Genomic DNA, 912198 nt, shown 5'->3' with positions numbered 1-912198 from the left:
GGCTTGTGCATTCCATCTAGACAGTTACACAAAGTGAGAAGGGGTGTGACATTTGCATCCAGATGGCCTATCACCAGGCTGATGGGCCTTCCTGAGCTATATTGCGAGGGTAAAGCTGACACTTGCACCTGTGCCTGTCCCCATACCAAGAGCCCCATACCCCTCTGTAGTTAGTCTGGAGGCAGGGTAGGCAAGGCAGGGGCCTTGTGATCCTCAAAGGCCTCTTTAAAGTCTCCCCCACTTCAACAGCATTTTTGGGTATAAGTACTGGACCCCTGACACCATCGAATCAGAACTTTGCTAGAACCAAGGACATTCTGCCTGGAAGAAGAGCTGATGTGCTGTAAGAGGGACTGCCACTTTGCTGCCTGCATTGCTGTGCTGGCCTGCTGATTGCTGTACTGTATGAGGACTGCCACTTTCCGACCTGCTCCGCTGTGGCCTGCTGCTTCTTGCCTGGGAGTAAAAAGGACAGGAGCTCTTCTCTTTATCCTTGAACCCATGTTTCTCCAAGGGCTTATTCGCTTGCCTCCTGTTTTCTGAAGACTCAGAGTCAGTTATCTTGCAATTCTGCTGGTGCTGTTGGACTCTGCCATCTGTGAGCCCTACCCTTGATTGAGGTACCTTGTTCTGTCCTGGGCCGCAGAAGTGGGTTCTGCGCCTGTTTTCTGCAAACATTAAATCAGTGACCCCTTTTGGACTGATCGAAACCCATGTAGAACCCTCCAACACTGAAAAAGTGTTGATTCGCAGATGACGTGGGTCCCGAATTTGAGGTTTGACGATGACTCAGCGTCAATCCAAAGATGCCGCTACAAGGCTTGACTTCAATGCAGCACCGATCCTTCAACACCGACTGTGAAGCTCAACCCCGACACATTGACCCAGCTGCGTGAATAGGAACTGACACATCAAGTCTCCGAAGCTTGCTCCATACAAAGGTACTTTTTCAGCGAGTACTGCATTGGTCCTGTAGCCGGCCTGCCCTCCATCGCAATTGGCTTGAACTTTGGATTTACCACGGACTAGCGTCTCCTCAAGTAACCTTGTAGCGCTATTGACTTTTATTTATTTTTTTATTTGTTTTTATTGGTTATACTTTCTCACTTTTCAGTTTACAATTGCAACCATCAACTGGTGTAGGAGACAACATTACAAACTCAAATATGTTGCTATTTGTTGGACATACTCCCACGTTTTATGCAACCTTATAACATTGCCAGCACTTTTCAAACATTGTATACACTTAACTGTATCAATGTTGAGTTTTAATAAGGGGAAGTATGTGAAAGATTCACTGGTGGAGTGCACTGATGAGGATCAGCCTCTTGTGTGGTAGATTGCAGAAGGCAGCCCATTTGTAGTAACAGTAACTCGTCATTCCTGGCTAACCCTTTTGCATATCTGGAGGCGGAAGGAAAAGGTAAAGGGGCAAATTGAAATTAACAGGAATAACTTAGCCCAACTGTAACGGCACCCTGACTGTAGATGTAAATGTGTCATACACACCGGAAGCCATATATGTCCTTTGCCTTATGGATTGTGCAAGGTTCACACTTGGTTTTGGATGTAACCCAGCTCACATAAGTTGTGTGGGTAGTTTCTACTGGGTGTCCTTGTCCTTAGCGCTATTTACTTATAAGCACTGTTTTTGCATTTAATCTTTAAAAATTCATATCTCGACTTCTATTTATTGGAATTTTGTTGTTGTGGTCTTGGTTTACTCAGATAAATATTCCCTATTTTCCTAAACAGGCGTGGAGTCTTTTTGTGGTGTTTTCACTTTGCTACCATATTTAAGTGTTGAACAAATACTTTACACATTGCCTCTTAAGCTAAGCCTGACTGCTCTGTGCCAAGCTACAAAAGGGTGAGCACAGGTTAATTTAGGTTGTGTTATATGACTTACCCTAACGATGACTGTGGCTCCTGCTTGGACAGGGTATATAATCTGCCACCCAGGAACCTCAATTTCTAACATCAGCATTTTCTGTCATTTTTCATTGTAGTTTCTTTTTTAATCACTATACAACCTATTTTTGTCTGTCATATATTCAATTTAAAGAAAACATATCAGTCTATTCAGATATATCCTCCTTCTGCAGAAATATACTGCAACTCTGATGGTGATGTGGCCAGGGTAGTTTGACTGCACCTTTCAGCCTTCCAAAAACAATAAAAACAATACAATTGGGATGTAAAATAAAAACACTGATCAAATACTAAAGTGTGTTTTGTACTGTGTTTCCTAGCACTGTAGTTTGCCATTTGTAAGTGATCGAAAGTTTTATCATTACCCAAGTAAATGTTACTCAATTTTTCAACCTTATAAGGATGAAATGCTGAGTTGACCATGGCCAGATATGAACACATGTAATGCCAATTATATCCTGTTTCATAAGCCACTGCTTAACTGGATGGGCCATTTTACCAGATAACAATGCTCTCTCTTTCCTTTAGTCATTGAGCTGTGGGCACTGCATTGTTTCTGTATTACGATGATGGATGCCCAGTGCTCGGGCATCCGCTTTGGGGCCTAACATACTTTGTCAATGTAATTAAAATAGAAAAATAGATATATATGTTATCTTCCCAGGCACCTACCTCCATCAATCCTTTTTTCTGCCATGTCAAGCTGAGGCATCTTTAGAATGTGTCTTTTTTTCGGTCTGACAACTAAATCCCTCTCTTCTGAGGTCACCGGCTTGCATTTGCTGGTTTTTCACAGCCTAACTATCCATGTTGTCTGAATCAGGAACATGCACAACAACCAAAAAAGTCCTATTGGTAAACACTTGGGCCGCTACTGGTAATTACTTGGGCCACATTCCAGTCCACCGTATTTTGCCTTCTACAATACTTCAGTTATAGACAAATCAGAATTGATTTTTTACATCAGGCTGGGTCCTTCTAGTATTGTGAGAAAAATATGATGGTCTGGATGCATCCCCAAGTAGTTTCCAGTGTCCTTGGTTAATTCAAGCATTTCAAAGAGAAAGTTTTGATATTTTCAAGTGTGACACCCTTAGTACCATAGTTATGCACAGATATGCGTCTTGAGGCCCTCACGGGTGATTTACCGCTCTTTACAAATCCCTAATTGATTGGTTTTTCCTTTGCTCACTCAACCTTGGGGAAAAAGCTTCATCTTCCTCAGGAGGCCGAAACCAGTTTGACGTTGACTGGCTTCTGTTTCTGTCTATAGGGGATCTGACCTGGCAATTCAGGCTGGAGGGTTCCTATTGGAGCAGGACCAAGGCTGATTTGCATATGGCTGGTCTGAAATAGCAAGGTGGACAAAACATTGATAGAATGGGATGCTCCCCTAGTAATTACCAGTGGCTGATATTAATTCAAGCAATCCAGCCATCACTTTTGTTTTTCCTGAGCATTATGATATTGGGGCACTTTAAAGTCAATATCTTCTGCATAAGAGTACCGGAGGCAAGTTATAGCCATTGACTAGCATGTGGTGGTCTCTCAGGTGTACAGTACCATTGCAAGCAAAGTTCGGGTACCTGGGTCTCATTGCTGCATTCATTTGCATTTGAATAGCTAGGTTGTTCCCCTGGATACCACTGGACTGCAGACGCTCAGTTACACAGGCCTTACTTGTTAGCCGTCTAGACTACAGCAACGCGCTGTTTGTAGGGATGAACGAACACCTGTTCTCTCGTCTACAGGTACTGCAGAACTCGGCCGCCAAACTCATCTGTGATAAAGGCAGGTTAGACTCGGCATCGGAATGTCTGAAGACACTCCATTGGCTGCTGATGCGTCAGAGCGCCGCCTTCAAACTACTCTGCCATGCCCACAGGGCCTTACACAAGACAGGCCCTATCATTCTTCAAGGAAAGATTGAATTCTATGTCCCTACTAGGAACCTACGGTCAAGCCAATTAGCATTAGCAGGGACAAAACGTATCTACAGAGTCAGAACCGGCGGCCGTTCATTCTCTTACCTAGCGGCCAGGAGGTGGAACGAGCTTCCAGATGACCTTAGACATACCACAAATTTTCTCCTATTCCGAAAAAAATTGAAAACACACCTTTTTCCCATTTCTCAATAGGCCCCTCAGCTTCAGTTTCAGTAGTGCTCACCTGGTATTAGCGCCGTGATATCCCTTGGGATGAGTGATGCGCTCTACAAAAACCACAAATAAAATCAAATAAATAAAAAGGAAGGCACGGGAAAACACTGCAGCACTAACAATGATTCAATGGGTGCTTGATCCCAAGACCCAATAACTGATACATGGAAAGGGATGCCTGGGTAGTGGCCGACATTTAATGCACAGGTAAGCAATGACTGCCATGTATTCACTGCAGCTGTTCCTATTGAAGCAGACTGACTTTGATTTGCAAGTGAATGGCCCCTGAATAACCAAGGAAAGCATAGACTGGACTATATAATGTCGTCAGCCATCTAAAAATGATCTGCCAATTAACTGAACAACAGCTAATTACTAAGAAGGCTTTCTTTAGATTGTGGAGCAATAATGAATGATGTCATTGCACAGATCCGTGCCTTCCACTACCAGGAAGCACACAATGAAAACGTTGGACTGCAACGTGACAAGCAGGGCGGGCTTCACCCTTTCTCGTGCTTTTGTATTCCTTCATCTTTCTGGTTTCATTGCTGCGTCGCTTTTTTTTTATAGCTCATGACGTCATACCATTGTTCACTATGTGATGGAATGAGTATGAAGAAGAAAAGGGCTAAACCAACATTAGAGCGTGCTGGTCTTCGAGGCACCTGAAAACTTTGTGATCGCCTCAAATATTTGTCTAAAACCGGAAGACTGGTGAAGTCTATGGCATATGAGATGGTGGAAGACAAAGGGAACCCCATGAGAAAGCATGCTGCACCCACTTGGCAGAGCAGCCCATTTCACCACCAGAACTTTGAAGCCTGACAGGGAAGGATTCGAGATGAGAAAATTGAAAACTTTGTGGGTTTGGCAAGAGTAGGCCAAAGGTGTGCTGTGGGAGGTGCTCTTTCTGCAACACGCCGCCCAACCATCTACGGATGGTTTTCTAATTTAAATCATTTGCACCTGGTTCGAGGCACTTTATCACATAAACCACTAGAAGCACTAAGTTAACACATAGTTTCTGCCGCAGTTTTGGGATGACAAGTGCTTTTAATAAATTAAAGTGCAGGAGCACGCTATTTTATCCACTTAGGCAGTGGTTAATGGTTGTTTGTTATAGGAACTTTATGGATTGTGGCACTTTTTGCTGGAGTTGTGGCAGCATTTGTTGACCTATTTAAATGAAACAACAGGCCAATAACAATAACAAACAGTGCAACATAACAACCCAATTAAAACGTAACAGAACATGACACAGCACAACAAATCACAACCAAATAGTATGAACAGAATACACTACAGACACAATACAAAACATGACGTTGTGATAAAGCAGCACAAAACTGAAACAGACCACATCACTAGGAAAACAAAATGCCACATACCAAACATTCTTGCCACACATTAGCTGCCTCCAGAAATCGGCCACCTAAAAAATGTTTTGTGTTCCGCCCTGGAATTCAACAGAAGTAGTAGGAGTGGGTGTGGCATTCACAAAAAACTATTTTCAATGGGGAAGGCACCGCCAAATGTAGACCCACTGGTAAAACTGATAATCTGATTGTATTATGCTTATATGTGAATGGCATGACAAGGCGGTCCTTGACTTCTAGCACCCCTTGAATGAGGGGCGGAAGTGTACTGCTGATTTGGCCTTGCTTCAAAAGAAAAGTAAGGCCATTTTGAGTCCAAGAAGGAATTAAGATCCAAGTCCACTGTCCGCAATCTGTTGCACTTATTAGATACAAAGTACAAGGCAGTTTCTAATGGATACTTCTACATGAGTGTTCCTCACCTTCTGAATATTCCAGATTCCAATTTAGATCGAGAAACTCTTCAATAGCTATCCCACGCTGGAATTGGGTGCTCCACCTCAGTTCTGCAGCTAGCTGACACCTTGGGGCATTACTGGAACCATAAAGAGCCCCTGTAGCTGTGATGACATCAGTTCCCTTCTTCTGTAACATTGATGCATTCCTCAGCTTTCTACATTCTTTTTAGGAGTGTAGATGCTGTTTACGATGCCTACACAAAAATTATTCTAAGGTGCAGTTTTTTAATTGGACTTGTCATTGGTCCGGATTCAGTCCTTCTCAAGACTGTGGAGGCCTGATGTCCATCATGGACCCCTACAGCATCTGTCCATAGCGTCTGAAATTCAAACACAACATCAGGGCTTGTTTGTCATGCCAGAAGATGCATCCTAAAGTGCTTAAAGAACAGGAGGCCAAAAAGTGTATGGCCAGAGCATGAGAAGACTGACGAGGGCACCGTAATTCATGACTGAGGTCGAAGTATCCAGATTCACTGCCATCTTCAAAGAAACTAAGAAGAAACATAAGACGCAGGGAAGGCAAGAATCTTGTTGCCATTTGTCAAGGAGCAAGTCACCAAGACCATCGATCAAAAATTAGTAACTGAACATGCAGAGAATCTAGAGCCTGTGGCCTGATATGACCCAGTGCCAGCTCCAGAGACACTAAAGCCTCGGCACAGACCCTAAGGACCCAGGCCAGTAAGCTTCACCCAGAGTTGCCAACTCCTGGGACAGAGACATTTTTGTTTCTGAACATAATGATTAACATCTTCAGGCGACCCCTTGCCCCATCTTGAGTGCAGTCTGACATATTTTGAGGGCTACTGTCACCCTTCCACTTAATACCTCCACTACTTTTCTCTCATTACCTCAATTTTCATAATCAAATCCAACCTGGGCGCCGGCATAGCCCCTGCCATCGGATCGACGCGGAGGTTGACACTGCAACCATTGAGTATCCTGAGCTCTTCCCCTTTCGCACTGGACCCCAACATCTCCCCCTGGCTGCAATTGATACCTCCAGTTCTGCAAAAACAGCACCACCACCTCACCTAGCACCACTAGTGCCACAGCTGACAGTGAAGCCTCTTACACTGCTGCCACTGCATCTGACTCTGCTGGTGCTGCATCCATCTTGGCTGGAGTCTCTGCCTCTGATGAACCTACAAATTCATCTCTTGAGAAGAGAGGCGCAGAGACTGACAAAGTAAGGCCAATACTTTTACAGAGAAGAAGTTCCTCACGGTGACCTCAGTGCAAAGGATGATGGAGATGGTCAGTCCCCTTTGGATCCAGACTTTTCAGGCCTCAGAGATGCAAGTGGGCTAATACTTACCTAGAGTGTGATATGCTATCCTCGACTAGGCTTCCACCAACCGCGGTTACCACCAGTGGCGTAGCTAGAGCTTCTGGCGCCCGGGGCTATCCCCCAGATTGCCGCCCATGGCAGGTAGCGGCGGGGAGGGTGGGGGGGGGGGGATCTGGGTAACAATTATGGCGAGCAGCAGGGGTGGATTGGCAGGGTTTAGGTTACGACGCCACTCTCTACTCCACTGCATAAGAAAGGGTGTGAAACTGCGGCGTAAGCATACAGCAAGCCTCGAAGGTCAAGTCTCAGTTGATCATTGCCCACCAGCACTAAAATGGTAGCTAAACGAATAAGTAAATGTATCCCTTCCTCCTGATAAACCTATCTATACTGAACTGCTGTTACAAGACCACAGCAGTAAAATCACCCTCTAGACATCAAGCACAACACCAAAACAACTCCCACATAGGTCACACTCTTCACCCACACTCTACCAAACGACAGTATTTAGAAACATAAGCAAAGCTATAGCAATAGAACAGCTTCCTTATCTCTTCCATCCATGCATCTATCTATTCATTCTTTCACCCTTTCATTCACCTACTGGCATCCACTATTTCACCTTCAGATTCTGTCATCCCTTCATTCTTTCATCCATCATTCAATATTTCCCCATTCCATTCATTTATCTCTCTATCCATCCATCCAATTTGCCATCCATCTATTATGCCATCCATCTGCCACCCATCGATCCACTCACTCTGCCATCCATTCTCTTTGCCATCCATTCTCCACTCTGTTATCTTACCATCACCTAAGCCATTCATTGATCAACTGACATTCTTTCATCAATTCATTAACTCTTCCATTCATCCACTCGGCCATCCATCAGCCTACTTTGCCATCCATCCATCCTCCTATGCTCTCTTCCATACATCCTTCAATCCACTCTGTCATTGACCCTCTCTGCCATCCACTATGCCACCCATTCACCATCCATCCACCCTGCCACCCATCCATTCATCAACTCTTCTATCTATCCATTCAACCACCCATCCACTCTGCCATTAATTCATCCAATAATCCACCCACTCTGCTATTCAACAACCCATTCATCGACTCTGCCATGCATCAATCCCCTCTGCCATCCATCCGCTCACCAATCCCTCCATTCATTCACACTGCCATCCATCCTGGCATTCATTCATCAATCCATCCACTCTGTTATCCAATCATGCATTCAGTCACTTTGCCGTTAATGCATTCACGCTGCCACGCATCAATCCATTTACTTTGCCATCCATCCAATCTGCCATCCATCTATACATTCACGTTGCCACCCATCTATTCACCCTGCCATCCATTCATCATCCATTCCCCTATGACTTCCATTCACAGATCTTTCGTCCACTCATCCATCCCTTTACTCTATCCTCCTTTCAGCTTACCCGCCACCTATTCATTCACTCAACAATTCATCCATTTTCTCTGCCAGCCTTTCACTTGTCCATCCACCTATCCATTCACGCATTCACCCATCCACCCATCCCTTTACTTTATTATGTTTTCATGTGTCCATCCATCATCATTCACTTCTTCTTTCACCATCTCATTCATCCACATATCCATTCATCCTCCTACTCCATCATCCCTACCTCCTTTTTTTCACCCTTTTCTTCCAACATTCCTTCTTTCTTTCCCTGTTCTATTTACCAAGCTGTCAGGTTTCGGCGCCCCTTTTTTCTCTTCTATTCAGGCTGTATCCTGCATTAAGGATGAGCTTTTGACTTCCGAGTGGTAGATAGAAGTTGCCCATAAAGAACGCCCCTCCCCCAGCTCAACGCTGTAGCTGCTAAAGAGGGGGTTCACGACGCCCCTGGTAGCAAGCAGTTGTTATAACAAAAATTTTCTACTGCATTGAAAACCAACTGATTCGCCTCTCCAACAAATAAAGCAGTATGTGCTGACTATTGAAAAGAGAAGTAGCACTCACTTTTACCTTTGTCGTGATACATTCTGCCCTGAGTGCAGAGCGCCACAAAGTTGTTGTCCCAGAATATCATTGTAAATATATCTTTTGATAAATATATTGTATCCTATGTACTGTCTATAAAATATTGCAATATTTAGATTTAATAATAGAACATTTAGAACCAGTGGCACAATTGTGTGGGAAACAATATTTGGGACACCGTATTTATGCCAGACATTTTTTTGTATATGATATTATTGCATACAACCACCACAGTCTCTTCAGTTCTCTTACGATGCACAGGTTTAAAATACTAACCGGATCTGTTTTGAGATTACAATCCAACCCTAGGATGTACTTCTTACTTTATTTCATGATTTGATGTTCTATTACAAATTGTATATAGAGAACCAGTGCCATTGGTATGGCTTTGCAGCACTTTGCTGGTTAGGTAGGGCCTCTCTATGCCCCGACGAGTTTGACTATGGAAAGGAGGCATGGGTCTCAAGTGGATGGGTGGAGTTAAGCTGGTGGTGGATGGTACCTGGTGAGTACCACAATGTCTCACGGTGAGTACCACAAGGTGTCACGGACACTGGAAGGGCTTTGGTGGGATGTAGAGTGACGTAGGTGAAAGGATGAATGGGGGTGTATCTGGACCGTGCTCTGATTCTATTCCATTTGTAGGGTTTTATAAAGCGCATAGCTATCCAAGTAGGACCTCCCAGCGCTAAGTTAGCAACAGATAAGGCTCTTATGTACCATGTACTGGACCAAAGGCAGTTTGTTTTTACAGCGGATACATCTTGCGCAAGTTGCCTTCCCTGGAAATGGGGCTGTGGGAGTGCTTCCGGTTTCCACGTGAGACATGGTTGGTGTCCTTCTTGCTAGTGCACAAAATGTAATGAACTGAACTTTTGCATATTGCAGCGCTGGGAGTGAGCCTCACATACCAGAGCACACGAGGAGACGAGAGCAGAGAGACGGGCGGGGCGAACATAGGAGGATATTTGACTTTTTGGGAGCACTGCAGTCAATGTCGGGCATGGAAACGCTTAAGAGAAACCAAATGAACAAGCGCAGTCTTATCCTAACTAAAGCTTATCTAGGTTTCCTTATGTAGGTGGCTTGGAGCGGTGGTGGTCGGTCTCACACTAAGTGAGACTGGTTTTCTTAATGTAGCTGGAATGTCTGCAGAAAATCGCCCGGCACTCCAGGAGCGGGTAGTGGTGGCACGCGTGCGTGCGCATCACTGCTGTATTTTGATAGGATAGTGTGGGGGCTGGCCCAAAATGCCCAGGGCCTTCAATGGTAACACTTTTGCGTGCTACAATATTGACGGCCCTGGGACCAGGTGTGCTTGCACTTACATACACGTGACGTGTGCAGTGCTGCTCGACTATGTGCTAAAATAAATCCTGGGCTGGCCACCAGTACCACGCAGCTGCCGGCGGCCACCCCCAAAATAGTGCTGCCTGGGGCGGACCGGCCACCCTCCCACCCCCGCCCCCAGCTACGCCAGTGGTTACCACCTACCTTTTAGTTATTAGGAAAACAGAGGACATGTTGGACCTCCTCTTCCATCCACAGAAGTAAAGTTCAATATCATCACTGAGGTCCCTCATTCATCCTCCAAAATGTCTGAACCATTACTGCCTTTTAATGAGGACCCAAAGGAGCCTATACTAGCCACAAAGGAGAAGCCAGAGACTTCTACTTCAGTTTCTCATGCCCCTCCTTCCTCTTCTCACTTCCATCTCCTGAGAGCCTTGCAGGACAGGCTTCTTGGTCCATGAAGCCGACAGAGGGAGCTTTTCCTACTACACTATCTGACAAAGTCTAAGAAAATGGTGCAATTCGCAAAAAAGATGTTTTCTGCTGGAAGCATGGCCCTCAAATCAATGAATGTGTTCTGTCTCCTGGGCAGATACATTCATAAACTGCTGAATTTCGCACAGGCTGTAATTCGCAAACTGTCACATGATCTTCAGACCTACTTTGCTAAGCTGATAGGGGATGGTCAAGCAGCACTGAAGTCATCCAATCTGTCTTGGACACAGCTGATTCAGTTTCAAAGGCTACGGGAACATCTGTTTCCCTTTGCACCCATTAAGGGCTGCAGAATTATGGTTTGTCCCAGAAAGTCCAAACCACTCTAATGGATCTCCCATTTGACAGCTCTAGCCTCTTCTTTCCAAAAACTGATTCTGCATTGGAGAGATTCAAGAACAGCATTGCCTTGGCCAGGTCTCTTAGTCTCCAAATTCAAACCAGCGACTACTGCCAGTTTCAGTGGTTGTGAGGCTTTGAAGCAGTGGCTTTAAGCAGCGGATTCTCCTTTAGGGGCCATCAGCTGTACACCCATCAGCTGCAAAACAAACCATGCATATCCTATCTACAAAAACAGAAGATGCAAGCCTGTGCCCTCCTTCTCCTTCTATCTTCCTATTTCTTCTCATTTTCCCCAGCCACCACATGGAAGCAGACCCAGTTCCACCTTGCTTGAACACACCCTGCCCTTTGGAGGACAGGTACTCTTCATTCCATGATATTGGAGGACCATCACTTCAGAACATTGGGTCTTGCAAATGTTTGAAATGAGTATGCCCTACCCTTTCATTCAGCATCCCATCCAATCCCAGCTCATCAAGAAGCACTCTTGCCAGATCATATGTCCACCCTCCAACAGGAGGATAAGTCCTTGGTTCTCAATGGCCAAGTGGAGTTGATACCAGGTCAGGAAAGGGGTCATGGTTACCACTCTTGGTATTTCCTGGTCCCTAAACAGAATCGCGACCTCTGCCCGATTCTAAACCTCTAAATTCACAAAAGGAAAAGTTAAAAATGCTGTCCCTAGCTCACGTTCTTCTTGTGCTGGAAATGGATGACTGGATCGTGTCTGTCGACCTGCAGAATGACTATTTTACCATCCCTATCCTGCTGTAGCACAGGAAGAGTCTTTGCTTCACTGTCAACTCGGAGCACTACCAGTTTGCGGGCCGTCTGTTTGGCTTCCCTTCTGCTCCTCAGATCTTCACAGAGGTGATGGCGGTGGTTGCAGCCCATCTCAGATGAGCTAGAATACCACAGTTTCCTTACCTGGAATGACTGGCTCGTCAAAGTCAGCTCTCCAGACAGGGTGTCTGGCCGCTTGCCGGCCACAATTAAATTGTTGTTTGACCTGGGCTTTTTGATCAACAAGCCCGAATTGCCCTCTTAGCGCATTCTTTCAATTGGGGCAGTACTGGTCACCACATCAAGTTATGCCTTCCATCCTCCTCAGAGGGTTCAAGATAGTGAGGCTATGATTCTGAGGTTTCAGAAAGGATTGATCATTCTAGTCCCGTCAATCTTAGGCCTAGCTTCCGTGCATGCTGACACATGAGGGCCTTCAAGTGGTTTATCCCCACCAGCAGTTCGAATGTCATGGAAACCTCCAAAGCTGTATTTAATTCTTCAACAACACTGCACCAGATCTACGTTGGTGGAGTGTGGACAGCAACCTTACACATCGAAAAAAATTCCACCCTCTACCTCCGGTTACAACAGTCATCACAGATGCGTCCACTCTCCGGTGGGAAGCCCATCTTGAGGAATTTGAGATCTGAGGCCTCTGGTTTCCAGAAGATTAGATGTTGTACATCAATCTGTTGGAATTACAGCCAATATGCCTGGCTCTTAAAACCTTCTTCCCTTCCATTCCTTGTCAGTTGGTCCAGATTTTGATAGACAAAATGACTGCAAAGTAGTACATCAACAAACAAGGGGAGTGGGGCTGCATCTTCTCTGCAGAGAAATTTGTAGCTCTGGTCTGGGCTCAGGGCCAACAGATTTTCTTAATAGCAAATCACTTGGCCGGAGTGCTCAACGTGTGAACAGACAGTGTCAACCGGCATCATCTTGCCAACCATGAGTGGTGTCTTCATCCAGAGGTAGTCCACTATATTTTCCAGCAGAGCGAGACTCCTCAGACTCTTTGTCACTCCAGAGAAGGCTCACTGCCCAAAATACTTTGCCTTTCAGTATCTGATGCAGGGATTTTTGGGGGGACGTATTTCGCTTCAGATGTAACTTTCTACTTTACTACATGTTTCGTCCTTTACCCTTAAATTCTCGGTTTTTGAGGATTATTCATCTCAACTGGTCCAAGTAATCCTAATTGATACAAATTAGCTACAAAGGGTGAGCTAAGCAGAGCGCATTCATTTCTTCATGTGCCCTCCACTCAGTTTCCCTTACAGGGTAGACCTCCTCTAGTAGCGGAAGGGGCAGGTTCTACACACTAGTCTACAGAGTTTACACATGCATGCCTGGAGATTGAATGGGGCAACCTGACCTGAGTTTTTTCCCTGGCCCCTGAAGTGGTGGATGTTAAGTTATGTTCACAAAAGCAATCCGCCAAACAGGTCTATTCAGGCAGATGGAACAAATTCATCACATGGCGTTCTAATAACTCCACAGATCCTCTTCAGGCCAGCTTATCTGACATTCTGCGATTATTCTCTCTCAGTCACTCAACAGGGCTGCATGGTGGGCACAGTTCAACGATATTTGTTTGCTTTATCAGCCTTTCTATGTTTGCCTGACCAGACACTCCTCTTAAAGGCACCCAGTGTTCTGAAAAAAGATCTGTTCTGCCATGGCACACATGGAGCCATTATTTATGCTCATTCCACCAGAGTCATGTCTTCTGCTTCCAGCCTAGTGAGAGACATGCAAGTTGCAGACAATTGCAAACCATCAAACTGGGCATCCCTCTACACCTTTGCAAAGCATTATTGTTCAGATTCTGAAGTGTGGAAGGAAGGTCACTTCACTTGCTCAGTGCTCCAGGATTTGTTGGTATAACCGACCATTCACCCACCTCCTGGTTCGGGACTTCTTGGGGATTCTATTCTAAAGGTGAGGACTCTGCAAGTAGAAGTATTCGTCAAGAGAAAAAGTTACTTAACTATGGTAACACTTTTTACGGCAGATAGTATATCTATCTGCAGATTCCACACTGATCCCCTGCCTCCTGGTTGCATGGCTGGTTATACCACATATTTATTTGAGGTGGCTTGAATTTACAACAGAAAACTGAACCTATATTACAGATGTTGGTGTCATCTGACTGCCTCAGAGGCACATTAAATGAATGGATGGTAAATTATGTCATCACACCGACATTGGTAGCTTTATGGTTCCAAAAAGACCACAAAGCGATGTGCATGGTGCTGAGGTGGAGCCACTGACCCCTACCAGTGTGGGAGAGCTATTGAAGACTTTCCAGATATAGACTGGTGCCTGGGATATTTAAAAGGTGAGAAATTTGCAGTTCGGTATAGAATCTGAAGGACTTGGCCCTTTTTGGCTAAAGTCCCTAAACGGTTTGCCTTCACCCCTAGACCTTTTTCTTACATAGTGTTTCCAACTTAGATATTTTGCACACTTTGCCACTGCTAAACAGTGTCAAAGTGTAAGTGTTCCCTGTATAAACTAATGGTAATTGGTTGTCCATGATTGGTTTGTTTGCCTTACTAAGTGAAGTCCCTAGTATAGTGCACCATGTGTGCCAGGGCTGGTAATGCAACTGCTACTAGTGGGCCTACAGCACTATTTGTGCCACCCACACAAGTAGCCTTAAAAAAGGAACCCAGGCCTGCCATTGCAGGGCCTGCGCGCTGTTTGTTAAACTGCCATGTTGTTCTGTCATGTGCATTCACTTGCCAGACCTTACCCTTCCCTTTCTGTGTAAATCAGACACTCCTTTGGTAGGTCTAGGGTACCCCCTGGACAGGGTGCAGTGCATGTGAAAGGTAGGACATTTACTAAGGTGTATGTCATGTCCTGACAGTGAAATAATCTCCATTTAGTTTTTCACTGTTGAAACGCCATCTTGCCCATAGGATAGAATGTGGAGGCTGTGTAATATGTTTTCCAGCCTATCTTCCTAAAAGCTTCAGATGGAAAGGTGAAGTTTAGTATGCCTGAACTCACAATGTAGTAACACATGATTTACTGTAGGTGGTTTTTGCAGTGTGTGTTCAGAAGCCACTCTATTAGGAGTGGCTGAGTTTTGTGCTCTAACATTTCTGTGTGTCTCTGTCTGGCTGTGGATTGACTGTCTGGATTTGAAAGCAATAGGATCTGGGGAATGGCTTGACCCAGGGGAGGAGGTGAGATAGCAACAGGCTGACCTGCATCTGGAGTGTAGGGGGAGGAGAAGCCCTTAGAGGTGAAGAGGCCTGGGTTGCTGCTATAAAACAATTGGCTCATCTCCTGCTGAGTGATTGAGAATCCGGACCCCCACTAATCAAAGGAAGAAAGGTGTCAGTGGCAGGGAAGCACCCAGAACTGGTTTGAACAGGGGTCAGTGCCCCCTAGAGCACAAAGACTTTAAAGCCATTGAGGGGCATAACTATGAGAGCTGAAGCCCCTGTACTTTGGAGAATGTCTTGGTCAAGTGTGAACAAGACTGGAGCTACTTCGTGGTCAAGCTGACCTTTGCCAAGGAAGAAACAACTGAAAAGACAGAAGGATAGGAATGACCCTTGCTGTGTGATATGGCGCTGGCCTGCAGTTTGCTCTCTCAACCACTGAAAGGCTAAAGGGACTTTGCTGTGTGCTTTGTCCCCCTACTTGAAGGACTTTGCTGTCTGCTATGTCCTGAAGTAACTATCCCCAAGGGCCTGAGGTGAGCTGGCTCCCTGTTTGGAAACACAGGAACATAAAAGTTTCAAGGAGAGTCTCAGGGGTGCTGTGGGAGCGTGCCTGTTGCAGTCTGAGACCCACGTAAGAACTGCCTATTATTGTGGTCGCCTGGTGTCCAAGTGAGTCTCAGTGACGCTGTGTGCATGTGCTTTGTGCAGCACTAAGACCTTCAGGAGGATCGGCATATAATCCGGGGCACCTAGAATCCAAGCAAAGATCAGCGACGTAGTGTGTGTGTGCTTTGTGAAACCTGAACCCGTTGTGAGGATTGTCCAGTGATCGTGTGCACCAGAATCCAAGTTAGTCTGATTGACACTGTGAGCGTGTGCGTTGTGCACTGTGAGACCTTTGTGAGGGTTTACCTTGTTATCGTGGGCACCAGAATCCAAGTGAGTCTTCTCAAAGCTGTGAGTGTGTGCATTGTGCACTGTGAAACCTTTGTGAGTATTTGCCTTGTTATCGTGTGCACCGGAATCCATGTGAGTCTCATCACCACTGTGTGCGGGTGCATTGTGCACCGGCAGACTTTCGTGAGGATTTGCCATGTTTTTGTGTGCACTGGAGTAAAGTGACTTCCCAACCTATCTTCCTAAAAGCTTAAGATGGAAAGGTGAAGTTTAGTATGCCTGAACTCACAATGTAGTAACACATGTTTTTATGTAGGTGGTTTTTGCAGTGCGTGTTCAGAAGCCACTCTATTAGGAGTGGCTGAGTTTTGTGCTCTAACATTTCTGTGTGTCTCTGCCTGGCTGTGGATTGACTGTCTGGATTTGAAAGCGATAGTATCTGGGGAATGGCTTGACCCTGGGGAGAAGGTGAGATAGCAACAGGCTGACCTGCATCTGGAGTGTAGGGGGAGGAGAAGCCCTTAGAGGTGAAGAGGCCTGGGTTGCTGCTATAAAACAATTGGCTCATCTCCTGCTGAGTGATTGAGAATCCAGACCCCCACTAATCAAAGGAAGATAGGTGTCAGTGGCAGGGAAGCACCCAGAACTGGTTTGAACAGGGGTCAGTGCCCCCTAGAGCACAAAGACTTTAAAGCCATTGAGGGGTATAACTATGAGAGCTGAAGCCCCTGTACTTTGGAGAATGTCTTGGTCAAGTGTGAACAAGACTGGAGTTACTTCGTGGTCAAGCTGACCTTTGCCAAGGAAGAAACAACTGAAAAGACAAAAGGATTGGAATGACCCTTGCTGTGTGATATGGCGCTGGCCTGCAATTTGCTCTCTCAACCACTAAAAGGCTAAAGGGACTTTGCTGTGTGCTTTGTCCCCCTACTTGAAGGACTTTGCTGTCTGCTATGTCCTGAAGTAACTATCCCCAAGGGCCTGAGGTGAGCTGGCTCCCTGTTTGGAAACACAGGAACATAAAAGTTTCAAGGAGAGTCTCAGGGGTGCTGTGGGAGCGTGCCTGTTGCAGTCTGAGACCCACGTAAGAACTGCCTGTTATTGTGGTCGCCTGGGGTCCAAGTGAGTCTCAGTGACGCTGTGTGCATGTGCTTTGTGCAGCACTAAGACCTTCAGGAGGATCGGCATATAATCCGGGGCACCTAGAATCCAAGCAAAGATCAGCGACGTAGTGTGTGTGTGCTTTGTGAAACTTGAACCCGTTGTGAGGATTGTCCAGTGATCGTGTGCACCAGAATCCAAGTTAGTCTGATTGACGCTGTGAGCGTGTGCGTTATGCACTGTGAGACCTTTGTGAGGGTTTGCCTTGTTATCGTGGGCACCAGAATCCAAGTGAGTCTCCTCAAAGCTGTGAGTGTGTGCATTGTGCACTGTGAAACCTTTGTGAGTATTTGCCTTGTTATCGTGTGCACCGGAATCCATGTGAGTCTCATCACCACTGTGTGCGGGTGCATTGTGCACCGGGAGACTTTCGTGAGGATTTGCCATGTTTTTGTGTGCACTGGAGTAAAGTGACTTCCCAACCTATCTTCCTAAAAGCTTAAGATGGAAAGGTGAAGTTTAGTATGCCTGAACTCACAATATAGTAACACATGTTTTTATGTAGGTGGTTTTTGCAGTGCGTGTTCAGAAGCCACTCTATTAGGAGTGGCTGAGTTTTGTGCTCTAACATTTCTGTGTGTCTCTGCCTGGCTGTGGATTGACTGTCTGGATTTGAAAGCGATAGTATCTGGGGAATGGCTTGACCCTGGGGTGGAGGTGAGATAGCAACAGGCTGACCTGCATCTGGAGTGTAGGGGGAGGAGAAGCCCTTAGAGGTGAACAGGCCTGGGTTGCTGCTATAAAACAATTGGCTCATCTCCTGCTGAGTGATTGAGAATCCAGACGCCCACTAATCAAAGGAAGATAGGTGTCAGTGGCAGGGAAGCACCCAGAACTGGTTTGAACAGGGGTCAGTGCCCCCTAGAGCACAAAGACTTTAAAGCCATTGAGGGGTATAACTATATAAGAGCTGAAGCCCCTGTACTTTGAAGAACGTCTTGGTCAAGTGTGAACAAGAATGGAGCTACTTCGTGGTCAAGCTGACCTTTGCCAAGGAAGAAACAACTGAAAAGACGGAAGGATAGGAATGACCCTTGCTGTGTGATATGGGGCTGGCCTGCAGTTTTCTGTCTCAACCACTGAAAGGCTAAAGGGACTTTGCTGTTTGCTGTGTCCCACTGCTTGAAGGACTTTGCTGTCTGCTATGTCCTGAAGTAACTATCCCCAAGGGCCTGAGGTGAGCTGGCTCCCCGTTTGGAAACACAGGAACATAAAAGTTTCAAGGAGAGTCTCAGGGGCGCTGTGGGAGCGTGCCTGTTGCAATCTCAGACCCACGTAAGAACTGCCTATTATTGTGGTCGCCTGGTGTCCAAGTGAGTCTCAGTGACGCTGTGTGCATGTGCTTTGTGCAGCACTAAGACCTTCAGAAGGATCGGCATATAATCCGGGGCACCTAGAATCCAAGCAATGATCAGCGACGTAGTGTGTGTGTGCTTTGTGCAACCTGAACCCGTTGTGAGGATTGTCCAGTGATCGTGTGCACCAGAATCCAAGTTAGTCTGATCGACGCTGTGAGCGTGTGCGTTGTGCACTGTGAGACCTTCGTGAGGGTTTGCCTTGTTATCGTGGGCACCAGAATCCAAGTGAGTCTCCTCAAAGCTGTGAGTGTGTGAATTGTGCACTGTGAGATCTTCGTGAGTATTTGCCTTGTTATCGTGTGCACCAGAATCTATGTGAGTCTCATCGCCACTGTGTGCGGGTGCGTTGTGCACCATGAGACTTTCGTGAGGATTTGCCATGTTGTTGTGTGCACTGGAGTAAAGTGAGTTTCCAACCTATCTTCCTAAAGGCTTAAGATGGAAAGGTGAAGTTTAGTATGCCTGAACTCACAATGTAGTAACACATGTTTTTATGTAGGTGGTTTTTGCAGTGCGTGTTCAGAAGCCACTCTATTAGGAGTGGCTGAGTTTTGTGCTCTAATATTTCTGTGTGTCTCTGCCTGGCTGTGGATTGACTGTCTGGATTTGAAAGCGATAGTATCTGGGGAATGGCTTGACCCTGGGGAGGAGGTGAGATAGCAACAGGCTGACCTGCATCTGGAGTGTAGGGGAAGGAGAAGCCCTTAGAGGTGAAGAGGCCTGGGTTGCTGCTATAAAACAATTGGCTCATCTCCTGCTGAGTGATTGAGAATCCAGACCCCCACTAATCAAAGGAAGATAGGTGTCAGTGGCAGGGAAGCACCCAGAACTGGTTTGAACAGGGGTCAGTGCTCCCTAGAGCACAAAGACTTTAAAGCCATTGAGGGGTATAACTATGAGAGCTGAAGCCCCTGTACTTTGGAGAATGTCTTGGTCAAGTGTGAATAAGACTGGAGCTACTTCGTGGTCAAGCTGACCTTTGCCAAGGAAGAAACAACAGAAAAGACAGAAGGATAGGAATGACCCTTGCTGTGTGATATGGGGCTGGCCTGCAGTTTTCTGTCTCAACCACTGAAAGGCTAAATGGACTTTGCTGTGTGCTGTGTCCCCCTGCTTGAAGGACTTTGCTGTCTGCTATGTCCTGAAGTAACTATCCCCAAGGGCCTGAGGCGAGCTGGCTCCCTGTTTGGAAACACAGGAACATAAAAGTTTCAAGGAGAGTCTCAGGGGCGCTGTGGGAGCGTGCCTGTTGCAGTCTGAGACCCACGTAAGAACTGCCTGTTATTGTGGTCGCCTGGTGTCCAAGTGAGTCTCAGTGACGCTGTGCGCATGTGCTTTGTGCAGCACTAAAACCTTCAGGAGGATCTGCATATAATCGGGGGCACCTAGAATAAAAGCAAAGATCAGCGACGTAGTGTGTGTGTGCTTTGTGCAACCTGAACCCAGTTGTGAGGATTGTTCAGTGATCGTGTGCACCAGAATCCAAGTTAGTCTGATCGACGCTGTGAGCGTGTGCATTGTGCACTGTGAGACCTTAGTGAGGGTTTGCCTTGTTATCGTGTGCACCGGAATCCAAGTGAGTCTCCTCAAAGCTGTGAGTGTGTGCATTGTGCACTGTGATACCTTCATGAGTATTTGCCTTGTTATCGTGTGAGTCTCATCGCCACTGTGTGCGGGTGCCTTGTGCACCGGGAGACTTTCGTGAGGATTTGCCATGTTGTTGTGTGCACTGGAGTAAAGTGAGTCTCAGCGACGCTGTGCATGTGATCTTCATGTGGACTGACACCTGAGTGTGGAGTGCCCAGTGATTGTGCCCCCGGAGTGAAGGAAGACTCAGCGAAGCTGTGTGTTTGTGCTTTGTGGCAGCCTAAGATCTTCGTAAGTGGAGCGGCCCGGACCGGCAGTCCCTGGGGAGCTGTGTTGCAAGCCCGAGCTGCCGTTGCCATTTCACAAAGCTGCTTGGAGGTCCAGCTGCTGGACGAGGAGAGGAGAGTGGGTTTGCGCACCCCAGGTAACATGTGTCAACTCCTGGGGCCGGGCAGGGGCTCGGAGGGAGACGCTCTATGCCTCTCTCTCGTGTTGGCAGCACAAGCCTCTGCTTCGGCTCATATCGTGGCCTGTATTGCCAAAGGGAGTGGGGGTACTGGGGCCAGAGTGCGAAGCTGCACTTTGGAATTACATTGTGATGGTGGGGGCAACTGTGAGAGGCTGACTGAAGGTCAGAAGAGAAGGCGGAGAGACTGCCTAAGGCCCGATAATCGGGGCCTGTGTGTATTACGTAGTATTCCATTTCTGAGACCGGAGTATTTGACTGACGTATTACACATTGCAACATTTCTGTATAACAAACTACTTAATTGTCATATGACGCAATGCCTTGTTCCTGCATAACAAACAACCTGATGAGCGTATTGCACATTGCTTTATTCCTGCATAACGAATTACCTGATTAGTGTATACGCATTGCCACATTATTGCAGAATGACTTCTGTGGTGGTTGGATTACGCATTGCACTGTTTTATCTTGCAAAGTGCCTGATTTTTGTGTTACGTATTGCATTCTTTTCATTGCAGAGTGTCTGATTGTTACGGTACATTACAGTATTTTTATGTTGCAAAAGTACCTGATTCTAGCATTACGAACTGTATGGCACGTGATTAGGAGTACAGAAGAATGTTTAGAAGTGCTCATTGAAATCGCCAGAATTTACAAGGGCTGGCTTGCATAACAACCGGCAGGGAGAAATATTACACAATCTCATATGTTGGTTTTATATTGTGTGGTCTGATCGTATATCTTTTTACATAAAGTTTATACTTGTTTTATAAAAATCGTGGTGAACTTCCTTTCCCTGATGTTGGAATGCGGGTCCCTACCTGGCCTAAGGTACCTACCTCGGCCAACCAGGGATTCCGGATCTAACAGAATCCATCTGAAAGAGCATTACGAAGTACCTTTTACTTTAAAAAAAAACAGCATGGTCTCTGGTTTAAGCAGATCCCAAGATAATGAAAGTTTCAATAAGAGGCAAATTCTATATCTCATTGTAAAAATAGCATTGCGCTCTTTGTTTGTATTTCTGTATTTTGCTTAACCTATACATATTACCTTCCTTTGGTGAGCCATTAATGCCCATAATCTCCTCTTAAATCGTAGATGTGAATCCAACTAAAAAATTTATGGAACTCTATCTAGAGGGGTCCAATGTTAAATTAATGTTTGTGTATTCAGTAGAGTGAACTGAATAGATAGTAAAGCATGACAGGAACTGGAATCTTTGTTACTAATCAGAGGTACTTCAAGTATACTTTTCCAATCCCTAGTAGGCGAGATTCTAAGTGAGAGTGCTGTATTTTGGCAACAGGTTTCCAGGTTTTGATTTTCAGCCATGGTGGAACCAGCTAAATGATAACGAAGACTTTAAGAGCTCTGCATCCACACAATAGGACAAGGAAGAAATGGCCTGATTTAGAGTTTGACACATGGGTTACTATGTCATAAACGTGACGGATATCCCATCTGCCTTATTACACGTGCCGTGGAATACAATGCATTAATAAAAGCCGAACCGGATATCCATTACGTGTGGGGTGGAGTCACCCTCCCGCCAAACTCTAAACCAGACCCTAAATTCGCATGATCATTCTAAGTACTGAGTAAATGCATAGGGTGCACGGCAGCTAATCAAGGGGAGCATGGATTATACACCTCTGCAATGAGAGGCACACAAAGAGGCCGAGATCATATTCAAATGTGGGAGCCGAGAGGCTTTCTGGAGCTCTGCTTGTACCGGAAGTTTTTATACAGGCGAGGTGGAGAAGTGTGGCTCAGGGGATAGAGGCGGCAGACCCGGAAGCTGAGATCGGCCCTGGACCAGGGTTCATTTCCCCGGCTCGGAGGGTCTTGGGCTCAAAATTCCACGGACTTGACAATTCTCGCTCCGGTGCCTCCTTGACTCTCGGGTTCACACTCTGCGACTCTGGGCAATAGCTTGCTTAATCTCCACAATGGCCCCTCGCGGTGGGATGCCTGGCTTTCACCTTGTGGATACCCTGCCGGGGTCATCTCACAGGGGAATACCAGGACGGGTTCCCTAAGCAAGCGCTTAGATACCGGGTCGGTGATTTGCGCTATATAAATACACTTACATTTACATGATCAGGGCCATTGACATGTTCATTCACATCCGACGATTATAATTTCAAAAAGTTAAGATACTGGGAAGGATAAAAGTAACACTTGTTGCTTGCAGTGCTTTAACGAAAAACGAATAAAGTATAAGGCACTGTGTAAAGCCAAGTTATCACAAAGAAAAATATCAGGAACATTATTTGGGGCAATTGAATCACTTGAATGGAAATAGCCACACAGTTATATGACTGTGCAGGAATCACCTTCTCAGTGGGGGCTGTTTCTTCAAAACGTTTTAAAGAAAATAAGAAAATGAATTAAGAGTAAGTCTATCAACAACACTGTGCATGTGCCATGGCAAACAGCATAAGAGCACGAGTTGGACTTCCATCATCAGCGTCTTGAGAACAATGTCAAAAAGCTAATGGATATGACACCCTTGAAAACAATTGCTCGGAAAATTGGAAAAAAGTGCCAGTACTGCACCGTTTAAAATAGGTGTCAGTTTGGGGCGAGATAAACATCCTTAATCAACTGGGTGCGACTCCTCGATTTGACAAAGGTTATTCAAATAATGTTATACCGTATTAAACACTCAGTGCAGGTGTGAAACCATCTGTGTTTACTTTCGAAGAAAGCGAGGAGAAATGAGATGCATTAGCAGTCAGTGCCAACACTGATTAAAACTGAGGACTGTCAGCAACTCATTGGCTCCGTCTTTTTTGCTGTGCCTGACTCTCTCTCTGGTGTCTCGTAAAAAGAGCCTGTGTGCGCGTGCATATTTTGGAATGGGAGAGAGTCCATGTTTTTCCCAGCTGATTCTCATTACCATTGAGAAGCGTTGGCACCGTCTATAATGCCGATTTTCCTGACACGTACATGGGTATTGCTGTAAGGGCTTTGTAGGGACAAACCATGTGCTGTCCAAACAAGCATTTGCAATGCAATAGGTCTAGCATTTGCGAGAGTTTAAGCTATTTGCATTGTATAAATAACAATGCCTTTTATTTATCGGTTTTGATAATTAGCCTTGTCATGTACGATGTGAATAGCTCAAACTCTTGTAAATGCAAGACTTGTTTAATTTTGAAGAAGCGACCGCCATTGTAACAGACTGCTTGGAAAGTGAAAGGACACATGAATGTTGCAGGAAAGCAGGTCATGCCTGCAGTAGGAGAAACACATTAAAGAAAATAGTGCTTACAGACGAAATAAGATATACCGTGTAACAAACTGAAGTAAAACGGTCAGTCCTCATGGGAGGTTACAAATGAACATAAGGCGGTACTAAGCCTATTACCGAATCAGAAGTCAGCATTTACAAAGGACAGTTACACAAGCCAATGAAAAATATGGGCGTAGAGTGAGCAGAGCTTCAAGTCCATACTAGAATATAGCATGTCTCGCAGAGCAGCGTCTGAGCTGCCCAGCCTCAACCTAAAACGGGGGAAGGTTATAAGATGGGTGTCTGTAAGAAGAGACAATCTTATATTAGAGAGGCGAATTCTAGGAAGGTTTGGAAATACAGAGGGGTAACTGGTGTAGACTCTTTCCCTGCCTTATCACTTCAGCAGTCAGCAGTGCCTGCATCTCTTTGATTACCATCTTGGAGCATCTGCATGCCGGGTAAACAATCAGCTGAGCTGTGAGTGCACCATTGCAGTGCGGTGTAGTATTAGACAGACGGCTCTTGACTGGGTATGTATTGTTTGGTAAAAGCATTGGTTCCTTGTGTTACTATTACTCAGGGCCACTGAAACTATGCAGCAGGTGAGGGGAAAATTATGTGGGTGGGTTGAGTAAATTATGCTGCAAGTAAAGGCAAACTATGCAGCATTATGCAGCACATTTGGGGATAGTATTACTTTATTTTGTCTTTTTTATTCTTGTTAATACTGTCTGGCTATAGGATGCAACCATTAGTACCAGTTTAACACCCCAAAGACAGCAATAAGCTACAGAAAGGTGACATGTTAACCTTTGTAAATGGCCATCCACTGCACAACAACATTTGTTGCTGCATTTTTAGTAACTTACAACCTGTTTGAGCTAGAAAGAAACTTTTTTTTGTTAAAATCTGTAGATTATGCAGCAGATGAAGGATTATGTGGCAAATGTATAATTATGCAAAAATCGCAGTAGTCGCACAATTGTATAGCTCTAGTGGTCCTGCTATTACTCTATTTACCCTATTTACAGTACTCAATTCAAGCATCTCGAAAGGATGGAAGACTGAGTCAGTCTTGAATATCTTATGCATGGGATTCACCCTTGAGGGCGTAAAAGATTTGACATGAAGGTCCACCCCCTAATCTTCAGAGTCCTTCTTTTAAGACTGGAATGCATCACAAGTGCACATATACTACACAATATTCCTTCTTTACTTTTCCCATTCTAAATATGTGTCTCATATTAAACTGATGTTTTATACTTGTTTTTATGTAGTATGTCACATTAGTGGGTGGACACATATTTGCTTTCAGGGTCACCATAAAAATATCTGCTTTTGGATCATTAACTCACATGCTAATTCTTAGACACTTATTTAGACAAGGTCAGGATGGAAAAAATGTTAAAATAGGAGCAAGTACATTACTAAGCATTTAACAAAATGTTTCAAATCAGAGTGAAGTGGCATTATTGCATCTAGTTAATGTCACTTGTAGAAAAACACGGAGAAACAACTTTTCCACATGTTATTTCTAATTAAATGTAGAATCAACACGCTACTTTGTTGCGGTAACTCTATTGCCTAATCTTGGTTTTACTGTGAAGCACCCAACCTTTTCCCTTAGTAAACATAGGACTGTTAAACTTACAATAAAAGTTAAGTATCTTTTAAAAAGCAAAAATATCTAAGTAAGCACCTTCCTCACAATAAGTCTTGGAATTTATTGAATACTTTCAGTCACTCTTTCCTATTTCTTAGTTTTAAGAATTGCTCTTAGCTTCAAGCTCTATAAGTATTATGTTTGTATCTTTTAATTTCTCACCAACGAATATCCAACTTTCTCCCGTTTCAAGGAAATGGTATTTTGTATCATGTGCCTGGCACTAGGAATTACTTATACTAAAGCCAAGATGAAAATTAGGGAGCCATAACATCAAGGCGTAATAAAAACCTTCTTTTCTTTTCTGACTGCTGAAGTCCAAATAACCCTTTTTAGACTCTGCTCGCCCATTAGACAGTGCATGCTGTATGTTGGTGAAAAGACCTATTGTCAGTTACGGTGGGCTTAAAACCTGCCCATTGCTTACCATTGGTTGGCTTTACTGTCACTCATTTGCTACCTTTTTTTTATTCATTAGATTGTGTGGACTCTCCTTTGTCTTCTCTGATTGTCCCTGGTCCAACATCATGGACGCATTACTTGTATCCATGCACTGGTTGCTTTTCAAACACTACTTTTTTCTTTTGGGTTTAGCATTACATAAGACTGTATATGTTTACCTGCTGTCTCTCTTGTGTACTTTTCTCCCCTGGCCACATTCTGTTGCCCTCTGTTGCCCGTGTTCTTCACCCACGTCCCATTCATTTTGCACTCACCCTTCTATACTTTTCCCCCTGTGCATTACTTCCGTTACCCTACCTGCTCCCTTCATGCTGTTCAGCCGCGGTCCATGCAGGTAAGAGCGGTGGGGCAGAGAGGCCAGAGGGGAGGATTTTGACGGACGGAGATGAGGGAAAATTAAATAATAATTAATTATCCCTCATCATCGTCTGTCGAAATCCCTCCCCACCCGGCCCACCGGTCTTACCCACACGGGCCATGCTGATGCTGTTTTCCCTCACATGCCTGCCATGTTACTCCCCCATCTACACTTTAAAAAAACTTCTCCACTATTTGTCTTTTTCTTTACTAATACAAATCGTCAAATAAAATAAAGTGTGTTGCCTTATTTTGAGGCACGTGCATGTGTTGTGTATTGGCCTACCAAACGATTCAGCAATGCCTCATAGTGCCTTTCATATGGGTTCTTTAGCCATGCTGCACAGCATGGGGGATGCGTGGGTCATGGCTAGAAACTATTGTCAAAGCCAATAGGTCCCAAAGATGAGGCCTGTTGGCTTCACCAGTGCTTGTTTAAATCTCAGCCCATGTCCTCTTCTTTAATCTCTCCTTAAACTGCACGCTATCTGTTTCCTTCACCTGTCTCCCATGGCAGAATGAAACATAAATTGGTAATGCAGAAAGGCACGGGCCTCTCTTCCTCGTTTCATTCACATGGCTCGCTTTCCTTCTCAGCCCTTTCAAATATCTTCACAGTGGCGGCTTCGATCCTAGTCACGTGCAAGCACAGTGCTGCCAGGGCGCTTGACTGCTGTTTGAAAAAGAGGCAGGATAAAATCTTTGTGTACTCGTATCTCTGAGTCTAAATGATACCGACACGGTAAACGCCACATCAAATAGGAAGCATCAGAAAGTTCCTCCTGCGGTGCTTCGAAAGCACAGACGCTCTAAGAAATGCTGAAAAACAAGCTATGGCAGAGAGGAAGAGACACACGCGTTACCCACTGCCTATTCTTGTCATAGGGATCTATTGCATTGGATAAGATCAGTGCTTTAAATTGGGCGGTACTGTCCGGTGCCGAGTACCGGCACTTTTTTATTTTGAGAGGCAGGGTACCTGCACTTCTCAAGAGAGAGGTAATACTTTTGATTGGAAAATACCGGCACTTCTCATAAACAAGCACGTATTCTGATACAGAGTGCCTGCAATTTTATTTTTCCATTTCAAGCACTGGATAAGCTGGAGTTGGCAAGAAATAGTATTTCCTTTCCTCTGCATCTAAAACACTGCGAATCACATAATAAATGTGTGTAATACACGTAAGCCACTTTGCACATGCCTCGTTTACAGATTCTTTAAATTACTGAAATCATTACATAAAAAACCCTTTCAAGGAATACATTGTCTAACATCTGAATGCTGACTTTTAAGTATGGCTCAGACCAGGAAGTAATCATATCTACGCAACATGAAGCATGCGCAGGTAAGTGGCGTGTTGCCGCAGCTTTCGACCAATAACAGAATGTTTTTCAAAAGACGTCCTGCATTACAACTTTATTATTTCAGTCTGGAGTTTATAAGCTTTGCCTGATTCTGAAAAGCACTTATTCTATATCAGTTAGGCAATGGGTGCCCAAACCAGACTAGGCCCTTGATTTACTAACATCTAGCCCAGGCACGCAGCGTTGTGCTGAGTGAGTCTTACAAAATCTAGGCCCAGGTTTTTCACACAAATGAACTTAAATTTTATAATACTAGTGCAAGCAAGATAGATGGATCCCACAGCACAGGAACGGAGTGTACGAAAAAAACACCATATTGCTTTTGCTAGACCGCGCCTGTGCCGCAAGTGCCATTTTGAAAGAATGTAGGCGAGTGTAACACCTCATAGGAATAGGGAGACGTGATTCCATCTCACTTACCTACGTCTTACTCACATGTTTTGATCTACATTTCTTTTTATGTTTATACTCTCGCTCTCTTGTTTAGTGCATTGGTATTTTTAAGGTTCTATTTATTTTCACAGTTGCCCATTGGTACATGAGACAATGCAGGCATATTTATGTTCTGACACTAAACCATCAGTCTTTGGACCTGATGAGATCTGAGGAGGGCAAAATTCCAGCCACCCAGGTTGCTAAACCACACACCTCTCAGGGGATGGTAAAACCACCTCAGGTGTGAGACAAAAAAGGTGACACCATTCCTTTAACCCTCTTAGTCAATGGCTAAGACTTTCAGTGCCCTCTTGATGCCTCAGTCACACACTGCAGAGTAAGTGATTAGAAGCTGGGACACACGCCCAATGCGCCTGGCAAAATTCTCCCACATTCATGAACATCTTGATGGTAAGAACAGTATGCAAGTGATTTATGTTACTGACAGCTCCTCAGTGAACATCAGCCCCCATCAAATGTTAAAAATAATAGTTTGGGTTAATGTTAGAAATTGGGAAAGTGGTTGTCTGGGTTGTGAGCTCTGGTCAAGCACCAACCACAATTCTTGTCAGGGAAATGCATACGCAAACCACAAATTAACCTGAGATCAACAACCTGGTTGCTTGGCACAGAGCAGTTAGGCTCAACTTAGAGGCAATGTGCAAAGTATATGTGTAAAGCTTCAAACAGTTTAACAGTGAACACATCACATAAATATATCCCACATGAGGTTAGATAAATAGGGTATAGTTCAATAAATAAAACAAGAACAAAACAAAGAAAATCCAATCAGTAGATGCACCAACCATGGCTATCTGGTCGAGCTGGACTGGTCAAATTCAAAGTTTAGGTCGACTGTGATGGAGCATGGGTAGGATACAGTCCCAGATTAGTCACGTTGAAGGTTTACCTTCTCAAGCTTTGTGCCAAGAGTTCTGTTAACGTGGGAGAAAGTCATCAGGAGCAAGGAGAGCTTAGCTGGAGGTGGTCAGTATGACGCGAAGATTAGGCCGGGCATCATGGATAGGGGGCTGGAACTTTGCGTTTCCAGTCCATGCGGGCGATCAATGTTTGCGGTGCGCAGAGGCAGAGTTGCAGCGGCTCGTGCTGATTTTCCATGCGAGTGGCTTGGTTCCTTTGTGTACGGCCTATTCACGATTGCGAAGAGCTCAAATACTTGAATTAAGAGCCCACTCAGACACACCAAGGGTCCAGAACCCAAGGGGCGCCATTTGAGGATCTGGATCATGCTGAAGACCGATCCAGGAGCTGTTGGGGAGCCTTTTATGCACCTGAAGCTCAGATCAAGAGGCCATCAGCCTAGCTCTTTGAGCCTGGGGTCCTACGTTCAAGATGAGCTGCAAATCCAGCTCTTCCTACACAGTTAAGAGGGCAGAAGGCAGCAGATCAGCACAGCATGGCAGCAGATCCTTCAGAGTAAGCTGTCCAGCAGAGTGGCAGTCCTTTCAGCAGCTGTCCTTCCTGAAAGAGGACCCACAAGTCCAGAAGTGAACTAAAGGGCCTGAGACCCTTCTTTTATACACTAGTGCCTCGGTTCTGGGAGGTAGGAAAGCTTCTAGAAAGTGTCTTTTAAGACCATGGAATTCCCTGCCTCTCCTGCCCTGACTCCAAGCTGGCTGAACTGACAATGCAGGGTTGTTGAGCCCTTTTTGAGGCGAGAGGGCACAACATATTCAAGTGTTAGTGAGGCTGGGTCCAGCTCCTTCCTCCCATCCAGTTAGTGTTGGCTCATTCAGTCACACCTAAGCTCCCACTGTGTGTCTGCTGTCTAGGAGTAATACACAAAGCACAGCTGTTAACTACACCCAATCATGTGACCAGAGACAGGCTGGAGACATCAAATAGCTGAGGCAAGAAAATGGCAACTTTCTAAAAGTGGAATTTTCAAAATTGCTATTTAAAATTCAACTTCACCATAAATTAGGATTTTGAATTAGGATTCCACAGACATCAAATATTACCCAGTTATCTCTTCCCATTGGAAATTACATTTATAAAATGCAATAAGGCAACTCCAATGTTATTCTCTGGGAGAGATAGGCCTTGTAGTAAGGATACTTGAATGTAAGCGTTTTCACTACCAGGACATGTAAAACTTAATAGTGCATGTCCAAGTTTTAAAATACATTGCACCCTGCTCTCTCGGCTGTCCTGAGCCTAACCTAGGGGTAACTTTTATGTTTTGAAAAGGAAAGTTTGGGCCTGGCAAATGGATCATTTTGGCAGCTCGAAAAGGCACACACAGGCTCTGCTATGGCAGGCCTAAGGCATGTTTACAGGGTTATTTAAGTGGGTGGCACAATCAATGCTGCAGACCTACTAGTAGTAGTTAATGTACAGGCCCGGGTCCACGTAATGCTGCTTTACTAGGGACTTACAAGTAAATTACATATGCCAACTAGGTATAAGCCAATTTGACATGTTTTAAGAAGACAGCTCGAGCATTTTAGCACTGGTAATCAGTGGTATAGAGCACAGAATCCTAAGAACAACAAAACAAATTCAGCAATAATAGGACGAGTAAAGGCAAAATGCTTGGAGAGAACCCTGGCGAGAGGGCTAGGTCCAACAGTTAAAGAAACCCAACACATTGAAATTAAATAGAAAACATTGAAACAAATCGTAAGATGCCTTGAGCAGCTTTAAAAAGCATAAGATTACGTCTTTGTGAAATGCATTTGCCAATTAGCATGTCAAATTCACCAGATAAGTTAAAATTGTCTCCAGTGTAGACTGTTGCAAATGCAATAATGGGTGTAGGGTATGCATATAAGATGTTCCCATTATCTATTAATCGGCAGTGGCCGTCTATAAGAAATTGGAGTATTAGTTGAGGAGGCGAGAACCCACCTCAAATATTAATCTAAACCGTTGCCAGGGTGAGCGGGAACCTTACCAGGGTGAACAGCTACTCACTAAATAAACCTGGGCTTATGTAGCTTGGCACAAAACAGTCAGGCTTAAGTTAGTAAAGTATTTATGCAGTACTCAAACACCTATAAAGTCAAAAGACCACATAAGAAAAACACCAAACCAATCTGAAAAAAAGAGACTCATTTAATAATGGAAATGACACAAAACCAACATAAATGCTACCAGTAGTGTGTATACATATATACTTGTATTATTAATATTTTTATTTAAAATAGTGCAAAAAAGAACAATGAGCCTACTAGGGTTAGCTGGTCGCAATAGGACATACACTGGGGAGGCGAGGGTAACAGTTATGTGGATACCTTTACCTCCTTTCTCAATGGCAATAGTCTCCAACAACAGTGCCATAAACCCACAAACCACAAAGGTGCCATTCTGGACCTGATAATCTCCAATTTCCCCAACCTACAGACATATTCCCCCATTCCAGTCAACTGATCTGACCACATGCCGATTGTGTTCTCCCTATCCGACTCTTATACCAAAACATACATGCAGCCCAAGACAGAGATGGTCTGAACCAGAATATGGTTCAGAGACACGTCCAACCTTGGCACAGAAGCAACGGCCATCTTGCCCTTTCCTACCCTAATTTCTATTACACCTCATCTTTATATTAAAGAGGCCACCGACATGTACAACTCCTGCATGCAATCCCTTATAGACAAATGTACAACCCTGAAGTCCAAAGTATACAGACCAAAACCCTCTAGTCCCTGGTTCTCAAAATAACTTTATGAAGAGAGATCATCAGAAAATGTGAGAAAGAATGAAGACAAGCACCCTCACCGGAGTATGATTAATCTTCCCAAAGTGAGAAAACAATACCGGGACTGAATCCTCAAAGACAAATCCTCCCATATCAGAGCCCTCATGAATTCTGCAAAGAACGAACTGAAGATCCTTCTTGAGGTCATCACACACATTTTGAAAAAATACACTACTTCAGCTCCTAAGTAATCCATGACCCACTGCAAAGACTTTATGGATTTCTTTGATAAGAAAGTTAGAGCCATCCATATCTCGCCATCCACCAGCGACTCCCTAGATACAGTTGAGATTCTGGCATGCAAGGTGATGCAACCATGGTCATCTTACTCTCTGATTTCCAAACAGAACCTGCAATGAACAATCTCCAAAGAAAAATGCCTAAATCACCTTCTGAATGCAATTCTGGATTCTATTAGCAAATTTCTTGTCACACATCTACTCCCCAAAAGGACCATCATGGTCAACTCCTTGCTCAAACAGGGCCTTTTTGCTGAATGACATAAAGGGAGTCAAATATCTCCGCTCTTGAAAAAAACAACCTTTCAATCCAGAGAACATGAACAGCTACCTCCCTGTCTCCACACTCCCATATTTAGGCAAAGTCATAAAAAGTTACATTGTGTTCCAACTCGCTTCACACGTTCGTTTGAACAAACAACCACCTAGACACTTTCCAATCAGGTTTCCACCAGGGCTACTGTACAGAAACTGTGATCCTCCAAATAGTCGATGATTCCCTTAGAATCCTCGACTCCGGTAACTCCTGCCTACTAGTTCTCCTAGACTTAACACCTGCATTGAACACTGTCAACCATCTGGACCTCCTTCACACTCTAGAACAGTGCATGGGTTGTGAAGTACAGTCCTCAACTGGATCGCCTCATAACGAACTAATCATTCCCAAAGTGTGAAAACTGGTAAAACATTCTCAAGACCAGTCAGTGTACATCAAGGGGTTTCTCAAGGTTCAGTTCTCTCCCCAGCCATCTTTAAGCTCTACCTAGAAGCACTGTATGTAATTCTCAGAAACTCTAGGATTCTCTTCCACCTCTATGCCAACGAAAATATACATGAAAATCTAATCCTCAGAAGATGTTGTCCTGCTTTCAAAAATATTGCTAAAGATTTAGAACAGGATGCCCAACCTCCATTTAAAACTTAACCCAACTAAGAAAGAACTACTTTAGATTATGCCTCTGAAAGTAAAAACTTCAGTGCAATAATGGATGGCTAGCCTTCCCTCCCTGGATAGCTGCTACACCATTGTAAAGAGTGCCCGATCACTCGACATCACCCTTGATAATCATATCATTCTTCACAGCCACATCGCAGCCATGGCTAATAATGCACAACAACATTTTAAGCAGCTTTGGGGCGGCAGAAATTGATTCCGGAACAATACCTCAAAGCAGTGGTCCAATCTTCTCATTCTCTCTAGACAAGACTATGGAAGTGCCCTTCTTTCAGGCATTCCCAAGTTTTACCTAGGCCCACTGAGAGCTACACTACATGCTGCAGCTTGCTTTGTTTTAGGTCTCATTTGACCACATTTCCCCAGCTCTGCTACCCCTCCACTTGCTTCCCATTAAAGCGAGAGCCCAATTCAAAACTGGCAGCATTGCCCAGATGGCGCTGCACTCATCTTCACCCTCCTATCTAAACGGGAAACTGAAAATCTCCTGAGAAAATAGGAGTCTAGAAATGCCCAATCCCTGATCCTGGAACCTCCCACCTTCAGTTGAGAATGGTAGATGATACAGTCTTTCTCTGATAGTGCCAATAGAATCTGGAACTCTCTGCCTCTCTCCCACCGAGCTACCTGCCTAGTCACCTTCATAGAGGACCTCAAACTCCTCCAATTCAATAGACACTGTGGTCAATTACTCTTGCACAGAGATAAGTACTCTCTCTACCCACCACGTTTGAGACTACCTTTGTTTTTTGACCCCACCATCTAAATGGATGCTTAAACTGTGTACGTCCTATAACCAATTGTTGTAACTGTTGTGGTAGCACCTACACATATCTACGATGTAAACATCCAGTTTTATGTAGAGTATCTGTAACCTTCTATAACCCATATATTCGACTGCTGTTATAGAGAGCTCAGATGCTGTCGGGCCAAGTCCGAACTATATAAAATTATAAACATAAAAGAAATAGGTCAGCTTAAAGTCAAAAGTTAAGGTCGACAGCAATGGAGTGCGTGTTGATTACACTGACCAGGTTCATCCTGATGGAAAGTTTTACCTTTTGATTTAGACACTTTTATTGAGAATAGTAGCCTTTGATTAGTCATCAGCAGTGCAAGCTGCAAGCTTGACCTGAAACGGGGCTTGTCAATGGCAGGCTCTAAAAAGCGGTGTCCCAGTGTGGTTGACAGCAAATTAGGGGAAGTTCAGAGTGGGTAGAGTCTGAAGGCAGGGCCCGAGAAGGCCTCTATATCGATCAAATGCTGCAGAGTGTCAGTCTCAATGAAGCCCTCTACATTCAAACTTAGAAACTTTTCTGGAAGTCACATCTCCTTCAGCTGGGCACACCAGCAAGCTTATGCTGACAGATGGCTCAATGGCCATAAATATAACATTTGTTCCACATGCAATCATTTAGAAGAAATTAGCCATATTGAGAGGGAAATAAAATTCGATGAACTGTGCTGTCGCAACAAATGGTATGAAATTACTTCAATTCAATGGTTAGATAATTCAAAGCAATAAAGCGACAATTCCGATCAGTGGACAGATGCTTCGTGTGATGGCGTAGTGAAAGTGAAAACAAGTCTCCTCAGCAGCGGCTTCGACAGTCATTTCAGTCGCAATCAGTTCGCCACACAGAGATTTGGATATTGCTTCTCAGTACCACTTCATGCAGTTTGAGGGACAGGAGGAGCACAACCTAACAACAACAAAGGCGCCATTACCTAAGGGAACAGCTTGATTGTTAGGACTCACTACAGCAAAGGTCAGCAGCAGATTCTAAGGTAGATCCAGTTGGTACTGTTTGGCAGGACAGTTGCAGGTTAAGGGTCTCTGGAAGCTTGTTGTATCTGTATCACAAACAGGAGGTCAGCCAACTGACCACTCAAGTCACTTCTGGTGTCCTGGGTTCAGGGCCAGCAGGTCCAAGCTTTCTTCAGGTTATTCTGACAGGAGGGCAGTCTTTTGCATTTCTCACAGGTCCAGGAGTGTTCTGAAGGAGGTCTGGGGAATGTCACATATATTCCCTGTGCCAACCTCATGTTTAGAAAAACTCTTTGCCACTCACTATCAGTAGGGAAAAAGCTTCCAGGCATGACCCACCCATGTTTACATTACTTTATGTGTTTCTTTTTGTTTTGTAAACTATCTCACATTATCCCGGTTTTGATAAATCCAACATAGGAGAACCTTTTTACCCCTCGTGGTCAGATATCCCTGTGCCCACCTAGTGGTGTGGGTATGATAATTGGCAAACCCTCCCTTGTAGCTACTCCAAACACGTTCTGGGGTAGCACCCCCTCTCACTGGGTTTGGGGCCGAGTTATCTAAGAAGACCCCAAGGAGGCAGGACTAGGCTTGATCAACAGCTGCCAGTGCCCGAGTAGGCATACTTTGAAGCCTAGGAAGGGGCTGGGCACAGACCCCAGGCCATCCCGCTCAAGGAAGAAAACACATCCCCCAGCCAAGCCCTTTGTTCACTGTCTGGGAGCGATCCACACCTCGCCACAGGGATGCCCTCAGCAGTCATGTGATACTGGCATAAAGGCCCTTTTGGCATTAGGCTGAAAATAACGTCTTTCTAAAGTGTAATCTCCAAAATAGTAATTTAAATCCATTTTACCACTTAATTTGGATTTTAAATCACTATTAAAATGATATCCTTGAATCATATTTCAAGCTGCGCCCAAACTTAAATTAAACACTATAAGTTGCTATAGTTCACCCCAGTGTTTTCCTATGGAAGAGTCAGCCCTGCTACAGTGTAAAATGACTTTGGAAGTCTTCCACTGCCAGTACATGTAAAACATTTAATAAACATGCCCTACATTTTAAATACCATTCATCCTGCACTATTAGCATTTAAGTTACAGGCCGTGGGTGCATGTGCTACCATTTATCAGGGACTTATAAGTAAATTAAATGTGCCAAAATACAGGTATGCTATTCCTAACCTGTGTAGAGCAAAGAGCACAACGCTTTACCACTACCCCGCAGTAATAAAGTGTGCAGATTTGTATAGCCATCGAAAACAGGTTCATCAGAGGAAGGCAAAACTCAGGTGGAATCTTATACACAAATTATCATTTCCAACACTGTCACTCTGGGTATGTCTGGATTTCTGAATCACTCAGTACAAGAAGGTAAAGACTGAGTCGGTATTCTGACATACAGTAAATATGAAAGCAATATCACCACAGTCAAGCGGTTTTCCACATATTCAAGCTAGCCTGGTAGATTATATTATAAAAAACTGACAAGTAATAGATAAGAATAACAATTTTATAATACTGATTTGCACATTCAAAAGAGGTAATGTAACACTATGGTAATTTGACGTCCAGAGTTACCAATCGCTGAGGTGTCAGTAATTTTGTATGACAAATTACTGATGTAGATACACTGCAGTCTGCAAACTGAGGCCCTGTAGGCATCATGAACATCAAATACATTCGGTAAAAGCGATTGGAACTTGCACACTGACTTTTACCAAATGTATTTTTATTTTATGAACCAACCCATGTATTAATAGGTCTGTAATTATTGCGTGTACCTGAACAGCCAAAATGGTGGGTGTGCTTTAGCAAACTCCCGCCCGTCACCGGTGAGGTTTGAATTTACCGGGTGTTGGCGTGCCCGTTGGGTCAGCGTGGGCTCTGAAGGTCTCCCCAACCACGAATGAAGTCTCTAGATGGCTTCAAATTCAGCGTCTCGAGGAATAAAGGAGGCAGGAGTTGCAGCATTGGAGGGCAGCAGAGCTCCAAGATTGTGGGTCAAGACAAAGAGCGGGCATTCATGTGCTAGATATACAGCAACCGCGGGGCCTCTGTGTGCGAGCACTCACCCTCACAGAGGCTGAGTGGGGGAGTGTGGCTGAAAGACATGGCCCCAGAGAGCTTGTACAGAGCTCAGAATTGAAGTGAGGGGAAGCCACAGATCATGGGGACAAGATCACTCATCCCATGGGCTCCCGACTCGGGGAGCTGCTCTGGGTCTAGTCATCAGGTAAAACAATAACACAACAGCAGGACCCAGCAGGACCAAAAACTCTGTGTAACTCTGGGGTGGAGGTAAGTTTGGAGGGGCCCGCTGTTTCCCCCCTCCAACAGTTGTTATTTGTGCCCAGCCAGCCCAGAAGACAGGGCACTCTGAAGACTCGAGGGCCAGGCTGCAGGAACAGTGTTGAGGCCAATAGTGGCACTAGGAACTAGCAGCTTTATCTGGTCTGTGCCTGTGGAAGGACCCCAGGTGTGTGGTGAGGAGGCCTGTGGTAGCCCAGGAAGCAAGAGGCTACAAACTGTCTGTTTGGATTGAACTGCTTCTGCTGCCCAGGTGGCTTCTGCTGGAGTAAGCAGGTTGGACCCCCTGACACCTACACAGTTCCTAGGTGGGCGGCACTACTGAAGCAGGCAGGATGGACTGCGATATGGCCCCAAGAATATAGACCAGTATACAGTGCAGGCGGACTTGGTGACGGCTTCGGTTTGCGGTTTCCCTCTGTGGCAACTGAGATATGTGGTCCCAGAGGCGGTACCCAAAGGAAGGTGAAGTCTTTGCTGTTCCCGAAATTACTTGAACAGGGGCACGCACTACTTCAAGCTCTTGGAGACACTCAGAAAGAAAATTGTAGAAAGTTCAGTCCATTCCTTTCTCTGCCCTAGGCAGAAGCAGCTACTGCAGGCCCACACAGCAAAGTGGTAGTCTCTCCTCACAGCTTATCCAGCTCTTTTTCTTGGCAGGTTCCCTGACCCCAAAAGAGTTCTAAAGTTCTGCGGTCAGGGCCCCAATATTTAAACAACATTTCCCAATGAAGTTGTTACCCCCAAAGTTCCACTGGCAAACATACACCAGTTCCGCCTGGCCCAGGCCAGGTTCACTCCAGGAGGTGGACAGCTTTGTAAGAGGCAGCCACAGTCCATTCAGGTGCAAGCAACAACTCCTCCTACTACTCTAAATGCAGCCAGGTCTATTCAGCTTGGCTACGAGTCAACCAGGAAAGGCAGGACATACCTAAATCCTCCCTCTTGGGTCTGTCTAGTGTGAATGCACAAGGCAGCCCCTGTCAGTCTAAAGCACAGACAGATAATACACAAAACAGGCAAGCAGAGGCACGTGGATGGTTAGACAAGGAAATACCCACTTTCTAAAAGTAGTATTTCTAAACACACAATATAAAAATCATCAGCCACCTCCTCCAAGGCAAAAGCGCGGGCTAGAGGGAAGAAGGAGACACAGCACAGGAAATGCTCCAGACGGCCTCCAGGGAGGGGGGGGCTCAGATGGTGAGGCTTCCACAGAATTTGAAGGAGAATGAAAAGAGCAACATGTGGCCAAGATGCCCATGGATTAAGAGGGGCCTAGTCTGGTTCAGCTCATGAAGGTAGACTGTTGCTTGCAGCTGGACCCTAATGTAGGCTGAGACTTCACAATTGTTTTGGGACCACACACATCGCATTGCGCACCAGCACCACTATATCCTTTGAATAACAGTTTGCTAGACCTGGTCCCTCAGGGGAGGGGCTAAAGCTCCCATCTGGTCCATCTGAGTACACTGGTTCCGAGTGAATTCTGTGTTTATGTGAGGTTTGGGCAACAGATGCTTCTTTGGGCTGCGAGCTATAGGGGGGGGGAGGGGGGGTTGGGATTATGTTTTCCCATTTCGTTTTTTTGGGTTGTTTAATTTGTGTTGTTGCTCCATAATTATGGGTGCAGAGAATGGTCCTTATATATATGCTCACACATGTTTTCATGTTCTCATGTCCGCCCAGCCCTCATTGTTGTATCCCCACCTGGGTGTGGCTGCCACCATACGATGGGACACAGCTAGATATATACTGTGAACATTCCTGTGGGAACACTATCGGCCATGACACAGAATGCTAATGAGCTTTTAAACAGGATTAAAATGGCTACTATAATTTGCACATAGACATAGCCCGGTCATCCTGCTCCTCCAAGAGACCCACTAGCAGGGACATCATTGTCAGTTTCTGGCCCATAGGCGATATGACAGTGTGTACCATGTGGGTTACACCAGAGGATTGCTGGCCAGGCCATCCTGCACCATAAAACCCCTGCCATTGTTGTGTTACAGGTTACAACAGATGTCCAGGGTTGATATGTGATTCTTGAGGGCTCCTTGGAGGGCACCTGCTATAACCTATTTAGAGAATACATCCCATGGGCGACACTTCAATCCACACTGCTGGTCCCTTGTGACCTTTTAAGCTTCCTGCCTCTCGGGATGAGGATAGTGAGCGGTGATTTCAATGATGTCCTAGATGAGTGAGACTGGTACAGCCCCTGGGCGGCCCACGGAGGAAAAGAAGGGAATTGGAGGACTGGGTGTTTGGGCTGGGACTGAGTGATTCATGGTGCATCTTAAACCCTGACTGATGCGAATACACCCATCCATCTGTGGCACAAGGCTAGTTGTCCCACATTGTTTACCTGTTCCTCTTAGTCTCTGGCCTCCTACGGATCAAGAGGTTCCAAATCCTCCCCTGAGGAATCTCAGATCATGCCTCGGTGCATATATGTCGACTTACCGCCTAACTTCTTACTGACAAACATTTATCTGAGTACTTAACTGATTAATTAAAAGTATTCTTTGACCTCAACAAAGGAGTCAGCCAGGATGCTGTGAGGGGTGGGGTCAGACCACAATAAGGAGCGTGACCCACTCCTGTGACAAGGGAAAGAAAGCAAAAGATAGGGCCAGATTATGGATCTAGAGGCTTCCATATTGGCACAGGAGAGGGTTGACCCAAGTAACAATATGGATCTGTGCAGTGCTTGTTGACAGTTGATTGGGTGTCCTTACAATTGTTATCACTGGAGGAAGCGCGCAAATGGTGGGTAGCCTCCATGCAGAAAGTGTATTAATGGGGGAACAAATCGAGTAAACTTTCGCATTAGCTATCTATGAAAGATATGGAGTCTAGAGTGGTGCCTCGAATAATGGATGGGGCCTGGTGCCTAGTGGAGAAATAAAGGGAGGTTGGGGTAATCTTTGCTCAGTATTATGAAATATTGTAGGCAGAATGGGTATACCCAGTCTGCGAGTTCACTACCCTACTAGTTGCTGATCTCCCGCTATCTCGATTTACCACGGTGGGTAGAGCCACACTGGATCACATATTCACACATAAAGAGTCCGGCAAGGCTCTATTGGATCTTACTCTGGAAAAAAACACCGGGCCCGGGTGGGTCACCGATGGAATATTATGTGAGACTCTACCCAGAGATCCTTCCCCCCAATTTTGGACTTATTTGTGGAGGAGGTTAAGAAGGGGCACTTCCATCTAGACCTAGATCTGGCAACCCTGGTCATCCTATCTAAGCAGGGGTGTCCACTCAACCAATGTGCCTCATACTGGACCATTTCTCTAATCAACATGGATGTCAAACTTTATGCTAAACATCTAGCTAAGTGTCTCTTTTGGATGATACCCAAGCAGGCCTACCCAGAACAATGCAAGTTTATTACACGCTGCAGCATGGGGCACTGTATCCGGAGAGTATATTTGGCACTCAACTGTATGAAATCTCTGAGGTGGGGTCAGCATCTATTCTGCGGATAGACTTTGAAAAAGCATTTGATTCATTTCACTGGGTCTATCTGGATGAAACCCTTATGGCATGGGGCTTGGGCCCTCATTCTGGGCTTATGTAAAGGTCATCAATGCAATCCCAGGGGCACAGGTGTGCAAAAACTTGGTTTTACCTTTCAAGTTTCCCATCAAGCGAGTCACTATACAGGGCTGTCCCTTATCCCTCCTTCTGTTCGCTCTGGCCATTGAAAACCTGGTGGTTTGGGCCATCTGCGATGCACCGATCCGAGGTTTGACTGGGGCCTAGAGACGGAGGATTGGATAGCTTTATAAGCAGATGATTTCCTGTTATTTCTCTCCCTGCCTGCTGAGACAGGGCCCTGTTGACTTCATAGCATTAACACCTTTGGAGCAGCCTCTGGCCTGAGGGTTAACTGGGACAAGTTTCCCATATGGGGGAACTGCCAGGGTGAGATATGACATCCAGGAGTTCCCATCCACCTTCTCATATTTTTTTATATTTCAGGATTTTATTTCTCCTCGGAGACAGGTCTTACCTGGAGCTTCTACCTTTGCCCTCCAGTGTGGAAGGCCCAAGAGGATTTGACTTGGTGGGGAAAATTACCCCTAAATCTTACGGGAAGAATAGCTCTATTTAAAATTATGAAACTCCAGCAGCTACTGTATGCCCTTCAAAACGACTCCCTCAATATTCCGCAGTCCTGGTACAATTCACTGGCAGCCATGGATGAGGGTTTATATGGGTGCACAAACCACCAAGGGTTCTTGGCTATTGTGTCCATACCATATACGAAGGGGGACTCGCTATGGCAGAATTGCACCTCTATTACTGGGCTGCCCAAGTTCTGAGCATCAATGACTGAATGCTTGTGGGGCTGGGGAGACCCACCTATCAGGGAGAATTGATTACTTAATTTAAACAATGTTACAGACGTCCTTTATAGGACACCGTCACCAGCAACAATCCAGGAAATGAACCAGATGATATTTTTGGTGTAGTGGGACGCACTGCAGTGGATCTGTTGGAACCGGAAATTCTCACTTGAGACTCCCCTGTGGCAGAGCAGGTGGCTGTCCAAAATGGCAAATCGGGAGGGCTTCCTGGGATAGGACTGCATTGGGATCTTATGTGTGTGGGACCAGACCCATATCAGACCCTTTCAGGACCTCTGTGCGGACTTGCACATGCCTGCTCCCCAGTTCTGCGGAATGTTCCAAAATGCAGTCCACTGGAAGAAAGTTTACTTCTGGGACCTTTGGGGCGTGGTGGGGTTTCTCGGATTTATGACTTTGGTAACATACTCCCCGGACCTGATGAGTCCCCTGGACGAAATGGGGAAAATGGGTGTGGGATTTTGAGGAAGCTGACTGGCATGATGTGTGTATGGCTCCTGGAATGTTGCCAATCTCAACGAGACTCCAGCTCCTACAGTGCAAGTTTCTCCACAATGCTTACCTGACGTCCCTCCACTTGTGGTTAGCCCGAGCCAGTGCATCTTCCTCAATGCCAGGACCCCAGGGGTGATTTCTACCACATGTGTTATTGACAAGTACTAGGACTCTGTTGTGTCCACTTTAGCTCTTGTGGTGGGAACACGCATTGACGTACACCCCAGCATTGCATTACTGGGCAGTCTAGATGATCTGGAAGGTCCCCAGTGTGATAGAACATTGGTGAGGTTGGCACGCTGATAGTGAAGAGGGACATAGGCAGTGGAACTCCCCAGTGGCTACATCTATAGTGACCTGGATGAACGGCATGGGCTGGTGTGCCAAGATGAAAGAAACTATCTACACTCCATAGGGATGCCTTTTTAAGTATGAGAAAGGTTGGGCACAAATGGTGGATATATGACGGCATGGGCGGCTGAAGCCAGAAAAGAGTTGTGGCACAGCTCCTAACCAATGGTGTTCACAGCTGGGGGAAGGGGGAGGTATGGGTTGGACCATGTACATATTGTTTACCCCAGTAGACCAACTGGTTGTACTGTATGCAATAAAGAAAACAAAAGTGTTTGTATAGAAAAAAAATAGGTTGGTTCACAAAATACAGAATCTTAGTGGGTGGCAATTCAAAACTACCTCATGAATATTAATGAGGGATGTCCCAAATTGCGACCCACTATGATTGGCTACATCCACAGTCACGCCTGCTGGTGGTCGAAGATCACATTGGCTGTGATTGATTTTCAATGAAGTATTTTTTTTAATGCAACTTTTTTTCCCAAATGGAAAACAGGAAACATTTATAAAGAAAACTGAAATGTTTTCCAAACATTATTTTATCAGTAAGTAGTGGTTCTGTGCTCCACTGCCTACTCCTAAGTTAATTTTTTTTAAACATTCACAAAGTTGAAGGGGTCCCATGGTGACCCTTTCCTGTTAGCTAATGAGTTACCACCTCATTGAGATGGTGGTAAAATAAGGTTTTGAGACCAGATTTCAGTTGCAAACCATGAATACATACCATAAGAAATAGGATTTCTAAACACCGATTTAAAATTGTTTCCTAAATCAATTTAAAGATTCGGAAAAACCTCTTTCAAATTGTTAATTGGGCGTTGCACATTTAAAAAAAGTTGTGCTGTTGCAAATTGCGTGATTTACTGAATCAGAGGGTTTGCCAATGCTAAAACCATTAGTGCATGCGCCCTCAAGTTATTTAAAGGTCATGATCTCATCTCCTAAGAGAATGCACACTAAAATGTGAGCATTGTATAACATGTAGTTTTGTCCTCGTCACCAAACATAATATACAATTTACACTTTTAGAATAATTTGCTTAATGTTACCTATTTTATAAAGATGCACTCCATTTTGTCTATAACTTAATGCAGTGAGCGGTATCGCTTTGTTCAGGGAAGAATTGCTCTCCTTTATGACACACCCTGCAAAGGCCATCCAGTGAAGCCACAGTTGTGAATAGTGCACAGTCAGGGTTGGATTGGGATCTTCGGTGGTGGCACCGGTTCAGAGACATATCCGTATGTTCTGGGTGGGTCTCAATTAGTCAACGCCTAGCCTAGCTGTGGAAACAATTAGCTCAGCGTCGCTTACTTTTGTGATAGTGCCACACTGTCTGCAAGGGAATTCATTCAGATTTTTCACACGGCAATCTGGTTTGTCAGGAACCTTTGAGGGACCAAAACCTTTTCCAGTCCTCCCTTTGGTATCTGATCCAAGGAGCAGATCGTGATTAAGGAAACATGTACACTGACTGGCACTGCCTTGTGGTGTTGCTGCATTAGATGCATTAAGGAGAAGCAGGCCAGGCTTTCTGTGTTTTTTTTTTAAAATACGAAAAACAAGAGAGCTGGGCGCAAAAATACGCAAGGCCCAGCGCAAAGAATCCTGGATGTCTTCCCCTTGTATTTGCTGTTGCCGCAATCAAGTAAAAAGTAACTTAATTGGTTAGAAAAACATTGTATTGCTATTTCCTGATGCTTTCGTAGGTATAAATCTGCCTTGACCTAGCAGGCTGAGCTCAGGGTAAAATTTGACACAGTCAATACGACTACTGGGGATCCGCTTTCAGCTTGGCTAAGTTCCCCGAAACCAAAAGAAGGGGTTTTCTAGTTATTATGAGGTTCTTAGCTTGCCTTCAAATTTTCTCTGCCAAGATGAGACCTGGGTTGCATATATTGGACAACACTACCCCTAAGACCAACAAATCCAAAGGAAACTCCTTTCCGAAGCATTGGTATATTCCTGTTAAACAAGACACAGCCTGTGAGCTGGGTGAAGAACTCCACTGCGCGCGCGCGCAACACAGTTGAACATGGCCCACCAAAGGAAATAAATGTTTTGTATCTGATACCTAAAACAGGGTAAGGAAAGCGCATGCGACTCTAATAAGACCGCAATGGAATAATAACTTGCCCAAGTTAAGCATATGCATGAAAGAGAAGAAAGTGACCTGAAACAGAAATTTTAAATATAGTTTGACGAACATGAAAGTATATGAGAATGTATAATTCAATCAATAAACCCCTTCTGTCTTTACTTCTTGCTAAATTAATGTCTCCCTCAAGAGTTTGAACTCCCAAGCCCTCGATGAAATAATTGCTAACAAACTATGCTACAAAAAACAGAAACGATTGTCATGATGGAGTTTAATTAAAAAAGCTTTTCACGGCCCCCGTGGAGAGAGTGCTTGATGGGTGTGGATGTCTGTTGCTGTATTGCCAATTTAGTTTAGTTTGCACAGATGGCCTCGAAGCCTATCTCACTTCCGGCTAGGACGGGAAGCGCTTACCTGCGCTGACAGTGATGGCTTCAATGAACTGTTCTCTCCAGCTGTTCGTTCCAACCACGAGAGCCAGGTTGGTCTTCTTAATGAGCTTGTCCACAGTGCTCTGCATATGGGAAAATAGCAGGAATAAGAGAGACTCTGGAGCTTGGGAGATGCAAAAATGTACTATTATGTGACATTTTTCATTCTAGTGAAAAAAAAGTACATTTCGCGACTTTGGTCAGAAAGCTCATGTTCATGTCCCAAAGGCAACCACAACTAAAAATCCAGTTTACAATTTGTTTTCAGATGTGCATTGATGTGGTGACGAATTAGGAATTCTGCAACTCATCCTCCCGCACTCAAACTCTTACCTTTTAGTGACCCTTTTCTGTCATTTTAGCTAATGATCAATAATTACAGCTTGCATTATGTAACAAGGACCACTGGAATTATGTAGCTGTTGAGGACCAAAGTTTGTGACAGGGGTGAATATACAATGTGGCAAAAAGGTATATTATGTGGTATAATGCTGCACATTCTTAGACAATAGTATTTCGCTATGTTATCATTTTAACATATATTAATATTGTCTGAACAAGGGCTGCAGCTCTTTAGTGCCAGTATAACTATATATAGAGAATTCAGCAGCTGCTGGTGACTGTTCCCCTGTGCACATGGTCTATCAGTGTGCTGTATTACGTGTGGCATTTTATTTCAGTAACTTTTGATCTGTTTGCACTAGAAACATATTTGGACGACATATGCAAATTGTGCATCATGTTGTGGATTATGTGGCAGGCAGTCCATTAATAATTTATTGGAAAATGCTATGGGCTCAGTATTACATAAATCCATTTGACCTTCATGTAGTACGTTACTCGTAGAGTATTGCATCCACTCCTAAATACTGGCAACAGATGTTACTTTTACCCACTTCAATGGTTCTCAATTTACCAGCCTCGAAAGATGCTTGATTAAGTCGGTCATGCCAGATTTGAACTTGGTGAAATGGAAATCCAGGCCTGATACACAAATCCTTTTCAAAATTAGCTGTGTTGTGCTCCAGGCTTCGCTGTGTGTTACACCTGAATAGCCATGCCTGATTAACATAGCCTTTTCTTTGAGTTGGTTAAGTCTAATTCCAGACTCAGGGGTTTACTTTCTCTCAAATGTTCAGGAGAAAGAATTGCTTACTCAGGGTCTCTGTAGCTTTTCATGTCTTACTCCTGGTAGCTACTCACCAAAAATATTTTGAGAGACAAGGATCGATATTTAGGTGTAAGTCATGGGAGAAATCGTTTACATTGATGCGCTAAATTGCATTTCATTACAACGCGGTCGTTACAACAACCGCGTTGGTACAAAAACAAACCATTACATCGCAAGTCGTAACAAAACTTGCTGTAGGGGGCAGAAGATGTTGGATTTACAATCCAACACCTTCCCTGCTGTTGCACAAACTTGAGTAGGAATAGTAAATTATATTATACTGAAGTCCAGTGCGCCCCCCTACAGCAAGTCGTTGTAATGACTTGCAATGTATTGGTTTGCGTTGTAACAACGCAGTCATTGTAACAACTGTGTTGTAATGGAATGCGTGTTCGCGCATTTGATGTAAAGACATATATTCGTAAGCCACACCTAAGGCAGGACTAAGAAACTCCTTCTCATAGGAACAGCTTCGGCCATCAGACCTACTGGGTTTTCATAAAAGTGCTTCGTCTCCAATGGAAGTGATCCGTCTACTCCCATAACTGTTTACTATCTTCTTGTAGCAATTTAATGTCAATGTTCTTTTTACTTTTTAGACGAGGACATTAATCCATTGTTTGGAGGCATTGCCAGGGTGGTGCAAGCAGTAGACTCAATGATTAACAAAAAACGTTTGTTTACTCTTAGGAACTCTTTATGAATAGCCCAGTAAATAGAGCTAATTGTCCATAGTTCTATTTATGTAGGGCTTGAAATATTCAACTATTGGAGTTTCCCAGGTCCGAAGTTTACGTTTCAGCTGGTCAGACCTACAGAAATTTAAGGTGAGAAAAATATCCAGAAAGTTCTTGAACAAGCAAATTTGAGATGAGCAACAAAATGGGGCATTGTATGTCCCATTTTGCAGAACTAAGATCAGGGTGCGTGATCTTAAACTCACCAATTAAAATCCAGTCAGCAAGGTACTTATTGCATGTTCCATTGAGCCATTCAAAACGCGTTAAGTGGATGGAGTGCTTCGTTTTTTAGTTATCACACTGTAAACCTTAACTGTGAGGTGGCTACTTTGCCTGAGCTTCTGGCTCTGACTTAAGTCTTATTTGCTTCATTGAAAAAAGGCATGCGGCCTGTCTAGTGGCATAGAAATAAACTGATTTGTGTAGGAAGGAGACTTGAAACAGAAGATGTTGCTGTGACGTAGTCTTATCCTTTTCTGGCTTATTACAAAATTCGAGGCGTAGGTCTGAAGTACTTACTACAAGAGTTACCTACACCCGCTAATAGCAAAATCTATGGCAATAAAGTCTGATGTTTTTAGAGGGAAACAACCTTTACAACGCAAATTTTGCAACGCACTACCATTACAACGAAACTTTTACAACGCAACATCCATTACAACGCATGCATTTACAACCCAACCATTACAACACATGACACTACAACGTACACCACTACAACGCATGCCATTACAACGCAGTCATTACAATGCATAGCATTACAACACATAGCATTACAACACATAGTACCCTTACACTATCCAACACTTACCCTACTGTTGCACCCCCTGGAGTTAGAATAGTAATTTTTACCCCTACACTATCCAACACTTACCCTACTTTTGCACCCCCTGGAGTTAGAATAATAATTTTAACCCCTACACTATCCAACACTTACGCTACTGTTGCACCCCCTGGAGTTAGAATAGTAATTTTTACCCCTACACTATCTAATACTTACATTACATGCAATGTAATGTTATGCATTGTAATGGTATGCGTTGTAAATGTAGTATGCGTTGTAGTGGGATGCGTTGTAAAGGTAGCTTCAAAGAATTTGTTGTAATGGCATGCGTTGTAATGGATGTTGCTGTGTAAAAAATGCGTTGTAAAGGTAAGCGTTGTAAAAGTATGCGTTGTAACATCAAACATCCGTTTTTAGAGGTTTCCTGCACCACTAAGAAACTCACCTGCCTTTAAATAGCATTAGTTGTTATACATACCCGAGGATACATACTCTTACTTACCATTACGCACTGTAACAGCTTTATTCACAGGGTCAGGATTCTATGCACTTTTCCACAAAACTTATTTTAGCTTTTCTTCCGTAGTTATTTTTGAGACTTGTGAGAGTGTCTGAGCTTGTTAGGCAGTGAGCAATTCTACTTTACCTTTTTTTTTACACTGTACCAACTGAACATTCATACATTTGTCACCAAATTTCTTTTAATGTTAATTTTAAAACAAATATTAATTTCATTATAAGATCGGAGAGTACCAATATGCAGTAAGCTTTTATTGCTGCCCAAAATACACCCCTTTAAAGAATAGCGAAACATGATAAAACAGTAGAATGTTCATAAGAGTCTATAAATATCCAATGCATGAATGCATCCTCATCTTTTATTAGCTGCTTCTCAACAAGATTAGTACATGAATTTTCTGTTATCCTTTGCTGATTTTTACAAAGATACTTTATTGTATAACGATTATTGAATGTTTATTTAATATTATATGAGTTGAAATATCGGTTTCATTAGTGCCTTTTCTTTGTATCCTATCCAATTTATGGTCAGGCTAGCTAAGTGTTAATTTCTTATGATTTACTTGCTTATCGGCATGGACTTATTTAAGAAAGATTAATATTCATTATCGTAGAGTCGCCGACAAAGTCTGCAACACGAAATATGCCGTACAAATTATGGAGAACAACGGGGGCATGACCAATTTATTGAACTCATTGTTGCACCCTGTGTTTAGATCATAAACCGCTAAAGGGGATTGCCATAAAAAAAAGTTGAACAGAAAACCGGATTTTCTTCTGCGGGATTCCAGTCAATGCTTGCGTCACCTGGAAACAATCACTAAACTTGTGTAGCTGTACTGGCAGTATCGCCTCCTTTCAATCAATCAATCAATCAATGACATTTATAGAGCGCACTACATACCCGTAGGGTCTCAAGGCGCTGGGGGTGGAGGGGGGGGTGCCGCTACTGCTCGAACAGCCAGGTCTTCAGCTTCTTCCTGAAGGAGAGGTGGTCTTGGGTCAGGCGCAGGTCGGTCGGGAGGGAGTTCCAGGTCTTGGCGGCCAGGTAGGAGAAGGACCTTCCTCCTGTAGTCGCTCTTCGGATGCGGGGGACGGCGGCGAGGGCGTGGTTGGCTGATCGGAGGTGGCGTTTGGGAGCGTAGAAGTTGATTCGGCTGTTGAGGTAGCTCGGGCCTTGGTCGTGTAGGGCTTTGTGTGCGTGGGTGAGGAGGCGGAAGGTGATTCTTTTGTTGACGGGGAGCCAGTGAAGGTCTCTCAGATGTCCGGAAATGTGGCTGGTTCGTGGGATGTCGAGGATGAGTCTGGCTGATGCGTTCTGGATCCGCTGGAGTCTCTTCTGGAGCTTGGCGGTGGTACCGGCGTAGAGGGCGTTGCCGTAGTCCAGTCGGCTAGTGACGAGGGCCTGGGTGACGGTCTTCCTGGTCTCGGTGGGGATCCACCAGAAGATCTTCCGTAGCATGCGTAGGATGTTGAAGCACGCCGAGGAGACGTTGTTGACTTGCCTGGTCATGGAGAGGGAGGAGTCCAGGATGAAGCCCAGGTTGCGTGCATGGTCTGTCGGTTTGGGTGCGGTGCCCAGGGCGGGAGGCCACCAGGAGTCGTCCCAGGCGGAGGGTGAAGAGCCCAGGATGAGGACCTCCGTCTTGTCCGAGTTCAGTTTCAGGCGGCTGGTCGTCATCCACTCGGCTACCTCTTTCATCCCTTCGTGCAGGTTAGCTCTGGCGGCGGCGGGGTCGTTGGTCAGGGAGAGGATCAGCTGGGTATCGTCGGCGTAGGAGATTATGTTGAGGTTGTGTTGGCGTGCGATGGCCGCGAGGGGGCTCATGTAGACGTTGAAGAGGGTGGGGCTCAGTGAGGATCCTTGAGGGACGCCGCAGATGACTTCGGTGGCCTCTGACTTGTACGGTGGTAGGCGGACTCTCTGTGTTCTTCCGTCGAGGAAGGAGATGATCCATTCCAGCGCCTTGTCCAGGATTCCGACGTTGCTGAGGCGCTGTACTAGGGTGTGGTGGCAGACAGTGTCGAATGCCGCGGAGAGGTCTAGGAGGATGAGGGCCGCTGTTTCTCCGTTGTCCATCAGGGCTCGGATGTCATCGGTGGCGGCGATGAGGGCGGTCTCGGTGCTGTGATTGGCTCGGAAACCGGACTGTGAGGGGTCGAGGGATCCATTCGTCTCGAGGAAGGCGGCCATCTGCTTGTTGACGGTCTTCTCGATGACTTTGGCTGGAAACGGGAGGAGCGAGATGGGGCGGTAATTCTTGAGTTCGGTAGGGTCCGCTGTGGGTTTCTTGAGTAGAGCGCTGAGTTCGGCGTGCTTCCAGCTCTCAGGGAAGGTGGCGGTGTCGAAGGATGTGTTGATGATGTCTCGCAGGTGGGGTGCGATGACAGCGTCGGCCTTGTTGAAGACGTGGTGAGGGCAGGGGTCGGTCGGTGATCCGGAGTGGATGGAGTTCATCGTGCGGATGGTGTCTTCTGTGCTGATCGGGGTCCAGGCGTGGAGGGTGGTGGTGGGGGGTGGTTGTTCGGTCTTGGGTGCGTTGGTTGGTTGTTGAAGCTGTTGTGTATGTCCGCGATCTTGTTGTGGAAGTATGAAGCGAGGGAGTTGCAGAGGTCTTGCTAGTTTGTTGCCTGGCTGTGTTCCTCACTACAAGTGGATGCTGGTGAGGGAAAGAGATGGCCTCAGTAGCCATCCTTCCTTTATCCTTTTCGATGCATCAGACGGACCCCGGCCATCCGACGTCACAGTGGGCGTTTGCGGAGGATGATCGGGGGCTATCCGAACTGTGCACAAGTCATCTTTTTCAGCACCGCAGCGGAATGTCTGCCACGGCGAAGAGGCTAAGTTTACATTTATTCCATCAGAGCACTTAACCAAGGAAGCAGCTCTCTGCTCGAGAGCTGCAATGGATACTGCATCTAAAAGAGGACATCGGGGGCATCAGCAGTTCCTACGTTTTCTATCATCTTTGTTTATACAGGAGCTTTGCTTCCACCTTGATGTGAAAGGGGCAAATAAACTTAAGAAGTTGCCTATTTATTTGCTTGAAGAGGCGGTGGACACTAAGAGAAAGAGGGGGACCCCTGTAAAGGAGAATTATTTTTCCCTCTCAGATGGAGACTACCCCTCTACCTCTGAACCCCTGGGAGGGGCAAGGGTTCCCATCAGAGGAAACATATAGAGAAGGCGTTTGACCACGACTACAGCACTGGTAGCCTTTGCTCTACAATAGAGAATGGTGCTCTTAGCTGTACAAAAGAAAGAGGGAACCATAACTGGGCACCCAGAAAAGTTGTCTGCAGAAGTATGATGGGAAGGTGTGACCTTCATGGGACAAAATATTCATGGGGCAGTTCAAACTCCACGGTGGAGAACATAGCCACTGATGATATGGAAATGGACTAATTTAAATTTGATCCCCAGGACAGCTGTGATATTGTAAGGGGTCTGGATGAGATCTTGACAGAGCCTCTACATCCCATGAGGTTAAGGATCCCTTTGGGGGTGGGATTGTTAAACCGAACCACAACTAAGCAACCGGTCTGTGCGGCAAGGTGGCTGATGGGCCATGTGAAAAACTACCTTACTCATTGGGAAAGGAAGTCACTGGACAAGGAAGCCCACAATTTATTACAGACAGAGGGCCCTAGCCCCTCTACAGTGGATAAAGTGTGCAATATGCCCAATTTGGACCCAGAACGTATAACATTTCTCTTTAAATTCAGAAAGGACCCTAGAAAGGGTATTAATAACATTTGAAACAATGTCAGAATACAGTTCTTGATATATTGGGCCCCCTTACACACATCCTATTTATGGCAGAAGATGTCAGGGGACAAGAATGGTCCAATAAACATTGATCCTCTGAGGGGTTGGGCACAGTGTGCCATATATATGCTGGATAATGCTAATGCTAACCTGATTACAGCAAGACGGAAGGTGGTATTAATGAGGATAAATCTTAAATTGGCAGATCTGTTGTCTAGAGTGGCCATGGGGGATACCAAGGATGTCTTTTCTGTAGAAAATTTTGTGAAATCAGTAGGTAAATATATTTTCACCTTCACACCTTTCAGTAAGGCTCAAACTAGCATGCGCAGAGTCATTGGCTCATGGACTTTTATTGGATAGGCTGATAGGAGGGGACTGGCTGCCAGCCATGGAACTTTTAGGTCCCAGTTTTGCCCATAAGAACAAAGAGGCTTGGGTACCTATAGAAGAGGATACCTCCAACATTAAAACTTCTACCCCAGAGAGGGAGACAGTCAAGAAAACGTGTAGGAAGGTCTAGGACCTCAAATGCAGGATATCAAAGTGAGCAGTATTGCTTCTTCCCTCGGAAAGATAGGGGGAAGGTTAAGACTGTTTATTTACAATTGGGAAAAAATAACACTGGACACTTGGTTGTTAGAAACTGTTGGAGGCTTCAGAATAGATTTTTGGGAGTATCTAGTTCAAATTGATAAGACACAAAGAGTTGTTTTTGGATGCTGAGAAAATGTCTCTCATAGACTCTGAAGTGTCCCAGATGTTAAACAAAGGGGCATTAATTCAAGTTCCAGAGCAGGAATCATCAGGGGACTTGGTGAGCACGGTTCTTTTGGTAAAAAGAAAGACAAGGGTTGGACCCTGTGTAAACTTGAAGGATTTAACCCCTTCCCTGCTGGCCCGTTTCCTCCCCCGTGCGGTAAACAAACGAACAGGGGCGGGCCATGACGAACCCCAGCCGTCATCAGCACACGAGCACCGTAGTGCATGACGGCTGGGGTTCGTCACCAGCATGGAAGGGGTTAAACAAGTTTCTTAACTACAAACATTTCAAGAGGGAGGGTATCCCCCTTTTAAGGGACATTTTGCTGGCCAGGGATTGTCTGGTAAAATTGGATCTCAAATATGATTACTTCATGATACCCATGGATGGGGACAGCCAGAAGTATCTGCCTTTCGCGTGGAGGGGCATCATTTACTCTGCCTGCCTTCAGGCTGTCCTCAGCTCTGTGGTATTTTACCAAGGTGCTTTGTCCTGTGGAAAGCTACCTCGACTAATTATATAGAATGTCCTCATTATGTTCCATGACAAATTGGAGCTTCAGAAGGATCAGTCTTGGAAGATAGAGTTCCTGGAGAGATTGGGCTTCATAGTAAATACAGAGAAGTCTGTCATGATCTCCACACAGGAAGTAGAGTTTTTTTGGTTTCCAAGTAGATACAACTGTATCTCAATAGGTTCTTCCACACAAGAAAATGACAAAGATAAAGAAGGAGGTGAGATCACTTTTGTCCAGAGAATCAATACTTCTGTGAGATCTTGAAAGAGTTTTGGCTCTTTTGTCATCTTCCATTCAGGCCATTTGCCCTGGCCCTCTACACTACAGGGGCCTACAGAGACTGAAAGCTATGGGCTTAAAGAAAGGCTTATGGTATAGGGATTCTCTCCTCCTATCAGAAGATGCTTGAGATGATCTGGAATGGTGGCTGAGGAATCTCAAAACATAGTACGGCAAGGGCATCTTTGGAATGTTAAAAGTCAACTTCGGGAATATTCCAGATTTTGTTCTAGAATCAGATGCAAGCAACCGGGGCTGGGGAGCCTGGCTAGACAATTTAGAAACTGTTGGAAAATGGTCAAAGTAGGAAAAGTCACTCCACATAAATTGTTTAGAGATGTTGGCTGGTCTGAATGCCTTAATGAGTTTCAGGGATGTATTGATAAATTCAAACACAGTTATTCATTCAGGCAATTTCACAGACGATTCATGCATAAACCGATTGAGGTGTAAGTTTGAATGCTTTAGCAGAGTTGGCAAAACAAATTTGATTTTTTTGTTGGAAGCACAAAATTGTGATTAGAGCGGAATGTATTCCAGGTCTTCATAATGTAAGGGCAAACTGAAATTCCAGGTTTCTCTGGGATTTAGGCAATTGGATGTTGCAGCCAGAGGGTTTCACATTGATACAATTCTGGTAGATTCGTTTGGCAAGCTGACTAACCTTCCAAGTACCAATGTATTTCAGTTGGAGGCTGAATCTAAAGGCAGTGGTTGTGGACACTTTTCTTCTGCACCAGGGCAGGAACAGGGGATATACATTTCCCCCTTTTTCCATGATTGAGAGAGTGTAATGGAAAGTAAGGTTAGAGCGTTGCAGCATTATTCTAGTCACTTCCTTTTGGAGATCACAAATATGTATCTTGCAGTAGTTATTCCACACCCTGGTCCCAGTATCCTTGGGTCTACTCCAGGGTTCAGACAGAGAGGAACCCCCTTTGGTCTTAGAGGGGAAGATGAACTTTATTGTTTAGAGGATTTCAGGGGATCAAATAGACATTCCGGTCTTTCAGGAGAAGCTAAAAGTTTACTGGATGAATCATTGGCCCCAGGAACGAGAAAAAAAATACAGGGGTGTTTTGAAAAAATGATGTAGTTGGTGCATGGAAAGGGATCTGGATCCTGTGTACAGCACGTAGACAATTATCTAGTGAAGCTTTTTAATTCTGGTCTTATTGTAGGACTATCTATAATTATAGATCTGCATTTTCATCTGGTCATGCACTTGTTAATAATTTGGCAATTGGTAATAATCCCCTAATAAGAAGAGGGATGAAAGGTGCGAAGCTGAAAATACTCTCTAAAGCACGTTATAAGTCGCTCTGGGATGTCAACTTGATTTTCAAGGCTCTTTAGCTCCTGGCCAAACAATACCTACCTCTCTCTTACAAATATCGATGAAATTTGCAACCTTGCTATGCGTAATTTCCTTTAAGATTGTCTCATATATCAAAACGCTGGAGTTGTCTAACAGATTCTACTCATCAGAGGGTGTCCACTTTGATGTTCGGAAAAGAACAAATACTATGTCAGGTTCAGTATTCTACCTTTTCTTCCATGATTTTGAGAAACTGTGTGTGGTAAGCTGTTATAGAAGTACAAGAGCAAAGTCGCTTAGTTCAGAGCGCATGGTGATGAACTTCTTTTATCCTTTGCAAAAACTTATAAACCTGTATCTACAGCCACATAGGCCAGATAGGTGGGCGTGATTGTGAGCAAAGCTGGTGTAGACATCTCCATGTTTGGAGCCCATTCTTCAAGAGGGGCCATGGATGCTAAGGTATTTTGGGCAGGTGGTTCCCTGCCTGAAATACCTAAAAGAGCTGACTGATCAAATGCAAATACTAAGTTTTGAGACTATTTGAGCATGTTAGTAATGTAGGTGTAAGTGACCTTAAACGTGCATAATTGTAGCCTCCGGTCTTGTAATGAAATGGCAATTCTCCAGTTTGTTACGTTGAGCGAATCTGAATTTCATTATCCCACCCTCCTCACCCTTGAGGAGAAGGATTCAAAAGATGAATGTTCCAAAAGTGTGTATTTCAATATATTGTGTTGTAAATGTTTAAAGAAAATGTATTTCTTTAAAGCAGATTAGTCTTCTACAACCCTGAAGTTCACAGTTTGGATTACATTTACTGTGAGTTTTTCATCTCCATTGTTTTTTAGATTATGTTTCCTAGAATTTGACAGAAACCACTGAGGTGGTTCGTTTCTTGTTTCGAAGCAGCAAAAGGGGGAGGATGACTTCATTGACTGGATATTTATAGACCCTTATTAACATTCTAAAATTTTATTATGTGTTACTATACTTTAAAGGGCTGCAAGTTGGGGCAGCAATAAAAGCGTATTGCATAATGTTAGCATCTGTTGTCTTTAATGAAATCAACAATCTCTCAGTATACTAATTGGAGAATCGCCTTTCTTTCTATCCTAGATAGCGGTATGTTGTTTGTAGGGACATTTTGATGTCAGTGGCTAAAGACATAAAGTTAGTTCTGCAGGGCGAGTTGGGACCAGGAAACAGTGCCTTATCTCTTACCCTGCCCTTTGGCTCCATTGTTTCTCTAGACAGGGAAAGAAGCAGCATCCAGAGAGCTCAAAGGTAGCTGTGTTCCTTGCTGTGTCACTGCAGTGGCACCCACTACTTTTCCTGCTTTATCAAGAGCAGCTTCATTTAAGCAGGTGGGGAGCACCATCTGAAGTGCGGCTGAGGCTGGTATAAGCTTAAGTAGAATTCACTATTGTCTTTCTCCTTGATTTCCTTATCCAGTTGCTGCCACTCCTGTTTACATGCCAGTGAAGCAAGGGCAGTGTACCATTCTCACATAAAATGAAACCGAGACTGGTCAAACCGTATTACGAGTTGACCATTGTTCCCGACAATGAATACATTTAAAAGATGTGAATAGAGGTTTCCAGTTACTGAGGTACTTCAGTGCAAGGAGTTCACTCAAGGCATTATGTTGCTTTGTCCAGAGTCAGCAATCACTTGAAGCTTAGCCAGGATTACAGGTTGGTGGAAGCTTTAGGGCAGTCAAAGGCTGATGAAAACTGTTCAGGAAAGAGGCTGGTTGCACTGGGAATGATGATCGCCAAAAGAGAAATTGCTCAAAATTGGAGGTACCCAAATGCTATATGATCTCTGCCTGGACTAGGGGGTTGGATTTCTGTGCCGCTGCTGAGGAGTGGATTTCTCTTGGCAGGGATGGCCCACAAAATACAAGAATATTTGGTCCCCAGGGTGGGAGATAATGTAGAGTGGGTGAAGAGGATTCAGTGAATCAAGGAACCGAATAGAGGGCTGGGAAGTAGAAGGGGTTGCTGCCACAGCACATGATATCGTGATGAGCAGATATGTAAAAGTATGATCAACCAAACGTGAGCAACATCGTTTATATTTTTGTGACCATAGGCTGTTTCTCTTATTGAAATACCAATAAAAAGAGGGACAAAATAAGACAGTCAAAGGCTGCACTGTAGTAATCTAGAAAGGGGGAGTCATCCTACTCTAGGCAAAGGTAGCTTTAAAACATATTGTCTGGTAAGATGGGTGATGGTCGCGATTGCAAGATATGGCATAAGCCACGAGTTACAACACATACAGAGAGAGTAGGGTCCAAGGGAAATATTTAGAGACCCAATCACAGTTATAGCCCCTCAGCAAAACACTGTATACAATAATAATAACTGTGGGTCTAAGGAAACTCAAAACTCTGTGTTCAAAATATGTTGTGTCCACTACATGATACGCTTGGACCCATCACTCTGTGATATGGAATCCCAGCAGTTACACTATCTGGACCACCCTGTTTGTCATCATTTGGGCCAGTCTCAACAGGTGGTATGTCCACAACGTATAATCAATACACTCAGACATAGGTAACTGAAAAGCAGTGCACAAAAGATAAGTGAAAGTGAGTGGTTAAAATGGATAGTGGGTGCAAAAATGACTTTAATGGAAAGCTATCCACTTCCAAGATTAAAAAACGTGAAGTGCAAAATAACAGTAGTTTTAAACAAATATCTACTGCCTGTATAGAAAGGTCGACATGTTTCTGCAGTTGTAGATACTGTGTGTATCACCTGCTTCCTCAGGACCAAAGTTATATTTTGCTACTGCTTCAAAAAAGTGAGTGTGTGCTTAACAGAAATCAAACAAACATTAGGATATCACCTGATTAGGCCTTCTCAATGCTCCTGTTTATTAGAAGCTGATTGCCACAGGCAAAAAGAATCAAGTGTGGATGACACATATGGAAGAAAACAGAGAGAAAAAAGGGGACAACACTTTAGTGAAAGTTATCCATCATGAGTTTCAGTAACTAGCATTATTTGTGTACTTGCATATTACAAGTACAGTTCCCAACCATTCCTGATTTACAAGCGCCTCTCACTCACCTAGAGTTTGAGAGACCGGCGCCGCTCCTCGCCTGGCCACAGCTCAGGAAATAGGGGCACCGCTCTGATTTTAAATAAAGTGAACCACAAAAATAACAGTGAAAAAACCTCATAGTGACCGTCGAATCTCAAGCAATAAACCATTAGATTTATGCAATTGATATCAACATCTCTTATGGCACATTGCATCAGTTCTTATTTTTTTTAAAAAGCCAAAACGATGTTGTACCTCCAAATGGGAAGATATAAAAATCCATTGATAATAAGTTTTTGAGCGCCAGAGACTACAGGTATCCAGAGGTATTGAACCTGTAATGACGCTGCTAAAGTCGGCTAATTTTAGCACATTATTTTGGTTCCGTTTGCAGAAAGTGCTAAATCACAACAAATATGGTAATGTCAAACGGAAACATAGTAGACTGAACTGTAACGGAAATATTATCATTACAGATTTCAAAAACGCCAAATGCCGAGTAAGAGTCCGTGGGTACTGTGACTCAGTTGACGATGCCAAAGTCGATACAATTAGAAAAAAACATTCGGAAGATCATACACACTCCAGTTCGTGTAGCGCGATAGGCTCACCTACCTATCCGTCGATACCCCAGTCAGGCGTCTGCGCTGTACAGGGAGGCACCGGGAGATGTTTACACGCCGCTTTTCTAGATGCGGAAATGTTGTCTATCCCGTAACAGTGCCAGTGCGCATGTGCTGCTCCCGCCGTCGCGCGACTAGCTGCGTGTCTGTACAGCGTCAGGAAGGATCATGGGCAATGTAGTTTGAGCACTGAGTTGCGATGAAATCTGGTTTGACTCGATCTTGTCAAGGCTACAACGAAGTTTGCGCCATGGATAGTCAGTGAAAAGATTAAATGTGAAGAGATTAAATTTAAAAAGTATTGGCATCGAATTATCAAAACAATATAGAGTAAGCAATGTGGTATTTTTTGCATAACATTACGAACGAGCAAACACTTAACAGGATTGTTAACAGTTACCAGGACCTTATGGGAAAATGATTCGATAAGGAAATCACAATTGGTCTACATATGAGACCAGATGTTGGTCAGTCAGCCACGAGTTGCCTAGCCCTACAGAGGCGGAATCTAAGCTTTCAGAAGAAAGTCCAAGCTTCTGACCTATAACATTTGCCTGGTTTGCTAGAATAATAGTGGTGGAAATTCTTTCAAGTCAGACTTCTGTGAGGCACAACAGACCACAACCATCAAGAACGTTTGTTGTCGTTACTTGCAAAGGCCTATTCTGTGTTTTCTGCATCCAATCCCCATTTGTTTTGAAAAATGGAGCCTGCTTCCGGTACTGTAGACCGATTATCAAATAATACTGGATAAAAAACAGGAAGACAACCATGCATATACCCAACAGATGTAAAACAAATCTCGGAAAGTTGGCCGCATCTCAGTAGCTTGGCTGCACACAATCAGTTCAGCTCTTTAACACAGAAGTCATTGGATGGAACATCTTCTGAAGGCCCATTATGATGTGTGTCAAGTTTATATTCAATGGATTTTCCACCTTTGACAACAATTTCTTATGGCTATTGACTGGCAATGAAGCTCTAATGGGCACATATAGGTTTTGATTGCTATAGAACATCAAGTGACTTACCTGGCCTCGGCTTCACAATACCTGAAGAATCTCCTTTAGAAGCAACATATTAGTTAGAACTTTAACTCTGCATGTTATTTTCAGAATAAAAACACATAATCCTTTGGTCTTCACCTTAAACTCGTACGATTCTTCAATGATAATTTCTAGTCTTGTATGCTCTCCCAGAACGGGGCGTCCCATTTCTGCAATGCGACGCTCCTCTTCTTCTTTACTTGTCAGAGACCGTGTGTCTTCATTTTCTTCTGTAAAGGGAAAAACAAAGATTGTGAGTAAAAGCACACTTGGTAGGCAAAACACCAACTTAAGCCTAACCAAATTCTTTAAAGCTGTCTAATTCTTCAAATCTGTCAATACATGTATGTGTTAACCAACCATCCTATGACCAGTAAGGATGAAATAGATGCTTGACTGGCATGTCTTAAACCTCGAACAAAGCTGTACCCTAAGCAATGCTGAGAGTCAACTCAAAGCTTCCCACTCCCCCAACCCACACCCAGCTCTATACTTTGTAATTGGGTATAAAGATAAAAATTGAACAATTAAGTCTTAAAAAACAGACTGACCTCTTTTAAATAGGTACTGAAACAGAAAACAATTGTTACTAAAAAGTAGCACATCCCTTGATTTTTTTCTAAAGTGCAGCGTTCTAAATTTGCTACTGGACTCTAAAGAGTTGGACAAGATTGAATAAATGGAATTATAGGACTACTGCTCGAAATCATCTAAAATGAGGATTTGGGTAATTTAAGCCTATGGGGCTCTTCCGAGAAATCTACATTTTATATCTGTTTTGCCAGAGATAAGGGCAAAGCAATTGATGGGGAATATAAGGGCCTCATGTAAGGCCTTGCAGGTGGCACCTCCCAGCCCAGCAGGTCAGTGGAGGTCCTGGCATCCACCCCCTCAATAGTTTGAGATGACCACCTACCTGGCAGGGATCTCTGTGCTTTCTCTGCATCCTCCAGAACTGTGGATGTAGTGATAGCAGAGAAGAATGCCTCGCATCTTCCATGATTTCTGGTCGCTTTATGCATTATTTTTGTGTTTCTAAGCTCTCAAAGCGGGAGTTTGTTTCAGAAAAAAAAAACATTGGCCTGGTGGTGCAGCGAGTTTTATTGACCCTCTTCCACAGGATATTTTCTCCATGTGCATCAGGGCCAATTTTTGCTTTTGGTGTTTGGGTCATCCATGCCCTGCACTGAAATCCACAACACGGACATGGAGGGGTACCATGCCCTAAATTGGCTGGGCAGTCAAGTGAGGATGATCTGCTGGGATAGCACATCAGGATTCAGGTGCAGAAACCCAGTGGATCTCACCTCGCTCTATATTGGAAATGGGACCGGTGAGGCTAGCAGATGGGACAAACACTACGGAGCAGATTTACAAGCCACTTGCGCCTCATTTACGCCGCTGTTGCGTCACTTTTGTGACGCAGCGGCGTCACAAATTCTGCTCCATGGTGTGGGGGTACTTCCAACGTGACGCATCTGGGGGATGCATCACGTTGTAATGCCCTGCGCCACATGTAGGTGTTCCTGTGCGGTGGGGGGGGGGTTCCGGCGCAGGAACGCCTCCTAAAAGTGGCTGAGTGAAATCTAAAAGATTTCACTCAGTCACTTTTAGGCCCATGCTGCGTCAAAACCCTGCGCCTGCCTGAAGCAGATGTAAGGCTTGACGCAGCATTAACTAGATAGGGCGCCCAGAGCAAGGCTGGAGCTGCGTCGCGCTTGCAACGCAACTCCAGCAATGCGTCACCTTTACGGCACAGATGCGTCATGCATCTGTGCCGTTTTTGCCCCATGGTGCCCCACATTGTAAATGCGGCGCATCCATGATGGCGCATCCCTGCTGATTTGCAGGGATGCGCCAGTTATTGTAAATATGCCCCTATGTTTTTGCACATTCCCCACATCTGCCAACCTCTTTATGGCACCTAAGCCCAATGTGACAGACCCCTGAAATCGTCACCCTCATGCTCCGATGCGCACCCAAATATCTCTACAAAAAAAGTAACTGGATAAAGAAATTATGAACATGTTCACTCTCAACCGGTTCAACCCCACACTTGCTATATTTTGATTGAACAACGGTGACTGGGAGATTGTGTTGGGAAACACAGCTGCTGCTTGTGTCACAGGGGGGCGATATTGCAGCACTGCTGCGAAACCAGCCCCCAGTAACAAAAACGGCCCCCACCGCTCCAAAACCAGCCCCAACCCATCCAGCCCACTGGGAAAACGCCCGGTGCCCTGAAAGGCCAGTCCGGCCCTGAATACTGACACTCTTCATTCGCGTTTAACTGTAATGGCTGCGGCCAGAGGACGGCATTGAAGAGCAAATCCTTTTATGCAATATCTGTTGCTAGAAATGAGAGGTCGATGCATCATTTGAGCGAATTACACTCAGCGGTGTCTGCAGTTGATCAGCTCTGCCTGCATTAACAAAGGTTATTGAAGCCACATGGCATTACTAAGAAGCTCGGATGTGTCCTGGCCCTGCCAGCAAAGGATAAACACACAGCACATAAAATAAAGACTGCGTCAGTAGGCCAGCGAAACATTTGACATCTTCTCACACCATCTGTTAGAACATTTTGGATAACGAGGCAGTAGAGCGCGCATTTCACAATCTGCAGCGAGGGATAACAAAATAAATGTATGAGGTGAAAGAGGGAGACCTGCTAACATGATAGGGGAATTCCAAAGTGGTGCATGAAATCAAGCCATTTATGTGAAGGACAATTTTAATGAAATGCGTTGTTTAAAGCATTCTCAAGCATTCTAACTTCAATAGACATTTCACTTGATGGGGAGGTGAGAGTATGGTGATAAACCTATGGGAAGAGAAAAAGAGAAAAGGAGACAGAGAGGGGGAGAAAGACACAAGAGCAAGCAAGATAGAGACTGTGAAGAAGAGAAATAGAGAGGCAGAAGGGCCAACAGGGTGGCAGCCAGCATGGCTGGCAAACAAACAGGAAGGCAAGCAGCTTGGCGTATGAGTGGATGGATGGATGGATGGATGAATGAATGGGTGGTATTCTTTGAATTAGTGAGTGAGTTGCTGGAGAACTAGAGAGTCAATGGGTCTCATTTATGAGGTTTTACCGTAGGGCAGCCCTGCAGACCTTCCTGTTGCGCAGACCTAGGGCAGACCGCCATATCTATCAGCTATAATGCATTCCTGTCCTTCTCACTCTGCGCCGGTGTACAATGTGCTGCTGTGCGCCAACGCAGGAACCTTTGTACCATAGTGCAAGGGTGCCTGCATTGCGGGGATGAATATTTTTGTGCAGGAAGGGAAACCTACATTTTTAGTGCTGCTCAAGATTTAGGATTTCTCGTAAATCTGGGGTAGTGTCAAAAGGCCATGGATGTTGCTGGAAACGTCCCCAGCAACACCCATTGCACGGTGCACAGACATAATATCGAGTCCAAAATATCGATTGGACATAATATCAAGTAGTAAATATAGACTGGACAAAATATCGACAGGACAGAATATAGATAACCAAAATATCGTTTTTAAGGTAAGTGATGTAATATCGACTATTAAAACTATAGAAATTTAAAATATCGAAGTATATAATATAGATAGGTAAAAATATCGATTTTTTTAATAATATCTAATTTTTTATTGTTTGTTTTTATAATATGTGTGAAAAGTGTGTATTTATGTTATAATTAATTTTAATGAATGAATTTTGTTTTTATAATTATTGCGTAATTTAATTCTTTAGCGGGTTGTGGGTTTATAGGGGAATAGGGTGGGAAGTAATTTAATTATAATTAATTAAATATGTAAATTTATTTATTGATAGTAATTTTTATTAATTGTTAATTAATTTATATGTAATTAATTACATTTTAATTGGTAATTAAATTTAATTAATTGATTAATTGGTAATTATGTAAATTTTACTAATTTATTTTCTGTAGCGGGTTGTGGGTTTATAGGGGAATTGGGTGGGAAGTAATTAAATTATAATTAATTAAATATGTAAAATTATTTATTGGTATTTATTTAGAATTAATTATTAATTAAGTATTTATGGGTAATTATAAAACATTTATTTGCCAATTACTTTAATTTAATTGATTAATTGTTAATTATGTTAATTTTTATAATTTATTTTCTGTAGCGGGTTGTGGGTTTATAGGGGAATAGGGTGGGAAGTAATTTATTAATAATTAAATAATTAAATGTATTTAAAATTATTTAATTGGAAATAATTGTTAAATACTTTTTAATTATTAAATAATTAATTGTTAATTTTCAACTAATTTGTATTAATAGGTGATCAATTGAAATAATTATTGTTAATTAGTCATTTTAATATAATAATTATTATATTATATACACATTTTAATTATTTTTTATTAATTATTAATAGATATTCATTTTTAAATTTTTAAATAATATATGAAGTATTTACTTTCCCTAATGTTGTATTCTCTGGAGTGGGAATAGTAATTTTAACCCCTACGCTATACAACGTTTTCCCTACTGTTGCACCCACTGGAGTGGGAATAGTAATTTTAACCCCTACGCTATCCAACGTTTTCCCTACTGTTGCACGCACTGGAGTGGGAATAGTAATTTTAACCCCTACGCTATCCAGCGCTTTCCCTACTGTTGCACCCACTGGAGTGGGAATAGTAATTTTAACCCTTACGCTATCCAACGCTTTCCCTACTGTTGCACTCTTTGGAGTGGGAATAGTAATTTTAACCCCTATGCTATCCAACACTTTCCCTGCTGTTGCACTGTTTGGAGTGAGAATAGTAATTTTAACCCCTAGGCTATCCAACGCTTTCCCTACTGTTGCACCCACTGGAGTGGGAATAGTAATTTTTACCCCTACGCTATCCAACGCTTTCCCTACTGTTGCACTCTTTGGAGTGGGAATAGCAATTTTAACCCCTATGCTATCCAACGCTTTCCCTACTGTTGCACCCACTGGAGTGGGAATAGTAATTTTAACTCCTATGCTATCCATCGCTTTCCCTACTGTTGCACCCACTGGAGTGGGAATAGTAATTTTAACCCCTACACTATCCAATGCTTTCCCTACGCTTGCAATATTTGGAGTGGGAATAGTAATTTTTACACTTTTGTTATTGTACGTTAATAATATTGGCTATTATTTAATTATATTTTGTTACTATATATATATATATATATATATATATATATATATATATGTTTTAACAAATATGAATTATTATTTTTTTAACTTTCATTAATTATTTAATTATTATAAGTTAATTTAAGTATTTTTAAGTATATTTTAGTAAATTAATTTTTAATATTAATTTAATGTAAGATTGTTTTTAGTGAAGTCGATATTTTTAAAAACTATATTTTAGTAAACGATATTTTTACCTCGAAATTTTTGTACTTACCTGTTTGTAGATAGAAACTCTATATTTTGTCTGTCGATATTTTTTCAACGATATTCTTGATGGTCGATATTCTGTCCCTCGATATTATGTAAGTGATCCCCCATTGCACACCCCTTTAACACAGAAAACTGTGTTAAAGGGAACAATATTTATGAGACAGCATTAAGCCAAAAAAAGTAGCTTAGTGCTGCCTTGTAAATTTGGAGCAGGCTCCTGCACCATGGAACGTCACAAAAAAATGACTTACCAGTGGTGCAAGATTCCTCATAAATAAGGCCCAATCTGTTTGTAACTTTGAGCAAATCCATGGGCATTTGTGTGACAGAACAGACTGAGAGAGTAGGGAGAAAAAAAACATAGGAAGAGTACAAGAGAAAGAAGTGGAGCTAAAGAATACTTATAAGTGTATGTGTAAAGAGAGAGAGGAAGACTAAAGGGTAGAAACTGAATTGGAATGTGAGTCACGAATCAGTATGCATATGTGTGTTAGTAAAAGTCACTGAGTGTGCATATGCACTTACATGAGTTTGAATATGAATGTCAGTGAGAGCATGGGAGAAGCATGCAAAGAGAAAGAGGGATTTTGTTATGGTTTTTCCCAAATATATCACTATCAACAAACTGTTGGAGACATCATTAGCAAAACATCCCTCCCCCATTCCAGCATTCTGGAAGCATTCAGCTCTTCTACAAAATGACCATGGTGTTGAGCTTGGCAGCACCACCATTCCTGCATGAGGGGGCTGAGGGGGGTTTGGATGAATGCGGTAAGAGCGTGGGTGCCAGATGCCACTTGAAGACTACTCATTCTTTTGCTCAAGGATCCAAAAAAGGACTTGGAGCTGAACCAGACACAGGCATCCTGTTCAAGTATGGCTCGAGCTTCAGTATCTTGCCCATCCCTAGTTGTTTCTATTGGTGCAGGACCATGGCTCATTTACAAATCACTGGGTCTATTCTGAGGTGGTGCGGTGGACAAAAAACTGATGTTTTGGGATGCAGCCCAAGTAATTATCAGCGGCTGAGATTAATTCAAGCATTACATCATCACTTTTTTGTAAACTTCCGGGTGATGTCTTAAGTACAAAGGGTATGCCCAGTCATGGGCCCTGTGCTGAAAAGTTGCACCTGACTGAAAAGACCCAAGTAGGCCGAACCCAGCCTTGAGTTGCTTGCGTTCTGGTTCAAACAGGCCCTTGCTTTTCAGGTCAGGATGGGCTGTTCCTATTGGAGCAGAAACAAAGCTGATTTGCATATGCCTGGTGTAGTCTGAGGTGGCATAGTGAGCAAAAAAATGGCTTAGGGTGTGGCTCTGAGCAACTACCAACTGGCTGAGATTAATTCAAGCATTCAATCCAGCACTTATTTTTATATTATTGAGTGCAACCTCTAATTTTTTGCACTATGACCAGTTGAAGCTAGTGTGGGATAACTGTCCTTAATTGATGTTCATAACCCCACAGAACAGCTCAGTACCCTTTTTTTCCTCACCCACATTCACTCACATTGCTCTATCAATGAGGTCAAGTGAGGTGGTTTTTAAACAGAAGCAAATTATTTACCAAAAAAAACAAGAATGAAGCTATTAGCAGATCCTATGCTAGACCAGTGAGTGGTACTCAAAGTACTGCATGTGGGCTGCTGGCGGCCTGGAAGACCTCTCCTTGTGGCCCACAGACATCATCTGGGAAAGAGCAAAGTTCCATCATTTCTGTCATTTTTACTAACCAAGCAACTTTTTCCTGGTTCTGGGCTTTTTTACTATAGAGCCAGTTCAGGCAGAAGGCTCCAGATTTGTTAATCCAAAAATGCATTTATTATAGGTGTCTCCCACCAATAATTGCCTCGGTTTTAACATAAGCCAATGGGGAAAATGCATTCTCTCCTTTTTTTCGACCCATCCCAATTTCGAAATGGTGTTGTTTTTAACTGTTCCGATGATATCCCATCCTTCCTTGTCTCCCTGGGGATGGCCCAGCATCGATGTGGCCCTCAAGCACATCCCCGACTGTACTTTGTGGCCCCTGAGATAATATTAATGAGAACCCCTGGGCAAGACAGTGTGGCCAGCTATGTCGCCTACTGGGCCCGCACTTTATTATGGCGACATAAGGAACGAGCATTAGTGCTCCACCTACTGATGTTGAACGTGTATCACAAGTATTCCCTGAAAAATGGCCTTTGTGAAGCTTATAGTGAGTGTTCTGGGCGGGACAGTTCTTTTCTGCCTGGGGCGCAAAAATACTGTGCCTTTCATCCCACCTACTGATGTTTCTCTTCTTTGTGGACTTGCAGAGTTCCGCACCCCCTACAGACAGTGAAAGTGCTGTTAGCAAACGTTGCTCTGAATGTGATTACTACTTAATTAGGAAATGTAGCAAAGCTAGCTTTTTTGGCATGAAGGCTGTATTGTTTCAGTGACACCATGATGTTAGTTGCTAGGAGGAAAATCATGATGTGGATACGTATCCAGACTAGAAATTACAGTTATTTGAAGAAGCACTGTGACCCTTTAGGATGAAATATATTCCCTAGATCTTCTTCCGATATTTGTGCTTACAGCAAATAATTCAGAACCTGGCTGTTGCTGTGCCATAGCTGTGCTGTGAATAGCAAACAAAGGGGCAGATTTACAAGCCTTTTTGCGTCACTTTTCATATGTTAAAGTGACGTAAAAGTGGCACAAAGGGCTTGTAAATCTGCCCCGAAGTCCCTTATTTCTGGGGGTTTGGCGTAGGGCAGCTCAGTAAGTCAGCTTCCTGCGCAGCCCTATCCCAAAGTGAAAGAGCAGAAATGCACTGTATTTATGCAATATTGTGGATTCCAGTCCTTTTGCCCTGTGCTTGTGCCATTTGGGCAGCCTAGCACCAACGCAGGCACCCTTGTATCATGGTGCTAGAGTGCCTGTGTTGTCTGCAGAATTTGTTTTGTGCGGAAAGGGGCCCCTTCGTGCACAGAAACAATCCTGAGAGGTGTTTTCCTCTTTGTCTGTGTGATGCAGAATAAAAGGGGGAAAACAAGGAGAAATTAAGTTATTTCTCCTCATAATCCCTCACCTCAGGAGGCGTAAGGTTTTGGCGCTTCCACAGGTTTACATGCTCCGGTAAATCTAAGGAAGTGTCAAAATCCATGGGTGTTGCGTGGTAAAACCCACCGCAACAGTCATAGAACACTTACAGAGTGCAGAGTAAGGCAAAGCAGCGATTTGAGCTGCCTTGCCTTACTGCAGATCTATGAGGCCATTCAAAGCCACACATAGAGGCTGTGTGTGGCCTCATTGATATGATTGTGTGATTTGTGCTGCAAGAGCATCACAAAAAAAGTGATATTCGGGTGATGCATGCAGCTCGTAAATATGCCCCGCAGTTCTGCTGACCATTAAGCATTTGCAAAATGAACACCTTCACTGCGGTGGCTATTCCGTCGCAGTGCTAAGGGGGCGGGGCGGCCGCGCTGCGCGCGCATGCTGGTGACGGAACCGCTCCGTCACCAGCCGCTGTTGAGCTGTGCTCATGACGGAGCGGTTCTGTCATTGCCCCGCCCGCTCAATAGAACGCGCTGCGCAGGCGCAGCAGCAGGGCCATGACGGAACCGCTCCGTCATCACCACAGCGCCACCGCAGCTGATGACGGAGCGGTTCCGTCATCAGCATGGATAGGATTAAAATTACATCCTTGAAATTCACAAATTTTGTGTGACTTGAAAGATGTGTAATTTTACACAAAATTATCCCTCAGGAGACAGAATTGAGAACAATCTACCTCGCCAAAGCAAAAAATGTCTTACATGAGACATTTTCTACTCAGACTGGTCACCTTAATGTAGACTATTTTGTGAGATTTCACATAATTTTTCGGAAATTTCCTAAACGAATGTGCAATTTTGAACACTCCTTCCAATGCATGACCAGGAAGTGCTATGATGTAGAAAAGTAAGAACTACTTGTTAACCTAATGATTACAATTTGTGGTAGTTGAACTCCATTTTCTAGCTCGATACCTTAATATGGCCTAATTAAATATTTCAGCGTCTTAAAGAACCACATCCAGCTATTTGTCTGCGACCTGAAGTCTGGGATCCTTCTGAGGTTAGTGCAAACACATTCCACTACAATGAGCGTATGCGAGTGAATTCGTTTTGTAGCGCTCAGAGGCCTCGTCTTTGAAACCGTACATACAATTAAAACAAAGTTAACATAATATACGGTCTACAGTGCGCATTTATGACAGCACATGGTAAAGTTGTACAAGTCGTTTAATATGGGACCTCTTTCAGGCCTCTTTGTTTCCTACTCATGTAACATTTTTTACTGCCCATGTAAAGCTTCGGAAGTAGGCCTCTCAGAAGTATCTTCGACGTGGGCATCTCCCTAGTATTGACAGACGGTTTGCAGAGGCATCCGAATGAAGATTATAGATTGTTTTTCTTTAGTATATAGCAGTGGCCTTCTGTCATCTATATTTCGGTGCATGATGGCGCACAAAGCCTTTCAGTGCTATAAGATTTTCCGACACTGATGGGCACACCATGATCAGTAATGAGTTAGAGAGAAAACTGGAGCCCTCTATATATAAAGGTATGGGAAAAGGAATAGGAACGTTGCTTTCTATTTTCCTTGGTAGAAGGAGCAAGGCTTTAATAAAGTGAACTAGGGCCACCTAGTGGTAAGGCCAAATACTACATATGACCCTTACCTGGATTGTGAAAATCACCCACCAGTCACGAAAAAGAGATTTTGGTGCTTGTGTGATGGAAAGGGAATAGGGGCTACAACACGTACATTGCACAGTGCTGGGCAAATAGGGCGCTGATTTACCATCGCAAACTAGGAGTTCTACCTGCCAGCCTTTCCTTGGCTGGCTTTGCCTTATTTTCAAGCTCACTGCTCCCTTTTCTAGGGGAGCTTCGACTGGCTGCGTCATCCCTCTTTTCATGCACCGCACCTCTATTCCTAGCTCACCAAGTCAGCATTGGACTGCTCACCAACTGTCTTGCATTTCTCAATTTTTACCATCGGATTTCCTTTCACCTTTGACTTTTGTCATCTGTACCCACACACTCCCGGAGTTCTATATTAGATGAATATATCAGGGACATTTTAAGGGTTTTGGGGCCCTGGGCCAAGTGTAATTTGGGGGTCCCTGTTCTGAACCGCTTTGATTTTATGATCCAGTTTCAGCTCTTCCATGCCCTCTTTTGTCAAATTCTAAATGTGTGTATGTCTGATATTCAGGGAAAGTGATGTGTGTTTACAGTATTGCGACACAGCATCCGCTCATTAATATTACTGCAAATAATCTGTTACACCATCCCATTTCTCATATGTCAGGTCCTGTATTCAGAGCCGGTATGGGAACTGAAACCGGCCCTGGCAAACTGCTCGGCTGGCCTCCCTGGGGGTGAGGAGGGGGGTGCGGCCGAGCTGTTTGCTAAGGCTGATTTCGGTGGATTTTGTTACAAGGGACTGATATTGCCGGCCCCCAGTAACAAAAATGACCCCTCCGGGCCTAAAACCGGGCCCCACCCTGGCAGCCTACCAGGGAAACGCCTGTTGCCCGCTACAGTCAGTCCGGCCCTGCCTGCATTGACCTAAAAGAAACCTTTTATATGGATGTTGCATGAAATCGGAATAGACTCTCATACCTTAAAAATAAATGATAGAAAAATGACATTTATAACAATCTGTTAAAAAATTATTCAAGGTCATCAGCGCTCTATCAGGTGGGGGGGCTGAAAGGCTGGGGCCCTGGGCCTGAGCCCACTTTGCCCAGGCCTTAAAATGTCTGTCATATATACACCCAAGAGTTGCTTCCTCATGTATCCTTTACTCCACTTCTGGGCTACCACAGGAAAGCGCTCCCCTGGCCCACTTGAAGTTGCACGATCACTTAGGGACGGGGTGGGGGGGTCGGGGCTTCGAATAACAGGAGCCGTCTCTTCTAGGGAAGATCATTTTTCATGTTTTATGGGACAGCGCAGTACAAAGCAGAATAGTATGCTGTTCCTAAAGAAAAGGAGACAGGTAGATGTGCGTGTGGAGAACTCAACTACTCGCTAAGGGCAGGAGATAATGTCCTCCTTTTGGAAAGAGACCCTCATGTACCCAGTCAGCTAGATGTCAAGCTTCATCATTGGGTCTGCTCCTGATCGGGTCAGCACTGCAATACCCGATCGGCACCCATGATGGGGCCTTTTAGCGGAGTCCTCTTTTCCTGGCTGTTGGGTGCAGTGCGTGTGAGGGCCCTAGTGAGTGTAGATGAAAATGTGGGGTTAAAACTGGAGATAGAGGTCCACTCAGAACAATTTTAATGAATGTGGCAACTCTTCTGGCTAAAAACAAGAAATAAAAAACAAAGGGGATGATGGATGTGTTGAATAATGAAAGCACTCACCCCCAGTCAACTGATCTGGGTTTAATCCATCATCATGTTTTAGCTCACTCTGCCACCCCAGTTCAGACATGGCCATATGCAAATCAGTCTGACCTGTGCCTCATGGGAACAGTCCAGCCCGAACTGCCAAGCCCTGTCTTCCCTGGACCAGAAACAAGCATCTTGGGACCGCTTTCTGGCTAATCAGCTGTCATCAGCCAGGATAGCTTGAATCCAGCGTGAAAGTGAGCAAGGGATCCACGTTTGGCAAACTTAGGGCAAACAAAGCAAAACCAAAGGGGAAGATGGACGGAATGTTGAACAATGCAAGCACTCACCCCCAGTCACCTAATCTGGTTTTGATCCATCATCATTCTGTAGCTCACTCCGCCACCCCAGTTCAGAGATGGCCATATGTAAATCAGTCTGACCCTATGCCTCATAGGAACAGTCCAGCCCGAACTGCCAAGCCATGTCTTCCCTGGACCAGAAACAAGCATCCTGGGACTGGTTTCTTGCTAATCAGCTGTCATCAGCTGGTCCTAGAATACTTGTTTCTAGTCCAGGGAGGACCTGGTTGGGCAGTTCGGGCTGGACTGTTCCCATGGAGCACAGGGTCAAGGCTGATTTGCATATGGCTGGGTTCAAACTGGAATGGCATGGTGAGCAAAAAACTATGGATTGAGGCCCAGATATCTGTAATGGGGTAAATGTATGACAATATTCTGCATTCTGTCCATTAACTCTTGTTTTTGCATTTGCCACCCAAGTGGTACGGGTATGTCCAGACGTGAGTCCTGTGCTCTCTGTGTCACTGGAATCAAGCTATCCTGGCTGATGAGGACTGAAAGCCTGAAACCGAGCCTAGGATGCTTGTTTCCAGTCCAGGGAGACCAGGCTTGGCAGCTCAAGCTGGACTGTTACCATGGGGGACAGGTTCAAGACTGATTTGCATATGGCTGGGTTCAAACTGGAATGGCATGGTGAGCAAAAAAACAATGGATTTACGTCCAGATCTCTGTACTAGGGTGAATGTATGACATTGTTCTGCATTCTGTCCATCAACTGTTTTTTTTTGCATTTGTCACCCAGAGTGGGACGGGTATGATCAGACGTGAGTCCCGTGCTCTCCATGCCACTGGAATCAAGCTATCCTGGCTGATGAGGGCTGAAAGCCTGAATCTGGTTACTGGGATGTTTCTTTCCAGTCCAGGGAGGACCTAGTTTGGCAGTTTGGGCTGGACTGTTCCCATGGAGCACAGGGTCAAGACTGATTTGCATATGGCTGTGTTCAAACTGGAATGGCATGGTGAGCAAAAAAACTATGGATTTAGGCCCAGATCTCTGTACTGGAGTGCCTGTATGACATTGTTCTGCATTCTGTAAATAAACTGTTGTTTTTGCTGTTGTCACCCCGTGTGGGACGGTTATGCTCAGACGTGAGTCCCATGCTCTCCATGCCATTGGAATCAAGCTATCCTGGCTGATGAGGGCTGAAAGCCCGAAACCGGTCCTAGGGTGCTTGTTTCCAGTTCAGGGAGGACCTGACTTGGCAGTTCGGGCTGGACTGTTCCCATGAGGCACAGGGTCAAGGCTGATTTGCATATGGCCATTTCTGAACTTGGGTGGTATGGAGTGCAAAAAACGATGGATTTAGGCCCAGATCTCTGTACTGGGGTGAATGTATGACATTGTTCTGCATTCTGTCCATCAACTGTTGTTTTTGCACTAAAAATATGAAATAGCACCCCCCTGCTGTAAGGTTACAGGGTGTGCGCTGTGAGATGAGGTCAACATGTTTCTTGCCAGTACGGCTTATGGATAGCAATTCTTCAGGACCAATGTGAGATCTATCTACACTTTTTGGTGGTGGTTCAATGTAGTGAACAAAAGTGACCACCCATACAGCACCCTAAAAAGTGATACCTGTAGATATAGATCATCAACCCAATTGGGGTCATTAATTCATAGCAACGTGGTCTAGCTGGTGGTGGACACTGAATAGTGCAGTGTTGTGTCTGCTCCGTAATGCGGTAGTAGACCTACACCTCACTCTGCCGAAACCGGGAGGTAATGGGGCAGCACAGCCACACTGCTCCTCCCCGGGTGTGTTATCTGGTCATTCAGTGTTAAGTAGGATTCTGATTCTCTTTACCGGTCTTCACTTTTTTAAAGGCTTTTGTAGTTAAATTGAAGGCAGAGACATTCAGGGGCATATGTACAAGGAACTAACGGCCCCTTAGCGCCCCTATTCCGACGGTTTTGTGGCAATATTTTTATCGCCATATGTACAAACTGTCGCTAACCTCTGTTAGCAGCAGTTTTCCGGTGAAAACATCCATTCTAAAGATCGCCACTTCTGTTAGCGGTAATGACATGAAAGGGAGGCGTTCCTATGCAAAAATGGCCACTAACCCCACTTCGCGATGTTTACAAGGGGATTCCTGAGCTTTGGAGGACCAAAAAAACGGCCTCTAATTGTAGTTAGAGGCAGTTTTTTAAGACCAGAAAATAGGTGGTCCTAAAAATAGAGACACTTGGGGCCTCCTTCCAGCAGGCTTTGGTGCTGGACAGTGCTGCAAACAATGTTGCAGCGCTGCCCTGCAACAAAACTACAGGGCAGGAATGCGCACATCAATAAGATAGTGTGCATTCCTGGGCCTCAGTCATGAAAATTGTTGCAGAGCTGCGACAAGACAGCGTTACAACACTTTTCACTATGCCCTTCTTGCGACACCACGGATGCACAATATTCACGGGACAGCGCTCAATGACAAGTAATGACAGATACGTCTGGAATCCTGAAATATCTGTCTGTGCTAAAGTCACGCATTGCTGCAGTCATGTCACCAGCATGACGCAACTCCAGCAATGCATGGTGCCAGCCTATACCTGTGGCACTGCGTCACCCTGGGTACATCATACCTGATGCTGTACGATGTGGCACAGGGCTTCACAAGGTCATGCATATGCCTACAAGCATCACTTCGCAAATATGGCGCAACGCGGTTCTAGTTTTGCCTGGTCCATTTTTTAGGGGTGCCAGGTTGTCGGCGCAGTTGGAGATCCATGGGTGAAGGTTGCGCACTGTGGTGTCGTTGTCTGTAAGCATTGGCAGAGTGGTAGTGATGAAGGAGTTGCCGAGATGTTCTTTGGTGGCCTTGATCCAGCTGCGAGGGGGGTAATGATAGGGATGGTGTACGGTGGGCATGGTGAAGACGTGATGTATACAATGCTGGTCGGTCCAGGAGAGTCCGGTGGTGTGGTTGTAGTTGAAGTTGCCGCTGGTGGAGGAGACATGCTCGACCATGTTTCCTGCTATGTGGTTTGTTGCAGTGACTAGCTGCTTGAGTCTTATGTTCGGGAACTTCCCCAGGAGGGCTGGTGTTCTAATCTCTGGGGTTGTCCAGGTGGAACTTGAATTAACCGAGTAGGATGTCATCGGTGGATGGAAGAGCCGGATGTGCAATGATGTTTGCAATGGTATCGGAGAATGGGTGTCCATGGCCTGGGGGCCTGCAGATGGCGGTGCAACAGAGGATGAGGTTAGGGTTGATTCGGATTTGGAAGTTGAGGTGTCCCTTGGTCACCCTTGGGTCATTAGAGTGCGTGGTCAGTCGGAGTGTGCTTCTGTAGGTGATGGCAATGTCTCCTCCTGGACAGGTGAGGTTGTCCTTACGGGTGATGTAGTAGCCGTCAGTGATAGTGGTGGCGATGGCGATGGCGATGCCCGCTCCGGAGCACATGTTGATCCTTGCAGGCGATGTGGTGTCCAGGGTTGATGGCGAGGAGGGTGCTGGCTCCGTAGTAGTACAGTGTACGAGAGGAAGGGTCCTTGGAGCTTAGCGCGGTCCAGGGGCATATGGAAGTAGAAAGGCTTGCCTACGGCTTGCCTTTGGCATTGGAGATGTCCAATACAATACAGGCATTACATCATGATGCCTTTACAATGCACCTCCAACAACGCAGGTGCATCTACATCCCATTCCATTACAGCTTATTGTGAGGTCAGTAATGGGGTATTTTTAAGTTTTAGGGTGGGTATGGGTTTTGGGGGTAATATGTGAAATTTGGGCTGTGTTTTGGGGTCAATCATGAAAATGTAGGTGAGCATTTGGGTCCAAAATTATTTTTAGGGTTCAGGGTTCGCTTTGTGGTGCAAGGGATAGTTTTAGGGTTGCACTCACTGCTGTGGTAATAGTAATATTTACATCTTTGCTATCCAACACCTTCCCTACTGTTGCAATATGCCTAGTATTAGTATGCATTGTAATGGAATGCATACGTAATGTTATGCGTTATAACTTCATATATACCTTTGGCACACCAGTTGTACGCCCGCTGGGCACAGCCGCATAGCAGCCGCACAGCGGCCGCCATTGAGAAGTACTGCAGGGGGAGTGGATAGCTGGGAGGTGGGAAACACCAGAAAGGATGCTGGATGGGTTGTGGATGTGGGGGAGGGTGTGTGAGAGGGTGTTATAGATATTTAAATGAGAGAAACGTACCCTGATGTTCCAGTGCTTTCGTTGCTCCTGCTCTCCTGAGTCTGCTTCCAGGAACAGGAAGTAGGCAGCCAGGCTCCCTTCCCTAAGCCAATCACACCACTGCAATGAGGCGTTAGGATTTGTCATTGGCGCAAGGACAAGGCATTCTGCCAGGGGCTGGAGGTGTGAGCATGCCGTTCATGCAGGGTGTAATGCAGCCTGCATTGTGAACAAAACAATGCACATGACTGCTTTGGGCGGCCAGAGTGGGCCGACCAAACAGTCATTGCACACTTTAGAGGGCTTGCCACTCCGTCCCTGCCCTGCTCTGTGAGTAGAGCAGCCCTATCCACCCTCCCGCCTTCAAAGGTAACATAGCATGATTATATCCTGAAGTTATCAAGTGATTTTTCCTCTTCTTGCACTGCTTGAATGCAGTGGGCAGACGCCATTCCGCAGTAGAGGATGAGCCACCACTGGGGGGGTGTCATCCACAGGTGCTAGACATGTGCGACTCGACTCTCGGGCCGCCTCCGTTTCCTAAACTTTGACACCAGGGGGCAATCTGCTGCACTTTCTCCAAATCTGTGAATCAACCAGCAGGATCCTCAGCCAGGAGGGATTTCACAAGCCTGGGTACAGCAGTTTCCGACAAGTCCCCTGGTGAACCTCCCAATGCAGTTAATGCAAGACGGCCCCCTTAGGCGTGAAGTAGCAGTGTTCCTGCCACACAAGTTTGGTGCAGTTCAGGGGCCTCACACTCCACAGCATCCGGCCAGCGCAACATCATCCAGCCTGTGATGCAGAGAGGTGCCGCCCAGCATTGGTAATCCCCTCTGTGCACCCCAGTGTAGTGGTAGACGATAGTATGCAATGCGGACCTCCCTACGTTGCAGTGCAGGAGCGCCTCTACCATTCACAGCTCCAAGGGGCTCAAAGAGGTCTTCTCACACAGGCCAGCAAAATGCCGCCATGCGACCTGCTACACTTCACCACCAGTTACGGCGATTGCTGTGCCTCAATGCCTACCGCCACAGCTCATCGACTCCAAAGCTCCTCTTGATCCCACTCCAGGCTCCAGACGCAGGTCCAGCGAGACATGCAGGCTCCAGGCGCAGGTCCAGTGAGGCATCCAGGCTCCAGACGCAGGTCCAGCAAAGCATCCAGGCTCCAGACGCAGGTCCAGTGACGCATCAAGGCTTCAGACGCAGGTCCAGTGAGGCATCCAGGCTCCAGACGCAGGTCCAGTGAGGCATCCATGCTCCAGACACAGGTCCAGCAATGCATCCAGGATCCATATGAAGGTCCAGCGATGTATCCAGGTTCCAGACGCAGGTCCAGTGAGGCATCCAGGCTCCAGACACAAGTCTACCGACACATCCATGCTCCAGATGCAGGCTCTCATCCTGGTCATCCTGGATGTTGGGTGGCTTGAAGGGGTTGTTGATGTACACTGCACTTGGTCCTGGCTGCTCCATTCTGCATTTCATTGTTTCTTTTTGCCTATTTGTTATTGGAGGTGGACTGATAGGCTATTTTTTCCAATAGAGGCAAAAAAACTTGTGTTGGGCTGACTAACGTACGTTTTTTTGCCACTAATGGGCCTTTTGTTGGTTTTCGCCCGCTAACGCCGGAATTCCTATTGCCGCCAGACTAATGTTAGTGGCAGTTTTCACAGCTGTTCCCGGAAGCTATCGCCATGTGGTGACGTCTTGAACATACGTTGCTAACAAGGCGATAGTTTTCAGTGGTACACTGCGGTAAGAAAACTGCGGTCTAACTAGCGTTAGCTGTAGTTTTTGCCAGTCCTTTTACAAATAGTCCTCAATTTGTAAGATACTCCATTGGAAGAGGACAGTAATGTTCATAGTCAGCAGTGCTCCACTTCAATCTGGAGAGTTGATATTTGTTGAGGATGACCCATGCACTGTAAATTCCAGCCCAAGCAGCAATAGGCCCCTGTACCTCCATTTTCAAAGAGGTTGGAGTTTGTTCCATCTGAATGGGAATGCTGACGTGTAAAAGCTACTACCAGGTCCTCAACTTTCTGCCGAATCAGCAACAATAAGACAACAGCATCACCTTCCATTCCAAAATGGCGATCCATGTATTTGCATTAAAGAAATACGTTTGCCATGCTCATCAGAATACAATGCAATGGCTGCAGTGGTTGTGCTCTTTTGCCTTTGTCAGTCTGTGGTGACAAACCCTCCCTTTTCAACTTCATTCCAACTAAAATTACTAGAAAACACTTGCTTTTTTCAAGTCCTTCAGCTTCTATAACTTCCCCTTCCAAGCTAATTTTAAACTTTTCACATCTCACCTTCTTATCACCCACTAAGCCATATTTCCTACCTTCACTCCCATTCACTTCAATATGCAGTTTATTTTTCATGGAAAAGCTGCCTAGATCGGTATTTCTTTTCTTCCTTAGTCTGCGCTCCTCACCACGGATTTCCTCCATGCTTACCATGAAATTGTCTGTTTTTGAAGTTTCTAAACATGACATTCAGTAAAGGCCATCTGCTCACTTATTGTGCTCATGCGAACCTTTAAACCTTAAGGTGAGCGAACCTTTACCAGAATAACTTAAAGATTCACTGTTCATTCTTAGTTTCCTCACATACTCGCTTGTCTGCTTCCCATTTAAAAATATTTTTCTACCTTTATCTTTGAAAGCTGCTGACGTCAGTGAACTTAAAAAAAAATTTTTTACCCCTCCTTTCTTCTATACAATCTCATTTTAGGTCGAGCTTACCTGACATCTCAGGCTATCTGTTTGCAGAAGGACTATGTGAACTTATAGTGGGCTTAAAACCTGCCCATTGTTCACCACTATTGTCACTCCCATTAGCTTGCTTTTTTTGCGTTGCCTTGTTGGGCTTGCCTTCCTCTTCTCTGTTTGTCATTCCTCATAGCATGGCCTCTTTACTTATGTCCTTCCAATGCTTACTTTTCAGGTACTACACTTTATCTTTAGGTTAAACATTTCATGAGAGTGCAGGAGTTTTTGTAGCTGTCTCCCTCATATACTTCCCTTCTTCCCCCTCCGCCGTGCTCCATTTTGCTGTTTCTCACCTCATTGCTTCTCCCTCATGCCCTCCATATTGTGTCCGACCTCTTATGCTTTTCCCAGCTGCTTTCTTGCTTGTGTGCTTTTTCCTTGAGTGCTGTTTTTCACCTTCCCCTGCCTGAAGAGTTGCAGCCACTCTGAACCCCAATTTTCCTATTGCTGCACCCCTCCCTCCACCCACAGTCTTTTTAGGTCGAGCCTGGGCAGGGCAAGCATTGCTACAAGGCTTGCAGTAGTGGAATATGGCTTTGATGCCCCGCCCACTCTCTGCCCATATTTTTAATTGGCTTGTGTCATTGTACTTCGTTAACTCTGACTTCCGAGTTGTTAGTAGGCTTGTTAGTCCCTCCTTAGTGCCATCTTGGGTGCATGTTACCTCCCATAAGGACTGGACCTTTTACTGGTGTTGTTACATTGTCTGCTTTATCAGTTAGTGAGTACTATTTTCTTTAATGCTCTGCCCCTATTCCACCCACAACATGGCAGCATGCCTTGACTACTTTATTTATTTAAATGACTAAGCGGTGCACTTTTACTATAGCGACCGTGCCTATTCAATTAATTAATGTATTGCGTTTTCCGCTTTCAGTTTAGCGGCCACACCTATTTAATTATTTATTTTACAAGCAGGCGCTTTCAGATTAGTGGCCGCACTTATTTATGTTATTAATTAATAGTGTGGGCCACTTTCACTTCAGCGGCCGCGCTGCAGAATGTTTCAAAATTAATTATTTTGTTTTTGCTTAGTGTGAAAGCGCACCATATGTGTTTTCACTTTAATGTTGGCCACGCCCCTTTATTTAGATGCTGCTCACTGTAACTTGAATACGGCAAGCAGAGACTAAAGAAAGGGTGCAGCCAACATTAAAGTGCTCTCGTATTCGCGAGAGTTTGAGCTATTGGCATTCAAAATAATAATGCCTTTTATATATGTGTTGGGTTTAAAACATATAAATAAAAGGCATTGCCATTTACAATGCCAATTGTTTAAACACTCGCAAAAGCGAGACCTAATACATTGAACATGCTTGTTTTTAGGGTCAGGATGGCTAGGCAGCGAATTTCTGTCTGCCCATCCACCTTAAAAGCGTACTTGCACTACTTATATATTTTTTTATTTTGCAATCAATCTCTGATTTGCAAATAAAAATAATTTGCCTCCACATACATATGTAAACACGAATGGGTAAAAGAGAATGCACCGCCCCTATAAAATGATGCGTTTGTGCATAAATGGCACATTTATTTGAAGCTTTTGGGCATGTGCTATGCAGCATGCCAAGAACCTTGCTGCATAGCATCTTGACAAGGCTGTACACCATGGCTAAAAGAAACAAAAGAGGGGATTTATTGGCTTTGCCAATGCTTCTTCCATGTGGTGCCGCAGCAAAGTTGTAACTAGACCGTATGTGATCACCAAAAATGGAGCTTTAAGAAGCACTACTGCAAAAGGAACTCAGAATCGCCTCCACCACCCCATAAATCTTGATATTCCTCTCTACAAGTTCATGATTGGACAGAAGGTGTGTGCTTACTCAGAAAAAGTGCCTTTCTACTAACCTTTTTGCAGTGTGACAAAGCTTAGGCTCTACGCGGGAGGGCTGACTTGGTTATTGTGACAAGCCAATGATCTTCCCTGATCTTTTTATTATAACGTGCTACAATAAAGGCAGCAGACTTGACATATTGTGAAAAGCTTTTGTTAAGACAATAGTCCTTTAAGTGTGAATTCTTATTACACTGTGCTAACACTGGTAAACAGGAAATTCATTAAATTTCACAGCTGTAATAATTCTTGTTAACACTGTAAATTGTTTTGACAATTATAACTGCAAAAATGCAATTTGTGACTGTAAAAATGTTTGATGGTTGACTTGGGGAATTGCTCAATACAGTCTAAGTCTAATTTGGTTACAGTGACCACCAACAATAAAATATATAGGCCTGATTGGCTATTTGGAAAAAGTTATAACAGATGCCATAGATCTGTTGTGTTCATTATGAAAAGGTATTCCAAAGGCACTAAGCATGACTTATTTATTGTGAAAAGTCCATGTTACAGCCAATAAACCTTATTGGTAGATTATTATTGAACATTCTATAGTCTATCTATTCCAGTATGGCACCCACTCCTAAGTTTAACTTTGTACTCATTTTATTTTATTCAAGTAAATGCCCACCATGTTTAGGTGGGTGCATTTTTTAATTTCTTTTAGTTGGTCTTTTTATTTACCCTGCCTATTAGTGTTGAGTTTTATTATGTCTTAGGGGTAGAGCTAGCCGCCATGCATTGAGGAGGTCTGCTCCTGAGCTCTCCAGCCTTCCTGCACTGTTAGACCCTCTCTGCGAGATAATTCTGCATTAGTGGGGGCATGTGGACTTCATGATGGTCATGGGGAGGGGCCCCTGCAGCGATGGCAGCTTTGTAAGACCAGCACCCATGCCTTGGGGTAGTCCAATATGGTGGTTATTGGCCAACTCGATACTCTGTGCCTTCCGGCATCAGACAGAGAGAGGAGATGCAGTGGTCATGGACGTGAATGCGATGCTGTCTTTAACTCCTGGAGGGCCAGTATAACTTAGGGGAGTGCCACAGAAGGAGTAGGATGGAGTGTTGCCCGGAAGTGGGCTGCACTATCCAGGAAGAGGAAGCGGAGGAGGGTACTAGACGGCCCCTTAACCACCTCTGCAGAGACATTACAGTGACAATGTGGAGACTGTCTCTCCCCTCACCGGACACCCAGCTAGTTGTCCATTGAGGTACTTGCCTTGCACTTTGATCACCTACATGGCTTCGACATTGATCACATAGATAGCAGTCCTTTCCCTTTTGCAGAAGGGAAGAGAGAGGAAAGCTCCAGGCTTGGAGTGTTCTGGATTCATTGGGTTGCATTGCAGAAGGTGTGAATTAGATCACTGAACAGGCTCTGACCTGGTTGGGAGCTGAAGGACTTTATTGCAACTGAAATGAGTATCGTGCATACTTGCATCATCCCATGTGCGGCTGGTGGTGTGGCACACTGTGTAGTACAGTGGTCCTCTATGGCTGCCACCCAGCTCGGACTGCTTTGTTGAGGTGTTGGAGGGCTACGGCTCATGGTGTGCGGAGTGGACTTGACAAGGCATACTGGGGACCCCGTTTGGGGTTGGTCAGCTCTGAATGCCCCCTTGCAGTCTTATAGGAGGATGAGATGGATCCAGAAACATTACAAGGATCCTGCCAGGGGGTCCAACTGTTGATGGGGGCTGAATCACATTAGGCATGGATCTTGTGGCAGGTATCTCTGGGCAGGCTCCTGGGAATAAGCCTGATGCTATTCTGGTGGCCACAGGCTTGACCAGAGATCTGTTGGAAAGCAAGATCGATTCTTTTGTGGTAGACCTGGGGCTGCTGAGGGATGGCCAGAGGAGAATGGCAGGGCAAGCGACCAAGGTGGATGCCACTGTACAGAAGCTTATCCTCCAGCAGAGAGCCTTAAACAACAACTGCCAGATGTGACCCAAAGGATCCATACTTTGAAGAGAAGAGTGGATGATCAGGAAGGCTGGGTGTGGTGTGATAACATTAGAGTGATAGGCCTGACTGAAAAAATCAAGGAGGAGTATATAGGGGTGTTCCCGGAGGACTTATTACAAGAGTTAGTAACACCAGAGGGTTTATACAAGCTTTTGGACTCTGAAATGAGAACGCAGGGTACTGTCTCGATGCTACACAGTCAAAATATTGAGTCCTAATTGTCGACCTACACAAATATCGTGTTGCAAATATCGAAGGTACAGAATTTCGATATCAAGAATATCGTTGGACAGAATATCGACCCTAAGGTAAGTAATATCGAATTTATTTATATCGATAGAAGTAATATCGAAGTTAGTAATATAGATAGCATATATATCGATGTAACTAATTTCAATGTTACTAATATCGATGTTTGTATTATTTTTATGTTTTTAATTATGTATGTGTAATATGTTATTGTTAAGTATTTTAATTGTTTTAAATTATATGTGTATTATTTGTATATATTAATAATGGTATTTTTGAGTAAATGTAATGTTTTAGTACCAGAGCGGGTTGTAGGGTTTATAGGGAAATAGGGTGGGAAGTAATTTAAATATACAAAATTAATTATCAATTTTTAAGAATTATACATTAATTTTAATTAATGTATGTTTTTACTTCTGTAGCGGGTTGTTGGTTTATAGAGGAATTGGGTGGGAAGTAATTTAATTGTAATTAATTAATGATTTTATTATTTTTATGGATAAGTATTTTTTTAATTAATTATTAATTGGCAATTCATTATTTTACCTGATTAATTAATTATTAATTGGCAATTAATTAAATAAATTGATAAATTAATTATTAATTGGCAATTAATTTTTTTAATTGATAAATTAATTATTTAATTGATATTTAATGGTATTTTTAAGTACATTTTATGTTTTAGTACCGGAGCGGAATGTGTGTTTATAGGGGAATAGGGTGGGAAGTAATTTAAATATACTAAATTAATTAATAATTTATAGGAATTATAAATTATTTTTTATTATTTTTGTTTCTATTTCTGTAGTGGGTTGGGGGGTTATAGGGGAATTGGGTGGTAAGTAATTTAATTGTAATTAATTATTGATTTATAATTTTTTTGATATGGATAAATAATTTATTTTAAAATAATTGTTAATTGACAATTTTTTATGTTAATTGATAATTAATTTTTTTAATTGGTAATTAATGTTTTGAATTGTTAGCAAATTTTTTAAATTGGTAACTCATGTTTGTAATTGGGAAATAATTCTTTTAATTGGTAATTAATTTTTTAATAGGTAAATGCTGTGTTAATTGGAATTCATATTTTTAACTGTTAATTATTTCTTAATAATTGGAAAATATTTGTAATTCATTGATAATCAATGTTTTTTAACAAAATGTATTATTTGGTATATAGTTTAATAATTTTTAATTGTGAATTCATTTTAAATTATATTTTTATATAATGAAATGTATTTAATTCTTTAATATTTATTATTTGGTGAGTAATATATAATAATTAATATTTATTGGCATTTGTTGATAATTTATTGTTAATTAATTATTCAAATGTAATTGTTTTTAATATTTATTAATTGTTTGTAAATTATGTAGATTTATTAAAAAATGTAATTATACATTATTTTAAACATAAAAATTATTTATAAGAATATTAAATTTCAATTCAACGCTATCAAACGCTTTCCCTACTGTTGCACCCTTTGGAGTTGGAATAGTAATTTTTTTCCCCTACGCTATCCAACGCTTTCCCTACTGTTGCACCCTCTGGAGTTGGAATAGTAATTTTTACCCCTACGCTATCCAACGTTTTCTGTACTGTTACACCCTCTGGAGTTGGAATAGTAATTTTTATCCCTACGCTATCCAATGCTTTCCCTACTGTTGCACCCTTTGGAGTTGGAATAGTAATTTTTACCCTTACGCTATCAAACGCTTTCCCTACTGTTGCACTCACTGGAGTGGGAATAGTAATTTTTACCCACCTGCTATTCAAGGTTTTCTCTACTGTTGCACTCTCAAGAGTGGGAATAGTCATTTTTACCCCTACGCTATCCAATGCGTTCCCTACTGTTTTACCCTCTGGAGTTGGAATAGTAATTTTAACCCCTACGCTATCCAACACTTTCAATACTGCTACACCCTCTGGAGTTGGAATAGGTATTTTTATCCCTAAGCTATCCAATGCTTTCCCTACTGTTGCACCCTTTGGAGTTGGAATAGTAATTTTTACCCTTACGCTACCCAACGCTTTCCCTACTGTTGCACTCACTGGAGTGGGAATAGTAATTTTTACCCACCTGCTATTCAAGGTTTTCTCTACTGTTGCACTCTCAAGAGTGGGAATAGTAATTTTTACCCCTACGCTATCCAATGCGTTCCCTACTGTTTTACCCTCTGGAGTTGGAATAGTAATTTTAACCCCTATGCTATCCAACACTTTCAATACTGCTACACCCTCTGGAGTTGGAATAGTTATTTTTATCCCTACGCTATCCAATGCTTTCCCTACTGTTGCACCCTTTGGAGTTGGAATAGTAATTTTTACCCTTACGCTACCCAACGCTTCCTATACTGTTGCACCTTCTGGAGTTGGAATAGAAATTTTTACCCTTACACTATCCAACGCTTTCCCTACTGTTGCACTCACTGGAGTGAGAATAGTAATTTTTAACCACCCGCTATCCAACGTTTTCCCTACTGTTGCACTCTCTGGAGTGGGAATAGTAATTTTTCCCCTTACGCTATCCAACGCTTTCCCTAATGTTGCACCCTCTGGAGTTGGAATAGTAATTTTTACCCTTACGCTATCCAACGCTTTCCCTACTGTTGCACCCTCTGGAGTTGGAATAATAATTTTTACCCCTACGCTATCCAACGCTTTCCCTACTGTTACACCCTCTGGAGTTGGAATAGTAATGTTTATACCTACGCTATCCAACACTTTCCCTACTGTTGCACCCTTTGGAGTTGGAATTGTAATTTTTACCCTTACGCTATCCAACGCTTTCCCAACTGTTGCACCCTCTGGAGTTGGAATAGTAATTTTTAGCCTTATGCTATCCAACGCTTTCTTACTCTTGCACCCTCTGAAGTTGGAATAGTAATTTTTACCCTTACGCTATCCAACACTTTCCCTACTGTTGCACCTACTGGAGTGGGAATAGTAATTTTTACCCACCCGCTATGCAACGTTTTCCCTACTGTTGCACTCTCTGGAGTGGGAATAGTAATTGTTCCCCCTACGCTATCTAACAATTTCCCTACTGTTGCACCCCCTGGAGTTGGAATAGTAATTTTAACCTTACGCTATCCAACGCTTTCGCTACTGTTGCACCCTCTGGAGAGGGAATATAAATTTGTACCCACCCGCTATCCAACGCTTTCCCTACTGTTGCACCCTCTGGAGTTGGAATAGTAATTTTTACCCTTACGCTATCCAATGCTTTCCCTACTGTTGCATTCACTGGAGTGGGAATAGTCATTTTTACCCATCTGCTATTCAACGTTTTCTCTACTGTTGCACTCTCTGGAGTGGGAATAGTAGTTTTTACCCCTACGCTATCTAACGCGTTCCCTATTGTTTTACCCTCTGGAGTTGGAATAGTAATTTTAACCCCTGCGCTATCCAACGCTTTCATTACTGTTACACCCTTTGGAGTTGGAATAGTTATTTTTATCCCTACGCTATCCAATGCTTTCCCTACTTTTGCACCCTTTGGATTTGGAATAGTAATTTTTACCCTTACGCTATCCAACGCTTTCCCTACTATTACACTCACTGGAGTGAGAATAGTAATTTTTAACCAACCGCTATCCAATGTTTTCCCTACTGTTGCACGCTCTGGAGTGGGAATAGCAATTTTTCCCCCTACGCTATCCAACGCTTTCCCAACTGTTGCACCCTCTGGAGTTGTAATAGTAATTTTTACCCTTACGCTATCCAACGCTTTCCCTACTGTTGCACCCTCTGGAGTTGGAATAATAATTTTTACCCCTACGCTATCCAACACTTTCCCTACTGTTACACCTTCTGGAGTTGGAATAGTAATTTTGATCCCTACACTATGCAATGCTTTCCCTATTGTTGCACCCTTTGGAGTTGGAATAGTAATTTTTACCCTTACGCTATCCAACGCTTTACCAACTGTTGCACCCTCTGGAGTTGGAATAGTAATTTTTACCCTTACCCAATCCAACGCTTTCTTACTCTTGCACCCTCTGGAGTTGGAATAGTAATTTTTACCCTTACACTATCCAACACTTTCATTACTTTTGCACTTACTGGAGTGGGAATAGTAATTTTTACCCACCCGCTATGCAACGTTTTCCCTACTGTTGCACTCTCGGGAGTGGGAATAGTAATTTTTCCCCCTACGCTATCCAACAATGTCCCTACTGTTGCACCCTCTGGAGTTGGAATAGTAATTTTTACCTTACGCTATCCAACGCTTTCCCTACTGTTGCACTCACTGGAATGGGAATAGTAATTTTTACCCCTATTCTATTTAATGTTTTCCCTACTGTTTAATTTTCTAGAGTGGGAACAGTACTTTAACATTCTACGCTATCCAATGTTTTCATTATTGTATTTTTTTTGGGACTTTAAATAGTATTTTTTTTATTTATGTATTTAATATTTTTTGTATTATTTTAGATAATGTATTTAATTAACTTTTAAAATATTGAAAGTATATTTAATGTTTACATTTTTCTATTTATGTTATTATTTTATGTGTGTAGATGTATTTTTAATTTATGGTATTTGTTATTAACTTATAATTAAGTAAAATAATTAATAAATATTGTTATTAAGTAAGTATATATTATATATTGTATGTTTATTTTTAGTTGAAGTTTTATTATTAAATATGTATTATTTATTAATTTTAAACATTAATAAATATGTGTAAATATGTTTATTTTATTTATAAGTATCATTTACTTATTTTGTTTTCACAGAAAAAAACAATATTTTTAATTACGATATTTTTAACATCGATATTTTAGTTTCGATATTTTTGTACTTACCATGTTGTTGATAGGGTGTCGATATACTTGCCTTCGATATTCCAGCGTCGATGTTGCTGTGGGTCGATATTCTGTCCGTCGATAATCTGTCAGAGATCGTCTCGACCTCCTAAATCTGGTGCATGCACTCAACCAGTGGTACCTAGACTGATGTATTACTATGACAGGGACTTTATATTGAAGCAGGCTAAATCGGCTGGCTCAAATGTGGTGGAGAATGCTAATTTGTCTGTAGGAATGTGCCCCTTTTGTATCATCAACACCACCTTTTGCTCCAAATACTGGTGGTCATGACTCTAATAGTGCATTGAATCTGGTGCCCAGACCCCAGTGCCTATGCTCTCTGCTAAAACTGTTATGTTCGACTTGGTATTCCCAAATTTGCAAAAGCTTTAGCTTTGTTTAGGTCCCTAGTATATGGTACCAAATGTACCCAGGTAATTGGTGGTAAAGTGGTCCCCAGGGCTGCAGCAGAAGTTTGTGCCAACCTGGTCAACCCATGCAATCTACCGATAGCAGGCCTGTCATTGCAGACTGCAGGAGCAGTGCAAACTGTTCAAACTCAACTGTACCCTCACCATGTGATTTACATTCAACTACACTGCCTTTAATGTAGGTTAGGCACCTCTAAGGAAGGCCTCCTCAACCAAGGAGGCAGGGTGCATTATATTTAAGATGTGGACATGTAAGTGCAAACCTATATGTCCCTATCGTGGCGTCCCCTATTGGAAACCACTATAGGTTTTAGGAGTCCATAGGAAAAAATGAGCTGCTACCCGGCAACCCTCAAGATTGGCAGTTCTAATATGGTACCACTAAAATAAATCATGTTTGGGATCGGGCAATGTGCCTTCATGTGACACGATCCTCGTGCCTTGGGTGACGCGTCATGCATCCAAAGCCCACCTTAGAAGTTACCCCTTAGTTGCCCCCTGCTCTACAGTGTTTTGGCTGACCAGCTTGAGCTTTCCCATGCCTGTTGCTGCCAAGACAAGATTCCAACCTCCTGCTACACAGTGTGGTCACTCCTAGGAGTCTGAGGCAAAATCTGGGCAGGAACGAGGTCATGCATCCTCCTCCCCGAATGGCTAGTGAACTGGCACATCAGAGCAGTTAGCTTCAAAGGCTACATCACCTCTGATATGCATCATGGCTATCCCCTGAGGAGTAATCTCCCCTACACTTGTCCCAGCAAAGCTTGCACCAGGGAAAGGTGGGAAATTAGCTATGCAGGATGTGTACACCCCTAGGAAGGCTGGCCACACCTCTAGGGTTGGCAGTCTGGCCTGTGCACCTAAAATTGAATTCTTTCATCTCTAGGAGGGCAGAAATAGTGGGTTCTGGGCAGAAAAGGTGACCTACACCACCTGATGGGGCCCCCTTAAGGGTGGACCAGCTGCAGGGACTAATTGCCAATTGGCAACTAGCTCCCACAGCCCTAACTCAGCTAAATCTAGGATTTAAGGGACCCTCCCTCACACCAGAACCTAAGACTGAGCAACTTACTTCAAGAAAAGACCAACAGGAGGCCTGTGTCGCCAACAACAGGACTTTGTCCACTAGCACAAAGCAAAACATGGATACTTTGTACCTGAAGCAACAGACTTGGAACTGAGTTAACAACAATCATCCTTGCCTAAAACTCGACACTCCCAAAGAGAGGGACCCTTGTGGAAGTCAGAAGCACCTTCAGTCTTTGATACAGGGTGCATGGAGCCAAATAGGGAAAGACGCGGGCGTTGTCCTTTGACAAAAGTGTGACTATAAGGAGTGCCCTGCCACCAAGTTTAACCCAATGAAACTTTATTGACTAAATAAGCTAACTAAGACCAATGTAAAACGAAAAAGTCCCAAATAATGGTATGTGCTATATGCATGCTGGCCTTTCTTGTAGTCTTAAAAAATACAGATATTCACGGCGATAGAGGCCTATTATACGTACAAGGATTAACGCAAAAATAAGGTCCTGAAGAAAGCCAGCTGACTCACACTGGCAATTCTAATGGTTGAAACATGTCAACCTCAGATTATTGGGTCACTACTCCCCTATGTCATTGCACTGTTTGTAACCTTGTCAATGAACCAACCATTACAATAGTAGTAGAATCCGGAAGGCAATTTTAATTTCTTCTCATAATCCGTAAACCACATTGCCAAAGAAGTCCACTTACACACGTGTTGAGCCCATCCCCCACACTAGGTTAGCAGAACGAGGGTCTGATGATGAAGCAAAACTTAGGTGGTACCTGTGGGTGAGGATCCTAAAATATATCTCACAAGGGCACAGTGATTTTCACTGATTTACCCGGGTGAACAATCCTTCACCTGAGTTTGATAGTGGCAATGCAACATTCTGTCTTGTGCAATGTAATAGGATCCAACAACAATTCAGTGCACAATTGGTTGTTATGGTTACCGCAATTTAGTTGTAAATTTGTGTTTCTATATGCAAATACCAACCTTCTCACCTTCCTTTGGTCTCCCTTGTCCCTTTCCTTTGGGATTAATATCATATTGAACAACCCCTGGCTTGATATACCAGTTGAGTCATTGTTCTAATGCTATATTGCTTACCCTGTCTCAACTGGGATATAACGGGTTTACTCCTGTTTCATTTTTCCTTATTGGGTATTAAAGCCTACTTAAGGGTGACTTATTAATATTTAAAATAGGGGTTTATGACTGGCAAAAGGGGTTAATTTGTAGTTTATTGGCGGCAGGGCAGTAGTCATGTTTTTCACTGTCACTCTAGTGGTAAAACAACGTGTGGTGCAGTACTCTAGTGAGATTTAACTTTAAGGTCATGGATACACTTTGTTCCATATACTAGGGACTTGTAGGTACGTTAAATATACCATCTAGAAGTACATACAATGTCAGCATGTTTCAAGAGTCAGAGCACATGCACATTGGCCTGGTTAGCAGAGTTCCAGTGAACAGGGTCAAAAACCCAGCAGCACCAGTCCCAAAAAATAGACATATTAATGCAAGCAGAGACATTTTCCTACAATTGTGTTTCCTTTTGTCTCACCTTCCCACATTCTGAGGTTCCGTGACAATTGTAAGTGATGTTTTCGACTCGCACGAATATGGTCGAGTCTGGTATCTATGAACCGCAAATGACGAGTTTGGTAAGTGTGCGCAGTTTCGCTGTGCTAACTTAAACCGTTCGTTTGTTATGTGGGTTTTTCCATCTGTACCCACGGGTTCCATCTTAGATACGGCATCCATTTTGTCTCTTGCCCTCAAGTAGCCAGCGAACGGACGCTGTCCGCTTCGCGACCCTGGGACTCCCAAGATATTTGCGGAAGACACATGTTCTTTGTAAGTGTCTTTATGACGAGGGAGATGATACTGTAAGGCAGATGGCCCCGCTCGAGGCTCATCTTGCCGTGCCGGTTTATTGTCTCAGCCGTGCATCTCATTAGGCACGTCCCTTTTGATGCCTGTATCTCGTGTTTCCCGATACCTCCCCTTTTACACCCTTTCCGATCTTCCCACTGTCTCCGTCTTCCTCTGCACCTGTCTTTGTTCCTATTTCGATCTGTTTTACTGCCGATTGGAATGCGCTAATGTTGGGAAGATGGGTTTTTACAGTTGTGAACCGCCAAATGTTTCCGCACTTATGTTCCGGACCTTATGTGTATCGAAGTGACCAAAGCGACCCCTCTGGGGGATAATTATGGGAACCGGGTTGTAAACCTTTGTGTACCATGTTGTCCTATGGGTAAAATCTGTATAAAAGGAGCGATCCACAGAACCAATTTGAAGCAGTCTCCCCAAGTTGCACGTGTTGTACTTGTCGTGGCTTCTGTGTTCCCTGCAGTAAATAAACCTTGAATCTTTGACGCCGAAGGAAGTGTCCCGTGTCTCTGTCATTCGTACGCCGGAGCAGGTTACCCACGAAGGTTTCAGGTGTTGTGCCCTGGCACCGCTGGGTCTTAAAGAACCCAGTCCTTCAGTTGGCGCCCAACGTTGGGCTGCATCAGTGGTACCGGTCCAAGCCCGACGATCGTGAGGAACTTCGTGTGAAATCTCCGAGGGAAGGTGCACTCCGCTTCATCGATCCTGTTGTCGAAACAAGTGGCCCGAAGACTTTTCCCGCGAAGATTCCCGCCTCCTGACGGCTGCGACGGACTGCTGCCCTGACTGTAGACCTGTTTTGGCGCCTGGCGTAGACCTTGGTATAGCGAGACGATTGACGGGCCTTCCTGGAGACGCCATCGATCTTTGAGTTAAGTATTTGTGGGTCGCTCCCAGAGTTCTTGGTTGTTGACACTTTAAGCGAGTGTTTTTGTTGTTGACGCTGTGTGAGTGTTTTTGTCGGTGACACTTTGCTAAGCGTACTTTGTTGTGTTATTTGACGACTGCAGCCGCCAAAAACCGAGGGTTTTTGTTCTTTGCTGGGACTTGGTAAATCCCGTAACCCTTGAAGTTTGTGAAACTCGGCTAGTGTGCGAGATGCCTGGTCGTAGTTCTTTGTTCAGTTGTTTCAGACCTTGTGGTGTGGATTCCCGACTGGAGGACTCGTGTCCGATACCTCCGGTTGGAACTCCGACTTATGAACTGTACAGTAAACATGGGCTAGGCCCGATTACTTTTAATGAATACTGGATCAAATACACGAAGAAGGGCGGTGACCTTCGCTGGCCACCACATGGTAGCTTCGAGGCCCCGATCTTAGATAATCTAGAGGTTAAATTGTTTGAGAAAAAGTCAAGGCCGGCCATGTTTGATGCCTTTCGGTTGTGGCGTAAAGAAGCCCGACAGAAAGAAATCAGACAGACTAAACGAAATCAGAGAGATAATGTTGCTACCATTGTAAAGAAAGCAGAGCAGTTTCAGCATGATAAGGAGGTTAAGGAAAAGGAAGTGTTTGACAGATTACAGCGTATGACTATAGATAAATGCCATCCTGCTTTGCCTACGGAGTCGGAAAAGAAGGATGAGTCAGTTGAGGATCCTTTAATGTCCTATCTTATGAAATCGCCACCTCCGTACGTACAGGGTACCACAGCCCCTGTGATCCCCCTGTACCTGTTCCTGCACCTATTCTTCCTTTGCCTGTTCCTCAACCTGCACCCGTTCTTCCGACTGTTCCTGCTCCTTCGTCTGTTGCTATTCCTACTGCTCCTCCGCTTCCACATACTCCTGCTCACGCTACTGCTCCTGCTTTGTTAACCCCTGCTGTTGTTTCTGTCTCTACCCCTTCACTTGTTAGTCCTGTGTCCTATACTTCTCCCTCTACTCGTAGTCGTAATTCTTCTCTTGCGGCTAGTTTCTTTCATTCGCTCGAACCTGTTCTTGGGTCCGCTGATTCCGATGGTCCTCAGAGACGTAGTCAGCTTCCTGGTAATAGGGAACGTGCTTCGCTATATAATATGGCGATGGGTTGGATGACGCAACCCCCTTAGAAATCCACCACGTATTGTACTCGACACATTTTGTCAGTTCAAATATACCAACCCAGAGATTTGTGTTCGAGGAAATGTGTAAGGTCCTTCGCGATCAGATATCGGCCGACGCACCTGACGAGGTGCTGACCGCTTTGTCCGATCTACAACTTCAGTTCTCGGCTGGACTGATAGTGGATACCAATGTTCGACGTGCTGTTGAACGATTGTTATCTTTTCGTCCCACTCCTATACCTCAAGCCTTGTTTGTTGAGGATGTCGAAAGACAGCCAGATGAGTCTGGTCAGTTTCCTATGCGTGAAGTTCCACCCGTGTTGATGCCAGGTGATGCTGCTCACGTTCCACCTATCCTGCCGTATTTTCAGAGAGTATGGATACATCTCCCATGGAAAAGATCAGAAGTGTTGCAGGTGAAGCAATCTTTGCCTGACCCTCGCAAAAATCCTGCAGGGTATTACAAAGAGTTATCGCAGCTTGTAGATGCTACGATAATGAATCTTGCCGATATTGACATGCTGTTTGGCAATGTTGTACCGCAACCGGTATGGGCTAAGATTCGTCAGGAAAATCACGCAAACGAATTAGGTGGTGATTGGGCGGCCATTATAGCGGCGGATGGGTTGCAAGTTGGTGGTGCTAAGCCTGAACAGTTGATTGCTGCTCTCCCTCAAAGAATAATAACGTTAATGAAAACTCTTATGCCAGCTATGAGGGTAAATTGGGACAAATTGTCAGCTTGTAAGCAGAAAAAGGACGAGAGTGTCTCCGACTTCTTTACGAGGTTTGAGGAGGCATTCATCGATCATAGTGGTCAGGATATGAGCACTGAGGGTGGTCAAAGGTTGTTTGTGGATAAATTTGTTTCGAACTTATTGCCCGATTTGAGCAATAAATTAAAGAATTCAGAAAGTGCATGGGCCGTTTCCACTTCAGCTCAGATATTGGCTACGGCACAATATTATGAGAACAGAGAGAAAGAAGAGAACGACCGTGCCGATAAAAAGACGAAAGAGCTTAAAACTAAAGTGCTGCTACAGCAAGCGTATCCTCCACGTTCGAATCAGAATACTTCGCAACAAAATAGATCGCAGCCGCAATCGAATAGATCACAATCTCGTAATGACTCCTCTTCCCAAAGATCCTCGTTGGGGTACAATCAATGTGCCTATTGTAGACAGGAGGGTCATATCAAATTCAATTGTCCTGTTTTAAATGAACGTAATAGTGGTAACTCATCTAGAGGAGGTCGTGGTGGTTCGCAGCAGGCACCACGTGGTAGAGGTCGTGGTGCCCAGAACGATCGCTCAGATAACTCATTAAATTCCGATAATTGTTTTGATCAACGTGGATCGTCGCAAGGACGATCTGCGCAGTACAATGTAGACGATTATTACGTCGATCAGGGAACTGACGACAGTAATTACTAGGACAGCCATAGACAAGGAGAGGGAGTGGTATCAGTTCCGGTTGATCAGAGAGGGCCTTACGTCGCAGTTGCTACATCGGGCGTCGTTGAGCCTTTTCTGTTGGACACTGGTGCAGCGAAAAGTTCCATTAAGCATTCGAAACTCCCTGGCGCACCTTTGTCTGGCTTAACAAATGTTTCTGTTGGATTCTCTGGCGCCCCCGTTAGCAATCCAGTTTCGCGCCCTTTGCCCCTTAAAATTGGGCCTCGTGAGCTAGAAGCTCCGTTGATTTTGACCACGGGTTGTGGTGAAAATCTTTTGGGCCTGGATTTGCTTAAACGTTTGTATGCAACTTTGTATTGTTCTCCTGCGGGTGTAAAGCTTACGTTGGGAGAGAGGGTTGTCTCTCCCATGTACTTGTCTCTCGATAAGCTTCCACCGGAATTGAGTTCTCTTCCTGCGTCTTTGTGGGCAACAGGTCCAAATGATGTGGGCCTACTTGATATCTCACCTTATGTTGTTCAGTTGAAATCCAATGTGCGGTTGCCACGTATTCCCCAATATCGTATCTCCCTTGATGGTGAACGAGCACTGTTAGCGATCATCTATGATTTGATCGAGAAAGACGTTATTGAGGAAACACGGGGAAACGTGTGCAACAGCCCTGTACTGCCCATTCTAAAACGTACTGATCCTTCGAAACCACCTGTTTATCGTTTTGTTATCGATTTACGGGAGGTGAATAAAATTGTGATTCCTCAGTTCCCCGTTGTGCCTGACATCACGGCGCTACTGACTCTGATTCCAGCTTCTGCATCGTGGTTTTCGGTGATTGACTTGAAGAATGCGTTCTTCAGCATCCCGATTGCAGAGGAGAGCAGAGACCTTTTCGGTTTCTCTCTTGGTGGACGCAGCTTCCGGTTTAAACGCGCTCCTCAGGGCTACTGTGAAAGTCCATCGATTTACAGTCAAGCCTTGAAGGGTCAACTGGATGCGTTTAGGTTGCCGGCTGGTGCGGCCTTAATCCAATACGTTGATGACCTATTGGTAGCTGCAGATACTCAGGACATTTGCAAAATTGCTACGGTATCGCTGCTGCAACATCTCTGCGAGTTAAATCACAAGGTGTCACCTTCTAAACTCCAATATTGTTGTCAAGAAGTAACCTATCTAGGTCACTTATTGTCAAAGGAGGGAAGGCGGTTGACCCCAGAGAGAATTGCAGCAATTGCGCGAATGGCTGTGCCAAAAACCCAAAGAGATATGCGTGCCTTTCTAGGTATCACGTCGTACTGCAGGCAATGGATTCCAAATTTTTCATTGCTAGCGAAACCATTAGTGGCTCTTACGTGCAAGGATGTTTCGACTCCTTTACCATGGACGGAAGAATGTCAGAAAAGTTTTTCTGAATTACGTGATTCATTGTGTTCGGCTCCTGTGTTAGGTACTCCTGACTATAGTAAGCCGTTTACATTATATGTTCACGAGAGGGAAGGTTGTGCTTTGAGCGTCTTAACGCAACCTTTTGGTGATAAGCAACGTCCATGTGCATATTTTTCCTCGACCTTGGACCCGGTAGCTAGAGCATTGCCGAGTTGTTTGAGAGCAACAGCGGCAGCCGCGGTCTCTATCCGACAATCAGCAGGATTGGTCATGGATAATATGCTTACGGTGATGGTTCCGCATGCAGTCGATACTCTTTTGAATCGTACGAAAACTCAGCACTTGACGAGTGCGAGGTTGTCTGGTTACGAGTTGACGCTGTTGGCAAGCCACATTCAAATAAAACGTTGTAATGTCCTGAACCCGGCAACTTTGTTACCAATTAGCTCAGAGTCAGATGAAATAACAGAACACGATTGTTATTTGAGGACAGAGGAGGAAACAAAAGGTCGAGTGGACCTTAAAAACACTCCATTGGAAGACCCAGATGGTACACTGTATGTGGATGGTTCATGTTTTAAGTTGCCGAATGGTGATGTGACTACTGCTTATGCTGTTGTAACATTGAATACTGTTGTTGAGACTGCACGATTAAATCAGAATTCTGCCCAAGCTGCAGAGCTGATCGCTCTCACTAGAGCGTGTGTGTTAGCGAAAGGGAAACGTGTGAATGTGTTTACCGACAGCCAATATGCATTTGGCGTCGCCCATAGTTTTGGACGGTTGTGGAGAGAGAGAGGTTTTCTAACATCGCATGGTACGAAGATTCAGCATGGCCAGCTTGTGAATGATCTTTTGGATGCACTTACGTTGCCTAAGCAAGTGGCAATTGTCAAATGTAGTGCGCATCGTAAGGTGACGGATGATGTGGGTCGAGGTAATGCGTTTGCGGATGAGACTGCTAAGGAGACTGCCCGGAACCTTAGCACTCGAATGTATGTGACGAGTTCGGTTAGGTGGCCTACAGAATCGAGTATGTGTGAGGACACTATCGAAAGTGTAAAGGCAATTCAGAATGAGGCCACCGAGACTGAAAAGATGAAGTGGAAAGAAAGTACGGGAAAGTTGGATGCGAATGGTTGTTGGATTGATTTGTCGGAACAGAAAAGATGGATGTTACCGAATGCATATGTGCTGGCCGTTGTGACAATGGCGCATGGGTTAGCACATATTAGCGCGAAAGGTATTTGTAAATTGTTGTCCCCTGTGTGGAAGAATGATGGTATTACGAAATGTGCTGAACGCTTGGTTAAGAACTGTATGGTGTGTATGATGTACAATCCTGGCAAGGGAACCCCAACTCCTCCTGGCAGTTTTGCTCCCCCTTCATGTCCCTTTGAGGTGATTCAATTGGACTTCATCCATATGGAGCAATGCAATAACCTGAAATACGTTTTAGTTGTGGTTTGCGCATTCTCCCGATGGATCGAGGCCTATCCTCTCAAAGACAATACTGCTTTGTCTACTGCGAAAATCCTACTGAAGGAATACTTTCCTCGGTACGGAATGCCTAGAATTGTGTGGTCAGATAACGGAAGTGAGTTTGTGGGGAGTGTGATGAAGAGTGTATGCAAGGGCCTTGGAATTAATCAGAAATTCCATAGTGCCAATCATCCCCAGTCAGCTGGTTTGGTTGAAGGGTATAACGGCACCCTTAAACTAAAACTAGCAAAGATTCAGGCTACGACTGGTCTTTCGTGGCCTGACGCTTTACCCTTAGCATTACTGTCAACTAGGGCGACTGTACACTCCCGAGTAGGGCTTAGTCCCTACGAAATAGTGTTCGGTCGTCCTGCGAATGTTTGGGGGGTTCCTAGGCCAGGTATTTTCTGTGATCTTGAGTATCCAATGTTGATCGATTATCTTCATGACTTGACTGCTAAACTGAGGTTAATTCACCAACAGGTTCACGAAGCATTGCCGACGCAGACGGAGGGTCCAGGCCACCAGCTCCAGCCCGGAGATTGGGTGGTGACGCGCAACTTCTCGCGCAAGAACAACTTGGATCCCAGGTTCACTGGACCCTACCAGGTCCTCCTTGCCACGAGAACTGCAGTTCGTCTTGAGGGGCGGAAGAATTGGGTGCACGCCACCCATACAAAAAAGTCCCTATCCCGTTGCCAGCAGACTCGTGGGTGAGGAAAGGCATTGCATCAACTGAAACCGAAGGATTGCCGGCGTTTGTACCTTTCAGCGACGCACAACCTCAGTGCAGCAGAAAGACATTGTTGAACATTTGTCAGCAAAAGACTCAAGACCAAAACATTCAGCTGATCAACAGGACGTGGTCCCTTCAACGGATCCTTTGTTTGACGAACAGACACGTCCTGGGGAAACCCCGATACTTTTTGCGATCCAGCACTAAAGACTAATAAAAGATCATTTTCTGTCCCCTGATAATTGCATTATCCCATTTTCCACGATCAGTTTGAACATTCGTATCACTGTAATTATTTTGTACATATTCATTGAGCTTCGTTCCTTACACTTTTTGCTTCCACAGCTGAGAGACATTGTTTTTGCATATACACTTGTGAAGTAAAGGCCGTAGGGCCGCGCGCGTACTTCCTTCTGGTTAGTAGGTCTTGACGCTAGGTTAAAGACCGTCGGTTCCTGGGAACTCCTAGGGATTGACTGCTGCTACCCAGAACGAAGTGCGTCAAGAAACGTTGCGGACGGTCATAGGGAATGGCATTTTCGAAGTTGACGGATTTGGAAGGAGCTCAGGCTCATAGATTCAAGCTGCAGCAACTCAGTCGTACCAAATGTTTTATATTCCAAATATTCGTGTTGTTTTTGACTGTTTCTGCATTATTGGCGGGTGGGGTGTATTACACGATGTTTTGCTTCTTACCTACTCCGACCCCTGACCCTAAACTTACCTCCACTGCTTCTCCTCATTCTTTTCATATTTTACCTGAACACGAGCAGGCTAGACGTGCAGAATTCCGCAACAATTCCTTTATTCAGCTCCTCCATCAGCATCAGTTAGTGGTTAACACTACTAATTGTTGGGTGTGTGGGTTGATGCCACATACTACGGATAAGGGAATTCCATATCTGGTGTTACCGTATAGTTCCCAAGGGTCTGCTCGAGCATTTCAGACAATGTTTCGAAGCGCACTGGGTTTCCACCCCATTCGAGAACCACGTTCCCCCTACTCTGGTCCTACCTTGTATCAAAAACCTTTGTCTATAGCAATAGAGGATTTAGATAGCGATATCTACGATCCCTCGCTTATTCCCGAAGAAGAGGTACAAGCCTATAGGGTCCTAAGTAGAGGCGAATATAGTGTGTTCACTAGTGAAAAGCAGCTTAAAGCTCGCCTCCGATATGGGTCGTACCCCACATTGGTAATTTTTGTCTCATAGGTCGCGGCCGAAGATCGAAAGCCCGACTTGGAGAGAGTGCTTGCACTGAAAATTACATTCTGCCGATGGTCTCGTCCCCTGTGTTCCTGGCCGCCAAGGGTACATACTTTATCTGTCATGATCGTGCATATGCATGGTTGCCCTCTGACTTCATGGGCTCATGCTTCATCGCAAACTTGTTGCCTCCGACGTTCACTGTAGATGCAGATTATCACAAGACTAGAGTTGTTAGAGGCGTAATTAGCGAAGAGGATACTGCCGGTCAAGAGGCAGGAGACTTTTTCAAGGGTTTCCTCCCGTTTTGGGGACCTATGGTTAACAGTAGGAACCTGAGACAGTTGACTCGAGTGGTAGAATCGACAGCTAATATTACTGCCAGTGCCCTTGGTAATATCACCACTGAACTTCAGGCGGATAGACTTATGACGTTACAAAACCGTATGGTTTTAGACGTGATCTTAGCAGATCGAGGTGGGGTATGTAAGGTGATCCATTCGAGCTGCTGTATTTTCATTCCTGATAACGCTCCGACTGTCTATCAAGCCATCTCGAAGTTGCATAAGATCTCCGAATCCATACACGTGGATGTAGGGGATTGGACGCTGCTTGGGTGGTTTTGGGGCCTAATGTCGACTTGGGGTTGGAAGATTCTGATGATCATCGGAGTCGTTGTGGCGTTCCTGTTCACGTGTTGCCTTTGTGTGCAGTGCGGTCCTGCCTTATGTGGCCTCTGTGCTACAACGTGTATGAGACAGCCACCTGTTACCAAGGGGACTCGGTTGGACAGAGCTATGCTACAGCAACATCTCGATGGTCTGATGAATATCGAATATGATTCCGACTAGTGCTTGCCTACATGAGGGCAAAAGGAGCGTCTGAGGTTCCGTGACAATTGTAAGTGATGTTTTCGACTCGCACGAATATGGTCGAGTCTGGTATCTATGAACCGCAAATGACGAGTTTGGTAAGTGTGCGCAGTTTCGCTGTGCTAACTTAAACCGTTCGTTTGTTATGTGGGTTTTTCCATCTGTACCCACGGGTTCCATCTTAGATACGGCATCCATTTTGTCTCTTGCCCTCAAGTAGCCAGCGAACGGACGCTGTCCGCTTCGCGACCCTGGGACTCCCAAGATATTTGCGGAAGACACATGTTCTTTGTAAGTGTCTTTATGACGAGGGGGATGATACTGTAAGGCAGATGGCCCCGCTCGAGGCTCATCTTGCCGTGCCGGTTTATTGTCTCAGCCGTGCATCTCATTAGGCACGTCCCTTTTGATGCCTGTATCTCGTGTTTCCCGATACCTCCCCTTTTACACCCTTTCCGATCTTGCCACTGTCTCCGTCTTCCTCTGCACCTGTCTTTGTTCCTATTTCGATCTGTTTTACTGCCGATTGGAATGCGCTAATGTTGGGAAGATGGGTTTTTACAGTTGTGAACCGCCAAATGTTTCCGCACTTATGTTCCGGACCTTATGTGTATCGAAGTGACCAAAGCGACCCCTCTGGGGGATAATTATGGGAACCGGGTTGTAAACCTTTGTGTACCATGTTGTCCTATGGGTAAAATCTGTATAAAAGGAGCGATCCACAGAACCAATTTGAAGCAGTCTCCCCAAGTTGCACGTGTTGTACTTGTCGTGACTTCTGTGTTCCCTGCAGTAAATAAACCTTGAATCTTTGACGCCGAAGGAAGTGTCCCGTGTCTCTGTCATTCGTACGCCGGAGCAGGTTACCCACGAAGGTTTCAGGTGTTGTGCCCTGGCACCGCTGGGTCTTAAAGAACCCAGTCCTTCAATGTCAGCAACCAGACATGAAAACAAATCAATGCTTTTTGCTATTGGTATTTACTTCTCTCCTTCTACAAGCGTTTCATCAACCAGTTGTCAATTTCACCTCACCTCTTCCTCCTTCTTTTATCATTGGTTTCATATTTGACTTTTCATCCTCTTTCACAATCAAATTTACAATTGCTAATTCAACATTACATTAGGAAAATAAACAATGTCAATCTCATATTCCATCAAATTTCAGCAGCAACATAACATTCTGTTTTCAGTCTTTGAGTGTCCAACATAGATCCCCATGGGTGAGATCCATGGCAGGATTTCTAGGAATCCGATGGGTATGAATAATTCCAATTTCTCCTGATAAATGTATTATTCTTAAATATATCTCATGCAGATATTCTAAAATTCGCCATTGATCCAGACCCTGTGGATCAGTGTTTGCATCCCTAGCCTATTCCCCCTTACTTAGGGGCCGAATATGATGGAGGATTTTCCGCATCCTCCGGGCCGGCGAAAGCCACCGCCAGCCCGGAGGATGCGGAAAATCCTCTGCGGACCCACCAAAGACCCACCGCCACATTAGGATGGCTGGTGGGTCTTGGTTTCAGTCCACCGCTTTTCCGCCGCGGTTGGCTTACAACCGCGGTGGGAAAGCCCTAATATCGCCAGACATATTAGGATGGCTGCCAAAAAATGCTTTTCCGCGGCGGGTTCTCCGCCCTGGAAAATCATACAGATATTTCCCTTGGGGGCCCATAGCGGGCCCCCTGGGTGAAGGGGGGGGTGGGGGGTGCACATGGGGGGTACCTCTGGTACCCCCCTGCATTCGTATGCAGAAATCGGCAGGCACCGCGCAGTGCCTTCAGCTTTCTGCATACAAATGCAATGTATACATTTTTAACATTGCGGCGGGTGCAGCTTGAAGCCACACCCGCCGCAATGTAAAACATAGAGGATGTGACCCCCAGGATGGTGGTCACATCCTAATTGCACAGGAGGGAACGCTGCAGCCCATGCGGACGTTCCCTCCTACTCAGGGCTCGCGGACGGACGCAAGTCCGTCCGCGATCGTAATGTGCCCCTTAGTATTGTTTATTGTACTCTATCTCATTTTGTGGGCTAGCTATACTTCTTCAATGACTGTCTAGAATTTCTACCGCTTTCCTTTTCATTTATATTTCACATGTAAGCTGGGTATTTAACTATGAACATTACCAGAATCATTATCCTTTTACTGTCTTATATTTCAGGGTACTGGCCAACTGGTCTTGCGCAACTGCTTCCCCTGTTTTAGTCATCCAATTATGTAAACTCCCTTTTTCATGACCTCACAGACACCTCTCCTGTGCCCCATATTATTTGCCAATTGCAGTGTCACTTACACTTGCTATTGATCCCTGGAACAACAACACCCATGATGTCAATATTTACATATCCATGGCAACTTCAAACTTTACACACAACTGTCTTAATTGTTTCATGGTCTTGTATTCACCCACAATATCTTTATCATTAACATTCAGGAGATTGGAAATTGCTTTAGTCATCCATCTTACATGTCTTTCTTAAGAGGTGAGGACTGTTCTCTGATACAGCAGCAGCAGTGTTTTGGACAAATCTGGGAAATAGCTCTCCTGTGGTGCTTTTTATGTATTAATAGAATATTTCAGTTATCATACCTCCCGCCCATGACACCAAATTTTTTTAGTTCTCTATTTTTACCATATTGAGGTAAAGTCACTTCTTTGACAGATGTTACTGGTGGTGTTTGGAGGAATCAATTATGAACGCGCCTAATTTTCAGATGAAGAAACAAGACGCTGGTCATAAAGGGATTTGCCATTCTTTTTCCAAAATGAGTTCAGTGAGGTTTCTTTCCAGGATCGCATTTCCTAACAGTGCCATTTTCATTCAAACTTCAGAGGAGGTCTCATGCCCCCAATCCCCCCTGGGGAGCTTGCTGTTTCCAGGGTTGGACAGGCCTATACGAAAATCAGGCACTGCCCGATGAATTGATTTGACAGGTCAGTGTATGGGCTGGGTGGGGTTCTGGCTGTTTGTAGGCCTCTTATTACTGGGTTGTGTTTTTTTCTGTTGATGTCCATGATGCTGAAAAAAACATTACCTGCAGCAGGCTCAAATCCATGCAGTCTTCCATGCCTTGAAAAAGGAAACACTTATACAGGGTGCTTTTACAAATTCAAAACTGCTCCAGTTTGCAAACACGAACCACTTTTTTTAGCTATGTAAATATCTAACATGTGCCACTTTAATTTTGGTACCACAGCCTATTTTCTTTCTTAGTTCGACCGTGTCTGTTTTATGCAGAGGAGCTAAATTCCTGCATGCCCTACTTTTGTCCTCAGTCGCACATCTGAGGAGAGGTAACATTTCCAAACAGTACAATAATTCTGAAAACAAATGGTCTTTCACCTTGTCCAGTGCACTTCATAGGACAAAACCAGATGTAATTGGTTAGTAATGAGGCCCAGCTTCCCCTAGACAGGATAACAGTAACCCTGGTTAAATATATGAACCCAGTGGCAGGACATTAAACGAAAGCACTTGAACACTGTTAGCTCTTTGTTAATTAAATGGCGGCCCAAGGAGGCCATAATGAAAGAAGTACCTGCAATGTTGATTACAGCGGAGGGAATTGGATGGTCTCTAAAATGAACTTTCCTGTAGACAGGCTTGCCTAACAAAGGGATCAGCAAAAAATCAATGGCATGGATTTACACGGCTGTAGTGATGAATGCACACAGTGCTGTTAGTCGGTTTGGCAGCGCCCTGTAGTCACGGCACACACACTCCCGCACCACCTCACAGTGTTTCTTTTCAATGCTTACCCTACAAGAAGTTACTCTTTCTGGTGTCGGGAAAGCTAGGGAAAATCATTGATTGTGCTTCTGTATTGTGATGATTGGGGCAGATTGTCCTGTGACCAACAGGGTTCTGCTATTGATTGGTATTATTGGGGGCATTTGGTGGATCTGTGCAAAATGTTAACTCCAATCATGAAATTTACGTTATATGAAATCGGTGGAATTCGTGAAATTTCCCGTTACACGATATCACATAATTTTTTATTCGCTGTAAACTGGTTCTCACGGAGAATTTCTCAACCAGCAACATTTTCTGCTCAAATCAATCTCTTGCCGGTATTTCGTGTTAGTTTTTCATTTGACATATATATATGTGTAAAAAATGTACACTAGATACCAGCCTACCACGATTTATGCAATTTCCTTAACGTCCATGAAATACTGCAAAATGTATTGGTAATATTTATGATACTATGAACAGCCCTAGTATTTCTAATTTGGGGATCAATCCCAAAGGGCAGTGGAGTGCTGTTTAAAGAACAGGATACCAAGACCCTGTGAGGAGGATAAAGAGACATGAAGCTATGATTACAATGTGATCTGAGGATAAAAGGACATGCAAATGATGGAAAGATGAGAAAAACAGTGTCAAAGTGAGATGAAGTAAGGAGAATAGAAGTGGCAGGAAGATGGTATAAAAATCGTTTTTGACACCTTCCTAAATTGCATGAATGAAGGAATAATTCTGAGGTGATTTGTGAAGCACGTTCAGCAATTATCCTACTCATGTAGGTTTAGCTCTCTAATTTGTCATTTCTCTGAAAGGTGCATGTGCCAGAATTACTTAAAAATAGCTTAGAACTTTTAAGTTACCATTAACAAATTTTTCTTCCCATCATTTTAGAACACTTCCTTCAAGCATGAAGGACCCGATGTATGTTAGGCAGGTCGTGATGATTGGATGCAAATTGCCTTTTGCGGCCTAACTGACATTTTTTTTGCAATGCAACCTATGTACTAAAAGGTCGCATCACAAAATGCGTATTCACAAAGGGTGAACAAATTATCTGCCTGATGAATATTAATTAGGCAGTTTACCATGGTCGACCCACTGCAATTGGCTGTGAATGCAAGGATGGTGGCCGGCAAACATCATGTCTCCATCCACACATTGGCATTTACAAATGGCAAACTTTTTCTTCAAGCAGGCCTTGTCTGTAAAAAGGATGTGTGCTTCTGTGAAAAAAAAAGTCCCTTTGGGAATCAAAGAGGAATATAGGGGTGAGGATGCAGCGGCCCTCTGCACCACTGCTTGCTGCCCCGAAGAAACTTGGCATGACTCTTAAAGGGAAAGCTGTCCCACTCACACAGCTTCCACTTTGTGAATCAATTATCACTCCAACCTGGGAGTCTGTAACCTTTCAATGGGTATGACTGCTATTGGGGTCACAATCTATTGATACATTTCATTATGAATCTCAGGAAGAGACGTCCTCTTTATGCTACCTCCTAATTGGGATACAGAATGAGCCTCAGAACTCCCTTGGGTATTTGGAAAGACTTTACTGATTCACTTCTGGGTTCTATATTAACACTCTTTTTAAGGTTTGGTACGCCAGGCCTGAAATTTGCAGATTTTTGAAATGGTGGGCATTTAAAAAATATCCTATTAATATATCCCAGTACAAGCGCTATTCCATCTCTTTACTGCTAGTGAGTCCGGGTGTGACCCCTTCATCTCAAAGGTTGGGTGAAGGATCATTTGATAACAAAACCTCGTATTGGGAACTTTTAAGGCCTAGGGATGACTCTCTTTTTATGCCCCATGCCAGCACCTGCACCTTTTACTTTTTTACGACTGAATCAGAGCTCGTGCTTTTCATGTTAGAGAATAGGCTAATGCCACATTCCCTCCTGAGGTTAAACCTTTTGCGATAAGGCCTTGACTGATCTTTCATTCACGGAAAAGTCTAGTGGTGTGGCTCTTTAATTTTTCTAGCCTGATTCAATATCACGGAACACTTGGAAAATGTGAACTTTTCTTCTAAGAGTCTTGGGAGAGTGGAGTATATGATTGGCAGGTTGGGGCAGTGACAGGAATTCGATCAACAATAAGTGCAAAGAAAGAGATTAGAAGGTGGAGAATGGTGGGCAAAGAAAGACAACAGGTTATAGAAGAGATAGGGGCAGCAATAGTCTATTCGAAGTTGGGGTTGGACAGGGTGAGTGATGAAAAGTAGAAAGGATTGCAGGGAGAGTCTCAGGGAAGTGAATGCTTTGTGATCAAGAGCTGGCGAGCCAGTATATAACTGCAACACGGGACATGTAAGGTTTGAAGATTGGAAGATCAGATGAAGAGGTATGGTACTGAATATCAAGTCTCATTGTTTACCTATACTTTAAATACAACGCATAAGTAAAAATATCAGGATAGCAAAATATTGTGGGATATATTATTGAAGTTGAATATATATTTTTTTCTATTTGATAATAAAATCATTGTTACATATATATTATTTTAAAATATTGTGTTTTAAGTACAGTTTAAAATTGCAATGTTTATGTTTAGCACTCCTTTAGCTCTAAACATTTTTTTGGAGGTGTTTTTTTTTGTTTGTTTTTCATATTTTGTTGGTGTTAATTCTTTATTGTAGCAATATTTATCCGGGTTATGGATAGTTTGGGCATTTAGGTGTGAAGCGAATTAAACTTACGTTATGTAGCACATTATTTGTTGTTTTCTAAATATTACATTTTTTAATGTTTTATGTCAGATTTATTGTGTTTTGTATATTTTTTTGAGCCAAGGTTCATATTTCCTGGGGTAGTTTAAAAAGAACTTGAAGGTTTGTGGGGTTCATTAGGAGATTGTTTGGGTAGGGTATTGTACATTATGAAACATTTCATGTGTCTATATTTATTGTTTTAAAATGTTGCATTTTAAAGGATTTTTGGTTATTTTATTAAATGTAATGGTATGTTTAATTTTGTATGTATTGGGCTCCTATATTATTGGACATATTTTTTTTTAACATGGTCCTCTGCACAAGATGTTGGATTGTGCTTTTATGTTTTACTTTGCATTTTTGGTATTTAATTGTATGGTGTATGTATACTTTTTATATATGGTGTTATGGGATTGTTTTGAGGTACATTTTCGATTTAATTTTGGGTTCTTCTTAATAAATTAGATTTTCCAATGTGTACTTTTTATTACATGGTTTAAATTGGTTCTCAAGATTACAGAATTTTAGGTTTTGTGATTTTAAATAATATTTTGCGGTTATTCTTATTATATTTGAACCCAAAATGTTAGTTATTCTCATAATGTTTCAGGGTCTGGAGTTAAAGTAACTTATCTGACACAAGTCCATTTATAGACTCTCTTCTACTTTCGCATAATAGGATTTTGTCTAGTAAATATGACACTCCTCACTAATTTATATACTTTTCCAATGTTTGTGGGACTGGAATTTGAATAGAAAATCATTCCCTCCCCCAAATGTATGAGCTTTATCTAAGGTATGTGGGACTGGAGTTAGAATAGAAAATCACACCTCTCTTCTGATTTTTGTGCTTTACCCAGTGATGTAGGATTAGAATGCGAATAGTAAATCAGATCCCTCCACCTAAATATAATAACTTTTCCCAATGATTGTGGGATTGGAGTTGTATAGTAATTCTGGCTCAGGACACATTTATGCACTTTCCAATTTTTTGTGGGACAGGAGTTATATTAGTAAATTAAAACCCCATGTACTTTATATTCTTTCCACAATATTTGTGGGACTGACGTTAAAATAGTAAACATCACCAGCACTCATGTTTATGTGCTTTCAACAGTATTTGTGGCACCAGAGGTTCACTAGTAGATATCAGCCCCCCTAGAAATGTATACACTTTCCGCAGTGCATGTGGGGCTGGAGTTAGAACTGTAAACTTGACAATTTATGAACCTTCCTCAATATTTGTAACCATGTAAATATCTCCCCGCCCCCAATGTTTATGCGCTTTCAGCAGTGTTTGAAGGACTGAAGTTAGTATTGGAAATTTCAACACTCTCTGCTGTATGCATTTTTTCTTTTTATGTTGGACTGAAAGTCGAACAGATAACCTAATCCTCAACATTTATGTACTTTACAAAATGTATTTTGACTTGTAAATGCTCTCTCTCCCACCCCCATATATGCATTTTACACAAAGTATGTAGGACTAGAGTAAGAATAGTTCATCTACCCGCTCAACATATGCATGTATACACTTTGCTCATGCTTATGGGATTGGAGATGGTGAAGTAAATTCACATCCCTCCGCCACACATCACGTACTTTGTTGAATCTAATTTTTGTAAAACTGCAGTTATAATAGTATATATAGTCCCCCATCATATATGCTCTGTCCACAGAAGTTGAGAGGATAGCATTAGAATACTAAACAAAACAGCCCCATACTTCCATGTATGCAGTTTCCCCAATGTTTGTGGAACTGGACTCACAATAGTAAATCTGCCAAACTACCAAATGTATGCGCTTTCCCCTATATTTTTAATACTCTAGTTGGAATATTAAATGACATTCTCCACCCCCTAAAACTATATATGCTTTCCCCAGTGTTTGTCAGAATTGGGATCGAATCATATGTACTTTTCCCAATGTTTTGGTGATTCGATGTATAATATTGAATAGCCCCCTCCCCCAAAATGTATTCACTTTCTGGTTTTTGAGAGTGGGATCAGAATAGTAAATATGCCCTTATGAGTCTTCAGTGTCCCAATGTTTGTAGGATTGGAGTTTCAATAGTTAATGAATACCCTTTAATAGCAGTTAATTCTGGAAAATGTTTGGGGTGCTGATTTTACATTTTAAACTATTCTCTCATTCTTTAGAGTAGGGATAGGATATAAAATGTAATTACATTTGAAAAATGACAATAATAATAATTTCCAACATTTTAACGAGATACATTTTTTATATTTTGCATTTTCATTAGCAGTTTCAATTTTCTTTCCAAAACAATACTTTTTAACATTGCAATTGATTTAACTTCAAATAAGAAAATAGTTCCATGAAATTTGCTTAATATTTTAATGTAATAAACGTTTATAGTTAGCCAAAACGCAATATGCATACATTATTTTGTAATTACATATATAGGGGTATTGGAAAAAATGCATTAAAAAAGTACACTTTTTTGTATAATAAACATTATCTTAAAACAAAACACCTTTTTATAGATATTGTTTCTTTGTTTAGAAATGTAAAGAATATTTTGGCTATCATTGCGAAAAGTTAGGCAATATGATATATTTGATTAAAAACTAATATAATTTAAAGTTACATTGCATCGCATGGATTTTTAATTTGACTATAGTTTGTCAATTTTGTTGTGTCCATTTTTGTATTTAATATTGTAGTTAACTCTTGTATATTGTTAAATACTACATTTTTGTTGTCAAAATACTGTACATATAGTCAATATATTGTACGTACTATAGATTAACTGTTAATATTTCTATCACTTACATTATAGGAATTGTGAGTTTATATTTTTGTCAACAATATTTCTTGATTGATATTTTCGTGTCACTATAATTTTGTAGTTGAAATTTTGACATAGAAACAATGAAGAAGCTTGCGGGAAACAGAGAGAAAGGCAGGTTGCACAGGGCTGTCCCCAGTCCTTTCTTGGGAGGCAGGTGCTGCAGAATATTCATATATAATAAGTATAGGGCATATTAGTAGTTGTATTGAGATGGATAGGGTCAACTTTATTGCTTGAGAGAGCATGCACCCCGGCTCTGAGTATATGTGGTACGTTTCTAATAATGTTTGTTTTTTGGCCTCAGCACAAACGTCAATCAGGAATGTACTACAAAGCTCACACTGACATGGAATGCGACCTAAAGCTGGGTCTCTGGTCTGGAGCGGCATTCCATGTGCAGCCTCTTCATGAGTATGACAACTGTCAGCTCACCATGCTGTCAAGGATTGACAGTGGTGGTAGTGACTCATTGGGTAGACAGGACAGTTTTGTCTATTATGTACACACCGAGAGTTACTTAATTGCCTCTCCTGTTTTAAGTTGGCTGCCAGTTCCCCCAGAACCAGGTCCTTCAGTTTTATGTGGGACATGCATGTTGCTGGGAGGTTTAACATGAAGTAGGATGAGTCTGATGTGTTTATTCTGTGCTTGCACACTCCAACACAGATACGGATTTGGAATCTCCTGTATGTGAGTGGTACTTGAGATGGAGGTTTGAGAGCAACTATGAGACATAAATGTTAACTGTGGTGCTCCTCCTAAACATTTCTTAAGTCCTTTGAACTGGTCCTGACTCTATGGTGTGCAGGTTAAGTGGCAGAAGGTCCCTTTCAAGTCTAGGGGCAGCCCTTGCCCTTACCTGGTACAGTCTCACCAGAAGTGTCCTCCAGAACAGGCAGAGGAGTGGATGAGTGGTGAGACAGGAGAGTCAAGCCAGCCCCTACCTGATCTTCCCAATGACACTGAAGGACAGTGGCTGTGTCTTGGCATGTCTGTGAGGCACGCACACTAATCACGGATTGCCTGAAAAACTTTCCCAGAGCTTGACCTGTAGAATACACAAACCCTGTCTGCAAACATGGTGTAGGTAAGATGCAGACATGTGGCAGAAACCACTAGTCATGATGCCACAAATTCTCATTGATCAGTGACTTCATGCAGTGAGACTAAAAAGGACCTTTGAACTCCATAGTTGGGGTGGCTAACTGCCAAATCCCCTATCCATGTTTGGAAACTTGTCAATTCTGCATCCTGCTAGAAAGAGCTGCCTGGCAATCATTTTGAAAGAAGGAGTTCACTGACTACGATGAGGGGTACTGAAAGTATCCCTTCACAAAGAGATGGCATCCTAGAAAAGGAAAGCTTTGAGGAGCTGGATCAGAAGAATTGAGCATGTGCCTGTTGTAGCCCAGGGTAGGTAGCACTTCCAGTCCATGTGGTAAAGCCTTGTGATCCTGGACAATTTGCAGTGGGACCAGATAGAAGCAGCTCTTTCATTGAATCTGTGCTTGAATGAAGATAGCATAATCTTCTCACCTACCCTGAAAAGTATAACTAGAGAAGCCAGAGTCACAAAAGAAGTACTAGTGAAGGCTTCACTCAAAGGAATATTGTAGTTAAAAAAAAAGTTCCGGAAGCACCTGTGACAGTTTGGTACTTGTTGAAATCGCACCCACCTTTGGTGGATTTTTGTTGCAGAACTTAGATATGGATCACTGCTGTGGCTTGGGTTTTTTCAAGGAAAAGCACTGGCTAGATAATGATTAATTAACTCTTACTTTATGCTTTCATGAGTTCTGTTCTGCACCAAAACCACCTCCCTGAATAAGACTCGGAGTGCCCAACTTCACTACCCATAGGGTCACCTGCAAAAAGGGCATTTGTGGTGCCCAGTTTTGGGTCCAGTAGTAAGGGAAAGATCCACGACACCAGTTGTAAAGGGCTCTGGTTGTTACAGTTTAGGCCCCGTAACTCTTGATTGGCCTGGAACTCCCAACAGAATCCCACAGGTCGTATGTCACATTATCGACCCCGCAGACCAGCCTACTATTATATTGGGACCACAACATTGACTCCCACATTTTCAGAATGTAAGTATAGATTTTCTATCATTAACTCTACAAGACAATATTTTAAGACTCAAAGTAATTGTTCTTGATACATTTGGAGGTACATTTTTCAACTGCGATACTGTGGTAAAACATAACTTCATGTGAGTCAACATGACTCTCTAACCTGAGTCCTTGAATTTCTTTTAAGGCAGAGCGTATATATGTACATTCCTATGTTTTAAAACTTACGTTAGTGTAAATTATTCTCTAGAGCATGGAACAATGTCCCTTTAATTCTAGCGCCTGACACCTCTTCTCCATGTAGATGGAACATCTGATGGTGTCTATGCCTCGGTCTAGGTCCAGGCGCTTATTTACAGCTAAGGCTTGGCAAAGCAGGGCTGCATTTTGGAAATAAATAAGGGGCATATTATCAGGGAGGGCTTTAAAATTATCGCTCGTTTAGTGTCAGAAAACGGCCGCTACAGCGGCGATAATGGGCTTGATAATATGCCGTGGAGAATTCCAATAGAAGCCCATGTTCATACCAGAACATGGACTTCTATTGGAATTCTCAAGGGCATATTATCAAGCCCATTTTTGCCGCTTTAGCTGCAGTTTTCTGCCGCTAAACCGGCGATAATATTTAACACTGTTCTTGATAACATGCCCCTAAATGCTTTAATTCGTATAGCGCTGCCCTTGTTTCTCCTGGTTTACATTTTATTAAGGTCTGATCAGAAGGTTATCTGTGCCTTTTCCAGCATATTCTATATCATTGAGGACTGTGAAACAAGAGTGACGGAACATGGCAGAGCAGCTATCGGGATTTCCTAGATTAAAAGGGGCGGTTAAGTATTTGGTACAAAAAGAACATTTGAGCATGCTGCCCTGATCTTTTCCTTGCTTCTTTTTTGTCATCTTCTATCATTGAATTTTTCCCTGCAGCTGACGGAGGTTGATCCCTTTTTTTCTCCGTGGTTGAGAATGCAGCAAATGTTGTGCTCTGATGAAAGGCAGTATGCGTGTTTTAAGTACTACAGAGGCAGTACTTATTGCCAGTCTTGACTAGTTTTCTAGGAATCCTATGTGGCATTTACGTAGTTCAGACCTAGGTGTGAGCAGGACCGCCCTAAATGTAGTGGGCATCGGGCATTTCCCGGGGAGGCTGGAAGGGTGAGGGCCCTTTTCTGCAGTGGAGGTGATTTTGTTACTGGGGGATGGTTTTGCAGCAGTGAGGATAATGGCGGTCTCTGAAAGTTTCTGTGTTAATATACAAAAGATAAATGTGGGGCGCACGTACACATAAACTGAGAGGACGGGTATTGTTTGGCGACGATGAAGAATGGAGTTTTGAGATCCTTTGTGAAAGGCAAGAGAATCTGGTGAATCTGGCGAATCTGACTTGATGGTATGTTATTCCATATTCATGTAAGAAATATTAAATGGAAGATTCTGGATTTTAAATTTATTGCAGTTGTAAAGTTTGAGTCTGGCAATGCTTTTTTTTCTGGTGTTGCTGTGATTTTCAGAGTTGCCATTTTCTCTCCTAGCTATAGTATCGAGTTCGTTGTCAAAAGTGTTACATGTGGTTCAGCATTTCTAGAAAACTGCATCGACGTAGCAATATATATTTTCGAATGTCCCTTAATTATTTGTTGCGAAAAGTCGGTTAATGGAGTCAGAGATGATGCTGAGGAGATTGTTTTCACCTTCTAATTGTGGGAGGATAAGGGCATAGGCAATATCTATAAAATGCGATTTTTGTTAGTACAACTTTAATTTTTTGACAGAAAAAATGCTGACACCACACTGCCTGGGTTTTATTTGTGATGTGGTTCTCAAAGAACATGGTGCTTTGTCAGTGCTTAATTTGAGTCTGTAGTTGCAGGTGGGGGCCCCCAGCACTCAGGTTTTTCCTTATCAGACTCTGACCCTGAGCGACAGAGATTAAAACCCACAAGGGGGAAAGAAGCAGGAAGAAAAAGAAGGAAAACCATGCCAGGGGGAAAAACACAGGAACCTGCAAAATGGAGCAGGGTCTATCTAGTGGATGAAAGAGCCATGAGGTGGAATCAAGACTGTGCAGACTTGCTGTTCATCACACTGTCAATCAGTAAGTTCAGCTGAGGGCTTCTGAGCAAAACTTTAGCGTCTGAAACTTATTATTATTTTTCTTTGTGCAATTTATGCACTGGATACTGTCAAGGTAAAAATCTGTGTTTCTATACTATTTATGCTGATGGGTGGACTAACAGTGTGTTTAAGTGAATAACACATTAGCGATCAATAAATTCCCAGGGCTGACAACCAGAAAGAGACAATTGCATATAAGAGAATACGTCAAAGCAGTTGAAAAAACACTACACTCAACCATACACTTAAACACACATCAATCACCTGCAGGCAGACAACAGATTCACCACATCCACACCACTCACAAATGTAATGTGCCACACACAAATTTTCTTGCAGCCGCCATCAGAAGGTTTGTCTCTTGTGTTTACCAGCTTCAACCGAACAGTATCCTTTCAGCAGTACTCTCCTATCCACTAGCAACAAGACTCCCTCATGCGGAAGCATAGGTTCCTTTAAAAGGCGGCCATTTTAAATGGTCTGTACCACTTTTGGATCTGTAATGCCAAGCCTTTTTTAATGCTGTTCAAAGTATCTTGTTATTCCACACATTGTTCCTGTTATTGATTTAACATTTTATATGGAAACTGTTATATTTAGTTTACTTTCAGTGTGGCGAAATAATCTCCTTCAGCAGAACCTTTCAAACTGCTGGCCAACCTTCTGAGGGTATGAGCCATATGGAGCCCAGGGATGATGGGTAGTATTCATTTGGCAGCAGAGTTTGCACAATAAGCATAGAACATTACTGTAGATCTTTCCCCAAACGTCATCTTGGAAACCCACTAAACATTTCAGAAATAGTTTTCGCTGGATCTATCAAGGGCTTTCAAAAGGAGTGGGCCTTCTTTAATGACATGATGCTTCAAAAAGACTGGTAGCATGTTCTTTCCTTCTCAAATGCTGCAAGATAGCAAGATCCAATTGGTATTTTCTAAATTTTGTTTTAAGTAGTTAAATCACTGGTCCCTGCAGTAGCAAGAAGACTGCAGTTCCACAGTCTCTCTGTTACGTTATTTTATAGGTAATTTAAATGGTCCAATACTACCATTAGATACCTAGGGGCTTAATATAAGGAGAAGCAGGAATACACCAACAAATAAGTCCATTAAGAGCAACAGGCAGGAATCTTAACTGACCAGTCAGGTTTTCAGTTGACAACTAAACATTATGAGGGATATTTCTCTTGGCAAATGCACCGACAAGGTGTTCCAGAGTTTCAGGGCACTAACGGAAAAATACCCTCCACCTCTTTTTGTACTGCGAAATTTTGGAGCCATTAAACGGATGGTGCCCAAAGAGGCGATCTGTCTTGTACGAAGATAATCATTAATTCCTTAGTCTCTGCCCATGCACAGGACGCTCATAAAATGAACTCTATCCTTCGACAAACTACAAGGAGTCCCTACAAGGTTGTGACAATAAATGGGATCTAGTTGATTGTTGATCTATTTTGTAAAACACACCAAAAACGTGTATGCCTTTACACGTTTATCTGTCAGTTTGCAACTAATTTTCATCGAACTTTAGACAATTTCTGTTGTCTTTTGCATCTCTTGATTTTATGAAAAGGTCTCTGTAACTTCAATAATAATAAGGAATGCTAGAAAATGCATGGTTTTTAATTAAAGCATTGACCTTTGAAGTCCTGTTATTTTCTGCTTAACCTATTTGACAGTTGCTATTTCAGAGAGAAGTTTGTAATACTTTCATGCAGCCTAAAAAGTTTGGAAATTGTTACTATAAAGTGGGCTAGAAATTTCCAGGATCATAAAGCAAGATAACTTCTTTGATCACACAACATTTAATGATAAAATGTATTTAATTATTTATTAAATATTTTTCTGTAGCATGGGCTTCACAGCTCTTGCAACAGAGCGATGCACAGCTAACATAAATCAAAGTACATTAAGAGTATGTCCTATGAGGGAGAAAATACCAATACATTATATTGCTACATTTATTCTAAAAATATGAGTTTTTAGTTCTCTGACAAATAACCATTGATTTGGTATGTGTTTTTGCTTTTCTGGAAAGTGATTCAATTTTATTGGTCTTTTTCAGGAGAATCTCTGTTCCAACATCAGGATTACTTTTTTTCGACCCTGGCAGAGGGTAATCTAATCAATTCTCCAAAGTTCAGAGGGTCTTAGTGTGAGAGCAATAGCAGGTATGGCAATGTTGCATCCTTATTGAATTTCGCAACATACCATTATTGATGTTTAGTAGCAATAGTTCTTCTTAACAGTTCGTCTTAAAATGTGAACCTCTAACCATTTCATTTTTAACATAAAAATTACTTGTGACTCTGTGGCCAGATGATTCTTTACTTGTGCAAAAAGGAGAGTAAAAAGGAGAGTACTGCATTTATTTAGGACAGGATACTGCACTTTTGAGGCTGCTTTCGTAAAATCATACCACACGTGGTATTAAAAGTGTTCAACCTCAGTAAATAGCAGCAGTGCCCAATGTAGGAAAGCCAGGGCATGAACTTTGCCAGATTTTCAGGATATCTGAGTAAGATACTTTTATTTACTCTTGATTTAAAAGGACATCATTTTAATTGCTCGAGTCTATACTGAAAATCTGGACTCTGGTCAGGCTCACATGATCCACCTTGGGCACCAATGATCTATATTCTACTATTAGATAGTGGCGATATAAAGTAGTATAGAAGTGGAACTCAAGCCGAAGTCAAAGTGGGTGAATGTTAGTTTGCCTAGTTATGTACTCATAAACAGACCTCCTAGAATGGGAAATACATTCTTACCATTCAGTAGTTTTCCTTAATGAAATAAAAAAAAGCACAACATTAAATTAAGATATTTTGATTGGAAGAAACAGATCCAAACCTTTTAGCAAGACAATGCAATGAAAGGGCTTACCTGTGATTGTGAAGTCCCCTAAAGCAGGAGAAGCCCATAGAAAAGAGAGGAGAGAAATCAAAAAATTACAATTTATTTTGACAAATGTGATCAAATCTAGGATGATCTAGCTCTTATAAAGATACTAAATGAAAAAACTCACTATCAAACATTTAATTAAGGCCCCCGAGAGTTTCTATACACCCCATCAGACAAATTTAAAGAATGTCAAAGAATGTAATTACCAGAAAAGATTAGTGCAGCAAATTAACGTCTGTGGCATCGCACAATCTCTTAAGGAGGATGCACAAAATATGTATTCACCCCGATCACCCACAAGTCCTTAGCTCTGGTATTTAAGGCTCTGCGGTCTCATTATAAACTTACTCTGTCAGATAGCACTCAGCAAAACCACTATTAAAAGTAATCGTTATTCAGGATATGTTCACCCCGACCACAGCTCAACATCTGTGTCCCATAACAGCCACCCAATCCCAAACAATTAAAGGAATGCTCTTTCCTGCCCCTACCGGGCCCTAAAATACACAATATACATAGATATGACACATGGTAAAGTCATAGACAAACACAGGTGTAATGGAGAAGATAAACCAGATATGCAACTCTTACCAAGCTCATTCAACAACAGGGCTGTAAAGAAAACACACAGAAACAGACACAGAATAAGAAAAATAAATGAGAATCAAAATGAAAAGGAATGTCCACAGAAAGAAGACAGATGTTCGCCCTCCCCTCCCAACAATGCAGACATGGGATGGAGTGGAATGCCAGTCACACAGAGGAAGCGCTGCCACGATGTGCTCTGTGGGTTTGCAAGCTTTCAAGGCAGCAGGGGTTTTCACACTATATCTTATGCTAACCTTGTGAAGGAGCACAGTAACTGATCTAACTTGTGAGGACTTCCTTTTATACTATGTCAGATCCCAATTCTAACGAAAGCTATCCTATATTCACAAACGTGCACAGAGGAAAATTGGAGATACCTGAAGCCTCTTCAAGATTCACTTGAGCACATCTCTACAACGCACCTCCATATTTTCACGAGGGAAAGTCTTTCTAAATACCAACAATGGGCGCAATTCACAAAGGTAAACTTAGACCTGAAGTCTAATTGTAGACCTGAAGTCCAAGTTTACCTTTGTGTTTTGGGGGGCCTTTAGACTTCAGGTGTAAGTTTTCCTTTGTGAGTCAGGCCAAATATGTCTCCTGTAAAGCCAAGAGGCTTGCAAGCACATCCTTACTTGACTCAGAGGTTGTTTTTCTGCATTTGGGAAACATGGGGAGCCATCTACAGCGAAAATCTATCTCTCTTGTGAGGAGTGACAAGAAAACCTCTTCGTGGGCGTGATGATTATGTGATTTATCCCTGTAAGGTATATCTTTACTCACAAAAGCAGTCTGTTGTGGGGAGAAAGGTGATTTTCCACCTTTTACAATCAATTCCCCGGCCCTGTCTCAACCCTTCCTCTGGCTGTAACTTTGCAGCATCTACTAAAGTACATTTAAATGCTGGGATTGAATGTCATACATCTAACTGATCATTATCTAAAAATATATAAATATATATTTCAACAAATAATATTGTTTAGATATTTTTCCATTTCCCAGAGTCAACTGTAAAATGGTGTTCTACCCCAGTTGTATTGTAGTGTAGTATTTGTGTAGCTCCTACTTCCCTTATGTGGGGTATTAAGGTGCCTACTCGCATGGATATCATGCTACATTGTGTGTGGTTGGAAGAGTGATTACTTTGTTTTTTTAGCCTATGTTAGAAGTGTTTCCATTTCATGCATCATGAGCACCCTACATCATCACTTTAATATTGACTTGCACTTATATCGACTCCACAATAATGAATACCAAAATATCGTCATGGTAAGTAAACATGGATTTAAGAATAATGAAGCTGTGAACCCTTATGCTTACCTTGGTGCTATGCCGGTGACTGATATTGTGGAATTGGCATACATGCAGGCCAGTATTATTGATCACTATATTAGTAGAATGTTAGCACTAGTTAGGCAACATAAATAAATACTCATCTGTATATCATACATGTGGGGAGATGGGTATTTATTTATACACATATTTGTGGATTGTTAGATATAAATGTTGTCTCTATCTCAAAAGAGTGACAATTCACAAGTTAACCCTTCCAGAAATATTCATGCACACACAGACACAAGGAAAAAACATATCCTACACATGCATATGAGCACACATACACATACTTAGCTACTTTTATTTTGCAAATAACATTGGTTTCAAAACCAATATTTCACCGGGATCATTTAAGATTCAATACATTGATTAGTATTGTTTTTATTTTTTCCAACACTACCTTTCTGCTTCTTGAGGATGAGGGTGAAGCCAGAGTTCGTTATGTTTAAAAACCACATGCCATACTTGACGTATGTATGATTTGGTGGCACTCGCACTGTTGCCAGGGCTAAGAATGTGATAGACTTTATATTAAATGATATGAAATGTACACTGTATTGCAGTTTTAACCTAAAAAGTTTTTTTTTAAAATAGGGTCGTATTAACTTGTGTAATTCCGGAATGTTGTAACTCAGGTGGGAGCGAAGGGGAGTATGTGATGTGGAATATGCAACCTCTGTTCCATGTTTAACATTGATATATTGAGCCAGATGCTTATGACATATTCCTCTATAGCTCCAGACATCCCATCTCTGAAGCAGTTGCTTGTGAACAGGACAATGATAAAAGAGCCACGTTGGTGAAAATTCATGGCTGAAGCGGGAGTGGAATGAAGCCAGAAGCTGGTTGTGCATGTGTATGTAAGTATGTGTATGCTGTTACCTAGATTGTGCTTCCAGAAAGCCAGTGGTATAGCTAGGACTTTTGCCACCTGTGATGGTCCAGCCTTTGCCGCCCGGCGCTTTCAGTAAGAGCGGGGTTGCTAGCGATTGATTTTTGCGTTTGCCGCCTTTGCAACTGCAGGTAAGAGCAGGAGGCGAGTCCGCCACCCCTAAAACTTGTGCTGCTCGGGGCGTCTCCCCTCCTCTTGCTACGCCACTGCAAAAAGTGAAGTCAGGCAGCAGCCATAGGGTGACACCAAGTGCTAAATTACTGAGGAAGGCCTAAAAACTCCTTTTCTGCTTATGGAGAGAGCTCCAAAACAGAGAAATTCCCCTTTCCCTTGAGTAAAAAAATCCTAGCACAGCACGTTTCTTGACTGTAACTCATTGTAAGTGATATCCTGCTACTAAATAAATAATTATCATGCACTATTTTACTTTCGAAAACAACTATATGATGACCGAACAAAGGGTCAAAGTCTAGACTTTAGCTCAGAGGTTTCCATCTTAGAATGTGCAATATTGTCATGCAGGGCAGGCCACAGCTTGTTTCGTTGTAAATGTTGCACTAACTGTGCATCAGTAAACGTTTTAGGCCTAGCAAAAAGGTATGGAAAGGGCTGTCAAATACCCATACATACGATTTTTTTCAATAATGAAATATTCTCATGTCCGTATGTTCTCTTTCTGTACTTCTCTTCCTTTTTTCGACATTCAGATCTCTGCAGTTGGCTATTTTTGCTCTATCTCGCTTTATGGCATCCAATATTTTACAATTAAACAGATTTAATATCTTATTTACAGTTCTTTCAGTATAACATATATGCATCATTTATGTCTCAAACCTGTTTCTCAGGTATTATGCTGTAGTTTGTAACATAAAATGATGTATTGTTATACAAAATGTTATATAATAGTTTTATTATACTACATAATTATGTATTTATCACTATTTGTTCACCTGTCGTTTCAGCATTATTAGGTTGGTCTAATTATCGCAGCTCTTCTCTTTTAAATTCCAATGAAACCATGCAGTTAATAATATGATGGATTTTTTTTTTAGAAAGGGTTAGGAGAGCAGCAGTTTATGCTGGTATGAAACTTTACCTCCCTAAACAATTACTGCGAAGTCGAAAGCACTGTCTCTGACAGGACGAGGACCTTGTTTCGTAATTAACAATGCACATAAAACTCACCACCATGCTGTCAGAGATAGCTTTCTAGTAACGTTTTTGGTAGAGGGATGTCAATTGGTAAATTACTTCTTCAGTCTGCAGCGTTCTCCTTCCACAGTGGGATTCTGCTATCAATCAGCAACAATCTTTCCAGGAAAATCTCTTCCTCCCGTAAAAAATGATTTCTCCTGCTGAGCTCGTTGATGGAGCTCATAGGGACTCCCGGGATATGTTTTTCATTGAGGGCTCTGATTGAAACTATCTGCTTTCTGAATCTAACCTTTTTGGAAGCCATTGCCTGACGAATCAATTACATATACCCGGAGAAGAGAATTGGCATTAACATTACCTTATTATACTTAGCAGAACAAAATGAGTCATAAGTTACATATGTATGGAGAGTTAATAACTAAATAGGTTAAATTCGTGTGAGATGTAGTTACCTTTCGGAGATAAATGTTGGCAAATAATAAAGATAGCCAATCACGCTTTTCTATATTGAAGTTTTAAGTTGGTTTAATTGGCGAGAAGGTACCATTTTTCAAACAAGAACATTTTAATTGAAAACAGTAAGTTAAATATTGTAGGTCATGAAAGTGAGGGGTCTTGCAGCTGTTCTCTGCAATGTTCAGTTAGCAATAGAGCTCAGTGCAGACAGAATGTCCAGATTTGTTTACCTTTCATGATTGAATGCTGATGTGACACCGGGCAGTAAATACGCCAGGTAGGTATGTAATATTGGATGCAGTCCTCAATTCATCCCATTGAAATATGGGTTTTGAAATCAATTATGTGAATTAACAAAAGGTAAACATATAATATGCGTATGATGAGTGGCTATCAACAATAGGGATGATTTTTTCCGAATTGGTCCTGAGTAATATCGAATCCAATAACAAAGGTTGAGTTGTTTGCGAAGTCACTCAGAACCCCACACTGAACAAATGTCTAGCAGGCCATCTATAATTTGTGTTGTGTGTATCCGTCCTCTAACACTGAATCGATTCAAGATAGACACCCATAGACATGAAGGGCTTTTTTATGAGAGGCTTGCGCCGCCAGAGCGTCACTTTTTCTGACGCTCCGGCGGTGTAAGCCTCTCAATCATGTCTATGAAGCGACGCAAAGCCACTTGTGTACAAGGGTGCCTATCCTGGTGCTAGGCAGGAAATAGTGCACCAGCGTAGGGGGGAAGGACATAAATATAGTACATTCCTGCCCTCTCACTTTGGAGTAGGGCAGTGCAGCAAAAATACTTGCAGCTCTGCCCTACGCCAATTCCTTATGAGAGTGCTTAAGAGTATGGGTCACTGTTGACTGCAAAAAATGCACATTGTCTAAAAAAATTACTGCCCTCCATTGTCTAAAAAATGATTGCCCTCCTGCTCCTGTTCCTTCTCACCAATTGTTCCAGTTTAAGGGGTTGATTATGATGGCAGTTGGACTTAGTCTGACCGTTATAGTATCAGGATGGCACTGCCCGACAAGCAGTAGGTGGTCCCACGCCCTGAATTACAATTCTAGGCAGTCGCAAAGTCTATATTTTGTGTTGCGGTGTGTGTTGCATGCCACAGTCCAAAAACGCACATTGTGCATATGCCTGCACTATGTGGCAGGCACCATACAGTGCCTGCCACATGGTGCAGGGATATGGATGGGAGCACCATAGGTGCCTCCCAAAACCCAACCCTGAGGGCTAGAGGGAAAGGGGACCTCGCTACAGCCTCCAATGTCCCTTACTGACAGCCTTTTTCATGGCGGGTAACCCGCCATGAAACGACTGGCAGAGAGGGACATCATAATCCCAGAGGAGGTGCCTGGCAGGCACCTCCACCATTGTAGGGATCGGAGTGCCCTCCAAAGGTCCGACAGGCGCCTTGAGCCCTCTCCAACAGTCGCCCCTCCGCCCATCATCCTAATGTGGTGGGCAGAAAACATGCTTACGATGGTGGTGAAACCGCCTCTGACAGGCTGTCGGTGGCGGTCTCACCATCATCATAATCAGGCCCTAAATGTTTTTGTGTACTTTGCACCATCCAGTTTAGCTTGTGTGTGTGTGTTTATATTCATGAATGTATGTGTGTGTGTGCCTCCTGAAACAGGGAAAATATGTCAACAGTCCTTGTGAAATATGAAACATATTTCACCTGTCCCTGCTCTGTGTGGTGTGCATCATCATTATGCCATTCCTAAACCACCACTCAGCAGAGCTTTACCTTCTTCCTTTATTTAATCAACATTTTTTTAAAGATAAACAAAACCTGAATATTTTAATTTCTATTAGTGCCCATTGCTATCAGCACATTGCAGAAAACAGCTATTAAGCATACTTTTTTTATAAACAAAAGAGAGTCTCTTTGTTTCGAAAATTCTAGATTCTTATCTCCATACTTATTTTTCTTTTTTTTTTACTAAAGACAACTAAACAGTATAGATCGGTGTTATACTTACTGTTAAAGAAACAATGAACAATTGTCCATGTATAAAAAGAATCTATTTTTTGATTGCTGCCCCAAAATAAACATCTAATATAAAAATAAGTAACAGGTATTGTGCAATATTTTCCAATATTGCCACCTCTGGGTTATAGTGACATTTACAAACTGATTGCCTTTTGACATACTGCACATCCTATCCTTTGTCTATTTTGTTATATTAAATGTTCAGTTTGGTGTACTTATCTTGAAAGCTGTGTTTTTTTCAAACAGGGAAATGTTTATTAGAAACAGTAGGTCGTACACTATAATATATTGTTTGATTACCAGTAACACAAGATTAAGCTATTTAATTGTGTACCTACAAATATAAGGTTTTTGACTAAAAGTGACTTTTTGAAGATGCTGAGTTTAGCCCTGATTCTGACTGAAATTAATATGTTCAGGTTTTGCTGAACTTTTTCGATCAGTCTGCTAATCACCAATTGCACCAATTGGTACTAGTGAAAATCAAAGTGTTGATGCTGCATGTGCAACATTAAACAAACATTGTGCTCTGTTTGCAATTAGAATGTTTCGAATTTGCTTAGCTTTTTTTAAGAGACTGCTAAAAGGTAATAGGGAAGCTCCGTGGGATGGTTTGGGGCTGGCTTTATCTAAATAAACTATCATGCTTAGAGACCAAGTAACTGGAAGGAAGAAAATCATACTGAATATAGGGGCCTTCCATTGGATGAATTCTGTACTTCACACGAATGATGTCATGTCCAGGATATGACATCCTCATTTGACAAAGTATGAGTTCTGAAATGAGTGCCTTTTCTGCAATAAAAATGCCCACACATGTATTATACGTTTCTAACGACATTTTTTGTTGTCGAAGAGGAAAATGTTTTTTGATAACAACTAGTCAAATGTCTGATTATACTGTATGATTGCCTGCAGCATTAAAAAAATTAAATGTGTATGTTCAGAATGTGAAATTTTATTGCAGACATGTCTTGCTGTGCCAGAAGCATATTTTGTCTTTAGAAGTAGGAATTCTTTTAAGCTGCTCTTAGCAACATACATGTACGAACTGGCCCTGAATGTTCAAGTTTTGTGATGCTGGTATTACCTAAATATTGGCTTTTTTTGGGAATTAATACCTGGCGAGAATAAAATCGGTTTGGACGGGGCCTTCCACTGGATGAACTGCACAAATGACGGGAATTATGCCATATTCCAGAATTATGGAAATAAAGTCACAGATATGATATAATCCCATCAAAACACGGATTTTGAAATGGCTGACTGTCGTGTAATAAATTCAGGCACACAATTCAGAAACATTCATTTAACTGTTCAAATCCTGTCAAATATCAGGTCTTAGTCTGAGAATGGATCCATGGCCTTCAAACAGTGTTGCCAAATAATCTAAACTTTATTGCTTTGAGCAGTTAAGAAGTATGGTGACTTTTTTATAGAACGGCCGGTGCCTCTCTTCTAGCAAAGGACTATATGGTTAAAGCTTTAGGCTTAACTTAACATATTGGAATGTCATGAGCTTCATCGTAAGCAAACAATAGAACTCTTGACTATCGAGTAAAAGAATATTGTGGCACAATAATATTGAGTGGCAAAATATTGAAAGGTAAGTGCAGAGAGGGGAAGTATAAATTTACTATTCTTAACCCCACATCTATGTACCTTGATGATGTATATCTATGTACCTCGACGATATATGAATATAGCGTCAAAGTACATAGATGTCAATTTAGGTATAGAAAAACTATACAATGGTAAATAACAAGGACCCCCTGATTGTGGATCAATTTCCTGGGTCAGGGCAAGCAATATAATGACAAGTAACAACCCCAGGCAAACCAAAATTCCAAAGTGCTATGAAAACCAGCAAATTAAAAATGGCACTTTACTAAAAAACGATTTTTATAAAAAAAATCATCAGAGTATTTAATAATTTTTTTAATACAAATTACACAATGCATATATTTTCTAAAAAACCATATACATAATAATTAAAACAGACATGAACATAAAATTTTTAAATGATGGTAAGGGTGAAGTAGTGACGGTTTCTTCAACGAGTTTCGACACCAAGTGTCTTCGTCAGGAAAGTACCATCATATCATTAATCTGAAAAATTGAGCTTACGGCACTGCACCGTCAGGTTCTGATTTGTCTTAGTGATATTTGTAGTAATAGGGCGAGCGTGTCAATCACTATGAAAACGCGAAAAATATTAGTACGGAGATTCCGCTGTTAACGGGGCTGGTCGGACATTCAATTGTGCAGCACTCTGGCTGTTGTTTTAAAAGAAGGGCACAAATCTCTAATAGGCCAAATAGATCTTTGGAGCTTTTATATATTGCCGCAATAACAAGGAACTGCGCGGTGATGAATCGAACCGGCACTGACCAGAGAAGAGAAATCACCAGTAGGCCATCATTGCCCCTTGAAGATACGCTTTGAAATTGCCAACAGTGAGGCTGGCCGCGATTCATCACCGTGCAGTTCCTTGTTATTTTTAACGGTTTCATAGTGATTGACACGCTCGCCCTATTACCACAAATATCACTAAGACAAATCAGAACCTGACGGTGCAGTGCCGTAAGCTCAATTTTTCAGATTAATTATATGATGGTACTTTCCTGACGAAGACACTTGGTGTCGAAACGCGTTGAAGAAACCGTCACTACTTCTCCCTTACCATCATTTTTAAATTTTATGTTCATGTCTGTTTTAATTATTATGTATATGTTTTTTTTAGAAAATATATGCATTTTTTGTTTAATTTGTGTTAAGAAAATTATTAAATACTCTGATGATTTTTTATAAAAATCGTTTTTTAGTAAAGTGTCATTTTTAATTTGCTGGTTTTCATTGCACTTTGGAATTTTGGTTTGCCTGGGGTTGTTACTTGCCATTATAGAAAAACTATACATACTTATCTTTTGATATTTTCGCACTTGATACGTTGTGCATGATTTTAGTGTCTTGTTATATTCTGGATTTGATATTCAAGAGCCAAACACAAGCAACGGAATCTTAGCAGCTAATACACACAGGTATAAGCCGTGTTCAACCTCAGTTCCATTACCCAGGAGTGCACCTCTCTCTGGCATTCACCATAGTTTTAGATGCAGTTTCAGGAGCTGGGAGAGGCTGTGGTTGGACCATGGGGGATGGTGAATCCATTTAACTGCTCCCAAGGTCCCCACTGTAACTCTCATGTTGTGGAACGAATGTGGCTTTGCCAACAAATTTCCTTCATTCACACCAGAAGCTAGAGAATGGCTCAACGAGAAAACATCCTAGGACCAGTTTGGTGTTTGCACCTTTTGTAGCAGTCAATGAGGTTTACTTTTAGGACAGTTGGAGCACATACGGTTAGATTTTCATATAGCCCCTGCTGGTAGTCCATGCTGGACATAAATGACTCCCTCCATTGGTTTTGGGCCTTGGTTTCAGTTCAGATAATAATTATAGAGCAGGAATTTATTGCATGGATATAACAATACATTGACATTTGGAAATGTAATAAAGTTAAGTGACTGCGCCTGAGTGCATTTGTTTATTCAATGGTTAACTGATAGCAATATTTATTAAATGAAAACACTTCAGTAGGCAAATTATTGTGAAGTGACAATGGCCATGGGGTCAATGTACCAAGTTATGGCTTTACAGTTATAATTTAATTTCTCTAATGCTCATTTTAGGAGCTGGGTGTGAAGATATCACTTTTCACTAGTTGCCCTGCCCTTGCAATAACAGGACCCCCTGAGAAAGTGTGCCACTCTGAACTAAAGATTACACCATTTCAAAGTACTTTGTGGTGCTGGGTTGACTCTAAACTGGACTTTAGTAGGATTCCTAATCAGTACACGTTCATCCCAACAAATAAAAGAAGCTTCACAAGAGACACTGCAAAGATTTTGGAAGCCGAGAGAGAGGAGAGAGCCAGTGTGAGAGTAGGGCGACACAAACAGAGAAGAGGACTGGTTCTCGGTGGTCTATCTTGTTATACTCTCACACCTTTCAGTCCTCTGCGCATCCAGATTGGTTCCTCGAGCACAAGGAAGAAACTGGACTGCTTCTCGTATTCCTCACGATCAAGTATTCTAAGGGTAATGCACTTCCTGTGGGGACACAAGACAAAGGGAAACATATGGTTGAAGTCACACAATCATGCATTAGAGCAAACCAAGATGGACAGTTATTGTGATGTCATGGGGTGGGAGGGAATGAGGAAGCTGCAGCACATTGACATCATTTTAAGTATATAACAAAGCATTATGCATAACTGGGAATCGGCTTGCTAGCATGAGGAATTTCTTCTTGCGACTTCGGTAAATCGGCTAGGCTTGAATCATGGGAATCTAGAAAAACTCAATCTAAGAAACAATGACTATCCAAAAGAGCGAGTAAGAACAAGCCTTACGTAAAGTCAGCTCCTCTGATTTTTCCCAAAGCATCTGCCAAAGCAACACCCAGGCTTTAACACTCACAGGTCAATTAAATATAAAAACAACCCCTCTGAGTCTGATATCCTCTATCTTAAGAAAATGTGCAATTTTAGCTCTTCCTAATCATTCAGAATTTGGTAATCAGGTTTTATGTCTTCCACAACAGTTTGATCAATAAGGAAATTCTATGATATATGCACAGGACAAAAAGTAGGACGCAGCAGTCTTACTCTGATTGGCCGCCCCTGCTTGATCCGACTCCCAGTTATGAACAATTCTGCCTAGTTACATAGATAGATGAATGTGCGCATCAGACTCGATGGAAGAGGTAGAGCCAGGCATCCATGTGGGATGAAAGCCACCCAGAGGCGCTTGAGTCTCAAGCCTCTGCCCTCAGAGCAGGTTCCCCACCTTTCTTCTCACTCATCTCCACCAGGCGGGGCTCCCCAATCTCAAGGTAGAAGGTCTTGTTTTTCTCATACTCCTCATCATCAATCACTTTCACTAATATCGTTTTGCTGAAACAGAAGAATAGGGCAGATTGAAGAATCAAAGGAGACAGGAAAAAGAAAAGAAACAGGAGGAAAGAAAACAAAGTGGACAGAGAGACTCCTAGTCTGTCAGACCAAACCATTACACAAGACTGAAAGCAGGGGGAGGGGACCAAATACATTTCAAGCACTGAAACATGTCATTTCAGTGCAAGGGACCACATTCCAGAGTAACTGAGCACTTTTCAGAGAAACATAATACATTTCAGTGCACCAAGCACTTTTCAATGCAACATATCATTTTACAGTTTAACCTACCACTGTCGGTGTAACATCACATTTCAGAGTAAGGTTTCATATCTCAGAGAATCGTACCACATTTAAGAGTAACATCACATTTCGGAGTAAGGTACCACATTTCATAGTAATGTATCCCAGTTCCTTGCAATGAGTCACATTACAAAGTAACATACCACATTTCAAGGGAGTTATTGTAAACATTTATCACTGTAATCTGCTTTTCACTTTGGGGAAAAAACAATTTTCCAGACGTTCGTTTTTTAATCAGTTATCTTTCTCACCTATTCTGAAATTCTTTTTTAAAACAGTTAATTGATAAAAACAGAAAATATTAAGAGATGCTCACGTAGATAATGAAATAAATTCAGCATCAATCATCTAAGCTTCACCCTTATAATTTGAAATTAACTAAGAGGCTGGGGATATCTCAACCTGAATGCACAGGGTGAGGAGAGGGGGGGTGGACCACCCAAGCACAGCAGAGAATAGATGCGGGTACCACACAACCCAAAATTCCAGACTTAAGAGAAGACTCTTTCATTTAAAGGAACATTTCCGCTGCTGGAGAGCGTGAATACTTGTTACCTACAGCCTGAATAAATCATGCTGAACCAAGTCCAGTCGTTTAACTGGAAAGGCACTGCTGCCATAAAGTTCGAGGTAGACTAAACTTGGAAACTGAATCTCGTCCACGGTTTGAAACAAAGCACAAAGTGAGAGTAAAACCGTGCACTTCTATGGTAAAGTCTTCAAGTGTCTTCAGTCAATTTACATTTGCAGCATTTTATTGAAAGCCCAGGCATGCAGTGTTACACTATTAAACCAAACAAACATGAGAAACCTAAGACCTCCATAGTCAGTAGGTTCAACATGGAGACGAAATTCAGCATCGTGCATCAACAGCAGAGCAGATTCCAATGTATACCACTGCCACGTGTCCCACACGCCGAATGGCAGTGCTTAATTTGTGCTGGTGTTGCAGGTGTTTGGTTCCAACACTCATTTTTGGGCACATGAACAAATGTGTCCACCTCACACATCAGCTCAGATCAAAAGAGATCAAGTCAGAAAAGGGGAAAAAGACGGAAGAGAAAGAGGTATGAAGTGGGATCAACTTTAGGCAGCCCTGGTATTCAGCAGCCTTGGAATTTAACAGCACCAGCAACAGACTCCTAAAATAATCTCCGAAGCCTTGCATTTATTTATTCACAAATTAACCACTGCTAAATAAGTCAGTGAATTTAAACTGGGAAACCAGGCTCACAGATTTATTGTTCTCCTGCAAAGGACGGAGCACACTGTTTTATCAATTAAAGCATGTTGAAATAACAGAGAGGCAGTCAAAAATTAAAGAAGAAAACCTTTAAATTCTGAAAACAGCTGACATTATATCTGGACTTTGAATAAGTAGGGAGAAAGACATTGGTTATACAATAATCCCACATTGAGTGTGAATTGTGCAATGCTACCTGAGTCTACTGCATCCAAAGTGTGCAACATAAACACATACAGAAGAAAAACACAATTTTTACTTTGCACAGGGAGGCCCCCTCATCCAGGGAGTATGGCCGAAACTCTCCCACTTTCCAGGAGCAAGGATTGGTAGGGCGGAACAAGTTGGCATCTTGCGTTCTGTGACAGGTGCCAGCGACTGGTATTTAGTCCTGTAGTGCAGTTGGTAAGTGTGTAGTATGGACATGCTAACCAGTTTTGTTGCTCGATATCTGTGCTCGGGTTGTGATGGGGGTTGACGCTCATCTAGGAAGAGTTTTCAGGTGAGGCTGGAGAATCTGTGAGGAAATAGAGCAAACGCTATGGGCCAGATGTTTCAAAGGGTGTTACCCATTCTGTGTCTATGGGAAAATGTGTGCATACATATGGCCCTATATGTTGTGGGGGAAATGTCCTGTTTTCTTGTATTCGGGAAAAGTCTTTTAGAGTCAAAGATGCAGTTCATGAGGATCATTCATCGAATAACAAATGTCTCAGTGTGGCCCAACATAGACGTTAATAGTTTTACATGACAAAAAGGCTTCAGCCAACATGTGGCCCTCCGTTTATGACTCCTGCCCACAGGGCTTCCTCAAGGCTTACCAGAAGGCAATGCTTGGGTGCCACAAGTAGAGAAGATATTGTGGTCTGGCTTGGTGGGGACTCATATTCTTCTATCACACGGTTTTGGCCACCGAAAGCATTGAAGAAGCAAGGTGCTAAGATATGGTCTTAAAGTAAAGAAATGAAACCATACACATGTGCTAACCTACGCGTGTGAGCTCTTCCCAGACCCAAATTAGGGGCAGTACCAATCCCTATTACAAACCTCCTCACATCCTCCTTCCCATCTCGCACGATAATTACTTTTGTACATTAACTTTCTGGTTACTATTAATTACTTCCAGTTTACTTACCTTCAGGTTGAATCTAGCTAAGTATCCACGTAATCTCTTCAATTCTCTCATGTATGTTTCCGTTGTTAAATGGAAAGAATTTCACTTCCTTTGGGGCTAGGTTTGCAGTATCCAAAAACCTTAATAGATAAATAAATCCATTGTTTTGTTCTTAGCAAGAAACATTGACCAACCCACCTACCTACCTAACCTTACCTTACCTTGCCTTACCATACCATACCATACCATACCATACCATACCATACCATACCATACCATACCATACACCATACCATACCTTACCTTACCTTACCATACCCTACCTTACCATACCCTACCTTACCTTACCATACCATACCTTATCTTATCTTACCTTACCTAACCTTGCCTTGCCTTACCTTACCTTACCTTACTCGCTCCTTCACTATTTCCAACGCTGAATGGAAGGATCTGGAATTCCGACTGTTACTAATCATCAAGACTTGTTAACCCCCCCTCGTGACCACCTCACCTTCATTCCTTGCCTTTCATTAGGTGCCTTCCTCTCACAGCGCTCTGCGGCATGAGAGCTGCAGTACGTTGAGCTTCACAACAACTCAGGCAAATTTAAGCTAGTATAGCAGGGGACCCAATTACAATGCCACAAAAGATAGTTTGACAGGGTTGTGAATGTTTCTACAAACACACCATGTTCAACCTCACGGTAGTGACCGAGGTGGCATGCCAAGAAACGCTTCTACACTTCGGAATCCCGCCATATTGCCACTTCTCACAAATAAACCAAGATGTAAGAGAGGTGTAGGGGCTGGTTCCGAAATTCAACATACGGCAACATGGTGAAGCCAAATTAAAATTCTGCAGGCATGCTTGAGAAACCCTGAACGTTTTTGTCCCCATCATCAATTTCGCTAGAACAGTGCATAGGCAGTCTGACACGTTGCATCCGAGAGTCCGCCGAGAGATAAATATGCAATCACTGCAGGAATTATGAATACTGCAACCTCCTCCCACAGTAATTCTAGAGTTTCTCGACAATTTTCACACAGATTTCACCAGTTTTTTTGGTGGGGAAAATGTTGGGGGAAGAGGAGAGATAGTGTGAGGATGCAGTAACTCATAACGAGTGCCTCTGAGTTAATAAACCCTGCAGACTTTTTTAAACCATTTCTGCACCTGATGTTTCATCAAACTCTGCACAACCTTGCAAAAAAGTTAAGGCTACATCTGCAGAAAATATGATTTTTTTTTTAGTTGGTTGAGATTTTCACACAATAGATTTTTTTTAAAGCGTATATCTGCTAATGATTTGACAACGACAGAATTCTGCCTTTTCTACTCTGAATTTGAATACCGCAGGCGACAAACTGTGCAAATAATAATACATTTTTTGGAAGCACACCATTAATCAAAGATCGCTTAAGAGTAACACGCAGAGACTGGCAGCCAGTAAGATGGGCAGGTCAAGTGAAAAGGGAAACATCTAACAGTAGAAATGAATTTTAGGGCAGGCGCAGGTTTTTAAAATTTCGTCGCATTAGATTTGCATTAATTAAAACTAAAGCAAAGGTTAATAGGCTTTCTTCAGTTTTTAATTCAATGTATTTGACCATAGATATACGAAATTAAAAAACGCAGTGGGTGCTGTACTCTTAATGGGTTTCTTAATTGAACTTGTAGGTGGTCCCTTAATTAGACTACTACTGGGCTTACTTCCGGCATATTTGCCATATGCTCTTGTGTGGGCCAAAGAATCTGTTTTTAAAGCACAAATAAGTAAGCAGACACCCTCCACATGGTGACATAGCTGCCACTGGGCCACTAGTGACTGTCCCTACATAAGGAAGATGAACCTACCTCTTCACTATATGAAATCATTACACAGTTCTGCACTTGTCAAGGTTGCCATGGCACCAATGCTTTCTTGCATCAAAATTACTTCTTTTGAAACGTCCCTTGAACAGTAACTGGTCATCTGCCTCTCCCTAACTTTACAATCACAGTAAGAGCGGTAGAAATGTTGGGCCTTTTTTGTGGAACCCGCCAAGAGTCATCGACTGATCTAGTCACACCTACTAAACAGAAACTCCGAAAGAAAATTCTGTGAATGAAGGTCTTTCCATCTAAACTGGATCCCACCCTGCACTTCCTACTGAAACTTCTCTGCTGCTGGGTTCTGTAGTGCCTAAATATCCAACCATGTACCTTAGCAAATGTGTGGGTGGTTTCTCTGCATCAGAGTCCCTTTTATTTTGGGTTTCGTGCCTGCCTCCTTTTAGGGGGAAGTGTTTCCTTCTTCTTACTGAGGGGTGCAAAGCTGCTACCTAGTGATTCTCGGAATCTCAGAAATAGAAATATAGTGGATAAAATGATTGTGACACAAAGATCGCGGACATAATATAATGAAGGTAAGTTTCTATAGGGAAGCAAAGTTTTACTGTATAGAACTCCATATATATGTACCCTACCAATATATATATATATATATATATATATATATATATATATATATATATATATATATATATATATATATATATATATATATATATATATATATATATATATATATATATATATATATATATCTTCAAGATATGTAGATGTGGAGCTAAGAACCATAAATCTAAACTTACCTATTTGTATTTGCCTTCTCGATATTTTGGTTCGCGATCTTTTTGACATGATAATATGTCCACACAATATTTCTCTTTCGGATATTCTGTCCATGACCCAGAGTCTGGGCTTGACACAGATTTAGGGCACTTTGGGTGTCCAACCAAGTCTCACTGAACTGTGCTCCGCTTCCTTTTGTGTAGAGGAAGTTTCCCAATGCGGCTTGTGGGTGTTTTACCTGGATAGCAGTGACTTTTATGGTATTCATTAATAGTAGTGAATGAGCCAAGGAAGAGTGATGCAAAGTCAAAGTCTGTGGCAGGATAACTCACTGATACTACTATAATTTGGTGAGCAAGCGTTACAACGAACCTTTTACAACACAGTGCCTTTACAACGCGGTATTTACAACGCAAACCATTACAACACATTGCGCTGGGGGGGGGCGGTCTAGGATAGGGAATAAGTTTAATTTACTATCCAACACCTTCCCTAGTATCCACACCCCAAAGCGCTATGCGTTGTAATGGATTGCGATGTAGAAAACTGCGTTGTAAAGGCATGCGTGGTAAAAGCATGCGTTGTAACGCCATACATCCCTCTAATTTTCATTGTCATTATTGACTTCCAACCTGCCTTCGGCTGTTCGGGCTTCAGTGACAGGTTACCTACTTCTGAGGGATGCTAAAAAAATGCTGACTCCCTATATGATACTCAGTCTGACTGTCTGAGGGATGCACTCACAGTATTTTTTGCTCAGCTTCCTGTCACGGGATGGGTATCAACACAATAGTCATGACTATGAGCAGAAATCACTACTCGCCCCGAAGATCGCTAGTAAGCAAGTTGGGCATTTCTTTATCACTGGATATACTTATACATTGTTTACTGCTTTGATGAGGTATTAAGTACTAATTCAATGCAACATGCAACTGAGCAACAGAGACTTATTTACAAAGCTTTGCCAAGCAGATGGCCAATAAAGAAAAGCCTTGGCAAATGTAAAACTATTTGGCTTACACTGAGCGGAAAATGGTGAAATAACAGGATATCATAATTAATACAAAAAAATGTTATTGAAAGTTGGCATGCCTTATTTTTCTTCAAAATATAAATGCTGTTTAACTGTCTGTGAATTGTGTTTCATTATTTAGAGGTGTTGCTGCTGACAGTGCCTTTATGCTTTGATTAATTAACAACTCAGTCTTGTTGTGTTCCTTTCATGATGACTATCAGGTCACCATCCCTAGTAAAGTACCAGTTTATTAGACATAAACTGACTTAGAATTTGCCAAGCTTCTGTCACGGGACTCAAATGCATCTGCCACAAAATAGTTTTCTGAGTGTTATCTGCCCTGATCCCGAGGAATGAGAAAATGGAGTTCTCAGCAAAGCAGGCTTTACCTCTTAGAATATTTGTCAGCAGCTGCAGGTTTTTGTGCTGAAATTCTATGTCAAATGCGAAAGTATTGGCCGATGCCTGCAGGACACTTGTACATTGTGAATGCATTTCACAGTGTTGTTTTTGATGCGTTCCAGGCATTTTTAGGACAGCAGTGAAAGGACTCTTCAGGGAAACGTAAAAAAGTTTCGCTGAAGGGTATTTGGCACAGATCCAGCACACAGAACTCTATAAATAGACTCGCCTGTATTCATTCCCTTAAGAAGTCTACAACCTGAATTTTGACCTACACTGGTTTAATATTCTGTGGGAAATAACTGTAATTTAATATTCTATGACATAGGGCCCTTGCAACAGGTGCAAACTTGGAATGCAGACCAGCCCTGGAAATTAAGTAGGACTGGGCCCGGGGATGGTGGAGGTGTGTGGGGGGCTGGGTGGTATGGCTGAAACACTGCTGTGCTTTTATTACAGGTTCCCGATATTGAAGCACTGCTGCAAAACCGGCCCCCAGTAACAAAATCGGCCCCCACCCTTCCATCGCACCGGTAAAACACTCAGTCCCCACCCCAGCAAGTCCAGCCCTGGCTTGCAAAGAGTGCAGACCAATGCTTGCATCTAGTCCACCTTCTAAACACGGAAATCGATGGAAATATTGTAATGCTGCAATATTCACCCGTCCTTAATTTGTGAAAGTGCCTGCAGGTTGTGGGCAGCACCACTCATTTTGGGGGGCAGGCAATAATTTTCATCATAATTTTTATCTTAGAAAGTGAGGCAGAAAATGAAGACAGAACAATGAATATACAAATAGGGGAGCAGAGAGAAAGCAGGGATGAAAGAGAACCAGCAAAAGTGAACTTGAAGGGTAGGACGTGGCTGGTGATGGAAGGTGAAATCAAGGCTAGCGATTGGTGGTTCGCGGCAACACCAGCCTTCTACACCATCGGGCTCCAAAGAAAAGTTTTGGGCCCTGCACTTCTGATGATGATGATCAAAATGAAGATCATGATGATGATTATCAGTATTTTTATTAATATTTTGTAATTTAAACAGTGCCAATCATCATCTAGTGCCATTTTGCCACGCGTCTAAAGGGAAATATGGAACAAGTAGATACGACTGTCAGTGATAAAGATTTGCAATGTTTTTGACAGCATTCCCTGAATCTTCATCCTCTCTGCTCTGACTTTTTACATGAAACAGAGAACCGAAATATTAAAATCGTGGACTCACGTTGACATGTTGTTGTTCATGCTGGAGATGCTTAATGTTCATTTACACATGATGGCAATGGCCCATTTCCAAACACTCATGAAGAAATCTGCTCATTGGTTTTATGCCGCTAAGCACTACATACATGTGCATCAACCAGAAAGCAACTAAAGGATAACAGCATTGTGGCACTCTGGGCGATGGTGCAGTACTGGTATAACAAAACTGGAGGCCCCCCTTGCAAAGTTCGTAAGGGTGGCCCCCTCCGAACTCAATCAGGAGCTTTCCAGCCAGAGTATTGTGCTGAGGGGGACCCCTGGAGCTTTGGGCCCCCTGCACCGCGGAACAACCTTTATAACGCAACTTTTAGCACGCAGTGCTATTACAACGCAGACTTTAAAACGAAAACCATTACAACGCATTACACTGTGGGGCGCTCTAGGATAGGGAATAGTTTTAATTTACTATCCAACACCTTCCCTAGTGTCCACGGGGACTGGTGTTGGAATAGTAAATTAAACTATTCACTATCCAGCACCCCCCCGTGTAATGCGTTGTAATGGAATGCGTTTTAAAACTTGCGTTGTTACAGCATGCGTGGTAAAAGCATGCGTTGTAACAACGTACATCCCTGTGTTACACCACTGCGGTGCAGCAGGGTGTTTCTCCTGCAACATCGAGCACCAAGTGCCGCTATTATTCGCAAAGTTGGTTAGCACAGGTGAGCAATAAACTTTGTTGTTATTATGAGGCAACCTGAAGAGGGTTGTATGTATCAATACCGAAATTATCATCTTACATAAATGTTGTGGCCTAAATGTTGTTTATAAAAAATATCACTCCACTGGATGCAGATTTTCTATTATTAACTCAACTTGGTCAGCATATTTGCAAAAGATATTTAAGACACAATATTTTTCTCAGACTTTATTTAGGCTATGACATTCTGGCATCATACTCCATTAAATATATTGTGAGTACCCTGAAGTTTAGTTACTTGATGGCATTTCTTCTGTCTTTCTGTTGACCACCCCTTAATCTCCCTCTAAACACGACGTTTCTTACTCAGTTGACTCCCAGCATTTGGACGTCCCACCACCCTCCCCAACAAACGGCTCAACTCCACAAGTTGTTACCGTACTTGTCTTGCAGTGTTCGCTTATTCTACCCTTTCCCTCTTTCTACTCCCCCACTCCACCTCCACAAGGAAAGACACAATCAATGATGCGCTGAAAGGCCAAAAAATAAAGCTTGATAGAATGCCAATTTTACAAGCTTAATATATTAGAAAACTAAACGACAACAACGCCTACATGATACAACAAAGAAGCATGACAAATACTTGTAAATTCAATTTTCAAATTAAAAAATAATTTTTAAGGTCACAGCAACTCAGTTTTAATAAGGCTGACTGACGTTATCAATGCAAAAGAAGGCCTAATAGATTGTCATAGATAAAAAGAAAATGCGCCACCAGACTCACCAGTGTTTGTTTGGCAAAAAAAGAATATTTTATAATTCTCAATTGTATGATACTGAATTGCTGAGTAAGCCTGCTTTGATCAGGTAATCAATATATGCTTCTGCCTCATGGTGGGCTGAGGAGGAGGGATGGGTGTGTGATCAATAGGGAATTGTAAGTCTGATTGGGGAGAACGGCGCACACTTCACCCTACCAGAAAAAATAAGAGGATTAAGGCTTGACGACAACCAAACATCTTGCACTTTTTCAATTGATAATTATCTCCCGGACAAATCAGCTCTGGTGTTCAAACGTGCAGAAAAAACGCGTGCAAGAGCACCAACCTGCTCTGGTGTAGTGGGCGTGGTCCTCCTGACTCGTAATCAGCCCAGTTATCTACACAAAAGCATCATGCAATAGGCAGAGATATTACTGTGCTTTCTGAACTGCTTAATACAAGTCCCCAGTCTATGGTTTGCACTGCATGCCTTAATGAAGGAAAACCCCCCTTGCGGATGCCTACGATATCGTTCTCTGCCTTCCCATAAACAAAATTTGCATGAGCATCAACAGCCCTTCTTGGTGCTCAGGGAGTTAAGGCGCACCATTTTCAAATCATTAACTCAGTGTTCAATAATATCCCTGCCAATAAGCAAGATGTCCTCTGCTGACTTCTAACTGAGAGTCTCACAAAGGGTGCCTTGTTGATTTCTTTGCAGTAACGTTTCTCTTAATCAAATGCAGCACGCAAAGATCAATCATATGTTATCATCCTTAATACAATAAGCAGTCAAATAAGAATATGTTGTCAGTGTCTTACTGTCATCACTCGTTGTCACAAGATATTCCACTGTGTTTTCTAGGCAAAGAAGACACAGGAGCGATGGACAAGGGTCATGTCAGTGCCGACTCTTTTCAGTGTGTAATGATACCAACTCTCCTGATTGTGTCGCGAGACACTCAGGATCTACACCTGATGGTGAAAATTGGCCAGTACATCTAAAATGAGGCTTCTATGAGGGCTAGCCTATCAAAGCAGAAGCAAACACAAGGAGATGATGGACGGAGCGCTGATATTTTTCAGACACTCACCCCCAGTCACAGATCTGTCTTGAATCCATCATCGTTCTTTAGCTCACATCACCACCCCAGTTCAGACCAAGCCATATCCAAATCAGTCTTGACCCTGTTCCTCTTGGGAACAGTTCAGCCCGAACTGCCAAGCCATGTCTTCCCCGGACTGGAAAAAGCATCCTGGCACTGGCTTCGGAGTACCATCCCTCATCAGCTGGCCTATCTTGAATCCAGTGGCAAAGTAAAACTTTTCAGACTCTCATCCCCAGTCACAGATCTGGGTTGAATCCATCATCGTTCTCACAGCAGAAGGCCAGGTAGGCCGCAGGGCACATTTGGCAGAATGAGAGAAACGAGCTGAATACCCATGGTATTTGCAAGGGCATTAATCAAAGTACTCGAGAATAATGATTACTTGAAATGAAGGTCATTACTATGAAAATGAGGCACTGCAACATTGAAAAGGCAGCCATGGGATTTAAAAAACAAAGCATGTAGCAACTACATAACCAGACAGCAGGGGGCAAAGACCATGGTCTTTTCTTACCAAAAGAACATGTTGCTGTGGGTATTTGTTGACATCAACAGTACTGAGGCAATATTTCTCTCTTACTTAAAAACTTGCGTTGATTAGACCACCGGTGAAAATCAAGATAATCTAGGGATTGAGATACTTCTCACTTCTCCAAATTTTATGAAAACCAGGAAATCGATGAAGATAAACAATTGTAGTTATTGCATTCACAGTTTAATCACCAGCCATATTAACACTGTTGTGAGAAATGACCACCACTGTGATAAATGTGCTCATATGAATTTCAGAACACCTTCAACTCAAAACTCTAAGAAAAACGTTTTATCAGCCTCAGCTATCAGTCTCTCTAACCCCTATATACTTTGCCAATTTTGGGTAGCCAGGCAATTCTGCCACCTGAACATGTTGGATTTTGCTCATACACAGGTTGATAACACACCAGTTGGTGCCTGTCCTGAGCAGCAGTGGCTGCTCCCCAAAAAGAGATGGTGGGGCAGGGGGACACAGGTGGAAGGGGAATAAAAAAAATAGAATAATATAATTTACCTCCATACCGCTGACCACCGCCTCTCCTCCGTCCTCTCTGGAGCAGCCTGGAACCAGGAAGGGAAGCACACAGCCTCCCGGAATCCCCTGGCCAATCACAACACTGCCTTAGCAGCATTGTAATTCGACTGAGTGCTGTGGTTTAGTGCTCAAACACGGGCTGCCAGGCTGGGCATGTTCTCCACCCAGGCTGCACTACAGTTGAGAACATGCCCAGTGCACATGACGCTTTGGCCGGCCCTAGAGGGCCGACCAAAGCATCATGTGAACTTTTGGTGCTGCCAGCACTCCTCCTCCATGTGAGGCATGGTGAGCTCAGCCCCGCCCCCCCCCCCCTCGAAAAAACTGCAAACTGAACACAAAAAGCAAAATGGTAATAACAGAACAGTATTATTATTTTGATTTTTGTATTGAGCTTGCAGCTGAAGCAGTGGGGTGATGCTCCTGCGCCTTAGTCGAGGAGCCGCCACTGGTCCCGAGCATTCCGATGAGTAGAGTATGTGTGTGTGTCGAAACACATCAACATGTTTCACCAGCAATACTGGCACTAGAAGATCTTAATGTATTACTGTGCCACAAACTGATAAGCAGTTTTTTTTCATAGTTGTAGATTTTTACATATAATCCATCATCTCCTGCATCATCTGCAGATTAAAAACCAATGTCTCTGGCTCAAACGTTTTTAACTGTTACTAAAAAAGAGGCTACAGGTGTTGCCAAACAGTGGAAGGCTATTTGTAAAGGTTGGCTGATCACCATTCTGTTGCTTATTTCTATATTTGGGTGTTAAATCTTTACTAATGCCTAAATAGTGTTAACAAGTGTAACAATCATTTACAATGCAATAAGTCTCGCATTTGCAAGAGTTTAGGCTATTGGCATTGTAAATGTCAATGTCTTTTTTTATCAGTTTTGAAAAACAATACATAAATAAAAGGCATTGTCATTTACTATGCCAATAGCTCTAACTCTTGCAAAAGCGAGACCTATTTCATTGCAAATGCTTGTTTATATACGCAAACGGGGCATACGGCAGGGGGCCGTGGTGCAAATGCTTCTAGAATTCCATGCCGCTCCAAATGTAGTAATGGAATGAGACATACATTTGCATGAAATTTTAGCACCAAATGTAAGCAGGCTCAAACAATGGGCAAAAGAAAGATTGCATAATTTTCCTACTCCTGATACCTGTAAATTCCAGTTAATTACCAATATTACGAGTTTTCCCATTGGCTTTTGAAATACGGTACCCTGCAAGCTTTCTCCATTCGCGTAACACTGCACTTCTTTGCACACAATTTAGTGTATCTTGGCGTTTTCTACAGAAAGTTCAATTTAACCGTATATATAGAGCTACTCAGCAATATCTGTGTCGCCCTTTCTAAAGGCCATGCCTCTGTCATCATATATGTCACATTTAAAATCAACTTGTTCACTCATTCACAATTTACAAAATGTCACAAACATGAATGGTTTTTCAGCAAGAGGCGTGTGTGATGTCTGCATTTAAGCCAACCTCTACTGATAGACAAAGCATTTCTTCTCGTGGCTTTGATGTGAGAATTCACATGTTGGGCTATTTTATGAAAACATTTGCCGACGGTCTGCAAGGATGGGCGGGTTTTGTTCTTATTAGCTGATCGTTTAGGTTGTTACAATTTCATATAGGGTAATGTACGGTGAGAGCAGAAACACGGCCTCTACCTTATCACACGACCCAGTAGTCCCCAAAGCATGGGACAAGCTCCCCCTCTGAGCTCTCCCTTTCATCCAACCCGCGTCCATTCACAGATGGCCGGAGGAAAATAAACCCATTCTTAGCTGACGCTCTGGGGCCCTCCCTTGTCTAAAGCTCCCCGGTCCCCCATCTCGGCCCGAGGAGCACCGCGCTCAGTACGTGAAGCTGCCTGTGTTTGCCAACAAGCTACGAGTATTGTGGCATCTCTGTCTAATTAGTCGCTGGGCATGTTAACCTCTTCCATGCTCGTGATGGAACCGTTCCGTCACGAGCCACGGGTGGGCTGTGCTGGTGACGGAACTGTTCCGACACGGCCCTGCCGCCGCGCCTGGGCAGCGCGAATTCCGCGCCTGCGCTAACGTTCTAAAGAATGGGCGGGGCCGTGACGGAACCGTTCCGTCACAAGCACAGCTCACCCGCGAGCCGTGACGGAGCGGTTCCGTCACAAGCACGGAACTGCCGCGCGGCCGCCCCACCCCCTTGGGCTGCGGCGGAATAGCCGCCACAGCGAAGGGGTTAACATGCGAGCCGTAACAAAGGCGGGGCCAATGGCCATTGTTCGACTTCTGCCCCAAGGGCACGTGTGTGCTGTTAACTATTATTAGCTGGTTATGTGGTTTATAGTCCTCCTTAACTCGAAACGCCTCTGGTCGGGATGATTTTTGTTGGACTGAGCACGCTACCGTAACAAGCAAAGCATCCCCTCCAGACTTTATGAAATGGACGGAGTCAGAGGAATTGAAGTAATCTTGGTGTTTTTGACTAATTTATAAATTGCGCTCTGCTAGCTACTAGAGTGAGGGTCTGCCGAACCAGTGTTTAACTGCTGCCTGCTGCTGCCTCCTTAGCCCCAGCCTTCTCCTTTGTGATCCTCTGACCTCCGTTGTGGCACCGTACATGCCACCTTCAACAACGCCAGAGCTCACTAAAAATGCCCGCACACACACAGCTGGAATGGAGCTCATATCAAAGCGCACTGAAAAAGCTGATGGGATATGTAGTCCCTGTAGCTTGTGCTATTCATGCACATAGTGCAGTCTAAAGGAAAATGTCCCAGAATTCTGTGAAACAATATTTCATTTCCGTGATGGGTGAAAGACGAGTCCAGGGAGAGGTGGACATGGGGGGGGGGGATCAATATGAACCATATGGAATAAACACACAGAAATGCAGAAATAGGTGGGGGTGAGCATGTAGCGCAAGGGAGGAGGTGGGAGAAGTGGCAGGAGGGGTGAGGGATGTGAGAGCAGGAAACAAAGAAAAAATAGTCCCCCAAATGTGTGTAACTAAATAGTAGTTGATCCTTGCTGCTTTGGGGGGAAACCAAAGAGAAAAGGAGGGACAAGAGGAAGGATTGACCACTAGCAGGCAAGTATTTTTAAAAGACACTGAAACAGACAAATGAAAGCAGTGGGTGGACTTTAAGGCCTCATATAAGTATATATATCTATATGTATAAGTATATATTAAAGCATATACAAGAAGTTTCGAATGCTCAACCTAAAAATGACAAAATAATGAAGTAATACTATCACAAAATGCACCACATTATGCCACATAAATTTCCTTTTCTTGCTGCTTAATTTACCCACCCTACCGCATAATTCTGCCAACCCCTGCTGTATAATTCGACTGTCCCTGCTTATCATATATTTGTAAGTGATGAGCTATGTTGCGCCTTTTCCCTTTATATCCTTCAGATATGCTTGACAGAACAAATAGACTTCTGTGTTTAGTCTAATGTAAATAAAAATGCAGGCACTGATTTTGCTTCCTCAGTACAGTAAAAATCTGCGCAAAATGACATGGCAAAATATCAATCCGCGCATCTATGTGTAAAGTAGCAAAGACAAAAAGAACACACCACCACAAGCAGTTTTTTGTAATGTGGCCTAGAATGTACGGGTGAGGGGGCATCCCTTACTGAAATAGGCCACTCTCTGGGCAAGGTCATGCTGACAGAATTATTCAGTCTCACATGTAGGTCACCTTCAGAAACTTGACCAAGGTGACGTCACAGCAGTCAGGAGAGGTCACCTCTCCTACAGCGAATGCATCACTCTATGCTTCCTAAGTGCGACGTAAAACGCAGAGAAAAGGCACAAGGTAAAATAGAATGTACAAACCAATCCACTAGAATGACCCCGTAGCACACTGTGTTCTTACAAAAATGAGGCACGAGCTAAATCTATATGGCATCTCTTCCTTTTCAAGTGTAGATTTGGGTTTAAAATGATAAGACGGCAGCGCTTTCCTTTAGAAAGCAAAGCTAGCTGCCAGTTCTCATTTGTGCAGGCGGCCACACGCCGGGGAAGCCGAAAAACCAGAGTGTATTAAGATTCCGCGAAGGCTTCCGTCTGCAGGCGCGCGGACGTGCTGTAAATTGTGCTGCGGGGTATTGATTTAGGAGGATCTGTGCCGTGATTTGTTTTACACGTGTGCTAATCTGTCCTAAAATGGACGATTGCTCTCCGTACAAACCTCTTCCCAGTCGAGGCTAATTCCCTGCTTCTGGATTGGCAATGACTTCTTCGGCTGGCCTCATGCAGGGGACACTGGGGCCCTGCACGCTGAGCGGGATGTGTCTACCTATTACCACAGTGAAACTCTGGAAATTAGATGATAGGTAATATACTCAGGAAAATTGACCTATTGTGCATATGATATAAAGTATTCGAATCGGTTTGCATTTTTGTACAGCAGAGACGTACACACACGTATTCCGTATTCAGAGGTCCTTGTTACAATTCTCTCAACTTTGGTTAGTTTGGTCTTCTGAGGGGCTTTTTAGAAGGATGCTGGAGTTTGGTTGGTTAACGGGGCTTCGTAACTCAGGTGGGCAGAGTTTATCTATCTATCTATCTATCTATTGATATATATCTATGTATTTATATATACATAGAGAGAGAGGTATATATGAAGATATATATCTGTTTATATATCTATAATATATATATCCGCTGCAACTTCTTTTGGGCGTTTTTTGGTTACATATATATATATGAACATCATGAAAGGGGAAGCACGCAGTTTGGAAGGGGCATCTGACGAAGGCAAGCGCCGAAACCGGTTATGCAAGATTCCAAATAAAGCACACCTCTGCAAAATCCTGCTGTGTCTTTTGAACACAGCAGTATTAACCTTCGAAATGAAGAATTACCTCAGAACCAGTAATTTACCACAAGGTGTCCTCCAGGTTATTCCTCATTTCTCCCTATTATTTCAGTGCTCGCATTTAGTTCCTTCAAGCAGTTGAAATGGCTAGGTAACATGCACCAGCACTGCTAAAGTACCATGGCTCTCTTTATTTCTTGGGACTGATAACCCAAGTTACTGGCTTGTTGAAAATAAGAGACTGGTCATAATGATGATCTCAGAAGTATATCAAAGCCACTCTTACACTGTACAGTAGTTTGTGATGTTGCAAGTAGGAGCCAGCATATCAAGGTGCCTGAAACTTTTTTAGAAGTATCAAATGCCCATTTTTGGAATCTGCATTAAAATGGTTAAAGAAAGGTGTGTAGATGGCACACATTAGTAAAACGAGCATTTACAATGCAATCGGTCTCGCCTTTTTGACCATATATGTATTTAGCTATGCACCACATTAGCCTGGGTGCTGAAACATCTACTGTTCTTTAACATGGAGGGAAAGTAAGCACCAAACTGCATGACACGCCAAGTATGAGAACACGTGGAGAGAAATATGGCCTTTCAGCGGGAAATAGTATATTCCAAAGCTCTGTTATTAATATAAAACCAGGGCCTTCATTGGTCATATCACTCAAAATACAAGATTTAAAAAAAATATTATTGTCTACTGGTGCTTGTGGAAGACAATTTCTATGGACTGAAATCTACAGAATGCTAAAGTGATTCTGGTATTTTACTGACCTCTGCTGGTCGTTTTCTATCAAGAAAGTTTAATAGAGGAAGTTGCCAGAAAAAATAAAAAAAGAAAGTTCCTAAGCAGGAAGCAATTATGGTATTTTACTGACCTCTAATTGTCATTTTCTATCAAGACAGTTAACTAGAGGCAGTTGAACAAGCAGAAAGCAATTCTGGTATTTTACTGAACTCCACTTGTCGTTTTCTATAGAGACAGTTACATAGAGCCAGTTGAACAGAAAAAAAGTCACTAAGCAGGAGCAGACAAATCCAAGGGCTGATCTCCAGAGCCCACAAAGAACATACACATATAAGTATATACAAGGGGTCTCGAATGTTCGACCTAAAAAGATGAGTGGACTGTATGCTTTGTGCTGAGGGCACTTTCGGTTCTATCAGGAACCAAAGTAGATCCCCTTTACAGAATTATTCAGCGATGCATCCTGGGGTACGTCTCATCAACGTCGTAAAAGAGCACTGTGCAGCAATGAATGGAACAGATATGCTCAATGGAAATCTCATGCTTTTAATAGCTGCAGACCAAATTCAGAGGAACGTTAAGGCTTCTCTAGCTCCAAGAACAAGAAGCGTAATTCAGATTTTCTAGTCAATGCATTGTAAGATTAGGATTTATATTAGGTAAATTCATCGATCAGTCTTGGGAAACGAGGTGTAAACATGTTCCCTAAACTAACTTTACATCTAGGACAGAGTAAATGCAAAAAAACTGGAGTGAGCCTAAGAGGCAATATGGTCTCTCAAGAAGAATGGAATTTTCCACAGGAACAACTCTATCACCAGCTTTGATGCAGATAGCACCAGTAGCTACTTATGAAATCCCAACAGATCAGATGACATCTCCTGTAATGTGCAACAAGGTAAGCTGCCATGTTTAGATCCAGTTGACATTCTGGCAACTATATATTCAGCCTGTCAATGAGACGCAAGTTGTGGAATCCTTGTTCCCTGCTTGTCCAGTTCCTTTCTAAATATAAGAACTCCCATTCCATCTTTGGCCAAGTCTGCCCTGGTGGTACTATCCTATCAGGGTGTGGATAAGAGCCGATGATGAAGCATGTCACGATTAGTGAGTGAGGCATCCCTTCCAAAACCGTTGGATACCCCAGAGGTACGAGGAGGGACCTCCCCTACAATAGTTCAGTTGTCCTTGTGTCTGAGGCTTATTCCTCTGGAGAAGGCAACTAGTCATATTATCTCTCTATCTCTCTCACTCTCTACATTGTGGTGAAAGAAAAGAAATTAGAGACATAGGCCCCACAGTAAAAAAAATACTTTAAGAGTTTTTCCCTGTCCAGACAGGTAAAACTTGAGCACAGATGTCCTACTTTTTAATTGAAATGCACCATGCCCCATGAGCCCTTAGGGCCTATCTTAGGGGTGATTTATAAGTATTAAAAAGGAAAGTTTAGGATTGGCAAAGGTTTTTTTTGTCAGATTGTAAAGTCAGCTTTAAAGTGCACAGCTGGCTGCAGTGGCAGCCTGAGACATGTTTAAAAGGCAACTTTAGTAAGCACCATGTGTGCTCAAGGTCCAGTGGTAGCATTTAGCTATACAAGCCCTGAGTACATGTAGTACCACTTACTAGGGACTTATAAGTAAATTAGACATACCAATTAAGTGTGTGACAATTGTACCATGTTTTAGGGAGAGAACACAAGCAATGTAGCACTGGTAAGCGGTGGTAAGGGAAACAGTGTTTACAACGCTGTTTCTACACGCAATGCCATTACAACACGGTCGATAAAACAACTGCGTTGTTAGTATGCAATACCATTACATTGCAATTCATTACAACAGTGGTAGCAAGCAGGTACCAGGCAGGCCCAAGATCGTGATCAAAGTGTGACTACAGGTCGGGCCCCCATGGGGAACTCATGGGGCGTTTCTCGATAATTATCTGAGAATGCGCCACTAGAGGAAAAACTCCTCTGCCATATTGCACACCTCAACACTTGTGTCACATTTAGGTCTTTTATTAACACATTTTAGACCACTCACCTTGCACGACACATAGGTCCTGAAGAAAGCCATACCATTAAAGGGAGCAAGGCTGAAACATGTTGACCGACTATGATATTGAAGTTACCTTAGATCTCCCACAATATCCACCTCCCGTTTCTACGTACTGCCAAGGGCCCACATATTACAATAGTCATTTTTTGGTCAAATGGGAACCTTAGGACAGTTCTTTTAACATTCACTCAACCACGATCTCTGCACTCTCACGTCAAAATACCCGCTCCGCTGTATCCAGGTGTCGTAGCACACCTGAGGTGCACTCGGCACCTTGGGTGGGGCCCAATGATGAAGCATGTCACCACCTAGGTTGGTGAGTGAGGGCTTTTTTCAAAACATATTGTGTTTTCCTCTCATAGCATACAAACGCTAGGGGCACCCACTCCAGAGCTAGTTTCTTTTGATATTTAAACAAAAGTGTTTTAAAGCAATCACCCTCTCAGCTTCTGGATTGTGGCCCACCACCAGGGTGGTGTAGCGTAGCTCAGTTATATTTACCGTGGTAGGAACCAGTCACACTTTACAGATTCTCAGCAGATATGGCAGAGAAGTGGAAGGCGAAACATAAGAAGAACAAAAAAGATATACAGTCACAGGAGCAGGAGGGACCACAAAAGAGAGGACACCAGCATAGTATATATTGTGTTGACTTTCCAGCAATAGAACCAATGCTGGGCACGGGCAAGCTCATTTTCTTATTGCTGCACCGGCTTCCACATACACATTCAGAGAATGACTCCCAGTGCAACCAAAAATTGGAAGAGGTCCAATCAAATGAAAAAAAATCCAAAGCGTTTGAAAGCTATTCTAGCCAGACTGACTGCGTGGTGATTTAGCCTGGAAGGGGTGGGCAGATGTTTTTGCTGCTTCGTTTCCAGACCTCTTTTGCTATTTTTCCTGAAGTGAAAAACATATTGGACATTTTGGAGAACGTTAGGACAGAACCCTTTTTGTTTGAGACTAAATTCCAACCATGTCATTCTTATCAGCCTACATGTGATTTTTGCAATCAATCTATAAATCCCACATATTGTTGATCTAATAACAAGTGATCAAACATTTTTTTTAATATTCATCCCTCACGACTGCTGTTCCAGCTGCAATGTGTCATGTGGACTGGAGAGCTGAGAGGACTTGCCAGCTGGCTACCTCGATATTCCAGAAATCATACCACTCTCAATGAGTAATTTCAATTAAATAGCCCTTGCACAATTATTATGTCATTATATTTTAGCTAGATGTCCATTAATTAGGGGATGTGTACAATACTTGATTATGACTGTGGCACCTAGCATGGCTTTCTAATTAATAATAATACAATTCCCACTTACAAGGTGTTGGGGGACATCTGTGTCACTTCACAGGTGAACAAAGGTGTATTTTACACAAACGATTACATTTTGTAAGAAATGCACTGCACATGTTGAAATTCAATTCCATATTTATATTCACACTAACGCCCTTCCCATGTATATCCATCCACAGAAAGGCTCCTTTATAACTGTTGCCACAGATTAACTGGCAACGTAAGACGCCATGGAATAGCATTATAGACATGCAGGCAGCAGTTCAACTAGTAAAAGTCAAGAAAAACAAAAATAAAAGTAGGAACGAAATCAGAATTAACGTAACCAAGAATGCAAGCATATCATGAACATAGTCAGAAATCATTTGTGTGTTTTAGTATTGATAATCAATTAAGAGTTGTGCTTTCGATCTCGGCAACGAACCGCATGCCATGGGTGAGTCTATGTGGCTTGCCACGTATACAGTCATATACAGTGACTGCAGCAGCGAGGTTGATCCATCAACTGGATGGGACCTGGTCATTTGTCTCAGGTGTGTGGAGACCTTCGCTCATTGATGATAGAACCAGAGACGTTTTAAGGGAGCCCGCGGTTACCACGTTCCAAGGGGCCCCACTGGAAAGGTAAACGTTCTCTCTATCTAGATTACTTCTGTCTATTTCCATACCTCTTCCCCTCTCCTCTCTGCCTACCTCTACCTCTGAATCTCTCGGTCTTGGCCCAGTGGCATCCTATGGATTTTGGGGGCCCTGGGAAGACATATTTCAATGGCTTTTGAGTGAACCTCATTAAAAACGTTTGTTGGGCATTATATGGGCTTCAATTACAAGAAGTACTACAAACAGGATGGAGCAACAGATTTAATATAACTGCATGTGCATGATAAATAAAGCCATTGTCATAGGTTTAAAATAAATTAACTAATTTAAAACAAATGCAGGGGCCTAAAATGTATCCTTGGAGCCAATCTTTTGTGATGCCAAATGTCAGGGACTGTGGGGTATAGTCGATTGAGTGAATCAGTTACTCAACATTATTTATATAGCACCTGAAAAAAAGCAAGAACCCACCATGAAATAACTCAACTTGGCAGAGGCATTTCCAGAAGATGGGCTGAGAGTAGGATCTTGAATTACGTGCAACATTTTCCAAGGACGGGTTGTGGATAATGAAAACAAATAGGCCTTGATTCCAAGTTGAGGCATTATTTATTGCTCCTTATAAATAACCACACTAAGGGATACATTATTTATCAGTTGCGATAAATAACACCTATTTTGATTTTTTAGGTGATAACATGTGGATTTTTTTGTTTAACAGAGGTGGTGAACAAACAAAAAGTGGTGGGGAAGGGGAGCACGGGGGAGCGCCAGAGTAATAATGAAAAGAAAAGTCTTACCTGAAGCTGCTGGACGCCTTGCTCCTTGGTGTTCTCTGCCTCCACGTTCCAGCCGATACTGGGACAGCATCGGAGACTTCCTGTGCAATCACCGCACTGCTCTCATGCTATTTCCAGTAGCATGATAGCAGCGCGATGATTGGCCCGAGCAAGCTAGTTTAATGCTCACTCAGGCACAGGGAGTCTATTTTTCCAACCCGGCTGTGCAATACAGCTTGGATGGAGAAACCTAACAGTGCATGTCAGTTTGGATGGCCTAAGATGGCGGCTAGTATCAGTGACATATACACCTACACCTTGTAACCCTCTTGCCTTATGTAACACTTCATATAGACTGATTTACACACATATGATTTATTGTCTCTATTTAATGTGTGTGATGTAAAGTGCCCTGACACCCTACACAGGCATGAGTAGCGCTAAAAACAACAGAAATGCATTTGAGAGAAGGGCACTGTTTAAGGGTAGTAATGAGGGAATATCTGGGGAAGGAAGTCATTGAGGAGAGCCATAAAAGACTTTTGCACTAGAAGACATCAGCGTTGACGCCAGTGTGCTGTCAGGAGGGTGAGCATATCAGTTTTAATAAGTTGTGAGCTTTTGGTAGGCACAGCTTTGTTGGTATGCATGCCTGCAGCCTGGCAATTGTTTATATGGGGTAAGTAACTGTTGCGAGTAAGGGCTGGTTGGTGCTATAATAGCAAGTAAATTGTACATTAAATATCCCACATTCAAGGTGGATGGAAATTACAATGCAATAAAGCGCCTTGAGCAGGATGGTGAGTGATCTATAAATACTGGCCCTCACTTAGATATACAAGAGCAGCTAATTGGGAAGAACCCAATGAAATTGTGGAAAACTTTTAATCATTTCGTAGGACAACTGTCTGACAACTTCCTGTCCTGGTAAGTAAGGTATTTACAGACTGATGGGATATTACCGTATGTATAAATTTCACATTCACAATTTAAAACAGCACACAACTGTGTGCTGGTTCCTAAATTGGACAATGAATGTCAAATGGCAGAGCTATGCCCCATTTGGTTGCATCACCACTATGGAAGGTGCATGTCTCAGGGAAAGTTGTATGCCTGTATCTTCTTAGATTCTATGATTCCCAAAGGCTCAGTATTGGGCTGTAGGTGGTTCACGGCTCCTATGCTTTGACATAGCATCCATGTTGAAGGTCAGATCTTGACCCATCCCTGTCAATGTTAGCATCCCTTTAACTTCTCCTTCCCTGTTGGCATTGCACTTAAAAATGCAGTCACCTTTTAGGCTTGCCTCTAACCACTCAAGCAGAGTGCTGGATGCCCCTTAGTTAAGTAGCATGAGTGGACTCTTGTTTTTTCTAAAGTAAATGTCGGAGGCAGTAATTTCCTGGTCCCATTTTACAGGGAGGAAATGGAGAAAAAGAATGAAAGATTGCTGATACACCCAACCAGCAGTATGCTGTGTGTGAGATTTCCCTATTATTCTATGCATGTGAAATGCTCAAAACCAGATTTTTGACCAACTTCTTTACCTCTTTAGGCTACCAAAACCAGCGTTCAGTCCCTTTGTCTAGGTGGTGATGGGTCACCTTCTGGCCAATGTACTTAGGCCTAAAATGGTAGCTGAGAGATGATCTGCGGCATCCAACAGTACGCTATAGCCCCATTAGGCGTGTCCCAGTGGTTGATTCAATTATTATCACCTATTCAGAGTTCAACCCTACAGAATAAGGCATAATTTCTGAATTTTCACAGTTAAGGCACCGAAATCCACGAGTGGGCACTTTCCGGGCATTTTCTACGCATTAAATAACTGCAGGTTTGACCTACTGATAGTCCAGATTGTCTGGCTTCATTGCACCCAATAGTTAGCAGTAGCAGGACAGGCTGGCAAACTTCTAATTGCAAACCCTCCATAAATAGGTGCTTGCGCTGGCACGAACAAGTGTGTGAGAAGGGCAGCAGTTGACTGGACTTGTCGTAAAGATTGTTTTGATGGCAATTAGGCCCTTTATGCATCTGGAATTAAAATGATATGATAAACAGAAATGAGCAAATAAATAAATGGATCCCTTTTATCATAGGCAGCTTGCTGGAAAAATGAATGGTCTAGCATGAGTCTTCTAATCTGCTTCAATTCAGGAAGAGCCTGAAGACTTGGCTTTTTAATGTTTAATTGTTCTCTTTGCTGGGTTCTTTCTTTCTTTTCTGTATTAGTTTTTTCTTGTTATGTTACTACTCACGAAGCCGCCTGTGGAAAGCGCCGGGACACTCTTTTAGAGTAGCTGTGCGCTATATAAGTTTATTTTAACATAACATAACATAACATGAGTGAATTCAGCGTTTGCCAGTCTCCATTCCCACTTCAAGACACTGTACACCACCATGTTTGTCTACCCTTTAAAGTTCTTTTCAAGAATGTCAACACTTTCATATTGGATGAACGTATTCTATTTATTATATATTTTTGTTTAACGTTGCATACTGCTACATGATGCAAAGGGGATACAGCTAGGAGATCAGGGGTCCAGAAATTGAAAAATAGCAAGAATTACTATTGCACAACTCTACCTCAGAGCTCTTCTGAATCCACTAAATGAGTGCCTGATGCCTGAAGAAAGCCATGCATTAGGCAAGTCCTAAGAGAACAGTGGTGCCCTTCCAAAACCTTTGTGGAAATTTCCTATGTTCTGTCTGAGAGGACTGTGGGCAAGTACACAATGGCGATCTTAGAAGTCTGACCATTTGCTGTGAGAGGGATGCAGACCAGCAGGATCACAAAGATGACCAGATACTAGATACTAGAAAACTATTGTTTGCGGGGAATACAGGGAGAGTTTACAACCTAGCAGCTTGAAAATTCAGCTAATATCTATGCAGACCGTGGGAGCTTACAAAAATAGTAAATTTTGAAGTCGCATATGAGACACACAGTACACCTGGTCATTTCATTCCTTTTGTCTGCCGCAAAGTGAGAACTGCATAAAAGCCTCACCTCAAGAAATTAGCATATTGATTCAGACAATTGTCTCGCTCAGAAGCATGGGAACAATCTGGGTATATTCTAGTAAGTTAACAAATGCTGCAAAATGGATCTAATTAGGTTGTGGTCTATAAAATGGAGCACTGATACAACAGCGGAAATTACATTTTCAATGTCTGTTTCTGCACTCAAGTGAGACTTTGGCTCCAGTATAAACAAGCCTTTGCAATGCAATAAGTCTGGCATTTGCAGGAGTTTAAGCTATTGGCATTGTAAATGGCAATGCCTTTTATTTATCTGCTAATTAACACATTAATAAAAGGCATTGTTATTTACAGTGCCAACAGCTCATTCTCTCGTAAATGCGAGACCCATTCAAAGTAGCGGCCGCCATTGTCCGGGGCTGCTCGGAAAGTGAAAGCATGCACGGCGCGCTAAATGTTGCAGGAAAGCATGTTGTGCCAGTAGTAGGAGAAACTCATTAAAGTAGTGCTTTCAGACTAAATAAGACATACTGTGTAACAACTGAAGTAAAAGAGTCAGTCGTCTTTGGAGGTTGCAAATGAAGACAAGGTGGTACTAAGAAGGGACTAACAAGCCTATTAAAGAATCAGAAGTCAGCATTTAGATAGGACAATGACACAACCCAATGAAAAATATGGGCGGAGAGTGGGTGGGGCTTTTATTCCATACTCCAAATCAGCATGCCGCAGGGCAGCGCATGCGCTGTACAGGCTCATGGAAAAAGTGACAATAGTATATGCTTACCTGGTGCAAGCAGGATTACACAATTAGCAAAACTGATTCAAGACACTATTTCGACCTGTTCATCCTACAAATTAGTTTTAGTTTTCCACTGTGAACAAAAAACACCGACACCCTCTCAGTAACTGCTTAAAATACCAGTAGCTGTGCAATGATTCAATAGAACTCACTGTGTTTCATTCTTTTCTGAAGGTCAAACGAAAAGGCAACCCTGGTCATAAAAACTAGGAATTCAAATATTTTTTCCAAGTAAAGAATCTGCGAAATCTGTGGAGCACTGAAAATTGTTTTTATAATTTGTTTTTCTCCCGTTCACAACAGGAAAACAGGTGTGTGAATTGTCAGTTCCAAATTAATAGGCCAACTTTTCTAGTGCAAACCAGCAGAAAGAAAAGAAACAGACTGGTCCCTGGCCAACATGGCTGCACTACAGAATGTATTAATATCACCGTAAAGGACTTTGAGACCTGAATATAATGATAATTTTTCTCTCTCCAAACCACTGTTGTTCACATGCCTCTAGGTTCAATTCTTAATAAGTGATTGTAGAAGCTCAATTCCTTCTCCATCATACTGTTCTAAAACAAAAGGAGGATTCCGTGCTTACTAGTCGTGCTACACCTCATATAGACACTTGGGGTCTGTTTATAGTGTCGGATGGACTGACAATGCCAGCCTGTCAGTGGCGGTCTGTCTAACATGTGATGCCATGGTCCGTCTGCCGCATTATGAAGCACGGCAGTCAGAGGCAGCTGTCAGAGAGACTGACCAATGCATCCAATGGGCTCCAGGACCCAGTCGGACTGTTGTTCGGAAAGTAATACCCTATAATAGGAGCGGTGCTTGCTCAGGCACTGCCGTAGGGATTACAATGGCCTATTCTGACTGCCTTTTGATGGAGGTCCGACTGACACGAAAAGACAGCCAGAATAGGATTTTGGGGGTCGCTAGCATGGCCTCCGTCCCCTGTAGGCCTCTGCTTTAGGCCCAGGGGTGCAACAGTGGCGCCCCCCAAAAACTTCCATGCCCCGTGTGCCAGGCACCGCATGGTACCTAGCACACAGTGATTTGATGTTTGAAAACATCAGTTTTTCCATTGTGCCTTGTGTAGCAGCCCTTTCAGGCCACAGCGCAAGCCGCACTGAAAAACAATAGTGTATTGAAACTTGAGAGGGCACCCATGGGAATTACAAGAAGGGGCCCCCTCCGACCACACTACGAGCTCTGAGACCAGGGTACTGTGCTGAGAGTGCCCCCTGGAGTTTGGAGGCCCCCGCACCGCGGGGGCTGCGGGGGTCTTTGTTACGACATCTATGGAATAATGCATATTTCCAACCGCTTACACGGCGGCAGCATCATTATTTGGCAGGTGGCGCCTACAACTTCTTGTCGGTCGGTCCCAATTCCTTTACGGTGTCTGTTAGACGCTTAACCAACCAGCATCGTAATGAGGCCTTAAGATTAGAATCCCCATCTACATTAGGGAAATATTTTTGAAATTTTGGAGTTTACATTTTTATCAGAGATCTGTGAATATGGCCAATCGGATGAATAAACTTTTTATCATCAGTAAAGGAAATAGCAATGTATTTCATAGAAAGTGAGTTGAAGGTAAGACTCCAACAAACTAAACCAAGACCTGAAAGTTGAATTACTGTTGTGTTTCAGACACTAACCATTTTCCTCTTCTACCGCATTAAAAGAAATGAGCCAAACAAGTCCTATGTATTTTACTGAGCAATGAAATGTGACATTTTATGTGGTGAGTGATTCCGGCAAGGAGGTCAAACCATAAACATATAGAGGATTTGTGCTTATCTTAGTCATTTGGTCTTGGAGCTTCATCAGTGACAGCCATAATTCTGATAAAATCACAAAGCCTTCTCTGGTCTTCTCCAGAAACATAAAATTAGTCAGAAGGAAGTTAGATAGAGGCTATTTTATATACACCTGGGCAGTAATTGAGTTACACACCTAAGTAGGGCTCCTCTCTGAGCCCCACCCTCTTCAACATCTACATGGCCCCCTCGTAGCCATCACCAGAAGCCATGAACTCAACATCATCTCCTACCTTGACTACACCCAGCTGATCCTCTGCCTCATCAATGAACCCTCAACTGCCAGAAAAAGTTTCTACAGTGGAATGGGTGAAAGACAGCTGCTTCAAGCTCAACTCGGACATGACCGAAGTTCCCATCCTGGGATCTACTGCATCAGTTTGGGACGACACTTGGTGTCCAGCTGCTCCGGGTGCCCCCCCACCCCGACGGACCATGCATGCAATGTTGGCATCATACTGGACTCTTCACTCATGATGGACAGCTAAATCAACGCAGTGTACTCAGCCTGCTTCCACACCCTCCGCTTGCTCTGAAAGACTTTCAAATGGATTCCCATAGATTTCAGATGGAAGGTCACCCACGCACTCAACACCAGCAGACTCTGCTATGGCAATGCACTTTACACCAGCGTCACCCAGAAACAGCTCAATAAACTACAGTACATCCAAAACGCTGCTGCCAGACTGGTCTTCGATATCCCATGCCGCAGCCACATCACGTAATGCCTCCGACAACTCCACAGGCTCCCAGTCAATAGGAGAGTCACTTTCAAGCTCCGCACTCATGCCTACATAATCCTACACAACGAAGGACTACCATACCCGAACCACTGCCTCACATTCCACAAACGCACCAAACAGCTCTGATCCTCCCAACTCGCCCTCGCCTCCATCCCAAGGTCCCACAAGACCAGAAGCGGAGGAAGATCATTCTCCTACCTCGCCGCCAAGACATGGAACTCCCTACCCCTGCACTTAAGGCAATCAGCATCAGTGACCCATTTCAGGAAGGACCTCAAGTCCTGGCTCTTCGAATGATCCTTCACCCAGTCCGACCAACAGCCCCTCTCCCTAGTGCCTTGAGACCCTCACGGGTGAGTAGCCGCCCTTTACAAGCCCCTTATGAATTGATTGAGAATAATTGGCTTACCAACATTTTTTGAACTTTTCATATAGGTGAATGCATAACATAAAGTATAGATTTCAAGGGAAATTGCACTTATATTCATTTCAATCACCTTTAGTTCCTAACTTTTCATATTGAACTGAAGTCACAGTATCCATCCATCCATCCATCCAGCTATCTATCTAGCTATCTATCTATCTGCCTGTCTGTCTACTCTAAAAAGTAATCCTTTTTCTAATTGACAAAGAGGTATCAAAGCGGTTCATTCAAAGAAAACACATTTTAATTGTGAATTATTTCTCTTAATTCACTATGAGCAAATGTATTTGCTCAATGTTTATTTTATCTAAGCAACTAACCAAGTGAAATAAATGCTTAAGATAGTATTTCTTTCAGGGCTGGTAAAAACATTTTTTTACAATGACAGTGCTGCTCTAATGGCACTAATTAACACACCAGAAAAGCTCACCCTGCTGGCTCATCTTTGACAAAAGCATCTAATGAATAATCCTCTGTAGTGTGTGTGAAAGTAAACACTGTAAACACAGAACCCTGTCAGAAAAAGCTACACTTTCACATTACACTTTATTTTCTTCCTTTATATATGCCTTGTTAAACCCTCTCTAAAGTGACAATGTTAACAAAATGAGAGCACATGTTAGAGTGTTTTTTCATTTCATTACAATTCATTTTACACTTAAAAATGTGATTTGTGACAATACACATTGTCGGAATAAATAAATGTGAAATATTAGCACATTATCACCAACAAAAACACATTCCTCAAAACATTGAAAGACGTCTGCAATCTCAGAAAAAACAATGACTACTAAATGGATGAAACTCAAATGCTCGAAATCGTTTTAAAGAGTTCTAAAATCAACTTATGAATTATGTAATATAAAGAATACGTAAAAAGGAACAAGTACTATGGTCCTACAGTTCCATCTTGGGGGGAAAAAGTGACATTAACTTGACCCGCCCTAAGGTTGTTTTGCCACAGATTTGCAAATACACTATAAATTCATGTTGAAATAAAAAAACAAACCTTTTTCTGCTTAGGGAGTCCCTCCACCAGCCCACACATTAAGGGACAACGCCTGTTCCTCAGCCCTTGCTTGATGACTCACCCTGAAACGTTCCAGGAAGGCGTTGAGGTGGAGCAAGGCACCCACCGGAGCAAGGTTCTGGTTTGCTGTCAGCAACACGAAGAACCATTGCAGGACTCAGAGACTTAGTCCCCTGTCCAGCAATAAAAAAATCAATGTAATGGGACAGGGTAGGGATATCCTGCCCCCCTCTGCCCTATTAGGTGATACTAAAGTTACCCCCTGGGCAAAACTGTAAAAGAAAAGCTGCTGTTTTTGCTATAAACCTTGCGGGCTCGCAAATGATTGCCACCATTTTTTGCCACCATTTTTTATAAATTAATTGAGGAGGGGAGTGAGAATGGGATCTCCTACCCAAAGCCAATTGTGGGCCCTAGAGGCCTGATCCCGGGGCCCAGCACACTAATTTAGAGTAGTGGCCTGCAGTCCCCCTCTGCAAGCCTTATTAGGCCTAGGGGTTGAGTTCATAAAAAAGGTAAGAAGCCACGGGCCTCCCCTCCCTGAGCATTCAAAGCCCCCACAGGGGCCAAACTAATCTTTAAAGAGAGGTGCAGCCCCACTCCCTGAACTTGTTAAGGCCCCAGTGACCCCATCCCCTGGGGCCAGATCAATTACTGTGTTCTAGGGAGCCCATCCCTGGGATACAGGAGTTTCCCTTCCAGCAGGACCGTGGGCGGGAAAACATAAGTTTGCTCCTGTCTGGCAGGAGTGTTTTTAAATCTCCCTCCAGGAGGGAGAAAACATGCTTTCCCTGCCTGCAAGAGTGCAGCAGGAGGCATGTCTGCTCTCACCCGGCCCCCACCCCCATTTTGAGCCCCCGGGGACTCCATCACCCGGAACCTTAATTACAGAAAAGGAGCACGTGGCCCACCTCTACGAGCTGTAGTCTGGAAGCTGAGTGATTTGTAAATGGCACCTGAACACTAAAGTGGTGAGAGAGGAACATATTTCACGAGTGTTACCTGTTAATTATTTTTATATATCACATGTCAATTGTGGGGTACTTACTTTACTTTAAAAATTATTTATAACGCGCACTATCACCATCGGTTTCTTGGCGCTCATTGACGTGAAACGGTAATCCAGGGTTTAGTAATAGGCAGCTTGAAAGAGCAAGGTTTTTAAAGATCTGCGAAAGCAGTCGTACTTTGGGCAAAGCCGTAGGGAAGGAGGTAGGGAGTTCCAGGTGGAGGGGGCCAAAACAGAAAAACTCAGGCCTCCATGTTTTTTCCTTTTGAAACGGGGGACTTCGAGCAGGTTTAGTGATGCTGAACGAAGATCTCTAGAGGGAATGTGGAGGGACAAGGCTGAAGAAATGAACAAGGGGGCTGAGTCCGAGAGTGCCTTGAAGGTAGTGCATGCAAGTTTGATAATGCAGCGTTTAGAAACTGGAAGCCAGTGGAGAGTGCGGAGGAGAGGGGTAACGTGTTGATGTTTGGGCTGGCGGAAAATCAGGCGGGCAGCCTGATTTTGCACCAGCTGGAGTCGGTGGAGGTGACATGCAGGGATGCCTGCATAGAGAATGTTGGCATAGTCGAGCCGGGGAATTTCGGAGGGAAGCTAAAAGTGGTTGGAGATACAAATTACAAATTAAAAAGTAAAGGGGATAGTGCAGAACCCAGAGGGACACCACAGGTAAGGAAAGTGTAAGAGGCAGAGAAAGAGGAGAGGTGAACAGATTGTGAGCGCTGGTGAAGGAAAGATCTGAGCCAGTCAAGGGCCAGTCCCTGAATGCCGGCGTTGTGGACACGGTCGATCAAGATGATCAAGGTCCCCTAGGGGCCAACTAGCCCACCAGTTACCTCCAGTATGGGCCAGGGAGCTGCGTTGCAGAGAGGTGTTCAGAGGCCATGCCCCTTTATACAACACTCGGCAACGCAGGTCTGTGGCGCTTACTGGAGGAACCTGGTGGGCTAGTTGGAACCTAGGGGACTTCTGGATTGAAGAGGAATTAATTCCCCAAATTAAAACGCGCCACAGGGCGTGTTTGCACACACATCACCTCAAGCCGCGCCCCCCCTTCACCACTGTGCAAATGCACCCCGTGGCTCATTCTAAGTAGGGGGATTAAGCCCCCTTGAATTCTGGGGGTCCCTGGGGCCAAGTAGCCTACCAGGAACCTCCAGCATGCAGCACGGGGCTGCGTTGCAGAGAGGTGTAATGAGGCCACGCCCCTTTTTACACCTCTCTACAACGCAGCCCTCTGGCACATAGTGGAGGTTCCTGGTGGGCTAGTTGGCCCTCAGGGTACCCCAGTATTCAAGGGGACTTAATCCCCCAATTTAGAACGCACCACAGGGCGTGTTTGCAGAGTGGTGCAATCCGTCACCTCAAGCCCCGCCCCATACCTTCACCACTGTCCGCTGTGCACACAGGTTTTTTTTTTTTTTAAAGAAGCCCCGGGGGTGGCGGTTCCCGGGACAGTGTGGGAGGGATTGGGCTCCCCACACTACATTTTTATAAAGCCCCTGGGATTTGCCCCCCCCGAGGGCTAATTAACATTAAAACACGGGAGCCCGCGCTTCGTTTTTGGGGGGATCTGCAGGATACGCGTATCCTACGCGCATCCCACGATTTTTAAATATTTTTTTTGAAAAATGTAGGCCTTGGGGGTCCTAGTGGGACCCTACTAGGCAGGCCTAGGGAGTCAGGGTGTTTCTACCCTGCCCCCTTTTCTTGTTTTTCGCGTTTCTTTTTCTGTTTTCTTGTGCCTCGGTTCTACAGAGGAACAAGATGACTGCCAACATTTCTGGTTTGGAGTGTTGACAGCCATTTGACAGCCAATTAGCAAGCAGCTTGTGCTCGTAAGGGTACGCGTATAATCCTTGGATGGTACTTCGTCCATAGATATATCTATGATTTTACTTTTGATTTTCTCAGGAACTACTGCACGGATTTACAACATTTAACAAAAAGCGTCATCTGCGAACCAAATTCTACCTTTTTGCCAAATTTGGTGTAATTATGTTCAGCAGTTCGGGCTGTAGCCCGTCTTAAAGGTCCTTATGGAAAATTGCATGAGGAAAACACGTGTTGGGACCACACTTTTTTCTCAGCCCCTGCTTCACGAATCACCCCCAAACTTTCAGGGAAGGACCGGAGCGGAGCAGGCCATCTTCTTGGAGAACTTTGCGAAGATTTGTCGACCGGTGCCAAAGTTATTCTAAATAGAATGTTGCAGGTTTCCTATGGAAACTAGGTCCTAACTATAACTACCTAATGGCGACTGCCCAGTTACATTAAGCCCACGCGCGCATCATTGTAGGGTTTGGTGACTCGTAGCTCGGGGCCAGTAGTATGCTTAAGCCACGTGGGATCCGATCAACATCTATATATCATTGTAATGAGCGCGACTCCCACCATTTACTTTGCTCGGCGCATATTTTTTTCTCCAATTTTCTGAATTTATCTTTTAAGTTATCATTTGGGCTTGTGGTGATTAAATCTGTTTGTTTCGATATGGCTGTTACTTGTTTGCAGTCAAACGTTTCCAACGCTGCTGATTCGCGCTGGTGAACTATGTCAGCTGACATTTTTGCACAATGTCAATTACGTTAATTTGGGATAAGGGAAATAATTTGTCATATATTTCCATTATTTCCTTTCCCCAGACACCTTTCCACCCCTTAGTGCAGATAATCCGTATCTTGGTAATCTCTCGGTTCTTTCAAATCCTCCGATTTGGTCCGCCCGTTGTACCTTGGTTTCTCGGCGTTTCATGCAGCACAGGGGGTCACAACGCCAACAATTCCTTCCGGATTTCGTTAGATACTTCCAGGTTGCCCCGGAAGTTTTGTCTCTCCCACAACGTCATTCCTTTGTGGGAAGGGGGTCCGTTCAAATAGCTGAAAAGAGACCACGTCGGCTTTCCATATCCATTACACACCGTCTTCTCATTGGATACTTCCAAAGAACAGCAACGGACCACAGAGCAAGTGCTGATTTAATTTATTGTTCTTGTGCAAATCAGCATAACTCGTTTCAGCTCCTACGGGAGCCTTGATCACATGACATAGTCCTGCGTTTCTTGCCATCTTTTAAAGTGCGCTGTGCTAGTGCAATTAGATTCATGTGTGCAAATCACGCCATAGACATGAAGGAGATACTTGTGTAGTTTTCTTTACAGTCTCCAGTATATGCTCAATATTACATTTGTTTGACAAAGATTTGGCAGCATATTCATATTGTTGCAACATAATGGTGCATATCAAGAACAAACTTTGTAATTACATGATTCATATTGGAATGATATTTCCAAAACAACTATTATCATATATATATATATATATATAAATAATATACATACATACATGCATACGTACATACATATATATATATATATATATATATATATATATATATATATATATATATATATATATATATATTCTCTTGGATCATCCTATGTGTCTCTGCAGAGAACCCTCAGAATATGTAATCCCGATTAAAAGCGGAACCTGCTCCCATCCTCTCTCCATTCACACACAAGTATTTAGAATATAAGATTTATGTAAGACAAAAACAGATAGGTCATGGTAATGAAAAAAATGCACTAAAGTAGGTCAATTCCCAGCCTGAAAGCCTCCCACGAGCAAACTATACTGCTCTTGAATTCTCAGTTCAATAATTTTCTTTATCTGATTAACTTCCCTCCATGTAATGTGCTCTGCTGTTCTGTGATTGAGGCTATTTATGTTCACCAGCTATTTAAACCCTACTGCTCAAGTTTAAAGCAGTCAAGCATATTTTCCACCTTGTAAAACTGTGAATAAAAATGATTGTTTACCGTAAAAAACAGAAATGTCTGATTGCTAAAACACAGCAATACTGTTTAGGCTTTTAGCTTCCACTGCCCTGAATTAGAGTAGTGGAAAAACTTTTGTAGATGGTATCCTGTTGTGCACAAAACTACGACTCTACTGTAAGGCCCATTTGTGTTAGTACTGTTTGCCACAATTCTGTGCTTCTCTCAGTTTGTGCAGTACTGTGCCTGCAGGCTAAACTCTTGAAACTACAAAGCTTGGTTTAGGAGAAAGACTTTTTCCTAGTGCTTAATTTGAGCCAGTGGTCTCTGGTGCTCAGCACTGGCACTTAATTGTCATTACCAGTGCTTGTGACAGTCTGCCACCAGGTGGCGCTGTCTGGTAATTTAGAGATAACCACAACAACAATAGCTTATTAACACAATATACATAAAAAATTAATATGACCGGTTTCCCAAGCCATTCTTATAGCTTTGGGGTCCTGGAACTGTCTGAATTTTCACATTTGTAGGAGTTGGTATTTTGTTGTTACTATCCCTGACAGCATAGCAGGGGCAATGTGTCCTCATCCTTGGACCATCACCCTCCGCCTGGGACGACTCCTGGTGGCCCCCAGCCCTGGGTACCGCCCCCAAGCCAACAGACCACGCACAGAACCTGGGCTTCATCCTGGACTCCTCCCTCTCGATGACCAGACAAGTCAACGCCGTCTCCTCTTCATGCTTTCACACCCTCTGCATGCTCCGCAAGATCTTCCGCTGGATCCCGACCGAAACCAGGAAGACTGTCACACAGGCCCTCGTCACCAGCCGACTGGACTACGGAAACACCCTCTACGCCGGAACCACAGCCAAGCTACAGAAAAGACTCCAACGCATCCAGAACGCCTCCGCCCGACTCATCCTGGACATCCCCTGACGCAGCCACATCTCCGGCCACCTGAGGGACCTACACTGGCTCCCCGTCAACAAGAGGATCACGTTCAGGCTCCTCACCCACGCACACAAGTCTCTCCACGACCTGGGCCCTAAGTACCTCAACGACCGCCTGACCTTCCACACGCCCACCCACCAGCTACAGTCTGCTAGCCTCGCCCTCGCCGCCGTACCACGCATCCGAAGAGCCACTGCCGGAGGCAGATCCTTCTCCTACCTGGTGGCCAAGACATGGAACTCCCTCCCCATCCACCTTCGGCTGACCCAGGACCACCTCGCCTTCAGGAGACAACTCAAGACCTGGCTGTTCGAGTAGTAGCGGACCCCTTCCCCCAAGCGCCTTGAGACCCTTCCGGGTGATTAGCGCGCTATACAAGTGTTTTGATTGATTGATTGTGTAGAGCTAGCTTTTAGTGCCTCCTGAAGAGAGCTTTGGCACTTTTTCTTGACAAATTAATCGCTGCTTCTACCCCTTATTCCTCTTCTATCATCCTTTTTAGCTAATGCCCTAGAGCTGCTGTGGCCTTAGGGCCCCTGCTTCTGGTGGGACCAAAAGAGAAGAGTGAATCATCCAGATCAGTACTCCATGCATGTGGTAAATGGCTGCAAGTGTGGGCTGGTTGTTCCCCCCGGACATGCAGAACTGGACCCGGTACTCCACGTCTCAATTATATTCCTCAGTCTAGGGGAAACATCTTGTCACCCCATTATTTCACAGGAAGATACCGTCTGGCATTGCACAGAGATAACAGGAAACCTATAATGGATCCCAGAGTAACTCATTTGTATTTGATGCAAATATGTATATATTCAGAAACTGAGAAGCTGATGCTTGGGAACCAGTGTATCTATTTCCTAAAAAAAAACGGTATTTGGGGGCAAATATAGTCATATTCAAGAACATAATAATGTAATGTTTGTTCACAAAATGAACATATTTGCCTAAAATGCAATGGAATGATCATTATCATACAAAGACAAACTACCTACAAAGTGATATTCTGGGATGCAAGTGATGCATTTATACATTATTGCAAGCTCATAACTGATTCATAAGTCGTTATTTTAGAGTTGTGTTACTGATGTTATGGTATCCTTTCTTTGGTCACGTAGGGCCTTTTATTGCTGTTTTTGCAGCTATACACCAATCGTGTGGGAGCATTATATGGGACATATAGATACTTTCCATTAGTTAAGTATCACTATAATTACTGGATGTGGTATCTGCGTCTGTAATATCGGTCAAGCAGTAGGATACTTTTACTGTCTAAAACCTGATTTTGTGAGGTATAAGTAATATTTTTTTTATTTTCACATAAGTGTCCTTCATGGTATCTCGTTACATGGCAGCTAATCAACTAGGAAAGAGATGATATGATGTGGAAGTGAGAGCAAGTGAAAGACACGTGTGAAAGATGTGTTTTATACTGAAAAATAATGAAAGGAATTTGTAACAAATTGTTTGTAAATCGTTTGTGTTTTGCCCAAAGTATTTTGAACCTCTGTTATAAAATCAAAAGTGTAGCTCCATTTTTCAAAAACTACGAAGAGTAGTAGATAAGAAGCGCTGGAAGGTTCCCGCTGCCTTGCAAACCATGAATGCAGCATTGGAATATATCACGAAGGGCCTTTTGCCAGGGATTGTAAGCATTTTTCAGTAGAGATTCATGCTCTAAAATACACCACTTGGCTCTATTTATTTGGTTATTTCCCAGGGAATGCACAGCAGAATACCACTTAGGGGTTTGGGTTCACTTGTTCTCTCTTTCAATCAATTGAGTTTGCTAACAGTACATAGATACCACAAGTTCATCACTCCCGGCTGAATGGTATATGTTACATTGGGAATGGTAATGAACATTTCAGACTTTCCATTGATATGCATTTCATACAGATGCCCAGTTTTAGTAGAGTTAGTTAATTCTGTAACTTCAGACCAACTCGCTGAGCGTGGTGGTCATGAAAGAACTATGAGTCCAAGACTCGACCAGGGTCAGATGGCAGGGCTGGACTGGCCATAGCAGGCACAGGGCACTGCCCCGGTGGGCTGGAAGGGTGGAAGGTGGTTTTGTACTGGTGGGGGGCGTTTTTGTTGCTGGTGGTCGATTTGCAAAATCGCCCCCTTGTAACCACAAAAGCGCAGCAGAGTGTTTGAGCCCTGGCAATTACGTCCGGGGGCCGGTTGGAAGTAATTGCCAGGGCTGGTTTGCGAACCCTGTCCGGCCCTGTGGACTAGCCTATAGGGCAATCAGGCAGTGACTTAGGGGCAAGTCAGACGGGCCAGTGTGTGGGCCGGGTTTTTATCAGTTTGTGGGACTGCTTTATATCTAGGTGGGGCGGTTTTTACTGCTGATTGCCCTAATGTTACCACAATTGATTGCTTAAAACATAAATGCATGCAGTTTTACGTATCGTGAAAACAATACATACAGCTAAAACCTGGCCTGATTTGCAAATATGGACCACTTTTTTAGCTATCTGATTCAGTAATGGGGGCCACTTTTATTTTGGTGCCCTGATATATTTTTTGCCCAGTCAGGCCCTGGACTTGACAGACCAGAACTCTGGTACCCATCTCCACCTCTTGATAATAGCTCTTCTTTCAAAGTAGTTAGTACTTCAATTCTACTATTAATGATGTTCCGCTTCATCAGGATCACAATTCCCCAAGATGTAGCTGATCCCCAGTACCTTCACCTATGTCTCACATGCTGTACTACCATTTCTATGCCACAGGTTTCTCTTGGGCGACTGCTGATCCTTGCATATTTCTATTTATTCATGCCTACAGTGCATGATGCTCCCCTGTGTTCCGATGAGTACCGAGGCAGGTCAGTACTCTGATTCCATATATTGAATCGTTTGTTCTGCCACCTTTAACTGCTCTGTCAAACTTCTATCTTTGATTGATGAAAACTATCAGCCATTTACTTGGAATCTGAGTGTGGACTATGATCACATTCACAATTACTAAGTGGCAAACCAACCCTTATTTCTATATGTGTAAAAAGTTTCTTACAAGATATGGGGATGATATATGGACATGTGATATGTTTATGAAATGAAAAATCAAGTCACTGCGAGGTTACCCATCAGGAGGATCAATTATTTCTAAGGTCTAATATTTATAGGCATCTGTGGTGGGACAGCCTGCTTGCATTTTATCACAAACATCCAGATCCCCTCGAATGCTTGGTCAGTCTACGGTGAATTTCTTTCTAAATAGAGGAGACAGTCACAATATATCCAACATGTGGTAGTTCTCATAATTCTGGACTCAAGAAATGATCCTGTATCTCCACTCACTTGGAATCATTTCACTATTAGTCAGCTCAGAAGAACAATCTGCTTATAGTCCTCTGTCTTTGCTATTCTGCTGTTCACTCTCCGGCTCCAAGCTATACGCAATGGCTGTTCACTTGTTACACAATTGTTCCCATTTTTTAACATCTCTCTGAATGCTGATGCTCAGTCAAGTCAACAAAAGACCAGTGCTGCTATTCAGCAGGAGGCCACATGTTAAGGTCAGTGGCCCCCAGGCCGTAGAATGTCTGTATCCCTACCATACTTCAAGGGTTCTCTGCTCTATGCCTGCTCAGTTCCTCCTGAGCCCTAAGATTCTTCCAGCCAGGATAGGAGACCAGGCTCTTTCATTCCAGACTGGCAAAGTGTGGAATTCTCTACCATTCTTCATTCCACCACAGCACTGCTGTCTTCTCATAAGCTGCTGAAAAAGTAACTTTTTCCAACTTTTTTTAGGTTCGGCGTGCACAGCTCATCAGCACCACAACGTCATGCACCTGGGTAGTTGGATGCTTTCTAAACTAAACATAATCAGCCAACTTGAATTATGACTACAGGCTCCTACTCCTCAGTAAACTTTATATTTGTAAGATATGTGTGTTTTGGTCTCTGTTAAACACACCCACGCTCTTAAGACTTCCTGTAAGCTAGGTGATCAAAGTGGAATCTCATAGGAGTTAATATATTTGCAGTGCCACCTGTTCAAATAATATAAACACCTTTGAGAAATCCTTCCGTATATCATCAATGAAGCCAGCTGTAGTTATAGACCTCTTGAAAAATCCATTTAGCAAAGTGCAAATTCTGTCCAACAAATTACATTTACATTTAACTTCAATATGCAAAACATGTTACAACATTAGTAATAATTGCAATGCCTGATGTCAATCACATTAATTGGAGGCAGATCAAACTATTTTATTGGGGCTCATATCTTAAATCATTCTTGAATGTACTGCTTACTTGTTCTAATAAATGGTTTCAGAATTATTTTGACAATAATGAGTAATAAGTAGTATGTCATTCTCCCCAGTGATCAGTCTTCTCCCTACAGATGTTATATCTGCTGATGAATCACCAAATGTGCTGTTCTCAGCTAATACAAATATAAAAGCTGCACAGATAGATCATATCTGTTGCTCGCACCCATCAGGGGAAAGCAAATTTGTAACTATTCAATAGAAATATCTATGTAAAGATCAACAATTCTTTTGTATGTTTAACAAATGAGTTTCAGCTCTTTTGTAACTAAAAACTATGGGGCATATTATCAAGACAGGCGATAAAATTAGCGCCGCTTTAGCGGCAGAAAACTGCAGCTAAAACGGCGATAATGGGCTTGATAATATGCTCTATGGTATTCCAATTGAATCCCATGTTAGATGTCCTTCACATCTAACATGGCCTGCAGGTAAATCTTGGATGGGGCTAACCTTGTTCTGTATCTGACCGGCACTACATCATGTTTGGTCTTAACGTTTGAATTTGACCCAGTTTCATACAGCCAGATATCTGTGGTTGGTGGTTTGTCCTTTTGTCACTATTACTTAGTTAAATTTTTGACAATTCATATCTCTGGTTCTACTGATTCGATTATTGGCATTTTAGGGCAGTTTTAAATGTTCTCTATTTTTCTAAATTGGTTGAGGATTTTTCGTGTGTTGTGTTTTCAATGTATTGCTGTTTGAGCACTGCATAAATAATTTACACATTTTCTCTAAGTTAAGTCTGATTGCTTCTGATCCAAACTACCAGGGGGATAAGCACAGATATATTTAGTGATTTTTGTAGTTCTCCCTGACAAGGATTTTGATTACTATTTGAAGTGCGTTCTTACCCCTATCAACTAATACCCTGGCTCCCACTTGTAGCATGTACAAAGAAGGAGACTTAAGTTGCCTGACCTCCTATAGACTACAGGAACATAACAAGCTGCTAGAAGCCACTTTCAAGTGGACCTGCCCTGGACCCTGCTGGTGGCTTTTGCTGGCATGAGTCTTGAGCCCAAGCGCAGCTCCTGAGATCCTGGGACCCTGTGCTGTATCAATGTGTATGAATACTATGATCCTGTGAAACCTGGGACTTATAAGCTTTTTAGCTTCAAAGACCTCAGAAAGACTAGGACAAACCTACTAAGTCAATCCAACAAAGGTGCATTGCCACTGGGCCAAAGATTCAGGGTTCTCCTGCCCTGTGCTTCCCTCAGTGGCAAATTGTTTTCAGCTGGACATTGCAGAGAGGGTATCCAGCATCATGGAGTCCTGTTGAGTAATAGCATACAACCTTGCACCATTGCAGGAACCAGAGCTCCAAAAGAATGACTATGTCCAAACGTACAAATCTTCACTGGGCAAGGTACTAAAAGAGCCTGGCCAGTGAGGGATCACCTTGGGCATAAATGAAAAAAAATAATTTCTCCCGCTCTGAGCATAACAGCCAAAGGTCAACTGCATGGAGCCCTTCTTGGCCACTGTCTACTGCCTTGCCCTACTGAACATTTTTGACTTCCATTTCAGAGACTAAGTGTCAAAAGGTAAAACTTTCGCTGGGTCCAACCTTGTTCCTGTATTTGACCTGTGCTCCATCATGTTCAGTCTTCAGTTGTGCCTAAGTACCAGTCAAGAGCAACCATATGACCTTGTATGTCGCTTAATGATTTTTGGTGCTATGTTGGTTTAAAATTCATATTGCAGGATCCCCTGTTTGATTTGTATCATTTTGGTGCCATTTTGTTGAATAAATGATACTACATGATTATACATTTTGTACGGAATGAATCTTTAAAACAAATTTCGGTTTACAGACCATTTTAGAATTACACTTTAGAATGTGTTTAAACTGTTGCAAAAATGTTGTTGCCTAGTATATAACATAGGAAAAAAGTGCCTGCTTTATAACATGTAAGAATTTTTTTAGAATGCATTTTAATGTTACATGCTTAAATGTATATGAAAATAATGTTGAGAAAATGTTCTTTTGCATTAGGCTGTCATTCTTAAATGTGCCTCTTTTAGTTAGGCCCAAGCCTTTTTCTTTTAAATCTTGGCCATATCTAAGTAGGCATTTATTTAGGACATTTTACCTAGCACCACCATCTTGCTAAAGAATGTGCTGACTTCAAGATTATTCTTCCTTCGCAACATCATACCATATTATATCCTTACATATAACACTGAACCTTGTTGTGAATTCACAATGAATAGACTGTTAAAATAAACAATAATTTAGATACACTTGTATGCTTAACTAATCATCATTGATGTATTAGTTTAGAGCATCTGACTAGCCTTTGTATTCACAATAGAAATTTAACGCAGCTTTTAGCTTAGGTAAGAAAGTTGTCATGAGAACCTTGCTCCACGTTTCTAGTAGTAGCAACAGCATTTTACTATGTACCGGCATAAATGTTTACTGTGGGAATCGTGAGGAGCAGCAATGGATGTTGACAACACCATCAGATGAGTGGCTTCCATTGGATGAGAGACTTGGATACCTACTAAGTTGTATTACATTTTTGTGTGATTTTAATTCAATGAGTGTTCCTAGTGAGTTAGGAGAAGACCTCTGAGACTAACTTGGAGGAGACCCTTTATGACTCTGCTATGGTGGAGTCAATCTCTTGCATCCTTGCCCTTTGTTACAGACAGCTATTGCTAAAGGTGACTTTATTCTTACCTTTATTCTGATTTTCTCTGATCAATGCCAATGAATGATCATTCCTCTATCACTGATATTCTGATGGCTGGTACTGCAGCTGTGGGGAACTAGGCTGAGTTTCCAGAATGACTCTTTATGGGACGTTCTAGTCTTTAATTATGCTCTGAAATGTTGCTTTTTTTGGAAAAGGAACTTTTCATACGTTTCTCTGTAGGGTAGATTAGACTCTTAAACTAGATAGTGACAATTTCTTTTATGGAACTATTGATTTATGCTGTCACTAATCAACATTTTACTGAATATTTCTGTAAACTGGACTAATTTGAATAAAGATACCAAAACCATACTAATCATTCAAGATAAAAAAATGTTTCGAAAACGTATTCAAACTCTCATCATTGACTGAATAGTAAGGACACTGACAGTTGATGATATATGCATGAATTGTGTTTTGTTCCAGCTCCATTTGTACCACGGTGGCAAAGGTCCATCCGACCTGTCAAGTGCCATCTGGATTTCCAAAGGTCGAGAACTGTAATTCGAGGTGTTTAGTCCAAAATACCACTTTTCCAATCCTTTAAGCACTAAAAAGTGGAGTGAATTTGAGTTGTTTTTGACTTTTTAACAGTTTTGGTTCTCCAAAATATTTTACACTTTATGCAGACAGACTTTGTACGCAAGTTAAGCCTGTCTACCCTATGCCATAGCTACTCTGGGTTGAGCTCAGGTTTCAGTTACTGAACCCTTTATTGTACCTAGTAAGAATATTAACATTATTTATTGCAGTAAACTACCATCACCCCAACTAATAATCCATTTTCTTACTGTTACAATTCAGCATTTTCACTTGGAGGAAGTAGTCTGTATTTGCAGACATCAATGAACTTCCTTTGCCCGTCAAATGAACCTATTGTCAGTAAATGTAGCCCAATGTATGCATGTGCTCCTTGATTGCCACAAATAGGCCTAGAGGCTGACACAGACCAGATGACATTCCAAACATTACAAGAACATTGTTTTTATAACAAAGTCAGCTTACATCACCCTTAAACACATCACAGCAAAGTTTCCTGCACTGTGTAATGGATAATTTGAGAGAGAACTTTCCAGAGGCTTTGCCAGTATGCTAAGGTAAGAGTTTCCTCTGAGCACCACGTGGCCGGCACCTCACAACTAAAGTAAGCTGGTTTATGATTTCCTTCTCTTCAGGTTTTCACTGAGGAGGCGGAATTCGAGTTACATTTTATTTTTAAAATGTTAAAAATATTTGAACTTGAGAGACTCTGACTGCTTTTATCATTGCCCTGGAGTCTCAACGTTATGCTTTTTTGAATGCCCTGTGTTATCCCTCAATTAAATAAATTCAGCATCTCCTTTGCAGAGTTTGAAATGTTTACATCAGCCTCCCTCCCCCTCCCAATAAATTATATGTGGCAGAGTGGGATGGTATACATTTTCCAAATGGTCCTGTGGGGCCATGTCAAAAGGGACTTTTCTGGCCAGTGCAGAACTAGGCGCTGGGTTTATTCAACTGCAGTGCATAAAAATAATTATTTTAATCCCATATTTCTCAGAATTAGTGCTTTATTTTCAGATGCTGCGTTTCAGAAAAAATTAGCAAGGTTTGCCTCTTCCTGTTTCCAGGATGTGTTGTCTGAAAATATAGCACTAACTCAGAGAAATATCAGGCTAAAATAAATCACTACACGCCCTGCAGGTGCATAAAACATGCGCTTGTGTCTGCTATGCGCCACAAAAGCCCATCATGTTACGGCCTCAGTTCTTGCAGGACGTCGCACACTGGAAATGGAAAAGAAAAAAATGCAAAAATACACAGCCAGAGAGGTCCACAAGGCAAGAGTTTCGAAAATAAGTAGAATTCCCCTTTGGTTAGAAGAAGCGGGTGCTGAGCTAAAAGTAATCACAGATGTTGACATATGTTGGATGTGTACGTCGGGAATATTTTCCCTGTGATAAGCCCTTAGTGCCCCAGAAATGTCACATATGCGCGTGTTGATGTTTGCTTTTGAATACAACATAACATGGTAGGCAGGAAGATAACGCAGTGCGCACCTGGAAGCACTCAAAGCTAATGTAGCATGATCATTCGACCAGCATGGGCCGCAGACACAGGGTTGGCTGATGGCAATATCTAGGGCGGAAGGGAAAGTCGAAACAGCAAATGTCAGTGGTCAACCTCTCTGTGTTTTCTACTTTTTCGTCAACAAAAAATTGGCAAACAAAGGTAGTGCAGCCCAACCATATCCTTCAAGCAGAGGAGAAGAAGAATTGCCTGAAATATGAGAGTGTTGGGATGGCGGAGGTTCTGGCACGTAACGCCCATTGGGCTAAAGCGACCTCAGCGTCACTGTCATATGTCTTAGCCAGTGGGCCCGGTGACCCTCAACACTGTAGGGGCGTTGAGATCCAAACCCAGCGGGGGGCAAAAGAATAATTAAAAAAATTAAAACTGTACTTACCCATGCTCTCCTACATATTTCGCTCTACTCCTTGTTTTCTTCTATTTCTTGGATGCTCTCAGCACGACAACACCTCGTGGAGCCTCAGACAATCCCCTTCTGCACTTCATTTTATTTTATTACCGTGTTATTTTTCACTTTTGATGCACTAGCAGCAAGGGGGGGCTGACTCTCCTCCGCCCTAATGGGGAAGCCGCCGCTGGCCTTAGCGAGGGCTGCTGCAGCTTCCAGGACGCCCACGGTTCTTTTGGTTATGTGTGCTGGGCTGTGCTGGAGTTGGGGACTCAATGATAGCCTCATACCAGGTACTTTGCAGTTTACTCACAGGTTGAAATCCTAAAAAAATGTTGGAACTGTTTTATCGATAGGAAGTGCCTTCTTTTTTTGTTATGCGATCACCGCAGATGTCAGAGAACTGAACTTTGGTTAGTACAGTGGGGAATAGCCACATGTGTATTGATAGTGCTATGCGATCTCATCTTATGAAAGAAAGCACTATAACTAAGCAAGTAGTTAATTAAAATGTATACGGAAAGCTTCTGAAAAAGTATAAAGAGATTTACTAACACTTTACACTGGATTTGTGTCACAAAAGTAACTCAAGCCCTGCATGAGTGCTGTGGGATTTACTTTCCAACACAAACCATGATTTGTGTTGAAGTGTTTCTTAAATTAATGCAAAGTAGCACTATACCCTACTTTGCATCAACTGAGCAAACTATGGGTGGTACATATGCCTTTCCTTGCAATTAACTATGGGTTTTGTCACAAATCTCTATATTCTGTCATAGTTGGACAGGGATTTGAGCCAAAAAGCAAAATCCTATGACTCTTTGAGGCAGATGTAACAGTGGAGAACTTCAAAAAGTTGTCACATTCTTGCACCTTTGCATGTGTGCTGCAGTGTACAGCACACATAGTAAGGGGGAGAAGTATTAACCCCTCCCCTGCTGGTGACGGAACCACTCCGTCATCAGCCGCGGTCGCGCTGTGCTGATGACGGAGCGGTTCCGTCACGGCCTGCTCAGCACGCCTGCATGGCGCGGATTCCACGCCTGCGCTGAGCGTTCTATTGAGCGGGCGGGGCCGTGTTGGAACCGCTCCGTCATGAGCACAGAGCAACCGCGGCTGGTGACGCAGTGGTTCCGTCACCAGCATGCGCCCGCTGCTCGGCCGCCCTCCCCCCTTAGCACTGCGGCGGAATAGCTGCCGCAGTGAAGGGGTTAAAGAATAATTTTGGACAGGATGATTTCCCTTCCAGTACAAAACTCTCCCTGACATGAGCTAGAGTGCAAGGGTGCATGCATGACGCACAACAGCCTAAAGTGCACCAGTGCCGGGGTAGAAGGAAACAGCTCTATATCCTAGTGGATGTGGTGATGTTCCACTCTCTCTTTCATGCTATGCCCTGCAGCAAATCTGTCCTTTATTGTTTAAGCTAGAAGAAGCGCGTAAAAAATATATATTTTTAATAATACCCAATCACACAGTACCATAATTGTGATTTGGCAGCACCTTTGCAGATGAGCCCCCAGGCTAGAGCTTTACACCAGCAGAGGCTCCACCAGTGTAAACATGGCCCTTCTGCCAAATCTAAATAGTTCGAGGGAACAGCAAGTTTGGTGGGGAGGAAGTAACTCAGTGTTATGGTGGGAATCCAACCCGCCAAACTCAAATCGTGCCCTTATTTTCATCTCGGTCTTTGCTCCTGCTGCCTTGACCCTGCCAGCATGCAGAATATAGTGCTAAAGAAAGTACCAATGATGGTCGGATATACAGCAAAGCATTGTTCTTTGGAGAGTAGGAGAGACTGGAGGAAGGTTAGGCACATAAGGTTTAGGTCAAGGGAAGAGACGCACGCCTGCAACCCCTCCACCTTTGTATGCAAAATAAATAGAATTTTGCATTTAGTATAACACACATGTAGACCTCTAACTGCTATTTTACCTATTTTATTTCAAATTCTATTTCTCAGGCCCCCAATTCGTTATGGGCTTTGTTCCAGAAAGTCCAATCTGTTGTGTGTCAAAATACCTATTTCCCCTCACAAGTTGGGTGTGAGAATTTAGCTTCTTTTTGCCTATAAAAAGAAATCAAGGCCATTCATGATCATATTGCCCAGCTTCAAGATTCATCCTGTCTCATGCAGCACTAAAACAAGTGTCCACTCCTTTTTCAACTCCTACAGCAGCTCTTTCAATGATTATGGAAATGGAGAAGGTTTACTGTCTGCTTTCCTCCCTAAATGTTGGCTCCCTAGATAATGCATGTCCAACCAGAAATATCAAATGGTTACACCTGCTTTTATCTCCATCCTTACTACCTGTTTTCATCTGTTACTCTTCCTAGTGGATGGGTGAAAGAGTTCGTCAAACCCCTTTTAAAGAAGTAAAATTTGGGACCTTGGGTGGAAGCTAACCACATTCAAATCTTTTTGCCAGCAGTCACGAAAAACGGTGAGAGGTTCTAGCTCACTAGTTTTCTAAACATCTTGAGCAGCACCAATTACTAGATGCTAGCCAAAGGAGTTTAAAACCTAGTTTATTCACTGAGATTGCCCGTGTGGCCGTATTGAATGATGTCAGAAAATGATGACATTTCCACCTGCATCATCCTAATGTTACAGCTGTTGTTCTATTAGCTCCAAATCAGGATTTTGAAGAAAAACCTACTTGTTATTCTGTGCCACGTGAAAGCTTGTGATATTAGTGCTGCCATCATTTATTGATTGAATTATGGCAATGCTTGCTACACTGGCCTTAATGAGACAGGTATCTACAAGCTTCATGGTATTCAGATCATGGCAGCGTGACTTGTATCTGAGGTCCTTCTCCTTTGTTGCTTTCTCCATTTGGAAAAGGACTCCATCTTGGGCAGTGCAAAATAGAGGACCATTCTATATTTAGGAAGGGTCTTAAAATTCATCTATTTTATTGATTATCTTGATTACTTTTCTGATGTGGTTAGTTAATTGAGTGACAAGATACCAGAGGGCATCTGTTGCACTTTTTAAGTAACAGCTGAACTTATATTTTGCATATATAGGTTTCCACTATATTTGGTAAGTGCCATCAGGAACTAAACGCAGGGTTGGTGGCAATTTTAGGAGGAACTGAACAAATGAAGGACTGTGGATCTGTCCTTTGGCTTTGAAGCATTGTGACCTGAGGGATAGCCCAGGTGTCTGACACCTTACCTCTGGATAGACTGAGAGATAGCGGAATTATATGAAGCCTGAAATTACAACATATTTCAAGCAAAGTCATACCTCTCCCACCTAAATCAAAGGCATCTTTGATCAGTTCCTCCAAGTGCATTATAGGGCAGTTGTAGAATTTGCTTTAACGTGTATGGCTTGTATTTTATTCCTCTGATATGGTGTCTTGCAGAGGAAGTACACTAGCACTTCCTTCATTTAGGAATTGCGTCACTGTATCCTGCCTTTTCAAACTAGTGCAGTTTGACAGTAAAATGCGAGTGGAACCATATTCTACCATCAAACTAAGCCTTGGTTGTCAAAAGCAGCATTAGTCCAAGCAGATTGTCAATGCAAAAATATCTCACACTGAAAACACTACTTTGTGCGCTATGTATGGGTTGGCAAAACTGTTTGCGCATGCAAAAATGGGTCGTACATCTGGCCCCTAGTTTTAATCTCAGTGCTCATTTCTGTTGTTGTTTATTCACAAAGAGAAACATTTCTATCAACACTTTAAATCCGAAACAAATAAAGTAAACAGGCCGTGCATGTTTCTTAGTCAGTATTAAGACACGAGGTGCCTCTATTAAACATTTCACCAGAAGCCTTGAAGTATTTCTTCAGTATCTACAGAATGATGCTAAGTCGTCCTCTCCCATCACCTCCACCTCTCACGGAGAGCGTGATTCAAGATATGAGTAAAGTGCTTGAGTACCTTCAAAGCATCTACAGGGCAGGATTAATGAGGAGCTAGGCGAGCATATGGGAGGAGAGCGTCATCCCGCTAACGAGTGCACCCTTCCGCAGGCAAGGTGTTTAATTAAAAAGAAGAAGCACTTTGCGGGAGCATAACTTTATTACCTACTAGGCTGGCTGCACATGTTTACGAAAGATATGTCTCTGGCGCGATGAAAAATAATGGGCTGTGGGAAAAAAAATAAGCTCATGCTTTTTGGAAGACACCTGACAAACGATATCGGAGCCGGCGGCTAGCTCCACAAGCAGAGAACTGGCAGAGGGAAGATTGCAGAGGCGGATACTAGGGGCGCGTTTTATTTTATGCCCCCAAAACGTAGCTTTGTCTGTGAAACGGGTGCGTTTTAAGGGCATTCTGTGTTGCCTCTGCTAAGCTGACAGACAGTGTTGAACAAACAGAAAAACTGGTGAGGTAAAGTAGCTGCCTGTCACTAAATTAAAGGAGACAAATCGCCCTCTAATATCGCATCCGCTAAATCACCCACCACCAGTGCTTGAAATGGAAAAAAGGAAGTGCAGGTACTCTGTACCAGAGTATCTGCAAGGTTCTGAGAAGTGCCGGTACTCTACAATTAAAAGTATTACCTCGCTCTTGAGAATTGCCGGTACACTCCCTCTCAGATTAGAAAACAGTCGGCACTCAATGCCGGACAGTAACGGACCATTTAAAGCACTGCCTTCCACTATGTCACAAGGTAATTATAACATTACTGTTCTTTACTCCAACTACACTTTCTAAGAGAGGTAATAAGCACAAAAGAACTGAATATTAACCACTAAACCCTTATCTTAAAAGCGCTGGTAGGTCGAGATACTAGATGCAATAGTGTGATACAATATACGCATGCGCAATAGTGACCTTCCACCAAGCAATGCATCCGGCTTTACTGTGCCTTGGGCCATGCCGTGGGTGGATATGTAGACGTGCGGTGGCGTCAATGAAGGCCTTTATAGCCACTCCTCCTGCTTACTGGCCGTTCCCATTCGTCATTTGACTGCACCATTACTTCTATTCTAACTCTACCCACCCCCTCCCAACCCCCAATCGAAAGGTATCCATTCATTTGTTTTGTTGTGTGGCTATTTCACCGAGAAGCACCTTTTGTGCTCAACTGTTCTGGGCTGTGCAGTTACATCTTTTACCCAAAGTTCATGCAGATTGTGGTCAGCAGATCAACACAAAATGTGTTGTCTGGTTAGAAATGTAAACACATCATATTTGAAATTGGAAACCCATCATCATCATCGGGTTAGTGGATCAGCGAACTAATGCATCCACTCCAGCGAGGATATTTGACCTCATGGTTACGGGTTAGAATCCAAACCCTGTACGCCCAGCCTTTCACCTTTCTGAGGTAGATAACATGTGTACCATTGAGCTGGGTCACAATAACCAACTGTTATTTCAGTGCCAAGGGTTATAAAATGTGGGTGAAAGTGTGCTTTGTAAATACAAGTTATGTTAAGTTTACTCACTTTAAAGGGTAACAATAACGTTAAAAAAACACAGGGCTTTAAGTGGGCCGGATCCTGCCTGTGCCCAGTTCTGAAAAACAGAGCTCTAGGTAGTTATCTCTCAGAATCTTTTTGTTTTGTACTTATCTTCAGTGGAACTAGTGAAAAGTAAAGGCTAAAGGATTTACCCACGGAAGTCTGCCCTAATGTCGAGCGGCAGGACGATAACAGATCTTATAAAACCTACACTGAACCTATTCATCTCACCAGCTGCAACGAGAAGAGGATTGTGCTTAGTCTCTAAACAGTAGCTAAACAGTGACTTTGCTTGGAAGGGCAGTCCCACTTAAGTTACCCCCAAAGATGAAAATTAAACGGTAATACATTACCATTCTATTTTTCAACCTCCTTTTCTGAACCAAGCGTCAGGACAGGGGTGGGGCCATTGCTGAATGACAGCAGCAGGGAGGAGGCCAGACGTGCATTTTGAAACCTCTACTCAGCTGTCGTAAGACAGACAGCTGGCTTAGAGTAATTGCAGGCCTCCAGGGCACAGGGGAGCGCAAGTGAGGCCGCTCAGTCCAATCAGGGGGCTTCTCTCACAGCATGAGAGCAGCAACAGGATTGGTGCCCCCACTGCGGCATCCAGTTCAGAAGAGGTTCAGTTCAGAGGAGATCCACAGCAGAAGTTCAGGTAAATTTAAAAAATATATATTTGTGCGCGCATGCCTGTCACCGTAGATACTAGCCTCCACTGCTTGCACTGGAAGACAATTGACAGGCCTCACGGAGAAGCAAACAGGTCACTGGTAAATCCCCTGAAAATCCCTTTGTTTGGCAAATTCTTTACTCTTTTTAATTTTGCATTTCAGCCTGAAATGGTATTTTTTCTCTTTAGAAATGTCAGGCTCCATATCTCTGGTGGGACAGTTGTTGCATTTTATTAAAGTTTACGTAATGTAACAGTTATAAATTTATAATTTAATCTTTGGAATATTCACTCTAAAAATCAGGCATTTGTTGTTATCGTATTGTCGGCAAATGATAGTCACTTTTCTTCTGGGAGTTTCGATGCAGGATACTATCTTTTTCCTTGTCCACATTTTACCAGAGCACTCAATTTTCATGCATGAATAGCTCACCCAATCCAGCTATTGTTGGTTGTTTGCTGAGATTTGTGGTCCTTTTTGAACCATAATAAAATTAGGACTACAAGACCCAGAATTTAAAGACAATTCGTAGACAGGCTGAGCTACTCATGCATGGAATGAGGAACTCGAGACTGGGAAATGTTTTAAAAGGCCTATTTGATTTTCTGGTAAAATCAAATCCAAGGGTGGTATAGAAACTTTTGATTGTCTTACTCAGGCTGATTTCCACGATTGTCTCTTCAAAGCATAGTTCAATATATTAAGTTACAAAGCACACAATTCTAGTACATGTCTATTTAATCATGACTTTAGTTGTATAGGCCACACCTCCAATAAATGATTAATTATGATTTTAGGCCACGCCCCTTTAGAGATATCCCACTTTCTTCATTCCACTCAAAGCACTGACAAAACATAAGGTTAAAACTAACATTTATACAAATTAGGACTTCTCTCAAAAGCAACAGTAACTCGAGCTCCATTTTTAGTACGTGTCATAATTCGCTCGTGTAGTGCATCTTGACAAGCGCCAGGGAAATCACGTTTAAAACCAAGCAATTAGCTTCCATGCATATTTTACGCCTTCCCATCCAGCAACGCACAAGCCTCCGGGCCCAATCAATGCATGTGCACTATTCACTCCAGAGACCAGCCAGCAGTGACTAAATAATGATATGCGAAGGGCTGTAGAAAGGATATGACTTTAATTTTTAAAACGCAACATTTGTACTCAAACACGTTTTTGGAGCAGCATGACAGAGGGAGTACCACAGAGTTGTAATCAAATCATCTACACCATCTGCAAAGACATCAAGGTTGGCCTACTCACCTAGCATACTGACAAACTCCCCACCACCATTGCATGATGGCGGCCATTTTGAGCAGTGGGTTTTCAGACACTGCTGGGGCTTCTTAGACTGCTGAAGCTGGTGAAATGTAAAACAGCATCACAGAATCAATGTAAAATGTGTTTCCCAGCCCTTAATTCTCAAAAACAAGCCTTCTCTTGCCATCAGGACATTAAGCTAGTTTTTGCCCAAAAGGAATTTAGCTGAGGAAGCCAGAGAAACTATGTTAATTAGGTAGCAGTGACCTCCAAAAGCCTTTGGTCAAAAAAAGTCAAAAATAATGTATTCATGTTTGATTACCTAAATCACTACATGTGTACATCAAAAGAACCAAGTAAATACAAATGGAAAATATCTGTTTCCCGTATACCATACTAAAACAAACTGTGAATAAATGACATTGAATGAAACAACCTTTGAGGTTTTAGAAGGCTATAGCAGCATTGATTAACTCTATTGTTCGTGAGCCTTCTTTGTTCTTGCCAATGGCTGTCAGGGGGCTTAATGGGGCTAGGGGCAATCCGGATATTAACAGTTTTTAAAATGCCTTGTGATTTACCCATTGTCATACACACTTAAAATCATAACGTGTTAGCTTCCAGGGACTGCAGCTTCCTGTGCACCTTTCAAAAAAGCATTTATAAATAGCGTAAAATAAGGTTATACGATCTATGAGATTAAAAAAGATTATAGCAGAGTTGACGAAAGTCCTCCTAAATTCCTTGAGATACATACATGTGGACTCTGGCCCTACTAAATGTGAACCATCTTGCTATTGAGCTTGGCCATCTGGGTGCTTTATGACCCTAGGCCAGTCCATGTATTGCTGCCTTTAAAGTGCCTTATTGCTTGTCCATTGTCGGCTTTACTGATTTGCTTTCCGATTAGAAGAGCTAGGCTGGACGGAATATGGGTATTCGTGCTTCTGCGTCACTCAGCCTGCGGTTTGTGTTACAGCTACGTGTGGCCCTAGCCGACCAGAATCTGAGGCTAAGAGGCCTTGTAGCGGGGGACTCTTTAAAACGGTGCTTCACTGCATGGTCTGGGCTGTTCTCACCCTGTTGTTACATTTTGCAGTGCTGATCGAATAACGCCTATGAATTTCCCCAGCCTAGCCAGGGTCTGTGGTGTGTTGGTGGAGAAACACAGGTCAGACGTTTCTCCGCAATGTCTGAGGCCATTGGCCCAGCATAGAGGGGTTAGCAGGCGACGCCGATCGTTGGCCAGGTTAGGGTAGCAACACAGCAGGTGAAACTAGGACTCTTGATAGAAATTGCATAGTTAGAAGGATGTTAACTCGGTCCTCCGTGCCCAAACCGGGTTGAAGTCCACAATGAGTAGCGCAAGAAGCCTCCTAAAAATGATTTTGCTTCCTGTATAGGCTGACAGGGGTTGCTCAGAAAAGAACCGGGATTTTCCAAAGGTGTAGGAGGAATCCAGGGCTGTGAAAATGGTTATTTTGCGCAACCTTTCTTAGTCCCATCCAAATGAGGCTTTTATAACCTGCACAATCACTGCTTTTTTCATGCTGAGAATGGTATATACTGATTGTACAGGCTTGAGGTCTCAATTTTCAAGCAGCTTGTGGCAACTGTGAGTTGTATGCGCCCTGGAGAGCCCTCCTCTTCAAAACTTGTTTTGAGTTGGGCTTTGAAGGAGGATGCTGGGGCCCACAGCTTCCTTATAGAATAATTTGTTAGGTCCCCAAAGCAATTAAAATCATGTCTTCAAAGGTCCAGCTCCAGCCTCAGCCTTGCTCTCCTGGCCTGCCGAAGGAAGTGGAGGATTTGTTCTCAGCTGAGGTTTGCGAGATACGTGTCCAAAGCTCCGGGGAAGGCTGGGTGACCATAGTTTAAAGAGGGGATTCATTTTGCCGCCTAAGCCAAAGGGGCCTTTCTGCCAGTGTCCATTGTCACCTGACTGTGGATGTCTCTCCTGAAGTGTGATGTGTATTGCTCCAAGACAGTGGACAAAGAACTCGGATATGGATTTTCCTAACAGGAAGGATTACGAGGAGCTCTGCTCTCCGTGCACTTCAAAGGGTAGCCTGAGTGCTGTACCCAGCGCCCTTCTGACTTCAGATGAAACTTACTCTATCACTGGCAGATGCAACTCAGGGGAAAGGGAGGCACTGACCAGGACCAATTTTAAGTTAGTCAAAGGGGTGTCCCCCACCCACAGACTGGCATTGAGTATACAAGTGGCATCTCCGGAACCTGAAATCAGAATGCTCCTGGACCTGTGAAGATCAGAAGAAGGACTGCCCTGCTGTCTGAAGATCATGAAGATGCACTGAACTTGCCTGTCGCCAACAAAAGACCCCAGAGGTGACTCCAAGGGCCATTTGGGTGAACTACAGGGATACAACAAGTTCCAGAGGCATTTCCTGCTTCTCAGGTGACCAGACCCACCTGGACCAGAGCTAGTTCCCTTTGTTCGCCACTGTGGGAGTGAGCCCTGACCCGTACGTTTTGTCCTGAAGGTCCTGGACTCTTAGCTGGAGTCAGAGTGCACTCCTCCCTGCCTAACTGAAGGTTTAAATGGGTCCAATGCAGAGTAACACCAAGCGATGCCAAACCATGCATCTTCTCACCAAAGGCTTCACTGGATCTAACACTGAGCTCCACAAAGCCATGCAGCTCTTCAATTAAGTCATTACCTGATCCAAGACAGAGTGAGACAGATCCTCGCAAAGCTGCGCTGCACCATACTCACATAATAGTCAGACGGTAATACATCCAGTCTGATGATCTTGGTCCTGTATCCAGGCCACACTCCATTGTGGTCAGCCTGGATTTGTGAAGCTACAGTTCAGGCTACGTGCCTTTTGGTGTTATTTTGAACCTCAAAATTTAAAAATTCCTTACTGTGGTTCTACTGATTGGATTTTTGTCATTTGGTGTCATTTCATTAATTAAAATGTACACTTATTCTAAATAGGTTTGGGATTATTATTGTGTTATTTTCACTTTATAACTGTTTGAGTGGTGCACAAATACTTTACACGTTGACTCTGTTTTTGTGCCAAGCTACAAGAGGGTCAAGAACAGATTAATTTAGTTACGTTTGTGGTTCACTCTTACAAGGATTGTGATTATTATTTGTTGACACCTACATTATATTCCCTACACCAGATGAATGGCTATGTTTTTCTACTTTATGAATGTCCCCTCAAGAAACAGTAACGTTGTTTAACTATCATTCAGTTGGGAAGGAATTTCTCATATCGCTTATCCATCCAGCACCATTCTGCACATTTACGAGTATTTAAATATCTTATCGTATTAGTCGTTATTTCATTAAGCGTGGGTGTTCTCCTGTGGAGCCTTGCTCACAGGATGTCAACAGAACTGTCACAGGCATAAACCCCCAGACAGTTAGCTTGCTAGAGATCTTCTGTTGCACATGTATTGTTTCCTTTAAGATGCCAAAAGGCTTTGATTAGTTATGCAGAGAATAGAATAGTGGTTCTCCCCGACAGAACCACTATTCTCTGCATAACTATATAACCCAGGTTCTGATGGTTACTGGGATACCCCATTATAACAAAAGGCTTTGATTAGGCAAGATGACCCAAACAAGGCTGGACTTCGATAAAGTGAGCCCTTTGGTAAACTGCCAGTGTGTACTGTGCACAAGGTCTCCGATAAACTTAAAAGTATATTGTTTCTTAATACATACATTTAGTTACTTTTTCTGATTTCGTGTTTTTGTGCAATGTATGTTATTCCAGGATGGTGCTTAACAAATAGCACAACAGTAATTCTACAGCTATACTGGTCACAAGGCGAGACACAACTAAAACCCTTGGGCCCTGATTTAGTAACGTTTTGCAAATAAAGTGACACAATGGATAGAATTGAGTACATCAGTTTTTTGTGCCAAAAGTCTCCAAAGCATTTCATGGCGCACATGGATGCAAATTGAACATTATGGCGAAGAAGCTGTGCAACCACTCAATGAAGTCAACACAAACCCATATCTACTGAAGTCAAGCAAATGGGCACAAAGTAGCATTGACCAGAATACGAGTACCAAATATAAATGGGTGCAAGCAATGGACAAGCAATGGACAGGTGGCTTCAGAACTGCTGCTTAAGCCCTTGTACTGTTGCATCTGGATGGTGGTAATGCCCTAACACATTGCCTCCCATTCTCTACCTAGACCCCCCTTAGGGGCATCCAACACACCTTATCATGTCTCATCCAAGGCTGAAGAAATATGACTGCATAGCCCCATCCAGATGGGACTCCATTGGCTCCACGTGCCAGCCTGCACCATCTTCAAATATAGCTACATCATTTACAGTGCCGTCACAACCAACTTGCTTATCTTGCAGACAATCTCACCTTGTCCGGTGGTTCAAAGCACACCGCCAGCCAGTACACCAGAAGACAGAGAAGTGTAAAAAGGACAAGAACAAGACTGGTGGCCTTTTCCAAGTGTCGACCCTGGATCTGGAACAACATCCCTGTATCCCTCAGGACCACTAGTACTCCAGTCCAATTTAGGAATGCGTTGCAGATTCACCTCTGTATCACCATAATGGATCGTTTGTCCACAGTTCAGCTTCCTCAAACACTTACGGGCTTTATGCTAGACTCTGACTTTGTACAGTGCACGGCTGCCTTTTGTCTAGGCCTGCGCTATAGAACTACCATATACGTGGATGCAGTCATACGTTGGCAGGTTCCATTGAATTACTTTTCAATGTGTAATAGGTTTTACAATAACAAAATCCACAATGTTTACATGATTTACCATTGGGTCGTACTGTGCATAAAGATGGTTGTGCTCCACATACGCCCCTAGAAGCCATGCATAATCCCACTTGATTGCGGTTAAATTGTCGTATAATGATAAATCCCATGTAACATCAGCACTGATTAATTGTATTTGGGACTCTGATGATGTCATCAGCAAAAAGCACATAATTATGATGCTACACAATGTGTGTCCTATTTACTACACAGTGCAACTCATTTTCAAACAGCATTGTGTTGCAGAAGTCTCGGTAAATCTGAACCCTCAGTTTTCTGACATAACCAGGAATTGTTCCCCACCTTGTCTATGTAACACGCTCTGCTGCCATTGACCACTCCTACAACATGTCATTCCTGTATATGAGGACAGGCCATTGACCTTAGTGAATTGTGTATTAACCGGTTCAATCCCCACAGCGTGTGCTAAGCATGTCCCACACAAATGCACATGGGAACACAAGCACGCACACGCTCAGCATAGTGCCAACACCCGCGACTCACCATAGACTACTTGTATTTGTATTTGTATTTGTATTTGTATGGGACATTTCTAAAGCGCTAACTGTCGCTCCGAAAGGACCATCCTGGCGCTGACGAAATCTGAATTGCGAGCCTGCTTCTTGACAGTAGTTAAGCAGAAATATTTTCTAAATTCAGTTCTAATTCTGAAAATGTTTAGAGTGCGTTCAAATTTGCTGGTAATCCTGCTGTGGAAGCCCAGACACCCTGACACTGCTAAATCAGAAACCATTTAGCAGTGTTCACCATCGCAACATTGTCTTGAGCAGCAGATATTCCCCATTTCTTGCACTGTTTCTTCGAGGCAATCAGCTGTTGAGGAAATCACCAGATTTTATTGCTCCAGCTAGCTACGGGTGCTCTAATTGACAGGTTTTGTAGTATCGCTTTGCCTTTCTCCGGAGGTGCGCCTCCTCCGAGGACAACTTATCTTCAGCTGAGCTCGCGCTGAGGTATCTCGCTCGTTTGTGGTCGACAAACGACCGACTTAAATTACTGCGACCTGGAGGAGTTGGAAGTAAAAGCTCTCAACGAGAGCAAACACGGCCTAGAAAAACAAATTACCGCGACCTTTGGCTAAAAACCTGATTCCTTAAACAGCATAGGCAAAGTAAACATTTAGAGGTTTACATGTTTTTAGTGGCACTTGTTAAACTGAAGGTGAATCTCATGCCTTGATAACAAAGATTGATTTCCTTCAATTTCAAAGCAATGTACTAGATAACTTAATAATGAGGATAAGGATCATTTGCATTGCAGTCTGATCATCTCTGACACGCTAATACTTGGTATACAATACAATTTTGCGTGTAAAGGACATGTTTTGGAAAGAGAAACGAGTTACATCGAGCAAAGAGTAAAACAAACGCATAGGAGAAAGCTGACAATCTGTTACGTGGAAATAAGCAAACTTGTACACATATTTTCAGATGTTTTAGAAAATACTCGGATATTTTAATGTAGAAAAAGAAGAATCCTTTGGGTTCGTTCCAAATTGTGAGGATAGGATGTTTTTTTTCTTCTGAAGATCTAGTGGAGATGGTGTGTTTATACTAACTCTGCTACCCTTTTTAACATGAAGCAGCATTTTTGTTTTTTAAACAGACTTATCTTCGAAACAGGGGATCACAGTTGATTTTCGGGGGGCGTATTGTGAAACACTCCAATTATATGCAAACTGATTATTCACAAACCCGCAAACTGATTTATTAAAAAATCTGGTTAGTGGAAAGCAAACTAAACAAGCCTTGTCAAATCCAATCAGTCTTGCGTTGGCCACCAGCCTATTCGCTTTTGTAATGCTTGGTATGTTTTCCCATGTTTTTACAAAACTTTATTCAACCTAAAAAAGGCGTATAAACTCGATAATATGTTTTTGTGCAAAAAATTAAACATTGCCACAGTTTTTCTGGCACTCTGTGTGCATAATTGTGCCTTGCGAAAGGATAAAATGCAGTCACTCGCAGAGAAGTTATAAGATGGCTGAAGAGGCTCAAGCACTGCTCCAAGCTATATGCTGTAGTGGGTGGAAGAAAAATTAAGAGGATGTCTAAAAGCCCCTACATGTAAGAATAACATACATTTAATTTCAGTAAAATCAAAAGGTCCTGGCTGTCGCCAGACCTAAAAAGTATAGGGTTCCCATTTTCTAATGGTAAGCAGGGAGCCGCAGTGATAAATAAAGTGACAGAAATTGTACACAATCACAATGGTACCAGACGTACCTACTCGTAATTCTGCAAGAGTATTACATATGAAGGTACTTTTATTTCAATATACAAACTCACTAACTAAAAATGTAAATTGATACTTGTATAGCGCACGACTCACCCGCAAGGGTCTCAAGGCGCTTGTACAAATACCGCTGTGGAACCCATCCTGGCTTTCCCTGTGAGGTGTCCACTCCTGGGCACCCCCAAGGTGGAGGCCAGGCATCCTTAGCATTGTGGGGGCTGTTGTGGAGATTAAGCAAGCTATTGCCCAGAGTTGCAGAGTGGGACTCCATGATTGGAATAGGCACTGAGGCGAGAATTATCAGGTCCATGGAATTTTGAGCCCAAGACCCGCCGAAGCGGGGAATTGAACCCTGGTCCCAGACTAGACCTCTGCATCAGGGACTGCCGCTCTAATCACTGAGCCACACTTCTCCAAAGAGATTGAGTATTCTCATGGTTAAAAAGAAACACATTTGACTCATGTTGATAATTGGGGCCCTGGCAGTGATTTATTTGTGCGAGCAGCTACAGAAGATGGGCAATGGCACTCATTTTCAGATATCAAGACATATTTATCATCATCAGACATTTACCCAGTGCATGATAGAGAAAGGCAGAAAGTGGAGAAAGAAGATAAATATGTGGAAACAGTGGAAAAGGGAGAAGGAAGGGATAAAAAAGCCACAGGAGTGGAATACCAGCAAATAAAGGGTAGGGTGGTGGAAGAAAGGGGTATGAAGTGGAATAACAACCAGCTATCTGATATTTGCTAACCCCCAACATCATGCAACAGACAGTGGCCTGCTACAAACTAAGAAAAAAATGGACTGTGCACTTATTTATGTATTTATTTTCAAATTAGGGCCCACACACAATAGGAACAGTTCAAAAAGCCAGCTGATGCAAAAACTACATTTATTTATTCAACCTTTCATAAAAAAATAACACACTGATAAAAAGCATTAGCGAAGCCAATCGGCCTCCCGTTTGGGATTTATTGACTTTGCCAATGCTTATTAGTCCTGCTCTGCAGCATGACACAACATTTTTTTAAAAAGCCATTGACTCGGGCACTTTTAATTTTTTTGCTACCAATCTGAGTGTGATCAATAGCTAAAAATAAAATACATTGAAAATCTTTCTTTTTAAAAGCAGAGATGGGAAAGGCAACACAGGAAGATGGAAGCAAAAAAGGGAGCCGAAGCAAGACAGAGGGCTTGGGTCGGTGAAAGCAACATGGGGAAAGCAACAAAAAGGTGGTGGGGACAACATGGAGGGCATGGGTGAGAGGGGCGGGAGCATCGTAGAGTGTGCCCGTGGGCAAAAACACATGGAGGAAGCTGTTGAGGTGGCAGAAGCAATGTGGGAGATGGAAGCAACATGGGGGTGGATGTGACATGGCAGGAACACAGAGGGCCAGGTTGTCTGTAACAGCATAGGGGTGGGGGAACACTGAGGGGGCAGGGGATAGAAGGAACACATAGGACATGGCTGGATGGGGCAAATGGAACATGGAGGGTTCTGGTGGGGTGTAGCAACACACAGGGCATTTGTGGGAGAGTGGAAGCCACATGGGTGTTGTGGGAAGGAGAAAAAGCAAAAGGTGAGAGAGAGCAATGTGAACCTGTTCAGAAAAGCACAAAGGAAGATAGGAACACAGAGCACAGCCAAGGGGTTGAGAAGTACATGAGTGAGACTGCTGGAAAACACATGTACTTTCTTGAAATGCTTAAACAAAAAGACAAATGTAGTGCTTAGATTACGAGCAGTGGAAAGACACAAGTAAATCAGCCATGCTTCAGAGGAGGGACAAACACAAGAAGAGGTAGAAAAGATCATGCAAGCTGACAAATAATAAACAAACAAATGAAAGTGACAATACAGCCAACCAATGGCAAGCAATGGGAGGGTTGTAAGCCCACTGAAAAGCGAACAAAATGTCTTGCAACAGACAGAGCATCCACTCTCTAGTAGGCAGGACCTAAAAAAGATACTCAGTTCAAACCGAGAGATCTTCTAGGGTGCTTAGTAACATACCTCTTCTACTTGCTGATTTGTTTCTTCCTGAATTACTAACTCATGAGACTTTTGATTCCAAAGCAATGCAACTGCAAATCTAAATAGTGCAGGATGGGGTAATTTTCATGTCTAGTTTTACAACATCTTTAGGAGTTTTCCCCTTTGGAAAAGAGGAATTTCCACTTCGTTTTTTTTCCACACTGATTTCTGCACATAAATACTGTAATCTTGGTCCACTTTCTGCAGGCTTATTCTGCCAGTGTTTCTGTGGTGAAATGAAAATACCCCAAAAGTGTGGAAATAACAGAAATCTCTGAATAACAATTCAAATAAAGACTCCAGTTTGCACACAGTCAATAATTCTGAGAAACTGGGAATGGGGGGCAGTTCGTATTATCTAATTTAACATGCTGTTGTGTGTCACGTTCACAAACTTGACCCTACATTCTAGTCATTGAAATGCACCCAAAAATATATTATTATATTCAATGAAATGACTAACTTTTCAAATAAGTGATTTTTTGCCTCTGAATTTTATGCAGCAGTCTGTGATGTATGGAATTGTATTAATGTGTTTAATACACTAGTCATCCGTACTCCTACGAAAGTCACAAATAAAACATCACTTAAACAGTGACATTAACTAACGCAATAATAACATCATATTTATAGAAGGCTAGGGCGGTAATTACACCGGAGTAATTGGCGTAATTTTGCCTAACACAATCTATGCAAAATTACAAAGATCACTCCATTACACCACTTCTAATAATTTCAGGGAGAAATTTTAATGTGAGATGTACTGTTCAGGTAAGTTTTTTTTATGTGAGCAGCATTTTAGGTAAATTTTGAACTTGAGTGGACCGTTGGGTAACTTTTGAGGTCAAATCTACTAATGGGAGCGCAAGTGCAGTGTTCTGAAAATGATCAACAGGAACTCGGCTCAAAATTACAAGCAATTTAATGGTAATTTGCAGTATTTTTTGTATAATTATGGTACATATAATTACACAAGTTATGCCCACCCCAAGGAATGTATGTGTGCAATCTGACATCCTCTCCAAAATAGCACCAATGCAACAGTTTGCCTGTAAATTGATATTGTCCTCAAAACAATTAGTTCATTTTCAACTTAATATTGCTATATCATTGCAGACAATACTACAATTGATAGTGTATCTAAATGCTCTGGGTTGAGCTGCATCTTCCTAACCTTGGTGAGATTATCCTGCCTACTTGATAGGCAAATGAATAACCAATGCATCAAGTGCATTCTTTTTTAGCCGTACATTGACGCACAACCTGACGGCTCCCTCTATTGGCAGGAAATGATATTGCAATGTTAGTGTCAATATGATTCTACCTATCCATAGTTACCCCTCGTGGCGAATTAATATTTACATTAAGTTTCATAATTGGTGGGTGAAATGAGAGATTAATTTTATTGGGGATTAGGTTAAAAAATGTTTATCGCTTTGACTGCAATTCAATTACTGTACCAATAAAAGCATAAATCAAATAGACTCTAAGATTGAAGTTATCCATTAAATATATGTTCAAATATATTATGTTTAAATTCAGATAAAATCTCAAAAGTGACAATGGCCAGTCGCAGACATTTTCCTGCAGATTTTCTGTCTTCGTGACACATTTGTTGCAAAGCTCTCCAGCCTTTAGGCTGTAGATGAGAGCACCATCAGCATGGGTTTTATGTTTCACCCTAAAAGTGTTTTCGCTGAAATAACTTATGAACCCCTGGAGCGATCCATTCACAGATACGTAATGACGGATTGAATGAGTACCAGATTTCACGTAGATTCGTTATGAAGCTCAAAAGTAGCAAACAGACCAAAAACCAGGGGCGTAACTTGGTCAGTAAGTTTGAGGAGGTGTGAGCTTCAGATTTTCTCAACAATCACACTGCCATATAATGTTAAAATAGATTATAGAACAAGCAGGGTGCATGAGAGGGGCCTATCGGGCAGTTGAAAGGGAGAGGAATGTGGATTGGTCGGAGTACTAAGTGAAAGAAAACACAATATTTTGTAAAATAACCAACATTTTGAAGAACTTTCAAAACAGAAAGAGTGAGTGCATTGTGCATTTTTTGTTTGTGGGAATGTTAAAGGACCTTGTGACATCTAACAGGCAGTTCTCCATACCCGACTGAAAGCACATGTACCCAACTATTTATCAGAACATACATTTATTGGGGGGTGTAACACCCCAAACACCCCACCCCCACAAAGCTCCACCTCTGCAAACACCACAATAAAGACGATAGATGTAGGTTTAATACAGTAGGTTTGCCATTTCACCCTTTCGATTTAGTTAATACTTACTCTCTGCATGCATGGGCATGCGCACACAGGCGCTTGTGTGTGAATACATGTGTATGGTCTCTCTCTCTCTCTTACAGTCACAATAAGCAGAGAGTGCATCCTGCGAAAGAGACAATCGCATGAGTGTGAGGTGAAGTGGTGAGTGGTGGTGCCCCCTAGACACTCAGTACACACCAAGGGACAGACAAAGTGCCAAGTGAGCCCAAATAGTCAGCACGTTGTGTGGATCTCTGAAACAAAAACAGAGGACTGCATTTGAAGCCCCGATGATTCACTTCCACTGCATTTCCACTGGAACTCACATTGAAGCAGATTAACAACCAAAATGCCGTTTACCGCCTGCGGGAAGTTAGCCATCTGCTGTCAGTGCTGGACAGTGTCCACTAATCTTGGCTCCAGGGGTGAGCACCATGAAATAAGCAGAAGAATATGAGGTCTCCACCCACGAATGATGAGTTCGTCTGGTGTAGAAAACAAACACATTTTATGTTTATGTTCTGCATTTGAACCCCCCCTGCTGATCATTTCAAATGAAGAGTCTCACAAAACAGATGCAAAAAGCTTAGCGAAGATGGTTTAAAAAGGAAACAGTTTTGAATCAAAGTTTTTGTTGAGAAAGATGGGGAAAGGGAGATGCAGAGAAAAGCAAGTTCAGTAACATGGCATAAACATGGAGCTGAAAGCAAATGTGGCCCACTAACACATGCTATTTAGGGCAGTGGTGTAACAAAACATGAGGAGGCCCCCTTGCAATGTGCATGGAGGTGCCCCTACCCCTTTCTGGCCGACTACCTACCACTTTTGCTGAGGGAGCCCCCTGGAGCTTGGGAGCCTTCCGCATCATGGGGGCTGCAGGGGCTTTTGTTACGCCACTGATTTAGGGCAACTGTATTAATAAAGGCATATTCACCCATTTATTACTATACTGCAAAGGTAAAATTCCAGATTAATATCACAGTATAGAGAAACTGACATAAGAAAAAGATAGTATACTGCCTTATAGTCTACAATGAATTTTATTGGCGAATGGATGTGCCAAAGCCAATTGAAACTTAACTCCGACAAAAAGGAACTGGTTCTAACTGGAGGCTCTCTTAATCCTTGGAACTCCAACTTTTGGCCACCCTCTTGGGGCTCCGCTCCCTCCCCTGCTGACTCCGTGAAGAGCTTAGGGGTAATCATCAGCAAGGACCTTTCTCTAACACCTCAGATCAATGCAGTCACTTCTTCATGTTTTTTTCCATCTTCGGAGAATTCGAAAAATTTGCAGGTTTCTGACCACTGAGGCCCTTATATTAGTCATCATGGCATTGGTCACCTCTCGCCTGGACTATGCCAACGTTCTTTACGTTGGCATTCCTGCCTATCAGCTCCTCCAATTACAACTGGTGTAGAATCAAGCAGCAAGACTTGTTTTTCGTCAACCTAAACATCAACATGTCTCCCCCCTGATGAAAAAGCTCCATTGGCTCCCGGTGGCAAAACGCAGTATTTTCAAACTCGGCTGCACCATCTTTAAGTCATTAACCGGCCATGGCCCTGCCTTTGTAACATCTAGGAATCACAGCTATGTCCCCTCCCGCAACCTCCGCTCCCTGTAGCATAACCTTCTTTCTGTTCCCTCTTTCAAGCGGAAAAAACATGGTGGCTTTAGGTTTTCTTTTTTGGCACCTAAACTATGGAATTCCTTCCCATACGAACTCAGGTCCACCTCCTGTTACACATCTTTCAGGAAAATGTTAAAAACTTACTTGTTCCGTCAAACGTATGATGATTAAACTCCTGCACCTTGCTCCCCACTTTTGCTCATCCGTTTTATAGCACCATGAAACCAGTGGTGTCCGTGCGCTTTATAAATAATTTTTACATTACATTACATTACATGGTATAAAGTCTTTACATAGGGAAACAACTCAGTTGATAGTCACAAGGTCTCTTGAATGTTATTTTTACATAATGCAACATTTTGGGCCTTGCATTCTTGTTTTGGTTAAATACCTTTTTTTTAAAAAAACAAATAGTCATGAAAACAATACCATAACATAAACCATGTATTCTGATGCACTGATGGCTATATGCTACTTATTATCATTATTGATGAAAGGGAGGCAAATCATGACCCACTCGAAGCTTCTCCTCTAGCAAGTCATGGCCTCTTCCCACTTTCAACAATAGCAATAACTAGTATATTGTTCTCTGCACATTTACCAATATGATATAGAATAGAGGAGGAGCGATGGATAGATGGATGGATGGATGGATGGATGGATGGTGACACAGAGAGAGGTTGGGAGTTTTGCAGTAATTCCACACAAAAACAATTCAATTCAATTAAAACACACATTTTGCCTGTTTGCATTTCTCAAGGTGATAGCACCTGGTGAAATTAACTCTGGAAAAATAAGCCGGGAAAATGGGAAAACGTGCGGAAAAGCAATAGTCATGAATGACTACACTATCACATATTCTGACATTGCAAATTCAAGGGAGAATGTATTCATATGTGGCGTAAAGCAGCAAATCAACTTTGCTGCACTACATTGCGCAAATGGAAGAAAGCAGTGCAGTGCCATAGTTACTATGGGGTGCTGCTGCTGTTATCCCCTTCACTGGGGACACATAGCCTGCCTAAAGCCACTCACAACCTTTCAGCCAATGTGTAGAGGTGTGTGTGTGATGTATACAATATACTTTTGAACGGAAGCCTACTTTTCCACTACAAAATCCTATGCCTGGCAAATTCTAACTCATTCTACACATTAGGTGTGTGTGCTGTACATTGGAGCAAACATGCAATGTGTGCAGAAATTAAAAATATGTTTTTTTCCCTTGTTAACGCCTGCTTCAATCAGATATTTTTTTAAACGCAAAGCCTGGTTTTACTATTGGAGCAGATCAGGCATTGCAGCAAAAACTATGGGTCTATTTTTTTTTCAGTTATCTCCCATGTATATCCTCTGCACCATGTAAATATAATTTTCAATAATAAAATACTGAAATAAAAAAAACCAATTCAGAATGTTCACAATTTCTAATTCCCCATCTAATAGACTAAAGAAGTAAAAAAATACTTTTCAGGCTATGTCTCGCAAGAGAGAAAATTAATACGTTCACATCATTTTCAAGATATCTCCATCATAGAGTATCCTTAAAACTGAGTTATAGCGAATGTCGTTTAACTCTTCCCAGCCTGAACTAATTTTGGTAAAGTACTAATCAGCTCTCTGCAGTAATTATTGGTAAAATAATTGATTTGGACCGAAGTCTAATTACAATGAAGCTAGCCAAAGGAGCCAGTCATGTAATAAATTGCCACAATCTATTATTTTAGCATTAATTAATATCACCTGTCTCTTTATCTTTGGATCCGGACTGATTTGGCTTCCTCTAATTCTAAATCCTATGGGCCTTATTTATGAAGGCCTTGCGCCGCCGGTGCGTCACTTTTAACATGGGAATAAGTGGCGCACCGGTGGCGCAAGGCCTTCATAAATAAGGCCCTATGTATCTGCAGTTAAACAAATGCCCATCGTGAACAAAACAGCTTTGCGCCAATCTTCACTCCTAATGAAATACGCTTGAATAAATCTGGAGTTTATTTCTGATTATATGAAGTCTAACTGCATTACTAACACATTGTCATCACTCTGTTCATATCGCATGACAAGCATGCCGTCACTAGTCACAAAAATGTATGTGAATATATTCTCAAAAAGAGAACAGATGCTGACTACATTAACATTAATCTATTGCTTTGCTTTGCATTTCTTTCTGTGAAATGTATTTTAATGGTGATTGTGTTGCAAGCCTATTGAGGGAGGTTAATTTGTAAAAAGGAATAAGTGCTTGAACACGAGCAACAGGCGCTGCTGATGCCAAGGTTGCTGGATCCAAACCTATCATCACCCTAGACTTACTGTCTCTTTCTTCAGTCTACAGGTTCGTTTTCATCCCTACTGGCTCGCTTTGTCATTGTTTTCTTCCCCTTCCTTTTCTTCTTCTTCCTTCTTTCTCTCTCTTCTCCTTTTCTCACTCTCTTGCTGTGGATTAATGTCTGATGATGAAAAAAAAAGTCCCCGGCCTCATAAATGAGTGCAGATGTCCACCACCTGCAACTACTATCCCAAACTAAGCACTAGTTCTGGACACTGCTATCACACATGGAATTATTATACTTTTGCAAAGACACTTATCATTATGCTATTTCTTGTGAATTCAGCACCTTCATGGGGACTGTAAAACTCTCCTTGCCATGTAATATGCATGTGGCACGCCAATTGGACGAAAAACTTGGGCATCATTGTTCATGCCAATGGGACTCAATTTATGGGCCTGAGAAGGATGACAGGAAGATTCACCCCTTCCAGGGCTTGAAACTACTTACTGCTTTCTTCAGTTGCTTCTCAACTCTCTGAGCAACTATTGTCATCCTTTCAACATGTCTTGCCTATTGGGATATATAAAAAGGAATACTCAGGCCCACTGAGGTTTCAATAGCTTTGTTACCTTAAGATCAAGATACTCAACATAGAGAAAACAATATTCGACTCTGTGATCATAGGAGAAGAGGAATATATCTGTTGTCCTTGCTTAACCTATTCACCAACAAGAAACCTCTGCCTTGCAGTAATTCCATTGTACCAACGGCTGGATTCTATATCAAGGTGAATGTAGGAAACGTCCTTATGGTACCACCACTAGTGGCAAAAAGAGGGCGCCAGACTCCACAAAATGTCGTCAATTAAAACCTTGCTGCTAGGGGGAGCGGAAGAGCCGTAAAAGCAAAATATAATGTGTGCTTGATCAATCCTAGCACCATGCCTGACTCTGCCTCCCTTACAAGAAAGAGTTAGATTTTGAAAACATTGGATTATCCGTGGACATATTGAACTTGTCTTCCCCAGCACAGCATGGTTACCATGTTTCCCCTTATTAGGGTTAAACCGAAGTGCCACGTGTAATTTTATTACTCCCTTGTTTCAGGGAAGGACACATGTACGAAGACTGCCTCTCAGTGTAAGCTGCAGAGAGCGTCTTCTGAACTGCAAACAACGTGTTATGAGTGACATTTTCCAGGAGCAGCAGCAACAGATGGCGTGCAGGCCAGGTTAAGAATTAGCAAGTCATGAGGCAGGCCTCAGATCTGAGAGCGTTGTTCTTAGTAGCCGGTGCGAATGGGAGGTGATGCTTTCTGGAGTTGACATGCTGCCCATTGCATGTGCGAGAGGGGCTTTAAAAAAAGAAAACTTTTATTGTTATAAGCGTTAGCTTGTATAATAAGCCAGTGGACAGGCAGTTCAGGGCTGTGCGTTTATTGCTGGAAGTAAGCCTTCTACATTCTCACACCAAGCAGCATATTTCCACACCAAAGGCTTTGTGTTTTTTAATTCTGACAACCGATGTACAAACAGGAGAAAATCATGTTTTCATAGGAAGAGAAACGGAGACTCGGGCTTTCCTTCAAACGGGCATACAACACAACTGGAATAACAATTCAGGGGCTGGGGGTAAGGGAGGTGGGAAGTGACCTTAGTGGAATAGCATTAATAAACGGGCTGAGTCATTAGGACACCCAGAACAAAAATACAAGGACATCAAATTGTATTTCAGATACAACAAATTGAGATGACCGTGAGGGTGGTGGGTGTCTGGGATGCTAAAAGTGCTATGTTAGTATGTAGATGGTATGTCAGGGAAGGCGTCATATTCTAGGCACCAGGTGAGGATGAACCTGATTGACATGTTTAGTTTAAACTCACATCCATTGCAAAATATTCCTCAAAGCAGCTCCCACCCACTCTTATCAGCATGCCTTCGGAGCACCTATCCATTCCTCCCTCTTTTACAACTTAGCCCCCTAAATTCCAAGAAAAAAACTCATTGCTTTCTCTCTTTGGAGCCCGGCTTTTCTCCTCCTCAGCATCCTTAGGTAAAGTCACCCTGTTTCCTTCTCTTTCTTTTGTTCTGTTTACAACCTCTTGGCGTGTGGGTGTTTGTGTGTGTGTGTCTTCTTCAGGGCTGCAAGAATTAAACAATACATATACAATGTAGAACAATTATACAAACTCTTTGTTTGGCTTCATTTTTCATATGGGCTGGAATCTAATTGATTTGGTTTTCCATCTGTCACAGGTTTTTAATTGCTATTGTCACCCTACATAAGTGAAGCTATAGCCCGTGTATCGATAGCGCCACTGCAGTTATCTGCATCCCTTCTTTCGACATCACATCATACTACAACGAAGCCTTCTGATATATCCCGTCAACATGGACATATTTATTTCTTAGAGTACATTTGGAATTATTTCATCAAGAGAATCACCTTCCGTCTCCTCACCCACGCACACAAAGCCCTACACAACCAAGGCCCAGGATATCTCAACAGCCGCATCAACTTCTACGCTCCCAAACGCCAGCTTCGATCGACAGGCCACGCCCTCGCTGCCGTCCCCCGCATCCGAAGAGCCACCACAGGGGGACGGTCCTTCTCCTACCTCGCCGCCAAAACTTGGAACTCCCTCCCGACCCACCTCCGCCTGACCCAGGACCACCTCGCCTTCAGGAAGCAACTCAAGACCTGGCTGTTCGAGCAGTAGCGGACCCCCCCCCCTAGCGCCTTGAGACCCTCTGGGTGAGTTGTGCGCTATATAAATGCTTTGATTGACTGATCATAATATGACACATTAGGGTCGACAATTGCCTCGTGCATATATCTTGCTTTTAAGAAAACGGTCAAAAGGTTATAGTATGGTACAAATGACATACTAATATGCTTGAATCCTTTAATGATGGAGTGATACTTGCTAATTGTGTGAAACCACTTTACAAATATTAAGGGAAATGCTTGGTCATCCAGATAGGATTTAGGGATATTAATTGCTCTTCTTCCTGACATTGTTTTTTTAGAAACTTTATGATACAAGTTGATGTCTCATTAGCCTTATGACAATAAAAAACTATTTTTCAGGCTTAGTTTGAATGAAATTAAAAGCAATATGCATTGTGCACTGCGAAAATGTCTTTACAGGATATTGATAAGCTTTTTGTTATTATTCAGCACACCATTGTGTGTGTTTGCAACCTTGAACTATATGTAGGCTTTTTGTGTTCAAAGATGTTTGTATAATAGTTTTACATTTTATATGTATTGTTTAATACTTGTAACTCTGAAGATGTCTCTGTATAGGGACGAAAGATGTTGGCCACATCAAAATTCTAAGAAAAGAATAAAAAACTGTGATGGAGTCCGTATACTATGTCATTTAAACTGTGTGAACAATAATGCAAGTGTACATAATCTAGTCTTACATTGTCTATGAAGGTTGGTGGATGCTGAATAATTTTTCCGCTGATAAAAGGATTTCTAATCATTGAACTAAATAATACTATGTCCGTTTCAAAATTGGAGATTTCTGTTCCTACATCTTTACAAGCAGGTGGATTCCACTAGCTCGACATGCTGAAGTACATTGGGCAGTGAGGTCAATTCCTTTAGAGTCATTTTTAGCACCATACCAAATGATGGCCTTGTAATTAAAACAGTATAGCTATTCTACCACAGGCCTGCCTTCTTCTGCACTTCTTATTTCATTTTTATGCCCATGGAGACAGCCTTTGGGAAGAGACCGTCAACAATTCCCAAGCCTCTCCTGATATCATATTTATTTCTGACCCAGCACAAAATGTTTCCTCATTTCACCAGTTACCATACACTGGAAATTGGAAGATATATAGCATTTGGGCTCTGGGGAGAAGCGAGAGGGCCGCCTACCACCAGGAGCATTAAGCCCCTTCATAGACAGCCTTTTGATTTCTTGAGATAATAAGTTAAAAAGGAGACTGTTGTAAATGAAGCCAGAGGACAGATATATGACTTAATAAGTATTTATTAAGTACCACAGAGAATAACTGGTGTTCCCATCAGAAAGCAGGGAGCTAACTGACAAGGCAGAACACAGGAGAAGATGACATCAGGGAAAATGGAATGTAGGACTTAAAGAGGTACAGAGAAACATAAGTGCAGAGAATACAACATATCCTCTTCCCTTCATATAAAAAAACAAAGAAAAGTCTATATAAAACAAAAAAAATACTAAGCACATGCTCTTCGTTACAGGGAGAGACCTTACTTACAAACAAAATCGCGTAAGTAACCCGGAGGTCTTCTCACTCTCAGGGTTCTACTGGCACTAGTCTCATTGGTTCCACTGGCACTAGTCTCATTGGGAGACACATTACCTTCACGCTCAGCTTTTTTATACAGTGCTACGCGCCTCAAATTCCAACTCTCGCCGTTAAATAGAGTCACAAATCTTTTATGGACAGACCTGACCTTAAATGGTCCCCTGAACTTCGTCAATCCAACACCAACTCGACCAGGTTTGACTTTCACCCAATCATTCACTGCAAACTTACACGCTCCATCTGATTCACACACGGTGTCAGGCTTACCAGGACCAACAGGAACGTCAGCGTTCAGATACTCTTTCTCATCCATGCAGCAACAAGCTTAGTGCCCGCTGAACGTCCCCTCATGACAGAAAACGGAATCATACCGGTCACACTATTTTCAGTAGTTCTTTAGGCCCAAACCAGGTCATTAACCAAACTCCTCACATCCGTCCTAGAAGAAATCGCCATTTGAATGGCACCTTTAACCATCCGGTTTGCCCTCTCAACTATGCCATTCCCCTGGGGGTTGTAAAGTGAGGTCCTTGAGTGTGCAATACCGCACCTTCCCAAGAAATTAGCCATCTCCAGGGAGGTGAGTTGCGTCCCATTATCGGTAATGATCCTTGTGGGAAAGCCTCCCTCTCTAAAGATCTCACTCAGCACAGCAATAGTGCTGTTCGTAGTGATCTCCTTCATGAATTTGACTACTAACCACTTGGAAGAGACATAAACTACTACTAACCCAAACCTCATATCTTGACTCAACTGGTAGAACGGGCCAATAAAATCGAGACATATGGTGTGCCATGGACACCCTGGATCTACTATTGAGCCACAACCAGTATGGCTACCCACTTTAAGTCTCTTCTCGCTTTCCAAGCAATCTGTACATCTCTCCACCCACTGAGAGATTTCGGAGTCCATTCCGGGCCACCAAAAATTCTCTCTGACTCTCCTCTTAGTGAGGGACTGCCCTAGGTGACCCTCATGGGCTAACTTAAATAAAGTAAATCTCACTTCTTGTGGAGGAATGAATTTGTCATCCATTAAAATCATGAACCCATCTTTGTCCAAGACAGACAATTGTTCCAGGACCTTCAAATAAGGACGAAGTGCAGGAGATAAACAACTCTCTCTCCTTGGACCCTTCGCAATCAGGTCTTTGACCTCACCCAACACCACATCTTTAGCCATGGAGGTATTCCACAAACTCCTACTAATTGCCCCAGCACACATATCTACAACTTCATCCACAGCGGCCACAGAGCCCTCTGAGTTGAGAGATTCCACTCCTAACTTGTCCACCATCTCCCAAGGTAGTGGAAGTCTAGAGAGTCCATCCGCTTGGCAATTCCTCCAACTGGGAATATACTCAACAGTGTACAAATACTCTTGGATCCTAGCAGCGAGTCTAGCTAACCTGGCCGAACCCTTGCCAGCACCGCCAGGTGAAAGGATTTTAACTAAGGGTTTGTGATCTGTCAATAACGTGAATTTGAACCCCCACAAGTACATCCTATAATACTCGCAACCCCATGCTGCAGCTAGGGCTTCACGCTCGATTATAGAGTAATTCCTCTCGGCCGTAGTGAGTGTCCTTGAAGCAAACGCTATAGTCTTAAGACCAGATTCGTGTACTTGAGCCAAAACCGCACCAACACCCACAGCACTCGCGTCCACTGTCAAGACTGACTTGCGGTTGGTGTCGAACGGTGTCAAGATGCCTGCCTCACAAATCTCAACCTTGATTTTTTTAAAACACTCATCTTGTTCCACACCCCACACAAACTTGCATCCATTCCTCAACAACACCTTGATCTTTTCGGTTTTCTCTGCAAAATCTCTGACAAACTTAGCGTAGTACTCGATGAGGCCGAGGAAAGACCTCAACTGATCTTTGTCACACGGAGCTGGTGCATTCCTAATGGAGTCCAATAAGTCTCTCTTGGGTTTTACCCCGTCAACAGACAGGGTATATCCAAGATATTCAACCTCCTCCACCGCAAATTTACATTTCTCTTTCTTAAGAGTCAATCCTGCTTGTTCCATCCTCTCCAAAACAGTCTTCAAATTCACATTGTGTTCTTCAACAGTGGCTCCAAATATCAGAACGTCGTCCTGAAAATACACTACGTTGTTCACACCCTTCAGTACAGCCCCCATCATTCTTTGAAACACCCCGGCTGCAGAGGCAAGTCCGAAAGGCATTCGTGTAAATTGGTATATTCCCTCAGTTGTTATGAACGCGGTCAGTGCCTTTGAGTCTTGGTGTAGTTTTATTTGATGATAGGCGCTGCGAAGGTCCAACTTAGAAAAATACTTTCCCCCTTTTAGTGATAGGACCAACTCGTTGATGTTTGGTAAGGGGAAGTTGTATACTACAATGTTCTGGTTCAGGGTGCGAAGGTCCACACAAAAACGAAATTTTCCATCAGATTTGGCCGTAATAACTACGGGGGAAATCCAGGGTGACGTTTCGATCTGCTCTATCACCCCCTGGTCTAGCATCTCCTTCAGCATCTTCTTCACTTCTTCGCGTGCAATGAATGGAACCTTCCTCACCCTGTGTTGCATAGGTATGGCATCATCCCGCAGAACAATTTAGTGCACATAACCTCTCAACTCTCCAATATGCTCGTCAAACAGACCATTCATCCCTTCAACAATTGAATCCGTGGTTATGCTATCTACCACCATCACTTGTTGTGCTGCCCTGGGATTTATTATTATTCCGAGGTCATACTGTTGCCCCCATCGTAAAATTGCAGGACCAGATTTGGCTACATACACCTTTCCTTCAGCAGAGCGATCCTTGAATGATATTACACATACCATAAACCCAATCACATCTATACTTTCACCCTGATAACCACAGGCATTAATATCACTGGCAAACAGTTGCACATCCTTCCAATTTGCTAAATACATATCCTTGGGGATAATAGTCCACAAAGATCCAGGATCAACCATCAACTGGACCTCAATTTTATCAATAAGAAATAGAGCTTTTGGTCTAAATCTTCTACCAGGCTCACCTTCATTCACACCATCCCCACCTAAACACAATATTTTGTTGGCACCCTCAACACTGACAATGTCTCTTACTTCTTCCCTGTTTTCGACAACAGCTACTTTATCAGCGTTTGCACCTCTACACATCTTCGCAAAATGTCCTTTCCTCCCACACTTCCTACACATCTTATCAATTGCAAAACATCTCCTGAAGTCCGAACTATGAAAAGTACTCCCACACCTACTGCACATTCTTCCTTGAAATCTATTCTTGTCATTGCCTGAGAACCCATTGTTAAATCTCCTCTGACTACTTCCTCCCAGAACTTCACTTTTCTTGTTCACAGCAGCAACTTTGTCATGATCAACACAAGAAACTCCATTCCCTTGAACATTTTCCTTTGTGTTATCTTTTCTTTCCATCTCTCTCATGCATGCATTCGATTCCTCAACCACTTTTGCAATGTCGATGGCCATTTGCAGGGTAGGATTTTTTGCGGCCCACAGTTTTTCCTGCATCTTTTTATTCCGGCATTGTACTATCAGCTGGTCTCGTATCATTTCGTCCCTTATCTCTCCAAAATTACATTTAATTGACAGCTCGCGTAACCTAGCCACAAATTGGTCTGCTGATTCCTCATTCCTTTGGGGTTGAGTGTAAAATTTGTGCCTCGCCATGACGATGTTTACTTCCTTTGCGTATTGTTTTTTCATGCGAGCTTTAGCTTCTGTGTACACATTGGTTATTGCCCTACCATCTTGGTTTACTCCTACCGGAAGGTATTTGAAAGAATGTTGACCTTCTTTGCCTAATGCGCTTAACAAGAGGGCTTTTTTTCTAGTTGCACTGAAATCTTTCCCATCAAGTGCTTCAATATAGTTCTCGAAAATGTCTATCCATTCATCCCACTCGATGGGTGGATCTCCAGTAGTTTGAAGGAACATTGGAGGTACAATGACATTCAGATTTTCCATTTCAAAATCCTTTAAAATTAAATAGCAAGGGCACTACTCCCTTCAACACAGAGATGGTCAAACTCAATTGATGTGTCCACTCTTCCACATTAAACGCGCAACCCTAGAGAATATATGCTTTCCTCAATCTTTCTGTACAATATGTGCTTTCCTCAATCTTTCTGTACAGTCTATTATAGAGAATTGTATTAGTGGTAACCTGTCAATGTAATCCGCTTTGAGTCTTATAAACAAACAATTTCGATTTGTAAATAATTTTCTCACCCTTTAATTCTCCTTCTTTGTTGTTTGCAGACGCTCGTTTTTAGGTGAATAAGCCATCGGAAGCGTCCATTTCTAATTGGTGCGATGTTTGTTCCTTGCGTTGTTTAATTGTTCGGGAGCGGTGTTCGTTGCCTAGATACCGTTTCAAGCTTTAAGATGGCCGCTACGTACGCTACGTTGCGTCGCTGCGTCACTGCCGGTACGTCACTTCCGTCTATGACGCTTGTTTCTTTTCTGTGCCGAATGCTTCCTTCTTGACGCTGGCCGGCAGAAGCATCGATGGCTCCGTTCGAAAACAATGGCACTGGGTTCAAACGGTGAGTAAGCACGTGTCTCTCTCCGCTCGAGCAGGGTTTTTAAAAAATGCAGCCTTTAAATTGTCTCCGTTTGTACCGGTGATGCCGGTTTACTTGAGAAGAAAACAAAAATGTTTACTGTCATGCAGCAATGTCACAGATACAACACAAACCACTCCGTTTCCTCTGCACAAGCTGCGCTCTCCTCAATTTCCAAAACGTGCCAAAGTTTCATTTAAATCCTGGATTTTCGAAAGATACACACAATCAACTGCGTTCAAGCACAGAATTCAATTTCTTCTGCAGGGTCCGCCCCTTTTACAATCTCAACACGAACAAAGTCACAATTAGGTGCAAGGTATAAACAGGCGAATGTTCTCCCAAACTCACCAGTTGTTCTGGGAACCTTGCAGACTTCTACTGTAGTCTTTTAAGTGTGGGGTTTCTTCTCTTTAAAGTTGCAAAGACATTTCTGTCCCTAGTTCGCAGTACTTTTGATTTGAAATATGAGGTTCTTCTTTTCTTCAAAACTTGCGTGGTTCTTTGAAATGCGAGGGTTTTTCTTTTCCTCAAAATCTGCGTGGTTCTTTTCACCAGTGGAGTTCTCCTCCCTCTGTGGTTGTTCAGCTCCTTCTGCTCATCGTCGCCATGTGTTGTAAATGAAGCCAGAGGACAGATATATGACTTAATAAGTATTTATTAAGTACCACAGAGAATAACTGGTGTTCCCATCAGAAAGCAGGGAGCTAACTGACAAGGCAGAACACAGGAGAAGATGACATCAGGGAAAATGGAATGTAGGACTTAAAGAGGTACAGAGAAACATAAGTGCAGAGAATACAACAGAGACTGACCATAAGCAGCAATGTTTAAAATGCTTCACCTTCCCTGCACTGTTTAACAGGGATAATGAACATTTGTACCAAGGTCTAATAGGTTGGTCAACAATGTTTACATTAAAAAGAGGAGTGTTTCTGCAGAGAACAACAACAAAGTGTAATATAGTTCCTGATTGGCACTGAAGAGGACACATGAGTACCCCTGAGATGAGAAATGTGGTGTGGGAGAAGTTCCTTTGGAGATAGGCCTATCTGCATTGGCCTCTCTTTGTACAGAGAGTAGTTTATCAACACCCACCCACCCTTTAAGTGATTTTATGAGATATATATGTAAAACCTGCTTGTCTTGCTTAACCTGTCTGTCACAGTTTTTGTGTATCTGTCATGGATGCAAGCAATGACAGCATGTGCACAGAATACTTATGATGCCAAGCAGCGGTTGCATTGAACTGAGGTCAAAGTGCAGTCTAGGGTTGTGTTCAGGTTTTTTCAATAGCATGCGTAGGCCTACAAGCTTCCTTACTTGAGTTTTGCTATAGCTCTTATGAGATTTGCTTCACTCCTATGAAATTATGTTGTTCATTTGCATATATGTGTATCTGTAATTTTGTAATAGTGTTACGTCGAAAGATTATACCTAATTTGTGATTACCATATGCAATGATTTTTCTACAATAAAAAGAAATAAAAAAAACAATTCCCAGTTAATACTGAAAAGTAGCGCAAACCAAACAGGTAAAAAGACCAAATTGCATTACTAGGTTTTACTAAATACAAAGTCATTTTTAATAGAAAGTAGCACCTGTTATGAGTGGAGAAAAATACATCTGTTCATTGGCATTTGTGTAATGCTAGTAAAACATAGCTGTGCGTCCGGTAAGGGGCGGTATGCCGCTCCTATACAGAGCATTTCAAGTAAACAGTGTGGTTTTGGGCTGTCCACGCATTCCGGGGAGCACGCAAATGGAAGTGAATATGGAGGAATAAATGAGAAATACATGCAAAGGAAAGGTGTGCACCATGTCATTCATACAGTGCAAATGGAGCAAAAACAGCCCAGTAACTCCCCTACCACAAATTAGGAACGTGTCCGGGTGAAAACCACTGAATTTGTAGAGTTCCCTCAGAACTGTAATCCAGATAGGGCCTGTATCTGATGAACTACATCAGGTTCACCTGAGCAACAAAGTCCTTGGGGGAGGATTAAGCATAAAGACCCCCCACACTTCCCTCTTGAAGAATGTATTATTTATAACAATATTAATCAATTACTGATCATGTACTCAAACAGCACCACCAAACAGGAGTAAAACTGGCCAGAAAATGATCCCAGAATCCCACACACTCTCAGTGGGATCTGGGCACCTTTGAAATGCATGTGAAATAGTAAAGCAAAATAAGCAGCCAACAAGCCCAAATCTGAAACAGGATCAGGGATAAAGAAAACTCCTTGTGTTCTCCTCATTATAAAATGTGTGGTGATTACCTTCTCCCTTCAACAAGTTAAGCTTCAGCAGATGACAATATGGCCGACGGTTACTCACTGCACAGAATGTTTTGCTATCAGCCTCACTGGAAATAGGCAGTGACTCTGCCAATCCTACTTGAATGGGGTCAATATTTTTGGCAAATCTAGTAGTGAGCTTAGATCTTTTACAGACATCAAGATTTTACTGGATTCCCCAGACTTGGGACTAGTTTCTGTAGTGGCAGAAAAGTGACCAATGCATGTGAAAGGACCTTAAGCCTTCCAACTGCTAGCACAGAGGACTTCATCACAGCCAAGCATCTCAGGCTTATAGGTTTGGTTAATTCTGTCAACTGTTGTTGAGGCTCCTTGTCATATAGGGAATCAAAACAATTTCAATTAACAAACTCTTGCCTATGAGAGAGGGAAAAGTAAAGAGGAAAGACTGTGCACATATGATCCAGATTAACATGCATGTGATTTACGAGTCTGGGTACCCTCTCAGCAACATCCCACTGAAATATATTTGCTGATGTGGAAAAGCTTCGAGCAGGAGAAACCTGATTCAGCTTTATCACATTTATTAGGCAGGTTTTCGCAGCCTTCTGGGGCTCTTTGGATCCAAAACATTTCTAAATCCCCATTTATTTTCAAGATGATAGGATGAGTACACTTTGGCACAGCCAAGGGTCCCTGGACCCCAGGAATAGCACTTGGGAGTCAAGACTAACTGGAGCAGGAGCCACCGGCGTGGGCCAAGGCAGGTTTCAGTTGGACCTGGTCAGCTGAGCTTACCGGGAAAAGGATGTTTCTTGAATCTTGTTGTGTCCCTCTAGATCAACTGACCCTTCTAGATAACCTCTTTGTCCGTGGTACAAGTAGAAGCAGGTCCAGCAGTATAGGCCTCCTCACAGGCCTCAACAGCAGGTGCAGTCCTTGGTCTGTTTTCCACAGGTCAAGGAGTGTTTTGAAGAGGGAACCAAAGGATGCCACATTTATGCCTGGCATTAGCCTATGGATCGGGTGACTGCAGGCCCCTCCCTAGATAATAGGGAAGTACCGAGGGGTAACCCTACCCATTTTTGCAGAACCTCCAACGTGCCTTACTGTAAACAATCCACACATTAATCAATTCCATACGGCATCCAGAATTGATTTTTTCTTAACATCTCATTCATTGGGTTATATCAGTACGGCAATGGAGATAAATCCATTTTCTGACCACTCCCTTATCAAACTTGAAGTTGGAATTGAGGAATGCAGGATGCCGAGATCCAGGTGGCAGGTGGATCGTCTCCTCCTGCAGGATCCTCAATGGGTGACTGGCACAAAGGAGTGGATTGCCAAACTTTTTTAGGTAAATGAGGATACAGCAGATGTCTTTTCTGTTTGGGGTGGGTTAAAGACTGCCCTTCGCGGGCGAATGATTGCACATTTAGCCGCTCAAGCTAAACAGAGGAGGGATAAAATTCTGACATTTCTGCAGGCTGTAGAGAAGGCTACGAAAGCAAGGAATATACAGCCTGCAGGGGCAAGGGAGGCCAGGGTTCAGTTAGACAGGGTGAAATATGAATTGAAGGAGTTTTTTATAATAGAAGAGATTGCCTGCCCCAGAACATATCAGCAGCGAGTATATGAGGGGAGTCAAATGGTCGGCAAAATGCTGGCCGCAACTACTAAAACTAAGCAAGAAGTGGCCATGATTACCGAAATTACTGACCCCAAAGCAAGAATCTCTTTAACAGATAAAGAAGACATAGCTCAAGTATTTCTAGAGCATTACTCGCAGTTATATACTACTAGATATGAAGCAGGAGCAGACCAGATTAACAATTACTTTGAGGAGGTTGATTTCCTCGCTCTTACAGGGCCGATGGCGGAACAGCTCCAGATCGATATTTCTACAGAAGAAATTATAAGCGTGATAAAATCTATTGCAGGGACTAAAGCCTGTGGAGCCAACGGGCTCCCAATTGAATTTTAGAAAACTTTTTCAAAGGAGCTGACCCTTTTTTTGGCGAAACTGTTTAACAATATCAAACAGGGAGGTGGTGTCCCCACAACTTTTAATGAGTCTATACTGGTCAGTTTTGTTAAAAAGGGGAAAAGTGGAAAGGATGTTAATTCATATAGGCCGATTAGTCTTCTCAATGCTGATTTAAAAATATTAATGAAAGTCTGGGCACAACGTTTTGTTTCTATCGCTCAGGCATTAATCCATTGTGATCATACTGGGTTTATTGCAGGAAGGTCGATGTCTACTAATACCGGGTTTTTAATTCAGGCCCTTGATTATAATAAAACACCCACCTGTATTACTATGGTCGACGCTGAAAAAGCGTCTGCCTTGGTCAACTGGGATGCACTTTTTTTTGGTCTAGGAACAAACCCTTCTCTGTCCAATTCCAAGATAGTGATACCCTTCTTCCATTGTGAGAGCCTGCGTCCCCATCCCAGTGGTGTGGCCAGCAAAGCTAACAATCCCTCCCCTGTGGTCATTTTAAACAAGTTCTGGGGCAGCTCCTCTCCTACTGGGATTGATGCCTGCCTGACTGGGGGAACAAGGAAAGAACCTGTCTAGGTGTCAGCTAACATTTTCCTGTGGTAGGGTAGGCCTCTTTGAAGTTAATCAAGTTCCGAGGCACATCTCAGATTGTCATCCTGCCAGAGGAACAGAAACACCTCCACACACCAAAGCATTTGTCCTGTTCTGGGAGTGTTTACACATTTCATCAAGGGGGCTATTCAGTTGCCTGGTGACAGAGTTCATGAAAATTAGACTACAGAGGTTTAAGGCAGGGAGACGGTAACTTTCTTAAAGTCCTTTCCCAAAATATGTATTCCAAATCCAACTTCATCAGTAAATTGAACTAGTAATACATATGTCAAAAAGTCAGGAATTATATTTGTAATTTTCTTTTCTAGTCTGGGATAACATTATTACATTTAATATTGTATCACAATGCATTCCTATACAACTACCCAAAACTGCTACAGTGAGAATGGCTTTTGGGGCCTTTTCACTATTAGGACATGTTTAGCGTTAAACTTTCGCATGTCTTACTTTTAAAAATCATGTACCCTGACCTATGTGCAGTGAGTACTATTAGGAGTGACTTCCTAATATTTAAAAGGAAGGTTTATCTGAGGTTATTTTGACAGATCGAGCTTGCAGTTCTAAAATGGAACAGCCAGGCTACAATGTTTGGGCTGCAGCCGTATCTGCACAGTCACTATAGTGGGTGGCACCATGGAGGCTGCAGTCCACTAGTAACATTTATTTATAGACCCTGGGTACACTTTGTACCATATACTAGAGTTATAGAGGTAAGTTTATTATGCCTTTAGGAGTAAAGCCATTTTCATCATGTTTCTCGGGTCAGAGCACCTGCTCCGAAGCCGGGCCAGCAGGGTCCCAGTGCAGAGTTCAAAAACCAGCAGCATCTGTCCCAAAAATGTGGGGTGATCGTGCAAAAGGAGGTATTTTCCCAAAACAGTATATCAAAATCCAGTCTGTTTTTCAGTAAACATACAAACAATCTTTGCTGTCACTTATTTTATAGAATTTTCTACACACCTGTTCTTTGTAGATATCCTGTAGGCATCACTGGATTTTACTTTTTAGTTTATTGACGATCTTGTTCTATCATAAATAAAGCTGGAATTCTAAAATCTTAAATTCTCTATTTGTATTCGAAGGTGACTTAAAATGGGAAGTATTGTGTACAATTCCCTGCCTGAGAATAGCCTGTCTCGTTGCTGCTCTCAGCAGTTTCTTTTTCTGCTCCCAACTTTAGTTTTTGGTAAGCTGTGCCATAGAAAACGTTTCAGAACCCTTATGAAGCAGGTCCCGTCGAAAGTGATGGTGGTTCTTCTGAAATGTTCCAGAAGATTCTATGAGCAAGAGCCGTATTTCAGCCCTTTCAGTGCGTTTTGCTTATCATTACCCACACAGACTTCGCTCTCTTCTTATACAACCCGAAGAAACCAAGAGTGGAAAGACATGCGGCAGAACCCAAGGATTGCTGCTGACTTGCTTACTCGTCAACATGTCAGTCAATCCGTTCTCTGCAGTGACAGGTTGCTAAGTCTCAACATACATCATGGACAGAGTCTAATAAATATTTGAAATGTTTCAAGAGCAAGGGGAGACTTCGTTATTTTCGGCATACCAAATATTGGATCCATTGTTTATTTCCCAAGCTTGTCCTCAAATAATCCAAAATACATTCTTTCGAGTTATGTTCAAAATGAATTTGTTTCGAGGAGTCAATCTCATCAAAAGTTTTGGGGTTCCAATTTATCAGCACGTGACCTGGCATAGAAGATCATAGATTTTTTGATCACATGATTTTTTTGGGGACATATTTCAAATGTACAGTGGTTTCACTTAATACATGGAAATACAAATCAAATTACCGATGAGCCTTCTAAGTTTCATAATAATCTAATTTTATTGACAAGATTTCTGAATATTCATGCCAAATATAGTCAAGATAGATATAGAAAGACATATGTTTGGGAAAAGATAAACCATGTATCTACATCGAAGGCTGCACGAAAACATGGTTGTTTTGTTTAACTTGCAAAAAAAGTCAAGGATCTGGGTTCAAACCTGAGATTTATTCTGATAAGCTTACTTGGAAGGTACCTCAATGGAAAACAGATATGGAAACTGATTCATTCTAGGGGATGAGTGAAAAATGAAATCGTGAATCTTACTTTTTGTCTTCATGCCATATTATTTGTAAATTGTACTTTTTCCTACAAAGCAAATTTAGCTTTCCCAAAATGTTTTATCCCTACAGGTTAATGTCATATATGTATTATACGGAACTGTATTTGTTTTATTTTAAGGTAAAACCTCTTTTGAACGACTCCTTGGCAAATTGTGCCTTCGTCCAAAAACAAAGGTGAGTGACAGGGTTAACTATTAAGCACTACTAGCTACATCAGCATCTTTTGGCTGCAAAGAAGATGGACAAGCAAAGACGATTCGAATTGCCTGATGGTGGCTGACGTGCAAAGGATTGGAAGAAAGAGCGCTGGTATTGAATCCTTCTTTCACTTAAGTGGCTCTGACACAGCTGTAAACCCCAAACATTGCAGCGACTTAACCTGTTCATTGCGTGCGTCAGCCAACGGCCGTCGCGAGCACTACCTGCATAGTGCTGCGCACGTCTGGGCCAACGTTGGCCTGCCCGCGCACAGAAACGTCCGCACCGCGGCAGATGCTACGCCACGCTAAAGGGGTTAATGTCCAAGAGATAATCACTCACACTGGTTTCTATGAATAAGGAAAAAGTAGAGTTACACTGGAGAAGCACAGCTTAATATCGTTAAGATGGTATATTCTGAGGTAAAACAGATATTAGGCTGTAAAATCCTTAATATCACTAGCTTCAAATTCATTTTCATAAAGTAAAAGGAAAGATTGCGGATGTGCTGCTAATTGTATTTATAACACAACGTCTACGCATGTGAGGTAGGTAGCCCGCTATCAGCGGTGGATGCCAATCCTGGAAGGAAGAGGCATTTTTTTTTACTGGGAGACATTTCCACTGCCTAATTTGTTTCTCCGCAAGCCCAGCCCCCATGAGAAAATTTCAGATCTCACCAACAGCCTTTGAACAATTGTTAACTTTGTTTTTCTTCACATCAGATGGTCTAGCACAGACCTACATCTTTTAAAAGCGCGGCTGTGATGTGGGTAGAAAACACTCTTTGGAAGACTGACAGATGTTATTGACAGCCATGAATATATTATTTTGCAATTTCAATTAGCTAAATGATTTTCATTTTCTTTTGTGAAGACATTCCCCTGCAAAATGATTTGCAGCAGCTGACTTATGAAACAAATGGCATGCTAGTGATGAATAATTTGAAGTCTTTTCCAAGCATCACGGCAGTCCATCATTTTGCAAGAATGCACTCTAAAGGCATGATTGCCATTCATCCTGCGTTACTTACTTGGAAAGTAGGCTAAATAGAGGGAGGAGCATTATGATGGAAAGAGGGACCTTCGTAAGCAAGTTCCTCATTGCAAGCTCCCTGGTAATCGTGACTTGGCCATTAGAAGGAGTCAATGCTTGGATCCGGATTACAAGATCCACTTAACTTCACCTAGAGGCTTTATCTGCTGAAACGCAGAGCTCTTGGGTGAAGCATGAGAAAAAATAGGAATTAGAGAGGGAATTGGACTGGAATTACCAATTCACTGCATTATTCCTAAATTATCATGGAATCTCAATGTCTCACTTCTAATCCCCAGTACCTCTCACTTCCCTCTTGATCGCACATACCAACATCACTAACATCAGTAAATCCTGGGGGCAGAGTAACCAAATAATGGGAATGGAGCTTCATAATGAAGTCCTTAGTGGCCCCGTAACAAGAACATTAGTGGCCCAGAATATGGATGTTTGTGAAAGCATAATATTATCGGCAGTGACATTGAGACACACAACTACAATATCATGTTATTTTAATGTATCCATTTCTAAGATTAAGAGCCGGATTACTAGTTTGGCCATGTGGCAGGAGGCTGCCATGCCAGCGCTCTGCTGCCACATCGCCAAACCCACACGGGGACTGCCTGCTATATTCTGAGTGGCCTACAGGTCGGGCGGTCCTGTGGCAGCTGTCCCACAGTGCTGCCTTTCAAAGGCTAATACGAGAGCCTTAGAAAGGCATCGCCGTGGGACAGCCACAGCGTGTTCTAGTATGGCATGGGCTGCAAAGTCCATGCCGTGTTGGAACAGGGGGTGCATGCACACAGGGGGGGGGCTCAACATGTGACCCCCTGCATGCATCCCCAGGCCTTGAGAAAACATAGGGCCTTTTAGGGCCTCCTTAGTATCTTCACTGGGTTGTATGACGTTACAACGCATGCTTTTACCCTGCATGCTGTTACAACGCAGGTTTTTACAACAACTTGCTGTCAGGGATGCGCTGGAGTTTGGAATATAATAATTTACTATTCCAACGCCAATCTGTGAAACAGTTGGGAAGGTGTTAGAGATAAATCCAACACCTTATACCCCCAACAGCAAGCCATTTCAATGTAATGGCATGCGGGGTAAAAGCATGCATTGTAAAGCATGTGTTGTACTGGTTGTTTCACCTTCACTGCCACATCTTTCATTGGCGAGCTCACCACCATGAAAACTGTAGCAGGGAGGAAATACAGAATATGCTTGGCGGTGCTACAGTGGCCCTGCCAGCATATTGCTGGGCCAGAGCGCCGCACCACCACCATTGCAGATCCCCACAGTTGTGGCGGTCTTGTGGCAGTAGGACCACCTCACTCAGAAAGCGGCCGTCGGACCACCACTGCAGCGGTTTCCACCATGCCACCATGAGTACGGCTCTCCTATCAACTGCCATAAACATAATCAGACCCTAAATCTTTACTGATACTGCCACCAGCATGTGTCAGCAATCATGTTATTATGTGATTAATAAACAGTATTTCATGTAAAAAATGCATAGACTACAGGCCTGATTAAAGTTGGATGGCACTACAAATCCTCAAGTTTTCAAGGGAGTGGCACATAATTATTTGGATGATTCCACAACAGTGGATTATTCTCAAGTGGCATTACCTCTGCCAATGCTAATTCCACCATTGTAAAATCCTCAAGAAGAGGATTTGCAAATTCCTCCAGAAAAACAGGATTTCCCCTTACCGTCGAAGTCTAAATGAAGCCATAAGATAATAGGTCACTTGATCTCATTAAGCATATAGGCACATTTTATTATGTAGGTAAAACCTCATGAAATTTACAAAGTTTGTGATACACACATTTTGTGAAATTCCTTGCTATTTCGGGGTCGTGCTAGTTTGTTTAAGTTTTGCCCATTTGAGGCTGGTTAAAGCAGAAAATATTTCATGAGATGAATAAAACCAACCGTTGCCTAGAGTTTTTTCCTGCGCAAACCAGTTTCCTCTTAGGCTCGTTTGTGACTTTTGTGTGCAAGGTATGGCCTCATATTCAACTGTGTAATCTTCCTTGATTTATGTGAAAATTGAGAATATTTAGCAGCAGAAATTGCAGTTTCACCCACCCATTGATCACATGGCCTTGTGGCGTCCAGTGGCTAAAGCAAGAAAACAAACTAAAGATTTACCTAACATGCTTCTTACTGAATCCCTAGTGTTGGTATTTCTACAGAAAATCTCAGTTGAATGGTATCGCTTCAGGTCCTACATGGGATCTATGTATCAACTATCAACCGCGAGCTAACATCAAAAGAACAAAATAGTCAAGGTCACTAACTCTCAGTGCAATAACAAAGTGATCCCGGTTACCTTTTAACGCTCTTTCCAGTTTTTTAGCTTATTCTTTATATACCCTTACATTCCTATAGAACAATAATTGATTGATTTGCAAATTTGTTTAGGTAGTAATTTGCTCTTGATTCATAAAAAGGCCCAATCATTTCAAAATGTTTGCCTTGTTGTGCTCTTAGATAATGAATTAAATCCCATATCTAAAATATTTTACAATTACTTGATGATTGCATAGTGAAAAGAAATATTCTTCCTCAAATTAAATTCTGTTAGCAGTACCACTGACAATATTCTCTACTTTTACTACTTTTGTTACTCCTTAGAACTGTAAAGTTACGGTTGCTTTGCGGCTTCATCTGAGGCCAGCAATTATGTGCATGGCAATCTTGACTGAACAATTAACAATGGTGAATAACCCTTTAGGATTGAATCAAAAACAGACACTGCAAAATGACTTATAATACACTATGGGGCAGATGTATCAATCTTGCATTTTGCGAGTCCTAATAGCAAACTTTACTGATTTGCTATTAAAGACTCGCAAAATGCACTGTATGCAGAATTCTCATTTCAATTAGTGATTCCTATGTATTCTTTATTTGCGACTCGCAAATAAGGAATGGCTTCACATTCGTTTCTATGGGCCAAGAGGCCCATTTGAAGGAATGGGAATTGCATGTGCAATATGCGAGTACCCAATAGGTACTCGCAAATTGTGCAAGGGAGCAAGGGTTCCAAAAGGACACCCTGTTGCACCCCTGAAAATGCATGTGTGCACATGTGGCGCACATACATGCACTAAGGACACGTATGTGCGTCACATGGCACTTAAAAGAATGCAGAACAGTGCATTTTAACAGAAAATCGCAAATCACCACCAACTTTAAGTTGGTGGTAATTTGCAATACCTTAAAAAGATATCGCAATTTGCGAAGACTACAAGAATAGCATTTAGGGAATCGCAAATTGCGATTCCCTAACTGCATTCACAATTTAGGTAATCACAAATAATTGCAATTACCCATATTGCGAATTTTTATTGCTTGATACATGTCAAAATGCATTATGGAGATCGCAAATGCGCCGAATCGGTGACTCGGCCCGTTTGCAATCGCAAAATGAGTTGATACATCAGGCCCTTAGAGTAACATTATGTCCTCCGCTAATTTTGTGTCAAAGCATTACATTCTTGCAGAAGTAAGACTTGCTGGCATGTCTTGTTTTTAAATGGTTTAACCCCCAATTTGTTGACTATCACCCTATTATCATTGGTAGTCATTTTAAACTGACAGTGTCAGAAATGGCTAGATTTTAATGAGTGTACATTCTTATGTATGCATTATTGTTAGAAAACGTCTACCTCCAAATCAATATTTTAGCAGAATTAGGAAGAGATCCCTTGAGTGAATGAACCTATTAAATAATATTCCTATATAACTTATGTATGAAGATTATGCAAAAAACTAAGCTACTTTCTCTAATATGAAGTTTTTTGGCAACAGCAAGATTAGGAGTATACCAGCATACATTGACATCTGACTGATTTTTTAAACAAATATAAATTTGCTGATGAGTTGTTCATCTCCGGCCCGAAGGACCAGTCTATTTCTGCTATAAAGTGGGATAGTGGAAATCTTAAATATTGTTGAGGTTCTGAAAAATATTCACCTTCTAATCAGAAAAAAAATGTGAAGCCTACTCAGAGAATTCATTTTTTAGGTTTGGTTTCCAGACAATGCGCACTGTCTCTTTGCAAAATACCTAATAGGAATTTAAAGTGGGCCTACAGCCAGTATGACATCAACTGCTACCTATCAAGTACATTACAGAACAACCACACAGCAAACTCGGCCAGAATGTCACTCTCTTTCTAAAAAATGTAAATTGTTATGTTGATGTCCTCTCTGGTCTTGACCCTTTCTTCCTCCCTAAACCTACTCTCATGATTTATACCCCTCTACCTTTCCATTCTTCCCCTCTCCTCCTTCCCCTTTTCTGCTTCACTGTTTTCAACCTTATGAACTTTTTACCCCACCCTATTCCTACTCCCTTCTCTCATGTCTACCTGTCAGCCTGATGCCCTCTTCTGTCTCCAAGACTCATTTCTCCCATCAAAATTATTGATGTTTCTATGACAATCCATTATTAAGTAGTCTATTCGGTCCCTGCCAATGTTTCAAAGCAATGCTATACTATTGTCTTCCATGCATTTGTAAAGTGCCCTGATACCCCTGGTTAGTGTGGTGTGATTAAAAAGGAATATAAAATAAAAGAGAAATAAATAATTGTCAACCAACTTTTTTCAGTCCTCAGAAACTTATCCCAAATACTTGTGAATGCACAAAAAATGCCACTTTCGGCAGCCTTTTCAGTTTACTCGTATAATAATGTGACTCCCTTGCTCACAATTCAGATTATAAATTTCAAAGGTGAGGTGATTGCATTAATACTTCATGTACTTGCCCCTCACTGACCATGACATAATAGTCTTGTAAGTTTCTCTTCCCTCTCAATGAAGAAGGCTGAGAACCAGACAAATGTTAACCATTCAACATTACCAGCATCCGATGAGTGACAGACCCAGCGATTACCACGGTGGCCACGGACGGAGGAGGAAGCACAACGAGGCTGGGGTTTGACTGGACCCCCTTAATACCCTTCCATCTAGTGTTGGCCCATGAGGCACTGTTCCTCATCACAATAAGCATACTACATAAGTATCTTGTTTAGAAAGGGATGTGAATTAGAATATTAATTCTAAATCCATACACATAGATCTTTGTTTCACTTTTTGTAAATACACCCATTCTGGCAAGACTCTAGTGAGTGACAGGGGGATCTCTTACCCCGGTCCTGATGAAGGGGCATGGCGCCCCGAAACATGTCGACCCACACAGGAAAGTAAGCTCATAACTCCGCTTACTCTTTCCGACTTCACGTTTTTAACAATACCAGCCAGTGTTTATTAAATAGTTTTTTTTATCACTAGGCCAGGTATTTTTAACATCACCTTTATATCACTCCTGACCCCACTGACACTCACTCCATTTCACTCACATAGCACCCACATTAAAAAGGTGCTCCAGCGTAGTCGCTTGTCGCAGCACTGCCCCGTCCGGCAGCCGGGCGGGAAGACCCCGATGATGAAGCATGACACCAAGGGCCCTTTTGGTGTGTGAGGGGTATTTTAAACAAATGTGTGTACTCCAGAGACATCAGGGTACATACAAAAAAACCTCCTTGAGGTGGACCCTGTTGATTACAGTTACTTTTGCATGAGGAGGACGTGCCCACCTCGGTGCCACGCAGCACTACCTCTTCCTCCCCCCTTTTGATATCCCTACTAAGACCCAGACAGGCTCATTCAGTAAATCAAATTCTATGTCACAAATGCTGCATTCTTTAATCTGTGAGCTATATAATAATCTCAATAGAGGAGATGCCTACGTCAAAGATGCCTGTACAAAACAATGCAATCTTTGATGTTAAGAATAACAAACATGGGTCTAGGACTGCTGGACTGATAGAAAATGTTTCAGGATATCTACAAAGTTATTTACATACATTGAATCTAAATGGATCTACATTTCATATGGTTATCCTGAAAATCTGACATGGATTCAGTCCATGAAGGCCTAAGTTGAACACACTCCTTTATGTACACGTGGATACGTTTGTATCTTAAAGATGGAAACTGGATGGGTTCACACTTCTCATTAGCCAAAGAAGAAGGACCAGTACAAGCCTTGAGCCGTCAAAATGTCATGGAAGGACACTCTTGCAGCTCTTTGTTTCCTTCTCCTGTTCCCTTATTGACTAAGGTTACATCAAATGTATGACATGACTTTTATTTTAATAAGGCTTTATATATTTACCAATTAAAATGTGTTTTGGGGATGCAAGCAATATAAATGCTTGTTTTGAAATGTTAAACCATATGGGAGTCTTCTATAGAGAGCTCACTTATCAATTTAGCACCCTAATTGCTATGTTGGTGTTCTTCGTTTATTTAACCCTTTCGATGCTGATGACGAGCTCAGCTCGTCATCACCCACGGGTGTCGTGTGCTGATGACGAGCTGAGCTCGTCATGGTGCCACTAAAATGGCAATTTCCAGCACAGGGGGGGGGAAACGCCCAGCAGCCATGTGGTTAAATTCTCATCGGCAGAATCTGAAGGAGTGCACGAATAACTTTAACATACAATTTAAAAATGTTCCTCCCTCCACTTCTGAATTAAATTGCACCATTTGGATAACTCTCTGCTGCCCTTTTTTTTTAGGGGGGGGGGGGGTCTGCCAGCAACCAAAAAAAAAAATAAGATAAGTAACTAAATTGCAATGTTGTCTCCATGGCAGGTTCTTCCAGCTGATACATCTATTGAACATCATTAGAAAAAATATTGTTTTACAGAAATATTGTGTGCAAAATAAAAAAGAATGTCCCCATCGGGTGTATATTTTCGATTATTAATCCAATCCAATAAGATATTGTTGTAAATGATATTTAGTTCAGAATATGTCTATCAGAATTATATTTTGTTTACGGCAGGTGTCTTCAAATTGTGGGGCGCGACCTCCAGCGGGGTTGTGGAGTGATAGAAAGGGGGTAGCACATTCACGGTCACACTGAAGGATTTTGCAGAAAATAAAAAGTCAAGTGTCTCAAGGCTGCTGTGGTCGTGTTCCATGAAGCCCCCAGTGTATTCAGTGTTGCTGTATACTATTGTACTCTGAGCTTTGAATTAAGCTGTTTTGTTGTTGTGTTGTATGTTTTTAGTGTTTTGTTAGTTGAGAAAGTTTTTTTTTTCAGAAGACGTGTGAGGAATGACAGGAAACAATAGTTTGCAATTTTGATATTTGTGACCATCACACCGATAAGTCTTTTGTTTGTGCTGTAACATTTTTGTTGTTGTTGTAGGTTGAGCTGGTGTTCGTGGGAGTGGCGGAGAGGCCCCTCTACGTTTTCAGCCAACTGTTGCTAAAAGTGACAGTGCCAAATGAATTGTCATCTGGTACCTAAACAACATTTCCATAACCCGAATGGGACATTTCATTAAATTGGTAATGAAGTTTCACACAAACTTGCCGGGTGTGCTTAATTCTGCAGTTTTCCCAATTTTTTCAGCTCAACAGATATTTGGTTCCTTTTTGCTGAAGTGCAGTTTTCTTCATACCTGAAAGTGCGCCCCTACCAAATGCAGGTGGTATCTTCCTTTCTCCATCAATACAGGGGTCAAATATGTGAAAATAGCATAGGAGAAAGCGAGGCCCCAAGTCTCCAAGTCAAAGACCATATAAATTAGGCCGAAAGTCCAGTACAAGGCAGCAGGCAGTCAGTGGGCACATGGAAAACAGGCTCTTGAAACAAGTGTCAGGCAGTGTTGACCACCTGCAGTTCTGTTCCTGGGCAGTAAGTGCCACACTCATCCTGCTTCAACAGGTACTTTACTGCTTTTACTTGCTCCGGGAGTTTAAATGCAGAAAGTTTGCCTTCGTGTTTGTCTGCAGCCGATATAGTTTTTGTACAGCCAGGCGGTGCTTTGCCTTAACCTGTGAATGCTTGTCAGAACTCCGTGGGATCTCTTAAACATCCTTGTATGCTAATGTATATAGTTGCTTTTAGTGTGGTGTTGACACTTCCCAAATAGTTCTATTTGATTGCTACTACCCTTAACTTTGTCCTTTTCTTAGGATGGATTTGTTTACGTCATATTGACGCAACATGAAATTTACTGACAAAACTGTGCAAAGTTACTCGCAGAAATATAAACCCAGAGCTTTGTCTATGGCGTTTAATATTAGAGAAGCAGATATCCACACAATGGCTGATTTGTTCAATATTTGAGTCGGGAAGTTGGGATCAAAATCTCAGCTTCCTTGCTTGATCAGATTGTGAGATTTTGGGCAAATCACTTTACCAGGCTGCCATCACATTTGAGAGCACTTTGAAGTCATTCAGCTGGTGCTTTACCACTGTCATTCATTCTTTGCTAATTTCACAAAAAGATCATGCCATAAGTATCTTTCTTAATGCTATCAATATTTTTTTTCATCCTTGTCTAAAACATTAACCATGATTGGCCATGCTTAACATACATAGACAGCAGGATGCTCAATGAGTTGAACATTTGACATTGAAAAATGTTGAGGAACTCATTTAGAAGTTCTGTGCGTGACCGGAACGTCGCTTTTCTTGATGTACCAGTGGCGCACAGGGCTTAGCCATATCTATGAGGTAATGGTACAGCCACCCTGTATGGCTTTTCAAGGCCTTGTAGATATGGTGTGAGGCAACGCAGCACAAGTCCCTGCGTTGCCTCACCGTGCCTAAGGAAGGCATGCCAAGGGCGTTACGGTCGGTGTTCCCATGTTCCCAGATTTAAAACATGCTGTCAAAAGGCTACAGCTCCCCAGGGGTGGGATAACAGTTGTTTTGTGCAAGAAGGTGTCTCTTTCTGCACAAAAGCAACCTGATTTCAAAACAGGTACCCTTGCACCATGGTGCAAGGGTACCTGTTTTGGCGCTAGGCTGCCATTTGAGCACCCGTGCAGTAAAAGAGGGCAGGAATGCACCATATCTCATAGATACAATGTATTCCTGCCCTTTTCTTTTGACGTAGGGCACTGCAGCATGAAGGCTTGCGGCATTGACCTTTTTTGACAAACATTAGTTAATAAGGCCCTGGATGTAAAGGTTCTGAGTGAAAATTCCCGGAAAACTGGCTCTGCCTTTCATCCTTCTTGTTCAGTAAATTGGTCACCAACAAACTAGGCAATACTAACAACTATTATTGACGGTGCTTAGAAAGAGCAGAAGTGTGCCATGAGGCGCTATGTAAAAATGCATTACTATTTCTTACTGCTGGTAAGCACAAAATGTCCTATATTCTTTCCTCTTTTTTTGATTTTTAATCGCTTCTCTTTCCAGATATTGTTCTTGATCCCCAATAAACATAAGAGCAGCAGGCTGTAGTGGTGGGAGACACGCAGATGCATGTTTCAAGGTCACAGGTCTTGCTGGAAGCAGGTCCACGTAAATTCACCTGACCGAAGCAGAAGTTGTTGGGGGATGGGTCAAAAGTTGGAGGCAAGGGAACAGTACCTTCTGACTGAATAGGGAAGCAAAAAGATTAACGAAAGCGCCTTGCATGCATCAGTTGCCTGCAAAAGCCCCAAGCGCTGTGGCTTTGTATGGATACGGATTTCTAAGAAAGAAAACGGCTGACGTGAAAACAAACATAGAAATCTCAATTCAATCACGGTGATCACTTAACAAACTGACCAGACTGCTTTCAGCAAGCCTCCAGACAGGAAGATCCCCATCTGCCCGGAGGATTGCTTTAACCTTGCGGCCCTGCTGTTTTCCGCCTGACCAAGCAAAATTGCCATTAAGGCAAACATGCACTTAGCAGCACATTTCTACAAAATCTGTACCCGCAGCAACAAACACATTTCATGCTCTTTTTCAGCTCTCCTTAGCTTGGTGCTGGAAAGCCCCCTCTGGGCTGCAGAGACATTGCTACTAACATTTGTTCTTACCTGGCCTCGGTTTCTATTGTTTTGAGGAGGCCCAACATTTCACAAGATGAGACACACAGGGGTACCGGGCAGCTTTATTTTTTAATTTTTTATATGGAGCGTGTAGTCACCCAAAAAGGCTGTAAGGCGCAAGGAGAATTCAGAAACAAAAAGTGGACATGGTTAGAAGAAGAAGAGAATCAGGCTAGGGATTATGCAAACAAGTATGTTTTGAGCATGTTCCCAAACCCCCAGAAATTGGAAGTCTGCTGAATGTACGTCCATTGGCGGATATAGTGCATAGCTGCGGTCTTATGGTTTTTTCGATGCAGACGACACTCAGATCATTGTCTCCCTGTCATCTAAGGAAAATTGCAGTTCTGACGCTCTAAATATATTCCTTATGAAAGTGGCTGCTTGAATGAGCAACAACTCCCTCGAATTGAATGGGGATAAGACTTAAATTCTGCTGGTGGGCTATCAACCTCATCTCTAGGGACCACATCTTTGGCCTGATGTTCTCTGTACTTTTCCAACTCCTGTCTCTGTAGTCAAGAACCCAGGGTTCTGGCTTGATGAAAAGCGTTCAGTGGACGATCAAATCACTAAAGTAGCCTCCACTTTCGCATTTTGAGAGGGTTAAGAAAAATCCTCTCGTGTGTACCCGTCTTTGCCCTAAGATCAGTAAGACAGGCATTGCTTACTTTCAGGTTGGATTCAATGAACATTCTCTAAGGCGTCACTTATGCGACTTCAGGTAGCCCAGAATGCGACCACCAAACTATTATTCCACCTTCCTAAACATGCTTCCACCTCAACTCTGCTTCGAGATCTTCATTGGCTTCCGACTGAAAAGTAAATCCGTTTTAAAGCTCTGTGCTGTATACATAGGGTTATGTTGAATTCAGGCCCACTCTATTTGAGATCGCTGGTGGCACCTTACCTTCCCAATATTCATCTTCGATCATGCAATGCTAATCTTTCCAAAGTTCCCAGAGTGAGGAGAACCAGTCAAGGTGGGCGGACATTCTCCTACTTGGGCCCCAAGCTGTGGAACGCTTTGCCCATTTCTATGGGATTCTGACGTTCTTTTTCGTTTTTGCGAAAGCTCTTAAAGACTTGGCCCTACTGAACTGGTCTTTGTTGTAATGGCCCGGATGGTATATTGTAAGTGCTCTGTGCTGGGAAACCCCGACAGGGTAGCTATTCATTTTATAAAATCATATAATAATAATAATAATAATAATAATAATAATAATAATAATAATGATGATGTCCGAAGGGAGGGTGTTCCACAGTTTAGGTTCTAGGAGCCCATACATTTCTCCTGAGAACACAAGTAACTCTGAGGAAAGAGGCGGAATTAGAGTTTCGGGATCCGGACGGGCCACCTAGAGAAATGAAATCTGCAAGCAGCTTGGGACCCAAGTGATTGGAGCTTTTGTGCGCCGGGCAAGATGTCTTAAAATGGGTCCCCCATTGAACCAGGAGCTAGTTAAGGACACAGCATGCAGTGGAGATGCGGATGAATGCATGAATGTGGCTGGCCAGGCTCACCACCATGTTTTGGATGTTCTGCAGTTTGTTAATCAATTGTGAGGACATACCCATATAGGTGACTTTGCAGTAGCGTAGGTGGGGTTGAATGGGAATATTTACTTTGAGATTATTTGGTCAGCGGGAAGAAATGGTAGAAGTTTCCTTAGATTGTGTGACAGCCGCACGCACAAGGACCAGAGTTTTTGGATTTGTCAGTCAAAGGTGAGTTTGGTGAGAACCCAGATATCCCAAACTTCCTCACATTGTTTTTTGAGAGGAACTTTTTTCAGGTTTTCGGTCTCCATCTACTAAACGCTTATCATGAAACTTTTGTGCGCCTGAGCAAAGGTGCAGAATGGATTAATGCCACTGCTTTCAAGAAAATGTGCTTTCTACAATGCGTTGCTATTTTAATAACTCAGGGACTTGGCGCATCTGCTCTTTATATCTCAGATTGAAAATACAGAGTGGCATAATCCAGCCTGTTTTCCTGAGCTGGGATGTCTGCAGTGCATGGGCTGACTTGCAAAGTCACCTAGTAGTGTATGCGCTGTGGACAGCACGACTACTTCAGGGCTGAAAGAGGAGGAGCCTAGAACCTAAAAGTTGTGATAAATGCAGAGGAAAACAGGTGCTGAAAAGTTCAAGTCAGCCTCTGCTCGTGATGTGCTTTACCGACTCGTTATACTCACTGATGAGAGGGCGACCCAGCCTTACATCTGAGAGGAATTCAAAAAGATTGGGATTTTGCATCTGTTGCTTCACAGAGGGCATGAATCGATTCTGTTACAACACTGTCAAGCAGCACCAGCCAACATATGGCACCTTGAAGAGCACGCGCATTGCCCAGCCCAAAGGTATATTCTTCAGGTGCATTCTTTTTTTTTTTTTTAACAGACGCAGATGGCACTCCTTTCCCATAAACGATCTCTGGGCACAGTGCTATTGACGAATGAAAAGGATTCATGTCAACGCTACAGCAGCCTTGAGCCTAACAAGAGGGCAGACCCACACAAAGGTCTCAGAAGACTTCATCATTGGTGCCAAGGTGTATATCCGCTCACCTACGGTATGAATAAATGCATTACCAGGCCACTGCAGTAGAAGCGGGCTTCCAGGAAAAGCTATTCAATGTAGTCCGGAAAATATATGCTGAACATTTACAGTGTTGGCATGGCACACTTCTAAACCAAAGTCGCTCCATTTTTCACCACAATTCAAAACCGGCTATCCGTGCCAGGTCACCGTTAATACTACTTAAAACAGTTCCCTGAAATTGTTTGCGTGAAGATAATTAACTACTGACCCTCTTTCCCATCTCAGCCTGCCAGCTTCCAATTTTCCATTCTAAAAATGATGCTAGGATTGTTATACTTATATTAGAGGAGAGGATGTAGTCTAACGGCTAGGGCGGTCGACCTCAAATCTGGGAAACCGGGTTTGAGTCTCGGCAATGATGCTCAACATCCTGTGATTCTGGACAAATCAATCAATCTCCCAGTGCCTAACAAAAAAAATATATAATGTGTTCTCATGTAACGCAAGTGTTGCACATGTAGAGTGCTCTGATACCCGATTTCGGGTCAAGTATGCGCTATATAACACTTCGGGAAAAAATGTCAAGATATCTTTTAGCTAAGGGATGGTTTGTCCAACACATCTTCCTAACAACTGAGGTCCTTTTCTATCCCGTTTCAGAAACGTCTGCCATTTCCTCATATAGTGTTCATCAGACAAGAGATGATGGGCCATAGTTATATGTAGAAGTTGCGTAATTTTTGCACCTCGCAATATGGTGCATGCGCGACGCAAGCCCAAAACACGATTAATGAAGCCACGCAAGGCCACTTTGCGTGCCCCTTAGAAGCTTGATAAATCCAGAGTAATGCAAGTTAGTGCAAGTGGCATCATTACTCTGCCCCAGGGAGGTGTTCCGTGGCTATTGCATGGGTGTTGTGTTCTGCAGCACACATAGAAAAAAATGACTAATGGGATTGTTTTTATGCAGGAACAAAAACAAACCTGCATGTAACACAGGCACCTTGGTGCAAGGATGCATGCGTTAGCTCTAGGCATCCCATTGTGCGCTAGCACAGGGAATAAGTCTGGAATGCGACGTGTTGTAATAAAGACAGTGCGTTCCTGCCCTTTCCTTGTAACGCAGCACAGTGCTGCAAGGTGACTTCCTGCGCTACGTTAATTTGAAATAAATATGCCCCTATGGGCCCTATTTATCAAGGGGTTGTGCAGTTTTTGCATAACGCCGCGTGCTGCATGCATGATGTAACCCCAAAATGCAATTTGTCAAGCCGTGCAAGGCCACTGTGTGCTGCCCTGAGTGACTTGATGAATCAGGATTAACACAAAGCAGAGCAATTCTCTGTGTTGCGTTACTCTGCCCAGGGAGGCATTCCAAGGCTGTTGCGTGGGTGCTCCCTCACGACTCCATTAAATTTTGACGCATTCCCAGATTTACCATCACGGTTTGACTGGGAATGTTCCAAAATGCTACGCCTTCCCAAGGGAGGCGTAAGGGGAGAAACATACTTATTTCTCCTCGTTACTTCCTCTTTCTACGCGTGCTGCATTCCGCCGCACATATAGAAAGAGGGAAATGCCTCAAAAGATTGTTTTTGTGCAGGAAGGTGCACAAAAACAATCCTGCTCACAACGCAGGCCCCCTTGCCCATTAACCCCTCCCATGCTGGTGACAAACCCCAGCAGTCACACCCCGCGGTGGGCGTGTGCTGATGACGGCCGGGGTTCATCACGGCCCCCAGGGCCAGCGCTAGGCATGGGCAGCATGGGCGGCTGCCCAGGGCCCCGAGCTCAGCCCATCAACAGGGGGCCTCGCAAAAGTGTTTCCCCACCAGCCTCGCGCCTGTGGTGAGCACTGCGTGGCCCTGGGAAGGGCTGCCTCTCCTCTGGGCTTCGCAAGCATGTGTAAGAATAGGAGAAGAGGCCCCCCTCCCCTGTGCCTCGCAGCACTGGTTAATGGCTGTTAACCCCCAGGGAGGGGGCCCCTTTTCCCCAGGGCCATGCAGCCCACATGTAGTGCGAGGCCCGTCTGCATTTGCAGCTTTGACCTGTAATTGGGGACAGGGTCGGATTGCGAAGACAAGCAGCAGAGCATTGGCCGATGGGCCGGTGCTGAAGGGTGTGACATGTGGGCCGGTTGTTAAAGGGCCTCAACTTCATTCCTGCCCCCCAGGCCATCACACTTCTGGCTTTTGTGTGCGGTGCGAAGGTGTTAAGTGTGGCAATCAGCCTTAATTGTGGCCAGGTGTTGCTCTAAGTATTGTGTCATTCTCCCCTCAGCCCCCCAAGTGTCAGACCGCTCCCCTGCCAGGCAATGGTGGGTGGGGGCAGGTGGGAGTATGCCAGGCCGTCACTGAGGGAGCAGGTTTTTGGCTATGGGCAATTGACACCTTAGCCTCCATCTTAGCTGCCAAGGTTTCAAATTGCTATGTGTGAAATTTTCATAATTCAGTGTCATTATGAGTGACATTTCAACGACCATGAGTGACCCTTTTTAGTACGCAAAATCAAGCAACGATGAGGAGGAAAACATAAAATATCGTGGGACCCAGACCCAATTGAGGCCCGAAAACATCACGGACCTGCCTGGACATCTGTGTTGATGGGCAGGCCGGCAGAATCCTGTCTTCCAGCCTTTGGCGACTCGCACGGGGTTCCCTGGCTCCACCCTTGAAATGAATGATGCTGTTGTTTAGAGCATCAGTCTATCAAGGGCCTCTCTACCACGTGGGACACCGCCCTAACAAACAACACACTCCTCCTGTGCCTACTGTTGCCGGGTGGGCGGGCCACCAGAAAAACAAAATACAGATTGCCAGCCTATGTGGTAGGCCCCCCTCCCCGCTGGCAAACTCGGGGCCTCTGACATCACGTGAGTGACCTGGGCCAACTGGGAACGGGGACGGACCTATGTCAGAGAGGGCCCAACAACATGAACAGGTGTCATTTATATATACATTCGATCGGATCAATCCACCTATGTCACTCTACAGAGTAACAACTTTAAAGTAACACCGGCAGGAACGACTGCAGCTACCTGATGGGATTGTGCGCTGCACTGGCACCATCACTGTCTATTACAAACACACACAGGCTCACAGTGCCTGGTACTTACGGTCTTGGGCCACGGCCGTAGATGAGTCTGAGTCAGTACTGAGTCCGACTGTGGCGCATGCAGGCAGGGACTCTGGCCTGCTTAGTGTACATCTGAAGGGTGTCGCTTCGCTATTTCAAGGCATTACTACACACCTATTCTTGAATTACTTTAACAGCAGGCACTTGCTCACTTTGTGAAAGGAGAGGAGCGGCAATTCAGCATGGGGCGCCTCGTGGCCGCAGCAACTTCCGCCGCAAATGCCATCTGCTCGGGCATACTTCAGTGACTCCACTAGGGCGGAGGAGCGTCACCCCACTGCTTTCTCGCAGAGTGAGAAGCATAAATATAAAATGCAAAAACTACCATTTTATGTTTCTGCTACTCACACTGCGAGCAAGCAGAAGTGTTTGGTTGGGGGCAGGCAGGTCTGCTTTAGGGCAGGGGAGGAGTGCCTTGCCCCCTGCTAAGGGCCCTGGCTGTTTGGTCAGCCCTCCGGGACCGACCTAACCAGTCATGCGCACTCTGGCCTTTCTCCCTGTAGGCGCCAATGCACCCTACATGGAGAAAATGGCCTCCCCATAGGTCCCTGGCTGGTCGGCGTCCCAACCAATCACAATGCTGCCATTGGGAAGGGAGGCTGCCTGCTTCCTGTTCGAACGAAAGAGAGCAGGTCAGGAGCAGAGATGACACGAGACCTGGGAAGGTAAGTTTATTTAATTTTTTAAATAACCCCTGCGAGACCTCCCACTCGCGAGTCATGCTAGCCGCGACTGGATTTTACATGCAAATTAGAGGGGCCTCACATCTTCCCTTTCGCCCGGGGCCCCAGAATTTCTAGGACCGGCCCTGACGGCCCCACCCTGTTCTTTTGTTTACCGCACAGCGGTAAAATCGCGGCCGCAGCGGAGGGGTTAAATACTGTTCATTCCCGCCCTTTCCCTGTGACGAAGAGCAGCAAGGTGACGCTGCGCGGCACTACTTTTTGTTAATATGGCCCATTGAGCGGAAGGATCCCCTGGCATTCTTTGCTCCTCTAATGCACACAATATTCAAGGGCACGAACATGCTAAATCAGAAATACACACATTTTTGCCCATGAAAAAAGTGTGAGGTTGTAGCTGAATAGAGAGACGAGCAAGGTCGGAATTGCGTAGTTTAGCATTAGTCCACGCTTGAGTGACATCCAGTGCTGCTTAGCAGTGTAGAGGGGGTCTGGAGGGCTCTAATGGTATTCAAAAGAAATTGATTTATAAAGGAGGATTGCAATGCAGAGAGAGAAGGTCGTGACCCCGCATAGTAGAGTGGCGGCAGTAATTCAATTCCATTGAACGGAGAGCGGCTTTTGTCACTCGGTATTGTTTAACATATAACTGCATTTTAATAAAAGCCGATACATCAGGCTTTCCTGCACGGAGCATCCTCCGCCCATCTCCTTTATGGAGCAAGTACATGCATCGCGCTTTTATTCAGCATAATAGCAATCGAAGGCCTGTTGGCTTAACTACCTGAAGAAATTGGCCCGGTATAGTGCTGTGTCTGCATTCGGTTTGGAATATATACAGCAGGTGGTGTATGCTCCAGGGGTGATGTAGTGTTCACTTCCAGTAGGAAGCCTGGGTGATTTGCAAGATGCACTCATGAATGTTTTGCTTGTAAAGTGTATGGCCTACTATTCGATTGCCTGAATGTTTATGTTCTTTCAAATATGACTGATGGGCGAGTGTTATGTGCACGCAGCCATATTGCAAGCAAGCTTGTTTACAGCTAAAATGGACAATTCCAGCCATCTACAAAGGAGCTTCTGTGACAGAAGCTCTGATAATGTTGCCAATCGGTTTCATTTGTGATGGATTGGTGTAAAGATGGCTCTGATTGCCTGGGAGATAATGTCATATGTTGTGTGTTGGTGGTGTTATTTCCCTTCAAGGACACCCTTTCCAGGCCTAAACATGTCATTTGCAAATCTTGTTCAGATGTGAATAATGTGGCCAATGGAAGCAAACCAAGACTACAGCATCTAGTATGCATTAGACAAACACACAATAGCTCACGACGGGAAACTATATTTCATAATGCCTGGCATCTACATCTTGACAATTGGAGCTCAATGCCTTGAACCCATGGTCCAGGAACGAGACCTCAGTGCCTCAGGTACAGCCCACGTGTTTCTCCTTGCAGTTTCACTCCCACAATACCCTTCCTATTTTGAGGTTTTTCAATTACTGGACCCTCTACTTCTCTGACTTTCAGTCAATCACTAGCCTCCCTCCTCTGTGTCATGGAGTCTATAACTTACAAACTCAGCTTCATTGTTCCTCCTTCTTTCCATACCGCCCTATCTGAGTTCATTGTCTTTCTCGGTGCCACTCCCCACTCCCCATCTCTGTATCCCTCCATCAAATAGCTTCTCCTGCCTTGCCCCACTCACCACCTCACTATGCATTCCTGCCCACAATACGTCTATGTCAATTAATCTCAACATCTTTCTCCCCATATCAGGGAACTGAAACTTTCCTGTTAACAGTGTCACTAGACAGAGTCAGGTGTGCTTCAAATTAGTATGCACAATCAGTGCTTAATTTGAGCCGGTGGTTTCTAGTGCTCGGCATCAGCACTTAATTTTCAACACTGGCACTTATGACATTCTCTGCCACATGGTGTTACCAAAGTGGGGGAGTGATTGTGTTCAGGAATACAGAGGCTGGAATCAGATACATACAACAATACAAAAAAAGTTACCTCTGTCACCATAAATGAAACAATTGTTCATACCACAGTAGTTCTTTTTATTGACTCCGTGCTCAATTCACTTAAATGTTCTTTTGTTTTTTCAAATGTTTTTTTCCCATATGGTATATTCAAACATACACCTCTAAGTCTGTTTCAATATGTACAAATAACGTGTCGAAGGAACAGTATTTACATAACATACATACATTGAGATGATAACTGATACTTTGCACAAACGTGGAAACAACATAAAACATTTATGTGCATTTCAGTCTATTTACCACCTACAAATGTTTACACATGGGCTTCATGTCATACATGGTTCTATCTGGTATTGGGACCTATTGTGCATATGTCCCCAATGTTTTTGAAATTTCGAGGTCCTGAAGAGGTCAGAGCCCTATTCTAATAACTCTATAACTGACCTTATGCATTGAAACTCAGAACGTCTGATATTCAGTGAAATATTCTTCTTTTGTGATTTCTCTTGGCCTCAAGAAAGTAAAGCCAATGTGTTTCGACCATTAAGTTAGTATCAAACCGTTATGCTGAGGGAAGGTCTTCATCAGGGCAGGACAGGGTTCATGTAGGACACGTGTTTCCTAGATCAATTGTGTTTTTTCCCAATCTACCAGCAGAGACATCTGTGCAGATGTTAGGGAGAACTGGGGCTCAGCAGTTCAAGGGGCTTCTTGGAGGTGTGCTTCCATCAGTCTTTACATTTTCATAAGGCGGGCGTGGATGTCCGTCCTTTCTAGGAAAGCCAGTTCTTCTTGTGTGCGGGGTAGCTCGAGTTTTTTAGTGCCACTGTTGGTCTAATTTGCAAATTGGCAGAACAACAGTTGTTTATTAATTTAATATACATAGCAATGACTAATACCTTCCATCTAAGCCATTACTTACTTACTTACTTTTACTTACCTAAGCCATTGTTATAGCTTTGGGGGCCTGGAATAGTCTGAATGATCCCATTGGTAGCACTGAGATGGTTAGTAGGAGTCTTGGTACTGTCACTGGCAGTGCTGGAAAGGGCACTGGGTAGTGCAAGCTGCAGTGACCTTCTTACGAGGGATTTGGCACTTATTTTTTTCAACTTAAGCACTGTGCACAATCGCAGCAATGTAATTATTTTGACCCTGTAACCTGCAAAAAATGTACTACAGATCCTTGATTTGTAGATTAGGGCCCTTATTTGCAGTGGCCTCTTTTTTCGACTTTAAGCAGCAGCAGGTGTTTCCTCCCAAATAGGAATTATGAATCATGAGCTAATACTTCATTCAGTGTCACCAGATGTGATAACTAATACTACATGTGACACCAGGGACACCAGTGTCTCAGGGAAAAACAACAGCATTTGACATTTTTTGTGGAAATCAGTGTGCTAACATTGCTTTCCAAATGCTATACCCCATTCATGATCTTGAATTTGTAATGGCCCTTAAAATGTGCGCTAATGCCACATGGTTTCAGTAATACTGGGTGAGCTATTACCAAACCTATTTACCTGACCATTGGTAACGTGAGTCATAGTGTGGATCTTGTTCTATTATCCCGACCTTCCTCTTTCTTTCTTTCTTTTCTCTCTCTCTTTCTTTCTTTCTTTCTTTCTTTCTTTCTTTCTTTCTTTCTTTCTTTCTTTCTTTCTTTCTTTCTTTCTTTCTTTCTTTCTTTCTTTCTTTCTTTCTTTCTCGCAGCAATAAATGGAATAAGAGTAAAGAATCCCCCAGCGCATCAGGCCAAAGTGCGACTACAATCAGTCAGAAGAATTCAATAATGAGCCATTCATACCTGTAGCCCCAGTCGAAGGCATGAAAGGAGGTTTGAGTTCAGTTGGCCCACAATGCTGCAGGCCAAACTGCCCATACATCTGTCAAAATAATTTAGTAATGAACCAATCATAACTTTAGCCCAAGTCAGAGGCGTGAAAGAGGTTTGAGATGGTCCTAAGCTATCCCATCTGTCTGTTAGAGTTCCCTATGTTCTTTTGAATATTGTGCGGGGCATGTTTGCAGTGTTCTCTTGAGGGTGTTCAAGAGAGGGACTCTTAATTATAGCTGCAGTTGGTGCTGATTAACATTTGTTAGGGCAGAGTCCTAGAGCTCAGTACAGAGACGTGTGTCCATCAGCCACCAATGGGAATGCAGGAAGACAGCACGCTTCAAATCATTTCTCTTTCAGGTTAGGAGACAACATATTATGGAATTTCATCAAAAAGGCTGCTGATTTGCCCTTTCAAATAAACTTCTAAGGAGCTCCTTTGCAAATCCTCCAAGCTCACCCGTGAAGAAATTGTTGTCACCTATTATGGGACCACTGAGGGACCCATAACTTGGAAGGCTCCATCCATTGGCTCATGAGTGAGAAGGAAGATGAATGCAAAGTTCTTTGGTACACAAGACAATTTCTATAGAAATTCAATACAATGTTTAGTTTCAAACTACAAATATTTCCTTTTAATTTGCCCAAAAACTAAGCGGACCCACAGCAATGCATTTTAGTGGCCACAAGGGGAAAAGACATCCAGATCTACCAGAGAGAAGACTATGAAGCCGTGAGATAAACTATGTTTTAAATTGATGAATTCGAAGGGATGAAAGTTATGCAGGAAGCAGAGTACTACTCTTTTCATCCTAGATGCACAGCTCTCTTGACTCTGATCTCATTGGATATATTTACAAAATAATTGAAAAACACTTGCAGTGGTCCCAGGTGTACTCAAATGAGATGGATGAGCAGCCCAGATAGAAAGACTGCCCTCTTGCCATGGTAATGCAGAAAGGCAGTTTGTTCGTTTCAAAGCAAAACCACTTCACAACCATAAATCCCAAATCCTTTTCAATCCAAATAACAGACTAACACGACGGCCACTCAAATTAATTTAATATTTCCCTAGACTAATTCACCACTAATACTTTGTGTGTTCCGGAGTAGCGTGCTACTTGCCAAAAAAGCAATTAGACACCTCATCAGGGGTAGCAAGAGCTATATAATGCAAATCTTTTTCCCTCTTCTATCCCTCCACTATCCTTCTCAATCCAAATAACTGACTAACATATCCACCACTCAAATTACTTTCATATTTCACAATACGGATTCACCACTAATCCTTTAAGGATTCCGGAGTTGTGTGCTACTCGTTGAAAAAGCACTTGACGCCTTGTCAGGGATATTAAGCACTATATAAATGCAATTACAACACAACAGAATATGTTTCACGAAACTTAAATTTTATATCTGCCCTTCATGTAGTGCTAGAAATGGGGTTAAAAAGGTGGGGAAAGAAGGCCCTAATAGGGGGATGAGAAAAAGTACATCTAGGAAATCTGCACAAGAGACATGGCCTGCGCCACTAAGGGCATAGTCTAACTTGTCAAATAGAATCCCGTTCTTGAAAAATTAAAAAATAATGTTTTCCAGGACAAAAAAAAAATCAGCAGGCAACAAGTTATTCATTTAAAAGTATAGTACAATTGGCATGGGCTATTAGCAATTAAACATTTGACAAGATAAATTAAAATGTAAGAGCTGATACCTTATTCAACTGAAATTAATATAGGCCCTGTGTCATTTTGTCCCTTTGCTCCTAAGGAAACTTCCAGTTTAATTTAATTGCACCCCCTGCATGAGACATGCGGACAGATAGTCTTTTGCGTTCTTCAGCTGGCGAAAGACAAACATTATAGATATATATATATATATATATATATATATATATATATATATATATATATATATATATATATATATATATTGATTTGATGCCCTTAATGCAGTATCAAAAGTAGTGCTCTAAGTCGGCAAAGTGTTCTAGGGCTAAGACATAGGAGCCGTAAATATATTTACATCTTTTGAGAACCCCAACCCCCTCATGTTGAAGGAATGGGCTACCAATAATCTGGAGACGTCCAGGAACATGATTTACATATTAATTAAATATGCGGAAATTGACAGGAATGATATCTTGAAACAAATTGAGGTAATAAACAGTGAATTGGACACACACAAGGATAAAGAATACATCAAAAATTACAGAGAGGATATAGACACCATATTGGCCAAACACCAAGAAACTATTAGCCTGCGCAAACAATATAAGTTCGCCCGAGATAAACAGGATTACGAGACGGGCAGGATCTTTACTTTTGCTTGTAAATATGATACAATGAAAAGACAAGCGCTCATTCCTAAACTCACCATGCAAGCACCTAGTGAAGGGTCTGAAGTAGGTCTGTCAGAGGCGGAAATAAGTTCAAATGCTAGTAGTTTGGGTTCGGATGATGAGCAAGCAGGGGTGTCTACACGTGCACAGGTGCCACGCCAGCTCACTTTGCACCATCTGAGGAATTGGGTTTTTTAATCGAGGACAGGTTGAAAACACTGCGACCAAAAACCCAACAACAACGGAACAAAAACGAAAATACAAAAACCACAAATGCAACGAAAGGAGGAAACACCGGAGGGAGAGGCTTCGCAAAGAGAGGCAAAGGCAAGAAATGGTAGAAATTCAACATGTTATTTCTGATGGAATGATATCAGATACTGACAAAACACCTGAAGCAAACACCATCTCTGCTAATGACGAAATCGATACAACAGTAGTAAACCTCTCGGATGTTGTCCTCTCTAAAGCTTAAACACAGTTGCTGTTGCTAGATCTCTCTTTTTGCCCTAAAAATTCCTACAATTATGTGCAGACTAGAATTGATGTTTTTAAATTCATTGGGAAGGTAAAATTGAAAAAACATTTCAAATTAACTAATGCACAGGACCGTCCCGACCTTGTCCGGGAGCATTCAGGCTTCCCCTATCCCCGCCTGCCCCGACATTGGCAAGCGCCCCGTCCCCCGCCTGCCCCGACATTGCCTTTCCTCAGCCGATCTGTTTTCCCGCCTGGCCCGACACCCGCCTGGCCTGAGTCAATGGAGGTTGGACAGTACTACCTGCAAAATGTTCCACCCGTCACCTTGTTAGTCCCCGACCCCCGCCTGCCCCGACATTGCCTTTCCTCAGCCGATCTGTGTTGTTGTAACTCCCCGTCCCCCGCCTGGCCCGACACCTGCCTGCCCCGACATTGTCCCCGGAGCCTTACCTCAGCCGCCGCTCCTCAGTTCACCGCTCCTCGCTGCTCTGCTCCTCACCGCCTGTCCGCCGCCGCTCCTCCCCCGCGCCATGTCCGCCTCTCCGCTGCTCGCACCACCGCTGGCCTGTCCGCTGCTCCTCAGGTCACCGCTCCTCCCCCGCGCAATATCTGCCGCTCCTCGGACGCCACTCCTCCCAGTGCTCCTGACGTGAGCACGCACGTCGCGGTCGGCGCTACTTTGGAGGGACTACTTTTTTTTTAATATAAATTTTGTAAATAACGTTTATTTTTTACATTTATATAGCCTATGTCCTTCTGCTTGCCCTGACATTTTCAAACATGGATTGGTGGTGTACTTTTCGAGTTTACCTGGCTCAAAGGACACAGTTCTCTCTTTATAATAGTAGTATAGATATATATTACCTACTGGCGGTGGCCAGTAGGTAGTTATAGTTAGGATTATTTTCAATAGAAAATCTCAACATTCTATTGTGAATAACTTTGGCGCCGGTTGAGGAATCTGCCTGAAAATTTCCTCAAATTTGCCTCGCGGCGCTCCGGTCCTTCCCTGAAAGTTTGGGGGGGATTCGTCAAGCGGGGGCCAAGATAAAAGGGGGGTCCCAAAACGTGTTTTTCCCATGTTAATTTCCATAGGGCGGTCAACCTCACTTTTAGCCCGAACGGCTGAATGAATTTCCACCAAACTTGGCAAAATTGTAGGGACTGGTAGCCCGATGTGCCTTTGCTATGTCTCAAGATATGTGCTCCAGTGGATTTTGAGTAATTTAGGTTAAAAAAAAAGATATATATCTATAAGCGCGCCCCGGTAAGCGCACCGGGGCGCGAACCAGCGCGCTACGCGAGTTCGCGTGCGGAAAGCTGATTGGCTTTCGGGTGTCTGTAAACATTCCAAACAGTCCGGAGCGTCCGCCATCTTGTGTCTCGGTAGGATCGAGACACAAGAGGTGGCAAAAACAACGGGGGAAATGACCATAAGGGGGCAGAGTAGACCCCCCCTGATCCCCTAGGTTTGATGTGGGGGCTATAAAAGGGCCCCGCGGGACAAAAACATTTTTTTTAAATCGATTTGCGCGGGGGGAGCGCCCGGTACGCGCACCGGGGAGTGGACCGGGGAGGGTAGCATGGGGAAAACTCAGTTTATTCACTGCGTCACCTGTACGACCCTTTCTTGCGTCAATACGCCCCTTTTGCATACATTACACCTGACGTAGGTATAATGTGGCGCAGGGGTTTACAAAGTGACGCATCTACCTAGATGCGTCACTTTGTAAATATAACTCAATAAGGTGCATGTTTTAAGCTGCTGATGCGTCACAAAAAGTGACGTACCGGTGGCGTAAAAGTACAAAGTGACGCATCTACCTAGATGCGTCACTTTGTAAATATGACTCAATAAGGTGCATTTTTAACAGCACTGGTGCGTCACAAAAAGTGACGTACCGGTGGCGTAAAAGTGACGCATGGCCTCATAAATGAGGCCTTCAGTCTTCTACTCATGCGTCATATTAAATATGTGATGCATTATGTCGCAAATACTTACAGATACGTCAGTAGTTCAGACGTATCTGTAAGCGCAAAAGTGATGCATTGCTGGAGTGTGTCACAAAAATGATGCAACTCCAGCAATGCATCTTTTCTTACCCTTCCACACCCCTGTTCCTTTTCTAAATTTTATTTGAATATCTACATTCCCCATGTTCACTCTCCTTCTCCTTACTTTCCTTCCCAACACTCACCTTCTTTCAGTCCCCCTACTTCACTTCCTTTCTCCTCTCCTACCTTTCTGTTCTTTCTTACTAATTTTCCTTTCCTTTATCAATGCACTCCACTTCACTTACTCTTTTTCATTTTTTTAAGAATATAGCTCTTTGATGAGAATTGGAGGTAGTTCTGAAAAGAACTTTTTTTTCTTCTTTTTTCTTTTTTTAGAACAAAAACAAAAACAGGGAATGGAAACTGCTCAACAGGAGCAAAATAAATAAATAAATTAGGGCTGGGAATGGCAGCGATGGTTCTCCAATGCTCGAACCATGAGCAGAACACTTTGCTCCCCATAGCAAAGTAGCTGATCACAGTCTCTGCATTTCAGGACGCCTTTGTTAAATGCAGGCTGAATGTTCGGAACCAGCCCTTGTGATCTCCCCCTCACCGATGTTGTTGGTCCTCCGGTTGATGTAGAGGCCCCATCACTGGGAACCTCTTGTGCCAGAGCCCTGACACTTTCCCGGGCCAAATTCTGGGGGTGCCTCCTCTCCACATGGTGAATCATTGTGGAGTTCCCAAAAGAATATTTTTTAGTGGGGTCACCCCGTGACAGGACTGTGTGACAGATCCTGCACTCCACTTTTGGAGCATTTACCTTCTTCTGCTCATCAGGTATGGAAAAAAAATTCCAGATGAAATATTCTTTGACCTTCGGCTGAGGAGGCTCTTCATCAATGAAATCATTGGAGTCATCTTCACTGCTGGATGGTCTGGCAGCCATGATAATCCAAGATATCCAACAAAGAACCAAGAGCAAAAAGGCAGGTCTTTCAGTCACAAAAGTGAAAGAAGAAGTGAAGGAAATGGGTGGGGATTTCATTCTTTGTAAAAAAAAACTGTTAGCAACCAATGAAAAGTGTTATTTTAAGGTCACATGAATTGACGCGCTTACGCTGCGCGCACCGAAGCACTTCCGGGGGCGCTAACGCGGCGCGAACGTAGGCGCTTCCGGGGGCGCATACGCGGCGTGAACAAAGGCGCTTCTGGGGGCGCTTACGCGGCGCGCCTAAGTGACGTTTTGATAGTTTCACGGAAATGCAAAATCATTTTCATTTCCTTATTCAAAAATACTGCTTTTATATGTATGGTACTAAATGTCTTGCGTTATTATTTACTTTTCATTCATATTTTTTTTACGAACGCAAGTAGCGCTCTGGGTGCGCGTTCCGGAGAGCTTACCAGTGCGTGCACCCAAAGCGCCCCAGGAAAAAATTATTTTAAAAAAACAATTTAAAATATTATTTTAAAAAAAATTAAAAAAATAATTAATACTTACACAAAACAGCAAATTTATAAAAAAAATGTAGGTTATAAACTCGATATAAAAAGGAATTAGTTTTTAAAAAACCTTTGAAATTCACTGAAAAAAACATAGGTTTCACAGCAGTTATAGTTATAGTTAGGAATTATCATTTAAAAAACCTATTAAATTCACTGAAAAAACAATAGGTTTCACACCATTTATAGTTAGCTGGAAATTTTACTGACATAAAACCATTGAAATTCCACGTTATAGTTAGTTGGACTCACTATAACTTGCGCGCCTGCAATGCACTGCTGATGACGTCACATATTACATCACTCATGACATGGTCAGTGACATCACTCATGACATCTGTGAGTATAGTGAGTCCAAATAACTATAACGTGGAATTTCAATGGTTTTATGTCAGTAAAATTTCCAGCTAACTATAACTGGTGTGAAACCTATGGTTTTGTCAGTGAATATATATATATATATATATATATATATATATATACATATAGTTCCTACGTCTTGGCCCTAGTATGCTTTGCCCACTTAAAGCACTACTTTTGATACTGCATTAAGGGCATTGAATCAAATCCGACCCAAAACCATCCTTGCTGTGGGGGTTCTTCTATGTACATTATAAAACATGTGAAATGTTAGGTTACAAACACCATTTATTAGAAGGGAACAAGCATGCATTTATAATAATGACACAATGCTAGACATGCTTTAATCAGATAGCTCAGTGGGGTTCAGTGTTAACCTGTATACCTGCACAACACAGGTTAAAATCTGAGACATTCATCACTGCTTCTCATTCTTTTGAGATTGATGACATGAGTAGCATTGGGATGGATGATATTAACAATGCCTATTTAAGCATCTAGTAGTTTGTGGTGTACACTAAGAAAATTGTACATTTTAATAATATTGCAAGGTTTATCGGCAAAGTACTCCTATTAGAGATTGAGAAGGAAGCAGAGAAAGTCTCTTGTTCAGACTCTAGTATAGTGCGACCAGTGGCGGCTCCTCCGCTAAGGCGGAGGAGCATCACTGCTCTGTAGCAGTAAAAGAAAGGAAAAAATAGAATGATAACAAAGTAATGTTATCATTTTATTATGTCCTCCTGCTGCTGCAGCTTTGCATGAAGGGGCGGGGCAAGGCTGCAGAGCAGGGGAGTAGTGGTTTGCCTACTCCTAAGTGCGCAATGACTGTTTGGTTGGCCTCTTGGGCTGTCCAAAACAGTCAATCACACTTCCCTGTTCTCCATGCAGCTGCATTACAGCCTGCATGGAGAATATGCCCACCCCTCCAGCACCTGGCTGCATTGTGATTGGCTTAGGTTAGGGAGCTTGGCTACCTGCTTCCTGTTCCTGGAGTCGAAGGCAGGAGCAGAGGCGCGGCTCATGACGGCAAGGTCAGTGTTATGTTATTTTGCATTGTAAGCCCCATTCCCCCCAGGCGTGCCCGCCCCATCTCCCGTGAGCCACTAAGTGTGACATTTGTCTTAAAGTGGCAGATGTCCTGTCAGTCACGTTTAGAGCGCTCTTTTCCTAAATTTTGGGTTGTGCTGATTATGTAAAATACTGAAAGTATGCAACTACTCCATGCACCGTTTATGGCAAAAATGTTAATGTAGGGGCATGGGAGCAAAAGAAACGACTAGAACGTGAGTGTCAGTTTTGCGCTGTTTATTTAGAATGTAGTGCATCCTCATGTTCAATTTAAGTGACGATGCATTTCGCACTAATATATAATGTTACTTGATGTTTTTACAATTTTACTTACACAGTACTCAATGTCGCATCCCTGTACAAATAAGGCCCATACACTGCTTATTTCACTCTACCATAACTTACCATAAGATAATTAATTTAACTGAATGTCTAATTATCTCTTTCATTATATAACATTGTGCATCTAACTGTCTAGAAATGTTCTGCTGCTTATGTAAGGAAAATTAATATGCTCATTACATTCCCGGTGAAAATATATCTCCTCACTGGAAAGACTGCTCTTAAAATGTATATCTATTTTAAAGTATGTAAATATTATTTGTGATGTAAAATATTTACAAACCCAAGAGAGTACTGTTTTTTCTTTCCTGAAATTAATGAGTTAAACAACAGGAACTAATCAGACACAATTGATGTTAATCACGCTTAATGTAGGCGGACTGTGTGCATCAATTAAAATCGAACTTAGGACTTTAGTTTGAAAGCCGTGGCATAAAAGACTGACACTAACCTATTAGTCACACTAATGAGAGTAAAATGGACTGGGCTAATCAACATTTTGACTTGCCCATGAATATATATTTATGGCAAAGTGCATTTAAGTGGCGCCCTGCAGTGAATGGAGCACCAAGGGAGAGGAGTTCACCCTTGTGGAGCTTTGACACACACTAACAAGCTGCTAATAGCAGAATAACAAGAAGCCACAGTGCTACTGAAGGAGACCAATCACCAGCAAAGGAGTCGACCATAACAAAGCTAATCAGTGCCACAGGGAGGCTATCGGGTCTATGGAACGCCGAACCAATGCAAGCCAATGAAAACAACGGATTATGGCAGTGTATGATTTGTAAAACACAATGCAAGTAATGGTACTCAAAGAAGCAATATTTCAGCACTGCTGAATGCCAGAGTTACTGAACAGACAAAATGCCTAGCTATATTTCTTGCTCGTGCCTTTTTCTTCCACCACCCTATACTTCCTCTCTCTTTATAACAGTCTGGTCTCTTTTTAATTGTTTTATTCTAGCTTTTTCCTTTGTCTCTCCTAACTTTCTCTTCCTCCTTCTTTCTACCTTTTCTGTATTTCTCTCTCTTGCTCTGGATCAAAGTCTAATGATGATAAATACATCGCGGTCTGTAAAAAGGAGTGCTGCTGCCCATCAGTTGCAAGTACCGGAACAAATTAAGCCTGGCTTTTGGGAAACCATAGACGTGAGAGATGGTCACAGTGCTAAGATTAGGGGTGTTCAAACTTATATTTGCACAACCTTCAAAAAGTCGAATGGACATTTTGATAAAGTTGTAGTTTTTACGGATCCAGAGCCAAGAGTTTTTCTTTTACAACCATTTACAGCTAACCCAATCCCATGCCCTGCAAGAAAGTACCCAGAAATCATCTTTATGTACCCTCTTTATATATGTATGGTATTTATTTAGCATCAACCTAGCATAAACCAATGGGGAGCTGCACGTTCCCATGAGGCACAGGGTCAGACTGATTTGCATATAGCCATGTCTGAACTGGGGTGGCAGAGTGGGCTAAAGCACGTTGATGGATTAAAACCAGATCTTTTGACTGGGTGTGCTTTTGATTGATTCAGTTTCTCCGTCCATCACCACCCCCTTTTGTACCGCTTTTGGCCGCCATAAGTGTGGCAGGGTATGCTTAGACGTGAGTCCCTTGCTCACTTTGCCACTGGATTCAAGCAAGCAGGGCTGAAGACGGCTGGAATGCCAGAAACCGGTCCTCGGAAGCTTGTTTCCAGTCCAGGGAAGACATGGCTTGGCAGTTCGGGCTGGACTGTTCCCATGAGGCACAGGGTCAGACTGATTTGCATATAGCCATGTCTGAACTGGGGTGGCAGAGTGGGCTAAAGAACGGTGATGGATTAAACCCAGAACTTTTGACTGGGTGTGAGTGTTTGATTGATTCAGATGCTCCGTCCATCACCACCCCCTTTTGTACCGCATGTGGCAGGGCAGCAAAACAACTCTGGATATAGAACAGGTAAAAGGGTCACTCTTCAAATGAATTCCAATGCTGGAAATGTTGGAAGTTCTACTTATGGCGGAAGAAGTGAGTTCTTAGTTCCTGAAGTGGAGGAGGGGTGCAGATAGCTGAATCTTCATTTTAATAATGTTACAGATCCTTGGTGTATTACTGAAGAAGGCTTATCTCCTGAAGGTTGTTTCCTTCATCCACATTTTGGTTCCTAGTGTTGAGCTCAAACTCACAAAAGATTGTCCAGGACAGACCCAGATGTGGGTCCCTTTTTTTGCAGTGTCACTGGATTAAAAAACGTACTAACTGACGAGGTGCAGTAAGGCTGGTATGGGTATAGGGTTGCTTGTGTTTCCTTCTGAAGGGGCCCTCACCTGGAAGTTTGGGATGGACTGCCCTATGAGGACCAGGGTCAGTACTGATTTGAATAAGTTGGGCCTCTGTGTAGCATTGGCACAGTGGGTGAAAAGTGATGCATTGCAATGCTGTTTAGAGAAATTGCCAACAATTCACACTATTTACAAGCATTCCTTTCATCATCTTTTTGTGTGTTTGCTCTAGTTGGAGATGCCAATCCAAGCCTGAGATCTTACTCTGCTCAAAAAAGAGACAAGTTGGATGCAAGTACCTTCCAGTACACTAAGGTACATTTATTTGGCAGAGTAGGGTACAATTACTCATACTCCAATCCAACTTATTATATATGTTCAGATTGTTTTGTACCAGTCTCATAGTTTCGTATGGATCTCATATACTGATCTCGTTTGTCTACTTCTTATATTTGCTCAATATGTTTACTGAAGACACTGGTACACCCAATGATTTTAACCCCTGCGTTAATCTACCACAGGCATGTCCACTGTAAGCTGAGGCATGCTAGCCCCATAGTAGATTATCCACATATCAATGTTTAATCCATCAGTATAGTGGTTGGTGATCAGTGGTTATACTTAGAATCTGACATGGTTCTGGCCCTTCTGGACCTGGACCTAGGCACCACTGATCGAGAATATTCTTGTATATTTGTGACTCAATGCCAATGTAACGTGCTGTAGAAGAACACTCGACCAACAAACATAAATATCTGACATAAGCATGGAGTCTAGCTAGTGTGATCAAGTTTGCAAGAGGGGGGAAACAACCACAGTATCTAGTGCACTTTTGCCACATACATTTGTTTAGAGATATCTGCTTATTTCCTTTAAAAAGCTGAGTACTTGCATGTGTGTGAGATTGGTTTTGTTCAACAAAATCTATTGGTATGTTAGACCTGTCATCCTTAGGGTGGTCTTTCCTCAAATGCTTTGCCTGCTTAACTCTTTTTGCTGTATCTTCTTGTTGAACTTAGGACTCTGAGCACTTTACCACTATTAATCAGTGTTAAATTGCACATGCTTCTCCCCTAAACATGGTGACATTGGTGTAAACATGATTGGCATAGTTAGTTTTCTTATAAACACCTTGTAAAGTAATACACCATATACCCACGACCTGTACTCTAATTGCTACTAGCGGGCCTGCAGCACTGATTGTGCCACCCACACAAGTAGCCTTTCAAACGTGTCTTAGGCTTGCCTGTAGGTGCTGTTTACTGCCACTTCAATTTGGCATTTAAAACCACATTGCCAAGCCTTTAAATCCACTTTTACTACACATAATCACCCCTAATGTAGGCCCTAAGTAGCCTTAAGGACAAAGTGATGTGAATCTAAAAGGTAGGACATTTACTTTTAAGTTTTACATTTCCTGGTATTGACAGACAGCTTCATTAGTTTTTCACTTCTGTGAGGCCTACTCCTCTCATAGTGGGTCTGCATAGACTAGGATTGGGAATTCCTTAAAACATGTTAAAGCTGTAATTCCAGATTATAAAGGAGTAGCTGCATCATGTATCCTATCTTTGTAATGGTAACAACAAATCTTCTCTTTACTGGTATAGTTGGATTAAACATTACTGTTTTAAAAATGCCACTTTTAGAAAATGGACATTTCTATGTTATTACTACACTGTGTGCCTTGCAGTCTGTCTCCAATACACATCTGGGATGGGTGACAGCTACATTTTGTGCATTCCTCTAGACAGCCACAAACACAGGAACGGTGGATGTGACAGAAAAGTCATCTGCATTCATCTACATTCTGATAGTTCTTCCTGGGCAGGAAGAGAGAGGGGCAGCTGACACTTACACCTAACTAGGCAATGTCTTGTTCTCCATACAAAGTACTGGGGCTCTGACCCTACCAAGACAGTACACTACTGGACCTGTGAAGAACTCTACCAGGAATAAAGACCTCTGAGCCACAATGATTGTCACTCTGCTTGACTGACTGTTCCAAAGCTTTGCTGAGCTGCCCTGCTGCCTGCTGTTCTCTGCCCTGCTGAACACAAGGACTGGACTCATCTCACTTGAAAGAAAGGGTGACTCTAAAGCAGAGGTCTTCAAACCTTTTGATGCTGAGACCCCCTTGTAAAACCTTTTCAGGCGTAAGGACCCCCTTCCAACAAAAGTTTCTAGAAACTGGTACTCATTATCAACTTTTGACAACCATAAATGCGCCTGTTAGACCTCATCACATCCATCCATCCATCATTCATCCACCCACACTTTCACACATCCATCCATCCACCCTTTCATCCTTCCATCCTTCCATCCATACATCCATCCTTTACCCATCCACCCATCCATCCACCCATCTTTCACACATCCATCCATGATTCATCCATGCAATCTTTTATGCATCCATACATCCATCCACCCTTTCATCCTCCCATCCATACACCCATCCTTCATCCATCCATCCTTTCATCCATCCATCCATCCATCCACCCGTTCATCCATCCATCCACCCATCATTCATCCCCCACCTTTTCACACATCCATCCATGCATCATTCATCCATGCAACCTTTTATCCATCCATACATCCATCCTTCATCCATCCTTCCTTTCATCCTTCCATCCACCCATCCATCCACCCTTTCATCCTTCCATCCATACATATATCCTTCATCTATCCACCCTTTCATCCTTCCATCGATCCTTCATCCATCCACCCTTTCATCCATCCATACATACATCTACCCATCATTCATCCCCACACCTTTTCACACATCCATCCACCCATCATTCATCCATCCACCCTTTCATCCATCCATTCACCCATCATTCATCCACCCATCTTTTCACACATCCATCCATCATTCATCCATCCATCCAACCTTTACTCATTTTGATGAATAAAAACGTATTTAAATCTAAAAAAAAAGGAAATGTATAGGCACTAGATATCACAGGCTCTTTTCCATAGTTCCAAATATTAAATATACAAGGCAATCTTCAAACTCCTATACTGTGGCTCACGGAAAAAAATAGCCTTTAGAGGTCTTGAATAACCGCATCGCTGCGGCGCGAATTCCCCGCTCATGCTGACTCCGCCTTGCGCGGGCGGAGTCATGACGGAACGGTTCCGTCATCCGCACAGCTCACCCGACGTGCATGACGGAACCGTTCCGTCAACAGCATCGAAGGGGATAAAGGATCTGTCCAAGATAAAATAACAACAAGATAGATGTATAAACAAGTGATTAACAGCAAAATAGAAGTCTGGGAAAGAAAATAGCAAGAATTGGAGATTCACAAATCTAAAACCCATCTATTTCTTTACAGAACAACATATTCAGTCCTCAATCGATAGTAAAGAAGCAAGAAAAGCTGTAAACGAGGAATTCTCATTACAGGGATCCTCTCTTGAAAAAGATAAATAATTCCAATACCTACTGTACTCCTGGCTCTCAAAATGTGGGCGGAGCCAAAACCTCTGTAGAGATGCTCACATTTGTCTGGCGACAGCTGCGCTGTGAAGCCCGCTCATAAAAAGCAGCATATAACAAGCTTCCTATTATATGAGCAGTATGCAATTGTAACGAAAGCAGTGATCATCTTCCTCAAGACGTGAATACATTTAAAAGAAATGCAGGAAAAACAGAATGGTCCCGAATAAGCCATATGTCAGCCTACTTTTTTTCAAAACGTTTGCTGCCTAAAAGGACACCAGAAGGTGCTTCAGACGAACACATACTACCACTAACCGCAAATATTAGCTACCCTAAACACTGGGAGTTCGCATGCTACCATAGACCAAAGATGAACTAATATGAGTTTCCATGATTTCCAACTTCCTGAGAGGTGTGTTTTCCATTTTGGGAGCAGCAGAAATGGAGAAACAATCTTTAATTAATCTAAACTTCTATTTGTCAACCTTTCCTTTCCGGAACGAAACGAAACCCGATGCGACTAAATTGTGAATTATTTCATTAATATAATTTCAAAATGAGGACTAAAATTAAAATGTGTGCTTTTACTGCCTATCTAATGTAGGTAGCACATGTGAATTGTGATTTTGTTTCACAAAATAATCAATCACTAGTCACACCCTTTCTGCTCTTGATACTATCATGCAGAAAAGGAACTGCTATTCTGTGAAGCAATTGTGTTTAAAATCCTAATTCACCTTTCCTGCAGGCCGGAAGGGCAGCAGATTCCTTGTGATAGTTCCTGGCATGTAAGCCTGGTATGTGGTAGATGACAGGATTGTGCACACACACAGCCACACCGAGTACTTGACAGGTCTTTAAAAGACCTTTTACTTGTTAAAGAGGCTTTGATGTTTTTCACCCCTCGGTGTGAACTCGGCCTCCGCCGTGAGCACCCTCAATCAGCCCAATGCCAGGAACTGCATGCTCTAACAGAATCTGCGACCCCCTTCCAAGGACTCCACGACCCCCCTGGGGGTCGTGCCCCACAGATTGAAGACCTCTGCTCTAAAGGCTTGCTGGCTTGGCCTGTGTTTCAGAAGTCTCAGGGCCATCAAAGACTTAGTGCCGCACTGCTGTCCACTGGAATCTACCATCTGTGAGTCCACCCTTGCTTGCGGTGCCAATCCAGTCCTGTACCTCAGAAGTGGGATCTGCAGCTGTTTTGCTTCAAGATTGATCCAGTGATGACTTTGCACTGATCGAAACGGATACAGCACTCCAGCGCACTGCCAATCGGAAGACATGCCTGCACCAATTGATGATGATGCAGGATCCAACTGCGAGGTTCGAAGAGGACACAGTGCATTTATCGTAAGGGGCTCCTCGATGACATAGGACCAACCGCGAGGCTCAACGACGATGCACCGACCCAACTGCTTGGATTGGAACCCACATATCGAGTCTTCGACACCAACACTTGCTCCATCCGATGTACTTTTTCAGTACTTGCTCAGCGGAACCGGCGTGGGACTTGTGTCTGGCCTTCCCTCAATCGCAGTCGGCCTGAACTTTGGATTTGCTCCCGTCCAGCACAACCTCAAGTAACCCCTTAGCGTTATTGACCTCTAAGCACTAATATTTCATTAGTCTTGTAATTCATAACTCTGGTTCTACTTATTGGATGTTTGTCGTTTTGATCTTGTTTTATTTATAAAATGATTCTCAATTTTCGTGAACCTGCAAAGAGTCTTTTTGTGGTGTTTTCATTTTGTTACTGTGTGTGTGTGTGTGGGTTGCACAAATACTTTACACATTGCTTCTTTAGATAAGCCTGTCTTCTCTGTGCCAAGCTACCCGCGGATCTGCACAGGTTATTTTTTAGTGTGTATCTAGCTGACACTGAGTAGGATTACAGTCCCTACATGGATAGGGTTAATACCTCTGTCAACTAGAGACCCAATTTCGAACATGGTAGTTCTATTAAAAGTATTTTCGGTGCCCTTAAGCCAAATTACATTTTGTTGTACGGGTACTACATTCTCTTCTTAACAGGTCTATTAGCTGTAATCAGGCACTCTTTTGTGGCCATTTGTGGTGCCTTCTCAAAGTTGTTAAGCACAAGCTCTGAACAAGACCATAAAATATTTATGGTAGGGGAGATTACACAGTAGAATTACTTTCATATTAGAGCAGAGAAAGACAGATTTGTGACTAATGTGGTTTTGTTATATATTCTCGGATTTTTCGAAATGGTCTCTGAGCCCTCATTTCGGGGAAAAAAGAATTAAACGAACCCGCTGGGTCTGTTCTTCCATAACATGCCAGAAGAAGAAACCCCTATATTAATTTAAAGCAAGCAGCGATCAGTTATACAAATCCGACTCACTAAGCAGGGATGCTTTGACGAATGCAGGAAAGAGAAGTTTAAAGGGGGCACGTGTTGATTTTAACTCTTCTGGAAGGCTCCGCTATAAATAGCTCATGGATGAAGTGGAGCTGGGTATGGCAGGAGTGAGCGCCCCCTGGAACCGCATGTGGAAAAGGCTCTGACACATAATTCAACATCCTGGGCTGCGAGATGGAATTCCAGCTTGAGGGAAAACAAGCTCATTTCCTTAGACCGTGGACTAAACAGAAAGATTTCCACAGGGCTTGGAAATTGTTGTTTCTTCATGTGTATTTTATGGACTATCCTATGCATTAAAGGTGTAAGTAACTCTTCATGCTGAGGGCAGACTCAGCGTGGGTCTTTCAGTAGAGCTGGGTGCTTGGTGGCATCTACAGCTCCCACCAGAAGTAATCGCATGATGATGCAAAGACTGTGGGCCATTTCTAAGCATTTGTTATAGACAAACTTAAGGTTTGCATGGGAGATTTTCAACATGATCCATGAAGCCCTGTGATGTATGTAGGATGCATGTTACAAATAGGGAAGACCCGTCAAAACACAAAATACTACAGTGTGCCACATGATATCCGCATACATCCTATAGTCACCCAGTGATGAGCCGATAGGACATGACGACCACAGGTGAGCTGGAAAACAGTACACAGAGTACGTTTCCAGCTCGAGCGTGAAGGCTATGCCTCGTGCAACTCAATGATGGATTCGAAACCTACTGAGCAAATGGACTCAGAAGAATTTGGCTTGTGCTTTTGGGCAAGTACGGAGTGGCTGTTCAAGCACAACGCTCTGTCTTCTCTGAGCACTGATCCCTTCAATGGTGCTCAGGTTGAGACAGCCTGAAAGGCCCGCCCCCCCTCTACACAGTAGCCACTCTCACACAGTGAAAGAAAGTTTAAAGTTGTCAGGTCTGATAGGGTCGAGCAATGTTATATACTTCGCCACAAAGTTTCCAGAGTTCTCCGAAACGAAGGTTAAGGGGTTTGGCCTCGTAGGAATGATGACTTCCTTCTTCGGGATGTCTTGTGGGCAGAACACATTGCGGTATGGAATTGTGGGTGAGGTGGCTGAGCCTACAACCCCCTTGTGAGGACCAGGTAAAAGAGTCCGGGAAATAGAGATGGTGAGTGTGGGGTGGTGGGGCAGGAAAGAACAGGAAAGGCTGTGGTTTCAACAAATGGATCTTGCACAGAAGAAGATGGGAAAGAGCCTCGGGACTTTGACTGCATGATAGTGACCCAGAAATCATCCGGCATTTCCCAGAAATCATTGAGCATTTCCAGAATCATCTGGCATTCCGTAAAGCCCTAAAGACCTGGCTTTTCCCGGTATAACTTCGTCTTGTGTTCTGGGTGTTCTTTCAGTTACCTGTACCTTGGGTAGCGCTGGGACGCCCCGTTGCTGGGGCAGCGACGCACTGTATAAATCCTAATAAAATAAAATCAAAAGGGGATGGTTGATGGATGCGAGTTGGTGCCAGTCCATTTGTTGCATTTAGCATGCAGTGTTGTATACCAGGAGAAAGGATGCGGCTTAATGGCTAGAGCATTCAACCTCGAAGCTGGGGAACCAGGTTCGAGTCTCGGCAGTGACGCTTCGTGGCAAATCTCTTAATCTGCATGTGCCTAACAGAATGAATTTGTCTATGTGTAACGCACCTGGTGCTCATGTAAAAAGCTCTGATACCTTCGGGTCAAGTTCGCGCTACATAAAACTCACCGTCCCCACCCAAAAAATACCAAACTTTTGCTGCTCCAAGCACTGTGATAATAGATGTTACTATCTCCCATCGGAATGGCGCTCAGTTCTGCAACGTCCAGCGGATTAACGGCTGGAAGCATGGAGCCTGCATTAGTTGAATTTTAATGCAAGACCTTCAGATCACTGCAGAGGTCAATGATCAGCATTAACTCACTGAGACACTTTGATGGATTGTTCTAGACCCTCCCAAGACCCTTCTTGTCTCAAACATGCCATACCCCCATAATATAAAGCAGCACAGGAACCAACCAGAATGGCTTGTTTCAAACCTGCATGCAGCTGCTGTGATTGATTGCATGGACGTGGCATGGCCAGAGGTTGCAGGCTATGAACTTTGACTTCATTAACTCTGTGGTTGGCTGCATGCATACTGCAGACATGACCCTTGATGTCAGCAGGGTACTTGCATTACATTATTCCTTAGGTGGCAGAGCACTCCAATTTCCTTCATTCTGTCACAGCAGCGCAATTAGGACATGTATGTTCTGTATACAGGATAAAATGTGAACTTGTTTGCAGGTGTAAATGCAGTAGAAGTTCACCAGCATCGCCCATACATATCTGTGTGTACATTATACTGATGAATTAGTCAAAGTCCATATTAATACCATGGCAAGGAAATCCAATTATTGCCTCAATTCACACCATTAAATAGTAGTAGTTTCATCTTTATTTCGGTTCTTTGGACCATAAAAGCAGACGAAGACGTTGTGCACAAACAATTCATTGAATTGTAAAATATGGTTTTGGTTCGGTAAAATAATTAAAATCATAAACAATGTGTACCAATAAGAAATCGATTAACACAAATAAAAGGAAAGTGTCTACATACACAGTCCACCACTACTTTGTGCAAGTAAACAACAAAGATACGTGTTTTTCTAAAAAATATATATAGCAGTTATCACATTTCCATTTAAAAGGTACAGGACTCCATTTATCAAACCACGTCGACCCTGGGGCCATCGAGAGTCGCAGGTAAAAGAAGGAATCAATAATAAATGCAAGTACACATCCAATTAAAACAACATTCCCTGCTTTTTCCTATATACCCACACTGTATAGTGATATCGACTGACACAAATACAGCTGCCTGGCTAGTGTCCCATCGCAAAATACAATAAGTCACCTGATATGACCTCAAAACCCCAGAGTGTACACAGTGATTAATCCATCTCTGCCTGGGTCTGGAATATCAAGAATAGAAAAAAGAACATGTTTAACCCGTTAAGCGCGCACAAACATTCCGCCCCAGTGCGGACGTTCGATTGCGCTAACGGGATTCGGACGTCCAACGGTCGTGCGCAGCACTAGCGAGGTAGTGCATGCGTCGAACGTTGGACGTTCGAAGCACTCAACGGGTTAACTTCCTCAAAGGCATGCTAGTAAATATCACAGGCTGGGGAAATAGTTTGGTGGTACTTCCATCTGTGTGTAAAGTAGCTAACATGAAGTGTTCCCAGTCTGAATTTGATTTACAGTGTGCACACCATTGGTGGTTGAATCTGGTTAATGTATGCTTCCTTGGCAGGGAAGACTGTACAGGCCAAGAAACAAGAAAGCTTCAACCAACCCCCAGAACTTGCTTTTGGATAATGTTCGTTTCTTCTCTTATCCCAAAAAGTGACTATAAACCTACTCTTTGTATCTCCCCCCCATTGATCAAGGGTTGCACCAGCCCAGGTCAATTAGATGGAATTTGAAATTCTTTAGCCAGGGGAGAAGATGAGCATTTCTATGGCACATGTTGTCCTCCATAGCAAGACTGTAATGGTGGAGCTCAAGAATAGACCACAGTCTCACCCAGTAGAGAAGTGGTTTTAACACTGCTAGGTCGCCCGCCCTTTTTAATCCAGTCTCATAAAAGTGGAAGGGTGGATGTGCTACGCAGGAAGCTTAATAGGGATCTCAGGAAGTTGTTTTCCTTGGTGCTCATGCCTTCAGTGATGGAAAACCCCAGATTTAGGCACCATATTGAGCATCAGCCTGTGCCGTTGTACTATATACCTCTATAGCTGGGGATGCAGAATTAGGGGTGGTTGCTCGGTACCTTTTAGTGATGACAGAGGCAAAGAGAAAAAGAGTCACTGCCTTTTTTTCCATATGAGCTTTCCATGACCTTCTCTTATTGATGTTAATCACCGAGCAGTTGAATTTACCTACTACCTGGAGAGACTTCCCTTTCAGCCAAAAGTTCCCTCTATGGGATTTATGCAGGATAAATACCATGATCTTTGTTTTAGAGGTGTTCACCTCCAGCCAACGGATAAGACAAAACTCATGAAATGTATTCAAGAACCTTGATAGGCTGCAGGTTCTTCAGAATGCGACAGCAAGGCTGGTATTGATGCGGCCCAGAAGAGCGGCGTCTAAGCCTGCCCTTGAGCTCTTGTACTGGCTTCCTGTCAGGAAAAGAGTGATATTTAAGGCACTACTCACCTGTCACCGCATCCTTCATAATGCTGCTCCCTCATACTTGGGGAATCTGATCACTAGGCATATACCTGGAAGATCTCTCAGATCATGTGGGACAGGGCAACTAGTTATCCCAAACATAAAGAAGGCGAGAATGGGCGGCCGCTCATTCCGCCTCCTAGCAGCACAAAATTGGAACAAACTCCCTCTTGTTCTCAGGCTGGAAGGGTTGGAAACAAATTTTAGGAAACGACTAAAAACCTATATGTTTACGGCCTAGTCTTGCCCAGTGGGAACTGGTGCTCTGCAAGTCCTCTCACCTAGCGCAGAAACACGCCGAGATGGCGTAACCAGGCGCTTTAGAAATTTCATTATTATTATTATTCAAAGCCCAGATAGAGTGCAGGAGAGAACAAGAGTATAGTCTGCGAATAAGAATGCTGGGGTGATGCAACCGGCTAGTTTGGGGGAGTCATGTGTACACTTGCATAGGAAGAAAATCACATCATTGATTTGTAGTGGGAAAAGAGTGGGCATAAGTATACACCTCTGCTCTGGGATGGGATCAGTCATATCGCTACCTGGACCTCATCTAATCTGCTCTGTGGTGTTACTATGGAGTCTTCTGAGGATGAAAAAACACAGGAGGTACTTTCAGTCTGGGTAAGGGAATGGACCCAAGTGGTGTCCAAAAATGCATACAGACCACACAGTTGATCTTGAAAGAAGACAATATTATGTCATGTTAAAGAGAAAATGAAATGGAGAAGATACAGAGTCTTTGAGACTAGAAAACAGTACCCATCAGCCCACTCAAAAGCGGAGTATCGTCATCTGGGTAGTGGGAGAGAAGGTGTCCTATAGGCTCATCCTCAGCCGAAGTCTAAGGTTGCCTGATCATGGACCCTTTAGGTCGAAACATCCAACCCACAGAAGACAGGATGTGAGCAGACAGGGCAGAAAGAAAAAGTTGCAGTGCAGAAAATAAAGGAAAAGTGCTCCAAGTGTTTAAAAATGCCTAGTTTGATGACATAAGGTAACTTTATTGGGTTTGACCATCAAATTGGCATCATTAAAAGCAGTATGCTGATAGCATGGAAAAAATGTTTTGCTATCTGTCATGAGTGTTACTTGGTCGACATGTTTCAGCCTTTAACGGCTTTCTTCAGGACCATGATAAGCTACCGCAACACATACTTATCGTGAATAACGACCAATGTCCCATGGATTCAAAGGAAAAATGTGTATCTTCTCCTGTATATATAGTGTGGGAAACAAAAAACAAGACATCATGTTAAGATATATACATAATGTAATACACATATCATGATTATGCTGTCAGAGGCTATTTTCAACCAGCACTCACCCTAAATGCAGGGAGAGAAAACCTCACCTCGCCTGGCGACTGCTCAGGTAAGAAGGAGGCCACGCACTGTAAAAAAGTGCATGAAAAAGAAAGTTAATTTATCTTGAAAAACGTGTTCCAAAAAGCAAAACCACTGAGGCAGATAAATAGGACCGGATCCCTAAGAGAGACCAGTAAAATCCAACTCTAAAAGAGACTGAGAGAGCCTGGCAAAATCCCCATCTAAAACGAAGGGCCATTATAAACCAAAAAGGTTTCTTCAGAAAGACCGTAGCTTAAATCAGCATATTAGCGCTAAACAAATGCCAGGAAAAGCGCTCAGCTAGCTATGGCCCTGAGAACCTAAAAGAGCGAGTAAAGAGCTCCAAATACCCTACCTCTCCGTCGTTGCCTCGGGTCTGTTGACTGAGCCGAGGGGGAGGTAACGAACTCACGTAGTGTGAGTGTTTTTAGAGAAAAGCGGCGGACCTGGGAGAAGCCTCTCTCCAAAATCCCCGCTATTGGTTACATGGCGTGAGCCAATCATCTTCGATGTCAGCTAGTTAAACAGGAAGCGCGCGGATGACGCCTTCCAGATGGTTTGTATGCTATTTGGCTACCAATCAAAACGGGCACGCCGAGTGGCGGACTTGAAAGGAGCCGATACTAGGAAAGAAAGCATTGGTTGAATAGATCAGCCAATGGTCGTGTGTCAATGGGTAAACATCGCGTGTTACGTGGTGTGGAATGATACGAGTAAAAATGCAGGCGCGCATTTGTAACTGCATTGAACCCGGTATTTGTTATCAACTGCAGCGGAAGTTGTTAAAATCATATATATATACCGAGGAAAACGTCCGAAAATGCAGGGACGAGTGTCATGTTGAAGTTCATGGCAAACCTTGCCTAGCGTGGTGTTCCCACACGTAGGCTATCAATAGGCAAGAGACCACTGACAAATGCTCATGCATTAGTATTATTGCCCCTAGAGAGTAAAGTGTGTAAGTTATAATGATAAGGGGTCATGAATAACTCTCAGAGTCATTCAGATGTGTCCAAAGAGCGGGCATCATCCTGTGATCATGGGCGAAGTATCTACATCGGAATGTGTCCACAAAAGGTTTCACATCTTCATTGTCTACAGCAGTTTAAAGACAGTCAGGCGTAACCGTGATGGATAGTGGGGAGATGTCTAAACCCTAGTTTATCCAGCAGTAAATAAAGGAAAAATAAGGGAAAAATAACTAAGAGAGCAACCTCGAAGGGTGGAGGTAGTTCACATATGTAAGTGCAGTGGAAAAATGTACAGCTGCGTTTTAGATGTAATGTATACCCATATCTGTGGAGGGCATTAACCCCGTGGGTGGCAGAAATTTGTCTGTGGCCCATTATTGATATGTGTGCTCAATGTAGTGGTACACCACGCTAGGCAAGGTTTGCCATGAACTTCAACATGACACTCGTCCCTGCATTTTCGGACGTTTTCCTCGGTATATATATATGATTTTAACAACTTCCGCTGCAGTTGATAACAAATACCGGGTTCAATGCAGTTACAAATGCGCGCCTGCATTTTTACTCGTATCATTCCACACCACGTAACACGCGATGTTTACCCATTGACACACGACCATTGGCTGATCTATTCAACCAATGCTTTCTTTCCTAGTATCGGCTCCTTTCAAGTCCGCCATTCGGCGTGCCCGTTTTGATTGGTAGCCAAATAGCATACAAACCATCTGGAAGGCGTCATCCGCGCGCTTCCTGTTTAACTAGCTGACATCGAAGATGATTGGCTCACGCCATGTAACCAATAGCGGGGATTTTGGAGAGAGGCTTCTCCCAGGTCCGCCGCTTTTCTCTAAAAACACTCACACTACGTGAGTTCGTTACCTCCCCCTCGGCTCAGTCAACAGACCCGAGGCAACGACGGAGAGGTAGGGTATTTGGAGCTCTTTACTCGCTCTTTTAGGTTCTCAGGGCCATAGCTAGCTGAGCGCTTTTCCTGGCATTTGTTTAGCGCTAATATGCTGATTTAAGCTACGGTCTTTCTGAAGAAACCTTTTTGGTTTATAATGGCCCTTCGTTTTAGATGGGGATTTTGCCAGGCTCTCTCAGTCTCTTTTAGAGTTGGATTTTACTGGTCTCTCTTAGGGATCCGGTCCTATTTATCTGCCTCAGTGGTTTTGCTTTTTGGAACACGTTTTTCAAGATAAATTAACTTTCTTTTTCATGCACTTTTTTACAGTGCGTGGCCTCCTTCTTACCTGAGCAGTCGCCAGGCGAGGTGAGGTTTTCTCTCCCTGCATTTAGGGTGAGTGCTGGTTGAAAATAGCCTCTGACAGCATAATCATGATATGTGTATTACATTATGTATATATCTTAACATGATGTCTTGTTTTTTGTTTCCCACACTATATATACAGGAGAAGATACACCTTTTTCCTTTGAATCCATGGGACATTGGTCGTTATTCACGATAAGTATGTGTTGCGGTAGCTTATCATGGTCCTGAAGAAAGCCGTTAAAGGCTGAAACATGTCGACCAAGTAACACTCATGACAGATAGCAAAACATTTTTTCCATGCTATCAGCATACTGCTTTTAATGATGCCAATTTGATGGTCAAACCCAATAAAGTTACCTTATGTCATCAAACTAGGCATTTTTAAACACTTGGAGCACTTTTCCTTTATTTTCTGCACTGCAACTTTTTCTTTCTGCCCTGTCTGCTCACATCCTGTCTTCTGTGGGTTGGATGTTTCGACCTAAAGGGTCCATGATCAGGCAACCTTAGACTTCGGCTGAGGATGAGCCTATAGGACACCTTCTCTCCCACTACCCAGATGACGATACTCCGCTTTTGAGTGGGCTGATGGGTACTGTTTTCTAGTCTCAAAGACTCTGTATCTTCTCCATTTCATTTTCTCTTTAACATGACATAATATTGTCTTCTTTCAAGATCAACTGTGTGGTCTGTATGCATTTTTGGACACCACTTGGGTCCATTCCCTTACCCAGACTGAAAGTACCTCCTGTGTTTTTTCGCTATATAAGTTGGGGGACTAGGTACCTATTCTGTCTATAAACCATTTCCCCTCGGACCCTCCAAATACTCTGTATATTGTTGGTCTTCTGAGGATGTCCAGCAGAGATGGATCAATGGCATAGCAGCGAAGGAGGACCAAAGGTGCCGACTTGGACCCAGATGAAAGCCTGCCCTGAGGTCCACAAGGCCAAGTAAGGTGGTCCTTAGAGAGCCTGAGGTATTTAGATGTTATGAGGTTGAACCAAAAGAGTTGGTCAACTGTGCTAACCCTATAACAAAAACCCACATGAAATGGTATTAAGATTTCTGCCTCATCCATCCAGACTTGTAATCTAGCCAGGATCTGGTGGCAGAAATATTTAGCAAATTATCTATGAGACTAAATGGGCCGGTAGTTATTTGTTGGGGATCCTCTATCTCCCTTTTTATAGATTGGAATAATCACGCAGTTTCTCCTGGATTCCAGGACCTGTCCAGCTGCCAGTATATCATTTGAGCGTTCATTGATGTAAGGGCCTCACACTTGGGGTTCAGAGCGAAACGTGTCATCTGAAAGGCTATCTAGAACCAGAGCCTTCCCGGGGGCATGTCTGCAATTGCTCGAAGGGTTTTTTCGAGACAAAATTGTGGCAGGGAGGACTCATTAACTTATTCTTGTTCGTGGACTCAAAGTGCAAGGGCATCCAAGGCTGAGGTAGGGAGAGCATAAATGTATGAGAGATAATCAATCCGATGTTGTGGTTGGATTGATAATTTTAATGGGCTACTAAAATAAGGGCATCCATGAGTAAATATGTGCCAAAACATCTGCAAATCATGCTTTACTGGATTCCTCAACTAGAGCATGTCAATTCAAATTCACCTAGCTTTGTTTGGTTCTGGTTATCAGCCATTTATATTTATTCAGGCAACCTGGGTTCCCTCGTGGCTTCCCTTTTGTTGGCCCCAATTAGCATGCACTTTGCCTGGCTGTAGTTTTTAGTGTACCAAGATGGAGACTGCCCGGTTGGAGAGATATTTTTACCGTTTTGGGCCTCAGTACAGTAGGATTGTAGGACACTAAACAGGATGGGATAGTAGGCTAGTAATAGTGAACCTCTCCCTGGATGATCAGTGAGTGGTTGAAGGGTTTCATTGAAGACACTGTAGATATCAGTTAGGGTAGTCATATCAAGGGATAGTTTAGACCATTATATTGACTTCCTATTCTTATTCAAACTACCCTTAGTTTCTGACTTTTGCTACAAAAAACTAAAATTCCAGGGGAAAGAACCTCCCAATTTCAATCGCAGGGCACTATGGTCACTATATGTGCGTGGACATTTTTCAAAATCAAGGGCATAATCAATTCTTCTATGTCTAGAACTCCATGAAAATGTGTGAGCGCACTTGAAGTCTGACGGGAACCTCCCATTGCATGCTCGAATACCATGACTCAAGAGGGGGAATGCCTCGGCCCTCATCTTGCAGACTAAAAATGGATGATAAGCCATTCAACAGCTTAAAGTTGATGTTAACCGCATCGCGGTGGCGGTTATTTTTCCGCTGTGCGGCTTTTTTCTAAAAGCCGCGTTACATGACGAGCTCAGCTCGTCATCCACACACGACCACCGTGGCTGATGACGAGCTGAGCTCGTCATCAGCAGAGAAGGGGTTAAAATCACCCACAATCACCAACGGCCAGAAAATATCTCCCAAGGACAAAAGACATGCAAGTTGTTTTAGCATGGGGGATTCCTTAGTAAGTGTAGATGAACAATTATAGACATTGTATAAGTCAACCTTACTTCCTTTGTGGCCTCTCAGGGAGAGACACAATATATCACTACTATGGACTGCTAGTGTGTTTACAGGTATATCCATGAAGTTCTTAGCCCGTACAATGAGGGTTCTGGAAGGCCGACCAGCTATGAAGGGAGTGGCTTCAATGCTGTAGTTACAATACTCTGATCAAAAACAGTTTTCTAATGCCCATGTTTTCTGCATGAAAACTATATCATGGGCATCGATGAATGCCCCCAGCCTGGGTCCATAGTTTTCACCTTAAAGCCTGCGATGTTCCAGGAAAACAGTAGTGTTGAGGATTCTTCAACTAATAGTTTTACAATGGACGTGTCAGAGATGCCAGATGGCAATGGCCTAGCTGTGAGTTTGGGCTTGAAGGTGGGTACACAAGGGATACAAAGCAGGGGCAGTACCATCACGGGAGGAATCAAAGAAGGAAAATTGCCCCTCATGGAGAGGCGTGTGTGTTAACATAGGGAAATTCTCACTGCCTTTCGCCTCACCATTACCCCAATCCAATTCTTGAGGTGCTTATAATTGGACAGGGGCCACATAGGGGCTTTCATGCCCATAGCATGAGTCAATACTTTCGAGTTCAGAAAGCAGCTGAAAGCTATTTTTAACTAAGAGAGGGGTTTTACTTGAAGCCACTATCCTGCCTAGGACAAGAATTCCACCTGGGGGAACATTAGAATCAAAGGAATGGCTAGGGTTGTAGAAGGGCCACAATGGAGCAATATCTACACATGTCTCAGCACTCACCCAGCACAAGTTGGAACCACAATTAATTAGACGGTCTGCCAATTTTGGAGTTTTGTATTTCACTATAATGCAATCACCACTTTTTTTGCATGACTTTTCCAACTAGCCAATCCTCCTAAAAAATAATATGCCTCTGCATTCGTTGGCCCTAAAAGTATTACGGGACATCCAGTGGTATACTTTATTCTACAGCTGAGCAGTTTCTTCTTGGTCGGGGCATAGGTGCGGAACATTGGTCAAGATGGCCACATATAAAAATAGTCAGGAGGAAGACTGAGGAGGTCTTGGTTGGTAAAAGATGGCCTCCTCATTGTAAATTTAATTAATTTGGCTGTTGCATATCCACGACCCCTCTGGGAACCCACCGGAGGCTGGCCCCCTCTCAAATCACCAGAACCCCACTTATTATTGAATGATACGGGAGCTGTAACAGAGCTGGAGGAAATGCCAGACAGCTTTGCAAGGGATTGAGCAGACTGCAAGAAGCCAAGAGCCAATCCTGGGGCAGCAGGCAAGGTATTATAAGGAGCGTCAGCCTCTACAGGGAGCTTGTTTTGGCTGCTTTGCTCTTTCTGGCTGTTTAGAGGGCCCAAGAGCTGAGATAGTAACTTCTAGCTTGTCATGTCTATCCAAAATCGGGGAAAGACTAGCAGTCAATAAGGCTTACATTTTGTCCAAGAGGTGGTCCAGATTTACTTTAGAGACAAGCTTGTTACTTCCAAACTCCCAGTGAATGGCCACTTTCAGCAGAGGCAATGAAACAACTGCATCAGGAGGAGCGCTCAATGTTCCCAAATTCTTGGTGTTACCCCAGGTCCATTGCATACCCCTTTTTTTGGCCCATTTGCTTTGCTCCTTTAGGTTTCATTGTCAGTGGTCCATCCTTATAGCTGGCAAAGAGACAGTCATAAGTGTTGAGTTTACTTGGAAGACAATGGTATGCTGATTGGAGGTCGCAACTATATTAGTGGGGCTCAATGACACAGGTGGCACCTCCCTAGTGCACGGATCACTAGTTAATTCCTATGTTCTTGCTCACCAAGCACCCCCCCCCCCTCTTTTTCCAAGGATAGGCGTCCCTCTGCCACTACAATTTCCTTGTCAATAACCCCCACTGCATGTATGAAGAAGGAGTCAATAGTAGACGTACCCTGTACTGACTTAGAGAGCACCACTGTCTCTCTGGGAAGCCTGCGCTTAGGCATTTTTCACTCCACTTCACCCACTGTGGACTGCAGGTAAATTGTGAAATAGCACAACAGAAGCCTTCAATACAGCGCTGCAGTGCTGTACCAGCAGTAGCAGTCAAAGATACAATATCAGCAACCACTTACCTCCTCCCTCATTCTTGCTGTCTGCTCCCTTCACCCACACATGCACGCCAAGGCTGTAGAAGTGGAGGTGTCAGTGAAAATAACGGAACTGTAAGGTCACCTCCTTCACCGCCTCTGACCACTCAATTATCGACCACTTGGTTGCTTGGTTGAAGGTAAAACCTTAACTGGGAACTCCAATTCCTCCACTCTGTTCTGGTTACCCAATGACCAGTTGAAGTAGCTAGCTACAAGAGCTACCACAGTAACTACAGATCTGCACATAGCTACTGCAACCCCTCGTGCACCACATAGCTCTCACTGTGGGCTCATAAAGTTACTGAGGGTACTACACCTTCGGCTCTGTCAACACAGCACAGAACTTGCAGCTACTGCCAACCGTCAGTAGCCCACCAGCCTGCCATCCTGCCGTACACCCGTGCTCACCTGTCTCAACAAGCAGGTCAGGCACAGTGACAGCAGTCGGAAGGCAGTGACAGCAAAAGGCAGCAACAACACCGGCACCCCTTGAAGGAGGGCATACAGAGGCTCAGAAGCCCATTTTCACTGCTAAGGTGCAGAGTGGCTGATTCCAAAGCGTTGGGGCTCATGGTTTGATTCCTGTTGCCGGTGACAGCTCAACTCAGCACCATGTGACTCTGGGCAATATCTCACTTAATTTAGCTGATGATCCACAGTGCCTTTAAACCTTGAGCGATGAATTAGATTATTATTTAGTATTATTATTAATATGATGTTAAATTCGCACTCAAAAATACTTAAGTTTTGTAAATTGAAGCTGCGTGGAGTGAATCCTCACTCAGACAAGATGAAAATCGGCAAAATCAGTAAAGTGACTCACTAAAGATGGCCGCCGGTGTGCGTGTGACATCACGATGCTCCCACCATGCTTTGCAACATTCGAAAACTCCCACTATGCATTGCCACATTAAATGCTTACAGAACACCAGGCACGCTGAAGAAATTGAGTGTGACCGCTCTGAATGACAGAACAGAACGCAGGTAATATTTGAATATTTTCTTTTGAAATATTACGGTTGCACATTGCTCGACATGCAAACATAGTGGATCTGTACATGCAAAATAACCAAGTGAATCCCAATAATAAAGTTGAGTTGAGCCGCCGCAGGTACGATCAAAGCACAAAACGATTCAATTACAGCCGCGGATGCGATCAAAACAACACAAAGCCAAATGTCATTATGAGGAATGTATCATCAGTAACATCGAGCGAACAATAAAGCTCTGAATGTTTACTCCTTTAAGTTTGAATTCTCCCGCGGGTGCAATCAAGAGCACAGTCAAGATTAAAACAGCCGCTACTGCATTCACGCACGGAACAAGTAAAAATGAAGAGAGTTCCTTAAAGTTTCAGTTTAGACGAGTGCACTCTGTCTTCTTTCTTAACTCCCACTCGTCGCCAAACGTGAAGTAATCACTTACAGATGATGTTGAAGGTTGCAGGTAAGTTTATTGTAACACGAAGACAGCTTGACAACCACTCCGGTCGGGAAGAGATCTGACAACCGCCTTAAGTGGAACACAGTGACAAGAATGCAGAGAGCATTCAAGGATCACGTAACATGAAGAGCACTACAGTCAGGCCGTGGGCCAATAACGGGGGCTGCAGAAAGGATGCACTGACATGCGGGTCCTGGGGTTAAAAGCCCGAAGGAATCTAAGCTAGAAACTCCCCTGTTGAACTGTTGTGGGAGAGCAGGACGCTCGGCTGCAGGTTTTCCTGTGACTGCCTCACCTGAATGGCGTGTGGGCAGGCAGGAGTATGGCATCAGAGGAGGAGAAAATACCATTAAATAATTCCAGTAAATCTCTGACAGTACATGATTGAAGATGCAGTTTTGCTAAAACTTTTCAAGCAGAAAACAATTTTGCAGATGCATAGCAAGGATGACATGGGCCTCAATGCATTAATTTTTTAGAACAATGGTCCTTAAGTGAATTATACAAAGAACAGATAACATATAGACCTTGATGGGTACTATAGACTTTCAATGTCCAGCCGGACAAAGAATTTTAATAAGCAATACATTGAAGAAATCTAATACATAAGAAGCGACACATGTAATGAACGGGACACAATCCTGCATCCAACATGGGAAAAGAATTACAGAAAAAACATACAATGCAAACGACACAAAGGGTTTTTCAGGCAACAAAAAGAGCTGTGGTTGCTTGGTGTGGTCATAGAGTCAAGCAAGCTAACCATCAACAGTTACCACAACTTCTATGGAATTCAAACAGAAGTGGTACTGATTTTTGTCGACGACGTTTCGATCCCAAGCTCTTATAATACAGGGACCATCATCAGGACTATGTAAATAAAGTGCCTGGTGCATAACACAATGCCTCATGGGACCAGAATTGGTATCGGAGGCTGTAATTGGGTGATAACTGATGCTGATGCTCGCATAGTGGTTCTAAAACCTTTGGCGCGATGTTGTACTCGGTAGAGACATCGGGTTTCTACTCCATTAGTTAACAGTTGTGGTTCTAGGAGCGCGTGTGTGAGACGTCAACTTGTTCCATGTAGCTAAATCAGCCTTACGCGGGATCATGTGTGTTTCACTCGCACGATGGCAGGAACTCAAAATGTCAGTGAAATTACAGGAAATGACATGCTTATTTCTTGGAAGTTACCTCAATATATAAATTGTTAGAAAGCTGAAAGTGAAGGCGGACCTCATGTTTAAAAGTCACACAACATATTGAGAAAGGTAATGACTAGGAATGTCTCTAGCACCATATTCCCTCCTCAGGCCCATGTTCTATTAGAAATATCCTGATCCACCCCCTCCTCTGACAGAGAAAAAAACTGTGCTTAAGTTTATTTATGCTGGCCTAACATTCAACATGCCACCTAATTTGCGTAAAGTGAAATTGCACAAATTACGCAAAGGTAACGGAAAACAGTGATAGGGTTAACTAAATCATGCAGTTTGAAAAAAGACAAAGTATGTTGTAGAACATGGCACATTATGTGGCAGCATTAGATCATTATTATATCATTTAATATAGCCTTATAGCCCGCTGTAGCAGGCTATACCGGCTAGTAAAGGCCTGCTCCTGCGTTAAAGGCCAGAGCCAAAGGTGAGGGACTTTAACAATGGACCGGAACTTTAATAGCCAGTATAGCCCTGCTAGGAAGGGCTATAAGGCTATTAGAACATTCTGCCACTAGAGGGCAGAATGTTCTAACAAATAAAATAAAGGCCTCTTGGAGCTCTAGGGGATTAAAATCCCCTCGTGCTCCAAGAGGCCTTTGTAAAACATTGGAGCTCTGCAGGCCTTTACCAGCCGAGAAGCACGGAGCACTCCATTGTCTACAATGGAGCTTCCAACATTCCAATGTTCTAATACACATTAAAGTTTGCTGTGAACAATCTCCCTCTCAGTATCAGTTTAACGTCTGAATACTGCAATTTTCTCAGCAAAGAGTATGCTACTAAACGGTGCCCCAGGTTGACATTTTTTTTAGCAACTTTTGGTCCGGTTGAGTTAGATATCTTTTGGTTTGAAATTATACAAATCATGCAGCAGGTGGTCAATTGTGCAGCAAATTATGTAAATGCGGAAGTCGCACAGCAGAAGAATCACATAATTGCTGTCAGTCAGAAACAGTTGCTCGGCAGGTAAATAGAGGTAACTGCGGTTAATTTGTTGAACACAGACCCGAACTCGGATGACTTCAGTTCGTCTTTCATTCGCCCTCCAGCACAGTAAAAGTGACATATTTTACTGCGCCTGTAAAAAAGTTTGGCGGCTGCGAAGCACTAGATAAAAAGCCAGAGTCTTATTTTAAGTTGGTATAATGATCAAGAATGTTATGAAATAATTGCCTAACATGACACTGATTATAAAATGACCTTTCACAGCTGCAAGGCTAATCATAAGCCAATTATGAAGCACAGAATAATGTTGATGCTGACTTCCTCTTACATTCTCGCTGCGAGGCCGGAGAGTGAACCTTCGCGGTGCCCAGCCGGGCCCGGGTAACAGGCAGCTGCGCTAATCAGATCTTACAGGAAATCTTTAACAGCCGTACTCCTCCTAATAGAACCGCACTAAGGAGTAATGTGACTGTCAAGAGAGCTTTACCTGTTATCAGTTGCTGTGTTACGATTGCCAGGCTCCCTGCTCTGCAGGAAGGGAGTCCCGTGCACGCTGCTAATTAACTCCTGCTCTCCGGCCATCTCCAGAGTTCACTCAATGCACGGCTTGATAATGGAAAGTCAAGACACCACCATTCACCCCACCTCTACCTCGCTTTTTGATAATTCCATGTCTTATTGCATATACAAGAGCCATGTCAGAGGAAAAGCGTATTTTCTGGTCCGTACCTCCTCGGAGGACAGAGGCACTGGCAATTTCGGGTCGAATTTCTCCGCTTCCATGCAATATTTAATTGACGGTTGATAGTGTAACCTGAGAGCCATTGGTCCTAGTGCAGTCAGGGTAACTGCACCACCAAAGCGCTTAACTGGGTAGTAAAAGTCAGCCATATTTGTTGTGCCGTGGATCCCGCTTACCTTAAGGGCATCAGGTGCGGCCGGTGGAGGTAAGAGTGGTGGGCGAGGTGGGGAGTCGGCAGATGATGGAATCGAGAAAATAAAATTATAAAACAAATAAAACCACTGACCTTGCGCGCGCACGCCGCATCGCCGAGTCGCAAGGTTAGTGGTTTTATTTATTTTTAAATTTTATTTCCCCTATTCCGTTGTATGTTGACTCCCCTCCCCACCTCTCTTACCTGCACCGACAGAGCCTGACAAGAATTGGCGCCACTCAAAATAGCTATACCATAGGGCCTACTTCATTGCTGGATCCTGTTGAATCTATTTAGGTGATCTAACATACCTTTTACGCTTTTGAGATGGTTGAGAATTCAGAGAGCAGGAAATTCTTGAGCACCAAGAAGTTGCCTGTGATTGAAATGGTTCTACTTATAGGAGCAAATGAAAATAAATATTATGAACAATAACTGAAAATACGCAAGTCAATGTAAAACTCCCAATTTAGATGTCAAGATATCAACTTTGCTCCTAGAAGAACCATGAGGAAATTAAATATATTCTATAAAGTGCGGTATGCACGTGGTGGTACCATTCTGCACTGTATTGTAGCATTGGTTATGAGCTATTATTAATGCACAATGCTTATTTATTAATAAGATCAATATCCGCAATGTAAAACAAAATTGCAAGATAGCCCATCATGCACAGCATCACTGCTATAGAAGGAGTCTACACAGCCTCAAAGGGCTCTTCTTCTGGGCTTGAAGCAAGCAAATCTTCTGCAATGGGCGTGAAGACTGGTCCCACTGGTCCTGGACGAGGCCATGAACCTTATCCCTTATTGTGAGGAATGTGGAACCCCTTTTCAGGCACATGAATAAATCATCAGATCTTATCAGGTTGTGGGTCTGGGTAAGGCCCTGTGGTCATGGATGCTACTGTGGCAATGTTTTACTCACTTTGATCCATTAAGTCTAGAGGGGAGTCTCTTGCAGTACTAGGTTGTAAAAGCAGTCCAGGCTATCTTGCAAGAATTTATGGATTTCCTCACCCTTGCAAAAACCAGCAGTGACAGCCTTCTTAAAATAGCGGGTTTTTTTTGTTACAAAATTTGCAGATTTTTTGTAAATACTATGCTATATAAATTTCGCAGGTCGAGTCTGTGAAAATTCTGCAAGGATGCAGGGAGTGCACACAAGATACAGGTGGGGTGACTGGTTCAAGATGAAGAGACCTTGTAGACTCAGCAACATTTTCTTCTCGAACCAGTTACCAATATGTAGAAATTATGGTAAAAAAAGGAACTCAGAAAACTGCACTTGTGCACAATTGCACTAAGGTAACAGCATTTTAACCCGCCCCTTCTTCTTGATTGGTCAAAGACTGACCTGAGCAATACGCCAACTCACCTGTTATTGCGCGTGCCATGAAAATGTCCCAGGAGCCAGACAACTCCAAGCCGCTAGAGGTGACATTGGTATTTTCTAATTATGATGCACGGGTCACTGTGTGGCTTGTTAGTTTTCACTAGTCATTTTGACATCTAATCTGGGTTCTTTAAAAATCGTCCTCAGGAGAGCTTTGTGTCACAGAAAGGAATCCATTTCAATAATGACTTATTGATCTTTTCTTGAAGGATGGGTGCCACCGCCAAAGCTCCATTTAAAAGATCTGTTGTCTTCATCTTATATATAATTAACCCTTCCTACACACAAACACTCACTTTCCCAGATAAAAACCGAGTAGGGTCATTGAGAGTTGAAACAATTGATCGGGTGTCAGTAGACATCTGACAAACAACTTAAAAAAACATCAATGAGTAGCCCGCATTCCCCGATATCAATTCTGTGGGGTTTCCGTAACCGCACCGCTAAAAAAGTAGCAAGTATACACAGAAATTATATGAAGCTTTTTTTTAATGTACATAACATTTACTTTAAAAATTTAGTTCCATGAAACACCTGTTCTATGCCTCAAGGGCCTCATTTACAAAAAAATTATGCAGTGCATCACTGCAAGCCATTTTGCTGCGTTGACGCATCTGTGTGCTTTTCCCTATGTTGCTGCAAAATTGGTTGCATGCACCAGCGCGGCGAACCTTGTGTCATGTTGCAAGAGTGCTAGGATTGGGGAGATTATTGTTTTTGTTCCGGAAGAGACACCTTCTTGCACAAAAACAATCATTGAAGGCAGAGGAAAGGACAAGGAGGCATGAAATTATTTCTCCTAGTTACACCACTCCTATGACTCGCCTGGGGAGGCATAGGATTCTGATGCATTCCCAGCTTTCCAAAACTTTGCAACTCTGAGAATGTGTCAGGATCCATGGGTGTTGTGTGGGAACACCCACAGCAACAGCCATGGATCGCCCTATCATGCAGAGTAATGTGTGAATGGGACCTATATTTACAAGGCCATGAAAAGTCACACAGAGTGAGTTCAAGTGGCCTTGTAAATAAGGGCAGGCACAATGCGCCGTTGGTGCCTCAAAAAAAGTGATGCACCAGCGGCACAATGACCTTGTAAATTAGTCACCAAGTTTCTTCACAGTTGTAAAACCAAACATTCCAAACATAGTTGCATTTTAGATTTTTCTACTTAACCCCTTCGATGCGGGTGACAAAGCCAGCTCGTCATGGGTGTTACCTGCGCTGCGCGCATAACGAGCTGGCTTTGTCACGTAACGTGGGTTTTTTGAATTTTCAGCGCGCAGCGGGAAAACCCGCTAGCGTGCATGCGGTTAAAAAAATACCAGCATCTTGCCTCTCACACTAGGCAGGTGCTGTTTAGCTGTGTATATAACTTAGTTCTGCTACCCACAATTTGGACTATGTATAACACAGACCATCCAGGTAGATCCATGTCTCTTTTGCCTGCCACTTTCCCACTCCCTCGGTGCACCGATCACCCACACCTTCTCCTCCATCTCACTTCTAGGTTAGGCTCCCCAAGACAATATCAGACCACCTCACTGGTCACAACACCAAAACACTTGCAACATGGGCTTAGATTAAATACAACACACCAAGCATGCACTCCTCACAATGTAGCTTACTACCTGTCCGATAAAGCGCTTGGGTCCCCCATTACGGGGTATGAAACTCAACGCAACAGTTACAACACAATAGAATCGCTTCAGTGCAGCAACTAAAGACGTTCATAAATTCAGTGCCGAATGGGTGAGCTAACGCAGTAGCTTCATCCATGGATGCATATTACCAAATGATTACAAGAAAACAGATATAGTCCATCATTTAATTTCTTTAATGCCTTGACTGCGGCAGGAATTCCAGCCCTGTGCTGGACATTCCAATCGCAGGCGTGGTCGTGACGGAACCCAGCCATCATGCGCACAACCCACCCGTGGCTCATGATGGCTGGGTTCCATCATGAGCATCGAACGGGTTCATGAAATAGCTCTAACACTCTTACCAGACATGACTAGCCATGTTTACACATTTAGTATACATTAAATCCCTATCACTATTGTTGTTAACATTATTAGCATACTATAGGAGTAGTCGCAGTTTAGTAATAATAATAACAATAATAATAATAATAATAATAATAATAATAATAATAATACCAATAACAATAACAATAACAATATTAACAGCAATAACAACAGCAGCAATAATAATAATATCAACATCAATAATAATAATAATAATAACAGCAATATTAACAATAATAATACATACAATAATACTTTCAAGCAGTGGTTTATTATTACTATCATTAATATTATTGATACGATTAATTATTATTATCATTATTACCATTGTTGTCAATTTCCTATCAGAAGAAGAAGTAGTATTAGTAGTGTTGGTAGCACAAGCAGTGCTAGTCTTATTAACTAGAAAGTGCTGCCGTAGATATTAAGTGTCATTGAAGACCTTTAATGTGGAAGGAATAGTGGAAGTAGATTATATGGTATGGGTGACATGACGTCTCACGGAGCTCTGAACCATGAACTCAAGTGTAGGCTTGTCTTATCTTAACATTTGTCTCGGTAGGCTGGGATAATGTGAAATCATTTGTAGTGGAGGGGTTCATTGGCAGTCTCTGGTGCCCACTGCATGGCAGGAGTCTAAACTCATTTTAGGCATCCGACCACTCAGATGGGAGGACTTACAAGCCTAGTTATGTGGGGTCGGGGTGACACAGTAATTGAAATGCAGAATAAAATAAAACATTTTTCAGATTTAGATGAAATTTTTGCAAGCCTCCTTTCAATCTGAGGTGGGTTTAAGGACCCCTCTCAGTTTTTTTAACAAGCTTCGCTGGAAACGGGGTCTTGAATTTTATTACAACAAGTAGACATATATATAGGGCCTGATGCATAAAGATGTTGATGTGAGTAGCTGTGACTTACTATTGTAGAACTCCTGGCTTACCACTGAATTTCAAGAGTAATTCAAGAGTAAGTCAGGCACTTACTCATGGACTTCAGTAGTCTTACAACAGTGTCAGCTACCCACAAAAATCTTGCCCTTAAAGTCACAGAGAGTAAGACAGAACAAGTAGACAACAAAGTATGTCGAACCTGCCAAGTTGCCACTGAGCTGGAGCATCTCCACATCATTCTTAGTCTCCAGAATAATTCCCTTTCTCTAAAACATGTAGATATGTAGGGGAATTGGTCTAAAACATAGCACGTGCAATACCACTATAAGGCTTGCATTTAATTCACCAACAAAGAAGAGCATTTGCATCAGGGAACACCCAGAAAATAAAATAATCCGGAGAACACAACAATTACAGCAGGTTAAAGAAGGAGAAGCACAGACATCAGGAAGGGCACTCAAAACATCCATCACTTGATCTCTATCTCTCGTGATGTATAAGCTGGTTGAGGTATACTGCTGATGCCAGAGGCGATACGATCAGTGCTTGTTAGATTGACTTCTGTGAATTGCTGTGACTGAGGAGGGAGAAATGAAGCAGGTTAAATCACTTTCCTCCTTATCTGATGTGGGATGGCATCTTCTGAAATCCCAACAATGTAAATGGGTCGGAGTAGGGATTAATCCAGGTACGGCACATCATCCTCTTATTCCAAAGCAGGTCACCTCAACAGGAGTTCCTCCAGAGCAAGGGCCCCCAACATTTTCTTTAATAGGAGCTACTTACGTCCAATGAAAATCATCCCGATCTACTAATGCTATTAGTATTGCAGTATTTTGATAGAGACATGTCAGACAATATCACACTAGTGGCCCCCTTTGCAAGATTAGCACCGGTGATCACCTCAGTGCATCAAGCAAGGTTTTCAGCTCTAAGATAAAAAAGTATTTGTCAATTTTGAATATCTCTACCAGAGTAACACATACCAGTCATAGCTGCACCAACCAAGCGAGAAGGTAATACAATTAGCAGTAAGTCTTTCAAACACCAAATGATTCATCACTCAAATATCAGCTTTATGTCAATTTTGGAAATCCAACTATTTTTCTCCATCAGTTTAGGAGTTCTAAAAATACATAAATGTTTGTCTCAAATACACACTTTGCAATTTTGGCATACTTATATTAATCCAGCCAAGCAAAAGTTTCTAGTTTAGTAGGCTGAAATGCACACAGGAGAGCTACTTACAGGTACCTCGAGAGCTACCAGTAGCTCACAAGCTACTCGCTGGAGAAGCCTGTCCTGCTCTATAGTTGCATATTTTGTCACAGCCTTAGGGTAAACAACAACTTTAGACTCCTGCTGCTAGTAAGATGTCCCTCAGTGATGGCTGGCCAAGATTAACACATAAAACTGCTTTTCGAGAGGAAAGCAAGTGTTTATCTGGTTCTGGGGCACTGGCGGCATGCTTGACCAATTGAAAGGTGTGCAATGTTCAAAATCTACAACTCTGGCAACAAGAGTTATGAAATGAATCAGATACCGTCTGTTTTGTAGAGCAAATGCAAGCCATTATAAATTGTGTAGTCATTCAGGCAGTAGAAGCAGTATCACACAAAGCACTCATGACAAAAACTGGACCAGTAAAACACATAACCAAAACAAATATTTGCCCAATAACATATGGAAGTGCAATACAGCCTTCATTTTTTCGTGTCTCTGGCGTGCTCCACTGATACACTGAAAGCTTTGTTTGATTCTGCCATCAGAAAGAATTTTATATGGCCCAAGACGTTTGGCATTTTATTTTACCAACAAAACAGTCATAAAATGATGATCTTATGTGCAATGAGTAGCTTGCAAGACATGTGTTTGTGTGTGTAAGCAAATCGTTCCTTTTAACCTATTTCACATTCACGCTACACCATGGATTTGACTCACTTTGGTTTCAACATTCAATTTTGACCTTATTTTAAAGTAGGCAAATCTAGCTCTAACTTGAAGCATTTCAGCTGTCTGTGCATGGAGGCGTAGACTGGAGAATTTGTGGTAGAAGGTGAAAATGGGGACTGAATGCAGCCTTTAAATGCATTGTAACTGCTGCTTGTCTGCTAACATTGTTCCAGGTAAGAGAGTGGCCTGGTTTTTATTTTAGGATGAAACACAGCAGGGGAATTTGAGTCATGCAGGTACAGTTCAATATGTAGATTCATGTGTAAAGCAGTATGCTTCATCACAACACCCACCACATGGCAGACAGAACTGACACATATATTCATGGTGTGCCTGTTGGCAGCGCACATGCCACATTGAATGCACCAGGGCACAGGCACTGCACTGAGGTGACAGAATGCCCTTTCTAGGAACCTTCTAGGCTGCCTGGGTAATGCATAGGTGAAGTGTTTGAGATATTACAATACCCTACTGAAGTATAGTTAACTCTAAAGACATCTTCATTCATACAAGACATACACTCTCACTTTTTTTGTGAGCAAATGCTCACATGTACAAAAGTACAACACACAGACACACACACACACACAAACATACACAACACATACACACTGTTGGACATGGTCCTTCTGAAGGGGATTGCACTAAAATCTTTAGCTTTTACCCTCCTGGTTTTGCCAAACTCTTTTCCTGACTTTAGGACTCTGTGTACTTTCAAACAGTACTGCAGCGAGAAAGTGCACATGCCCTTCCTACACATCAGGATAGGGTGCTTACTTGATTGGTTTAGCTGACATACCAGTGAGTGCCTTGTAAAAAGGTACAACACATACCCAGGACGGGTACTGCACGGGCTAGTAGTGGTATAGAGCACTGATTGTTCCATCTTCCGGAATAGCCTGTCAAACGTATCATGCTCAGGTTGGCCTTCCTTACTCATTATCCACCCCTGAGAGGGCCTTTCACTACCACCAGAGTGGCTCTAGGTTAAGTCCTTTGGGGTGGAACTCGAATTAGGTGAGTGGCCAGGTAGGTACATCTGCGTATTCGCCGGCCATGTAGGGATGACCCCATGTGTGTTTTCCGTACTTAGGGGGTCAGCTATCCTCATGTGACAACTTCCAGGTGTGGCTGATTCTCTTGTTGTGGCCTTAGGTCATTTTCCCACTGTAAATGTAGTGTGAAAGTTCCTGTGTCTGTCCTACAAACGCTAGGAAGTGGTGTTTAACTGAGGTTTCTAAACATAGGTCAGGTCTGCCATTATAGGCCTGGATATGCACAGTTGCACCTATGGTGGTTGTAAACCGGTGTCAAGCCGGCCATTGCAGGCCGGTCTGCTCACTTGCACCTAAGGTCTTTCTAAACATATGACTAACCTGCCATTGGCAGTCTGTGTGTGTGCAATTGTGTTTCTACTCAGGTCGACCTTTCTAAATCCCTAGCAATGCTGAGAGGACCCCTCACTACCACTAGAACACGCTGAGAGTACACTGCAGGGGGAGAAGCATGAGGTAGGTAAAAGATCGGGCAGGTACACATGTGTATTCCCTGCCCAGGTAGTGAGGAATACACATATGTGCTTTCACTACCTATGAGGTTTGCACCTCCCATAGGCTAACATAGGAAAATAGTTTACATTTCTTCAGGCTGCACTAGTAGATTGCAGTGGAGCAGCCTCATCTTGTTCCTATCATTTGATTTGCAGTGATAAACCCTTTCTAGTGGTAAAGGTGGTTTTGTCATGACTTGTATGGAAATGCCACTTCTAGCACATGGCCCTTTCTATGCTCTAAAACTCTTTGTGTGCCTTTGTGCTTGGTTCCAGTTCACACTGGAGGTTGGGGAGCAGTTCTGGGCCTTCCCCAGCACCAGCTATAAAACACTGGGCAGGCAGGTGAAATGACAGACCTCTACCATTTTCAGACCTGGCTGGATAGATCGGAGGAAGAGGTTTTGACACTTAGCCTCTGGAGCCAGTCCATGCCCTCACTAAAGAATAATATCTGCATTCCACGGCCTCATGGCAGACAGGACTGAAATTTAGGGAAGACACCTTTGATTCAATGGGAGATCCTTTGAACCACCCTTAACTTCAAAGGCACACTACAGTATAACTACTGGTACCAAACTTCAGCAGGATAGAGACACACTTGTGGGTATGTGGGTCCGGAGAACCTGGAACTGCATGGTGCACCCTGCCAGAGGAATCTGGTGTGCACAAGGACCATTACTGTCATCGAAAGAGACCATGTGCCCTTCCTGAATAGTGGCTGGCCTGGCAATACTACCTGCTGCTGTGTGGCTGCTAGTAATAATTCCTACTGGGCTATATGCCCAGAAATACATGTTCTTCATGTTGTGTTGATTAATGTGTGTGTTGAATACAAACATTATTTACATACATTATGTGTAAAGTCTCTTTTGTGATGCTCAGTGAATTTATTGTGAGAGAGTGCGTACCAATTCTTTACACATTGCCTCTGAGAAAAGCCTGACTGCTTAGTACCAAGCTACCCAAGGGTGCGCCCATGTTATAGAGTCTGTGTAATCACCTCTCCCTGATAAGAGCAGTAGGTTCTGCGTGACTGGGGAATCGCCTCATCCAATAAGAAAGTGTTAGTTCCAACACACGCTCACACCCCACAAACATACACACACTAGATTCTTGATGGAGGTGTAAAATGTGAGACACAAAGGACTACTCTTAGTGAGGGCTCTACATCTCTGAGAAAGGTTGAGCTCACTAGAGCACAGTGGCAAGAAACCTGCAGATACAGGCACTTCACTATGTGCCACCCAGAAACCTGCAATTAGTAAATGCATCAAGCAGAATGTCTTCAAATAGCTGAAACCTGCGGGCAGGTGTGTGCCTTTGTAAATCAGTGAACTGTCCTAAACCTATCACGGTCATTGAAATTCATACAAACAGTGGTTCCACTTGGAATACACCACACCCACCTGGATGTTGAATGACCCCTATTTTTGTCTTCCACTGAAGTTTGTCAAGTTCCACAACACTCTAAAGTGACTGAAACGGAATAGGGGCAATATATAAAACTACTAAGACAACATACCATAATTTCTTACCACAAACATTTGTTCAGTAAAAAAAAAAAAATAGGCACCATTTTAATTTCTGGGAAATTTCAGAGAATAATCAAAGAGAAGATCAACTAGATCCAGAGGATTACCATCGTTACTGTCTGCTTGACAGCCCATGTGATTTAACAAGTTTGACCAATGACCATTAAAAATTGAAAGTGCTTTCAGACTGCTACGTTAATTCTGATCTCGCTCAAGCACTGTTATTAACATTTTTCACAACAGTTTAAAAAAAGGTCATTATAATATTGTTCAAAGGGCATCTAATGTAATGTTAGGGAATTTAAATAGTAGATCATTTCACTTATGTTTGGCGCAAATGCAATACCCAAGATAGTAAATAACAGCTTGTTTTTAGGTCTGGTATAACAATGCAATTGTCAAACAGACCTACTGCTTGCAATATAGGATGTGCTTTTGGGGCCACCCATTTCTTTCTTTGACTATCTTCGACCAGCCTATTCCAGCCATTGGCTAGAGATTATAGCAGTCATGTCTTAGCTCAGCTCTCATCTAATTCTATTGCGTGTTTGCGTTTATCCTTCGGCCTTCACTAGAGTCCTTGCATTGAACTGCCTCACAGGATTATTTTAAATCTATAGCCCTCTATGTATGCCCCTGAGGACCAGCTCCCATGTGTCTTCGTCTCTGCGTGTGTTAACATAGAATTATTGTCTTCGCAATGGCCTGTTTTATTCAGAGCCTTACCAAACTGCTGTTTTTTCAAGGTAAAAAATAACTTTTGAGTCAACGGATAGTGTTGACATCTGCAAAGACCCTAATGTCAATAGTTTGAAAGGAAGACCCTGTCTTTCAATTTTCCAAGGTTGGTAAATTGAACGTCATTAAATTTGGTAATATATTGACAGCGCTTACAGATGTCAAACTTGCGTATTAAGTGACTTCACAACAAAAATAAGCTATACAGTCATTAATAAATTAGGATAGCTTAGCTAGCCCACTGTTTGTTCCTGACAACATGAAGTGTTCTGGAAATCATTAGTTTGAAACCTGGCAAGGGAAACACGGTCTTATGGGATTGGTAAATTACGTCTCATGAATTGGGTAATAGTAGCACCTGCTATGAACCGCACAGTATGAATGACAGGTGTATGGTAGGTATCTCTGCGCAAAAAAGTTATTACAAAAAACAAGCTCTTACTTCCAAAGACCATAAGTTCAAGTGTTTCTACTGTTCCCTGTATTGAATTTGGAAGAATGAAAGGTTTTGAATGTCTGGTCAATGTCAAGGTAAGCCCCCGCCTGCTCATGTTTAGAATATTGCAAGAGACAGAAGAAGAATCTGCTTATCTGAAAGGAAGAAACATAATCTTCTATCTGATGTTAATAATGAGAAGTATTAATTTTTAGAAAGTTTATTGACCCTGCCCCTCCCAAGTTTGCGGATTGGTTAATCAAAGTAAAAAATGTTTGCTCAATGGTCTTACGACATTGAAGGGTATGAGAGTAGGGCTAATTTGTGGTTCCCAGTGATCGGGTGGTGTAGAGCCAGACATGAGCGAGTCCCATGATATATAGCACCGGTTGAGCTCTGCATATTTACATCAGAGTAATGGCCTACGATCCACCTTGGTAATGAGGAATAGTTGTCTGAATGGATAAAATTGGTGACTGGGTCAAATTGGCATGGTGATGAGGACCAAAATAAAACCTTGTTAACTGCAGAAGGCAGCAGCAAGTGTTTAACCCACTTAGCCTACTTGCCGATACATTTGTTGTGCATCAAGATCACGAAAAGGGTGATCTTCAGAGTAAAACAAAATACAATTTTAAAAAATGCACACATTCCAATGCGAGACTCATTGGCTTTGCCAATGCTTGTTTTTGTAGTCCACCACATTTCATATTATTTGGTGACCACCTTATAAAAGCAAAAATATAATGCGAAGAGGGCGCTGCGCGCAGAGGAAGCTGGGTGATAGGTGTAACAAGATGTTTCGCAGGCCAGCACAAACTGGAATGCTAAATATTTAGCAGAAAAATGCAAATGTTACCAACATTATGGAATCTGTCATATTACAAGCACGAGGCACAAAATGCATGATTTGATGGCCACTACTTTGGGTGAAAAGGAAGCTGTGCTCAACTGCAGAGGAGAATGGAATATCAAGCTTGTAAAATGAAACAAAATGACAACGTCTCTCTTCCACTGGGTACGGGTTGGTGTTGCCATGGAGACGCCGCAAACACTCCCAAACAAAAGGAGGCCGGTTGGTTGGCACGGCTCTTAATGTGGAAAAGCACTTGAATGTGTTTTAGCATGCTTCTTTTCAGCGAGTGTGAGGCGGAAGGCGCAGTGGAAAACACGTTTTAAAGCCATACATACTTCGTCTTCTGAGCTCTTTTTTAGCTAACAAAAAGCCCTCTCTTCCATTAGCTGAAACAAGAGACACTTTTAAACCTAGCAAACAACTGTTAGTGACTTGGCATTCATTTTACTTCATTACTAGAATTAGGGATTTTGTAGCAAAAAATGGAGCTCGCTAGTGCCTGGACATCTGATGTCACCACCCCCTCACTGGCAGTATTGTTGTAATCATGAAGGCAAACGTAAGAAACTGCACAGACACTTTTGCCACATGCATCAACGTCAATTGCATTCGCAAACGGTGCGAATCGCAATTTTCGGCCGTTTGCGAATGCAATTGACTAATTTGGTATGCATCATGCATTTCGCAATTTTAGGAATCGAAACCATGTTGCGATTTCTAAAATTGCGATTGCATTTAAGAAATCGCAATTTCAGATTTCTTAAATGCAATGCATGATTGTTTTTAAATTGCGAATTCGCACTTTGAAAAGGGTAAATTAGCATGAAGTTGAACTTCATGCTAATTTACCGAAAACTTTCGAAAATGCACAAATTGCATTTTTGAAACTTTTAATTTACACACACACATGCCCTTGGGGCATGTGTGTGTGTAAATTGCATTCAAAGTTAAATTTCAGGGGTGCAGGGAGGGGTTCTTTGGACCCCCCCTGCACCCTTGAAATTGCATTCACATTTTGCGAATCGCAATTTGAAATTCGCAAAATGTGAATGCCTTCCCATTGATTCTTATGGGCCAAAAGCGATTCGCAAATTGTGAATCGCAATTAAGGAAAAATACAGAATCTCAAAAAATATTGCGATTTTTTCATGCATAGCATTTTGCAATTTCTTAATTGCGATTCCTTAATTTTCGCAATTAAGAAATCGCAAAATGTTACAATGATGCATGTGGGTGTAAGTCCTGCATTATTTCAAGTTTCTAGGGCTCGCATTTCTGCAACCCAGAATTACTGTACCCCAAAGGTACTTCCGGTTTTACTACTTATAATGGAAGCCCGGAATCATAAATCTTCTAGATGCTTTTGGGACTATCCCACAGTACTTTTTGCAGACCATCTGCAATGTCTTGAAAGGGGTTGCCCGGCATTTTTAAATTAAATTGATCTGCGATGGCAGCTTATCGGTCCGGCATTATCTAAAGGCTTTAAGATGTTATTGTTCCGCAGAATGTCAAAATGGACTGGGGACTTTATCATGCAACTTAACATTTTGACACCAGCTCAAGCAGGAATCTGTCCACGGTTAGGAATTAGGGCCTGACTGTCCATAGTACTTCGCACAATATGTTTCTAAATTGCAGCATGTGGTAAAATAATTGGTATATTGTGCTTGATAAAAAATAACATTTAAAATATGTGTTTTAAAAAATTAACACGTTAGCTTGAACGTACACCTGGTAAACTTTAATATGTAGAAAGACCATCACAGACCACTGAATACAACGTTTTATCTTAATAGGGTAGGGGCTGCAGGCTTATTTGTCAACTGTATGAAATGACATTGTATACCAATATGCCCACAGTTAAGAATTTGATTTTATGGCACAGGGAATCATGTGATAACATCCACTATTTTGCACTGATGCAACTCAAACATGGTGAATCAACTCTAATTAGGGCGACCAACCTCCATTAGGGGCACTCCAATATTAGACGAAAACACCTGAAATCAAATGAGTTTAGGTGAAAAGTTCAGGGCGGTCCTTTAATGACCTGCAGGAAGATGGGGACTCTATCTCTAATTGGGAGGTGTTATTCAATATTCAATATTGGAGTGCCTCCATTAGGGGCACTCCAATGTTAGACGAAAACACCTGAAATCAAATGAGTTTAGGTGAAAAGTTCAGGGCGGTCCTTTAATGACCTGCAGGAAGATGGGGACTCTATCTCTAATTGGGAGGTGTTATTCAACATTTAAAGAGATTATTCATTCAGTCTATGACTTCTTTCCCGGTAGATCCTTCACACCAGTGATGCCAAAAGTGGGTGTTCCACTAGTGAAAATACTCAACTTGCGGGTCTGTATTGTACAACTTGCATCAGTGGCTGATCAATATTGCAATGATGCCTGGGAAATTTGGCACTGGCATTTCAGTGACCAACCAGTGTAAAATTAGATTTACAGTTGATATCAATGCTGTTCTTGTACTGACTGCAAATGTCATTTTGCACTTGCCCAGTAAAGTAAATACAGGTATAAAATGTTCCTGTGGCAGCAAAACCTGCTGAGATGCCATTTCAGTCCAGCTTCTGGAATGCACACTTTTGAAATTGGTCAGCACAGCAGCAGTGTGGAGAATCCATTGCTTAAATTGTACCAGGGCTTCCACATGGTGGGCAACAGCAATCAGTTTTAGGGACCAGGATCAGATTTTCATCTTCAGACTTTGAGCCAGAGCATGAGAGTGACAGGCAGAATACAGAGAAAAAAGAAGGCTGCAAAAGCTAAGAAAACAGTGGGATGGGGAGACATTGGGGACCGAAAAAGGAGCCACAAAAGAAAAACAAGGGGACCGGAAGTGAAGGATGGTGGAAGAAAGAGGCATAAGGTGGAGTCCATTGAATCGACATTTGCTCCTATCCATGTCTAAGGAGACTAGGTAGTGATGATATTCAACAACAACGATATTCTGCAGTGTTGAGAAAAGTCCCCCAGCCGCGTCCCTTGCAGGTAAGAGCGGTGGGACAGTGGGGCCCGGTAGGGGATTTCAACGGACGATGACGAGGGGAAATTATTTATTTATTTAATTTTCCTCGTCATCGCCACCACTCTTACCTGCATGGGCCGCAGGCGTGGGTCCCTAGGAAAACCTTTGGGAACCTACACAGTGGTGTATCATTGGTGCCACGAGCGGATCGACAGTAAGGAAAAGGGACTCTCTCTACGCATGGTTTGGTAGTAACATACCTCTATAATCGGGGGTGCGGTGGGTCTCTCGCCATCCTCGGCCCCGGTGTCACAGAATCTCCTGCACTGATGATCACCACGCCCATGCCCCTGCACATATACGTTTTACAAATTAAGCCCATACCATTCTGTAAAATACTCTGCTGAGCAACAGGTGTTTGCTTCTGTCATGAACATAGGTAGTGCCGCAACCAAAATGGAGCTGACTTTAGCCTCAGAAGCAATTATTCCATTCGGGGCTGCAAGTACCAGATCACATCAAACCGAGAAGACTTCTGCAGGGCCACCCTCCGGTGACAATCACTGCTTTGCTGAAAGTAATTAAGTCTATTAATGGCGCCTGTTTTTCCAGCCTGCACAGCAATCAACCTAGCACATCAGACACTTTCCAAACAAACAGAAAGAAGTCAACGGAATATTTGCCGACATTATCCACGAGAATCTCACAATTCCTTGCATATGTGCTCCTGTTTTAACATTTAGTGCCAACCATTTCTTCAGACTCTTTTTTTTTTATTCCCAGAGGCAAGGCAAAACCAGGACCGCAAGAGAAGCCCAATACAATAGTTATTAAAAATAACACGAATCAAATGGTAGAAAAATCCACCTCCTAATCCCCAGGACAAAGGAATCAGCAGCATGCTGGTTATTTTAGCTGCTGCAAACCTGCCTCAATCAAGGTCCAGAGACGAGGCTGAAAGGAGAAAGTGTGCTGGAAAGGAAAGAGCGGTGTGCCACAGACCAGGGACCAGCAGGCAGTCATTTAGTCGCATTCTTTCACAGGGCGAGGGAACAAATGCTTGTGGGCTTTGCCGGCTTTGTTTTCTGCCACACTGACTGTGACAATTGTTGCACCTCATTTCTTATGAAATGATTGACGTCTCTCGGGGGACGCGGCAGCGCGCAGAGCTCGTTAGTGGGAGGCGGCCTGGGTGGAAGTCATTAAAACTCTTGTGAGGCACAGCAGCTTTGCAGAAGTTGCCAAGGCGTGCAGAGTTTCCGAGGAGCTTTAAGGAGTGAGCGGTCTAGTTACATAACCGTCAAACCTAATGCTGTAATTTCCAAGCTGAAGTCGTCAATGAGGCCAATGTTGCGGCCAAGGACTCCTCTCTGATCTTTGCAAAGGCCTGCATGTACCCACATACTCTTCTGCTAATGGTCCAACCCAACTGCTCCTATTTAGTCTACCACATAAAAAGTGGAGTAAATGAATGGAACGGTTTCTTTGAGAGCACAAGAACAAACCCAGTATTCACCAATGACCACTAACCTTCAGTGGCGGCTGGTGCAGGTAAGTGTGGTGAGGCGTGGTGGGGTGGGGTGGGTTGGGAGTGAGAACAAATGATGGAATTGGCAAAATAAAATAAATAAATATGTAAAACCACTTACCTTGTGCTATCCGCATCTCCGAGTTGGTGATGCGGCAAACGCAAAGTAAGTGGTTTTATTTATTTCTTTTATTTTGCTTATTCTGTAGCCGGCACTTCCTCCACCTCCCGCCTTGCCACGCTTACCTGCAGTGGCCACGACTGCTAACGTTGGTTTCCGGAGCAGCATGCTGCTTGACGTAAATCACCTCAACGCCTCCTCAGGGGTAGTAAGTGTTATATAAACAATTAAAATACAATACAATACAAACCACTTGAGAGTGAAAGTGATGAGTATTGCGGCCTGGGAACATTCCAGATCCTCCGTCCCAAGTAATAAAGAGAAAGGTGAGGAGGGCTGGAGGAACCTTAACGAAGATAGTCCAGTAGACCTCAAAGGGATAGGGCTAGCTTTGGATCCCAAGAGACAAACGAAGGAACAAGGACCATCATCTGAACTAACCCTGACACAGACAGCCTACACAGATGGCATTTGTGTGACAGCTGAGGAAATGGGACGGTCTTGGTGTACATTTTGCGTTGTTTGAAACAGGCTGAAATTAGAGATGCTGCATAATTTTAGAGGAAGGACATTCAAGAGCAGGACTCCCAAGACGGGGAAGGGCCTACCCCGACTCCTGGGCTGCTTCAAGGAGGGAACTTTCAGCAGAAGGTAGCTGGGCCATAAAGTTTTGATCTGAACATATTGAGCCAGTTCCGCCAACAAGCAAAGTGGTTCAATTCGATAGAAGACTCAATGCCCAAAAAAAGAGAGCCATTAATAGAATTCCATATTTCATTGGCAACCAGTGAAGATATATACAGGCTTGGGCGACGAGGCCATATTCTGTAATCCTCTAACAGCCATCACTGCCATATTTTGGAGCCGCAGGAGTATATCAATACAGTACTCCAGGGGTTCAAAGTATATAATTACAGCAGTCAATGCGAACCAGCATGAAGTCCCTGAATACTTAGGGTTGTGTTCTTAGAGGGACAATGGATAGTACTCCCGGTGTACAGATCTTAGCAGCAGGAAATAGGTTGTTTTGAATTTTGGTTATCCACTACTCGCCATGTACTCTCTAACAATTGAGACTGGACAGTGCCCCAAACATGACCCTAAAGTAAGCTGAGAATTTAAAGAAAATTAAGGTGGATAGTAAACATGTGTGCATTGGTTTTGAATTCATTGGTGGACATAAAAAAAGTCAGAAAGTAAGGGACATTTTTTCAGAACATTTTTCAGTAAGACCAGTGTAAATGCAATAAACATTTACCTCCAGCCTCACTAGATAAGTTGAAATTGCAGCAGAGTTCTGACATCTGGTAACCAGTTTTCAACTGGTTGTGACATACTCAACAACAAATGTCAAAGGAAGGATGCGGTGACACTTGCATCTCTTGTGCCCTGTGGTTAGCACATAGACAAAATTGTGACATGCTTTTTTTCAAGAGTATTTCCCCTTCAGAGGCTTCATTGCAGGACACAAGTATTACACAGTATATATGTTCTTAAACATTTCAATGTAATGGGGCCTTTTCAATCAAAAATATATTAGCCTTTGTGCGAAAACAAGCATAATGAATCAGAATCCATTTGTAGATATTCTCACATACAGAGGGATAGTTTCTTCCAGGATTGAATTCTTCATCTATGTTTGCAAAACATCGACTCAAGGATTTTGAGTGATTTTATTTATTTCCTCAGGTGCTATATCCCCAGAGGTTACTATCTCCTGATGGCGGCTTCTCACCATGGGGAGGAGCAAATGTCTATGAATCAAAGGATGTACAACCTGACCCCATACTAAGACCTGACATGGAACTTCAAACTTGTGGCTGTGCGTAATCAGAAGAGAACAATCAATATTATTCACCATATGTAATAGAAGTGCATGAAATGTAAGCATAGCTCATTAAACTTTGCAAAAAGTACCACTTCACAAGGGTAGCAAAGTTGGGCAAATTTTTCAAAACGTGCAGCCTACTTGTGTAAATTATTGCGAGTCTTTTTTGCTCGATAATTCGGCTACTAAAAGTTGATTTTTCATGATTTTTTTTCTGCAAAAAAAAACTCCTACTGCTGGATTTTTTTCTCACAGTTCACCCTCACCTCATGAGGTATGTTAAGTTATTTGTAAAGCGCAGCCTATACCCGAAGGTGTCTTGGTGCTGAAGTTTGTAAACAGCGATAGGGGAAGGGCCAACCTACTGATTGAAAAGCCAAGTTTTTTTAAATTTCCTGAATTGGGACAGGGAAGGTATGAGAACACTCACATGACATTAGCAAAAAATATCCAAGAGAATATTCCTAGAACATTTCCTAAGAGAATGTTTACCAGCACTTCACGTCAGTTGAGACTTTTTGGAAGGGACATAGTCAGATCTTTGTGGCCACACATGAGAAGTAGGCCAGGCCATCATTTTTTAATCTACAAGTACAATTGGAGAAATTTCGTGGATCTGCATTACTTTTATAATATGGAGTTCCTGCCAAAATCCACCAATCGCAGCATGATGGAATATTTTTACGGTTCGAGTAACGCAATGACAACTGGAACAAGGCAAGACTTCATAATGGAAACTGGTGAGTGTGAGCAAGATTTGGCATCCACAAGCGTGATTTCTGGTTGTTAGGAGGACTTCCAGCGAGGTTTTCTAATTCAGTTGGCCACAAGCTGTCGTGATCAGGGAATACTTCCCTAGTAGATTTTCTACTCTAGCGGCAGCAAAACCAATTCGAAAAATGTGTGACTCTGTTCGTGCAGATTTTTCTGTGTGGAATGCGGTACTGGTGCTAAATCGCAATGCAAGAAGTACAACATGCATTTTCTGCCCATTGGTGGAGTTAATTAGAATCTCACAGATTTTTTTATGTACCTCCATGGAATTCCACTGAGTGAAATCCCATGTGTTTCAACCTGGTTCAATGATATGCTTATGTGTAATTCATGTGTACACAAATCTTACATTGTCTAGTTTTCGAGCAAGGGTGGTTATCACATAGCATCTTATTTCGAGTTGGGATGGAATTAAAAATAATTCTCCAATTTGTGAAGAAATGGCTAAATAAATATGGAGTAGAATCCACTGTCTGAATTGCCATAGGATATTATTGTTGAGGAAGTTTAGCTGGTGGTGACTACTACATATTCAGGGGAAGATTTATGAAGGACTTGCGCCGCCGGTGCGTCACTTTTTCCCATGTTAAAAATGGCGCACCGGCGGCGCAAGGCCTTCATAAATCTGCCCTTCAGAGTTTTCTGCTGAAATGATAGGATTTCTAATTTACTCTAGGCTCTGAATGAGACGATAGGTCATTTTCTTAAAGGGAAATGACTGTCTGAAGCCAAGGAAAGCACATCCATATTTTAGTGGTCAAGAATACCACCTTAACATGAATTGAGGATCACAGTGCAAGGAATTACCTCTTAAAACTCGCAATGGAAGTACACTCACACTGACATTAAAATCAAGTAATCCTAGACTCTTGGATCTGATTTGACTGTATGTAATATTTGTTGCATAAGGGTCTTCCCCTCGGAGAACCCATCATATTAGCACAATCTGTATAGATAGTCTTCTTGAACTCAAATCTTTAGGGCCACAGGTGAGAAACAATGTACAACTCTGATTAAGATTAATTCAGTAGGAGCGCAATTGCGACGCAGCAAGAATTAAATTGTTTTTCAATTAAAATTCACATCATATCAATACATCGAGAATCTGCCATTGGCATTAGCCCACAGTTACATATCTTGAACACCGGAAACAACATGTTAATTCTATGAAAATTATTCTGTTTTTACTTAAGGGTGCAAGAACAGAATGTAATCCAATATTGTTCCCACAAACCATTAGCTACTTGTGTAATATGGTATTGCATTTCCATTCTTAGAGTCCCAAGAGGCATAAAGCCAAGACTTAATAGCACATTGGCATAGTGATGATAACATTATGTAGATATATATTTCCCATGGGCCCAGCAGAGTTTGGATTCCTGTAGATAGAGCACAGTAGCAAGTGGGACACATATGCAGGAGAAGCAGAAATGGAAATGGAAGCCCCAAGGCCACCAGCTGTGTTTAACAAAGCAGAAATAGAGAGAGCATAAATAGCACAATCCTATAGACTACTTAAAGATGTAACCGGCGACACTGGTGTAACACCCATCGTCAATAGCATCAAAGCTTTCTAGATTGTTGACAAAAGATGATTGGTACTACCACTCTTCTGTAAATCCCTTCCCTATCCTGCTTGCTTTTGGATACAGTCTAGCCCCAAAATGCAAAACATTCGATTTATGACACATAATTCATGATTTTCTTCTGTGTTTGGTGTGTAGCTTTTGTGGCATAGATGGAAGAAGCTGTTTCTAAAAGCAATTTGTTGGGGGGGATGCCAGAGTGACCTCTGCGTCCTTGCGGCAGGGACTACGCATCCAGACAATGGCTGCCTCTAGAGAGCTTTGCTGCTCTCTACAACACTGACAGCAGAGCAGCGAGCCAGTCCTGTGGGGGTACAAAGGAAAAGGTGGCCGAGATAAGATGGAGAAGAGCAGGGGGCGGAACTAGGAGTGTTTCATGTCAGAGCAAAACGATTGGCCTAAGCGTTCCTTTGTGTCAATGATTCTCGCCTAGGCTTGATTTTCAGGAATAGAAGGGATGGCAAATGGCGGGAGTAGAAAGGGGCGGTTAGGGCCTGAGGAAGGAACAATACGTCTTCAGCACTGGCACAGTGACGGGCGAATAATGAGGGCTCCTTGAGTGAATCTCTGCAGCCCTTCCTTTAAAGTGTGTTCAAGTGAATCAGATTTAGTAGCACTCTCACAGAAAATGCTAATTAGAGGGAAAAAAAAGGCTCTCTTCCAACCACACGAAAATCTCATTTTAAGCGTAATTATGATGCTGTGGTGACTCGGATGTTTCATATTTGCTTTCCCCAGCACAGCACTTGACGACTGCATGGGGAGAAGACAGCAACAGCATTGCCTTTTCACACATGCCGCAGGGTGCAATCCAGAGCTCGCTGTGCCTTTGCTGCCTGGGAGCCTCTGTGGGCTGCTGCGGCATTTTCTTCGTGAAGGGAAGTCTTGGCGATCAGTATTCAAGGAGGACAGTCACAGTCAAGGCACACTCTCACATGCACCCTTTTCTTATGCTCCTTTCTCTTACTATTCTTAGCTTCTTTTTCACACCTCAGTGCGTCGGCCATTCTAACTAAGTTAAGCAGTTAGAGTAGAAAGAATATATTAGGAGTCGCTCATTAGTCAGTCCATCCCTCTCCCTGCTGCCTGCCTGCTTAAGATGCAGTTCAAATATTGGCCCTCGAACAGTACTGAAGGCTACAGAAGTGGGTAAGCTGGCCCTGCCGGCAAGGTGCCACTGGGCGACACCTACTATACACCGCCACCGACTGCTGGTGTACTGCCTTGTTGAAAAGAGCCACTCAGTAAAACAATGGAAGAAATCATTTATCAAAATGTGATGGGAAAACAGTATTTTTTGTCCTTTTCTTTAATCATGAGAATCAGATATGTACTCTCGGTAGAATTTGGAAAGCCTGATCAAATATCGTTTGGGAAACAGTGATATGCATGAAAGGGTAATTTCTGAGTACCAACGAGAAGAGGTTTCAGATTTTCCGTGGCGATATGTCATTTAGTAATTCTGATGCAACCTGCAGAGAAAGTGTATCAGCCAATGTGTCTCCTATTTCAGTTTAGCAAATATTCAACAATATCATGAATCTTAAATCTCCTTTAACCCCTTGCACGCTGATGACGGAATCCCTCCGTCATCAGCTGCGGGTGCGCTGTGCTGATTACGGAGCGGTTCTGTCATGGCCCGCTCGCCGCTCATGCGCGGCGCGAATTCCGCGCCTGCGCTGAACGTTCTATTGAGCGGGGCGGGCCATGACGGAACCGCTCCGTCATCAGCACAGCTCAACCAAGGCTGGTGACGGAGCGGTTCCGTCACCAGCATGCGGCCGCCCCGCCCCCTTAGCGCTGCGGCGGAATAGCCGCCGCAGCGAAGGGGTTAAACAGTGACAATACCAATCACGTCATTCCTATTACCTACCGCTCATGGATGCAAACTCCTGAATGCACTTGCCTTCAGTTATATCATCGTAGAATCATTCCAAAACTGTATTTTAACAAAAAGCAACAACAGTCGTGACCACGCTCCCCGAGGTACATGCCATTATTTTGATAATTGATACAGCTACGCTACAGTTTTGACTTCCTACTTCTGGGAGTAACCATGCAACCTTGCTTTACCAGTAATTTGATATACTTCTATGGTGCTAAGTCTTTTCAGAAAACTTAGGTGCTGTGCATGGTCCGAGTTGGTTTTTCCTAGTGTTGTGGAATGGAATGAAATTTGTAATGCGCACTAAACCTAAAGGTGCCAAAGCACTAGAGCAGGTAAGAAAACATCCGAGGACACCAAGAAACTAAAAAAAAGGCAGGTTTTAAGTTGCTAATGGAACACCAAGGAACGGGGAACATCCTTTTCAACGCAACTTTTACAATGCATGCCTTTACATCGCAAGCCTTACAACGCATGCCATTACAACGCATTGCGCTGGGGGGCGCTCTGGGATAGGGAATAGATTAAATTTACTATCCAACACCTTCCCTACTATCCACGGGGACTGGAGTTGGAATAGTAAATTAAACTATTCACTATCCAGCACCCCTAACACTATGCGTTGTAACAGCATGCATTGTAAAACCTGAGATGTAAAAGCATGCGATGTAAAAGCATGCGTTGTTATGTCATACATCCCCAAGAAAGAGTCCAGAGCAGTGATATGTACAGGCAGAGTGTTCCTAAATTTAGCTGCCACTACCAAAAGGAAGCAGCCACCCCACCTGGCGTTGTCGAATCTGGGGACAGCCACTTTCCTGAAGGAGGATGATCTGAACTCAGTTCTACAAGGGCCAGGCCCTTGATGATGAAAAGCCAGGTAGACCATGCAAAGAGCTTTATATATCACACGCTTTCAGACTGGCAGCCACTCACAGGAGTAAATGCCCACCCTTCCTGAAAGACGTTTTAACACATTCATGACCAGACGGGCTGCAGCATTCTGAATGACATGCAGACTGTTCAGTGAGAACTTGGTGATGTTCAGATATAAAGTACTGCAATTGTCTAAACGTGATGTAGTTAAAGTGATGAGCAATGACACTCGGAGTTCAGACGAGATAAGAACAACAATCATTTTCAAAGGTCTCATGATGAAGAAGCAGGAGCTAATGGTCCTGCTAACCTGAGCGTCAAAATTCAGAGCATTATTATAAATAGCCCCCACGTTTTTGCAGATTCAACTGGAGATGGTAAAGGACCACATGTAACTGGCCACCAAAGTTTGGTACACACCAAATGCTGTGAACTAAAAACCAGAATCTCAATTTTTCTCAGCTTTCAATTTTAAACAGTTGTCCTTCATCCAGATACTGATGCCATTCATTCATTGTTTAAACTTGTCTGCTCCCAGCAGCAAATTGCTTGATATGTGGACAATAATTTGAGTGTCTGAATAGGATAGCACCTGAAAACTGAATGAATGCACCAACTCAGTGAGTGGGGAGACCTATAGATAGAATAAGGTGGAGCGGAGGGAAGACCTCTGTGGTACCACACAGGGGAGCTTAAAAACCTCTGCTCTAAAATGTCTGATACTAACTGTTGGACCCTATCTGTCAAGAAGGAACTGAGGAGGTCCAGAGCAGTGGCCTTCACCCATACCTGATTCAATCTTTGGCCCAGGATGAGGGTGATATCATGTCTAATGTCTCTGACAGGTCCAACATTACCAAGACGGCGGCCCACCCCTGATCTACTTGGCAGTGAAATAAATCTGCAGCGGCGACCCATGCAGCCTTCATGCTGTGACCACTTCTGAACCTGTTCTCTGATGAATCTAAGAAGACCTGGGAGGATATAAACTCACTCAATCTATAGCAAGAGAAACCATTTAGCTTTGTAGTTGCAACCCTAGCCACTTACTTCTTCACATGATTCTGGTATCTGCCTTTGAAAAGAGCAAAGAGAAGAGATCCCGGTCTGGCTGATTTAATTGAATAAGTAGAAGTTGTCTCAAGTCTCAATTCTGGGATTTGTAGTCCCATTTCAGCCCATTACAAAAGCAGGGCCACGTGTCCCAAAAAACAAAGAAACAACATTTGAATTGGATACATCACTCATGCATACATTTGGGAAACTTGAGAGCTCTGAAGCAACAATGACCCTGAGAGTATAGTATCAGATTATTCTGATCTGAATATTGTCGACACAAATATTGTGTCCTAAATAGTGTTTACAAAAAAACACTTTATTGGGGTAACTAATAGAAAATCTACACCCAATGGAGCAATAGTTTTGTAAATATTTAGGCCATAACATTTTTTGGGACAATATTTTTGTCATTGATAATCTGACATACAACTACAATGAGCACTTGAGGGTTCCTTTGTCAGTTTGTCATAATTTGTAATCACAAAAGTTGTGCAGCTACTGAAACATGCTGGCTGATTAAAGGGCATGTGATAATGGTGCACAAAGTGAGGCAGCTTCATCAACAGGAATGGTGATCTTCATTTCCCTAGGTGGTCCTCTGGTACAGCTGTCCAGGTCTGCTAAAGCATGGGGGTTGTCTGAATTGTGGTGCCACCCAACAGTGAGTGCCCCAGCCAGAGAGTTGTCCATTACAAAGACAAGCAAATCTTCCAGTGAATTATCTAGCTGCTACGTATGTTATATTTGTCCAATTCTAAAATGCTATCAGTGCGTGAGACCAATTTCTCACGCATAATACACAGAGCTGTGTCTTGGAGCTACACTAGAGGAAAATAATACCAACACCAGTTCCAGGATTGTCACCATCCTTTCGAATGACCTGTTCTAGTGATGGGCCTTTAGCTTAATGTTGAGGGCCTATTTGACTAAGGTAAACAAGATCTTCTAGTGATCGGACATCTACATACCATTTCACAGTACAGTCGCTCAGCGGCGGGACCAATGTGTTCATCTGTGTCAGTCTTGCATCCTAGGGATGAATGCCCTATTGAGGTATGATAAAACATCTCACGCTTCCGCTACAAACCCATTTGTGTTTCCAGGTTTCCATGGGGGGATATTCTCAGCAAGAAGGTTACAAGCACCTTATACAACCAATACTAGTGGGAGAGAGAGAACTCTATTTATTTAGACCATAGTCTTTAAACTCCAAGATCTTATAAATACAAAAAACTATACAATACCAGTCAATGACAAGAAGAAGCACATTGTAGTTCCGTAGTTTGTGGGTGAGGTTCGGTGGTTCTGAACCTGTTAAATAAAGATCGTCGGAAATAGACGAGTTTGGTGCCAGCAGACCGCAAATCACGAGTGTAGTGTGTACGAGTGTTTTCGCATTAATCGATCAATGAGAACACTACGTATTCAGGGATTTTGTTTGAACCTTTGGGTTCCATTTTGTGTGTGGCAGCCATTTTGTGTGGTTGCCCTCACATAGGCCGATGACTGCGTCCGAACGAGTCTTTGGGACACGTACACCTTAGCTGACTTCTGAATAACCTGGCCGAACTGACTCCCTTGCCCGAGGCTGACCTCGTTGAGCAAGTTCCTTGTTAAGCAGCTGGTCAGATAAAGATCAAAGAGCAGGACATGCCAGCGTTTACAGTACACTGCACCCACCTTTCTATCTTGTTTCCAATCTGTTTCTGCTCCTTCCTTTACGACATAATCACTGATTTGGGTTGAGGGTTTTATGATGGGTTTGTCCGGCCTGATCGAACAGAAACTGGAATGTGCTTGGTCATTTCTGGTGGGCTGGACAACGGAAAGTGGGATTGTCGTCATACGCTACCTCTAAAATGTCATGTTCCTATTGGTCAGTTTGTATGAACCCAATGCTAATTTGGAATGTTGCCTGAGGCTTGATTTTTGGCATAAAAGACCATGCTCCGCTCATTGAATTTGTGCAGTCTCTAGCGAACCACCCGTGTTGTGCTTCATAGACCTCTGTTCCTGGTTGCAGCCAATAAACTTTGGGTCTTTGACGTCATCGAGAAGTATCCTGTGTCTCTGTTTGCCAAGGCAGGGGAACTCGAAGGCATCGGGCTTTTTCCCTGATGCCGCTGGGTTCTAAAACCCGGTCCTTCTACATTAACATTTAAAATCACACTGTTACTTGCCGGACAGCTTTACTTAACCCCTTCTGTGCTGCGCGAATTTTGCCCCGGTGCTGAACGTTCCATTGGGCCTATGGAACCATGGCGGAATGGTTCCGTCATAAGCACAGGCCACCTTACGCTCATGACGGAACCGTTCCGTCATGAGCATGGAAGGGGTTAATACATCTGTAATAAAACCGTATCTACCATCGCCCCTAGCAGCCTCTATTTTTCCAGTTTTATAGACTCAGTAAAAAAGTTTAAAACCTCATAAAAACATAATATAACAATGATAACATAGGTCCTAAGATTAAAAAGTACTTTACCCACAACATTTTTCCTTAGCAGCAATAAATTAAAACCATTTGGTCTATAGTTCTCTTTGGTCTTAAACCTTTATCTACTGAATGGGTGGGTTTGAAGATAGATGAATCACAGGCCTTTGCTTAAGTTTTTCCCTAGCAAGACAGTTTACACCTCTCATATAATTTCCTAGGGCAATTGCAATATCTAGATTTTTCATTTCTATCAGTAATACAATGGCTTGAGCTCGTGACCTTATTACGTATTTTACAAATAGTGGCCGTAAAATCAGTTTTCTCACCTCTAGGACCATAGGGCAATCTCACAGTATGTGCAGTATTTCACAATACTAGTGACATTTGCTTGACAATGAGCGATGAACCCTTGGATACTTGATTTACTACGTGTGCCCCACTGTCGGTGACTACCAAAGAACTTTCCACATCAAACTTCTCACAAGCTATGAGCCCAACTGTTGTGGAAGGACAGTTTACAGAAAAATCCCTTCACTATCAAGACAGACTTAGCAGCATCTGGCCCGAAAATTATGCAGGACTTGGTGAGGCCACTGATTATTGGTAAAAATTAAATAACTGCAGGGCCCATGGTCTTTCTCAGGAGCACTCAACTGGTAGAACGGAATGCTAGAATTGCAGAAGAGAAAGTATGCATGATTTTGATTCACAAAGTATGCATCATTTTGGTTCACAAAGTATGCATGCTTTTGATTAAGAAAGTATGCATTATTTTCATTTACAAAGTAAGCATGATTTTGATTCCTCCGTTTAGCTTTTCCATCCAACCCCTCTGAACTCCCTGCCTCCATATTTTACTCTTGCAGACTGTTTTTCACTCCCTACCTCTTTTTTCACTTGTTTTACTGTCTTTCTCTGCTTTTTGTGCTCCCTTTGCTGCTTTCTGTCTTGCTTGGTTCAAATTCTGATCATGAAAAGTGGGCCCCCCGACTGCAGCTGCCGGCATAGACTAAGCATTTGGGGTGCCCCCTGGTGACCAGTCCATCTCTTCACTCTTTCAAGATAATTCTTTTCCTGGAAGAAAATACAGATCAGACCTGTCATTTTGAGTGTCAGCTTACAAATCAATGCAAGTAACACTTATAAAGCACCCTGTTACTTTTATGGTGTCCTGGTGCTGGAAATAGGACTAATCCGCTGAATAGTTGCTGTGAACGGGGGCTTAGAGAAAAAGCTTCTTTCTCACCTGAAAAATGTACAGGAAGGAGACAGTACCAAACGGCAGCATTGCTATCACATTATCGTATGTCTTACTCTCTACTTGTCTTCCTTACGATTCTTTTTCAGATCAAAATCTCAAGACTTTTGATGGCCCATTCATGCAGATCTATATGTGAATTGTCTTACTGCAAATATAAACACACTGGCAGAGTTACCATTAGTTGAGGCATTGTTAAGCCCAGGTGCCGGATATTTTGTGCTATAGTAAGACAGTGTCACACTTGTTTCCATAGCCAATTTTCCCATAGAGTTACACAAGCTTGTTAGGGCTGCTTTCAGAAGCTCAAGCATTTGCATGTGAGTGTGCAATGTGTTATGATGTGAAGAACTGTCTATGGACTCTCCACGAGTCTCACATCATCACTGGAGATAACCTGCTCTCTTGGAGTAAGTATGCTTGCTTTGCCTGCTCCATGATGGTTCTTGAGAAAAAGAAGTCCCGGGCAGCGGCGGCTCCTCTGCTATGGCGGAGGAGCCACGCCTCCCCCGACAGCACCCTCAAAACCATGAAAAATAAAACGATAATAAAGCAGTTTAAAACCCTTTTTATCATTTTATTTTTCTAGGGCCAGGGGGTTACAGTGGTGGAGGGGGAGTGGTGGGCACTGTTATCAGTGCGCATGACAGTTTGGCCGCCAGTCCTAGCCGGCCAAACTGCCATGCGCACTGAAGCTCTCTCCCACCCAAGCTGCATTGCTGGGTTGGAGAGAGCAGGCACAGGTTCCCAGTCTGTCTGGGAGCCCACATTTATGGTGCTCAGGCAATCCTGAAGCTGCTTTCATGCATGAGAACAGCTTCAGGATTGGCTGCAGGGCAGTCTGGGAGCCGGTGCCTGTCTGCAGTGGAGAGTAGCAGAAGAGAGCGATGCTGGAGAGCAGCAGGAAAGTTTTTTTAGTTTTTTTTATTTATCTCCATCATCCCCCATCCACCCCACCAACCCCTACCGCCTGCCTCTTTTCCCTGACATGAGCCGCGCCTGGTCACGGGCCACATAATGGTGAGACAGGCTGACAAATAATGCTAAAATACAATAAAATAAACATTAAAGTAAACATTATACTAAGAACAACAGAACAACAATAACCAGAATCATCATCAGCATCATGATAATCTTCATTATTGCCTGTACTTGAGTTAATAGCGAGCTCTAAATTACCCCCTTCAATTATTGAACCAGACCGCAGACAAGGGAGCATAAGATGGGCAGGTAAATATTAGCTGTTATTTCTCCAAACGGAATGTCAATAACACTATTATCTCTCATCTGCATCTTGGGAAAAAAAATAGCAAGAGCCATGGTGCAGAAATAGAGGCAGCACTTCACTTGAACACTACTGAAGGGAAAGCTCCTGTCTTGTGGCACCCATCTTGCGGTTTACTCCCTTCGTTTAGATCCACAGGACCGGCTTTGTTTCTGATGGCAGAGCCTCAGCCGGCTCCACCCCCGGAAAAGACCATACAGTCATCCATCCTCCAAAGGGCTGATGGACTTCCAGCATTGGAAGGCCCACTTTAATTAGGGCAGTCCTTCCAATACTAATTTTTCCTGCAGGCACCCACCAACCAGGACAATGTATTCTTGACAAGACAAAAATTGAAATCTCCAAGTGTCACAGGGAGATAATCCATGTACCTCAAGGATATTTCTTTTTTGTTTTGCCCCCATCCCAAAATAAAACCTACAATGAAGGTTTGTTTAGGGACAAAAGAAATGCTGACTGAGGTATTATGAATTGTGGCTCTTTTGACGTTGGCCTTTTTACATAAAGAGGCGTGCTGTATATGGGGCGGGATGAGGGGACCCTTTCAGCACATAGGCCCCGAAGTGAGGCACACCTTTCAATTACATCCCAACATGTGCCATGTTATCCATTATGTTTCCTTTCATCGACTCAGTAGTAGATAACCATTCTGTTTTTTTTTTCTTTCCTTATTCCTTTTTAATCTTTGTGAAATTGCTTCATAAACACATAGATTTAAAATGTGCATTTTTCAGAAAATATATTTTCTAAAAATTATAGATAGCTAGCAATGCTTGGCATATAATTGAAGCATCAGGTCTACAAATTATAGTTTTGACGTACACCCTTGTATATTGATCAAACAATATTTCAGAAAAATAATAGGTTAATAATATTAATTTGCATATTAAGCAGTGTCAGTTGGTAACAAATCACATTGGGGCGCAAAAAAATATACACATAACAAATACACATAATACACATAACAAATACACAATAATATACACATTAACAGGAATATACACATAAAGAAATCACTTATTGGACACTGCCGCTCGATGTTCTGTAGATGTATTGTGGTTCTGCAGCATGAACTCGTAGCGCAATGCCCACAGCCAACTCTCTCATCGAATCAAGATGCTGCACTAAAGCATTTTGATTCGGATGGTTGGGCTGGTTCAACACTCCAAAAGGCACTGTAGGCCTGAGGCTGCTCTCCAGCCCTGCTGTCCAATACAGTGGAGTTGAAGAGATTTGACTTGCGCATGTCGGTTTGGCCGTAGCAAGATAGCCGACCAATCCAGCATGTGCAATGCAAACTTAAGTGGCCACTCCTCGCTGCTGCCAACAATTGGTAGCAGTAACACACTGGCCCCACCATGCCCCTGCACTCTGTTTGCTGGCAGGAAGTTTCAAAAATAATATGGTATGAAAATCATTTAATTACCATTTAATTTTTTTGGCTTTCTGCCAAGCAGTGTGGGCCAGCGACCCCGCTCCCTAGTAGGAACTGGCGCAAGCGACCCCGCTCCCAAGTAGGAACTGGCGCTCATGTTAAGGTGTTCCCATTCTATGAAAACAATTTATTTACCATACCATGATTATTTTTACCTGTCAAAGGTTACAATGACTTGCTGGGGATCTCTTACATTACACAATCTGCAGCAATTTCTGCTTTGCATTTTGGAAAAACATAAGTGGGGACCAGGAGACAGTTTTAGCTTTTTTTCCAGCCTCAGGTAACCAAACAGCATGGATATATATATAACTACAAACACAATGGGGCTATAGGTCAGCCCTGCTCATTCGTTGGTTCATTGTACTCTAATTCACAATTTGCTTTCACCCACTACAGCATAGAGCAATGCCTCAGCCCAATGTAGCCCTTGGTGCTCATGCACTAAGTGATGACATTTGCCTCATCACATGAGTGCATCCAGCTAAATAAAAGGCTGGGCTGGCGGGCCAATACTTTCCTTTGCCACTGTTTTTTTATTTCCATTCTTTATTTCCTGTATTTTTTAGTCATCCTTGTGTTTTTAAATTATGTTTTCTTATTGCAGTAATTTAAAGCCTATGATACCTATTTTTTGTGCCAACAATAATTAGATGTCCTGCGATGGGCATTTATACTAGAAGGTGCTTATATACCTGTTCTAAATACACCCTTAACTGAGAAGAAGGATAACTGTTCCAATAAAGTGACATATTATAGTTCTTTTTTTAATTGAAAATGTTTATTGCAAGCCTATGACCTACATTTGTAAGTAATGGTTTGTTTTTTGTTGTTTCTTTTTGTGGCATGTGCTCACGTTGAAAAAACGTTTTAAGCCATGAACCTCTTGGTAAAGGCCAGCCCCATTAACCTTGATAATTCGTGTTTACATTATCTGCTACACCTGCATAACTAACAGGGTTTTGTAGCAAAGCAACCGTAGCCCATATTTTGTGGCTAAGATAGTTAAAATGCTATATGCACCAAGGATCGAATCCCTTGATGAATCTCCATTTAACGTTTGAATGGATGTACTGTATCTGCCGGTTGAACAGGAAGTAGAATACCTAATCACCCAATTAGTTCACTGCAGCTCCTCTCCATTTGTCATCGTTTTGCTGTAAAATGACTTTTCTCCGGGGATAATGAATAAGACTATTCTAGCTCTTAACATACCCTTTGTGAACTCTTATATAGCTTAAATCCTGCTTAATGTCCCAGACAACTTTGCTTTGCTAATACTGGTTATGGCCCTGGATATTCTGTACTGTTTTGTAAAAGACTAGAGGTCTGAAATACAATATGGCGCTTGACTTTTTTTCCCTGTATGGTTATTGCCAATAGATTAATTAAAAACATAGGCAAGAGATATTTATTTACAGCAGCATTGTTTTTCGAAATTGCCTTTTCTAAACTCCATTGTATGTCGGGGAATGCCGTTCATATTTCAGATCTGGATTTAACAAAAGGCTGAACTAATACTTTCACAATTCTCTTGAGCTATCAACCACATTAAGGCAAAGGGTTAAAAATAAAACAAGCAAAATATAGTACAAACACGCTTTTTTGCCGTTCTCAGAATAATCAAAGGCACCTGAACATCTTGGAGAGGCTTTTGCCGAATATTTTTTTTTTTTTTTTTGGGTATTCTAAAGGAAATGGACCCTCACCACTGTCCTATTATAGAATGCTGTCTTAGCACAAAAGGTTGGGAGACACACTAATGAGTACAGTAAGTATAACACTAGTCTTTGATATTGCACCAAAAGAGCTTTATAAACCATGCTTTGATGTGGTCATCCGAATTTATTCAATTGATTTCCTCAAAAGCTAATAATTTCTTTAATAATGTTTGTTAATTATATTCTTGACATATGTTCATGTTTAAAAAAACATCCAAAAATTACCAACACGTTTCGTTGTTCCAAACGGAACTTCTTCAGGGCTAATAATAACTGAGAATGATCTTACTTAAAAACTCTGTTCTTGTGTTAGCCCCAACGAAATGCAAACATAGTTCTCACATACTCTCAAAGAATCTGGGTATAGTGTGATCGAGATGACACATGATGATTTCAGGAGCATGAGGGAGGCTACACCCACCAAGTTTTCATGTACGGATTAACAATAATTAACAATTGTCTACAGTGCTGAATATCTGCAAAAGCTACTTCGCCTGAGGGATGGATGTAGGGGTGAAGGACGCAGCTCTAGATCTATTGACCTCCTTCCTTGAAGGGCGGGAACAAAGAGTCAAGCTGGGGGAGTTCCTATCTCCATCCCGACCAGTGCTGTGTGGGGTCCCACGAGGGTCGGCCCTTAGTCCGACCCTATTCAACATCTACGTGACCCCACTAGCCAGACTTATAAGAACTTTCGGGATGGAGGTAGTTTCTTACGCAGATGACACCCAAATACTCGTCTCTCTTCCCCATTCAGATGTACAAACTGCCTCCAAGTTTAGATCTTGTATGGAGGCGGTTGGTCATTGGATGATCCAGAATTCACTCAAACTGAATGGGGAGAAGACTGAGGTGATGGTTTTTGGAGGGAGAGAGAACATCTGGTCAGCCAGCTGGTGGCCTGACTCGCTAGGAGAGTACCCTTCCCCCACAACATCTGCTAAGAATCTTGGGGTGATGATAGACCCTGCCCTGGATATGTGCAGGCAGGTGAGTAGAACCATCTCCACCTGCAGGGGCTTAATTCACACACTGCGAAGGATCAGGAAATACCTCTCTTTACAGTCCAGAAAGCAAATAGCTGTCGCACTCATTGACTCACGTCTGGACTACTGTAATGCGCTGTATGTGGGGCTAAATAGCAGCCTCCTACAGCGCTTGCAGGTAGTTCAGAATGCCACAGCCAGATTTGTTCTGGATGTTCCCAGACGCTCCTCGGCAACGTTGGCCAGGAAAACGCTTCAATGGCTTCCGGTAGAATACCGAGTACGGTTCAAAGTCCTATGCATGACCTATAGAGCCATTGCAAAAAACAGCGTTATGGGAGTTGGTTCCATCATCTCCCATTACATTCCCGGAAGGAATTTGCGCTCCTCCGGGAAATCGCTCTTGACAGTCCCCCGCATACGAAAAGCCAAGTGGGGTAGCAGGGCCTTCTCTACCCTAGCTCCCAAATGGTGGAATGATCTTCCTCTGGACCTTAGGTCTCTACACCTTCCCTACAGAAATTCCGAAGTGCCCTTAAAACTCGCCTCTTTCTGCAAGCCTATGTGTAGGGATGTATGTCGCAATTTTCTGATGGTATTGTTAGGCGCCTTGATACCTGCGGGTTATTGTTCTGCGCATTATAAATTGTTTTCAAATCAAATCAAATCTACTTCCAAAATTCACCCTAGGTCAAACCTTTGAACTGGCAGAAGCTAACTTGAAGCTTAGAAACCTAGGAGGAAAAGCAGCCCTAGAACAGCAAATTCAATTAGAGAATCCAATAAGGCCTGGGGCACTTGCAAGGAAATTATTTTCTGGAAAAGGGTACTAGGGACGGCCATGTATATTTGAGGTGACTCTGCATTACCTTCTTCTAAAACGATTCTTGTGAAAAGATCCCCTTTGTCTAGAAAATGCACCAACACACCTTCGGGAATTAATCTGGTGCGTCACACACAATTTCTATCTGATTAATAGGAGGAGCAAAGAGTAGCTAACATCTGGGGTGCATGTAACATCCTGGCATATACTTACATGCATGACATGAAATTTGAATTAACTTCTTCAAGTTATTTACTGCTTCAACAACGATCTTCAAAATTGATTACAGAGTTTCCAGAAGTTTTAAAACTCACAGAAAATTCAGAAGATTGCCCTCACCACAAAACACAGTTATGCAACCTGTGTTGCTCTTAGTACATCATTCAAGAAGTTAAATTCAGTAGCTTGCTTGGATCTCTTGTGGACGAATTTCCCCAGCTTCCCACTTTGGATGTAGCGGTGGATGAAATTTATTTTTGGGGGTATATTTCGGCTCCTGTCTTGCAGCCTTTTGAACATATCCAATGATGAAAGTGCATTCGTCCTGAATCAAATTACTCACTCTATGACGACCGACAGCAGATGCTTGCTTTTAGTGTGCAGTTGTGTCCCTTGAGCAGCAGGGCATAAGTTACTTTCTAACCTGTCCTCATTATTTTTTAAATTTTGCTGCTCCCATCACCCACCTCTGCGTCTACTGTTAGGATGCTTTTGTGGTTGGTCTTCTTAACAGGTTATAGCTTATGATGTTGAGTGTTCCTCTCTCTTGATCTAGGTTTATTGTCTTCTCTGTTGGCCTCTAGTGGCAGATTTCTGAGTCAAGGTTTCTGCCTCCTACATTTCTTCCTCAATCCACATTATAAATGCATTTATAGTCTTGTGGTGATTTAATTTAACAGGTTTCTCTCTTTTATGGCTCTACAAGCCTGCCCAGGGAACAACATTTCACTATGTCCAAGTGTTGTTCCTGTTATTGTTCCTAGGGATTCTGAGAGAATTGCCTGGGCATTGTCTTAGATCCTTGAGGGCTATTAGTAATTATTATTGGCAACTCGGCTGTTGCTTGGGTAACAGAAGCTTGTATCAAAGTTGGAAACACTGGAATCCTTGCCTTCTATCAGAGCTCCCCTCTCATCCTCCTCTTCTGCTACAAGTTTCCCCCACCTTTTGACTCCTTAGTCTTGAATGGGTTGGATGTGGGTCAGCTGCAGTGTTGGTGTTATAATTTGCTCGCCCCTCTGAGACTGCTTTGCCACTTGCAGTGAACATCAATCTTTGAACTGATGTAGGGTAGTCACATTCTCATGGACTCTTCTGGGAAGGTTTCTATGATGCTACATAATTTGGACCACTTGGGTCCTTTAATGCAGGGCCATTGTTCAAGATGTGTGCATAATGCTTTTATGTCTTGTGATATGACCCTTTAGTTCAGTGGGATTACATTTGATGGGTGTGGTTACAACAATCTTGATTTTTGGCAGATTGAACTTGTAGGATTATGGGGTCCTTTCAATGCCCCTGTATTTCCCATATCACTGGCTTCTATGGTCAATGCCATACCATAATAAAGGGGAAAGAGAAAGACTGCTTCTCGTACGACACACTTCCCTTTTCACAGCTATTTGTTATTATTTTTTCAACCTCTGCCCCATTTTCTTTGCCTCATTTCAACAAATTTGAAAGGGCTTTATATATACGATTTGGGCATAGTGTACCAGCAAATAAGGCCTTTAATTTCTCTGTCCCTTCCTGAAAATAAAAGGGATAACTCTAATTGTGGCACTGAGCAGAAAAAAATAGCAGGGTGGATGTGTCAGCCATTCACAACACACCCAACCACATCCCAAGATTGGGCTTCACACAAGACTGAACCAATTAGCACCCATAGGCAGCTGAAGAGTATTGAAACTGGTCAAGCCATCAATTACTGGAAAAGCTCACGTCTGCTACCAGACTCCTCTGGGAGACCTAGACTAGCGGAAACTCTTTCACGTAAGCCAGACCCTTTTGTTTCGGTTACATTTTAACCTCTAACTTTCAACACTTTCTCTAACTCTCAACTTGTCGTTTACTCTAGCCTTTTACCTCAATAGTTCCTTTTTCCTAGCCTTTAAATCTCAGCTAAACTGATTCATAACTTAAATCCTAATCCGAACTAAGGTCTTTTTGCAAACTTTACCCTATGTGTTAACCTTCACGTAATTATCACCTTTAACCTAAACCTAACCGAATCCTTCCTCTAATGTCTATCTACCAGTTCTCATCCTTTATTTTTTTGCTGTGAATTTTGCCTCTGGACCTGTTGGTCATCACAACATGTGTCTGCTGACCTTCTTTATCTCTCCCATTCCTTGTTGTGCTTTAGGTGGTGCCAACTTTTGCTGTGACAAATTACTTGGGATAGGTTGGGTGGAACTACAGCATGGGTGGCCATAATGAGGTGACAAAAATGGGATCAGTAATAGTATTGGTTGGCGTATTGAGACAAGGTTAGCTGCTAAAGGATTTTTTTTATAGGGAAATTCCAATAATTCTCACCTGAAAAGAAGTTTAGGTGCCACAAATATTAGTAGAACATGCAAGAAACAAAAAAAGTCCTCTGAAATAAAATCTTCCCACAGCACTGCCAGAAAGCGTATAGAGGCAGCAAGGAGGCATTCCGCCAGATAGCTGTCATGTATAACACGCTTGCCCTAAAATCTCAAGTACCCTTCTGCCTGCTTATTAACTGGATGCATCTGGCTATGTCATGTACAATACAAACCGAACATTGTCACTGATACCCAAGCAGCCTCGTTATGTCAGAGATGGCACTACTCATAATACAGCATCATCTCCTCAATTAGGTTCCACAGTCCTGCAGAATCAGGTTGTCAAACAAGCAACCTGCTCATCTTGCCTACTCGGCTCGCCAATAAAAATCAGAGCAAACTACATTGTACTCTGGTGTTCCGTGGCAAGGGTTATTGGGGAAATCTTTCCACCCTAAACCCAGATTTTTACACTCAATACCAGCCTTTGCTCAATTTTTAAGTCTGGTTTGACAGTGCAGCTGTCAGCAGGCGTATAATGTGACTAAACTAAAAAAAGAGCTTTCAGGAGTATATCATATGGGGTCCTTGGCTCCCCAACTTTGTTTAACAGCCTGGGGTATATGTTTTGATTGAGCAGACGTTGTGTGCTTCCACAGAAAAAGTGCTTCCCCTCCACGCAGTTGTGATTATTTTATTTATAGATCCAGCTGCCTGAGCCAGGAGCAGAATTGCTGCCTTGATGGAATGGAACCTGCACCCCCCACCCCTAGCGCCTTGAGACCCTTACGGGTGAGTAGTTGCGCTTTAACAAACTCCTGCCTGAGCTTGAACTTCCAGGAACACACACACACGACATGTGAATGCAGTTGAAGTGGCTTAGGTAACTAAATAATAAGTAGTGTTAGTTATTCTCTGGCAGCAGCACAGATGGGAGGATGACAATCATGAGGAATGTATTGCTGTCTCAGCACCCTACCCTTCTGCAATTGTTCGCAAATTGGTTTCTCTGTTATTTGCACTCTGCTTCCACCCATGACGGGGTTCTGCAAATGGGGCAATGATTTCAGTTCACTATAGTCATTGGCTCTTTTGTGGCATTTTCTGATCACGTATATATACTTCTGAAAATTAGTTCCCTTCAGTATCAGGGCTCGTAAGCCAGTCCTTTCATTTTCAAATTTCTCCTTTTATAGTTCCCCTTTCATTTTTGTTTTCTCTTTTTAGTTTAATGTTTCTTAAGAGGGCGCTACAGCTTTCCGGGGAGTGCTACCTTGTTGCTTGCTCTTCATGTGTTTCATTTGTAGCACGCCTCATCCCATGTAGCACTTTCTCAAAACAAAACCACTATGGGATACTATGTATCGTTGTTTTACCATTCCAAGATGGTTGAACACATTGGTTCAAACTGTGGCAATCATGCTGAAATTTTAAAACAATGATAAGCTATGTAAATACCTCTGTATGACGTACTGCCGAGGCATATGACGCATTTGTCTGCCGTGTTTAGTTAGCAGCATGTTTTCTTTTTTACAAATTTTATTCTTTTAATTTTTCCTGCATATTCTCTTTGTATATGTTTTATTTTGGCTGTGCCAGAGGGTGAATGTAAGAACGAGTTACTAAATAGATGAATGGTTACAGAAGTGCAAAGAAGAGTGGCAAAGTGCATGTATGAAGTGCCTAAACCTATCATTGATACAAAGGGTAGTTTCATTCATAGGTCAGGCCTTTTTGTTTGCATTGCCAAAGCCTAATCCAATTGCTATTTAATTCGCCTCTTTCATGCTTGTTTTTTTCACGAAAAATCGGAGCAGCAGAAACGTCCCCAGGACCCTGTTCCCTTGTCACCCCCTTGCACAAACAACAGCTGCGTGATTCTGCAGGCTAAAGCATTTCGGTTTGCACATTTATTTTACTTGCAAAGGCTGGCTTTTACATTTGCTTTTCATTTTCCTGGGAAGCACACCTACTGACGATCAATGGGGTCATGGCGATAGCAGTGGAAGAGGATTAACTGCTGTTCTGTTTCCCCAGACTCTTTTTCTGTTTTGACCTTCTGCAGGCAAGAATGGCTACTTTTTATTAATTGAAGGCATAAAAGCACTTCTAATATTCCCTTTTACTCTGCTGAAACCCAATTGCTGGAGTAGAGGGGCGGGGGATAAGAGGTGGGGCAATAAATCACCATCCCATCAAATGGCCCTCTGCAAAGGGAAAGGCATTAAATACACATGCACAATCCAATGGGCATACATTAGCAGAAAGCAGCAGCAATCTTTGAGCCAGATGACATGTTACATGTCCATTTCTTAGTATTAATTTATTGAGCAAAAAATACCCGGGTATGGTAAACACGACTTCTTCCACGGTCTTGCGTCAAGGCACAATGTGTCCAGGGTAATTTATTGAGTGCAGAAGGATCTCATTTCATGCTATTGATCCCCATTGGGTTGCATGCACCAGACTGTGATATAGAGTCACACGCTCCGCTGAATGAAAAAAGGGAGGTCACTCAGCGAAGAATAAAATGATCCCATTGAGTCATCGAGGGAATTTACAGCACTCTTTCTCCATGTGGAAATGCACTGGGCTGTATTGAGGGAGGTCTCTTGCAATCCTTTGACAATTGTGAGTGCTGGCGGCAGATAAGTTCAACAACCCAGGGCTCACCATTTAACAGGTAAGTATGGTGAGGGACCTTTAATAAACGTATTGTGCTCGAGATAATCTCATTATTTCTCTAAAAGATCTAGGAACTCAGAACTTCACCTTAGATCTCGTTGGGAATGATAATGGTTAATATAATTTCATGAAAGGATTTAGCTACTTGTAAAACAGTGCACCCTGGATGAAAAGCTCCTTGATGTTCACTATAAAGGCGCTCTTAGGGCATTCACATTCAGGAAAAAGAACGCCAAGCCCTACCCTCTGCAAGGGGAGGGCCTAGAGCATGATGTTCCCTGGCAAGCACTCAATGACTCAAAACCTGCTTTGAGATAATCCAGAACTGAATGTCAACCAACTATCTAAAGATTAATCCAACAAAGACAGATTTGCTTCTGCTTCCAAACAGCCCCAGTTAAACGTCTGAATCAACCCACTGTTCACAGTCATGCACCTAATCCACTTAACCCTGTACTAACTGCAAAAGCAAACTTGCTTGTCAAGACCAAGACACTCACCTGTGGTGGCTGGAACAACTACAGCCCTCTCTGCTCCTGCCATGACAATCTATGACCACCTCCAAAACTATCGAAGGAAGTAAAAAACATCATTCTCACAATGAAAACATTGTTACAGATCCCACATACAACTGTCTCCATTTCAGAAGATTGGTCAAAAGCGGGCTCTTTCCCACTTGACGACCATACTCACAATCAAAGAATATACAACAACGGTATAGTCGGACATGAGAATGTATATGGAAAAGAGCTGTTTTCATGCAAGTACACAACATTGTAATCTGACGTGTGCCTCTTGTGATAAGCAGATACATTTATATTAGGGAAAATAATATATTACACCACAGGATACATATGTATAGCAGAGTATGTAAATATTGTCGCTTCTATGGACAAATGGGTATTTATTTAGAGGGTTTCAATCAAGCAAACAAAACTCTACCAAACATTATGTGTATGTTTGTGTGTGTATATATATATATATTCACTGAAAAAAACATAGGTTTCACACCAGTTATAGTTAGGAATTAGCATTTAAAAAACCTATTAAATTCACTGAAAAAACCATAGGTTTCACACCAGTTATAGTTAGCTGGAAATTTTACTGACAGTGATGTCACTGACCATGTCATGAGTGATGTAATATGTGATGTCATCAGCAGTGCATTACACGCGCAAGTTATAGTGAGTCCAACAAACTATAATGTGGGAATTTCATTGGTTTTATGTCAGTAAAATTTCCACCTAACTATAACTGGTGTGAAACCTATGGTTTTTTCAGTGAATTTAATAGGTTTTTTAAATGCTAATTCCTAACTATAACTGGTGTGAAACCTATGGATTTTTCAGTGAATTTAATAGGTTTTTTAAATGCTAATTCCTAACTATAACTGGTGTGAAACCTATGGTTTTTTCAGTGAATATAGATAGATAGATAGATAGATAGATAGATAGATAGATAGATAGATAGATAGATAGATAGATAGATAGATAGATAGATAGATAGATAGATAGATAGATAGATAGATAGATAGACATATTTGCATTTTGCTATTAAAAAACAACTTTCCTTCCCATCCCTTCTGCCTCTGACTCATCCCAATCCTCTGACTACTTTGAATTTCAAAACATCCTCCTCAATCTTTCACCCTTCCTTTTAAATGATGCCATCCAACTAACTGACACCCACAATCATTACTTACAAAACAACTCATTACTTCCCTCTTTTCGAATCGACTCCTTTTGTTCTATCCCTTTAAAAACACAAGAGATTAAGAACACAATACTAAATCATCTAACGCACTAGAAAAAACTAAGCAAAAATTTATAATAACCTACTAATTACTAATTTGGGGTTCCGGAGTAGCATGCTACTCACTGAAAAAAGCACTTCAACGCTTCATCAGGAGTTGTAAGCACTATATAAAAACATTTGCAATTTACTACATGAATAAAGACCATGTTGCTCAACAAAATAAACGTCCAGTGATGGCTTTTATCGCTGGAAAATAGAAAATGTCAGATACAAATCTTTTTACATGATAAAGCCAATATACTGGACATAACAAAATCAAGTACTGTATATCAAAAAAATGTTACATGATACCGACAATACCACCTACAAATTCAAGTATTGCCAACATAAAATTGTTTAGGTAATGTGGCCAATACCTCTGACAAATTCAAATGTTGCCAATACAAACGATTTACATGATACGGCCAAAAACACAGAAAAATTCAAGCACTACTTTTACAAAACTGATGATGTGATACAGCTCTGTTGAAATGACCTAAATGCTTAACTGAAAACTGCTCTCATCTTCACTGCTGAAACAAATCACGCATTCACTGCAGAGACATACTCTGCTGACAAACAGCACCAAAATGCATTCGGATGATATGTAGTACAATCTGTTGAAACACATATTAAATCACACACTGTTGGAACTCATCTGAAATATAGCAGCATTTGCCACCTAAAATTGTTTGTGAGTTGAAAGACTTGAATCCTGGTATTTTCTAACAATTTCTCTTTCTTGTTTATAATTTAGAATATCTTAAGGCTGTTGGGAGGAGAGTAACAGTAAACCTAAGTAATGCTATGTGGGAACTTGTGATCCCAAAGGAAATGCATTAATGAAGAAATAAAGCAAGGCGAAAAATGGAGCAGCCAAAATCACACCGTATCACCATTTACCAAAGGGTAGGCCATCACCTTGCAGAGTGATTGAGTAACCAGAAGGTTGAGAATCCTGGCCTCTAAGGAAAAGTCTTCACCATAGTTGACGACTGAAGGCGAGTATTGATTTATCATCTATAGCAGCTCAAGAATATAGTTTCCCATAATTCTTCTTCAATCTTTGAGGTGTGCAAATGTGACAATTTACAATATGTTTATCAAAATAGAAATAAAAATAGTGCATCTGCTTTGGTTTTAGACGATTTGAGACCGCAAGGGCAAACAGTAACGACACACAGACTTAAATGGTGTGATTGCTCCTAAGAGCGTCTTGTTTTTTGGCATTGCCTCAGTGTGAATTGATATCCAATAAATCCAATTTCAAAGAGGTTTTCTGGTCCATTATTAAATAATATGTTAAGTCTAACCATCTTATTTACATAACATGAGCATGGGCTTACATGGACATGGAAATCCTAGGAGATTTTCTGGTAGCATTGAAATATGGGTTATATTACAGACTGCTGGCCATACGGCAACGTTCAGATTGTGTGATGCAATCAGGGAGTGGAGCTCAATTTGATGTCCTCCAGATTGAGATGCCTGGAATTTAGGAGTGAATTCAAATACACAACCCACCCTCTCTTTGATAGTCTATATTCAATGGCATTCAGTAATATCTGTTTGGCTGCAGATTCGTTGTCCATTAATGTTGTTGTGGACAGACCACCTTATTTCAACCTTTGTTATAGAGAAGATTACATTTCTGAAGTAATATATATATATATATATATTTTTTAAATGAGGAACTTTTTTAATGTTCTCATTCTTGTGCAAATGGAGCGTTTCAAGGATTTTCAACAATTCACTAAAAAGTGCATTTTGTCCGATTTCATGCCTCCAGACCAGGGCCGGACTGGGAACCAAAACCGGCCCTGGCAAAGTGCTCGCCCCCCCCACCCCTCCCCACATTGGGGGGGGGGGGGGTGGAGGTGCCACCAAGCGCTTTGCTAGGGCCGGTTTTCAGCCGATTTTGTTGCCCGGCCCTGTAACAAAATCAGCCCCCTGGGGCTCAAAACCGGTCCCACCCTTGCAGCGCACCGGGGGATTGTCCGGTGCCCGCTATGGCCAGTCCGGGCCTGCTCCAGACCCACACAAAAGAGCATTTTAATCATGCTTCTAACTACATTTGGCCCCTCTGCTGCCCCTTCTTGGTGAAACCATAATTACAGGCTGCCTTACCTCGCCTTATGGTCCTACTTGCTCGTTTTGAAACTAGTTGCCGAAATTGACAAATCTAATTTCGAATGAGGAGTCCGTCCGTTTAGTCATTTCTGAACTGAGGTGAACATATCTTCCTACGTTCATCTGAAAGCATTTGGGGGCTCTTGAATTTCTAAACTGAATCACCAGATTCACCAGATAGCAAACAAAAACACTCTAAAATAAACACATCAAGAACTCAAGTTTAATTTGAAATTAACATTAGCTTGGTATATATATTCTATTTACTAATCCATTTAGAACACTGCTCATCAGATTAGAGTTATTGACTTACTCATGAAAGATTCTCAAACATGGCCAAAATGATGAGGATATAAGAAAAGTATTTGCTTTTGGTATTTGTTAATGTAAAAATTAGGGGGGGCCCCAATCTAGCATAGTGTGGGTCGTGGCTTTGGTGGCTCAACTTGCTATGCTTTCAATACTGTTCATTTTGAAACACAATTCACAATTGTCCACCACTCCTACGGCGTTGAAGTCTGCCATCGGATTACAGAACAGTTTGAGCCTCTCCACCACGTCTAGGGTTGATGGCTTTCTTGGCTTGCTCTAGATCTTGGCACTGTTGATAGGAGCAGTGATTGAACTTATTAGCCATTCCATGAATATTGTAGAGGGTCCCTGTTGGGGATCGGTGCTTTGTGGGGGTACTTTGAACATGCTGCCCTCTGCCAGTAGTTGTATTTACCATTAGTGCTCTCACAACTGACGGTAGTATCAATGCACAACAACGGTAAAATGACTCCAACGACCTTGTATCTGCTAAAGCAGTAGAGAGAGAACTCTATAACCCTCCTCTGCTGTCTCCAAAGGATGTGGCCAGCGATTCGGTTTCCTTTGCAATCCACAGCAGCTCTCTCTGGCAACAAGTGAGTAACCTTGCAGACGTGCATTTAACGGCATGTTGCTATTAGAAATGCATTGCATGACTTTTAATGCACTTTTTCAAGCTATGTAAACATATAGCTAGCTTCAGCGAGCTTTTTTTAAGTTTGTGCATGCTTTGTGCCTTTTTTTGTCTGTATATAGTCATATTATTTTATATATACCTGTGGGAAATCGGACCTCTAAAATGTGATTACTGCATCTCATACCTAAATGACATTTTTGCGCATGGATGTTGATTCCTCAAAATGCCACATGAAACTGTGGCGTAACAAAACTCGAGGGGCCCCCCTGCAAAGTACATTGGGGGCCATGTTCCGGACCCAGTCCAGAGCTCTCGGATACATAAGTGACATCAGGGCCGGACTGGCCATAACGAACACCGGGCATTTCCCCTGTGTACCGTCAGAGTGAGGGCCAGTTTTAGGCCCTGCGGTGCGTTTTTGTTACCAGGGCTGGCAATATTGGCCCCTGTAACAAATTCGGCCAAGACCGGCCGTAGCAAACAGCTCGACCACACCCCCCTCAACATCCTCAGGGGGCCGGACGAGCAGTTTGCCAGGGCAGGTTTCAGTTCCCAGTCCGGCCCTGAGTGACATTGCACACTATCTGATGTCAGGACAAGGGAAACATCCTTTACAACCCAACTTTTACCACAAAGTGCTTTTACATCGCAACTTTTACAGCGCAAAACATTACAACGCATTGCACTGGGGGGCGCTCTAGGATAGGGAATAGATTTAATTTACTATCCAACACCTTCCCTACTATCCACGGGGACTGGAGTTGGAATAGTAAATTAAACTATTCACTATCCAGCACCCCTCAACTCTATGCGTTGTAAAGGCATGCGTTGTAAAACTTGCGATGTAAAAGCATGCGATGTAAAAGCATGTGTTGTGATGTCATACATCCCATCACAATGTAGACTCCTCTGCACCAACGTTTCAGCGGGGCCACAGAACTGTAAGGAGTGAAACCGTCGGAGTGTTCACTCCTTGTTCTATCACTTGCTTCACGCCCTTGAAGGCAGGGGTATCAAGGGCTGAACAAATGGTACCAAAGAGCATGCCAGGTGCAGCAGTTTCCTCCCTCGGCTAGCCCTAATTGATATCTGCGTGCTTCTGATGTGTTAACATAGTTCAATGACAAATGGTCAAGTAAAAAGGTGCCCACCCCCCCTTCTGTTACTGTGAACGAGTTTTAAATGGCTATTGCCCAATAGCAAGCAACAAAAACTTAAATGCACGTTCTCCTCATCCCGAACCAATAAATTATGAAAATCTATTTCTATGATAGCTAATAAATGTGATACAATCGGTGCATAAACAAAATGTGAGGCCTGGCTGCCTTTATGCAGATTCCCATTTCAGATTATTTAAAAACCAAGAAAATAAAAAAGTAAGATAAGCTTGTCATGCTTGGCAACAATAAACTGTTCCTGGACTGGTCAGTGTCACTTAATGAAGGAGTAATTGAGAATGCTCATGAAATGAAACACAGCTAATTAATGAACTGAAAAATGAATGAACTTGGTGAAAGAATGTAGATCAAAAAATATGATCGGTAAAAATTGTATATTTTTCTTTTTATCACACATACCAACGAATCTTTCAGTTTTTACAAATCTTGCAATAGTGTTAGTACTTTACTTTTCCTTGAAAACCACGTTTCAAAGAAAATATTAACATGATGGGGGCTGCAAAAGAAAGGACTGGTTAAACACAATTTTGATTCCTTTAAGCTCTTCAGCTCCTCATGGGAAAACCACATTATTTCTCAATTTAGCCTGAGGAGCTCGAAATAGATTTGGAGAACTGGCGTCTATGAGCTCAATTTTCAGCAGCCCTTGGGGAGCTAAGGATTCCTACAAGTGATGAGAAGCTCTCCTTATTTGTAGATATCAGAATTTGTTAAATATAACTGTGATATGTTCTTCTAAAACCCACTAGGAATTATCCAGAGATCAAAAACAAATACACACTCATACACTGACTGCAATGAATTGTGAGTTTTCTATTTCAATCCCACGTAAACTTTGATACGGAGGGAAGTTATTCAGAGGACCAATGTGAATGTTTCTGCACTTTGAGATTTTAAATAGTTTAATTCTAAAATATCCAAACACATTATGGATATTGCTCCTATGTTGTCCTTACAGCGATCATGTATATTTGGTTGAGTGAGTGCCTACCGCCGCAGCCCGTGCAGGTAAGAGCGGTGGGGGGGCGGGCAGGCGGTAGGGATTTCGGCAGACACCACAGAGGGAAAATTAATGAGTTATTCAATATTCCTTAATCATCGTCCGTCGAAATCCCACCCCTCACACCCGGCCCCAACGATCTTACCTGCACGGGCCGCGGCTGGGTGCAAACCAACATTATGAAGATCACTTGGTCCGCATACTGTGGTCTACACCTCGTAAAAGAGAGCGAGAAGGATAGAGAAACACAAACACACACCGATCCCCCCTTTAAGTCCTGCTTTTTGTTAGATTGAAGGAGGCCCAAGAAGAGTGGGAGTGGTCAATCTTTCAAATAATAAGTTCTAAATGCTTAAGGTGATTGTGCCTCCCAGCTAGAAGCAGAGTGTAGTCACAATACATTCTTTGAAATGATGCCATAGGATTCTGTATTGGCATTTGGAGAGAAACTTGCATTACTTTTTTTTGGCTGAGAGAGTGTGTACTTAACTTGACTTGGAAATTCACACATTCTCTGGTGTAGTTTACAACTTCGATAGGCATCCATCGGGTGACAGCTGCAGCTGGTTCAGAATGACGGAGACTGGTTAAATATGGGTGCCCGAGAGTTTCGTCTCATCTTGCCAGTTTTTATCCAACGTTATTGGCTGCAGGTAAGGGAAGTAGCTCTATTCAAGATGATGGTCATAACCCACTGCATTCTGCTCAGCGCCGCCGAGCAGCTGTTAATGAACAAATTCATGCTGTATAAATGTATAAATTGTGACAAAGCAATTGGTACACCCGTATGACCTAAATTTGGCTTACTTATTTTATCTCTCCTGTTGATGTATCTTTTTCCTTTCTTGGCCTTGAAGCCTAGACCTACATGCAGTTAACAAATGAAGGAGCCAAAATCACACATTATCGCTATATATCAAAAAGTGGGCCATCATCTTGCAGGGTAATTGAATACCCAGAAGGTTGAAAATCCTGGCCTCTAACGAAATGTCTTGGTCACAGTTGACGGCAGAATGTCTGTAGTAATTTATCATCTCTGGCGGCTCCAGGAAATAGTTTCCTTAACTCATCTACAACCTTCGTATTTGTGATATGTAAATTGGATCATTTACAACACTTTTATAGAAACAGAAATAAAAAGAGTGCATCCGAATGGTGTCAGGCGACTTGAGAATGCAACCGCAAACAGCAAGGATACAAAGACATGGGTGGCATGATTGCTCTTAAGAGCAGCTTCTTTCTTGGCAGTGCCCTTTTATTCAATAAATCCTGTCCCAAAGGAGTTTTCTGGTTAATTTTTAACCCCTTAAGCGCTGCCGTCGGCCAACGGTCGTCGCGTGCACTACCTTGGAAGTGCTGCGCACGTCCGTTGGCCGACGCGGCCCCACCCGTTATTCGAACGTTCAGCACTGGGCGCTGAACGTTCGACGCTCTAAACGGGTTAAAGATTATGTTAAGTCTAATAATCTTATCCAAAATAACATTGTCAATGGCTTTGAAAGACCGTCGCAATCCTAAGAGGTTTTCTGTAAGCATTGAGTTATGGTTTATTTTACGGACAGCTGATGTCTCCAGCAATATTCATATTGTGTGAGTGTGGCATGTAGCCAGGGAGCGTAGCTCAATTTGATACCCTCCATATTGTGATGTCTGGAGTGTAGGGGTAAAGTTAAATACACAACCCACTTGCTTTTTGATGGTCTAGGTTTCATGGAATTCAGTAACCCACCTCATTGGCTGCAGGTAAGGAAATTAGTCCTATTCAAGACTATAGTCACAGTCCATCGCGTTCTTTAAATCCCCGCCTGCAGTTGTTAATGAACAATCTCATGCTATATTAACCGCCTAGAACATTGAGATCAAGAAGCCTTTGCAGCTGGCTATTCAAGGAACATCAAAAAAACTCAAAGGAGAGAACTTTTTCTGTAAAACTGACAAGAGAATGGAACAAGCTTTCAGAGGAATCCCCTCCCCCAGTGTTCCTTCCATAAGACATTGAAGACCCACTTATATCAGCAGTGTGATTTTATCTCTCTTCTGCTCATTTATCTCCTATCTTTCCTGGCCCTTGAAGTCTAGGCATATGTGCGCTTAACAAATAATTAAACAATTATAAGTAGTGACTGCAGACTTTTTAATGGCAACTGCAGTATTTCAAACCATCGCACGCCAGCACAACCTCAACATCATCTCCTACGCCGACAACACCCAGCTGATCCTCTCCCTCACCAACGACCCCGCCACCGCCAGAGCCAACCTACACGAAGGGATGAAAGAGGTAGCCGAATGGATGAAGAACAGCCGCCTGAAACTGAACTCGGACAAGACGGAAGTCCTCATCCTGGGATCCTCACCCTCCGCCTGGGACGACTCCTGGTGGCCCCCCACCCTAGGCAGCGCACCCAAACCAACAGACCATGCACGCAACCTGGGCTTCATCCTGGACTCCTCCCTCTCCATGACCAGACAAGTCAACGCCGTCTCCTCGTCTTGCTTCAACATCCTACGCATGCTACGCAAGATCTTCCGGTGGATCCCCACCGAAACCAGGAAGACGGTCACCCAGGCCCTCGTCACCAGCCGACTGGACTACGGCAACTCCCTCTACGCCGGAACCACCGCCAAACTCCAGAAGAGACTCCAGCGGATCCAGAACACCTCAGCACGACTCATCCTGGACATCCCCGTCGCAACCACATCTCCGGACACCTGAGAGACCTGCACTGGCTCCCGGTCAACAGGAGAATCACCTTCCGTCTCCTCACCCACGCACACAAAGCCCTGTGCAACCAAGGCCCAGGATACCTCAACAGCCGCCTCAATTCCTACGCTCCCAAACGCCAGCTTCGATCGACCGGCCACGCCCTCGCCGCCGTCCCCCGCATCCGAAGAGCCACCACAGGGGGAAGGTCCTTCTCCTACCTCACCGCCAAGACCTGGAACTCTCTCCCGATCCACCACCGCCTGAACCAGGACCACCTCGCCTTCAGGAATCAGCTCAAGACCTGCCTGTTCGAGCAGTAGCGGACGCCCCCCCCGCCACTCCCCAAGCGCCTTGAGACCCTCTGGTGAGTAGCGCGCTATACAAATGCTTGATTGATTGATTGAAACTGTATTTGTGAGTGCGGCCACCACAGACGGCACCTAGGTAAGTCCATATGTTGCTGACGGATGAGCACATACGCATGAAGGGTTCTGTTTCAGGAATATCCAATGTAGGTCCAGGATGTTATGTTTTAAAAGCCTTTCTTTTTATAGCTGTAGGCCTTGGAGATACCAGGGCACACCAATGTCCGAGAAGTACAATGGAAGTGCAAGTAACACAAACACTCTATTGATCATTTCCTATTAGGTCTGAAATTTTAGAATGAGTCCCTTATTTGTGATGTATTGCAGGGTTAAACCCTTCCACCAATATTAATAATACATACATGGCCCTCCTGGCTGACTTCTTAGGCTCTTACAAGATTGCAGATCACACATATGCAGACAATACAAAAATGTCCTGCAAGCTTGAAGACGCGCGTGGCATCCTCTCACATTGTCCCACTGCTTTTCAAAGGCGCCAAGTTATTTGTATTGAAACAAGGGGGGTGTAGGCACAGTTTTGTGGTTTTGTGTTTAAAGAAAAGGGTCCAGCCTACCCCACACCCTGATGGACCTAACTCCTTTGGGTTACAAAGTTATTTGGCACAGCATTCAATAACGCTGACTGCACATTTTTATTTTATTTTATTATTCAAGAAATGAAGCGGACATATGCATTGTTCGTATACATCTATAAGGTCTCTGTTCACTATTTACGTCCATCGTACCAACGTTCTATTAAGACATCCAACTTTTCCGCCAACAGCTGAAAGCAGTGGCAGCAGCCATGGGAAACAAATACAAAATATTAATTTAACCACAAACAGACAGGCGGTTGGCGCTGTCTCTTCGGTCTCCACCCATAACCTCGACATTAACAGCATAGAACTCTGACAGTGTCTCCTGAGCCTTGCCCTCAATATGTCAAGGACAGCTGCTCGCGACGCACAGAGTCACACAGAGTGTGTGGCTGCCGATCTCCATGGAAACATGCTGTCAATAGTGTTGCAATTATTTTGAAGGCAATATTTAACTCTTCCGGTATTTATGATGTTGTAATAGCCGGGTTACCAGGCATCACAGAGCGCGCTCGAGAGGGTGAAGGCGGATGGGAGGGTGGAACAGAGGAGAAGGGCAGACAGGGGGGTAAATACACCTTACCGAATGGTGATCGTTTTAGTGCTAGGATTCGTGTCCGAAGAACCTACGGTGATAACACGGTGAATAAAATGGAGGATTTTAGATTCAGAATCAGTGAACTCCAACGGCCCTCAGAAGGCAAGTGTGTAATAGAGTGCTTAATTTGCACACAAATATATATATATATATATATATATATATATATATATATATATATATATATATATATATATATATATATATATATATATATATATATATATATATATATATATATATATATATATATATATATATATATATATATATATATATATATACACACATTAATGCACGGCCCAAAGTTGTTCTTAGAAGTCTGCCCCTGCTTCTGCCGTAAGCAGGAGTTTACGAATACCCAGGGTGAGCAGTCCTCCTGAGAGCAACTCATGCCTCTTTCTCCCACCACCTAAGGTTCCTGTCTCATTATCTAACACTTTATTGGTCTTTTTAGTCTCACTCTCTCCGATTGTCATTGTTTTCTTTTGTTTTTCTTTCTTTTTTTTCTCCCCTTTCTGTAGCTTCCTCACTTTCTCTGGTTCAAAATGTGACGATGTAAATAAAATAAGTCCTGGGCCCCAAAACTGAGTGCAGCTGCCCACCATCTGCGACCACCGGCAAAAAGTAAGCACTATATGAACGTATCAGACATTACTTACGCCTAAAGTCATATTTTGATGACTCCTGTGTGATTTTTTTCCATTTAAGAGAACATGATGTGGCACGAGGTTTTTGCTCATGAGAGACTGGTTAAAGTAGAAAGTATCTTGCTAAGAAACATTTCTTCTGGAATAAAACATTCTATTCTCAAGAAGTCTTCAACTGGTGCTTATGTTTACTTTTTCTGTGCTAGATACATCCTTACAGAGAAAAATTACTTGAAAAATCTGTAAAATGTAGTATGCCTAGTATAAGTAATCCGTCAAAAGTAATACACAACACACAACAAAATTAAACGTCACCCATCTTTCTACCCCTGTTAATGTTATTTTTTTTTCTTTTTAGCAGAAACTCTGATACAGTCTTAAAGGACAGCAAGAAATTGCAAGATGTCTGATACCCACAAATGAAAAGGCTACAAAGGAAAGAGATGCGAATTGACCTTTCCTGGAATGCCATAAATTAGTTTGGAAACTCAGAAAGAAATGATCTCAAGCTTTTACTTACTGATAGAAGGAACAAAGGTACATCAGCATGTTTAGGAAGATTAGTTGTCTACAGAGCAAAACACACTATTGATTTACCTGACATGTCAGGTAGAGGGTTTTGTATGCAAATATTATCTGGTAAACAGAATCTGTGGGGAAGGCACATTTTATAGACAACATTAACTACATTTATATGGAAAGCTTTACAAACTGACCAGAAAGAACTACTTCCCTTAGGTAATCGTACTCACTCATTAGGCAGTCAACCCATCATACATGCATTCACACATAGTGTATTCTTAAACACTGCAGCTAATTAAAATCTGATAACCAAACAATGTATTGCAATGATATATCAATTCCACATTTTCCACATGACAGTCACACATCTAAATAAACCTCGTACAATCTCAATAAATTCATTGATCAATGTGGGCACAGGAAGACAAATATGAATTAAGCTATCAAATATACATATTCATTTTTTATATCACTGGATGAATATGAATTTATTTTTATGTACGTTTTTTACATATAACATCAGCTCCTGGGGCCATAAGATTACCCTCTCCTTCATTCAACGTACTAAATTCCAGAAAAACCTTTCATCTGACTTCATTGTGAGTACTGTTGTCGCCCCTGTGCCACTGTTCTAGTACTCAAAAAGGTTTAAACCTTAATTATATAGACAACATTGACTACATTTATATGGCATGGTTTACAAACTGAACTGCCACTAGGCAGCAAAACGCACCTCAATGTCACGCACTTGTGTGACCTCACAGAGGCTGGAGGCTGAGTACGATAATCATGATTCAAACCACCTTTGATCATCATGTTCCACACTGTCCACTGCAGCTAGTTGTATGTCAGAATATCATGTTGCAAATATAGTCACAATATTGCTTACCAAAATACTGTGAAGTGAAGTATATATACAGTATATACATATATCAAGCTCAAAACTCCTGCCACTTCCAACCCTCAGTGCCGGCGAAGAAGGAGACTCGGATATATATATGGTAAGTATATATTAACCCACAAACGTTAACCCACTAGTTATGTATGGTTGCTTTTTCATACATATGAACGTTTTGAAATATAAAGAAAAACATGGCCTGCACATAGAGATGAAGTATTAGGAACCATGCACTCCCCAGCATGGTGGTTTCTGGTTAGGAGTGTGCTGGCCTTACTCCCAATCGGATATCTACCCGGGCCCGTATTATGCAAATGGGGCATTTTCATTGCTTGCACCAGCCATACCTTTGAAAAGGTGCACGCAGCACAAACAATAAAAATGCGCCACATTACGGTGAAAGCGCTGCTACCAAGGCAGGCGCCACACTTGTGCTGCCCCCAGGGAAGCGCATTCCTGTGAAAAACTGAGCGGCTGTTTTGAAGCAGCTCCGTGTTTTCAGAATGCAGGCAGCAACATGTCTGCACTTTTAAGGGGGAATATGAATCCCCATGCAGGCACGTGCAGTGAGTGACTGCACCCGCCCACAAGGGAATATCTGGAGGGTCCATGGGACCCCCTAAGTGGTGCACTGTCAGTCCTCCTCCAGACAGCTTCTTTGCCTCGACGCTTGGGTCGGTAATATGTTGTAAAAGCAAAGAGATTACCTCATTTGCATGGGGCCACATCAACATGCACATGAGGGAATGCCCTCTGAAGATAGCTCTGGCATTTTATGCGCACCAGCGCTATCGGTATTACAGAAGGGGACATATAAGCATTTGCTGCCCCTCCTGTAATACCCAAGTGCCCCGGGTGAGCACAACACAGGCGCAAACGCCTGTTGCTCCCCCAGGGCACTTCTAGAATCCGGTACTGTATGTATGTATGAAGGGCTGACACTTTCATAACTCGAGTGAAGGGAAGAGTGTTGGGATGCCACCACTATATCATGGCAAATGCAGACCAGCCTACAGTCATACGTTATCAACTCAATTCTCATGTCAACTCTGTGAGGAGCCAATATCACCAGGGGAAGGGAAAGGGGTCTGGAAACCCCTGCAATCGGGGGAATTTTCAGCTAGCCTTTGAGGCTCTAAGCAGCCGTTGTCAATTAAGAGGTGTGGAAACCCCACTCCCCCAGTCCTCTAGTACATCAGCAGCAGCAGTGGCACAGCTAGATTGTTGCTGGTCAGAGAGGGGGTAGCTGATGATTCCTGTGTTTGCCAACCCATGATGCATGCAGGTAAGAGCGGGAAGTGGCTGGCCTCTCCCAAAACTCATGCCACCCAGGGCTGACCACCCCCAACCCCCTTTTGCGACACCATGGATCAGCCGCAAGCAAGCAAGCTTTTCTTTATTTTATTTCTTGCAGGGGTGCAAAAGAGCCTGCCAGGCAGTTCTCAGACTGAAGCCCTGCCTCTCCAGCCCCCCCCTACTCACACAGTAAAAAAAAATGCTGAAGTTGGCAGGTGTGTAAGTAGCAAGGTAAAGCGGCGAAAATTGAGTTTCTTGGGGACAGAGAGGCCAACAGCAAAATGCTAATCTGAATGGTGAATCAAAACTTCTTGTACAGGTCTTGTAGTTAGATGCACAGCACCTCGTGGTCTCCATAAGGACCATCCATCCCCTCTCTTCCACTTCTACCTTGATATTCTGCTGCTGCATTTTATTGTTCTAACTAAGAAATGAAGCTGGTATACATTTCCGCAGGTTGTGGAAGCCCAAAGTTAAGAGAAGCCAAGTTCTTTTAATGACACGTGTGAAGGTTTGTCTTGAATGGACCTTCTTCAGAGGTTACAACCTGACTAGTGAGTATTTTTTTAAACCCACCCTGTTGGGAATTCCTACTCTTCACGCTACATATCAGGTACAAGCCTTTGATGTAAAGGTAGGTGCAGGTGCCTACCCCGGTAATGACCCATAGACCTGCACTGTACACTGCCCATTTGGTTTTGCCCCTAAGAAATAATTCCTACAAAACTAGAAATGAGAAACAGTGGAAGAGGCCAGGCCACTCTGCTAACCCTTTGAAGTGAAATGCCGCAGGGCAGTGAGTTCAGGCTTCCCTGCAGCAATCTGTCTGAAGAATGCAGGTCACAGCTTCACCTGCTGATGGACAAACGCGGCTCTTCATGCTTCTGTGGGCAATAATATAATTGCTATTTCCGTTGGGCAAAGGTAGTTGTGTTAAAAAATGTAGAAAAGAACAGAGATTCTCTGGAGGGAGCATGGGGCGCGTCTTGAATACATCTTTTTGTAACCTCCATCTCTGCTAAATTTCTGCTTCTGGGCGCTACATCACGCCTACCGTTCTGTGTGAGAGAAAGGCTTCCTTTCCCCTAGCCTTTCAATTTGTTCTAAAAGCTGAGAATATACTTTGATCAAATGAGAACTTTCATCTGGGTCTGGTGGCTCAGTGGACTGCAGGACCCTGTGTTCAACCCAGGGTCACAGGATCAAAGCCCTGTTAGTTCACTCAGCCTTTCATCCATCTGAGGTCAATAAAATGAGTACCATTGCCTTGAGCAACAATAAAAATCTGTTATTCAGCAATAAGATACCCTTCTGGATGTACGTGCGCTTTAAAAATACACATCTTATGTTATAAACATTTAAACGAGGCTGAACAAAACATACAGTGATCCAACTTCACTAGGAAGATATGATCATTTATTAGGGCCTTGTCCCTGGATAACCCAGCTCCTTGACCATGACTCCCCATTAAAGGCCATTTTACGGGCTTATATCGGCCATTGTGTGTCACTGCTGGCGTGTGTGTTTTGTCAGCGTCTTCCCTGCAGTGGCTTAGCAAGGATGCCATGGGCCAAGATGCAAGCACGGAAAAGAACCCCATTGCATTAGATAGTAAACAAAGACTGCCATAATTGGGGTTCAGTAGGTCCTTCATACTTCTGGCCCTGGTGGTACAACACCTGGGGCCGTATTATGAAAGTGCCCCGGGGGCGCAACATGCGTTTGCGCTCGCTATGCGTGCCATGGGGTACTTTGGTATAATGGAAGGGGACACAGACGCTTGTGCAGCCCCTCCTGTAATACCAATAGCGCTGGTGCACACACAAAAAGCACCAGTGCTATCTTCAGGGAGTGGTCCCTCATTTGTACAGGGATGTGCCCCATGCAAATGAGGGAATCCCTTTGCCTCAGCGTCTGCGCCATATTACAGATGCGGGTGAGAAGGCAAAGAAGCTATCAGGAGGCGGCGCATTGTCAGTGCGCCTCTTGGCGGCAGCCCTCTGGAGTGGGGAAAGGTGGTCCCATGGTCCCCCAGACATCCCCTTGCGGACCGGTGCAGTCACTCACTGCACACACCTGCAAGTGGATCGCTAATCCCCTTTAAAAGTGCAGGCGGGTTTTCGTCAGCACTGGGAAAGCCCAGAGCGGCTTTAAAACAGCCACTCCTTTTTTCACCTGAATATGCTACCCTGGGGTCAGCGCATTCCATGTAATTTTTGGGTCCGGCGCACCTGTTTTAAGGTGCGCTGGGCGCCAACAGGGAAAGTGACCCCTTAACATAATAGGTATCCTGCTGTATCATTGATGGTATGGCTTTTTCACTCTCTTTATAGACCATGGAAGTGGGGGAAATCAAGCTAACAGTTTTCATAGGCTTTCTACTGAAACCAGCCTTTTTCATTGGGGTTGTTAAACACCAACCAAAGCTCTGTGAATCTATTGTCAGTTGTTCTCGGAACTGCTTATTGGTTAATGACGGGATCTTCCGGTTTTTGCTGGTATTTCTTAACACAAGTTGCATTAGAAACCATTTGTGAATGGTCAACTGAAAATGGAACCAAGAGCTGACCCAGCCCCACTGGATCTGGCCGGAAGTGGCTTCCCACTAGGGGATTCACAGAGTCGCCAGCCCGGAAGTGATCTCTTACGATCACTGTCTGCAGTGCATGCATTCAATGAGCACGCAAGAGCTTATCCACACTCCCTTGCATTTATTACCGCCTGTAACTGCTTGCCAAGGCCTTTTCTTGATTAAAGTGCCCTATTATTCACATGATTATTGACTTGGGAAAGACTGGTACAGAGCCATGCGGCAGCTATAATTAAATCAAGGGGACTGCTGAGACAAAGGCTGCGCCATTAAGCAGATTAAAAGTCCACCCCCCCCACCTCCCCCCCCACCGGGCAGCCCATTACCCTTAAGAGAACCCGCACTGCAACACAGTGGGAGCAACTGGCTGCTTGTTGGCAGCCCCAAGGACAGAAATGAAATGCTCCTCTCCATGGTAATGAATCCTGCGGCACTGTAATGAAAGCTTGTTCGACTGAATCGATGCCCGAAGAACAAAGGAAAACAGAACTGCATTTGTTCCTGCTCACGGGAGTCAACAGATAGGTGGTTCTCGGATTGAAGAGATGGGACGTTATTTTTACTCTGTGAAAGATGAGTGCGACGAAGGCTAACACTAATAAAAAAAAACAGGTAATGAAGGTAGACAGACAGGTAGTCAGGCGGAGCCACAGATCCAGGGGCATTCTGACACACACACATAAACGTGCACGCACGCACGCACACACGGCTACACAGGCAGAGGCTGACTGACAAAAGGAAATCACAGACACAAAGAGAGGAAGAGATAGAAACGCAGAGACAGGTACAGATGTGGGTATTTATAGAGGCTGAAAGGTAAAAGGAAACGAGACAAACAGGTAGACAGCCAGAGGGACCCAGCCAGATGTGCATAGACAGAGAGGGACATCTAAAATAGATACAAGTTCGCCGACACAGAAGTGCAGACTGGCGAAAAGAGACATACTGACAGAAAAAGAGAGCAACAGATTGGTAGATAGAAAAACAAAAACAGATACTAAGATATTTAGCCAGCCTATCAGCCAGCTACCCGTTCAGCGGAATGGATGGATGGCTTGACAGACAGACAGTCAGACAGACAGACAGACAGACAGATAGATAGATAGATTTTACTTATTTAAACAACTTATAAAGCGCACAAATACCCATAGGTGTCTCTAGATAGATAGATAGATAGATAGATGAATGTTGCAAAAATCAGTTTCTGTCCCTATGCCCCACTTTCCTTTTTCGCCATAAAGCATCATGCTTAGAAACACACTAAAAATCCCTATCATGTAACATTTGAAAATTAGAACCATCCTTTCACAAAAAAAACATTTCATTGCTTTCCATAGTAAAATGTAATTATCTCAAAATGTGTATCTTAGCATGGAAAGGACAATCTAGGCAATTAAATATTGTTGCAGAACCACTTACAGGCAGCACTTCAAAAAAGTAAACTTTTTTTGGGGGGGGGGGGGGGTTTAGAGTCCGCAATGGTCACTCTGACCTCTACCCGATCCCAAGCAAACATTTTTTTTTAACATTTAGAAAGTGCAAAGTGTCCTTGAGGAACCGCTTCCCTTTTGAAAATGGGTTACCACCCCAACTTGGAGGTTGATACGTTTACAAAGGTTTACAACTGCAGTTTCGGTCCTAAACCACTAATACATATGGCTAGGAATCACTACGGCTAGAGGGTGGTCCACCTATAACATGCTCATTTTAATAGCAATTCCTTATCTATTTCTAAGCCAGTTTTCCAGTCAGATGGGGGGTACGTCAGGGTTGTGGGATGGCACCTATTTTGTTTTTGCTTTATATAAATGGATTGGAAGCAGCTTTAATGGACTCCGGGGCTGATGTTCCGATGGTTACTAAAAAACCCGTACCTGTGCTTCTATACCCATATGATGCTGTGCTGCTGGCAGGACTACCAATAGTTTAAAGGTACTGATTTCTTCAGTTGTGCTATTTATGAAGCAATTTGAGCTCAAAACCAAGTTAATTAAACCTTTCATTATGGTTTGTGGGCCTACATTTTTTTTAACTCAGCACATCAGCAATGGGGGGATAATAGTGAGAGAGTTACTCAGTTTCCGTACCTTGGTATAATGTACGACAGTGCGTGCACCTGGACCCCATGTGTCCATGATAGGAAGAATAGCTTCTTGCATGCGATTGGTACAGTATTTTCTCTTGCCTCCTCCATTGGCTATACACCCATACTTCCTTTATTTGAAATATAAAGGAAGAATGTCTGCACCTATTGACCTATAGTGCAGGGGTTTAGGGTTATCGAGATGTTAGTAGTGCCCAATAGGGGGTGCAACTGTCTCCTTGGGGTCCCCTAATCAAAATCGCACTTCGCTATTCACCAGGAAAAGGGTCTGGAGTAAATCCAGGACCAGGTTAATATTTATCCCTTTGTGTTGTGTTGCTCAATTTGGTACAAGAATGAAGCTAACCTTAATAGGGAGATTATTCTGGACTGCCTCTCATGTGACTATGGGAATTGAATAACCGCGCTTAAATACTTTCAGGAGGCAACCCTGTTCTTAGGTTGCCTGTTAATCTATGAGAAACCCTCAGATATTTGTAAAGTGGATAGAGGGTGGAGAAGGGAGTGTTTTCTCTGTAATGGAAGAGTGAAGGTAGAGGGACGAGAATTATTGAAGTCAGGGATTACTGTCTCACACAAACTGTGCTGGGGGTGGTCACCTACCTGAGTCTGGGACCAGCCACCTGGGAAGCAAACAATGTTTTCCCATTTTAGGCTAGGCTCAATCTGGTGGCTACTTTGTTTCCCACAAGGTCAATTTGCTGGCTTTGGGATAATGTGGCGAGCAAAATACCTATGGGTTACACCCAGATCTGTGACTGGGGTGAGCATTTGAAAAGTTTCAAAACTTTGTCCGTCATTTTATTTTGTGATGTTGCTATGTGCAACCTAAGTGGCTAAGGGTATGCCCAGATGCGGATCCCTTGCTCGTAGTGCCACTGGATTCAAGCAAGCCTGACTGAGGATGGGTGATACCCGGAAACCGGTCCCAAGATGGTTGTTTCCGGTCCAGTGAGCACTTGGCATGGCAGTTTGGGCTGGACTGTTTCCCTGGGGACTGATTTGCATTTGGATGTGTCCAAAATGGGGTGATGTGGTGAGGAAAATAAGGATGGATTAAACCCAGATCTGTGACTAGGGGGTGAGTGTTTGAAAAGTTTGAACACTCTGTCCATCATTTTATTTTGTGATGTTGTTATGTGCTCACTAAGCGGCTAAGGTTATACCCAGATGTGGGTCCCTTGCTTGCTGTGCCACTGGTTTCAAGCTAACCTGGCTGATGAGGGGTGATACCACTAAACTGGTGCCAGGATGCTTATTTGCAGTCCAGGGAGGACCTGGCCTGGCAGTTGGGGCTGGACTATTAAAATAAGGAGCATGGTCAAGACTGATTTGCATATGGCTGGTCCAAAATGGGGTGACGTGGTGAGGAAAATAATGATGTATATACCCAGATCTGTAACAAGGGGTGAGTATTTTAAAAGGTTTCAACACTTTTATTTTGGGATGTTGCTATGTGGACCCTAAGTGGCTATGGGTATGCCCAGACATGGGTCCCTTGCTCGCTGCACCACTGTGTTCGTGCTAGCCTAGCGGATGAGGATGGATACCTCGAAAATGGTCTCAGGATGGTTGTTTACAGTCCATAGAGGACCTGGCCTGGCAGTTCAGGATGGAATGTTTCCATGGGGAACAGGGTCAAGACTAATTTGCATATGGCTAGGTCCAATCTAGAGTGATGTGGTGAGCAGGGCTTTAAGTGGGATGAAAAAACTGGGGGGTCTCTCAAAGGGGCGTGGCTAATGTAATTAAGGGTGTGGCTTAAAACATGTAAGCTAAATATCTGTGTTTAGCATAGTGTGCCGCCCTACGTGTATTTTGTTGCTTCTGTCATGCATCCAGATTTATGATACAAGTAACATCATACTTACAACAAGTCAGGACAATTGGCTTTGTCAGTGGTTGTTAGTTGCATAAGATAAATAAGCAGCAACTATGCCTTGCATATAATATTGAAAACGCTTCCACTTAAAGCCCTGATGACAGCACAACAATGTTGCTGCTCCTGAATCTCGAAAAAACGATGGAAATCCAGAGAGAAAATGACCCTCTTTAAAGGATTTCCCTTCCCCTACGATGCTCACCGGGCATGACGTCATGCCGTAACTTCTCCACTAGTGAGAAGTGTGTGAGCAGCGCACATGAATGTGCCTGCTGTTTACTACAATCCGGAGAAAAAAAAGGCCGCCTGTGCCAGGGCACAAAACAGAGCCCAATGGAGACCCGTTTCTGGCGCCCTATAATAAACTGCCGGTGCTCAGCACCGGTGAGACCCGGTCCACTTAAAGCCCTGTTAGCAGGCAAAATTTCAATGGATTAAACTCAGATCCGTGACTGGGGGTGAGTGTTTGAAACATTTTAACGCTTCGCTCATCATATTATTTTGTGAATTTGCTGGCTCTGACATTTGGGCATGTCCAAGTGATGAGATGTTACCACAGACCCTGTTGCAATTTATCTTTTTATGTACATTTTACCTTGATCCAAAAATGTTTTATCTGTTACCTGTTTTAAGGAAGCACAGTTTTCACAAGTGTAGATTGGTGCTGTTATATTTGTAGCAATTCGGTTGTCTTGATGCCTGTAAAACAGTAAGCTCCTTCTGAAAAATGCACTTGTCTTGCGTAACCCACTGATATTTTATTGCTTGTTTTTTGGCCTTTTTAGTTATTCTTTTATCAAATATTTATAATGATTTTATGTTTGTTTATTTTATTTTTGTTTGTTTTTTTTTCTTACTATTTTGAACTCTTGTGTGTATTTTGTGCCTTTTATGATCCGTTTTCAAAGTGATCGCGTAAAGATATTGATTTGAATTAAACCAGTTTTAGGTGTTGGTAATAAGTAACCAACTCCTAAAATGGGATTAGTACTAAAAGCTAAAAGCAGTTATTTGGCTGCAAACTCCAAATTGTAAGTATTTACGACTGAAAAATATTTATTACTTCTCTTTTGTCCCTAAAATATTTGAAGATTAAAAAAAAACCTGTGGTAATGACTAATATTGCCCTACTACTAAGTGTTAATGAATCTCTGTAGGCTTATGTATTCGCCTGACTGCATTCACTCCGGGTGGCTGGAGGGCTGCCATGATAACATGCTAGCTCTAGCAGTCAATAGGCAATCAGGTGGAATCTGATCAACCAATGAAATCTCTTTTGAGCCTAGTAAAGCCAGTGCTAATCCTCATGATTTTGTGATCATTTTTGCAGAATATGCAGTGTAAGGGATGTTAACAAGATTGACCATCATAAGTTGTCATATCAGCGCCAATCTCTTAGCAGCCTATGAAGTTCCATTAGAGTGTGTAAAAAATGTTATCCATTATAAACTCTGGGATGTGCCCAGTTCTGTGGGTAATCTGTTGGCTAGCTCAGTGCTTAATTTGTGTGGGTGGTTACAAGTCCTTGACATTAGCACTTAATGGTAGGGACCAAAATGTATTTCTCATCATCACATGAGCATTAGACCAAGAAAAAAAGGCAGAAATGTCAGAAAGGAGGAGAAAGACAAGAAAACAGTGATAACGCAGAAAGGATTGAAAAAGATCCTTCAAGAGTGAAGTGAGATAAAGAGACAATAAGCGTAGGATGGTGGTAGAAAGAGACATGAGGTGGAATAATAAGCGTAGGATGGTGGTAGAAAGAGACATGAGGTGGAATAAAGATTAGACAAATTTGCTATTCCTCAGGGCTGGCAGTCAGCAGGATCAACGGTTTGCTCCTAAGAAGTTCTTTGGGTACCCATACTTAGTTCTACAAATTACGCACTGCCACCTTAAAGTATGACTTCAATTATTTCAGACTAGACTTTAGCTAAGTTCTCATGATACCTTGTAACTCAGGCAATTTTGAGCTTCAGCTGTATGAAAATGGCCTACTTTGTGCTACGGCTGTCATATGTCAAAAGTAACTTTTGACTTGTGAGGTTGCTAACCCATTTGTCATCCATTTGGTTAAGATCAGGTGAAACTCAGAGGAAGAACCTGACAAGGACTAAAATTTAGCATAAGGAGAGTAAGCAAGACTGTTCTCAGGTCAAGACGTTTTTTGGGCATAAAAGACAACATGATGTGGAATACCACGAGGATAGCCACCAAGTAGGTGAAATTGGCATGTTATCTCACTTTCTCCTCTTTTGTTACCTTTTGTCTTCTGAAGTCCATGCTACAGAGAGTCTAGTTGAAACCTTAGTTGCGGGAGAGGAAGAATAAAGCTAGTGCAATTAGGGAGACAGCCTTTATAACACTATCTTTATAATTAAATGTGTTTATCACGCATCCATTATGAGGCAATGCCTTTACCACGCATTGCCTTTACCATGCATATCTTTACCATGCATATGCCCTTTACCACACATGCCTTTACCCAGGAAAGGTAACAGTATTGGTGGTAAAGGTGTCAAGGGTGAAGGATGGGCAAGGGTTTAGGGTGGTAAGGGTGCAGGTTTAGGGGCGGGCAAAGAACTACAGTGGTAAGATTAAAATAATGGTAGGGGTTACTAAAAAAAATAATTTCTTTTGTATTTATTTTTATAACCATCCAAGAAAATGGAGGGTGTGGGGATCTCCCAATTAAAGGAACGGGTTTTATGTGAATATAGACATATATATACATATATTATATAAGAGTGGAATTCCATCAGTCCCAGAAAGGTAAGCCAATGGCTAAAGAGGCTGATCCTGTGCCTCTTGCTTCCTGTTGTGGTGAAAGGAACTAAAATGGGAATGACACACAACAGAGCAATGAATGAAGAGAGCTGGCTGAAAGCACCTATAAGCAAGTAATTGTACATTTTTTTAGCAATGGTTGTTGATTGGCTGATGCAAGCAGGGGAAAGTTTCAACAGTGTTTTCGTCACCATCGTGGTCTCTATTATCTCAGCATTCTTTGCTGATTGGAGACTGAGAAGTAAAATACAATCCCATCAGAAATGCATAGTCTGCTTCATCACTTGAACACTACTTTACTTAAACTGAATCTAGAGCGTTCTACCACACCATTGAAGTTTTAATATCAATCTTTGCTTATATAGACCCGGCAATATTGGCAAGTGACATTTAGTAGAAGTAGATGCGGAGATAAGAACAGTAAATGTTCACTTTTCTGTTTATAGGCTTATATGTTGGTAGTTAATATTTAGAAATGTTACATTTTTTAAAGTCGATATTGTTGCAGGAGCGGCCCCTGCAGTTAAGAGCGTTGGGGCCAGGTGGGGGGAGGTTTCAACAGAGGACCATGAGGGAAAATTAAATAAATAATTATTTTTCCCTCTTCGTTGTCTGTCGAACACCCCCGCTCTTACCTGCAAGGGTCGCTCCTGTATTGCTGTAGGTGTCCGTGACTAGACCCTGAACTACTCCCGCCTGTCACCTCATGACAGATGGCCATGCTCCTATCTTCTCTAGATGCATGTTGCTCATCCTCAATGGTTCTTTGGTAGAAGCAATGCTTGCATATAACATGGTTTGATGTTCCCAGAAGCTACTGTGCTGATTTTATAGAACTTTCTGTCCATTGTTTACCTTCTCTGTAGTACTGCAGAGCTTTTCTAAGGTTTCATTCAAATGTCAACTGCATAGGTCTCAACATTTGCTTCATTGCCTAGAAAAGGTCAACCTCAGTACTCACAGCGAAGGGTCACAATACACAATATCAGCTACTACTGTGTCCCCAAGGTAAAATGATGTGAATTAAAGAATGTTAAATCCATGCTTCCCTATAAACACTTATCTTGATCATTTAGTGGTAGAGGATACTGTGTAGTCCGTACTGTTGACTTCGATACTGTGCCATTCAAGTGATCACAACATGTGGCTGCTGGTATCGTTGCAACTGTGAGCATAGGTCTGCCAGCCCTGCCCTTTCCCGTTCACATGATGATCATATCTTCATATGATACATCTTTTATTGCTTTTAGGCATCAAATTCAAACAATGAATCATCTGGTATTGCAAACACACTCCTCAGGTGATGGAGGCAGGCAAGCTTGTCTATATGACATAAATGATTCAATTAAGTTTTGTAAGGCAAGGGAGCATATCCTTTAAATTAGAAGTAAGTGAATTACAATCTCAGACGCAACAAAGATGTGTGAGCCTTGTTTGTCACTATTGAATGTTTCATTGGATTGTGCAAAGGGCAACATGTGATTAGTGCTGTCAACAAAAGGGACTATGGGGAGGCCATTTGTTAGTCAGATGTAAGGCAAGCAAATATGTCCCGAGCACATCACCGCCAAATAGTGAATGCCTGATGGTTACGTGTAAAGCTCTCCCAACTGGACTCCAAAATATCTGATTCACTCAGATTACAAGTATACAGTGTGTCAGTAAGAGCATCCCTACCTGCTTCAGAAACCCACACCACCTCTATATTGGATTCCATTAAAGATGGGCTAGTATTCCCATATAAGCCAAAAACACCACCTTTTAGGTTTACAAGTGGCCCCATAATTCCAGGCAAAAACATACAAGTTAAAAGAAAGTAGAATGAGCACCCAGAGAAAACCTGGAAGAACATGTTCCTTAGAGGTGCAGTGTTACTGTATCCTACTGCTATCTGGGTGTTATTCGTCATCACTGGCCTGCAACTTGCAACGTATGCTTCTTTCCTTTTTGTTGATGCTATACTGTAAGAACAAAAGGCCTTTGTTAGAGACGAAAGGTCTCAAGGGTAAGACCTATTGGCTTTGTCAATGCTTGTTAGGGCTGTGAAATTAACACCACCAGTAGTGAAAAAGGTGTGATGGACCATCCATGAACACTAACCACCCTCAGAATTTAGTTAGTTTTCACTAGTCGTTCATGTTGAAATATGTTACTGAGGAGTACTAAAGTAACATAGAAAGGAAACTATCTAGGTAAATATGCATTACTTTGGAATACAATAGCCAGCCAGTAGCAGAAAAGATTCAAGGGAATTTCTAATAAGGTATTATTTATATTCATTTTTAGTGTAAAAAATTGGAAAATGATATCATATTGAGTCCCCCCTTGCCTAAGAGCTAGATATGTAAGTAAGAAGGTTGGAACGGAGAATGTATGCAAATAATTAATAGGGTTGCATTGGCATTTGTGCAATGCTGTTTTGCATGTTGCCAACAAGCCTTTTAAATCGCAAATAAACCAATTCAATCCTTTGCATCAGTTTGCAGGGCAAGCCCCCGGGCCAAACTTTAGTTAATAATTCCCTTTAGTTGGTCTTGCCATCTGTCGTAGGTAAAAGAAGTCCAGATGTAGCCAAGAAGTTAGTTCCAATAAGCTGGTTTATTAATCCATTTCCAGATGAAGTATAAGGTAGATAAGATGGTAAGTAAGATGGTAAATAGCCCCACCAGGAGCAGCCTCCCTGCTGCTCAACCTGCATCCCCCAAAAGACAATCAATCATAACCCAGGCTTCCAAGCATTCCAAGACATCACCACACATTCCAACACTCATCCTGGCTGAACAGTAGGTAAGAAATGCACAAGAGAAAGGAGCGGTGATAATCAAGTTACAACACCATCAGGTGATAAAAAAAACTTCGGTGTTGGTGCTGATTGGTAGGGCCAACAATCTCTTTATTTTAACAGAGTCTACTGCGCTTTTCAGCCACATTTATCTGTGCTCCATTATGCTGGACATCTTAGAATCTGAACCACCTTCTTTCAAATAAATAATGTACTGCATTTCAGGTTGAAAATGTTCGGGTGCATCAGGAGAGTTGTAATCCATCAGCACAAAATTTAATTTGCCAGGAGTAACAGAGTAACCGAGTCTTGACTGTAATCCCCAGTGTAATAGATGAGGGTAATAAACTCAGGTTAGTGCACTCTCAATCACATCAAAGCAGAGCTCCCAGGAATTGCGACTCTGTTGTCTCTTTTCTTCTTACAAAATCACCTGTTTCTGTTTTTTTATACACTTGCCTTGAATGGAATGAGGCGCACCGATCAAAACTTTACAGAATCCTAACATTGTAAAGAAGATTATCTGCACTTCTCATTGAACTAACTCTCATATTGCTGAAATGGTCTCTAGCTTACATTCAAACTAAATTTCAATGCAGCATGATATTAACACATTTGTCCAGCAGCTTGATAAAAAGCTTTTCTGCATGAATAATAATCTTTAAAGTTAATATTTGTAAACAAAATGAGTTTATAGCTAGTTAAAACTAAAAACCACATGTTGAATCTAAAAATGACCAAAATTAACTCTTTTTTTGTCAGTTACTGATATCTAAAATCCTGCCTATGATGTTAAAGGTATAGGTATCTCATTTAATGCACGTGGTTGTTTAATATGATTCAAGAACGAATCTTCAAAATTGCTCAGCATCAACTGAGGAAGTTGAAAATAAGAACTTGTGTGGTTTTACTTTTGCGTCATTCAGCGTCTGTGGCACCCACAGCACGAGGAACTGATCTGTTTATTGACTTCCTGTTCCTTCTGGTACTATACAATTATGAAGCCTTTAGATGGTTGTTAGAATTGGGGGTCTCTGGTTGGCACAGGTAGGTACGTGTGCCAAGCAGGGACCCTCTCCTCCAGTCAGGGCAAGGGAATTACCCTCTTAAAATAACCCCTGCTCACCCTCTAGGCGGCGTGGCGCGAGCAGTCAAGGCTAGTTCAGAGGCGATGTAAGTTAAGCATTTGTGACCACATACAGTATCCCAGTAACAACACTCTACAAATGGACACCACACAAGGTTTTGTATAAAAAATAAGTTATACTTTATAGAGTTACCACAAGACCAATAAATGACAAAAAGAATCCACAGTACTATCAAATTTCAAGAGGTCTGGTTAAAACGGTGTAAATCAAAGTTCTCTGCAAGTCGGTACCCTTGTCCGGCCACAGCATCCTGAAAGAACACAGAGTCTAACAAATCCATCGGACCGCAGCGGGCCGGGCCCACTCAAATGTCAACAGACTCAAACACAGTACCTTTTCCTTGGGGTGGCCGGCATGGATGTGCGAGCCGGTTCCGGTGATCGTCGCGGTGCAGGAAAAGAAAGCGTTGCAGGTCACGGTGCCCCTTCTGTCGCGGTGCAGGCTACGGTTCGTTGACGGCGTCAGTGAGCTCAGAGCTTGCATTGTTCAGGGCGGACATTGCTCGTTGCGGTACTTCCAGCTTTCCAGTGCAGCGTTCGAGCCGGAGTTCGGAAGCTGGCGTCGGCCAGTCCGGACAGCGGTGCAAGTCGGGCGGTGCGTCGCGAAGTGTGCGAGGCGGTGCCTAACTCCAGTGCGGTCACAGAACTTGAAGTCAGCAGCAATGACCACGTCGGCCAGACCAGTTCGATTCGGTGTAGCGAGGCGTTGCATGTTGTGGTGTCCTTCCAGTCGCGGTGCAGGCTATGACTCGTTGACAGCGTCGAGACGGAGTCTGTGAGCACAGAGCTTGCGTTGTTCGAGGCGGGCGTTGCTCAGTGCGGTGCCAACAGGACACCGGGCCGGTCTTGAGAGTCGGTCACAGCTCCCTGCCTCTGTAGCCACTGGAATAGTAGCAATTCACAAATGCCTGGTGAAGTCCACTGGTCCTGGGACTTCGGTCAGGGGGCAAGCTCTCTTCCAAGCCCTTGGAGATCTATTTAGCACAAGTTGAAAAGCAAAGGAAAAATCCACAAAGTCCTTTCTGCTCTCTAGGCAGCCAGGCAATCACTGCAGGCCAATCCCCCAAGCGGCACTTCAGCTTGGGAATAGTCTCTCCTCAGTTTCTTCAGGTTCCTTCTCCTCAGCAGAGGTTTCTTCTTGTCAGTTCCAGGAGTGATATAATTTCTTGGGATCAGGGTCCTAATATTTATACCCCAAAATCCTTTGTTCTCTGAGGGGAGAGGGGCCTGTGCACAGTCCAAACTAGTTCTGAAGCACTCTGTTTACCATTCCTTTCACAGCGCAGGGCAGGCACATCAGATGCCCCAGAGGAGGTGGAGCCAGCATTGTGGAAGGCAAGTACAGTCCTGGAGCACTTTGTTGACAGTCTTCCTTCGCTTCTTTCAGTGTGCAGAGCAGAGACATCAGATGCACCACAGGAGGTGGAGCCAGCACTGTTTCAGGTCCCAGGTGCAACTCCTCCCTCCCATCGAGATGCAGATCTCCCTATTCACCACCGGGCTGCCCCAGCCTGTCTCTTGGAATTCCCCAGTCCTGTCACACACAAACCCAGACAAGGAATACACAACCTAGTAGAGGAAGTTCAAATGGTTAAGCAAGCAAAAACCTACTTTCTAAAAGTAGTATTTGCAAACACAGAATATTAAAATAAACTTTACTAAAAGATGTATTGTATTATAATGAGTCCAGCCATACTAAACTCGAATTTCTACCATGTTCTCTGAGTCTGTTAGGATTATAGAATGTAACAATTCTAACAGCCCATTCTGGCCTATGGAGAACCAGTAGCTTTGCAATAGTGAAAAACTAAAATGGCTGTAATTCATTATTAGGACATGCCACACAGATCAGGGTGTGTCCTACCTTATACTTACAATGCACCCTGCCCTTGGGCCTACCATAGGGGTTACTAATATGAAGACAAGGGAAGGTTTAGGGACTGGCAAGGGGGTGCACTTTCCCAGTCAGTATGACAGTGCCAGACTGCACGCAGGTTCTAAAATGGAAAGACCGTAGACACATTTTACAAGGCTGCTTCTGTGGGTGGCACAACCAGTGCTGCAAGCCCACTAGCAGCATTTGGATCGCGCGCCCCGGGCACACTCAATGCACTGTACTAGGGTCTAACAGTAAACCAAACATCCAATCAGGGAACCACTAATCAATGCATCAATTTACAGTAGGGAGCATATGCACTTTAGCACTGATCAGCAGTGGTAAAGTGCCCAGAGTCATAAAATAGCCAACAACAGGTCAAAAAAAATATAGGAGGGAGGCAAAAAGTTCAGGGACGGCCATGCAAAAAGGGCCAAGTCCAACAGTGGTCATGTTGGTGAGTTTGTAGATTTATCTAGCGCGGCTGATCACCTGTGAGGGTATCCAAGCGTTGTCCATGGGCACAGGGAGATTAAGTGATTTGCCCAAAATCAGAGGATGTTGTGCTAGTGCCTACACTTAAACCCTAATCCCCAGCTCCTAAATCCGAAGCTCTGGCAGCTGCGTCACATCCTCTTTAATGTCCTCAAAAAAGAAGTAATAGCCTAACAAAGAGGCCATTGTTTAACCGTGGCACAGATAATTCATAGACACAAATCATGAACTCAAAACACAGTTTGTGAATAAACATTTGAAAGAAGGTGAGGGTTCCAATTGTTCACACATGGAATTATGAATTAGTAGCAGTGGAAGGTTGTGCAATGAAAGCACTGAGCACAGTATCAGATGCAGCAAAGCCTGATTGGCTTTATCAACACTGTCTGCACGGTGCAATTTACATTTTGTACCCAGGGTAGCAGAACATTCCAGCCTTACAGTAAAGAATGGCAGCAGTTATTTCTAATGCCATGGTATGATGTACTTCTGATGCTGAATGATAGACCCCGCTAAGCAAACCACATTTCACAATCCAGAGCCTGGGGTAGTGGGCAACCCTACAAATTTCTGAAATTACATACAAATCCACTGGTCCAGACTTTCACATCAACCGCCAGCTTGATGAACAGTCGTAGTGTAGTGGTCGACAAGTAATCGTTCCAAACTTGGTGGAGACAGTGAACCACATGAGTCTCCCTCTCTCTCTCTACATGATGCTTTCAATGAGGAAGTGGGCGTAGATTGATATTTGCATTTCATTCGCTATTTTGTTTTTGATTTCGTAGCTCCTAGCAATTAGAAGAGAAGTTAGTTGTGATGGGGAAGCAAAATGGAGTATGTACACACTAACAATCACATGCTGTATCATAGGTCACTAAAAGACTAGAGTTGCCTTGGAGAGCATCTTGTTTCAATGTGTGCGGATATTGTTATGACTTCAGAGATACGAGTTTAACTGCATTGTCAAAATATTTGCAGAGGGTGCTGATCAATGTTTCACTCATTTTGTTATCTGTATAAAATGGTTTTATAACACTGTTTATGTCGATGATATCAACATACAACAATATTGCATCAAGTACATCACTTCCCACTACATTGTCAAAGTAATTCAATAATTACTATTGAAACTTAGATGGCTATATCCCTGCTTAATATTAAAGGATTACAATATAACCACTGTTACTCATGGTCCATGCACTATCTCTCGCTTTTTCTAGTTCGGAACTCGATATAGCACAGCCCTAACTCTTGTCAGCAGCATGGTACTTCAAAGAGGACATCCCAAACAGTAGCAGGAGCATCTCCAACATCAAGTGCTACCCATAAGGGCGTGAAGCTTGGTTGAGGGCAACATGCTGAAATCATGAAGTGAATCTTGCCATATGTAGGTAGGCCATGCAATTGTGAAGCAATTTGACAATCCACTGTTCATTTGTTTCCATGGTGTTACGTTATATATAATTAAAAATTGATGCATATGTCAGATGATTGGCTACACACTACAGAGTTTTTTAAATGCCGAAGCCAAGATCGCAAGTCAGAGCTCCATGTTTCAAGGTTGAACCAGGCCACTGAACTACATATTTAATCATAGTAGAGTTCATCCCACCAATCCTCAAATTCAAAATCTGGAATCCCTGTCACTGCAATGATGCCCTTCGACACTAAGATGGTCTCCACTACCTCCTTCGTCTCTATCTATGACTTTATCCACTGAAAGACAGACTAGTAGCAATGTGAGCCTGGTCATTTCCAGAAGACGAAGATATTTTTCATCAACGTCGGTCAAACCCTAGAGGAATGGTCTTTTGTTAGCCTGGAATAAAATCCAATGTTCAATTTGCCGCATATAGGACAAATTGCAACAAAGTGCAGCTAATCGAGCTGCCACGCACACAGGTGCTTATCTCCAAATACATTTTTATTCACCATGCAATAAACCTTGTAAAGGAAATGACTGCGTGTCATTTTGCTTCAAACCCCAGGCAACTACCTTTGATTGCTGTAGCCAGCATTAAGATTTGTAATTATTATCTGGCGGGCTTCCCAGAACAAACAAAAAAAGTTGGTACTTGCCGTGCTGTGATTATGCTGCAAATCCAATCAGATAACCTATCACGCTTAGCCTCTTAAAGTCAACCATTTTTTGGGATGAAGTGCACAGATCAATAGCTTCTGTGTGCCAAGAGAACAACTATTACAAATGAAATCATAAGACACATCACGCAGCTGGAGGCTGAACTATTAAAATGTGTTTATTCTGCAACCTCCTATCCTTCGTTTAGTAAGGGGAAAGTCCAAAGTCATGAAACACTAGACCGCATCTTCAAAATGGACGCTTCAACATAAGTTCAGGCAGACAGAAATACCAGGTTTGGAATTTGCAATCTCAAAGTTATTCAAAAATGTGCAATGAGCTGGTTGAAACCTCAGGCACTCGACCACCCTGCACAAAGGATAGTCAGTGCTCACTTGGAAGGCTCGAGTGACCTTTAAAAACCCTGTTTCACCAAATGAAACATGGTGGAACTAATTCAGTCATTAACTCTGGACTTGTCGTTCGAATCATTGGCGTAATGTGTGTCAGTGGAGTAGCCGCACAGAAAGCAATCTGTATGCATGATGCAAGCTTGCTCATTTTATTTACACGGCCCAGGAAGACTTTTACCGCATTCACTATTGTGCAAACAGTTCCAAGAACATGTGAATTACGGTGAACAGACCAATAGAAAACGAAGCCTGATGGAATTCATTGTCTGTGTGTATTTACATATATTTACTCCCAATTGTTTGGAAAACATGAAGCAAATGAGACACCTTGAGCTGTTTATAGGCCAGACCTAAAGAGTAGTGAGAATGCTGAGTAGGGCTGGGAGATGAGAAATAGCAAGTTGAGCAGTGGAAATTATATAGGAGAGTAAAACAGAGAGTAGGTGATTAAGAATGGAACAGAGACTACATTATAGAGTTGAAGGAAAGATGAACAGAGCGAGGGAAAAGATGGCAGGGTCAAAAGTGGAACTCCATGATTCTTTCACATTTCTGATGGTATCATTACGGAAGAATATACCATCACAGCCCGTGTCTTTCTTAAAGTCTTGTGTTCTCAGATACAATTTAATAGCACCTGAAATTCTAATAATGTGATTTTTTACTTTAATGTTCAAGTGAGTTTCAAAGTTTACACGTAATTTAATATCGATAGCTAAAAATGAATCACACTCCATCGTGATGAACTTCTCCTATGCCACTTTCTGGAACCATTGTCAATGGTTTTCATCTTACTGAAGAAGAAGAAACTGTGGGCTTGGAATATTTATATATCAAGGCGCAGCCATATTCCCGAAAGGTTCAGGGCCACCTTACGTGTGTACTGGACAGCCTAAAATAGTAATCGAGGTAGGGCACAGTGGGTCAGGGGCTAATATCATACAACTCAATGATTTACTTAGTACAGAAAAAATTTGCGAAATGAAAAAGTGATTTATTCAGCATTCTTACAAATGTAATCTACTGTTGAGTACTGTCCAGTTCAAAATTAAAACGCGCTTGTTGCTTTCTGCTATCAATGATACAAAATACATTTATTATTGTCATTTGTTCGTCCTACTTCTGCTTGTAAACCAGCTGTCATACGAAATGTATTAGTAGGTCTCTACAAAAATCAATGCATTCAACAACAAGAAAAAGTGCATCTGTCAGTGTCTATGAATTTAGTATGTCATGCTCTTTAAAAAAAACCATTATGGTTGACTGTAAAACTCAGTTTCTCCAATCACAATTAATAAATGAGGGCATGCCTGGGAAAGTCAGTGTGCCTGGATGTGTGATTAAAAGACATATGGTTGCAACTGAAATTTCCAGAATCTGTCTTACTTTACCTCATGTTCATGTTCAATCAAAATATCCATACACTCACTGTATTTTGAAAGTTTTTTTAACTTTATTCTTTAGGATTTTGAATTGAAATGTTTTACCACAGTGAATGGTGTATCTTCATTGGATGATGAAAATTGGAATCACCACCTGTGGTAAGGTAATGTGGTAGAATGTGGGCTCTGTAATGGTTATACATTCTTATCTCTTACATCATTTTATTGTTACCTGGTTGTCTCCCTTGGTTAAGATTGTTGATGTTTGTATCACGTTCCATATTCTAAATGGTGTGTTGGACAGTTGTAATCCTGCTGCAGAGGTGTTTGGATGTTCCAATAAATGGACAGAACTTTTATCATAAATTTGTGGGTGCAGCTTATTTTGAACCATGGCACTACCTCGACATAGGATGGGCATTATAAGGAAAGGTGCCAAACCAAGTTGCTCCCTGTTAGAAATTGGGGTCTCTTGTTGGCAGAGGTAGGTACCTTTGTCCAAATAGGGGTTCTTGCTTTTAGTCAGGGTAAGAGGGATGCACTCCAAAAATAACCCCTGCTCATCCCCTTGGTAGCTTGGCATGAGCAGACAGGCTTATCTCAGAGGCAGTGTGTAAAGCATATGTGAACATATACAGTAACACAGTGAAAACACTACAAATGGACACCACACCAGTTTAGAAAAATAAGTAATCTTTATCTAAACAAGACCAAACAAAAATCCACAATACAGTATCAAAAATAAGACTTTCAAATGGTAGAAAGAGTTCAGTTCAATGCAAGTTGTCAATGCAACACTTTTCTCACAAAGTACCTTAGATGCGTCACGCAAAACAAACAAAAGGGTCATAGGTAAGGTGATGCATCAGTTCCTTGCTTCGGGGGAGGTGATGCGTCGGTTTCTTACTGCAGCGCAGGGGAGGTGATGCATTTGTTCCTTACCGGAGAGGAAGGGGTGAGTCTGTTTCTTACTGCGTTCTGATTACGATGCGACAAGATGGTGCCTCGATGCGTGGTGACAATCCGGTGTGATGCAACAAAATGGTGACTTGATGGGAACCAATGGTCCGATACGCTGCGTGATCTTTTGCAGCCACGCGGCAGGTGCTGCGCCGGTCTTCTCTGTGATGCGCCAGGACCCGGTGTGGTTGCGGCGCACTTCTTCCTGGTTGCTCAGTGATGCGTCGGAACCAAGTGCGGATGCGGCGCGCTTCTTCCCCATGGCTCGATGATGCATCGGGAATTGGTGTGGAAAATCGAAGGTTTGGGGACTGGCAAGTGTGTGTGCTTGCCAATTCGACATGGCAGTCCCAGACTGCACACAGACTCTGCAATGGCAGGCCTGAGTCACATTTTACAGGCTGCTTCTGTGGGTGGCACAATCAGTGCTGCAAGTCCACCAGCAGCATTTGACTTACAGGCCCTGGGCACACATGGTGCACTGTACTAGGGTTCTGACAAGTAAATAAAATAACCAATCATGGAATCCCTAATCCATCGCAATAATTTACACAGAGAGCATATGCACTTTAGCACTGATCAGCAGGGGTAGAGAGCCCAGAGTCATAAACCCAACCAAAACAGGTCAGAAACAATACGGGAGGAAGGCAAAAAGTTAGGGGATGACCCTGCATAAAGGGCCAAGTCCAACATTCCCATGCTCAATTTACAAGACAGGCATGCCTGCTTTACCAGCGGCAGCACGTTCTCGGTTTTCATTATGAGTGAGCACCTCAGAAGATGATTGCAGACCAATTACCCAATTTAGGGTTACAAATTCACCAACATTTCAATGATACATCCTCTTTGACAGACCTCTATGTAAACTATTGGAGTTCCATGTCTAGGAACTGCGCGGAAGTGTCTCTGTGCGGGTCTGTGGCTGACCTTTCTCACCACATAAGGCCGACTGCTAATGTGGGTCTGTGAAATACATATTAGTTCTGGAAATCTAAGATGGTGGTGGGGGGCACAGCAACAGGAAGTGGGCGGAGTGAAGAGGGTGCAAAGCAGTGATGTCTCCTCCGCTATGCCGACCGCCACTGGTGCAAGGGGAGAAGTCATGGGAAAGAGTTGGAAGGAGTCAGGGCTAGGAGGCAGGAGAGAAACATGAGTTTGGAGACGGGGTGTAACATGATGGGAAGAGAAGAGCTGACACAGAGGTTTCATTTGCAGCGGCTCCCGCCATAAAGTAGGGTGGGAGGTTAGTGGTGTTTCTTCCACCACACCATCATTTTGGTGGTGTATCCGTCAAACTCTAAATCAGCTCCCAAGTGTAGCCTTATCATGAAATGATGGAAAAAACACGATAATTTGTTGAACCAAATATATTAATCCTTGAGGATTAAAAGTATAATTTGCGCTTTTAATGGTTTCATTACTTCGTAGGGCAGCCGCTTGTCACCTCCACCATTTCATGTTCAAGTGAGGGGTCGTTTTATCCTTTCGTGTTTTTACTTTTTCTTTTATTTCAGTTAAGTTGTATTCAGAATTAGGCTTGGGAGATGAAAGCAAATTTGCTGCTCGTTCTGACACTTGAAAGCTCACAGCATGTGCTCATGGCAAACGAAGAAATAAACTAGCGATGTAAACAGAGTACTGAAATGTGTGTTTGTTGGAGTGTGATTGCCAGTGGTATGACCCTCGTAGGCTTTGAAGTAGATACTGGGTAATTTGTCATTAAATTCAGAAAACTAGCAGACTCGGTAACCTCGTCCATGTTACTTTGGAGAGAAACTGTCTGCAAAAGGACTGCGGGCCCATTAAAGCTCCTTGTTTTCCATTAAACTTACAGCGCCAACATTTCAGCAAAACCAAAAGGGCAGTTAATGTTACATCAAGTGTCCTCAGATCTTCATGACCCACACAAAGTGGCATCACACAACTTTTTCTCGGAGGTGAATATTGTACATTGCTCCTTGAAACATTGATGACATTACATGTTAATAGCAGCGAGTGATTAATCCGGAGCTGTAAAACGGTGACTAAGACAGAAAAATGTTGAAGCACTTACAACTGACCCAGACTAGGTCACACAATTATTTTCATTTTTAAACACGAGGAGATGGAGTGATCTGCCTAGAATCACAGGATGTATGCCCACATGCATCAACGTCAATTGCATTCGCAAACGGTGCGAATCGCAATTTTTGGCCATTTGCGAATGCAATTGACTAATTTGGAATGCATCATGAATTTCGCAATTTTAGGAATCGCAACCATGTTGCGATTTCTAAAATTGCGATTGCATTTAAGAAATCGCAATTTCAGATTCCTTAACTGCAATGCATGATTATTTTTAAATTCGGAATTCGCACTTTGGAAGGAGTAAATTAGCATGAAGTTGAACTTCATGCTAATTTACCGAAAACTTTCAAATATGCACAAATTGCAATTTTGAAACTTTTAATTTACACACACACATGCCCTTGGGGCATGTGTGTGTGTAAATTGCATTCAAAGTTAAATTTCAGGGGTGCAGGGAGGGGTTCTTTGGACCCCCCCTGCACCCTTGAAATTGCATTCACATTTTGCGAATCGCAATTTGAAATTCGCAAAATGTGAATGCCTTCCCATTCATTCCTATAGGCCTTTTGGCCCATAGGAATCAATCGGAAGGGTTTTCCTTAATTGCGTTTCGCAAATTGTGAATCGCAATTAAAGAAAAATACCGAATCGCAAAAAATATTGCGATTTTTTTAATGCATAGCATTTTGCGATTTCTTAATTGCGATTCCTTAATTTTCGCAATTAAGAAATCGCAAAATGTTACAATGATGCATGTGGGCCGTTGATCCTAAGCCCAGATTCAAAACCGGGGGCCTGAAGTACGACCGTTTTATGTGGTTGCAAATGAGAAATCGGTCGGTTTGCAACCGCAAAAAAGGGCGGTGGTATTTATAAACACAATTTTGCAAGTCGGGGACTTGCAAAATAGTGTGTGTGAGTCGCTATTAGGAAGGGGCATCCCTTCCAAATAGCGAGTCAGAATGGTATGTACCATTGTTTTGCAACTGGATTTACAGTCAGGGCCGGACTGGCTACTGGGCGTTTTGGCATGGTGCCTAACTGGGGGCTGATTTCGTTGATGGGGACCTGCGTGTGCTAAACGAAATTCGCTTTGCTTTGTTTATTTTGAAGCACACGCATGTTTCCATCAACAAAATTAGCCCCCAGCTCGGCAGCATGCCAAATCGCCCGGTAGCCAGTCCGGTGAAAATATTTTTTCATAGCAGGCATTGGTCCCAGGGACCACTGCTTGCTCTTAAAAACATTAAACAGAAGTGTTTAATTTTTCTCTTTTAATTGCATCCTGTTTTCCTTTAAGGAAAACGGGCTGCATTTAAAAATAAAAACCTGCTTTATTGAAAAAGCAGTCACAAACATGGTCATTTGCTGAACCCAGCAGGCCACCATCCTGCGAGTGCTGGCCATTCCCAATGGGTCGCAAATTGCGACTTGCCTCACGAATATTGATGAGGCAGAACATTAGTGACCCGATTAGGAATCGCAAACAGTGTCTGAGACACTGTTGTGCATTCCACTTTGTGAGTTGCAAATTGCGACTCGCAAGACGTCGCAATTTGCGACTCGCAAAATTGAATTGTCGTACATCTGACCCTGGCTCCCCATGTTTTATCATCAGCAGCTTTAGCCACAAGGTCACAAAGCCTCTTTCCTTTAATGTATGTGCTAACTAGTAAAACTGACAACATTTCAAGTCTGGCTGTGGAAGTGTGTTCAGTTGAAATTATACCGATTCGTATTATAAAAAGCAGCCTTTTAACCAATAACATTATTAAAAATAATAACCAATGCTGGCACTAAACACTGAGGAAAATGAACTTTTTTTTAGGTGAATGTCAGCTGTGTGAAGTGGCAGAGATTAGACACTCGAAGTTAAGGGAGCCAATCACAGAAGCTGGCTGACTCATTCTCTCATACTATATGTAGTGGTGGGTGGAGGAAAAATGTAAAAGTCAATTTAACAGACAAGTGACGATCTCTGACCAAAAGCCTCTCTATGTATGTGCATTATATATGGCTATTAGGGAAAAACAATAGTCTGGTGAGACAGCTAACGCTAGCTAGAGGACCAGATATAAAAGTAAGCTGGCAATAGGAGAGTGATAACCATGGTTTCAAAGAAATATATTTTAGAAGTTACAGCACAATTGATTCAGGATCTACAATGTCTTTCATTAGGTTACCATAAAAGTATGTGTTGTGTTGACCAACATATCTAATCTAACTAGTAAGAGAACTTAGGCCACTCATCTTGCTTGTTGGCTTCATCACAGATCTCAACTGGGCCTTTCAGAAAGTTTTTTGTGATGGACGAGTCAATGTTTGAAATACACGAAAGCTTTCAGGATCAGAAGTTTGATTGCTGCAGTGGCTTCCAGCACTTGATTAACTTGAAATGTTTCCATTACAAAGTCAATAGTCCTGACTTACTTATTGTGAAACAAAAGGATGGATTGTTATTGCACTGTTCTAAAGCACGAAGGCAGGAGTTTTCTCAGATGGAATCCCACAGATTACGGACATGTGCAAGGGTATGCTGGAGCTTACTCACTGGAAAAATCACGGGGATAGATTTTAACTTTGACAATACATATCAGGCCCTCTCTTGGGGGATTTTACGTTGTTTTGTACTTATTTGTGATTCTTTTATATGTTTCTCTATCAGAAAGCTCAGGCTTAATATAATAGGTCTGAGTTGGTTATGGCGACAAGGCAATGATAAGGATATAGGACTTATTGTTTAAATAGGAAAAGCTATTTCAGAATCGATAGGTCTGACTGATTTATTATGAAAAGGTGCAACGAAGGCAGTAGGCACATATGTTAAAGTCAATAGACTTATAAAGTTGGATTGCAGTGCACTTTTTAAAGCTTGCAGACGTATTTTGTTACATGAAATTTCACTGATTCGCTTTGTATGCAAGGCCTTTGAAATTAAATTAATTATTTGAAAAATGTAGAGGTAAAATAAATAGTTAAAAATACATATGTATGCATATATAAATATTTATACACATACAAGCACAGGGGACTTTAGGTCCATTACCCTCAGCTTCTCTCCATGACAGCATTCATCATGAGGCAATGGGCCAGCCTGCTTCAGCCATTAGCTCTCTCGCCCTGTGAGTGACAGCATCTGTCTGATCACATGTGCACGTCCACCTGAAAATGAGTATGCTTTAGTGTTGGAGCTGGTGAGCCAGTCTTTGAATTTTTCCGTTTCTCCCTTGATAGCTACCCTTTCATTTTTTTCCTTCTCCTCTTTTTAGTTTCAATGTAAAGCAAACGATAGCTCCTCAGACAGTACTAACAGACTGATTGCATGCCATTCATTTCATCTGCAGGGCTCTACATCCCACTTGATCACACCCTCTGAACCAGACAAGCGTCATGAAATGATATTGCCATAGTATACAATTTTTTAACCATGCCAAGAAGCCAACAGGTTGGCTTTAAAGATGGTGCCAGGCTTGAATTTTAAAACAATGATACATTTTGGACACTGCAATTGCACGATGGCTACCCTCTTCTGTGGGTTGTTTAATATGTTATTACAAACATATACCTGGTATGTGACAGCATGTTTTCTTCTTTCTACTTTTATCCTCTTAATTTAACTTGCATATGTTCTTGAGTTTTATTGAGGTTCTATAAGCAGGTAAATGTTAGAATGTGCCAATAGGTGGATGAATAGATGAATGAGTTCAAGAAAGAGTGACACAGTGTATGTGTGCTGTTTTATGTAGTGACTAAACCCGTCAATGACTAATAAGCCACTGCCATTTCTGGCGTTTCCAATGATTGTTAAAATTCTACATGATTGCGGATAATCCTCGTTTGAGCTGGGGTTATGTTCCAGAGCATATATATTTGCACAAAGACAGAGCTTCCAGTAATGGGTTTTTTTTTGAATGATGAGTGGATGATCAGGCGTGTGACCGTTTTGGGCTGGTGTGCCTACTTATGTGGTAGATTCTCAATTTAGATTGAAGGAAGATTGTCCCTGTTCAGTAACTTGCCCAGAGAGTACATGGAGGGTGTTTCAGTGACCTCTAAAGCACTAATGACTCAAGGATACAAAGCACTACCAAACAATTGGAAGCTTTAAATTCACCACAGGAGGGAAAGCTCTTCACACATTAATGTCTGAGTTGTGTAAGCAGAGGAGACATTTCAAATAACCCTCCTTCGCACAATTAGCGCCACACTGTTCTTTAATCTGCGGCAGTCACAAACAAATGACCTCTTCTAAGTGACACAGCCCAAAGTTTACAATGGGTAGCTGTAGGAGCAAAATACTTTCCATTAGGTCGATATCAGCATGGGTGGATTACACCAGGGTGCACTAGGCAAAGATGTCCGAATTCCTGAAGCTTCCCTTACTAATGTGTGGCTAATAAGGAGCAGGGCCTCACCCCAGAACAACATGGGGGAACTCTAGGAACAAGAGGTGCTCAGTTTGATTTACTACCGAATCGAAACTAGATGACGGAATGTACATCTAGAGTGTAGACATGGCTCGGAACTGTGATAAAGGGGTAGTTGGCTGCAGTACTTCTTTTTTTTTTAAAACAAGAGCAGGTGCCAATCATTTTTCTCAGAAGTCCACAGCCACCACTGAATAATGCCAAGGTTGTGGAATACCAAGGCTGTGTAGTCTTGATTCTTTCTCATGCCTCTTTCATCCACTGCCATCCACTTCATTGCTCCTCACACTCCTTGCCCCCTTATTTCACTCTTGCGGGTTCTTTTTTATCCCCGATTCTTCATTTGTCATTGTTTTTCTATCTTTCTCTGTACCCTCCTTTCCTTCTTTTGTGTTTTTGTTTCTCTGCCTCTGAGTGTCTGATGAGGAAAAGTGAATGCCAGTCCCGACAAATGAGGGCATGTGGACCCCGCCTGCAATTACCGGCACATATTAAGCACTGGTTGGCCAAAGGGTTGTGTTTCTGTCTTTTTCCTGTGAATAATCCACATATTATGAGCAGGGTTACACACTTCATGGTCCATCTTTCTCCTGAGCATCATAAGCAGAGCGAACACCATGTGGAATGTTATTATGGGTCAGAGGAATCACTTTCGAACATCCTACGGAAAGAATCACTGAAAGAAATAGGACACATGATGGTCTCTTTGGATCACAGTTTGATTCCTCCTGGATTAGCTTTTCACTTCAAATATTATGTAGGAATGCCTCAACTTGTGGTTGGATGACCAAAGTCATGTCTTTCAAGTTTTTATTTTTAAAGGGTTATATAGACAATTTCAGGAAAACACTGTGGCATCAGTTTTTACCTAACTTTTCAGCTGCAAAAAATTGACAATTTACCATAAGGCCAGTTTCTCATGGAAAAAATGCAGATTGTGAACAGATTGAATCAGATCTTCCAGTGGATGCCCTGTAACAATTCAGTAAGTATGAACAGGAGACCATATCTTAAAAGCTAACCACTTTTTTGAGGCAAATGCAGATATCTGTACCAAATCAAGGGTGAATAGTGCATAACTTCCACTTCTTTACTTTGGTTTGTCACAAATTAAGCGAATCACTTTGAATTGCCATCACTGTGGCATATCAATCACTGTTCACCACTAAAATCAATAGTGTCACCTGGACACCCAGTACAAGACTTTCTGAAAACAGGAGACAAATCTTTTAAATTTGAGACGCCCATTAAATATGTTATATAAGGATGGAAATTAAGAAACTGAAGGTTCCGTTGATCAGTAATCTCTCATTGCAGCCTATATCCCGACTCACTCCTCACACCGAATAGCGGAGTCAGAATTAAAAAAAACAAGAAAATGATGCTGGTAAATCTTGAAAAAGGTAGAATAAGCGGGGTAACCACGTTTGGGCACTTAAATGAAGGGAATAAATGTTTAAGTGAAAAGCAACCTTTAGAAGCAGGTAGAAGGAGGCTCACTCCAGATGTTAGAATTCAGAAGGTCACAGGTCATCTGCTGGAGAAATCCATGCGCCAGTGGATGAAGCCAGGGAGAAAAACTAAATAATCCTATTTATAACGCACCCCTTTGCCATGGCTGCAGCAGAAGCAATGAAGACAAACCCGAGGGCATCTAGTCAAGCGGCTAAAAATCAGATGGCAACATTTGGGCAAACCATGAAAAAAAATTAGGAATGTGGAGGCTTTCTTTTTGACATCTACCTCAGAACTGTTTCACTTTGCCTAACCCTGAACAGGCGGGTGGTATTACAGTAAATACAGCAGTACCATTGTAGTTCTCAATTTTAATTAAGGAACAGATGTGTAATAAATAATGGCATTTCAGCGATTGCGTTACTATTCAGTTTTTCTGCCTATGGAGTTTCTCCTCTTCCCCAACGCTGACGCTGCCCACTGGAAACAATCGCATTCCCGCCGCCTCATCACAGACGGCACGTTCTGCTTCCTAAACATCACCATCTGATAATACGTTTCAAATGCAGGTCACACACATCCTTTCAGAGCAGCGAAGGCCCGCGGCTCCCAGCTACCAGTGCAAAGAGACTTCTGGAGGTCTGTTAAGCAGCATGCTGCTGATGACATAATCACTCACAAACCCGAGGCGTCGAGGCTGGCAAGGAGCATCCGAGAACACAAAGCAGCGCGCCTCGGCTGCTGCAAGGAAGCCCTGAAATTGGGAGACACCGGGGACAACAAAGAAGGAATCAAGTGAAATAAAGACACGGGAACTCTATGGTGGTAGCAGAAAGAGTCATGAGATGAGATGGACTCAAGACCAGGCAGCCCTGGTATTCGGCATACTTGTCATTTGGCAACCCTGGCATTTGGCAGCAAAGGTGGCGAGCTCCTTAGAAATACTTAAGGGTGGAACTCTTTACTTATTTCTTTCTTTTACATATGCTTTGTTTTTAAGAACACGTGTGCCCTCAATTTGCAGCACTCATGGTTAAGCACTAATCACAATCAACATACAATGAGTGCTATTGGAAGTGTAAAGTTGATTGACACAAACAGGGCCGGTTCTAGGATTTTTAGGGCGCTGGGCAGAAAATGAATCTGCAAGGCCCCTCTAATTTGCATATGTAACATACTCAAGTATCCAGAAGTTGCTTTGTTCAGACTTCTCCTGGGCCACAGCTCTTCCTCAGCCTCCTACAAGCACCTCTTTTACAGCCCAGTTAAACCTGCGGAGCGCTAAAGTGCTGACAATGGGCGTCCCGCAGTGTCTCTGAATGCAGCCGGGCAGGAGGCAAAATTGCCGGACAAACCTGTAACATGTGTCTCCTTGCAACTGGGACACTAACTCTAAGAGGCCCAGGGAGGCCCGCTCCCCTCCCTCTTGTAGGCCCAATTGCAAAGAGATGCCTTTCTTTCAAAGGAATCGTCAGAAGTACAAGAGGGCCGGTGGGGTGTTAAACTGGTGCTGGCCCCAGGCTAGTGGGCCCTGGGCAGTTTCCCACACTGCCCATGCCTGGCGCCGGCCCTGGACAGAAAGGTAAACAGCCTAGTATAACATGCAGGTACCGACAATTTGTGTGTGTGTAACTTTTGCATGTTATAGGTACGTTATGTCTACCGAAAATGAGTTTGAGTTTGGAAAAGCAGAACTCACAGGCGTTTGGCAAAGAAACAGCCAATTCAATTATTTGCAAATGTTGTTACCACACATCAATCTGAATATTTTAGTTATTTTTTAGGTCTCGCCTGTCGATGCGCATGCGCATCGAGCTTGCGAGACTATGGGGGCTTAACCACTCTTTAACTAACTTGCAAGGAATCGTGGCGATTCCTTGCAGTGCCCGTGACTTTTAAGCTCAATGCGCATGCGCATTGAGCTTAAAAGCGCGTGCACAATAGCCCCCAGCCGCCTGCCTTGCCCACTCTCTCTCACAGCCTCCCCCAGCTCCGCCCCCTCACTTCTTGATTGCACGGCCGCTAGGCCGTGCCTCCCCTACTCTCCTCCCCCCTCCTCCTCCTACTCTCCTCCCCCTCCTCCTCCTACTCTCCTCCCCTGCCTGCCGTGTCGCACCTCTCCCCGCTCCGCCCCCTCCCCTGACCCAGGGAGAAAGACACTAGCGCGAGATGAGCGAACCCTAAGACACGCGCCTGCTACGGCCATCTTGTTATGATTGAAGCAACTGTATTTTAAGAGGTACTCGCTGGAGTTGTTGCACGCTCTTCCTAACCTCACCGTCTACAGAATGCACAGAATAGGGTCAACAAAACAAACTGCTAATTGCAAAAGGGGGGGTGGGTCTCGTAGATACATTGTTATAATGGTTCGACACGGTATTTTCAATCAACATCATAAAATTATCAAAAATAATAATAAGAGACAAATAAATCAAGATTAATTGGTTGTTTTGCCGCTTTATTTAAACACACGGCCGCTAGGCCGTGCCTCCCCTACTCTCCTCCCCCCTCCTCCTCCTACTCTCCTCCCCCTCCTCCTCCTACTCTCCTCCCCTGCCTGCCGTGTCGCACCTCTCCCCGCCCCGCCCCCTCCCCTGACCCAGGGAGAAAGACACTAGCACGAGATGAGCGAACCCTAAAACACGCGCCTGCTACGGCCATCTTGTTATGATTGAAGCAACTGTATTTTAAGAGGTACTCGCTGGAGTTGTTGCACGCTCTTCCTAACCTCACCGTATACAGAATGCACAGAATAGGGTCAACAAAACAAACTGCTAATTGCAAAAGGGGGGGTGGGTCTCGTGGATACATTGTTATAATGGTTCGACACGGTATTTTCAATCAACATCATAAAATTATCTAAAATAATAATGAGAGACAAATAAATCAAGATTAATTGGTTGTTTTGCCGCTTTATTTAAACACCTGCTCTCGGTTCTCCACAAAGAGCTTCTGCCGAGAACTTGCCTTTCTTCGTGGAATTGTAAACAACCGAAACGCGGTCGAGTTTGGCAAATCAGTGTAGGCAGTCCATTTTTTCAGCCTATCAAGTTTCAGCCCTGGGCGACACTTGGCTCACGTGCAATAAAGAGTGAAACGCTTGTGGGCGTGAGCCTGAAATCTCCAAAAGGGACACCAAAATAGGCTATGAGCATTGTTTTCTTTTAAATGCCGAAGGATTGTTATGGTGCTTGTACCATTGGTTTCAAATAAAGAGCGTAATGTCCCAGCTCTTCACTGACACACTGTGTGCTCTTGGATTAATTCGTCAAATCTCTGACACACCTCAACCAAACAGAAATAACTATTTAGTATTAGGATATTTCCCTTTAAAATATATTTACTACTTTGGAAATCCAAGCTATTAAAGCGATAACAGAAAACACTAGAGCTTGTAAGATGAGTCACTTCTAGTCTAATTATTGCTCTTCATATCTGCCAGAGGACCCTTGCACGAGCAATTCCATGCACATGCCTGCCTCCTATGCGGTACTGCCGGGAGCTAACTGTCCTGCAGATCAAGGGGACACACTGTGCCATCGTGCAAGGTATTAAAAACATAGCAAATAAGCCTTTATTTCCAAAGAAATTCCATTCGGGATGACATTAAAGGTTGCGTAAACATCCTATAAAAAAATGATAGTCCCACAGGTGCACTGCCTTTAAAGCCGAAATACTGCCATACACATAAACCAAACCTGAATTAACTTAATTCAAATTGTTATTTTTATTACACCATGTGATTCCAAGACACTTGAGAGCGCCACTATAAACTGATTATTTAATTGTTGATAAGAACTGCCGAAATATAATTCATTCGTAATTCTAAATTCAATACCCATTCCCCAATGCATTTCGGATGAAAATCCACCATCAGGGGGTTTGCTTTATTTTTTTAATCCAAATTGCAATAAACATGCTGAAAACTAAGAATAAGAAACGTATGCACGTAAAAATAAAATTGCGCGTTTGCCAACAGTTAACACGCTTTCAATGCCACCACAACCACCACCCCATCCACCACCACATCCACCATCACCTCCACATCCACCATGACATCCACCGCCACATCCACCACCACATTCACCACATCCACCACCATCACATCCACCACCGTCACATCCACCACCACCACATCCACCACCACTTCCACCACCACCGCATCCACCACCACCACTACATTCACCACCACAACCACCACCCCATCCACCACCACCACCGCATCCACCACCACCACCGCATCCACCACCACATCCACCACCACCGCATCCACCACCACATCCACCATCACCACCACATCCACCACCACCACCACATTCACCATCACCTCCACCACCCCCACCACATCCACCATGACATCCACCACCACCACATCCACCACCACCGCATCCACCACCACCACTACATCCACCACCACATCCAATACAACCACCACCCCATCCACCACCACCACTACATCCACCACCACATCCAATACAACCACCACCCCATCCACCACTACCACCACCACCACATCCACCACCACCTCCACATCCACCGCATCCACCACCACATCCACCACCACCACATCCACCATCACCTCCACATCCACCATGACATCCACCACCACCACCGCATCCACCACCACCGCATCCACCACCACCGCATCCACCACCACATCCACCACCACCATATCCCCCAGATCCACCACCACCACATCTATATGTGTGTGGCTCTGTGTGTGTTTAGGTGCAAATGCAATGTTCTTGGATTTTCATCACAATAAAATACACTGAACATAATCTTCACAAAAGTTAATTACAAACATTTAAGCTATTGCCATTATAAATTACAATAACTTTTATTTAAGTATTAATTATTTACAAAATTAAAAGCCATTGTTATTTGTAATATCAATACATCTAAGTCACGTAAATACAACACACATTGCATTACAAATGCTATAGGTGTCACATTTGCGAAAGTTAAAACTATTGACATTGTAACTGACAAAGCTATTAATTTAGCTACTTTCAAAACCAACACATAAATAAAAAAAGTGTCATTTACAATACCAATAGCTCAAACTTTCCTAATGCGAGACCTATTGCATTTCCAATGCTTGTTTAATGTAAGGCTTGTTGGATTTTGTTATGTCAGCCAATCTCAGAAATGTGATCACTAGCAACAAAGTTCCATGACTTTTAAGCATTGAATTTGCCTGGTAGATACTTGTGAACATATTACACAGTGAATTCTCATTAACAATGTTCTTAACTTGAAAACAAACCATGGCATTCCAGAGACAGCTAGATGTTAAACAGGGAGGTGTTAACGCAATGAGTAATATACTTTTATCCAGCTGTAGATAGTACACCATGTGAAGTAGGTGTAACTGTTCATTCATTTCACAACTCCTCCCTTGATTCCTGGTTCTACCACCTGATAACATTTCCTCCATGCTCCCTCTCAGTCACATTTTGAAGAGCTCTCTTGCATTTTCCCCAGATTCATCAAGGGAGCGACGTGCGTTGACGGCAGCAGCCTTACGCCGACCAGAACGGTGCTTGGTGTGCACTGAACTTACAAAGTAACTACGGAAATCAAACGTGACAAGATATTCTATGCTCACCCATGAGGAGCATTGTCCAAAACTCTAAGGAGCACACACAGGCCCAAGAAACGACGGCACAGATGTTGACCGTTATTTTCATGCTCTCTATTTTTGTCCTGACGAAGACCCCAACATGAGGCAAGAATAACCCTTAAGCGTACATGGGGGTCGAAACGTAGACTACGCCAACATAACACACCATAGGATCTAACAAAATGAACTTACCGTACCTATGTGTGATGTGATTCGGGAACATTTATACTACCTTGATTGTAAAGGCATATTTGATTTTAATGTGATGTTATAAATGTCACACCATCTTTGCCCGGTCCCTCACAACCTCTTCACTTCCCTTCCCTTTCTCACTGAGAGCACTTTTAATGTAATGATTTAATGTTGATGATTCATGAGAAATTCTATGTAGAAAAATTTACAGGAGTAAACGATTGCAAGAATAAATGCAATTTGACTTTGAATATTGCATACTTTATTTTTCATTCTGTTCAGTTACATTTAGCGAAATGTATATGTGGTGTTTATCTGTACGGAGTAATACAGAATGACTTGTAAACCAATATATCTAAACTCGGACCACCGCTTCTTTGTACTTACCTATTGACCCAGGTCCATGAGTTTTTAGGGCCAACCCCTTTATAACTCACACTCTTGCATTTTCCCAGCCTGGATTTACTGTTCCTGTATCCATGCAGTACGTTGCTATGAAAGACCACTCCTGAAGCTCAGCCTATGATCTTGTATGATGAAGGCTGCTGCATATCTGGACATGTAGTGTTCCATGAACTGTGAGTGCAGCTCGACCTGCTATTGACGAGGGTTGGAGAAACAGCAAACACTTCAATATAGTCATGAGATTTTAAATCTTTCCTAATCAGTTTTTTATTGTGTATTTTTATGTGTATTCTGTGTATGGCCTTTTTATGGTATTTTTAAAGAAATAAAAGCTCTTTGACTGACTGACTAGTCATTAATTTTCTATATTACTTGTTGATCTACAATTCAGGCAAGCGCAAAGAAGGTTTCCTCCAGAGTCTGTGGATGCATACCTTGGCAACCACTGCCTTGTTGTGAGCCTGTCCAGACAATCTGTTTATTGGACACATCACAGTCCATCGTGAAGAACTAGAGACGTCAAGGAATGAGCATGTGATTCCTTTATACTGTTAAGCGTGGCCCATACTGCCCAGCATGTGGTAAGTTCTGGAGAGATTCCACAGAATGTGGGATATATCACACCCATTTGATCCACATCTCCAAACTATGCCACACCATGTGTAGCCTGTTGGTTGACCAATATCAATTATGCAAAATCTTAATGTAGGTGAATCTAAATTCTGCTTCTCTAAGGAGCCTGTCATGAATTAGTAATAATGTTGACCAATTGTCGGGAGTGCAATCACAATGTGGAGCTGCCTGGCAGAAGCACCTTTTTCTTTCCCTAATCAGGGTGGAGAATAGCTGATCAATTGATTAAGCCACAGACCACCATTCTGCAGTTCACCATGTCTCAAGGTATCTGAATATTGGGGATCAGGGAAAGGACCATGGATATTCCCCCAATTTGCTCAGAAGAGAGTTCATTAACTAATTGAACTTCCATTGCTGTGACTGGGCTAGACAAAACTCTGAGCAGAGGTCTTGGAGGAACTTTGACGTATCATTGTTAAGGAGTTGGTCAGCACACATGATAGTTAACTCTCCCCATCCACCCAGGAGATTGAGGTTCCCCAGATTCTCAGGCTACAGTTATACCAGATAGAAGCTGAGGCTTGAATCCAAGCGCATTTTTTCAGGAGTTTATGGACATCTTCCAAGAAATCATCATGGTCCTAATTATTGGGTTGGAACACCTTATATTAAGAGTTGTGTACGAAGGATAACAAATATAAAATAGTTTTACAGGAAAAAAACTGAAATTCAACAAGTGAATTTTCCTAACAATATGCATGTTTAAATTGCGAACAGCAGACGTTATGAGTGCATGGAGTTTGTAGCATGGGAATAGGTCATCGTTGTAGATGAATAAAATGCACTTTTGTGTATTCATAACAATACTGATCATTGAAGGAAAAAGGATGCACTCCTATTTCATCCAAATGTATTTTCATTTCCTCTTAGAGAGTGCGTACGTTGCTGGAGTAAGTGCCTTGCCCAATTGACACTACTGGTTCAAACACGCATTTTGAAACGTGGGGCAGCAATTCGCCCCACTTCCAGCCGCACTGCGATTCGCTACATTTTTCACACCAGTTTATTAAGGTTTTCCACAAGTAATCCGTGTTATCCAATTTTCAAATTGCGAACGTTTACTTCCATGCATTTAATCCGATTCACACGCATACATACTTATGCCATTTCCCAAGCTTCTTATGTTACTATAGTGCCCAGCCGGGCCTCATACTGAAACACGAGTGGTGCATTGTTTGTTTCAGGCAGTGTTTATTAAAACCCAATGCATTTCAGGCCAAAGCCCTTCTTCAGGGGTAACTATAGGTAATGATAAAATGGTGTGAAAACTAGTGGCCAATGGGCATCTAGTCCTGCAGCTAATCCGCCCCAGTAGCATCCATATCCAGAGGAAGTATGTCACTAAAACTAGTCAGAACCTGCTTTTTCGTCTACATTCAAGATTGCCAAAAAACATCCTCAACTGTACACCTCAGCTGCAACACCCTAGAGATGTGGTCAGACTTGTGAAGGTGCATGCCTCCTGCATAGCTAATTTCCCACTTGCCCACAAAAAAACAGTGCCTTGGGCAGGGAAAGGCATGGTCCTCAAGAGGGGGGCAGGTTCCTTTGTCCAATGGCACCGGTGAAGCCTTTGAGGCTCACTGCTGTGATGGATCATTCACTAGCCGTCCTGTCTGGGAGGGGGTGTCACCTCCTACACACACCGGTATTTGTCTCTGGTCTCTGGGAGCAGAACACACTTCCCAGAATAAGGTCAGACTTCTGCCTTGGTAGCAAACCTTTGGAAAAGCCTGCTAAGGCATGGAAACACTCCGTTAACTCGGGTGAGCACGGTCTTAAGTGCCACCTACCTACATTCTGGTCATCCCTCAACACCATCATTGTGTCAGGGTTTAAAAAGCATGGTGTTTGATACTAAACATGAAGTAAATTGACTATTCCATAATGGAGTTGGACATCTGGGATATGTCCAGTGTCCAGCACATGTTATCCCAAGGAGGGTCGGTCACTTGTGGTTGAATTGCATTTAAAATTCTACCACAGGGCAATGTATGATTGCACATATATTTCCACACATATAAAATAATACACCATGCCTGGGCAATGGGAGGCCTTCCTTAGGGGATTACTGAAAAATATTAAATGCATCGAGGTGACCCTGTCACATATGGTGTGTGCAGGGTCGAACTTGGGCAGGAAAGCTGCTTGTGCAGGGCTGACATGGCAGACCTGCAGCCTTTGGTTTCAATCATTTTACTCAGGGTGGCACAATAGGAGCTGCTGCCCTGGTACCCCATTTATATCCTTGCCCTGTATACCACTAGTACCATATACTAGGGCCTTACAGGGGTGTAAAAGCATCTGCCAATTTACAAATTAAGGTACAAAACACTGGTGCTGGGGCCTTGTTAGCAGGACCACAGCATTTAGCAACAAAAAGTGGGGGAACATCTCAAAAAGTCCAGTTTAATACACTGTGTCTATGACTGCCTATGAAAGCACAGTGTGCATTCATGGCAGACAAGTGATATTTAGCACATGTCTTTCTTCTCTGATCGCAGAGTGCACTCAGGGTGTGTTAATGTGAACTGGGCTGTATCTTGTTCAGAAAGTTTGATGGGGTATGACCATCACATTTTCTATAACACTCGCATATCCAATTAAATTATATTACCACATCTCGAAGCAGAGGTCAGCCCGGGACCAGGGTTCAATTCCCGGCTCGGCGGGGTCTTGAGTCCTAAAATGTCCATGGACTCGACAATTCTCACTCTGGTGCCTACTCGACTCACGGGTTCACACTCTGCGACTCTGGGCAATAGCTTGCTTAATCTCCACAACGGCCCCTTGCGGAGAGATGCCTGGCTTTCACTTTGCGGATACCCTGCCGGGGTTATCTCACAGGGGAATACCAGGATGGGTTCCCTAAGCAAGGGCTTAGAGACTGGTTGGTGATTTGCGCTATATAAATTCCTGTACATTTACAAACACCTCCTTGAAGCTATGCCCTTAGTTTTTAATATAATCATACAATCAAGAATGGTCCCAAAGGGGAGGAGCCAAGATGGCGACCGGAGCGGACGTGTAGTCGCCCGGCTCCGCCGGCCCTTGAGCTCCGCAACGATATCCTGATAATCTTCCTGGTTGAATCCGGCGGCGGAATGCGTGTGAGGACGAGCTGAGCGCATCGTTCCTCTTTCGACCTTCTAGCGTGCTCGGGTGCTGGAGAAACTTGAAGTACGACTCCCGCCCCGGACCCTCGCCTACATGGCCGCTCGTCGGCGGCTTCTGGCGGCTCGGATATGGTCCGCTCAGCTGGACAGCGCAGATGACTCAGTGGCGGCGCCTTTCCATCTGCGGCAATCACCACCGCACTGAAGCTGACGTCCATTGCGGACTACGCCTGTACTGGAACGGCCGTTTTGAGAAGCCCGTGGATGGTGTTTTCTATGCTCCGTAGGGAAGGTGAGCGGCGCATGGTATCTGGCGACCTAGCTCAGCGCAAACAATTGACCCTCTCTCCGCTGCCCAGCCTGGTCCGAGACGTCTTGTGGGAGGTGTGCCTGATTTGTCTTTGATGCTGGTGGTCTCGAAGTCTCTACGAGATACTCGCCTCTGCTGCACCCTCCCCAGATCCGCTATTTTGTGACCGGCGCCATGACTCCCTTTGTTCTCCCGCGGCTAGAGAGGGCTTCCACACTCCTGCCCGCGGACAGCCGTGCCCTGCCGGTGCGGTACACTGACCTGCGAGCACCGGCGCTGGAACCTGCCTCAAGAGAACAGCAACCTGCACTATCCTACGGCACTATCCTGGCTGCCCTTCGTGATCTCCGTTCGGAGATGGTTGATGGCTTCCGAGCACTGGGTGATCAGCTGGACGCCATGATGTCTACCGTGACTCGCGAACGCAGCGTCTGCCCCCAGCTGAGTGTGTATATGCCTTTGCCTCTCCAAGATGCTACATTGTTTCCCTGTGCCATGTTCTGCAGCTACCCTTGCGGATGCCTCAGTCGGAGACGATGACTGGCAGCCCTTCAGTTCCGCGACTGCTGCGTTGTTTCCCCTTTCCTCCGGGCTTGCCCTCTTGTTGCCTGCACCGCCGAGTTTAATGGGTGACTCAGCTGAGCAACTCTTATCCTACGTGTCGACTTTTGACTGGGGGCCTTCACTCCTCTCCCCGTGTAATCTCTACTTTTCCGGTGCCCTTACGGACCTAATCATGGAGGACAGAGGACCTTGTACTGATGGCCGGTGGCCATTTTGGGATCCTGCTTCGTCTTCTTCTCTCAGGCAGCCATGTTATCCTGATGTGCACGGGGGGAGGGGCTCTCCTGATGTAGTCTGCGTGAGGTTCCATCCACGATCGGGCCAGGGCTAAGCTGCTCTCTCACTGCTGACTGATTTTGCTGGCTGAAGGGGATGGGGTTGGACCTGACTAACGTGTTTAATGGGCGCATATCGTACGATGTTTCTCCACAATTGCATTGCAGAATTACTTGATATTGTACTGATGCTTTAATGATGGCCGATGTTTAAGCTGTGGGTCTCGGGAGGGCCGGGATCTTCGGGTGTTGTAGTAACGAGTGGGCTCCTCCCCGCCTTCTTCTTTTTGGGAATGTAGACTGATTTACTCTCTCTCACTCCCTATATCATAGGTATTAATGTTCTTTTTCCTTTTTCATTTTCTTCCTTATTTTTCCTCATCTATATTTCGGGTTTTATGGGGCGACAGTCACTCTGTGGGGGGGGGGGGGGGGGGGGGGGCAGGCCGTAGCCTCCACAATGTTGCAGGGTGGGTGGGGTAACTTGATATACTCTTGGTTCTATGGGCCTTCTTTTTCTATTCTCTGTGCTTTCGACTCTGGTTCGTTTCCGGGACTGGGTTGGGGTTGGTAGGGTTGGAGCGACGATGTTTGGGGTGCATGAATGTTAGTAGATTGCTGCCACTGTTTTGCACCGCCACACTGTATTTGATGTTAACCTCCGTTGATGTTTTCAGAATATAACGTCGCCTACCCATAACGTGAAGACACTGTGCGGACTCGAATCCTCTTATTATTTTTCCTTCACTGCCTTCTTTTGATGAAAACGCTTAAAAAATTTAAAAATTAACCTTCACTCCTCCTCTCCCCTGGCGGCGCGACTCTTCCTAATGTAAAGTTCAATGCTTGCTAATCTCCATTGCAGCTGCTGGGGGGACCGTATTGATCGCACTTGTGCTGATGATGTTTCGTGGCCGGCCCGATGGTTGTAGGCCCGTATTTGTTCTTCTGTTCAGGCACAATAAAGGTTTTCAAAAATTAAAAAAAAAAAAAAAAGAATGGTCCCAAAAAACTAAATGTTCTGGTGATTTCGTGAGTTAGACTGTCAAATTAAACTTACTAAGGCTTCTCTGCAAGTAATCATTTTGTTTTTACTTATAATCACCTTGGCTGATGCGCTGAAGTGGCTCCTGGCGACAATACATAATTTCGAATTCAGCTAAAGCAATCATTCAGTACTACAAACTTCAAATTGCACTTCCAGCGAGCATCAAGATTTTCAACTAAAATGAAGTATTACGATTTGACAGCCCGAGCATTGGTTATTGTTGCTGAGTAAGACAAATCAATACAATGTTGACAGAGTCATTTATAAAATACACCTGGCAAAAATTTCCTTCAGAGAAAAGAAAGTATAGGACTATGTTATGCCCTGCCAGGGCAGATAGACCCAAACCTTGTTTATGATTGATAGAGAAAACGGTGTGACATTAACTGCATTAGTTAAATACCGACTCCAAAGGGTGACTGGTAACAAAATATCTCCTCATATGAGTTGATACTCCAAAAATGGGCCATGACTCGTGGAAATCATTGCTTACCACACCAGGTGCCCCACATTGAATGGGCATTTTCCCTAACTAAGTTTTGGGAGGTATGACATGCCTAAATGTAACTGTGAAAACTAAGGGGGTGAGCTATTCAATCTGAAACTTGATATTCTAATATTCATAGTAATAGCAATTATTGTGCATACCATTGTTTAACACATAGAACAAAAAAAACAAGATGATCTTTAATAGCTGCTCTTCTCATAGCAACTCTCTATAACAATTATCTGCAGACACCCTCATCAAATCTTGTTTATGTGCAGACAGCTGTGCCATGCTAGGATGGGCTTAAACACAGTGTTTTGTGTGACTGCTGCGCATGCACAAATGCAAAACCCCTGGATGAAACTGATTTCAGAGCAACCACAAAGAGTGGTCTTTTGTGGAAAAGAGAATAAATCAACTCAACGCAAACAGTGAGAAATGGACATATGGAGTAATGTGACAGCCAAAGATAAAACAGCAATGGGATATGCAAATGTATAATTCTCTGCATTATTCCGGAAAATTGCAATTAAGTAAAGTTGCAAAGTGGCTTTTTCAGGCTAGCTAAAGGGAGGTGCCAAGAATGGGACAATGTGGACACGGAAACCATCATGGGAGGGTCAAGTTTAATCAAAGATTCTCTGACTCTGTCAACTGTGCACACAAATGGTTCCGGGACATACAGTCCTCAACCTCTAGAAAACCCATCACTGGGAGTTGTGCACTCATAGGATGTCGACCTTCACACTGAGGTTCCTCATCTCGCTATGCTTCTCCAAAGGTCTCTTACCAGGCAAAGGTGCGTAAAAATTCAGTCAAAATGCCAGCAGAGTTTCCTGCCAAGATGCAGTCTACCAACTCACCATTGGTTGAAGAATGGTGCTGATGAATTTGTAAAATTGGAAACGGAACTTGGGCTGAAACTCAGTTCACAAAGTGACCTGCATATGCATGAGCTTGTGTATTTCAGTTCAGCATTCCCATTACGTGGTTCCAGGATGTAACTTGCGCCAACAGATTCAAGGAAACTGTGGCACATGGCTCAACATGCCACGAAACTGTAGACAAGAAAGCAAACTGGAAAGCTGGTATTTGGACTGCAAAAGCTGATGCCGGCATCGAAGTCACAGGACTTTTCCAAGCTAAATAGCGGTTCTCGCCATCTGCAAGACTGCTTCAGGCAGATGGTTTCCACCAGTTATGCTGGTGAGGGGTCTCGGCCTGATTGTTGAGGGAGTACGTATTTACCGTGTGAGAAACAACAATGATCTAGCAATTGCCCATTACACCTTCGGCTGTTAACATTAACATACAGGGAAAGGCAAAGATTCCTCATGAAAGTTCTTCTGATAGAAAAATAGGTCACTGCATCCAGCTGGCTTTTCTCTTTGCCAGTGGCACCGCAAATATCCTACCTTCTACTGCAAGTCCTGTGAGCCAATTAACCTGCATATTATAATGCTTATAAAATCTGCACTTACTTTCAGAAATTTGAAGCTGCCACAGTAAAAGGAATATTTCTAATTCATACCTCGACCTGGCTAGGTCTGTCCCATAATTTACTGTTACCCCAGGGATATTTAACATTGACTGCTTTATCCAACTTCGATGATCACAGTGACTAACAGGATCAACTTCTGGATAAATCCTGGGGTCATGTCGGAAAGACGCTTAGATCCGTTTGCCAGTCACGGGCCGTCGTTTAGGGTGGGAGGCCCCACTCCTCCACCTTTTTCTGACGTAGGGAGAGATTCTGTCAGGATGAGCAAAGGTCAGCCTGACTGACACTCTTCATGTGTAGGTCAGGCAGACAGGTGTTGTATATGGATTAAATTAGCAGTTGGCTGAACCGAAATTTGCAGGGCTGAAGATTTCACAGCTCAATGGGTGTGACCTCCTCAGCATAGCAAAGTCTTCTGTGAACCTACCCTTCATGATGGTGAGTGTCACTAATAGACTCTGACCTGGTAACTTCAGTTTTAAGTCCTGAAGTCCCCAGGGCAGAGTGTTGCTCAGTGATGCCTGTCACTGAGTGCAGTGGGGTCAGCTACTCTCACTGACCACATCCCACTCTGTGACGAGGTAAGGAAAGTCCTCCATGCCTTGGCCACTCGAGGTAAGGAAAGTCCTCCATGCCTTGGCCACTGAAAGGAGGAGGAATCCTCCTTCCATCCCTTCCTTACCAGAAACTTTTAATACTTAGTTCATGTGTGCGTGTGTATGCATGAATGTTTGTGTCTTTGATCGTGCATGCATTAGATTACATTTTAATAATTGCATAGTTACTTAAACACTTTACAATAAAATATAACATCATAAAAAACAAAATACCATTTCTGTGATAGGTGCAAGTATCTTCCTAAAACTGTGTTACTCCTTGATGAGACCCCATACATAAAACAAGCAACAAAACAAGTTAAAATTGAATGCCACAAATGATAAAATCAATACAATTCAACTGTACAAGTATATTCCACAAGCAATGGCCTGCCAGTCTTAAAACAGTCCATTAAGGTGCCAGATAGATCAGAACTAAAGCCCAAGGGGTGCAGCCAAGTGCTGTTAGAGCGTGCATACATGCTGTGAATGGGTGTGTGCATGTGTAGGTGCTGGGTGTGAGTATGTGTGTGAAAGACAATGTGTGTGCCTGCCCCAACCCAGATGCATAATATGGGCAGCCAGTGTCTTTTTTGATTGGTCCTCCACAATGGCAAATAAATAATCTGTGTGCCAATGAAGCAAAAACATTCTGTTGCAAGAGGTGTGAATGCTCACTGCATGGAGTTTGCATAGAACCATGTGCACTTCAGTCAGTGAGACTTCTTTGATTAACAGGCATACTGATCATAGATATAGAATAGGGTTGTGGTTCCTAGTCTCTGGTGTTGATTGTGGGCAGCACCCACAGCTGTACTGCACTCTTTCAAGGCAGGCTCTCAAGCAGGAGCCAAGAAAGAGCTGTACGAGCACATTGCATTTGCTTTCCTGGTGTCTCTGCTGCTCGTATTGTTTGGGGACGCAAAGATCTTTAGTATGCTGTTTTTTACTCCCAAGGAGTATTAATGTAGGCCCAATAGCAGTGAGATATTCATGTCTGCATTTGAAAGGCTATCTCTGCCCTTTGAACCAGTGGGTTGTTTGCAGGGCCGGATTTAGCTCTAGTGGCGCCCTGTGCGACAACATTTGTTGGCGCCCCCCACAGGCTCCCTCACTACCACCCTTTAACAGTACCCCCTAAAGTCTCCCTAACCACTCTCTCTCAGATGTATTTAATTAGTTATATAGCGCCACCTATGCCAGTGTAGGGTGTCAAAGCACTTTACATCACACAAACATTACACAGAGACAATCAATCATATGTCTGTAAATTAGTGTATAGCAAATGTTACATAAGCCAGAAGACTACATACTGGTAGACAGACTAGTTTAAGAGAACTTAGTCTGGAGAAGCACAGACTCAGAATTTAAAACATAACCCCATGGTTGGGGGTTACATTTAATAATAAGGATATTTTTTACCGAAATGAAGCCTTTTTTGAAACATTAGAATAATGAAAGGAGACGGAGGAAAACATCATAATGCTCCAATCTATACCTTACAGTTTGCATGGAGCTCTTTGATGACAGTTATTAGTTCACTGTTCCATGTTAGGACTTTAACATCTACACTGCTAATAAGAAAGGGATCTCTCTGACAAAAGCACTGACCTATTTAAACTATACGCACTTGGTGATCTGCATGGTACACATTCTTTGCAGCAGAAACATTTACCCTCTGTGCTACCATAAAATGAGTTAAAATTTCCACTTGACAAAACTCCTTCTCTCTCCAGGAAGAACATTAATCACTGTGTTATCTTGACATTTTTATTTTTGTATGAAAATTGAGGAGGCCAGCAATGCAGCAGCAGGTGCTTTTAACGCTTTAAAATACGTCCAAACGCGGCGCCCCCTGGAAGAGTCAGCACCCGGTGTGGTGGCACCGGTCGCACCGCTCTAGAGCCGGCCCTGGCTGTTTAACCCACAAGAAAAAAAGGCAGAAAGCCAGGCACTCAATTTCAATTTGCATTTCACATGTATGTCAATTGCACTATGACATATCAGCCATTTCTCACCTTTCAACCAATAGCATATTGCATTTTGGGGATTGCAATTTGCCGTAACACTTTTTTGATGTGTTCAAAGTCCCAGCACACATGTTGGGTATAACACCTAAACTGGCAGAAAATGCTAGAAGTTACATGGAGTCACTTGTCAGGTATGTTGTAAAATTTTACAAGGTCATCTAGTACATTTCAAAAACTGCTTGTTTCTCACACAAAAATCTAAAGTAAATTCTGTTCGGATATTTTGTGAGGGTTCATTCTTTCTTTCATGTCATGCATTAACACAACCATTGTAAATATTAATTGTTCTGTCTTTTGTGTTGTGGACATTTTTATGTCGAATTTCAAAACAAAGGTACAATGTGGAAAGTAGCAGTGCATCTTTTCCTGACGCAAAGAATAATTGCAGGACAGATGACAGTGACAGATAGAACATCCCATGGGTATCTCACTCATACAGGACAGGTACAATGCATGCAGCCAACCTTTTAACCAGGGAGTTGGGGGGGTTAAAGGACTGTTGTACACTCTCCATAAACATCCAGAAGCACAACACACCTGGAAGAAAGAGTCAATCCTTTCATAGAATTACCATATATTCATGCACTCATAGAGGGTGATGAAACCCATCTACCTAGCTTTGAATGTTCCATCAGTGGGTTTCAGAACTAGCACTGCAAACATCCAAGAGTACTACTGTTTACTGGTTGGACAGTCTCGTAGTTATGGCTTCCCTGGATTTGGTAAGGTATTCTCCCCCTTGTTACACTCTCAGTAGTTGTATTACTGGTGTCTTCCTGTCACAAGTTTAAAAATAGAGGGTAAAGTAATGGATCCTGCTTCTCTTTTCCACCAAAATGTTTTAGCACCCAAATAGTGCTCCTTTGGGCATCGGAACTTCCTCTGCACTACAGGCATCTCACATCAAATATTGCGGGAAAATCCCTGTTCATACAAATGGCATTGAAATGCATTCTATGTATTTTTTTTTCTTCCTAAGCAGTGAGAAAATCTTCTTTCAGCAGGTGAAACACCCCTTCTTCATAGAACAGACACATCTTGGGCAGAAACAGTGCATAGCTTCCCTCCTTCAGATGACCAATGTATGTAGGGCAGCAGCAATGTAAGCTCTCCGCCATCACACGACACATACAAATCAGGCAGCAACAGTGCAAGCAGGTCTTCCTCACAGAACAGGTACAGGATGGAATTAGCAGGGGCGGCTTTAGGCATGTGCAAGCTGAGCACCTGCACAGGGCTGCCTAACCCCAGGGGCCGCCACGCCACTATATATCCTTAATATAATAATCCTCTGAGGATGGATACATATTTGTGTGGCGGCCCCTGGCAGGGTTTTGGCGGCCTTCCTGAGCTCCGGGGGGCACCGCCCCACCTGGACCCCCTCTTCCGGGGCCCTCTACCTATGCTCCCTGCCCAGGGCCGCCATGTGTCTAGAGCCGCCCCTGGAATTAGAAAAGCAAGCTCCCCAGTCTCACAGAAGACATCATGTGTAATTTGTAGAGACAGATCTCTGGAGCAGGTACTTAAGTCACTGAGGGAAATGTATATCTGTATGAGGGAGCGAATTGGCACGTTTTTACACCATTCTCACTCAGGTAACATTCTATGTCAGCTTCCCCAAAGTCCTTTTTTTTCACATATTGAGGAATAGCCATTAAATCGTAGGTCATTGTAAGGTGGAGCAGCCTAGCCACGGCCTAAGTAACCATGGTCTACACAGGCAGACAGATGGCAACCTCTTCGCAAAGATTTTGAATGTTCGCACGTGCAAAGCGCTGTGAAAACCAAACTTCGGTGCAGCACCTGTTCAAAATGTTGAGGGCCGCCAGTGTTCCTAGTGATTGGAAGTAGTCCTCTTTCTTAGTGAGTCTCTTCCATCTCGAAGTTCCCATTGGCATTTTCTGCCAGAAGCCACAGTATGGTAGGAACAGAGACCTCCCATTGGCTTCACAGTTCATGCCATGTCTAAGCAAGTGTTCTCAACCACGTCTGAGTGATGTTCTTGCTGGCAGCTGTCATGCTAAACATCACTGGTGTTCCAAATGTCATGATAAGGTCTCACAGCTTGAGAGAAAACAATGGCTTATGGCAACAAGGTCATTGGGATGGGTTTTTCAGATATGGTTGAAAATGGCTTCCATTCTCAAGGGTCCCCTAATGTTTTTTTTCTATATACTCGGGACAGATGATTAATGCTGTGTTATTCACTGCACTTTTGCCTTAAAATACAGTCATATCTGGGCCTTCTATAGCACATTTAGCAATGTCTGGAAAGTGAGGCAATTCACAGCATGTGCATCATCAGAAGCTGCTGCAATGCAGTGTTTTGACTCATTGTAGCGGCCTCTGAAGCCCATCTTTTATTCTCAGCCATATAACCAGGCCCATTGACACATAACTCTTTTTTCTCTAGCAAATTTTTGGGGTCTTCTTAACAGTGCGTTCTATACATGCCTCGTGCCCTAAAAACACCTGTCACAGCAGGCAAACTGCAAGTGAGTACAGATAAACGCAAAAGAACACCTTTTCCTAAAGGATAAGTAAAAAGTAATAGTTTTGTGAAACAATGTTTACCTGCTGGGACTTTCCTTTTTTTTACAGTATTATATAGCGTGAAATCGATCCAAAGGTATTTGAGCGCTCTACATGATCACGAGTTACATTGCACAAGGTCACATTCGTGGTTTTTTTGGCATGTGGTGATTTATCCAGAATCACAAAATGTTGAGTGATGCCTAGACTCAAACATGATTCCCCAGTCTAAAGAAAGCAGGTCTGCCTGTAACGCCACATGTTCTACCCTCTAGTACCAATATCTCTTTGAGAACATTGGATATAGACTGCTGTTCTCTTGTGGCCATTTGTTGAACTGCTCTAAGGCAGCATGTTCTAGTGGCCTTACTGTGCTTATGAATGGATAGATCAACAAATGATTGACAATTAATAGAGTAAATAATGGCAAGAACCATGTGTTACACTGATTTTAAAGAGAACCTAAAACCCACTCCTGAAATCCATGCTTATGCTGGGTAGTTCCCACTTTTAATGTATAACGTGAAAAGGCGACATGTCCCCTTTTCATTCTTCAATGGCAGCCACTGCAGCATCACAGACTGAAACTGAAATCAGGTGAGGTTCTTCCATCCCATATTTAAACAAGCATCGGCACAGCAATTAGGTCTCGCCTTTGGGACCTTATAAGTATTTACCCATGCAGCACATTATCCTGGGTGCTACAACATCTACTGTTCTTTAACGTGTTAGCTTTGACACTAATATGCACATTATAGCACTGCCATGGGAAGTACTTATTAAACGTGTTATTTTTGTATAACTGGTAGTCTGAACTCACATATTAGAAAGTGCTTTCATAGGGAACAATGAAGGAAAAAAGAGTTTTAGTGAAATAAATCATTTGCCTGATAGCACAATTTAAGCGAGGAAGGCACAATGCGTCCAGGTTGTCTGGTTTCACTTTAGCACTCATCACCACTGCCCACACAAGTCACACATTCTGAACGTGTACAGGATGGACAATCTCACAGTAAATCAAGTTCTGATCCCCGGGTGTGGGTGGCACCCACTTAGCTACGAAGGGCTCGAGCTGAGGGCAAGGCCATGCGCCCTCATTCAGCATTTTTGCTGTACTTCTTGTAGGGCGGCCCACTCAGAGGTGAACAAATGTGCATTTTACTCAATGAAGAATATTTTGCTTTTTATTAAACTTATGATTTAACTTTTGATGGGGACTGCAGAGTAACAGAAGGGAGTTAACCCTTTCGATGCTGATGACGAGCTCAGCTCGTCATCACCCACGGGTGTCGTGTGCTGATGACGAGCTGAGCTCGTCATGGTGCCACTAAAATGGCATTTTCCAGCACAGGGGGGGGGGGAAATGGCCAGCAGCCTTAAAAGATGTTAATGTTAATTATTTTCATGGGTAACCCAACACTACAATCCATAACATAAAACTGCATTATACGTTGATAACCACTTCATGAATCCAAGCTTGAAGCGTACAGCAAGTTTCCTATTTGCACATATGTAAAAGTACTTACATATGGTGACATTTGTGATATAAACAACGCCAACTTCCACAGAATACATGATGGCCTCAATATTTTTATTCACCAGAAAATGAGTGCCTGCCTGGAGGGGGATGGGGCAAGTAGCGATTCAGGGGGAGTTGAGATGGCAAGTAGCGACCTCGGAGGGGTAGTGGGGGAGTGGGGTAGGGTAATCAGTATTGTGTGCGAGGCAGAATGGGGAGATTAAGTGACGAGTGCTGAATTACACTTACCTTTTTGGGGGACTGAAGCATGTCAGTTGATTGCATGAGTGACAGATGAATGCATGATTTTGCTTCTTAAAATACACTATGTAGCCAAACCTGATTTAGCATCAAAACCCAACCAGCGAATTCTCAGCCGCGAAAGTCCCTCCTCCTTTGTGTTTTCATTTGCTAGTCAGAAGCACAGAGCACTGCCTTTGGCTGAACAACCCACCAGTCTGTGCAAGTATACACATAACTTGTGTGACCCTATTAGGTAGGAGGCCCTACCTTAAGCAATAGTCAGGCACAAATGTTTTCGAAGTTAGCTTCTTTGCAACACTAACATTGCAGTGACTGCTGGCCCGGACCAAAACATGGCTGACTTGGAGGACAAGGACAGCCTAAGCCTGGACCAGCATGTGCAGTATAGTGTGGCTCAGTTATAAATGGTGGGGCGATGACAAGACCTGTATTTGACTTATTTCTTGAATGTGCTGTAGGTAATAAAATACAAAAGTGTTAAAAAAGACAGTGTTTCTGATGCGCTGGTCCAACGGGCTTCCATTTTTGAAGGTTGATCTGCTCAGTTTCTTTTGGGCCGAAAAAAGGCACGAAAGCATAAATGCTAACATTCCCAGCAATGGGGGGAGAGACGAGGCAAGCAGCAATGCGGGGGGAGTTGGGACAGGCAAGTAGTTATATATGCAAACAAAAGAAGGAGTATCCCCAACGTCAGGTTTTTGAAGGAAAAACTTACGGAGGGTGAGTTGTTTGGCAAAAAAAGGAAAAAAGTCAACCTTTTTGATAGGAAACCCCTCACTCACCACCTAGTGGTGACTTGCTTCATCATCGGGGTCCACCCTGGTGACCTAGCGTCACCAGGATGTGCTTCGACACCTGGGTTACAGTGGAGCAGGTTGTGACTGTCTGTGCAAAAAAAGTGTTAAAAATTGTCCTGGTTTAACTTAAAATCAATCTTTATTATAAAGTAATCAGAACAATGTTAAAAATTGCTGGCGAGATACTCCTTGGTGAGTTACGGCCAAGGTATCTCTATATGTGTCTGAGTGGCTTGGTCGACATGTTTCTACCATCAGGGCAGTAGCCCGGTATTCTTCAGGACCAAAAACAGGTGGATGGGAGGTGTGTGCCCCCTAAAAGGTACACCCTCTCCTGATCCCCTGTAAACCAACTGGAAAAATTACCAGTGGTAGATGTGCTCTTTTAAAATAAAGAGAGCCGTCTGGTTGCAAAAAAAGGAAAAGAGACCTGTAGGGAAAAGCAAAAGAGTACTGATTTCAGTAGAATTTCTATACTTTCCTGTAACGTCGTGAAGTGTCTCTGTGATATGATTAATCATGCCAAGGGATGTGCCCTCCGAGTGATCAAGTATTGTGTTCAATACGGGTGGTTGGCAGGGAAGTATTATCCGAGTGTGCACTCTTATCAATAGGTGCTCGTGTTTGTCATGCAGTACATAATTGTTGCCTGCATAGAGATATATACGGGCATGCACTTCATTTCAAATGCATACATACTTGATTTATCATTCGTCTCATTCAACCATTTATTGTCTATTGTGCCCAGTGAATTTCTATGGGCGTCTCTAGGTAGGTGTGGCAGGTTGTGGCGTGTCCTCGTATGTACAATAATACTAGGTAGTGCCAAGAATTATACTAGGTTGTGCCAAGAATTTATACATAATTACAAACAAGACACACAAACATATAACATGTAGGAGTACGCGTAGATTCCATGGTTCGAACAGGGGGCTTACTTGTTATAAGCCTCTAGATTACTTCAACGGGCAGGGGGTAGGTTCTTCTAACCGCCAAACCAAGTTCTGAAATGGCGCGAAAGATAATAGTGGAGTGAGTAAATCGAGCGAAGTGCCCGGTAGGGATCGAAATAGTTCTAGGTTTTGGGTTCCATCTCTGTTTGGAAAAACGAGGTGCATTTTACTTACAGTTTGCGGGAGAATTAAACGGCCATTCACCTACTCCTATCCTCCTCTGCTCGGCTAGTGGTGCCGTGCGGGAGTTCTTCCGTTAAATGAGATATTCTCTTCCGGGAAGGGCGTGGTGCCGTGCGCCGGAGGGGGAGGGGTTACAGGGCGGGACCTGATGACGCGGTAAACGCGTATGTTGGTAAACAAAGCGCGTCCCGGTTGCTAAGCATCGCAAGGGATGGTTTGGGGATTAGGGTCACTGGATACTGTTATTTGGTGGGCATTAGTATCTTGATGTGAATCCCAGGACCTGGTGACGCGGTAAACGCGTATGTTGGTAAACAAAAGCGCGTGCAGGAGAGAAGTGCTTAGAATGTGTAAAGCGCATGAAAAAGGGGTATGATTAGGACCCACTAATAGCGGGTGGAGCTAGATGTGGGAAACCACCTTAAATTATGCAGGTTTTTGATGTGGACGTCATTATATATTCATCCCAAGAGACAAGTGCGTGGGATCATACTGCACTTTGGAAAGAAGGAATGAAGTGGCCCCATTAATAGTGGGTGAAGCTAGATGTAGGAACACAACTACAGTTGTGCAAGTTCTCATCGTGTGATGCAGGAACAAAGTTCATGGGTCATTTGAGCACACTGGCCCATGGAATGTTATCATTGAGTCCAACTTTGTGCGTGGAAAGTCTATAAATCCACCTCTGTTCTTTCTCATAGAGGCGTGACTGTATGTTGGGACCCTGCTGTATTTGCTCAATAACAGTCCACCACATGTCGTTTGGGGTATGTCCCATTGCCAAAAAATGGTCCGTGAGTCTTGTGTTGTTTTTCTTGCACCTGATTGTGCTACGATGTTCAGATATCCGTTGTTTCACTTTGCGGGTGGTCATTCCAATGTATGGTATATCACAGGAACATTTGATCAAGTATACAACATTTTGGCTATTGCAGTTTGTGTGTGCCCTCTGTTCCCAAGTTTTGCCTTCCTCAAGGTTCAATGTTTTAGTGTTGGTGGTCAAATGGCAGACACTGCAATCCCCACATCTTGAATGTCCTGTGACACGTGGGAGCCCCCATATTTCCGTGATTGTGGGGTTAGTAATGGTCAAGGTGGGTTTAGGTCTAGTGTTCACCAGAGTGTCTTTTAGACTGCGTGCCTTTTTGTAAGAAAACAGAGGTTTTTCCCATTTGTAGTTTCCTGTATGGAGTATGGACCAGTGTTTTTTTATGCTTTTGCTCAGAGTGCACACTCGGATAATACTCGGATAATACTTCCCTGCCAACCACCCGTATTGAACACAATACTTGATCACTCGGAGGGCACATCCCTTGGCATGATTAATCATATCACAGAGACACTTCACGACGTTACAGGAAAGTATAGAAATTCTACTGAAATCAGTACTCTTTTGCTTTTCCCTACAGGTCTCTTTTCCTTTTTTTGCAACCAGACGGCTCTCTTTATTTTAAAAGAGCACATCTACCACTGGTAATTTTTCCAGTTGGTTTACAGGGGATCAGGAGAGGGTGTACCTTTTAGGGGGCACACACCTCCCATCCACCTGTTTTTGGTCCTGAAGAATACCGGGCTACTGCCCTGATGGTAGAAACATGTCGACCAAGCCACTCAGACACATATAGAGATACCTTGGCCGTAACTCACCAAGGAGTATCTCGCCAGCAATTTTTAACATTGTTCTGATTACTTTATAATAAAGATTGATTTTAAGTTAAACCAGGACAATTTTTAACACTTTTTTTGCACAGACAGTCACAACCTGCTCCACTGTAACCCAGGTGTCGAAGCACATCCTGGTGACGCTAGGTCACCAGGGTGGACCCCGATGATGAAGCAAGTCACCACTAGGTGGTGAGTGAGGGGTTTCCTATCAAAAAGGTTGACTTTTTTCCTTTTTTTGCCAAACAACTCACCCTCCGTAAGTTTTTCCTTCAAAAACCTGACGTTGGGGATACTCCTTCTTTTGTTTGCATAAATATTCCTATCAGGGGAATAGGAGGTATCTCTTGTCACTTCTTAGTGACAATATCCCTTGCTCTCTCTTTTGATTTCAAATGACAGGCAAGTAGTGACAGGGGAGTAGTGGGGATGGGCAAGGGGTGTTGTGGGAAGGGTTGCGGAGACAGGTGGAATGAAGCAACAATGAAGGCAAATTTCCACAAACATGAGCCTAAACCAAGAAGAAAATAGTGCTGAAAACGTCCAGATACAAAGCAAAGTGTAAGCTAACAAGTAATTGGCTGGTGCTTCTGGGATGAAAAAAAAACAAAAAGGAGAGACAAAGAGGAAGGATAAACCAGTAGCTAACAAGCATTTTTGAACGACAATAGAAAGGACGAATAATAAGGCAATGGGTGGGCTGACAGATCAAAGAGTGAATGCAGTATGCCTCAGAGAGACAAAGCACGCGCTGCCTAGGCTCAACCTAGGAAGGAAAAATTAATCTTGGTATTTTAGGCAACAACGAGAAGCATTAATTGCCACTTCATGATGAACTGCAAAGCCAAGAGCAGAACAGCAGGATGAAAAACGACCCTAAACCAGAAGGGGCCTGGTCGCAAATCCTTTAATATACTGCACCATCAGCCCAGTGTAATGTAGTGTCTACTATTCCACTGCACATCAAAAAAAGCCAGGGGACAATCCATCCAGCGAATTGCAGAGTGAGCACCTTACCAGACATGACATCCAATTACTTTCATGGGTGAAAGAGAAAAACATTATTGCAATTTCTCTAGCTGCATTTTAAGGGTATGTCTAATACCTATATTGTGCAGTCTGTGCAGTCTGTCTGTGGAAGACTGGATGCATTGGGTTTTGACGTTTTCATAATGACTTTCAGCTTCGTGGTTAGGTCATTTCTGCGAAACTCCAAGCCTGCGAAGAGACCAGGATTGGCCAACCCTCATAAAATTGTTTCATTCTGAAATCTGAGTCATGTGGGGAATTCAAGAAGTAGAAAGAGATTCATGCTAACACGCCATGGCTTAAAGTTCCCTTACTTTCTTATTCTATACATTTCCAACAAGAATATGTCTGTGTTTATCTCTGCAGCCAATTCTTTCACTGCTGGGTCACCATGAAATCGAATGGAGTGCGACTTTCCGCAGTCAGATATGCTGATAGTCTGTCCTCTTAGCCCAACCACGGGTGGAACACAGACGGCTTTTGGATCCCTTGTTCCCCCTTCAGAGATACAGAAATTGGGCCTTAAGCTTTTTAAAACTAAAGGGCTTTGTGCCTTATTTGGAGTTTAGGGGATGGGATTCTCCATCAAAACATGAAGGATATCCCGTCCACGGTCTTACAAGTGTAACAGAATATACTGCACTTAAAATACAGTAGATGGCCGCCTGCCACATCTGTTATAGTGTATACCTTCTGACAAACTTTAAATATGGTGCTCACTTACGCATACTCAATGGGAAAGTGTTTTAGGTCAACTAATATTATTGTATTGAACAGATAAAGTCAACACCTACCTATGTGTCACATTTGCGGACGCACTATCTTTCCATCCGAGATTGTTATTCTACATATCTCTGTCGTGTATTAAATGTATTGAAAAGTAGTTTTAAGTCATTAAATATTTCTTACTAATATTGCATGAAAAATATATGAAAATGCATTCACCAAACTTGAGCGTCATACTAGAAGAGAACATGGGAATATGCGCAGTGTACCTTGTTGTAACAGCTGCCGTGTGAAATCAATCGGAAAACCAGGACAGATAAGGCTAATGCTATTTGCTGTTATAATTCCAATTAGTCAATAAACACAACAACTTTACCTCTGAAAATATGCGGTCAGCTCCTTAGTAAGGCATTGGCATTGGTGCTTTCGACTTAAATTAAATCCTGGAAACCACCACATACCAGACATATGTCAACACCCATACTAACACAACTTGATATGGAAGACTAATTTGTAAGATGTATGTGTGTTGGTTTTTTCGCTACCACACCATTTAACATTTATCAGAGCTTAATTGGAAAAAAATGAATGCAGGGACAAAAGCTTTTCTCAGGAGCTTCTCACAAGTGCTGCCAAATGCTCGGGTTGGTTGCAGTGTCAAGGTTGCCTAGTTTTGATTCCACCTTATACCTCTATCTTCCACCACCTTACACTTCTAGTCTCTTATCGCATTTTCATGTGTTATTTTTCATCCCTGATTTCTACCAATTTCATTGTTGTCCTAATTCTCTCTTTCTTTTTATTATTCTCTTTCTGCCATCACCTTCATAGACCATGCACTGACATGAATCACTGGATCTGCAGTTCCAATTTATAGGTTTGCCTGTTAAGTTGACAGTGTATAACATTCAATGTTACTCCTTGTTCCCCAAGGCATGCACACAAAAGATGGTTTCAATGTACATCTGTAAACATTAAAATACAGATGTGGACCAACTAATTTATCATGGTCCCCGTATCCCCTTGCTTTTGGTCCCAAGGTTCTAGAAAAAAAGATCAAGGGTTCCAGGTAACTCCTTCCATATAGGCACTCTGTCAAGCACTATGATGTACCTGGCACCTCCAAGGTCAACTGTGCTGCTGGAGCTTCAGAGGGTCATGCTTGGGAGAGGCAGTATCTGTTTCAATACCTTTTGAGTGCGGCTGATACAAAAATCTAAACAGACTATAACGCACTGGAACTATTCTTTGCTACATTGACAAACGTAGGAGAAACCATTCCAGAAAAGTATGTTTGATCCATGTCCTTTGAATTAGTATCAACGAGTGTCCTAGTCATCAGTTGCCATAACCATGTCTATTTGAGATTATCTGGTTACCCACAGCCGTTGGATCAGTGGTCTAACAAAGGTCCTCGCAGCCCCCGCAGTACGGGAGCCCGAGCTCAAAGGGGCCCCCTCAGCACAGTACCCTGACCCGTAGGCTCCTGAGTGAGTCTGGAGAGTGGGCCCCTCCATGTACTTTACAGGGGAGCCTCAAGTTTCGATGCATCACTGCATTGAATGTGTACATGCTGTTGTCTTCTTCAAAGATGCTGAGGTTGTGATCAGTTGGTGCCTAATGGAGGTTGATGGTGACAGTAGCATGCTGTGGTATCTGCTAGGCCATATCTAAAAATCAAATGACTCCTTGAAGCATACGTATGGGAAGAGTAGATAGGATGAACCTGGTAGGTCTTATCACCTAGCAAACTATCAAAAATGAGCAGGAATGACATCTGATCGACCAACGAACCTTGAGGTTTTTAGGCACTTATGATACTCTAGTTGGGATCTATTTGAGATTATGTCCCGTTACCTTGAGAAGTGTTCGAGGCAATGGGGGAGATTTACTAAGATTTTGCGCCATGTTTGTGTCACAAATGTGTCGCAAATCGGAGCAAAATCTTTTTTCCCACAGAAAAGTCATGCAAAACAGCGCATAGCTCAGAGTCGCATTACTTTGCGCCATGGGGCTTACCAAGGGTGCTGCATGGGCGTTCCCATGCAACCATCTAAGGTTTCTCACACTAAACCCAAATTACTAAATAAAGTAGACTGGGTTTAGCATGGGAACACTGCTACATTTTAAAGTAGGCGCAAGGAAGGAGAAATGCTTTCATTTCTCCTTCCTCTTCAGACTTTGTATGTGGGCTGCACTTTGCAGCCCACATACAAAGTAGGAAAATGGTTAAAGTGAGTCTCAGCATAGTATTTTGTACTGGAAGGTTTCCTTCCAGTACAGAACTTCTGCTAGACACATGGAGAAACCCTTGCGCCATGCTGCATAGGGGTCTCCGTGGCGCACAACAGGTGACTTCAGCGCCGGTGCTAGAGAGAGTAGGAGATTGCTTTATTTTATTAAACAGGGCCCTCTCCACTTTTCTTTTTTACATGGTAGCGCAGCGCACGATTTGCAGCTGCTGCAGTGCGCTACGTGAAAAAATTGTAAATCTGGCCCTATGTATTTTAGTAGAGGTTCTTTAAAGTGTCAGGTGTAACCTTATAAAGCAATTTCAATACTTCCATTGTATTGTTAAATTTCGCTTAGAGAGCTTAATGGCTCTTTTCATGGGGGGAGGGGTCACTTGAGTGGGAGAGACCAAACTTCTCCGCTGCCTTCTGGCTCGGTTTGTGCTAAAGAAATAGCAGATACAAACTCTGCATGCATTTAGTTTTGTGTTTACAGGGCTGTGAATCAATGAGCTGACCATGATACCACTCATGTTCAATCTACGGGACTGTAGTTCAGTTCACACATATTGATCGGCTCTTCATATAGTTGCCATACTCAATACGTTTTACTGTGTGCTGACAGGCTGAAACATGGCGGAGTGTTTTGCCTTTTTGCGTTTACGTCTTTTGGTGTGTTTGATTCCGACATATCTGCCTCGCAAGGCTTCACCTGTGCTCGGGTGCCACACCAGGTTCCCGGAAAGACTGAAGCAAAGCACAGAAACCCGCTGCCTGTATTATCCTGGAAAGATGTCATAAATTAATCATGGAGGCTTATGCCTAACTCGCTCTCTCTCTTTTTTAACGGGTGGTCGGTTAGAAGGATGTCTCTACAAGGACAAAAGGCTTAACACGAAGAGGCACATATAATGGAAAACGGGGGCCTATAGGGGATAAATGCAAAATGGCAAACCTTTTATTCCAGAACACCGCAGCCAAGCACGGGCTCCTGCGATTTCCCAGCATGCTTTGCTTGACTAGGTACCAAACGATGGGACAATTACTGGGCAAGGTCAGAAGTTCATGGGATGACTGGCAGGTAACACATCATTTCCGTTCGGTAAAAAAATAAAGATGTGTTTGGCGAGGGCCTTGATTGTGGTGGTGGAGATCTTAATAAAATGGCGGGCATGACTTGGCTACTCTGTTTTACAAACATGGCGGCCCTTTTATTTCCTTGAACAGGCGCTTGAAAAGCCACTGATTATGATCGGTCTCTTGTCACCAAGGCCTGACCAACTCACAACACTACAGCTTGCTGGTCCTGTCCACAGGACCCACCTCCCAAAGCCCTCCTAAGCCGCCCTGAGTGGTAAGTGCCACTTTACAAAAAACCCATGAGAAATAAATCAATAAATAGGCAAGCCTCCGAAGTATAAACCATTTGTGGCTCTATTTAGAGTTAATGCCTGCACTGAGAAAGCTGTGCTATATTGTGAGCAGGAATCACTTTTTCAGCCTTATTTAAATAATAGATTTCATATTAGGATCTTAAAAAATGGAGGCCATCTGTTTTTCTCTCTTTGCTAATAACAATTCCGTGAATGCTTTGCTAGTAAGCAGTATCATTGAGGTTACCATGAGAGATGGGCCTGTGACAATGCTAATTTGAGCCGGAGGTTTCCGGTGCTCAGCACGGCACTCAATTGACAGAACCTGCACTTATGACAGCTGCCACAAGATGGCACTTTTTTTTGCAATCTAAAGATGAGCAGAAAAACAGTTGTTTGTTCATCAAAATACATTAAAAACAAATAATACCTGCCACCCCAGCCATTCTTAATATTTTGGTGGCTTCAAACAGTCTGAATTGTCACACTTGTAGCAGTGTGATGGTTAGTAGTTGTGTAAGTACAGTGGCAATGTATGGTGAAAACTATGGTGGCATCCTTACAATGACCCCAGCACTTATTTTGTTTTGCAAATTAAGCACTGTAGATAGCCTCACATTCAACCTGTGCCACATTCTCAGGTAGCAGCATCTGACTGGGAGTGTTCCTCAAGTGTATAAATATAAAAAAGCAGCAGAGCTGGTGCCACAAACACAAAAAACAGACAACTGAGAACCACGCACAAGAAAAAGAATGACAGGGCCATAGAAACGCACTCAAAGAAGCCAAACAACGCAGGATGACACTGACACAATGAATGGAGTTGGCATTATGTGGGATTTCAGGATTACAATGACAAGTACAGAGAGACAGATCAACAGCGATAACAATAAAGGTGAAGGCACACACGTGGGAGACGGCCCAATTCAAACAGGAATAAAAAGTGTTGGTCGAGAGAGAGTGACTTACATACGCCGAAGTTGGCACAAGCAAACATAGGCTTTAACATTGAAACATGGGGGCATATTACCAAGCAATAGCGATAATTATCGCTATTGCTTGGTTAGAGATAAAAATTTACCGCTGAGCTGCGGCGATTTTTACCGAAAATAAACCTTGGTATTACCAAGGTTTATCGCAAATGCGATAAAAATCGCCGCAATGCATGAATATCGCTGAAAAGTCAGCGATATTCATGCATTACCCAGCTAATGCTCTTAGCCATGTTATCCACCTCCCATTGGATAACATGGCTAAGAACTGCTCAGGGCAGGTGTTAGCTTTTGGAGATATTCGCGCTTAGCGCAAATATCTCCAAAAGTTGGTAATAGGAGATAGCGATGTTAGCGACTGTTTTCAGTCGCTAACATCTTGGCACGCCCACTTTGCATCTCATTAGTGATAAATATCACTGACATGCAAAGTGGGGCCCAAGATGGTCGCTATCTCCTACTAGCTGTCGCTAACTGGTGTTAGCGACAGCTAGGTAATAGGGAGATAATTTTATCTCCGCTTTCTTGGCTTTTAAAGCCAAAAAAGCGGAGATAAACCCCCTTGATAATATGCCCCATGGTTCGCTAAAAACAAGTAAAAGCTACCGAGAGTAGCATTCTTTCAATCAAATGAAGATCATAGAAATGGAAAGCTGGAAACAGGCCTGCTATGGCAGGCACATTTAGATACTTAAAGACAGACTGACAGTTGCAAAAAACAGCGAAGCAGGCTAACAGATGCATAGATAGAAAGGCTAATACAGAGAGACAATCAAACACAGATGCATTAATAGACCGAGATCGATATGAATTAAGATACCAAAATGTGCAGACTGACAGACATCTGCACAGACAATCTTAAACATATATTGCACAGACAGAAAATATTTAGGCAGTTAAAGCAACCAGAAGCAACAGAAAACAAGATGCGTACATACCGATGCACCCACAATGACAAAGGGAGACATGCAAATCAATAGAGAGAGTGTAGTATCACAGCAGAAAAAAGAAATACAGATGGAGAGATGGAAAAGCCATCGCAATGATTTTGCATCTATCAGAAAACATAATGAAGATTTGGATTTCTTATAGGATGGAATGACATCATTCATGAAACAGTACACTATTGTTTTGTAGAGTGATCTGCAGATTTTTAGGTGTTGCTTGCAATGGGAGCTTTCTATAACCTATTACTTACAACATAAATAGAGTGGGGTTTGGTCACCTGCCTTCAGCCAAAGGTTTGTTAGGTCTGGCTTAACAGCGCAGCTGTCTGTAACACCCATTGTTTACTTTGTGTTTCGGTCAGACACCGTCCAACATTTTAATTGTTTGGGTTACCTCTCCTCATCCACTGCTTTAAGATTGAGCCAATCACATATTGGATCAGCCATAAGAGTATCTCCATTTCCCTGCAGTGCTATTGGGTGACTGGTGCATCATTTTGCCTCCAAAGATGTGCTTCCATTCAATGCATGAGGGACTACTTTCGATCGAATACAGTAGACTCATTCATCACAGTTTCACTCAATCAGTTCCCTTCTGCTGTGTGCTTCATATTCAGAAGTGAACCATTTTTTTTCACTTCAAAAGAATGTTTTAATGCTTTTCATCAGGACTCGAGTGTGACCCTGACAAGAATATGGCTTCACTATTTGGTTGTCGCTTTGCTCATGGGAACAGCCTGTCACCGAGCTGGTGATCTGCATGTCATGTGAGATCAACAATAACATCCCTAATCTGGCCATCTGAGCTCCCACCATGTTGACATCCTTCACAACAAAGCCAGTGCCTGACCTTGCAGCTTGCAAAAGCAGCTTCTTTCAAGAGCCACACACATTCTTATTCTCATAGGTATAACAAGCATTGGCTAAAGTCAATAGGCCTGGCTTACATTTTCAATTGTAAAGCAAACCTATTGGCCTTATCAATGCTTATTTTCCTGTCAGGCCACAGTAGGTGAATCACAGTAAGAAGACATTAATGTTGGTTCTATGGTGATATTGCGTAAGCCAAGAGGATGGATTTAATGCCCCGGAGTCAGAAATTGTGACCTTGTTGATAGCTGGGTGTAAGCTGGGCTTTTGCGTTGCTTATTTAATAAAGACATCCCAGGTAAGATGCGTGGGTGGCAGAAGGCAGTCTAGCAGTCTATCTGGCAAGAGTGCTGGAAAGAAAGGTTCTCATAAGTCCACCATCTTGAATGTACCTGTTAGGCCTGGTGCAACCTGTTCCCTGATATATAAAAAAAATAAAGCAGGCAGGCATTGAGTGATTTCATTCACCCTAACGAGTAACTTTTTGATGGCATTCAGTTATTGCACTTTGTTGCTCAGTTAATGATCCAGGTTCAAATGAGTCAATCGCGAGCCTTGATGCCCTCTGTACCAGTAGGACTGTTGTAAAGACACCCGCTGCCAATAAATTGAGGCACTTCTGATGCATACATCAGACTAATGTTTCTTCAGCTCTTTGTCACAAGCAATTTGCTTCTACACTTTCTGCCATCAGGGCCCTGGAAAGCATGTCTAGTTTCATTATGTTCAAAAGGGCCTTCTGCTTGCCTAACCGATGTGCTTGCCTTCTAATGAATAAAGAAGCTTATTTAAGAATCTTCCAGAGAAAAAGAGCAGCGTCAGCGTCACGTCTGACCCTCCCGCGCTCTGCCAGCCACTGGCAGGCCAGCCCAAAAGCTACACTGACATCGGCCACGTGGGTTCCTTTTTTTGCTCAGGTCAAGATGGAGTCATCAGAGAACTATTTCAAATCAGATATGACATCAGCCAGGCTGGTGGAAAAGCATGGGATTTGCAATTTTCCATCCACTTTGCTGCACAGTCACCCCCGGCAACGCTCCCTGTTACATCTCGATTAGGGCTTCCGGCGTCGGCCTCCGAAACGGAAGTGGCTTCTCTCTGTGAGAGCTCCTCAGCACCAGAAAACACTTCACTCAGGTTACCTCGAAGGCAGACTCCCAGGCTAGGAAATACTTGAAAGGGACTAGCTCTGGTAACTTGACATTAACAATTAACAGCATCTTTTTACATTTCCTTGACACCACTTTTCAAAAGAAGCCAGCTGCGCATGACAGGATCTAATTTGACTGCCATTATCTACGGGCAATTGAAATGATGCGTCAATGCCTCTTGTGATTGTATGGTCGCCGTTGTTATTTCCACAATTTAAAACACAAAATGTAACTAAAATTGTGATATTTTTTCATTGTTTAGTCCTTCATTCTTACCTGCCACACCACTGGCTGAAAAAATCAACAGTTTACTAGGAAAGAAAAAAAAAGAGGTTTTCTCTTCCTAAAGTGGCGATGACAACATAAGATTATATGTTAAAGGATATTACATGAAATACTACTACTAGTACTAATAGTGGTGGTAGAACAACCACAAATAATAATGATAATACAACTACTACTGCTACTCCTACTATTACTACTAATAATAATACCCTGTAGTTCTGAAGCAAAAATGCATTATGCTCACAGATGTAAAGTGGAACATGCCCACTTGGGATGATTCTTTGTCAAACCCATTTGGGGCTAGACAAGGCCTCAGGGATGACCATCATTGTCACATTGGCCACACGTCTATCTGGGAGTATTCTGAATTTTTTTTTTGTTGTTGCAGTCGGGAGACAAGTTTTCCATTTGCATATTTCTAAAATAACTAGGGCCCCATTGCGATGCGGTTTGGACTGCAACCAATGGCTTGTCGGTTGCAGTCCGAACTGCATCTACTGCTGCGGTCCAACTGATGTATTACGAAGCGTGCGATCGGAGGCAGCAGTCAGAGGAACTGACCCACTCAATCCGACTGGCATATGGGGCCCGTCGGTTGGTCGGGGAGGCCTCATAATCCCTTAAGGGTTATGATGTTGGTTTTGGACAGCCTTTCCATGTCGGCCTTTCTCCCTGAGCCTCCGCATTTGTGCTTGAGGGCCTGAACATTCCTACATAGTGTAACAGACACTGTAGGTGCCTGCCACACGGTGCAAGGATGTTCACAAACTCCCATCTCAATGGAAGCATGTGCTGTGGCAGTTTCTGCCTACCGCACAAGCTCCCATTGAGAAATGGGAGTTTGTGAGCGCACCATGTGCGGTGGCATCCAAATATTCTGGTTGGAGCCACTGACTTGAGGTCAGTCGATTCCCAATACGCAGGGATGTCAGTCGGAGGCAACTCTGACCGACATTGTAATAAGGGCTCTAGTCTGATTGATCAGATATGAATTACTTTAAACATCTAAGGACTCAAATAATAATCAAAGCCTCTCAACATACAGTCTTTGAAAGCAAGTGGTTGTAAGCCTTGGAAGATTTTCCAGTGACAAAGTTTGAAATATCTAATCCACGGTATAGTATATACTAACAGTCATTTAAATTAAGGAAATCATGCAAAGTAGTTCTTGTTTGCCACATTTAGTGAGTTGGTTACATTTTTGCTCTGAATAAACTACAATAACCCCAGACACATCAAAACTTGCAGAGATATCTGGCTTGGTTATAAGCAGTTCATAGGCTGAATTACCCCTTTAAAAGGTAACAACTCGGGCAAAGGCAGAATGTTCCTTTTTGGATACCTGGATCACAGACATACTAGCAGACGATATGTGGGAGCATCTATGAATATGGCCTTATGAGTACATTTATGATCTTTTTATTTACTGCAATATCTCCTCAAGTATTGTGTATACTCTTCCATATCTCTGTCCTCCAATCCTTTAGGATATTTTTGGAACTCATACTTGTATGACCCCCACCCCCATTAGTGCTGGTGCTTCAGCCCTTCATCATTATTGCAAAAATGGTAGGATCTTTCAGTTGCAATACAGTTTAAGTCTGCTCTCCCTTTTTATCATAATTCCATCTCATCAGGGACTTGGGACTCCATTTTAGATCAAATCTAACCAGTCAAACGTATTTCCCCCATTCATTACGACTGTGTCCCAGTGCAAGTAATCTGAAAAGTGATGGGTAAATTCCCATCAAGTAATCAAGTGAGTAATGCAAAATAGATCTGTTTAAGCTAAGGGTAAATCGGAATTCGACATTTTGCATGCCAATGATGCATGTTTTAACTACTGTCCTAGCTCCTTCTCTTCTGAAAAGATATTTCCATTGATGCTCCAGTTATCCTTCTTCAAGCAGCAATTTAATTTAGTACTGCCTACTTCAAACGGCTTATAATTTCTTTTGTTAAACTACAGCTGCACCCCACCTTTTGCTTCAATAGTCATATAATTTACTTTAATAATGTTGCGGAATCTAGGTCAATAAGTAGGGAAAGCAATCCCTGCAATGTAATGTCTTAAAATATTTCCTTATAGTCCTGCTTTTAAATTAAGTTAGTTGTTCAGTAACTTGTCCACATCACTATAATGTTTGTCTACATGAGGAATATTATGGGGTATTATGGACTCATAATTGGTTATGGAACAGTGAAATCAAGCTGGTCAGCATTGACTAATTCATCGGTTATGACTCATTTGTAATGCTTTAAAAAATGCTCAATGAAGGGGCTTAGATGCCTCAATTGCTTGCCTTAATGTAAAGCTGGCTTAGTTCAACCTCTATTGAAAGATATCGTAGACAAGCCTGGATACAAATGTTATCATGTTAACTAAATTATGCAAAATGTTTAAATTTAGCGCTACATGAATTTTGTGAATATTTTCCATTTTGCGGTCATGTAATTTACTATTATGTATGCCTGCATAAGACTCGTTCAAATATAAATTGTCTTGTAGGAACAGTAAAACCCAGGTCCATAAATATTTTCTGCTCAAACCTATGTCTTACCAATACCTTGGGGGAACATCCTTTACGACGCAACTATTACCCTGCACTACCATTACAACGCCGGGATTACAACGAAAGTCGTTACAATGACTTTCGCTGGAGGGCGCTGTTGCATAGGGAATAGTTGAATTTTCTATCCAACACCTTCCCTACTATCCACGGGAACTGGAGTTGGAATAGAAAATTAAACTATTCCACTATCCAGCGCCCCCAACGCAAGTCGTTGTAACAACTTGCGTTATAATCCCCCCTTTGTAATGGCATGCGGGGTAAAAGCATGTGTTGTACTGACATACAACCATACCTTGCATGAGGTGGGCTCTAGGGTTCAAATTATATGTGTGATATTAGTCAAGTGAATTTCACACAATATACATATTTTAATTTATTTTCATGAACATAATTCATAGCTCACAAATAGGGTGGAATGTAATCAATGACTATTTATTGGCCCATCTCCTAAGATGTGCTCAAAGCAATCCAAATCACTGTTTTAAATTATGAATAAAGCTATTTCTTGGATTTGACATTTGAGCTGACTCCCTCAGATAATCACACAGGCGTGATTGCCAGAGGGTACAGCAAACAGTAGCGGCCACTACTAAGCATGGGTGGTGAGGCAGAGGGAAAGCAGAGGGGTGAATGAAAAAAATTAAAATAAACAAAAATAAACTCACTTATCTGTATGCCGCCGGGTGCCGCTACATCTGCTCCATCTACTCGCTGCAACAGGAAGCTCCCAGCCTCCCAGTAGCCCCTGTCCAATCACAAACCTGCCTTAAGCAGTGTTGTGATTGGTCTGATCACGGTGGTTCATCACTCAAGCAGGGGCTTGGAGGCTTTGCATGTTCGTCACCAGGCTGTGTAATGCAGCCTGGTGGGTAAGATGCAAAGTGCGCATGATGGTTTTACCAGCGCTCTTGCGCTGGAGAAACCATTGTACCCACTTTAGAGTGTTCTTTACACTTGTCCCCTTCCTCCTGCACTGGCCAGCCAGGCCCACCCACCCCACCCCGCACACGAGCAGGAAGGAAAATGAAAATGATAATAACGTTAGTTGCTACAGTTTTTGCTTTCCTTGTTACACTGCTCACAGAGCAGTGGGGAGACGCTCCTCTGCCTTATCGGAGGAGCCACCACTGACAGCAAAGCTTACACTGACACAGATTTCAATAAGTCTGATCCACAATTACACAACAAAATTCGATTTCCATAACTCTCAGCAAAGCACATTTCTATGCATCAACTACAATATAGATGAAATGTCAGAAAGCCTCTGTAAAATTGCTCTGCTAACATAGCTTCTGGAAACAATTTTTTTGCTCTACCATTTTAATACCAAAGCTAGAGAACTAATTCAACTGTGTGGCCTCTGTAATCAAATCTTCAAAATTATATGAACATTTCATAACCAGTTTCCTTTGGCAATGAAGATTTCATCTGTTATCCTCCATGCCTCTGTTGTGGCTGACATTGAAACTTCTTCTCAAATCTCCCAGGGCTTGAGCAAAACCCGCCAATGCTGACTTTTTTATTTATTGGTTTAAACGTCAGCGGGATGGAAGTTTAAGGTTTCTGGGCAAAATAGTCATGTAGGGCAGAATCCGGAAGGCCATATTACCACCACTGGAAAGACATCCGAACTTCTATCAGAGCTGGATCTTAGCATTTCAATAGGATGAACAAACACACCAGTTTCCATGAATAGCTTCAAAAAGCAGAAAACTGTTTTTATTGCCTCAGCAATAATATTCTTACAGGTGAGAGGGCACTTGCCTGAAATATATGTCTGAAAATCGGAATGACACCACTCCAATACCCCATTTCTCAATACCATATTTTTAAGTACATGTTATGTAAACCTTTAGCTGAAACCCCCATGTGTAATGCACATGCATCTACTGGTTGGGTCGGTGGGGGCAGATGGAAAAGAACTGAAGCTTTCTCAGCCAGTAAAAACGTGTCTTAAAAAATAAATAGAAATTTCTCAATATCCTAAAATGTATTATGAGATAAACAAAAAACACTCTTTTGTCTAAGGTGGTTCCCTTTGTAGCCACATGAAATGTTTGCAATGTTTGCCTTAGTTTTTACACAGATAATGTCAACTGGATAGGTTATCAAAACCCACATGCTCCCAATATATAAAATATAAACATAAGAGCCTACTGTACAGAAGTAAAACTGAAAACATGGTTATTTACTTAATAGTAGTGTATACATTGCTTTTCCCCACTGTTTCATATATCTTAGCTAGGTAGGTTTCATTCGGAAATGTCCCACAGTTAGAGCCAGTAAGCTCCCTGAGATTGTTTTTTTTTCTTCTAAAAATAATTAAAATAAAAACATTAAAAACGTTCTGTAATAATTTGGAGAAAGTATTTTTTTGTTAGTTAGGAGACCAGACTAAATTACATTATTTGGCAGTGGGTGGGTTTAGCACAGTGCTTAATTCGAGCTGGTGGTTGCAGGTGGGGTCCACTGGCACTTATTTTATTCAAGGCAGGGGTTATTTTGCATCACAAGACTTTGGACCAGAAAAACAGTGACAATGGCAGGGAAGAGGGTAGAAAGAGGGTAAGAAACATGGGAAAACAGTGAGAATGGGAGAATGGAAGGATGACAAATAACCTGCAAGAGTGAGATAAAGTGTAGGGGATGTAAGATAGTAGGTACATTAACCCGTTCTGTGCTTCCGTCGGCCAACGGCCCGCCCACTCTTTAGAACGCCCTCACCGCGGGGGAATTGCCGCAGTGGTTAAGGCGTTAAAGAGGCCTGGCGTGTTATCATGACTAGAGTGCCATAGTATTTGGTAACACAGACATTCCTCAGTGCCACAGGAAGGCTTCTAAGAAAAACATTTGGACCCGGCACTTAGTCTTGTACAAATTGAGCAGAGGTTTAGCATGAACAAGTTTGAATAAAATCAATATGGGATTTATAAAGATATTACACTCATCAGAAGATTGCTCTAGGCCTTTCTGTCAGCTATCACCAGTTGTGCTGTGCATCTCATAGTAATGAACGTCTATAGGTGCATACAGTTGGAATATGGATGGAATCTATATTCTACATATGTATCCTTGTGGTATATCATGGCACAGTAAGATCAATGGTCATCCACTCTATGTAACACTTAAGAAGAAAGCTGCACGAGGCATAAAACAGGTGCTCTGTTCAATCTGCTTTAAGAGCCTTTCTCCAGAAGGTTGGTTTTCCGAGACTATTTTAGGTAACTGAAAACAGTATATAATTGTTCCCTAATTTTGTTGAATGGGCAATATTCTCAGTACACAACGCATTTATGTACGTGGTCTGCCCAGTTTTTAATTTGTAAAAAGATAACAAGTGCCAGGGCTCTCGTCAGGAGGCCAACGCAGCTTGCATCACACATTTCCCCTGCAACGCTGACAGTAACAACACAACTACTAACCATCACACTCCTGCAAGTGTGACAGTTCGGACTATTCCAGGCCCCCAAAGCTATAAGAATGGCTTGGGAAGCAGGTAATAGTCCTTTTTAATCTATACTGAATTAATAATTGACAGTTGTTGTGGTCATTTCAGACAGCGCCACCTTGTGGCAAACTATCACATACAACCATGTTGACAATTGAGTGGCGGTGAGGCGCACCGGAAACCACCGCTCAAATTAAGCACTGTGTCTGCCAACTTTTGCCAATCTTACCCTTTATAAAACAAAAGATATACTTAATTCATGGGCACTATGTTAGGGTGTCTCTTTTAACAATAGCTTGTTTTGCGTAAATTCTGCCATTTCTAAATGCTGTGAAAATAGCGGGTTATCAATACCCAATTTAATGGAACTCAATTGTCAGCCTTCGGAATGATGCAGTTACCACGAGAGACAGTTTACTCACTGAGCCTTTTTGTCGACCATTGCCAAGAAATAGAGAGTTTTCATGAATCAAGATGGCAGCATAGGGGCCGCTTACTGTGCTATGCAGGCTTTGCAAGATAAAATTGACTCTCAGCGAAAAAAAACGGTGGGGTCCCGGCCGTTTCTAGTTAGCTACGCAAATCACTTAGACATACTTTGAGCAAATGAGTTCATAGTTCTCATTTGAGCCATGAAAGAAAACAATATGGTTTTATCATCGATAAAAGAATGGGGCTGACATAGTGATTTAGACGCGGTACCAGGCAATATGCAAATGGAGGAATTTGAAATGAATAAGTTAGGAATTCCATAATTTAAAGGCTTGATGTCGTCTTAGTAATTGAAATTTGGATGAATCGCAGAAGTTTGGTGGCAGCATATAGCCTCTCCCATCAGTGTGGTAATTGTTTTTCGCGCCAAGCAATTTATATCTTTCTGTTCTCCCCTTTGATTGCACTCTACTTTCTCTGGGTTACTTGTAATGGGCCGCATATTGCTTTCCACAGACCCGGTTTTACAGGAGCAGCTTTCACTTTAAAACACGAAGGATCGTTTGGTGCACTGCAGGGACCAATTGGGAACTATAGTTTATATACTTTTTTATAATTTTTGTATGTGTCCAGCCTATAATTTTACTATATATTAACCCCTCGAGTGCATTACATTTTCGTTCATGGAGACCAACCAATAATGATGGATTTGACTGCATCCGCTGTTTGCAAATGCCTGTGCAAACACAGCCACCATGTTTGCAAAGGTTTTGACATGCCATGCCACTTATAACCACAGTGGCTTCCTATCCTCTAGGGCTTAATGTGTAAAAAAAAGTTCCACTGTCCCCTGCTGGTGTTGCTACAGTGGCCCGTATTGCAGAAAGGGTACACGGCCTTGGTCTGGGTGCGCTGGGCAGCGACTGGATCAGTGCATCTTGTCCCAATGCATGTGCTTTTCTTTCCCACTGTAGTTGCTAAAAACCATGCTTGCACTGAGAACACTGAATTAATGAAAAACGGAATTTATGTTGGAAGGCCCATTTCACTGCGGGAAGTGGCCCCAGCCTCCCTTTCACTTGGAGGCAGAGAAACCCTTAAGAGGCATGTGTGACTACACCCGCCTACAGTAGGATGTCCGTGTGGTCTAACTTGAGACCCCTGTTTCTCTTTCCAAGAGATGCAATAGGGCACGCACTGATGTTCGTCACCCCATAGGGGTGCACAATCCGTGCACCTCCCAACAGCTTTCTTGCCACATTATCCACATCTGCTAAAGGACAGTCGCAAATCGAAGGGTAACCGCATTCCCATGATGCCATGACCTCATGAACATGAGAGTAGCCCTTTCTTATTTCACCAGTTCAAAAATGTATTCTATATACTTTCGTTTAGCCAGCCCTATTCATCCATTGGTCAGTTCTGTCATTCACATAATTCTTCTGCACACTAGAGCACACAGAATGAGTCAGAGCACTGCAGTCACTGGTTGACTTCTAACTGAGTGAAGGCATTGTGCTGTTTCACAACGAGCATAATCGCTAACATAGTAGGTCCCTTCAGTGCCAGGAACGTCTATGAAAATGTGTAATTTTCGAGACTAAAAAACATTTTTTAGTTTAGTCAACATCTAAATGTTTATGAAGGTGGAGGTACCGCAGATCTCCCAGCAATAAGGTTTTGCAAAGATAATGCCACAAACAAATCCAGATTCGATAAAGCCAAGATAATTGGAAGCTAATTCAGACCTTTTGCATTTGCCAATGCTTGTTTTTTCTTCTTCCAACACGTCAATGCATGGCTAGCACAAAATATTGTGATGCAGAAAAAAACGGCAATGCAATTTAAAATGTAGCAAATGTCTCCTTAAACTGAACACCTCAAATTTGATTTTAAATTGTGTGACTTTATCACACATATAAAACAAGCATTGACAAAGCCAATAAACGTGCTGTTGGCTGGCAAAATTAGTTCTGATTCTGTTTGCGAACTTTTTTTTGTAGAATTGTGTATGGGACCTACTTTGTTCATGTAAGTTTGCATAGTGCGAAAGCAGAATGCTGTCACTCAAAGAGAGGTAACACAATGGCTGAAGTGGGCTGATTGTGTACACCATGTTGTATGGTGTGGTGGGGGAAAAACAATGTAAATAACACATTAACAGACCAATGGATGAAGAGAGATAGCTGAGCAAGGCACAGGGGTGCCGAAACGTCATGAAATCGACAGGCGAATAAAGATCTGAATGCCGAAAAACTTGGTCCGTGCTTGGTGTATCTGTGCAGGCTGTGATCGCTACGCGCGGTGTATACTTTGGTTTTGGATATATATATATATATATATATATATATATATATATATAAATATATATATATATACACATATACACACACACACAAACACACACACTCAGGACTAAGATGCAACAGATTTCCATTCTTGTTAAAGTAACAAGAACTGTTTTTGGTTGGCTCACTTCTTACATTCATTAGCCCATTTCGCAGTACAATGTGTACACATCTATTTTAGACAAGTCCACTCAAATCAATGTAGTACATTTTGTTCAAACTGATAAACATCCAAGCCTTTCCTGGCCTATGGAACAGCACAACAGGAAGGCCCGTGCTGTGCCCTCTTCACAATGGCTGCCAGCAGTTTTGAAACTACATTTGGAGAGGGCAATTACATTGGTGTTAGGGTCTCAGACCACTCCTCCTTTGAAGTATTCGGTAATAGTGACTGAGTCACCCAACTGAAACAGCAGCACAACATGTTATTAGGCAGCTCACCTCCAGGACTGAGGTATTGTTGCCAAGAAATCATTCCATCTGTTAGCTTGGGATTGTTCCAAAACACCATGCCATACGTAGGCTTAGAAAGTTTCCATGGGGTTGTCCCTTCTCTGTTTTAACAGATCATAAACCCTTAAAAGAAGTCTTGACGAAGAAGGGGATTGATCTTGTATCCCATCGTATTAGAAAGTGGGTTGTGGCTCTGCAAGAGTTTGATTTTGAAGTAAATTACCTTCCTGGTGTGAGCAATAAACTTGCCGATTGTTTACTCTATCTGTGGAACACTTGGGCAAAGGAAGGTCATGTTTTATAGGTTTGCCATATCCAACAGGTGCTGAGGATGGAAATGTAAAAAAGAGGAGCAAAAATCATTTTATTGATACATGAACTACCTGTTACTTCGATTATTAATGAAAATGTAGTACTTCATAATAGCATAATAAATTGGTGCAGAAGGTCTGATCAGTTCCCTAGCACATTCCTCCTACAGGCCACTTTTCATTCTGCATGTTGTCTTCGCCTTTCCTACTAAATATGTCTTTGGATTACAATGCTCCTGCTAATATAACATTTGATACATTCTGTTATGCATATTTGGAAGGTGCACATACTGTCGTTGTTACTGCTTCGCAGGGCTATTCGAACTAGGTAGTTTCTCGGCAGCTTTTGAGAATTTAATCGTATACCGGAATCTTGTTGGTGAGACCTACTACAAGATTAAGTTCCAGAGCATTGGGGTCTTTACAGGTAAGAAGAGTCTATGCCATTTTTGAGGCACTGCTGTCTAAGGCAGCCATGGATGATTAGATGATGTGTCCAATGTCCCAGGAGCGGCCAGCAAAGGTAAGAGCATTGGGGTGGGGGCATGGTAGGGGCGGGGGGGGGGGGAATCAACAGACAATGGGATAGTTAAAATATTTTTAAAAAAGAACGAAAACCACTTACCTTGCGCTCGCCAAATTGCTTCGGCAATGCGACGAGCGCAAGGTAAGTGGTTTAATTAATTTTGTATTGTATTCGACATAGCCCGTCTGTCGACTCCCCCCAGCCCGCCCTACCGCTCTTACGTGTGCCAGCCACACCGGCAAAGTCTACAATGTTTATTTTTGTGGCCAACCTGGAAGCAACTTCATTTATTTGCTATTGCAGTATAAAATTGCATGTCACTGTTTAGCTGCTTCACAGTGTTTGTGGAGAATGGAAACTACTGCTTGTACACTTGCAATAGAAGTGATGGGCCATTAGGAAAGATAACAACAAATCATTTTATTTAGAAGCTCCTTTCACTGTTGAGAGGTGGTAAAATCTTGATAGTGGGAATTTTAGTGGGTAACCTTTGGATCCCGCTAAGAAGCGGGAGACCCACTGCAATTAGACATACGATTGCCTCAATGCTGGTGAACGATTCAAGTTGTCAGTAGGCCAAACGCTCTGTGGAGTATGTCACTTTTCTTTACTGAGAGTAGGCATTCCACAAGAGATATATCTTCAAATTCTAATGTATGTTTAATGCAATTCTTGTGCCTTAATTATGCTTAGCTGGAAGGGCATTCCAGGGGTTGAAGACTCCGACATGTAGAGCTTGGACATCGAATCTTCAGAATCTGGCTGGGATGCTCTTCAGCAAGTTCTGAGAGGTTGGCCTTAATCTTCTGCCTGGGAGTTATGGCTGGAAACTGTTTGAAAGGTAAGCAGGAGAGAAGTCAGTGGATTGTCATGTGCACAATGCACCTGGTTTGGATTTAAGCGATCTCTTTAATGACGAGCGCTTCCTAGGGAAGTGTGATGTGGTTATGGCCTTTGAGACCGAGTATGAGCCAGAAGAATAATTCTGAGCTCCTGAGGATTGGAAATGACCAAGCTGTACCAACGTGGAGTTCTGGCCTAATTCCGCCAAATGGTTAAAGTGCCCTTAGCTACAAATAATATGCTCTTTTTCATTGTAGCTTGATTGGAAATATTTACTGGGGGGCTTGATATTTTCAAGGCATGGTCATTTGTTTTTTAGCCACAGGCCATGGCGGTCACTTTAAGAAATCTGTCAGTATTAAGGCAACCAGGACCTGATTTAGAGTTTGGAGGACGGGTTACTCAGTCAAAACGTGATGGATACGCCATCCACCTTATTACAAGTGCAATTTAATCTATGGTACTTGCAATATGGTGGATGGGATTTTTGTTACATTATGACTAAGTAATCCATCCCCTAAACCTAAAATCAGGACTTTGGTCCAATTTTTTTCTTTGGCTACATAATAAATCATACCAGAGATGTTTCTTTCAGTTTAAATAGAAGATGCAGTCACAGGACCAGGTGAGGTGCTAGAGTAAGCTACCCTAAAAGCATTCAACAGGAGTAAGGAACTCTACGATAAGATGTACTCTCCATTATTGTAGTATTGTGCAAACTCATAGTTGCACATTGCTTTTTAGAGCACATGGTGACCTTTTTCAACAAGTGTACTGTAATGCCTGGTGGATTCAGGGGATCCTTCCTACTGCACATTAGTATGCTGTGGATTATGGCACTAAGAGGGCGATTTAATAATTTATTGTGCAGCACATCAACCAAAGTTGCCGTAACGGCCTGGGAGGAGAGAGCAGGACAGTGCCATATCTAGCCATGTCTACTAAGCTCCTTGGCTGCTCCTCTCTTTCCCAGCGCAGGTGCTCTTTTAGGCAGCCTAACACCATCCACACAATGTTTCATGTTTGTAAAAAGTTGAGCGCTTGATCTCTAGCATAGGTAATTCCCACATGAGCGTTGTACAGCGCTGCACAAATGGAATGTTTGAAAAGTTAGGAGAAATAAAAACATTTCTCCATGTTAGCACCTGCATGGAGAAGGCATTACTTGTTATGCAAAACCCAGCCTACCACTGTTAGTAAATAGGGGTTTGTATTGACAACCATAGACAGTAGTGTGGGAACACTCATCTACTACCTGCGAGAAGACTCCCTAAGGGCAAAGTACTATTTGTGTTCATTTTATGGCTACTTTCTAATGAAAAACATACTTTATCAACACTGCTGTGCCAGTTTGCATCACTTTTTGTGACAAGTCTCGATAAATCTGCCCTTTGGTGTTCTGTTTGACTGTACACTATGACGTACGCCACACAACGGTGCTCTCACCTGCCACTTGCTGAAGACCCATAGCAAGGGCTGTCTCTCTTGTGTCTGCTTACACCATGCCCTATCTTTAGGTGGAGATCATAATCATAAAGGGGTTCGTTCATTGCCTGCACCCTCACATATGGAACTCTCAAATGATCCTTAGAAATTTCCCTCAGCCCTCTTTTCAGGATGACCTTCTGAGTGGCTAAAATTCTACAACGATACTTAATTGTGTTGCTGTTAGGAGGCCAAGAGTCAGGCTAATAGACATAGGGGCTTATTACGAGTCTGGGGATCCACAGACAGCCATACTCATGGGGGCGCGGTGGCACGGGTTTGGCAGGAGGCCCATAGTCTGTTTGACAAGGCGCACCACTTCATGTAATAGAGGAAGCACCTCTTGGAGGCATAGGCACCAGTGTACTCCATAGTTCACAAGGCCCTTTGTAACCTTTCATGTAATACAGAAACATGCCAGAACTTTATAAGATGACACAACTCATTCTTTGAAAGTCGTGTGAATTTTCCATAAGGCACATGAGTCCCTACATACTAGAGCATTTTTCCATTTACGGGAGAATGGGAAAACGCTTTTCATACGTCGGCTAAGGGTGCCAAAATTTCACAGGAGAGTTACATTTCTTATCGATTTAAAAGTCAGATCCATTTTCAACTATTTCTCTCATAAAAGAGAATTTCAAGTCAGCAAGTGAAACTGGAAATCTGAAACTTCAGGTATTGCCAACTTGTCATAATAAAGTTGCTACCATTTTGTCCGAATAGAGGGGCCTATTAGGATGGTGGGCGTACCTGAGTCCGTCCACCACCCCAGAGGAGGAGGGACCGTCCGCAGGGGCAGCGGCGGTCCCTCCGTGCTAATTAGGATGTGACTGCATCCTGTATTTTTAACATTGCGATGGGTGCTGCTTGAAGCAGCACACGCCGCAATGTTAAAAAATGCATGTTTGCCTTTGCATGCACGAAGCTGCAGGCACCGCGTGGTGCCTGCCGCTTCATGCATGCAAAGGCAGGGGGGTACCATAGGTACCCCCCATGTGCACCCCCACCCCCCTTCACCCCTGGGGGCCCGCAACGGGCCCACGAAGAAAACACTGTATGCCTTTCCAGGCAAAGGAGCGCCGCAATCCTAATATGGCTGGCGGTGAGAGCTTTTCTGCCGCGGTCGGAAGTCGACCGCAGCAGAAAAGCGGCGGACTGAAAAAAGATGTCCCAGCCATCCTAATCTGGAGGGGGTCTTTTCTCAGTCCGCAGCGAATAATCCGCATCCTCCGGGCTGGCGGTGGCTTCCGCCAGCCTGGAGGATGCGGATTATCCGCTATCATAATCGACCCCAGAGTTCGGTTGCATTGTGGCTACAAACTAGCTGCATATAAATAATTTTTTCCAGTTAGTTTTATGGAAAAAGAGTGAGCTACTGCATAGCTTATTAACCGTTCCAGTGGGATCTGTCACATTATAAGGAATCCATTTGTTCACACTGTGCTCCGACCATATCAACCAGAGAATTAAAATGTTTATTTCAACAAGGAATGCAATGTATTCTTATGCAAGTTGAACCTACACAATGAGTACATGTTTCAGTGAAAAGAATATTCTGGGCTATAACCTTCAACCCAAATAACATCATTTTAGATTTTCTGAGTATTTTTCCCCCCGTTCACTGTGATTGACAAAATGTCGGAGCAGTCGTGTTTTTTCCCAACTGCTTCCCAAACTCAGGGGCATATTTACAAGCCCCTATTGCCACGTCAACATCACTTATCACTACATTTTGGTGGTTATAAGGGCTTCACCCTATTTACAAGGCAGTGTTTAGTCACTTAATGTGATTTAACCTTTTAAATTAGGCACCCCCTTATGCTATACTTGGTGTGAAAGGGGAGAGCAAAGGGTGTTGTGGTGGGTGTTCCACTGCAGCACCCATTGATTTTGACGCTGGCCCTTATTTACAAGGGTAGCATGAATATTGGGCAGCGCCAAAATTTGGACCAGGGAAAACTGGGTCTTAACATGGAGCAATGGGGAGAAATGTTTAATTTCTCCTCCTTTTTGCCGTTTCCGTGAGGGCTGTGTTGGCAGTACACATGGAAACAGCAAAACACCATTGAATGTTAAATGGAGGAAGGTGACCCTTCTTAAGTGCTTAAGACTAAAAGGTATAAATGGCTCATTAGCATGACGCATCTAGGTACACCATACAGACATGAACCGGATTTTCTACACCAATATGTCAGGCAAAGGGTATGAATAATTCTTGGAAGCCGAAATCAGGGCTTTAAGTGGGATGAAGAAACCGGGGGGTCTCTAAAATGGGGGTGACTGATCTAATTGAGGGTGTGGCTTAAAAACACATGAGCAAAATATCTGTGCTTAGCATAGTGTGCCGCCCGACTGATATTATGCTGCTTTTATCATTGCATCCAGATATATAATACAACACGTAACATTACACCTACAACAAGCCAGGACTATCAGCTTTGTCAATGGTCATTAGTAGCATAGGATAAATAAGCAACAACTATGGCTTCTTTGTATATAATATTGAAAATGCTTCTGTTCTGAAATGATGAGACAGTGAAAATACTATTAGGAGTCTCTTTTAAGTTACATCAAAGGCAGTGAAGGGTGGTACTGCTGCCGATTTGGGATTTTGTTTCCACCCTGATGGTGAGCGCAAAAATGGAGAGACCGATAGGGACCGGTGTCAGCACCTGCTTGGTAGAACTGCTAGTGCTGAGCACCGGCAGGACACGGCCCACTTAAAGCCCTTGCCGAAATCATTAGTTTTCATAGGAGGTGGTGATATATTCCTGACCCTACGCTTCTCAGAGCTCACATATTATCGAAGGGCTTATTGTAAAGTGGCATAACTGCCAGGACTGCAGACTTTGGAATGGGAAACCGGTTTCGAGTCTCGACCTCGCTTAGTATCCTGTGATTCTGGGCAAATCACTTAATCTCCCTGTGCCTACAAAAATGAATGTGTCCTTGGGTAATGTAACTGGTGCTCATTTTAAGCGCTCCAATACCTTCCGGTCGAGTTCATGCTATATAAAACTGCAAAAAACAAAAAAACTGTTTGCATAACTGCTCGTGGTTGACTGACTTCGTGCTATTTGGTTCCTTCCTGGGTTTTACTGTCAGAATATTGATTGTGGCTCTCAGTGGCCTGCGTTAAAAGTAGCTTCCTCCACTCTACAGAATACACTTTGCAACAATATGGCCTGCTCATCTCAGCATGCCCTCTGCAGGCTGAAGATGCCCTCTACCAGCTTATAGGCCACGTGCTCAACTCGCCCTCACTGTGTGACCTCAGAAGAGTCATCCAGCATGCGATCACTGCTTCAATGCAGGTTTCCATTCAAGACTGCGATGTCTAACTCTGGCCCACTGGATTTATGTGACAGGGAAAGAATAAATTATGCAGGAAGATTGACTAAATTATGCAGGAATAAAAGTCAAAGTATCCACCGAAATGTGGCACATTTTGTGACAGTATTACTTGTAATTTTTACATATGTTAATACTTTCAGGGCAGATGTTTCACCTCATTATACCAGTTTAACACTCAAAAATGGCAATAGGCGAGTGAAAGGTGATGAGTCAACATTTGCAAAAAACTTTCCATTAAATGCAACATGTGATGTCATCAGTGATGTCATTTGAGATGTCATCAGTGATGTCATCAGTGATGTCACTGACCATGTCATGAATGATGTAATATGTGACATCATCAGCAGTGGATTGCGAATGCGCAAAATATATAGTTAGTTCACCTAACTATATAGGAGCAATTTCAGTGGTTTTTTATATGTTAATTCCTAACTATATGGGGCCTGAAACCTATGGTTTTTTCAGTGGATTTTCAAGGTTTTTTAAATGCTAATTCCTAACTATATAAGGCCTAAAACCTATGTTTTTTTCAGTGAATTTCAATGGTTTTTTATATGTTAATTCCTAACTATATAAGGCCTAAAACCTATGGTTTTTCAGTGAATTTCAAAGGTTTTTTAAATGCCAATTCCTACCTGAATAAGGCCTGAAACCTATGTTTTTTTCAGTGAATTTGCAAGGTTTTGAAAATGCAAATTCTATTAGCGGATAATGTTTAAATATGTTAATATCCTTGTGGGACCACCTGAGCAGCCCTAGGGATCCGATTTTTGGACCAGAGCAAGATGCTCTCTGATTGGGCCGTGTTTCTTGCCTTCTGCCCCCCTGATTGTGCCATATTTCTTGGCTTCTGCCCCCCTGATTATGCCGTATTTCCTGCCTCATGCACCCTGATTGTGCCATATTTCTTGCCTTCTGCACCCTAATTGTGCTGTATTTTTTGCCTTCTGCTCCCTGATTGTGCCGTATTTGTTGCCTTCTGCCCACTAATTGTGCCGTTTTTTCTTGCCTTCTGCCCACTGAATGTGCCATTTGTTGGGCCTTCTGTCCCCTGATTGTGCCGTTTTTTTAGCCCCTGCCCCCCTGATTGTATTATCTTTGCCAGTGTTGGTTCGCTGCCGGTATTGCCTTTGTCCGTGTTTTTTTTTGCTGCCGTTATTGTCTTTGCCTTTTTTTTTCTGCCGTTATTGTCTTTGCCAGTGTTTGTTTGCTGCCGTTATTGTCTTTGCCAGTGCTTGTTCTCTGCTGGTATTATCTTTGCCAGAGCTGTGTGGGCTGTGGGAGCTGTGTGGGCTGTGAGAGCTGTGTGGGCTGTGAGATCTGTTTGGGCTGTGAGAGCTGTGTGGGCTATGAGAGCTGTTTGGGCTATGAGAGCTGTTTGGGCTGTGAGAGTGTGGGCTGTGTGGGCTGTGAAGGCTGTGAGAGCTGTGTGGGCTGTGAGAGCTGTGTGGGCTGTGAGGGCTGTGTGGGCTATGAGGCCTGTGAGAGCTGTGTGGGCTGTGAGACCTGTGGGGCTGTGAGAACTGTGTTGGCTGTGAGAGCTGTGTGTGCTGTGAGGGCTGTGAGGGCTGTGTGGGCTGTGTGGGCTGTGAGGGCTGTGTGGGCTGTGAGAGCTGTGTGGGCTGTGAGAGCTGTGTGGGCTGTGAGAGCTGTGTGGGCTGTGAGCTCTGCTTCTTTTGTACCTCGGTCTACCTAGGCCGCCTGTGAGAGCTGTGTGGGCTGTGGGAGCTGTGTGTGATGTGAGAGCTGTGTGGGCTGTGAGGACTGTGAAGTCTCTGTGGGATGTGAGAGCTGTGAGAGCTGTTTGGGCTGTGAGAGTGTGAGCCATGTGGGCTGTAAGAGCTGTGTGGGCTGTGAGAGCTGTGTGGGCTGTGAGAACTGTATGGGCTGTGTTGGCTGTGAGAGCTGTGTGGGCTGTGAGGGCTGTGTGGGCTGTGTGGGCAGTGAGGGCTGTGTGGGCTGTGAGAGCTGTGTTGGCTGTGAGAGCTGTGTTGACTGTGAGAGCTGTGTGGGCTGTGAGAGCTGTGTGGGCTGTGAGAGCTGTGTGGGCTGTGAGAGCTGTGTGGACTGTGAGCTCTGCTTCTTTTGTGCCTCGGTCTACCTAGCACAAGATGGATGCCAACACTTCCTGGTTTGTAGTGTTGACAGCCAATGAGCATGCAACTTTCTCTGGAAGGCATGCTGATTGGCTGCTACTGTCTATCAACACTCCAAAACAGAAACAGTTGGCAGCCATTTTGTGCCTCAGTAGACTAAGGCACAGGAAAGCAGGAAAACAAATGTGTAGAACTCAAAAAGGGGGCAGGGTAGAAGCACCCTGACCCTCTAGGCCTGCTCAGGGGGTCCCACAGGGACCCCCAAGGCCCCTAAAAATTATTATTATTATTTTTTTAAATCGCAGGGTGCTCACACGGTGCACGCACGGTGCTCGCACCGTGCGCGCTTATAGATATATAATTGATTTCAACTTGAATTTTCTCAGCAACTACTGGAGGGATTTACACCATTTAAGCAAAAGCGTGATCTGCGAATCAGACTCTACCATTTTGCCAAATTTCTTGTAATTCCGTTCAGCCGTTTGGGCTGTTGCCGTGTCTAAAGGTCCTATGGAAAATTGCATGGGGAAAACACGTTTTGGGACCCCCCTCTTTTCTCGGCCCCCGCTTCACGAATCCCCCAGAAAATTTCAGGGAAGGAGCGGAGCGTAACGCGCCATCTTCTTTGAAAAATTCACATAGATTGATCAACCGGCGCCAAAGTTATTCCCAATAGAATGCTGCGGATTTCCTATGGAAACTAGGTCCTAACTATATATACCTACTGGCGATCGCCAGTAGGTTATTTAGGTTATATATATATATATATATATATATATATATATATATATATATATATATATACATATATATATATATATATATATATATATATATATATATATATATATATATATATATATATATATATATATATATATATATATATAACAATCCTTATATATATATAACAATCCAACAATCCTTCTAACTTTCGCCCTATTTCTTTGCTGTCCTGTTTCTCCAAGATTTTGGAGAAACATGTCAATTCCTTACTTAGCTCTTTTGTTGAATCCTCCAATTTTCTCCATGGATCTCAGTCCGGTTTCAGGGCTGGTTTCTCCACGGAAACTACTCTCCTTGGCGTGTCAGAAACCATCAGGCGCCAAGTGGATAATGGTGAGACGGTGGCACTCATCTTGCTTGATTTGAGTGCCGCCTTTGACACCGTCTCCCATTCCATCTTATTATCCACCTTGGAGGCAGTTGGTGTTGGTGGTACCGCCCTGGCCTGGATTGCTAACTTTTTGTCTGATCGCACGTTTCAGGTCTTTTCTTCTACCTCTGTATCATCTACCTTTCCTTCCTCTCACGGTGTTCCCCAGGGCTCTATCCTCAGTCCCCTTTTCTTTAACCTGTACGTAAGGCCTCTTGCGTTCTTGGCCGAACAGGCTGGTCTCACAATTTATTCCTACGCTGATGACACTCAAGTCATCTATTCACTTTCTACTAACAAAAACCTTCCTTCCTCCTCTCTCCAAATTGGATTAAAGCATATATCGGACTGGATGTTGAAGCACAAACTGAAGCTCAACGGGGATAAAACAGAGCTGCTCCTGTTTGGACCCGACACCTCTCTCTGGGGCCCTCACCACTGGCCTCCGGAGATGGGTCCCCTACCCATTCCATCAGTGTCTGCTCGCAACCTCGGTGTGATCTTCGACAACCAACTTACTTTCAAACATCATGTTGTGAAAGTTGCGGCCACCTGTACTACCATCATCAGGTGGCTGAGAAAGATCACTTGGATGCTGCCTACAGACACCTTGAGAACCGTTGTCCAGGCCCTTGTCATCTCACGCCTGGACTATGGGAACATCCTGCTCTTGGGTGCTGCCAAAGAGGTCACCAGAAAATACCAAGTGGTTCAAAATATGGCAGTTCGTCTGATTTTTCATCTTCCCGCAAGATCCTCGGTCACTCATCACAGGCGTAACCTGCACTGGTTGCGCATTGAAAGCAGAGTGCATTTTAAAGCACTCTGCTACATGCATAAAATCATGACTGATAGAGCCCCGCGCTATCTTGCTGCTCTAGTCCAGCGATATGTCCCCCCCCGTACACTCAGGTCCTCGTCGCAAAACAAATTTAAAATTCCACGCATCAACAGAGCCAAAATGGGGGGCCGCTCGTTTGCCCTGCTGGCTCCATCCTTATGGAATTCTCTTCCTCAACCCTTACGCACGGAATCGTGCTTTCTGAAATTCCGTAAAGGAATAAAAACATGGCTTTTTAACAACTAATGTCCCTCCCTCTTTTCACCGTTCAGTTTGCTCTAGCGCCGGGAAACCTCCGGGTAGCTGTGCGCTTAATAAATGTAATAATAATAATATATATATATATATATATATATATTTATATATATCCGAAAAGACATTATGTGACACCACATTTCAAAAATGTTCATATTAGCAGGGCAGGGTCAAAAAGTTGTTTTTTGTCTGGTGGTTTCATTAAACATCATAACCAAAAGAAATCACGCCCCCCTCCTGTGCCTGCTTTAGTGATGATGCTTTATATGGCCTTGTAGAACCTAATGGGATTTGGAAATAACCTACCACTGGATTGTTTCCTGTGATGTCAGTTTAATTACTACGATCTAACAAATATGGCTTCTATGGCCTATTTGAACCAATACATCTTGCATCATTTAAAAGCTGTATTAAGTGAGCAAAATCACACCCTAGAATGAAACATCTTTCAAAAAGATCCAAAACAACAAAAGTTTTCAATTCGAATACAATTTTGCATTACCTATCCACATGAAATATGTTTTCTTTACACTTCTGTACATGGCAAAAGTAATGCTTATAAAATCTGGCATTTCACAACAGTAGCACTTTGCCTATGAGTACTCCTGGTGGGTATTACACAAAGTGCCCTGGTGGGGGTGTGCAACAGATTTATGCAATCAATTTCTGTGCACCTGTCGCACTTTAGTGTTACAGAAGTGACTGTAAATTATGACCCCATGCAAATGAGGAAACACTTTGCCTTTGTCCCGCTGCCACAACACAGACATAAGTGCAGAGACAAAGACGCTCTCTGATGCTGGGTGGAATGTGCCTCACAAAGAGGTGGAGCACAGTCTGTGTTCTCCTGAAGGGTGAAAATTGAAAGAGGAGAACGTAGCTCCAACGAACTCCAGCACATATTACACTGCAGGCGAGGGCAGTCACTGACTGTACACGTCTCATGGGGGATCTCTGCCCCATTCAAAAGCCTGCTATGTTGTCACCCGTACTGTGAAAGGTTGCTTCAAACAACATGGCTGCCTTTCACCAATGGGCAGGTGAGAGTTGGTGTTTGCACTGGGGGCAGCGCATTGAGTGTATTAGGAAACAGCGCCCAGTCTCTGCCCGGTGAACCAATGTAAAGGTGCAGCACTGCAAAAACAGGGACCTGTGCCCTTTATATAAAATAAAGGCCCTAGAATTTACTTCACAATTCCTAAAATGTTGAAAATGTACCTGAAACATGGGAATTTCAGTTTCGATTTTGTCTCTGACTTACAACTTCAGGCTCAACCAACAGTTACCTTCTCCACATGTTTGTTTGATGAAAACAGCTATGTAGAGAAATGCCCTAGCTTGTGATAGACAGTTGAACTGTCATTCATACAGTTACCAGTTAGACTATGGTAATTTACTCTACCTGGACATGGCAAAGTTTCAGCTGCTATGGCTTCAAGTTCTTCCAAATACAGGTGCAAGGTTGAGGTTCGTAAATGCTGCCACATCACTTTTACTAAAAATTGAGCAGCACACCATTACATGACATTCTAGAGCACTGCATTGTGCAACCAATTGTTCTTAGTTTTTAGGTCTTGCCTGAGCCAGTGCATGCGTTGCACTGGCAAGACTTTTAGTAAGGGGCTTCAAAAACCAGACCACATGCTTTTTGTGTGGCCTAAAGCGTGCGATTACGCGCAGGATACGCGCACAGTCGCCATCTGGTTTCCTCTCGCACAGGCGCCATCTGACTTTCCTCTCTTGTTTAATTAGGGTAGCTGCACTTTTCTCCCATGCAGTCTCTCCTCCCCTCTTGCAGGCTACAGATTTTATTTTCAAGGCAGAGTAACTTCACACCTTTGCTTTGAAGTAATACTTTGTAAATGGGAGAGTACTGCTGTTTCTCGGTTGCTGTTAGGTACTCTGGGATGGGAGATCTGCACTTCTTGTTTTCATTGCAAGCACTTCCTTAGACGGGAGGCATGCTCCTGTGACAGGGAGTCCTGTTTCCAAGCTAGGTGCCGTGAACGCTTTCTATGTTAGGCATTCGTTGATACCCGTGGTTTGCACGGTTGCACAGCCGGAGAGCCATTAAAGTGGTTATGGTGGAACAGTCACTACGAGTTCGATGTACAGTAGCTCCGTCCCAGGTTCTCAGTGTTTGGCCCCTCCCTATCCCCTTGGGCCAGATCTCCCTACCCCTGATCTTGTGCCACTCAGAGGCCACAGGTGGACCTGATGCGCCATGGTAACGATGCGAGACCCAGTTGTGCTCCACAGTGCGGGCCCTTGAGGCCACAGTGCAGCCTTTCCCATTCCCAGGGCATTGGACTGTGTAGACTGTGCCCTTCGAGGATATTTTTCTCGCCTTGCTTGTTTTGATATATTTGTCACCTAACTTCAACAAGGTTGTGGTAATATTTTTGTTTTGTAGTTATTCGAAGTTAAAGGTTTTTTGTTGGTGCAATGAAAAACCCTAAACACCCTTGGCAACGGAGTAACTGGCTATTCCGATCATTATACGTTGCTGTCATTGACACTGACTACAGTTTTATTGCATTTATTTTGTCGGTCAGTGGAATTCTACAAGGTACATAACAATAAAATCAGAGCGCTCGCTATTTTAAGTGGCAATGCTGTTTTGATACTGTACGTTGATGGGTTTGAGTGTATTGTTGTTTATGGGGAACATACCGGCACGCACATGGCTGCTGGAGTGAGCTGGGAGCGATCAGGACTGTTTTCAGGAAGGTACACCGGCAACCAGCATTGTTGAGTCGGAAAGGAGACCTCCCCAAAAACCTAGCACCCTGAAGCAAGGCTTTACCGCTCAGGAAGCGCCCCCATGGACTCCTTGACTGATTGTATGATCATAGACTGTCCACACCAACTCTCTAGCCGCGGGGTCCTTTCTCCCACTTCAAAGGCTGAATTGCGGGACAACGGTTTCCTAAGGATTCAAAGGAATCAAGCGAAAATGTAATTTGCCATTTTTTTAAAATGAAGCATTCTGCACCGCATTTCATTTTCAACATTTCAGCTTCTGTGGACTTGTTGGTAGCATAAGATCTCTGTGCCTCCGAGGCATGCACATCCATTGTCATATCATATGTATATTTTTAGGATATGTGCCCCTGTTTTTAAGTGGTGAATAGATGCCTAGTGCTCAAAAGCGAGCTCTGATTATAAATCATCACAATTAAAGTCCTCTTCATTACGGCTTTTCTCCTCACTCCCCTTTCTTCTGCCTTATGCTGCTCTTCTCCTCATTCGCCTTTCTTCTGCCTCATTCTGCTCTTCCGCTCACTCGCCTTTTTGTGCCTCATGCTGCTCTTCTCACTCTCCTTCCTTGCGCCTTATGCTGCTCTTCTCCTCACTCTCCTTTCTTGTGCCTCACTCTCTTTCCTTGTGCCTCACGCTGCTTTTCTCTTTACTTTCCTTCCTTGTGTATCAGCACAGCACCACCTCGTCATTAGTGGACCACCTCAGCAATAGTGCAGCCCCACCTTGGCAACAGTACAGCAACACCTCGGCACCAACGCAGCACCCCCTTTGGCAGCATCACCTCAGCATTGCACTGCACCAACTCGGGATCACACAGCACCACCTGAGCATCAGTGCAGCACCACTACCTCCGCACCACCTGAGCGTCAGTGCAGCACCACTACCTCAGCATCACCTCCGCACCAGCATACCCCCACCTCAGCACCACCTCAGTCTGCCCTCTGAATCTAGTATCTGTTCATTCTGCCCTAGTGTCTGTCCGCTGCTTGTGTTGTAATTCAGGTACTATTTCCCAACATTCACTCTCTTGTTGTCTTCTTCGATATATATATAGTGACAGAATTACTTATAACACTTTTTCATTATAACTTTTCAACATGCTGCATAGCAGCCACAATGCTTTACAACATAGCTTAAAAACATTGGCAAAGTCAATCGCTCTGGCCAAACACATATAAGGTCCACAAGGAAAAACCTATTGGCTATGCCAATGCTTGCTCTGCTTCCAGTTTTCCATCATCTTAACCAACTTGTGGGCTTACCAAAAGCACACGTGGGCTTGCAGCCTACACTTTGCTTACCGTTGGTGTGCTTTGCTGTCGTTATTAATTGCTTGCTTTTCATTGGGCAACTTTCCTGGTTTCAGCATGTTCATCTTGTGCTTGTGCCTCCCACGGAGAACAGACTCTTTAGCATCTCTTTGTCTGGCTGGCTACTATGTGCCCACTGCTTGCTTGTAGGGAAAAACTTTTTTCTTTTGATGTGTGTTTTCTAGCTGTTGCTCTTGTGTGCTTTTCACCCCCATCCCTCCTCGTTGTTCTTTCTTACCCATATGCTTCCCCCCCTCACCTGCACTTATGTTGGTCTCTTTCACGCATTTGCTTTAACCCCCAGTTCTCCACATTGCTCCTTCACCTGCGTTCTCTCCCTCATGTTGCTTCTCACTCCACCCGCTATGTTGCTTTACCCCTGTGCCTGCCCTATTTCATCACCCCTTCCCCAACCTGCTCCTCCAACCCGCTCTTCCATTTTTATTTATTTATTTTCTTAAAAGTGCTTTAACGCTACATATTAAGCGAGCGCTTTCGTTTTAAATGTGCTGATCCATCTCAGATCAAAAAGTTTTAAAAAACTGTGTTCTTTTTTGTAGGTGTGTGCATGCATGTTGAAGACATGCGGCTGCCCACAAAATGTCACGGCAGCCACTTCATCCAGTATTTTTATTTTGTTTATTTTTTATAGCCATGCAAAGCCAGTAGGTCTTTTACTTGAGAGATATTGACTTTGGCAATCCATATTGTGTTTAGCCCCATAATCAAAAACTCGAAAAATACCAGAGCTATTTCAGCTCAGAAAACAATTTATAAACTCTTTTGACTAAGTGTTTCTACCTGTTACAGTTGACAACTGCACTCTCTTTCTCCTAGCTCCAAGAAGCCTTTTTTGGGTACCTGTGTGCCCTTTAAAAAAGATTTAAAATTGCAAAGTTGCTAACTTTTTTCTTGGCCTCTTGTGAGTCAGGCCTAAGTCTCAAAGGTTGTTTGTTCACAAATATTTTCCTAAGAAAAAAAACTATCCTCACCTTTAGTCCAACTTCAGACTTCAGTGCTTAATAAACGCCTCAAGGTGCGTTATCGTTTAACTATCATATTCCTATTTCGATTTTATATTGCTTGATGGTTATCAGACTAAGGTTTGCCAGGGGCAGCGAGCCAGTTCGATCTCCTGATAGTGTGCATGAAGCAGAAAAACTGCTGCAAGCTGGAAACCGTGCCAGTTGGCGACGACTGCAAGGTGATACCTTGACGCAGTTGATCTTGATAAACATGATGAAATAGGGAGAAAGACAGCTTTGCTCATATGGTTTCTTGCGGGGAAACTCCACAATTTCGTCGTACTTAAAGAACTGGGCAGTCACAATAATTGTGGGCTTAGATTGAGGGATCCATGGCCATATTGATTGAAACAGAACAGAGTAGGAGCAAGGCCGTCTACAGACCATTCACATGTATCACGCAACATACAAAATGTAAAATATGACAAGATTCCTCAAAAGTCAGAAGGGGTTCCGTGTTTTGTTTTCATTTCATCACAGTATTTAACAATGCTCCTATGTGTGAATTATGAGTGTGATCCAGGAAAAAAGTAATTATTTTATTGCCACTAGAGATGTGCAAAATGTGTGTAATTTGCTTTCGTGCAATTTGAAAGTTCAGAAATATTATGTGAAATTACACATAATTATGTCAAATACAAAACTGACATTTTGATGCATTTTGTGCTAAAATAGTTGCACAGAAAACACAAGTGCTTGCGTGCTAGTTATTTGCATTGTTCCCATGTGCTGACACTGAAGGGCCTATTTATGAGGCTGTTTCCATCGCTCTTGCACCACTCAACGGGGTGCAAGAGTGATGCAAACCTAAAGACAGATTTTTTAAGTCAGGCAAAGCCAACTTTGCGTGGCTCTGAGTGGCTCCAAAAATCTGGCGTAACGCAATGCAGTGCAAATATCTACGTTGCATTACTCTGACCTAGGAAGGCATTCCATGGGCGTTGCATGGGTGTTACAACACAACTCCCATGGATTTTGATGCATCCCCAGATTTGCAAGAACTTTTAAACCTGGGGGTGCGCCAAATTCTTACACCTTTCAAGGGGAGGCGTAATAACAAGGAAAATCTCTATTTCTCCACGTTTCTTCCCCTTTCAATTTGTGCTGCATTCTGCAGCTCACTTAGAAAGAGGAATATGTCACCCAGGATTGGTTTTGTTCAGAAAGATGTTCCTTCTTGCACAAAAACAGTCCTTCATGCACCACAAACACCCCTGCACTATTATGTGCCTGAGAAACAGAAAGGACAGGAATGCGCCGCATTCCAAAAATGCAGCGCATCCCTGCCATTTCCCTGTCATGTAGGGCAGCTCAACAAGGTGACTTGCTCTGCTGCACTCTGTGACTTGGCCAAAAATATGGTCCCTATTTTTTTTTACCAACAGCACATAATTATGTAATGCAGCATAATAGCATAATTTATGAAATTGTGTTTGAAAAAGGATAACAAAAAATTACGGAAATTGCGCAACCATTCTCCACATAACAGACCTTTCATCCAGGCCTAGTTGCCAGACGCGAGACGAAAGAAGCTGGTTGACTAAATATTATCAATAATGCAATTAAATGTGGAGTGCATTTAAGCCTACAGATTCATATGTTGCATACGTATTTTTTAGTACTCCCTCAGAGTTGTATCACCTCTAGGTGCTGCAAAGGTGCTGTAGTCTCAAAAAATAAGGTACATTGAGTTGCTGAAAAGTTTATGGTGATGGTGTAGATATTGTGCTACAAAAATGTCCTAGCTAGAATATCTAAGGCGACGAATATTGTGAAAGTAAGAATTTACGTAAGTATAGATTTATTAGACTAAACTCTAATATATGCACCTTCATGATATATATATATTGAAAAGAACAGCTGAAATGCGGTACCCAACAAGGGGTTAACAAACGGAAGCACCGACACACTCCTGGCCGTGTGTGCGAGCTGTAATCACCTTTCCTGCGGCGCCTTCTCCCTGACGAAGCTCACAGTGGTGAGCGAAATGCATTGGAGCCAAACAGAACCATGCCGCTTTTAAAAAGAAAAATAAATGCAATTTTAAAACTGGACTAAGGTCGCGATTCATTTTCCCTCTCGTGTGGAGGGGCTGCTGGAATATATATATATATACATATACATATATATATATATATATATATATATATATATATATATATATATATATATACACTTTTTCTTTTTCATGGTACATAGAGGTTGAGCTAAGAGTAGTAAATCTATACTTACAATATTTTGGCAAACGATATTCCAGCTTTATTATTCGATTATGATTTTTTGGTGCTTGATATTCTGACATGCAACTTGGCAATGAGAGATGTGATATCCTACCTAGGATGATTGTTAGCGCTTTATAAATAAATTAAATACAAAATACAAATACAAATAGATGTGAGTCACCAGGGTGCCATTGATTATATTATGGGTGTCTTCTCTGTGACATCACGTGAGAGGTATTAAGTTTTGATGCGACCACCTATCTCTGTCTAGCTGTCTTCCTATCTGCCCTCCTCTCATTCCACCAAAGCTCCCCTACCTTTGCTGCCCTCTACTCTAAAGAAGGACGCTAAAGTCGAAATCTTGGAGGGAAAAGTGGGTTGACCCTGGAGGAGAGACCAAAATTAGCTCAATGGGGGCATTTAGTGCTTCATCATTCAATGGACGTGGTATCCTACCATATAGCCGTTTGCTTTATTTTTCGAATCGCCTAGCTACTTTGTTGACTAAAAACGTACAAAACAAACACTGGTTTGCTTAGAACGGCTTCAGAATACCAAATTTGTTAATTTTCGATACTGTGATCTTTCAGAGAACATTCAAACTACTTGGCAAGCATCAAAATTGCGCTTTCAAGAGACCTGCTCTGCAACACAGTATGCAGGCAGAATGTTGGCACATTTTCTCGTATTCTTATAACTTGTGTTGTGACTTTCCTTCCTTCTTATGCGATAAACACATTAGTCTGGTTTGCAATAACAACAATTTCCCAAACTGTTGGCGAATGTGTGAGTCGTTGTTTGAACTCCTGAGTGAATTTTAATGAATACTAATAGGGAGTTAAATCCCATTAACACCAGCAAACTGCTGTGTATTGATGATGCCTTTGGCATTCTTCTAGACATATTAGAGTGGGGGGTGTCAAGCCCAGACCCAGGAGGATCAGATCCATGCCAGACTTCCACGACTTTCATAAAGAGAAATTTACACACTATGAAACAAATTGTCCCTTATTCACATAGTCAGTAGTCGTCTGGAAAATCTTGCATGGATCCAGACCTCTTGTGTATACTTTGGAAACTAATGTTTTAGCACAACCCCTCCACCACAAAGAGTTAGTGGTTATCCCTAAAGGCATAGTGATATGGGGTGAACAGTGCAAGTTTTCTACAGGTTTATGGTTGACTTGAAGAATGACTCTACTTGCCTTTGTTGAACAGATGATTGGAAGAGTGACGCTGGCGATTGCTGCTCACATTATTCTGAGGAATCACAACAGATTTGTAAGAAACTGGATTACTTGTTGAAGAGCGTGAGAACCCACTTCAAGTAATAATCACAATACTTGTAAATATGAACAAACACAAAAGTCCATAATTAAACCAGGGTAGCTCGAAACAAAAGCAGCGAGGCTTAACTTAGAGGCAATGTGTAAAGTATTTATGCAACACTCAAACCGTAAGAAATTAAAAACACAACAAAAAAATAATTCCAAACCAATTTAGAAAATAATGTAAATATTCATAAAAAAATAACTCCAAAAATCCAACCAGTACAACCGCAGTTATGGGTTTTTAAGTTAAAAATAGCTCCAAAAGGCGCAAAGCACCAATTGTGGGCATCTGGTCATGCTGGAATGGGACAAAAGTCACAAGTTCGGGCCAACCACAATTGAGTGCAAGCAATTAAAGGACCAAGTTCGTCCCACTGAGTTCTGACTTTGGTGAAAAATCTACACAGTGACATTTTGCTGAAATCTGCGTTGCTGAACTTCGGATCCAGTGAAGCTGTCAGCTGCATGACTAAGCTTTGGTAAGAAGTGGTGCAGCTCTGCGGGGCTTCACGTCAGATCCTGTGATACCTGCAGTTAGGCGGAGAGAAGTCCACTCTGACTCCAGTCAAGGGTTCGGGACCTTGATGACAGCACTTGGGGATCAGAATTAACTCCCATAAAAGCTGACAGAAGGGACAGAGGGGACCAGGTCAACACCAATTGGATCTGATCAGCTGGAAAGCAGATAAGGCCTCTCGTAGCTTGTTTGTGCCCCTGTAGCTCCAATAGAAGATCAGCCAACTGAACATTGTTGTCCCTTCTGGGGTTATTTATGGGTTCGGGGCAAGCAGGTCCAGTCCTCCTTCTTCAGACAGTAGGACAGTCCTTCTTCTGAACCTTCTCAGGTCCAGGAGTGTTCTGATAAGAGGCACTGGGGACAGCCATTTTTATCCCCAGTGCCAGCCTGGGAGTGGGAGGCACCTCCATTGTCTAAACTTAAACTGGTTCTTGTCAGTTCTTCCATTTACCCTGAGTTAAGCTCCAGCCTAGCTAGTGAAACAATGGGAATGCAGATACAGGTGTGAGCTGCATCTGCCAGTAACTTGGTAGGCTTCTTCTGAAGTCAGGTAGGGCTGGGTGCAGCCCCAGGCTACTCTTTGGGGTGAAATCAGGGAAGGGGTACAACTCCTCCCCAGCTATCCTGTGAGGACGACACTCACTTTTCCCAGGCTCTTTTGTCCACTGTCTGAGAGGCATAGACAGAAGAGCCTTTAACAATCAGGTGACCCTGGACATTGGCACATTTGGCTTCGGCAGGAAAACGCCACCTTTCAAATTTAGCATTTTCAAAATAGTGTTCCAAAAATCAATTTAGCACTTGTTTAATGTAATTCCATTTTTAATGTAAACCAGTGTAAGAAGTCAACAGTGAAAAAGATTGTTCCTACTTTTCAAATACTATACACTCTGCCTTAGGGGCATTTAGGGCCTACCTTAGGGGTGACTAATAAGTATGTTTTCAAAGTTGTTTATATAAATGAAACCAATAGTTTTAGGTATATCGTGTTGCACTGATGTTTCACTTGAAATGTGGGTTAATCTGTTACTGTACAAGTGAAGTGTCAGAGAACAGCAAAGTGCTTGTGTCCACACTGAATTTGTGTGCTGATCCTCATAATATTGAACAACTGAAAAAGAGCCATATATTGTACACTAGAGATCTACATGCATAAAACAGGAGCAATTCCCCTCCTATTCCTGTTTTCAGGGCCCAAAAATCTCACTGACCAATAGCCTAATGGTTCAATATTAAAGAAAGTGTAAAGACTTAAAAAGAGACTCCTTCTGTTTAACTATCTTTGAAAGATAGATGGAAAGAGCACATGGGGATTTCCTAAAATCGGCCTGTTGCTTCATGCTTTTTTCCCCTCTCACGTGAGTGTGGAGCCCTATTTTCCCACCCCAGACTACAGCAAGACCGGCCCTTCTGAACGAGTATCCAAAGAGGAAACTGAATCCCTTGGCAAGACACTAAAAATATTAAGGTCTAGACATACACTGTGGTATGTGCTTTTTCCAAGGCACAACATGCAAGCTAAAAAATGCTACCTATGCTCTTTTGTGCAGGTCGAAGTAGCATTCCATTCGTGTAGTTTCAATCTAGTGGTAGCTGGATCACTAATATCAGCCTGTCAGTTCCTAAACTTTGCGGATTCACTGAATGTTTAATGTATGATTTTGAAAAGAGCTGGTGCAAAGAATGTCATAGCTATAGGCAACAAGGCACATTCCCATATTGGCACAACCACTCACCAACCCCCTCCGTGGCCCGTGCAGGTAAGAGCGGTGAGGTGGTGTGGCCGGGTGGGGGGATTCCGACAGATGACGACGGAAAATTCATTATATATTTAATTATCTATCCCTCGTCGTCGTTTGTCTAAATACCCCCCACCTGGACCCACCGCTCTTGCCTGCACGGGCGGCGGCTGTCCACTCTCCCAGTTGCAGATTTATATTTGAAGCCTTGACTGGCACCTCATTGTGGTGATGCTCTACGGAAGCTTCTTAGCATTGCCTTAGAGTAGTACCAGCACTAACTGTAAACCTCAGCTTAAAAATTCAAGGCTACAGGCCCTTTAAAAAAGGAATCTGCAACGCAACAATCAGGATGTCTATATTCTATTGCGTTGTTTTAGGGCTGTCCAAAGGGGTCAGAAATATGCAAGATTTTTAAGAAATCCATATTAGGTAAATTACCAACAATTATTTGATTTACATAATTGTGGTTTTCAAGAAAGTCTGGCATGGATCAAGCCCTCTAGAACCTACAAGCCTCACCTCTTGTTCCAAATGCTCTTCTATGTGCATATCTATTAGGTGTGGCCAGATGATAGTTAGTTTCAAAGAAAATCACACATGTTATATTATATTGATTTGTATAGCACTAATCACCCAAGAGGGCATCCAGGCGCTTGACTATACATACATGGTAATTGTCATTCACATTTTACTTCCACACACCTCAGGAAACAGCATGGTGAAATGGGTCAGCCCATTTTACCCACTGAATCCCTTCACTTTGAGTGACTATGTTAAATCTGTGCACATCCTTCACATCCACCTAAACATCGTTCCTTTGTCTTAATTGAGAAAGCTGGTTTAAATTGTTCCTTTTCACCCCATTTACTTGTTTGCCCATATAGTTGGTGATTTATTTTCTGTTTCTTTTTATCGTTATAAAAGGGTTTGCATAAGATTGTAACTGCCTGTGATTTCAATGCGTGTTTATGTGGTGATTCAACCGTGTCCCTACTACAAATATTAGTACTTCTAATAATAAAGCATGACACATCAGAAATGCAGGTTAGTTAGAAAAATGTCACTCCTTAAATGACCGCCCCGTGAAACTTTTTTACATTTAACATGTTTAATACAAGCATATAATAGCCACATATAGGTAAGTGCATGTTTCCTTTTTTCTTTTTATTTGCGTGGCATATGCTTGCAATAAAAAAGTTTTAAAAATTAACAATTGCACAGCTTACTAAGGCCAGATCTATCAGCAATTCCAACGCTTGTTTAGTTGGGAAACACTATTTTCTGGTTGACACCTCCTTGTTGAAGAATATAAAGCAAAACAATATATATAGCACAAAAATGCTTATTGAGTCAATAAAGTTTCTGTTTGTTCAACTTGTCTTTGATATGAAAAGTAATACATTCTTTTGCAGAGATCTTTTTATTTTTTAATTAATTTCCCTCTTCAAAATCTGATTTTGCAATCTGGTGCACAGAAGAAGGGACAAAATGAGATTATGCAAATTGTTGCAAATAGACAATTTAGCATATTTGTATCACGCTGAATCTTGGGTTGCTTCTACAAACATAGGGTATGTTTTGGAGATGGGTGTTCATAGAAAATCTCTGATTTATGGAAAGTGCAAAATCCTCCTTTGAAGGATTCTCCACCCTGGAAAATCTACCTTGAAGTAATCTACGGCATGTAGTAAGGTAAAAATAAACCATCCGATGGATTCTGCACGTACAGTAAAAAGTATAGTATAGTACAAATTGGTGGATTTCCAATTACCACCCAACACTAAATCAGGCTATCAACCCCTTCGCTGCGGCCGCAATTTTACCGCTGTTCGATAAACAAAAGAACAGGGCGGGCCGTGACGAACCCCAGCCGTCATCAGCACACGCCCACCGCGGGGTGTGACGGCTGGGGTTCGTCACCAGCATGGGAGGGGTTAAACTTGCTGGAACCAAACAGGCTCCGAATCGTCCAGGGTTCTGTGATTAACTGCAAAAATTATGTAGGCTTGTTATTTTAATTTTCACAAATTTGTCTCAGAATGGCACTCAAAGGCTACATCCACTCGCCTGGTGTTTGAGAAAGGACTCTCCTTTGACGTAGAATTTGATTTTAGGAGAGAGTATAAAATATGCGCATGATTTTTCTGTTCCAGATTTTTTGTAAACGTTGTTCTTTCAAAACAAGACATGAAATGCAAACCATGCATTATTTTCGAATGATCAATAATGTTAAACTACAAACGATCAGTGTTTTTATGTAATGCGTCCAAATATTACAAAGCTTTTCACTGCATAAGGAAGTTGTTAATGTCAGTGTCCTTTTGTGTAGAGGCGAATTGTATCTGATTGTTCAGCTCAGAGCCGTAATGAACTTAGATTGCCGCTAACACGCACCCAGATGTCAAATAACCGTAAAAACTGCTACACCCCCCCCCCCCCCCCCCCCAGACTAATTCCTGGTAGCAGCTGAGGAAGCAGCTGACCTTTCTAAGCATCATCCTTCTAAATTAAAATGTTTTCTTTAACCTGCCTTCACTGTTCTTGGCTGGTGCGGAGCACCATCCTGTGATCTTCCAGGGCAGTCGAGTGATAAATTGTCTAAATTTAAAGCCAAGGCAGGAAGCAATGGCTTTTTCAGTCCTAGACCGGCGCTGCCAAAACCTGTCTGCAGCCGGAGAGTGGCGGGCGCTCGCTTGCTGCGGACTGCCAGCTCGGGTTATTGGATTCTAGGAGGAAATACATAGAGCGCATCCCTAAGAGGCGGGATAGCAAAACACGGTCAAAGGTACCAAGATGGTGAGCAAATGATGTACCTTAGAGTGGTTTTGATTCTGTTACTCTGTATTTTCAGTGTTTCTAAATCTTACCTTGCCTTTTTTCTGAAACCGCAAGTCACCCAAATCTACACATTTGTTTCTAAGATTTTTTCCTACAGTTGCAATGATTTTAGATTTCTAAGAGTCGTTTCTAAGATGGCCCATACTTTTTCAGGATAGGCCCGTACCTTCACATTCAATTAATTCATTTACATTGTCCATGAGTATCTTGGAAATCTGTCACTGATATAGGCCTTCTTGACCTACTTTTTAAAATTGACCTTACAGGAGTAGCTATGCGCTTTATAAAACGTGTATTCATTTATTCATTCACCATTCATCATGGGGGGCTGCTTGATTGGCGTGATGGCAAACCCATGCAAAACACGGCATTGCTGCTTGAACCGGCTCATGTCAGTAACAAACACATGCTCTGGCTAACCTACCAACTAAAAGAAGTAACATGTTGGCCAAACAGCACTACGTTCTATACTCCTGCACGGTGTAAGCAAATGGCTCAAATGGAGAGGATCTTGCAGTCTCACATGCCCTGTGGCACTTTACAAACTCTGCACCACTGCCCTCACAATAAAGAGTGGACTGCAAAGTGGAATACTCCGCGCTGCACAAACTGCTCATCAGGCCACCTCTTTAAGCCATGCTGAAAGAGTCCACTTGGCTCTCTTTGAGCTCAGGCCTCTCCACAGAAATGAGAACTTGCTGCACAACTTTCCTTAATGTTATGCAAATCCCATTCCTTCATACTTTATTTCCAAGGTTTGTTTGAAATTAATTAGTGCTCATCATTCCTACAGCTGAATTTGGCTGGTGTGTGGCGGTAGATTTATTCAAAATGTCACAACACAGTGACGAGACAAATGAAGACGAGAAGAAAAACAAAATTGGAGGAGAACAGAAAAGAGAAAATGGGCAAAGGAGAAAGAAGGGGGGAGTGCATCGAGGCAGAAGATAAGTAAAGAAGATGAGAGGAAATGACAGGAGAGGCCAGCGCAGAGGAACAGGAAGCTGGCGTAATTTTGCTGTGCACATCAGTAGTACAGAAGGTGTTAGATCTACGTAAATATGGTGTATCAATATCTATGCTGTTTAAGAAAAAGGAATAGACAATAGTAATGAAAGAACAAGTGGTTTACTACTGAGCAAAACTTGGAGCTTCATGTTTGGAATCAGCATTACCTGGAGAATAGGTTCTGCAGGTCTACTAAAGCATCTGCAAGGATAACTGCACATATGAGTATGAATAATGAAAATCATGTTCTCTCTGACACTAGCCGTTGAAGTTCATATGTAGCTTAGTCGAGAACCAGGATGTCCACTCTAGATCCAAGATGGTTGGATTCATCTATGATTTCCAGGATGACCTAGGGCTCTGTAACTGCATTTATTTGACTAACAAGGTACTTTATGTCAATATTCCGAAAATCTGGCCCTGATGCATTCTTACTTGGCCCATATTGGTACCCAACAGTCTAGAACATATATTTATCATAATTCATCAGACTTTTAGAGCTATGTGTCATGCAATGTAGAGTATGTAGTTGCCTTTTGCCATCAGAGATGGATGCATGAATGTAATAGAATATTTGATGAGTGCTGCCAACACAAATAAATTGGGAGATGCATCCACCCTCAAATTTTCTGAAAATCAAGAGCGGTGTGTAGCAAGCCCGGTGGTGCCCAGTTAAATCTTTCACTGTACTGAGGATAAACATTTTTTTCCCACTTAATAAAAAAAACTCCTTTAAAATAGAATATTCTTCTAAATAGAGATTAAGAATCCACAGTTAGTGGTGACGCTAATGTCATCTCGGATGCAGGCATTAAGGTTCTTTACATATGCGAAATAACATTGGTCCACCAATTAGTGTTATATTCATTTATTACCTCTGGGTTGACAGTGCAGTATCCGTAAGACCTATGGTTACCAGCTCTTTAACCGCTTCCATGCTCATGACGAACTCAGCTCGTCATGAGGCAGAGTGGAGCTGTGCCTATGACGGGCTAAGCTCGTCATGAACAATGGTAAATCATGGAATGCAGCACAGGAGGGGAAAAGTCAAAGCAGCCAAGGTGTTAAAATATATATAGAGAGATTGAGATTTGGCTCCACACAGTGGAGTGAGATTGGGCTTTGACTCCACACAGTGGAGTGTTTCGCACCTCATGCTATTGGCTGTTGTCATATTTTTTCCTATAGACAAGAGGTTGACTTCACCCAAAAAAATAGAAAAAAAAATAATCTCTTTCACATCTTGCTATTGGCTGTTTGGTGCATCCTTCTGTCTCCAAAGGAGTGCATCCACCGGAGTGCATGAGGGAACAGTAAACTCAATCAGTGCATTGTCACCTTCAATTATTTATCCCCACATACATTGTATGAGAAAGCAATCCTATTTTACTACGTTTTATTCCAAGCATTGGTAAAACCAAAAAGACTACCTTTAATGCAATGCATGCAAACAGATTTTGTGAATGGCTGTGGCTATATGATTTCTCACATTAAGCCAGAAGTATTGATTTTGCCAATGCTTGTTTTGTAGTGTGGGTCTATTTCTTATGGTGTGTCTGGTGATTCTGCTTCAAACGGGGATGGCCTTCTGATGCACCATTCACCATGTTGACACCACTTTTTCTGGCTCTTGCAGCACACACACACACGTATTTACATATTCTATGCCCACGCCTGGCACTGAAGCCACCTACCTCTCTGGCTCACAGATTCTTAACATGACATGCAAGTATTATTTCTTTGCAAACAATTAGCTGTACAATACTCTTATCTATAGCCTAACCTACACTTCCACACCACAAAAAAACCCTGCTCAAATGGAGAGTCGTCAGCTTCCCACCTACTGCTGGTGTTGGCCCTGAAGGGCAACATGGGCAGGCAACATCTCCACCTGCATGGAATTTAGTCACCTGTGTATTCTATACATTTTCTATGTTGTACGTATGTATATATTGGAATCCATATAGTACAAACCGAGCTCAGAAACAGCAAAGTGCTGTTCAACATGGATTGGGGCTGGGAGACAGTACAAGATCATGTACATGAAGTGAGTTTTATAGTTATTTACTTTTTGTTACATCTTTAGATTTTTCGAACCAGGGATATTGACCAGAATCAAATGATTTTCTGTCAAGTACTATGGTTGGGATCCAAACCCAAGTCGCCATCGTAGTTCCTAATTTGCATCACCTCCCCTATGATTCTAACTTTGTTGTGCTTTACATTTACCTATACAGTAAAGTGTGCTGCTACATCTCATATGAAATAATAGCAATACCGTCATGTTCTCATTAATAGATGAAAAACTCAACTGACTCGTAAAAAGAAGATGACAATATGGTCCATGGTCATCCACTAGGTCTGTACCTGTATATGATTAATGTATATCACGGAGTCAGAGCAGGTGGAATATGAAGTGTGCCCACATTTTTCTGCAACAGCTACAAACAGAAAAAATTTGAGCATTGGCATTGTGTTTCATGTTTGAAAGATGACTCTTTGTGTTTGCCAATCATATATGGCCATATGTAGGTAAATGGCATCGTAAATACTGAATTTTACCGATTCGGTATTTACAATTCGGTAAATGCCATGTAAGTAATAATTCTTTAAATATTACTGAATCGGTAATATTCGGTAATTACCGAATGGGTATTTACCGATTCGGTAATTGCCATTGATTCCTATGGGCCTTGTGGCCCATAGGCATCAATGGAAATTACCGAATCGGTAAATACCCATTCGGGAATTTTACTGATTTGTCAAGGGGGACAGGGTGTCACTTTGACACCCTGTTGCACCCCTGAATCTGGCTTGTGTGCAATGTGACACACATACATGCCCTTAGGGCATGTATGTGTGCCGCATGGCACAGGTGTTCATGCACAGATGTGCATGTACACAGAAATTCGTTATTTACCATGCCATTGTATTTCATGGTAAATAACGAATTTCTAAGGGCCTGTGGCACTGTTTCCAGTGCCACCTACATCCCAAATTTCCGATTCTGTACATTTACCGATTCGGTAATTTACCGATTCGGTAAAATTACCGATTTGGTAAATATACAGAATCGGTAATTTTCAGGCCCCCTACATCTGGAATTACAAATACCGGTCGGTAACGTCCGAAATCGGCCGTTACCGGCCGGTATTTTGCCACCTACATATGGCCCATAGTTAGGTCTCTTGTGCCTAGATTACATTCTATAGTGTTTTTTGAGTTAATGAAGCTAAAACAGTGGGTGCCATTCAGAGAAAATTTCATTTCCCACACTGTTTGCTTATGGGATGATAAGAAATGTATTTAAAAAAAAAAAAGTTTAGGGGAGCAGTGATCATGTAGACCTTTTCGGTTGCTCACATTGCAACACGTCATATCTTTAAAATAGTTTTGGTGTTCTATGCTACGAATGTCCTGTGAAATTTCTACCGATGTTCGTTATGACAAGAGGAAAGCAAAAAAAAAACAAAAAACAACATAGATTTATCCAAATGGAAAGATTTTCTTCTCTCGTCAAAAACGACCTACGCGGCCGTCTTTTTCTCATTGCTTCCACAGTGATTATCGCCCACCACAACTATTTTCCAGCCACACTTCCCAAAGGTCTGGATTCGTGATAATTACACCTTGTTTCTCTGTAGCATTTGGCCTCTGTTTAGCCTGTATAAAGAAATGGAAAAAAGACACTGGAGACCTTTTCTGGCAGTGAGAACATTTGTCACTTGAATATGTCATGAAATAATCCCTGGGCGTGAGACCAAGATAAGTAAGTGGACAGGCCATTTTCCTTGCTCATGAGGGACGCCCCAGACATACAAAATGTGGAACGCGTAAGCGCCTTTACCAGAAAGGAAATGGAAACACCTCTATATGGTGTTTGCTTTTAGTGTTTAGTATTACAGACTCACAGTTTTCTGGACTCTGTGATTTTTTAGAGTGAAAATGGCATGCTGCCTGTTATTTATGATTTCAAGTACTTCCAATGGACACTGGAATGCGTGCATATTTGAAATTTTTTGTTTTTTCTGCTGCATCTGCTTTTTTAGGTCAAGACTATCAGACAGTACAAGCTGTGTGGTTGCAAAAGACTTAAAGCAATGATGCTGCTGATAATCAGCTAGATCCCTTAATAGCTATGTAAACCGATTATGAGATAGCTTGAGTAACACTAAATGTACACTAATCACACGGTAAAGAGTAATGAAAAATAATATGCGAAAAAACGTAGTAACTGCGTCGTAAAAACATGCAGCTAGATTGTAGGATAGATTAAATAATATACATTAAAAAAATAAAAGGTTCATATTTTATTAATCATCTTTAGTAGTTATTTCAACATGTAATAAAAAGTTAAAGTGATGTACTCACATGTTATAAGATTCCCAACCATCCTTCCTGAAATAATTTTGTGTGTGAAGAATGAATGAAATCTTTAATGATTTAGATAATTTTATGTGTGATATCAAAGGGTTTCATTCTGAATTTCATCATTGTATATGTGAAAATGTGCTCCGAAAGTAACAAGAGCAAAAGTAGTGCTGCATAGTCATATTTAGTGTTATTTGTTCGGAACCCCTAAGGTTATGATCTTTATCTATGTACTAATGTACATCATTTAAAATTATATTAATATTTTATGATTTGTAATAATTTTACATGTTAGTACTTTGAAAATGCGATAATATGCCATACTTATATGTGATTGTTGCAGTCCAACAAATAAAAATAATCTTAGTGCTTATAAGCTAAAAGATTTTTAGAACATTGATTTTTCTTCTTTGAAATGTATATTTCCATTACTTTATATTCTGCACATTTTAAATTAACTTTTTTCTAGGCCTGCTTTATTCCCTATTCTGTACTGCTTCACAGTCCTGAGAAAGATTTATAATGTGAAGCTAAATTGTATCTTACTGGAAGAGTTCTCACTTGCTCACAAGGACTATTTGCAACAAAGTCAATACTTTGAGAACATTTGCTAAGCAAAACTGTCCTCTTGAATTTGTTTATGTGCCTATTGCTAAAGGATCATTGTTAGGAAGTTTACATAAACCAGATGTACTGACAAGGTATGTGCCTTGTACTACCTCTTTCTATAGTATGTGTCTTCTTTATGTCTAACAAAAATCATCATACATGAACTGACCAATGGAGTGAGTAGTCTAACAATGAGGTTCACCACCTTGACACCAATCTATCTTTTGAAGCCCAAGCCAGCAAGCTGTCATCTACACTCTGGTATATTTTAAAAATGATAAAAAAGATACTGCCTTATCTACCACAGGATTCGCGTAAGACAGTAGGGACAGCCTTAGCTTTGTCAAGACTGGATTACAGGAATGGTTTATATGCCGGAGCTAGGACAAAAATCATAGCTAAATTACAACGCCTGCAAAACGCAGCAGCCAGATTGGTTTGAGGCATCCCTAAGTTTGAGCCAATCAGTCACAAACTAAAAACCCTGCATTGGTTGCCAATTAAATCACTCTGCCTGGCCTACAAGGCACTTCAGGGAACAAAATCACAATTTTTGAGATCTCATTTAAAAATATATGAATCAACAAGACTTCTCAGATCCGGCCAATTAAAGCTAATTAGTGTCCCCAGATTTAGACGAGCTAACTGGGGTGGAAGAAGTTTCCTTGTACATGCAGCATGAACCTGGAATCAGCTGCTTCTCGCCATAAAAACTTGCCCATTTCTGGAATCCTTCAGAAAGGAAGTGAAAACCTGGCTATTCTCTGCATAACTCTAGACACCGTTCTCAAGAGATGAGGATCCGTCATAGCGCCAAGACGCCCACGGGCATTCGCGCGCTCTACAAGTTGACAAATCAAATCAGAACACGAGTTTATACTATACATTGATTTGAGAAAGTCTTTGGAGAATATTGGATTGTGTTGGTGTTGAACTGGCTGACCGGTTCCCTCTGATTTTCCCGATCCTAACCAGGGCTGATTTCAGAGACTGCCTTTGGGAACTTTTACAGATTCTATGTGCTTTCCTTTCAGACTGACGCACAAGCAGTGTGAACAATTCATGGACTTTTCTCAATGGGACACTGCCCATGAGCTGTTATAGTTCATGTCATTGCTGAGCTTTCCAAAGTTTTGTGTCACCTTATGGCAACCCTAAAGTAATTACATTGACTTGCATGTTTTAGATACTAAATGTTTATTAATGATGTACTACCCTTAGCACCTTAGCTGCTTTGTAACGTCCAGCTCCAGTGCTGAACGTTCCATTGCGCAGGTGCAGTTGGAGCGTCCAACGGCCGACGGCAGCAATCCCGAGGTAGTGGTGCCATCAGCCGTTGGTATAGGCGCAGCGCTTAAGAGGCTAGAATATCTTTGATACATTTTACGTTTAACTGTACAGAGTCTAAGGTTTTTCACTATTGTCGCCTTACGTTGATTGTGCATTCCAATTTATTGATTAATGACAGGGAAAGATCAGTGTAGAGAGATCTCTAATCATCTGGTACTAATATTATTGTTTTGCATTGCTTTAATAGAACTATTGGTTTGCATGATTTTAGTCCTGCAAAATTTCTTTAGAAGATTCTAGAAGTGATAATTATTTATAAAGTCTCATATTGAGAGTCATATTCATGAATCTGATTATTCATTTGCGAATCAGTTATCTAATTCCTGAGTCACATTGGATATCCGAATGCTAAAACTCTTATATCCAACCCCTCAGTGGTACAATAAATACACGATAAATCGAAGGATCAAGTGAGTGTCAGAAGAAATAAAACATTTGATGGGAGTAGGAAAAACAAATGGGACCAAAATTCCACTGCAACAGTCACCATACCTAGATCTTACAGAGGGCTTAAAGCCTGCCCACTGCTTACCATTTGTTGGCTTCATTGTCACTTCCATTTTCTTGCTTCTAATTCTATGGCTTGCTAATTCTCTGCATGTTTCATCACCTGGACAGTAGCTTCTTTGACTTTTGTCCTTCCATCATTTATTTATAGGACTTTCTTTTGTTGTTTTTGATTAAGAACTTCCCAAGCGTGAATGTATCTTCCAACTGTCTCCTTCATGTGATTCTCTCCCATGTTCCTATTCGCATTACACTCTCTTTCTCATCTACCTGCTTTTGTCCCTCCACGCTGCTCCCTCTCATTTCTTTTTTGTGTAAATACTCCATGAGTACATGTGTTTTCTAGATGTATCCCTTGTTTGCTTCATTTTCCCTTCAACTCTCACTCTAGGTTGATCGTTTTCATGTATGTGCTTCTCCCCCCCCCCATGCTCTATTTTGCTATCTCTAGCCAGTTTGTTTCTGTGGTGTTCTCTCTCTCGCTTGTGCTTCTTCCCCTCAGTCCATGTGATGCTTCCTCCTTCCTTCTCCAAATCATCCCTTCGTTTACCCCCACGCCCTCAAAATCTAGTGGGGCATTATTTAAATTGCTGATTTTGTGCTAAAAAATAGCTTTTTATTTTGTACTAGCAGCCCGTCCTGACCTTGTCCGGGAGCAATCAGGCTTCAGGGCCCCCGCCCGCCGCAGCCCCCGCCCGTCCCGACATTGTCCGTGGGTCCCCCGGAGTAGCAGCCCGTCCCGACCTTGTCTTCAGGGACCCCGCACGCCCTGACATTGTCCGTGGGTCCCCCGGAGCCTTACCTCACCTCCCCGCGCTCCTGAGTTCACCGGTCCGCCACTCCTTGCCGCTCCTCCCCGCCTGTCCGCCGCTCCTCTCCGCTCCTCCCAGCCTGTCCGCCGCTCCTCACCACTCCTCCCCGCCTGTCCGCGCTCCTCTCCGCTCCTGTCCGCCGCTCCTCACCACTCCTCCCAGCCTGTCCGCCGCTCCTCACCGCTCCTCTCCGCCTGTCCGGCGCTCCTCCCCACGCTCATGTCCGCCGCTCCTCCTCACGCTCATGTCCGCCGCTCCTCCTCGTGCTCCTGGACGCCGCTCCTCCCCGCGAGAGGAGAAGCAGGATATGCTTCAACCTTTGTATAAATATTAAGTCGGGATGACAGGGGCTTGATGTTTGGTGAACTATGTGCACAGGCAAATCAGAGCTCTGGCCCAGAAAATGTGTCTGTCGGGGGCTGGGGCCTCTCAAGCCTCTCAAGCAAATATTGTAAACTTGCGGCTCAAAGGTATCAAGGTGTCTGGTGGGAACGATTTAACTTGGCTGTCAGTTGGTGCTTCGAACCATAATGCACTGTTTAATGATTCACAGTTGAACCTGGGTGTGTCTTGTTCGAGAGTCAGTAAACCAGGTACAGAGGAGCCAAGCGCCCTAAATGGGCAAAAGGTCCTCATGAAGCCATTGTTTCATATCAGGTCAATAACTAACTGTTTGAACCGGCCTCCCCTCCCTCCCCTCTCCTCCCCTCCTCTGCCCTCCCCTGCCCTTCGATCTCCACTCCTCTCCTCTCCTCTCCTCTCCTCTCCTCTCCTCTCCTCTCCTCTCCTCTCCTCTCCTCTCCTCTCCTCTCCTCTCCTCTCCTCTCCTCTTCTCCCTCTCCTCTCCCTCTCCTCTCCTCTCCTCTCCTCTCCCTCTCCACTCCTCTCCTCTCCACTCCTCTCCACTCCTCTCCACTCCTCTCCACTCCTCTCCTCTCCTCTCCTCTCCTCTCCTCTCCTCTCCTCTCCTCTCCTCTCCTCTCCTCTCCTCTCCTCTCCTCTCCTCTCCTCTCCTCTCCTCTCCTCTCCTCTCCTCTCCTCTCCTCTCCTCCTCTCCCTCTCCTCTCCTCTCCTCTCCTCTCCCTCTCCACTCCTCTCCACTCCTCTCCACTCCTCTCCACTCCTCTCCACTCCTCTCCACTCCTCTCCTCTCCTCTCCTCTCCTCTCCTCTCCTCTCCACTCCTCTCCACTCCTCTCCACTCCTCTCCACTCCTCTACTCTCCACTCCTCTACTCTCCACTCCTCTCCTCTCCTCTCCTCTCCACTCCTCTCCTCTCCACTCCTCTCCACTCCTCTCCTCTCCTCTCCTCTCCTCTCCTGGCTTTAGCTCTTAGTCTCCTCAGCGCCCTTTAGTGTTGAGGGTCACCACCTGCCACTGGTGAGGAACATTTAATGGCCCCACTAGAAAAAAGTTTCTACTGACCTCTTATTCCCCTCCAACCCACTTTCAACCCTCTACGTACCCACAGACCCGCACACACATTTGCCACCTGCTTAAAACAGATGATAAATGCATGAGGCAAATCCACATAGAATGGCAACAGGGCCGGCTCCACTGCTAAGGCGGAGCAGCGTCACCCCACAGTAAAAATAAATTGATAATAACAGCATGGTATTATCATTTTATTTTCCAGCCCTCCTCTGTAGGGGTATGGGGGGCTGGTCTGCCCACAGAGAAGGGGGAAGAGTGGTGAGCACTCTATAAGTGTGCATGATGGTTTGGCAGGCCGTCTTGGGTCGGCCAAACCGTCATGCAAACTTGGCATGTTCTCCACTGGGCTGTGTTGCACAGCCTGGGTGGACATAGATGTCACGTCGTCTCGCCTGACCTTTGGGACAGGACAGGCGAGCAGGAAGAAGGAAGGGGAAGTGAGGCAACCGGAAGCAAGGTTAGTCTGTAAGTCAGTCTGAGGCTGACAGGCAATAAAGATAGACGTTTAAACAGAGCCTCCGCCTCGGTGTGTTTCTTTTGCAAAAGGGTGATCCTGACACTGGCGACGAGGGTGGGATGCCCTTAACACCCACCAACCCTAACATCACCCAGCCGAACAGAGCGGCCGACCACCGAGCCCAGCAGCCTGCTTTGCCGGCGGCGCGAAGAGCGCGAAATTCAAACCGACGCCGGCGCTGCCAACATCGCCTTAACGCCAGAGGTGCAGATCCATACACTCACCGAGTGGCCTGAGCAGTTCCTGTCTGCCGAAGCAAGAGCCGCCTGCCAGCAACGAGGGGAGTGGGAGCGCATATGCCAGAGCGCTGCCCCACGTGGTCCCGACTCGAGCGTGGTCCCGACTCGACCAGCCTGGGGATCCTGACGCGAGCAGCCTGTGGAGTCCAAAGCGCCAGTGCGACGCGAGGAAGAAGCTGCCTGCATCCGCAGTTGAAGACGGAGGGTGAGTCACACCCAGCAGCCTCCCAGTGACGCCGGACTCGAAGGAAGGCAAGACCCTCAGCACCAAGTAAGAAGCGAGACGTCCTGCGCGGCGGCCATTTTGAAGTCAGGCGCCAGCGCTTTACACAGCCCACGACTCAATGATGGCGGCCATCTTGGGGTCAGGCACCATACATTAAAACAACATATCTCAGTCGAAAAAGAGCGCGAAAGTCAAAAAACACGCATAAACAAGGGCCTGGACACCTTCAAAAGCTTACAATCGACGTGTAATAAATCACACGTGCAAATTACAATACAAAGTGTGCACAGAGCCACAGAAGACCCTGGAAACTTTCTTAGGATATTGCAATCACTGCACAGCCAGGCAAAATTCACTCATTTCTCGAAGGGGACAGTACAGATGTCCGACCCACCTCCTGATAGCTCATCTGGTAACACGAGCCCAACTCTGCAAGCAACCACAGCCACAGCGGCCCCGCAATCAAACCCAGGAGGATCGTCCACTCCGGGCAACGCACCCACCATGGCCAACAACCCCATTGGAGCTTCATTCATGCGCCAACCGCTGCCTCTACCTCTAACACCAGGCAACAGTATGGGCCCTACGTGGAAACGGTGGAGTGAGGACTTCGAGGATTACATGATAGGGTCCCGGGTGGAGGACCCCAAACAAAAAATAGTGGCACTAAGAAACCTCATTGGTCCAGACATTGCACAGATCATCAAAGAACTACCCAATATAGCGACCGCCACCTATGATGAAGTAAAACTTGCTCTTGACAGACGATTCCTTCACAAACGCAATGTGGACTATGAACGACACACCTTCCATCTAGCCACTCAAGACAAAGACGAGTGCATGAGTGACTTCATCATGCGCATCAGGAGGTTAGCACAATATTGCGACTTCGACAACTTCAAAACTGAAGATGAACTGAGACTCCGCATCATCGGTGGGTGCCATTCCGAAACTCTCCATCGACGACTGCTCAAGAAACCATATTCGCTGGAGGAAATCGAGGAGCTGACCCGGATAAACGATCAAGCAGAAGATTATGCCAAGCGAATGGGCACACATAAATCCGACCAGAAAGATCACCACGCACTACGCGTTCAGACGCACAGAACATCCAAATCATCCAGACCGACGTCGAGCTCCCACAAATCTCATTCTTCCCGAAAGGTGCCGTCAAAGGAAGCTCGCGTCACTCCAAATCTGCCAAGTCTGCGCCCACCTGCTACAGATGCGGTCAGGACTACCCACACTCAGGACAGTGCCCAGCAATTGGCCAGCGGTGTCACCGCTGCGGGAGAGACAATCATTTTGAAGTGGCATGCCAAGCCAAGCAGTCACCCCACACGTCATCGAATAGAGGCCGTGACTCTCGCCATCGTGACACCCGCCACCATGCAAGAGCTATCAAAGGGAGGGACAGCCGATCTTCCAGCTCATCAAACTCCAGTGTCCAGTCCGCCTACTCTGGCCAGTCAAGAAGTCGCTCCGAGAGCATTCATCGTACCAGACATCACGCATCCGACTCCTATCGATCACGCAGAGACACATCCAGCGGGTCTTCCTCATCGCACACCCCAACATCTCAAGACAGCGATGAGTACATTTGCATGGTATCTGACCCGGACCGTCTAAAGCGATACCCGAAGCTGGACATCCTAATAGGCGAACATCCGGCAAAATTCGTCCTGGATTCAGGAGCGTCACTAAATTACATCTGCGCTCTGGAATACTATAACATGAAACAGAGGCCCAAACTATCACCTGCCGCTGTCCGCATTTTCACCTGGATGTCACGCAAGCCCCTACCATGCCTGGGCCGATTCCATACCACCCTCACCTTCAAAGACCGGACAGTTGATGCATATATCCATGTGGTGGAGGGTCCAGATGTAGCAGACTGCCTCCTCAGCCTACCAACGGCAGAAAGACTCAAACTAGTAGAGCTCCTCTACATGACAGAAGATGCTCCAGATATCATAGCAAAATTCCCAAACCTCTTCAAGGGCCTCGGGAAACTAAATCACTTCAAAGTAAAACTCCATATCAACGAGAAGGTGACGCCTATCGCTCAACATCACAGAAAGGTACCGTTCCACCTACGACAAGCCGTGGATGATGAGTTACAGGATCTACTCCAGACTGACATTATCGAACGCACGTCAGGACCCACGCCATGGGTGTCCCCGGTCGTGGTAGTCCCCAAGAAAGGACAAGATAACAAAGTCCGCCTGTGTGTCGACATGCGTGCACCCAACACCGCCATCGAGCGGGAGCATCATCCTGGGCCGCACATCAGTGATATGATTACGAAACTGAATGGCGCCACTGTCTTCTCAAAACTTGACCTTAATAAAGGCTACCACCAACTGGAACTCCATGACAAACCGAGATACATCACCACGTTCACTACGCACCAAGGCCTGTTCCGCTATAAACGTCTGAATTTCGGCATTTCCTCAGCCGCCGAGATCTTCCAAGAGGCAATCAGACGAGTCATTCAGGGCATCTCCAATGCCTTTAATTATAGTGACGACCTACTGGTATTCGGCAAAGACCAAACTGAACACGACACAGCGCTGGACAGAGTCTGCCACGCACTGCTGACCGCAAACCTGACCCTCAACGCCAGCAAATGTGAATTCCACAGAGACACTCTGAAATTCTACGGACATATCTTTTCCAAAGAGGGGATGCGACCTGATCCCGAGAAGGCAGTGGCACTTGCAGACACCCCGAAGCCTCGAGACGTAAGCGACCTTCGCTCCTTCCTAGGCATGGCGAGCTACTGTGCGCGATATATTCGCGACTACGCCACGATCAGCTATCCTCTACGCGAACTTACTCGCCAGGGCCAACCTTTCGACTGGACTGACCCGTGCCAACAAGCCTTCACCACCATCAAACAAGCTGTGGGGTCCACCACAAACCTGGCATACTTTGACACCAAGAAAAAGACAGAGATCACAGTTGATGCCAGCCCAGTGGGCCTGGGCGCCATCTTAGCCCAATACCGTGATGATTCAGACCAGCGCCACATCATTGCGTATGCAAGTCGCAGCCTCACGGACACTGAAAAAGCCTACTCCCAACCGGAGAAAGAAAGCCTCGCTGTGGTGTGGGCTTGTGAACATTTACACTTGTTCGTATACGGCAAGCACTTCACGATCATCACGGACCACCAGGCCCTCATCACCATCTTCGGCAATCCCAACGCCAAGATGCCACCGTGCATCGAACGGTGGGGCCTACGCTTGCAAGACTACATCTTCACAATCATACACAAACCTGGCAAAGCTGAAAACCCAGCCGATTTCATGTCACGCCACCCCAAAGCTGGAGCCCGGAACGCCCTGTCTGTAGCTGATGAATACCTTCATTTTGTCATTGACGCGGCCTGTCCACCCACAGTCCCTATTGCCGCAATTCAAGAAGCATCCACAACTGACCCACTCATCCAAGCTGTCATGGCTCGCATCCGCACGAACTCCTGGAGGGATGTGAAACACTCGCCACAAGACTCTGACCTCATGCGTCAGCACCTGGCCGCATTCCAACGAGTGCGTGACGAACTTTCTATCAGTGACAACGGCCTTCTTTTGCGGGGGGAAGGATTGTGATTCCACTCAACCTGCGTCAAGGGGTCGTCAATCTGGCACACGAGGGACACCGAGGCATCAACGCGACCAGGAAAGCCTTAAGAGAACGCGTGTGGTTCCCCACAATTGACCACATGGTAGAAACAACCCTGAAAGACTGTATGACTTGCCAGGTGGTCAGTCGGGAAGAGCCCCCGGCACCACTACAAATGTCAGACCTCCCGGAAGGGGTATGGCAGCAAGTAGCAGTTGACTTTTTCGGACCACTGCAATCAGGACAATACATTATTGTCATCATGGATGAGTACTCCCGATTCCCCTTTGCATAGCTAATACCATCAACTCGAGCAACAACAGTAATCCCAGTGTTGGATGAAACCTTTGCTGCATGGGGCATTCCACTCCGAGTAAAAACAGACAACGGACCGCCATTTAATGGACATGAGTTTGCAAACTTCGCAACACATCTTAACTTCAAACATAAGAAAATCACCCCATTATGGCCACAAGCCAATGGCATGGTGGAACGATTTATGGGGACACTCAAAAGGGCGATTCAACAGACCAAACTAACTCATAGAGATGTTCAACAGACACTAAATGAAGTGCTAAGAGCATATCGGAATACACCACACAGCACCACCAACCAATGCCCAGCTACCGTGATGCTAGGAAGGACACCTCGAACTCGACTTCCCATGGTGGATCCCGCACCCCAACAGCGGCATGTCACCGTCGACCACAACACACTAGTCGAGATAGATCACAGGAACAAACACCGAATGAAGACCTACGCTGACCAACGAAGACATGCCAAAGACACTAACATCCAAGAAAGAGACTGGGTGATTGTCCGGAGTGATCGGCGTGCCAAGGCAGACAGCCGATATCTCGACATTCCCTTCCAAGTCGTCAAAAGGAAAGGGACTATGATTACAGCCAAATCAGATCACAAACAGATAACGAGAAACATCTCGCACTTCAAGAAATGTAACCGGAATCCCCGACGAGGGACCTCGTCGAGTCAAACCTCAAGTGAATCTCACAACCACAGTGACAGCAGTGACCAGAGTCTCCGCAGCCCGGCCAGGACCGTGGAAGTCACAAGACGTCAGAGTTCACCGCCAAAGCAAGAGAGACGTCCCCAGCGTCTCATCAGGAAACCTCGACGATTAGTAGAGGAGATGTAGTAGAAGCAAGACTTTGTGAAACAGGGGAGATGTCACGTCGTCTCGCCTGACCTTTGGGACAGGACAGGCGAGCAGGAAGAAGGAAGGGGAAGTGAGGCAACCGGAAGCAAGGTTAGTCTGTAAGTCAGTCTGAGGCTGACAGGCAATAAAGATAGACGTTTAAACAGAGCCTCCGCCTCGGTGTGTTTCTTTTGCAAAAGGGTGATCCTGACAATACCCAGGATCCCAGTTCCCTTCTGAGTGCCGAACCACAGTGCTCAGACCAATCACGATACAGCACGATGATTGGCTAGGGGAGTTTGGAAGCCTGGGTGCTTAATGTCATGCTTCCTGCTGCCTGCGTCGACGGAGGAGAAGCGGCGGCCGATAGGTAAGTATAATTTTTTTTCCCTTTTCTTTGTCTCTTTTTTTAAACCCGCCTCCCCGCCCAACCACCCAAAAAAATCAGTCTGATGTAGTAATTGGTCCTTCCATGTTGTTTTACTCATAATTGCATGGTACGGGTGTGAAACTACCACATGGTAATGGTAAAATTGCAAGTGACCTTACCATTACTTCTGTTCCATGCAACTTATAATAAGGGCCATAGTGGGCAAGTCAGGAATATTAGAGTGTGCAGCTCTTTTCTCCGTACCAAAGCTGTCAGTCCTGTAAAACATGAAACGCTAACCTGTTCTGCATCTAGAGAAACTTCAAGTTGCCTATTGCCTTAAACTAGGTATAAATATACAATCCACAACATTTGATCGAATAATGCAAAGCAGAGGTGTCCTTCGGAGTCAGTTTGTGAGCTGTTGGCTAATATACCAACAGTAAATAGCTGATTCGCCACCGCAGTGCTTGCTATCACTGAATCATCACACTGATGCCGGCCATTTGCAACTGCCTGGGAATTTAATTACTCTTGAAGCCCAGCATCTGCCGTCATTACCCTCTGGATGTAATTTCTAATAGGAGGCACGAACAGGGAAAGTTCTGCTAATCACCCAAGGCTGACAATCTAAGCAGGTTATGTCTAATTTTCGTTCTGGGGTTTTTGAAAATCGGCCGATAATCCATCCACTAATGCTCTGCTGCTTATGGCCACATGCCTAACACCACAGCAGCCCCACAATTACCCCGAGAACAAACAAAATGCACTAAAAACGCAGGAAAAAGATCCAGTTAGGATTCTTCAGCAGCTTGCTCAATTCAGTTCAATAGTCATTATTCGGTCACAACAATGACCACAGCGTTCAAAATACATGTATACAATACACATTTTATAATTCAGAGATTATTGAGAAAACTTCACAAATTGATAAAAACAAATTTAAAACATCATTATTTGTATATTTAAAAAGTAAAAAAAAAATGTATAAATTCACTTTATGAGCACCCGTGGTGATTGGCATTCATTTAGAGTTATTAACAATCTCATCCGGTCTCAAAATAAATACTTTAAAAAAGCATACCACCTCCTCAATTGTATTGCCAAAACGATATAATCAAGGACAGAGAAAGAAATTATAGGAGAATTTAGAATTTTTCCAAACATCTTGGTGCAAAGCAAAGTCCTTGTGATGTGAGAAGTCTTTCAGACATGAATATTCATGATATTATAGATCTACACATTTGAAGTACAGATCGCTATTGCACTGTCTGAAGTCAATAATCTACTCTCCTGCCAGCATGCGGTTACAGTGCATGATTTTAAATAAGCATCAGCAAAGCCAATACTTCTGGTACAGGCTACCAGCTTTTTGACTTGATCATTGCTAGATTTGTTTTCTCGTGATTTTTCAAAACTCTTTTGTTGAAGAAGCTGGTGGTCACTCATCAGTTCTAAAAATGCCTAAACAAACATATTTTTGTGGTTCAAAAAGTACACATCACCAGGGCTTTAAGTGGGCCGGGTCAGAGCACCAGCAGTTATTTTCATGGGGCCTCGGAACGGGTCTATATCGGGTTCTATTTTCGGCCTCGCAAAGGTAGTCCATTTTCTTTTTTTTTCTTGGACTGCAGTGAGAGCATGCATATCGATGTGTGCTTGCGCATTTGCTCACTACTGAGTAGTGGAGGTCAAGGCATGATGTCATGCCAGGAGAGCCCCGTTGTAGGAGGAATGAAAATCCTTTAAAGAGAGCCATTCTCTCTCAGGATTTCCCTTCTCTTTTTGCAGCGCAGGAGCAACGTTGTTGTGGTGCCAGCCTTGACATCGTGGGATGATTAGGAGAGAGACGACCACATGCAGCCTGCTCCAGCACGACCCTGCTCTGACCTTTCACACTGAGCATCAAGGCTGCAGTGTATCCAGCAACAAGTGAAGTGCAGAGAGAAGAACTAGTCTGCATGATCCTGCCCCAGCCCTAACACAATGCTAGTTATCTTGATTTAGACCACACCCCTACTTCATTAGGCCACACCCCTTTAAGAGGTTTGCCCTCCCCTTTTAGAGCAACCCCCAAGTTTTTTTCCCCACTCAAAGCCCTGCACATCACAATAGGAGTCCCTGGCACTTATGGGAACTGATTTGCACATGAAAGTGCTTCTTGTAAAAGTGCAGAATGCTGTCACTCCCAATGAAGTCAGCAAGTGACCAAAGTGGACTGACCCATTGTTCCATGTGTATGCTATAGTGGGCAAAATAAAAGTGTGAATTACACAATAACAAACCATTTGAGGAAGAGGGCTAGATGACAGCTAATGTAAATAAGTATATAAGACGTACTTTTAGTAAAGTCAAAAAGTCTTAGCAAACACCGGATTTAACGAAACATAAAGATATATATTAGCAGTCTGGTGAGTAAATATACTAGCCGGCTGGAACTTGGATTCCAATTTGCAGACCCCCCCATCACACACTATATGATTGCAATTAAAACACAATACATCATCACAACATATATATGAGAACACTGTTGCACTAATCCTTTCAACTACGACTCTTATACAGTGTAAAAAGCTACATTATTTATTCAACTTTATTTATCTGAAGTATGTTTATAGCAAAAATACAAATTCAAAAAGAACAATTGATTGACAGAAAGCAGTACAATGTCATACAGTCACCCCAGTACAGAGATCTAGGCCTAAATCCATCGTTTTTTTGGTCACCATGCCATTCCACCTGGGACCCAGCCATATGCAAATCAGTCTTGAACCTGCGCCCATTGGGAACAGTCCGACCCGAACTGCAAGGCCAGGTCGTCTCTGGACTGGAACCAAGCACTCCGTCCATCATTTGTTTGCTGTATAACTAAAACACAGCCACAGGAGTGGCAGCCCCAAGCCAGGGATGCTTGTATGAAGAATATTCTGAATGTATAGCCTGAAAATCAAAATGTTAGATCTTTTCTAGAATGCTGGGAATGAATTGAAGAAGAAGTAAACACTGCTTTTTACTAAACCACCACTAGATGGAGTCACATATTAGAGTTGTCTCCAAATGTTTCCCTTAGCATTGTTTCTATTTTGAAAGCGGTGCTCTTGCTGTGGGAAAACCAGAGTGAAGACCTCCCAATATGTTAGTGATTTGGCCCCGCAAAAACTTCTGCCAGTGCTCCTTATAGTGAATCTATGGTTAGTAGTGTAGCAAGGATGCCATGGGCCCTGGCGCAATCAAGGAAAAATGCCCCCTTAATTGTGGTGCGGGAATAAATAAAGCAATAATCTTGGTTCAAGCAATGGCAGCAAGTAGACCACTCTACGTTTGATGTTGTTAGGAAATTCCTGCAATTGTATTCCAATCACTTTGAAGCAGACCATGAACATGCAGTGACCACAGAGCTTTCTCAGTGAAACTGGCAGGTGCGTAGTCACCTTAGCTAAGGGCAAAGTTTCCCTTTTTTTCCAGACACATTGCTTAATTTTTGCCAGCAGTAGCACGGGCGGGGGTTGACACTCATTTCTGGAGACTAGAATTTATTTTTATCATCAGACTGTGACCCAGAACAAGAGAAAGAAAGGCATAGAATGGATAATGAAGGAGGAAGATAAACATATAAATACAGAAGAAAAAGGAGAAAAAAGAGAGAAAAAAACTATACGAGTGAGACAAAGAGACAGGAAGCGTACACTGTGGTAAAAAAGTGGCATGATGTAGAATCAAGACTAATCAGCCTGGCATTCGGCATCTCGGGCAACGGCCTCCTAAGAAAAAAACCTTGGATTTATTTTTTACAGATAAAGTGCTGCATACATCTCTAGATCGTGGAAGTTATGTTTCTGATGCATACCTTACAGCTATCAAAGTCAGGGTCATTTAAATGCGTGACACATCTTTGGCAGTGAGAGGGGTCTCTCACCCCCACAGACTCTCCAAACCCCAGGGGACTTCATCCCTCACCACATCACGTGCCAGTAGTGTGCATGCAGAGTCTGCCCAAGAGGGGGTGGGAACCTCTACTGACACACTGTAAGTGCCTTAAACAATTCCGCAGCACAGGACACATCTTTGGCAGTGAAAGGGGTCTCTGGCCACCACTGACTCTCCAAGCCTCAGTGGGCATCATCTTCCATTCATTCACACACAAGGAGGCACGCATGCAAAGTATGCCCAGGAGAGGCGGGCCAACCCCTGGCGTGCTGAAAAGTAACTTAGGCAATCACGCAGTGCATGGCGTGCCTGGGCAAAGCCTGGGCCAAATATGGGTCTGCCTGACCCCATCCGGGCCTGACAAGGCTGGGCTGGGCCACTTTACTAACATTTCCCTATTGGGGTAAGCAACTTTTCACCTCTTATTCTGACCCATACAGCCATGAATTTGTTTACTTACTAATCAAAGGGAGAGTTGGACGCCAACCCCCAGGTTATCGGTGTAAGGAAGGAGGGACCAGTTACCAAGCAATTTTTTGTCTCATGAGGTGTGCTATTTTGTGCTTGAAAGGATGTCGTAAATGAAATTCGAATCCAGAACGGGGGTTCGACGGCCAAAAGAAAGGCTAGCACCCTTGATGGATACACTGAGAAGGTAGTGGGGAAATAAATAAAGAAATTATGAAGGTATAAAGAATGCTTTCCCTTACTCCTATGGCCTCAAGTGATGCCATTGACCTTACACCTCATTTATATACTGTCCCCCTCACCCAACCAGAAGAGGCAGACGCAGTGGCCATTAACTTCAGGACCCAAACTGAAGAATTGGCACAATTCTCTGTGGCTTTGTCCCTTTCAAATGACCCCTCCCAACCAAGGTTCCCCCCACTATTACCTCCACTGTTACCATTGCTACCACTGCTGATTTAACCTGGCCAAAAAAGCATTTCAGACCAGAAAAATGTGACTTGAGTGGACGGAGATTCTGCTAAAACCTCTATAAGGGAGTATGGAATCTTATAATCTACCTCCAATATGGAGCCGTATCTGTTATGGTTAGATGTTACCTGGGACAGAGTCCTCTTAACCAGATTTAGACTTGGAATTGTAAGGTGGCAGCTGAGTTTCCCCCTGGGCCAATTTGACTCCAGTAGTGTGTTAATTTGTCCTGTGATGTGCTCTCACCCCAGTGTCTGCTCGATTTCACCTGCAAATATGACTTGATATTCTCTAAAAGGTTTTTAGTCCCTTTAATTAGAATATGTGGCATTAGAAGATGTGTTGAGGCCCTGCACTATTTGTAAAGGCCAAATTCGCATATACTCTGTAGTAGCATTTGTTCATTTCTAAAGTGTGCCATCATCAAAATAAAACAAATTATTTGATAATAATAGACAAATGCTGTAAGTCAGATTTGCCCATGCAAAGGTTGAGGGACATCAACCCACATGGCAATGTTCCTTCACTTTGTTCTGTGGGGCTACAAATTACTCCTAATGTTTGTGCTTTGCTTGTTTTTATTACGGTATTATTTACTTGTTTTTCAATTTGTATGCTGATGAAGCTCTGACTAAATGATTTTTATGATGTCTTAATGCTTGCATGTGCTTTTATGGCTGTGTTTTACTGTCGAAATAAAGTATTATCTGACTGAACTGCTTAGCCAGCAATCTGTGATTCTCCCTGCTGAGCATGTCACTCACAAATCAGCTGAATGGGGGGCAGCTTCGTGGGCAGCAAAAAAAGGGTTGTAACAGTAAATATATTTGGAGATGTCTCTGTTGCAGTGCGGGAGATAACCCGGATTCAAGCTAGGACCATTATCCCAATGTCTTTACATAGGTGAAGGCGATAACAACACTGGACGATTACACTTAGTGTGGTGGAATTTTGGGGTCTCCGTACCACATTTTGCAGGGGTGCCTGCCCTGTGGTTTTACCTAATTCAACTGTACATTCCGAGGCTGGTTTTAGAATGGACTTAAAAACTTGGCTCTTTACCCATTAGATCAGAGCCATGGACTTCCCCTCACTACTTTCATCTCTCGTATTGCACGCTTAGCGCCGTGACACTTCTTATGAGGTAACCGTACGCCCTTTACAAAATTCTGTATTATTATTATTACATATGGGAGAAGTGTATGTGTGCACGCATTGCATGCAAAGCTCCGTTGATCTAGCCGATATCTCGATGCAGTTTGAGACTGCTCCCAATGCATGAGTGATTGGAAGCTCATGCTGTCAATCATGTTAGTGGCACAGGGCATCAGTCCATCTGTATGAAACAAGGTGGACCTTGAGCATCTTCTTGTGACGGGAAGCCATAAAGTGTGGGAAAGCTTATGGCGCTATAACTCTTCTGCTATGGTAATTCAGAATTGAATTCCTTTTCAGCAAAATGAGAGAATTTAAGTTAGTATTGCCTACTTCTCGAAGTTATTCTGCCAGTCATTAATGGGATATTTTCCAAATGATTTTTCATAGCCTCCATGAGGATATAGGTTTTGTTAACCTCAGGGACCGTAGTATGAACACATTTTGTGGCTATGTGTGGGAACAGAACGGAGCTGTCCACACGTTTGTTTTGACTGTACTGTTTACAGTGCATGTACTAACTTGGTCACACAAACTTAAAGCAGGAGCTGCAGGCAACAGAGCTCAGAAACACAGAGCTGCTGCGGCTTCTCCGTGTACCTGAGTATTTCTGAGCTGTGCTGTCTACAGCGTGTGTTCTAACTTACAGGGTAAGCAAATGAGTACACGCCCTGTAAAAAGCGGTCATTTCATGAGAAATGGGAAGATACCTCCAATATAACTCTTTACCCGACTCTAGTGCTAGAACAGCCATATTCTTGTTCCCAAGGATATTCTTGATCAGTGTCGAACAGGCCTATAGGGCAATCAGGCAGTTCCCAATGTGCTAGTCTGACAGGACAATGTGCTCTTGCCTTTTTTGTGGTTGTTTGTGGGTCTATTTTATGTCCAGTTCTGCCGGTTTTTATTGCTAATTTACCTGATTTTAACAAAAGCATACCAGCACCAAACACAAATGCATGCAGTCTCCCTTACCTGGCAAAATACCCTTACAGCATATCTTTACAAGATTGAAAATGCCCTAATTTGCAAATGTGGGACATTTTTTTAAGCTATCTCGATCACTAATGGGGGCCGTTTTTATTTTAGTGCCCTGACCTATTTTTGATTCCATTCCGATCCTGTTCTTCATCTGGAATCAGCTTCCACGTTGCTCTCAGAGAATCACTCTGACTTTGTACTGGTGCATTTGCCAACACAGAGGCATATGCAACAGTACCAACAGCTTCAGTGTATTTTGCAGTGCAAAGCAACAACCTCAATGCAGCTTTACTTTAAGGGTAATCAGAAGGCCATGGCCAAATGTCACTATTGTGTGATTTCTGTCATTTTGCATTACAATTTTTACATAAAACCATTGGTACAGCTAGACCTTTGGCCGCCTATGACAGTCCCTGTGTTTGCCGCCACATGTAAGAGCAGGGTATTACTGGTGATTCCTGTGTTTGCCACCTGCGTTGGCCACAGGTAATAGCGGCCGCCACAAAACTCGTGCCGCACAAGAGGGACCACCCTCCTTGCTATACCACGGCATACAATTACAGAGCTTAAGCCGTTATGCCATGTGCGTTATTTAGATTTATTTTGGGTAAGAATCATATTGTGGGAGCACAGGAACAACAGAACCAAACTAAACACAAACAACGAGGTGTAGGTTTATGCATGCTCTATAAGAATGATAGTATGTCTGTGTATGTGTGTAATTACAGTGATAGCAATATATATAATATATATCTCTTACTAATAAGAATGAAATTGTTCCAAAGGAATACTTTCATGAATCTTGGATTAATGAATGATTGAGGTAAAACCAAATGGCTTCAAATGTGTCCCTGTAGATTATATTCATCTGGTTGATATGTTATTAATCTACTAAACTTTATTTATCGCATAATTTATGACCTGCTGGTAACACAAGGATTTCAGCTCCAAAAGCATTCACCCACTGGATTATTTTTCATAAAATACAAATCTGTGACCTGCACATTAAATGCTGCACTTTGTAGTAGGCACATTTGCCCTCTGTGCTATCTTGTGATCAGTGAAAACAGGGGCCAGTGATTGCATAAATATGTCTGTAGAAAGTGCGTAATATTCAGTACCTAACCACTATTATACTCTGAAACCTTCCGGGCGCACAAGGATCTTCACAGCAGGTGCCTTCCCCCTTTCTAACAGCGCCCCCTGACCTCCATTTCGTGGTTTCCCAGAGTAAACTTTTTCCATTTCCAGCAGGGCCCACTCTGGGGCATATTTGTGTCATGGCATGTGTAATGTCCTGCTGGGCATGTTCTAGTGCCTCAGCAGGTACTAGTTTAATCAGCCACTGCTTTGAGGACTGCCCTCACACACACACCCCACATCCATCCACCGCAGGGGTCATGAGTATGTAGGCCCAGCCACCGCCCGTGGAGGGAGTTTCGGTGGGGCGGAGAGGCGGGGTGGGGGAGTGGTAGGGTGGGGGGTGCTAAAACCCGGAGTATGGATAATTGAAGGTAAGTAAACAATTTAATTATTAAAACGAATTTTGTAGCGCGCCCTGCAATGCAAAATGTGATGCAGGGTGCACTACGAAATTCGTTTTATTGATTACATTGTTTACTTACCTTCAATTATCCATACTCCGTTTTTTAGCACCCCCCACCCTGCCCCTCCCCCGCCCCGCCTCTCCTCTCCGCCCCACCAAAACTCCCTCCACGGGCCGAGGCTGTGTTGGCCTAGAGCCCACGATTTTACAGACGTGCTTTAAACTTCTTAAAATTTAAGTTCTTCACAGGGATAAGGTTAAATCAAGCCAAAAAAAAGAAAGCCAACCGAATTCGGAAAAAAGCAATATGCAGAGTACAGAAACTTTTTTCCAAATTCGTTTGGCTTTCTGTTTTTTAATTGCATTGTCACTGAGGTTTCAGTGGCATAACAAAACATGAGCCCCCTCCCCCCTGCAGTGTACATGCCGCCCTCCCTTGCACTTCCGGACCCAGTTCAAAGCTCTCTGGCCAGGAGCCAGCCAGTGCCAGAAGGGTCCCCCAGCACCCTCCCCGCACCGTGGGGTTCTGTGGGCTGTTGTTATCCCACGTGAGGTTGTGTGGCTGCTTCTGAATTATTGTGGAAAGCCTTCTGTTCTCTAACAGGCCAAAACATGCATGTAACGTTGGCACATGGCTACTTGGTCAATGTAAGAGGAAACCAGTGATGAATGCCCTACCTTGCACTTTGCTTTCAGAACTCCTGGGCTACATCTCGTTTCTCTTTCACCAGCCCAGATGTTATGTCTCCCTGAAAACATTGCATTTTGCCTTTACCATCTCATTCCCTTTAGTGTTTCCTTTTAATTTCCCTTTCTTTAGCCATTTCCTTGCTTTCACTTTTTTTTTTACAAACTAATATCTTTCTATTCCTCCTTCTTTTATTATTATTACAAGACACAATCAGCAGACAGCTGAACTTTAGTTAAAATAACACTGCGCTGCTGGGTAAAATATGGGAACAAAAATAGGGGAAAACATGAATCACAACATAGAGATAAAGGATATTTGAAGATTGTTGATACCTTAAAATCTAAATATTTTATCTTTGCACTTTCAGGCTTCTGACCCTTTACACACTTGACCACAACTCCTGCTAATGTGGTGATGGTCATCGGTGACGTATGTGCTACAGCCCAAGGTGTGGGCACTAAAAAATAACTGGGTTTCGATTATTGGTTTATAGATTTGTCTTTTAATTTGTCTTAATACCCGTCTTCATAATGAGAAAAGGGCCTGTACTAAATTATCTCTAGCACGAAATGAGGTATCCAAAGAAACAGAGCATGAGGCAGGAAAGAAAAGAGTGTGAAGGACAGAGAAGGGTTAAGGGAAAGAGTAGTGGAGAGAGTGAGAGAGCGAGAGAGAGAAAGGGAGAGAGAGAGAGACGACAGAAAGAGGGATAATAGAGTTTGAGGGAGGTGGACAAGAAGAAAGTGCGATAGGTGCTGACAAACAAGTAGGCAGGTGGAAAAATAAACCTTTATAAATAAATGGTGATTAATGGGGACAGACTGATAGACACATATTTTGATGAAAGAATAGATAGATAGATAGATAGATAGATAGATAGATAGATAGATAGATAGATAGATAGATAGATAGATAGATAGAAAGATAGATAGATAGATAGATAGATAGATAGATAGATAGATAGATAGATAGATAGATAGATAGATAGATAGATGTTCATCATTCAAATGTAAAATATTTTGCTATGCTTATAGAACGTGCACAAGTGCAACTCGCCCCAAATTCGGTCAGGGCAATGCTCAAGAACAGAGATTGGAACCAGTTTTTGTGGTTTTCACAGCATAACCTTTTCTTTATTCAAATCAACATTTAAAATTTCTTGTAAGCGAAGTCTCAGCGGTATTCATCTAAAAAGCATTTATTTCATTCATATATAAGCACGATGGAAGATAATTGCACAATTCAAATTTCATATTTCACATTCCAAGAACATGCAGAACACATTGTCTTGAGATCTGCTGTGCGCAGAGTGTCAGCAGGCCCCACCTTGCAACAGCCCCCCTCCCCCCCCCGAGTTTCCACCCAGGGGTCCATGCACCATTCCTAAAGGAATTTATAGAAAACATCAATGAGACAACTTCACCTGATCTCTATCTCCACCAACCCCTGAGGAGAATCACAGTCTTGAAACCAGTGCACAGCATAGGGCATTGGCCCTCCGGGGTACCTGAACACAGGCGTAATCCCCAAAGGTAGAAATCCGGCATCGCGGGGTAGCAGGAGAGTCCAGGACCACCAGCAGATCTGTTCCCCCTCCCGCTTGCCCAGTGCCTACACAAATCATACACGGTGGAACCTGCTCCCTCCCTATATCAAACTTAGCCCATCACTACTAACATTCCGAAAGCACCTTAAAACCTGGCTTTTTAATCAGTAAACTTTAATAGGAACCCCCTGCAATCTGTGAACTCCAGCGCCGAGACACCAGAAGGTATTTGTGCGCTATAGAAATTTTATAAATAAAAAATAAATAAATACCCTGACAAGGTGTCAGTCCAGTCCCAGAATCAGAATTCTTGTGTATCCCCCTTTAATATCTGTCAGGGTCATCGCCAGCACAGGGCTGGGTGGGTGTTTGACGAGCAATTGGCTGCTCCCTATCCGCACCAACCGTCGTGAAAGGGTCAAAGAGGAAGATATCCATGGTGTGCTGGCTTAAGTATCTCTTGAGGTTCAGTTTCGCCTCTTGATGACGTAGCTGAGTGACCCGGGGGGGGCGGGGGGGGGCTGCTCATATTGCCAGTTCTCACCCTCACGCTGCATATTATTTTTGAAGCAGACAACACACTTTCTTAAACACAAAAAAGATGTTCCAGTCAATTTAGCATTTTATTTAACTTAGTCATTTTGCAAAAGAAAGGAACAGAGATTTCAAGCACATTAGCCTAATTCCAATTAAAACAAGCAAATTGCCTTGGAAGCTGATTCATTTAAGGTACAGGGGCTTTCAGTGCGATTCCTCCATTAAAGTAATGGGATTGGGTACCTTGTGTCCGTATCGATGTTGCAAATACTATAAAATGCACGTGCCTCATTTATTTAAACTATCTCACTTTCCCCTTGCTTTTGCATGAAACAAGGTCCGCACAAAACTGCCATGTAGTTGCTCGTGACATACTTGACGAAAACCCCTTTCTTTTCTATTACTGGAGAAAGTGTTGTCACACAGATATTGTATATGTCAAGCATATATTTGTGAAATATATTAACAAAAAGTGTCTCAAACTTTCACACAGGTGAAATCCCTCTCTGGGTTGGATGAACATTGATGCCTCATGGTATATTCATGACAGATGTTTCAATAATGCAACTATATATGCTTTGTGGCACAGCCAGAAGATGGATCCAGATTACAGCAAATGGCCTTGTTGTTAGAAGAAGGGCAAACCAAAACCAATAACATGCCATTTTTCCTGGGGATCAGAAATTCCATGCAGTAGAGCTGGATAAGCTGAGTGGAGGGCGTGAACTACTATGTTTTGTTTATTATGTTATTTCACGGGTATTGAAAAGATAATGTTTGATGCCTCATATCTTGTATCTCTACACCTTGTGAACATGATTCAATTCAACCTTCAAAAGATACACCTCGCACCTTGAGGGTGTACTGTGTGTATCCCAATTCAAGTCCATCTGCTTTGTGGAGCCGGCTACTTTCTCACTAGAACCCCGCTGTACTGCGTGCTTCATCTGGCCATGGTTTCTGAGAATTAGAAATGGATATATGCATGCTGTGACTGACCATGTACATTAGAAAACCGAATTAAGGTTTTTTTTCTTGGCATGGGTGGGTGCCCTGTACAATTGCAAACGGTGGTTCGCTTCAGGAGGAAGGTGGGGGAAGTGATAAGAGCCACCAAAACTAACCAAAAGGCAGCTCCGCCATCCACTAACATGCACTGTACATGAGCTAAGTCGACAATAGTTTTCACTGGATATTGTGAATGTGAGAGAGAGAGGGTGTTCTTTATAAGATGAGTGTGATGTGATTGAGCATGTGGTATGTATAAGTAATACGCTGTAGGAGTCATTAGTATGTTAAAGATTACATTACTAAAAACAAAATACAGGAAACTGAAGTTTTGCCCTTTGAACCAATATGCAAATCTGTCATACTGTAAGCTGTGTTTTTTTATCTTCGAATTAATTAGTCACAAATCAATTAAGAAAACCCTCTAAATTACTCTCCGGAACTGGTCATTTAAATTAAATACATATTGCGAGATCTGGAGACAGAGAGTGAACACATTGCCACATGAGTAGGCGTATAGAAAACATGGGAGTCGTTGCCATGCACTTGTAACTGATTTGCATCACATTCGAGGTGCTCTACCAACTAATAAAAATCATACAAACCCCCCCAAGGGAGCAAAATTCAAACTGCTTGAGCTCCATCACTGTAAATGTAAGACTTGGTGGTATCCTTACTGTTGTAACATTGTGGATGCAGCTGAGAAGGAACTCTAGGCTGCGGAGGGTGTGGCGTTCCAATACTACTACCTGGAGTCCGTTGGCTTTGTCCCTAAGGAACGAACGAGAAGGAGACAAGACATCCAGGTTTATCACTAGTATGTCCTTGAACTGAGTGTCCAGACACCTTTGGGTGAGGACATCCAGGTCTATCACTAGTATGTCCTTGAACTGAGTGCCCAGGCACCTTTGGGTGAGGGCATCCAGGCCTATCACTAGTATGTCCTTGAACTGAGTGTCCAAACACCTTTGGGTGAGGGCATCCAGGTCTATCACTAGTATGTCCTTGAACTGAGTGCCCAGGCACCTTTGGGTGAGGGCATCCAGGCCTATCACTAGTATGTCCTTGAACTGAGTATTCAGGCACCTTTGGGCATTGGCAGTTTATCTCACTGCACGGATTTAGCCACTTGAACACAAGTTCTTCCAGTAACCATCTGCAACCACAAGGTTTGAGATGTCCGCGTACACACCCAAAACATTGAGGGAATGCACTGGAAAATGGTGGGTTAAATAGTTGTAATCAGAGTTATCTCAGCCAGCAGCAGTCCATGCAGGTAAGCGTGTTGTGGTGGGGCGGGAGGCCGGGAAGACGGGAAGTCGGCAGACGACCGAATAGGGAAAAATAAATAAATAAATACTATTCCGTCGTCTGTTGTCATCCCCCGCCCGCCCCACTGTGCTTACCTGCATGGACCACTGCCGAAGATAGCACAAAGGTTAAAGAACAATGCAAAGGCAAATACATCCCTACTCTCCAGAGGATCAGAGAATTAGAAAAAATCAGGGCCGGTATCAAAAACTCAGAATGTACAATAGGATGGAAAATAATTTGCGAGAGTGAAATGCTCACCTCTAAAGAACGTACTGAGAGTAAAACAAACAAAATGATCAATATTTAATCATCTTCCTGGCGCCGTTGCTCATGTTGCGCTTTTACAAACAAATTTCACTTTGTCATTATTTCAATCAACACCCACACAGCCATGCTTGTGCTTGCTACTTTTCTGAAGTGGGCAGGATCAATGAAAAGTATTATTCTCTTTGACTAGCACACTCTAGGCACAGTTTGAAATACATTTTCCAAATAAAAGTAAATGTTTGTAAAATATCTTTAATAAGACATGGGTTATTTAGTTTGCGGTGCAAAAAGAGTCCAAGTTCCGCTGGAGAAATGCAGGATAGCGCTTCTCATGCTTATGAACAACAGAAAAACGATTGAAGAGGGGTAAACAAGCGTTACATGGGTAACCATAGACAAAAAAAGAGCAGGAGGTGGTATTTCAGAACATGGTTAAAGCTCTGAGACACAGCACACAAAACCTTGAAAAAAAACAAAAAAGGATGCAGCGTATGGTCTGTTTCTCTTTATCTGAAAATATAGGTGAATAGAAAAGTTAGAAGGTGAAAAGAAAAAAAAGAAACCCGAAGCGACTACCTCCTTGTTAATATGTCAAAAAACATATCACCAGCGAACATAATTGCCCACATTTGACTGCATCCTTTGAATGTTATAGTTTTAAGGAGACATCGTCTAGCATGGAGTAGGTAACCTGTGCAAAGGTAAGGCAGCACTTTTCGAGGACAGCAAAAGAGTTCTTCCCTGGAAAGGGAGAGAATGTGGCCTAACGACTTGAAAGTCGACATTGCAGCAGGGGAACCGCGTTCGAGTCAGCGACACTTAACATCCTGTGATTCTGGGCAAATTAGTTCATCCCCCCCTACCTATCAGAAATGAATGTGTCCGTAACTGGTGTTCATGTAAAGCGCTCTGCTTCCTTTGGATCGAGCACGCGCGACATAAACTCGTTAAAAAAAACGGCCTGTGCTTTGTCAGGTTTTAATGAACGTTGAACTCTGGTTCCAGGAGAAGATTTCTGTTTAGTGTTTTGCCAGAGGGCATGTCGTGTTTCTGAGCATGTTCATGGCTTCCGCCTCGTCTCGTACAAGCTTCCCTGAGAGTCTGAAAGGAAAGAAGCGGCTGTACGAGAGGTCAGACTGCACACACAGCACACAGCCTGTACACCTTAACGTCCCCTTGAGATGCACAACATCAGTTCACCCGGAAGCGATCGAAAGGCTCCTATTACTAGCTCAGAGCAACCATGGCCAAAAAAGGCCAAAGTAAAAACGTGGACATTATTCAAAACAATCAAAGGGTTATTTTAAGAAAGTTTAAACGTTCTTCACGCCAATGCTGCAGTGACTTTCAGAGAGTGCGTTTTACTATCAGCACCAAGAAAAGAGAGAGCGGATGCACTCTTCCCTAGAACATGATGGAGGCAGTGCCAATAAATAAAAGGCCTGGCGTGAACGTTTCTATAACCATATTTAGAATTGTTTTTTTTTCGTGGAGCTAAATTCACCAGGCTGTCTGAATCCTATAAGTACGGAGGATGCAACACAAAAAGATAAGTACGGATGATAACCGTGATTTACGACAATCCACACATAAGCAAAAGTGTCAAAATTAAGCGTTCATTGACCGGCGCAATCAAAGTCACTCTTGTCAACCAGATATTAAGGCTACACTTTGATTGGGGTGAAGACTGATGTATAGGCCAGGCCTAGAAATTTTTCGGTGAGGTAGGAGAGGGGGTGTTGAAGGGAAGCTGTCAAGTCACGTGGCTTTGTGTACTGGGGGATTTCAAAACAGGTTTACATCAAACCTTCCCTGTTTGATTTGGGGTCTGGGCATCTAAGCGGCACAGGTGGCCATATTTATGGTGCCCAGGAAGCGCAGCAGGTGTCTATGCTGTTTTTTGTGTCCCTCGACACTAAGGTGTTACAGAAGGCACGGCAGAGGTGTGTGAAGCTCCTTCTGTAATATGGACAGTAGCGGCTGGCAGGCAGTGAGGGTGGAGTGGTGGGGGGACAAACTACATAAAAATACCACTTTCTTTTGGCGTGTCTTTCCACTGCTTCTCTGTACCGGAACCAGGAGCACCCAGGCTCCCCATAGCCAATCACAACACTGCAATGCAGCATTGGGATGGTTCCCCTATAACCAATAGCAATGCAGCATTGGCAATGTGATTGGTCTGAGTGCCGTGGATAGATACTCAGATGGGGACTGGGGGCCTGAGCATGTTGCCCACCGCGCTATGTAATGCAGCCTGGTGGGGAACATGCAAAGTGTGCATGACAGGCCGAGCCGGACGGCTGGCCAAGCAGTCATGCACATTTGGAGTGAGCAAACCTCTCCTCCCCCTGTGCCTCAAGCCCCAGCCTGCCCTAACCCAGCCCGCACCTGTGAAAAAAAAAAAAATAACTACATTATTATCATGTTATTTTTTCGGTTCAAAGACCAGTGAGGCGACGCTCCTCTGCCTCAGCAGAGTAGCCGCCACTGAATATGGAGCGAGTCAGTGCACATCTCGTGCCTTCCTGTTCACAAGGGTCATGAACTCATTTGCATAGGGTGTAGCCTCGTACAAATTTAGGAACCCATTACCTTTGGCTCATGGCAGATTATAGACACGGGCCTAATGTCCAAAAAGCAGTCAGGAGGTGCACATATTATGCACCACATAGAAGACGGCCCAGTCAGTGCGCTCCAGGAGGTGCTCCTTGGGGGAGAGTTACAGTGGTCAAGAGACCCCCATGCATCATCTTGAGAGAGGTGCAGTCATACACTACATCTGCCAGCACAGGGATATGTGTTTCTCCTCCTCTGAGCCTTCATCTGCAGTAAATGGCAGGCTGGCACCTTCAAACAGCTAGTCTGCATGTCACTAATGCATCGTTCATAGCTCGCGCCTGCAGGGTAAACAGCACATTTTTTGTGATCAAGTTTAATCCCAGTCTGCACCAAGTACAGCCATTTAAGCATGCATTGCTGCACTGCAAAAGATTGTGCACCCAAACTGAAATCCAGGCCTTGGTTCTCTGTGCATGTTGGATGACGTAGAGTGCAATTGAGTGAGCAAATGTGTGCGTAAAGGCTGGAAGAAGCTCACACTTGTGTTTCGTCTGAGAGGGCTGGTGGTCTCAAAGTGGAGGAGATAAGGTGTCCTATTTGATGGGTGGGTTTTATTTGAAACACATCACCCTAGGTTTTTGGTGTTGGGATGACAGTTGCAGAAGGCACCGGTTACTATGTAAAACTGTGTGCATGTATCTGTCTGCGTAAGAATGTGTGCGTCGAAAGCATCGGCCGTTCAGCATATTTGCGTGTACATGTAGGGAGCGAGTCTGCTTAAAATACTAACAGTCAACTTTTTAATGCAAGTAGGTATAAAAAGCACATTCCAAAAGCTTTCCCCACAATTGCAGTGGTATTTTGGCTAATAGTAACACCATTGCAATGCTTGGCAAAGGCACACATAGTTTTAAAGTCACTTTATAGAGGTAAATTAGATTTACGAGAAGGAGTTAGCATTAATATGGAAGAACCCGGTTTTAATTTTAAACTTTCTGAACATGTACGCTTTATTCTCAATTTCTCTTTAATGCAATATCTGTAGTGCCAACGCAAACATACTCTTTTTTACAATAAAATAGGCTCTTGTCATGAAAAAAATGTTACTCATGTTTTGTTCAGTTTTAAGTGCTATCGATTTATGAAGTTTGCACCTGAAGAAGAGATGACATTACCTTCCTAAAGAACATAAGACCTTGCAATAGATTAAACAAAATGGCGGCGAGCTGCTTGATACCAAGAACTGAAACAGATGTTTTAGCTACTGAATGACCTCAGTGAAAGAGGCTGTAATGTGATGAGGATTCTAGAAACATCCTTGTTGACGGTAGCTGGCACCCTGAACTCCTTCCAGGCAGTGCTTTAAATGTGCCGGTACTGTCCGGTACGAAGTTCCGGCACTTTTTTAATTTTGAGAGGGAGAGTACCGGCACTTCTTAAGAGAAATACTATACTTTTAACTGTAGAGTACGGGCACTTCTCAGAAACAAGCAGGTACTCTGCTACAGAGTACCTGCACTTCTATTTTTCCATTTCAAGCACTGCTTCCAGGTCATTTATAATAGACTGACCACCTTCTTTACAGATGTTGGCATCCCTGATTGTGCACATTCTTGCTGTCCTTTCTCCTTGGCTTGTTTATGTCCATCCTGTATTCTGAAGTTGATAGGCTCAGTCTGTTCCTTCCAATGTGTTGTCTATTATCCACCATTAATCCTGACTCTATTGATTGTTTTTTTTAAATAGTCCTCAGCCATGCTTGGTGATTCAGAGTCCAGCCAGTCGTGGTTACAAGAACTGAGCTTTCCAACTCACCGTAAGCAAATTCTATTTTGTCTAGGTGACTCATGAAATGTCGATTTTAACTGACTTCCTGGCGATACTCGAAAGTGGATTAGTGAGTGAAAACAGAGATTCTGGAACTTTCTTCTCAAGAAAAGCCCATTCTTTAATTATTTGAGCTCCAGCATTGTGTTCTTGTGGAAATTCGAAGGTGTAGGGGAATGGGTGTTTGGTAGCTAGATGCTCCACATTTTGAATGCATTCTTCCTCCAATGCCAGGGTTATTTTCTATGTTCCAAACTACTGTGTGAAGCAGAGGAGTTATGATCTGTGGCATTCGGAAGCCATAAACGAAACATCTTTAAAATGTAAGGAGAGAGTGTTTTGGGGAAATTAAAGAGTACAAGGTTTACAGACTTTGCAGACAGAAAATACGTCAGCAGAGAAAGTGCAAAGATTAAAAATAGATCTCATAAAGCGTAAGGTGCATACAAATGAGGCATAGGTTCCTCGATTGCTTGTGAAAAACACCGATGCGCAGAGCTGGATTACTACACAATGTGCAGTGCAAAGAACGGCCTAGGTTGCAGTGCAGACAGTGTGCAAGCACAGCACCCATCAGCAAGTACAAATGTTCCCCTCCCCACTTTTCTCATGGAATCATCCCTTGCAAAGATCTACAAGGTGGAGCTCTCTAATGACATACTTATAGGGGAGCAAATATGATACTTACATATGACATTTCTATGTATTAAGGCAAACTATTCACTGGCATGAGCATGTGTGTAACATGGCATAGTGCCAGAATATCGTGGAAAAATATTCTGCCATTTCTTTTATAGACTTCAGCTACCTTTTTGTGAATTAACAAGGTTCAAAACCCTTCAAAATGTGGTCCCACAGACAATAGATCATGCTTTGTTTGCTGAACCATTGGCTTTCCAGTGCTTGTTTCATGTGAATGATTAACAGAAACCATTTTAAGATGGCCACTCATGATGCACGTGTGCAGATAAAAAGATCATGGCAGAGTGAGATAAGGAGATAATAAATGTGCTGTAGTGGAAGAAAGAGGCATGAGATGCACTGAAGCGTAGACGGCCTTGGTAACCGACAACTAGCAGCACCACAGTGAGCACCGACATAATACTTAATGGCCATTGCGATTATATTTTTACTACAGGTTAAATGCTGGCGAAGCCTGTGTCAAAGCTCTGAGAGTTCTGTACATTTTGAGTGTTAAGTGTTTTGTGTGAAATGTTGACACATCAGCCAGAGTGTGAAGTAAGACTGGCACCCGACATTAACTCTTTAAACAGCGTCATGTGAAAGAGTGGAAGCAGGGCACGTTCTGAACATGATGACCAGGGATCCTCCAGAAAAGGCTGTCCTTCCTATTCACCTGGGAGCTTTCATGCGGTGTCAATCAACTTGTCTGAGATTCATAGTTTTCAGGCCAGACCAGTGACATCAACTTGAGGAGAAGTGAGCCGTATGATACTCAGATGTATTGTAATGATGTCTTGTAACAGATGCTACTGTTGAACGTGCTTTGTGGTGTGCTATGCTATTTTATGCAGATTTGTAGAGTGCACCATCCCCCGGGATGGCACCCTCGTAGTGAGCAGATGTGAATTCAGCCAAACCTAGAACCTAATCAGGCTACTTAGACAAAAACGTCCTCAGCTTCTTGTGGAATTCAAGAAGGGAGGAGGAGGCGGTTATGTGTAGCGGCAGGCCACTCCATGCTTTACGAGCCATGTAGGAGAAGGCTTGACTGCTAGATTTGTTTTTCTGTTTGCGTGGGTTGTGTGCAAGTAGGAGTCCAGATGAGCATGAGGACAGTTGCGTGTTTCCAATGTTTCAGGAGGTCACAGAAGAGGTGGAGGCTTTCAGAATCGCGTGAGCATGGTGCTGGTTGGTTGTGGTCCTCTGGATTGGGAGTGGTGGGGGCAGGGGTCCATTGGGGCCCCTGAGTGTCGGATCTTCATGGTGGGAGAGGTTTCTTCAGGGGTAATTGATGGGACATTGGTTAGAATTAGTTCTTTGGATAGGATCCGGAGGCGTTTGACGAGGTTTATCGGGTCAGGTTGTGGGTTGAAGTTGCGGTAAATTGCTATGTGGAAAGCATGTCAAACTTTTTGTTTAACTTACCACTGTCACACAAAAGGCACTGCTCTGTGGAGAGCCTCAAAGCTTTGAGGAGAGCCTCTCAAGCAATTGCACACATTCAACAATGATAATTTGGTGTGACACCTCTTCAAAGAAGGCCTATCATATTTGCATAGAGAATGAATATGACCATCTGAGGGAATGTTTCATTTGTACTCTGTACATATATAATGTGGAATGCTGTTCTGTAGTGTTCTTTTGGGCAGATCGAAGCAACCACTGTTTACAGCTCATGCAATAACTTAGAAATTCAGAATTAAATGTATGCACATCAGATGCATAAAGCCAGGCATAACTGCTGTTCCCTGCATCCGTTATGCCGGTAAACTTTGTTCCCGACACATCCTGAATTCCTTTAGCCATGTGGACTTGAGCTGCCAGAGAGAGAAGAATTGATTCCATCCCTTGCTGTGTATTTTTCTACCGAGTGGGCACTTGAAGTGAGCACCAACTCAGAGGTACCCCTCGTGGGGTGTTACTCCTACCTTGGATTTTCCAACCACGGTGCACATTGTCCGCATAATTTCGTTGGATCCCTGTAATTTGGCCCTTCTGTCCTGAGGAAGCCCATAGATACGTGTGGCTGAAACGCGACCGCGACTGCGTCAACAGACATTCTGTGGAGGAGTCTGTTTCAATTGTTAATTTGTGCTATACTGTAGCATAAGCGCCGGTTTCAATAATCATGTTGGGGTAATTAGTTTCCCCAGTCGCTGTTACATAGGACTACCTGGGAGTGTAGCATTGAAATTCAGGAATGCACACATAGACATATAAGTGTTTTTTTGTGTAATTTTGTAGTTTTTTTGTCTTTTGTAGGGCTGTGTTTTTGTGAAAATTGTGTGTAAATATATACATGTGAAGTATATGTTGTATATTGTATTATATGGAAAGGTACTCTCGTTGTATATAATCATTTGTTGTTTGTTGTATGTGCTCCACCTAGTTGTTTGATATAGCTATATATTTGACTATAATTTGTGTATTTATTTATTTATTTAATTTATTTATTTTAGCTGTTTTATAACGTGCTCTGTTACTACCAGAGTATCCTGGCGCGAAAGAAGAAAACAAGCAGGTGGCCAAAGGAAAACAGAAGAAATTTAAAATAGTCTAATAAGCAAATCTAAAAAGATGAGTTTTCAGTGCCTTCTTAAAAGGTACAAAATTCTGAATTGATCTTAAAAACAGAGGCAGAGTGTTCAATGCCGAAGCCTCAAGGACAGCAATTGACTGGCCTCCATGACGCACTCGCCGATAGCGGGGGACGCTCAGCAAATTACAATCAGCTGAGCGTAGAGATCGAGTGGGGGTGTAGCGGCTAAATCTTTTCTTCAGATACGAAGGCCCAAGGTCATTGACTGCTTTAAATGCTAGTGTCTGGATTTTAAAAGTAATCCTTTGTGTTACTGGTAGCCAGTGTAGTTCTTTCAGATGGATTCGTACACTCTCTCTACTGGACACATTGCAAAGAAGTCTCGCCATCGCATTTTGGATGATCTGTAATCTGGCGACTAGGAAGGCTGGGGTTCCACTAAGAAGAGAGTTGGCATAGTCGAGCCGTGATAGTATTATATCCCTCGCGACCGATTCTCTTGCCAAAGATGGGAGATATGGAAAGAACTTTCTCATAGCCTTGAGAGATCCGAAGCACACCCCTGTAAGCTTCTTTATGTGTGCCTCAAACCTCAGATCCTCCCCAAACCATACTCCCAAATTCTTTGCAGGGATGGAGACTGAGCTTGGCTGGGTAAAATCCGGAGGCCACAAGAGTTCTCTAAAATTAGGCAGAAATTGACCATACAACAAAATTTCTGTTTTGTCTTCGTTGCATTTCAGCTGTGCCGCTGCTAACCAATTGAACACCGAAGAAAGACAGGAACAAATAACCTCAGTGTCTAGTGCTGTATCAGGCCATGTAAATAAAAGTTGCGTATCATCTGCGTACGCTATAATTTTTGCCCCCATTCGTTCAGCCATCACTATAAGCGGGGTAAGATAGACATTAAAAAGCAAGGGGCTCAATGTAGACCCCTGGGGTACCCCGGTAGTAAGAGGCTTGGCCGAGGAAGAAAAAGGTGGGATCCAAACCTGCTGGGACCTATCGGACAAAAAAGATTTCACCCATTCCAGTGCTGAACCCAACACACCAATCTCAGCCAATCGGGTCAGACGGAGAGAGTGCGGGACAGTGTCAAACGCGGCAGAGAGGTCCAATAATATTAGAACAGCTCTGCCGCCACTGTCCGAACACTCCCTAATAGCCTCTGTGATCTCCACCAAAGCTGACTCCGTGCTATGTGCTGCACGAAAGCCGGACTGAGCAGGGTGGAGAGCCTCAGAAGGTTCCACAAAGGCATTCAACTGACGAAAAGCAAGTTTCTCTCCAATTTTCGCCATGGCTGGAAGCAGGGAAATAGGTCTATAATGGCCCGGCACAGCAGGATCAGCTCCCGTCTTCTTCAACAAGGGAAGAAGCTTTGCCTGTTTCCATTCCTCAGGAACCTTAGATGTTTTAAAGGATAGGCCCATTATTTGTGAAACCTCCATTGCCACTGATTCTGCCACTACAGCCAACACTCGGGCCGGGCATGTATCACCAGGGGCGCCAGATCTCAAAGACATATTCGCAAACAAGGTGTCTTCCACTGAGGGGGGAGTAAATGTCTCCATAGTATGGGTAGGCGGTGCTGTAGATCTAGCATTATCAAAAGTCCTACTCCCACCATTGACAGCTCTGAGACTCTGCTGTATTGTAGCAATTTTTGTTAAGAAAAAAGAAGAAAGTTCTCACACCACTCAGTACAAGGCTTCACCGACACTTGTTCTGCACAGGGGGAGAAAAAACTCTTGACAATAGAAAAAAATTTGCGACTGTTATTATTGGCCTTCTCAATTCTTTTGACAAAGTATTCCGATTTAGCCAGTTTGATACTGGCATAATACTCCTGCTGTGCCGTGCGGTATTACATTCCTTCATAAAATTCTTTTTTAGATATATCAAGGCTTTTAATTTAACCTTGATTACAAATAAATACTCAATTGATCCCTCTGTGCCTCTTTGTATTTGTATACATCTTTTTGATGTCATGTGCTCATGTACATGAGGGTAATTTGGGCACAACCACCCCCCCCCTTTTCTCCTAGTTCCCTGCATGAGAGCACACGTTTGTAAGGTAGGCCCAATTTGAAAAGATAAGTGGGAATGCAGAGTAAAAAAGATATAACTGTTATGACAAATTATCACAAGACGTGTGTGTATGCAGTCTTGCTCTCTTCTAAAAGCAGAAATTATTCTATCCTAGTGGAAAATAAGCCTATTTATATGTACTCTTGTAACACACACCACCTAATTTACTATGAGAGTTGGAAAGAACAGTGTTAATATATTAGTATTCCTGAGCTTACCTGCAAGATAAACTCAGTAATTGTTGGTGAATATCATTTTTAGCAGGATCTGGTGAATGGGTAAACTATCTTAAGAAACCTATGAAACTTTTGCAGTGCATTATGTACGTTATCTTTAATGTGGTGCAGAATGCCTCACACTTTGCCTTTTCTTGGCATACATTTCAGTCAGCGCTTTCATATATTTGTATCCTCCATTGCTAAATATTTCCAGTGGCCCTGTCTGTATTGCATGGGACACACTGCCTTGTGTTTTTTTCTCTTCTCTGTTTTTTGGGCATGCATTTTATATAGGGTCAAAAATAAAGAAGAAGACAACTCATTGGGACACCACAAAAATAGAGCTATGTAAAAATTAGTAGCAGGTTTCACAAGCATTGGCACATTCGAATGGTCTGCCGTTGGCTGTCATTGTTTTTGGCTTTGTCAATACTTGTTTTCTCAAGGCATTTGTATAAAATCATCGTTGGGGAGCTGCCGGGTTCCCACCAAGATTAAAAACTAAAATGTTTTTGGTCTTAAACAAGCACACGTTGCCATGGTAGTGCCAGGCACTGAAGGGAACTACTTTTTGTGTGGATGTACTTCTTGTGAAAAATCAAAAGGCCATCACTGACAGTGAAGTTAGCTAATTATTAAAGTGGACTGAGCTATTGCCCTATACTGTACCTGTAAAGAACAGAAGAACAATGTGAGCTTAAAACCCCTACTGGCCCCATTTATCAGACCACCCACGATTTTTGGGGATTTGAGTGCCAAATTTTCAGGACAAAAAATGCAAACTTTGCTGTCTGAAATCTCAAAATTCACTGTATTTGTGTGGTAGGCAGATAGAGTGCATGCCACAAAAAAAACTGCACTGCCTGTGCTTTGTCACTGCTGGAGACTGGTTTTTGACAATCTGTAATCTTGCAGACTCTCTATCGGCGTAGCGGCGGAACCAGAGTGTGTCTGGTACCAGAGAGCAGATTGCAATATGAAATCTGCTTTTTCTGGTATCAGAGTTTTCTTGCAGTGTACAGGGCAGCAGGGGTTTAAGGAAAGGGGCTATAAGAGTCTGGAGAGGGTAGTTTGTAGTTTGAGGGGCAGATGGGCCATGTCACAGCGATGCAGAGAAGTGGAGGACGGCAGAGGAGAGGGGATGTGGTCTAATGCCATTGTGCCAAGTTCACAATATACATGTTTTTTAAAAAGAGGAGACATGGGGAGGTTAGGAATGAACAGGAGACTGAGGGAAGAGATGGGAGGTTGGCCAAGGGAGAGGAGTGAAAAAGTACAGCAGAGGGTGTGGGGTCAGGAGTGATGTCCAAGCGCCTTCAGTCAGCAGGGGATTGGGTGGCAGGCTAATCGCACAGAAGGAGGCTCTGTCCATTTCAAAGGCAAGCAACAGAGGAAGTTAACACCACTGCTGCCTGTGAGACTGTTGCTCACCATCCTGTTACTGGCTCAGTGGCAGTGCAGTGTCCGCTTTTTCCACTCTAAAGTAGCTGACTCTTTCGGAAAATCAAGGGATTTTTACAAAAGTGCAGATTTTGCAAATCTCAACATTGCGATATTCTGGGGTATTTGATTTAGAACGGGGGTGGTTTTTCTGCAACAAATGGAAAGTGTTACGGAACGGGTCTTCCTGTGACAAGGTCAATATACTGACCGACTGCTTGCCCACTTTGATGCCCTACTTGATCTCTAGATTTACCCAACCTTTACTAAATGATAAAGACCTTTGTAAATGTATTAAATAATCTTTCTCTCCCTTCCTATGATATTTTCACACTTACAGTGACCATGTGTTGGGGAAATGTGCAAAACGTGTTTTGAAATGAGATGCGGAGGCCGGCACTTATTTACCATTGCTGGCTTGTTAAACTTCCTTAGAGTAAAGAAGTTAAAGATGGGTGAAGGGGGTTGGATGTACTAAGTGAAACACAATATTCTTTTAACGCCTTGTGTGCTCATGACGAGACCAGCTCGTCATGAGTCACAATGGAGCTGTGCTCATGACGAGCTGGTCTCATCATAAAGGCTCCGCGCCGCCCACGTATGATTGATTGCCCGCCTGTGCGGGCGAATTAATCAGTGGGTGGGGTTGTGACAAGACCAGTTCGTCATTAGCCCAGCTTCACCGTCACTCATGACGAGCTGGTGTCGTCACAAGCACCGCGGCGCCGCGCTCACCCTGCCCCCCGCACCGTGGGAAATTACCTCCGCAGGGAAGGGGTTAAAAACATTGCTTAATAAACTACCCTCAAAAATGCAGACAAAAGCAATTCAGATTCAACACTATTTTTAATATTTTTTCAGTGTTATTTAGATAAGGTGGTGTCTCATATGCTCGATCAACAATGCATCCAAGAGCTTTGTGCATTGGTCTCCAGTGCTTAATTCGAGGCAGTGGTTTCCGGTTCTCATCACCAGCACGCAGCACCTAATCATCAACACCAGCGCTTTTCACGAGCAAAAGATAAGGACACATTCATGTATGGTAGGCGTGGGGAGATTAGGTGATTTGCCCAGAATCACACGATATTGAGTTGACGCTGAGGCTCAAACCTGGCTCCCCAACTCTGAAGTCGGCAGCTCTGGCCATTACATCCCATCCTCTCCTCACTTTCATGGTTAGTAGTTGCTTCTATTTTAGGCGGCAACAACAGGAGAAATGGGCCAGTGCAAGCTGCCTCCTGACGCCCACTAACTTCATTTTTTACAAAGTAAGCACTGGTCTGACTTCAGATGTCTGACACCCTAAGTACCCCTTCAGCAGTGGTGTGAGGCAGTTGTAGAGCCATTCTTCAGAAGGGTAATCATGTTTTTACAAATCTAAAATGGCTGAACTTCCATTGTCTTCTGGACAACATGCACCAGTCATCCAGCTCCGAGTCCAATAAAGTCATATACTTGGAAGGCTCTAGCGGGGACAATTGAAGCATTATGGCTTCGCTTAGCAGTGTGATATACTCAAAACCTGCTCTGAGCTTTGCAAACATGTGGCTCCCCAGCTGTAAACCCGATCTTCAGCCTTAATCAACAGCCAGGAGAGTGGAGAAGCCTCTGATTCCGCCTCTGTCCATCAGTCATGTGTCGACGTTTCTAGACACTGATGTATGTCCTGTCGCCCCACTGGAAGAAGGTCTCTGAGAGCCAGCGAACATTGATCTTAAAATAAGTCCTGGGAAAAGAAATGTCCGCAGGCTTTATTTATCATCCTCCCTGGGAAAAGCCAGGAGCTAATCAAAAAATCGAATAATATTAAAGCGCAAAAGATCTTCCCAGGCTTGGTGGCTTTAGGAAGAGGTGAACGCAGGAAAGCAGCCTGTGTCCCCTTCTGAAAGACACCAGGGCAGCGCACAAACCATGGACAGTTTTTTACAAGATTTTTCACCCTGAAATAATCCCAGTGGTGTAACAAAACTTGATGGGGCACCCCTACAAAATGAGGCCAAGGGCCCCAAGTTTGCCCTATTTTACAGATACCCATATACTTGCATTAAAAGAGCGCCCCCTGAAATGTGGGGCACCCTTGCATTGCAGTGGCTGCAGCCACCTACGTTAGGCACCTCATTCTCACCCCAGGGCTTCCTTTTGAAGTGATTTGACTTCTAGGTTAAAAAAAATGCAATTTCCCTTGCTCCATCAGAACTTGCTATTGACTGAGTGAGTGGGCAATATGGGGTACAGAGCGACTGAAGATCTGAGGCGCAAGGATTCTTGAAGCTTGAGCTCCCCAAAATAGGATTTAAATTTCAGTAAGAAGAACAGTGCAAATATATCTGTGAGGGCGCACATTAAAATGCTCAATGTAAATGGTTGCTTTTCCACTTGGCAGAGGCAGATCATGTTTAACCCCTTCCACGCTCATGACGAGCTGGGCTCGTCATGGCGTAGCCTCCTCGCACGCTGATGACGAGCCCAGCTCGTCACGTAAAGTGCGGTTTTAAAAAACTCAGCACAGGAGCGGAATTGCGCTAGCGCGCATGCGGTTAAGTGCTCCTATGTGACATTTTGTCAGTTTTGATGGAAAGGACAATTAATGTGTTCAGCATTAGTTGTTTGTGGAGACAATCCCCTAGATTGATCAAAGTCCCGTTTTGCGAGTCCTAATAGCGATTATTAAGGAATCGCTATTAAGGACTTGCAAAATGGGATTCATGTAGGAATCGCTAAATAAATGCGATTCCTACACATTCCTTATTTGCGATTAGCAAATTGCTAATCGCAAATAAGGATGCAGTTTCAAGGGTGCTAGGGGTGTCCTTTGACACCCTGTAACACCCCTGAAATGTAAATTTAGACTTATGTTGCGCACACACATGTCCAAAGACATGCGTGTGTGTAACATACAACTGAGAAAAATGCACAAAAGTGCATTTTTCTCAGTTTTCGCTATTTTCCACAAAGTAAATAGCGGCAAAAAACAGCGAAATCGCAATTTATTAATGGTTCATGAATATCATTTAAGGAATCTCAAATTGAGATTCCTTAAATGCGATCGCAATTTGAAAAATCGCAATTTTTTGCGATTTTTCAAATTGCGAGTTCATGACCCATTGATGAATTCCAAATGCCATTTTTGCGGGCGCAAACGGCCGAATTCTGCGATTCGCACCGTTTGGGCCTGCAAAAATGCTTCATGAATCTAGCTGAATGAGCCCCAAAAGTGTAATGGGCAGACTCTACCTGAAGGTGCTTTTAAACATTTTTGTACTTCACAAATCGTGTTTAATAACAGTGGCGGCTGCCTCGGAATGGGGGTGGTGAGCAGGAGGGTGTGAATGGATACAAAAAATAATATTAAAATATATCTTTGCCGCCGCACTGCTGCATGCCTCTCCTCCGTCCTCTTCATCTGCGGGACAGCACTGGAGGCACCCAGACTCCGTGACTCTCGCAGCCAATCATGATGCTGCATGAGCAGCGTCATGATTGGTCAGAGCAGTCTATTTGGCCGCTCAGGCAGTGCCTGGAAGCCTGGGCATGTTCTCCATGGGGCTGGCCAAACCGCCATGCACACTTAGTAGAGTGCATACCACTCCTCACTCTACTCTGTTGTCACAGAGCCCCGCCCGATCTGACTCTGAGTCCCGCATAGGTAACAAAATGATAATAACGTCCTGTTGATATTTCATTTCTCGCACTGCTGAAATAGCAGTAGAGTGCCGCTACTCCACCTTAGCGGAAGAGCCGGTTTCACAAAATACCTGTGGAATCACACCAGGTACATGTTTTCAGGAGTAATATTGCACTGCACCTGTTTAAGCCTTCCTCTGGCTCATAGCATTACATTCTTGAGAGTGTGCAAAACAGTTGAATGTGCAAATGCGCATTTTTCTCTTTTCTTTTTCTTTATCTATGGAAAAATCAATGTTTTTTTCATAGGGAAAGGCTATTTCCTTCTCCCCCATCAAATCCGAGGCTAATTCATTTCCCTTCCCACCCTGAAAAGTAAGTTGCTCCAGCTCTTAGCTTGAGTAAATCTCAGACCATTTCCAGGGTGTGAAAAGTCAAACACACCTTGAGTTTCTCACTTCCAACCACTCGCGTGAGATGTATTGCAAATGTCTCTACACTTACGAAGGAGAAATCCACAGTAGTAGAGCCATTTTGCAGCCAAGAATCCTTTGAGAAATCCTGACAGGCATATGTGAACACAGTTTTGGCTCTGAGTGTACATTTACAGATGAAAAGTGCCCTTGTGCATCTGGTCCAGTGTATGTTTGACCAGCGTGCAGGGGAGCCTGTTGATTGACTTCAGTAACTGAGCTGCAGGGTCATAGTAATGATGAGCTGCGCAAAAAAACAGGATGCACATTTGCTGTCTGTACGGAAGCCTCAGATTGGCTTGGGTTAGCCAATAGAATTGTTTAGAATACTTGGACTTCCTACTGCTGATTGCCTGCACTCCATGATGAGTGAGAGTGTGACGCAGGGGTGACAAACAGGCAGAGTGAGTGAGTGTGTGCATCTGCCTGTGTTGGGTGACATTGGGGGCGGGTGCTAGAGGTTCTTAGTGGTTGGTGTAAAGAGATTTACTTGTCACGCAGGCATGCAGATGTTATTTAGAGAGAAAGGTTGTCATGGAGAGTTAGAAATAGGTAAAAAAGCAGGGATTGGCCGTGAGAAAGAGGGAGACAGAAAATAGAGAAGGGGCGGATACAATAAAAAGAAACAGAAGAGTGAGAGACAGAGAGACAGAGAAAAGAGGACAATGACTTACTTTGCGAAGAAGCAGGAGAGAGGAAAAAGAGAAAAGACTGTTTTTATTTAATTGTTCGATGCTTACATTTTAACCTCACAAATTCAATACTGAACATCTCACAATCAATGAGTCGACGTCCCATGTCCCACTAATATATTGTAGCTAATTTTTATATCCCTGCCCTCCTTGGCACAGCATGGAGGGAGTGTGGGGCTGTGTCATCATGTTTCTCTATTGTAAGTGGCAGCATGCTGTTGGGAGTGGGAAGAATGCCAGTGTAAACAACTGAGAATAAAACTAGGAGTGAACCATGCCCTTATCATGCTAGAATACTGTGTTATCGCGCGACCCGCACAGGTCTCTGCACCCTTATTTATATCTGCTTTTATACTCTCTGCTCACCAGTATAATCCATGCCTTAGTCCCTTGATTGAGTTCACGTACTAGGGCCTACTCCTCAGGACTCTGACCAAAGCGCAGCCCCCCCACTCTCGCCCCCTCTTTTGCACAGCCCCACTGGAGGTCCAAGGGGACACCCGCACGTTCAGTCACAATATGTAATAGTGGCATATAGGGTGGACCGTCGTCTAGTCTGACATCTAGTTTGATGAGCTAGGCATATCACGCTGTTATACCCTGCTCATCACTGGTCCAGTGATCTGTTACATGCCTGCCTGTTTGTTCCTCTATGGCACACTTCATGAGGTCATTGAGCCAGAGCGATGTCATGAGGGGCTTCGAGGCCTTTCGTGCCATTGTGATATGACGCTTGTTGAAAGTTAGGGCTAGGTCAATTATGAGGCACTTTAGTTTATTCTGACATCCACCTTAGCAAACCTGAGGTAGGACTTAATTCAGTGCCCATGAGATCCCAAAAGTTCAGAGACTTGGGTCAGCTCATCAGTCCAACCTCATTGAATAGCCGGGCACTCCCATACCATGTGGTAGAAGGACACCTCGGGTGCAGCACACCAAGGACATACCATCGCTGAGCCTGGGAACATGAGACCGATGCACCTTGGGGAGAGGTATGACTTTCTTTTTTGCAGGGAATGATCAGTGGTGGTCATATGGTGCCATTAGCATCATGTGGAAAGCGGTTCCCTGGTTACCAGTTCTGTTAATATAGAACTTTGTATTTTGCTGGTTATGTTCTTTACTAACTATTTCTTATGTGAATGGTGCTTGGCCATTGAATCTGCCCCATAAGCGGGCAGTAATTTCTGAGTATGTGTGAATTATATGCGATTATTATCTGCTTATTAATGAAATGTAAGAAATGTTTCTGCCTCTGAATTAACGAAACCAGCTTGGGCGGCTCCTCCGGTAAGGCAGAGAAGCGTAGCCCCACAGGAAAAGTAAAATGATAACTGTTATTATCATTTTATTTTTCAGTACTGGCTCTGTTGTGTTTCTTTTAAATGCAGGGTAGGGCAGGGCTGGGATCTACACAGACCTGGGCGAGGAGAGGTGGGCACATTTGAAGTGCGCATAATGGTTTGGCCAGCCATTTTGGGCTGGCCAAACAGACATGTGCACTTAGCATGTTCTCAGCCCGGCTGTATTGCACAGCCAGATGGAGAAAATTCAAAGGCGACCACTAACTCTCTGAGCGCCAAACCAGCCCACTCAGACCAATAACGATGCTGCAGTCACGCTGATGACAGCAGTATCGTGATTGGCTTAGGGGAGCCTGGGAGCCTGTATGCTGCCTGCATCGACCAAAGAGGAAGGAGGAGAGCCAGCAGGTAAGTGACATGTTTTTTTTCCTTTTTATTTCCTAAAAACCCCTCCCTCCCACCCCACCACTACTGCCCCATCACAGCCGCTTCCTTTGAACACCTCTAACTTGTCAAGTCACCTTAATTCCTCACCTGTTATCAGGAGTGGGGTCCACAACATTGCAGGATGTACCAATGAAGACTCTAAGAGAAATAGCAAGGGAGATTTGTTGATGCCCGGAGAGAACGAGACGGAGAGAGAAAAGCAAAGTGAGGGGAAACAAGAGTAAGAGATGGAATTTAAGGGCCATATGTATGAAGCAAATTCGCATTCGCAAAGGCCGAAATTCGCAGAATGCGAATTAGCAAAATTATATGTATGAAGTAAAATCTGGTCCAAAATAAGGAGTCACAAAATTTGCGATTCCTTATTTTGCAATTGCATTTAAGGGATCGCAAATTTTGCAATTCCTTAAATTCAATGTATGAAGCCAAAAAAAATTCCAAAATGCCCTTAAGGAATCGCAAATTACCACCAACTTCTACTTGGTGGAAAGTTGCGATTTCCTTGAAAAATGCACATTTCAGCATTTTTCAAAGTGCCATGTGACGCACATACATGCCCTTAGGTCATGTATGTGTGCCACATGTGCACCCATGCATATTTCAGGAGTGCAACAGGGTGTCCTTTGGACACCCCTGCACCCTTGAAATTATTCTCAATTTGCGATTTTCAAATTGCGAATCGCAAAATTGAGAATACCTTCCCATTCATTCCTATGGGCCTCTTGTCCCATAGGAATGAATAGGAAAGTATTCCTTAATTGCAATTCACAATTTGCTAATCGCAATTAAGGAATACTAATAATTCACTAAAAAAAGCGAATTTGTACATACATACCAATTTGTGATTCTGAAATAGCGATTTTTTAAAAATCGCTATTTCAGAATCGCAAATCGGTACCTTCATACATATGGCCCAAAATAAGAGTGCTTTGCTGCTTTTGTTCACTAGTGAATTCGATTATTTCAGAATTACGGGTATTATTATGAGCTGTGCTCATGCATTCTTCCTGTGTGCAAAGAGCAGCCATGCTAACACGAGTCTGGCTCTGTAGACCTGCGGCCAGGCAGACATTTATGGGATGGCTGACCCTATTCCAGCCGACAAAGAAAGTGAAAACATGGCTGTTTACCAAAGTCTTATCTGTCAGGCTTCAGGACACAGTAGCTGAGTCCAGAATGTATTTACCAGTAGAGCCTTTTTTTGAGGGTTACTGGAATATTTCAATCAGATGAAAATGTTTCTAGCAAATGCTTTTATTGTCGCTTTTAACATCTTTTCCACTGTGTACTACGGAATATTTGCATTTTCTAAAGTGCAATTGAGCAGTTTTTATTTAGAAGCTTGTAGCTTGAACAATTTTTAAACTTATAACAAATGTGGTCTTCCAACTCCTGCATACACAGGTATTTTTATTTCTCCTAATAAATTGTTCCAGATTCTTTTTGATGTGCATGTAGCGGGAAATATTCGGCGCTTTTGCATTCTGAGAGGTCCTCCCTCGAAACAAACTCACTCACTCAATCATTCACTCGTTCACTCAATCACTTACTCACGCACTCACTCATCCCCTCGCTCACTCTCAGAAGCTCTTTTCTGATTGGAATACTACGTTCTCCAAAGACAGGCCAAAAAATTTATCTCAAGATGTGCATTTAGACATAAGAAAAAAGTAAACCTGAGCATTGATAGATTCAGGTAAATATTAAAACAGTCTTCATTTATTTTATGTATTTATTTATTTTGTAATGCGCATGAATCATCCCCAAAGGGCTACCTCGGTGCAGCGGGACCAAAATGCAGGGCAATGAGCTTAAAAGATTAAAATAATTTAGTTTGTAATAGTTTTTAAAATTGTAGTGAGCGGTGCATTCTCATAGGTGTAGGGGAAGCTTGTTCCGGAAATGGGGGTTGGGGCTAAGAAAGAGAAAGCACGGCCACCTGAGCAGTTTTCTTGATGCGTGGTACCATAAGAAGCGACTTATTAGCAGATCTCAAAGATCTTGTAGGTCAATAGGGGATAAGTTATTCCTTCAAGTAGCTAGGTCCCTTACCATTAAGTGCTTTGTGCACTAGGCAACAGCTCTTAAAGGTAGTCCGCTTCTGCACTGGCAACCAGTGTTGTGCATGTAATAGAGGGACAGAGGAAGATCTTGCTGGAAGGATGTGAAATGGTCAAGCCGCTGTATTTTGCACTACTTGGAGCTGGTCAAGGAGGCACTCGTTGACCACAGCCAGAAGAGCATTTCCATAGTCCAGGCGGCTGATCACCAGTGCCTGGACTAGTGTCCTACGATTGATGAAGGAATTAAGGGAGGGTTTTAAAAAGTTCCTTGGAGGAATTGCCCGCACTCTCAAGTTGCTGAGCAATAAAACTTTTCTGTACTTTCCTAATATTGCTGCGATAGTGTGCTAAAGATTTTTGTAAGCTTCCAGATTGTTAGGTATGGGAGTAGTTCGCCATTGTCTTTCCAACTTTTAAATTGTGTTTTTTCCTTGCGTTTATCCGGTGTATACCAGGACGTATGTGGCGGTAATCTTGATCACGAGTGAAGTTTTATGGGTGCCAGAGTTTCAATGGCAGGATTGAGAAATGTATGGAATAATTTGAAGGCATCCAGCATATCTGTTGCATTTCTCTATGTTACGGGTAGTATATGCTTTCAGAAACTTTATGCCATTGTCTACTATAGATTGGCTCTCTGCCTAGTAGATGATATTGATAACATTTCTTTTTTCTGCGGGGCATGATACAGGGGTTCTGGCTACTGGCAATGGACTGGCGCGGACAGGTGCCGACGGGCTTGCCTTTTGAGTGTCTTGGGCGTGCCATCAGCGCAACCGCTGTGCGCATCTGCAGCGCATCTGCAGGGCATCAGCACCACCATCTCTGAAAAATAGGAAATGGTATGAGGCAGCTAGTCCGTTAAACCCAGGTCCCGGAAGTGAGGAAAATTTTGCCCACTCTCTCCACAACAATTAGAAAAGCCATGATGGACTGGAGTGTGAGGCGAGGAGGGCAGCCCACAAAACAAAGCGGTCAACAGTAAGTTAAAAATGTAAACTGTCGCTCTCTGACACAGCACGCTCAGCTGCCGCTTGCCTGCATTGGTAATCGCTTGCCAGGATCGGATCCAGTAAGAATAATCTAAGAGTTAAGGACAAATAGTTACCCAGTTGCATGTAACTTAAAATCTACCACATATCAAGAAGTAGTTAAGGTGCATTTGAAAGGAGCAAAATTTGCATCAAACAAATTGAAACATTTTGGGGTATTTCCACGAATTGAATGATGTTGTTTTGTGCTACAAAGAACACAATGGAACACTGTTTATACACACAAAGCATTTTTTAAATGTACTGCTCCATTTGTATGGTGAAAATTCTGGTTTATAAAATCGTTTTTGTTTGAGTGTGATATTTACAAGAAAATGAATGAGAACATTTGTGTATAAGAGCCATAATTTGTAATTATTTATTGACTAGACTGTCAGAGTTGAGGTTCGTCAAGCATTGTTAGCAATGAGTGTTTCTTTGATTACATAAGTGGTAGTGATTCATTTTTATTTAATCGGTAAGCAAATACTAAGCATTTAATTTACGATACATAGTGGACCGTACATCTAGTGATGCTGCATAAGAAGCAGGAAATGAACTATTGTGATTTGGCATTTTAGCCTTCTGAGTGCTAAATGCGGCTTTATTTAATTAAAGTAGAATGCATTTCTGGGCCAGTTTGAAAATAAATGGCTTCTAAAACATTTCAAATTCCTATATTTCTTTGGGCTTTGTTTACTCTTTTTGAATATTTTTACTATAATCCACCCTGATGAGAGTAACCAAGACAATCACCAGGAGCCTGTGTAATAAACATAAATATAAGATAGCCTGATAGTGGTCTATTCAATATAGTTAAAACAACTTAGTGTCAATGAAATTATTTATATGTTTTAACAGAGGACATTAAATGTCAATTTAATTCCAATACAAATATAGGGCATCACTTACATTCTTCAAAAGAGAATGATATGTGTTAGCAATTAAAATCTATTATTACGCATTTATTTCACAAAATAATTTTTCTAAAGAATGTGCTTGGTACCCAAATGAACAAAAAGTGACAAGGGAACAAATAATGCTGGATATGTATATATACTGAACAACAAAGGACGAATAAAATTATAGAAGTCCTTGTAATTTGTCTGGGGGAGGCCAAAGACACAACGATTGGTCAAAACATGTCAGAAAATTCATATAAGGAAGTCAGAAGGAAACCAAGGATATTAAAGATACTTTGATATAAATGCAAGAAACGCAGGAAAAACAATGAGCTGCTACAACAAAAACTTGCCCCGTGTCGCAAATAAGGATACCAAAAGAAGGGTGTTTTGCCCATAAATATATAACACATGTCATTGAATGTGCTAAGAACAAAATGAATGTGATTGCAAGCAGCTACAGTTGTATGACATCAATTGTAAGAAATCAGACGTCAACATAAATATAAAAAAACGCTATTACCAGAAATATTCAGAAGGTAGTAACAACATTCAATGTCTTACAACATGCATGGGATGATAATAGAAATGTATCCCTATGAATAACTTTTCCTATGTATTTTAAAACAGTCCATTAACGTTTAGGTTTAATAGACACCCTTGATATATATAAATAAATAAAATCCTCTGTCCATGTCCATACGATTAGGGACAATACAACCTCCTTCTTCCCCAACTACAGTTAAGAGAAAACCTGCTTCAGTTCAAAAGAAATTAAAACCCTTCTCTTTTCAGAATGACCTTAGGGCCACATGTACGACCATGGCAATTTGTGACTCACAAATTGCGCTTGATTGCGAGTTGCAAAATGCCATATACTACTGTGGCTGAGACACTGTTTGCGATTCCCAATGGGATCAAAAATTGCAAGTCTCATGAATATTAATGAGGCACTCGCAATTTGTGACCCCATTGGGAATGGTTGGTCCTCCCAGGGATGGTGGCTTGTGGGCTCAGCAGACCTCCATGCCTGTGACTGCTTTTAAATATTGCAGTTTTTTTAAATGCAACCTGTTTTCCTTAAAGGGAAACGGGATCCATTTAAAAAAAGAAAATAATACGTTTTCATTTCATTTTTTAAGGGCAGGTAGTGCTCCCTGGGCCACTGCTTGCCCCTACAAAATATTTTTACCTGCATTTGCAAAGGGGAAGGGGCTGGGGACCCCTTCCCATTTGCGAGTGCATTACCACCCTCTTGAAGAGGGCGGTAAATAGTGAGTGTTTTGCGACTGCAATTGCGGTCGCAAACATTCATACATGGGGTAGAGAGTCGCTATTAGGAAGGGACGCCTTTGAAACGCCCCTTGCAAATAGCGAGTCGCAATTCCTATTTAGCGTGTCGCAAATAAAATGTGACTCGCCAATTAGGAATTGGTCATGGCTCTATTTGTTTTTGCATGCGCAATGGGGTCGTTAACCAGTTTGCACATTCAATTTATTATCATTTGGACAGAAACTCGGGTCCAGTAAGGGACATTCCCCTCAACCATGTACTCCGTTGCATAAAGTTAGCTCGTCTACACCCATCACTGCCGAGCCACAATGTACATAATATATATAAATGCCAACACAATGAAATCTTTTTTGGCTAAAAAGAGAAGGAATTACAAAAGGGGAACACTAATTGCAGGTGGGTAGCACTTCAAGAGAAACACATCAGCTCACCAGGGACACTTTTATTCCAGCTCAAGTGTCTATGGGTGTGATTTAGAGTTTGGAGGATAAGTACTCTACCACATATATCCCCTTTGCCTTATTACAAGTGCATTATATCCTAATGCATTTGTAATAAGGTAGATAGAATATGTGTCATATTAGAGTTTATTTTATTTGGTGCAGAATCGGAAATCGCATGTAATAAAGGGCCCGGTATGTTCAGGTCTGGCATGTTAGCCCATATTCCAGGTGTAGATTCCGACTGCAGACATTTACAGCATTCCTGGTTTCCCACTAATTTCTTAGAATGGTGGTAGCTGTAGTATTTGGCTGGATTGGTGTGCATTTTCAGACACTCATGTAGCAAGTTATAGAAGACATCTCTTCACCATTGGACACAGTTGGAACCCAAATTTACGCCCGCTAACTCCTCTGTAAATATTAACTCTCAATGTGCTATATGCTTTATGTGAATGCTTGCTTTCAGCGCTCAATATGCTTTATATAAGTGCTTACTCTCAAGGTACTATGGCTGACTCCCAATTTAATAAGACCTAAGCTGATTTGACTGTGCTACAGCACCCATAATGAGCCGATTGCTCTATTAAAGGAACATACATAAAATATTCCAGGTATTTTGGTAAGGAGTATTTATTTCCACAGTACTGGCAGTTGTGCTACACACCTCTTGACCTTCTCTATTTTCTCAAAGAATCTTGTGCAGTAAAAGGCAAAATGACTGTCTATCTAGGTGGGCTTTTTTTAACTATTATTAATTTAAATTAGGATTTCTTTTTTTCACTCAAATATTTCGCTCCTATGACAATCAGCATTCTAGTCTTAGACACAGTAGCTGAGGTAGTGTTATTTTACAAAAGTGTGTATTGCCATTGTTTGTGTGTCCCTCTGTAGGCAATCATCATCCTTTATAGATGGCAATCTCTCTTTGCAATGTGGTGAAAAGGCTTTGTTGGACACAATATATATTTGTTATACCCTGAGGTGATTATAACAATCTGTGAGGAAATGAGGATGTGTCACTGAGAAGGCAGGTGCACAGCTTTGTCCCATCTGTTCTACATCTTAACTCTCTTCAGGTGGATGTAGGAGGAAGCAGAAGTGAGCGCAGAGTGTCATGGGGGGCTCTTGTCATTGACATTGTCCCGTGAAATTAGCCTCCCATGTCACCATAGAAAGCACTTCAAGTACAATAAAAAATGAATACGGCTGCTCCACTATTACGCCTACTGAGCAGTTACCACTTCCTATTGCAAAATTTGTCCCCAATCCAAATGCATGGATATTGTAAGGATTTTTTGAAAATCTATTTAAAAAACTATTTCTTACAAATACTTCCTGTCATCTCTTCATTAGCATTATCATGTAAATCGTAAACCAATCTTGAAATTCTCTGGTGGTCAAGCAAGGTCAAGATTTCTTATAGGAAAACATATCAAAACCTGCTCAGAGACTTTTTTCAATCCAATTTATAGAAGGATTTATTTAATGCTTTTGAGGTCATCTGAAATGTAAGATGTCACTGTAAAAAGTTTTTTTGCAGAATTATAGTTTTATTTTAATCTGCGTCATGTATAAAATTGCTAGTATACCCATAGAATCAAAGGGGAGTGCTTCAAAATGGAAATTCCTGTTTTTAGTAAAATGTAGAGAAAAACTTTACTGCTGTAAGATATAGCGAAACGTGTGCCATAGCCAAATGGTTCACATTGAGTATACAGTAGGCAGTGACACAAGCACACTATGTGCTGCCTCTTTAGTTACACCGAATGCTCCACAGAAAAAAACAACTTTCTGTACATATTTTTTGCTTCTAACCAAATACCACAATTTTCAAATTGATAAGTAGCAGAAGCTGTAATGGTAAACCTTTCTCCTAGTCAACAAATATGACTACACTTCATTTCTAGTATTTATTATGAAAATCTCATCTACTTTTTAAAATGAAGTAGCAACCTTTGTGTTCAATGAAACTTTTTACTCCGGAAAGAAATGAATTTCACAGCCCAGGGCTTGGTATCTTTCTTTTGATAGTGGCACTGTTAAAGAAGTTCTAAGAGAGGTGTCAGATCTTTCCCCTACTTTAGTACTGGTCAGAAAATCTGCTTAAAAGTGTCAAGTAGAGACATAAAAAGTGTATTCATAGTTGTAATTACGACAATATAGAGTCATGGGTACTCATCCACTAAGGGTTTTATTGTTTGCAGAGCCTTTAATTTGCTAAATCAGTGGTTTTTTAACTGCTAAAACCCCTTTTCAAATGTTCTATGATCACTTAAGAATTTGTAAAAGATTTTCTGAATCTTTAAATTGGTTTAAGAAATTATTAATAATCTGTATTTGGAAAGAGATGTTCCAAGGCAACCCTCCCACATGCTGATTCCTTGTGGCGTGTTAATGTTTTGTGACCAAAAGCGGGCGTCAAACTCTAATATTTTACCACCACCACAAAGGAGATAGTAACCCCTTTGAAAACAGGAAAGGGTCTCTAAGGGACAACAATCCCTCTGAAAATGCTAACAAAAACTATTTTAGGAGCTGGCAGTGGTCCATGGGACCACAACCCACTGCTTAAAATGTTCATTAAAGTATTATTATTATTATTTTAACGTATCCCATTTCCTTTTAGGAAAACAGGGCTGCATTTTATTTTTAAAAAGGATTGCTTTATTTAGAAGAAAAACAAGTATGCAATTCCTTACAAGCAAAAAGAGGAAAAATGTTTGGCTATGTTTGAGACCATGTTCACTGAATGAAGGGAGGAATAGGGGAATTCCTCTTTTCGAAAGGAGTGCCCTCACACACCCAGCCAGCTAGGTGTCATGCTTCATCATAGGGCTCGCTCCTTGTCAGGTCGACGTTGCAATACCTGATGGGCACCCTAAGAGGGGCTCTTTGGCAGAGATCTTTTATTCAATGCCGTTTGGTGCAGTGGGTGTGTGGGACCTGAAAAGTGTGGATGTGTGGAATGTGGTTCACTAGACCGTGTGAGGATTAAAACAGGAATTAGAAGTCCAATCAAGACAATTTTAATGTAACTGGCTTCTATTCTGATTAAAAATGGGAATATGATGCATTCCTGTTGTAATGCTACAGGATATTACACGCTAAGAAGTGGTTGACATGTTTCTTGCCATCGTGTCAAGTTGATGGCAATTCTTCAGGACCAAAACAGTTATTTTACACTAATTGTGGTTGTCTAGTTTAGTAACAATGATAAACCACAGACAGCGCCCCTAAGTGTGGTATCTGTTAATTTTTTTCAGCCAACCCTACTTGGATTGCTTTCTCAAAACATCGACTCACGTGTATAGACACCCTGCCTTATATTGTTGTGCTCTCACTGCAAGAACGTCAGTGGACCAACCCCAAACACTGCCGGGACGGTCTCTAGTTTTGTTGAATTACTTTTGGGCATGTATGCTGGACCTGTATAAAAGCTCAGAGTCCCCCACCTTTGGTTGCTTTGTTTAGACGCAATCACAGGCATTTAGGTATGCTGAACCCAGCAGGCCATCGACCCTGTGATTGTAGCCAACCATAGTGGGTTGCAATTTTCAACTAACTCATTATTAATAATCAGGTAGGTCGAGTTGTGACCCACTAGCATTGTAAATTTGGTTAACAAACCTACTAGTAGATAGGTCAGTTCACAAAATATAGAGTATTCAGTAAAATTCCATGCGCACATTACAACCTCCACCAAATGCATTTTTACTACATGAGGCTTGTAGTTATTTAATGGTTAAACAGGTAAATGTTGACAGGTTCTTATGAAAAAAATGCTTGTTGTGTTTGGCTCTTATAGAGAGCCTCTATCATTTATTTCAGTTTCTAAATCTCATAACCCACTGCTGTGACATACCAACAGTTGATGGCAAAACTTGTTACCCACTGTTTTGATAAAGGCCTTTCAGGCCAGGCTGACAAGCCTTCCTGGGATCCTGTCAGTGCATCTTTGCTTGTCTGCTTTTCCTGAAAGAAAGCACAGCTGCAGGAGGAGGAAGGAAGGTAGGGAAGGGGGTGGGGGTTGGTCAGGGGTGGCAGGTAAGTTTTCTTTAACATTTGGGGCAGGAATACATAAAAGATGCCATGTTATCTATGGCTTACCCATTACTCCTCTGCCCCTGCATAACAGTTGAAAGCAGGGGCAGGTTAATGTAGGGGTCATATATAACGTAAAATTATAGATGGGTAAAAAGTGAATTATAGGGGATGTTTTTTACCTCGAGGCTCTGAGTGACATCATGAGGCAACTCGAACTTCACTGTGGTTGTCTATTTGACGTCACTCAGAATCCCTCGGTGAAAAACATACCCGTAATTCACTTTTACCTATATATAATTCTATATCTTGCACATCAGACAGTTTTGCATGTGTTAATTGTAAAAGCATATTTTAATTTTGATAGGTTCTTTCAGGATAAGCATATAAAGATTTGTTACCTTTTTAAAGATAAACATTGGCAAAGATTCTACTCTTTCAACTTGGCTTGCTGTAGCATTTACAGAAATCGAAAAATATGTCATCAGTTGTGGACCGGAGGACACGCTTTGCTGCTTGAGTGCGTGTTTGTAAAATATAAAGCCACCACTTCACTTTTGAGGAAAGTGCTTAGAGATCCGAATGTTCTTCTCAGCAATGATGCTCTGATGAGCCACATTCAAATGCCTATCATTTCACTTTCCCCAAGGGCATAACTACCAGACACACAATGTTGACAAACACACTCTTTCCTCTCATACTTCAGAATTCATTTTACATAGAGCAATCATTTTCCAAATGAAGGAAAAGGAAACGTTCTACAAGGTATTTGTTGTCATGCACTAGTATTTCTTTTAATCGCCCACAGTGTACCAGAGGCGGATATGTTTGGGATGGTGTTGAGCAGATTGAGTGAAATCATTCAGAGAACCTGCAACAACCTATAGCAGTGTCAACATTTCTGGAAATGCCCAGAAGTTGTCACGCCTAATGTAACAATGAGAAATACAATACAGGGATACATTTTGTTTAAACAGCAAAAAGAACATCAGAGGTTGGTTGAATTTGTGGCTAAAGGTAGATAAAAATGAAAAAAAAACATTTTGCTTAATAATCTCTTGCTATGATGTATAATATAAACACACAAAAGCATCCTCTGAAGGAGAACATTTATATACGCCTTTTGCTTATAGAACAGCAGTAAAGAATCTATCTAACAAACTTGTTACTTGCAATAAATAGCAGAACATAATAGAATGTATCACATGTGAGGTGTACCTCTATTTGTATAGGTATCAGATAAAATGTATTTATTACATTAATCACAAAAAGAAGAGATTGTTACAAGTATATGGTCAAAGAATTGAATCAATAAGTCGCCCTCTCCAGTGGGGACCATTAGATCGATGTTAAAAAGTCCAAAGTGATGATCCAAATACCACGGGATCACCCAGTAATATATTCCTCCTTGTGGTTCATAAAAGGCAAAATAAAATTGAGGCAGAAGGAAATTTTTTCTCCTTATCATTACATAACTGTGGTGATCGCCGTTTCGACATTTTGGTTCCAGATCGTCTGAAAAGTACATGAGACCATCCTTAGGACCAAGTGTCAGTATTTATAATTATGCAGACTCTTGTAAGATAAGGAAACAATGAGTAGTCAAAAAGGTCACTAGATCCCAACAGTGTAAACCATAGAACCTCAAATATTAATTTGTTATTTGTGCACCAAAAGCCATAAAACCTACACCCATATTCACTCAGAATGCACTGCTCTGTATAGACACCAGCGGCAGCCAGCGCAGGTAAGCACGGTGGGAGTAGGGGAAGTCGACTGACGACTGAATAGGCAAAATTAAATAAATATAAGCTATTTCATCGTCTGTCAACTCCCCCATGCCCCGTGCCAACTGCCTAACCACGCTTACCTACAACGGCCGCGACTGATAGACACAGGAACTTAGGTGAAATGTAAGCTTCAAGCGGCCCGATCAGATTCTGATACGGAGGAGTTGCATTCTGAATTATTATCACCATTATAAATTCCGACACTTGGTCCGGAGGATAGTCTTGTGTACTCTTCAGAGGATTTGGGACCAAAATGTCAGCGCAGCGATCACCACAGTTCTGTAATGATGCCACTGTAGAGTATGACTTATTGATTTAATTGTTTTGAGCATATACTTGTAACTAACTTTTCTTTTTTTGATTAAGGTAATTAATACATTATATCTGATACTTATACATACAGAAGTATGCCTCACAGATGATATATTCTGTTACGTTTTTCTATCTATTGCATGTAAGAAGATTAACAGATCGTTTCTTTACTGCCATTCCATAAGCAAAAACTGCATTTAAATTTTCTCCTTCAGTGGATCCTTTTGTGTGTTTATATTTATACCTGGTCTCCTGGGGGTTTACTTGGTTGCCTAGTGTGTTGCGTTATATAATATAGCAAAATAAATGGGCGTAATTTTGTTTCAATACAGCAATACAAGTGAAACTGTCAACTGGACTAAGAAGTCATATTTTCTGAATAGATTGGTTATGTTTTAAACCAAGAGCCATTTGAAAAACATGTTGTTCCTACTGAGGCTATAAACATATAGAAAAATCTTACTGAATAGACAATCGAATCCAGAGGTAACAGAATCTTATTGATTTCTGTGTGTCAGAACAATAATTAATGTTGTCATACTTTATAATCAAGCAAGCACAGGGTGCAAACAGGGACAGTGCACCATATTATAAAGAATGCGCTGCCCTGGGGACAGCCACGAACTTGTGCTGTCTTAGCGGCAGCACATTCTTTATAATAGAGCGCACTGTCCCTGTTTGCGCCCAGTGCACCTTTGGAAAAATGCGCTGAGCGCCAACAGAGAAAGTGTGTTGGTGGCAGTGAGGCACAATATGTTACAGCATAGAGTGGTTATTGCACATGCACCAATCACGATGAGTCAATAGCCACCACATTTGGGCAATTATGCCACCACAGCACAATGACACAAATCACACTGGAATCTCAGCAACTTTTTCCACCTGGGGAATTCCCACCAATAAAAACAAGTACACCAAAAACCCTGCAGATATTCACTTCCTTCACTCTCACACCCATTGTTTGTCAGTTTTTCTTGTGAATTTGAACACATACATGTCACCTTTTGTCATCTTGGCTGAAATGCACAAGTTGAGATCCTGTTTATGGACCTGTGACTCCATTACACACCTTTGAATGTGGACTCAGAACACAAACAATGGGAGGGCCCTGGAACCCATATGATTCAAGCCACACATTGAACATTGTACAACATTTGGCATTTTCAAAATATGCACAGAGTTCTGCCTTATACAGTTTCCGTTACACCTTGCCATTCACTCCACTGCATCACACTGTGATACTTGAAATCCAATATGAATTGAACACCACAGACAAAATACCGAAGACAACATCTTCTCCATGTGGTGCTCCGCTGATTCTTGGTTCTATGACTGTGCTACAACTTGTACTTAGTTTGAACAAATTACCATAAACCAGACCCTTTCATGTCAAAAGTGTATTTATTTGTATTGGGAAAATATCTGTAGTGAGGATATAAATAAAGAATAGAATTAATGTTATTTTACTTCTGGTGGGAAGTCAATTTCCAAAGGAGTACAATCTCAAGCCATCATGCTATTATGCCACAGTTTGATCCACATTTTACTGACTACACCAGCACATGCCAAGCCCATCTACTATCCATGTATATTCCAAACATAGCAAGTAAAACATGTGGTAAATTAAATGTAACCGTTTTTCCCTTTTTAGCATGTGTTTTGTTTCACATCTGCCAGATTTTACTGGAGAGCATTTTTAGTGCAAAATTCACAATATCTTTAACATATGTGCATTCTAACTTGTATGAAGTTCAGCTTTTAGGGGAATTTGTTACTTTTTCTCTGGGGGCAACTTGGGGTAGAATGGCAGGGGTTCCTTGGCAGTTTAAGGTTGGTTTCATTTCACTTTTGGTGCGATATACATGACCATCTATTGCCTGTCAGATTTTTCCTTTGCACACGCATCGGAATCAGATATTGCCAACTTGACCCCAAGATTAAACTACAAGCTTTTTGAAGTGTAGCAACTTTATCATACGTTATGGGAGCTGGAAATACCACATGAGTATTTTTGACACCATTAAAATGTTGCTTCATACTGTCAACCTTTAACACCTTGGCTGCAGCTGGAATTCCGTGCCGGTGCTGGACATTCCAATCGCGGGCATGGTCATGACGGCTCCCAGCCATCATCAGCACACGCTTACCATGACTCATGACGACTGGGAGCCGTCATCAGCACCGAAGGGGTTAAGTGCAAAACAAATATCAGTCAATTCGTTTTAAAGGTGGCTCAACATCAATCTGACTGTTGCATAAACAAAAACATGAAAATCACCTTTAACCCCTTCGCTGCGGCCGCGATTTTACCGCTGTGCGGTAAACAAAAGAACAGTGCGGGGCAATGACGAACCCCAGCCGTCATCAGCACACGCCCACCGCGGGGCGTGACGGCTGGGGTTCGTCACCAGCATGGGAGGGGTTAAGGTATAAAAACGATTAACACTACTCCTATGAACATAGAATTCGGGTAAAAAACAAATTGCACATTTTGACCATTAGCATCATTAGGGCTGATTACTATATTTTACAAGGGACATATATTTTTCCAATTATGTATTGTCTTTTGCCCAATTTTCATCACTAAATCTTTTTAATGGTGGACATTACATTTTCCTCCAAGCACCATCACCAAATCTCATTCTCTTTCTACACTAGTACTTCACTGTTTCTGCGCTGTGTTTGTTCCCTACTGTATACTTCTCTCTGATTCCAGTCAAACTGTTTTCCTTGGGTATACATATCAACTCATTCTGAAAACCTGGCACTGGACTGGCTTTACTCTGTCTCCAACCTTTTGGAAATTTGGCTACCTAAGGTGTATATAATGGTCTAGATGATGTGTTCCTAGTAAGGTTTTCAGGTGCAACCGCTCTCTTGTTCTGAGGCTTGTCCTTCTCCACCTGCCCCTCAAAATGTTTCGTATTCTGCCTCACAACTTTTTCAGCTTCATGGCAAACGTTCTCATCACAAGATATGAAGACGTTGACATGGCCTTTCTTTGGGGGAACAAAAACCAGGCAGCTAGAATAATTATTTTAATTAAATTATTGCCAAGGATTGTCTGGGGACAAACAATGAATCAAGACTAACACCTGGATCTGAATACAAACATACTCTTATTTGTAAGTGTTTTTTCAGTGACAGGGCCCTGATATGTTTTCTTCAGAGTAAAATGCATGCATTTTGACAAATAGCTCAGCGGAGACCTTCTACAGGAAGGAGCCGCTTTGTTAGCTAAAGCTTTGCCGCAGCCATTTCAATGTTACATTGCACACAGCTCGAGGCCAGGATAAGTCAATGATTCTTATTTTCTATTAATTATATAGTAGATCACTAAAAGTAGCATATTTATTAAGCACAATTCTGGCAATTAGGATGCCTGTTAATAATTTCAAAACACAACAAGATGATGAACGGAGTGTTGAAACTTCTCAACCAGACAATGACCCCATGTCAAGAGATCTGGCTTGAATTCATTGTTCTTTTCCTCAATGTGCCATCCCATTTTGGACCCAGCCATATGCTAATCCATCTTGATCTTGTCCCTCGTGGGAACTGTGCAGACTGAACTACCAGGCCAGGTCCTTCCTGGACCGGAAACAAGCATCCTGGTACCAGTTTCAGGGTTTCACCCCCCATCAGCCAGGCTAGCTTGTATCCAGTGATGCAGCGAGCAAGGGACCCACATCTAGGCATGCCTTTGGCCACTTAGGGCAAACGTAGCTAACACAAAAGATGATGGATGAAGTGCTGAAACTTTTTAACCACTCACCCCAGTCAAGAGATCTGGCTTGATTTCATTGTACTTTTCCTGACTATGCCATCCCATTTTGGACCTAGCCATATGCAAATCCATCTTTACCCTGTTCCCCATGGGAACTGTGCAGCCCGAACTGCCAGGCCAGGTCCTCCCTGGACCGGAAACAAGCATCCTAGTACCGGTTTCAGGGTTTCACCCCTCATCAGCCAGGCTAGCTTGAATCCAGTGACAAAGCGAGCATGGGACTCACATCTGGGCATATCCTTGGCTACTTAGGGAAAGCATAGCAAACATAAAAAGATGATTGGCGAAGTGCTGAAACTTTTTAACCACTCAGCCCCAGTCAAGAGATCTGGCTTGAAATCATTGTTCTTTTTCTCAGTATGCCACCCCCAGCCATATGCAAATCAGCCTCATGGGAACAGTCCAGCCCGAGCTGCCAGGCAAGCATCCTAGGTTGGCATGGTGAGCAAAAGAACAATGGATTTAACACAGATCTCTTGACTAGGGTGAATGTTTGAGTTGTTCAGCATTCCGTCCATCATTTGTTTGCACAGCATGTTATTCATTTGCAGCATCAAGTTTCCACCCACACAACAGGATACACAGCTATTTTAGGAGATAATGTTTCTCATAATCATAGCTTACTGCTTTTTTGATAATTGTGTAGGGCACGGATGTCCAGCGTAGGTCCAGGAGGTCTCAATTTATGCCATACATTTAGGATATCCCTGGCTGCGTGAATATGACCCAACCCAGAAGTGGTCTGTGGAGTCCACAGAGACTCTGGGGTTGGATTTTTAACTGTCACATGCAAGGGCTTAGTTTAATGCACCAACATTGACCAAGAAAGCCAATAGGACCTTAGTCCTGACAAAAGTCCACAGTGCACTCTCGCACAAGCATTGTTTTAGGTCCCATTCAGTGACTTCAGGGCAATCAAAACAAACATCTTTTGTTTAAGAATGACAAACTCAAAAGTGGCAGTAAGAAACGGGGATACATAACTTAAAATGTTTATTTTTAAATATTTAGTTTAGTCTGAGAGCACTTGGCTTGGCAATCTGGTGTCACCTCTGGCGACTAAACTCCTCTCCCCTCATTGGTAAAAATGATGGAGTTTAAATACTGTTTGACCACTGATTTAACCTATATTTTGCAAAAAAATAAAGGGTTTGGAGACATTAATGCTTCTACAAGAATAAACTCTCATAACACAAAGTATTTCAGCTCTATCCACATTTTGATCTTAAGCATCCCGTCTTGTAAACATTAAGAAGTATGGCAACCTATACTGTAAGTGGAGATATTGTAATGGCTGCGTCCATTAACAAATCCATGCCTATAGGCTGGGTGGCCTAGATGACATCAATATTTTTGCATGTGTTCCAAGAATTTTGAACATTCTACTAAAGATAAGGGAAATCTAACAGAAGACAAGGGATGAAAACAGACTAACTAAATGAGAACTGTCACTATGTCCATGACACACTGAGAGTCACTGTTTTCAAGTTTATCTTATGTGACTAGCCATAAAATCTAGCATGGATCCAGCGGCAGCTATAGGGTCATGTTTTTTCCCCTAACATAAACAGGGGAGATACTATTTGGATCTTACATGTGAAACATTCACATACTACAAGGATTCATTCACCAACTCTCAAGTGCATGCTCCCCTCCACAGACTGTGATGTAAGCCTGCAGGCAGGTCTTTGATTTCACCAGCCAGTAAATTGTTGCTATGGAAACGGATGACTCCTCACTGCATCTCTGTCTCTGAGCACGTACTGCTCACTAATGGTATCTATCATCAATATACTTCTCTGCACTAATGCATCACCCACCCGTGTTTCACAACCACAGCTTGATCCTGCCAGTGAGTGCTATAGTTATGATGAGGTGTGATCAGCTGACCAAGTGTGAAGGATGAATATGTCTATTGTCTAGACCAATAAAGGGAACGTGAAAACCTGTTCATTTACTTTAGTAGGTGAGAGTTGTCCGTCATTCAAATATGTCACTACAAAAATGCTTGTGACTGATATTGCAAAATGTCTACAATAATAATCCCTTCACTGTACCCAGGTGAGTGCGCGTCTCTGAACAAATTCATGTTTGATGTCATCTGAAAAGATAGTAGAGATGCAGAGCTTCTCTAAAGATGGAAAACCAAAGAACATCCTTGGGCACAAAGGACTCAGACATGACTGATTTGGCATCTTCCTGCATATGCCAGCATTGCTAACAAATCTTATGAAGCAGCTGGGAATTTATATATAGACCCCGTTTCGCCATTTTCGGAACCCGTACGTCACCTGCTCTCCAACAAAGCCCTGAATGTGTGAGAAAATTAGAGCAATCACCCAGAAACTATCTCTGGATTCTTGGCGGATAAGTAACTTGGATTCAAACATAGACTTAACAATCTGGTAATTATCAGGATGGTCTAACTAGTTGCTATATCCCCCTTGTGGGTTCCTCTTGTCAGTGGAACAACAGCCACTTGGATAAATTTGTCTCTGATGCATTTCTCCTCTATACTTTGGGAGTCCTTGTAAATGGTGTCTGCATTGGGCTCTTGCCCCTGGCTTGGGAGGTAAATGGGGACTGTGACTATGTGGTCTCCATGACGCTTGTCTATTTGATAAGCTTGTGATAGTAGATTCCTCAACGTGTAGAAGGAAGCAGCAAGCAATGGGAAAGAAGTGGTGCAGATATCAATCAGGGGCGCAACACAGGTGTCTGGAGCCTCTGCAGCACAGGTAGGGCCCAACCTTCCAGGGGACCCCCACTCGTTCAGGGGGCTCCGAGTCAGCCAACGCCCAAAGAAAACCTCAAAGATATATGAGATTCAGAAGGGCCTCATCGCATTCTGTGAGTGGCCCCACCCTGTAATTGTGCTTTACGCCACTGATGTTACATACACACTGTGAACAATGTTTTTATACTTCAGCTTGAAAAAGTTACTAACCATTGCTCAAGTAATTGGAACCCTTACTTTATGGAAGCAGTTCATGAATGGTCTCAGCGTTACATGTCCAAATCCTCTTCTTTGATGGTAGGTGATTAGCCGCACAACAACATTCCACAGCATTCCTCTCTTTCCAAAGTCCTCCATGAAGTTAAAAATGAAGTCTGACTATGCTTATAAAATAGATTGTCTCACATACAAAGATAAACACTGAAATCTCCATCATCTCCAACAAAAACAGGAACTTTTAGTTAATACTGTGTTGTATCCTGGCTTCAATGTGTTCATGCTCTGCCAGTGAGTTCCTCCTGGAATGATGTAATATGGAATGTTGGGGTCAGAGACTACAGTTGGAGAAGGGCTGAGCAGCATGCTGGCTGCTCCTGGTGGGGCTGAACTACAGGAATTGTAACTACTACAGTAAATACTCTTGAAACACTACAATCTGCCTGGACCAAGTTACTACATACTGGAAACTGAGAAACAGATTGATAAAAGCAAAAAAGAAGCAGTCCACCTTAAAGCGCTTCTTTCTCAGAGAATCTACTGAAAGTCTGGAATGCTCTCCACAACCACTTGCGGCTGGCTCCCTCACTGCAAATTAATTTATCATCTACTAATCCTGCTGTGGCTTAAGTAACTTTCTGTATTTTTGTTAGTGCCTATGGTTTTACTGATGAAAACAATAAATGCATATATCTCTCAGTTGCCATACAATTAGATACATTATGTCACATCTCTTCCACTTGTAGATGTTGTGCAATTTCTTATCCTCTCTTAACCTCTGCTGTAAAGCACACTGACACACTTATGGGTCTAGTATCATCATATCAAAAACCTTACAATAATAAATAAACTGTGTTGATACTGGTCCTGGAGTCTGAAGCTCACTGGAAACTCTCCAAGGCTTTGGTAATTAAAGTAAATCCCTGTGACACGCAGTTTAAACCATTGTAATTTTAGCAGGCCCCTTCCCTGCTTATCAGATGGGAACTGATCTCAGTTCAAGAATACTAATAAACTAGTGATTCTCATAGAGAGGTGCAAAAGCTTGTAAATCTTTTTTGATAGCAATATCAAGTTTATTCTCATGCTGTCTAGGGGGATTTCATTGAAAAAAAGTATGTGTTATCGGTTGGCTATTTCTAGATATGCCAGCTTACATCCACTTCCACTCCTTTCATCATAAGGTATGGAAAAAATAATGTAGATGCATTTAGTACAGATAGGGCTGCCCTTTCTACGGTTATACCCTTTTCACCCACAGAGAGTAGCAGTAAAGCTATCAGTGTTTTTCTCTCTCTTTATTACATGAACAACCTGGTTTAATATTTCCTTTATATCTAAGTTGTCAGGTCTAGTATAATATGTATATTAAGAAACTATGGGCCAGATGTAGGTAATCCCAATTTACCTATTCTTAAATACCGAATTTTACTGATTCGGTACTTAAGAATAGGTAAATGGGATGTAGATAAATGTTCTGTAAAAATCACCGAATCAGTATGATTCGGTATTTACCGACTTGGTATTTACCGATTCGGTAATTGCCATTCATTCCCATGGGCCGGAGGCCCATAGGAATGAATGGCAATTACCGAATGGGTAAATACCGATTTCTGTAAAATGAGGGAAACATTCAAGGGTGCCAGGGTGTTACTTTGACACCCTGTTGCACCCCTGAATCGTGCTTGTGTGCAGATGTGGCATGTATATCTGCCACATGGCACAGTTGAAAATGCACAGATTTGCATTTTCAAAGGTATTCCTTATTTACCACCAACTTATAGTTGGTGGTAAATAACGAATCCTAAAATGGGAAAAGCACTCATTTGAGTGCTCCCTCCATTGCAAATTTGGTAATTTACCGATTTGATATTTTAAGGAATCGGTAATTTACCGATTCTTTAAAATACCGAATCCGTAAATCACCGAATTTGCAATTTAGGCCACCTACATCCCAAATGCCCAATACCGGTCAGTAACGGCCGAAATTCGGTAATTTCGGCCGTTACCGACCGGTATTGGGCCACTTACATCTGGCCCATAGTGTTGTGAATCATTTCTTTCTCATGCAAATGTTTTGCATATTGGGATCAGTGGCGACTGCTTGTATTTGAAAGTGGTGGAATGATGAAGCAAATATATCGACCCACTTTCAGGCACGGACTCGTGGACCCTCAAAGGTCTGAATCGTGGTCCGGTAAACAGTATTTATAATGGGCCACAAATAGGAGGTCTGTAGTTGACGCTGAAGGCAATGTGAGTTTATCACACTGTATGAGGGTGTACAAATAAATAAAACAATCTTAAACTAGAAAAGAAAAACATACTTACCTACTCGTCTCTGGTCCTGCACAATCTGTGGCAAAAAGGCAGCAAGGGGTCTCAGAGCCAACTCCCCTAACCAATACAGACTCTGCTCTCTCATGCTGTTAACCAGCATGAGAGAAGCGTCAAGATTGGTTGGAGTGTGCTGGCTCAGCACTCCTAAAGGCATTGGAGGCCTGTACCTGCTCTCCACCCAGCTGTCTAAGACAGCTTAAGTTGGAGAGGTTGAAAGTGTGCAGGTCATGATGGCCGTTGTCAGACAGCCAGCCAGCCACTCACATGTGCACTTTAAACTTGTACACCACTCCTCCTCACCTTCTGCCATTCAGCAGCAATGGTCCTGCCCCAACACTTTGCTCAGGCTGGCTGGCTTCAGTGGAAAGTAGAATGGTAATAAAATCATTGCATTACCATTTTATTTTTCCTGATTGTGGTGTTAGCAGAAGGGTTAGCAGCACTCCTCCACCCTATTGGAGGAACTGTAGCTGGTTGTGATGTGTATTTGTGAGGAGCATTATCACCGGTGAGGGGATCCTTGTGCTGCAGATCTATGTTTTATTTACCTACATTTTCAAACTTAAGAACTGATTTTTTAGGTTTTGCAGTGCCTTGGTGCAACGCAAGGGGACTCAAGGTTACGCATAACCTAGAATGAGATTCACCAAGCCATGCAAGGCCCCCTTGCATGGCCCTAAATGGCTTGCTAAATCTGGATTAAGGCAAGGCAGCACAAGTCGCTGTCTAGTGCTACTCTTCGCCCCGGGGCGTTACATAGGTGGAATGTGAGTGTTTTCGCGCTTCCACCCATCTATTCTTAAGCATGCCCACATTTACCAACCCTGGTTGACTTGAGAATGCATCAGAATTGTAGGTTTTCCTAGCAGGCACAAATAGGAGAAATATTTGATTTCTCCTAGTTGTTTCCTCTTCCTAAGTGTGCTGCATTTTGGCTCTGTGGGTTTTTTGCGTGCTGTGAGGTCTTCCTTCCTACATAAAAACAATCCTCCCTGTAACGCAGACGCCTTTGCTTTATGGGGCAAAAGTGCCTGCATTACTACCGTTAGGCTGCTGAGTGTGCACAGGCGCAGTCAGAGGACAGGAATACATTCCTGCCCTATCCCTTTCACACAGTGGAGCAAGTTGTCTTGCTGCATTGTGTTGCATGAAACACATTGAAATCTGGCCCTAAATGTCAAATTCATGTTTACCAGCCTTGCAGGACCAGCTTAATGACTTACTTTGAAATGGCTGCTTCCTTCATGCATGCACGCACGGAAGGAAGGAATGATTGGCTCCATTTAGATCTGTTGTGTGTGAGTATATCTTAAGTGGTTATTCAATCACTCTGGCATGAATTCGACCCTTCTAGGCCTACTGTGGAAGCAGTGGACTCCATGAAAGTTCTGTCACCATGTTTACTCTGTAATCCGTTTTCACATCATATATTGCACCCAAAATTAAAATGGAAGGGAGTCCAGGAAAAGTGCTCTGTTTGTTGGCTGGCACTTCACAATAAAGATACTACGCCAGCTTTCTGAACAGTCTTTTCAGTACACTACGCAGCTTACATTCATATATTCTCAGAGATGTGTTCATCTTCAAATTGCTTATTTCTTCTTGTAAGCACTCTTGAGTACCGATATTGAGGTTACATATGATGCTTGCCAAGAGGCCAATGCATAATAATACACAAACCCTACAATCGCCATTTCAATGTGTCCATGAAGTCCATGAACGTGTCCGGAGCTGCACTTTTTGATTAAATGTTTTCTACAAGAAACTTATGCTTGCTTCGTGTGCTAAATTCATAAGGTGTTTTAAGGTATGTGAATTACTCTAATGAAAAACATATCCCAAGCTTCTTTCCCAAAAGTTAGATGTAACAAATAATGTCTCTAGGTTTCTATACTAAAGGCATACAGGTGAACACTGACCAATTCTCATGCTAAGAGAATTAGCTGCAATCTTGGAATGCCTTGGATTTAGTTCAGTTCTCATCAAGCACAGAGAGAGTCCTGAAAAGAATAGGTTTCATACTATTTCTGCTTGTAAAAGACGTGGTATGCACTGAAGCTTGCGGTGAAATCCTACTACTACTAAGATCTTTTTATATATATATCGCATCATATCATACTTCTGTAGTTTCTAAGCGCTATAAAAATGGAGGTCACTTGTCCTTATTTAATGGTCTCCAATTCACTTAACTCAGATGACTGCATTCGATAGACTGTCCCTGAAAACTGACTTCTGCCAGTACTGCAAAGAGTCTTTTTAGAAATGGTTTTAGGCAAGACCTTTTGATTTTGCTAAAATTATCCTAATATAACATACTTGCTTACAGGTGCTTTAAGCCAGCACTCTCCATCCATTGGTCTGTTGTGGAGTCATTCACATTCTTCTAAAGCATGGGGCTGTAAGACGAACCCTCAAGTCACTAGATAACTTTAGAGAGAGTGATTGCATTCTGCTCTTTCGCACCTTCACACCAAGTAGTATACTTCCGAGCCAGGGACCACCATGAAAATGTATGCCTTTTTGACAGCCAAAAATATTTTTCACTTTTTGCCAATTGTTTTTTCACTAGTATTATTTTTGGCAAGGGTTCGGCATCTTTCACAACAATAAGGTTTTAACAAAATCTTGATAAAATAAAGCAAAAATTGGCAAAGCCAAAAATCTGGCAACCAGCGCCAGACGTATTGCCTTTTCCAATGCTTGTTTCATTAGCCATGTGGGAGCACTATCTACCTTGGACTTGTGGCCGAGCTGACTTTAGTGGATTCATACTGTATAGTTGCTTCTTCTTCGTAGTTAGCATCACTCATGTTGGCCCAATGAATGACACATACTGAGGCCATGCCATGACTGAGTGCATTTCTCCATTCTTGTAAACATACTGTTTTCGTCCGCGTGTGTAAGTTGTCTATGGGCAGCAGAAACCCATTTAAGGACAAATGCCAGAAATTCCGTACAAGACGCTTGATTCTGGTGTTAATGTCTTTGGAGGAAAAACAGCGGCTTCTGAAATGCATACATTTTTCTTCTTTCACACAGACGTTCAGAATTACAACCCCCTGGGTTTTATCAGTCCCTAAAGCCACCCTGACAGGAACAACTGAGCGCCAAATGCAACTGCGATCCTTGAACATATTTTAGTTATACCTGTCTCTGAATAATTTGGTCTTGTGGAAGGGCAAAACTCTGAAGGTTTTGACTTTATTCTGACCTTTTGCTTGCAATCACTAAAAATAAAACGTGAACGTCCTGTAGTCCAACAATGCATGCCCACAAGTTGGCACATTAATACAGCTTGTTTCGCTTTAAAATACTATGAGTTGCAGAATTGGCCTCCCTTTCAAAAATCATGAATAAGCAAAGATGCAAATCTCTGTGCCACACAGAAATCCTAAAGCTGCTCTAAACAATTGTATAGAAACCTAGGCTGAATAACAAAGTATTCCACACGCTCCTCTTTCCCTAATTAAAATTCCAGGAGTGATTTTCTGCTGCTGCGAGTTTGAGTCGATGAGGGATTCTCGAGTTGGCCCTCAGCAACGATGCCGTTGCCTCCATAATTTCGCGCGCTCCAGGCCATTATCCCCTCAGCAGGGACAAGATTTGAAGCACTTCATTGTTCAGTCAATCATGTGCAGAGTTGTTACCAAAATCGAACTTGCCTCATAGTTTTTTTATTTCTGCACTTTGTGTGTAGTCTCGTCTTCACTCTAGCAAAGGTTTCCAAGCGCTTTGCTATTTCAGAGACACGCTACAAAAAATGAAGCGAGAACTCATTAAAACATGGTCGGTTTTTGCTGCGCAGCAGGGTTGGATTGGAATACAAAATCGGCCCGGACACACCAAAAAGAGTGATCCACATTTGCGTATTGCCTTTCCACAAAACACTGCTTCAGCGAAGTTTTGTGAAAAGAAAGGGGGTGGGCGGCAGGTTTTATTAACTTCGCTTAGATTTTTTTTAAAAATGCACAGATTAGTTCACACTGCTGAGCCACACATGAATGCAACTAAGACCACTTCTGCTCATGCCCCCTGCCCTGCTCAATCAGCATACATTAATGAGCCAGCCCAGGGAGAGAAAGAAAGTGATATCCCGGCCCATCTGCCCCAAGGGCTGCACTGGCCATAGCGGGCACCGGGCAATCCACCGGTGAGCCGCACGGGTGGGGGCCGGTTTTGGGACCTTGGGGGCTTTTTTTTTTACAGGGCCGTTTTTGCAGCATAGCTGCAAAATCGTCCCTGTACCAAAATCGTCCGAAAACCGGCCTCAGCAAAGAGCTAGGTGGCACCTCTAACACCACCCCGAGTGGGGAGGGAGGGGGGCGGCAAAGCACTTTGCCAGTGCCAGTTGTGGTTCCCAGTCCGGCCCTGTCTGCCCCTAGAAAGGCCACTCAGACACCCACTGGGCCGCTGGGGGCATCCTAACAGCATAGGCAGCCCCAAGGCTGCCTAAAAAAGCAGCCCAAAGCTAGAACTCAGCTACCGGCCCTTCGGCCATTTCCCGAGTGCCCGTCTTACCAATCCGACCTTGCCGCACAGTATGCATTAGAGAGGACTTAGAGGGGCGTAGCTTCAGGGGGGATGTTTGGGGTGTTACACCCCCTAATAAATGTATTATTCAGTAAATAGTTGTGTACAGGAGCTTTCAGCTGGGTATGGTAGGGTATCTGCTGGAGGTCACCTGGGATTTTGAAATACTCACTCAGACAAAAACACACATACACTCATCTGTCTTAAAACATAGGTATTTTGAAAAATAGCGTGTTTTAAGTACCCCTCACAGTCCGCACTCCTTTCCCTTTCCATTGGCCATTAAGTCCCTCTCAAGCGCAGCTTCTCATTCAATAACATGATATCCCAGGGTGATTGTCTGCAAATCTGAATTAATGACCACATAATGGGAGTAAAATGTAGGATGTGAAATTGATGCATGTGTTTAGGCATGATTTTCCTTATCACCAGTCTATTTAGCAGGTTGAATTCCATTTGTTTCGACACATTGATCTTTGTCCGGGTTTTACTGCATCCGAAACTCAGAAGGGTCAATCAGATTGTTCTGTTCTGAGACTACTTTGATGTGTGAGTCACATCAAATGAGTGAAGCTTGAGGTGCATGATTCCATAACTTGCAAAGCAATGCCTTCATGAGTGGAAGGACTGGTGCTGGTAGTGCAGTTTAGAATAATATTGTTGACTATGAGAGCTTTCTGTTTTGTGGGGCACTCATGATTGGAGTGAAGTGAAGACTGATGTCACTAGGAGTCAAGCACTGTGTTCGGATTTAAAGGAAATAATGTTGGTTGTGAAGTGTAGTATGGCATAATGAAGATTAAAGAGACTGCTGATTTGAGGGAGTGAATACTGGTCCAGGGTATTTTGTTATGTTAAGTTATATTATGTTATATCTATTTATAGAGCACTCTAACCAAACCATGAAGGTATCCAGGCGCTTGGGCAGGAGTAAGGAGAGGTACCCATAAGGTTACTTGAATAACAAGGTCTTCAGTTTCTTGCAGTACTTAAGAAAGGAGGAGCAATCTCTGATGTTCTGAGGGAGTTTGTTCCAAGTTTTGCATGCGTTGTAGGGGAACACCGCTCTCCTGTTGTTCTTTTGCCAATGTGGCTGTTTTTGAGAGTGAGGCTAAGTGTAAGTGTCCAGCTGCCTCGTGGAAGTGTATTTGACTGTTCAGGTATTGTGGACAGGTGTTGTGCAAGGCTTAGTATATGTGCATGAGGAGTTTGAACTGGCTGCATTTGTGAATGTTGAGAAAGTGGAGCTCTCTGAGGTAAGGTGAAGTGGGATGTGTGTGGGAGGTTGAGGATGAGTCTTGCAGTGGCATTCTGGATGGCTTGAAGTTTCTGTGTAAGCTGCTTGGAGAGTCTGGCATAGAGCGTGTTACCATAGTCAAGTCTGCTCATGATGATTACTTGTGTGATGGTTTGTCTGGTGTTCTGTGGAAGCCAATTGAAGATCTCACGAAGAATGTGTAGGATGTTGAAGCAGGTAGTGCTCACTGTGTTGACTTTTCCATCAAGTTGAGTTTGCTGTCCATGATGATACCCAGGTTTCTGGTGAAGTTGGTTGGAGTTTGTGTTGGTCCTAGCTTGGTTGGCCCCCCAGTTGGTGCCCCATGGGGAGGTCTTGTTTCCAAAGACCATTACTTCTGTCTTGTCGGAGTTAAGCTCCAGGTAGCTGGTTCTCATCCATTGTGTTATTATGACCTTTCAGTTGGTACAGATGCTCCATCTGGTGTTCATGTTGTCCACCAGGTAGAGGATGATCAGTGTATTGTTGGTGTTGGGGATGATTGTGTTGGCGAGTTGGGTCATGTAAACTGTTGAAAATTGGCATTTTAGATGCGTTACTCTACTTATTTGATGAAACCAACTTGTGCTTAGTGCGGAGGTAAATCGTCATATTCAAGCTTTCTTAGTTTGAGAGATTTGATATTGGAGCAGTGAAGTTTTGCATGATTGTTCGAGTGTGTTGCTGTTTATGAGACTCAGTATCCTTGGTGCAGTACACAGTGATGCCAACAGAGATGAAGCATTAAGTTGTCATTGAGGAATTATCAGCTATTATTTTTTTCTGCTTTGATTTATAATTTTTAGAGCAGTGCAAGCTAACATCACTATGTAAGAGTCTGTTTTGAGGGATTCACAGTTGGTGCTGTGCAGAGTGACATCATCAGATGTGAATCAGATATGAGGGGGTTATTAATAGTGCAGTGCAGGCAGACATCACCCGCCAGGAGACTGTAGCGGTTTGCGAAGTTCCTACTTAGTGCAGTTGGGAGTTACACCATCAAACCTGAGACTTCTGGCTTTCAGAGACTCATTACTAAGTACTGAAGGGAACAGTGGAGAGAGGCATCATCAGATGTGAGCCAGTTGCAGCCGCTGTCCGTGCAGGGAACAGCGGTGGGGCAGTGGGGCCGGGAACAGCGGTGGGGCAGTGGGGCCGTGTGAAGGGGGATTTCGAGGGATGATACAGAGGGAAAATTCAATAAAGAAATCATTTTCACTCTGCATTGTCCCTCGAAATCCCCCCTTACCCGCCTCCACAGCTGTTACCTACACGGACCGCCAGTTCTGCTATGAAGGATTTAAAATAGAAGTAGCAGTGACATTAGTAGTTGTGAAACTCTACCAGTTGCAAGACCCAGTTCAGGGTTGGATAGATTGGCACAGTGCAGAGTGGCATAATCTGCCATGCGACGGCTGTGGTTTGACGGATTCATTATGGACTAGTGAAAATTTAGCAATGACAGGACGCCTATATTAAGGGACCTGACACTGAGTTGCAATGCTCTAGGGAATGCATTCATCATCTGTGACCCACACTCTTCAATTTGAGGGTAAATGCAATAAACGTTCAGCTGAAATTTTCAAAATGGAAATTATGATATTGCAATTACATAAAAGACTAGCCTAATTTTCATAAAATTATGTGACATACGTTAATATATTTTGCCAGTATTTTGAGTAACGTTTCTCCTTAAGGGTATGCCTTGCACATAAAAACATCATGAAACAAGCATTTGCAATGCAATAGGTCTCACATTATTAAGGTTTGAGCTATTGGTGTGGCATTATTTAGCAATGCCAATAGCTCAAACTTTAATAATGCAAGACCTATTGCATTGCAAATGCTTGTTTTAGGGTGAGCAAGCGTGTATGCTAACTCCTTACAGAATGGAACTGTTTCCACTGTCCTAGACAAGACAAAGGTGTGTCCCTGCATGGCTGTGTACCAACCCTTATGTTAGACACGCCCTCTTGCACACATCTTCTGTCTGCCTTTTCCTCTCTAAACCCCATGCCACCTCTTTATTTCATAGACTCTTCTCCAGACGAGGTCCTTCTACTCAGGACTTCTGTACTCTTCCTCTGTAGGGTTTCCAAATTTCCTACATTTTAAGTAATTTTCTGAGTATCTCTGCGACCACATCTGGGACATTCCAATAAGCAGATTCTGGACTAGGAAAAATCCTCAGTAGGGACCTTCCAATTGCCACATTGTAGCCTATTCAGAGGGTGTACCTTGGACAGTCCAGTATTCCCATTGTAAACACAGAAGTAGCCACCTGCGGAAAGTTCCATTAGCCAGAGTATTGCCATTTCCAAAGCCACATTCTGGCTACTCCAATAATCAGCATATGTGTTACTCCAATATCCACACTTTTAGCAACCCTACATCAAAATTATCTGGGCACTCTAATTGAGATATCCTGGGAACTCCAAAAGGCACATTCTGGGCACTTTCATAGGCAACTTCTGTGTAAAAGCAATGCATCATAATCTAGCCAGCCTGTGCTCTTGGTACTACAGTAGCCACACATGGGGCACTCCAATGGGAATATTTGACGTAATCAACATAACAGCAAATTGGTGACGCGCAACCATTGTTCCAGTAGCTGCACAATTCAAAATTAATATTTTCATTACCGTACTTCCAACACCTATATACTGGGGACAGTCATAGCTACACTCCTGCCTTCCTGTAGCTACAATAATTACTGCGTACTGTGAAAAAAAGAATAATAATCACATGCTAGTCACGCTATTAATCAAACAAGGGCACTCCAGTAGCCACATGACAGCCACAAAAACAGCCAAAAATTAGGTACTCAGACAACTAAAGAATAAATGAAAAAATGAATGAATGGCGAGACTATAAACGGCACTGTTGCCCAATTGTGTCATGGCACAGAGCTCTTCTATGAAACAGACTAGGCCCTTTCCTGTGACTTTGCAGGGTCTGTCACTTGCCACTCAACAAGTACTCAATAACAACACACAGGGGAGTCCAGTTGCCTCAGAATTGCCACTTAATTAACAACATAGTGAATGTTGTAATACCCACCTACCGTGCATTCCAGTAGCCAGCTTATGGGGGTTTGAAACATTTAGCAATATAATTGATGTACAGAATAGGTCGGCAAGTGGAATATAAAATTTGGGATTAGAATCAGTTCTATGACAGGGACCATGAAAGAGCCTATTTTCGTATATCACTTTTATCTGGACCTATTTACTTTTTGTTTGTAGTTTCCTATCGTTTTCCTATTTTTTAATGTAGTTAATTTTCCATCCACACAGTATCCCTTCCTTCTTGTCCCAGACCATCAACACTTCGGGTTGGGTGCTTTCCCACACCATGGCATCCCAGCGGCAGGTGCCCCGGAGTGGAAATAGCACCAGAAATCACGAGAAAAAAAAACCACGGCTATGGGGCTTTTTCAGAATGAGACCAGCTTATTTCTTTAAGCTGCAGGTTGATAAAGAAAAAGTAATTATCACAGATGGTAAACAGTGATGAGCACAACCGGAATATCACAAAATGCTCAGTAACCGGATGTATCCCCGAAAAAGCTAGCTGTTGGTGTGAAGTTCAGTTGTATGGGCATTAACTGAAGTTCATGCGTATGCAAACTCTTCACTCCTCTGTCATAATCGAGGCAAAGTCATAATTTTAAAGTTTCAGGAAATAAGGCTTATTTTCAGTTATGCTTCTGGCCAAAATTGCAATCTCCCACCACAACTCCCCTTCCTCTCCAAACAAGTGCCACGAGTGCCAGACTTTGTGAAATATCTCAAAACCGTGAATAAAAGAGAAGTAACCAAAATATTCCTAAGAGAAATGGCATGCTGGTGACTGTATTAACACGTGAATTTAAGTTGTGTATGAGATTAACACAAGTGTTGTACGGTGCAATTATGCTTAAAACAATTTGCTTCAGTGCCAAAAACGAAGAAGATGAAACAAGTGAACGATAGAAGAGAGCTTGGCAGTGCCGTGAAAAAATGTAATGAAAAAAGATGATATGGTGCATGTGAATTCCTAAGTATAACGAACAGGTGTCTCTGAGGGTTGAATGAACCAGTGGTGCGCACGCACCACAGAGAAGCGGGGGCTAGGGAGTGCAGCAGCAAAGCAAACGTGCGTCGCTGTGCGTGCTGGCCTCCGACGAGAATGGGCGGAGTAAAGGCGGGACATGCGCCCCCTTTACCCAATTGCGTGCTGGCTTTTTTTTTAAAAAGCACGCAAAAGCCAATGGCAGCTGCGGAAAGCTGCTCACACGCTCAAGCGTGTGAGCCGCCTTCAGAACCCTATACAGCTCTCTCTGCACGAGCACTGCTGTGCACTGCAACGCAGGCACAAGCTCTAAAAACCATCATGAGAACAGACCAAGGAAAACAAGCATTAGAAATGCAATAGGTCTCGCAGCATTAGAGTTAGTGCTTTTAGAATTGTTTATGGGTTTTTTTGTAAATCTTTAGCATGAGGTTGAGGGTGAGTGAGGGTGGGTGAGGGGTTGAGGGTGAGTGAGGGTGAGGCTGAGGGGTTGAGGGTGAGTGAGGGTGAGTGAGGGTGAGTGAGGGGTTGAGGGTGAGGGGTTGAGGGTGAGTGAGGGTGAGGGGTTGAGGGTGGGTGAGGGGTTGAGGGTGAGTGAGGGGTTGAGGGTGAGTGAGGGTGAGGGTGAGTGAGGGTGAGGGTGAGTGAGGGTGGGTGAGTGTGAGTGTGAGTGAGGGTGAGTGAGGGTGAGTGTGGGTGAGTGAGGGATTGAGGGTGAGGGATTGAGGGTGAGGGGTTGAGGGTGAGGGGTTGAGGGTGAGTGAGGGTGAGGGGTTGAGGGTGAGGGGTTGAGGGTGAGTGGGGGTGAGTGAGGGTGAGGGGTTGAGGGTGAGTGAGGGTGAGGGGTTGAGGGTGAGTGAGGATGAGGGGTTGAGGGTGGGTGAGGGTGAGTGAGGGTGAGTGTGAGTGAGGGTGAGTGAGGGTGAGGGTGAGGGTGAGTGAGGGTGAGGGTGAGTGAAGGTGGGTGAGGGTGAGGGGTTGAGGGTGATTGAGGGTGAGGCGTTGAGGGTGAGTGAGGGTGAGGGGTTGAGGGTGAGTGAAGGTGAGGGTGAGTGAGGGTGAGGGGTTGAGGGTGAGTGAGGGTGAGTGAGGGTGAGGGGTTGAGGGTGAGTGAGGATGAGTGAGAGTGAGGGTGAGTGAGAGTGAGGGTGAGTGAGAGTGAGGGTGAGTGAGAGTGAGAGTGAGGGTGAGTGAGGGTGGGTGAGGGTGAGTGAGGGTGAGGGTGAGTGAGGGTGAGGGTGAGTGAGAGTGAGGGTGAGTGAGAGTGAGGGTGAGGGTGAGGGTGAGTGAGGGTGAGGCGTTGAGGGTGAGGTGTTGAGGGTGAGGTGTTGAGGGTGAGGTGTTGAGGGTGAGTGAGGGTGAGTGAGAGTGAGGGTGAGTGAGGGTGAGGGTGAGGGTGAGTGAGGGTGAGTGAGGGTGAGGGTGAGTGAGGGTGAGGCGTTGAGGGTGAGGCGTTGAGGGTGAGGCGTTGAGGGTGAGGTGTTGAGGGTGAGTGAGAGTGAGGGTGAGAGTGAGGGTGTGTGAGAGTGAGAGTGAGGGTGAGTGAGAGTGAGAGTGAGGGTGAGTGAGAGTGAGGGTGAGGGTGAGGGTGAAGGTGAGGGTGAGTGAGGGTGAGGCGTTGAGGGTGGGCAGAGAGAGTGAGGGGGCGGATGCATATTGTAGTGTGCTCGCTAGGAGTGGGCAGGATGCCACAATGTAGTCATTGCTAGGTGCGAGTATCAGGGAAGTGGATGAAGGGGCATGAGCTAGAATGTCAATGCAGTGGGGTGTGTGGGTGAGATTGTCCTAAGTGCATGGGTGTTCATGCTAGGGGTGTGTGGGTGTTATGTGGGCGGCAGTGGTTATTTGGGCAGGTGCCAGCAGTATGAGTATACGTTTTGTGGATTTAGTAGCAAGGATATGTGTGGTTGGTAGGTTGCAGGGAGATGAATGCTGGGCGTGAGTGCCGGGGGGGGGGCAGAGGGGTCGGTGTTAGTGCTGTGATTGTGGGTCTGAATGTAGGTGTGCATGTGGCCGACAGTCATGGCTTAGGGTGTCGAAGGGAGAGCGTCAGGCCGCGTGGGAGCCAGGGCTCGCCTCTTCTGGGAAGGGCAGGCAGAAGCACACACTGCTGGTGTCTCTCCAGAGCCGCAGGAGCGGCCCGCCCTGAGCCATCAGACTGGAATCTCCCCCTGGAGCCAGCGGGGCTGGGCTGCTCCCAGGCACGGAAGGAGGTCAGGCACCAGCAGGGCCTGCGAGCCAGCTGCAGAGAGAGACATCTGAGCCAGGGCGGGATGTGAGGCTGAAACCGCAGTAGAAACAGATACACAACGAAAAGGAAGGGAGGGGGCAGAGAGGGAGGATGACACCACACAGGGAAACAAACAATAGCGAGAGAGGGGAAAAAGACCGGGAGAGGAAGCATCTCAGAGGAGAGAGTGACATGCGATGAGGGGGACAGTGGCTTCCCATGAAGAGAAACGCATATACAACAGAGAGAAAGTGACAGAGATGAAGGGAATGGGAAAAATGCCCAGCAGGGGCCTATTTAAAAGTATTCTCTCAGGGATAAAAGAAAGCCGATGAGGAAGGGGGGTGTTTGGATTGAAGGAGCGATAGGAGGGGAGGAAGGATTCAAGAGTGAAAAATGCGACACGGAGGGAAGGGGAGGGGGCGGAGCGGGGAGGGGGCGGAGAGGGGAGAGGTGCGACACGGAAGAGAGGGGAGGGGGGAGGAGAAATGAGCAAGGATATGTGTGGTTGGTAGGTTGCAGGGAGATGAATGCTGGGCGTGAGTGCCGGGGGGGGGGGGGCAGAGGGGTCGGTGTTAGTGCTGTGATTGTAGGGTCTGAATGTAGGTGTGCATGTGGCCGACAGTCATGGCTTAGGGTGTCGAAGGGAGAGCGTCAGGCCGCGTGGGAGCCAGGGCTCGCCTCTTCTGGGAAGGGCAGGCAGAAGCACACACTGCTGGTGTCTCTCCAGAGCCGCAGGAGCGGCCCGCCCTGAGCCATCAGACTGGAATCTCCCCCTGGAGCCAGCGGGGCTGGGCTGCTCCCAGGCACGGAAGGAGGTCAGGCACCAGCAGGGCCTGCGAGCCAGCTGCAGAGAGAGACATCTGAGCCAGGGCGGGATGTGAGGCTGAAACCGCAGTAGAAACAGATACACAACGAAAAGGAAGGGAGGGGGCAGAGAGGGAGGATGACACCACACAGGGAAACAAACAATAGCGAGAGAGGGGAAAAAGACCGGGAGAGGAAGCATCTCAGAGGAGAGAGTGACATGCGATGAGGGGGACAGTGGCTTCCCATGAAGAGAAACGCATATACAACAGAGAGAAAGTGACAGAGATGAAGGGAATGGGAAAAATGCCCAGCAGGGGCCTATTTAAAAGTATTCTCTCAGGGATAAAAGAAAGCCGATGAGGAAGGGGGGTGTTTGGATTGAAGGAGCGATAGGAGGGGAGGAAGGATTCAAGAGTGAAAAATGCGACACGGACGGCACACGTTTGAGACCCCATAGAAGTAACACGGCGGGAAGGGGAGGGGGCGGAACGGGGGCGGAGAGGGGAGAGGTGCGAGTAAAATAAACAAAAAAAAAAGAAGCCGGAGGGAAGAGAGGGGAGGGGGGAGGAGAAATGCGACACGGCGGGAAGGGGAGGGGGCGGAACGGGGAGAGTAAGCAAGATCTGCAGAGCAAGGACATCTCCTGGCGATAGAGCTCAGTGAGTCATTCAAGAGATGTGCATTCAGCAAGTGTCGGCTTCTAAGGACAGCAGCTCGGGTGGTCAATGCATTGGCCGAAGGGCACTATGAATCCAAGAGGCAGCTCGGTGGGTTGCTGTGGAGCTCCAGGTGTATGTTGCAGGCCACACGTTCCATTGCTGGTAACATAGCTCAGACCCGCATGTAACACTGACGGCACACGTTTGAGACCCCATAGAAGTAACACGGCGGGAAGGGGAGGGGGCGGAACGGGGGCGGAGAGGGGAGAGGTGCGAGTAAAATAAACAAAAAAAAAGAAGCCGGAGGGAAGAGAGGGGAGGGGGGAGGAGAAATGCGACACGGCGGAAAGGGGAGGGGGCGGAACGGGGGCGGAGAGGGGAGAGTAGGCAAGGCGACACGGCGGGAGGGGGCGGAGCGGGTAAACAAACACGGACGTGCACGCGCCCGTGACTTTTAAGGTCAATGCGCATGCGCATAAGCTTAATGCGCATGCGCATTGACCTTAAAAGTCACGGGCACTGCAAGGAATCGCCACGATTCCTTGCAAGTTAGATAAAGAGTCGATGAGCCCCTATAGTCTCGCTTGCTCGATGCGCATGCGCATCGACAGGCGAGACCTAAAAATGTCTTTCGGAGTGAGCGAGACATTTTCTACTCAAACCAATCTACCACAGGAAAAAAATACACACGTTTTTCGTTAAACGAGATAACAACAATTTGGCATATTTTGCGTAAAGTTAAAATTTGGAAGTAACACAAGATTATGACACTGTAAGTAACATTCTGCACAGCATAGCTCAGATGTGGGCAAGTGAACTGAACACTATTGGGCAGTAGCATAGTAAGATGCCACAGGCCCTGGTGCAAGCAAACAAAATGGACAGCTTTTATCGGGATTTACTGAGCCCCTCAAAGCCCCGGGGCCCGGTGCCACTGCACCTGTAACACCAATGGTAGCTACGGCCCTGCTATTAGGAAGAAAATTCAAGAATCATCCTCTGAGAAGACCAAGAAAGCGGACATATTTCTGATTAATGTACATAATCAATAAACATTAGAAGAGTCAGTAGTTGCCACTCAGCTCTCCAGCAGGGCAGAAAATGGTGCTTGAGGACACTAACAGGCAGCCACCTGTTTCCTACACAGACAAATCAACTGCATCTCGTTTGCTGCTTTGAAAACAAATGATTGCAAGAGAAGTGAGCAATCACATGATAGAGATGTGGCAAATCGAACGCAAAAGGAGAACTACTAAATGCTTGGATACATCAGTAAGAGGAGGTATTTGATGAAAAGCAGAGTCAGCCCGGCAGTGCATAATTTGTTGAGCTATAAGTGAGAGGGTCCAAGTTATTTCTCACAAGGCCACCTTGGTTGGCACTTCCCACTGTTCGTTCCAGCACTCAAATAACAAGCATCACACAATACAAGTGTGATGTTTTGAATGATTTTAGGTCACCTCAAGCTGAAAGGATGGACCAGTCCAACAGTTTTTTCAACAACATTAAACATTTTATTGGTGAGCACTGCTCAAACATAGGTAGATAGCGCCACCATCTGGCTGACTGTCTTAAATATGAGCTGGTGTTTAGGAATAAGTGCCTGAGCCAAACACCAGCACAAATTAAGCACTGGCGAAAGTCCTTAATTAAACCCAAACGTAACGGAACCCAGGAGACTGCACAAATCAGACACAGCTATCTGGGTACATTTGGATCTAAGAGGCAGAGGACAGGCAGCTGTGTGCTGATGCAAGAGTAAAGAGGACGAGATGGGACATGCAATGTGGGAGGTTGAAGATAGCACCCAGGGCCGGACTGGGAGCCGAAACGGGACCGGGCAAACAGCTCCGCTGGCCCCCCTGTGGGGCGGGGGGTGCAGCTGAGCTGTACGCTAGGGCCGGTGTTGGCTGATTTTGTTACAGGGGCCAATACATCCGGCCCCCGGTAAAAAAACGGCCCCCGGTAAAAAAACGGCCCCCCAGGTGCCCAAAACCGGCCCCCACCCTGACGCCTCACCGGGGAAATGCCTGGTGCCCGCTACAGCCAGTCCAACCCTGATAGCGCCAGAAAATTTACAGAGATCAAAAATGGGAGAGAAAAAGGGGGGAAAGGGAAGCGAAGGAGAGCTGCAGATCAGAGGAGTAAGATGAAGTGAGTGATAGCGAGTGAAGAATAAGGGTAAAAAAAGGGGAATGAAATATCAGGGACCCACTGGCTTTGCCTGAGGAACTTCTGAAAAAGCATATCACTTTAGGCCCAAAATTAAACATACATGAATAAAACTCTGGACTTATCGCTCTACTACTCTAAAACTACCGAATTCGAAAATTGCAAAGCTAAACACCTTCCTCAAATCCTCAAAATTGTGAATGTGCAGTTTTGACCAGTTTTTGACCCAATTCGCAGATCGTTTACAAACAATGGAAAACAAGCATTGGTAATGCATCAGTGTTTACCTATGTAATGAATAAAGCGCTTTTTTCATCAATCATTGTCCGGAAGCAGGAAAAAACTCCCTGACAGATAACACAGGAGTGGAGAGGATGTGGCACAGTGGGCAGAGCTGCCGACTCAAGAACTGGGGTTCCTGGTTTGAGTCTCAGCTGCACCACACAACATCCTGTGATTCTATGCAAATAACTTAATCTCTATGGGTGAGAAAGTGTTATGTAAATATGTCATAATTGTAAAAGGCAAAACTTTATGAAAATATAGTACCACCAAAGTGGATGTTAACAGTATTTCGTTGGCAGGAAACTGATAAGAGATGTAGACCAGGAACAAGCATTGGTAAATGCAGGAAAATATGCTACAGCCAATAGAAATGGAGGAAAGATAAGTGGCACACACAGAAGCCAGGAACAAGAGGAGGCAGGAATTAAGTCCCTTCTTAGTTTATATTAAAAACAAAAGATTTCTCAAGCACAGCGCAAGTGCTATGCAGACGAAACCTAAAAATCACCCAGCCAATACATGTTACGGGCATAGATAAATAAGATTTGATCTGCCCATCTGCTTACCCCTTGTGAGTGGGAACCTCTTTTGATACATTTTTTCACCATCGCTTCTCCTTACTGCTAAATTTTACTGAAAATAGTAAGTATATATTTAGCACTTCTTGTTTCAGAGAATGGTTTGAAGCCGCTCCTCGTGGGCAGGCATGGTGTGCAGGAAACTGAACACAGACAAGCTGCTAAACAAGAACACATTACTCTGCAGACCACAGCCACTACTTCTGAGAACTGTGATGAGACTTGCGCTTCCTGTCTATAAGTACTGCGAGTGGCAGATGAGGCCACAAATCGAGGTCTCCCATACAGTGTAAAGAAGTGAGTAAGGTTTATGTTGTTTTATAGTGAAGTTAATGTTACAGTCTTGGCCTTATCAAAAAATGTTGCTTGTTACACCTGCATCTTTGCAGTTCTTATAAGGAAAGGGGATATGTTACAGCTCTACTCTATGTCACTGAGTTTTATTAGTTTTAATCCAATTGGAATATGTTCGGGCGGAAAAGTCCCATGCTTGGTGACAAATGGGCAGCTTCATGAATGTCTGGCACCCTGGTGATGATTTTTGTTCATGGGCATAGATCATGTATGTTTGTTATAACATAGGTCTGTCTCATGGTAATGAAGTCTTGTTAGACCTGGAGCGGTAAACCAAGCTCTACCCTCAAAGTAGTAGACGGCTATGCCATTACCATGAGTTAAGCAGCACAAGCACAGTGGTGGCATCATTGCCGTTTTGTGTTTAATAGTGATCAGTGTGAAAAGTTATTTTTCCCTTCGTCACTGGAGTGGTGCCTATTAGTACACTCTTGTAAAGTTTCGTAGCTGTATACATAACTCACCCTGGGCCTGGGCTCATTGTCATGGAGATGGTGGGACTTCTAAGGTTGGCACTGTGTACAAGAGCATCTTGATAGAGAGAAACCTGTTTGCCTTGGTGAGGCATATTTCAGTGGAGGCCTTTAGCCATGTGTGATCTTTGGTTGCTCAGTTTACTTGTGTTGTGGGCCAATAAAGATTGGAGCCACTCCTGCTGTGGCAGCCTGCCCCTTTGACTAAGGGCAGTGAAGAGGGCAGAGCACTTCACAGACGCTGAGACTCACAACTCAAATTTCGAGGGATCAGACACTGTATCACATTTGTGTTTGTATTTGGACTGCAAATGTGGGAGCATGAGTCGCACACTTTCTTCAACAGCACTGTTCCACAGAAAAGAAGATCACCATGACTTCTAGCTGCTAGAACAAGGGCTAGAGATCAAGGTCTGCGAGACTCCCTGCTGCATGATAGGCCATCACTCACGAAGTCAAGACAACTTGCCCTGGGTCTGGAACACCAATTTTCCTACTGGCTGCCAAGACCAATGGAGCCTGTTAGGAGTAGGAGAGGGCCTGAACGGTGTGAGGCCCAGTGGAGATCCTGTAGACTGGCTCCCAGTGAGCTAAGTGTGAGACGCCAGATCCAGTTGCGACTGCTGCATGGAAAAATCACCAATCCCTGTACACCAGGAAGGGGCCACGGTAAGGAAGCAGTTGCCGACCCCCATATGCCAGGCGTGGGCCACTATGGGCTGTCAAACTTATGCAGAGCAAATCAGCAACCCTGGCAGCCAGGAGGAGGCCACTGCAAAGTAAGGGCCATCTCCCTTGAATGCCAGAAACTTGCACTTCTCTTGTGCCAGGAGGAAGCCACCAAGTGGGCAGCATCATTGGCCTGGATTATTGTTCCCAGGCTGCTCTGATGAACACTTACCGTACCAAATGCAAGAAGCTGACACTGATGTAGAAAGCCCAAACCGTAATTTTGGAAAAACTGCAAGAGGTCATGGACCCACAGGTTCGTGCCCAAATCCTCCTAAGCCTTAACTTATACTTTGTCGTGTGGGCACAAGCATGGGCTGCATCTGAATGCCACTGCCTGTATAAAATGGGGAATAACCAGACTCACTAGAAAGGGAAAGAGAGAGACTCAGAGTTACTGCCTAAGATGACGCTAGCATAGCAGTCTAAGAGAATGTGGATATTATTTGGTGTGTGTTCTCTATGCCTAATGTGCTTATACACATACTCCTTTTTCATTTTAAATATGTATTTAACTGGACAATCCCCTTAAGTTATATACTCTTTGTACCTTGAAGCTTGCACCTGCATATGCCTCATACCTACCTTCCCCTTGAACAGCCTTTGACAGCTCAACCTGAGCTACCACTGAGAGTCAAGTGCTGAAAGGGGCAGTGTTTGACCCAGGTACTGAGGACCCATAATAGGTCGGGCCCTGGGACATCAGGAGTAAAAGGCCACAGCCACCTCCAGCGGGCCCAGTAACACCTGGTTGGTCCATAGCCCTCTGAAAGGGGTTGTGACAGAAGCTTAAGTGTGGACGTTGGCTGAGTGAGTCATTTGTGGTCTGAAGGCTGAGCAGAGAATTACTAGCTCCTGATGAGGTGTCCTATTGACCAACTTACATCATATATACTTCCTCCCCTTGGGGGCATAGATGGAACAAAATAAAGAAATAGCCTGAAAGAACTGAAACGCCTGTTTTGTGACTGTTTAATATACTGAATTATGACTGGTATGTTACATACATACGTCACATTTTAGCACTGGTAATGTTATGCTACAATATGTTACCAGCATTTGTATAGTACACTTTTACGATTTGCATGATTGCACAGCAATGTCTGTTCATTCTGTGTTCAATAGATAGCAATATGCCCCACATTTGTTTCCAGACAGGACAAGCTGCAGGAAAGTTAGAAACATGAAAGTGCTTTTGCAAGATGTTAGTGCATATGTTGACAGCAGACACATGCTCAAAGACATTTGGCCCCAGCATTCTGCTTGCCTTGATGTGCACAATGTTCATGCGCTCTAAAAGCCATCACAGGAGAACTCAGCAGTTGTTGCAGCGTCAGCAGTGTCAGCATGTGCTACTGTCTCCTGTGCTTCAGCATGTGCTCTAGTTCCTTGAAGCTTCCCTTGATACAGGGTGATATCTTGTTCTGTTATTCATGGGAAGGACTGTCAGCCGAGTTTCGGCGCCGCATTCATCACCGCGGCTATCTGAGCCGTGGCTGCAATGATGTTGACGTGAAGAAGCGAGAAGTCAACCAAAGCAATCAAGTATCAAATATTGTCATCTTCTCTGGGAAAAGATCGTTCTTTCTACTTTCCTTAACTTCACTTCGAAATTCATGTTGCCGTCTTTCAAGTAAAAACACAGCTGCATACCAAAGCCAGTAGCGGCCCGTGGTGGGAGTACTTCTGGGCGCTGACATGGGGAGGGGCAGGGAGCAGGGTAGTAAACTAAGGATTACATCAGATTAGAGGTAAGTAAGTATATAAATAAATAAATAAAACGAATGTCGTTGCGCGCGCGGCATCGCCAAATGAGATGCAGCGCACGCAACAAAATTTGTTTTTTTTATTCATATGTTTACTTATCTCTAATCAGCCGTAATCCATAGTTTACTACCCCCCACCCTTCCCTCACCACGTCAGCACTCCGCAGCACTCCCACCACGGGCCGCTACTAACCAAAGCCAACACGGGGAGACAAAGTCCTCCAGCCCACTGTTTGCCATAAAAACAGAACTCCTCAATACCACATCATCCCAGGGCCAAACAGGGATTTGTTATCCTCCTATCCACCCTTGGACTATTAATTCTTCAATGCCTAATCTGTGACATATAAAAGATCAAACCAGTGACCCACATTGGTGAATATTTACAAAAGAAAGGCAGGTCAAATTTGGCAGTGCCGCGCTCCGTCATTTCTAAAATGCAGGGATGTGCCATATTTACCACAATATGGGGCACCCCGGTGTTTTCTCTAGTGCTGAAGCTAAAAATAGCAGCCTAGTGCTAATGCTGACACTCTTGCACCTGGTTGTAAGGGTGCCTGCATTGCAGGGATTGATTGCTTATGTGCAGAAAGGTGCCCCTTCTTGCACATAAGTAATCAATAACGGCGATGTGTTACTTCTATGTGTGCTGCATTCTGCAGCACACATAGAAGTAGCAAATTGTCATTAAATGAATCATTAATGATGTTTTGTCTTTCTATGTGTGCTGTAGAATGCAGCACACATAGAAAAAGCAAAAATGAAGAAAAGTAATATTATTTCTCCTCGCTGCACCATTCTAACGACTTGTATTGCATGGCATTCGTTTTTGGAGCTGTCTCAGATTATTCATTCTTGTAAACATGGGGCAGCGTGAAAAAGCAATGGGTGTTGTGGTGGAACACCCACAGCAACACTCGTCGCACTTCCGTTTAATGCAAACGGAGGCTTGTACAGGGGCCCTATTTACAAGGCGTTGTTAAGCCACTCAAAGTGGCTTAAGGCCACTTTGTAAATATGGAGAAGGGCATAGCTCCACCAGAACGTTGCTAAAAGTGATTTTCTGGTGGCTATATCCTTTTGTAAATATACCCCATAGTGTGCCGCTTCATACCTTCAAGCAGATCCTTGTCCCAGCAAAGCCCAAGACTGCCCAGGTAATTCCTTGAAAGTGATCTCTATCTGTTGAGGCCTGTGGAAGAGTAATGCATGCCAAGGCAAAGAAATGCTACTAACCATGGGCGGCCTGCTTCTAGCCAGGCTCAAAACTGCTTGCAAGCTTGCAGTCTGTCTCAGAACTGCATCTAGAAATGGGCCGAGCTAGACGACTACACTGGCTCAGATCTGTTTCCAATCTGGAAAGGAACGGTTTACTGTTTGTAGTCTAGCTCAGACTTTCTCCTAGTCTGTACACGAACACCTTGCTGGCTGAATTATTTACTACAAAAGTGTAAAAATGCTGGCTCAACGCACCCCCTAATCAATTTCCTTCAACTCCCACATAACTATTCCAAAGCACTGACTGTCATTAGTTAACCTGGTAGCATCCCTCAAGATGCATCGATGTTGGAAAAGGGTTGCAAAGAAATAACTGGAAAATAGTCAGAAAAGGTGCAACTCTTGACCTCCACCATCAGACGTCCTCCTCAAAGCCAAACGGTGGAGCTCCCTAGAGAATCATTGGCTCTGAGAGCCATTCAGACTACACCTTCATTAATTGCCTTGCAAGTCTGCAGCTGAGTGTGCGAGTCCCACTATTTCCCTTTGATTATGAATTGGAGGTCTCGCATTCTCTTTACTTAGCATCTATCCCCCTCTAGCAATGCTCCGGCATCCCTGCTTCTTGAGTACTTCACATAAGAAACAAAAAGGGACAAACAAAATTGCCTTCAGTGTTTTTTTCTCGGAACCGAGTCAGGTGTCTAGCTACCAATGTGGCAGCAGGTGCAGTGGCACCGGGGCTCAGTGACTTGAGGGGTCCAATGAAGCCTGATTATTGCTTCGTTTTACTATTTGTCTCTAAGGATCTTAGGCAACTTAACATTACGCGGGGCAAATCTATAACTATAATTGACTACCGCAACATAGAGGGCACACAATACAATAACCCTCTCCTCTATTGTATTTTGTGCCCTCTACGTTGTGGTAGTCAATTATAGTTATAGTATTTGTCCTGTAGAATGTAAAGTTGCCTTAGATCCTTAGATACTGATTCTATTTACCCTGCCTTAGAAACTGTGTTAATAGCAGGTGGACCCATTTTTCTTTACATTTGGTTTACTATCCAACATGTGGTTTGAGGACACATTTTTTTTTAGCTGAGTGAGGAAGCTAAAAATTCAAATAGTCTGTCTGAGATGGTTAACTATTGGGTATGACGTTTAATTAAAGACTATATGGTTGGTGAACAATCTTAATTCACAAAGACCAAAGAAGATAAAAGCCACTAGTGATGGAAGGCTTCCATGTCCCCACATTCTTTACCTAACCAGAATGCTCCGTTGAGAGTCTTTAGTAGAGGGAGAATATGGATTTTAGGAAATAGTGATGACATATGGAGACAACATTCATCTGGACCCCACTGTGCCATATAGTTTTGCTCCCTCAAAGTAATAGAGGAAAGCTAAGTTTGTGCTAGCGTGGTCACAACATCCTTTCTTACTATACCTCTGGAGGAGAGAGAGGATGCCATTTGATATCGCCTGATTTCTATCCTAGGTTTCCCTCTACCACAAAAATATTTCCTATTTTTCAGATATTATTTGTGAACTACAAAATATGCAGCAGCGGCTACTTCTCTATGGCGTAGGTACGTCCCCCCCCCCCCCCCCCCACCCCACTGGGCTGAGACGCAGGTGAGGGAAATGAGGAAAATAAAATGAAATAAATGGGGCTTATTATCATTGTATTTTTCCTGTTTCTCTCTAGAGCCAATCAAGTCTGGGTGGGTGGGCTTGACTGTCGTGACAGCCAGCAGCAAAGGAGTAGTGCACACTGTGAGTGCACATGACAGTTTGGCCAGCCATCTTGGGACAGCCAAACCATATAGAGTACTTAGGTTTCTCCAACCCAGCTGAGTTGGAGAAACAGCACAGATTTCCAGGCACTGTCTAAGTGACAAACCAAGCTTCTAGTGGAGAGGTGTGGTGCAGCGGCCAGGACAGCTGACTTCGGTGCACAGGGTCCCCGGCTCTGGCGGCAGCTCAGCTCAGCACCAAGTGACTCTGGGCAATAGCTCACTTAATTTCCACAGTGGTCCCCAGCGCCTTGAGACCCCTAAAGGTGAGTAGTTTGCGCTTTACAAATACGGATATTTTTTTCCTAGACCAATCCTGGTGCTGCTTTAGTGCTATGAAAGCAGCGCTGGGATTTGGTGGGGAGCATGGGCTGATGTCCCAGGGACTGCAGGAGAGAAGAGGAGCAGCGGGCGGCCAGCAGCATCGGAACAGGCAAGTTTTTTTTTTAAATGATAATTATTTCCTTAATCTCCTGTCCTGTCCCCTTCCCCCACTTGAGTTTTGTGGCACTGAAAATCTGGTTTATTAGTTGCGGGATCACCTATTTGTCAATGGTGTGGTGTGGTCCAAAGAGGAATGTAAGACGACTGAAACTGGTATATTTTGTGAAATATGCAAAACAGGCAATGGCCCAATTATACAGATGAGGAGAATAAAGTGCACAATGGAAGCATTCATCTTTGTAATTTGTAGAGTTCCTATTTATTGTCGAAATACTTTGTTGGGTTGGGTGTACATTGAACGTTGGCATCAGGAGCCCTAGATATAAATGGATTGTAACACCAGACAACATCTATGTGCAAGATTGGATTCCTGCTATGGCAAACTTGAATTCAATAATTTGCTTACAACATTTCTTGAAAATCATATAAAATGTAGTTTTCCAGTATATTAAGTGAACATTTTACTCTAGGGAATACCGCAAGTAAAAAAGTGAGGTTAGATTCTGGCAGGATAGTGGTTCAAGCAAAACATGTCTCTTGAATGGGGCATTTTCTGCACAAATCACTCACCCATGTCTGAAAATAATGCAAAATCATGTAATTCAATATTTGAGGACATTTAACAAAGTTCCTATGGAGTGGAATTTTGCAGATTAGTATAATTAAAATGTTGCCCAGGCTTAATTCCTGCTTACAAGTATGAATAAGCAAATATCACCCATTAGAGATGCTAATTGCCCCTGCCTGCCTAAATATGTTCTGACTGCATCTACTTGATTTATTCTGTCAGCAATGTGTGTAAAGTGGCATTTATTGAGGCATGTCTGGTAGGACTGTGCTGTGATGATGTCCTATTGGTCAGAGATTCATGCACGCGGGGAGACACTTTGGATCTGAAGATGCCCTGGAAACTGGGTGGCAATCCTCACAGGTGCCATGGAAATTTAAAACTATCTGGTAAAAGGGAGAGGAGGTATATTAAGTACCTAGATCAATGGTGCTGGTGGTTATGTGATTCTCAGTAAATGAGATAAACACAGATGCGAGAGAAGAATCTGGTGAAACATTCAAGCCGGGAAGAAGTTACATTTTACATGACTGCTTTCACATAATTGTTATTATTTCATGTGAACAAAGTGAGTCCGGTTTACAAATCGCTAAGTCAGTGTCTATGCAAGTGTGCATTGGTGATTAGTCAATTTTTTCCTTGAACATGCACTGACCATCCAGTGCAATATGCAATTTTCATCAAGGACAAATGTAATTCTTGTCTGATCATTTAGTGCAAATTTAATTTCTAACCAGTCCTTCGGTTAATTTCCCAAAGGAAAGTTGCACAATCCCTGTACAATGAATATAATGCAGCTTCTGGAATGCTTATGCCCCGTTATTCGAGGTCAATGGGGCTTTTCGTGTGAGGAACATTTTACCCATCCATAGACTATGCCAGAATCAGGGCATAAAGGACATCTGTGCTCATGATCTGTAGGGCACGCCATGTCTAATGCTGCTCCATTCTGTTTTGGGGTATCTTTTTATATCAGAATATGGGTGAAATATATTTCTTTGGCATGTTTGCAGTAAAAAAAAAAATATCCATCCATTCTCACAAAACAATGTATTAAGAAAATGTATCCCAGACTGAAGACACCTACAAAAATATAAATTTTGGTGGAGAAGTACCCACTTTTTAGACTTAATCGTTTCAGCAAAATATTTTATTAAAGTAACAGTCTCGGGTGTTACTTTAAAAGCGACTTCCTCAACGAAAAAGACAGCTCTCAAAATAATTAAGCTTGTAGATACTGTTTTGCATGATTATTATCTCTGTACACAACACAAGTTACTACTACCTCGTTCACTTAATAAGCTTTGGATAGATGAAAGGCAGACCTGGCCCTGCTGTCAATCAAACCTGTGACCTTCAGAGTGCACTCAGATCTCCGCAGCGAACGTTTAACTGACAGAAATGTCGTCAAAAATATTATTCATGCATAGATAACCATGGACATCTTCAGAGCTCTGCAGTTAGTGAGCCTGGAAATAAATGAAATTTGAAACAGGCATTAGGCAAACATCCTTATAACATGATGAGAAAATAAAAGGGATGTCTGCATCGCTATTGGTCCATACTGATTTGACATCACCGCTAGTGCTTCCAGTATGGGCTGAAGAGCGGGTGTCTATATAGACGTAGCGAAGAGCACCTGTAAAATCAGTGCCAGTTACATGCACCTGATGCAGTGTTCATTACCTTCAGAGCCCTTCTGGTTTGGATAACTGCTGACTTCAGTAAATCAAAATGTAAAAAAAACCTCAGCGAGGTGACAAAGCTAGAATTCATCACTGGATTCTAGGAAGTAGATCTATAATCATTATTCATAAAATAAATAACAATTTTGCAAGTCCTCAGCAGTCACTGCCTCTTGTAAGGCGGGCGCCATTTTAAGAAAAATAAATTGTTCTTAAAAATGTGCGGCTGTAAGATCTTCTTTGGAATCGTAATTCTTTCGGGCTCCATCACAGGAACCAATCGGCAAATTGTGAATGATTAATGGAAAATTAACGCCAAAAGCTCCTGTGTAAAATGCTGAGCTGTATACTTCAGTTTTAATCAAAAGTGCTTAACTTGGCATGGCTTATCTGAGATTCCATTACTGTCTCTTGGTTTCCTCCCCCCCTGAGAAGCTCTCGAGAAAGCACTTCAGAACCTCTTAACAGGATTAGAAATACCAATCACTTTGAATGCTGCGAAAGTATACCCTATCTTTCACCACAGCACAGGTGATGAGTAGCACCCTGATTTATTTTACACACTGGGTTAGCTGACGTCGTCCTTGGGAAGACGCGCTTTGGCAGCAGGACAGCGTGCGACTCTGGCAGGCTGAACGTATGCGTCGGAGCTGCCCGTTGGGCGCAGTAGGCCTTCAGCTCCCAGAACTGCCAATCTGGTCCAATTAAAGGAAAAGAAAATACAATAGGAGCCAAATGTGGATGCCTGGAAGCCGGCGGAGCAGAACAGTGATCAGAGGAGGCAGATGGGACCAGTGTAGATAGATGCCTGGCACAGACTTCAAATGCTAGGAGCAGGGCCCTCCTTTAGGCCGGGATAGAATTTTTGTTACGCATGCTTAATCTTGCGTAATGACGCCTTGTCCATGCCCAGTATTGAATATTCCATTGACGCTGCTCCTGTACAGGTGGACCACCTCGTGCCATGATTGCCACCTGTCATACAAAAATAGTGTGTCTTTTCCTGCAGCAGACACGTTGAAACTCAAACTTAGCTTTTTCGATTGCGACAGATATGACTTGTCATTTTGCTTAGAACAAGAAACAAGAATTTCCAAAGCCAATAGTTTTGGCATTTATATAGCCTGCGACTCGAGGCTGCGTACACATTTCAAACCTATTGGCTTTACCAATGCTTCTTTACCTAGCAGCATTGGAGAGAAATCACATGCAAAAACAATTTGAAAATGTATATCACAGAAAAGGGCTTTGTATTCTTTTCTGTTGCATCCATTTTTCTGATCCTTTTCTGAGCGCTCGCTTTCCAGTGCTGCCGCACCGCTCATTAAAGGACTTCAGATGTAAAATGTTCCTCATGTATTCCAATCAACATGGAAGGACACGCCCAAACAGCCAATAGAAAACAGTTAAACTAAAATACTCTTGTGGGCTAAAATAAACCAACGGCTAACAAACGGTGATCCAATGCCCCTGAAAGGCATGTATAGAAGATGCCATGAATGGCACAAAAACCCTAAATGTTAAACCTGCGCAGAGCCTTATAGTGTTTAATGTACACCAATGATTCAGAAATATTTTTGCTAACCGGTATCATACCAGTTACTGGTCTGAATCTAGAACACAATAAGTAGTTGCCAGTTTCATTTAAACGATTATACTGTTATACTACCTGTGGTACCTTTTTACTTTTTAGAAACGTTTGATCGCTTTGATAGAGAAACAATTATTTGTGTTGAATTCTGCCAATTAGTAATTACGCAGCTGATAGTGTATTGTGTGGTATTCCATAACTTTGCAGAAAAGAGCCCAGCCACACAATGGCTAAATACCGGAGGGACAGCCGTGGAGCCTACACCCTAAAAATGTTTACATTCACTTGTTCATTCACTCATTCTTCTGTCTGTGTTAGCATAGTGCTGAATGTCCAAGGAGACCAAACTACAATTTAGCTGAAGTGACCACTGGTTGCGGTCTGCCCGACATCTGTGCCTGTGGTCCGCCAGCCGCCTTGTGATGCAGCGGGTGGAGGCATCGCTCCGAGGGACCGTCCGCTGTTTTTCCAATGGGCTCCTTGAGCCTGTCGCACAACCGGAAAGAATCCCAATCCAATAAGGATGACGGAGCCAGCCTCGGCTCCGCTGTCGGGATTATGTTGGCATTTTTCGACAGTCTTTCCATGTCAGCCTTTCTCGCATGTGAAGGCTGTCGGAAAGTGACTTTGGGGGCCCTAGGAGGTTCCCTCGCATGTGAAGGCTGTCGGAAAGTGACTTTGGGGGCCCTAGGAGGTCCCCCTTTCTCCTTGGCTCTCCGCTATGGGGGTGCCTCCCTAAACATCCCAGGACTGTGTGCAGGGATGTTTAAAAACATCAGTTTTTCACTGGCAGCTTGTGTTGCGAGCCTTTCTTCCCGCCGCTCAAGCGGCCATTGAAAAATGGAAGTTTCCGAACCGCCCACAGGGCAGTAGCATCCAAATTGTGTGGTCGGAACTGCCGACCTATGGTCAGGGTGTTCCAATCCGTCTGCCCAACTTCGTAATCAGGTCCAATGTTTTTCATACGCCTTTTAACCCCTTCGCTGCGGCGGCTATTCTGCCGCAGCGCTAAGGGGGTGGGGCGGTCGCGCGACGGTTCCGTGCTTGTGATGGAACCGCTCCGTCACAGCTCGCGGGTGAGCTGTGCTTGTGACGGAACGGTTCCGTCACGAACCCGCCCGCCCATTAAAACGTTAGCGCAGGTGCGCAATTCGCGCCGCGCAGGCGCGGCGAGCGGGCCGTGACGGAACCGTTCCGTCACAAGCACAGCTCACCCGAGGCTTGTGACGGAACGGTTCCGTCACAAGCATGCAAGGGGTTAAGCAAGGAACAATGTGTTTTTTTCTGGAAAAAAAATGTAAAACAAATAAAAGGTACGCACAGTCAAATAGAAAAGGGTCATTAAATAATTGAAGCACAGCTGTTCTGATCTGAGGTAACTATTTTGATCACTTTGGCATGGAGAGATATGTGATTTCAGCGCAAGGAACTAGCGAGGCCGTGGTTCACGATGCAGAAAACAGGGCAGCACCTTTTAGGTATTTTCAAAACCATATGGCTTTTCATTCTTGTCTGCTCGCGCCTCGCGCTGCCCATCTGTGCGTTAGCCCTAGGTAAAAATAGATAGGTTACTCTGAAACTCCCCTCGGTATTATGGAGCCGGTATTGTGAGGGCCTGGTTCCCTAGGGAGGACTGTCTCCTCTGATAGAGAGAATACGAGGGTGGGCCAGCTTCCATTTCATTCCCGTCCTTACACAAACGCGATCGTCGTCTTTGTTTACATCATGTCTCTCAAGATTGTGGCCCTAGACTTTCCGGTGTTCCCCCTGCATTCGGTATACATCGTTAAGACTGTTTCTTGTGCTCAAGACGAGGTAAGCAACGTCAAAAGCAGGGAGCCCGAGGGGTTAGTCAACACACGGCGCTGCACGGAGCAGGGAACAGCTACCGTATTTCTTTTTTTTTTAAGGGAAACGCAATATGTTGACATCTGTTAATCAAGAGCGACGTACGTTTCGCGACTCTCCGATTATCCCACGAGGCTACGTGTGTGCCCTTTCCTGCAAAAAGATATGTGGGTGGAGAAAGTGGATGGAAACAATGTACTGTACAGGAGATTCACGTTTAGTCAAGCGCGTCAAGAAGACGTCATTTCAATGTGATCTTTCAGTCAATTACCCTCGCAGATGGGTGCTCTTACAGCCTGTTACCATAGGAGATAATGCATGCTGTGAACAAAGAAGCAGGAAACGGTAGGCCGCAGGTGTGCGGTAGTATATATGCGCCTGCAGTTAATGCTTGTTTTGAAAATGGCGCTGTTTTTTTTTATTTGAACTGGAGAAACTGTGAGCCTTTAAAGAGGGATTAAGAAAACAAACTGTAGGCAGTGCCTGTCATGTTCGAGCACCATGCTATGTTTGTTCTTTCTCACAGAGTGCAGCTTTGCAAAAGGTACAGACCTCCCATTCACCTTGCATAATGGAGAATGTATATTCTATGACTGTTAGCAAGTGGGTTCCGGAGTAGTGTGCTACTCGTCGAAAAAACACTTCAACACCTCATCAGGGGACGCAAGCACTATATAAATGGAAATCTTTTCCCTTTTCTGTCCTTCCACTATCCTTCTCTATCCAAATAGCAGACTAACATCCACCCCTGAAATGATTTCATATTTCACTATACTAATCCTTTATGGGTTCCGGAGTAGCGTGCTACTCCCCGAAAAAGCGATTCAACGCCTCATCAGGGGTAGTACGCACTATATAAATGCAATGACAATCACGCTTATAATCCCGAATAACAAGTTCTTCACTCTTGATCCTATTCTATTGCGTTTGGTCTACGACTGTAGCCCACTTTATAATTGTCACTGGTTGACAAGAAATCTGGCAGATAACTTCTCTGAAGCCCAAGAGAGGGGAAGATTGAGAGAGTAAAAAGAAAGGCCTGATAACAATAATGGCACCACAGGGCTTTAAGTGGGCCGGGTCCTGCCGCTGTTCAGCATCAGCAGTTCAAAAAAGCAGGGTCCCTTTCGGCTCTCTATTAATGCCCTTACCCTCAGGGTGAAAAACTTTGCATCTATACCACTTTTCACTGCCTTTGATGCATCTTTAAAGAGACTTGTTGCAGTTCTTTCACAGTCTCATCATTTCAGAACTGAAGCATTTCAACTATTTTATAAAAATATGCCATTGTTGCTTATTTATCTTATTCACTTAACAACCTTTGAGAAAGCCAATAGTCCTCGCTTTCTGTAGGTGTTATGTTACTTGTAATATATATCTGGATGCAAAGACAGAAAGAAGCAGCACATTCCAAGTCGGGCAGGACCTAATGTTAAGCAGAGATTTCTAATTTATGTGTTTTAAGCCACACCCTTAATTATCTCAGCCACGCCCCTTTAAGAGACACCCCCCCCCTGTTGCTTCCTCCCACTTAAAGCCCTGAAGAGGGAAGAACATTTCCCAGAAGATAAATTCAGACTTCGCTGTTAGGAACATAATTTAGTCACTTGGGTTAGTCTGTAGGAAAAAGTCCTTTTGGAAAGACTAGTATGTCAGGGGTGCATGAATAACAGCTAGCGCATCATTAAGGCAGTGCTGCAGTTTGGTGCAATAATTCAGCTGAGAGTTTACCAGGGGTACTAGTAACTCCTGGAGAGCGAAGTGAACAGAGATTCCAAGAAGGACCCAGAGGTTCCACTGAGAAATGAGGAATTATCAGGGAATTGGTAATTCCTTACCCAGTTTCATTTGTTAGTCCTCATTTTGCCTTGCAGTTTTACCAGGTTGAGTCAGCTGTTTTGGGTATCTAAAATCTCTGGTTGAAACACAATGGATATGCAGCATTACCACAGATCTTGTAATACCGCCCAATAACTCCCAATACCGACCCCATCATAACTAAAAGGCTACATCTGATCAAGGTCTTAGCATTGGGATCGAAGACACTTGGCAACTAGTTTGCAAGGCAGCTGGGGAATGTCCTTGTGTTGAAGTAAGGTGGAAATAATTGTTCAATTTAGGAATTGATTTTTTAGCTAAAATCTGCTTTTGGACAAAAACGAAGACTTTTTTTAGGGATCAAAAGTAACTAAAAATAGAGATCAAAGAGTAATGAAAATATAAGGCGCAAAAACTACAGATAAGAATTTTATCTAATGAAAGACAATATCAATTAGAATGTTGGGAGAAAATGACCATCACAACTTCAGAAAATACTGTATGACAAATGACTCAAAAGTTTTTGGAACAGGAAGAACAAACGAGGGCAGTAGTATCACTGTTGGGGATTGGGTTAACAATTTGTATGCCATGTTTTGCAGGGTCAGTGTTGCTGAGGAGATTTGCGATTATTTTGTAGTATAGGAATTCATCTTTGAGGGATGAGATATAGTAAAAACAGTGAAGTGGTTGAAAACATTGAAAGCTAGTGCTCCAAGGAGACACCAATCCAAGCATTTCTAACGTAGGTGGTTAAATGATGATATCCTTTATGCAGTGTCTTATTTTTCCGGAGTTCTATATAGCCCAAACTTGCCCTGAAGGTATCAGAGCTCTTTACATGAGCACCAGTTGCAGTACACAAGGACACATTCCTTTTTGTTAAGCACGGGGAGAATAAGTGATTTTCCCAGAATCACAGGAGGTTGAGTGTTGTTGCCGAGACTCGAACCCGGTTGCCTAGATTTGATATCGGCTGTCTTAGCCGTTAGGCCACATCCTCTCAACAGAGTCTTAAGGGTCTTAAGTGATCATTTGGGCAAACAGGTTCCCTACCTGCCGGAGATGGGTAAAAGTAATTAGGGGATCATAAGAATTGTCCTTTTAAAGGCCCTGAACATTTTCCAATGAAGTAGGGATAATAAGAAATGTCCTTTTGAAGGCCATTAACATTTTGACAAGGACTGAGGGGTTGGATACAGAGGGAAAGATCCTAGCCATGCTCATTCTCAATTCAATCCACAACAAGGTGGATGAGAAATAGCTTGTGTCCCCAAATCAAATATGAAATTTGTCTGGCAAAGTGAACAATGAATCATTGTCTGACACTTTTACCACTGTTTAATACATATGTGGTATAATAGAAAAGCCATTTGTTTGCAGCTTTTGCTGATTGTATTGATTTGTCTGGCATTCTGTCCTTTTTAACGGTGTTATGTTATTGTGTCGCAGCCCTCCTTTTCCAAAAAAGCGCCGGGACACTCTTTTTGAGTAGCCGTGCGCTATACAAAAGAATAAATAACATAGCATAACATAACATATTGTTACTTATACTCTCGTCATTAGCGTGGCCTTTTCGAAAAAATTCAGAATATTTGGGATAAGTGCTAATCTGCTTGCCTCGATCAGATTCGTGTTTCACATTGTATATTATTGGCAATTGTTAGAATTGGGGGTCTCTGGTTGGCGCAGGTATGTAATTGCGACAAGCAGGGACCCTCTCCTCTAAGTCAGGGCAAAGGATTACTCCCAGAAATAACCCCTGCTTACCCTCTAGGTAGTGTGGCGCAAGCAGTCTAGGCTAAACTCCGGAGTACATAGGGTTAAACATTTGCAGTATCACACCACCACCACTAACCCACCACACAATGACACCAAACTGTATTGTAGTAAAATATATTCTCTTTATATCTTTTTAGCAGCAGGCTTGTGAATACAGTTCAATTACTTCAAAATGTGAGGTTTCAGTTACTCTTAGCAAAGTCACAGTGTTTAAATCAGCTTATTTCTCTTATTCCCCCAAAACGATATCATCTGGGGCTGTCTTGTTCGACGTTCTCACGAAGGCGGGGTGCCTGCTGAAGCCTCGCTGCACCTCCGGTAATTAAAGGGGCCCGACCGGCCCGGGCTCACGCTTCTGGCGGGAGCGGCGGCAGGTCGGCTCGAGTCCGCCTCCCAGTGCGAGCCGCACGGCTGTGCGCGGCTGGCGGGGGAGAGAGCCGGGGCCCTGGGAGCGCTCAACACGCGGCTCCGAGGGCTGCGCTGGTCAGAGGGCGGTGCGAGCGAGGCAGGCCAAATGCTCGCACCGCGGGGCAATCAACAGTACCTTTTCTTGCTGAGGTAGTCAGGGCGCAGGTCGGCGCGGCGATCCGTGTCGCGGTGTCTTCCTCCCGGGGGTGGAGCGAGCGGCGGCTCGGCTCTGGCTCGGAGGTTGGTGTTGCGGCGCGGGCCGGGCCACAGGGACAGAGCGCCTTGGGGTTTCCTCACAGAGGTGGCACACGCAGTGGGCGGCGATCCGCAGAGCACGCCACAGGCAATCCAGCGGGATTCTTGCACCACACGCCGCAGCTGTTTCTCGGACAGCGGCCGGCGGGTTCAGGGGCACAAGACACGAAGGGGTGCAAGCAGGCACCGGGCACGACCTTTCTTCACGTTGCGAGCTGCGGCTCGGGGCCAGTCACGGTGCTCGGATCAGCTGGGCTGGTCTTTGCGATGCTTCTGGGCCTGGCAGGCGGCAGTCACGGTGTTCAGAGGGATGGCAACACCCAGAGCTTGCTGAAGAGCGGGATGGTTACAGCGCGCTCCGCTTTTCCTGGATAAGCGTGCAGGGGGAAAGCAGCGTTTCACAGCGGTTCCTCTGTCAGGGGGTAGCGCCCACTGTTCCTGGGGCGCTGGTCAGGGGGCAGGTTCCACAGCAAGCCCTTGGAGATCTTTTAGCAGAGTTTGGCACAAAGTTCAATAAAAGCAAAAGTCTCTTGTAGTCTTTTCTCTCCTCTCCTTCTGCAGCAAGGCACCAGACACAGGCTAGAGACAGCACTCCTCCTTGTAGTCTTCTTCCAGGTCCTTCTCTTCGGGCAGACTTTCTTCTGTAGCACAAACAGGATTTAATTTACAAGGAGCAGGGCTCCTACTTTTATACCCCATTTCCTTTGTCTTCTCAGGCCAGGGGGGCCTCTGCATAATTCCTTTCAGTCTCTGAGCACTTGATGCGTGTGCTCTGGCTGTTGCTTTCAGTGTGAGGGCAGGCACATCAGACGCTCCACAGGAGGTGGAGCCAGCATTGTGTGGCCAGGGGCAGCCAGGAGTACCTTGATGATGGTGCTTCGCCCTTCCTGGGCCAGGTGCAGGCTGAGTCATCAGTCGCTCCCCAGGGGGGCGGAGCCAGCATTGTGGTGGCAGAGCACAGCCTGATTAGAAGTCCAGGGCCACTCCTACCTCCCACTAAGGTGTAATCCTTGCATTCACCACCTGTCATCCCCCAGCCCTGTCACTCACACATCCCAGACAGTCAGATACACATACCAGCAGAGGCGGGATGAAATGGTTAGGCAAGCAAATGCTAACTTTCTAAAAGTAGCATTTGCAAACACAGGATATTAAAATAAACTTTACTAAAAGAAGTATTTTATTATTCTGAGTTCAGGCATACTAAACATTATTTTCTACCATGCTCCCTGAGCCTGCTGGGATTATAGAGTGTAATAATTCCAGCAGCCCATTCTGGCCTAAAGGGAGCAGGTAGCCTTACAATAGTGAAAACGAATTTGGCTGTAATTCACTATTAGGACATGCCACACACATCAGGGCTTGTCCTACCTTACACTCACAATGCACCCTGCCCTAGGGCCTACCATAGGGGTGACTAATATGAAGTTAAGGGAAGGTTTAGGGGCTGGCAAGTGGGTGCACTTGCCCAGCCAGCATGACAGTACCAGACTGCACACAGGTTCTGCAATGGCAGACCCTAGACACATTTTTAAGGCTGCTTCTGTGGGTGGCGCAACCAGCGCTGCAGGCCCACTAGCAGTATTGGCATTCACAAGCCCTGGCACTCCTGGTGCACTTTACTGGGGACTGACAGTAAATCCAATGAAGCAATCACAGTTATACTTTTCATAGGGAGCATATGCACTTTAGCACTGGTCAGCAGTGGTAAAGTGCCCAGAGTCCTAAACCAACAAAAACAGGTCAGAGGAAATATAGGAGGAAAAAGGCAAAAAGTTTAGGGATGACCCAGCAGGAAGGTCCAAGTCCAACAGCAATGATACATTGCTTTCCAAACCCCTTTTAAGACATAAACAGCCTTGACAAAAAAGTCGAAGAACTCTGATTGTTTTAATTCATTTTCTGAATACCCTCCGGTTGCATGATTGAAAGCAGATTGGTTGTACCTTGTCCTATGCAGAAGAAACTTTGATTTCCTTGCCTATGGTTTGGTAGCATTAGAGATGTGCTTGGCTTAATTCATGGGTGCATGTAGTGAAGTGTGAGAAAAAGTTGTAGCTACAGTGAGCAGGAAGGTACAATATATGATGACATTGTGTTATAGGGATTGCCATTGATGGTACGTCTGTAGAGTACAGTTTAAAACCATATTAGTTGTACAACTGTAGGATTTTGTCAGGTTTCCACCACTAATTTCCTGATACATTCTGCAGTGCTGATGACTTAACCCACTGGGCATTTGATAAACCATCCTGCAATGGCTTGATCCAATTGATGTGGAGGTAAAATATAGTTTTATAAAGCCTAAGTCACTCTGAAACCACTGTATTGTGCGGCTACTTCACAACTTTGGTCATATTTTTCCATTTTCCATTGACTCATTGTTTGCACCCAATAATTTAAGGAACACCCTACAACTCAACAGCTTCTGCAACACTCTCCCATTAACACAACTTTGGCAATCATCTGTAATCTACAAACCAAATCGCATGGCCGGAAATGGTTTACCAAAAATCCCATACCACCCTAAAACACCTAGAACTACTTAAACTTCAAATATGGACCACATCAAAAGAAACACCTGCGTACTGGTATAGTACATGCAAAAAAAAATACATATTCTTTAATGAGAGGACGGTCTGTGATGAATTTGAGGAGTGACACAGATCCTTTAACCCCTTGCCTGCAGGGCTAATTCCCCCGCTGTGCTGGGGGACGGGGGGCACGCACAGCGCCCCAGTGCTCATGACATGAGCCATGGTGCTCGTGTGCTCATGATGAGCTAAGCTCGTCACGGCCACACACGTTTTTAAGAACGTTTAGCACAGCGGGGGAATTAGCCTAGCGTGCGAGCGTCGGACCGTTATGACGAGCTCAGCTCGTCATGAGCACACGAGCACCGTGACTCATGACGAGCTCAGCTCGTCATGAGCGTGGGAGGGGTTAAGGAAAACACAAGTCATATCAAATAGAGCCAGGGGGGCATGAATGTTGTAAGCACTGGATTAGACTGAGAGAGAACACCTTAGGATGATGGCTGGTCTGATAGTGAAGGACTAAAGAGAGCCTGTGATACTTTGATACACTTACTGCAAAGAAGAAGAGTTAAAACAATGACATTGGAGGGACTTGGAGTAAAGAAGGGGAGACTCGAAGTTTATGATGAAAGGAGTGATCTGGAAGTTTATGATGAAAGGAGTGATCTGGAAAGAAGGGTAAAAGAGGAAGTGTTTGATGAATTACGGTATTTTGAGAGAGGCAGAGAGCATATGACGAATGAGGGAATTGGAGTGCAGAGGCGGAAAGCCCATAAGAACTGAAAGGATTTGGATACTGTAATTTACACCTATGCATTCCAACCACCAAACCATCAGGCGAGCTAATGACCTACTCCATGTTTCTTCTAAACTGTAGGTCCCTCGTAAAACACTGTCTAGAGATCTCCCTATTACTAGAGGAATACTCCCCAGATGCTATGTTCCTGACTGAGACTTGGCTGAACCAAGACTCTCAGCCAGACCTGGCACAAGCTATCATCCCAGGGTACCAGATAGCACGCGCAGACCGACCTAAGGGCAGAGGTGGCGGCCTCGCAATTATATACAAAGAAAGCTTCATCTGTCGTCACTTATCGGAAGATATTGAGGACTGCGAAAACCTCTCTTTTGCCATCGAATTCTCTCCCAATGCCTGCTTCACCGGCATTCTCATTTACCGCCCTCCCGGTCCTATAGGACAATTTAATACTTCCTTGTCATCTGTGACCTCTCAGTCGGTTGTCTCCCCGTCCAACTTCTCCCTACTTGGAGATTTTAATATTCACTTTGACAACTCACTAGACCTGTCGGCACAAGAGACCAAGTCAAGCCTGGCTGCATATCAACTCGAGCAACGAGTTCCTTCTGCCACACATGAAAAAGGACATCTGCTGGATCCTATTTTCAGCAACTGTGACCAGCTTGAAGTGGGAAATATAACCAGACTCCCCTGGTCAGACCACTTCTTAATAGCCTTCAACTGGACCACAAGCAAACTACCCTCCTCCTCATTTACTATTAGGAAAACCCGTAACTGGTCCAAACTCCCCATTGACAATTGGGTACAAGCTCTAGGCACCATGAAACCCTCCCTTTCCCAAGACCCAACTGTTAATAACAAAAAATATGAAGAATGGATAACCACCTCTCTGGATCAGGTCCTCCCAGAACACGCACCCAAATCTAAGAGACATAGTAAAACAGCTCCCTGGTACACAGAAGAGCTCAGGAACCACAAACGTCTCTGCAAAAAACAGGAGAGAAAGTGGCGCACCTCATACAACCCTGAAGAAAAGGCCACATACAGGGAAATGATCAGGAACTATAAACTGGCTATTAAATCTTCGCAAGCTGCCTTCTACAACCTTAAAATAACCACGGCAAAATCTAAATCCAAAGAAATCTACTGCATAGTTAACTCCCTGATCAAACCCCCGCCCCCAGTCACAGATAACAACAACTCACCAACCAAATGCAATGATCTGGCGGAATTCTTCTTCCAAAAAATTAATAAAATCTATCTTTCCTTCCCCAATCCCCCCTCTGACTCCCCTGGCCAGAACCTGCACCTGACTTCTAATTCATCCAAGTGCCTAGAGTCTTTCCCCTTGATAACTTTGGAAACCGCACAGACACTGGCACAAAAAATAAAATCCGGCTCCCCGTGCGACCCTGCCCCCCCAGGCTCACTGAATCTTGCCAGTACTGCTATTCTCCCCACGCTCCTGGAGCTCACGAACTCCTCCATAATCAGTGGGACAGTCCCTCCAACATGGAAGCATGCTATGGTGCGGGCCCTGCTGAAAAAGCCTTCTTTAGACCCAGCTAATCCTAGTAATTATCGTCCGATCTCGTTACTCCCCTGGGCATCGAAAATTCTGGAGAAACATGTCAATACCACTCTCACAATGTTTTTTGAAGAAAACCATCTCCTCGACTCCTCCCAAACAGGTTTCCGTACCAAACATGGGACGGAGACGGCCTTACTGGCTGTGACTGAGGAGGCAAGACGGCTCCTGGATCGAGGAGGATCAGTGGCAGTGATCCTCCTCGATCTAAGTGCCGCATTTGACACGGTGCATCACAAGATCTTGCTAACCCGTCTTGCCAACTTAGGAGTGACCGGAGATGCCCTGACATGGTTCAATTCTTTTTTGTCCAACAGAACCTTTCAGGTCTTCGATGGCACATCACGCTCATCCATTCGTCCCTTGGGATGTGGAGTCCCCCAGGGCTCCTCCTTAAGCCCTACGCTCTTCAACGCTTACATGAGGCCACTGGCTGAGGTTGTCCGTCCGCATGGTGTAAAGATCATTTCCTATGCGGACGACACCCAGCTGGTGGTCTCCCTGGCAGAGAAGAGCGGCCTCCAGGCGCCACCAGACCTAGCGGCTTGTCTGGAGGACGTAAAGAAGTGGATGATGAGCTCCTACCTAAAGTTGAATGACGACAAAACTGAGCTGATGATCCTGGGCACAGCCTCCCCCGTCTCCATAGAGCCGAGCTGGCCATCAAGCATGGGAGTGGCTCCACCCCCCAGAGACAACATCAAAAGCTTAGGGGTCTGGCTCGACAAGTCTCTGAGCTTTAACACACAGGCCACTAAGATCTCAGCCACCTGTTTTGGCCTCCTCAGAGTGATCAAGAAAGTCCTTCCCCTCCTCTGCTTCGAGGCCAAACAGATAATTATACAGGGCCTTATCCAATCCCGCTTGGATTTTAATAACGCCCTATACCTGGGAGCCCCGGATTACACCCTACAGAAGCTCCAACGCACCCAAAACTGTGCTGCCAGAGCACTGTTGGGCATCCCCCGGAGGACCTCAGTGAGAACCAGCTTGAGGACCCTGCACTGGCTACCTATCAGGGACAGAGTAAGATTCAAATCGCTCTGCATTGCCCACCAGACTTTCTGGGAAACGGGCCCAGACATCAATCGACCCCTGATTTCTCCCTATAGGCCGAATAAATCCCTCCGCTCTTCTACAGCATTCCTGGCCGAGATCCCCAGAACTCGCAGAGCTAGAGCAGGAGGACGCTCCTTCTCGTATAACGTTTCCAAACTCTGGAACTCACTCCCTTTGCAGCTAAGAAACAACCCCAACCTGACCACTTTTCGTAAACAGCTAAAAACCTTGCTGTTTAATGCCTAGCTAGTAACCTCAAGAGGGCCCCATCTGTTTTCAGCGCCTGGACGCCTCAGGGCAACTGTAGCGCTTTATAAGTCACATTTTCATTTCATTTCATTTCATTTCAGAAAGAGACAAGAGTGAAGGGGACCTGAATAGGCGAATAATAGACGCTGTAATATCCTGCCATCATTTTCCAGCTATCCTCGAAGCCCACTGGTGGCACAGAGGTTCAGAAAATTCCTGATGAGGGAGAGCGACCTGGAGTGTCAAAAGGAAAAATAAGGCAGTGGTTATTCGCTTTTGCTAAAGCGCCATTTGTGTGTGATTCAGTTTCATCCAAGAATTATGTTCATTGCCTCTGGATGGAGTAATCCTTCTTCTAGAAGTCATGGAATATTTACAGCAGCGCCTTTCATCTGCAGACTTTCATCTATACAGTGTAAACAGAATACTGCGTTCTAGAGACAGAAGCCGAATCCTTGGCTATATATGGGCACAGAACTCCCAATGAAAAAAAATGACGCCACGCAGCTTCCAGTCATCTTTGTATGCGCTATACCACAGGGATGTATTAGTCTCGGAGAAATTCCCTGGTAGGAGCCATTAATCAGCTCCACGCGAGCACATAAAACGCTTTCCATTTTAAGAGACCTTGTCCCCGACCATCGAGACACTTATCTGCCTCTTGGAGGGTATAAATTTGATCCCTCAGAAATAAATATTAATTCAGATGTCTCTGGTAACATATGCAAGGAAAGCACGGGACAGGCGGTGTTTATGCACAGAGCGCACCGCAACGGCGCACGGTATCAGAGAGCTGCGTGGATCATATTAATTTAAAGGACTCAACACAGGAAACTACCCTTACAGCCCAAGTGGCCCGGAAGTGCGCTATGTGTACTGTCCACGCACACCTCCTTGTCAGCCATGTTGCCTCATCTCCGGAGCAGGATTCATGCTCATAACCAGAGACTTGGGCAAAGTGGGCTCTGACCTAGGGCCCCCGCCTTTGAGGGGCCCACCTGATACAGCCAGCCCTGTTCTGGAGAGTATTTCCGTGATGACCTTGAATAATTCTTAAACAGATTGTTTTAAGTACCATTTCCCTTTAATTTATTTTTAATGTGGGTGAGGTATGGGAGCCTATTACAGAGATTTTGAGGAGAAATCTGTTTGTTTCATGCAACATGCATAAAAAGTTATTTTAGATCTAAACAGGACTCACTTGTGAGAAATAGGAGGGAGTCACCGAGATTGTTTGTGGTAATACAAGTGAGCTGCTGCTTTGTTACAATATTAAAAGACGCATCACTGTCTGTAAACCCATTTAGAATTTGGACCAGTGGGCCTGTGCACTGTCAGTGACCTGGCGAAGTAGGGCATGAAAGAGCTTAGATTGGATCATAAATTCAAAGCCGTTCAAAGAGACCCTCTAAATACATTTGGCCTAGGACCCTCAAAATCCTTAAGATGTCCCTGCTCATAACTGTGCTTCTTTATTATTTCTGCTGCATTTCACATTGGGGATGGAGTATCAAAATCTGAAGCACCATTGACCCTTCCATGCAGGTGAGGTGGTATCATCTGCACTTTTATGGCCTCGCCAGATTGCATCGACCCACTCACACCTCTTCTGCACACGGTACTGTAAACCCACCTTAACCACAATTTGCAGCGGCCTGCTACTCTTTCCCTGTCAAACAATTTGCAAGAGTACATTGTTAGGGCCAACTTGAAACAAACTCTCATTTGTAGTTTAAAAAAAGTGGTACTGCAAAGCATGTCTCCTGGACTACCACTGTAGCCTGACTCTGCAGCTTAAAGCTGCAAATTTGACCTGTCAAAATAAACCCTTTTGACAGGCCCAACACTTCCCTTTAAATATGAATAAATCATCCTTTCTTGCCCATAAGGCAAGGTGCATGGCATTTTAAAACAAGAGATGTAAAAGTACACAAGGTCTGTAAATTAAATGCTATGGGTGGACTGCGGCAGTCACTTTGCCATCCACTGCACTGGTATTGCAAGCATGTCAGCAGGTCTACCACTGTAGCCTGACTATGAAGGTTTAAGCAACAAATTCGACCTCTCAAAATAATTACCTAAGTAGATCTTCTTGCCCATAAGGCAGGGTGCATGGCATTTAAAAATAGGAGCTGAAAAGTTTACTGTTCCACATGTCCTTATAGTGAAAACGGTCCAAAAGCTATTTTCACTTTACCCATTGCTCTAAGTTCAGCCTGTCCTCTCTGTGTAGTACCTGAGGATAAGCTGAGGTTAATTAAGTGACCCTGAGGGTTCATCCTGAAAAGGGTTGTGGTTTTTCCTTGAGGTAGGTACTCAGCCCCCTGATACAATACCCTAATTTATTGCAGAATGGTTTCCCACTAAAGCAAAGAGTCACCGAAGTAGCCCTTTGCTATATATTTTTTTTAAATCTCCACAAAATACACACTTTACAAAGCTTGCAGAGTTGTATAAAGAAATATGTGAAGTTTGAAGTCAGGACACGACAACCTCACACCGTCTTCTTAAGTAGAGCTCTAAAAGGTAGATAGAATTATCCAGTGCTTAATTTGTAAAATATTAAATACCAGACCCCAAGATATTTTTCACAAGGCAATTATTGCTAGTGCCACTACAGGTGTTTGGCAGTGCTGCTAAATACATCTACCAACAACACCTACTCACCACTACAGTCCCTGAAATGTTGCAATTTAGATTGCACAATGTGGCCCAAATTGTAAGAATGTCCTAAGAACCCTGCTATTATTATTTTTAATCGTGCATGAAACTGATAAACGCATTGATGTACTGTTTTTTAAAAAAATAGACTGACGGTGCCACCTAGTGGTGGTCGGCCATAATTATTAGCAGGTGTTACAAACTAAGTCCCAGTGCCGAGCACCAGAAAACACTGGCACAAATTAAGTAATGTTTAACCCATTATGAGGCACTGTTTACCAATACTTTGCTTCCTTTGGTTCCCTAAAGCGACACTGGGTTATTTTTGGAACTTTTCATTCTGAACACACTGGTAACTCTGTGTTTCACAAAAAGCAGCCTATGTGATCCACTTGGATAAACATGCGATATGGAGTTAAACATACAACTTACTGATGCTGCATTAAAAGCTTGCCTTGTCTCCCTTGGATAGTGCAAGTACATTCCACGTCCCTTGATCATCTCAGTATTGGCATCAGGTGCTATTGCCTTCCTATGCAAACTCCTAAGATGTCTAAACCAACTTGTCAATGGAATAATCATTCATTTAACTGTTGCACCAATGTGGAAAGCTGTGCTCAGGGCAAAGGTGGTAAGAACCCCAGCAGAGAGTATATTGTCTGTTACGACCGCTCTGTGTTAACGTACCTCATTGCTGAATCTGAATTATGCTTGGGTCAGAATGAGAGTGCAGGACAGACAGCCCTTAACAGCAGTGAGAGCTATATTAGGCTACCCAAAATGTGAGCTAGACATCATCAGATAAGTGTGAAGACTGCTCTTACTCCGTGCTCATTCGATTGTTGGCCTCTAAACTGAAACTGAGATTAGATTTCCATCAGATTAGATGCCTGCACTTGTCTGATGGAAACTAGGCACAGACTGTTAATGAATGTCATATTGTCTCTGGTCTAGGGGAATGTTTAAACACAATCACTTTGAAAAACATTCAAGTCGTATGCACCACCATTGAGGTTTCCAGATAGTGAGCAGTAATCAATGTAACCTGAGTTTGTTCAGGCAGGTCTGGGACATCAAAAGTGAACATTGGTGTCTAACAATTGTAAGAGCAGAAGACTTGCCACTGAGTGAAGCACAATCCTGGTATGTTATCTCCATTGTATAGTGCCCATTTGTGATTATATGGCCTTTCAGCAGCGCTGTCTCGGATGTGTGCTTCTGTAACGTTCTATTGTTTACTCACAGAGCTGACTCTGGTATATGTTGACTTGTTTCTGGAAATGTGCCCTGGTTCACCCCTTAGACTGTATTGTGTCCAATTATGATGTGGAACTCAGCACTGGTTTAAATTGAGACAGGGACAAATATGGCATTGATGACCATGTTGCAGTGTTTTACTCACTAAGCTGTGCGGGGAGATTGGGGTGTATTGTGTTGTAATTGCATTTATATAGTGCTTACCACCTTTGGGGAGGCGTCAAAGCACTTTTTCGATGAGTAGCGCGCTACTCCGGAACCCATAAAGGATTATAGTTATGTTATGTTATGTTAAAAGGGACTTTTATAGCGCAACGGCTACTCCAAAGGAGTGTCCCGGCGCTTTGTGCTCCAGACCTTAAGAAGAACTGGAAAACATAACAGTAAAAAAAGTAATTTGAGTGGTGAATAAGTTAGACAGTTATCTGGATCCAGAAGGATAGCAGAGAAATAGAAGAGGGAAAAAGGTTTGCATTTATATAGCGCTTGTTACCCCTGGTGTGGAAGAGGCATGAACAGACAGCTTTACCATTTGCTGCTGTTTGTCTGCGCATGGAGTTACGGGCTTTGTGAAGTTTACATGTTTCGCCAACTTATTATAACATCTTACGAAATGTGTCATTTGTCTTTGAGAAATGAATGTCTCCTTCTGGTTGGTGCAGCTGGGAACGACCTAATAGCCAGGGGTTTGGTACATCTGTGCTTTATTGGACACATTTGAGATGCTCTGATTAATAAATTCTGTAGCCTTTGGGAATGGGGACTGCTAGGGGCTACTGCTGGTGGGCGCGACACCACTGCTGGTTGTGTTGCACATCTGTGCTGCGCTGGATGTGCCGGAGTAGTCCTGATCCAGTCCACAACATGTGGGCCTCTCTCTTATTTCAGCTGCTGAACATTTGTGCCGAGATATATGATGCGTTATATGATACAATTATTATTCTATTTCCTGTTCTATATTTCTCTCGGCGTATTTCACTTCAGGTATATAAACATGGAATTTGCTTTGTGGCTGTTCCAGGAATGCCATCTTTTCTAACCCCACTGGGAGGATTTCCACCTAGTTCAATGCCTGCAGGCAAAACAGAAATATGTATGAGCGCCTCTGCTGTGAGTGGCATCTCAGGAGAATTTCGCAGGTGTAGTTTGACCTTGTCATACGAATGTGACACGAGGAGGCTTGGGTCAGATTGACTCGTCTGCCTGACAGCAGCGCACCTCGACTCGTAAACACCACGTCACCGCGTGATGGCAACAGGGCTCATATGTGCAGTTTGATAAAAGCTACGTTTACGCAGCAAGTGGAGAAAGTGGCTTTGGGTACAAATAAATCGAGCCGCCATATTCTCTGTTGTGCTGTGTTCTCTACGCCGATGTAAATGTATTGCGACTTATATAGCGCACGTATCACCCAAAGGCATCAAGGCGTTTGCCTTGGGAACCCGTCCTGGCTTTTTCCCTGCGAGATAACCCCTACTGGGCATCCCCAAGGTGAAAGGCAGGCATCCGGCAGCGGGTGGGCCGCCGTAGTGGAGATTAAGCATGCTATTGCCCAGAGTTGCCGCGTGGGACCCCATGATTAGAGTAGGCACCGAGGCGAGAATTATCAAGTCCGTGGACATTTTTGGGCTCAGGACCCTGCCGCGTCGGGAATTGAACCCTGGTCCCAGGCCAGACATCTGCATCAGGGTCTGCTGCTCTAATCAGTGAGCCACACTCCTCCACTGTCAGTCCTAGTGGGAAGTCAACTGTATATGATGGCCCTCGTTACTAATATCTGGATTTTTTGCCACCCTTGGAGTTGCCAGTACAGGTGTTACCAGTATCCATGGACAATGGGAAAATCTGGCCAATTATAATTTGAAACTAGAAGGTCCAGAAAGAAAAGACGAATTGACAGTGGAAATCCATATTCCAGGTCTGATTCCCTTACCTTTTCTCATTTTTTCCTGGACTTTGACACGAAGATTGCAGCTGAAATCTCAGAGTGAAAGAAAAAGTTCATAATTCCCATGGGGCTTATTACTGCTGTTACAGCCACATCTGAATTAAGAGCCCACTCTTTATAAGGACCTCTGTGTAAGACTTGGATCATGATGTGCAGAAATTGTTGCAACCAGTGTTTGCACCAAGGTATAAAAGACAAACCCAACGCCTCCAAAATGTAAATAGACTTGGGCGATTGTTTTTTTTTTTAAGGGTGGGGAAATGGACGGGTTGAATTATAAATGAAATATGTGAAAATAACCTATATTTGTGCCTGCACGACTGCTATCCGAGTAATTGGCTGAAGAGAGGGCTACAGGAATTATGTGGCAAGAGAGGGACAAATTACGTGGCTTGGTTGAGCAAATTATGCAGCAAGAAATGGCAAATTATGCGGCATAATATGTCACATTTCGTAATAGTGTTAGTTTAATATTTTGTTATTTTTAAACTTGTTAACGCTATATGGGCATTGGTTGCACCTCATTAGTACCAGTTTAACACCCACATATAGAAATAAGCAACATAAAGGTGATCAGTCCAGCTTTGTAAAGCGCCTTTCACTGCGTGGTAACACACGCTGCTTCATTTTTAGTAACATTTGAGCCATTTGAGCTAAAAACTATTATTTTTTGTAAAAATCTACAGAATGTGCGACAGATGATGGATCATGGCGCAAATGCAGAAAATCAATAATTATGGGAAAATCGCCACAGTCACACATTCGCATAACACCAGTGGCCCTGCCTAAAGGCACAACCTACTCAGGCTGATTGCCCCTTTTCACCCACAATAGCACAGAATAAATTGTGCTCTAAGGCATGTGTGAGTTTGTGCAAATGCAGGAAGGCAGCGCAGATAAACATCAAGTGTCATTTGACCACATATTAGAACATGGCAATCATGCCCGGACTAGCCGTTGCGGGCACCGGGCAATCCCCCGGTGGGCCGCACGGGTGGGGGCCGGTTTGGGGCCCCTGGGGGCCGTTTTTGTTATAGGGCCATTTTTGCAGCTATGCTATGCTGCAAAAACGGCCCTGTAACAAAATCGGCCGAAAACCGGCCCTGGCAAAGAGCGCGGCCGCCCCCCCCCCCCCCCTCCCCCCGGGTGGAGGGGAGGGGAGGGGGGGCCGGCCGAGCACTTTGTCAGGACCGGTTTTGGTTCCCAGTCCGGCCCTGATGGCAATATATCCTTCCACCGTTCAAATTGCTCATGCATAGTTACGCCTGCATACTGTTTTGTAATTTATTGTAGCATATGCATAGATAGCACTTACTACCCTTATGTGAGGGCTGAAAATGAAACGAAAATTACACTAAACCACGCTGGGGTGTGGCTGGAAATGTGTCTTTACTTTGAGCCTTTATGAAAAGTGTTTCCATCACATGTGTGATGACCACTGAGGTGCGGTTACCGTACTTGGTGGTGCAGGGCTTGGCAGTGTGACGGATGACAAGGTGTGAACGATATATGGTTATTTTGATAGTTTGTGGTATGTTTGCAGTTCTTATTAGCTCTGCAGGTCCTTTGATTGCGTAACATTTTGTTTCTTTCATGTTCTCAATCCGATTCCCTATGCAGGCTGTGTGTGATATGAGCACAGCACAGATCGTTGCTGTCTTGTGTTTCAGTATCCAAACGGCATGCTTGATTTGTAATACTTTCAGTTTATTTTACATGTTCTACTGTAAAATGGAGGTAGAATTGTGGGTGGCTTGGTCATGGTAAAGGATTGTGATGTTATGAGCAGCACCCCAATATTTAAATTTTCGAAGGAACTTTTTGAGCAGTTCTGCATGTTAGTCACACTCCTCCATTTGTCTGAATATGGTAGGGTTAATTAGACATGTGGCATTACACACAATAGGCTCAATTCACAAAAATGTTTGCTAGAAGCAGGTGTTACTATCTATTATATTCCTGACTTACTCTTGGAGTTCAGGAGTAAGGTATGAGTACGGCATGAATAAATCACAGCACAAATCTTTATAAATCGGGCTTTTTGTCTTTGAACGTGCTCTCTGCTGTAGTCCATCGCTGTGATGAAAGCTGTGTATCGTGGGAGGAAGATGAATTGATTATGTCAATGTCATGAAGCCTTGTGTTAGGTTATGGTGTAGGAAACTTCTAAAGTGCACATTCACCAAAAGGTTTCATGGCGCTGGGAGCACTAGCGGCAGGGCAGAGATGTGGTTTAGTCATAAGCTTGTCTGAAGAGCCATGTTTTGTGCAGAGGTCAGAATTGCTCATAGGAGGTTGCTGATCTTATGTTGGCTGGAAGAGTTCCAAGCCTTGGCACCAGGCTTGAGCTGTGAGTGCGCGAGGAGATGAAGTACACATGTCTTTCTGTCAGGAGGCAGTTATGGGGGGAAGTAGGAGGTGTGGCCAAGAACATCGATTGAACTGGTGTCCGGGACAGCACTATGTGCGGTAGAATGCCATTAGTGGAGGCACATTTAAGAGCAGGCGAAAAGAAGCCGCTGTTTGAGTTTCTTATATTACAAAGCAACATCTATCAATCTCAGCGCCCTCCATCTGTATAAAAAGGTCAGACGAGCTGCTGTGAGCTGAGAAATGGTAAGGAGAAATGTCCATACCCAGAGAAGCTCTCAGAGCTTGTTTTAAGAGCGACTGCCTACTACACCAAATAGTGATGTTTCTGAGTAAGGCATTATATTCAGACAGTAACAGTGCTTCACCTTTTAAAAAACTTCACTTTGAAATACATGCCAGCTCACAAGGTGACTCAGTGTGACACACAATATTGGCTCCTGTCACACGGTCATCCAGTGAGGAGCTAATATCACACTGTGGCAGGGAAAACGAGCTGAAAACCACTGTAAATTTTCCAGCATGTTCACGAGAGGCTTTGCAATTCCGACGTCCCTTAAGGGATGTGAAAACACCCACCAGCCTCTACGAGCTTCTTCTTTAATTTTTAGGAGGAAGGGGTTTGAGGTTGGGTGGGGTTCAAAAGTGCCTCGTAGGCACTTCTCGGCCCAAGGTCACACCCTCTTAAAGGCCCACCTCGCCTCCTCACTCTGTTAGATTGTTCCTCAAGTTGGCAGGTATGCTTTGATTGCGCTGCTGATTTGTGAGAGTGCATTCCATGGTCTTGTGAGGCTGAAGCAACTGGCGGATGGTACAGAAACAACAAGATCCATTTGGCTGGATTCCAAAGGTGAATTAGGGCTACAGGCTAGTAGTGGAGGGTAGGTCTTGGGAAACGTCCCTGTAAGGATCACTTTTTTCCTTACCAGCTAAATCGCTGACCTCTATTAGACCCAAGGGGTCTATCTTCTCTGATATCGTGGTGGAATCAACCCCTCAGCACCAATGAAGGTGCATTGTCCGGGACCATTGCCTTCTCTTAAAAAATGAAAAGAAAACTTTTAGTTTTTCTTTTTAAAATGCATCTCGAAGGAAAAAGGGCTTAATTAAAACATTCATTGCTTTATTGAAAAACAATCACAGACATGGTGGTCTGCTGACCCAAGCAGGTCACCATCCCTGCGATTTCTACAATTCCAAATGTGTCGCAAACCACAACCTACCTCATGAATATTGATGAGGTAGGTCTATTTGCGAACTGCTGGCTATCGCAAAATTTGTCAGACACAGTTGCACTATTGTGCTTGCTATTACTAAGTATCGAATCACAAAATTTAGCTATTTGGGAATCGTAAACGATTACGAATATACATCTGGCCCTTAATATGTTACATGTGCAATTTTGGCAAATTTTTTAAATTGAGGGCCAGCTTTTCAGAATGCAATTCATTCTAAATCTAAATTCTAAAGGGCTAACCATGAATATAAATAGCATTAATAATCGAACTGTGCCACAAAAGATCAGTTCCCCTACTTTGTCTTTTTTAGATCAGCATCTATTTTACACTAATAATAGCCATTCTGTATTACTTGCTAGAGACTTCAATGTTGCTTATGAACCACTGGAAAACTCAAGTAATGTCATGGAACAAGAAGCCAAGTATTGGGTATTTGTACATTAGATTCGTATCCCACATAGGCCCTTCCAATGGCTGCTTATCAACTTGCAACATTAACTTTTACATATGGATTACAGGATCTAATGGCCGTTCATTATCTGATAAAGAGAGGTAATATTCATTTACTCGAGAATCGTATAGAAGTATATTATATTATATTATTCTTGCCACTAAACGTTGGCAATACTTAGTTGATTTCACCTTTTTAAGCAGAATGAATATGCTCTTTAGCTTGTCCTGGCAGATGATCTGATCTATGATTTATCAGTAATTTGAAGGCAGATCACCATAGCCCCATTAATAAGAAATAACAGAAATTCAGTGGGATAAACTAAAATGTAACACGATTACCTTAGGGCAAATGTCTCAATCACTTTTTACTCCTTATTTTTTTTCAGTTTAACGTCTTTATTTCGATTTCTCATCATAAAAGACACACATATACACAAAATTTCTTTAAATACAATTAGTACAACAAAGTCATAAGATCATAAATATTCAAATTCATATGCTAACCAAATCCAATAGAAACAAGGCAATTAAAGTGAAGACAAAACAAAACAAATCTAGTTAACAATATTCAAATTCATATACCAACCAAATTCAAAAAGAAAAACAAGGCAATTAAAGTGGAGACAAAACAGGTCTAGTTAAAAAACTCAATTAAACATACTTATAAAGACGTCAGGGAAAATTTTTAAAACATTTAAGTATATAAAAATAGCAATCAGCAAAAAAAAAACCAGTAGGGTGACACAGAGTACAGGTTATTTAGGTCAAGATACTATGAGCTGACTGGTTGATTTAAACCTTATCAACCAAGCCCACCCTAGGAATTTGGCCAATCCTATGGTTAGCCATTCAGAAGTGTTGGTTCTCAGGATATACAGTGCTTCACTACTCACTCGGGTGTTAAGTCTAGTACATATAGGTTTCAGCCACTTATTACGTGGTTCACAATAAGCAGAACAGACAAATAAAAAGTGGCCAACTGTTTCCTTACAAACATTACAACAGGGACAGAAACTTGACTCTGACCTCTGCCAGCCGCTAGTAAAAACCCTCAGCGGCAGTGTACCTACACGGAACTGATGGTATAATTTCCTATCTAATGTTTTAAGGATAACATCCCAATATACTTCTTTATTAGGTACTACTTTATGGAGCAAGAACTGGCCTGTCAAATTCATTTTCTCAGAAAGTGCCACATGTTCCATTTTTACCTTGGACCAGAAGAGAAGTTTGAATTCATTCTTAGTAGGGAAGGTTTGAGAACCCGGCTCCGACCAAAGCAAGGGGAGACCCATTTCAGTGAGGGTGTTCTTAATTAGCTTTAGCCAAGGTATACCACCTGCCCCTTGCTGCGTTCTCACATCCTGTAATTCCCTGGCGAACATGGCCAACTCCGGGGTGGACCATATACGTCTCCATAACGCCACCATCCTATAGAGCCTGGTGTTTAATAGTGTGCATGCCCATATCCATCAGGAGTGGAAGAACTGGTGTTGAAGGGGGGAGGTTAACTAGGTTTCGGAGGAATTTATTCTGTATCCTATCCAAGGCAGACAGGTCCACTCCACCCCAAATATCGGCCCCATATAATATAGCTGAACTGATTTTAGCACTATAGATTTTAAGTGCGGGCAGTACTCTTTTAGTCAAGGAGCACCGCTGCTCTTTAACTAGACAACCAGTCAGGCGAGCAAATTTCAAACAGAGAGCCGATACTTGATCTTTCCATTGTAGCCTATAATCCAAGGTAACACCAAGATAAGTCATTACATCAACCTGCTCTAGTCTAGACCCATTCATTAAAACATGTCCTCTCAGTGGCTTTTTCTTAGTTAGGACCATGAACTTGGTTTTATTAATATTGATCTCAAGATCATTTATAGTACAAAAGTCCATGAATTTATTTAAGGCTACCTGTAAACCCTTCTGCGTCTTGGCCAATATGAGGGTATCGTCTGCAAAAATTAAAAGAGGGAATTTGGACCCTCCCAATGAAGGAGCATCGGTGGGGGTATCTGAAAGGAACTTTACCACCTGGTTAATGAAGAGTACAAATAGGGTGGGGGCCAGGACACAACCCTGCCTTACACCGCGAGTTACGGGGAAGGATTCGGTAACCTGGCCCTGACGACCCCATCTGACTCTTGCAAAGTTACCCTCGTGCATCCTGATGGTAAGTTCTAATAGTGCACTAGGGACCCCCATCCTTCTCAGTGCTGCCCACATCTTCCCTCTGGGGACCAGATCAAACGCTGATTTGAGATCCACAAATGCAGCGAAGATCTTCCCATCTCTCAAAAGCACAGTTTTCCAATAAATCATGACGAATCTTAATATCTGATCAACTGTGCTAATGTGAGCCCTAAAACCCGCCTGCATTGGAGACAGAATATCTACTTCTGTCATCCACGAGTGGATTTTCCCTAACAGCATTCTTGCTATTACTTTCTGTAGGGCATCGATGAGGCTGATGGGACGATAGTTTCCCGCATCAGACCTATCCCCTTTTTTGTGCACTGGCAAAATTTCGGCCCCTTTCCAAGAATTTGGGATCCTGGTCCCTCTAGCTATAGCATTTGCTAAAATTAGTATATACGGGACCCAGTGTTTTTGGTCATATTTAAAAAGGTCCGCAGGGATGCAGTCCATGCCAGGGGCTTTGCCATTCTGCACTTGTTTAAGAGCAGAGATAGCTTCAGTTTCAGTAAAAACAATGTGTTCAAGTGAGGCCACCTCAGACTGCACACTGGCATCTTCCCTAATGGTAGTAAGGGAGATCCGTTCCGTGTGGCTGAACTGTGCCCCGTAATGCTTGACCCATTGTTCTGCCGAAACGTGATTTACTGGAATATGTAGTTCTCCCGCCCCACCCCATTTCACAACCTCCCAAAATTTCTGTTGGTTAGAAGAGGTACTTGCCTGATATAAATCTAGCCAACGCTGGTCATCCCATTTGATTTTTGCCTCTTTTAGTGCTTTCCTATAAGTCACCCTAGCTATCCTTATATTCGGGCAAGATTTAGATTTAATGGCCTTTAATAGGGAGCTGTGGGCAATTCTACATGTCTTATCATACCATTTCGACCTGGATTCTGCTGGGACGTTTTTTCCTCCTTTCACAGGTTTGATAAAAAAAGATTTTAATTTATTAAAAAGAGACTCATGAATTGTCCCAATCTGATCAAGTGAAATTCCAGCCTCTAGTAAGGGTACCATCTGTCTTGTGGCCGCTAGGACCTCCGTGGCAATCCTGCTAATAATGGCAGTATTGTCTTGGAGCCCAGCCCATCTTACCCTTCTACAATCATTTGTGAGACCAGCATCTGCTGTCTCAATGTTAGTTACAGGGTTCATGTGAAGACCCTCATCCACAGAAAGTTTTATTATCAAGGGGTTATGATCACTCTCAGGTCTAGTGACTATTTCCATGTCCACCAGTATTTTCCAAAACTCTATCTTCAACAAAAAATAGTCAATACGGCTCGAGTTAAGGGAGTTATCAAATGTTACTTTTCCCATCTGATCTGATTTGGTCCTACCATTCGCTGCACGCAAGTCCCATTCCAGGCAAAGGCCCAACCATTGCATGGCTGCCTCCGTTACTTTTTTGATTGGAGGGATAGACAAAGGAGGAATATTCCAAATCTGGTCAATATCCCCATAACCCCCACCATCAAGATTAGGAAATGGTTCAAAGCAGCAGTTGAAGTCCCCTGCCACCATAACACATTTGTCACTACTAATGTTATTCAGTAGGGAGTCAAGTTCAGCTACCACTCCCGCAGGCTTCCCACCCGGTAACCCTCTAGCGTATATGTTACACAGAAAAAAGACCTGGTTATTTTTACCAGTTAATTTCAACGCTAGGATATCATTGCTCAGAGTAGGGAGTTCCGTGATAGTAATGGCTAAAGATTGTCTAATCCAAATAACTAGGCCTCCTGAGGGGCGGCCCTTCGGTCCCTTACTAGCTGGTTTGTGGTAGTTAAGATAACCGACCCGATAAATAGCATCGGTTGACCAGCTTTCCTGCAAAATAATAACATCATGTAGATCCACAAAGGAACCCCAATCAGCTTCTGACACTTTCCCTTTTAAGCCCGCTATATTCCAAGACAAGACTGCGAGAGTGTGAATTGTTTTCTCTACCATCTTGGTGGTTGGGTTAGCAACAGCCTTAGTGATCGTATGTCTAGGGATACCTGACAGGAGTGTTTCCCTTGTTTCCACCCTCTGTGGATTAACGCTAAACACAGGGACGGTCTCCACCCCTGGGACACACACATTATTTAAGGAACCCATTACCACAGCATTAGAACACCCATTAATCGGTTGTACTATATCATCATGTCAATCCACACCCTCCAGGCCGGAAAGGGGAGCAAACCGGTTTGCAAGGTGGGGATAGAACATTGGATAAAGTGGAGTATCAAAATTGAATCTCCCTCTAGTCCTGTCCCTTCTAGAATGATGAAACGGGGTGTGGGATCTGTTTGTATATAGGGCTGGGTAAAAATAATGCAGTAGTAGAGTTTGTACATCCCCAACTCTACCAAATCTTGGTTCCCTGCAGATGTATTCAGCGACCCAGGGCTCTCTGAAGCTAACCACCACACAATCCCCCTCAAGATCTTTCTTACCATAGCCAATCCAATCCACCCTCCTTACATTAAGTATTTCAGGATTTAGATTAGGAGGTAGTGGCCGGTTTTTATTAAGCCAGAATGTAACCTTATTGTAGAGATCCTTGTGAGTTTCTCTCTTACCCTCTACGAGCGGGGCCACACCAGTTAAAACAATTGTATAGGGTACTGACTCTGGTGGGAGGTTCACACACTGTTTCTTTGGGATGGGTTTGGCGATGGACTGATGACTGATATTTGTGCTCCTAACAGAAGTTGGATTTTTCGGAACCTGCTGATTTTTAACAGGCTTTAGCCTTGCAGGGTTCACTGTAGAAGCTACTTTTTTAGGATCGGGAACGGTTTTTGCTTGCGGGGCCTTGGATATAGGGGGTCCCACTTGTAAATTATTACCCCCCGCTTTATCAGTTATCATAGTTTTGGGCTTCAGTATAGTCGGGACAGGAGTGATCAAACCAGCAGTTGCTAGACTGGCGAGGATTCTATCAGAAGTTGCTTTGTTGTCCTTCACTAGCGAATCTATAGAATCCATTTTCGTATTTAGTAACCTTGTCCTTTCAAAAAGAGGTAGGAGTAATGATTTAAATAACAACTCAATTTTAGCCAGAAATATCTCTTCTGTGATGCTAATCATAGTCTCACCTCCCCCTTGCTGGACAGTAGCGTTGGTATTGGGTAGCTGTTGGGGGGAAGATGAATCATTTCCCAGCCCCCCAGTTTGTTCCTCTATAACCAGTGAGTCTACCCTTTTGCGTTTCCCAGGGTTATGAATGGGTGTTTGCTGTGGATGAGAGAGGGAATCCAATAGTTCAGTACTAATGTTAAGATTTGGTGAATCTGAAAGACCAGTGTTATCCCTGGACTGATCTAGACAGATAGTTCCACTATTTTGCAAATTATCATGTGCAGTATTAAAAGCGCTTCCCTGATAAGAATCCACTAATTCAACTGTATGGTTCTCAGGAGCAGTCACCAATAATACTTCGGTATTACTATCCGAATTCAGCGTCGAAAGTGGGACAGGGGAGACAGCCTCATTAATTTTACCTAGCGAAGACCTCTTACCAGTGATAATATCGAGTGAGAGGCGTTTTTCAACCAGGGCGATCTCCTTCTCTAGTATAGCCGTGGAGCGCTTAAAAAACTGATCAATTGTACCAGTAAAAGTACCATTTGAGGTTGAGACCTGAACTTCCCTCTCCTTACCTGACCTTAGGGGCATTTTTATAAATCCTTTTTAAAAATATACAACTAGCAGTACTATGACCAACCTTAATACTGAATCAGCGAAGCCACTCAGGCCTCAATGTTTTAACAACACTTTAGGCACGAGCAGTCACAATATAAAAATTTTACCAATTAAAAGGTTCATGGATAGGTGTCCAGGAAGAAAAAGTTAATGGTAGGGCCCGGCCCGGCCTCCTCCGGCCCCGGACGGCCACAGACGGTCCCGCCCTTGTCCCGGGCTTCTCCCGGCGCCCTCCCGCGCGCTCCCGCGCCGCGGGAGAACTGGCCTCCAGATATGGTAATCACTGTCTAGGGGGGGGAGGGGTCGGGGAGAGCAGCCCAGGTGGTCAGAATCAGGCAGGCGGGTGCTCCTGGGAAACAGAGTCCCAGCACCCGCGCTCGCAGCCCCGCCTCGCTCAGTCCACTCCGCCTTGCACGTCCCTCAGCAGTTGCCCCCAGAGATGGTCAGACTCCCCTTACGATGCGGGACCCGCGGAGCGGGTACCGCGAGGGGTGGAGGAAAGAGGTAAACAGCAAAAAAGGTATTCCACAGGGTCCCAGGTGCAGCGTCCGTTCTGCAGTGCGTCCCACTGGGCAATCCAAGCACGAAAGTTTAAGAAGGCTCGAGGGCGGGGGGGAGGGGTCGGGGAGAGCAGCCCAGGTGGTCAGAATCAGGCAGGCGGGTGCTCCTGGGAAACAGAGTCCCAGCACCCGCGCTCGCAGCCCCGCCTCGCTCAGTCCACTCCGCCTTGCACGTCCCTCAGTAGTTGCCCCCAGAGATGGTCAGACTCCCCTTACGATGCGGGACCCGCGGAGCGGGTACCGCGAGGGGTGGAGGAAAGAGGTAAACAGCAAAAAAGGTATTCCACAGGGTCCCAGGTGCAGCGTCCGTTCTGCAGTGCGTCCCACTGGGCAATCCAAGCACGAAAGTTTAAGAAGGCTCGAGGGCGGGGGGGAGGGGTCGGGGAGAGCAGCCCAGGTGGTCAGAATCAGGCAGGCGGGTGCTCCTGGGAAACAGAGTCCCAGCACCCGCGCTCGCAGCCCCGCCTCGCTCAGTCCACTCCGCCTTGCACGTCCCTCAGCAGTTGCCCCCAGAGATGGTCAGACTCCCCTTACGATGCGGGACCCGCGGAGCGGGTACCGCGAGGGGTGGAGGAAAGAGGTAAACAGCAAAAAAGGTATTCCACAGGGTCCCAGGTGCAGCGTCCGTTCTGCAGTGCGTCCCACTGGGCAATCCAAGCACGAAAGTTTAAGAAGGCTCGAGGGCGGGGGGGAGGGGTCGGGGAGAGCAGCCCAGGTGGTCAGAATCAGGCAGGCGGGTGCTCCTGGGAAACAGAGTCCCAGCACCCGCGCTCGCAGCCCCGCCTCGCTCAGTCCACTCCGCCTTGCACGTCCCTCAGCAGTTGCCCCCAGAGATGGTCAGACTCCCCTTACGATGCGGGACCCGCGGAGCGGGTACCGCGAGGGGTGGAGGAAAGAGGTAAACAGCAAAAAAGGTATTCCACAGGGTCCCAGGTGCAGCGTCCGTTCTGCAGTGCTCCTTATATAGACACCCCAGTTAATGCTACTCCTTTTAATGAGATTGATAAGTCCCTATATGGTATCTTGAAAGAGTTGTGTACAAAGGTTTCTAGAACTCACCCTGGAAGTTGATCCTCTGGTATACTAGTGACTGTAGAAAGACGAAAACAGCTCTTATTCCAGCATTAAAATCAATCATTTTTTCCACTATTATACCCTAAGACCTAATTATACAAATATCCTAGATACTAGTAAAAAGAATTGGGATGGAAGAAATTGGACCGATTTCCTTGAAACTGTCAAGAGGTACAATAATTTAGCCTTTTAGCTTATCACATACAACCCCATATTTTGGAAAATCACTTTGGTAATCTTTACTCAAATGACAGTAATAAAGTTAGTACAGATGACATTGATCTAACTGCTTGTCCTATAACTCCGACCTTAGGCTCTGACATCCATTATCTGATACTTTAAAAGCAATTGGAACTGTAAAACAGGGAAAGCACCAGGCCCAGATACATTTCCAGTAGATCTATTCAGATCAGAGATGGATTTGTCGGGTCAATATAAAAACTTGTTGTCTAATGCAACACTCCAAGGTGCTGAAAACCCAGACACTTTGAAAGTTTCGAAAATGATATCTATTCTTTGAGAAAGGTGATAAAACCATACCAATAATTTGGAGACCAATTAGTTTGATGGATCACCTACAAAAAATATTTGGAAGGCAATTGCTCAGTACATTTTCTGAGTGGATGAATGTCACCTTACCAAGCAGATTTTAGTACCAAAATTAGCACAATTGATTATGTCTTCAGGTTTGTCTTAATCTTTTGGGAGTGTTCTAAATTAGAAAAGGAGCCTTTAAATGTGTCATTTGTTGACTAGTGTGTTGCTGTCAATCTTGTCCCTAGAAATAACCTTTGGGGCACCCTCAAGTCAGTGGGTTTACCTCAAAACATTCTAAATATTATAAGTAGGTTCCATGAAAATGATTATGCCCAAGTGAGATGGGTGAAGTGTGGAGAGTTAACTGAACTCATCCATGTGGAATGTGGTGTAAAACAGTAGTGTGTATTAGTTTCAACTGTTTCCTTTCTACATAAATTAAGCTATATAGACTCCTTAAACAGCTTCACCCATGATACTCCAATCCTGGATGGCAATTCTATACTTTTATTTGCAATACCTTGCTTGTCTCTATTACAGCAGTGGGTCTTCAGAATTTACTTAATAAATGTACTAACTTTTGTGTTCTGTGGAGTCTAGAGATTAATGTAGCGAAGACCAAATACAAGATTTTAGGGGTACACAAACCTTGCAGGCGGGGTGTGAAACTGGGTGGAGAACTGCTGGACAGAGTGCATAATTTTGATTATCTTGGGATTAAAATTGATAGATCACTATTTTGGAAAGAACAAGTTAAGAAAAATAAAGCATTGTTGCTCCATAGTATAGGGCACCTACTTCTCGATTTTTATCTCTGATTATGGAAGTTTATAGAGCCAAGGCACAAACTGCCACCCATTGTGGTGCTGAAATATGGGGATCAGCTACTAATACTGAAAATCTAATTTGCTGTGAGACTGGTTTCATGAGACCCTTGTTGAACCTACCTCAAAGCACTCCTTCTAACCTATTATACTTTGATCCTGGGCTAAAGAGAATTGGGGATTTGGCAGCTCTTAGACCTCTCCTCTTTTGGATTAAACTGTATACAACACTGAACTCTCCTCATACAGTAATGGACTCAAAGATATTCTGACCTTAGACAAGAATCATAAACTGCCATGGGTTAACCATGTAAAATCTTGGATGTTGAACAACTTGGAGCTTTAAACATTTTAGCATGAACCCTCATTAATTATAAGAGGTAAGAGGTGGACTGTAGCTGAAGCTTAATGGGATTGTGTAGTTTAAGATTGCTATTGCTCTGTGAGTAGTGGTAGTTTATTGGACCTCTCCTGGATAATAAGCCTAGTCCCCACTTTGAAAGTTTCATGAATGCTATTTGTCTTCAACAGGCTATAACACTCTGTCAAGTTAAGATGTTGTACACTACTAACAAACAGTTGTATAAAATAGTGGGCAGATTGTAATGATTTTACTGGAAATTATTTGACTTGCATTAATATTCTGGAAAATGTTTATCATATTTTGTTTTTCTGCCTGTCTTATAAGTATGCTAGGAAGAATTGTATAAGACCACTTTGTCTGAATCTTTGAATTAGATGTTATGTAACGGCATCTAGATACTTCACACCGATCTGACTGAGCACAATGTTTTCAGTATAAACACATTTTCATATGCTGTTGGTCTTCTACTAAAGCACCTAGGCCCAGATGTAGGTAAATCTAATTTACCGACTCATATACCGAATTTTACCGATTCGGTATTTATGAATCAGTAAATTAGAAGGAGGCAGATGCAGGTAATTTTTAAAACACAATTACCGAATCTGTAAGATTCGGTATTTACCGATTCGGTAAATACCGAATCGGTATTTCCTATTGATTCCTATGGGCTTTGAAGCCCATAGGAATCAACGGGAAATACCGATTCGGCGTTTACCGAATCAGTAAATACCGATTCCTGGCAGGGGGAATGGGGTGTCACTTTGACATCCTGTAGCACCCCAAGTGCAGGCTTGTGTGCCATGTGGCACACATACATGTTCTAAGGGCATGTCTATGTGTCACATGGCATAGGTGTACATGCACAGATGTGCATGTACACCTGAAATCGGTATTTTACCACCCAAAAGGATTGGGTGGTAAATACCAACTCCTAAAGGGCCTGTGGCACTCTGTGAAGTGCCACTTACATATTGATTTACGGAATCAGTAAATTTACCGATTCTGTATATTTACCCATTCTGTAAATCAGATTCCCCCCACATCTCAAAAGCCAAATACCGGTCGGTAACGGCCGAAATCAGCCGTTGCCGACCGGTATTAGGGCTCCTACATCTGTCCCCTAATCCTCTCTTTTTAATGCTAACCTGTTTTATGTAGTTTTAGTGGTTTTTTTTCTGGATGTATCATATTAATATATTTATATTATATATAGATATATATATACACACACACTATATATACACACACACATATATATATATATATATATATATATATATATATATATATATATATATATATATATATATTCACTGAAAAAACCATTGGTTATAGACCATATATAGTTAGGGATTAGCATTTTCAAAACCTTAATTTACTCGCACAAAACCATAGAAATTCGCATATATAGTTAGTTGCAATAACTATATATCGCGCACCCGCAATCCACTGCTGATGATGTCACATATTACATCATTCATGACATGGTCAGTGACATCACTGATGACATCTCAAATGACATCACTGATGACATCTCAAATGACATCACTGATGACATCACTGATGACAACATCCAGTGACTGTATGTTTCTGTAAAGTTAAAATATGTCTTACATATTGAAGAATGAGTGGATGTATAAGTGTCTGGATGAAGGATTTAGTAGGTGCATGACTGACTGTATGAGAGAATGATTAAATGTGTCTCACTGAGTGCATGGGTTAGTGACTAAACTGTCTTAATTTGTGCATCATTATATCTGTTGTTCTGTAAACTGCTGCATGTGTTGATCAGTAGCTATATGAGTAAGTATATGGGTTATTGATTGGTTGCCCAAGTATTTGTATGGGAGAGTGAGTGTGTGTGTGGGGGTGGCTGGGAGGTGTGTGACTCTGTGCATAGATGTGTGAGCAGTTGATTCACTAGATGTATGGGTTCAAAAGTGCACGTGGAAACAGCTGTATGGGCGGTTGACTGTCTGCATGAGTGTATTGGTGAGTGATTGGATTTCTCAGTGCTACATGTCAAAGTAAATACAAATGTAAAACACAGTACATGTAAGAGTTGACATATATAAATAACTGTGCATAAGAGCCAGTGAATGTGTGAGTGGCTGTATGGATCATTGTGAACTTGTATCAGTGATTGTATAAGAGAGTAAATATGTGTTAGTATATGTTTGATTAAGTAAAGTGTGTATAACTGTATAGTTGAGGAAATGGAGGTGTGATTGATTCTTTGCATGACTGACTAGGTGTGTGAGTAACTCCATGGATGAGTGACAGTCTGTGAGTGTTTGTTTACACTGATTGTATCTAAGGTTATATTAGAGTCTGAAGAGGTTCATCGTATTATCACATGAATGATATCATCAGTGATGTGATCAGTAATGTCAAATGAGATGTTATCAGTGATTTCATCAGTGATGTCATTTGAGATGTCATCAGTGATGTCATCAGTGATGTCATTTGAGATGTCATCAGTGATGTCATTTGAGATGTCATCAGTGATGTCAACAGTGATGTCACTGACCATGTCATGAATGATGTAATATGTGACATCATCAGCTGTGGATTGCGGGTGCGCGATATATAGTTATTGCAACTAACTATATATGCGAATTTCTATGGTTTTGTGCGAGTAAATTAAGGTTTTGAAAATGCTAATCCCTAACTATATATGGTCTATAACCAATGGTTTTTTCAGTGAATTTTCAAGGTTTTGTAAATGCAAATTCCTAACTATATATGGTCTATAACCTATGGTTTTTTCAGTGAATTTCATTGGTTTTTTAAAAGCTAATATCTATAGCTGTAAAATATATTCTTTATTACGTGACGTATCACGTAGCCACGTGAGACGCCTCATGACGCGTCACATAAACGTGTCGTATCGTCTCTGCAGCGCAAACAAAACCCGTAACGTAAGCGCGCCAGAGCACGCTTACAGATATATATATATATTTTTTACCCTTAATTAGACAAAATCCACATGTGCACATATCTTAAGGCCTTGCAAAGGCACATCAAACAAACAGTCCCTACAATTTTGCCAAGTTTGGTGGAAATCTATTCCTTTAAATTTTATTTTACTGTTTCTCTTGGTTTTCCCCTTGTTACGCTTACTGGAACGCTACCCGGTACGCAAACCGGACGCTCCAAAAACACAAGATGTCGGACTCCCGTTACGCTACCGTTTAGCTGCCCGGTTGGCGTACCGGGAAGCGCCTCTACCGCAAAAAATCGCAATTTTTATTTTTTTTTCCTTTTGCCCTGCGGGGCACTTTAATATCCCCCTCATCAATCCTAGGGGGTCAGGAGGGGTCTACCTTGCCCCCTTTCCTTCATTTCCCCCTTCGTTTTTCACCACCTCTTGTCTCTCGATCCTACCGAGAGACAAGATGGCGGCTGCTCCGGACTGTTTACAAAGTTGACAGCCAATCAGCTTCTCCTCAGACTCCCGTTACGCTGCCGGTTAGCTGCCCAGTTAGCTGCCCGGTTCGCGTACCGGGACGCGCCTCTACGGCAAAAAATCGCAATTTTTTTTTTTTTGCCCCGCGGGGCACTTTAATATCCCCCTCATCAATCCTAGGGGGTCAGGAGGGGTCTACCTTGCCCCCTTTCCTTCATTTTCCCCTTCGTTTTTCACCACCTCTTGTCTCTCAATCCTACCGAGAGACAAGATGGCGGCCGCTCCGGACTGTTTACAATGTTGACAGCCAATCAGCTTCTCCTGAGACTCCCGTTACGCTGCCGGTTAGCTGCCCGGTTCACGTACCGATTTGCACCTCTACGACAAAAAATCGCAATTTTTTTTTTTTTTGGCCCCGCGGGGCACTTTAATATCCCCCTCATCAATCCTAGGGGGTCAGAAGGGGTCTACCTTGCCCCCTTTTCTTCATTTCCCCCTTCGTTTTGGCCTCCTCTTGTCTCTCGATCCTACCGAGAGACAAGATGGCGGCCACTACGGACTGTTTAGAATGTTGACAGACACCGGAGAGCCAATCAGCTTCGATTCGCAAAGCTCCGTTACGCGAAAAGTACGCGAACTAGTTCGCTATCCAGGACGCTGTCACAGATATATCTGTTTTTTTAAACGTTAATTTCTCAAAATCCACTGGAGCACATATATTGAGACCCAGCAAAGGCACATCGGGCTAACAGTCCCTACAATTTTGCCAAGTTTCGTGTAAATCCATTCAGCCGTTCGAGCTAAAATGAGGCCAAACACCCTATGGAAAAATGAATGGGAAAAACGCGTTTTGGGACCCCCCTTTTTTCTCGGCCCCCCTTGACGAAACCCCCCCAAATTTTCAGGCCCTGATCAGAAACAAAATGTGCCATTTTCCTGAAAATTTCAGCCGATTCCGTCCACAAACGCCAAAGTTATTAGACATAGAATTTTCAAAAGTTCCATAGAGAAAAAATCCTAACTATATATACCTACTGGCGACCGCCAGTAGGTAATATATATATATATATATGTATGTGTGTGTGTGCATGTGTGGTTTATGGGGTATATTCCCTGAAATAAACAGTGATTGATTGGTTGATTTGGAACAAAGAATGAGTGTATAGAGCTCTGAAATCCCACAGGGGATGAAGACATTGTATTAAAAAATATTGTTAGTACAAAATTTCATCTGACAGAAGTATTCCCTCCTTAACATCACATAGAAAAATGTCATCACATTGGTTGTAGATTTTCTATTTTTATCTCCAATGGGGAAATAGTTTTGTTTAACATATTTAGGAAAAGGTATTCCTGTTAGACAATATTTTAGTTACCATATTCCAGTTTCATATTGAAGGGGACGTTATTGAAATTTCTGAGTGCTCATCTGTGACTTCTAATAGGTATCTGCAGCACAGTTCAGCTCAGTGCAGTATTAGTCAGTGAAGAGTTACTGATGGAAAATATAAAAGGCCAATTCAAACAAGTATTTACAAGTTCAGTGGTCTCCACCACTGCTCCTCTTGGAGGTGTCATCGCTTTTGTGATGGGAGCACAAATATGCTGGCTGATTATCATCAGATGTAGAGTGGAAATAAACCACAAATCTATGTCAAATGGCGCAAAGGCTCTATAAACTCTACAGCAGTGGTGTAGCAAGACCCTCTTCGCCAATGGCGGCCTCTGAGTCCGCCGCCCGCGGCTGCATGTAAGAGTAGGAGTCAGGCTGCTGCCCCCAAATCTCGTCCTGCCTGATGTGGACCGCCCCCCCCCCCCCCCCGCCCTCCCTTGCTACAGTGGTGTAGGTCTATAGCCATTTAAATCAAGATGCAACACATCATCTATTATTATTATTAGTAGTAGTACTAGTAGTTGCGTCAATAATAACATCGCAAAAAGCAGGAGAAGAAAGTTTTCTATGACTCACCTCTCTGTGAGAAACAACCGCTTTCACTATGGTATCCTTCCCAGCATTCCATTGAGGTACATTATAAGCCAGCTGGTCAGGTGAAGTGCAAGAGCAGTCACATAATGTGGGGGAGCTCCCCTTGTGATACTTGGAGTAGCATTCACTGTCGTCAGTCTTGCACCTTTCCCGAGCACCAACTATTGTGCAGTGCAATCATTACAAGAAGACAGACAGGCACTCTTAAATGGACCTGCCAATTTTTGTTTTTCACTAGTAACACTGATTGTGACTGGAAAATATTGATATTGGTTTGATACAGTGGTTCATTTTGTAGTCGGAACGCTTGCTGAAGGTTAATGAAGATTAGATTAAGGGAGAGATAGACTGCAGGACAAGCTCTTTTCTAATGAATTGAATTGATTTCATTGAGTACAATGAATTAGATTAATTAGGCAGTGGTGAAGAGTAATGAAGAGAAATGGTTCCTGGATATTTTTTGCTTGAAAAATAAGTTAAGAATAGGTCTACCATTTTTATGCCAGAGTAATCGTTCATCACATTGAATTGATGGGGTATGCATAGTGTGTTTTTTTTTATTGTTTTTCATCTGCTTAGTTACACATACCTTTTGCTAGCAGAGGGCTTATTTACTCCAAAAAAGTTAAGCATGAAACCTGTGAAACTGGATGTGTACCAACGTCTGCATGAGTAAATCTTACCATATGCTCAAAGAATGGGAGGAAGCCAGTATCATACCCTATAGGCACATATAGGTGTCGTCTTCTGGGAAAAAGGACCCTTAGGTCAGCATTAAAGTTACTGAAATCCGAGACAAGGGAAGTAGTCATGATTGGTATGGCCACATTTCTACATGCAGCATGGTTTATACATATGCAGATATGAAGTACAATTTTTAACTTCAGCACTTGGTATAACTTGTATATTGCTAGGATCATTATGCATAGAATATCCTATGACGTAATGTAAGTAGCAGATTTTGCATACCCACCCTAGAAGGTGGGCTGCAACTCTATGGACATTGGAATGAGAGGATACGTAGATTGATCAATATTTTAGGGGGAAACTGCAGTAGTGCCCATCTTGTACACCAAGGGCAATTGTGGCAACAAGCTTCTCAGTTCTTTACTCTTTTTTTTCTTAATTGAGTTTTTCTACATTTTATATTTTTAACCTGCTAGAATTGCTAAGCTGTGATTACTGCTTATACATATTGCTGTATGTATTTGTATGTGTTTTATGGATTTGTAATCCGAAATAAAAAGTTGGAATTGACTCATGCCTGGGGGGACCCTTTTGATGAGGTTGCTTTTCTGAGTGCATAGCAGGAGATCCAAACAATTGTTAGAACCAGATTAGCCTTCCTCCTAAAATGGTTAGCAAAAATAAACCCAGATGATTTAATAAAGATTGGGCTGAGACCCACAAATTGCTATTGTTCACATCTGAAGCTTAGCCTAAAGATTGATGCCTAATATCTTGCAGGCGTAGAGCATGTAAGAAAGTAAAAAAGGGAACTCAGAGAGGACGCCTGGTCTGACTTGATTGAATCCTCATCCAAGGCAGACAGTAGTCAATTGTGGGAGAAAGTTAATCGCCCTCTATTCAATGGCAATGGTGCACATGTCACTTCTTCCCACTTTTCCCCTGAGAAGTGGAGTGAGCATTTTGAAGGCATTAAGGTTCTGAGGATGGGGTTTGCTTGCATGAGCCCCCAATTACTGCTTCAGTGCCAGAACAGTGTAGCTTAACATCTGATGTGGAGGAGGTTGAGCTAGCAATTGAATGCATGATAAGTCATAAGACCCTTGGTCCCAACAGGATCCCAGCTTACCTGTTCAAGATGCTACCTAGCATGTAGCCCCAATTTTTACTTGAATATTAAATCTGGCTTTATGTACAGGGTTACCACGTGCATGGTCTCAGTCTATCACTATTCCTGCCTATAGAAAGGGCTCAAGGGGTCTTCCACGTTGCTACAGGCTCATTTCCTTGAAATACTTGGTCATCAAGGTATTAGGCAAGGAGATCCTAGCAAGAGCCATGTCATGGCCTGATGAAGGGTCAATTTATTTTTATTTGCAGTATGGCTTCCAACCGGGCTTGGGTACCTGTGACCAGTGTTTACCTTTTTCCATGCTGATCAACAAATATACTATTGCAAAATCAGGATCATTATTCATTTCATATATTGATCTATCCTACTCCTTTTGTGAGGTGAATTGAGCCAAACTCTGGCCGATCTTACTGGACATGAAGTTGGACGTAGCTATCATTGGCTTTCTCAGTGAGTAACAGAGACGAGGGCGGTTGTTTGATAGAACATGGATGGGTCTTGCTCTAAGCTCCTTTAGGTTCAGGAGTGAAGTTAGACAGGGATGTATAATGGCCCCTTTTTTTGTTCACATTGTAGGTGAATGACTTAAGTGCTAGGTTACTTGAAAAGCCAGTTGATTGCCTACAAATAGGTTCCCACCAGATACCTGCATTGCTATATGCAGATGATACTAGTTTACTGGCAAGAACAGGCCTTGGTCTCCATACATGGCTTGATGGTTTTATGCAATATAGAACAGTTTAGATCTCCGTACTAATTACAACAAATCACATGTGGTGGTGCTGGGACCCAAAAAGACCAAGCTGAGATCTGTTCATGTCCACGGAAACAGCCTGTCCAGGGTCCAGACTTATATCTATTTAAGACCGGACTATATGGGGTCCCCTGATAAAATCTAAGGGATTAGCACTGTCAAGAAGCATAGGAGCACTTTTTTAATTTTCTTCTTGAACAGGTAGCTAGTCACTTGGTGCCCTGATTAAGACTTACGAGGCTAAATCATTCTCAGTAGCAACCTATGGTAGCGATGTCTGGGTTATGTCACCTTTTAGCATCTCCAAATAGTTGAAAATGGAATCTGTAGGTACTTATTAGTGGTTCCTGCTTCTTCCTCTGCTTTTAACCTCTTCCATGCTTGTGACGGAACCGTTCCATCACGAGCCACGGGTGGGCTGTGCTGGTGATGGAACGGTTCCGTCACGGCCCTGCCGCCGCGCCTGCGCGGCGCGAATTCCGCGCCTGGGCTGACGTTATAAGAACGGGCGGGGCCGTGACGGAACCATTCCGTCACAAGCACAGCTCACCCGCGAGCCGTGACGGAGCAGTTCCGTCACAAGCATGGAACCGCCGCGCAGCCGCCCCACCCCCTTAGCACTGCGGCGGAATAGCCGCCGCAGCGAAGGGGTTAACGTTCTAGAGGAGCCAGGGGTGCTGTTTCTGTGGAATCGTATTGCCCTCCACCCTTGATTAGGTTACTTAGTATCTGGGCGCGATTGGAAGACCATCTAGGTAGAGAGATAATCAAGGATTGCTTGGAACTCGTTGGGTAGAGGTCAGTTTGATGGCTGATGTACATCAGGGACAAATTTGCAAAACTAGATAGGCTTGCTTTGTTTGAGTTGCCCTCTTCCATAACAGAAGCTGATATTGCATGGACCCAGGATATCTTTTTATTATGGAGAAAAAGTGAGAGGGAAGCAACTGAGTTGGAGAAACCCCTGGTCTGAGAACATGCATAGATTGTAACAGTTCCCGCCATTGAACCATATCTGCTTAGCACTGTTAATGTTCACCATCGTTTCCACCTTACCATATTTAGGTTTAAACAGTAAAACATGTTGCTGGCATTCCCCAAACCCAGTAAGTGGAGCACAAAGCTATGTCCCTGCACCTGTGATAATTTTTCTGCATAGGATCTCCTGCATTTTGTTCTCTTCAGTAATTTTTATGAGACACCTCGAAGATTGTTTTAATTGCCATTGTTGAAATGTTTGCATTTTGTCCAGTTTAAGCCTGCCTCAATATTTTTTCAGTTACTTCCAGACGTTCATTCAACTCATGCTGTTGCTTGCTTTCTTGCATCATCATTGAGGCCGAGTAAGTTGCTTGACATGATGGGTGATCCCACTCAAGTGTTTTCTTCGCTCTGTTAGGGGGAAGTTGATTTAATTTTTTTTTTTTACAAAATGCACTTCACTATATCCTACTGTCTTAGTCATAATCACATTTTTAAAGTGTTTATAAGTTTATTTATTGGTCAAGAAATTAAGTGTAATAAGCTTACCTGAAACTGTATATGTCAGGCTCAAACTCAGTGTTGGTTTAATGTAAAAAAAACTACTGCTTTTGTATATTAATCTGTGGGGCTGATACAGGAGGGATTGTTTTAGGTCCTATTAATTTTTAACTGGTTACACATATGTATTTATATGTTTGTCTCTTATAAGGCTTTATTGTTGTATTCTGATTCCTGATTATTGTCAAGGCAATTTGTGTCCCTGGCTCTAGTAGCATTTTGGTTCCTTTTAATTGTTCAATGTATGTATTTATGTTTTATACAATTTTATGGTCTCATCTAGAGCGAATAAAGTAAGTCTTTAATACCATCAGTAGATGACGGTAGCAGGCAATGTTTCTCAGGGTCAATATCTGTGTTAAAGAACATCTTACTCACTGGCGTAACGAAACTTGGGGGGAGGGGGCTTGCAAGGTACATCGACGGGTCCCCTCCAAAATCAATCAGGAGCTCTGGGCCAGAGCACTGTGCTGAGGGCACACCCTGGAGCTTGCCCCCCCCCTCCTCCCCCACCCCCTCCACCGCGGGGCCTGCAGGAGCCTTTGTTATGCCACTGCTCCTGCTGATATGCTGTGATCTCCTGAAATTGTTTATATGTGATGCAGCCTCCCTGAAGAAAAGCTAGAAAAAATTGTGTGAAGCAAAATTTTACGAAATTCACTTAACATGCTATTCTGAAATGTAGTGAATTTCGTCGGCATAATTACAACTTTTATCAGGCCCAAAACATTACCCAGAATCCACTGGAGACAATATCCTCACGAGCAAATTTCTCTTTGTCGCTGTTTATAGTTGGATAAAACAGCAGAGGAATGCGGCGACACGCAAGACTGCCAGAGATGAACGAATTTGATCAAGCCTTGGGAATACAAAAGGTAACCCGCTATGCTAAAGGAATTGCAATATATTGCCCATCTGCGCCCCATCTACGTGTACCCATTTTAACATGGCCGGCTGACCTGCAAGTTCAGTTCACATGAAATGATGGATGCGTTCATCAAAGAAGCTCCTAGCAAGCAGAAAGAGATGAACCTACAAGCTGGTGTCACATTACCTGGTGGAGCGAAACAAGGCACTTGACAGCAATGTATGGCTCTACCTTTAATTGAGACATCTTTCCTTACTACTAAGATGGAACAGAGAGCGAGAGAGAGCAATGTCTGACAGTGTAGAAACTGAAAAAAGGCAATGTAACATATTGCTACTCGTATTGTCTTACATCGACCTCACCTCAAACTATATTTCTTTGCATCAGACATGCCACAAGGAGGAAGGAGTAGACAGTTGAATATTTCAAGCGGAATATTGTCTTTGTTTAACAATTTACCCAATTGTATGGCATAGTCAAAGAAATGTGTAGAGATGGAAGCATAGAGGTATGACAAGCACAAAGACACAGCAAATGTGTTGCTAGAATATAGAGACCTGAATATCCTCTGACAAACATATTGTGTCCTAAATATCGTTTACAAAAAAAATATTCTATTACTCGAGTAAATAATAGAATATTTACACCAAATTAAGCAATATCGTGATATTTTTTTTCAAAGCTATTTAGGTCAGATTATTTATGTAAAACCATATGTTGGTTATTGACATTGTGACATACACAACCTTCTAGAGTATAAGACAGAGCAAACGTAATATTTGAACGTACGGAACATTTAACATTTTGAGTTTCTTTAGTTTTTGCTCAATGCCTAGAAATGATGCACTTTTGAGCAGATGCCTTGCCCTCCACTTCCAGTACGGCTTATACAAGAAGGACCTCTACGTGTCACAGGAATGCCCCAGAGAATGCTTAGGTGCAAGGGTTACTGGAAGGTCGAACGGGGTCAGGCATAATACAAAGATCGATTTCAAGGTCGCATTTCAATTTGATTTCCTGCATCAGCAAAAACGACTCAGAATAGTGCAAATCCTTCCGTTTATTGATTTGACGTGTTAAAACTAAAAATACCTAATGCCTGAAATTGGCTGCTACACTGTATGTTTGAATTTTAAAACATACGTGTTGGAGATAGGCAAACTCAAAATCCATCTCCCTTTCTTACCACCCGGGGTTCCTCTTGAATTTGACTGGACGACAAATGTTGTCAAAGCCAACAGTGTTACCTTTTGTATAGAAGAAGGAATTCTGTACAGAACAGGAAGGGCACTGGCAGCAGCAATGCAAGCAGTGGCGGCTCCTTCACTATGACAGAGGAGCGTCGCCCCACTGATTTCAGACAGTGCGAGAAGAGGAAACATAACATGATAATAACTTTCAGTTATTATCATGTTATGTTTCCTTTACGGGCAGGAGGGTGGGTAGGGCTGCTCTGCTCATGGAGAAAGACAAGGGCGGAGTGGTTTGCCCACTCAAGTGCGCAATGACAGTTTGGTCGGTCCTCTCGGGCCGCATAAACCAGTCATGCGCACTTTACTTTTCTCCATGCAGGCTGCATTACATCCTGCATGGAGAACATGCCCACCCTATAGCCTCTGGCTAAGCGCCATGTGACGGCACTCGAACCAATCACAACACTGCTCTGCTTAGGGGAGGGAGCCTGGCTGACTGCTTCCTGTCCTGGCAGCGGACTCAGGAGAACATGAGCACAGAAGACGTGGGACCCAGCCTCGAGGTAAAAAAATATATAATTTCTAAACCCTGCTCCTCCCGCGACCCCCCAGCACCACTCCCCGCAACCTCCGCAGCTTCACATCCGCAAGCCATGCGGGCCACCCCTGAATGCAAGATTCCCCAGGCTCACCGTAGAAGTACAGTGTTAGTAGTGCAAGCTTCACTTGTGCACAGAACAGGGACAGAAGGACAATATAGCTTTCCTCACATACAACACACAAACAGCACAACAGTTGTAGAGCAGGCTACTCTCATACACATGTAACGAACAGCTTCAGCATGTGCTGCGGCAATGCAAAGCAGACATAGAGGGATAATGTATGAACGGCACATGTACAAGCTGCATCAAATTACAGAAATGATTACAAATTACTTCTTCCAACCTAAGATAACAGACAATTAATCTGATATCTTTGTTACGTTTTAGATTACAGGGAAAGATCAAATGAGTTACTTTAATCTCTATTACATGACAGGTGACTATTGGATTTGAAATAAAGATGATTACTGAGATTACTTTAGCTTGCTTTAGTTTAAGGATAACTCTGATTTATTACCCTGCTTGACAGCAGAAGGAAGTTATGCCTCTATAGTGCCTCTTTATTTCATAACAGAAGTTTTTGAGTGACTTTATGGTGCATTCGAGTGCAGAAAGAGATTACTCTGACTTTTTTCGTATGGCAATATCTTACAGAAACAGTCTACTCTGATTGCTGCACCCTGAATTAGAATGCAGAAGATCCTCTTTAGATACTTAACCTTGTATTAGATTGCAGTATTAAATTACCATGTGGCTTCACCCAATATCAAACTTAATTACTCAGCTGACTTAAGTATTAGATCCAAATAGAATGTTCTCTGCATTCAGTTTTTAATTACATAATAGTTATGTGGCTGTTTAATCCTTTATTAGGAAGCAAATCATTAATCTGAATATTTGAGCCAGTCTAGGGTATGGGAGATTACTGTGATTTTTTTATTCCGTATTAGATTACACAAATGTATTACTCTAATAATTTACAATTAATTCTCTATAGAAGCTTGTTACTTCGCCTTACATTAAAATAAGGACATTTTCTGATCATGTTGCCTTAAGTGTAAATACAGCTTGCTACATTGATCATGTTATCTTATTTTTATTGCATAACGTGATTACTCTGATTGATATTCCACTAATGGTACTGATGAATTACAACAGTCAGTCCCTTTACATTCTAATGTATTACAGATGGTCAGTAGTTTAATGTGTTTACCCTGCATTGCCCTGCAATGAATAAAAAAAGGTGATTGCTCCTATTCATATACCCTGCTTTGCTTGTAATACATTTAAAGGGCATTTCATCATAAAATTATATTTCTCTGATGTTGCCTACTTCCATTTGGTTGATTCAGATTATGTAAACAATTTTAATCTGTATTAAAACATAGCAGGAACTGACACTGATAACTTTGAACAACACCATATTACAGGAGACCAGACTGATTATTTCACCCTGTATTAGAGAATAGACTTTTGTTTATATTCTTAAGGGATAAAAGAGACAAATTGCTCTAACTACCCAACCATACTTGGATTCAGGAAATAAATTAGGCCAGTTGATCGTTCTTTAGCGAGATTTCAGAAGAAAATGACTTTGAAAGCTCTGTGCTACAATAGATGGCACTTACTTTGATTACTGCACCCTGCCCAAAAATAGATTAATTCATTAATAATTGGTGCATTACATTGAAGATGATTCCTCTAATTATGATTCACTTTAACTAACAGAAGGGAATTATATCCCTAACTACACAAGGTCAATGTAAGAGATTTTAAGATCATTTCTTTACCATCCGTCAAATGACAGCAACATATTGTGCTCAGTACTTTACTTTAAAAATGATAACTGAAGAATCAATAATCTGTTTATTTAAACCATTAAAATGTTTACCTAAGTGATTACTCTGCTCTATGTTATCAAACAGATTCAACAATTTGTTCTACCCATTATTGGATTATGGAAATATGCTACTATGGATGCTAATTGCAGAAGAAGATTATTGTCATAAATTAGCTCTTTACTAGATTACTCAACGGGATTACATTGATTTACTTTGTATTCTGTTAAACATTTGTGTTTTTACTTTGAACATTCTGCACTGCATTTGATACTAATCGAGGTTACTGCAATAAATTTGCCCCTTACAGAACTACAGAATACATTTCCTTTTCAATTTTGTATTAGATTGCAGATTACACTACTTACTTCACAATTCACTAGATAACTGTAAAATATTTTACAGTTTGAGTTGCATTAAATTGGTCCAGAATAGTGCTGTACAATTTCCCCATTTTGTAGAAACGTGTAATTTTTCACCAACAATTTCTCATGATGACTATTTCATCCTGTGACCAACTGTGCAAAATACAGGTTTTGCATTTGTTGGCCAGTGCATGTTGTGATGCAGTTGATTCATTGTTTTTACATTGACCATTCTCAGAAAATATTGGGGCCAAACTGCTCCTCAATGTGCAACACTGAAGCAATCTGTCCCAATATGGTTAATAGATTCAAATATCTTCTAAAGTACTAGGTAGTTTATACCTGTACTGTGTATAACTAATACTTGCTGATGCCCTCAATCTTAGTGTAAGTAAGAAATAAATAAACATTCTTTGTGGCACTGTTGGATAGAATATATTTACATTATATTCACTGTGTAATCTCAGCAAAGGTTAAAACATAATTAGGAAATATTCACTGACTTAACTTCATGGATTTTGTTCGAATAATTCTGAAATCTTTATCATTTCAGTGCACACAGCGTAGTTGATGGAAAATGTCAAGAAGTCAGCAAGACTCTACCTCATCTTTACTCAACTAGAGTCCTTCCCTTCAGTGACTACCCATCAGATCACCAAAAGATAATTCATACAGATGAAACAGGGACGAAAAGGAAAGGACGTATAAGGACCTAGGCCCAGGTTTGCTCTCAGTCCAAATCAGAGATTTGAACCCAACTACATGCATTTCACAAACCTTTGAAGACCAACAATTCAGTCTTTAACTGAACTCAGCAAATTTCACAGGTCAACATTAAAGAATTCCAGACATATAATTCCTCAAGCCGTCTGGGCTATAACCCCCTGCCGTAATGCTTCACTATTCCAGACCTACGTCCAGCTCTCTGAAGCAATTGAAAGGAGACTTAGAGCACTTTATAAAACGTCTCAATTATTACACAATTGAGATGTACCAATCTTAAAACCACATTTCTTATGACTTGAATGCCATCTGTGTGGCGTCAAAATGAGCAAAGTTGTGGCTGGAGCCATACACAAAATATCGATTTTCAAGCCTATGAATTCATATGATCCAGGCATACGTTAATACTATGCTTGAGTAGCCCAGTCAATAAAATGAAACATAAACTTGAGTTAGATTGATATTGTAAATTGCACCTCGTTTTTCTCGGTGAGGGCCTCTGTTGCCAGTTGTACTTCTAAGGAAAAATGGCTAAAAAAAAATCTGATTTTCTCATTAAAAGTTTCTATAAGTAAACATATTATCAACACTAATCTGATTACATTATTACTATTTATTATTATCATTTTTTGGGAAATATCAGCATAACGCGTCCTGTGGCCTGTTCACTAAAACAGTTTGCCTTTATCTTCCATTCATTGGTTTCTAATGTAACAAAATATCCTACCTATGCATTTGCATCCTGCCATTTGATTTCCAGTCTTGCCACAATCATTCCCACCTGCACCCACTTCAGTAATACTTGTAAAAACACAAAGGCTGCGAACAACCTCCAGCCTTATGTATGTTTGCATTGTTCCCATGCTCCAGTGATAACATTTCACTAAAAGGTACTTGAAAATATGCAATGTGGCGTAATGGTGCAATGTCAGGAAGTTTGCATAACCTGTAAGCACAGAGATGGGTATTATGTGAGAATGAAAATTTCATCTGAGGCTATTATTTATACAAATGCTATTTACTGAAATTCATTCTATGAACTGTTTCTGATACATAATCATTGGAGATTATCTGTCTAAGTTTATTAGGCATTCGTCTCAGGCTGGAAGAGTTTGGACACAGATGAGTAGCACTGAACCCACTATTGTATCAATCCAAACTTCTATTTCTGAAAAGTTTCTTCTAGCAGTAGATAATTTACTGAATGATTAGTCCTCGGGCAGGCGTAAACAGGTTGATTTGCTTGCAAAGTCTTTTGTATTTTAAAACAAATCTTAAAATGGGCTTAGAACCCGTCCCTTACTTACCTGAACTTACCATTTATGGTTTTCAACATCGCTCTAATTTACTTGCTTCTCATCGGCCATCATGTCGTCTGCTTTCACTTCCTCCTCTTCCTGCTCTGCTTTTGCCATCCATGTTGCCATGTGGACCTTGAACAAGTACACCTCCTGGTCACCTGTCAATGGCAACTGGCCAGTGTCCTTCCACTGGCTACTTCACTCAGCAGGTACTTTTTAAAAAAATTTGCGATTGGGCATCCCATCTGCACTCCCATCCTCATCCCACTCTTGTTTGTGTTTTTACTTTTTGACGTCCATCCCGTACTTTTGGGCTTCAGCGGTGCCTAAGCTCTGAGAACAATAACTGGATCGCTGCATCCATGAGTTCTGGCTGTTCGCTTTACCATTGCTAACCGTGTGTTACCTTGGTTTCCTCCTGAGCAGCCTGTTGAAAGCAGGACTTGTGCACACAGCCTCTCTACACACGAGTGCATTTTTAGGTCCTTTTCTGTGTGTGTGACATAGGTGTGTTTTGCTGCGGCTGCCTTGCTTTGCCTTCATCTATTCATCTCTGCACTTAAAATGTTTTTGCTTGGAGGGGGTAAAGAAAAGTGGGGCATGCCCGGTAACCCCCGGGAACCAGGGCAGACTATATACTAAGAAGAAGAGTAATTCTTTAGGAAGAGAATTTGACCGTTGTACGCACACGCCTGTGTGTCGGCAATGCTTGTCCAGCTGCTCCACGAATTGTATAAGTTCTTCGTGCAAGGAGCACTTAGGCTACTACTGCTCATGTTGTGCCTGTATTGTTTTTGGCCCTGCTGGGCCTGTTCTGTGTATATGATGGAATCGTTCATGTTGACCGTCAGTACTGTACTGTGTACTGTGTCGGTTGTATGTGCACTAGAAAGCCTTTAAATGGACCTGGGTTGGAGAGGGGGTCTCTATGCACTAGGAGGCTGCTCCATGGCCAAAGCCCACCCTCATTCTTGCCATCTTGCTGTTTTGCAATGTGACCTCATGCTTCAAGTCACTTTCTTTGAAACATGTAGCCTCTATGCTCGTCTTTATCTCATTCACTACACCACATTAGTCCGCTAGATGAAGTTTCTAGCGCTAAAAAATATATTCTAGATATGACCTTAGGACTACTGGGCACAGTATTCTAAATATACTGTCCAAAGAGGGTAGCGATACTTCAGATGAGGCATCCAGAACTGTGAATCATACTACTGTATACAAGACATTTGGCCCTCAGAGCTACGTCTAATACACCAAATGGCTCTGTTTTTATTTAGCACAATGCTCTGCCATCTAGAACTGAACAAAGTACTCAAGGAAGGGCTCCTAGAACTCGACATAATGGTCCAGACACCATCTCCAGTCCTGGATTCAATACTAAAAACAAGCACTGGCAAAAGCAATTTGTTTCGCCTCTGCAAAATCTATTAGTTTTGTCACTGGTGTTTTTTTTAAAGTCATATAGCACAGCAGCATTGTCTGATTAAAGTTTGTTTAAAAAAAGAGCTATGAAGGGGACAGCGTTGACCGCATCACAATCCTTTTTTTTTAAAAAAAACTTTAAAGTATGCTGCACAGCAGCTAGCGCTGCTGTGTAGCATGTCAACAACCATACACAAAACCAGTAGATTTCGCAGTGGCAAAACCTATTGACTTTGCCAACGCTTCTTTTTACCAGATCCTACTGAAAAAAAAATGTGTAAGTAGAAGTTGCTGTGTGTTATCGAGCATGGGCGCAGGCACCATTCCCTTCTTTTAGCTGTTGAACTGCCTCTAATTTAAAGATATAAATAACCCACCATGACTCCAAGGCACCGCACAGAGGTACTAATGTCACGGAACCCCTGGAGGCTTTTACAGACTCACTAAAGAGTCTTGGGCTACGACTTTCCGATATTACACGCCGCTTGTCCCGAATTTGCAGCAACAGCAATAGCTTATTGCATCTGTGAATGATGAAATGCAGCGCACTCGTTGGGCTCCTGTGTGCATGAATGCAACGATGCTTTCCCTTCTACAGCTCGTAGAACCTGTGCCAGAGATCACTCTCACTTCATTAGCTCCCAGATCCCCCTCCAGGGACAGCGTGTTTTGTTTTGGTATTTTTTTTCCGCTGGTGCCTGGGAAAAGCACTCCTCGGGGACACCGGGCTCTAATCAACGTGATCTAATAATACTAGAGTATCTGATCTCAGGCTGCGTTGTTTATGTTGCTTGCCTTCGACTGGGAGCTCCCTTCACCTATAAAAAGACGCCATGTCTTCTGTCTGTCGCGCCAACTTCCTTCTCCCGCCCCAATGCCCTCCTTCATGCTAACAAGCACAGGCTTCTCACAAGAGGCAACAAGGAAACTTGACAACCCTCTCTTTGCACTTCAAAGTTTGACTCTAGGGAGGGGGGGATTCACTATAGCATGTGCGCTTTATCGCATGAGGAAAATGTCACATCCTACAAAAGGCAGCAGAACAATTCTCAAAACCATCCTATGGCACATCAAGGTTAGTCTCTATAGTGGGGGAAGGTGGGGGGGGGGGGGCGGAGTTGCCATAATGTATTAAATATATTGCATGACAATAATAGCAATTCTCACAAAAGGCAAGAAAACTCTGACAACCATCTATTTGCACATCAAGGTTTGTCTCTTTCGCCGGTCGGTCGCTATAGCATACACAATACATGGTATGGCAATTACATTGTAGACACTACATCGAATGCCGTCAAGGTAGGAAGATGTGGAGTTACGAATAATAAATAAATAATGAATGGTATTCTGTAATGCCGGCATAAACGTCACTCTCTAATTTCTTTATCATGGGTGACTTGTGACACACTCAGTTGCCGATTATAAAGAAAAGATGTCAGACCTAGACTATTATAAGTTAAAGCAGTCGAGTTCTCATATCACAATGCCTTGTGCCAGAGTCAGCAGCCAGGTGAAAGGCAAGTCACAGAGTATAACTGAAGCAGCTATTTAAAGTAACAAGAAAGAACGCAATGACAAGTAGAGAGAACAAGTTTATTTTTTGCACTCCTTTGATAGCTAGAGAAAATTAGAATCTTACTTCATGTTTCTATGCATTCAGAGCGAGTGCAGATTTTTTTCATAAACTGACTTCTATTGAATTGTTTATAATATCTGTTTGCAAAAAATATTTAATAGATTTTTGATGCGTTTAATTTTGCACTTGAGGTTTTATTTTTATTCTTCATGTTTGCAAACCTGCTTGCTCTTTCATATAAAAGAGCTATGCACCAAGTTTTTAAGTGGTGTGTGTGAAAGGTGGTGGTGTGACCAGGTATTATATGAGATAAAGTACCCCCTGGCTTAAAGGATATCACATGTCACCTCGGAGTTCCATAACTTTATAAATGAACTCAGCCTTTGGCCTCGTTCCTCTATAGGATTATGGATCTCCTCGGTGACTTGAAATGTCCTTATAATGAACAGCAATGGGTAATTTATACCGTACATACCCTGATGATGTAAAGACAGCTGATGTAATGTATACAATATTTTTGCAGGCGATATTGGTGACATGGATATATTAACATAGACCCTTCTCTACGAAAGTCACATCAGCACACAGAAACCAATAATAGCTAGTGCCCTCCTTGGGCCACTTAACATAACCAATGTAGGGAGGGATGCGTTATTTTGTTTAGGTGTTTATGCTTTTGCAGCCATGTTACTGAGCACTATATTACACATTTGTAAGTGACACACTACATTGCCCCATTTTGTTTTCTGGCAGTCAATCGAATGCCAACAGCAGAAAAAATAATGTTGCCATTGTCTTTCATACACAATATGCAAAGATATATTCTGTCACAAAACAGTACCAACTAATACAAAAAATCAGTTGAGAAAACTACAGAATTCAGCCAATTGCTGCTACTCACCTATATAAGGTTGCAAAACTAGACTTGGGAAAATATACTGTTGTCATTCTAAAGATATTGTACAGAGAACCCAGAATTTTGAAGAACCTAACAGAGTTTCCAGTTGACTGGCAAAGGAGTGCGGGGCTTTTGCCTACTTTGTTGGAAGTTTAAGTTAATTAACCCTGATCCTGGCGAAAGTCCAGCACAGCATAATACACAGACAAACTAAACAGATACTCTAGAGGAATGCTGCTAGACCTATCATCCTTAGGGTGCCCTTTCCCAAACAATTTGCCTCCCTTTTTTTCTGATTCTTTTTGTTGGCATTAGTACTCTGAGAACTTTACCACTACTAACCAGTGATAAAGTGTATGTGCATCTCCCCTAAACATGATGACATTGGTTTATACCTTATTGGCATATTTGTTGTGCTGGTAAGTCCCTTGTAATGTGGTCAAACATATACCCAGGGCCTGAACTTCAAATGCTGCTAGTGAGCTGCTCCACTGATTGGGGCAACCACAGAAGTAGCCTTTCAACCCGTCTTAGGCCTGTTACTGCAGTCCCTATGTGTGCAGTTTACTGCCACTTCAACTTACAATTTGAAAGTACTTGCTAAATCTTAAACTCCCCTTTTATTACATATAATATACCACTATGTTAGGCCCTAAATACCTCCAAGGGCAGAATGCCAAGTGAGAAAAAGGGAGGACATGTACCTGCATGCTTTGCATGTCCTGGTAGTGACAAACAGCCTATTTCATTTTTCATTAGTGTGAGGCCTACCCGTCTCATAGGCCAACATGGGAAAATCCTTTTCCATTTAAGCAGTAATCATTGATCAGAGAGGAATAGCTTTTTCATGTTTGATATATTTGCAAAGGTAATGATAAATCTTCCTTACTGGTGAAGTTGGATTTAACATGACTATTTCAGAAATGTCAACTTTAGAACATGGACATTTCTTTTTACTTACTGCTGTTTGTGCCTGACAGCCTGTCTTCAATACAAGTCTGGGTGACAGCTACACTTTGTACATTCCCTCTAGACAGCCAAAAAGACAAGAAAAGCTGGTTGTGACTGAGCTCTCATCTGCATTCTGATAGCCTTCCTGGGAAGGAAGGGGGAGAGGTGGCTCACACTTACACCTGAATAGGCTGTGTCCACACACAGCACGGATTTGTTCCCCAGGGTTAGCCTGGCAGACAGGATGGGGTGGAAAGGAACCATTGAGTTCTTTGGAAGTCACCCCTTACATCAAAGGCACTTTTGGATATAAGCACTGGGTCTCTGACCTCCTAAAATCATACACTTTGATTTGACCCTCTTTCAGAAGGACTGCAGAGCTGCTTAAATGACTTAACTGGGCTGATTTTCTGTACGGATTGCTTTTCTGCTTGTTGTCCTGCTGCCTGCTACTCCCTGATTCTGCTGGAAGGAAAGCTGGACTCTGCCTTCCCTCCAAGTGATCTCCAGAGGCTTGCTGGCTTTCCTCCTGTTTTTTGAAGTCTCAGGGACACAAAAGACTTCCTACAATTCTGTTGGTGCTGCCGGACGTCTGTGAGTCCTACCCTTGTCTGAGGTGCCCCCTCCAAGCTCTGGGTATCAGAAGTGGGTACTACAGCTGCTTTCATCAAGCTAAAGCTCCTGGGCCCCTGAAATCAAGCGCTTGGGCTCTTCGCAACTGCGAACGGGCCAATTTGCACTGGGACTGCGCTGCTCACTTGAAGGATCAGCGTAAGCTTCCACAGCATGGTCTCCTCACACAAGCATCACTGCCCATGACTGCAAAACCCCGTCTGCCATCCGGGAGACCCGACCGTCACTTCGCGCCCACAGGATCATTGCTAGTGACGTTCTACTTGCTCCCGACAACTGTCTTGCCTGTGAACAGGGCCTCTTGGCTCTGCCTGAGAAGGTAAAACTTCAACTGGACCTGTTTTAAACTGTATCCAACTCACACTCCATCATGGTCAGCCTGAACTTTGGATTTACTCTGGTCTATTTTAGAGACATTGACTTCTAAGCACTGTTTTTGGTTTATTCCTTAACAATTCATAACTCTAGTTCTACTCACTGGATTTTTGGTGTTTTGGTCATGTTTAATTCATAAAAATATAATCTATATCTTTAATCCTGTGTGGAGTCTTTTTGTGATGTATTCATTGTGTTACTGCGTGTGTGTGTGTTGCACAAATACTTTACACATTGCCTTTATAGATAAGCCTGGCTGCTCTGTGCCAAGTTACCAGAAGGTCAGGAAAGTCCCCAACACTGACTCACCCAGTCATTAAAGAAAGAGCTCACATTTTGTGAATTACCGCACACATTGTTCAAACTGACTGCATCATACACCCATCATTCTCATGTGCTGAATGAGTCTCCCGCCAAGAGCAAGCCACAGGAATGCAGCTCCTCAGGTCAAGGAACAAATGGTTAGTGGATGACAAAATGACAGTTCTTTAAGGGGTACTCTTGGCCTCCCTCGGTCACACTGATGAAACACTTGAAACAATTGTGCATCACCTTGTGGACGCTCATCCCAGGAGAGACGGAATGACAGACAGAATTTTACGGTGAGAGCAGAAATAATCTTTGAGTTGGAGCCGGGGTGGGAAGGAGTTTTATGTTTATGTCAAGCACTACTACTCGCGCACAATGGAAGTAAAGATGACAGATAACAGCTAGGAATAGGTAATGCTGGCTGCTTTCATTGCATTTACATTGTAAGTGCCATAAAGGCACAATAGAGATGGTTAATGAACATGCAATTTGGTCTGCTGTCTGGCTGCACGGAATATTGCTTCATGGGTAGGGGTGGGCAGATGAATCGAGATTAAGAGCCCTTTAGACTGCAGCAAGGCGGTAGTCTTTGAACCCTAAGTCTGGCACTGGAAGATTAGAGAATTCAGTAGGTGAAATTCAGAATTAAAAATGGGAATATCAAGCGGGAATCATCAAGAGACCACAGATTAGAACATGTTATTCTCCATTTCAGCTGCAAAATTTGGAAGGACCGACTACTAGAACAAGAATAATGTGTCAGAATAGTAATAAGACAGCCAATACTACCAAGACCCCACAGAGCGCCATTCATGATCAGCCCCCCCCGAAGGATAGCATTTCTCCAGGTCTTATAGGTATTGGCTACGTAAATGTGTTTTATTTCAATTTCATTAAATAAATCAATTGCCTCAAACTTTCTAATAATATGTTTATTTTTTCAGTGAACCAATAGCTTGAGATATACCTAGATTTCTACCAACTTAGATGCACTTAAAACCATGGATGCAACAGTGTATCCAAATGTATTTTGTTATGGTTGCCCTGTCTTTCTCGGATCATACATTGAAAAGAACAGAGATACTATAGATCACAGGTGTAGACTATAGTTTTAAAAAAACTAAACTTGAAATTATAGATTTAATAACACAAATAACACATAAACAAACTATGCCAGGCCACAAACACCAATGTCAATGTTCTAATGATCTTCGTGCCCCAGATCTAAAGGCCATACACGTTGTATAAAATGATCCTTTTTATCCAGACCTAACATGTACCAGACCATATATTTCCCTTTTCTGCCTAATGCCCACTATTTCCTGACCAAATAACCTTTCCATTTCTCCATAACCTCATAACCTCTGTCAATCTTAGGCAACCATGTTGATCCCAGGACATCGTCACTCAACAGTGTTGTCCTTGTCCTCCCATCAAAGCCTATCTATGTCTTTCTCAAGGAAAACGCCAATGATTCTCCAGGACATGTCACCTTTATATAGAAATTGAGCCATCCAAATGCCAAAACCTACATGTGAACATGTTTGTAAACCCCTGTTCACTGTTCGGGCCTGTTAATACTTACCATGTGTGCCAAATCCCAAACACATAGCCTTACTAAAGCAAAGGACACAGGGTTATCTTGAAGTTAAGCTCAGCATGTGCACCTGTGGTAAAGTCACCTGGACATATTTATGTTAAATCCCCACCACCAAGGTGAAAAGAACTAAGCCAGGGATTTTCAAACTGGGGGGGAGACCCTCTGGCGGGGCCTTAACTGATCCCAGGGGAGGCGCCAGGCTCTGGTTAAACATTAACATTGTTATTTGTTTTAAGCTGAAAAAATGAGCAGCAGTAAGCCTATCTGTAATTAGCCATCACTAGCATTGTTTATCATTCATATGTGGCTCGGAATGTGTGTGTCAAAAGGGAAGGGTTTCCAAATAATCTTCAAACCTCCTTGCCCCCATTTCTGTTAACCACACTGTTAATACTTTTGCACTTAAGTAAGGCCTAGCTAACCAGAATAGTATTTTTGGCAATCATGTATGTCTTTGCACTTTTAAAATGGGTGACAGAACACTGCACTAAGTACATAACTTGTGATGAGGCTGTCTTCCCAAACTCCACAGGCAGCTTGCTAGCAGCAGCATCAGGTGCATGTGAGCCACACTACAGGGCAGGTGGCTGGGGGGCTGCCTCTACATGTCCATGAAACAGACGTATTCAGCACATGTTCAGTCATGGACAAGGGACTTGAGGTATCATACTTTCTCTAGTAATTGCATGTTTAGGTCTCGCGCCTAGCATTGCAGTGAGCAGCACTGTCGCACAGCACGAGACATTTAGTAAGGGATAAACAGGGTTTTAGCACTGACCTAGGAATCGCACACACTTGTGCGTGTGCTTTTCCTTTTGTGCTACCCGATTGGCCTTTGCATGCGTCTTTTTATAAAACACTGCATGCAATTGCCAAAGGCGGGCGCATTGCTCCGCCCATTGCCTATTGGTGTCTATTACGCGCTTGGTGCACGTAATAGACACCAATAGGCCATGTGGTTTCACACATGGCTTGCAGTGGTGCACGCAAGTGCACTACTCGCAGGCTTCTTTGCTTTTCAATCGGAAGTGATAGCGAATGCTTTCGCTGCCGCTTGTCTCTCATTGTATGTACCTTGTCTCACCACTCTATTCTGTCTCTCTCTCTGTGCTCTTTCTCCGATTGTGTTCTCTGTTGTGCTTTCTCTGCCAGCTTGTACCTTGTGTCCGTATTCTCTCTCTCTTCCCCAGTGTTTGAAATCTTCCAGCCTGTGCCCTGGTTTACTTTCTTTTACTGTTGTATACATTTCCCCAATCTGTACATTCCATAAAACTCCTTACCTTTCAAGGGCCTGTGCTCTTTTTTGCCTTCTCCACTGACTCTTTCATAACTTTCTGTCCTCCAATCAGTTGCTTTCTTCTGTTACTCTGAGCATGCAGTTCTCTTTTGTGTCGCTTCATGCATTGTAGGCCTACCTTCCCGAGCCCACAGGTATGTGCGAGTGCGCATGCGGGAACCAATTACAGATGTCAAAGGTGCACTGTTTGCCAAGCACGAGGCAAGCCGTGAGGTTGGAGGCCTGGAAGGAAGCTAATATTCTACTGCAATATCCGCCAGGAAGCGAGAGTGATGCATGAACTGATAAAATAATGAGTTATTGGATCACTGTCAGTAAAGCTGTCGTTTGATTGGCTAGTGGTGAGTGCACAGGAGTGTATAAGACAGAAGAACTTTCTAGTAAGAGTTACCACAAAGCCGGACTCGGGAGAGAGCAGAGTGGCTCTTACAATCATTACCCTCAGCTCGGTATCTACCGTGCCAAGTCCAGTATGTGCGAGGCAGGAACCAGATGACATCTCCAACGACACCTGGGGATCCTAATAATACAGGGTCCCCAGCCTAACAAGAAGGACAAGACTCAAGAAGACCAAAAAATGTGATTGCCGGAGGAGGCCTCGCCAAGCCATCTCCAACTGCTGCGCAGGGCAGGCCTCCTCCGTTTACTGTCGCGGTCTCCTGCAGTCAGAGGCAGTCTGTGTCCTTTGCCTGGAGGCGCTTCGAGGCAGACATGTTCTCAAGCATGTGAAGTGAATGTTTTACCCTCACAGGCTCATAATATATGTGAACTGCCACTAAGTTCCTTAAGGTCATGCAGTGCTGTAAAATGCACGCCTCGCAGCTACTGCTGGAGTTATGCAATGACCCTACTGCAGCCCACAGGTTTGTTTCTTAATGAAGAGCTGGGCTAGGGAGCCACACCTAGCCACCATCCAAAGTGGTCACTCATTAATGTCATGATCTTAATTGTTCATGATGCCATATGGTTTAGAAGCCACATGTTTACTTTCACTGTACTGGATCCCTTAGCAAGTAAGGCGATTTTTCTGTGATGTCAACATGTGTGCATGGGCGTATGGTGTAACGTCAAGTGATGTAATCATGGTGATAATTAGTGTAAGGACTCTCACACAAAGGAGAACATAAAAATAAAGCCAGACACAATCTTATCTGTATAACCTGTTGTAATGTTTCTGAAAACGAAATTAAAATCCCACAGGAGGGCACACTCGTGATACGCCACCAAGTGCCCGGCCACTCAGCGCTTTACACAGGAGCTTCTCACAGACGTTTTGATGAGAACAACATTATATTTACGGCACTGCTGCCACATAGCGGAATAAGCAAGTTTTACTAGCTCCCATTGTCACTAAGAGTTTTTATGTTTCTTTGAGGTTTCTTTTTTGAAACAGATTTATAATATACTTATTATTTATGAGCCCCATTGGTGTTGATGTCTGCTTGTTTGTTATGCTGTTAGTATTTTGTAATTGCCACTGCTTAGTATGGGGCAGTGGCTCCTTACTCAACACAGCAATTAATTATAAACACCGGCGCTTATTCATCAAACTCCACCTTCAGGTATTAGACCCCCCATAGTGATCTTTTCTGCTATGCATTGCCATTTACAACACTAGTAGAAATGTTTCAGTCCGTTTTCACACCTCCTTCCTTCTCCAATCCTTCTTGAATAAACTACAATAAGGTGTGAACGGTAAATCAGATGGCATAATGTAGTGTGCAGCAATGGTATAGCTCTCTCATCCCTATTTGCACAGCCCCCAAAATTCAACAACACACAACATAATTGAATTACACTACCTAACAGTCCACAACACAAAATACAATTTCACATAGCTCCACTCCAGAACACACAATTCCACGCCACACACCTCAAATACACTCAACACCACATAATTACTAGCCACATAATTCCACTGCACACCATACCACATATTTCCACTACACAAATCCACTCCACAACAACACACAATTCCACTCCACACAACTCCACAACTTATTCAAATTCAATACACATAATTTCACTACACATCACATGCATACATGGGTAAAACACATTGCCATTTACAATGCCAATTGCTCTAACTCAAGCAAATGCGAGACCTATTGCATTCCCAGTGCTTTTTGAATTTTGCTAATGCTTTGTTTATATTATAGATGAAGCATAAGTGTATATTTTGTATTTCCCCATAATGCACTAATTATGACCTTTAATAGCAAAGTGATCTGTATGGCATTCGGTCCCATAAGTGTGTCAACCATTTGGGCTGCATTATATGCAGAATCCTTTTGGTGACTAACTTTTAGATAACCAATTGGGTCAAGCTTGGACATTTTCTTTGTGTTGGCCTCGGTTAAGCTGAACTACAGCAAACCTTCACCTCCTTCCTAAGCGTCACACAAGTCTCATGTCTATGGGTGCAGATGTTCACATCGCTGAAAAGCTGCTTCCGCTGTATATCACATGGTCATGGGTTGGCCTGGTGTTTTGAGTGCAAGAGCTCTCAGTTGGCTGACTATTGCATATCAAGCCTCTTTTGCAGCACCCTGCCTAGCTAGCTGCTTGTAACATAATGCTCTCAATTTTAGCATGCATATAATATTCAGGTAGTTCTTCCATATGTGCTCTTCCGATTGTCTCCTACAGTGGTGTAATTGCATATATGTCAAATTATCACTCCACTGCAAAACACAAATATTATTAAAAAAGTGCCATTTACAATGCCAGAAGCTCCAATTTTTAATAATGCAAGACCTATTGCATTGCAAATGCTTTTTTTACAATGCCATTATTAAAAACCTCTGGATTCGGTGAACTGTCAGCTTCAAGGAAGAGCCTCATAACTTCATATCAGTTTACACCTGTAGTGTTAGGGACCAGCTCACTTTAGCTGTAGATCTTAAAACTCAGCTTATTTGGTAGGCTTTTTTTCACTGAGATGTCATTCGTATTAATTCCTGGAAACTCTTTCATTCTTTAGATCTTGTGCCAGTTTCTAGTGTGCCATCCCGAGAGTTTCAAGCTGATTAAATTAGGATTTCTGCTGCAAAACTACTACGTCGGAAGGAAACACCTTTGACCTCGTATGTCAGTGGCTCACAATGACAGCATTGCATTTTATTTTATTTTGTGTTATTCTGTCTATTCAAATATATCTTTAAAAACATCTCCAAATATAAAATAATTCAATCTGCAACTAAAGACCACGCTGATCTATACCGTAGTTGAAGCAAACCAATTCCATAAATGAATATTAATCCATGATTCCAGTCTTTCAATCATCTACTCATTCATTATGTAGAGCTCTGTATTGTCAAATGCAAGAGGGAATGGAGAGGAAATCAGATGATCCAACACAAACCTGGTCCACACTAACCAATCATAAACTCCTATGGTGTGCCGGTCTGTTGATCCACCAACAATAATATCAATGGAATCTTACACTGTCAAGAAGCATCTTATATAGGATGTACTGGCCCTCACCCCCCGAAGTGGCATGCTTCATCATCGGGCCATGCTCCTCTCTGGCCAGGCGTTGCTATATCCAGCAGGCCCCTCTTCTGGACTCTTTGTTGGAGATCTTCTGGTCACTCAGTCTGATGTAGGTCAGACAGTAGAGTGATGCCCTTCTCTAAATTGAGGAGACGGTGTGGTAGATTTAGAAGGTGATTAGACTAAAATTGGCTTTCAGTTGCTTAAGTGCCACATTTTTGGTATCAAAGGGAACTAATGGTGGCAAGATTAAAATGATCTGTGAACCAACAGGAGAGTATTGAACCCTAGGTTCAGTAGAAATGTCAACTTGTTTCTTGACTAATATGCTTGAATGAGTCAGCAGCAATTCTTCAATAATAGTTGAAATAGATATTTATCCTATTGGTGCTTATAGTTGCATCTTTTTTTATTTTTTTTATTTATTTTTTTTATTTAGATTTATATAGCGCATAATCACCCAGGGGTCTCTAAGCGCTTGTCCAAATGTACACACAGAATGTTCCTGCAGCAACACAACTCAGATCAAGCCCCATGCCTCCCAGAAGAGCACCGTTTTAAGCATCTTCCTGAAGTGCAGGAGGCCTGATTCTTTGCGCAGATGTATTAGCAAGTTGTTCCAGGCCACTGGAATCGCATTTGGGAATGCACGCCCACCCATGGTAGCAAGTCTGAAACGTGGGCGTGCCAAAAAAGTAGCGTCCATTGAACGGAGTGCCCTACTGGGAGTGCAGGGGACCAAACGCGCTTTAATATAGCTCGGCGCATTACCATATAGGGCTTTGTGTGTGATACAGAGTCCTTTAAACGTTATTCTTTGTCTGATTGGTAACCAGTGTAATTTACGCAGTAATGGTGTTGCATGTGTTCTCCTTGTTTTTTTAAATACCAACCTAGCTGTGTCATTCATGACTGTTTGTAATCTAGTCAATTGATGCTGGGGTAGGCCAGCGTACAGTGAATTACCATAGACTAGGCATGACAGAATCATGACTGATACGGCTCAGAGTTGTTGAGGACAAAAGATGAGAACTGTGCCTGAGTTGTCTTAAAAGGCCTACACACGTTCCAGTAACTGAAGACACTTGCTTCATCATAGTCAATTTACCATGTATGTGGATGCCCAGGCTTTTCTCATCCACTGCTGGTTCTGGAAACGGCCCTAATTCCTGCGGCCAGAAAAGCTCATTCCAAGGGCTACCAGAGATGGTAATTGGCAGCACCTCAGTTTTATCTGAATTTATCTTCAAGGAACTAGCGGTCATCCAGTTGACCGTATATTTCAAGATGTTCTCCAGTCTAGCGTGTGCACCGGGTAAATCCTCAATTTGGATGACGATCTGAGTGTCATCTGCATAATTGTAGATTTGGCATTCCATCTGGTTTAACGCCACAATCAATGGCTGCAGGTACACATTAAAAAGGAGAGGAGGAAGTGCCAATCCTTGCGGCACTCCACACGAAATGCCGGCTGATGCTGAAACCAGATCTGCCAACTGCACTCTCTGACCATGATCTTGAAGAAAGGAGGTTAACCAGGCGTGAGCAGTTCCCTGAACGCCGAACTCCCCCAACTGCTCCAGCAGTTGACTATGATTTACCGTGTCAAAATCCGCAGAGAGGTCCAACAGCACCAGGGCGCCCGGGATCTTTTTATCTGCTCTACACCTCAGATCATCAAGAATGAACAGCATCACCAACTCCGTACTATGATGTGCCCTATACCCCGCTTGATTCCGTTCTAGCAATTCATTGTTTTCAAGATGACTAGAGAGATACGTAAGAACATGTTGTTCCAGGATTTTTGCTAGAAACGGCAGCTGGGAAATGGGCCTGAAGTTTTTCAAGTTTTTTGTATCCGCCCCTGACTTTTTCATGAGAGGGATTAAACGTGCCTCCTTGAAAATGGTGGGAACCAATCCAGTTTCCAAAGAACTATTAAGAAGGGCCAGGACATCGTCCTCCATTCCTGGTAGCGCAGGTGATTGGGGTAATCTTTTATGGTGCAAGTATGCAAAAAAATACAGTCAAAAGAGCAACATGTAGCGATAAAACTTATTTTAAAAAAGCATTGATTGCGCTAATTATAAGCAGTAGTGCGTGTTTCCAATCGCCTCAATAGCAGAGTGGTACCTTGTTCTAGACCGGACCCGCCTGCAATGACCGCCTTAAGTAGCTGACGATCGTGGCCGCCTCGCCACTAGAACGCTCCCCAAAATGGCGCCCACAAATGTCCCTTCCGACCCCTAAGATGGCGCTGAAGAGTTAGGTAGGGAATCTAAGAGTCCCACTAAAGCAGCAGGTGAGTGGGGTAATCTTTTATGGTGCAAGTATGCGAAAAAATACAGTCAAAAGAGCAACATGTAGCGATCAAACTTTTTTAAAAAAAGCATTGATTGCACTAATTAAAAGCGGTAGTGCGTGTTTCCAATGGCCTCAATAGCAGAGTGGTACCTTGTTCTAGACCGGACCCGCCTGCAATGACCGCCTTAAGTAGCTGACGATCGTGGCCGCCTCGCCACTAGAACGTTTCCCAAAATGGCGTCTGCAAATGTCCCTTCCGACCCCTAAGATGGCGCTGAAGAGTTAGGTAGGGAATCTAAGAATCCCGCTAAAGCAGCAGGTGAGTGGGGTAATCTTTTATGGTGCAAGTATGCGAAAAAATACAGTCAAAAGTGCAACATGTAGCGATAAAATTTATTTAAAAATAGCATTGACTGCGCTAATTAAAAGCAGTAGTGTGTGTTTGCAATGGCCTCAATAGCAGAGTGGTGCCTTGCATCTATTGTGACAGGAAATTAAAAATTCTCACATTGGTGTTCTTGAGCCCGAATGACCTGTTAAGCAAATGCGACAACAAAATGTATATGTAAACTCACTAGTATCTGGCCTCACAGTGTTGGAGTTCTGTATCATTTCATAAAGTAGAACAGTACTACATAAGTCAGCGTGGCATGCCACAGTGCTAAACTGTTTGATATAATGTAAGCTATTGCAACAGTCCACTGCATAACTTTAAGATGTAGCAGACCTATAGCCCTCTGAAAGTGCGATTATCAGCTGAATTTCATCTTTGTATCTAGAAGGCCAAAGTGATGCTCATAATCTCCAGTCTTTTTTATTGACAAACCAAGACAACAGCAATAAAAGACACAACTATTGTCCTGTATTTTAGTAGCAAACATCAGAGCACTAATTAAAATCGTATTTGAATTTGTTTTGCAGTGGCGTGCTTCTCACATGCGGTGTGGCTAGTGTGAACAAAAGTATCACTCCCAATTAAAAATTCACACTTCAGACAGATAACCACTTCCAGCTGAAGGATGGGCCCAAGGGGACTGGCCTTGTAATGTGAACCAGTCAGAGAACCTTAGGAGGTGCTGGCCTAACCAGCATTCACAAAATGTAATGATGTCCACATCAGACAATTGAAGAGGAAAATGTGTTTGTATAGATGGGAGTTACCTTCACAGGCAATTCAATGTCATTTACTAAAGTAATAGTGCTCGGGACTAATTATTTTAAAGTTGTCTTTAAGGTGTCTGGTATTTTCATTGTTTTTGATTCCCAAAGATATATGGTTCCTACATTCATTATTGGTAATAAGCAAAGGCCCCTTTCAGTAGATCACCCTACCTCACCGCAAAACACTGGAACAACCTCCCCTCCACCTTTGCATCACCCCATCCCTAAAGGGCTTTGGGAAACAGCTCAAGACTTGGCTCTTCGACCACCACCTCTCAAAACGAGGCTTGCACCTTCACCCAGTGCGTGAAGAACCCCGGGGTGACAATCCGCGCTCTACACGAACCTCTGATTGATTGAATCCCATTAAACTGCAGTTCAAGAGAATGAAGATCCTAAACATTTAGAACCCACTGCTAACAGTGTAGATTTGTCATTTAACCAATCTCTAATCCTTTCTCCACTCCAATTCTCACTCAATTCCCTTAAGCGAACTTTGAAGAAGAAAGTGACAAATATGAGCATGAATATCAAACCTTCAATTTACCAACGGAACCATGCAGAAGGAAACTTTTCACAACCTTAACAGTTGGTATGACAAAATGTGGTGACACTTCTATTCCAAGTTGCCCATTCCCTGTCAAATAAAACACGCAGTCAACACCCCTTCCAAAACAAATCCATGGCAGGACCCCAAGTGTTGTCCAGAAGACATCCTTGTAGCTCTAAAGGGCAAGGAAGCGACCATCTTCTAGAACTCTCAGCGTCCGATGAAGATGGACCACAATATTGTGCTGCAGGGGGCTTAAGAAGTAGGCTGGGGATATCAGAGCTGGCTCTTGGTAAGACTGCATCATTCCTCCCCAACCAGGGCCATCAAATATGAATAGGATATTTTTGTTTACCCTTCTGCAGAGTTTAGTACAGGGTAGCAGAGGACACTTTCTTCTCCACTTTACAATATCCAAAAGATTCTCATAACTCAACTGCAAGATCTACATCTGGGTGAAGGTCTAAATGTATACTAATCATATCTAGGTTCATATCCATGTGGAGTAAAAAGTTCACATTGTGGATTGCCTTGATAAGATCAACCACTGTACGAAGGAGAGCCTCCTCTGTTTGACTGGACTAAAGACTACGTTTTAATAGTAAGTGGGGATAGCATTGATTCCCCCTTTTTAACTGTTCCACTAGAGTGGGTCCTGCTACCTCCACACAACAGGTCAGAAACCTGGATCTTTTTCGATTTGGACCAACATTTCATCCATCAGTTTAGTGTGATCAACAAGGAAATACATTTTTTAATATCTCTCCTCTAGAATATTCCCCAATTTCTCAAAATTATTTCCAAATAGAGCTACCTTGAGCTCTGGTGATGGTATGTCCAGACTACTGGAAAACAGTCATAGCTGACCTCACCATAAAACTCTGCCTCATTTAGAGTTTGGCTGATGGGTAATCCATCACAAATGTGATGGATATCCCAACTGCCTTATTACAAAAACATTACGGTATGATACGCTCGCAATAAGATTGACAAGATATCTGCCAAATTTGCAATTGGGTAACCCATCCACCAAACTGGAAATCAGGCCCTCAGTTCACACTCCTAAGTAAACCTGTCTCCCTAAATGCACCAACTGAATTTCCTAACTTGTAAATGTATCTCAAATGTACTGGTAGACTTGGTGTCATGACATTTATAGTGGATTAGCCAAGTTTCTGTGTTGAACCCAAACAAAACCATACCAATAATCCTTGCACTTGAAGTAGTGAGTCAGATGTATAAATCTTATAACAGTGTTTTGCATTGTATTGTATGGTAAGGTTCTCTTTAGATACTGCTTTATACCTCAGATGAACCAATAAGCCCTCCAATATACATCTGATTCTAGGCGCATTTTAGAGTGTCAAGTTAGCAATGTTGGATTCAGTGTACCCGATAGGTGTGGTGTTGGTTGAGGTACTTTAGGCGCAAAAATGTGTTTCAAACATGGTGTGTTAAACTTTTCATGCACAAACATGAGGTGTTGCTGGGAATGACAGAATAGATCCAATCATGCATACCTTCTTTTTTAGGAATGGGCAGCTTCCTAAAGTTCGAACTACCAGAGACTGTCTGAGTCTACCCAGAGGCAAACCTAACCATAGGAGTTGCTGTTAACCAACTAAGGCATATGTAGTAGTGTTAGGGGACTGGAAGGAAGGGAGACAAAAACAATCAGGGAGCTGCATTTCACCAATCTTCACTGAGAGGCTATGTGACATTGTGTGGGTTTTGACCAAAAGTGCGGTAATAATAGATGGGTCGGTATTGCATATTCCACCAAGCACAAGGTAGGGAAAGTAACAAAAAAGTAAATGAATGTCAGATTGATGAAAACACAAGTGTAGAACGATTAATGTTGGTTACATGACCAGGAGCTATACAACTTTTTAAAGGTAGACAAATCATCTACGGATATCTGATGAGAGAGGCAAGAAGTGGAGGAGCACTCAAAATTGTCAATCTGAGAAGAACTACACAATGTGTAAAGGCCCAAGTTCCACCTAGTCCTGATAGGCCTAAGGAGGATAAATGTTTGAGCATGGCTTCGCTCAATAAGTCCTCCTGACGTTCTCCAAAGCATCTAAAAGTAGATAAGCGCCAGTTGTGAAAAACCTTATCAGGCGATGGCTCAAACAGGAGCCAAGTTGGCACACTGCACATGTGAGGGTGAGGAATTAAGTGCTTGGCAGATTGCATATTTGACAGAAACGAGACGGGATCTGTCTGCCTTGTGGTATTTGTCTATCATCACCGAGTCATGTAAGCCCAATACTGTCTTTTGGTTCCCTGAGACCCTTGCTCTTTCTAGTTCACATAAATTGCAATAAACCTTGCATATCAGTGAAGCAAAGAAATTAATGTTCCACCCTATTCACTTTGGTGTGACTGATTTCCATATTTAGTGAAATAAAAAAATAAACTTTGAAAGACAATGTTATGTTTTGGTGACATTTTTATTTTCCAAGGGCTTCTGTGAGGAGTACGCATAAGTTTAAGCAAACGGGAGACTTTATGTGCACAATAAAGCACTTTTTTGTCTTTTTCAAAGATTCTCACTTGCATGAGGGATCTCATGCACCATGACCAAGTTTAAAGTATAGCATGGTAAAATTATGTGTTTTGATATGCTTCCAGGAAGAATTATCTTGTTTTTTTAAGATTGGTTAGAAGCAAAATGTGTGTTTACATCCATACTAACAGCCTATAAGGAATTGCGTACAATGAGGGCTGAACTTTGCAACACACATAGGCCATACCAGTACCATACACTTTTCAAAATTTGCAGCTATTTCACAAATTGTTGGTGACTTTGTGGTGACTAATTTATCTGTATGTTCATGCTTCCCCTGATTTTTTTCCCTGGATCTCTGAATTTAGGATTTCTGCTTTTGAATGAGGCCTGATAACCAGACTACATGAACTTCAATTCACCAAAATACCGGGGATAGCAGAAAGGATTTCACATGCCCTTAGACCTTCAATTTCACTCACAAACACATGCTTACACAAACACATATGCACATTTACACACACTCTCTAACGGCCAAGGCCTGTATAGGGCGTGCCACCGGGCGGCGGAGGGGCAGGGTGGGGGTTGTAAAAAGTGGCAAAAGGATGATTTCAGGTAAGTAACGGAAAAAAAATTGGTTGCGCGCGCTGCATCGCCAAATGCATGGGGAGGCGTGCAGGAGTAGTACAGGAGTCCCCCGATCTCCCTCCCGCTGCACACCATTAGATGCACTGAGTCCCCAAGCTGCCAGTATCTGCCCAGCAGTACTGGGGCCACCCCTTTAAGCTTACGATCATTGTCTCTGCTGTTGGGACCTAGTGGTGCCAGAGTTGACTGCGCAGATTGGCTTATAGCATTATTCTTGCATTACGAACTGCCTGATTCTTGCATTACGAACCGTATTAATCTTGCATTACGAACTGCCTGATTCTTGCACTACGAACCGCATTATTCTTGCATTACCAACTGCCTTATTCATGCATTACGAACCACATTATTCTTGCATTACGACCTGGATTACTCCTGCTTTTCTAACTGCAATACTACGTGATTATGGATTGTCTTATTATTACATTACGAACTGCATTACAAACTGCATAGCATTGCATTAGAAACGCATTAGATCATTGTGAACTGCTCAATAATACTGCAAGAACCTACAAGTGATTGCTGGCTTAATACCCAGTAAAGTGAAATATTACGAATAAGCATATGTTGGATTTCTATTGTTTGGTCTCATCGTATTCCTTTTGATAAAGATACCACTATTTTTATAAAATGAGTGTGGTGTCCATTTGCGGTGTTATCACTGTGTTTCTGGGAGTGTGGTTGCAAATACTTTACACATTGCCTTGGAGATAAGCCTGGCTGTTCGTGCCAAGCTACCGTGGGGGTGAGCAGGGGTTATCTGAGAGTGTGTCCCTCCTTTCCCTGACTTGAAGCAAGAGTCCCTATTTGGACTAAGGTACCTACCTCACCCAACTTGAGACACCCAGCTCTAACACTCAGTATTCTAGTTCAGTTAATCTTTCACCTCTAATTTTCTTCCAGAAGACATATGTCAGATCCACGCTCTTATAACAGGTAATAGGAGTTAACCCGAATATACTTATGGAAGATCTTGAGCTCCGAGAACCTAACACGGCAAACCAAGATCAAACTTTTTAACACCAATGTAAAATCGGTCCTTCTTTATGGAGCAGAAACTTGGAAGACAATAGTGACCACCTCCAGCAAAGTCCAGACCGTTATCAACATCTGTCTGAGGAAAATCATCGATATCTGCTAGCCAAACACCATCAGCAACATTGACCTATGGCAGCAGAATTTCCAAATCCATGCTCATGAAGAAATCATGAAAAGACGTTGGGGCTGGATATGTCACACCTTCAGCAAGCACGCATATACCACCAGGCAAACCCTGATCTGGAACACTCAAAAAGGAAAGAGAAAGGTCAAGAAACACCAGGCTATGAGGCCTTGAGGATGACTGCAAGGAGATGGGTTACACATGGAGTCAGCTTGAAAGAAAGGCCCAGGACAGAGAAGGCTTGAGAGTCCAGGTCGTTGGCTTATAGCCCAGGCGGTGTAGTAGGCATAAGTATGTAAGTACTTCAGTGGCAGTAGTGATATAATGAGCTTGCTCACATCTGATTTCCCTCGAAAGAGCTATTTGATTCCATTGCTCTATATGACAAGGTGGACAAACGGTTTGCATTATTTGGAGTAGACTGTGCTCAATGTTTTGGATGTAGGGGGTTTTGGGGGGGCTGGGAGGTAAATGCGTGCCTTCTTGTTTCAGCGGTTGTTCCTGTCATTGTTGATTTTATACACAGAGGACCACAGAAAAGTGTTGGTGTCACTGAGCCAAGGAACTGCACCTTAAAGGAGCTGCTCAGTTTTGGCTCCACACTTATACGTCACCTATTTATGTTGATTTGTGCAGATTGGCACTTATCATATTTTATGTGGTCTAACATTCTCATAAACAATGGAGTTTCAATTGTATTACTGACATGTTCCATGATAGTACTATAATAGAATGATTTATTGTGTGCATACTACTGTTGAAGATTTGTCGTAAACATGTAGTTCTCGTTCATAGCTATATGAATGTTTTAAGATGTCAAAAACTGTTATACATAATCATGATTTTATTCCACATTATAATCATTATATGCACTAATTGTGACTGTTCATTCACCTCTATTAACATGTCAAGTGCACTTTAACTGCTGCGCTAAGTTAGCAAAATGAGAAGCCTTAAGTTTCTGAGTTGCACTGTTTAACTTTCATTTGAGAATTCATTTACTTTCATGTTCTCACCTTTCCAGGTGCAGATACAAGGCTGTGTTAGTTAGTGAAAATGTATTGTTTATTTGTAGCAATAGTAAGGTACAGGTGGAAACTTTTGGCAAGAAGAAGATGCATTAACGAAGTTGGAGATGAATTCTCATGGTGGAGAAAGGATGCTCAAAGTTGACTGAAGGTACTGAATTGAAGGTGTGGGAGAACAGATGAATGTTGTCAATGTCTACCAGGTTAGATGGAAATGTGCTGGAGAGGATGGTGTTTGTTACCTTGAAAACTTTGTGTTACTAGGTATTGTATTGTTAGCTAAAGAGGAGTGACCCTTAGGATTTCATGAGGTGCAGACCTCTTTTGTTATTACTCTCACTGTGTGGCTTCATGCTACATATGCTTTAGACTGGAGTACTGTACACAAGACTCCACAATGCTGACACCTGTTCCTTGCTTAACCTAAATTTATCAGGATTACCCGATTTTGGAATAGAGTAGGATATGTTAGATTTCTTTAGATCTACTAATAACTAGGCAGGAGGATAGAACCTTGCAGTTTAATCTTCATATCCTCGTCGTTATCTTTTGTATAGCGGCCCACGTGTTTTTGGTGTGCTGCTTCTTGTTTAGGCAGAATTTCATTAGGAGATTCGGATTCATTCTTTTGATATTATACTTTTATAAAATGCTTCTGAGGAGCATCTATAGTAGTCTGTTTCTGCGTTTGCAATAAAATCCTTTAACTCCATCTAGTAGTCCTGGCCTTATTTCATGACTACATTTGATCATGTGCTTTGATAATTGAAAGTGATGCTAACTCCCTCTTTCCTCTCTAGCAAGTAATAAAAAGTCCACCGACTGAAGAGAAGCAAAATCAACATGCTCGGAGATTTCTTACTTGTTAGTCAAACGTCGGGGCAGGATTTGTTGGAACCATTTACAGAAGGCTTGAGAGTAATACAACAATGGCATGCCAGTTCCCCTTTTTAAAATCCTTGCAATCATTTTGGTACCACAAGAGAAGATAACGAGTTCCTGCTTGGTCAGAAGATATTCTGCTATCTGTCAGTCCAACACTGAAAAATGTTGCTTCTTCCCTTGAGAGAGAGAGGTATGGATGATATTAACCCTTTCCTAATTAGATCATATGAAATAAGTACCACAACAGATGCAGGGTTTATTAACATGGCCATTGATCTTGTTTTGGTTTGAACTAAAACCTCCATCTTTGAAATGGGAGGTTGCTCAACATTCTAGCCATCAAGCCTCCTTTAAGCAGTGATTGCTGGTACCAACCTAATGACTAAGAGAATTTGCAAAACCATCCAGAGGGTGTAGCAGGATCTTTACCAGAGTTTATCCTACTCTTAAGGGATGTAACCGGTTATCTACTTCCGTTTTTATCCATGCAAGTGATTCAAGCTCCAAAACATTTTCTAAATTCCAATGTGGATCTTCTGACTGGGGCAACCTGCTTCTTTTTGCCAGCTATAAAGCTTTTCCAACCAGAATATTGAGTCTAATTGATGTCTTCTAAAACACCTATCTGACAATCCATGAACCCCCTGTGGCCTAGCTACCAGAGGTGAGCTAAAGGAACCTTGATGAAAATCTGTTGTGCTCTGCGGACAGGTCTGTGTGGTCTCGCCACGCAGGCTTATTTCTCACAAATGTTATCCACCGAAAGATGATGTTTATCCCTACGCTGTATAACAGAATAAAATACAGGCATCTATTCCACTGACGGTAAATCAAAAATGTGTCTTCATCAATAGCTTCTTTTTTTTTATAGGCTCTAATCATCTACTGGTTAGCGGTTTTCTTCTTCTCTTCCTACTAACCATAAGAAGGCTAATTATTGAAGCAACATTTATTTTAAGAAAGTATATCCAGTCATAGAGTATGTTCTGACATAGTTTCAGTCTTCAGTAAGGGCTACTTTAATTCTTTTTTTACTCACTTTATAGTGAGACGTTGCGTATAAAATCAGAGATTTATGAGAAATTGAGGATCGTTAAACATGTTTACCATTGGACAAGGGAATGTAATGTTAATCTGCCTTGAGAGCGCGTTTGAGAGCCTTGTTAGTGGAACAAAGTGAAAAGACAATGGTTTTCTGCTTTTTTCAGAAATAAGAATAGCGATTGTGGCTTTCACATTGTTTTGATCTCTGAAAATATGCGTGTTTCCCCTCAAATATTCTTATTAAACATTCCACAGCATTATATACAGAGAGAAAGAGAGCATTTTAAACTTCACACCTTCACACTGAACAAGTACAAATGAGAAACTGCGAGAGGAAGTTAATATTTACAGATGCCAAATCCGAAGGTGAATCTTTAAAACGAAGGGGGTGTTTTTTTTAAAACAGGCACCCTTCGAGCTGCTGGCTGAACCACTTCCTCCTCCTGATAGCCACACCAAAAGCCAGAAAGAGACAGGCTAAACGAGGGGGCCCTTGTGAAGAGTTTATAAACGTCCCTGAGAAATAATGTTCATGAATTTAACATCGCGTTTTGCACAGCCCTTTCGTGATGTTCTGTGTTTCAGCTCACAGGGGCAAATTTCGCGTGAATGAAAGTGGCTGGAGGATTAGACACATTTTGATCTCATCTTCATTTTGCTACAGCGCCCAAACTTTATTAAGCCTAATTTCTGGCACTCATAGTCTATTTTGCCCGGCCAAAAGAAATAAATAGGGTATTTTTAAATATAGGCTTTTGGGGTAAAGTGCGCTTCTTTCGAGGACTTCTTTGAGGCATGTTACAACTGCATCTTTTTAGCTGTGCAGAGAAAGATAGATTGGTCTGGAAGGAGGGCTCTATGAAGAAATGCGCTTTGGGATACATGAAATGGCATACAAAAATGGGGAAGCCATCATACATCGCGTAGACTTTATACATTGGTTTGTTTTTCGACAGCAACGGGGCTGAATGAGAAAAACTCAGGTCAGAGATCCTTACGGCTGTGTTAAGTGTGAGATGCACTTCAAAAGAGACTTGTCAATAGGAGGTACAGGGGCAAGTCTTAAACTCATTAATAAAAAACAATAAACTCTGGCCAATATGCGAAGTCAGGATGTGCCAGTAAAGTAAAAGTAGAGAACACCTGGTAAATGGCAGGAATGAAAGATCAGAATCCCCAGGTTAGGATGCAGAACATTAGAAGATCAGAATCCCCAGGTTAGGATGCAGAACATTAGAAGATCAGAATCCCCAGGTTAGGATGCAGAACATTAGAAGATCAGAATCCCCAGGTTAGGATGCAGAACATTAGAACTTATCCTATTTTAAAGTATGAAATGAGAACCTTAAAAAATACGGAATGCCATATGGACAGTTTCAAAAAGAGTGTACTACTGAATATGTCACCTAACGTCCTACTTTCCAATATGAAGTTAGAAGCAGTTGATGACTAGAAATTGAGGATGTGCACGTTTTTTATCCTCCACAGGGGAAAAGAATTTCACTGAAGGAAACCCTTGGGCTATAATCCTACAAAATTTTGGTGTGCCCATTTCTCCTTCTAGTCCCGTAGGGGAAGTTACTGCAGCTCTTTGTGGAAGGAAATCTCCAACCACTTCAAGGTTAGGAAAGGGTAGGCAAGGAGTTTGCGAAAGCCAACAAACTCAGGCTCCCACTATCAATCAAAATACAGTGCCTTGGTTTACTGTCTGTGTGCACTGAATTCTAGCGGACAAGCGACTTAGCATTGCCGGAGGGCAAAGCTGACATTGCAGGTGCAAATCTGTGCACAAGTAAGACAAATAATCATGAGTTTAAAGGTGAAGTTGTGAAATTATCCCATTACATACGTCCAGAAGTAAAACTATTTTCCAAGAAAATCAGCATTATCATATGGAAGCAAAGACTTCTGTGCTCTCTTGTCTCTCTTTATAAACTTTCTAGGACACTTGCTTTATTTTACTTTCTCTCCTTCTTCCACTCCATGTATTTCTTTCTCTCTTTCTTCTTTCCTACATTTGTCTGTGCATCAAAGTGCATACAAAATGGGAGTTTAGTTAAGTGCTTCCGTGTTTTTGAGGCAAACATGAGAGTAAAAACCTATTGATTTTGTTCAGTTTTGTAAAAATTGACTGGTCTATTATTAGTAGAGTATTTACAGAAAAAGCACTCCTTGGGAACAGACACCAATCATCTGGGTGCATTGCACAAAATCAAACAATAACTGCCTGAGCAATAGAGGCAAACGCGTTCCTACCCCAGGGTATGCAGGAATGAGAGTCAGAGTTGCTGGGACGCGAGACATCTTCAATCAACACATGCTGTGCACGAAGGATGGGAACCCATCAATCAGAATGCCTTGAATATATTCAAATTATCCTAAATGGTCCAGTGAAGAGGAATATATTGGTATGATAATGTTGATAAGGAAATGTATTATGGAGAAGGTTCCCAAAGGCGACAATTTTTAGAGAGTAGCCATCTTCCAAGGGGGCTTTCATCATCATGTATGGAGAATACTGCTTGACAAAAAGAATAACTAAAAGGTAAAAAATTCTATATATAATAATAACAATAAAAATATAATTGTAAATGGTGTTTCCGACCAGATTAGCTATATCCAAGCTCTCTAAATGATGGGTATAATTACCCAATGTGACAGTGCCCAATTTTGGAATCTACAGAAGGATGGACTGCTGAGTCAGCACTAACAAGGAACTCATGAACTTCAGAACCCCACATTTGTTAGCAGTGAGCATTCCACTTAGAGCACCTCCTGACAGCTTCATAGGCTGCATTGTGTCACTGTTTCGTATGTAATCAGCGTTTGAGACGATAGCGTCTATTCCTGGTGGTAAGTAACTTTTTGCACGAAGTACAAATACTGACACCACAAGGCGAGCTATTTCACAGGTACAGTAATATATTCTATTTTGATTTCGAAAATGGGGCATGCCATGGAGAATTCTGTGGTTACCACACCAAATATGTATGTACTGTCATTTACCAGGCAATTAGTGGGGAACAGGGCAATAACTAGGAGTGTTCTAAATTTCCATAATTTCCTTTTGCGTAATTGAACAAAATTAGGGAAAAAGAACAAAAAATACTCAAAATAGCAAGCTGTCATTTGGCACTATATTTTAGTGCAAAGCATGCTCTCTCGCCTATTTTGGAGGCAAGGCTACGTATTGTGCTAATAAAGTGCAAAAAATACTAATGCCAAGAAGAACAGTCCCTTGTTTACTGAATAATAGAGTTGTTCCCATGCTCCCACGCAGGATTTTTACTCAAGCTGTCTTTTATTACATGGCCAGGCACAGTCACATTGTTTCAGGAATTTTGCGTATAAAGTATAATGTAAAGTGCCAGAAAATATGCTATATTACACTGGTGTAATGAAAATGTGCCCATGCCATGTAGTGACCACAAAACTCAGGCTACTGACATTTGTAGTAACTGAAGCATCTGCACATTCTGAATTTAACATCCCATTTGTAATAAAGAACTATGTTTATTTATACACTACGCTATGCGCGAAAACATCCCTCCCCAGTGCTGCGCTGTCCATTGGAACTAGTGCTGAATGGACGTCCAATGGTCGTGCGCAGCACTGGGGAGGTAGTGCTGCCGTCGGCCAACGCCCCGACGCAGCACTTAAGAGGTTAATACTTTTCGGCTTCAGATAAGAATACAAGTAACTCAACGGAATTCCTCAGGGCTTGAACTACCTTAGGGTGGGAGAGGAAGGCCAACACGGTTATTGACATTGTTACTGCTGAGAAAACAATTTATTGGGAATGAGCTAAGAGTACATGAGAAAGATATGCATAAACCTAGAAAAGTAAATCTATGTTGGCAAGTCAGAAAGAGACATATTGTTAATACCCCTTACTCAGGTGAAACAGGAGAACCTTGTGTGACACAACACATGGTTGCAGGAACTCCTTCCTTTCATTTTGGTTACATTGAAGATCAATCAGCCAAGGAAAATTAGAAAATGAAAGCATAAATTCATACAAGAACATTTTCTACTCTACATTGGCTGATTCGGCTTTCCTTCAGTTAATGCAAAGTTGGAGCCCGAGAAGCCAACTGCGAACCAGGAACTACTAGAAAAGAAGCTGAAGGACGATGGATCCTTTTTTCATCCAAACAATAAGACGAGAAGCTGTTCACACTCCCAAAGCACTTCCTATTTTGGTTGTGGGGGTGTGTAACGTGGCCGGGAAGGGAGGCCGGGAGGACTGGTGGACACCTGATGGTCTTTCCCCTTCTAATCTACAGACTGGCAGACCGAGGGATGCGTGGGAGCTTCCGGAGGACGAGAGTACAGACGCGTCCACGGGCTCCTTTAATTGGGCGTATTGCAACGAGGAGGAATCCCCTCCTCCTGATGACGTCGCCTCTCCCGGATGGATGAAATCGGGGGAAGTCCTCTACGCGGCGTGTGACGACACCGGGACAGCGAGGAGCAGCCGAGGCGAGGAGACGAGAACGGAAGCGCGAGCTGAAGACGGAGGACCCGAAGAACTCGACTGTGGAGGAAAGCCAGGAGGCCAACGTTTCCACGCTCCGCCGTGCCATACTCCCGAGGGAGGAGTATGGCTTAGCCAGGTACGGCGGCGTTTGGCGGGCTGGTTGGGAAAGGGTGCCCCTGTGGCTAACGCAAAGTAGACTTGAGGTTGCGTCCGTCCTGCCGCCGTTTCCCACCCCTCTTTCCGCAATCCCTGTCTTGCTCCCTTTTCCCTTACCCCTGTACCTCACACGCACCCTCCCTCCGCAGAGCACGTTTGTAAAGAAAGAGGTGTCCCTGCACGAACACCGGGTTCCTTTGGGGAAGAACGCGATAAGTACATAGTGGCTAACGGCGTCCCTCCTCTTTTTTTTCCATGCCCTGAGACCACCCGGCAGTGATACGACAGAGAAGGGAGACCAGTACCCCGGGACCCTACAACAGAGGAGGAACACCACCACCACGGATAACTCCGTATTTGCAAGGGAGAGACTGACTTACAGGACACGCCGCACTATAAAAATAAAACCTAGTTTAAAGAGACATACTAGTCAGCCTCTTACTGTTGAAACGCCTGCTCCCATAACGGATACCGCCACCAGTACCTCTCCCACGCTTACAGTGGTGTCAGAAGTGGGATACAGCCCCTCGGTATCAGAGGCCGCCATGGAGCAGGTGGTGCAACAGCTCATAGAAGGACAACAGAAACTAGAATGGGCCATCGGTCAACAAATGTCGGCTGCCGATGCAGACCGTGACATGTTTAAAAATACCATAGCAGCACAAATCGAGGGTCTCCAAAAAGTAGTACAGAACCCAGGAGTGCCTATACCACTGGAAAGGCGGAGTTTTGGTCCACATCCTTCGGGAATGCAGCTACAAAAATACGTGCCCGGAGAAGACCCCGACGCCTTTCTCCTCAATTTTGAGCGAGCAGCCAGAGCCTGTGGGTGGCCTGAGGAAAAATGGCCTTTCTTCTTGGCTCCCTTGTTGTCTGGGGAGGCGCAAGCCGCCTACCAAGTGGCCAACCATGCGGGGTTAACACCGTACGTGACAATAAAGGCGGTAATCTTAGATCACTTGGGACTTGATACCGAAGCCTACAGACTGCGGTTCAGAAAGGAGAAAGGGATTGCTGGCGAACACCCTAAAACTTTATATCTGCGGCTAAAGATGGCCGCCGATAAGTGGTTAAAACCTGAGAGCAGGAGTAAGGAAGAAGTGATGTCCAGCATATATCTGGAACAGTTTATGGAGGCGTTGCCATATGGTACACAGCGGTGGCTCAGACAACATGCCGGCCTGACCGCTGAACAGGCCATTGAGATGGCATCAAACTATAACAGAGCCATGCCTCGTGCTTTTCCCTGGGAAACAGACAAAGGTCTCAAAGGCATCCCAGGAACAGCGAAACAAGAGAAAAAACCGAAACAAGTACCAGAGACATTGAAGTCACGCCCTATGAGGTTCGAGACCCCACCCACAAGAGGACCTCAATGTTTCGAGTGTGGGGAGTGGGGGCATATAGCTAGACTGTGTCCTCGAAAAAGGTCAACTGAAGAACCGATGGAGGTTGGGTACATCCCGAAGGCCGTGATGTACACTGCAGAGATGGGACCATCATTTTACGTAAGGGTACAAGTGAACAACAAATGTGTAAAAGCCCTTTTAGATTCTGGCTGTAAACAGTCGGTGGTTAAGAAGCAGTTAGTTCGACCCTCTCAGATAGGCCCCAACTTGGTAGTACATATTAGATGTGTGCACGGCGACGTGAAGCCCTACCCGGTGGCACACCTGTCCATAAAACCCCTGGGAGGGAAACCCTGTACAGTTAAGGTCGGGGTAGTGGATACTTTACCTGAAGATCTCATCCTAGGCGTAGACAATCCAGACTTTTTGAGTCTCTTCAAAAAGAAGATAGAACAGACCAAGGGGATATACCTGACTACAGAACCTTGGGAATTAGACCGAGGATTCAAATTCGCTCAAAGCAATGATCCCACCCTTCTGAATGCATGGGAAGCAGCCCACCTCGGGGAAACCACCCAGAGACAAGGATATCCCAGATTCCGCATTATAAACGACCTGTTGTATAGGGAGGGAAGGGCAGACGAACCATCTCAACTGGTTGTTCCAAAGGACTTCAGAGAACAGATACTGTTCTATGCCCACACTCATTTAACAGCAGGACATAGTGGAGCTGAGAAAACCCTTCAGAACATCACCAGACTTTTCTTTTGGCCTGGTATCTATAAAGCAGCTGAGGCATATTGTCGGCAATGCGAAGTATGCCAAAAGAAAAATATGTATCGACCACCAGCTGTACCCCTTCAACCCCTTCCCATCATCGGTCACCCGTTTGAAAGGGTGGGTATGGATCTTATCGGTCCCCTCCCTCGTACAACTAGGGGACATACCTATGCTCTGGTTGTTGTGGACTACAACACCAGGTTCCCTGAGGCTTTTGCGCTCAGTGCCCCCACCACAAAAAATGTGGCTGATAAGCTAATTGAATTGTTTTCAAGAGTAGGATTCCCCAGGGAAATTCTTACAGATCAGGGAACCCCCTTTGTTTCCAGAATGATGGCTGAGGTGTGCAAGACCCTAGAGCTCAGACACATAAGGACCTCAGCATACCACCCCCAGACGGATGGGTTAGTTGAACGATACAATCGTACACTCAAGACAACCCTCAAAAAAATGTTAACAGCAGAGAACAAAGACTGGGACAAGTTATTGCCTCTCGCTCTCTATGTCCTCCGAGCTCAAGTACAGAGCAGTCTAGGGTATTCCCCATTTGAGTTGTTATACGGGAGGCAACCAAGGTCCCTCCTGGAGATAACAAAGGAAGCCTGGGAGAGAGAGGAGATGACAGAACAACGATCCCTGCTAGAGTATACGAATCAGTTGAAATCCAGGCTAGGAAAGCTGAGGGACCTAGCGTACTCCAACCTGGAGAAATCCCAAGAGAGCCAGAGGTACCAATATGACAAGGGCAAGAAATGGAGAGTACTGAACAAGGGTGACTGGGCGTTGGTACTTCTTCCATCGTCCACTCAAAAATTCAAGAGCGAGTGGAAAGGGCCCTATGAAGTGGTAGAGACTATAGGTAAAACTACCTACCGCCTAAAGGTTTCACCAAGTAGACAACAAACTTTTCACATCAATATTCTGAAGAAGTGGATAGGGTCACCCCCCCAGTCAGCCAACCTAACGTTGCCAATAGCAGACGAAAGCAGTACTCTAGAAATGCTTCCCATCAATCCCGAACTATCTGCAGATGAAAAGGGAGAACTGTTACGTAAACTACAAAAGTTCTCAACCATGTTCTCGGATGTACCAGGTCGAACACATCTCGCAGAACACTGTATAGACACTGAACCTGGCAGGGTAGTCAAACAGAGGCCCTACCGTATTCCGGCAGCACGTAGAAAAGATGTGAAAAAAGAGGTCAGGGATATGCTACAGCTAGGAGTCATCAGACCTTCAAGAAGCCACTGGAGCTCCCCCATAGTGATGGTACCGAAACCGGATGGGTCTACCCGGTTTTGTATGGACTTCCGCGCACTTAATGCCATATCCTCTTTTGATGCGTTCCCTATACCTAGAGTAGATGAGTTGATAGAGAGGATAGGAGAAGCCAGGTACATCACGACGCTAGATTTAACCAAGGGTTACTGGCAGGTTCCCTTAAGAGAAAAGGACAGACATAAAACTGCCTTTGCTACTGATGATGGGTTGTTCGAGTTCACGGTACTACCCTTTGGACTCCACGGAGCCCCAGCAACCTTCCAGAGGCTTATGAACACAGTGTTGGCTCCACACACTGATTATAGTTCGGTGTATCTTGATGATATTGTCATCTTCAGCAAGACCTGGGAGAGTCATCTAGAACACCTAGAAAACGTACTACTGGACCTCCAAGCCGCTGGCTTACATGTTAACTCAAAGAAATCAAGGGCCGCTTTCCCCAAGGTCAAATATCTAGGGTTCATGTTGGGGGAAGGAGTCATCGCTCCTCAGGAGGAAAAGATAAGAGCTATTACGAGTACACCTTTTCCATCCTCGAAGAAGGAGCTCCGAGCTTTTCTTGGGTTAATAGGCTACTACCGGCGCTTCATCATGAATTTTTCTCTGATTGCGGCCCCCTTGACCGGTCTCTTAAAAAACAACACCAAGAACAGCTTAGGGACGTGTCCGACCCAGGAGGCCAAAGCAGCCTTTGAAGTGTTGAAAAAGGCCATTACCTCAAGCCCTGTCTTAATACCACCTAACTTTGAGGACCCTTTCTCCCTCTCTACAGACGCCTCGGATATCGGCATCGGGGCAGTTCTGTCCCAGAAGGGCGAGGATGGACTGGAACATCCCATCCTTTTCATAAGCAGGAAACTCCACCCTAGGGAATGCAAATACCCAACGGTCGAAAAAGAGTGTCTCGCAATCCGCTGGGCAGTGGACAAGTTAAGATATTACTTGGAGGGCAAGCCTTTCACTCTCTTCTCCGACCACGCACCCTTACAGTGGATGCAGAGAAACATGACTCAGAATTCTAGGGTGTTAAGATGGTTTTTGTTTCTCCAACCTTTTTCGTTTAGGATTGTGCACAAAAAAGGGTCTGACAATGGTAATGCAGACTATTTGTCGAGGGCACCTGTTCTCCCCGATCGGGAGAATCCAGGGGGGGAGGAATGTAACGTGGCCGGGAAGGGAGGCCGGGAGGACTGGTGGACACCTGATGGTCTTTCCCCTTCTAATCTACAGACTGGCAGACCGAGGGATGCGTGGGAGCTTCCGGAGGACGAGAGTACAGACGCGTCCACGGGCTCCTTTAATTGGGCGTATTGCAACGAGGAGGAATCCCCTCCTCCTGATGACGTCGCCTCTCCCGGATGGATGAAATCGGGGGAAGTCCTCTACGCGGCGTGTGACGACACCGGGACAGCGAGGAGCAGCCGAGGCGAGGAGACGAGAACGGAAGCGCGAGCTGAAGACGGAGGACCCGAAGAACTCGACTGTGGAGGAAAGCCAGGAGGCCAACGTTTCCACGCTCCGCCGTGCCATACTCCCGAGGGAGGAGTATGGCTTAGCCAGGTACGGCGGCGTTTGGCGGGCTGGTTGGGAAAGGGTGCCCCTGTGGCTAACGCAAAGTAGACTTGAGGTTGCGTCCGTCCTGCCGCCGTTTCCCACCCCTCTTTCCGCAATCCCTGTCTTGCTCCCTTTTCCCTTACCCCTGTACCTCACACGCACCCTCCCTCCGCAGAGCACGTTTGTAAAGAAAGAGGTGTCCCTGCACGAACACCGGGTTCCTTTGGGGAAGAACGCGATAAGTACATAGTGGCTAACGGCGTCCCTCCTCTTTTTTTTCCATGCCCTGAGACCACCCGGCAGTGATACGACAGAGAAGGGAGACCAGTACCCCGGGACCCTACAACAGAGGAGGAACACCACCACCACGGATAACTCCGTATTTGCAAGGGAGAGACTGACTTACAGGACACGCCGCACTATAAAAATAAAACCTAGTTTAAAGAGACATACTAGTCAGCCTCTTACTGTTGAAACGCCTGCTCCCATAACGGATACCGCCACCAGTACCTCTCCCACGCTTACAGGGTGCTATTAGGCTTATTTCTTTAACCTACAGGGCAGTATCGACTGTTAATAACTACCCTCTTGTGCGCTCTCGCCAGTGGCTGAGGTCCATAATTATGGGGAGGCTAATTAACACCACTTTGCTTCCAGGTTTACGCAATGCTGCTTAATTAGATGGTGAGGAACGCTATTGAAGAAAATGGAGTGGCAGAGGGCAAATAATGGCTGTCATAGATCTTCCAACATTTTAGTGTTTGTCTTAATGTTTCACCCCTTTTAAATCAGATTATTCTACCCTCAGTGTTTGGAATGTTCTAATAGTTTGACCTTTTTTGCCTGCAGGCTATAGTGGCTGTTAAAGGCACTCTTCCTAATTTTAGGCCTTGGCAGCTCAGGCCTAGACTTTCGTTAGAGGGCTTTTAACAACCAGTAGAGGCCTAAAAACAATCTATACTGCTGTATTTGAATACCGGAATGTGGGGAGTTTAACTGAAGACATAAAAAGATAAATATGTTCCTTTTTGGCGCTTATTTTCATATTGCTCACCAAGCAATCATCTGCACTTTTGACTGTTTGGAACTGCATTTGGATTAACTTCGTTGCTTTCACCTTTCTTTCTCCTTTTGTAATTTAGGATGTTCTTTAGAAACATATCAGTGTAGAGTTGCTTTTTGTACTATGAAATGATTACTCAGAACTCATGTTTGCTTTGCATATATTAAACAGTGCACTAACTCCGGACTGGGACAAGATAGCGCTGTCTAAACTAAATAAATAAAATGCATCTGTATGTAAATCACACTGATGCCTCACTTTGGCAAGAACAGCGCTATGTCAAAACCCGATAAAATGTTTGCGAAACGGTGACTCATTTTTTATTTTATTTTATCTCAGGGAAGTCATAGGTAGAAACCAGTCTCTGTCTGCAGATACAAGGACTTTGCCCTACTCAGAACCAGGGCCTCTTTCTATAAATTAACATGTTATTATCTTGCTCTGTTGCGAGGCAGTAATCCCTGAGAGATTAAAGACTCTGTCAGTGGCGCAAACACCGCGTCGTTTTATTTTCCGTCAATTGCCCCAAACACAGCCTGCCGGGGAAAATTAAAAATCATCAATTTGCTGGATATTGAGCATTTTCAAATCTTATTAATAACAAGTGTGCTACAGGATTAGCGCGCGTTCCCTGCATACGTGAGGCTGCCTGCGGGCAAAAGATTCAAATTACTAGCATAGATGGGGGCGTGTATTGTTCTCTTCGTTGCCATGGATTCCACAGGTGACTGCTTTATTCACCAGCATTTGAAAAGAACGGAGGCCTCGACGCTGGTCTTCAGGGCTTCGTGAAATGAATTTTGCACAGAAAAAGAATATTTGTATGTGAAGACTTCAAGGTAATTTATACCTATCCCTTGTCGTCTAAAGTCGAAACCCTGGCGCGAAATCTGTGACGACACTCAATAATTTCAAGGGGAAAATCATGCAAGGACAGAAACATATGTTTTTACTTTCTTGGATTGCACTTTAATGTAAAAATGGCGAAAGAAAGGTGTTTCAAACGTATTTTAAAATGGGGTATACAACATTTTGAAGTCTAATGGCGTGTAACATCACACTATTTTCTAAAAAATGTTCATCAGGTTAGCTAAACACGAAGTTGCCAAAGAGTTAAAAAAAAAGAAAGTAAAAAAAAGCTAAACAAGCCTTTACAATGCAATGGTTTCATCTTTGGAAAAGTTTGAGCTATTGGCATTGTAAATGACAACATTTTTATTTATGTGTTGGTTTTGAAAATAGATAAATAAATGGCATTGTCATTTACAATGCCAATAGCTTAATCTCTTGCAAATGCGAGACCTATTGCATTTGCACCCACACAGAGCAACACACAGAGCCACATGCACCCACACAGACAGAACCACACACACAGACAGACGCAGACAGAAAAGCAAACACAGAAAGGGCACACCACACAGACTCTCACTAGCAGGCAGGCACGGGCAACAGAAAAGTACAGGGAAAGAGACAGATGGATACACGAACAACCAGCGCCAGAACACACCGTGCCAGAAATGGAAGGTCCACTCTCCCCCCTGACCAGCATCCCGGAAGCAGACGGCCCCTCTGATACTGTCTATGTGTCCTCCCGCCCCTGTGGCAGCATAAAGACGAGGTCCGAGGCAGATTACTGACAATTGGCTCTCAAGGATTCCAGGAATTTCTGCAAGCTCACAGATATAATGCGAAAATATTTTGCTAGCCACTTAAGTCAAGTAAAGCGATCAAACCGGCTTAAGCTTCAGTTACTCTTCCTTACATTGCGTAGACTTGAGGAGATATTCTGTTGCCTGAGAAACTAAGACCATGGAATGGCTACGTACAATGCAGAATGCTCTTTTGAACAACACTGGGTTTAAAAAAAATGTGTTTGCTGAGACATCGACTTCATTTATTTATAACCCTGTCTACAGTTTCCATTTTCCAAAACGTAATCCTTGCATTTGTTTATCAAAAAGTAATGTTTGTGCTTTAGTAGACTGCGCTGTGCAGGGGGTTGGGGGGAGGGCGTGAGACAAATCTATCACGGCGATCACATTCCCTGCGATCCCGACGCAGCCACTGCACCACTCGCTGCAATGACTGCACCGTTCACAAACTCGAACACAACATGGCACTCCTCTGTGTCCCAGCACGGCGATCGCATCATTCACTCATCCTGGCACAAATAGATTACCACTCACTAAAACCCTGTACCACACTGCATCGTCCAACCCTGGCACAATGATGGCATCGTTCATTCAAACCATTTAATCCTGACACCCCAAATGCATTGCTGAATATTACCCAGGCGATTATTGTAGCCATGGCATAAGGGCTCCTTTTTTGTAACCCTGGCACAACAAACCAAGCACTGTGTGACTGGCGCCAAAAACGGCACGTTGGTAACCATGCACAAGTACACCTCTTTATTCCTGGCACAACGTGTGTACCTTAGTGTAACAAGGTCAAAAGTAAATCACGTAGTGTAAACCGGACCACTATTGCACATGCGAACCAACTTGTGACTCACGTACAATGGCATGCTGGTGGCCAGCTCGCACGCCTCACCTTGCGACCACTGCTATCCCTCGCACTAGAATAGCCCCTTATTGCAGCTCGTGCACGAATGTGGCTGTATTAAGAGTTTGCGGCCCACATGCAAAGCAAGGGGGACTTAAAAACACTTCAAATGCAAACTCTTGCAGGAAAGCATGACATCGGCGCCACAATTATAATTCCACCTCTCACTATAATACAACGGGACAGCAACATCTAACTGTAAACTCCATGTCCCCCACTGTCCTCCGTGGATTTCCGAAAGTTCAAACACTGAAAGGAACAAAGGCCCCTTAAACTGCGTGCCACTACTAATTGTTTATACTGCAAAACAGTTCCGCTACCTTCATTACCCATTGTAACAATTTTGTCGCCTATCTTTTGAAATGCTACTGTATTCCCTTTGAAGCCAGTGAATTCACTTACTCATGTGGAGTTAGGGGCCCAGATGTAATCTGCTCTGACCAAAGAACAAAAACAAAACACAATGGAAGAGAACACTCTACAGTCTTTAAACCCCCTGCTGGTGAACCCACTTTTCTGGCTGTACGACCCCTGATGGTCTAGCCCCGCCCTTCCTCTAACATCATTCCTGGATCACCCTACATACCTTCCTCGGTCAGTTTCTTTAACTTGTATTCGCCCCAAACTCGGGTCACTCCTCAGTCCTGGAAAAATAACATTGTTTGCGTATTTTCGAAAAGGCACATGTATAATCGTAACAGGGCGGGCGGTCACACGGACAGCGGGAAGGGGGGCGGGCGGGCACACAGACAGCGGGAGGGGGGGCCCCAGATGTAATCTGCTCTGACCAAAGAACAAATACAAAACACAATGGAAGAGACCACTCTACAGTCTTTAAACCCCCTGCTGGTGAACCCACTTTCCTGGCTGTACGACCCCTGATGGTCTAGCCCCACCTTTCCTCTAACATCCTTCCTGGATCGCCCTATATACCATCCTCAGTCAGTTTCTTTAACTTGTATTCAGCCCAAACTCGGGTCACTCCTCAGTCCTGGAAAAATAACATTGTTTGGGCGGGCGGTCACACGGACAGCGGGAGGGGGGGCGGGCGGGCACACAGCCAGCGGGAGGGGGGCGGGCGGGCCCACGGACAGCGGGAGGGGGGCAGAAACGGGCAGCGGGAGGGGGGCGCACTCACCTGGACATTTAACATTGTTTGCGTATTTTCGAAAAGGCACATGTACAATCGTAACAGGGCGGGCGGTCACACAGACAGCGGGAGGGGGCGGGCGGGCACACAGACAGCGGGAGGGGGCGGGCGGGCACACGGACAGCGGGAGGGGGGCAGAAACGGGCAGCGGGAGGGGGGCGCACTCACCTGGACATTTAACATTGTTTGCATATTTTCGAAAAGGCACATGTACAATCGTAACAGGGCGGGCGGTCACACGGACAGCGGGAGGGGGCGGGCGGGCACACAGACAGCGGGAGGGGGGCGGGCGGGCACACGGACAGCGGGAGGGGGGCGGAAACGGGCAGCGGGAGGGGGGCACACTCACCTGGACATTTAACATTGTTTGCGTATTTTCAAAAAGGCACATGTACAATCGTAACAGGGTGGGCGGTCACACGGACAGCAGGAGGGGGGTGGGCGGGCACACGGACAGCGGGAGGAGGGCGGAAACGGGCAGCGGGAGGGGGGCGGAAACGGGCAGCGGGAGGGGGGCACACTCACCTGGACATTTAACATTGTTTGCGTATTTTCAAAAAGGCACATGTACAATCGTAACAGGGTGGGCGGTCACACGGACAGCAGGAGGGGGGTGGGCAGGCACACGGACAGCGGGAGGAGGGCGGAAACGGGCAGCGGGAGGGGGGCGCACTCACCTGGACATTGATCCGGCAAATGAACAAAACATGGCGTCGTAAAAAAAAAAATAACAGCCGCATGACGTTGCGGAGGGAAAACATCGCGGGAACGCCCCCGAATCTGGTCCGGCCTTGACGGACAGATCCGGCTTCCAATGGATAGCCTCCATTTATGAAGCTAGCCAATGGGAGCCGGGGGACGTTCCTATAGCCCATATTGTAAACATTAGATTTCGCCTGCGCGAACTGCTTGCGCAGTAACGCCAGGCGAAACCTAAAAAGGACCCCTGCATTGAAACGGGAACCCTCCCACTACCAGGCAGGGCCAAAAGTAGCAGCCATTGCCTATGTTAATGTCAGCACTTTGATTAGTCTCCTTTCCTCAAAGCTCGAAGTCCCAAGTAAGGAGATGATACAGCTATGTGGTAGCCACAGCCGAGTTACAATAGCCCCCGCGGGCCCCAAGCTCCAGGAGACCCCCTCCTACATTGTGCATGGGCAGCGTCTGAGAGCTCCAGGCTGGGTACAGAGCCTGGGGGCTCCCTCCGTGTACTTTGCAGGGAATCCTCAAGTTTCATTACACCACTGGGTAGCGACTGTATTTCCACACCTTTATTTGGGTGGTAGCAGGGAAACCCAAATCCCCCTAGCCTCCAGTCACACTCATCTTTGGTGAACTGTGTCCTTTCATGAAATCACCTACTCATGTAAAGATTCTAACCCCTATGATTCTAATAGAAGTGTGACCTTTTTACTGACCGTTTTGGAAACAATGAGGGGAAAATGAGAAAGAGCAATATTCACATAAGGTCTTCAACTGTGGAAAAGTGGTGTAGCAGAAAGGTGACTTGAATACCACACCACAAAGTACATTTTTAGTTTATCACTGGCTTTTCGTGACATATCCATCAGCCCGATAATCCTCTGCTGGAATTGTACACCATTAGAGAAATAGGCCAATGTGAATTTGGAAATGCAATTAATGAGCATCTGCAATGTGTTCTTGAAGCACACACAGGTGGTAAATCACGTGACCCCACACAAGATCTAATTGAATTCCTGACTGACTCAATTATGGCAGATGGCATACCCAGCATCTTAATAACAGATAATGGAGCACACCCCACTTCTGACACAATGAAAGAGTGTCTCACAAAGATGTCCATATAGCATTTTAAGACACCTCTATATTGCCCTGGACCTAATGGATTAGTTGAGAGAGTAAACAGGATGATAACGTTATTTCTGCAGCTCATCACTAATAGGGAGAGCCAGGGGACCAAGAACGTAGGATAATGTTGTGTTCTTATCATTCATCCCCTAACACAGTCACATGTATATCTAAATTCCTCTCACTCAAGGATATACTTCCGGGCACTATGTTAAACCTTAGTTGGTTGCAAGGGGAGAGCCTAGATGGGTACACAGAGAGAAAGCTTGTGAGGAAGTTTATCAACACTCTGAAAGACACAAAAACAGTTATAACTGGAAACGTGGTATGAAAAGTAGACATAGGGGACGTCGGTCTCTGGGTACTGGTCAAACTCCCGAGCTCACGTCAAAGAGGGGCAGCATATTTTCCAAACCACTGTTGATAATAAAAGTACAAAGAAATGTGGTGACCTTAGAAGGTGGAAGAGGATGGAGCATGGACAGGCTGTCTAAGCGTGACTCTACCACACAAAAAAAAATTCCTAGTCAGCATGTGGAAGCACCAGCTGCCTTAGAGATGGGTGGAGCTCCTCATGCTACAAGGAATGCTTCAGTGCCAACATGGCACAAGGACTACATTTTTCATTAATTTGTGGAATATAGACGTGTTGTAATTTGCTACTATTCAAATTACAAACTGTATTCTTACTGTAACATCATTTTCTTTTAACTTTTGTATTTTATATTTTGGTATTCATCACCCTAGCTCCTTTATCCTAGTTCACCCCCTTTCCCAGAGGCAGTGGAATGTTCCAAAGATTGTTGGAGAGCTGCAGGTGACAGTTGAGGAATATGAGGTGGCTTGGAGAGTTGTGTAGTGTTAAGAGAATAAAGCTCTCTTCTTCACATCAGTTGCTTGAGTGTTTACTTCAGTTTACTTTAGGAGGCTTTCAGCCTGCTCACTGCTTTCCATTTGTTGTCTTCATTGTCACTCTTCTTTGCTGCCTCCGCATTGGCCAGCGAATGCTGGCTTCTCTTTGTCTTCTTTCATGTGGAGAATGGGCCAATTACTGATTTATTTAGCTTCGGAGAGTGTCCTTCCGCTGTTCATCCACTTTTCGTGCTGTGATTCAAGTACTCTTTTTTAAATTTGCTTCTTCAACATGTCTCCTTTCACTTCTACCACTCCCACCCCGTGCTCCTGGTACTTCTTTCCTTCCAACTGCCGTGCTCCAGTTGCTTCTTACCCTCCCACTCATTCTGCTCCTGTTGCTTCTTCACCTCCCACCAGCCATGCTCCTGTTGCTTCTTTTCCTTTATCATCCCCTCCCCATTGTCATGTTGCTTCATCCATCCCATTCACACCATCCTTTTGTCTGTGGTGCTGTACCCCCACCCGCCATAAGTAAAAAACGAATTAGGACTTGGTCAGTGCTGGCTGTGTCATAGTGCTTTTTATTACATCCCATACTCTCCCTAGTGCCTTCCCTCCCATTGTCCATCTTGTCTGTTACCTCTTTCCCATCCTCCCTCCCTTTGTCTGTCTTGCCCGCCCACCGAAGAAAAAAAAAGTGATCTGATTCGGGAAGTGCTGGCCACATCATAGCACTTTTTTTCTAACTTTTAGCCATGCTGCACAGCCACACTTCTGTACAATATGGCTAAAAGACATTGGTAAAGCCAATAGCCCTAGCGAAAACAAGATATATTGTCTTGCCAGTTCTTATTAATAGTTCAACAGGAATTTCATTTATGGTAAATCTGTTCTCGTGATGAAGTGTCTAGAGCATTTTTTGTTAGCATGTGGCCAAGAATATAAAGAGGGAACTTGACACCGCAGTGTGAATAACAATCATGTACTAAAAATGCGTACTAGAATCACAATTCACATCACATATTTCAAAATATCTGCTAACCTTCCAGTGCCCTCTCACTCCTCCAGAGTGCAGCATTTATAGATATATATAGATATATATTTTTTTTTAAAGAAAAATGCAAGCTCTCCAGGCTGAGCTGTCAATGCCGAAATGATAAAAGGCTTGTGCAGAGTCAGCAGGTCTTGGTGGAAATCAATGAATTGAGCCTACATAAATATCCTGTTTGAAATGCATGATGGGATTCGTCGCAGAGACCCTTGGCATTTCCAAGGGAGAAGGATAAGAGGAAACGTCAAGCTCAGGTCTAAAATATGTACCGGAGGCAATCAGATAATTAACCTGACATCCTGCATCAGAGCCAAGAGATAATGGAGTCTCCACTTTCTGTCATAAAGCCATTGGCGTAAAGGTGCACAGATGCCCAGGGCGGCACGTGCTGGACTGTGGAGCTGTCGCTGCTTCCCAGAAATGTAGGCCGAAGTGACAACAAACAGAGGCCTTTATACATAATGGCTTCTTATATGGTTACATAGAATGACACTTGTGTAACTGAGGCGAATGCCTGAGTTAAATAGAAAACTGCATCTAAAGCTTGCCCTAAGGCCACCAACACCACCTTCCTTTAGGGGCTTCCAAAGAAATGGAAAAGGGACAAGGAGTGGTATGATCCAATGAAATACACTATTTTTTTAAGTGTGCCTTTCATTAAAGAACAAGATGCATAGCTGCATGTTTTTCGAATCAATTTGCAATACTGAAAGCGATGCACAAAATGTATTTATCCTTTGGCAAATATTTGAGATACATGTTTCCGTTAGTTGTAGAAAGTCTAAAAGAAAAGGAGAAAAGAACAGGTGGACTTTATTATATATTTGAGCCTTGAGCCTTTTTGGAGAATTAAAGCTGTAATTTCTTTGCGTGCCCATCAAAACATCTACCGGAGAATGTAGGAAGAACATAAAAAAACTATACATAAATGGCGTATATGTATTGCTTTTGCGTGGAAGAATGTTACAATGTTCTTTTTATAAGAGGTGTATTGTAAAGTTTGTGAGAATATAAATATATTTACAAATGGAGAAGATGGACTTTGCCTCCCCCTGCTGTCACTGTGTAATTATGGTTCCGCCATGATTTCCATATGCCTATAACTCTGGTGCCCATCCAGGGAGCTGCAGAACATTTAGCACTTGCTTAGTGCATGCAATTAAGGTCTGGCATGCCAATTTCATGCAGTTCCGTTCAGGGGAAAAATTTATTAGTGGTTGTGGGAGATATGTTTTCCGTTTCAGCTCCCATAGGAACATTTTCTCAGCGCCACAGGAAATCAAGCATTTGAAATGCAATAGGTCTCGCATTTGGGAGAGTTACAGCTAATGGCTTTGTAAATGATAATGTATTTTATCTATGTATTTACCTTTGGAACCTTATAAGGGTTTAGATACGCAGCATAGTTATACATACATTACTTCTGCATATATCCACTGATCGGGAGGTGCACTGCAGAAGTAGTATTCCTTAATATAATGGACTAGACTGAGCATGCTCAGTATACAAGTCCCTTTAAAAAGAGTCTGCAATGGCACAAATCCACCAATAGATGACCCTTGTGAAAGCCGCAAAGGAGACACTTTGTTGCTAGGTGTCCCTTCTTGATGAAGTAAAACACACTGGAATGCCAATTCACAAGCAAACTGAAAACAAAATAAAATAAAATACCCTATTGATGTCTTTTCATGACATAGTCCATAGGTATTAAATAATATTAAATCACAAAACTTGCCTGTAAAGTAATACAGTGTTTTATAATGCAACCCCCCCCCCCAAATATTGTCTTGCAAAAGACCTTGATTTATTTAACTATTTAAATGAAAGGACACACAAGTAAAAGGAATGCTGCTGCAAACAGGCGTGTGTATTTTATTGTGAAGGCTGTGGGTCACTGCCACTTAAGCTCTTATGTTTTGACATGCTGCGTACACCTTAACCAAGAGCCAATCTATTGTACACAAAACATACCAAAGTGGGCTCATTATTTCCCCAGAGAGCGATGTACCTCCAGACTGCTGAGTGTCTGAAGGCAAACAGATTAATTCTGACCTGCGACCTGTACAGCCCAGTTAGTGCTTTGACTGCAGTACTATTCTTTCTTGTGAGGACTTAAGAGGAGGATTCTATTGATCTTGCACAAAGTTCCCGTTTGTGTGTCAAGCATGACACCCACGCTGGTAGAGCAACACTTGTGCCTCAGTGGGCGCGAGTTACAAGACGTCATTTGAGCTAGATGCCAGCATTGCCTATTGTGTCCCTTTAAAGAGGCTGCAATGGCACCAATCCACCAATAGATGTCCCTAATGAAGGAAGCTGCAAAGGAGACACTTTGCTGCTAGGTGTCCCTTTTTGATGAAGCAAAGCACACTGGAATACCAATTCACAAAAGAACTGAAAACAAAGTACCCTATTAATGTCTTTTTATGGCAGTACAGAACACATGCGGGCAACTTCAAAATAAAGAAAGAACACGGGAAAAAGCAAAAACAGGCAGAGGGAAAAAGTGCTTATAATCGATTCAAAATGCTCGCAAGTGACAGGCACTAGTAACACTGACTCTGCCCTAGCTATACATTTGCAGGCCCCCCCATCTTTAGTCCCTGGAGCCAGACACCAGCACTGACTGCACTGAGTTGCAATGCCACACTTCATCACTAGAGGTTCACAGCACCATACACTTTCACTGATTGCACTACAGCAGGTCGTCACTAAAGGTCTCACTACCAGACGCCAGCATTGGCTGCAATAGATTGTAAGACAACTGGCCACTTCTAAAGGTCCCTGAAGCCAGTCGCCAGCACTGACTGCACTGAGTTGCAATGCCACACTTCATCACTAAAGGTTCACAGCACCATACACTTTCACTGATTGCACTACAGCAGGTCGTCACTAAAGGTCTCACTACCAGACGCCAGCATTGGCTGCAATAGATTGTAAGACAACTGGCCACTCCTAAAGGTCCCTGAAGCCAGTCGCCAGCACTGCGTGGGCAGCACTCAAGCTTTAAACATCCTAAGCTAAAGCACGGGTACAGCAATTGCTTCAAAAGTAAAGAAATAGAAAAAATACTTTTCTATTTCTTTACTTTTGCAATAATCACGCACCAGTGGTTTAGCTTAAAATGTTTAAAGCTTATAGCCTGAGTACTGCCATTGTTATCAAAGGACGTAAGCAGAAATAAACAGCGATCTCAGGCAGGAGGTGGGGAGAGATAAATAAAAAAAGTGGGAGGGTACAGCGCTATTTCCCAGCAACAACCGGTTTTGATATTAATAGCTGCTCTCAGGCAGCAGCAGGAAAAACAAGGAGCAAGGTGCGGGTGGTGGTAGGGAGTCAAAACACAGAGGAAAGCGGCCGTGCATATTAAACATAAGCGCGGCCCAGGCATCTCGGCAAAAAACAACAAAGTAATCCCTACATTAAAAGATACCGTCCTGCAGCATAAGTTAACTGTAGTTGGTCGATGCTGCTTCCTCCAGACACGGAAGAAAACGGAAGGGACGTATGGGGCCACTAGCCAACAATCAGTGAGATAAGAAGAGCAATGCCAGATTTCACTAATGGCAAGCAACAAAACAAAGAGAAACGCAATGGGTGGAGTTTCACTAGTAATACTGATTACTTGATACCTCTGAGAGGCAGGGCATGCGCTGCCTATGTGAGACCTAAAAAGGTGTATGGATTTATCCCAACATTGGTCAGAATGCCTTCTTTTCTTTTTTTGATGTAAATCCTTGCAATAGTATTTTGAGATTTTCATATTCGAAAAGATGATAGATAGGCTTTGTGGGTTAATAACTGTGTATATCTTGACTGTTGAAAAAGCATTATTTGATTTGAATATTACTTTAGTGGCATTTCAGAAATATGCAAGAAATATGACAGACACATAGTCTACTAGGTTAAAGTGGAGTTATAGGTGAGAAAGGTGGTAAGATTTTAACTTACTTAAAAAAAAACTTGGCTATTCACTGAAAAAGCAATTCTGTTAAATAAAAAAACCAAAAGACTGAAATTCGCCAGATATACATAATGGACAAAAGTATAATTCACCGCTTTTGATTTCAAATGTCACCTGTGATGTAATATGTAATGTAATAAGCAATGCATCACAGGGGTGAAAGCTACACTTATAGGGATTTGAAATGAAATGTATTGTGAATATTCTTCAAGCTGTGCAAAAGTTGTATATTTACTGAAAAAAACAAAGGTTAAAGGGATGTTATAGTTATGTGTTGGCTGGGCTTTGAAAGGCTAATAATTTTGTATATGTTGAACATCAGGCACTGCAAACAATGCTGCTGTGGTTGGGCAACCTCCCTTGCACAAAGCTGAAGGTCATGCGCAGTGAATTGTTGACTGAAGGGTCTGGCCTCCAGCCAGGCCCTGTGCCCAACCACGCCATGGACAGCCAAACCTCCATTGTGCACACTGTTCGGTGTGTGCTGCAGGAGATTAACAGCAGGGCGTGGCCAACCCTACTCCCGACCTTGCCAGGGGTTGTGAAACTCAATGCTACCCACCCACATTTTCTCCTTTTTGAACAAATTATTTCAGGTACTACACTAGTCCCAGGGTACATGCCAGACAACTTTCCACGCGTAGTATATTGGTATCATTCAATCTTCCCTCAGGAAGCTTGTGCAGTGTCATGATACCATGGGCTAGAAGCTTGTAAAAGCAGTTCCCGTGGGAGTACCTCTGTGCACTACCAGAGAGCTGCCCTGGGAGCTACTAGAGTACCATGTTTCCTGCGGTCCAAAGCAATATATAATATTTTAACCTCTGGGGTAGTTTCTCTGGGCCCCTCTCACCTCACCTCACAAGTGCCTAGAGGTTAGGGTGTCCCTGTCCTACTCGCTTACGCCCTTTTTAAAAAACATTTTCAGGATATGGAGACTAAGGCCCTCAATCCTGTAATGACAGCCACAACATTTTCTTCAGAGTTGTGTCCAGCCAAACAGAAAACACAGTCCTGTGGGATCAGTCCTGCAGTATCAAGATGGCGGACTAGGGAAAAAGCTTCCTCAGCCAGAAGACTCTGTTTTTATCAATTTTCAGTGTCGTAGGAGTCGCTCATGACCAACTGTCCAGATCTACCTAAATTTCAAACCCATTCATACCTCTTTAAATTCTAACTTCTCAGAAACGTTGGAATGTACTTACACCAAATGGCATAAAGCATACTTTCTGAGTAAAGGTTCATCCTTCTGTCAAATTTGCCATAGTTACATTTAGCTATGGGAATTAACATAGAAAATCAATGTTTTGGGGGCAGTTTCCTTGGTCCCTGCTTGGTGAATCAGCACAAGATGTTCAATCAAGGAGCTGGGGTAGATGAACCTTTTTTGACAGTTTTGTGCAGATTCATCAAATGGCACCAAAGTTATTAACATAAAAGAAAATGCTCTTTCTATGGAATTGTTGATCTAACTATAACTACACAGTGGCACTCCCACTGTGTAAAATATATACTTTCAGACCCTGTGCGCATCTTCTGCTGCACATGCCCAAAAGTGGCTGCCTCTGTATGGGGGTGGTGGGGTGGGGGGCAGGAGGAGGGAGGCATAAAAAAAATACAAAATAAACGTACCTTTTTCGCTGCTGCTGCACGTCTCTCCTCTGTCCTCGCTCTGCCACCAGAAGCACCCAGGCTTCCCAACTCTCCCAGCCAATCAAGCTGCTGCAGGAGCAAAGGCGTTATTAGTCTGAGCGGCCTGTTTGGCCATTCAGTCAGTACCTGGGAGGCTAGGCATGTTCTCCACTGGACTGTGTTGCACAGCCCGGTGCAGAACATATCAAGTGTGCATTACTATTTGGCCGGCCTCAGAGAGGCCGTCATGCGCACCTAGGGAGGGAGTACAAATCACTCCTACTCCCACTAATGACAGCAAGCCCAGCCCCTCCCCGCCTGACCTGGCTGGAGTCCTACAAAGAAAAATAAAATGATAATAACTTGTTGTTTTTATCATTTTATTTTTATTTTGTACTGCTCACCAAGAAGTTAGGCAACACTCCTCTGCCTCAGCGGCGGAGCCGCCACGGCCAAAGGCTGTGTGCACCAAGGGTTGAATCCGGTAACACACCAGATTCTAATATTGTATTTTTAAAAGCTTATCCACGCGATACCAACAAAAAAGGCTTGCCCATGGACATGCAGTAAAAGTCCCCCAAAAGTGCCTGCCTAGTAATTATAATACACACCATGTTACTCTGCCAGTAAAAGATCCAGTCCAGGTGTGCGGGACGAAAAGGAGACAGGGCGGTAACAAGGTGGGACTAGAAAGCCTCACTCGCAATAAAAAGCCAGCGTTTGAACATAAACAATGACGCAAGCCAATGAAAATACGAGGCGGAGACTTCACTCCACTTCTGAATGTTATCGATTATAAGAGGCCTCGCAGAGCGAGCAGCGCATGCGCGCTGCAACGCCAGGTGAGACCTAAAAAGGAGCAGGGATGATGGAAAGGGACAGCACTTTGTTGATATTTTGCTAGGTTCGTACTATACAAACACTGCATACATACATAGAACCAACAGAATAGATTTCATATTTTGTTTTAGTGTTGTTAATTTTCACTTAGAGGCTAAGTAGCATATTACTTAGTGTAAGGAGCATATTTGTGCAGCAGTTTATTTTTTCTGCAGCAAAATCTTATCTGCATTCTACCTATCCATAAAAAGTTCAAATAAGAAAATCATCACTGAGACAACGAAAAGGAGCTAAAAGAAATAGATGTGACTACTAATTATCACAGTTTTCACATTATCAGTTACCAAACTGCACCTTTTTGCTATATTTTTGTTGGTGAAAACTATGATCTTATTTTGTCTACGGGAACAAAACTTAAACCCACAAAATACTTCAAAACTTTTTTTTAAATGAAGCAAAATTGCACGCCTGTTAATATTGTAACATTGTGCTGAAAAGAACTTCGGTGCAAACCATCACTGCGCTTTTAGTTTAGGTAACATGGCCCCACATTGGCTAAAGAAGATCCGAGCAAATTAGTACACTATGTCAGCACTCTTTAAAGAAAACAGGCCACATTTCTGGGGCGACCTGCCCGAACACTAACACAGAGAGAACTCTGGTCTCCATCCAAAGTCTTCTATAAATCAAGTGAAGACGAGCTAGCCTCTAAACATTATTGTAGAAACAGCGACTGGTAGTCGGTCCGATCTGATAAAGGATAAAAAAAGGCAATATTTTGAGCACAGAGTCTTTTTCTTCCTTTAAGCAATAACGACAAGATCCAGCAAAGAAATGTCGAACTCAGCTTCTTGTGCCATAATCTTTTTTTACTTTTTTTATTTTATCCCATATGGGCTAGGCGAAGTTCTACTTTAGCCAATAATGGTATACTTTAGTTCTGCTTCCTATAGCCATATGTGTCACAGGGCTTCCAATGAAAACTTGTGTACACTAGAGTGATGCCTGAAGTATCCTACATGCATGCGCACGCGCGTGCACACACACACACACACACACACACACACACACACAGAAATCGAATGCTATTCTTGACCGTGCTATTACCTTACATGGCCAGAATTATGGGCGAGGAAGATTCATAAAGTTATCATCCAAGGAATTTAACAGGGATTAAAAATGCAACACTCATCATTACTCCCATGAATATGAAGGGCAAAGAATATGGTTCACCATTATTGCATCACCTTGTTACAGATTGAATTTAAGGGCCCGTCCTCATAAGCATCCTACCTATTCAGACTGATAACATTGGTTGCGGAGGGGAAACCAAGTCTTCCTGAAGGAGTTAACAATGCCATGCTAGAGGAAAGTGTGAACCTCCCAATATAAGGTCTAAACTTTAACATACAAAGGAAAATGTAGTTATTGAAGAGCTAGGCTTGAGCAAAAGCTGTTTTTGGCGCAAGTCTGCCGATTTAACATAAACGTTTGCCCCCTTTTAATTTCCAATACCATAGCCTCAGAAATAGGACTGTGCATGAAAGATCAGTAAGTGGTGGAAAACACCATTCCAAAATGTCTGATCATCTTCAAAGATCATTCGGGAGCTTAACATTGAAATCTACAATTATGATTCTACAAAATCAGTCTTATTTTTCCCAATATACTTGTTATCCTTTGAATCCTAATCTACATCAAAAGAACGGATGGGTTGGAAGTTAGGATTTTAAAATAGCTTTAATTTGTCAAACGCCATTCAGCCTAGTAAGCATCACAGGATCATTTGGGTTGCCTTTCCATGGATATTTTAAGAACCTAAACCTTTGGTATTGAATCCGAATGGGCTACCTTTATTGCCTAGCAGCACAATAATTGACATAAAACAAATGAAACTTTTCAAATTCACCCAAGGCGTCAATCAAGTTCCTGGAAATACATGACGCAATATTATTTTATACCGTTCACCACATGATACTTGTTTCTATTTTCTATCAAATGCTGCCTCGAAACTTCCACCAACAAAGCAATCCTACAAATACATAAATAAAGCAAATATGACCTCACAAAAAGAGTGCCATCAAAATCCTCAGGCTACATTTTGTAAATAATCAGCAATTTGATACGTCAGAGGTGTGATGTTCTGTTGTTATTGGTTAGGAAGCTTAAATGTCAAATGATGAAAGGCCCCATTTAGAAAAAAAACTTTCAAATGGGACCTATTTGCCTTCAGAATCTATATGAATGGAATATTTTTACAAGTGAACTTAGCAAGTCAGTCTGACAATCATATGGTCTGTGGAACGGCAGTAGCAAAGTTTCCATGTGGTGAGGCATACGACCAGACATAATTAATGGATGAGGATAAACAGGATGAACACAACACCTTATGCCACATCACTGTGTGATTTACCGAGAAAGAACATCTAAAGTTGTAATGTAAAATACTTTGGCAGAAATTGAAAGCTGGCTCTTTCTGGCAGGGTTGAATTAAGATTAAAAATCGGCCCGGCTACGCTAAAAAAATGTGGCCCACATTTGCATATTGCCTTTCCTCAAAACAGTGCTTTGGCAAAATGTTATTTTAAAAAAAGGGGGTTGGGTAAAAAAAAAATGCACAGATTAGTTTACACTGGTGAAACACACCTGAAAACAAGTGAGGCCACTTTTGCTCAGTCCCCCTGCCCCGGCTCAATATGCATACTTTAATGAGCAGGCCTAGCCACAGAAAGGGAGTGACACCTCTGCACACCTCTGCCTGTGGCTAAGCTGGAGGCAATGGACGTCCATCTGCCCCCAGAAAGGCCATTCAGACACCTACTATGCCGCTGGCTGTATCTGAACAACAGCGACACAGTGCATATTGGCCCCCAAGACTGCTCAAAAAAGCAGCCCAGAGCTGGAACTGGACAGCGGCCGCTCGGGCATTGGCCGAGTGGCTGCGTTACCAATCCAACGCTGCTTTCTGGCTAACTGTGGAAGCTAAAAAAGCCCAAAGAAGCAAGGTTCTGAGAAGCTCGTCCATTTCACACATAGCACATTCATCACATCTGTCTGTCCTCAGATCTTCAAACAAGCATTTGCAATGCAATAGATCTCGCATTTACGAAAGTCTGAGCTATTGGCATTGTAAATTACAATGACAATAGCTTAAACTTTCAAAATCACATCAATGTCGCACTTTCACATCAATGTCGGCCGAGCCCCTTCCTTTAGACTAGCTGCATATAAAGAAAGGGGCATAGCGGCCAATAAAGTGAAAGCGTGCTATGGGTCTCTTTTACAAAAAAAAATCTGTTTGTCAAGTTTACAAACAAATGCTTTTTTTGTAAAGGGCTTCCTACCGTGGTTTCACTTTAATAGCGACTGTGCACCTTTCTTTAGACACGGCTCATCTAAAGAAAGGGGCATGGCCGACTTTACAGTGAAAGTGCCATTTGGGGCAATTGTAAACAAAGAAATAGAATAAAAACATGTAACTGCATTCAGGCCGCAAACGGCAAACTAAAGTCATGGCCGCCACTGCATCAGCGTGGCATGCCATGCTATGAAAAACAAAAAAAATGCTGCAGGCTGGGGAAAAACGTTTAACCAAATAGTGCTCGGAGGCTTTAATTAAAGCCTATCAAGTAACAAAACATGTAACGGTGGTGTCCTGATGTGAGATTACAAAATGAGACAAGAAGGTACCAAGGAGGGACTACTAAGCCTATTGATAAATGAAAAGCCATAGTTTTCAAAGGACAGTGACACAAGCCAATGAATAATATGGGCAGAGAGTGGGAGGAGCTTCAAATCCATACCTGAATACAGCATGCCTCGCAGAGCAGGCCATGTGCTGCCCAGGCTCAATCTAAAAATGACATCATAACCTCCTTGGAAAATCCTACTTCCACAGAGCACTAATGAAGCTAATTGGCTGGCATACTTTGCTTGCAGTGGTGTAGGTGAATGATTTGACTGGATGTGTCCAAGCACTTGATTTCAGAATGCGCCTAAGCGCATCGTTCATTAGACATCTCCTGGTGCATTTCACTTCCATGAGATCTAATTGCTTTCAAAGTAGCCTCTTTCCAGGTCTCTAAAAGGTGTTTGAGCTTTTATCAAAGTAGAATAATATACCATGAGTGCACTTTTCGATTCAGCATCATTGACACAAAGGCAAAAGACCCATTAGTTCATTTTTTAACAATACATCACCTATAGTGCTGCAGGGAGAGAAGTGGGGTTGAAACTGAGACCGATTCTCCACAGTAAGTAAAATACGGGTCTTTCATTTACTACCGACATATACAATGAGAGGCAGGCTATCACCACGAGGCAGAGAATCCGGTTAAATCCTATAATTTACCAACAATTTAGGACAAAACCGTGGAGTGCAAGGTCAAAAACACAACAAAGCCATCTTAGTGCTGAAACCATGACAACCAACAGAGCATTATGTTCAAGCTTTAACACAATGAACATGTGTCTTTGATTGAGGCAATGCCAGTATAAAAATCAAAGATTGCATTCCATTTGCAGATGACTTCAGTACACTCAATTGATTTATGGCTGCTACATTTTCACATTGATGCATAGGCATAGATGTGCATGAATACAAAAAGGAAGCTTGTGCTTTTACGGATGCCCAAACATGCTCATACATATGTGCGAGTGTGCTCACAAACACGCATCCATGCATAGACTTACCAAAGCAGGCATATACATTAAACGCGAATAAGCATACACATGCATAAAAAAACATTTCTTATGGTTCATACAGGAGTTCACATGCATGCACTTGCTCGAACACAACACCAAAGTTCCCACCCACAAAATTAGCACAAAGTCAATTGCAGACACACAAACACACAGATGAATGAAAGCTTTCCAACAGTTCTGCAAGCTTACACTTCAGAAAGAAATTAATGCCATTTATTCACAGGATGAGCTGCATAGCCAGCATATTTGGCAGATCCAGCAAATGATCAATGCATATAGAGGGTGTTTGTGTTTGCTTGGTGTTCTGCAGACTTGAATCCCGCTAGTCAATCAACCCTCCTTCCCGATACACACAGGAACACACTTACTCAAACATGAACATCTTACCATGCACATACTATTTCCAGCAAATCCAGACATGCCAGCACACACATAAATAAAAATGTATTTCACACGTTAATACACACACAACAAAACATGCACACAAAAAAAGCCCTCACACACATGAAAGAGTAAACGTAAGCTGAAATACTTTCCAGTTGGCTTTGGGAATTGGTAGCTTATCAGCAGGATGAAAATATCAAAGTAGGCTGTATTTAATGAGAGCTGTACGATTTTAAAATATATAGCAATTGGTTGGGACTTTGTTATGAAGGTATTACAGGTGCAGGAAATCTGTAGAGCAGTGGTTGCAGTTATGGAGAGACAAGGTGTACACAATGAAGAACTAGGACAGAGCAGAGACATAAAAGTAAGAGTAACACTTTCCACCTCCCAAGGACATTGGTTCGTGAAGGGAATTCTTTTTACCTGTATCTCATGAACACAATTGAAAACATCATATAGCATTAATATTGAGCACATTTCTGTTAAAACGGGTTAGAGGAAGCCAAGCAAGCTCAGAATAATGCTTATTTTAAACTACCAGTTCCTCCCTGTCTGTAATCGAAATCTATGATGTTATTCTGCAGCCTTTTTTCCCGCAGGGAATCACAATGCAGTCGTTACAACGACCGCGTTGTGATTCCACATACCATTACTCCGCAAGTCGTAAAAACGATTTGCGGAAGGGGGCGCTGGATGTTGGAATAGTAGAATTTACTATTCCAACTCCAGTCTGTGCGGACACTAGGGAAGGTGTTGGTTTTTAAATCCAACACCTCCCCCCCTCCGCAAGCCGTTGTTCCGACTTGCGGAGTAATGGTATGCAGAATCACAACGGGGTCGTTGTAACGACCTCGTTGTGATTCCCTGCATCGAAAAAGTTTCGGGAAAAATGTTGTTACCCTGTAATGGAGCTCAGAAGAAAGTCAGCAAAAACCTGGACCGTGCTGGGGGGCACTTTTTTTGAACGTTGGCTGACTCCCTTTAAATAGTGCTAAACTTCATGAGTGAATTAAAGCAGCAGGGGAATCTTTAAAGCAATGACTGTCTGTGCAAGGAGTGGTGTACAGGAAAGACTGATGGGAACATGAGCATGCATGACATTATTTACCAGTGTGGTCGCACATGCCAGATCCTCACTTCAAACTCCGGGTCATGTTTTAATGAACAGAACTGGGGATGTCCATAGAAACCATTAAAAGCTAGGACCATTCATTTATCCAACTATGCAGTTATCAACCATGAGCAGATTCTAAGCCTCTTACTTGTTGTGTAAATGAGAAGGTCAGGGGCAGCTCCTCCACTGGAGCAGTGGAGCGTCGCCCCACTTAAATGCCCCCCAAAGCCCACTGAGATGAAAAATAAAACAGTAATTCATCACTATTATATTTTTCATTGTCCTGTCTTGAACTGAGCATCAGGACAGGGCGGGGCCTGCTGAGTGACAGCAGGGAGGAGTGGTGGGCAGAGGGCTCTTGCACTATTTAAAGTGTGCATGTCTCTTTGGATAGCTGTCTTGCTATGGCCAGCCAGACATGTGCAATTTAAACCTCTCAACCCAGCCAGCTGGCCTGAGTGTAAGTGCAGCCTCTAGTGACCTGGGCAGCGTTGAGTGAGGCCACTCCCTCCAATCAGGGTGCTGCTCAAATGCTGCATGTGAGCAGTGCCAGGATTGGGCAAGGGAGTTTGCTCGTGCCCACAGCTCCGCACTCGAGAAAGAAGAGCTTTGGAGCTTAGGACGTGCAAGGTAAGTGTTTCTTGTTTCGAAATTATTTTGCCACGCCCACACACCCCCACCTCCCCATAGGTGTCAGCCGCTGCTAAAGGAGATGCAAGCTCAGCACACGTGGAACCAACATGTATAGAGTTCTCTGTGCTGCTCACTAACAGTCGAACACAGGGGCATTTAGATTGTTGCCCTTGCACTCAAAGGAAGCTCAACTAAGCAGATTTTATAAGATCGTCTCTTTGGGAAAATCAGCATCCATCCTTTGGCCTCCTCCTTTTGCTATGATTTTAAACATGATTCACTTGGTGACGTTTTGACACCACAAATGAATCCCAGCAGAATTGTTTCAGTTTTCAATCTAATGCCTGTTGGTATAAGGAAAACTCTAAGGTTGACTAACATTAGCATATCTTATATGGGTGCATAGGGCTAATACAGTTTGTTGTGTATACTAGATGAATAGTCAGAATTACCAACTACAACAGTCTGTACAACCATTTCGGTGAAAACAACTGAACTGCTGCCCAACACTGATCTCATTTTAATTGAATTTTCCAAGTTATATCTTTCTCAACTCACATTTTACAACTGTAAATTCAAGTTTTATATTAACAATTACAATCTCAAGTCGAAATATTCACAAATATTACACTAGTATAGTGCAACACTGTGTGTGAGCAAAACTACTCACAGGGGTGGGGAGTCAGAGTGCCAATATCGAGAAGCCTTGCAAAGTAGCTGTGTTTTCAACATGGGGTCCACCCTTTAATTATCATTAAGGTGGGATGTATGTATAATTTAATAAGATAGATTATTTCTCATCACAGCATGAGCGGGAGGAAAAGACGCAATTTCCGGACTGGCCGTAGACTGGATGATATCCTGAACTCAAGCTAATAAATTGAAGTAAAGTGCAACTTCCTTGCAACAAGAAAAGAGACCAGCCTGATAGCCATACCAAATTGAGTCCTGCAATAATACAGAATGGTACCAGAAAAAGACTGGTTAGGATGTGTGTCCTGATGAAGGCCCCAGCAAATTGCACCCCAAAATCAGTGGCCAAATCCTGCCATGTCGGCATTTCACTGAGTAGTGGATAAAACAGAGGATTCCAAATTAACATGAGAAATCCTGTTATTAAAAAAAAATTAGGAAAAATTGTGAGTGTTCTCCTTTTAGAGGGGTTAAGTGACTGAAACGCCTATACTGAGTCCAAAGTATAATGATAACGAGATGCCTGTCTCTTGAGTCACCTGTTCATTTTTGATGGTTAGATGATATATAAAATTAGCAATTAGTTTGAAGCACTTGGTGATCTGATTATTCAGTCACATTTTGAGGCGATGGAAAGCAGGCATTTGTAATGCACATGGAAGTTCAATATTGATTACAAGTAATGAACTAAGGATATGAACTGTATATAATTCATGAAGAAATAAAGGCATTTTTGAGGAATGATATGTAAGGGTTTTTTTGGTAAATTTACTAATGCAGCAAATAAATGCTATTGGTGTTATAAAAAGATTCATGCACCCATCAATGGAATTGATGGCTAATTGGTGAACGTGTGCCTATTTTTTCAATGCAAAGTAGATGAAGACTGAAGATTTGTGGGTATTCACTAACTTTTGTAAGGCACATTGCCACCGTCTGAGTAGCATAAAGCTTCATCTGTAAAGAACAGGAGTAAATGGGTATGCGAGGCACGATTGCGGATCAAACACCCAACCCACAAAAATGCTGAAGGTGGCAGGGAAGTATTCTTCAAAAAAACATTCTCCACCGTGATAAAAAGTGCAGAGTGTTTTAAAGTGCAGTTGTATCATGCATGCAGAAACAAAGAACCAGTAGAAGAGATAAGCCTCATAAATATGGACAGATGGCTACTTAGTGAATGGTGACTGGAAAGATACTCTGCTTCGATGGTGAGAGCAACTTTACCACCTGAAGGTGTGTGCAACATCTATAGAGGTGGTTTGCACATGAATGTTTGCACTATAGGCATATTGCCAAACCTTAATGCTGGATACAAGGTGCTAAAAAGTATTTTTGATCTATTATTGTCGGATGATCAATGTATGCCAGTATGCCCACTTGAAAAAAGTGATGCCTACTTCCACTAGTCCCATGATTGAACATACTGAATATCATTACAAAAGATGAGCACGTTCAGGGACACACCAATGTTTGGCACTTATTAGTAGGCAGACTCGAGCGTGGCTCAAGTCAAAGGTCTGACTCTAGCCCGGCTCTAGTCCCCGATTAACAGGTGAGTAAGAGATTAGTTATGTCACAACTTTCCCTGCTGAAGGTGAGTTTACCAGAACAGTAACAAACACCCCCACTTTGCACACCCTGAAACCAGTTAATTAGTAAATCTCTGTGTAATGTATAAGTTCATTATAGACCAAAAAATTCATCCAATTTCCTTTCAATCTCTTTTAATTGACGTCGATTTCTTCCGTGGAACAGTGTTATGAGTCACACTATACAAAGCATGTATACTTCAATTATCTTTTTATCATAACCCAATGCATTTCAGGACGTGCCCTTCAATAGGGGGTCATTCCTCTCATTCTGTGAACTAAAGAGTTAGTGTGGGAAGGTGAGCACTATATTCCCTGCTGCCATCTCCATGCAGCTTTGTAAGAAAGAAAGAAATAAGCAACAACTTAAAACTATTTAAAGAAGAGCTGCTACACACATTGCAAGCATACATATAATAAAGGTACATGTTTCATCTCCTACCTAACTTGAGGTTTGTACACATGTCAGCTAGAGTGTCATTTACATGGTGGGCATATCAATGTCTGGGCTCGTCCTTTCTGGCTCTGGGTCCAAGCCAGAAGCTTGGTTCTACCTGCATCCCTCTCTGAGTTTGCAGCTTGCTGATTCAATGAGTGAGGTATGCTTCAAGAGAAAGGCTAGGTGTGGTGTCAATAGATGGAAGAAAATGCAATTTGTCCTCTTGCTACAGTTCAACACCAAGGTGACCTTCAAGGCATGCTATTTCTCAAGTTTTGGGAAGAAACTGTCTATCCATCAAAAACAGATGAGAAAAGGCCAACGTTCATTGGCCAACCGATTTTATTTAACTAGGTGTCCAGTTTCCAGAAACTTGAGTTGACGAGTGTAAGCATTTATTTCTAATGGGTATGTGTACTGCCCATTGATTGGGCACACTAATGCACTGTTCCATTATACTCACTCACTCATCATCTGTGGCACAGAATAGGGCTTACGTTTCCAATGCGCCACTAACAAAACTGATAACGACTGTCATCGTAAAATGACGGATTCACATAATGGAGGAAGTAAGATTGCAGGGTCATTGGCGACAGCAAACGACCTTCGATTGCATTTTGAGAACTACAAAATTATTTCAAGATATTAAACAAATAACCACAGTGTGTTCTTTAAAGTAGAGAATTTCTCAATTTTCATAAAATTGAGGTTGTGCATTTATTCATTTGCAGTTTTACAAAGTTCACAACTTTTGCCTGATCTGAGGGTTGCAAAGCTTCTTTGTTTTCCTTCACTCGAGCAAAGGGCTTGGCCCCAAGACAGCTCACGTGTAGTAAAGTTACATGTGCGGAGTCTCTGCACTGCGTAATGCAGAGAGTACGCAGTGAGGTGATTCCACCCAAGCGTGGGACTCTGAACTCATAACTTTACTACACGTAAGTACCTTCGTGAATCGGGCACATAGATTTTCTTCACATTTCAAGATGATTTTCGAGCTACTAGAACCCAGCAAAGCCAAACATCACCGAAGGGATTGAGATCACTGCAGTTTGTAGATTCACCTAACAGGGTCATTCTGATAAACGTAATTCGAAATCCCTGAAAGTTTCCATTTTGCTGCATTTTTATATTACTATATGATTATTATTATCGTATTGTGGGAGGGTGAGGTGAATACAAAGGGGTTATTCCTACTTGAGTTATTTATAGGTTACTGATGCACCCCCTGAAAAATACTGATTTTGCACTATGCCTATAAGGGTTCAATCTGTGCCCCCACTCTGAGGTAATGAGATTGAAGTGAGAAATAACCTGCATTATCTGACACCATATTACCACATCTTATGCCTATTTCTGACGTCTTTTGCCATTGTCAATTTTGCCTGTCCTTTTTTTTCTGGCAAAATATGCACTCAAGAGCATGCAAAGTTTGCACATCTTGTAATTTCAAATTAAAAAAAATACAACTTTGAGCCCTTTATGAGCGATTCAGATTTAAAAAGCCATTCAGTACCACAGCCGAACAATTTTCAGTAGAACTATTTTTTAGTGTTCAACAGTGATAAATATAAATATATATATATATATATATATGTATGTGTGTGCCCTAAAGTGAAATAACATTTCCAGTTTTGACACGAATGCCCAGAACCAAAACACTGTTTAAACTATATAAAGTTGCCAATTTTTCCTCAGATCATACCCAAGTTTGCGCAAAAAAATAATTAACCCCTACATAAAATGCTTTCTTACTCTGGAAGGTCGTTGCAGTCTGTATTTGAGACTATGACATTTTGTGCACTAATCTTGCTGAACACTTAATGACACGTCTGTTTTTTCCCCAGATGCAGCCTAGACATGTTCTTTACAGGAAGAAAAAATCAATGATATGAAACCTACGCTCTTGGTTTTACTGTTGTTATTGTTTGTGTATCATGAACGAATAGTACACACACGGTTTTTGATGCTGGCAGACATATGTGTGTCTAGCCCAGCCTCATTAAAGCCTTTGTCATCAAAATATTCCACATGCATCTCGCCAGTGATGAAAATTAATAATTTAGTAGATTCGTCTGATGCAAATGTGCCGGAAAGCAAACAGTCTCATCCACGTAGCCATGAGGTGATGAGCCTGCCGCAGTAAAACTTCAATGCTACGTATACACACAGCACGCTCTAGAACATTCCATGGTGGATTCTGGGAGGGGCTCGTTCGAAAAGAAAAGTGTTGCAATTGTGGGATCACCCACACAAGCGCTGCCTGTGCTCAGTAATAATTAATCCCTGCGTTTAGAAAATTTATGAGAACAAGAGATTCAGAGATACGAGCTAACATTTTCTGAGGGAAAGGTTGTCCCATGCTGCCAGGTATCAATGGCTGTACCTTTGCCAGCTGGTCACGCCACTGGGTCTGTAAGCCTGCAGGCCCACGTTGCCATGATAATGTATCCTGTAATTACACTGGGTCACTTTTCAACGAAGGTGGTGTGTGCAAGCCCTATGGGATAGTCCGAGAAGAAAGGGCAACTAACCCAGAGGAGTACAAATAATAGATTGGAAACTACAAATGTAAGTTAATTATATATTGGAATATTTACTTGAATTCACAGATTTTGTTTTGCAATTGCCATCTAAAGTAAGAGTAAAGGTCAAAGTAAGTGATGCTAGAGCAATTTTCAGACTGCCATGAATGTTACAGCACAGAGACAGCTATCCTGAATGCCATTGATGACGTCTACAAATCACTCGACAAGGACCGCTGCTGTGTACTTCTAGACCTATCGGCGGCCTTCGACACCGGTGACCACAAACTGCTCATCAATATACTTCGTCAAAGGGTAGGAGCAGAAGAGGAGTCCTACAGTGGTTTACCTCCTTCCTGTAGAACCACTCACAAAGAATAAAAATCAGAAACTGAACGTTGGACCTAAGTCCTGAAAGCAGGGGTGTACCCCAAGGATCAGTTCTATCACCCGCACTGTTCTACATATACATGGAGCCCCTCACCACCATACTCAAAAAAGCCAAAACACCCTTCCACCTATATGCGGACGACTCCCATATCTACCTAGAAACCTCCTCCATGGTGGACATGAAAAGACTTAATCGCACCTTAATAGAAGTGCAACAATGGCTATCCCAAAACCACCTTAAACTCAGCCAGGACAAGACTGGAATTCTCCTCATAGCCAACAAAGAGCAAACTCCACAAATTACAGAATGGCTGAATTCTATTGATGCCCTGAACTGCACTCTCATCCCGGCCGCCTCTGTGAAATTTCTGGGAATAACTCTGGATCCTAACCTAGCCATGGTCAAACACATCAAAAACACAGCAAAGAGAGCTTTCTTTAACCTTAAACTACTTAACAAAATCAAACCCTTCATCCCTAGAAAAGACCTTGAGCAAACCACATAATCCCTTGTACCATCCAGATTGAGCTACGGAAACGCCACCCTCCCAGGAACAGCAAAATCACACCTTGCTCCGCTCAGATCAACCCTAAATGCAGCAGCCAGAATGGTGACTGGAATAAAGAAATTCGAACACATCTCCCATGCTCTCAGAGAGGTAAACTGGCTCCCAATAGAAACACGTGCAAACTTCAGAACTCCTTGCTTCACTCACAAAGCTCTACACACTGGCAAACTGGCCTATCTGGCCTCCAAACTCAACAAAGCAGGGCAGACAAGAAATCTCAGGAGCACTAACACTCTACTTCTCATCCCTCCAGAAACTTTCAAACAAAAACCTTATCACGTTCCTTCTCTGGAAATGCTCCCAAAATTTGGAACGCCATCCCAGTACACATCAGGACGAACGCTTAGTTTGAAAAATTCAAAATCCAATCAAAGCCCTCTTCCTCTATCGAGCTCTTACAAAGTAAGAGCGGACCCACAAGGCAAAATCACGCCCTTCGCAGCATACAGAACCTAGGACAAGATTAACTTCTTAAAGCATTTACCTCCTGACTCGCTCCTTTGTCCCCCCGAACCAGATCCTTCACTAATAATATGTTTACTAAGGTTTTTCTATATACTCGAATGTTTCTTGACAAATGTTGTTAAGCGCTCAGATACCTTCGGGTTTGGCCAGCGCTATATAAAACTCTTAAATAATAAATAAATAAATAATCACTGAAGTCACAGAAATTCTGTACTGGGTTGCGTTACTTTAGGTTAAAATTTAACGGAAGTTACGCTCTGCGTTGGATTGCAAATCCCACCAGTAAACTTTACATCGCGTCTGCATTAGGAAAGTAATGCAAACCCGATACAAAATCTTTGCAAATCTGGGCCCAATTGTTAACACAAACTTTTCAAATGTAATGTATGATCACATCTATCAACATCTGTCGAGCAAAATGTGTTGTGACCTCACAGAGAGTCCAGTTTTCATTAAAACGTCCATTTTCCTTCTTTGGTTTATTTTCCCAGATAGCTTTGTTTACAGTATAATAGCTGCTCTCAAAAGTACCCCTTGAAGAAGCACAGATACATTGCTTTCTTACAGCCCGCAGGTAATTATCAGCTACAAGCCGCATTTGAAAATCCCTGGATTAGAGAATGGAACATTACCTTGAACAATTAAGGAAGCTGGCAGGGGAGAATAGGCAGTCATCTGCGTAACAGATGGCAGATATTTCCTGGCAGAAATGCTATACCGAAGGCCCAGATGCCAGTGACAACCGAACTCGACCCCCTCTAACCTATTTGCTCCAAGAAATGACTCTGTGACCTTTGGAAAAAACAGGTATGATTTGTGATTTTGGTGAGACAAGAAGTTGTGTGCTGGTAATGTGTTAGCAATGGCGTGGCACTCCGGGAGGGGTTGTTCTTATCATCAGCTCTGACGCAGGTAGTAAGAGCACTGGTGCTGTCCCATTTAGATTACGCAAATGCCATCTACCTTGGTCTGCCTGTCACCCTCAGTAGACGCTTGCAGATGGCACAAAACCAGGCGGCGCGACTGATCTATCACCTCCCACGATGGCAGTCAGCCAGACCTCTTTTGAGGCAACTCCACTGGCTCCCGATTCAACATTGTGTTACTTTTAAATCGGCCTGTATAATTTTTAAATCCCTACACATTTGCAGCCCTCAGTTCATTCAGAAACTTCTGCTTAGATACACCCCCTCTCGCAGCCTTCGGTCTGCTTCCCAAATTCTCCTGACTGTTCCTCGTTACAAGCTATCACGCAAGGGAGGCCACAGGTTCGCCACCCTTGCTCCCAAGTTGTGGAACTCTCTCCCCTTGGAGATTCGTTCCTGCACTGCTCTCCTTCCATTTAGGAAGTTTTTAAAGACATGGCTGTTCACCCAGGCTACGGCTTAGTGCTTGAGGTCTCCTTTGTAGAGTTAGTGCCCTGTTGGTCAGCGCCATAAAACCCTTGGGTGTGTGAGCGCTTTATAAAACTTTGATAAGATAAGATAGCAGGTCCAAGTTTGGTTTGTACAAAGTGGTCACAAATGAAGTAGCAAAAAATGGTGAAACTGGACTGCAGCCTGAGTGATCGACAATGGAAGAGACTTGTACAAGTATTTCCTCTATAATCTTGTGTTTCCCAAGGTGATGGGCGATTTCCATGGAACCCATAACCCTTTTTAAAGATATATTATTGTCTTCAATATTTACCTCATAATGTTCATCTCTTGGTTTTCCCACCAATCATCTGTAACTGCTGAGGTTAAGTTTGAACAAAAACTTCTGTGATGTAAGTCAATGTGTTGTTGCCAGTGGCTACTCCTCCGCTAATGCGGTGGAGCGTTGCCACACTACACAAACAAGAAAAAAAAATTACAATAATGTATCGTTATTGCCATTTTATTTTTCCAATTGCATGCAGTCAGTGGCTTGGTTGGGATGGAGCAGGGCCGGCCAGAGAATGGGAGTAGTGGATTGCACTCTCATTGTGCACATGGACGGTTTGGCCGGCACTCTTGGGCTGACCAAACAGCTCATGCGCACTTTGCATGTTCCCCACCAGGCTGCATTGCACAGCCTGGTGAGCAGTAGCGGTTGGTGGTGCGAGTAGCTGCAGGGCAGTGACGTGGGGAGGGAGAGGGGCAGGGTGGGGGGTAGTAATCTATGGTTTACGGAGGATTACAGGTAAGTAAACATATAAATAAATAAAATGACTTTCGCTGTGCGCACTGCATCCCCAAATGCGATACAGTGCACACAACGAATTCGTTTTATTTATGTATATGTTTACTTACCTGTAATCCTCCGTAATCCATGGATTACTACCATTAACCTGGCCCTCCCCCTCCCCACGTCACCGCCCGGCAGCTACTCCCACCACCGACCGGTATTGCTGGTGAGGAACATATAGAGGATACCTGTTCCAGTCTGAGTGCTGATCCAGGGCGCTCAAACCAATGACAATGCTACATTGCAGCATTGCGATTGGCTCAGGGTAGCCTGTGTGCTGGTTGCTCTTGCTGCTGGGCGTACTGCAGAAAGGTAGAAGGAAGAGGATGCAGGGGAGGCAGCAGCCAGCTGACTGTTCTGAAAAGCGTTTTTTTTTTGTTAACTACCCCCCAGACCCTGTCCAGTAGCAGACGCTACTGGCTGTTGCTGGACTGTCTATGCCTTTTCCAAAGATTAATTCATTCCATTTCTATAATAATAAACTATGCCAGATTGTAGCTTGGGGAGATTCGAAATATAATACTCTTGTAAAACCCTCACACTTCAGTGTCTATCCTCAATACACTGCTGTATTTGAAATGCGAGAGCTGTAGACAGAAATGCACATATGGCAATTTTGAATGCCTCCCTGTCAAAGGAGAAACTACACCCCTGGCGGCAATATGTATGTGATTTGGTTGGGAGTGTAGGGAAGTGGACATGCACAGTTTGTGACTCGATGCTTGCATTTTTGTCGAATAAGTTCAGAAATCCAATTAAAATATGCAAGAGTTCTATGTGAGCCATGTCTTCTTTGCCAATAATCCTGTTCACACAGCCTCACTCTCAAACCTCACGCGTCACTGAATCGGTCATTAGACACTGTGACGTTTCAATCCCAACATTTATCTGAGGCAGGCGATCTCACATAGAGGCTGAAGCAATGTCCAGAACTCATGCTTCTTAACTAACGAGTGGAGCCACAGTGGGAATCCTAGCCGCAAATGAGCTTAAACTCTGAAACCGCGTCAACTGATCTCCTGAAATATGTACTGCAATTATATCCTTTATTATAGAACTAATGAGCTACACTGCAAAGAGATCACAACAACAAATAAGCCCCTGTAATCCATCTGACACAGCAAACAAGATGGAGAGAGTGCATCAGGGGCATCGCTGCGAGGCCATCATTGCAGCTGGGTGGCGGCGCTTGAACGCGGCCATGCAGCGGTCTGTTTAAGTTTCTGGTTTAACTGGGACTGCGGGGCTTGGGCACCCATGGAGATAATTGTGCTTGTGCGCTAGCAGGAGGAGACTGGGTTACTCCTGATCCTCCTTACAGATTATACTGTAGCTATCAGACACGCACAATGCTACTGAGGAAATCTGGGGGATGAACTAACACATCTGGTAGCATGCACCCTCACTCAGGTCATTGCTACGACTGGACATGTAGCGCTGGTCCACTGGTGTTCTGCGTAGCACACAACCTAAACTGGGTTGCAATATCATGTTTAAGAGAACATTTTAGTTCCAACTGTACAGTTCTTAAAGGCTTCAGAAACCATTCAATTTGGGGGCCAATTTGGAACAGGCAGGGTTAGCAATAATGCCACATGTGGCATGGCCGGTGGTACACCTGGCACTACCCTTCTTATCATTGGTCTCAGAAATAGTGAAATGACAGCATTACTGGGCAGACCAAAACCCTTACAGGGACCTGCATACAGTTGTGGGATGAACACAAACGAACACACTGGAAATATATATTTGTTAAAACGTTCCCAATTTGCATGCTTAATTTCAAAGTCTGGAAATATAAACATTAGATGTAATTCTTATGTGGTTTTAGAACGATCTTCTTGGAAAATTAGTGCCTAGTAATAGTATCAGTAAACAAATATTTAATTAAATACTTAAAAATGTATAACTCAAATATAAAGACCATCATTGGTTCCGATGATCCTAAATGTTGGAGAAAGCTGAATGAAGACATGCCTGTGTATGCAGACAACATCCTACTGATAACTAGTTGTGTGAGAAAGTGTAAATAATTTACTTTCATGAAATAACATTACATTTTTCAAAAATTTTGTGAATGTATGCATAATTATGCAAAATGCAAATCCATCATTTAATTCTATATTTTAGCCCAAAATGGGCATTTGTGTCTATTTTTGATGTGAGGACTCATTTTGAGGAGAAAAAAAAGCACACGAGACATAAGCAACAGCTGACCTTTCTCGTAATTCCTCCTCACTTGTTGTAAAGGTTTTCAGTCAATGGCATGCAATTACATAACGTGCGTAATGGTGTCATTTTAGACATTTCAGCTAAAAAGCCTAATGCAAAATTCCCCACATTAAGCACATTTCACCATGTAATTTAAATTTCGGCTAGGCCTAATAAGAACCCCATATGAGCCCTTGGAATGTTAGCCACCCTCTTTATTAGCATGGGACACAGACTCATCTTTGTGTAGGAATTAAGAGGTCATTAGCTTTTCTCATCCAAGATACCTATTTTATGAGTTTCATTGTGAATACAAGATTGTTCACCCTTAAACTCTTTGCTGACAAGGAGTTTAATGTTTGTCATGAACTCTGCCGTTTTGGCAGCATCCTTGAAGACATAAGCCTGACTGGCTATGGACCTTTCATTCTATTTTCTTTATGCTGTTCAATTTCAACGTCCTTCTTTGCCTGAAGCCCTTCAAGCTAGGATTATTTAGGCTTGGCTCAGTTTGAGGTGGAGCCCAGGTAAATACTCAATTGGGTTTGAAGCAGGTGCAGCCCTGGCTAATTCCCAGATGTGGTTATGAAGGCACGGACAGGTACAGGCCTTTCTGGGACTCACCAATGTGTTCTGAGGCATTGCTGGAGGTGTGTCAGTTACCCAACCAACTTCAGTAATACATCACATTTGCGCCAACAGATGTGCCAGAATTTCTGACGCATCTGGTACATTTTTGTGCCATTGAGCCCTGAATAGTAAATACAGCACTTCCATGGTGTTGCAAGGACATTTAGCGCACGTGCAAGGAAACTGATGCATTGATGCGTAAGTTTCTTGCATATGAGGCCCTTAGCTCTTATAACGACTATGTAAAATACATTTTTCAAGAAAAGTAACTTGTTTTTTAAAATCCTTTTTATAAAGTTCACAGTTTGGAAGAATAAATAATAATGGAAATGCACTGTTAATGTTTTCAACAATGGCGAGTTGTGCTAAACTAGATTTGGACAATATCTTTTAGAGTAATATCTACATTAACATGGCACTCCTAAAGTAAGAGCATCACACAATATAAAACATGTAGGATGGCAATCTGTAGGCACATAGTTGGGAAGTAGTCCTAACATAAAAGAGTGTGTTAATGTCAGAGTATAATAGAAGTTGATTAGTCTATTTATTCTCTTTTATATCAGTGATATGTTTGTGCTTCTCTCTTTGGATGTGATGTGTCATATTTTAGTAGTTAAAGCAGGCTTATCTGAGTGTGATTTGTTTAATCTTTTTTCAGTGGTTCAGACACTCGCTTATCTTTGGCGGATTTAATTAATGGCATAATTAGATGAATTGCAGTAGTTCTATAGGGTTATTTGTTTATGTATGACTTCCAAAATTTGTAATGAAGTCAGTCTTTAAGTGTTTTATTGAACTTTTGTATTATGGATGGTTGAGTCAGCCTTGAATTTTGGATGTCTAATTTAGTTTCCTAGCTTTGAATATATGAATTGGTCCATTTTTTCCTGTTATCTAGTTTACAGGCAAGCATATATTAGTTAGCCTTTAAATGTAGTGCTTACATTTGTTCTTTTATAGTGGATAGATTTATAAGTGTGAAGGAATTATGGTTAGTATTGTTGCATGTGGTCATTTGTTAGCCCCTTCCATATGGATCGTACAGTAAATATTTTATTTTGTATTTTCTTTTATGATATTTGGTTGTCTAGAACGTTTTCAATATTTACATTACTTTTGAGTCTATTTACTTTCTAATGACAGCATAGTTCTGTGGATTTTTAAAGCTTTGTGTGATTTGGTTAGCCTTGTATGTTGGGGTATTAAGCAAGTTTAATTACTTATTATTAAGTCGTTTACCCTTGGGTGGTTTGTTTAGTCACTTGTGCCTCTTTAGTTTATTTTGGCACTATGCTATAGTGGATTAGTTAGCTTCTCATCCTTAGTTTCATTTGTATGGTATTTATTATCTTTCATTTGTTGTTTACGTTTGCCTTTGAGCGATAGGTTGTGTTTGAGTTTGTTAAGGATTATAGTTAGTCTTTTAGGCTTACATGGTTAACTTCAGTTTTTATCGTTGGGTGGCTTAGTTGAAGCAACTTTGCTGGGTTCTTCATTTAGACTCTAGTTTCTGTTTGTTTATTTAATCTCTTAATGTTTGAGGATTAGGTTTGATTTGCCTTTTAAATTTGAATCCTGTGTGATTCATATTGGCCCTTTAAAAAAAAAGGCAAATTCAGTGGAGCCATTTTCAGGAAGGAGAATCAGTGGATTTCTTTACATGGAACCTGGATTTTAGTGTTTAGTACATCAGCTATAAATGGGTTTTGCACATTGTTTAGAACATTGAAATGGTCAGCGCTGGCATCCCTTCAAGACAATCAAATGCAGCAGGCCCATGGGTGATGGTAGGCCTCTTCCTTTAATTAATGCCATGCTGATACACATGTTGGGTTAAGGCTGAAACTGAATTGTCCATGTGGGATGTTAATTAGATGACGTCAGACTATATCCTTTGTGGAAAATCCTATCCATAGCAACATGTTTGAAATATTCTTTGTATAAATGGATGCCACTTTGGAAGGCGCGCCATCACAGGTGTAAGAACCTAGCATGAATATGCTTCCTTTTTAATATGCAGCACATAGCACTCTTCTTCGCATTGGAGCCAGGGAGAGATGTCACAGAAAATGACAAATACATAAACAGAAGAAGTACACTCCTCGGAATTATGCGAAACATAAGCTATTAGCAGTATCCCAGAGACTTGAACCACATAACCCTTTCTGTTTCATGCTGTCTGCTCTAAGGAAGCACCAGAACATTCTGTCAGTCACAGCCCTAATGGCTGCAGAAACATTGCTTGCACTGCGCGTGCTCCTGCTTTCTGCCCTTGGGTGTCACAGCAATTCACATACGTGTCCACCTCACAGTAATGAATCCCTCTGCCTGCAAAGTGGACGCACTTAACTAAAAAGAGAACAACAGCAAATTGGGCATGAAGAACAATTTTCCACTATGGGCTGAGAATACATGGAATAGATAGAACGGGCTTTACATCGCTCGGAGTCATTTTGTGTTAATTCCCAAACTTGTGCAAATTAAAGCCAACGACAGTCTATCAAAAATTAACCTTGCTGTTCAAGCGCTGGACTTGATATATTCTTATTTCACTGGAAAAGGCATTCTTTTATGTAAGTTATATATAAAGAGAACCATTAAGGAAATATTTGATGCACCAAACAAGGGATATTCAGAAACGCCCATTGCATAGCCATATTATTAATCCAGATAACGATGATCAAATATCGTTAATGCATATTAAACATCCACACATGTTCATCTTGCAACGCCATGCTGTTGAGCATGAACCAGGATGCATTACAAGCATCGCATGAAATTAATGGCTACCGAAAAATGCATACACCAACCAAGTGCTCCATGAGTTATGGAGTATGACCACAAAAGTATACCGCCATGTGTCTTACTTGATATTATAAGGGTTATCATTGTGAGAGAATCAGAAATAACACTCAACTTTTCAAAATCGTCTGATCAATGCTAAAACAGGGTCAATAACAGAAGATGTAATTAAAATAAACATTTTCTAACATGTTCTTGCGTAGTAATGTTATAATTTCTATGTGTTTAAAAAACTCAACCACTGTTACTTTTTTACAGTTTTGTGCCGGGTACTGAGTGTAAAACTTCAGAAGATCAAACAAATTTAGATATCTAAATTCTGCAGGAATTAAGATAGACCACAAGTGTTAAATGGAAGTCCTCGCAATTTGAGGCAGAAGTCAAAATGTCACAACTCGTCCAGCGAAGGTCAGATGTGAAGTACTCAATTTTGTAATACCGAAATCTAACATATTGTGATATCTTTAACTTTATTACAAAAGGGAGAACAATTTGTGAGACATCTATTTCTCCTTTCTTTGACAGACCATACTTAAGAGTTATTAACATCTAATGGACATGATATTGTATTGGTCGGACAAAACAAAGTAACACTTGATGTCTCCAAAACGTCCCTCCTCATAAAATCTAGAATGTTCCGGCTATTTCCTTTTTTGAGAAGAAAATGGTTAACTAAAGTTTAGCAATGTGAAAATATACATCCCTGGGGATCATTCATTTATAACAGAGGGACAGGTATAGAACTGGTGCAAATGGGAATTGCATATTTTAGCATTAGTAATTGTCATGAACTGAGAGCAAATTCTGCCACTTATATTTTGTTCAGGTGGTTGCCAAATATGTTTGCCTGATGGAAGGACAAAAAAGTAGGAAATGGGGTATAAATCAATGCAATTGGAGGCAAAGTCGTTTTTATATCTTATTTACATTTTCCACCACTAAGGTGTAATTGAAGTGGAAATATTCACTTAATTTGAGATTCCCACGCTAGGTGTTTTTTGTCAGGTATTCTCACATAGGTCTAAAAGAGCTCATCTATGTTCCTTAAATTTATTAAAGGGAGAGGCAATCTGACTTTGCCTGTTTAATCTGTGAATCAAACTGAGTTGCTTGCCTCTTCTTTCAACAAATTGTGTTTTGTTGTCTCTTTTCTTTTAAGAGTTGCTGTAATTCTAAATATGGGTCATGGGGACTTTTCTTCTAGCCTGAGGCACAAAGCTTGGATATGTATGTGGACGAATATGGTGCCTTATACCTTCTGTGATGGTAGCGTGTGCCTCTCTCTATTGCCTCTTTTCAGGAGAGAAAGAAAGCATTAATACAAACAACATACAAGACATAAGGCACAATGAGGGGCAAATGTGGTGGACAATGTAAGAACAGCGAGGCAAGGAGGGCTTTGGAATCTTGTTGCTGATGCAATCAGACTCAACAGAAAAGGTTAAAATGAGCATAAGTGGATTTTGCTTGAGTAAGCAGCAAAATTTGAATGATATTCCCCACAGAACACAATAAATACCAAACACCTCGGTATTGGTTCCTGTTGTATCCGATTGGCCAACATGTAATGAGGGCCTTAGAAGAAGAAACATTCAGTGGAGTTCAAGAACTCAATTTTGAAACACACTGAACTCAATTTCAGGATATTATCCAACTATCTGCTCTTTGGAAACTTATGAAAATGGAACTGTTATCGCTGTCTATCAATTGATGCACTGATTGAAGCCTGTTAAAAATGAATCCTTCAAATCCAGTTGGACCTTTCATAGTGTCTGTCATTTTGTTTATTCCTACTTGAACTCACCACTCTTGCAAAGAATTGAAGCAAATAGAAGGTGACAATGTTAGGACATTGCAAAACCCAGTAAATAATTAAATTAGTACATTGGAGGTGTTCCATTTAAGGATAGCAAATTGACACCCTACCTAGATTGGCAGTGTTGAAAACTGTGGTAAGTTTTGTTTTGGGGGTGGTGTGGTGTGCTAAGAGCAAACCTTCAGCCCAAACAATCACAGTCCAGTTGTCTACCCAAAACAAGCGACTGTGTAACAGACACAGACAAGAGGTTTGACTTGTTGCAGACTGTTCGCAGATAGAGAGTCCTATTATCATCATCCTTCTTGTTAACTTCTGCTCAAACCATTCACAAGTTTTCCCAGAGTTAGTGCTTGATTTGGTAAAAATGAAGTGCTGTTAACCAAAACTTATCTTAGGAGGCTGCCGCCCACTTCCATCACTGGTATGGCCCACTTCTGTCATTGGTGCAGCACACACATTTTTCACTTTCAAGAAAAAAAAACTCTTCTTATCAAATAGTTTGTTTTCTTGCTTCATAACACACTACGGATGTGCGTACGCTCAATAAATAATAGGTGTTACAATTACCCAATTTTTGTAGCCAATTCGCTAAATTTTAAATTTGCCGGACTGGAAGACAATGTCTCCTTTGCCAGTTGAAATTCATGCCATTCAGATTATCCAAGCAACCTGAGGCAAGCTTAGATGTTTTGATCAGACCTGCCAGCCACAAGTAGCTGTTTTGCACAGAATCACTCATGCCACACTGCTTAGCACTTATATAAGGATTTTCATGCTCCCTGCAGAGGTGTAATACAGGCCCCGCAACCCCTGTGGTGCGGGGTGCCCCCCAATCTCTAGGGGGCCCCTTCAGCACAGCACTCTGGCTGGAGAGCTGCTGATTGAGCCTGGAGGAGGCCCCTTGACATGCCTTGCAGTTTCGTTACGCCAGTAGCTCCCTGAGATGCAAACAGTGTAGATCTCAGCATCATGCAGTCAATGCTTAGTTTGAGGCAGTGGTTGCAGGTGCGTCCCACAGACACTCACTTTTGTGAACTACTCCTTATGTTTCTTCAGATCTGTGCGTGCAGTGTGGGGAAGCGCTAGGCATCACTGATACACTTGTGGACTTGCAGTGGGAGGTGGCTGCACTGCAAAAAACAAAATTACTCAAGCCACAGTCTCCTAAAATAAGTGCTGGTAGTGCCCACCAGCCAAAACCGATTAATGTAAGTACTACCCATAAAACAGGATTGTTGAAGAGAGAACGGGTGACTAGTCCAGTCAAAGTCACACATGTATGTATTGTGAGAATGGCAAGAAATAGAAAATGTTCTAATTCAAAAACAATTAATTTACCAACCACTCACTGCACCTACGGTAATACTTGCTTTAAATACGAGAAGTAACAATCATTCCGGCTGGCTAAACATAGCACTGTCTTGCGCTAGATTGGTGGTTGCTAGAGCATGGATTTCACCCAACCCACCATGTAGGACAGAATGGTTAACCTTAATCCATGAAATATACTCTATGGAAAAAGCTCTTGCTAAGAATAACAGTCAAAAGGCAGCAGAAAGAATGGAAAAGATATGGATTAATTTTGTATAACCCTTTTTTAGGAAATAAGATGAATGGCTAGGGTCTTTGTACTTTGCAGATTGAATGCTTTTGGTTTACTACTGATTTCTTATATATTGTATATATTCTGCTATTCTGTATTAGTATTCTTTTTTGGTAGGCTGATGTGCTATCATATGTAGGAATATGATGTTTTACTTTGCATAATCGGTATACTGAACTTCTCCCTGAAATCACTCCAAAATTTGTATTGATATAATGCTGTTTTTTCTGGTATGACATGCTTGCCAAAATAAAAAAAAAAAAAAAAAAAAAAAAAGAGAATGGTCTCAATTGAGGAGATAGCTTGTGGCCCAGATGTCGAGATGTATATGAATGGATGCAAGAGCATGAGCCCTCCGTGGAATACACATTGGTCATCAATGCATCTGAAGGGAACATGAAGAGAGTTCTAGCAGCTGGTGGCTGGTTCTGCGACAACCATGCTGGATGCCCTTTCTGCTTATTAGGTTTTCTGTGACAGGTGGGGTAACTGTCTCTAGGCAGTTGTAGATTCTTTGTATTTTTTGGAGTGTCGTATATGTGAACAATAGGTTTCTTGCGATACCTTTGTTTCATCCTACTCATAGAAGGCAACATTTGAAGGCAGCAAAAAAAGTCTACTGAAACAGTTAATTTAATGCTGAACGTCATAAATTCTAGCCAAATGGACGACTCAACTTTCTAGTTATGTCATTCAAAACAATACGTTGCGGCGTGGTTTTCCTGTAGCATCAAGAAAGGAAGGTACCTGCAAATGTATGAAATTTCATTATGCTCCTTTACACACTGTGCAAGTGTTTGGCACAATCAATTTGCCTGACCCAATATCCCTGAATACCCTTGTTAAGTTAGGAGAGGCTGATGAGTATCCGGCTCACGGCTACATTATTAGACAGATGTAAAAATCTTTTGAGAACAAGAAAAAAAGATACATTTTCATAAAATGTGTGTTTGTGACTTGTAGCAAAAGTTTCATGTCTTCTAAGGAAGAAAACATTGTGAAGTTTTACTCTCTAAGTGTAATGCTTTTATCTTAACTATTGGCAAATAGGTTGCTCCACTGGCACTGAAAGAAAAATGGCTGTCCTGTCCTGATTGTGAGTAAATGTTTGTCAGTGAATATACTATCTTTAAATACATTTCCTATTTGTGAACATAAAGCATCTTAGAAAGCTTCAGAGACATTCGACCTTGAGTCCCAGCTGCAGTAATGGAGTTGCTAAAGTTTCATGTTAACACATTTGAATACATCTAAAGGCACATTGCACAATCCACACCCATGGAACATCATATACAGCATTAAAATCACAATTCAATTTACATGTCAACAATTGTAATAGCTTCTAAAGTACCATTTGTTTAACACTACGATTGCCATGACACCTTAAAGCACGGTCATAATGGTGGTAATCCCTGACATTTCAACATGTTCGGGCGAAGAGTCACTAACGAGTCCAATTCTTTAGGACAGCCCAAATTGGCAGACCTTGCACGAGCTTGGGGTCACGCTTGTCAATTAGCTTCAAGGAAAACTAAGCAGCTACTTCAAAGTGCAGAGGGAGAATTAACAAAGAGGAAAAGAGCTGGATACAATGGTACTTTCCTAGCCTAGACAAGTGGTTTGCTTGGTTGAAACGTAAACATACCAACATTGCCAACCAAAGAAAGATTGTATATTACCATTTATTGAGAGGCAGAATATTTTTTTTTTAAATGACCATCATATGCAGTAATTCACATCTGGGTGTGTAAAACGAATAGTGACGAAAACAAAACTGGTATATAAAAGTACTTACACAATATCATCGTTCTGGAACTCCAACTCTCCACAAGTATCCTCGAAATCTTCGCCTCCACCTCTGGCCGTGCCCTCCACTGTTTTGTATGGCACAATAACAGTTCCTCTCGCCCCAGATGTTCTTAGCACCTTCACTTCCATAATGCCAATGCTCTCGCTTACGTGGGTCACAGGCTCCTCGAATGTAAATATGCCTGCGTGATCGTCATCAAAGATGGTGACTGTGGCTGTGGCTGGTGATCCAAGGCAAGCAAGTGTTGTTATGTGATTGGTCTCGAGGTTGATATCTGCTGTCTGGGAGTTGACTTTTATGTTACTAAGGTGAACAAGGAAGTTCTCGTCTTCTTCAAATATGTCGTCGTCAATGATGCCAACACGTATTTCTTTCTGTGTCTCACCTGGTTTGAATACCACTGTCCCTTCGGTGAACTCATAATCAGACCCTGCATTGGCTGTCCCATCTTCTGTTCTAAAGTCAACAAACACAGTATTGGTCAAATCCCCACCCCTTCGAATAATTGTCAGAGCAACAGTCCCACAGTTCTCAAGACACTGGTACGTGGCTTGCTCGAAATAGATTTTACTGACAGGCTCATTTTCTATAACTTCAGAGTTAACTTCCTGCATGCTCACAGCCTTTCTTGCCTGGTCTGCTGCATGTCTCTTTAAAATATTTCCGGCCCCAGTCATCAAGCGAGTAGCTTGAATGCGATAAAATGCTCGACTTTTTTGCTGTTGACTCAAGACCTGGTAGTTTGCTAACTCAATGAGCTGCTCTATTTCCTTGTCAGGATGTTTCTGTTTCAGCTCCTTTAGGATTTTGGCCATATCCCTCCTGGCTTCGTCATCATCTTGATCTTTCTCATCGGCCTCCAGAACCAGAGAGCCATCAATAAAGTTTTCAGTATGAGAGTTGATCATCTTTCCATCCATTTCAATGTCAGCTTTTGAAGAGGGCCTATCACCTTCTGTTTCGATAATCATACCTCTTTGCTTCCCAGCTCTATATCGCTTGTAGACATATTTGTAGAACAACAGCCTTCGGTCTGCAACCCAAGCAAACACTACGCATATTGGAAAGAAGAAGAAGGTCAGCATGCTTTCCCAGACTTCCACCTCACCCGGAGAAATGACGGATAAAATTAAATAAAGCCAAGTATAGGCAAAAATGCTCCAAGCTGCGGTGACAAAGAATACTCTTAAATGCTTAATCCTCCTTACCTCCCCATCAGGAACAACGTAAACACAAATGGCTATAATGATAAACATATTAAAGGCTGCACTTCCCACAATAGTGCTAGGTCCCAGGTCTCCAGCTTCAAAGTTATGGCCACAAACTTCAATAACAGAAAGAAGAATCTCAGGTGCAGAAGAGCCGAGAGCCATTAAGGTCAAGTTGGAGACTGTCTCATTCCATATCCTCACCGTTGTCCTAGTTGTCTCACCATTGGCTTTCTTGATGGTTATCTCTTTCTCTTGAGACGTAATGACTTCTATGGAGGACATGAAGCGGTCAGCTATAATAGATACTCCTAGGAACATGTAGACCATGGCCACAAAGTACACAGTTGCTCTTGCAATTTTATCTCCAAATGATGGATTTTGCGGTTGCCAGATTGGTAAAATGACACCTTCCTTGCAGTAATATGTACCAGTGCACGGATCTGATCCATTCCTATTTTCATCATCAGCTTCACTTCCTGCATGAGCTCTGCCAGCATAGAGCAGTAAGAGAGCCACAATCATTACCAAATAAATCCTAAAAGCCGGTGTAGCCTGAAGGCCAAGTCTCATCATGGTAGCCATTGCTGATCTGATCTTCTAGTCACCTGTGACTGCTGCCCTGTAGATAAAATTTGTAAAGGTAATTTAGTACAAAATTTAACTATCCCCAAATGTCCACACTACTAAAGTAAATAATCTTCTCCATGTGTTTAAGTGTAGAAAAAGCATACTTATTCAATATTTTATGCAGTATCCATGACATCATCACATGCTTTATTGCTCACCACAAGTTGAATGATTTGCTTCAGTTAAGGCACTAACAGTTTATTGATGACTTGCGTTCTACTGTGGCCTATGAATTTCTGTGCTGGATCTTATCAAAGAGCAAGTGAAGCAGTTGCACCCCTTCCGTGGTTGAATTGGGCAATGATCTAACACTCTCATCGAGCCTTTCTTCATGAAAATGTCATAAGTTGATTTTTACCCTGTTGAGCTTAAGTTAACAGCAAAACCAGTTAGTTAGGAAACTGCACAACAGACACTTCACACTTACTAATGTGCACAGATGGAACAGAAAACATTAGATTTATACCAGTCACCTGATACAACCAACACAACACTAGAGTCATATTGCTGGTATCAGTATATTCCCACACAAACAGCGCCTACTACCCGGCAGTCGATCGACGTTCACATTTTGAGACTAAGAAAAATGACAAAGCATATCCCTCTCTCACTTAGACCCACTATACATATCGCCAGACCTGAATGTAAACTCAAGTGCTTTATGGCCACCTTATAGCTCCTTTCATCCAAGGGGAAACATCATCATCCGCCTCTGCCATACCAGAGAATGTTCCTTTTCCCACCTCGCGTCCAAGTCCTGGAATGCCCTCCCCTTCCGAACATCGCCCTCACTGATAGACTTTAGGAAGAAACTCCAGACCTGGCTCTTCGATTAAAACTCACAGCCCAGCACCTAGATGCGGTCACGTGTTACAAGCTGTGCTATACAAGTACAATATCATTGAGTGATTGATTGATTGACTGATCACTATATTGAACATACCCTTGGCCATACAGACCCACCAATAAATGTCTGACTACCTTTATATACATGTTTTAATTTTATTTTTATTTTATTCTCCAGCCACTGTTAAAGGACATAACAACAGAGAAATGTGCACATGCCCTGTGATATGTCCTGGCTTATTCTTTGTCCAGAACCTGATGAGTAGCACTTGCAATCTCACATGAAGGTTAACAGATTTTCTGCAAATCAGTTGTCTGATATTTCCGACTGAGATCTTATGAGGCACTGCATATCTCTTATTGCTGTTAAAAAAAACAGATGATACTACTGCCTTATTTAATGGTCTCCTACCAATAGAAGGCTGTGTGGGTCTCACTAGGATTTAAACTTGTCATCTGCCAATAACACCAGATGCCAGCGGCAAGCATTTAACTCACTGACACATCCTGATGATTTGCTTAGTTCTAATAAAGTTGATGTGTTTCTTTAACTTCTTTAACAGGTTCGCAAAAGATGGAGCTCTGAGTTAATTGATGATTACAAAATTCAACACCATTTTTTCCAGCTAGTATGTGGCATAGAGAGTAACCAATCATGCATAATCATGCATTGTCAGAATGCAGCAAGTTACTGAATGTTTTTGTCACAACACTGATGCACAAGTCTATAAAGTTTTTTTTTTTAATAAGATAACAAAACTCTAATGCCACCTGACCTAGAAAGTCTACAAGTGATTGATTACACTGTTATCATAACTTTACATGAACTTCTGCTACTGCTGCATTTGAAATATGTTTCTGGGAATGTATTCAGGAAAGGGGTGGGCGAAATCTGAAAATTTTAATTCATGACAACTATGTGAAAACATCTTATATGCACTTGCTGCTATCTCACAAAAAAAGTAAACCACTGGGTTATACCTCATGTTTATGTTATGTTATGGGTATTTGTCAGTTGCATGGGTGGCCTGGTGTTGAGCAGGTATGTGTACCTAGCCCTGCCTCAGGTAGGTTGGTTAATTGAAAAGCTAGGTCTTCGGCTTCATGCGGAATTCAAGAAGAGAGGAGGGAGCTTTGATGTGAGGAGGAGGTTCAACGCTCTAGGAACGATGTAAGAGAATGCCCATCCTGGGATGTGTGTCATTAGCAGTCTGGCAGAGTGGAGATGTCTTAGTAGTTAGTGGAAGATGATGCGACTCTTCAGGTAGGTGGGGCCCAAGTTGTGTAGTGCCTTGAATGTGTGTGTAAGGAATTTGAATTGAGCTGTTTTGTATATCATGAGCCAGTTGACATCCCTATATGGATGTATGTCGTTATTACTCATGCTTTTACAACGCATGCCTTTACCACGCAGGTTTTACAACGCAAGTCGTTACAACGACTTGCGTTGGGGTGCGCTGGATAGTGAATAGTTTAATTTACTATTCCAACTCCAGTCCCCGTGGATAGTAGGGAAGGTTTTGGATAGTAAATTAAACTATTCCCTATCCTACAGCGTTCCCCAGCGCAAGTCGTTGCGTGGTAAAGGTACTGCGTGGTAAAAGTTGCGTTGTAAACGCTGTTCCCCCCCTATAGTGCAGTGTGATGTGAGTTCTGTGTGGAGGGTTACAGATGAGTCTAGCTGCTGACTTCTGGGTAATTTGCAGGTTTTTGATGATTTACTTGGTGATCCTATCAAGTAGGCTGTTTCAGTAGTCCAACTTGCTAGTGACTAGTGCATGAGTGATGATTTTTCAACGTTGCTTGTGAACCATTTCAAGATCTTCCTCAGCATCAGCAGGGTGTGAAAGCAGGATACAGTGATGGCATTAACTTGTGTTGTTATCTCCAGTTTGCTATTCATGATGATTTGAAAGTTCCTGGGGTGGGCGCTGGGCATGGGTCCGGGTTCGGCAGGCCATCAGTTGAAGTCCCCTGGTGAGGTATTTTTGCTGAAGTTCACTACTTTTGTGTCTTGTCTGTGTTGAGCTTGAGACAGTTGACTCTCATCCAGTTAGTGACTACAGCCATGAAGGCAAGGAACTAATTTCTTGTGTTAGGGGTCTTGTCTGAGAGGGACAGTATGAGAGGCATGTCGTCAGTGTAGGAGAGGATGTTGATGTGTGCACAGATGATGTTAGCAAGACAGAAAATATATGCACTGAAGAGAGTGGGACTGATGCACTCTGCAGTTGAGTTTGCAGACTTCCTGGAAGTAAGGTGTCAGGCAGGCAGATTGTGCTCTATCAGTTAAAACAGAGTATATCAAGTAGAGATCGGTCCTTGAATGCCAATCTTGTGCAGGCACCTGATGAGGATGGGTTATGAGACCATGTCAAATGCTGCTGAGAGGTCCAGGGAAATGAGAGGTGCTGTGTCTCCCCTGTCAAGGATCATGAATCTGTTTTTCTGTGGTAGAGATGAGAGCTGTTTCTGTACTGTTGTTGGAATTTGAATCCGGCCCACTGAATAGTGTCAAGAGCTGGTGGTTGCTCACATGGTTGGTGAAGTGTGAGATGATACATTTCTCTAAGATCTAAACATGGTAATAGGGAGATGGTCTAAGGTTGGAGAGCGTTGATGGGTCAGCAGCTGGTTTCTTGAGCAGGGGCGTGATGGTGATATGTTTCCAGTTGTCCAGGGATGTACCTGAGTTGATGGAGACATTGAGGATGAGTGTTAGTGCTTTGCTGATTGGTCAGAGTCCTTTGGTGAATGTGTGGTGGGGGTAAGGGTTAGATGTGACCCCATAATGGATGATCTTCATGGTCAGGCTTTGTTCTTTGACCCTGTTGGGAAATTGAGTTACGATGACAGGGTCCGGTTGAGCGCTGAAATTGCAATATATGGTGATGATTTCATTACAGAAGAATTCCAAGAGCTTGTTACAACGGTCTTGCCAGTTGGTGATTTGCTGGGTGCAGCAGAAGGCATGGTGAAATCTTTAATTTCAGCAAAGATTCCCATTTTCAGTTTCTGCCGACATCGATGCGGTCTGCAAGATATGTGGGCTTGCTGTTCCATATGTGCTAATGGTAGCATCTTAGGGCGGCATTAAAGATGTATTTTTCTGTCATTTCTTGACTTCTTCTCCATGTGCACTCCAGGTTCTTACAGTGACATTTAATCAGCCTGAGTTCCACTGTGTATCAGCTGGCCTGTGGTTTGACCATTTGGTTGCGCTTGAGGGGGCCCAGAATGACATTCAATATTTGTGATCATCTGTTGAGGTTCTGGATGGCTTTCGGCAAGTTGCTGGTGTGCTTGAGCTAATGTTCCAAGAGGGCGGAAGGCAGGTCCTCTTCTGTTTTGCTTTTCCATATGCGGCGGGTGGGTCCGGTGGTGATAGGTCTGTCTGTGGTGGTGTAGGTCAGGTATGCTGAAACTGATAAAGGTGTGGGCTGTCCATGTCATAATTGCTGGCTTGTGAACTGTGATGCTGCTGATTGAAAACAGAGTTGAGTTCAATAGATGTCAGGTGGTGTGGGTGGGGTTGATAACGTACTGGGTGAGGAAGAGGTTCCTAAGCTTTCCTAAAAGGGCTGCAGAGTTTGGGTTCTAGGTGATAGGTAGGGTCTCCGAGGAGGGTCAATGTGCTGGCGTTGACTATAAGGGGTACATTGAAATCCACAATGTTGCTGGGAAAATTGGTGCAAGGTCCTGGTGGTCTGTAAACAAGAGTTTTGCCAAGAGATAAGTTGGCTTTGAAGCATATTTTTAACATGAGGTGTCCCTGGTGGGATTGTCCTTGTAGATGGTGCTGCTGATGATGTCTTTTAAGTTTAGATCTATCGACATTATTTTATACAATATGAGTACATTAATTGCACATGAAGTCATTAAACAGGCGTTGCATTTCCTTTGGGATTGTCAAGGGGTTATCATCTTACTTTCGAAAAATATCTAAAAGACATTAATATACTCTCTGGAAAAGGGATAATATGAGAAAAAGCACTCTCCACTCATCCCAGCTTCATCATGAAACAGCAAAGAATTGGAATAAAACTAGAAAAAGGGGAAAGAAGGAGGAAAGGAAAGGAAAGGAAAGGAAAGGAAAGGAAAGGAAAGGAAAGGAAAGGAAAGGAAAGGAAAGGAAAGGAAAGGAAAGGAAAGAGCAGAGGTTGTGGGGTTGAAATGTCTTACATGCAGCTGAGGTGAGAATCTGCTATTATTCTTCAATCAAGGAATGGGAGTTCCCGGAGGAAATGTTATCAATTTACAGCTTGGTTTTCTCAGGTATGCTTGAGCTGCATCAGAGGAGTCTGTTCTAGGTAAGAGGCTTGGAGATATTTGCTCTCTCTTACATATTATAATGTTGGTTATTGAAGAAAGGAATGGAGTGCCTGGTGTTTTTGGACCTATGCCAGCAGGTGATTACACTGGGTTTATTTAAATAACTGCAGTGTTCAAAGTCTCTGAAGGTTGAAACAAATGTATTCTAGATGGGATATGTAGTCTTTGAGCAGTTGCCTTTAGTGTCAAATTTATTTGTGGAATATCGTTATGCGTTATCTCTTCTGTAGCCAGTGTTTTCCATAGCCTATGAGACCAGAGTGAGCTGGCTGGGGGGTTTCTTAAAACTCCAAAAGAAGGTTATAAGCTGATTGGCATTTCTCGTCATATGACATATCTGTGTCCAATCAGATATAGCCATGAGAGTGTGGCATGTTGTATGGGAGGTGGTTGATCTGTGTGAGCGTGAGCAGGTGGCTTTTTTGTGTCAGTGTGGACAATTGGGTGCACTTGGTGCAGGATTGGTGGATTTATGGTGTGGGAGAGTGTATGGGAATTTGAAGGAGGTGGATATGAATTGTGCCTTCATTGTGTAGTGCAGTGTGGTAGCAGTGCAGCGAGTGGAGACCAGGATTGAGAGCACGAAAGAGCAGGTGGGGAAGGAGTTAGTAGGGGGAGGAATAGTCTTCCTGGTGCTGGCTGCAGTCCAGGTGCAGATGGCACAGAAGGACTTGCCTTTAGCATGCCACACCAGGGCTGCAGTCCCTTTAAGAAGGTCTTGGGAGGGGGAAGAAGTGCAGCAGATAGTCAGTGGTATTTAGATGGACCACAGAAAATTAAGTCCTTGTGCTTGACTTATACTTTTAATTATGTTTTACCAATTTTAATTGTGGTTTTGGGATGAAACCAATTATGTCTCTTTCTGTGCAGATGGATGATGGGAAGTGACGTCACTTCCTGTGTAGATGAATGATGGGAAACCAGCATCCTATGGCTGAAAAAGCAGCATACGTTCACTTGCATAAAAAAATTCCCCCAAACCTATTACTGAAGTACCAAGAAAGCGCAGTTGCAATGTATGTCTAGATTTGGTGCTCCTTGAGCTCTTCAGTATTACAAGAGAAGAAGCAGGAACTTGTGCAGTGCGCAGGCACAGAGGCAGAGAGTTAATCAAAGGGTGTGCTATTTGTGCGCCACCCAGGAGATAACACAAAGTTAAGGCACCCACCACAAGTCGCTCTTTGAGAAGGGGCATATATGATCCCAGTTCTGCCCCATGGAGAGAGACCATGAAGGTACTTCAAAATTCCTGAATTAAAATAGGTACCGCAACATTGCAGTAGACCCTTCAGGAGAAGTAGGCCCTGAGTTTTGGAACCCTTCACTCTCTGACAGTGTGGCCAGATTACCTTTTACTTAGGAAACTTTTAGAACTCCAAGTAATCTAACAAGCTTGTTACTAAAAACTTAGACCGAAGCAGACCTAAGGCTTCCGCTGCTTGTTACTCACTGCCTGCTATCATGTCCAACAGTAGCCACACTTCCTTACCTGAAACCCAAGACAGCCAGACAACATACTTGGGAATCCAGCAGTGGAACACATTCCAAAATATTTATGGTAGTCTTACTAAACTATATAAAAACCGGCCCGTGAGGGTGCCACCACTGTAAACCCTCACGCTGTAAATATCCAGTATTTGTAAAGCACAAACAATTACCCGAAGGTGTCAAGGCGCTGAGGGCCGTTGGGAAGATTAAGCGAGCTATTGCCCAGAGTCCCATGATGCTGGCATGATCTGCCGCCGGGCCGGGGATCAAACCATGAGCCCCCAGGTTCTGGAGTCAGTCACCCTGGCCCCTGCGCCACACCTCTTCCACAGATTTAATGCAGCTTTACTCTGAGACTTAAGAATTCAACTTCAAGGCATTCCCTTCAAATATTAATAATGTATTTGTATACCGCACTTCATACCAGCCTTTTGTCAGTTCTATGCGCTGTAAATAACATATGTACCTGGAAGCCACTTTAATGATACTTGACAAAAATATCAACCTCGGAACGGAGGAAGGGCGAGTTGGCCCTGCCTGTTTGGGAAATCGTGATCTACAGGTCACTGAACACCTCTGCAATGCGATTTTATACAACATACTGTATTACAAGAGCTTTTTGCGCTTTTATGTCTGAAGATTTTGCTATACTGCACTTTATCTAGGGTAGGAAGGGGTACTGCTGATTGATGCCACTTCTTTTTAGTATTTTTTTGTAATGTTACATGCTGCTTCTTAAAAATCACTGTAGTCACACTGTACTTTATTCCTCTTTAAGGGGGACCGGAGAGATCTGTATTAAAGCTATAACTAATCCCAGTTTTTTATCATGAAGTTTATTTAGTAGTATCAAAAATATTATCACTATTGGACTTTTATTGTTCATGATGTAATAAATGACTCTGTTCTTCTGCTCAATGAAATATTTTTTTAAATTAGAGTTTATATAAGTTACTGCATCGTCAATAGGCAAGTGACTAGCAAATGCTGCTCAATTCATGGAACATACTAGGAAAAAAAGGTTGAGTCAGCCACCAAATTTGAAGATGTGAGCTGGAAATCTTTTAGATGGTTACTCAATTCTTAGATCTATCTCATCGAACAGGAAGCCAGCTGGCTTGTGCGTATTGTGCGTAGGTTACTGCCCTCACAAAGAGAACCTCACCATCTGAGAGTGACATGCAGAAAGCATTTAGATGGCAGTGGTTCACTCTTTAAGGCTAAAAGTGAGGCTTTTCTGCTCCTCGTTGTAAAGGGCGTGCTGTCTTTTTGTTTTTACTCACAATAAATGTCAGGGCACAAGTCGAGGCTACACGGCATCCACCCAATATTTTCACGGGGTGGACGCTGTCCACCCTGCAAGAGATGGGCCCCAGTGAAATATGCTGAACTTGTCCTGGTGTAATTTTCAGACATCGGACACATTCAACAGCGCCTTCAGGTTCTCTGCTCTCTTTCAGAGCAGCAAGGAGAGAGGAGAGTTTTTTCTCGAATTTCAGATTCCAGCTGGGCCCATAAAAATGCCGAATTTAAGGGGCCTTAGGCCTCCTTTCGTTCCACTATCCTGACTGGGAGGTTATGAGCCTCACACCTAAGTTGCAAGGGAGGGGAAACAAAGGTGCACACCTTATCTCTTCATAAATACTTGAGAAACATGCTTTTTACTTTGTTCGATCCCTATATATATATGAGATATGCATGCACTGCAGGGCAGGACTGGGAACCAAAACCGGCCCTGGCAAAGTGCTCGGCCGCCCCCCCCCCCCCCCCGCCCACGGGGGGACAGGGGGGGTTGGAAGTGCCGCCGAGCGCTTTTCTAGGGCCGGTTTTTGGCCATATGCTGCAAAAACGGCCCTGTAGCAAAATCCGCCCCCAGGGGTTCAAAACCAGCCCCCACCCTTGCGGCGCACTGGGGGATTGCCCAGTGCCCGCTATGGCTTGTCCGGGCCTGATGCACTGTAAGGATGTCAAATGTGCTGGTCTGTCCTTGTATTTAGACAAAACATTTTAAGATATAATTGTATTTTCTATAGTGCTAATCTTCCCACTACATGGTGCTGAAGCGCTTTACTTCACACATACACATTATACATTGACAATAAATTAGTATAAATGTGTAAATCAATGCAGAGGAAGTGTTACATAAGACAGTGAGCATTACATGGTGAAGGAGTCATGTCCCTCATAGCTCGGTTTGCTATATTAGAAGGATTACAATTTAAGAACTGCAAGTAACCAAATGATCACTGTGCTAAAGGCAGCAATCCATTAACCTAGCTACAAAAAATAAAAATCTTTGATTTGATTCAAAGCTGTGACTAGAGAAAATACAGAACTCTCCTGCAAATGTGTTACACCTCTGAAGTTACCTTACCATTATTAGTATTCCCTGGGATTTACTGGGCACACAAAAATCTCTGCAGCAGGTGCTTTAACCCCATAATATATTTAAAAATGCAGCAATTCCAACCAATTAGGGAGAATAGATCTGCAGCCCAATTTCTTCTTGTTGCCAATTGTTTTGTGGCAGAGGTTTTACACAATACATCTTTAAATTTTGGCTCACATTTTACATTAGGGATGCGTCACTTTTTTGGCACAACCCCGACTCAAAATCTTGTTTGTTAAATCTTGTAATGTGCTCAAATGTACTCATGATAGACCTATGAAACATATGTGTGAGGTGTTAAGATCTGATGTCACTTCTTGTGATGTCACTTCCTGTGAGGTCATGGTTTGTGATGCCTATTTCTGTGATGTCTCGCTGTGATGTCGTGCTGTGATGTCATACGCCATGATGCTACTTTCACACTGGCTAACACGGTTAGTCCCCCTACTTCTTTTTTTAGGACTTGTCCCCTAATAAATGTGGAAGGGATTAAACGCTAAAAGTAGGTGTGCATCTAAGGGGCCGTCCAGCATATGACTGGCACCCTCTTGTGGACACACAGCACCCACCAGAAAGGCCAAGGCCCTGCAACCCCGTCTGGTCATTGCGGGGAAATGCTTGCAAAACGCCTAAAGGGTGGATGGGTGGGCGGTGCTGCAGAGCTGTGCTACTGTGGCTTTCTCTGCACAGGGACCTGGGCACAGATAATGCAGCCATGCCGAGCGTCGAGAGAAGGGAGCAGGGAAGATGTGTGTAAAGAATGGAATGCTGGGAGATACTGTTCGCTCCAACTCTTCAGAGATTATTGTGGAGACTTCCTTTTAGGTCGAGGCCGGTGCGTTAACCCTGTCATCAACAAGTCTGCATTCCTAAACCTTTCCTCCGCGGATTCTAGTATGGTACAAAAATAAAGTGATGTGCTAGTGCATGTTAAATCAAATAAACCAAAGTGATCTTTCGTGAAACCTTCTGCACTTATGGTAGCGTTGGTTGGTCCCAAGCAAAGATTACTCAGAGCGCTGACTTGCTACTGGACACTTTGCTTAAAACGGAATGGGGTCGAGGAATGTTCTAGGTGTGCAAAAATTAATTCAAGATGCGTCTGCGTGCATCAAACCCACCCAAAATAGCACAACGGTAAACTCGGGGGCGTAGTTACCAATAGAGCAGCAGGTGAAGTGGCACCGAGGCCCAGAGTGTCAGGAGGGCCTCTGCATCATAATTATGGCTGTAATTTGATACTCAGTTTGTGGCAGGTGGGCCAAAGATCATAGCAGCCTGCTACACCACTGGCTCAACTGTGTGAATCCTGTAGTGTGGGTCGCTGGTGTGACGGGGGCCGAGGTCGATGCGCCACCTGGGCGATTCGATGAATGCCCGAGTGTCTTAATCGTCCGCTAGTGCCCACTGGTAACCGATGTGGGCGCTTCTTGGCATTGTGAGGCGTGCTGCACTGGGCCATGATCAGGGAGTCTCACTACAGGGCCACGGGTCATATTCCAAGATGGTCTGTGTGCAGGACCCAACATAGCAGGCAACTGTGCGTCCTGGTTGCATGGTGACCAATGGTGCAGGGCTGGTCACGTGTCCAGGCGAATATTGCGTAAAGCAGAGAAGCAAGGAGGCAATGGAGTTGCCGGTGCACACTTCCTTGCCTCAAATGGGCTCTACAAGCTCTGTACGGGGGGGTGAGTGGGTCAAGGCCCTGACACAGCCTACCCCTTAAATCTTTCCACCAAGTGCCCCTGTATCAGTTACTGCAGTTCCACGGAGGCAGGACGAGGTACCTTATTGGGGGGGGGGGGGGGGGGGGCTGGCAACAGGTTAAACGCATTGCTGCCACCCGAGATGCAAAGAACACGTCTAAAGTGTACGAGCAAAATACACTCAGACACCGAAATCTGTGGAGGGTTCCCATCACAGGAACGTCGACCCGTCCGAGTCTGTATTCACTGTCCGCAACCGCCTGAGGACGGGACGCTCGACAGTAGGGCTCACAGCCCGCGAGTGGAGCACTGGAGGGGGCACGCACGAGACAGTCTGTCGGCTTAGTGCGCATTCCCTACCTCGGCCAACACCAAGGCATGGCGTGCTGAGCTCAGACTACCGCAAGGTGCAGTTTATCCCCTTCTTGCGCCACGCGAGCGTATGCATACGTTTTGTGGGTGATGGGGGCCTTAAATGCACGACAGAAATGGCTGGCATACAATGCACATCCCAAAACACGTGCCTTCAGTTTCTCAGATGCGTGACCCTCCTCCGCACTCTCCCCCATCTCAGCAGGAGGTCACGAGGCTGAGGAAGGGAAAGGGTGTGAGTATCTGTGAGACTCTGTCCATGCTTGTGTCGTGGGAGACTAGAGGCTGCGCCCTAGGATGTGCCAATGTGGGTGGTAGACACTGCGCACGCCACTGTGATTTAGGTTGCTAGCGTCAGTGTGCGCTAGTTCTGATCAGATTGCTCGAGTTTTCGTGAGAGTGTCTGTGACAGTGTCTTGGTGTGGCAATGTCTCACCGAGCAAATGTCCTGGTTAGCCTGTAAAACCCTATTTGTTTATGCAACCTTACCCTATGCCCCATGACGCTTGCGCTGGGGTGTGCCGGTGCCCCCGAGGGATCCGCACCTGGGTGCACCCCATGTCTCGGTGCTGCTGATCCCGCGTGCCTGAGTCGCTCAGAGTGCTTTTGCCTCGGTTGTTCGTGTTATCTGCGCGCGCCTCCCCTCAGTGTGACAGTGCCGTGTGTGTCGGCTAGTCTGCGAGACCCAAAACTGCCGTGTGACTGCGTGCGTGATCACGTGTTCGGTGCACCCGTGTGCCTTAAGTGTGCCTGTGCGGTGCGTGTGCTTCTCAGCGTGTGCATGTGCGCCCGCGGGTTATGAGGTCCGGTATCTCAGCGTGTCTACGTGCGTGAATGGATGTGTAATCTAGTGTCAGTGGGTGTGTCAGAGACAGCGTGCGCGTTTTGTCGTGTGACACGCGTGAGGGCAGGAGCACGAGGGGAACACACCGGACGAATCCAGTTGAATCGCCAGCGAGAGGCAATGGACACCCCATCCTCCTCAATGTGGGAAGACAGGCTGTTTTTAATATTTGGTGGCCAGTGTGCTCACATTACCATGCGCTTTCCATTTTGCATACAGTATTCTTTACATGTGAGTCAGTCCTACCAGGTCTCCCTTTCAGTGGTACCCAACCGCACCGCTCCCGTGCCAATGTATCTAGTTGCGTCTCCTCCCAAGCATGGACGTCTCTCCCGCTCCTATCCCGGCTTCTCTTTCTTTTTAACAGGGTTACTGTTACTTGTTTCCCCGATGGACTGGTGTTCATGTTTTCTAACGATGGTGTTGCCGGGAGTAATCGCCTGAGTGATGCGAGCCGTTGCTGCAGCCTTGGGCGCAGCGGGCTATGAGTGACAGGGATGCTGTTGGAACTCCAGTGGCATCCGCTGATGATGGACGGGGGAGAAGGGGGTGGGGGGTGGGGGGGCACGGAGATCAAGGCGTGCAGGGGCTGCCCTCCCCTCCGCGAGGGAAATACGAATCCTCGTCCCGAGTCATTCATCACACGGGGACTGCGGCGCTGTCAGAGCAGCGAGGGTGGGAGACTCCGCGGCGAGCGTGCATCACCGCCGGCGGTCACACGAGAAAGACGCATCTCCGCTCCACTCTCATCCACAGACCCCATGAATCGGATCCATCGATGGCGACGGACTTCAAACTGGCCAGTGAATACGAGTGGTCTGGTACTGGCGGTCAATAGCCATCATCCTTGTATGAGCCCCATGGCCGCTACAAGCACCCAGTGGGCACACCTCTCTATACGATATCCCACCCTTGCACCCTGCGTTATTCCACCCTTGCACCCTACGTTATTTCACCCTTGAACCCTGCGTTATTCCACCCTTGCACGCGTTATCCCACCTTTGCACCCTGCGTTATTTCACCCTTGCACCCTGCGTTATTCCACCTTTGCACCCTGCGTTATTCCACCCTTGCACTCTGCGTTATTCCACTCTTGCATTAGCCGTGCCACCCAGATAACTGTATAACCACCTAGCAGAAGCCAAACCCGCCAGACATGCTTGGCCAGCCTTCCCACGTGAAACACAAACACCTGGGCTGTGCGCAATATACAGCGAGTCACCAAAAGTTAAGGGCTGCCCAGCCCCTCACGCCCTCAACCCGCACACATTCAAAGCACAGGCACAGGGCGCACAGGACCAGCTCCCGTCTGTGCGAACTAGCGCCCTGCCAGCGACGAGTAACACCTCCCTGTGCTTGGAGCGACACATGGAAGAAGAATGGTGGTTCCACACATGGGAAAGGGGTCCTGTCACCCAGCAGCACCCAGCCCCAGGGTCCCCATTCCACTGAGTTGTCGCTCAAATACTCCCCCCACCCCCACCCATGTGCGGCCGCAGAGCGATCATTATTTTATGTAAAGCGATAATCGCATTAGCCTCCCTTGGGCTGTTGCGGGGACCGGTGGTGATTCCTCTGCCTGTGATCAGACTGGGGGCAATGGAGGGGGCGGCCGCCCGGGGTGTCCCTACCTCCTCCGCCGTGACCTCCAACGCACCTTCCCGCCGCCGTGCAGCCGCTGCGGATCCCGCTCGCTCCCGCTCCTTTATAGAGGTCCCCGTCAGGAAGCCGAAGGAGCAGCAGCCTGGACCATCTCGGAAAACGATCACCGGTGTGCGCTCCCCCTGCGGGCGTCACGCGCACACACAGCCGCGCGGCCCCCAGCGCCGGCAGCAGCAGCACAGCCCGGGCAGCGCTGATGCTATCAGAGAAAGTGCAGCGCCGGGATCGCGATCATTAGCTTCTCCTCAGTGCCCTTGAAGTTTTTCCTCATCCTGCTCTAACTGTCACCGGAGAGGGAGGAGGGGGACGGGCCCAGGCGCATTTTTCCAGCTCCTTTCTTGATCAGACCCGGGAGTTTTTTTTTTCTCGAGTGTGGCCAGTACTTGTGCAGCCTCCTTCCCTCCCTCCCTCTCTCGCCCTCTCGCTCCCCTCAGCTGTCTGCTTCTCAGAATATTTTCCGATTTCCTCAGCTTTCGGAGTGCGGGAGCCCAGACTTGCAGCGAATGCATCATGGCCCAGTGCCAGCCCCCTTATCAGCATCCAGGCGCTTCCACCCCATGGATCACCCACAGCAGCGCTCCCTCCGCGGGCTGCCGTCGCACCCCCACCGCTTACTTTCCCTCCACCTTTGATGTTATCCCTTCACCTGGTTTTCAACCATGTGGGTATATTTGATGGGAAAACAGCAAGGACGGTAGAGAAAAGCTCCCAGAAGAAAGAGAGGAGTGTAAGATTCTTACTGCTTGGGAAACACTGTCTTCTCCCTCGTTAGGGAGGTCGTTGGACATGGGCTTTTTAAACGAGGCGCTGAAGGAAGGTGCAACAAACGGAATGAGCTTGTTGCACACAACGGATTAATACATGAATGAATATGGACACTTGTAGGGTGCAAGTGGTTATTCACACTGGTGCAATAAGGAAGCTGTAGGCAGCTATGCAGAAGCGAAAATCTCGGGGGTTCAAGAAGCCGATTTTGCGCATTCTGTAAGTGCACATCTGGAGTTGTTCTCATTTTATCCACAGTGCCAGGGGCTAAGGCCAAGCCAACCTATCTGAGACTGAGCTCTCTGGTCTCTTTGGCGCACTTCAGCTTCGGGCACTTTGCTATAGTTTGCTGCTGAAGTCTCTCTTATTGGACCCTTTCCAGAGTTTGGAGGCTGCTCAGACTGCAGGCCCATACATACCTGCACTTTAGCCCAAGCCGCTTTCAGTTGTTACGTAATTTATCCATTTAAATCACTTACCTTTATCAACTAGTCCAGATGAAAATTTGCATTAAAAAAATCAGATTATACATAGGGCGCTCAGTTTTTTTTTTTTACATTTTAGTCGGTATTTATCCATATTTATTCTTTGTCAACTTTATCTGTATTTATCCATATTTATTATGGGTTTTGTGAAACAAATAAAGCAGAAACCGGTATGTTTCCACATTTATTTATCAAATAAATACGTAGTCATGCTTGAATGCCTGCCAGGTTTCAGTGATAGTTAATGTTAATGTTATTCGAGGAACAACCGCAGAAGATAAATCAATGCACTTATATAAAAATATGCAAATTTCAGTATCAGCCTTGTGCACATCTACTGCTTTTTCAGCCAGCCTCTTTACTAAAATTCCTTTCTTTTTGACCTCCTTACCTATCAATCCACAGTTATTGGCCTGGCAAAGTGTATTTAGAATTATTCAAAAAGCACCCAATTTCCATTTATATCCACATTTAAAAATAAATAAGTGCAAGAAAATAAAAGTTTTTGTCTGTATTTATCTGTAAAAATCAGTAAAAACGAAAAATTTGGGGCCTTAACTATACAACAGTCAGCTTTTAGGTCTCTGCCTGACCCAGCGCTTGCGCTAGCCAGGCCGAGACATTTAATAGCTGATTTGGAAAGTGCTACTTTCCCGGCCTCCAGCTTACTATCAAGCGCACAAGGGCATGTGCGCATGCGCGTAATAGCAAGCTGGTGGCCGGCAAGGTAGCAGTTGCGGTGAAGCGCGTGCGCACCACTTGCGTTTTTTTATCTATTTCATTTTGCGGCCGCGCAGCTTTACTTTTACGGCCATGCGGCTAATGCTTGTTTTTTCTGACGTTGGACTGTTCTTTTACGCGTGCTCCGTCTTAGGTCAACATAAAGGTTTTGGTCTTATTTTTCTCGAAGTAGTGGCAATGGCTTGTAGCTCTTGTTCGTGATTCAGCGGGTCTCAAGTATCTCTGCGGATTCTCCAACTTCAGTTTTGGCCCCAATCCTCACCCCGGAGATCCAGTCCTTGTGGAACAATTGTGCCAGCAACCATGTTCACAAGGAGTGCGATGGGCAGCAGTTCGAACGTGAGGCCGGAGCTCTGTGCCTTGCTGCGTGCTGACTGTTGGGCGTGCTATGCAGGCATAGTCTTTCCTGCTCTTGTGGCCAGTTGAGACGGAGATCTGCAGCCGGGCAGAGGCAGACAAACTTAGTGAGATCACAGCGCTGCTCCGGGGAGGAATGGGGGAAGCAGAACAGGTGCTTCTGCAGTCACTGGTGACTTGTATTCATTTGACACCTGCCTGCCTGCATGGCAGTTCGTATGCAGCTTTACCTTAATGGAATCCAGCTGATGCAGGGGGTTAGTATTAGCATTGTACCTATACAAACAATCTACTAGGCAGATGTGTAAGAAGGAGGGTACATGAAGTGCACAATGCAAGTTTGTCGTCTACGCTGGTTTATTAAAGTATCAGGTAAACAGGAGCATCGGGAAACAAAGGCTATCTGCAACCTTTTACCAGCCCACCGAACGCTCTCATCAACCTTCCATGTGTCCATCACCAACCCTCCATGCGTCCATCACCGACACCAAACCCTACACATTCTAGTTGTACCATACCAACACCCACTGTCCAAACACTCGCATCATACCCCCAACGTACACTTATCACCTGCCCCAGACACAACCTAACTAAGCAACACAACTTTCACACAATACAAACAAACCATACACAAGTTGAATACCACAACAAATTTGGCATAACATCATTTTGGATCTTAGCAGGAACCAAACAATTTCTACCTCGTGTTCCACTTGGCAAGCCTTGTATATTTTCTTTACCTAGATTATAACATCAATAAGGACCATTACCGCCATCATCCAGAAACGTACTTGAACACACACTTGTACTTGGAAAAAAAGGTCCCGTTCTCACTTAAACGCAAAAACTCAATTGAATGTCCACACTATTCCACCTTATACTACTGCTCCTTTCAGAGCCACAGTAACTCTAACTGTAGCAGACTATACTGAGTAAGTTCTACCCAGGCCATCTGGATATTTCATCCTTACCAGATCCCACACAGCGGACATGGACAGCAAATAATCTTCCTATTGTCCATGTATTGACCCATTTTCATTTTGTGCTCTTCAAATATCGCCTTACATTCACAAATACCTCCTCTGTTTAATACCTACCCAAGCTTCCCATTTTCACCTTCAAACACCATGGTATTAAATGTGACCCTGGCTTCTGCCCCCTTAGCAATGGTGATTGGCCAGGTTTCATGCTAAGTCTTGTTCTATATGCCAATAACTAGGCCTGCAGCAAATTTGCCCAACTCATGCCTCTCAAAAGGGGAACCGAGAATCTCAACTCCAGATGTAGGAAACAATCTGGGAAATACTGTCATTCCGGCATGTTTCAAGCATTTGCATAGCCAATAGTTTCGCCTTTGGGACCTTACAAGTATTTAGTTATGCAGCACAATATCCTTGCTGCAATAACATTACCTGTTGCCTGGCTAAACATTTATAAGGTCCCAAAGGCGTGACTTATTGTCTATGCCAATGCTTGTTTGGATCAGCTGTGGTTGAGGCTTGTCTTTGGTTCCTTTCGGGTTTCGGGGAACCACTTCCTTACAGATTCCAGGTTTAGCTTGCTAATGGACGGCCTCTAGCTAGGATAAAAGCAAAAAGAACAGATGATGGACGGAATTCTGACCAAATCAAACATTCATCCCCAGTCACAGATCTGGGTTAAATCCATTGTTTTTTGCTCACCACACCACCCCAGTTTGGACCCAGCCATATGCAAATCAGCCCTGACCCTCTCCCATGCGGCTAAAAAATGATGGATTAAACCCAGATCTGTGACAGGGGGTGAATGTCTGATTTGTTCAGAATTCTGTTCATCATCTGTTCCTTTTGATTTTCTAGCTAAGATAGGGCTGACAGTGCTGTGTCTGATTTGGGCTGTAACCATGTCTTTCCTTCTTTAGCTGGCTCTCCAACTTGGAATCACAGAGCCTGCTAAGTAGAAGGCTGCTTCCCATGGGCCACTTTGTGACCAGTGGGTCTTTATTCTGTAGTGTCTGTTTATAGCTTACCTCCACGTCGCTAAGGGGTTTTCAGCCCTTCTCGCATCATTCTTTTTCCTCTTTGCTACTACTCACCTGCCAATGTGCATTTTCTGAGGACCAGTGCACTCACTAGATTGTTTAGGGACCTGTGTGTGCCCTCCCCTGAAATATGGACCCACCACTGGTGTAGAACCCTGGGACCTTCAGCTTGATTAAGCCATGAATTCAAATTCCATGATCTTACATAGTATGTACATGGGGATGTTTAGCTTCCATCTTGACTTCTCAGCAGTAGGATACCATCCAATCCCAGTCAAACCTAGGAATAATACCAAATCACTAAACTTTTGTTGGAGTCAGGAGCCTTGCTACCATTGTCAAGCTGTCCTTCATGCTTGTAAATGCTCCAGGTCAATCAGCTGATTCCCCTTAGAGTATGTCTGTGAATCCACTCCAGCACTGTGGCATGCTGTGGGGTTGAGTAAGCCAGTTCAGTTTAGTATTTGGCAATGAAAGGCTAATCTACACTGTTAGAAATGGGGGTCTATACTTGGCAGAGGTAGGTACCTTTGTCCAAGTAGGGATCCTTCTTCCTAGTCAGGGTAAGGGCGTTACACTTCTAAAATAACTCCTGCTCACCCACCCCTTGGTAGCTTGGCACCAGCAGTCAGGCTTGTCTCAGAGGCAGTGTGTAAAGCAATTGCACATAACCAAAAGTAATACAGTGAAAACACTACAAAAGGACATCACACCAGTTTAGAAAAATATCCAATATTGTTGTATATCAAAAACATGATAAAAATGATAAGAATCCAACATACAGTACTTTAAAATATATATATACTTTGCAAAGTATCCTTAAAATTGCAGCAATACCTCAAAAACAAAGTTTGTATGAATCGGTAGCTACATTCAGGGATACCGCAATGCTGAAAACAAAGGAGTCTAACAATTCCAGCTGACCACATCTGTACAGGCCAGCGAAAGCATGGACAGATTTGGTAACAGTACTTTTCTCATTGCGGCTGGCATGTTGGTGCGAAGCGGTCGTGGCAACCAGCGCTGTTGCGTTGCAAAATGGAAGCGGTGCAGGGTGCAGTGCACTCTCAACGCGTCACAGGCAGTGGCTTGGTGGTGATCATCCAGACAGCTTCGGTGAGACCAAGGCTTATGGTGCAGGGTGAGGCGGTGCTCGATGCAGTGCTGGCATGTTGCAGTGCAAGCGAAAGAGCCGGTAAGCAGGACCTGGCATTGGTCAGCCCAGATGACTGTGTGGGATGAAGTGGTGTGTCATGAAACTTACGAGCGGTGCCCCCGAAGTCAGCAGCAGTGACAGCATTTGTGAGACCAGGATGGCAAAGTGAAGTGAGGCGGTGCAGAGTGTGGTACCCACAGTGTATGGTGCAAGCAGCAGCTAGTTGGTGACGGTCGTCGCTGAGACCAGGGTTGCGGTGCGAGATGCAGATGATGCCGTCTGCGGTGCCATAAGGACACAAAGCCCCTGATGAAGTCGGTGATGGAGTCAGTTGCGTTTCCCTTTTCTGTGGCAAATGAAACAGCGGTTCCAGAAGCGGCACCTAGAGGTTGGTGAAGACTTTGCGTCACTGCGACTTCAGAACAGAAGGCAAGCTCTACTTCAAGCCCTTGGAGATACTCAGCACAAGTTAAGAACGTTCAGTCTAGTCCTTTCACTGCCCAAGGCAGATGCAACAACTGCAGGCCAACCCAGCAAAGCAACAACACAGCAAAGGGGTAGTACTCCTCCTGACATTTCGTTTAGCTCTTCTTCTTGGCAGGTTCCTTGATTCCAGTGAGTTCTATGTTTCTCGGGTCTGGTCCTCAATATTTATACTCAAAACCCCATGGTTCTCTCAGGCAGAAATTGTCTGTGCTTAGTCCGAACCAGTTTAGTCTTATCTGGCCCAGATTCCCAGTAAGAGGTGGAGACAGCATTGTCTACAGCAGACCAGGCCCATTCAGGGTCAAGGAAATCTCCTCCCTCTACTCTAAATGCAGCTCAGATCTGTTCAGCCCAGCCCTGACTCATCCAGGAAGACAGAACACCCCTCCCCCAGTGGCTGTCTGAAGAGAATGCACAATCCCAGCCCCTGTCCCTCCAAACCCAGACACTCAATCCGCAAATCCAGCAGAGGCACACAGAATGGCTAAGAAAGAAAATACCTACTTTCTATAAAGTTCTATTTTCAATCCCAGAACATAAAAATCATCTTTACTAAAAGATGCATTTTTACATTCTGAGTTCAGGCATACTAAGCTCAATTTCCCTATCTTGTCCCAATGAGAAGTTATGCTTATAAGATGTAATACAAAAACAATAATTGATGGACAGAATGCAGAACAATGTCATACATTCACCCCAGTACAGAGATCTGGGCCTAAATACATCGTTTTTTTGCTCACCAGACCACCCCAGTTCAGACATGACCATATGCAAATCAGCCATGACCCTGTGCCTCATGGGAACAGTCCAGCCCAAACTGCCAAGCCATGTCTTCCCTGGACCGGAATCAAACTCCCTAGGACCGGTTTCTGGCTACCAGCTGTCTTCAGCCAGGATAGCTTGACTCAAGTGGCGTGGAGAGCATGGGACTCATGTCTGAGCATACCCATCCCACTCGGGGTGACAAATGCAAAAACAACAATTGATGGACAGAATGCAAAAAAATGTCATACATTCACCCCAGTACAGAGATCTGGGCCTAAATCCATCGTTTTTTTGCTCACCACACCACCGAGTTCAGACATGGCCATATGCAAATCAGCCGTGACCCTTTGCCTCATGGGAACAGTCCAGCCTGAACTGCCAAGCCATGTCATCCCTGGACCGGAATCAAGCATCCTAGGACCGGTTTCTAGCTATCAGCCGTCATCAGCCAGGATAGCTTGACTCCAATGGCGTGGAGAGCACGGGACTCATGTCTGAGCATACCCGTCTCACTTGGGGTGACAAATGCAAAAACAACAACTGTAAAGGCGTGGGTATTAAAGTAGACCTCAGGGAGCCTGGCTCTGCTCAAAATCTTGCAGTTAACTTCAGTAAGTTAGAATTTACTGAGAATTGTGGTATATTCATAAACAGTGGGTGGCCTTTCAGTGCTCTGATACACAATTATGGTTTTAACAGGCACACTGTGCATGTGCCACGAATAGCTAAACAATTTATGTACACTATCTTGCATTTACATTCTTGCTCAGTCTTCGGTTTCTGGATCCATTCCGTCATATATGTATCAACCAATAGAATATCCGTTGCCCTCAACCATGATTCCCCTTCTGTTTGTTTTAGATGGCGTCGCTGGTTCGCTGATGCAAATGGCTCCAAATAACTCTATCATGCAGGCGGACTCAATCAAGACTGTCTCAAATGGTGTCTGACAGTCTAACTTCACAGCTCTCCAAAGCACCACTAGCTATTCAAAGTCCACTGGTAGCCTGTACTATTTTCTAGGAGTTCTAGGCATCCCCATTCCTTTATTACCACTCTCAGGTAATGAATCATGTCAGGATTAAAATCCATTCTGCTTCTGATAAGAGGCAGAAATGCAGATGCATATGCCTGCACTAAGCACTATGTCCTAACACCTTTGTATGCCCAGAAAATGAACTGTTCCACTGCCACCTGTAATTGTGTGTTGTGATTGAGCTCTGTAAGTTCCACAACCCACATGAGAGTTGTCAGGTTCTCACAGAGCATAAGGCCCATAGTGTTTGCTACCAGCATGACCAGTCCTGCTCTATAAGGGTCCAAAGACCTGGTGTCACTTGTCAGTCCGCAAACTGTGCCAGTTGCCTGAACTTCTTCTATTGAAACAGAGGTAATGATCCACAATAAAGTGGTGGCAGAAACATGCCTTTTTGTAAATTCAATGTTTGATGATAGCTGCATTTCATTTATGTTTATTATTATTATCATTATTATTATTAAACTCATTTTTAAGGCGCACAAATCATCCTCCAAGGGATCTCTCGGCGTCTGAGAAAGAAACAGCTGGCGGAGAAGTGCGCAGTCAATTTTCAAAACAGCCTGGTCTTAAGTAGCTTTTTAAAATGAACAAAATTAGTTCAGGCACGGAGAGGCTCAGGAAGCTTATTCCAGTGTATCGGGCCAGGTAGGAAAAGGCACGTCCTCACATTTTGACCTTCTTGATTCTCCTGCCACATAGCAGGTTGCGGTTACTTGACCTGAGTTGTCTTCCTGGTTGGTAACGTTCAATCTTGTTAGCCAAATACTACAGACCCAGCCCATGCAGAGACTTGAAGACCATACAAAGCAGTTTTAAAATGGCACGCTTTCTTATGGGCAGCCAATGTAAAAGTCGCAGCAGGGGAAGGGAGGGAGTTCGCGCTGGTTTATCCAGTGCCAGGTGGGCGGCGGTATTCTGCACCACTTGGATCTTGGCCAACAAATCTTCCCTCACTTCTACCAGCAAAGCATTGCCATAGTCCAGGCGATTCATTAAACGTGCCTGGATCAGGGTTCTTCTTGCCGTCAGAGGGATCCAAGGGAAAATCTTTCTGAGCGACCTCAAGGTTCCATAGCAGGTGCCTGCTAAAGTTTTGACCTGCTCTTCCATTGAAAGATTGTTGTTCATTTTGATCCCTAGGTTCTTTGCCCATCCCCTAGGGGCAGGGGGTTTCCCTAATTCTGTTGGCCACTGGTCGGTGCTCCACAATTCTACTGCCTTCCCAAATAACAGAATCTCCGTCTTAGAGGAGTTCAGCTGTAGAAAGTTGTCTCTCATCCATTAGGCGATTGCCGTCATGCAGCCAATAAACCGATTGCTACAACACTCATCAGCAATTTTCAGTGCATCAGTTGCAGTGGCGGCTGGTGGATTTTAAAAGTTGGGAGGCGAAAATGTTGTACCGCAATGTAATAAGCGAGCGTGCAAGCCCGAACTGCAAAAGGATGGGGGGGGGAGGGGCTGGAATAGTCCTGTCTTTGATGTAGTGGTACTGGTTTGAAATTATGTCATGTTGTAAATATTTTGGCAAACAAGCTGCATTTCAACCAGACTGTAGTGCCTGTATACTGTACATTGGAAAAATCCAATAACCTGTGTGAGATGACTTCAAAAACGAAGTTGTAAATTACACTGGGGTGAGAGAAGTGACCCAGTCACAACTCAGACATGCTTACTTACTTTATGGCAGTGTAGGCGTGCGTCACTTTGCTGGAGGCAGTTAGTCCTATGCTTAGGTGCACATATTGGAGTCATGCTGCCATGCTGAATGGGCAGTGTGTGCTGATGTGATTGTCTAGAACTGGAGATCAGACAGAATGGTTGCATAGGGTGGTTCAAGTGCAAAAGAGGGAGTCTAGTGAAATGTGGTTTACACAAACAGAAGATTTTTGTACTGCGAATAATACATAAGGGGTTATTTCAAAAAGTACATCCCGGCATCGGAGACAGCGAGGAACAAATCAAAATACTCTTATCTTCATGTTTCACTTCACTTTATAGAAACATTATTTTGTGGCGTTCATTATTTTTGTTAAGAAACAGTTTTATAACACTGCCGGCTAGATTGTTTTCCTAGTTCAAGTTTTTCATCAAAGCAATAACAATTTATTTCACGCAGCTATAGGGCATGGCAGTATAAAGTGTACTGCAGGCTTTCTCTTCAGACAAATGTAAAGAGCTATGGCTGGTTGTCCACAGCTTTGACGGAGGTGAAAGTAGAAATACTACACCACTAGAAAACTTACAAGCCACCCTCTTCCGGAAATTGCTTTCTGATAAGCATACAATGGTCGCATAGAAAAAGTTAATATACAAAGTTAACAACTAAAGGCAAAAATATGACGAGACACCGGGCACTTTTCTTCACTTTTAAACATCCCTGAATAACTCTTGTAATGGCTAGGCAGCAACCACTGTACTTACTATACATCTGATGTTGACGTAATAGAGACCGAGGCACTTAGCTGTGGCAATCACTTGGGCCCTATGAAACAATTTTTACTTGAACACTGACAATGGCAGAACATCACTTTTACTCAAGTGTAGTCCAACCGCCGCTGCTTAACACATTGCTCTTTTTTAAGAGACAGCTCCACAGCCTATGTATCAAAAATATGCAGTTACGTTCCAAGCCCGTAAAAGCAGGAGAGAACTGTTTGGTATGAGCCATACAAAGACGAATAGCAAAAAAATACTTCTGCAGACGAAGCTCATAAGATAATTGCAAACTGAGGAATAGCTCCGGTTGTAAAGGTTCGAAAACATTATGTATTTTATTTAATTGTGAATAGGATACGCTTCCATTATCTGTACAGCAACAAGTTGTGATAAGCCACCAAGGGTATCGAGGTCACAGCAGACAAGATGTGTCAACTACATGTTAACACAAACAGTAAAACGATAACCTGTTTTTCAAAGCTTAAATGCACCGGATGTCGGTTTAGTCAGAACCAGTCCCTGCCGAGATCCCTGTGGAAAATTTGGCCACAATACATCTCTTCTTCGCTGGATTCAATCGACATCAATGATGTGCTTGCTCTGCTCCATCAACATTGAGAGCGGTGTTATCTAATCCATCTGCTGCTTCTCCACAAGCCATTTCAGTCACCAAGGCCTGAACTGCTTTCTATGGCCTCAACATCAGAATTCTGGCAAGCACATGTCCACATCACAAGTGGAAAGAAAATGCAGGGGGACAGAACACATCAACATTCAGGCAAGTAACTGTACTGACAGGAATACATGGAGAAAGATTTTTAAAAAAAATGTTTTATGGGAATGTTTGCATCTCTTATTTTTAGGTTTCAACCTGGCGAGGGGCACGAAGTGCCCCTCCCAGTTTGAAAACTTTTGTTTTCAGTAGGGATGTTCAGACCGCCTCTGTTTCCAATTGGCTAGCTCCATAAATGGAGACTAGCCATTGGGAGACAGAGGCTGTCAATCACGCTTTCTCGGGAAAACGCGATTCGGGGGCGTTTCTCGGGCTTTTTTAAAGTCCCGCCCCTTTGTCCCGGGCCGCGCTGTGATTGGCTGCCGGCCCGGGACACCCCCGTGACGTCAGCCAATCACAGCACGGCCCGGGACCTGACTTGTTAAATCTGCTATAAAACCGAAACACTAGACGTGTTACAGGTATTCAAATATTTAAATAATGTATGACACGCATAGAGGCATTAAAAGCACTTGCAAACGCACAGAAACATGTCTACGAATACAAGACTGTTTATAATTAATACAGTTTTGCCTTTTAATAGTAGCACTTCTTCATTATGATATTTCCATGCACGTCAGACTGCACCTACTGCATAGCCGGAGAAAATATGTCATCTTTAGAGATAGTGTGGTCCCCAAGGGGTAACTGTGACACTCTGTGGCGTACACCGGCTTGCGCTTTACCCTGCGAATTCACTCTGCTCTATGGGTTTTCCCTCTCAGGGAACTTGGAGAATTGGGTACTGTGGCGCAGTCACCCAGCTGTACCAACAGAGACATCAGCGCTGCTTCTGGGGAGAGTGAAACGCTGCTTGTCGTAAACTCTTGCAGCCTTCCGTTTGAATAATATTTCAATGTATCTATCTGTCGGACGATTATGAAATATTATTACGCACCGACATTTGGAACAGATAGTTTGTGGCATTGAAATGTGAGCAACAGTTTCAGTCCAACTGCCACGCTGCAGTTCTCAGAGGAATGTAAACGGATGCTTCGGGGTCGAATAGCAGCCGCCCACCCCGCACAGCTCAATTTCTGCGCTTATATTCCTTCAGCGCGGAGGCCTTCTCAATCAGGCCGCAGCCTCCACCCGCACACAAGTGTTTCAAATCAGCCGAGCTCAATTTAAGCTGAACGGCAAACACTTGATCAGAAACTATTACCCGCTCCGTTTATCAAATTAGGCTGCGCGCGAGGAGCGCCTCGCGAACCGCCTCATTCGAGAGCAGGTGGGGGAGATATGAGAGGCGACGCGCCGACCCTTTAGGAGGCTGCGGGCCTCGGGCCCTTCCTGTAAATGCTTAAATTCATATTTCGCGTCTGTATTCTGCAACAAATTGGCAGCGCCGCTCCACGCATGCAAGCGAGGTGTTTAACACAAACAAGCCACCTGGCCGAGGCGAAGAAATCCATGAGCGGCCGGTGGGGGCAGCGGGCGCGACTCTGCAAACGAGGAGGCGATCCTTTCAGCCAAGAGATGTCTGCGGACCCCCGCGGGGAGCACGCGCTGCCGGGGCGGCGACCCCACCGCCTTCCGCAAATGTGTCTGTATTGGACTCCGGGCCACGGGAGCGCAGGGCAGCGCCTCCCAGCGGGAGGGCGGGCACATTGCAATATCAGCAGCGGCGCTGGTAAGGGAAACAAACTGCCTCGCGGTGATCGATGTTTCAGCAAATAACGTCAGCTGTAAACGAAATGCATGAGGCCTCCGCGGCAATTTGTTCAGTTCAAAGCAATGGCTTGTACTGAATGGCAACATTGATACAGCGCTTACTGCCACTATGTGGGCCGCGGAAGTGCTTGCCTGCAAGGGTAGCATGCTGCGCCTGTTTTGAATAGCATAAAGGTTTTGCTACTTACTAATCATGTAATTTGTTGACCACAGTTGAGGTCGCAATAGTATTTTTTAGGTTTCGCCTGGCGGTAGCACTGTGCTCGCGCAGGCGAAATCTTTTGATGTACAGTATGTGGCTTTGTCCCGCCTCTCTCTTCCATTGGCTAGCTCCATAAATGGAGGCTAGCCATTGGAAGAGATGGGTGTCAGTTACTCTTTCTCCCGTCACGACGCGATTCGGGGGTGTTTCTTGCTTTTTTATAATCTTGGTATTTAATCTTGACGTCACTGCAAGAACACGCCCCCGAATCTCGAAAATGCCGGAGCTTTGTGGCAGCCATTTCAGGCCGACCGCCGCCGGAAGAAGTCCAGGTGAGTGCTTGTGGTTTTTTTCCCCCCGCTTTCCGTGTGCCCGTTCCCCCCCCCCTCCTGCTGATGAATTGAGTGTTGCTCAGGCCGTGTTTGGTTGCGGCCTGCTATTATTTCATCCAGGGTGCTTGTACATCAACATAGCGGCCTTTATGGGAGCTCTCTGACTCTTCATAAGCTGTCTGCTCCTTGAAGCCGTTTTGCTTTTTCATGGTCTCTTTGCGACCCTTTGCTCTTCAATGTATCTTCTGGCCTTTCTGAACTTTTCTGTTGTCCGGAAGGCTTTCCCATGTGCACCGTTTTTGCCTCCCTTCAATAACCCAAACACCAGTGTCCTTATGTGTCCACACAGCCCCACTCGACTTCCACCATATGCCGCAATATCTAGCTTGGAATGTATAGTGTCCGCTTTCAGTATGTGTTGCATCCGTAGGGCACTTATGCTGCACTTTTGCTTTCCTTACGGCCAGTTAACCCTTGTAATATTGTCATCATTCCCCTGCATAGAACGCTGCTTATACCCGTTGTCGTTTTCAGCATTGCTGTCTTGGGATCTGAAATTTGCCATTTAAAATTGTATTGCATTTCGGTTTTAATTTCGAAACTCCTTACCTGTATCTGATTTTTTAGAGCACCTTCAAAAGAACACAACGTTGGTTTATCTGCATGTCACGTTAATTGCTCTAACGTATGTTGTGTAATTTATTAGAGTCTGAACGGTTTTCAATGATTACAGTTGTTAGTAAGGCAATTCTTGTTGCAGATGCAGACCTAAATGACATCTATTTAAATGTATGCTATTCCTTCCTGTAGTTTTAAGCACTGTCTAGTCAAATGCCACGATGAAGAGCATTATGAACAATTCTCACATGTGATGTTACGTTGCAGTGCCTTAGATTTTGTCTAACGATGTGGCTAATATAATCTATATATATATATATATATCGCTAATTGGTAGGAGTTATATGGATTGCATTTTGGATTGCACTATTACATTCTGTGTCTTGTTATCAAACACTATCTGGACGAAGTTTGTAGGAGTTAACTTACATCTAGCATGTTATTTTTGGTTACAATATTGGGATATTATTTTACTTGTTTTGTAATTTTTTTTAACTTGCATTATGTTTCCACCCCAAATACCATATACTTTAATTTGTTCTTGTATGTATTTCATAATGTAAGTTTATACAAAAGCTTGTTATTTGTATCCAGTTTGGAGGCTGCCATTTTATTCTGGAAAGTGAGTGTGTATAAATATAAACAATATGGTTGTGCGGTTACCAGCACCCAGAAAATATATATTTTTGTAAATATCTGTATTCAATTTTAATTAGTTGGTGTTGAGGAAACAAAAAAAGGCATCCCTTAGTTTGGAAAGCCTGGACAGTTCAGAAATGTGTGTGTGTGGCTTTGGGTGTGTGTGTGTGTTTGGCTCTGTGTGTGTGTGTGTGGCTCTGGGTGTGTGTGGCTGGCTGTGTGTGTGTGTGGCTCTGGGTGTCTGTGGCTCTTGGTGTGTGTGTGTGGTAGTAATTGCTGTCTGCTGAGCCCGTCCAGTAGGGTACAATATGTCTCACATTTGCGAGAGATTAAGCTATTGGCAATGTAAATGACAATGACATTTATTTATCTGTTTTCAAAACCAACACATAAATTAAAATGTTGTCATTTACAATGCCAATAGCTCTATCATTTGCAAAGGCGAAACCGTTGCATTGTAAATGCTTGTTCTTTTTGTACCCAGACACAAGTCAGAAAATGAAATAAATCACAGTCCTCAAGACACAGACCTCTATTCAGACTCCGAGGGCGCTTTGCCGGCCCCAGAATCGGAACTTTAAAGCGGCCAAATATTTAAGGAGGCCTGGCTGGAACTGAGCGGTACAGATGTCTGGAAGGAACTTACAACGAAGGAGGATCTAGAGGTAACGAGGACACGCCGTTCTGCTAGACTCTCTCCCGTGACGCAGATGCATGTTGTTTTAGTACAGGCCAGGCCTGATTGTCAAGCCCGAACAACAGATTCCCCCTGCCTCATGGAAGGTCTGGACACACCCGAGAGAGTGGGGGGGTCTCGCTGCGGAGGGGATGGGGGGGGAGGCGGGATAATTATAAATAATAAAAATCAAACTTACCTGCTTCCCTCCTTTAAGTTCCCAGCAGTCAGTCTCTCGATTCCCGCCGTCTTGCTTTTCGACGAATTCCCAGGGTGCTGCTCTTCAACAGGAAGGCTGCAGGCAGCCTCCCTCCCCTCCATGGCAGCCGGCGCTGATTGGTTCGGCCGGCTGCCCTAACCGCGTCATTCTTCCTAGTCTGCATCCTGCAGAATGGACAGTGGGAGGAGGCTTGGGGGAGCGGCTTGCCCACTGTTGCTAATACTGTCTGTTTGGACAGCCTCTCAGGCTGTCCAAACAGTCCGTATTCACAACAGTGTGCAAGCCACTCCCCCCTGTCCTGAGGCTCGACTCGAGTAACCAGGAAGTTCTGCAGTGCTGACTGCTTTCTCGCCGTGCGAGAAGGGCAGGCAGAAACAAATGGTAGTTATAAATAAATAACTACAGTTTGTTTCTGCCTTCTTCTCGCACGGCGAGAAAGCAGGGGGGGCGGCGCCCAAACGCCCCCATAGAAGAACCGCCTCGGATCAGTTGCACCACTGTGTGTTTGTCTGACTATAGGATCAGTTTCATCTGCTTAAATTTAGGATGCCAAAGGTGGGATACTGCAATTTGTGAAATATTTCTAACATAGTGATGTTCCTTGTCATTCTCCTACCTTCTATGATGTTGGCCATTTATTGGCTACTCCAAGGAAGGCATGGAAGCCCTCACTTTCTGCAGCCTCAGTGTGCAGTTCTCAGTACTTAATTTGAACTGGTGGTTTCCGGAGCTCGGCACCAGCACTTAATCGTCAGCACTGGCAATTAATTAATTGTCAGCACCAGCACTTATGGCAGTCTGTCACTTGGTGGCTTTGTCTGCCTAATTTAGGTATGAGCACAACAACAGCTGTTTTATTAATTAAATATATATTAACAATGACTGATACCTGCCACTCAAGCCATTCTTATAGCTTTTGGGGACTGAAATAATATGAATTGTCACACTTGTAAGAGTGTGACGGTTGGTAGTTGTGTTGGTACTGTCGCTGGCAGAGATGGAAGGGGCAATGGATGGTGCAAGTTGCAGTGTCCTCCTGACTAGGGCTTTGACACTTATTCTTTTACAATTAAGGACTTGTAGTTCTAATTGGCAGAAGTTTACCTTGTGTCCAGTCTTATGGGTGGCATTTATTACAGCTCCGCCTATTGGTTGTTCATGCCGCCTGATGAAGATACTACCTGCTGGAATGACTTTGCAGCAAGGTTTAGCTTGTCCAGTTCTTGAACCTCATCAACTGTTTATTTCCCTTTTTGGTACATATTGTCTATACATGCACACAGGGTCATGACCTACTCTTGGAGGAGTTTGCACACAGGGTTGTAGCTATCAATAGTAAAGCAGGTGCAGTGGCACTGGGGATCAAGGGACAGAGGGGCCCACTTCACCCCAATTAGTGGATAATTTGAATACTAAATCAGGAAGTGGGGTTCTGAATTCCATGCTTGCATTTGGACCCATGGAGAGCTTGCCACCTCAATATCTGCACACTCCTGAGTTTGAGTCAATTTTCTGGAATATAGCTGGTCTGGCCAGTAAGTTTACAGATCCGGAATGGCTGTGTTTTATCCACAAGTATGACATTATTTGACTGCAGGAGAACTGGACGATCGACAACTCTTATTTTTGGAAGGCTACAAGTTGTTTAATACTTCCCTTCCCGAGGTTTGTAACATTACCTGTGTAGGCACTTTCCTTACAAGTTTTAAGGCCTCCCCCCATAAGACCGGTACCATAATCTTGTTAGGGGATTTTAACGTTCATCCTTGTGGGGACCCAAGGCTGCAGGGTCTTGGGCGTATCGAGGGCCCCTTACCCTCGCGCTGCTGATGCACATTTTGAACATAGTGGACAGAGAGACAAACTAAACTTCCTAGTTTGTGATCTGGACTAGCTATCAACTATGGGCAAATTGGATTCAGGGAGGAGGAACCTAGTTCCAACCTTTAAAGGACTAGGTCCTGAACGCTCCTTTATCGATTTAATTCTAGTTTCTACCCCTCTTTTTTACTTGCTTTCTGACTTTTCAGCCACAGCCAGTAACCAGAGCCATCATAATCCGCTGTGCATTAAAGCTAACTGTCCTATATTTGGTATGAATAGGAGGAGTAATGGAGGATGAGTACTCAGGCCTACTGATGGAGGTAGAAGGCTCAAATGGGCACAGACTATCCCAGGCTCCCTGTTCGAGTCCTTCTTGGTGAAGTGTCAGAACGAGATTCAGATTTGCTGGGACCCCGAGGATCTATCATCCGTGCCTACAAATCTATCTCCGGTTCGGTCGCTGAGCTATTAACAGTCCCTGTACTCAAAGTACAACAAGAAAGGGCACCTAGATGGTTTAACCCAGAATGCTCGCTTGCAGCATGATGGCTCAGAATAGCATTGCATGCTTCCCCAGGGACAGCTCCCTAGTAAAAATTAGAAGGAAGCAATGTAAGATAGCTCTCCGTAGGCGTAAGGAGACTCTGAAGGAGGAAGCTTAGGGTAAACTCATGGAAGCAACAACTATAAAGTGTAGTGCCAAGTTTTGTAGCATTATTAATAGCTCTTTTTAACTAATAGAGGTCGCAAATGTCCTGCTCGCACATATTACATAGAATGTCTGGGTCAGACATTTTCAGGGCATTTTTAAGGGTGCTTAGGCCCAGTTTTTACTACCTGAGGGGGGGACCGAAAACACAACTCTATCTGTAACGGAGGAAGAAGTGAGGCGAGGCATCACTGGTGTGACGCATAATAAGGCCTTGAGACCTGACGGAACTCCTCCCAATCTTTATATGTCGGATATGGAATTCTGGGCTCCATTGCTTACCTCTGTAATTAATGCCGCCATGAGATCTGGCCCTTCTGCCTCTTGGGCCACCTCTATAATCGTTTCAGTTTTTAAAAAAGGGGAACAGGGACAGTATTCCTGTTGGACTCCGTGGTCAAAGTGGTCGGAAGGATCCTGCTGGGCAGGTTATCGTCTTGGGTTCTTGACAGTAACATCCTGTCAGATGCACAATCCTGTTTCTGCTCCGGCCGCTCCATGACTTATCAATGTCTAAATCTCGTCATGATATTGAATACCGACACAGTAGCCTACTCTGGTACCATCTTTCTAGCTTTTATGGACCTGTCTTCTGCATTTGATTGCGTGAACAGACGTAAATTGTGGCAGATCCTCCTTTCTCTTGGGGTGGACAGGCATATAGACTCCTTTCTAATTGACCTCCATCGAGACACTAAGGCTGCCGTGCGTTATTCAGCCGGCTTGAATGTATCACGCCAGGGGTGGCGTTTGTCAGGGTTGTATTTTGGCCCTGTTTTTATTCAACCAAGTGATTCAACAACTTGGAGAAAACCCTGTTGGAGACCAAATCAGATTTCCCCCAGGCAGGACGGCGGGGTCTCCCGGTCCTGCCTGGGGGACGTCTGCTTTTGCTGTAGCAGACTTCCTGGGGGAAGTCTGCTTTGATCTCCAAGAGGGTTTTCTCCAAGTTGTTAAATTGCGTGGTTGAATAAAAACAGGGCCAAAATACAACCCTGACAAACGCCACCCCTGGCGGGAAACAAGTGGAATACATTCAAGCCGGCCGAATAACGCACGGCGGCCTTAGTGTCTCGATATATGCAGATGATGCCATGCCATGCAATGAGATATGTATATGCAGTGTGCAACGAAATTCGTTTTATTTATTTAAATGTTTACCTATCTCCGTTCATCCATATTCTGGTGTTTACTACCCCTCCCCCGGCCCGCCTCACCTCACCACGGAACTCCCTCCACTGGCCACTACTGGGGAGGAGCATAAATGACAACTCTCTGTCTACCTCCACTGTTAATGGCCCTTTCTCAGCATCCTCTACAAAGCAAACTTTATTGTCAACTTAACTGTACAACATCAAACAATAGTTTATGTTAATACACTCATTGAATGAATCATCTTTGTGGACGGATAAGCGATAGATCAGTCTTAATTGACCTGAGTCCTTTTCCAGGACCACCCCCGAACCATAATACTTTAAAATTTGGTAGGGTGGCTCTGTGTACTATCAAGTCTTATTACTTTGTTGATTTCTCCCTACCTACTGTTGGGATTTTCCGTTACTGACCTCAGGTTTGTACTGTTTCTATTTTTTTTAACTTTGTATAGAAAGGAAAAGCTCCTTGAAACTCTGGCAGGAGCAGCACGGCACCCTTGCTTTTATGGTAATCTTTTAGTAGTGCTCTAAATGTGGTAGTATGTCTAAGTATAGATGTTATTAAAAAAGTGGGACACAATTTGCCCTTATTTGCCACAACAGTGTCAACCAGAGCAGCAATCACATGTGATGTATACAGGATATTATTTCTTGAAATATTTTTTCTTCCTGCCCACACCTTTGCTTTTCACACACTGTGTAATTGGGAGCCATACCATCATGTTATGTTATGTTATGTTATGTTATATTTTATGTCTATAGCGCACGGCTACTCCAACGGAGTGTCCCGGCGCTTTGAGTTGGCAGCTCATAAAAGGAAAACATAGCAGATAAAGAACTTTCAGAGAGCAAGATAACATAACTAAAGGGTAAAAAGCCAAGTTTTTAAGCCTTTCCTAAAGGACAGCAGATTAGAGGTGCTGCGTATGTGTCTGAACCCGTAAGAATGTCCCTTTGGGCATTTATCCTTTTCAAACCACAATAGTGATATCTTGTTTTAGACTTATAGACCAGTGCTATTCCCCCATGTGCTTATTGCCTTATGAATTTGTTGAATGCTTTTTTCTCGTTTTGTCCTGAGCTTGCCTAAAGAGATGCTCTGTCCTAAACATCCCTCCTCTGGATGCTGCAATTTTGTGCATGTAGCCTGAATAATCTTTGCGGTCTCATTCTAGGGTGGGCCATATGTGAATAGGTGGATTCAATACCAGGTCATACTGCAACCATGCATTACCGCCTTACATTTTCTTGTGTTTCATTAGTTTTACATTCCTTTAACCATGTGTTGGAATGAAAAGTTCCTGCATGATGATGTACATAAATCCCTGCCCTGAAAACCCTAGCTGCAATGTCTGGAATCTTGGCACCAATTTTTCATCATGGACAAACAACGATCATGCATGTTGACCATGACCTAGGCCTGTCTCACGGACTGCGGTCTTGTCAGATGAAAAGGGAGCACAAAGCGTTACCCTAGTTCTGTAAAGAGCGACGCCCTTAACCCCTTCGATGCTCATGACGAGCTCAGCTCGTCATGAGGTACACCTCTTGTGTGCTCATGACGAGCTGAACTCGTCATGACCACACCCATTAACATTATGGCCCAGCACAGCAGAGGAAACTGTGGAGTATCCATGTGGTTAACCAGAGTTAAGTAGCACATAAGCAATGTTAGCAGCATATTGTTTTTGTAATAGTGATCAGTAGAGTGAACCTGCCTTTTACCTGTGTCACTGGAGTGAGGCCTACCAGCCTACTCATCTAAAATCCAGCTGCTGTGTGCCTAACACACTCTTGGCATTCATAATGATAGTATGCAGTGTCATTCAGAGCAAGCATAGTTGTGTGCGTGTGCGCATGCTGTAATGCATGTGTGCCTGTGTGTGGTACTATGCATTGAGGCCTGGAGGTTCCATATTGGAAGCCCATGGCCTTGGCAAGGCATGTGGAGGAGGATGAGCAATTCCAGACCGATTTGTGGATCGCTTGTATTTCTGAGAGTTTGGTAGGACATGGCCCTCCAATCTTGGCAGGCAGACACATATTGGTGCTCTAGTCTCCTGAGCGAGTAGTCTTAATTGTTCTGAGTGATGTCCCCTCAACCAGCAGTAATACTAGCAAACCGCAGTCCCAAGTCATTTTCACACAAGGCAAAATTCATGTACACCTCAAGTTTTACAACTTTAGAGCTCAAGTTCCTCTTTTTATAATCTATTTCCAGACACAGGTGTGCATGAATACCATAGTCTTTGATGTTGGTACTGTGGGGTTTGCCCCTTTTGAGTGCCCAATTTCCTGTCCTGCCCTTTGTACAGGAAGCAGTCTGTCACAGGAGGAGTGACTCTGATTTGGTAGCCCAAAACACAGGCCATGGGAGTAATGAGATGATCAAATCTTGATGCCAGTCTCACTAATATATGCCTACCAAAAAGTTGCCAAGGCCGACAGCCCTATTCTTAATGATTCCCTTATCAGTTCTTGCTCCTTCCTCAGATGTGTGCAGCACCCCCTTGGCCAGTGACGTTTTCAGAGCCATATCTTTTTGCCTTTGGTATTGATTCTTAAATGTTATTAAACCCTAATGGTTTGCACCTTTAAAATTTATCCAGTGTGGATTTTCTTGTGTGGATTTTCCACTGTGGGTTCTTGAGAGTTTTACTGTTTTTTTTGTTGAGAGCTTTGATCTTATAGACTCATGCATAGCTTCGATACCATAATCAGCCCTTTAAATGCTGAAAAGCGGGGGCGTGGCCAAGATGGTGTCACGGTAGGACGCAAGATTCCGTCCCTCCCCTTCGATTCTACATAGCTTTGTATTTGCCCTTGTCCACAAATAAGCACATGGGACCGGAATCTGAGCGCGATTCCTCCGATGCTGGTGCGGAGGTCGTTGGCCATCTCCTCGGTGCTCCCTGTACCCGGTTCCGGGCCAGACGAAGCGAAGCTGGAGCAGTAACTGAGGCAGACGCAGAAATGTTTCCGGGCAGACCTGGGTGCTGCACACAACGGCGTTGCACAGACGAGCCCCTGAGGAGGTACCCTGATCGGCGGGTGCCTGAGAGGGGAGTCCTGGTCCGCAGCTAAAGCGCCTCTGGACCGGTATGGGGAGGCAGAGGCTGCTCCGCTGTTGGCCTGCAAATCGCCCGCCATTTTGTCTCCTCCCCCGCCCTGGCTGAGCACGCGCCTTGGAAGTCCACAGAGTCAAGATGAGCAACCGGATCCAGCGGGAGTTAGTGCCCAACTCAGTGGCAGACCTCCCAGAGAGCACTGTTTCAGGTATCTGGTGCACAGGCCAGTGGGGCCTGCCTGCCGGTAGCGGTCCTGTCCGTGGCGGGGTCTCATCTTAGAAGCGGCTGCCTAGCTGGCCTGGCCTTGACTTTGGGTGAGGGCCCAGTTGACCATAGAGTCCCCCGCCGAGTGCCCCTCGCTGCTGGCAGAGGGCAAGGACTGCAGGCCCAACACCTTGGCATATGGGTGAACTGGACTGATGCTGGTGTTGGGGGCCACGAGCCGATAGTATGACTCTTTGGAAGACCACATGTCCTTCGCTGCTCCCTAGCCTGCGATATCACTGGGCCCCTCAGCCGACAGCCAGCTCCAACAGACCTAGGCCTCGCCCCAGGACAACCTGCCACGTGAACGCTGAGGTCTCTGAGGAGTGGAGAGCCACCCGGATACCATGGAGCCCAGCCAAGGAGGACTTGCAGACCTTGGCGCACATCCACCACGCACCACGAATGCACATCCCCCGGGCGCAATCCCCACAGCTTGCATTTATGGACTTCAGCCTGTACAGCAGTGCTGTTGACTCCTTTGGTCTGGCAGGGCTACTGAGCTAAATAATCGCAGACCTCCTATAGATACCCCCTTGGGCAAAAAACAGCACCACGGCATCGGCTCAAGCGAAGAGGGAGAAGTCCCTCAAAGAATTGTTTCTTAAAAAGTCAAGCGGTCCTGACTAAGCAAACATAGTGCCCCAGGACCCGGGACAATCGGAGCCACTGGAAGGGGTAGACGGCTTGGCTACAAAAGCCTTCATGATGCAGCTGTTCTCCGCCATCAAAGAGGACATCCTAGTTCTGAATGGCCAGCTATCTGCTGATTTCAAAGATGTCTGGTGGGACATAGAAGTGGTAGGCGAGTTGGTGGCCGTCCTCAAGGAACACAAACTGAGTCGGGAGGACGACCTTCACCAGCTACAGCAAGAGGTGCTCCGGCTGCAGGATCAAAACCTGGACCAGCAAGCCCACGCTGAGGATCTGGAGACCCGTTCATGGAGGAACAACATACGCATCCGTGAGGTGCCCTGGCGTGCAGAGGGGGACGACCTTAGATCTTATGTCCTGGCCCTCTTTTGGCAGGTGTTGGGGGACAACGGCCCTTGGGAGGTGCAGATGGACCGGGTGCATCATGAGGGCCTGCCCAGGGAAGAGAAGGCCCCCCACCTGACATCCTTGTCTGCGTGCATGACTTGCAGCTCAAGGAGCAAATCCTACGCAAAGCCCGGGTGGCCCAGCGATTCAGTTTTAAGGGCACTCACTGGCCCTCTTCCAGGATCTTGCAGCGTCCACGTTAACCAAAAGGCGAGAATTCAGAGTGGTCACTTCCCATCTCCGCGACAACGGGATTCCATATTCATGGGGCCATCCCTTTCGCATAATTTTTAAACATCAAGGTACATTGCAACATATTTGCTCGCTCTCTGAGGCTCTCGATCTGCTGGGGTTTGACAACACTACGGCTACAGAGCCTAAGGAAGGCCCTAGAGTCCGGGCCACATGGAGACTCGCATGATGGCAAAGTGTTGGCAAATTGACAACCTCTGCAAAACCAGACCTGGAGGTGATGGCTAAGGAATGGGAGGCTGTGCTCTCCTCTCTCTCTCAGCCTCAAGATCGTCCAAGTTCCCCTTGAGCACCTCAATCAGTTCCACGGGGATGGGTGTCATGGAATAAAGCCGGGGTGCACCTGGGACTGTCACTTTTCCCAGATCAGCGGAATGCCCCTCTGCAGGTCTTGGTTTACAAGGTACTCTGTTCTGCGGCCTGCCGCCTAAGTCATGACCACTTGTGGTCTTTCTCTATTGACAAACTTATGTCTATTGTTCCTTTTTAGTATTGAGTTACTGAGGGATGTCTTATTATTTGTGATTGTTGTTGTTCCTTCAAGGGGTTTCCGATACCAGGCCCTGCGCTTCCATCTCCTTCTCATTGACCCACACTCAATCCAGCTCAACATTTGTGCTTTTTCTCCTTAAATTCTATGGCTGCGCCTCGCATGCTGACCCTCACCCATTATGGTTCTGGATCTGAAAATTGTGAGTCTACGGGGCCTGAGCCACTCTGCAAAGCGCATTGCTATCCTTTCTTTACTGGAACATTCTGAGTGGGATATCTGTCTGCTCCAGGAGACCCACTTGCTTGCTAAGGACACTCCCCATATGCGCACGTGGCGATTCCCTCATCAATACTGGTCTTCAGGAGCAGCGAAAAAGAACGGGGTGGCCATCCTTCTGGGGGCAAAATTTGAAGGAAAGTATTCTTCACAGATGTACAGTTGCTAACAAAGAGAGGGCAACAATCAGCATTGGTGGCTTATGTTTCACACCAAGGGATATCCCTTCTGAGGTGAATCACCTCAAGCAGACTAATACCAGAACGGAATGCTTGTTCCTATCTTTAGTGTTATTCCATATCAAAATGGCAATTTTTTTTCAGATAAGCACAGGAAGAGTCACCTGAAAGGCCAGTACACAAGGTGAATAGCTGTTGAGTTAATTGCATCGCAATGCTTGATGAGCTCATCCCCATGACAGTCGTTGCCCCTTTGAACTTCACTCCCTTGATTACCTCACTTCTGCGTTTAGTAAATGCTTGACTCGTTTGTTCTTGTTTAGAGAGTTGCTTTTTCTTTTTCGTGTGAGGTTATGTTATGTTATGTTATATGGATTTCTAAAGCGCATAGCTGCCCAAGGGCTTCCCAGCGCTAGGTGACTGAGCTGACGAAGGGAAGTATTTTAAAAGAACTGCGGGAATAACCATGTCTTTAACTTTTTTCTGAAGCTAGATTCCAGGTCTACAAATCTTAATTCACATGGCAATGTGTTCCAGGGCTTAGGTGCAAAATGTGAAAAGGATCTACCTCCCCATCTTTCTCTCTTGATTCTTGTGGTTCTGAGAAGGCATTCTTGAGCTGATCTTAGGATTCTGATGGGAACATATGGCACAGCCATGCCTCTGATTTTGGGGGGAACTCTATTATTTATTGCCTTATAGAATGTAGAGTGCCTTAAATGTATTCCTGGCATCGATTGGGAGCCAATGGAGCTGTTTCAAAAATTCGGGCCTTGTACAGAAGCCTGGCTACCACATTTAGCACAACTTGAAGCTGTTTTATAACGTATTTTGGGGAGCCTAGATAAAAGAAGTTGCCATACTCAAGACGGGAAATCCCCATCTCATGAATTACTATTAGGTATGTTCTGGATTGTTTGAAAGATTTTTCTAGATGGTCTCACCCTTTTGTTTTGGCACGCGCCCCATTCTGTTTCAAATTGTTTCTTTGTGCCAGAGAATTGACAAGGTAGTGTCTAGGGAAGGTCGCCCTTAACCTCCTGCTGAACTATGGTAGCTGATGAGGAGGATTGGCCAGAGGTTGTCCTGGTTCAGAAACAGCCATGTAGGCAGAACTGCAACAGGCAGAAGGTGCCCATTGGCATTGCCAGATGATCAGATTTAATGACAGTTGATTGTACACATTCTGTACCCAAACCAATAATAAAAAGGACACATCTTTTCACAAGCTGTCACGGCTAAGTTTATGGATAAGAAGCAATAAACATTGTTTTGTCATATTGTACAAGCAGCACTGTGGTCATATCTGTAACGTTTAGAAGTTTTTTGTTCAATTGATTTCACTGAATTCTTAAAATGCATTCCACAACACGTAGGTTGTTTATTTATTTATTTATTTATTTTATTTTTAGAGTTTTCTATAGCGCGAACTTGAACCGATTAGGTTATCAGAGCGCTTTACATAGCACCAGTTCCGTTACATGTTATCACAGCAGTTTACATAGAATCAGTTACGTTGCACATTTCAGGATCTTGAACCGATTAGGTTATCAGAGCGCTTTACATAAGACAGCATTCGATGTCCAGTGCCCTCCTCCGCCGTGTAGCGGGGGACCTCTTCCAGCCCTCCGAAGTCGTCGAGCTGTCGGGACTAGGCTCCTGGAATTTCAGCTGCCCCTTTACAAGGCACTTTACATAGAATCAGTTACGTTACACATTTCAGGAACACATTTCTTTTGCTCTAGTGGATAGGGTTATCTCTTCACACGGGGGAAGGGATACACCTGGCTATATTCCAACAGTTCCACAGGCGATTAGTCGATAAAGCTATAATTCCTAACACAGGGAGGGGATACACATGGATACAATCTAAAAATCAAATAGGATACTAGTCGTTAGAGTTATCTTCTATCTTGACAGGGGGGATGTGACTGGAAACACTCTAAGGGTAATATCTGGTCTTGATTGTGCATCGATTTAAATAACGTATTTTTTAAAGCTAACCTGGAAGGATGAAGACCAATCAAAAATAGTTGTTCTAAGCAGTGTGCCCTTGTTGCCTAGTCTACTGTACTAGTGGCGCGCTTCTCCGAAAATACCAAGTTTGGTGTAAAGGGTGACATTACTGCGGAAAAAAAGTTCTTGTATATGTCATGATTAGGTTCTCATTACTTGGAATTAGATATGAGTGTGCAGCAAGTGTGAGTAACTTTAAAAACGTGTTGAAAAGGTTTACCTATTCAGAATATTCATCCTTAAGTGCCAAATTACCATTTTCAAGTGATACATTTTGGCTTCTGCATTCTAAGCTATGTAGGATGCTTTGTAGAAACATTGTTTAATAAGGGCAGACATTTAGAAGTATTGTTTAATTCAGAGCAGCAAGAGTGGAAGTGCATACCATCTTTTTGGGCAAGTTTTATTTAAGTACTTCCATAAACATTTGAAACATGCTACACATTTTAGCTTATTTGTTGAAAAAGTAGTTTTCAACGTTAGAGACCGGAACTGTCACCTGGGTTTACAACTTTAAAATATTTTAATAGGAGAGCACACAGATCTGACAGACACAGAGTTCCAAAAGTAAAAGTATTCCTCAGGGTAAACATAATTTCCAAGCTCAGTTGTGAAACAGTTCATCATAAGGTTAGTATAGCAATACTGAATACAAGTGGCAACTAATCGCTGTAGAAGCCCGATGATGGACGGTGTTTGGGAACTGCAGTCCCTAGGAAGCACTTAACAACCACTTAAGATAATGTTTTTATATCATTAGCACAGAGATGTGAACAATCTCCACGTCAAAGCCAAACACTGCACATCTCAGAATCAGCTGGTCAAAAACTGTCTTGGCCCCAGAGAGGCAAGAGCTGATCTGATGCATTAAATGATTGTTGATATGTAAACTGAGTACTACACACAATCAAGCTTTGCCATTCGTTGTATGCTTAGTGATGCCAAGATAGTGTTGTCATTATAATACTCGACTCTCTACATTTATAATAGAAATTAAACTGCGTCTACCAAACTCCAAAGAAATAACATGACTAGGTGAACTAGCCATGCTTGACACAGAGAAAAAAAACAACTACCAGGAATCCCATATTGTGGTATACAATTAAGTATCATATACCATAAGAAGTGGTACAGAATCCTAAAAAATAAATGTTCATTCGATCTAATAATCCTGACAATAGTTTAACTAAATACATGCTAGTTCAGTACTCAAATCCAAGATGATTAACTACCTGAATTACTGAAAGCATTTCAATTCAATATCGAGCCATATAAAAAAGAAATCAGTACTAGCAAAGTTCACAAACTGAAGAGGGCTGACTTTGATTATGATAATAACAAGGCACATATATGGACAGATGAAAGATCACTAACAGGAACACATAAATAAACACAAGAAGTTGCACATACAGCTATTCCAACTATCAGTTCAAAAGAAGAATCCATCTATTACTATACATGCATGCACACGGTATAATGATTTTAAAAACACAAAATCAACAGACCACCTTTTGAGGCAGAGGCAAATGAAAACCAGCAGAAGAATATCCAACCTCACAACAAAAGTTAGCCATAGTGGCTCGCACAGGTAGTGGTGAGGGGTGGGGTGGGGGAAGTCGACACACAACGGGTTAAATAATATTACATAAATAAATAAAAACATCTTAACTTGCACTCGCTGCGGCGAGGTCAAGGTAAGTGGTTTTATTTATTTATTTAAATGTTACTTATCCCGTCGTCTGTCAACTGCGATCATCACCCACCCAGCCCTGCACCCTCCCCACCCCAACACCTCACTGCTCTTAGCTGTGCGAGCCGCAACTGAAAATTAACCAACAAAAAAAGACAAAGAAAAGATTTCTTAAATATCTCCACAAAAACATTTTCTGTGAGTACAATGAAAACAGACCAGATAGAGCTTTCGTTTATACCCTCGAAAAATTCTAGTTATTATGAAAAAAATATGACTTTAGAGTTTCTCTAGAAAATGCAATAGTGCTATTTTTTGTACAACAACCACAAGTGGATAAAGATGGAAGGCGCATCCATTCAAAGCTATCACCATGCTTGAATCTCGCAACCAGATCCGCATCATGTCTTATTTTGAGACGGCAGTTAAAAATAATTTGAAAACACCATTTGAAGAATGTGTAGCTTAAAGAAACATGAAAGACTGAACTCACAAAATTCTGAATGAGTAATCGGCTATAAAAGAAGCTCAATCAGAGAATGATTTTATTGATCGTGAATCACTCCTGGGTATTTAAAAGCACGACAATATCGCCGTGAAAAACAATATCTTGAAATACCATGTGACCCGACAAAGGAATTTTCATCCAAATTGCAACAAAAGATGCTAAATGCTTCTCACTATGGGAATAACAATACAACTGCTAAACAATACCTCATTAGTGAATACTCACTACTGTAAATATAATCTAATGCTCAAAAACCCGAAAATATACATGCATATTATTCCATTTAAAATATTTAAACAACTTTTTTTAAATGATAAATTAACGAGATATTTATTTTATTAAAATATAATTAGATTACTTTGAACCAATTCTACACATCAATTTTATTATTTACTGATGCAAAATAAAAACAATTGTATTTCGTTAGGGGGAAGTTAATTTTTTATTTTAACTTCGGATTTTTTAAAATTTAAATCAATATAGTTAAATTAATGAAATATTTATTTAAAATGAAGTTAATAGTGCTATAACATTTTATTAATTTTGGTCTAAAATAAATATATAAAAATAATTGACATTATTATTAAGATAAGAACAATTTTACTGATTTATGTTATGATGGTTTGTATAGTGCACTAATCACCCAAGAGGGTATCCAGCTGCTTAAGCACGGCGAGTGTAGGTGTGTGGTCCCAAGGTGCTTAAAAGAAGGCTCAGGGCTCAGTTTCTTGTGGAACTTAATAAGTGAGGTGGAGGTCTGTCGTTCCATGTCTTGGGTGTGATTTAGGAGAATGTGCGACCTCTGGTTAACTTTTGCGCATGCGGGATGTGTGTGCAAGTGAGAGTGAGACAGAGCATAGATGTCTGGTGGGTTGGTGAAAGTGTAAGCAGCTGTTCAGGTATACTGATCCTGTGTTGTGTAGGGGGTTGGATGTGTGTGTGAGATGTTTGACTTGGCTGCGCTTGTGAATGGGGAGCCCGTGAAGCTTACTGAGGGTTGGTGTGATGTTTGAGTCTTACAGCTGTGTTCTGGATGGTCTGGAGTCTGTTTTGGAGATTTTTGGTGATTTTTGTGTAAAGAGTATTGACGTAGTCCAGCTTGCTGGTGATTAGTGTTTGTGTGATGGGCTGTCTGATGCTCTGAGGTACCCATTTGAAGATCTTTCGCAGCATGTGTAGGATGTGCACACTGCATTGAGTTGAGCCGTCATGTTGAGCTTGCCATGTAGGATGATCCTTAGATTTATTGCGCGGTCTGTGGGAGTAGGTATTGGTCCTAGTTCCAATGAGCACCAGGTGGACTCCCATGGTGAGGTCTTGTTGCCAAAAACCAGTACTTCTGTCTTGTTGAAGTTGAACTTCAGGCAGTTAGTTTGCAGCCAGTCTGCTATCATGTAGTTGGTGAAGTTGGTTCTGGTGGTGTTTGCCAGGAAGAGGATGAGTTGGGTGTTATTGGTGTAGGAGATGACGGTGATGTCTTGTGCTCAGATGATATTGATGAGTGGTGTCATATATCTTTAAAAGAGTGGGGCTGAGTCACGATCCCTGTGGGACACTGCATATAGTTTTTTTAATATTTGATGTGAAGGGGGCTGCCTGACTCTCTGGGTTCTTCCCATGAGGAAGGAACAGATCCATTTGACAGCAGATTCTTGTATGCCAATCTCGAGTCTTCCGATGAGGATGTTGTGGGAGACAGTGTCGAGCAGGATGAGGGACGCTGTTTCTCCTCAGTCCGGGATGTTTGAAATGTCGTCAATGGTCATGATGAGTGCTGTTTCGCTGGTGTGATGCTTCCTGAAACCGATTCTGTGTTGTCTAGAAGATGGTGAAGTTTGAGGTGGGTTGTGAGTTGCTTGTTAATGGCCTTCTCAATCGCTTTGTTTGGATTGGGCAGCAGGGAGATGGGTTGAAAGGTCCTCAGTTGATTCAGGTTGACTGTGGGCTTCTTGAGGAGGTCATTGATTTCTGCAAGTTTCAATTCATCCGGGAAAGTGGCAGACGTGATGGAGGTGTTGATGATGTCGGCCAGGGTGGAGCTGATTGGTGATGTTCCTTGCCTGTAGATTTGGTGGGAGCATGCATCCTTTGAGGTCCCTGAGTGGATGGTCCACTTGATTACTGATGTTTTATTTCTGGTGAGGGTTGTCCATTCGGTCAGGTGGCAATGTTGGTTGGTGATGGGTAGGTTAGTGATGAGTTCTCTGGGATTGGGTTGATGTGCGAAGTTGCTGTAGATATTTGTGATTTTGCTGTGGAAGAAGTTGGATAGGTTGTCGCAGAGTTGTTGGGAGGCAGCAATGTTGTAGACATCATCTTACCCTTTTATGGGTGGTGCATTTGCCTCCCTAAACCCCTTCATAATCCTCCCACAACCTCACCTTACTCCTTCATAAACCGTCCAATTTAGTACAAATATTGCCCCTTTTGCCAGCCACTCTCCATGTTTCCTTTCACATTTGCTTCTAAATTGTAAACTTCCATGAGTGATATTATCACACATAAAAAAGATAGGAGAGGTGAAGATTTACACTTGTAGGTTTGTGAGTAGCATTTTGTAGTAATTTAGTAGTGCTATTGCATTACTACTAAATGCACTACAAAATGAAGTTAGTGGACAGGGCCCATGTGTTCATAAAGGAAATACTAAAGATTTAAGAAATGTCTTGACAATTTATTGGTATAAGTTTGTTGGTACAGAAATTGCTAATTAAAAAAATAGAAATAAGTTTTCCCCCACTTGAAGTTGTGCACACTACTGGGAAACAACCTGAACTGAATAATAGACAACCATCTGCACTATGGGTTACAAATACTAATATCAGACTTGGTAACTTATCTTATTAGTTTTTGCTTGTAGTTCTGGTATCTGTCGTTCTGTGGAATAACTTAATTAAAATTAATTCTGCAGAATCTAATAAAGATTTTTTGTACTTCTGTAGAATTCTTCGGAGTTAAAACAAATCTTTGAGAGATTCTGCAGAATTACGAAAATGGGTGGAATTTGGCTTGTTGCACTGCTTGCGCTGTGATTTAGCACGTGAAGCTTGTTCCACGCAAAAAAATCAGAGTGAATGGCACCACATGGCTTTCCAGAGGGAGCAGCTTCTCGATTTGATATTGCTGCGGCTCAAGCAGATTTTCTTTTCAAGCAGCTTTCTGATAGAGAATGGTCGCAACCGCCCACATTGGAGAAATTTTGCAGGGTACCCTTCGCGGAGCGACTAATTCTTCCTTGCACTTGCCAATTTACCGTTTTCAAGCCGCACACAATAAAAAACTCCTGCACGGGCACTTAGTGGAATTTTGCCAAAACTCTACATTACAAGCGTAACACGGAGTGACCAAAATTCAGCTGGCAGTGCCGAATATATTGTCCACACCTAATTATTGCTCTCGTACTCTGCCTACACCAGGTGTCAGAGAAACCTGCCCTGCTGCTGTATTTGTTTGCTTGTGAGAGGAGCATGTGCTTCTCCCTTAAGTGCGAAACCTGCTGTTTATGATTGGAGCTTGTGCAGTAGCTCTTCTCTGTATGAAAAATCTTGGACTGTTGATGCTTTGTATCCACCCTTGCACTGGTGCTGCTTTTAATCCACCCTACTGTTATCCATCACACTTGCTCAAGAGTGTACAAAAGGTGTCCACTCACCTTGACCATTCAAATATTGGTCCATTTGCTGAAATTGCAAACAAATGCTGGTATTGTGCTAATTAAGACATAGCCCCCGTGGGGATATTCTGGTACTGTCACATAAAACAATATTTTATTGAGAAGCTCTGGAACGGCCATTTCAAAATCTGCCAAGAGCTGCTAAATAGAGGAGTTCTGTTAATGTTCCTTTTTAACAAGTGCATGTACTGCTCCTGTTCAGAGGATTGCATCTCTCAGTGTGTGCCAGAGAAGTTTGTTTTTCTGATACATGTGAGACCTAAATGTCATGTTTTCCTAAACGAGTGTATGTTTTCTAATTGTGAGGTATATGATTTGTTTCTGATTGAAACCTACATCATTGGTAGATGTGCTATAATGGCTAAGAAGAAAAGCTTATAATGAAGCTTCTTTGTACGCACTACAGCATTATCCATCATATCTGCTAATGAGTGTACAAAAAAGTAGTCCGCAATCCATGCCCATTCAAATATAGGACTCTTTGCAGAGACAGTAAACAACTATCAATACTGCAGTCTTAAACTTTCTCAGGATTTCTGATTATTTGAGGAAATAGCAGTCTTGAACAGTAGTTCTGGTATTGTTATTAAGAATATATTATCTCTTTTGAGAAGCTCTGACACGGTCTGTATAACACATTCACTGCCATGTTAAGAAGTCCTGATGCTGTACCTTAGCATATATTGTATATATTTGAAAAGTGCTAGTACTGTCTAGATCAAATTAAAGCAGCTTTTCTGAGGAGTGCTTATAATGCCCTTTAAAGGCATACAATGAGCACTCCCCTTTGCGAAAATAGGTTTCTAAAATACATCCCAGACATGTTTTTTTTTTCAGGGGATAATAGAGCTCAGACCCCATTTTCATTTTAAACTATATCCTTGTTTTTGAGAGTACCCATGTTATGTTATGTTTGAGAGTATTTATAGAGCACAACTGTCACTCCAAGGAGTATCATGGCACTATAGTAGATTGAGTTGCGAACAGAAAGACAATTGAGGACTAAAATGAGAGGGGTTGGATGAGTGCTCTACATAGTGCATCTGGGCAGTGAAAATCCATGTTTTCAGGGTCTTCATAAAGAGGGTTTCTGATTGAGTGAGACAGGGGCTGCTTGGAAGTTGGTTCCATGCCATTATGCCTAACACTGCAATGGAATTGCCCCCTTTTGAAATACATCTGAAAGCTGGGGGTTTTAGTAGATTTGAATTGGAAGATCTAAGAGTCTGACTGGGTACATGGTGAGTGAACCTGGAACGAAAATACTGGGGGCGAGTGGAGTGAAAGCTTCTGAAGGTGATTATGAGAATTTTAAACAAAATTCTTTTGTGGATGGGTAAGCAGTGCAGAAGTTTTAGAGCGGCTGAGGTAGATGATTTCCTAGGTCATTTTAATACTAGTCTTGCTGCAGCATGTTGAACCATCTGAAGTTTATGAAGGACAGATTTATTGGTTCCTGCATAGAGGCTGTTGCAATAGTCAATTCTAGATGTAATTAAAGCTGTTGCAACCGTCTGCGTGGTCAAAATGGAAAGTAAATTGAAAAATGATTTGATTGGATGAAAGCAGGTGCCCGCCACAGACAGCGCTTGTTGGTGGAAGGAGAGGATGGGTCAAATTTGACCCCCAGGTTTCTTGCTGTTGTTACTGTATTCGGGGTGGGGGTAGTGTCAGCCGGCCACCATCAATCAACGGGGGCTGAAGTTATTCCCCTTCCCTAACAGCATAATTTCATTATTTTCCGAATTAAAAAGTACTGGACTGATGATAGAGCCTTGTGTGACCCCAGAGAGCAGAGGCTTTCCTGCTGACTGATATTGCCCGAGGGTGATGACTTGCCTTTGGTTTTGGAGGAAAGATTTTAACCTAGGCCAGGGGGAGGTGAGAGATGCCATTGGTTTCGAGGCGGTCGAGGAGAAGGTCATGCGGGACCGTATCGAAAGCGGCTGATAGGTCCAATAGAACCAACACAGCGCTCTTTCCCCGGTCAAGGGTGGCTTTTAGTGATTCAGCTGTGTACAAAATATCTGATTCTGTAAAATGCTGGGGCCTGAAACCCGATTGATTTTGGTGAAGGATATTTGCTCCTTCGAAGTAGGTCATAAGTTGTAAATTGACCAGTTTTTCCGTGATCTTACTTAAGCAGGGAAGGAGGAACATAGGACGCAGGTTCGTGAGGGTGGTAGGATCAGCAAGCTGTTTCTTATGCAGAGGTTTAACTGCTACAAGTTTCTGCTCATTAGGAATCTCCCCTGTAGATAAGGGAGTATTTATTATGTTATGTTATGGATGACTGGGTTAACAGTATCTATAAGGGCATGTAAGAGCGGAGGTGGGCAAGGGTCAAAAGGTGACCCATATTGAAAGCCATAATTGCTTGACGGGTTTGATCTAGACTGAGGTTTTGGAACACTTAAAGGGAAGGACTGTCCCTGTTGGGGACAAACTCAGTGTGTGTAGGGTGGATAGGAGAAGGGGGGAGATCTATTTGCGACAGTTGGACCTTGTCCTCAAAAAATCTGCTAGTTTGTTTAGAATTGGCCTGTTCGAGCATTTCAGTAAAATATGATTTCTTGGCATTTTTTATGTTTTGAGGATAGTTTTTAAGGGCGGCCTTGAAATTAGTATGATCTGTCTGATTATATTTAAGTCGCCATCTACGTTCCAATTTTCTGCAGTGGATATGCATTTCCTTTAGCTCTTGGGTATACCAAGGGGCCGAAGGTTTCTTTAGCAAACAGTTCTTTTCAGGACTGGGGGAAGTAAAGTGACTCTTCAGAGTGGTGAACCATACTGTATATCAAGTTAAATTACCCATTTCAGATACACAATTTAACAGACTGATACACTGCACATCTATGTACCAATCATATCACAAATATCCTTCATAAAATGGTTTAATAACGCTTGTTGAGAAATTGTCCATGTTGCACCTGACATCCTTGTTGTGGTCTTCACCTAAACCTTTTGCCTTCACCTCTAATGTTTGCTGGATTTGTTTTTTCTGGCTTTAGTACTCGGTGGACTTTACCACTGCTAACCAGTTTTAAAGGACTTGCACTCTCTGCCTAAAACCAGGTACAACTGGCTTTCACCTAATGGGCACTTTTAATTTACTTATAAGTCCCTAGTCCACAGTACTACATGTAACCAGGGCTTGTAAATCAAATGGTACTAGTGAGCCTGCAGCACTCCTTGTACTACCCACTAAAGTAGCAGTTTAAACCATGTCACAGGCCTGTTATTGGAGCCTGTAGGGCAGGTTTAAACAACAATTTTGACCTGGCTAAATAAACCTTTTGTGAGACCTAAACCTTTATTTTTAATATATCTAAGTCACCCTAAGTTAGGCCCTAAAGGCCCATAGGTCAGGATGCATTGTATTTTGTAAAAAAGTAGGATAATGGGGATTTAAGTTTTACATGTCCTGGCAGTATAAAACTCATACATTTGTTTTTCACTGCTGTAAGGCCTACCCCTCCAATAGACATACCTTGTTTTAGTACCTTATTGTTGCCTTGCTACATCAAATGAGTGGTAACATTTGATTGTTTTATCACACCGATAAACTCCTGCACCTAAATTTGTTCATTCAGCACTTTATTTATTTCAATATTTGCAGTACATACACCCTACTGCTAGCAAGACGATGGTCACCCAACTCATGACTTTTAGTCCTGGTATCGCTTGGTCCAATATTTGAAGTCCTCTAATCCAGTGAATGATTCACATCACCCATGTTTTGATCCATAACTATATTAAATAAACTCAACTTATTTGTTGCATGATGTTACATCCAGGTAATATTAGCCTCCTATGTTACTAAAATAGTGGCCCAAACACTTACGATTCATGATTGTTCTTCTTGGTAACACCAGTGAAGGACGTCTTGAGTGGCATAACTCAATATACATCAACCTATGTATTATTATATTTTTTTTCTCTGATTTTAGATAGCTTGCTTGTGTGAAACAATCATGAGCAATGTTATTAAACAAACATATTGTCTTTTTGACAGATTACATTTTTGGCTCACAACCGTTTATATTTGCTCACCAAACGCCTTTATCTTTGTGAAATAGATAAAAGGAACTCCCTAAACCACCATTGATATCATGATTTGTCATGTAAGTACAACAAGGTGCAGGCCATATTTAGTCTCACTCAAACTATTACACATTACATCTTTGTTCCTTGGATTCTTTCTTAGGACATTAGATTTTGTGACTCCAAACTGAGCACGCCCCTATAGTGTAAATTACGTCTTCCCATTTTGGGTCTCAGAGTGAGCAACATCTTTTCATTCTTCATTACCACTAATGTCTATCACCTACTAGATTCAATGCAGTGGTCGTTCTCTCTAACACTCATTTTATGTAAATATTGTTTTCTTTAATGATGATAACTCTTTTAACTAAATGTACATGTTTTTATATAGCGCAAATCACTGACCCGGTATCTAAGCGCTTGCTTAGGGAACCCGTCCTGGTATTCCCTTGTGAGATAACCCTGTCAGGGTATCCACAAGATGAAAGCCAGGCATCCCGCCACGAGGGGCCGTTGTGGAGATTAAGCAAGCTATTGCCCAGAGTTGCAGAGTGTGAACCCATGAATCGAGTAGGCACCGGAGCGAGAATTGTCGAGTCCGTGGACATTTTTAGGAATCAAGACCCCGCTGAGCCGGGAATTGAACCCTGGTCCCGGGCTGACCTCTGCTTCCAGGTCTGCCTCCTCTAACCAGTGAGCCACACTTCTCCACTTCTCAACTAGGGTATTGGGTCTTTACTTTCCACACAGTTCTAGCATGTTTTCATTGCAGGTGCTTCATTTTGATTGTTTGAAGTTTGTAAGTTATTTTACATCTTGAATAATTTATAGGAGAGGTCATCCATCATCTTGAAATATCTATAGTCCGGATGATGGTCTCATTGATTCACAGCGACAGAGACTGAAACGTCGACGTACTGTCCAATTTCCTCTAAAGTTATTGCTAAATGCGTTACCTATAGCCTAGTTCTGCTTGCTGGACAGGTTTAAGTACTGGATATAAGATTTGGACATCTGATACATTGTCATATGGTCTCTAACGTTGTATGTAATTTATCAATAACCATTGTCAATGTATTTTGAGATTCAATTTTGTGTGAACCCCTATTGTATTTTAAATGCATCTATTTCAATATAAAAATTATGACTATACACATCTGCTTTAGAAAGTTTCTTTCTTTCTTCAAAACAATCATGTTTTCTTGAATTTATTTTTCAATAACTTTCAATTGAGATGTTGATGTCAAAGTATGACATATTGAATTGTATACAAATCAGTTAAATATACATGGGTAAGTAAGTCCCTTGCGGGCATTCTTACCTATTATATTACATTTTAAATCCCATTTAATGGTAAAGTTGGATTTTAAGTCACAATTCTGGAATTGCCTCTTTTAGAAAGTTATATGTAGTAAAAGGGGTTTGGCCCTTCCAGACAACTAGTGTGCGCCTCTTTACTGTATAAACAAAACAAAGGCTCTTGCTGCCTAATTTCTGTGCTGACTCAACAAACCTAAATAATGTAATATCCGTTATCCCTTGCGTTTTATTCACATGTTCCACTTAATTAATTTAAACTTTTATAACACTTTTTTAGCATGTCATCAACGGGCCACCTTTTTACTTTTTAAACATGTACACAGAAGTGTTTGGCATATTGTATTGTAACGAAATATACAGAAAGAAAAAACAACGAAAAACAATAACGTTCCGTACGCAAACTAAATCACTACATAAACAATAAGTCAATTTTTTTACCAGTCATTTGTTCAAAAATAACATAACAATGTTTCCCACCACCACTGTGTGTTTAGTGTAACTCACAGCAGTGGTGAGAAACATTGTTACTAAGCAGAAAGTGTTTTGCAAAATCAAAAAGGCAGCACCCAAAAAAGAGAATGCTTTGAAAAGAATGTTAGTATACAATGTTACTAAGCCAACAGTTACTACCAACATTTAATGTAGTGTACCTTAACTAACGCAGGGCCTTAAATATTTTTTTCTGACCTATGGTAACTCCAGTTTACCAATCATCCTAGAGATATGAACAACAGAAAAACAACAGCTGGACGCAAGAAAGCCGTCTTGAAGTAAAAATTGTGACGAAATGAGCAACTGAAAAATCAAGGTATTCTAAAATTCAGCCAAACAAATGTTTAAATAAGCGGAAGGTGGACTTAGATGAAAGGTGATTAATTTATATTTATACATTACTATCCACAAAACTGACCCAGTCTTTGTCCTCGGGAGAACCCCTGTATTGGCAAGGGGGTACTAAACACTTTGGCTTAGCCTCTGGGGAAATCAGATCCGCAAGAAAGTAACTAGACAGTTGAAATACCGGCAGATTGCCTATTCCTCTATACAACATAGTTACAATTAGCGCCCCGAAGAGTGTACACCAGCAGGAGAGGACTTTATAAATTAGTTATTTGCAATCTCCGTCGTGTTATGTTTTGAACAAATTACTGGTCGAAAATGGTCTAATTGTTTATGTAGTGATTTAGTTTGCGTACACAATGTTAATGCTATTTGTTGTTTTTTCTTTCTGTATATTTGTGATAATACAATATGTCAAACAGTACTGTGCATATGTTTGAAAATGAAAAAGGTGGCCCGTTGATGACATGCTAAAAAGTGTTATAAACGATGAAATGAACTAAGAAGAACATGTAAATAAAATATAATGGTTTATGAAAATTAAATTATTGGTCTTCTTTGTTGAGTCAGCACAGAAATTAGTCAGCCAGATCCTTCGTTTGGTTTATACCTTTTAGAAAGTTGGCATTTACTTGTCATAATTATTTGTGCCTACTGCCAGTGTCATGGGTCACATGACTGTGAATGACTCTGTTATTAAGATTTATGTATTCCTCCCAGACTGAGAGGCAAAAGGGAACTAGGTATTGGCAGGGTGGGTAATCCGGCAAGGATGGCTGGAAGCTGAGCTATTCTTTTCACCGCTTACAGTTTCAAGGCCTTTCCTGTAGCACACACACAGGAACCTGACACTAGTCTTTTGCTACCCCAGATGTTTTGGAGCCTTGGCAGGACAAGGGAAGAGAACAACTTTCCAGAAGCAGATGTGGGGGTGGCATAGGGAATCTTCTCAATTCAAAGGCAGGTGCCAGGAATAAATATTGAAAGCTCAGGACTAGGACGCCGACACGATGAGACGCGATCCGAAGCAAGGATTTACCGGTACTAGGTGACGGATACGATCACCCGAAAATAAAAGCCCTTAACATGGGTATTAAACTACGATAATAAGATTGAAATACTGTGACATAAGGACGACATTGGATTAAGGTTGGCTCAACGAAGAGGCATTTAGCCCTGAGGAAGTCATTAGTCGAATCAGACTAGACGAAACACGTGTTGGCTGCACAGTTCGGAGACTATGTTGAAGAGTGTATTTCAATGAAGAAAAGAATTGAAAACTTCCAAGATTAAATAACTACTGCATTACTTGAAAAAGATTTCTATTGGACTTTTTCGAGTGCTCGATGGAATAATATAATCTCTCAGTGAAGGTATCTGGTCTCATGAAGTCCCCGTCGGCTACAGCCTACAGCTTCATTCAGCTGGAGTTTCTTGACTTCCAAAAAAGTGACAAATTCCACAGGTAAACTTCTTCACCCCAACCTTGCCCAGCATTTCCCCTGCAACAATGCCTCCTCCTAATGCCCTGATGAACTTTAACTTCTCAGAAACTTTTCTTCAAAATGTTCTCCAAGTCTGAAGGCAAGCCGAGACCAGGCCCAATCCACCTTGTTAATCTGATTTGCACTCCTTCGGTGTCATCCTTAACTTTTGACTTTGTCCAGTCTTGCACGAACAGACATTGCGGTTGACATTTCAATACTGTAGGTGATATTTTGCACTAAAATCTTTAAAAACTCATAACACCAGTTCTACTGATTGGATTTAATTTGCTTTGGTGCCATTTTATTCATTAAGTGTTCCTCTATTATTCTAAATTGGTTTGGAACTCCTCGTGTTCGGTTTACACTTTATTACTGTTTGTGTGCTGCACAAATACTTTATACATTGCCTCTAAGTTAATTCTGACTGTATTTATGCCAAGCCACCCGAGGGTGAAGCACAGATTAATTTATTGTCTTTTGTGGCTCACCCTGACAAGGATTGTGGTTGTTGCCCGAGTGGGGATTCCAACCCCCTCAACAAATAATTACATTTCTTACAGTCTTACATACCAAAGCATTTGATCCTTGTGTCATTTCAAGTCATGCCGTACCCTTTTTTGTGACCTCGCTACATAAAACTCCAGCTTCTGTCTGTAGTCACTTACATATAAAGGCATTGATACGTCCTCTGACTCACCCATGCAAACACTCACTCACCACTCACTCATCCATACAGGCACTCAGAACCCATTTACTCAACTACATAGACACTTACAAACCCAATCACACACCCATAACGCCACTCACACATCCACACAACCACTCACACACCTATACAACCACTCACATACTCACTCACACCCACACACCAACACACACACACACACTCATACATCCATACAATTACTCATACACCCAGTCACACACTCATACAACCACTCACACACCAACTTACAAACCCATACAACTACTTACCCACTCACACCCCTACAAACACTCTCACAACCACTCACACATCCATACACACACATATTCACGCACACACACAACAACTTTCAAAATCATTCAGATACTCATACAACCACTCACACAACCACTCCCACTCCCACACAGCTACTCAGAAACCCACTCACTCACCCATAGAGGCACACAGACACCCATTCACACACTGATACAGAGTCACACAGCTACTCGGATCTCATATGTTAGAAAAAGCATCATTCATCACTAGCACACCTGGTATACTAATTTAACTCTTTTAGCCGATTAATATATATGTTTAAAACTAAAAAAACCTTTAGAAAACACTTACATTTCCTTGAGGATGTCATCAGTGATGTTACTGACCAAGTCATGAATGATGTAATATGTGTGGTTATAAGCAGTGCATTGGGGTATAGTTAGCTTAGGTAACTATAACTGCTGAATTCCATATAACGTCCCTGTAACCTTTGTTTTTTTCAGAGAATATATATATCTTTATAGGTGTATATAGATATAGTTTTATTTATATACAGTTTTCAGGAAGCAATAAAAATGTAAAGATAACTCTTGTGATAATGTTCCTGCTAGAGAGAGAGATCGGACTTTGTCTAGTGGCAGTTTTGACATACCATAAAGTAGAGCAGAGGGTTAATATGCCTGCTGTAAAGAGCAGCTCTCTATTTTATGTTGCTATCTGAGTGGATGAGTAAAGCCAGCTGTTGCCATCACTTTAAAACAAATTAAATGTATTTGAGAGAGAGGCAATGGAGAGATGATGGGCACTTTTGCTGGGTGGTAGTGAGAGAATCCAAGGAGTAGGTCATTGAATGGGGCACCAAAAATGATTGTCACACTGGGAGCCACCAGTGTTAAAGTCTGTGATAATGGGTAGGTGAAGTAATACTGAGCCTTTTTTCTCTTATCAGTGTCTTTGTAGAACCTGCTGATTTAGGGAAGAAGACAAGGTAAGGTGACTGCCGTTATTTACTGTTGCAGACATCACTTACTCACCCATCTACCCTGACTCTACTCCCGATATATTGGCAGCCCTTCCCCGATATTATTATATCCTACATGTCAATCGGCCAGTAGGGAAAGTGGGTGGTGGAGTAGTGGCTATTATCCATAAGGATCATACATTCACCTCCATGTCATCTCTAAATCTTCCTGTAGCAGACAACATGATTGTCAAGCTTGACTCCTGCACAAGGCCATTGTTTTGCGTGCTGCTATACAGACCCCCACAACACATGCCATCATTCCCTCTCTCACTGAGCGAGCAGTTGGCCATGCTGGCTACAGAATATGCAAAACTATTATTAATAGGCGATCTTAACTAATGGCATAATGATGCACTCGGTGGACTTCAGTCCACCGAGCTGACGGAACTGCTCTCAAATCTTAATTTCACCCACCATATTTCCTCGGCTACACATATCAAAGGTCATATTTTAGACCACGTATGGACAACTAATCTTGAGGTCTCTACCCCCATAATACTACCATGTATCTGGTCAGACCACCATTTAATAAAATTCGTAGTCTCACTTCCCATGAGCACTAAGACCCCAGCAAACATGGGGGGTCTGATCAGGAAATGGAGTGCAATTAATAAACAAGATTTCCTGGACAGCCTTATGAGTTCTATCCCCGCATCTAACCCTGAAGTGGATCTTGCTGAAACTAACATCTCAGACTGGCTGTTAGCAGCCAGAAACAAACATGGTCCCCTCAAACATCTTAAACTCGCTTGTCGATCTGAAGCCCAGAAATGGTTCTCCGCTGACCTTAGAGCTCAAAAACTAAATCTACGTCAAAAAGAGAGGAAATGGAGATTCACGCACTCTCCGGAAGGGAAACTCAGCTACCTAGCCGCCGTAAAGACTACAAAAAAGCCATTATCTCAGCCAAATCCTCCTATTTCTCAGCTAGAATAACAAACTCTAATAGTAAATCGAAGGATATCTTCACAATAGTGAATGAGTTATACAATGTAGAAAGAATTCTACCTAAGCCCGTTGTGACTCAAGACTTATGCAACTCCCTGAATAACTATTTCCTGGATAAAATTGCTAGTATTAAGGCCAGTAATCCCTGGCCTTGACGTCTAACTCGCACACCCGACACCACTTCCCAACCATAGATGCTCAGTCCTTACAGGTTCTCCTAGCTAGGGTAAAATCTGTTTCGCCCAGGGGCTGTTGTCCCCTGTATATTCTAAAGGACGTCTTTTCGGACTTTCCTGTTCCCATCTTGACCTTTTTGAATGAGTCCTTGTCTCAGGGTAGAGTCCCTAAAGCCTTTAAGGATGCAGTTGTGGTCCCCCTCTTAAAAAAACCTGGAGTGGACCCCCAGAATCTTACCAACTATAGGCGCATCTCTTTGCTTCCGTATCTGGCTAAGGTCCTTGAAGCTCATGTAGCCACCTGTCTGTCTAATTTCACTTAGTAAACTGATCACCTGGACCCCCTTCAAGCAGGATTCCGCCCAACCATTCCACTGAGACTGTAATCTTAGATGTACTGGACACCCTGCGAGGTAATGCTGATCGGGGAATCCCCCAGGCCTTGGTCCTCTTGGACTTCTCTGCCGCGTTCGACACGGCCGATCATGACATCTTAATGGACCGTGTCGAACAAGTCAAGTCAAGTCAAGTGATTTATATAGCGCGCTACATACCCAGAGGGTCTCAAGGCGCTTGAGGAAGGGTGGGGAATTACTTGTCGAATATCCAGGTTTTAAGTTGCTTTCTGAATGTAAGGTGGTTCTGAGTGAGGCGAAGGTGAGTGGGAAGTGAGTTCCAGGTTTTAGCTGCCAGGTAGGAGAAGGATCTGCCTCCCATGGTGGTTTTGTTGATGCGAGGTACAGTTGCAAGGGCTTGGTTGGAGGATCGTAGGTGGCGGGAGGGGGTGTAGAAGGAAAGTCGTGAGTTGAGGCATTCGGGTCCAAGTTCGTAGAGTGCTTTGTGTGCGTGGGTTAGGAGGCGGAAAGTAATCCTCTTGTTAACGGGGAGCCAGTGGAGGTTTTTCAGGTGTCCAGAGATGTGGTCTTTACGCGGGATGTCTAGTATGAGTCTGGCTGAGGCGTTCTGGATGCGTTGGAGTTTTTTCTGGAGTTTTGCGGTGGTACCGGCGTATAGGGTGTTTCCGTAGTACAGGCGGCTCGTGACCAGTGCGTGGGTGACCGTTTTTCTAGTTTCGGTGGGGATCCAGCAAAATGTTTTTTTCAGCATGCGAAGAATATTGAAGCAAGAAGATGAGACGGCGTTGACTTGTCTGTTCATAGAGAGTGAGGAGTCCAGGATGACACCTAAGTTCCGTGCGTGGTCCGTCGGGATGAGTGCTTTTCCAAGGGCCTCTGGCCACCAAGAGTCATCCCAGGCGGAGGGGGAGGTACCAAGGATGAGGACTTCAGTTTTGTCGGAGTTCAGCTTTAGACGGCTGTACTTCATCCACTCGGCTACTTCTTTCATTCCTTCATGTAGGTTGGTTTTGGCGGTGTTGGGGTCTTTGGTGAGTGATAGTATCAGTTGAGTGTCATCAGCGTAGGAGATGATGTTGAGGTTGTGTTTGCGTGCGATGGCCGCGAGGGGGCTCATGTATACGTTGAAGAGGGTGGGACTGAGTGAAGATCCTTGTGGCACGCCGCAGATGACTTCGGTAGCTTCTGATTTGAATGGTGGAAGGCGGACTCTCTGAGTTCTTCCGGCAAGGAACGAGGTGATCCATTCCAGTGCTTTTCCTTGGATTCCGATGTTTCTGAGACGTTGTATTAAGGTGCTATGACAAACTGTGTCAAAGGCTGCGGAGAGGTCGAGGAGGATGAGGGCGGCTGTGTCTCCGTTGTCTAGCAGAGTTCGAATGTCGTCTGTTGCTGCGATGAGTGCGGTCTCAGTGCTGTGTTTGGCTCGGAAGCCGGACTGTGAGGAGTCGAGGGATTTGTTGGTTTCGAGGCAGGCGGCGAGCTGGTTGTTGACAGCTTTCTCGATGACTTTGGCCGGGAATGGAAGGAGCGAGATAGGGCGGTAGTTTTTGAGTTCGGTGGGGTCAGCTGTGGGTTTCTTCAGAAGGGCGCTGAGTTCGGCATGTTTCCAACTTTCCGGGAAGGTGGCGGAGTTGAGGGAGCAGTTGATGATGTCTCAGAGATGCGGTGCTATAATTAAGTCTGCTTTGTTAAAGATGTGGTGAGGGCATGGGTCTGTGGGGGATCCTGAGTGGATAGAGTTCATCAGGCGGATGGTGTCCTCAGTGGAGATTGTGTTCCAGTTATTGAGGATGTTCAAGAGGGGTGGGGGTTCTGCAGAGGGTTGGGTGGGTTGGTCTTCGGGTCGGTTGTTGAAGCTGTTGTGGATGTCTGCAATCTTGTTGTGGAAGAATGAGGCTATGGAGTCGCAGAGGGCTTGAGAGGGGGTGATGTCGTTGGAGTTGGCTGAGGGGTTGGTAAATTCCTTGACGATGTTGAATAATTCCTTGCTGTTGTGGGCGTTGCTATCTAGTCGGTCCTTGAAAGCGGCTTTCTTGGCATTCCTGATCAGTTGGTGGTGTATACGGGTGGAGTTTTTGAAGGCGTCCTTGGTGCTGGTGTTTGGGTCTTTTTTCCAGGCCTTCTCAAGGGAGCGACATAGTTTCTTAGATTTCTTAAGATCATCGTTGAACCAGGAGGCCTTCCTGCTGCCTAGTTTGATTTTACGTTTTTTCAACGGTGCTAGGATGTCGGCGCTGTTGGATAGCCATTGGGTGAGGCATCTGTGGCCAGCCCGTAGCTGGATTGCGTCCTTCCTCAGCGGCCGCTCCCAAGCGGTATGCTTGGCCCCCTTCACCGCATATAAATTATCCACGACCTGTGGGGTCCCACAGGGATCCTCACTTTCCCCCTTGCTATTTAATTTGTATCTGCTACCCCTGAATAACTCTCTGAAGGCTAATTAAACTATCACCTTCAATTATGCTGATGATCTTCAGCTGATCTTTACGATCGACAATTCGCCCGAGTCTATCCAGCAATTCATGGGCACCATGCTCTACATCCGTCAGTGGATGGATCAAAACCACCTGAAGCTGAATCCTGGTAAGACCGAGATCATTTTGAATGGGAGCAGTCAAACCTTCTGGGGCCCACACTATTGGCCCACAGAACTAGGTTCTCTCCCTACTCCTTCTTCCTCAGTAAAAAGCCTAGGGGTGACCATTAACGATGATCTATCCTTGAAAACCCATATAGGCACAGTGGTATCCACCTGCTTCTTTCAGCTGCGCAGGATCAGGAAGATTAGCCGCATGCTCACTCATTCGGCTCTGATTCAGGTGGTGATAGCCTTGGTGCTTTCTCACCTGGACTACGCCAACTCTATCTACCTGGGCTTACCGCTCTTTCTCAGCAAGCGCCTTCAGCTAGTCCAGAACCAGGCAGCTAGATTAATCCATCAGCAACCAAAATGGCAATCCGCCAGACCCCTGCTGAGAAAACTCCATTGGCTTCCTATCTCCCAACGCACAGTATTCAAGACGGCCTGCATTATTTTCAAGTCCCTGCACGATCGCAGCCCTAAATTCATCAAATGCCTTTTACCTAGGTACACTCCCTCCCGCACTCTTTGTTCCACCAGTCTTCAACTTCTGGTCACTCTGTCATTTAAGCTACAACGGCAGGGCGGCTGCAGGTTTGCAACCTTGGCTCCCAGACTCTGGAATTCCCTTCCTTTAGAAATTCGATCTTGCAATAACCTCCTGAGTTTTAGGAAAATGTTAAAAACTTGGCTGTTCACACATGCCAGTGTGTAAGCAGCCCCAGGTCCTGGTACACGCTAAAACTAGTGTCAAGAAACCACCCGGTGAACGTGCGCTATATAAGAAATTATTTACATAACATTTACCATCTGATAGAGAACAACAAATCTGCCTTCTAATTAGGGTAGTGTTTTAGGAGGGCGGTTTTCGCCAGTAGCAAAGATGACACCTCAGTGGATGACTACTATTCAAGACCTAATTTGGGTTATGAGGGACAGCTCTGAGGCAGGATCAAAGATTGAGCCAGCAGACACTAAGACAGTATCTGACGGAGAAGACAATGGAGCAAAATCTGGAAGTGCTTTTCCATTCAGCAGAGTCCCATCCAATGACTCATCTTCCAGCGATTCTGAGGGACAGGATGATGACAGTTGTGCTGTCCCTTTGCAAGCACAGTCTGTGCAGTTGGACAACAGTAGCAGGTTAGACCAAACCAGAGAGCAGGCACGTGCACAGACAAAGATATCCATTGGAGGTACCCCAATTTACTTCAGCACCAAATTTCACCTTTCACTGGCGATGCTGGATGTAAATTCAATACAGCTAACTTTTTGCCAATTGACTATGTCTATCTCATTTAAGGTGCTGACTTCCTTGAGCAAATTAGGCAGCAAACACATTTGTGTGCCAAACAATTTCTAAGGGAGCATAGAGGCACTCTAGGGTTTTGTTCTAAGGCATGCCAGTAGACTCCCACTTCGCTGAAAAGTTGAAGATATTTTTGGGCCTTATGCTCAAAATGGGGTTAGTGCAGAAGCCAACTTTGAAGTCCTATTGGTCAACTCAACACAGGTTTGAGTAACCTCCATCTTCGCACTGTACATGAGCAGGGATCGTTTTTTGCTACTGCAGTGCATGCTGCATTTTAATGACAAATCTGCTGCATTAGACCATCCAAACCATGACAGTGTTTTCAAAATTCAGCCTATTATGGAACATTTGTCTGCCAGTTTTCCAGAGATTTATACTCCTGGAAAGAATATAGCCATCGATGAGTCCTTGATCCTGTACAAAGAGCAACTGCACAGAATATAGGCATCGATTAGTCCATGATCCTGTACAAAGGGCTGCTGCTGTTCAGGCAGTACATTGCGGGCAAAAGAGCTTGCTATGGCATCAAGCTGTACATACTGTATGAGAGCTCTACTGGGTATGTGTACAGATTGAGAGTGTATACAGGGAAGGAATCCACTCTAACCCTGGGCGGAGTTGGCGGAGTGGGGCTTCGCGGAGCTACGCGAAGTGGGCGAGAAACTACGCCCACCTCCGCACTCCGCGTAGCCCCACTACGCAAACACCACTGGCCCCGAGCCCCACCACCCGCCCTCCCTAAATACTTTCAATTAAAGGAGTCAAATAATTAAAACGCACTTACCTTGCCCGCCGCTGCCCGCCGCGTCCCCGGGGCTCGCTATCTTCCTCCCGTCTTCCGTCTTCTTTACTAATGCGCATGCGCATCAGGAGAAAATGCGCATGCGCGGCCGCCCGCACCTGCGCATTAGTAAAGAAGACGGAAGACGGAAGATAGCGAGCCCCAGGGACGCGGCGGGCAGCGGCGGGCAAGGTAAGTGCGTTTTAATTATTTGACTCCTTTAATTGAAAGTATTTAGGGAGGGCGGGAGGGAGGCGGGTGGCGGCCAGCTACGCTCCGTCTGCGGAGCATGCGTAGTGCCGCCTGGCTACGCCCGCTCCGCAAAATGCAGAGTAGGCGGCACTACGCACACTCCGTGCACGGAGCGTAGCTGGCCGCCCACCCTTACTCCACTCTCAACCCTGTAGGTTGCCCTCCCATGCTTAGAGTCACATTAAAGATTGTATGAGAGTTTGTCCAGCCACTCTTTCACAAAGGTTATACCCTTTATGTTGAAAATTTCTATATGGGAGTAGAGCTCTTCAGTGAGCTGTACAAAGCTGTCATTGTGGCCTGTGGTACAGTTCATTGTCACCACAAAGGATTCTTGCACGAGCTTGTTTGTAAGAAGCTCCAGAATTCTTAGAACACTGTGTTGCATTCCAACGAACTGATCGCAGTCAAGTTATAGGATAGGGGTGATGTGTATTCATGATGATAGTACTTCCCCCTTCACAGTTTGGGGTCAGATGGCTCAAGCTCCTAAGCCCATCTGTATACTTGATTACAGCAACTATATTGGCAGAGTTGATAAAACAACAAGGTTCTTCAGTCATACAATGGGGACCATAAAGTTTGCATTTGGTACAAGAAACTGTTTTCCCACTTAAACCAGATTGCAACATACAATGCATATGTTGTTTATTGTAAAACAACCAGAGGAAGACTCAGGTATTTCCTTGACTTTCAGTTGTCCGTTATTAAATGTCTTAGTTCTACAGAAACAGTAGCCTCTTCTTCGTATTTCCTGGAGGATGCAGCAAGGCTGAAGGGGTGACACTTTGATGATCCCAAACCTTCAACACCTAAAACATCTTGACTATGTTGTCATTGTAAAGTCTGCTCTAAGCAGCAAAAGAGGCAGGAGTGTTGTAATTACTGTTCCCAGTGGCCATCTCAGCCAGCCAGTGTTTTCGTACTTGCTTTATGTTGTATCATACTGAAGTAAAGTTCCTGGAAATTGTTATACTTGGCATCTTTGGCGTGGTATCCCCAGAGTTTTTGGCCTCTACCTCCTGTATTTTTGATGCTGTGCTGAATTTCGTTTTTACTGGCTTAGCTGCTTTAGGCACTTTGCCACTGCTGATCAGTGTCAAAGTGCAAAATTGTTACTACAAATGGTTCTCCATGATAGGCATATTTGATTTACTGGTAAGTCCCTAGTAAAGTGCACTGAGTGTGCCAGGGCCTGTAAATCAAATGCTACTACTGGGCCTGCAGCACTGATTGTGCCACCCACATAAGTAGCCCTGAAAAGGTATCTCAGACCTGCCACTGCAGTGTCTGCAAGTAGTATTAAACCACCATGTCGACCTGGCAAGTGTACCCACTTGCCAGGCCCTTGCCTTCCCTTTTCTTACATGTAAGGCACCCCTAGGGTAGGCCCAAGGTAGCCCCAGGGCAGGGTGTAGTGTATGGGGAGGGTAGGACATGTACTGGTGTGTGTAACATGTCCTGATAGTGAAATACTGCCAATTTAGTTTTTCACTATTGAAAGGCTACCTATCCCATGGGATAGTATAGGAAATACTTTGTAACATCTTGCAAGTGTAACTTTCCTTTGTGACAAGATGGAAAAAGAAAGGTTAGGCTCTCTTAACTCAGAATTTGATAACCCATCTTTCAGCAAAAAAAATTCTAAAATTATGTTTTTGAAAATGCCACTTTTAGAAAGTAGGTATTTTATTGTTTAACCATTCTGTGTGCCTCTGGTTGTTTGTGGATTGACTGTCTGGTTTTGGAGTGACAGGGGATGGGGATGTGGATTTACTGTAGACTGCAACTGGTGGGTAGGTTGAGGTGTGTCTGGACCTTCCTGGTTGACTTAGAGCTAAGCGGAATAGGGTTTGGCTTCATTTAGAGTAGTGAGAGGAGATTTCCTTGCACCTGAGTAGGGCCTGTATCCCTTGCACAATGCTGTCTCCACCCCCTGTGGTCATACTGTACACGTGAGGACAGAACTGGTTTGGACTGGGCTCAGAGACCCTGCACAAAGAGAACAAAGAAAATGGGTATAAGTAGTACACCTTAAACTCCATAACTTTAGATCACTTCTGGTCTCATGAAGAACCTTTGTTAGGAGAAGAGCTGAAGAGCTGTGAGCAGGATTACTGCCCCATTGCTGTGTGCTCTGTGGGGTTGGTCAGTAGTTGCTGTTTCTGCCAAAGAGAGGGCAAAGACTGGAACGTTGCTTTGAACCTGCTTGAAGAAGATCTCTAAGACCTGTGTGCGCTGGCCTCCTGTTCTGAAGTCTCAGGAACACAAATACTTCACCCCCAATTCCCCTGAACTCTGCTGCTGATAGTTATGACCTGCCAGGAGGTGCCTGTTCCAGTTCTGGGCCACTGGAGGTTGTACTTGCTATTGGGAGCTGGGAGACACCTAAAGAACTGAAGAAATTGACGCATATATCTTGCTGCTGTTTTTCCCAACTCAGCACCACGGTGTGAGAAGATTCTCCATGCATCACCGCTCCGCTGCCAAGTTGACACAGCACCTGTCCCAGCTGCAAAAACTAAGGCATCGTCGGATCGCAGCTAAAGAAACTGGCGCAGCACCGCTTGTCGTCACCGCATCGATCAGCAGAACTTTTGCATCACCTCCCAAAGGACCCAGAAACTTACATATCTCTTTGTTGTCGACGCTTATCATCTCTTTAGTTGTTTGACCTTGTGAGTTTGATGCAACTGTAGGTACTTTGTGTAGAATCACACATCCATAGTCCTATGGTCCCAGTTGCTTGAAACCTTTGAAAAATCACATTCTTCTTTCTTGCATGTTGGATTTTTGTCGTTTTGGTCTTGTTGAGTTTAGATAAAGATTCTTTATTTTTCCTAAACTCGTGTGGTGTCCATTTGTGGTGTTATTACTGTATAACTGTGTGTTTTGAGTACAAATACTTTAGACATTGCCTTTGGGATAAGCCTGTCTGTTCCTGCCATACTACCCAAGGGGGCAGCAGGGGTTATCTAAAGTGTATATCCCCCTTACCCTGACTAGAAGCAAGGGTCCCTATTTGGTCAAAGGTACCTACCTCTGCCAACTAGAGACCCCCATTTCTAACAGAAATTGACTGAGGTAAAACTGCTGTTAGTTAAATGTTTTAATGGCTGTGCATGGAGACCTACCCTCCATGAGCCACTACCTCTCTAGGGCAAGTAGCAGCAGAATCTTAGTTCCTCTACATCAGGAAATCATGGACTTACTTATGGCCTGCTGTACACCTTTATCCACCGTCAGAATGTGGTAGGTGTTCAGTTCGCCGATTGACAAGTGCATTATAGTCCCCACACTGTACATACTATTGGACAGAATATATGCCACGTTGTCATGGAGTACCCTGAGCAGCAAAATGTTAAAGGCTTGACGATATTTTGAAGTACTTGTTAGAGAACTTATGTATTCTACACAAGAACCACCCTGTTTGTCCACGAGGACCAGAGTAAGTGTAATAAGTAAAACAAATGTCCAGTGGGACTTACTCACCAACATTTCTACTTGCTTTGAAAGTGTGCACACTTAATTAGTAACTTCTATCATAACCAAAGTATTCAGGCTACAAACCTTGTATGATAATGGTTTTCACATCTTTAGTATAAGATGTGAGAACCATGATTAAACAAGATATTGTGTCCTGTACTCTTTTTCAATACCATTGGGTATGATACAATTCAGTAATAGAGTTTTCACACTGTCAAAGCAAACGTAGAAGTGTAAATGAATGCGTCCCACAGGACGTTTATTTGACTTATTACTTTAGGGAACTTAGGCATGTTTGCCTTAGTTTCAACAGTAGATGTGGTCGCTCAGTTTGAGGAATGAGGCCTCTGGAGCATACTCGGAAAACTTGCATCCAGAAACTGGAAAGAGGTAGATTCAGTACAGTAACTGCGCTGATAACACATGAAAGACATGTTTTCTTGAGCTTCGAGGAGCTATGGACGGAAGGCATTAGTATAGGTTCACTTAGCAACTAAACAGGATACGTCAGTACTCTGATGAGAACAAAGACATGAAATGGGTAAGAAAATCTTATGTTAGGTGTACTTTCCAAGGAATATTGCATAGGTAGAAGGCAGATAGTCAAGGCAGTACAGACACACATGGCACAACTTAATTTTCAACTATGGCTTACAACCTATTGTTGCTGCACTCGCCCGATATTGATTTACTGTGGCACATATGGGTAAATGCTTGACTTGCTTGCCATGTTCTTCCTCCGTCAGAATTTAGTAGATGTTTTGCTGTGTGATAAGTGCATTACAGTCACATTACTGCACATAATGGTTGATGGGACATATGCTCTGTTCTCATGGACTACCCTGTGTTTCAAAAACTACAGTTCTTCACAGTTTATGACATGCTCCATATGGGAACTTTGGAAAATTCCCCATCTTATTTGCCTTACTTTCAAAGATAGATATGCTCACTCAGTTTGAAGAATAGGACTCTCGGCATACTTGGACACCTCCAACTTGAATCCACAAACTGGAAGGAGTTTGATTTAACACAGTGAATGTGCTAAAGGCACATTTTACCACCTGTCAAGTAACCGTCTCCTTCTTTCGGAATATTACCAAAGACACGCCTACTGAACCTTTACTATTAGCCTCCATGACAGTCACTTGCATCTCAAGAAGGCATGTCTTTCCTGTGCCTTTAGTAAATTATTACAGGAGTGTGACCCGTAAACCACGTCGGGATCGAGGTAGAAGGATAGAACAAACAAACAATATCCCAACTGGTATTATTCTGGAGACGATTAAACATGTATGCTGAAAGCATTACAGGTACAGAAATAAGGAGACTTGAATCAATGTCAGTTTTGGTTGTTATTCATCATATACTATTTACAAGAGAAATGTGGAGGCAAATTATACAGTTATAGCAGCACTGTATGATAGAAATCAATAACAACCCAATTGCATTTGGTGCTTAAGTATATGCAAGTGACATAAGTGGAGACGCAAGTTACAAAGTGGACAGCGTGAACGGTGTAGAGCAGGGGTCTTCAATCTGTGGGGCGCGACCCCCAGGGGGGCCGTGGTGTCATAGATAGGGGGTCGCGCATTTCCAGTTGCACTTATGCCTGGAACTGGAATACAAAACACTTCTTTATTTTCACCCACGCCTTTCCCCAATGCTGTCTTTGAAAGTCCTCTGCTGTGCCCTCGCTGTAATCTGTTGCCGAACTCTGACCTCCGTTTTGGCTTGAGGAAAGCTCACATAGGCTGTCCCGGGCTCTGGGGTGAGGTGGATTTGCAGGGGGAGGAAGGGGGGAGGCAGTCAGACTCGTACCTGCGTCACCGGAAAGACCAATCTTTAAAAATAAAAAGTTTTTTTCGAAGACAAAATGTGCTAATCTTAACAAAAGCGAAGGACCAGACCCCAGAGGTAAATGCACTATGTGAGAATGGACACACTTCTCTGTGTACTTGCTTCCCTGTTAGTGTGCATGCAGGGCCAGAGACGCAACTATAGACAAGTTTCAGGAGGGGGGAGGGCTAATAAAATCTTCGAGGGGGGTAATTCTTTTAGCAATTGGTAGATTGAAGATGTAGGGGCTCTAGAAGGGGTGTAAGAAGTGATCAAAAAGACTCGTTAACATGTAAATGGTCTCTTAAGGACCTGTGAAGTACTCAGGTGAGGCTGCAGTGAGACGTCAAAAACTGTGTGTGTGTCCGGGAAGCTGTCCCAGTCCGGGCTGACACACACGAGGATGAGGGCGAGCTGAAGCCTTTTGAGCCAAATGGGCGTTACGCACCTGTGCAGGGAACTTACTGTTATCAATTACCATAATCAACTCAGTTCTCCCCGACAACTGACTACACACCTTAAAACCCCACTGTGCACTGTCGTGGCATCTACAAAGCCAGTTACATTTGGTAAATAGCACGAGTTTCATTTACTGATGTCTGTTATTCAACTTATATTGCAATGTTATCCCACATGCTTTTCAATCTGACGCTTCCATCTGAGCTTTATAGTTCCTAGGGTAGGCAATCACACTCCCACCTGTGCCAACGGAAAGAACAATCTTTTCAAACAAAAAAGGTTTTTTGAACACAAAACTAGCCATTCTTAACAAAACTCAGTCATGTGTTCTCATTGAGTATTCAACATATGAAAAAGCGGGGAATCCAACCAGAGGCGTCACATGTTGTGTGCTATGGGTGTGCCTTTTACTTTCTTCCCAAGGCAGGATTGGGCCAGTGCTTCTGTGGTAAAGGCTGCAGGTGCTCTTTCCCCTTTATAAAAGGCACTGCCATCATGCAGCTGACAGAAGGGCAGTGTGCTTGGTTGGGCCAGAGGAGGGTTTGAAGGGGGGGTAACACTGTTGGGATGAAGGAGAGGCACCTGGACTGACAAGGCACTGTCTGTGTGTGATTATTAGGTATTGAAAGACAGGGCCGGACATACTTTAACTGACGGGAGATGGCGGTATGTGAGGCCGATTGGGAGTCAAGGATAGAGTTGTGGCGCTAGAGGTGAGAGGCGTAATGCAGATGTGAGCGGGGACTGGAGAGAAGGGGTGGGTGATGTGAGAGAAGTGAGGAGAGGCAAGATGAGAGACGTGGGTGGGGTAAGTGGGAAAGATGTGAGAGGTGAGGAGAGATGAGGGTGAGAGGAGACGGGATGGGAGAAAACAGATGAGAGAAGACAGAGGAGAGAAGTGAGGAGGAAGGCAAGGGAGTCAGAGAATTCAATTTGAGAGGTCAGGGATGAAGAGAAATGTGAAGTTGCAAAGGAATTGCGGAAACACAAGAGGAGAGGTGAGTGTCGGAGAAAAGTGAAGGCAGAGGGGAGAGCTACCATTAACGGGGTTGAGAAGATAGCTGAGAGGTGATCCATGAGGTATAAAGAGAATTTGTTGCGACGTGGGTGAGGGAGAGGAGCGAAAGGGGAATAGAGGGAGTACTGGGGTAGGTGCTGAGGTAACAGGAGAGAGGAACGTCAGTTCAAGAAGGTGTGGAAGAACAAAGGAGAGATGGAAACGATGAATGGCAGGACTGGAGAAGAGTAAGATTCAAATAGATAGGACACAAATTTGAAGGGAGAGACTTGAGGTGAATAAGAAGTGATAAGGGTTGAGAGAGGAGACGGGGCCAGGGAGGCCATGAGATAAATAGGAGAGACTGTTAGAGAATGGATTGAAAAAACAGAACAGCGAGAGATGATTAAAGGTGCAGTGAGAGGTTGAATGGGGAGAGTTCAGAAGTTATAAAAAGGGGCGAAAGAAAATGGCCTACAAAAGGGAGAGAGGGATAAAGGGGATGGGGTGGGAAGAAAGATGTGTGTGTGAACTTCTTAACTCTGCACAAGACCGCCAGGGTGTTAAGGGACCCGTGCTGCTCCCGGCCAGGGCCAGGTGAGCTTCTAATGTGGCAACACTGTAGAGTGGAAAGCCCTTCACAAAGGATGACTAGACATCTTTCTGTTGTTTATTGCTGTACTTTGGTTATAAACTGGTACTGATGAGGTCAAATCTTTGCTTAGTGTTACCCTTTTTAAAAAATGTCAAAATAATGAAGCAATACTATCCCAAAATATGCTGCATCACATAGCATTATTTAAATGTTCTTACCACACAACTCAATCAACCCTCCTGCATAATTTGACCCTCCCCTGTCTCATATTTCCAGTAGCCCTGCCTTTAGGGCAGGCTGGCAGTGCCCAAAGGGATGGCCAATCAGGTCGGTGTGTGGACGTTTTTATTTTTTCTGCTGCTTAGTCGCCTGTTGTATGGTCTGGTGAACTGTTTTTACTGTTAATTTCTGTGCTCTGACCACAAATATTGTCTGCAGCAAGCACAAATGCATGCAGCTTCCCATTCCTTGCAAAACACTTATACAGCTCGCCCTGCACAAGTTTAAAACTGCCACATAATTTGGTCCTCCCATGCCTTATATTTCCAGTAGCCCTGCCTACAGGGCAGTCTGGCAGTGCCCAAAGGGGTGGCCAGGCAGGTCAGTGTGTGGGCTTTTTGTGGCTGCTTGCTGGCCTGTTTTATGGTCTGGTGGACTACTTTTTACTGTTGATTTGTCACCCACAAACCTTTGACATGCTAATCACTGTTAAATAATATTTCCCCACTGTAAAAATGATTTTCTGTGGGAACTGGGGGCGTGTATGGTTATCGATAATGAGTAGTACCAAATAATAGAAATTTTTGTCAGGAGTGGGTCCTTACGTTTAAAAATGTTTACAGGGGGGTCTCGGCATCCAAAAGTTTGAAGACCTCTGGTGTAGAGTGAACAACAGTGTAAACTATATACAGTGAGTGGGATCATGTGGCTCAAGGCTAGTTTCAATTATATAAGTGACTGTTTTAGGTGATTAACAATTCTGAATGAGCCATTGTGGAGTATGCGCCGTGTTTTGCGCTGTGTTGTTGACGACGTTTCGATCCTAGCCTTGAGCCACATGATCCCAATCACTGTATATAGTTTACACAGTTGTTCACTCTGCGCCGTTCACGCTGTCCATTTTGTCACTTGCGTCGCCACTTATGTCACTTGCACATACTTAAGCACCAAGTGCAATTGGGTTGTTATTGATTTCAATCATACAGTGCTGCTATAACTGTATAATTTGCCTCCACAATTCTCTTGTAAATAGTATATGATGAATAACAATCAAAACTGAAATTGATTCAAGTCTCATTATTTCTGTACCTGTAATGCTTTCAGCATACATGTTTAATCGTCTCCAGAATAATACCAGTTGGGATATTGTTTGTTTGTTCTATCCTTCTACCTCGATCCAACGTGGTTTACGGGTCACACTTCTGTAATAATTTACTAAAGGCACAGGAAAGACATGCCTTCTTGAGATGCAAGTGACTGTCATGGAAGCCAATAGTAAAGGTTCAGTAGGCATGTCTTTGGTAATATTCCGAAAGAAGGAGACGGTTACTTGACAGGTGGTAAAATGTAGTCAAACGGATTCTGTCCTATGGCATATGAATCTGATCATGGTGGTATGTTGATATGAGTGCACTGATCTGTTAGATTGGGCCTGTGGCCGGCGGTATGCAAGTCTGTGTGGTGTGTGAATGGGGTGTGAATGGACCATAAAGCAGTTGGTGCAGTGAAGTGGCTTTATAGCACACATTCAGATTACTTGGTTTCAGTATTCAAATACTTTAATAAGTATTTGTGCTTTGAAGCCAGTATTTCTGAAGGTGCTAAAACTTCCAGTGGATTAACTTTAAGTGATGGATTTACTTTAACAAATTAGTAATAGATTTATGTCTATGGCAGTAAGATGGCCCTTACTAGGAAAACTTTTTTTTTGTCATTATGGGTACTGTGGATTTTGGGCCCAAGCTCAGCCTCCACCTATGCAAACCTGTCCGTTTTTGAAAACTATATTCCTTGCATTTCTGTGAGCAAAAGCCCTAAAATCTGCAGGCAGCCCCACATTTCCCCCCCACCCAGCATTGCCCAAGTCTCCTGAGAAAAACAGTACCTCACTTGTGTGGGTGTGCCAAGTGCCCATGACACGGAAGGGTCCAAAACGCATCGTGGAGGCATCAAAATTATCTATCACAAAGCGAGTTGGTTTTAAAAGGGCGGCCTCTGTGTTATTGATTGTGGGCTTGGAGGTAATTCCCTGTAACAGGTACTTGACCCACCTACACAGTTGAGGCATCGTTTTTATAGGGAGACCTTGGTGGTACGAAATGTGTGCAGGCCCATGATCCCACAACTTTCCCACACAGAAATATGAGGAACATTTGATTTTTTTTAGCTAAATTCGAGGTTTGCAGGAGATTCTGAGTAAGAAAACATTGGGGGATAAACACAAGCTTCCTCTCCCTGGACTCCCATTGGCGTCTAGTTTTCAGAAATGTCTGGGTATGATAGATTTCCTTAAATGATTGCCAACACCGGGACAAAAATGCAGATGTACCCCTTTGCAAAAACAGGTTGTTTTGTGATAAAAAAGTTTGTTGTCTTCACCACACATTTTGGGCCCTTCCCTATCGCAGGCACTTGGCCCATGAACACAAGTGAGGTATCATATGTATTGGGACACCTGGGAGAAGATTGGGTGGTGGAAAATGTGTGCTGATCCAGTGATCCCAGAACTTTGCAACACAGAAATGTGAGGAAAATGTGACGTTTTAGCAAAATTTGAGGTTTGCAGGGGATTTTGGGTAAGAAAACATTGTGCGATGCACTCCTCCCTGGACTAAAATCCACAGCTACCAATATTGCAAAAAAAACCCTTTCCTGGCTTGGGCACTTGGCCTGCCAACAAAAGTGAGGCACTGCTCTTCTTGGGAAACTACAGGGAATGCTGGGTGGTTGGAAATGTGGCTGCCTGCAGATTTCAGGACTATACTCATTGAAATGCAAGGGAAATGTATTTTTTGGGCAAAGGTTGAGCTTTGCAGGGGATTCTGGGTAAAAATACCCGGTGAGAGCCACGCAAGTCATCCCACCCCGGATTTTCCGAGGTGTCTAGTTTTTAAAAACGGCCAGGTTGGCAAGGTTTCCCCAGGTGCCGGATGAGCTAGGGTCCAAAATCTAGAGCTGCTCACATTAGAAAAAAAGGGTTAGTTTTCAGAGGAAAATGTGATGCGTCCATGTTGTGTTTTGGGCCCGTTCCTGTCATGGGCACTAGTAGTAGTAAATATATGTTTATTAGTCAATAAAAACCATAAACGTCATCAATATTAAACAATTCAAGGCACATAAATAAGATAAAAATCTGGCAAAGAATAATCAATCATATGCAATCATTATATGCAAGTGAAAATTAGCTAATTCTAGTATTGCCAGCATGTGCGGGATACTGCATAAAGTGCATTCATGTGGATTTTTTTTCGAATTTATCCAGTCTGCCTAGAGGGCATGCTGGATAGCTCTAGTCCTATGTCCCATCCCATAATGGCTTGCACTAATGCAAAAGATGACAGAGGCCTATACAATGTGCTAAATTATGCAAAGGAAGCAATTTGTTTGGTTCTAAACTTGCTAGCATGTGCGAGGTAGAGCAAAGTGCAACAGTGCAAATGTTCTTCCTCAGTTGGACAGTGGCCACTAATACAGAAATGTTAGGAGACTATACAATGAGGAAAATTATGCAGAAAGAGCAAAAAATGCAATTATTTGATGTATAAAACTGGTGAAGGACTGTGCAATGTGCAAATTACGCAAAACATGCAAAAATGATAATATTTGACCCTAAGAACATTTGGGGGAGAATCAAGCTGATACCGAAACTATCGGGATAGGAAACAACAAAGATTCATAGTCCCTAGCCACCCGCCATAGTGTAAGTGCATTTCAAAAGGTCTTATCAGGGGCCTTCTTCACTATTCATCTTGACCCCCACCTAAGTCTGAAGTTCCAACTTGGCAAATGATTTAAAAATGTCCAAGAACTGTATCAATCACATGTTAAGCATCATATTCTTTGGATTTAATGACTCAATTAGAGCTGATCTAGAGGACCTGATCCCTAGTGCATTAGCTTCTTTTTTTAACATGCTTCCTTGCTGTGGGGCCAGAGCAGGGCAGATACAGATGACATGCTGCAAAGTTTAACCTGCCTGATAGCATAGGCGACATTTCTGGTCTCCTTTTTGGTAATCTTCCAAACTTTGAAAGTAAGTCTAAGGTTGGAATATCACCAAATCTTAATATCAATAGTCTTTGTTTAATCTTCAGGGGGTAAGTGGCCTCCAGGAGGGAAGACTCTCTTTGGGCATCGTAAGATTTCAGTACCAACCACCCATGTGACCACTTGGAAACTTTATCTTTATCATTCTTTCAACTGTGCAATTTAATGGAGTTATTTGCAGCTCTTCTTAAAAGACTGTCTGGATATATTAAGGTCCCATAGGTCGCCCAACTCAAGCATCTTGATGCTTTTTTGTAGATTTTTTTATATTCACCTTTCCTCCTTTGGAGATTGATTTCAGACCAGAATAGATTAGCCGTGTACCTTCAGAACTGACTGCAGTTGGTGGCAGCATTAAATAAATGCTGCAGGCATGGTAAGTGCCTGCTATGTCAGTGAGAACTCCAGGCTGGCTTGGGTTGGTGATGCTGACCTGGGTAGCTGGAAGACTTGTTTATATGATCTTGGAGGCTTATTTTTATGCCTATCATTATTTCCAATCCATATGAGAGGGTAGGTAACAGTTTAGCCTTCATTACTGCTACCATTGGTTTGAGATTATGCCCCCGTTTGGATCTCGGTAATTTATAATGGCGAGGTTGAGTGCCTGCGCTTTTCCCCATAATTGCCTCTCTTTGCAGTGCATATGAAGCTCTAGAATCTAGCTTGACTCCTAAATACACATATGCAGGTGTTTCATCAATTGTGTCTCGGCTAAGGTAACATTTGCATTGATTCAAAATATAGCGATTAAGTGAGTTGACTTTAGTCTATTTGTGATTTCTTTCCAGATCATTGTCCACTGCATATGATCCAAGACTGTTCAGTAATCTTTGTAGGCTAATTCTATGTTGCTAAGCAGTAGCAGAACGTCTTCATACAGTATATTTGAATGTTGCTGGCCACAAAGGCTCTTGCATGACGTATCTGGCCATCTAATTTCACAGAGAGGTCAGCACCATATAAATTAAAGAGAAGCGGTGCTAAAATAAAACCTTGTTTTAGTATGGTTGATGTTTTTAATTCAGACAAAAAAAGGATACACTGTTTCCCAAAGGTTGGAGGGATGGAAGAACCAAGGAAGGTGAAAGAGGGGGGAGCCCCCTTTCGGAACTAAAACCCTCACACACCCAGCAAGCTAGGTGTCATGCTTCATCATCTGGGTTTTGCTCCTTGTCAGACTGGCGCTACAATGTCTGACGGGCACCCACGAAGGGGCTCTTTATCTGAGATCTTTTGTTCCTGCCAGTTGGTGCATGTGGGTATGAGGGTTTTAGGTAAAGTGTAGGAGTGGAAAGTGGTGTAGTGGTGCAATTTAAAAAAAGGTTAGATTATCCTCAGGGAATTTTAATGGTGTGGTTAGCTACCTTAGTAAAAACAGAACAGGAAAGCACACACTCTGTTACAAAGATCCGGTAGGGTGTGCTCTACCTAATGGTCGACATGTTTCATGCTAAAACTAGCAATTCATCAGGACCTAGACAAACTGTCCTACACGTGTGCGGAACAGGCAAGTATTACCTTCCACACGCAACTGATAGCAGGCCAATTGGACCTGCCTCATTGCAGTGAAACCCTACTGATGAAAGGTATGGCATCACCGGATTTCTCCCGAGCGTAGGCACCACTGTTGTTGGTACCTGTCCGCTGGATGGACTCTCGTACAGACCTACCCAGACGCTGGCATGAAGGAGAGGAAGCCTTTCAGGGGCTTATACACTGGACCCCGGTAAATATTAGCCCCCCCCCCCCTAGTTCCCCCATTTGTTGTTTGATGTTTTCACTTCCCTTCACAAGTGGGTGCCATCCCCAATCTTAATTTTAACCCACATGTCTGAATATAGTAGCCTGGTGGCTCTCAAGATGTTGGGTGGGATTCCCCACTGTTGGAGTTTTCCCCATACCGTGCCCCACGTTGCACTGAATGCCTTGAAATGAACGAAGCATTTATAAAGAGGGGTTCCTGTGGCCTTGACTATACTGAACATCAGTACCACTGCCAAAAGGTTTGTTAAGGTGAATTGGCTCTTTGTAAATCCAGTTTGATTGATTAGGAGTCTGCCAGTGTCTGATGCCAATACTTCCAGATTATGAAGTGGAAGTTTAGAGAAGTAATTAAGATCCGTGTCCAAAAGCACAAATAAACAACAATGACCTGGTAAAGATGCAGCCCTCCCTTAAAGATAGGGTGGATTGTGTGTGACCAGCGGCCAAACTGGGAACCAGTAATACGCGAGGTGATTCGCCGCCACAGATACTCAGGCATCCAGATCGACTGGTCCAAGTCGATAAGCTCTTCCTATTGATGGATGCCACAAAACCTCATGTAACAGAGCACCGCTTAAAGTGGGCAGTGGAAACAGTCAAATACTTGGGCATATGGCTCAATAGAAACTTGAAGAACTATGGACAGCGAACTATGGCTGAACTATGGACTGGCTGGAGGCCCAAATTCAACTGTGGATCAAACTTCCATTGTCACTGGCGGGCCGCATAGCCATCGCTAAGATGGTTGTACTTCTGAAGTTTTTGTACCTCTTTGTAAATGTAAATGCCAGCATTTGTAAAGCGCACAGCGACCTCCGACAGAGGTGTTCCAGCGCTGGGGGCCATCGGGAAGATTAAGCAAGCTATTGCCCAGAGTCACATGGTGCTGGGCCAACCTGCTGCTGGAGCCCGGGATCGAACCTTGAACCCTGTGGCATGGGGTCAGGCACCCTCCCCGCTGCACCACACCTCTTCTTCTTGCGAACAACCTGATCCATCTCACAACACAGTTCCTTATATGACTTTGATCCAATCTGATCACACTCACATGGGCTGGCCGGCAACCAAGAGTAACCTATGACAGAGTGATGCTACTGCTCATGCGCGGGGATCTAGGTGCACCAGGCATGCAGCTATATGCACTATGCACCCAAGCTCAATGCTTACACCACTGGCTCTGTTAGAATAAAAATGTATTAGCTGTGTTGTTTATATATTGTTCTGCTTAAGTTAGCATTTGAGGCCATTTTGAGTCATGATCAAAATGAATTATTTATCTGTGTCTCTGCGAGAAGCAGCTTTTGTAATTCTCGTTTTCTCAAAGGTTGGGCCTTGCTGTACTAGTGAATATACTGTTCTTATTAGTGCATACCTTTCCCACTAGATAGATTCCTGCTCCCACTAGTCCAGCAATGAGCGCAGGCAGAACAACCTTGGCATAGAGATAGTGGGTGCCCGGTCCCAGGATCAAAACGTATCCTTCTGTACCTCCTTTGCGTAGCTGCCTCCATCTGGAAATTTCCAGTCTGGGCGTGCCATCAATGGTTGTGAATCGTTCATAATGTATTACCATGTTTTCTGATGTCCGTAGCTCTGCAGCAATCCCCAGAAACTGGGTTCTTCTGCCTCTGCTGTTTCTGCTTCTGTTACTGTTGATTGTAATGCCTTGGCCACAACACCTCCTGTCCTTTCTTTGTCCTCGCCGTCTGTGGCAACTATGATTGCTGGTACTTCTACGACACCTATTGCTTCGGCGACCGTTACACCAGCTCTTACACCTACAATGCCGCCAACATCAACGTTAGTGCCCATTACTTCTATTGCTACTCCCACTCTATTCTTCCATCCCTCAACATCTCCGAGTAGTGGGAACCCAGTTCATGGGTTTGAGAATAGAGAATGGACGAAATTCAAGGAACGCATTGGGCAGACGTTAGTCCGATCTGATATGGGAGATGAAGATAAAAGGGTAGTAGCTAATCAGGCTGCTCAGTGGGCCCGAAACCCCATTTATGGAGTGGAAGATGTGTGGAGTGTGATTAAAGATTATGAGCCTTTTGTACAACAGCATGCCCTTAAGCATATTTCTGCTACTCTGATCGGTCTTTGGGAGCAGTGTTTCAGCAATGCAGCACCGCAGATTCTATATGATATTACGGATCATGTATATGTTACTGATATGGCCCCTGGTCAAGTTTTTGGCAATGTTGTGATGTTGGTTGCTTGTCGGGGTGGGCTGCTTGACAAGAGCCCCACCTCGGTATCTAAGTTTCCACTGTAGGAGGTTCATCCTGTCTTTCACCCTGAAATACTAGAGCTAAGGCATCAGCACAATGTTGTTACTAGACCAGGGGGAGCGGCCTATTTCCAAGAACAATGGGTTTATACTCAGTGGAAAAGGAGTGAAGTCTTGTCTTAATACTCAGTTACCTGATCCTAGGAAGAATCTGACTGCTTATTATAAAGAATTGACTGAAGCTGCCTCTTCTAAAGTGATGACACTTGCTGATATTGAAATGTTCTTTGGATTACTAGTTTCGGTTGATATTTGGAGCCAAGTACATACACAGGATCATGCGGCGGAATTGGATGGTACCTGGGATCAGATTAAAGTATGGGCTCAGGAACGGAAGCCAGGTGACAAGCCTAGACGAGAGATACTTGCTTTGCCCGGCCGTATTATACATGTATGCATTCTCTTATCCCTATGAGAAAAGTTGATTGGGACAAGTTATTGGCTTGCCAGCAAAAGAAGGATGAAAGTGTGACTGATTTTTTTCTCTCAGTTTAAAGGTGTGTTTCTAGAATATGATGGACAGGGTCTGTTGATCGAAGGTGGCGTTCGATTGTTTGTCAGTAGATTTGTTCCAAATTTGCGTCCTGAGATAGATTGCGACCCGATTGCAGCCTGACAAGAGCACCTGGTCCACATCTTCCCCTTCTGTCATTTGAAATATGTCGCAGTATTATGAACACAGGGAAAATGAGGATAAGGAGAGGATGGAGAAGAAGAACAAGGATTTAAAGATGAAGGTATTGTTGCAGCAGGTTCCAGGGGAAATTGTAGAGGATGTGTTGGTGGTTTGGCCTGGCAGCTTCCACGTACTGGCAGGCCAACAAATACCACGCCTTTAGGGCTGAATCAATGTGCGTATTGTACAGAGGAGGTTCACTCGCATAGCGAGTGTCCTGTGCATTTGCAGAAGGTGGTGGTCCCTAGAGGACAAGGTTCTCGCGGGCTGGGTGGTGGTGCTGGTGGTCGGACAGGGTTCAGAATACTAAGGCCTCGCAGGGTCGTTCTGATCAAAATTACTTTGATGGCCTTCGGGGAGGACAGTAATATCTTGATGAGTATGACATTGATGAGGTGACAGTGATGTCTATTAGCTAGGCAGCCAGAGACAGAGTGAGAGACCAGTTCCAATACCTGTAGCTCAATGAGGTTCGTATCTTAGTGCGGATGCGCATGGTTCGGCTAGGAAGGTTTTGGTGGATACAGGTGCAACAAACAATTCTATTTCTCGTTCATTGGTCTCAGGGGTGACTCTGTCTGGCCATAATAATGTTTCAGTAGGTTTTTCTGGTGTACCAGTTGTGAGCCCCATTTCAAAACCCCTTGCATTGACTATTGTTCCTTTAACTGTGGATTCGCCATTCCTGTTGACGTCTAATTGTGTAGAAAATCTGATGGGTTTCGACTTGTTGAAGAATTTGCATGCTACGATTTACTGCTGCCCGGTGGGTGTTTACATGACAGTGGGTCCGGAAGTCGTGCACGCTACGCAGTGCCTGTCCAAAGATGCGCCTCTTCTTGCTGAGTTCAAAGATGTGCCGCCCACTCTTTGGGAGACAGGTGACACAGATGTGGGACTGTTCCAGATACTACCAGTTTCGATCCGAGTTAAAGAAAATGCTATTTTACCTCACATCCCTCAGTATAAAATACTGCAGGCATTTGAGCGAGCTTTATTGCAAATTGTTCAGAGTTTGATTGAGAAAGGAGTGGTTGAGGAGACAAAAGCTAATGTTTGTAATAGCCCTATTCTTCCTAATCTCAAATCAGCACCTTCACGTTCCTCTGATGATCATGCAGATGTTTATCGCTTTGTGATTGACTTGCAGGAAGTTAATAAAATAGTGATACCCCTGTTCCGGGGGTTCTTGATATTACCACTCTTTTGACATGATTCCTTTTTCTGCTACTTTCTTTTCTGTCATTGATTTGAAAAACCTGTTCTTCAGTATTCCCATTCATCCTAACAGCAGGTATCTATTTGGGTTCACCCTAGCTGGTATAAGCTTTAGATTCTGTTGTGCTTCTCAAGGCTATACAGAGAGTCCGAATATCTATAGTCAGCCATTAAAGGTCAGCTGGATTCCTTGTTGCTTCCTACAGGTAATGTATTGCTTCATTATGTCAATGACTTGCTCATTGGCTCAAAGACAGAACAAGGTTGCAGGGACAGTACAGTTAAATTGTTGTTACATTTAGCCCACCATGGCCATAAAGTATCCCTTTCCAAATTTCAGTATTGTCGACAGGAGGTCACCTACTCAGTTCACCTACTGTCAAAGGAGAGTAGGAGATTGACCCCTGAGCGCACCGGTACCATATTTAAATGTCTATTCCGCAAACTCGAAAAGATGTGCGTGCTTTCATAGGTATCACCTCCTATTGCAGGCAATGGATACCTAGCTATTCACGGTTAAATAAATCCCTGCTTGCTTTAACACTGAAAGATGTACATGAACCCCTGTCCTGGATGCCTGAATGTCAGCAGTATTGTGAGCAATTGAAAACTGCAATTTGTTCGGCTCCAGTACCTGGCACCCCGACTATACTAAACAGTTTGTTTGTATGTCCACAAGATGGCCGTTTGCGCGATTTCTGTTTTAACATAAAAACTTGGAGACAAGCAACAGTTGTGTGCTTATTACGCTGCTGTGCTTGATCCAGTCGCACAAGCCCTCCCGAGCTGTCTAAGAGCAGTTGCGGCTGTCTCGATAAGACAATCGGCTGGACTGATACTTGATGCTGATCTTACAGTGATGGTACCCGATGCTGTGGATACACTTTTGAATAAGACAAAGACACAGCACCTCAACAGTGCACGTCTGACAGGTTATGAGTTAATGCTGTTCGCCAAACATATTACAATAAAACAATGTGCAACTCTAAATCCAGCCTTGTTACTTCCCCTCCCTTCTGAGAATGAGGAGATTGACATACATGATTGTATCTTCCGGATGGTAGAAGAGATGAAAGGACGGGTAGACTTGCTGGTGTTTCCTTATCTGACTCTCAAGGGAAACTGTATGTTGATGGCTCTTGCTTCAAATTATCAGATGGAACTACAACTGCTGCATATGCTATTACTACGCTGCCTATGGTAGTTGAGACATCACAAGTTCCCTATCAGTCAGCCCAAGCTGCAGAGCTTGTTTGTTTCCCAAATATGATCCTGCAAGTTGAGAGAGGGACTGGTTGTTAATATTTATACTGACAGTCAGTACGCCTTTGGAGTCGCCCATAATTTTGGGCGACTCTGGGCAGAGAGAGGGTTCCTTACTTCCCATGGCACACATATCCAGCATGGTCACCTTATATATAGGCTTCTGTCCACCTTGACACTCCCTAAGAAATTGGCAATAGTAAAATGTAGTCCCCATAGGAAAGTTACAGATGATGTAGGTAAAGGGAACGCATTTGCAGATCAGGCCAGCTAAGGAAACAGCCCGGACTAGGATGAAAAGAATGTTTGTAGCAGGTTCCGCAAGGTGGAGGCCTGAGGTCACCATGTTTGAAGATACACTTAAGAATGGGAAGGAAATACAGAGTGAGGCCACAGTGGAGGAATTAGCAGTGTGGCAAGAAAGTACTGCACAATTGAATGATGAGGGATGTTGGATTGATGAGTCAGGAAAGCAGAGAAGATGCTGCCAGATGCATATGTTCTTCCTATAGTCACTATGACCCAGCCCATATCAGTGCTTAGGGTATTTGCAAGTTGTTAGACCCTGTATGGCAAAATGACAACATTTCACAAGTATTGCATGGTGTGCATGATGCACAATCCTGGTAAGGGTACCCGTACACCACCCGGCAATTTTGCACCACCTACTTTCCCTTTTGAAGCCCTTCAGTTAGACTACATTGAATTGGACAGGGTCAATAACTTGAAGTACCTTTTGGTAGGTGTCTGTGCATTCAGTAAATGGGTTGAGGCTTACCCCACCAAAGACAATACAGCCATTGTGACTGCAAAGGTACTCCTGAAGGAGTTCTTCCCTTGCTTCGGTTTGGCCTGTTTGATCTGGAGTGATAACGGAAGTCACTTTAATGCCAAGGTCATTTAGTTAGTTTGTGATGGTTTGCACATAAAACAGAGGTACCATGCTGCAAACCATACGCAATCAGCAGGTTTGGTTGAGAAGTACAATGGCACTCTAAAACTGAAATTGACAAAGATTCAGGAGACAACAGGATTACAGTGGCCAGATGTTTTACCATTAGCCCTTTGTCGGTAAGAACAACAGCACACTCTAGGACAGAATTGTCACCCTAGGAGGTCGTGTTTGGACACCCGGCAAATGTCTGGGGCTCTGCGAGAAGCAGCTTTGGTAATTCTCGTTTTCTCAAAGGTTGGACCTTGCTGTACTAGTGAATACACTGTTCCTATTAGCGCATAACTTTGCCACTAGATAGAGACCTGATCCCACTGGTCCAGCGATGGGCGCGGGCAGAATGACCTTGGCATAGAGATATTGGGTGCCCGGTCCCAGGATCGAAACCTATCCTTCTGTACCTCCTTTGAGTAGCTGCCTCCATCTGGAAATTTCCAGTCTGGACGTACCATCATTGGTTGTGAATCGTCATAATGTTTCACAATGTTTTCTGATGTCAGTAGCTCTGCAGTAATCCCCAGAGACTGGGCAGGTTGGGCTCTGCTCGAGTGTATCTGAATAAATACACCAGGCCCAGTACTCCTCCAGCATAGCAGACTGCAAGGATGATTAATAACAGACAATAGAGCCTGCACTGATGACTATTGGGCTGGATATTAAAGACAGGAAGGAGCAATAGAGAATGGACAACATTTTTAATCACAGAAATGTGAGGAAAATGTGTTTTTAGTAAAGTTTGAGGTTTGCAAGAAAAAATATACACAGCGAGAGCCATGCATATCAGCCCACCCTGGATACCCCTAGGTGTCTAGTTTTTAAAATGTACAGATTGGCAAGGTTTCCCTAGGTGCTGGCTTAGCTAGGGTCCAAAATCTAGAGATACCCACATTGGGGTAATAGGGTCAGTTTTGGTGGAAAAATGCGATGCGTCCATGTAGCATTTTTGGCCATTCCCTTTTGCGGCCACGAGGCCTACCTACACAAGTAAGGTACCATTTTCATTGGAAGAAGTGTGGGGGCACAGAATAGTAGAACATTAACTTATTACCAATTAGATTTTGCTGCAATTGTGCCTTTCAAATGTAAGCCAGTGTATAAAAAACAATGACATTAGGTTTACCCACTAAATGATATCATAGTCCGAGTACCCAAAAATTCTGACATTTACAAATAACCACTGCTCCTAAACTCCTCATCTTGTGCCCATTTCAGAAATACATAGGTTTCCTAGATACCAATTATTCACTCTGCTTAAATGAATTAGTCTATACTGGTACAGCACCGAATTACGCAAGCAAAAACGTCTAATATTGCAAGAAATAAGAGCAGTCTCAAACCAGTTAAAACAAGGAGAAAGACCAGATAGAAGCAAGCTTAAAAAATTAAGAACTCAATATAAGAAAAGCTGCTGTGAAGCAAAAATAAGCCACCATTTCACAATGTGGAAGAAACTTCTTCTGGTGAGCAAACAAAGGAACGGAAAAAGTTCTGGCACCAGTTAAACTCGACAACAAAATGCAGGGATTAATAGGATACATGGGAGGCCAATATAAGAGCAATGTAGGATGAACCGTCGCTCAAATCCAAAACAGTTAGTCAAAATGCAAAAACCGATAATAGATGGAGCACCATACAAGTAATGCAGGGACCCCTAGGGTTTATCAATGTGAACAACAAGCATACTGCCCTCCAGAGTAAAACATCTCTAAGGTAACGGAAATAGACCAACAAACAAAAATCATAAAGAAATTAAAACAGAGGGTGCAGCAGGTCCAAACTGAATTCCAAATGCACTCTTCAAGGGAGAAGCAACGTATTAGACTCACTACTTCACACCATTTTTCAACAAGCTGTTCTCAAGAAATAGAATTCCAGATTCATGGAGGGACAGTATTTTCCACCCAGTCTTCAAAGGCTGAAATCCAAAAAAGCCGACCAATTACAGACTCGTTGCACTAATAGATGTTGAAGCCAAGCTATATGCGGCCTGTCTGCTGGCCTATCTGAAAAAATGGCCAGATGACAACAATTGCATTCCAAGGACACAAACATGTTTCAGGGCTGATGCAGGCACCTTAACAAATCTAATGGCACTAACGTTATTAGCCGAAAAAACCATAAGAAGAATCGTCTGTTCGCCTGCTTTGTGGACCTCAAGTCCGCATTTGACATTATGTCCGAAGACGACTATGGGAAAAAGTGGACAGTTGGAGCGTCCCAACAAAGTTATTGAACGCCATCAGAGAACTATATACAGGTACCTAGACACGGGTAAAAATAGGGGATGGCTCAAGTATAATTAAGGAAATAGATACCGACAACGGATTAAAACAGGGGTATGTGCTAGCCCCCTGCCTTTTCAACATGTATTTATCTGACCTCAGAGATGTTCTCCAGAAAGCTAACAGCCGTCCACCATCATTAGCCAATGAGGTAATTGGGTGCCTCCAGTATGCCGCCAATATTGTGCTATTAAGCCAAACTCCAAGTGGTTTACAACATGAAATGAACGCATTAGCCAAGTAGATGGAAGTGCAAGGGCTAGAATTAAATCTATCAAAACAAAGGTAGTATGGCTAGTGGATGCTAAATATAAGAAATACACATGGCACCTGGATGGAAAAAAGTAGAGACAATTGCCTCATATAAATATCTTGGATTCAAGGTTGAACAAAAACTGAGTTACAAATCACGGCTCATCGCAATGTGGGCCAAAACCCAAAATCTAATATATGGCTTCAAACTACTAAAAAAGGAATTAAGCTGTCCATCCAACAGCAACCTACTATCCGTTATGCTCAGACATCTAATGCCAACAGTGACCTATGGAACAGAAATAATGAGGGGTCGTGAAATCCCAGTTTCGAACAAGATACAAACAAAAGTCTACAAAAACGTCTTCCACATTCAGCAAAGTGCATCATCGGCCCAAGTCCGAATTAAGTTTGGTCTGCCCAACCTAATATTCCGGAATTAAGGTGCATTCATTAAATTTTGTGGGAGGTTGCGTGCATCTGAAACAGGTTCCATCAACTATCTGTGCTGCAAACAAATAGATAGGCAAAAAGTAAATAAAATTCAAGGATCCTGGGGTTGCTGTCTGAACCAGGTGTGCTTAATATATTTGGAACTCCAGCATCAGGAAAAAGTCCTTTAACAAATGAATCAATTCTACAAACAAACGTCTGTCGCATTCAACCGATGGAAACATTTTACTACAAAGACATCAGGCCTGGACGGTGATCAGCTCATATGGTACAAGGAAGCCCCAGGAATATCTATTAGCTTATTTCTAAACAGCTTTAAAACATCAATTTATGAGATTACGTTTTAGCATGTTGGAAACAAGGATCTCATCCCTTTATGGAAAGATCAAGGGCACAACTGAGACTGCAGACTGTGTGACTATAAATATGAATCTCTCTAACATATTTTCTGAACATGCACAAAGTTATTAAAACAAAGGAAGTTATCATTAAAAGAAATATTAACAACATGAACATTCAAACAAGTAGAGAAGCAGTAATCACCTGGCTAGGTGGGACCTCAATCCCCCTAAACATTTTACGTCTGTATTTAAAGGAAATAGGTCGAAATCCTGTGGAATTCCAAACAGATTCTTAGAATTACTGGAAAACTACAAAAAAACTTGTAAAGATAACAAGCTGTCTTATGCATGGTTTTTATTATGATATGGTTTTCTCAATTTTAACAGAAATTGTACTTATATTCCAATGAATGTAGAACTGGGATTAATTGTTTTAAAATTCAATTAATGATTTTTTTTTATTAGGATGTCTTTGTGCTGCAAAACATGTTGCTTGTTGTAATGTTTTTTTTCTTTCAAAGATGGAAAGGTTAAATAAATCTAAAGTAGTCTATACTTGATACTCAATGAAAAACCATTGCAAAGTGTAGCTTAGTTGTTGGCTCTGAGTACCTTGGGTTCGTGGATAGCCTCAAACCCTACATATAGCCACACCCAGAAGGTTCTAATGAAAATAATGGTATTTTGCTTTTCTAAATCGCCATTGTGACAAAAAGTAACAGATGAAAAGGTTGTTACAAATGTCAGTTTTTTTCTTAATCATTTTAAATATTTCTTTATTTGAATAGTTATTATCCTTGAGAAAACCTTGAAGGATCTACACACATGACCCCTTGCTGGATTGAAATTATATCTACTTTTTACGAAATCTATATCTTTTTTTAATCGCCCATGGATTTCACACTGGTTTCCACCACAAACTGGAAATAGTTTGAGAGCACAAAAAATAGGGAAAATAAGCTATCTCTTAGATAAAATGCCAAAACGGCGGTTCAAAATTAGGTTTTTGATTCAGCTCTGTATGTTCCTGAAGGCTGGGAATATGGTTATTGGATGCTATTTTTAGGGAAAGAAGCAGACACTTTTATCTGGAAGACTTTTTTCCTATTTTTCTGAACAAAACTAAAAATTGTGCTATATTTTGCCTATTTTCTAGATTCCCTTCAGGGGAATTCACAAACCCTTAGACTCCCCAGGATGTTGTAAACGAAGTATGCAAATTTGGCATGGATACCTTATGTGGAAAAACAGTTATGGTGCCCTAAGCATGAACTACCCCAAACAGCCAAATAAGGGCTCAGCAGTGGGTGGGGGTTTAGGGGTGATGCCTGGAAGATAAGAAGTTAAACACTTCAGAAATGTGTACTCTGAGGTGCCAGGCCACCAACTCCAGTCTGCTGCATGTAAATAACTACATGCTGTTTTGAAGAATCAAGCACCAGTCACCTCTAGGTATTGAATTCAGACTATAATGAGAATCCCAACTGAAAACTGAACATTCCTTTCCTTTTCCAGAGATGACAATGGTGCCACCTTAATTCAATGTGCTTTCTATAATGGCGAACACATAATTCAAAGCACTTCAAGATAGAATCCAGATGTAACCATTCATTTGAAGAGAATAAAAATCCATGTCACGTGCCATTTTAAATTTACTTGGAGTAATACCTCAGTAATGAATGTTCCGATAGAGCCCTTTGTTGTTATAGAGGGGAACGTAGCACCCTACTATGAATATTTGTGTAATAGTGTTCATGATGATGTCAGACAACCATCGTAGGTTGGCTGACAAAGTGTAATTTCTTAAGGACATTTGACTTTCTGCTTGCAGGGTTTTCCCATTTGTTGTTATGCCAGCAGGGCCAGTGGAAAGCCTCCATGGATAGACAATCTTAATAATATTTGTCATGCGTATTTAGGGTCTCATTTATGGCATTTTGGCGTAGGGCAGAGGAGCTAAGCATCTTGCTGCACTGGCCTAAGCCAAAGTAAAAGGGCAGGAATGCATCATGGTTAAGTAATACAGTGCATTCTTTCCTTTCTGCTTGCATTGGTGCCGTTTTGGCAGCCAAGTGTCAATGTACGCACACTTGCACCAGGTCAAGGGTGTCCCCGCTGCAGGCAGGATTGTTTCTGTGCAGGAAGGGACACGTTCCTGCACAAAAACAATCCTACAAGGCGTTTTCCTATTTTTATGTGTGCTGCAGAATGCTGCAAACATAGAATCAGGAAAAATAGGAGAAAATATATTTCTCCACAAAAAGCCTTAACTCAGGAGGCTTATGAATTTGACTCTTACCCAAGTTTACATCACTTTGTAAATCTGTATGCAGCGTCAAATTCTATGGGAGTTTCTTGAGAAAACCCACTGGAACGCCCATGGAATGCCTCCTAGGCGCAATGTAAGGCGACTAGCGTTTTGCGCTGCGTCACCTTACTCATGATTTATGAGGCCACGCAGGGTGGCTTTGTATGACTTCATAAATCTTTATAAGAGCCCTGCCCCATGCATGTACCTCTATACATGGTGCAAAAGTGATACATGGCTCTCATAAATCAGCCCCCTAGTGCATTTAAGAAATTGCTTAACTAATTGTGCCTAAACATATAGGCTTATAGCCCACCATAGCGGGCTATACCGGTCATTAAAGGCCTGCCCCAGCATTTAACAAGGAAGCAGGACTTTAATGCCAGTGTAGCCCATTTACAGAGGGTTATAAGACTATTAGAACATTTCACCACTAGAGGGCAAAATGTTATAACAAACAAAACAAAGGCCACACTGAGCCAAGGGGATTGAAATCCCCTTGGACTTGGTGAGGCCTTTGTTCACAGCAACACCTGTGAAGGACAACATGTAAAAGTTGGGGCTCCCAGCTTCTACTGACCATTAGAAGCTTAGAGCACTCCATCGTCTTCAATGGAGCTTCCAACATTCCAATGTTCTAATAGGTGTTATTTACCAACACAACATATTCATTTGTCAACCGAAGAGCAATGAGAGGTAGAGTGGATCTGGATGTATTAGTGTTCAAACCTGTGCTCTTCAGCTTTCAAACATCATTGTAGTCAATGTACATACAATTTAACTTGGTAAGCACATAACGGCAACTCCGGGGAAACTCGACTACCGTCTCAGAATTATACATAACATCAGACATATCTTTTCTTGTCTAATTTGAAAATATTTGTCCAAGCTTTAGTCAAATCCAGAATCAAAAACAGCAATTCCTTATTCACAGGCATCTGCTAGACTGAATTTGCTTCAAGAAAAGCACTCATGCATTCCGAGTATCAATTCATCTCATGAAGAACATCTTCAATCACGGCACTTCAGTCGAGTTTATCACTAATATGGCTGCCGCATAATTTACACACAGAGATTCAAAAGATCTGAAACAACCAGTGGCGGCTGTTCACCTTGCTGCAGCGGTCCCGCATCTCTGCTCCTGCCCGAGGCACAGGAAGCATTGAAAAGGCTCCCCTGACCAATCACAAAGCTGCAATGCAATGTTGTGATTGCTTGTGAGCATTCTGGCTGGACGCTCAACCAAGGAATTGGGAGCTTGGCCTTGTACTCCATGCAGGCTGTAATGCAGCTTGATTGGAGAACGGGGAAAGTGCGCATGACTGGTTTGGCCGGCCCGAGAGGGCGACCAAACAGCTATTGCACACTTAGGCATGGGAAAACCACTCCTCCCCTGCCCTGCTCAGAGAGCAGAGCAGCCCCACCCACCAGCGATGTGATTGGTAGGCTCCCCATACCAATCACAGTGCTGTAATTTGTTGTTGTTTTTGGTTGTGAGCATCCTGGTTGGACCCTCAAATAGGGAATGGGAGCCTGGGCTTGTTCTCCACGCAGGCTTTAAAGCAGCCTGCATGGAGAACGGGGAAAGTGCGTATGACTCGTTTGGGCGGCCCGAGAGGGCTGACCAAACAGTCATTGCGAACTTAGGAGTGGGCAAACCACTCCTTTCATGCCGTGCTCAGAGAGCAGAGAAGCCCCACTCAACTCCCGTCCGTAAAGGAAACATAAAATGATAATAACTTAAAGTTATTATCAATTTATATTTCCTTTACTTCACTGCTCAAAAGCAGGGGGGAGACACAACTCTGCCATAGCGGTAGAGCCGCCCCGGGAAACAAGGGACATGCCAGATCATAAAAATGAGTCAGAAATTCAGAGGTAGATGCACACAGACCTACATAAGCAAATATGCTAATTGTGAAAAGGCCACACGGCCCCAGAGTTTATGTACTGCTTTTTGTCGATTATCTACTTTATGTGGGAGGTGAAAAATACATTTGAAAGGAGTACGGACCTTCTACTCATTAGTGATATAAGTATTATGATTAAGAATGTTAGCCACCATTAAGTTACACTCTTTCCATTCTAAGCAGTTTAACAAAAAATCGCTATGTCTGTTCAAGAAGATTCCAGTTTATTGGATTCCCAACATATTTAGCAACGAGCAGTTACATGTCAGTTGAAATTATCAATAATGTGCATTGCACACAAGTGTTAAATGACTCAGGAAAATAAAACAAAGCCATTGCATTTAACCATGTAGCAATACCACGTTTAGTTAGCACAGGCTATATATAGTTCTGACGTGCAATTGTTAAATCTGTACAAACAGGACCGCATCAAATACTGAACAAGACAGGTGTGAAGGCTGTTATAACTGTTTGTATGGGTCAATAAATTTGATTGTAAATTATGGGCAACCTGAAAGCCACCGGTTTAAACATTTATATACAAAAGACAACTATGCATTTCTAACTTAGCTTTGAGATAAAATTGCATTGAATTAGATGAAAGATATTATTTACACAATAGCCGCATTCATCTAATTTTTTTACAATATTTATAACCATATTGATGGCTATGGCCCAGATGCATCAACGTAAAATCCGCTCGCAAAGGGGCAGATTCTCAGAATCTGCACCTTTGCGAGCACAATTTTTCATTTGGGATGCATCCTCCCAAATGCAAAAATCGCAAATTAACAAATCGTAAAATTGCAATTACTTGCATTGAAGGAATCTCAAATTGAGATTCCTTAAATGCAATGCATTAAAGTTTAAAAAACAGCGATTTCGCTAATAGGGCTTGCAAATTACCATGATGTTGAACTTCATGGTAATTTGCAAAAACTTTGAAAAATGCACTAAAGTGCATTTTTCAAAGTTTCATGTTGCGCACACACAGCCCCTAAGGGCATGTGTGTGCGCAACATATGTGAACAGATCAATTCCAGGGGTGCAACAGGGTGTCCTTTGGACACCCCTGCACCCTTGAAATCGCATTCTCAATTTGTGATTCGCTAATTGCGATTCGCAAATTGAGAATGTCTACCAATTCATTCCTATGGGCCTCTAGGCCTATAGGAATGAATGAGGAGGTATTCCTTAATTGCGACTCACAATTTGCGAGTTGCAAATAAGGAGTTTTAAGAAATCGCTATTTCTTCATGCATTGTATTTTGCTATTCCTTAATAGCGAATCATTATTTTTCGCTATTAAGGAATAGCAAAATGGGTTCTTGATGCATCTGGGGGCACATTTTCTAACCAATTTCTTTAACCAGCTGGTAAATACATCCTTAGACACGGCACAATCTACAGAGTTGAAATGCCTGACAAGTTGTTGGAGGCATTCTTTCAAGCTAAATAAATAAAAAGAGTTGTATTGTGATTAAATTAATTCCTTGTACACACTATAATTAAATGAGGAAAAACCACATCCTCAAAATGTAATCCATAATCATGGGAACATGGCAATAACCATATTCAACTCCAGTGTTAAGGTTTAACATCCATCTTACTGTTAGATATAGTTTCCAGAGTGCACTTTCACCCTGGGATATACATGATATTTAGAGATTTTATAACATTAATGATCATATCTTAAGATACCCAGAATTCCTGCTACATATACGTCAAGTTGAACATCATTTTTTTTCTTTAAAAGAACTGAAATATCCTTAGGGATGTCTTTTTGCCCCCGGCTTGAACATACTCACTCAGGGAATGGTTATTTCTAAATGAGAACGCTAGTTAAACTGTAGTCCGCAACCACTTCCAAAGGTTGGTTAACATCCCCATGAGTAGAAGTAGGAGCTGGTTTGGTACCAAAGATATGGTCTTGGTTTTAGCAACATTTATCATAAGGTGTACATTTTCCACATAATAATTTTTTCAGTAAATCTAGTTGAGTAAGAACAGGTCGTGGCATGGGTAGCAGATACAGTATCAAACTTTTTAGGAAGGTCTGTATATTGATACAAAAACAAGAGATGTCAAATCACACATTTGTGTGAGCCCATTCTGCATGAAGAATGTTTCAGTGTGCTGAGTAGCGGAGCTAGAATAACCCGTATCCATGTATTAGTATGTAGTAGATAAGGTATCTTTAAAAGGGCTGAAGGAATAGGCTATAGGCTCAATTTTCACCACAGTGTCATCCCGCTAAGCCCATCGAAAATAGATCTCTAAAAACAACATACAGGTTAATGTTCTGCTGGAAAGCATCATTTTATTTTTTAGTGGTTAGGGCTAAAATCGTATCCGTAATAGATCTTCCACAGTGACAAACTCAATTTATTTTAGGACTGTATCTTTTTTTCCCTGTAACTAGTCTAAAATAACCATGAGAGGCTGTATTATAGAAGTACCTCGGGGACACAACAGGTGTTTTTGCTCACTTTACGTGCCCTGCGGGCACTTTGGTATTACAGAAGCGGCTGTAGACGTTTGTGCATCCCCTTCTGTAATACTAAGAGCACTATTGCACAAACAGCACCAGATCTTCCTCAAAAGGCGTTCCCTCACTTGCATGGGAGCGTGACCCCATGCAAATGAGGGGATCCCTTTTTTCTCTATGCTCAAGCCGGATTCCAGACGTGAGTGAAGAAGCTCTAAAAAGGCACAATGATAGTGTGCCACCTAAAAGAAGGTGCACTATCAATGCGCCCCCTGATTGCAGTCCTCTGGTGGGGGGCAAGTGGGTTCCTTGAAACCCCCATACATCCACTAGCAGGCGGGTGCAGTCACTCAATGAATCCGCCTGCAAGGGGATCTCTAATCACCTTTAAAAGTGCAGGGGGTGCCGTCTGTACTGTGAACACACAGACCGTTTACAAAGCAACTGCTCTGTTTTTCACATGAATGCACTAACCTCAGGGCAGCACATTCACCCAAATACAGCACATGTTCCTTGATTGCCCATGGCACATGTTTTAAAAGGTGAACCAAATATAATATGACCCAAGGAGGGTTTTCACAAACATTTTCCCAGCTGCCTCTAGCAGAGCTTTTGGTCAATGTTTTGCAGTAGATCTTAAGGACCTTTCTTATAAATAGGATCAGTGTATCCTACCATGACAGGAGAATAGTGAAAATGGTAACACAATGCCTAAATAGACAAAAAAGTATTTTGTCCCCTCTTCGTGTTAAGCATGAAAGATGGTTTTGAGTATCCATCTGAATCTTCTGCGTGAAAGAGGCTGAATGAGTTTAATAGTAGTCTCTTAATTAAACCATAAATCATCAATAACATTAAGTGTTTGAATTTTAATTATGGCAGAAGCGGCACACAGAGGGGGTGCTGCGGGCAGGTGAGCAGGGGAGGGGCAGGGTGAGGTGTAGTGGACTGAGGCATACGACGGAACAGAGTAGACTAAGTAAACACAACTATTTACCTTGCGCACGCTGCATCACCAGTGCGTGCAATTTAAATAGTTGTATTTATTTACTTATTTACTCCGTTCCGTCATACGTCTGAGTCCACTACAGCCCCACCCTGCCCCTCCTTCACCCCGCCACACCGCCCCACAGCCCTCCCTTTGCGAGCCGCCACTGAATTTTGGTATTGATATTGTTAATGTTGTAAAGCACGTTTGTTCATTTATTGACTCAAGAAGTTTCAGAAAAACTTTGCCAGCCATCAAGGCTGTCTGGAAAAGAATAATCAAATTTTCAGAACGTAAATATTTGCTGATACAATGTAAAACATGTGCTGTTTTCAACTGTAGCGTTTCTGGACGTGGATAGTGTTGTATGAGCATTGAATGTTTCCTGTTTTAACAGTTACCTATCCTATATTTAGGCTCTTGATCTACAGAGGAAGCATAATTAATGTCAACCCTATTACATACATAATCATCGTATTCTGACCCACATATTTTGTGTTGAGAAGAACTTTTAACAGTTGTTCCAAACTATTTCATGAATGATCATGCAAATTAAAATATAATTTAACTCAGTTGACACGGAAACACAATCTATAAGGTCTTATTTAAAAATGGGTCACCATACTGATCTTACCAAATGATACCAAAACATATTAAATGGTGGACTTTGATAGGCAATACCACCAAGGAGGGACACCCAAATGACACTTCATACATAGCCGTAAATAATTTCTCAATTCATTTATTCATTTATAAAGTTTTATATAGCGCTTGCTAGACCCGTGGGTATCAGAGCTCTTTACATACACAAAGGAAAAGAAAATTGCATTACATCGCAGGGCATGAGGATGCATAAAGATATAAGAAAAGACATATTACTTATGTATACAGTGAAGGGGAGAAAAACGCAGGTGGTTGAAACAGTCAGATAACCACCATCCTTGAAGGTCAAAGTGAGAGGGGAGTCCACTAGGTTATTGATGACTAGGTTAGTTGACTTGGTCTGTAAAGTATTGGTTGAGGAGAAGGAGTTTCATATATATGCCTTAAGTAACACAGAACACAACATTGCCCATCCTAAATAAAATGATAAATATATAAAGAGAGAGGAAAATGTATGCATACATCTACATTTAAAGAATATGCAAGCATCACAGAGTATTAAACAGCAATTTATATTCTCCATCTTATCATTGATTTCGAATCAATTTAAAAATGTTATTTCGGTCATAGACCATGGTAGTCACAAGTCGAAAGTGCAGTACATAAGCTCAATTAAGAGCACAGTTAATAATGAGACACAACGTTTAAAATACAATGTGGGCTCACTTAAGTGACAAGATGACAAATGAGATACAATCTTAAAACTATACGTTAATGTAGTAATTGAAATATTCATACATTAGATATAAAAATATTCTCAATGTTAAAAACACATTAGACTTTATTCCACCATATTTCACCTTACACAGGTAAAGGTGTGTGATCATTCAAAGTCAGGGTACTATGAACATAGAAGTCACTAACTAATGTAATGGGAATATCTGGATACATATGTATTACATTATGTATGTCATCATCTCTTCAAGGTTTGAGTCAAAACCTCTATCAGAGATATATAGACACTAAATAATAGAATAATAAAACATATTAAGCATTTGGAAAGATCACAAATATATAAATTCCAGAGTGATCAAAGTTTATAAATCAGAAATAAGACATTCACAGTTCCTACCATAACTTTTACTGACAAGTACCGCCAAATCCCCCTTCACATGACCCTTCTTGGACGATATTGATTGATTAGAGTAAACTATATAATAGGGAGTCTCTGGATCTTAAGTAAGCCAGATTTCTTGAAAGCAAATGATGTTATAACTAAGTAGAGGAATGATATGAAAAGCATTTAACAGTTAATTTAACCAAGCAATGTTCCTGAATGTGAATTCTGCACACAATCAATTTAGCAAGTGGATTGAAACCCATTCCAGGAACATTTATGGGAAATTTATGTGCCTGTTCAAGTTTCACACATTGAGTGAGGAATATCACTTTCTGAACACCTGTTTTAGAAATTCTGTATTTTTAAAATTATTTTTTAGTGGCTTTGATACTGGACCAACATGCGCCAGTGGGTTTCTGCCAATTCTTTCAAAATTATTATTCATTTGAGGGGACATCTGTATTAAAACATTTGGCAGACCAGCAGAGGTTTAGCAAAGTAATATGTGTGAATGACAGCCTGCATTTTCCTTATCCACCATCTACTAGAGATACTTCTAGATCGGTTAAAATAACTAGATTCTGTTTTTGTTGTAAAGTGCCCCACTTTTTGCTGTTAGATGCTGTGGTAATTGAACTGAAAGTGTGCAGGATCCTGTTACCCAGGTCCAGCACCAGTGTTCTTTCCCTTAAACTGTAAATGTTAATTGGTACAACCAATTGGCAAGAACTGTTGCCCCCCTGTAAGGCCCTAGTGTATGGTACCAGTGGTACCCAGGGCAGAGATGTAAAAGGGGTACCAGGGCTGCAGCACTTATTGTGCCACCCTGACTGACCTGAGTAAAACTGAAGTTTGCCGGTCTGCCATGTCAGTCCTGCAGGATTTGCTTGCCTGCTCAAGTGCAAACCTGCAAACACCATGTGCGACAAGGTCACCTCAATGCATCTTATATATGTCAGTCACCCCTAAGGCTGGCCTCTTCGGCAGGGTGCATTATGTTAGATGTGTGGGAATATATGTGCAAGCATATATTGCCCTGTGGTAGCATTCTAAATGTAATTCTACCGCAAGTGACAGGCGGTACATCAGATTATATGGGCATTACCTATTTGACTAACTCCATGATGGCCAGGTTGCTTTCTTTCATGTTTGGTGGCAAGCTGTGCTTTTTAACCCTTGACATGATGGTACTGTCGAGGTATAACTTCAAAGGCTTCACTGGCACAACAGGATGAATGACCTTGTCCCCCTATTCGAGGACAAAGCCTCCCCTGCCCCAGGCACTGTTTTTGATTGGCAGGTGTGAAATAAAGTATGCAGGAGGCTTCCAACTCCTCAAGGTCGACCATACCTTTAGGGTGTTGCAGCTGAGGTGTACAGTTGAGTATGGTTTTGGCCATCTTGAGTGAAATCAGGTTTTGACTAGTTTTAGTGACATACACCCACAGTATGTCGTCACTACTGGTTGGATTAGCCGCAAGACTAGATAGATAGATACCCATTGGCTAATAGTCCTCAAACCCACTAATACCCCCTAAATTTAGGATGATTTAAGGGGCAGCCCAGACACCAGAACCATAGAGTTGATGTGATTACACAAAGAGACTTATTTCCTCCACAAGGCAGGACTCTACGAAGAGAGGCGCTACGCTCTGCACCTGTGGCAGTCACCCACTGGATTTCGACTCGACCAAGGCAAGAGGCTGGTTCGAAAAGGAAAGTGAACCCCTCTGCAAACTCCAAACTTCACAAACACTTTCTTGGGCTAGAGGAACTAGTCCTATGCAATCAGCAGTCGCAAAGTGCGAAGTTAACAACCTTGAAGTCATGTACCCCGAGCCATCTGGCTTGGCAGCTCAACGTCCTTGGGTAAGTGGTGTCTGGGAACCATATTTCTGACCCTCAGCTTTCTATATTGTTTCACTGATCCTCTGGATACAGATTTTCTCAACTGGAGTGCTTACAGGTGCCAAGGCTTGTTGATGATTAGTCCAACTACAACCTGCTTTACTCAACGCTTCAAAAGAAGAGATTCACCTTCATGAATGACCAGCCACTCCTGTGGCTCCATCATAAAGATATTTAATATGCTTTTACCCTCTCTTGGCATGCCTGGCAGCTTCTCTGGCCGTGGATCTGGTTCAGAACCACGGATAGCAAGAGCACATCTGCACCAGAGTCCCCTGAGCCAGGTAGATAGGATTGGTCTGGAGACTCCTGGCCCAGGGCCCGCTCCTTGATTAAGTTCCAAAGGGTTCTGCTCAACTCACTGCACAAGTACCTTTTTTGCTCAGGTAACCATTTCAATACTAGGAGCCTGATTGACAGCTAAAGTGTACATCTGCACTCTGCTCCCCTGAGCCAGGTAAAATTTTGCTAGCTGTCTTGAACTGGCCTATAGACTCACAAGACCCTAACTCCAAGTGGGTTCTGTTGAACTCATTCTCTAACTACCTGATTGCATATATGTTTTTTCCTTTGACCACAATGTTTTCACATGGCAAAGTACTAATTTATTTCATGCTTTAAAACTGATAACTCTGGTTTTACTGTATGTATTGATTTTGTTTTGGTTTCTAAAAATATATAAAAATCAGAGCTATTTTTATAAATTGGTGTTATATTTCTTTTTAGTTGTGCCAATTACTTATCGTTCATATTTGTGATGTGAAATGCATAACACATGTTCCTCTAAGTCTGCTCTTTGCCACTCCCCCAGGACTGAGAGAAGGCGTACTGAGAGAGTACCAGGGGTCCATCTTTGTGTATTGTGCTAGTATTGCATGGTACACAAAAACACACAAATGGACGGAATGAAGAACAAATCAAACATTCACCCCCTCTAAAACCATTGTTATTTTGCTCACCATGCCACCCCAGTTTAGACCAGTCTAAACTCAGTCTGGTGTAAATCAGTTTTGAACCTGCTCCTCATGGGAGGAGGCCAGCTTGAACTGCGAAGCTAGGTCCTCCCTGGAACAGAAACAAGCATCCAGGGACCTGTATCGGGGTATGACATGGTAAGGCACCTCTGTCATACCACATAATACTTTCACCTTGCAACAGTTTTATTGTATTCATGACATTGGTCTTCTTCTTAGAGTAATGAGATACATTTTAGATTTAGTTGTCTACCTACTTCATTGCTTTAGTTTGTTTGATTAGTCAGAACTTTCGGAAGGGAGTTTACAATTTCAAGTGAGTGATCCTCAGTGATAATCTGTGTTCCAAACCAGAACTGTTCTTACCCTGACTGTGGCTAACACAGATTTTTTCTTTACTCGATTTCCTTCCTAGTATTTTAGTATGCTCACTGCAGAGCTTAGATAAGCTTCAAAAAAGAGTTTTAGAACCTCGGTGGGCAGTACATTTGCCCTGAGCCTGGCGGGTCTGTACATGGGTGCTTTAAAAAATACTGAAGTCTATGATCCTCGGTGCTCTTGGACGGGGAACATAAGACTGTGGCGTTGTTATATTTACAACGTCCTGGTGGTATGGAAGGGTGACGCACAATTGGTCATTCAGTTCCTAGACTGGTTGAATCACAGAAACCCACTGCATCACCTTACTTCCACTGTAACCAAGACAGGGTTGCCCTTCCTGGATTTAATGATTGACCCTAAAGGAGGTAAACTCCAAACCAGGGTTTATCATAAACCCACTGACAAAAATGCCCTGCTAGCTTATGACAGCTTTCACCCTAAATCCCTCTGGGGAAATCTGCTGGTGGGTCAATTATTTCGATTGAGACGGAATTGTACGGAAAAATCCACTTTCAAGGATGAAGCTACACTCCTCTCCAAGAAGCTCATTCAGAGGGGATATCCGGAACGCACCATTATGAGATCCAGAAAAAGTGCAACAACTGCTAATAGGAACAAGCTTTTGGAGAAGACCAATAGACCAGAAACAGAAAAACCAGTGGGTGTCACTATGTTCAACACGGCCTCCCACTAAATCAAACAGGTGTTACTAAAACACAGGAGCATACTAAATTCAAATGGTATGAATGTAGCCACGCCCCTGTTTTCCTTCAATAGGAGCGCAAATCTAAAAGATCTGTTAGTGCACACTAGACCTATCGCACCACAACATAGAAGAAAAGTAACACCAGGTCAATTACCTCCCCTACAAGGTCACTCTCAATGCGGATCATACAATGTGTGTCACCTGACTAACAACACCAAAACCATAGATGGTGGACCCACTTATCAATGGGAACAGAGATCACAGACCAATTGCAATTCCGACTTTGAGATCTATCTTACCACGTGCCCCTGCCGCATGCAGTATGTGGGCATGACCAGTGGCAAGGTCAAGACATGAATCATGGAGCATCGCAGTACGATAGGGTGCCTGAAGTCCATACAAAAATTACTGCTCACTACCTAGAGAAACGCATCACCATTGATGACCTGACTTGGAAGGTAATTGAAAAACCCATTAGGAACCCTTCCATTGGGGACAGGACGAGGGCTCCGCTCCTGAGAGAGCAAAAATTGGTAAATCGTCTAAAAAGTCATCTGGTTGACCTTAACAATGACATTCTGTGGCATTCCCTTAATAGGTAGATATCCATTCTCTGACAAATTGATTAGGAGAAATCAGGTGGCGGTCTCCCTCTGAGTTACATCTACACTTAGAGCTGAGAAATGTCTTTTAACGGGAGAGACCTTGCCTGGGTTATACTACCCACTGCAGCAATCAAGGGATCCTGGTGTGGGGTACTTTGAGAAACCACACCCAGGGGACAATGGCTAGCACTTTACAATTTCTAGCGTTTTGCGCACCGCAGACCTTTAACATGAGCAGTTAAGGTGTGATTTACATTCATAGAATATAAATAGGAGACGTTTCTAAATACAAAGGTATCCCATGCCCTCATATTTTATGAGGAAGGTTTCTGAGGCTTCATATATAATGGGCAGCTTTTGTGAGTGGCCTCTGTATTAGTACAGTGTGGGAGCACGGCCTTATGTCTGGGAAGTTGTAAAGTTGACTAGACAGGATTGATGAAGAAAGTGTAGTTTATTAAAAGAAACACAGGAGCAAGGTAGGTAACATCCTACACAGGACTTCTTCTTCAGCAACTACCATAGTTGCTAAGGAGGGAAACTAGGATACAATAGAACATAGGATGATAATTCTAAAAGTATTTAAAGGGACAACATAACACATCTTCCCCTTTATAATCAAAGAAAACAAAAGGAAAAAAAAACAAAAAACATATTAACAAACAAAATCTTCTAACCACTTGGGTTTAGAGCAAATACGTTTCCGGTTCACAAATACATCACTATTGCAATTAGGTTAATTAACAGGTGTCAAATTAGTATCTTGATTAGATGGAATAGAGTCAAGTGAAGTGGAAACACTAGGAGAAGGATCTACTACATCCACATTGGGAGAAGGATCTACTACATCAGGAGAAGGATCTACTACATCAGGAGTGGGAAGATTAGAGCTGGTGGAAAGGTTTTCAGATACACAGAAACCACCATGATCCTCGCAATGAATAGAATGAGGAGTAGGTGAGGTCTCAGATAAATTAATAGGGTCCTTCGTAAAAAAAAATTTGCCTTTGTAGATTGCAATTCTTTTAAGATTCCACACCTTACCATCACTTAAAAGAACAGCATTGCGAAGAATCTTCTTAATCATTAGGGGTTCAGAAAATTGAGAATCCCCCTTACGAACTTTCCAGGGTTTCCTCACTTTAACCCACATACCAACGCTAACATTTGCAGTACTAGAGCAACATTTCTTATCAAAATTTCTCTTATACTCTAGATGTTTATCAATAACATTAGGCATCCGGGAAAGAAAATCGGCAATAACGTTGCTTTTCCCAGGTAAATATTCAACTTTGATAATAAAATCCTGTAAACGCATGGACATTCTAGCTATTCTAGCTGTAGCATTATAAAGGCCTTCAGTAGTAAGGAGTTTGGTGAGGGGTTTGTGGTCAGATCTCACTACACATTCCTTTCCCCAGACAAAACTGCGAAAATGCTCAAGAGCCCAGACCACAGCCAAAGTTTCCTTTTCTATAACTGAGAACTTACTCTCTGGAACAGAAAGTGCTCTCGATGCAAATGCAACAATGCGTTCTTTACCTAAGCCATCAATTTGAGAAAGAACACTTCCCAAGCCTTTGTTGCTAGCATCAACAGTGATCACCGAGTTTAGTTCTAAATCAAAAGGGCATACAACAGGAGCATTAATAATGTCTAACTTGATACTGTTGAACTCATTCTCGCAAGAGGGAGACCAATCAAATCTGACTTTGCTTTTCAAAAGTTGTCTAATAATGAAAACTTTGCTTGAAAAATTCTTAACAAATTTAGAATAAAATTCCACCATTCCCAGAAATGATCTTACATCATCTTTACAGGTAGGAGGTGGAGCTTCTTTTATGGCATCAACCAATTTAGGTTTGTTTGAAACACCATCACAACATAAAACATGGCCAAGGTAAGTCACAGATTTAACCGCAAAATTGCATTTTGAAAATTCAATGGTTAAACCCTTTTCCTCAAGGATACCTAAAACTTCTTCCAAGATAGCATTATGTTCATCTTTGTCTTTACCATAAACCAGAATATCATCCTGAAAGAACTTAACTTTAGGATGTTTTCCAAATAGCTGGTGCATGATGCGCTGGAAGTTGGCAGCAGCAGATGCTAAGCCAAATGGCATGCGTTTAAATTGGAAACACCCCATGGGAGTAATAAACACAGTAAATTGCCTACTTTCAGTGTCAAGAGAAATCTGATGATATGCAGAAGATAAATCTATTGTGGAAAAGAACTTAGCACCATTAACCGAAGACAGCATTTCATTAATTTTAGGTAAGGGAAATTTATCTACGACAATATTTTCATTCAAATGACGAAGGTCAACACAAAGACGGATTTTGCCATTGGCACGCCTTGCGATAACAACTGGCGAAATCCAATTAGAAGACTCAATTGGTTCAATAATGTCTTCTCTGACACGTTTTTCTAGTTCTTTTTTGACATCGCCTCGAACTAAAATAGGAATATTTCTGGCTTTAAAAGTTTTAGGGTTGGCATTATCTTTCAATACGATGTGGTGGGAAAATCCTTGAAAATTGCCTATCTTACCACTAAACACTTTAGGAAATTTTTAAGCATAAAATCTCCAATCTCAGTTCCTTCATTGACAACTAAAACAGGATCTGGACTGTTAGGATTTAAAACACTATCTAAATCCCACTGATCTCTCCACCCTAGAACTGAAGGTCCAAGTTTTGCCACATACAATTTGCCCAAAGATTCTCTACCTTTGAACTTAAATTTTAAAGGTTTGTAACCAATCACATCAATCTTCCCGCCGGAAACCCCTTCAGCAGAAATTTCAGGTGAATAGAGATCATTTCCTAGATAACGTGCAAACTTAGAATTCCAAACATTTTCATTGATGATGGTATATGGGGAACCAGAGTCTGCATAAATATCAATAGGGACCCCACCAATAAGCATATTGCATATAGGTTTTTTAAGAACATTCCTTTTACCTGAGTCATTAATATTAAAAATGTAAACTTTCTCAATAGGTTTAGCAATGCAGTTATCATTCATAGAACAAGGTATAATACTTTTTACACAATCTTTACCTAAGCCATGAATTTGAGAAAGAACACTTCCCAAGCCTTTGTTGCTAGCATCAACAGTGATCACCGAGTTTAGTTATAAATCAAAAGGGCATAAAACAGGAGCATTAATAATGTCTAACTTGATCCTGTTGAACTCATTCTCGCAAGAGGGAGACCAATCAAATCTGACTTTGCTTTTCAAAAGTTGTCTAATATTGAAAACTTTGCTTGAAAAATTCTTAACAAATTTAGAATAAAATTCCACCATTCCCAGAAATGATCTTACATCATCTTTACAGGTAGGAGGTGGAGCTTCTTTTATGGCATCAACCAATTTAGGTTTGGTTGAAACACCATCCCATCCTCGTCGCCAAAATTGTAAAGTTGACTACACAGGATTGATGAAGAAAGTGTAGTTTATTAAAAGAAACACAGGAGCAAGGTAGGTAACATCCTACACAGGACTTCTTCTTCAGCAACTACCATAGTTGCTAGGGAGGGAAACTAGGATACAATAGAACATAGGATGATAATTCTAAAAGTATTTAAAGGGACAACATAACAGAAGTGCAGCCATTACATCCAGAATACGCCGCTACCAGAAGCCTGCAATTCTCAGACAGCAGCGTGGTCACCCTGACAAAAGGACGCTCTGGACCAGCGCTGCAGGCCTCAGACAATGCCCTGTTGCCATGGCACCTACCCTGCACATCACTACGCAGCCCACATGAATGGAACTATTGAGGGGAACCAACGCTCCACGCAGATATAAGCAGAATAGCCTCGCTGCTCCTCCGTAGATCTACACGGTGAGAGCAGGCAGGCAGCTGACGGGAGGAGCACCACCCTTGATGTATTAAGTAGTTGGAGGCACATAGGGGGGCAGTATGTATGGGCACCTAACACTTGTGACTTATATGAGGAACTGAAGCAGTTGGGGTCAGCTGTTTCTAACGGAGGGATCTTAATGCCATTTCTCACCCCTCGTTGCACTGCGCTAGGGCGATTTTCCTTCAAACATCAACCGCATTTTTCTAGTATACCATGTTGGGCTGTTCTTATTATAATGACAATATATTCATTATGACCAGTAAGCTTCACCGCCCAGGGTATATCCGCATCCATCCAATGGCAGCAGTGCCGCTTGTTACATTTGATGGACACTCCTTGTACTTCCTGCTAAGCTTTACAACAGGGTCTCCAACACCACATGCAATTGATCCATATAATCACAATGTGTTCCAGATAACGAGGAGGTACCATCTTATACAGTTTGGGGTGTTTACAATTCACACCTGCTGACACGATTATAATATGACTATGTGCTCATTAACTATGACAATGTCTTTCTCCTTCTCTTGTGATTTTTCCTCCCATAGAGTGTGACTACAGGGGGTCTCTCCTTGCCTACTGTCAGTTCTAACATGATTTAGGGTTAAACTCGGTAAGTGAGGATATACTGAGTGTCCTAGTGTTGTGTTTGTTGGATTGTACAAATATTCTGTATGGTGCACTCAGCAGTGGGATCTACGCCTACCTAGAGGGTAGGAAATTATGAATGGTTAATTATGAGTTATTGGCTTTACTCCGACAAACAGGAGTTTTGTTAGGGTGATGTACCCACATCTTTGGTAGAATGATTGATCAAACAGGTCATAGTTTTGTGTATAAGTATATAAATACATATATATATAGAAACACAGGGGAGACGAATCCTTTTCATATACTGTTCCCTTATGTCTCTAGCCCCCGTGTTCCTGTTTTAGTACATCCATGATTACTTTAGAGGGTTACCTCTTGACAAGGACTAGGGGTTCTGACACTCTCTCATCTCGAATCGAGGTGAGAGAGTTACACAGATACACTGGGACCGGCAGAGTCCTAAAGAAGGCCGACGTGACCCCAATCGAGAGGCGCAGACACACGGCCGAAACATGTTGACTACCTGGGAGTAAAGAGTGGTGTAAGGAGCACATTACATTTTACAATCACCACCATCCTTCATGTTTTTAATCCTAGCAGGAGGGTCCAGGAATAAACTATAGTCACAGCGATGGATCACTGACAGAACATCGACATCAGAAATATCGACCTACAAGAATATCGAGTCAACAATATCGAGGGCAAAAATATCGACATCCTATCTACAACATGGTAAGTACAAAAATATCGAAAAAAAAATATAGATGTAAAAAATATCGATGTTAATAATATCGATTTTTTTTATATATATAAATGTAAAAGTAAGTATATAACACTAATAAATAAAATATACATATTTAAAAGTATCTAATAATGTTTAAAATTAATAAATAATACATATATATTATTAATACATTAATTAAATATATACAGTAAATATATAATATATATGTACTGAACAATAAGTATTAATAATTAATGTACTAATTTATAAATTAATGAAATATATTCTACTTTACTAATACATTTACAAACATAAAACAATAACATAAATAAAATGTAAGTTATATAAAAAATAAAATAAACATTTGATATTTTAACAATTAATTATATAAAACGTTGGATAGCGTAATGGTAAAAATTACTATTCCTACTCCAGAGAGTGGAACATTAGGGAAAGCGTTTGATAGCGTAGGGATAAAATTACTATTCCCACTCCAGAGAGTGCAACAGTAGGGAAAACTGACCCTGAACCCTAAAAATACCCCTTTACCCAAAAACTGAAAACTGACCCTGAACCCTAAAAATACCCCTTTACCCAAAAACTGAAAACTGACCCTGAACCCTAAAAATACCCCTTTACCCAAGAACTGAAAACTGACCCTGAACCCAAAAAATACCCCTTTACCCAAAAACTGAAAACTGACCCTAAACCCTAAAAATACCCCTTTACCCAAAAACTGAAAACAGACCCTGAACCCTAAAAATTACCCCTTTACCCAAAAACTGAAAACTGACCCTGAACCCTAAAAATACCCCTTTACCCAAGAACTGAAAACTGACCCTGAACCCTAAAAATACCCCTTTACCCAAAAACTGAAAACTGACCCTAAACCCTAAAAATACCCCTTTACCCAAGAACTGAAAACTGACCCTGAACCCTAAAAATACCCCTTTACCCAAGAACTGAAAACTGACCTTGAACCCAAAAAATACCCCTTTACCCAAAAACTGAAAACTGACCCTGAACCCTAAAAATACCCCTTTACCCAAGAACTGAAAACTGACCCTGAACCCAAAAAATACCCCTTTACCCAAAAACTGAAAACTGACCCTAAACCCTAAAAATACCCCTTTACCCAAGAACTGAAAACTGACCCTGAACCCTAAAAATTACCCCTTTACCCAAAAACTGAAAACTGACCCTGAACCCTAAAAATACCCCTTTACCCAAGAACTGAAAACTGACCCTGAACCCTAAAAATACCCCTTTACCCAAAAACTGAAAACTGACCCTGAACCCTAAAAATACCCCTTTACCCAAAAACTGAAAACTGACCCTAATCCCTAAAAATACCCCTTTACCCAAGAACTGAAAACTGACCCTGAACCCTAAAAATTACCCCTTTACCCAAGAACTGAAAACTGACCCTGAACCCTAAAAATACTCCTTAACCCAAAGTTAATTAATATTATTTAATTAGCAATTAATAATTAATGAACAATAACAATAAAGTAAATATATTAGCACATTAGCTGTAATTAATATAATTTAATAATTAATATCATTTTTCCCCAATTAATTAATTAACAGTAACTAAAAATTATATATATAAATAAATTACTCTAATTAATGTAATTAACTAATTAATATTATTTAATTACCAATTACTTACTAATTTAAAATATGTACAAAATTATATTAATTACTTAACTAATTAATATTAATTATTTGCCAATTAATTAGTTATAAATATTTAAAAACATATATTAATTAATTAATTATTATTAAATTACTCCCCACCCTATTCCCCTATAAACCCACATCCCGCTACAGAAAATATATATCAATTAATTATTTCCCAATTAATCAATATTAATTAGCAAATAATTATAATTAATTAATTAATCCTACTAATTATTAATCAACTTACCATAATTAAATTACTTCCCACCCTATTCCCCTATAAACCCACAACCCGCTCCGGTACTAAAACATCAAATTTCCTTATAAATTTACATATTATTATAGAAAATGTATTCACATATAATAGTAATTATTTTAAATACTTAAATTAAACATATAACACATACATAATAAAAAACTATAAAATAATACAAATATCGATATTAGTGTCATCGAAATTATTAACATCGATATATATGCTATCGATATTACTAACTTCGATATTACTTACATCGATATTAAGTATTTCGATATTACTTACCTTGGGTCGATATTCTGTCCTACGATATTCTTGCCTTCGATATTATGCTCCTTCGATATTTCAGACTCGATATTATGGTAGGTCGATATTTCCAACTCGATATTTTGACTGTGTACCCACAGCGATACCTCCAAGCTAGTTTAAGCTACATCCCACTGCACTTTCACTTCGGGTGATTCTAGTCACTTTTGAAATCATTGTGTCTCTCTTTTGTGTTGTGTTTGTCTTCCCCCTCCCTATTGCTCCAACCCAGGCGTTGGCTGCGCCCGGGTGTTTTGTAGCAGCCCTATGATGAAGCATGTCACACAATTGTGTGAGTGAGGGCAGTATTAACCCCTTCCCTGCTAGGCACATCCCCCTGCTGTGCTATGGGGGGGGGCACTCGCAGCGCCCCGGTGCTCATGGCGAGCTCAGCTCGTCATGGGCTACAGTGCTCCTGTGCTCACGACAAGCTGAACTTGTCATGGCCATATCCGTTTCTTTAGAACGCTCAGCACAGCAGATGAACTAGCCCAGCGTGCGAGCGTTCTAAAGGCCATGACGAGCTCAGATCGCCATGAGCACCGGAGCACTGTAGCTCATGACGAGCTGAGCTCGCCATGAGCATGCAAGGGGTTAAGACACACAGCACGTACCACCAATAGACATTTGTATTACTCTCTACCACTTTTGGTGTGTAAAAGTATTGACTGGGGGTTCGGAGTAGGTGAGTCTGTGACACTCTCCCCTCATCGTTTGTGTGTACTATATTAGCAATGCTGTCTTAGAACATGTCATGAGTAATGTAATGTGTGTGGAAATTAGCAGTGCATGACAAGTGTGAGAGTTATATTTACCTTAGGGCACAAGTTATTGTTTCATCAAATATAAAGATCTATAAATGTTACCAAATCATCTTGGCAGCCTAGGAAAATCAAATGTATATCCGTGTTAATGAAATAGAGAGGTTTGATTCAACGGGGAAAAAAATCCCTACTGCAAAAAAAAAATTACCTACTGAGATTTTTTTTTGCATGAATACACCTTTGTTCATCATTTAGATGCTCAGACGTTTCCACAAGGGAGAAATTCGGCCTGTACATTTTAAACAATTGGGTATGGTGATAACAGTAATGCATTTCAGGTCTACTTATGGTATTGTTTATCCCATCAAATCAAAAAAACATCTATAATGTCGAACCAACATTTTATGACCAGATTTTTGACTTTTTGATCAGGTCTTTTATGCATCCCTGGCAGCACACTTTCTCTTTCATATAGACCGACAAATCAATTTAAAGACCCTAAGGAAGTGCTTGATGGCTAAATAAAACCTTAATTTAAAGAACTGAAGAATGAATCTTCAGTATTCAGAATCCGAAAAATGCTTTATAAATGGGGCTACATTTTTAGGTTTAGCTTTGGACAGCATTAACTGTCATCCAGCGCTCGTGTTATCAATGCCAAAAAAATACAATGAGATGGGTATGGGTCATCCTCTTTCAACAATTCATTTTTTTATGCAGCCCACAAAGCCATTGCGTGAAGAAAGCGCCATTCTTATTGTGGATGAGGTAAAAAAAAAGTATTGTAATCCCAGAATTAGCTATTGATTATCACATGTTTAACTATCCGTCTTAAGAATGCAGTGCATGGAGTGTGAAGTGAATTATTCATGCATTGCAATGGTGGTGCATTTGTGCTCATAACATTATTTCAACCTCTGGTTGCATTAAATGTAATGTTATCTGAACGTATGATTTTTTTACCTAAATGTGTTTCTGTTGAATGCTAATTGTTCTCCTAAAGTGTCCAAGTGTCACTAAGCACCTAAAAGTGATTTTGTACCTAAATGTTTTCGGTGCTTCTGAAATCTTTCCAAATATAATGATATTAAAGCTAATGTTGCACCAGTAGTGATTTTGCACCAAATGGGATTTTTGTTCCTATCTATGTATTACACTCCTATTGATGTTGCACCCAGGATGTCATTGTGCAAGGGCGTTCTTGTGCTCCTAAATATGATTTGTACTCCTAAAAGTGTGTTCACACTCCTGTTGCTGCTCCAGGAACAATGATTTTCACTCAAATATTTGAATCCCTCCTAACTGTGATGTGTGCTTCTAAACGCTTTTTCACACTTCTGCTGATGTTGCACCACCGCAGATTAAACACCTGAATGTAATCTACAACTAATGTGATTTTGCAACTAATGGGATTTTGATCCTAAATAAGATCAAACAGTGTTGCTTACTTTGCATCAAGGGTAGTTTTGCACCTAAATGTGTTTTTATGTATACATGTGATCTGCGTTCCTAACACTTTAATTTGCTCATGCAGATGCTACATTAAGAGTTACATTGCATCTCATATTCCTGTCATTCAAATGTGATGTCATCCTTTTGCACACCTTCCACATGATGTTATGTCTTTCTACCACATGTTTTGCCTTTACTTATTGACACCCCCACAGCTGCATACTGTGGCTGTCACATCATTAATCTGCTTGTAATGATCAGTAGCTCACATACTTTTTAAACGGTGACAGCTTCCTCTCAGGTAATACTTCAAGATGCAAGTAACAAAAGCTCAGAACTTCAATTCCCCATTTGCCTACTCAAAAGTATGCTCTAATCTCACAAAGACCAGACAGCCAACCCAAAAATCTTTTTCTTAAATAACTTTTTATTTTCCAAAATACAAAAATCTGACAGTACATTGCCAAGGTATTAGCAGCGTGGCAAATACAGCTGTGTCTCTGCTATGCCACTCCCCCAACAGCATACAGCCCTGAGTTGCTAAACCAATGTCTACCCAATGCCTGCAGACTTATACAACTGCCTGCTCAGGAGTCCTTTCTGAGGCGTGTCCTTGTCTCTTTCTATATACTGGTGGGTTCAGGAGTAGCTTCGATAAGTCGCCTTTGTGCGCCATATTTGATCTAATTTACGAGGGCAGCCCTGCCCCATATAAATTGATTGTTCCGTGCGCACACACCAGCCCATGTCATTGCACCAGTGGAAAACAGAAGAAGAAAAGGCGACCCCATAGTCTTGCTATGTCATGCCTCGCCACCACCATACCCTGATTACAGCATAATTGTTAATATTACATAGCGGTATTTTCCTGGATTTGCTAAATAAACAGTTTCTTTGCTGGTGTCAGCTAACAGGAGCAAAGTTACACCAGGTAATTTATTTACTCCTGCCAATATTTCATAACTTCTGGGAAATCACAATAGTGAGCAGAAATGTTTCTTCAGGACCACATCCCCTGTGGCATTTGTGGTTGCAACTCATCTAAATTTATTCAACCATGTCCTTGTCTAATGAGCTCTGTGGAGCTCCTTGAGGTGCATCAGCCTAAAAAATAGGTCTGATCGCTCCTTCCCTTGCCCCCTATGGTGCCTCGCCACACTCCTCATCGAGAGGCCCTTTAGGTCTCCAATCCTAGGGCTCCCAATTAACCCCATAGTATCGGGAGATTATTCATTATTTTCTTGTATATTGGCAATGGTTCTTTTCTGGATAAGAGTTCTACTAAGATTCTAGCTTTCGATGGATTGGACTCTTTCCTGCGCATCTTTGAGTACATCTGTTCTCAGGGCATGTCAGGGGTGCAAGTAATGAAACACCTCCCCCTCTGGCATCTCATATTTTCACATGAGCTCCTGAAACCTCTTAAGAGGCTATTTCCCCCGACATCGTCAAACTCGCTGAGCTCGATTCTGCGACTGCTACCACACAAGGTAGCCAGTAACAACCACAGACAGGATTGGCTCATCCAGAGTATATTGTGTCTGATCAATGGCTCCCCCAAGGGTACATACACCCACTCATTCCCCATCAGCTGAGTGGCCCAGTAGTACCTCCATACGTCCATAAGGGCGATAACCTTATTATAGACCCCTTAGCCCCAGCTTGGAGAGTGCGATCCTTGGCGTCCCATCACTCCATAACAGCCGACAAATGTCTTCCTCCACCAGTCTGAAAAACCCCTCTGGAACACTGTACTGATAATTTTTTAAGGTCGCTTACATGCACTTGAGTAGAAAAATAATTTTAAACACGGCTGCCCTGTCCAGCATGGAGAGCTATAGGGATCCTCAGCAGCCTTCGTCCTCTCTACATTTTTCCTTGCATGAAATATGTTATATTTTAGAAATGCCTCTTGTTCTGTCATGATATAGTTACATAAAAAGAGAAACCCCTCTTTGCAAGTCTGAAGCTGTTCCTTATTGTCACCCTGGGGATCCAGCTCGTCAGGGGAGAGATCATTGATTCGGAGAAGTATATTTTGAAATGAGATTTCCCAAAGATCTTTACCATTTGCATACATTTATTAATTGATAACTCGATAATTTGAAATGTACAAATGGACATCGTCCATATAGAGTGATTTTTATCCTGACCAGTCAGGGACAACAGCTATACCCTTGACCAAAGGACTCTCCTAAGATCAACAGGTGAACGGTTCCATCACCGAGGTGAAAATGACCAGGAAAAAGGGACACCCCTGCCTGGTCCCTTAAAGGGTAGGAAATGAGTGTAGAAGCTTGCGATTTACTCTTACGCAGGTCAACGATTTATGATAGAGCAGTTTAACCCACTTCGAATATTCTGGGGAAAAAATTAATGTTTTTGAGCTCCTGAAACATAAATTGCCTCTACAGGGAATCAAAGGCATTCAAAGTGTCCAGGTAAACCAGAACCATAGGCTTGTCCAGTGACCCCGAACGGAAATTACAACCATATAATTGCCTACGGTTGAGTCTAGTGCTGCGGCCTGGGACAACTCCCAACTGATCTGGGTGCACCAATGCCCCCAATCACCCTGACAGGCCAAAGCGCCATTATAATAGCCAATTCTTTGATTTCTACATTTAGAAGAGATATAGGCCTTTAGGATGAACACAACAAAGGGGGCTTTCCCCTCTTTATGTATCAACACTACCATGGCCAGTTGGAGCTTCCTGGGCAGTGAACCCTCTTCACTGCTCTATACACGCATAAGAGGCGAGCTGAGAAAATTCTCACCAGTGCTTTGTAGAGCTCAGCTGGTAGGCTGTTATGCCCAGGACACTTTTTTGAATGCACTGATCTGGGGGAGCTGAATATGTGCCAGAAAGTCCCTAAGCTCCTCCTCTTAACAGTCATTCACCAACGCACAAAGCACCTGCTAGTGCTCAGTAAATGCTTTAGTGATTTCTTTATTTCTCGTAACACTCACCTGCATGCACAAGCACTTTAAATCCAGAAATACTCACTTTGCTGAGGCTTTTCTTTTATCACTGTTTGATGCAGAGCATCACTTTTTGTGATGCTCCGGTGGCATGGGAGCCGAATGTATGAAGTTACAAATCATACTTTCACAATTCATGCCTTTACAACGCAGTTTTTACATCGCAACATCCTTTACAACGCATTCTTATACATTGCATGCCATTACATCACATTTTCAGAAACTATCTTTACAACGCATTCCATTACATCGTATTACATCTTTACAACACTTACCATTACAATGCCTACCATTACATCGCATTTAAGGTAAGTGTTAGATAGTATAGGTGTATCATTTACTATTCTAACTCCAGCGAGTGCAACAGCAGGGTAAGCGTTGAATAGTGTAGGGGTAAAAATTACTATTCTCACTCCAGTGAGTGCAACAGTAGGGTAAGTGTTGGATAGTGTAAGGGTACTATGCGTTGTAATGGTATTCATTGTAATGACTTGCGTTGTAATGCCTACGTTTTAGTAACATGCGTTGTAATGACATGCTTTGCAGTGACAAGCAATGTAATGGCTGCGTTGTAATGACATGCTGTGTAAAGGATGTTGCGATGTAATGACTGCTATGTAAAGGTAGTGCCAGTGCCGCGCCGAGGAAACCACCCGCTCAAATTAAGCACTGCTCAGGACAGATTTCTCTATAGTAGCTGATATTGTGAACGACCCGATTCGTGATGCTGCAGTCCTATAATGAGGGGAAATATAACTGATATAAAATTGCAGACAATATTTTAGAATGCACATTCCTTATAGAAGCCAACTTCGCTTCTTAATGGTATATCTGGATTTCATTGCAGAAGGTTTTCGTTCGCAGCTTCGTGACAAGGCATTTATTAGCATAAATCGACCTGCAAATCAAATGGCATTTCAAACCAGGGAAGGACGCGCATTACGCAATATCAAGAGATCACAGCATGCATGACCAAATCTTAGAAAGGCAAACATAATGGGGTAATTACATACATAAAAGCGAAATGGCTTGGATTTTTTTTTAGCACATTACATGACTTCCTTTTGTAATCATGAGCGACAAACCTATTTTTTATAATGAGCAAGTCAATGTATCGTGACTACATCAGTTAATACATTCTATTAATCTGTATAAAGAGTAACTTGAGACATTCATTTTGATTGGCAGTTTAATTTCCTAATTGAAGAATTGCATTTAGGGTTTGGACACTTTCATAATCCATATGCAAGATATTAAATCTAGGAATGGATGCCATATTTTAATTGAATCGTTTTTTCTTTCCATCTCTTCCAAAAATAATAATCTTGCCCGTAGAAGCCGCACCCAACATCATCCTTTAGAAACCAAACTACATGTTGTTAGCTTAAATCTGTCAATTCACCTCTATGGCTCTGTTCTAGTGAATATTCCTTTGACCCAGGGGATACCTATTCCGAATTAATCATTAACGGTGACATGCATCAATAAAATGTTTTGCGATTCCTTATTAGCGATTTTTAAGGAATCGCAAATAAGGAATCGCAAAACGGGATGCATGATTTAAATTGCATAATATTTGCGATTCGGCAAAAATCGCAATTTTTACCGAATCGCGAATATTATGCGAATTTTAATTTGCGATTTCGCAATTCCCACTGATTCCTATGGGCCAAAAGGCCCATAGGAATCAATGGGAATAGCGAATTCGCAAATTGAAATTCGCAAACTGTTGATGCATTCCATGGGTGCAGGGGGGGGGGTCCTTTGGACCCCCCTGCACCCCTGAAATGTATTTTGGAGTGCATGTTTCAAACATACATGTCCTAAGGACATGTGTGTCTGTAACATGACAGTGTTTTTAAATGCAAATTAGAGCATTTTAACACATTTTCGCAAATTACCACGAGGTTCAACCTCGTGATAATTTGCACCCCCTATTTGCGAATTCGCAATTTTAAAATTAATCATGCATTGCTTTTGAGGAATCGCAAATTTGCGATTCCTTAGAAGCAATCGCATTTTTGGAATTCGCTAAAAATAGCGATTTTCCCAAAAATGCATGATGCATCTCAAAACATGATTTTGCATTCGCAAACGGCCGATTTTAGCGAATCGCACCGTTTGCGCATGCAAAAATCGTTGATGCATGTGCCTGTAAATTCTGTGATAACAGCTTTTAATATTGTTTTTTTGTTTGTTAGGTGCAACGTTTATACCTACTCTTGATTAAGCGCGGAAAAGAGCAAAAAGCATGCAACAGCATACATGTGGCTGTAAAAGAATAATTTATACTGGATGAACTGATACATAAAACAAAATACAGCGTAGCACATACATTATCTCAATTAATTTATGAATAATTTAAACACATTTAACTCTAAATATATCAACGCTTAATAACAATTTAATTTACCTCAGGCAATCCTAGATAACATTAGGGGCTAATCTGCCAGCAGGTGCCTCGGAGTATCTGGGAGAGAGCCCAGATCTTGTGGTATTGTTTTGCAATTGGTGTCAAGAGAGAGAACACTTAATGGAGCCATAACGTTTTGGAGTGATGAACTACGACCATAAGCAATGCCAGACTGGTCACTTATCCTACCTGGCCTCTTTCTGGTGGGTTGGAGTCATTGGAGGCCGATTTTTGAAGTTCAAGGCTAGCCCCCCCCCCCCCCCCCCCCCACCCTCCCCTACTTCCCAGCGACGGACCGCCCCCGGCGGCCCTGCTGCTCCTCTTTCGCTCGTCCAGGGTAATTAAGCAGGCACAATTTCGGTACAAGAGAGGAAAAGAGGAAAGAGAGGGCGGGCAAGAAAAAGAGTTAAGAGAGGGAGAAGCGAGAGGAGAGATGAAGAAGAGAGAGTGAAAATGAATGGATAAAATAAGAGGCAGAGGGGAGGGAGGAAGGGTGCTGGGTTGGTTTTCAAATTTTTGCCAGGGCTGTTTTTGATTCCGTGTCTGACCATTCCCATAGAATAGAGTTCTCCGAAGTTGATCCTGGAGGGCGGATCCATGCCAGATTTTCAAAATAACCTAATTTGAGTAAAAGTGCATATGCTAAATATCTTGCATGGATCCGGCCTTCCAGGACCGACTTTGGAGAACCCTGCTATAAACTCTTGATAAATCCAGGAGCGCTCAACAGGGGTACGTAATATGTAAGGTATGTTTGGATTTTTTTAAAGTAATGAATTTTATATTAATTCATTTTTGCGTAATTTAATTCCTTAGCGGGTTGTTGGTTTAAAGGGGAATAGGGTGGGAAGTAATTTAATTATAATATATTTTTTAAGAATTATTTAGAATTCATTAATTATATGTTAATTACTTTTTGGGTAGTTTAATTCTGCAGAGGGTTGTGAGTTTATATGGGAATAGGGTGGGAAGTAATTTAATTGAAATTAATTACCTATTTTATGAATTAATAATTTAGTATTTAATAATTTATATTGTTAAGTAAGTTATTATTAATTAATTATACATTCAATAAAACAATTAATAATTGATTGGTAATTATGTTAATTGTGTTATTTTTATTAATTAGTAACTAATTAGATATTCATTATTAATTATTAATTTTTAAATATGTTAATTATGTACTTTTTTTAGGAGTGGGTTGAGGGTTAATAGGGGAATAGGGTGGGAAGTACTTTAATTTTAATGTAATTGTTAATTCTTTTTTATATAATATTTATTAAAAGTTATTTTATAGTGTTAATTGTGTGAATTGATTCAGATTTGATGGTTATTAATTGTATTGTTCATTGTTATTAGTTCATTAATTAATTGTTAATTAATTATGTTAATTTTTAATACTTTACAATATTGTAGGTGACGTTTATAGGGGAAAATGGTGGAGGTAAATTTATTTTGAAAAAATAATTAATTTTTAATTAATGTTAATTATATTGCAGGAGTGGGTATGCTAAATTATTTCCCTATGGAATCCAACACTTTCCCTACTGTTACACTTGGTAGAGTGGGAATAATAAATTATTCTCACCTGCTATCCATCAGTTTCCCTACTGTTGCATTCGCTGGAGGTGGGAACGGTAATGATTATCCTCCCGCTATCCAACACTTTCCCTACTATTGCACTCACTGGAGTGGGAATAGTAATTTTTACCCACCCGCAATCCAATAGTAATTTCTACCCACCCGATATCCAACACTTTCCCTACTGGTGCACTCACTGGAGTGGGAATAGTAATTTTTACACACCCGCTATCCAAAACTTTCCCTACTGTTCCACTGGCTGGAGTGTGAATAGTAATTTGTACCCTCCCGCTATCCAAAACTTTCCCTACTGTTCCACTGGCTGGAATGGGAATAGTAATTTTTATCCACCTAATATCCAACACTTTCCCTACTGTACCACTCGCTGGAGTGGGAATAGTAATTTCACACCGTACGCTATGCAATGTTTTTAGTATTGTTAAATTTAATGTAGTGAAAAATATTATTTTTATTAAAAATATTTATTTCTTTGTTTTACCTTATATATATAATTTATTTTCATATTATAGGTTTATTTAAATATATATGTAATTATATTTTAAATTATGGTTTTAACATTTCATAATTAAAAATATTAGTTATTTGTAATATTATTAAGTTAATATATATTTTAAAAAAATTACTGGATGAACATTACATTTATTATTAAATAATTGTTATGTTTTTTAATTATTTTTAAGTATGTTTTACTTAATTGTATTTATTATTTAATTAATGTTATATTACTTTCAAGCCATTTAAAAAAGTCGATATTCTAGCAAACTATATTATTAACAACAATTTTTAGGATTCAATATTTTTTTACTTACCTGTTTTTAGATAGGAAGTCGATATTCTGTCACTCGATATTTTTACCTCGATATTGTGGCAGCTCGATATTCTTCTTCCCGTTATTCTGTCAGTGATCTGTGCAAGTTTCAAAGGTCGAAATGAGTGCATTCGACTATGACATAACACATGGTGTTTCTTGATTTCGGCCCTTGGATGAAAGAGCGTTTAGACAATTAAACCACTTTGGGCCACCCTACGTGCTCCCTTTCAATTCCAATAGGGGCCGCTAATGTCCTATTACTTACCGGTAATCTTCATTACTCCTGGTCCTGTTGTCCTCGTCCCATTTATGACAAGTGGAGATAATCATCTACTGACAGAAAAAAAAGAACAGAGGAAAGCTGGGACCCTACCCCCAACCCATCCTACTGGGAGTACATAAATAGTACTTACCTAGCATTCTAGCTGAACTACCAAGCCCCCAACAGGAAGGCCGTCTTTCCGAGAGGGAGAGTGGGGCATAATGAATGGGACGAGGACACCAGGAGTAATGAAGATTACCGGTGAGTAATAGGTCATTACCCCCAGGTCCCTCCTGTCCCCGTTCCATTCATGGCAAGTGGAGAATACCAAAGCCAGAAATTTGGCCTTCCAAAACCCACAAGCACACCCAGATAATCACCCAAAGGCAGCACCCCAAGGGCAGCAAAAGGGAGAACTGCAGGAAACAACAGGCAGAACTCCCAGACAGGTAAGCACCCCACCAAAAGCAGGGTTGCACCCACCCAAAACAAACAGGAAACAGCCAAGACAAAGAAAAGGGAAACCCACAGAGGGCATCCAACGCACACCAGGAGCCCCCCGAGCCAACAACGAAAGAGGAGAACATGCCAAAAAGCCACCAGAGCTGCCAACAACAGAAAGGCAATGAGGAAGCCCACATGGAAGAAGACCTCAATCAGCCAAACTGATCAGCAAGCCAGAAACAGCCCATCAGGGACACACCCAAGGACCGGAAACCGGAACCAAGGAAAACAGAAAGTGACAACGACACCAAGGAGGCAGCCAACCAGAGAATCAAGAAACAGAGAACCCAGGCCCCAACAAAAGGTAAACCCCAAACCACCAAGCGGAAGGGCACATGCCACAAAGGGGACCAGACCAAGATACCTAGGCTGAAAAGGAGGCACCCCACAGAGACCCCAAATGCCAAGCCCCAGAAGGGAAACAGGTGTCAAAGTAACCAATAACCCAGAACCCAGTGGACCTGATAAGACAAAGCCCCAACATGACTCGAAAAACCCCCAAGAGTGCCCACCGGAAAAAAAGGCCGACAAGTCTAGCACCATGAGGTAGTCACACCAACCAGACAGTAGCACAGACACAGAGCGAGTCCCAGCAAGAACAGAAGGGCAGCCCCGACAGCCAAACAGACACAAAAGTAACCTCAAAGAAAGACAAGGGGAAGAAAGGAAGACCCAACGGCCCCCAATGTAACCAGGCATGAAGGGCAAATAGGGCCAACCACAGGACAAACCCTAACACCACCGGACAGACCTACCGGAGACCAACCCAAAAAGGAAAGAGGATAGGGCCAGCCAACAGGGCAAAGGCACAAACTCAAAGGACCCACAAGGGCAGGACCACCGAGACGAAACAAGGAAGGGGGAAAGCACTGGCCAGGCATCAGCCCCCCAACCAGAAAGATCCAGCCCCCACGGAGCCAAGAGGACATCACCACCGAAACCCCACAGAGGAGCACCAGGCTCCAGGGAAGAACGACCAGCACCATCCACCAGAGCCAGCACACGAAAATCACCAAGCACCCAGCCCGGGAGACAGAGCAGGAGCCCAGGGAAAGAACAAGAGTCAAAGGCAAAGGCACAGACAAGAAATTTGGGGAAACACAAACACAACCCCCAGAACACCGCCCCACAATGACCCTAGAGCCAGGAGGGAGCAGGCCAGAGCACCCAATAGAAAACCAGCCTACGAAAGATCAAAAGACCAACCAGGAGGACCAGACAGCCAGACGCCAACCCCAACTGCACCGGAAAGGACAGGGGAAGAGCCAGACACCAGAACCCTTGGAGGCCCAACACCCTACATGGAACAAGGCCAGCGACAGAGCCCAACCAAAAAAAAGGCAAAACAGCGGAAACCATCTGACCGAAACCCAAACCGAACGTGTGCCAGACATAAAAGGCCTGATAAACAGGGGCAGGCAATGCAAACTCCCAAGGCCACCAAGACCAGCACATACCAAAGTACAAAGGGGAACAACAGGGAGACATCTAACCAAACAACGCAGTCCAAGGAGGACACCCCAACCACAAACCCGGGTGTGACCGGAGCAGGAAACCACAGCTCCAGAAAGGGCACACACCAACCACCAGAGAAGAGGTGTAATGGGTCCCCAAAATGAGCAGCCAGCTGACCAAGCGGCTCAGAGAACCTAGGACCACAGCAAGAGAAAACTCTGAGTGAGCCCAAACACCAGCAGCAAAAGAGTCAAGACCAGAAATGGCAAGAAGAATAATCCAGCCAGAGACGCCCCCAAAAGAGACCAGGCAGCCAGCTGACCAAATCACAGACAGACCAACAAAGACCAGAGGCCACCAACACAGAATCCATACAGGTCTGAAAGGGGCAGGACAGGGCCAACAGCCACTGCTCCAAAACCCTCAACCACCGAGAGGAGAGAAAAAGAAACCCCCAAACCAGCCACGCCAAAGAGACAACAGAAGCATGGGTGGAAGCCAAGCACACCACACAGACACAAAACTCTATGACCCAGCATGCAGGAAGGGAGGCAGGAGCAAGGGGGAAAATCCCCAGGGCACAAGACAAGGAAACCAGCCACAGCCAAGGCAACACAGCGCAAAAGTGGCAGGAAAGCCAGGGCCAAAGCCAAGCTACCCTCCCAGGCAGGAGGACCCGGCAGCCCAACCCGAACCTAGGGAAGGCCCATGCAGCGCACAAGCCAAAGCAAAGGGCAGGGAGGGTGACAAAGACCCTGGGCACAGAATTGCCAGACCAAGCAGGACCGAAACACAAACAAGGCCCCAGCCCAACAGCCCAGACCAGTGAGAACCGAGAACAGAACAACCTGGCCAAAAACAAAACAGAGGCAACAGCCAAAACCCCACAACCAGAGCAGGAGCAAAACGGACTCAGATGAGAGACAGCACCGAAACCGCAACCCAAAGCAGCAAGAGTCCAAAACAGCGAAACATCGACCAGAGAACAGAGCCGCCAGCAGAGAAACAACAGCCAAGAAACAGGAGGGAGCAGAGAAGTCAGAGGCACAAGACTCTGCTTGAACCATAGTGTCAAGCCCCTAGACAACCAGCAGTAAGGCGGGCAGGCACCCAAAGAGGCAAGACAAACACCACAGGAGCTCACTCCTGACAGGGGGTGGAGGGGCATGCTGCCTGACTGACACCCCCAATGGATGTAGGCCCAGGGAGGGCACACATGAAAGACAGAAGCGGGCAGACAGATAGAGACTGACCCAGCCAGAACCATGGGCCGAGGCCACAAATGGCAGGAACACTCACCCTGCAAGAACCCTCATCAGGCTGAGGCCACGCAAGCCAGAGACCACATGACACCCCCACCACCACAGACATGGGCAGAAGACACATACCTGAAGAAAGGGGGGGAGAAACCAGGTGGAATACAACCCAGAGTTGGCACAAACCACACAACACAAGCAGCCTCAAACACAGCCCCACCAGCCAGCTCAGCAGCACTCCAGGTGAGCTCCTGGACAACACAGAACACAACAAAAATCCAGGTGGACACCCAACCAGGCAGTAACCAGGCCTGAACCTGCTGAACGACAGAGAGAAGAAGAGAGCAGGCAGCACCCAGGTGGCATGGCCGAAGGCCAAGCTGAACCACCTGCAAGCCGGCCCACCAGGGGCAACTTGAGAACAGCCCCCGCGGCGCCAACCACACAAGGGTCAAAGAACACTCACAGAAGAGCATCGCAGGGGAAACCAAAACCAGGCAATAGAGGGGCCTGGGACCCCAACAACCACAGGAGGGTGCCACAGAGCAACAGCCACAGACAGCCAAAGCACAACAAGGTAAAGGTCAGCAAGAAGCACAGAGCACCAGGCAATCCTAGTGGGCCCCCACACAGGCATGAAAAAGGCCCAACCCAGAGCACCTCCTGATAGGAGACAATACAAGAGGCAAACAGGGTGACATGGCCGCAGGCCACAAAGAAGGGCCAAGGAAGAGGAGCGCTGGGCAATGGGGGGAAAACACCCAACTCCCACAGACCGACACCTGTAAAAGAATACCCACCAGAACAGGAAAGTCACAGGTGGTGTCCCAAACAGGTACTGAAAGTCCACAGCACCTGGTAAACCAAGGCAATCACCCAACCACGTACAAACCAAACCAGTCTGCAATGTCCTTCATTCCTTCCTGAAAGCTGAGTCAGGTGGTGACTGGGTCCTTGGTGAGGGAGAGGGTGAGCTGGGTGATGTTCGGGTAGGAGACTATGTTGAGTCCGGTCTATCTGACGACGGTGGAGAGGGGGGCCAAGTAGATGTTGAAGAGCGTAGGGCAGAGTGATGATCCTTGAGGCACACCATAGTTGCTCTCTGTGGGTTCTGAGAGGAAGGGCGGCAGTCTGATTCTTTGGGTCCTGCTGGTGAGGAAGGAGTGGAGACATTTGAGGACAGTTCCCCATATGCTGGCATCATGGAGTCTGACGGTGAGTGTGCAGTGGGAGACGGTGTCCAAGGCTGCAGAGAGTTCAAGAAGGATCGGAGCCGCAGTGTGGCCTTGGTCAAGGAGGGTGCGGATGTCATCTGTGGCGGCGAGTAGGGTGGTCTGGGTGCTGCGGTTGCTGAACAATCCTGACTGGGAGGGGTCGAAGATGGAGTTTTCTTCAATGAATTTCATTAGTTGGGCGTTGACGGTCTTCTCAGTGATTTTGGCTGCGAAGGGGAGGAGGGAGATGGGTCTGTAGTTCTTGAGGTCCGAAGGGTCTGCCGAGGGCTTCTTGAGAAGGGGCTTGACTGCGCATTTCCAGTTCTCGGGGAAGGTACCGGTTTTGAAGGTGGTGTTGAAGATGCATCGTAGTTCCGGTGCGATGGCCGCTGCGGCCCTGTGGAAGATGTGTGGAGGGCAGGGGTCCATGGGTGCTCCTGAATGGATGCTTTTCATGGTTGATTCGTGTCTTGGTGGTGGTCCAGGCGGAGATTGTGGGTTGGCTGGCATTGTTGGAGGGGGGAGTGGTTTCATAGTCCGGAGTCCTTTCGTTGAAGTTGTTGTAGAGGGCCTTGGTTTTCAGATGGAAGTAGGAGCTGAGCTTGTTGCAGAGGTCCTGGTAAGGGGTGATGGCTGTGACCTTGCAGGGGGGGGTTGCTGAATTCTTGATGATGCTGAAGAGTTCCTTCGCATTGCCGGCATTGGCGTAGATCCTGTTCTGGATGAAGATTTGTTTGTCGTTTGGTTGATCTGATGAGGTGGTGTTATTCCGTCTTGGCTTTCTTGTATGTGGTGTGGTCTTCCGGTGTTTTGTTGTATCGCCAATTCTTGTCGAGCCGTCTGAAGGTGCTCCTGGGTTCTTGGAGGGCAGCAGTGAACCAGGCGATCTTCCTAGGGCATTGTCCGTCTGGGTTGCAGAGGGGTGCGAGTTCACCTGAGCAGATGGCGATCCATCTGTGCAGTTCCTTGGCCGCGAGGCCGGCGTCTGTCGAAGCTGAGGGGGCATCTCGGTTGAGGGTGGAGTTGATGTGCTACTCAGTGATCTTGCTCCAGTTCCTTTGCTGTGGGTGGGGTGCAGGTTTGGGGGCAGTGGGTTTGTTGATGTAGAAGTGTATGCAGTAGTGGTCCGTCCAGAGGGTTTGCGTGGTGTTGCAGAAGTGAATGTTGTTACCTCCTGTGAAGATGGGGTTGAGGGTGTGTCCTGCCTTATGGGTGGGGTGGTGATGACTGTTTCAGTCCGAGGTTTGCAAGGTTGGCCAGGAGGGAGCTTGCCGCGTAATGTGGATCTGGGGCTATTCTGTATCTGAAAATAGAGGGGCTCAGTGGTGGACGGGGAGTCACTCGTATCGGAGGTGGTCAGTCGGAGGGAGCTACCAGGTGGCCTCCAATCAGAAAGAACTGCAGAGAACAGAGGAGACCAGTGCCAACAGCCAGCCCACATTACCGGGAAAATCCAGCAGAGAGGAAGGAAAAAAACAAACGACTATATGGTACTCAACCAGAGGGGCGGGAGACACCCCAAACCTGAACAAGGCCCCCACCTCCAGCCAGCCCAAGGCGCACCACCAGCATCCACGCCAGGGCAAGATGAAAGTAAGCAGCCCAGTAGCCAGGCATTCCAGGGGCATCAAAGACAACCCTCCCCACAGCAACAGAAATCCTGAGGTAATCTCACAGCCTCCAAGGTGGTCTCCCATCCAGGCAAAAAAGTAACAATGCAGGACCAACCGCACCTGCGGAGGATCGGACGTTCCGTAAAGCCCACAGCATGTGGTACTGACAGAGAGGCAGGAAGGTATGCGAACCAGCGACCGCGGCGCATCTTCCACCCGGCCAGGCCATAGGCAGATGCGCCCTCCAACCCAGACCCAGTCGGGAGGCTGGCGAACCAGCTACAAAGGCCAGCCGGCCAGAAAAATCCAAGCCTCCCGGCAAGCCGGGCAGCCCAAAAGGGTAGCACTGAAGACACCCCGTCCAGAAAAATCAGGCAGCCAGACAGGGACCATAGAGGAACGCCACTCTAGCCCAGCAGGAGCAGCACCAGCACCTTGTCCCATTCCTTTCCACAGAGAGAAAAAAGAACGCCGGAATGCTGGTTAAGTACTGCTTATGACCTCCCAGTGGGAGGGGTTGGGGTTAGGGTCCCAGCATTTATCTGTTCTTTTTTTCTATCCGGGAATGATTATCTCCACATGCTGTGAATGGGGACAGAAGGAGCCTAGGGGTAACAGTAGTTAGAAGACCTGTTGGAATGATGAGATTCTCAGAATGAGTGGGCTTCTGTTTACTTCCGCTCTGAGATTTTAGGTGTTGAAAGCAGCAAAAACCCCGAGGTAAACCTCTGTGGGGAAAAGAGAAATTGCTGGGCATAATTCCCAATTTACCCAGTAATTCTCCATTCCACATTGAAGCCCGGGGACCGGTTCCACTCAGAATAGCCGCTAACTCCTCATTTAATGGGACCGTTAAGCCCGGGGATGCGGGCCTACTGGATGCAGGTGCGGAGAACTCACAATAACACGTTTTGGGATTCCCTGCTCTATTCTCAAACAATATTAAAAATGTGCCTGCCAACATTTTACTAGAAATAAAAAAGGAATACTTACACCATTGCTAATATTTAGGTCTGAAGTCATGTACGTCTCGCTAAATAGGGATGGATGACAAGTAAGAACAGAGATATGAAGGGCTCTAAACATATTACCTATTTTCTCCAGTTGAAACATATTTTATGAACTTCTCTCTCATCGCAACCAGCCATTTCACAAGAAAACATGGGAACACTTGGCTATCTATTTCTCTCTCCCTCCCATCAGAGCAATGGTATTTTTTTGATTTTGCCTTTTGAACATCCAATTTAAAAACAAATAAATAAGCGAAAACTCCTCTACTCAGGGAAGAAACGATTTACTAAACACTTGTTTCTAAAATCAAATTATTTGCTCTGCGCGAGGCATCAGCGAGATGCAATGTGTGGTAACGTCTGCTTTCACTGCACAGTGGTGGGTGTGTTTGTGTAAGGAGGCAGGAGATGGCCTTTGCAAACAATCACTTTAAAAGTTCAATTGGACGAGTGCCTGGGACTGGATGGCTCCTGACAACAAAATATGACGTGGACACTGCCAAGTGCTCCCTTTATTTATTCATGGTGTTTCCCATTTCTATTCCATACATCATTCTCTTGCATTTCACACTGGCACTAAAACAGATGGGTTTTAGTCCCTCAAAAGCCGAAATACTTGCACCCAAACGAACATCGCTGCTTGCATCAAGTAGGTCAGTACCCAACAGGGTGCAAAGATATAAAGGGCCTCATTTATGAGAAGTGACGCATCGCTGCGTGAAAGCAGCGATGCGTCACTTCTCAGTGCACCCTCCTGTCGACATGATTGATGCGTCATATTTACTGTATGATGCATCATGTCGCAAGGAGTTACAGATATGTCAGTATTTCTGACGTATCTGTATGGCGCAAAAATGACACACTGCTGGAGTGTGTCACAAAAGTGACACCACTTCAGAATGTGTCCTTTCACATGGGGCAAGCACCATGTGAAAGGGTCTGCATCAGTCTTACACCTGCTGTGAGGCAGGCGTAAGAGATTGACACATTTTCACCCTAGAAGTGGCGCAGTGAAATCTGGTAGATTTCACGGTGACACTTCTACAAGGCTTACTTACGTGGGAACGCCCACCCTGCATACATTATACCTGATGTGGGTATAATGTAGCGCAGGGGTTTACAAAGTGATGCTTAGATGCGTCACTTTGTAAATAGTTCAGAAAAGGGGGGTGGTGATGAACAGAGTGTCTGAATAAAGCAGACCACTCTTACCCAGTCAAGAGATCAGGGCTTAATCCATCACCGTTATTTAGCTCACTGCATCACCCCAGTTCAGAACCTGGCTATATGCAAATTAGTCTGACCCCGTGCCTCATGGGAACAGGGCAGACCAAACTACCAAGCCAATTCTTCACTGGAAAGAAGACAAGCTTCCGGGGACCGGTTTCTGGCATTTCAGCCGTCGTCGTCCCGGCTTGCTTGAATCCTGGTGGTGCAAATAGGGCGCACCAGGAGGCATGTTTTACGCCGCCGATGTGTCACAAAAAGTGACGCAACGGAAGCGCAAAACTGTTAAAAGGCCTCATAAATAATTTAGGACATTTTAGTGGGAAGCTACACAACTCTATATGAACTGAACACAAGCAAATACTTCATAAAAGTTTCTTTGTTATTCTTTATTAACTTCTTTTGTGCAAAAATGTAAGTTCTTATCGCATCTTCTACGTATCAGATGTGTAAGGGAGGGAGGGTCACACAAGGTGAGGCCTATGTACGTATATACGCACAGCGGCTAATGAGACACACCATACTACAACCACAGTCTCTTGGACCGGAAGCCACGAACGACCTCCGGCCGTTTATTTATATCCTTCTGGCCACGCCCGGCCAGTAGGTGCTACGTAGTGTGTAGGTGTTTCCGGGTCTCGGCCGAGACCAGCAAAATACTAGAACGCTACATCCCTTCCCAAGTTGGTAAATGTTCAGGGAGTTTTGCACGCAGTCAACATGCGAAGTCGGCCAGCCTCTGACTTGGTCTAGGATTCGGCCTTAGGTTGTGACGACCTTGATTCCGACTCATCACCGGCTCAGGTTCTCTTCTCGCAGGAGATGGTGGGGTGATCTCATGCGCACCATCAGCGTCTGGATTACCTGTGTCATCGGACTGGCTCACAGCTTCGAGAGTTGACCTGGCGCTAGCACCCAGGGAATCCATCTCAGGAGGGATTTGTTTGAACCATGATATATTCCTGGTCACTTCTTCTCCATTTCTGTGGGCAGTCACAGCTGTGCCTTTGGTCGCTTTGATAGTCCATGGCTCAGGTTCATATGGGGTCCGGAATTTCCCTCCCGGTCTCCGTGTTAGTATCAATACAGCTTCCCCAAGACCTAACTGCCTCTCTCTTGCTCTCCTCCGCAGGTTCGCCCATGCATTGGTCTTCTTTCTCCTTTCCTGGGTGGCCGCAGGCACATACGGTTCAGGTGCCCAGTCATCTGCCATCGGCAGTAGATCTCATTGACGTCCCGCAAACATTAATGACCAGGGGGATCTTTGCGTGGTGCTGTGTGGAGTGCTTCGGTACTCCCTCAGGAAATGCTGGAGTGCTTTTTCCCGGTCTTCCCCTTCAGCCATTGCTATTCTCAGCATCTTGTTGACAGTCCTTTTAAACCTTTCCACCTCACCATTTACCTGCAGCCATTGAGGCGTGATTCAACGGTGCTTTATTCCCAGGCCGTGCCGGAATTTCCTGAAGTCATTACCTTGGAACGGTGGCCCATTGTCTGTTTTGATCAGCTGGGGAATTCCGAACATTGCAAAGACTTTGCTGAGTATAGGTTGTACATTTGCAAAACTGGTCGATGATGCTACTTCCACTACCGGGTATTTGGTATAGCTGTCTACCAAGACTACTGTCACTCTCCCATCCGGGAAACTGCCGAAATCAAGGCTGAGCCAGGTCCATGGTGCTGGAGCTGGGTCCTCCGTGATAATAGGTGCTGGTGCCTCTGGTAGACTGGTGAGCTATCATGCTCGGCAGTTTCGGACCACCATGTCGACCTTCTCATCCATGTTGGGAAACCACACTTTCTCCCTTATCTGTGCCTTCATTCTCCTCGTCCCCCGATGCCCTTCATGAGCTAGCACAGTCGCCTGGTCCTGCAGGCTAGTCGGGATGACCACTCTCGATCCTCGAAGTATTAATCCATTACCAGCTCGACTGAGCTCGTTGTGTATCTTCCAAAACTGCGACAACCGTGTGCGGTCTGCGTCATTCCAGCCACTGACATTGCGCAAGAAGTTCTCCCATGACCCAGCTTCTATGGCTTCCTTTACTCCTGTTATCACGGCATCATTGTCATATTGGGCTACAATGACATCTGCTGCTAATGCTTGAGGGCATGATAGTTGGGAGACCATGTCCACAAATTCTTCAGTTAACACTTCCTGATCCACCACTGCACCTCGTTCACCCGGGGGATGTCTCGACAGGAAGTTCGCCGGGTTTTTCGCCCCGGGTCTGTAGACGAGGTCCATTTGATAGTGTTGGACCTGGATGGCCCATCTCTCAATCCGAGGCGGGGGATGTGGAGCTGTCCCTTTGAACAATGGTACTAGTGGCTGATGATCAGTGACCATTCGGAATGGATGACCCGTTATGTACAGATGGAAGTGATTACAGACCCACTTCACCGCTAACGCATCCCTCTCGATCTGTGAATATCTAGGTTCCGTGGCAGTAAGGGCTTTACTGGCAAACGCTAAGGGCACCCACCCTCCTGGTTCCGCCTCCTACATTAGGAGCGCCCCTAGGCCTACCGGGATGGCATCTACCAGTATTTCTGTCTGTCTCGATGTGTCAAAATACGCCATTGTTGTACTGTCTAGTAGCGCTGCCTTCACCTTGTCAAACGCCTCCGCTTCTACCTGGAACTACAGCCAAGGATTCTCCTTTTTCGTCAAGTTCCTCAGGGGTTCCGCTATGGTGGCTAGCTGAGGTATGAAACGTGCACAGTATTGCGCCATTCCCATGAAGCTTCGTACTTCCGATGCTGTAGTCGGGGCTAGAGCACACTTGATGGCAGATGACTTTCGGGGATCTACTCTGACTCCTTCCGAATCAAACACGTATCCAAAAACTCTATTGACTGTTTAAAGAACTGACATTTCTCCCTGTGGAGTGTGACTCCGAAGTCTGACAATCTCCTGAGCGTTGCTTTCAATCTTCGATGATGCTCCTCACTTGTCTTTGCCCGGATGAGTATGTCATCACTGAAGTTTAGTACTCCCGGCAGTCCTGACAAGATTTCCTTGATCTTGTTCTGATAGATTTTCGCAGCTGAGGTTATTCCGAAATTTAGTCTCTTATATCTTCTTAGACCTAAGTGCGTAGAGAACGTCGTGATATAGCGGCTCTCCTCGGCCAATTTCAACTGATGGTAGCCTGCATTTAAGTCCAGTTTGGAGAACCACTGGGCTCCATTCAGGTCAGTTAAGATATCATCGACCGAGGGCGTGAGCTGTCTCTCCCTTTTGATCGCCTTGTTGGGCATCCGCATATCGATGCATATTCGTATTTAGCCTGGCTGTCTGGGTTTCTCAGCAATCACCATCGGTGATACCCATGGCGTCGGCCCGTCACCTTCTCTATCACACCTTGTTCCTCTAGTTTGCGTAGTTCCTGCTCAACTGCTGATTGAAGATGAAACGGGATTCTCCGATGTCTCAGCGCGATAGGCTGTATGGCCTTGTCAATGTGTAGTTTGACTGGTGGCCTCTTAATGGTTCCTAGACCTTTGAAACAGTGACGGGAACATTTGTAGGATTTCTTCCATATGCAGTGCCTTGACTGCATTGGCAAACGCAATTAGCTTGAGGTCTTCAGCCGTGTGACTTCCGACCAGTAAGTCTGCCTCTCTATCGATAACGTGAAATGTGGTTGTTAGTTCCTGATCCTCTGCTCTGACTTGCCCAGTCATCTTCCCTCGCAGAGGCAGGGGTGTCTTGCTGCCATATGTTAGGATTTGAGCCTTTGATGGCACTAGCTGTGGCCTGGGTTGCAGCACCTTGTAATGCTGAATGCCCATCACATTTATCGTGGCTCCTGTGTCTATAACTCCAGTGACTGTTGAACCATCTATTTGAATCTGACACTTCGGCTGCGGTCTCCGTCTTCTCTTGAGCTCGCTCATGAACGAGACAAAGTAGCATTCATCTTCATCCTCCGTCGATGAATCATCCAGCCTCTGTGGGTAGCGGGGCTGTGTCCTCGCTCCTTTCGAGTGGTGGGTTTCTTCCAGTGCCCGTTGTCTGACCGCTTTTGTCGGTGTTTTCCTTCCTGCAGCCCCGTGTCCTCGAACGTTACCTCTTATATTAATACTGCAGACGCTGGCAAAATGGTTCAGACCTCTGCACTTGGCACATGCTTTGCCTCGTGCTGGGCAGCCATCTTGGTTGTGCTCTTCGTACCCACAGGAACCGCATGACGTGTGGAGTGGCGTCCTGGTTGGCCATCTTCCTCATCCTCCTCGGCCGCTGTTCATCATGGCATCCACCCTTTCTGTCTTGATGGTGACCTCAGTGCTTGCTGTTGGGTTTATGGCTGCTTCCATCGCGGTGGCTCGCGCATCAGACAGCTCGTGAAACCTGGCTAACATTCGTATTTCGTCCAATGTTATTTTTGGTTGTCTTAGTATTAATGTCCCGAGGTGTTTGTTCTTGCAGCCCTGAATCAGTTGCGCTGTTACTTCTTTAGTTTGATCGTCATCGGGACACATACTTATCAGCTCCCTCAACCTCGCATGGAAGGCGTCCATCGTTTCACCCTCACGCTGTCCTGACTGCCTGAACTTGAAGCGCTCATAATGGGGGTTTAATTGGGGGTTGAAATGCGCTTTCAACGCTTGCACTGCCGCATCATAGTCCGTTGCTACCCCTGTGTCAGGCAAGTGCGAGAATAGTTTGTATAGCTCATCCCCACCAAAGTGCAGAAGCAAGGACCTTTTCACCTCGTTGTCCTTTTCCCTAGTGGCGATGAAGTAATTGTTCAGTCGACTAAGCCACACTGTCCATCTTGGCGCTGCCGTCCCTGGGTCGATCAGTGCACTAAATGGTGGAATGGGATTGATTTGCGAGTGTGGTGACTGTTGAACAATTGGTGCTGTTGCTGGTCCTGCTGGTCATGCTACTTGTGCTGGAGCTGCAGCTTGTTGTGCTCCCCCTTGCGCTGCATTACCCTGGACGGCCGACATGGCTACTGTGGCCGTGCTCTGACGCAGTGACTTTCTTCTGCTGCTCACACCTTGTGTCTATATTGCACGTATCTGTGCTTGTTCCCTTTCTCCACTGCAGCTAGAATTGTGTCCCAATCTCGTTTTTCTGTATTGTTCCTTTATTTCAGTTGCCATTAACCACTGTTATATTTCCAGCCTTTCACTTGTTTTTGCCAATGCTTATTGTATCAGGCCGGGTCTGGCTCTATTCCCAGCTGCAGCGCTGCTCACTGGCTTCACACAGCGCATTCAGGTACCTCTGCCACCGGAGCTGCTGTTCCAGCGCCGCGTAGAGGGCCTTGCCACGTGTCTCCTTCCTCGGGGCCAGCTTCGCACGTACTGCGCATGAGCCCGCTACACCGCCCTGCAGCCGGGCCTTCTACACGCTCCGGGGGTTGATCGCCGAGACTGCCGCTTCCACGGAGCTCCTCGCCTGCCGGTCCCTCACGCAGCTTAGCACACGCTGGTTACCGGCCAACGCAGACACCACGGCAGCCACCGGAACAGGTACAGCTGTCTTCCTTCGGCTCCTCTCGCAAACCGGCGGCCACGCAGCAAAGCGGCGACGGCAGTGACTCCTCACCACTCCGTCTGATCCAGGGGTCCACGAAACAGCATTCGCCACCCTCGTCGCCAGTGTAAGGGAGAGAGGGTCACACAAGGTGAGGCCTATGTACGTATATACACACAGCGGCTAATGAGACACACCAGACTACAACCACAGTCTCTTGGACCGAAAGCCACGAACGACCTCCGGCCGTTTATTTATATCATTCTGGCCACGCCTGGCCAGGAGGTGCTACATAGTGTGTAGGTGTTTCCGGGTCTCGGCCGAGTCCCGCGAAACTCTAGAACGCTACAAGATGCATAAAAATCTCAATTAGTAATCATAATACATTACTAGATCCGTTTACATTTATATTCACACACAGATTGTTGGTCTATAAAACTTTTGCAACCTGTTAGTTCTCCAGTAGAATGAATAGTCTTTGCACAGGGATACTATTTTCCACAGAGTACAGCCAACATGTGTTTCGCAGTTTGAAGCCGTTTCTTCAAGGCTATATTTGGATATAGAGACCCTTCAGCACTCCTTTTGAATAGGCTAAACAATATCACTTCTCCTTAGGTTTGCACTTCCAATTTTATAACAGAAGGGTTACGGCAAACATCTTGTTTCCAATACTAGCACACAAACCATTTACTTCTCAAGTTTCATTGACAAAAAAATATTTCTTCTCATTATATCAAACAAGAAAATCGCATTGGGTCTCCAATGCTATCTATCCACCATTTAAAGTCAAAATCTTGTCCTAATATTCATAAGCTATCAGTCGCTACACTTCACTTTTTAACACGTCTCTCAGGGCCAGATGTAGGAAGCCTAATACCGTCGGTAACGTCTGAAATTACCGAATTTCGGCCTTTACTGACCGGTATTAGGCATTTGAGATGTAGGGGCCTAATTTAAGGATTCGGTAATTTACGGAATCGGTAATTTAAGGTATCAGTAAGTTACCAACAGCCAGATGCATCAAACTAAAAAGTGCTTGCAAAAATAGCGATTAGCTATTTGGGAGCGCTTTTTAGCATTTTCCAATGCATCAAGCAAAAACTCCCAATTCGCAAAATACCGAGTTGCTAAAATAGGGAAATGAGATATTGCGATTCCTTAATAGCGATAAACCAAAAATGCGATAGCAAATAAGGAATCGCTAAAATAAATTGCAATACTATGCATGAAAAATAGCAAATAGCGATTTCCTCGAAAATCGCAAATTAGCAAGTGCAGATTAAGGGGAATCACAATCAGGTGGTAAAAAAAAAATCTACTCAGCTGCAAATCATCAGAAGACTATTAAAACTGACCCATGAGGCCATAGAGGCCTTTCACAATGGCAGCACTCTACATGTTTGCGAGTAGGATGTGGATCCATGCAGCAGGCCAGGCCAGAAGGAGAATACAGGAGAGGATCTTCCGACTGCGCATCACTTTGTTGGGACAAACTGCAGAGCAAATATATGATAAGTACAGGCTGAATGCTGCAATGATTCATTATTTAATAGCTGAATTGGAACCACTAATGCAGCCATGGACCCATGCCATCCCAACTCATTTCCAGGTGCTATGTTGCTGCACCTGCTTGTGTCAGGCAGTTTCCAGGGGGTAGTGGCAGAAGCTGGAGGGGTATCACAAAGCTCCTTTTTACGGTTCTTCAAATTCTTCCTGGCCGCCATGATGGCTATGATCCACAACCACATCACCTTCCCCACAACCCAACGGGAATTGACCCAAACTAAACTCGGCTTCTACCAAGTTCCACAGTTTCCATACGTGATCAGATGCATAGATTGCACCCACGTAACCATATGTCCCCCAGCAGAAAATGAGTATATCTTCCGTAAACGGAAATCGTATCACTCCATCAATGTTCAAGCAGTGTGCAATGCGAAAAACATCATAACCAACATTGTAGCGCAATAGCCTGGGAGCACCAATGATTCATACATCTTTCAACATAGTGGCATTCACACACGTCTGCTCAGGGGAGAATTTGGCGAAGGACACCTGCTAGGTAAAATTAAATACATATACTCATTACTGAAGTATGAAATGGCAATGCATACCTGACACTAACACTTTGCTTAATACCCTGTAGGTGACAGTGCATACGCCGTGAGGAACTACATCATGACTCCATACTTGAACCCAGCCACCCCACAAGAACAGAGGTACAACGCAGCCTACATCAGGACACGTAATGTGATTGAACTGACATTTGGATTGCTCAAAAGTCGCTTCCGCATCCTGCCTAAAACTGGAGGAGCAATGCTGTACCAGCCGCAAACATGCTGTAGGATAGTGGCTGCATGTGCAATGTAGCACAATATAGCAACAAGGAGAGGTATCCCCATAGAGGTGTCCAACACTGAGGACAACCAACCCCTGGCACAACCACAACGGGCGCATTTGGCAAGTTCAGCGGAGGGGCAAAGGAATGTACAGACATCGCCCAGCATTATTTCTGAGGTATGTAATGATGAGACACAACACTTAATTACAGGAAAGGAAAAGTATTTACTAGCACGTGAACCGGTAGTGGTGTTTTGATAAACATAGCTGGTGGCCATTAGCACAATAACTGCATGCACTAAAGGACAAATGAGACACACAATGGACTTGATCCTCAGTCACAAAGAATGTCTTGGACATGGTTACGTCACCATGGAAAATTCCAGAAGTCTAATTTTGTTTAGCGTTTCCTCCCTCGCACACCCAAACGTCTTTCGCCTGCATCTGCATCATCACTCCTGGATGCAGCGGTAGGTGTTGATCTACGGATACTGCACCTCCTGCCAGTGCTGACTTGCGCAGACATGATGCTAAGGCTTGATGTCTCACTACCCTCTTCCCCTGTAACATTGCCGTGCTCCCCAGTACCAGCCTGCATCATTTCAACGGCAGTGGTTAGTTGGCCAAGTGCTTTGGAAACATCCCCACCACAATGGCCCATATATATTTGCATTGCCACCGACCTACGTGACAGCAGTGCAATGCTGTTGCATATCTTGTTGTTAGACCTGTTATAGCTAGCCATGCACATCATTAACTGGCAATGCCTCCTACTCTGTGTGTTTTGTCCCTCCTGCATCACACGACCCAGCTTCTGCAGTGTGTTGTTTTTCTGTCTGTTTCCTTCCACAACTGCTGTAGTCAGTTCCCTCACACTCTCGGCCATGACTGATATGTTCTTATTCATTTTTTTGTAATTTGCAGACTAATGGCTCCCATATGTCTTGCTTGCATGAGCTGCACCCTCATCATCTGGGACTCCACGCCACCCCACACATTGGGAGTTTCTGCCGCCTGCGTCTTCTACTCATCCGGACATGTGCCTGAGGTGTAGTTGTGGGGCCCACACTAGGCAGGCTTGTCTCAGGAGCTGTTTCATGATCCTGATCTGTCTCCATTGGCTGCAGTGGTGTGACTATGGCCCTGCGTCTTGGCAGTGCCTTGGGTATGGTTGGTGGTGTCACAGGTGTCGACACGGCAGCCTCTTCAATAGCCTGTGTGCGGTCTCCACATTCACTGTCATCAGTGTCTACTTCTGCTGCATCTGTGATGTGAAACAGTGCAAAATTATTTTGTGTTGGTGCTAATGTTGTGCCACATTAAATTACTTTACATTTAAGCTCTCACTGTTTCTAATCACTGGTTGTAATGCATTTTTGTGGCATTTAGGCTTACAATGTTGTATTATGACTTCCAATTTGGATCTGCAGCCTACAAGTACCATCATGCATTTGGGTCCCTATTTAAAATGTGGATTGGACTTTATTACTGTGATTTTGGTGGTTAATTATAGATTGGGCACAATTAGTATGAACATTGATATGTTTTATTTTCCTGCATCTTACCTTGTGTTCTACTGGCCGCGCCAGATGTATCCAGCTGTGTTACTCCCACGCAGGTCGTACCATCTCTTCTTTAAGTCTTCTATGCTGCGGTGTGTCACCCCCACAGCATTAACTTTGTTCTTGATCCTGTTCCATATTCTTCGTTTTTCTGCTTCAGGTACTTTTAGTGAGAGCTTCCCAAAAAGCTTATCATGGCTCTTTGTCACCTCCTCAATGAAGTACTCGAGTTCCCTCTCACTAAACTTTAACTTTCTCTTCCTGGCCACTGCACCCTCTTCTGTTGTTGTTTGGGACATTTTGGCTGTCTTCACCTGTCAGCAAACCACATTTTGTATTTTTTACTCTCTCCCCCAGCACTCTGCTTCTGGCTCTCAGTTCCTCTGTGCACAGAAAGCAGCATGGGCTGATTGACTTCCTGGTCGCGAGGTCATCAGCCTGCTCTCAATGTGACTCAGTAGTTTTGCGATCTCGCAATTAGCGATCTCGCAATTTGAGATCTCGCTATTTGCGATAATTTAGGTTATCTATATTTGCGATTCTTTATTTTGAAATCGCTAATGTATTTAGCGATTTTTACCAATTCTTTATTTTTTCGCATTCTGCATCATGCATAGGTAATAGCGAGTCCTTATTTGCGATTCCTTAATAATTACAAATAAGGATTCTTTATTTCTTTGCTTGATGCATATGCCTGCGAATTCTTAAATACTGATTCAGTAAATTACTGAATCCTTAATGTAGGAAGCACTCAAGTGAGTGCTTTTCACTTGTAAGGTGTTGTTATTTACCACCAACTACAAGTTGGTGCAACAGGGTGTCAATGTGACACCCTGCCACCCTTGTAGGCCTTCCCCCTCTTACAGATTCAGTACTTACTGATTCGGTATTCCCATTCATTCCTATGGGCCTCCAAAGACCATATTGTAGGCCTCCAGGCCCATAGGAATGAATGGGGAATACCGAATCAGTAAATTCCGAATCGGTATTTACCGAATTTTACCGATTCGGTAAAAATTACCGAATGAATACCTACAAACCATTTACCCATTCTAAAATACCGAACCGGTAAAATTCGGTATTTTATAATTAGTAAATGGTATTTACCTACATCTGGCCCCACGTCATCCTGCCGATCTCATCTTACCAAGATGAGAGATTTGTTAACAAGAGGATAGGAAAGATGTATTGATCAGTAAACTGTGTGTGAATATACATTTAAAAGGAACTTGTGATGTTTTAGGAACAGTATTTGAGGTTTTTATAAATCTGATCTATAGAAGATTTTATGTATCTATATTTTTCTATAAAATACATTAATAAAGAGTAAAAAAGAAACTGCAAAGAAAGTGTTTGCAAATGTATAATACCTGTAGAAATGATCAGCCCCCCACAACAATATGTTTAATTGTTTTTAAATGTATGCCAGAAGGGTTACTGAGTAAGTGGGTGGGAGCAGCGCAGGGTCTGTAATTTCAGTGGACGCTTGACCTTCAAAGATATAGATAACAGGTCGTCAGGGAATGTGGAATGTGTCTCACCAGGTCCTCTGACTCTTAGGATGTAATATGGACAGCAGCAGAGCACCCCAGTGCACTGGTCTCTCTGTGATCAAGTGCACTTTCTAGGAAGACTGGTGAAGTAGTTTGATGTCTGCTTGTTGTGCAGTGCTGAGTAAAGAAAGTGTACGAGCAGAGACCAGAAGGAATAGTACAGTTTTAGCCACTGTGGGTGGCTGGGACTAGTAGTTTGGATATCGTGACGTGTGAGGTAGCATCTGCTTCTCCAAGATCAATGAAGACTTCCACATACTTACGGAAGTCATTAGGACCAGTGACTTGAGATAAGCTGTTTCTGGGGTGCTGTAGGAATGCTGAGGACAATCCCCAGCCTGTCAGAGAGGCTGGATTGTAAATATAGTATTTTGTAAAATGTATTTTGAACAACAAATTTGTGAATGTCAGTTTAAAGCATGATATATTTTACACAAATGGTAATTTTCATTATTGTTTTTGTTATTCACAGTGACCCCTGACGAAGGGCACTTGATTGCCCGAAATGCATTGGGTTTTATTTAATAAAACACTGTCTTGGATGAATTATTGCACTGGTCATGTTCATTCAAGAGGTCAGGACGGGCACAATTGGAACATAGGAAACCTGGGAAATGGCAAACCATTCCGTGTGTGGCTTGAAAAACAAGTGCAACTTGAAAGGATGTTAAAAAATTGGTTTAAAACGAGTATAATGATTATAATTCATTAAAATGGACTAAGAATATGATCGCCATGATGGCACACTCAGCTGTGCAACTGGTAGGGGCAAGAAGGATGCCCCATCCTTTACTGTTGGCAAGATCAGAAGGCCCACAAGTGTCACACTCAAGAGGATCCTAAACCAGGATGAGAAGAACTACATGGACCAGGTGAAGAACCGGAATTTAACCCAGCGGCGTCAGGGGCACGCCTAAGATCTTCGAGTTCACCTGTCTTGGTATACAGAGACACGGAAAACTTCTGGATGGCATCAGAGACCAAGTTTATTAGCTGCAGCTTGTAACAGTGATCCTAGAAATACATCACAGTGTAAATTCTCAGGAGACTGCTCATTTTACTAAGGCGAGACGTCTTCTTTTATACCCAATATTCACATTATAAATGTACACCCACTGCACAAAATTCTAGCCGATAAGGTACATTTTCAAACAAAGTATCACATAACAAAAACTCAATTTACAGTATCCCAACCCAAAAGTTAATTATTAGGAATGTCCCAAATTCAATCTCCACAGGCGGACAAAGCTATAATTGAAATCATAACCCATGTAATGAAGAAACATGAAAAAAGAAATAGTACCAGATGCTGAACAAGATAAGGCATGTGCAAGGAAACTAAAGTTAATGATGTCCTGAACATTGATTGGCAATCTCAGACAATGATCGATCAGGGAAACTGGCCTTGCGAGGTCAATTTCAGGTGAAGAGGTCAGTTTCTTACAGTTCATTTCAGAGTCAAAAAGAAACCTAGTTAATATATACATGAACTAAGAAGGCCAGGCCACTTTGTTCGCCAGGCTACCTTCACAGGCCTACGTGAGGGCAACACAAAATGGTGGCACAGACCAAAATGGAGTCAGACTCGAGAATTACAGAACCTCGCAGGAAGACCTTTAAAAGGGGAACGAGAAGGACCAGGAATAGGGGAGAAAAGACAGGTATTTCCAAATCTAGGAGGACCATTATAATGAGGATTACCAGGGTCAGATGGACAAGAACAGGGAGGAATAGGCAAACCAGGGGACCAAGTGGGCTAGTAGGGCCAGTAGGGGGCAGGTAGGCCAGGCGACTAGGAGGACTAGGGAAATAAAAGCTAGTGGGACCAGCACCAGAGGATCACACAAGTGAGTACTAGAACTAAGATCAGGACTACATGGACAGTGGGCCAGTAGCAGAAGTATTGGGAACAGGTAACTTGGGGAATTAGATAAATCCTAGGATCAGGACCAGCAGGACAGATAGGCCAGATTTAAGGTGATGGGGATAAAAAGGGCTGCCACTCGGAGTATGTGAAACAAGAGAACAAGGATACAGAGGGCCTGGGGGAGGAGTACATGTGAATGATAGCTGATCGACCTGAATCAGGGAGGCCAGGACCAGGAATTCCTGGACCAACTGAACTAGCAAAGGCTAGGATGATTTGTAGTGGGCCAGGAGAAGTTATTGTAGACCATAAGGACAAGAAACAGTAGGACTAGAGTCAGGAGTATCAGGGCCAAATTGAGGAGAGCTGGGAAGATCAGGACAAAGAGAACAATGGTTATTATAACCAGAAGAGCAGGGTTAGCAGGACAGGAACAAGAAAGACCAGGACTAAGGCCACCAGGACGACCAGAGCAAGGAGGAATAGATGGACTAAAAGGATCATGACCAGGACAACTGGAAATATGGCTAAGAGGACCATTAAGATCAGGATTTAGGAACCAGGGCAAATAGTACCATGTGTAGCAGATTGATAATCTCAGGTAGCAGGAGCAGGCTGAGGAGGATCAGATGTAGTAAGGCCTACTACAGTCATGAAGTGGTGGCCAGGAAGATCAGAACCAAATTAACTATGTTCAAGAGATCCCAAACAAGGAGCAATATAATTAGGAGGTCCATGGTCAATGGGTGCAGCAACAGAACGATTAAGAGGACAAGCAACTGAGCCAGGAGGACCATGAAAACCCTAACTAGTGGGACAAAGACTAGGAGTCTTAGGAAAGGAGGGTCTAGGTGGACCGATGAGGACCAGCAGGACCAAGATCAAGGAGGTACCAGAATTAGGAGGAATAGGGTAAGGCAAGATGGCCATGGCCAACAGGCCAAGAAAAGAACATGAAGGTCCAGAATGGCCAGAAGACAAGGTTTATGATGGCCACAATTGGAAAAAAAATAAGAAGGAACTAGGGCCAGTGTGTGATTAGGAGTATGACAGGTAGGAGTTCCAGGTCCAATGGGACTAGGCCCAAAATACCCAAACTGTTAGGACCAGGACCAATAGGATGAGTTGGAGCGTGCACAGAATCACAACAAGAACAAGGATTATGAAAAACAAGAATAGAAGGTCCAGGGGTTGAGACAAGGTACCCAGAAAGCCAGAAGGAAAAGCTTGAAGAGAAACAGGAAACAGAGGGCCTGGGAAACCAGGACCAAGAAGATTTAGGCAAAGAGGACCAGGACCTGGTGAACAAAGTGGGCCAAAGTGAGGCGGAGAAGGAGGACCAAAATCCGGGAGATCAGGACTAGGATGACCCAGAGATCTAAGAACAGTATGGCCATAAGGGTAAGGAACAAGATGGTCAGGCTCACCGGAATTAGAACAAGGAGTACCATTGCAACTTGTTGTAAAACCATTAGCAAAAGGAGGAGGAGCACCAGGAGGATGAGGACCAGATCTAGGAGAACTCAGAAGCATAAGCACTATGGCAGTAGGGCCAAGTAACCAGAATAATCAAGAAAGACGAAGGGACCAGTACCAAATATACAAGGAGGACAAGGATATTAACAAGGAGAACTAGAAGAATCAGAACAAAGAGGACGGGTAACATGTCTAAGAGTCCGGTGGTGGGGGAGATCTGGGTCATGTGGAGGGTAGCAGGAGTGTAGTGAGGAATATCAGAACTCTGTGTTTCTACAAAATCTAGGAAATGTATCACCATCCTCTCATCTCTCCTTTATTTGGTGTGAAGTTCAAAGAGAATCACCGAGGGTCAAAAGCTTCGGTTTCCTTGCTAGTGGAATGGCCATAACACCCCCATAAAATGGTTTGGATGATCAAAGGTAAGAGGTGTTTCTTGCCCGCCCCTTTTAAAACCTGTCTCCATCTCTTCTGCAATACCATTGTTGCTGGCCAAGGGATCTGTTTGCTTTCAGAGTACTGTGATCCACTATGCTGTCCCTTGTGTATGCTAGATTGAAATCATGGTGGACTCCCTCTCCAGCCTTCAGACGCTGACTATAGCAACCTAGATCTAGGTTGTTTCACCAAAGCCATCAGTGGTGTCTGCTCGTGGGTTCACGTTGCTGCTTGCCTGCTATACCTTGCCCTTACTGCCTTTATCAGGTAAGACTCTTGCTTGGGCAGGATGTGCTTTGACACTTCTCCTAGGTACTCAAACAAACCCACTTTGTTCAAGCTCTTCATGATCAAGGAAGGGAGGACTCTGCAGAGTAGTCATAAATCTGCGGTGTGTGACCATGGCTGCTGTCTACATGACAGCCAGTCTTCTACAAGGGAGGGAACATCATCTGAATTTTGCATTTGTTTCTGGAGTACTGATGGTCTACCTAGTACCTAGAAGCCTGTCTCCCTGCCTTTTCAGAGACAGAAAGAGTGTGCCTGGTCTTGATGGAGGATAAAATGACCAGAAGGAGAACCCCAGCACATGCCTGACATACAAACACCAAAAAGAATCTGACTGCCAGAGAGAGTGAAGCCAGGAGTCAACCCATGTCAAGGATCTCTCAGTTTCCAAAGTGAACTATGCCAAGACATTAAACTTAAGAACAATATTGTTTGTCCAGCATCCATGCCATGTTCTAAGAGACTGGTGCACCACTGCTTGACACTTGAGTTGCTACACAGGCAGAGCTATTGCGGCCTGTTAGAAATGGGTTTCTGGTTGGCTAAGGCTTGCGCCAAAGCCAGGCAGAAACCACCACGCTAGTCAGTGCAAGGGAGTTACATGCCAAGATAACCCCTGCTCACCTCCTTAGTAGCTTGGCACGAGCTGTCAGGTTTATCCCGGAGGCAATGTGTAAAGCGTTTGCGCAACACACACACACAGCAAAAATTACTTGCAGAATACAACCAGTAACCACTGGTATAAGGTAGGTACACTCTACGCAATCCTAACCACCGTAGGCATATATCAGGGAGGGAGGGAAACATAAACTCACTAGTATAACCTATACTAGGCAAAACAACCTCCTAATCATGAAATCACAGTTAGAGGTATTACAGGCATAAAGGCATTGCACATTATGCATAAATCACATTAGGCATCAGGTAACGATCAACATAACCACAAATCATCAGTCGCCTTGAGCAGCATCTCTGTAGGTACTGACCCCAGGCCAAATGGCCTATCGTGTGGCTCAAATGCCCTTCGTCCAGAATGTCCGGGCTACAGGCTGCAAATGCAGCAATGCGCAGGGCACCACCTAAACGTTGCGGCTGCCCACTAAGTGCTGGGCAGCTGTGGAAAGCAATATGGGCACCAGGGTGCCTCCGGAGCCCTCTCTCTGGGCTCTTCAAACAGCAAAATGCCCACAAGCACTTGTGAGAGCCATGTGGACTCTAAAACAAATAAGCCCCAAACCACGCTGGAGCCATGGGGCTCTGAATCATCAAGAAATGCCCCCAAATCACGTTTCAGGCTCGGGCTCTAAATCATCAAATGCAGCTGCTGCCGAACAACGTGGGAGCGGCCCGCTGCCATCCGGGGCCGCTCTATCCCAAGAAATGTCCCATACGTTGGAAGTACCGGCAGGAGCGGGGCGGGCACCGGCCATGTGCCCCAACACCCCCCCCAACTCTTTCACAAACGAGCTCCAGTCACCGGGTTGTCCTGGGGACTCCCCTGGGCTCCTCTGGCGCTGCTCCCTTCACATGAGAGGTTCTGTTAAGCTCTCCTCATCTGGGCTCCCTGGCAGCTCTCTCTGCTGCCGTAGCGCTGCCTCCTTTGGGACCGTCAGAAGGGAGCCTGCGAGGCTCCGGTCTCTGTCTAGATTTCTCCCTTGCTGGGGAGGCTTCTCACTCCTCTCTGCTCTCTCCCGGCCTTACTTGCTCCGCGGCTTGGCCAGGACGGTTTTTCACCCGTTCCCTGTCCTGGGACCGGGACTTCTCCCAGGAGCCTACAAGGCTCCGGACGTCTGGAGCTGCTCGTGGGGCTCCTTTCAACCATACGAGAGGGGCTCCCAGGCTGACAGCGGCCTCCAGCTCTTCTTCGGGATAGGAGCGCGGGGTAGGCGCCCGTCTGCTTCCGGCTCCTTGTTGGAGCACTTCCGGGTCACCGCGGGCAGAGCGGCGGCCCCCAGTATTCCAGTACGTGTCGGCTGCCGCACGGGGCACACAAGGGGTAGGCTCCCTCTGAATTTAATGTACAATTCCTGCAGCAGGCTGCAGGCAATACGGGGTAGGCTCCCATTAATTACCCTGGCAGGGTGGGCACCCGCTAGGGCATGACAAGCTGGCACAAGGTCCCTGGCGGGGTGGGCACCTGCTAGGGATATTAAAAATCGGCAAATATGCGGGGTGGGCACCTGTGCCAAAATCTGCAAATATGCGGCAGGCAGTGCGGGGTGGGCACCCGCACCGGAAACAAGCACCATCATGGGGGAATGCCTAAACCAGGGGATTCCCTCTCAAATAGGAAGACGGAGGACAAGTACAGTGCTCCCAGGGCACTGAAAGATGCAACCAGGTCCTGGGAAATCCAAAGGCACAGCACAAGGTTTCCTGGGCAAGGAAAAATACTCAGAAAGTCCTGTTGAAGTTAGGGGGGCAAAGGCTGGGCCCAGGGGCCAGCTCACAGGGCCCTCCCAGCAGGGAGGCAGTCCCCAGTGGCGGTACCTCCTGGCGCCCAGCAGCAGCAGGCCCCCCTCAAAATAGGATCCAGAGTGAACACTTTACTTGGGGTCAGAGCCCCTTTTTATACATACATTTCCTTTGTCTGACGGAGCCAGCATTGTGTAGGGAAGGCCCAGCCCTATTCAGGTCCCAGGTGTACTCCTCCCTCCCATCAACAGGCAGATTTCTCCATTCACCACCGGGGCAGACCCATCTTGACTCCTGGAGCCAGGCACAACAGCCAGCTCCAGCCAATCACAAGCTAGACAGTCAATTCACATTTACTACACAGACATGCCAACTTCTAGAAGTGGCACTTCCACACCAGACACAATAAATCTGCGCACACCGTCGCACAGCATTTAATCTCATGAGTTCGCACATACCAAAGTCGCCCCTGCACTCCCCACACATCAGGAACTACTAGGACACACATATCCCCCATGCATTTCTATGGGAGGGCAGGCCAGTCTCACCAAACGCACTCAGACTACGGACGCACTTTACACAGGGACACAGTGTTAAAGTGCGCAGAAGCCAAAAACAACTAACACCGGATCACATATGAAAGCACAAAGTTTAGAGGTGAACCTGCCAAAAGGGCAAAGTCCAACAAGGCCACTGATGCAGAATCCCTGATCTGTCATCAGAGGCTCAAGCAACTGCTTGACATCCAGCCCAGGGACTGTAACTACTGAGATCAAGTATGTGTATGCATCCATGCTGGATGGCTTCTACTGCCTAAGATAAGCACCTGCCATGCAGGCCCGCCACAGTAACCTACACCCAGCAATCCTTGTGCCGATTGAAACTGCCTCCATGGTTTCTGCATCATTGAAGTGACCGATGCAGAAGCAGAGTGGCAGAATGCACCCACTATCTCCACAAGATTTATATCTTCACCAAGCTGATAAAATGGGATCTAGACATGAGAAGACTGAATTCTGAACCGTTGAAGGTACTATAGGGGGAGCAGAGCATCGTTCAGATTTGTAAATGAGATTGAAACGCTGTAAGTGTATTCCTATCTGAACTGCACCGAATTTCATTTTGCTGTGAGATTAAAGAACTTTCATTTTACTAAAATAGGCACAGGATGGGCAGGGCAATACATTATTGTGTCTGTTGGTTGACTGTTGAGCTGTGAGCTCTTTCAGCTACGTGTATAATGCCTATCAAATAAAAAAAATCTTGAATTTAAATATGAATATTTTTCTTTCTAATCCTATAAACTGCCTATGTCTAACGTGTTTGTGTTTGCAATTACACTATTACTAAAAAAAAAAAAGATAAATATTTTTAGATGTGTTGGTTTCTAACTTTGAACATTTTCTATTCCAGAACTGGTGATGATATAACTATTTTGATATTTTCAAAGTCTCCTTCAAGAATTCAAGGTGAATATGCTGCACCAATAGGCTGAAACTTGGAGAGAATTCATTATAGTATCATCCTTTGTTTTAGAAAGTAGTTTCAGTTTTTTATTACATTACAAGGAAAAAAGTAATTGGGAGGATTTGTAAGCAATGTAATTGGTTAGGACCAGTTTACTTTGCCACCCATTAAATTGTTTGTATGTCTATATTGTGACCGATACATAGGAAGAATGTCATGTGGCGGTAATTGTTGGTCAAAGAGTACCGATTTCTGTTGTTGATGGCTCTCCATTTCATATTTCCATAAAATGAATTTTGACTATTTCTGATCACGCACAGACGATCATATTTAAATCAGATTGGAATATGCTAGCACGTATCTACAAGTCTGACTTCATCTATTTTACACTTTTCTGCCAACTCCAAGCATAAGCACACTTTTAAAATTGTCACCTGATAAGAAAATGTCCCTCCCACTCAATATTTAATGTTTTTTATGTAGGTCAGAATACAAACCCACAACCTACCAACCACAGGACGATGGTATCTGTCTGAAAATGCAACTTCATTTCTTTTAAAACTCTTTGTTTCACTTCATGTTTAAGCACAACCACAAGTTTGCTAAAGAATCATAGAAGCACATTTTCGACCTCACAAATCAGCCAAGCACAACAAATTTATCTCCCTATTACCTAGCTGTCGCTAACACCAGTTAGCGACAGCTAGTAGGAGATAGCGACCATCTTGGGCCCCGCTTTGCATGTCAGTGATATTTATCACTAATGTCATGCAAAGTGGGCGTGCCAAGATGTTAGCGACTGGAAACAGTCGCTAACATCGCTATCTCCTATTACCAACTTTTGGAGATATTCGCGCTAAGCACGAATATCTCCAAAAGCTAACACCTGCCCTGAGCAGTTCTTAGCCATATTATCCAATGGTAGGTGGATAACACGGCTAAGAGCATTAGCTCTGTAATGCATGAATATCGCTGACTTTTCAGCAATATTCATGCATTTCGCCGATTTTTATCGCTTAGGAGATAAACCTTGATAATAGCAAGGTTCATAAGCGATCAAAATCGCCGCAACTCGGCGATAAAAATATTGCCGCTAAGCCAACATAGCGATAATTATCGCTAGTTGTTGGTAATATGCCCCTGGGTTTTTAGCTGATGACCCAAACGTTTTTTGGGACCTAATCAAGGGCAAGAAGCCCTATGAAAATGTAGCAAAACAAAGTAGTGTTTTTTTCCTTTGGCTGTTCTATGTTTCCTAGATTCTGAAAGAAAGAATCACGGGCAGATCAGTGCACACTGATCAAAGTTGTTTTGCTGATTCCAGGCCAGATAGATCTCTCCATCTTGTTTCCGTGCCTCAAAGACCAATAGCAAAATATTAGGCAGGGGATAAATCAGTTTCCTAATGTGGCAAATGGAATACCGTGGGAGATTTCTTCTCATCCACCAACTACAACTAGTTTTAAGGACGCAAGCTAAGGAAGAAGTTTTTGCATGTTAGCATGTCCACCATGGACTAAGGCAGCATACTGTGGGAGGGCCACCAAGTGCAGCAGGCACCTGGACTCAAATGTGCAAATGATTCACCCATTCATGACTAAACCTCTCTATCTGAGCTTCCATACATGAGAAATGCAAGAGACCACAGTTTGGGGTTATCGACAGCCGATAGCCAATCTCCCCACAGCGACACAGGGTAAAGGTATTGTGCCCATGCAAGATTAACCTGCTGCTACTAGAATGTGTTACATAGTCTAGGTTGAAAAGTTAGTGGAAAATGTGACTCACAATGGCTTCAATATGGCTGTCCTGAGTCATGATAGCCCGACCAAACAGAAAAACAAAAGGATGGAGCACTCGCAGAGAACACATATAATGGTTTAGTTCACCCAGCGGAGCGGGAACACAGGGCTAGGATGGCATAGAATTTCCATGTGATGCAGAGGACATTCTTCCCAATTATTTAGTAAAGCTTTTCTGATCATGGGATTTCAATGAAAGAATCAATTAACTAATAATGCTCACTCACTCCCTCAACCTCTCAGGATAATTATTCTGAGAACATTCTTTATTCATTAATACCAGACATACCACAACACTGGCGAACAAATGGAAGAATCGTTTCATTGTTGGTCTATGGTATAAAGACAGTGGCCTGTTGAAATATTGCATGCATCTTATTTACATGCAGGAACTATTGGAGGTGCTAAGACTCAACCTCAGCAAACCAATGGGGCTATACTTGTTGACTCTAGAGTATTGGCTGTATAAATGAGTGCTACACTATTTAATTGTGTCTTGGCCCTTGGCCATTCAAACAGTCTTTCAATGGTATTTGGCACGTTTAGACCTATAACGTAGTGACGTTTGGTTGTACATTTCATATAAGCCTATTTTAGCCCTAACTTGCATAAGGATATGGGTGCCATTTGTGTTCACTCCTTGTTTGCATTTTTAAGAAATGTTTCAATCTGTGCTATGCATAATAATACATAGTGACAGCTGTTTAGAGAGCAGTCGAATAAAAAGTGAAGCTTCTTTGTTATAGGCACGTCTGCTGGCTAAATTGCACATATTGCCAGCTAGACAACTCGGTGGATCAATGGCTAACCTTAAACTGAACACCTAATACAACAACCCTTTACCACTGTACTCTAAATATTCTATGGGAAACTGATCTAACACTTAGTGAAGATCATATGAGGGAAAACTTCAGTTATCAATTAAGCATGCAGTAGCAATTAACGAATCATTTTGTAGCCTCTCCTTTTACTTAGAAAAATAAATGTAATTTATTCTCAGAATAAGGCTAAATACAGCACATGCAATACAGAGGTCGAAAACATTTCACACAGTTTTCACTAGGATGCAGTAATATTTTGACTCTACTCAGAAGTTCTTTACTTGTACCATAAGAAGATAATAGCAAAAACACATTCACTTGTCACTTCTTACATTCACTTATCACAAGTATCGGGCAGACAGCCAGTCAAAAATATGCTTATTTTGACCTTAGTCTTAGGGGGTATCCCCTGTTTTGTATTTATGTTGTATTTTATCATTTAACATGTAGCCTGGTGACTTGTGGACCTTTTAATGCTTGTACACTTTTATGTTTTTTGTGATTTAAACCGAATAAAGTATCTTTTGAACTTTGACCATAGTCTTCTACACAATTGCATTTATTTCAAGAATACATTATTAAAATACCCTACACCATTGAAACACGTAAAAACGCGATAGAAATTTCAACAAGAAAGTGTTCACTGCTTATAAAAATGTCCTATAAGCACATGTTACATCCTGATAGTTCATGTCCATTAAACATGTAATGGCTTGTATCTGATTTATTATACTGCACTTCTTTAAAATAGGCCATAAACGTTTCTGTTCAGCCATAACAAAATGCAGTCTAACAAGACATGAAAAGCAGTACATATCTTACATTCAAGTCACATGCACAGATATTGTTGTTACTGAAAATTATGATTTTAACTTTTAAACACTGGTAGAATGGATTCAACCTTATTCAAAGTTTTAGCACTGCTTGGCTCAGTAAATAATTGGGTAAAACAGCTTTGCAGGTCAGATTTTGAAATCATGGCATGCAGGTTTGTATTTATCAGCTTCATAGACAACCTCCTACATGCCATATAGTGTGTATCTTCCTTCGTGAGCGCATTTTAACTTACTATTTACAGTTTTGTGTTGACAGAGATAATCTTCGGATTTACACTGCTTACCATCCTTGACCAAACATGCACCACATTAAACCAAGCTAAATAAGACAATGCAGTTTCCTTCCAAATTATCTTATCGATATTTACAATTGAAGCATATGACTCAGCGCCATATTGAAATTGTGGATGTATCATAACTGGCAAAACTGGTACAATGATGGACACCCATAATCTTTACTATTTTTTCAAGCCCACACAGAAGTGAGCGCTCTTGCTTTTAAATATTCTTCAATATTCTACATGGGCATTAAACTGCAGATTCTAAAAAAAACACGGGGCATATTATCAAGGGGGTTATCGCAGATTTTTTGGCTTTAAAAGCCAAGAAAGCGGAGATAAAATTATCTCCCTATTACTTAGCTGCCGCTAACACTAGTTAGCGACAGCTAGTAGGAGATAGCGACCATCTTGGGCCCCACTTTGCATGTCAGTGATATTTATCACTAATGACATGCAAAGTGGGCGTGCCAAGATGTTAGCGACTGGAAACAGTCGCTAACATCGCTATCTCCTATTACCAACTTTTGGAGATATTTGCGCTAAGCGCGAATATCTCCAAAAGCTAACACCTGCCCTGAGCAGTTCTGAGCCATGTTATCCAATGGGAGGTGGATAACATGGCTAAGAGCATTAGCTTGCTAATGCATGAATATTGCTGACTTTTCAGCGATATTCATGCATTGCGGTCGATTTTTATCACATTTGCAATAAACCTTGGTAATACCAAGGTTTATCTGCGATAAAAATCGCCTCAGGTCGGCGATAAATTATTGTCTCTAACCAAGCAATAACGATAATGATCGCTATTGCTTGGTAATATGCCCCCACATCCCTACAAAAATAATTATGAACTACTATTTTGAAATGATTTTAGTTTTATCTACGTTTACTATTATTCTTTTCCTAATGCAATGCTTATGAAACTGCACTTATTTCCTTTGAATTCCTATTTGTGTCAGACCCATGAAGACAAATTTGTCTGCATAGAGAAGCAGGATGTATAAGTCACAACTTTTGAGACTAAAGATCTTTGTTACTGCTTGCTCTGAGGGAAAACAATACCAGGGCCAACATGCATCCCTATCTTAGACCATTTTAACTGGTATTTTAACCGAGAGTACATCTTCCATGTCCATTTCTTTTTACACCTAGTTCTCTCTATATAAATCTTTGAGGATAATGAGTAAATCTTTTGGAGTTTCGAGTTTTATTAACATTTTGCATAGTAAGTTTATTATCCACTAGATCAAATGATGTACGGACGTCAACAAATAAGTCAGAATAAGCTACTTTTGTCATGCTTTTCCTGCATTTGTCATATATAATCTCTTCTTTTTGTTAACCCTCCCTTTATTTTCTTTTTTTAGGATTAAAGGAAGGTATACACCTCTCTATCGTTTTCGTTATTGATTAGTCTTCTTTTTATCTGTATTTGACATTTTATACGTCTGCATTCTCCATCAAACTAGATTTTCCTCTTACTTACTTTGGCACTCGTTACATGTTTATTATGCGTCACAGCCTTTGAGTCTACTTCTAAACATTGTACTACCTGCCTAAACAAGTCTCCATGCCAGCATATTAAATTATCCTGTACTTCATGTTCCTGTATTAAATGTTGTTCTTGCTGGAAATTCGAGAATAGAAATAAGTGGCATTCTGTAATCCTTGTGGTGAGTCATTTTAGGAGTTCTACATTTTAATGGACACACATATTGTTTTGCATATTGAGTCCCTAGTTTATTTGATAAATATAATGAACGATGGTCACTTCCTTTCACTTGAGATATTTCCAACTTCTCTATTCTATTACAGAGCCATGAATGAATACATCGGACAGTGTTGATTTTGGCTGATAAATGTTTGTTTTGTTGGGCAATCTGAAGGGACTCCACCATTGACACTAAATATTTCACTTGAAGATGAACAATTTTCTAGTTCACTTTCAAGGGCTGAGATTACATTATCTGTGAAGTATGCCAATTTGATATTATGTGTGGGGAATCCTGTGTTTAGATCTGCGCTCCCAAGCTAAAAAATGGACAGAAGCTGCCCTTCAACTTAAAGGGTTGTGTCTGGAAAGGGGTCTGCGTGCCGTTAATGGGAGGACTGACTCGGACAGTATTGGTGCTTCCACTTATAACAATGGTGGTGGGAGTAGTCGCAGAGACTACATTATCCTAAATGTTGAATCCTGGAATTCCTTAATTGATATGAGGGTTAGGCACGGCCGGAAAGCGACGATGATCCACTGATCCTGCTAATAAAGGCTTGACATCTTACAACCACCGTATAGAGCAGGTTGGCGAACCCCTGCCAGCAATTTCTCTATCTAACGACATGAGGAGAGTAAGATAGTCCAGGCTTGTTGACAATGAAGGGGATCTCACTGTAATGAAGGACCTGGTTGCTCAATCCATCTCCCTCCTCCAAGCTGCCCCATACAGGCGGACATGATTTAATTTCCCCGCAGGTCCATTGTGACCTGTTTTCTAACTTAAAAAACTTTTTTACTAAAATATGTAAAAAAAAGATGGAGGCTAGGGCTATAAAGGCCTCTTGGTATAATAAAAGCTGCCGAGATGCTTACTGTAAGTTGTCCATGGCCATCAGATCCAAAGACATGGGCGAGGTGAAGGCCGCTAGGGTCAATTCAAGGCCAAAAAAAAATGAGATGAGGACCGTTGGAACGATCTTCTCCTAGCGAGCATAGAGAAGAACATGACCAACTTCTGGCAGTTGGTGAAACGGGGGAGCGACGGGACACCTTTTAAACCAATCAATTTTGTCTCGCCAGATCAGTGGGTGGAGTATTTTACGGCCCAGTTCTCCTTAACCATTACTAATCTAGATGGATTCAAAATAACCAGTCCAATTCCAGCTTTGATATTCACCAACTCTGAGGTTGAGACTGTCCTTTCTCTCTTTCCTAGATGCGGGGCCCCGGGCCCCAGGCCCCGACTGTGTGCCTGCAGATCTATTCATCCATGATAAGGACAACTGGGTGATCTATATTACTCACTTGGCTAACTCCATTGCTAGTGGTGCGCGTATCCCTGACACTTGGTCTGGAGCGGTAATTATTCTGGTTTATTAAAAGGGGGACCAAGCACTGCCAGGTAATTACAGGCCCATCAGCTTGATAGATTGCATACAAAAAATTGTCGCTAGATTAGTCCTATGCCGGATCCAATCATGGGTAGAGGATGCTAAGATTTTATCACCCATGCAGTCAGGGTTTCAACCCTGCACTAGTGCAATTGACTAGGTACTGAGGTTTGCGATGATATACTGGAGGGTTGTCCTCGTAGGCGGTGGCACGCTTTATGCAGCATTTATTGATTTAAAGCCAGCTTTTGACCCCGTTCCACGTAATACAATTTGGAGAGCCTTCTTAGAAGTGGGAATGCCCCTGGAGCTCTTACGATGCTAGTCAAGCTTCATGATTCCAACTATGCCCAGGTTAGATGAGGCCCACACGGAGAGGTCACTGATAAATTCCCGGTGGAAAAGGGCATGCCCCAAGGATGCCTCCTCGTGCCTACCTTGTTTTCTATATTTATAGACAGGGTAGTTCAATATTATTCCACATGCCCCACGGATGCTCCAACGCTTGGGCGAATGAAATTTCCCCTTCTCATGTTCACGGACGACACCTTGATATTATCTAAGACCCAATCCAGGTTGCAGGTGGCCCTGTCCCGTTTTGAGGAGTTTTGCCGAGATCATGAGCTGGTGGTAAACGCGGACAAGACAAAATGTATGGTAAGCTGTTAGGGGTAAAGTCTATATGAATGATGTTGCCCTAGAGCAGACAGATGTGTTCACCTATTTGGGTATAACTTTAAACAGAAAGTTGCACTGGAAACCGCAAATTGACATGCTTGCTTTGAAGCATGCTCAGCTTGCTGGTGCCCTACTCAAAGAATACAGGCTGTCTTACACTTAACATATTGCCACTGCACTTACAATATATAACACCAAGGTGGCCAGCACCGTTTTATACGGTGCAGAATTATGGGGAAATGAGGACCTAACTTGTCTGGCTATAGCCCAAAACAAATTTATGACCGCTTTAACAGGTCTGCCGCAATCTTCCCCCCTGGTGCCCTTTTTTTCTAGACCTGGGCTGTCACCATATTGAGGATGTAGCTAGATTCAGGCCTTTAGCCCTCTGGAGAAGGTTGTGGGCCACCCCTGAACTTGATCTCTACGCTAGAGCCCTTTTGGATTTCAGGGGGGTTGGAACAATAACGAAGATCAAATGGCTTCAGTATATCAGAGATATCCTGACTGCAATGGGGCTGGGTACCTTATGGGATTATCCAGACTTGACTCCTTTTCCCTCTAAAAAGGAGCTCAAGGCCGCTTACCTGGGTTTTGTGATGGAGAAATGCTTTTTAGTACAACAGGTCCTTCCCTAACTAGAGACTTCCTATCCATAAAGCATGTACCAGTGTTTGACCCCTACTGGGATCTTATCTTAAAACCACTGGATAGGAAGCTCTATCATCAGTTTAGGGTAGGCTCCTTGCCTACAAGAGCTTTCACCAGTAGATGGCTTAGGCCCACAATGGACTTCTGCCCATTGTGTCAGGCTTACCCTGAAACTACCTCCCACATGCTATTTGTTTGCCCGGCCTACAGCCTCTCGAGGAGGAAATGGCTTAAACCTATCTGTCTCGTCCTTGGCACAAGGGTTGCCATTGAAGCCATGAGGATTTTACAGACAAGCCCTCAGGAGGCCATTGTTATAGCCACCGCTAAATTCCTAGGGTGGGTGTGGAGGATCGGGCCAATAAACTAAGGGTTTAATGATTTGGTTATTCCACAGTGATTTTAGCCGCAGGGTAGTATGAATTGTTTTTACCCTTCTCTATCTGTATAAAGTGTTAGATGCTGAGTGTTTTTAACTTTAACTACCTTTTGTGTATCAATTACTGATTTAAATTGAGAGCCTTGGTTTGTGGTTTACTACTTGTTTTAGGGAACGTTGTGTACGTTTTAACTATTTATTCCAATGTATTTTAATGGATTCATTTTATTGTTTGTACTTGTCTTTTATGATTTCATAATCGAAATAAAGACTCTATGATGGTGATGATTTTATGTGTAGTTAATGTTTCTTTATATGTATGGCCACGCCTTTGTGGATCTAATTGGTTATTAAAATCTCCCAGATAATATCATAATACGGGATGGATAGTTGGAACAAATCTTTGCAAAACCTTCATAGAAGAGAGTCTGCTAAACTTTATATTCACATGAATAGGATATATTTATAGAAACATTTATTACAATTAGAAAATCAATACTAGATGCATTTTTCTACAAATTTAGTAGAATTGCCATAATTCATTTACAGGCGGAATTTATCTTACATATATTACCCGCGAACTCAGTTTAAATCAATGCCTCCTAATGGTCGACCTGAGCAATTAGGTGAGGCATATATCAATAATATACTTGTAGGATCCATCTATCTGTAGAATATCATCGCTCAGCAAAGTCTCTTGGAAACATAACATTCCATCCTTTTAGGTAATAGAGTTAAAGATTGCTAATCCATATAGTTTTCTAAGGTCATACATGTTCCATGAGAGTACTGACAGACTGTGCAATGTACCTAAATCCTAATCTATATTGCTGCAATTGCTAGAATTCTCCCTCCATTTTACTATTGGATCCCAACCATTATCATCAGCAGTGTTGAGATTAGTATAATCATAGTCTTCCATGGAAATTGTCACCCTTAGGGTACCTTTGTTCGCATTATGAACCTTTCTTAAGATTTTTCCACAGGAAATATTTGTACGTGGTTGCTACATAGCCCAGTGTGATTTTCCAGAGGTTTCACCAATAGGATCTAATTTATCAATTTAATTCTCAGTTATAAATGTAATACCTTGTTCTAGTATCTATTCTTCTGCCATTAAAAGTCTTTCCTTTACTATTTTGAAAAACACTAGAATTTTTGTGACTTCTCTAGCTAATACAAATTCTTCCTGATTTAGATAATTTGTGTAGAGAGTTTTCAAGGGTGCACATTTGAGATAGGATAAACAGCAGTTGAGACTGAGATAATGTGTTTTGCTCTCCTATTAATTTCTCCAGAATCCACATAAACCTATACGGCCTTATTTATGAAGGCCTTGCGCCACCGGTGCGTCACTTTTTCCCATTTTAAAAGTGACGCACCGGCGGCGCAAGGCCTTCATAAATAAGGCCCATAGTTTTTTAGGGCTCAAATCTCTAAGTGAAGAAAGAGGGAATTTGTCCTGTCTACCCATTTACTACACAATTTGCATTGATTCCGGGGTCATACCAGTTTGGACATCATACCTTTATTATTCTACTAATAATCTTCAATTTTAAGGGAGTCGTTTTTAAAGTAGGCATCGCCGCCTGTAACACTGAGTTCTCCTCTGAAAGCCCTTGGGAGATTTTATCCAATGTACTATTTGGAGATACTGATTCTACGTGCCATGATTATCTACTTACTGTCTTCTTTTTTTCTTTATATGTTAACTTATTTCCTAATGTTCCTCTGTATGTGCAGTTGCCTTACATCTTTTAAACTTTCCTTGCACCACTCTTGTTCGGACTCTTTTTTTTCGTGTGATATAGCTTTAAAAATAAGGACAAGATCCGCACTTTTTAATCAACATAGGCCTTTTTGAGACACATACAATTTGCGGCCCAATCTCTGATGCTAACAAATTGCACGCATTCCCAAAATCCCATTCCAGTGCTATGCATTCACTATTTCTTTCTATTGGTTTTATCAGGGAAATTATGCAAGTATTTATTTGTTTTAATTCTGATGCAATTGTCATCATTATTCAACACTATCACTTCGAAAAAAGGTTTTTGCATCAGTTGCATAATGCCCCGCATGGAGGATGATGGAAAAGCTGGAGTCTCTAGATTCAGGGATGAATGAAGATTTGCAGGTCCTGAAACTTTCTTGTTCTTCAACGCGATTCAAGGGCATAGAAGCATCATTGTTTAAAAACTGGCAATTTATAAATTCTTCTTCATTCCTGTTTATAGCACACATATACTCCTAAAACTCACCCATCATTAAGAGGATCATTACCCTTGGTGATAAGGGGAGACTAAGCTCTGGAAGAGTTCTATCAATACCTGCCACTTCTTTTGCATCCGATGGTGAATGTGTTGTAACAGAACTTAGTATAAAAGAAGTATAACTCTTGTTCAAGTCTTTACGTATGTCATTTCTATAGGATGAGGATCCTTTATGTAAATAGCATCTCATTTTGCTTTCATTTTTTTATTGACTTTTCCAGAGGTGTTAAGTGCAAAATAATTGATGCATTGTCTTTATATCTACCAGTTGCTCTATTCCTATTAATAGAGATTAATTTATCACTTTGAGTTCTGACATTTTCATGTATTGAACTCACCTGTTGTTGTAATTCTAATGTTACTTCTGGTGGTGACAACTAATCTGCTGTAGCCCTCCTCTATGCCGTGCAATGGAGATACACGCTTCCGAGATTTAGGCTCGCTTGAAGGCAGTTCATCTATTAGATTCTGGTTTTACTTGTCTTTAACTAGATATTCAACATGAACACCACCCAATGGTCTAGTTTGGTTTGATTTCATTCACTGCCACTGACCTTTTGTCTGGTTTGAAATTACATATCTTTATCAATTTAAAATAAATTATAAATATTCCTATTAGCACTTACCTCTCCATTGCTTATACTCACAAATGTTTTCCAAAGTTATCTGCTGCCACCTCTATCCACAGCGTCTCTCAAAATCACTGAGCTTCTAAACTTGTTAATGAAGAAATACTGCTAGATGTTGAGAGGTGCTACCCTTTTCAACGTATTCCATGGATTCAGCTAGATTCGACTAGTTTCTGCTTTTGGAATAATGGTTATTGTTTGTACTTTGTGTTCATTAGTATGGGATATGGCAGAACTACAGTATGGTCTTTAGAGCTTAGATTCAACTGAGATTCAGACTTCAGTAGATTGTATAGCTAGCCCTACTTATAATCATAAGTTGTTAAAACTCAGCTCAAGTGGCACTTATTGTGGTAATTCACACCATATACTTACCAAAGGTTTCCGGGCAACTACACACTATGCCGTGCCCCAGTTTTTATTCTGCTCTTCTTCCTTATTTACTGCCCTTTCACTTTGGACTGTAATCCACTACTGAACAGTAAGTTCCCCTTTTCCTATATAGTCAGCTACACCAGATAAGGGCTGTTCCCTTGTGCAAACAGAGTGCTACTATATGACCCTTTACTTTCACTTATTCCACCCCAGCATTCCCCGTATTTTTCTAACTTTTTCCTTTCTCCGTAACCTCCATAAGCTTCAAAGACTCTGCTAGGTTTGAGTTGGTAGGCAAGTAGGTTGGTAGAATGGCAGATAAATCCCCCATCTTCAGACTCAGATGTCCTGCCCAATTTAATCAATCGTGCCTGGATGTTTTCTCTTCTGGACATGCTGAGGACACTGAACTCAATGAACTTAGTGAGGTCCATGATCACAAACTGTGGACGAGAATGAGCGCTGAGTCATCAGTGTTTCTCGGGCTGCTGATTTACAGCCCGCCGGGAACCCCAGGGAAATTCTCAAGTGCTCTTGTTGACACTGTTTCTCAGATAGCAACCTCCTCTCCCAACTTCCTTATCGTGGGTGACCTCAATCTTCACCTATCAGACCTCAAAGATCTAACTGCGTCTGAACTTCTTCTTGACCTCATGTCTTTCGACATTTGGTTAGTCAATGCAGGACCTACCTACGATAAGGGGCACCTCTTGGACCCTGTCTTTACCAACATCACGGACATTACCACTAGCTCCCCCCTTCCCCTTCCTTGGACAGACCACTTTTTAATACCTATCTTTTGGTATCTCTTCATTCCACCCACCCAACAGACCAAAACCCGGGTCACCGACCGGCGCTGGCACAAACTCGTGCCAGACGAATGGACCACCATTCTCAGGGCATCTCTCCCCTCCCCAATCTCAGACCCAGCCAACGCTGATAAACAGTTCGACTCCTGGCTCACCTCATCACTGGACAAACTTCTCCCCAAAACTACCACCCTTAGGCAAACCAAAAGAGTGAGCCCTGCCCCTTGGTACACTCCTGAGCTTAATCTTCTACAGAAGGAGTGTAAAAGAACGGAGCGCTCCTGGAGGAAGGATAAGTCGACAGCTAAGAAGCATGCCTTCCATACCTCCTTAAAAAATTACAAGCTCGCTCTTCGCAATACTAAAAGTATATTCTTTCAGTAAAGGATAGAAAACTCCTCCTGCTCCAGCAAGGAAACTTTTATCATTTTAAAAGAATTACTTAAAGCCCCAGATCCCGTACCAAAGATTCCGCCAGACTCCAAAGCAGATGAAGAAAAATGCCTTAAATTGGCCAAATTCTTCGAGGAGAAGATTCAGAAAATCCTTGCCTCAATTCCACCCATTAATTTCAGCGAGGAAGAAGGTATTAATATGAATCCCACCTCTCCCCGTTTAACTTCTTTGGGACCAGTAACTGCCAAAGAGGTCGCAACCACGCTAGACACCATCAAAAGCGAATCCCCTAGGGACCCTGTTCCGCTACGCATCCTTAAGAAAGTAGCCCCTACCATCGTCCCCCCACTCACCCATCTCATAAATGCTTCACTGCTACAGGGAAAAGTTCCCTCTAGCTGGAAGGCGGCCGTCATCAAGGCGCTACTAAAAAACCTTCTCTGGACCCCTCGGATTTGGCCAACTACAGGCCAATCTCTCTCCTCCCCGGAACCAGTAAAATTGCTGAAAAGCTAGTGAACAAAAAGCTCTCGCAGTATCTGGAAACCAACAATCTGCTTAGATGCTCGCAGACCGGGTTCCGCCCAGGGCAGGGCACTGACATCGCCCTTCTCGCAGCGGTGGAGGAGGCCAGAGCACTTTTGGATGCGGGAGGATCAGTGGCAGTGATCCTCCTGGACCTCAGTGCGGCCTTCGACACCGCTAACGATCGGGTCCTAATCCAACGACTTTAGAACATCGGTGTGGAGGGCACTGTGCTGACCTGGCTCACTTCCTTCCTTGGCCAGCGCTCCTTTCAGGTCTGGGAGAATGACACCCGTTCCCCCGAAACCCTCCTCCAATGCGGCGTGCCCCAGGGCTCATCCCTAAGCCCGACATTATTCAATATCTACATGTCCCCATTGGAGGAGGTTGTCAACCCGTTCGGAGTGAATATCATCAGCTACGCTGATGACACTCAATTAGTGGTGTCCTTATCTCACCCAAACCAAGAACCATCGGATCTATACAACTGTCTGGCAGAAATACAAGGATGGATGAATAGCTCGTCTTTGAAACTTAATGGCTCAAAGACAGATATTTTCCTCCTTGGCCAGAAGGGGCTTTCCCTCTCTCAGAACATCTGGCCCCCCTGCTTGGGTGAACCCCCTGCTCCTAAGTCTGAGATCAAGAGCCTGGGAATTTGGCTTGAAAAAGATCTGTCTTTCAAGACGTAAGCCAAAAAAATCGCGGGGACTTGTTTTGGACTCCTCAAATCGATCAGGAAGATTTTGCCCCTACTTCCTCCTGCCTCCCAGAAACTGTTAATCCAAGGCCTTATCTTATCAAGGCTGGATTACAGCAACACCATCTACCTAGGCACTCCCGAGGCAACCCTTAACAAATTACAACGGATCCAGAACGCCGCGGCTCGGGTCCTTACCAATACCCCGGCCAGACTTTCGGCCAAACCAGCCCTGAAACTCCTCCACTGGCTTCCAGTGAGAGAGCGAGTGAAGTTCAAGGCTCTCTGTCCATCTCACAGACTTCTACAAGATAAAGGCCCCCCTATTTTAAGAAAATTCATCAGGCCCTACAAAGCCCCAAGATCCCTCCGATCTGATCAGGAATACCTTATCACCATCCCCAGAGTTAAGAAGGTGCACATGGGTGGACGGCGCTTTTCTGTTAACACTTCCCGCCTTTGGAATTCCCTACCCCGTGACCTTAGGACGGAACCAGACTATCTCCGATTCAGGAAGTGGCTGAAAACGCACCTTTTCCCCTGATCTACTTTCCCCCCTTCGCCCCGGCGACCCTCAGATGTTTGGATCTTAGCGCTGGGATACTTACGGGTGACTAAGCGTTTTATAAAATCTAATAATAATAATAATAATAATAATAATAATTGTGTATTTGTTGTATACAATGTGGTGAAGCAAGCAACAAAGGGGGGTGACCAAGTGATGTTACTGGGAAACTCAATTTTTTTCCCAAGTGATAGTAGGGTATGATTTCTTTTCATAATCTTAAGGTGGTTGCTCCAACAAAATTAAAGGCTGGGAAAATATAGATGTATTTGAGTAGCCTCCCGAGTGTCTATCAATGTTATTGTGGTCTTTAAATTTGTTTTGTGGGTATCTCCCAAAAACGTTTGTAGGCTAGGACACCCATCTTGTTTATGTGCACACTCATAGATGATCCTTAAAGAGTAGCAGACCCTAGATCTGCTGTGCTGTCCTAAGGTGGTACTTGAGTAACCAGGCAGAAAAAAAGCTGCACTGGCAATCGTAATGCAGGTCACATTCACTGGTGCCAACTGTACGGAGCAAAATCTCTTTCACTGGATCTTTCCACCACCCAAACAAACTGGTTGCAGCAGTGATCTTGTTTATGTAAAACCACCAAATGTGATTGAAACTTTATCTACCACCAAGTAATCACAGGCTTTTTTCTCTGTGATGAAAAGTTGCTAAATGTGGTTATGATTTATTTTACTGCCTAGTAATCACCTGAGACCAATGCTTTCGGATGATTAGTAGACAGATCAGCTCTTCAAGATCCTGAGAAGGTCAGGCTGCTTTGAAGCTGTCTTCTGGTGTGACCATGGGGTAACCGCACCAGGACCGTGAGTGAGCTTGGTCTTTTTTCCTGTCCTGGAAGTGGTTGGTGTGGGTTGGCCGTAAGAGGCAAGATGAGCAGATCCCTGTACACTATGCACATTCATATTGAATGTCATGCTTCATAGGAACTTTTTGTGCACAACTGTGTCACCTGTGGCTCTGTGATCACCACGGGGCATATCATCAACACCCGGCGATAATTATCGCTGAGCGAACTTAGCATTAGGATAATTATCGCTGGGTATCACTTGTTTTTATCACAGAGATAGCGCGCTATCAGCGACACTTATATCCAGAGCGATCAAAATACCCGAGTTAGCTGCCAAATGTGCAATTATCACTGGGATTCCAGCGATAATCGCGCAATGTTTGGCGCAAGGTTGTTGATAGGGCATGGCATATTTAACCATGTGATGTCATTTGAGATGTCACTGACCATGTCATGAATGATGTAATATGTGACATCATCAGCAGTGGATTATGGGCACGTGAGTTATAGTTAGCAGAACTAACTATAACAGAGGAATTTCAATGTGAGCTTGCTCTGGTTCCCAGATTAAACTCATGGATCGACAATCTCAAAATCTAAAAGACATTTCCTCTGTATCTCGGCTTCATCTTTTCCTGTGGTGGTTTTTCCACTAGAAATTGTAGCCATCTTCACTGTTCAACAAATCGCCAGCCCATGCCCGTCGCACAGTTACTCACCACTTGAGTAACTTTATGGGGGTCTATACCTCTGTGCTCCTCTTGTGGTATCCCATCCTTGTTGCAGGTTCAGAGTCCACGCAAAAGGGGTTTAAAGATTTTTATTGCTTAGCTTAGAGGACATAACAAACCCCAGGCAGGCAAAGTCCAACTGACCATCCCTGGAATGCCAAGTTCCCATAGCAACACACAGAAATTAACTACAAAGATTAGAATGCCTATAATCCTTATGTAACTGATGGAAGTGCGATGGCGCTCTGTTATTTGTAGGGGTGCATCACAAACGCGGGCAGTCCGCACCTGTATTTATTCCTTTGTCGTGTTAACATTTGACCATTAGAAAGTGTTCAGTAATACCACTTGAAAGTGAAAATGGTAGGAAAAGTGTTGAGCCATGCACAGAAATAACGTAGCATTCATGTTATAACATCGTAATCCATAGTATTTGATGTTGTTTACCTAATGAAATTGTTCACATGTGACGTAACACATTTGCTGTAAACGCGCACCATATTGAAGTTATGCATTGATGTGACTAATTGCCTTAACGTGTAGGACTTCATAAGCCGTTTGCAACGAAATATGAATATGATGTATTTCTGTAATGTTATGATGAAGAAAGCCCTAAATGAAATGTTCACTTATGTGTGTATTTGAAAGACTTATGTGTTTCACTTATATGTTGGCGGATTTCTGTAGGCCTGAAATGTATTTTCCCTGGGGGTTAGGGAGTAGGGCTGCTCGTGAAATTCATGTGCATGTTAAATTTGATCTGTTCTCTCTTTTCTGTTGCCGGTGGAGAAAGTCGTCTTTGTTAGTTATAATAGCGTCTTTTGTTTAGGAGAGTTAGGCTCAGGAGGATGCGGTACAAATGAGCAAGAAGAGCTAATAATTAGGAGATGGTGTTCTTTCTCCTTGAGGGAGGCCTGAGAATCAAGGTCATCGAGCCAGGAGTTGGGAGAACTGACACATGGAAAATCACCTATGAGAAGTGTCCAGCAAGCTCTGTATCCTTTGGCTTCTTGACCCATACAACGCAAGTGTACTTCTTACGAATTCTTCACGGGCTGACACCTTTTCCTGATCTTGCCTTGGAAATGCTAAGTAGGGATGTCATGATAGTGTTAGAGTAGGGACAGACTAATACTCTTTATTCATTCACAGATGAAGAAGGATCTTGACATGGGGCCATAATTGCCTGCGTTCTGCTTCTGGAAATTGTCACTCTGTTTATGATCAATCGCATAAGATTGACTTGTAGATTTGGATTTGGATTAGTTCCCATGCATTTCTACCATATTGTAATGAGGTGCTTGTACATCCAGTTGTGTTTGGCTTTTTAATAAACCCACTAACTTGGAATTTAGTCTGTAATTCTTTAGGGTCATGGTTAATGTAGATTGTGGTCCGTATTGAATTAGTTATTTCTCCCCTCTACACTTCTTAGCAGGTAACAAAGGTCCATCAGCCATGAGTTCCATAGTAATTTGGTAGGAGGAACTCAGCCCCTTTCTATGTAACACAAAACACAACACTTACATTTGGCCACATAGCATTATGACATCATTTTGAGAGTATTTCATAACAAGCATAAAATGAAAAGTGCAAAATGATGCTACACTATGTCAGAACTTTTTCCTAGTCCTATGTGGCAGCATTTTAGCAAACAATCGGAGCCAGCATCCAACCTTCAAAAATGTAAATTCATGCTTATTTTTACAATATCAGTAATGAGAAAGTTACATCACAAATTGTGGAGAGTACTGTCTTGCAGTAGGGAACAGCTTGCAGGCAGGCACCCAGTATTCACAGCTGCTATCTCTTTTGCCCTTTTGAAAACCGTGTTATTCAATGTTACTGTAGACGATACTGTACTATTTTTCTATTCTTTATAATTGAAACATTAGAGTGTGTAATATTTCCGCCAGTTTCAGTGTCATTGTCATCTAATAAAGTATTCCCATGATTTTCTTCCCACACACTCACTCTGAAGAAAGATTAATCGCTCACCCTGTAGTTCTTCTGTTTAAGAGTTGCTTAGCATTACTTTCACAGGGACTCTGCCTTGGCTCATTTTTTTCTGGGGATAAATCAGTGTATGAAGTTTACTTAAGTTAGGTACAACTATAACTTCATTTGAAAATGTACCAAGACTGTCCCACCATCTTAGAAACCCTATAATGCTGAAATGAGAATGACATATGTTTTAGTGTGTCACTACGTGTATACTTTCCCCATGCACACAAAATCACTTGTTCAAAATGAACGGTTGAACAGATGAATTTCAGACTTACCTGATTATTTTCCCATAAAAAACATTGTTTCTAAAATTACAAGTTAAAAGACACTTTCTTCTCTTCAGTTTAGCAAGATTTTGATTCTTAGATGTTTGTTCTATGCAAAGTGTTTGTTCTCTTTCTCATGTTTTCCCTTAGTATTCCTTCTCTTCTCTGCTAACGTCTTCCCCATCCTTCTTCCAAGAACTGTACAAGAACTGACGGTAAACATCACTTACAACGCAAGCATTACAACGCACTACCATTACATCGCAACCATTACAACGCAAACCATTACAACGCATTGCACTGGGGGGCGCTCTAGGATAGGGAATATATTTAATTTACTATCCAACACCTTCCCTACTATCCACGGGGACTGGAGTTGGAATAGTAAATTAAATAATTCACTATCCAGCGCCTAAAAGCACTATGCGTTGTAATGGTATGCGATGTAAAAACCGCGTTGTAACAGCAGGCGTTGTAATAGCCTGCGTTGTAACGTCATAGATCCGAACTGACATCACTTGACCATAACAAAGAGCCACTGAATATGTTAAACATTTTCATTAGAAACTTGAGGCTGCTGGAGGTTAATAAACAGTGACAGCCACATACCAGGTCTTGCAAAACGCCCAAGACATTCTCACCTTCAAAGTTCGTCGCCAAGTTTACCAAGCCAGGATGCGGAAAAAGCACTGGCAAAGCCAGTAGGTGTGGTGTTGAATAAGAGGCTTTTGGTTTTGTCAGTGCTTGTTTTGTCATGGTTTCTACACAACATTATTGTTGGAAAAGCAGTGGGGCAATAAAAAAAATAACACTGCAAAAAATAAAATGTGGGCTCAAAAAGCACATATTGTCATAGTAGTCCCAGTCCCTAAAGGGGGATACATTGCATGATGATGTGCTCCTTGTGGAAGAGGGAAATGTTGACACTCACAGTGATGCTAGCCAGAAGCTGAAGTGGGCTAACCCATTCCCACATGCTGCAGAGGGTAGTGGGGGAAAGAAAAATGTGAGTGACACAAGAACAGACCAACGGATGAAGAGGGCTCGAGGAAAGTCCCTATAAGTAAATGCTTACACAATAATTTGTTTTAGCAAAAATTGGATTCTTAATCCACAGCTCCCGTGCTAGTAGTAAGTACTTGAATAGATCTTAAAGCAAGGGGATCCTATTTATTAATGTCAATACAGCTAATACTGTCAATACCCCTAGATGGCGCCAGAAACCAGACCTACATGCTTTTCTTTTTCCCTGTAGGACGTCTATTTGAAACTTAGAAAAAGTACTTTTCCCCACCGTTTGAATTTGTAGACCCCAGCCTCGTATAGTCATCTGACCTGCCTGAGGATGGGTCAGCACTGCTGTTCCACGGTTTACAGTAGGAATTCCTTCCCTTGATGTTACTATACTTGGATTCAAAATAAATAAACCTATCTATTTCTATCACATTGGGAATTAATATTGGCAACAAGTTATACTGGATCAGGGCAGTGAAAAGCATTGTTGAACAATGAACAAAACAGTGTTTCGCAACCAAAAATAAAGGGGATTTGCTTTCGAATTAGTTCACATCATCAAAAGAGAAAGAAGTCCGTGGAACACTTTTCGACCATGTTCTGCCATTCCATTCCCATTAGGTGGACTGCTTTCAGCAGCACAGGAACAGAATTGTTGCGCACGGCACCTGGGCCTCAGCGGTACATCTGAACAAAGAAAACACTTCCTTTATTCAACTCTAAAGTGCAGTTCCAGAACACAATCACAGTAAGTAGAACACGCATTTGCGGCTTGCGGTGCTTTTCTGAATATTGTGCGGGGGCTGGAGAGCGGTTGCTTTTGTCATTTTCTCTCATTTGTATTCGTGCGCAGTATGAGTAAAGGAGTCCATTTTCCTCGCTGTCAGTTATCTTTTTTTATCCTTCTATGAACACATACCGAGTTCAGTGAAGTTAGGTGTTGGTACAAAACTTTCACCACAAAGCAACAAAACATCAAGGCTATATAGGTGGTTCAAACTACATGTAAACCCGAGGTAGGGGTATTCACGACACTCTTAGGGACATACTAATCAAACGTTCATGCAGCGCAAAGTAGCAAATTCCTTGCTGCATTGCGCTGCGTGAAAGTTAAAGGGCAGGAATGCGCTGTAATTAACCCCTTCGGCGCTTATGATGGAACCGTTCCGTCACGCGCCTCAGGTGAGCTGTGCTAGTGACGGAACAGTTCCGTCACGGCCCGCTCGACGCGCCTGCGCGGCACGTTCTATTGAGCGGACGCGTTTGTGACGGAACCGTTCCGTCACTAGCACAGCTCACCCGAGGCACGTGACGGAGCGGTTCCGTCACAAGCGCAGGTGAGCCGTGCGACCCCCCCCACCCCCTATCACTGCGGCGGAATTGCTGCCGCAGTGGAGGGGTTAACATTATACGGCACATTCCTGTCCTTCCCTTGTGCTGGCACACTTCTGGCTGCCTAGAGCCAACGCAAGCACCCTTGCGTCATGGTGCAAGGCCGCCTGCGTTGCAGACAGAATGTTTTTCTGCAGACAGAGAAACACCTTTTGACACAAAAATAATCCTGAGAGGCATTTACCTCTTTCTACGTGTGCTGAAGAACAAAGGCAGCACACGTCAAAAGAGTCAAAAACTCACTCCAACCATCTTGACACTCCCTCAAACATTTGCCACCTTTGAGCAGCAGTAATACATGAAGTTGAGGAGTTAGCGAAAAAGGAATCCAACCCGTTCAGAAACCTGAGCAGAGTGGAGAAGGAGGCACTGCAACAACTAAGGCAGAACACGGATTTGATAATTAAACCAGTGGCTAAGGGGGGCACAGTCACACAGACCAAGACAGCCTATGAGACAGATTTCAGCAGACTCTTGTCGGATAATAGGAACTATAGCATCCTACCTTGGGACCCTGCACCAGAAATAAGAACCAAAATAGCCACTTTAGTGGAGGAAGCATTAACAACAATTGGATCTCAGAACAAGGAAGGGCTCTTCCTGTTAACCAAAAAACAGACCTCCTCGGGACAGGCCTATAGTATCTTGGATCAGTTCAATTCTGTAACCTCTGTAACAATTTTGTGACTTTTACTTCAAACCACTGGTACAGAAAATGGAGGCATACCTACAGGACACTAGAGATGCAGCAAACCTTCTAAATGACATGGAAGTTGAACCCACCATGGAGTTAGTAAGGATGGATATCGAACCACTCTACATAAATCTGCCTCAAATGGAAACATTAAGAGCGATAGAGGATCTATTGTATGCACCAAATTGGGCATACTTTACCCGGAGAGCATTCATACTGAATATGGCCGAAATTGCACTGACAAGGATTTTTTTTTAATTTTAGGGAACTATCTACTTACAAACACATGGTAATTCCATGGGCAGTGCCTTCGCCAGAGCCTAGCTGGGCTATATGTGGCATCTTTTCAGCAAGAACACATCTTTAAAGCCCCTGGGTAAATCATATTAAACGTTGGCGCTGGTTTATAGATGATGTTCTGCTAATTTGGAGGGTAGACGAGTTATCAATCAAGGACTTCCTCCACTGCCTAAATAGCCGCTATCCTTTCCTACACTTTACATCCACAATCACAAGGGAAAAGCTTCCGTTTCTAGATCTCGCCATTGTCCCAAAGGAAAGAAAGCACTCACCTAAAGTTTTTCATAAACCCACAGACTGGAATGGCCTTTTACTGTTTAACAGCTTCCAAAATTTCTGAGGGAGAACCTCCCAGTGGGCCAATTTCTCTATTTACGGAGGAATTGCTCTGATACAGGAGATTTCATAAAGGAATCAAATGAATTATTAAACAAACCTCGAAACAGAAAGGACAATGTTATAAGAAAAGCACAGAAGAGAGCATCCAATAGTAATAGAGATGCCCTCTTGGAAAATATACAAAAACCTGCTAGGAAGGTATTAAATGTGCGTCACTGTATTTAGTACTGCATCAAACAACATAATAGCATTGTTTTAAAGAATTGGCGCATTTTGAAATCCAATGGCCGGAATCTTGAGAAACCCCTATTGTCCTGCAAGTGAAATGGAAACATGAGGGATTTATTAGTATATACTAGGCCCGTAAAGCAATACAAGGACAGCCACAGAGACTCTGGGACCTGCCACTAGTAGCTGGCCACACTAGATGCGGAACATGTGATGTCTGCAACTTCACAGAAGACACAAAGAGTATCGATGTAGGATTGAACTACCCAAGGGTGCAGGGAAAACATATAACTGCAACTCAGAAAAAGTAATTTACCTAAGAAAATGTCCATGTGGGCTACTTTATATAGAAATGACAACACGTAAAGTTAAGATACAGATTATGGAGCATATGAGTAACATCAGGTGCCAGAAAGCTACTACGAAATTCATCATACATTATCTAGAGAAGAAACACTCAATAGAAACACCCACAACAGCCATACTGAGGCGCCGAGGTCGGACGTTATAACGTCACTGCTACACACAGCGTGTCACTGTCTGGTAAAATACACCAATTTACTAGGACTCAAGATACAACACATACGTGTGTCGGAACCGATAAGGACTAAGAAGCGGTGACTCTTCTAAAATGTTCCCAGCCATATTAAGGCTGGGGTGGAATTATAACCAGCCAGAAGGCTCAACACATCTTCCTGAACATATAAAGCCCTGAGGAAGTTGTGGGTCTTATTCCCGATCAACAAAACACGTGTTGGCTGGAGCAACAACAAGAAAACATTAAATCCACCTATATTTGTCGTACTTGTTTACCTTGTCATAAGTTATTAACTACTTATATGTAAATACTGTCTGTATGCGTGCCAGGGCCTGATACTAATTATACTCAGTGGATGACATCCACTGGACAGTTCTGGATAAACCTATCATCCCGAATTCAGCACAAGACACCAAAAAGATCCTGCTACTGAGGGAACAGAAATGGATATATGGGATCCGGGTCAACAAGAATGGTCTAAACAATGAGATTCCATGGAACTCACTTAGTAGGTTGTGAACACTAATATATCCACCTACACATCACCTATATTCACTAGAAAACAATTCCCATTGTGTTATGAAGAACGTATGCACCCAGAATGCACCACTCTGTTAAAAAGGGAATTGTTGAACTACGTCGGAAGTTCTCAAAGATGCAGAGCAGCGCTTAAATATTGTGAATAGATCATACAGGCGTTCTGCTATTGCAGGTCACTGCTCAGAACGGGAAGATAAGTATATACCTATTTACATACTGCCATGAAGGACCATTCCTAAAAGTTGGAACAAATGTATATCTTCGTGGAAATGTATTTCTGCATAAATATGTTACTGTTTAAAATTACCCTGATATTTTGTTCAGGGTGAACATATACAGATTGGATTGCCTGAACAAATATGGCTCCTGTTTGAATAGACAACAATTGAAAGGAACGACCGCACTGCTCAGAAACAGGATGAGAAGTATGTGCCCATTAGCATTCTGACATTAAGGACTATTCCAAAGATTTGGGTAAAATTAATTTCTTCATAAAATTGTTATTTCTTCTTAAATATGTCACCATTTAAAGTCACACTGATATATGCCTTGGATGAACATCTGACTGACATTGCCTGAACAAATGTGATTTCCAGTTGAGTAGACATCAATTTATCTGAAAAGAACCACTGCGTTGTCCATTTTCTCAAAAATCTCACTACTTCGATGCCAATGTGGTTCCTTCCTTTATAGTGCTATACTCCCAACATGAAGGGAAAAGTAGGACGGGCAACCACGATACTCCTTGGCTAACTTAAAAGGGTTCCCGATCATGTGACCGCAACAACTGGTCAGGTGACGGGAAGAGGCAGAGGCCCGGCACCTACGCGGAGCACAGAGAGAAATACTATGGGCGGCAGCCTCACCTCGGCGAAGTAAGGAGAAAGGGGAGAGGGGCCTACCGGATAAAAAATGACAATGGGTAACAAATCCTTACAGGGGTTTTATGGCAGAAACATCACAAAACTCTGTTGTAAGGCATAAAAACAGAACATTTGTGGTAACCCATGAAGATTTGACAACATTTGAAACTCATGGGCCAGAAGTTTATTATCTATGCTTTTAAAGGAATTAAGAAGTGTGATGAGTGTATTTATATACAACATCATTGATACATGTTATTTGCTTTTACTGTATAGGCAACTATATTAACTATATTAGTATAAGGATGGAATAATGTTTATAATGACTACATTTTCCCTTACAGGTACTACTGCAGTGTGACTAAGCAACTCTAGACCAGAGACGATCTGTCCTCAAACTACAAAAGTGAGGTAGGAAAGGAGGGTTAAATAGAGGTGATCTTTTGGTCCTGAGGAAAGCCACAAAGACACAGTAACCGGCGGAAACATGTTGTCAGACATGCAGACAGGAGGGGTGAAGGGCCACTAACCAGCCCTATCACCTCCATCCTTCCTATATTTTCTTTTAATCCTGATGGGAAGTCCGGGAATAAAGTACTAAGGTGACATTCCCAAAACAGGTAAGGCTCTGTATTCTGCACTTATTTTTCTTTTTGGTCCCTACAATTGTACATTTGTATTGTCTTCCCCCTCCCTTTTGCTCAGATCCAGACATTGGTCTGCACAGGCATGTTGTTTAGCAAGCCCTATGATGGAGCATGCCACAATTTTTTGGGTGAGGGCAGTTTTTCAAACAGACAACGTTTGCCACTAAAGTCTATAGCATAATTTCTTACACTCCTACTTTTACTTTGTGCTTTGGGACTGCTAGTGGAGTTTGAAGTAGGAGTTTTCCCTCTCCACCTTCTTTGAGTGTCATTCAGGCTTTGTTGCATTCCAGCTAGTCCGACCCTGGCAAGAGAAAGCAAACTTGTTTCGAACTACTTTGTAACACAAAGCAAAGAAGCAGCTGAGTGTGGTGGATAGCCCTCCAAAAGAATTCGAATGGGATGGTCTCCAGCTGGAAAGAGTTGGTTGCTACGCATCAGAGTCATGCTGCTCGGCGGTTGAGAGTGACCAGACATCACACTGGCGCACACCACAATGTTTTCCTAAGATAAATACCTTGTAAGCTAAATATGAATCATATGACATGGATGGCATTAAACACAAAAACAAAAACTTTATAGAGAATACTGGACTCCACAAGTTGATTTACAAGTTTGTTGGAAGGGAATGTTTCCGGCTAGAGAAAGACAGAACTAAATATTTTTTTAGATCGCTGCATATAGACCTTTTGCTCTTTTCTAAGCATTTACAATAATAAGAGTTACTTTACTCAGTTAGGATTCAAACTAAAAAACTACAGATAATAGTACATTTCACCAAGGGAGAGTTCAACTTACGGAACCAAAAAACAATATTAACAGCTGTAGCACCACAGCAAAATGTAACCGCAATCTATTTTTGTTCTTTTCTATTCCACTAGAGATCTGGAAAATACAGTTATTTCCCTTGCAAGTGCTGCATCAGTGGATCACATTCTAAAGGAAATATCTTAATGCTTCCCTTCCTTCCAAAATACTGACATGTCTACTGTAAGACCCAACAACCGACATTTTTGCCCAAGTGAATAAAACTGCAACTACAGTTAATGATGCATTTGTTCCATCATGAAACAGAATGTCATTGTACAATTATCAGTTCTCTGAACAGCTGCATCCCACAAAGCAAAGAGATATGTACTTTGGAATGTATTTGAAAATACTATGCTTGCCATGTGGTATGAATATTAATACCAACGCTACACATTTTCCAGATGAAAATGGACTTACAAATCAATATTCTTTGGTGAATTCGTAAACGCATCTTATGATATGAAGAATGGATGTATATGAAGTTGGTACTTGGTACATTTCTCTTTCACCCACACATATTTTTCCAAACTTTGCCAATTATATATCTTCAGGAGGACAGCGACATTTTAAAAATGCAGATGGGCACCAGAACACAGGTTTTATTGAGCACGGCTTTTCCTGTTTCTGGGCCCTGGTTTGCTCTACTACCATGCTGTCCATGTGATGGAGTTTCTAGCCAGTCAACCAAGCACTTTATGCTATTTTTCAAGTTGTACTCTGTTTTTAGAACTCAGGGGCATGTTAGCAAGAACCTCGTTAAAACTATCGGCGTTTTAGCGGCAGGAACCTGCCGATAAACAGCGATAATGGGCTTGCTAATATGCGTTATAGAATTCCAATAGAAGCCGAGGAAAGATGTCCTGCACATCTAACCTGGGCTTCTATTGGAATTCTATAACGCATATTACGGTATAACGCATAATATCAAGCCCATTATCGCCATTTCAGCGGCAGTTTCCTGCCGCTAAAACGGCGATAATTTTAACGAGGTTCTTGCTAATTTGCCCCTCAGTTTTGATGCCTCATTTTAAGTGGGAAATGTTTTTACACATACCAAGAGGGTCTATTGAATTTATAAAGTCTTGTGTCTCCAACAATTTATTATGCAGTTTTGAATTTTATCATTCAGGTGCTAAATTTAAGGGGAAAAAATCCAGCATGATTTATCAATGGTGCTTGTATGATCCGTGATGTATATGTTATTTACTGACATTTTATGTTACTGTTCTGTTGTGACTTATATGTGTTTTTATGTTCATATATCTGACCGAATATAGGTTTATGTGACTTTGAACGATGCTGCTGAAAAATTTCGTAAAGTACGTTTGTTCTGTGGAAAAAGAACGTTTTTAGTGGTATATTCTCACAGAATACCGTTTTAGTAGGAAAACATTCCAAATAAATATTTATCTTTAGGATGCTTCACTCTCTGATAATACAAAAACTTTGGAAAAGTTGTCAACTTGGCATAAGCGCGCATTTCCTACGCCATTTACGCTGCCGGTGCTTTTGATGTGACTGAGACGCGGGTGGCCGCCATTTTGCGCCGCTGAGCCCGCGTCTCACATCTCTGTCACGATGTCGCATACGGTATGCTTTTTTTTCAATTCTCCTGTGCAATACCACCTTCTGCCCTCTAACATTAATACTGGTGGTTCCTAGCTGCATTTCTTATGTTTCCTTACCGGAAGCTGGCATTTTCTTTCCTTTGGTGTAATGCAATTCTGCCATTTGAACTCTTCACAACTTTGCTTTCCTCAAGTGACTTCTGCATTGCCTTGCCATTTACCTCCTAGCCAGCTCTTCTAATTTTTACCTATTTCCTGCTGCAATTACTACATCACTATGGTGGTTATACCTCTGTTTTTTATTTCCTGAAATTGTGAGCTGCGCTTTTGCAATATTCTTCACCTGTTCAGGTGTATGTGCTGTTGCTCATGCCATGGTAATTATCAACAACTTCACAACGTTTTTATATGGGTATTACCCATTATCTATACCTGCATTGTTTTCTATTATTTTTGAATGGGCGTGATTTTGACGCTACTCATTGCTGAGCCTTTATGACAGCACACTTGAGTTATGTACATGAGGAATGTTTCTTAAGGTAACGCATCAGCAAACATCTCCTTTGTGTCATTGGATTTGACCTTTTGGAAGACTCCGGACTGTCTTTTGTGCCTAATATATTGGATTGGTGCTCTGCTCTACTCCTGCCTTGCTTGTCTCAATATAATTATATTTGTATACTGCTGGCTCCTTCCACCAGTGACTATCATTCATTTTTAATTTTTTGGGTATTGTGCTTTCAGTACTTTTATGGCGAGTGATTCTCACTACACTCGCTCTTCTCTCACTGGGACGAAATCCAAAATGTAGAAAAATGATCCGCCTTCTCCCATTCATTCCTCTCAAAACCCAGTTTTGGATTCGATACTAGATGAGGTCCGTGGTCTTCAACCCTTTATGACATCGACCAATGAAAAAAGTTAAACAAATTGTGGAAAAATTGATTGTTATGGAAAATAACGTGGCAGATCTTGAACAACGAGTCAGCGACCTTCATGATGTCTCCATTAAGATTCCATTTTTAGAGCAAGAAATTCATAAATTAAAAATTCATGCTGAGGACCTTGAAAATCGTAATCGGCGTAATAATCTGCGCCTGTACGGTCTTTCGGAAAATATTGAAGGTCCTGATATGATATCTTTTCTTCAAAAATTCCTTCCAGAACTTCTTGACCTTCAAGACTCCATGAATCCTCTTAATATACAAAGAGCACATTGTTTGGGTCGCCTCAATCATACAGCTTCTAAACCACGGGTCATCATCATGCTCTTCCTGGAATTCACTGATTTAATCCGGGTTCTGAAAGCGGTGAAACTCAAGCGACTCAAGCGACGTCTCAGTTGGTCAGGTCATAACATCTTCATACCTCAAGATCTTTCCAATGCCACAAATGCACGTCGTAAAGAATTTCTCGCGTTACGTCCTCAACTACGACAGCTCATCATCCAGTATAGTATTCTCCATCCATGTTTCCTCAAGATTCCCCATGATGGGCGCTACTGATCTTTTGATGATCTAGGAAAACTCAGACTTTACCTACAGAACTTATCACCACATGGAATGGAAACTATCGTCTAATTCTGCCTATGTTTTTGTTCTAATACCTCATATTTTTCTTTTTTCATGATTACTATGTCATTAATTTTTCTTTTCTTTTTTTCCCTATATTAAGTTATCTTTTCTATGAGGTTTTTCACTTCATACCCTCCTTGTATTTCTTATGAGATCCGTGCTTCTTGGCGTCACCATGCTCGTCATCTCTCAACTTTTTCTCTCTTTACAGGTCGGGTTCTTTTTCCTTGACCTGTTTACACTTCCTTCTATCCTTCTGTCCCTTTGCTTGTTCGCATCTTTCGTTTTCCTTACTTTTGTTTCCCCTTTTTCTATTTTTCTTTCTTTCTCCATTACTCTTCTTCAATCTCTATTACATGGTACTGTTGATGTTTTTGTAGTATGTTTCATATGTAATTTCTTTCTGTGGTGTGCCTTCCCTTACAGTTGTGCCCTTGAGATGTTTCACCTCCACTTGTGTTCTACCCTCCTTTACCTCTGTTATGTGTAATTTTGTCTCGTGGAACGTACGTGGGTTTGGGTCTCCAATCAAGCGACAAAAGGTATTGTCTCATTTATCAAAACTTAATTCACAAAATTCCTTTCTTCAAGAAACTCATTGAACTGATGTTGGATCTCTTAAGCTAAAACGACAATGGGTGGGCCAAGTTGTTTTTTCTCCTGCTATCCACAAAAAAGGGGGTGTTGCTATACCGTTTCATAAAGCTTTAGCAGTGCACATTTTATCCTCACAATGTGATGCTGATTGACGATGGGTAATGGCAAAGATTGTAATACAAAATAAAACGTTAGTTCTGAATATTTATGGCCCTGTCAAGCCTGATCCCAAATTTTGGAACAATATTAAAGTCCTCATCTCTTCAGTTGATTGCCCCAATATTGTTGTTGCAGGCGGTTTTAACCAATGGTTAAACCCTTCTCTGATAGATTATCCAATTGTAAATTTCAACCTGATAGATCTCACAAAGCTTTTCAATCGGCCATTGCCTCTCGTCCATTATATGATGTTTGGAAAACTTGTAATCCTGACATAATTGAATTTACCTTCTTTTCTAATGTACATCACACCCGTTCCAGAATTGATTATATTTTAACTAGTACATTTTTGCTCCCCTCTATCCCAAAATCTGAAATTGGCTCCATCAGATCATGCCCCCGTTTATGCTGTTCTGGACCTTACACCTGTCTCCCCTCAATTTAGCCAATGGAAACTTAATACCTTTATGCTGAATGATACGGTTTTTCTTAAAGAAGCTACCTCTTTTATTAATGATTTCTTTAGTCTTAATGACCCATCAGATACCTCTGTTTCTATCAACTGGGATGCTTTTAAAGCTGCTTTTCGTGCCTTTACTATTTCTTTTGTATCAAAGAAAAATACATTTACCAGGTAAAAATAGGAAGATCAATTGCGACAAATCAAACACTTAGAGCATATGTATTTTACTTCACGTTCCTCTTATGCCCTTCTCGATTTAATTAAGGCTAAATCTGAATTTAACAAATTAGCATCAACTGATGCATGTCATGTTTTACTTAAGATTAAATCTAAATACCAAGGTGGACAAAACAAAGCGGGGAAAATGTTAGCTAACTATTTAAAGATTAAATCTGAACGTAAGACTATTGGCCCTATTCCTAATGAATCTACTAATACCTTAGTATCATCGGCAAAGACATTTCTGAAGTTTTTCAGGAGTTTTATAAATCTCTTTATACCGATGACAAATTTTCCACAGATTCGAACTTAAACACCTTTTTTTCAGGTCTACCCGCCCCTGTATGAATTTAATGCGTTAGAAAAAGACATAACTTCTCAAGAGATAACCATTGCCATTAAAGCCCTAAAGAAATCAAAAGCCCCGGTACCCGATGGATTATCTGTTGAATTCTATACTGCTTTTAATTCCATCTGTGTCCCTAAACTACTCTTACTTTTCAACTCATTTATTGCTGACGCAAAAGCTTCTGGCTCTTTTATGGATGCTTTAATCGTTATCATACCTAAAGCTGAAAAGGACCATTCCTTTTGTAAAAATTATCGTCCCATTTCATTAATTAATTATGACTGTAAAATCTTTGCCAAAATTCTCGCATCTTGACTTGACAATATTATCCCTCTCTTGATTAAGACTGATCAAGTCGGATTCGTGAAGGGCAGACTAATATTATTTCCTATGGTAAAAAATATAAATCTCCCCTCGCTGCTATGTCCTTGGATGCCGAAACGGCCTTTGATCATATCAATTGGCAATTTATGTTTCATACCCTCAAATGGTTTGGTTTTGGACCCTCCTTCATTGCCTACATTAAGCTTTTGTACTCCTGTCCCCGAGCCAGCATTTTTGTTATTAATCCCTTCTCTCGTTCATTCTCTCTAACTAGAGGTACGAGACAAGGTTGTCCCCTTTCCCCCTTACTTTTTATCCTATGCCTTGAACCCTTCCTAGAACATATTCGCTCTCAAATTGCCGGTTTCAAACTTAACTCTGTTGAAACTAAATTATCTGCTTATGCAGACGTTTTACTCATTTACATGTCCAAACCCACTGACTCCCTTCCTCATTTTTTAAATGAGGTCCAATTGTATTCTAGTATTTCTGGATATAAACGTAATCTCTCCAAAACTGAAGTATTACCCCCTAACTCCTCATGTTATCAATTTATGTTTAATGATACTGACTTTGCCTGGTGTCCTTCTAAAATTAAATACCTTGGTATATGGTTTTCGTCCTCTCTTCATGACACACTTAAGTTCACTCTTGATGCATTGCTAAATAAAATTCAATCACTCCTCCTCATTTGGTCGCTCTTGTATCTCTCCTGGTGGGGCAGGTTAGATACCATTAAAATGATGATTGTGCCTCACGTTTTATATAAATTATCTAGGCTTCCTATTAAAATTCCTAATACATATTTTTCTAAAATAAACTCTATATGCACACAATTTTTGTGGAATAATAAACATCCACGAATCGCTCTGTGAAAACTCATACGTCCTCAGGATGAAGGTGGTGTACGTTTTCCACATTTTAGCATTTATCACTCTGCTTTTTTGATTAAACAATCTTTTTCATTAGCGTATGATTTTGTGGACTGCCCTGTTCCCAAATGGGTTCATTTTGAACGCTCCCTCTTGAAAGATCTCTCTCTTCAACAGATAGTTTTTATGTCAAATTGTACCTTTTTGTCTACAAACCCCATTTTAAAATACTCCTGAGCTTTGCTCTATACTACTTTTTCTAAGGACTTTACTCCTCTTCAATGCTTTTTGTCTTCCAGTGTATGGTACAATACATTTCTCAAATATAAAGGTAAATCATTTAACTACAAATACTGGAAAGAAAAGGGTATTATTTTTGTTAATCAATTATTGCATGATTTTTCTATTATTCCCTTTTCTACCTTACAAGCTCATTATCAATTACCTGACTCCTTTCTTAAGGAGTATAATATTATTATTAATGCCATACAATTACATCTAGCTACTCTTTCCCTCCCTCCTCAATTACCGTCTATATCCCCTTGCACACCTTTATATTCCTTATTATCCACTCACAGACCAAAACCCTCTACTGTATATATGTTATTAATGTCTACTGTTGATGAACGCCCTAAATCTCCAATTGAGAATGCATGGGAAACAGATTTATCCATTTCTTTATCTGTTATTACCTGGGACAAACTGTGGTCTAAATTATTTAAAGCTTCTGCTGCTGCTCGTATAACACAATCTTTGTATTTTATTTATCAAAGAGCACTTATTACTCCCATTACCATTTGTAAATATTCATCCACAGCAACCCCATTATGTTGGTCATGTTCCACTGAAACGGGCACGTTAACTCATTTACTTTATGAATGTTCCAATGTTTTATCCTTTTGGAATTCTGTTTGGAATGTTTGCATGTTAGTATTTAAATTTAATAATGTTCTAACTTTACAGAATGTTTTCCATTGCTCCTTATCTCCTGATATAGATGTTGCATTTTCTTTTCCTAGATTATTGGATCTTTTTATTGCATTAGCTTTTAAAGTTATTTTATCGTCTTGGAAAGATAATTCAAAGATTTCTTTTCTCACTTGGTGGAACTTTATTTGTGATGAACATCAAATTTCTTCTGTTTCCTCCTCTTCTGTTACCCATAAAATCAAATCAGATCTTCTTTGGCTTCCTTTTACTACTTATCTTTCTACACACCCTCCTGCTCGTTAACTTTCTATCTTTTCTTTCCCACTACCATTCCCCATGACTTCTTGTTCTTTCCCCCTTGACTTTTTGTTTTGCTACCTCTTTTTTTTTCTTTTCTTCTTTTTTCCTTGTTATCCCTTTTCTGCTCTTTCTTTCTCTCCCCTTCTTTTAATTCTAATATCACTATTTTGCTCATTTGCTATTTGCCTGTTTATTTATTTTCCCTATGTCATATATGATATTTTATGGCTTTGATATGTACTTGCATATTTTCAATACAAATTTCTTAAACAGACAAAAAAAAGAGTATTGGCTGTTTTAAGACACAGCAATTATCATGGAGCGAAACTAGATTATGGCCCAGATTTTGTGTTGTGGTAGCTCTACTTTTTTAGTGCACCCATGATACTACACGTTAGGATTAACAAAACCATTACAATCTTGATTTGAGTGGCTTTGTGGCACATTTCACTTGAAAGAAATACAAGATAGTTGCGTGAAAGTTATTCTTTTTGGCACTGTTCCCACCCCATTGTTTGACTTATACTGGTGGTAACTGGCTCTGCTAACCAGGCCCATGGCCAGTGCTCTGAAGAAAAAGGTATACAATAATTATGTATAATTAAAATTGACAATGGCAGATCCAGTAAATCCTTGGTATATAATAGAGCATGGGGACTCAATCTACCTATAATTCCCTAGTATTTGACAGGGCATAGGGTTTAACGACTTAGTACATTTCCTGCACTGGAATGTGCATTGTTGTGTGCCTACTGCCATTTTTAAAGGCACCCCTGCTTTGAAGACTGTCTTTAATACTGTTTTTAAAAGTAAATTATATGCATATTCAACTTTAATATCACATTTTCGGCTAGATGTAAAACTTTTTTTTGCGGTTGCAGAGGGGTTTCAGACCCCTTTGCGACCGCATAAAACGAGTTGGCCATGTACTAATCCTAGTTTGCGAGTCGCAAATTATTTGTGACTCGCAAAATAGGAATAGCGAGTCGCTATTAGGAAGGGCCATTCTGAGGGCTTCCCTTCCTAATAGCGAGTCCACCAGGTATGTATGACTGTTTTGCGACTGCAATTGCAATTGCAAAACAGTTGCAGTGTACCACCCTTCTTAGAAGGGTGGTAAAGCACTCGCAAATGGGGCGGGGTCCCCTGGGGACTCCTTCCCCTATGTGAATGCAGGGGAAAATATTTTTAAGGGCAGGCAGTGGTCCCAAGGACCACTACCTGCCCTTAAAAAATTAAATGAAAATGTTTAATTTTTTCATCTCTAAATGCATTCCGTTTTCCTTTTTAAAAAACAAAGTGCGTTATTGAAAAGCAGTCACAGACATGCAGGTCTGCTGACCCCAGTGGGCCACCATCTCTACGAGTCTGGCCATTCCCAATGGGGTAGCAAATTGCGAGTGGCTTATGAATATTGACGAGGCTTGCATTTTGCGACCTCATTGGGAATTGCTAACAGTGTCTCTGACACTGTTGTACATTGGATTTAGCGCTTTGCACTTTGCGACTCGCAATTTGCGATGCGCTAAATTCAATGGTCGTACATCTGGCCCTTTGTTGTATTGTATTTTAATTGCATTTACATAGCGCTTAGTACCCCTGAAGTGGCGTTGAAGCACTGTTTCAGTGAGTAGCACGCTACTCCAGAACCCATAAAGGATTAGTGGTGAATTACTATAGTGAAATATGAATGTAATTTGAGTGGTGGATATGTTAGTCAGATATTTGGATTGAGAAGGATAGTGAAGGGATAGAAGAGGGAAAAGGTTTGCATTTATATAGCGCTTACTACCCATGATGAGGTGTTAAAGCACTTTTTTGGCAAAAAGCATGCTACTCCGGAATCCCTAAAGTACTAGTGGTGTACTAGTATAGTGAAATATGAAAGTCATTTGAGTGGTGGACATGTTAGTCTGTTATTTGGATTGAGAAGGGTAGTGGAAGGATAGAAGATTGAAAAGGTTTGCATTTATATAGCGCTTACTACCCCGGATGAGGCGTTGTATCGCTTTTCAGTGAGTAGACACTACACCAGGACCCAAAACAGAAGTAGTTTAGGGAAATATTAAATGAATTTAAGTGGTGGACATGTTAGTCTTTTATTTGGACTGAAAAGGAATAGTGGAGGTATAGAAAAGGGAAGAGTCTAGAATTTGTTTGGGGGGAGTTCATAGAATTAGAAGGGGGTTTGGGATGGGTAAAGGAGAGATGGAGGGAAGGGTTTAGAAAGGTTTGTTTATGATCTGAATAGTAGACCATGTCGTGAGTGATGTAATATGTGACGTCATCAGCAGTTCACTGCGGGGGCGCAAGTTATAATGGAAAGGGGCGACCACTCGGTCCCCCCGAACGTATGGTTGGGTGCCCCGATCCCCCCGGGAAACCATTTTGGGCGGGAGGCGTGTCTCGGTCTATGCCCGAAGTGGCGTAGCCGGGGCGCGCCTTTTCCCGCCCAAGAGGGGTTGTCCTAGACACCTACACCGTTGGACACGCCCCGTAGGCGGTTGGAGGACGGTCCACGCCCTCCCGAGGAAGAATAAAGGAGCAACAATCCAAGGAAGCATCCTCTTGTTCCTGTGCTTGGAAGCTGCACCTCCTCGTTGCACGTGAGCCCGAGACGGAACAAGGAGCCAATTTTGAGAACTTGTAATTTTTGTGTTTCTCCTTTCAGTGATTCTGAAGCTTTGGATCCAGGACCTCGAGTCGAATATCCGTGAACGATGCCTGGCAAGAAGGTCGGAAAGAAGGTTGGGACCGAACAAATGCTTCGTATGCTGGTGAAGGACATGGCGAACATGAAGAAGCAGATGGCGGCAATGAATGGTACGGGTAGACCGAAGAAAGTCATCGGACCAGCATCGCCGGGAGTAGTCCCTGCAGGGAGAGGTAAAAGGGCCAGGAATAGGGCGGCAGGAGGGGAGGCCCCGGTTCCCGAGTCACCTCCGGCGAGCCCGGTCAGTCCGGTGGAGGCCCCAGTTCCGATCCCGAACGCGGGACAACCGATCCCTGTGGTAGTTACACCTGTTAACAAGGGGGATATGCCTCCCGAGCTGGCCGCCCAGTTGGCGGCGTGGTTAGGCAAGAACAACGAGGGTGCTGTGGCACCGGGAGACACGGCCGAGGAGGCCAGGTTAATAATGAAGCAGTTGCGGCAATCGAGAGATGCTGCGAAGGCATCTTGTCCTCTTGTTTCCCTCGGAAAAACCGGCGTCGAGCGTTGGAACAGCAGCGACAACAGATCCAGCTACAGGTTCGGGTAAGCAGCCGTTGCCAATGGCGGGGAGGGATCGTTACCCTCAAGGAGGGAAAAGGTGGTCCAACATATCCCGATGGATGTGAAAGAAAGGATTTGGGCGGATAAATATGTGAACATGTTTTCACTGTTGACCGATCACTATGAGATAGAGCACGTTAGAAATCAGAAGGAGTTGTTGCATCCGAGTGTATGGCGTGCCAAAATGGCGGGTTTCAGAGTGGATGAAACGATCGCTACTTGGGCCAGGGCGTTTGGAATGTTCACTGCAATCATGTGGGAACGTAGGCCTGAAGTGTTGTCGGAATTAGCCTGTTACCAGACACGTATTATGGAATTTCATGAAACGTATGAAGGCAATCAATGGATGGGTTATGATAACAAATTTCGTAAGGCCAAGGAGCACGACTCATCCCTGATGTGGGATTGTTTCGACTCCATTTCCTGGCAGAAGCAGGTTATGCCGAACACGACGAAGTCGTCTTCTCTTGGCGGGAATGGGGCGGAGCCTTCCCGCCATTATTTGGCGGCGCCCTTTTGGGCGGGCGCCAACTGTGATCAGCACACAAAGAATAATGGGAACTCGGGTAGAAAAGGGGTCTGTTGGAGCTTTAACAGAGGCAAGTGCACTAGGCCACAAGGGATGAGTGTGCAGGGTGCGGACAGTCTTCACACCCAGAGGGTTCGTGCAGAGCCAAGAATGGTGATACAGGAGGTAGAGGAGGGGCCAAACAGGTCTAATATCGACCGAGGGGCGCCGTAACCTACTCCCGTTGACATCCTGGCATTGATCCCTTGGCTGAACGAATACCCTGATCATGTCTCCGCCGGGGTGTTGCGAGACGGTTTCTCATATGGTTTCCACATCCCGGCGGGGGATTTTCGGGGGGAAGCACAGTGTAAAAACCAACTATCGGTTCAACAAAATACGGCGGTGGTACAGGCAAAGATTGCAAAGGAGGTGGCCCGAGGTCGGGTTGCGGGACCATATGGGAACCCGCCAGTTGTTAACTTTGTTTGTTCACCGTTGGGAGTAGTCCCCAAGAAGGACCCAGGTGAGTTTCGGTTAATCCATAATTTGTCCGCTCCTAGGGGTCTTTCGGTGAACGATGCGATTGACCCAGGAGTTTGTTCCGTGCGGTATGCATCCTTTGATGAGGCCGTCGCCATGTTGAATCGCCTGGGGCCCGGAGCGCTGATGGCTAAATCAGATATCGAGTCAGCGTTCCGGTTGCTCCCGGTACACCCACAGGATCAGTGTCTCTTAGGTTTTGTGTTTCAAGGACGCTACTACATGGATAAATGTATGCCGATGGGTTGCTCCATCTCTTGTGCGTATTTTGAGAAGTTCAGTACTTTCTTGCAATGGGCGTTCACCAGAGCCACGGGCTTCACACAGGTTATGCATTACCTTGATGATTTTCTGTTTCTGGGGGCAGCCGGGGACACGGAATGTGCACAGGCTTTGAAGGAATTCTGTAATCTCATGAAAAGATTTGGCATGCCACTGGCACCAGGCAAGACAGTGGGGCCATCTACTTCACTCGAGTTTCTGGGAATTGAGCTTGATTCTGTAGAGGGGTGCTTCCGTTTGCCCAAGGAGAAGGTGATGAAATTTAAGGCCTCGCTTGAAATGTGCCTCGGCGAGAGAAAAGTAACTCTCCATCAGTTGCAACAAGCTGTGGGTCAGCTTAACTTTGCCCTTAGAGTGATACCGATGGCTCGCCCCTTTTCCCGCTCTATCGCACAAGCCATGGTTGGCCTCAAGGAAGGGCACCACTGCACAAGACTGTCAGCAGAGGTTCGCCAGGATATGCGCATATGGCTGGCATTTCTGGCGGATTTCAACGGTCGCGTCGTGTGGAACAAACCGCCAGCTTCCTCCGAGGAGCTGGGGTTGTGGACCGACTCGGCAGGGAGTGTGGGTTTTGGTGCCATCTTTGGTAATCAATGGTCGGCACGAACATGGCCGGCGTGGTGGCACGATAGTGGGCTCACAGGTAACATTGGGTTTCTTGAGCTGTTCCCCATTCTGGTGGCCTTGAAAACATGGCCAGAGGGGTTTCGTGATCGCTCTGTGGTGTTCTGGTCTGATAATATGACCGTTGTTGAATGTATCAATAACCAGGCAGCACGCTGCAAATGGATTTTGAGATTGCTGAAAGAAATTGTCCTGCTATGTATGAGACTAAACGTCCACTTTAGGGCATGACACGTGCCGGGGGTACTGAACCAGGCAGTTGATGCACTCTCTCGTTCCCATATGCAGGCCTTCCGGGGTTGTCTGCCCTCAGCGGACTTGGTGGCGGCACCATTTCCCGAACCTCTCTGGTCTCTCGGTGCCCCGGATTACAAAACCTCGTGGGAGATAGTCTAGCACCCAGGACAAGGAAGGCATATGAAGGAGCGTTCCGTTCCTATTGGTCATTTTTGGGTTCAGCTAGGGGGGAGCATTGGGGGCAGGAGGAGTATGTCCTGAAATTTCTGGTGTCACTACATCAGGCAGGCCGATCACTGGCAACAGCCAATAGGCACAGGGCCTTCATGGCGCAGGCTCATGGCATCCAGGACCCCACATCGTCCTTTCTCGTAAGGAAGGCACGGCGTGGGTGGCAACGCCTTGAGGGTCGTAGAGTGGATGAGAGGCACCCGATAGGTCTAGCAAGGTTGTCCCTGTTAATGTCCGTACTCCCTGCGACATGTTCATCTCAATCAGAGACGGTGCTGTTCCGGGCCGCTTTCGCATTAGCATTCCATGGGGCTATGCGGGTAAGCGAGCTGGTAGCGAGGAATAAGCAGGATACGGGGGGAGGTCTGTGTCGAGAACACATTCAAATTAAGGGTGAGACGATGGTAGTCTCAATAGCCAGGTCCAAGACAGATCAGGGAGCGATCGGGGACAGTGTGGTAGTCCAGCAGATTCCGGGGTCTCCCATGTGCCCGGTAAAATGCGTGGAGGAGTATTTAGCGCAGAGGGCGGCATCATGGGGGGGAAGCTTGCTGAGGCACACCGACGCCACCCCACTGACTAGGTTTCAGTTTCAGCGGGTGTTAACAATGGCAATCGCGGCAGCGGGCTTGAACCCGAGCGATTTTGGGACTCATTCCTTCCGGATAGGGGCTGCTACAGAGGCTACAGCCAGGGGGCTGAGTGTGGATAAGGTGAAACAGTTGGGGCGTTGGTCCTCGAATTGTTATAAAAGGTATGTGCGGTTGCACATGTTGTGAAGCTAATGTCATGCACTCACGCTTCTTGTTTTCTGTTTGGTTTACAGTTTCGCGAGCAGGCTTTGCGGGGCGGACTGTGCAGTTCACACGACACCTGGGGACCAGCGGTCAAAGATCACCGGCTGAGGGAAGAGTGGTGTGGGTCGTTGGGCACTCATACGTGAGGCGCGCCGCAGACGTATTCAAAGCAGGTGACGTGATTCACGTGGCTGGGGAATACGGGTACAGGGTGACCTTCCACGGAGGGGGCGGGCTCTGTATTGACCAGTTTCAAAGTTTTATGGAGGGACTGTTAGGGCGGACGAGGTCACCGCCATCTGTAATCATAGTGCATCTTGGGGGCAATGATTTGGTGACCATTGGTCGACGAGTACTTCTTGAGTTAATTTTAGCCGCAGTAAGTTGGTTGGCGAGAAGGGTTCCGGGGTGCACGATTGCATGGTCACACATGATTCCTCGGAAGGTGTGGCGGGGGGCCCTCTCTGTGTCAGCCTTGAATCAGTCGGTAAAGAAGGTTAATAACAAACTGGGTAGGTTGTTTCGTACAGGAAAATTGCATTGTATTCCACATGGATGTATCCGGGGGACCATATGTATCTGGAGGATGGGGTCCATTTGTCCCGGGAGGGAAATGTCTTACTCATAGGAGACTTCATAGCTTGGTTAAAGAGTTTGTGTAGCCATGACCTTTAGTAGGAGTTTTGTGGGGGGTCCGGATAGCCGGTCAACTATCCGGCCTGTGGCGGTAAGGTCATGATCGGTGAGCAGTAATTGGAAGATCCCTAGAGGTGGGGCGCCACCCATTATGGATGGGAGCGCCCGGGGGGAGGCGGCCATTGGCCCCTCACACGGGGAGGCGGTACCCTCTAAGGATGGGGCCGCCGAAAGGGAAGGCGGTCATAGGCCCCTCCCTGGGGAGGAGGGGCTACGGGCCCCTCCTGGGAATTTCCCGGGGCCAGGACATCGGCGACGGCGGATGTGGTAAGCAGTGTGGGGTGGGAGGAGGGTCTACGCTACCTTCTAGACACCTCACACGAGTCCTCGGACGACCACCAAGATGGCGTCGAGTAAATATGGGGCCCCCGCTAAGACAAGGGAAATTGGAAGTTGGCACAGAGGTACAGTCCTCTGTGCGCCCGCCCCTCACAAGTAAGGGGGGGAGTTCTGGTATTAGGGGTCTGGCACCGGTTACGACCTTGCCGTTGGCCCGTAATGTTAGGATGTACAATTTGAATTTTGAGAAATGCATTTACAGGATGTTTTAGAATCGGCTAGAGAACCTTTGTATTAGAGATATGTTAAGGTTAGCCAATAAACATCGTAATGTGTAAATGAAATTGTACATGATATGAAACTGTTATTTTAATGTTTTAATTTTGTTTCATATTTTTAATAAATACGGCCGGGAGGGTAACTCCCTCCCGCCTTCCAAAAGCTCAAGAACCGTTTCCGTCTTCCCATTCTTGGGGAATTGTGTTGGGAGGGGGTGACGGGTATCCCGGCCATATGGAAAGGGGCGACCACTCGGTCCCCCCGAACGTATGGTTGGGTGCCCCGTTCCCCCCGGGAAACCATTTTGGGCGGGAGGCGTGTCTCGGCTGGTATGCCCGAAGTGGCGTAGCCGGGGCGCGCCTTTTCCCGCCCAAGAGGGGTTGTCCTAGACACCTACACCGTTGGACACGCCCCGTAGGCGGTTGGAGGAGGGTCCACGCCCTCCCGAGGAAGAATAAAGGAGCAACAATCCAAGGAAGCATCCTCTTGTTCCTGTGCTTGGAAGCTGCACCTCCTCGTTGCACGTGAGCCCGAGACGGAACAAGGAGCCAATTTTGACCCACCCACCAGCCCCTGATGGCAGCGATTTGTATTGCAATAAAGTCGATTAACGAGGATATTATCTCTTTTTCAGGTTGTTTCTAATAAAATTGGGATTGTTTGATGTGACAATAAAATGGTTGCTCTTTTTAGGCGAAGTATCGCAGCTGAGTTGAAAGAGGTGTTATTGCATAGTTAGAAGTTTATACTTTGAAATGCCCAGTATTACTGTTTATTCCGTCCTCATTAGCTTAAAAAATGTCGTATTTATTTTTTGGTCGGGCGGTAAGGTCATGATCGGTGAGCAGTAATTGGAAGATCCCTAGAGGTGGGGCGCCACCCATTATGGATGGGAGCGCCCGGGGGGAGGCGGCCATTGGCCCCTCACACGGGGAGGCGGTACCCTCTAAGGATGGGGCCGCCGAAAGGGAAGGCGGTCATAGGCCCCTCCCTGGGGAGGAGGGGCTACGGGCCCCTCCTGGGAATTTCCCGGGGCCAGGACATCCGCGACGGCGGATGTGGTGAGCAGTGTGGGGTGGGAGGGGGGTCTACGCTACCTTCTAGACACCTCACACGAGTCCTCGGACGACCACCAAGATGGCGTTGAGTAAATATGGGGCCCCCGCTAAGACAAGGGAAATTGGAAGTTGGCACAGAGGTACAGTCCTCTGTGCGCCCGCCCCCCACAAGTAAGGGGGGGAGTTCTGGTATTAGGGATCTGACACCGGTTACGACCTTGCCGTTGGCCCGTAATGTTAGGATGTACAATTTGAATTTTGAGAAATGCATTTACAGGATGTTTTAGAATCGGCTAGGAGAACCTTTGTATTAGAGATATGTTAAGGTTAGCCAATAAACATCGTAATGTGTAAATGAAATTGTACATGATATGAAACTGTTATTTTAATGTTTTAATTTTGTTTCATATTTTTAATAAATACGGCCGGGAGGGTAACTCCCTCCCGCCTTCCAAAAGCTCAAGAACCGTTTCCGTCTTCCCATTCTTGGGGAATTGTGTCGGGAGGGGGTGACGGGTATCCCGGTCATATTATCTCTACTGACTATAACCGCAGGACTTGTCTGGTTTTGTATGAGTGAAATGTCCAACTAACTATAACATTGCTGAAACCTGTGTTTTTTTCAGTGAATTTCTACGTTTTTTTTAATTGCTCATTTCTAACTATACCGTCCCTGAAATCTATGTTTTTTCAGTGAATTAATGTTTTTTAAATGCTAATTTCTAACTAAATGTCCCTGAAACCTATGGTTTTTTCAGTGAATTTCTAAGGTTTTTTGAAATGCTAATTTCTAACTATAACGTCCCTATTAAGTCCCCTTGAATCTTGAGGGTCCCTGGGGTCCAACTAGCCCACCAGGTACCTTCAGTAAGTGCCACAGAGCTGTGTTGCAGAGAGGTGTTCCTGGGGCCATGACCCTTTCCACACCACACTGCAAACGTGGCTTCTGGCACACTGCTGCTCGGAGGATGAGGTCCACTTGTGTCCTGAGGTCCTGGATTTCAGGTTCATCCTGCTGAAATCTCCAGAGCTCCAGACTGCCAGAATTTTATTGGGGCGCTTGTGGAAAAGCAGATTACATCGTCACATCAAAATTGGCCGGCTAGAGGGGACCGCACGACGTTGAGAGAAAATCATCCTGGAAAGTTTCTAAGTCTATAGGTAAAGTTTTGACTTGCAATTTGCCATTTTGGTGTCACTTTAAAGATAAAAATATCTCCAATGTTCATAAATTGGCATGGGATTTTAATTGCATGTTGTGTCTTGCTTATTTAATATACTGGTGTATTTAACTGCTTTACATACCTGTCTCTTGAGTTAAGCCTGCCTGCTGCCAAGGGTTGAGCAAGGGGCTAATGTATTGAGACCTTGTCTCTAACTTTATATAGTGTGGGTGGCCTTATTGCTAGTGCTAGGTGCATACCTACCCCTACCAAAAACCCATCCGCCAATAGTGGTGCATTGCACAGCCTCACTTTACCTTGCACCGGGCAGCCATTACATGGGTGAAACGTGGACCTTACCATGCATCCACTCATGTATTTTGATGCAAACTCAGAGTTACTAGGGTCAGTAAAACTTTGTTTGCTTCAAAATGATGTGCATACTCGAGGATGGTTTAACAAGGAGAAATATCTATATTTCTTCTTGTTACTTTCTCTTTCCATTTTGCTGCACACATGCAGAAAGTAATACACCTTTTAGGAATGTTCTTGTGCAGAAACAGGAACAAACCTGAGCACAAAGAATACATCCTATGCACGATAGTGCAAGGGTGCTTGTGTTGGCGCTAGGCTGTCCCGGGTGCACCAGCACAAGGCGAGAGCAGAAGCGTGACATATTTTAAAAAATATGACACATTTTAACTCTCACCCATTAATGCAAAGCAAGTTTCTTTGCTGAATTCCTTTGCATGAAAGTCTAGTATATCTAGAATGCAGTGTTTAGGTTAGTAATCTACCTTCACACCCATGTCAACACCCTTGTGACGAAGTAGACTGGAGAATGAAATATAATCCACAATTTTCACACCACGGTTGAAGAAAATTATTATAACATCTAAATAAAAAAAGAAATTCAGAATTTCTTGATACAAATTACCCTTCTTCTAGAACTAGATGTTTATGTTAGAGAAAAAATTACTGTTGATGTTTTGATTCAAATGAACATTAGCCTAACTATGGCGATAAAAAAGAATGCAATTTACAACTTTTGCCTTTGCCATGGCGAGACTCCCACTTCTGGCAACAAATCATCAGAAAGCCTTTGTTTTCACAGTCTACCAATTACCCAAATGGTGATGGAAGGAATGGTTTTTAAAAAGTCTAAACACTGGCAATTGCTTGGCGTAGCATCACAACCGATTGTTTTTCTCCCACTGTGTCAATCTGGAAAAAGGCCTGCATTATGCATATCAGTACTGACCCTGCTCCTCCTGAGAACGGTCCATCCCAAACAGATAGACATGACCAAGCCAGAAAAAAATACAAGGCACCCCAAACCAGTGTCAGCCTGGTTAAGTCTCATCAGTGAGGTTTAACTTGTATCCTATTGCATAGTCAACAAGGGACCCACACCTGGAAATATCCTTTGACACTCAGGCGATAATATCAATCACGCAAATGGTGATGGGAGGAATGTTAGCAAAAAGTCAAACCACTGGCATTCATTTAGAGTACCATTCCAACCGATTGTTTTTACCCACTGTGCCACTATAGACAATTGCCTGCCTTATGCAAATCAATTCTAATTCTGCTTTTCATGGAAGCAGTCCACCACAAACTGCCAAACAAGGCCCCTTCCAGAAGGAAACACAAGCAATCTCAGACTGGTTTAGGTCTAATAAGGCCTTGTCAGTAAAGTATAACTTGGATCTTAGAGCACAGAAAGCAAACGACTCACATTTGGGCATAACCTTGGCTACTTTGGGGCTGGTGATTGGAGGAATTTTCAAAACGTCTAACCACTGGCAATTGCTTAGGGGATCATTCTAACCATTATTTTTAATAGGGCCTCTCCAATGGGGAGAGGATATGGCCTTATGGCTAGAGCGGTCGACCTCGAAGCTGGGAACCGGGTTCGAATCTCGGTACGGACGTTCAACCTCCTGTGATTCTGGGCAAATCAATTAATCTCCCTGTGCCCAACAGAAATGAATGCGTCCATCAGTAACACAACTGGTGCTCATGTAAAGTGCTCTGATACCCGATGCCTTTGGGTCAATTTTGCGCTATATAAAACTTCAATTTTTTTTATAAATGCATTTATTATTGCAATGATATTTATGGGAGAAGAAAAATAGAAAAAAAAACAATGGCTTTAATATGAATGGGGTGGACTCAAATGTAATTCTCTGCACCATAATCACGCCAAATTATCTATAAATTCTGAGAGATTATGAGGAACAATGGGAGAAGAGTAATTCTGCATTTATTGCTATTTTCCTAGAGCACAATGGACCTGATGATGCATTTTGCGCTGAGAAATACCACTGAATATAACAGGACAGGAATAGTGAATGTGAGCAGCCACGCACATTTGCTAAATGTGCATTTGGGATAGGATTTTCCCCCAACTTACTCCTAGCAGTATTTTCTTAGAGCAAAATGCAGCCTTGTGTCCAAAAGAGACTCGAGTATATATTTTGCACTAAGTAAATAGTGCTAAATGCAACAAAAGATAAACAGCAGCACAAGCAGCTGCTCGCACTCACTAAATTTGCACTCGCTGTAGGATTATTTCACCACAATTACTCTTAATTACGGAATCACCTTATTATTGATAATTCTGTGTCAAAGAGTAACACAGAATTACTCAGTTACTCCGATTACACCGGCATAAGTGCAATTTCACCCAGGCATAAGTATGAGTGAACTAGATTTAGGTGCGGGGAAACCGTGTGGCTGATAACATTATTCCGGCTCATGCCCTTACACCCAAAACTGTCTATTACAAGCTAACCTGAATGAAAATTGTAATGGGTGAGGGGGAATACTCAGCATAGAGGGCCTGGTAGAGTAAAAAGTATGTATCACACAATTGGTGTGGATTTGCTTTTAATTAATTATTCTGGTAAAAAACTGCTGAAACTATAAATGTCTGAAACATATTAAGTGTCAGGTTACAGTAGCTTGGAATGCAACTTTTCATGTATGCAATCTGATTGCAATGTACATACAATTCACACTAAACTGCAAAAGAAGTGATTCAAGATTTTAAATTTTAATATTTTTATTTTTTGTAAAAATAAGCATGATTTCCTTCTGTTTTCACAAAAATGTGTACATTTCTCTATTATGTGGCAAATAGCACAGAAAGTACATATCGCGCAAATGTTCATAATTTGTATTGGGGGCATTGATTCTCAAAGCATCTTATAATTTACCAATCTGTTAGTTAGATGGATCGCAATGCTATATTCACAAATGAATATCTCTCCACACGTCTGAGAGAAAAGGGAATTTAATAACCTTTGTAGAAGCATTGAAACCCCTTGTGTCTACTTCACTTGTTCCACTGCTCGATTTTCTGCAGCTTGTTGTGGCAGTTTCGTTGATAGCAGTGGTTGTATTGGGTGCTCCTTGTTATACAGCAACAAGGTCTCCTTCAGGAGGCTGTTGTGTCTCAATTGTGTCGAAGCCTTTCTCAGTTAATTACATTTCTTCTTTTGTCGGGTTTTCTCATAATTACCTTACATCATTGGCTTAAGAAGAACGTTTTTTTTGCAAGGAGTATTTTTGGTTTATACTACTTTGCACGGGATGGTAATGCCCACGGAGTTTTTATCCTGTTAATGCACAAAAATTAAACGAAGCAGTAAAATCCATCGTTTTGTTCATAGATCACCACCATCAGTTAAAAAGCAAAGAAGAAAATTGCAGATGGAAAATCGTATAGATTCGTGAGATGTTGGATGATTCCAATTTCTTTTTCTCTTTTATACCCAACCCCACATTCTAATAAAAGCTGACCTCTGGGGGGCATATTATCGAGGGGGTTTATCTCCGCTTTTTTTGCTTTAAAAGCCAAGAAAGCGGAGATAAAATTATCTCCTTATTACATAGCTGTCGCTAACACCAGTTAGCGACAGCTAGAAGGAGATAGCGACCATCTTGGGCCCCACTTTACATGTCAGTGATATTTATCACTAATGACATGCAAAGTGGGCGTGCCAAGATGTTAGCGACTGAAAATAGTCGCTAACTTCGCTATCTCCTATTACCAACTTTTGGAGATATTCGCGCTAAGCGCGAATATCTCCAAAAGCTAACACCTGCCCTGAGCAGTTCTTAGCCATGTTATCCAATGGGAGGTGGATAACATGGCTAAGAGCATTAGCTCGGTAATGCATGAATATCGCTGACTTTTCAGCGATATTCATGCATTGCGGCCGATTTTTATCGCATTTGCGATAAACCTTGGTAATACCAAGATTTATCTGTGATAAAAATCACCGCAGCTCAGCGGTAAATTTTTGTCTCTAACCAAGCAATAGCGATAATTATCACTATTGCTTGGTAATATGCCCCTTAGTTCATCTGGAGATTTATAGTAAAAACACTACATGAAGTAGACAGTCAGTCAAAGTACTTTCTTTAGACAGTTATATGCAAACAGCATAAAAGTATTTCATCAGCATTATACACAAAAGATTCATTGTAAAAATATTTAAAAAGTCCAAATCAGCTCTATAAAATTAGTAAAAGACATGCAAAGAACATTTGATTTCCTTAAAATACCCCTCATGATTGACATTTCCGGATATTAACTCTTAATTGCACTTTGAAAAACACAAAGCCAAGCAATAGCAGGTGTACTGATCGTGTAACTGCTTTAAAAGGTAGAGGGTCGGTCGACATTGCCTCAGTCTGAGGGTCAGCAGTAAAGGGCGTTAGAATCTCTTTCTCGCCTCTTTATAGAATGCACAAAAAAAATAGCAGATGTATATCACATTGAGTGATATGGAGTCGCACAGGGGGGTGGGTCAAAGCTTTTAATCAATGCATGTTTGCAGGAAGCCTAATCATCAATGGAATACATTACATGAAGTAAACACTGAAGAACCTTGCGATAGAATCAACATGTTTGTTTCCATTTATGGACCCCCAGCCACTTTTAACAACATTTAAAGTCTGAATATGGCTGTGTCACAGATTATAAGAGCCTTATGGCATCTGGGATGTGAAAAGCAGTCATACATATTCAGTAAATGTAATAGCATGTACACTTATAAAAAGTGCATAAGAGTGTTTGAGTGCAATTACACTCATGCTATCCTGGGCAGACTATAACTTGATAACATTTTAATAGCAGCCTTGAACACTACTGCTCCAGTTGTGCGGTCCCGGAACAACCGTTCAAATACAAGAGCCTTTACCCACTTTTCAAAGAATATCATATATATACAATAAGGCCCCACTGTGGCCTTAATCAGTTCAGCTCTATCTATGCTGTACAATTAAAAATCATGATGGGCAACATTGTACTTGGCATTTACATTCAAAATAAGAGCATACACTACGTAATGCATTTCATTAGATCAGATCAGATTTAACTTTATTCGATCTAAATAAATAGACCATTAAAGTGATAAGGGAGAAAAGTAAAGGTGCGTCTACGTATTGTATTGCAGCATCTACATAGGGCTTCACATCCTTGCCAAGGTTATGTTAAAGCATTCTTTTTATAGAAATCCCCTTCGCTCTTCCCTTTTACAATCAACTAGTTATCTTCTCTTGACAGCAATCTGTGTATTAGGAAACGGAAAGTGAACTGGGAACCCCAAGAATGAAGTGGTTGATGTGTAAAACAGGTTTCTCCCATTCCTCAATACATGCTTTAAATAGCCTATGGTTGCAATCACGGGATACATGTGACTTTTCACTAGTCCCAGAAAATAACATTTTGTCTCTAAAACCAGCTAGTCTTGCCAATCCATTGTCATGTAGAACAATTTGCGGCTTGTTGGCCAATTTTACCCCTCTCTGGACTACCGAAAATCTAGGTCCTGGTGACAGCCTTGGTTTTAATTTAATCTCAGATGCAAAATCCCAATTTTATCAGGATTAATTGCTCATGTGTTATTTCTAGTGTGCAAGTTGACTGCTCCATGCTCTTTGCCTACAATTTGTCGGTGCGAAAAACCTGATGAGAATCTTACTGGCATACTGCTAAATCCCAATTTGTGCCCTTCGGAAGGGACACAAGCATTCCTGATGCATGTGTAATTTACAACATACATTTCCATTTCAGGGTTACAAAATTGGAACTTTGTGCTATTTGCCAGTAAGATTCTTGCCATGTTTTACTTGTAAAACACCTATGAGCAAATAGCAAGCGGTAGTCAGTTGGCCATGGGCAAACACAAAATGGGCAATTAGAACAGGACAAATAATGCCAGACTTGGAATTGTAGACCTACAGTTGTTGTGGCAGCAAGGTTGTAATTGTGGTCCTAGACTTCCTTGTCAAGAGTCAGTCCTTATGAGATGAAGAGGCTCATATTAGTGCACTTCCTGATCAAGTCCCCAGCTAATCCGCCTACAAGGAAAGTATAGCTTTGCATCTAAGAATCATTCACCCAATATCAAATTTTCCTTTCCACCAAAAAGGGCCTCTCCCTACCACAAAACAGTATTGTGCCCCCTAGTTTACAGATAATCTATCTCAGGCTCTCGCATTAGACTCCTCAGCACTCAGCTCCTTCCACACAGGTATAGCAAAAGAGACAACAGATGAATCTACCTTACATTTCCCTATTTGTTGTGTGGACAAAGGATCTACCCTTGGCATCTGGAGTCCAATATTTTGATTAACATCCTAGTAACAATATACACAACAATCTCATTAAATTGGCTTATAAAATAGAATTCACCCGTTCTCTGTACTAATTAAAAAGAATAAAGTGGCTCCACAGAGAAGGCACAGACCACTGGAGAAAGGTAAACACAAGTGTGAGCAGAGCAAACATGCACCGAGACAAGTTTCCTAATTGGCTGGGTCCTGATCAACTTCTGCATTTTTTCATTTTACATTTATTATGACAAGCCATTCACAAAGTACCCTTCTTTACTGGAAATAAAATACATGTGCACACAAAGTGGAACCTATAATAAAAATTGTATGTAGCAAAAATAAAAACTTGTTTTTTTAGTAGAATTATCTGGTATATTCTCAAAGCTATTTTTATGCAAAATTCTGACTTACATCTTGAAAAAGTAAGTTGTGCCTGATCGTTTGTGCTTGTTTCACAAAACATTAAACAAACATAATGTATGCCGCTCATATATGTTTCGTTTCACGACTTGGTGCCAAGATACCCGCTCAGGTGTATGTCTGCACTTAAGAAATAGATAGACTGTTAGATATTAAGGCAGACCTACCGACTGACAGACAGAAAAATAGATAGATAGATGCATAGATAGATAGATAGATAGATAGATAGATAGATAGATAGATAGATAGATAGATAGATAGATAGATAGATAGATAGATAGATAGATAGATAGATAGATAGATAGATAGATAGATAGATAGATAGATAGATAGATAGATAGATAGATAGATAGATAGATAGATAGATAGATGTAGAAATGGGGTCTCTGGTTGGCTATGGTATATACCCAGGCCAGGCAGAAACCCCGCCACTCTAGTCAGTGCAAGATAGATGCACAGCTAAACCTGGGCTCATGCTCTGGTAGCTCTGCGCAGAACAGGCATGCTTATCAAAAAAGGCAATTTGTGAAGTATTTGTGCAAGACACACTCACACACAGTAACACAAGGACTACACCACAAAATGGCTCCACACCAGTTTAGAAATATAGTCTATTATATTCTGGACAAAACAAGGCCGAAACAATAAAAACCCAATGAGTGCATTTCAAATTATTACATTAAATACACAACAGAATTACAGTGCTCAAAGTATTCTTGATCCAAGCAGTGGATCAGTGGATGTTTAAAAACAAAGCACACACAGCAAATGAGACTTGCCTGCAAACGTGCAGGCAGGTTGGATTCACAGCACCTTTTGGAAGCCTTTAGAGGCCTCGAGTCACTCTGGCTAAGATCAACACGCAGTGTCGGAGCTCCCCACTTCAAACCCTCTTCAGCTACTGCCTTCAGCCTTTCGCCGTTGAGGAAATCTGACTTTCAGTAAAGAGTCTAAATCGTTACCAGGCCTAATGCTGAGCAGCGTCCAATTGATATTGATGACTTTCTGGGCGTGAACTACAGACTTTTCCAACTCTGAGGTTTTCTCACCTTCATTAACGGCTTCACTAAGACCTCGTACTTTATCAAACCATTGTCAACTACCCTGTCTTTGGATCAAGAACACAGACTTGACCAGCTGGTGACTCTACCTTCTTGAAATGTTCTAACTGTGAAAGTAACTTTTCGACGAGGACAAATTCAACCAGTGTATCTGACCCCTGAGCTATCGCAGTCAGCCCATAAAGTTATCCTTGTCCTGGTCTAGTAAAACCAGTAGCACACAGAAGACGCATTGCATTTTTTGGTACTTTTCTATATAAAAATTTAAAAAACTTCATATCGCTGGCTCCCCTTATTGTTTTTTTGCCATTTTGGTGTCATTTCATTCACTAAATTCTTATCTGGTTGTATACATTGGAATGAGATTTCTTATTGTGTTGTTACTTCCACTTTCTAACTGTTTTGATGTTTCTTAACGCTTTACACATTTTCTTAAGTTAAGCCTGTCTGCTCTGTGCCATAGCTGCCTTGGGTATATCTCAGGTTTAAATTCCAGAAACCTTCACTGCATCGAGCAAGAATATTGAAAATATTACTTGTGGTGGAGTACCATTGACCCAAACCAATAACCCACTATCCCACATAGTGGGTTATTGCATGTCCTTCCACCAACCAACACCTCCGCTCTGCAGGAATCACACTCAACACATATCTTGCCTACACAGAACCAGATCAGGAAGAAAATCGTTTTCTTACATCGTTCATGTGGAACAGTCTCCTACGGCCTCCCAGTCCACATCAGAGCCTCTTCCTCTCTTCTTGAGTTCGACAGGAAGCTAAAGACCTGGGGCCTCATTTATGAAAAGTGACGCATCGCTGCATGAAAACAGCGATGCGTCACTTTTCACTGCGCACTCCTTGCGACACCAATGATGCGTCATATTTAATGTATGACGCATCATGTCGCAAGGACTTATAGATACGTCAGTATTTCTGACGTATCTGTAAGCGCAAAAGTGACGCATTGCTGGAGTGTGTCACAAAAGTGACGCAACTCCAGCAATGCGTCCTTTCACATGGGGAAAGCCCCATGTGAAAGGGCTTGCGTCAGTCTTACGCCTGCTATGAGGCAGGCGCAAGATTTTGACGCAACAGCATCCTAAAAGTGACGCAGTGAAATCTCATAGATTTCACTGCGTCACTATTACGATGCTTTTTGCGGGGGAATGCCCCCTCTGCATACATTATACCTGACGCAGGTATAATGTGGCGCAGGGGTTTAAAAAGTGACGCATCTACCTAGATGCGTCACTTTTTAAATATGGCGCAACAAGGCGCATATTTGACGCCGCTGGTGCGTCACAAAAAGTGACGCACCAGCGGCGCAAAACTGACGCAAGGCCTCATAAATAAGGGCCCAGGCTTTTTGATTAACCAACTAACCATAGGCAGGGCTACGCACACACACATGCTCACTAACAGGATACCTTTGTGGATGATAGTGCACATTACAATTTCACACAACAACAAAAGAGAGGCAGACCCAGGAATGAGGTACATCTGCTATTTACTGGATAGGCATCCTTTAAAGTTATGTATGGGGCTTGGCACTGCCCCAGGCCATCCTGTCAAGGGAAGGTCAATCACTCCCGGGAACTGAAGGCCTATGTCTCAGTCCTGGAAGCTATTAAACACCTCAGCAAGGGTCTATTTAGCTCGAAGATGACAGATGAAACTTCATGCAGATGAACTTTCTTTTAGAGGCTTTAAACACAGAAGAGGTGATTTTTTGTTTACATTTTGTAAAATATTTAGTACAAAGGGGACTTTACCAATTAAATGGATTTATAATCAATAGTTTTAAAGGTCCAAGAATAATTTTTTAATTTATTTTCTATGCGTAGATAACATTATTTAATTGTAATATTTTCTCCCCATGTTTTCCTATTGAACATCTAACCCTGCTACAGCGAAAACAGGTTTTGATATCTTGTCACTGTAAGGACAAATTTAAATTACATTTTTACATGTCCTAATTTTAAATATCATGCACCCGGCCTTTTTAGACATCAAGGCCTAGTTAGGGATGACTTATTAATAGTTAACAGAAGGGCTTATTTTGACAGGTCGAATTTGCAGTCTAAATCTGCACAGCCTAGCTATGTGTGGCAAGTCTGCAGTCATGGTTTGCATTGTCACTGTAGAGGTGGCATAATATGCACTGCAGTCCACTAGTGGCATTTAACTTACAGGCTCTGGGTACACTTTTGCACCATATGCCGGGGAGTTATAGGTAAGGTATCCTGGAGGTAGGAAGAGGGGTCAATTGTAAACTTAGTTCCGAGTTGGAATATTCAGAAAAAATCCTGGAGATCAGTGTGGTTGACTCTCTATAAGCTTACATTGAAAATAGTAAGCACCTGTTTAGCCTGTCTTTCAATTGTTTTATGAAACAAAATCTATCATAACCTCAATACTGTATATTCACAGGTAGGACATAGATGAGAGTAGCGTTAGGGGCAACACCTTTTTGGATCTATCTGCATCATTTAATCTCACCATCGATCAAATCCTAATAGGTAGGCTTAAGTTGCTGGGGGAGAAGGGAACATCGCCTAATTGGAAAAAAACATGTTTTATTCCATCATGAGCAAACAGTTTGTACCCTGTTGCTACGAGCCAGCAGGCAGCCAAATTCTCTCTCATATTTTCCTAGGTGAACTTAGTGTTCTTAGTTGTACAATTAGACTGATGTCTCTCAGATATTTCTTATGAGTCTCTGAGAGAGAAAGTATATACAAAACACTTGTTACTGCCTTGCAACTACAAAATAAAAGGATAGTCTGTAGTAAAATAGTTGGGCGTAAGAAATACTGAATTAATAGTCAGATGACGGGACCAAACGATCGGTTGAAGGCATCTGACTGACTCTTCCAATATGCTCTCCATCCCCAGGTCTCACTTACCCAGAGACAATATAGGGTAGTTGATGTTCTGTAGTCAGTGCTCTTTTATGTTATTTATGACTATGATATTTCTGACATCAACCTATTGTCATCTATCCCTCTATGTGCATTGTGATCAACATCCACTTTCAAAAAGTAAATGCTGATATTTAGAAAGAGAACAAAAGGAAGACTGCCCTCTCATTAAGTCATCATTATTCTCATGAAGAATTACCTCAACTGGTTGAGTCATGTATATTTATTCCAATATCTTAACTCCAAAACGTCATAATTAACCAAGTTCCACCAATAAACAAATCATGTAAACCTTTATTGGATTATCTGAATATCCCACTGTCCCCCTATATATTTTCTTATCACTAGTGGTAAATCAATCTATTTTAGCCTACATAAAATACAGTACATTATAAAATGTTTATATAGCATCAATATTTTACTAGCTTCTCTGAACTCTGCTTGTTTTTTCAATGGAGAAGCTAACCTATCTCAGAAGACAGCATCCAACCAAGGGGAATATTATCAAGGACAGGCGATACATTATCGCCGCTTTAAAGCGGCGATAATGGCCTTGATAATATGCTCTATGAATTCCAATCGAAGCCCATGTTAGATGTGTTCACATCTAACATTGGCTTCGATTAGAATTCATAGAGCATATTATAAAGGCCATTATCGCCGCTTTATCGGCAGTTTCCTGCCGATAAAAGCGGCGATAATGTATCGCATGTGCTTGATAATATGCCCCCCAGTGCCTTGCACGTTTAATTCTGACTTACTTATTTTAGGAGCTCAGCAAATAACGGTGATACTTGTCAGATGTTCCTTAATGTAGCGCCCAACTACAGGTTTGGAACATGGTGAGTGGTACAGGCTAGTTTGTAATTCCAGGCAACAGACGCAATCCTAAGTAATCATACTAGACTAATATGGATTCAAGCTATTGTTCCCACAGAGGAGATTAGCCAGGCGAGTGGTCATTCTTCCATTGTAAGATGTCTCCGATTTGTGGAACAGCTCCCCTGTCTGAACATTTGCACGTCCTTTACTTTCACTGCCAATAATTGGTAACTTGGTCCTGGAACAGTACCGAATGAGGCTCCCACTGCAGTTTTTATTAAGTCACAAATGCTACCACAATGTTATCTGAGATGCACTGGGGTTGCAAATTATACTGCAATTCTGGACTTCAATTATGGCACTAGAAAGTCCATTCTCTACTGTCACAGTAAACAGTTTGCACAGAGCTCTGAATTCACAGGCTGGAACTATCATTCTGTTATAGTAAAAACCATGAGTGGGGGTAGAACACATAACATGCTCATAGACATCCACACAGACCCATGTACATATTTCAGCAATCCGTAAGGGGAGGCCATTTGTGTAGATAGTTGACGTAGTCCCTTATAACGGGCCCTCACCTTAAGTAGAAACTGCTCCTTATATTACCATAACTGCTTTAGAAGAGTACACCCGGATTTATGTTTGGTACGCTAAGGACAAGGGGAAAAGGGTTTCTATCTTTTAATATGCAGTATTATTTTTTTAGATCTCACCTACAAACAACTTTTAGCTGTCTTTTTGTTGAAGACCTATTGTGGACAGTACCAATAGTAACAGTGAGCTTTGAGTCAGCCCATTGCTTACCAATTGGTTGAAATTTGTGTCAGTCTTTTTTTGCTTCCATCTTATTAAATGGCTTTATTTCCTCTTGTGTTTGTCCCTGCCACAAATCATAATTTCTTTACCATTATCTTGATTTGATGAATTGTATCCTTCCATGGCTACACACATCAGGGAACTACTTTTTACTTTTGTTTTCAACACTCCATGGGAGTGCATGTGTTTTGTTGCTCCCTCCTACATGTGACTCCTTCCACACTCTCATCCATGCTCTTTGTAGTGCTCTCACGCTCCCCCTCATAACTTGTCTATTTCTCTCCCACCTACAACTCAATAAGATTCCCATTGCGGCGTTCACTTGCACTCCCCCCACTCTCTTTTGCTTTGATCCCTGTCCTGCTCCTCCTCTTCATTTCCATTTTTTTTTTATTATTATTCGGGACGGCTCAGCAGCTGCAATGTGCTACTCCACAGCTCAAACATCTTGATGGACTTTCACTTATACTTTTTAAAATGATCACTCCAAGATTATTGTTCACCATCTTGGAATGGTAGGACCACCACACCATAATGCGTAATTACGCACACATGTTAATGGCTTTCTTTTTGTTTTTGCCGATGCTCTTCCACATCAGCCAGCAAACCTTTTCGATTTTCATTTGGCCGATATGGTCTAGCCTTGGCAAAAGCACATTGACAAATCCAAAAAGCCATGTAACCCCATTGAAAGACAAAACCTGTTGGCGTGGCCATTGCTTATTCTCACTCAGCATCCATCCTCCTTTATTTATTTTACATTTTAAATTGTGTATGAAATGTATCATTTAACTGCATTGCTGAAGGATGGTCTAAAACTCTGGAACTCATAGTACGGCCCGCGGGCCGCCAGCGGCAGGGCAAGCCTTCCCTGGTGGCCCGCGGACCATGCAGACAATTTACCTGTATTTAAAAAAAAATTAAAAATTAAACAGTTTCTGCAAACACTGTGCACTGCGACTCTGAGAGACTCTGAGGCTCTTTGGGGGCCCGGGCATTCCAATGACAGTCAGAGTAGAGCTGCAGGGGCTCTAAGAGGTGAAATACAAAAACCTAATTAATATACAAATGGTCTTTTAAAGACCTGTGAATTGCTCGGGTGCACCTGCGTGTGTGCCCGGAAGCTGTCTCAGCCCGGGCACACACAGGCAGGGTGAGATGAAGAAGGTGGCAGAGGGAGGTAGAGGGAGGGAGACAGAGGGAGGGAGGAAAAGGGAGGGAGACAGAGGGAGAGCGAGGGAGGGAGTGAAAGGGAGGGAGAGCGAGGGAGAGCGAGGGAGGGAGGTGGAGGGAGGAAGACAGGGAGGGAGGGAAAGGGAGGCAAACACAGGCAGAGGGAGAGCAAGGTAGGGAGGGAAACAGAGGGAGAGGGAGGGAGAGTGAGGGAGGGAGAGAAAGGGAGGCAGACTGAGGGAGAGCGAGGGAGGTGGAGGCGAGGGAGACAGGGAGGGAGGGAAAGGGAGGGAGAGGGAGGGAGGGAAAGGGAGGCAGACAGAGGGAGAGCGAGGGAGGGAGGGAGAGGCAGGGAGAGCAAGAGAGGGAAAGGGAGGGAGAGGAAGGGAGAGCGAGGGAGGCAAACACAGACAGAGGGAGAGAAAGGGAGGCAGGGAAACGGAGGGAGAGCGAGGGAGGGAGGGAGGGAGGGAAAGGGAGGCAGACAGAGGGAGAGCGAGGAAGGGAGGTGGAGGGAGGGAAACAGGGAGGGGGAAAGGGAGGTGGAGGGAGGGGAAGGGAGGGAAAGGGAGGGAGAGGGGGAAGGGAAAGGGAGGCAGACAGGGAGAGCGAGGGTGGGAGGGATTGGCAGGGAGAGCAAGGGAGGGAAAGGGAGGGAGAGGAAGGGAGAGCAAGGGAGGGAGGGAAAGGGGGCAGACAGAGGGAGAACGAGGGAGGGAGGGAAAGGAGGGAGGGAAAGGGAGGCAGACAGAGGGAGAGCGAGGGAGGGAAGGAAAGGAGGGAGGGAAAGGTAGGCAGACAGAGGGAGGGAGGGAAAGCGAGGCAGAGAGAGGGAGACAGAGAAAGGGAGACAGACAGAGGGAGACAAAGAGAGGGAGAGTGAGGGAGGGAGGGAAAGGGAGGCAGACAGGGAGAGCGAGGGAGCGAGGTGGAGGGTAGGAGACAGGGAGGGAGGCAAAGGGAGGGGGAGGGAGAGCAAGAGAGGGAAAGGGAGGCAGACAGAGGGAGAGGGAGGGAGGGAAAGGAGGGAGGGAAGGAACAGAGGGAGGGAAAGGGAGGCAGACAGAGGGAGGGCGAGGGAGGGAAGGAAAGGAGGGGGGAAAGGGAGGCAGACAGAAGGAGAGCGAGGGAGGGAGGGAAAGGGAGGCAGACACAGACAGAGGGAGAGCGAGGGAGGTAGTGGGAGGGAGAGCAAGGGAGGGAGGGAAAGGAGGGAGGGAAAGGAGGGAGGGAAAGGGAGGTAGACAGAGGGAGAGCGAGGGAAGAAAGGAAAGGAGGGAGGGAAAGGGAGGCAGACAGAGGGAGAACAAGGGAGGGAAGGGAAGGAGGGAGTGAACGGGAGGTGGACAGAGGGAGAGCGAGGGAGGGAGGGAGGGAAATGGAGGCAGAGAGAGGGAGACAGAGAAAGGGAGACATACAGAGGGAGACAAAGAGAGGGAGAGGGAGGGAGACAGACAGAGGGGGACAAAGATAGGGAGAGGGAGGGAAACAGAGGGATACAGACAGAGGGAGACAAAGAGAGGGAGAGGGAGGGAGAAAGAGAAAAGGAGAGGGAGGGAGACAGAGAAAGGAAGAGGGAGGGAGACAGAGGGTGACAGAGGGAGGGAGGAGGGAGGAGGGTGACAGAGAGAGGGAGGGAGGAGGCTGACAGACAGAGGGAGGAGGGTGACAGACAGAGGGAGGGAGTAGGGAGGGGGTGACAGAGAGAGGGAGGAAGGAGGGTGGAGGGCGACAGAGGGAGGAGGGCGACAGAGTGAGAAAGGCGACAGAGTGAGGAGGGTGACAGAGTGAGGAGGGCGACAGAGTGAGGAGGGTGACAGAGTGAGGAGGGCGACAGAGTGAGGAGGCCAACAGAGTGAGGGAGACCGAGAGGGAGAGGGAAGAAGAGAGAGGGAGACAGGGAGAGAGAGAGGGAGACAGAGAGAGAGAGAGAGGGAGACAGAGGGAGAGGGAGAGAGAGAGGGAGACAGAGAGAGAGAGAGGGAGTGAGACAGTCAGAGTGAGTGAGACAGAGAGAGTCAGGGAGAGAGAGAGGGAGTGAGACCGTCTGGGTGAGACAGAGGGAGAAATAGGGAGAGATGGAGGGAGAGAGAGAGGGAGAGAGAGGTTGAGAGAGGGAGAGAGAGGGAGAGAGAGAGAGAGAGATGTGTGTATGCCAGGTCTGATGGCTCAGTGGACAAAGGCGTCCGCTGTTCAAACTGATGATCACCGTTTGTTTTTGTTTCTCTAGCACCGCCCCCTCTCCCACTGACCCCGCCTTCACTGGTGCGGCCCTCGGACACAAACCACACTGTAAATTTGGCCCCCTGAAAGAAAGTTTGTGAGTACCCATGGTCTAAAAGAACAGTGTCTTTTTAAGTTGAACTTCTCCCCAGATAAAAGACATTTTATAGCAGCTTTCAGATTTTTACAATCTGTTATTGAAATTACAAACAAATTTTCTTTTAATGAAAACAAGTTTAGGAAGATTATTAAATTGTCATTGCCGAGCTGTTATAATAGTACTGATTATCTTATCGTTATTGAATGAATTACATAATAGTAAAAAGACTGACTACTTGTACATAGATATATACATTATCACTGACCATCTGTTTCTAAAAGACGAGGCCACAAATAGTGCAGCTGGCATTGTACTAGGCATATTCCATACTACCTGCTGTTCTGTCCTGATAGTTCTCTTTGGGTGATTTTCTTCTACACAGAAGCCACTATAATTGTCATGGTCTGTATACTATCTTGATCTTCCACTTTTAGTTATTGCTCTGACTTTGATGGTCAGTCGTTTTACCCACACAATCGCTTTCGGGGCCTACTCTAGAAGCTTTGGGATTGGGCTCATACCGGACCCAGCCATTATATGCAAATCATTTGCCCAAAGAAACTCAACACACATCCTATCAGTGTGTTAATAGAAAGACAGGATGTGGATCAATGCAGACACTAGTTGGTTGATTGCAGTTAATGAGTTTCTGAAAGCATGGGCGACTGAAGCTCTGCCGTCTGGAACTCACAGGTTCCCCATCTTTAAATGAACCGTGGAAGTTCAAGGTAGGTGTCAAGGCGTTTCTGATCACTAAATAAGGCCCTATGTTTATTGATCCATTTTTTCCATTGTTCACACTTCTTTTAAAGCAGGAAATGAGGCTATGAATCTCTTTAAAGAATAGCATGTTAGTAAGAGATAAACATGATATTTATTGTAGATAAATTATCAGCTCTTCTGCTCACCCTGGCGAAACGCATGTTTGAGAACTGCCTACCATGTGTCTTACACTGAATATCATATTTTTGCCATAAGAGCGATCCAAATGTCCATGGGAACATGGGTATTGACACAAAGTTTAAACAAGTGTTTAAATGGAACTCATATGCAAGACGGGTAATCAGAAACTAAAAGAGCTGTCAAGTTTCAATCAGTGAAGAAATAAAATGAGAACCAGCATATAGAAGATGCTGCCAATTCTTTTTAATTGAATCTAACTTAAACAAGAAAATGTAATTAAATGAGCAATAGTCGACTATTAGCGATTCTCTGATCGTGGAGTTTGCTCTTCTTTGCCACTTCTATGCTTCCATTGTAAGCACTGATAGTTCCCCTCTGGAGCCTTCAGCATTTTGGGCAGTACCTTTCATTCTCAATTTCATTTATGTACCTTGGTGTAATTTGAATTACTCGCAGTTGTTCAATATAAGAGCACCTGCTCCTGAGCATCACTCATTGAACTCCTGTGTATTGCCTCCTTCATAGTGTAACACACCTTAGCTTTAGCTGCCTCAACTTGTTCTACACAGGGACCCATTTCCTGGCTATTCCTTACAAGTTAACCATTTCCCAGGTCATCAACAGTCCTGTGGAGTCCCTTACATTTGCACATAGGGTCAAAACGCTGTCGGCATATTCACAGACTGACCATTGCTTGAAATAACATTACACTATTTTCCCTAGTGTTACTTTACTTTCTAGAAATATATATTTGATATTTCTGTCTGACAATACTAATGTACCTATATCAACATGTACTCTGTCATGATTTTACTTCAGGTTATGTTTTTTTCACTTGGGGTATTGCGCACTTGGCACACATTTTCACAAATGTGCTCATTTAATTAAATTTTCCAATTGATAGCATCTTCTGCATGCTGGTTATCATTTTATTTGTTCTCAGATTGAATGTTGACAGCTATTTTGCAGTTTGATTGTGTTTCTTGCATATGACCTTCTCATGTGAACCCTGGTTTAATCGATGTAATATAAAATTCAAGATCAGTTTCACCCTTATTGGGGCTCATTAGTCATAGCTTGGTTTCAGTGGCACAGTGAGCACATGACCCACATCTGGGCATACCCTTGCCACACCAGGAGGTACATAAAACACACAAAAAGAGACAGGAAGAATGCTTGCAATTTGTATAAACACTGGCAATCACTTGAGGTAGCATCCCAACACATTGGGGCTGAAAGTCCCACACCGTCCTATCGGAGTTGGGACCGCCCAACAGGGTGTCAGCAGTCCCACAAAAGGTATTAGGATGTGACTGCCACTATGGCAGTCACAATGCCAATGTTTTGTATTGCGATCGGTGCTGCCGACTGCAGCACATGCCGCATTACAAAAAGGTGACACTTCACATATCCCTGCACTACGTGGCATGCACCATGCAGTGCCTGCCGTATGGTGCACGGAAATGTAGGGGCACAGCTGAGGGCCAGGGTGATAGGGGGGCGTGCTATTGCCCCCCCCCCAAGTCCCTTATTGCCCGCCTTTTAATGGTGGGTTAACCGCCATGAAATGGTGGGTGGAAAGGGAAATTGTATTCCTTAATGTATTGTATGGAATACAGCTCCCTCTAACGCACCGGTGGGCTCAAGGAACCCATCATATGCATGGCGGTCAGTCTTTCCAAGTGCCAACCACCCGCCCGCCATTGTTATATGGCTGTGGGCAGTGGAGTAACGAAACTTGAGGGGGCCCCCCTGCAAAGCACATAGAGTGGCAAACCACTTTGCCCCACCACCCAAAAATCTGACAAATTTTGCTTTGAAACCTCTTACATTTTTATTAAATGCCTCTATATTCTCTTTCTCAAAGTTCTAATGAGAAAGTGAGAAACCCTCTTAACATATAAGCTATGCCATTTGTAACAATAATGTCAAAAGCAGATTATTTAACTGAGGCAGCAATCAGAACGATGCCAAGGAGCGATCCTATTGTCTCAGTAACAGCCTATGGCTGAAGAACAACAGTTGGATTAGGATGATTAGAGCCAAGAATGCAGGAGATGAAGGCAGGTCATAGATGAATATTGCACACTCGGTGAATAATTAACATCAATACAGAGAGGAGTAAGAGACTTATGTGCCCTCACATTATACACACTTTTGTCTACAAAAAATATACATTTTCAGGCAACTCTTTATTTTTAACATGGTTGACAATTCTGTATTAGCTTAGCAGTATGCTTAAAAAAAAATCAAAATCCATATTCAACTTTGTGAGCTTTCACTCATGGTTCAAAATGTGGGAACTACCATAGAATGTCCAGAGATAGACATATCAATTCTATGGATATCAAATGGGTGTGGCACTGGGGGTGGTACACATGTGCCCATTCACGGATTAGCTTGGCCCCTAGCTTCCCCAGTGGCCATCACTGACTTAAACCTCAAATACCAAATCAGAGAAGCAAGAACAAAAGTCCTTAGTTGACTAGGGCATTGAAACCAGGGGGCGCTACTAGATCCGAACTTCAGGGGGGATGCCAATCCTAGCCAGGGCTGGCCTTATCACTAGTCGCACATGGTGCATGTCTTTTTTGGCACCCCCTCCCCCATGTCCTCCTTTTCCATGAATTCCCTCACTACCACTGACCAACAATGCACTTCATCTCTCTATAGCACCATTCTGATAAACATTTTATTTTTTATAGTGCTACTCATAGTTTCACAGTTCTGTGACTTGCAAGGTACACATTCTTTGTAGCAGGCACATTAACCCTCGGTGTGTTGTGGGTGGTAGGAGTGCCCATGTAAGTGCACAATGAGTGCTGCAACAGCGTGAGAGTAGGTAAGAGGAGTGACTGCAGCGTGATTGAGGGGACCATATGAATTTGAGTGCGGATGTAAGTGCATAGTGGGACGAAAGAACGCATGGTTGGTGATGGGCTTGTTTGAGTGAGATTGCGGATTGAGCAGTGAGGGGGACAGGTGAGTGAAGTATGACATGAGTGCACGGTGAGTAGTGTGCTCTTTTTACTGCAGGATGAGGTACAGGATGAACAGTGGATGTGCATTGTGAGTGCAGAGTGATCACTGTGAGTGCAGGGTGTGTGGGTGAATGGTGGGAGTACAAGGTGATCAGTGAGTGCATTGTGTTTTCTGTGAGTACAGGGTGAGTTTAAAAGTGAAGAGCGAGAATAAGTATAAAGACAGAAAAGTCACATTACAAATGAATACATGCTTTATTTATAACCCTATTTAGTGTCAAGTCAAGGTCTTTCCAAATTCTTCAAACAACACATTGCTGGCATTTTTCTTTTGGCAACCTTACTATATATTGCTTTTCATGAAATGCATTCTCACACTACAGCAGTAAATGTACATTTCAAATGTAAGGAATAGGCAGAGTGGGGGCCCAGGGGGTGCTGGAGCCAGAAAAAACCTAAGCCTCAGTAACAGTTTACAAAGGTATGTAAATATGCAAAAGATTTCTGGCCTCAAGGCAGTTTCCTTTAACCCCCTTGCAGCTGGGCCTGGAAGCTCAGGTCACCTGCACCAACCGCACGCAGCACCACCACGCACCATTTAATTTAGAGACAGGACTGTTATGATGCAAGTGACAACTCAATGCTGGTGCAACCAACGCCAGCAAGAGAGTGTACAGCTGCCTGTGTGCTCTACAGCGCTGATGGGCCCCTGGAGGCTGGAACATGGGGGCTGCTGCAGGCATAGCTGCCAAGGTTTGATTGCGATGTGTGACATTTTCATAATTTCAGTGTAATTATGAGTGACATTTCAACAACTATGAGTGACACTTTTTTGCAAGCAAAATTACACAATGAAGACAATCAAAACATATAAATATCAGAAATTACACCCATTTGAGCAAGAAGAAACTTGAAGAAGATCTTAAAACACCAGAAATGGTGCAAAGCACCAGAACTGAAAGGGCACTCAGTTATGAAATGGCACGATATGGCCTTGCATTGTATAAGAGATGGCCATGTACTGTGCGTGTCCTTCCCTTCCACAGAGGCCAATGGGCTATTTCCAAGCCCCGCCATCCTCTAAGACGCACACCTGCAGGGCATAGAAACTGCACCGTAATAAACAGGGTGCAGTGCTGGCAACGTAGAACCACCTTGATACAAACTAACACCCAGGGCCATGCATCATTAAAAAACACATACCTAAACCTCATGTCGGGATTAGGAAACAGAAATCAAAGGTTTTTGATAACCTACGGGTTGGAAATGTGTTTTGTCAAAAGCTATTATGAGTGTTTTATAACACAGTGCAGCTAGGAACACGGTTAAAGCACATGAAATGCTTGTGGTAGTGGTACACATCAATACCAGTATGGAAACCCCCATGTTTTATGTGGGGGTAAAAGGAATATTTAAGACACCTTCTGATACTTAATCTGCCAATTCCCATGTGCTTTTATGAAATACAAGATTGCTGATTGATGCCTGCTGCAGAGGCGCCCCTAAGATTTCCAGCTTTTGCCCAAACTGGGCCCCCTCCCTGTCAGCAATCAATCAGGAGAGCACCAGGACTCAAGGGTCTCTCTGTCCACGGGACCCGACCCACAGGATGTGAGGCAGCCCCGACATGAACAGTTACAACACACAGATCCATCTTAGCAGCCTAAGTGTGACACTGACTTGGGCACAGACAGGCACCATACTAGCAGCTGTTTTAAATTATCCCAAAGATACAAACCAAGCACGGCTGCCACAAAGCAGGCTGCATTTGCCGACAAGCACTTGAAATAATGTGCGCTCGTACCTGCGGCATTGCTGCCACGTTTTTTAGATTGCTTGTGTGACCTCCTGAAAAGGACACTAAAGAGCGTTTTGAACCTGCAGAGTTATCCAGTACATTCTTGTTCTTTGTCGATGATTGGCTCAAGGGCATCTTATACATTTTAGAGTTACAGACAGAATGTAAGTAGCTAAGAAACATGACAAGAATAGAAACCACATGGTTCAACATGGAAAGGGTTGACATCTACCGTTATCACCAGAACAATCATAAGTAGACGCTGATGGAAGAAATGCAAATACACACGTACGTACATAACACTGTAAACCGCAATATCACATTCCAAAGTGCTCCCTCAATATTAGCAGATATATAAATGGATAGATGGAGAAATAAAGCAAATGACCCAAGCCAGTATCACAAAATGTGCTGTAGTGGGGAACCCATGATCTGTGCTCCGGTCTCCTCGATCCAAAGTATGCATCTTGGCCGCAAGACCACTACATATTCTCACCGAGAGGGACCACCCGTTATATCATGCTTCTAAATTGACTTCTTAATGCAGCCCCATAGAATCAATCTCATGGCCAGTTCTGTCCCTAGGCTTACTCATTTGTTCTTCATGGGGTATGTCCCAGGGGTTATAAATTCTGTACCTGCTACTGCACCCCCCTCCCTGATACCAGTTACTGCCAACCCTTCCCCGATAATATGTGGCTATCATCTCTTTATGCTGATGGTATGTGGCTTTTAATCATGATGATTGTCACAGTGCTGATCATCATGATTAAAAAATTGTATTTATTGAATCCAGTCATGCCACTGCCCGCAGTGGTGCGCAAGGCGATCACAAGGCTGATGAACATGTTTCAGCGTAATGATGAATGAACTCATGATGAAGCTCATTTTGAAGAACACCTGCTGGGTCCCAGGACGGAACTATGATTAGTGATTTCAGTAAACAATAATTTGCAGACTCTTGCCAATGCCACACCACCTCTTGTAACTGAAATTTAAGGTCCAAGCCTGGCCAATGACACGTTATTAAACAGTAAGATACAGCTGTCCTACCTTTTAAGAAGAGGTGAAGCGTCTTTCGAAGGAGGTCCCTGGGCCCTACCGCGCAACCGCAACCAGCCACCTTGCTCGTTCCGCTCTCACTGCAGTGTATTAGCCACGACCTCTCCACCCACAACATGGAAGTGTCACGTGGTGAAAGAGTAGTGACTAATTCAGTTTGAGTGCAAGTATTGTGCCCCACCCCAGGACACCCTCACAGTTACCGCCCAGTAGCCTCTGAACGACCTGGTACCCAGCCTGGTACCCAGCCAATGTGAAGATGTGACACATCTCTCCCCATCAATGCACCGGCAACAATACAAGGGATGCATCCAGACCCCTCATACAATAAATGTACCAATGCACTCCAATCCCGGGGCAAATCCACCCCCTCTCCGAAACACCAGTCCTACAGACCGGCATCAAGTTTTCTCCGTCAGATGTGTGGTCAGGAACGCAGTCTCTTCATTCAAAACAGATTACTCTTTATCATACCGCACAATAAATGCACCAGAAATATTTTGCTCACTGCAAAGAACCAAGTACACTTCTGAAATAAAAGAGATATGTTTCAACTTTAAAAAAAGATAAGGAATTGAAAACATTCTTAAGATACGTTAAGCAATTTAACAGTGAATATGAAAGTATAGGAATTGAGTATCTGTTAATTCCCACTTGCATTGACCTGTGCTCTCCAGTGAGGCCTGCACTCGAACACAGGGGCACACCCCGTCCCCTCACACAGGTATACAGAATAGGAAGCACTATGAAGGGAGGTATGCCCATGCCTCCCAAACAGATCTGCCACATGCAGCCGCAGCGCATCGGTTCACGAAGGGCCCTGTGCCCTCCGATACATGGTACTTTAAGAGTCTGTGTATGTTCACAGGCGTTCTATGTCCCAATACACGTAACAATGCGGCAGGTGTTAGTTCTTACACACACACACACACACACACACACACACACACACACACACGCACACACTTTCTCTATCTCACATTAACAACACAAACACACACACACACTTTAACCCACCTCATCCACCTTTCGCTCTCTGTCGGTCTCTTAAATACACAAGCTCTCACCTATCTCTCTCACCTCTCTATTACCTTTTCCTCTCTCTATTACCTTTTCACTCCCTCACCCCCGCAACCCCACCCGAGGACATTCCTGGCATAGTTTCCCTGCAGCGTTGTGGCTTCTTAACAGTTTCTCGTTAATATTGCTCCTGAACGGGCCGCTCAGTATATGCGCACCACTGGGCCTAAAACACTACTGCATACATACATTCTGCACGCGTTCTTAGTCAATATTTTATACAGCTGCCCTCCCACCCTGCCCTCACTCTCACAGTGCAACTTTCTGGAGATGTAACTGCTTCACGGTCATAAAACAAACAGTACACAAATGCCTGCAGAAAACACTGCTGTTTCGCAATAATGAAAGTGAATAAAGTAAAAGAAGAGTCAGTAAAGCAAATTTTAACTATGAGTGACATTATGAAAAACAATGTCTCGGACAACTTGACAAGACTACAAAGGGCTCCTTACAGTACACAACAGCACTCGTTTGGTTCCGTTTTCAAAAAGTTGGGGAATTACCACATGGGCGACCTCGGCCGTCTCTGATGCCTCCTCGCCTCACCAGTCATGCACACTTTGAATTGCGCGAGCAGAAATGCACATGACAATTGTTGGTCACGTCACCAGGCCCACCTGAAGGGCTAAGACGGCGCAAACGTGGCAGCGACATCTGCACGTTGTGCAATGTTTTTTACGTTTTACCATTTAAATAATTTATGAAGCGATTGAGAGACCATAAATGTTTGTTATATAATGTAACGGTACCTGCTACCAGTATTAATTAATTTCCTCCCAAAAGGTCACAGATGTGCAGGTCTTGCTGGCTCTGCACTGAGGGGGCCCCCTGGAGCGCGGCCCCCCCCCGCTCCGCAGGGGCTGAGGGGGCCTGTGTTATGCCCCTGACTGGCAGAAAAACATGGTTACGATGGCGGTAGGACCGTCAGCAACGGGCTGTCGGTAGTGGTCTCACCGTAATGTTAATCAGGCTCATCAAGTTTCAAGTTCAAGTTTATTTATTTATGATTTTGGAACTCATATGAGATCCACATAAAAGAAATAACAAAATTAATACAATAACATATAATCCTGAGCACGATACAACGGAAAATAGACTGTTTAGACATAAATAGACAATTGTGACATTCTAATATATCTCTAAGAAACATTAAAAAAATATATACAATTTAAAACAGAACATTTCATTTGGAGGGTTGTGAATAGCAGCAAGGAAGGAAGTAGCTGAAAGAATACTCAATTGAAGACAAATAGGTTTTAACCACTTACGCCTATGCACCATTAGGGCCGGACACACAAAGATAATATGATGCATATCCTGAATATTACTATTACAGAAGTCACATAATGATGAGGTGCCATACCATCTGGACATTAGAGAGTTCAAAGGAGGTAAATCCTGCCTCAATAAAAACAGTAAACGCCGAACTCCGTGAGGGAGATTCCAAACAACATATGGTTGGGCTTTCCTCCTTAGACAAGAGTCTATGGCTGGGGTAATACCTTTCTTCGCCATACAAGCCTCCCTATCCAAACTAAAGCCTAATTCCCAGGAGGCCAACTTCAGAGTAGATTTCAGCTGATATGCCGATAGAGTGAATAAAACTGATTCATCTAATTGCAAAAGATCGGCAGCAATTCTAAAATTCTTTAAAATGAGCGAGTATTCATTAACATTTCCCAATAACTCAGTTTTTATAAGGTACCTTAAAGTGCCAGGATCTCCCTTTGCCAGGTTATAAACCCAACGCACAATTCCCGATAAGCCTTGAACCCAGCTACTACGTAAGCCAAATTCCTGTCTAAGGGCGGCTGTTGAGCTTGCTGTATTAACAGACGCTAGACTACATAGAATTTTGCCTTCCGTTGCATTCATGAAGCTCCAACTTTTCATGTCAACTATTTCCATGCCATAAAGTAATGATGCTGGAATTTTTGCTCGATATACCTCCAGCAATGCCGCAAAATGCCTTCTACCAGTAGCCTTATAGAATGTGATCAAACTCTTCCCTTGGGCAATAGCTTTCCTTGTATTATTAGCTATATATGCTTTTTCACTTAAATTACTAGTAACTATTTTTCCAAGGAAAATATTAGATTGTACTACATCTAGTCTTTGTCCCCCTACAGACTAGTGAAAGTTCGCATATTTTGACTTTTTCCTCCCCGTTAAGCACATAACTTTACTTTTTGCAGTATTTATCTTTAAATGATGATCTTCCGCATATTCATATAAGGCATGCAGGCGACTATTCAGACATTTCGGTGTGAGATCCAGGATCAGAATATCATCTGCATACATTAAACATGCCATTGGGACACCCCCCAAGATCGGAACTATACCTTTGCCTGCAGATAAAACCTGGGGGAGATCAGCTATATACAGGGAAAATAACAGAGGAGCCAGTAGGCAACCCTGTTTTAAACCGTTTGTTGTGGAAATTACTCTAGATAACCCTCTGTCCCCGCCCATCAATACTCTGCACCAGGTGTCTGAGTGCAAGGCTCGAACTAAATTAATAAGAATAGGAGGCATTCCTAAAGCAGATAACTTTCTCCACAGCAAGGATCTGTCCACTTTATCAAAGACTGTGGAGAAGTCAATAAAGGCGCCGTAAACTCCCCCTCCACGAAACTTGACATATTTCTCTGTTATGACCTGCAATGCACTCAGATTATCTAGAGTGCCATGCTTTTGCCTAAACCCAGTCTGTTCATGGGGTAAGATTTCAGCCTTAATCACCCAGTCATTAATCGAGTTAAGAAGGCATTTTGCAAAAAAGTTGCCTATAGCATCTAAAAGAGCAATTTGACTGTAGTTTTGTGGCAAGTCTCTAGCTCCTTTCTTGAAGAGGGGGACTAAGATGCTCCCTTTCCAAGATGGTAGAACAGTTCCACTAGCAAAACAGAATTTAAAAACAGGAAAGAGAATTTTACTCCAATGCACACTCTGCTGTTTTATCACCGAGATGGGGAGCTCATCCGGACCCATCGCGCCCGAAGAACGCAAGCTCCTAATGGCTAGTTCAATATCCTTTTCGGACGGTGGGTCATAAGGATGATTAAACTCATATAGTGTATCATTTTCACGGGGCAAACCATTACTACTATATAATTGCTCGATGTATTTGACCCAAATCTGCTCATCTATAGAAATTGGTGAAGGTCTAGATCTGAGGCCGCAACCCTCACCAATTATCGACCAGAATAACCTAGCTTGTCCCCTATAGGTAGCTTCCCGAAGTTTAATCCACAGGTAATCTTTATTCTCTCTCTTCAAACTAGCCTTCACCCTTGTTTTTCTTCCTCTTAAAAGAACTATTGTATGGTATCTTTCAGGGGTGTAAAAGAGATATTGCTCCCTAACCAATTTATTTATTTCAATATTTAAATACCGAAGGCAGTTTGGGATTACTTTGTTTTTTTTCGCAGGATACAATTTTTTTGCTATGGAACTTACTACTTTGAAAAAATTGCAAAAGCATAGTAGTTCATTTCCTTCCCATTGAAACAAATTCTCCACAGTGGACTCCAAAATATTCGCCAAACTCCTAATAGCCCCAATGTTCCAGTAACATCTCCCAGAATTGGCTCCAAAATTTACCAGATCACTGTTTATGTGCCATGTATCCACAGGGGGGGGGGATTGAAGTTTACACTAAGGACCAATACCTTATGGTCACTAAGTTCTGTGTTACATACTATCAGATCTTTCAGGAGACAAAAAAGGGTGTACCCTGCTACCACATAATCGAGTATAGATTCACTGTTCTTACTTTTATGTGTGAAATTAGCAGGAATGTCCGAGGGGAGCCTTCCATTTATTATTATACTATCAATCTCTAATATTCCCTCCAGGAGCAATTTCCCTCTCTTATTGGTCTTGATGTTCCCAGGGAATAGGGCTCGTGGTATCTGAAGTGATTCCTTCTTGAATTTATTCCTGAACAAGTCGAGGCTATAGTTTGCAATTTTACAATTGAAGTCCCCTAATAACAAAATGTGAGGGGGGACTCGGAGTCAAGAAGATTCTGTATGAAAGAAAAAATCGTTTTTAAACCTACATTAAAACATGCATCTGGGGGAACATAAACATTTATCAGTGCATGTGATTTCCGAGGGTCATCCTTAACTAAGTTTAACTATGTTATTGCCTGGAACATGTTATTAGGATCTAGGTAATAAGTATAGTGCCATTTGATCTTGTTGGAAAGTAGGAAAGCCAGCCCTCCTTTGGCATGACCTCTCCTCGAGGGGACTGCACTACCATCCAGCATGAAGTAATCCTTTTCCGCCAAGAATGTCCCATCCACCCAAGTCTCATGTAGACAAATTACGTCAGCTTCTAAGGTATACAAATATAACAATTTTTCGGGACTATTCTTCAATCCAGCCGTATTCCACGAGATTATTTTTAAATCAGTGTTAAAAATTGGAATACGGATTAAGAGCGGAGGTAGATTTACTTGACAGAACACCAGGCAACCAGCTCCATTTACAATCATCTTCTACCAGAGTTGATTGAGGGGGGGGTACAGGATTTTTATAGATCACTTGTCGTGAATTTTTCGATACACAGATTTTTAATTCCTCAGTTTGTATTGAGGACCGATCCGAAACGCCTGGAGTTGTTCCATGGGCTATCGACAAGTTTGTAAATCTTTTATTACCTGTTTCCAGGAAGAAAAAAGGAGTGACATCAATCCCACTTATTTGTAGTTCTTCAGACCATTGTAAAATATGAATTAATACTAGTTTTGAGTGAAATTTAACCCTTGCTATCTTCCCAACATCGGGATTTAAAAGAGATACAACGTCTATATCATTTGACTGAATTAATTTCAAACTTTCAATCTCTCTAAAGCAGTTAAGGAGAACAGATCTATTTAAAATAAGATCAAGGTCAAAAAGAGGAATAAAATCTAAAAAGACAGTATCTACACTTTCCTTTTCGGGAGTGGGTAATTTAGGGGCAAGTTCATTTGCAATCTTATCCGGAAAAGGTGTGACTAAAGGATTAAGGACTGGTATTGAACCATTCGCAATAGCAAACTTTTCGCCATACCCCAGGTAATTAGAAGGCCCTAAAGAGTCTATAGTCATGATTACTTTATCGGATTTAGTTTGATCAATTAATACTTGAGATAACTTGGACACAGAGTCTTGGGGGGGGAATTTTTTCAGACAGGGTCTCTATGTTGTCTTCAAAGGTAATTTTCCTCTGTCTTTTTTTAAAGAATCTACGGTTTGGTTTCCTCTTTTTTTCTCTTTGCTTTTTTTTGCTTGGTTATTCCTGCCCTTTTCTCCTTTTTTGGAGAAACTACAATGACCTCTTTTTCTTTATTTATTTGCGGTGTAAAAATTGGAAATAGATCTTTATTTAACATTTTATCAGAGTCAGTCAGAGTTTCTGTTTCTAGATCTTGTTCGGCAACACAATTACCGCTGGCAGATTTTAATTTCTCAGCCAAACTACTCCCCGAGAAAACCTAAATTTTTTTCTCATTGGAATCTTGAGAGTTCTTATTTAGAACAACTTGAACGAAGTCTGAGACTAAAGGAAAGCCTTCTGACTAATTTATGGTCTTCTTATTTTTACTCACTTTCATGTCTAAGTTAGCAGACTCATGATGCGAACCAGATTCGGTCCCATAATTACTATTTAGTAATACCTTAAGAATTTGGGTTACCGTATCTAGGACACAATCTGAGCCGCCGACAAATTTTTCCAATAAAAGTAAGATGGGGGATAGTAGATGTTCTAGGGAAATTGATATTATATTGTAATTTCCAGTGGGAGAGCTAGGTAGAATATTATTCATATTAAGAACGGGGCTGGATGAAAAATTTACCTGAGATATAGAAAACTCTGATTTATTAGAGGGCGTACTACTAAAAAGTTGAAGCCCTGGCATTACCAATACGTCTTTGGAATTGGTGTGAACCGAGGCTGTGTTGTGTACAATGTCGGACTGCTTCTTCAGAGTCTCTGTATCTATATCAGGAACTTTTAGAACCTCCGTAGGAGGTAGCGAGGGATTATGTACTAAAGCCTCAGCTAGTTTTGCAAAGATGCTGTAAGAGGGTATAGTATTGTTTAATGTGGGCACCCCAGAAGCAATCTCTATGTGCCTCTGTGGATCATGAGAATCGGGTAGGCCTCCCACCGCAGTATCAGAGGAAGATTTCTCAAATAGTGTCGTTGCCGAAGCATCCACCTGATTACTATTATCTTTTAATGAGAATATATCTTCCTCTACTTCTTTACCCCTAATTTCTTCGGGCTTTAACCCCTCAGACAGAGCTTTTTCCTTTCCCCTTTCCCATAAACTATGCAATTGACATTTACCCTTTAACTGTAGAGTAGCGGTATCTTTGTTACGCAGGGGATTTGATTTTGTCTTAGAACATGACCTACCCACAAGTACACGCCCTGACCTTAGTTTTTTTGCCGTCATGTCGAAATCCAAACAAGCACCACAAAAATGTTATAAAACAATGGTATTTTACACAACGCGGAGGCTAAGATAGACCAAGGGGACCCTAAGCAGTGTCCAGAAAAGTCTGCTCCCAAAGCCTTCAGAAAATACAATTTGGAACAAACTTTTCTAGAAAGGAGACCTATTTCATATGAAGTACCAAGGGGAAGGGCCCAGCCCAGCCTACTTCAGCCTCTGAGGGTCTCAGAGGGCCCGCCCTTTGCCCTGGCTTAGCCCGGCGCACTCCTGCGCGCTCCCGCGCTGTGGGATTAGTGGCCGTCTAAGGTAAGGAGGAAGATGTCCGTGGGGGCGTGTCCAGCAGGGAGAGCAGCCCAGGTGAAGAGATTGGGCGCACAGGGACTCCTGGGAGATGGAGTCCCTGCTACAACACTCGCAGCCCTGCTCCGCCGCCACACAACCCACGACATTCCTCCTCAGGTGAGCAGCCCCTTAGTCAATTTCCCGCTGTAGGCAATGTGCTGCAGGATCCGCGCAGCGGGTCCGGCGAGCGGTAAAGGCTTTGTGATGGTGAAAAAGATGAGGCAGCAATCAGGGTCCAGCAACGAAGTTCAGATCAGCAAGGACTGTATCCCACCAGGACGGTATAGGCAAACCACTTTTACCTCGGTGGGCGGGGGGCATGTCCTGCAGGGAGAGCGGCCCAGGTGGAAGAGATTGGGCGCACAAGGACTCCTGGGAGATGGAGTCCCTGCTACAACACTCGCAGCCCTGCTCCGCCGCCACACAACCCACGACATTCCTCCTCAGGTGAGCAGCCCCTTAGTCGATTTCCCGCTGTAGGCAATGCGCTGCGGGATCCACGCAGCGGGTCCGACGAGCGGTAAAGGCTTTGTGATGGTGAAAAAGATGAGGCAGCAATCAGGGTCCAGCAAAGAAGTTCAGATCAGCAAGGACTGTATCCCCCCAGGACGGTATAGGCAAACCACTTTCACCTCGGTGGGCGGGGGGCGTGTCCTGCAGGGAGAGCGGCCCAGGTGGAAGAGATTGGGCTCACAGGGACTCCTGGGAGATGGAGTCCCTGCACCAACATTCGCAGCCCTGCTCCGCCGCCACACAACCCACAACGTTCCTCCTCAGGTGAGCAGCCCTTTAGTCAATTTCCCGCTGTAGGCAAACCACTGCGGGACCCGCGCAGCAGGTCCGGCGAGCGGTAAAGGCTTGATGATGATGAAAAAGATGAGGCAGCAATCAGGGTCCAGCAAAGAAGTTCAGATCAGCAAGGACTGTATCCCCCCAGGACGGTATAGGCAAACCACTTTTACCTCGGTGGGCAGGGGGCGTGTCCTGCAGGGAGAGCGGCTAAGGTGGAAGATATTGGGTGCACAGGGACTCCTGGGAGATGGAGTCCCTGCTACGACACTTGCAGCCCTGCTCCGCCGCAACACAACCCACAACGTTCCTCCTCAGGTGAGCAGCCCCTTAGTCAATTTCCCGCTGTAGGCAACGCGCTGCGGGACGCGCGCAGTGGGTCCGGTGAGCGGTAAAGGCTTGATGATGGTGAAAAAGATGAGGCAGCAATCAGGGTCCAGCAAAGAAGTTCAGATCAGCAAGGACTGTATCCCACCAGGACGGTATAGGCAAACCACTTTTACCTCGGTGGGCGGGGGGCGTGTCCTGCAGGGAGAGCGGCCCAGGTGGAAGAGATTGGGCGCACAGAGACTCCTGGGAGATGGAGTCCCTGCTACAACACTCGCAGCCCTGCTCCGCCGCCACACAACACACGACGTTCCTCCTCAGGTGAGCAGCCCCTTAGTCAATTTCCCGCTGTAGGCAACGCGCTGCGGGACCCGCGCAGCGGGTCAGGCGAGCGGTAAAGGCTTTGTGATGGTGAAAAAGATGAGGCAGCAATCAGGGTCCAGCAACGAAGTTCAGATCAGCAAGGATTGTATCCCACCAGGACGGTATAGGCAAACCACTTTTACCTCGGTGGGTGGGGGGCGTGTCCTGCAGGGAGAGCGGCCCAGGTGGAAGAGATTGGGTGCACAGGGACTCCTGGGAGATGGAGTCCCTGCTACAACACTCACAGCCCTGCTCCGCTGCCACACATCCCACGACGTTCCTCCTCTGGTGAGCAGCCCCTTAGTCAATTTCCCGCTGTAAGCAATGCACTGCGGGACCCGCGCAGCGGGACCGGCGAGCGGTAAAGGCTTGATGATGGTGAAAAAGATGAGGCAGCAATCAGGGTCCAGCAACGAAGTTCAGATCAGCAAGGACTGTATCCCACCAGGATTGTATAGGCAAACCACTTTTACCTCGGTGGGCGGGGGGCGTGTCTTGCAGGGAGAGCGGCCCAGGTGGAAGAGATTGGGCACACAGGGACTCCTGGGAGATGGAGTCCCTGCTACAACACTCACAGCCCTGCTCCGCCGCCACACAACCCACGACGTTCCTCCTCAGGTGTGCAGCCCCTTAGTCAATTTCTCGCTGTAGGCAATGCGCTGCGGGACCCGCGCAGCGGGACCGGCGAGCGGTAAAGGCTTGATGATGGTGAAAAAGATGAGGCAGCAATCAGGGTCCAGCAACGAAGTTCAGATCAGCAAGGACTTTGCTGAAGTTTTTGCCCACCATGCCACCTAAGTTTGGACCGAGGAATATGCAAGCTCTGTCCTACCCTGCTCCAAAAGAAACAATCAAGCCCGAAGTGCCAGGGTGGACCTGGTATTGGGTTGCTTGTGTTCCGGTTGAGGGAGAGCAAACATAGCAGAGTACCTTGTCCCTCAATCTCACTGTCAGCCCACACTGTAATGAGTTGGGCAGAATGCCATCTTTCTGAAGGAGTTGCCCATGCTGGCTCAACCATTGGAAAGCTTATTCGAGCAGCCATATGGAGTAGGGCCATCAGAGAAAGGCCATCAGACCACCTGCCCTATTTAAAACAGATAGTCTCATGTATTTGCTTTACGTATGTCGCTGCCAGGAAAATCCAGGAAGTCTAGAACAGAAAAAATATATATATATATTTTTGGTTGAGGGGTTTGTTTTTGAAAAACAAAAATGTTTGGTGTGCAGTCACCTGAAAAACAGCAGTCACTCACTAATCATGGTGTTCCTGCAGTGGCACCACAGTGACTGAATGTTCCTTTGAAGACACAAACCCATAGATGCATCAAGCACCCATTCTCCGAATCCCAAACAGCGAAAAATAACAAATCGCTATTTAGAAATTGCAGAATGGGATGCATCATAAAAATCGCGAAATATCTGCAAATCGCAACGGCCAGCAAATCGCCAAATGCGAATCCGCAGAAATCCCTACAAATTCACAGAGCCGGCTGTTTCCAAACCCCTAATTGCAATTTAGCAATTACCGAAATCGCAATTAGCGATCTCGCAGATTACGAGATCGCAAAAACGTGAAGTCGCATTTTGAGCACAATGATTACATCACTACCAGGAAGTAGCCTGCTCCATGCATCATTTGGATCACAGAGCTTGATACAGGATTAGGCAGAGCACTGAGCTCCAAGAGACACACCTGCAGTGCCAATACAGGATTGAAAAAACACCACAATGTCCCAGGAAGCTGCAGGACAAACTGAAAAACCCAGGCAGCGCAAAATAAAATTCTGTGAAAAAGAACTGGAGTAACTGATAGAAGGAGTCAGCAGGGACCATGACCAACTGTTTGGGAAGCTGTCCCAGAAGGTGCCCGAGGCAACCAAGAGGCGCATCTGGGTGCGCATCAAGGCTAAGGTAAACACGGTGGGAGTCACGCACCGGTCCATCGATGACCTAAAAAAGAGGTGGTACGACCTCAGAGGCCATGCCAAGGAGCGCATCGCGGAGAGACTGGCTACGGGAAGAGGACAATCCACAGTTCCTGAGAACACACCCTTGGAGGACCTAGTGGAGGACACCATCAACCCTGCAGCCTGCGTGGGCGTCACTCAAATGGACACCTCCAGCACCACACACCGTTCTTAACGTAAGAGCCATCCTACTGCGACCCTGTACCCCAACAATGCCCATGCACACAGTGCAATCCATATTTGTAACCCCAGTAATCCAGTCCCTGGTCCTCCCAAACACCCGAAAGCATTGTGGAACCTGTAGTGTGTCAATGTGCCCTGATAGCTACACACAAATAGTCAAGTGACACAGACCCCTGAAGCCAGTCAGGGAATGCAGACATCAAGCAATAGTGAGCCTGCATGCATGCTGCTATATCCCAGGTACCTGGATCATATCATTAATCATGCACTCATCCACATCATAGGTGCTACGGATGCTGACTCGTCTGACAGTGAGATTCTCCACATTGCGGAGACACCTGAAGAGACGGAGGGGAGAGCCAGCCAGCACCTGCACCTGGACCTGCACCTGTGCCTGCACCTGCACCGAGACATAGGGACACCCCTGCAGCTACAGGTGGAGCACAACCTCACCACTTGGCACACATGGCAGTGGAGCAGATCCCACCCCACCCAGGAGGCAGACACAACGCCCAGCAAGTGTGTGGGCCCACACCAGCAGCAGGCTAAGGCAGCAGCACTCAGTGCCCACCACAGCAGACATGGAGCAACAGGCACACAACTTGGGCCTGGGCATTGAGGCTCGGATGCTTGCTGTGCACCGTAAACAGGCGCAGCACATGGCAGCAATGCAGCTGCAGCTATATAAAACTGCACGCAACATTAGTCTCCTCACTGAGAGTGTGCAGGGACTAACCACAGCGGTGAGGGAGAGCATCCAGCTGATGGTGGCGCAGCAGGACATCACCCGCAGACGCCACAGGCAGCTGCTCACACGGCTATCAGCCTACACATGTTCAATCACCTGATTGGGAACACCACTTCCCAGCTCTCACTCAGATCATTGGCCATGCAGATCCAGATGGTCCAATGCTGTGCTGACATTGCAAGGGCCCTGGAGCAGGTCACCAACGCTGTGAAGCACCAACAGGCGGCCGACCATTGCAATGCAAGGGGGGGGATGATGCCAGCGAAGGGATATCTAGCATCAGCAGCCTCTCTGTGACGGTGCAAACAGAAAGGCGGCGCAGTTCCCGGCCCAACACTGCATCACAACAAAACCAGCCTAACGTGGAGAGTGAGAGGCAACAAGGTGCGTCCGGCAGGAGGCGCTAGTTACTCGACATTTCCGGCAGTGCAGTGGTGAGGTAACATGAACGCCAGCTTGGATGTCTGAATGCAGTAGCACTATTATTTGCTGATGAAAGCACATCGAGAGCCAGTGAATTAAACAAGAGCTTTATTTTGAAAACAAATCTTCCTCATGTCAATCATTGATGTGGCTTGCATGAGTGCAGTGTTGTGTGAGGGGTATGGGTGCACTAGAAATAGTTCTGTGTGATGTTGGCGCGGCGCCTGTGACCTTCAGCAGGATTCTCCATGTGTGCATGATGCGCATGTGCAGGTGGCAGGTTGTCCCCCTCCGACTCACTACCAGAGACCTCAACACGTATCCTCCACTTTGTGGCAATATTGTGAAGTATGGCGCACATGGCCACGATGCGGCAGCAGATCTCAGGCCGGTATTTGAGGGCCCCGCCAGTCTTGTGGAGGATGCAGAATCTACTCTTTAACATGCCAAATGACTGCTCTATCACATTTCTGGTGTGTGTATGCGCAGCATTGTACCTCCATTCCTGAGGTGTTGCAAGGTTGAGGTAGGGGGTGAGGAGGTATTCACGGAGGCCGTAGGCGCTGTCACCTGAAGGGAGGAGCAGAGGGTCAGTGCCTGTTATGCGTGGCAACATGGCCTTAACATTCTGTATGTGGGCATGTGTCTTACCTAGGAGATGTCCCTCGCCAAATTTACCCCTGGCCAAGCGGGTGTGTATACCGCTGTGCCAGAAGATGAACCAATAATGCTTGCTCCCTGGGTATTGTGCCACAATGTCTGTAATGATGGTCTTCGCATTGCAGACCATCTGAATGTTGAGGGAGTGGTATGACTGCGGTTCCGGTACATGTATTTGGTCTAACTAGAGGTTTTTTTGTTTCCGCACCCTGCCGTTCCTGCTCCATTAAGCTCAGCAAGTGTGTTTTAACCCACGTTATATCAGCTTTCACAATTCCTTCTGGGACGTAATAAATGTCTGGGCGCCCAAGTTTCAAAAACATTGCCTTAATATAAGACAGCCACTGTATTTCACTAGCTTTGTCTAGGGTGACACAATCTTTTAGAATCTGGTGATTCAGCGTAAGTTCATAGTTCAACCAGTTTTTTATCCAACAAACCAGGGGGGCCAAGCTCACCAAATCAGACACATATCCCATCCCCAGCACCTGGTGGATGGAAAAAGTTAGAGTCGATTGAGGGATGGACAAGAGGGAGCGCAGAAAAATAGTTTTCAGCCTTCTGGACCCTTACTGCTTGCTTATACCCTCAAATAGCTGCGCCATATGTCGCAATTGCCAAACATTTCACCCTGTAAATGGCAAGAATGCCTTCACAGGGCTTACCTACTAATCGCCATGCAAAACTAAGTAGGGCTGACAATGATCTCCCCACTGCATTTTTTTTAGCTTTAAGCTGGGCAGCCCAGGAGCATCTATCGTCAAAGAGGACCCCCAGGTACGTAAAAACTTTCAGCCTTGTAACCTCAGCCCCAATACAGTAAAAGGTTCTAGCTTTATTCTTACGTTGTCCCAAGGTCAATACATGGGATATAGCAATATTAACCACCAGATCCAGGGAATTCATAAAATCCCCAAAGGAATTCAATAATCTCTGGAGTCCTAGGGTTTTAGCTAGTAGGACGGCGTCATCCGTGTATAGGAGGACCGGAATGGTTCTGTTCCCTACACGTGGAATGTCCAAGCTAGCATTGACCAGAGTTTTATCTATGGCGTTTATATATAACGTAAAAAGTAGAGGGGCCAAAATACACCCTTGACGGACCCCTCTACCAGATTTAAAGTGTCTTGTGCATTTACCCTCCTGGGTCACCCTGACGGCCGCAAACAAGTCCTGATGCAAATTGGCTAAAAAATATACCAAACATGGATCCATCCCTAAGTCAAGAAAAATGGACCACAGCCTCGATCTGTTCATAAGATCAAAGGCTGTAGATAAATCCATAAAGCCCAAATAAATGGACCCCTTGGATGCTACAATGTTCTTGTTTATCAATTTCTGCGACCCACTCTGAGACCTTGGCCAAAATCACTTTGCCCAAAATTTTAACGGAAGAATCTATCAATGAAATGGGCCTATAGCACCTAGGATCCCCTCTATGCCCTTTTTTAAAGACAGGGATGATGATAGACTAGGACCATGAAACAGGAAACCCCTGGACAACTGTGGAATTAAAAAATTAGTTAAAATTTTAGCCCAAAATTTAACATTGCTCTTATAAAGGTCGGCGGGAACGCCGTCAGGGCCAGGAGCCTTATTGCTTGCGGATTCATTTATTGCCCTCTTGACATCTTCCTCTTTAAAAACCAACAGAGGCAAAGCATTACCAAAACAGGGCTCAAACACTTCGTTACTCCCTTAAATGCCTTCAAAATGAGTTAACCACTGGTCTTCTGGGATGTTGCTTTCCAGTATACCATTCTCCTCCCCCGAGATCAGCGGGCTGTTAACAATAGTCCAAAACTTTGAGCTATCCTTTAAAACTTCGTCGGACATTAAGGCGTCCCAGGCCTTTGTTTTAATTTCATTTTTACGAATCAGGACCATTAATTTATATTCTTTTCTAAGCCCAGCTATCTGCGCCCTATCTCTGGGTTTAACTTTCAGTGCTTTTATTAAATCTTGGTGGGCGATAGAGCATTTAGAATTTAACCATCTTTTCCCTTGGTTTAATTTTGGCTTGGTTGTGATAATTAAACCTGTGGCAACCAGTCCGCAGATGGCTTCAAAGGCTGTCATTATTATATCCTCCGGAGTAGTATAGTCAGCGCACTTTGCAATGTCGTCTTTAACCTTCAAGCAAAGGTTAGCAAAAAAATGATTGGGGGCTACTTTAGCCCATTTTAACCTCCTCCCTTGATCTTTGGTTATCACAGGAATAGGCCTCCCAGAGTTGACTGAAGCATCCGAAAGGTAAAAGCCCTTATCCAACTATAAAATAACCAGATTATGGTCACTGAAGGGAGAGCATTTAGCATTATAAAAAACTACATGCCCTAATAGGGAGGAAGATAAAAATATATAATCAATAATAGTCTCCCTGTCCCTTGCCTTAAACGTTGCTACCCTACTGTTGTCATAAATACCTGGGCCCTTATTTATGAGGCCTTGCGTCAGTTTTGCGCCGCGTAAAATATGCGCCTTGTTGCGCCATATTTAAAAAGTGACGCATCTAGGTAGATGTGTCACTTTTTAAACCCCTGCGCCACATTATACCTACGTCAGGTATAATGTATGCAGAGGGGGCGTTCCCCCGCAAAACGCCTCGTAATAGTGACGCAGTGAAATCTATGAGATTTCACTGCGTCACTTTTAGGATGCTGTTGCGTCAAAATCTTGCGCCTGCCTCACAGCAGGCTTAAGACTGATGCAAGCCCTTTCACATGGGGCTTTCCCCATGTGAAAGGACGTATTGCTGGTGTTGCGTCACTTTTGTGACACACTCCAGCAATGCGTCACTTTTGCACTTACAGATACGTCAGAAATATTGACCTATCTGTAAGTCCTTGCGACATGATGCGTCATACATTAAATAGGACGCATCATTGGTGTCGCAAGGAGTGCGCAGTGAAAAGTGATGCATCGCTGTTTTCACGCAGCGATGCGTCACTTTTCATAAATGAGGCCCCTGGCTCATAGAGATCAGCACATAGAAGAAGAGCTTTGAGAGCCTCCCCTTCAGAAGTGTGTTCAAAGTGAGGTGGCGACGAATAAGATGGGCTGTGGGCCTCATCAATTCTAAGCATGGGCGGAAAATCCGTTCTGCTCGCGGATTTTGTGAATTTTCGGTAAATTCACAATCCGTGAACTTTCGCGAATTTACCAAAAATCCGCAAATTCGCACGCAGCGGATTTTTTTTCTTGGTGATATCACTTAGCGTCATTCAGCGTTTGCCGAGTTGTTTTTCTCGATATTTTGCGAGTGCTGCGCCATTTTGGAACTTGCTGCGGGATCCCGCAGGAGTTTGGCGACGCATCGCGAGAGTTCGCAATTGCGAACATGTAGGTGCCGCGGGCAGCAACAATCTCGTATTCGCGAAATTACAAAATTTGCAATTCTGCACAAGAAATCCACTAGCAAGCAGCATAGACCTTCTGAAAATGATGATTTTTATCATAATAACTCCTCAGGTTGACATTTGCCTGCACTTTTATGGATTTGAGGCCTTTTGACTTTCTTTGGATCACTTTTGGATTAGAAATCAACTTTTACAAGTAAGTTTGTTAGGGGCATTACAGTTGCTGTTCTGCAGAAAAACGAGTTTTGCAAAACTGAAAGCACTCAGCAGGTGCAAAAGTTCACTCATCATTAGTAACAATTCCCTGTAGTACTTCCTGAGGGACCCCTCCAGAGTTCAGTTGCCTATGTTTGTTTTGGGCATTACAGTTGCTGTTCTGCAGAAAAACGAGTTTTGCAAAACTGAAAGCACTCAGCAGGTGCAAAAGTTCAAACTCATCATTAGTAACCATTCCCTGTAGTGCTTCCTGACTGGGGCCCCTCCAGAGTTCAGTTGCTAGTTGCAACAATTCTGTGACCCTGCTCTGACCCTCACAGCAGGCTCATAGAATAGCTACAAGTAGGCCACAAAGGTCGGGAAAAAAAATTGCACGGCAACAGAAAGCAAATTACAGATAAGGAAGCAGGTGCCAGACTGGAATTTTAAAACAGTGACACGTTAATAAATCAACCCCAAATTAATTCATGTCAGTTGAAGCAGGGCAGGTGTGCTTGCTTTCCCCCCCCATAATCTACAGTGATGAACCACAGGGTGGCATTGATGTACCAGAGGGTGCCATGGGTGAAACAGAGGGTGGCAGTGGTGAAACAGAGGGTGCTGTGAACCTGTGATGATGAACCAGACGTAGAAACAACATAGTCGCGACCGTTGCGAGCCGACAAGTAAGTTTGCAATTGCGAACTGGTACAAAACCCTGGCGAACTGGCGGAAACCCTTGCGAACACAAAAAAAAAATCGAGAGAATTCGCAGATTTCACGGATTGCGAGTTCGCAAATACGTAAATTTGCGAACGCCAGATTCGCAAAATTCGCCCATGCTTAATCAATTCGACTGTTAAAATTACACAAATGAATGTTAAAATCACCCATAAGAATGATATGAACATAAGTGGTTTGCTGTGATTTATATGTTTCTAAAAAACGTGTTAGGTAGCAAAAATGCTCATTGCTATACTCACTTTCCCCTGAATTATAAAAATTGTATTTAGCGATTTATGGTATTTTCACTATTTGCGATTATTGATGAATGGAAATAGCGATTTATTTGCAAATTCGATATTTGGCTGCGAATTCGCTATTGATTTAGCTAAATGTGTGGGTAATCGCTGTTAAGGAATCGCAATGGGGTTTCCAAATGGTTTTTCGATTCTTTGTTTTGCGAATTCGCAATTTGCTGCTTTTGTACTTGATGCATTGCGGAAGTGGGAATTGCAATCGCAATCTCTGTTTTGCAGCTATTGCGAACGCAATATTTCTTGATGCATCTATGCCAAAGATCACAGCTAGTTAGCGGTAAACCTGCAATATATTCATCTGTAGTCTGTTAGGTGTGGCAGGCGTAATTTTCTCCGCTACACTGACGGATTGCGGGATACTCGTCAAACTTCAAATCAGGCTGAGTATTTCCGCTAACAATTTGAGATTTTGCTATTTTTTCCCAACTCTAAATCAGGGCATGACTGAAAGCAGTAGAAAAGAATGTGAATGGAAAGTTCTTGTTCTCATTCTTTTACTACTTTTGATAAATACAGTAGTCCTGCTGAAAAGCATCAAAAACAGTTTGAAACATGTATTTGAAAGAAAGCATGGTATATATTATAAAACTGTACCTAAACAGTCTCCTAAAAAAACAGCACATTCATACTCTCCTAAATAACTTTTTTAGAACTTGGTATTCATACGATCATAAACAGGATGCAATTTCATGGTTACTCATTTTCACTTAGTGGTGCTTTAGGAAAATAAAAATGCATATCCTTCTAGGCTCATGGATAAATATACTGTAAATCAGTGCACAGAACAACAGTGCTATACTACTGTCTCATGTCACGTCATGACAACAACTGCTCTTTCGGGATCACAGGCAATCCGCATATGACAGCAGAGTTGATACATTGGTTTGTTTCTGCCAATGTCTTTGTAAGCTTAAAGGGAGTCACTCTTCCGAAGAGTAACTTGAGATCATACAGATTGTACAGTACAAGGCTGTATTCATTTGGTACTATTAGAAGCATTCAACTTTGTTTAGTAATAATGTTATGTGTGACAAGAAAATGCAGCAGATTTTACTTTAAACATATTAGCTGGCTCCAGATTTCTTGCAACCTGTCGCTTTCATAGGCACTGCAAAACCGGAAACGCTTTTTAGGCACTACAAAACTATATTGTCAGCATTTGTAACACTTGTTCTTTCCATGTATTTCAATGTCTTTAAAAAAAACAACACACTTGTTTTACAGACCCCTCTATCTACCCTAAACATGGCTGTCTCTGCACAGCCAGCCCTACTCCGTCTTGGAGCACAGGCATGATCACTTAATTTAATAGGAAAAAAATTGGAATTTGTACCACATGATCTGAGTGGGACTATAAAAATAATATACTGCAAGTGTTAGCGAAGGTTTTTATTTGTGTTTGTAAAATAAAAAAAACAATAGGCTACTCTGAAAAATAAATTAACAACCAGTTGATCAATGATTCTAGGAAAATTTGACATTGCAAGATTATTTTCAACAATCTCTACACATTAGTTTCTATGCGACCTTTCACTTTTCCTCCCCAAAACAGAGTGAAAATGGAGAGCCCATAATTTTCTCTTTAAAGCACAATCTTACTTGTAGCTCTGTGTGATTTCGCATCCATGCCCTCGCTGGAATTCTTTCTGCGGTTCAACCTCCTCTATTGGTCTCAGTTTAACAGATTACCATCCCCCTTACCATCCCCTTGTGTTAGAAGCCCTCTAGGATGGCATGGGGCAAGCAGAAGCTATTGGGCCAAACCGTGAGGTTTGAGGCATTTACTCCTATTCTCCCGGGGCCCGAACTACTATGGGCTCTAAGTAACTAGGTCAAATACTACTCCTTCAACACTTGACTGTTAGTGGAGAAGCAGGCAATAGATGTACATTGGCTTCTTGAGGATGAGGAAGATGCAAGGTTAGCACAAGGACAAGACTCAATAAATTCTCAGTAATTCCAGCTAAATACATCCTTTTATGAAAAATGTAATATTTATATACGAACTAAAAGGGAAATACAGCACTCTATAAATAATCTTTGCAAGGCCAGCACTCTAGCATGGTCCAGCTAAGATCCTCAGTCCTATTACCCAGTCAACAGACTGTGGTTATTCCTCATTTACTTCCGGGTCCGAGACGCCAGTGCAGCGAGGGTGCGCCTGACCCAAGACCACCTCTCCTTCAGGAAGAAGCTCAAGACCTGGCTGTTCGAGCAGTAGCAGCAACCCCCCCCCCCCAAGCGCCTTGAGACCCTCCGGGTAAGTAGTGCGCTCTATAAATGTCTTTGATTGATTGATTGATTGATTCGACCCTATGAATCCCTATACCACACGTACCCATGTGGTATTTTGCTGATTAACGCTAACCTAGTTGTGATTGGAACTTTGGGATACCTTTTGATAGACTGGCGTTTTACTTCATTTCGACAAGGTAATATCGGATAGACTTTACCGTATCACCTTTTTCATTGCATGGTTACCCTGCCGGGTTGGAATTATCACAGGACTTGGGCCCTAAGATATGAAGATCCAGCCATTGAGCCCTGAAGAGTTATAGCATCTGTGATTGTACAGAACTATAACGAAACACGTGTCGGCTGGCTGTAAAATTACCATTTGACATGATGACCTAATAAAAGGAGATATACATCAACTCCTGTAACCAACGTTGGACATTTGTTTCTTTTGAACTTTACTTAACAGTATTCTACTGGTTATTTTGTTTTAGAGTGCGCAGGATTGGGTGCTTGAGTCTTAAGTGTGAATCACTTCACATTTAAATTGAGGGGTTCTTTGGGTTCCCCCTCCCTGCTAGCACCAGTAACTTGTACCAAACATAATATTTACGTTAATACTGTCTGAGCGCCCAAACTTCCTGTATACTAAATACCCTTTTCTCTGCTGTACACAAATTCCTCATTTACTTGAGGAAACATTCAGGTTAGGCCACACTAGTGAGTATGAGTTTCAGAAGTTCTATAATGACTTTTTAAAAATCAAAGTTTCTCAGTGCCATAACGCTACAGTCACAGCAAGTTCCCCCAATAATAAAGTCTTACTCTCTCTCACTGGTGTAGTGATACAGAAGGTCTGGATGTGTGTTCAGGGGCTGGCTATGTGCAGTAGTCTGAATGCTGTGGGTCAGGCTACAGGCATCCTTGGTACTCCTCCCATCCTGGGGTAAATCCTCCTTACTCTGGCAGCAGGTCTATAGTGGCTTCTTGGTTCTGGTGGTTGAGTCGATGCTCTACTTATATAGGTTGCAACACGAGGCACTTCCCTTTCTCACGCTCCTCAGGGTGTCAACCCTCGCTCTTCACCATAGCCCTCATTGGGCATATGAGGGTTGTGAACATTGGCAAATGGGTGGAAAGTCCAATCGCTGTGGCAGTCCCGACAGGAATGGAATCTTACACTTAATTTCAGGGATCCACTCCACAGAATCCCCACTGGACCTCAATCCCTCAAAGAGTCCTCTGGTCTGGGCATCAGGTGGAAGCTGGTGCTCCAAGCTCCAGGGCAAGTGCCTTCACCTCACCCAGGAGGAAGACTAGCAGACTTTGGTCCCTAGCCTTGTTCACAAATGACAGAAGTCACAATGAGCTTCTCCACGAGTATGTAAAACCACAGTTGACTCTCTGGCATTTGAAAATTTGGGAGATTCAAGCTCCCATCTTTATAATCAATTTCTAGACACAGGTGTGATTTAGTGTCTCAGTCTTTGAAATTCAGGTTGGGGTGTTGCCTCCTTTGAAGTGTCCACTCCTATGTCCTGTTCTTCAATCAGGAAGCAGCCTGTAACAGAAGACTCAACTGTAATTTTGACCACCCTACAGCACAAGCTTTGTAGTAACTCAAGGCTCACACCTGAATGTCAGCCTCACTGGTATATGCCTAATAAAATGTTGCAAAGACCCAGGCCTGCTTTTTATCATCTCCTATCTAAGTAGGGTTTCTATTAGCCCCATCCTCTTCCTGATGATGTGCCTAGGTCTCACTGACCAGTGACCTAATCGGAATCAAAGAATCCCTTTGAAGTGAACAGGAGAGCCTGGCTCGCCCTTTCACCAGTGTGTATCCCACCGAACTCTGAGGCTCAGGAATGTGGAAATCCACAAATCTGTCTGGGATGTCTCCTCCACCCCCACATGCCTTTCCAAGGCTCTGGGTCTCCAATATGGAACCCAAATGGCTCCATGTACTGAAACACACACAGACATGCCTACATCTCAGCACAAACACAGATACATGCACGATGCACAGAGCTATACACAGACATGATATAGTACACAAGCATGCTGGCAAGCCCCACTCCAGTGATGCAGGTAAAAAATCCTGTTCGTTCTGCTGATCATTATTACAATAACAAGGTATGCTGCCACGTACGCTTTGGGTAGTATCCCTTCACCACTGCAAAGGTAAGTGCAATTTGTGATTGCAAGGGTTTCATGTAAATATCCCTACACGCTATTCAGTGGGTTTCCACTTTCTTACTTCACAACACTTTTTTCTCCTTTTTACTTTTTTCTTTTTTTCTTTGTTGTTTCCCCGCCTCCACGGTACATCTCTTTACCTTCTTCCAGATTCCAGTTGATTCACCGTGCATATTACTATGACACACCGTGTCCCTATGTACACTGACGAAAATGATAAAAAGATTCTAGAAGGCCTGTCTCTTGCCTCTGACACTACAGAAGCCACTCATTCAACTGATATCTCAATATTAGACCAACTTGAAAAATCTAAGAAAAAAATTCATCAGGCTACATCTGATGATTCAGATGCTCACTGAGTATCTCAAAGCGGACACAATACCAGCTGGCCTTTAAGAAAGGAATATTCCCTGGTTCTTCACTGATAACAAGAAATATCTAAATGGGTTCAGCTATATTTGTACGACATGCTCCAGGCACTGGATGGTACTAGGCATTGATATGGCCACAGAGGAAATTCAAAAAACGTATGGAAGCGATTGACAACCTAGAGGAACAGATAGATGAAACCAGTACTATCGCAGATGCTAAAAATCTTCTTGAGAAGGTTGAGAAGACATTAGCAAAGTTGTATAGAATTAAACATAATAAAAAGACCACTAAAGTCAAAAGAGACATCAAAAACTATATGGTTGAGAAAACCTATCCTTATTTACCCGACGATTTCTACAACAATAGAACTTACACGATTATTAGCTCATTGCACCCCTGGGGCAGATATAATACATAGTACACAATTGTTGGTTTTTCTGACACTTCTGGGGAATCATCGGAGAACTCTGATTCAGGCGAGGGACCAAGCACCTCTAAATATAGAAATAAAGGCAGCAATGTTTTTTTAGATAGAGACCATGGACGGCCCCCAGACGGGGATCATGATGCCCGCCCAGATGGTACAGCACACCGGAAGACCGGCAGATGAGACAAAATTGTTTCCAATGGTAGCCAATGAATAATCCTCCAGATTACCGTACTTGTGATAGGACTGACCACCAGACAGTACCCATCTTTAACTTCTCTAACCACCTACTGTCTGAAGAGTTATTACGGGTCTTTAGAAAGATCCGTCCACATGGGTTCTTTCAGAATAAGCCTATAACACCAAATACTAACAATACCCCTTTTCGACCACCATCCACATTCTCACATCCATACAGCAGCATTCCAGCTGAGGTACATACTTTTGAGAAACTTATCCTACAGAAAGTTTCAGGATTAGAAATGAAACACATGTTCATTTCATATAATCTCTCCTTGCGGGAAAAGAATGCCTTTATGGAGCTGAAACTAAAAAACAATGTGACCATCAAACCAGCAGATAAAGGTGGGGGGATTATCCTCCAAGACATTGATACATACAGAAATTAGATTTTTAGACAGCTGTATAACACAGATCACTACATGAGATTAGGATTGGGCCCCACCAATGAGATTCAAGATCTTATTCACAGTATCACTGAGGGTGGCAAAACAGAGGGCTTTCTAAGTAATAATAAATCCCTTTAACTCAACACCAGGTCCCCCAGGATATGAGTTATTTACATGCTCCTTAAGATACACAAAAGCACTGATGCTCTACCTGGGTGCCATATAGTGTCTGGCTGAGGCTCAGTCTTGGAACCACTAGGACGCTAAGTTGATTGCTCCATGAAAGAACTTGTGCCTAACACCCACTATTATATCAAGGACACAAAGGATATGGGTAACCTAGTAGAACACTCATCATTGACTCTGATAACTGCATACTCTGTACTTTGGACGTTGAATCACTTAACACCAATATCCGGCAGAAAAGAAGGTATTGGTATCAATGAAAAAATCCTTTAATCTAGAACTCACCCAAATACAGTCCCAACATTCTTTATAATTTATTTCCTAAGGATTTGCCTCACCCGTAACTTTTTTTCATTTGATGTCCAATTATTTCAGCAAATAAAAGGAACTTCCATGGGAGCAGTCTTTGCTCCAAATTTAGCAATACTATATATGGATCAGCTAGAAACTAATAGGATCTTATCAGATGCCAACCCTTTCATGAACAATATCACATTCATCAATAATATTTGTATATTTGGCATGGCTCCAAAACAACTTTATTTAAATTCCTGAGTAGCTTAATGAAAATTGTAATGGGTTCAAATTCACCATTACACACAGCAAATCCAAAATTGCTTTCTTGGACCTACTTATCAAAACAATTGAAGGTGAACAGTATACTACACTAGTTCACAAACCGACTAAAAGAAATACTTTATTTTCCTATACCAGCCATCACCCATGGGCTCCGAGGGGCTCCCTACTAATTTCCTAGTTTCTCAGCATAAGGAGAAATTGCTCCTTCAAACAGGACTTTTTTCATGAAGCCAATAATTTGGCCAATAAACTCATGACTATGGGTTATCCATGCAAACTTGTTAGAAGATTATTAAAAAGAGCATGGTATTGCCCATGAGAAGCACTTTTGACACCCAAGACCAAAACAGAAAATGATCACCTACTATGTGTAACAACGTTCTTGCCTATTTCCAATCATGCTGTTTCTGCCACAACCAGCACTGTGCTCTGATTAGTCAGTTTTTTTAATACTCTGCAGTGACACGTGGAAGGGAAATTGCCTTTGCTATGTAGAAAAGGACACGTTTTATATATTCATGTCAACACCAAAATCAACATTGGAGAATGCTAATGTGTAAAAACAGCACACACTCCATATTGAAGTTAGTGTGCCGTCTGAGTGAAATGAAACTTAAAAGCTATTTCACTCTGTAGGCCTCACTGAACCTTTCCCTAATAGCCCTTTGCGGTACTGAAAGTTTCATTTTCTACTTCAGCTTAGGAAAAGTCTATAAAAATGCTTCAAAATGATTCCCTGCTTAGTTTTTAAAATCTGACTTAATGGCGAATCTGCCTTTGATAACTTAAATAGAAATGTACCTTTTTAACATTATACTTTAGGCTGCTTGAGCCTGCCCAGGCTTAAAACAAATTATTTCAATCATCACACTTCCTGAGAAAGAATGCTTATCTTTGCTCGTGAGACTTAGTGACTCTTTTTAAAAAAAAAAATATTTTTATTCAAGTCCAGGCAAGAAAACCAATACAATAAATCCATTACAGCCAATACAATGAACCACAAAGAATACCTTTAGGGAAACAAAACATTTTCTGGAATCTCACAAATAATGCAAAGAGCAAAATAAAGTCAGGAACAAATGGGAAAAAAACAGGAAAGATTATTTTTTTAACTACAAAATAAATAGAATAAGATAATCCCCCCTCCCAATGTCAGTCAAAGTAAGAAGCCCATATTTTCACAATTTTTCTAAGACCCCCCACACGTAGTGCATAAGAACGTTCACTTTTCCTGACTGCTTTCATTTTGTTAGACCATTCCAGGACAGAAGGAATGAGTGGTGCGCCACCTTTGGAATACAAGTGATTTGGCCACTGCAATTGCAATATATAAAAACTTAACTATACAGTGAGAAAAAGAAAGCTCAGTATCGTAGCCGATTACAATTAACAAATCGCTCACTGCTATTTGAGTGCCACATTCGACTTTCAAATAACAGAAGATATCCTTCCAGAAGTTCTGGATCATAGGACATTGCAACATTATATGTGACCATTTGGCAAAGGGGAAATTGATGCAACGAAAGCAATGTGGTGAATGATTGGGATACATTTTTGACAAAGATGCAGGGGTTTGATACAGTTGCGATTTGCTGAAAAATAACATCCTACACCAGTTCGCACCAGTAAGCGTGTTAAAATTAAGGCTATTGATAAATGACCACAAATTAGCTGAAATTGCTAGATCTTCACAATCCTTCCATTTTTTGATAGCCTTCTGCCCAAGATCTGGGGCCCTAACTAAGGATAAGCACTTTTTCCATGCCCCTGGTTTCCTCGTATATGGATCTTCTAAAAGTTCTTTAATTAGCTGATGTTTTTTGCTAATCTGAGAAACATCTAACTCAATGAGGGATTTAAGGAGGATGTTATATGACACTAAACGAATGAAGTCATTGGCTATTAACTGTGTCATTTTGAGCATGGTCAGCCATTTTCCATTCCTCAGAAAATCTAAATCCTTACAGAATCCTAACGATGCCCATTTTAACGTAAGTTCTGAGGATTGTGTGATCCTTGCTAATGGTAAGATATAAGCTAGTAAAGTAGTTGAGTCAATAACCGGGATTGAATATTTTTTATAAAGTGCCTGACGTTTTTTGAAAAACCAATGAAGGCACTTATAGCGAACCTGCTTCGGGGATCGAAATATAAACAGCGGTGAATGAATTTGGGTTTCCTTACACATTAAATCCATGAAGCAATTAATAAACAAGTGTGACTGAGGTTGAGATTTGAATCTAGACAAATAGTGAGCAAAATAGGCGTAGTAATAATCCCTAAGGTTCGGGAGGGCTAAGCCTCCTTGGTTCTGTTCTTCATACAAAGTGCTGAGTGCAAAAAGTGGTGTTTTTTTGCCCAAAGAAAAGAAGTAAACATAGACTCTACTTGAATAAAAAAAAGCACTTGACAAACAACAAGGAATGGTTGAAAACAAAAAATTTAAACAAGGGGAGAACAGACATTTTAATCAAGGCAACCCGACCCAAAATAGATAGCGTCAAAGTGTTCCAGGGTGCAAACAAGGCCTGAATCTTCCGCAAAAGTGGCAGAAAATTTAGATGATATACATCAGAAACTCTTTCAGAAAAAGTACTCCCAAATATCTTCTAGGAAGGGTGTTGGCACAAGCACGGATATCGGGGTGCAGATTCAAACATACACCGCCGCATTGTAAAATTTCGGTCTTCTTTTTATTAATGCAATACCCCCCAAGAGCCTCAAAGTATTCAGGAACCTGGAAAGCTTTGGCCTGAACCTCTATTTCTGGCTTGATGATAAGCATAATATCATCGGCGTACAATTTCAATTTCGCCATGGAAGAAATAGGGGGACGGATATCAGAGCAGTTTCTTATAGCTATCGCCAGTGGTTCGATAAAAAAGGTAACAAAACTGGTGACAAAGGGTACCCTTACCTTGTGCCCCGCTTTACTTTGAACCGTCCAACCACCAAATTATTAATAATGACATTAGCTTCCCCTTATCATACAAATTACGAATCAGGGTTGTGATCTTAGAGGAAATACCAAAGTGATTTAAAGTATTAAACAGGGTTTCCCAAACAACAAGGTCAAAAGCCTTCTCGGCATCTAGCAAAAGAAGTAACGCGGGAATTCCTTGAGTCTCAAAATAATTGAACGCCTCGACAGATAATGCGATAAAACCGTTCTGATCCAGATGTATCAATTGTGCCGCATAGTGATTGAACCGAAGTGACAACAATTTAGTAACTATTTTATAGTCAGAGTTTAACAACATTATCGGCCGGTAGGAGTTCGGATCCTCGCTGTTCTTGCCTTTTTTTGGAAAGCTGACTATATTACCCTGTCTAAAAGACTCTGGTATTTCTCCCCCTTCTAGCATAGAATTCACCAAACAAAGAAATATGTCCACTACTGAACTAAAGATGACTTGAAAGAATTTGGGCGGAAACCCATCCGGGCCACAGACTTTCCCATTTGGTAGATTTTTTTATAACACCCTCCAGTTCTTCCATAGTGAAGAGCTTGCGATAGATAATTTCTCAACATACGAAAGTGTTGGGAGGCTGTTGCTCTGAATAAATTGTTTTAACAAGGTCATATCCACGGTCTGGTATTCACCATAGATGGACTCATAATGCCGTAGCATTATTTCACCAATTTTAGCTGGGTCGTTTATACTTAAGGCAGTTGAGGGGCATTTCAGTGTCCTAATCTGATTTGAGGCAGCTAGTTCCCTAGCCTGCCAAGCTAGTAAAGTTGCTTTCCTCATAGACATTTTGGCGATGTTGCTGAAATGAGGCAACACTCTGAGTATAATAATTGGCACTGATAGCATTCTTAGACTGGTCCAACTGTCGCTGATTAGAGAGAGAGGGGTTACTTAAAAAAGCAGAATAAGACATTTGGATCTTCTGCTCCAAGATTCTCTTATCTTCCTTAACCTTTTTAACCATTTTAGCATCTTTGCCAATAAATAGCCCACGAACAAAGGCCTTAAGTGTGTCCCATACCACACTCAGAGGAGCTGATGCAATATTTCGTGATACAAACTCTTTTATCTCAATCACCATAGAGTTTACCCAATCCTGTTCATTTAAATATTGTTTATTAAACAACCACCTTTGCGGAGACCTAGGCAATTACCTAATAATAGCTCAAGAACCAGCAAGGCATGATCAGAGAATCCATTATAGAGAAATCTTTGCTGACTACAACTCAAAATATGTGAAGCCAGGAAAAAATCAATACGTGACGAAGAACGAAATCTACCTGACCAGCAAGGATATGCAGTTTTAGTAGGAAAAGCCATACGCCAAGGATCATGAAGATCCAAGGTTGCCGCATAATGTTGCAGGGTTCTCAAAGATTTAGGTTTCAGCTGCTTTTTACCCTTCACTGATGAATCTATTTTGGGGTTCATTAGAATATTAAAATTGCCCCCCACAACCAACTCCCCAGAAACCTGAATAAGGACTGAAAAAGATCCTCATAGGGTTTATAATTATCCTCAACCTGGGCATAGATACTAACAAACATTAGAAGTCTCTCACTTTGCCTAAAGGAACAAGTGACCCAACACCAATGGCCCTGTGGATCTTTATCAAAATTAACAACCTCTGCTTGAAGTTTTGTGCTTAAAAAAATTGCTGTTCCTCTATGGGAGGCTGAAGACAAAGAAAATCCCCCATAGGCAGCCCACGATCTGTACATTGAAAATTCGGGCAATTTTACGGCTGGGATATGGGTCTCTTGCAACAAAATCGCTGCCGGGTTTTCTGTTTTAATCCTCGATTCGATTGAACGCATTTTACTTTTATTATTAAGACTGTTAACATTAAAAGATACCACTTTCAGCAGTTCTTTACTAGCCATAGTTAAAATCTAAATCAGTCTTGAGCCCCTTGAGCTTCCCAGCACGAGTCAAGCTTACAAAACTAGAGTATAGGAACTGAATGGACTCAATGGCCTGAATGGAATCAGCAATTAAAAAGAGGACTTCATTTTTTAGCACCTTATACTCCACACACCCCCTGAAATGTTAAAACTCCCTCCTCCTACCACACCAACCACATTTCCACCCCCCCTCTAACCTGGGTGTCATGTAATTACACCCGATGATTTAGCCACTGCCCCCCCCCAGCAAAGGTGTAAATAGAGGAAAACCACCAACAAATATAAACTGGCAAGCAGGCATGCACATTGAGAATACAGCATCTACTATAATCAAATAATAATCAAATGATAGCTAATCCAACCCAATTGCCTTAACTGGGCCTGCCAGAAAGAGAAATAACGAGAAGACATTACTCGATCCACCAACCCCCTCGTGGCCCTGCCCAAATAGTTGCAACAATAAACAGACTCTCCCCCTAGTCCCCAGAACCCTGGGTGATCTCTTTTAATAACTCTTGGTCTTCATCCAAATCGGAAAACATGAAAAATGTGCCCTTCACCAGGACCCTCAATTAGGACTGCTGGGCGATGGATGCTTGAGCCCCATTAGCTTTAAATAAATGATGCATTTTCACAAATTCTTTCTAACTACTAGCCACAGTGGACGTCATGTCGGAGAGAATGCGGCATTTCACAGTCTCATTTACTGGGAATCGTCTCTGCTGGATGGCCTTAGACAATATCCTCTCTTTTATACGGAAATCTGCAAAATTTAACAGAATCGTCCTTGGTAGCGAGGAATTCGGAAAAGGGCAGGTAGGAACAGGATGTGCCCTGGTGATAGTGAGATCACCTTCAAACTCTGGGATGACCTTTTGTTTAATAAACAAGTTAACCCACTGCAGGGTTTGAGAGCCCTCAGTTCCTTCCGGAATTCCCAATATCCAAAGATTGGCTCTCCGAGAGTGATTTTCTAACTCCTTCAGTTTGTTCTCGAGGGCATTCTTGCTTTTAACTTCCGCTTTGGCCTCGCCCATAACGATGACCATCTGGTCCTCTAAGGCAGAGATCCTAATTTCCGCCTCCTGCAAACTAACTGGAAATGATGACATTGTGCCTTCAATTGTCTCTAGACGTTGATGAATAGAGGCAAGTTTGACTTTCTGGGTTCTTTTTAGCTCACGGATTTCTTCCGGAATCAAATTTAACATATCTTTGATACTCATCTGAACTTCATTGATTGGTTCCAGATTAGAGCTGAGGATAACATGAACATGGCCTATAGTTGAAGAGGAGCATCCTGGAATTGCGATCTAGTCTCTCGTAAGGGGGCCTGAGACTGAGCCTGGGTCCGAGGCTCTAAGTTGACTTGTGGAGTCATCATTGTACTGGGGGGGGGCAAGATCTAATTGTCGTTGGATCAGGGACATCCGAAATTTCTAAAAACTCCACCGATTCTAAATGTCCTGCAAGTCTTCCTACCAGGTTGAGCAGCAGAGTTAAGGCTGCAGCCCGGTCTGATCAGGTGTTTTGCCCAGATGTGGCTCAGTAGCTGTGGAGAGAGCAACTTTTGAATTTGTTTGCGCATGAACCAAACTTGAGAGAGTCAGATCTGCAGCTGTTGTAGTTGTTAGGGCTGAAGGAGAGATGGGATCTGAAGGCTCCTTAGAGAGTTTCAGGGCAGAACTTGAGCCAGGAAGAGGAGACTGCTAGGTACCCCTTTTCACGAATAGTGCAAATTGTTTTGCCTCTTTTGTCTCCTTTGCCTCCTTCGTTGCTTTTGCCTTTTTGGGGCCCTCAGACCCCAAGACCTCTTGTGAAGCTAGTTTAGGTATAGGTATGTTCTTAGCTGCCAAATCCGCTACACTGGCTTGATACGAAGACACGACAGAGGGTGATTCCTCATCCTCTGAACTCTCAAAAGTTGAGTCGAGGTCAAGCAAATTCTTCTTACAGGCCAGTTTGGCCGCTTCTTTAGCTTCTTTTCCCTGGGCTCGGCGGGTTTTAGTTTTAAGACGAGCATTGAGCAACTTTCCCATACTGATGCTGCCTTGCCACGCTTCACGGCACCTCAGGTTAATGTGGAGAGAACTTATAAGATATTTGCCCAGGAATACTTATTATGCCGCTTGATGCCCTACAAAGCACTACTTTGCCCAGAATGCAGCACAAATTTAAATCAGGATACAGTCCAGCTGAAGAGGCACTTTTTCCCCCCTCAAAAATGGATAAAGCCAGTGTCTGTATTGTGCCTGTCAGAACAAGGTAAGGCAAAATATTTTCAGGGAGCAGAAAAAAATATCTGTTTCTCTTTTATTTTTTTATTTTTAGACCCTAAAAATAAAGGCTGTTACTCAAAGGCACAAGCGGGTGGATGCAAAGATATTAATAACTGTCATGTCGATTTCAATCTCCAGCCATCAGTCAGCCAGGAATAAAAATTAGACTGGTTCCAGCATCAAGACCTCAGCACCTGCAGCACAGCCAAAGGATAAGCACACAGCGCGCCAGCATCGGGAGACAGCTACTGCTGCCGTAGAATCTCATGCCTCCCTCACCTCACCTCCCTGCCCAAGACCGCCGTCTGAGAAGAAAGCAGCTGCAGCTCAGGCGCTCAGGCGTTTGGGAGAACGAATGGGCTCCTCTGCGCTCCTTTAACCAAAGGCTCGGTCTGAAAGAAAACAGCACGCTCCGGTACAAGAGCGATGAAGGAACACATGCATTCCTCTACTTGGCATAGATCCGGCTCCTAGATAAATACTGCTATACCGCACTGCCACACTAAAGTTTCAGCCTCGGAAGGAGAGGGAAGAAAACACCAGCCGATCGCAGACTCGCCAGGCACAGCCGCAAATGCTGGGGGGGGCGGGGCACCAATCACCTGAGGCTACGCGGCGTGGTGTTCTGCCCGAGACTTAGTAACTCCTTCTCAGAGGACAATGGCTTGCCTCTCGGCCCACAAAAGGCCAATGGTGGTTAACTGCTGACCACTAAGAAGGGATTTGAGAGTAGACAGGAAGAGTTGACTGAACAATGGACAGATGTAGCACTTTTGACTTGGAGATGCAGAGGAAGGCTTTACCCTGAGGTCCCTCCTAAACAGTTAGGCTTCAGTCACAGTAGTAGGGAAAACCAGTTGTAAACCTGTCAGTTACAGGAGTGGCAAAGAGGCGGAAGACAGGCAAGCCTGAAGGCAACATGGTCCTGTCATCTTGAAACAGGGACTTTTGGGTTATTTTTACAGTAATACAAAGAGGAAATGCTGCATTAGGTGAGGACTGTGGGACAATTGTTTAGATTGAGGTTAGAACTACTCTTATCACTGGCTAGTTCACAGGATAAATCCACAACTACCTCCTCAAAATACATTCCTGGTCATAGGAAGACTCCATATGAAAAAGAAGACCCTGCTGAAGAAGAATCCAAACTTCTGACTCCTGGCTTCTGGCTCCTGCTGGAGAAAGAGGACTCACACAAGAAGTCAAGAACTACTTGCTCAGGAATTCAAAAAGAGGAAGGATGCCTTAATCTAAGAGGACTGAGCGGATTAAAGAGGATTAGACCCTGCAGGAAACCTGGCTCAGAGGGACCTGGGTCTAGATATATCAAGCCTTTGCATTGTCCTTGTTTCATGTAAGGCAATTCAAGTACTTCTGTTCTCTCCCTTTCAGGCAATGCAGCACAGCAACTTTGCTCGCTGCCCTGCATTGCATGAAAGATGAGTACATTTTCCACCTTGTGACCTAAGCTTACCCTGGGAAGCCAGAAGCTGTAGCATTGACTGGAAGATGATTTCCCACAGTCCCAACACATGACTATTGTTATTTCAATGTGTTGACCTATATCTAAGTGTTTTACCATACTACTTAAAAAAACAGGCCTCCAGTTCCACTGAATGTATTTTAATGAACTTTATGAACTATTGCTTTTTAAATAATTTTTTATTTTTATAAATTGGTCTGGGGAATTTTATTTAGTTGTATTCTTTAAAAGTGTTGATACTTCTTAAACCTAGTACACATTTCCCTGGGGATTGACATATTCATGTGCCATAGCAACCACTGGTTAAGCAGTGATTCTCTGAAAATATTATTTGGACCTCATCAGAGTGGGTTTATTGAATTGATTGAGGTTCCCAAATGTATTCTATTTATTTATTTATAACTTTTATAGAGCACACTGTCACCATACAGGCATCCAAGCGCTGGAGTCTCTACTTGGACCAGGAGCATGCTGCTGTAATTTGAGCCAGATACCACTTAGAAAAAGAAATGAACCAACTTTATCATGTTCATCTCGGCAATTACTTGTGCCTTTTATTCGTTTTTTTAGAACAGTGCTGTTTTTTAGAAAGAGAAGGAGGAGTTCTCCACAGACATGACCACACGTTTTAGTGATTTGACTTGTGCAACAACATATGTGCAAAAAGTGAAAACATACAGTCAATACATTTCATTTCATGGTATGACGTGTAATAAAGCAAACAGGTGGAAAAAGAAAATGGTAAAGTGAAAAAAGAGATGTCAAACTTATTATCAAATAGACATCAACACATAAATGCAAATATTTCAAGATACTGAAATGCCATCAAGTATTATCGTTATTCAGTATATGTATCAACAATAATTTCAATCGATAAGGTTCAGTCCCCTTTGTCAACAATATTTACAACATTGTAGGATTTAATCCTTTATGCCAAACTTGTGGGTTTTAGTTCTTTATGCCGACGCGTTTCGAGTGTGGGTTTCCTGTGCCCACACTCTCATCAGGGCTGAATGAATCTTTTTCCAATCCTTATCCTAATGAAAAAAACAACATATGTGTGCTTATTAGGACCCCTTCCTTGGGTTTCCCAATTTCCTTTTTAAAAAAAAGAAGCTATAAGGTTGAAAACAAGGCGCCTTACCTCTGAGGTGTAGAGGTGAAGGTCACACTCGTAGCTTTAGAATGAAGCTGTGTGCATGCTTCTAAAAATATAAAAGTCATTGTGTTTATGTTAGATCAGGCTGTCTAACATGACTCATTGCTTGCAGTCAATAATTATGTGAAGCCAAGACAGAGCGTTTTTACCTTTCCCGATGTGTCTCGAAGGTTTAGTAGTATTTACTATTTTCCTTCCTAGTTTTTTGAGCGGGACCGCTCGTTCCACGTATTTCTATGAAAAAAGAGTAACCGGCATGCCATTATAGTCTCTGCCTACATTTCAGAATTGTTTCAATTGCTTTAGTTAGTGAGCCGCTGAACCACTCACCGCGATTATTCACACGCGTTAGTTGGTATCTCTCACCAATCTTGTGGGGTAGTGCTCGTGCAATTTTCACGAATCTGAAACGTTAAAAGGACCGGTTCAGGGACGCTGTACTACAAGGTGAAATCTCAAGCTAGTTTAGCGGACTCGAAGTACACGCTTACCTGTTCTTTCCGCTTGCATCGCCTCTTGCTACAATCCTCAATCTGAGTCACCAGTGTTGTTTGGACCGGCAACTGCCTGTCTGAATCTTAAAACTTTTTGACCAATCAGAGGAGAGTATTGCGAGAGAACCAGAAGAATGCCTTCTGGGAGTTGTAGTGAATGAAACAGTGTATTAGAGTTTTCATAGTCTGTTCAACTCACTCATTGAGTTCAATCCTTTGTTGATACTATCGAACTTCATGATAAGGTATGCTTCCTTACGTAACAGCGCTTGTTCTACATTAGGTGACCTATGTTTCGGGTCAATGCTTGATAGCACCGTCCAAGTAAAATCGGACTCCTTGTGATCAAAAGCCACGAAGTGGTCAACCATTGGGGCATTCTGGACTCTTTTCTTTAGTCGTGATCGGTGTTGTGAGATTCTGGCATTCACTTGTTGGCAGGTTTTACCGATATATATTTTGTTGCAGGCACACATTACTGCATAAATTACGTTCTTGCTTTTACAATTTGTATGCATCTCATGTCTCCATTTGATGCCGTTGTGACTAAATTCATTTCCTTCCATAGTACTACTGCAGGAGGCACACATCCCGCATTTGTGGTGTCCAGTTATGGGTTTTAATTTCCATTGTGATATGAGATCACTCTTGGTTTTTGCGACATAACTGTCCGCCCGGATGATTTGTTGGCCGATACTTGGATTTTTTCTCATCGCGAAAATTGGTTTCTCCAGAGGGTTCTCCAGTCCCTCAAGTAAGTGCCAATTTTGCAGTATTATTTGTCTGAATTTATTGGTGTGGGCCCCGTATGTGGTGACACAAACCAATTTATTCAGTTCCTTTTTCGGTTTTATTTGTAGGAGCTCTTCCCTAGGGGCATATCTCGCTCTTTTTGTGGAGTGCTTTAGCAATTTTTTTGGGTAACCTCTCTTTATCATTTCATCGCAGAATGTAGCTGCATGTGTGTCGAAATTGGCTATTTCAGAACAATTTCTTCTAATCCTCAGTAGCTGGCCGTATGGTAGATTTTGTTTCAGACCCTGGGGATGCGCACTATTGTAGTGTAATATGGTGTTTTTATCTGTTTGTTTTTTGAATAGTGAGGTTGAGAACCTGTCCCCTTCGATGCCGACTTCCACATCCAGAAAGGTCATTTTCTTGTTGCTCGAATCAATTGAGAATTTTATGTCCGGGTGTCTTGCGTTCACCCAGTCATAAAAATTGTCAAGTTCAATCTAGATGCACAGACTGGAGTTGGAAATGTAAATGATACTATTCCAGCATCCAACGCCTCCTACAGCAAGTCATTATTTCGACTTCGGTTGTAAAGGTATGCAATGCAACAACGCGGTTGTTGTAACGACCACATTGTAATGGTAAGCGTTGTAAATGCATGCGGATAAACGTGTCATTTTCTTTCCCATCATTCACTATTACATATGATGTTTTTTGTGACCTGTACAAGGGCCAAAAAATGTGGAAATTAAAACCACTCCTGAGATATCTAGGTATCAGGCACTGTAAAGAGGCTACATAATATTGCAAACTAACGAGGTATGTGCCAACATCTGTAGATATATTGTATCGCCAGTAAATCCTAGGAGTATAAATGGGAAATAGAGGAAAATGTGGTCACTGATTTCTCACGTTACAGGGTATTTTAATTGGTATTATTTACAGTATTTTTAAAATTGGTACTAATATATTGTACTTTTTGCACATTATCTGATTAATTATGAGGTTTTCTGGCAAATCTATTTGTTTATATTTTATGACGTGCTTTTATGGGTTATTTTTAAACTAAATAAATCTTTATTGAACTAGTGATGTAATTATTTCACCTATTGTTTTCAAAAGGGATGGCATAATCCAAATGACTGCCCACTGCCTTTTCTGTGCCATACTGAAACTTAATATCATAACAGAAAGAGTACCAAAGATATGGAGAAGTATTGTTGACTGTTTTATTTACTATGCTATGTGTTTGTAGATGGCAACCAAAATCTAAAATGAAGTTTCATGAGTGGGAAATACGGTACAGTTGCACAGTGTACACTGTTGGAATGTAGCTGTTTAGCTTTATTGGAAATTATTCAAAGTTGGTACATAAATAAATGTGTGCTAAGCAAAGATTGTAACACACGAATTTCTTTTTCCATTCATCACTTTAAGAGGTTCAGAATGATCAATGTTTTAATTTGTGAATGGTATTAGGACATTTATTCATGTTTTTTGTGTAATGATAACCATCCAGTAGGTAAGGTGGAGCTGGCATAATTCTTATAAATTCATGAGAAAGGGGAAGCCCCACGTGTTCAAAGGTGTGTGGGGTGGGGAGGTCCATTAGCCCCATCTTGAAGTTAAATTAGAGAAAGATACATTTTGGTGCTGAAATCATATGTATATTACATAGCTGAGGGCAGCACATGTGTAGTTATGGCTATGTAAAATCTCCATTAAAAAAAAAATAATTCTCGATACCTTTGCCACTACCCATGGAATCTGCTCCAAAAACTCATTCAATTTGGCTTATGCATGGCAGAATTCCCTCAGATTTGTCAAGGTGTGGAAAAGGGAGTGGTGAGGTGGTCAGAAATTTAGTTAGAAGTATACCAAACTTAAACCAGCATGAAGGAATATATTTACTCAAGAAATTGTCTTTGCCTCTTTCAGTTTATATCCATTCAGTAACATTCTATTTTTTGTTGCATTCAATTATAGCAATATCTGGGCTTTTAATAAGAGGAGACCTCTGACCCTAAATTGGCAGACCTCCATGGATCGAAAATTAAAGAAATACTCAAATCACATTGGACGAGGTATTCCACTTTTGTTCCTAGAACCCAAAGTTTGATCTGCGGACCTGAAGCTCTTTGATTGACTGGCTACAACTTCAGGAGAATGTTGGGGTTGCCATTACAAGGTACAGGAACCCTGATACTGTGCCTTGAATAAAAAAATAAAAGGACCCATAAGGGGTTAATGTTAGTACAAACAGGCCCAATGAGGGCAGGGAGAGCAAATGGCACCACCTGTGAATAAATAATAAAAAGTGCTGAATTTGTAGTGGGGCTAGGGGATCCCAGGCATTGACTCAATGTGGCCCCGGATCCATGATATGAGCTAGGGTCCTCTCACCCAGTGCAAGCTTCATGGGCTGGGACTGTGCCCTCCAAACAAGTTTCAATTACATATGCATGGCCTTTCCTGGGTTCTACAAATCTAACACTAGGTCCATTGATCACCACTCAGGAAGCTTGCTGCAGGTCCATTGACCATTACCATGAAGTTAGCCACAGGTTTGCAAGTGATAGAACAGGGTCCATGTATCCACCAAAAAAGAAAAGAAAAAAACAGAGTATGGCCAAAGGGGGTTGGCCACCAGGAGCCAACTCCCACTGTGCATGGTCAGAAAAAAGCAGCAGATTGGAAAACTGTTGGATGTGGTATATGATAAAACAAACTGCAAAAAAAGAATTAAAATGAAACTATGGTAATCATTGATTCTAGAATCTAAAACTATTTTTAAAAACACCTGAGAAATGAACTGAAAAGAAACATAGCTATAACCCATAGACACTACCCTATATTCGGCCCAGGGCAAGAGAAGTGGGAAGTAAGGAGACTACACCCTTAGGCACTCACGGACTGGAACACAAGACATTCTGTATGACAAGACCCAGATCAGTGCTTCCAGGAAAATGTTGGTATGGTGGTCTTCCACATTGACATGTGGGAAGCCTACAAACAATGCTGAAGGGACACTTGAACACACATTGTGGGGAAAAAGAGGGAATTAGAGAAAGAGTTCAGGTACCTTGAGGACTAGCTCAGAGAGAGGCGAAATATGTGGAAAATCTCACAGAAAAATTGGCATAATGTCTAGGACCCTACAGGATATATTATAGATCCTTGGCTCATCATGAAGTCCTGCATTAAGGCCACCCCCCTGGGCCATGTACTGCTAGGCCAGGGAGCAGGGAAGCCTGGATCAGACCAACATCATTCTAATTCACAAGAAGGGGTAAATGTGCCTCATTTAGCATAATTTCACTCCTTAATGTGGGGACCAACTTTTGGTTAAGGATCTAATGAACCAACTGATCCAAGTAGTGGAAACAGTGATTGTTCTGGACCAGAAAGGTTTAATGCTGTATAGGTTAATTAGGCAAAATGTAAGACACCAGTTCAGTTGCTTGACCCGAAGAGATCGAGTGAGGGAGCCATCAATGCTGTTGATACTGTCAATACTGTTGGCCCTGGCCACTGAGAAAGCATTTGACTCAGTAGATTAGCCATACTAAATAAGCGTGCTGGAGAAGATGGGTTTTGACCAGTCATTCCTGGAATGGGTCAAGCTAATGTATTGTGAGCCCTTGTCGAGGTTAATGGGGCACTCTTCAAAATTTAGGCTGGGAAGCGGTACAAGGTAGAAATATCCCCTGTCCCTCCGATTGTTCACAGTCGGGATTATGCTGCTGATGAGGTGGATACAGGGAGATGTGCTGATCCAGTTCCTGAACTGGGACCCGGACAGGAAGGACATGATCTCACTTTACGCAGACAATGTCCTCCTGTACCTGGCTAATCCATTGAGATCAATCCTGAGAATTCTGAAGATTCGTGTGATGTTTGCCAGATATGCCGGGATTTCATTTAATTGCAGAAAATCCGTAGCTCTCCCTTTGACTGATGAGGTGAGTGAGGCAACTTATTTTGCTTCTGTATTTGGAGATGAGAGGCTTTAAATACCTAGGCATATACATAGTGTAAACTATTCTTGCAGAAGAACCTGGGGGAGAAATTGGATGTATAAAGGAGAGACGTGGAGCACTGGTAAAAGCTGCCCCTATCGATACTGGTTAGGGCTACTTTCTATAAAATGATCTTATTACCTACATTCCTCTACATTCTACATTCTCCAGAATACTCCATTTAAAAGCCTGACCTCTTCCTCCATGATGTGGAGGCAGTGACAAACTTACTTCTCTGGGACTGAGGGTTACCCAGAATAGCTCTAACTTCCTTGAATAGAAAACCATATGATGGGGGACCGGCCATCTCCAACCTGCAATTATACTACTGGGTGGCCCAGTTGCTGGTGGTGACCTTTTGCAACACAGCAGTAACTCTTCCTTCTTCTGGACAGGACACGGATGGATCCAAAAGGTTGTGTGGACCATCTATATGGGATGGCAGGGAATGCCTCTTAGTAACCCAATCGGTTGCAGTGGTTAACTTCTGGTGAAGGTGGAACCTCATCGTCATCTCAAAACAGGGGGATATCTGCTGAAGGGGTAAATTGTTTCATTTATGGAGCTTCAGCAAACTTTTAGTTAACTGGGGGTAAATGTTTTCATTAACTGCAAATGCAACACATACATCAGGACTAAGGGACTTACTGAGTGGGTGGCGAAGAAGACACCACTGGAATTTAGACTACTAGGGTTGCTGCTTCACAAACATGCAATCTCCCAAATTTACCCCACGACCCTTGCCAAAAGTCTACCCTTCGAAAAACATCCTCAGGGGCAAATGCAAACAAGACCAGAGCGCCCTGAATACATACTTCACTGGACCTACTTTGTGAGGACATGCCCATTCACTATGGGTAGGATAAGTGACGACTTGTGCCTAAGTGGGTGCCAGCAGAGGGAGACATAACTTCACACATTTTGCGCTGCCCAGTGATAAGAGATTACTGGAAATAGACATGTGGCAAGATATCTCATGTCATTGATTGTATATTGGACCTGATACCTCAATTTGTGATGCTGAGGATTTGGGGAGCACTGACCCTGGATAGTTATGCATTACTATTTTGTAATAGAACGCAGAAAAGTAACCAGGTCCTGGGGGCTTTCACAATTACATAAGTGATTGACTTGGAGCCGAATCTGATCTGATGTATGAGGGACGAGAAGTTGGTTCATACCTGTGGCTGCTAGTGCAAATTTGAGAAAGTGTGACCCTTGGCGAGATGAGGGAGGGAGATTGAAGATAGCCAGAATTCAATTTCTTTAAGGAACAGGGCAAACCAGAACTGGAGTAGACCTGTATGGAATTACACAGCCTATTGGACCCTCGCACATGCATGGGGATACCTGCTCGGTCTAACCATAACATGGTACTGTGGTAGCGGGGAGATCAGGAGTGATTCAGGGGCCTAAGGCTTCTCTGTAACAGTTATATTATTCATCTGTTTGAGGTACAAAATGTATTAAACAGATTAAAATAAAATAATATAGGTAGAGTGCTCTTAGAGTTACAAATTAAAAGAGAAAAAAACATTGATATTCACAAGTTATGACTCAGACGACGTAGGTGATTTATTACTAATTAGAATAAATACTTGTGTTCCCTCAAGGAAGCATTGATCAGGATGTTCCTTTATTTTATAACTTTCCCAGGCTGGCTGCCGATGCCCTGTGTGTATTGCATTCATTAACAGGACAACTTTTGCAATGCTATGCTACATACAATGTCAAATTGTTTCCTTAATTAATTATGCAGAACCTAACCAATGAAAAGCATTAGAAAGCAGGTGCCTCTATAAGTATTGTGTTTCCCAGAAGAGTTATTGGTTTATACTTTATTAGTGCATCCCTGTTGTGTCATATCAAACCAAGAAATGTGTGTGGCATCTATACCCTGAAACATTAGATAATCTGCTTTGGTTTGGATAAGAGCCAGGTGTGTTTGAGTTTTTTAAATGATTGGACTCTGCACTAGTCTGGTTATTGATCTATACTAGTGTTTCTTACTGGGTCTTCTTCAGGAACAGACTCTATGTCAGCCTGTTTACTGAATTGTATTTTGCCTTTGCTTGGAGTTTCTTCAGAGTTGGACCTTGTGTTAGTGATCTTGCAAAATTACACTGATTATATTTGTCATGCTAATTTCTAATTGATTAATTAGTTATCGTTATTATTTCTGTAATGATCTTAGTTTTGAATAAACCTATGAGGTTTTAATATGGATCTTACTTATTAGCCTTGGTCTGATTCTTAATAAGTTTTCTCCAAGTCTTGGACTAAATCCTACAAAGACTCAGACAATCCTCGTCTTGTGCATCGATCCACTTAAGTACTTGTTTGGAGCTTTGACAACAGCAATCCAAAACTTGAACAACAACCATGGAAAACATAAGTCGCTCACCAAATGCAATGTTTATGTGTTTAACTTACTCCAAAGCATATTATAGTGAATGCTGGGAAACGCAGTTTTACAATTTTTAAGGAGGCATACAACTGACTGCCTTCTGCTTGAACAAGAAGGTTTAAAGGATTCAACGGTTATCCCTGGTTTTACTCTTTCTTTTAATACCCATTTAATGCAAAGGGGGCAGATTTTTCTCCATTAAACACATCCTTAAATCTTACCGTAAGTGGAAGGAACAATATGTCACAATCACATCCCACAGATCAACCATTCTGTAGTTGGATTGTTTTGCCAATAAACCCATAACACATTGAGGTAAGATGATTGTACTCTTCCAAAAGTGCTTAAGCATGGAAGGGAAATAGCAAGCTTTATAATGAGAAGGAATTGCCAAGCTGAATAGCTTTTGCTATTTTTATATAAACCTGTGTGAGGCCTCTTTGGACCTATTGTTCCATTTATCCTACTGTGCTGAATTGTGATGTTTACCCTCAGCATAGATACTCATTGTGGTGGCTGCACAAGATAGTGATCGCTGTCTTGTCACTGGTATGTTCCTCATTGTGGCACAGTTTATTATTTTCTTCAGTGGAAAAGCAGTATACTAGATTTCTGGATAATTGAAAACTGTCCCATTCATTGCTGATTATAATAAAATAACACACTCCTTCCCAAATGCCACATTGGATCTTTTCCTACTAAGTTTGTTAATTTTGCTCTGAGAAAATGTAGTATGTACATGTTTAGATCTAGCCATTTCTTGTTTATCTTAATGCACGCTTAAATGTGCCCTCTCACTTAGCAATGCTTGAGGCTCACTCAGATTTGCATTGTTAGATTTGGGGGTCTCTAGTTGGCAGAGGTAAGTACTTGTGACAAATAGGGAACCTTGCCTCTAGTCAGTATAAGGGGATTATACTCCTAAATAACCCCTGCTCACCCCCTTGCTAGCTTGGCACGAGCAGACAGGCTTATCTCAGAGGTATTGTGTAAAGCATTTGTGACCACATACAGCAACCCAGTTACAACACTACAAATGGACACCACACAAGATTTTTATATCAAATATAAGTATGCTTTATATAGAGTTACCACAAGACTATAAATGACAAAAATACACAATACTGTTACTTTAAGATGGTAGATTTAGCTTAGTTAAGTTCAGTTCTTAAGATGTGACAATTTGCGTCAATGTACCTTAGGTTGCGTTACGCTTCCACGACAAGCAATGTCGCAGCGAGGGAAATGCAACAAAGTTCAAGCATAAAGAAATAAAGACGTGAAGATATTCTTGATGCGGCGCGCTTCTCCGGGGATGCGAGAAGTTCTCAGTTCGATGCGTGGATTGCCGCGGCGACACCCTTGATTCAGGGATGCGACGCAACAGCTCCAACTGCAAGACTCTTCTCTCACGATGCGTGAAGCTTCTGCGCAATGCGACAACTACAGCGGCAACATCCATGATGCAACGGCAGCAGCTCCGATGGCGGCGCGCTTCTCGAGGATGCGAGACGCTTTTCTTCGATGCGATGCAGTACAACAGTTTCAGCGGTGACACCCTCCTTCAGAGTTGTGACGGCAGGCACAGCCACACGCTCTGACCTCGTTAAGAGACTCTTCTCTCGATGCCATGCAATGTGACAGCTACAGCGTCAGCACCCTCCTTGGGAGCTGCAACGGCAGGCCCAGCGACGGTGACACGCTTCTTCCTCGATTAGTCGCACTATCAGCACTTCGCAGCAGAGAGCTCCTCAAAAGGCCCAAAACAGCAGCAGGCATTTCTAAAGAAATCTGGGGAGCTGGGGGTTGAAGTCTGTTGTCCCGGAAACTTCAGCAGAAGGCAAGCTCTTTTCCAAGCCCTTGGAGATACTTCACAAGTTGAAAGCAAAGTACACAAAGTTCCTTTCTCCTTCCTTTGGCACTAAGGCAACCACTGTGGGCCAATCCCCCAAGCAGCACTTCAGCTTGGGAATAGTCTCTTCTCAGTTTCTTCGGGTTTCTTTCCTCAGTAAAGGTTTCTTCTTGTAGTCCAAAGTGATCTAATTTCCTGAGATCAGGGTCCCAATATTTATACCCCAAAATCCTTTGTTCTCTGAGGGGAGAGGGGCCTTTGCTCAGTCCAAACCAGTTCTGAAGCATGCTGCTTACCAGACTTCTCCTTTCCTTTCACAGTGCAGGGAAGAAACATCAGATGCCCCACAGGAGATGAAGCTAGCATTGTGGAAGGCAAGTACAGCCCTATTCAAAGTTCAGGTGCAACTCCTCCATCCCATCTAGATGCAGATCTCTGTATTCACCACTGGGCTAACTCATACTGTCTCTTGGAATCCCCCAGCCCTCTCACTCACAAAACCAGACAAGGATTACACAACCTAGCAGGGGCAGGCTTGAAAGGTTAGGCAATCAAATACCTACTTTCTAAAAGTGGTATTTGCAAACACAGAATGTTAAAACCAACTTCACTAAAAGATGTATTTTATCATTCTGAGTTCAGGCATACTAAACTCGAATTTCTACCAAGTTCTCTGAGTCAGTTAGGAATATTGTTGTAATCTCTCTCTTTTATCCCCTGGAACTTTCCTCTTTGTTGTTTCCTTCTTCTCTTTCCCTGTTGGTACCTTCTCCTCTTTCCCCCGCCACCTCCACCCTCTTGGAACGTACCTCCAGAGTTCACTGTAGAATGTTGCACAGCCTGTCAGTTAAGGAGAGTGGATGACAGAATAAAGACGTTCGTACTTACCTCTGCCTAGGAGTATTCTTCTTCACAACACTGGCAACGAATTGGCGAAGGGGGCCATCTCTGTCATCTCCCCTTTTTTTACTCCCTCCATCCTGTGTTACTAAATTTTGATTCATCTGTTCTAAAGTGATTATTTCCAGAGTTGTCTCCTTTTGCGGGGAAGAAGTTCCATATCCCATGAAGTGGAAGTCTCATTGAAGGTATTCCTGTAATGTTCTCTGGATGAATCATCCTTAGCTCTTCGCTGGGTTACTGGGACACCTACTGAGCATCTGGGTTGCCTGCGACGCTGTGCCTTCAGGCTACCGCCTGCTGGGGAGAAGCTGTCTTGCTGATGGTTCTTAATCCTGGACTCCCTGTCTTGAATGGAAACCTAGCTCACACCTCTACTTTGTGTGGAAGACTTTACAGAGTTCCAGTGTATCGCAGTGATCTGGGCTGCTGCGTGATGTGGCTTTGATTGCTGTCCACCTGTTCTGCTTCAGCCTCGCACCCCTGGTGGTGAGTCTCTGCTCCGGGGACTTCTGCGGTCTGCAGCCCGTAAGTAACAGCACTTAATAGGTCTTGGCTGTGATTGCCGCCCACCTGTTCTGCTTCAGCCTCGCACCCCTGGGGGTGAGTCTCTGCTCCGGAGACTTCTGCGGTCTGTGGCTGGTGAGTTACTGGGTTTAATAGGCCTGGTTACCTCTCCGTGCTGAGGGGTGTCTGGGCATCGCTGAGGCGATTCTCCGGTGCTGTTCTGCCCCTTGCTGGCCCTGCTCACAGTTCCACTGTCTTCCTTCGGTGCCACAGCTTTCTTCACTGCACCACAGCTGGTCTTCAGGAGTCAATCTTGTCAGCTCATCAGTGATTCCCTGGCGCCTGTCAGCCCCTCGCTGGCCCTGCTCACAGCTCTGCTGATTCCTTTGGCAATCCAATCTATTTCTTCAAGGCGCCTCAGCCAGCCTGCAAGAGTGAACTCCGTCAACCCTCTGTGAGACGTACCATGGTACATCACCCCCTCAGCCGGCTTACAATTTCGTCAGTTCCTGTCAGGAAGATGCTCTGGGTGCCCCATCCACCTCACAGCCAGATCTCCATTTTAAGTTCCTGTCAGGAAGTCACTCCTGGCGCCCCAGCCACCTCATGGCCGGGTTCCAGTGGGCGATTCTATTAGCTTTTCCTACCTCCTTCATTACATTGCGTGCTCCGATTTCCCCTCTTTCAACAAGGCGATTCTGTCCTTTCAGCGTAAGTTAACAGTGTCCTTGCTCAAGCAAAGGTTCATGTTTTGTGTCACCATAGCTCCAGAATTTCATTTCCTTTTGAGGGTTTTAATCCTTTTTCAGAACAACTATTCCTGACTATGCTCTGCACTTCCTCAAGGTCATCATCATGGTACACTAAATAACATCTTTGTGAATAAGTGGAGGGTACAACCTTCAAGGGCAAGATCTGTCTCAGTGTGTGGAGAGCTTCAGGTACTGTACAACTTTTTCTACCCGCTTACTGCCTTTAAGCTTTCCACCTCGGTCAAAGCACTGTGTGTGCACCTCTACATCGGTTCTAAGCACACCTTCATCATTGGACTATCGGACACCTACATTTGTATTGCACAATCTGCACCCCTCCCTGTCTCCCTGAACTTTCCTTTACATTTTTGTATCCTCCTTACTCTAGCTTTTATAGCTTTACTTCATAGCTGTGGTGTACATTGCTGGTAATACTGTTTCACTATAAAGTTTTCTTCCATGCTTCATTATTAGATTGTCCTAAAGTGGCACTACTATCAGGTATGTTGGAGTCTCTGAAGTTGTATTATGCCTACTGAAACCTACTTTACAAGCAAATTCTTCCTGCATGCTTCAATTATTTAAAGTGTTTTTAGAATATTATGTTTACTGAGTACTCTTCACAAGAGAAGTTTCCTGCATTCTTCATTTATTAAGAGTGTATTTAGAGGATAAAAGTGGGACTGCTTCCATGCAGGCTTTGAGTCTATCGGCCACATGCATCATTGTTGCCGTTTGCGATTTCTTAATTGCGAAAATTAAGGAATCGCAATTAAGAAATCGCAAACGGCTATGCACCAAGAAATCGCATTTTTTTTGCGATTTCATAAATTTCCTTAATTGCGATTCACAATTTGCTAATCGCAATTAAGGAATCCCTTTCCATTGATTCCTATGGGCCTAGAGGCCCGTAGGAATGAATGGGAAGTCATTTTCAATTTGCGATTCGCAATTTGCGAATCGCAAATTGAAAATACAATTTCAAGGGTGAAGGGGGGGTCCAAAGGACCCCCCCCCTGCACCCCTGAAATATAACTTTAAGTGCATTTTTCACAATTGTGTATAATGAAACTTTCAAAAATGCACTTTTGTGCATTTTTGAAAGTTTTCTCAAATTACCATGAAGGTCAACTTCATGGTAATTTACCTCTCCCTATTTGCAAATTCACAAATTTAAAATGTTCATGCATTGCATTTAAGAAATCTCAAATTGCGATTTCTTAAATGCAATTGCAATTTTAAAAATCGCAACGTGATTGCGATTTCTAAAATTGCGAAAAACATGATGCATCCCAATTTTGTCAATTGCATTCGCAAACGGCCGAAAATTGCGATTCGCACCGTTTGCGAATGCAATTGACAATGAAGCATGTGCCCGTATGTGATTTTACTTAGTATAGTAGTTTTCAATTCTGCAACCCTTTTATTTTTCCTATCCTTGAGTAGGCTCCTCTGCTCATCTGCATCAGGTAGCCTTAGGTTCTAAATTCTGGTTGCAGTTCCTGAGTCTCTTATATGATTTTAACGTTAATTTTGGGAAGTTACTTAGAGGAGTTTTATCTCTTTACTCCGGAAATCCTGGTCCCTTTAGTAGTGCACTTGAGACCGTCCGTGATAAGTGTGCGCTTTACAAGAATATCTGACTTGACTTGAGTGCACCTACAGGTCTTCGCCCCCAGTTGCAACTTGGGTATTATGTTGCAGCGTGCAAGTATAGCTTACCCTCACCACTATGGCTGGATAAGCTATGAGCCTACCTCCTCCATTCCTGAATGAAATCGGGAAACCAGAAATCGACTGGAAGGAATGGATACATTTATTTGCCTTATATCTCATTGCCATAGGCAGCGAAATATATTCAGCAGTTTGCAAACAACACATCCTACTGCATAACCTTGGCATACAAGGTAGGAAGATATATGACACCTTACCTGAACCAGATCTAGAAGAGGATGAGGAGGATACGGATGAGTTTAAAATCACCCTTCTAAAATTAGAAGCACATTTTGGTGACAGGGTGAACATAGTTTTGGAGCGGCATAAGTTTTTTACCCGTATCCAAGGTAAACAGGAATCTGTCATCAATTACATAGCAGCACTCAGAGGCCTGACTCAACTTTGTGACTTTGGTGAACTCACTGATTCACTCATCAGGGACCAACTTGTCAGGTGCACAAACAATAGTATCCAAGAAAAGCTCCTGGCAAAAAACCCCACCTTAAAATAAGGGGTTAATATAGCAGTCTCTGTGGAACACACTGCTAAGTGTATCAAACAGATGAATGCTCCCAATGAGCTCATTGCCAATGTTCGCAATAGCAGTGATGCACAAGGCAATTTCATTGATAATAAGGTATTCAAGGTTAGACCCGGAGAAGTCAAAGATAACCATTCTGCCAGGGTAAAGGGAAGTTTGAAATGCTATAGATTAAGTATGGGCAGAAAATCCGTTCCGTTCGCGGATTTTGCGGATTTTCGGTAAATTCGCAATCCGCGAACGCTTGCAAATTTACCGAAAATTCGCAAATGCGCATGCAGCGGATTTTTTTTTCTTGGTGATACAATTTTGCGGCGTGCGGCGTTCACTTACCGTCATTCAGCGTTTGCCGGGTTGTTTTTCTCGATATTTTGCGAGTGCTGCGCCATTTTGGATCTTGCTGCGGGATCCCGCAGGAGTTTGGCGACCGCGATTACGTAATCACGGCTTGCCACCTTGCACAGCACGCATCGCGAGAGTTCGCAATTGCGAACACGTAGATGCGGCGAGCAGCAACAATCTTGCATGCGCGAAATTACAAAATTTGAAATTCTGCACAAGAAATCCACCTGCAAGCAGCATAAACCTTCTGAAAATGATGATTTTTATCAGAATAACTTCTCAGGTTGACGTTTGGCTGCACTTTTTTTTGCAAGGAGTCCATTTTGGGGCGGGGGGAGGAAGGAAGTGCCCCACAGTCTCCAACTTCCTGTTCCTGTCCAGCAGGCTCCTCCCAGTGCTTTCTTCATGTGCTGATCACTTTCATTCGGATTCTTGACCTGGAAGGATACTTTTTGTGGATGCTGCTGGATATTTGGATTTGAGGCCTTTTTGACTTTCTTTGGATCACTTTTGGATTAGAAATTTCACAAGTAAGTTTGTTTGGGGCATTACAGTTGCTGCAACTACAATTTTGGAATTTTCGATTTTTGGGCTGTTGTTGTGGCCTTTTGACCAGGGGTAGTGAGTGGTGCATGGGCCTAGTGTTTCTGTGGGGTGTCTTGAATTTAAACATCATGGAGGGCTGGATGGCATGGGACTGTGCTGATTTTTCTGTGTTTGTTGTTTTTTGGGCTGTTGTTGTGGCCTTTTGACCAGGGGTAGTGAGTGGTGCATGGGCCTAGTCTTTCTGTGGGGTGTCTTGAATTTAAACATCATGGAGGGCATGGATGGCATGGGATTGTGCTGATTTTTCTGTGTTTTTCGATTTTTTGGGGTGTTCATGGGGAAAGCCCATGTGGGTGGGGGCCATTTTGAGTGCTGGTACAGGTAGGCCATGTGCTGGGAGGCAGGGGGCCATTTTGAATGCAGGCAGTGTTCTTAGGTCGGCAACCATTTTGCCTAGGTTTCAACCATTATGCCCTGGGGTAGTGAGTGGTGCATGGCCCTAGTCTTTCTGTGGGGTGTCTTGAATTTAAACATCATGGAGGGCATGGATGGCATGGGATTGTGCTGATTTTTCTGTGTTTTTCGTTTTTTTTGGGCTGCTGTTGTGGCCTTTTGACCAGGGGTAGTGAGTGGTGCATGGGCCTAGTCTTTCTGTGGGGTGTCTTGAATTTAAACATCATGGAGGGCATGGATGGCATGGGATTGTGCTGATTTTTCTGTGTTTTTCGATTTTTTGGGGTCTTCATGGGGACAGGCCATGTCGGTGCGGGCCATTTTGAGTGCTGGTACGGGCAGGCCATGTGCTGGGAGGCAGGGGGCCATTTTGAATGCAGGCAGTGTTCTTAGGTCTGAAACCAGTTTGCCTAGGTTTCAACCATTATGCCCAGGGGTAGTGAGTGGTGCATGGCCCTAGTCTTTCTGTGGGGTGTCTTGAATTTAAACATCATGGATGGCATGGGATTGTGCTGATTTTTCTGTGTTTTTCGTTTTTTGGGGCTGTTGTTGTGGCCTTTTGACCAGGGGTAGTGAGTGGTGCATGGGCCTAGTCTTTCAGTGGGGTGTCTTGAATTTAAACATCATGGAGGGCATGGATGGCATGGGATTGTGCTGATTTTTCTGTGTTTTTCGATTTTTTGGGGTGTTCATGGGGACAGGCCATGTGGGTGGGGGCCATTGTGAGTGCTGGTACAGGCAGGCCATGTGCTGGGAGGCAGGGGGCCATTTTGAATGCAGGCAGTGTTCTTAGGTCTGCAACCATTTTGCCTAGGTTTCAACCATTATGCCCAGGGGTAGTGAGTGGTGCATGGCCCTAGTCTTTCTGTGGGGTGTTTTGAATTTAAAGATCATGGAGGGCATGGATGGCATGGGATTGTGCTGATTTTTCTGTGTTTTTTGATTTTTTGGGGTGTTGTTGTGGCCTTTTGACCAGGGGTAGTGAGTGGTGCATGGGCCTAGTCTCTCTGTGGGGTGTCTTGAATTTAAACATCATGGAGGGCATGGATGGCATGGGATTGTGCTGATTTTTCTGTGTTTTTCGATTTTTTGGGGTGTATAACTGAACTGATGTTCCTCTGTCTTCCATTGCTTTTAGGTGCACAAGACTCAAGAGAACCACCAGTGCCAGGAAGAAGTCCTGCAGCGGTGTGTGTGTGCAGCATAACGTCACGCGACGTCACGTCTGGCCACAGACAACTCTGCAACTCTTGCAACTGCGGCCTGCTGTTCTGACCTCTGAAGAAGATGGCCCCAAAAAAGTTCCCCGTAGCTCCTCTAGCAGGAAAGTTGCCAGTAAGGAGCAGAAGAAGCAGGTTACCAAGGAGACTGGTGTGCCGCCCGCCACATTTTTTGGGAGTAAAAAAAAAGTACGCCTGCAGCAGCAGTGGGATCTGCTGGGGACCAAGCTGGGAGCAGCACCCCCGCTCCATTGGGCTCAGTGCCACCACCACCACCACGCCAACTTAAGTCCAAGCCCTTGAGTGCTGCAGAGGCACTTAGTCTAGTTGTTCAATCACCATCGACCAGTGATGTTGGCTCATCGCAAGAAAGTAGCAGCAATGTCCCTCAATCACTGCAGGTTGTTGTAACTCATCTGACGAGTTTTGAACAACCACAGCCGCAACAACAACCACATGTGCAAGTACAAGCCCAAGTATAAGTGGAAGGAGAGGCCGCGCAAGGAGATGCGCAAGCAGAGGTGCATGGAGGGTCACAAGTGCCCACAATAGTTGTTCCTCCCGAAGTAGGGGCATATCAGGAAATCAACAATCAAGGCGAGGTATCATTTGAGGAAGCCACTCCTCCTGATGATCATTCATTGTCTTCCACATCCCTAGCAAGGAAGAGATCAAGGGTGGTGTCTACATCTTCTTCAAGCACACCTCCTTCTGATGATACGGATCAAAATTGGGAACCAGCACCACTGCCGTCTGAGAGTGAGGCACACCATGATCTGACAAAGGTAGTTAAGCGTAAAAGGAAGCTCGTCCAAAGTCTCATAGTTATGGAGTGTGATGAGGCTCAACAAGAAGTGGCGGATACTGCTGCTGATGAAGACTCTCACGACCACGACCCAGTCATCATAAAGGTCACTGTAGCCCCAGCGGGCATGCAGCAAACAGACATTTTGACCCTAGCCCGAGAAGCTGCTGAGCGTGATGATGTTGTCGATGAGGAGGCAATGGAAATACCACAATCATTGGAGTTAACTAGTACACCAATACCTACCGCTTCCATATTTCTTCTTCGCCAGAAGGGACCTCCATCCACCTTGACCTCAATTAGTGGTGGTGAAAGTGCACAACGTAGTAAAGTTCGGCAATCCACATCCTCCACTGCATCTGGCAAAAGAAGCATGACCGCCGCCTCCCCCGGCCCCCACAGACATTTCAGGTCCGCTGTTTGGGACTTCGTTAGTGTTTGCCCAAAAAAGGAAAACTTCGCCATTTGTAGCATTTGTAAGCTTGCAGTTAGTCGTGGTAAGTTTGGTACCAACTATGGTACCGGAGGCCAGAGAGGTCATCTTAAGAGACAGCACGCTGTCCAATGGTTTGCGCACCTAAAGGAGATCAAGGAAGCCCGAATTGCAAGTCAAGAAAACGTTGATGTTTCATCTGATGATGACGAGGAGGAAGAAGACGTGTCAAGCACTTCACTTACACCCAGTACCCCTGTCAGGAGCACACCCCATGTGAGCCACACTAAGAGTGTGGGAGAGAGTGAGACACCAATGCGAAAAAGTTCATCAGCGAGCGTAACTGGGTCGAAGAAGTCATCATCGTCATATTCCCGTAAATGCTTGGTCCAGGGCAACATTAGAACCATGTTGTTTTCAGACGCGCCATATGATCGCAACCACCCACTGACGCGTCTGTATAACACTAAGCTGGCTAAAATGCTAGCTCTGGACCTTCTCCCTTTTTCTTTTGTAGAAGGGGTTGGTTTTCTAGAATTAGTGGGAGTGGTCTGCCCTAAATGGAAGGTTCCAAGCCGGTTCTATTTTGCCAGAGTTGCGGTTCCAGCACTACATGAAGATGTGCTGGAGGTGATTGGGGCAGCTTTGCAGAAGAGTGCTGTTCACACTATACATCTGACAACAGACATGTGGACCAGTGGCGCAGGTGCTGATTACATGTGCATCACTGCACACTGGGTCTCTTTTTCAGGGGTTAAAGCAAAGCTAAACGCAGGTGTTGACCCGGACCAAGTTTTTAAAGCTGCTCGGAAACATGCAACACTAGCCATGTTTGGCTTGGAGAAACGTCATACAGCAGAAAACATTTTGAATGAGTTTAACACAAAGGTCTTTCACTGGCTGTCCCCCAAAAAATGCCAGATTGGTTATGTTTCCACTGACAATGGCGCCAATGTAGTTAAGGCCATGGAGCTGGGTAACTATTTCAGAGTGCCGTGGTTGGCGCACTGTATAAACCTGGTTGTTAAAAAATTCTTGAGTGAAGACAGTCCAGCATGCGAGTTAGTGGCCATGGGCCGAAGAATGTGCAACCATTTCAGCCATTCTTTTAAGGCCCGGAAGCATCTGAGGACCCTGCTACATGAACATCGAATGCCAGTGAAAGCACTCATCCAGGAGGTGCCAATACGTTGGAACTCAACCTTCTACATGCTTGAGCGTCTGTATGAGCAGTATACGGTGCTCAATCACTATTTCTTAACACTGGGTACAGCTCAGAAGGACCTGAGGCTAGATGCGGCGCAATGGAAGCTAGTTAAAAGCCTGACAGACATGCTTCGTCCTTTTGAGGTCTTCACGCGTGCAGTCAGCAGGGAGGACTGTAATTTGGGAAAAGCTGTCCCATTGTTGCTCATGCTGGAGCACCAACTGAATGCGGTGTCTTCTATGTTTTAAAAAGATGAAGAAAAGAAAGACGCTTTTGTTTTGGCGGAGAAATTATTAGAGCGCCTACTTGGCGATGAACGTCTTAAAATGATTCACTCAGAACAGCATTACATTTGTGCTACTATTCTGGATCCACCCTACAAAAAGGCGCTGGCAGGCCGAGCATTCAAGTACAAACGTTGGCTAGCCTTGTCAGCCATGAGGTTTGAAAGAGAACGGCAGCAAATTGAAGGAAAAGGCAGTACATCAGCATCAGCAGGCCATCCCCAGTCAAAAGAATCCACTTCTGCACCTGTGGCTGTGGCACAAGTGACCTCTCAGCCGTTAAAGACACCGGCAACCGGATCATCTGCACCAGACACAACAGTAACATTGGGTGAAGAAGAGCATTGGCTAACTTTCCTTGGGTTTGGTTCTCAAAAGGTCCCAGCAAAAAGTAAGCAAAGTTGAGGAACCTTGGAGAACCTTCAGTCGATGGTGCAGGACTATCTGAATGACTCAACAGAGGTCTATGTTAATGCTGACCCATTGGCGTATTGGCATGGGAAAAAAGAATTGTGGGCACAGCTCTCCAACCTGGCTATAAACTACTTGTCTTGCCCACTCTCAAGCGTGTCTTCTGAACGTGTTTTCAGTGCTGCTGGTGGCATTGTAACTTCCCAAATGGATCAGCACCTCATACCACAGATTACAAAGTACGAGAACACACGCTGGATGAAGACGAGGAGGACAGCAACGTAGATGAGGGAATTTCTTCTCTGTTAGGTGACACTGACCTACTCCTGCCTGAATTTGCAGAGTATGAGGACGAACTCTTATTCTTATTCCCTGACACCGAGCCCTAAAAATGAGCCAATCAATCAATAACTTTCTTTTTCGTCCTTTTTCACTTTTATTCCTGTGTGTCTGTCTTTCTTTGTTTTGCACAGTAAATATAATTAAAACTTTAATCACCTAATCACAAAAACAAGCCCATCAGCAGAACTGTCTTCACTTGTTTGCTTATTGATTTGAAGGTGCCGCAGTCTGCATTCCTCAGGTTCACAAGTTCACAAGAACATGCTCCTCTATCCTCCTGCTCCAGACTCCTATTTCCCTCAAAGCAGAGGGCTGGATTACGCCCAATGAAGAAAGACCCTGCACTTGTGGGGGTGTTCTACTTCTTTGCGGGTGAGTTGGCGGGTCTTGGGGGCATTGCTGGGAAGCTCTAATACCGGATAAAAGTGGTTTGGACCAAATCGGAGGCAAATTTTTTTTTGCGTTTTTGCTGACTTGCTTGCCTTTGTGGTGCTCTTTGGGGCGTTCCGGGTGTTTGTGGGTGAGTTTTGGGGTCTGGGAGCACTGCTGGGACAGTCTAATCTTGATTGCATTTGCTTTTCAGGAAATCCTTGGTGGAAAAAGGGGAGTTATGACCTAGCTGCACAGCGCGTTTGGACCGAAGGCCGATAAATATTGTAAGTATGATATTTCCCTTTTTGGCTGTTTGGGGGTGTTGTGCTTTTTTGCGGGTGAGTTGGCGGGTCTTGGGACATTGCTGGGAAGGTCTAATACCGGATAGAAGTGGTTTGGACAAAATCCATGCCGAAAAGCCTTTTGGCACTTTTTGTAACTTAGGGTTCGTTAGGGTTAGCCCTAGCAGCAGGATTGCATGTGTTTCGGGGTGTTCTAGATTTTTGCAACTGAGTTCTGGGGTCTTCTTAGAGCACTCGTGGGAATGTGTAATTTTGGTTGCAAGTGATTTGAAGAAAATCCATGGTGGGAAAGGGGGGATTTGGCATAGTTAAAGAAAGCGTTTACCACTATTCTTAACTTAGGGCTCGTTAGGGTTAGCAGTATTTGTATTGCATGTGTTTGGGTGGGGGGCTGTTTGTGGTGGGATTTGCGAGTCTTGGAGCGATGCTGGGTATGGATACTTTTGCTTGCTTGCAAGTGGTTTCAATACAATCCAAGGTGGGTAAGGGGGTATTTGGGCCTACTTTTACTTTCAAAGTACGTTTTCTCACCAGTTTTCTACTAGGCCTCGTTTATTGAGATCTGATTGGGGGTCTTCTACATTTTCGCGACTGGCTTTAGTAAGGGTCTGTGTGGGAGCACTGCTGGGAAGGTCTAATTTTGTTCTAAAACACAGTATATAGTACACCTAGCTTGAGGGGAAAGGTCCGCTAAATTAATTTGCCCATACTTATTTATCCTTCAAAAGGAGACTCAGACAGAGTACGCACTTTCAAAAATATTTTACTGTCTATTAGGAAACTCAAAGTGTGACTTTTTGCACTATACAGCGTACATACCTTATATTTATTTGTCAGTGGTGTTCTAATATCACTTCCTGTTTTTCCATCAATAATTACAGGACGGGTTTCAGTCTGTGCAATGGGAAAAAAAGGATGAAGTCAGGCTTCACATTAGCTCGCTGCAATTCAGCATCCGCCAGGCAGGCAGTGGACAGGGTGTCTTCTGGTCACCAACATTGATGGACGGAGCGTCAGCTGGAATGGAGGAGTGCCGCTAATAAGAGGAATGGTTTGATGCGTGCAACTTACTTACCAAATTCAACAGGACAACTACTACAACATACAGATACAGTATCCATTATTTTGTAATGTTTTTTTAAGTAATGTTATTGCTGTGAACTTCTATGAGTGTGACTCTGCATTTCTTGGATCTCTCTCTGCTTCTAAATTGATCCCTACAGCCATTCTATAGGTTTTACTTCGGCTATTTTTTAAACCTAATTTAATGTAAGAAGTGTTTCTCTGAGTGCAGAGACAGGCAAGTGAAAACGCTGCAGCCCTGTACTGTCGCATTCTGTCATTCATGGTTGTCGAAAGTACTACTTACTTTTCAGTAACAATGCATGCAGTAGTGCATGCACTTCCTTTATGTCACTTAAAAGATTTATGGTTAGCTTTATACCCAAAGATTTCTTTATCTTCAATTATTGTTTGTCCATGCTGTGCTTTTTTTTCTTCTCTCAACAAAACCTACCTAAAAAAGAAACCCCCATTCCCATTCATTTTCCAAACCCTAACCCTCTTAACCCCGGCTGTGTGGTTTTGATTGATGTGTGACTGAATGACATCAACAATTCCACACACTTGCTGGGGAGGATAAGGTCATAGCAACAGGCTGGTGAAGGAATCTGAGGATATATTCTAGACTTACTCAGCTTCAGTACTATTTCGTGTAGTAGTAGCCAATGTCAATGAAATTCAACGCAAGTACTAGTTATACTTTCAATACTTTACCATTTGTTAGGCTACATTGTGGCACTGTTCTAGTGTACTGTCACCTGCTATATTCTCTATCGTACCATTGTAATGCTCCAGTAAAGAGACAAACCAGGTTTCATTTTCTTTTTTTCCATAGGCATGCAACTCCCACTGTGTCACACCACTAGTACCACCGCAATGAGGACATTTTATCCGCCCAGGATTGCCAACCTTAATTGCCATTTCCCGTGGAGCCAGCCCTGGGCCTAGCCCTACTTTCAAACACAAATTACAGGTAAGATAAGCGTTTGGAGGGAGGTAGTATAATAGAGTATTAGGAGAGACGAGAGATTGACGGTAGTACTACTAAAGTCCTAGGACTCTTGAATTCACTTACTCTGTGAGAGGCACTTAGTGTTGAAAACATTTAGCCATTTACACTTAAAGGAAGAAAATGACACAGACTAAAGTTTCAGGAAAACAAACTTACTGTTAAATCCCCACCCACCAGACTCAAAAGCAGTAAAAAACAGGTATGCTCAGATAAAGTTTCAAAAAGTATATTTGTGTAGCCCTAACAAAATAATCTCCCGCAAGACCCTCCATAACCCCAACGATTGTCCTTCAAAAGTCCCAAAAACAACCCAACTCCCAATTCCCACCCCCAAAAGTCTCTAAAAAAGGGGCAAGGGACACTACGGCAGGATGCTGTTCACTTTAGCGGCCAGGGCATCATACTCCTTGCGGAGGGTGGCATGGTCGGAGCGGAGGCCCTCCACCTAGGTCTTATATGTTAGGACCTCCTGCTCCAGGTAGGATACTCTGAGGCATAAGCGCTGCTGGCGTGCCTTGCAACTCCTGTGGGGGGCAGCTGCTGTCTTTGCTGCTCGGCGGTGGCGGTTGGCTTTGGTAGCCCGGCTCCGCACCGCTGGAGCACTGCGCTGTCTGGCAGCCCGTGGGGGACGGAGGAGGTTGCAGCTGTCCCAGTGGATGTTGTACCAGTAGACTGCGTGTCCTCCTCCTCCAGGGCCACCAGCCGCCGATATTCAGCAACAGTGGCATCCAGCCTCCGTTGCCGGGCCATTCGAGCCCGCTCCTTCCATGTTGGTGTTGTTGATTTGGAAGGAGCAACTATATGAAGAAAGAAAGACATAGTCTGTAACCAATGCTCCTTTAGATTAACACAAAATGATTGAGCAGAATGTTGTGTCACAGTACAACTAGCAACTTGAAAGCATAGTACATAACTATTGAGGCCAGTATCTATCTAACCTCCCACTTCTTCATCCTTGCTCTAACATTAGTGGGAGTTTAAGGAACAAATTCTATGAGCACTATGGATTTCCATTACAGTCGACTATGACAGTACACCAGTCTTATTCTTCTTCTTCTCTCTTGTTTAGGAAAATTGGTACGTTATCTTATGCAAGCCGGCATAATGCCAGCGCAGTGAACTTGCACCCGAGAAAAACAGACGCACACCATGATGAGTTAGACAGACTTGCGTTACTGTACCGGTCCATCACATGCAGGTGGTGAAGCTGTTACTTTTCTATTACGGGTGGCACTGAGAATACTCTGTTAAAAGGGCTACTGCTTAATTAATTTAACTTTCACCCTACAGTGCAAATGAGTACTAGAAAAGGAAAATGAAGAAGCTAAATATTCTGATTATCTATCACTTCACATGGGATGTATTTTATTACATATGGGATGACTTTAGGTGCTTTGCTTTTTATTGAGTGAACAGTGATACACCCACACATGAATGACGTACTACTACTAAACTAAACTTATTAAGAGAGGTAGGGAGTGTCCACCGTAATAACCGGATATATGCTGTGCTTGCAGTTGCAATACAAACTACTGCTACCATTCATGGTAGTATTTGGACAAAATTACAACTTCTTTTCCTTGCCTTTCCTACACTGGAACGGACGTGCGGGTGCGGTGTTTCATGCTCTTCAAAGTAACACTTAGTTCATCCAGTGACTGTCTACTCTCTCTAGATACACATATGCTATCTAAGAGTCAGATAGTACCATGATCCAGGCTTCCATCCATTCAAAGTATATGCACACATACAGTTTCTGTTTCACCCACCCAGGCTGTTCTCCTTCCACCCATCCTTGCTTCATCATTCACCCAGCCATGCACCATACCATATTCTTTCCTTCTCAGCCACCTCGCGGACCAAGCAAACACATATCATTCTTCTTTGCCAGTCATCATTAAATTTCTCGTCCTTCCACACTTACTTACACCCTTCTTTCGCTTTTCGTTCATCCCATCCATCAAGTTCATCTCAGATCTGATTGGGATTCTTCTCGCCAAAAACTTCACAGCTAAGTCGAAGTACATTTAGAGGAGGCTACTACCTAGTTGATTTATAATACACCCGTGCAGATAGCACACTCTGCAGTCTTCAATCTCAATAAGTAAGGAATATATAGCTTACCTCTGCCCGCCACCACCGTGTGAACCCTCAGGCACATTGGTGTCGTCTGGCACTTGCACCGCATCCTCCCCAGAAGTGTTCCCCTCATCCAGCACCACCACCTCCGCGCTGGCCCCGCCACCAGATGTTCCACCTACAAAGTACATTTAAGAATGTTAGAATACACCACTCACTACTATATAATATTTGGTCTAGGAATAAAGAAATGTGAAAAAAACAGAAAACAATGTAATAATTTGTGACTGTCTACTCTAAAGTAAAAATGTCCCTTTTTCCAGGGAAGGCTGTTGTCTTGCTGCACTTTTTGGCACAACTGATGAATGCTTGCTTTTTATTTTTAACACACACCACTTTTTCTCCTAACAGACAGAAGCTTGACTTCTAAGAACACGAGCAAGATCAAGTTCAAACCAGGTGAGAGCTCGGCTCGACCACAAGAAATGTGTTCAATTAATCATCAGCACTAAGCACTTTTCCATTTTCAGTTAAACGTTTAGTTTTATGACAAACTTGATTTTAATAAATGTGTTTACTTTTAATAAAGCTTTTAAACTTAAATAGACTCTGTGGTTTTTGGTCCTCCAGACTAGAGAGGCTGAGCTAAAGGTTTTGCAATTTTTGCAAGCATGAGTCCGTGCCTCTGACACTTCTTGAATCTGACTCCGTACTCTTGTCCTGCGTTGGATAATCATCATTTGGGATCAATCATCGGTGACTTTGGGAGCTAAATGACTCTGCCACACTATCTAGTCAGTAAGGAGATTGGGGGTTCAACTACAAAGTCTGTTATCACTGAGGTATGTGGAAAGTCTAACAGCGCCTATTATAATTGATAAGCTAAGCAATACATTATTTAGTGTCCATAGTTCTGTTTGTGCAGATTTGTCCCTGCAACAGTAGTAGAATGGATTGTCCTCCTATCCAAACCAAAAGTAAAGTAGTATCCTATTCTTTCTTGATGGTCATTCACCTTTTTATTGTTGGCAATTGTCAAAGCATAAACATTTAGAAGACTTGAAAAGACATTATGGACAATCCCAGAGGACTGCACTCAGTGCATAGAGCTATTGCTGACTAGAATGGGAGTCCAATGGAATTGCCAAATGAGCAATCTTAGTTAGCTACACAGACAGACTAATAAGAATAATCTAGTAATACCACAGGAATGAATTTTAAGAAAAACGTTGTTCTATTTTTAGAAAATTTGTTATTTACTCTACATTTATTGTAATTGACTGTATACTTTTTATGACTGTGTTTTCTTGTCTTTATATGATATTAATTTATCAAAAATAAAGGAATTGACTGACTGACTGAATACCACAGGGAGTCATAGTCGAGGCAGGATAAGAATTTAAATACAGTCTACAAGAAGATCAAAGACGATTTAGAAAAAATCGAATGAGGAACGCTAGGAAAAAATAGGTACTCTATAGTAAAATTAAAACTTACCGGGGCCAGCAAAGGAGCCCTCGCCTGCCCGATCCTGGTCTGCATCCTGTTGAACAGCAGCCTCCTCCTCCTAGGTCCTCTTGCCCCTGGGGGGAGCTGATGTACAACATGAAAGAAAGAAAGACCAGAAAACATGGATGATATTTGTCAACCAAATCAAACATTTCAAAAGAACAATAACAAAATATTTTGGCGAAATAGCAAATAGACAACTATTCCACGGGATATATTGACCGATCTCATGTGGTCTACTACGTTATTAGTATTGCTTGATTTGCGGACCGTCGACTTGGAAAGTTCTTATGTAACTCACTAAACAAAATACTAAAAAGGTTTGCCTAGGACTGGCAGGCAGCAGTCTGCAGCACGCGAAGTGACAGACAAAGTCCATCGTGATTGCAGATCAGCGACAACACTAAAAAGTTTCCTACTACATTAATCAGTTATTAACATACTCAAACTATCAATCCACCACCACTATTTCTTCTTATCGCCATGTGTACAAAGGAAGGACTGGACTTGAGTCTGTAGGGGATGATTTAGAAGCCCCTTGCAGCTCTTTTGCTCCATTGTTGCGTGACTTTTGTGACGCAGCGGCAGAACAAAAGAGGCACCATGGTGTGGCGTATATTAACAACGTGACGCATATGGGAGATGCATCACGTTGTAAAGCCCGGCGCCATCAGGGGGCGTTCCGGCGCAAGGGAGGGCGTTCCTGCGCAGGAACGCATCCTAAAAGTGGCTGAGGGAAATCTACAAGATTTCAATTAGTCACTTTGAGGACAATGATGCGTGACTCAAACCCTGCACCTGCTTTAAGCAGACGTACGGCTTGACGCAGCATCGGGGAGATAGGGCACCCCAGAGCAGTGCTGGAGCTGCGCCATCGTTGCGACGCAACTCCAGCAATGCGCCGCCTTTACGGCACAGATTCGTAACGCTTTGGCGACGTTTTGGGCCCATGGTGCGCCGTATTGTAAATACGGCGCACCATGGGTGGTGGTGGCGTGGCGCACAATTGCTGGCACATCCCTGCTACTTTGCAGGGATGCGCCGGTAATTAAAAATATGACCCTTAGTGTCTAGCATTACGCAGTTCTTTAAACTACACTCATACATAATTTCACAGGCCAATGAAATGAACACAAAATCGAAAACAAATAAGCATAGTAGCAACGCTACTGAGAAGGAGAGCAGTGCACCTGCAATGCACAGAAGATTTTGAAATATAATTTACCTACAATGTAATCAGCAGCATTAATGCTCTTGGTAAAAAACTAAAATTTGCAATATAATAACACACAGAGCAGGAGAAAACAGAGTAGTAAAGAAATAGCTACTACTACTCACCAACCCCGGGGATCTCAAGGCAGAGCAGGTCGAGCAGATCGCGTTCCCGGTCCAGGAGATCCGTCAAACGGTGGGTGGCCTGGTTGTAGGTGCGCCGGACCCGAGAGTGTTGGTACATAGCCCGGCACACCTTCTCCCACTGCTTTCGGCGCTCCTGTATCCCGTACCAGCGAGCAATCTTGCCGCCTGCCATGATGGTCCTGGGGAGGCGGCGCTGAACATAATAAACTAGTGCGGCCACCTCCTCCGGGCTGAAGATCTCCCGGGGTGCGACCTGCTCCCCCCTCAAACACCCGCACGGGAGCCGGGCACGGGGTGCGAGACCCTTCCCCTTCTCTGGATGCTTCCCGGCTCCCATTACCATGGTCTGGGCAGAAAGGAAGCTAAATAATAAAGAAAATAGAATAGGGAAGAAGAAAAGAAAAGAGTTTAAAAAAGTAGTTTAAAATTAACCAAAAGTAGCAGAAAACACAAAAATATAGAGCTAGAAAAATAGAGGGATAGATAGTAAGTAAAATAGATCCAAAAAAAACTTCAAACAAGCAAAGGATGGCAGAGATTCAGAGAGGATAGTAAAGCATGCCCAGAACCATAGCATTGAATGAGTAACAAGATGGCCGCGCCCGTTTACGACCGTGTGGGTAAGTTCGCGCGAGATTTTCCTTTCGAACACACGCGAAATTGAACTAGCGAGCCGCACACTTTGCGAGATTACACGTCACGCCCGGAAACGGAAATACGTCATGCAAACAAGATGGCCGCGCCCTAGAACGACCGTGAGGGTAACTTCGCGCCGTTGCGCTACAAGCGGCTCGCTAAAACGCACAAAACCTTGCGAACTAACACGTCGCAAAAAAACAAATCGCATATTCGCACAAATTCGCGGCTTCCGAATTCAATCTCGCGCACGTTCACGCCCCGCGAATCCCACGAAATTGCAGAAAAAAGAGTTTTGCAAAACTGAAAGCATTCAGCAGGTGCAAAAGTTCAAACTCATCATTAGTAACCATTCCCTGTAGTGCTTCCTGACTGGGGCCCCTCCAGAGTTCAGTTGCTAGTTGCAACAATTGTATGACCCTGCTCTGACCCTCACAGCAGGCTCATAGAATAGCTACAAGTAGGCCACAAAGGTCCTGGAAAAAAATTGCACTGCAACAGAAAGCAAATTACAGTTAAGGAAGCAGGTGCCAGACTGGAATTTTAAAACAGTGACACATTAATAAATCAACCCCAAATTAATTCATGTCAGTTGAAGCAGGGCAGGTGTGCTTGCTTTCCCCCCCCCATAATCTACAGTGATGATAAACCAGAGGGTGGCATTGATGTACCAGAGGGTGGCATGGGTGAAACAGAGGGTGGCAGTGGTGAAACAGAGGGGGGTGCTGGGAACCTGTGATGATGAACCAGACGTAGAAACAACATAGTCGCGACCATTGCGAGCCGTCAAGTAAGTTCGCAATTGCAAACTGGTACAAAACCCTCGCGAACTGGCAGAAACCCTTGCGAACACACAAAAAAAAAATCCGCAAATTTGCGAGAATTCGCGGATTTTGCGGATTGCGAGTTTGCAAATACGCAAATTCACGAACGCCAGATTCGCAAAATTTGCCCATGCTTACTATAGATGTGGCAGCAGCAATCACCTTGCTAATGATGTGCGTTGTACTGCCCGCAATGTCACATGTGTAAAATGTAACAAGAAGGGGCACCTGGGTAGAGTGTGCAACAACAGTGAAAACTACCAAGTGAAAGTAGTACACAGTGAAGGGGACTTGGCCCCTAAGTAATTGTTCCAAGTAAAAGCTAGGGACTGTCAAGCTTCCCCAAGTTCTCAAGGACAATTCAGTGACCACAGGCCTAGTGAACATCCTAAATGTACCATCTTTGTGAATAATGAGCCCATTGATGTGTTGGCCGATTCGTTTGCCCCGGTTACCTTATTCAATATTGATGTTTGTAAATGACATTTTTGATATCTACAGTCCCAAAATGCTGGAACCTGACATTTCAGCAGTAGGGTTATTCCGATGAGAATATTCCTTTAGTAGTGATGAGGAGTGTGAGTATTAAATTCAAAGGAAGAACTACCTGGGGCAAAGTGTACATGGTAAGCAAAGGGTCAAATCTCCTGGGTTGGCATCATCAAAGAGAGCTAGGGATTGTTCTCGACCCTAACAATAAAGATCAATTCCTCGTAGCTGAGGAGGTGGAGGAAACCAGCAGGGATGTAAACATTTGTTCTGAGTTTTTCACTAGAATAGTTCAAAGTGTAAATAGCAATGCCTGCGACGTACCTCCCACGGGAGTATACATCATTTCTAAACAGAATTCCAAAACACCTATAGAAGGGGGTGTGCCAGAGATGGTTCATGCCATATCAAGTACTGATGTTGTTAAAAGTTGGCCTGCAGTTTCCAATATTTGTAATCTGTCTGATAATCCCACAGCAGTTCCTAAAACTCCATAGACTAAGTTAGCATTGGAGATAATCTGCTCCACTGG

General features: G+C 43.3%; 1 protein-coding gene across 1 annotated transcript; it reads right to left on the bottom strand.

Moving 5' to 3' along the window:
• Positions 1 to 45063: 45063 nt before the first annotated feature.
• LOC147669146 (sodium/calcium exchanger 1-like) lies at positions 45064 to 637143 on the bottom strand. The gene is made up of 8 exons (XM_086948194.1): positions 635306 to 637143; positions 127761 to 127867; positions 117061 to 117081; positions 116452 to 116469; positions 116337 to 116351; positions 103643 to 103711; positions 59786 to 59916; positions 45064 to 45183 (listed from the first exon to the last, which is right to left on the bottom strand). The coding sequence occupies exons 1-8, from the start codon at positions 637111 to 637113 to the stop codon at positions 45064 to 45066; spliced, it is 2289 nt and encodes a 762-aa protein (XP_086804320.1). The 5' UTR covers positions 637114 to 637143.
• Between the last annotated feature and the right edge of the window lie 275055 nt (positions 637144 to 912198).

This window comes from Lissotriton vulgaris, unplaced genomic scaffold, assembly GCF_964263255.1.
Source record: "Lissotriton vulgaris unplaced genomic scaffold, aLisVul1.2 SCAFFOLD_799, whole genome shotgun sequence".
Lineage (NCBI taxonomy): Eukaryota > Metazoa > Chordata > Amphibia > Caudata > Salamandridae > Lissotriton > Lissotriton vulgaris.
Note: the sequence above shows the minus strand (reverse complement) of the source record. Positions and strands in the feature narration are given on the sequence as shown.

Coding starts and splice junctions, on each gene's coding strand:
- LOC147669146 (XM_086948194.1), bottom strand. CDS start 637,113: ATGGCTACCATGATGAGACTTGGCCTTCAGGCTACACCGGCTTTTAGG. Junction 117,082..127,760: donor GGAGATGAGTGAGAAGAAAG/GTGGGGAACCTG, acceptor TTTTCTTTACAG/CCCTGTTGTTGAATGAGCTT. Junction 45,184..59,785: donor AAGAATCGTACGAGTTTAAG/GTGAAGACCAAA, acceptor TCCCATATGCAG/AGCACTGTGGACAAGCTCAT.